Source organism: Ursus arctos, unplaced genomic scaffold, assembly GCF_023065955.2.
Source record: "Ursus arctos isolate Adak ecotype North America unplaced genomic scaffold, UrsArc2.0 scaffold_27, whole genome shotgun sequence".
Classification (NCBI taxonomy): domain Eukaryota; kingdom Metazoa; phylum Chordata; class Mammalia; order Carnivora; family Ursidae; genus Ursus; species Ursus arctos.
Genome location: NW_026622952.1, coordinates 26,000,075 through 27,001,400, shown reverse-complemented (window position 1 = coordinate 27,001,400; position 1,001,326 = coordinate 26,000,075). Strand labels below are relative to the sequence as shown.

The following is a 1,001,326-nucleotide window of genomic DNA, read 5'->3' as shown; positions in this document are numbered from 1 at the left end:
GACATAAAGGTTCCTTATGAACTTGAATGAGATTTTTTTTTTTTTACTTTAGTGGTTATATAGAAGCATTTTCACATTTTTAATGATGGTCAACGTTGGAGTGGGTCAAGAGTTTCAATTTGGGAAGAAGAAAGGGGTTCTGGAGATGGACGGTTGTACAACCTGAGTGTGGTGTCACTGAAATGGTTAAGATGGTAAATTTTACATGATGTGTGTTTTACCACAGTTCAAGAATAGGACAGCTTTGGCATGAGCTGTGGCTATCTTGTTCTTTTTGATCTTTAGTTATTTTTGAGATGCTGTATATACTCCATTAACTTATATTGGCCATAGCTGAGGACCTGGGAGAAGATACATGTACTTTCAGGTGTTTTCACTGTTATGGAGCCAACGTAATTAGCAGAACTGGTGATGAACTATGATGAGTGACATCAGATGGTGCATTGGAAGTGGTCCTTCTCTGGGTTAGACAGGACAAACATCATTTTCTCTTGGTATTTTGATTACTCCTGAGAGTTTCGGTTGATGACACGCAGAGCTAGAGTGATTTCTTGAGACCAGCTCTGCAAGCTGCTTTGTTTTTCATGTTTTTCTCAGGGACACAGAGAGTTGGGTGTTTATGTCGTGAAGGACAAACATTTGCGTGACCACAAATGTGCACGGAGGCTTTTCTGCGTTTTAAAGTCATTCACATCAGGCTGTGCTTCCAACCACTGTTCCCTTTTCTTCGGGGACCGTTTGACCCTTCATCTGCCTTCAGTTTGCCCTCTCTCTGGAGAGCCCTGCTGTTGAGCGTGTGTATGGGACTGGCACCTGCCACGGGGACGCTCTTGGGGAAGAATGGCTGATGCGTGGCGGACCACGCAGGTGGATGGTTATCATGTTAGCGGCTGTCTTGGACTCTAATCCCATACCGACCTTTATCAGAATGGCTGCTGAGGGGTCTGTGGGCCCCTCCCTCTCTCACCCTGTTTTGGGGGAGCTGCCTCTGACCAGCATGTGGAGTGAGGGCAGGTTTTTCACACGGTCTGTGTCCCTTCACGGGAACTGGCTCCCTGTGTCTGAACTCCAGCTGGCTGGTCTTTGGTGGGACCCCAGGACACCATGCAGTTACAGTAGTCCAAAATGGTGCTTGTTCCTCTGTGGTTTAGAACCTTTTTTGAGCAGTGACTTCTTCACAAACATCATTTTATTACGATTGGCTATTTTTGGCAATAGAGATAGCCCGTCTTTGAGCTTTTGTTGGCAGTTTCCACTGTGAAGGTGGTGGAAGTCGGAACGTTGGTTCCTTGCTGTACGTGGCTCACAGTGTGAGCGGCTCAGCTCTCTGCTGCTGTCCTGTGTCTCGTAACATTAGTGTACAGTTTCTGTATAATAGAGATTAGGTAACATATCGTGGCAGCTTTCCATGAAGGAGATGTAAACTGGATGTGTTTCCCGAGCCGTGAGGTGATTGGGAGATACTTCGTTCTTGGCCGGTCAGGCTTCCTTGTCTTGATGGTCACTGCAGTCGCTTTATCACCATGCCATTTGGGAAAGCCATGAGCTTCACAGGTCCTCCTGTATTCGGGCTACTCAGCAGGCTGCAGTTCTGATCCCGAGCTCCACTGTCGCACGGCATTTATCCCGTGTCCGTTGGGAGACAGCCTATTCGACTGCTAAGAATAATGAGAAGTTTCAAGAATGAATTGATTTTGCCGTCAAGCGGTGGTACTTCCTCTGCAAAGTTTGACATTAACGATGGAGCCAGAAAACTTCAAGTGGAGCATGTGGCGGCCTTTGATTTTTGAGAGACGTTATACCCCTACTTGACAGAATGAAAAATGTGAAATAATTTGTATATAAGGATTGGGGTGGAAAGCTGTGAAGTATTTTCCGTACATTTCGTGGAGCGGGCTCCTACGTGTTTGCAGATATGCGCTGTGGTATTCACGGAGGGCATACGTGTTACTGACTCTGGTTATCGCTGGGTCCCTGCCCGTGAGAGGCTGGTCAGTGTTCAGCAGTGAGAGTGGGGGTGGGAAGCCGCGGTTTCTGTGCTGTGAGTGCTCCCACCACTCGTTGCTGAGTGTGGTCCAGGAGGCGTTCTTGGCCCCCTGCCCTCATGAGCAGGGAAGAGCTGGCTCAGCTGCACCTGTACCCCTCAGGCTCCTGCCTTTGCTTCCACGCGTCCTGTCCGAGGTGTTCATCTGGGGGATACAGTCTGTGCGCGCTCTCCCTGTGGGGCCCACTGTTCAGTTGTGTATTGGCTAAATAAAATCTTGGATTGAAGTTGAATGTTTGTGACAGGGTATTTAGTTTAAAAAATCTGTGTAGGTTGAGCAAATATTTTTTATCATTTCTGTCTGAATGTACAGTCTAAATGCACTATTACATAAGGTTTTGGAAACTTAATTACACATTATTGAACTCCTCAGTGAGCATGGCTGTTGAAATATGGACACCCACCGGGGCCATTTGCAGATGGAGTTCAAACTGGCAGAGGGAGCATAATTGTTGAAATAGCGGGGGCGATTGTGTTTGGTCCATCCAAGTCCCCTGTTTCTTCAGAGCTGAGGTTTTAAAAAAGCTTTTAGTTTCATGATGGGCACATACGGGACAATCAGTGAATGAGTTTGCATTTTGTGCCACAGCCCTGTCTCAAGAGGACCGGGTTCCCAGTCCCCGGGGGCAGAGGAGGCTGGTGGAGGGTGGGTCTAGTTTCACACCCAGATGTGTGATTCCCGGAGCTCTGCACACGGCCGTGTCACCCAGAGTTGTATTTGAGCTCTACAGGCACAGTGGACATCACACTGTATTTCTACGGTGTCTCTGGTGTAAAAGGCTGTTTCGTGTTGATTTGGGTGAGTCCTTTGACTTCCTTGCACGACAGGGAATGTCTTCCCATTTTGCAGATGGGCAAGTAGATCCAAATGTAGGTGTGACTTTTCTGTGTTTTCGCACAACTGCTCAGTACTTAGCTGGGACACAAATACATGCATTCACTCTGTGTCAGTACATGACACCGCATGACCCTTAACAAGCCCTTACTGACCCAGGTGTGACAGACAGGTGGTATGGGCCATGGGTGCTGGTGAGGGGCCACCAGCTCGGCCTCTGGAGCTTAGGGCCAGAGGGGCAAGTGCTCCAGATGGCTTTGGTGCCAGAAAGATGTCCAGTTAAGTGGGACATTTACCCCCATGGCATGCTGAATAGTTTTCAACATATCAGATGAATGACATTTGAGCGGACTCGGTTAAGGGTGAAATGTCACTTCTGTCAAAGACCAATATTTCAGGTAAGTTTCATTTATCCAGATACTGAAATTACTTATAAAAGCTTTCTGAGGTGTGCAGGTGGGATGCCTTGTGCTGTGGCTCAGAGTGGGGATGGCAGGGGCGGCCATCCGGAAGGCGAAGGGGGCAGAGGAGAAGCCGGGAAGACGCCGTCCGTGCTCAGCCTGTGTCTCCGTGGCCCAGGGACGAATGGTTCCGTCCCTGTCTGCCAGCTGGGGACAGAAACAAATCCTCATCTGCTGGAAAGGGCTTTATTTCATAAACCAACTTTATGACTTTATTAGAAACTGAGTCGTGCTATTTACTGCCAGAATGAAAGGTTATGGATCAATAGTTTTAAGGCCAAAATGGTTCTTTTTTTTTTTTTTTTTTTGGTCCACGTGGCTTATTCCTAACCCCGAGGGCGTACTTCTCGCCTAGCTGGCATCTCTGTGCTGAGTAGAGAAATGTCAGCCCTTTGGGAAGGTGAGATGAAGTGGAGTTCCAGCCCTGTTCACCCTGGGAGCAGGGCGCTTCTGTGCAGAGCAAGTGAATATATTTACTGCCTGAGGTTTGTGGTTTGGTGGCAGTTTCATGAGGAGACATACAGTTCTGTGGCTTGAGGCTGAACGTGGTTTGGATGTGTCTCCACTGGCTGTTTCATGACTGAACCTGGCATCTGAGCCCACCTGTTTTCATGACCTCCGCCCCTACCGAATTCCCAGAGCTGCCCTGTGTGGTGCCGACCTGGGGGGGTTGTGAGGTCTTTACCCCCTAATGCCAGGGACACCTGAACTTACTCCTCACTGGGAATGCCCAACTTGTGTGCTGGTTTTCGCTCTGGGGAGGTTGGGAGCTTGGATTTCTGTCCACCTGCTCGTCCTCGCGGTGCTGGGCGTGGCTGAGCGCTGATCCCAGGACTGCATTCCAGGGGAGCAGAAGGGACTGCAGGTGACGAGTGAGGCCACCACGTTCACGGCGCTCGGCGTGTTTTGAGAGCCCCGGAAAGACACACAGGGAAGTCTGCCACTCCGTCTCAGCCCTGGGGCTCCAGGGTGTGTCCCCGAGCGCATCCCGGCCCCACGTCCCCTGTGTTCTTGGAGCAGGGTCCTGGAGATGTCGTCCGCCTCCAAGGAAGCTCATTCCCGAAGCATGAACATTGCCGGGGTTCCGGGGTGATCGTGTGACTGAGGGTGAAGTTCCATATCTATCTACCATCTGTCTGTCATCTGTCCACCCCTGTCCACCGCTCTGTCCGCGGCTCTATCCGTGCATCCGTCTGCCCACTGGATGCCCCCACTCCCCAGAGTGTGGCCTGCCTGCTCCCCTGCACTTCTGCTTTGCGGCGTGTTCCCTACCCCCTTCGTTCTCTGCCTCAGTTTCTCACTGATTAGTTTGTTGCTGTCATGCAACAATGAATAATCGTAGGGCTTGTAATTTTGTAAGTGATCTAAAATTCTTTCCAGTGTGAGACGGGATACACCTGCATATGTACAGACATAAAACCGATGGGCTGTTATCAATCTAGGGTTGATCATTAAATCCAGCCTAAACCTTGTTAGCAGCCAGAACTGAAGAGGAAAGGTCTTAAGTGAACCTCGTGTTATTGTTCCTGTGCCGAGTGCCAATTGTTGGCATGGTGATGGTGGTGACGCCGTGGGGATTTGGTTCCAGGAGCCAGGGATTGAAAAGCTGGGTCACGATCGGGGTTAACCCGGGTGATGCGAGGGTAAGCACCCTCCCCTGGGCTTGTGTCACCTGAAGAACAGGGCAGTGCTCTCTGTCTTCTGCTGGCCTGGAAGGGACCCGTCCTTCTCGGTCTGTCTCATTGGGCACAGGAGGGTGTGAGGTGCCCAAAGTTTGTGGGGCTGCTAGCATTTCCTCCTTCTGAGTAAACCGTACTGAGCCCTGTGTGCAGGTGTGTTCACCAGGGAATGGCTGGAAGTTTTGCTGGTTTCCCCATGAGGAAGACTCAGTCAGGTTTGGACATGCACCTTCTTTCCCAGACTCGACTGCAGACATGCAGTTCTGAGCACGCAAGCAGGAGGCAGAGGGAGCGGGGTAGTGCAGGCACCCCTGAGTCCCAGTGTGCTCCTAGGTAGCTTCAGGGACCCTTGTCTTAGTTGTTTCTGGCTTCGATGGGAGTTCTCACACTTCTGGAGGCCGGAAGTCCGTGGTCAGGGCCTTGGAGGATCCGCGTCCTGGGGAGGCCGGAAGTCCGTGGGCAGGGCCTTGGAGGATCCATGTCCTGGGGAGGCCGGAAGTCCGTGGACAGGGCCTTGGAGGATCCGCGTCCTGGGGAGGCCGGAAGTCCGTGGTCAGGACCTTGGAGGATCTGTGTCCTGGGGAGGCCTTGCAGAGGCTGCCTTCTCGCCTGCAGAGAGCAGGGAGGTGATCTCTCTCGTGCCTCTTTCCTGAGGGCCCCTCTCTCACGACTGAGTCACCTCCCAAAGACCCCCATCCTGATCCCGCTGCCTTGAGGGGTGGGCTTCAACATGGGAGCTTTTTGGGGTGGCACAGATGACGAGTGTGTAGCCACCCTGCTCTGAGCTCCTGCAGACTTAACCAGGTATGCTCTTCTCCCTGGAAGATGTTAATTCTGATATTTACAGCCTCGGACAGTGGAGTGGGTCATTGGTTGTAGATGTCTTTCCAAGGAGAAGAAGCCCAGTTCCAGGTGAGAGCAGCTTTCTTGGGGGTGAGCTGGGCTGACCGTGTGCAGAATTCTCTGCCCCTCACCGTGAGGAGGGTCTGTTTCCCGACCGCTTGAGTCTGGGCCAGCCATGGCTCTGGGACGTGCTTTGACCTGTAGAACGAGGTGGAAATGATACTGTCCTAATTCTGAGCGAGGCCTTCCGATGTGGCCGTTTACAGGAGCCTGGCGGGGGGGGGGGGTGCCTCCTAGGGGATGAACGATCACGGGCAGAGAAGCCATCCATGCTGGGCACGTGCACGAAGGCCCTTGGGATCTTCCCGCTGCTCGCACTGGCTGCTGTGCGGGGCCCAGCCAGGACCAGCCAGACTGCTGCCCACAGAAGGACAAGCGGACGATGCTGGTGGTTCTGAGCCACGCGTTTGGGCTGATTGGCGGTGTATTGGTTTATGTGGGGGGGTTCGTAGTGGCCATTGCCAAGAAGGGAAGATTGCTATTCGCTGGGTTTCTCCTGTGTGCCAGACGCCATGCCACTAGTGGTTTTGGCATCCTCGTGAGGACCTGAACTACTACTACTATTGTTTTTTTTTAAGATTTCATTTATTAATTTGAGAGAGAGAGCACAAGCAGGGGGAGCAGCAGGCGGAGGGAGACATTGACTCCCCGCTGAGCAGGGAGCCCAATGCGGGATTTGATCCCAGGACCCTGAGATCATGACCTGAGCCAAAGGCAGACGCTTCACCGACTGAGCCACCCAGGCGCTCCAAGGACCTGAACTTCTGAGCCAATTCCCATGTTAGGAAAATGTGTTTCCCCAGGAAACCTTATTCCTTACCCCGACTCTTTGTCTTCATCACTGTCCTGGGACAGCACCTACAAGGTCCATCTGTTCTCCTATGAAGTAACTGATCAAAACCGAGTGAATCCAGATGGAACGGCCGTGTGACTGTCCCGACTCAGAGACCTCTCCCTGTGGATTCGAATGTGCAGAACCCAGTCCTTAGGTCACTTTTCTCTCTGAAGCTCTGCGTGACGAGTGGAGCTAACAAGACGTGTTTGATGCTGCTGGTTGGGAGCCGTGCACTTGAAATCCAAATGAATTCTCTCCAGTGTCCCGGTCTCTCCAGATTTTAAATCTCAGTCTCTGACTTGTGCAGCTATTGTGTGTGTGTTGTATAAGTTCAAAAATTTTGATTTAAGGTTCCTGTTTAATTTTAAAGATTTTTATTTTTTTTTGGGTGGGGGGGCAGAGGGAGAGGGAGAAGTAGGCACCAGGCTGAGCACGGAGCCCAACGCGGGGCTCGATGTCATGACCCTGAGATCATGACCTGAGCCAAATGTTTTAAAATGTGCCTCTGTCTTTTGGGTATAGTTAGTTAAGGTTTCTTAAAATTTAGAGGGTTGGTGCTTTTTTGTCAGGCTTCAGTGGAAAGGAGGGTTTATGGAGTTGTCTGGTCCTCCTGTGCTGCTCCATGAGCCTGCACAACAGCCTGCATCAGCTCTTGCCCGTCTCATCATTCCTTGGGAAGGACGGTGCATTAGGCTTCATGGTGTCTCCATGTCCACTTTTGCCCGGGAGGCGGGGGTCTTGAACAGGGGTCCCTACAGTCTATTCTCTGGACAAAGAACTACCCTAATACCTTGCGGATAAACTGTCAGTTGCTGTAGATTTGTTTTCAGGAAGACAATTATGTTCACCCACATGGTTGTTTGGTGTATAAGTTCTTAACTAAAGAAGTATTACTCCATCCTTTTTGTTTATAGCTGTTTAGATATACAGGTATTTGGGTTATCACTAAGCATCCTTGAATTGAACAGACAATGATAACGGTGTATTTTATGAGTTAATGAAAATATCAAAGCATATTATTTTACAAAATACCCTCGAATCTATCTATAGACAGCTCTCTAGAAGCCAGATTTTGAGAGTAAAAAATCTTCACATGTAAAAACGCACCATTGATATGAAATTGATACAGTTTGATACTGTAATTAAAGTTGGCTCGCCGCATTAGCGGAAAGTTGTCCAACGATCCTGCGTAAGATGGCAGAGTGCGGCGGGGGGTGGGGCGGTGTTGGATGCAGCCTGCGACATGGCCCCAGGAGCAGCCCTGAGTGTATTTCACAGTTTTCTGCCTTCCGTGAAGAACGGGGGACCTGCCAGGGTGGAGCGGGGCAGAGAGGGGAGCCCGCTGAGCCCAGCCTGCCCATGAGCAGCTGGGGAAACACAGGTCCCTGCTCCAATGTGGCCCTGGGCTCCCTGAGGAGGGAGGCAGTGTGACAGTGGGGAGCATGAGGCCTGGAGAGGGTGTGGGGTAGAGCAGGTGCCTGTGGGGTGAGGGCATGCGGGTCTGCCCCTCCCAGCGACTGCCCAGTGTCTCCTGTGCCACGGTCTGTGGTTTGTCCATAACTCTTCCTTCCCTTTGCTAAGACGTGTCTTACACTCAAAGTGTCTTTGAGCTTGGGTAGCCATTTCAGTAGCCTCCTCCATCCCATGTCTGTAGCTGGCCTGGGGTGGGGGGCCCAAGCCCACCCCCAGCTCAGGGATTCTCAGGAAGACTCCCAGGACCCAGCATGCAGTTGTGCTGAGATATACTGCAGTGAAAGCAGGCAATGGGAGAGGGCAGAGGACATGCACAGGGGAGGCAGGCCAGCTTCCTGGCCCCTCCCGCTCGGTCACGCAGGACACGCTGTGTTCCCCTGCAAGCGATTGTAGGAGAGCTGCTGAGCATCGTCCCCGGGAGGCTGTAGGGACCAGCACCTGGGGTTTTTATGGGGAGCAGGTCTCACACGCACCTTCTGCCTGGCTCATGCAGACATGTGGACTCCCCAGAGGAAAGCAGGCACTTGGCACGAATGGTGTCATTGGTGCTAACAGTTTAAGCATAAAAAGCCCGCTTGTCAGTCAGGGAATGGCCTTGGGCAGGTCTCCTCCTGCCTTGTGCTGTTAGGTGGCTTTGAGTTTGTGCAGCTGTCGCCAGGCCATCCCCAGCGCCTCGAGAGGGAGCCGTGCTGTGGATGCCATGCCCCGGAAGTAAGTGCATCCTCACCTCCCCTGCGGCCAGCCTCCGCTCTCCCTCCGAGGCTCTGCCGGCTCTGAGTGGGCAGTGAGAGGTCCGCGGGGCGACAGCGGCCAGAGGCATGTAGGCCTTCCCTTGGTTCAGGTCAGGCACACCTGCGTCAGGGCTGCCCTTCCAAGTCCGGGTCTGCTGTGGGCGCCAGGGTTCATGGACGCTGTAGCTGATTCGTCCAGCAGGTGATTGCTGATGGCCAGCGTGTGTCCTGTTCTCAGTGTTAACTGGATGTGTCTTGGTGGAAGTGGGAGAGGCTGTATCAGAGCTGCCAGCCAGATGCCACTTTAGACCAGAAGCCAGCTCTGCCCTCTGCCCTGCTCGCAGCACCTGCTGTGTCCTCAGAGAGGCTTTCAGTAAAGTTAGAGGCACGTCCTGAGCTCCTGCTGGGAGCGGATCCTGAAGGCTTCTCAAGTAATGCTGAATTTCTGGTTCTGAGATTGAAGACCGTTTTAATATTCGCCTGGAAAACATTATATTTCATTTTATTAGTTTTTACTGAAGTATTGTTGACACAGTATCATCAGTTTCAGGTATAGAACAGGAAGGTTGACAATTCTGTACATTACGACATGCTCACCACAATAAATGTCATCACCATTTGTCGCATACAATATTATTACAGCATTACTGACTGTTCCCTATGCTGTGCTTTTCAGCCCTGTGACTTTTTTATTCTGTAACTGGTGATTGCCAGAGGGGAGGGGGCGTGGGAATGGACAAACAGGTGAAAGGGATTCAGAGGTATAAACTTCCAGACATTTTACTGTAAAAGTACTCTGCATTAAAGGTAAAAGCTTTTTTAAAATACAAATTTATTCATCTTTGATGGAACTTATTATAGAGTTTTAAACATAAAGTTTTAAGCACTGCCCAAATATAAGGTTCAGGGTGATTTTTTGGTGTGTTTTGTGTCTGAGAACCTTTTATTATCTGCAACCACAAACCATATCTGCTAGAAGTAGTTTTAGTATGTATTTTAATATCATTGCTTTAAAGTTCAATGAAAGCATCAGATAAAGACACTGATTGATTTTTCCAATAAGGGCTTGCTTATTTAGCAGGTGCAATTTCGTTGCTAAACAGGTATTCAGGTGGTACATAAATCATGCTGCACACACTTGATTTATAGCAGCCATTCTCTCAGCCGTGAGCTGGGTAATGTGCAGGAATATTAGGAACTGACACACAGATAGCGAAAGAAAGAAAGTGCTTCTTGAGGGAAGCGAAGCCAGGGTCTTGGGCTGCAGAAAAGCTGGGGACCGTGTGCAGTGCCCGGAGCTGGCTTCTGGAGCAATGCTGTTTCTGCACTGAGCCGAGTTGTCCTTAACATGTCAGAATGCATTGGTCTGTAAGTGAGAAGTTGGACCCTCCATCAGAGTGCTGCACAGGTTTTATTCTTTCTGGAGGGATGTGCGGAGCCTCTGCCGGAGAAGGGCTGTGATGGCTTTGTGAGGTCCCCTGGGGTTAGGACGGCACCTGACTGATGCCGGTGACCCCCTCATACAGGGTACACAGTGCACTGTCTGTAAAAGCATTTTTAAATTGAACTGAACTGAATATGGGCTTTTATCAGATGACTGGTGCCCTGTTACTGGGGACGTAATGGAGGAGGAAAGCATAACTAATTAAGGGAAAATGTCTCAGAGAGTAGTGTTTAAAATAATTAAACAATCAAAGACTGCCAAAGGTCTCAAGTTTATTAGCTGCATGCCTGAGGAGCGTAGCAGCTGATAGCAGGCGAGCACAGCCGGTAAGTGATTTTAGGGTCAGTTCAAGCAAACATTCTCTTCCAAAGAGACCGGCAGTTACGTGCCACTCAAGTCAGGAGAAGATGCTGTTACCACTGCTCTGACTCAGTCCTCGCCCATGTGCATGAGAGTAAAGCCCAGGTCAGCTGTTGGTGACTGCATGCAGGAGTGTGTGAGCTTGGGAACGTGTGTGTGTGCAGAGAGGGGCTGACACAGTATTTCTGTACCTTGCAGTGAGTGGGGACATGTCAGAGTGTTCTCTGGGGCCAGTGTTAGTGATCTGTCCTGCACTGTCTGGTCATCATCTATGTTCTGAAGCAGAAGGACACTGATTCAGTTCCTTCCACGTGCAGCGCTTCACCAGCTATGAGCATAGAAAGACAAGGGCTCCAGTCCTCAAGGGGCACGTGTTTTCATGGGGACCACGTTAGTGCCAGCAAACTGCTGCCTGCTGCAGATGAGCTGGCAGCCTGGCTGGAGCACGGGGGTGGAGGCCTCCTGGGTGGTTTGCAGAGCAGCAGGCTTGCAGTCACTGCTGCAGATGCAACAGCCTGGACGGGGGTGTGGACACCAGCCTGGACAGGGGCGTGGACACCAGCCTGGACAGGGATGTGGATGGGCGAACCTGCAGGTGCATTTCAGAGACCTCCGGACGTGGTCACTGCCTGTCCCTTGCAAATTGTCCTTAGTGATTTGTGAGATTCAGTGCTCTAAAGCCCTCAGCAGGTGGATTTATACGTGTATGGATCAGGACTGTCACAGGGGAGCATGACGCAGATGCCTGCATGAGTGCTGTGGACATACTTGGATTTTATGTATGGGATTGCCCTGACTCCTGTCTCTGGATGGAGGTAGGTCAGCCAGGCACAGGGAAGAATGCCATGCTGCATGTGGTGCCAGGAAGGGGTGGCTTTGCGGTGGGCCCAGGACTCTGTTACAGGCAGTCCTGAGGAGGCACCTACAGAGAGCTTGGTTAGTAGTCCTAGGTTGTCTAGGTGGTGCACAGAGCAATTCTGTGGCCTCTGTCTGAAGATGGATTAGGGTTCTCTGGAGAAACAGAACCAGCAGGATGTGAATGTGTACACATGAACACACAAACATGTATGTGCACACATATGTACACGCACACAGGTACGTGTGTATGCATACATGTCCATACACACCTACACAAGACACGTATACACACCTACATACAAATATATACGGTTAAAGACATACTGTACACACAGTACACACACATGCATCCCACACATGGATACACATACACACATACATATAAACACACACACATACATTAAACACATACATGTTACACACATTCACACAGGAGCAAGGGACCCTGAGCACTGTGTCACCAGGCATCTGGCTCCCATGATCATGGAGGCAGGCAGGTCCCAGGATCTGCAGGGGTAGTCCGCATGCTGGAGCCCCAGGACAGCTGATGGTGTGGTCTGTCTGAAGGCAGGAGGAGAGCCAGTGTCCAGTGTGGAGGCTGTCAGGTGGAGTCCCTCTCTCTCAGTTCAACCTTCAACCGATTGGACAAGGCCCACCCTTACAGGGGAGGGCAATCGGCTTTCTCAATCACCAAGTCAGATGTTAATCTCATCTGTAAATGCCCTCACAGACTCACCCAGAACAATGTGTGACCAGATAGCTGGCCATCTAGTGGTCGAGCCCCATTGACACAGAAAATCCACCATCACAGGTCATACCTGAGTGGGAGGCTGGGGTAAGTTTACCTGACATGCTGGTGAGCCCCAGTATCTGGGCTGTGAGTGCTCCTGAGGCAGGAGTCATGGGTGAGGTCCGCAGAGCGTGGGCTAGTAGGGCCATGGTTGGAGAAGGGAGGAGCTCACCGACCACAGACTCCTTGCTTCTGCCAACAGCGTCCTCAGGGGAAGCCAAGGGCTCTGGGAGGGGGTGTCAGCAACCCTGGGAGTCCTGCTGCCAGCGCCTACCCTGTGGAGAACCTGGAGGTCCGAGAAGCAGGGTGTGCCCAAGGATGTGGTCTCCTTCCCTTGTGGGGTCAGGCTTCACCATGTGGAGCCCCTTGGGCTCGGCTCAGAGGGATGGTGTGTTAGGCACATCTTCTGTTTTCTGTTTCTGGGACTGTGACATCTGGGAGCTTGTGTGCTCTGCAGGGCCGCCCCTTGGGGGGGCCACTTCCTAGGTCAGGAGACCCGGAGCCCACACCCTGACCATCTCCTCCATGGGCTCTCATACCTGGGCCACATCCACCTGCCATCCTGAGCCCAGGGCCACGTGCCAGACAGTGAGGGGCAGACCCCGAGGCCAGAGCCACTTGCAGAATTCACACTGGCCATTCCCGAGGCTGCCCCACTCCCAGCCTTGCCCATTGCTCTCAAGGAAACCACAGAGAAGGCTTTGCCTGTGTTTTCCTCTCCTGACAAGCCCAGTGCTTCCCCGGGTGGCCCTGCCACACCTCCTGTGGCCGGGAACCTGTGAATGGAAACTTCTTCATCAGGATGGTTATTTCTGTGTCACGTGCTGGCCACACCTGGTTAAAACAAATCCCCGGCCAGTTTGAGACAAGCAGACTCTTGCCCCAAAACCCGGGGCCAGATGTCAGGGATCTCAGAACCCACTGATCAGCTGGTTGATGTGATCGAGTGCAAGTCAGGACAGATGTGCTCACGTGCCACGTGCTCCCAGGAATGCTCTCCAAGGGAAAACATGCTCTTTACGGACGGATGTCCGCCCTGGGAACAGGAACAAGTGAGGGTTTGTGGGAGGCTCTGCAGTGAGCACTTTCTTCCATGGATGTATCCGTCAGATGAGTCACGGTTACTGGGGCCCTGGCGTCCAGTGGGGGCATGAGAAATGCTGGTTCCCAGGTTGTGGAGTCTCCTGGATACGCAGGGAACGTGTTTGATGGAATTTGTGAACAGAATGAAGGGGCTGCGTCAGGCGCATCCTTTAATGAGTGGCCAGTTCTGAGGGACTTCACAAGCAGAGCCCTCTTGGGGGGGATCCTGTAACTCCCAGAGCATGTGCTCGCCCCTTGAGCCCCGACCTCCCATCATAGATCGAACAATGTCCATTCATGTTCTTCTCAGATGCATGAAGGAAGGGCAGAGTGTGGCGGTGAGCCCCTTGGGGAGAGCTCCATGGGGGGCACCAGGACATGAGGTCAGGGGTCAAAATTCTGTTCTCGGCAGTTCTTAGAGGTCCCCCTAGAAATAGAAGCAGAATTGAGAAAGGAAAGACGGTCTGCAGACTTGTGCTTCAGGAGCACACACGCCCTGAGTAAGGCACGTGGCGGGCGGGCTGGCAGGTATCTCTGTGACGGATTTGAATGCAGAGGGCCCTGGGACGGCCTGGGGATCAGGGATGCCCTCCAGCCCCGTGCAGTCAAAAATCCACGTTTAGTGTTGGACTCCCCCAGATCTCTGCTACTCATAGCCTACTGCTGACCAGAAGCCTTACTGATCACATAAACCGTGTCAGCGCACATTTTGTACGTTACATGCGTTATGTCCTGTGTTCTTGTGACAGAGTAAGCTAGAGAAAAGAGAATGGGATTAAGAAGATCATAAGGAACAGGGGCGCCTGGGTGGCTCAGTCGTTAAACATCTGCCTTCGGCTCAGGTCATGATCCCAGCGTTCTGGGATCAAGCCCCACATCGGGCTTCCTGATCAACGGGAAGCCTGCTTCTTCCTCTCCCACTCCCCCTGCTTGTGGTCCCTCTCTCACTGGCTGTCTCTATCTCTGTCGAGTAAATAAATAATATCTTAAAAAAAAAAAAGACTCTTTTTTTTTGATTCTTCAGCTATCCCCGGGGGAAGGGTGGAGGGTATTGGGAAAGAATGGCTAGGGTGTTGTTTCCCTCCCCTGTGAGAAGATGGGGAGGAATTGATGTTTTCACTGAGTTCTTTTTTTTTTTTTTTTAAATGTTTAGTACTTCTTTTATTTTTTTTATTTTTTTTAAAGTCAAAAATTTTTTTATTATGTTCAGTTAGCCAGCATATAGTACATCATTAGTTTTTGATGTAGTGTTTAACGATTCATTAGTTGTGTATAACACCCAGTGCTCATCACAACATGTGCCCTCCTTAATACCCATCACCCTGTTCCCCTATCCCCCCAACCCCCTCCCCTCTGAAACCCTCAGTTTGTTTCCCGGGGTCCGCAGACTCTCATGGTTTGTCTCCCCCTCTGATTTCTTCCCATTCAGTTTTCCCTCCCTTCCCCTGTGGTCCTCTGTGCTATTCCTTATGTTCCACATATGAATGAAACCGTATGATAATTATCGTTCTCTGCTTAATTTTTTTCACTTAGCATAATCGCCTCCAGTTCCATCCATGTCAATGCAAATGGTGGGTATTCATCTTTTCTGATGGCTGAGTAATATTCCATTGTGTATAGGGACCACATCTTCTTTATCCATTCCTCTGTTGAAGGGCCTCTTGGCTCCTTCTGTGATGTTAACTTGCCTAGCTGGAGGGAAAAACAACCTTAGCTTGGCAATAGCCAGGCCTCCAGGACCCTGTGAGTCATCTTGAGCATATCAAAGTCCTTTTGGAAACTTCCCTGGTCTTTACCTCCCCCAACTCCAAACTAAATAATCAGTCACCTCTCTCACAATCCTGGGGACAGCGACTCTTTCTGCCCACGGGTCCTGTCCTCGTGCTTTAATAAAACGACCTTTCTGTGCCAAAGACGTCTCAAGAATTCTTTCTTGGCCCTTGGCTCGGGACCCCAACACTCCAAAACCACATCAGGTGCGCTGTCCCTCTGCGGAGGGAGCTATGGCTCCGGGGGCTTTGCATATCGTTGGACAGGAAGAGTGATTGGGTTGTGATCCAGCATCATGTCTGTCTGCTGCCAGACTCTTCCCTGTGCCCTGCTGCACCCCCGGCCTCTGAACTTATACCCCCAAAGAACCCAGGGGGGCCAGCGAGTCCTTGGTCCTGGGTGGTATGGGCATGGCATGGGGACAGGGGGCACATGGTCCAGTTTCTTCTCCTCCTGCCCCCTGCCCGGAGCTGTGGCCTCTGCACATGTACCTTTGTTCCTAAGGTAATGGCTGAAGGAGCCAGTGGGCACACCCTGGAAGGACACCTGCTCTGTTCCTTGATGTCCCCTGCTCAGCAGACATGTGCTTATTTCCCTAGAACCACTGCGTGATGGACAACGTGCCCACCTGCCTGTCTGCTCATAGAGTAAGCCTGGCCGGAGGTGAAGTGTGAGGTCATTAAAGAACACTTGGGGAAGTCACTCAGGCCACCCCGGGAGCCACGTGGTCCACCCCCCCCAGCCAAGAGCCACATAGGCCACCCACTTGGAGCCACATGGGCCACCCCCAGGAGCCACGCTTGCCATCCCTGGGGGCCACATGGGCCACCCTGGGAGTCTGTGGTAGAGGGAGAGCTGGTGCTTCATGAGGAGTTTGCAGATGCCTAGGGATAGGGCGGGAGAGCCTGACCAGTCACTGTTCCCACAGATTCCCCCACAAAATAAACCCCCGGCCAGGAGAGGCCCCCGACAGTGCCTGGGAGGATTCTCCTCAGTCATTCCACTAGCTTGGGCCATTTAGCGTTGCCATGGTGCCAGTGCGTGATCAATACTGCCCTTTCTAAATGTCTGCACTCATTTTTGAGTTTCCTACAGGCCACAGAACTGGTGGTCAGGCGTCCGTGCCCGCAGTGGCATCCTGGAGTGCTGACATTCTCTGAAATATCAGTCTTTCACAAACACTCGGTGCCACTTCCCCAGGGTGTTCTCTTCAGACCTCTCAAGAATGTTCTTCAGGCCTTTAATAGCCAGCCCGAGGGGGACGCTACGGTTGGTGTTTGCAAAACACGTCATTACTTACAGAGGTTCTCTGCTTTAGTGGGCCAGCTGCTCACGTGTGGGCAAGGAGGGCTTGAGCTGCTTTTCCTGCCGCCGCTTTGAGGACTCCTGCCGCTGAGCGTGCTGAATGCATGGCCCGCGTGTCTCCGGCCCACGCACAGCCGCTCCGTCACCTCAAGGGGAGATTACAGGCGTGTGCTGGGTCTTCACCACTGATTCCAAAACATGGCGCATCTGCAGCCAAAGCCATGTCGGGATCAAAACAGAAGCGACGTTTTCATTCTTCCATTATTGAAAAATCTTGCTTCGTTAACTCATTTTCCCCCAAATAACTGTTTCCTCCATGAGTACGTAAGGGAAGCTGCTCTGAAGGGATGCTCGCTAATACAGGTTTTCTTGAATGTCACCAGGGTCACAGGTGAGACCATCGGCTGTCCCCAAGCTATAGGACATCTGTATTTCCCGCAGAGTCCTGTGGCCTTGCTGGGGATGGGAGCCTGGGAGGCAGGAGCCCTGTGGGTACTTACTCTGCATCCCTTCTTGGAGAATATTGTGACACTGAGTAATTAGACCTGGTTTACTCTATTTGATAAGAAAGTTCAAAGTGTGTCATAGTTAGGACCACCTTGCGATGCAGACCAACCAGGTAAGACTTGTATGTTTCTGTGGGGAGCTCAGTTTGTGTTCAGTTACACGGAGTTTTAAGGACGAGTCTTGTGCTTTCCTAGGTTCTGGGGAGCGGAGGCAGGTAGGACAGCTTCAGGGCCTGTCAGGAGCTGGAATGCCAGTCGCTCACACAGGGGACAGGGTTTGTGGCCATGCAGAGAACCCTGCTCTAATTTCTGTCCGCAACAGCTTATGGACACTTTTCCCAGAGCGGTCCAGCAGGTTTTGAGGATGGGCAGACATTCTCCGGAACACAAGGTGGGAAGCAAAGATCCATGTGGGCAGAAGAAATGGCCCAAGTTCTGAAGTCTGACGCAAGGTTTAGTGGGACGGGGGTCGGTTAGTTGGGGTTGTAGTTGGGCAGGGTCTGTAGGCTAGAGCAGGACCCAGGAGGGCCATCCACTTCTCAGCATGCTGCCGGAAAGGAGCTTGTGTGGCTGGTGCACGCAGTCTGGTCAGAAGCTGTAAGCGGCTTTGAGGCCACCCCTGGGCAATGGCTGGGGGTCTGTCCCACCTTTATTCCATTAGGCCTCAGGCCCGTGGGGCTCTTGGATGAGCACAAGGTGCAGCAGAGGGCAGAGGAATCTCCTGTCTGGGGAGGCCATGGAGAGGACTTGGAAGATGTGACAGAATACATGGTGTAAACTCACTAAGGATCAAAGTTCAGAGGCAGATGATGTGTGTCCTGCAAAAATAAAATATTTATGCTCAGAAACCTCCAAAGTGTGTCTGAAGAAGGGACAGGGCTGCAGAGGCCAGTCCCAGACCCTGCTGGTGAGCAGAGTGAGTGACAAATGTGGGGGATGTGGGCTGTGGTCCCAGGACGGAGGCCACGTGGGGACCATCCTGAGCTGCTGACATGGACACCGATGCAGGGACTGCACACACTAGCCAGACCCTACAACTACCAATAAAAGAAACCTAGGGATAGAAGGGATCACAGTTCATCTTGAAAATTAAAAGTGCCTTTGGCTGGTATTAAAGCAACAAGAATGCTTGGAATTTAAATGAAGGCCACAGGAGCCGTGGAAGGACCATGGGGGTTGGAGCCTGAAGACCTGGCTTAATGTTTGAGTTTCGCTACTTACTTTATGACTCTTTTGACATTTACTTAAATTCTATCATTTTCCATTTCACCTTTAAAATTGGTATAATCATAATGGCAACATTGAAGGTGCTTGAGTGATGTGAACAGGAAATGCAGATAAAACACTTGGTGCTGTCAGGTGTGCCTTACACTGGCTGGGGTGAGTGTGGAGAGTAGGGAACAGGATCGGAACGGGATGGAACGCAGCACTTCACACGTGGGACCCAGGCAGGAGTTCTGTGTGTGTGAGGCTCCCTCATTGAACCTGAGGTATGACCCACTGGTCTGAGGTGCCCTGTAGGCTCTGTTGTTCTGTTGTCTGTGCAGTGTCTGTAGCATGTAGCACATCTGTGAACCCTGCACATACATACCGTGCAGGACACACACATGTATGCACTGTGCACGCATGTGTCCCATGCAGCACAGACACATACGCTATGCACATGTGTGCAGAAGTACAAGTGCACACATGCACCGTGCATGTGTGTACACCATACAGCACCAACTCATGTAGCACCATGCAGCACCAGCGCGCGTACGCACCGTGCACACACGTACGCCGTGCAGCACCAGTGCGCGTATGCACCGTGCACACACGTGCACTGTGAACATATGTATATCGTATAGTACCACCACACACATGAACCAGGCACACATGTAAATTGTGCAGCACCACACACATATGCACTGTTCATATATGTACACTATGTACCACCAGCACATGCATGCACTGTGCACACGCGTACGCTACAGTATACAGCACATACACGCAACACACATACAAACTGTGCATGTATGTGCATTATGCAGTATAAGTACAGATGTGGATCATGCCTGTGTGTGCAGTCTGCAGTGTATAGCACACACATGCACCATGCACATACATACCGTGTGCAGTAAACAGTACACACACTAGGCACATGCATGCATCACTTGGCATGTGGCCGCATATCATACTTTGTGTACACTGGGCATACGATGCACACATGTGGTGTATAGTATTTGTCAGTGAGCACCTGATAATGATGGAAACGTGTTTTCACACCATCAGATGATATCCGCATCAATTCTCCACTTAAATAGATGTTCTCAGGTATAGTACTGTTTGGAAGAGCACCATGAGCTTTTGATGAAACAGGGATACATGCTTGTTTTTAAAAAAATGATTTTCAGAGGATGACTGTTGAGCACGGAACTGACTTACAGTCTGCATCGCTCCTGTTTTGTGCAGGAGTTAGTTATGCCCTCATGGAGAAAAAATGCTAATGGAAGAAAGTTATATCTCTGTTTTGTGCTTTTTAAGAAACACAACTTAGGGATCAAACCTGAATTCAGATCCTGCTTGTAGCCGTGAGAAGCAGTTAGTGTTCCAAGTCTTGGTTTTTTTGGAACTGATGACGACACTCCTGTTGTGTGTCAGGTACTGTTCAAACAGCTCCATGTGACAAGCTTATCTCAGCCCCCCAGTGTGCCCAGGAGAGCACTCATTTCCCCCTGCCTCCTAGACAGGAAATGTGTGGGGCACAGAGACAAGGCAGAAGCTTCATGCACCCTCCTGGGGGAAGGTGCGAGGGCTGGACCCCTGCACACAGAGCCGGGCTGCGGATCTCATGTGAGCTACATGTCATTTTCAGTTAGCTTGTGGTCCTACTGAAGGGGGGAAAGGGTGAAAGCTAATAATACAGTTTATTTCTCCTCTTGTACCCAAAAGATCATTTCAAAATGTGTGTTGGGGTCCTCAAGATTACCCCCAGGTTTGACCACACCAGGAGTCCCAGGACTTGGCATACGGTCGTGCTCACGGTGATGATTTATTGCAGCAAAGGACACAAGGCATAATCAGCAAAGAAAGGAGTGTGTGCAGCCACGTTCGAGGAAGCCACGCTTCCCAAGCTGCCCTGGGGTCACATGGGATGCACATAGCTCCAGCCACCTCTTGTCACCACATGGTGGAGTGTCCTTCAGGGAGGCTTACTGAGCCTGGGAGCCAGCATTTCATGCTGTCTGCTCCCAGGGTCCCAGGAGGAAGCCACATGCTCCCCACGCTATTGATGCCTGGGGTCGGGACAGCAGCCCTGCGCAGTCTCCCCCAGACCCCACCCTGTCCACTTCTCCACCTTGTCCAGCCCTCATCTTTGAGCTTGGTGCTTGGATTCAGGGGCTGCCCGAGGTCAGCTCTCATGTTCCTTCTCCATGGTACCCGTGTACTCACTGCCTCAGTATGGGCAACATCAGAGGTGGTGTTCATGGCAGGGCTGGGTGTGTGTGCCGTCCGTGGGCAGCTCTGGGGAGTGGCTTGGAAAGGCAGCACAGTCCTTAATGTCCTCCCTGCTTCCCATGTGTCTCCAGGGGCTGGGTTTGGGGTTGTCCCCATTATTACAAAATCAGTGTGACCTATTCGGTAAGTGTAACTCTGCATATTTGCCTGTCATTTGTTATTCTCATGCAGATCTTCTGTCAGAATGGGTTGGGAGCAAGAGGGGGAAAGTGCATGTTGACACAAGGTCCTTCTACAACGTAACCAGAAAGGACATCTCGTTCAAGAGTTGGTCAGGGCAAAATCCTGAGTTTTTAGGCAAGTTGAAAATAGCTTTGCACACCCTGATCCCTCTTGTTATACTGATTTAATGAGCATCCTAGGAAAGACCACTGCCTTTTTTTAAATTCAAGTTTTTAAATTTAAATTTAATTTAGTTAACATATAGTGTATTATTCATTTCAGAAGTAGAGTTTGGTGATTCATCAGTTGCATGTAACACCCAGTGCTCATCACATCACGTGCCCTCCTTAATGCCCATCACCCAGTTATCCCATCCCTCCACCCCTCCCCTTCTGCAACCCTCAGTTTGTTCTCTGTAGTTAAGAGTCTCTTATGGTTTGTCTCCCTCTCTGATTTCACCTTATTTTATTTTTCCCTCCCTTCCCCCATGCCCCTCTGTTTTGTTTCTTAAATTCCACACATGAATGAAATCGTATATTTGTCTTCTCTGACTTATTTCACTTAGCATAATAACCTCTAGTTCCATCCATGTCATTGCAAATGGCAAGATTTCATCTTTTTTGGTAGCTGAGTAATATTCCATTGTATATATGAACCGTATCTTCTTTACCACTGCCTTTTAATCATCAAGCTGCCTGTGTGGGGTTGGTACCAGTGGGAGGCCAGGGAAGGAGAGTTGGACCAAACACAGGTCCTGGGGACTTGGGCGGCCAGGTGTCAGGAATGGGCAGAAGGCCATAGTCCTCGTGATAGGCCTTCCAGGCCTCCAGCATTCTGGTTTTGCAGGAATCACACTTTGGGGATGCGGTTGTTCTCTGTATGAGAAATGTATGACATGTTCTCTCCCCACAGAGAACAAGCTCTTTCCCGTGGGCACCAGATGGGACACTGGCCATCCAGCCAGCATCTGGGTTTTTGGTGCAGGGGCCCCTCTGGACTAGGTCTTCTGTCTGCCTGTCCCTGAGTCTGAATTGTGTCTATGAGCAGTGATTTTGCTGGATTTCAGCCCAGTACCACGAGTTTTGAGAACAAAACAGCTCACAGCAGACACTCAGGGTTTAGCCTAGTGTAAGGTCTCACAGCCAAAATCTGTGACTCTAGGATTTACCCCCCCACACACACAAAAGTGGCTTTTCTTGGTAAGCCACAAAACTGAGGTGCTGGATGGCTGTGTCCCAGCCCAGGTGACAAGCATAAGCCCTTTGGTTTTGTCCATCCGAGGGTCTGAATTACCACTCAACAGCATGTACATCAGGCTGGAAAATCACCAGGTTCTCAGGGCAGACATCTGATTTAATGAGGGCTTGTTAGCAAACTGAAAACCGCTTGTCAGGACTCCAAAAGTCTGTCCCCAACTGGAGGTTGTCTCTCGTCTCCCCTCCAGTGAAACAGAATAATAGGGACCGTCATCAGTAATGCAGCAGACTTGGTCTGTTGCTGACATTCAGAACATTCTGTGGAAGTTTCCTCAAATCCTTAGCATGGAGTTCAGTGTCTCCTTGGGCCAGCATCTCAGCTGCCCGGGGGGCGTGGCTGGAAAGCAGGGGGAGGCCACAGAAGCTGTAGGGGTATTTTCTCTCCTGTTTTCCTGCTTTCTCTAAACCTCGGTTCCACTTCTGTGACCTGATTCAGCCTTTGTTCTCCGCACATAAAGGAGAGAGTAACACTAACGTAACACTGTTTGTCAATCCAGGCTCACCTTCGGAATGTGTGAGGTCTTTCTCCCCACACCTGGAGGAGAGTACAAAACCCCAGGGCATCACCGGGGCTGTGATTTTTTTCTTTCTGCGTTAGCCAGAGCTGCCGAGAACCGTTCAAGGACCCAGCGGGCCCTCTCTCCTGGGTCTGGACCTGTTATTGGCAGATTGCATGGGTAACGTTTGCCTTTCAGCTGACAGCTGGGGTGTTGTTTTATGCCGCGGATGACTCAGGAGCCTCCCAGACATCAGAGGTTTGATCCCTCCTGCTCCTTCATCCCTTTAAGACAAGCTTGTACTGTATTTCAGTGAGCCAGTGGCGGGCTAGTGAATCCCACTGGTGACAATAGGTATGCCAGGGTCCCCAGGATTCCCTCCCCCGCCCCCTGCAGGTGTGGGGCTTTTCTAGCAGGGCTCCGTATGTAGTCTTACAGAGGAGGTTTGGTGCTGGGAAATGGTACAAGGTAACATCAGCAAAGGGGAAGGTCCATGGGGGCAAAGCCTGGGAGACACCAGGGCTGACTTTCCAAGTCTTCTCCCCACGTGAGTATGGCCTGTCCGAAGTTCTCACCTGAGCCAAGAGTCCGGACGTTGCCTGGGGGCTGGCCACAGGCACGGAAGTCCCCAAGTGCCGGGAGGAAGGTGTGCAGCAGACACAACACTGCTTGTACCAAGAGTTCTGACACAACGAGTGAGTCTTAGCATTTAGGGAAGCTTTCATCAGTGTGGGGTACAGCACTGTTTCTCAGTCATGGTCCAAGATGCCAGCAAGGATCATCTCTGCAAGCAGCCTTTCTAGAGATAGCAGCCTCAGCTGGCTTTTCCGCACGCTAGGTAACCAGTAGAAAAATGGCTAAGGAGCCGTTTTGGGTGTGTGTGCTGTGGGACACCTCCGCGTGGACCAGCCACATGTGCGGTGAGCAGCAGCTGTGTGGTGGTGGCTCCTCTGTGGGGTGGGCAGCCCCAGAGCATGTACTTCCTGGCTGGGCTGCACAACCTCACACACAGGGAGGCCCTCTTCATGTCACATCATGTGGGAGAGCTAACGCTACATCTTAAGATATTATTTAATGAAAAATTATTGGATTAAAGTGGTCAAGAGTAGTGAAAATATTTGAACTCTCTGTGTATAAGTCTCTGCCCTTGAATTCCAGGACTGCAGCCTCTATCTCTGATTCTCTGTCTCGAATGTCCATGGTGAAAACTCCAACCTCTCCCTGCAAAGGACTAATCTTGAGATCGCAAACATAAATGCATCTGTTTTCCTAGGTTTGTTCAGGCATAGACTCCATTTGGCATTGAACTCTATTGCATAATTTGCCCTAATTGGGAGGGTGACACAGGTACGTGCTGACGAGAAGGCACTTGGATGCTGGGGTGAGGGGTGCGGGCTGGGGATTATCCTCCGCAGGTCTGGCTGATGTCCTGTGAACTTGCATGTTGCACACTCAGGGACAGAATACTCCATTTTCTCTGCTTGTCCACTCCCTTGGGGGGCGGGGGTTCACTGACAGACACCTGTATTGGGGAGAATTGGGATTTTGTGCGCAGAATGCCCCCTCAGAAACCTGACTGATGGTGTTTCTTTTTCCTTTATCTGACTAATTTATGGACATATGAACAGTATTTCAGAGCCAGGCCATCCTGCTGACACCCCTTCCCTTATGAGCCACCCCTCCCCCCCGTGTCACTCACACCTGCCCCTTCCATGGAGCGGTGTCCTCTGCCCTCCCTTTTGGGAAACATGCCTCAAAGAAACATCCCTGCCGAGAAGGTTTCTGGGGATGCGTTTGACCTGAGCATCCTGGGTAGCATCTCTGTGTTTAGCGCTGGGCCCTGAGATTTCCTCGTTCTCCAGCAGCATGATGTACCGACGGCAGGAAATGTGAGGGTAAGGCTGCGTGGAGCCGTGGCCGCCTTCCATGTCCCTCCCTCCTCCGCTGCCTTTCTTACTCTGCTCCCCCAAGGAGCAAAGAGCATCCGTGTTTAAAGTGCATTTGTTTCTGTGAATAATGTTTTTTTCCCGGAAGGCCTGTGGCAACAGCACTGTGTGGGTCGCACGCTTACTGAATGGGTGTTGCGGCGTCTTCGACGGGACCCACACGGAGGGCACTTTCATGTTCTCCGGCTTCTCTCCGGTGCCGCTGGGCAGCCGTCCACACCGCTGACATCTCGCCCATCACGTTGGGCTTGGAGTTCCCATGTTTCCGTGGAGAACATGGCAGGTGCACAGGGAGGCACGGGGACACGTTCATCTCATTGGAAATTGGGCGATCAGTGTGCCGCATGTGCTCTCACGCCTGAGTGGTCTCAGCCCTTTCACATGGGGTCCTCATCCACTAGCCGCTTTGGGCCCACCGTGGTCTGCCTCCTGCGCCCCACAGGGGCTGGGAACTCTGGGAAGCTGGCGTGGCCAAGCCGTGTGTGGAAATGCAGGTCACAGCACCACGCAGCTGGGTCCATGGCTGCTGTGGCTTGGGGTTCCATGCCGCAGGATTGCGTGACCTTTGCAGACTTGGGGTCTGTGCCTGAGCTGAGCCCTCGGGGAGGCCCGCAGAATGCCCTCCTCTGGCCCACAGTGTGTCTGCTTTCCCAAACCTGCGCTTTGCCTGAATAATGCTTCTCTGAGAAATAGTATTTTTTTTTTTTCATGCTCACACAGTGTTGAAGACAATGAATGACTAGATAGGATTTCTTCTGCTTTTATTTCTGGTTTAAAAGAAATTTGAAAATGGTACTATTAGAAAGACAGGTGGTTGAAGTGGTTGCAGCTTCATGAGCCATGTGAGTGTCCTGAGCAGATGTAAACCCCGTAATGGTCTCTGAGCCACCGCCTGTTGACGATCTTACAAGCTCACTAGACACAGGGAGGACGACAAACAGCAGCTTAGGTATTATACCACCTTGATAACTGTGATGTTTTCAAAATTTGCTGTGTTGCATGTGATTTCCTAAATGGTCTGTGCATATTATTTAATATAACTCTCAAGGAAATAAGGAAGAATGAGGGATTGGAGAGTCTCAAGCAAGGTCCATCAGCCATGGCCTTGTCGGCATTTTGGAACAATGCTGGTCATGGCCGCCGTGTGCGTGGCGGGGCGTGGAGCGGCAGTCACACAGTCGGGTGCCTCCAGCCGCTGCCGCGTGTCCCTGTGTGGGGAGCAGGCATCAGCCCCGAAAGAGATCCACTAACCAGAGTGCACAGGGTCAGGGGAGGAGGAGAGACGTGGAGACAGTGATGCCGGGAAACACGAGCTGCTTCTGCGGCCGAGGTGAAGCACGTGATGGTTCCCTGCAGCCGGATGTCGGATCTGAAAACCCCGATGGTGTCTGCAGTTTTCCCAAATGGGCCCTTCTCCTCATCTCTGGCTCATTCCTTCAGTTACATTTGGGAGCCTAAGAAACCAAAGTAAATGCAAGCAAGAGCAGAGCACGTGGCAGGCGTTTCTCCTTGCAGAATGAACACGTCCTCTTTCTGGACCAAGACTTGTCTGGTTTGAGAAATCGTAGCCTTGTGGGAAGGAGCAAGGCTCCAGGTGAGCAGCTCTGCATTGACTGTGTCTTCTGAGTGACCTCCCTTTCTGGGCAGCAGGACACCCCTAGTCCTGAGGCTCGGTCCAGCTCCCTGAGAGGCAGAGATGAGGCAGGAGCTCCCCGAGGCTTACGGGTTGGGACTGGAGCACCTGCCAGGCCTGCCCCTCTGGAAGGTCTGCGCAGCAGCGCCACCTAGTGGGCACGGGCAGCACAGGAGGCCTTGGAGCAGGTGCCTGGCCTGGAGGTCTTCGCTCCCAGCGCCCCTCCTGCTCTCTCCCAAGGGAGACCCCCTGCCCTAGAGTGCTCATCGCCCGGGATGAGCTCCTACATCTGCCTGGAAGGCTTCTGTCTTTGCAGTGTGGCAGCATCGAGGGCCTGTGGCTGGCGGGCAGCCCACTTCCTGAAAAGAAGAAAGCCCCAACAGGCTTGGGGGGGTGGCACTCCCGCAGGTGTTTTGCCGGGAGATGCAGGCCCCCGTCCCCCAGAGCGGGGGGGACTGCCTGAGCCTTTTCCACAAGGGCCAGCTGCTGCTACGTTAGCCTTTGTCACACAGGATGCAGGCTGGGGGCTCTGCTGTTGCCGTGTTGAGATTAGATTCTTCATTTTCAGAGAAGGGGCCCTGTGTTCTCCTCTTGCCCTGGGCCCTGCCAGGGCTGCACCAGGCCTGCCTGTCTCATCCACTGGTCCTGCACGTGTAGCAGCGAAGAGGTCAAGGGCAACGTATACTCAAGTGAGCATGAGTGACTTCCAGTAACACTTTATAAAGGCAGGTGACAGCTGCAGTTTGCCTACCGCTGACCTGCAGATTAAAGGTCAGACCCTTCCACATGGCTTCCATGGCTCCCGGAACCCTGACAAAGCTCCTCTCCTGGCACCGACACTGTCCATCATGTGGTCTACACCTGGGCCACACCTAGAGCAGCACACGGTCCTTGCTGTCCTGTGTGTGCTGTGGATCTGGGAGAACAGGATCTACACAGAGGAAGAGAGAAAGTGTTCACACTGGCTCCGAATGTTCAGTACGGAAGGAAGGACCAGCACATCCAGCATAGCGGGGTCTCCGTCTCAGTCCACGGTCACGCTAGAAGGATCTATTATCTGTTCATCACACACTTTACCAGCTACTGTGTGCCAAGCATGGGGCTGGGAACAGAGAGACGGCTGTGTCACGGGGGCCCGTGTTCAGGTGCATTAGGTGGCCGTACACCCCAGGAAGACATCAGCTGTGTGCTAGAGGGAGAGGCTTGTTCTAGGATGACCAGGGCACATGGGACCAGCAGAGGTTGGAGCAGCTATTAAATGTGCAGTGATCCCCACACACCTGTTGTTGGGCGTCCCCGCACACCTGGACCTCTGCAGCCTCCAGCAGCTGATGACCTGCACCTGCTCAGGAGGGCCCTGGAGACGCTAGTGTCCGTGCTGGCGGGGGTCACACTCCCTAAAGGGCCAGCTTCTGGTCAGCAGGGTCCCAGGGAGGTTGGTGTCCATGCTGACGGGGGTCAGCGTCCTGTGGTGGGGACACGCTCTGAGGACGGCTGCTTGCTCTTGCAGAGGACTGGCTGGTTAGTGGAGAAGGGCAGGGAAGTGGGGCATGAGGCCCTGTTCCCCTTCAGCTTTGCCTTGGGTGAGCTGCTGAGCTCAGGTGTGACTGTGCTGCTTTGCGTTTCAGGTCCTCACAGTGTAAAAGGCCAGGGCTTTTATATCCTGTAGCGCGTGGGAGGGTATTCTGTAAACTGTGAAGAGGTGTGCACATAAGTTACAGTGGAGTCAGAAGACACAGACTGCTGTGGGAGCAGAGGATGCCTACCCAGTTCATTGATGCAGGGGGAGTCCTGCCCCAGCCCTGCGGGGTGTGTGCATGTGAACATGCATGCACAGAGACTGAGGGTGCATACCTTGGGAATTTGGGGTTCACAGCAGGGTGGCCAGGTCCTGGCCTGGAGGAGGAAGCCTCATGCAGCCTCCATCAGGGCCAATGGGGAGGTTTCCTTGATTTCCTGAGACCCTCGTAATGAACAGCAGGCAAGGGAGGATCTTGGAGCGTCAGTGTGCAGGGCGGTGTCCTGGGTGGGGTGTCTGAGGCTGCGTGCTCATGTAGGGGGCGTCAGTGTGCAGTGGGTTCTGAGGCTGTATGCTTGGATAGCTTCTATTTCAAAAAATTGGAGTAAGAAATACACACAGCAGTGGGTGAACTTAGTGAATTTTTAGTGGTAAGCATACGAGTCACCACCATAGACACAGGAACCAGTGGGATGGCCGGGAGAGGCAGGTGGGACATTGACCCCCTACCTGGGAAGGCTGTCCTGTTGACAGGAGTGTGTTAGGGCTCCATCTTCTCTGGGCCCTTATTCAGAGGAGAAAGTTAAGACATTCCAGCTCTGGGACTGTAGCAAATCTAGACCCCCCGGCTTCTGCCAAGAGCTGGCACAGGGGCAGTGGGCGGGCTGGCGACCCAGGACATGGTAGCAGTGAGAAGCCAGTGCCCCAGGCCTGGCCCAGAGGCTGCTTACGGCTGGGCACAGCATCAGTGGGGTCACACTGGCAACGGTCATGGATCTGGCAGCTCTTTTTGGACAAAGTGACAAAATCCACAGAGCAGCCCATGAGCTAGAAATGAGATGACACTTTCTGGAGGCAGGAGCCTGGGGCCTCTGAGGGCTATGATGTCTCAGGCAAGAGGGGCCCATTGGGGACTCACTGCAGCTGGCTGCTGGTCAGAACCAAGAGACAGAGAAGCACAGAGCTTGCCCGATGCCACCTAAGGGGGCACGTTCTGCACGAAATCCAAGCCCCTGCTCTCACCCTCATCAGCCATCTCCTAGAACTGTTTATCCAGTGGTCACGGAGTGCCTGTGTGCCAGGCCTTGTCGGAGCTTTGGGGAAAGGGTGCTTGGCCCAGCGAGCCCCCTCTCTCCTGGAGCTCATTCCTGGTCGGGGCAACAAAACGCAAGTCAGCACCAAACACGAACTGTGTCAGCGCCGTCAGTGACAAGAAGGGACTTACATCAGGGTAAGGGGGGGGAGAATGAGTTCAGAGAGGGGATGGCGGTTCTGGAAGAAGGTGGCGTAGGCCCCTCTGAGTTGGTGACATCAGCAGGGATTCGACGAGCTGCGGGTGGCTGTGCAGACCCAAGCGAGGGTTGCAGAGCTCTCTCGAGGAAGATGCGCGGACAGAGGGCCTGGTGCCAGTGCCTAGGAGGGCTCAGAATCACGCTGACACAGCACAAGCTTTGGTTTGTGGTGAATGACATAGGGAAGCCCCTGAGTGTTTCGAGCCGACAGTGTCTTGACCCGAATCACACAAGAAACCACTGAGGAGCAAAGATGCCTGTGGGCAGGGAGGGCAGTCATCTGTGGGAGAGATGGGTGGTTTGGGGTCGTGGTGCTGAAGAGGGTGGGGAGTGCCAGACAGGTGATGTTCTGGACGAGCGCTGGTAGGGTCTGGTGACGGGAGTGCCTTGTGGTCCATGGATGCAGCCTGGGGACAAGTCAGGTTTCAGACCCAGGCTGTCACCAGCATGGACTTGCCGTTAATTGAGAGGAAAAAGAGGAACCATTGTCGGGTGGGACTCCAGAATTCAGCGTTGGACCTCGCTGCCTTTGCATGGCCTGCTTCAGGTTCAGGGATGAGTCCCGCACGGGCCACTGAGTGTGAGTCTGGAGATGGACATGGGGAGTTACTGGCACAGTGGGACCTGCAGCCAGAGCTTGGGTGACCCCAGCAAGCAAGTGTGGGTAGAGGAGAACAGAAAGGCCTGGAAGATGAGCCCTGGGGCCAAAATTCAGGAGGATGGAAAAGATCCAGCTAAGGAGGATGCCAAGGCCAGCACCGGTCCTGGGCAGGAGAACACGTGAGTGTGTGTGTGCCATAGACACACGTGTGCAGGCAGGCACTCGCACACTCACAGACGGAGTCTGATTGTGCATTTCTCGTCCCGGAGCTCACCCTCCTCTAGCTGTGTGCTTTCTGCTAGGTTCTCTGCTCCACTGCCCTCCTGTGACTCCCTCCCCCATGCCCTGGAAGCCACCTCTCACATCCGTGACTGGCTTCAGGTAACCTCGGGGATGTGGGCAGACGGTCTGTTGTGCACCACGGCTGCAGAGTGGACTATAGGGAGGAAGGGGCTCCAGGTCAGGAGGGGCTGGGAGCTGTGCTGTCTCGGGCATCGGGCTCAGCAGCGTGCACAACCCCCACAGTACGGATATGGACTCCCTGGAATCTGGACCTACAGACCACGCATCTGGCCACATAGGTGCAGAGTGGTGACAACTATGGCTTTTCTGCGAATGGAAAACAGCCATGGAAGATATTTCTCCGGGCACAACCATGGCTAATTGAACATTTTGTAAACAAGGCAGATGTCCTCCTTCCTGGCTCGTCCACAGGACCCCAGGCTCCTGTGAGGGTCTGTGTGTCCCGCAGCATCTGTGTGGCAGCACAGAGATCACTGTGGCGGTGGGCTGGCCCCAGGTACGGATCCCATGCTGACGCCCTGTTTCGTGCGCAGCTGAAGTGATTTGTGATCTGAAGATGTGGATCCTTGATACCGTGTTATCGGAAGTGAAGAAATACAACATGACTGATTTTGTTCTGTTCATCTGATGTGATAGAATTTGACAGGGATGCTGATTTACCAGGGGCACGTTCCTGCGGAAAGCATTCAATATTGTTTTCTCTCAACTTGTAAATGACACAAGTAACACATGAAAATAACACTGTTTTTTGAGCACTTAATTTAGATCACCACCTATAATTTTCACAGCACAATTTTACGATAGCGTTTTGTGTGTGTGTGTGTGTGTGTGTGTGTGTGTGTGTGAAAATCGTTGAGAAAACATGCTTGTGGAGACCTGGGGCATGGCGGGTGAGTTCAGAGCAAGAAGTCAAGCCAAACTGGGTCTGCACGTTTGACCAAAACTCTACACGTCCCTTGTGGCAAAGCGAAGAGATTAAGTTAAGCCAGAGGAAAAACTCATCTGTGTCTTCCAGACAGAATCAGTTATTTTTTGGATTCTTATTTTATTCATGTTTTTTTTGTATATGGATTATGTAAATAGAAGAATGTGTATACTGTTTTATAGTTTGTTTCCTTTAACATTGTACTGTAAATATTTTCCATGGTTCTTTTCTCTAATGTATTATTTATAATATTCTGTTGTGTGCCTTAAGAATTACTCAACTGATTTATAGGATTTCTACCTTGTTTCTGATACTTAAGAAAAAATACAGAAGGAATGTTTCTGCCCATTACCTGTGTCCTTGGGATACCCTGGGAGGCTGCTGGTGGGTAGCGCGTTTCTGTCCAGAAGGGAAGCAAGTTCCCAGTGTGTGCGATATTCACCACATCGGTGAAGTTTGTCCTGATTATACATGGGTCTTCCGTGATAACCGCTCTGCTCCCTGAGGGATGGAGCTGTGCTGGGAGCTGTCCGAGGTGCTGCCCGCATCCTGTGCTGGGCATCTTCTCTTCCATGTTTTCACCTTAAACTACCCCGAAATGATGGGAAGTTTGAAAGAAGAAATTTATCTCCAGATTCTGGCATTGTTAACGTTACAAATGCGTGTTTATCCGAATACTTCTGTTTATCCTGGGAGGGAGAAGGGCAGATTCTTATAGCAACTGTGCATGTAGCGAAATTGTCATGAAATGGGTGGGACTTGGTGAAGAAACTTGTTTGATCAGTGTGGAGGGTGGTGTGCAGGCGAGGCCAGTCCCGGTGCGACAGGTGCTCTCCACGCTCACACAGGCCACCAGGGCTGTCGCTAGAGGTTGCGCAGTTTGCAGACGCAGGTAGAATGACGGAGATTTAAATGTGCACATTAATGAGATTCCCCAAGTTAATATTTGTGAGAGCCTTCCTTTCGCTTCTCATTATCCCAGCCCTCACCAGACTTCGCTTCCCCTGATGGCTCGTTATTTTACAATTTGTATTAATATTTCGTAGGATATTTTACTAAGTTCTGAGGGATTCATTGAACAAGACATCAGTGAAAGTGTGTTTCATTCTGGTTAGCAGCGTTACGGCTGGACAGAGGGTGGGGACAGGTGGAGCCGGGCGGAAACCCCTTCCTTTTCTGACCAGCTGGCCATGGGCAGTCATGCTGAGGGGCTAGGCCAGACACGGAGAGACAGACATGGCAGATCCCGCTCGCACAAGGAGTCCCGAATAGTTCAGTCCAAGTGGAGAGCGGACTGGTGTTGCCGGCGGAGGGGGATGCGGAGGCCATGGTCCCACACATGAAGTCCAGGTCATGAAGATGAGCACATGGGGCCTCTGGGGCCCGCCTCAGCCCCAAGCACACCCTGCTTCCTCCCCTTGGAGCTCCCGCACGAGGGCCTTCCCTCCTAGATGCCAGAGAGCCAGGCAGTGGGTGAGCAGACCCACCTTCCCATCTTCCTTTTCTGCTCTGTTGTGTGTTTTTGTCAAGTATGGGACAGAGGAAAGCACAGCCTCATAAGGACTGTGGAGGACCCTCGTGTTACCCAGTGGTGGGATTTCGTGGTGCCGCAGGCGGGGCTGTCCTGGAGCAGAGCCCCGTGTGCAGGTGTGGGCTCCTCCCGCCTGTGAGAGCTAGGGGCCACATCTGCAGGCCTTTGTGTGTCAGTTTAAAAATCAGATAATACAGTGGTTTGGGGGAGGGGGATGAGCAGTGGAGCACAGAGGATTTGGGGCAATGAGACTAGTCTGTGTGACACTGTCAGGGTGGATCCTCATCATTACACGTGTGCCCAAACCCACAGAGCGTGCAACACTGAGGGTGACCCTGAGGTGCACTGTGGACTGTGGGTGATGACAACTGTCCCTGTGCTGGACATGCGGATGGTGGGGGTTTGTGCACGTGGAGGGGGCGGGGGGCACAGGCAGAGTCTTCCGCTCTACCTTGCTGCGAACCTGACACTGCTCTAGAATACAAGCCTATGGAAAGATGTACATGATATAATCTCAGAACTATGATACACAAAGTGATAAATGTCCAGAACACATCGTATCCTCACTGCTGTCGCTGTTTTACTCTCACCTGAGCTCTGGAAGCTCTGCGTCTGCCGCATCTGTGGGGAGCCCCGTACACGGGCATGCTCCTGCTCAGGGCCGTCCTCTTGGCAGTGTGGGATTGACCATGTCGGGGGTCCCTGCCACGGGAACCAGCGTGCTTCCTGTCAGGGCCTGATTGATGGTTTCAGGGACTGGGTGAGCCGATGACGGCGAAGGATCTGTTAGCACAGATTAAACTCGAGAGCCAGTGAGGTCTGTACCATCATGTTGTAATAGCTCAAAGACTGAGGAAATGCTCTTTTAATGTTCAAACACTATTATCTGGTTCAGCAGAGGAACTGCTCCCATCGTTGACAATCAGGCACGGTGCTGACAAGTCTTCATTGTTTCTGCTTTTGTCTTGCTCACCAGCCTGAACAGAAATACCCACCGACGTTCACGTTAGAACTGCTCTCGTTTGTCAGTGACACCAGAGGCTCCTGACTGAATCGGGCTGTAATCAAGCCTTTCTCTGTGGTCTTAATTTGGTGACTGTTGTTGATGATAGATTTATAAACCTTTGCAGGGAACAGCAAGTTGCACGGAGGTTACAGGTTATGGAGTTTACAATGAGAAACATATTTTATTAAAAAATGTGTGCTATTCATTCTCTTTTTAAGAGTTATTTATTTATTTTAGAGCGTGCATGCTCGAGCCCAGGGTGGGGGAGGGGCAGAGGGAGAGAATCTCCAGCGGACCCCCTGCTGAGCGCGGAACCTCATGTGGGGCTCAGCCCACGACCCCAGGATCATGACCTGAGCCGAAACCGAGAGTCGGACACTTAAACAGCTGAGCCACCCAGGCACCCCCAGTGCTATTCATTCTTTACGTAGGAAATTGCACACATTTTCCCCCATTGAAGAGTTATTAAACGTTTACCAAAACCCACTGCTTAAGGACGTAAGACATACTCTTCCTGTGTCACCATCTACTTGACCTTAGCTAGATTTGTTTTGTGGCAGGAAGGGAACAGGACTGTTTTATGGACTGAAGTAAACACGTGTGATTGGATTAGATTTTATAAGGATATTTATCAGAAAAACGTTGCAAGGAAAATTATGTTATTGTTTGTTTTTTCAAACCAAGAAGAGCTTTCTCCTTGTAACTATCTAAGAAATGGGAATATATGATTTTTATATCCTTAAAAAGATGTAATTACTTTAATAAAATGTCCTTTAAATTTAGTATATGAAAATGCTTTGATTATTCAATTAAATCAGTGATGTTATAGACTTGAGCTGTGCTGAGTTCCTAGTATGTTCTGTGGTCTCGATTTCAGGCTTACTAACACACCTGAGATTTTTGGTGCATTTGCTGTGATGCGTTTCAGACCCCAGAGCATCCTGACTGGAACATAGTTAAGACCTTCTAAGCAAATATAAAATTTCAGTGCAATATTATTTCAAGGAAGTTATGTTTTTTCTTTTAGCCTACCTTTAGCATGTTTGACCATAAATTTCAGAGCATACCTGTTTGTAGTGTGTCTTTCCTTTTATGTCAGGGTCTCGCTATGGTCTTCAGTGATGATTTCAGAACCTGGCAGGGTCCATCAAGACTCAGGACTTCCCTAGATAATTGGACTTTATAGAGAATGGAAAATCTGGGCTTCCAAGGACACCGTCACAGAACTGAAAAGATACGTGAAGAGTAGGGGAAAATATTTGCAAATCACATATTTGATAAGGGACAAGGACCAAGGGTTTCTAGTTCAGTGTACAAGGAGCTTGAAGTCATCACTCTGTCCTTTCAACAAGAATGATGCTGAACAAACTGAAAACCAGCAACTTTTCTTAGATCCAGAGAATTGTGTAGAATTGTGGCCAGAGGGCAAATCCCCACTCCTGAAACTGGACAGATGGACGAACAGGTGCATCCAGGGGCCCGTGGCTTGCCAGGAGCAGAGGCCCAGCTAGTGGCATAGCTGGTGGGGACACCTGACCTTGACAGATGTCAAGGACCCTGAGAGAGGCCTGAACTCTTGGGGAGCCTCTCTGCCCTTGTGAGTTTTCCCTCTAGGAGCCCCTTCAGGCTCTCAGGGTGAAGATCAAAGGAAAATTCCAAGCATCTGCCAGGAGAAGAGGGAAAGTTACCGTTCTGAAGCATGTCCCGAGCTTTCTGTTCTTCTTAATAAGACCTGTCCTCAGTGGAAAACTATTTTACCAAGCCTGACAGATGTGGGTTTCCCCAGAGCCTGAGTGTAGTGGTTGAGAGGAATGCCCAACTCTGGAGTGCCTCGCCTTCCTTTGTCACTTGCTGAGAACATGGCTGACAGTCACAGCCCAGGAACACAGGCTCAGTGCAAGGCTGAGAGAGAACCACAGCACCGGAGATCCTTCCCCTGCCCCCCTGCCTTCCCGCCACAGCTCCCATATAACAGGATTACCCCCGCCTCGGGGTGGGGGTTCCTGCCAGGCTCAGGCCCTGCTTAAGAGAAACCCAGAGATAGCAGGAGCACGAGAACATGGGAGGAACTTTCAGCGTCCTGACCTACAGCTACAGCAAACACGAAACAGCCCAAGTCCCAGCCAGGGGAATCTCAGCTCTCCCGTTAAAGGCACTTACCTGGTATGCCATGTTTAGTGTTCTGGAGTTTTTGCTGAAAGGCATAAAGCCTAGTCTGAAGAGACACACACCAGACCTGGCCACAGTGGAGGTTTTGGAACTGTCTCAGTGGGAGGGCTAAGGGCTCCGATGGGAAAAGTGAACGGCCGTGGGCGGTGTCAGAAGAGAGATGGGAACTCGGCGGAAGAATACAAGGAAAGGGTGGGAGTGGAAAGACCGGAACCTGACTGAAGCCTGGACATGACCAGGGCAGGAGTCCATGGCCCAGAGGAGACATCCACGGAAACTCCCCGACTGGAAAGCAAGGGGAGAGGGAGCGAAGAGTAAGGGGACAGGCCACCCAAGACTTGTGGGGTGATGTGAGAGGTCGACATGTGCATGATGGTGGACACATGACATTATGTGTGTATCAGACCTCGTAGAGCCGTACATGGAGCGAGCCCTAGAGTAAGTTATGCCCTTGGGTTAGTAATAGCGTGCCAGCGTTGGGTCCTTTGTTTTCACGAATGCACTACCCTAGTGACAGCATTGATCCTGGGGAAGCTGGGTGGGGGCTGGGGGGTGTCAGTGGGCGTATGCGATCCCTGTATTTTCTACTCAGTTTTTCTGAGCCTAAAAATGCTCTAAAACAGATAAAGATTCTGAATAAACATATTTCCAAAGAAGATATTCAGATGTCAAATAAGCTCATGAAAAGATGCCACATCATGGGCCACTGGAGAAATGCACGTCCCAACCACCATGAGATACCACCCCGTACCCACTAGGATGACTACAGAGATTGAGAGACCATGGAGCATAGCAAGTGTTCCACTGGTGTGCTGCTGGTGGGAATGTGAAATGGTTCAGTCACAGTGGAAAACAGTCGGCCGTCCCTCAGGATGTGAAGCATGGAGCTGCCTGTGACCCAGGAGTCCCGCCCACAGGTGTCTGCACAGAGGAATGAAAGCTCACATCCGTGCAGAACTCGTACGTGGACATTCAGAGAAGCATCATTCTTAACAGCCAAAGAGCGAACGATCCAGATGTCCATGAGAGACAAATGCATGAATAAAGGTGGTATTCCAGGGCAGGGGGGTATGAGGAATAAGAAGGAATACAGTGCACACCCCAACATGGATGGACCTTGAAAGCATGATGCTTGGTGACTGGACACAGGAAGTCACGTGTGATTGTGTGTATGGGGAAGGTCCAAAGCCGGCAGGTGCACTGAGGCAGAAAGTGAAGTGCTGGTTTCTAGGATGGAGAATGGGAGTGCCCCCCTGGGTATGGGGGTCCCTTTCGTAGTGATGTCAGTGTCTAGAATTGATTGTGGTGATGGTTGCTCATGTCTATAGATATGCTAAAAACCAGTGTGCACTTATTTTTAAAAATTTTTTATTTAAATTCGATTTAGTTAACATACAGTGTATTATTAGTTTCAGGGGTTGAATTCAGTGATTCATCAGTTGCATATAATACAAGTGCTCATTACATCACGTGCCCTCCTTAATGCCCGTCACCCAGTTACCCCATCCTCCCACACCCTCCCCTCCAGCAACCCTCAGTTTGTTTCCTGGAGTTAAGAGTCTCTTACAGTTTTCTTTCCCTCTCTTCCCCTATGATCCTTTGTTTTGTTTCTTAAATTCCACATGTGAGTGAGATCATATGGTATTTGTCTTTGTCTAGCTCACTTATTTCACTTAGCATATAATACCCTCTGTGTCCGTCCATGTCGTTGCAAATGGCAAGATTTCATTATTTTGGATGTCTGAGTAATATTCCATTGTGTATATATACCACATTTTCATTATCCATTCCTTTGTCAGTGGACATCTGGGCTCTTTTCAGTTTGGCTATTGTGTACTTTAAATGAGTGTCTTTTTATAGTCACTTTTTAATAGTCATTTTATAATTATTTCTTAATAAACCTGTTAAAATTTATGACTTGGATAGGTAGCCATGATTTATGGCTTGTTTGCTGAAAAGCCAGACCCTCTCCATTATGAGAAGGCATCTTCACCCGTTCCTTTTTCCCTTCCTCTTCTGCCAGTGATTTGTATATATTCTTTGTGGAGCGGAGTGGGCAAAGCCTTCCTAACTTGCCTCCCCTCTCTCTGTCCCACCTCTGGGTGCTGAGAAAATGAAGTCATTCTACCTCTGGAGATTGGTCCTAACGAATACCTCCTACCCTTAGTGTTTCTGATGACAGCTGACGTGCACACCTGCTTCTTGGTTGGCAGGAAACTGAGTCTGTGTGCAGATGGGCAGATGGGTGGTCTCCCCGTGTGGCAGATGGCAGCGTAACATGGTCAAGACTCCAGGTTTCTGGCTCCCACGATGTGACACATTCTGATAGAGCAGAATCTCTTTCCCCAGCGAAGCATGCTTGAAATTGCCGTTTCAGATGACTGCCAGTGGGTTTTATGTGTTTACTTTTGAGCTCATGCCTCCGTTGGGTTATTCTGGGTTGTTGGGGGGGGAGTATGTATTTTCATTCATACCTGGCAAAATCCGTAAAACTGTCTTTATTCTTTATAGAGTCTAGAGAACAATTCCTCCCTTGTGTGGACTGTTTATTGAGAGGGTGTTGGGTTTGGGTGCCGTGGGGAGGGTGGTCTGGGATGAAGGGAGCAGCTGGGTTCTCACCTTGGCTGGGTCATAATTCCACATGAACTCTTTGTCTGGTAGGGCATTTCAAGGGGATATTTATGTTTCCTAAGCTCTAAAAGCCTTTGCAAAGCAGCTTAACTTCTGATGTGTTTTATTGAACCAAGTTTCTTTAAGCATTCAAAGATGAAAATAATGCTGCTCTGAAATGCTAATAACGAAAAGCGTACAAGACGTCTTATTACAAAAATAACTTTGCAGCCTCCTCGCCCCCCCCGCCAGTGGGCTTGCCATTCTCTTAGGCATCCGTGGCACTCCTCACAGCAGCATGAGTAGTGAAAGACCAGTTCCTGCTCACTCCCTGGACTCTGAAGCGGTCAGAGGATGTCCCTATGTCAACTGCAGGAACGCAGAAGAAATTTAAATCTGGGTGTGGTGATGGCCATTCCCGCGTCTGGATGGCTCAGCATTATTACAATCCTTCAAAAGCAGACATGACAACTCCACAAAGGATCCTAATGACAATGAGAATCTCTTCTAATGGGATTATAATGACAATATAATAAAAGCATTAAGCAAATGGAGATGAGAGCATTAAACATACTGATCTCCAAATAGTTGGGAGAACAGCTGCTAAGACCAGTGAGAGCCCCACCGAGTATCTCCCCACGAGGAAAGAAATGGAGTTTTTGAGCCTCACAGGAGTAGGAGCTGTGGTTTGCATGTGCATTCTCTTCCTAAAATGCGCCATCACCAGGTGATGGCGTCACGTGTTTCTTAGTGGCACGCACCTGACTTGTGACAGGGGCAGAGGTGAAGGTGCTGTGAGGAACTGACATTTGAGCAGAAGGTGCCCCTGGTTTTCACTGTGGCAGCTCGTACTTGCACCTGGTGATGGTGGCATTCCCCGTGTCAAGTTACGTGTGTTTTCCTGGGAAATGAGGCTGCCCCTCGGCATCGGGAAGGACCAGGATCCACAGACACTGATCTGACGTGTGGCTGCTGTGAGTCAACCCAGAAGACTGGTCATCTTAAGGCCAGGCAGGTGCTTCTCTCGAGGATGGGCGCCCTGGGCTTCACCCTGCTTGGCAGACACGGCACATTTGCACATTGGGGGTTCCGTTTTTCCAAAAGCCTTTCCTCACTTTGTGTCTTCGTGTCACATTTGGTAATTCACCCAATGTTTCAGACCTTCTCATTACTGTTATATTATATTTCAGACCTTTTCATTACTGTTGCATTTGTTATGGTGATCTGCATTCAAGGGTTATGACTCGCTGGCAGCTGACTGATGATGGGTAGTGTGTTTTAGCAATGAAGTATTTTAAAGTATTTTAGATGTAATGCTGTTACATACTTATGAGAGTGTGGTATAGTATAAACATACTTTTATATGCACTGGGAAGCCAAAAATTCATTTGACTCACTTTACTGTGGCCTGAAGCAGACCCGGCAGTGTCTCCGGAGTGAGCCCGTGTCCCTGAAGGGGGAGGCGATGGTGTCATGAGACACGGGTGCTGTGGCATGGGGTCCCCTGGGCAGATGAAAGCACAGGCAGGGTTGCCATCGCAAACCCTGAGTCCTTTTGTGAGCTGGATTTTCTCATTGAATCTGCAGACCTTTTTTTCTCATGAACCAGATTTCAAGAAGTAATTTCAACAGATTTAGGAATCCAGTGAAAATGACAAACAATCAAAAACTTTCACTTGCAGGAAAAAATCTTACGTGATGGTTTCATGTCTATTTGTTTTATAACAAAAACATTCGGTACATATAAATGGTTATAATTTATATGCTGCATGGTCTATTCAGGATCTTTAAAGAACGTGCCCGGGGTTTTAGGGTCACCCGTCAACACACCGGAGGGTTGAGGAATGTGATGGTTTGCATGAGGACGATGAAGATATTCTAGCATTTACCTCACCGTCATTATTTCGTGTTTGTGTACAACCTCCTTGGTATGTTTCAGACACTGTTAGTGTTGCTATTGATACAGGTGTTCTTTTTCTTTGTATTTGCCTTGAATGAAGAACAACCAAAACCCCAGGCACACAACGACAGGACCCATTGCAAGGAACACAGCACAATTTAAGGACGGAACTCTGAACTCTCCCTTAAGGTGGTAGTTTCTGTGGCCCAACGGATGTTGGGAATTGCTGTGTTTTCCCTGAAATTTTAAATTATCTGGCAGCACCCTTGTACCCCAGGGAGCCCTGGAGCACAGTTTGGGGACTGTGATGCTGAGGCTTATTTTCACTCTCTTCCCATGATTCAGTCAGTAGTGGTTATAAATATATGCCTTGGGCCTGCCCCTGGGTACACTGTCCGCGAGCAGGAGGATCCCACACGGCTCTGGCCCTGCGGCGGCTGGTGGCGGGTGGAGAGTCAGCCTGAAGCTGCCCCGTGGGCTCGGGGAGGAGAGTGCCAGCAAGCGGAGGAGAGGGCGGGTCCGCAGGGATGGAGGGAACAGTGAGGCAGAGGGGCGGGGCCTTGTGCAGGTGCAGGTGCAAGTGTGGGTCACCAGGAGGGAGGGCCTGTCGTGGCAGGAAGGCCCAAGGGAATGGGTAGGTGCACAGGATCAGGGAGGCTGTTGAATTCTACGTAGAAGAGTTTCAGGGATTTTATGGTGGAAAGTATACATAAAACTTACCATTTTCCCCAGTCATAAGTCTACAAATTCAGGGGCATTAAGTATATTCAGTGTTGTGCGAACATCACCATTGTCCTTTCCAGAACTTGTTTTTCATCCCAAACACAGACCCTGCTCCCCGACCTGGGCCTTGGTGACCCCATTCTGTTCTCTGTCTCTGTGCCTTTGCCCGCTCTAGGAAATCATCATCATCTCACGTACGTGGATCTTACGGTGTTGGTCCTTTTGTGTGTGGTGTAGCTCACCTGCGTCTTCTCACCTGGCTGGAGCAGGGGTCAGCCTGTCATCCTCCCTCATCGCAGAATAATGCTTCCTTGTATCTTACGCTGTGTGGTTCACCTGTTGATGGCCGCTTGGGAGTTTCCACCTCGTGGCTCCTGGGAGTAGTGCTGCGGTACCCGTGGCCTGCAGCCTCCTGCCGGGCTGCTCTCGGTTCCCTTGGCTACACACCCAGCGTGGGATTACTGCATCCTACGGTGATCCCGTGTCTAGGTTTTTAAGGAACCACGAGATGGTTCACAGTGGCTGCACTGCTTCCCATCCCCGCCAGTCGAGCGCAAGGCTCCCCCATGTCCGCAGCAGTTCTCACCTGCTCTTCTTTCGTAGCTGTCCTGATGTGTGTGAGGCAGTACGTGGTGACGTTGAGTTCTTTCTCCGATGATGGTGAGGTGAGCATCTCACCTGCTGATGGGCCTTCTGGATGTCGTCTTTGGAGACTTGTCTCTTCGAGTCCTGCGCCGATTTTTGAATTGCTTTGTTTTTGTTGACTTGTAGCTCTTTGTAGATTATGGAAGTTAGGCTCTTCTCAGATGTGTGATTTGAGAATATATTCTTCCATTCTGTGGGAGTTTGAGTGTTAATACTGAATAGAAATACAGTGAGTCTTGATATCCCAAGTTTCTTGCTGTATTCAGTGCAGTTAGACGCCAGTGTGCCTGCTTCAGAATGTCTCCTGTAGGCCAGGCTTGACCTCTGGTGCTGCTCGGGAGTCAGCTGCCCCCCCCTTCTCATCTAGCCTGGTCTTTGTCCAACCGCTCGCAGTCAGCACGGAGAGCGCACATGGAGCTTCACAGTGGACCCAGCCACCTGAGTCGGTGCCCAGACGGGGTCTGGGGGGCGCGTGGCCACCTAGCCCACCGTGCCTCCACTTCTCAGCTGCAGAGTGGGTATGAGGGGCATGGAGGGCTGGCATACGGGGGAGCGGTGGTGCCGAACTCAGGGTGAGCGTGCCAGGGACTGGTGTACTGCACACAAATGCTCAGAGCCCTGTGTGGCATGCAGTAGACACTCAATAGTTGCTGTTTTTACTTGTGTGGTTTATGTCCAGTTGGACTGGAGGAAGCATTCGTTGTATTCTCTCTTAGTTCTTGGAGCTCAGGGAGGAGAGTGTTCAGCACTCAACCAAGGGCTGGAATTCTGGCTGCGTGCCTTGTACTGCACAGGACTTTATTCAGGGGAGAGTTTATAAAGGATTTTTATGCAGTGATACAGATTGTTTCTTTGTAGGGAAAAAAATACAGCCCTATATAAAGGAAGCCCATGGTACTGTTGGCGGAAGTGAAGTGAGGAGGTTTAAGAAAATGAGGATGCTTTGCTATGATGTCAGATTCTTCGGGAAATAAGTGCCATGGAGGTATTTGCAAATTTGAGGATTTCTGAGTCTTGAGAACTGCCCTCACTGCATACTGATGACCTGCTGGCATTTCTAACACAGGGGACCCTGCTGTGCCCCTGGGGTTGCCCTGGGCACCTGACTCAGGGTCGGTACCAGCACCCAGGGCCGGTGGTTGAGTGTTTGCCTCCGATTCTGATCTGCCCTAGTGCCTGGGGGGCCTTTGAAGGCAGGAACTGTTCCCTTCATGGCCTGACTCTCCCACGGGCTTCACACACAGCATTTCCTTAGGACAGGTTTGTCAGGGGAATGCGTTTGCTCCGATTTCTTGTTCTGCCTCCGTAAGGGCTCAGTGCACGACTCACGTCCACCGTCTGTGACAGCACGCGCACCTGGAGCCTGAGAGCTGCACGTCCCTGCCGCGTCCGGGGCTGGTTGTAGCGGGAGCCTCATCTCTGGGGGTATGGGTGCAGGCTCCGCTTCCACGACTCTGGACCACGGCCAAGCCACTGGCTTGCGGCTGCCCACACCCACTGTCTGTGGGAGGACCCAGAACGCCAGCGAGGACAGCGCTGGACAAGTGTGTCACTGCGCCAGTCAGCGCGGGGCACTCGCTGCAGGAGCACGGGGTTTAGACACAGGCCAGTGTGGCTGCGTCTGGGTTTTATAGCTGCAGTTACTTAGCGTTTGGGTTTGCCGTGTGTCCTATAATTGATCGATACAAAAAGTAAACGGAAGCAGTGTAGACAAGTGTCCCTGGGTCTTTGTTGTCGTTCCGCGGGCAGGACCTGAGTTGGGCTGTGTCTGTCTCTGTTGCTCCCGCTTGGGCGCAGCTGCGAGACCACACTTCACAGTGATCGCTGCCCGCGTATATTTATCTAAATGTCGAGCTCAAACAGAACGGACGCTAAATGTCCCAGACGTACTTCCAAACAAACCTTGGGAGGGAGGTAAATGCAAACATTTGTAAAGTGTTTCAGAGCGTGTGTAACGTTTCCACATATCTCTGTTGTAACGGTGGCTGCGCTGAGGCTGGTCTGGACTCGGATCTGGGCGGAGCTCAGCACCATGTGGTGCTTGTTCTGACCTGTGGGAGGGGCGTTCTGGACACGGCTCAGGAGGTAAGCTCAGAAGGCCTGGCCGAACCATCCACCCGCATCCCTAGAGGCTGATCCTTCACGACCTCTTGGTGCTGAGTGCTGCTTATTGGCAGGGCAGATATGTGAGCGTCAGAATCTGACCAGGGTCTCTGCTCAGATGTAATGCTGTGTAGACAAGTTATTTAATTCCTCAGAACTTAAATTTGTGTGCGTGAGAAACAGGAGCCATAGCACGGTGTAATGCAAGTGGGTAGCACACAGATGGTCTCAAAAACTTCAGTTTCCCTGTCCGTTCCCAGGCATGGAGGGAGTCAGGGTGATTCACACACAGAAGATTTTGCAGGGGGAAATCATGTTCCAAGGGAGAATAGACCAAATTTATATAGGACTTTTTATGCGGTTTCATAAAATAAAATCCTGATAAAGCCCAAGGCATATCTGCGAACAAATCATCCAGAGCGGCAGAATTTGGTTCATTTCCCTGAGGATTGGTCCTCTTTCCAGGGAAGGTCGTTGGAGATGGCTCCGTCTGGTGGTTCCACTGCCTCCGTGGATGCGAGGTTGAGGGAAGTGTGTGCATCGTGGGCAGGAACCACGTGGGTCGGGTTACGGAGCCGGTTCTTACTCTGTGGGTGTCCTGACACAAGCCCCAAGTGTTTGAGCTCCTTGACCGAACCCTGTCCTCATGCGTTCCTCTCAGACGCTGCTCCTGGCGGGGTGAAAAACAGCCCCGGGGAATGGCAGTTGGAGGCGTGGGGCTGGCAGGGGACATCTGCTGGGAGCGGCCGTGTCCACAGCAACGCGGGATGGGATGCACGGCCCCTTCCATCACGTGCCTCCCCTGCCGGCTCTCCTTCAGGCTGGCGTGAACACGAGCTGCCCTTCACTCTCTGTGTTTGAACAGCACGCGGGGCTTTCCTGTGGCTCTCCGTCCGCCGTGCCACACCACTGAGGATTTCCTGCTCCAAGGACAAGTCACGGCGGAGACTCTCCCCCAAGTGTCAGAAGATGCCACTCAGCTGACCAGATTTGAAGGAGGGCAGAAGGATCTGCTGCCCTTGGGCACCCGCGGCCTCTCAGCCCTGTGTGGTCGAGCTTCATCCATGCCCCAAAGGGGGAGGTTTAACATCAGGAGCAAATACCTGGTGTCTCTTTCCTGTGTTCCGTGGGACATTTCCAGGTCTTCTCTGCCGTTCTCCCTGCCGAGTGGCTGCCACAAGCCCCCCGCACTTGGCTTCCACTGCGTCACACGGGGGCTCAGGCATAGGAGGGCGTCCATGTGTCCGGTGTTTTTTCTGAGGTGCAGAGAGGTGAGGGGAGTCCTGCCCTGCACACCTGCAGGGGTCTTCCTGGGGGAGCGTCTCCACCTCCCTCCCCCTTTCTCCATGCAGGTCAAGTCTCCAGCAACCACACAAACAAGAAGCAAAGCCCACTGCTTGAAAACCCGCCGGACCCCTGTGCTCCTCCCACCCCCCGCCTTCCAGCATCTCTTATAGAATCATTGGCTCTTGTGGTTGCCCCGGAGACTTGGCCAGCAGACAACCAAGACAAGTCACCCGTTTGTCCAGATGTTTTTCTCCCTGGTCTCTCTGTAGCTCATGGGAATCTTGCTGTCCTCCCCGCGAGGCTGCCCTCACCTCTCCTGCTGGGGTTGAAATGAGTCCAAGTTCACGAGGAGCCTCATTTCTGCTTGCAAACGCTGTTGCCATGTCTGTGGATCTCAGTTGCATTTGAAGGTGATTCCTCGAGGCTGGCTTCCTTCCAGTGTGACAAAGAAACCATAAACAGGTCCTCTTAATTTTCAGCTGCTAATTACCAGCTCACTGGTACCATCAGCCCTGCACAGTATACTTAGCACACGTTCCCGGTCAGGAGTTGAGCTATCTGTGGCTGCGGCAAGGGTCCTCCAAAGGACTTTTAGCCCCTGATATGGCTTCTGGGATCGTGGGGTTTCATAGGTATGCGGGCGCACAGCTGTCATATTAGGAAGAACCCCTTCCCGAGGGTCCTGCGCCCATCTGGCTCTCGCAGACTCTTGACAGGACTCGTGCTTGGAACTTTATGTGGGATATTTTCTTTCCTTGAGTGTTCTCATCTGCTCACTGCCTTTTGTATTCAGACAGGAAGTAGGCACCAGATCACCCGCAGATGCACGATAGGATTTTATAAGAGTGTGTGTTTAATGAGAATATAGATTTTAGCTTCAGGGTCTATGAAACCTGGAAATATCAACGTCCACAGAGGTCTGTTGGCAAAGGGGAGCTTTGGTTAACACTCAGCCTAAAATTATTAACTGCCTGACCTTGTTTCCTCAGCTGTTTTATTCCACATGAAGGATTCGAGCTGCGATTCTTCCTCTTAATTTGAAACCTCTTTGGCAGCAGAATATGTCATCTGCAGACTCCTCGCACGCCTGTTTTTCCAGCCCTGACCCGAACCCTCTGTAGTATTTGACCTCCCAGTCCTCCCAGAAGCTGGTGTCCCCTGGGCCGTGTGTGTCCCCTTCCCTCCTGGACGCCTCCTGCTGGCCTCCTCTTGACCTTTAGATACCGCCATGCCCAGGCTCTGACCCTCCGGCATGATGTGTCCCCCTCTGGTGTCGGGTCGGGGGTCATATGTCAGCCCGGACCTGAGTTCTGCTCTTCTGCCACGTTCCCAGCTGTGCCGAAGGCCCCACCGTCCCTGTGCACCTGCACTCAGTGCCAAGGTGTCTGTGTGGGTCTGTCCTCTGATCCCCCTGCCCCACAAGCACGGCCACATTTACCTCCCAGAAGGTTGTGTATCCTCTGTCCACAGCTGCCCTGCTGCCCGGCCTCAGTGGCTCCTGTTGGGGGCACTTTCTAAGTTGACTGCGGCTGCCACCAGGGATGACACAGAGCCTGTCTGGTCACTCTACACCTTAAAACCTTTTGGTGCCAGTTGGAGCCAGCCTGACCAATACAGTGCCTCTCCCGGGGCCTGAGGGGACCACTGGGCTCTCAGGGATGGTCCACCCCTCCCTCTCTTTCTCCCCTTTCCTTCCCTCCCACCCTGTCCCGTCCCTCTCCATCCCCTTTCCTCCCATCCCCTCCCACTGTATTCACTGCCTTCCCTCCCACTGCACCCCTTCCACCCCATCCCTTCCCACTCTGTTCACTCCCCTCCCTCCCTTCTCACACCCTCCCCTCCCTCCCTATCCCCCCTCTACCCTCCCTTCTGACCCCCTCCTTCCTCATTTTCCTCACCTCTGTTCTAGCTGCTGCCTGGGGTTTGCTGTCAGAGTGGGGGCTGTGTCACTCATCGTTTCATTCCCGGCATCCAGTCCAGTATAGACGTTTACATACTATTTGTGCAGCTGAGCTGGTGGTGCTTGTTTTCTTCCTGCCCCCCATCTTTCGGGGGCTTCCTCTGTCGTCTCATCTGCAGTTCCACCTGCAGCTGATTAAGTATCAGAACTTCACACGTGTGAGCCTGGCTTTCTTCCACCATCCTGAGGCCGGCCCCATGCCAGGAGCTCTCCCTGCTTTAGAGTGAGGCTCAGGGCTGTGTGCAGACCTACACAGTCCTACAGGAAGTGTAACGCGTGTAATTCCCTGCTACCTAGAGTGTCAGAAGGAGGATTCCACAGCTGAACAGTTGCTAGTATTTTAAACTGCTCTTAGTTGAAAATTTCAAAATCAGTGTCATCATGTGAAAAAGATGCCAAGTGCAGGTTCATCATATGACATGCGTGACCCTGTGACTGTGTCTTGGGGTTCAGAGACCCTGCTCGTTGCTGCAGAGCCCCGTCGGGGGAGGTCCTTCACGATGCCAATGTGCTCTTGTCATTTTAAAAAGCAATTTTTACCAATCGCTTTTCTCTAATGCTCTTAAAAATAACCGAGTTATTATTTACCTGTAATAAAATATAGCTGTAAATGCACGGTTGATGAGTTTTGAGGAAAATATTTACCATTTCATTGGAAAGCGCCTCATGCCCCCTGTGCCCCATTTCCAGGAGAGCACTGTTCTCATTCCATTGGTGTAGACATTCTGGTAGGGTCATTGACGTGTGCAGTGTTGTGTTACCCTTCTCTCCATCCTCTGGCTGGTATGAGATTCACCCTCAGGTGCGTGTATTTGTAGGTCACTGCTGTTGACTGTGAGGTGGCCCTGCCACACATGACACCTGCATCACGAGTTGGCTCCTGGGGTCCAGGTCCCCTAGCCCATGGGACTTAGTGTGGTCCTGAACACCCCATCGCACGTGCTGGGAGTCCCTGTTGTCTGCCTGCTCCCACCAGGACTTTCTGCCTGGCTCATGTCTCTCCTGGTCTTCTCTGGCTCAGACTTTCTTGTCTGATTGCTAATTCCTGATATGTCATTTCTTGTTGCATCTTATTTCTTCCAGCTTCATGGGACTATACCTGACATACAGCACGTGTGCGGTTCAGGTGTGTAACAGTGATCTGATACACATTATCGTCTTGTGTCTGTGCAATAAAGTTAGTTAACACATCCTTTATGTCCCACTGTCAGCTTTTCCGTGTGTGGTGAGAACACATATGACCTGCTGTCTTAGCAGCTTTCAGAGTAGCGCACACAGGATCGCTCACCAGAGCCGCCGAGCCACGCACTGGATCCCCGGACTCCTCCTCTTACAGCTGGAAGTCCCTGCTCTCTGACCAGCCTCTCCCCATTTCCCCTCCCAGCTCCTGCCCTCCTTTTCCCTTCACTAACTGAGCACCTTCTTCAGGAGCATTTCTGAAACTTGCCCAAAGGCTGCAAGCATACACTCCTAAGCCTCCCGGGAATATGGGTTTTAACATGGCCGTCGCCAAAGGAATAGTTCTCTACAAATGGGATTTGAGACACCAGATCAGAAAGCTGATTGGACATTTTCTTTGTTGGCTTTTGGTGCCTTAGCTGATGGGACACACCAGTTCATTGTCCAGCTACCTGGAGACCCAGCTCCCAACATCAGACCCCGTCTGGTAGTTTCCCCCTTTTGTATGGAACCTTAGAGTAGACTTAGCATAGAGCCTGACGACGTTGTCGATTAGCACCTTCAGGATTCAGGCTAGATCTGTATGCTGGACCCGAGGAGGGGATGTGTGGGGCATTTTAGGGCAAAACTGATGTGTTTGTACTGGAAGTCACCACCAAGCTACAATGTCAGCAGCAGTTATTACTGGAGACTTTGGGGGAGTCAGTAGAAATTAGTTTTAGTAAACCTCTCTATCATGTTTTTTTTTAAAAGATTTTATTTATTTATTCGACAGAGATAGAGACAGCCAGCGAGAGAGGGAACACAAGCAGGGGGGGCGGGAGAGAAAGAAGCAGGCTCATAGCGGAGGAGCCTGATGTGGGGCTCGATCCCGTAACGCTGGGATCACGCCCTGAGCCGAAGGCAGATGCTTTAACCGCTGTGCCACCCAGGCGCCCCTCTATCATGATTTTTTAATAAAAGCGTGTCTTGGGAAGTTTTCTAAGAGACTGAGTTCCTCAAGGGCATGATCCAGTGGAACTTGTCTTATTCTGATGGCTGTGGCACTTGCTAGTCCCGAGTAAGTGTGCGTGAATTTTGGACAGACGTACCGTTGCCTTGTAAGCTGCATTTACACACTGGGCTGAGACTCTGTCTCCATGGGAGCAAGCACCATCGTTGTTCAGGGATGGTTGGGGCACTGGGGAGCCCAGGATCATCACAACTCAGATGAGACTGCTGTGTGCTGAAGCAAGTCTAAATGCGTATTCAAGTGACAGGGAACAGCAGACCAAAAAGCCATTTTATTTCACTTTATAGACTATCAGGTTTTTACATTCAAGTGCATTTTGCTTTAGTGACTTAGGAAATAGAATGTCTAATGCAAATCAGATGATGGGATAGTTGGTCTCACACGGGTTGTGCCGTATGTTTATACCTGAAGTAGACACCTGTTAACTTACCTGCCACGGTTCCGAGGTCAGTTCTAATGCTGCTTTGTTCAATGCCATCCTCTCAGTGTCCATGAACATGTCTGTAAATGATTGGATAAATGAAGAAGACATGTAATTAAAGTATTTTTGTTTTCTTAGACACCCTCGTATCTGGTAGAAAACCAGATTTAACTCTGGAAGACAACTGTTCGGTGGGAGTTGGGGTGGCATTGGCGAGTGGATTGCACTGAAGTGTTGAAGTGTTGGTATTTCTGTGACACATTAGGATTTTTTTTTTTAATTTTAAGAAGTTAAGATCCATCTCCAATTGTTGGAAACATTTCTTGCTGAGTATTAAATGAATTTTATACCAATTTTGTAACTAAACATTTTTACCTCTTAAAAGATGTTTAATGATGATTTATACATCCCACAATGGGAAACTGAGCGTTCTTATAGTTTAGTGATTCATCTTGTATAGTTTGCATTGGGGGATTTTAGTATTTCTACTACATATACGTGTGGTTCTTTCCAGTAGAATTTGTAGCAGAAATACCAGCCATGGTCCGCTTGAGTTACAGAAGTAATCCCCGCAGGTTCCCCAAAGGACATGGCTGACGCCTAGTTCTGTTGAACATCTAGATGACAGATACAGCAGAAGCCAACACTGTGATTCAGGATTAGCTATTTACCAACAGGAACTGTCTCAGAAAAATACTAAAATGACTTGAAGCACTTTTATGAAAAGTCTGAGTAATTTGTTGTAAACGAGGCTCACGATTTGATGATGTGGAGATGAGAATCTTCAAGTCCTTTATTTTTCGGGGTGGTAACAGTAGAACAGAAATACTTTGAGCAATGGCAAGCCATCATGTGTCTCCCTGGAGAGTTAAAGCTGTTACTTCCCGTGTGGCCCCGGGGATAGCAGAGACAGTGGCAGGGATGGAGTTTGCTTTCTCCTGCTGTCGTTCAGCACCGACAGTCTCTCCCTCCTCCGCTTTGCTCTCAGGAAACCAGCCACGTACACACCCATTGGTGGGAGTTCCCTGGCCTGTGTCCTGAGAGCCACTGCATCCTGCTGCTCTGCCCCTGGCTGGCCAGGGTCTCCCAGAGTGCCCAGCCGCTTTGGGGGTCATTCCTGCTGTTCCGAGAACACAGAGCTCTTCTTGGGTGGCCCATTGTCACCATGGGAACAGAAAAGAAGTGGGCTCTGGCTGAGGTTTGGAGTCCTGTCTCCTCAGTGTGTGTCCTTGAACAGCAGCCTGTGAAGACTGGTCTCCCAGGCATGCTGGCTTCTGCGCTGCAGGGATGCTCCGTAGGGATGGGAGTGTTGGGAAGGACGGTTCACACCATCATTGGCTGCGTCCACATCCATGAAGTCCCTTTTGTGAATGGGGCTGCCTGTTCTCAGAATGATGGAGAGACAAGCTTTATTACGACCATTAAGCGGAGACGGATCTTCTCAGAAGGTGTTGTGCATTCGGTAGTGTTCTGTAAAGACCCCACGAAACTGATCTCCACAAGCTAATCGTACCCATAGCGGAGCACCATTTACTGTGACTTTGGGTTCTCCCACCTGCTGATTGTCAGCATGCTTTACAGTGAGAGGAAGAAGATCATAAGCGCAGGTCAAGTATGCTCATCAGGTGTGTAGATATCACCATGCCTGACTTCCTTTGAAACAGGCGTCCCGGAACGTAGACATAGAAAGTCATACCATTTTACATCATTCCCAGAACTTCTCTGTGGGACTCTTGATAGACCCAGAATCTATCCAGAGACAGTAACATTTGATGTGGGCAGGAGTTTACGTTCAAAGGTGTTACTTGCCGTGTTTTTCAGCAGCGGGAAATGGTTTGGTGACGGGCAATGTACATGTGATGGACCGTTCTCTCCATTGTGTGGAAGTCACCCAAGCAAAAACGAGACTCAGGATTGTCTGGTCCTGATTTTGTAAAAACATCTCATGGCTTTTGCTGCTGCTTCTGCTGTTTCTGAGGGAGGCTTACCTAGAGGCATCTTGCTGTGGGAGCTTTACTCTTCACATTGAAGAATCAGTCATCCGTTCACAGGAAAAGTGAACTCAGATACGGAAATTAGTTCATGAAAATGACAAAACAATCCTGGAATATCCGGACAGTTTTCCTTCCTATTTTTCCTTTTTCTAAATTTTTAGTTTATCTTATTTAAAAAAAATGCAAAGTAATACACCTTATGAGACACTGAACCACTGTGGAAAAGATGTTCATCAGAACTCCTACCACTCTGGAATAACCACCACTAAACACCAAATCCAAACAATGTAAACTGTAGAAATATTTTGAGTAAATGGGATTGTGTTCTATATGGTCTACTTCTGTAAAAATAAAAAATGATAACTATTCAGTCTTAATAGAAGCAATAAATTGATGTGAATCTGAAGTCATTGTTCTTGATATAAATGTCTCTTCATCCCAATGGATTTAATCCCTTAAAAGGCCTTCTAAGTATTAAAAAAAATTAAAACAATATGGGGAAGCTCGGAAAAAATTAAAGTAGTGTTCTCATATTCTCTCCTCTCCCATGGGAAGTGGACTGTGTGCATGCACACGCACCCCTGTGTGAGACGTAGATCATGTGTGTTCATGCACACGTGTTGAGAAATGCATGTACACACACGTGTGAGAAGTGGATGGTGTGGAGTAGACCCTGTGCGTGCACGTGCACCCCTGTGTGTTACAGATGGGACCATGTGCATGCTTGTGCACATGCATGTGTGAGAACTGGACCATGTGTGTGCATGTGCACATGCGTATGTGAGGAGTGGACTGTGTGCACATGCACGTGCATGTGAGGCATAGGTTGTGTGTGAATGCACACATGTGTGAGAGACATGGACCATGCATGTGTGTGCACACGTGCATGAGAAGTGGACATATGTATGCACACATACACCTGTGCATGGGAAGTGGACCGTGTGCATGCATGTGCACACATGTGAGAAGTGGACCACGTGTGTGCGTGTGCACATGCATATGTGAGGAGTGGACTGTGTGTGCACGTGCACACACACGTGAGACGTAGACTGTGTGTGAATGTGCATACGTGTGAGAGACATGGACCATACATGTGTGTGCACACGCACATGAGAAGTGGATCGTGTGTAGGTACACGTACACCTGTGCGTGAGAAGTGGACCGTGTGTGTGCACATGTACACCTGTGCATGAGAAGTGGATCGTGTGTAGGTACACGTACACCTGTGCGTGAGAAGTGGACCGTGTGTGTGCACATGTACACCTGTGCATGAGTAGTGGACTGTGTGCATGCATGTGCACATACATGTGAGAAGTGGACCGTGTGTGTGCACATGCACATGCGTGTGTGTCTGGCGGCTGAGGTCTGCAGTGTCTGCACCATGAAACCAGCCCCTGTGGAGACTTCTTCACCATTTGGTGTGGGTCCCGTGCTGGTCACCACCCCTTTTACCGTGGCCTCCCCATCTCGCCTGACGTGTTTTGATCTCTCTCGGTCGTTTGATTTTATTATGAAGGGGTTATTTTTAACGTGGGCCACAGTCTTCATGATTTTCTTCCCAGCTAAGAATGCCTGTCTTTTGCTCTTATTCTCAAAGGAAAACTTGGCTGATTTTATATTCTTGGGTCGCACACTTTCTCCTCTTTAGAGCTCATCCAACGCTTTCCTTTCCATGGCTAGATCCACCTTCCTGGCCACGGAGGTGCACAGGTGCTGTGTTTCCTTTGTTGCGCATGTGTGAACAGGGCCACCGACAGCCGTGTTTCTGCTTCGAGGGTAACTCGCCTGCTATGTTGTCCCCGGAGCACAGTTACCGACAGCACTGCTGGAATTAAACGTGGCTCTACAGATGACCACATCTGCACGGTGGATGTCGTTTAAACATGTTTACTTAAGTCTCAATGACACAGGGTATTTCTTGGCATCATTTCTTTTGTACAGATCTGTTGAGAAAACTGTAGACCTGTCCCACATGGTTTTTAGTGCCTGCTTCTTGTCCAAGGCACCTTGTGCATTCTCCCCAGGGTTATTCTGTCTCCTGTGTTCGTGCGAGGATGTCTGTCATGTTTCCTCCTCAGCCAGGCTGCTTACCCAGGTCACGGATGCTTTTCCATCCTACTTGTTATCACTCTTCTGGCTCTTCTGATCTCATTTCCTCCCTCTGATGTCAGTGTGTTTATCTTCAGTCTTCTGTGTCGAGATGGGGCTTCAGCATGTTTCTCTTCTGATGCTTGCTTGTCCTGGCCAACACCTGGGTTCTGGGATGCTGCTGTTTTCAGTCCCAACTTCAGTTTTTACATCTCTGATTTTTTTTTCAAGGGAGCAATGGATTTTATGATTCTTTTCTCATTTTATGATGATCAAAAAAGGGATAATGCCGGATGCGGCTTTTCTCTACTGTCTGTATCCAGAAGCCTGATCATTTGATACCGTTCCAGCCAGAAGCCTGCTGAGCGATTTTTGAACAAAAACATAATTTCATGTTATTTCCATGGGTTTCTTTTTAATGTTTATCATTTTTAGCCCAATCTTTGGCAACAAATATTTAAATAATAATTACAGTTTTTCAGATATTTCAGCTATAAAAATGCTTTTTTGACACACCATTATTTATCAAAGTGCTTTTGTGTATGAGGTGCTCTGACATAATGTTAAGTATATTGAAATCTCTAAGTTCTAGAGACAAAAAAGGGGAAAAAGCTGAACTTTCTATAAGGGTAAAACAAGTAATATCTTAGAATTGATGTAAGCATCACTGTGCTGTTTTAGCTTTCAGAACAATGTGGAAGCTCTTCAAGTTACCAGGGTTCATGAGCTTGGCAGGAAGCAAGCAAGGCGTCTTTTTCTGTATTCCTCTAGAGTGAGTGCAAATGTAAATCCCCCCCCAAAATGTCTGTCACTGTGTCAAGACTGAGAAGCAAGGAAGAAATCTGTGATTCAGAACTTCACAGAAGCAGATTTGAAGGCTGGACAGTGACTGCTGATGCTCTTAGGCTCGACAGCAGGCTTGGCAGGGAAAGCGATCAGTGTAAGAACGTGTTTGAGCTTCAAACAGGACAGGAAGAACCCGGGGAATTGACTCCGCTCTGAAAGGTGCTCATTTCCCTGTGTGGTCAACAATATTCGTATCCTTCACTCTGGGGACTATGCTGAGCCCGCACGTAGATTTCCTCGGCTTCTGTGCACCTGTCTCAGCTCCTGCCATCACCCCATTTTACAGATGAAGGGTCTCAGGTGCTGAGCAGAGTCACCGCTAAGGCTGCACAGTTAACGAAGCGTGAGGACAGGTTTGTTCCTCGGTGCTCAGACCCCAGAGCTCTTTGTTGCCACATTTAAAAACAGTGCGACACAAATACAAATTTTCTAGCTGATTTTCAAAGAATATTCTCAGTACTTCCTTATGGTCTTATGACCTCACTCTGTAATTAAGGAGAACGAGGTCTCAGTGAGATAGTCACAGTGAGCATGTTTAACTAAACCCATGCTGAGAAAATTGTCTGCAAGAAATGAATGGTTTGCATTAAAAAGAGCCAACCTTTAAAAGAAGACCAGATTTTAATAGGCACAATATTCAACAGCTCCTTAGGAACAGTACCTGGAAGGTCAGCAAAGTCAGTAACAGGGGGCCTGCTTTCCCTTTCCAGGCAGGGGAGGGGTGTAGTCAGTAGTGTCAGCTCCGCGGAGGGTCAGGTGCCCTGTGGGGGATGGGCTTGTAAACCTGGAGAAGGGGGACCCCTATGTGCCCTGTGGGGGAGGGGCTTGTATGCCTGCGGGGGGGCGGCTGTGTGCCCTATGAGGGGGTCTGGGTGCCCCACAGTAGGGAGCCCATACGTCCCAGGGTGGAGGGGCATGTGCCTCAGAAGGAGGACCTGGGCATACCACAATAGGGGAGACCATGTGTCCCATGGGGTGGGGGCTATGTGTCCCATGGGAAGGGACCGTGTGTCCTGTGGGGGGGCATGTGTCCCATGGGGGAGGTGCTGTATATCCCATGGAGGGGGGCTATGTGTCCCATGGTGGGGGGCCTGTGATGTGGGGTTTAAAGCCTGAGTCCGGTTGCACCTGGTAATGTCTCCTGATTCCTAAGTCCATTACCATTTTTAAAAGGGACCAAAAAAGGGGACAATCCAAACTAAAATGAGGGGTCATGAATGTTATAGGGAGATGCAGAGAGGTTGAGAGGCAGCAGCAGCCTCAAGGAGCTCATGATAGGTGACGGGGCATGTGCTGGCCAGGAACGTGGCCATGGGGTGGGCAGACCCAGGCCCGAGCCAGTTCTCCCGCTCCTGCTTCATCCCACATGGCAGGGAGCCTTGAATACTCTCTGGAGGTCCTGCCTCACTCCCAAGTGGGCTCTCACCTGCCGTGGGTGCACCTGCCAGGCTGGGGTGGGTGGGTCTCGGGGTCTTGCTCACCCTACATGTGACCATGGCTGTGGGAGCACACGGTAGTTGTGTACATGTGGGAGCTGTGTACCCGAGACATGCCCTCATCGTCTGCTCGTCCTAGTTCATCCTCGCCGTGGCCTCCCCTTTGGGGGTGTTTGTGGCTGCTGGTTTTGATAGGTGCCTGGAAAAGAGCGTAAAAGCTTCATCAGTCACACTGTCGCTGAGCCCCAGGATTTGAGTCCTGTTACAGACGTCACAGTCATTGGGCTGCTAGCGGGACCACTCTTACATGTCTGCAGGTGGATGGAGTGTTTCTTTGGCCACATCACTTTCTAACAGATTCATCTCCTGTGCTGATGGATGGCTGTGTAACAAACTACTTCACAACGTAGTGCCTTGAAACAACAGCTACCATTGATCATTTCCAGGGGCTGAGGGAGAAGTGGGCTCAGTGGGGTGGTTCTTTGCCCTGGCGTGTGACAGCATTGTGATCCACTCGAACTTCGTTGGGATGGGATGGCCCGGATACTCACTCATGAGGCCGGCAGCCCATCCTCTCCCAGGGCCGTTGACCACAGCCCCTTGGCTCCTCCAGGGAGCATGGCCTGGCTTTGCCAGCATGACGGCTGGGCTCCAAGTGGCATCCACTGAGTGAATGAGGACACGGCGCTCTGTCAGGGAGGATGCATAGACCACGGAAGCTTTTCTCAGTTGTGTTTTTGTCTTCATGTTTTACTGAAATTATCTTTTTTACTTGGTGCCCCTCCCGATTATAAATTTTTTTAATACCAGGAATATATTTTGAATCTTTTATACCCATGTTTTATCCCCATGGTGGTGCCTGGCAGGAGGTAAGTGCGCAATGCACATGAGAACGGGACTGACATCTAAGTTGTTTTTAATTTCTTGGCTTCTATAATACTAAAACCATCATTTGTAACTTCCCTAGGCCGGTCCCTAGAAATGGAAATACTGGCTGAAAGTATCTGTGTGTGCGCAACTCTTGATGCATATTTCCAAACTGCGCTCCCCTCAGGGAGCCGCAAATTTATGTCGACCCCGGCAAACACGCACGAGTCCTTCACAGCCGCGTCACCGGCGTCTGCCCATTTTAATGTGTCTCCTATCCTCATAAACTGGGTAAAGCAATGTCCCATTATTACTTTGAGTTGTGTTTTGAGATTATGGTTCCTTGTAGCATAAGGTAGGTGGGCTCTGGATGTTCGAGCACCCATGCGATTCTGGTACGGACTTGGTGTGTGACGTGCCATCTAGGGCTAGCTGATGTCTAACTGGAGCGCACTTAAGCGGTATTCTGGAATCTGGATGCGTGCGTTCAGCCTTTTTGCCTTGAGACACCTGTGAGTTTGAGACTCACACGCGAAAGAATCGGACTCTGTCCACAGCCATGCTCCTGACCCTCTGGGTCTGTCATGGAGTAGAACTAATTATACACCTAATTTTACTATCAAACAGATTTATAACCATGTTCTGGCAAATGCAGAAGTTTTCTTTGGTGCCAGGCAGACATCATACCAGCATATTGAACCCTATTCTACACTGTTCTCTACCCTTACTTTGTAAGATCCACTTGGCGTGATAGCGTATACGAATTGTCACACTGTCAAAATGTTGTCATGTTTTATATCCTCCCAACTGCGTGAAAACATAAATATCACATAGTGATCAAAATTCCCCAGCGTAGAGGAGCAACAGCGCAGGGAGCAGTTCTGCCTCTTGACTGCAGTGCTGCTTACGGAAGTATGTGCGTGAAAACATGGCGGTCCCGCTGTCCACACACAGTGTGCCCAAGCCAGTCTCCTGGGTGTCGGCAAAGGTGTCCACACTGGGGAGGCACAGACAGGGCCATTCTGTACTTCCTCTGTAACTTCATGTGCTTCTGTAATTATTTCAAAATAAGTTGAAAACCATCTTATTGGCAGATCTGTGAAGAGTTCATAGCACATTGGTAGAAAATTGCTGACATCGCGTGCAGGGAGGGATCCTTTCTGCTGATTGCCTAACAGGGAGTGTTTGCTTGAGTTCACGAGGGGATGGTTGATGACCTCGGTTTTGTTGGAGCGAAGCTGCTTCCTGTGACTCCCACTGAGAAGGTGATATCTTCAAATAATGCCATGGAAAGTCAGCCTCCTCCTTTGTAAGGCAACCCTTCAACTATCCAGTGCCTCCTTTGTTTCCTGAGCAGGGCACGCATCCTAATGTTTACAGGTGCCTCTGCCACAGGAATTTCAGACCCCACAGCTTCAATGATCTCTCTCGTCATATCTCACCAAGTTCCTCTCGTGGTGTTGAGTCCCAAATGGTATTTCCTGGGACAGGGCTCCAGATGTGCTACGACTGGCAGGATTAGAACTCAGGTTCTAGAGGAGGTCATGGGGCAGCAGGCCAACATTGCTGAGCAGGGATCGGTGTTGCTCAGGAGAGCGGTGCAGCATAACACCTATGTCCCACAGGCTTCATGTGTCTGTGCGGCCCAGGACCAGGTGATCCCGGGCATGCACGGCTCTCACTTCACCATGTCCAGTGCTGGGCAGTTTCTTAGAGGTGCCTTACGGGGAGGATGCCCTAGGTAGCTGTCTTGAGTACCTCACATGCCTGCTCACAGAGCCTTTTGCTGCAGGGTAACAGGCACGGTGGAGAAAAAGAAGTGGCGTTTTCATGCTGCCTTTTATTGGTTTATGAGCAATTCTTTTTATTTTTGAGGGGGTGGTGAGGTAGTTGACACAGTGATATGTGTGTTTCAGATGTGCGACATAGTGATACCGCAAGTTTTTACCATGTTGTCTTTTACTGTTGATAGCTCTGATGAGTTTTACTGGACATCTTAGTGGTGGATGGAGTCAGGAGACTTGTTAACATCTGCCAGCAGGGAAAATGTCTCCATGCCCAGATACTGTCCCCGCAGATGCAGGGCTAGCCCGTCTCCCTTGCATCTGTGTGGTCAGTGTTGTGGGTGTTCCCTTTAAGATCAAGGTGCTAGTGGTGGTCTTTCTCGTGGGTGTTTGGGGTGGGGGCAAAAAATGTGGGTGGGCTGCTCGCTGGCTCTAGCATCCTGTTCGGGTGTCGGCAGTAGAAATACCTGACAAGCTTATAAACCTCCCCCCCAACCCCCACCCTAGATAGGAAGGCAGCTGATTTGGGCATGATGTGAAATGTATTTTGTGTCTTAAATGAAGTTGTTTGTGATTTTTAAGAACAGGATTTTTGGTTTATTTTGAGCTCTGAAATAAGAGAATTTGTGTTTCTCAGATTTTTTTAGTGAAGGCATTTTAAAAGAGAAAATGTGCTATAATGGGGGGGGGATACACATTTTCTGGTGCTTGGTTTTTGAAGAAGCGTTGTCTCTCTTGTAATAAGGTGCCCTGTATATGGGAACTGATGTGTTCCCTGCAATCTTTAGAGAAGCCGTGAGTGCCTGCTTTCATGTAATTAGTTGAAAACGACATATATTCTCCAAGCTAGAATAAGCTTTTAAGTATTTCCTGTTTTTCATCCAAATTGGTTAGTGAAGCCAGATCCTGATCTGTCTCAACATCAGACTTATTTGCTTCTGAAATTAGGAAGTATTTTTAAAACTAAGGGTCAAGATTTTGATCAAGATGTAAATGCCAGTTACCACTTAGAACTATTGCAAAAATTTAAAAAGGCCATTTGCAAATTAGATTGCCATAGTTTCTATGAGGAAGATGAACTGTTTTAGCTTTTTTTTTCACATTTATATTTCAACTAGTATGTATGAATGTAGACAAAGCCCTGAGATAGTGAGGACTGATACTAATTGTGTAATTTTAACATAATTATGATCATACTATAGTAATTTGTAACAACCTTCAATAAGAATTATATTCTTGAAAAGGGAACAATGTGAATATTTGCATGTAAAACCATATTTTCTTATTGATTCATTATAATTTAGTTGGCTGGCTGTTGCCACATGAGACAAAGTGTAACACATAAAATCATGACTTGAAATCACACCAAATGCTTAACGCGGTGTGCCTTTGTTAGTGGGAACCGTTCTCCTTTCCCCTTGGGTCGTGCTCAGTATATCTTGAGTGAGTGAACAGTCAGCTACGCTTTGAGAAGGACCGTGTGTTCATGAAGATCATCATGTCCGGGGCCCCACACGCCCACCCCTCAGTGCGGTGGGTCTGCTCCCTGCCTGCTTCCCGGGGAGACCTGTCCATCCCATTCCTTCCATGCAGGGCAAGAGCATGTGCCACACAACCGCCATTCCCTCCCCCATCAGACCCTGGCAAGGAGCAGGGGAGACAGGGAGTGGAGGCCACCAGTGTCCAAGGGCTGCTCCCATTCTGTCCCTGGACCCCCCAGAGACCCTCAGGGGGACGTGCCTGTAATCTCATCCCTTTGGTTTACATGAGATTTTAGGGGGTGTGGGACTGGCACAGCCGAGCATCAGGGGGTCCTCTTCTTCATTTTGGTCCAACGGCTGTCCTCACTATACGACGTGCTGCCTCCTCAAGGGGCCTTGGCCCCTTGATTCGCTGCCTGCCCAGCCCTGTTGTCCCTCACACTCATTCCTCCCGGCCTTCATGAGTAGATTCACCTTCTGTTAATTAAGGCCCAGGCGACATTTGTATCGAGAATATACCTGGTTTGTATTTTATTAGAAATTTCAGAGACCTCGTGTGAGCTGACTGGGTAATGAGCAGGACTGGCTGCTTCTATAATGGCTTACTTAACCCGAGGAGCACAGAGTAGATTTTTTGAAGGAGGATTTAAGTGTCGGGAATTTGGTTGTCATCCAGAGTTAATACCTGAGACAGACCGCGACGGGTGCGCTAAGGTTTTTCGTAAGGCTGAATGATGCAGTGGGAGGTCTGAATTCAAGGGAGGGTATGCACTGCCTGTGTTGGATGTTCCCCAGCTTGAATCCCCTGCGTGGGAAGTGAGTAGAGTGGGACAATCACAGCCCATGTTAGCAAGAAGCAGGGTTCATGACCCCAATTGAACTCAAAGGTTTGTTTTATTCCGCTAGGAATTTGCATTGTAAAGAACCCAAGATCCCTCCTCCCCGTTCATTTCAACCTGCCTTGCATACAAATGGGCCATTTCTCCTGTGTCCTGAGGCTTGTGGTCCTTGCTTACATAACCCTGGCACTTTGCAAGGGTAAGTGAGACTCATTTTAGAGGTTAGTAGCTAAACTAGAGAATAATCAATAGCAAAGGCCCATCTATCCTCTCAAAATATCTTTACAGGAGACCGTACGGGACGTTGGGTTCGTCACTAACAAGCCCCTAGGGTGCTTGTGTCTTTGCAAGCTTGATTTCATGCAACGGAAGAATAACAGTGTAGTTTGTCTTTCAAAACAAGTTTCCAGGTACTGCTTTGCATTAAAGAAAGGGTGTTGTGGTTTCATTACAGTTGTTCTTGTGGTTAGTATCCATGAGCTGAAGAGGTGTTTATATTCAACAGACAATTATTTTAAGAATATCTTTTATTTGGTTAATCACCAGCTATTAGGGTATAAACACACACACACACACACACACACACACACACACACACCCCGTGCGGAAAGTCAGTAGTGCGGCTGATTTATGGGTAGCCTACAGCTCCTGTTCTGTTAAGATGTTCAGTACAGCTTAATGAGATTTTTAACAAAAAATCTGAGTGAGTGGGAGGGCCTAGCTAGCAGGCGGCCACCTCAGGGTTGTGATTTGAGGGACCTCAGAAAAATACCTTCCCAGTTCCCTGCCGTAACTACTATTCTTTCTCCTTTCAAAATTAATTCCTGGGGTCTTGGAGACTTTTTGTTTTAACAGTCCCCAGTTACACTTGACTAAACCCTCAGAAATCTCAACTGTAAAGCACTTGGCTGTGATTTCCTTCGGGGTCTAAATGCAGGTGGGACTGAAAGCATGGGGCCTGGACAGGTGACTCAGGGGGTTGGAGTCACGAGGAGTTGAGAGCTGGGGTCAGACGGCTTCGCGTAGCGGTTTGTGTGTATTTTGTCAAGGGGGGGTTTCTCTCCTTTAGCTCATCGTGTGTAGACAGACATGGAAACACATTCTAAATTTGAGATTGGTTCCCGGAGTGGCTCAGAGCAGGAAGTACGGCTTTCAGAGGAGACATGGCCTTGGGGCCACGGCACGGCTCTGTGAACGAGGGCCAGGTGCTTGGCGAGACCCTGCAAGCCTGTCCGCCTTGTGCCCGCTGCCCGGTTTCTCAGCTCGGCTCCCAGCTGGGCTCTGTGGCGTCCTCCTGACGTTGATTCTGGAACTGCTGTCCCATGACCTGCTCCCGTGACAACTGTTTACCTTCCGTCCCCGATGAGCCTAAACACCTGCCCACTTTCTTCTGACAGTTCCCTCTGTTTCTGGAATTAAACAAGAAATCACTGATGGAGACCTGTTTTAAAAACGAATACAATCTTTGGGGTAAAAAGTGCCCCAAACACACACTCCTGGCTCCGGAGGCCGGTGCCCCCGGGAGCTCTGTCTCGGTGTCCTTGGGAGCTCCTGTCTGCGGTGGGTGACCGCAGCCTCCCTCTGCCACGTCTTGGTGCAGGTCAGGACAACAACCAGGTGCTTGTTAAATGCCTGATGATTTAAAATGCGTATCTTATTTAACCTCCTGACGCTGTGCGGAAGGCCCTGGCAGTATTATTCCAACTTTACGCAGGAAGAAGCCTGGGAAGGGAGGGTGTTTTCCATCTTGGTGCATCTAGTAAACGCTGAGTCATGATGCCCCCGGGTCCTGCTGGCCCCCAGACGCTGGTTCTCTCTGGTACACCAGGATTTATTGCCGGGTTGTTGAAAGACCCGTGCTACTAATCCTCTTCCTGTGAGTGGTCAGGAGCTATCTGTATTTATTTTGAACCAAATCTTTGGTGTGAAAAATTTAACAAGCGTTTGTTAAATGCCTACTGGGTACTGTCCTGCCTGCAGAATACAGCAGAGCCTTTTAGCATCTGTAAACTGGTGAGAAAAAGCACACGCATGGATAAGAGACCCAGAGAGCATAGCAGAAGCTCGTGTGCTGGGTTGTGTAGCAGAGACCATGATCTGGCCGAGGTCCAGGACGAGAGAACTCCCTGTGTGATCCCTGGGGCTGGTGCTGGACCTGGGTCTTGAAGGAAGTTCGGGATGAGCATGTGAGGGGAGGAACAGGGCTCTCCAAGAGGGCAGAAGCATCAGAAGGGATAGGAGCAGGTGGGAGTGTGAGGTCTCGGCCGTTGAGGGCTTTTGCGGTGCTCCCGCACACTGTCCACGGGTGTCACGAGTGGCCCTGACGTGGGACATGTTGGTGTGTCCTTGCCAAGAAAACGGACAGATGCTGTCCCCTTCTGCCTTGACCAGGCACCAGTGGTGACTTGTCTCACTGTCACGTAGGGTGTCCGTACACCAGGGCTGCTGGAGAGCGTCCCCGCACGCGCCTCTGCTGGGGACATGTTCTCCTCAGTCTCTGCATACCACAGGCTCATCCTATCCCAGCCCTCGGATGGCCTGAGTTCAGGGCCAGCGAACCATGGTCTGTGTCCTACTGCCTGTTTTGCGAAAAAGGTTTTATTGGCACACGGCTACACCCATTGCTCTGTGTTGCCCGTGGCTGTTTTCCTCCTACAGCGATAGTTGGAGCAGAGAATGTTCTCCTCCAGGGCCTTTTACAGGAAATGCCTGACCCCTGTCCTCACTGCCCCTCTATCCTACCACACTTTGCAGGCAGAGGCGTGGTTCAAGTGCTCACACGGTTGGGGCTCTCTTCTCGCAGACACAGGATGATGCGTAGTGTGTAAGTGAACTGGGCTTCGAAGGAAGAAACCTCAGCAGTTAATGTGACTGCAGGGTATCTTCTTGTGGTTCTATTTTGCATTAAGTTGGGAAGTTCTCCTGTAAAGCCATCACAGTTAATGTCTTGCTGGTTATCTCACCAGCTCTTGGATGCCCTGTAAGCGTGGGTGCTGGGGTTGACCAGCAGCCCCAGCAGCCCCAGCGCCAGAGAGCCTGGAGACCATGTTTCTCATCCTGCCTTGCTCTGCATAAATTGGGCTGTAAGCACACATTCTCCTTGGCAGAAATTAAAGTGAATTTATCCTCACAATCAAGTTGAAGACTCCTACATCAAGTAACGTGTGATATTTAACCAGAGTTCGCAATTTTTATGTTAATTGGCTACTTTATTCTAGACCTTATTTTTGGAAGTATTTTGTTACTTCAAAGGAGACACATTCCAGCTGTCACTTCAACCAAACATCACTATTTGAGATTTCACCTTCTTGCCCGTTAAAGAACTGTTTGGTGCCTTGCTGTGTGTGATTTACTTTCCAAACCTTGAAATGCAACACATACCGTGGCAAGCTGGCGCGAACACTTGGAAGTCGGTCCGGCACTCCTGGCGCGGAGATGAACATGGTGCTCGCGGGTGTCGGATATTCTCGCAGCCCGGGAGGAAGTCGCTGAGAAGGTCAGTCCGTTACACATGCTCTTGGCCTGTCCTGTTCAGAAGAGTCATTTGAGCGTGTGCAAGTCCCATCATCCCTGTTATGAGTGCTCACTATCACGCAGGCGTTATTCTTTTATAGTGACTAGGAACCACGTTTCCTACCTGAGAAACACGCCGCATCACGTTGCCTCCTCACACGTGCGTGCGGGTGGCAGCTCGCTGTTGGAGCTCAGAAACCTCTGTCCCTCATGTGCCAAGATATTTGAGGTGATGGTACCCGGGCCAGCGTGTCTCCCCTGCAGAGTATCACCACCCAGGACAACTCCACAAAGTAAGATTTTCGCCCAGAATCTTATGTAAAAGAGAATTCTCTCTGTGTCTTGAGTGTAACGTTTCCCCTCTGTGGACAGGGTTCGAGACCAGCTTGCTGTGCTCATCTACTGCTGGAGGCTGCTTCTGGGCCTGAAGGTGAGTTAGTGATCCCTATGTCTGCAGGGAATATGGCTTGTTTTACTTTGGATTCTGGCTATTTTAGAGTTCGCTTTGGTGTGATTATAGGAATGAATTGAATTTATGTTTCGGCCATTTTCTCTCACCCACTGCTTCTGCTCAGCTAGGGACAGATGTAGGATTGGCGATCCAGGCTTCGGCTTGGGATGAGATACACTGATGACACCCCGGCCTTGGGGCATGAGCGCTGATGCCTTACCGGGGACAGACCACCATGGGTCCCCCTCCCGGGACAGCCTGTGCACGTGCGTGGAGGGGGGAGGGAGACACAGGAGCCTCTTCTCCGGGGCTGCAGTGAAGTCACTTTGTGAACTTTGGTTCAGTATTTCAGTTGTCAACACATAAGACATTCACCAGGACGCGGATACTAATATTAATATGTGACGGCTATGAAACTATTTCTGCAGATTCAGTGCATCACTTTCAAGTAAAAAGTAAATTACACAATTATTCAAGCGTGTGCATAGTGGGGCAGCTTCTGTGCAGGGTCTCGCAAGTAGGGGAATTTGTTTATTTATTTGCTTTTTAAATACGAGGAGGCCATCCTGTTACTAAGAAGAGTGTGGACTCCAGAGCAGCCAGTTTTGAAGTGAGGTGAGGAGGCCTGCTAGAGCGTGGCCCTGAATTGTTAGCAGAGCCCCAAAAGAACATGTGTTCTCGGGTCCTCAGACTGCCTAAGGCCCTTGCTGGCCTGAAGGTGGGCTTCTCTCCATCCACAAGTATTTGTTTGCTGATTTCTTTGTCTGAGCAAAGCACTCCGGTCCGTCCTCTAAGGAGCAAGAACTTCCGCATGGCAAGCCGTGGTTTTCGGAGATCTTCACACACGTGATCTCCCTTCATTGTGCACTCAGAACGAGTGGGGTCTCAGCTCAATCGGCATGTGTTTGAGAGTCAGGGGCACTGACAGCAGTGTTACCAGCACGGTAGGCGTTAACCGGGGTTGTACTGATCATAGCCTGATCTCAGGAGTCCTCGAGTTTAAAGGAACCAAAACCCAATCAAACTGTCTTAGGCAAAAATGAGGTTGGTTATCTAGTCATTGGGAGAGTCCTTCCAGAATGCAAGGCACAGAGGACAGTGCTCACATCCAGCTCTGGGTCCTGAGGGTCCATACCCAAGACACTGAACACAGTCCATCTGCAGACTTGGGATTGCTGGAAGAGTGAGTCCGTGTGGCTCTGTGGGGCCAGCGTCCACCCGCCTCATCCCTCATTCACGTGGTTGCTGGTCAGGGCCCCTGAGAGCAGGTGGAGTGATTACCAGAATCCCGCTGCCGGAGGGCATATGGTTCGTCTACACCTTTCCAGATGGAGAGGCTGCAAGGCACGGGTGGAAAAGGGTTTACCGAAAGTCAGCTGATAAGGAAGTGTCCGACCTAGAGCGGAAATCCGCACTGGCTTATTCCAGAATTCCTCCCCCATCATGGCCTCTCGTTTATAGAATCCTCCCTACTCCCTCTGCTCCGGGAACAGGTAGGACCAGCCGGGATACCGTGTCGTAAGTGCTGAGGAGAGGTGGCTGCGCTTCCTGTTAGAGGCTTCGTAAGAAGGATCCTGACGTGTAGAGTTGATGAGTTTTCTCGGGCGTAGAGATCATCAAGCTACCAGGCATAAAATACGGTGTATTTTTTATCTTGCGTTTGTTCAGGGAAGAACAGTTGAAATGGCCACTTTGATTCCTGGTGACGGAAATGGTCTCAGGGACACGGCACGGTCGGGCCGCTGTTTGACTGGCAGCAGGGACATGATTGTTTGCAGCGTCATTAGGCGTACCGAGTGCAGCTAACATCTCCGTGCTAGTGTTTGGACTGATTTTCCCCTAATTACAGACCCTCAAATTGTGGGCAGGCAGAAACCTGTCTTGGCTGTCTCGATCTCAGGCAGTCAGAGGCCTGGGAAAACGGTCTATTGATAGGATAAAGAAGATACGGAGACAAAATAATTCCCTAAATTGGTAAGAACTCAACAACAGACTCCACAAGACTTAAGTTCAAATGACTTTTCTGGGAGTTTTTTTCCTGGGGGAGAGGCTGGGGACCCTGTGGAGTCTCTTGACCGTGTATCTGTCACATGCCTGGCCACCGTGGGGCCCGGGGCGTGTGCAGCTTCCTCTCCTTGTGACAGGCAGTGTGTGCCCATCAGCATCTGGCTTCCTGTCATGCGCGCCCCCACGCAGCTTCCTGGGACACTGCCCTCCCCGAGCCAAGTTGCATGTGTGCAGGGGCGAATCCAGAGCAAGGCATGAGGTGCCCAAGCCTAGCCCCCCCTCCCCCTAGGGGGGCAGAGAATCTGATGCAAACTTAGACACTCCTTCCCCATTGGCAGTAAAAGTCTTCAAGAAGTGTTGCCCGTTCTCTCTGAAATCAGCAAACCTGAGGAGCAGTCAGGTGTAACCCACCTTGGAGGGGATGTCGGAGGCTGTGCCTGTGAGCAGGCTTGCAGTGACTGTGGAATGTGGAGGGCGTGCAGAGAGAAGGGGCCCCGCACACCAGCATCACGACCGACGGACTGAGGCACCGGGTGCTCCTTCCCAGGCGTCAGTGTGATGCTGGCTTTCAGGCTCTCCAAGGACACAAAGCCACTGACAGACGTACCATTTAGTGTAGACGCCAGGGGACAAGGGACAGACACCCTCCGAGGAGGATCAGAGCGTCTGAGATGGGGTACTTCCTAAGTGCAACGGTCACATCTGGATGTTAGCTTTTAAAGATAAGGAGTTCTTTTAAATTCTGGATGATTCTTTCCAGAAAATGTGTCCCGATTCACTTCCAGAAAGGTCAGGGTATTTTAAGATACAAAGCAGGATCTCGTTTGCAAGGGTTTGGTGGAAGGTGTTACTTTGCACCTGCCTGAGCTCTGTGGTTGTTACTGGCTGGGGGGGTTCTAGGCTGGGCATACTTTCTTCTTTGCAGTCATGGTCAAAGACTCATTCAGACATGACAGGATGATCCATTGGAAATGACTGATCCAGATTCTCAGTGGGTTTTTTTTTCCTGTGTGTGACTAAGTGTGCACGTGGCAGCTTCCCGTTCTTCCACGTAGGGGCCTGGTCAGGACCCCTCAGTGTGCACTGTGGTTTTGTTGTCAGCGGGCTCTGCATCTGCACTGTCTCTCCTGTACCCGGCGACTTGTCCGCTGCCATGCATGTCCCCGAAGTCTGTTCTTACATGCCATGGCGGGATGCTGTGCTCCCACGGCAGCACGTGTCCCTGAGGTCAGTTCTCCTGTGACTACCGGGGGATGTCACGATCCCACGGCAATATGTATCCCCGAGGTCTGTTCTCATGTGACTGTGGCGGGATGCTGTGCTCCCATGACAGTGCGTGTCCCTGAGGTCAGCTCTCCTGTGACCACAGAGGATGCTATGCTTCCATGGCAACATGTGTCCCCAAGGTCTATTTTCGTGTGACCATGGTGGGATGCTGTGCTCCCATGACAGTGAGTGTCCCCAAGGTCTGTTCTTCTGTGACCACAGGGGGACGTCCCACTCCCACGGCAGCGCATGTCCCCGAGGTCTGTTCTCCTGTGACCGCAGGAGGATGTCATACTCCCACCACAGCGTGTGTCCCTGAGGTCTGTTCTCCTGTGACCGTGGGGGGATGTCCCACTCCCACGGCAGCACATGCATCCCTGTTTTCAGATGCTGCTTAGTCCTTCCATCTGCAAGTGCTCAAACTTTACTGTTCTTGTGAAGAGTTTGCTGTCCGAATGCTCTGCAAATTCCTGGCTGCCTGTTTCTTAGTATGAATGGGATTGGCCACAGGCTATTGTCCCTCTTTCTCTTGACCTCCAGCCACTGGTCTCCATTTGCCTCCATCCAGCTGCCACATGGTGAGGTGCGACAGCATGTGTCCAGCCTGGGTGGGATGAGGTCCCTATGGCTTGAGTTCTCAGTTGACAATGACTCCCCTCCATGGGAGATGCTTGAGCTTCTCTCCCATGTTACCAGGTCCCCCTTGGTGACAGCAGCTGTGGGTGTGGGGCTTCTCCCTTCACATTATGGAGACGTGAGTGCCCCAGGGGTCCCTGATGCCTTTGAATGGAATCACTTTCTCCTCCTGGGGTGGTGGGGTTTGAGGCAGAACCGAGTGACAAAAAGGTGACCCATCCTCTTGCACCCTGATGGGGAGGGGAGCGGTGCTGTGGGTTTGTTCTCTGTACCCATGCAGGAGGGGTAGAGGTCACTGTGCAGTTTTCCAGAACTCACCTATGCAAGAAGATGAGCCTTGTATAGTATCCTCCATCTCAGGGGATTAGACCAGATGATCCCTAAAGTCCCCGTTGTTGAGATTAGAGACTGACCCTGCTTCCTGACCTGAGGTGTGGGTCCTTCTGCTAAGAGAAAAGCCAGGAATGCCGTTCTGGGACACGGTCTGGGACGCGGGTCTGGGATGAGGTCTGGGACGCAGTCTGGGACGTGGTCTGGAACGCAGTCTGGGACATGGTCTGGGATGCGGGTCTGGGATGAGGTCTGGGATGCAGTTTGAGACGTAGGTCTGGGATGAGGTCTGGGACGCGGGTCTGGGATGCCGTCTGGGATGCAGTCTGGGGCGCGGTCTGGGACGTGGTCTGGGATGTGGGTCTGGGACGCGGGTATGGGATGAGGTCTGGGATGCAGTCTGGGACGCGGTCTGGAACGCAGTCTGGGACGTGGTCTGGGATGCGTGGTCTGGGATGCAGTCTGAGACGTAGGTCTGGGATGAGGTCTGGGACGTGGGTCTGGGATGCAGTCTGGGACGCGGTCTGGGGCGTGGGTCTGGGATGCGGTCTGGGACGCGGTCTGGGATGCGGTCTGGGACGCAGGTCTGGGATGAAGTCTGGGATGCAGTCTGGGATGCAGTCTGGTATGACTGGGTGATTATTTGAATTCAGGATGCATGTGATGTAGGTGTCCATGTTTTATAAGGTTCTGCTTCTTTCCAGATATGCAGTAATTCCCTCTCTTCCTCTCTCTCTCCGTGCACGCACATGTGCACACGCACACAGACATGCACATGCACACAGAGAAATGTAGTCACTGTACGTGTCTGTGCATTTATGCGTACATATGTGCGTATACTCGTGTCTGCAGGTGGGTACAGATGTACAGCTGTAATTACAATCCCCTGAACCTGGAAATAGGCCTGAGGCAGCTTCTTGATTTTGTGGGCTCTGTCTCCAGGGGAGAACCAATCTTCTTCAGCTTGTCTGCCCTAATCAGGTTCTCCTAGAACATTCTCACGTCCTGGTATAAGTGGCTTTCTAAGGAGCAGTCCCCCTGCTCCCTGTCCTCCACTCTGCTCCCGGCCCTGCCTCACCGCCCATCTCTGCCGAGTCCTGTGCAGCTCTACGGCAGCGGACCCGGTCTGCAGGCTGTTTGTGGTGCTTTTCTCTCGGGTTCCTGTCTGTTTAGCAAACCTTCGCTCTAAACTTGCTGTGTGCCAGGCACTGGGATGGCAGAGATTCCTAACATATGGTCCTTTCCAAAGGAGCTCATTTTCTAGTTGGAAGAGGGACACCTAGACAGTAAGGCTCCTGTGACGTACACGAATATGGGAACAGAGACAGCTGTCATGATGGCTCAGTAAGGGACCCTGAGGCTGAGGTGGCCAGTGCATCAGGCCGGTGCACACAGGCAGCGCGTGGGGTCCTAGCCTAGGGACACATGCATCGGCAAGCGTGGAGAATCCTTCCCGACATTTGGGTCCTGCCTGGTGCGCTTCTGCCTCTCCCGCCATTAAAGCTTGAGCCATGTCTCACGGGTTCTGGCTGCTGTTTTAACTTATGTTGTTAGGGAGAAGAAAGAGGGATACGGGGATGCAGGGGTGCAGCTGTCCCGAGTGTGGGTGCCTTTTATGTTAACAGAGGGGGCAGCCATGACTGGTGCAGGAGCGTCTCTAGGTCTGAGCTTGTGGCCCAGGCTGGGGTCCTGGGAAGGAGGGGTACAGCACAGAAGCTGCTTGGAGGCAGTGGGGAGGCTGCATGGGGGCAGTGGTGTGTGTGGGGTCACGGTAAGTGTGCCCAGACCAGCTCTGAGTGAGCGTGAGCCCGCCATCTGCTGTCCCGGCAATTCGGCTGTTCACATCCCTCCCCGGCCCCACGAGTGATGTCAGACACTGGAACGCCAAAGCGCGGGTACCCCACTAATGTTTCACTGTTTGGGTTTGCAGATGACCGCGCCGTTTCCCCGATGTGCCCTCGGGGTGAGGTCACCCGGGACCCTGGTGGTAAGTGCACTCTTGTCCCCTCTGCGTGGAGTCTGAGCCACCGGCTCTGCCACAGACCTTTCTAATGATTTTCTTGTCTTTGCAGTTCACTTACCTGGAGACCGTTTTCTTCGTTCGTTACCATGCTCACCTCCACATCTGCAAACTGAGAAAGGTTCACGACAGGAGCAGAAGAGCACAGGAAGTTCTGTGACTGTTGAGATGTTTTGTCATTTTGTATCAAAAATACTGAAAACTGAAATTAAACATGTATAAAATATTTGCTGTGACTCAGGTTTCTTTTTTTTTAACTTTAGCTTTGTTCAGGTATAATTGACATGGAATTGTAAGACACACCTGTGTGCATCGCGGTGACCTAACTCGCATATGCATTGTCCCCACTGTCTCGTTGGTCAGCTTCCGACACGTTTCCCTTGTTGGTGGTGAGGACGGTTAAGATCGCGTCTCTCAGCAAATTTTATCACGCCTTAGTGTTTCTAACCGCGGTCGCTATGTTTCAGCGAGACCGAGATCCACGGCCCGGCTCATCCTACCACTGAAGGTTCATGGCCTTCCGCCAACCTGCGCTCACTCCCCCACCCACCCCTGCAACCACTTTCGCACTCTCTGCGTTGAGGACTTTGGCCTGTGTTGTTCCGTTCTGTTATTAGGTTCTTCATACAGGTGATAAGTGCAATATTTGTCTTTCTCTGTCTGGGTTATCTCACTGAGGAGGAGGCCCTCAGGGTCCATCTGTGTTGTTGGTAATGGCAGGATTTCCTTCCTTCTCACTGCCGAGAAACATTCCGGTGTGTGTGGTGTAAATATATATATATTTACACCTGTGCCCCCTCTTCTTTATTGATCTGTTGGTGGACACTTAGGATGTTTTCATAATGGCTCAGATTTCTTATTCCAGCAAAACATCACAGTTCTATATAAATCTTTATAAATTAATATTCAGTGTTTATCTAATCATGTGTGTTTATTCTTTCAGTATTTTATTTATGAAAATGCCCACAAGGTTAGCCACAACTTTTAAAATGACATCGTGACTACCCTCCCCTCAACAAATATATTCTCATTTCTCCCTATGTTTGAAATTCTAGAGGTTATCACTGAACATTGGGACTATCTTCTCTCTTTTGTATCTCCGTTGTATAAATTATTAAAAATCATCCACATTTTGTGCTGAGATGTTGCTCAAGTGAGGATCGTATTGGAGAAGCTGGAAACGATTACCCTGCTTTATGGCAGGTGCGCCTGTGATGGTCAGGTCTCCTTATGTCCAGAACTTAGCTATGGTTTGTGAAGCGTGGGCTACTTCTCAGGGAAGGTAGGAAGGCAGTAGGACATGAGACTTTGTCCATATGTTACCATCATATGACACACTGGACAACAGGATGACCACAAAACAACGTGCTGTGAGTTACACAGTAATTCTGGTGGAGTGCCGGTTCAGGGCCGGGCACAGTGTCCAGTGTGGTGGTCTCAGGCCGTGGATGTGGCACACAACAGCACAAGGTGCTCCCACACCTGCAGACAGCTGGCGAGGCAGAGAGCCCTCTCAGAAGCAGGCGAGAAGAGGAGCAGTGCCCGAGGTCGGGGTGGGCCATGTCACCTTGTCAGCCGCCGTAATGAGTTTGGGCTGTGAAAGGCACAGAAGGGCCCTGTGGGTCATTTCACCTGAAGTCCTCTGCTGAGATTCACACTTTTGGAAGCTCCCAAGGCCAAGTGCAGAGGCTGGGCAAGAGGTGTGATTGGAGGACCAGGGATGGGGACCCTGGATGATCCCCCTTCTGAGGACCCCCATGATCCTGGTGGTGGCCAGCCGGGGGGAGCAGAGAGCGGGAGGCAGGAGGTTGTGGGAAGGTGGGCTGCCAGCGGTGGATGTGGGTGGGTAGAAGGAGGGATCCAGGTTGGCTCCCGGGTCCTGCTTGGGCCTTTGGGAGGGTTGTGTCGCCTTCAAGTGCCAATGGGACGCTAGCCATGGGGCCGGGGGGCAGGTGCACGTGTAACCAGGTTCTGGTGCTGACGTCATGCTCATGGCCCGTCTCCATCCAGAAGGCAGTCGGATGCCTTGGTGGAGCATCGGCAGAGTCTGGGCTGGAGGTGCTGTGGGCGGGTGCATCGGGGTGTTAACTGGGGTGGAAGGGTGGCTGGGATTTTCCTGGAAAGCCCTCTGGTGGAAAGGGGAGCCAGGCCAAACTCCATGAAGACCAACGTTTAAGGGCAGGGATAGGTGGAGGGAGGGAAGCTAAGAAGGAGTCGGGGTCTAGAGAACATGGGGCCAGTGGGGTGTCAAGGAAGCCGCTGGCAGGAAGAAGGATGCTGTGATCAGCATGTCTCACTGCTGAGGGGTCTGTTCCTCCACTGTATCTGGAGGCTCTTGCCGGGCTAGGGGAGAGGCAGCAGGAGACCCCAACAACAGTGGCTTCACTGATGCCACTGAGAATGGACTGGAGGGGAGGGAGCTTGGTGGTCACCTCTGCACACACTGCATTGTCTGTAAGGTGAGGAGGCTCTTAGGGCAGGTGCGGGGCAAGTGGGGCCCGGGTGTGTGTTTCCGAGCTGGACGGTCAGGAGCTTGTTTGAATTCTGACAGAAGCTGGCAGGAAGACAGTGACCGTATGCCAAAGGGGCGGTTGGCGTGGGCCCTGAGAAGGTGCCATGGGAAGCCTGAGGGTGCACTGTCGCTGGGGGCCTAGCCCTTCATTTTCAGTCTACTTCAGAAATTTTTAAAAATCTGCTATTTTTTTTCTTAAAAGGGATACTTTAACCATGTGGAGTAGTTGTTTGCACTATGGTTCATCGTCCTTGTTCATACAGTCTGTTTACGCACGCAAGCTGCGCAGGTGCCAAGGACCAGGGGCACCAACTCTCCCATCCACGGCCCCCTTTGTGTCCTGTTGCCTGAAATTCCTTGGCTCATTTCAGCCCCTTCCAGAAGCAATAGGTGACCATTATGTTTTCCATAGCTCAGTCTCTAAAACACTATAGTTCTGTTGTAGCTTCTTCCTGAGGTGTTATGAAAGTATATGTATTTTTCAAATGTGAGTCTATCAAAATTAAAGAGATTGATCAAAGTACACCAAGGGTTTTGAAACTTTGGTGTTGGCTGCAGGAAAGGGAATTGTAACACGTGGGCGGCTGACATTCCCATGCTGGAGCCACAGTTTCTGTGCTCTCGGCTGTAACTCACTATGTATTCTATCATTCCTTAAACTGTTGACTAGAAGCACTATTTTTAAAGACATTGAACCTAAAATATTTTTAATTGTTAATCTGTAGACCGTGTACTTTCAGTGAATTAATTTACATGCTATCAAGTATGTCCCTAGAATAATTCAGAACACACATTCTGTATTTTGTTTGTTTTGGTTCCTTTGCTGTTTCAGTTCATAGAAGCAATGGTCATGCTGATGTCATCCAAATGGCTGAAGGCAAGACGCTATGTAGACAGGTTATGGGTTTTTTTTGTTGTTGTTTGTTTGTTTTGAGAAAGGGGAACCCTCTTACACTGTTGGTGGGAATGCAAGTTGGTACAGCACCTCTGGAAAACAGTATGGAAGTTCCTCAAGATATTAAAAATAGTTACCCTATGTCCCAGCAATTGCACTACTAAGTATTTACCGCAAAGATATGGATATAGTGAAAAGAAGGGGCACATACACCCCCATGTTCTTAACAGCGATGTCCACAATAGCCAAACTGTGGAAGGAGCCGAGATGCCCTTCGACACATGAATGGATAAAGAAGATGTGATCTATATATACAATGGAATATTACTTAGCTGTCAGAAAGGATGAATACCCACCATTTGCATCAACATGGATGGAACTGGAGGGGATTATGCTAAGTGAAATAAGTCAGTCAGAGAAAGACAATTATCATATGGTTTCCCTTATTGTGGAACAGAAGGGATAACAGGGAGGACATTAGGAGAAGGAAGGGAAAAACGAAGTGGGGGAAATCAGAAGGGGGAGATGAACCATGAGAGACTATGGACTCAGGGAGACAGGTTATGTTTTTAAGGTTTTGTTCATTGACCTTAGACCAAAGTCATTAACAGCAACAATGCGACGAGATGAGGCATCTCCAGTCTCTTCTGGAGGAAAAAAGTCAAAACAGAACGAAGTTCAGCCCTTGGGCAGGGGAAGCTCTGAAGACACGTCCAAGAAAGGGCATGCGGTCCGAGCACGACCTGCCATCAGATGCCCATGGCGTCCCAGAAAGTGTAAGTTGTCTCTGTTGTATAATTTAGAAAAACGTTCTCACCCCCATGGCCTCTGTCTTCTGCCTCCTGATCTCTCAGGGTCCTCACGGCACACGCTGGAGAAGCCAGTGTTGTTTTCTGAGGAGATGCCTCCACGGCATCAACTCAAGGAGTCTGCCTTCCAAGTTATACTATGTATCCCTATCCGTCTATACTGTCTTCTCTGACAGTGTAACAAATTCGGTTTCCTTTGGAGAAGAGTCTGAGGAGTTTAAGACAGTGAGGACTTTTGTTTCCTCCACATCTGGTCAGGTGGTCTGGTGCCGTGCCCGGGAACTCTGGGCTGTCTTCTCCTGCTCATGCTGGTCACTCGTGGTCGGGCTGACTGATGCTGACCCCCGGAGCGCCCTGAGTCAGGCGTGGCAGACTCTCTGCACTTCATGAGGTGGTGGGATTACATTAGAAATGTTTCACTTAGTATGTTATTATGAAGAATAATTGTACCAAAAATAGAAATCCTCATGATTCCAAGATTTCTCCACTACATTTAAAACCAATCCTTTTATATAATAGTCCATTACAATCAGGCGTGAATTCCCTGATGACCATGATTTGTCAGACTGTGTGGCTGTTCCCCAAATCTGAATCTTTACCCTGAAATGAGCATGTTTGTCTGTCAGCTTTGGGTCTGTGCAGTCTGTGATGAATCCCCCACATCTGAGGGCTTCTTGCGTGTGACCCGTCTGTGCTGATGGTGATGGCATTGGTCTCTCGGGTCCCCTTGGCCTCCCGGGTGCTTGGCCAGCTGCCGGGCTGTGCCCCGGAGTCAGCACAGACCGTGCATTTACTGAAAAACAGGAACGGGCATGTCCGTGTGCAGGGCAGTCGCCTGCAGGACTCCCTCCATCCAGGGTTCCTGGCAGGTAGACTTACCTCTGTGCTGAGCGGAGGCCCAAAGCACACACATCTGTGCACCTGTGAGTGACTCCAAGCCAGACAAGGCCACAGTGGCCCTAATGTGCTGACACACGTCGCTCATACTAGAAGGCTGACTGAGGGCGAACACGCAGCATGATTTTATTTTGTTGATTTAAACATGTTCTGATCTGTTCCTCTTTTAGGCATGCTTGTGGTGAAGGTTTTCATGGTGCTCTCAAAGGGAGGTCCTGGAGGGGGACAGCCGGCGCGTGTCCGAGCCGCTTCCTGTCCCTGGCGAACACGCTGGCTTCGGTGGCGCTCTCAGGGCTGCAGTGGAGGGGGACAGCACCTTGTCTTGGAGAGTGGCGCTTCTGTGCACTTGTCTTGGAAGCACCACGGTCCTCGGAGTCACACCGATGGACCGCACGGGCGTCAGAGAGTAGACCAGCATTGTTCACCGTGTGGTGTTTAAAGCTGGCGATGTTTCACATGATTAAAATGCTGTGATGCCTCTGTCGGCCGTCCGTGTTGTGTTGTGACAGCTGCGGGCAGGTGCGCCTGGAGGATGGCACTGGTAGTGGGTGCGGGATGGTGCTGCAAATGGCCTGGCCCTGTTGCTTTTGTGCTGCAGGAGCCAGAAGTGAAACACAAAGGTCGCCCGCTTGGGGAGGGTTGGGACCGCGTGTGTCCTTGTGTGCACACGGGGGCGGATAATGCCGGTGAGACCCCAGCAGGGACAGCACGTGTGCACTCCTGCAGCCTAGAAGTTCTCACGGCCACCTGCTCCCACAGTAGATGCGGGGTCGGCGGTGTGCCTCGAACCTGGGGAGGAAGGCCTGGCTGCGGCCACACAACCACAGAGCCCTGTGGTTGGAGCCAGGCCATACCCGTGGCTCAGACGCTGAGCTCCTGGTGCCAACCGACACAGCCCTGCCTTTGTTACGGGGGTTACTGGACGCTCTTAGAGCAGTAGGGAAAGTGAAGATGCCACCCTCTGCTGTGGGTCAGCCATGGCGGGGGTGTGTGGAGGCCGTGTGCCCCGTGCCCCAGGACCTCACACCTTTGGGGGTCTCCAGGGAGGACAGGCTCCACCCGAAGCATGGTTTTGAGGGGCAGTGATGTGTGGGAACTTTCCCCCTTTGTGGAGGGCAGCAGGTGAGGGCCTTACGTTTGGTGACCCACAAATCTGTCTGGAGCGGCTCTTCCTGGAAGGGTGTGAAGCTGGGCCGGGCAGGCTCGTGGAGGCCATGGTGCTTGTTGCCATAAGGAGCCATTGACTGCTCCTTTTCCACGGGAGGGGCGGGCAGGCTCCTGCTTCGGAAAGATCATCCCGGCCGGGAGGAGATTGGAGGGGCCCGTGAGGGGGAACAGGGCATTAGGAGGTCGCTAAGGACGTGTAAATGGAGCAATGCCATAAAATAGCATAATGCTGTGTGTGACTTGTTCAGCATTTCAGTGCTCTCCAAAATCCCAGAAGACCATTTGATTTTAATTATCTGTTAAAAAATACTTTCCCTTTGTGGGGACCGGAATGTGTGCTGACCTCCTGCGGGTGCCCCTGGTGGGCAGCGTCCACGTCCTCGTGTTGCTGGTGCACGGAGGGATGGTCTGCTCTCCGGCCTGCAGGGCAGGAGATGCCATGCTCGAAGTGTTCATCCCTCGGTGCCCTGTGCACACGACAACAATTCCGTGTTTGCAATGCCTGCAGGTCTGGAAGATGCTTCAGTTCTCAGTGAGGAGCAGCTCTTCTTTGAAGAGTCATTATCCTAGAGTTTAGCCAAAGAGGGACCCGCAGACCAGGCACCTTTGTAGCTGCCGGAGGCCATTAAAGCAACCAAGCTGCAGGCTTTCCGCTGGTCTGACCAACACTGATGTGCTTCCAGCTCACACCGCTGCTCCCCTGCCCTCCACCCTGCGTTTCTGACTCCATGGGTCTGGGGGAGCGTGGGGGCAGGCGACGGATTCTATTTCTGATGAGCTCCCCGGTGGCGCTGACATCGCTGGTGGCCATGGTTGAGAACCATGGGTCTGAGTGGAGTTTGCAGACAGATGGTGGCCTGTTTCCAGTGTGTGCGATCTTCAAGCAAGTAGATTCAGAAACAAGGAAGGCCCAGGGTGGGCCTGGAATAGGCCACTTGGCTGCATTATCATCGTGAGTCATAAGTGTGTTGTGTCCACTGCATGGATATATTTACGTGCACGACCCAGGACTCTGGAGCAGCCATGCCTGTCTCTTTGAGGACGCAGCGCCAGCCCCTCTGTGCGTGAGGACGCCGTGCAGCTGGGGGCTTGCATCAGATGCTTGAGGCCCCTTTCTTGCTGTGGGTGTTGTAACTGTTTGGATGATTTTGCCAGATAATGTTCTCCTCTAGGAACTACTGGGCTTAGTTTTGGGGCCTTGTCTTCACAAATGGCCTTGGATCTCCAGGTGAGATTTGCTGGACCAGGAAGCAGCCAGCTGAGGACCACTCCCTAATATTGAGGGAGACAGAGAGGAAAACAGCTTGCTGCCTCCAGTGACATCCCCGTTAGACCCCAACTGGGAAATCAAGTGGCAGAACGAGATAATTCTTCAACAGCATTTTATGGGCAATAAATACATTAATTCTCAAAAATAACTGTCTTCTGAGTTCACTAATTTGGAGAAATTAAAAGTCCCCTGTGCTTCATGGTTTAATTTCACCGTTTTGTCTCTGGTTTCTGCTCTGAAGAGCATGTGAAATTCGGGCCTCGGAAGGAAGCCTGCAAGCCGGTGAAGGTCAGCATCCACGTGGGTGGAGGGGGACCATGTGTGTTCATTCACACGTCAGCAGCTTCTTGGCCACAAAATCACGCGGTTCTGTAAGAACATGACAAGTCCACGTTGTGTAGCCCCCATGTTTGCAGTGGCTCACGCGCCCCTGCGTTGGAACAGGACGTGCCGTGTCCCCGCGCGTTGTATCCAGCTCTGCGCCCCTGGGTGACCTGGCCTGGCAGAGCAGGCTTAGGATGGAGGGACTGTGATCTTCCAGGAGCCTGTTTCAGCCTGCGTGGTGCCCTTGAATGAAACCCATGGGACTCATTCATGTGGAGACAGCGGCCAGTGTGGCTCAGAGGTGCTGTGTGCTGGGGATGTAAGCCTTGGACGGGAGACCAGGACGCAGGGAACTGCTGACTCCAGGACCTGCTGACTCCAGGACCTGCCTTTCCTTCCTGGGGTGAATAGCCTTCCACCAACTGCTCCCTCATGATAGAGGCCGCCATTCAGGATTTATGTGCGTCTCATCTGTAATGGGCAGGAGGTTTCCCTCAGTAAAACTGCCTCTACTTCTGTTACCTTGTGCTCAGGACATAGCGAAAGGTCAGAATTTCCCCTGAATCCGGGGGATGGTGCAGAATTAATGTCTTTAGGGAGAAGTCTATCCTTCAGCCTCGAATACAGTTCCTTTAAAATAAAATTTAAATGCAAAAAGTTATTGTGACATCATGTCAATTTTTGGAAATGTAACAGGATCAATATTTCCATCTTATTTACTTGATTTTTTTCATTTTTAAGATTTTATTTGGAAGAGAGAGCATGAGCAGGGGGAGGGGCAGACGGGGAGAGAGAATCTCAAGCGGACTCCTCACTGAGCGCGGAGCCTGATGTGGGGCTTGATCCCGGGACCCTGAGATCATGACCTGAGCCGAAACAAGGAGCCGCTTAACCAACTGAGCCACCCAGGCACCTCTTGTTTACTTGATTTTTTAGGGAATGAAAGGCCTCTTTCATCAGTTGATCACTCTCCTCCTGGTGAGAGCCACCTTGTTGCTAATCTCCGGATCCTCAGCGTGTGGCTCGGAGTATGGGGGGTGGGCAGCCAGGTGCCCCAAACCTGCTTGTGGGGAGCTCAGTTGGAGCTGCCCCCACGTGGTGCCCTCCCCTCATGCCCCCCAGGCTGGCCAGCTCAGGACCAGCTCCTGTCCCAACACACAGACTTTTTTTCCCATTTCACTAAGGACACAAAGTCCGGGAGGTTTAAACAGTTCATGTTGGCTGCGAAGGTGTGTCCGAATGTCACATGTGGGGACCTTGCGTGCCCCAGGTTTCTGGCTTCCCGCTCACACTTCACATCCTTTCTTGTTGCTATCAGTGTGCTGAGGGGTCCCACATTTCATGTGCTGTGGACCAGACTGCCAGGCAGTGATGCTGATTATAACATTGCCGTTGAGCTCAGGAAGACCGTGGATAGAGAGATGAGCCTGCCCACGGCAGCTGGCTTGTCCTTGGAGCTGGGAGCTGTGGCCTGAGTGCCAGGTGCACCTGCTTGTCTGAGGTTCCCTCAAGTCGCTGCTGGCTGATGTTGTTGGGAAAAGCTGGCCAGCGAGAGGGACCTCCTGGAGAGGGTTCTTCCTCCCTTGCTGGAGGGCTAAGTGCATTTTCAGCTATCATGCGGGTCCTCCCAAGGGGCAGGGTCCTCCAAGACCTTGCTGTAGGTACAGCTGGACCCTCAGAAATAAGGGGGAATCTCAGTGATGTCAACGCCCATCCTCAGGATGAGCATAGTCTGTGGGAATTTAGGGATGGAAAACAGATCCTCCGAGAGTTAGCTGTTGGAAGTGTCTGTGTGTCCCCTAGATGGAGCCGTCCCCCTGCCTTGCAAAGCATGGGGACCCACACATGTCAGGCAGGGTCTTTGTGGCCTGTGAGTCCGCAGAGGGCAGACTCTGGGCAGACTGAGCGGGTAGACCGACTGTCATGAGTCTGCACACATCTGCTGTGGGGAATCCAAGGGTTCCCAGATGTGCATCACCCACACAGGCGGTTTGTCCCCATCCGTCCCCTGGGCTGACCGCTCATCTGATGGGGGCTACGGATGTCAGCTGCCATTTCCCTAGAGCAGGGCCAGTGGGGAAATGCAGTGTCCACCGTGTGCATCACGATGCCACCAAGGTCAGGATGCGAATGGTAGCAAACCAGCAACGTGACTCCTGCAAAAACCAGATCTCGGATGGGTTCCTTGGAGGTTTTAGGAAAGGCTCTTTTTGGCTGCAGGATTTAATTTCTGACCTTGAATCCTTGTCAGATCACTTATTATCTTGTAAAAGCGAGCCCTCAAAGGACAGCAGTGCACCTGGCCTGGTGTTTTGTGTGCGGTGCTCATGGAAATGGCAGAGGAAACCACAGAGTGCCATTCAGCAATGAACAGCTGGCATTTAGGGAGCACTTGGGAGTGAGCCCCAGGTGCGCCCCTGGGAGATGAGGTGGGCGAGCCCTGCCCCCACCCCAGCAGGTGTGCGGCAGGTGGAGAGGGTGCACCTGCAGACGGTGACTGCGTCCCTCTATCGCGGTAGCAGACAGGGTGTTAGAACCTGCTGTTCAGTACAGGAAAGCCACCAGAAGCTCTGCCAGCAAGGTCAGAGAAAAGCACAAAGACGTGCCATTTTTCTGAGATCTTGAAAATGAGGGGAAAGCATTGCAGACAGATGTGCGACGGGGCACCTGGGGTTGCTGAGATCCCAGTGGAAGGTGTCTCCAGCTGTCGTGTAGGGGGGATCCTCAGGACAGTGACTGCTAGCAGAGCCCCAGCAGCTGGTGGCGGGGGATGATGCTTGACCAGCCAGAAAGTGACGCAGCAGATGCAGGGTTCCTTCTCAGGGAGGGGCTGGCAGGTCCAGGTGTGCATCAGCAGGTGTGCGGGGGACAGAGTGGAAGCCCGTCCCGTGACCAGTCATGAGACACGCACACGCCTGTGCACTGGATGAATCAGTCCAGGTTTCAGGTGCTGAGTGGGGCTGCGCCCCTCCTGTATCTGGCGTGCTTCTGCCCCTAGAGAGTGACAGGCGGTGAGGCAATAGCCCGCGAGCGAGGCCACGCACAGCAAGGCACATGTCTGTGATGGGGCTGAGAGCTGTGGGGAGGATGGGCTCCATTACCTCAGCCCGAGGGGCTCTGCCGGGGGTGACATAGTTTGTTGCCGTTCTCGGGAAGCTTAGAGGACTGAGGGCTAACCTGTGGGCAGCCGCTGTCTGGTTATGCTGTCCCATCTCACACCTCATGGGCTCTCTCCACGTAGGGTCTTAGCTTAGGAGGGTTGGACTCAGTCCTGTGCGTCTGTCTGTCCCTTTCCCACCAGCACTTGGTGCAGAGTAGAGGCTCAGTGTGATTTTGTTGGGATGAACTGGTAATTGCTAGAACTTGAAACACAGCAAACCGTGAAGTCCGGTCACTTAGCGTGATCCCGGGAGGAGTAGCTAAGATTGTGAAAGGTCAGAAGTGTCCACGATTGCAAACGCGCCCTGGCAAGGCTGCCCGTCTCTGGCTTTGTCATAGTCACACAGCCTCAGCCCTGCCAAAGCAGCCCCTCGTCTGCCCCTGCCCCCAAGCAGCTGTATAGGGCTAGGGAGGGCACGGAGCTCGGCCTGACACTGTGCTTCTCTGGACCATCAGATGGCATGCCCCCCTCTGCCCCAGAGTCCCAAATGTCCGAGCCCCAGCAGGTCTCTGCTTACGAAGTGTCAGATCTGTGTTCAATGCTGTACCACCCCACCCGCTGCTGTGCAGTGGTCTGTCAGGACCTCTCTGCACCATGCAGCCCTCAGTCCTGTGCCTCCTCTCTCTGTTTCTCAGGCTCCTGTCCCTCCCGCTCCTGCACTACCTGCCCCATGGGAACACCGTGGTCTCCCTGTTGTTAAAGCCAGCGTGATCCCCACTGGTTCCCACTGCGTGTTCCCATCAGCGCCATCTAACCCTAACCTCAACCCCGCTGCCCCGACCTCCCAGGCTCTAGCACCTCCTGCCCTTCCCCTCCTTTCCTGGCGTGGCCTTGCTGGTGGCTCCCTTCTCGGGGCTCTGCCTCAGCCTCAGCACCTGGCTCTCCCTTCTCCCCTTTCTACCCCCCTTCCCCCTATTGGGGTGAGCCCAGCTGTGTGGCTTTCACACTCATCGGAGACAACTCTCCCATCATGTCTGTGTGAGCCCAGCCTCTGCCCAGCATGTCCCCTCCCCTCTACATACGAGGCGGAGGCCCTGGATGGAGACTGGCTTGGGGCAAATCTGCCACTTCTCTGTCTTGACCATCTAGCTGTGGTTAACTAATGTTAACTAATCAAGGCTAACTAAAGTCAATGAACCATGGCTAACTAGCCACGTCTAACTAAGGTTAACTATGATCAACCATGGTTAACTAGCCAAGGTCAAGTGGTTAAGGCTAACCAACCAAGGTTAAGGTGAACCAACCAAGGTTAACTAAGGTTGACTAGCTAAGATTAACTAAGGTTAACTAACCAAGGTTAACTAAGGTTAGCTAAGCAAGGACAGCCTGGAACTCTGATGCCTTCCACCCTGTTTGATCTAATTCCAAACTCCATCCGTGTGCCACTGGCCTCCTCCCGTAGATCCAGGTCCCTGCTGCCATCATCTGTCCCCTGGCTTCTCAGCTTCCATCAGTTAGTTAACCCAGCAGTCCTGGGATCCTTTAATGATGTAACAAGTTAAACATGCCTTTGAATAGAACCCCAGTGGCCTCGCGTCTCACTCACTGGAGGAACCGAAGTCCCCAAGGACCCGACCTTGTCGGGTTGCACTGACTGGTGCCCTGGCCTGGGTGCCTCCTTCTCTTCTTGCTGGGCTCCAGGCACCCTGGTTTCCATGTTGCTTCCTCAATGTGGGGTGCTTGGCTGGTCCCTCGCCCGGGTGTTCCTGCAGTTGTCAGCCCAGCTCAGCCCAGCCCTGTAGGTCTTCCTGGTCTACAGCAAGCCCAGCCCAGCCCTGTGTGCCACTCACTGCCTCCTCCTGCTTTCCCCTATTCTGATGCTGCCGCCACCATTTGACACATCATAGCATGTGTCACGGACCCTGCACCGCCATCTCTTTTCTTATCTGCCCACAAGGATGTGAACATACTGGTTTCGTTCCTTATTTCCTTCAACTGAATGTCAGCTCCACAGGACAGGGTTCCTTCTATTCAGCACCTGGAACAGTGGTACTCAACGGGTACCTGTCAGAAGACAGGGTGTGGGACACTCTGAGGCCCTTGGAGAGAGCTCGCCCACCCAGGATTCTGCAAAGAGCCACGTGGCCACTGTCAGGCCTGCATCTGTGACCCAGGCATCATGGTGCTGGGTTCCACGTATGTCAGGGTGGGAGATGCAGGAGTTCAAACCTTTTTGGTTTTAATTGGTAAAGGAGGGAGCAGGTGAGAGTATGCAAGAGTGTGCTATTCAATTTTATTGAGGATTTTTTATAAAAATAATGAAAAGCAGCCCAACAGTATGAAAGCTGTCCAGTTTCTAGTAAATTAGTGGCAAATAGAATAAAGCCAGGCATTTATTAACAGAAACATTATTTTTGAAGCATAATGTGAGTTTAATTACCTTTATTTCCCTACTGCTTTCATTTCCGTTCTGCCTTTAATGCAATCTCTAATTCGGGTGCAATGGAATCTGTGCATTATAAAAACATTTGCTTTGCCGTTTTCCTTAAAAATGTCAAAATTTGTATCTTAGCATGGTGCACTCTCTATTTTGCATCTAGGCTGGAAGTAGTTTCTCTTTTTGGTTTGGTTTGTGACCTAATGCCGCACCCAGTTTCCCAGCTGCTGTGCACATAGGGCTCCGGGTGCACGTGGACACAGCGCTGGCTCACCACATCATCTTCTGCTAAAGAAAATAGTACGTGCTGCAGGGGCCCAGGTCACAACACCATTAAATGTGGGCATTGGATGCTTCTGTGCCCGCTGCATGCACACTCCCCATCATGCAGAGTCCCGCGAGGCATGTGTTAGTGTGCATTGCGTGGACAGACGGGTAAGCAGGTCACTACCTCTCCACCTCCCGTTACGATCTTGCCTGGAACACGTTTACAGATGTAAATGTGGTGTTACCTCCATCCAGCTCTTGATGAGCAGAGATGCTTGTGGGATGTGGGACGTGTGGTTTACTAAGTTTCCTGCTGGCTTTGGGGTCCCCCTGAAGCCCCCACTGGTTTCCTCCCAACCATTTCTGTCAGTGCCTCATCCATACAGTGAGGGTGCAGTGCTGTGCACGAGATGGGAGAGACCTGCTCTGCATCTGCTTCTCTGCTTTATTAAAGCAATATATAATTTTTTGGAAACAGCCGTACTGAGGTATAATTCACATACTGTAAAATTCACACATTACAGATCCACGGTTCACTGGATTTTAGTGTATCCACAGAGTTGGAAACCATCACCACTCTAATTCCAGAACATTCATCACCTGCAAAAGAAGTTCTGGACCAGTTGTGGTTGCCCACTCTCCCCTCCCCTGGCCCCCAGCAACTGCTAACCTACATACTGTCCCCATAATTTAGCCTATTTTTGTCATTCGATACAGAAGGAATCATACAACATGGTCTTTGGTATGTCTTCTTTCACTTAGTAGGGCTTCAAGGTTCATATGTATTTTAGGACATATTAGTACTTCTTTATTGCCAAATAAAATTACGTTGGATAGATATACCATGTTTTATTTATCCATTTATCAACTGATGGACATTGTGTTTCCAGCTTTTTTGCTGTTTTAGATAACGCTGTTCTGAACAGCATATATGCAGACATATGATTGGGTGAAGAGTGGGGCGTGTGATGGCTGGCTCGTAGAATAACTCTCATATTGTGGAATCCCCCAAAATGCTTTCACCATTTTACATTCCCAGCAGCAACGTAAAAGCATTCTGATTTCTCCACATCTCTGCCAATACTTATTATTATCTGTGTCTTTTTATCCTTTGAGTGCAAAGAGGCATCTTTTTGTAGTTTTGATTTGCATTTCTCTGATGGCTGTCATGTGGATAGCTTTTCATGTGCCTACTGGACATTTGTAGGTCTTCTTTGGAGAAATGTCTGTTCAGATTCTTTGCCCATTTAAAATATTGGGTTATTTTGTCTTTTATTGAGTTGTAAGAATGACTGATATATTCTGGATACAAGTTTCATACTGGTTTCTTACTGGTGAATATTTGCTCCCATTTTGTGGATTGACTTTGATGTTCTTGATGGTGTGTTTGCAGCACAGGAGTTGTGAATTTTGACAAAGCCCAGTTGACCTAATTCTCTCTTGAGCTTTTTGTTTCTTATCTAAGAAAACATTGCCAAATCTGTGGTCACAAAGACTACTCCCATGCTCTGAGAGTTTTATGCTAGGCCTGTGATCCTTCTTGACTTAATTTTGCATATGGTGTGAGGTAGGGATCTGGCTTCATTTTTCTGCATTTTCTGCATGTGTGAACACCGTGTGTTGAAAAGAATTCTTTCCCCAGAGGACTGCCTTAGCATCCTTGTTGAAAATCACTTACAATGGTTTATTTTTGAACTCTCAGTTTTATTCCATTGATTGACATGTCTATCCTGAGTAAGGAGATGTCATTTAACCTTCCCTTTGTGCTTGAGAATTGTAGACCCTTAAGGTGCTTGGGGGTGGGCTCCACATAGTTACAGGTACTGTGTATAGTTCAGGGTCAGGGGCCCACCTGCCTAGGTTGCATTTCTGCTAGAAACCGTTGGGGCCTGGGGAAGTTGTCCTGCTACCTGAGGCTCAAGTTCTTAACCTACAAAATAAAATGCACTTAACAGCGCTGGCTTGACGTTTGAGTGAGAAATTGTATGTAGCTTGTGCAGATTGCTCAGAATGTGCCTAATACGTGTTCTCATTTAATCCTTGGTCATGTGAGGTCATCATCTCTATTTTACAAAGCAGGACACAAAGGCTCACAGAAATTAAATCATCATCCTGGATCCTGCAGGAAGTAAGTAAAGCAGGTAGAATTTGAACCTACCTCTAGGTTATTTTTCTGTTCCGGCCTGGGCCTCTTCTTATTAGAAGAACAAGGCCTCCAGTTCATAAGCCGTGTCCACTTAGTTACTCTTTGAGCATGAGGGGGAAGCCACAATTCGCCCTGTGAGGCACCTGCTCCTGCACAACAGGGTCCCACCTTCTCTGCTGGAAGCGACTTGAACCAGTGGAGGACAGTGATGGACGCGTCGTGTGCTTCCCTGGGCATGTAAGCTAGTACCCAGGTGCTGTCACAGCAGCAGGGATGTGGGGCCCAGGTTGGGGCCACACAGCTGTAGTCGGGTCCCGCCCCTGAAGCTGGCAGTCCTGGCGCATGCCCCTTCCCCTCTTGATCTCTCCCTTTTTCTCTATAAAGTGAGTATCTCAAATTATATATTCTCCTAGGGACTCTCTGACTTTAAAATTCAATGTGCCCATGAATATGAGTAAGTGATTTTCACAACTGTATTAAAATGACATGAACAGACTGAAGGGTAGAAAAATAGCAATGGTGTTACTGTTTGGGTCACAGTTGGAACTCAGTTTTTCAGGAAATACAACAAGTTATAGAATATTCCAAATGATTAATAAGAGATTGACAAAGCTCTCCATCGGTCATTGTGAAGTCACTTCCCATTTTAGGGTGAGTTCCCACAAATGTATCCTAGAGGAACGATTTTGAGGAGGATGTCATCAATAATTTCTTAAAAGACTATTGAGTGTCTCTCTGAGTTTCTCTACTGTAAGGATTTTATATTCATTATCGCTTAAATTACTGGGAAAAATTTTGTAGTGACATCGTGGGTAATATTAAAAATTTAAATGTTGCTTGTGAAAGCCTTTTCTGCCTCTGTGACTCCAGTGTCCTCACAGAGGCAGACACGTCCCCCTTGCCCCGCCCCCTGGCTTGCTCCACAGGGGCCCCTAGCCAGATTCTGGTCAGCAAGGATGTCTGGACGTCTCTTTCTCATCACCTTATCTAATCCCACAAGAGGATGGAACTTACCTTTTTTCTTTTATTAGTCAAAGTTAAGTTAATTGTGTTTGTCTCTCTGGTTATGTAAATAGTGTTTCCTTTGGGAGACACGGGATATTTAGAAAGAGAAATGAGTCTGGCATCCCGTCTGGCCACTTTGAAACTAGCGCTGTCCGTTCTTTGCCATGTTTGCATCCACTGTACACACAGCGACAGACCTGTGTGGACACAGACCTGCATGGACACAGACACATGTGGACACAGCCACAGCCACTTGTGGATATAGACAAGTGTGGACACAGACTCATGTGGACACAGATATGCATGAACACAGCCACAGACCTGTGTGGACACAGTTACATGTGGACACAGTTCACGTGGACAGACGTGCATCAGTTATAGACCTATATGTGGACAAAGACACAGACATGCATGGATATAGACTCACATGGACACAGACACACATGGACACAGATCCATGTGAACATAGATGTGTGTGGACACAGACACGTGTGTACACAGCCACAAACACGTGTGGACACAGACCCACATGGATACAGGTGTGCGTAGACACAGACATGTGTGGACACAGACACAGACATGGATACAAACCCATGTGGACACAGACACACATGACACAGACCTGCGTGGACATAGACGTGTGTGGATATAGGTGTGTGTGGACATAGACCCGTGTGGATACAGGCGTGCATGGACACAGACATGTGCATGCTAACCTTGTCTACACACTTTCAGAAAGCAGACTTGAGTTTCTGGAATGTGCGGTTTTAACCAACTTTTAAACGTGAATCAAATTGTAAATGTGTGCATGCAAATATTTTAAGTGTTTTTAGTAAATGTGTAGTATTTCATGTACAGGCAGTATTTTTTTCAATCAAGTCCCTGTTCTTGATATTTATATTGCTTTCAGTTTTTTGCTGTTCTGTGTAACAACATCTAAGAACATGTTTGTGCTGAAATCCTCACTCTTTTCTCAGAAACTCCTTTTGAGTGCAGATTCTTAGGGACTTCTCAGTAAGTCTGTGGAGGGGATGGAAAGAAGATGCGTTTTTCATGTGCTTCCCACAGTTTCTGCGACAGCCTAAGAGGACCACAGCACCTGCTGCTTTACAGGAAGAGGGGCTGATGATGGAAAGTGTCCTGTGATGGGTGTGGGCATCGCGGGGGCCGTGGTCATCAGGGTGTCCTGGGACGGGTGTGGGCAGCGTGGGGTCTCTGCGGTCATCAGGGTATCCTGGGATGGGCAAGGGCAGCGTGGGGGCCACAGTGTTGGGTGTCCCAGGACGGGTGAAGGCAGCATGGGGGCCGCGATCATCAGGGTGTCCTGGAATGGATGAGGGCAGTGTGGGGGCCACGGTCATCAAGGTGTCCAGGCCGCACGCACAGCACACAGCGTGCCTGCCTTTCCCACCACTCTCTTCCTCCTGGGAGAGTGCAGGCTTCTCCGGGTCCCGCTGAGACAGCTCTTCCGAGCGGTACTTAGAGCTGAAAGAAGCACTTGCCTGGGTTGTTTTGGATGCGGCCTCATCCTCTCTCGATACAAGATTCTCTTACACTTGAGTAGAAGGTGCTCAAGTACCACAGGCGTACACGAGGAATCCGTGTGATTTTCAAAGTGTAGGTGTGGATTTTATTAGTTTTAATGCCCTCTGGTTTAAGATGGCACACTAAGAGTCGTTCATTACCGAGGCACAACAGAGGATTTCGAGTGCCGCTGCGGGCAGGGAAGGGTCTGGGCCCACCTCTGCTCAGGCACTTGCTGTGTCCTCTCTGGGCCTGAACCTCTGAACTGGGAAGAGCCAGCCAGAACGGCTTGAAAGTTTTCTTGTTTTTTAATTCTGACGTGCTGTACCTTCATGAAAGCCAGTGAGCTTCAATGAGCTGCTCACAAATGTATTTATTATGTTATTTGTACACCGTGGGGTGTCAGGTATTCATGTCCTGCCCACCGTGGGTGCCCCTCGAGGAGGCAAAGGGAGAAACCACCCCCCACCGCCAACACATACATCATGCAAATAATGGCAGGGCCCTGTCCCTCATGCCTGGTGACTCAGCTCTGGGGTACTCGTGGAGGGCACTGAGCCCCCAGGAGTGCTGGCGAGGGGAGAGGGAGCAGTGGTCCCCCTGACCCACTGCACCTGCTGTGACAGGCTCTTTGCCCCCTGCCCCCGTGATTGTAGGAGAGTCAGTGCGGTGTGTCTGATGGGCCCCTTCCCAGCCGAGGGTTCGCTCTCCTTTGCTTCTCTTCCCTCCTTCCTTTCCTCTCTATCTCCTTCTTTCCGCAAACACGAGGACTTACGTGACAGAAAGGGCATGTCCAGCGCAGTGGGATCGTCAAAGTGCAATAACTTGCAAGCCCTGACGTCAAAGATAATAGGAGGGGGAAATCATGTGTCAGGCGACCACAGTGTGAGGCCGCGTGGGGTGAACTGTGAGTGGAGTTTGCATGAGGATCTAGAGGACGGAGCGGAGACAGGAGAGCAGTATTTGCCATGGTTACTCCACCCCAGGCACTGTGCGGAAGGAGTGGCTCAGGCTGGGTCATCTCCTGGGGAAGGCGGTGTTCTCATTTACCCTGGAAGTAGGGCTGGGGGCCATGAGGCAGAGCCGCGAGGGCGGCAGAGATCATGCTCACCTGGGAACCAGCCCTTGGGAATTAATTGGCTTAACTGGGGAGGTTTGCCTGTTGACTGGCCTGGTAATGTGGGTAGTTTACCTAGTTAGTTCTGGGGCGGGGGGATTCTCTGGGGGCTGGCTTACATATAATGGGCTTAGTCATAATGTTGTAATGCTAGTTTCCAGGAGGCATCCTGTAAAACCATGAGTGGTGACAGGTCCACCAGGAGATAGGAAATGCTGCAATTCATCCAATTTCACTGTTCAGACTCCTCGCCTTTCCCCAAATGCCCATCTGTACAGCAAGCCGAGGAATGCCCGGGTTAGGCAAATATGCGGACCTATTACGAGAAATGTAAATTGAATAATCAGTAAATTTGCTCACATTCATTGTAGAGTGATTATTTGATCAGGCCTCAGCTTCCTGTGTGTGTGTGTTTACAGACACAAGGAAACGTACATAATGTATGTCGCTGTTTGCATTTTTGCAAGGGCAAAGTGATGTGGTATGTTTACTTTTGTAATTTCATGTTATTCAAAAAATAAGAACAGAAACGTAGATGATGTGGAATCACATCACATCTGATGTGGGATCTTTTCTCTCCCTGATGACCAGCTAATTACTTTGGGCAAATTTCTTCATATTTTCTGGCCTCAGGTTCCTCATCGACAAAATGCCTTCCTCCGATGTCTCTTGTGAGGGTCGAGGTGACGTGTGTGGCTCCTGTGTCCTCCATACGAGCGAGTGCATTAGCTTGGGGAGGAGGGAACTTGTGCAAGTCTGAGCTGCTCGGAGAGAGTATGGGCGGGCGGGTGTGAGCCCTAAACTCTGTCTTGCAAGCCCTTCCCAGGATGGATGGAGATTGTCTCAGAAACCAGTCAGCAGAGCCCCGATGACCTGGGGAGAGGCACCTGGTTGATGCAGGTGCATGAGGACACAGGACAGTTCCTGGGCCGAATTATAAAGGGTGCACACAGTCTCACTGCGAACATATTGGGACTGAGCAGGATGTCGCCATGGCAACCAAGCGAATCACCGTAGCAGGCTGGCAAGCAGCAAAAAATCATTATAATATTTAAGAAACAAAACTTTAATAATTTATATTTTCATTATTGTTGCTGTTGTTTCCCCTTCTTGGCAGAATGGGTTCTTGGTCTATTTATAGAGATTTGCTCTGCGGGCTTTTAGAGCGGGTGCTGTTGGGGTGGTATTTTCCGAAAGATGAAAAGAGTCCTTTTGCGGAATTTAACTTTTATTTGGAGTTTTCTGTGGAAAGAAATCTGTGGTTAGTGCTACAACAAATTTCGTGTGAGACTTGCTTGTGTTCCTGGTTTCGGGTTTAACACTTGACTACAGGGAGCTGTTCATCATCAAAATTGGAAGCTAATCGTTGGCCGCAGTGTTTCTTGGAAGGTTCCTTTATTTATTAATTTTTTTTCTTTTCGCGGTCTGAGAACATACACAAGCCGGCAGAGAGACGTACAGAAATCCGTGCTCAGATCCGCAGTCTCCACGCACGTGTTCCCAGGCAGGGCGCATGGGTCCTGCTGCTGTTTTCGTGTCTGTATTAAATGACAGGTTCGTTCTCAGACAAGAAGCTTCGGTGTGTAGTTCGCTGTCACTGTTGGGCCTTTGGAGACTGTTTTACCGTCAGACACGCATACATTTTTGGATCAATGATATCATCAGGTAGTCTAACTCACTACATATTATAAGATGTATTTCTGCAAATATTTATGTTTTTCCATGGGATTCCTTAATGGAATAAATTTGTCCTTCCCCTCTTGGACTGTGTGCCCAGGAATTATCAGATGGTGACTGCTTCATTTAAATAACCTGGCAGAAATTAACTAATTTCTCCTCAGGCACTAAGAGTATGTAGAACGCGTGGATTTATGGTTTTGCACGGTGTTAGCTTTGTGCTACCCTATCTATGGTCAAGATTTTAAAACTCTTTTGGAAACGGAGACCAAACTTCCCCCACATAATCCAATTGTGAAGAAAACCCGTAACTTACCTAGAAGGATTTTTCATTATCAGGTGTTTTCTGTACTGTTTTTGTTTCGTAAGAGGCACTAGTGCAGCGCAATCACCGGCTTCTCAGCGCAGGACGCGCACACAGCCCTGCCTCGCTGAGCGTCAACCAGCACGCGCAGGATCGCTAGGGGGCGCCCGCGGCCACAGACGGCCGGCAACACGTGCCAGAAACACGCCCGCGCGAGTACGAGATGCGCGTGTACGAAATGCGCCTGCGCTTCAGGTGTTTTGTGAGGCTTCACTTCCCAAAACACTTCGCCAGGAATCTGGTCTGCGAACGTGTGAAGGGGGCCGTTGACGGAGTTCGCTGCGGGGCTCGTGCACGTGGCCCGCGGTGGTTGTCCCAGCGGTCTGGGACTGACGAGGCCTGTATGGGGCGGGCAGAGGAGGGTGAGCTCCCGAGGGCTTTAGCTTCAGCTCACTCAGCGGGCAAACCAGCGCCTGTCTTCCGTTTTCCTCCGGAAGGGCAGTGATTTCGTGTCCTCCAGACTCCGCCTCCTCTTCCTGCCCCACGCGTTCATGGGACAGCGGATCCAGGTTCTCCACCCGGGATACGCGATACGTGACGGCTTCATCTGGTTTCATGCTTGGGTGAGAGCATACGTTTTCCCACTTACGCTCTGTGCTTACTGCTAAGATTCCGGAACATGAAACATTTCCCGTCAAAACTCTAAAGGTGAGTGCTTTTCCCCGTCCACGCCGAATATTCTCCTACAGCCCTTAGAGGTTTCTAAGCCGGACGGTTCCTGTTGCCCCATGAGCCCGACTCCAGCCAGTCCCACCAAGGGCTCACCAGGGATGGAAGGACAGCAGAGTCTGGCAGAACTGGGTTTGAACCCAGATTCTGACTTCATGGATTTGGGTGAAATATTTTCTCTCCATGGACCTCAGCTCCTTGTATTTCCACGGCAGGGGCAAGAGTGCCTGTTGGTGTGCGGAAAGGACAGCTCATGGTACCGTCCTGGGGAACCGTGAGCTGGCGTCAGGGCGCTGAGGGCAGGGGAGCCCCGCGCGGGCCCCGCGAGCCCACTGCTCTGTTGCTTCCTAAGGCAGCTCATTAGAACCTTAGAGGTTTTAAAAAATTCTACCTGGTGTTTTAAGGAACCTGCCCATACTGTTCCATGTTAGAACTTTGGATGAAGTGGCCTCAATCCAGTGTGTCATGTGGGCTCATTTTACGGGTATCCCCACGGTCAGCCCTGTAGGTCTGTACCTTCAGGGCTACTTTACCCAGCCGCCCGGTGCCCAAGGAGGGGGATTGGGCCCCGGGGCCTCCGTCGGTCCTTCTCTGTTCTGTTTACTCCGGCTTTCTCCTTATCCTCGCCGCTTTTTTTTTTAACTGATTTTTAAAAATTTATTTGTATTTCTCTTTTTGGTTTTAATTTTAGAATTTTCTTGTGTTTTGGTATGTATTTCAAGGAGTTCTTTGGTCTTTGTTTGCTGCAGAGCTAGTACAGAGAAGTTGGTGGTGGTGATTTTAACTACAGAAGAAATAACCATGTTGTGAGGACGATTGTGTGTTCCCCCCCCCCCAGATAAACAAAATATGTTTTGTCTATGCTATGAAGATGATCACTTCTCAGTTATGTGAACATTAGAAAGTAAACTTTGTTTCCAAGGCAGGAGAAAAGCATTGCATTTCCCATGGCCAGCAGGACCCTAGGTGCCGCCCCAGGAGCTCTGACCACCCTGCACACACTCGGGGTTCAGCCGTGGGAGTCCCGTTAGTCTTGTGCTGGAGTCAACACCGAATTTGGAGTCAGGCAGAGCAGGACTTGGATTCTGACCTTGGCAGGCAGGAGCTCCAGAAACCAGTTGGTTTAGACAAAGCTCAGTCCACGTGGCTCGGAAAGAGTTGCACCTGTGGAGTGGCTGCTGGGAGCAGGTGCGGGTGCCTCCCTAAAGCCCGGTAGCACGTGGGAGGTGGAGTGTAACCCCCAGCTAACCCTCGCTGCCTTCATGTTCCACTGGGGAGAGCCAGAGTGTGGAGGTGAAATCCCTCTGCAGAAACAAGATACGTTTGTTAAACTTGAGAACCTGTGACCCGGGGAGGCTAGTCCAGATGCGGGAGGCCAGTCCAGAGGCTGCACCCGCACCACGAGGATGGCTTCGCGCCCTGACCTTAGTACTGCAGAGTTCCGTCTCCCCAGCCTGCACAAGTCTTACCTGAGAGCAGTTTCAACCCTGCGGCCCGCGGCAGCCCCCATGGACATTGAGGACGGTGGTCTGCATTAACCTAGGTTGCGGGGCCCTGTGAGGAAATCTCAGTCCTCATCCTCACAGGTCCATGTGGGTGGCAGTTCGTGTTCATCCAGACGTTCAGATGCTGCATGCGTTTTCGGTTTTGCTGAACTGTTATCCGTTATGACAGCTGTGTAAACGAGAACATAAATCATTGATCAGTGGTTCTTCCTTTCTGTAGGTAGAAGTGACATTGCCCTAAAAACTTCGCGGTTTACTTATGTCCCTAACTTGCTGGTTGGACTGTCTTTGGGTTTCTGATGTCTCCCTCTGAGAGATGATGAGGAGTGTTTATTCTGAACCCAGTAGAATCCTTCTGGGGGCTGCAATGGGGACAAGACACGGGACGGCCTCTACGTCATCGTCTCAGGTTTGTTTGCAGACGGCTAGTGGCCTTTCATCTGTAACAATCATGACCATGCCTTTGGCACCAACACCAGAGGTTGAAACGTGCTACACAGAAAACAAGGGAAGAAGTCTCATTTATAGGAGTGAAACACAGTCCTTGTGACGCTTTGCTGCTGGTGGCTGGAGACATAGAAAAGGTAGAGAGACCCAGGCTCACAGATTTCCCTGTTCTGACCTCATCTGCTCAGTGTGGGGACCAGACAAAAAGCTACAGCGGACACACGTTTTCTTGTCCTTGTGGTTCTGCAGGTGTCTGTGATGGTGGAAGGGAACCCCAGCTTCATGTCACGCGGCCATTTGGGGGGATAGATGCTGTGCATGCAGCTTTGCCATGTCCCCGGTGAGGGTCTTGATGAGCCACAGGGGCGAGTCCAGGTAGCGCTGCCCTGGGGCGTTTGGCCTCATTTACTAACACGGAGTCTCATGTTTGCTGTTTTGTTACATCCCTCCTTTTGGAACTGAGGTGGTGCTTCCCAGGGAGGCTGTTGCTGACTCCGTGCTGTGTGGGACCCATGAAGGTGAATTTATGTGTCACTTGGAAGCCTGGGGAGCTGGTGAGACACTGTTTCTGGGTGTGCCGTGAGGTGTCTGCAGGGGAGGCTTGTGCTGTGGGGTGCACAGAGGAACGGGGTGTCTCTGTCCCGGCTGGGCTGAGACACCCACCTTCTCCTACTCTCCCACAGCATGACTCCGGGTTCCCGGGCCTTTGGACTCAGGCTGAATGCCACCACCAGCAGATGGTGGGACTTCCTGGCCTCCAGCAACACATGAGCCCTTCCTGGGAAAGTCTGCTCTTGTCCACCTCTGTCTCTCCCTGCTGGCTCTGTGTCTGCCGAACGCTGGCTGATAGAGGACCCAACACGTAACCACACACTGCCGACCACAGCTTTGCTTCCATGGCCTAGACTGAGTCACAAAGCAGCACAAGACACCATGCTCTGAGACTCACACCAGCCAGTGGGACCCATGGACATAGGTGTCTTTATGTCTGTCTGTGCAGCCATCCTCAAATGCCAGGGAGCACTGGGATAACCCAGATGGCCGTGTGGTTGCACAAGATGAATGCATGCTGACAGAGATGAATTCGAATCAAGAGGTAGACGTCCAGGTTCATAGTCCTCATGTGGGTGGACTTGACTTGTCCTTGACGTGGTTCTTAATTAGAGTTCCTGGTCGCTTCTAACAGAGGCTGGTGTTCGGATAAGAGGTGGAAGATCGAGCGGTTGAGAAGTGGCAGTTAGGGACCAGTCCTCGGAGCACAGGCTTGGGAAGGAAGAGGCACCGTGTGCGTGACTCAGACTGGTGACCTGACACCTTCGAAGGTCGGTTTCCAATGATAAGAGCACCTACCTGTGTCTACCTCGAGGGACCTAATAGAGTCAGAAAGTATAAATCCAATTCAGTGAACCTTTATTGAGTGTTTGAGGGCTGCACGCAGAGCAGCTGTCGGTCTGAGGACACACACGTGGAACTCCTACTCCGGGGAGGGGCCGTGGCTCCCTGTGCCAGTCAGAGCCCTTACTTGCCCTGAGATCCCAGGACTCTCCCCTCCCATCCTCAGCCCCACCTGCATCTGTTTCTGGGGGCGCTCTGTCATGCTGTGCCACTCCCTCCACACACCCACCTCCTTTGGTCCCAGCGTTGTCCCCTGTGTCTGCCCTGCGCCCGCCTGCTCCTCATGTAGGAGGCATGATGGCCCTTCTGCGACCCCTGCACGTATGCTGGAGCTGCGTCTCCAACAGACCGGGTGGGCTCACTGCTCAGTTCTCGCCCTGCTTCCTGTGTCTCTGTTTCCTCTGTGACATGGGGACACAGGGAGTGCCAGCCCCATGGTGGTGGGGGTCACATGAGTGATCTGCATGATGGGTGCACTGTTACTAATCCACTTCTGTCCTTCTGTCCATCTGCAGGCTTCATGACATGGGGGTATCTGTGCCACTGACCCTTGAACAGTGCGCGGGTTGGGGTACCAACCCCTGTGCACTCAAAAATCTACATATAACTTTGACTCTCCCAGTATTAACTACCCACAGTCCACTGTTGACCAGAGGCCTGGATGATAACAGTCAATTAACACGTATTTGTATACTGTCTGTATGTTCTGTTTTCTTACAATAAAGTGAGCTAGAGAAAATGTCATTAAGACAGTTGTATGGAAGAGAAGACACATTCACAGAGTCCTGTAGAAAGTCTGTGCGTAAGCCCACGCAGCCCACAGATCCATAGTATTTGTCCTCTGGCTCCTGTCTGCTCCCTCCTTGTCCACACCTGTCCTGGCATGTGAGGTGCTCTCCAGAAATACATGTTGTGGGGGGTGGCGGCAGACCCAAGTGCCATGTGCTTCTCTGTGCTGGCGTGGGAGCCATGGACCCACCTTTGTAAGGTGAAACGCCTGGTGGGGGCCATGGGCTTGGTGGACTTAAGTGAGGTGACCACAGGTCATGATGATTCTGTTCCTGTTAACAGGATAAGTCCCTTGTATGAAAAGTGGGAGGTTTCGAGGTGCTTACAGACTCCGGGGTGCCAGAAAAATGCTGGGAAGATACCTGCAGAGCCGGCAGCCAACAGAGCTGCTGGGATGATGCGGGACCCAGGAAGCAGGACCTCAGGGACCTGGGTCTGGGCCTGGAGAGTCTCCCAGGACGTCCGTAACCCACGCTCCGGGTCAGGGACCCAACCCCTGGGTAGGTGCTGAGACACTTCAGGACATACGCGATTGCATTGGTTTCTGGGGCTACGCTAACAGAGCCCTGAGACTTGGGCATAAAACACAGACATTTATTGTTGGCACCTCTGGAGGCAGGAATCACAGCGTGGGCCCCAGGGGAGGCTCTGGGCCAGGCTTTCCCAGCTCCTGCACTGATGGCGCTCCATGGCCTTCCATGGCTGCCCCATCTTTGCTGCCACCTGGCCTTCTTCTCTGGGGGTCTCTGGCCTCTTCCCTAATAAGGATGCCTGACGTTGGACATAGTGCACTGTGGATTTAAATACACGGTGACTGCATCTCAAGGTGCACATTCTGGGACACTCTCCACCCCACCTGCTGGTGAAGGTGACAGCCCCCACAGTGAGGCCCCTGACGCATCAGTAAGCGGTGGCAGGCAGCCCCTGTCTGCGAGGGCTCTGCCAACTCCAGACCTCAGTCTCCATAAGCCCCCTGAGGTCAGGCCCAGTGCTTCTCCTTGGGGTATCCCTACATGTTGCTGACGCAGACTCCAATGGGGTTTACTCACTGTGGGTTCGCTTGTATGGGGAAGGAGAGTCAGAGTCCTGATCTTCTTGGATAATCCTGCTTGAGCTCATGGACTGGGTGTGGATTCCAGCCTACGGAACCCCCGTGTTCTGGGATCCTCAGCATGGCTCCCAGGGACACCGGCGAACTCACTGCAGGCTCGCCCCATCTCCGTCACTGCAGACCTTTCTTGGGAACTGGACAGAAACCCCTGATACCCCAGTGTGTACACGGCCGACCCACAGGACACATTTTGCAGTACCATGCTGGTATAATGTAGTAAACATGAGGTCTTCATTCACTCCTCAGTCTTATTTGCGGTGAACAGTGCGATGGAAACCCTGCCTTCTCCACGTAACCTGTTTGGGTCTCTGGAGTAGCGCAGGGGGCCTTTCTGAAGGTTTTATTATGAAATCTGCCTGGATGCCTCTTTTACTATCTCCACGTGGAGACTCCACTTCGGGCATCTTCCTTTGCACTGGATTCTTGCCATCCTCTTTCTTCGTGGGCACACATGATGACGAAGCCAAAGGTGTTTATAAATAGTCTCTGCTCAGGGGCAATTCCAGACGTTCCTTTAAAGACAGCTGCTCGGCTGGATGGCAACCGGCTTTAGGGACATCGTTGCCATTGGTGGGTCCTGAAGGGATCTCAGCCTCCCTGGACACCCCCTCTCGGGGCTGTGATCCCGCCTCCAACTGGAGTTTCAGAGGGTGAGACGTGTCCGGGCAGGACGCCGTCCCAGTGCCTTAAAGAGCACCAGCCACGAGGCCCAGACTTTGCTGCAGCAGAAAATGCCCCGTTCCTCTCTGTCAGGGGCTGTCACAGAGGCAAGTGGAGGGGTTGCATGACAGGTGCCAGTGTGCCCCCTCCCATGCCGACCCCTCCCTGCTGGACTTGGTACGGTCCCCTGGGAGGAGGTGTTTGGAGGCCATACGAGCCATTTGGGGGGAGGGCTTGCCTCTCCTGCTGTAACTTTTGAGATGCCGGTTGCGCTCTGCATCAGGAGTAGAAGCTGCCTGGCGGACGGGCCTCTGAACGCCACGCACACTCACGTTTATAAAGACCCGTGTCGCCAGAGCAGTGACGCTCCCTAGGAAGTTGTCCATTTATGGCTACTAGAGCAAATGATATCATCACAATAGGTGGCTCCTGTCTAAATAGGGATCATTTGTGAAATGAGATTATAGACATTTATCTGAAAAAGCAGGAGGTGGAGGCACCTGCTTTCTGTAATTGATGTCCCGGGGGACGGCAGTGCACGGAATTAAGGCGTCCATCTCCATGACTAATTCCATTACGAGGAGAGAGCCTCCCTCTCCTGCTCCATGCCAGGCGGCCCCCACGTCCACACGGAGTGCACTCCAGATCCATGTTTTCCGTTATGCTTGAATATATGGGACATGCATCGCAATCCTATGCTACCGTGCTGCAGTGCACTTGTCTGGCAGAGCTCTGTGGCCAGCCAGCCCAGGCTGTGACTGGCTGGCTCCTTGGGCACACACTCTGCCGCCTCTGGCCTTCTGTGGCAGCGAATTCGGACCTTTCTCCAAGCGCACGTCTCTCCGTTTGCTGAGAAGCCGCCTGCTCTTTGCATTTGGATGCTGCCAACAGAGCAGTGGGAGTCCTGCCTTGGTAAGTCCAGGATGACTCATTTCTGACTTTTCCTGCCTCGGTGTGTGCTTGCACGGATGTGGTGGCATCAGGTAGACAGCCAGCGGTGATTAGCCCCCGACCGGTTCACCTCCGGGAGCAGCTTGCCTCTCCGTACTTTGCACCGTGGGTTTCGCTGCCCTCCCTCCAAGCCATGGGTTGCACTGCCTTTATAAGTCCAGTACTCATCTCTTGGTAGATGTTGTGGCAGCAGCTGGGGACAGAGTCGCTCCCATCCAGGGAGCATCTTAATTGCCATGGAGGATTTGGGGAACAGGTCTCCCCTATCGGTCCACAACTCCACCGCTGTAATTCTGCAAGCACGAGTTCAGTTAACCATTATTCCAATCCGGACTGAATACCAGAGCAGTTTGTAATGCAGGAACTATTCTGGTCGCTCCCATTGATTACAGCAAAGACGCAGCCGGGAGGCTGCTGGTTCCAGCATCCCTGTGGGAATGAGTAAATTCAGGGACCTGCAGTTATTAAAACCCGTGTTTTCATATGCAAGCCAGGGAGAGAGAGAAGCCTGTGGAGACGGCTTCCTTTGTAATGCCGAGTGCAGGGAGATTCAGTGCTGCTTCTCAGCTGCATTAAATGGGCTGGAAGAAAAAGAGAAGCTTTTGGCGGAGGTGCTAGGCAGCTGCCCTGTGTGCCATGAAAACCGAAACCTCTTCAAAGGCAGGAGACTCCAGCGTTTGGTGCCGGGCAAGTCGCTGTCCTCTGCTCCATTGGGGGTGACAGCGGTGCAGGGTAACGGGCATTGCCGAGGTTTTCGATGAGGCTGTGGGGCACATGTTCTGGTGGGGGTCCCCGAGGACCCTGGGGCCTCCAGCTCAGAAACCCCCCCCCCCCAGGGGCTTTACAGGAGGGAACTTTGTAGCCAGAGACGAGGTGCATTGAACGGGGAGCACGAGCCGTTCCTCAGGGTGATGCTTTTCATGCTTCTTGTCTTGCTTTGCTGGCTTTTTTTTTTTTTTTACCTTGTGCAAAAATGTGCACGCCTCCAAATAGTAATGGCTAGCCCCTTTCTAATGAACAAGAATGTCAATAAAGAGATTTTATTATTAACACAACCATTTAGGTAGTAGCTGCTTTTAAAAGTTCCTGTTATAAATGACCACGATGCCTTAGGTGTGGGTGTTCTATATATCCACCAAGATGTTATTGGTTTGCCCATATGTAGGCGAATATTGACTGTTTCATTCATAATTCTGTCTCCAAAGCTCGGCTGCGTCTCCACAGACAGGCTTAGCGTTACAGTGGAATATTTTGTAGCCTTTAATTTGTTCAGAAAAAGAACAAGTCAGTGGGACTTCCTGGCTTTTGTGACTCACGCTGTTCTTAGCAACAGGTGCTCGCCCAGGGACCACTCATCACTAACACCGTTCCCTCTGTGGGGTCTTCATACGCAGGGTGGCCTGCTCCCCCAGACACGGCCAGAAGTGGGGCCTGCCCCAGGGTCTCTCTGAGAGAGCCCACATGTGTGGGGAGGTCTCAGTCGGGGGAGAGCAGACGCCTGCCCAGATGGCAGGTGACTGTCCATCCAGCCTCATTCTCTCCCGTCTGTAGCACCAAATCCAAGAACTGTTTGCAAGCAATGAGGACTACATTCTTAAACGACTTCCTTCAATTTATTTATGGCTAAAGCCAAAGTGAATAACCTGAAAATAAGTGGTATAGCAGCGTTCAGATTGGAAACATGTCACTGCAAGATGAACACACAGTTCTCTAGGGTGACAGCGTCGACTCTTTCCCAGTCAAGCCGGGAGCCATGTGAGGGTCTTCTGCATTTGGCAGATGAGATTTAGTGGTCCACGCTCCTCTTATTAAACCAGCATTGAGAGCGTCAAAGCACTTTTTTGTTTTCTCATGCAATATCATTTTTATTAAAGGACGAATTTGGTAGCTTTCTTTTTCTTAAATGAGTGAGTCTTTACATTAGTGGATTTTACTGACGTTCTCCAAAAAAATAGTGTTGATGCTTCCTGAATGGGAACTCTCGGTATGTTCCACACGCGGAAACTGAGCTCTGCCAGTTATGGAGACAATTCTAAGAGCCTTTCCTCTCTCCTGTTGGCCTCTGTGTGCTGCAGTGGCACAGCGCTTATTAGGAGGAATAAAATGACCACGCACGTGCGTGCGCGTGCACACACACACACACACACACACACACGGCTGGTGCAGAGACTCCACCTGCGGGGCAGTGTAGGGTGAGTGCCCGGGGGAGCCTTGCACAAATCACGGGAGGCACGGAAGGGAAGTTCTGAAGGGTGCTGCGCATTTGCAGTTTTCTCGATGTGTGGGTCTTGAGATAAAACCAGACACCTCCACACAGCGTGCGTTTCTGACCCAGTGTACAACATGTACGGGGTATTTCTGAATAAATACACCTCCACACACTAATTGGGGCTTCCTTTATTCACCCTCTGCATTTAAAATACAAAGTTACTCATCTCCCAGCATCTGTGCACATACCCAGCATTCACCAAGGCTTGTGTCTGAAACTCTGAGTCAGTAAGTTATTTTCAAAGATACAGCGGTTGCCAGAAATTTGATCATGGGGTCATTATCTTATTCATGATTATTTCAAGATAATAACGGGTAGTAAAATTAGCATTCTTCATCTGATTAGCATCAGGAAGAGAGTCAACATTTCTATTTAGAGACAAGTTATTGTGAAATGGCCTTCTTGTCCACGTAGACTTGTCAGGAAGGCTCTGCATTCAACAGGGATCAGAAGTGACATATTTTGGCAGCAATCTTCTGTTACTGTTGTTTATCGGACTGCACAACGCATTTTGCTTCTAAATTTGGCGGGAGGGGAGCAGAGCTCTTCTCTCTGATGACCTGGAGCAGGTGCGTGTGCGCCTGCATGCTCGTCGGGTCGTGGGAAGAGTTTGTGTCTGCCTTCTCTTCATCCGATGGCCTCACAGACACTCATGAGCACTTTGCAGAGTCGTCCTATCCGTTGCTCTCCATTCTGGCTCTCCACGCAAGGCTGCGATTGTTCGAGAGTGAGAGTCTTAGCGTCCGAGTTCCTGAGCACTTCTGCGGAGCTGTGCATCTAGAGTGCGGGCTCTGAGCATCCCTGGGGAACCCTTCAGAATTCTGTGCTTTTGCCAATCGTTGGCCATCCTCCGGCCAGTCAGAGTGGAGGGTGGTGCCTTGCAGAGTTCGTTCCTGAGACCCCAGAGGGGTGGGCAGGCCGGCTCCGCAGGGGTCTCCCAGCCGCCTCGAGGGCTCCCCCGGGGTGTCGTGTGCAGGTGGTGATTGTGACACCGTGGTTGCTCAGGGCCCGGATCTGTTGGTTAGCTCCCATTGAGGACCGAGTGGAGAAGGACACGGACCCCACCTGTGCGCCTCCTTATCTCCAGGCTGCACGTGTGGCGTGCTGGGTGCCCACGGCTGGGAAGGCTGTGGCCCGGCTGACTTGGGGTAGCCGCTCTCTGCAGCAGCAGGGGGCGGAGGAAGCGGACTGTCCCTGACAGGTCCTCATGGGGCCATGGTGAGCTCTGACCCCACCTGCCACATCTGCTTTGCTCTTCTCAGGTAACCTGTAAAACGTGCAACTATCCCTTGCCTCGTCCGCACTAGCGTCTGGGCCGCGAGCTCCGTGGCACTGCCACGTCCGTGTCATGCCCCATGCTGGCACCTGTGAGGTCACGAAGGTGGGCTTGTCACATCTTGCCCTATACCATCAGTCCCATCCACAGCGGGTGGATGGCTCTGATGGGGCCTCTCCGTCGAGCTTCTGGGTGTCCTACCTGCAGGTCTTGATCCAGGCCGCCCAGACACCTCCCCTCAGTATTTTCACGATGGACATGGGGGCTGGGGACAGAATGCTGGCTGAGCACGAGGTTGCAGAGTCCAGCTCCGTCCCCTCAGTTTGGGGTTTGTTCCTCAGTTGTCACAAGGGAGAACCTTTGGCAGGGGAGGTACCTGCTGCACGGGGTCCCTCCTTGGTGTCGCTGCCTCTTGTGGTCAGGGCAGTGGAGCCATGAGTGCTGTGTTCCCCCCAGTGGCTAATACATGAGCCCTGCACACACCTGTGTGCATTGTGCAGATGAGAAAGCGGTAGTCTGTCTCTGGACCGTGTGCTGGTTTACCCCTGCTCCTCGAGGAAGTGCTGGCCACATGGGAAGGGCGGGAGGCGAGCGTGGGCAGACAGGTGAGCGGAGGGCACAGGCAGCAAAGCAGGGCATGTGGGGACCCTGCTTGGGCCACGGCTGCCCACAGCCCCCTCCCCAGGGTGCTGGCCTCCCACACATAGTCCGCACCCTCTTCCCACCCAGAGCTTGTCTTTCAAGATGATGGCTCCGAGAAGGAGGGTTCTGGAGAAGAACACGGTCCATTCTCTCAGCCACTACAGCTACCTGTAAGAGCTGGGACCTGGGCGTTTTGTGATTTTGACTCCCTGGTTTCTGGAGAGAATGATGGGCTTGACATGTTGGCGAGACACGGAGCTCTAGTCTCCTCTCCCCATAGATTTTTTGTTCCTCTACTGTGGGCCTGTCTTTTGTTAGAAACAGCACTGTCGTGCGTAGTGACAGGTCGTATTTGGAGCATTACATTTAGGAGGTTACTACGTACTGTAAATATAATAAATCTGAGAATGACCAGCTCCCTTCGGGCCAGGATTGGTGGCCCATGTGCCGTCGCTGCCGAGAGCCAGGACCCACCCAGCGGTGTTGGAACTGCATTGGCCTAGCACCAAGAGGTACTGTGGGCGCCGCTTTCTGATTCGTCCGATATTCCAAGGGATGCCTTTAAAATCAGAACACTTTAGCAGACAGTGCCTTGCAGCTGGGACTCAAGGTTGGGATGTCGTTCAGGTCATGACCTTCCTGTGGGCCTGAGAGCAAGGCAGAGTGCCTTCCCTTGAGCGCCTTGGGCTGGCCATGCGTGGCCTGGGTTTCCCACTTTCTGAGGCCCAGCTGCAGAGCAGAGGTGGGGAGGGTGATGATGGTGGTCTGCAGTTTAGCTTTTGTGTGATTACACAGCTGTCTTCTTGTGTAGCAGCCCAGCATTAAGCTGGGTCCACCCATCACCTTTTCCTAGCGGGTGAGAGAAGTAACCACTACTTTGCTCGAAGCCTGAAGAAATCTAACACAAATAACCACTTCTGCTCGCTCCGCTGCTCTTGACCTTCACGGGAGGCTTATCTGGTGACGCCCCTTCCTCTGGAAGTGGGGGGGGGGGGGCGCTGCCATGGCTGCTCTGACCCACTTGCAGCTGCTCTTGGAGGCTGCAGGGCATCGCTCAGGCTGAGCGCAGGTTGCCCAGGGTCCGATTCAGCAAAACACTTGCTCCCGGACGTCCCACCGGCAAAAGCTCTCCAGACACTCTTCCCCGTTATGCTCTTCCCGCACATAGAGCCACAGGCTTCCCGTTCTCTCCTCACCATGCCTCACTTCCCATTTCCCTTATCCCACTTCCTTCCCACCTTTTCCAGTTGTAAATTTCATCTCTCTTCAACGCATCTGTGAATACCATCCAGCTTGCTAGGACAGCATGGGGCATACAGGCTCCAGGTGTGTGCGTGCGTGTGTATGTGGCGTGGCTGTGTTTTCCTTATTCATTTCCCATATACATGCATATAGCAGCACAACAGAAGGAATTCTTCAGAGAATTCTTCTTCACAGAAGGAAGGAATTCTTCAAAGAAGCGGGGTGCTTTTCTTTTCTTTTTTTAAAGATTTTATTTATTTATTTGAGAAAGAGAGTACACACAAGTAGGGAGGGGATAGAGAGAAAAGCAGGCTCTTTGCTGAGCAGGGAGCCCAATGCAGGACTCAATCCCAGGACGCTGGGATCATGACCTGAGCCGAAGGCAGATACTTAGGCAACTGAGCCACCCAGGTGCCCCACAGGGTGCTCTTCTGATGTGGTTCCAGAAAGCCAATGAGGCGACAGGCATATGGGCACAGGGACCTCGGTGCAGACCTGGCGGGGAGGTACGTCATTGCTGATATGTGGGACACCCATCCATCCATGCTATGTGGGTGTTGGTGACAGGAGCAGCTGCTGGGAGCCCCACAGGCCAGGGGCTGGATCCTCAAGTCACCCGTCTCTGCCATTCAGGTCCCATTCAGGTCCTGCAGCCCAGGAGGTGGCATAGGTGTCCTGACTGAAGAACAGTCCATGATGGGAGGGGGGTTGCGACACACATGCTTCCTGCTGCTCTCTCCTCCTCTCCCTTCCCTGGATGACCCCTGCAGGTGTGGTGTCCCTAGAGGAAACAGCTTGCTGTTCCTCCAGTCTCCATCCATGTAATTGCTAAGTCTGTTGCTGTGAGCATCCCTCGCGAATTCGCCGTGTCCTCCTGGTGTACTGAAATCGCTGTGCGTGTCCTCGAATGTAGGACTGTTCTTCAGAGCTGAGCTCTGGAGTGCTCATGAACACTGCTCATGGGACTGGGACGTTTGCTTTGCTCCCTGCGGAGCTTCCCCAAGGACCACACCAGGAGCAGCCCCAGCCTCTCTTGCTCCTGCCTCCACGAGCCGGGCACCCGCTGTGTGCTGAGCAGTTGTGTGATGTCACTTGACCTTGCCCTCCTTCTAGTAATGTCTCACATCCAACAAATATCCAAACCCTTGTACCATCTTGGAGAAGCGGGATTCTCATTAAAAGTGCATCAGAACACACATGCCGTCCATGCCAGCAGGTTCCATGGAGGGCAGAGAATCATGGCTTCTGATGTGACACACATAGGGTGACTCTGTGTGCGAGGCGTGTGCTAGAAATGAGAACCTGCATGCTTCTCCTTGGCCTTGGGAAGTGCAGAAGCCGAGTGCATGCCCGCAAATGGTGTGCTGTCGGGGAGGTATTCTCTGCCGAGTTGTGATGATTTCTAAGAGAATGTGCTGTTGCAGGGTTAATTTAATCAGGGAGTGTCGGTGTGACACCTTAGGTTTTTTTATCCTGTTCCACTACTTACTGCTCTTCTCTTCTCCCTCTGAGCTCCTATCGTCGGGGTCATTGTCACAGAAGGCACTTCACCTGAGGATGAAAACATCCACGGTTGAAGCCAATCACAAAGCCATTATTTTGAATTAAGTAAGACAATATCCAGTTTCCAGGTGGGTTTTCAACCTTCCAAAACAGTTCTTGAACAGAAACCTTAGAAAAATATCTGAGATTATTTTTCTCTCCTGCTTTTGGGGTCTATCAACTTACATTCCCCTTTTAAAGTTACCATAAATTTTGAAATGTTTAAAAGCCATAGTGGATGTTTTAAAAAATAGCCAGATCATTTGCTTTATTGAATTGTGTGGAATTGTATAGTTTTGTAGCTAGTGCAATAAAGAAAGCTTCATTTTAAAAGGTATTTCTCTGTAAGGACCAGAGAGGTTATGAGACCTTTGTTTATAGAAATTACTAGGATAAAGATATTCTCGTGCCAGTGTTAAAATACATGAATATGAATGTGTGACTGAGGGAAGAGTGAAGTCCAGCTCCTACGCTCAGAATTTAAGAGAGTGACACCCTGACCCCACGTTAGTACCACGAGTTCTTTCTCTCATTGTCCAGAAGATCTTTTTGTTTGCTGTCTCCCCCACAAACAGCTTTTGTGTCTTATTTCCGTGAAGCAAATGGTAGGACCTGGGCTGGGTGTGTGGAGGATGTGGCTGGCACACTGGGCGAGACCACAGACCTCCAGTTCTCTCGATGAGTGTGGCTCCCACAGTTCTCAGATGTGGGCTCTGTGCACAGCGTTACGAATCCTGAGAAAGACCGCTTTTTCCCGTGACCCTTTCCCTTCTCTGCACGTGGAATGTCTTTTCCTTCTGCCACACCCAGTTCTGGTTGTTTTCCACACACTTACTCTTCAGGGGGAAACGTAACACACCCAGATGCACATTTAGGATTTATTGTCACAAACGGTGTGCAGTGTGGCATCGTTGGGGTCACAGCATGGTCACTGTTTGCCTGTGATCCGCCTACTGAGCTTCAGAAACGTGGGGTGGTAGTGAGGTGGGTGAGACCCCCTCGCCCCCCACTGGTCAGGACCGGCCTGTGGTTCCTGGCCCCGTGTCCGACTGTCTTGGCCCTCTTACCACCAGGAAGCCCGGATGGGTATCCGCTCCCGACTCCCTTTGCTGGAAAGAGCAGCTGTTGCAGAGCTGCATATTTGGTGTGCTGGTGACTCCAGTGGGAAATGGGCAGCAGGCGTCCTGCTTTTGGGAAAGGAGGGAGGTTCCCAGCATATGTCTTTCTGGTAATCAGATGATTAAGGCGTGGGGTGAGTTTTGAGATGTCATCTGCTTTATTCTTTGGGATTACATTAATTAAGTACAGCGCTACCCGAGAAAAATCAACACCCTTTAACAAAGGGACCACAGCCTCCAGTGGACTGTTGAGTTGTCGCTGGGATCCTGCATGGACCAGAATGGCAAACATATGCTCCCGTATGTTGCACTTGACAGCATGTGATACCCCAGTAGCCCTTGCCCTGCAGCTGGGCGTCAGGGAGCATAGAGGCCAAGCACATCCTTGTTGTCTGTGTCAGTGAGCACCTGTCACTCCTCTGCCTCTCCCTGACAATGCCCTCAGACCTAAACCACATCACTCTTTTAGGATAAGACCCAGGGTGTAGCACAGGCTGGTTTCTGCGAAGGCCATCCTGGCGGGCATGGCAAAGACAGGAGACTCCTTTTCAAATGAGTGGGCTCTGCAAAGCGTTGGGAGGATTTCCAGCCTTGTTTATCAGTCAGGTTGCTTTTAAAGTATGGGCCATCTTGGCTGGGTGTGTGTGGGAGGGAAGACGCAAGCCGGATGCTGGTGGAGCTGGTGTGTGTGGGGCCGCAGCTGGCCCGGGAGCAGCTGCCTGAGATGTGCTGGAGGCCGTGGGAGCAGTTTCCACGCACTCCTCTTGCCGGGCAGAGTGCACGTTCCCGTGGGTTTTGTGGCGCCTGCCACCCAGCCACAGGGTCTCCTGCCCATCCCTCTCCCATTACTGGCTCATCTCTAGTGGGGGGAGGGGCAGAAGGTGGTTTAAACACTGGAAGCTCTGCACACAAACGGAGTCAGAGGGCAGCGTTAGACATAGCAGAGTTCGCGGGCTCCCGTCCATGTTCTCTACGCACAATGTTAGCTACCGAACACTTCAGTTTACCTGCACTTGTATTTTGCAAGAGCTTTTTGGAGGCAGAGCCTGAGCACCTGTGGAAGGCTGGTCCCTGACCCCACAGCACTCTGTGTCTGACGATTATGGCACAGCTGTCCTTTGTAAAGTACCCATGATGAGGGTCTGGGGCCGCGTTCTGAATCACATTTGTGTGCGGGTTGTCCAGAGAGAGTGCGGTTTGAGGGCTGACCTGAAGCATGCCTCTCCAAGAGGCAGAGTGCTTCCTACAAACAGCAAAACAGAGAAGGAGTGCTTAACAAAAGTGCTCTCTCGAGAATGTGCAAGTGGACTGGAGAGCCCACGCTCTCTGGCCCCTGTGGGGAGAGCGGCGGTCTGGCCGTCCTGGGAGGGGGAGCTCGATGCCCATGCTGGCCGCGTGCCAGCAAGCCCTCCCCGTCTGGGAGGGAGTGAAGGACCATATGTACTCCTTGTGTTGCCGGGCCTGCAGTTTTCACTCCTGATGCATGTTAGAAACTTTGTTTGTTGCCTCCTTCCTAGCAGTTTGTAGATTTGGGGAACTATAGCTCCTCTTCACCGTGAGAGGCCTTAACCCTTCGTGTGCTCATCTCCCAGGGCGGCCATACCAAAACCTCACAGACCCGGGCTTGAACAACAACAGCAGAATTCTCTTGTCTGGGATCCCGGAGGCTTGAAGGCCAAGATCAAGGTGTTGGCGGTGGGGTGAGCACCCCGTGAAGGCTGGTTCCCAGCCTCTGGGGGTTTGCTGGCATCCCTGGCGTGTAGGCACATCGCCCCACCTCTGCCTCATCTTTACTCCCTGCTCCCCCTGTGTGCATGGACCTCTGAATTTCCCCCTTCTATAAGGATGCCAGTGATTGGATGCGGGCTCACGTGACTGCAGTGTGAGCTCATCTTAACCATTATATCTCGAAGACCTGTTTCCAGATAAGGTCACATTCTAAGGTGCTGGGGGTTAAGACTCCATGTGAATTTGGGGGGCACAGTTCTGCCCATTGCACTCAGTAAGGTCTTAGGGTGCAGTCATGCGGTTGCCTCCATGGCTTTTGGGTGCTGGGTGATGATGGTGGTGGTGTTGGGCCTCTGCTGTTAGAGCGAATCACACTGTAGGTTCAGAGTGTCACTGTGATATGACACGTTCAGCAGAAGGTCACTGGATCCAAGCTCAGCCCTTGGCTCCACCGTTTTCCAGGCTTGCAGTATCTGATACACACTTCCTCCCTCTCAGGCACCCTTCCATTCATCCGATCTGTAACCATGATGATGACATGGACTCGCGTGCTCATGTGAGGCTCAGGAGGACACACATTCAGGGTCTTCAAACTGACAGTTGCTGTGCAACATTTATTGGGAAATCGGCCAGAATTCCACATCTAAGTTTTGTTCTAAAAATGGTCTCATGGAACCTTTAAGATATTTGCCCAACTGTTGCTGTGGAGAGGTTGGCTTCACACAGTGGCTACTTAGCTGTCTCCATGTGATTTACGAGATCAAAACTGCCTCTTCCACAAAAGGGGAGCCCGGAGTGCACCCTCTTGGGTAGTTCTTCCCAGATAATAAAAGGGGGCCCGTGGATGTTTCCCCAGCTCCCCCACACAACATACTCATTCACGAGTCCAGTAGTCGTCTTCTTGACTGCTCCCCAGTCCGGGGGCTGAATTTGAATGCCACTGGGTCCTTGGGCAGGTGATCCTCCATGCACCTTCTCTTGAACTTTGAAATGGAGACAATTCTAGGTTCCCACCTTGCCAGCCCCCTCCACACACTGGCTCACCAGGGATTTTCTCCTACTGCAGAACATCTGTTTCTCTAGAGTAGTATTAATAATGATAATAAGAACAGCAGCTAGCATTGTTTTTTAAAATTGACTATTTTCCAGAGTAGTTTTAGGTTTATAGAAAGACTGAGCAGAAAGAGCAGGGTTTCCACCTATCCGCCCCCCCTCCCCCCGTTTTCCCCATTTTATCATCTTGCATTGGTGTGGTACATTTTGTTACAATTGATGAACCGACACTGATACATTATTATTGACTAAAGTCCATAGTTTACATCAGGGTCTCTTTTGGTGTTGCTCATTCCATAGGTTTGGACAAATATATGAAGACATATATCCACATTGTGCCCACATATCCACAGTGTGGTTCATTACAGTGCCACACAGAGTAGTCTCACTTTCTTAAGAACCCTGTGTGCTCCACCTGGTCATCCCTCCCTGCCCCAACCCGGACAACCACCAATAGATCTTTTTACTGCCTCCATAGCTTGCCTTTTCTAGAACACCATAGAGTTGGAATCACACAGTGTAGAGCCTTTTCAGACTGGCTTCTTTCACTTAGTGCATTTACATTTCCTCCATGTCTTTTCATAGCTTGATAGCTCATTTCTCTTTAGTGCTGAATAATATCCATTGTCTGGATGGACCACAGTTTATTTATCCATTCACCTACCGAAGGATGTCTTGGTTGTTTCCAGGTTTTGGCAATTATACATAAAGCTGCTATAAACATTTGTGTGCAGGTTTTTGTGTGGACATAAGTTTTTAGCTCATTTGGGTAAATACCAAGGAGTGTAATTGCTGGATCCTGTGGTAAGAGTATGCTTAGCTTTGCAAGTAGTTTCTTGCAGGCTGTCTTCCAAAGTAGCTGTATGTATGATGTTGGCATCTTTTCATATGCTTATTTGCCATCTGTATGCATTCTTTGGTGAGGTGTCTGTTCAGGTCTTTTGTACATTTCTGAATTGGGTTGTTTGTTTCTTGTTGAGTTTTAAGAATTCTTTGGATACCAGTCCTTCATGAGATACATGTTTTACAAATATTTTTTCTGAGCTTGTGACTTATTTTTTTCATTCTCTCAAGTGCTATCTTAATATAGATACATATACATATAAATCTAAGAAGTAGTAATGTTTTAATTTCTTCTACATTATTGAAACTGTTTCAAAAGATCTAAAATCAGGTTAGCAGAAGTTATCAATCACCTACTGAGTAACAGATGGTGTGTTAGACATTCATTTGGCCTTCATAAGCTACAGTATTCTGTTATTTGTGATTTTATTCATATAGTTAATCCCCAACAAGGGTGTAAGTTCTAATAGTTATGCATTTATTTTTTGAACATTTACTGACTATGAGCCATGAATTTGGAATTCTCCTAGGTGATGGAGATACAAAGACAATTAAAATATGATTCATATGTTCAATGAGGTTATAATTCAGTTGGGAAGATAGTCATAGACATAAATAGCAATACACAGCAATCAAGAAAGTGTTCCTAACAAAGGTATGAACACAGTGCAACATGGGACATGAAGTCACTTTAATTTGGGTCTGAAGGATCAGTGACAATTTCACACAAAGAGTAGCTTTTGACTGGACTCTGAAGTTCCGCTGGACTTTTTATACCAGAATTGACAGAAGTCATTTGAAGCTGAAAGACAATGGGGAAGGCATTCACTGCTGTGTGGTGCTGTGAAGTTCCGGGAGGTGGTTAAGTGACAGTCGTGTTAGTGTGGGTTGGCATTATTGTTATTATTGTTCATACTGTAATATTGTTATTCTGATTTTATAAATGGATAAATGGGGGCCTATGGGAGAGAGAGCCTGGTTAAGAAAATGGGTTTTGGACTTGAGTGCATGACAGTGGCTAGAGCATGATTCAGCTTCTGCACCTTATTACCATGTGGCCTTGAGCAGTTCCGTATGGCAGGCCAGCACCTGGATGTCAAAGGTGTGGATGTCCATGTTAGAGTTTTGTATGTTTAAGAAGGTGGACTAGTCGTGCTTGGGAAATCACCATCAGCTGTGGAGCAGCGTGCTCACAGTGAGGTAAATACTAAGGAGGTAATAACTCCTTGTTTCCTATGAAATGTTAAGGCTGAAGAGATAGGTCACACCCTCTGAGCTCTGTCCTTGGTGCTGAACACATACTTGTGGCTTGATAAAGGCCCCTGGAAGTGGGTGCTTGTTCAGCTCACCGTGCATCTGGGATCCACAGTTCCCTCAGTTCCAGAGACAAATCACAGATGCTAATATTATCAAGTTTAAAAAATATAACTTCTAAGTGGCAAATTTATATTAGGTCACATCCATTTATACAGCACTCTGAGGGATTGTCCAGTTTATAGTACTAGATGTATATTGTGTTACATATTGCTTTAAGGGAGTAATATATTAACTGAAATTCTAAATACCTAGGCCTAGAATGTTTTTGAAAATGGAAAATCAGTGGATATCTTGATAATTTAGCAATATAAAATTATATCTATATGACTTCAATTTGTATACTTAGGTATTATGTTTGCTATATTAGAATTTAAAATAAAACTTTGTTCAGGAGATGATAACAAAATCTAAATTTTCATTAATGCATTGTTGCACTTTTTTCCCACAATTGGAATAATAAGGTTTGAACCTGCTGCATTTTTTCATTTTTGCTAGTTCTTAAAATAATTATAATGACCATGTTAATAATAGCAATAACATACACCTCATAGGGATATAGATAATATTAATGTTAATCCATCGGTACTCCTCACAGGTTCTCTCACATAGTAAAAGCTTAGTAATCATGTTAGCCATTGCTATTTGTTATGAAATTTCTGATTCATGATAGGATGAATAAGGAGAATTTCAAGAGAAAATTACTAATAGTGTGTTTCTTTCATTACTGGTTCCATTCTATTCATTCATGCTTTGTTGAATATCTCCTGTGTGCAGGCTGCCCACTGCACTAGGAACTTTGTAAAATTGGAAACACAGCCACATGTTCTGAAGTGGATGTCATCCACGGTGTCAGAGAGAAAAAGAATAGTGAGCAAAGATGTTCTGGTCTCTGCAAGAGTGAAAGGATTCCAAAGCCGTTGCTGAGCTTTCCAGCCCTAATCAGGATGACAGGAAAATGCCCACTAACCTCTAGATTGTGTCAGAAGACAAACTTCAAAAGGGTGGAAGATGGTGGGACTTCCTCTCTCGTGTGAGGGGCAGGATGCCTGGCAGGTAGAGACGCGTCCTGCCTCAAGAGTCTTCTACATTGGATGCTGTGTGCTATTTGCATGAACATGTTCCTGTTTGCTTTTTATTTTAATCCTTTGGAGGTAGAACTCAAGTAATAGGTTGCAAACCACACTTGAAGTGTATTATGTTCATAATTCAAAAACAATTTCATGGATGTTTTGCCAAAATAGAAAAAAAATGTTTTTAAGCTTATTTTTTTCTTTCCATTCTTTGACTCTTTTTGGTCTTCACACTTCTACATTCTCTTTATTTTAAAAAAGTATTATTTGCAGGAGGTGGTAATAGTATTTCTGGATCTGATTAAGGGTGGGAGCAGCATTGGTATTTTGATTGGGACGGCATCAAAAGTGTAGATTGCTCTGGGTAGCATAGACATTTTAACTATGTTAATTCTTCCGATCCATGAGCATGGAATATTTTTCCATCTTTTTGTATCTTCTTCAATGTCTTTCAAGAGTGATTTGTAGTTTCTAGAATATAGATCCTTTACCTCTCTCTGGTTAAGTTAATTCCGAGATAACGTATGATTTTTGGTGCTATTGTAAATGGAATGGATTCCCTAATTTCTCTTTCTTCAGTCTCATTGCTCATGTATAGAAATGGAACTGATTTCTGAGCATTGATTTTGTATCCCGCCACATTACTGAATTGCTCTATAACTTCTAGTAGTTTGGGGGTGGATTCTTTTGGGTTTTCCATATAGAGTATTATGTCATCTGTGAAGAGAGACAGGTTGACGACTTCTTTGCTGATTTGGATAAACCTTTTTGTCGTCTGATTGCTGTTGCAAGGACTTCTAGTACTGTGTTGAATAATAATGGCAAGAGTGGACATCCTTGTTGTGTTCCTGTTCTTAAGGGAAAGGCTTCCAGCTTTTCCCCATTGAGAATATTTGCTGTAGGCTTTTCATAGATGGTTTTTATGAAATTGAGGAATGTGCCCTCTATCCCTACACTCTGAAGTATTTTAATCAGGAAAGGATGCTGCAGTCTGGGATACTAGTGGAGAAAATATTATATCTATATTGAGGGACACTGTGGCTCTAGGGGGCAAGCTAATAACCTACTCATGGGCAATTACACTCAGAAGGAGAAGCACATGCCTCTGGAACGCACTTGCCAAAGAAACAACATTTGGCACATGTGAGGCTCGGCACAATGGTGGCTCCAAGCTGTGTCAATCTGTCTCCATCCATGGGTTGTCTCCTAGAAAAAGATTCAAATGGCTTATTTAAGGACTGCTGGGTAACCAGAGGCATTCATCATGCAAGAGGACTGTACATACGTGCTCTTTTTCCTTTTTGTAAGATTTTACCTAGATTAAAAAAACTGGCAGAAACAAAATGCCACTTTGGGGAGAGAATCAGTGGTGACTAATTTGATTTGGGAAAAGCAGAATTGAAACTAGCAACTCCTGGAGCCATTTAAAATGAGGGTAGGGTAAAATTAGGTGCTCTTCCCTAGTAGTCTTCATTTAGACTTTTTTTTTAATAAAACTTATTTTTCAAGGGCTCTGTTATGGGCTTATGGTACATTATTTTGAAATGTTAAACTGTATATCAAAATTCATTTAAAAAGAAGAAGATCTGTCTCAACCACAATTGATTAGTTATGAGATTTGACTGCAGGTTTACTAGTAGAAATGTAGTCAATTTTAGCATTCTCTCTTCCTCAAAGGAAGTCACTTTCGGAGGGGAGTATGCTAAATTTTAAAGAAATGTTCCACAAGGGTGTTGTATTGGGGACTTTGGGTGACACAGACAAGGGCAGAGGCTGTGTTCTCTCGCCCATGCTTTCTACGACCCTTGGTGAAGGCCAGCGGTGGCCACGTGGCTCCTCCTTCAGTGAAGATCATCTGTGAGATGCACAAGCCCAGCCCCTTTGGAGAGCCCGTGGCTGGGAGAGCAAGTTCCTCTATTTCTGATTCTGCCGAGCTCCATTTCAGGAACCACCAGATATGATAGGGGGTTTTGAAGTCATTTTAGCTCTTGTATAATGTTTCAGTTTGTCTTGACTTTATTACCCAAATTTATACTCTGAATATTTTGAATTGAGCTCATTTGTTCTAAAAAGTATGAATCTATTAATGTCTTATGAATATCTTAAGTATGAGTTTAGAAATGGCCATTTCCCTCATAATTATACTGACATCACGAATCATTGAGAATCAGATTTTCATGGTTGACTGAGCTAGGACAATTTATGTGATGTTTATTAGTTCTTTGTTGGGGCACACATTTCTAAAGTAGATCATTAAAGAGAATTTAGGAGCATTAATCTCATACAAGCGTCAGTGCACGACTCAGCAATTACCCCGAGTTCTGAAGTTAGAAATCAGAACTATGAATGTACCTTAACAAAAAAAAGAAAGTCTTATTTTGTACCACAATGAGTTTTTTCCTAAAATAGAAAGTGACTCATGTGTCTCGGGGGCTAATAAAGGAGCATGCTCCAGGCAAAATGCAAAATCCTAATGCTGCAAGGCCTCTCTTCTCAATCTTACTGGTCTGATTTTAGTATATGGTGAAAGTATCGTATTTGGTTGTAAAATAAAGCAGCAGTTCTACTCCACGGAGGACTCCCTGGAATCAGGAAGAGCTTGACTCTCTAGTTAACCAGCTGCGATTGCCTGTGGGTTAACCAGCTTGAGTATGAAAGTAGTGGAAAGACTGCACGCCCCCCCCCCCCCCAGTCGAGCACCAAGTGCCCTGTTGTCTGCTGGGTAGCCATTCTCCTGTGCGTCCTCGGGATCATGAGCTTCAGGGACTCCATGTTTGCATTTCAGTCCTTGTTTCTCCACCGCTGAAGAGCGCACTGCTCTCACATACACGAGCTCCTTGATTCTTTCCTCTAATCTGCTGACTTCTGCTACGAACTTGGCCTTCCCTCCCTTCCTCCACTCGTGGAGCGTGGAACCCACACACTTCTCTTCCTCAAGTGAGCCTACCTCTCCAGCTGCGGCTGCCCGCTCCAAGGTCAGCACAGCTGGCCTGCTATGGACTCTTCAGTGTGCTGTGTTTGTAGCCCCTCTTCCTCCGTGCATTCAGAACGGAGGTGCTTCTCAGTGTCCTTTCTGGCTCCTCTTCTTCTGTCTTCTCTGCTTGGCCTCGTCCATCTGATCTCATTTCTCCTACTGTCACCTCAACAAGCTGGACCCTAAGGCTGAATGCTAGCCTTGCGTGTGTCTAGATGCCCAGAGCTTTGCTCCCAGACCTGGACGTTGTCACTTTGGCAACCTGGGAGTGTCCGGGCACAGTGTGTTTGCAGCATGACTGTCACATCCTATCTTCTGACTCTCCTCCCCCCCCCCAAGTCTTCTCTTCACGGCCCCATCATCTTCAGACCCTGAAGCTCGAAACCCTGCCTCTCCTCTGTCACTGTGCCCCCAACCTCTCCTGTCCCCCTGCCTTCTGCCACCATGCCCACCACCTCACCCATCCCTCTCCCCTGGGCCCTCCGCATTGCCTGTTCCCCTACTCTCTGCCTGCAATCTGTCTCTTGTCTCTGCTCCTTGGTGACCTCGTTACCTGGCCTGGACAGGGCCACTGGTCTGCAGACACCTCCCAGCCCCTGCCAGCCCAGTTCTCCCCACGCTGCTCCAGAACTGGGGATGTTACCCCATTAGGACCTGTCGCGAGTCTTCCCTGGTTCCATGTCAGCAGCGGGAGGCATGGGGATGTCAGGGAGGTGGCCGTGGTCCCAGCCTTCCAACACTCCTTCCCACCGCTGGGGACTGGCCCTGATATTGTGCATCCACCTGTCTGTCTGCTGGGGGAGGTTTGGGATGGCACGCAGGCCAGGAGGGGCCACACCAGGGAAACCATCCAGCCCAGATGTAAGAGCTCGTTTTCTCCTCCTCAGTGTGACATTGGCTTATTTCCACTTCACGGTCACTGGCCAGCGATACTGCTGGGCAGTTGGACAGTAGCTGGGTGTGAAGCGATTACATGTCTGTGTTCTGTGCCTGAGAAACAGGATGAAGGACTGAGTGCTCGGGCGCGAGTGCGTCGTTGCAGATTGGGAGGATTTAGTCCAGCCTCCTCTGGCGTCTCTGGGGACAAACAGGCAGGGACACCTGCTCGCTTCACACATCCCTCCTCCACGGACGCTGTCCACGCAGGGGCCGTGGACACCCAAGCCAATAAGAACATAAAACCCGCAGGTCCCTCGGCCACCCCAGACCCCTCTGGATGTGGCTGTGCCAGGTTTGCCAGGCAGTGGGGCATCTTGTTATGGAAACAAATGTCTCATTTTTCCTTGTGAGCCAAGCGAGGATGCCGTCGCCCAGAGGGATGTTGCTCTCTGTGAAAACCGTGGGCCCTGGGAGAACTGTGGCACATTTCCTCTGGCCTCACCTGCCTTCGCAGGTGTCTCCTGCTCTCCTGCTCACCCAGACCTCTGCGGTGCCCGCCCCTGGCCATCCTGCCAGGGAGCATTCAGGACCTTTGTGCACTTGTGGGGTTAGAAATTTGCTGAAAGATTAGGGATTTGTACCAATTCCAGGCCCACAAATACTGTTCCTATTAAATGCTGAATTAGCAGAATGAGGAAGAGGAGAGAGGGCCCAGAGGAAAGGAACTGTGTTGTGTTTAGGACTTGTCACTTATCATGGGGGATTAAAAATAAGTAAATATGTGCATACATGTAAACATACGTACTCGGCCTCTCTGTGTATATGTATATAAGGGCAGGGCATTTCTGTGTGGAGCCATGTGGAGAACATCCCCACTGATTCCTGTCCGGCGATTTCTCGCCTTACATTGAGCCCTGACCTTCTACCAGGCACCGGGGCTGGAGGCAGATATGACAAAGGCCCTCCCTTCAGGAGTGGAGGCCCCACCAAGCCTCTGCCCAGTCCCAGCGGCTTTGGGCACTTTCCTGGGGTGATTTGAGTGGTAGAGGGAGGGACGCAGGAGGGCGCAGGAGAGGGGTTGTCTGGGCCTGGGGCGCACGCGGGCTGCCTCTTTGCCCTCAGACGTCTTCCCCAGGCAGAGTCTGCAGCAGCAGGTGCAGGGCGGCCCCCAGACGGACAGACTGGAGGGTCTGGGAGTCTGCAGGCCGAGCGCGGTGGGGCCCTTTGCTGGAGCATCTGCAGGCTCGGAGGCACTGTGGGGACTGAAGCTGGGGGCTTTGGCAAAATGTGTGTTGACTTCAGGGCATCCTGGAAGCTGGCTGTTTAATTTTTGTTCTTTTGATTTGTGTTTCTAGTTTTGTACAAAAGCTGAGTGTAGGGAAAATAATTCTCTCTTTATTGAGGGCTTCTGTTAATGGAATTCTGTGTGAAAGTCCGTTCATCCTCCTGTTGAATTGACCAGGGTGCTAATTGAAACCATCTGCCTTGGAAGGATCTGTTTCCTCCTTTGGAATCCCAAACTCCCTTTGCCAACACGTTGGTTGCAGCTTCAAGGGCTGGATATGGACCAGGCTTTCCTCAGGGTCTCTGACTCAGCCTGTGACTTGTGGAGCTGGGGCTCTGGGCGAGCGTGGGAGCCAGACCGTCCTGACGGATGGCGAGCAGAGAGGCCAGAGCCCGCGTGGGCAGTCTTTGTGAGCCAGCGCGTCTGTGCCCGGTCTTGTAAACATCTCACTGGGAAGTACCAGGGCTGCTGGATCGTTGGAATCCCAGAGAGGGCCCAGATGGTGGAATCGTGAGGCTCAAGCCTGTGGACACACCGTTTGTGACAAGCACACACAGATTCTCCAAAGTAGCACTGAATCTGGAGCTGGGAGAGGGCACAGAAAAGGGTTCCTGATGGCAGAGCTTTATTTCCTTTCTTGACTGTGATCACAGCTAATTGTTACAAACTATAACCAATAAAGACATCAGGAAAAACAAGGAAACTCCATCATTCTGCTGCCCAGATCACTAACTCTTGGATGTCTAGTCCTCCTGTGTGTGTACATACGTGCCCACACTTGTTTTTAAACAAGAATTTTGAAAATTTGCCGAACCGTGTTATAGGGTTCCCCTCCCTCCCTCTTTCCCTCTCTCCCTCCTTTCCTTCCTTCCTTCCCTCCTTCCTTTCTTTTTAAGATTTTTATTTATTTATTTGAGAGAGTGAGAGAGATAGAGGAAGGGAGAGAGCACAAGCAGGGGAGTGGCAGGCATAGGGAGAAGCAGGCTCCCTGCTGAGCAAGAGGCCTGATGTGGGACTCGATCCCAGGACCCTGGGAACATGACTTGGGTTGAATGGCAGATGCTTCACCGCCTGAGACACCCAGGTGCCCCTGTAGGGTTCCTTTTTCTTGCCCACTTCATCACTTGCCATGTTACGTGGGCTCTGTATAGACACTGAGACCACAGGGAAATCATGGTTGTTGAGCCCGCTGTCCTTGTGGGCCTTGTGGGGTGTGAGGCCACGGCTCCGTGTGGATCTTTCCTGGAGGAGTTGCTGTCTTGTGCCAGGGCCCCATCCCCTTCACCCTCCCACTTTCCCATATCCTCCCTTTGTCTTCCCCTCCTCCTCCTCTGACGCCCGAGACCCCAGGCCTCACAGGAGATGCTCCTGGGAAGTTCTTTCCACCCTCTGCTCCCCTACTGAGGTTTATTTTCCAGTGGTTCAGCTGCGAGGACAGAACACACGTGGCCTCGGGGAGCAGTGGTGTGGATTCCCACACCTGCCGTCTAGCCCCCCGTGTGTCCTCTTTCCTTGGAGACATGCACAGCCAGCTTCATCAGGCCAGCCACGTGCAGTGGCCTGGTCTGCCCGTGGGCACCTGGCCCGTTGTGCTGACTCTGCCTGGCCCGCGTCCCCTGGGCTGGGCTTGGGGCTCTGCTATCACTGCCTTGGACTTCCTAGCAATTTCCCACAAGGAGCTCTTGCATTTTCATTTTTCCCGGGTCTCCCATGTCCTGTTCCCGTCTGGCAGACAAGCTGTTTGGGGTCCCTGTGTGGGCTGTGGGCTGGCTTGGCCCTCTGAGGCCTGGCAGTGACTTTGAAATCGGTCTGCCCAGCAGATGACCGGGCTTCACAAACCCTGTCTGTTCAGCTGTGGTCTTGTAGAGGTGTAGGGGAAGTACGGGGAGCCCAGGGCTTTGGCTCTGGCTAGGGGCTTCCCTGCAGAAGGAGGGGTCTGTGGCTGGCTGCCTGTGCCAGCTCTGTCCCATGCACAGGAGGTCAGGGCTCGTCCACGGACCCCACCATAGAGGCCAGTCCTGTCTGAGCCTCTGCTTGAATCTTACCGCTGGTGTCACCCCAGCTCACACGGGTGAGCTGTCACTCTGGTGACAGAGCTGGAGAAGAGGGATTGAAGGCCCAGAGTGCGAGAGCCTCCGGTTGCTCCTGTGGCTGTGGACCCAGGGCCGGCTGAAGTCACAGGGGACAGATGTTGTAGAGAAAGGCAGCTGGGCTCTAGGCATGTCTTCATGTGGGTCTCGGCCCCGTTCAGCCCGTCACTGTGCAGCTCGGGGCATGGACAGAACGAACAGGGTGCATGCATGCTGGAGAGGTTTATTTTAAGGAATCGTGGGGCTGGCCGGTGTGCAGTCTGCAGTGCAGGCTCCCAGCAGGAGCTCGTCCAGGGAAGAGCTGGTGTAGCCGCTGGAGCCCCGAGGCCGTCTAGAGGCAGGATTCTCTCTTCCTGGGGGACCCCAACCTTTCCCCTGAGTCTTCAATCGACTGGATGAGGTCCCCCTACATTAGGGAGGGGATCTGCCTTAGCCAGGTCTACGGATTTAAATGTGAATCCCCTCTAACCACTATGTTCACAGCAAGCATAGACTGGTGGTCGAGGGGGTATCTGGCCCCGGGGCCCAGCCACATAGAGACACACAGGGGCCTGAGGCCCCATGGACGTGAGGGTGGGGGACTGTGGTTTGAGCCCCTGAGTGGGTAGACCTGAGCTTTGCGGAGGTCGGCTGAGTGGAGGACAGCTTGGTCTCTCCTCCCCATGTGGGGAGGTGGTCCTGGCTGGCAGGTCTCCGGGCCAGCAGGGAGGGCGAGCATTTTCAACATGAATGAGACTGTGCAACTGAAGGCTGAATCATTTCAGGCATTTTCCTTTGAACTATGCCGAGAAATGATTTCTTCCCAGCCCACGAACAATGCTTGGAAGTTGCAGGGTGGATCCATGATGAATCGGTGATGGTGAAACCAAACACTTCCGGTACAGAGAATGAATAATTAATCTTGTTTTTCTGGGTTTAAAAAAAAAAAATCTTTCAAGTGCTTTTCTCTGTTTTCTGCTGAGGCTTAAATTTTTCAGTCCTTTGACGATATCCCGTCTTCCAATAAGGCTTGTTTCTATGGAGACACCAGTGAACTGCGGCCTGGTTCTGTGGCTCATCACAGAAGGCCCCTTGAAGGGTCTCTCCAAAGCATTCAGAATATGCTCTGCTGCATGTGTTTATGGAGAGCTGGGTGAGCGCTGGGGTGCCGGATACCACATCTGCACACGCCCTCACTGAGCAGAGCTGCCACGGCAGGACAGTGGGCCCGGTCCCCTCAGCATGGACGGACACTGGACACAGCATGCTTATTTGAGGACGGCAGAACGTGATAAATAGTGCACAGAGTGTCATTTAAGCACCGTCTGTGACCCTCCAGTGAGGGTTTCTTCTGTGCTTGTCTCGGGTGTTGCTGTGTGAGTGTGGTTTTTGTTCTGAGTGGGGAGAGCTGACCCAGGAGGGGACGGGAGGACAGAGTCACCATTCCTGTGTGACAGCCTAGGGATTCCAGGGCTGATTGGCCTTGATTGGGAACCACCTCGTAAGGATATATATGTAGACTGCTGGCCTAGTCCGTTGGGTGACTGTGGATACCCCAGGCCAAGGGCTTTGCAATGCCAGGTTCTTCTTGCTGGAGGTTAAAAGTCAGGTGCCAGCACGGGCAGGTTCTGGTGACAGCCTCTCCAGGTGACACATTCGTGCTGTGTCTTCGTGGGGGAGGAGCTGGGAGCTCCATGGGGTCTCATTGGCAGGGACACTAACCCCAGTCACAGGGGCTCCACCCTCATGACCTCATCATCTCCCAAAGGACCCCTCCTGATACCATCACCCTAGAGGTTAGAGTCCAACAGATGGATTTCGGGGGCACAGACATCCTGTCCAGAGCAATAACCTTGGCATTCATTCAGAGGAGAGAACATGGGTTTCTCTGTTTTCCTTTTCTTCTCCTTTTCTGTTTTATAGATGATGTGCCCAAAAGCACATAAATGGAGGCCATGATGATTTTGAACCAACTTTAGGAAGGAACAGTCTTGCCTGAGTCCCTGTATGGATGGAGTCCCTATGTGTGGACTCAATGACACATGGCCTGTGTCGAAGCTATGGACCCTCACACACCCCCACCCTCCCTCGCCCACCCAACACCCCGCCCTCGCCAACCCGAAAACCTCCCCCCGCCAAGTGTGTTCACTGCTCATAGACGCACCCTGCACCGTGCCCACTGCTCACACGTGCCCCCCTGCACTCACTGCTAACATGCGCCCCCCCACTGCACTCACTGCTCACATGTGCCCCCTCCACTGCACTCACTGCTAACATGCGCCCCCCCAATGCACTCACTGCTCACACGTGCCCCCCACTGCGCTCACTGCTTACATGTGCCCCCTCCACTGCGCTCACTGCTCACGTGCCCCCCAATGCACTCACTGCTCACACGCACCCCTCCACTGTGCCCACTGCTCACACGCGCCCCCCAACTATGCTCATTGCTCACGTGCCCCCCCCGCACTCACTGCTCACCCCCCTCCCCCGTGCTCACTGCTCACACACGCCCCACGTGGTTGTGGGTCTGCCAGCTCCTCTGCCAGGGCGGTGGTGCTTGGTGGGGACAGTTCCTGAGTAGAAAACAATTTGGAGCTCATTTCTTGGTTGCTTACTTCTACGAGTCTCACTTTTGTAATGGGTCTGAATACCCACCTTTGAAGGTAGTTGTGCAGGTCAGATGTTCAAAGTAGCATCATGTCGGGGGCAGTTGGAGCAGGTGCATGGAACCTGGGATTACTACTGTCATCGTCAGCTTCAGCAGGCGTCCGGACAAAATCGTCCCATGCTAAGGAAGAAAACTCTCAAGGCTACATTCTTAAATATCCTTTCCTCTTTCAATATTAAAAAAAAAAATCTTATAATTCTAGAAACCAGAGTGAAAGAGTAATAAAATAGTTGCATACGTTAATAAGCATTAATTCATTTTTCCTTATGGACCTTAAGCCTGAGATGTCTAAGCACTGTCTGTGGAAAGGGCATTTGCTTGCCTTTCTCCAGAGGGTGTGTCCCAGCTGAGTGTGACAGCAAGAATGCCTAAGGACTTTAGAAAACTTGCATATTTCGAAAAAGAAGAGTTTATTTTTCAGCAGTCAAGATCTGCAAATTAAATGAAGAAAATGCTTAATGAAACATTTTTGAGAAACAGGTTTGTTTGGAAATGATGTCACCCTGAATCTTTTCCCTGCTATGTGGAAAGTATGGTGGGCACTTGGGTTTGGGGTGTCTTTGGGCGTGTGTGTGCTCTCTTCCTTCTGGCTGGCTTTTTGTGGCTGCTTCCGAACTGCTAGATTGGTTATTTCCCCAGCTCACATCATAAGAAACACCCGGCACACCTATTACCAGATTCAGAGATTGTCGAGTCAGACTCCTTGCCTGGACACTTGGGTTGTGGCTTAGCGGCCCGGTGTTTATGGCGCATTCTGGGGCATATGCGTCGTCAGGAGCTTGGGGGATCACCGTGTTACAGAACACAAAAGGTGAAGCAGCTTGCTGTGCCTTGGAAAACATCCTTTTGGTTCAGCAAAGTCTGTGGTATGCACAGCGTGGAGCCAGGGACCTGAGCAAGCATTTGCTGCCATGTGTTTCTACACTCGGCTAATGGCTCAGCCACTTGCCCGCCCCCCCACATCCCTGCCTCTTCTCTTGCCGCTCTCCCTGGGTTTTATTGGAAGACCCCCTCAGTGAGTCACATTCATTTGGGAACATAGGTCTGGCTGTCTTTTAAACCAACATGCATCCATGGAACATTGTAGGTGCACCTCTCTCCCCAGGAGCACACAGGCCCTGGAGTCCAGCCCAACACCCGGGCTCTGCTCTGCTTGAGTCAGGGAAACATACCTGCAGCAATTTGTTTCCAGCAGCATTTGGAAGATTTAGAAGACTAAGGTGGAAGTAAGTCACTTCAGGTGTGAAAAGTAAATAGTGTGTTAGCATGGTGTTCATTGGCCTCCGGCCCTGGAATGGACTTGTGGAACATTGGGTGTGTCTGGGTGTACTTGTGGCTTCCCCGTCCTTAAAGGGCATTTCATGTGGGGATGCACTTTCTCAACCTTGTGGATGGATTTGAGAGTATTTGCCGAGGCCCAGAAACAGTGTGGGTGCCGCTAAGGTGAGTGCTGGCTGCGATGGAGCACGGTCTCAGCATGCGGAGATGGTCACCTGCGGCTGCTGGGACCTGCCACCAGGCTCTGCCTATGGGTGTTTTCTTCTTCTCTTGCTCTGGACATTTTAGGTATCATAAATGTGATTTTAGTGCGTTACTGTTTACTAAATGTGCTAAGTGGCGGCTCGTATGTGGCCGAGGGGTGCATTTAACAGCTCGTTCACTGGGGATAGGGGAACACTTCATGACTGTTTCCTCTGGGGTTAATGTGCACTGTAGAAAGTACTATTATTATGACATTTTTAAGAGATTCTTTGAAGGAAGAAAATTTAAAAAAAAAAGTAAGTTCTCAGCACTGTTAACATTCCTTGATCTAGCTTTCTAAAGCTCTTATGTGCCTTGAAATTTTCATTAGATTTGTTCTTTCTGTTCAGACCCTTGTAGTAGCTGCTGTGAATTCTCCCATACCGCTCCTGGGAGTTAATATTTTCTGTTAGCGGCTTGAAGAACTTCACAACAATAGGAAGGAAACAGGGAGTGTTGTGTGTCGTGCAGAGACCCCAGTGTGCAGAGATGGGTGTCTGGTCATCTCTGAAACTGTGTCTACTTCTGAGAGCCTGCTGTGTGCTGAGGGGTGCGTTGGAGATGACAGCCGAAGCAGCTTCCAGCTAGCATGTCCCCCTTACAGGAGGGACCCTGTCCCTGCACCAGAGGACACCAGAGGATATGAAAGACTAGATCGTGGAAATGTTTCCACGTGGGATTTTGAAGCAAGCTCCCAAGGAGCATAGCATTTCTGCCTGTCTGCCACTAGGCTTCCCCTTGGGATTAAGTAGAGAGTTTACCTGAAGCCCGTTGGTTCGTTTGCTGAAGGTGTCCTGATGTTTAGACATTGAGGATTAATGAGCACAGTATTTAGAAATAGTGCAGGTCTTGTGTCATTACCCAGTCTCTGGCATTCTGAAGAGAATTCACTTAAACTTAGAGAATTTCTTTTTAGTATGCATAGATTTGCATTCAAGGTCCTTATTTCAATAGAAATATATTGCTTATACTATGTCATAGGGCAGATGGGAGGGAATTAAGGTGCAGCAGTGAGTCTGAGGGTGTGATCTGGAGGCTGGCACTCAGACATCGCAGTTGGCATGCATGGTAAAGCCTGTGGACGTCCACTCAGTAGTTCCTTCCTCATGACTTCGCCCTCTGCCCGTCCATGACCAGGGAAGCAGGAGAGAGTGAGGCCACAAAGACGTGCATTTGAGGAATTACATGCTCTTCAGAGAAAGTCTAAATTTTGAAATGGATTTAAATTTCTTACAGGCAATAGCATTTAAAAATCAGTTTCTTAAAGCAGCACATTTTAACCAAAACGTTTCAATTGCTTCGTAGCTGTCCACGTGGACTTTGCTTTAAAACTGAACAGTACGCCTTATATTTTATCTTACCCACGCCAGCTCTGCTGACAACTGGTAAGGGTGTGGTTTTGCACGTGGGCTCTGCATGTGGGCGTCTTCAGCGCTCCTGAGTGTCAGCCAGCACACGCTCCTTGAGGGCTGGAAGCACCAGACGGGGACCTCACTGTGACCCTGGTGGCTGGGGTCAGCCCTGGCTGCCGTGGCACGATGCACACGCTGAGTGAGTGGACGTGTGTGTGAGGGGCTGGCCGTGGGGATGCTGGGGAAGGAGAGGGCAGAGACCAAGGGCGCTCTGTTGTCTGGGGCAGACCGTGTACCCGTGCTTGCAGAGTGAGTAAGGGGGCAAGTCTTCAATTGTCAAGAAGTCCCTGGGGGTGAACACCTCTTAAAGCTTCTGTGAAGTGTTTTTACTAAACATTTAATGTTAGTAATTTTTAAAAAAATGGTTTCTGGTTTATTGGGAAAGAAAGTGACACATCGATATCTATGGAATGGGTATTAAAAGCCAGTCTTGACAGATGGAGCATTACTCAGCCTTGACAAGGAAGGGGATTCTGACACCTGCTCTAACAGGGATGACCCGTAGTACATCATGCACAGTGGGATACGCCAGACAGGGACAGACGAGCCAGAGAAAGACAAGTGCTATCTGGTCCCACTCACAGCGGGTCCCTGGAGCAGGCATGTCCGTCTACAGAGACGGGAGTAGACGGCGGGCACAGGGCACAGGGGCTGGGGTGAGAGTCTAATGGGGACAGAGCTTCAGTGTGGGAAGACGGAAAGTTCTGGAAATGGATGGTGGCGGTGGTTGCACAACTGTGTGAATGTACTTAGTGCCCCTGAACTGTACGCTTAAAAATGACTTAAAATAGTAAATTTTGTTATGCATATTTTACCACACACAAAAAAAATGTTCAGGAGCAAAACCAAACAAAAACAGCTGTCAAGTATCACATGACAGAGAAACATTTAATTCTCGTATAAATTAAGAGAAAAAATAATAAGACAATATATGTAAAATCATATTGTAACATTATATATTCTAAAGTCATTTCTATTATAAAATGATATATATGATAAATCTTTATATACATTATTTAGAGAGAGACCCATCAAGAGGGTCTTAAAATCAGTGTGACTGCCGTGTCCTCTCTAAATTGGGGAAGGGAAACCAAGTCTCTCGAATGACAGATGCGAGCCACCAGTATAATTTCAGAGAGGGTGAATCATTTCTCTTTCTCCTGTGATATTGTTCGAGAGTTTTGTAGATAGTGAAAGCATGTAGACATATGTTCTCCTGAAGGGTAAGCACACAGAAGTTTTCCTTCTATGAGATCCTGATAAAATTGTCACCTAATTCAGGACCAGGTGCTCTGAGTGATGCTGTTTCGTATTACCATTTGCGTGTAGAATCTGAGAACTTCGAATCCCAGAGCCTCCTTTCTAAGGCTGTTCAGAGGCCCTCAAGCTGGGTAAGGAGGGCAGTCCCCTGGCCCCTGGAGCCTCCCCTCCCCTCATCTACAGAGAGGATTGTAAGGGGTGTAGACGGGTGGACAGAGCCCACACATGGAGAGGAACACAAAATGAGTCACAAAACCGCAACAGCAAGAACACAAGAACTCGCGGCCATGGGGCCTGCGATGCTGGATGGAAGGGGAGGAGCAGCAAGAACACAAGAACTCGCGGCCATGGGGCCTGCGATGCTGGATGGAAGGGGAGGAACAGCAAGAACACAGGAACTCGCGGCCACGGGGCCTGCGATGCTGGATGGAAGGGGAGGAACAGCAAGAACACAGGAACTCGCGGCCACGGGGCCTGCGATGCTGGATGGAAGGGGAGGAGCAGCAAGAACACAGGAACTCGCGGCCATGGGGCCTGCGATGCTGGATGGAAGGGGAGGAGCAGCAAGAACACAGGAACTCGCGGCCATGGGGCCTGCGATGCTGGATGGAAGGGGAGGAGCAGCAAGAACACAGGAACTCGCGGCCACGGGGCCTGCGATGCTGGATGGAAGGGGAGGAGCAGCAAGAACACAGGAACTCGCGGCCACGGGGCCTGCAATGCTGGATGGAAGGGGAGGAGCAGCAAGAACACAGGAACTCGCGGCCACGGGGCCTGCGATGCTGGATGGAAGGGGAGGAACAGCAAGAACACAAGAACTCGCGGCCACGGGGCAATGCTGGATGAAAGGGAAGTTTGTGCTCTGACCGTGGAGCAAAGGGTGGCTGGTGCCGGGTTCTGTGCAGACCCGGGGTGGGCTAAGTCACAGTCCCTGCAGCTGTGGAGGCTCGTGGGCATGTGGGAGCAGGTGCTTTAGGGGCTGAGTGCATCCGCAGTGGGACCTGAACCACCATTCAGCCAACCCTGAGCAGATGGGCATCTGGACCACGTGCTCTAGACGGGCCAAGCCTCTGCACACTCAGTCAGGTAATGACCCAGACTCCCAGGAGGATGTCACCCGTGGCCCACTCGACAAGGGAAGCAGCTTGGCTCAGAATCGGCTGGCAGCTCTCAAAGGCCCAGGGCTGCTGGGCCTCACTGAGGGCTTGGGGTCCAAGGGACACAGATCCTGAAGGCCAAGGTGGCTGTCTCCTTCCACGTCTTGCTACCATGCAGCCCAGGCTTGTTGGTGAGGTGGCCTCAGGAACAAGAAGTGCCTGCTGCTGGGCTAATTACTCTTAATTAGGATGCATCCCTTGCCGGAGGGAGAGTGAGAGAGATGTCTAGTGCCTCCTGCTTCTGCAGGATCTCCAAAGAGCAGGAGGGCTCCCTCCTCGGCTGAGGGAGAATCCCTGCTGTCAGCTCACATGAGAGAATAGGAGAGGAGGGCACAAGGGTGGCGTGAACCTGGCAGCGTCCAGTGCGAGGACCGCGTTGATCAGGCCGCGGGCGTGCAGGAGGGCCGCAATGATCGGCCTGTGTCAGTATCAGGTCCTGAGATTTACAAATGCCCATGTGCGTGCCTGCGTACGCCCCCCCTTGCACAAAGGAGCCCTTCCATGTGGGGATCATGCCCTGCCCGTCACAGCGCGGAGCTGAGAGTGACGTGTGTCCTGAGCATGAAGTAGGCGCCGCTGTCATTGTCTTGTGCTGAAAAGCTGGGGGGAAGCTAATTCCGGGCACTTTGTGGCACAAGGACAACAGCGCAGAGACAATACCGCCTGTCCTCTTGAAGACACATACATCAGTGTTGGCGGGAAGGTGTTTAGCTCCATTGCGGGGTCAGCATGGGGGCTGCTGGTGGGCACACAAGGACACGAGGAAGGAAATTGTTGATTTCGTAGGTGCCAGGAGCGATATCTTCACACTGAGCTGACTGTCCGTACCGGCTGGGGTAGTTGTCGTCATGTGGCTGTTGAAGACCATCACGTGCCCCAGCAGAAATGCTTCCCTTCTGCTCTGTCCTCTCCACCGCTGTCCAGGCACTGGGGGCTCCCTCAGAAGCTCTGACCGTGTCTGCACTAGACCCCAGAGACCCGGCCTGAGTCGTCCTTGCCCTGCCTGCGGGCCATGCTGGGGCCACCATGACTTCCCCGGCCCTCCATGTACAGACTCAGAGCGGAGACTCACGGACCAGGGCACCTTCTGCGGTCCTGGGGCTCAGTGCCAAGGTTGCTGACTTCAGGCGGGTCCCCAGCTCCTGTGCAGGAAAGGGGTCATCCCTGCACCAGTGGCAGCGGCACACGAGCCACACCATCCTGCCCAGTTCCAGAAGATGACTCCCTTAACTCTTGATGGGATTAAGAGAATTTTTTTCCTCCAGATAGAGAATAAGATGGAATTAGAAATAACTTAGAAAGTCAAATCATTCTTTGAGGTCAAAGTAGCTAATATAAAAATGCTCAGGGCGTCTCTAATTTATCAACGAATCGGCAGTTACAGATAGAAGCGCCCTGCAGGCTCCCCCCTGGGTGACAACAGAGGCCATGGGACAGACTCATCTGTGGTGCATTCGCTCTTGGCTCTGGAGTCTTCCAAGCACTGGGTGTGCAGAAAATCCTCGTGTCCGCAGACGGGGTGTTTAGCAGACACAGAAGGGCTGCGGAGGCAGATGCTGGGTCCAGTGGGCGGTAACAGCGTGTTCTGCAGTGGGCATGTCTGAAGGGCATCTGTAGTTGGCTGTTGTCGGCTGTCCATCGTCGCTTGTCATGGGCGTCCTGTGAGCAGCACGTTCAAGGGGAGACTTTGAAATGAGAAGACAGCCATATGGACTCATAGTGAATAAGATGCTGAGGCTCCTAGGAGCAGGTTTTCTTCCTCGTCTCAGACATACTTCCTTCTGGGAAGAGTCTTAGCCCGTGAGCAGAACCAGGGCAGAGCGTCTGGTAAACTGGATCTGTTTGCTGCATTTAGAAGGCAGCCTTACGTGCACCAAAAATCCATCTTCCTTCCTAATAAAATGTAACTTTCTGTGCGTCGTTCAGTGTGGGGAATTATCACACATCAAAAATGCAGAGTGTCTTTTTCAGGTGCGATGACAGAGAGGGAGTTGCTGATTGTTCATTCTGTGGCTTGGGTCCACTCTCTCATCTGTGAAACGGAGACCATCACTGACCACAGGCTCGTTGGCGGGAGTGCCTGGCATGGGGGTGGCACTGGGCCGATGGCCCCTTTTACCGCAGACGGTCAAGAGGAGGGGCAGAGCCTGGGGACGTGTGCCCCATGGGCGTCCCGGCGCTGCACATGAGGCTCGTGTCCTTGGCGTTGCTGAGACCCCGTTGGGTGGGGCAGCCGGCACACACACACCCGCTCTCTTGGAGGTCAGCAAGGCTGGTGGGGGCCATGAGCCTTTGACCTGTCATCCCCTGTGGGTTCTATCTGAGCTGTGGTTCAGCAACGCCTCAGCCCTGCACAGGGACCATCAGCACTTCCGCAGCCTCGTAACTCTCAGGACTCCTTAGTTGAGGGGAATTCTGAGGTGGGAATGCCAAAGCCTCTGAGCGTGGTGTCTGCTCACGAGAGAGCTTCCTGCAGGATGTGTGGTCTCTGAGGCGCAAGTTTTCCCTTTTCTTCCTTGTTCTCTCCCCAGTGGGGCTGTTTTCATCATCACATGTATTATTGGCAATATTTTGCTCAAGTGCCCATTTGCTTCCCCAGAACCACTGTGCAAGGACGATGCTTTCCCTCCACGCCTCTGATCAGCTTTTGTCCCCTTGCTGGGCTTGGGGAGAAGCTCTCTTGCCCAGACTCCACCTTCCCGAGCGTGGAGCAGAGCTGTGCGTCCACCTGTGGGATAACCCGCTGCTGCTTCTGTAAAGCTTAGTGCCTGGGCCGTCTCCCACGAGATCAGGGTGCTCGACTCCGCTCTTCTTCCTTAAACGAGACACGCAGTGGGGTGAACTCTGAGCGCGGCAGGGCTAATCTGAGTTTTCTGAAGAGGGCCATAAGACCCAACTTGGTTTTTGTTGCCTTTTTATTGCCGTGTTTCAAAGAAACAGCCCTCATATCAGGACTTCCTTTGCACTTGTATGAAAGGGCAGAGGTCACACCTGTGCTCACAGCCACAAGATTCACAAAAGCTGAGCGTGGGAGCAGCCAGTGTTGACCAGTGGATGCATGGATGGACTTGAGGCATATCCACACTCAGTGGAGAAGTATTCAGCCCTGAAAAGGAAGAAAATCCTGACACCTGCCACATCGTGCTTGAGCCTCGAGGACACGGTGCCAAGGGAAATGAGCCAGACGCAGGACAGACGCTGTGTGGTCCCTGGAGCAGGTGCACCCACAGAGACAGAGTGTGGATGGCGGGCTCCAGGGCAGGGCTGGGTGTTCAATGGGGACAGAGTGTCGGTTTTGCAAGATGGGAAGAGTGGTGGGAATGGAGGTGCTGGCGCTGTCTCAACAGTGTGAACGTGAGGGCTACCACTGAGCTGAGCACTGACACGTGGTTCTGATGCTAGGTTTTCTGTTCTGTGTATGTTACTACAATAAGAGAGTAGAAAATGGATATACGTGGCTGCCATGGGCACTGTACAGGGTCAGGATCTCGGGGAGGAAGAAGGGATTGAGGAGTTTTCGGGAAGTTCTTTGCTGAAATATTCCATCTAATCATCAAGTCTCACCATGAGACTTTCCCTGGGGTAGTCCCCAAACTCTAGGACATGAGGAAGATTTCTGACTTTTTGCTAGTCTATGGGGAAACAGGAAGAAGAAAATAGTGAGTTTTCCCAAAAGTTAAGTGTTTTTAATATTTTAAAAAAAGTCCTTTGCGTCATCTCCCACTTGTTTGGTATGACAGGGATTTTTGTGATTGGTGATGACAGCGTAAGGTGATTGTGTGTGTGTGTGTGTGTGTGTGTGTGTGTGTCCGTCCGTCACTGGTGCTCATTTGATGCGGGAGGGCGCTGACAGCTGTGTTGTCCTGCAAATTAGGGGAACACAGTGACAAGTCAGACATTGGTAGGCAGCTGCTTTCAATGTTCAGGGAAGACTTTCAGCTGAATTTCCCTTTCAGTGAGGTTCCACATTCACGGGAGCCTACTCGTGGACCTGGCTCTGTGGCCATGAGGGGAGCTGGGAGCTGGCGCACAGCTGGTAGAGTTGGTCCTACTGAGTCCGAGGGCTGAGAAGGACATCCATTTGAGCAGAGTCATTCCACTGCCAGTTTGAGGCAAGTTCTGGAACACGGTCCTGGCGCATGCATCTGAGCGCCTCAGGGCCGGCCCCTTCTGGAAGGGGATCCCCTTGGATGAGGCTCCGTGCCTGCCCACACCTGTCTGTCCTTTGTGCCTCACAGATCCCAGCATCTACGTGCGGCAGGTGCTCAGGATGCAGAGGTGACCGAAGTGTGGAAAATAAGCATAAAGAAAACATGGAAGGATTTGGCTCAGTGTCTACCCAGGTGCCCATGCGTTCCCCCAGAGCAGTCACGGCGAGCATTTCCCTCCATTCTCTGGAGGAGGAAGGGCACAGATCCTGGGGCCAGGCTGCCTCGGTTCAAATCCTGCTATCAGTTCCTCACCATGCGACCTTGAGCAAGTTTCTTCACCTTGGGGTGGCTCTGATTTTCTGTCTGATAATTGGGGTGATAATAGTAACAACCTATGTTTGACAGAGTGTGTAACCCCGAGTAATGGTGTCAGGAGGTGGGGGCTGGGCAGGAAATGACATCACAGGAGTGCTGCAGCCCCCATGATGGGATCAGTGTCCTTGGAGGAGAGACCCCCACAGAACCCCCAGCCCCTCCTCCACATGAGGACACCCGAGTCTGCCACCTGGACAACGGTGTGACCGCAGCCACGCGGGCACCTGATGTCGCACCTCCAGCCCTGAAAACCATGAGAAACACAGTTATCTAGGTTCTGGTCCATGGTGTTCTGTAACAGAGTCCCGATGGACGAAGATACTACCTTACAGGGCTGTTCCGGGGACAAAACGGGCACGTGTCTGTAGACAGCACCTCACACTGTACGTGCTCTGGAAAATGTGGTTAAATGGTACAAATACAAGGGAATTAGTAGGAGTCCTTCTTCAGTGCAGTGGTGAAATCCAAATAATTGAGAAAATGGAGTTGCCCCGATGAGGTGTATGTGTGGCCTGAGAGCACAGACCTCTGGCCATGTGTAGTCGGAACTGGAGCTCTTTGTACAGGAATTCAAACCGGTGGTCAGCCTGGTGCTTAAGGTCTAAAACGACAAATTAAAAACATAGGCCTTTACAGTTCCGTGTAGAAAGACCTGATGTGGGTTCTTTTCTGGTCGTAGCCCTATCATGTGCATGGGCTGTGCTGAGTGTGCTCAGTGTGAGGTGCGGGGTCTCACGTCCCCAGACCTCCCCAGGGAGGGTCACTTATGGGCACCGTGCCAGGGAGCCATCGCGTGGCTCAGTCTCCGGCATCCCCAGACAGGCAGGTGGCAGGTCTCTGGAGCTCTAGGGAGTGCTGGAGGCACCAGTGCTGGTGAGGTTTTGTGGTGTCAAAGAGCACAGCCTCCAGCGGGTGTCTGTTGCTCAGTGGAAACAACACACACCCATTAACGGACTCCAGCCTCGGCGTTAAGAGAGATGAGGAAGACATTTGGGCCATCTCAGTCCGTCAGTGCAGGGCCCTGTTTGCTGCGGTCCCTGGGCCAGCACAGCGGGTGGCAGCACCCCGGGCGTGCACACAGAGCATGCGACATGTGGCTCGCCGGGTTCGGTGGAAGCACCATGGGCTTGCACACTGAGCGTGCCACCGTTTTGTGGGATGATTACTCCTCACCATCACGCAGCCTCACGCATGTGACTCACCAACTCTCTTGGTTCTATGAGTCGATGGTCATCCTAATGAGGTGAACTTGGAGTCAGAAAGCCTGGGTTTGAATTACATGCTAACCATCTGGGGGCTGTGCCGTCATAGAGGAGACTCTGGACATTTCCATATTCCTTTCATCTGCGGTGAGAATGGGGCAGATAATATATTTGAAAATATCCAGTAAATATCTGGGATGTGGTAGGAACTGAATAAAAATTAGTTGAATCTAAACACAACTGATGGGAAGACACAGAAACCAAAGCAAACCCCATCAGCAGCCAATAGCTTTTGGCTTAATACGCAGAAGGGAGATGCCAGGATTTCTTTTGCCGAAGGGAAGCCGAAAGATAAACCTGCTGTGTGGTCCTCGAATAGACCCAGAACTTCTCCGCAGGATCGAAAAGGTTTCATGGGGTTTTGAAAATCCAGCACACCCATTTTACCTTCTTGATGCCCATCATCAGGAAGAGATTTGAGAAGACCCGACATCATCTCTCTGACCTGTCCTCTTGAAGGAGGCCCGTGAGCAAAGCGTGGCACCACCGTGGTGCTGCGGGAACATTCCTGAGTCTCGAGCAGATTCGTGAAACGGCCTGCGGTATAGACTACCTCTGCTGAAGAAGTCCTCTTACACGGTCTGCTCTCCACTGAAAGCTCCGAAGTTCAAGGTTGGAAACATGTAGTAAAACACGGATTATCAGGTGTCAGACCCAGAGAGCATAAAGGTGGGCACAGAGGCGGAAGGCGGCAGGAACTCACAGTAAAGTCAAGAGCTGAGCTGGTTGGAGTGAAATCAGAAACTGAAGTTCTGGACGGAGGCCACGTAGGATGGGCTTGGGCTCAGGTGGCTTGTGATCGCTCCTGGTGAGGTTGCCAGAGTGAAGGCGGGGCAGTCCAAGCAGGAGCGGGTGTGGGCCGTGCCTGCCACGCTTGCAGGCAGAGCACCTGCAGGACAGCAGATGCCCCCAGTGGTGACCTGAGCCTCTCAGCACCCATTCAGCTCCCACCCTCCCAGGTCCCCCCGTGGGCAGCATCTGCTCTGTTTGATTTTCAAGTTCTTTAGAAGAGCAGACATAAATATCAGTCATGCACACACGGGGACAAACATTTTAAAATCAAGGTTAATGAGCGCATACCCTTTTCCAGATGGAATAGAGCCAATGAAATTATAAAGCAAATTCCCTAATCTTGATATATGTTGAAAAGGCTTATAGTTAATTTGATCTTCTGTGGTTTTGACCTCCATGCTGTCTCTCAGCCCTCAGCACTAAGGCTCAGCTGAGTGAGGAGGGGGCTTGGTGTGCGGTCCCCAACCACAGTTTGGTGGGCTTTGCACTTGCCCCGAGATGCATTCCTGACACGCATGTGAGGAGGGTGGATTCTGAGGAGAGGCTCCACATGTGTGGACTGGCTCCTGGACTGGGAGCCGTGTGGGCCTGCGTCCCTGGGCGGTCTGGGGCGGGGTACGTGCAGGCCTCGGGAGCTGCTTTATTCACCTCTGTTCAGGCTCTTCCACGACTGTCTGGGGGCAGTGAGGGGAACCCTGCTGGCCCACAGTGCTCGTTCAGCTGCCAAAAAAAGCAAAATTCATTTCAGGGCAAAACTCCTGCCTGGGACAAATGGCTTCATTAGAATCCAAAAGCAGTGTCAGGAAAACACTACATTGTGCCGATGGAAGTGAACACTGCCAGTGTTTCCTGCTCCTTACTCAGTAGGATGGGACTCTGAGCCCAAAACAGGTCCCCCGGGACCACAAAGGAGCAACTCCGTAGGCCCGTGGTCATGCATCCTGGGCATCCTTCAAAGCAGCTACACTGTGCTTGGGGACTGTCGGAATTTGGGGGGTATGTGCCCGGCCTGGGGGTCGAGACCCTTTCTGAACCTGAACTAGATGAAGTGTTGGGAACCAGTCCTTGGGGGAGTGTAGCATGTCGTTGCTTCTGCAATAACCAGATCTTCCAGAATCGTTCATTTCCTTCAAATGACACTGACGTCTCCAGTGAGTTTTATCTCATGACTTGCATTTATAGACTTACATTACATAGGTTGTTTGAGTGTTAAATAATCATTAATGTGAGCATAAATACGGAGAGCCGTGAGTGACCCTGTAAGAACCAATGGGCAACTGTAACTAAGAGACAGTGTCAGCAGTGTACGGTCAGCTGTTTCCGGATACTGTGTGATTGATCCCATTAAAAAATGTGTGTGATTCTTTCCATGTCAGTACTGGTTGGCAAATTAAAAATAGGTTTGGTCTATGGTATTTTGTGCCTAGATAGCATGAGTGGCACGTCCTTCCTGCAGAGAGACCTTTCCATTTGCAGAATAGGACTGAGCCTCTGGGTTTCCAATCTGTTGTAGACACAGTTTTACTTGAAGCCACAGTTGCTGAAATCACGGAAGGTTCTTCATTCATCTGCGAACTATTTTAATAGTACGAGTGTTTCCCTGGCAAAGATCTTCACTCATCCCCCGTGCGTGTCTGGGGTGGTGCTTGCTGCCCGGCGTGCTGAGTATGTACTCGTTTAATTCTGCGATGTTGAGGACGTTTCTGAGCTTCTGTACTCATTAGTTCTTAAATCAACAGTAAACCTTCAAGGTCCCACTCTGATCTTCGTCTTCCAGCACATCAGGTGGGAAGGGCCAGGGGCTGGGGACATGCAGGGGCCTGATGTCCCCAGACCGTGGTGTTGGGCTTGGTTGGCACACGGCTCCACCGTCACAGCGATCTACAGTTTCCTGTGAGTGCCTGAGGTGTGAGCGACACCACTCCAAACTCCGTGTCCCCAGGCTCGGCCGGCCTCTCCCCCTCCTCACAGAGGCTCTGCCTTGAGGTTGAAAGGCAGCCTCCCCGTGTCAGCACAGTCCGCAGGAGTCCGGGTGGACCTGTTTCTACTTCAGAGGGCGCTTGGCTCCGAGATTTCAACAAATACGCTGAAAGCTAGGACTCCATGCTGGGACAGGTTAGTACTACTCCTGGTCCAACACGCCCAGCTTCGCCAGGAAAGCTTCGCTCTCCTCTCCCTGGGGTTCGGAATATCCATTTTGGAAGGGCTCCGTGTGAAATCGTGAAGATGAGAAGGCGAGGCTCGATATTCTTAGAGCCGTGGTGTGCAGTGAGGCTGCTCTAAAGGCCTGTGTCAAGTTAGATCTGACAACCACAGGAGCATGCCGGCCGAATCTCAGCAGGGTAGGAAATTCAAAACATCCTCTCAAGTCAGAGGCTCTGTTGCCGGCTTGGACACGGTCGGCACCATACACGTGCTGGTCCCCAGGGAGGGCTGGGGACGGGGCCCCCACTCCCTCTGCCAGGGGGCGAGCTTGGCCACCCTCCATGGGGCGTGGAGCTGTCTGCGGTGGCACTTGTCAGGTCAATCCGCCCAAACCTGGGGCAGTCTGGCAGGGACACGGGAAGTACAGAGCACACACGTTGGCCAGTTTCCCTTCTTGGCAGCCGCCGTGCCTCTGGCCAAGGAGAATATGATAGGCCTCCCTTCAGAATCTGTTAATGCCCATCCTGTGTTGGTGGATTGCCCAGATTTGTGTTACAAACAGGCATGACCTCCTGGGGGCGGAGTGCTGCTTTTGCAACATGACACCAGCCACAGGGCCAGAGGCTGACCCCATGGTCAGCTCTGGGTCAGACACACAGTGGCCCGAGTCCCACCGTCTGCCGCACTGCTGCTGGTCCCTCGTGCACAGAGCTGCCGGGGTCACGGCCCTCTGTCCTGGACTTCCAGGTCACGGAGGGAAGGAGGCAGTGAGACGGCTGACAAGCCCACTTCATCCCTTCCATCCCGTAAGAGCCCTGAGTGTTAGTGAAACGTGCAGCTTTTCCTATTAACCAGGCCCATGTGACTGTGTTTGGGTGGAGGAGAATTACTCACATCACAGCTGGATTAGCCCCCCTGGGTATTCTGAAACCCACCTCTGTGCTCTTTTCATGTGCATGTCTGCAGACTTGCACTTCTCCAGAGAGGGAAGGATTTCTGATGACAAGTACAGACTCTGGTCTCTCCTCCCAGGTTGGAAATCTGTGGTCAGGGCAATAAAAACCTGTGGTGACGGGCGACGTGTTGGATTCCAGATGGCTTCCCCGAGTGGATTGGTGCTCACCAGCGGGTTGTTTGAATGATAACCAAGATGGCACGTGGGGAATGTGTTGCTACAGCCATGCCTGACAGGGATGGATCATATAGAAAGATCATGCCCAGGCTGTGCCCGCCAAAAAAGAAAAGTAGATGAATGTCCCTGAACCACATCAAATGCCCCAGGGTACCATGTCCTTGACACATGGTGTCACGCGTGTCCCCGGGCTCCTCCAATTTGATTCAGAGCCTGACAGATTTTTGCAATCAAATGTGAGGAAATGACTGGTCAGGGGAAATAGAGAAATTCTGTTTTCAAGATTGAATTAAACTTAAAAAGAAAGTTTCTCAAGAACAGGGCCCTGGGGCATCTGATGTGGTTCAGGGACAAAGTGTTACCAGGAGAGACACAGATGGGGTGGGGCCCCGATTCCAGGTGGATTTGAATCTTTTCTCTGCAAACTGGCCAACAGGAAAAAGGTATTGACTTGGAATCTCTGAATGAGTGCTTTTGATGGTTTTATGAACTGTAGACCAAAAGGCATCCCCATTCATCTACTTTTATAGCAATTCAATTAAAAGTGTCTTTTGTATTACAGAGTATAAAGAAAAAATGAGCAGTCAGTGCTTCCCGTTACTGTAAATCTTCTGGGTGCTTCCCGTATGTTTGATTTCAGTCCCTGTGGGGTGGGGGACAGCATTTGAATTTACTGAAGAGACACCTGGGACTTAATAGTAAAGTGTCTTCCGGCCAGAGCAGGAATGGGGCTTGGCGGGCAGAGCCTGGGCACGCGCTCCAGCTGTCTTCCCAGAGGCGGACTAGGCGGTGCCCGTGATCTTTGGCGACTCAGAGGCAAAATCTTACGGAGACATGTTTGGACTGAGACCTGGAAGAATGATCATCACAAACTTGAGTGAGAGCCTTTCAAATAATTTGTAAATGACCTTTCATTTGTTCCCTAAAGAAAAAAAATAGTAGAAACAGTTCTGTATTTGTTTTCTTTATTTCCTGTGCCCCCCTCTGTCTCTCTGTCTCTCTCTCTGTCTCTGTGTCTCTGTCTCCCCTTTTGGAATACAAACTAAAATGTGTTTTCCTCCGATCCTTTGTCAATGTGTTAACATTCACTAATAACAATGTTAAGCATTAACATCACCTTTTCCTCTCTCACTTGTGTAGAATAATTTTTTTCCTTTATTTATTTATTTATTTATTTATTTATTTATTTATTTATTTATTTATTTGAGAGGGAGATGGAGCATAAGCAGGGGCCAGGGAGAGGGAGAAGCATACCCCCTGCTGAGCAGAGGGCCCGGTCCGGGCCTCGATCCCAGGACCCTGGGATCATGAACTGAGCTGAAGGCAGACGCTTAACTGACTGAGTCACCCAGGTGCCCCTAAAATTATTTTTTATAGGAAACTTCCTTCCTCCAAAACAAAGAACATACAAGGAGAAACTATATATTCCCGAGTTGCTCCTTAGAGCGAGGAAAGGTGCTGTTTCTCTTGTCTTGGTTAGTTTGTGTGTTTTTGGAGTGAGGGACCATGACCGCTAATAGAATTGGTGCTAATTTCTCTGGCTGGTTAATAACCGGGAACGGGTCTCCAGGCCTCACCGTTGGGGGTCTACGTGTCAGTACTTAGAAGTGCACATGTCAGCGACCGTTCTCAGGACTCACGCTGTAGCTCATCTGTCCCCACGATACACGAGGATGCAGGGCTCAAGGCGGCCATGCAGGGAGACCCCTGGGTGTCTGTCCCCCCTCCCCATACAGGTCTTTCAAAGATCGGCCTATAATGTAAGCCACACTTCTTCAGCAGTTATGAATACATTTTCCCATTTTTCATTGATCATCGTTATGTAGTTGCGCCTTGGATCCTCTGACCCTTTCATCTTTCTGTGTCGCCACAGGTAGTAAAAGCCTCACTCACCTGACATTTCAGCTCCTCTGTGCTGGGACCACAAGTGAGTCAATGAGCTTCACCCTAGTTTGAAACGTGCTGTCCATCTCGTGGGTTCCGCCCCTCATGACGTCCTCTTCCAGGCACGTTGTGTCACTTGCGACGTGGGGGTGGCCCCCAGGAAGGGTGAGCGGGAGCCCCGGTTTGCAGACCGGCTGCCGGCAACGGCTGCTCTGTGCTCGTGCTCCGGCTCTCCTGCGAAGGGGCCATTTCTTATCCCTGTTCCTGTCAGCGATCCCAGCTTCCAGCCTAGGTTCCTGTTTCTCAAACCCCGAGGTGCCTGAGTTCCTTACCGGCTGCCCTCTGGCACGCGGGCTCCACTCTGCCATCGTGGGCGGGGTGTCTCTGTAGTACTACCTGGCGCCTGGGCCGCGACCCAAGCGTCTGCTTTATCGCCTCCCCCGAGCATAGATCCCCCGAAAGATCTGTGAATGTGCTTGTCCACTTGGGGCTGCAAGGCTCCAGGTCCTATGGTAAGATCTTTGGAATTGAAATTCCACTGCATCCCCAGTGAATACTCAGCTCTTGATCAGACGTTTTCTCATGGAAAAAATGCGTTTCTTCCATTACCTGAAGTGGATTTCCTATAATAGAATTACACTGTTTTCCAACCAATCATAGGCACTCCACACACCGCAGCCAACTCAGTAATAAATGGCCCAGGATTGTTTTTGAATTCAGTGAAACCACTTGTTCCCAATCATATGCAAACGAAGCCAGCTGAGCTCTGGAAAATAGGGGCCATCTCTTGCTCTCTGGTCTCATTCAAGTCTAGTATGAAAACAAGGTGCATTATGTTTTTGTTTTATCAGATAAAGATCATGAAGAGTGGCTATTTTATTAGGGGTGAACTTTGACTTATTTGCATATTTTAGACTTGCAAGGTATCACCTTTTTGCCTCATCTGTCACTTCCCAAAGCAGCCGGTTTTGGTAACTCTGCAGAGCAGTGGCGGTGGGAGCACAGCCTGGATGGATGGACAGGCAGGGGTGGCGTGGGTGAGACAGGGTGCAGGCACAGTGTGGGTACTGGGCTTCCCGCCTCCTACCGCACCCTTCTCCAGATACTGCACTCACTCCACAGACCCTTCCAGCTCTACAAGTCTGGGGTTTATTTTCTGCGTCTTAGGGTAAACAAGAAAACAAGAAAATTGTTGTGCTGATATTTGATACGAGTTGGTGAATTCTTGGCCCAAGTGGTGCCGTGGATTCCACGTTTCGGGCGGATGAATGGCCCACTTGGACGTGTGCAGCTATGGTAGCGCTCTGAATTTTCACCACATGATTCTCTCAGTCTCAGAAACATACTGATTTTTAAAATATGGGGTCTTTGGAAGTTTCTCCATGTAGAGCGTCTATTTATGCTTGGCCTCGTGAGTAGCACACACGCGCAGGAGAGGATGGTGGCTTTCACGCACACGGGCAGGGGGAGTCGGGAGGCCCACCGTGTTGCTGTCCTGTTACTGATTCTACCTCCCGCTCAGGTCTGGACCTTGTCTGTGCAGTCATCACCTGTATCAGTAGCGCTCTGCTCTCACACCTGGCACTAGATTACGAACCCAAAACCGAAAGCAAAAGCAGCCCGTCCCGTCCCTCCATGTACGTGTTCATGGGTGTCCTGAAGGTTCAGGACCGAGCGTTTTCAACCCAGCTCCCCTGTCGACATCCTCATTCATCCATTCATTCTCTTGACGGATGTGTGCAGAGGCTCTATTCCATGTTGCTGAAATGCGTGGTCCCTGGGCAGGTGGAACTACCCGGTGTCCATCAGCCCTGAGCCTGTGGTGGGGCTCATGTCCAATTTGGCCATAAACTCTCTCAAGCACCTGTGTGTTGTGAGCACCTGGTGGGACCACAGCTGTGTGCAGAGCCAGCTCCCACTTTCTGTCATGGCGCTCCGGAGACAGTGGAGGAGCTAGTCATCATCAGTAATCCCACTGATGGACGTCTGCATCCTGTTACAAGCAGGATGGGTGTCCTTAGGGGAGGTGTAGGATTCCGCGTGTCACAGGAAGCAAAGCCTAGCCTGCACAGGGAGGACAGGAGCTTGGTTGAGAGCTTCTGGAAGCCCCAGGAAGGCAGGGGAGGGGGGGATGGGCACATGTTCCTGCACAGCTGGTCTGCGGAGGTCCTGGCACTGGGAGGACAGTGAGTGTGAGGGAACGGAGAGGCTGGTGATGTGGGGCAGACATGATGAGAAGTGAGGGGCTGGCTGGGCAGACGATGCTGTCTATGACAGCGGGGGACACCCAGGCGGGAAGCAGGGAGTGGAGTGCATGAGGGGTAAACAGAGGGACAGACACAGGGAGGGGCAGGGCGCTCTCCTTGTCTTGGGGTGCTGAGGGGAAGGGTGGGTCAGAGGAGGAGCAGAGTGGAAGGGCAGGCTGCAGTCAGAGGGGGTCCCTATGGCTGGGGGACAGACCTTACCTCACTCTGCAGACAGTGAGGTGCTCAGAGGGCTTTAAGCCAGAGCACCTTTGGAAAGAGGGTACCGTGTCTCTGGGACTGGGGCCATGAGGGGCATGAGAGGTCAGGAGGTGAGAGCGTCTGGGGCTGGGTCCTGGCTACTCTGCCCCCAGTGGCCACCCCCACTGTGCTGTCCAGCCGCCTGTGACAGATACAGGACAAAGGTGAGGGCGCCCTGTGGCCCTTTTGTTTCCCTTCCCTGTGTAGGAACTCCAGCAGTCAGGTGGGGGGGTTATGAGGACACGAGGATGAAATCGTGCCGGTTTATTGTGAAACCCTGGAAACACAGCTTCTAGAAAAACGTGGAAGCCCATGCAGACCTGCTGCAAAGAGCGCAGCTCAGGAGCTGTGTGTGCATGAGACACTGGGCGCATGCAGCCATTTCAGCCGAGGTGGTGGGCTGATTGTTCGAGGCTCCCTACAGAGTCAAAGCTGAGAGTCAAAAGATGTGATTTCTTTCTTTGACTCTTTCAATGATGAATAAACCATACAACATATTTTAACATATCCTTTTTTTTTATGTTCAGTTAGCCATTAGTTTTTGATGTAGTGTTGAGTGATTCATTAGTTGAGTGTAACAACCAGTGCTCATCACAACATGTGCTCTCCTTAATACCTATCACCTGGTCACCCCATCTCGCCATTCTCCTTCCCTCTTTAACCCTCAGTTTGTTTCCCGGAATCCAGAGTCTCTCATGGTTTGTCTCCCTCTCTGATTTCTTCCCATTCAGTTTTCCCTCCCTTCCCCTGTGGTCCTTCATGCTATTCCTTATGTACCACATATGAGTGAGACCATATGATAATCGTCTTTTTCTGCCTGACTTAATTCACTTACCATAATCCCCTCTAGTTCCATCCACGTCGATGCAAATGGTGGGTATTCATCCTTTCTGATGGCTGAGTAGTATTCCATTGTATATATGGACCACATCTTCTTTATCCATTTATCTGTTGAAGGACATCTTGGCTTCTTCCACAGTTTGGCTATTGTGGACATTGCTGCTATGAACATTGGGATGCATGTGCCCCTTCTTTTTACTACATCTGTATCTCTGGGGTAAATACCTATTAGTGCATTTGTCCTAGGGTAGCTCTATTTTTAACGTGTTGAGGAACCTCCGTACTGTTTTCCAGAGTGGCTGTACCAGCTTATGTTCCCACCAACAATGTAAGAGGATATTCCTTTCTCCACATCCTTGCCAACATCTGTCGTTTCCTGACTTGTTAATTTTTGCCATTCTAATTGGTGTAAGGTGGTATCTCCTTGTGGTTTTGATTTGTATTTCCCTGATGGCTAGTGATGTTGAGCATTTTTTCATGTGTCTGTTAGCCATTTGTATGTCTTCTTTGGAGAAGTGTCTGTTCATGTCTTCTGCCCATTTTTTTGACTGGGTTTTTTGTTTTTTTTTTTAGTGTTGAGTTTGAGAAGTTCTTTATAGATCTTGGATATCAGCCCTTTATCTGTAATGTTATTTGCAAATATCTTCTCCCATTCTGTGGGTTGCCTCTTAGTTTTTTTGATTGTTTCCTTGGCTGTGCAGAAGCTTTTTATCTTGATGAAGTCCTTAAAGTTCGTTTTCACTTTTGTTTCCTTTGCCTTTGGAGACATGTCATGAAAGAAGTTGCTGTGGCCGATGTCGAAGAGGTTACTGCCAATGTTCTCCTCTAGGATTTTGATGGATTCCTGTCTCACATCAAGGTCTTTCATCCATTTTGAGGTTATCTTTGTGTATGGTGTAAGTGAATTGTCCAGTTTCATTCTTTTGTATGTAGTTGTCTAATTTTCCCAGCACCAGTTATTGAAGAGACTGTCTTTTTTCCATTGGATATTTTTTCCCGATTTGTCAAAGATTAGTTGACCATAGAGTTGAGGGTCCATTTCTGGAGTCTCTGTTCTGTTCCATTGGTCTATGTGTCTGTTTTTTGTGCCAGTACCATGAGGTCTTGGTGATCATAGCTTTGTAATGTAGCTTGAAGTCAGGCAACATGATGCTCCCAGTTTTTTCTTTTTCAACATTTCCTTGGTGATTTGGGGTCTTTTCTGGTTCCATACAAATTTTAGGATTGTTTGTTCCAGCTCCTTGAAAAATGTCAATGGTATTTTAATAGGGATGGCGTTGAAAGTGTAGATTGCTCTGGGCACCATAGACATTTTCACAATGTTTATTCTTCCAATCCATGAGCATGGAATGTTTTTCCATCTTTTTGTGTCTTCCTCCATTTCTTTCATAAGTGTAGTTTCTAGAGTATAGATCCTTGACCTCTTTGGTTAGGCTTATTCCTAGGTATCTTATGGTTTTTGGTGCTATTGTAAATGGAATTGATTCCTTAATTTCTCTTTCATCAGCCTCATTGTTAGTGTTTAGAAATGCAACTCATTTCTGTGCATTGATTTTGTATCCTGCCACATTGCTGAATTGCTATATGAATTCTAGTAATTTGGAGGTGGAGTCTTTGGGGTTTTCTACATAAAGTATCATGTCATATTTTAACATACCCTTAGCTTTCTGTTTAAACAACCAGTTTCTTTATTTTGATATCTTTCCCTTTTTTAAAAAGGAGTGGCCAAAGTCTTAATGTTGAGCTGCTTGTGTTTTATACACTTAGGAGCCTGTGTCCTAGATCTTGGTACGCTAGATTTCGTGATTTTTGCCAGAGCCACAAATACTCAACATGCCCACATCATCGTCTGATAAGGGCAGTGTTAAGAGCTCATTGTTTGAAAGAGTTGGGGGTCCAGCCCTTAGTAGTTTCTGGTCAATCAGTGTTGGAAATAAGCCCTGAATTCAGGCTGCACTTGGGCAGAAATACCGCAAATACCACACGTTGGGCTGGGCTGTGTGCAGGGGAGCAAGGCTGACGCCCCCGTGTGCAGCCGAAATGCTTTGACAAGGGACACAGACATGTTTATAGAATCAGCAGATCTGAACAAATTCAGAAGTCCATCTACTGACCCGTCTTGTCTTGGTGTGTGGCTGTGAAAATTGGAGTCAAGTGTCTAGTATAGTCTTAGAAAGTAAAAGTGATTAAAAATTAAAGGCAATTTTATGCTTTTTTAGAACTCAGGAACCATCACTAACATTTGCGCCTATAATTCTGTGAAATTTCATGAAATACCGTAAGGAAACATTTGGTTAACATTATCACTGCCGAGGGTCACTTCCTTATTGGCCCTGTCCTGCTGAGGCATGCGGGCATTGTCCGTGCTCCTGGAGGGATGCACACATGTGACGTTGATTTCATCTTCATTTTCCCAAATCCACTAAACATTTGTGTCTGTAACTGGGAGCACTGTCAGATGTGGGTTTGGGCGTGTTTTGGTGCGTTTTGTGTTTCCTGTGTGCACGTGTATACTTTTTTATGTGAGGACAGCAGTCCTGCCCATTTTCTAGGCGAGAAGCACCCTTTCTGATGGGCAGACACCTTCATCAGAGCAGTCTAGATTTATGGTCAGAAGTGCTGACTCTGAAGTCAATAGGTCATAAACTCCCAGACCCTCAGAAACCGTCCCCCCACTTGTAAAATGAGGTAAGAATATCCATCTTGGCAGCGTTGCTAATTATAACTGTAGCTAACCTGTCTTCCGTGCTTCCCACGTGTGGAGCACGTCACTCGGATTCAGGGAGACTTACAGGGAGCAGTCCTGCACCTGGTGAAACCAATGAATTACCTACAATGAGTACAGTCAACAAGGGTACCCATCTCTCCCTTGATTTTTTTAAAAAGAGTTATTTGTAGAAGTAGGTTCTCAAATGATGGGAATTTAAACGTTCTACTTTGTTTCTATATGTATATGGCCATATTGTATTTACTTATTTTTAAATCATTCCTTATTCAAAAAATACTAAAGGACAGCCCAGAGATATGAGTTCACATTCAAAGGGAAACAGTTTAAGACATGAAAAGAAGTGACCTCATAAGACGAAACGCTGTGCTGCGTTGAGATGAGCCGGGCGTCCAGATCTCTGTGTGAGCTGCCTGGAGGACGTGGGGAGTGGGGTCAGTTCCATGATTCCTTGTGCCCTCAAAATAAAAGCAGTGCCAGTATTCCCTGAAGAGCAGCCACCCCGGCCCTGAGACCAGGAGGGACCATCTCCACCGGGTTTTCACTGGGAGCTGCACAGTCCTGCAGGGCCACACCCCATCAACATCGCCATAACCATGGCAACCAGGAGCCTGGAATCTTCTCTGAGTTGGTGCCCCAGGATAGGGTGGGGGACATCACTGTGGCTGCCCTGGGGAGAGGACAGGGAGGGACAGCAGCACCGGACCCCGCGGAGCCTGGAGATGCACCTCCCCTGACCATGGGGGAGTCCATGCAGACCCTTCGGAGGTGCGCCATGTAGAGTGGTGCCATCAGGCGCTCTTGGTGGGTTCTAAGTCCTGCTGCGCCCCGGGCCGCACTGGGACACGGCTTACTCGGAGATCCGGAAGACCTTTGCTCCACACTTTTACATGGACATTCGATTTTCCTGAAAAGGATGTACACTGATTTCCTTCATTCGGAAACGTCTTATGTATGTTTAATTAGGTAAGAAATACAAAATACATTCGTGTTGTAAAAAAATAAAAGCAATAATCCAATATTTGAAGGGAAAATTAGAATCTTTCAACTGCTTCCCTTGAATCTCAGTGGTCTCCTCAGCAGCCACTACTACTATGAGTAAGATGTAGAGTGTGCAATACATATGTGCGCACATCTGTGTGTATGTGCACACACGTGTGTGCTTCTAGGAAAGTGAGTAGCTTTCACAGAATGACTGATGTAATACTTGCTGGGGGGGTTCCAGTAAGATATCCTATGTTAAAGACATTTCTTCTGATTTCTAGTTTGTGAAGCGTTTTCAAGAATATGTTTGAGGGACGGCTGGGCGGCTCAAGTTGGTTAAGCATCTGCCTTCGGCTCAGGTCATGATCTCAGGGTCCTGGGATGGAGCCTGGTGTTGGGCTCCCTGCTCAGCAGGGAGCCTGCTTCCCCCTCTGCCTCTGCCCCTCCTCCCTGCTCTGTACTCGCTTTCTCTCTCTCTCAAATAAATAAATAAAATCTTAAAAAAAAAAAAGAATGTGTTTGAATTTTATGCTTCTTGGGGGAGCATCTATTATAAGCATGTTTTATCCCCTTGATTTATCAATTATGCTGTTTGCTTTTTAATGCCATACCATTCATCTACTTCTGGGATATACCCTACTTGATTATGATGTTCTTTTAATAGCCTACTGGTTTTGATTGATGAATATTTTATGTAGAATGTTTGCATGTTTGTTCAGAAGCCAGATTGTTGTGGATTTGAGAATATCAGTTGTATCTAAGCTTGGCCAACAATTAAAGAATATTGGTTGCATGTAACTGTCAACATAGACTAAAACAAGAATAGAATGGCTCTTCTCAGAGGATGTGGGGAGGGTAGTGCAGCATCTCTTACAGTGAATGACAGCTTTTGATTATATGTGTTTATTGCAATAAGCAATTTGCTTTAGAGTAGAAAGCTACTGTAGTATCTAAAAGAGATACATTGTAGAAATAGAAAGCAATGCTTTTGACAATTGAATTTTAAATTTCATAGATGTTCATATTCTTCTTGGTAGTTTTTATTGCAAAATCTCTCAGATAATCAGCAACTTTGTAGCCGGTGCCCGATACTAGACCTCCCCACCGATATTGGAGCCGCTGGTGGATAGATGAAACCAACCGTACCATCAGGCTCCTATAATATTATAGTAAGTTACTTGGCATTCCTGATGGTTAAAAAAAGAGTAAAAGAGGGTTAATTGTCATCCAAACAATTCAGCACCTCCAGGTTTCAGCAATCAGTACTGAGTTTTTTGGGTTTTTTTGAGAACGCATTCGTTTATGGTAACTTCTGTGTGTATAGCTCTCTATAATACTGTGCTTAGAGGATTATTAAAAAATCCATCTTTCTGTAAAACCAGGAAGCTGAGCTAGGATGATCATAACATTCTGTGTGTTATTGATGGGAGAAATCATCCCGAGAAATGTTTGTTCATATATAAACAAAAAAAGTTTTATTTTTTCTTATAAAAGGGATTTAGGATGACACCTAATAGACATTCATTTTCTGGAAAAATTAAAAAAATGATTGTGACTGCCCTTCCCAAATTCTGAAGCTGATTTGGGATTAAGAAGGGCCTGGACCCAGTCATTTTGTTGACCCAGTCATGTGGTTTGTATGTCGTCTTATTCCAGCATCACAGATGTCAGAAATGCATATTAATATTAACCACATCATAGTGAACAAAGTACTTTAGAGTAATCCAAGATAGGATTTTAAATCAAATGAAAGGGAAGAGCTCTGTTTGATTAAACTTTCATTATGATTTTTAGGACCAAAGAACCTTCTGATAAAATTATCCTATAACTCTTCATTTTAATTTGGTGGAGACCATCCATTGCTCCTCGTGCAGCCATGGAAAGAGCTCCTTCCCCAGTGATCTTAGTGCCTTCACAAATGTAGCTCTCTTGAATTTGCTTTACCATTTTATTCCTGCTGTTGGTCTCAAAGGCATGTATGTGGTCTTGACACACAATGGAATATTACTCAGCCATAAGAAAGAGGAATATCCTGCCATTTGAGACGGCGTGGATGGACTTTGAGGGTCACGCTATGTGAGATAGATCAGAGAAAGACGAGATTGTATGATCTCACATGTGGAATGTAAAGGCTGGATTCATAGAAGCAGAGCATGGGCGGGGAATGGGGAGAGAGCGGGGAGGTGTTGGCCACAGGGTGTGGACTTCAGTAGAATGGGAATGAGATCTGGGGATGGAATGCACAGCTTGGACTAGTTAACCATGTTGTTTAGCTGCACATTGCCAGGGGAGGAGACGTCCTGTGTAGCCCCCATGACAAAAAGATAACCCTGGAGGGTGATGGATGGGCTCGTTAACCTGGCCTTGGTGATCACCTCACAGCATATATGCATAGTAAGTCATCTTGTACACTTTAAATATATACAATTTTATTTTTCAAATATACCTCAATGAAGCTGGAAAGAAACCCGAGGGTAGGCACTTCTCGGAAAGGAGTGGGTTATTGTTTTGTTTTGTGTTTGAATGAATAGATGTAAGTCATTATCTTCTGGGGGCACCTAAGCAAAACCGTTAGCTCTGAAGCCGATTGCAAGACTGAAAAGCAGCTACGGAACTCAGTTCCATGAGGAGAAAGGGAGCCTTGAACAATCTTATAAGCTGTGAATGTCTTGTTGTCCCAGGTGACCAGCCTTTCTGTGAGTCGATAGACTTTAAAGTGGTTTCTGTGAGCTACGTAGAGATAATCACTTGCAAGTTCCTAACCTTGGATTATGGAGGGGGATTTTGTTTCCTAGGCCCATTTCCTAAGAAGTGGGAAGTGCTAACGAAGAGCATGAGGACGCTTCAAAACTGCGCCTTTCCGGAAGTAACAGCAAGGGCCATGCTGACGGTGTTTCTCTCACAACACCGGACACAGGAAGCACAGGGAGGCCCGGGGGCCATCGTGCTCATGAACGGCTTGTTAGATACTAAGCTTCTGTGAGAGAAAGCCAAACCTCCTTGTAGATAAGGAGGCTTCCAGACACAGGATGCCACTTCTGTTTGCAGTCTTAGTTGGTCGTCTTTCTGGTGGAAACACACAGGAAGAGGTGTTCATGACCGTGATACAGGCAGGCCAGCTGTGGTGAGAGAGGGACGGGTCAGTCCTTTATCACACAGGCCAGTTTTTAAGTTAAGGGATTGAATTAACATTGGCCGCCCAGTTGTTGGACCGATGACCTCTTCCCTCTAAGTCTCAAACCCAATTAAGAGTCTCATTCCGTTTCTGGACTTGAAACCAACTTTTTTCTACCTGTTCATAAACCTCGCTGGAGGATGTCAGGACCCCGCACTTCCCTCGTTCAGGGTTGGTTTATGAGCAGTAAGATACCGTGCTGAAGCAGAGGGGCCCGCCCCCCTCTGGTGTGGTGTTGGACCCTGCAGGCCTGGCCCCCATTTCTGGTGGTCCCACTCACTAGCGGTCAGACTTTAAGCTCCTACAAGCCTGTCTTCAGCTGCGATGGGAGACTTCAGGTGTCACAGGGTCACCGCCGAGTAGGGGGCACCAGCTCTGCAGAAGGACAGCATGGATGTCCCTCCCGGTCAGACTGGCTTGCAGAATCAAAGTGCCCTGTGGTTATGGAGAGGATGTGCATGGCTCCTGGCTTTGTCTCTGGCACAGAGAAGGTCCACCACGCTGAACAAAACCCAGCTTACCATCAATAAGAGCTACTTTCTCCATGTTCTGGGGATTTCCACAGCTCTATGCAGAGGGACTCCAGAAATCTCTGAGACCAGACCGGGGAAGATGACAGTCCTGCCCAGAATGGCACAAATGTGCAGAGGACAGTGGAGTGCCCTGAATGCACAGTCCTGGCCTGCTCTACGTTACCGATATTAGTGATCAGAAGAAAGAAGTGAAAATCTATGGATACCCGTGATTCTGTATTTGAAGTGGAAGTTGCCCACTGGGTCATTCTGCTGGGGCGGACACACGGGCACACAAACGCACGCACGCACACACGCACATGCAAGGACACACACGAGTGCACCTCTCTCACACCCTGGAGGCTGCAGGTCCGAGATCGAGGTATCACAGGCTCAGTTGCTCCTGAAGCCTCCCTCCTTGTCCAGAAGACAGCTGCCTTCCTGCCGTGGCCTCCTACGTCCATCCTCATGTGCGTGTCTCCTCTTGTGGGGACACCAGTCCTGTCACCATCGGGGCCTCACCCTAAATACCTCATTTAATCCTGATCAGCTCCCTAATGGTCTATCTCCAAACACATTCACGCTGGGCTTAGGGCCTCGGCATAGGGATTTGGGAGATACATTTCAGTCTGTCGCACCCACCAAACCACAGACCTGATCGAGACCGTGAAGATCGTGTTACTGGGGAGGCCACAGGCCTTCATCAATGTCCCATCATGGTGTGGATCCCGTGACCTCCTGGCATCTTCCAAAACTAGCCAGCCCATCGTATTTTTACATTGCTTACATGTTGAAATGATACTATTTTGGACATACTGGGTTAAATAAAAGCTGTTATTAAAATTTGATAATAACGTAGAGGTTTTTGCTCCAGTACAAGGTACTTACGCTAGAGCAAAAACCTCTAAATTATCACAGCGGGTAATTTTTAAAGTTCTATTTGGTTTAATAAAAACACTTTCCTAATATCCCGTTGTTTGAATGCCCCCGGTACTCACAGTGCTTGGTAACATCTCTCCGTAGTGCAGGCTATCTGAAATGAAAGCCCCAGCTTCGGCTCTCCACAAAGGGCTCTTCCTGCCACAGGAAACTCCCCAGTGAAAGGATTTTCCGTTAGAAAATGAAAAATATCAATGATGCATTTTTGCAGTGAAGTTTATAACCCGACCCTTAGGAGGGCATCACCGTCTTATGTCAGATGTTAAAAAGGACTGTTTCCAGTCCCATAGATGCCATGAGTGTTCATGAAAGCGGGTTTAGGATTCATGTCCTGTGTGTAATTCCCAGTGGTATCTCCCAGCTGGGTCAAACGTAACTTCAGCAAGTGTAGCTCCCGGGGGACTCTCTGGGGACCCCTGCAGGTCACCTATCACCCGGAGTGATACCCCGTGTCTGCTCTGGGGTTCTGGGTGTCCTCTGGACCGGGGTGCAGAGCCAACCAGTGCCGGGAGCTATGCAGGTGCCACACTCCTCCTGCCACGCGTCATGCCGGTCTCCCTGCAGGTCCCCACTTCTCACCGTGGCTTAGGGTGGGAGATGCTGGGGTCTGCTTGCCCCAGGGCTCCCAGGAGAGTCCTGGCCCCAGGGGGTGGTTGTGAAGGCTGGGCGGGAAGGGAAGAGGGTCTGCAGGGCTGGGGGTGGCCACACTGAGGCTCCCTTGCTGTGTGAGCAGCACCGGAAGGCTTGCCCACTGTGGCTGGCGGATGGGTCTCACGGGTGCTGAGTACCCTGCCAGCCGGCAGCTTCATCCCCCTACCCAGCCTGGGTCTCCCCCAAGCTCAGGAGGCTACTCTTGAGAAACTTTCTCAAGTTTGTCTTCCTGCGGGGTGTCGCCGCCCCTTGCCCACGGTTCATGGTCTGGGGGGCAACCTGCTAAAGCCATTTTAGGTCCTCAGTGATGCTTTGTCTCTTTATTTTATTTATTTATTAGTTCTTTTCCAACTTACTGATGACCTTAGCCCATTGTTAATTACACTGTTTTCTTCTAATGAACTTTTACCATTTTCAGCTGCCGCCTTTGCTCTCATATGAGCAGATGGCAATTTCCTTATGAGGCTTCATCCGTCAGCCCCAGACCCACAGCCCACGCTGGCCTCGAGGCTTTCCCTGTGTCCCCCGCTCCTGCTGTGGACGACAGATCCTGGAGGCCCCAGCAGGGCCACCCCACAGATCCCACCCTGCTCCCCCGCCTGGGAGCTTCCAGCTCTGCCTTCCCATCTCCCTCTGTCGCCGTCATCCAGGGATGGGCGCTGGCCTCCAGAGTCCTTCTCAGGGTTCCCTCGGTGTCTAGTTCCTTACCCCAGACTCGCTTGGTCTCTGACACGGTGTTTCATCAGGAATCAGAAGCCTTCCTTCTTCTTTATAAAGTATTGTTTCATGGGTAGGCATGGCAGAAATATTCCTCAATGGTGTCTGACCCTCTTTGCTGACTGGCAGAGGATCTTGCCGGGGCTCGGGATGCAGGTGGTGGGGTTGCAAGGCTGCCCTGAGAGAGGTGGTCACCATGGGGCACTCTGGGGAGCTTGACTCTGGACGTGGTGGGATGGCTGCTGGACAAGACGTAGGAGGGACAAGGAGGGGGCGGTTAGCTGTGATTAGGGATGAGCATGCCTGTTTTATCTGGTACCTGATAATGGGATGTTTCTTAATTAAATCATTTAAAATCCCACAGCTGAATTTTGGTGGAAGGAATCCAATCATATCTGATTTCTCTTATAATTTATAAAGCTTGCCACCGGGGCATGAGGATCAGCACTAACAGGTACAGGGCGTGCTGGATTTTAAAGGAAACAGAAATGTTAATAGAAAAAGCTGAAGGCCATATGAATTATTCGTGGTAAAGTCTGATGGCATCTCACAGGATTAGTGGGGATCCAGTTAGCTGTCACCTTTGTAAGAGATATACCAACTCCAGAATATTTTTTCTGTGTATATAATCAAAGACATGGGCAGATACTTATCAATATTAGCAAAAATTTGGAAACAACCTTGAAATTTTAAAATAGAGCAGTGGTAAGATGAATTATGTGCTGAGCTTGGCAACTGAGATTGTATTTTTGAATAATTTTTAATAGAATAAGTAAAACACTTCGGGTATAAAACTAACTGAAAAATACAAGATTCAAGGCTGAATATGCATGACAATAGAAAAGACTGGTACTTGTGTTTGCATTTTAAATTGTTCCTTTGTACTTTAGAAACTATTCCCCAAAGTTTTCAAAATGAACTGATACTAACCTTATAATTAGTAGGCATCCTACAAAAATTTTATGTAGAAGAATTTATAAATGATTAGTTTATTTTCATTTATTTTTAAGAAAAGATTCGAAAAATATATCTCCAAGTAATTTGCCGTTGCCTGGGGGCTGAGCGCGTTTCCATTTTCTGCCTACACATGTAATTTGTTTGCCGTGGTCTCACAAATTTAGACAATAATCCTCCACAAGGAAGCTTTTCAAAAACTTGGAGTAATAGCTTTACTTTTTTTTTTTTTTTATTTAAGGATCCAAAGATCTCTGAAGTTCAGGGGGTTGCTATGGAGATTTTTATATTAACTGGATAATAAAATTAAGAATTATAAGGTGGTTCACCTGTAAGTTGAAAGGTTATACAAATTTTTCTTTCTTTTATGAAAAGAGTACAGTAAATAAGTCATGGGTTCTAAACTGTGTATGCCTTATAATTTAAAATCTGATAAGAACCGTGTCAGCGGCCTTATTCAGCAGTCCTCGCCCTCGAGAGTGCTGAGAAGCCAGCTAGACCAGGTATGCGCGTCTGGAGAGCAATCAGAAGGGAAGCTGGGCTCTCTGCTGCCTTTGGTGGAAGGGTCTCTGCATTATTTTGGGTGAGCGTGGTTCTGTAAGAAGTTCTGTAAGAAGATCTGTGTGGCATTTGTGCCGCTAAACACTGATGGGCACAGATGGGAACGCGGCTTTTCCTTCGAGCTGCCGTGCCACCGTGTTCCTGGCAAGTGAAAATTGGCCCTTCCGCCGGTAACTGAAATTGCTTTCACCAGACAGCTGGGGGCTCAGGAACGTGTGTGTCTGACTCGCGGGGGTCGGGCAGCTTCTCAGCATGGGGCCGGTGCACAGGGGATTCGGACACAGGGAGCTGTGACATGTGGATGGCCAGCCACACTTTCCTCCAGGAAACAAGCCCACCAATGAGGCCGCTGGGGCGTCCGCAGGCCAGGCTCCTCTCCAGATGGTTTCTCCCTTCCCTCACCCAAGGTTTTCTCAGGAAAGTGGAGATTCGCAAGAATCTCCTGAGCCCATGGGGATGACGGACCGAGTGCAGGGCCCAGGGTGAGGCTACCGATCACCTCGTCCCCTCTGAGACGAGCTCTCACCACTTCCTGGGCTGGTGAAAATAATCTCTCCTGTTCTCTGCCACTGTTCTCTGCACAACGTTGCTCTAAGAATAAAATGAAAACCTAAGCAAAGGTATCGGAAAAATGGGAAGGCCCTATAAACAGCTGTGACCTCCGTGTGAGAGCAGGGTCTCCACAGCGGGGCATCTCCACAGCCGGCAGTAAGGACAGTGTTCTCCAAAACCCCGAGTTCCCGTTTTTAACTTATTGCTTCACCGCTGGAATTCTTCCCACGTAATATCACTACAGAACTACCCTGTTCTTGCTTCGTGATTTCTCTCCCAGAAGCTGCAGAGGGGACACTCGCCCGGTTGTAGGGCACCATCCATCTGCCATGACCTGATAGAGCACGGACCTGATTGAGCACAGACTCGTCCTCACGGCTCCGGAGGCTCGAGTCTGTGTCGGGGCGCTGGCAGATCCAGGGTCTGCTGAGAACCTCTTCCTGGGTCACAGATGGCGTCTTCTGGCTGTGTCCTCATGTGGAGGAGGGACTGGGGGCTCCCCTGGCATCTCTTCCAAAAGGACACTAATCCCATTGTGGGGACTCTACCCTCACGACCTCATCACCCGAAAGCCTCTCCTCCTGACACCATACCTGGGATAGGGTTTAACATATGACTTTACGGAGGACACAGACATGCAGTCTGTAGCATCCATGATTGAGGAATTTTGGAAAAAGAAGTAAGTGTGCAGGTGATTTCAGGAAAATCCCCCAGGTTAGTTGTCAGTGGTATTGTGAGCTCTCGATAGCACCTGCAACAGGACAATAATTCGTGGTGTGGTGTCCACGTGCTGCAGGCGGGCTGCTCTCCCTCCCCAGCCCCTTCGCCCCACTCTGCCATGGGTGCCAGCCTCACGGGCACACGGGATGCCTGTGTCTCCTCTTGCCCGCTGTCTGAGCAGCCGCTCTCCTCTCCCTGGGAGCGTCATGGCAGAGCTGTGCACACATCTAGCTTTGTGTTTCCAGTTCTCAGCCCAGGGATGAGGGCTCATGAAGGGCGGGGAAACATTCTTCTGTCTTCTACCTTCTGTCTGGGAGGGACAAATGAGATGGAAAAAGACAGATTTTTGAGTAAGACACACAGGAGTTTATCAGCAGGTGCACTGCACACACACAGGGGCATGCGGACATGAGGCTGCATGGCGGGGAGGGAGCCGGCTCCTAACGCATCTGAACAAACCACAGTGAGTTTGCATAGAAGTGACAGGACAAAGACAGGACCTTGGGCCTCGGGTCCCAACTGTGGGAAGGCAAACGCACACGGAAGTGGTGGTCGATCAGGACCAGGCTGAGCAAAGCAGGTTATGTGGATTGGTGTGTTGCCACGTCGTCTGGCTGGTAAGGGTCTAGGGTGTCCCCCATGATTAACCTCCATCCTTCCTGGTGGAGGGGAGGGAGCAACTTGGACAACATTTACTGCTTCTCATTTCCCTCGGCCCAAAATAGTCCTTATGCCGAAGTGGTCCATTTTGGAGGGCACGTTCCCATCCCATCCACACGCATGTCATGTGAATATCCCAACAGATGTGGGAAGGCAAGGTTACCAGGCAGAATCTCAGGGTACCGTGCGTCGGGGCAATATTCCACTGCCAGCATTTCTTGGAGCTCTAATTACCATCACCAGCATTCATGCTTTCTCCCAGACATCCAGAACAGGAGCAATTATATCAAGCTCATGAACGAGGGAGGTCATGGAAGAGCAGAGACGGGGCACGCAGAGAAGAGGGGAGATTATTTCCAGCGGGGCGCATTTCTGCGGCCATGTGCTGGAAAGGCGTTTATGAAGCTAATGAATATAAACTTATACTCTCCGAAAACAGATAGAAAATGCAGCAGAGCATTCGAGTGGATGATTAAAGAGAAAAACAAATCAGGAGGTAAAATTACTGTTTATGGGGCCAGAGAGGCTCTGCAGTGAGGTTTGGTGGAATTGTGTTTCAGAGAGCACTGTTCGGAAACGCAGACGCTATTATGGCTGGAAAGATCAATAAAGATTACAGTGAGCCTTCACGAGCTGCTTTTTTCCCAGCTTCTAAGCATTTCTCCCCAGTCTGTGTATTACTTTGACTCGGTGTTATATTTTTAATCCACCCCAGTAAAGGGTTCTTGCCTTCTCTGTCTCTACCCCTGTGGCCAGCTCCAGATGTTAACAGAAGACAGACCCTTTCCTGTGGTGTGTCCTCCTTCTCACAACAGATACAGAAGTATTTGGTCCAAATTGTTTTAGTTTCCACCATTTCCACATTTCTTTCCTTTCTGTTGTAAATACAGACATCATCTGAAGGGCTTTTGTTGTCAAGGCATGATTTGAAATTGCACACAGTGTCTCTCCTGGACACGCCACTCATGTGATATCCCGGCATTTCCGTCGCTGCCCGAGAGAGATGGGGAGTTCCAAATCTGCGGTCTGCACAGCGTGTTAGGAAAGCATTCCCCGTGACACCTCACAGGTAGTCTGTTTTGAAGAGATGCAGCTTTTTCTTACATTTTTATTTTTCTCTGGTCTCAAGTAGATGTTCCAGTAAAAGGCACCTGCGGAAGAATTCACACATCCAGATTGTGAACAAAAGAGTTTTGACAAAGTGAACAGAACCATGTGAGCACCACGTGAACCATAAGCTAGAACTTTAAAAAATATAGACAGATAGATAGATATAGATATATTTTAAAGATTTTATTTATTTGTCTGACAGAAAATGCACAGGCAGGAGGTGCGGCAGAGGGAGAAGGAGAAGCAGACTCCTCACTTAGCAGGGAGCCTGATGTGGGACTTGATCCCAGGACCCTGGGGTCATGACCTGAGCTGAAGGCAGATAGTTCAGTGACTGAGCCACCCAGGCGTTCCCACAAGCTAGAACTTTATCAGCACCCCCCAGTCACTGCCCCCAAGAGTAGCCACTGTTGTGGTTTCTCTCCTGTCAGTTCAGTGTTTCCAGCATTGCAGGACCTCGAGCACATATTTGTGGGGGGTTGTTCCTTCCGCTCACTGCCGTGCAAACTTCCTTGTGTCGAGATGCTACGTAGCTCGTTCACGCCCTCGTCATGTGGCTACAGCACCACTCGTCACCCATTTCAAGGTCACTGGACGCCTTTTCTTCTCCTCCTCTGCCTTTTCCCTAGTTTGGAACTCTTGCAAGTAGCACTGCTAGGCCCACTTTCTGTGTACGTCCGGTTAGTCTGGGGGTGCGTTCTGGGGTGAGTTCTGCACATCCAGCTCTAAAGTGTCCTGCTAGCAGGCCTCCAGAGTTTGGGGGTCAGTCCTGCTCCTGCACACAGAGGGTGGAGCTCCTGCCTCGTTCCGTCACTGGCGTCTAATGCTACCCTTAACCCTTCCAGCCGCTACAGACAACATTTAGTAGCCCTGCACTGTGCCTTCAAGGTAAAGTCCCCGACCATCAGTTACATCGAGTTCCTTTTCCTGCCGTTATTGGCCATTGGGACAGCCTCTTTTAAGAAATTGCCTGCAGATCTCCTGCCGTTTTTATAACATGTTCTCTGACTTTTTCTTAACATAGTCTAGATATGAGACCTTTTAAAGCACAGGTTTTGCAAATATCTTCTCCCTCTCTGTGGGTATTTTTGTTCTAACAGCAGCATCTTGGACGGCCAGAGGTTCCTAAAGGTAATGCAGCCCCGGTGTACTCACGTTGTCTTTTAGGTTAGCGCATAGGCTGTGTTCTAGAAACTTCTAATTTGCCTTTATACTTAGATCTATGACATACCCGAAGCTCTGTGTGTGCACATGTGCACACGGAGTGAGGTCTGGCTCTAGATTTATTCCCTTTCCAAGTGGATATCCAAATGCTCCATGTCGGGGAGGGAAAAAGTATTTTTCCTCAAGCCATTGTAGGTTCTCCCCTGAAGGCCTACAAAATTAGGTGGACAAAAGACGGCTTAGGAAGAGAAGGACGTACGGGAGTTTGTGGTGTGTGCACCACGCACACACAGACACGGAGGGCACTCATGCATGGTGGGATCCCAGCTCATACCGCATCTGAACACGGAGCAGCGAGTTTGTACAGAAGTCACCAGATGCAGGAGAGGACTCCAAGTGTGTAGGGAGGCAAAGGGTGGGAAAGACGATCACACACATGGAGAACTGGCCAGATGGAGTCATGTGGGAAGGAGATTCCCTGTCCATCTCATCTCCTGCTGCTGGAGGGTCCTGGTGATTGACCCCCGTCCTTCCTGGTCAAGGGGCGGGGACACCTTTGCAGATTCGTGTCCAGCTTTTAGGCAGATGGGCAGCCAGGGCCCTTTGCTGGCGTCCGTTGTGTCTCACTCGCCTTCAGCCGCAGGTAGTCCTCGTGCCAACATGGCCTATTTTGGGGATGTGCCCACTCCCCTCACGCAGCAGCGTTCACAGAAGGGACAGTGAGCTCTCCAGTGCCCTGCAACGTTGGCTGCCGTCCTGGTGGCATCGCGCCGGGCTGTTTGGGAATGCCCGTTATTGGTCACACCTATGCCGGGCCTCATAGCCTCCAAGTCCGTGGCTTGCGACCGTTTCACGGTTTAGGGGTTCTCCCGTGAGTCCTTCCTGCGGCTGCATTTCCACGGGAGGTTTAGAATCACTCTTTTTTCTTTCTTTTCTTTTCTTTTTTTTTTTTTTTTAACAAAGAATAATTCACTGAGATGTGACTGGCAGTTTATTAAAGGTATAGATTAAGCATAATTTTCTAATCATTTATCACTGTTAATAGAACAATAAAATTTTCATTAACTTGTTTCCAGTAACATTGCTGTATTCACTTATTTATTTTGGGTTGTTGTTTTTTTCTGTAGATGTTTTAGACTTTGTACATCCAAAGTAAGTTGGCTACAGATGCCAGGTTTTTTTTTCCAGTTGCTTTATAATTTTTTTTTTAAGCTCTATTGTACTGGTGGGACTTCCAGGAGCCAGTTAAACAGAAGTGGTGACATTGGGCATCCACGTTGTATTCCTGAATTCAATTAGGGCTGGGGAACTTCTAGTATTTCTTTATTAAACACGATGTTTGCTGTGGAATGTGTATGTACCCTTTAACAGGAGAAGAAAACTTTCTAGTTCTAGTCCTTAAAGTTTGTATCTTAAATCAAATTTTGTCAAGTACTTTTTCTTATGAAGAGGATTATATAACTTTTCTTCATTCTTGAATACAGTGTTATATTGATTGATTTTTGAATGATAAGCCAAATTTGCATTCCTGAAACCAATACAATATTTTTGTGATTTTTTAAAAATATCCTTTGAAATACTGCATAATAATTGGTAATATATTATTTAGTACTTTTTGCATGCTAGAGTTTATAACACATTTGTCTGTTTAGAACAGATTGCCTAATTTCATTTTTTTTTTCATTTTTTTAAGCCCCATTCTTTGGAATGAATGTTAATCTGACCTCCAAACAAACTCTCAGGAGTATTTATTCTCTAAAACACTGGAAATATTTCTGTAGAAACCATCTGCTTCTGCAGATCCTTGTATGTGAAGGATTACAATTGCAGATTTAATTATCGTACTGGACACAGGGTTGTTGAGATTTCTTATTTCTTCTTATAGCATTTACTACAAGTTGTGTTTTTCAAGGAATTTTTCCAATTCAGTTAATTTACAAATTTGTGACATGACGTTGTTCACACCGTTCTCTTAGAATCCCGTGATGCCTGCGGAATCTGCCTGATGCCGTCCTCACTGAAAGCCGCCTTGTGTCACCTCCCTGATTAAACCTAGTAGGGGTTTATGAACTTAATTAGTCTTGAAAGAATAACAATTTTTTGGCTTTGTTAAATTTTCTTGACATTATTTTTTCTGTGTAATTAATTTCTGCCTTTACCTTACTACTTTTCGTTTGGCTTCCATCTGCTCTTCTACTTCTGTGGCATTGAGAAAAACGGTTGGCGGCTAGCCTTCTGGCTCTTGTAAGCTTGCAGTGAACGTGAGGACGTTTCTTACGCTGAGGCTCGCGGCATCCCATGAGTTTGGATGCTTATACTTTTCATGACCGTCAGCTCAAAATATTGTCTGATTTCCATTGGACTTCTTCTCGGACGAGGAATTTTTAGAAGTGTCCTACCTGGTCCTGCGTAACTGTTCATTCAGTAATCATCTCTTTTACAACTGAGTTCCAATCCCATTGCACCCTGGGAGGAGAGTGTCCTCTGAAGGCCTCAGTCCTAGAACTTGCGGGGGCTTGACTCAGTGTTCGGCATGTTCGGACAGTTCTGGCAAATGTTCTGCGCGCACTTAGAATGTGGAGGTATTTTATTCTTGGATTCAGGGTTCTGCACATACCAATAGCTCAAGATTATGAATCCCGTTGTTCACATCTTTCAAATCTTTCTGCTATTTTTTGTTTAATCTAGCAAGTTAATCTGTCAAATTTATCTACATTTATTTTTCTCTTTTAGATTTGTCAGTTAGCCTACACTCCTTGCATTTTGAAGTCATACAGTGAGACATACACATTCCGATTGTTTATCTTCTGGCAGATTCACCCTTTCATCATCATGAAATTCCCTTCTTCTCCCTGCCAGTGATTCGGCTTTACAGTCTACTTTGATGTTAGTGGAGATCCACTTTCTCGGGGTTAGTATTTGCATAATGTGTCTCCTTCCATCTTTTTCCTTCCAAGCTTTCTCCACTCTTACCTTTACGCTGTTCTCCCTACACACACACTGGTTTTTGCCTTCATCCTATCTGACCCTTCATATGAAATGCAGTTCCTGGTGCGCTGGGACTTGAATCTGCGGTCTTAGATTCATGCTCTGTTTGCACTCCCTAGTTGTATCGTTTCTCCTCCTTTTTCCTGTTAATCAAGATGGGTTTTTCTTGTCACATCTTTTGCTCTCTCGACGTGACGCCCCACCGCTGCTGCGTTGGCAGCTTGCCCGAGAGTTGCCATTGTCGTCTTTCCATTATTGGAAAACCATGGCTGTGCTGAGAACTTACACATTTTAGCTCCTTTTTTCCCCTCCTGCTTTGTGTTAGTTTGGTCATAAATTTAAATTCTGCATAATGTTTAAGCTCAAGAAGACATTAATCTTCCTCTTTCATGTAGTTGATATTACTTTATGTTTATTTGCCTTCACATTTACCTTTCTTAGTTATTCATTCATTCATTCCTTTCCTCACATTTGTCCAGGATCATTTTCCTTCTTGCTGAAGCTGGCTTTCCCGTGCATCTGTTGGCAACAAATTCTCTCACTTTTGGTTTGCCTAGAAATAGCTTCGCTTTGCTTTTTCTTTTAAAGGATGTTTCCCCACACCACAGACTTGCAGATGGGCAGTCATTTTCCTTCAGCTTTTTAAAGATGTCTTTTGCTGTCTGCATTTGTATGGGGCCAGCGGTTTTGCGCTGGGTGTAGTTACGTGTCTCTGGCTTCTTAGCATTGTCCCTCTGGGTGCTGCAAGCTCGCTGTGCTCCCAGACCCGTCTGTAGGCACGTGTGCGCTCTCTGCAGGGGCCCGGGTCTGCCCTGGGACAGCGCAGGGTTGTGTGGCATGTGTCCCCTCAGTGACAGTCCTCTTGCGGCCAGAAATGCAGGCTGGTGGCGGGTCACTATTCCAGTTGACCTCCCCTGGCTCCTGGAAACATGAGGGCAGCAGAGCAGCCCCAGCCCGTCCCCACCGCGTCCTCAGACTGTCCCCGAAGCATCCCTTGCCTGTCCCCGCGGCATTCCTGGCCCGTTCCCTCGGCGTCCCAGGCCTGTCCCTGCAGCGTCTCTAGCACCGGGTGCTGCTCTGAGGTCCAGGAAGAACAACAAGATGAACGAACACAGCGCTTTTTGAGGAGCGGACATGAGGTCATGAACGTCAGGTGTGAAATGCAGGGTGTTTGCAGACCATGATACAGAGCGCTGTGAGCACCTGGCACGCCAGAGACCACAGTCCGTGTGTCATCTCGCCACCGCTTCTCTGTCAGGTGGTATTTCTGACTTTAAAAATAATATCAATACAAAAAAACATGTAATATTGCGTTCTCAGATAATCTTGATTGAGCTGGTGTCATTTCTTCTGTGGTAGTTGGCGTGTTTGCACAGGTGTGTGAACACACTCACACAGCCTTCACTGTCATCCGTTGGGCGTGGTTGGTCCTCTGTCCTCATCAACACCACGTGATTCACGTTTCCTTGTTGCACGGAGTCACTTCCAGATCCTTATCCGTGGGCACTGGCTCGGGTGCCCTGATGAAGGCAGGTTTACTTACTTAATTATGTTATTATTTAATATGCAGGTTATTCTAGTTTTTAGAAACTACTGTTGGTATTGTTTCTAGAAGTCTCTTTTTACACAAATCTTTGACTTCCCATCTGGCAGTTTCATCAAGATTCATTATTAGCAGTAAAATTACAGCATCAAATGTTGCAAATGTTTTTAAGGCTCATGATCTATAAAGACAAATTATTCTTCTGATGAACACATTTGTGCTCTCCTGAGCAGTTTATGGTTACCGCTTTTGCTGCAACCTCACTAGCCTTAAGTTCTAGATCGTTTTTAAACTTTCCCGAATTAAAAGGCAACAGTCGTGTCTTATTTTAACTTGCATCCCTTTGTTTCCTAGAGAGGCACATGCATGTGCAAATATTTACTGGCTACTTATATGTCTTCTGTAAATTTTATCTGCAAACTTTTAACTTCTTTGCTGTGAGAGTGTTAGTGCTTTTCTTACTATTTTCTGAGAATTCTTTGTAAAATGTTGATATTAACATTTTCTGTTACTGTTTAAAATATGTGTCCAGTTGCCCTTGTGTCCTTTTGTTATGTAAATACTAGTTTCAGCATCTATGAATAGTGATCTATTGCTAACCTTTCCCCTGGAACACACCATTTATTTGCTAACACTTCGAACGCGAAGGTAAACGAATCATCTCACCTCAGAGAAATGCTAAATGTTCATATAGGTTAAATAGAGGCTCAGAAGCTGAATAACAATGATTTCTATTGTATTCTATTATCTGGCTCTGGTGAGACAGGGAAATATGTCTTCAGTTCTTTCCCTTGAGGGGGAGGAAAAATAATTTTCTCCCTCCCCTTCTGAGTTCTTGGCGGAGACCTTTGCAATAAAAGACAGACCAAGGAGAGAAAAACAGACAGTTACTAACACACACATTGCGTGCACAGGCAGGAGAGACATGGGGAGAATGAGTAGCTCTCCAAGGTTGCATAGAACTCAGGGTTAAATGCCATCTCCGTAGGAAAGTGGGGAGTCACGATTTAGGAGACTCGGGCCCCTGGGAAGAACACTGGGGAGCTGTGGCCATTGGTGACAACGTCTGGGGTGGCTCGACGTCCAGTCCCCTGGCCTGTGACAAGCGTCCATCGTCCTGGCCGGTCCGACTCCAGGGAGGGGATGGGTGACCACTGGTTCCTTTGGAGGGTCTGTCTTCAGGCAGATGAGGGGCGTTCAGAGAAAGCCTCTCCAGGCACTGGCTGTTTTTCTAGTGCCTTCCGCTCAGAATAATCAGTGCACCCAAGCAGCACGTTTTGGGGTGGTGTGTCTCGAACTCCCACAGTCCTATTTTGGGGTGTCATCTTCTGTTCCTCTTCACCCTTGACACTGTTCTTGGAATGGTTTTGTGAAAGACAAAGCAGTGAGGAAGGTTGTGGTTGATGAGAAGTCTTTTTTGGATGTGGAAACTTCCATCCAGGGAGGGTTGGCATGGGGACGCGGCTTGATGAGGCGGTGGGGGGGACAGGCAGATCTGAAGTAGGGAGGCATGGGGACCTGTCCCCCATCTTTCTGTATCTTTCCAGCACCAGCGTCCTCCCCAGATGTGGAAGCGAGTGGCCCCATCCCAAGCCAGGCAGCCAGGCTCCATCACTGCCTTTCTGTCAGGGGCAGTGTTCTTCCGCCGAGCAGCTGCCCATCGTGCTCTGCGTTTGCTTCTGAAATGACAATGAATGTGAGTTGACAGGTCTTTGAAGTATGGACGCGTGCCCACTCAAACATTTTTCCTTGATACTGTACTTGGCACTCACTGGAAACTCAAGTCATTCTAAAGAAAGTTAAAAATGAGATTTTCCTCCTTTACTCATTCCCAAGCTTCTTTCAGAAGGAAAGATTTGATTTCAGAGTACTGTGTTTGAAAGAATGCTTCCGTTTTCTGCTCCAAAGCTGTCCGCATGCAGTCCCCTCTGTGCCTGACGGGCAGGGTCTGTCCTGCTTGGACTCCAGTGGCATGTGGTGTCAGCCAAACAAGCTGGTTGCTCCCCGTCTATGCAGACAGGCATGGGTCCTGATTCAGAGTGTGTCTGGATGACTGTCCCATTCTTCAGAAGGAAAAATCAAGCTGTGGCATTGACTGCGTCTGATTCAGAACTCATCTACCCCAGGGGCGATAAACACAGTCGAGCAGGCTCCTCAATAACGCGCTGTCTGCCCCTTTATATAAAGTCATGGGTTTATTGCCTTAGCAGAGAGCCCATTCCAGTTACTCTCACTTTGTATGCAGAGCAGAAAGCCTGTCAGATGTGTGGTTATTACCCAAACTTCTTCTGCTACTAACTGAATCCACGGAGTCCTTCTCTAACACTCGATGGCTATGGTGCTTGCTGAATTATTTACCCTGTGTTATATTTTCTTTCTTTTTTTGCTCATGGGTGAAAGCTACAAACTGATACCTCTGATTTTCCCTTTTCACAGGCGTTTTAGAAAGTGACTCTAATGAGAACCAATCCATCAAAATTAGGCTTTCCTAGTTTGCCAGACTGTTACCATTACATTAATGTCATTAGCTCTGCTGAGTCGCACACATTTACCGTCGTGATTATTAAGAAACAGTGGAATGTTCTTCAGAAACTCCACAGACTACAATCTCAATAAACACATTTAGGACTTTCCCTGGGTGAAGTGTTGATGGCATGAATGTATGTTCATCTGGGGAGAGGCTGTCTCTTCCCTGTACATAGCCAGGTTTACCCTGTCTTCTGGTGCTTTTCTTCTTTCGTGTTTTCTTAAAAAAATACCCTTTGAAAAAGAAAGAAAGCAGGAAAAAAGGGAAAGAAATAAGAAGCAGGAAAGAGAAACAAGAAAATTTAAATGTGCTTAATTCAGTATTTGAGTTAGTTTTCTTGTGATATGTTTTCTTTGCCTTGTCTTGGGATAAGAGCAGTTCTTTATTTACAGATCATTCACCTAAAATGGGAGTCACACCTACTGTTTTCATCAGAAGAGAGGAGCATGCAAAAAAATGTTTTGATAGATTTGTTTTGGCACAAAGATCCCCATATCTCTTAGGCAGGTGTTGGTCACTCTGTGACCAAGAAAAGATAGAGGAGTTGATAGACCAGGTCCCCAGGGGAGAATCATGTCTTTGAACCTAGGATTGCTATCATTTGCTTTGCTGTGCATTTTATATTTTGCTTGAATGACTTTATAATTACCCTGTACGTTACTGGGATGCAGTCAATCTTTAAAATGTCCAAATGCAGCCATATGGTTTGATATTGGTGGAGCTTTGCAGTGTGCTCCTCATTTGAAGTTACCCTGAACTTTATAAAAGCATGTAGTTGCTGGATTTTCATAGAGGGCAAATCTCTGTCTTCTGTGATTGTGATTTTCTTCCCTTTTTTAATGCACAGTAACACATCATCCTTCAGAGTCGGGGCATCCAGAGTAATTCAGTCTTACCGTTGTTGCTATGGTTTGGAAATACCCAGTTTAAAGGAAAGCCTTATCTTAAATCCTGATGCTGCTTCTTTGATGTTTTAGTTTTGAGCACATGCTGCTCTGTGTGAGATCAGCCTGTGCCAGACCGACTTGGACCAGGGCACAGGGGTGTGCATCCCGGCAGGTGTGACAGAAGGCACCACACACATTCCTAGTTTCTCCATCCCTTGAGCAACCTCAATCCAGGGACCTCTGCACACTGGGGTTTGGGGGCAGGACCACTGCCTGGCATTGCAAGTGGGAGACACTGGTGGGTCTTCAGTTCTGGCTCTCGAGAGATGTTCTAGTATTAGCCTTTGCATTACAGTTCCGGAGTTTGAATGCCACTGCCATTCTGCTTTAGGGTCCTCAGGTCCTCGGTAAACAAGAGCTCTGGTGGTTTGTCTCGTTTGCCGAGTCTGGCGGACTGCAGCCTTCCTTTACGATGTGAACATGTGATGCGTCTTCCCATTGTAGCCTTTCTCTGCTTCATGTTCGCTTCCTTGCACTTTGCCTTATTTCATGATGCTGCTTTTTAAAGATTTTATTTATTTATTTGCTTGTTTGTTTATTTATTTTAGAACAAGAGAGAGTGCACGTGCATGAGTGGGGAGAGGGGCAGAAGACTCCCAGACAAACTTCCCAATACGGGGCTTGATCCCACGATCCTGAGACAGGACCTGAACCAAAATTAGGAGTCAGACGCTTAACAAACTGAGCCACCCAGGTGCCCCTCATGATGCTTCTTAAGGGTGGGTGCCCCCAAAGCAGTGTGTTTTTCCTTCAGAAGGGTCAGGAACGTCAGCAAACGAAATTCTGCTCAACCAGCTTTCGCCTTGTTTCCTTGGCTGTGATGCAGTGGTGATGCGCCAGGGACGGGAGAAGGATGTCACGGGGTTTGGATGGAAGCTAGGAGTTCAGGGTCAATGACACGTGGTTGGGAGGCAAGTAAGAACAGGTGAATATCTTAAAAAAGATCGCTAGGCAAATAAAGCAAGTGTAAAATCAGAGTTTCCCCCTACTGGTATGTAAAAGTAAACACACTCAGGTATTAAGGCCAATAAGTGAAATTAAAATCGGTCTTGTCGCATATGAGGAAATATTTAGGGCCTTGAGAATATTTGGTTCTTGCTGAAGATCCACTAAGTAGATAGACTTCCTTCCAAACAGAAGCTGGTTCTTCTCTCCCTCCGCCTCTAATACATGAAGAGAGATAATCAAAGCTATACTGTGACACGCCCTACCTTTAAATAGGCTTAATTACTCTGTGTTTATGACAATTAGGAGTGTAGCCACTTTTTTCTATTGCCAATGGATTCGTTCACAGGGCGCTGATACTCCAGCTGGCTTTGGAGAACCCCTCGTGTTTCTGCTTCCACGTTGGGGCACGATTAGTGCACCTTTTCCAGGGAGTGGAACCACTTCCAAAGGTGGGGCGCGTGTGAGCTAACCTTCAGGTGCACGCATGCATTTCCGGCCACGGGGATAACATGCCCCATGCCATTCTCTATCTCTGTAAGAGGACAGTTTTGTGACTGTTTCTAGTACGTCCAGCAAGCTTGCCAGGACTCAGAAGTGTATGGCCCTGGGAGGCGGTCTGGAGGTCTGTTGCCACAGAGTCATGGTCTTTGGTCTTTTCCATGAAGGATTCCATGGGCGCCTGTGGCCCCATGCCTGTGAAGAGTGTTGTGCGTGGGGTGGTGGTGCCCTTCTGAGAGGCTGACTGTTGTCAAGACACTGCAGCTGATTTCCGAGTGTCTTCTGAGTGCCGCTGGGGTCTTCCCGTCTCTCCTGACATTCTTTCGTGAATGGAGCATTTTTCAACTGAATTGAGTTTGTTTTGAAGGAATGAATCTTGCCTCTCCAAGATACCAAGGAAGTGTTTCCTGAGGTTCAGAGCCCCAGAGTCCCCAGGTGGATGCCTTTGACCCTGATTATACCTAGACTCGTTTACTCCCCGACTGGAAGATAGTTTCAGAGTGTATGTGGTGGTAGTTAGCGAGTTTGATGTCAATTCTGTATTTCTCGGGGATAGAAATAGTTATCGTTTCTGTAACTCCTTCGTGTTTGTCCAGAGGGTACCATGACGTCAGAACTACTAAGCCAACATGCTTTCATGTGTACACTTAGAATCTAGGTATGCACACTGACCCGGTTGCAATTATTAGCTGGTCATGATGGATAAACGTATTGGTAGCTGAAGACGTCAGGTTTGACACACGCACACCCTGAGTGTGGGTGCCCCGGCTGGTGTGTTAGCGGTTTGTCGACACGGAGCAGACTATGAATTCTGTGCTGCCACCCGAGGGAATGGCCCTCGTCCACGTGGCCCTAGAGGGCTGGGCTGTGGCCCAGTTATGGTCACCACATGCATGTTCCTGAAGGCACACCCCTTCCTCTGATCACTTCCGGAACATTCCACACACTCCTGCTCTTACACCCTGGTGCCTAGAACTTGGTCGCACACCCACATCCTGTGGCCGGGGCACCTGGAAGTGTCATTTACTCTCTGGCAAGAGAAGAGCTTATCTCCATGTTGGGGCTGTGTGACTGAGCAGGAGGGCACAGGACACAGGGGCGGTGGGGCCAGTTGGGTGCTTGCGGCTTTGTCTCAGCCCCCACGAGTGGAGTCAGCTGCACGGGGTCTGCTCTGGGATTCCCACCGTTCTGTCCCAGCAAGATGGATTGAGGACAGCACTGTGATTGTGCCCTGTCTGCCCGTAACTCTCACGTTCGTACATGCTGCATCTCTCCGCTGGGTGCTAGACATGCGAGTCCAGTATTGGTTTAGCACTCTTCCATGCCCTCTGAGGCCAGATTTAGTACGTCCAGTGGCAGACTCGAGATTTTCCTTGCGTGTCATCCCCACTCCTTGTTCCATCTCGGGATGGCAGCCCCCCTCCCACACAATTTGGTAAGACAAGCCGAGGAGCCGCCCTAGCCCGCCTCCTAATCAGTGGTTGCCAGGTCCGGCCACCATTGGCTGTGCTGATCTGGGTCCACGGCTAGCACCACAGCCTCGCTGTCCCCCGTCAGCGGAGCACACCTGGCCCTCACCCAAGGTGCCGACCCCCACACAGGAGCTCCCTGTGGTGCCTCTGGTCCCGGAGGGAGGCTGGGTCCACATGGGTGGAGCCACACTATCACAAGTACCGAGGACAGAGCATGTGCCATGGCGCCCGTGCTGCCCCTCCAAGGGGTGGCTGTGGGGGGGCGAGGGCTCTGCGCCTGGGGCCACTGCCCAGCCCTGACTGCTCCTCAGAACTTCTCAGCCCTGGGGCGCCCAGCTCTGGGCAGCAGTGCCCGTAGCACCCACCCCCGGTGCTGCTCCAAACCTCAGAATGCTAACAACAAGGCTGCCATTGCATGCGTAAACAGAGCCCACGCCCTGAGCCTCGGAGAACTGCTTTCCCTTTCCATGAGTTCACAATACTTATTCTGATTAGGTCTCTATGTGGACAGGAGTACAGGGGAGAGGCATTTTTGTCACGTGTAGGGGAGACTTGCTAACCTAGCCGATGACCCGAGTGGCTTGTCTGGAACCAGAAGAGAAAGGCAAGCTCCTGAGTGTTGTCATGAAGGGTCTGTGGAAGGGGCAGCCTTAGCAGCCTGTCACTCTGTCTGCGGCACAGCCATCCTGCCCTCGCGCCTCTGCCCCCAGGTGCCCTGGTGCCCTCCCTGACGCCCCGTGACTCTGCCGCTACCCTGCCCCTGGGGATCCCCCTGGGCTACACACTCAGGATGCGCTGGCCACGTGTGTGCCCCCAAGCGTCTCCACTGCCAGCCCTGCATCGGCGCACACTGGGCTTCCGCCACACCCCCGTGAACAAGCGTGTGAGTGCGTGTGCCAGTGGGCCATCCTCCGGCCATCCCGCCCCTATTCCCACCTCCCAGAGGGCATTGTCTCCCCAGAAATTCACTGGGCTCTCACTGGGTGAGGCCGCTGAGGACAGGTGAGTGGGGGGAGGAGGGGGGGTAGTCCCCTGACTTTCTCGGAGCAGGAAATGGAGTGGGCCCCACGACCTGCACTTCTTGCAGCTCCTAGCACCCATGATGTTGTTCAGAAACCTTAGGAAATTCATTCTAAAAATGTCCAGCGGAACTTTCCAAAAAAGCATGTATTGCAGGAGTTTATTTCAGGCAGCAGATTTGCAATGCGGTGTAGTCAGGTTGCTAGGCAACCCCCCCCCCCCCCAGCGCGGCTGAAATAAGCAGGGAAGGAAGGGAAGCCGCACTGTCTCCCGTGCTTGGCCAGCCGCGGGCTCCTTCTGGCACCGGATCCTGTGGGGCCTCTGTGGGGCAGACACGGCAGAAACACCACCAGGCCTCGGCATTCCAGGTTGTGAAACTCCCGTGTTTCAAGCTATCTTTAACAGCAAGTGCCTCTGCTAGCATCCTCCGAGCTCCCCGCTTTCAGAGAGCGGCACAGACTTCTGGTGCAGGTGGAAGCCGGTGGCGTGCCCATGAATCACAGGTGCCACGGAGATAAAAGCCCCGACTTTGCCCATGTCTGTGGTATGCACGTGCCCACTGTTGCTGATTTGGAGCCAGCAGCATGGCATCTCTGAGCACAGCCTTGGCCAGTGCCGTGCAGAGCACAGCATCCCTGTTCCGCAGAGGGACCACGGCAAACACCGCGCGGCTGTAGCTGGCCGGACAGGGTAGGGCAGTAACAAGTGGCTGGCGAGTTTTGGGTTTTATTACTTTGGCTTTAATGTAACTTATTTGCGTGTAAATTCATAACATTCCGTTGTTAAGAATGGCCGTGTTTAAAACCCGGCTCATGTCATTCTGGAGAATGTAGCTGTCAGCTCTCCTGAGCCCCAGTGAACCAGCTGTGGCACTCAGCAGACGGTCTCTGTGGCTAACACCTGCCCCCACCCCCCACTGAGGCCTCATCATGTGGGGGGACTGCTCCCCGGCCCCTGGGAGTTGACAGGTGCACCTGGGGTCGTCTGCCCACAGCCAGGGGCTCCGTGAGCTCCGTGGCAGGGCTGCGGGTGCTCAGCCTCCACAGCATGAAGGTGGGACGGTAGAAGCCGGGGGGGGGGTGGCCTGGGCAGAGAGAGGGCTGAGCTGTCTGCACCTGGATGAGATGCAGGTGGGTCCCCAGGTGAGCTCTCTGCTGACCTTCCCTGCCATCATTCACCTCCCATTTGACCCTGACCTGGCTCTTCCGGCCGGCTAATTCCAGCTGCCTCCCTTTTGTGGTCTGGGACGTTCTGGCCAATCCAGAGGCTCCACCCCCTCGGATCTCACTGGACCATCCCTTCTTGTTAGGAACAAGTGTTTGTGGCCCAGCACGCCACCGCACTTCTGTCTCCGGCCCATCCTGGAGAGGTCCCCAGGGATTGGTTTTTCATCCCCCTCCTTTGTCATGGCATTTACTCCGTGGCGAGCTCAACTACTTTTGAGGCTCTGTGATGAGCTCCCTGCAGGCCCTGTTGAGGTGTGCGTCCCTCCTTAGTGCCTGGCCTTGCTTCCCCAGGCCCGCCGTGGCCCTGCATGGCAGCCCAAGGTCAGAGCCAGCGTGTCCACGGGGGACAGGGTATGCACCAGTTTCAGACCCCAGGCCTCCCCCATGCTATCCTCAGGTGTCTCCTCATGCTGCGGTCCAGAATAGGCTCCACCTCCCTGTGCACCTGCCTCCTCGGACAGGTGCTCTCACTTCCACCTGTGAATGTTGTCTGTCCCTCAGCGTCCCGTGACTCGGTCCTCAAGCACCACAGACGCAGTGGGTTCTCTCCATTTGGAGGCTGGATATCTGGGATCCAGGCGCCGGCAGATCCGGGGTCCAGTGCAGCCCCTTCCTGGTTCATAGACAGCGTCTTCTCTCTGTTTCATCATGTGGAGGAGGGGCTGGGGGCTTTGGGGGTCTCTCCGATGAGGCCACTGATCCCATCACGGTGCCCCCACCCCGATGACTTCCTCTCCCTCTAGAAGGCCCCCCCATCCCGTCACATTTGGGAGTCAAGTGTTGACGTGTGAGTTTTGTGGGAACGCAGACATTCGGTCTGCGTTGCTGAAAATGCTGTCTCGTGAGGCTGGGCCCGCAGCCCGCTCCCTCTCTATGCGGGCTTGTGTGCACACAGCCTGCACAACCATGCATGGCCACACTGCCGGCCTCGCTTGAAGACTCCATGCTCACAGGATTGGCCGTGCAGCCACCGAGTCTTCAGTGAGCAGGTGAAGCCCCCCGCTCTGCGGGATGCCGTGGTGTCAGTCTGGCTCTGTGAGGAAACTCTTGACGTCTTGGTGCTCTGCCTTTCTCACTCCCGTTTACCAGCTAGAATATCTGCCCTGTCCTGGGCTACCCGCGCCGGCTCAACTCCAACAGCTCCCCTCCTCTCCCTTCCCGGCGTCTCCTTCACCCTCTCTCCTGAATTCGCTCCTCTTCTAATTACACCCACATCAGGATGCCCACATCGGGACCAGTGTGAGGGTGGCAGCAGGGAGTGGGGGAGACTGACACGGTGGCCAGTGGGGTAGCACATGCCAGCACCGCTGGACTTGTGACCCCGTCACTTGGCGGGGGGGGGGCAGGGTAGAGGTCTCCTTCCCCGGGAACTGGGGTCTGGACCCTGCTTGCTATGGGCTTTCTGAAAGGGCAGTCATGGTACCTGTGTTGAGCACTCTGTCAGCTAAACATGCGGATCTGCACGTGGCATCGGGGCCACTGGTGGCCAAAACCTAGAGTGTGGCCAGCAGTGTCTTCTCCCGGGTGATCGTGCGTCTGTCTGGGGCAGCGATGAGAGGACAGCACAGATGGGGGCTTGTAAACAGCAGACATTTCTCACTTGTGCTCCTGGAGCCTGGACGCCCAGAATCCGGGGACTGGAGAGGACGTCTTCCTGGTTCATAGACGCTGTCTTCTGCCAAGTCTTGATGTGGGTGTGGAGCTCGTGTCTCCTGTTATATGGGCATTAACCCCATCAGGAAGACCTCGCCCCCATGACCTCACTGCCTCCCAGAGGCCCCCCTGCTGATACCATTGTGTGGGGGTCAGGACCCAGCATGGATCGTGGGGACACAGACCTTCCCCTCCTATCGGGCAGGCAGGCCGGGGGGCTGTGATTGTGGGGGAGCGAAGATGGCGTGGACCCCTGGGTGTGAGGAAGGGTGTGCCGAGGCTCCTGTTGCCCGCACACCCCTGCTGGAGCCCCACCACCCAGGCCTGAAGCCAAGGCCTCCCCTCCGTGCCTCCCGTGTGCATCCTGACTGGCTCCACTCCCACAGAGCACAGATGGAAACATGCTGGGCCTTCCTGGCCCACCTCTGTCATCCGCACACCGTCCCCGTCTGGCCTTTCCCACGGCTGCCTCCACAGCAGGAACGCACCCTGTCTGCCACTGTCGGCCACAGCAGCTGCGCACACACTGTGCTTCCCTTTGAAAGGCTCTGCTCCTGCCCAGAAGCTTCTCATTCCTGGACAGTGGTCAAAGCACCACCTCCCCAGGGGCTGCTATCTGACCCACAGGTGCCCGTATGCACGAAGCTGCCTCCCACGATTTCTCCCCCTGCACGGACACCGGTGTGTTGGCCCCCGAGTCCTGCTCAGGGCCACAAGCTCCTTGAGGACATAGTTCCTGCACACTCGCCTCTGCGCCTTGGCACCTAGAATGTGCGGGGTTCAGAGCGTAGGCTCGGTAAATGCCTGCCAGGTGAGCAAGTGGATGGACGGACGGATGGATGCATGAGGCTCAGTAAATGCCCACCAAGTAAGCAAGCGGATGGACGGAAGGACGCGTGAGGGACGGTGACCCTGGGAGGTGGGTGCACGTGCAGAGAGACTCCAGAGCCCTGGGTGCTATAATGGACTGTGTCATGGCGGTCAACGTAGGCACCTGATTCCTTCGCCTGTACTGTCCCCTTGCCACATCCTGATGGGGAGTAACTTAGGGAAGCCGCCCTGCGTGGACCTCCGACGTCCTGGTTTCCACAGCTCGCCTGGTCCAGGACTGTTTCTACAGCTGCGGTTTCCTCCCCCGTCTGTGTCTCTGACGACTCCGTCTTCCATTCAGTGAGTCATGCTCTTAAAATAGCCGAGCACTCTTTGAAGGGGGGCGGCTGTGCAAGTGTGAAGGGCTGTCCCCCGGAGCCTCCGCGGGCAGAGCAGCATCCGGGAGAACGCCAGGGCACAGCTCCGCCAGTCCATCCCACGAGCCTCCCGTGCACCGGGTCATCCATCCCGTGGCACAGAGCCCTCGGACCTGCCTCTCCAGATTCCCACAGGGTCAGTCTTAGTTCTGGGAGCCTGGTGTGTGTCATCGTCCCCACTTGGTCCTGCCTCACTGAGAGAGCCCGAGCCGCTGTGCAGATGCCCCCGCATCGGGGTCTCCTGCGTGCTGGGGGGCAGCACCTACTTTGGACCCTGCCTTGGGGCGGGCAGTTTACACGCGTCTGCGTCTGTCCTCACCCTGAGCCAAAGCCTGGGCTACACATTTGCGTCTTCACCTCCTTCAATCCTGAGATTGGCTCCATGGCTTGCGTGGCCTTGGGGAAAAGCAGTAAGTTGTCCAGAGCTGCTGAGCCAGTGAAGGGCAGAGCCGGGGCAAACGGGAGGTCTACCAGCTTGCAGAGCATGCTTCTCCTTCCAGTGAGCCACAGTAGAGGTCATCTGTCCGGTGCTCTTCCATGGACAGTGTTGCCCCTGGTCCCTGAGATCTGGTCCTTGTGCTCCAGCCTAGCGCTTGTGATGGACCCTGGGAGCTCCCATCTGCTGGCCTCCTTAAGCGCCGCGTGGTGTAGACATGATGCTACGGGCGCTAGCAGAGGAGGCCTCCTCCTCTCCGTCGTCAGCACGAAGAGGCTGAGTCTCAGGAAGATTGCACTCTTCACCCGAAGTCCTGAGTGCCTTCATTGTTCCATTTGTCGTTGTCACCCATCTGGACAGTTAACCTTTCCACGATTCTTGCCTCCCTGGCCCCATCCAGGTCTGGCTGTGGCCGCACCCTAGGGCCGCTGGGGTGTGGGGATTCTCAGTGGAGCTTGGTGGAATTCAGTTAATCAAGTATATGCTGACTCGCTCTGCTGAATCCTTTGTTCTCTCCTGGGCTTTTGGATTTACTGAGAGTAGCAAGAATGCAGTCTTCCTGGGTCTGTGGATGGCTGAGGCCACACACGTGGGGGCGGGAGAGCCAGATGGCGCTGGATGCCCAGTGGACATTCACACGTGGCACGTGCACATAATTAACCATGCGACTCAGGCGACATAGTTCTCATTTTAAGGTCAGTCAGTGACTAGGTCAACACTCTGGCTACTAGACTGAGCTCCATAGGACGGCTGCGGGCCCCACCTTCCAGGAGGCTGTGTATCCGAGAAATTCAGTGTCACTTTTGGGGACACAAGCTCAGAGGGTTGAATCATTATCAAAACCAAACATCCCAACTTTTTGTTCTGTGGATCCTTTAGGTGTGAAGTTTGTTTCCACCTGCTCACAAACTGCATTGACCAATGTTAGCTTTAGATTAAATTTTGTGGGCGTGGTGGGTTGCTGGCAGGTTCTGCCATGAACCACAGCCATTGGAGCAGGGCGGTGTCTGCTCACCGTATCTGTCCTGGTGTCTCCCAGAGACTGGTCCTCTTTGGCAAAGGTGCTAACCAACAGGTTCTTCATAACACTGAAAGTGACACACGGCAGCATCACACAGAATAAGCTCCTGACACGTGCATGGCCTTTCCTAACTTAAACAAGTCCTGTAAACCGCTTCACACTTGGGTCTGAGAGGAGATGAGGGGCCTCACGTGTCTGAGCGTGTGGTGGGCCCCGGGCCTCGTGCGAGGGGCCTCTAAGCTCATTCCAGGGCACCTGGGAAGGTAGACATTGTCCTCCGCATTGTCCTGTCTTCAGCAACATCTGCACACACAGGGCACAGGTGCTAGTCTGCAGGTGAGGACACGGGGACCCGAGAAACGGACTTCCCACCAGAGCTCACACATGCAGGGACTGGGCGGCAGAGCTGTGACGCACACACTCCGATCCAGCCCAGGTCATTTTGCTCCTCCTGATGGCCATGCTGCTGTGTGCTCACAGGCCGTTGGCAGCGTCACTGATGCCATTTTTGGTCAGCCTAAACTTGCCAGTTAAAATAAATTAATTGCTCTTTTACTAATAAAATAAAGAAATGCTGTGGCTACCACATACGTTCTTGAAATTTAAGAGCTGAGACCGTGTACAGTATTGGCGCTCCTGTGTTGCATGACCCTGAGCCGAAGGCAGTACTGTGACCACGTGTACGTGTGCACGTACACGCATCTGCGTGTGCATGACGAGCATGTCTGTGCTCTGTCGTTTCCCTTGTGACATGTGTGCTGAAATGTTCCGTTTGTCTGTGCTTGAGAATGCCAACTTCTATGTATTCTCGATTGACAACTGATACCGCTACGCCCTGAATAACTTTCGGTTACTACTAATCGATTTAGTATACAATTGTACATTTCAGGGATGTGTACAAGTTACCTTATAAACCTATTTTCATATGTGGAAATTGCTCTTTTCATGGCTTTGGACAACAGTTGAATGATTGGCTTTCTGTAGACGTCACCCCGTTTTTGCCAAGTTGCTCAAAGCCACCGACCACCACTGGTCCCTGATGCTCACGGACGCTGCGTGGCGGGCAGTGGCATTGCCCTTGGCAACTAGCGGCCCGTGTGAGGGGCCACATGGATGCCAGTGGCTCATCTCACACCGGCCCCTGAAAGTTTGTCATGACTTGGTCCACAGCGACAACTGTACACTTTACTTTCTTGTGTATTGATCACTTTAGGGGATCACTTTAGTGGAACCTTTCCTTCCCATTTAACAAAGGACATGAGTAGAAGGTCGGGCCTGCCCCATGGAACTGAAGCTGACTAAAATCAAAGGCAATCTGCGAGGACTGACACTGTTTAAAGGTATGCGACTCTCCATGGGGGTCATTTCCCTTCTGGGTTTCTCTGTAGACAGGGTCTCCTGGGTGTTGGCGCCGATGGGAGTGGTTTGTTCTGGAAGAGACAGTAGGTATCATTCTGTCACACTTGATGGGGAGAAAGCAGACCTGTCATTTTATATCTTTTAGGGATTTTTATGATATTAAAAAGCTGTCCAATATAAAAAATACAGAAAATGTTGTGGTTCTCCTAAATTTACTTGTGAAACTCTTATAATTTTGATTTTTTTTTTTTTGGTTCTTATTCCATCTGTGAAATCAAATGATCTCTTATTCTTTTGCCCTTTAAAGAAAATGTCGTCGTTTAACTCTGTGAAGACAAGGTATCAGGATGAACAAAGGTGTTTTTTTAAGGAAACTCTGTATTTCCAGAATTCGTGTGTTCTGTAAGATGGAGAACATGTTTTGGTTTCTGGGATGTATCACACATGGCAAATCAGTCAACCCACAGTTATCAAGATCTCATTACATCAGAGCATTGTGCTGGCTTCTGGGAGCCCTGGTTCTGGTTACCGGGTCTCCAGTGAGTTACATGGTGAGATTGAACTGCTCGTAACCAGCACGCTCCTGCATGCTCAGCCTTCTGCCCACATGGGTCCGAAGTCCCCAAGATGAGCCCAGGAAGGCGCTTTGTCTTTTCTAAGTCAGTTCTCATCCTGCACGTGGTCAGCACAGTCGTGCTGGACTGTGGGCCTCCGATCTCCGTCACGGATGGGGAATCGTAGGGCAGTGTTCAGGGAGCAGGTGAGGGCTTTCCCTGGCTTTCCTGGTTCCCGTGGACAGGGGTGAACAGCATCCCAGCCTTGGGCATTACCTGCAGGCCATTCTGCAGGTCAGCCGACCCAGCTGCCCCATGTCATTTCTCAGCGGGACTGAGGGTGCCCCTTGTGAAAGCATCAGGTGTGCTGTGTGTATAGAAGCATGTAAACATGAGGGGGCAGCCTCACGTTTTATGTTTTGGCGATGATGGTAAAGGCGGGCCTCCCATGGGCGCAACCACGAGAGAGCTTCCACCTCTTGTGGCCTGGAGCCCACGCAACTGGTCCCCAGGAGTCCTGGACCCTTGTCCTGCCGTCAAGCGCCACGCGGCTACATAAAACGCAGGCCGTCAGTTAGAGGTTGGCACTTCGTTGCAGCAGACACTCGTAGAAAAGTGTGTCACCTTGATGGAAACCCTTGTGAACACCTCAGGATGTCCAGCGCCACACAGTCCCCTGTCCCCAGATTCTCCAAGCCCCCGTCTGCTGTGGGAGTCAGGGGACAGCACCCTCGGGGGCCAGGCCAGGGAGCAGTGGGCCTTGCCTTCCCGTTTTCCGGGGCATGTGCACGGGGGACCTTCTCTGGCCTTGGAGATCTCTTTTCAGTTAGGGGAATCTGGTGATTACGTTGTGGTAGATGGGATGGAGGTAGTATGGATATTTTTCTGCTCTGGGTCTCACGCGCAGCTTACAAGTTTCAAGGCAGTGACTGACTTCTTACGCAGAGAGATTCTAGAGGCCACGGCAGCTCTCCATCTGGTTTTTACCTCGCTTTGTGTGCTGAAGAAGGCTCACTGCAGGGCTGGGGGGCCCGAGGCTGGTGAGGCACCAATTCCCGAGCACAAAGCCACGCACAGCCCTGGGTCTTCTCATGATAGAACCTCCCCGGCAAGCACGGGGGCACGACGGTTTCCACTGTCTTGAAGACCAGCCTTGATTTTGTGTCCATTTTGGTCGTCTTTGTTTTTGAGACCTCGTTCTAGCAACCAGGTACGTGAGCATGGAAAAGACTCCAGGTTTTTTCACTTAACAAATGATTTTTCCCCCCAAGTTACAGCAAAAATAGACAATGGTTTTAAGAATCTTATTGGAAGTGTTGCATTAATTATGGAGTATCTGGGGGTCTGTCTCTGTCCGGGGTGTTCCTGATGGCAGCCAAGGAAGATAGGGTGTTCTCCTTGGCCTGTGAGGACAGGGCTGGTTTTATGGTGGTTGTTATAAATGACGGGTAATGATAACTAAGGTCTTAACGGCGACACACGGGCTGCATGGTGGCCGTTTGTCAGCACAGCCGTGTCTCCTGCTATGCGGAGCTGTGCTCCTGGGTGGCCAGCAACTGGCTCATATGCGTATAAAGTAACCATCCCTTGCCCAGGGCATTCACTCTGTACCTCTGGGGCATAGGTGGTGGGTGGAGATGTGGCTTTCAATTTTGCTGGCAGTGGGAGAGTTTACAGAGCCTCTCAGCTTCAAGATCGAAGATTCTCCACAACAGGAATCGGAAGCTGAAACTCGCACAAAGCTGATAGAGCAGGTGCGGTGGCCTCGGCCTGAGGTTGGGAGGCGCAGGGTCCGCACACATGCAGTGGCCAACCCCCTTGGGGAAATGCTTTCAAATCCACATTAAAAGCCCGCCAGCCAACCGTGTGCCGATGTGGCGCTGCCTGTTGGCGAACTCCTCTCTACACGGAGCTAAACATCGATGCTTCCCCTGGTGCGGCCAGCAAGCAGGGCCAGATCTGCAGCCCGGTCTGTGTGGTACCCCGCTGGGGCTGGCCCTTCCCAGAGGTCCCGAATCAGTGTCCCGGGGCAAGGCGGAAGTTGATTCTTACTTAGGCTAGTGTCAGCGGTGGCACCTGTCAGACATGCAGGTCGGAGACCACCCGAGGCTGCAGTGCGTCCCTTGTGAGTGAAGAGCATTTATGCAATGCTTGCTGTGTGCTGGCGTCTGAGACGCGTTTCCTGCTGTGTGACGTGAGCCGCGGCCCAGCTACGTCCACAGCCACGGCAGAGACAGCATCACTCAGGGACGAGAGCTCTGTTTTCGGTGAGGGAAAACAAATCCATTCCAGGGATCTCTTTCCTCTTACTCAAGGAAAACATGCAGCTCACTCACTGTGTTGTTAGGAATAGAAACCGTAAATACAGGAAAAATCAAATGGGTTTCAAATTTTTGGAATATAAACTAGACAGTAATCTCACAATCATATGTGCTCTTTAGTATAAATAATCCAAAATGTGATTGTACACACATTTCAATCCCGTATTAGGGCTCGCAATTCACAGTGATTTTTTGGTGTATTTCTCTTTTATATTTCCTGACCTTTGAGCCACGATGCAGCTTTGGAATCGACCGTCTGTGGAGAACCCCCTGATTCAGGGGTGACGGTGTGAGTGTGGTTGTTTGTACGGCACTGGGTTGATGAATTATGCATGGCGTTGACCAAAGTGGGGCTGCCAGCCCCGCGTTTCCACCATGGGTGCTGCCATGGCCATGTGCCAGCCTCTGGAAAGTCACAAGGACAGATTTTGTGGTGTCTGTGGTCTCATCTCCTGGGACCGAAGTGTCGGAATTGAACTTTTGAAACAGGATCATCGCAAGTTATGTTGTTGCCATAAGAGCTGGCGGGGCTGGCCCCGTGATGCTTTCTGGAGCCGGCCGTGGTACCGCGGGCCCTGGGGACTCCGGCAGATGATGCCCCGCATCTGGTGCTGGGATCCTTCCCAGTGGGACGCGAACTGCAGTCGTGGGTCACTCCTGCACGTGAGGTGTCAGGTGCAGAGAGCTCTGCACATGTGGAGTGTTGTTGCACAGCTGGGCGCAGGCGGGAGGGTGTGGTGGGAGGGCCTGGTGGGGAGCAAGGCACAGAGAATGAGCAGGTCTCACCCCCTCCTGGAAGGTAGTGTGGCTTCCTTAGGTGCAGGGCTCTTCTACCTTCTGTCCCTTGGCGGTGGGGTGAGTGAGGAGGCAGCCCTCCTGAGAGCAAGACAGGGATGGAGGACAGATGGGAAGACTGCGGGCCTGCTCAGCCCCAGGGCTGCCTTGGGCTGTGTCCCCCCGAATGGACCTCAGTGCCCCCCCACCCTGGCCTTCATCAGCTGGTGTTCTGTACTGTCCGTGTAGAAGATGTTTCCCCAAGAGCTCCATCACCACGATGGACGCCTAGGGCCACGTCCTCTGTGGGAGCCACAGATATCCCCTGACCACTCACGGCTTCTCCTTTTGGGGTGCACGGACCTGGACTCAGCCCTGTGAGAGGTTCAGGCTCTGCTGTCTCCACGGACAGAGCCAACCCAGGCAATGGGGGGGCAACGGAACTCCCGAAGTGCTCATGGGGCATCTTCTAGGGCCCGAAGGTCAGAGAGACCAGAAGTTAGGATGAAGGGAATGAAAGTTACCAGTGGCATTGGTATCCTCATGATGACCCCTGAGATCTGAGACCGATCCTTTTCATCCCCACCGTGTAGTTTGTAAAGGTTTCCATTCTGTCTCCTTGAGGCCAGAATACAGCGAACATGGGGTGCTAGTGAGGACACACGGGGAGGCCCTCCCCACGCATGCACAGTCAGTCTGCTCTCAGCTTGACCCCGGTGTGGGCTTCCTGGAGGACCAAGCCCCAAGTCCTCAGCCTGGCAAAGCCTCGCGGTCGCAGGTTTTGCAGTAAAGGGGGCGAAGGTACCCAGACAGGCAGGGTGGCCGGCCAGTTCTGCTGGGGGTGGCTCCTCCCCACCCCTCCCTAAGCCACGGCCACGGGGACCCAGAACCCCCCGGCCTGGGTGTGCCACGGGCTCTGAAGCGAGAACACAGGCACCACGGACTTTCACAGTGAGTCCGTTCCTCGTTATTGGCGTGAACTGCATAGTGCTAATGAAATTAACTTACTAATTCCTTCATCAGGTGCTTATTCAAGTGTGTCCCTGTCGCCAGGCACCGTCTTGGCTGTTGAAATGTCTCAGTGAAGGAAGCAAGACATGATGGCATCACTCGGTTGCTGTACGTTGGTGTGAATAGCACTTTCATTTTCAAAATTTTCACTTTTATTTGTCAAAATTAGGTTTCCAGCTCAATGATTTCCTATGCAAATTTTACAAACAATATGAAGAATTGCTTTTTATTTTAAAAAAGACACAAAGTTTTACAACTTGTACCTCCTATTACTTTGATTTTTCTCATGTGGTTTTCATTTCTAAAATGCCTAATTTCTGCATGTGAAATTTTAGAAAGTGATTTTTTTTGAGGGAGATTTAATACTCCTCCTGTGTTTTAGACAGCAACATACTTTATCAGGTCGGGTTGTACGCACCGTTGAGGGTTTTGTAGCTGTGGATTTTTTCTCTCTAGCACGACCGGGAGGAAATGTGGCTAGTTTATGAGAACTTCATGAAGAATATTCTGTAGTCTGGGCTTCATCCATGGAGAGAGCTCCCCAGTTTTGTCAGTCAGGCACCCGCCACCCTTCCCTATGAGCGATGGCTCACGTCTATTTTCCTCCGCTTGCTCTGGTCACTGTGGTGTTCACCGTGGATGGAAATGCGTACACCCTGTGGTTGCACCATCACAGGGGGCAGCCAGGCACGAGACCATGGGCCCGGCCCCAGCAGATGCTGCCGGTTGGGCTCACAGCCAGCCGCGCATCTCGAGCATCGAACCCACAGTGTTTCTCCGTGAATGACTGGAGTTAGGAACTATAGAACTGTAGTTCCCTATACCTCTGTGGGCTAAACCATAGCCTGCATCACACCCTTCTTCCCCATAAGCGGCCGGGTCTGGAGGTGAGGTCACCTGCGTGTGCGCCCAGCTTGGAGCCCTGCCTGCACACCTGCTCCTCGGCCTGACCCAAGGCCTGGGCCTGGCCGGTGTGTCTTTGGAGTTCAGCACTTGGCTTGACCTCTGGCTGCTGGGTTTTGCCCTCTGTGAAGGTACAGTGAAGGGAAAAGAGCGTCCCGTCCGACGGGGAAGGATAGCCTTACTCTGTGCTCACCCTGGCATTTTCACCGGCGGGAAGACCACTTGTGACAAATGTTTCCAGTTTGCTGGTGTCTGGATTTTCAGTTATTTTATCCTTTCTGGGGACGTGAGGTTCCATGTCAACATCATATGACAATGTAATCTCTCAGGTCAGAAACAGGGCCCCAGTGATGACCAGGATGGCTCCCAGCTTCCCATGAATGGAAGGTGGTATTTAAGCAGCTTCTGAGTTTCGAAGAAAAAACCCAGCAAAAATGAAAACCTCTTGATATATGTGTCCAAAAGCAAAACAAAAGAAAAATTAAAAAAAAAAAAAAAAAAAACCAAGCAGGTGCATTGATTTCACAGGAAGAAATCACTCCCAAGATTTTGGTTACGAGATTGATCACGCTCCCCTCAGATGGGAGAGCCGCATGCGGCTGGCTGGCATCAGACTCGCCGCTGCCCGGGTGTCCTGATGCGATGGCTCACGTCTGTTTTCCTCCGCTTGCTCTGGTCACTGTGGTGTTCACCGTGGATGGAAATGCGTATGCCCTGTGGTTGCACCATCACAGGGGGCAGCCAGGCACAAGACCATGGGCCCGGCCCCAGCAGATGCTGCCGGTTGGGCTCACAGCCAGCCGCGCATCTCGAGCGTCGAACCCACGGTGTTTCTCCGTGAATGACTGGAGTTAGAGCCACAGCAGCCCCACAGTGCCCTCAACAGAAAGCACGACCTTCTTTCCTAAGGGACGATTCTAAATGACTCACACTGGATTCATACCTAACACTAAACCGCACATAATTTAAGCCTCTTTTGTAAGTAGGGCAGTGACATTCTTTAGCGTAGTTGCTGTGAAGAAGTTGCAGAATCCAGGGGACCCTGCACCTGCTGGCTCCTGGGCTTCCGTTGTGCAGAGCCTCCGTCCACCTGACAGATGCCCGCCCTCCGCCAGGTGGGCCGGGGACACAGGTCGGGTATGAAGGACGTGGTCTGGCCCCCAGTGAGCATCTGGGCTGGGCCAGTTACCAGGTGCCACCTCGAGGGACGTGCTGGTTTCGGAGACATTCCTCGGCTGCTGCAGGGCCAGAGTCGGGGTCTAAGCACCAAGGAGGCCCTAGGGCAGGGAGGGCCAGTGGGCCGTGAGTGAGTGCCAAAGACTGGCTAGGAATTGGATTTTCCAGAAACCTAGGGAGAAGGAAAAACGGGAGGAAGAAGTACATTGTCGGGGGTGGGGGTGAGGGGTCTGCACACACATCTTTGGGGCCTGGTGCCTGTCCCCTTTCCCTCCGTGGGGTGCACAGTCTATGGGGAGCCCCACGTGCATGAAGGGCAGGGCACGAGGCCACAGACGCTGACGGGAGGCAGCTTTCTGAGGCCTGTGGCTAATTTACCCCTCTTGTTATGGTGACAGGTAAGTTAGTTCCTCTCTTTTCCCTGGGAATGAAAATCCCATTGTTTTCTCCACAGAGTTGTCAGAGAATAATAGACAGTTCCGATTAATGCACAAAAATAAACTCAGTTTCCCATCAAATCAGTTTAGGCTTCCCCCCTTGATTTGCCACCTCCTGTCTCCTGGTCTGGGAGAATCTGTTTTGTTAAGTATGGAAATTTTTGTAACGATACTTATGCCATGGGCCATAAATTACCCACTAGCAACCTAGGGTGAACACAGAGATGTCTTCGTGTCCTTGGTTTCTTTTAAACTGCAGAAGCAGGTGATGCTGAGCCCACAGCTTGTCGTGAGGAGATCCAGGCATGCTGTGTATGCGTGGGGCTCGGTTTCCGTGGGCCTCTGTGGCGCATCTCCCTGGGGACCCTGGGTGAACAACAGCTCTAAAAATTGCTTTAGCAGTGTATTTGTGGGCTGACATAGCCTTCATTTATTAAAAAAAAAGAAAAAGAAAATACCCTCTTATAAAACTTAATTTGATCACCTGATGTACTTCCTTCTGGCAATAAAAGTGGCATGTCAACGTGTCACTTAGGCTCTCATTAACAGCAGGGACTTGACGTTCTAGTTCTGTGTGCGAGCCCCTCAGTGTGGGGTGTAGTGTGGGGTCTGAAAGTCCCAGATGGTTTGTAGGAAATGCATCCTCTGTGTTTGGTCAAGCCCTCGGAGCTTGTGTTGGCTAAAGATGAGCACCTCTGAGAAGCCAGCTCTGGGCCCAACTTGAGATAGCGTTGAGCACTGGGTGCCAGAAGCTAGCATTGAAGGGAGCTGGGATTTAGTTATTCTGCGCGTGGTGCCCTGCGGGACAAGTGGAGTTTGAATGTAGACAAGCTGAGCCTCAGACCGTGTTTCTAGCTGTTATCCCCGTGTCCACGGCATGCACGTGTGTTATCGTATGGCCGTGGGTGTATCGTGGGCTCCCACCAGCACAGATGGGAGTGAAGGCTGCGGGGGTGAGCCCACCAGGATGCCTCACCCCAGAGGAGCTGATCTCAGTGCATTTTCCCCAGCCTCCTGTGAGCTCCGCACATCTGTTCAGAGTATTAAGCAAGGTGCAGAAGGATGGATGAAGCAATAAACTGTCCTTGCTGGAAGGGATGGTTCTCAGAGATCCTGCCCTCCCCGTACCCTCATGCACGTAACTGGTTTGTTTGTTTATTTATTTTAATAGATTTTTGTTTATTTGTGTTAGTATGTCTTATGACTTCTTTTTTTTTATAATAATTTTTTATTATGTTAGTCACCATACAGTACATCCTTAGTTTTTGATGTAGTGTTCCATGATTCATTGTTTGCATATAACACCCAGTGCTCCATGCAATACATGCCCTCCTTAATACCCATCACCGGCCTATCCCAGTCCCACACCCCCCTCCCCTCTGAAGCCCTCAGTTTGTTTCCCAGAGTCCATAGTCTCTCATGGTTCATTCCCCCGTCTGTTTACTCCGCCCTTCATTCTTCCCTTCCTTCTCCTACCGATCTCCCTGCTATTTCTTATGTTCCATAAATGAGTGAAACCATATGATAATTGTCTTTCTCTGCTTGACTTACTTCACTTAGCATAATCTCCTCCAGTCCCATCCATGTTGCTGCAAATGTTGGGTAATCATTCTTTCTGATGGCTGAGTAATATTCCATTGTATATATGGACCACATCTTCTTAATCCAGTCATCTGTTGAAGGGCATCTCGGCTCCTTCCACAATTTAGCTATTGGAGAAGATATTTGCAAATGACACTACAGATAAAAGACTGGTATCCAAGATCTACAAAGAACTTCTCAAACTCAATACATGAGAAACAAATAATCAAATCATAAAATGGGCAGAAGATATGAACAGACACTTTTCCAGTGATGACATACAAATGGCTAACAGACATATGAAAAAATGTTCAAAATCATTAGCCATCAGGGAAATTCAAATCAAAACCACACTAAGATACCACCTTACGCCAGTTAGAATGGCAAAAATTGACAAGGCAGGAAACAACAAATGTTGGAGAGGATGTAGAGCAAGGGGATCCCTCTTACCTTGTTGGTGGGAATGCAAGTTGGTACAGCCACTTTGGAAAAACAGTGTGGAGGTCCCTTAAAAAGTTAAAAATATGATCCAGCAACTGCACTACTGGGTATTTACCCCAGAGATACAGACGTAGGGAAAGAGAAGGGCCATATGCGCTGCAGTGTTCATGTAACTGGCTTAGTGACAGGATTGGAGCTCGGCTCCCATCAGTGCATTGCCTTTCTTTGTTCCTCTGCTGCTTCTTTGTGGGGCCAGACGCTAAAGGCAATAAGGACACATGGCCCAGAGGTGTCTGTGATGCCTCCTTGCAGAGCAGGACAGAAAGTGGGGTGCGTGCAACGGTCACCCCAGTCCTGTGGGGACCCCTGAGCCAGGGTGGGCATGGTGGCCACGCTGCTTCCACATCCTCCTGAGACACCAGGAAGAGCTAGACTGGAGGTAGCTGGGAACCAGATGTGACCAAGCATCTCCAAAGCTGGACAGTAAAGCAGTGGCCAGAGGGATCTTGGGCCCACTAACAGATTACGTTCACACACGCGGTGGGCAGGCTATAGAAACTGGAAAGAGCCTCTCAGCCCTGGAAACTACACTGATCTGTATTCACGGTTTTATAATTCTACTCTCCTTGGTGTATGACAATGTAGTTAACATAGTCTGATTCCCTATTTGTATATAAATAGATAAATAATTATATGTGGAATTACATAAACATTCTATTTAATAGTCCTCTAATATATATATATATATATATATATCACATATGATTGCATGTATGTAATTATACATGTATTGATGTGAAATGAACAAACCACTTTAGAATTTCTAAAATGCAGGAGGAGAGTTTTTTCCGAGCCCAAGTCAGGAAGGCTGCCTGGGATGCACAGTCTTCACAAAGGAGAGTGTGCTCCAGGAAGGGGTTATTTGCTGGAGGGTTATATGCATTTTTCTCCCTAGAAGGTTAAAAATCATCAGACAAAGGATGTTTCAGAAAGTTGCCGACCTTACCTTTCTAGTATATGCAGGGCTCTATGACTTTACTGTAATGGGAACCTGGGACATTTCTTCCTTTTTTCCTATCTTTTGTGTTCAGAATGCTCCTTTTTGGTTATTTTCTTTAATGAAGCATATGTACAGTGTGTGCTCGGGGCAAAAATAAGGCCCTTGCTTTGAGGTTTTGCCGAGAGTCATTTTGACCTTGGTAAATGTGAAAGTGTAGCTTGCCTGGGAGCCCAGGAGCAGGGCCCATGTGTGTGAAACGTTGAAAATTTCGTTTATCGTAAGGTAATCAATACGTCACTACGTGTATATCTGTTTCTTCTAAGTGTCCTGGTCCTGCGATGGTTAATGCTGGGGGAGTTAAGATTTTGAATGCGTGCATTTAGATCCTTTCCCCTGGCTCAGCTGTTTGGATGCTTTGTGTCCCATGACTGCACTTTATTTTGGATTCTTTGCCAAAACCACGTATTTATTTATCTTTTCTCCGTATGTTACTGGAGTATTTTTTGCTCAAGGGAGGAATTACATCAGCAAACATCAGTGTTTTATCAGCTCCTCCAAAATAGAAAAATAGGCTGACTAAGCTACACTCTCTGTTGCCAGGAGGCACCCTCCCCGTTCCCCAAAATCCATGCACACCGGAGTTCGGGCTTGTGTTTATGCAGTGTTGACATCCGGTATTGGCTGTGCTAGTTTGGTGTCTTACTGTGCGGCTTTGTTTATTGGTGACTTTCCTCTTGGCCAACGTTTAATTCCATTACGTTTCAGTCTCCAACAGAGAAAATAGGTAAAACCATTGAGGGCGGGCACTGATGCTTTGTGGTCCCATCTTGAAGGGAAATGTCTCCAAGCGAAGGGCGGTGGTGATGGCCCCAGGGGGCAAGTGCCTGCTGATCATGTGACACGTGGGCTGACCATGAGCTAAGGGACCAGCAAAGAACAGCGTCAGGGTCTCTGTGTGGCCACTGAAGTGGGGATCTGGGGCTCCCTCGGAGAGGACCGTGAGCCCCAGAGAACTATCTGAAGGTGACCAGAGGTGAATTTTAGGGAGACAGTAGTTTGCCTAAGTGTGCACACGCAGGTGGCTTCTCAGAGATGGTGTAGAGAGTTGCCATTACCAGCATTTGTCCCGGTTTGGGGGCCAGTGATCCCCTCTTCTTATTAGGATGCACCTGCCTGTCCACAGAGCAGCAGCAGCCAGTGAAGGGCGGGCTTCGGTCGTGAGGAGCGGGCTCACAGGGCAGTGGCCTGTTTACTCTCTCTGTTGTGCTGTTGCTCTGATGGTAAAACCCTCACGAACAGCCAAACATGCAGGCCAGCTAATAATGACGAGAATGGCATTGGGTTTCACGTGGGATTAAAGAAGGGCAACGCTTACGTAAGTTTCGGCATTCCCCTTGCTTTTCTCCAGGTAGACTGTTAGGGACTGCATGATTTTCCCTGATTCTAAATACGAATGCCTTCCAACTCTCAGGCCCACCTTGAGTCGTTTTTGGAAAGGTACAGAATGGGACGTGTTAGCAACTTCAGGTTTGCGGATTTTTTCCAGTGTGGCAAGAATCCTGCAACTCTGCTCTGTTAATTCTGGGAAAGACCCAGGTCACCGTGCATCCTCATCAGCATCCTGTGCCCTCAGTTCTTGGCCGCAAAAGAAGCCAGAAGTGCTCTCCTGAGCCCCCTCGGATTGCTGCTTCTGTTTGGAGGGGTGGTCTGCTCTGCCTGACACTGGTCCTAGCTCTCCGTTTCTCCTGCTTGAGGGCCCCCCAGATTTACTTTGTGCCTCTGCATAAAACCGCCAGTTTATATCAGGACTTAAGCTTGAATACTCTCACCCTGAAACTGGTTCCAGAAAGAAACATGAGGTGACTTTCCTACACCTTGGCTTCATGCCGAAGAGCCTAGAGTGTTTTATACACTTACTTTCTTAATCCCTTAAATGCCCAAGGAAAGTAAAATCCAATGCGTCGTGTTACCGTTATTTCCGCGACGACTTACTATTTCAGAGAAGTTAGATGCATCGTCGGGATGGGGGGCATAGCGTTCCAGAGTGCCTGTCTCCTGCCAGGCATGTGGCAGCGGAAACACGTCCGTGGCCCTTGGGAGAGAGAAGACGCGGCCTGTTGTCGAAATCAGCAGGACAGCTGCGCTCCCAGGCTCCCAAGGAGACTCCGCATCTTGCTTCTCACACCTTCAGGTGAATCCCGATATGGGCTCTGCAAGTCTCGGTATGAATAGGACCGTGTCCTGATGGAATGAGCTCTGAACTTTTATTATCTTATTGATGTTCATTTGGTATTATTAATACTAAAAACACATCTCTTTCTAATTCAAGAAGGTGGAATAAATATGGTATTACGTAATTAAATTACATCTCCACGTTGCCTCTGCAGCATAGTCTTAAATAAATCTGTTTTTTACGTCTACTGCAATCATAATTTGTTTTACCGAAATATATTCTGTGATAGCGGAATACCAATGACCACATTAGTATACACTTATGTAGTTGTAAGTTTCATGCAATATAAATGTGTGTATGATATTTTTTTCAACTAAATAATACAAATATTTTGGGGTTTGTAGCATACCCTTAACCATGCACCCAGTGAATGCCAAGAATAGGCTGAAAATCACTTAGCCTGCAAACAAAATGACTAGTAGGTGAGAAATTAAAGGCTTCCCTTAGAAATAAAGATTGGATTCTTGTTTGAGGAAATGCAATTAAAATATTTGGTGTTTGATACTACCCAATTATAGTGAAAACGTTCTTATTTGTTTTCATTTGAATGGAGAAGTACTTGCCAAGGGTTACAGAGTATTCATCTTATGTTCCTATCAGTTCCATCAAGTTGAATAAATAAATCAAAGCAGATATGCCCTCCCAGTAACATAAATGTCCTTCTTTGTTTCCAAACTAATAGAGATAGAAATGATAATTTATTTCTCCCAGAAAGCCAAATTTACTGTTTTTTAGTGGTATGTGTGCCGACAAAACACAGACGCTAGTCAGGATGCAGAGCCTGTCCACACTCCAGAAAGCCCCTCCTGGCACTTCCTGGTCCCCACAGCTCCGGCGGCTGTGATTCACGGGGAGCCCGCATTTACTGCAGGTGCACGTGCACGTGTGAGGCATTCGACTGCCGTCTCTTATGGTCTGTAGGGAGAGGGATGTAGGCCGCGATCTCATAACTCGGTCCTAAAGAGTGGACGGTGTGTAAACACACAGGTTGGAGGGAGAAAGCCCGTTGCCCCTGCGAGGATGGGCCGCAGCTGTGCTAGGCACGTCGTCAGGAGGAGCTGCTGGTGGCTTCCGGCTGGGGCACCAAGGGCCGCCAAGGAGGCGCTGTGAGCCTCTCGGTTCTGCGTCCCGTGACGCGCCGTGGCCTGTGACTGTTGTACCTCCCGTGCAAACCCGGGGCCTGTTTCTCCTGTTCCTTGTACAGGATGAGTTGATAGACGTCTCATTTTAGGTGACTAAGGACTGCAGGCTAATCAGGGCAGAAGGAGAGGAGGGAGCTTTGCGGCTCTACTTTCATGAAACCCATCCTGGGAGGTGAGAGCTGTGCCCCTGTGGGTTGTTCTGGGAGAGGAGCTGATCTTCGGTTCAAGAGCATTTGTGTTCAATCCTCTGAATGTGGGATGCTAAGTTCCATGTCATTACTGCTCTGATCATGTAGGCAACCTCTCTGGTGTGTTCTCAGCATCAGGTCCCCGCAGGATGATTGCCACCTCCCTGTTCAGGATACAAATGTGCAGGAAGGGTGCTGACGGTAGCCACCGAGGTCCCCTGATTGTGGCAAATAGAACCGAGTGTCCTTCTCGTGTGAGCGACATCTGTGTTAGACCGCCATGTTCCGGGTACAGAACGCCCACTCGGTAACACGAGTTCTGGGGGCCCATATTCCCCTCATCATGTGGCCACTGCATGGCGGGGTGGGCACTGGTCTGCCCTTCCGCTGGGGTCTCGCTGCCGCCCAGGTAGAGCTCGGGGGTGGGGGGGCGCGAGCTGTGAATGCACGCACAGCACCACAGCGGCCGCCGCCTCCTCTCCATGCGGGGAGGGCATGAAGAGTCCTGACTTTCCGTTAGGGGAGGGGTCCAGGCTGGGAGGCTGGCCTTTAGGACTTCTGACATTGGCTCCCCACTCCCTTGCTGGCCCTCCTGAATCATCCCACAGTCGGCCTGGGGGAGAGGAGGGAGTGTGGCAGCGTGCTCTACCGAGAGCTGCAGGCATTTAGTAAGTGCCAGTAGGAACAAAGCAAGAGGATCAGTGTAGGTCACAGTCCTCAGTTTCAAAGGCTTCTGGTTCCTTAGGCAGCTACTCGTTGCTCCACTTGGTGTGTCAGATGCTGGCTCTGCGTGGGTGGCAAGAGAGGAAAATGTGGTTTTGACCCCAGGTCTCCATGCTGCTGTGCAGGAGGGCAGCAGCAAACCTGTCCAGTGGAAAACGTTTATGAGAACAGACATGTCTCCTGAGTTTTCTGGGTCTCACAGAGGTGTGTTAGAGCTCTCCAGAGAAACAGAACCATAGGATGTGTGAGTGGATGTGTTTAGGAAGATGTTTATTATAAGGGCTTGGCTCACCCGATTACGGAGGCAGGCAGGTCCCAAGATCTGCAAGGTGAATCACCGAGCTGGCCCCCCCAGGACAGTGGATGGCATGGTTTCAGTCTGAAGGCTGGCGGGCAGGAAGCGTTCTCTGCTACTGGAGAGAGGCTGAGCCTTTCTGTTCTCTTCAGTGCTTTAACTTGTTGGACGAGGCCCACCCACAATTGGGAGGATAGTCTGCTTTGCTCAGTCTGCCTACCCAATGCTAGTCTGAAAACCCGGTGACAGACACACTCACTGTGATGTGTGACCACATGTGTGGGTTCCCCATGTGCCTCAGCCAAGTTGACATGTTCAGTGAACCATCACAGAAGGGCAGACTAAAGACCTTGTCCTGTAGACAAAGTGGACCCCAAAGACAAACAGGTCTTACACGCCCAGTCGCCAGATGCTCTGCCCAGGCGGTGATTGCTGATGAGGTTTCGTAGGAGAAGAGCTCCAGCGTGGATGAGATGAAGTTCAGGTGTCTGGGTTTTGTTCTAGAAATGTCTAGCAGTATAACGAACACAAGGGCACCCACACGTTGGCATGCCCCGGAACTAGAGTGTGCTGAACAGGAAGCTGAGAACACCATGTTGCTTCAAGCATGCAGCCACGTGACATCCCACGGGTATAGACATGGCCATGTCACATGACATGACCACAGTACCATTAGCTTTGGTGGTGATCACTACACAGTCCGTCACGTCCTTCAGTATAGCTGATCGTTGCCCTGTACCCGTGCTGGTGCCCTGGCTGAGCTCACAAGCCAGCTTGCCCCCAGGTAATCCACGTTACCTCCTGTGCATGGTCTCCGCTACCTTGTCCTAATACGTTGTTTTGGAGAGACAGACATTTTTGGGATACTTTATATATATGAGACACTATTTTGTTCTTGGAATTTAAAGGACTTTTAATTGTCAATTTCCTACCTTCATGGATCTTATAATCTAGTTGGGAAAAGTCACAAGTAAAATCCTAGTGAGGTGGAAGGCTGTGATAGGAACCACGGAGCCAGGGGCATGTGATGTGTTTTCAGCGTGTGTCCCACACAGAGACTGCTACCGTCGGAAGCGAGGTGACGCCAGGCGGGGGCGGAAGTGGAGGGTGGGCTTCACAGACTTGTAGGAACAGCGTCAGCCATCGGAGAGGCCAGAGCCCAGAATGTTCGGGACATGGCAAGTGCACAGGCGGAGGTCAGAGTGGAAGGGGTCTGCCGGTTAGGTGCCCATGTGCAGGTGTTGGTGCGAGAGGGAGCGTGGGCTTCCCAGACCACTGGGGCTGCAACGCCACAGATGGCGTTCGGGTCTGCCGTGGGGGAGGGCGGACACTCCGCGGTGTCTGTGGCAGACCGGGGAGAGCTCCCACGGAATGGCCAGAGTCTTGGGGATGCGGTGAGGAGCGTGGCTCAGGGCAGTGGCCGTGGGGCTGAGACAGGGGCTCCCCGTGCAAAGGCCATGCAAGACGGGGGGCTCGAGATGCCTCCAAAGCCATCTCCACTCACAGATTGAGTAAAATAATTACAGTGGGAAGGTGTCATTTGTAACTCAGCCAGTAATGATTTATTTTTAGATGACGGATTGGTCAGTGCTTGGTGTGTGTGTGTGTGCAAGTGTTTCCTGATAGGAACCCGGCACCTAATTAGTGGGCATTACTGATCTATACAGTATGCTACTCAAAATAGTTGTAAATGTTTATTCACCAGGACGTGTTTCAGGCACTAAAAATACATTTATGATGTAGTGATGGTAGCAGCCTGCAAGGTGGAGACCGCGTGTCTGCATGCTGCAGACGAGACACGGAGAAACAGTGCGGCCAGCAGCGAGCGGGCCAGGGGCACGGGGACAGGAGGTTGGCCACGTGGCCCTCGGACCCCCGGAGAAAGGAGGACCAGCACATTCCATTCAGTCCTTGTTCACAGTGTCACCAGCCACCGTTCCGTGGCATCTGTATTAATGGAAACTGACTCCTTGGGTCATACCCTGCATCAAGCAGGAGAGCAGAGAGGTTGAGCGAGGCTCCAGGAAGAGACGCGCGTCCTGCCCTGCGGTTTACTAGGTGTGTAGCCTTGGGCGAATTATTTGCGTCTCCGAGCCTTCATTTATTTGTTCATAGCATAGGAATAAGAGCCTCTAATTCATGTCATTTTGTGAAAATGGAAGGAAACACTGTAAGTAAAGACTGTCGACGGATGGGCGGAGATTGTCTGGAGTTCTGCTAGTTTTCACATTGGTGTCATATGGTGGGCATGGAACTGAAACGGGGGAAAACCTGGGGAAGTGGGTTGCTTGTATATTTTGTGTGAGTCGGTGTGATCTCTCCACGCTGTGCAGGAATCTGTGAGGTCTATTGCCCTTCATCCTAAAACTATACTCCAATATAGTATTTGAAATTTTACGTATGAAGATAAAGTGATGATAACATCACGTAGTAAGATACGAAGTGTTTGAGGTTTATTATTTCAAGATGTGAAACATGAGGAGAATAAGCATCCCTCCAAACAGTGGGACAGCGTGCGGTGAATGGGAGTCAGAGTAGGAGAGCTCACGGGACGCGGAGTCACGCCACAGTGAGCTTGTCCCCTCCCTCACTCCCCAACTGAGCGGGGGCTGCTGTGTGGGACGCAGGTGGACATGCACAGGACAAGGCAGACAGATAGGTGCAGCTGAGGCCACGCCCCACAGACGTCTGCAGGACACACAGGAAGAAGTGTCCCTCCTCCTTTTGGGCACTTGGCGGGGGGGGGGGATGTTGTACATGAGCGTTTTGTAGGACCAGGCCCTGCAGTGGAGACACCGGCACGGATCATAATAGCAGTGGTGACGGTTTGTCAGACACCGCCTGTGAGCTGCGCTGTCTACTGTCCCTCCACGTACCGGTAAGCGAGGTGGTTTCCCAGGATGGGGTCGAGGACACCGGGGCCTCTGATGTCCCAAGCTCCAGGGTGTGGACAGTGAGCAGGCACTCAGCTTTGTGCCGTGCCCAGGCTCTTGCAGTGCCGTTATCCTTAGTGGTTGTGGTGCCGGGGCATTCCCAGCAATGCTGGGTCTTCTGCAGACATGAGATGAGTCCCAGCGGTGCTCCTAAGATCAAACTGTTCTTTTAAATGGGAGCAGGCGAGAGAGTCTTGTGATGTGGAGGTTGTTTGATGAGGGTTCTGAGGACTCTCATCCCAGGGAACATCCCATCCCGATGTCTGGTCGCTCACTTACTGGATCCCTATTTCAGCAGCGCACAGTGCTGGAAGAAAAACCCCAAACGAAACAAAGCAAAAGAATCCAAGATTGGTGGGGGAAAAAAATTACAAACTAGCTTTTAAGGAGATATCGTGAAACCCAATGCATAGTTGTAAATACTCATAAATGGGCTTCGAAGCAGCCCATGGATAGCGCTCCAGAATGGACAGCACCGTGTCCCGGCTGATGGAGCCATGCTCCACCTTCTTCCTCTAGACCTGCCCTCAGCCGCCTCCCCTGACACGTGGGTACTGACCCCGGCGCCTCTTCCTATCTGTCCGTGATGCACACGGTCTCACGTTCTGCTAGAGTCTGGCAGTTCAGCCCTGGGACCCTGGAGGCCACCTTCCAGAATATTCTCAGTCGGGTGACCTCGCCAGATCACTGCCCTCTGTGACTTGGTGTCCTCATCTGTCAAATGGAAGTGTTTGCGAGGGAATTTCACTGGGTTGGAGTCAGGATGAAAATGGATCGATACGTCCACGGCGTGGAGGGCAGTGCCTGGTTGTGGAGTTGGTGCCTTGGCGATTAGTCACACGTGTTTCGTAATGTCTGGAAAATTTGGGAGCTTTTGGGGTAACAAATGTGTCTCCTTCTTATAACGAGGGTTGGTGCAGAGTCCCCGGTGGTGAAGCTATGACCACGTCAAGGAGGAGCTGAGATGTGCATCTGTGTCAGCTCTCCGCACAGGTCATCGCGCACTCAGCCACGTGCAACTGTGACCAGTACATCTGTGCCTCAGAGCAACGTCCAGGGACCTACCTGCTGGAGCTTCATGATAACCCCAAGGGGAGGAGGAAGGTCTGATCCTACGGGGATCATAAGGAGGGAACTGTTTTGTGCATGTGTGTGGGGCAGTTCTCAGAGCCTGCACCTGCACCAGTCCTAATGGACGGCATCGTCTCGGGGGCTCTCTGAAGTGAGCTGTGGGGTACCCACACGGCTTTTCTCCGGGTCTTCCTATTACCACCAACGTGACTTGTCCTCCTACACCTTAGGCAGCAGCCCCACGGCACGCACCCCCTAGCCTGTAGACAGGCATTTTACATGTTTGCCCCAAATACCACATGGTGTTCAGGAGACAGCCTAGGTCCCTCCTTCATTCACACCCTGTCCCGAATCAAACAAGATGAGCTCAGGCCCCCGGTGATGGGGCAGGAGCGGGTTTTCCGGGAGCTATTCTCAGCAGTGACGTCAGGCTGCAGCTGCAGGCCAGCTCCTGAGCACTTCTGAAGACGACATCGTGTCACCAGAATAGCACAGGCCACATATTAACTGCGTGTAAAAGCAGGGACAGTAATAACAGCGCCCGGGACTTCATGAGATCTCAGAGCACCTCCCACAGGCGCAGTGACTCATCCTGCAAACAATCCCGAGGGAGCTAAGTATATGTTGCCTCCCCTTTTGGCAGAAGGTGGACTGTAATTGGTTGGTACGCTGCCTGAGCTGTCAGTGTCGGGAAAGGCGTTTCCCCGTCGTACCCTGAGGAGAGGCTTGGGGGTGTCCTGGCCACGTTGACATGCTGAACGGTTACCAGAATGACACCCCCTCTAATAGAGATGGCAGCACACACTCCTAGTCATACAGAGAGTCCTGTTTGGTCGCATGTCAGGACATTGTCAACTGTTCGAATTAATTTTACACAGAATTCAGTCCCCGGCAGAAGTTGGCACCAGTGTTAAAAGCACAGATAATGTGTAGTAAGTGTCAGGAAACCCAGGAGCCTCCGGTGGCAGCTCAGACTCCCAAGGGGAAGACGAGGAAAACCAGCCATTCGCGAAGCTTTAAGCCACGGGACTGTCGAGGAGGACGGTCCACGTGTCAGGAATTTTTGGAAGAGGACCGTTCATCATAAAACCAATGTGGGCATCTAACGGTTTCTGACCTCAGACCAGCACACGATGACACATGGTAATGGTCTATCGATAGTGAATCTGCGGCAGTTAGGGAAAGACTGGCTGAAGCTTTACTTCAGTAGTGAAGAGACAATAGTTTAGTTGCTCAGACACGTTTGGCGACTGATGTGTGCCCCTGTTGTGCCTGGCGGTCTGGGTGTGCAAATCGTGAGACCAGGCCTTCCCTCCAGAGGTTTGTGGCTGCAGTCAACTCTGGCACGGAATAAGTACACCCTGCTGTGAGGTATTCAGTAGGCGTTTGCTAATGCAGCTGCTTGGAGGCTTCAGGGAGGCAGAGTGGCTGGCAGCGGGGAGAAGCAGGAGCTGGAGGGGCAGGGGGTAGGGTGGGGTAGAACTGGGAGAAATAGGAGCTGGCAGGGCAGGGGGGGAGTCGGGCAGAGCCGGGAGAGGCAGGAGCTGGCGGGACAGGGCCTCGGCTCCCAGCAAGTGTAAGCCCCCTCAGTGGGCAGACGGGAGTAGCACACAGGGTGTGTAAAGCAGTACAGGGCCGTAGGGGGTTTAGGAAGGACAGGAGCGGGGCGCCTGGGTGGCACAGTCCTTAAGCGTCTGCCTTCGGCTCAGGGCGTGATCCTGGTGCTCTGGGATCGAGCCCCATGTCAGGCTCCTCCGCTGGGAGCCTGCTTCTTCCTCTCCCACTCCCCCTGCTTGTGTTCCCTCTCTCGCTGGCTGTATCTCTCTCTGTCAAATAAATAAATAAATAAAATCTTAAAAAAAAAAAAAAAAAGAAGGACAGGAGCATCCACCGAGGGTAAAGGAGGTGATGCGGAGATTTAAAGGCCTCATTTATTCACGGAGAGACAGGCTGATGTCGGGGTACATTTCCTGTCCCCCAGGGCAGGGGCTCTCTGTGAAATGGAATTCCGTGTTTCTTGCGTCAGTCGTGCATACGGTCCCTGCCACCACAGAGAACCGCTCAGGCGCGCGCCGTCTTCCTGGCAGCTCAGTGCACAGCCGCGGATGCGCTGTCCATCTGCTCACCTCTGTTCCATGGTCCAGGGAAGGGCAAGGCGTGAGGTAGGTGGGCTTCGTGATGGGAACAGCAGTCATTGGCCAGGTGTGGGGCAGCAGGCTCTCCTCCGTCTCAGGCACAGGAGGAGCCCATGTCACCGACCCTGCCCACCCACTATCCTGGCAGGCCTCCATGCCATGGCACTTGTTGTGGACACTGTTTTACTAGTGTGTCCCACAGCCTCCTGTGTGTGCTGAGCTGGGATTTCCTTGTCCTTCGCCAGTTCTGTGTCTCAGTCACAGGGCCGGAGGTCACCTGTCCCGATGATGGTCATGCCAAGAGCAGACCCACAAGCAGGGCCCAGACTGGAGGTTCATGTTCTCATCACACCTCACATCCTGTGTAGGCTGGGGGCTCTGTGCTGATGGGGGTCTCACCCCTCCAGTCACAGGGGAAATAAGGGCAGAGCCCTCTCATGGAGGTCTCATTACCTACCGTGTCCCATATAGGCCACAATTCCTCAAGGTTGCAGATATATTCCTTTTAATTAATGGAATGTCTTATAAACACTTGCATTTTATAAATAAATTTTATTTGCAGCTAAGTGTTTAAGTGGATTTTTTAGTGTATAAGAAAATTTTATGTTTTTTTCAAAAGTACTAAGTTAAGAAGTAGAAAGAATTATCTGTTGACATTTTATCCTTAACTCTGCATATATATCCCATGCACATTCTTATACAAAACAAAACAGGTAGTCACAATGGCCTTGATTTCCTTCTGTTTTGAAATCTACTCTTTATTTATAAAGACTTTCTTTGGAGCAGTTTTAGGTTCATAACAAAATTGAGGGGAAGGCAGAGAGCATCCCCGTGCACGCCCTGCCCCTACGTGCTCAGCCCTCGCTGAAGTCCCCACCCTGTGGGCATGTGTTAAAGTCAGTGAGCCTCCATGGACGCGTCATCGTCACCCAGAGCCCATGACTGGGTGGGGTGAGGTTGTGACCCAGGGTGCTCGCGGGCAGTTTCCCACCGAGCTAGGCAGCTGTCTCGAGGGAGACAGGTGTGCAGTGTGGCCAGAAGCGCTGGGTCCACCATCCCCTGAGAGCAGACCTGTGAGGCCCTCGGTCCTGCTCAGCCTCCGTGTTTCATCTGGAAAACGGAGCCAGACGATGTGGTCATGGCCGTCGTGGGCCAGCAGAGTTCAGAGCCCCTGGGCTGCCCAGCTGACTGCCTGCAAGTCCTTAGCTTTTGTTTCTCATTGCTTGAAAATCTCGCCCTTCAGTTTGGCAGGAGTCGGTGGGGAGCCCGCCTGAGGATGCCCAGCCCCAGGTCCCTCCTGGGGCAGGGTGGAGTGGTGGCACCTTCCTGGGTCTGCTGCCCCCCAACACGGAGCCCCAGTCTGCTCAGCCCTGCCCCTTTGGGAGCTACTTGGTTCTCTGAGCCCAAGCGTCATTGTCTGTAAGATGAGGTGATGGGTTGATAGCAATATTTCTCCATCACAAAGTCTAAGGAGTCGAAATAGGAACTGGATTAGATGCGTGGTGAGCCTATAACAGTGCCCACACCTAGTCCTTGATTGATAAACGTCTGTCCTTACGATCAGGATGGAGAATCAAGGCCCTTGCCAAATGCTTCCTCTCATGTTGATAGGAGCAGCCACAGAGAAGTGACAGTGGCAGACAGAAGCCACAGGCGTGAGGGGCCTGCAAATAAACAAGGGGAAGTTGTCCTCATCTGCCTGGTCCTGTCAGCTGCTTTTGTCAAGGCCTGAGATCCTGACATGGAGTCTAGAATCTGACCATGTGCTTGAAGATGACTTAGAAAATGTTGTGTGTCCTTGTCACAGAACTGACGAATTAGGGTTCAGAATTTACATCTTTAAAAACTGAGAGTACACCTAAAAATCCCACAAGCTCTTTCCCGGCTGAGTTGATAAGGTGAGGGGACTGCTGTGACCGAGAGACAAACACCTTAGTGGAAACCGTGTCCTGCAGGAAGACAGCCATGCAAGGAAAGCCGCCAGAGCCGGGGGACCGATGGGGCTGTGCGTCCAAGTCCCAGGCAGACACGGCAGGGATGGCAAAGGTCAGCACTGTCCACCGGGGCTTCAAATGGTGAGCTAAGGTTAGCCGGGATGGTGAAGGGGAGAGTGTGCTGGGCAGAGGCACAGCCTGTGAAGAGGCCCAGAGATGGGCGCCACGGGATCGGGACGAGTGTTTCCCAGGAGTCCTCCATGTGCTGATGCGGGGCTGACATGGCCATGAGCAGGGGTCCGGTATGTCCAGTTACGAGCTCCTCGAAGTCCCCCGGTGCCGGCTGGTGGCATGGCCGTGGGCAGGGGGATGGTGCTGGCATGGCTGTGGGCAGGGAGTTGGGTTTGTCCAGTTACGAGCTCCTTGTGGTCCCCCGGTTCTGGCTGCTGGTGTGGCCGTGGGCTGGGAGATGCAGCCCGGAGCTCACGGGGCACAAGCCCCTGGAGGCAGGTGTGCGGTCTTGCCCACTGTCGGTGCTACTTTATCCCAATGGAAACAAAACAAAACAACTTTGACCTATAATTTAGGATGTCCTGCTGCTCGGAGCCCTCTGGGGCTCTAAGCTGTGAGACTCCCCAGAAGTTCGTTCCTCACGCACGGGCACTTAGAGCCACGGCTGCTCTGGGTGTTTTTCTACTTGTCTTGTTGCTGGGAGGCAGTCAGTGGCTGGGATGGGGAGGGGTGACCACGGCTGCTGGCCCTCTGCTGCCCCACCTGCTGCTCAATGCTGCCCCCTCTCCGCGGGCAGGGCCTTCCAGTGTCCTTGTGTGGGGAAAGTTCAGGAGGTCTTTATCTGTGGGCTTCTGGATCCCTTTCCCTCCTCTCGGCACTGTTGCGGGGAGCGCCACCGCATTTGTGGGCCAGCAAGCCGTCGCGGGGCACCTGGACGTGGCCACGGATGCGTCGGCGGGAGCACATGCGTCAGAATGGTGTGGGCCCGCAGGGAAGGGTTCCCTCGCTCAGCCTGGGCTTCGAGGCGGGTCTGCAGCCCCCGGCCCTGCTTACCGCCGCCTGTGGTCACCGGTGCAGGGAGCTTTCACAGACCGTGCAGAGCGCGCCTGCAATGACGCGTTTCTCCTCAGTCTGAGGCGCGGCTGGGACGTGTGTCGTCGCCCACACGAGGTGCAGCATCTGAGCAGACGGACTTACGCACAGTTGAGAAAGAGCTCTGCGAGGGTTTTTTTGGGGCCTTAATGAATGCCAAGGCTGCACAGTGTGTAAGGACAGAAAGCTTTCTCTTAAGTATCCTACTAAGAAAGTGGTTTTTTTCTACTTGAAAAAACACCTTCTGCAGATCTCTTGTCATAGCGTAGCTTCTCAGCGAAGAGGTCTTTTCCTTACTGAAGTGAGTTCGCATACCACGTTCTATGGATTTCAGGCGCACAGCGGGAGGAGAGGACCTCTGTGTGCAGCCGGCCCCACACATCTAGTTAACAGCCGTTGCCTCACAGAGTCATGCGTCGTTTGCTTGTGATGAGAGCTTCTAGGATTTCCTCTCTGGCCGCTTGCGGCCCTGCGATGTGGCATGATGAACTAGAGTCACCGTGCTGTTCCTCAGACCCCCAGGACTTGCTTATTTTATAACTGAAAGTGATTTCAAAAGAAATAATTCTTCTTGAGGCATTTCTAGAAAATGATTTTTTAAAAATTTTTTATTGTTATGTTAATCACCATACAGTACATCATTAGTTTTTGATGTCGTGTTCCATGATTCATTGTTTGCGTATAACACCCAGTGCTCCATGCAATATGTGCCCTTCCTTACTACCCATCACCAGCCTGTCCCAATCCCCCACCCCCCTCCCCTCTGAAGCCCTCAGTTTGTTTTCCAGAGTCCATAGTATCTCATGGTTCATTCCCCCTTCTGTTTACCCCCCCTTCATTCTTCCCTTCCTTCTCCTACCGATCTCCCTCCTATTCCTTATGTTCCGCAAATGAGTGAAACCGTATGATAATTGTCTTTCTCTGCTTGACTGTCTTCCAAAGCCTTGTGTTCTCCTTTTCAGCAGACGTCTTACCAGACGTTGGAGACTGTGCTTCAGAACGCTTACGTGCTAGTTACGGGACACGCCTGCGTCTGCACCTTTGTGCTCACGCAAGGACGAGGCGTGCGCGGCATTCCCGGAATTGGGTCACACGCACCAGTGGCCACATCAGGTGGGAAGGGATACATTTCCTTCAGCGAAAATGCTTCCAGACGAGGCCCTTTGCCTCAAGGAAGCTTTCAGCGGTTCTGAGTCTCCCGTAAAGTACAGGACTATTTCATTCCAGTGCAATGAGTATCCGCTTCCGTTTCCGGGTTTTTCCAGCCGGCATCTGTAGAAGTGTCAACAAACCGGGGGGCGAGAAGCTCTTGCCAGGGGAGAAGATTGGAAGCGGAGGCCATGCCCTCCACATAGGATCCTGAATGAGACGCCACTGCTGACTGGGGTCACACGTTTTCTTCCCCCTGTAACTTTTCCGTGCTGTTGGTGGTCACCTTTGAGACAGCAGGCTTCAAGGTTACATTGTGGTTTTGTAAATTATCTCCGATTCGGTTATAAATGGGCTGTTTCATTGTGTGTGTGTGCACATGTGTATAATGCACCAGCACGGAGGGAAGTGCACGCATGTGCATAGGTATGCACACGTGTGATAACGGTCTTCTGGAGGGAAGTGCACGCATGTGCACACATATGCACACATGTGGTAACAGTCTTCTGGACACCATACCGTTCCCCCCTTGGCAGCCCTGAAGTGCAGGTTTCTCTCCCAGGGAAGCAAAATCACTTGTTTGCTCTGGAGTGCATTTTGGGGGCTTGTCTGGTTGACCTTTTGAGCACACCATCAGGGCAGACATTCATTTCCTGGCGGAGGCAGGCTTTTCAAGGGAATGCATGCTCCTGTTCTAGAGATCACAGAAGTCTGCTGTGGGTCAGTCCCGCTGGAGACACCCCATGTCCCTGACCATGTGCCCATCGTGGCAGTCTGCTTCCCAGGAGTGGCTCTCTCCTCTGCCCGGCTCTGCGGTACCGAGCCTCTCCCGGACACGGCTATCAGCTATATGATCCTCCGAGTGTATGGCGGTGAATGTGATTTTCTAGACAGAAGCACGTCCTGTCCTCATTCACTGACGTTTTGCATGTTGGGCTGCAAGCTGCTCCTGGCTGAGTGCTGGGGCCCCATTCACCAAAAGCCACGGTTTTCGTAGAGTCCCATATCGACAAGGGAAATAAATCTGAACAGAATATAAAACATGAAGCCTAAAGGTGTCAGTGGTGTGAGCAGAGAAAAAGAGTAGACCAGGAGAGAAAGGAGGGCTCTTCCTTCCCCATGATGCCCATCTCTGTGGAACCCACATGATCCCACATGCTTGGCCTAAACCCCAGACCTGCCCCTCTCATATCCTGGAGGCGGGAAGCCCGAGCTCCAGGCCTGGGCTGGTGCCTCCTGAGGCTGCTCCCTGCCCTGCAGACACGTCCTCACCTCCTCTTGTGACAAGGACACCAGCACTGCTGGATTACGGCCACCCTGGTGGCCTCCGTTTACCCTAACCACCCCTTTAAAGGCCCTCCTTCCAACTGGTCACTTTGGGAGGTGCTGGGGCTTAGGGCTCCAGGACAGGATTTGGGGGACACAGCTTGGCCCCCTAACTCCTTCAGAGTTGGCCCTTGCCCTCCAGGATCCCTCGGCACACAGAAGCTGGATCCAGCACGCATCGCGCTGAGTTGACTGACCCTCTCCGGCCTGGGCTGTGTCATCTTTATCAAGGAGTTGGGAGCATGGAGTGCAGTGGTAGACACGTACATCTCTCTGTGCCGGGTGAGCGTTTACTGGGGGGTGGTGTCTGTGGGCAGCGGCCCTCGGAGGACAAAAGAGGTGAAGACACGGAGAGGCCGCGACTCTGTAAACCAGGGGTGGGGGGGATACCGGCCCGGGTGAGTGGACTGCAGGCGTCGTGCTGGAGAACCCGTGAGGGGCGCTGGTGAAGATGTGTGTGCCATTCTGTCAGATGCGGTGTCTGTGTGAGCTGGCAGGAGACGGGGGGCACTGCCCTTGGGCTGGTGTGACAGCTGGATGGGCTCCTGGGGCAGGACAGGCCCCTGTGCCTCTCGCCCATCCCTCCGGGGTGGCCCCGGCTGTGCTTGCATCCCTGGGCCTCCCCTCGCCTCTGCTTGGAGCTCTCTGCCTCCTGGTCTCCCTGGGCTCCTCTGCTCCATCCAGGAGGTTCTGTGGGGGAATGAGCCCCGTGAGTCTGGTGGAGGCTGTGTGTCCCCCATGCCGTCCGTCTGCCGTCCCACCTTCCCACCTCTTTGGGGAGATTTCTAGCTGGTGGTGGGTCTGCAGGTGGGGTCCCAGCAGTGCGCCAGCTCCGGGGAGTGGACCCTGAGAGCAGAACCTTGTCTCCCTCTGGAGCAGCTGACCGGGAGCCTGAGTGGGGGCTGCCACTCACCTTCTGTCTGCCGCGTAGGTATCTTCTCTGCTCAAAGTTTGCACTATGTGCGGAGAAGTGGAAAGAAAGACCCTTTGGTTTCTTTTGTGATCTTGTCCGTTTTAGAATCACAGCCAGGCCTTTGAGCTAATTGTGCTTGGATGTCTGTGGTGCTCGATTTCACTCCAGGGCTGGTTGTTAAATCGTTAGAAGTCTCTCCGAAAGGCGAGTTTGGGGAGTTGATTTGCTCTTAATTGTAGGCAGCTCCTATATGAGCTCAGAAGGCCCTCAGAAGGCCCAGTGGGGAGACATCTGCACAGGGACAACAGAACCTTCTAGAACCCACTGTGGGGTGGGGCCCTGCTCATTCCCTCACAGACGACAGTAGAGAAACAAGGCCAGCCTCGGAGCGAGCTCCAGAGCCCCCCGTGCATCTTGTTTCTGAGATTCTCTGGAACTGGAGGAGGCATTCGAGCTGGGCATTCCTCCCCATCTGCGTCCTGTGCTCCCTGGAGCGGGTTCATGCAAGCCAGCGGGGGTAGGCTGCGTTCCCAGAGTGTCTAAACGGGTCTGCTGCTCTGCTGGCTTTCATGTTCTTCCTCTGAGATCGGACAGAGAGGACCGTTTCGTGTGTATCTTGGCTCACGTTAGGGGCTAGCAAGGATTTATTCTGAGCTACCCTCTTATGTACTGTGGGGCTCACCTTCACTTCCAGTAGAGCCAGACCTCTGACTGCGAGGGACAGTGTCCAGGTGACGCCACTAGACAGTTTGAGCTGTGCTCATCAAGGGAACGGTAATTTGGAACTTCCAGAATCCTAGAGCAGCTGAAGGGCAGCAATGCAGTAAACAAAACAATACAAACCAAACCAAACAACAACTCATCTTTCAAAGCCTCCCAACCGTTAAAGCAGGAGCTCCTGCACCCCACGCCCCAAGTAGGGGTTCAGTGTGAAACTGGAGTCCGGACCGTCTGGGCAGCGGCAAGCAGAGGGCTGTGAACATCTGGCACTGGAGCAGCCCCAGGGGGACCCCCAAGAGGACTGGCCGAGCGCTGGGCACCCCCCCCCCCAGTCTTCCTGCCAGGCTGGGCCCGGGGCCTGTGCGGTCCCCAGAGTGTCCCTGGAGGCTGGTCTGAAGGCTGCTCAGTGGCTGGCCTGGGGACGGGATGTCCTGCCTGCAACGTGTTCCCAGAACCACCACGAAAAAGAAATGGACACCGGCTTTGGGAACACTGCATGTGTGGCTGTGTGTGCACGCTCACATGCACACTCACCCTCACACGCACACACACACGCATGCACGCTTACATGCTCACGTGCACACACACACACATGCACTGTCAGATGCACACATATGCTCACTCACATGCATGCTCACACACTCGCATGCACACTGCACACAGACACGTGTACTCTCACGTGGCACAGCTGGAAGGGGTGACATGGAGCAAGTGCATCCCCCCATTCCACCTAATTACCTGCCCGTCACTCTGAAAGAGAAAAGGCTTTTTCATGTGTCCTGTGTATGGCCTGTTTGGAAATGACAACTACTTTGTCCCAGCACCACCTGGAGAGAGCTGCCGACCTATCCCCGGGATGTCGAGAGGAGCACAGAAGCCCCCCGCCCACCCCAGCGCTGGGGTGGGGACAGAGGTTGGTGGGGTCAAGCTCTGCATACACCCCCCCAACCCCTGCCTCAGCTGCAGCGCAGGATCTGCAAGGACACCCCTCACCGAGGCTGAGGTCATGGCCAGCGGGCACTGTGCCCAGGGTGCCGGGTGACCCGGAGCAGATGGGAAGGTGTGTTCTGCGGACAGAGAGCCAGAGGGAAGTGGGAGAAGCCGCGGAGCCTCGCAGGTCCAATCCTGCCCCACCCCCATGCACCTGCAGGCCTCATCCAGGAGGAGAGTGCAGGCAGGTGTCCTGGTAGGAGGCAGAGCTGGTGGAAGGAAGCTCAGGACTCAGACCACACAGCAGGGGTCGGCACCTTGTTCTCTGCTCGAGGTCCTTTGGGCCACAGCTGTTGGGAGAAGAGAAAGGTGGGAAGGGGAGCAGGGCAAGAAGGCAGCCACGAGGGTGGGGGGAGCCTGCGTCCCTACACAGAGGCAGTGATGCTCCCTCTCCCGCCCCCTGGGTTCCGGTCAGAGGAGGGGATTCCCGCCAGTATTCAGTCAGGGTGGTACAGTCACACAGGGAGAGCACAGCCTCAGCCAGCAGACCTGAGGGGTACTCCGGGAGCTCCCCAGGAGGAGAGGGAAAGAGCAGCTCCCTATGTCACTGTCCACACTGCACGCCGGAGTGCCCCAGGGAAGGGAGGATGCATGGGTGCCCCTCCTCTGCCCATCCCGCGGGAGAGATGGAGCCTGAGTGAGCTCGGACTGTGCAGACAACACGCGGCCGGCACAGCAGCTCACCAGCAGCAGGAGTTGAATCCTGCGGTGCTGGAAGCCAGGCTCCCAGGATGGAGGTGCCGGCAGGTTGTTGTCTGGTGGGACCTCTTCCTGGCTCATGAGTGTGTCTTCTTGCTGTGTCCTCATGTGGAAGAGGGGCTGGGACTCTGTCGAGACAAGGACGCTAACCACATCATGGGGGCTCCCCTCTCACAATCGCATCACCCCCAGAGGTCCACCCCTTCCAGCACTATCGTGCTAGGGTTAGGATTCAACTGACAGGTTCTGGGGACACAGACACAGGGTCTGTAGCAAGATGCGCAGAAGGAAGGGACAAGCCGTAGTGCGAAGGCAGGCTCTGTCCCTCTACCCAAAACCACGAGGCCATGACCTGGCCAGTGCTGGTAAGAAGGACGTGAGATTGAGGTGCAAAGTGCATCATATGAAACTGGGCTCGTGTATACCTGGAGTGTCCGGGATGTCTTCTTCTGAGGGGCAGAGCACAGGTGACAGCTCCCCTGGCCTGCGTCCCACGTCCCTATGCACGCTCTCAGACCCGCCACCATGTTTCTACACCGTGCCTTTCAAGGCCAAGCCTCTGGCAAGTGTGCTCACGTGGGAAAAGCACAGGCTGTTCACTGGGGAGTGTTACAAAGTCATCTCAGCTAGAGGGCTGCCTTTTCTATCTGATAATCCATTATGGACACCTGATGGGCTTCTGTGTACATGCAGACTGCCCTCCTGGCCACAGGGCTCACCAGGGACTCCGGTTCCGTTATTATTTGCAGGCACCGTTAGCCCACCTACGGGAATGATGAGAACGCAGGGCAGGGGGATGTGGGGCGTGGAAGAAGTGTCTGTTGAGGCCCCAAGGTTGTTACCCTGCGCTCAGTGTTTACCAAAAACGCCATGAGAAAGGCTGGGGGCAGTTCTGTTTTCAAGGATATCGACCATATTCAGACAGTTTTTGCTGTTGTTTTATTTTTATTTTGTTGTTTCAAATTTAAAAACCTTGCTAATGGTCATTTTCCCCGTGGAGGGTGTGTTACCCTGGGCCCGGACACCACATGGGGCCCTTTGTGTGGTTTCTCCTTAGTCCTCGCTCCGCTGCCGCCTGGTGGACACCGTGATCTCTCTGTCCTGCTGGGAAAGGTGAGGCTCAGGGGAGGCCGGCGGTGTGCCGAAGGCGCGGAGCAGCCGATGCACATGTGGGGTTGGAGCAAAACAGGCCTGTGTCCCACGATGTGGCCCCGGGGGGTGTACCCAACCTCACTGGGCAATCACTCCAACGTCATGGATGGCTGTTACCGCGCCAGGTGCTCACTGTGACATCACGGATGGTGGTGACTGCACTGGGCACTCACTCTGACGCCACAGACAGTGGTGGCCTTGCCAGGGGCTCTCTGTGACGTCACAGGTGGTGGTGAGCACATCTGCGTCCCCAGCCCCCAGTCCACACCAGACTCTGGTCTCCTCTCTGTGGGACGTGAGGTACAGAAGAGCAGGAAGCACACGGGCAGTGTGCAGTAGCTCAGCTCCGTTGGGCATAGAAACAGGTATTTGAACCCAGAGCTTTCTGTGTACGTAGCGTCCTGGTAAAGAGTCCATGCCTGACGGGGGCTAATTGTTGGAGCTGTTTCAGATTTGCTCCTGAAACTTTTCCCAACAGATTGGGGGGACAGAATAAAGATGATATTTTAGCTTTTTGGATCGTTCTAGTTAGAAAAGTTACAAGCCATCTGAAATAGTAAGACTCTCGTCTGAAGTAATGATAGAAAATTTAAATACTTATACAATAGTCTGAATTGCTGAAAAAACATTCGGGACTACTGAATAATTTTATAGAAATGAACTTTTAATGTCTTCACTCTGAGTGGGCATAATGAAAAGCATGCCTGAATAGATACCATTTAGGAACCTGCTTTAATGAATAAATAAGCATATTGCACTATTTGAGTAGTTATGCTTTTCCTTTGTAATCTGTTTTGGTTATTCATTTGTGTAGCAATTTCTTTTTCTCCTACTCAGTAGAAAAAAGAAAGTGAGCACACGTTACAAATGAGTAGACTTTATATTAAAATTTTGGATGAAAGCCGGGGTACAGGAATGCAGTCAATACACACATCAGAGTCAGGGTACAGAAAGACCGGGAGGGTCTTCTGATGGATGGCAGTTTGTCAGCCTCTATGTCAGAAGCCTCATGGTTGGCTTGGAAAAGTCATGCGATCTGGAGTAAACCATCTCAGTGATTCAGGCTTGCCATGGTCAGATTAGAGCCAGAAGGTGGATCTCATCCCATCCTTCGTAGTGAGAGATGGTTCCTTCTGGTGGAGAATCTTCTGTGCGCTCGGCAATGTGTGCCCATGCCAGTGTCTGTATCGAAGACTCAGAAGGACCAGCGCTCCATGTGATGGAAGCAGGTGTAAATGGAAAATTGGTAAGGAGACAACGGCAAGTCCTGGAAGGTTCGAGGGGTCATGGCTGCAGAGCCCAGTCTCCTCTTTGTGGCACTTGGTCAGTAAGGAACGGAGGACCCTCCTGCAGCCTTGATCTCAGAAGGCTGGTTCACAGAAACAGTAGGGAACGTTGGGACCATCCAGGAGAGGAGCCCAGTGAACACCATGTGGTGAGACCGGAGGCACCAGGAAGGCCGAGGACGTGGGTCTCCTGGCCCTGGGCAGGTGGTCCGGGGAGCCGTCCACACCGGCCATGGCTCTACTGTCCATGCCACCTTGGGCTCTGCCTTCCTCTTGTTGTTCTTGGTGTCTTTCCTCCCATTTCCAGCAAGGGTTTTTCACACGTTTCTGGTCTCCTGCTCCTGCTTGTCCTTTTATCATTGAGCGTGGCCCCTTGCTTCCCTCCTAATTTATCTTTGGTGCTTGTTAAAATGATGCTTTTCATTTTATGTCCTCAAGGACAGTGGCCAGTGGTCGTTGAGATGATTCATTGTGTTTCCATTCATACCAGGATGCTTATTCATCATAAAGCTCTCCATCTGGATGCTGCTCCTGGGGGACAGTGTTGTTGGGGCAATGTGACCATTCTCAGTCTGGCTCGCTGAGATGTTCTGGCCACTTGCCCTCGCTGACCCTGGAGGCACCTCCCATGTGCTCCCCCTCCCACAGCTCCCACTTCACAGAGGCCATAAATGGCGGGCGTGGGGCTGGCGCCTTGGGGAAGTGTGCAGACTTGACCTTCAAAATCTGGATCTATCCAGAGACGCATGAAACCCAGGAGCCTGGACTCCGATTTTATAACGTGTCCTGATTCTGCTGGACCAGAGCCCCGGGAGGACTTGGAGCGAGCAGTGGCTTCAGCTTTGCTTCCCGTCTGTGCACGTCGTTGCTGTGGAAGGACAGATGTGCCCGCTCTGGGCCCTGAGTGGAGGGTCGGTGCTTCTCCTCTTGCTGGAGTTCAGATCCATCCAGCAAGTGCATGTGGAGCTTTGTGGAGGACGAAGGTGCATGTGGAGCTCTGTGGAGGGCGAAGGAGGCTGATGTTACCTGCTGGGATCCCGTCAGGATAAGGGAGCCAACCTTGGGGAAGTTAGCACCCAGAGGCCAGAGGGGAGGCACTGGGAGACCGCGACAAGAGACCCCTGGATTGCTTCTCCAGAGAAGCAGCCCCTGGGATTTTATATATAAGATAAGGAGCAGTCTCATACAGTTCTGGAGGGTGGCAGTCTCTGTCCTGAGGAGCCGATGTCCCGGTTCCTGTCTGAAAGCTGGCGGGCTGCCCTGGACCCAGGAGGAGCGAGCGCCAATTTGAAGGTTCTCTGGAGGGAAATTCTCTCTGACTTGGGGAGGGTCAGCCTCAGCTTCTCTTTAGGCCTTCGACTGACTGGACAGGGCCTATCCATACAGGGGCGGGAGGGCAGTCTGCTGAACGCACAGCCTGCTGGTTTCAGTGGTAACCCAGACACACCTTCACGGACACACCCGGAAATATGTTTGATCAAAGGTCGGGGCACCCCCTGGCCCAGTTATGTGAACATGTACAGTTAACTGTCGCCCCCTGACCCCCAGCAAAGTTCTTATCATCGGGAGACTCGGGCAGGGACCAGCACCTGCAGCCTCCTGCGGCCAGGCTGGTGGCATGTCCACAGACAAGGGTGCGAGCTACCCCCGCCGGATCACAGAGGGTGGGGGAGTGCGCAGGACAATGCAGGAGAGGATGCTGATGGGGTCAGGGTGGACGTGCACCCCTGCCTCGCCCTCCCTGCTGCCCTGCGCGCCTGCACACGCTCCCGCCAGCCTCCCTGGCTGGCTCTCCAGGTGCTACTTGGGTGGCGTGCTGGAGTCCCACATCAGGGTGCCTTGGAAGAGCCGACTGCAGCCTCATGGTCACAAACCTACCACCCCTGCATCTGCGAGAGTCGTTCCTGTCCTGTTCTCCCACGTCGCAGAGCTAGATGCTCCTTCTCAAGGGCAGGACAACTTGCACACGTGGCGTTTGGCATCTCTGCGCCCTGACAGCAGAAATGACAAAGGAAAGACGAACTCCCACCGTTTCGTTACAATCTGAGATGCTGCGCTCGGTGCTATGCTCATCCCAAGGGGCATCTCAGGGTTCATCCTGAGAAGATACAGTCCACCCTCACTGCTGGACCTCTGGATTCCGAGGGGCTTCAGAGAACATGGCTTTACTGGGGGGTCTGGGTGGCTCAGACGGTTAAAGGGCGACACGTGATTTCAGCTCAGGTCATGATCTCGGGGTCCTGGGATCCAGCTCCGCATTGGGCTCCACGCAGAGGGGCGTCCGCTGGAGACTCTCTCTCCCTCGCCCCTTTCCCCCATGCTCGTTCTAAGATAAATAAATCTTTAAAAAAATTGTTTGTTGGGTCTGCTTTCCCAGGAACCAATCATTATAGGATCACATGAGCATCTCGCTTCACGCTGGCCTCTAAGAACATGAATGGTATTCTCTTTGACCTCAGTGAAGCCTCTTTCCTCTCGGGCCATGCCACATGTCAAGACTCTCTATGGTATTTGCTCGTACAAACACTTGAAGAGGTGTGGCAGCATTACTGAACCCCCTCTCCCCACGCCGTGTCAGGACGGTCTACTGAATGCTGTTGTCAGGAGTGACCAAGGGCAGTGCTGTGAACCTCTGTCCCCCGGGACTCACTGGCAGTGACACTCGTGGCCACATTCCTGCAAGTGTCCCCTTGAAGATGGTGGATTTACCACAGCCCGATCTGAGCAGTGGTTTTCCTGTTTAGCTGTGCACCTTCCTAGTTCTGGGCCATGATGATTCTGTGGCCTTGACTCTTAACTGAGCCAAGGCGGGGGGGGAAAGCAATATATCAACATCACCACCCCGTGATGTCTGCCTGCAGATAGATGGCTGGCATTAGAGACGGAGACAGATGAGGTCTTGGGAGGCAGGCCACCAAGATGTCATCGCGGGAGGGAGACGTCAGATCAGTCTGACTGTCCCAACCCGCACGCTGAGACCTGCCCGTCATTGCTTCCCACTCTGTCATCGAGCTCCCCTGCACCATCGCCCTTCCCGTGTGCCGTGTGCTGTAGGGTCGAGCTGGTTCATCACCTAGCTGCTTCAGCTCCCTGACTCCACACTGGCCTGGTTGGTGCGGCTTCTCCTGCCGGGGAGGGCTTTGCATGTCTGGGATCTGTCTGACCGCCCCGGGCAGTCTGCTTGCTTCATCCTGCTGGGCCTTGCCACAGCCCTCTTGTGACCCTGAGGACGCTGTTTGCTCTCTAGTAGATACGTGTGTGCACAAGACACGGGAGCAAAGAGAGGGAAGGTCTTAATGGTGCAAGTGAGGACACACAGCCTGGAGTCTAACAACCTTTAGGCACCTTTCAGATGTAATAAAACATTTTTCTTTTTAAGTAATTGAAATTAAGGCTGACTTCCTGCTGTGGGGAGGAAATGGGAGAGAGAAGCCAGAGGCTTCAGCTGAGCCAGCCATAGCATGAGCGCCGTTAGGTGGCCTTCAAATGTCCTACGGGCAGAAAGGTGGGTGGGTTTGGGTGCCCCTGCACCAAACATCTCACAAATTCATTCCACGGGAGCCCTGGATTCAGGTGCCACGGGGGAGCTGTGTGAGCAGGGTGCCTCTGAGTGTAGAGCCCGGCTCCGCCTCGCCCCAGGGGCCTTGGGCACAGAGGTCCCTGTCTGTGCTGCCTCACTGTCCCGTCCACACCAGGGGACGGCTGAGGAGGGGACTTCTCCTGTTTCTTCTAGTCATATAAAGTGGGTGAACTTTCTATTTAAGATTTTGTCCAGGCAGTTTGAGGTTCACAGCAGAACTGAGAAGAATGGGCAGAGATTTCTCATATGCCCCCCCCACCCGCCGCCACATGCACAGCCTCCCCCACCACCAGCATCCCCGCAACGAGCATCCCCTCTGGACGGGGCAGTTGTCACCACTGAGAACCTGAATAGACACGTCGTCATCACCCGGAGTCCTCAGTCAACATCAGGGTCACTCTTGGTGTGGCACACTCTGTGGGTTTGCACAAATGTGTGATGACATGTACCCATCGTGACAGGGTAACACAGAGTCTCACTGCCCTAAACCCTCTGTGCGCTGCCTACTCGTCCCTCCCTTTCCATCCCCACCCCTTCCTCTCCATCCTTACCCCTCCCTCTCCTTCCTCACCCCTCCCTCTCCATCCTCACCCCTCCCTCTCCATCCTCACCCCTCCCTCTCCATCCTCACCCCTCCCTCTCCATCCTCACCTCTCCCTTTCCATCCTCAACCCTCCCTCTCCATCCCCACCCCTCCTTCTCCTTCCTCACCCCTCCCTCTCCTTCCTCACCCCCTCCCTCTCCTTCCTCACTCCTCCCTCTCTGTCCTTACCCCTCCCTCTCCATCCCCAACCCTCCCTCTCCGTCCTCAAGCCTGGGCAACCACAGATACATGTACTGTCTCTATAGTTTCATTTATTCCCAGAATGTCATAGAGCTAGAATGACACAGCGTGGAGCCTTTTCAGACTGACTTCTTTCACTTAGTGGTAGACATTTAAGGCTCCTCCATGTCTTTTCGTGGCTTTGAAGACTTGTTTCTTTTTAGTGCAGAATACTATCGTATTGTCTGAATGGACCACAGTTTATTTATTCATCTACCTACTGAAGGATACCTTGATTGCTTCCAAGTTTTTGCAGTTCTGAATAAAGCTGCTGTAAACATTTGCGCGCAAGATTTTGTGTGGTCATACGTTTTCAAGTCCTTTGAGTAAATGCCAGGGAGTGCAATTGCTGGATTATATGTTTAGTTTTGTTACAAACCACCAAACTGTCCTCCCAAGCGTCTGACCCTTCTGCGCTCCCACCAGCAGGGAGTAAGGGCCCCCGCCGCTCCGCATCCTCGCCAGCGCTAGGTATCCTATGCATTGTTGATTCTAGGAGTCCCATCCCTGAGAGCCAGGAAGGAACTCAGAATTTCCTGGTTGGTCGATTTATGGGACTCTGGCTGCTCTGTAAGTGTGTGCTCTGTGCTTGCTGGCCCATACGAGGGGGCACATTTCTACCCACAGTGGACTCACTCATAGGTGCCTCCTGGTCCTCCTGCTGTCAGGGACCTCCTTCTTCTCCATTGATGTCACCAGGAGCATTCTCCCTTTATCCTCTAGTCTTCTGCACACCCTCTTCTGGGTGTTCTCAGAGGCCGTGGCTCTGACAGCTCCAGAGGTGACTATTATTCCAAATTGACTGATTTCATGCGTAGGAATTCCTGGGAGCTGGAAAATGCACAGACGCTGAGAAGCGGCCAGACTGGAGGCAGTTACGAGCTGTGGCTCTGGGCGGGGAGAGACCCAGGCCGGTGCCCGCAGGTCTCAGGGCGGAGGGATGGGCAGTGATGTCCTGCCCAGTACGAGTCTCTCACGCCTCCTGCGAGTGCACGTGAGCCCAGGCTCCATCAGCAGCGGTTCTAAGATGAAAGCACCCGTGCCTCCTTGTGGAGAAGTTGGAATCAGCCCACATGCACGGCTCAGTGTTGCTTCAGAACGCACTTGCGATCCACGGACACTGCTGGCCACGCACTGCTGACAGCCTCACGCGCGGCACGGTGCCCGTGGCCCCACCTCTCCAGCTGCTGCCCTTCCGGCGTCCTGCTCACCGCTGCCCCCTCCGTCCGCCCACTGTCTGCCCCACTGTCTGCCCCTCTGTCTGCCCCTCCGTCCACCCGTCCATCTGCCTCTCCATCTGCCCGTGCCTTACCTGCACCACTCCCCTGGCCCTGCTCTCAGACACTCCTGGGGTCTCTCTGCCATCTCGTGTAGGGCTTCTGAGCTCTGTGACCCTTTCAGGAGGCGGTCATCATCCGCTAATGGCCAGACACTGCATTTCCTCATCTCCAGGGCCTCTTCGTGGACATGGCAGGGCTGTGTGTGGCCCCTTTCCAGTGGACGCAGGGGGGCTGGGAACTCCAGGGTCCTGTCAACAAGGGACCCCTCTGTGAGGATGGCTTTCCCGTTCTTCCAGGGAGTGCATCCTGGATGTATTCGTTCTTTGGGGAGATTGCAGGCAGAAGCGGAAATCCCTTCCCAAAGCCTTCCTGAGCCGGCAGTAGAGGATACTCCCAGTGTCCAAGGGACACTGTTGATGTGTGGCGAGGGGCGTGAGGTGTGGGCTCGTCATGACTCTCCTAGAGACTCTGTTGTCCCCACTGGGTGACTGGCTCGGTGTCGGTAACGTGGTTGGGAGCCACGCTGGGTCAGGGGGGCGATCACGGACCCCTTAGAGTACATGTGAGTTAGATGTCCACATGTGTGTGATGCAGTGATCCTACTGTGCATGCCTTTGTCCCATCATCCATGGGACTTAGTTTCCGGAGAGTGTAAGATTTCAAGGAAGGAAGGCCTTTCTGAAGTCCCTTCTCTGTCTGTGCCTCTCACGTCCTGAGGCAGGAACGCCATTCCCAGGGATCCCTGTGGAGAAGCATCTATGGGGCGTCTTCTATTGGGTGTCCCCCCCATGCTTTCCCACATCTTTTCACGTCCTTGGAGCGTGCCTCCTAACTTTACAAAGAGTCATATTTATATCAAGGAAGGAGCAGATAACAGAGCCAGCAGCCAAGATTACATAAATCCCTTTATTCTCTGCCCCTTCCTGACTGTATCTACAAACCACTCCTGTTGTTCTCACTTCACAGTGGTATTACCGCACGTAGCCAGCATCGCCCGGAAGCTATCTCCTTCGTTCCGACGTCTCCCCTGTGCCCCGCTCAGGCAGTTAACTGAACGGGGACAACTTACGTGCCATCCATTTGTGTAAGGAGGGGATATATTTGTATCAGGGATGTCCTTGCTCACCTGTAGGCCTGCCAGTAAGTGTGTGCCTTTCAAGGGTCGGAAAATTGGTCAGCTTTAAGAAGGCTTCTGTTCCAACTAAAAATGTAGGCTAGATCACTGCCTCCCAAACTTCCACTTGCTTATGTAGGGATTTCGTTAAAATGCAGATTCTGGCTCAGTCTGAGGCAGGACCTATGGCATTTCCAATGCAATAAAAATTCTGCGTTTCTATAAAGTTCCCTAGTTGATGGTGATGCTGCTGGTCCCGGGACCAGGATTTGAATAGCAAGGGGGCCAGATAACTTCTATTAGGGAGGACATATCAACATATTTTGATTAGCTTCTGCTGTGTACTCTGCACTGTTAGGTACAGTGAGAGATTAAAAATAAGTGATATAATACAGAGTCTAGCACAGAACTACACAGGAGGGACGATTACAGGACCCTTGTGTGGGAGGGATGAGGTGTTTGGGTATGAAGAAGGAACAGCAGTGCTGTGGACTTCGGAGTCAGGTGAAATTTCATGGGTTATTGCAACACTGGGCAGCTTACTCCATATAGGTGATTTTAGCTTTTATCTCTGGGAAAACAGGACAAAGAATATATAGATACGTACGTGTATGTATCCGTGCATATACACACTGTGTATGTTATGTGTATATACACACGGTAGAGTTTGTGTATGTGCCATGTCTATGCACAGCTACAGCGCATGTGGCATATTGTAATGTATTACGTGTGTGTGTGTGTGTATATTCTGTGTATATGTGTGTTTATACACACTATATGCAATTTATACACATCCACATTACATTGCATCACGATCTGTCTGTAGTTCTGAGTCCTGAAGGATGTGCGGGCTGCTGGCATGCAGCGCGTGGCTAGTCCCGTGAGCTCCATAGAAGGCATTCCATTCCCTTGCCCTTGGGCAAGACCCTGACTGTCCCCCCCCCCCCCCGCCCGCCGCAGGATGGGGGATATGGATGCATGAGGTGAGGGAGGAGCGGCCACGTGGCAGAAGAGGGAGGAGGAGAGCTGCTAAGGGCAGCGGACTGGAAAGAGAAGTTTAGATTTGCAAGGCTGAGCTAAATTATACATGGCCTTGAGCACTAGCCTTCCCAGAGTTTGGACCTCATCCCAGAGCCGAGGAGGGCTGTGTCTGCCCGGAACAAGGAGCGACAGATGAAGATGGTCCTCCAGTAAGACTCATTCAGCAAGTCGACGGTTCCAGGCATTTGTGTAGGAGACAAAGCCGTAATCGCAGCCCTTAGGGTCTTCCGTGTGCTGTCCGTGTTCAGATGTTGCTGGAGTTTACAGGGTTCCTGTCCACCAAGCGAGGGGCCAACCAGCATGTCACGTGCTGACCCCCTAGTCCCAGGAAAGACCTTCCTAACCCATCACGGCGTTAGTCCCTAAGCAGCATGCTGCTTATTCTTTTCGTAACTTGTGGGTGAGAAGCCATGTCAGGGGACTTCCCACAGCAGGCATCCCCCTGTCAGCTGGCATCAAGGTGCATCCTGACCGGGGCAGAACTGGGTCCCCTGCACGGCTGACAGGTGTGACTACCTGGCTGCTTGAGGGAAGGATGGATCCCGAAGTGCAGAATCTGCCGTAAGAGGCAGTAACCCCACATGAAGCGCGCACTCCGAGGGCGCCAGGAGGGACTGGGGGACAGGAAGACCGAGCTGCGTGCCGGGCGGGGTCCGTGCCTGGGAGAAGCTGCCGTGCCTCTGGCCGTGAGTCCCTGCCAGATCCTCAGGAGCCCAGCCCAAGGGTGAGGCCACAGCAGCTGACAGAAGCTGGGGAGGAGAACAGATTTCCAAAGTCCCTATTTTCAAATGGAGTCCTTTCCACTGGGGAGAGGGGAGCCCGGCTGTGCCGTGACTCGGAGTTCTGGGGTCCAAGGAGAGCTTAACCCAACTTCAGAAGGATGGATATAATCTTAGGTAGACTTCCTTTTTCCTTCAAACATGAAGGGGGTGGACTTGGGGACCATCCCCATTAGGGTTCATGGGAGAGCCTGAAATCCAGTAAAGGGCTGTGGGTGCAAAGTAGTGTTCACTGAGTGTCTGGTGCTTCCAGAGGGAGTGGGAGGGAAGGTGCCGCGGGGAGGTTACCGGTGAGTGCTGTGTGGATGCTGTTCGAGGACCACAGTTTACAGTTAAATATCCCTGACCAGCACTTAGGATCCATGGCTGGGGGAGCTGTGTCCCCAGTGGGGGTGATCACCTGAACACCGTCTCCTGGTTACCTCTCTGGTGGCATCTGCAGAGCTGGCCCCCAGGCCCACCAGCCTGCCCACCTGTCTGCTCCCATTCTCTGCATCTCCTTGAGGCTCTGGCTCCGGCGGCCTCCCTCTGGCCCTTAAGGACAGCAAGCCCTTTCCTGCCTCGGGCTTCCTGCACGTGCCGTAAGCCTTCCCCAAGATGGGGGCCTCCCTCTGGGATAGAGCAGCTCCTCCGTCTGTGTCAGGGCCACTGAACCCTTGCTGAGGTCTTGTCTGCCCCCTCTACAGGGGCTCCTGTCCCCGTCCCCATCAGGCAGTGATCACGGCCGCTTCCCAGCTCTTTCCTTTACGGTGTCACCAAAACTTGTAACTCTCACTCATGGGCTTGTTCACTGTTTATTGGCTGCTTCCCCCCTAAATGGTAACTTCAGGAAGATGGGGAGCGGGTCTGTTATTCATCACGGTGTATGTAGTATCTTGCTCTGTGCTGGGCACAGAGTGTATGCCAGCTGTTCAATTAGTATTTCTTGGCTCCATTTTTTAAGTTATTATTAAATTCAATTAACTACTCCATTTCTGTACTACTAAATATCACGGTTTTTAAGTCTTGAAGCATCCCTACTGCTGTTCTGTATACCGTATTGGTTATAAATCGTACAATGCCGCGCAAATGGCCAGTCCAGTACCGTGACGGCACGGTATCATTCATCCTGTATTCTAGTCTCATGAAAATGGGTTTGATGGCTCTGGAGGCCGCTCCAGTGCTCTGAGGGTACATGATTTCAGTTCCACGGGGCTGCTTCTGGTCCCAGGGGGCCAGCTGTCCCCCCGAGCTCTGAACGGAGCTTTGTGCCCAACACGCAGCTCTCGTCCGGAGTCAGGAACCTCAGGTCACTGGGTGGGGTTTCATCAGTGACGTCTTCTCTCTCATCCCTCGTCCTCTGCCCTTTGGCCCTGCTCTTGTGGAAGGAAGAGAAGACGTCCCCCTCCCAGCAGCTGCATAAGTGGAAGAGAAGCCACCAGCAGTGGTCAGTCCAAACGTTCACTTTGTAATTCACTGGAGTCACTCTGACTGTAAGTCCACAAACATGACGGAGCACATTTCCTTCTTTGGAAATTGCTCCCAGCTCCTTGTGGACCAAATCCAGGGCTGTTTTCCTGTGACACTCATAGGCCACTGTGCTCCCAGGACTTTATCTCCTGGTCTGTGGGCGAGGACGGGATGGTGTCCATGGAGGAGCGAGCATCATCCTGTGGACGTGACCTCATAGCCATCCAGGGAGGTGTGCTGGTTCTACAGATGGGCTCCCTCATCTCGGACCACACAGCAGGCTATTCAGTGTAGCAGAGTTGGGACACACACAGGGGCCTGCATCAGACCCCGAGTCTTTCCCACTTAGCTCAGACTACAGCCCAGCTAAGGGATACTGATCCAGAGAATGGGGCTATATTTGCCATACTGAATAACACACACACACACACACACACACACACACACACACACGCAGTGACCCTTTAACGGTATGAATGGATGAATGACCCAAATCCTGGGGATTGTGTGTTACCGGGGGCTCACTGGCTGTGTTATTGGGGCTAGAAGGTTAGCACTGACCCTCATGTCCCATTTTTGTCTACCGTGTGTTTCCCACTCACAAAGGGTGGGGTTTAATTTCCTCATCCGTGAGTGGGTCCTGCAAGTTTGCCAGCCCATGTTTTCCTTCCCATGGGGACATCTCGGGGTGGTAGGTTGCAGCTCCCAGCTCGCCACCAACCATCCCCTGCAGGTGGACGTCTGGTGCTTGCTTCCTTGGCAGAGCAGACCCCAGCAGATGCTTCTGTCTCTCCACGTCCTCACCCGAGTAACAGCAGCATCATAGCAATGATCCACAAGTTTAAATCAAAGAGAGGAAAGTAATTAGCATCTGACCTCTCACCCCGACAGGTGGGACGCTTCGTTTGTGGGTTCATCTGTATTTATCCACAGTGGGTGCTGTTCGCAACCTGGTTGTAGCTCTGTCGTACACGTTTGTCATTGCAGTCTCACGCCTCCGTCACCTCGGGGCCCACAGTTACTCCTGTCAATGGCTTTCTCCTGACGAATTCCTCATTACTGGACACTTCAATTATCATCAGACACATCATGGTTCCTAATCCTCAACATTTTCAGCCCTACTTCAGGGAACATTTTTATTTACAGATAACTTTGGCAAATGGACAGGGGCTGCTCCCGAGCGTCCCCAGAAGCACCATCACAAGGCGGGTGTGGACGTGGTGTGGACGGCAGTCTTTATAATACCTCCCTCTATGGCCTGCTAAAGGGACAGGGCACCGCAGTGTGCCCTCTCATCCTATCCTCTCCCCCCTGGGGATGCAGGTTATTCCCGTTTTCATGGAAGGGAGACACGAGCTCTTTCCAGGGTTGTGTTGGGCACGTTGGGAAGATGAGCCGGCATCCCCTTGCAGACCCGGCACTGACTTCTGATGCGGACGTGCATGGGCTCAGGTTCCTGTGGACGTGGTGCAGAAGCTTCTTGAGCGTGGTCCTCCTCTCCTGTAGACGCGAGCTACTAGAACCCATGCCGTGTGGTGGCTGTGCTGATGGGTGCCTGCGAAAGCCTTTCCTGCAGCCTGTGACACGTGGCAGTCCCTTGTAAAGGCTGATTTTCTTATTTTGTCCTAAACAGAAGCATTTTAAAAATACAAAGTGCAGGAAAGAGGCAGCTGAGAACTTAGGACATGTCACCGTGAGGACGCTCCAGGCACAGGCCAGGCTCAGGCAGGCCATCTGCGGTGCTGGCACCGTGCTTCCCTTTACCCTTCTGGGTCATGGAGCACTTGAGGGGCAGCCGGGGGCTAGACAGGCCTGGGGGGTGAAGGGAGGCTCAGGGAAGCAGCTTTTTACAGGAGACAAGAATTAAAATGCATCATTATTTTACAACCAGTGTGGCTGTTCCACTGTGACATTGGGCCTGTGAGTGATCATAAAAACCCAAGGACCCGCCGGAGATTGTGGTTCGGATATTCCGTGAGGGGTCAGCAGCCCCTCCAAGGCGGGGGCCACACTCCTATGCACTCACTTTGGGAACAGAGTGGTGGGGAGCGGACGCTTCTGGGCGAGCACAAGGTTGGTTATAGACGGTCATCACATTAAACACAGGATGCTGGGTAAATGTGCAGTTCAGGTAAACAAGAGGAATATGTTGGTAGTAAGTCCCAAATTTGCATGGGAAAGATTTATACTAAAAAGTTATTTGTTGTTTATGCGAAATTCAAATTTAACTGGGCGCCCTGTGTCATTTTGCTGAATCTGCCTACTTTAGAACGAAGGGGTGCTCCCTGCATTTCCAGCCAACAGCCCTTTGGGCTGTGCTGTCCATCCTGACGCTCCTTTCACTCTTCCGTTGCCGTTTGAGCCTGGACGGTTGCCCATGTGCTGCTTGGGTTTCCCCGTGAAGCTCTTGCAGTGTCATCGCTGCGCCCCCTGCACGGACCACAGTGTGGTGTCCGCGCCGATCTCGCAGACTTATAGCAGACCCCACAGGTGAGTGGGCACATCCAGGGTTCCCAGGCACCCGCCCTTATGAGCAGCTGGCCACAAAGTTGGAGGTTTCCAGGACACCCTGAGATTTGGTCATTCACTGGGACAACTCCTGGAACTCAAGGTTAAGTTCGTTGTAAAGGGTGCGTGCAGTGTGGGGTTGGGGAGGGTCCTGAATGTAGGGGTTCTAGTCGGCTCATCTCCATCCGGGGACGTCAGTGTGTTCACCCACCATGAAGCTCCACTGAGCTTTGGTGACCAGAGCTTTTACTGGGGTCTCAGTAAGTAGGCATGATTGGTGATTAAGTCATCGGGCAAGTGGTTGTATCCCCAGCCCTCGCACCTCCATGGGGGTCTGGCTGGCTCAAAGTCCCCCCCGCTCCCGCCTACTCACATTGTTGGTCTTTGGGTGCCCAGCTCCTGCTGGAAGCTGGGGGCCACCTTGGGCCTCCTCGTTAGCATAAAACAGACATCGTACCAGTAGGGGGATCCCAGACACCCAAGTCAGCTTGGGAGGCCATAAAAACACGGATGGGAGCTTTATTTTATTTTATTTTTTTTTAAAGATTTTATTTATTTATTTATTCGACAGAGATAGAGACAGCCAGCGAGAGAGGGAACACAAGCAGGGGGAGTGGGAGAGGAAGAAGCAGGCTCATAGCGGAGGAGCCTGATGTGGAACTCGATCCCATAATGCTGGGATCACACCCTGAGCCGAAGGCAGACGCCCAACCGCTGTGCCACCCAGGCGCCCCCGGATGGGAGCTTTAAACAACATTCCCCTCTCCTGGTCCTGGAGGTGGGAGTCCAGGGATGCAGGTGTGGACAGGGCTGGTTCCTCCCGGGGCCTCTCCCCTTGCTGTGTAGATGCCGTTTCTCCCCCATCCTCCTGTGGTCATCCCTTTGTGGGTGTCTGTGCCCTGATCCCCCTTCTCCTTATGCGGACACCTGTCCCATCAGATTAGGGCCCCACACGATGACCTCATTTTACCTTAATTGCCTTCTAAAAGACCCCCACCTCCACATATAGTCACACAGGGGTTAGGGCATCAACATAAGAACTTGGGGGGTCACATATCAGTCTGTAGCACACATACTTTTAGAACCTCTGTGCCAGGAACCCAGGAAGAAACAGACAAGTTCCTTATTGTACAAAAAGCAATATCTTCTTCCACATTAGCTGCATGGCCCCCTCATCCTTCTGCTTCTTCATCATCCTGCCCCTTTACCATGCTAGCTCCTGTCTCTGCCCCTGAATTTGCGACTCCTCAGTGAAACTTAGGGCCTTCAGGCCCCTTTTCTCTACACCTCCATGCCTTGGGGGGGGGTATCTCCCCAACCTCCACGAGAGCTAGCCATGACCACATCCAGTAGGAGCCTAATGGGCGCCAGCAGAGGTAGGATTGGATGCAGGCTGAGCTCACAGCCAGTAGGAAGGGGACAGGTGGGTGGGAATGCAGAGCAGGTGCCAGGAGGGAGGAGGGCACACTGACAGGACACAAGGTAGCCTGCCTGTCTGGCCCATGGCCCAATGTGGGCTGGCACACACACATTTCTGCACATCCCCAGCTGCCAGGCCATGGCCAGTCATCTCGTGTGGCTCACTTTCTGTAGGTTGCCAAGTCCAGAGAGAACCTTCAGTCTCCATTATTCAAATTAACGTCTAGCAGATACTTTTGATACTGATTTTCTATTCTGGGCCACAGTTAATGTACTTTGATGTCTTTGTTTCTTGAAGTACAGTTGTATGCTGGGGGAAGGGGTGTCTGTTGGGTTTCCTAGGGCCCAGAATTACATCCAGTATGATATGGGGTCTGCACTAAGGGTTTGGAAGACATATGTTATGAGTTTCTAGATGACGCAGGCCCAGAGGGCGAGGCCAACACTGGTGTGCACTGATGAAAAACGGGAAGGTCAGCTCCGCAGGGAAAGCTCCAAGAGCTGCACACCACACACATGCTACGGGGAAAGAACAAAAACAGGACATTGCGATAATATTACATTGAATTGTCAGAGAAAGAAGAACAAGGTATTCAACATTAAGGGAGATTTTCTAATTAACCTTCAGTCGGGAGAGGGGGTGGCTCTAATCCCATACGGAGTTTATTTAAGGGAAAGATAAAAATCTCTGAAAGCAACTTTGCAGGGAGAACTTTCAGGTTCACATGGAGACCAAGTTAAAATCGGGTGTGTGTGTTAAAAGGAACCAGAATTCTGTGCCAACACCGCCGTTTCCGCAGATCCTGGGCTGGTGATTTCAGGCAGTTTCCTGAGGCGCCCCCCTGAGTGCTGCGCTCACCAGCTCCCTGGGGACATCTGCACCACGGATCGAGGAGGGCTGTCTGCATTACTCTGCAGCTGGGAAACGCGCCCCTGAGATGCAGAATGGTTGGCTGTCCTGAGCATCACCTCGGCCCCCCGCATCTCCGTGCATCCGTGTTCCCAACCTCCACCAAGCCTTGAGGAGACATGGGTGGCACAGTAGGTCACTTCCTAAAAGAGGGTAGACATCCTGCCTCCCTCAAGTTTACCAGAGAAAGCAATCCTAAATATCTAGGATGAAGACGCGGCTTTGAGCACAATATAAAATGCCTCCTGTCATATTTCTCTAGATTTATCTTTCCCTGTTCCCCATTTTGCAACTGCCTGTCATTCCCAACACGCACCAAATTATTTTCACACATCTGTACTTTGGCCAGATTTGTTTCTCATGCCTGGAAAACTTCTTGTATTCTTTGGGTAGCTAATTGCCCCTCATCCTTCAATGTCTCGCTAAGACATCTCGAGAGAGAGTAAATGGAGACCCACAATGTCCCGTGTGCAACGTGTGCACAGCACGGACTGGATTGTGTTGGGATGCTCTCTCCGTGTGGCTGGCTGCTTTACCCCCAGGCGAGACCCTCTGAGGGCAGGGGGCAGGTCCTTGTCCAGGGTCTAGGTATGTGCCTGAATTCCCGTGAGGCGCCCATACCTGCTCAGTGATGTGAATGAACTGCTTCCTTCTTGGTCCTGCTCTCCCTTCCCTGGAGGCTCAGTCTGCAGGCAGACTCCCAGTGAGCTGAACTAGGCAGTCCGTCATTATGGGAAAGAACAGGAAGAAGAAGGAGTCCCCTTCTCCCCAGACTGAGGGTCACATCTGTGAGATTGAAACCTAGAATAGATGGGTTTGGAGGGAGGGAGTCAGGTCGTGTGCAATCCGTGGGGTGCTGTTAGGAACCCGCTCTTCCCACCGCTTCTGGACGCCACAGTCCCGGTGGGCGGGGAGGCTGTTCTTGTCCCCATCTGGACATGTGCACCAGGCCGTGCTGGGTGGCAGAGCAGGCACACACCCCTGATTGCCTGGATTTGGTACAATTAATGCAAAGTGCTTTTAGAATTACAGAACAAGTTGAAAAATACTGTTCCAGGAATTAGCTATTCATTGTGCTTATTTTGCATAACTTTGCGGTCTGTCTTCCTCATGTCCATTGTGAGTTTTCACATTTCTGTGAGATAGTAGGACTCTTTGTAGAGGAGGTACATTTATTCCTCATGCAGGTGCTCGGAAACACTACTGCGTGAGACCCAACCTTTCATAACTCCATGTGTCTTTGGTGGTCCTGCGTAACCTATCTGCCCGTGTCCTCCTATTCCTGCCGTAGGAACCTGCTGGGGGTCTTGGTCCTAAGACCTGCCTGTGCTGGGTCCTGCTGTGGTCTTCAGCTCTGACAGCCTGTGGGTGGCCGGGGTGCACCTAACGGTCTTTCAGATCCCCGCTGGCTCTGTGGGTCCAGCAGCAGTGTGCAGTCCTGCCGTGAGATGTGACAGGGGTGTAGTCCCGCGCCAGGACTCAGGGGCAGCATTTCTGAAGAAGCAGGATTATTGCATCTGGAGTCTGCAGTGCGTCTGTGAGTTCACTGGCGAGGTTGGGAGGGGGAGTGTTCAGTGGGGAGGCAGACGTGTGCATCCGGGCTAGGTACTAATTGGCTTGGTATTGAAGACACCCAAAGCCGCCTGCAGCCTAGAGGAAGCAATGAAAATAGAATGTCCACACTGTGCAGGGGACACTGGGAATGTGTAGTGGGGCAGGGGTGTTCAGGCGGCAAGCTGAGGGCAGGCAGTGTTGTCGAAGTGCAGGCATCCTTCCCCTGTGAGCTTGGAACACTGGCGTCCGTGGAGCGTGCCTACGAGGGGCCTTCTGGGGGCCGAGGTGTGGCATTGAGTCCCATTTCCTCTGTGGCCGGTTTCCTTTATAAGCAACCCATCTGCAGAATATTACACAGAGGAGTGGGGTCACCTGTGCACAGTGGAGGGATGTTAGCCAAGCCACTGACCAGTGGCTCCTCAGTGTAGCCGGAGGTCCTGGCCCTGGGTTCTCACTGCGCCAGCCTGGTCCCACCCCTGCATGCCTGTGCCCCCCTGCTCTGGTGGCTTTGCCATGTGGGAGACTGTTCCACCCAAATCCTCTGCTGTTTGGATGGCACTGTCGCTCTCAACATTGCCCTTCCACACAGCAGTCAGCACCCTTCCCAGTGGTTGGAGGGCAGATGTCTCCTTGGAACACGCCAGCGCTCATGGGCCTGCCCGGGGGCATTCCCGAGTGAGGACCTCCAAGGCTCGATCCCTCGCTTGCCCGGAGCCTTGCAAGGAGCAAGGGAGGACGCACTGCAGGTCGAGTCCTGTTTGAGTGTTTCCAGACTTACCAAGAAGAGTGTCTGCGGGCTCGTGAGCTGGGTTTGCACGAGCAGGCTGCTGTTGGTGCTGTTCGTGCATCTGGATGCACCTGCAGCTGAGCGAGGCTGTTTGCACTGCCAGTGGCCCCGCCTTCGGGGCGCCAACCATGGCCGGCGAGGACAACAATCCAAAATGTGAACTGTCTAGTCAGTGGGACATGAGAAGGGGGTTTCCTGTGGCGATACACACCACACAGTGAACTGTTTTGCTTTTCCATAAAATATATGAACGCAAAAATGGTGCCCTCAATTATACCCGAAAGAGAAGACATGACAACGTAAAGGATCTTTGTATCACCAAAAAAGGGTTTTACTTTATCACCTAGAGTTGTTAGGGTTTGCATCAAATCCAAAATTCATGAAAATCTTGTAGCCACAATATAAATCACTCTTCTGTCCAGATTGCTGTTTCCTGGTCTGCTCCTGGAGAAGGCGGGGCTCTGGGTTCTAGATTGCGCACCTGCTCACAGCCCTACAGCAGGTGCCGGGCTGGCACAGCATTATTTTCTGCATGAATAGAAGTGTGTAGACATGTGTGTATGATGGTGGAGAGACTATGCAGAAATAAGAAAGCACGAGATGAGCAGCAAAATGACGTTCACTCGAAATGTGGAGGCGCTGGGCCTTAATGACAGTTTTTTAGAAACTAGGAGTCGTTGTTTCACGTCTGGGTCCACCACCTCAGAGAAAGAAGGGATTGAGCCTGCAGTGGCTCTCAGCTCTAGCAGAACGTTAGGGAATGTTGCTCCGTCTCCACAGGCAGAATAAGAACTACCCTTTTCTCTATGGTCTCTGTGCTCGTGTGCCTCCCCATGTAGTTTAGAGATGGACGGCAGTCTGGGGTGACAGGAAGAGGTGGGCATCATGGAAGGCTGCCTGGAGGAGTCACCCAGAGCTGGGCTGTATAGAACAAGTGCCAGCAAGGAACGTCACACCTGATTGCTTTTCTTTTAAGATATTTCTTGACATCTCTATTTTTCCAGTGTCATTTTGTCAAGACCTACCTTTCTCCTGTAGCTGGCATTTTGATTAAAGTTCTTAATTCATAATACTTGAGAAGAACGATCGTGTGGGTAGCATGCACCCTTCCCTCCCACAACACCTCAAGTCTCTTAATTTGCTCAACTTTTCATATGAAACCATTGGAGGTTGACTCCTATTTATTATATATTGTTGCTCTTATGCTAGAAATATTTTCCCTTAAATTCTCTCATTTGTTTATGATGAGAATTTGGGAAACCACCAAATAGTGTGTATTCAGCACCTTAATAAACTATTCATTTTCCTGAGATCTCTTGGTTTTTCTAGAAAGAAAATGATTTCATCTGAGTAATGATACTGTGCTCTTTTTGTTCATTGAATGATACTATGTAGCTGGTGTAGGGTTTGCTGGTTTATTACTTGAATGGATTCATATCTGTATGTCAGCATCAGGCTTAAACCTTCATTGCTTTATAATAGATTTTTAAACTAATTTAAGGAAGTCCACGTCTGTTTGTTTTTCATAAAAGTTTCGATCAATTTTGCAAGTTAAACTTTGCCAAATGTCCTTTGACTCTATCTTGCAATGCTAATCGGCCATATCCTGCTATTAGCTTATGAAAATAATTACATTAGTCATTTTCCTAATGTTGCTTCCTGAATTCCCCTGAGTAAATCTTCATTGTGTTAGCGGCATTATTAATTTTCTTTATTGCTAAATTTCTGTTGTCTTTATTCTACTTAGGATTTTCTGTTTGTATCTGTAAGTAAGATTGTTCCCTAGGTTTTTTGTGATGCATTTCTCAGGTTTTGCTAGCAGAGCTAAGCCAACTTCATCCGTTTGTTTCTCTGTGCCAAGCACTTTAAATGGCACAGGACTGCTTGCTGTCTTCCCTCTTGCGTGAGAACAGAACTATAAACGTGGCTGTGACCATCAGCATTTACAAGGCGATTTGGGACTGCAGAGCCAGTCATTTCCACGGCCCAGGGTTTTCTAAGGCCCCTGCCTCCTCCTGCGTCTGCCTTGGTGATTCTTGCTCACCGGGACAGGAAGTACCGAGCGAACACTCCGTCTCTGGGCTGTGTCTGCGCTTCTGCCGACCTGGCCAGGCTCCACAGGGAGATCCCGGCCTCCCCTCTCCTGAGCATCTGTCCAAGTCTTGTGTCTACTCCTTGGATGAAACCAGAGACCCTGCCGTGGCCTCTTCCCACTGCTGTCCTCACGAGCCGCCTGCTGCCGTGGCCATGCTGTGGCTGCAGGGCTTCCTTTGGCTCCAGGGCACACGGGTTCCACAAGGGTTCTGGCTCGGGGACCCTTTCCTCCTGCTGTGCTTTCTCCCAGACCCCCTTCCTCCCTGCCCCTGCTGGCCCTCCACCTCCAACCCCGCATCGCCCAGCAGTCTCCTTTTTATTTGAAATTTCCTAAGGCCTTTCTTGACCAACCAGAATGAAAGCAGTGGCGGTCCCAAGGGCCTGACCTAAGGCAGCCTCAGGGTGGGGTGGCGGCATCCTCTGTCACCCAAACCAGGATGCTCCTGAGGGAACAACGCTATTAATAGTCACCCCAAGGCATCATGTAAACCAGGACTGGGGATGGCGTGCGGCTGACCTGGTCGTCTCCAGTATCAGATGGATCCTCTCAGTATCCATGCTAGGATCTGTCATCTCTGCTTCCCAGAGACACCGAGGCAGAGAGCACAGGAAGGAGGGGGAGGGCGTAACCTGGGAGTCTGACCCTCTTCACTCACCTGTGGCCTTTCTCTTAGCTCTCAGTACCAGCAGGTGTGTGGTGTCCTCCTTACTGTGCACACCTGAGCCCCACGTGAGCAAGGACCTCGAGTCTCCACTCAGCACCGTGGACCTGGTCTCCACACCACGTGTGCTGGGGGCACTCTAGACATCTCTGCAGAGTGAACGAGCCCATAAATATTTGCTATTCTTGCTACTATCGAGACTTTCTAATTAGCCTTGAATCATACATAATATTCTCTCATGAATTAAGAACCATCTGCTGCTGTTGGTATTTCCGTGGACGTGGCCATGTCTGAACTTCACTGGGAAACGCGCATTCCTCCTCTGACTCAAACGCGCTAGAACTCGTGCTTAAAAATGCAGTAGGGTTCCCAGAGCTCAGCCTCTGCTCTTACATTCTGCTGCCCACTGCTCTCTCAAAATGGAAACGGGCAAAACGCGAAAAGGGAAAATAACCTACAACCCATGTGGGAAACAGCTGATACCATCAAAGGGAAGAGCTTTGGGACGTTAATAAAAAAACGTGCTGCAAAAGGACAGAATGGAAGGAAGTCATGAATGGACTATCTCGGCTCGAGAAAGAAGAACAGAGTCACAGCACCCAGTTTAGGAATTGAGATAATTTGTGGTAGGAGAGCAGAAGTTCGAATTCATGTGGTTTGTTCATTAGCAGTTCTCTTGACGGCGTGCGATCCCTGAGCGGGACTATGGAGGATGGCTGCGTGCACGTTCGTAGGTTGGTTTGTGTGGGAACGCGCTCCGAGGACCGTGCCGGGGAGGGGCCTGTCGTCTGTGGTGCTGCCCAGTTCCTTCTCGTTTGGGAAGGGAGCTTCTTGCCTGTTCTCTCTGGTTTTACGGAGCATGAGTGCACGTGAGTGTGCATCACAGAGGTCACATACCTCCGTAGGGGATCGAGAAATCGTGACTAGTGTTGTCAGATTCGGGTTTTCAGGTGGAGCATGAAAAAAGTCTCAGGTACCTCAAAGGATGAGTAATGATTATAAGTAGCCATGTTTTCACTTCAAATTGGAAGCCCTGGCATTCTGGAAAGTTCCATTACTCTTTGAGTGAATTAGGCTTCCGTCCTAATTTTTGTGGAACCACTGATACATTTTTTTTTGAGTTAATTCTGTCCTTAAACTGCACTGTATAATTCCACATTACCAGCTATCACATTCTCCCTCGTCATCGTACACATTTCATGCTCTCTTCCCCACCAAAAAACTCCAGAAAACTCCTCCATATTTTCCCCCGAATTGGATATAAAGTAAACAGTATGACGTAAACGGTAGTAACATAATTAGGGGATAAATTCTGTTCTGTCTTGGTTGATGGAGAATAATGAAAAATCAAGGTAAAGAGGAGACATTTTTTTCAACCAAAGGCGCTGTTTGTCACTTTATAGTGAGACATAACAAGATGATAGCTCTGCATTTTTAAAGCAGCGACTACAGGGTGGGAAGAAAAGGGATGAGTTTGAACCAATTAGTGGGTGGATGACATTTCTCTTTCCTCTACCAGACGACTAATAAAAGTTGAAAATATTAAAGAAAAAAATCATTGCATAATAAGGGCTGCTTCAAAAAAAATAGTATGACTAGAATTGCTGATCCTTGCTTCCTCTTCCTTTTTGTGAGCAGGAGAGAAATCCGAGCTAAAATAATGTGTTTATTAACTGTCTTCTTGACAGGCTGATATCATTTAGAATGTGGTTTATTAAAAATCGTGGGTGGCTCAAACACCAGAGGTGTTTACATGGAGTTAGCAGCACTGACTTACCGAGTTCCCACAAGATTTCTCAGAAGGATGGACATTGTTTTGCATGGGGAACCCCGATGGTTAAATTATCCCCTGCAGTCATTAAGGAGGGTTTTTGGATGACGGTTTAGTTTTCCCTGAGTGAGAAAGGACACTTCCCTGCAGGAACTCTAAGAATGACATCAGTTGAACAATAGGCAGATATTTAGCGAGCACCAGCTCTGCCTCATCTCTAGCAAGCAACACATGATGTGGGAAAGAAGCCGCAGAGTCCTTGTTGTTAAAAACATTCAGGATATTTTCTGAACCTTAATTGGATGACTTTGTCAGCTTCGATTTCTTTTTTTATGTGTCTCTTTAATATTAATTAATATGAAGGCAGATTCAAGTTAATCAGTTCATCAAAATGGTAGTTTTCAGGCACACGGCATGTTTGAGGCATCATGGTAGGCAGAATTTAAATTACAAGGATGATTAAAATTAGGGTCTCTACTCTCCAACAGGTTATCTTACTTTTTCTTTGGCATTTAGCTGGCATTCGTGGAGCATTTCTTAGGGCTCAGGAGGAAAGCATGTAAAGAGGAGCAAGGCAGAGTTCTTCCAAGTAAGAAATACAGTTGGGGGGGTGCCTGGGTGGGACAGCGGTTAAGCGTCTGCCTTCGGCTCAGGGCGTGATCCCGGCGTTATGGGATCGAGCCCCACATCAGGCTCCTCCACTATGAGGCTGCTTCTTCCTCTCCCACTCCCCCTGCTTGTGTTCCCTCTCTCGCTGGCTGTCTCTATCTCTGTCGAATAAATAAATAAAATCTTTAAAAAAAAAAAAAAATACAGTTGAGTAGGCGCATTTGTAAGGACCACAGTCTAGAGTGAATTTTCACTGCCAAATCCTGAGCACCTAGGACAGAGCCTGCTTGGAAGATATAAAGTATCCAGTAAAATGTTACTGAATTAATGAATATTTATACACAAATTCGTTTTTAAAGGCCCCTTTTCACCCAAGGTTTCACTTCACCCTCCTGACTAATGAATGCAGAATAGAAAAACAAAAGAGAAATTCAGTGAAACCTAACTTTATTCTTTTTTTTTAAAGATTTTATTTATTTATTTATTTATTTGACAATGAGAGAGAGAGAAAGAGAGCACAAGCCAGGGGAGGGGCAGAGGGAGAAGCAGACTCCCCACTGAGCAGGGAGCTCGAATGGGGACTTGATCCCAGGATGCTGGAATCATGACCTGAGCTGAAGGCAGACGCTTAACTAACTGAGCCATCCAGGTGCCCCAAAGCTTTATTCTTTGCAAAAAACAGAACAAACAAAACAAAAACAACAACAACAAAATTGTTAAGCTTTTAGTTAACTGGTGAAGAAAATAAGAGAGACAACTCAAATTGCTAAAATCCAGAGTGAATAAAGAGACATTACAACCAACCTCCAGAAAGAAAAAGAATTAGAAGGTAACACCCAGAATGTGTGAAGATGTTCTGATGAATGTGATAAAAATGTTTGGAACCAGACAAAGGTGGTGGTTCCATAGCATTGTGAATGGCTAAATGCCACTGGCTGGTTTTGGTTAACTTTATGTTATGTGAATTTCACCTCAATTAAAAAAATACATATATTATAAACAATTGTAAAACAAATGTATCACTTAGAAGAGAGAGATGAATTCCTAGACACACGCCACCAAAAGTGACTCAACAAGAAATAGAAAATCTGAATAGACCCATATAAAGGAGAGAGAGTGCATTAATAATCCACTAACAAAAAATTAGAAATGATGACTGAGTGCAGCAGGGTTACAGGAAACAAAATCAATATACAAAAATTAATTGCATTTATGTAGACTTCCCATGAACAATCCAACAGTGAGCAAAATGTGACAAACGTACAGAATTTATACTGACAACTATAAAATATTGTGGAAGGAAATATAAAAAGATGAAATTAAAGGCATCCTATGTTCGTGGACCAGATCAATAGACTTCATATAGTCATCTGGCAGCGCTTCCCAAAAAGGTCTACAGGTTTAACAAATCCCTATGAAGATCCCAGCTGATGTTTTCTCCAGAAATTGACATGCTGATCCTAAAATTCCTTTGGAAATTCAAGGGACTCAGAACAGCTAAAATGGCCAAAAATAATTGGTAAGGTCTCACACTTTCTGATTTCAAAACTTTCTGCAAAGCTACAGTAATCAAGATAGTATAGTTCCAGCATGAGGACTGACATATAAATCTTTGGAATAGAATTGGCAGCCCAGAAATAAGCCCTCACAATTATGATCAGTTGCTTTTCAACAAGGGTGCCAAGACAATTCAATGGAGAAAGGTTGGTGTTTCCAACAGATGGTGCTGGGACAATGGCATATCCACATGCAAAATACTGAAGGTTGGATCTCTACTTCACACCATAGACAAAAATGAGTGACTCAAAGTGAATTGAAGTTTTAAATATAATAACTAAAAACATTTGAATAAAACAGAGGTAGATCTTCATAACCTTGGAGTAGGCAATGCTTTCTTTGATGTTAATGCCAAAAGCACAATTGACCACAGGAAAGGTAGATAAATTGGAATTCATCAAAGAATTTTAAAAACTTGTTCTTCAAAGGGCACCATCAGCAAAGTGAAAAGACAACCCACAGAGTAGGAGGAAATATTTGCACATTATATATCTGATAAGCGTTTTGTATCTAGAATATATAAAGACCTCCTCCAACTCAATTTTTAGGAGTACAGACCAATTAAAAAAAAAAAAACGGGCAAAGTTTCTAAGTAGAAGTTTCTCCTAAAGAGATATACAGTAGCTGAGAAGCACGTGAAAAGGTGCCCACTCGTCATCAGGAAAATGCGGGCTAATACAGCCTGAGACGCCCCTTCACACCCACTACATTGTCTATAATAAAGGACACAGACAATACCAAGTGTTGGCAAGGGTGTAGAGAAGTCAGACCCTCGTGCACTGCTGAGGGGAATGTGTGAGGGTGCAGCCACCGTGGAAAATGGCCTGGCAGCTCCTCAGAGGAGTAAACACAGAGCTGGTCTATGTCCCGTAAGCCCGCTCATAGGTCTGTACCCAAGATAAATGAAAACATATGCTCAAATGTTCAAAGCAGTGTTATGAACACTAGCCGTGTGGAAACAACCCAGATGGCCATCAGCTGATGAGTGGACTAATAAATCATGGTGTATCCTACTACGGAATGTTTTCCAACAATAACAAGGAGTGGGATTCTGACACACACTACAACATGGGAGAACCTTGAAAACATTCTGTTCAGTGAAAGAAGCCAGACACAGAAACCATGTATTACAGGATTCCATTCCTAGAAAATATCCAGAAGAGGCAAAGCTTCACAGAAAGTAGATTAGTGGTTGCCTAAGGTTGAGGGATGCGGATGTGTGTGGGATTTCCTTGGGATGTGATGAAAATGTTCTAAAATTGATGGTGGTCATGGTTGCACAGATCTGTGAATATACTCAGAACCGTTGAATTGTACACTTTAATGCGTAAACTGTATGGTATGTGACTCTAACTCAGTACAGCTATCCCTCCACCCCCCCGCAAAGCTGACTGTATGACATGTAATTACCACTACTGTTGTTTTAAAGACAAGGGCTCTGAGAGCCACTGTGTAGTACCAGTGTGGCAGAGTCCTGTAGCTGTCGTGGTGGCTACAGGGGGACAAGAAGCCCAGTCTTCGATCCCAACCCTCACTCTGTTCCTGTTCTGCATATTGTTATATACAAAAGAGCTTCTGTAGGAACTTGAAAGTATCTACACAAGCAGTGAATCCGAATTTTGAATTCCCTTTTCTTCAGTTTGAAGAAGAGTCTGAGATGCGAATTTAGGGCATTTATAATTTAGCATTGTCACTTTTATGACTGGGGGTGGCCAACTAGTTCCATCAACTAGATAAGGCATCACATTTCACCATCTGCCAGGAGCTGTCAAGCTTGGGATCTAATCTGCTGGAGCGAGGAGTGAGCATCGGGGAATAACTATTCTGGGCTGGAGCTTGGTGGTTTGCACTTTAAGCTGGGATCTCCTTCTTCTTATGGACTCTGAGGAGCCAAGCCTCTGGAGCCTGATGTTCTCGGCCAGTTGGGAACACTTGTTTGCCCCTTTCCCTTGGGGTCTCCATTTCTGGGCTTTTCTCCAGCCCCCTCATCATGGTGACCGCCACACTGACCTGCAGGTGGTGAAGAGGAACGCAGGGTCTCCCGGTCACCTGACCCTACACCAACTGGTCTTTCCCGTGAATAGCATCTAATGGGCTGGGTTGTTAGCAGGCCAGCGGGAGGCGGAACGAGGCGGGGGCTGTGAAGTAAGGGCATAATTTAATCCTTTAAAAGTGATTATCGGTGTTTGTGTCTGTCAAGTGTTCCATCTACAAGGTGCTGTCATATACAACATTTCATTTCTACTCACAGTGTTCCTATAAAGTAGAGATGATCACTCTTGAAGGAAGGATTTAGGCAGCATGGTCAGTAACTTGCCTGAGGCCACACATTCACTCACTCATCCTTTTTTTCCCCTAACTTTTTTGGATGGCTTTATTGAGATATAGTTAGCAAACCATATAGTTTACCCTTCTAAAGCATACAATTTAAAGAGTTTTAGTGTATTTATAGGGTTGTAAAACCACCACCAGCACAATTTAATTTTAGAACTTTTGTCCCCCACAAAAGGAATCGCGTGCCCATGAACCTCACTCCCCATTCCAGGTCCACCTCCCCCCTCCCAAGCCCCAGCGCTGGAAACCCCCAGTGTGCTTCCTGTCCTAACAGATTGGTTGGCTCTGGACAGTTCCTATAAAGTGAATCACACCATCGTGGTGGTCTGCTGTGCTCCCTTCCCCCAGCACAATGCTTTCCAGGTCCATCCATCTTGTAGCAGGTGTCAGAACGTCATTCCTCTTATGGTTGAATCCTGTTCCACCATATGGATATACTCGATTTGTCCATCGCTCAAGTGATGGACACTTGAGCTGTTTCTCCCTTTGGGCTCTGATGAGCCAAGCTGCTGTGTATTGATGTGCATGCTTTGTGTGTATTCTGCTAACTTTCGTTGCATGTTTTCCTGACCCTGTGCCATGGGGTTGTCATTACAAAGGTAGATCTGGTCTTGCCTCTTCTCCAAGGAGCCCTTAATTTAGTAGCAGAGTAAGCTGCAGTCCCATGAGAACAGTTGCTGTGACTGTCTTATTAATTACGGGAAAGTCACACCCAATATGCCGGATATTCGGTGGATCCTGGATGGTGGCCCATGTGGCCAAGCGCAGAGTGTATGACAGGGCAGGGTGGTGGCGACTGGGTCACGAGGCGTTCTGGGGTGCATTTAAGAGAAACCGATGTTGGGAAGCGGTCGAGGTGGGACTCAGCCTCAGAACTTCTGAACCCCACATCGAAAGGCCCTACTCTCTACTTTTTGCTCTGTTTATGGGTATTGACGGATGATCTTGGTCAACAAGAGTTTACTGAGTACTTGTCAGTTGTCTTTCTAAGCAACCAAAGGAAATACAAACATGCAGAATACAAGGTTCCCTCCAGGATCTCACTTGCTACCTGACAAAACATGCCAAATATTGGAGGCGTGGAACCTCTGGGACTCCAGCATAAGCTGCATGCTGTGTGTTCTGGATGTGACGGCGTCCTGCCGATGTATATGAATGAGGGAAACCATGACTGTCACAGAAGGGGTCTGAGTGCATGAGCTTGGCCTCTACTGGGAGGACACCATGGTTATCGATTGGTTGGTGGGTGGTGATGGCACTGTTGAAACTCCTAAATGAACATCTCTTTTCAAAGACTAAATGTCACCAAGAAATTCTTCATTACTATCTAGCCTAAAACTGTAGAGAAATCTTGAGTTTAGAGAAGGCTGTCACCCTCCTTCCAAGGGGGAAGGTACTGCATGGTCATTGCTGTAAGCTGGTGTGTTGGTTTCCCGGGGCTGCTGTGTACGAACCACCACGGCCCTGGGGGTCAGACAGCAGACACCTGTGGTCCCACATTCTGAGTTGGGGAGTCTAATCCAGGGGCAGCAGTGCAGGCTCCTGCCCAGGCCAGGAGGAGGGTCCTTTGCAGGCACTGCTCGGTCTGGCAGACCGCTGGCTAGGGCAGAGCCCTATCTTCACCTGGTGTTCCCCTGTGTGCACTGCTGTGTCCACATGCCCCCTCTGTATAAGGACACCAGTCCTATTGGAGTAGGGACACTCGAGTGACCTCTTACAGTTGCTGATGCCATCTGCAGTGACCCCGTTTCCAAATAAGGTCACAGTCTGAGGTACGGGAGGGGGGTAGTTAGGACTTCCACATATGAATTTCGGGGGCCCAAGTTCAACCTAGAAGAGGTAATTTCAGTTCTCAAGTCCCATGTCAGGGAATGGTTTGAAAATAAGGCTTGAAATTATATTCAGCGATCTGAACTTGACTTTGGGCTTGCTAATGAATTTGGTTTTGTTACATATCTTTGACGTAAAGTGTGAGATGGTGAGAATTAATCTAGAATTAAGAGATCACTTGGCTGGGGCTTTGTGTCTGTTCTGGAGTGAGTGAGTGAGTGAGCGCACAATGTTTATAGCAAGCGTGGTATGTACAGTTTTTCATGCTTTAATAGTATTATACTGGGTGGAGGAGATCCCTCATGTCTCAAAGCATTATTTATTTCTTCCTTGAAGTCACTGTGATTTGTCTTGCCGATGCCTTCTCTATGACTACTGCAGGAAGCCCAGAGTGGTGCATCTGGGGGTCTTCGATGCAGATCGGTCCTGGGGGGCAAACACTCAGCTCCTGATGCTCCCTTTGCATTGCGCTTAGTTATCTGTCATTAGCTTCATCACAACCAACGGAAATGCCTTGTACTAACTGCATAATTTTAATTTCTCAGAGCACGAGTGTGATTTAGATTTAAGTTGGTAAAAATATGTGTTTTTTAAAAAAGTAATCAATTCTGGAAACATTCAGATTGTCCTTATTTTGTTTTATAGCTCAGTAACACCTCCACTCTTATATCTGGTGATTTAATTTTCACGACATAGAAATATGGAGAAAAATACAGCTGTCACACTGTTCAAGTGACTTTTCTTTTTTTTAAAGATTTTATTTATTTATGTGACAGAGAGACAGCCAGCGAGAGAGGGAACACAGCAGGGAGAGTGGGAGAGGAAGGAGCAGGCTCACAGCGGAGGAGCCTGATGTGGGACTCGATCCCGGAATGCCGGGATCACGCCCTGAGCCGAAGGCAGACGCTTTAACGACTGCGCTACCCAGGCGCCCCTCAAGTGACTTTTCTAATAAATCTTTTTGAAGTTTTCATATGACGATGTACATCAATTATGAGCATTACCTCTGTTTTAAATGTTTCTTTATGATATGAGATTATCGCTGAGGGTTCTATGGGGAAGACATGCATTTAAGACTTGCTTTGATGATTGGCATTCCAATGTAATTTGGTGTAATGGGATTTAATTTGTTTGTAGATAAACTTACCTAAAGGGACCAACACAAGAACAGAAATCTCATAGCTTATATAAACAACAGAAAATTAATTAACATGGAAGCACTAATTAGTTTATACAATTTACTGGCAGAGCTCTGGGCACCGAGGGACTGAAGAGAGGGGGAGGGCTCAGTCGTGTGAGGTGTGAGGTGGGTGGAGGAGAAGGGGCACTGGGGAGCAGGAGATAGAGCAGGAGATAGGGCAGGAGACAGGCCATAAGGTCTGCACTGCCCTCTCAGACTGGAGGAGGCACTGGAGCAGGAGACGAGGTGCCCAGGAGGTCACCAGCTGGGGACGTGGCCCTGACGTTGCAGCCAGCACCTCGGCTGCCTGGGTCATCTGTCTGTCTACCGTCCACACAGTGGGGACAGGCCTGTGTGGCCACGTCACTTGTGGTCTATGGAATATTCCTCTCTCTGGAATGCCTCCCCCATCCTTTTTTTCTTAAATGTTGCTCAAGGTCATTTCCTCAAAGAAACTGCCCCCATCTAGAGAGGTACATCCTGTCCTATTGTCTTGTGCCCCTTTTCTTGGGAGCTCTGACCACAGGTGGCACATTGTATTTATTCTTGTGACTCCCTCCCTCACCTGAAGGTAAGCCCTGGGAGGGAGAAGCCTGCAATGAGAACCTCCCTGGCTGGTTCAATAACATCTCAAACATCTACTCTCTGCAAACATGTTCTTGACTCTGCCCCCCCCCCCCCCGCCAATGGCAAACTCCAGTGTTCCTCCCATTTTCCTTTGCTTCATTATACTTTATTTTGCGTGCATGTTCCTCTGTCCGTTCCTAGCGCTCAGCGACTTAGCGTGGGGCTGGCCTCCTAGGCTCACAGCCTTCGTGCTAGATGAATACGGGAGAGGACCAATGAGTGGGGAGCAGGTGGGAGCCTCCAAAGCCTCACACAAACACCCGTGCTTTGCTGGGTTTCTCAAGGCAGGGACCTGTTCCCCAGCAGAGCTTTTGTGCGGAGGAAATGGGATTCTGTCAGATCTTGGCATCTGTGTATTTTACTGAAGCTGCCATGCGTCTCTTGTGCACACATCCCTGTGAGCCCCTGTACTTGCGAACCGTGGCCATTTCTAATGCGGGGCTGCCCAGGACTCTGCACTGAGTCATGTGGTGTGAGGGACTGGATTGTGGGGACAGGGAGCCCCAGCTGGAAGAAAAGCAGACTGGGCTACAAATCCCAATCCAGATGTTAGCTGGCCATGTGATTTTGAGAAAGTTCAACTCTCCAACCTTGAGAAGAGGAGCACAAGGTGTCAGAGAGGTGGGGGGCTGGCGGCTGAGCAGTGGCCAGCTCATGAGACCTAAACAGTCACCCTCTCACCTGTCTGGTCTTTCTCCCAGATATTCTTCCACCTGTTACAGAGAAATCTCTCTGAAATCCAAATTTATTTATATTACCGCCTTGCTTAAAACCCCTAAAATAGCTTCGTTGTCCTACAGGTTGCAGCCCCACACCCGGGCACCTTTTCTCTTATTGAGCAAATTACGCAAGTGGATTAAAACCCTAGAATGTGACCCTGTGTGCCCTTCCTCTTTCAAGCCCTGCCTCAGGTGTGGCCAGACATCGAGGTTTTCTATCTGCTTGGTGGTTCTGTCTTGTTTTGAAGGATGTGATGCAGGTACAGGGCTTATTTGTTTCTGTATTTATTTTTAAAGATTTACTTATTTTAGAGAGAGACAGATGGAGAGCATGAGCGGGAGGGTCAGAGGGAGAGGGAGAGAAGCAGACTCCCCGCTGTCCCTGCCAGGACACCGAGATCATGACCTGAGCCGAAATCAGGAGTTGGACACTTAACCGACTGCACCACCCAGGTGTCCCCAGTACAGGGTATATTCACACAAGCACATGTGTGTCTCTCTTTTGGACAAGTTAAGTTTGTACTCCAGTTCCCAGCCAGTGTTGGACATGCTACACAGGTACTCAAATAATCATTGTATAAGGGCATTATAGACCGTTTTCACTCAACATTGCTTAATGTGGGCTGAAGATGTGCACTAACAGCTGTATAATCTCCTGAGGAAGAAAGACAAATAATCCTAATGAGACTCAAGTATTTTTGTAAAAGGGTGCTGTGGAAACACGGAGAAGAGGTCATTTAATTCATTATGGAACAAATATAAGTGACTTCCTGTAAGGATTGACATTTAAAGTATATCCTAAAGAATGAATAGGATTTCAACAAACGGTGCTGAATATTCTCACACAAAAAAATGAAGTTGAGCCCCTATCTCACACCATATGCAAAAATTAAAGGAAAATGCATCAAAGACTTAAATGTAAGAGCCAAAATAATAAAACACAATGAATAAAGTCTTTGAGCTTTTACATTAAGTAACGGTTTCTTAGGCCATCAAAAGCACAAGCAACAAAGGGGGAAAATACTAATTGAATTTTATTAAAATTAAAAATGTTTGTGTTTCAGAGGTCACCGTCAAGAAAGTGAGAAAGAAAACCCACAGAATAGGGAAAACCTTTGCAAATCATATATATAATAAAGGCTTGTATCTAGACATTACAGAGAACTCTTACAACTCAATAATAAAAAGACAAATGAGCCAATAGAAGAATGAGCAAAGGACTTTAAATAGGCATTTATCCAAAGAAGGCATACAAATAGCCAATAAGTACATGGAAAGGTGTACAACATCATTCTTTATCAGAGAAATGCAAACAAAGCCACAGTGGGATACCACTTCACACCCATTAGGATGGCTGTAATCAAAGAGACAGGCAGTAATAAGTGTTCAAGACTATGGAGAAATTGGAACCCTCACACCCTACTGTTTGTTGGGAAGGTAAAATGGTATAGCCACTTGGGAAAACAGTTTGATTTTTCCTCAAAATGCTAAATGTAGAGTTACCATACAACCAGAAATTTATTCCCTGGTGTATATTCAAGAGAAAGGAAACCTATGTCCACTCAAAAACTTGTACATGAATATTTATAGGGACGTTATTCACAATAGTCAAAAAGTGCAAACAACCCAGCTATCCAACAACCAAGAAATGGATAAATAAATGATGATATATCCATTCAACGGAATATTGTTTAACAATCAAAAGGAAGGAAATACTGAGATGTGCTATAGCAGAATGGACCTTGAAAACATTTTGTTAATGAAGCCAGTATTACAACCACATAGGATTCCATAGACAGCAATTAGTTGGGTGGTTTTCAGGGGCTGGGAAGACAAGAGACTGGAGGTTGACTGGTAAAGGGTACAGGATGGAAATGTTCTAAAATTGATTGTGGCAATGATTGCACAATGCCATTAATCTGCTGAAAACCATTGAATTGTTCTCTTTAAATGGGTGAATTTTACAGTACTTAAATGATACCTGAATAGAACTGTTGTTGTTGTTGTTCTCCTCCTCCGCTGCCGCCACTGCTGTTCTTTTAACAAATCCCTAAGCAAAAAGGAGTCATTTGCCAGGCAAAGAAGGTCAGAAAGACACACTCAAGAACAATACAAAGAATGTGCAACAACCAGGGCTACAAAACAGCTTGGCTTGATCTGAGAGCGGGGAGTCATCTGCTGTGGGTCTAATGTAGCCTAGTGGTGGGAGAGAGGTGTTTTCTCTTCCTTGCTGGGAAGTGAAGGCTGTATTATTTAGGAAATGGACCTACCGACAGGATCAGAGCAAGGGAGTAGTGACACTTTTAACTTCCATATTAAAATTTTGTGTTGAATTTTGTTCCTGTTATTTGTGTATGATCTATGGCTACCTTTCAACTCAGATGGACACATTTGGCTCCATAAATACATTCAGTGTGCTATGAATAGGGTCCCCATATGTGTCTTCTAAACACTTTGTAATCACCCTGTTAAATTTGGTCACTTTCATGTTCAGGTTGTGCATAATTGACCCAAACAAAATAAATTAATGAGAGAAATTATCCTAAAGCTAAAAGAGTTCTTGAAACTTTTAGTCAAATCCGGAAATCTATAAATGAGTTTCCCACCCATCCCAGTCCTACTCAGGACCATAAGAAGTTGAGTTGATGATGCTTTCAGCTACATTATTGCTTTTCAGGTTTTCATCCCTCATCCTTCTCTCTGTGCCTTTCTACTGATACAGCTTGTCCCGGGCTGCCAAAATCTCAATGAACCTGTCAGCGGCATTTCAACTCAGCCTCTTTCAACTCTGAATTTGGGGGTCACTCGTGCCCTCCTACACAGGGTTGCAACATTAAATATGATTTTAGAAGTCCATATTTTAAAGCCCTTTCAGACTTGGAGACAAGACTTCCATTATAGCTATGTTTGGCCCCAACTCAAGGTAATATTTCATATGGTCTGAACTATCACAAGGACTTATTCCCTTTGAAAAATAAATTCAAGATAAGTTTAAAAACATTTGTAAAGACCCTACAGTTTGTCAGGTAGGCTTAACTGCCTTTCAACTTCATCCACTGTCTACAAGTGACAGAAATGGAAAAGAAATAGGTTATAAGGGGCCAAAAAATAGAAAATACAAATTCAAGTAAAATTAAAGTATGACAGCCACCACCTAGCGAATATTGTTTTAAATTTTACAGTGGAGTTCTTTCGTACAGCACTATGAGTAATGGCCCCAGACTTGACAAATAAATAACAGCCTCTGTCCATGGTACTAAATAATGCCTTGCTTATCAACTCTTGTGAATCCTGCTATGATAAATGAATACCTTGCCAGGAACAAAGAAAGAGGCTTAAAAATAAGTGATATTTTGCTGACACTTTTTGAACAAACCAAGGACACACTGATGCCAGGGAAAGGATATTTGATACAAAAGGTCCCAGTGGAAATATTTATGGCTTGTAGAAGTAAAAGTAGCTTGGACCTGCCTTTACCTGTGGGGCTGGTGGGAAGATGCCTGTCCACAGTCTGCCTGTATCATCCTAGTATTACATACTGTTTATAGTGTTTTTGTTATTTCATACAGATTTACATTAGTTTGATGATAATAAATTAGGTCAAGTCCTCTGAGGCTGATATTTGTTGTGATGATCAGAAATCTATGTGGAATATGACTGAACACTTATTTTTCAAAACATGAGCCCCTGTGAATGTGCCATTCCACATTGGCTGGATACACGCTGTATACACTTACGTGCTTCTGTGTTTGAGTCTCTCTCTATATTTGTGCTGATTTGTAGATGTAAGGCATATAAATATAGAAGTGTGCATATGATTATATATGTTTTTATGTGTTTATGTTTGAATATGTTATGTATTTATATATAATATATGTATCCATACATAGATTTGTGTATTTATAACTAGATCCCTATGGAAGTAATAGTCAGGCAAATGACTACATAGTCATACAAGTGTAGTCGGTATGACACAGAGTACATAAGGAATGTCAACATTGTAATGTTAGATTGACAGATAGGAATTAATTACAGTACAATATAAACCTTGGGAGGGGGAATGGAGTCTTTATTTTCAAAGATTATTCTGATGCTGAAATCCAACTGAGCACAAGTTCTGGGGAGACCCAGCCTTGGCCTCTGGACACCACCAGTCAAGAGGGGAGAACAACACCTCAGTCACTGGCTCACATGTAAAGCACCCCATGACCAAAAAGGAAGAAGCAGTAACTGGTTCTGCCTGGGGTGCAGGTGGGACTACCAGCCAGTGCTGTGTTACGTGAGGCTGGTCCTTGGGGAGGGGCGAGTACTAGACGTTAGGCAGAGCAGAGTTCCTAGCGCAGTGGGTCAGAGTGGTCAGCATGGCATAGTTGTGTTCCTTGGCTCTCAGGTGTTGGCAGACTGGTCTCTGAATGGAGGTTGCCCCACCCTGGTTCTGTTTCTCATCACACTTGGCAGCTGGTCCATCGCCATGTTGGTTCCATTGTCTCCCACCCTCCTGTTTCACCTCATGCCCATGTCTGGTGCATCTTCTAACCTGGAGCATAGCAGGTGCTGTGTCCTGTTTGGGACACTGCACGGGGCCCTGCTTTACTGCTGGCTAGTGGAGTACTTATCATTACATTACATATATTTTGTGCATCTTGGTGATGATACTCCTTATGGTGATAAGAATCATAAGCATTCTGATTTATTTAGCCCACATTCATTGAATGTCTCTTGTGTGCCAGGAACTATTTTAAATCTGGTGATAGAGAAAGGAACACAATAAACAGGAAGCAGGCTTGTGTTCACATTCTGTTGGGTGGGGAAGAGATGAATGTCAAATCTTTAGCCAAGTGCACAAATACATCAGTAATGAGTCTGAGGCTGAACATGAAATAGGGCAAGGGATAGAGAATGACAGCAGAGGGGTCTGTTCAGGATGTATTTCTCACAGCAGAAGAGGCAGCCCCGTGTGAAGGTCTGGAGGAAGAACATTCTGGAGAGAGAACAGCAGAACAGTCTTCTCCCTCAGTGTGTCAAGGACAGAGCCTTGTAACCAGTGTCAATGTCAGAAGGAGCAGGGGTCAGAGCCTTGCAGGCATTGGGAGAAGTTCAACTCCTTTCTTAAGTGTGAGGGGAACCCACCAGAGGGCTCCCAGAGGGTGCAGCGTAGTCTGACTTATGCTGTAGAGTCACCACCTTGGACACCGTGCTGGACCTGGGAGCAGCCAGGAGGCTCGCCACCCTGGAGTCGACGTTGGGTAGCTCTGGGACATGGTGTTGGCAGTAGGGATGGAGGCAGGGAGTGGGTTGATGATAAATCTGGGAGTTTCAGTTTAAGAGGACTAATGATTAATTGGATGTAGGAGGGAAAGGAAATCATCAAAAACTACACCTATACTTTAGCCTCAATTAACTCTGTGAATCATGGTGAGATACTGTCCACCAGGAACCCAAACATGTCATCCATACTGAGTGAAAACCAGTGTATCCAGAAGATTCATAGGGCAATGCAACTACTCGGTGTGACCCTGGATGGTAGATACAAGTCATTGTGATGGTGGAGACAAGACATTAAACATTCTTCCAGACCCACAGAAGGTACAGCACCAAGAGTGACCCTGATGGTGATGATGAGTTCATGCAGTCCATCATTTGTAACAAATGCACCATGTGGTGGGGGTGCTGGGGTAGGGGATGCCCTGTAGGCAGGGGAGGCGGGGGTTTAAGGAAAGTCCCTGCACCTTCCACTCAGTTTGGTTGTGACACTAAAACGTCCTCTAAAAACTAAAATCAATACAAAATAAAACAAAGGAAAACCCAACTACCAGTCCATCTGTCTTCACATGTTGCAGATTTACTTGGTAGGACTGAGGTGGCTCTTCAGTTTGGGCTTGAGCAACGGATAGGATCAGCTTCGCATTATCAGGCAGAAGTCACTGGTGTTAGAATCATATATGCATTTTCAGTGGCTCACTTTAGCGGCCGTATGAAGGACTGTCTTAGTTTGTCTTCGTTTGAATGCTGTAACAAAATACCACAGACTAGGGGAGGGCTTATAAACAAGAGACACATGTTCTCTCACAGTTCTGGAGCCTGGGAGTGTGAGACCAGCTGCTGGTGTGGCCAGTTCCTGGGGAGGGACATCTCCTTGGTTGTCCTCACGTGGTAGAAAGAGGGAGGGCAGCTCTGGGGTCTCTTTGATAAGGGCGCTGATCCCATCTTGGAGGCTCCACCCTTATGACCTCTTCACCTTCCAAAGGTCCCACCTGCTAACACCATCACACTGGGGGTACGATTTCAGCCTATGAATTTTGGGGGGTGGACACAAACATTCAGTCCATACCACAAATGACCCAGCAACCATACTGGTCATACCACAGTTTTGAGGTTATGCCCCCCAGAAATGAAAGCAAGGATTCTGGTATTTTTACGCTATGTTCATAGCAGCATTACTCGTAGTGGCCAAAAAGTGGAAGCGATTCAAGCGTCCACAGGTGGGCGAACAGACAGACACATAGTGACGTATCCATGCAGGAGAACGTTATTCAGCCTTCCACAGGAAGGAAATTCACACACAGGCTGCACACGGACGAATCTTGAAGGCATTATGCTCAGTGAGCTAAGCTCGGGGGTTAGGACCTCAGCCTGTGAATTCAGGGAGCACAGACATGCGTGCCCCACGAGGACCCCTGGCGACCCTCAGGAATGGCCCGTCAGGAGGCCGTGCTGTGCTGGGTAAGAGTGACCACTCAGACAGGGGGGACATGGCGCTGTGTGTGGGGAAGAGCGGCCGGGTGTGGATGGGTGGCTGACTATGGGAGAAAGGCCGACAGCAGGCTTCTCAGGCCCACACTGGGAGGGGTGTCTCTGCGGGATTGATGGGGCTCTGCTGTGGCTGCTCTTTACAGTGTCAGCCGGCCTGGGTCCCAGATCTGGGCTCAGGGAAGGTGAGATACGTGTGTGCCCTGAGCAGGACCCTGGGGGCATTAGTGTCCAGGAGATAGGTCCATGGTGTTGGCACTGAGCTGGGACAGGTCCTTGGAACCCGGACGTCAGGCTTAACACAAGCTGCAATCCTGCCCTTGCTGGGACAGTGGCTGAATTAACGGGGAGACTGGCCTGTGTGTGTTTTGTTGACAGCAAGGACAGAGAGGCCAAGAGCACCTCACATTCAGAATTCGTGGGTGCCATGGGTGTATTTCAAGAACAGCTTCATGCAAACAAATGGAAATCACTTGCTGGTCCTGGCCATGAACTCGCCTGTGTGACCGGCCAGTGACTTCATTTCTGCAGGCTTCTCTTCTCCTGACTGAATGAAAGAACTAATAACGCTGGGTATTTACATAGAGTCGTCATGGGAGTTAATACGATTGGAGCCATGAGGAGCTTTGAATTTCATAGACAAAAGTGGCATAGAATGGAGTGAACCATCGATTACTCGCAGACAAGCCATTTACTTTATGGCCAACTCCGAGTCCTGGCAGTGAACACACATTTGAGTGAATAGTATCAGGACCCGGTTTTTCCTCAGAGATTCCCATCAATTATTTAACTTTCTTAAGTCAAGCTTACTCTAAAGGTGAATCAGCTCCCCAAAAACATTCAAGTCCAATATGACATTTAGGGATTTGACGGCTGGGAAGGAGAGGGGCAGAGAGGTGAGCTCACAGGGGACAAGGCTCTGGGGCAGCCGGAGGATTTCCTGTCTGTGCCGTGTACCAGCTGTTGCCACAGATGTAGATGGTCGGATGTTCCCCAGGGTTGTTTTCCTGCTCTGGTCACAACTATGTCCCCCACATACCAATGATGCTAGGAGCATGGGAGATTCTTAGTACTCAAGGGAGAGGGGAAGGAGGGAGGGAGGTGTCCTCTGAGATATCTGAGCACCACACGTTAGCATTGATTGTGAAATCATAATTGTATGTGTTATGATGGATCCTGACTAGATGTGTATGACCAGGAAACCGTGGTTTCCAGACATCCATCCGTGGCCTTTGTATCTGGTTCCCTATGACCCACCACTTTATGAAAGCTACTGATTTCTGGGTTTGCCTTCACATTTTCAGATTTTATAGTAAACAAACTCATCGGAGTTCTGCGTATGTGTGATTGATTGAGGGAACGATGCTATGTGCCATCCATCGCTGACAGCAGAGCCCGCGTGCACACAGCTTGGTGCCTGACCATTTTGTGTCTCCTGTGATTTCTTCTCTCTCATGTTTCTCAAGTATTGAAGAAGCCCAAATACATTTTTCTACCATTTTGCTGCTCTTCTGTATTTTTGGTGTGCACATTAAAATATGAGAAAGGATAGCACCCAGCGGTCTTCTGCTTAATGAAACATTTTAGAATATGGTTAGATGGGGCACCTGGGTGGCTCAGTCATTGGGCGTCTGCCTTCGGCTCAGGGCGTGATCCTGGCATTATGGGATCGAGCCCCACGTCAGGCTCCTACGCTGGGAGCCTGCTTCTTCCTCTCCCACTCCCCCTGCTTGTGTTCCCTCTCTCGCTGGCTGTCTCTCTCTCTGTCAGATAAATAAATAAAATCTTAAAAAAAAAAAAAAAAGAAAATGGTTAGAAACAGAACTTGCATAATTTCTTCCCCAGACGTTTATGCGGACACCTTTCCTGAGAAGGCCATTCCAAACCCACATGACTCCTGATGGCCCTTCTGAGCGTGGTCACTCTCGCTGCCCCTGCAGGTGCCCTTGTCTCCACTGGGGCCATCAGGAGCCATGGGGCAGCACGTGCTTCCGGAACACATTTCTCTTCCCTCGGGCAGAGCTCGTCCTATATTGTAACTGGCTCCTCTCATCAGTGTTTGCATATGTGAGAGGATTCTTTTATTTATAGATTAATAATCAGTGAAAATACTTAGGAAATTGCTAATGCTTGGCGATTGATTAGCATGTGCTAGGTTTGGGGATAAGGCATTTACATGATTATCTCATTTACTTTTGGAACAACCCTAGGGATAGAATCTGTTTCTCTCTCCTAGATAGTAATATTGTGTCCTGTTTATTTTAAAATTGAAATGAGGGCAAACTCAGAGGATGGTGATATTAACAGCTAATGTTTAGGGACTTACTTTGTGTCAGAAATATTTTTTTTCCTTTATACTTAAACGGTTTGCATTTTTAAATGCTTTTCAAATTTGAAGTTGGCATATGTCCACCGACAGCTTCATTTGATACCCCTTGCCCCTGACCCATATGTTCACTCCTGTTGCCACACCTCCCTAGAAATAACCTCCGATAAAAACCCGGCATTGGTCATTCTAGGCTTTGCTCAGCGTTTATGAATGCACGGTGCCACCATATTATAACCTCGTATGACCAACGCACATCACCAAGCACGACACTGGCACTTGGTGGGCTCTCTATAGAAGCATGTCTTGAATAAATATTAAAGAATGCACTTTCAAAAATGGAAATGAGAAGCCCATGGAGGGTTTTCCTCTTTATCTTTGAATGTCTGAGAATTTTCCATTTTAGCACATCAGAGTCCGTGGTATCAACAAACGATGACTTAGTTAAGTCATTCCTCAGTCGGCGCGTAGTCAGGTTCCTTGAGCTAGTGAGCCAAGCACTGGTCTCCCACCATCACATTATCATGTGTCTGTGAAATTGTAGTGTTAACGTTTCCCTATCCCATTAAGTGCGTGGGGTGGTGTCTGTTGCTGTGGTCTTTGGGGAGGGTCACAATTGTCATGCTCCTCGCTGGTTTGGGAAGTGTTCACAGTGACAGTGGCGCCTGGTTCCGTGGTGTCCACAGGTCTGACCCTGCCCCCTGCCCCCATTCAAAGGTTGGCTTCGCATTCCGCCTCCGATGGCTTACAATAGAGCGTTTCTCTGTGAGGAGTGCCAGGAAGCCTCCTGCAGCTTGGAGACTTGGAGGACGGACATCAGCGGTGTGATCTCAGCCCCCGTTAGTCACGGCCCTAGCAGGAGGGAGGCCAAGGAGGTGGAAGGAGCGGTGAACGAGTCTGGTTGGCACAGCAGCCCAACACCGGGCCGTCCGAGTCTGCTGCCCCTGCCAGCCTCTGTGCTGCAGATCCGTCCCCTTGTCTGTCTGCTCGGCGCAGCCCCCAGCGCTGCTGTCCCAGCCCTGCCGCCTGCTGGCACAGGAGCCAGCCTGACTGCACAGTCAGTGCTGATATTCTTCACCTCCACAGCTTCGGCAAAGTGGGTCCTGCTCCCAAGGATCTTGCCAGACGTCTGGCAGCCATAGCGGTTCTGCAGCCGAGTGTAGCACGGCCGCCTGCCGGAGCTGCTGTGTGCATGCCAGCCGCTTCCTCCGTGGGCGCCGGGGAGGGCAGCATCCGCCCGCATCTTCTCCTGCACTGCGAGCGGCACCCCGCCCCGGCCGTCACGGAGGTGGGAGCGAGGGCGGGAGTGTCACGGGGCCAGCGCCTCCTTGGGTGGGATAGCGTCTGCTGCACGTGCGCGTGCTTCCCACCCAGGCTGAGAGCCACCTCCAAAAATACCTGCAGCGATTTGGAGAAACCTCCACAGATAAAATGCCTCTGGATTCACACCAGAGATGCTGCCGTTCCCTCTTATCTGGAAGATTAAAATAGGGTAATGCCTTATGCCAAGGGAAGAGCGGGGTCGGCTTTCACAATTCCTATTTGGAGCTTGGGGAGTAAGCTGATTCTTGCAAGCCTGTGTCTGGCTCAGGTGTAGACTATGTGCACATAAAATCATCAGGCAGAATTCTCCGTCTTATGTCAATTAGCATAAATTAGTGGAGTCGTCTCCTAATTTAAATGAGACTCCGTGCTAATGATGATGAATTCACAGTGTATGGAGTTTTATTCCCTTCTGCATTGTGACTGTTTTTTTAATGGGTGTTCCTCAGGGAAGACGGTCTAGTGTCGATCAGATGCTGTCAGCCCGAGGCCACAGACCCCCCTCTCCTTGGAGCGGGGTCCACAGGTGGGAGTGAGGCGGACATCAAGTGTGAGAAGCTGCTGGAGGGTGTGAAGGCGGCAGCGGACGGCTGCCGTCCTGGAACACGGACGGGCATGGACCAGAACTGCCCTTGACGGAGCCCCAGCCCAGCCCCGGGCACCGTGCTGTGTCCACTACGCTCTACTTCACTTATTCGCAGCCCGGCCCAGCCCACCCTTGTAGACGAGGTGGGATGGGAAACAAGGCCCAGAAGGGAAAGCGCCTCCGTGATCCGGGCTCCCAGACTCACAGCCACAGGGGAGGAAGCTGGCAGAATGGCCAGCCCTCCCTCGTCAGGGCTCAGCCTCCCGCACCTGGGGGAGCTGCTCACCTGCTGGCTCGCAAGGACAGATGCCCAGCACCATCCACACCCAGCTTGTCCCGTGGGTCTTGGTGTCACACTCGTGCATCGGGACCAGGGGAGAGCCTGGGATGGGGCTGGATGCCAGGTGTTTGCGATGCTGGGTGTTCGCTCAGCCAGCTGATCCCGATGCTGTTGTAATGGCGTCTTTGTCGTCACCGTGGCCACCTTGTCACCTGACAGGCCGCGTCTCCCCTGGCCTCTCCTCGGGCCTCCCGTCCACGGCCACAAAGCGGTGCAGACGCTCTGGAGTTTGGGCCCAGGGACGAGAGCCTCTCCCTTTGCCGCAGCTCCTCCCCGCACCCCAGAAAACTTGGATGTTGTCACTCGTGCCTTCAGACCGGACACTGTGAGCCTCCCACTGCTCCCCTTCTCCTCGTCGGTGCGTCTTCTTCAATGAGTGCGGCTCTCTGGCCCCCATCCTGCGTCTCCTTCAGCCTGTGAGCACCGCTGCCAGAGCTGGCCTCTCCACGAGGAGTGGCATGTCACAGATTTCTGCTCCCGTGAGCTAGCACCGCACCAAGCACGTCAGCAGGGTCCAAACTACGTGTGCGGAGCAAAGGGGATTTGAAGCGGGACGTTAGCACACTGGTATTTTGAGGGATGACAGTTATTATGTGTGGGGCCTCGTGCTTGGTGTTTGGCTGGAGGTCTGCTGTCCGCCCTGATATAGGAGGGGCTGCAGCGCTCCCATCTGTGTAGCCGGCGTGGGCCCCGCGGGGCTGTATGCCCTCCTCCTGCCACTGTTGTGTAAATCCTTAAGCAGGTCTAGCAGCTCACCTTCTGTGAAACTTCTTCAGTACATTTTAGGCAGAATAAATGGTTGTAATGTGTGCGTTCACGGTGCTTTGCCTGATGTCTGGTAGGGTCCCCGACCTTGGGCAGGCTGCTGTCCTTGGGCTTCAGGACAGAGTGAACCCCGGGAGCCTGGGTGTCAGCTCCTAGTGCACTCAGGGAGGGAAGACTCTGGAGAGGACGGTCAGGAACTTCAGAGGAAAACTCCTCATCATGAGATCAACAGGTCGCCATTAACATCGGTCACTGGCCTGGGCTTAAATTGTCATCTTGGAATATCTTCCTGATGGTGAGGATGACTGTGATCTATGTAAATTGGGGAATAGCGCTTTGACCCAGCCGTCCTTCATGCGCTGGGAGGTTGGTTCCCTCACCCCGAAACATTTCACTTCTGCACTCGAGACTCCAAGCACATAGAGTTTCGGGTGCTCCTGGGGTCATTCACCTCATGGCAGAGTTGGGCTCCCCAAGGATGCATGTGCTGTGGATGATGAGAAAACCTCACCACTTCCCCCATCATCCCTGCAGCTCGTGGCAGAAGCCTTGAATGGGCCTTTATGGGAAATACAGAGTGAGTCACTTTGTGTCCTGGGCTTAGAACACAGAGAATGAGGGTTTCTTACCTATGATCTTGTTGGAAATAATTTAAGGATAGGGCCTGGAGGCATTAATGGTGGACTCTGGAATGGCATTTGCGTAAGACTTGAACTCTGGAGAAGTTTATATGCCAGTGGCCAAACTGATGCCTTTCCCCAGGCTTCTGGTGACGTTTGACCCACAGAATTTGAGTTCACCGAAGGTATCAGTTTCTGTGCTCTCGGCATTATTGTGCGATCACTGTGCTTTGAACTTGGTGGTTGATTCTGAACATATCCAACTTGTGATTGAGATTAGATGTATGGAGAAAGTCCTATGTTTGTGGGTCAATTTTGGTGCAAATTCAGGTTAGCACTTCACAATGAGTGGTAAAAAACAGTTTCTGATTTACCTGTTACTCGAACAGCCTGGAGTTGGGTTCTGGTCCCTTGTAGGGGCAGGAGGGGTGGACCGTGGTCTTGGCCAAAGGTGGGCTGACAGGTGAATTCAGTTCTCCTTAAGTGCGTGGCTCTGAACTCACAGCCATCCTGGGTCCCAGGCTGCCCCCTCCCCTCGTCCCCATCTCCAGCTCTGTGGTCTGCTGGGGAGACCTGAGCTGTCATGTCTTTCTTCCCCATAGACACACATGCCTCCTGGAGTCCCCAGGAGGAGTTCCGTTGCTGCTCTAGCCTGTTACCATGAGGAGCTGGGGCCAGGGGACATCAGGTTCCTCTGCCATCATGTGGCCTCAGACAGGTCCCTTAATGCTGGCAGCGGCAGTGACGGCATCCACAGGGCAGGCAGCGAGAGGTTTCCATCATTACCTGGAGTGGGCTCAGTTAGCACCGTATCCATGGTGTGCCTCGCACAAGGTGGCTAGCGCTGTGTCTTCTGAAACCCAGACCAGCACCGGGGGCCGTGGAAATCGGAGTGGAGCTCTTGGGATGTCGCTCCGTACCCGAGCCAGAGAGCCTCATCCCCCTCAGTCGGGGGTGGTGTACGTGTTTAAGGCTCACTTGTGCGTCGATCGTGGACACCAGCTACGGACGTTGCAGGGATGCAGCCTTGGTTGGTGCTGTGCCAACCACCCCCTGTCGCCCAACCCCAGGCCTCCGTCCTGGACCATGTCTGTGTGCTTCCTAGAGTGCGGTCTGGCGTGGCATCACAGGAAGAGCCCGTGTGCGCCCGATCACGGTCTCTCCTTCGAAGACTCTGGCTCCCCCATTTTAGGACTCGCCCACTTGCAGCGGTGCAGAGTGGTTCAGCTCTCGGCTCAGCTTTGTACGTCCAGAGGTGGTTGTCCTGTCAGTCCTGCCCTGCAGCCAGAGCGGACACTGCACCTCGTGGCCAGTCTGTGTGGGAAGGGGAGGGGCAGTGCGGTCATTTACCACCCCTGATACTGTCAGCCCGATCTCCAAGAAGTCAGAAGAGTTCCAAGTCCAGTTTGTTTTAAAGGAAAATTCTACCTTCTCTGACACGTCCGTCAAACCCCTCTCTCCCTTATCTACCTCCACCCGCAAACACACATCCACCGGCTGGGTCGGATGCAAGCATGGACGCACGGGCTCCCTCACCTGTCCCCAGCCAGCCCCTCCTAGCTACCGAGGCGGTCCCACCAAAGAACGACTAACACGCTGCCCCTCTCCCCCTCAGAAACCATGATTGGCTCCTAATTTTATATTAAAAGAAAATCTCAACTCCTTCTATGATTTTCAGTTCCCTTCCCAAACTGTGACGTAGCCCCCACCGCATCGGACATTGACCCCCGCCAGCCCTGTCCTCCAGGCAGACTCCTCACTTACCGCTGGCCGTCTGCCTGCTTCCGTGCCTGTCCTCTGACTGCACTGTTTCTGTCCCGTCTTTCTCTTTATTGAAAGTCCTACTTGTCCTTCGAGACAGTCCAGATACTGTCTCTTCTGTGAGCCCTTTGCTGCTCCTTGGGGTTGGAGGAGAAGGAGGCTGGTGTTCCCCTGAGTGCCTGGTGCCTGACAGGCTGCTTGAACCATTTGTCACTCAGCCTCCCATCTCCACATGGAGGATGCCAGCGTCCCCATTCTAGAGCCCAGGGAGCAAGTCTCCTGCCCAGAGTGACCTGGCCCCAAAGTCTGACTTTTCCACAAAGAACACATATCTTGGAAACAACTGTGCTTGTGTTTATTGTTATAATTTCCCAGCGTGATTGTAAATGCCATGAGCCCCAAACATCTCGGTCTGTCTCGCAGAGTCTGACACAGAGGGATGGGTCTGCATCCTGAGGACGGTCAAGGATTACAGGCTTAGTGTTTGTACTGAAGGATAATATCATCCTTTTGCTCATGATTATTTGTGCCTGAAAGCAGATATAACAGAGTTGTAATCAAAGTAAAGGTTTAGATATTAAATTAGGTGATAAAATACCCCATTTATTTCAGCTAAGTAATTTGTGTTGACTCATACAGTCATGAAAACATATTTAATGTGTGCACATGCCTACGACAGAGAGCGTTTGCTAAAATGGAACATGTGAAATATTTGCTAAGGGAGTTTCTCTGCAATGACGTTTGCTCAGATGCGGGGTGGGCTGGCCGAGTACTGAGAGCGCCGCCTGTGTCTGTGGGGCAGGCGGACGCCGCCCGGATGGCGTCCCAGTCCCTCCAGCGGCTGGTGTAAAGTCTGCGGCCGTGCAGCCCGAGACCCCTTAGTAATGGCCTCTCTCTCTTCTGTTTGCAGAGTCCCAGTGCACCCTCTGCGGGGAGCCGGAAGGTGAGTGTGCTCCACCTTATCACCCCTGCCTGCCTCCGGTGGGCATGGCGGGGGCACCGCGGTGACCAGCGGCGGTAGGCGTGTCCAAGCGCACGTTCTTCACGGTGTTTGATGGAAAGTGGGTAAAACTATCCGCGTTGCAGGATGAGCGTAAGGCAAGAGGAGGTAATCTCTAAAGGAAAATTGAATCAACCAAATTACAATACTTTCCTTTTTGTTTTGGATTTAGAAATTTCAATCCGGTTTCTCCAGGTAATAAATGCCGACAGGAGAAATATGTATTTCTTGGCTTTAAGTTTATTAGTCAAAGTGCTGATGAGCTTCTTATGAGGTAAGATCTCGGAAAACGATTCTGTATTATTGAGTAAATCCGAGAGGCACAGCAGGAGCCGTACTGGTAATCAGTGACTTTAAACAAGGCATGATAATTCACATTTCATGCATCTAAGATACTTTTAAAAGTAGAGTTCCTGCCTATATGGTTTAACTATGTTCCAAAATAGTTAAAGACAAAATCTGTCCTATTTCTCAGAGTCACAACAGAAAAGAATAAAGAGAACGTGGTTAGCATGTAACTTCTGTTAACAGGGGCTCTGAGTTCATCGGAGTTTTGATTTTCAGGGTCAGAGCAGCCGACTTCTGGCCTCTCCACAGTGTGGAGTGATGCTCTGGAGTCCAAAATCCCAAAATGCCTGAATATGAATGACTTTAGTGTGTGCATAATGCCATGCAAACCTCATCAAATTCACCGCAAAGATTTGTACCCCCAAGACGAAAGAAAAAGGTGACTATCGGGTTAACTTAGAAATTCCATCAAACACTGTTCTGTTTTGTGGTTGAGATAGGACTAAGTCTTCAAAGTTCTTGCTGTGTTGTGTAAGGAATACATCACGCATAGGGACGGCCGTGGCAAAGCGCATTAACTCAGATCGTCATGGTTGCATGAAACCCGAGACCCCTGGTGTTCCCAGGGTTTTGGAGTGGAGGCCACGGGGAGGCCACTGGAAACAGGGTTCTGCTGCGAGCAGTGGCCTCCTGACCGGCAGGGTGCAGTGGGCACCCATAGAGTTCTCCAGCTTGTGTGTGTCCTCTGGGCTTTTGGGAATTTTATTCTTTCTTGTCATGGTAACTTCCGTGTCTGTCCCACGCCGGAACTGTGCACATCATGCGTTGGTGGCCTGTGCAGTTGTCTTTGCCGCCCCCGCGACACACGCGCTTTTTGCTGAGAATCTTCGGTGCACTCTGGGTACTGGAGAAATCCCGATGTCTCAGACATTCCTGCCTTGTGGAGGACCCAAACTGCATCCTGCTTTCCCACCTCTCTGCTCCTATTCACAAGCGTCTGTTGTCTGCAAAGTCTGTGTGCGTTGTGTGGCGTCTGGGTCTTTGCTCTCTGCTGCTTCACGCTGTCCTTACAGAGCAGACCAGGTTCCAACAAATCAATACAGTGCGTGTGGTTGGGTAAGGGTGTGGGTTGAGTCAAGATGGTGTTACCTGGGGAATCCTCGCTTAGGGACAGGTGTTTGTGTGTTCCTCTGGACACCCCCGGTCGTAGGGCCCCCACGGCTGACCTCCCCACAGGGGCAGGGCTGCATCCTCCCCCCTCCCCGGGAGCACCCCCATCCCCGGTCTGGAGCCCCCAGCCCCACCCTGTCCGATGTCATACCTGCGTCTGCCCATCCCGGACAACGCCCAGCACGTCCCCCAGCAGCCTGCTCTTGGTCAGCGTCCACGTCCCAGATAGTATCAACCCCACACCAAAGGTGTAAAAATGTTGGAGGAGGGAAGAGATGTGCCCCTCCTTGTTCTGGGGGCAGATCAAGATGTAGACATTTAAAACAAGACCTGCTTTACTCAGAGAACTGCCCCAGCTGTCCACCCCAAGGAGACCGTGAGGGTCGGGGAGACTGAGGCTGAGGCTGTGTTTGGGGGGCCCATCCCTTTTCCACCTTGATCTGGGTCTCTGCAGCCAGTTCAGCATTTCAGATATGCAAGTACCGTTGCTCCAAATCAGAGAAAGGGAGGAGAGATTTGATGGCGTGGTCTCAGCTGGGCTTTATTTTTTGAAAAGCACCACCATGCATATTCATACATTTTTAAATCATTTAAGTAATTAGTCTAAGTGAGAGCTGCCCGGGTGCAGTGAGTGGAATCCAAAATCAGCTTTTTTGTTCAGTAATTTCTCCAGCAGCTTCTATCCGTTAACTCATAAAGGCCGTGGCACAGAAAGGATCAGAGCTGGAGGCTGGTGCACATCGCAGACTCAGATCCCGTGCCTTGTGCTCATTCCATCCACAAGGTTAAGGCATCAACTCATTAAGCTTCTCTCTTTCTTGTCAGAAAGCTGTTAACAGTCTTTCTGGGCTAAACCAGTGAAGTGGGAAACACCTATTTGCATTTTAATGATCAGTTCTCTTGGAGGGAGCTAGGTCTTTGGATACAGATGGAAAAATTAGCATTGTCTCAGATGATAATGTCTGTCAAGCAGCGAGACTAGGAGCAAAGTTGATGGGGTGCTGGAGACCTCAGGAGGCCACAATTAAGGATCCCTGCAAAGGTGTGGCCTGTTTTACGGAGAACATGAATTTGTGGTTGTACATAACGTGTAGATTGCAGTTTCAGTATGTTGATTTGCTTATGCTTTCTACCTTGCACGGTTTCTGAAATTTGGACGACTGTGATTTTGAGAGGAAAATGTTTAATGGAATTCCGTTGTTATTTATTGGTGTCTTTCTTCCTACACAAATGTACAGACAGGTAACCCTGAATGGGGGGGGGCTGCAAGGTGAGGGAGCGTGTTACTCAACCAGACTCACCTGCCATTTGCAAGGATACCCTTACCAGAGTGTCCTGCCAAACTACAGGCCAAAAACAAACAAACCAAGACCCCAAACACTTTAAAATCTAAGAGCAATCTCGTTGTAATGGTTTGCTACAGGACTTCATGGTAAGACTGTCTCAATGTGTATCATGTTCTTCGTGGTTCCTGATGTCTTTTAGATGTTGGAGTGCTATTATCTAGCAAAATGATCACTTTGTTAGTTTATCTTGACACTGCAAGCATCTCTGAAGGTTTCACATGATATAACCCATCAATTTAATACAGGAAAATAATTTAAGAGTATATGATCCTTTTCAAACTTTATTGACAGATACATGATAGCACTTGCTTTTTAACTAGACCCCAGGGAACATTATGGTAGAACCACAGATGTCAATTCACGGATATGCCTGCTTGTGTATGTTTTTATGGTTCGATTTGCCCTCCCAGCAAACAGATTTTCTAATGTGGGAAGACAGATAACGGTGGCTGGAAGGGTTTAGGAAAACTTATTTGAGATCCCCTACAATATAATAGCAATGTCTTACATCTATGTTATTTAACCCAATTAAAACTAAGAAATAAAATAAACTATTATGATATAAATTTGGTACAAAGGAAAAATGCTACAAAAACATTAGGATGGATTTTAGCATGAAAGATTTTTCATGATAGATGCTTTAAGATTATAACTTCAAAAGAAGTAGACTGTTTATGGAGGCATCAGCATATATTTGAGTATTTGGAAGATGTTATTTGTAGAAATTCTGGTTGCAAAGCAAAATTCAGGTTCCAAAAAATCACAAAATGGTTAAGATAAGAGACTTTTATTTTAAATCTGTTTTGGTTTTTGGTTTTTACTTTGATTATTTCAGGACACACGTTATATACTGCTCTGTGGAGACTAACGTAACATAATAAAAAAATTTTAAATTTAAAAAAAGGAATTTGGAGCAGACTCTTACAAATCACTATAAATAGAAGGAACCCCAGCTACCTCTTCTCTTCCTCACTTATGAGTAAGAAAAAAGTGGCAAATGTTTCCTGTATTTACTAGCATTGTGTTCTTGATTTTTTTAATGCAAGTATTCAAAATTTTCCTCACAAATGACTCTAAAGAATATAAAACTTCATACTGTTTTTGCTCCTTAACTGAGTTGGTGTCATCCTGAGATTTTAAGATCTCTCAGCAATAGGGGAAGAAGAGGAAGGCTGCTTTTTAAAGCCTGGACATTGTGGGTTTGGGAAGAAGCGTTTTGGCCCCACCTCTGCCCTGCACAGAAGCAAGGGCGTCCGCACCTCACCTACAGCTGCTGCCCTCTCTTGTTTGGAGATCAGACCTCATTAATTGTATGCTTTGGATAAAAATGGTCTTTTCTGTTTGCTATTCCTGGAGGTTTGTGGTAGATAACCAGCATTTATTAAGTTCTCAACATGTGCCAGACACTCTAGAAAAAATTAGCGTTGCTTAGGAACTGAAGAATTCAACTGGCTTTTGAGAGAAAACAGAATCCCATTCCAGCCGATCTGTCTTCTGGGACCTTAGAATGGTTAGTGTTTTATTACAGATCAGAAAATATTGTGGAGGATACGAGAAGGAAAACCATTGGTCTTAAAAGGCCAGGATGGAGAGCATCAGAAGGTTCTACTCCTTCCACTGTGAGCTCACGAAACTGCTGTGTGTTACAGTTGCTTTTGGTGTAAACATGAGCTTGAGTGAAGGAAAGGCATGTCTCCAGCTTCTCAGAATTAAGAAAGACTTTTAAACCAGAGGATAGGCAAGACTCAAGGCTGCGATAGCCCTTGAGTCATAAAACCCAGAAGGGGGTGCAGCGATGGGGTGGAGGGAGACACTCAGGCAGGTGTGGGATACCCTGAGACTCTGCCCCTGGAATGAAACCCAGCATCTCAATGTGTTTCCCTGTTTGTGAGAAAAAGTCTAGAAAACACTGACCAAGAAAGTATAAAGGAAGCTGGTCACGTTTCCAGGGTCGTGGGTAGAATATAAGGTTGCCAGCAAGAAATGCACACTGGAGGCGTGGGTGTGAGATTGGAATTCCCAGCACCTGTGTGTTGCAGAAGGGCCACGTGGTAAAATGAATGTGAAAATTGTTCCCAAATCAGTTAGGATGCTATCAGAACCCGAGGGCTGTGGCAGAATCAAAATCACACATTATCTATAGAGTCTTTGACAACATAGGACTCCCCCTTTCCTAAAAAAGACAATAGATTATAACCCATATAAAGACATTTCAAGGGGATGAGAACACATGGCAGAAGAATAAGCAAGCGAGTGCTAGAAATAGTGGGCTTGCACAGATACTGGGTGTGTTTAAAATTGCTAACTTGGTGTTTAAAAGGAAAAGAAACCATAATGAAATAACTATCTAGTATGACAAAAAGACAGATTAAAAAACAAACAGCATATCCAAAAACAAGATGTGTCATTTAAATTCATGACTGTGTCCCTCTATCAAAGCAGATTAGACAGAGCTGAACAGAGAATGAGCAAACCAGAAAACAGATATGAGGATATTACCCAGAGTTTTGCATCAAAATCCCAAGGGTGATATGAGACACGAATGAAGAAGTGTGGGGGTTGGCCTGAGAAACACAAGCCCGTGTCTGCAGATAAAAGAGACACTGAGGAGAACAGAGGATAGGCATTGCTCAGAAGGAAAGGCTTAGATTTTTTTTAGAACTGAAGAAATTTGTTGTGCCTTTTTGATCTAAAGACTCCTGATGCTGAAGCCAAGTAAATAAAAACACATGCACATCCAATGAAGTGAAACTGTGGAATATAAGAAACCGTGGAATATAATACAAATAATCTTAAATATCCCCAAAGAGAATGTACAGATTATTTACAGTGTAGTGACTCCCAGAGGCTTCTCATCGTCAAAACAGATGCTGGACAGCTTTGCAATAATAACTCAAAATTGCTGAGAAGATATGGGAGAGGAGGGCAAGAAAACAGCACGTGTTCAGTGTAAAGTGGAATAAAAGAGAAGGGGAGGGAAAGACAGAGACAAGGAAAAAAAGGCTCAGTTAACACAAAATACAGGATGGAAATGCCTCCAGGAATTTTATAGATAAATAAAGTCACTATTTAATGAAAAAAGGATACTTTAAGAAGCTAAAGCAACCATCTACTTTAGAGTAGACTTGAAATATGGAAAGCAAAAAAATAAAACAAGGATTGTAAGGAGAAACTGGTGGATCCCAAATCCTGCTAGGAGACCCCTTATCTCCATGCACAGGGTCCCACGGGGCGGGCCAGTCACACTAGGCGGGTGCAGAGGGCTCTCAGAGCGGCTCCTTGGGCCCAGTCATCCTGGATGGGAGCACTGCCTGCTGTCTGCTGGGGGACTCTGGCCAAGTTCTGGAAGTCTACCTCTTCGCTTGGCCGCAGTTCTCTCATAGGTGCGGCTTATGTGACCTTCCAGCAGGTGCTTACCCAAACAACCTGACCTTTTATTGAGAATATTTGTAGAAATCGAGGACCCTTTTGGTTTCAAGATGGGCACAGATTGACATGTTCTCTTGGTGGGGAGGGTATGAAGCAAGAAGCAGCTTCTCTGTTGTCCCCCGACTGGGGTCCCCAGAAGCTTAGAGAACCCAGCCTCCTCACTCAGCATTTATAGCCAGCTGTGGACATCTGCTCCCAGAGCCCCCATCAGATTGTATTGTTTCCTGCTTCAAAAGCTGTCAGAGCCCCTCACTGTCCACCATGCGCATCCCACATTTGGAGTCTTTCTTAAGTGCCACAGCTTCCCTTTCTGCCCACATTTAGCCACAGGTCACACATGCCCCCTTGTATTTAGGTCCCCATCTGAGAACTTAGGGCTCTGTGAGCACACTCTGGACTTGGAAGGATTTGCTGCAGTGTGATGGGCAGAGGAAGCGGGGTAGTGCTTGGGGACCATGCACGTGTGTGTGCCTGTGCGTGTATGTGTATGTATGTGCATATGTCTCTGTATGTGTGTGTATGTACATGCTTGTGTATCATGTGCATGTCTCTGTGTGTCTGTATATCTGTGTGTGCATGTCTGTGCCTGTATGTATATGTATGTGTATATCTCTGTATATGTGTGTATATACACGTGTCTTGTGTGCATGCCTGTGTCTGTGTTTGCATGTGTGTCTGTATCTGTGTGTTTATCTGTGTTTCTGTGTATCTGTATATGTGTGTGTGTCTATATATCTGTGTGTATGTGTGTGTGTCTGTATATGTGTGTGTCTGTGCATGTTTGTGCGTGTCCATGTGCGTGTGTGTGTGAGGTGAACACAGAGAAGGGACACAGGAGTGGCTTACATTTGTTATCTCAGCAGATGTGAGGGTTTACATGGATGTGGGGCAGAAGGGACATGTACCATTTTTTAATAAAAATAGAGAAATCTAGGAACAGACTTACAGGGTCAGCTCAATCCCCACCTGCTAATGAACCCTGTGGCCTCTCATCAGAGACCCTCTGTCATGCCTTGTCTTACACTCCTCCCAAGTTTCCTCCTCCATGGACGCTGTTGGAGCCCGAGGTGCCTTGTGCCCGTGGCGGGGCACCGTGAGCCGAGGGGCGCTGTCGTTCTTGTCTTCACACCTGGGGCCCAGTCAGCTCTGTACACATCACAGCTGTGTGTTTTTGAGCCCAGTGCATGAAACTGACCATCCAGATATCTGGTCTCATCACCAACAAAGGCAGTTTTGTCAACCATACTTAGAATCGGAGGTGAAACCACAGCCATTAAATATGATAAGATAGAGCGAGAATGGGGGTGAGTTGCATGGACCATCTGGTGTCTGAGACGCGGTCACAATTATGCATTTATGCAGAATGATATAAAATGCACAAATGAACCCTAATTTGCACATTCCGTTTTTTTGGATTATCCAATATCTGAGATTCAGGCATTCAGCTGGCATTGAAGCAATTTTACCTCATTAATGTGCTCAAGGAATAAATAAATGCTCTATTTTTCTGGTTGCTGAGCAGTTTAAATATCAGGTTTCAGATTTAGTATGTTAGGTAAAGTACCGTCTATTCTCTTGTTGCTGAACCCGTGCCTGTTTGCCGCACTTTGAAGCCTATTCAGGAGATGAAAGGACATACGGGATATATGCAGTTGAATACGGAGAGGAAACTAGAGTTCCTCCTGGAATTCATAATAAGCTCCTTTTCAGTATTGAAAAAGGGCTGAAGAGAGAAGTTTCACGTGAGGACAGGATCTGACATTCATCTTCCAGGCTCGGATGTTGCCCGCTTTGAAAGCAAGAGTTTTGTTGTAACGTTGGATATATCAGCCGTGCCATCTCATGATACGGGCGGGAAACGCGGCCCGTACGGTGTCTTTGGTCTGGTGTGCCGAGAGTTACGGATCCTAAAGAGAATCCTTGCCACCTCCCGAGGCTCCGGGAAGGTAGAAACGCCGAGTGCTTCTATTTCTTGATAATGAAGCGTCTACGCAGAAATTAAATTATCTCAGCTCGTTACTTATTTTCCTCAAATTCTAATCCTGTGCTTTAGGCTCGCCTCATCCTGGCGATGCTTTGGAGAGGTTCCTTCTAGAAGCGCTGGTGGGTACCAGGACATCCCAGGGACATGGAAACGTACGTGTGCCCGAGGCCTCCGTGCTGAGTGAGTGCCTGGTGCCCGTGTAGACCCGCTCCTTCTGGGGTGACCCACAGAGCCGCAGAGGGGCCCTGCGTGGGCCCCAGGGCAGTTCAGCACAATCAGGGCCCCTGAGCCCCATGTTCCCCGTTCCTCCTGCCCTGCTGCTGACTTCCTTCCTGCTGGGGCGGGCGTCTGTCCACAGCGTTTCCTAGACGAGGGGATGTGAGCGCAAGGTCAAACCAGTGACCTCCCTTGCGCACCCTGCAGTGCTCTAGTCCATGCGTTCCACTGGGTTTTAGGTATTATATGTCCTTTGAACTGGCTGACAGAAAGGGGAAACTGTTTTCGCTGAAGGCCCTTGTTATGATTAGCGATACGTATTCATAATTTTGCGTTTCTCCCTGATTGTTGCATCTCATCAGCAACATAATGAGTCGCAGACGCCCGGGATTTTCACAGCATCGACCTTCATGGGACTGCCTCCGAGGGAACTATCCAACACAGAATTCGTGGGCCTGCCCCCCGGTCTCGCGATCAGATGCCCCGTGCAGGCTGTGGGTCTGGAAGTCAGCGCAGGTGTTTGAGGGCCTACAGAGGTGGGCAAGGCGCTCTCGCAGGAGGAGGCGCCCCGCAGTGCCGCGGTCAGGGGTCTTGGGCCCACAAAAGCAAACTGCTTCTAGGGCCCCTTTCTCTAAAAAAAAAAAAAAAAAAAAAAAGTGTCCATAGTTCTCTCTTCGTGGAGCTGTTGAGAGGCTTGCATGGAAGAAACAGTGACTCTTACAGTCTGTGTGTCCCCTGGGCCGGGGAGAGTTTGCAGGAAAGGCCTCAGCTGTAAACGTGCGACAGACGACAGGCTTTTCCCGGCTCCCGTTGGTTCCCATGGAGTTCCCAGTACACAGGCCCCTTTCCCTACCCCACCTGACACACCGTTTTCCCCTCTGAGCCCAGCTCACAGCTGACCCTTGGACAAAGATTTCCCGTGTAGAGCGGGGGTTGTTTTATTGTTTAAAATCCTGTGGTCTTGTCTCAGCAAGATGGGAGAGCGTGCGCGGGCTGGGGCTGCTCCGTGGCACAGGAGGGGGCCAGGCCACTCGGAGGGACGTGCAGAGTGACTTCAGTCCACACAGGTCGGACTTGCTGGAACATTCTCTCTGAGGCTGGAAGGGACAGAAAGGTGGGGGACACATGCGGCCACCTCAATGCGTGTGATTACTGATCGTCACCTTTATGGACTAATATGATACAAAATCACTGGTTTTACTTTAGAAAATAGTTTTGAAATACATGTCTTCTGTCTTGGCTCCTGCCTTAAATCCAAGATTACCGAGTTTCTGGAGAGGAGTAGAGGCTCTGAGTCTTGCCGGAAGGGACTTGGGCCAGGAATCAGGAGCCAGTATCCCAGCGGGCCCGGTGTTCTCATCCTCAGACTGTCTGCACGTAGGCGCACGCCAACAGTGAAGGCTTCGCTTTAAGAGCCTGGGCTTCATTTTCTGGATATTCTGTATACGCAGGAGTTTGGTTTCCATGACGTTGCGCATCGTTGACCTGCTATTTAGTGAGACTCTGTTATATTATTAGACACGTGGCGAAGAAGGCAGATGGGAACTCATTTTTCAATAATGTAATGAGGGATGACCCACTTCCCGTGACTCGGATTCACAGCCCTCCCCCACATCTTCATGAAGTCCATGGCAGTTAATTTTGGCAGATTAACTATTACTAGAGTAAACAGTAGTTAAGTTATCAATTAAATGAACTAGCGATAAATGTACGTGTGAAAATGTTAAAAAAGACCGTAAAGAATACAAAATTAGAACTCAACGGCTCTCTCCCTGTAGGACCCATAGACCTTGAACAAATCACGTAACTTCGAATCAAAGTCCTCATCTATGAAGTGGGTACAATAGTGCCCTCATTTCAAGGCAATTTTGAAAATTATGGCATTTGGCACAGTGCCTGGTGTATAGTAGGAACTCAGGTGTGTGTTTTATTTTGCTGCTTATGTGTCTGCTCAGGTGTTGACGGCTCCATTTCTATGGTTTCCCTCAGTGTCTGTCCATCAGGCGTTACTCTAGGGGTCGGGGAGATGCAGGGCTGTGCATCTAAAGAAAACCCGAGTATTAAAACAACAGTTGTGATAAATAGCTAAGGAAACTAGTGGTTGTATTGTAGCAGTGACAATGATCAGTGATGTTCTGTACAAAGTGGTTCTCACATGTAGTCAGACTTGGCGTATGCATGATTTCTAGATGGAGCTGCTTTGACTCATATGGTGAGGAGGCACTTTGGGGCAAGAAGAGAATGGAAGATTCTTCTACATTTTGGGAGTCTTGGGAGAAGTAGCTGTAGGCAGCTTTCTCCTCTGTCTCCCATGACAGTCTCCCGTCCCCAGTGGAAAATCAGAGCCCTCCCCCGATGGGTGTGTCACTGCACCTGCAGTGTCTGTGTGAGTGCCTGGCACGTAGTAGGAGTGCAGGCACATTTGTTAACTCGCTGTCTGGGCTCACGCACTGCTGACTGGCTGACAGATTCATAGGCAATGGCGCAGAGTAGAAACTTCCCAGATTTGTTATCCTGATTCCATTAAAGATTAGAGAGAAAGCCGAGACTCTCTACACACACGTGGACCTTGTATCTGCCCTTGCAATGTGGCCGTCATGAGCACTTGAGCTGGGGAAGGGATAAGGCGGGAGGTGATGGAAAAAAGAGCTGTAGGGTCACGGTTTGCCTTTAAAAAAGTGCAGTGACTCCCGAGTAAGATGTAAATTTCATTTGGGTCTTTGTGGGAATGATTCAATGAGAATTCTCGTTGAATATAATTAAGAGCGGTCCTTAGAGGAACAAACTCAGCCAACGTGGACGAATGTTCCCGAGCTTTGACAGAGATTCCATGATGCCTCTGAGAAATTCAACCTAGTGTGGCTCTTCTCATGGACACGCTTCTGAGCACTCTTCAGTAATAAAGTCCGAATCATGTTAGTATTCTCCATTTTGTCAAATTCTGAAATACTTAATGTAATGACAGAAGCTATTGGAATATCCTCATTTAAGAGATGGAATTTGAATTGATAGCTCTGCCATCACCATGTGTTTTCAGGTTTTGGCCTGTGAAGCACTGGTTCTCGTAGGTTAATAGATGGAAAGTGTCTGGCGTGGGTGAGCCAGGAGATGAGGGTTTTCAGACCAATGACATCTCGTGGAGAAAGAAAGGCATACACATCATATGAATCCCGTAACATTTTTAACTTTATATTATGGTAATGCCAGAGAAGAAGCAAATAATTTCACCCGTGGGAAGGAATAATCAAATGTCAATCATTGGCTGTGGGAAAAGCATCTGGAATAAATGACCATGACTGGCTGGACCCTAAGAGACGACAAGGGTCAGGAACCATGGAGTTGAGGTTTGAGGGGTCTTTGGGACTCAGGGCGGGGGCGACTTTTCATGTCATCCTGCAGATTTTTTCCTACATCTCTTTAAGACAGACTAGGAGCTGTTGGTCAATGACTAGCCCACAACTCTATGCAGAACTTTTGGAAGTGTCTATATATGCTTTATGGGCAAAAGGATACATCATTTTCAACAATTTCTCATGGAGGTTTAGGACAAAAAGGTAAAAAGAATAGCTCTCATGCTGTTCCCAGGAGAACTGGAGCAAATAGTCATAGTTTATTAATATTTCAGTGCTATGGGTCCATCTCTGCTTTAGATCTCTGACAAAATCCACCTGGCCACTGGAACATGACCTTGGTTCTTCTGAATTCCTACTTAGGGCCAACACTTATGATAGGAATCAGTAGATAATAGCTGCCCAGCGCCACATGTGGAAGGGACTTTTTGTCACTCTGTATGGTACGGTTGGGTGAGTTAAAGACAGGCCTTCACCCCAGCCACAAATACTGATTAGCCCTGGGCATGGAGTAACAGGGTGGTACCGGGAGGCTCCTTGGAGTGTGCAGTCAGGAGGCCTCACGGTCACCATCCTGCCAAGTGCTTTCCTGGGGGAGCATGAGGTGCGGATCAGGGCTCCCGTGTCACACACGGGCCGGGGCTCCCACGTCACACACAGTGTCAATGTGCAGGATCTGGGATGCACACCCGTGTTGCCCTCGCTTATCTGGTCTTCCAGCTCTAAGTGTAACTTGGCTAGGTTCACTCCAAGAGGGACGATCAGCAGCGTCCCACAACCACTGGTCGTGGATGGCGGCAGGCACCCTGGGGCAGAAGCAGGTGATGATCTTGTCTAGCGGATGTGCCACAGCTCCATTGTCCTTTCTGGAAGGCGTGCTAGCTCTACAAAGATGCTGAGTTTGCTGCATAAAACCATTGGTCTGAATTTGCATTTAATCCAAATTCTGCAGCCAGTGTGAAGACTTCCGCTGAGAAGCGCTTTTTAAGGAACTGGGATGGATACCGCGTGTTAAATTAAGGTAAACTCGTCATAGCATCCCCCACGACAGGGATGGCGTTCTCTTCAAAGGCTGTGGCTGGAGTGACATTGATATCATCCCTAGCGGGAAACCTTTGGTGAACTGTCCTGAGTTAATACCTTTGTGTGAGGCCACAGGCTGCTCTGATTCTGGACTCCTGGGTCCATACTTATCAATACACCTTCTGATGTTGAAATCAGCTCAGAACTCAAGTAACTGGTTTTCACGTATGAAAGTCCCATCAGTTCGAAGGACAGCTTTGGGATCAGATCATTCATGATGCTATGGGGTCCCAGCACGGCGGCTCTCTTTACTGCTTCTCAGTCTGCGTTAGATTTTTTTACATTAATGGAGAGTGCATTTTTAAGTTATATTTTACTTTCTGCAAGAGAAAGATTAAAAGTGAACCGTTCTTCCCCAAATGTAACTGTCCTGGAATGAATACACACAAACACACACGCATGAACACAACAGTCGACCAACATCTGTAAGAACATGAAACATACAATGAGTGTCTTTGGATTTATTTTCTGAGATAGTTGTTTCTATTTTGTTTTTTTAAATAATAACCAAGCTCAGCTAAAACTAACAATTTATACCAAATATTCAGGATGGTGCCAAGAGCAGAGAAGTAACCCCCTTGCTCTTAATTTACTGACTTAAAAATGCTCTATATTTCTTTAATATCTTCATTAGGAAACTTTTATAAATATCCTTCATGAGTCCTTTCTCCTACAGTAGTGATAATCGTAGCAGCCATGACTAGGCCCTCTGTGGCATTGCAGTCAGGATGCATATCCTTCTGATTGCGGCTACTGTCTATTTCCTACTTACCATCGTAAAAAATGAGTAAAGTGGCCAGCTCAGTCTTACGTGATCTGGAGAGACTGGATCTGAATTTGGAGCATCTGACTACAACACCAGGCTCTTGTATCTTCCCAAATCACACAGAAGCAGCATCGGTGTTATATGTATCTATATAGTTTGGTCATGATATTAAGGATGGGGGAACCCTTAAAGATCATGTGGTCCAATTTGCCTCAGTCTTCAGTAAATAAATGGGCTCAGAAAGGCAAAGTGCCAACAACAGGTCACAGTGCTAGGTTGTGAAGCAGAGAGAACCAAGCACACTTTGTAGCTTGTGGCACAAAATTTGGAAATAAGAAAAGCAAGCCACGGTGATGGATTGGTGCCCAGATGCTGAAGGGGCAGGTGCATACGTCACACTCACGGAGATGCCTGGACGGCGGCGCTGAAGCCAATGGCAAGGACTCGCTTCTCCGTCGGATGTTAGGTTCCAGATGCAGTGAGAATGGAATTATGTTTTCTTGTCAGATATTTGTGGAGACATAAAGCCAAAAAGATAATGCAAAAACTCTGCTGATAAGTTCATGCGGAAAGGGTCACAGTACATGCCTGCCATTCTGGGGCTTTTGGGGTTTGTCCCCAATCCAAAAAGAGGAGAACATGGGAAATTCCATGTAAAATAAGGATTTCTGAAGACCTCTGTAAGGCCTAAAATAAGATATGCTTTTTGTAAAAAATCAACATTACTCATTAGATACATTCATCAATTTAGATTTGTCATATATGGATGCTTTTTTTTAAAATTTTTCTGATCACTTTATTTTGACTTTCTTACAGAAGAGAGCAATACAGGGTAACTGGGGGAATGAAAACAGGAACTCTCCATCACCCGCCCGTCCCCGGGACCCGGTGTGGCGTCTCCTGCTCTGTGTGTGTTCACACACTTCTTACTTTGACACTCGGACCAACAACCAGCCACCACAGTGGCTCGTGAAATGTTCCATCTCTTTCTAACAGCTTCTAAAAAAAATCACACACTCCTGTTTTACCCCCAAAACACTAAGAGAAGTGATACTTCAGCATCGGAATCTGGGGTTGATGCTTGGGTTCACTTGAAGCTGCAGCGGGTCAGACGGTGGCTCACGGGCCCCGTCTCTGCGAGCCCGCAGAGCTCTGCTTGGGGGTGTCCCGAGAAGGAGGGGTACCGAGGTCACATTGCTGTGATTCTTTACTTTGCTGTGTGAGCTGTTGACACAGGTTGGCCCTGTATTCTGCCCTGAACGGGTTTCTCTTGCTGATGGAAGTGTGGTCCAGGTGCCCGAGAACCAGGAGCGCAAACCAAGCAAGGCCACGTTGCCAATACAACAAACCCCATCACTTACATTTTACTGCACAATTTTGTTGCTTTACTTTATTTTTTTTAATAATAATTTTTTATTATGTTATGTTAGTCACCATACAGTATACCCTTAGTTTTTGATGTAATGTTCCATGAGTCATTATTTAACTGTAGTATTTGTGACAAACATAAACTTGTTTGGATTCTTTAATTGATATATTTTTCTATCAGCAGAAAGTATCTGTGTGCCTTGGATTGGAAGAAGACATTATAATGTATCTCATTAAAATGAATAAAATTAAGCTTTCACTTTATGGCTTTCCACGTTACAGCAGGGTTTTCAGGAATGTCCTCGGCAACAAATAGATGTGTTTGTTTATTCAGTCATGCCACACATCTTTCCTTATTATCTGCATTTTTGCTTAGCTCTGGATTGTGTACTCTATTCCATAACATTATATATGCTCCTAAATACCATTTTTAGTGGTTACGTATTATTCCTTGTGTTGGTCCACTGTGATTTATTGGATTAATCCCCTTTTAACGGAAGTTTAAGCTGTTTCTAATCTTTTTACTAATATAAATTATACTTTCATGAATATAGTCGTAGCTTTATCTGAATGCTCATTCATGATTATTTCCTTAGGGCAAATTCTAGAAATCATAGAAATACAAGTGTTAATTCAAAGTGTGGTTGCTTTCTTAATGAATTTTTGGGACACAGGAGTGATTTATATCATATGCTTCCTTTCCATCCTGAACAGGAAGACACATCTGGGTAAATATGGCTGCTTGGCCAAATGTTTAGGAGCGCTATTTATTATTATTTATTATTTCCCAGATATCTAGACAACCTGTTTTCACTAGACTTTATACTAAGCACTAGGGATACAGAAAGTAATAGAGCAGGGAGATTTTGTAGGGAGAAATCCATATATCAAGAAACATATAAAATAAGTATATACTGTTACAGATTTTTAGTGTCCAAAGGGAATGGCCAGTTTTATCAGGAAGCAGGTGGATTATAAAAAGTGGTTATAAGAGAGATGAATCTTGAACTTAGTAGTGAAGGGTATCCGAGTGTTGTCCGGGTAGATGAATAGTGTGGGGACCTTCCAGGCAGGTACAGCTCTGGCAACGCTCTGGGGCAGGAACGGCAGGAGCTGACTCACTGGGGTCACATCAGATCGGTGGCCAGGGTCCATTTTCTCCCAACCCTTGTGCCCTGCCTCAAATTCATTTAAGGTGAGCATCTCCCCAACCTGTCAGGGCCAATAATATAGAAGCAAAGTCAAAGAGAGATGTGTTGTGAATTGTAAAACCTTGTGCTGGAAAAATTCTCTTGAATCTCAGTTAATTTAACATGGTTCTGGACTGGGTGTTGGGAGAGTGGCAGGGTTGGGAACTCATCAAACTGTCTGCAGAACAAACCAATGATGATTCATAATTGGTCTTAGTCGATAGTCATTTTCAATGGCCTCTTCCAATTCCAGAATGCAGGAGACGTGATCTTTCTGCACGACACCCGCACCAGATCACACACAGTGGCCAGACACGGGCAGACCAGGTGCACAGAAGAGAGAAGGGCTGTATTCTAGTTCTTTCTCTGCCACCAAGGAGTGGGATAACCTTGGACAAGACACTTAATCCTTGGGGCTCTCAATTTATTTACATACAGAAGTAAAAAAGAAATGTGCTCTCTTTGAGCCCCCCAGTTCTGTGACTGAGAGAGCAGAGGCGTGAGGCATGATCCTTGACTGCAATGGGCTAAACTCTCGAGACTCTGCTCTCCAGGTCATCTGCATAATCCTGAACGTGGTCAATACTCAATTACTTCTCTTGTTGTTGGCTGAGGGAATAATTTGCCAGGAAGAATAAATGAATTCCAATATAACTAAATCCTTATGCTAACTTGAAGAAAGCAAAAAAAAGATTCTCATAGCATTTTATTTGCTTACCAGTGCTGTCAGTAACTTGATGAATCTTTAAAATTCAGGCTTTAACAAAATTCAGATTTTAATAAAAATGATAAATTTCTTTAGTCAAACCATGGGTTTATTGAAAAACGGGATCCCTGTGTAGCTGATTGTGTTTAGGGAGGAAAAGCTCCATCTTGCTCTCTCCCTAGTCACTGGTATAGCCCTCCTGTGTTTATATCTTATGCACATGCAGTTTTAACATTGGATAAATGAATCATATGTCGAAGATCCCTTTGACAACAAGAGGCTTAAAGCCATAAAAATGCCTCAGTCTTTCACTTGATTAAAACATGAGCACTTTTCAGTCTTCTCAGAGGAGATATATTAATGCAGAAATGTCCTTCACGTCGATAAACCCATGACCACTATGCGGAAGTGATTTCTTCCTGTTCACACTGGGAAAAAGAGCATACAGAAAATTAACAGTCGTGAAGGAGTAAACTTTATGTACCACAGGGATTCAATTTTAACTGCAAAAATTTGCAAAACAAGCAACAAAAGCAAAAGTAAGCAAGTGGGACTGCATGAAACTAAAAAGCTTCTGTACAGCAGAGGAAAACTTCCACCTAATGATGAGGCAACCCAAAGAATGGGAGAAAATATGTACAAACCATCTATCTGATAAAGGGTTAATACCCAAGATATATGAAAAATTTATCAACTCAACAGCAAAAGAACCACACAATCCAATTTGAAAAATGAGCAAGGACCTAAATAGACCTATTTCCAAAGAAGATTTACAGATGGCCAACAGACAGATGAAAAGATGCTCAACATCACTCATCATCAGCGAAATGCAAGTCAGAACCACTATAAGATAGTACCTCACACCGGTCGGAATGGCTAAAATGACCAACACAGGAAACAGCAGGTGTTGGTGAGGATGCAGAGAAAGGGGAACCCTCTTACACTGTTGGTGGGAATGCAAGCTGGTGCAGCCACTCTGGAAAATAGTATGGAGGCTCCTCAAAAAATTAAAAATAGAGCTACCCTATGATCTAGCAAATTTATTTCTGGGTATTTATACGAGGAAATGAAAACACTAACTTTTGAAAAGATGTCTGCACCCCCATGTTCACTGCAGCATTATTTACAATAGGCAGGTTACGAAAACAACCTAAGTGTCCATTGCCAGATGAATGGATAAAGATATTGTTTTATATGCATGTATCATATATGTAAGTATACATAAAATATATATGGAATATTACTCAGCCATAGTAAAGAAGGAAATCCTGCCATTGTGACAACACGGATGGGCCTTGAGGGTATCCTGCTGAGTGGCATAAGTCAAGAATGACCAGTACTGTATGATCTCACTTATACATGGACTCTAAGAAAGTCAGACTCACAAATAGAGAGTAGGTGGTGGTTGCCGGGGCCGGGGGAGAAAAATGGGGAGATGTTGGTCAGAGGGGACAAACTTTCAGTTCTAAGACGAACAGGTCCTGGGGATCTAGTGTATGGCACGGCGGTTGTGGCTTATAATCCGGCATTACATACTTGAAAGTTGCTAAGAAAGCAGATCTTTCTTTTTAATATTACTCTCTTTTTTTTCATTTTTAAAATTTAAATTCAATTAATTAACATATAGTGTATTATTGGTTTCAGAGATACAGGTCTGTGATTCATCAGTCTTATATAACACCCAGTGTTCATTCCATCACGTGTCCTCCTTAATGCCCATCACCCACTTACCCCATCCCCCCACCCACCTGCCCTCCAGCAACCCTCAGTTTGTTTCCTGTGATTAAGAGTCTCTTATGGTTTGTCTCCCTCTCTGATTTCATCTTGTTTCATTTTTCCTTCCCTTCCCCTATGTTCATTTGTTTTGTTTCTTAAATTCCACATATGAATGAAATCATCTGGTAATTGTCTTTTTCTGATTGACTTATTTCGCTTAGCATAACACACTCTAGTTCCATCCGCATTGTTGCAAACGGCAAGATTTCATTTTTGATGGCTGAGTAGTATTCCATTGTGTGTGTGTGTGTGTGTGTGTGTGTGTGTGTGTGTGTGTGTATATATATGTATATATATATATATATACACCACATCTTTATCCATTCATCTGTCAATGGACATCTGGGCTCTTTCCATAGTTTGGCTATTGTGGACATTGCTGCTCTGAACATTGGGGTGCAGGTGCCCCTTCTTTTCACTACGCCCATATCTTTGGGGTAAATATCCAGTAGTGCAATTGCTCATTTTTAACTTTTTGAGGAGCCTCCATACTGTTTTCCAGAGTGGCTGCACCAGCTTGCATTCCCACCAACAGTGTGAGAGGAGTCCCCTAAGAAAGTGGATCTCAAATGTTCTCATCACAAAAAGAAGGCAGCTATGAGGTGATGAGTGTTGTGGTAATTTTGCAGTATACACATATATCAAATCACCATGCTGCACAGCTGAAACTTAAACAGTGTTATATGTCAGTTATATCCCAGTAAGGCTGGAAAATAGGTACTTTTCTTTTCTTTTTTTTTTAAAGATTTTATTTATTTATTCGACAGAGATAGAGACAGCCAGCGAGAGAGGGAACACAAGCAGGGGGAGTGGGAGAGGAAGAAGCAGGCTCATAGCGGAGGAGCCCGATGTGGGGCTCGATCCCATAATGCCGGGATCACGCCCTGAGCCGAAGGCAGACGCTTAACTGCTGTGCCACCCAGGTGCCCCAATAGGTACTTTTCTAAGTGGGACTTGTGTGCAATTGCAGATAAGATATTGTGACATCGCTGTGGTTTGACAGACTACAGGAATCTTAAATAAGAAGTTCTCCATCTCAAAAGCCCTTTGTGAAAATAACTTCAAAGTCCTTTGATTATTTTGATACGAGGATTTGTTTGTCAACTCATTGATTCTATGCCCTAGAATGTTCCTCAACTCAATTTCAATTCATAAAATTTTATATGTGCCGTGGATGAAGATCTATGCTTTTGTCTGTGTGAATACCTGGATATGCAAACGTGAGGCCTGTCCTAATTGAATTCAGCAAGAAGTAAGAAAAGTGAGCATGTCGAAAACCCTGAATCAGAGAGAAGCAGGGTCCTAATCGGTATGTGAAGAGCAGGCTTTGGAGGGAAGCTGGAATTCTGGGGATATTAGCTTTACATTGCTGCTTAAAAAATTACCTCCAACAAATGCTTTGAGAGGATACACATTTCGCATGTCACAGTTCCTGAGTCAGGAGTCTAGGCACGGCGCAGCTGGGTCTCCACAAGACTAGGTGTTGGCCCGGGCTGTGCTCGCCGGGCGGCCTGTCCGACAGCACCTGCTCCCAAGTTCACTCAGTGTGGTGGTAGGATTCCCCAGGCTGTCGTGTTCCTCGAAGCCTGGATTGGAGCCAGAGAACCAGGAACATCTGCCCGTGGGGTGGAGTCTTTCCTCCTAATGTGCCCAGTCCCAGGAGTGACAGCATGGCCTTGCTTATAGCCGAGTCACAGCTCCTGCCCACATGCCAGAGGAGGGGTCCCACAGAGGCACGAACACCAGAAGGTGGGGACCCTGGGGCCACCTAGAGTCTGTCCACCGCATCAGGGTCAAGAGACAGCATGAACAAAAGCTTCTCTACTTGGAGCAGCGTAGGGTTTGGTGACACTGGTGGGCACTCGGGGCTCGGCAGTTCCTGACTCTATACGTGAATCTTCTTTCTGAATCCACAGTCTGCGTGATTCCTCTACTTCAGCTGTGATAGTCGCTCACTCGCTGCTTTAGACGCCTCTGGGGTTTCCTCTCCGTCGGCCAGCTTCGTGGGTCAGATCTCAGTGAGGTCTGCTGCTAATGATGTGAGCCAGCAATGCACTCAGGCTGCAATCTGTCTACGCTTCTCTCCCCTCCCGTCTCTTTTCTTGTGATGAAGAGTGACCCATGAATATTTAACTGGGCAAAATCAAAGCACCTGCCTGTGTCACAATATTTATTTACTTATATCCCTTTAGTTAATAGATATTGATTGATTTTCCCTGCATTAAAAAAAATGGACCCCACTCTCCATGTGTAGAAAAGAAGGGATTTAATAGGAGGAATTAAGAGCAGGTGATAGTATAGAAAGGAAGGAGGGTTGATTGTAGCTCAAAGATGAAAGAAAACAAGCTCTAAGGGAGAAATGACACTTGATGTGTGTGTTGAGGGATGAGGATTTTGTCCTGTAGAGAAGGGGTAGGGACCACGGAGCTCATTCCTGAGTAATGGACACTGAAGAGGGAGGAGGACCAGGGTGCAGTCCTTCCTTCACTGGACATACCAGTTATGGGCGACAGGGAAGGAGGGGGAGCGTGGCATCAGGTGGCAGACACCCTCATGTCTGCAGATGTCACCTGCAGTGTGAAGATCCTTCAGTGGAACCCTTGAGGGCATTCTCAGGGCTCAGGGTGTCTTAAAGTTGACCCCTACAATTACATTCAGAACTCAGTGCGGTTGTCTGGAGATGAGTCCGTTGACTTTATGTCAGAAGAAGTTGTCAGGGGAGCTTGGGGACCCTAGAGATGCTCCACGAACCAGGGCAAGATATGGCCTAGCTGAGCTTTCTCTGCAAATTTGGGATAATAGCAGTACCCAGTTCAGAGTGTCGTCAGGGTTAAGTATGACTATGTGTGTAAAGGTCTTATTATAATGCCCAACACATAGTAACAGTTCAAATATATAGAAATATAAAATGCTTTTCCAATTAGTGCACAAACTGTAATGGCTAAGCAGTGCTGACTTAGCAGCCTCAGAAAGCACACGTGCCAGTTTCAGATTTGGGTTTTGAGCCAAGTGCCTGTCCCCTAGTTTATGGCAAAAGCAGTTTATAGATTGGCTTTTCCTGTCACCGTGACCTTGATGTGATTCCTCGACCTTTAGACTCTTCCCAGACAGCTTCAGGCAGATGCTCAGAAACTGCGGCCACACCGTCCCAGCCCTCCTGCCCCAGGTGCGGGCGGCCACTCGCCAGCCCCCAGCAGCCCACGGGGCCCAGGGCAGACCACACCACAGTGCTAAGCCGGCATCAGAGAACAGAGGCAAATTCCAGGGCTGACTGGCCCCGAGCCCTCCTTGTTGTCACACTCAGAAGAGACCACAGAGCCACGTGCTTATCATAAAACCCAAGTCCTGACCTGGCAGAGGCAGGAGCCCCTCCCCAAGCTGTCCCAGGACTCTGGCTGAGTTAAGGGTCACAGAGGTATAGGAACATTCTGTTTCTGTCACTCTTTTCTGTGATCTGCTCTGGGAGAAACCTGAGAATGACAGCAAGAGGGTCCTGGGAGGCTTCGGACAGGCGCAGGGTCTGCACCTGTTACCCTGGGCCTATCATCCTTCCATTTCCCTTTTTTAAATTTAAATTCAATTAACTAACATCAAGTGTATTATTAGTTTCAGAGGTAGAGTTCAGTGATTCATAAGTTGCATATAACACGCGGTGCTCATTACATCACGTGCCTTCCTTAATGCCCATCACCCTGTTACCCCATCCCTCCCATCCTTCCATTTCTTTTTCCAGAGTCCCAGATCTTGCATTTTACAAAAGGAAGCACATGATTCTTTGGGTATAACATAATTGTTTTAATTTATAGGATACAAGTTATTTTAAAATAAAATATAAATGTAACTTCCTTTGCTTTACTGAAAACATGAATTACTTCCGTGGATGCAAAAAAGCAGTTTATTTCAGCCCTGATGCTGTTTTGCTTTGTTCTAATTTCTAGTTTTCTGCTCCACATTTTTTTTTAACTCCATAAAGTGACAGTGATGATGCTGGTAAAATTCTTATTGACTATTCAGCTTTTTTTTTTTTTTTAGTAACAAATTCTCTTTTTACCTAATAATCATCTTGAAAATGCCCATACACTGTGGTCTTGTCATTCTAATTCTGGGACTCTATCCATGAAAATAAGTAAAAATTTAGCAAAAGCTTCCATACCAGCTTTTTTTGCAACTTTATTTATACAAGCAAACAACTGGAAACACTCTTAAGTCTGGCAGTAAGGGATGTTATTAAGCATGTATCTCCCACGTGATGAAATCATACACAGGCTTTCAGTGTCATGCATTATAACCTTTCCAACAATGTGGGGAATGATACAGTGTACGCCTGTTTGCAGGACCGCAAAGTCATCCATAGATAAAGTACAGAGACGTAAAGAGTGATTATCTATAAAATAGAACTCCAGAAGATTTCTTCCTCATTTTTCATATATTCTAAACTTTCTGTAACTGGTATGTGGCTTTTTTGGTAATAGGCAATATTATTTGAAGTCTGCTGTTGCCTAGTCCTAAGACTAGCGGGTGAGACTACGCACATTGTGAATTCCACAGCTTTTTCAGTTAAGTAGTTAAGTGCGCTGTCCCTAGGACAAATGGTTTCATGGTTGCTAGGGGTCATTTTCTAAATTGCTTCAAAGAAGCCCATTAAATGAGCCTATCGTTTCAATGAGGCTCAGCATCAGAAGACCGTCTGCATCAGTACAAAGAAGGAATTTGCTCCAAAAAGAAATGAAAGTCCAGATACAAGTGAAAGATTCTCAACTCACCCCTTTTTTGTATCTGTTCATTTCTCTCCTTTTTTCCAAAAAAGTCTTCTCTGTCCCTCTTTGTTTTTGACCTTCCACATTTCCATTAATCTCTGTTTGCCTGCGTATCTCTCTGCACCAAAGTCCCAGGACTTAATAACCTGCAAATTGCCTTATTTACCTTGCTTTTGGTGTTTTGCCAAAATGTTGCTACAGTTCTGTATGGCACAGAATCTACCAGATAAGGCAGTTTCCACCTGAAATTGAATCATGAGAACTTGTATTTTTGAAGTAGATGTTTGTGTTCTGTTTTCATCGATCACATTCTCAGTGGTTTCCAGAGTGGAATAAGAATAGACGAAAAAAGTATCGTTAGTTGAAATTTCTTGATATCTGCTGAGTGGTGTGTCTCAGTATGCATAGTTGGAAAACAGGTTATACATTTATTTTTAAACAATGTTTCATGATTCATTTTTCTCAGTGAGTTCAATCACATTTTGAAAAGACATTAACGAATGTAACATCGTGCCTTTAGAGTGCTTTAAGAAGATACTTGGAAAGAACATGCTTCTAAGTAGAAATTGTCCTAAACATGATACAAGACACCTTTGGCTTTGCTGCCTTAATATCTGATGCCTTTGTATTGCAGGCGAATAATAGCTGACTGTCCACTTACACAGTCAGTGAGACATCTCTTTCTGAGGACATAATTCTGCTGATTCATACAGAAAGTGTTACTTTTTTAAACAGAGAAATAGCTTGTACACAGGGACTTTTGTAAAGACATGAGACACTACAAATGTGCCTTAATTATTCCCATTTTTGACTTGCCTACTCACGTTTTTCTTTTATAATGTGTCAAGAAACACTGTATGTAGAAGTCAAAATCAGAAAGGCTTAGTGAGAGGCTCAGGGCTCTAAAGGGGCTACACCAGTATCAGCTGGGAGAGCTGGGCTCTCACATGTTCGTCTTCTATAACACAGAGGAAAGCACCCTCATGGGAGGGGGGGCCTGTGATTGTAGGAGCACAGCAACCAAGGCCAGCCTTCCATCTCCATCTCCACACTTCTCTGTCCACGGTACCTGGGCCACATTCATGCATGTGAGTTGCTGCACACAGTCCTTCTCAGTCCTTTGGTGAATGTGATCGTGTCTCAGAGGCACGGAGAGACTAGAGCCCCAATCCGTCCACCATAGGGTGTGTCCTCTACCCGCTGCCACCTCCCTGTGTCTCCAGGCTTCCTATGGTGGACTTAGGGTGCCGTAGACAATGTGGGGAAAGTGCCCTGATTGACACAAATGCATTCTGGAGTAAAACCATTCATTTTCCAGTATGGCGAGAATGTCGAATGCTCATAGGATGGGGACTTATGTTTAAATTAACCCATAGCAAGTTATTTAGACAGTTATAAGCCGCCCAGCAAATTACTTTTGGGAAGAAAAGAGCAAGCTCTATAATGTGGACTACGAGCCTGCCACATTGTCTGGCCGTGTTTGGCTTCAGCGTGTACGTGTGTGTGTGTGCGCGAGCACACGTATGGCTCTTTTAGTTTAGGAAGGGGTAAATGCCGCAGAATGTTCACTGTTCCTTAACATTCAAATGAATTTGGTTGTCTGTTGGCTTCCTTTGCAGAAAATCACGTAAAGACTTCCAACACAAAGATCAGGACTTAGAAAATTCTGGCCATTTATGCATTTAGAGTTGCTGAATTAAAAAAAACAAAAACAGAAAACCTCGAAGGAAAACAAATTCTCTGAAACTGTTCCCTCTTGGCCTTCGATCTAGAGCTGCTCCTGCTTTGCTCTGTTGCAAGTAATGCAAACGCAGTCCGGCAGCATCCTGGAAGCGAGGTCTTGTACCGTTCCTGGCCTGACGGAAACTCGCTTCTGGATTTAAATGTGTTTCCGTCTTAGTAACAGGTAGTAGGAGCAAAAGGTTTGTTGGAAAGCACTTAAAGATTGGATGAGGTAAACAGAACAGTACGTTTGTCATAGAATTGCTAAAAATGGAAGCATCTACTTTTTTTTAATGAATTGGAGGAAATAAAAATCATAAGTATATTATGACATGTAGAAGTCATATTTTTAACAAATGATGGTTTTGGTTTGAGATTTGGTGTTGCCATTTTAATCCTGCTGTTTCTCTCTGGCTGACCCTGTCTGTTTTGCAAGTTTACCTTCTCTATACCCTTGGAGCTCCTGTGCACACTGGGCAGTATTAAATATATATTCTTTTCTTGTAGAGCTGTAAGTTCATGCCTCACTGCTTTTATTCCTATGGACGTAAAGTCAGAGCCTGTGTCTAATACCCACCTTTGTTATGTTACCCAGTTCCCAGTGCACCCCTGGGAATACGTGCTCTTGTGGGGGTTTGTCTAGACACGTATTCCTATAGCTTCCCTCTGCTACCTTGGAGACAGACTGCCAGGTCTCCCTCATGCAGTTTTCTTTCTAATTAATTAATTAATTGATCAGAGAAATGGAGCACAAGCAGGGGAAGTGGCAGGCAGAGGGAGAAGCAGGCTCCATGCTGAGTGGGGATCCTGATGTGGGGCTCGATCCCAGGGCTCTGAAATCATGACCTGAGCCGAAGGGAGACGCTCAACTGACTGAGCCACCCGAGTGCCCCTCATGCAGGGTTCTTACAAAAGTATCCACCTGAGCTGAAATTTCACGAGATCATGAAACCCCAGCAGAGCTCACCCCCCCACCCCGGAGAATTCAGGACATGATAGCAGTTTTGCAGGAATGCCTCTGCTGTGTGCTAACAAAGGATAATGAGGGGAGATCTCTGAATCAATATTGCAATTTCAGTAGCAAATGTAATTTGGGAGAGTTTCTCCTAAGATACGTAAGGTGGTTTTAAAGTGGTTGTATTTGATTAAATATTTCTTGACCATCTGTGATACTCAAGAAAGATAAAATGGTAGATGGGGAAAGGAAGATGTGACATCATATGGGGACTGAGCCAGAGGGGGCAGGAGGCAGTTGGAAAGGGTTGTATGAGCCAAGCATTAAACTAACAAGTTTTAGGATCCAATTCATAATATTTTGATGACATGGTTCAAGTTAGGAATTCATTCCTACCTGAGATACAAGTATTGGGGATAAACAGGAGAGTCGGACCCCATGATTTAACCTGAGCAGCCACCCATCTCCCTAGAGCAGATTTAGTTAGCCAAAGTCAAGTGAAAAGATGCCATGAAGACAACAAAGCTGCAGAAAGTAGTAGAAGGAAGATCAGGCATGCGGCTCATGTACGTGCCTAGCACCCTCTGCTTCTCATTCGAACCAGCTGGGATGTGTCTTATGGCCCCGACTGTGGTTTATTGTGGTCAGTGTTCTGTATGATCTTGAGAAGAAGGTATATTCTGCTGTTGTTGGATGAAGTAGCCTAGACATGTCAGTTATCGCGCACTGAGTGAGGATGTTGTTGGGTTCAGCTGTGCCCTTACTGATTTTCTACTTGGGGATCTGTTTCTGAGGGTGGTGTATTGAAGTCTCCAACTATAATGGTGGATCCATCTTTTTTTTTTTTTTTTGCAATTCTATTAGTTTTTGCCTCATATAGTTTGACAAAGCTCTGTTGTTAGATGCATGCATGTTGGGATTGTTACGTCTTCTAGAATTATGGAATGCCCTTCTTTATCCCTTGTGACTTGCCTTGCTTTGAAGTCACTCTGCGTGGCATGAATGTAGCCAGCCTTGCTTTCTTTAGGTGGTATTAATATGGTGCATTTTTCTCCATCCATTTGCTTTGAGCCTGTATGTGTCTTTATTTTTAAAGTGGGTTTCTTCTTTTTTTTTAACATTTATTTATTTTTTAGAGAGAAAGAGCATGTGTGAGTGGGGGAGGGGGCGGCAGAGGGAGAGTGAGAATCTCAAGTAGACTCCCTGATGAGCACAGAGCCCGACATGGGGCTCGATCCCATTACCCTGAGATCATGATCTGAGCCAAAACCAAGAGTCAGGCATGTAACCAATAGACCATCCAGGTGCCCCTGAAGTGGTTCCTTGTGGGCAGCATATAGTTGGGTCTTGTTTTTGATCCTCTCGGACAATCTCTTTTACTTGGGACATTTAGACCATTGGCACTCAGGGTTATTATTGATACAGTAAGGTTAATGTCTACCACGTTTTGTACTATTTTCAATGTGTTGCTCTTATTCTTTGCTCCTATTTTTGTCTTCCTTAATTGCCATTTGAAAACACACAACTAGTTAACTATTATTATCCCCATTTTATAGAGGAGGAAAGCGAGACTCAGAAGCACTTAGTATTTTGCCAAGCACGTGCATTTAGTCGCTAGTGATAACAGGGATTGAATTAGGACTGTCTGACCAGCAAATCTCTGCTCCTTCTATCCCATGAAACTACTTATCAGATTTTCCTTTTATTTAAAATTTTTCAGTCCCTATCAGAGCCTAATAACCATATGAGGCTCTAAACCACTTATAATGGTCACAGTCTAGTTATTACGGGGGGAGTCATATGCAGCCTGCGTTTGCAAGCAGGTGCTGACGTGGGAGAGAAGAGGGAGACGCAGGTGGGACACAGGAAGGCTGGAGACCTCTGGGATTGGAGGGGATTCCCCTGTTATTCTCTCCTGTCTGCCTTCCTGTCATGCACACCTACACCCCACACCTTGCTTCTCCTCCTCCTGGTACAGTGCAGGGACTCAGCATGGTGCAGACCACTCTCTCCCCCAGGACAGATAGACCTCTCTCTCCCTGTCCCCCAGGACAGACCTCTGGCTGATTTTCCTTGCTTGCCTTCTGCTTTCTCCTGCATAATGGGCAGTTCGTCTCAGCAGGATTAATGGAACAGGAACTTTTCCCATTATCTTCCACTGGCTTCAGAGTTTTTCCTGAAATCATCTGCGTATTTCTCCATTTTATTCTGTGCTGAGTTTGTTGTTGTTGTTGTTTCATCCTGGGCTGCTAATCCCTGACTTGAACGGAAGACATTTCTCCTGCCTGCTACCTGCGGAACCTCTCGGAGTCGGGGGCTGGGGGCCGACCCCTGTTCATACAAACAAGCCGTTGTTCAACACCTTGGAGCAGAGAGGAGCACATGCAGGGCGTCCTTCTCCGAGTCCTGACCGTTTTCTTTGTATTGGACATTGTGCTTGTTCTTGCCGGGGTTGGTTTGGATCCACCTATTTTACAAGAAACGGGCAGTTGAGGAACTACACTGAGCTGTCCTGGATGCAAAGCTCGTGTGAGGCTGGTGGGACGCGATCCCGTGTTGGAGGGAAGGCGGTGGTGTTTCTGAGACCCCAGGCCCAGGCGGGAAGGCCGCGGCACTGGTTCCAGGGCCACCTGGCCTGGGAGAGGAGGAGAGTTTGCTTCCTCATCCTGCTTCCTGCCGTCCACATGGACTAACACGGAGAAGCCGGGCATATCATGGGTGGGCACGGCCCCCACCTCACCCGCGCACACGGTGGGGGACCCTTCATCACGTCACACGTCGTTAGTGAGCCTTGTCTTATGGCAGGAAATCCCATCTTTGCATCTGGACGTCGTAGAAGCCAGGCTGTGATCCACGTTCTCCATCACCTACAGGCGGCTGGCGATGCTGTTACGGTGTCGCCTCTTTAGGAACTATTGTCCCCATTTTTCTGATGAGTAAGTGGGACTGTGTGTTAAAGGAATTCGCACTTGTCACCTCCTGATTTTCAGTGTAGCTGGGGATGCGTGTGTGTCGCCCTCCATCGAGGGCCGTGTCGCATCAGCCCACCGTCCCCAGAGCCGGCACGGTCCTAAACACAGAAGACCCTGGGTCAGCGCTGACTTGAATTTTTTAAATTAAGAGACTGAATAAGCTGTTTACTTCCATTACCAGATTTTTAAAATACAAAGCCACCCCACTGAAGTAATTCTCTGTGTGTGTGCGCACACTCAAGATAATTAATGTTTAATTTTTTTAATCACTAAGTTTTGGAGTAATTTGTTATGCAGCAATATATAATGTATACATCGAATATGATATAAATTGGGATTTTACCATAAGATAGTTAATCCATGTGAGAGTAAAGAAGTAATTATGGCTCCTTGAAGGAAAATATTAGTAAGTGGAAGTGAAGAAAGTAATTGGAAAAGACAAACATCAAACAGGAGACTATAACCGGGTCCGACGTTATGGCAGAGACTGGCTAGCTGGCCCCTGAACTCATTTCTTGTCTTCCCTGGACGTGCCAGCCTCCCCTGCAGCCAGCTGCGGCAGAGACAGGGTGCCAGCCCAGCCGCCGTGCGACCTCCCGCAACGCCCGCATCTGTCTGGTTTCTGTCTGCTGGTGGGTGGGATAGAGACGCAGGACCACCCTGGAAGCCACATGTGGAAGATGATGGAGCCTGCATCAGCCTGGGTCCCGATGAGCCGTGGCGCAGATAGCCCCCAAGCCGGGCACATGGAGGACCTGCCATCCACAGGGTGACCTCAAAGTCTTCTCGGGCAGCTTCCTCCAGCCACTGGACTGCATGCTGTGCCCCGTGCGCTGGTGCACATTAGTGGGAGTGAGGAGAGTGGGGAGATGCTGGTCCAGCAGCACCCTGCAGGGGAGATGGGGTGCGCATCACTGTGCCTGCCCCCATCTACCTCTCCTTACAAATGGAGCACACTCCGCCCCCCCGGGGACAACCGCTCAGACCCAGCCCCGTGCTGCCTCCAGTTCCATGTCCACAACCTCCGGGCTGCGTGCGCTTCTTCCTACGGTCTGTGAGCCTCCGAGGCACTCTCCTCAGACCAGCTGATTTTGCAGAAGATATTTTAGTGTGCGAAATCATTTGCAGTCCTTTATATTGGTGAGCTGTGGAATACCTCCTTTCCTTCCTGTTCCTATAAGCTGCGGAGGAAATTGTCATTGCATTTAATTAAACACCCAAGACAGGGAGTTTGTCACTCTGGGTGTATTCTGGGACACACCCAGAATAATGCTCCGGTGTTTTCTTGAGGATCATAGTGCAGACCATACGTACTTCACTTTGCCTGTTTTACTGTCTTTAAAGTGACTTTTGTATAGGTCTGCGTGTGTGTAACATAGATATGCATACACATGTATACAGACAGACAGACACATCTCCTGAGGAGTGAAATGTTAAGGCAGTTAAGTCCTTTGACAATACCAGGGAAACCCCCCTCGTGGCACTGTGCCTTTATTCTGGGGCACACATCGATTCGAAGGCGGGTGACTGCGCAGAAGAGCCGTCCTGACACATCTGCATGGCGATCCCTTTATTCCAAGGACAAGAAGAGAGATGTGCCGTTTTGCTCAAAGCAAAATCCGTCATTTGCACACCTTCTCCACAGCCCCACCTAGGAATTTAAAATCATTTTAGGAGCCTTAATTAAGGAAGCGTCACAACACGCCTGTGGGCTAGATGAGAAATATTATCCCAATTTGGCTGGTAGGCAGAACAGTGCAGAGGAGTGTGAGCGAGCTTTTGAAGGTTACCCAGTGAGTTAATGAAATCCTTGGAAATATGTCTGTCAAGAGCCTTTTTTTTTCTTTTGGTCTGCTATTAGCACAAGGTTTTTAAACCTTTCCTGCGAGTATTGGTTTTTCAAAGGCTACTTCTGGGGCGTGGGGGCGTGGTAGACACAAGCTGGCCACGGGGCTGTGGCTTCATCCTGTGCTGCAGGGCAGCTGTGATCTGCAGTGACCGAGAGCCTGATGGTAAATGTCCATAAAATCTACCCACTTCCTGAATGCAGATCGTCCTTGAAATCTTGGGCTATTTTAGGTTCTTCCCCAGAACCTCGACTGTAGCTGCACAGATAAATTCCAGTGTGTGCTTGAAGGAGATTTTCAGGGCGCTTCAGTCTCCCATGGAATTCTGGTTGCACGCGCTCTGTAACTTCCAAGAGCATTTTCCTAGTGATGGTCAAGGTCACCGCCTGACATTTCCCAGCCTCCATCTACCTGCGCGTCTTCAGGAAAGAAAGCATTTGAGCGCGTGTTAATCTTTGCCATGGCCCGTTTTGCCGAGCACGTGTTCTATTAAATTCTTTTTGAGATGCTACATGAATAAATGTATGCTTGGAGCAGCATGCAGGTTGGTTTTGTAATCTCTGTAAGGTCTTACTGCATCCTTAATTCTGACAAATCCTATGAACAAAGAACAGCCTTCTCAGTCCTGCTTTCAAAAGTCAGTTCTTGAAGAATCAAGATGCCTTGGAGTGTCCAGTGAGTCCCTCGAGCGGTGTGGTACAGATGGTGCGGTGGGTGCAGAAGGCAGCAAGAGAGGGCTCTGTGCCGTGGTGGGCAGCACAGGGTGTGAGGGATTCAGCACCACGGGGCTCAGAGAGGCTCATCCTGAGTCCAGACTCTGCTGGCGGCTCCGTGACACTGGGCCAGCCATTCAGTCCTGAGTGCAGTTCTCTGTATGGAGAGTACCTGATGTCTGTGGGCGTGGGACCAAGCACAGAGTAAGTTCTTGGCAAATGTTGTTCCTTTTCTCTGTGTCTGCTGTATGGTTTCCATGAAATCAAGAGGAGGAGGAATGGTTTCCTAGGAATCCAGTAAGAAAGAGTCCATGACAATGATAATGACATAGAAAGTCAAGTAATGAGGAGCTCATTGTAGGTATCCAGTGACAGACGTGTATTTGTGCCCATAAATAAATTATATAGTATGTTAACAGAAGGGGACATGTTATGTGTATATAAACATATGTTAGAAAAACACACATGTCCCCGTCTGTTTAGGGTGAGGATGTTCTAAGGCTATCAGCTATCTCCTCTAGGAATGAGAACTTCAGTTCGGAACTTTAAATTGCACATCTCCCTGAAGAGAGATTTGGTATGGATAACTGGATACTAGGCACAAGGAGACAGTAATGAGCAGGGGGATCCTTGGGAGTAATTTTATTTCAACATCTTTATAAATACTCAAGTAGAAGGAATAGAAACTAAATTTTCTAAATCTGTGTACAAGGATCTTTTGTTTCCTCATCCATCCATTAACGCATCCATCCATCCATCCATCCATCCATCCATCCATCCATCCACATGTCCATGCATCCACCTGTCCATCCATCCATCCACAGGTTCACGTATCCATCCATCCCTCCGTCCATCCTGCAGTGTTGAGTATTGCCATGTGCTAAACCCTGTTTAGACACTAGCACAGTCTAGCAATGAAGGCACATAGGAAGCCAAATCCGTATTGTGGTGAACTCTGCAAGTGAGGTATACAAAGCTTTATGGGGATACAGAGGAGGGCACTAAGTGAAGTGTGATCGCATGGCTCCAAAGACAAGAGGCAGCACATCTCCCCAGCCTGTAGTTGGAGGGAGCCTAAGGAAGGAATCTTAGAGAACGTCCTTGGGAACAGCCCTGCTGCCTCTCACCTGCATAATTATGGGGGATGTGCAACATCAGGACAGGTATCCCTCAGGTCACAGAGGAGTAATTACAATTATTAAAAGGGAAAAGCACTTTTTATAAGAATTTTTAAAATAAAACCTTTCATTTGCCGAGAAATTTTAGAAGCAATGTAATCCTAACCGTGGCTAGCTCATGAGAAAGAGATGATAGCATAAATGTGCAAACTTGGTCTTGTGGAATAAGCAGACTGGCAGCCTGAATAGGGGTGAGGAGGCCCACATTCTTGGGGCCAGGGGTCGAGCTACAGAGCTCAGCACCCCCCCTCCTGCTGGGGCATGGGTGGAAAACCCCAAAGGGGTCCAAGGAGAGAGGAGACCATTAAGGGTGTTAGTGATGTCTGGCCAGACCTGTACTGTCAGTAAAGACAGAAGGGGAACCCCCTGAGTCACTTACATTTTTCTCACCTTTAAAAGAAGGAGTAAGCAAAAAACAAAAATAAAGGGAATAAGCAAGTTTATTTCAGTCTGGACAGCCCCATTCCAAGCCACTTCGGGCGCCCAGGGGCTGCCAGCCTCGCCTTTGCAAAGGCTATGTGGGAGCAGACTGTCCTTCCCAGACCAAGTTCAGGGGCCGCTGCTCCAGGTGGCTCCTGGGGCCTCGGGGTCATCCATCTGGCCTCCGCTTTTCACTGGAACACCTAATAAATGAGTCAACAGGCATGAAATCTGGAAACAGATTCTCATTGCACTTTTTCATACATGCTCTCATTTTAATTTTGCGTGAAATTATAATGATGTTTAATAATTTCCCTGTCAATCTTAGGAACACAAAATTGTACAAGTTAAACAAAAAAAGTATATGAAGAAAGCATTCCATAATAACAAAAGCACTATTCTAAGAATTAGATGGCACCTTTCCCTTCAATAGCTAACAACTTACTTCCTACTAAGATATTCACTTAAAAGCCTGTCTTCTGGTGCTGGTTGCAAATTAGGAGCAATAAGACTATTTCCTACCTCATATTTTTTAAATTTTTTTTTAAAACTGATGTGAGTTCCTTGGAAGAAAAATGCTTATAAAGCCGAAATGATATCATAATTACTATCATCTGCAATTCCCACCGGACTGCGCTGTAAAAGTAGGTCAGAAGTTGGTCTGAAGAGGCTTTCTTGTGTAAGTAAAAACGCCTCGGCCACTCAGCTCAGCGGCCCTGCCCGAGCGCTCCGGACAGGGCCTTCAGCAACTCCCTTACTGCTCACAGCTACGGAGGCTGGACGTTCGAGATCACACCCCCACCTTTCTGGTCTCACTGAACCCCAGTTACTTCCCAAAGGCCCCATCTCCAGATACAGTCACAGTGGGCTTTGTCGTCTGTATATGGAGGGTCCCTTGCAACCATCAAAACCGGTGCCACCCTGGGAGTATCTGGGCCTTGGAGTCGTCGGGACGGAAGGTGTGGTTCATTCCCCCTTCTGTTTATCCCCCCTTCATTCTTCCCTTCCTTCTCCTACTGATATCCCTGCTATTCCTTATGTTCCACAAATGAGTGAAACCGTATGATAATTGTCTTTCTCTGCTTGACTTATTACACTTAGCATAATCTCCTCCTGTCCCGTCCACGTCGATGCAAATGTTGGGTAATCATCCTTTCTGATGGCTGAGTAATATTCCATTGTATATATGGACCGCAGCTGCTTTATCCATTCGTCTGTTGAACCTGCTGTCTTCTCCGGGCTGTGCTCTTGATGCAGATGAGCTGGCTTTGGAATCGTTCTTACTTAGCAAAGCCTTCATTGAAGGTGATAGTTGGGATGCCTGGAGAGCCCCTGAGGGAGTGAGATGCTTGATACCAGCACTTGCTTTCTGTTCTCACTGCTGTCCCGATCCGCATTCCACCCTTCCTCCAGGCACCTCGCCTGGCGCCAGGGAACGTGTGGGGTATAAGCGAGGTCCCCATATCACAGACAAAGAGTGCGGAGGACTACAGAGGAGGGGAAAAGGGTCGTCTGATTGGAATATCACACTGTTCGTTCTCGTGTTGCGCGTTCCCTTCCCACGTCAGGCAGAAGCCAGAGCTCTGTCTCTCCCGGATGCGGGGACTGGCTCCACGGAGGCAGGGGCAGGAAGCCTCTCTAGCTCAGATACCTGCCTGTTGAAACGGTTATGTTCCTGCCCTGGGGAGGGCTGGGCAGGAGCAGGAAGGGTGTTTCAGAAAAGCCTCACCCGTGTTGATCGGAACAATGTGCGGTCACTATTAAAGCATAGTTCTGGATGAATTAATACTGCAAGGCTGGCTGCTCGGGGCTGGCGGAGGGGAAGGGACAGCCGCTCATGATGCAAAGTCCTGTTGGCACGATGCATGAGTCTCGGAGAACCCGCTGCACGCCGCAGCTCCTGCCGCCCCCGAGACCGTCCCGTGCGCATGAAAATGCGCTAACGGCATAGATCTCATGTTAAGTGTGCTCACCAAAACAAGCGACAGCCTACAAACACACAAGAATGTTTTTGGAGGTGATGGTGTCGTGGGCATAGACACAGACCCACTCTCACTGGGATGCACACAGCTCACACGTACAGTGTGACATGTGTCAGTCATATCTCAGTGAAGCGAAAAATTCCTTTTTTCAGTAACAGCCAGACATTCTTTTCTTAGAAACTGTCTCCCAGGATTTCCACGAATGTGTGTATGTGCATAAGAGAAAGTGTGTGGCAGGCAGGGGAGGTAGGAGATGGTGCAGCTATATTTGGTGGGGGGGCACCTGCCTGAGACTGGATTCAGCATTTTCCATGAGTAAGCACCCCATGGGCTCATCACAGTCCTATAGAAACACGCAATCATGCCGGCCCGTTTCATAGGGATGGGACCAAAGTCACCACCCTGACCAGCAGCTTTGAGTCTGGCCCCCCGCCCCCATGTAGGTCTCACCGCACGGTGTGCGCTCTTCCCATCTGTCCCTGGGGCCACATACCCCCAGGAAGACCCACTGGCAGTGACCCACCTTCATGGACAATACTCCTTACACTTGTCCCCAGACCTTCTGACTACAGTTAGTTCATTTCTGCCATGCTCTTAGTAAACTCTAGGAAGGCATGCATTTGCTTTGAATTCCGTTATTTCAGGGACATTTCCTAGCTGTCTTTATGCTAGGCTAGAGAAGGTTCTTTTGTAACTGATGGAGGGTTGGTTGACCCTACCTGTAGCAGGGAGGGCACATCCCCGGAAGAGGGGAAAGCCAGTGGAATGAAAAGCAGGAAGGTCAGTGGGCGGCATTTTTACTTCAAGATTTCATATGGAAGGAGGACCTGTGACCTTGAACAACAAAATGCATAAGGCTAATTGTCTAGATCTTGATAAGGATGTTAATGCCTAGTATTATTCATTAGCTTTAGTGACTTATTTCTCCCTGTATTGTTTTTTCAACTAATATCTTCTTTTTTAATTTTCAAAATTTTTTTATTTAAATTTAATTTAGTTAACATATAGTATATTAGTAGTTTCAGAGGTAGGGTTTAGTGATTCATCAGTTGCATATCACACCCAGTGCTCATCACATCACGTGCCCTCAAGTGCCCATCACCCAGTTACCCCATCCGCCCACACTCTCCCCTCCAGCAATACTCAGTTTGCTTCCTATGGTTAAGAGTCTCTTATGGTTTGCTTCTCTCCCTGTTTTCATCTTTTCTTTTTTCTTCCCTTTCTCTATGTTCATCTGTTTGGTTTCTTAAATTCCACATATGAGTGAAATCATATGGTATTTTTCTTTCTCTGACTTATTTCGCTTAGCATAATACCCTCTAGTTCCATCCATGTTATTGCAAATGGCAAGATATCATTCTTTCTGATGGCTGAGTAATATTCCATTGTATATATGTGTGTGTATATATATATATATATCCCATCTTCTTTATCCATTCATCTGTCGATGGACATCTGGGCTTTTTCCATAGTTTCACTATTGTGCGCATTTGTACTAAAAGCAGTTGGGTGCAGGTGCCCCTTCTGATCACTACGTTTGTATCCTTTGGGTAGATACCTATTGCTGCCCGTGGGTAGCTCAATTTTTCAATCTTTGAGGAACCTCCATACTGTTTTCCAGAGTGGCTGTACAAGCTTGCATTCCCACCAACAGTGTAGGAGGGATCCCCTTTCTCTGCATCCTCGCCAACATCTGTTGTTTTCTGAGTTGTTAATTTTAACCATTCTAACTTGGTGTGATGTGGCATCTCATTGTGGTTTTGATTTGTATTTCCCTGATGCCCAGTGTTTTTGAGCATTTTTCATCAGTTGCATTTCTGTACACTAACAATGAGACAGGAAAAAAGAAATCAGGGAATCAATCCCATTTACAATTGCACCAAAAGCCATAAGATACTTAGGAATAAACCTAACTAAAGACATAAAGGATCTGTACTCTGAGAACTATAGAACACTCATGAGTGAAATTGAGGAAGACTCAAAGAAATGGAAAAACATTCCATGCTCATGGATTGGAAGAGTAAATATTGTTAAAATGTCTCTGCTGCCCAGAGCAATCTACACATTCAGTGCAATCCCTCTCAAAATACCATTGACATTTTTCATAGAGCTGGAACAAGCAATCCTAAAATTTGTATGGAACCAGAAAAGAACCCAAATAGCCAAAGGAATGTTGAAAAAGAAAACCAAAGCTAGAGGCATCAAAATTCTGGACTTCAAGCTATATTACAAAGCTGTGATCATCAAGATGGTATGGTACTGGCACAAGAACAGACACATAGATCAGTAGAACAGATTAGAGAACCCGGAAAAGGACCCTCAACTCTGTGGTCAACTAATCTTCAACAAAGCTGGAAAAAATATCCAATGGAAAAAGACAGTCTCTTCAACAAATGGTGTTGGGAAAATTGGACAGCCACATATAGAAGAATGGAACTGGATCATTTTCTTACACCATACTCAAGATAAACTCAAAATGGATGAAAGACCTCAATGTGAGACAGGAATCCCTCAAAATCCTAAAGGAGAACACAGGCAGCAACCTCTTCAACCTCGGTTGCAGCAACTTCCTGCTAGACACATCTCCAAAGGCAAGGGAAACAAAAGCAAAAATGAACTATTGAGACTTCATCAGGATAAAAAGCTTCTGCACAGCAAAGGAAACATTTGACAAAATGAAAAGGCAACCTACAGAATGGGAGAAGACATTTACAAATGTCTTATCAGAGAGAGGGCTAGTATCCAAAATCTATAAAGAACTCAAACTCAGCACCCAAGGAGCAAATAATGCAGTCGAGAAATGGGCAGAAGACTTGAACAGACATTTCTCTAAAGAAGCTACTTTTCCCTTTATAAGGTCTAACTTTTTCTTAACGGGGAATCAGTAAAGTTCTTCTATGCTTTTAAGCTCAAACAACCCCAGACAAACGTAGTGGTGACTCCCAGCACAGACAGGTGCTCACGATCCGAAGGAACTGAGGAGAAGAGAGACTCTCAGGGACAATCTACTCTGCTCCCTTCCCCAGTCTCTGGGGTTTGGGATTGTTTCTTAATTAGGCTCCTTAAGCCTTATATCTGGCACTTATGCACACCTCCCTCATGGTCTGCTCTGAGTGTCCTATAAGGCACTTCTGCTGACACAACCCAGTGGCCTCTTCCCCTTACTAGAACCATGTATGAGGTTGCGAGAGATGAGGTTTCAAAGCATGTCTGTCTCCTCAGCAAATGGAGACAGTAGCTAATGCACTCTTAAGAAAAGTGGCCATTTATCCCTTGGGAGGAGAGAGAGGACTCCCAGAAAATGCCTTAACCACTGAGACTTTGCAACGTCTTATCAAAGGTCAGCTGGTGGAATCAAGAAGAGAGAATTTTGTGTGTGTATTTTTTGGTGCAGAATCCATTTTAATGTTCATGAAATTGTGGCTGAAGCCCAAAGAAAGTCTGCCCCTATGGGTGATCAGTGTGTCTGAGACAGGGAGAAAGACGTTCTGCCTGAGGAAACAGTGGGGCTCTGGAGTGACAGATCACACCATGCTGGTTCCCCAGGGGCCCAGGCCACTGTGGCAGGTGGCTGTCTGGACTGAGCATAGCACGTGAGGTGGCTGTTGGCAACGGCAGGAATGAGGATCACTTAAGTACACAGACCTTTGTGCGTGATTCAAAGAGGGAGAAATTTGAGGTTCTCAGGCTTTTATGTGTGAAGAAAGTAGTGAATGAGATTTTTACAATAATGACAATACACCTGCACCAAAACCAAGCAATGAAAAGCTTTTGGCCAAATTAGAGCATCTAAGAAAGATGACTACAATGATAGTTAATTAACAACTGAGAATATTAATAACTCATTTTTGTTTTTTAAAGTAGAAGAAAATAGAGCAAGGGAAGGGACCCGTGGTACATGTTCTTTTCTTAATCCAATAAAGTAATTTAAATTCATACGACTATACTTAAAAATTTTTTTAAATAGTTTTTCAATACTTCTAATAGAGCAATAGAGCTTCTGGAGAGGTAATGAAGCCAAGTGTTATGTAAATTCAAGGGGAATAATGTACTGAAAGCTAAGTAACACTGGCTGCATGGACGTCTGGGGCCCTGTCCCTCCATGTCAGTATTTTGTGGATCTCCATTATTGTTAATTAACGTAAAGTAAACAGCCCCTGGTACTATAAGAATAAATTGAAAGGGCACATATCAGAGATCACACTCGATGTAGTCAGATGTCAGTCATGCATAGATAGGGCATAAGGAAATAATCATATGCATACCCCCCCGAAATAAGACAGATGTGAGCTGGACAGTTATGACTGAGAATACTTATGTGGGTGGGGTCCTCAGTGGTTTCTTACATTTCAGTGGTGAAACAGAGGGTAAAACCTGGCAGGAGCCCTCCTGTAGAGGTCAACCCAAGGGTAGACAGTGTCATTCCACGTCCCATCCAGGGTGATGCCATAGGGCACACACCAGGCCAAATTGCCTGGACTTTGGTGCCAGATGGCACTGGGTTTAAAGCTTGCTCTGCCACTTCCCAGTCTGTGACCATGGCAGGGGATGTAATAACCCTGAGTTTAGTTTCCTTCTTTAAAAATGAAAACAGAATCTGTCAGCCTTAGGAAGTAGTGGAAATCAGAAACAGTGCATGCATAGTGCCCGGGGCTTGGTGGGTCTCAGAACCCAGTAGCTGTTGGTTCTGCGATGTCGTGAAGCTAAGCCTTTCAGTGTTGCCCTGTGGGTTCATACAGATCATGTTTATTTTATGCTTTACTTAAAATTATGAGTCCTCAAGATTTTCTTGGTGTATAAACCTATCATTTAATCATATAGCTTTGTTTGAAACAGTGTCGTGGGCTTCAACAAGAACTGATACGGTTCTGGCTGTGCCCTTGACAAGTTCTGTTGGTACTCATCCTCCCAAGGCCTTAGTTCCCTCTTCAGAAAATGGCTACCAAACAAGATGTGTGTGCAAGAACATCACGTAGTGTCTGGTCCATGACATAACCCGAATAATTGGCAGTGTGCACCATTAACACATGTGGTTTTCTGTATGTGTCTAATACTGTTTTTATTCCTGTAAAGAAAGTGTATTATTTTCTTTAGTATACTTCACAGGTCGTAGCAAAGCAAGGCGCAATTAACTGGTGTTCCAAACAGCTTTATGTAATAGAGTTTTTAAATTCTAAATTCAGTTTTCTGGATTATAACCAGGAAGTTAGCAAATTATCCCAGAATTTGGTCTTTTTTCCTGGCTCAAAAATTGTTTTCTGTGGTTTTTTGTTGTTGTTCCTACCGCCAATAGCTGCTATTTCACTGGGGGACAGTCATTAGATCAAAATGTTTGTTTGGGACCTTACAAAGTGAATCATTTCACCAGGGCTTACAATTCACTTCCAAGGATAATTGCAATTTTAAAGCACTCATTTAGTAATTGGCTTAGATCCCTTCATGAGGGCAGCAACATGCAAACACAACCAACACACTTGGCAGTAGCATACGGGTCTAAAGAAGTCCATTGAAGTCGATGGTCAAAGACTGAAAGTTCCGTTTGCCAGAGAACAGAAAGGACTGTGTCCTATGAGTTCCCCTGCTGTCTCAAAAGACACAGGTCTTCCTTCCTCATCTCTGAGAAGATGGTCTCTGAAATAAGGACACTTTCCTCACCTTGGTTTATGAATAATGTCTGCTCTTCTCCACCCTGATTCTTAGCTGGAGTGTGAGATGCTTGCAAAATTGGCCATAGAGAGTTGTATCTGCCTTTATGTATCTTGTAAAATCTCTAGTGAAAGAAGTAAGTAAAAGTCAGATGAAATAGAGCAAAAAGAACTTTCAGGAAAGCTGCGGGTCTAAATTATATTCACTTTTTAATGTGCCTGAGCCACGCCCATTTAGCCACTATCTCCATGTGACTTCCCCTGTTCTGTGTGGTTGTGTTCTCTGCTCTCAAGAGCCCCTTCCTCCTCCTGGGTCTCCCTCCTGCATGGATACCCCCCTGTCTGGGTTGGAGTCACAGGTTCTATCAGGCAGGTCTGACATCATTCCCTGCACTAGGCACTGTGATTTTTCTTTGTATATCCACTGCATTTAGCTAGATTATGAAGAGGTGCATATTTCACTGTATGAATATGTAATGATGAGTTCTAAACATATGAAAAGATACTCAGCCTTTTTAATGGTGAAAGAAAAATTTGTATGAAGTGTTTTATTTTCAAAACATTTCTTAATGCACTAGGCTGAAAGCCTTAGATACTCCCTCCCATGACTGATAGAGTTTCTTTGAAGGGAAGTTTAAGATGCGCAGGAGTGATATTAGCAAAATGGTGGAGTGGGCAGCTCCAAGTGCCAGCCCACCCATGGGAAAATGAAAGCATGTGGAAACTGTCAGAACAACTTCGTTCGAATACTGGAAAATAGTCAAAAGTTTACAGCAAGCTTAATGCTTATCAAGCAAGCTTAATCAAGCAAAGGGCAACTTAAAATGGTTAAAAAAAAAATCTTTGTAAAAGTTTTATTTGCCCTCACCCCACCCACTCACCAAATTTTATGCTATGTATATTTTACCACCACACACACATAGACACACACACACAGAGCACCCATTTTTAATGGGGAATTTAGAAAGCCACATGTATACCCAGATCAATATATATGTTCAGAAAAAACCTGAGAAGACTATAAGCTTTCACTTTAGGCTCATTGCAAGCCTGGTCCAAGTGATGAAGGATGCCCCAGCACAGAGAAAATCTGCAAAGACTGGGAAAAGTGTTTTTGTTTGTTTGGTTTTTGGTTTTTTGTTTATTAGTTCCTGTCATTTAGGGAAATCTCTGTCAAAACACTAGCCAGATACAATGCTAAGGAAGAGACTTTAGTAACCACATACCACAAAGATAGTCTTTATAATAAAGTTGGTAAAGTTACCAAGTAGACTACTGTAGCCTTCAGAAGAAGAAGAAGAAGAAGAAGAGGAGGAAGAAACAAACACAAAAACACCAGACAACACCAGAGAAAGGTTTCCAGAGTTACCACATTATATTCTTCAAATGTCTAGTTTTCAACAAAAAGTCAAAAAGCATAGAAAGAAGTGGGAACATGTGACCCATTCAAAGCACCAAAGTAAATTGAAAGGAAAAAATCCTTAGAAAGTCCAGATTTTGGACTTGCTAACAAAGATTTTTAAAAACAATTCTCTTAAATATGCTCAAAAGACTAAAGGAAATTGGGGGAAAATGCATGAATACAATGAGCATATAAATAGAAATTATAAAAACCAAAATCTGGAGGAAAAAATATTTAAAAATCTAAGAAAATGAATGAACTCTAAGTAGGCTAACCACAAAGAGACCCACACAAATACACACTATAATTAAACCATTCAAGGACAAAAAAATAATTACACTAAAATCTTGAAAGCAGTAAGAGGAGCAACTCATCACATGCAAAGAACTCTTAAAAACTTATGGCCTGATTTCTCATCAGAAACCATACTGGCCAGAAGAGCAGGGAATGATACGTATAGTGTTGAAAGTGTCACATAAGAAGTCTGTATCTACTAAATCTGCCCTTCAAAATGAAGGCAAAATGAAGACAGTTCCATATAAACAAAAAATGAGAGAGTTTGATACCACGGGACCTGTTCTACAAGAAATGCTAGAGGGAGTCATTGGAAATGAAGGTGGTAGATGGTAACTTAAAGCCTTATGAAGAAAAAGATCTCCAGTGAATATAAATACATGAGCAAATATGAAAGCTGACATTATTGTACTGATGGTTTGTAACTCTATTTTTAAATTTCCTACAGTAATTAATAGACAATTATATGAAAGATAATTATAAATCTTTATTGGGCACACAATGTATAAAGGTATAATTTGTGAAAACCAACAAGAGGAATGGAGTTATACAGGAGGAGAGCTTTCATATGCCATTTAAGTCAAGTTAGTATCAATTTGAACTGCACTGTTATAAATTTGAGATGATAAATGTAAACCTAACATCCTAAACTTAGCCACAAAGAAAATATCTAAAGATATATATACAAAAGGAAATTAAAGGGAAATCAAAATGGTTCACTACAAAAAAAAATCAAACACAAAAGGCAGTAATGGAGGAAATGAGGGACAAATGACATTTATATATTGATAAAAGTGTCAGTTGACCAAGAAATTATAATAATTTTATGCAACAGAGTCCTAACATATATAAAACAAAACATTGAAAGAATTGAAGAAAGGAATAGATAACAATAATAGTTAGAAACTTGAATACACTTTGAATAATAGATAAGATGTCTCAATAGAAAATCGATAAAATATAGAGAACTTAACAACATTATTAAACAACTAGATATAATCGACATACACAGAACACTCCGCCCAACAAGAACAAAATACACATTCTTCTCAAGTGGGCAGAGAACATTCTCTGTGTTAGGCAATATGTCCAGCCACAAAACAAGTCTCAATACATTTTAGAAGATTGATATCATACTAAGTATCTGACCACAATGGAATAAAGCTAGAAACAGGAGGAATCTAGAAAATTTACAAGTATGGGGAAATTAAATAAGACACTCTTAAACAACCAGTGGTCCAAAGAAGAAATCATAAGAGAAGTTGGAAAATACTTAGGGATGAGCAAAAATGAAAACATGCAAGTTTATGAAAAGTTACAAAGGCTGTGCTCAGAGGGAAATTAATAACTATAAATGCCTACATTAAGAAGATCTCAAATCAGGGGCGCCTGGGTAGCGCAGTCGTTAAAGCATCTGCCTTCGGCTCAGGGCGTGATCCCGGCGTACCGGGATCGAGTCCCACATCGGGCTCCTCCGCTATGAGCCTGCTTCTTCCTCTCCCACTCCCCTGCTGTGTTCCCTCTCTCGCTGGCTGTCTCTCTGTCACATAAATAAATAAAATCTTTAAAAAAAAAAAAAAAGAAGATCTCAAATCAATACCTAGCTTTACACCTTGAGAAACTGGAGAAAGCCAAAGCTAATAGAAGGAAAGAAATAATGAGTAGTATAGTAGAGATAATTAAAATCAGGAGTAGAAATACAAGTGTCAACCAAACCAAGAGTTGATTCTTTGAAAAAAAATTTTTAAAAATTGACAAACCTTTATTTTTTTATTTTAATGTTTTTTTATTATATTATGTTAGTCGCCATACAGTACATCCCTGGTTTCTGATGCAAAGTTCGATGATTCATTACTTGCATATAACACCCAGTGCACCATGCAATACATGCCCTCCTTACTACCCATCACCAGTCTAGACAAACCTTTAAATTAAACAAAGAAAAAGAAAGAAGAAATAAACAAGTAAAATTAGAAATGCAAGTGGAGACATTACTACAGACCATACAGAAGTAAGGATTATAAGAGAATACTATGAATAAGTGTATAGCAACAAGTTAGGTAACCCATATGAAGTGAACGGATTCCTACAAAAATGAAAATTTACCTAACCTGATTAAAGAAAAACTGGAAAATCTCAATAGGTGTATGACAAGTTAAGAGATCAAATCATTAATTCCCTGATTCTGTAGACTACTTCATCCAGCACCAGCAGAATACACCTCCTTCTCAAGGTCACACAGGACATTCACCAAGGGAGACTATATTCTGGGCCAAAAATCTAGACTTGGATCTTACAACTTTCATAAAATTTAAGTCGAAATAGATTATAGAAATAAATATAAAGTGCAAAACTTATAAATCTTGTAGAAGTTACCATAGAAGAAAATGTAGGTGTCCTTGGGTCTGGTGATGACCTTTTAGATGCAGCGCTGGACAACAGTCCATGGGAGGAAAAAAGGATTAATTGGGCCTCACTAAAATTAAATGCTGCTCTGCAAAAGATACTATTAAGAGAAAGAAACAAGAAACCACATTCTTGACAAAAATCTTTGCAACACATATATCCAGAAAATGACTGGTATCCAAAACATAGAATAAAACTCAACAATGGGAATACACACCTAGAGACAGAAAGTGGATTGGAAGTCATTAGCGGCTTGTGGAGAGTGTGAGGGCAATTACTGAATGGTCACAGAGTTTCTGCTTGGGGTGATGAGAAAGTTCTCAAGTAGACAGTGGTGATGTTGTGTAACATTGTGAATGGAATTAATGACACTAAATAGGACGTTTACAAGTGGCTTGAAAACAGCACATTTTCTGTTATCTGTATTTTACCACAAGAAAAAATATTTACCTCAGATAAAATGCACACTCCTTTTGTCTACACTAATTAAATTGGAATTTATTCTGCAAAAATGCTTGTGTGATCACATAGAGACAAGAGTTCTTCACTGCAGCAGGGCTTATAGGAATAACAGGCTGAAAATGACTGCAGTTGTCCATCAGAAGCAAACGCTTCCTTTATTGTACACCTAGATGATGAATGCTGAGAAGCCAGCCAAGTGAGTGAGGTCCCTGTGTAGGGTTGGGACTAATTTCAAAGACCTGTATCCCATAAATAATAACAAGATTCAGGGGGCCCCTGTGTGGCTTGGTCAGATAAGCATCCCATTCTTGGTTCCAGCTCAGGTCATGATCTCAGGGTCCTGGATTGAGCCCCACGTTGGGCTCTGTGCTGAGCGGGTTGCAGGGGGGCAGGGATCTGCTTGGGATTCTCTCTCTCCCTCTGCCCCTCCCCCAGCTCGTGCTCGCTCTCGCTCTTAAATAAATAAATAAATAAATCTTTTAAAAAATAACATTTTTTGCACATCCAGGGAGACCTTGGCTGAGTTACTGTCTTATAATTTTGTTTCTGACTTGAATGCCCCATGGCCACCTCCTGAGTTTATTCTGTGTGAAAGGAGCAAACAACATTATTTAAGGCTCCCGGCATGGCTCCTGGCTTGCAGCAGACACTCAGTGGTAAGGGTCTGGCTTGCCTCTGCCCCTAACCCAGGGCCACTACTCCCTGTGGTCCCTTCCCTGAATTTCTGGGGAAGTTTTCATTTGTTCCTGTGATGGGTCCAGGGGACTGAACTTGCCATCAGCTTCCAAGTCCCCCCTGTACTCTCCAGGTGAATTGTTAACCTGTTGAAGAAAAAAACTCTGTGCTTTTGTGTATGTTTCCCGTGGACCTTACAGAAGATGTGCCTCACTTTCCTGAATTAGTAGTATGACTCCTAGAATATCACTTCCTTGTGCCATTTTCCGCGTACTCTCACTAGAGAGCTCTTTTCAGGAAACCACCACCTTGGTGCATAATGTTTTGAAAAGAGTGTAACATCCTGAAGTAAGTCCAGAAATAATCGGGGTAATTACCGACACCAGAGAAGGCCACCCCCTTTAGAAATAGACCTGCATGGCTGTGGAAGCTTATACAGTGGTCTGGACGTGGGCTTTCTTTCTACTTTTTGTTTTTCGATAACACTCTCACAGTCTCATTTCAATCTTTGATTTCTGAAAACCAAAGCAGGGGCGCCTGCGTGACTCAGCCACTGGTTAAGCCTCTGACTTGATTTCAGCTCAGGTCATGATCTCAGGGTCCTGGGATTGAGCCCCGCTTGGGGCTCCCCACTCAGTGCAGAGTCTGCTTGTCCCTCTCCCTCCTCCCCTCCTCCCCCTACTTTGGCATGCCCTCTCTGTCTCATTCTCAAATAATTAAATAAATCTTTAAAAAAGAAACTGTTATGGACCAGAGCCAGCACGTGCCATTGAGCAACATGGTGGCCTTCAGTGTCTCTGAGTTTGGAAAGGGCCGTTTCTTTTTTTTTTTTTTTTTTTTTTTAATTATTATTATGTTATGTGAGTCACCATACAGTACATCATCAGTTTTTGATGTCGTGTTCCATGATTCATTGCTTGTGTATAACACCCAGTGCTCCGTGCGATACGTGCCCTCCTTACTACCCATCACCATTTCTGACTGAAGGTGAAGCCTCCCTGCACAGCTGCCTCATCCCGAGTGGGTGGCAGGTTAGCACCGGCTGCAGCAAGGGGCTCTCCTCTATCACCAGACTGCAACCTGAGGCTATAAAGTAGGTACTGTCAAGCAATTGATGAATATCAAGATGTATTTCTTCTTAGAGGAAAGTCAAGTGGCTCGTATTACAATTTATATAGTGTTACTCCATCTTAATGGTCTGTACCAACATGGGGACTGGGTGCCGGGTGACTGGGAAGCTAATAGCATATGCTCCTTTACTTCTGTGGTGCTTAGATGTATCCCAGGCTGAATTTTCTAATTATACTTCTCAGCACCTAAATCCAGTTTGAATCTCCACTGACATGTCCTGGTGGAGGAAGCTGGCATGGGATTAACAACCTGTTGTTTCTAAACCAAAAATACCATCTGCCCAGCTGGGAGTTGTGACCCTCGCCGATGGGATGTTGGGATGCGTTATGTGGTGCCCCGGAGCTTGCAGCCCCGTCCTGCCCGATGGGCTGGTGCATTCCTTCATTGTCTCTCACGCAGCCAACGTCGTTAGATGCTTTCCCTGCGTCCAAACCCTGGGTCAGATTTTGGGAACATAGCAGGCATAAAAAGATTTGTTTTAAAGTGTCTCATTTGAAGAAGCTTATAGTTTAGTAGCAGAAGGAAAGGAAGTTTGGGAGATGAAGAGTTAGGGAGGAATGTGGTATATGTATGGGATGGAACATGAATCATTAGAAGGAAGTTCTGGCACAGGCTGCAGTGTAGACGGGTCTGAAGACTGTACTGAGTGAAGCAAGTCACAAACATTGCATATCCTGTGCTTCTGTTTGGACAAAGTCTGCGGAGTGGGCCGATCTGCAGATGTGGAAAGCAAAGGGCTGGGGGGAGGGGCGTGGGGAGCGACCACTAACAGGCGTGGGTTTCCTTTCATGGTGACGGAGTGTCTGGAGTGGGATATGGGGGATTTTGCACAACATGGTGACTATACTAAAAACTACTGGATGGTACACTTCAGAATGCTGAGTGCTGTAGTAGGTGAATTATATCTGTTTTCTAAATGATTTAGGAAGAGAATTTGCTAGGTTTCCACAATCCCCAACTGATAACTGTGAAAGTCCAAGTTTCCTTATTTAAAAAAACAGAGGCAAACAAGACGTGTTATCCTCTCCTTTGGCTGGGTGCTTTGGGTTCCATGGGGGCCCTGGAGCTCTGGTCAATGACGCCAGCCTGGGGGTGCTGGGGAAAGAAGGGAAGAGGGGCCAGATGTTGGCCTTGAGTTTGGGTGGAGTAGCCCTGCCTCTGGGCATCTTGGAATGTGAGACAGTAAAGTGTCCTATTGTTTAAGCAAAAAAGGGAAGGAAGGAAGGAGGGAGGAAGGCGGGCAAGATGGTGGGAGGGAGGCAGGGAGGGAGGAATTAAGCTGACTCATCTTCAGCCTCAACAGAGCTACAAGGCTGATCATGAACCCAAGTGTTTTAAGATGTTTAGATTTCTTCTGGTCGCAAGGGCATCTGAGAGGACATTTATATGTTGGAGTCCCAGCTCCCAGGACCCAGAATGTGACCCGATTTGGAGATGGGGTCTTTGCAGATGTCGTTGGTTTGGACGGGGTCTCACTGGCATCAGGGGGGTCCCTAATCATGTGTGACTGGTGTCCTTACAAAAGGGGGAAATGTGGACGCACACACGGGGAGGACGCCGTGCACAGGTGAGGGTGAAGCTGCGGCGAAGCCCATGGACGCGGTGGACCCCGCAGCTGCCTAAGCGGGGAGAGGCCTCAGAGGCACCGACCCCCCTCTGACCTCTGGATCTGGGACTTGTAGCTTCCAGAGCTTCGAGAGAGGAAATTCTTCTCATTCAAGCCCCAGGCTGATCTTGTGTTTTGTTTTCCCAACATCCAGCAAACTCATACCAGCACTTTGACACAAGCGCTCTCTAAAATGCGTGTTTCACAGTTACTTTAAGCTTCTTAAATTTGTAATCAGTGCTTTGTTTTAACTGATAGATTTTTCCGGTCTGTGAACAAGGATAAGATTTTCCTAATCATTCAGTTCAGTCCAGGGCAATTAGCTTTATTTATCTATTCATGTATTATGTATTTATTTATTGCATGAGTCAATGAGTAAATGAATTGATCACATAGGCAAACAACTGACCCACCAGCCAGAAAACCAGCTAAGGTGAGCCTTGCTGGGAGAGCGGTCTGGAGACTATGAACTCCTTCAGTGTAGGGTTCTTAAAAAACAAAAAACAAATTGTCCCCTCCATGCTGAATAGAATGGGTACCTATTAAATGTCGGTTGTGTTAAACTAAAAAGCTTTTAGACTCTTTTGAACATAGTTTCGTTCCCCCCTCCCCCGGGGTGAGACCATTACATGTGTGCTCGCTGATGGGTGTCCCAGGACACCTGCGTGCAGCAGGTGAGGCTCTGCACTTCAGCAGATGTGCCAGGCTGGTGACTCCTGGGGACCCAGATGCAGTGTGGGATGGAGGTGAGGATGTTCTCAGGCCATTGTCGTGTCCTTAGTTGGAATTGTCTTTAGAGTGCCACTCTCTAGAGCAAGCACAAAGCTGCCCCTGAGACCCAGCACACAGCCGCCTCTGCTGCAAAGACAGGCTGCGGTCTGACGCCTGGGACCCACGTCTCTGTGAGCGCCTCGGGAGGGGGCAGGGGCAGGAAGCTTCACGTGCTGGTTCATTGCCTAATCATATGGAGCAGACGGCTTTTCATCATGATTATCATTATGTTCATAATTATTTTATTGTTTACGCCCTGCCTCTTTCCAAGTAGCACAGTGGTGACTTGATAGGATTAAGGTGGGTGGGTGGTTTCAGTAGAGTAAGGACTTTCTGTATCTTGACGTTGGATGGACTCAGTTTTATTTGTCAAGTAAAGTGTGTATTTGCCATAATACCCAAGAGCAGAGATTGGAAATGATGTCTCATCTTTGGGCTCAGTCTGGGGAGAAGCATTCATTGCGGGAGGCAAGATGCTACTGTGGTCTCTGTATTTTGAATATGCATCATTTGCTGGGAAGCTGCTTTTGAACATTGTTTATCCCGGTCTAAATCAGAACAGACCGCTGTCTGGGCTCAATAATTCCAGATCGATGTCCGTAATTCAGTAGCTAGGGAGCCAGTGCAGCCACAGACCTCTTGTCCCTGAGAGTACTCTTGAGTCCTGTCCTGTCTCCCGGGCACTGACGGTGAACCCAGCCCGACTCTGACTTGACAACATCAGAAGTGAATTGGATTGCTACTCCAGGAGCCCTTTCCAAGCTGAGTGTGATTACATGTCTACACCACTGTCTGTAATCATTCCGTGACGCTCCTTCTGCGTGTCTCGGTAGAAACGGTGAGCATGCTTTTCTGAGCTAACCTTGCTCCAAACCTAAAGTTGTCTAAGGCACAATGTAAATTACATTTCCCATGAGAGCTTTTCTTCCCCAAACTGTATGATGAGGGAAACAAAAAATGTTGTCCTGTCCAGAATCCCTCTGACAGGTTAATTCCTGCTTCCTTGGGCTGTGTCCATTTTAGCCCAGTTGTGGGTCCTTTGCTCCTTGAGAACTAGCAAGACCAGACACCAGGACGGGTACGTTTCTCTTTTCCTGGCCTTTTCCCTAAAATACCCATAAAGAGAGAAGGAGAACTTTACTACCTGCAACAAAACCTTTCCCTATTGCCCAGTGAAGGAAGGAGTGGACTGACATCCGTAACGGGGGCGGAGCCCAGACACCTTGCAGACAGAGCTGCTCTGCGCAGCCTCCCGCCTGATGCTGGAGGTTCACCAGCCTCCCGCGGCACCGTTCCTGGCCGGCCCGCCGACCACAGCCAGGCCGCCGCGGGAAGCGCTGGAGAGGTGGTTTACGGGAGCTCTCAGGATCTGTGGCTTCAAGATTTCAGATGCTTGATGAATGTATTTGTCTTTACAGACTTCATATGTATACATTGCTAGCTCAGCCCAAATTAAATCTTACTCACATTTCTTTTAAATCTGGGATACAACAGGGCCCTCTCCCTACATGGGTTAGGAAAATGTAGAGAGAACCCCTACAGAGGAGCCCCGCTCAGAGTTTGCTCTTGCCGCGTTACGCTCGTGGGCAGGTGGCGCCTACAAAGTGTACAGCGGTCTTGGTCGGTCCACCTTGCTAGCAAAACATAGCCAGACTCAGATGTCTTTTCTTGAGAAAGGTAAAGTGTGAAATTACTGTGTCAGGGCTATCCCGGGCTCCTTCCGCAGGTTCACCCAAGGATTCCCAGACACATTCCACCACAACAGGTCAATCGTGCCATTTTGTAATACTTCCCAGGACAAACCACAGGCCGCTCTCCGTCTTCCCTGGAAGCTGTAAGGCCCGTGAGCGTGTCGGCCGCTCCTCGAGCCCGCCACCTACTCTGCACGGCCCAGTGCAAGACGAGAAAATATGGGGCCCCCTGTTCAGTAAGCATGAAAAAAGTGCTGTTAAAAGTACTAAAATATCAAGCCTTTCCTTTCCTCACCAACTCCTGAGTCAAGGTTTTGTTTATTTGCTCTTTAATGTCATCCTAAGTAAAGAAAAAATTTAATTTTAATTATCGGCATTTTACCAATCCTCGTCACACTGTACAATCCCCATTTTAAGTAGAAATAAGAGAGTGTTTCCTTTCAGTGCAGAATCACTGAAATCTTACAGTTTGTATTTGGTCACCCACATACACATGTGTGCTTTCTTCTTGCCAGAACAGTGGAAATATTGCCCCAAACTGCTTGGGTTTCTTTAGCTCCACATGGTGTAATGCTGCACCCAGTGTGAAATCCTCATTTGTGCAAAAGTCATTGTTAACACCAGCTCACTTGGTTATCACCCGCTTCTGGTTTATAAAACACTGAGCAGAGCAGCTGAACTCGACCTTCTTGAAAAAGTTAAATATTTGGGGGAGTAAATCAGTGTAGTGGAGGAAATGCAAGGAGAACAGCACGTCACAGGCCCCTAGGAACGCCATTTAGGTCCACATGACATTCAGTGACTTCCGCCCATCTAAGGCTGCTGGCGCCCGGGCGTGCTGGGCGTGCTGGTCTCTGGTGACCGCAGAGCGTCCCAGTGAGCATCTCAGTGCCCACCGAGGCCTCCATGCCCCATCAGACACATCCCAGTTTGGGAAGGGATAGTTTCCATCATACGTGTTGGAAGTGGTTCTCGAGACGTGTTGTGTAAGGTAGTTGGAAGTTCCGTAGGACCACCTAGACTTCAGGCAATAATGATCTATTAACACAGAAGAAAAAAAAAAAAATCCCCAGACACTGGTTTCAATCTATTTGAGCTGCCATAACAGACACTACGGATCAGGTGGCTTGTCAATAACAGACACTTACTTCTCGCGGTTCTGCAGGCTGGATATCTGGCATCAAGGCTCTGGCAGATCCCAGGGCTGGTGAGGCCCTCTTCCTGGGTCACAGATGGTGTCTCCCTGCTGTGTCCTTCAGGACAGCCTGGGAGCACTCTGGGGTCTCTGAGGAGACCATCATGAGGGCTCCATCCTTGTGACCTTGTCTCCTCCCAAAGTGCCCCATCACCTTGGGGGTTGGGTTCCCACATATGAATTTGCAGGAGGACACATAGCAGCTGGGAAATATTTGACCACAAATACAAGAAATATCATGGAAAATGATGCCCTATAGCATAATAGCAATACTAAGAAAGCAAAATCTAAAAGTGTTTTTCAGTAAATTCTGGTGACTAAAAAGCAAACCAAATATATCATGAAATTGAATGATTCTTATATGATAGCTTCAGGCAAAGCAAATTCATCAGTAAAAAAAATCCCAGAAAATAAAAAGAAAAATACAATGAATTTAAATAAATGTGTTTACAAGGTAGCTATAATACATGATTATAGAAAATGAGATATTTCAGCGTAAACTGCTCATATGCATACAGAAAAATAGTAATTTGCATATTGAGGGACAGCTCTGCTCTTGTTTGAAGTAAAAGCAAATATTCTCTTCACTAGGGGAGCATGATTAGCAACAGAAAAATCGTTGAATTCCAGTAGAAATTAGCTTGTACCTTATTTGAAAGTCATATATCCATTGTTTTTGAGCACTAGTAATACATTTATATGATTTTAGTTAGTAGAGAAATAAAAAATTTACCTCTGAGCAGCCTAAAGGCTTCTAGCTTGGTCATTTTGATTTAGACTGCCCACAGGAGGCGAAGTTAACATCTTTGCTGGGGTGTCTTGTGCTGCTGTGCTCCTGGGGGGGGGGGCATCTTTCCATAGGGCGATCTCCAGGACACTGTCCCTGATCCCCCAGGACACTGGCCCGATCCAATCCCCAGGATGCTGTGCCGAAGTGATTTGCATTTCATCGGTGCAAAGGGCCCGCACTCAGAAGGGCTCTGCACTTGATTTAATACTCCGCCGTTGCTGTTTGAACAAGGGGCCTGTGTTCATTTTCCTTCCGCACTTAGCCCTGCAAATTATAGGTTCTGGTAATAGTGGTGCTTTCTATACAAGGTAATTTTTTATGTATTTTTTTCTCTTTTGAGGGGGACAGGTCTTATATTCATGCCTATTTGCATGAGTGCAAGGTTTTTAAGAATGCTATTTGGTTGTTAAAATTGCAAACAAATTTTCCTAGATTATGCAGAAATACAGAGATTGCAGGCTAGGGACGTGTGGCTGAAGTCTGCATAGACTGAGTGGCCGGTTCAGACTTCGTGGGTGAATGGGAGTCTCTTTGTTATGATGATCTTTTACAGTTACACTACTTCCCTCGTAAATTCAGTGATCATTATTACTCAGCCTTCTTAAGGACTATTAGAGAAGACAGAACAACAAAATAAATGTCCCATGATGATGGAAGGCATATAGAGACGTCAGAATGCTACTGAAATGTTCGGAGTTTCATGTTCTAGAGCTGTTTCTGGGAAATGTGGAAAACAGATATTTGCCATGAGCACTTCAGTGACTTGGCGGAGAAACCTGCTGGAGGCTTTTGGGAAATTAGATGCAATATGGAGGAGGCGTCTGCTTATCTACAACATCAACACTCGGAGTAGGCGTGTTGCAGATTTTGCGTGAAAGATGGCCTCTCAGCCCTAGAGAGAGAGGGAGAGGCAGCACAGCGGGTTCCCTAAGGGACAGTCACGAGAACCACGTCTGTGGTGACGTGGCTCTCTCTGTCATCAAGAAAGCCAGAGGAAAAATCCCCAGAAGGGTGAGGACGTGGGAACCCCATGGGGTGATGAAGCTGGATTACCAGTCTACCACCCAGAGTGAGCCTGGATCAGCTGTAAGAGTTTAGGAGACAGAAACCTTTGCAGATCATGGAGAAGGAAAAATAAATAAATAAATAAATAAATTAATTAATTAATTAAAATAAAATAAAATAAAATAAAATAAAATAAAATAAAATAAAATAAAATAAAGAGAAGGAGGTTCTTCTAGTCAGTCTTTCGAGAGATTTTAATTTCTGGAATTCCCTTGTGAAAGAACCTTAGGTCTCAACTAATCACAGAAGCAGGCCAGAATGTCCTCGTCCCCGAAAATTCTTGCCAATTGAGATTAAATGATATTTCCTTTTAGGATCAATACCTTCTTTTTAATGTCTTATTAATTGATTGGATTAAGCCAGATCTAGTTTTAAAAGTTCATTTCAGACCAACATATAATGGTTCTGAAATTTTACATGTCTGTACTTTCTTCCTAAAAGCGTGTGTTGAAGAGTTCGTAGAGCCCACTTCGGGGTTTCGGGGACAGTCAGTGGAGCAGGTGTTCGTTGAATGTGTCGTCCTCTATGCCCAGTTCCGTGCCCGATCCCAGGGACGCCAGGGAAGTAGGGAGATGGGGTCATGTTGGAGCAATGCAGAGAGTCTTTGGGGGTCGTGGGCAGACTGTAGGCCCCGCACCAGCCATGTGGCTACTGGCACCTCCTGGAACCCGAGCTAGCACCCCTGTGAGCCCTGTTAACTTGAGGCTTTTTTTCCTGTGTCTCTCATACCACGTAGGCCTGGAAGATTGCAGAGTCTCTCAGAATATGGTGCCCCTTCTTAAGGCAAACAAACAACACCAACCCAAACCCCCAGCCCCTGTGAGATAGGACCCTGCCTCGGTGGCCACTGTGTGCTGCTGACCTCGCAGGCATGCCCCCACCCTGCAGAGGTTAGCACCCAGAACGCTGCCCCTCTCTCTGCGGCACCACCTCTTTCCCTGTGACAGCCATGGCCCTCGGGTCCCCCCTCTGTGCTGCTCACCTGTCCCTCACCTCCGTCCAGTAGGTTGCTCCGGGGTCGTGGCTGGACCACAGCCTCACCACCGCCTGCACGTGGGACTCTCCATCCCCCTCTTCCTTCACTGGCTGCTTCCTCGCAGCTGCCTTCCCCAGGTCCTCTGTGTCCTGCCAGCTTCTAAACTATTGCCCAGAACCCCATCCTCGGACCTTTACTCTCCACAGTTTGTGTTTATTGTCCAGGCCATGGCATCCTTCTTGTAGTCTTGAATGCACTGTTTATTGATGAGTCTTTTTTCTTTATTTTTTAATTTAAATTCAATTAGCCAACAATATAGTGCATTGTTAGTTTCCAAGGTAGAGGTCAGTAATTCATCAGTTGCATATAACACCCAGTGCTTATTACGTCATGTGCTCTCCTTAATGTCCATCGGCCACTTACCCCATCCCCCCATCCACCTCCCCTCTAGCAACCCTCAGTTTGTTTCCTGTGGTTAAGAGTCTCTTATGGTTTGTCTCCCTCTCTGATGACTTCCCATTCAGTTTTCTCTCCCTTCCCCTATGGTCCTCTGCACTGTTTCTTATATTCCACATATAATTAAAACCATATGATAATTGTTTCTCTGATTGACTTATTTTGCTCAGCAATAATCCCCTCCAGTTCCATCCATGTCAATGTAAATGGTAAGATTTCATTCTTTCTGATGGCTGAGTAACATTCCATTGTGTATATATACCACATTTCCTCTATCCATTCATCTGTCGATGGACATCTCGGCTCTTTCCAGTTTGGCTATTGCGGACATTGCTGCTATTGATGATTCTTTAATTGACAGTTCCGACTTACATGTCCCCTCAGAGCTCCAAGCACATCTATCCTGCAGTCTGCCCCAAATCTTTACGATGTCAACGTGCATCTCAGAGCTAGCATGCTTGAAAGCAAACCATATCCATAACCCATGACATGCTGACATGGACGTGGAGCCACAGGGACTCTTGCTCACTGCTGGAGGGAGTGCAAAATGCAGCTGCCCCTTGGAAAGACATTTGGGTCATTTCTTACAAAACTAAAATAGTCTTACCCTATGATTCAACAATCACGTGCCTTGGTGTTTACCCAAGGGAGTTGAAAGCCTGTGTCGACACAAAACCTGCAGCTTTATCCATAATTGCCAAAACTTGGAAGCAACCAAGATGCCCTTCATCATCGGATGGATGAACTGGTTGATCTGGATAATAGAATATTGTTCAGAGCTAAAAAGAAGTGAGCCATCAAGCCATGAGAAGACCTGGAGGAACCTTAAACACCTATTACTAAGTGAAAGAAGTCAGTCAGAAAAGGCCACATACTGTATGATTCTAACTCTATGCCTTCTGGAAAAAACAGAGCTATGGAGACAGTAAGACCGTCAGTGACTGCCAGGGGCATGGGGGGAAGGGAGGAGCAGGCAGAGCACTGGGGATTTTAGGGCAATGAAACTTCTCTGCTCCACTTGCCTTTGTAGCAACGATCCCATCTTGCAAATTCAGTTGAGCCTTGAACAACATGGGTTTGAACTGTGCGGGTCCAATTATGCCCAGATCTTTTTGATAAATGCAGTTCAGTACTATAAATGTGTTTTCTCTTCCTTATGATTTTCTTAATGATGTTTTCTTTTCTCTGGCTTACTGTATTGTAAGAACACAGTGTATAATACACGTAACCTACGACATCTGTGTTCATTGACTTTATGTCATCAATAAAGCTTCTAGTCCACACAAGGCTGTTAGCAGTTAGGTTTTGGGGGGTCAGAAGTTGTACATGGATTTTTGGCTATGTGGGGGCATTAGTGCCCCTCCACCCCAAGTTCCAGGGTCACCTGTGCACACGTGCACACACACACACACAGAATAAAAGCAGAGACACGGTGTATTTTGTATTTTTCTTACTGGGATGTTACTGTTTTTGCTGCTATGTTCTCAGTCTCCAAAATGGTATCTAGAGCTGAGCAGGCACCCAACAAACAAGCCTAAAGAATATGTATTTGTTTTCTTGTTCATCATTTTTTTCTCCCAGATCATAAGCTTCTGTTGAGTAACATAGATCCTCTCCAAGGACCACTTTCTTGTGTGGCCTGAAGAAGGGGGTGGTCTTGCTCTAGAATGAGGCCACCTCCTTGCTTGGTCTCATCCATTTGGTGTCTGAATGCAGCTGAGCACAGGGGAGTGATGATTCTCCTGAGACAGAATAGGTTCCACCAAATTGACTCAGTTCCATGCCATGTCTGGTGGTCGTCGTGGCCAGTCATTTGTGGCCAAGGTTGGTGAAGCGATTTGTCTGCTGGGGGAGATGTGTCGCTAACTAATTAGGGATGTGGTCGTTCCTGGGCAGCCCTCGGGCACCAGTGCTCCACCCTGGCCCCTGGGGACTTGGGAATCAGGACACGCACCTGTTTTTAAGGAGCGCATGCTAGAGTGGCTGGTCTCCACTGTGGCTGCCTCACCACTGGGAGGAGAATCACAGACACTCTCGTCTGCTTGTTGATAACCAATGATGGACCGAGGCAGGGAAAGGACAGTTGATGCACCAGGGTTCTGTTCATGGGCCATCAGTACCAACCATGAGGTCCCACCATGGGCCATCAGTACCACTATGAGGTGTCTCAAAGGTCATAGAATTCACAATTTCCTGAAGAAAGCACTGGCTCCAGGCGGGTTGAACCACGTTCTGTTCTCACACCGCTCCATCCACCTGGCTGTGCTTTCTGTAAGCTTGCAACCCCCACTTCCCATGTGTGAGTCTGCCCTCATACCCAGAAACTATGTTTGGACATTATCAGAAATCTCTAAATTCCTCTCTCCCCGTGGAGCCTTTACTAGTGACTGGGAATGTCCGTGGTCCTGCCGTGTTCACTAACCCTCCCTGCGTTTCTGGTTTTGCAGTCACACCCCATAGTGCCTGATATGACGATCTGTTCTGCTGTCCCACCCTGAGAGATGCAGAGTGTCACAGTTCCAGGGCTGTCCACAGCCATGGACTGTCCGTGGCCACACGTGAATTGTGCCTGCAGAGTGAAGCCAGCTCCATGCCTGGTACAGCCCGCAGCTGGGGTTGGGAGAACCACGAGACATGGGAGGGATTACTCAGCCTAGCTGCTCTCTTCCCAGAAGGACCCCCAGCAGTGCCCTTCTTTCCTGAAACACCCAGTCACCCAGGAGCAGTGCCCACTCTGCTCTAAGTGGCATTAAGGGCATTTGCAGGGGTGTGAGGGGGCTGTCGGGTCACAGCCTACAAGGCACTTGATACACAGCCCCTGAGGTCCTTCCACAGCACGCCCCCTCTGCAGAGACCCCTTCACAGAGTGGGCATCTGCCCCTCTTAACCAGACCAGATGGTCCCCATCCCTAGAATGAACATAGAAGAAATCAGGGAATATTCAGGAACTTCCCAATTGCCTCCTGGTGCTTTGCAGATGCTGGGGATCCGTGGCTATGCTCAGGGCTGCGCTCCGGGGCCGCTCAGACGGGGTCTACCCACCGTGGGCCTGAGAGCCACCATTCTTTCCCTGCTACCCTTTTCTTTTATCATGTATTTTCTTTCTCTTTTTCTTTTTTTTAAAGATTTTATTTATTTGACAGAGACAGTGAGAGAGGGAACACAAGCAGGGGGAGTGGCAGAGGGAGAAGCAGTCTTCCTGCCCAGCAGGGAGCCCGATGCGGGGCTCAATCCCAGGACCCTGGGGTCATGACCTGAGCCAAAGGCGGATGCTTAATGACTGAGCCACCCAGGCGCCCCTATCCTGTATTATCAAGGCAGCATCTCAGGAGCTGCCCTGGCCTCATCCTGACCCCTCCTTGCTCATGTCCCAGACTCTCCCTTGCCTCCTTGAGTGGGAGAGGACACGTGCGCGTCTGTGCTCCAGACTCCTGCCTCCGCGGACCCGGCCTGCCCTGTGCTCACGGTCAGCAGCCCCGGCCCCAAGCCAGCTGTGGTCTGGCCTGAATACCAGAAACCCAGACTGGATGTCGTCAGGGACACAAGAGAACTAGGAAGCTGGGTGTCGCAGTCATGCAGGACGATTCCACTTTGGGCCCTGCCGCATGGCTCAGAGCCTGTGGGCAACAGCACCGTGGGGGGCACACAGCCCTTGTTAAGATGGTGGGTGTCACATTACATGCTCTTACCACACACCTGTGCACACACACTCTCGAAGCAGAGGGACACAAGGAAGCTTGTGGAGGGGATGGACCTGTCACCATGATTGTGGGGATGGCTTCGCACACGTGCACCTTTGTCCAAACTCATCAAACCGGGTGCATTAAATATACAAAAAATACAGTGTTTCGTGTATCAGTTATACCTCGATAAGCTACTTTTAAGAAAATGAACAATGTAATAAGCTGGGTTGGAATATAAAGAAAGAGGAAATATTAAAATCAACCTTGTGAATACGTTGAGATTTAATTTGGGGTTAAATTGGTTGACCTTCATGGAATTGCTTGGCAATAAGCAGCAAAGAGTCAAAATCGATTCCAAGAACCCACTCTTCCTGTGTGAGAAGACGGAGCTGTGCTCTCAGGACCATGAGAAGGAGGAGCGGCTTATGCCCAGCTGGTCCAAGGTGCAGGGAACTGCTAGGGATGTGGCCTGACCCTACAGAACAAGCCGGGCTCACACCGGTTTTGTACAAAGACTGGGAAGTAGCCATACTTCCTCGGAATAATCCTCAACTTTTGCAAACAAGAAGAGTGGGCTGACTCAGGGCTGAATCTTGGGAAAAACACCCATTTTGGCTGCGCAGAGAAGTGAGGTTTCTGGGGGAGGAGGTAACAGGTGGTTAAGGAAGGTCAACGCCCAAGGTCAGCGCCCCCATCCTCAAGTGACACCACGCTGTGCATGCTGCACGGTAGATGGGTTGCTCCTAGTGTGTCTGTGACAAGGCCCCGGGTTGGGGCACGAGGACGTCGTCCGCCCTCCTGGACAGGCAGTGCCTGGGGACCGTGCCGGGGCCCTTCCTGGCAGCAGTGACGGATATTCTGTTTTTCCACAGACCCTCCAGTGGGCTAGACATTCTGCTCGGACAGATGTATTAGTTATCCACACAGCCCTGGGTCTCTCTCAGCTAGAGAAGCTCAGAGAAGCAAGAAACCCACCTGGCTCGAGCTCAGACACTTGGCAAACACCCGGCAGGACCAGGACCCTGTCCCCTGCCTGTGTCTCCGCGGGTCCCCTCCCGTCCCCTCAGCCTTCCCCATTTTGCTGTGGGACATCAGTTTGCCCTCCCCCCACATCAGGTGGAGTCCCAGGACCCGGATATCACAGGTGCTTCACTAAATCTTGGAAAATGCAGAAGTCCCATGAGCATCTGGGTAAATTCTGGCTGGTGCTGAGGTGTCTGCCATCTGGGGCAAATCTGAAGGAACAGTTAGTCCTCGGGACCGTGGGATGACTTGTCTGTGCATGGGAGCCTCTCAGCCAGAGAACTCGTGGATCTCCCAGGTATGGGGAAATAGCAGGACAGGATGTGGCCCTTCTGAGCCATCTTACCAGGACACCTGGAGAGCTGGAGCGCAGTGGGACCCATGCTCTGCCTGCAGAGACAGGGGTTCAGTTAATCACCCTGATACCCCATTAAACATGCAGTCAGAGAGAGGGGTGCCCAGTGCTGTAAAAATCCAGAGACGGAGCTGACCTCTGAGGGATGGAAGGTGTGGCAGAGCAAGAAAGGCCTGGTGTGTCTTGGTGGATAAGCAGGAACCGGATAGATGGAGAAGTTGCCGAGCAACCAAGAGGAAGCCGTGGAACCCACAGGGACAGCGCAAGTCTCAGGAGCCTGGGGTGTTAGCTGTGCGCTCTGTTGCTATGTTTATTTGCATCCTGTCTTGGTCCAAAAAGGATTGATTAGGGTAAACTAAACAAGTTTCAAATCAGAAAAATTAAGCAAAGGAAAGTAAAGGGAGGAAAGAAGAGAGAACCAGGGGTGTGAGTCCTGCTCCCATAAGACGGAGGCTTAGTAGGTTCCCTCCAGCTTTACCCTGGGCACTGAGGGAGAGCCCGGAGCAGAATGAGCGTAGGTAAGTACATAGACACTTCCTCTGGACGGCGCTCAGTGTCCTGGGGAAGAGAGTGCAGTGTGTTACAGGGCTTAGAATGGTTACGTGGTAAAAACAAAGACTTGCTCAGAAGGAAGAACTACAGAAAGAAAGAAAACCTAGTATTCATGATAATCTAAGGTGACCCACATACAGAACATCATTTTCCTACACGGGCTCCCAGGCAGGAAGGGAGCTTGGAGGGATGTGGCGAGTGGCACCCGGAGCAGGAATGTGGCCGCCCAGAGAAGCCCACACACATGCAGCCACAGTGTCTGGTGTGCTGCACTGGGCACACGAGTGTAGGTGCCCGTGTCCTGTGCGTTATCACGAGCTCTGGATAACAAGCCCCGGAGAGAAAATGTCACTGACAAAGTTACCACTGCATGTGGCTGAGCGACACAGTCTCCTGTCATGGTCCGGCTCCTCTGCTCCTGAGCCCCGGGACAATTCCAGATTCTGGATCCAGATTGCGAGGGCACCCAGTGCTCCTGCCTCCATGCCCATGGGATAAAGCACTCCTCTTGGGGATGTGTTCCCACCATCAAAGGATGGACCCTGTGCGTGTTTTCCTCACTGTTATTCTTACTACCGAGAGTTCTTTGGAAGACACCAGCCCAGCACTGGCGTGGGAATAGTGAAACAGCTGAGCTCTGCAGTGCGCCATGGAGCCGTGGCATCGGAAGAAAGAGTGGAAGCAAAGGAGAGGGGGCCGGGGACAGGAAGACGGGGGCGGGAGGCTGCACAAGTCAGACCCTCCTCTCTACACACATCCACTGTGTGGGCAGCTTCCTGTTGGTATTCACATACCAAACACCATTGTTCTGGAAGGTTTCCCAGACCAAGAATGCCCAGGGAGGGGAGGTTGCACTGGATTCAACCTATGCTGTCAACAGCTAATGGTCCCCATAGGCCCCTGCGCCCCCAACAGCCCCCGTGGCTTCTGCCACCCACCCACACTTTTGGTGCCGCCCAGGGCCCTGCAGGTGCAGGACAGGGACACCCAGGCCAGCCCCTTGCTGAGGCCATGGGCGGGGTGGCCTCTCAGCTGACCATGGAGAGCAGTGGGCTCTCACTCTTCTTTGCACATCACTCAGGAGCTGGTGTTCACATAACATCATAGAGATACTATCTTACCTTTCCTGCGAGGTAAAAATTTGTAGCATTGTTAAAAAGTATAGATTCCATAGTCAGAAAAACATGGTTTTCCCTAAAAGAAAAATGACCTTGACCAACTCACTCAAGCTGTCCAAAGCCTCACTCGGTCATCCTGAAATAAAAGAAAAATGACCTTGACCAACTCACTCAAGCTGTCCAAAGCCTCACTCGGTCATCCCGAAATGCAGGGGTTATTGACCTCACGGCACTGATGGGGGGCAGTGAGAGGGAGCCCTTTGTGAGAGTCCCCAGCCAGGCCTGCAGTCAGGCTGTGGCAGCCAGTCCCTGGTGGGGGTCAGGTGATGAAGAAGGAGGAGAGAGATGGTGGCGGTGCTGGTGGCGGCCACCCTGAGCCCCCAGGTAGGGTTTACAGGCTGGGCCATGGTGCTCCCAGATGCCGAGCACAGAGCGCTCTTTCTTGCCCTGACCCCCTGGGAAGAAGTACAGGGTGCAGGGGATGGGGAGCACCAAGACTCAAAGCTTACCTCTCAAATCTGTAATAGACAAGTATTGCCGTGCACCTCCCGGACAGAAATGAAAGCGCATGTCTGAACACCCACACCAATGCTGGAAAACAGAGGAGGATGCCCGAGGTGACCGTGCTGGCCGGGGCCTGGGCAGGACGCCCTGGCCCTGTGACTCCACCCTCCGGGAATTTCCAATGCACATCTGTCTGCAGCTGAGCCAGGAAGGCACTGTGCCCTCCGGTCATTGAATAACAAAAATCCGGCCAGCTACATTTGACACATCTAATTGGCTTTAGGAAGCGATACACAAATTGGACAGAATCCCAGCGAACAAGTAGAGGGGGCTCCAGGAGATGGACAAAGTGGAAAGTTTTCAGAGACAGAGGGTAGGGGCAGGAGGGTTATTAGCAAGAAGAACCGAGTGCTCCAGGTGGGGATGCCTCCCTTGCGGGAAGAGCTAGGGGTCTCATCCAGCGGGTGACCTCATCCTTCCTCAGAGGGCTGATGGGACCCATGGGGCAGGCTCAGTGGGCTGATGGAGATTCCTGGCCGATCATGAAGGCTGCATTTCTGGGGGGCTGAACCAGCACTTAGATCAGGTGTGGAGCCCCAGTTTGGGAACTCGGTGTAAGGAGCACAGTTTTGGGCCTGTGGTTCCCTTGATCACTGGGCCTGGGAGTGAGCAAACAGAGTCAGGTGACCAGTGCTGTTCATCGCTTCCTTACTCTTTGGTTTGTTTTGTTTTGTTTGCTATTTCTACCCTCCTCACCTTTGCATTGCCCTAGTTAGAGAAATTGGGGGGAAATAGGGAAAATAGCACAACCTCTCCTGAACTGGAATGTGAATTTGCTCTCCCTTTCTTTTAAAATATTATTTGCATTTAAATGTAAACAGCGCTCCTAGAGAACAGTGTTTTTCAGAAATTAGCATACTTCCATTGTGTGCCTAACCTAACGTGGGGGGGTCTTTATGAAAAAAGCTTTGATCTCATAGAAAACCAGAGACTTCTCCTGACAGTCATTGTGGCAGGAAGTAGGGGGTCTTTGGCTATTGCTAACATGACACCCAACTCTGGAAGAATCATAAGTTAATTTGAACAAAGAGGCCTGTTTGGTTCTACGTGTGTTCACCCGTTCATTCATTAAAACAAACAAGTTAGTTGCAGACCATTTTGGTGTTGGCCCTGGGAATACAGCTGGGCCCAGATCCACGGAACAGGGCTGAAGACCCACAAAGGTCTGGGGACGCGGGAGCCTCAGTGGCCGTCAGCAGAGCCATGGCACGCGGTGTGAGTTTGGGGAGAGGTGTCATTTCCAGGGTGATACCCAAGAGTCTTTCTGGGTGACCTCTGGGCATGCAGGGGTGGCAGCTGCTGTGACCGAACTCAAATGAGCTTGCTCCTCGGTGAGTCTCACAGAAACCGCCCCAGGTGAGCTGTTGCACAAAGGAAACTATTTGCAGCAAAGAAGGAGATCCCGGGGAGTAACTTCCGAGCCAGGCAAGGGTGGAGGGTTCCTTTTATTCAGGGTTAGGACGAGTATTCCAAAAGGGGAGCCTCATCATCTTATGCAGAGGCCGGCATCATTGTAGAGGCCACCAGCCCATGGTCCCTGTGCACAGGTGTGAGTCAGGAGTTGCGCTGGGATGGTCCAGGTGGTCTGGGTGGGCTGCAGGCCTCATCAGGGCAGTCACTCGCTTGAGGGGTGGTTTTGGTGTCCCTTGCCTGAGTTAAGAGACAAGCTGGAGAGCTTAAGGAAAAATGTGGGACCAAGTCAGTGAGGACAAGTAGGTGGGCATGTGAGGACAGGTCCTGGGGTCAGGCGGGTGGTATGGCTTCCCCATCACACTCCCTTCTGCCCTCTTGCCCTGGCTGCTCTCGGAAGCTCACTGGGGCTGCTCGCTCTCCCCTGATCGGAGGAAAAGCTCACAAGGATGAAATCTTGGGTCATTTTCTATCTCACAACAAACTGGAAGATGGCTTTGGCGTGTTGTATGGATGAGAATAACCACTAAACTAGAACGATGTGGGCAGAAAGCAGCAGAGATGCCATCCAGAAGGATAAACACGTGAACAAGATCTGTTCAGGATTCTCAGTATGAATCCCTTCCAGGATAAAGATGCCTTTCCATCAGTTCTTTCCAGCACTTCTAACTTCTGACCACACCGCGTGCCCAGACCTTCCCTTGTGGTGCCCCTTGCTAATACCAGCATGTGGGGGGTATTCCATGTGTTTCCAACACTGGGGCCACCTCAGGTGAGAGCGTGGGCTGCCCGGTGCACACCTCCAGGGGGAGCTGTGCACGCAGGCGGCGGTGTGACTGGTGCCCACGGGAAGGATACCACTGCCTGCCCGCCGCATGGCACCATCCTGAGCGTCACTGGCTATGAACTAATGGCATTTCAGCTTCCTTTTCCCGCTAAATCTGCATGTTAGAGGCGGTTCAGGGCCTTCGCATCGTGAGCGTGATGAACGCGTCCTGGCATGGGGGTCGCCTGCGGTCGGCCTCAGCTTTAAGACTGAGGGGTTTGAAAAGGAGATGGTGGGGCCGAGGAACACATGAGTCTTTTGTTCCTGCCATCGTTTCTGCAGATGCCTAGGTAGATATGCCAACTTTGAAGGTTCAGGGGAAATAGTTCAGCTTGCCATCACTTCCACGTGGAAAAGGGGAATGGCATCACCCCCCTCGAGGGTGTCCATGAGGCTGAGTTACACGAGAGAGCATCTTCTGCCCAGGGCGGTGTAAACGTGCAGGTCTGCTGGCTCACGTGTGGACGGGCTTGCCGGGAGGGGACGCACATATGCATCAACAGTAAATTTGGATACGTGTGTTTTCTGTTCTCAACTCTCAAGAACCTAAATTAGTGAAGCTATTTAAAACATACCACAAATCTCATCAAAGTGGACTCTGTGCTTCTTTGTGTTTTCATGCATGCACATGTATGCAACAAACGTGAATCAGAGATTCCAGTCTGCTCGCCCGGTATGAGATATTGTTGAGCGTATAGAAGCAAATGGGCCCTGTCTCACACTGTATTAAAAAATTAACTCAAAATGGACCGAAGACCTAAATCTAAGAAAACTATAACACCCCTGTAAGGAAATGTAGGTATAAGCCTTTGTGACCTTGGATCAGGCAATGCTTTCTTAAATATGACACCAAAAGCACTGTGACAAATGACACCAAAAAAATAAAGATTCATAAGTAAAATCTTCTGTGCTTCAAAGGACACCATCAATCAAGGAAGTGAAACGGTAACTCGCAGAATGTAGGAAATAATTGCAGATGTTTTTGCAGATATATATACAGTATATATATAATATAGAGAGTATCTATAGAGAGTATCTATAGAGTATATCTAGTGTATATATATAGTGTGTGTGTATATATGTATATATTGCAACATATCCTGTAAGACTCTCGTATCCAGAATATATAAAGAACTCTTACAACTCAACAACAAGAAAGACCACCAAATTTAAAAGTGGACAGAGAATTGAAATAAACATTTCTCCAAAAGAAGATATACAAATGGCCAGTAAGCACATGAAAACAAGTTCAGCATGATTAGTCATCAGAAAAATCCAAATCAAAACCACAAGGAGGTACACTTGACACGCATTAGCGTGACCGTGATCACAAACACAGACAGTAACACAGTGATGGGGATGTGGAGAAACCAAACCCCTCACCCACATTCTGACCAGACTATAAAATGGTGCAGGCACTTTGAAAAACAGTCTGGCAGCTCCTCAAAAAGTTAGACATAGAGTTATTATGACCGGGCAACTCTGATTCTAGACACATACACAAGAGAACTAAAAATGTGTCCATGCCCAAATGTGAACACAGGTGTTCATAGCAGTGTTATTTAATACAGCCCCAAAGTGGGAACAACTCAAATATCTATCAGTGGATGAACAAGATGAGGTACATCTGGACGACAAAATATTATGTAGCCAAAGAAGGAATGAAGTCATCCCCTACACTGTGGATGAACCTTGAAAATTTTATGCTAAGAAAAACAAGCTAGACTCAAAAGGCCACTAACTGTGGGATTCCATTTAGATGAAAGAGACAAATGCATTGATAGGGGAAGTCTACTCACGGTTGCCAGGGTCTGGGGGAGGTTGGGATGAGGGGTAACGGCTAATAGGTACAGAGTTTATTGATGGGTGATGCAGACATGCTGGATTTACCCGCTGGTGGTGGTTCGCATAGCTTAAAAATATACCCAAACCGCCGGATCATGTACCCTGGAAGAGTGAACCTCAGTTCAAGAAATCTAAACAAACTAACCAAAGGCCAGGCAGTCGGGGTAAAATCTGAAATCCACACAGAATCAAGAGCCTCCAGTCCAGTGGGGAACCCAGGGACACCTCTATAGACCGCAAAACAGGATCCATCCCACGAGAACATTACGAGGGAAGAACCAAGATATCAAGATGCGGGAAACTTTGTACCCACTTTGGAAACGTAAGGAGAAAGTGCTGGAGAGGGGCTTCCAGGAACCTGGAGACTTCGATGAGAGTAGATGTCAGGACTGTCTGTGGGTGATCATTCTAGAATGTCAGCACTGTCTTTGGAAGCTCGTCTATGAGCCAAGCCTCACAAGGACGTACGTCATTTCCAGAAGAACGCAACACGCACAGTTTGTTTTACTGATGTAGAATCCCTAACAAGAGCTTCACCCGATCTCCCTCCCTCAGTGTATGGAGATCCTGAGTCTCAGGGGTTAAGCAACGAGCCCACAGCTGATGGGGAAGCTCTGACTACAGTGGGTGGGAGCTCAAAGTCCTCTTCCCCGCTACCATGCTCCTCTTTGGCTCAAATACTTTGGAAAATAGGGAACTTAATCTCTCAGCCCTGTTGGAAGGAATTCTGTAGAAGTTCTGATAATAGATACAACGTAGAACCTATTTTGTACATTTCTGGGCTCCCCTGGTGCAGTGACAGAATAGGTAGTTACAGGAGGCTATGTAAACTAATGTCACGGTAGCTTGTTTAAACTAAAGATGGACAAGCACCCAGCCCCCTTAGGTGTAGGCACCATACCATCCAGAGGCAGACACAGAATAAGTTTTTAATACTCGACTTTTTGTTTAAAAAATTAAATGCCTTTCACATCCACCAGCATTTTCCAGGAGAGCTATGTTTAATTCTTCTGACACATTTTCATTTTACAGCACATTTAATTTTGTTGGAGTGTTCTTACACAGAAATACTTTGTAGCCAAATTGTTATTGCACATTGTCTTCATAAATCACTCTTTTCCGCAATACGTATAGGTGTATTTCAGAGAATACTTCTGTCAGCAGCTCTGCATACAGTATCGGCTTGATGTGTGAGTTAAAGTGGTGTCTCAGAAAAGTCAGACGGGGAGGGAATGAGTATTGCTGACCTGGTACAAGAATTCGTGCTGTGTGCTCTTTCTCGGAAGTCTTGCAGGCAAATACGGCCTTGCAGGCCATCTGTTAGCGCAGGCTTGACCAGGCTGTTCCTGGGGAAGCAAAGGTGAGGCATAGTGGCCCTCGGTGGTTCATCTTGCTGCCCATTCTGGGAGCACATTTATAAGGTGGGCTAACCAGGGGCCATTTACTAGCCACGCTATGAATATCATCCCTGGGGTTGTTCATCAAGAAGGTCCTGGAATGTTGCACATGTTGTGGACATCTGATAGATTTCATCCCATTCCATTTCAGGGGAGCCAAAATCACTGGGTGTAGCACAGGATTCTAGCCAGTAGGTGAGGTAGCCAAGGTCATCAGCTAATGAGTAACTTGCTCCAGGTCAGTCCAATACTGGGGTGTCATCTAGGATATGCTATCCTCCAACTCAGTGAATTGGTGGGTTTAATGTGTGATACTGTGGAGGGTGTCCTGATTTTGTTTTGTTTGAATTAAATGATTAATGTTTATAATAGTTGAACCACTGTGGTGCTATGAAGTGAGGTGGAGGTGGGTCAGCAAACTTTTTCTAAAAATGGCTCGGTGGTTAATATGTTAGTTTTGCGGGCCATGTGGTCCCTGTCACAAACTTTGCTGATACAGTGTGAAAACAGCCATAGACAATGCATGCATGAATGCTTGTTCTAATAAAACTTTATTAGAATAAGACAGGGGGCCAGATTTGGCCCACAGGATGTCGTGGTTTGCAAACTTCTGATGTACTTAATGGTATAGAGTTTATATATATTCTTTATGTATTCTTCACATTTCTTTGTTATACTATAAATATATTTTTGTGACCTGTGTTATATAGCAAAGGCTAAATGTGTAACAGTTCTTGAAATATTTCCTATCCAACAAAATCATCTTTGGAGGGAAAATATCCTTTGATAGGCAATTTCATGTTTTAGTTTTGATATAGTTAGTAGGAGAAGCCACGAGGAAAATTTTAATTAAAGTTCAAATGTATATTTTATGGATGAACTAGTAATAATCTAGTTATTAGCAATAATCACATTAATGAAGCCTTCACACTTTCTTCCACCTCAACTGGTTATAAAATACATTTTAACTCTCTGTTATTATGACTAACCACCCACTTGCCCATCAGATACCTTCTGAAACACATTACTGGCCACTTTGTGAATTTAGCACACAACGGTTGAGCTAATGCAGTCTTCAGCAGGAGAAAGAGAGAGTTACACGTGTCCTTGGTCCTCACGAGGGACAAAAATGGAGGCACCTGCAGCTGCAAGAGGAGGGGGCGGGGGCGCCGGCCCCATCACCGGGCACGAATGGTGAGCTGTATGTGCAGGCAGTGCTCCAGCCCAGGGTCCAGTGGTGGCCAGCTGAGAGACAGGTGACAGAAGCAAATGCAAGGAGCTGTCCAGAGCAGCTGTAGGCTGGACATTATCCCAGAGGAAGCAGGTGGCAGGATGGGTGTGGGATCCTTGTCAGGGCAGCACTGTAGGCACGATCTCAGGAAAGTCCTCCTCAGGACGCAGACTGGGCTGAGAGCTGACAGGAGAGGAGGTTGGCCCTGCAGAAGAGCACGCCGTGCCAGGAGGTGAGAGGCGCATTGCGAGAAAGGGGTGCAGTGGCCTCCGGTCGGGGGTGCGCAGGGACGGTCCCTGGCTTGTCGGAGCCGTGGGGACTGCAGGCTGGGGGCCCGCCCGGAAAGAGCTTCTTTGTGGTCCAGCTTCCTCCTGGTGCAGCGGCAAGGGAGGGCCCCTCCACAGAGCAGGTCTGTTCGGACTGCCACCTGTGGGACCGCATGAACAGGAGGCACCGCGGGGCTGGGCTGAGTTGGTGTCAAGGCCAGGGTGACTCTGGAAGGCCTGAGACATGCTAAGAGCTGGACTGTTGGAAACGCGCAGCCGTTTGCAAGGCGGGGCTCAGGGCAGCAATGTTGAAATAATGATAAGTCATGCAGTTTTGTGCGCATTTTCCCCAAACCAAATTGATCCTTCAAAGTTCCATTTGGTCCCACTCAGTCTCTTCACTGACTGTGAAAGGGAGGTGAGGCCAGAAAGAGGTGTCAGCAGAAAATGCAGCCTTCCTAAGTGATAAGTAACTTGCCTGCATTGTAGCGCAGTGGGAAAGTACTTCTCGTTCCCTTCCTGGTTTGAGTATGTCAGATCATGCCAGTGAGACAAGAACGCAGGGGAGGAATGCGCACATGTGTGTGTGCACACGCACACGCACGCACGGGCACATACTGGATAACTGCACTTCTACCCGAGGAGTGAGGAGAAACTGTGTGAGACTCGCTGTTTGATCACTGCATGCTGAGACCCTGCGCGGGAAGGGAGCCCCTCACCTCGCAGGTGGACTTCTGCAGGGGGAGACACACCCGCTGCACACCTGGCTTCCCCCAGCTACTTAGCCATCAGAGCAGAAGAGAGCGAATTGTTAACAGGATGTTTTTCAGCAATTACTATATAGACAAGGCATCTGCAAAACAGTGTTGTTAATATTAATGATCTTTTCCCCGAAGGTCCAAAGTCAGAAACAACGACTTTAGCCCATTTAGCCAAAAAGCAAACTGCAGCCCTCCAGAGAGAAAGGTTGGAAGGGATCCTGTTGCACGGAGGGGATTGAAATGCAGGTGGAATGTGGGGTCAGGAGTAAGGAACAAATAGAGTCACTAAGCGCAGGAAGGAGGAGGGTCACATCCATCAGGGCAGGCTCGGAGCAGAGGCCAGGGCGCGGGAGCAGGCCTGGTGCCCATTCACTTGAGGCAGGCAGGCAGAGCAGGGGCTGGAGGCCCACCCTCACCCTCGTGGGTTGATTTCAGGCAAGGGACGCACAGGATCAAGGGCAGGGATGACTCAGCTCCACCCACCTAGCTCTCTGGCTCTCCATCAGCCTCCCAATTTCTTCCATACGTGGACAGAATGCACGTTGCGGGTGGGAGTGGGAAGAACCATCCCGAAAGCCAGGACAGCAGCCGGCACATTGTCGGTGCTCAGTGTGTGGTGGATGGTCGTGGGGATCAGTCGTGCAGCCGTTGCGCTCCTCTGCGGGTGCAGGATGTCAGCGCGGGGCTGGGGGCAGGGATCCCGCTGCTGCAAGTGTTCGCTGAGGCAGAGCCTGCCCCTCACAGACGGGGCCCTGACCGAAGGGAACAGATCCCTGCCCTCGCTTATCTCTTCCACACTAATTCCTTATGCACACCAAGGGCACGTCCTCCTTAGGGTGAACGGTCCTTAGACTCCTAGTCTTTCAAGGAAGCGTCCAATCCCAAACGCGGTGTTAGTGATGCATTTTATCTGCATTCTGCGGTTATCATGCTCTACCCCCCAAAGCCCCAGCATTTCTTGAGCTGCCCAAATCCAGAATATAGTCTTCCTCTTCAGTATTCCTTCAAGCTCCTTTTCAGCTAAGTACCTCATCTTCATAAAATGCAAACATGCCCTTCTGTAGGCTCTCGCCAAGTATGGGGAAGGACCCTGCTGCTGAACAGGAACCTCATCATTGGGCCTTCCCATTCCCAGCTCACTTCCTGTCACCCAGGTGGGCACTTCCAGAACCCATAGGGTGGATCACATCTCTGTGCCTGGGCTCCGCTCATCCCCCTCATGCCTCCACAGGCTTTCACTAAGCACCTGCTGTGTGTTCAGCCTGGTGCTTGATGGAAAGGAGACGATGTGCTTCCTTGGCTCAGACAGCTGAGGGCCATGCAGACTGTGGGTGCCATGAGGTCCTGCAGATGTGTTGGGCCAAGTTCTCCCCAGAGCATTCTCACTAGGCAGGGAGCACTTGACAAGCCAGGTGACAGGTGGACCCAGGTGCCTAAGGCAAAGGCAGAGCCCACGAGCTCTGGCTGCTAAGACCGGTGCAGGCTGCAGGAAGGGGACTGTGGGAAGTGGGCCCTCTCTCCACACCTGCCCATCACAGCAGGCTGCCCCTCTGGTCCTCTCCCTCTGGGGACTGAGATGGGGTCGCCGTCTGTGTGCCCATCCTGCCTGATGTGGATACAGTTCAATAACAACACACTCAGTAGTTACTCAATAAGTATTCGTTGGATGAGGGAGTAGAGAAAAGGATATGTGTCCTTATGATTTAAGAATAGTCTTACTTGAGCATTAATCACAATCGCCAAGATAGGGAAACAACCTAAGGGTCTATTAATGGATTAAGGGATAAAGACACTGGTGAAGCGAACAGAAAAAGAAATTGTGTATATAAAATGGAATTCTATTCAGCCATAAGAAGGAAATCCTATTTGCAACAACATGGATGAACCAGGAGGACATTATGCTAAGTGAGATAAGTCAGACAGAGAAAGACAAAGCTGCATGATCTCACTTACATGTGAAATCGGAACATGTCGAATACACAGAGAGTAGGACAGGTGAGCAGGGGCGGGAGTCGGGGACTGCGAGGTGCTGGTCCAAGGTGACAAAGCCGCAGCTGGGTGGGATGAGTCAGTCCCCAGACCTGCTTTGGGCCTGGTGACTATGGTTAATAGCACGTATCGAATATTGGAACTTGGTAAGAGACCCAGTCTCAGGGGCTCGGGGCTTACAGGCAGGTAACTGCGAGGACACGAGACGTTCGTTAGCCTGGCTGCGGTCATCCTTCCACTGTGTACGTACATCCAAACAGCATGTTGTACACCATAAATATACACAGTTCTTTATTTTTTTTTAATGGGTTTTTTTTATTATATTGTGTTAGTCACCATACGGTACATCCCTGATTTCTGATGTAAAGTTCGATGATTCATTAGTTGCGTATAACACCCAGTGCATCATGCAATACGTGCCCTCCTTACTACCCATCACGAGCCTATCCCATTCCCCTACCCCCCTCCCCTCTGAAGCCCTCAGTTTGTTCTTACTTTAAAAAATTGAAAAAGGATTGTCCCTTTGGAAGTTGGGACCATAACTGATGATCACACTACCCGTGTGTGATTTTCCAGGCATTGATGAGTGAAACTCGTGGGTTCCTGAGAAAGGGCATTTAGAGGTTTATTTTTGTTTGTTTTTCTCCTCGTTTCATTGTTTGCAGCTAGACCGGCAGGTTTGGGGCTTCAGCATGAAGTTCGACTCCTGATATGTACACGGGCGGTGAGACGGATTCCAGGCTGTGCTAGAATTTCATCTTAGGAATGCTGAACTTTCTGATGAGCCTCTCATCTCCAACTCGATTTCCCTCCCCTTGCCGTAGCTGAAGTGACTAAATAGAGCTTCAAAGTGCAGATTAACGAGCCCGTAAAATATGGAGTCTTAGCCGAAATGCCAGATAGCGTCATCCGCTCTGTATGTGGCATTTCTTCTCCGTGATGAGGTTACAGCGATAGTTGAAGCACCCTTCCTGACTCGTTCCTTCCCCTCTGCATTTACCCTACTTCCTAAGTGCTGCCTTAGCTCTGAAATCGAGATGGTGAAACAGCTGCTGGGGGCCCAGCTGTTTCTTCTTTTTCTTGAAATGTTAGGTTTGGGCGTGTGTTCATACCAAGGAGCTCACAGATTATTGAGAAATCTGTTCTTGCCACATTAATTTTTCTATTTTTTCTTCATGTTCCTTGAACTGAGACATACTCGACCAGTTCTTAGCAGATGATAATTTTGTTTATTATTCAACCAGATGCATCCCCAGGACCACCCTCAGGCTCCAGGGTTCTTTAGAAGGACCCTGGAAATCTGTTATGTGCATGGTTATGTTTATCAGGAAAAGGGTAACCATTAAGATCAGCAAAAGGCACAGGTGCAGGGGGCGGGGTCCAGACCAGCTCGGGGCACCAGCAGTCTCAGTGCCTGCTTGTCCAGCAACAATGCCCAGGGGCCACGCACAGCATATTGCCCACGGGACGGCTCACCAGGCTTGTGTGCGGGGCTTTACCGGGGGGCCAGTCACGAAGGCATGATGCACCCAGGTGACTGACCCAGATACCCGATCTCCGGCGCCCCACCCCAGAGGTCAAACTGACTCTGTGTGGCCCAGGGCCCCAGGCAAACAAAAATAGTCATTCCCCATAAATCACACTGTCAGCATCAAGGATCTGGCGCAGCCCAGTCCCAGATAAACAAAGAAGGACACTTATACCAGGCAGGACATTTCAAGGGCTCAGAGGTTGACTCCTGGTCCTTTCTCTGGAGCGTGCCCACTTTGAGTGCCCAGACCTGCTGAGTTAACCCCCTCCTGCACACCAACCACATCCCTGGCTTATTTGTCCTTGATAGAAACAAGGTGAGGATTTCTGCACAATCTATTTCTATGAGCAATTTGTGCATGAAGAGGGGTGTTAGACGCCACGGTGTTGAGAAAGCTGATGTTGAGATCTCTCTGTGCACTAGACGCAAAATGCTGTGCTTTGCCCACAAAAGAAGGTCATGGCACAGGGGTGTCTGTTCCAGCTCCTTGGAGAGGGGTTGTGTGCCCACACGCGTCACCCTCCCTGCCACAGGCGCCGTTTCCCAGCAGGTGAGCAGCTGGAGCTCCCTGCGAGCGGTGGCAGGAATGAGGGCAAATGTGGTAGCCACAGAACAGCCTCGTATTTAGAGATGTTTCCTGGATGTTTTGGCTCATGCCCTAATGAAACAGGATCCCATGTGTGTCCTAATAGATGATTCCTGCAGAAGTCATAGGAACGGGGAAACTCTAGTCATGGCACGTTAGAAGGGCCCACATCCTGTGTCTGGTGGTGTTAGTAACAGGAGGAAAGAACAAGGGAGTTAACTGAGATTATGTTTGCTCTCCTCTGGTCAAGGCTGCACATTTATTTATTTTACATGAGATAACCACATTCATTTGCTGGGGCCGCCATAACAAAGACCCACAGTGCCATGAACTGAGTGTGCCCCTCCCCCCAAATTCATATGTTGAAATCCTAACCCCAATGTGGTAGTTTAAGGGAGTGGGGCCTTTGGGATGTGATGAAGATGGATGGGATGCTTTCCTGATGGGATTAGTGCTTTCATTAGAGACCCACAGAGCTCCCTTGTCCCACTCCCCATCAGGACACAGGAGAAGACTCCATCCGTGAACCGGGAAGCAGCTCTCACCAGACAGGGAACCTTGATCTTGGGTTCCCAGCCTCCAGAGCTCTGAGAAGTAAATGCCCATGTGGGTATGCCCCCTGTCCACAATGTTGGTCATGGCCACCCAGATGGACCAAGACACATGCAGTGAGAGGCTCAAATAACAGAAACTTATCCTCATAGCAGGAAGTCTGAGATCAGGTGTGGGCAGCGTGGGATCCTCCTGAGGCCTCTCCACTGGGCATGTGGGCGTGTCTCTCCCCATGTCCTCACGTGGTCTTTCCTTTGTCCTCATGCATCCTTGGTGTCTCTTGGTGTGTCCCCCAGTCCCATTGGATTGGGCCGCACTGACAGCTTCATCTGCCTTCATCCCTTCTCTAAAGGCCCCTCTCTGAGTACAGTCCCGTTCTCAAGTCCTGGGGTGAGAGCGTGCATACGTGAATTTGGGGGGTCAGAGTTCAGCCCGTGACAGTGCTCTGCTTCTGATAAGCATATCAGTCCCTGGAAAGCACATTGCTCCCAGCAGCTCACAGTGAGCTCAGGGACCAGGGCCAGCCTGTGACAAAGCTCTCACTGGCCTCTAGCAAACGGAAGGACAAGGACATCATGAGATTGATTGGTTTTTACCGAGGCATCATTGACATACACTGCCGTATTAGTTTGAGGTGTATATCATAGTGATTCAGTACTTGATACATTATGAAATGATCCCCACAATGAGGCCAGTTACCATCTGTCCCCATACGGGGTTTTTACAGTGTTACCGACTATTTTCCCAATGCTGTACTTTTCATCCCCATGACTTACTGGTTTTATAACTGGAAGCTTGTACCTCTTCAACCCCTCCACCCATTTCTCTGCACCCACACCCGCGTCCCCTCTGGAAACCATCAGTATGTTCTCTGTATTTACATTTATTTTTATTTCTGTTTTGTTTGTTCCTTTCTGTTTCTGATTCCACATATAAATGAAATCATATGGTCATCTGTTGATTTATTTTCGATTTTGTTGCCTTTGCTTGAGGAGACTGGTCCAGAAAAATATTGCTAAAACTAAGGGAGCTTACTACCTATGTTTTCTTCTAGGGCTTTTAGGGTTTCCCGTCTCACGTTTAGGTCTTTCATCCATTTTGAGTTTATTTTTGTGTATGGTATAAGAAAGTGGTCCAGTTTCATTCTTCTGCATGTGGCTGGCTAGTTTTCCCGACACCATTTGTTGAAGAGACTGTCTTTTTCCCATTGCGTATTCCTGCTTCCTTTGTCAGATTAATTGAGCATATAGATGGGGGTTTATTTCTGGGTTTTCTATTCTGTGCCATTGATCTATGTCTGTTTTTGTGCCAGTCCGTGCTGTCTTGATGATTACAGCTTTGTAATAGAGCTTGAGGTCTGGGATTTCGATGCCTCCAGCTCTGTTGTTTTTTCCCAAGATTGATTTGGCTACTCAGGGTCTTTTTGGCTCCATTATTCAAGTTTTAAGATTCTTTGTTCTAATTCAGTGAAAAATAGTTGGTATTTTCAAAGAGATTATATTGAATCTGTAGATTGCCTTGGGTAGTATGGTCATCTTAATAGTATTAATTTTCCTAAACCATGAGCATGGAATATCTTTCCATTTGTTTGTTTCTTCTTCAATTTCTTTCAATGTCTTAGAGTTTTCAGAGTACAAGTCTTCCACATCCCTGGTTAAATTTATTCCTAGGTATTTCAGTCTTCTTGATGCAGTGGTGTGGTGAGATCTAAAAAACAAAAAGCTATTGCAATGCTGCCCTCCTTAAAACCCATCACTGGGCTTAACCCATCCCCCCAGTGAGCACTGAGCCCTGGGTGTTACATGAAAACAAAGAATCATGGAACACTACATCAAAAACTAATGAAGTACTGTATGGTGACTAACATAACATAATAAAAAATAAAATAAATTAACTATTGATAGGCAAAAAAAAAAAAAAAACCAACCCAAAATAAAAACAAACAAAATGCTAAATGCATTCAAGTTAAAGGACTGTTTTTTATTTGAGATTATTTATTTTCTATTTATTTTCTCTTTTGGTGTTCTTTTCTCTTTTATACTATTCTTACAAAAATGGTAGGTTTGTTTTTATTTTCTTCTTTGACAAAATAAGAGCTTGGCAACCCTATATTGGCTCCATTATCCAGGAAACTTTGATGGGTTCCTGAAACTCACAAGTCTGGCCTCATCCGCTGCCCAGCTGCACTCCCTCCTCCATGGGGGCTCATGCCATCATTAGTCCTTTGTCCCTCATGCTCTGTTCACAGTATCTGTGCTCCCCATCAGCCAACCCACATTCCCCTCGGGCTGCATGAATATCTGGTGCACAGTTATCCATTGTTCAGAGAGAGCTGGCATCGCTTCCCAGGGAAGCTCTTCCTGGCACCACTAAGATGGAGCTCAGGCCGCCCTCTGTAATGGGCACCAGTGTGGCTGAAAGTCTGCATTCTGGACTCAGACTTTCAGGATCCACCACTGGCTGGATCTTGAACAAGTTACTGACCCATTTTGTAGGATGGGAACATTTATGCTTTCTTCATAAGGTTGTCATTAGGCTGCGGTGGGATGATGCATGTCAAAGATGGAGTATCCACGTCCGTGCTCAGTACCAGCTAGAGACCCTTCTTCCCTCTACACCGTGCCCTTAGCTGGACTGTGACAAGCATCCATCCTTGAGTGCTCCTGGGATCTTGTGCGTCTCTGCATGGGCTATCTGCCTGGTTCAACGCAGGTGTCTTGCAAACATTTGTTGAATGAATAAAAAAGAGACTAAAGTATGAAGGCTGGGCTCTCTGTTGGGATACATGCTGCCACTTACAGTCGAGGATATGTTCTTGGACAAGATGACTCAGCAGATCAGACATCCTAAGAGGGCTCACCTCCAATTAATCACGTGGAGCTGCTTCCAGATTTGACATGGGGGCAGTTATATTTTAGAGAACAGTTTAGAGGCACCTGGCTCCTTGCAGGCACCCTCACTGTGGAAAGTAGCTTAGCTGTCCATGCGGATGAGCGATTGAGTTTTGATGCCTTGTTAAGACCGAGGGAGCTCACTGGGGTTCAGTGTGTTTTATATGAAATAGAGCTGGGTTTTTAAAAAGATTATTTATTTATTTATTTATTTGAGAGGGAGAGCAGAGCGGAGGGGCAGAGGGAGAAGCAGACTCTGCACTGAGCTCAGAGCCCAACGTGGGGCTCAATCCCAGGACCCTGAGATCATGACCTGAGCCGAAACCAAGAGTCGGAAGCTTAACGTTCTGAGCCACCTGGCACCGCTGAAGTAGAGTTTTTGAAGAATGCTTGGCACCCCTTCCTTGTGGACGCAGGAGCATTTCTCCCCAGAGCAGACTGTCACTTTGTTCTGTTTTTCTTCTCCAAATAAACTTGTTAGACTCCTCTCCTCAGCTGTGGAGAACTACATTATACAGTTCCCCCTATTTTGTCCTGGTTGCCCGAATCTAAAGAGGTTACATTAAGTGCAAAATTATAAAAAGAATTTCACCCCAGATAAAAGTATCTCTCACTTCCTTGAAAATAGTTTGTTATTACTTCCATTTTTTTACATGAAGTCTCCTGTTTTATGCATTTTAATGTGATGAAGTATCTCAATTCTTTTAAGAAAATATATTTTATACTGAACAATAATCAGGCTAAAAATGCATATTTTCCTTTAGCAGGAGCATTGTAGATAAACATAACACTCTATATTTATATAATCTGTGGTTTTCATAGCTCTTCATGTGCGTTACCTCATCTGATCTGTGCACAATAATCCTGGGAAGTAGAATAGACAGATAATAATTTCCATTTCATACAGTGACAAATAGCACGGTGGTTAGGGGCATAGGCTTTGGAACCAGATAGATCCTTGGAACCAGACAGATCCTTCCAATGAACGTTATGGAACTTTTCTGACCCTTTTTGGTGGTTGTTGGTATAATGATGCTGCAGTCCTGCCCTAGAGCTGCTGTGAAATTAAGTGAGCGTGTTCACGGTGCACTGGTTGGCGTCAGGGCAGTAACAGCGCTCCAGGAAGGAAGTAGAGAGGGAAGGTGGCTCCAGGCATCCCCTCTCCCCGGCCCCACTCATGCCTCAGGGACCCGTGCAGCCGTGCCTGGGTGGGCTTCTGGATGTATCATGAGTCACACTGGAAAATGATACCTAGGTCTGTCAGCTTGCCTAGAAATAGGTGGACATGGGAAATATCATTGGTGTTCACTCACTTTCCTGGAACTTACAGCGAGATGTAATGGAGAGTAATGATTCGGTGCTTTGCTCCCAGGAGGCCAGCTCTGGGAGGTGCCACGCGGAGAGAGTTGCCGTTGTTAGGGCTGATGGGTCCTCCTCCTCCCAGCCAGTGCACAGACATGGCATGCAAAATGGGATGGCTTGTACACTGAGCCATTAAATATTAAACTTAATCCTAAAATAGTTGGGATTTATGAACTAGATGTTAAAGAAATAGGACTGCTTGAGGGAGCCGTGCCATCAGCCTCTGGCCCACACCCACGGTCACGTGACCCTGACCCCCAGCTCTCCAGACCCCACAGACAGGAGCCTAAACTCGGGACACACCTTGACTCACTTAAAAACTGAATTGCTATATTACAAATTCTGTAGTTAAATTGTATATTTTTTATATATTTGTTTAATATTCAAGACAAACACACTTGCCTATATCTCCAGGCACATTCTTAGGAATGTGTTCTATGTATAGATGTTCTATTTTTTTTCCCCAGCAACTGAAACAAATATAATCTTAAAATGAATATAAATGGGAAAAAATATGGCTTTCATATTGAAAACGTCTCCTTTGTAAGGTGGTAATAATTTCTTTGTATGTGTAAAATCAGCCTATTATTAACACACAGGAAGAAATCGTGGCATCCCCAGCTGCTCAATACTGTCGTGATGCCAGATGCCGGGAAGGATGCGGCTCGGTCCCGGGGGGCTGGGCTTTGTGCTGCAAGTGCTCATCTCTGCAGAGCATTCGGTGTCCGCCCCTCCTGTTCCGTCCTGCAGCTCCCCGGCCCGCCTGACGCAGCCCCTCCTGGGCCACACAGCGTGATTCAGGTTCTCACTGAAACTGTAAGCTCTTTGGGGGGCCATTTGTCGGTTGGAAAAGGAGTCTTTGTGATTGTTGAAGGGAGGGGTGGTTATTCTTGCCCCATCTTGCTGTCCCTTGTCTTCCATGTCACACCATCATTCGTGGTCCCACCATCATCCGTGGGACCAGGGTTCGCTGGACATGCCTCTGCCATCAGAACTGCAGCCCGACATCCCAGGACGTGGCTTTCCTCCTGCCGCACGCTGTCACCACAGAGTGGTGAGTGAGGGAACGCACTGCAAACCCCAAGCACCCATGACCCCCTGTGCTTGGCGCAAGCAGCTAACCAGCCCGAGACGGTTTTGCCCTCAGGAGACCCTGCACAGGATGACTGTTCTCCACACCTCGATGGATCTCTGTCACTCCACCATATTAACCTTCTTAAAATGTCTGTTGGAGGATCATTCAGACTCCTGCACCGTGGGACAACTAACTAGCAACCATGTGGCTCCCTGGAGCATAGAAGCTTCAGCTGCTCACTGCTCTGCTGCTGGGGTGAGGCCCTGAACCCCAACCCTGGCCCAGCGGCCTGCTCTGCATTCCTTCTTTCTGCACGGCTTCTGACTTCTCTGCCGAGTCCGTGGTCCCCTCACCGGGCCCTGGTCACATGATTCCCCTGCAAGCCCACGCCTGCTGCACATCCAGCATGACTGGCCACCACCTGTCCACCTCTCCCCCAATCCTACCAACCAATGTCAGGGAGCGTGGACAGGGTCTCAGAGAAAGGAGGATACAGACAGCTACATTTCCAGGACTGGGATCTCAGCCATGCAGTGGGAGCGCTGTCCCATCTCCCAGCCAACTCCCATCAGGGCTGAAAGACCCCGGGTGTGCAGAGCTCTGACCTGGATCAGCTTGCGGACGTTGCCAGGAGGCCCATCACCGCTCTGCGGATGGCACACTTCCTGGCCTCCGTTGTCCTCCTGTTCTGGTGTGAGCTGTCCAGAGCCCTCCCGTTGGAGACTGTGGAGGATACGCGCTTCCCTGGTGTGTCTCTTAGCTTTGGGCATCCACCCGGCTTTGTCATTCTGCCTTATCTTTGGCACATAGAGGATTTCATTAGGCACATGCACACAGAAGCACCATGATGAATTTGAGGCAACGCTTGGGGTAGGCTTTATAATCGTGAAATCGAATACTGGAGTTTTAATAAAAACAAATCATTGACTTAACATAAGAATCAAATTTCTATAGGTTAAAAAAGAACATCATAAGCAAGATTCAAAGCAGAAACACAACAGGAAAAATATTTGCAACATATTGACATAAAATGTTAATATAGGAAACAATATCTCAATTCAGTGTGGCAAATACAAGTTAATATTCCTAGAGGGAAAAAGATCCACAAAGGAATGAACACTTATTTCACAAAGTACGAATTTAATAAGCGCATTAAAAAATTCAATATTATTAGCAATGAAATAAGTAGAAATTGAAAAAAAAAACTAAAAAAAGTCCTTGTCACTACTTACTGTATTTTTTATTTTTAAAATGACAATGGCCATCAGTATTTATGAGAGGGAAAAATGAATGCTGCCTTCCGGAGGAAAAATATATATCAGAAGCCTTAAAAATGTTCATTTGACTTGACCCGAAAATTCTAGTTCTAGGAATCTCCCAGAAAGGATGTCGTCTCAGCACGACGAGTTCAACAGTGGGAGATAATTCAAGTCAAAGAAAATATTCCCATAATGAAATACCATGCAGCCACTCAGGTGATGTTGTCGATGAGTATGGTATGGAGTGGACACATGCACATTGATGATTTAAGTGGATAAAGCAAAGGAGAAAGAATTATGACCATGTGATCACTTTCATAGAAGAATGCGTGTGGTTCATGCAGAGAGAACTCATGTTTTAATGTGCCAATGGCCCTGACGGGGGGGGGGGGGGGTCTCTGGGGAGTGATTGTAGGGTGTTATCTGTCTTAAGCACATATTTATATTTAAGATAAAAAAAAATACTATTTTAAGTGAATGCTTGGTTGACGGGTAGCTACCCGCAGCTCTGGACCACCGGGGCCCAACCCTCTCCCGGGTGGGGGGTGTGGTGTGGACAAGTGTCCTGCAGCTTCCTGCTCCCCCCGCCCTCCCTCTGCAGCACGCGGCGCCCCTGGCAGCTTGCAGGTGGACTTGTGCCCCTGCACACGGGCACTGACATGCCTCGCTGCCGTCTCACTGCGGCCTTCTCCCGGGAGGCTCCTGTCAGAGAGCCCTGCGCAGGGACAAGGCCTGGGGAATCTCGGCCCAGAAACCCCCCTTTGTCATTTGTTCTGACTTTGTAGGTGACACAGGCATATTTATCTGCTTGCCTCAAGAGACTGGATGCTCACAGGCAGTAAAACAGAATCTCTTTTTCTAGATTTTGAAACCTTATTAAGTTCAGAACATCAAGAGAAAAAACCCATCTGCAAGTGTGAGAGAAGGTTTCAGGGGGACTGCAGCTCAGCCACGAGCAGGGACGAGTCTCCCCAGGGCTCTGGATGCCAGCTGCATCTGTGCGGCAGGCTCTGGTGTGGCCATTCCTGCCTCCTCAATCCTCGCAGCCCCGCACAGCGCACGCGACATCGTGCATGGCTGACAGAGCATGGGGGAAGAGCACAGAGGGCCCCCGAGGGCCCCCGACATCAGCAACCATGAACGCAAGCAAGTGATTGTCGTAGAATGTACAACAGAATATTCTAGAACAGCGAATAACACCCAACAGTAAACAACATCCAAATAACACTGATGTTTCTAACCCACTCAACCCGGTCCCCGCACCTTCATTCAGCAAACACACCTGAGCAGACACTCATGGGGATGTGCCGATGACGGAGGACACACGGCACCGTCAGAGTCTGAGCCCAGATACGATGCAAGACCTAATTATTCGTATTGATACCTCACCATGAAATGCTTGTTCTGCAACCTGAGTTTGATTCATGACATTCACGGAAGTGGGTAATCCAAATAAATATACTGCGCTCTCCTCTACGGGGGATTTGATGTGCACCAGCTGGTGGCCTGCGGGACAAGCAGCCCCATGTGCCCATCGGAGCCTCTGGGCTGGGTGGTCCCGGCATGGCCCTGCACATTCCCGAGAGTGTGGGGTGTGAGCCGACCTCTGAAGGAATGAGCTCCAGGAGGTGTTCTCCCAGACAAATAGCGGTCAGGCTTCTGGACTGGTGGATTGTGCCTGGGCCGCCCACTGCCCTCTGCCCCCCTGCAGAATCCCGCTCGGCCCCTTCCCGAAGGATCTGCTGGTGTCCGATCTTTTTCTTCCGCTTGTTATTACAGTAGTCACGGTGATCATTAGAGGTTTCTGCGTGATTACCTTCACCATTCTAATTATTGGCTATTGATAACCTCGGTGTCAGGAATGGCAGAGGTTCCTGCCTCTCAGGGGCCTTGCCACTGTGTTCAGAAAACATCGCCACATTCCCCTTGAGAGCACACTTGATAAACCCTTACACATCCCTAAGTAGCTACACGAAAAGACAGACTCTTGCATTTGACGATTTTCAACTCTCATAGCAGAAGATGTGGAGCTTTCTGATGATTCTCAAAACCTCCAGTCCCTGAGGTGGTAGAACGCCCCATGTCCAGTGCTCCCTGGTTCACACCTCCATGTGTTCAAGGAGAGCTTCCTGAGCGCTGGCCGGGCACCCGCACGCCGCACACGCTGCAGCCCCCAATGCCTGTTCGCCCAGCACAGCGCTCGGGACCCTTGCAGATTCAGGCTCTCTGAGCAGAAACAAGGAGACACTCAGGGTCCTCTCCGAAGGGAGCACATGACTCCTACACATGGGGACCTGGTGCCCACTGGATTCCTGCTCCCCGGGTGGCTTGCATGCCCGTATGTGCTTCTCCTCCGTAGCTTAAAAGCTTAGGGCACAACCAGTCAGGAGGGGAAGGATTCAAATAAACTGGGGAGAGAGAAAATCAACCAATGGTGGGGCAGATACCCCGGGAAGTGGACAGCGTGTGCAGCCCCAGAATGCTGACCCTCCCAGGAGAGTTCACACAAGAATGGTGGAGACCACAGCCTCAGTAAGACAGGAAAGACACGTGCACACACACATGCACACTACCACACATATGCACGCATGTAGACACAGCACACAGAACTGTACACATACAAGTACACGTGTACACACGTGTAGACACAACAGCACACACATGCACACAACTACACACATTGCACACATATGTACACACACATGCACACACACTGACATGTTCTTTTTGAAGTAGCTTTTTAGATAAAAGTTAGTCAAAAGGATGTGGCTGAGCAAGTAAAATGGAGCTTGAAGGAATAATTTCGGAGGGTTTGGTAAGAATTAGATGAGGATCTCAACGCTTTCTTTAATTCCTTTGGCTTCCTCCTTTCCCGGCAGCGGCTTTGGTTGAGAATATGTCTGATGTGGTAACAGAGTCAGAAAGGCGCTCGCCGTGGGAGCTCTAGCACAGACCTCTGGTTCTGGCGCAAAGGGCGTGGCCGCGACGGGCAGCGCGTCCATAGGAAAGGCTCACGTTCTGCCCAGGACTGCGCGGGGCCCGGGGTCCTCGTGCAGAGCCTGCCAGGCCTTGTTTGTTTGTGGCCACACAGCAGCGAGTGGTGTGTCGAGCGCCACAGGGACTGTCCCTGTGCGGGGGCCAGATTCACGTGGATGTGGGGTTTCTTCCTCGTGCACACTCGAGAGAAGCGGTGCGTGCACCGGGCCAGCGGGACCCCAGCATCCCCTGCCCCACCCAAGCTTCCCCTCGGCAGGTCTGCAGTGGGCCGACGCTCTGCATTTCTAGAAGATGTCCGGGGGTGCTGCCGCCGCCTGCTGTCCCCATGGAGGAAACCCCCTCTCTAGGCCTGTGTCCCCTCACTCTGGGACACATGGGGACACATGCCACGGGGATGGGTTCTCCTCTCTGGACGAAGCTGCTTCCTTCTCTGGGTGGCTCCTCTGTCTTCGAGTCCTGCACAGCGGCCCACACAGTTAGAAATCCAGAGCACAGGTGCATCTCGGTGAAGTTTGGGTGAGCCTCGCCCGCCCTGCCTGATGCTTTCCAAAGGAGGGTATTGTCCTTCTTTATCTGAACACTAAGGAAAACCCCAGGAAAGTGATCTCAGAGCATCCTGGGGCCCAGAACGCGGGGAAAGGGGCAGGCTGGCTGGTCACCTGTAAGGATGGGAGCCAAGCCCAGGCCATTCAGTTGTCCCTTATGCAGATGTAGTGACCACCCTGGGACCTGGCATCTGGCGTGGAGTCTGGCCTGGGGGTTCCCTCCATGGGGGCATGGCCTGCATCTTCAGATTCCTCCCACAAGGCAGTATCATGATGCCAACAGCAGCACTCCCGAACCCCCTCTCATGATGACTGCAAGAGCGAATGATTCTCTTTTTCTCCCCGGGGTCCTACGTCAGTCTGTAAGCTTTGCTGCATGAAGATAAAATCCCCCCCCCCATTTGTTAATGAAATGCCTTTGACCTTTGCCACTGTGATCATGATTTCAATATGACTTCATCCTGTTTTTATCAGTGACTCCAGTGGGTTCCTAATCCTATGCACTGTTGAGCGTGTGGGAGCCTGCTGGTCCTCCCTCCTCCCTCTTCCCATCCTCCCTCTTCCTGCCCACCGTCCTCTTGTCCTCCTTCTTCCTGGTCTCCCTCCACCATCCTGTCATCTACCCTAGTCCCCCTCTGTCCTCCTGTCCACCCTGCTCCCCACTCCCTCCTCCTACCCACGTTCCTTCTGTCCTCCCTCTTCCCCCATCTCATCCACTCCCCTCCCTCCTCCCGTCTACCCTTTCTACATCCTCCCGTCCTTTCTCCTGCTATCTTCCCTTTTCCCATCCCTTCCTCCCATCCTCCCCCCTCCCTTCTTATCCACCATCCTCCCTTCTCTCATCCTAGTCCAGGCTTTGTCCACTGTCCCCGCCCACCTGTGTCCTCGATGCCATAGTCAAGAACCAGTGAAGGACCAGGACAGTCCCTGGCCCCTCTTCACATCTGCAGGTGCAATGAATAAACATACTTAAATCCTACTTGTGGCTTTCAAATGATGGTATAATTTCAGATTTTTTTTGTTCCTCTTTTTGCAGAGTGTGCACATTACATTCCATACCAAATTCAGCTTCCTTTGCCCTGAATGCACTTTAAAAAGTACTGTCCATGGATCCATGTAGGGCAGTAAAGGCTTCTGTCTACTGGTTTGTCCTCATTAGAGGAGAGGGAGCAGGTGCCGTGGAGATGCCCTGAGAGGACGATTTATATGTCCCAGGAAGGGAATGAATATGGACTGTACTTTCCTGCTTCGCTCAGATGTGCTCAGAGCTGGCTGTTCACCCAGGGGGGTGCCCGGAGCTGGCGGCCATTCCACGCGCACTGACTGGCTTGCAGGCTCGCCCCACCCCGACACACAGATGCTCACATCGCAGCTCAGATCGCCGAGCTCAGCGTGCGTGCACCCACCACCTTCTCTGAGTGCAGGTGCTGCATCGTGAAGGCTGCATTCAGGGAGTGGGGGTGAGGTGGGGATGCAGAATGGTACGCGAGATGCCACGGTGTAAGGAAGGAGTGGGTGGGTTTCATCGAAGCTGCCATTGGACAACAGCGTGGAGGAGATGGGGGCTTCCACAGTGGATGTCAGGGCTGGGGGCGTGGTGTGCTCAGGCCAGGGTGGCGGGCACGGGGTGAGGCCAGTGGGAGAACTTAGGGGAGGAGCCAAGTGGGACTGTGGTTTTGATGGCTAATGGGATCGAGGACAGAGGCTATTGCCATCCCTCCTCGGTTATGAGAGGGTGGCTCCGCTGACTGCTTGCTGAAGGCCAACACTGGACAGCAGGCTGGGGAGTGGTGAGACCACAGGGGCACGGGAGCCTCTCCAAGCTCAGGCATGAGGGGTGCTCCTTTTCCAGGGCTCCTGTGCTCGGCCATCCCTGGAGGGAAGCGCTGATCACGTTTGATCTGTCAGCTAGGGAGTTTGCGGCCATCCACACGGACGCCTCCTGCAGGCAGCTGCATGTGAGAGGCTGAGCCCCACCGAAGGCCGTGCCTGGAGCTCTCTGGCATCTAGCTCATACAAGCAAAGTGATGGAAGAAGATCGTGGTGGCCGAGTGGATCAAGATCAGGGCCTGGGGCCACCCCACGGTGAGAGTTCAGGAAGAAGACAGGCAGCAAAGGCAGCCAAGAAGTTGCACTTGAAGCAGGAAACACAGGGATCAGGAGGGGGTGGGAGGGGCGGTGTTGGGGGTTCCTGAATGAGGGGGACACGTGACATTCAAAAGGCACGGCAGGGGGACACTGCTGGGCAGCTTCCCAGGAGCCTGGGTGTGGCAGAGACTTCGGAGGGAAGCCGGGGGCCAGCATGACTCCAGGCTGTCTGTATGCACAGCTCCTACTGCTCCTGACGGTCGGGAGCGCCAGGTCTGCAGGTGTCTCTGTCAGGACGGTGACCCAGATGACCTCCTGTTAGACAGTCTCTGCAGACTCGTTAGCTAAATGCTCAAGTCTGAGTTTCCTTCCTTTGGAGGGGTGGGCAGAGAGATGCTGTCGGTCTGGAAGGCGCTGGACCATAGAGTGATTCCACTGTCCTCCCTGTAGGGCCCTGCGCATGTTCTGTGACGCATGCCCGCCGCGGTCCGCAATGAAGGGTCTGCTCCTGCTCTTAGCTCTGGACTTGGTTTCTGCTGGAGTCTCTCTGGTGCTCGGCGAGCCCCACACCATTGCCAGCCGGCCCCAGCTGACAGAAGGGTTTCCTCATGCTCCCCACTGGTCACCTGGGTCAGAAATGCACGAGCTGTGTTTTCAAGGGAAATGGGCAATCACAAAAAAAGGGCAGATTTGAAGTCTTACCCCGAGAATAGGAAGGAGTATTCTGCCCCCCTCTGTTAGCAGGTGTGGTCACCTGCGTCGGGGGCCAGAGCCCAGGTTAATAGTAATAACGGAACAGAAAAGTTAAAGTGACTGTGGCTGGCACTGCCCTTGGAGACTTGCTAAGCAAGACTGATGACGGTTCCTGCCGGCACCAGGCACTAACCACGGTGTGCAGTCCCACTGCCTTCCCTCAAGTTGACTTCTGAAATGGGGTGGCGTCTGAGGGCTCTGGTGGCCAAGTGTCTCGGTTCACATCAGGGGTCAAATCATCCCCAGCAAGACTTCCAAGGGCTGAGACGTGACCTTTCATTGCTTTTACTTCAGATTAAAGGACACAGATCTTCACAATTTATAAAATGAAAACGAAAGGAGATCATTGTGTTGCCTTTAAAGATCATTTTTATTTCTGCAGATGTGGGTTTGGGGCTGATCTTCAGGACTCACTTACTGCACAGCTCAGTGACACCTGTCTGGTGCTGTGGGATGCAGTTTCCCCAGCTTCTATGTGGTCCTCATTGTTTTAGATAAGTGGCATTACGTGAGTTATGTTGCTTGGCTGGTGTTCTTGACTCAATGCATAGAACCAGCAGTCATTCCCGAGGTCCCCGTGTCCGGTTCTTAGACTTCTCAGGTTAATCAGCATGCGCGAAGCATCTTCTCTGTAGAAGACATTGAGTGGGAGCCAAGTTAGTGGGTGACTAAATGTGTACCAAAAAATCTAAAGCAAGACAGAGTATTCTGCCAGAATTTGCCTCCTGAAACAAAATTCTTAAATGAAAAGTGCACTGTTATTTCAAGGAGTGATTTCCTTCATAGCACCTGAGTGTGGAGGCGGGTAACTCCCACTTCACCTTTTCGGAGATATCATATCCTTCCTCCTTAGGGCTCAGTAGGGAGGTGTGCGTGGGAAGAGGGTGGGTGGCTTGTTCTCTGCTTCTGTGGCCAAGTTCAGTGTCCCAGCTGAAGTTTGGAAGAATTAGGGAGAAGATCCACAACCAGACTGTGCACTCTGAGCGGTCGGTGTAAGGATGGCCCGAGGCTGCAGACTGCGTCTGCGTGCGTGTCTCCCATGGTGGTGGGACCTGATCTTGCCCCGGGCCAGGCTGCACAACCGGGTGGCATCCTGCACTTGAAACAGGTGACCTGGGTTTCAACCCTACCTTTATGTCCCATGTCCTGAGGCAAAGCTCCCAACATTCTCTGAGCTCAGGTTTCCCAGAGTGCGAGTACAGGTGGTGATTGTGGCCTCGAGCTGTGTTTGTCTAGAGTTCGTGGGAGGGGGTGCACACCTGGCTCTGCTGCTCACAGGGGGCTGCTTGGGCAGGGCTCTGATCTCCTAGCTTCCCCCCAGGTGCGGGTGCCACACCGATAACAGCCAGTCTCCTCTCTGCACCGTTACCATGAGGGGGCGTCTCCTTGACAGGAGAGCAAAACATGGTCTCACACGAGTACTGTCTATGGCTTTCTGGGAAAATGCTTCACTGTGGTGCTGCCCAGCACTGAAATATTCAACTCCGTGCTCTGCCGGTTTGTTTCTTCTTTCCAGAAGCTAAAACCTTAGTCCTGAGCAACAACAGTGAGCTCCTTCAATAATATTCATTTCAGGCTCAGAAACCTGACTCACGATTTTCTGAACTTCTGCTCATTTAGTATGAAATTTTAAAGTATATAACTAGTCTCTTGTTTCTTCTCATTTCTGAAATCTTTCTTTATGGTGCCACCTTTCCACATCTTGGGAAGGCAACTTGAATGCTGCAGAGCAGGGCAGGCAGCCTGTGGGGACAGCAGACAGGACCTCAGAAGCCTGGCAGACAGACCCCCACCCAGGAGGCACAGCCCTGAGCCCACCGCTAGCTGCCCCACCCAGATGCATGCCCCATGCTGCCAGACCCTCTGAACTTTAGAGAAGCCAAAAATATGGCTTCTATCTGAAATCTTCTCAATTTTAGATGTTGGCAAGTATTTCATTAAAAAAAAAACAAAAAACAAAAAACGAAACACTGTGTGAGCCACACGCAACCCATCTGCAGGTGGGGTTGGCTGCCAGCCTGCATGTTTCCAACCTTCCTCTCCAGGAAGGAAAAGAGGCTGAGCTGAAAGAGCGGGGGGCCTGGGCTCCCTGGAAAGACCACCCACCTTCCTCAGAAAGACAGACGTCTCCCGTTCCTCAAAGCTGCATTCTCTGCACCCGTAGGAAAGGTTGGGGTGGGGCAGGGCACCACTCAGGATCCCTTTGTTCACAGGAAAAATCGTAGCAGGAGACCTAGGTGGGTTTGATCCCGTGGGACTGTGGCACTAACTACATTTCCTGCAGGACCCGACACGTCACCCCGAGAAGCTCCACGGGCGTACAGGGGATGTGGCAGGAGGGCCATGGCTGCAGAGCTCGAGCCTGCCACCAAACTTCCTCATCTGCGTACCCACCACTGTCCTGCCCCCTGGAGTTGCTCAGCTGGTTACCCGAGTGCAGGGCGCCATCAAAGTCAGGTCCCAAGGAAGCCCCTCAGCAAGGCTGTGGTCAAGGCCCGAGAGGGAGTGAGAGACACGGACACGTCTGCCTCTGCCACTGGCTGTAGCCAGAGGAAGTGGGCTTCGTCTTCCCTTCCGGACAGCAGGTGCCTGCTGAGGTTGGACTGCTCTCCCTCCATCTCTGCCTTTCAGAGAGATGGCTCTGCAGTCCTGCATCACAGGGGGCAGGGAAAGGATTGCCAGGGACAAGTTTCTCAAGGGAAGGCTCTGAGAACAGGAGGTCAGGAGGAGGCCTGTGTGGAGGTCAGTCACGCTGAGGGGCGACCACTGCTGGCTCAGTCAACTGCTCTGGTCCACGGCGTGGGGTCTGATGGGCAAGACCCTTCCCTGCCCCCGTGCACGTAGCTCCCTGGACGGAAGGGAAGTCCCGCTGCTCCATTCAGGCACAGGCAGGTGGCCCTGGGGATGCACACATAGCATCCAGGGAACCCGCGGACAAACGTGTGGAGCCCCTGCACAGCTGCGAGGCAGTCGCACTGCCGTGGACTGGGGAGGGGAGGTTCACACTCGCTCCGAGTCCTTGTGAGGGGAACGTGCGCAGTGTGAATGGAGTGGTCCTGCGGGAGCCCACTCACCTGCCCGAGTCGGTGTTGCCGCACTGATGCTGCTTCCTGACCGCCCTCGCGATTAGCAGTGCTGACCCATCCTGAAAGTCAGTGTCGCCTCCTGCAGACACCGCCACCAGCCTTACTGAACAGGACCCGGACACCCTTGGGGGAAGACCCGCGAAAGGGCCCCCGGGGACAGGGGCACGCTCTGCATCAGCGCTGGAGGCCACACGCGGGGTACAGGGGCTCAGATGCACGTGCAGACCCTTCCCTTTCACAGCCCAGAATAAAGGTTTGCCCGGGAGGAGAAACAGGTGGCAGGAGGAGCCACATGCGGCAGACGCTGACGGAGGAGAGCTTCGTGCCAACCGCGGTCCAGAAATTGTTTGGCGGTAGTTGGTCCTGGCACGGCCATGCGCTCGCGGGCCGTGAGAGTGGACTTCTGCCTCAGCCGCACTGGCCCATATGTTAAAGCCCACCCGGGGGCTGGTCTGACTTCCAGGCCTGTGCACTGGACGGCGGATCCTGCTCCTGGAATTCAGGAAGTTCGCACAATGTTTATAAGTTTTCCGCATTTTCTTTTTTTTTTTTAAGTCATTTCCTGAATTGTCAATATTCTCATGTTTATTTCTTCATAAAATATTTACCACCTAATGTGTATCAGATTCAGGGCCAACAGCTAGAGATACAGTTAATGAGACATATGTCTTGTCCTGAAGGAATTCACAGTCCAGTGGCTGGTCATCAGGCTTCAGCGAGCACCTGTCATGGTGGAAGGAGCCCGGGGCCATTCTGGAGGTAGGGAGAACTGAGCCTCAAGGAGGGGAAATCAGGGACAGCTGTCTGGAGGAGGTGGTGCCTGAGCTGAGGCTTCAGGGGTGAAGAGGGTGCGCCAGTGAGGTGGGGGACAGAGACACTCCAGGCAGAGGACAGGGCAAGAGCGGTGACCAGTGGTGCGTGCAGGGAGCTGGAGTCTGCTTGACACAGCCGAAACAGGACTGGAAACCAGGGTGGTAAGTAGGGAGCAGGGACGGGCCCTGAGTGCCCGGCACCCTGAAGAACAGACAGGTGTTCAGCCGAGGCTCACGCTTCCTAAAGCTCCTGCAGCATGCCCTCTCCGAAGATGCACAAAATCACGAGGTTGGCTTGAGTCCCTGAGCCGGTGAGATTCCGTGGTAAATAGCTGTGTGCACGTGAGCGTCATCCCATCCCCCCACACTTGCACTTGGCCACGGAACCCAGCTGCCAGTGGGATGCTGGGATGTCCTCACCCTGCCACATGGGGAGAAACCATGTCCTAGGGAGCCAGGGGTCGTCGTGGGCGCGTGGAAGGTCTGACCGCTGCAGGGTCGTCGTCAGCATGAGACGCAGTGGCTCACGTGACGCAGAATACATGGACTCCCGAGTGTTCCCTCTAGGACCCAAAGCCTAAGGACTGTTCTTTTGGAGTCTCTTCTGGATCCCAAACTTCTTTAAGAATCAGTTGAAAACATGTTGCTGTCTGGGAAAATTCACAGATCGACCGATAACACAGAAATCAGCGTGTTGTGGGGCTTTGTGACCCCTGACCCGCACAGGAACCTCGGAGAACCACATCCAGCCCCTGGGAGGCCCCTGGCGGGCAGGGGCGACCTAGGAAGGGCACTGCTGCCACGTCCCCATCCAGAGCCACTCCTGCTGTCCGAGAAAGTCAAGAAAACTGTTGCTCACAAATTATGCTAATAAAAAGCATCTTAAGAAGGTACTTTTGTTGCTGTGCTTGGAAACTGTGCTAAACCTCGGTCTTGTGACAAAGAGGAGTTAATGAATATCTCATCGAACGCCACTTTTAAAACAAAAACATGGACCATTACTTACAAATTCTTCCCTGTGATTGCAGTGATCACTCCGTCGTGCAAGTGTTACAGCGTATCGAGATTAAATGTGGAGTTTGACCAGAAATACAAGATCCTTGGCCGATGTCCAGATGTAAGTTCTATATCAAGCATTAGGAGGAGGCAGGGGAGGCAGAGAAGCCAGGTGCACGACTGTGCTGATGCTCTGTGCTTTCTTCCAGCAGGATCGTGAGCAGCCTGGGGCCCCCAGGTCGGGGCAGTGGGTGGAAGTGGGGGTTCTGTTTTATTGTTTTACTCCCCACACACTGCAGTGTGCACACATACCACCTCAGGCTCTGGCTGAACTGCAGGGTCTGCTCGGGCAGGTTTGGGGTGGACTCCAGGGCCGGCAGCCCCCAGACCACGGGGGAGGCACCAGCGTTCGTGTGCTCCCACCTGAATCCCGCCGTCTCTCCTTTGGCATCATCTGTGACGGGCCAAGGAAGAAGTGAATGACGTCTTGCACTCTGGTCCCTGTGTGTTAAGCATGGGTGTAATTTAGGACTCAATGATTGAAAATCGGTGAATGTAAGTCTAATAGCCTGTTCTGCAAACTCACATGTATCTTTACGTTTAATGTTGCATAAACCACGTGATACGCTGTAGAGTGAATGTGTTATTTAGCGATTTCAAGTGACCATGCGTGGCAGCCTATGCTGTGTGTCCAGCCCTGGGACCACTGTTTCAGCATTTCGATGAACTTCCCTTGGCCACGTGGCTACTCCCGGCGTGGATTCTTCCATACAAAGTCCACATCGCCTCTATGGCTCCAGGTGCCCTCTCCTTTAATACGGCTTCCACAGATGTTTTATCCACTCATTCCTTAAACACCAGTGCTTGTCCCCATTCTAGGGGCATCACGAACATTGGACCGCCGGCACCTAGCATCACAGGGACAGGATAGGGCCTGCACGCACAGGGGACGCTGGCTGATGGGAAGGCTCGTGGATGAGACAGAATCCTGCCTCAAACAGCTACAGAGTAGCTGCTCAAGGCTGTTCCTCTGCTTGAGGGGCTGGGGACAAAATATCACAGCCATTCATCTCTCACGTGCTGGAGGCTGGAAGTCTGGGGTCCAGGTGTGGGCAGGGCTGGTTTCTCCTGAGGCCTCTCCCCTTGCCCGGAGCACCTATTGTCTTGTCTGACCCGTGCCTTCCCTCAAGCCCGCACCTCCATGCTGTTCTGTAATGATGACTTTCCCAGGCTATCCTCAGCCACACGAGTCCCACGTGCTCTGAAGTCTTTTAACACCAGGCATCTGTATGGACCACGGGACAGTGACAGAAGAAAATGCCATCCAGACATTGTCAGGTGTCCACAACGGACAGCGGGACGAGGTCCAAGGCACGAGCCAGGGAGGAGACCCAGGCCCTAGGGCTCAGGCCCAGCACGCAGCCGACATGGGTCTGAGGAGTGCACTCGACATGCTGTGTCCATTTAACCCTGTTTACTGAGTGTCACGCTCTCGCTGGGCACAGGCCCCACGTGCAGGGACCCTGTGCCCACAGGAAGGTATGGGATCCGACGGCCTGTGAAGGCCAGTTGGCTCTTCCAGAAGTGAAGGAGCATGAGAGAAACAAACAGGACAGAAGTGAAATAACAAAGCAGAACGAAAAAGAGAGAATAGCACACACACATCATAGACCAAAGATGGTCGCGGGAGGATGGAGCGAAGGACCGGACGTGGAAAACCTGAGACTCTGGTGCTCAGAATGAAGGGGCCCCAAAGCTCACCTGGTCCAGCTCCCCTTGGATTTGTCCATTTGGCAATATCCTTTCCAAATCCCGGTCCGGCCCCATTGGCCATTTACGTGGTGATGAGCACAGTCCTTGAGCAGCCGCTGGCCTTGGGCTTTTCCAGTGGATGGACAGCTCTGCCTGGAACTGACCCTAAACTTTCGCTAAAATCCCACCCTGTATGGTGACTAACATAATATAATAAAAAAAATATTATTATAAAAAAAAAAATCTCACCCCGTCCTCAGTGCTGTCCCTCAGAACACAGCCTGTGAGTTCAGTCCCTTCCGACGCCCCAACCATCCCCCTGGGTCCCTGATGGTCAATATGCCGCACAGGTCACCTTGACACTAGGGCTGGGCAGGCTCCCCACTATCTGGGCCTTGAAGAGCCCCTCCCCCCAGGGACCTTCCTGCTTACACTTTCACACACTTGGGATGAAAACTGAACACGATGGGGGGCGAGGAATTCTGCGTCTCCCTTCCCCTCGAGTAACACTACAGTGTCTCTACTCAAGTCATAAGCCACCTATTTATTCCTCTTCCTTCGGCTTCAGGTGAAAACGGTAACGAGTAAATTAAAAAGAGGAAAAGTGGCCTCGGGCCATCCTGTGGTTGCCACCAGTGGAAGGAGTGTGAACGGCGGTCACGTGGAGCAGGGCTGGAAGCCGTCCAGAGGCGTCTGTCCTGGGCTGCCCCCACCTAACACCTGCATCTGCTCTTAGCCAGACTCGGGGGAGCTGTGCGCACGGTGCCGGCCCCCGGGCCCAGCCGGTCAGTGGCTGCCTTTCCTCGGGCAAGCTACCGGAGCGCTCTGTGCCTCTGTTTCCCCATCTTTAAAATGGAGATAGGATGAGTAACCCTGGACATAGGATTGTTATGAGATTCTGTAGATCAGTCTGTTTAAGTGCTCAGCACGCTGTTAGACGTGAGCCCTTCGCATTGGCGACTCCTATGCCTTTTATTATTGCCGTAATTGTCATCTGAAGCAAAATTGGTTTACACACTGTCTCATTTTATTTCTCTAATCGTTCTACGTGCATTTCTTATCTCCCTATTACACGTGTCTGCTCCTAGGGGAGAGAAAAGTTGTATTTTTCTTTCGCGGTCTGTCCTGTGCCCGGAAACAACACCAGCACCTAACAGGCAATCTTCAGTGAGGCACCGGACGGAACTCCCATAATGCTCCCGTTTGCAGCGGACCCTCAGTGCTGCTCATGGACTTCCTGCCCCGGACCTGAGATGCGGGCTGGGTGCCTTTGTGTGTTGCCCACGCCAGAGAGGACTGTTGGTGCGATCGTCACCTTGACAGAAGTCAAGTGCATTTCCTGCACTCACAGCAGAAAAATGGAAAATAGGGGCAGCCTGGTTCAGGCTGGTGCTCTGCCCCCCACCTTGCAGCCCGGCCACCACGATTCACACGCAGCAGGAGTCTGTGGCTTCCTACCTGGAAATCTCTTCAGCCGAACTCCGCTCTTCTCTCACTTTCCGAGGCTTGCTGAGAAAAGGAGGGATTTAACGATCTTTTGTGTTTTCTGAAATTCGACGGTAATAAGACTGGATGTTGGAGTTTAAGGTGAATAAATCATTGCTAACGGGCGATCTCAGGGCTCCATGTGGAAAGAATAGAATCGCAGTTGGAGTGTTTAACTTATCGCCAGTTTAAGACGGGGAATCAAATATTTATTTTCTCTGCTGTATTTCCTATACTCGACGCTTTATTGTGGATCATGGAATTGTCACACTAACTCATAAGATGTTCTGCATTTCTCGATGAGGAAACCGAGCCCCATAGAATCACCCAGCTTAGTGAGAGAGCGGAGTGTTCTTCTGGCGGTACACTTAGCTCTGCAAAGGAAACAGGTGACAACAGGGAAGAATTCCTTGCAAACATAGACTGGGCGTTTCGTGGTATGAGTAGGCTTGGTGGAGCAGCTTGACTCTGCAGATGGGAGCGGGGGACCGCTGGTGAGGAAAGGACCTGCCCAGGTGACACAGCCACAGGAGCTGGAGAGCTCTAGCCCCTGCCCGCCCCCCACCTGCAGTCTTGACTTTCCCTTCTTCCCGCATTGCCTCCAGCAAATTATAGTCCACAAGCCATCATTTCTGCAATTAAAAAATATTATAGTCACCATCTGCTAGGGCTCCTTTGCTGTGGGTTTCCTAAATACTTCAGGTGAGTGGTTCTTTTAATATTTTTGTGCAAAACAGATCATGAATAAATATAGCTGCTAAATAGGAAAAGCTGCTTGATTAAATTTGGGATTTCTTAAAATCTTCATCCCTACTTCCCTCCATCCTTTCCTGCGCCCGTCCTTCCCAGAGGTGCAGACTCATGAAGCATCACGTCCGTATTTATATCTGTCATGTCTAGGTATCCACATCTAAATATCGGGCTATATATGCGTGTCTATCATCTATCTATCTGCCTAAATTATATCGGGATACAGTGTGCCAAGTTCCACAATAGAGGACTTAGCCAAGAAGTAATTTTGACTCTATGAGATTTTTCTTTATGCCTTCACTTTAGCATGTAAGACCAAAGCAAAATAATCTATTACAAGGAATAGATTTGGGGGGTGACTCTTTAAAATAAGGTGGGGTTCCCTGAGGAGAAAAAGCAGAATTATTTCAGACAGAGAGGACAGCATGTGCAGGGGCTCCAAGGGGAGAAGCGGTTCAGGGCCCTCAGAGGTCAGAACACGGGGCAGGAACAAAGAGGTGTCAGGGCGCGGGGGTGGAGACAGACATCAAGGTCACTCAGGACGCCTAGCACGTGCCCCAGGTGTGTGGTTCTCAGAATTCTGTGAGCGCTAGGATCAGCAGGTGGGCTCGGGCAGCGCACACGGCTGGCCCCGCCCGGGGCTCCGGACCCTGTGCTTCCGGGGTGGGGCCTCGGTGCCCAGCAGCGTCCCTACTGATGCCAGTGCTCCTGGTCCAGGGACCATGCTTTGCATACAGCCCTCCAGGCTACAGCAGCCAGCGAGGAGCCCAGTGTTCAGTAGCAGAGTGAGAGGAATAGTTTTGCACTTGAATAAGATCCATTTGCCCTGTTGAAGAGAAGTTTTCCAGAGAGAAACTCTGGATGGGAGGGCCCGTTGGGAAGCCCTGGCCACTCTGTGTTTGTTGGGTGGCAGCTCTGCAGATGAGCAGAGCAGACGTGCGCCTGCCCCATGTGCCTCCCTCTCACGCGGTGGAGAAGACGGACGGCGAGCGGCTTGGGAGCAGGCTTCTCAGCTCAGTACACAGACATAGGGCGGCGAACTGTCTGTGGTGGAGGCTGTCCCATGCCCTGTAGCACGTCCAGGAGCCTCCTGGCCTCTACCCTTGACATCCCAGCAGCACTTTGTAAAAACATCAGAGAAGTCACACAGCTTTCACTTCCCAGCGGTGTTAGTGGGGAGCTAGTGTTGCAGACAGATGTCCTTGCCTTCCAAGTATCTGAACACTTTTGAGGAAGACGGATGGGGTAGGTGGGGGGAGACTGGGGAGCAGAGATGGAGAATTATGTGTTTCCCATATTTTTATGATGGTTTTCTTATTTATTGCATTGCAATAGAGAAAGTACATTGTCCCAAGTGAACATAGAGGCAGAGGCAACCAAATCACAGTTTGTTGCAAAGCAGGAATTCCTGGAAGTGTGCTTTCTTCTTTGTCATGGAACCAAAGAATTCAATGTGCACATTTCATCCAGGATACTCTAGTAGGCTATTAATGTTCTGGTGGAAACGTAGAGTTTTTCTTGGAGATTTCTAGGGAAGGGGTTCCCATGACATGTCGGGGGAGGTGGTCTGCACACAGGGCATGGGACACACCTTTAAGGATAAAATTTGTTTTGTTCATCTGAACGCTTGCATTTACTTCCACTTGACTGAGCAATTGAGCAGTCTGAGTGTATCCCACAGAGCAAGTGTGGGGTCATGAAGGCAGTGCAGTGGGGAGCTGGGAGGCTGACAGGCTTCTGCAGTGGTCCGTGTACCTGCGGCTGTCCTATCCCAGCCTGCAGCTTGATGGAAGAGCATCCGCCATCCCAGGGCCAGGCAGGGTCTTGTCTGCAGGCCCCATCAGGGATCCGGTGCAGCCTGGGCATCTGGGCAGGTATGTTTCCTTTGGAGACACCTCTGCCTGCAGAAGGCAGCAATGGGAGATGATTCACCTTACCAAGATCTGATTTTGTCCATATTTAGTGATATTATTTTTTATTTACCAATGTTTGTGCACCCTCAGAATGCACGTAACCCCCAGTGGGCCTGCAGGGGGCTCTTGCGAGGTGACCATGTTTAGATGGGGAAGGAGGGTGGAGCCCTCGTGATGAGAGGGGACCATGCACATGTCTCCAGAGGCTTGCTTCCTGCCTCTGCCCACCATCCAGTGAGGACACAGTGGGAAGCTGGCCATCGGTGGCCCAGAGGAGACCCCTACCAGAATCGGACCATAGTGGTGCCTGAGCTCAGACTCCCAGCCTCCAGAGCCATGGCAGTGAGTGTCTGGGCTCCGAAGCCACCTGGTCTACGGGATCTTGTTACAGCAGCTTGGGCGGACTAAGATGTAATTTCAGGAGTGAGAGGACCACACCGACTATGTCTCTCTTCAGACCTGACTCACTCTGGTGGATGGTCCTAAATAGAGTCTTTCTAATTAAGAACTTACTCAGATACAATCAGGACATCCCGACTCACCGCCGTGTCTTCCACCTGCCTTCTCTGCACAGATTATAGGTCTTCGGAGGAGGGTGGGCTTCGGTGCGGGGCATCTCCTTTTTGCTGGAGAGGATGGCCATCTGTACCAGACATACCAAGACTGTGATGAACACGGACAAATCACTGTGCAAAAGGGGTTGGTGTAAAGAGCCTTCTCTGGAAAAAATCATTCCAGTGGGAAGGTTAGTTATTTCCCCCCATCACACCCAAGAGATCACGAAACGCAGCCTGAGATTTAAGGTGAGGCTAGGGGCATTAGCCTTCAGTGCTACACAGCTCTCCTTGTCAGACGGTTGACCCTTGTGCTCGGGCCAACACCTGCTCTTCCCCCTTTTAGGACAACTGGGCAGAAGCTTTGGGAGTCATATTGAAAATGAGGGAATTGTGAATATTTCTTTTTTTTTATTTTAATTTTTTATTATGATATGTTAGTCACCATACAGTACATCCTTAGTTTTTGATGTAGTGTTCCATGATTCATCATTTGTGTATAACACCCAGGGCTCCATGCAATATGTGACCTCCTTAATACCCATCACCAGGCTAGCTCATCCCCCACCCCCCTCCCCTCTGACGCCCTCAGTTTGTTTCCCAGAGTCCATAGTCTCTTATGGTTCATTCCGCCTTCTGTTTACCCCCTCTTCATTCTTCCCTTCCTTCTCCTACCGATCTCCCTGTTATTTCTTATGTTCCATAAATGAGTGAAACCATGTGATAAATGTCTTTCTCTGCTTGACTTATTTCACTTAACATAATCTCCACCAGTCCCGTCCATGTTGATACAAATGTTGGGTATTCATCCTTTCTGATGGCTGAGTAATATTCCATTGTATATATGGACCACATCTTCTTTATCCAGTCATCTGTTGAAGGGCATCTTGGCTCCTTCTACAGTTTGGCTATTGTGGACACTGCTGCTATGAACATTGGGGTGCGTGTGCCCCTTCTTTTCACTACCTCTGTATCTTTGGGGTAAATACCCAGTAGTGCAATGGCTGGATCATAGGGTAGCTCAATTTTTAACTTTTTGGGGAACCTCCACACTGTTTTCCAAAGTGGCTGTACCAACTTGCATTCCCACCAACAGTGTAAGAGGAATCCCCTTTCTCCACATCCTCTCCAACATTTGTTGTTTCTTGCCTTGTCAATTTTTGCCATTCTAACTGGCGTAAGGTGGTATCTCAATGTGGTTTTGATTTGAATTTCCCTGATGGCTAGTGATGTTGAACATTTTTTCATATGTCTGTTAGCCATTTGTTTGTCTTCATTGGAAAAGTGTCTGTTCATATCTTCTGCCCATTTTTTGATTTGATTATTTGTTTCTCACGTATTGAGTTTGAGAAGTTCTTTGTAGATCTTGGATACTAATCTTTTATCTGTAGTGCCATATGCAAATATCTTCTCCCATTCCCTGGGCTGCCTCTTAGTTTTTTTGACCGTTTCCTTGGCTGTGCAGAAGCTTTTGATCTTGATGAAGTCCCACAAGTTCATTTTATCTTTTGTTTCTCTTGCCTTTGGAGATGTGTCATGAAAAATGTTGCTGTGGCCGGTGTCAAAGAGGTTGCAGCCTATGTTCTCCTCTAGGATTTTGATGGATTCCTGTCTCACATCTAGGTCTTTCATCCATTTGGAGTTTATCTTTGTGTATAGTGTGAGAGAGTGGTCAAGTTTCATTCTTTTGCATGTAGCTGTCCAATTTTCCCAGCACCATTTATTGAAGAGACTATCTTTTTTCCATTGGATGTTTTTTTCTGCTTTGTCAAAGATTAGTTGCCCATAGAGCCGAGAGTCCATTTCTGGAGTCTGTATTCTGTTCCATTGGTCTGTGTGTCTGTTTTTGTGCCAGTACCATGCTGTCTTTGTGATCACAGCTTTGTAGTATAGCTTGAAATCAGGCAATATGATGCCCCCAGCTTTGTTTTTCCTTTTCAACATTTCCTTGGTGATTCGGGGCCTTTTCTGGTTCTACACAAATTTAAGGGCTGTTTGTTCCAGCTCTTTGAAAAATGTCATTGGTATTTTGATCAGGATGGCATTGAAAGTGTAGATCGCTCTGGGTCGCATAGACATTTTAACTATGTTAATTCTTCCGATCCATGAGCATAGAATTTTTTTCCATCTTTTTGTATCTTCTTCAATGTCTTCGAAGAGTGATCTGTAGTTTCTAGAATATAGATCCTTTACCTCTCTTGTTGAGTTAATTCCAGGATATCATATGATTTTTTAATGTTTTTTTATTATATTATGTTAGTCACCATACAGTACATCCCTGGTTTCTGATGCAAAGTTCGATGATTCATTAGTTGCGTATAACACCCAGTGCACCATGCAATACATGCCCTCCCTACTACCCATCACCAGTCTATCCCATTCCCCCACCCCCTCCCCCTGAAGCCCTCAGTTTGTTTCTCAGAGTCCATAGTCTCTCATGCGTCATTCCCCCTTCTGATTACCCCCCTTTCTTTATCCCTTTCTTCCCCTACTGATCTTCCTAGTTCTTATGTTCCATAGATGAGAGAAATCATATGATAATTGTCTTTCTCTGCTTGACTTATTTCACTTAGCATTATCTCGTCCAGTGCCATCCATGTTGCAGCAAATGTTGAGAACTCGTTCTTTCTGATAGCTGAGTAATATTCCATTGTATATATGGACCACAACTTCTTAATCCAGTCATCTGTTGAAGGGCATCTCGGTTCCTTCCACGATTTAGCTATTGTGGACAATGCAAGATATCATATGATTTTTGGTGCTATTGTAAATGGAATCGATTCCCTAATTTCTCTTTCTTAAGTCTCATTGTTCGTGTATAGAAATGCAACTGATTTCTGAGCATTGATTTTGTATCCTGCCACATTACTGAATTGCTCTATAAGTTCTAGTAATTTGGGGGTGGAGTCTTTTGGGTTTCGCATATAGAGTATCATGTCATCTGCGAAGAGAGACAGTTTGACTTCTTTGCCAATTTGGATACGTTTTATCCCTTTTTGTTGACTGATTGCTGTTGCAAGGACTTCTAGTACTATGTTGAATAATAATGGCGAGTGTGAGCATCCTTGTCATGTTCCTTATCTTAAGGGAAAGGCTTTCAGCTTTTCCCCATTGAGAGTAATATTCATTGTTGGCTTTTCATTGTGAATATTTCTATTTGCTCCGATCTACTCGCCGACGAACATCTGGGAAGGAGCCATTGCCGCTGCATGTCTGAAAATTACACATTCCTTCCATCCTGTAACCAGCAGAGAATATGTGCACTGATTTGGGCACCAGAGATCTACTAAGTTCATCTCTGAGTTTTGATGATTCCATAATTATCCGTCATGTTTAACTTCATTGGTTTTACTTTATGTCATGAAAACATGGTCGAAGGTGATGATCACATGGTCAGAACCACTGCAAAACCCTCAGTGCCAAATTCAAGAGCTGGGTCATCTGAATTGGTTTGAGGACTAAACCACTAAAGAAAGCCACAGCCTGTGAATTTGCCCCCTGTGTGCCAGGCACTGAGCTGGGCGCTTTCTTCTCAGGCCATATTTTATCTTATGGAAGGGGATCTGAGCCCAGCGTGGCCACCGGGGCCCTTTCCTCACTCTATGGACCTCACTAGGACACTCTAGAGAATGTGATTCTTAACATGCCCCCACTGGATCACAGAATCGAGCCCCAATCTCCTAAATTTGGAGTCTTTGTTTTTCAAATAAGACAGACTTCACCACAAAGAGAATTCAAATAGTGTCGCAAGCCTGAGACCACGCGGGAAAGCCGAACTTCATGACAGACCCCTGCAGGACTGTTTCTGCATCAAAGACCCATTAGTGTGCAGGTCCTGTGCGGGCGCCGGCTCTCGGCCCCCAGCCAGCTCTGGGGCTGCAGGTCCTCCAAACAGAGCCTGTTGTGAGGACACTTCAACACTCAGCTCAGGCAACAGGTAGAGCAAGCAGGTGACATGAAGGTGCCTTCACAGGAAGAGGCTGCCCCAGTGCCGGGAGCAGCGTGTGGACAGCAAGGGGAGGGGCCGCGGCCGCCAGGACCTCTGCTCCGAGTGATGTCTGTGGGTGTGCAGGCTGTGGACGGGAATCTCTGTGCTTTTGGACCTGATCTGCAGTTAACACGACTCCATTGGTGAGGACATGTCCTCTGTAAGACCCGCGTCAGGAAGGGGCAATGCACAGCCCCCTTTGGAGACATGGTTTCAGAAGAACAGGACTTAACTGTTTCCTAGTTATAACATAGAACTAAAATTCTGCACCACATGGCTGCCTCCTTCAGCAGACAGCTGGCGTCTGCCACCAGGAGAGCAGCTCTGGCTTCCCAGATGTGGGCGGGACGGCTAGGTTCCAGTGGGCTCTGTGGGCATCATCGGAGAGCACCTCAGCCAGTGGGCTGCCTGCCTCCATGTCGCTGCCTGTGCCGCTCGGGAGAGGGGCTCTGGGACCACTCAGCAGGGGCTCTGGTCTCTGGGTCATGAGTAAGACGTTCCTTCCAGCCTGTCCAGTCCTGGTGACGGGGGGCATTGGGGTCCTAGGGGGACATTACCCAGGAGAAAGCAGCTGGGATCATGTCCTCAGCAGACTGCACAGAAACACCCATCCTAGTGACTCTTCACACAATTCAGCTTCGGATCTTCTTCACTCAAATGCACATGAAGAGCCCAAGGTCATACAGGGAATGTGCCTCAGGGTGACACCTGGATGCTGTGTCTGCTCAGCTGACCCACGTCCCATCTGGGGTGAAGCAGCACCTCCATGCGCACACACCTTCCCCAGCCGTGTCCCACCACCCCTGCTACCCGCGCTATGAGGGGTCACACACTGGGCTCCTCCCACACCTTCAGCCTGAGCCCCATGGTCCACATCTCGGTGCCTTTCTGCCGCTCTTGCTGGTGTGTGTGCAGCCCCAGCCAGGCGCCGGGCGTGAGGCTGAGGGCTCGTCTCCGTGAACGCCTCTCATCAGGATGACACCCATTCAGCCCTTTCCTTTGTTATCCCTGATCGGAACAACACAAAGACAGATGGAAAAGTTGAAGACCTTGCCAGGACTCAACCAAGCCGTCTGTGGCCAGAGTCTTCTACCTCGCACTGTTTCCTCTTACCGTATTCATTCATTCATCCGTTCATTCATCCATCCATCCATCCATCCATCCATTCATCTATCCATTCATTCATTCATTCGACCAACCAGGCACTGGTGGAGCACGTAGGAGTTGTTTTTCTTCCTCTTCCCTTCCTGTGGTAATTGTAGCCACTGTTACTGTTATGAACCAGGTCCTCGCTGGTCCTGAGGACATGGAGATGGAGAAGAGCATTTATTTTCTGGCGAGGAAGGGAAGGGAGGCACAGCCCTTTCAAGAAAGAGCCCCCACCGCAATGACAGAGCTGTGCGTGGAGGGTGCAGTAGGAGCTGGCCAGACTCGGTGCCCAGCTCTGCAGAGGGTACAGCCCACCTTCTCCCTCCCTCCTGGCCCCACTGGTGGGTGAAGCCTCCTTGCGGGGGGAATGAGCTCCCCTCTGGGAGGGTCTCCTGAGCACAGCTCTAGCCCGAGCTGTGGGGGCTCCTCAGGGACAGGAGTCGCGTCTTCTTCTCTCATTCTTACTCATGTCCCCAGCCTTGCTAAGCGCATGGGTCATAGCAGGAGCTCAGTAAGCACCTGTATGTGAAAATGGACTGAAGTCTACAAAATGAGTCCTGAAATCCCTGAGGGGTATCTCCTGGCATTCCCAACAGCAGCGTGTTTGCAAAGACGCGCACAATGATGGCCACGCATGTGCTGAGCCCGTGGCTGCACCGCTACTGTGCTGCAAGTCAGCAACCCACGGGCAAGGCGGCGACCACCTCTTGAGGAATCATGCAATGACATCGCACGTTACCCCAGAAGCATTCCAATTACTGTTTCTGACAGAAAGAAGCAGTCATCTTGGAAAAACACAACTCCGTGCATAAGACCCACCCACAGAATTGTAAAAGATAATCCGGCACGAAAGTCATGTTATAAACAAGGCTCTCCTCGAGAGAGTGGCTACAGCTTTTCCATGTCACGTACCTACAACGTGGCGTGCATTCAAGTGCCACGTAGGAGAGTGTCGCGAGTACACACCCACCCGCTGCTCTGAATCAATTCTGGAACTGGGAAGTCACCGAGGTGGCTGCGTCCCATGAGGATTTGGTGTAGCCCTCCCAGCCCTTGTGACCTGGAGCCACTCCGACAACTTAGGTTTCCATTCCACTGACATGATAACTGTGGCCTCATGGAATGGAGGGACAGCTATGTGGGGAGAAAGCAACTAGATTCCTCCCTAACTGAAATCCCAGGGGGTCTAGAAACTTAAATGTAAGAAAATAAAACCATAAATTTACAGAGGGTCGTTTTGGAGACATCTGTATCATTTGGAACCAGTTAGGACGTTTGGGGGATAATTGCAGAAGAGAAAGACAGCAGGAGGGAGAAAGCCTATTATGTCTGATTTCGTGAAACTATCCGAAGGAAATCCTTTTTTGTCAACATTAGTCTTAAAAGCAAATTAAAATAGGGGGATCACTAGCAGATATTGAGAAAGAGTCAATATTCTTAACCTTATAAAAAGCTTTATAAGATACTGTATAAAAATGAAGAATGGCTAAGTACAGGTGGAAGATGAAGACACTCAAAGTAAGTACATACAGCCAAACAGTGAATTTCCCCACCAGTTACACACTCTTCGTGCACATTCAAATGGAATTCCATTGTTTGCCTGTCAAAGCAGCAAAGATTAGTAGTAGCCTGTGTTAGCAAAGATATAGGGAAATGGGCTTTCATTTATGCTTAATGTATGTATTATACACACACACACACACACACACACATAGTTCAATAGCTCTCTCTACTATGTATTTTAATTTCATATGTAGTATGTATTTATCATATGCATATAATATGTATGAAACATTTCTGTAGATCAATTTAAAATGAGCATAATCCTTGAGATAGGAATTCCACTTTCTCTAATTTATGGTGAGGAAGTGCAAATGTACATTTCTTGTTCACCTCTGAACTCCAACACCTAAGGAATCTTGAAGAAAAAAAAGAAACAAATACACATAGATGCATGTACAGAATATGTCTAGTTTATTTTTATAATAGTAAGCAGTTAGAGGGCATTGTGATTGTCCCTTCAAAGAGGACTCAGTAAGTAAACCTTAGTATATCCAAAGAAGTAGAGCTCTGTGGGCAGTTGAAGTTATGGAGGGGACGTACGTGTGTGGGATGTGTGTGTGTGCATGTGTATGTGTGTGCGGAGAGATGCGGGAGACTCTAAGAAATTACAGATACGATATTATGTTAATTAGTCTGATATAACAGCAAAAATCTCATTTTTGTAAAACATTAATCTAAACATATGTATGTATGTATGTATGTATATAGAACATCCTTAAAAGAGTATTAACGAAAGTGAACTCTCAACTATGGAGAAAGCGTTCAAACAATAGGGCCGCTTTGGAGAATAAATGGGGCCTCAGACCGCCCCCCCCACCCAACCGTCACTGGGTCCCGTGTGTGTCTGGGTCTGCACCGCCTTGGGCCGCGGGTCTTCCCCTCCCCAGCTGGGGTGGGCAGGGGTGGAGGGCCCGGGAGCGCCCTGGGTGAGGCCCTGGGATCCTGGAGGCCCTTGCGTGGTCGCCTCTCTGCACCCTGGTCCCCAAGCTCCCATGGTCTTCCTCAGGTTTGATATCTGGGAGGTTTGATTACCCAGGGGAAATTAAATAATTTTATTTCAAATTCTATTGCAGCAAATATTGCCCAGTCCTTTCCTTTAACAAAAATAGCGCTTCTCCTCCTCCTTTGTGCTAGAAGCTGTAAAACACAAGGAGATACATCGATGAAACGACCGCGGGCGCTGTGGCGAGAGCCCTGCAGAATGGCGTGTGATGGGAAAGCTGGAGGGTGGCTAACCAGCTCGAGGGAAGGGACGGTTAGTGACTCGGAGGCAGTGATGCTCCCAGCCTGGGGGGACCGGTTCTCCTGCCGCGGTCTCACTGTAGGAAGAGTGCAGTGGTTCCATGAACGGCTCAGGGTCCGTTCTCGTGCCCACGTGCGCACCTCCGGCCCCGCGCTGGGCTCCTCGGCTGTTCCTGCCTTCCTGGGAGCCTGGTGGCTCCAGGTTCTGTGTGCAGGAGCCCTGCACGCCTCCCAGTATCTGAAAGGCCACGTCACCACCCACACTGGCTTCATGGTGGCAGGAAGTAGAAATTCTTTTCCCGGTCAGATGACCACTGGCAGTTCCTAGCACGCATTTTCCAGCTGAGTAAACTCATAAATCTATTTATTCTTCACAGATCACAGAGCCTATTAGCAGCCGCTGCCTCTGGGGGCAAATTCTGACGGACAGGAGGACGCGGTTCCGCTTTCACTCCCTTCCCCTCAGATGCGACGTGTTCATAATGCAGGATGCACAGAGTCTGTCTGGAGATCCAACGTCTGTGGGTAGTGATGAGAAGTGTGAACAGAGTATAAAGGGGTTTTCATTATTCACCAGCTCTTCTGGGTGTTGGGAAAGAAAACACTCTGATTCAGGTTCTAATTAATGAAAGTACTAGATCGGATTCATGAAGTTAGTGTTCGAGTCTGTGTTTGTATTGAGAGGGATGCATGACCGTGGCCACCATGACCTGAGATACGTGAACGTCATGAGATGCAGTGACCTTTCCTGAGTCTTGTTTCGGGGAAGAGTAGGATTCCTGGCTGTGAGCTGGGCTGCATGCGGGTGGCAGGGCTGGGTGTGCGGTCCTCGTCTGCCCCACCTTCCCCAGTCTTTGCCACCAGTGAGGACTGTATGCAGGGAGACTGTCCCCTCCCTGGACCCGGAGAGAACCAATGTCCACAGCACTGTCCTTGTGAACAATGAGGTTTGGAAACGTGTTTTTGTTTTGCTGTTTTACCTTCAAGTCCAGAAGCAACAGACCCTAGGAGGAATCTGTGACGGGCATCAGCCCAACGTGAGACCCCACCCTTACAGAGGCTGGGGTCCCCTCAGGCTCAGCTTTGGAGGCCCCAGGTTAGAGGCCTGCCACAGCCCCAGACTGGATGCACGGGCTGGACTCGGCTGCCAGCTGTCTACACTAGCTCTCCTGTTACTCTGCTTTCCCGGGTGCCTTCCATTCAGCACCCAGCTTTTCAGACGCACCTGTCTTCATGTGTACTCACCTGTTACTCTGGCCAGCTCAGGGGCTGTAACAGACCAAGGTAAGCAGAAGACATTGATTTCTCACTGTCTGGAGTCTGGAAGTCCAAAACCAAGGTGTCAGCAGATCCAGCATCTGGTGCGGGCGCTTCCTGTCTCATGTGCGGTGTCACCTCCTATGTCCTCACGTGGAGGGGAGAGAGCTCTGAGGTTTCTCCTTACAAGGGCACTAATCCCATCACAGGGCCCACCCTCACCACATCCTCTGACCCTCCTCACCTCCCAGAGCCCACCCCCACCCCCAGCACCATCATACTGGTGGAGAGAGCTCCAGCTCATGGGTTTTGGGGACACACAGTATTTTTATATACCTCCCATTTGCCTCATTACACAAACCGCTTGAGGTAGCATATAGGAAGAATGGGAATCACATACCTCAATAGAAAAAAAATGAGAATAATACACTGCAAAGGATAGAGTTGAGAGTTAGACAGAGAGGTAGTGGGCATGTGGATAGGGCGTGGAAGTTTTAGCCAGCTGTGACAACTGGCCAGTCAACCTGATTCTGAGCTTCCAGGCCATCAGGGCACAGAAAAGGAGCGACCCTTAGTTCCAAATTGTTTATGGTCTGTTATCATAAAAAGCATGCCAGCTCTTCATTAGAAACAAAGATTTTCTTGACTCTTAGACATAAGAAATTTCTTACATAGAATTCATGTGAAACAGACAGCGCCGTGTTATCAGAAACATCCTTCGCCTGTTTTTAGAATAAATGCAGCAGCTGGTTTTGTGGGAAGGTTCTTGCAGCCCCTCCCCTCAATCTCAGCAAGAGCGGAGCCTAATCCAGCTCCTCAAGGACAGTTTTTGTAGGAGGCCGTGTCAGTGGGATTACATCGGGAACAAGCCAACAATTCATCTGTTCATTCAAAACAGTCTCGTGAAGCTTAGTGTGCATTCAGCACCGTGGTAGAAATTGGAAGTGCCAGACGATAAATGCTCTCCCTGCCTGCTTGTCTAAGAGCTATGGCATCTTGAAGGGCTTAGGGAAATGGGAGAGAAATGTGTATCTTTGGTGTGGGACACAGACAGGGATTTCCATGCTGGATGGGGGGCGGGTCAGGGAAGTTTTCCCAGGAGGAGATGTTTGAGCTGCTTTGAAGGGCAAGCAGGAGACTGCTGCCCACAATGGGGCATGGAGGGGAAGGAATTCCAGGGAGGATGAGGGTGGGTGACTGCCGAGCTCAGGAGGGTAGGGTGCTGTCCATGCTCATTGTGCGTGGAGCAGATGTGGGGCCTGATGAGAGGGACGTTCAGGTGTATTCTGAACATGGCAGGGGGAGTTTTTAGAGGATTTGCATTTTAAGTAGGCTGGTAAGAAAATGAGTCTGGCTGGGAACGATGTAGAGGTATGCAAGGAGGACGTGATGCCCGCCCCTTTCCTGCCAGATGTGTGTCTTTCTTACACACATGAACCCCTGCTCCATCCATGGAGAAGGAACGAGGATCAGTGGGAATTAGCAGACATCAGTGTACGGGAGCATTGCTAAGCCGGCAGAGGGAAATGGACAAGACACAGGGGTGCACCCCAGGGAGGGCTTCTCCCTAGAAAGGCTCCAGAATGGAAAACAGCAGGCATCTATGAGGATGGGGACATCTGCGAAGAGCAGCTGGACTCCACATCCTCCCCCCACCCAGGAACCAAGGGAGGCCCTGCCTGGCCTGCTGCAGCTGGAGAATCTGCCTGAGAGCCAGGTTCTGCACACAAGCACAGAGGTGGAGACCAAGTGTTCCACAGTAACAACGAGAATTAGGAGAAAGGCTGTGCTGTGAGCCAGGACCTCTCCCAAGCCCCTTCTCCTGGTGTACAAGCAGCTGATGCCTTCCCATCCCAGCTGGGGCTTCAGAGACCCCTTTACTGACTGGCTGCAGAGCCACGGGCAAGCAAGCATCCTCAGTGAAAATTCTGAGGGCTCAGTGCCCTGTAGCTTTCAGCACTTACTGGAGTCAACTTGTAGTACCCACATGCATTTGAGAAAAGCCTCTAACAAGCTGAGAGAGACTGAAACAGAAACTGAAATTATCAAGAGTAACAAGAAAATTGCAGAGCAAAACTAACAACACATGTCAGAGAGATGGAAAAAGTCCTCTAGCATGAACAGGATGCTATCAAAAATGAATATTCAACAAATGTGCAAGATTTCCTATAAATTAAATATATGATCACAGAAAATATGGTTTAATCTACATAACATTTGGAAGATTAAATTGAAAAATAAATTCCTGAAAAGTAGGAATAAAAGACAAAATAATCAAAGAATAAGAAGATAACATGCTTAGAGTATCTTTGCAGAAACTCCAACATATGACCATGGAGAAAACAGAGCAGGAAATCATCTCCCCCCCACCAAACAAAATTCTAAAAAAAGTACCAGACCCAAAATATGTTTCCAGATTTAAATGGCATATCAGCTTTCCTGAACAACAATAACAAAAAATAGACATCACACCACCAAGAGATTTCTGTACCCTGGGCATAAACGGGGGAGCCCACAGGGTTTCAGCAAGAAAACACAGGTCAACACCCAAAATGGCAACATGCTTCCCAAGGGTGATTTTGGAAGCTGGAAGAATATGCCCAATTACTTTCCAAGTTCTGAGGGAAATGAGAGTTTTTATACCCAGACCAACTACCTGCCCAGCCTAAGAGACGAATAAAAAGCTCAGCCATGCTAAGCTTCCAGAGTTTCTCTTCCCTTATGCAGGCCCTTAGGAAGAATCCAAGAATATGAATATCCAAAAATGGGACAGGAAAGCAATGAGGTCTGGGGACCCTGAAACCAGAATTCAGCATAGGCCAGAGCGAAGGTGATAGTCAGGATAGTGAAGGAAAGTCCACACAGCGTCTGATGCAGAGGGAGCAGAAGGGTGGGATCTCAAGAAAGAAAGAACAACTGGTAGACTTTTGTATTGGTTTGACCATATTCAGGGAAAGGAATATGATTATGTTAAGAATTTTGGGCTGTGTTAATAATAGGAAACTAGGAATTAGACACATTAAAAAGTAATGAATAACTCCAAGGAAAGCAAAAAGTTGTATAACGAAAGGAAACATAATATTACCTTATTATATCAGTTTTCTGTGAACAGTATTCTCCTAGAAATAATGTTTATACTAAATATTGATTTTAACAAATGTTACAATATTGTAAAGACAGAGAAGAGAGAACTAGGAATAGTAAGTATTACAGATGTACCTCAAAGCTTAAATTTACTATCCCAACATAGTGGGCTAATCATGGTCACTATAAATAAGGAGGATAATATTAAGGAAAATAGCTGGGAGAGTTGAAAGTGGCTACCTTTGGGAGGGGTGTTCAAAATGGAGAGAAGGGCAGGACCTAGGGTTGCAGATTTTCTGATAAGCTTTTTGGTATTTGGTTTCTGTAAAAGTTTACACATGCAAAATATCATAAAGATGAAACCTTTAATTAGAAAAAATGAAATAAATTTGAAGAGAATGGAAACACCTGGACTTTGGCAGTGGCCCTGGGAACAGAGCAAAGGGCGTGGGCTTGAAATATCTAGAATGCATTAGAAAATCAGTACTGGACATCTGATGTAATAGGTGCAGGACTTTGGTTTGGGGAGATTAAAAAATTCTGGAATCAGTGGTCATAGTTGCACAGCACTGTGCACGTACTTAATACCACTGAACTTGCACTTAATGGTAAAATGGTAGCTTTTACCAAATTTTTTTTTTAAAGTTTGGCTATCTGGTTGAATGTTGGAAGTACAGAAAAAAGGGGAGAAAGACAGGTACTGGGTTTTGGCCTGAGTTCCTTGGTGATGGGCTAGAAATGGTGCAGGAGTGGGGGTGGGGTATGGAGCCAGGTTTTCGATGAGCACCTGGGTGGAGGGTCTGACCTTTCACTGTGGTAAGAACCGGGGAGGAAGCAAGCTTGTTGAGGAACCACTGATGTCAGTTTAGGGCATGTTGAATTTCAGGGTACATTCGAGCCAATTCAGACACATCCAAGCAGAGGTGTGCTGCAAACCGCTTTGCACGTGGGGTCTGGGACTCAGCAAAGACAGGAGTCCAGCCAAGCAGAACTGTTGAGTGGAGGCCGCCAGCTTATAGACGACAGTGGAGCTCAGGGGGCCAGGCATCTTCAGTTTCAGGGGTTTGGGGCTGTGGGAAGTTGGGGTGCATGGTGGGTGAGAGCTCTTATTGGAACACAAAGTAAGGGTGTATGGAAGGAGGTGTTTTCCTCATGATGGGATAAGAATGTGAACATTTTTATTGGAAAGGAAAAGAAATGGGGCTGGGACCTGGGGGAAGAATGATGGTGTGGGGAGGTGGCTTCCTCCCAGACAGGATGCAGCAGAAAAGGGGGCATAGGTGGCTGATGAGGGGGAAGGGAGGTACCCCAAGACCCCAGTGAAGTCAGAAGTATCTGCAGAACGAAGACTGTGGAAGGACGAGGGAACCCCTTGGAGTTAACAGCATGCGAGAGGCAGGGTGGCTGGGTGGGACACAGATGGGCGAGGGACAGCGTGAAGGACAGCCAGGACTGATGCATTCACAATAAGGCTGTAAGCACAGAGCAAATCCAGACTGACTGCCTGAAAATGTTTCAAAGCAGGAATGAGCAAGCAGCCACTTCTATCGTGCATGGGCTCAGGGCACTCTTTGTGGAGTAGGTAGCTTAAAGGAAAAGCTAGTCCAAAATCAATAAGTGGGCTATTGAGATGTAAGCCAATTTAATCTGGAATGATCTCTGCTGTAAGCAGTAATGTTGGCCGAAACCAGATGCGAGCATTTCACCCAGGCTCCCACGGTAGATGAAGAAGACACTCCGTCACCTGCATGGGTTGATGGTGTCTCGTTTCCTTTATCACACTCTTGTGCATAACCTCTTTTTATCTATTTATTAGGATAATTGTGTTTTTCTTTGTTCTTATGCTTTTCGCTGGACAAAACAAATCTCTTTTTGTGGAGGCTTACAAAGAAGGAGCTGGGTGTGAACTGGGAGCATCAGGGTTATTGGAGGGCCCACCTCTGACCCTGCCACTCGTTCTGGGATCTCTGCATCCTGCACGGCAATTAACAAAATTATTATTTGTCTGAACTCTGTCGGCGTGGGCGTCGGGGCTGACTCAGCCCCTTGCCGGCTGTGAGAACTGGGTCTCTGCCCTTTAATTGTGTTCTTGCTCACCTTTTCACCTCCTCTAGGTGACCAGCCTCCGCGTCCGAGGGCTCGTCTGGATGTGGTGATCGGGGACACTGGCACTTGGCCAGGGTCACTGCCTCAGAAGATAAGAGGCAGGGTTAAGCCCTAACCCCTTTTATAAACCTGTTATCCAAAGCTATCAGCAACAGATTGAGCCCACAGTAAGTGTGACAGGTTGCTCTATGTGGGAGAGTTAGAAATCCAAGACATCGCTGCCCTCATAAATGACCAATGCACCCAGGACCTAGGGGACAGATTTAAATGCCACTAGGAAGGCAGGTGGCACATGGCAGGATCCAGGGTGGGTGGGCTGGTAGGAAATGTCTGAGAGAGTAGCAAGGGCACCAGTTACTGCAAACCAGGATTATTTGGGGCAGCACCCATAGATCCATATAAACTAGACCTTGAAAAATGAGTGGATTACATATAATCAGGATAAAAGGGAAGACAGTCCAAGAGTAGGAAGAATAGGGCAGGGACGTCTGAGGATAATGCGAATTTCCAATTGACTAGATTGGAGTGTTCGTGTTGGAAAACTGGGAGAGATGAATGCAGAATGTCCATGGGACCTGGTTGTCCAGGACTGAACTCAGAAGTGTCCGTGGGACCCAGTTGTCTGGGACTGTGAACCCAAGGCTATGCTCTCTGATTTTCAAAGCTGGGCAGTGGGACCACATTGACGGCTTTGAGCATAGAGGGAAGGAGTTGCCTGGGAGAGACTTGAGCATGGCGTCCGCTGCAGAATGGCTTGGAGGTCGTAGGAGTCTGGAGGGAGAAGGCAGTTTGTCCATGAGCAGAGACGTGTACCTCATCTAGAATCCCAGGGTGAGGAGTAAGTCCCAATGCCACGGAGAAGGAAGGGCGCCCAGGACAACAGCGATCCTGCCGGTCCTGACCCAGCATCAGCGTAGCCCTGGTGTTTCCATCGGTCAGAACTTGCCCAGCACACAGCGTGCACTGAGTCTCGCAGATCTGGCGCAGTCCCGAGGTCCAGGCGAGAAGCTACGTAGGAGGGGGGGTGAGGAATTCAGAAATGGCATCGGACAGTGTGGATCTGATGGTCCATTGGTGTGTTTCTAGCCTTCCTTTTACTCCATTATTTCAGGAGCTCATGTTAGTTTGAGAATCTCTTTCTCTAGACTTAACCGAAGACCCTTCTCAAGCCAGTTGATCTTGTTTGGAAATAACCTGATTTTACTCATCGGAAGCAGTAGCTGCATTACCAACCCTTCAAGTCTGCCCATCCCTCCTCATGGTCATGCGTCCACCTTGAAGGAGCTGTGAGGGGCCAGCGTAGCCATGGGTACTTGTGAGAAGCTAACAGATTGCTCCAATACTGGGAGATCTTCTGGGGAAAAACAACGGTAGGTCTGAGAGCATCAAGAGCGATGCCTGTAGTCTTATTGGGGCCTCTGCATGTTCAAAGAGAAGCCTGAAACCAGAGCTGTGGAAGGGCCTGGAAAGGAAGGCTCCTGACCCCGGGCCACTGGTGGGACACCTGGCTCACTGACCAGGCGACCTCATGGGGGGCCGAGGAGTCGCATCCTGCTGTCATCGATCAGACCCGAGTCTGCAGGAACTGCTCTTTGCCCGTGTTTTCAGGAGGAGGGTTTCACTGCCTTCCTGCAAGCTCACAGCACTCAGTGCGCCTGCTGGCTTGTAGCGGGAGGCCAGACTCCACCTGCTGACCCCATCCCTGCCCAGCCCTCCTCTTCGGCATCATTAGTCAGCTACATGTAAGGGTGCGACAGGGTGAAAGGGAATACTGCTTGTCCGAAAGTGTCAGAACTGACTGGCTATTTTCATATTAAGTTCGTGTTTTAATTGTGATCTTACGTGGCATGGAAACCAGCTGAGAGTCACACAGGCTGGCTAGTGAGCTATGAGGTTTTCTCTGGAGACACAGCAAGTGACTCAGTCAGCACATCCCATGTTAGCAGATGTGCTGGGCTTGGGCTCCGTGAGGACACTCAGCAGCCGGACCATGTGTGTCCTGCTCTGAGTTGTGCACGAGCGCACTTGGGCTCCACTGGGCATCCCTGATGTGACTCGACCAGAGTGGACACATATATGCATCTGGATGGGCTGCATATTTGTTAAATGAGGCGCTTTTCCCACAACTGTTTCCCCAAATGCAGACAGATGGGTTTTATTACAAATATGGAACGATGGCTTCAGGAAGGCATTTGGGCTGCTCAGAATCTCATTGTACCATTGTCGTTGAACAGTATTGGCCGAGTGCTTGCTGCGTACCGAGTGGTTACTTCAGGGCTTCTCAACAATGGCTCCACTAACATGTTGGACTGGATAGTTGCTGTGTTGGGGGAGGGAAGGCTGTCCTGCCCATTGTCCACCCACTGGATGCCCATCCTGACAATGTGATCTCCAGTATAGCCACATGCCCCCGGGGGAGGAAGTCATCCCCCTAGAATGGCTGGTCTGTGTTATAATCCAGCCAGTTCTCCAATTCATCCTTTTCCTTCCAGAGCCAACAGGTGAAGTTTTCGTCCAGGAATCCTTGTCCTCTTACAGGCTCTGCTTCATCAACCCAACCTTTTCCATTTCCCTTCGTGCCATTTTTGAAGTTGACTCTACCTCCAGGTAGTCAGGGTGTGTTCCTTCCCTCCAAAGAGCTCCTGATGGTTCCCACTTGCCCTTGGGAACATATCCACAGTCTCTTCTGGCGACAGGCCAGTGCCACACTCCTGGTTTCCCTCCGCGTTCCAGGAATATGGTTTCCCCGTCTGTCTTCCCCACCGGTTTGGGACCTGGTATGGTAACGAGGGCATTGGTGGGTTCTCATTGGGTCATAGGTTCCTCGTGGGATGGTGAGTGGTGACGATGCTGCTTTCCAATGTGATATCTGTGTCGTCACGCACAGATATATATAATCTTGCCCACTTAGCAATCTGAAGTCTTAAACCTATTGTCTAGAGGAGCTGGCATTTTTCATTTATAAGTTTCAAAGTGCATCTCAGACACGTGAAGACATGCCAGCATTAGGTTGTAAACTTCCATGTGATTTCACTTTCCAGTGAGATCAGAACCAGGGAGTGCTAGTGAGCTCATCGTGGCAGGCCCTAACACTAAGAGGACATTCATCTGCTCACTGTGGCCATGGTGTTGTGCTAGCTAGAAGACTGCCTTTGCCATCTTAATGCTAAGGTCTTAAAGGCACAGAGCGTGGAATGAACAGCAGCCATACTTCTCGGTGCTGACTCTGACATCCTGGTCTCGTGGGGTCCGTTGGTGTGCTGAAGAAGGTAGACATTTTATCCCTGTCTGTTGGTGAGGCATCAGCCAATGCTCTGAAAACTGAATCCACATATGAAAAAGGGGGCTGTGTGGTCTCACTTCCAGAATTCAGTCTACCGCTAGAACGCTAGCCAGTCCCCTCCCTACTGTATGAAGCATGTGTCCCATCTTAAGGGTCATTATCCCGAGCCCCTGTTTGGGACAGGCTGAGACCCAGAATAAAGACCCATTTCAGAAACTCCCAGGCACCCGTGCAAGAAGGGAGAGGCACAAGTAAGGTGTGCAGGGACCTTCCCTCTCTACAAGGCTGTCACCCAGCGTGCAGACCATGGCCAGCGAAGAAGTCCGTCTTTTCTGTGAGCCGCACATGGTGCTTTCCCCGGGGGCTCAGACTGTGGCTCAGACCGTGAGCCTCCCTCAGTGCCCCTCATTGGGGGTTTGTCAGAACCTCGCATGCATCAGGGCAGACAGAATCCCCAGATGTGCAGAGAAGTGGCAATGAGGGTACCAAGAGCACACAGATACCAAGCCTGAGAGCGCGGTGTTGGGGTCCAGCCAGCCCCCGAGGAGAGACGTCACAGCTAAGCAAATTCAGTGTATTTTAAATGTCAAAAAAAAATAAATTAAAAAAAAATGTCAATCAGCTTCTGTCCCTTTAAAATATTCACTTAGGTGCATCCTCTTTATTTTTGGCCCCCCTTCAACTATTTCTGTAGAAATGACTTACTTTAGTGTCCTGGGGTTTACAGGACAGCTGAAGGACGTCTTCCTGCGGGTGCTTCTCTGCAGAACGCCGTGTTCCCCGACTAGGTCAGCTACAAACGTGCTGTGACTCAGAAGTCAAGTCAGCTCCCTTCTGGGGATGAGTTTAGCCACGTCGTCTTTGTAAACACCCTGCATAGCTCGTGCATACGGAGAGGTCACAGCGCACACCGTGCCTCACACACAGCACCGTGCTGACCGCCGCAAGTGGCCTGCACCAAACCCCACCTCCAGGAACGCAGACCGAGCTGTTGATTTGCAGCCCACCTTAGGTTTATTCACGGGGTCCCCAGGATGCCATCGCTCCCCGTGACCCTCCCTGCACACCTGCTACAGTTTCTTTACTTCTTTTCTTGTCCTAAGTAGAGTTTTCCTAGAAGGCACAGTTGGTGCTAGCGGAGATGTAGAGATAATTATTTTAGGGTATTTTAATAGTTACCTTGTTATAATTCGATGGTATTATAAATTAATTTGAGTAAGCTTTTATTTTCTGAGTCTCGATGCGGCAGAGGTTTGCCAGGTGTGTGACCCAAGCCATGAGAAACACCACCTACGTCTACTAAAGGTCTGCCACCCACTGCCTCTCGATGGAAAGCATCTTGGCTAATTGCTCTGCCTTATTCGTTCATTTCCACTGTTTGATTGGAAAATCAGTGCTCATCATGCACTTGAACCATGTACAATAACCATGCACAATAGCTCAAGTAGATACGATTATAGGTTTTAGAAAACAGATAGGCAAGTATAATCAAAACACCAGCATGTTTAAATGGTTTTGAGGGCAGGGAATTTTAATGTCGATAAACACAGGCTTTCCACTGACAACACAGAAAAAGGAAACAGTGACCCTTCAGGTGACAGGAGGCCAAGTAACACGGGGCTGAGCCTTGCAGCCTGCACTTCCTTGCTGACTCTGTAACTTTAGCCACGTTATTTCCCTCCGCAAGCCTCAGAGAATCAGACAAGGTGACCAGTATGCCAAACACCTAGCCTGGGGAGGGCTGGCAAGGTCCTCACCATCCCTGGCCGACGCAGCCACACCTCTGCCTGCCCCTCCTGCTTCCAACCATCTACTCACCTTAAACGATGCCCATGGCACACATCTCACAGGCTCACGAAGCTGCTTCTACTTTCATTTAAGTTGTTTCCAGAATTATTTTCACCAACTTTCCGGAACTTGAATTTGTAAAAAGCTAAGTATGAAGTCCTGGGCTTCAAGATAATTCGTCCTGATGGGCTCTGCCTCTTACCGTATTAGATGTGTTCATGTCCCTGCTGGTCCGTATCATCTGCTCGCACCTAGTCACATCTGCGCCCCTGCTCTGGAAGACCCGCAGACCATGTGTGGGGGCTGGGCTTGCCTGCGGCACATCGAGGGCCCATGTCCTAGCAAGACGTTGTCCCCTCTGTGAATCTGCTTTTTCTGTTCTTGCACACACCCCTCCACGGGGTGGCTGGACTCCCTGCCTCCTCTCCCTCACCTGTGCCCACTTCTACACCCCTGCCCCGCCCCACCCCCAGAGCCTCTCCTTCCCGCTCTGCTGTCCAAACCTTGTTCTGAATTGCCCTTCCGGCCATATCCATCACTGTCTTTTTAATCCTCCTTCCTTGGTTGGCTCTTCCTCTTCCATCTTTGGTAGATGCGGAGGTCCCAGAGGGTTCTGGGAACCTCACCCATGTCCCTGGCTCTCAGTCTGTTGCATTCCTGCTGTGTTCATCGGATCGTGTGAATTCAGTGCTTAAAGCCCCTGGGGCTGCTCCCTGTCCTGTAGAGTGAATGGTCTAGGTTGGCATCCTGCATCCTGGAAATCTCTGGGCAGCTGTGAGTTTCTGGGTCAGTTCCTCTACCTCTCTCTGCCTCGGTGTCCTTGTCTGGGAAATGTTGGTTGTAAGTGCTCTTTGTGAAGACCGAGTGCATTCACACTTGTGACTACTGAGTCCTTGGTACTGTTCTTGGGCACGCGGGAGAAAACCCTAAGTTTAAGGCTCTAATCCACGCTTCCTATGTCACAAGCCCCGCTACACAGTACAAGTGGCTCAAGCACATGGGACTTCATGCTCTTTCCATCTCCTGAATTCTCTCTCCCCAGCTGGGAAAACTCCAACACCCAACTGAAACCCGCCATTCTGGGAATGTCCTTGCCCTCCCTGTGCAGTTGGTTGCTTCCTTCCTCAGCCCCTGATGTTCTCGAAAATCTTGACTTGAGCATCCATGATGCTGTGTTCCATTCACCTGTCTGTCTTCTGCACCGGACTGTGGCTTCTTCAGAATAAGGGTGCATCTTCTTTATCTTTGCTGCCCTTTGCCCCACTCAGTACCTCTGCTATTACCTACTCATTAATAGCATTTTTCAATAAGAAAGCAAATAAGAGGAGAACCATAAGGATAGAAGAGTGGGTAAATGGCTGGGTATAGAGGAGAAAGATGTAAGAAGGAATGCCTATTCATTGTGCTATAAATGCTGAAATAGCATGGAAACAAGATTTTTCCAAGAAGACTCAAATAAATTTAAGGACCAGCAAAAATCACTATGAATATTTTATTTAGATTCTCAAAAGAGCTGTTGACTATTTCCCACTAACTCTGTCAAGTACAGTTATAGTAGAAAAAAAATGTTTATCACAGAAAAAATATTGTCTTAAAGTCAGGAAATATGGAATGTTTCAAGGCCCTTCTCTGCATGGAGAAACGATATAACAGGGAATCAAATCCTTGGTAATCAGTGACTGGGTTTACTATCTTTTATAAATCCTCTGGCATTAGGAAGGCAGCACAGAGTCTCCAGCACTGGAGATCTTGTCTAGTGCTATGGCAAGGCCAGGTAGACTGTGTGCGATTCTCACGAGGCTGCCCGAGTGCGTCCAGAGGGCTCCGTGGGGGCTGAACCGCAGGTGTGCAGCAGCAACAGTGTACTTAATGATGAGTCCTTGCTCTCCACTTTCTGTCCAAAGGGAACCTTGAGTCACGATAAGCTGTTCCCTGAAGACACTAACCACGAGGGTGCTATGATTTAACGCAGATAATCAAACGGCTCAGCTAAGTATGGGCACGATGAAAAGAAAACTTGGTGTCATATTCTCTTGTTGGGCAAAGATGTTCTTGCAAGGTTCTATAAAGTCAGTTCGCACCAGTCAGAGAAAGAAACTGAAATGTTCAGGGTTAGAGACAGCTGTCTGTTGAGAAGCCGCCAAGAGGAACAGGCTTATGTTGAGAAGATGAGCTGAGAATAAGAGGAAATAGTGGGGATGGGGTGCCACGTGATCTTTCAGTGGGATTGAAATGGTTGCCCTGCAAGGGTGGTGGAAGGTTCAAAGTAAAAATAATTTCAAAAGTGCTTGAGATGTTTCTTTAGATGGTAGAAATAGAATGGACTTTGCATAATGGAAGCCAGAAGGCTTCTATTCTTCTATTAGCTCTTCTCACATTATTTCAAATGCTCCCTGTGAACATCAGCCATATTGCACCCGGATCGTTCTCCTTGCCAGTGTTAATGCACAGTGGTTACTCACTTGGCCAGGCACGGCATTTCCTAGGTTCTTTTCATGACCACCATGGAAACTGATCTCCAGCCATGAAAGGAGCATTGGCAGTTTGTGCTCGGTGCATGCTTCTGTGTCCATGTGGTTTCAGGAAGCTGCAGGCCAGGGATAGCATACCACAGTCAACATCGGCACGGCACAGCACGCTCTCTCATAACCGTGGGCCTCCGTGAGGTCGCAGAGTCAGATTCTGTTACTGGTGTTTTGTGAATGAGGACGTGGAACTCCAACAACACTGAATAATCTCCCACGGTCAAAAAGGTGGTCTCCACCCGCCGTCCCGCCTGTGAAAATGTGGACAGAGACACAAACAGCACTGCAGTTAAGTCACACATCTGTCAGGCAGGTTAATAAGTAAAAGAGGATGAAACACTTGGCAGCCTCCTGGTCACATGTCTGCTTACGATGCGCGTTTCTGGTGGTTGGGTTTTGTTCTGCAAACTGGCGGCACTGGGCTTTTGCATATCCTGTCTCTCCTCAGGTGTTTGTTGCAAAGTGTGAGCAGAAATCCACCTTTGCATAAAACCTGTTAGTGTTAATGCTTACTGAGTTTAAAGCCTGTGCTTTTTAAAAAAAAATTTTTTATTATGTTATGTGAGTCACCATACAGTACATCCTTAGTTTTTGATATAATGTTCCATGATTCATTGTTTGCGTATAACACCCAGTGCTCCATGCAATATGTGCCCTCCTTACTACCCATCACTGGGCTAGCCTAATCCCCCACCCCCCTTCCCTCTGAAGCCCTCAGTTTGTTTCCCAGAGTCCATGGTCTCTCGTGGTTCATTCCCCCTTCTGTTTACCCCCTTCATTCTTCCCTTCCGTCTCCTACCAATCTCCCTGCTATTCCTTCTGTTCCATAAATCAGTGAAACCAAATGATAATTATTTTTCTCTGCTTGACTTATTTCACTTAGCATAATCTCCTCCAGTCCCGTCCGTGTGCTGCAAATGTTGGGTAATCGTTCTTTCTGATGGCTGAGTAATATTCCATTGTATATATGGACCACATCTTCTTAATCCAGTCATCTGTTGAAGGGCATCTAGGCTTCTTCCACGGTTTGGCTATTATGGACATTGCTGCTATGAACATTGGGGTGCATATGGCCCTTCTCTTCACTACGTCTGTATCTTTGGGGTAAACACCCAGTAGTGCAATTGCTGGGTCATAGGGTAGCTCTATGTTTAACTTTTTTGAGGAACCTCCACACTGTTTTCCAGAATGGCTGCACCAGCTTGCATTCCCACCAACAGTGTAAGAGGATTTTCCATTCTCCACATCCTCGCCAACATTTGTTGTTTCCTGCCTTGTTGATTTTTGCCATTCTAATTGGTGTAAGGTAGTATCTCCTTGTGGTTTTGATTTGAATTTCCCTGATGGCTAGTGATGTTGAACATTTTTTCATGTGTCTGTTGGCCATTTGTATGTCTTCATTGGAAAAGTGCCTGTTCATGTCTTATGCCCATCTTTTGATTTGATTATTTGTTTCTCGTGTATTGAGTTTGAGAAGTTCTTCCAAGCAGTAGGTTTACTTAGTTAGAGTGCCCCCATCCCTGATGCTGCAGGATCCCAGGTGCTGCAGCTGTTGGGGCTTCTGTTGAAGAGATCCCTGTGGTTTATGCCGCAGGAGACCTTGTCACACCCCACTCTCGTGCCCCTGTGCTCAGCTGAGGAAACCCATGGGGAGCAGGGGAGAGATGCATTCATTTCACACCTGCCATCTGCTTAGTGCACACCCTCTGAAGACCTTATTCTTCATTCCTACAACACCCTGAAGCAAGAATTTTCATTGCCTTTGTGCTGGTACAGAAATCTGGGGCCCAGATAGTAGAAGCAAAACTTGTCTCTGACTTCACGTCCTTCTGTCCTTCTGCTCTGAAGACTTAGTACTTGGTCCCTTTGCCAGGATCAGGGCCGTAGAGCAACTACAGGTGTAAATGCATGGAGACAGCCAGAGGGAGCCGGGAGGAGAAGAGGAAGGAAATGCAGAGCAGGAATGATGTTGGCTGGCTGGCTTGCCTCCCCTCCCTCAGCGGGGCAGCCTCCTTCCACATCCACTTGGCAAGCGTCCGTGCAGAGGAGCCCAAGGAGGCCTTTGAACAGACCCCTGAGGGTCCTGGAATGTTCCAGAGAAAGTAGCCATGCCCACCCCGACATAGCTAATGTATCTGAGAAGCTCAGTGACTGCCTCATCCTTCCTGGCAAGAGCTCAGAGGTTCACAGCCCATCGGCAGGAGCACCAGCAGCCTTCGCTCTCACGAAATAGTCCGTGTTCAAAATCATAGCTACCACTCACGCTCCTCTGTCCCGAAGCACAGATGAAATGTCTGAGAGCACTGTGTGTGGGGGAGGGGGTCTGCATCTTCAGGTGACTTACAGGCGCGGGAAGGGCAGAATCAGACGCCCTCAAGAATACGATGGCCTCATTCTCCGCAACATGCTAACTTTCACTCCACTGATCATGGAAGCCTCTCCAGTCGCACATCCACGTGCACCATAATCTGCTTCAAACTCATTTGCAGGAATCTGGATCTTGCTTGCCCAGAAAGAATTATTTTGTAATGGTCTCCACCACTGAACACTGAAGGAACGGACATCCAGGATGTAGGACTAAGTCATTTGTTAAGTTCTATGATCTAAAAAAGTTGTATCATCTCCCTTTAAATGGTCTGAAACCTGAGAACTATTAAGTTCTAGAACCTTCTCAGGTCATTGAAAAAACTCCAATGAATGGATTTAATTCTGGCTGTGTTTTAGAGAAGTAATTATTTCCAGTCACATTGCCTGACGGATAGGTATGTTGACTTCCTTCTCCCAGTCAGACCCCAAATCCAATGAGTGAAGTCTACTTTTGCAGTATTTTAGGTAAATGAACTTGAAAAAAAAATCTATTTCTGGTAGCCTTTTTAAGATCATCTTTTCCTCTCCATCCCGGGGCTAGCATCCCAAATCATCACCCCATTTTGAATTTCTTCCTGTCCCCATTCATTCTATGTAACATTTCCTGAACTACAGCTTCATGCAAATTACTTCCCTACTCAAAACCATTGAAGACATCTGTAGTATATCCTGAGTATATAAAAGTGATTTTGTTCTATATTTAGCTAGGTACCTTCGCCTCGAACCCAAAACCCCACACTTTCTGGGCTCAGTCTGTCATTCCAGCTGCATTACTTCCTCCCCAAATACCCTTTCTAACCAAATATCACTCAGTGTTCCCCAAGTACCACGCACTCGCCTGTGGTGGTTCCTTGTTAATCTGGTCAACGGTGGCCTCCCTGCATCTGCCCCGACTGAAGCCCCATACTCTGGGGGGCCGAGTTATCTCATAACCTCTCCAGCTCAAAAGAGGGCACTAGAGAGAATTGAACTCCTCCCAGCACGGACAGAGAGTGGTGACATCACCAAGTACACACCTCAGACGTTCGAATGTTGTGGTTCATAAGCAGGGGACCTGGTTCATTCTCCCCGGACGATAGCTCTGACACGGAGCTCAGCTCGTCGATGCTGCGTGACAAGGTCGGTGATCGTCTGAGGACGCATCCTGCCGTTCGCTGATCTTTGAGTTTTTTTATCCAGTGCTTTTTAAACAAAAATATGCGTATATGTTGTGCATGCATTAGCATCTGCCAGCTGTGTGTTAGACAAAGTTTTGACTGCAGTTCATCAATCAACATCAAATTCTAAGGCTCCCAGAATAAGGACACCCGAACAATCCACAGAGCACGAATAGACGGGCCGACAAAGCTTGCAAAGGGAGAGTCAGTTTTATGCTAGATTCGGTCTTACTATGATGCCACGATATTCCGCTGGAGGAGACTAACACTTATTAGAGCTGGGATATTATGAAAATTCTATTTCCATAGACTGAGGAGACTAAAGGTTGCAAAAAGCCAAAATAGAGATTCATGGTGACCAAGAAGCAGACATTATATATATATATATATATATATATATATATATAAATAAATTAAAGAGGCATGTAAAAACATGAGCAATCATCATAGCCAACACTCCCTGAACCCCTAACGTGCGCCGGGATTAGAGGGTGAGGCTGTATCCCTTATTCCATCTGATCCTCAGAGCACCTGGCAGGGTGAGGAGGAGCCTACCCCCATTTTACAGATGGCAGAGCTGAGGTTTGATGGGGTTTCCTCATGACTCAAGGTCACCTGGAAGGAGAGACATGCCATCTGTAGGAAGCGGGCTTCCTGCAATTCCAACAGCCACCTCACGGGTCTCTCCACAGCCCCCAGCGGGAGCATCTGCTAAGAATGCAGGGGAGCCTGCTGCTCTGCCCTTGGGCAGGTGTGGGTGGCACCGGCTGCCCATGGAGGCCCTGTGCACCAGAGCCATGCTGTGCTCCTGACTGAGGTCATTCCCCAGTCCCCTTCCTGCCAAGGTGTGATGGAACATAGCTCTTTTTGCTTTTCTTGTGTCTCTTCTTTCCCAGGGTTCAAGGTCAGAATCATGGGCAGAGACAGCTGGGGGTATTTGCTCTGACACACACAGTCCTGTGGCCACAGCCCTCATTCAGCCCACTGCCCACCCCACACGTGTCTCCACCAGAGACCACCTGCCCAGTGCTCGACATCAGCACCTGTGACCTGTGTCCCAGACCCTTCTGGGTCTTTCCTGGAAGGGAACTTTGGGCAGACCCACCCGCATCCCTGATCCCGAGACCAGAAAGCCTGGACCCACGGTGGTGCCCAAGACGAGGCTCCGTCTGGGACCCTCAGGGGACTTCGTGAAATCTGATACAAGAGGACAGAGAGGTTTGGTGTGCCGCTCTCGCAGAGGCAGAGAGAAAGCACATCTATTCAAATCTCTTGAAATCCACTCTGTCAAGAAGAGTGATCTTCCAACAAAGAGGGTAGAACACATGTTTGTGCAGAGAAATGAAGTCAGAGGTGGGTGAGAGCATAATTGCACTAAATTAGTTTGAATTTGCAGTCCCAGATGAGCTCTGTCTCAGGGAGGTGAAGGCACTTGCGTATGTGATCACTAAGGCACTGGCGGTAATTCTTGAGAAGTTCTAGAAAGTAGAAGAGAAACCAGAAGACCTGGGGTGGTAAATGCCATTCCGTTTTTGAAAATGGGCAAGTCACGGGTCCCAACAAGAGTTACATTCTGCTGCGTGTGCAGCTACTGTGTACAAACTTCCACAGCCTGGCTTCACAGACACAGTTTATGAGGATTTAGGAAGAAGAGCAGTGGCGTCTGCGAGTGAGCATGGATCGAATAATTCCAGAGAAACCCCATTTCTTTCTTCATAGACTTAAATCTGTCTTGATTCCACGAAGGCCGAGAAGTGTTTGAAAAACACTGTCTTTGGGAAGGAGGGGGTGGGTGGCGGAGTGGGGCACACAGGTGTGAGGGAGGCCTGGTGGGCCTGACTCACCTGTGGCTGGAAAGGTGGCAGGTGTGGGCTGTGGCACCCACACATTGCGGGGTATACACTAAGTGTTCGTGAGGTTTCCAAGAACTCAGGAAAGCTGCAAATGGCCGGCCCGGGGCGGTAAGGGGCGAGGGGTATGTTCTGTTGTCAGTTGGGGAAAGGCCAAATAAACTGTCGAAATATTGCCAGTGCTGAGGGATTAAATGCACACTGGGTTGTCTAGAAGTCAGCGGAGGGACTGTGTGGGATGAGCTGCTGGGAAGTGCAGTGAGCGGGTCCTGGTTTGTGAGACGCAGTGCTTGGGCTGTTCCCTCCGAGGACAGCACACCCAGTGCCCTGCCACCAGAGTGAAACGGAGTGGCACGCTCCAGAGGTGGGTGGCCGGCGGGCTTGCCTTGCCCCCTGCGCCCACTGATTGGAGACCCTCCAGTGCCAGGCAGGGGCTCGTCCTGGACTGGGTCTCCGCCGCGCACGGGTCTCGGTCTGGCGCAGCCCCAAGGGACACCAGCAGCTGCCTGCGCTAGTGCTGCCCTCACAGGACGCGCACAGAGCTCGGGCCCCTCGAGAGGGCGTCCGCCCAGAGCTCGTGAAGCCGGGGGCCTCCTGGAGGAGGTCACTTGGAAGTGCATGGGGCAACTTAGGGGCCGGGCCCGGGGCTGCAGAGCGCGAAGAAGGATTATGGCGTCTGCCACAGGAAAGGACACGTGGGGCTGGTAGGGAGGCGGAAGGGGCCCTGCAGCAGAGGACTCGTCCCAGGGTCACCAGGCCCACGAGAAGGGCGGGGAGGACTGGGCAGCAGGGTGGACCCTGGGCAGCGCTCAGCGCCACCTGGCAAGGGCAAGGGCAAGGGCAGGGGGACAAAGCCACAGCATTTGAGGAATTTGTATGAAAACGGTGAAGATTGTCGTCCTGGGAAGTGAAGTCCAATGGGAAGGACAGGGAGCCAGGAGAGGCCCCTGAATGGAGAGACTATGTCTGGAGAAGATTCAGGTTAAACCACTTGGCAAGAGCACTTCTGGGCGGGGGGGCTGCTGCGTCCTTCATAACACATGGCTCTGTGAGGCACGTACCAGCAGGGGGTTTGACCGTGACGGAGAGTGCCTGGGCCCTCCACTGGGAAGGTGGATTTCCCCATTTTCATCCAGTAAATTCTGTACAGGGCGTGTTGAAGCCTACGTGGCTATCCTGCTGCCCGCGTCCACACAGCTCATGCCTGCGTCAGTATTACACCAGGTTGGGAAAATGGCGATTTTACTAATTGAACCATTTCTTCTAGATTTATTAGCCAGCTTTTTTTTTTTAATTTTTATTTATTTATTTATTGGGCAGTGAGAGACAGCCAGCGAGAGAGGGAACACAAGCAGGGGGAGTGGGAGAGGAAGAAGCAGGCTCCCAGCGGAGGAGCCTAATGTGGGGCTCGATCCCAGATCACGCCCTGAGCCGAAGGCAGATGCTTAACAACTGAGCCACCCAGGCGCCCCTATTAGCTAGCTTCTGACTGTGGAGAAGAATATGCCTGTATTTTTTCTTTGTCTTTATTTGAGTACTTGTAGACCCAAAGATACTGAATTCTGAATTTTCTGATTCCTTGATTTAAAGTACTTGCCTTATTCATATAGTAAGGTCCCTTTTGAGGAATATCTCATTTCCTGGTAATGCCAGTTAAATGCACTGTTATATATTTTCTTAAGACTAGAAATTTGGAGAGCTCGTTCTGCTGTGGAGTAGTACGGTTATGGAGAAGCTGAGAGGTTATGCGCGACTTCAGTGAAAGCTTATGCATGTGTAGTGTTGAAGGATGTGAATGGCTTGGCCGCGCCCCCATCAGTGCAGGAGGAACAAATCCCTGCCTCTAGGGACAGCCTGGAATTGCCTCGTTCCATGTGTCAGAGGGTCCGTGGGCCAAGTGTGGGTAACTATGGCGACATCACAGCACGTCGAAATGACGCTCCTCGCAATAGTTCAAGACTCAGGAAAAGGTGAAATGTTTGGATGACCCCGACAACATAGATTCATTCTATCTTTTGGGGAGGGGGGGTCTGTTTTCAGAACAGTGCATGAGTCGGTAAATGTCAACAGCTAGTGCAGCAGTGGCAGGTTGGTGGTTTAGCATATATTTAAGTTTAATCAGCAGAGATTTAACGTTTCAATGTGAACAGGCGTGTGGTGCTAATAAGCTCCCGTGGTCTCATTCTGTCACTTCTTTCTCCGGTGTGTCCATATGTGAGACAGAGCTTCTGCATGGGAATGGTGCGGGGGCTTACGGGGGTGCCCATCCCTGGGGACTGTCCCCAGCAGGGGCGGAGGAGGGTGACTCTTGTTTTCCAGCACACCTGTGCCCACGCACCTGCATTAACCACGGCAGTGCCCCACAGCTGACCACTCATAGCTCCTCCGCCCTGGGACACGGCAGTGTCCAAGCTCCAAAACAGTCTCGAAGGGTTAGCTCTGAGCCGACTGACCGTGATTGCGGGTAGGCAAGCCTGGCACCCGCTTCTCCATGTTGATCTCTCGTGGAAATCGCTGCGCGGGCTAACAGCCTGGCACGGTGCATTATCGACAGCACGTGCGGGGAAACTCTGGCCGACGGAGCGCGGGGGCAGGGAGGACTGGTGGAGCTGGCAGCCCGAGCAAGTAGCCACGTCGTTGGAGCTACTCTGGTTGTTAAAGAAATGATCATTAATCCTAAATTAGTCTCTGTAAAAATTAGACCTGCCTATGTGCCATCATCCCCTAGAGAGGAACGTTAGGAAGGCAAGAATATCATGTATTCAACCAGCCTGAAATGATCAAGAGGTGTTGGCAAATAGACATGCTCTTACTGGAAACACCGTGATTTGAATGCATTTGACAAACATAATAGGCAAACAATTCAAGTAGCCGAGTGGACTGAGTGTTTCCTGTTTAACTGTTTACTTAAGGTGGCGACCAGACAGGGTCTGCGTCCGGGAGGCTGATGGGGGCCCTAAAGCCCCTCAAAAGGAAACACACAGCAGCCTGTAAATATTTCCCTCTTTTGACCAAATTTAGAGACTTCTAGGCATGTAGCTCTTCTTAGGCTGACTGTCTGACGTAGGTAAGAAGTATGTTAAAGCCGAGGGAGGCCAATTCTTCCGTCTGCGTTCTAATTCCTAATTTAAAGGACACGATTAATTTCACTCAAATATATGTATTGAGTACATCTTCGTGTTTGGGGCCTTAATAGCCACTTACCTCGTTTCCTTCAGCCAGAGCATGCGGACAGTTTTGGATAAAGGATGCTTGTGATTTCCAAGGGAAGTAGTGAAAATTAAAATATTCTGTTTTTCATATCCGCGCGAAGGAATATTAACCCGCCTCAACAAGAAAGGACCTTCTGACACATGTCACAGCACGGATAGACCTCAAGGACATTGTGCCAAGGGAAGGAAGCCAGGCATGAGAAGACAAGCCCCGTGTGGTCCCACTCACAGGAGGTCCCTGGAGGAGGGATGTCCACAGAGAGGGGAGTAGATGGTGGGCATCACAGGCTGGGGCGGGGGTGGGGTGAGGGGCTGAGGGGGCAGAGCTTCAGTGTGGGAAGATGGAAAGTTCTGGAAACGATGGTTGTGATGGTCTCACAATAGCACAAATGTACTTAATGCTGCTGAACCTGGACCCTTAGAAATGGATGAGATAGTAACTTTTATGTGTCATATAGTTTACCACAATTTGAGAAAGATTTAAATGTTCAGTTCTTATAAACTTGTACAGCACTTTGCAAACCAAAACATTGGTTTATTTTTAATGAGATACAGTGACAGATAACGTTGTGTTAGTTTAAAGTGTACACTTGTTGATTTGACACATTTATATGTTACAGTATGATTACCACCGTCCAGTTAGCTAACACCTCCGTCATGTCATATAATTGTCATTTATTTTTTGTGCTGGGAACAACGAAGACCAGTCCCTTAGCAATGCTGAAGTTCATGAGGCGGTGTTGTTGAGCCGTGCATTCGTGCTCAGGACTTCCCTCTAGTTGCAAGTTCGTACCTTTAAACAACATCCCCCGATTCCCCCCTGGTAGCTGTGTTACTCTGCATGAGTTTGACCTTTGTAGATGCCACATATAAGTGAGACTGTGCACTATTGTCTTTCTCTGTCTGACTTATTTCGCTCAGCGTGAGGCCCTCAAGGGCCCCTCATGCTGTCACAGACGGCAGTATTCCTTCTTTTTATAGCTGAGTGATATCCTGTATATATATATATAAAATCTTTATCCATTCCTCCCTTGATGGGCACTTAGGTATTTCCATGTCTTGACTACTGTGAATAATGGTGCAGTGAACAGGGGGGTGCAGATCTCTCTTTAGAGATCATGTTTTCATTTCCTTTGAGTAGATACCCGGAAGTGGGATTTCTAGGTCACATGGTAGTCCTACTTCTAATTTTTTGAGGAATATCCAGACTGTTTTCCATAGTAAACTTATACAGCGTTTTGTTTTTTTTTTCATTGTACTTTATCACTGAATAATGTCACATAAATTATACTAACTGCCTAGCTTCGGACATGGTAACATTGTGAGTCAGTCTTTGAACTGGCTTCAGTGCAAGCTTATCCATGGGTATGTGATAGAGAGTGTGGATGGCGTAGGCGTGCCCCCGCCCCTAGAGGATGTCCCCTGATGGCTTAGAACATGGCCTTGTGTAAACTATCCACCTGTCGCCCCCTGGAAACCTGATAAGGGTAAATATGCTAACTGGATTCTAGGCAATACTGGAATACCTGGCTGGTAAATGGAGTTAGAACTGAGGGGAGAAGAAGTATCTTCTGGGGACCCCACGCGGGGGTCTTTCCTGAGTGTGGTGACTCTGGGAAGTGGGCATGTCCCTGCAGGGACCCAGGAAGCTGTCGACATGCACTTGTACCGTGCGATGCTGGCAGCCCCTGCAGGTGCCTGACGTGAATATCTCTTTACACCTGAAGCATCACCTGGACGCCTGGGGCTGCCCAGATGGCAAGCTGGGGTTCCTGCCCTGTATCAGGATGTGTGGACTAGTGAATTGGGAGAAGCATCTCGTGGGACCATTGCAAGATAAACCCCCAGCACTCTAACTGTGAGGGACGGGGCTATGGGACTCCGGGAGTGTGGACCCAGAGCACCTGGACTTAGCGAGAAGTTCAGGGCCTGGGAGGGAGCGTGGATGGGAGGCAAGGGACCAGCCCAGACCCAGTGCCCAAAACTGGGAGAGAACAGACTGAGAAGTAAGACACAGCACCTGTCCTGAGCAACAGAGCAGCGGACGCCCGGCCTCTGAGCTGAACACTGGGCATCGATGGCCTCATGACAATGGCTGCCAGCCACCACAGTGTAGAAGGACCTGCCTGGACAAGGGTCCCAGGAGGGAGCACCTGGAACCACAGGACAGGGAAGTAGGGAGGAGGACTCACCAACTGGAAGAGGAATTCACTGCACATGCCTTGCAATTCCCTGCAAGATGGTTTTAAAACACATCTGGGGAAAGCCACACCGAAATCAAAGAAGGAAGAGTAATACCTATCCATCCAAATGATGAGGGAAAAGAAGATAGGAATCAAGAACAGGTGTCGATAAAAAACGAGGAAACCAAATACCTTTAAAACATAGTCCTTGGAACTTAAAACTACTGCACTGGGCAGGATAAACTCCAGACTGGACATGCTCAGTCTATCTGGGAAGGGAATTCTGGGTTAGTGACCGGATGTACCTGAGAAACACAAGGAAATGAAGAGCGTGGAACAGGGATTAAGAAAAAGGAGGAGACATTTCGAGACTCCCATGTATGTGGAGCAGGAATTCCAGAAGAAAAGATGCCCAGAAATGACAAGGAAGCTGTAGCCAGAGAATGGTGGCCGGGAACTAACCAGAAGACGCTGTCCGTCACCAGACAAACCTGCAGCCGCAGCCTGAACAGACTGTAGTTACGCTCAAGCCATCCGCGGCCACGAGAAGCTCCTACCATCAGCTGGAGATTCAGTCTCCCCTGCACGAGACTCAGACCTGCGACTGGTTCCTGCAAGAAGATGGTCAGTTAGAGCTCCCAAGGATGGAAGAGAAGTAACTTCCTGTCTAAACTTTCATGTCTAGGTAGAAAATTACTTACTGTAAAGTAATAATAGTGCCAGACATCTAAAAACTCAACCTTTCATTAAACTTGAAATATTGCAAAAATTTATATGTAAGCAAGAAAAAAAGAAATTGACAAGTGTACATCCATAGTAGATTTTAATATATTTTCTAGAAACAGGGCGCCTGGGTAGCTCAGTTGGTTAAGCATCTGCCTTTGGCTCAGGTCATGATCCTGGAGTCCTGGGATCGAGCCCCACATCAGGCTCCCTGCTCAGTGGGGAGTCTGCTTCTCCCTCTGACCCTCCCCCTGCATGTGCTCTCTCTCACTCTCTCTCTCTCAAATAAGTAAATGAGATCTTTAAAATTTTTTTTTCTAGAAACAGGTAACTCTAGCTGACCAAACAAAAACAAAGACAAAAACAAAAAACACCATAATGAAGATATAAAGTATTTGAAACACAGTGACAAATGTAATATAACTGTGTATCAACAAATACTGAATAAACAGCTTCAAGTACACATGAAATATTTACAAAAACTCAACCACAAAAATGTTAAAGAATAAATATGACGAAGGTACTTGCTCTAAACATTATGCGATTAAATTGGAAACCATAACATGAACAAACATATCTGTATATATATAGAAACAATCAGACGCCAAAAAGAAATAGTCTCTGTAATTCATGACTTAATGATACCACAATGAACATCATAAAATATTTGGAGTAAATAACATCAAATGAAGTAATATCAGTATTTGCGGGAATAGAACTTAACATGATATTTAAATTATAATTTCAAAATCCATAGATGTTTTTAATGAAAAATGACAAGGATAATGGAAAATAAATGAGTTAAATAAAGGAGCAAAATGAGCTAGTAAAAGGAACATAGTGCACTAATGGAGAGAAAAAATTATCAAGATAGAAGAAAAAATCAAAATGGGAAGCAGAAATGGCTGGTTCCTTGAAAGTAGAAAAACCTCTATCAAGATTGATCAAGAAAAATAAGAAAAACAGTGAGCAATTTCATGATAATAAATTTTAAAATCTAAATAAAAAGGACAAATAAATAAAATGAGCTGAGGAATAAATGGAGAAACCAAATAAACCAATTACCATTAAATAAATCCATAATAAAAAGCAATTGAACCTCCAGTTTTCTTAGACTAAGAGAGGCAGAGAAAGAGGGGGCTGAAGGCGAAGAGCGTTATAAATAGAAAAGGAAGGAAAACGTAAAGCCAACATTTCAGAGAGTACAAAAAAAGGAAAAGCTGGCCAATATTATGAATCGTTTTTTGGGGGGGTACGAAAACAGGCCAAAGACACTACAAGGAAAGAAAATTACAAGTTAGTCTTATTCGTGATCACAGATGGAAAACAGCCCGATATGGGGAAACTATAGCTATATAATAAAAATAAGTATATATATACCACAGATATGAATAGTCTTAATTTTAATATGGTGATTTCTTTTGACCAAGTAAGGTTTATCTCAGGAACGAAAAGATGGTTGGCATCACTGAATTCTACCTCTGAAACTAATAATACAGTATATGTTAATTAAACTGAATTTAAATTTTTTTTTTTTTAAAAAAAGAGCAGATGGTTGGATATAGGAATGCATCAGAGCAAGTTGATAAACCACGGGAGGCATATAGGTGCTTGGGCTGCAAGCAGACTCACCCCCAACGCCAGGCACAGACGCCCTCCCGGGGGCAGCTCCTCTCCCCAGCCTGACGCTCCCCTTTTTTACTGAGATCCAGGCGTGTCCCTGATACTCAGCCACTGTGCGCTCAGGGGTCCCTGACGGAGTTTGATGCATTTCTGTGATTCCAGGGCTTGGTGAAGAACTGGGGAGGTGCTGTACTAGGTGTACTGAGAGAATGTCGATAGGGTGAGGGGCTGCGTTGGTTTATGGATAACGTGCAAGCTGAAAATCACTCCGTGATGGCGAATACTGTCCTTTTGTGAGATGCTCTCACAATAACAATGTCCTAAAACGCAATTCCTAAAGGAGGCCGCCTGCAGCCACAGAGAGGGTGGGAGAAACGTGCAGCAGAACACGGTAGATCAGTGTCGATTAAAACCCGCCTCTTGGCGCGGATGCATATACAGCTGGCATACAGCAGAGGCCAAATTAGAGCAGAGCCACCCCCTCTCCCCCCGGAGCCTCTCCCAACCTGGTACATCTGTAAGGCGTCATCCTCCGTAGAGAGAAAACCGGCAGTGCCTGTCCCCTGGGGCCCTTCCTCTATAGCAGCAAAGCAGTGATTTTATGTTCATTAAAAAGAAAAAAGACTCAAGTGATACTCCTGTCACTCAGCCTAGATGGCTGGGCCATTACTTGCGGGGTCAAAAGTATATGCTCAGAGTACACTTTATTTATCTGTTTATTTCTTTTTACTGAGATATGCTGAACATAGAACATGGTGCAAACTTAAGGTACGTGATGTTAATTTGCCATATTTGTGAATTGCAGTGATTGCCGCTGTGGCGATAATTAGCACCTCTATCACATTATGTAATTATCCTTTCATTTTAGTGCAGGGAATCATGAAGTTCTGGTCCGTTAGTGAGCGTGATGGTTTTAAGGGAATATTGTTGCCTAGATCGCCGCACCCTGCGCCAGATCTCTGGGGCTTACTTCCTGCTCACTGCATCAGACCACATTTTAGGGGGCGCCTGGGTGGCTCAGTTGGTTAAGGGTCTGCCTTCAGCTCAGGTCATGATCCCAGAGTCCCCCGATCAAGCCCTGCATTGAGCTCCCTGCTCAGCAGGGAGTCTGTTTCTCCCTCTGCCCCCACTCATGCTCTCTCTCTCTCTTTCACTCTCTCTCACTCTCAAATAAATAAATTTTTAAAAATTTTTAAAAAGAACACATTTTAGGTGTATTCTCTGTGCCCTTCTAAATGATTCTCAGCTGTGCACCAGACTGCTATGGAGTGAGAAGGAAAAGAAGGTGTAGGAACAATGTCTATGTGAAAATACAGTCCCTATTTAATGAGCACGGTTATGTGGCAGTGTGGTAGAGTGAACGGCCACGTAGCATGCACCTTGTAGGATTGTTCTGTGACTCATGAATGGTTTCAGTGCACACTGAAGAGGACATTCTCTGAAAAAAGGTTTTAATCCCTCTGTGTCATCATTGATCTGCGTGATTCCTTTGGTTGGATTTTAATTTGGATTTTAAATAAGCATTAGAAATTGTTCTTGCTAGAAAGAATAAAATCATAATACAGTTTAAATATTTAGAGGCTTCCTTACATTTCATGGAGGAACGTGGCGTGTTTATGCCGCATGTGTAAACATGTGTGTGCTTTCTTGGATACAAGGAGGTCATGCAGATACTTCTTGCCAAGCCAGTTTGGGTCGAACTGTAGAAGACCGAGGACTCTGACCTTGGTGGGAACTCTTCTGGCGGAAGGAGCCTGGGGTTGCTGGTGTCTAGAACTGCTGGGCCTGTGTGCTTGGTGGCTGGTGCCTCCCACAAACCCGGAATGCCTCCTGGCCTCAGGACCTTGGTGCTTACCATGAGCATCGGACTGTGGGTCTCAGTACATGATCATTCTGTAAGATCAAGTAAGTCAAGCAGAGAAAGACAATTATCATAGGGTCTCACTCATATGTGGAACATGAACGATAGCATGGAGGACATTAGGAGAAGGAAGAGAAACATGAAAGGGGGTATCAGAGGGGGAGATGAACCATTAGAGACTCTGGACCCCGGGAAACACACGGGGTTACAGAGGGGAAGGGGGTGGGGGAGGGGGTAGCCGGGTGATGGGTATTAAGGAGGGCACGTGTGGTGATGAGCACTGGGTGTGATATGCAACTGATTAATCATGGAACGCTACATCAAAAACTAATGTACTATATGCTGGCTAACTGAAGATAATTAAAAACAAACACAATTTGCATTTTAAAAAATAAAATTTTAATTATTAAAAAAATAAGAAATGTGGAGGGCCTGCCTCCCATACTTGGTGGAAGAAAAACTGAAGTTAATCATTTGAAGGATTTTTCTTATCACAGTTTGTTTCTATTCCAAAACACCTTTAAACTGTGACATCAAAAAAAATAGTAATGGTTCTTAAAAAGCTATTCATGAGTCTTTAAAATAAAAACAACAGCCAGCCAAGAATGAACAGCAGCTTCTTAGACAGGAGGCATGAAGAATGACTGTGAGTGACAAGTGCTCATTTCTCGTCCCGTCTCCAGGGACAGCCCCCTTGGGGGCTCGGCAAGCCTGCTTCCCCCGAGGCATGAAGCCAGGGCAGCCGCCCCACCACCCCCACGGGGAGCAAAGGAAATACTTGTACATAAATCTAGAAGGGACCCTATAAACCACAGAACTGAGCAAAGGAAGCTATTACTATAGCTGCCGGCAAACCCTCGCTACTGGCATGTAAATCACTGGAGGGAGGCGTCTCTTGGAGGCGTTACAGGCCATTAATGAAGAGTACATCTGGTATCAGTCTGACACAGGATGAGAGTCATTGTGCTTAAGCCCCAGTTCAGAATTTGGGGGGATTTTTTTAAAGGCTGAAAAATCAGTAAATTTAACTTCAGCAATTAGTAGAGGGAGAGTTTTATTATTTATTTATTCATTGATTGGGTGCCAGCCCCATCTCCAGGTGGGTGGGTTCTGCCTCTGAGCACAGAAGAACAGTAGGACGGGAAGGGCAGGAACAGAAGCAGAAGACGAGGGAGAGCAGCCCCACTGTGGGATGTACAGCCCCTGACATGCAGGTTCTCGCGCTGAGGCCAGAGCTCGTCACGCCCCCACCTGAAAGGAAAGAGGAGAAGTGGCCTCTGGGGGACCGTGCTGCTCACATGATGGTGCTGGGAGCGGACCGTGGCCTCCAGACTGGTGGCAGCGTAGATTTCCACTCCCTGCTCCCCCTCTCGAAGAAATCAGACACTCACTTCATCTTTCTTCCTTGGAGTTGGTGAAAATCAAGATCATCATCTCTTCTGCAAAGTGGGTTGATGCATCATCAAGCCCCAAGTCCGCAGCTGGCACCAGGACCCCGCGCTCGCCGGTCACCATGACAGTCACCATGGGGGCTGGACCACGACATCGGGATCATCTGGGGCTGTCTCCACCACACACTCATTATGGAAACAGGTGTTTCTCTTTCTGCTTTTTCCCCCCTCCATATTCCCCTGGAGTAGACAATTTGTGAAGGCCAGTTGCCAGGATCAAGATTATAGCATTTAAAAATTCCTCATTGATTTGCTTCCCTTTCTCCACAGAAGCAGCTGCCAAATTTAATCTGAGAAACTGCTTTTGCATTCAAGCAATGCTATGTGCCTTAAAAAAGAGGTAGAGAGGATGAAACAGCAACTTAATTTAAAGGACTTAGATTCAGGAGATTAGTCCAATCAAGGAAACTGCTGTTTTGTCTAAGTGTTATTTATAATTGTCCCATAAAGATTCACAGTGCTTATTCTCTTCAAACTGCCACCAAAATTGTTGACCGGGGTGGGGGGTGGGGGATAAGATGGGACACAGTGTAAAGTGTGCTGGGTACTGAATTTATGAAATTATTTCTTTATTTTTGTTTCTGGGAAGTCAGGGTGGTTTTTTTATTATTAATAGTAAAAACACATTTGAAATTTTCACGTTGAAAGCACTTATACAAAGCTGTTCATTTCTACATCTATTGTATTTGGCATGCTATGAATTTTTGGAAATAAATGCCTGGCCTGTGAGCCCAGAGAGCACATTTAATTCCCCTCAAAGTGTATTTGGTTAAGCTGGGTTAACCAGGAGTTGACTGGTCTCATTCTGTGCTGGACCTGAGTCACCAGGCCTGCAGGCTGAGGCTGGGCGTGTAGGAGAAGACAGGTGAAGGCAGAGGCGTTTCAGTGGGAATGGTGACACCCATGCAGAAGCTCGTGGAAGATTCCCGAGGGCCATGGGTCAGTCCTAGCCTTTCCACCCACCTCTCATGGACCCACAGGAGGCGGCACCAGGCTGGACCTCCATGACCCGGACAGCCCCTTCTCTCCTCCGGATTCAGGCAAGGGTTAGTGGGAGGACGTCTGATTGCACATGTCGGAACTTCCTGAGCTGACCATGTGATCCACTTGTGACGCGCTGGAGCCCAGCGGGTACAGGAGCACTGCAACGGCGAGTTCATGTTTCTTCTGGAAGATTCGCTGGGCTGTGTTCCAGGAGCTCTCATGGGAGTTTGCCTTGAAAATGGATCACTTAAGACACCTCCTGTGTGTTTGGTGACAGAGCCCATCTGGGAGTCCTCTCTAAATGGCTACTCTTGTGCTAGCCCAGCCACGGCGTCGGGGGAAACGTTGTTGGTCACAGAATGCACGTAATGCATGATGCGGCACAAACGATTGATGACCTCCTCGTGCATGGACGGCTGCGCCCTGGCGCGTGTTCTGGGAATACACTTCTGCACCGGGACTTGTTGCTGCGCTTGCATGAGCGCGTCGGCCGTCGCCGGCCCGTTTGTTGGAATGGATGCATTGCACCCCTGCTTTGGGGAGCCAACCCAGGAGTCTCTGATACATGGCACGTTTGAAACTCCATCATAATCAATATGGCAAAGTCACTGAACACTGGGCAACAGAACCAGCAGACCACCAGATCTGGGGATTCTTTCTGTGGCCACAAACATGCAGTCAGCAACCCACTAATTCCTCATTAGGGGCTCGATGCTAAAGGTGAAAGAATAGGCATGAAGCCTGGCTTCTGAGATTGGGGAATTCAGATACGGGAAGGCAGTGCTCCTCCGCAGTGGAAGGTCGGGTTTGTGGGAATCAGATTTTATCGAACTTCACAAACATCAGTTTCTTTGTTTGTTCTCCACTACACATATGTAATCTGGTTTAACAAATGTTCTTTCCACTCCCTAGGGGACGTTAGCACTCAAGAACTGACAGAATAATACCTCTCTGAAAACCACAAGCCAAGATCCTTGATGTAAATGTTATTTGAGAGAAGAAAGGAAAGGGGGCCCATCCATTCCCCCCAAATAAACATGTCCTGCAGACAGCTCGAGAGCCAGCACTTGGGGGAGTCCTCTCTGCGGGGGGGGGAGGGGGGCAGTCCGCAGGCCGAGCACGGGGCATGCATGTCTCCGCTACACCATCTGCGTGGGGGGATTAGTCATAACTCAGCAGCTCACTCGCACTCGCTCTTTGGGCAGGTTTTCTCTTGGTAAACCTGGAACCTTCTGGAGTGACCCTGACAGCAGCGCATTTAGCCTCCCTAGCAAATTATCAGGGACTCCAGAGAGCTACCAGGATGGGGGAGGAGCTTCCCAGCCAGCAGCCCACCTGGGGTCCGTGTCTGTGCGTCTGTCCACGACAGTCCCAGGGCTGTGCAAAGCACCACTTAACAAATTACAGGGAAGGCAGGTGAAACACAGAGAATGCCATACAAACGTGATTGGTGGGATTATTGTTGCTGTCCTCCTCGTTGTCCAACGGCTCCAGCCGGTGGATGAGTCTGCCTGTGACGCACACACGTGAATAGTCTCTCTTTTCTTTGTAAAACCTTAGTTTTGCCAACATTTTAGGACCAACCCCAGTCTTTCTGCCTGTTACGAGATGTTCTGGCAACTTCTGATGTAGAGACCCAATGCCCTTTAAACCTATTTTCTTATTTAGTAAACAGGCATAATTTGGGACCTTGATAGTCGACTTCAAGCCCCAGGTTTTCCACATTCACTGTGTGACCACATCGAGTTACTTAAATTTGGGGATTGTGCGTCTACTTCGGTCCGTGGTAATGTGGGGTGGTGCTGCCCACCTCCTCGGAACATCTGTGTGTGGAAGACACAATGAGCAAGCCGGCCTTAGTCTGTGAGGAGGGATTATCCTACCACTGGCAACTTTCCTGGTAAATACACACCCTGCTCGTACATTAAAAAAGAACATTTTTGCCGGAAGTAGAGAAAGAGGCTTAAGTTAAAATACTTATTTTGTGCAAAGGATTTGCCAAACTATGAGCTAAGTGTTTCCACTCCGAAAATACTTGTTTTGTCCTCAGAGGCCACGGCTGGTCTCCCCGCCAGCACCGTGCCCACCATGCAGGGACCGAGCCACCGCCCCGGGCAGGGCAGGGGAGGACGGGCCTCCAGGCACCGTGTGGAGGGGGTGGCTCTGGCTGATGGGGTTTCCACGCTTGCTGTGATGTGTGCTTCTCTCCATGTCTCCCCCTAGCTTGGGCTCTGCTGCCCAGCCCTTCCCTGAGTACGAGGAGGAATACTGGTCTTTCCATTGCTGAGAATTAAAACCCTCAGAACAATGACAACTGGGGTTTTGGTGTCATCTTACCAGATCCCTTGCTTGTGTCAGGAGGCCATTTTCATGGACTGCTGAGGGAGCTTTTCGGAAAAAATAAAATTATCATTCTCCCCGAACCGTGTCCAGAGCAGGAGAGCCCTGGTTTGTTAAGCAAACCCACCATGTGTATAGAAGTGGTGACTCTCCACTCACTTTCAACTGAATAATTTTTTTTTAAAGAACTAATTATGTAGAAAATATTTTAGTGAAACTAGTAGCGAAGGAGGAAATGAGAAGTGTTTTGTATAGATGAGCAGAAACAGGGCGATACTATCCAGAGATTCTTTCCGAGGGTGATATTGGGTCTCTCACAACACGAGCGTCTTCAGAAAATCACTTTTGCGTGTGTAGACTGTGAAGACAATGAAGTTGGGAGAATAGGAAGGAGCCGCATTCGCTAAAAATATGTGGCTCGTTGCTATGGGAACCGTGGTTCACGAATGTTTCATGAGCTGAATCTAGTTGGGATTTGAATGGGTTCTGATACGGATACCCTAATATTAATTTTCTTTTTCAGAGACAACATCATTTTCACAATGTTTTAAATATAAACATGAAAATAGGGACATTTTGTTCAAATACAGCTAGCCATTTAAAAATAGTCGTGGTTCTAAAGGAATAGCAGACTCAATTCAGGTTTAGACGGCCAAAGGGGGAACGTGGGAAAGGATTATCCGTGCTAGTCAGAAAACTTTGCTGCTTCATCTTCGGTAATAATTTACTGAGATGTATCAGGTTTAGGTACTAAAACAATTTCTGTTAAATAAATACAGCATAAGCTGCAGAGACTCCCGAAGCTGTTCTCGTTTCCAGGGCGTCAGGGGGGATCCCGAGGGTGGCGGCGTCACCGCGGGTGATGCATCGGTGGTCTGCAGAGCGGGGATGGAAACGTGTGCTTGGCTCAGAACCGTCTCCGCCGCCGAGCTTGAGAGCCACCCACATGTCATGGTTCCAGAAGTGGTGATGTTGGATTTTACCTCCCTTCATTTGAGGAAGAAAAGAAGTCTGTTGAAGTTCAGGTGAAAGAAACCCTAGGACTGCCTCCACCAAACATACAGATCATACACATGGTCCCTAATTGTGATGTAAAGTGGGTACCTCTTTTGAGTTCAGTTTCCCTTGTAGCATACTTTTAAATCCTGTGCTGCAAGGCCTGTCTAATCTACCTTTGAGGGGCAGTCGCACAAGGAAGTATACTCTACCCCAAATTTGCATTACGCTTTTCAAAAACATGCATAGAAACCAGCTAGATGGCACAGAGGCACACTTGACTGTGTGTGGGCCTTGCCCACCTGCAGAAAGTACTAGAAGTCAAGCAGAGAAAGACAATTATCATATGGTTTCTCTCATCTATGGAACATAAGAACTAAGAAGATCAGTAGGAGAAGAAAGGGATAAAGAAAGGGGGGGTAATCAGAAGGGGGAATGAAGCATGAGAGACGATGGACTCTGGGAAACAAACTGAGGGCTTCAGAGGGGAGGGGGGTGGGAGAATGGGATAGACTGGTGATGGGTAGTAAGGAGGGCACGTATTGCATGGTGCACTGGGTGTTATACGCAACTAATGAATCATCGAACTTTACATCAAAAACCGGGGATGTACTGTATGGTGACTAACATAATATAATAAAAAAATATTATTATAATAAAAAAAAAGAAAGTACTAGAAACTCCTCAGCAGGAAGGAAAGGAGAACAGGTTGAAAGAAACTTGTTAGCTATATAAACGGGACACGGCGTGCATTTCCAGAACAATAATTTTAGGCCAAAGAGGGAAAAACAGCAGAAATTGAGAGGCTCACGGGCCATTCTGAATAGATACATGGCTGAACCCGTTGACCTGGGCTGGACGAGGGGCTGCTTCCTCTGTGGTCCTGGGCGGAGGGAGCTGCACACTAACCACACTTGTGGGTGTCTCTGCACGTCTGCTCGCGTGGCAAGTGATGCCCCCCATTCTCAGGATAAAGGCAGTGTCACGATGAGCTGGTGTCTGTCGGTTGGTGTTACGTAGTTATCGATTTGTAGTGATGGGTAGTTCTGTCTGTATGTTTATAACTGGAGAATTCATTGAAGAGCTTAGTACTCTTAGAACACAGATTCTGAAACCATTCATGTCATTACAACTTTGAAATGGCCCAGGTTGGAGGAGTGCCTTCTGAAATGTCTCTGATAGAAGGAACAGTGTAAACGCTCTAAGTCTACATTATAACCTTCCCAGCACTGTGACTTTGTAGCCAAGTGGTTGGCACTTATACAGAAAATGAAATATTCCGTAGGTGTGGTTTAAGCAGATAGAAAGCCGCCGACAGGAAAATTCTATATTAGAATGCAATCTGAGAATAAAAGTCCAGCTCCAAGGAACAGAGTTTTGAAGAAGTAATGCTCAGATGAAGAGATGTATTAATATAATTGATATGTAGTATTTACTTAGTGCTAATCTCTTCATTAAAATGCATTCTGAGTGTTCATAAATTCTAGAGATTTAATTATGGATATGCTCTTTACCATTGTATTATAAAATTGCATAAAATTACCACCTCTCTTAACATCTGTGCTGATTAAATAATACAAATGTCTTCATGCCTCTAGTGTTGTCAGGTGTCTGCTCTTTCAGACATTGATTGGCTTAAGACCTCGTGGAAAGTGAAACTCCCTTTTGGGGTCACTGTTCTAACTGCAGTTTGTTTTCCAAGTTTATAGCATGGGCGAAAGTGGGCTTTCACTAACTGCCTGGTTTCCATGGGGAGGAGCTGTCCACAAATGGGAACTTTCCTTAAGCTCCGGGGCTGTGGTTGGACATGTGGCCTTTTCTCACCTTTGCCGAAGAGATGATTTATCAATACATGTACTTGTACTCTATTGATGGGTTCAGTGATCATGATTCTACCGGTAACCCAGACTATCCTGCATTTGGTTGTTTCTATCACGTAGATATACTTAAGGCTTTTTCCGTTAACACAGAAAAGAGTTTTGAAAAGAAACACTTGTGTTGCTGGAAGTTACTTTTCTGACTGTGCTTTCAGTTAACCTCCTTGTTGGCTGAATGCTTGGTTCATTTCTCTCTGTTACACAGCCATTAATGATATTATCATTTTTATGCTGCCAATAGATGGGTGGCTCTAATGTGTACTTTAAAAACTAACCTAAAGTTTTTTTCACGTTGCAACAGTAATTCAGAGTCATTGTAGGAAACATACTGAAACAATCCCTCCACCCAGAGACTAAGGAGGTGAACACTGGGCGTCCTTTCCGGCCCCCTGCTCCCTCCACCACGTATGTACTTAGAGCATCACACGGCATTCTTGATTTCTTCTGTAGCCACTCACTGGTTCACGAATATCATTTCATATCGCTGCATCTCTTTCTGTGACACAGAGGGAACATGACTAATTAGAAATAAAAGCCCATCTTGATCTTTTTAAATCCAGTGGAGGTATAGACTTGCTTCATAACTGACCTATTCCGACAGTTCTGTGACTTTTCCGTGCCTGTGATCATTCTGTGCACACAGAGTATGGGGGGAGGGGGAGCACGCAGCCCTCGCCCCCCCACCCCCATGTCATCTGCAGGACCCACATCCTCCCTGGCAGTGGGGCAGGGATGCGGCCGCGCAGCCAAGCCCGTGCCAGTGGACGCTCACGCCGGATTTGAGGCTTCAGCCACAAACCACAAGACCATCAAATCCTCACCTTGTTATTTAATGGGAGATTGTGGGGTTTCCTGTGTCTGGAGATCAGGGACTCAACCTTTCCCATATTTAATGCCTTCCCTCCTCTCCTTTTTCTTGACATCTTTTATCTGGCGTCATTTCTATGATGGAACTTCACCTTCCTTCTCGAGTGTGCTGGGAAACTCTCTGTCCCTGTCTCCACCATCACCCTTTCTGAGTTTTTCCTTCTCAGTTTTCAAGCTTACATCCCCGCAATTTTAATGACAGTCTCTTCTTTCCCGCATGCTCACCCCCCCACCCTGCGGACTCACCTCACAGTCACACTGCAGGCCACTAGTACTCACAAGTACTCAAATGCCGTAGCTCCAAGAAAAGAAATTTAAATAATAAGCTTCTGAGCAGCTGGCTTGAAAACCTGGATATTTCTTTGCTGTTCTTTTTAAATCTGTTTTTACAGATGTAACTTTCTCCATTCGTTGTTACTGCCCCGATCACTAGCTTTCAAGTTCAGTGCATTGCATCAAGAACCCTGATGTAGTAACGGAAAAATAGTGGGGAGACGTGGCAAGCCGGGGTCCCATCCCATTTGCACCCTCACTCTTGCTGCTGTGTAGCCCTGTGTGCACTGTTCAAATGTCTCTGGAGTGTCCACTAACGTCAACCATCATGGTAGGTGCTGGGCATTCAAAGCTGAGATTCGAACAGGGTGTGTGCCCTCAGCAAGCCCTACTCTGGTTTAGATGCGTACACTGAAAATGGAGCTGGGATCTTGTGGGTCTCAGCACAGACGGGGCCCCCACTCCCCAGGGTGGTGCGGCTCTGCCTTTGTCCTGCTGTGGTCATCATTCCTGCTCCCTCTCCTCTCCAGACTGCCCCAGAGGGAAGTAAATGACACGCCACCCTAACCCTGCAGCAATGCTCTCAGCCCAGGCTGAGCCTGAAAATCACCTGAGGGGTTTTCACACCGCTGGAGGTTCTGCCCTCATCCCAGATTCCGGCAGACAAGTCTGAGACGGGGTCGGGCCCAGGCAGTGTTCGGAGCTCTCAGGTGGTTCTGATGTGCCGCAAGGGCTGCGAGCCAGCGTAATGAGCAAGGTACCCAGGAATGCAACGAGCAAGGTGTGACGGGGTGCTTATGTGAGCACTCCGCTTCAGCGACCAAAGAGGGCTTCCCAATCAGATGTAGAAGGTAGCCTTCCAGGGTGACTGCAAACAGACAAAGCCCATGTGGAGTCCAGCATTTCAGGAAGACTAGCCAGGAAAGGCAGCGAGGGAAAGCACATCTGCGCGTGGACCTGGGGCGAGTCCTCTGTTTAGAATAGAGCTGCTCAGGTTTTGCTCTTGGCAACGCAGAGTCTGGTCCTGGAGCTCCTGAGGCCAACTGAGAGTCTGCATTTCTAACAAGCCCCCACGCGATGCTGGGGCTGTGGTCCTGGAAACACACTTTGAAAGGCAAAGGTTTTCCACCTAAGGTGGAAACAGGGAACACCAAGATATGCCATCGAAACCAGGCTCCAGCCTCACTGTGAAGGATCTGTGAGAAGCCTGAGCCCAGCTCTCACAGGAAAACTGCTCAGATAGAACAGCTAGCCTGAGAAGTTGTCATGAAGATGCAGTGGGACCATGCAGGTGTGCAGAGCTGCAAAGACCCACCAAAGTAGGGGAGGTTAGGGCTATTGTTCTTGCTGGGAGCACATCCTCATGGGGCCTTCCAGGAGCTCTTCATCAGATTCATCTTCATGCGGCTATTGGGAATACTTCCTCACGCCCATCCTCATAGAGTCATCTGGGAGCACGTCCTCATAGAGTCATCCGGGAGCACGTCCTCACGTCCGTCCTCACAGTCATCCGGGAGCATGTCCTCACGTCTGTCCCCATAGAGTCATCTGGGAGCACTTCCTCACATCCGTCCTCATAGAGTCATCTGGGAGCACTTCCTCACGCCCATCCTCAAAGAGTCATCCAGGAGCATGTCCTCATATCCATCCTCACAGAATCATCCAGGAGCACGTCGTCACATCCCTCCTCACAGAGTCATCTGGGAGCACGTCTTCATAGAGTCATCCTGGAGCACCTCCTCACATCCGTCCTCACAGAGTCATCTGGGACACTTCCTCATGCCCATCCTCAGAGTCATCCAGGAGCATGTCCTCACGTCCGTCCTCACAGAGTCATCCGGGAGCACATCCTCATAGAGTCATCTGGGAGCACATCCTCACATTCGTCGTCATAGAGTCGTCTGGGAGCACTTCCTCATGCCCGTCCTCATAGAGTCATCCGGGAGCACATCCTCACGTCCGTCCTCACAGAGTCATCCGGGAGCACGTCCTCACGCCCATCCTCATAGAGTCATCCGAGAGCACGTCCTCACATCTGTCCTCACAGAGTCATCTGGGAGCACGTCCTCACATCCGTCCTCACAGAGTCATCAGGGAGCACGTCCTCATAGAGTCATCCGGGAGCACTTCTCAGGTCCTTCTTCATCAGGGAGCATTTCCTCACGCCCATCCTTGTCTTGGTGCCGATTTTCCCTTCCAAACTTCCTCCTTCCTACCAATAGTTCTCTCTGACTATAATTATTTGACATTGCAGTTCTAAATAATAGATGTGCCAAGTGTCTGGGATGAGGAAAATGCTACAGAATGAAGTTGTATGAGGATGCCAGCTGTCACTGCAGCTGAACAGCAAAGAGAAAGTTCTCCTCTGATGTTTGTGTCTTTTTGGTCACATGTTCAAGCCTGAGAGACAGAAAAATCCTATTTAAGAAAATAGAAGAGAGAGTGTTAGAACTAGTAAAGTACGAAAAATTTTTTATTTTAGAAGAAACACTGTAATAATCAGTCCTTTAAAAAGTGCTTAGTAAAACATGTTCCCGTGATTTCTGAGTTAAAGCAATGCTTTATATTTGTGTGATTTCCTTCTCTATTTGAGAGCTCATCATACCTTCACATTATAAACTTGAAGCGAGAGATCCAGTCTCCATGAATCCCAGACTATTTATTTCTCGTTGTTGCCATGGAATTTTTTTAAATTCGGTATAAAAAAAAGGGGGGGGGAAGGAAAAACTTGCACAGACTCCCATGTCCCAGAGATAACCACCATTAATATTTTGCCAAATCTCCACCTCAACCTCTGTATATTCATACGTGCGCATACTTTGTACTAGGCACCATCTACATCAGTAAATGGACGTCGGTTACAAGGTAGCCTAACTCACTGATGATCTTCCTGCCCAGCGCTCATTGAACATTTTGTACAGAGTACTTTATGTGTGTGATTTCATCTTTCTTGATCACCCAGCAAAGTAAGTCTAGTGATGGTCAGTATTTTACATGCAAAGTCAATAGAGCTCAGAGAGGACCTGGGCAAAGTTATGTGGCTGATGAATGGACGAGCTGTCCTTTCAAGGCCTCTCTGACTCAAAGCCAAGGCCTTCATCACTGCGCCTCCCGGGCCTTCGCTACTGTACCCGCTGTGCCGTCCCGGACACTGTGCTCGGCTGTGTGCACTGGCAGTTGGCTGACAAAAAGTAGGTCTGGCGTTGACACACCTGGGAGCTGGTGTTCCTGGGTTCTGTTCGAGACGCTGAGTCCACTGGCCATTCTTCCTGTTGTACATAGAGCGAGCCTCATGTTGCTTCTTTCCTTCTCCCACTTGTAAGGTCGTCCAGGTGCGAACGGCCCAAAGACACGGGTTCTCCTTGTGTTGTACGTTTTCCCTGTGGCTGGTGGGCGTGACGATTAAGGGTGTGCTGTGTGCACCGGCACAAACGCCAAATGGCCACCACGTTCCAGCCCCGGGGCAGGATTCGTGAGTATGCCATCAGGCATATTGTTAAAAAGATTTCTCCGGAAAATGAAATGCCCTTTTGCTTTTCTCCCTTTGATGTCCAGCTGACTGGAGAGGATGGAATTAGCATGAGGAATCCAGTGAACTCAGCATTATTTCTGAAATCCAGAGTTTGTGCTAAGTTGGAATTTGTCACTGTGAGTCTGGCTTCTGGTCTTGCTTTCAGTTGCACGGTGTCTTAGTTTGGACTGCTGTGACAGTGTACCACACACTAGGTGGCTTGTAAGCATCAGAAATTTGTTTCTAACATCTCTGGATGTGGGAAGTCTGGGATCAAGGTGCCAACAGAGTCAGGTTCTGGAGAGAACTCTCTTCTGGGCTGTAGATGGACATCTTGCTGTGTCCCCACAGGGTAGAAGGGGCCGGGTGCTCTCTGGGATCTCTTTTATAAGGCACTAATGTTATCATGAGGGCTCCCCCCTCACGACCTAACCACTTCCCTAAGGTCCCCCAGTGCCATCACCTTGGGAGTTAGGATGTAACATGGATTTTGGGGAGACACAGACATTTAGTGCACAGCAGGTTGCCTCTCTCTGGGGGTTCTGAAACACCGTCTAGCTGTCAGCCAGACCGGGTAGGACAGCACAGGGTCCACACAGCTGAGTTCCGTGGGTCAGCTCAAGAACACACCAGCATCCTGGAGGGTCAAGAAGCACCCTGCCAAGTGAGCAATCCGGTGTCCTGGGTGTCAGCTGTCATTCTATTTTAGGAAGTACCTGTATCACTGAACTGTTGCTAAGCATCAAGTTTTAAAACAGGAAAGAAAGAAAGAAGATTGAAACTATGCATTGAGAGAGCATAGTAGGGTCATGGTAGCAAAGCTCGAGAGAAGAAATGCAAGAGGAAGGCAAGGATAAATGCAGAGAAGGAAATATGCAGAAGACGTGCGTGCATAGCAAAGGGTTCTTTTCTTATGCCCTTCCCCCACCCCTCACCTGCCACCCAGCACCATTCACCAAGCTGAGGCTGGGAGGGGGGAGAGTGCCCGGATGGGCAGACAGGGAGTGTCTGGCATCTGATATCAGCAGCCACTGTATTTGTCATGTAGCCCCGGACAAATCTGGGGAGGGCTGTATTTGCACTAAGTTGGATTGATCTTGGTCACGCAGCCAGGCGTCCTTGTCCCTCACCTGCCTCCCTGGCCTTCAGTGTGGGTGCCCGTCCTGCAGGCCATTCACCAGGGGCGGGCTCTTCTTTCCCATGGAGCTGAGGGACAGTTAAAAGCCGAGGGAGTGTACCAACTCAGCGTCACCAGGTTGCTCTGAGCGTTGCCACCCCCCTCAGCCTCCCTGTGCCCCACATATCACACGTCCATCGGAAGGGAGGACCTGAGGTTTTTTCTCATATCTTCTGAATGTGGAGTCACTCCGGAGATTGGAAGACACTTCCTTTACACGGAGGAATTAGGACCTCGGGACTGACTGCCACGCTTAGTATTCTAAGAGTGTTGTTTACTCAAATTTAGATAAACAAAGTCGGGAGATGTCCTGTTATTCTTAGAGTAAGTGTTGTTAAACTCTTTCTTTAGTCCTTCCTGTAAATAAGAAGGACTCAACTTCGGATTCAAAATCATTCACTTGAAGGGCTCAAGACAAGTAGATCAACATTTTTTTTTTTTTAAAACCTGACATCAGAAATAACGGAGCAGAGTTGGACTTAAGCATGACTTAGCAGGCGGGCTTGCCGGTCTGCGTCCCCTGACCCCATACCCCACCCACGAGCACTGCTGTCCTGCGTTTGGGGCAGACCTGAGCTTGTCTCCTCCTGACCACCTGGGGGAACTGATGAACGTTGCCTAATCTGTTCCATCCTAAATTCAGCGACACCAGAGTAAGAACAGGAGCTAACGCATATGATTACTTTGAGGATGAAATGGGATAAAGTATGTGTGTACTTAGCATAGTGTCTAACAAATAATAAATGTTCCGTATTAACAGTAGTTCATTATCATCTGAGGTGAAGATATTCAAACATGATTTTATATAAAAGTCGGAGCCCTCTCAAGATTAGATTTTTCTGGGTTAGGAATACTGAGACTTCCATAATCCCAGTCTTGGAGAATATCCAGATTTTGGCATTAGCTCTAAAACTGCCCCTTCTCACTTCCAAGTCAATACGACTGACTTCCAGGGACACCTGGGGAGAGGGACTCATCCTCTACGTCTGGGCTCCTCTGGGACAGCAGCCTGGGCCTCCCTGAGTTGATCAGCGCCCCCCAGCTTGTGCCCCCCGTCCTGGAGCTGGTGTTGGCAGGCGCCCTGCACATCCGCGGGACACAGAGGTGCTCCAGCCCACTCCGTCTGCTGTCCACTCTTCTTTATCTCTTGGTGGTATGAACCAAGACGGCCAAAACCCACTGCAATCCGACCTAGACGGTGAGGAAAGATCCGAGTCACACCCTCACTGGGTTCTGGTTTATGCAAAGGCCTGGTCTCCCCATGTTGGAAGGAAGGAGCCACAGGCTTGCCCACGTGCCCGTGTTGGCAAGACCCCCTTGGGTCTCAGAGTCTTACCACACAATTAAACCCACGTCAGCCTCCGCCAGGGCCAGGGAGCATTTGGGCTTCCTCCAGCACGTCTGGCGGGCACACACCTGCACCTCAGTTTCCTTATCTGTCACCCAGCACTGCCATGAAGGCTGAGCCAGAAGAGGGAGACTGCTTCCAACATGGCGTGTGACTCAGACGAGCCGTCTGCAGGGGGAGGCTTGATTTATACCATCTCCATTATGACTCACCCCAGCAGCATGTAGAATCTGGAACTAATTTTGCCTCTGTGGACGCAGGGTCAGGTGTGTCTAGACAAACTGGAAGGCGGGAAATGAGAGACGTTCCCAGCAAAGGCGCTGTCTGCCGATTCTGAGCCGGGAAGCAGAGCTGCTACCATGATGGCTGGTCCACAGCCTGGTTAAGTCAGTGGTTCTCAAAGCGTGGCCCTTGGGCCAGCAACTCTGGGTTCACCTGTGGACATCTTGGAAGTACAAATTCATGGGCCTTACCCCAACCTTCTGAATCAGACTCCCTGAGGAGGAGGTCTGTTCAGGTTCGAGAACCACTGTTCTGGTACAAGGGGTGTGGCTGGGTCTATTTTCAATGGATGCACAGGTCCAGGCTTGCACAGACTGTTGAAATGTAAAGCCTACCAGGCAGCTTTTCAAAGTGGATGAGCCACAAGAATCCATCGTTCAGAGAGGAGAAACAACTGCGCAACATAGAGGGTGTTGGAAGCATGCAGAGTGCAGAGACGTACAGCATGAGACATCCCATCAGAGAGAAGCCTGGAGCTGAGTCATGGAGGGTGGATGGGTGTGCTCAGGTGTTTGAAGTGAGGACATTCCCGGGCATGGATGGGCAATGCCCTGCTGACTCGGGGAACAGAGGGCAGTCAGAAGTCCTAGGGGGTGGGGTGGCTGCAGGTCAGCAAGACTGCAGAGACGGACCTGAACGCATGGGGGGTTGGTGTGAATATCAGCTGTGTGTGAGAAATACTCTTTCCTACATGAGTTACCTTCCACCATGAAAGCCAGTCTTTCATGTGCTCCCTACAGACAGCTCTGAGAGAGCACAGGCCATAATGAAATTCACTTTTCTAACTGGGTTATCGTCAGGGTCAATCTAATTCCCTATAACATGAGTGACAAAATTGAGTGTATGCCAGCCCGTGTGGGTGATTGCTTTGGAAATGGTTATGTATTCTCAGTGAAAGACCCAGAAATTAAGTGGATTATTCCAGAGTGCCATCATTTGCAACCTGAACTTGGTGACACCTTACAAAACATCTCTCGGGGTCCTTGGGAAGGAGCAAGCGTATTTCGATCTGCATCTGTGGCGTCCCGCTAACCTAGCTTGGCACCGTGTCTGGGCCTGAGAAGGAAAAGAGGAGGCTTTCTCAGAGCCCGAAGTTTGAAGCCACCGCCTTACTGTGTAATCAGAGCGTTTGTAAGGGTCAGCGAGAGCTCAGCAGTGGAGATTAGCTGTCACCAACAATTCTCATTAGAATATGCAATTCCACATTAGCAGTATGTGTTTGGAATCGTAACTGCTCGCAGACATTTCGGCATGCTCCAAAACGGTAAAGCACCAGGCTCAGATCATTAAAACAAAAAACAAACAAAAAACCCCTCTCATTAGACAGTTTGCTTTGAATTCAGTCTCCATAGAAACTGGATATTCAGATGCGTTAAGATATTTTTGTCTTTAGAGTATTTGTATGTCTTGGAATTTGGACATGTGTGGAGACAAAAAGCCAGATGCCTCACCCAGTACATGAGAGATGGGCTGGAGACATGTCACACGGGGCAGGGAGGTGCGTGGAAAACAGAGCAGAAGTTGCCACCGTCCAATGGCAGATTCAGAAGTTGAATCTCAAGAGTGACAAAACCATGGAGACTTCATAAAAATAGGCAGCTCTAACATTTACTGGCTGGGGATAGGATAGGGTCTCCTTTATAAACGAAGTGTCAGCATGTGTGTGCATGCGTGTGCATGTGTGTTCATGCATGTGTGTGAGAGGCGTCATAGGATGGCACGGGCAGGGTTACCAGCAGCATCTTTGCCACAAGGACGCCGGCACCTGCGGCCTGGCTTCCCGCCTCTTGTCAGCATAATCGACAGCAAGGTGGGCTGCAGAGAGGTTTTGCTGCCTGTGATTTCTTTTTAGACTATAATGAAACCTCCTTTTCTTAAGTGCATCTGAAGACAGGGATTTTCTTTGCTTTAAAAAATCAATTCCTTCGCCTCACTGAGGCGGGAGGCTGGCTCGTGCACAGCCGGGAGGGACGGGCTTGCTGGTTTGCCGGTTTCGCAGCACTGGTGTGAAGTGAGCCACGGACAGCACCAGGAGCATCAGACACAGCGCGGAAGCGTGGCCTGCTCGGTAGCGGGCAGGTGGAGATCTGCTGAGGCCAGTGTTTATTTCAGGGGAAGCAGATTTTTCTCAAATAAAATGCCTACACATTCTTGAGCTCCCAGGGGGTGAACAGGAAGCCACAAAGCCTGTCCAAACACGTGCCGGGCGACTTTCCCTTCACCCGCTCTCTGGGCATGTTCTCACTGGGGTTGGTAGGTTGTCTGTCTTCTGGGAGGCACAGTGAGGAACAGCCCCCAGGGCCACCCAGAAAGCAGGGGGGAAAACCCTGAGAAGAGCCAGCCGGGCACAAACGGAAGCTAGCCTCCCCGGCAGAGTACAGCCCCCCCAGGGGCTGCAGACCCCTCCCAGCCCTGGCTCCAGGGTCCGGGGACCGCCATGTGCTTGCCTTGTCACACCGGAGCAGCACCAGGACAGCTGGGACTGCCGCTCTGCAGAGCCCCTGAGTTTTCACATATTTGCCAGTTCAGAAAGCACAGCCATCGATGAAAACTTGAGCTAAGTCGGAGTCTGGGTTGGGAGAGTTCTGAACTGGACAAAGAGCCTGAACACGTGTGAATGTACACACATCACCCACGGAACCTCCGGTTTTCGGGTGGTGGAGAGATGCTGCCTGGTGAGCGTCTGCCGGTGGCTGGGCAGCGGGGGTCCCAGCAGGACTGGGTGAGTGCCCCATGTGCTGGAGCTCCATGCAGTTCCTGGCAGCCAGCCAGGATTATTTTCAGTGATGGGAGGTGGAGTGGGTGGGGGTGGGGAGCACTCCCAGGGCTGCCTGGCAGGGGCTCAGCACGCAGATAGCTGGTTTCAACAGCCTGGGCGGGGCCAACCCAGCAGGTGACAGAGGGGCTGCAGGCCAAGAGCCAAAGGGAACCTGATACCCAGACCCCTCTCTTGTCTGTTGAGATCCCAGATTTGGGGAAAAGAGCTGAAAACAAGATGCGAATATATGGCCAGTCCTATTTATGCCTGATAGAAGTGAACAAAGGAGTTAGGTGCTGGAATAAGACCACTCCGGTCCTCCTCCCAAGACAGAGATACTCCTTACAATCTTTCTTCCTTACCCTGGCCTCTCTTGGGGCGGAATGTATCCCTGTGTCCTGCTCCCCCTGTCCTGGGAACTTCGGGGGCCATCCCACTCCCCACAGGCACGGAAACCCATTTCTCCTCTCATTAAATGTCTTATCCTCAGGGGAGCATTTCCGGACCCCCGGCCTGAGCTAAATCACCTAAAGAGTTGCCAAGTAAGTGTGCAAAATGTCCTCCTAGTAAAACTCACCTTGCTCGCCATTTCTTGTTGGGTGTCAGTGACCCAGCTGGACCATACTCGCCAGAAAGGCAGGAGGTGGGTCTGTCTCACACGCCGTCCCCGCCGTGATGCAGCCTGACACCAGTGCCTGAGCTGAGAGGCTCTGTTGGAGACTCCAGATTGTGTTCAGATCTATTACAGGTCACCCCACTTTAAAAAAGAAACAACGTGCTGTGTTGAATATTAACTCCTTGGCTTTATTCTAAGGAACCTGTTGAGTGACTGGTGGTTTTTTGTGGTTGTTTTTTTTCCTAGCAATTTTTCATGGATGATACTCCTGCTACCATTTTGCATTTCATTTGGAAACAACCTAATGGCTTTTGGAACAAGCCCTTCCCAAGAAAGCTGTAGATTCTGCAGTATTTTGCAAATAGGAAGCTTTCTCATGTCTGTGGAAACACCCTGTGCCAGGCGCTTTACTCACCCCGAAGGGTGTGTCTTTTAATCAGAGACAGTGTCGCAGGTTATAGAGAAACATTTCCATATGCAAGCTTCCTCCACACTGCCAACGCTGCTAATGTTCATTTTGCCCTTTTAAATATGACTGAAATTCCGTCAGTCTTACTAAATGAATAGCATCATGTGGGTGTTACAGCAAAGTGTTTTCCAGGCAATCTCATAGCTGTTTAAATTGACTTCAGTGTCTGTTTTGTTGCTTGCAAATAAGGGACTGTTAGGATTGTTACAATATAGTTTTGGAAATGGCCAATCTAATGGTAAAAACTGCTTTAAAAATTAATGTCAGAAGCATCCCTTTTTGCAACAAATTAAGCTTCTTAATTAAAAAAAAATAGTGCCACCAAAGAAACATATAGCATATTCTTTAAAAGAATAAAAATGAGACAGATCATTGAATGGTCTGGAATGCTTCTGTGCCTAACAGTTGCCAAATATGGGATGTCTGTGTGCTTAAGCTTCAGGAGTTCATGGGTCAGTGCTCCGAGGAGTCCGGGTGATGCCAAGCAGGGTGTGATGACAGGTGTCTGGGCCCAGCTCCCACTCCCTTCTGCTGGGAGGCTGCAGATCTCCAGTTTTATGTAAAACACTGGTCTTTGTTTCTTCTGACCCTCTGGAGACAAGGAGAAAGACTCCCATGTTAGTGGAGTTGCAAGATTCTTCAGGGTCTCCTGTGTGTTAGCAGATTAAATATGTTAGATCGGGCACGTTCGTGTATCCTTTCCCATCCCATTTTATTCATTTTGCTTATTTACATGTTTTAAAAAGATCTAAATCCACAAGGTTGTTCTCTTTATAACCCACAAAAATGATCATGGGTTGGCAACCACAAGAATTGTCACAGAGAGAGAACCAGGGCTTAGATCTCACTGTTCTTATTCCAAAGGGGTGCTCCGAGGCTCGTGCAGGCTGTGTATACCACGAGAAAAGAAAAAAATGTAATGAGAAATGTATTCCAGCCTATGATTCTGTGTACCCTGTCTCCTAGAAACATAGGTTTGGATCCTTAATTAGTAGCTTAAAGAACCATTTTGAATACTAATAAGGAAAGCTGACGGCACCAAATCAAAGCTTCAGCTCTGACAAGACAGATGGTTCCTTGCAAACACAGCTTCAACCAGCCTCACTTTGAAATAAACTGATATCTGATATTTACTAAAAATGGCATCTTTCTTACAGGTGCTTTTTGGGTTACTTGCCATTTTTGTCTTCTCTGCTAACGCGAAGTTTAGCTGCCTTAGTCAACAGCCACACACTCCAGCCCCCTCTCCTCCACATGCCATCCCTTCATTCTGGGGATGGCTCTTCTTCCAAGTCTGTCTCTGCGACAGCAATCCATGGCTGATGCCTGCAGTGTCGGCGGGCTTCACTCTCTGTTACTTGCTTCGTCAATCCTGATTTCGAGGGCACACACATTTCTACAGCTCATGCAATCGCTTTAAACGACGATGCAGAGAATGACAAAACTGGCCGCTCGGGTAAATTTTATCTGCTCTCCAGTCTTCATAAGACCTGAGTTTTCTTCCTACAGTCAGTTTAGAAATATACAGAATTTTTGAATGTTTAGTGACTTAGTCATTAGGTTAGGTTGCTGTTCTAAATAACTGAGCATTTTCCCGCAGTAAGGATACTATGTTTTATGATTTCAGGGGAAAGTTACTCCAGCGTGTATTATCCCTTTCCTTTCATTGTGTCGAACCAGACGAGATGATTGATCTTTCGCTGTTTCTAACCTCCCACAACAGCAGGGTGCCAAGGCTTGACTTCATCTGTTCTGGCGAGGGCTCTTCCTTGGCCTTGTGGATAGTGGTTGGGCTTCTGGGAGCTAAGGAAGCCCTACAGTTTTCTGCAAAATGGTCTGTAAATGTGTCTGTGACTTTTTATCAGTCCGTAAGCAAGCTCTGACTCTCCAACAGAACGTACCAGGACGAGCCTATAGGTCATGTGCCAGGGCTCAAGGTCAAAGGTGCATTTCATGGGAAGGCAGGGTTTTCACTGAGGTCCTTGGACATGGTGGTGGTGTGCGGTGCAGGCTTAGCAAGACGATGTGCGTGGTATATTCAGCCTCCAGGCACAAAGAGGGGTGGAGAGAGGAGCTGGGAAGGGAGCTCCTGGACAAAGCGGGGAACGAGAGCCTTCTTCACACGTGGGCTCTGTGTCACTCACTGGCCCCCTTCCCACCCGAGTACGCGCTGGAGAGAACCCCCCACTGGATCGGGCACATACACACAGGGGTCACTGTGCTCTTCTAAGATTTGATGTTATCAGTGTTGAGAGATGGTCGTTTGTCACATACATCTTGTTCCTCTTTTGAAGGCATGATATTCATTACCCATAATTAATATTGCAACTGAGGTATCCTTGAAAGATGTTCTGTCCTGAGGGTGCTTGTTTATCGCTGTCAGGAAAACTTTACGTGGACGTGGACTCATTTCTTCCTCCAATTAGCTGCAATACCAAGCATGTATTATTTGTAAAATTGATTAATTGCATGTACACATGAAATATGAGCAGGGCTGTCAGCCCGGCGGAATCTGCCGGTTGTGCCTCAGTGTCGGCATTTTAAATTCTATCGTTTTCTTAATGGGGAATGAAAAGTTCCAAGGAAGGTTGCGGACCATGAGACCTGTTCGCATTTCACGGGGTACAGCTGATAAGCACTCTCGTTCCCCGGTGCTGAGGGAGCAGCTCTGGCGGGAACGGGGCAGCGGCAGGACCGCGTACAGGACTGCCAAGAGCACTTCCAACCCCTCCCTTGGGTCGTTCCCAAATTCCCCGTCTCCCTCCCAGTCCCTGCTCCCTGAAACATGGCGTTCCTTGCGTTTAAGAACAGAGTCCTTCCATTTATTTTTTTTTAATTTTTTTTAAAGATTTTATTTATTCATTTGACAGAGATAGAGACAGCCAGCAAGAGAGGGAACACAAGCAGGGGGAGTGGGAGAGGAAGAAGTAGGCTCTCAGCAGAGGAGCCTGATGTGGGGCTCGATCCCACAACGCCAGGATCACGCCCTGAGCTGAAGGCAGACGCTTAACCGCTGTGCCACCCAGGCGCCCCACACTCCCTCCATTTAAAATGATTTTGTATTTACGACCACTCACCCAGATACACTACAGCTATTACCCTGTGCCCAGGTGGCTTATTACTGAACTTCTGTCTTAGAACTGATTGTTTGGGTTAGCTGGGAAGAACCCAAACCTTTAGTTCTGATTTTGTAAACAAATATTAATGGACTTTTTCATTTTTCAGTTGAAAAAATATGTAGACAAGTATTGATCCAGATACTGGCTAAGACTTTGTCCGTCTTACTTTACAGTCTGCCCACAACAGCCCCTGAGGGTCAAGATGACATAGTCTCACTGAGGAAGCAAAATGAGGTCCCTGAACAGGAAGCAGCTCCACCCCAGGCTGTCACCATACAGGTGGCTTCGATGATAGGTTTTGACCTTACGGGGATGGCAAATCTTATTCCTTTCTATACATAGATTTTGTAGATAATTTCTGTTCATTCTTTAATACATTGGATTAGGGCAACATTTTCTCAACTTTTAAGAGGTGGAATCTCTGTTTTGTGCTATAGTCTCTGGAGAGTTTGAGGCAGAGTCAAGAAGTAAAGCATGACTTTTTTTTTTTTTTAATTGGAGGATACACTTCATGGGTGAAGGCTGCATAATCCTGCCTAGAAACTGGTCCTAGGCATCTGGATAACCAGTGTGTTTTCTCATTTGATATATTTTTCACACGAAAGTCTTTGAGTTCATAGGGGCACAAAAAACACGCTCTCTGTAGAACATAAAAGGCAAGGTAAAATTGGGGAAGAATTGAAATTGGGAAACACAGTCTAGCTTCGCGTCTCCATGAACTCAAACAGTAACCCGGTCGGCGAACTTGGTCAAGGAGGAGGAGGAAGGAAGCCCAGCTGAGTCCATGATGGAAAGAAAACTCTGTTTTTACCCACTATTGTTGTACCAGGCAGATATAAATTAATTTAATTCCTCCTCTGCCGTGGCTCAGCCTTCAGGACTGGGTTGAACAGCGTGGGTTGCCTGGCAACAGGTGCAGAGGGAGCGGGCGGCAGGCGGGTCTGAGCGATGGCCAGCAGGCGAGGGAGCGGCGCTTTCCGGAGAAGCCTTATCTCCGTGACACACGCCAGACCCCCTGCCCCACGGGCACGGGTGCGTGATTTATAGGATCCATTTTATTGTCAAAGGGATGATCCAAGAAGAAAATGGCAATTTCCAGCCAATGACTCAAACAAATGTTGCTCCTCATCCTCTCACATGGGAAATTTTGAGCAACAATAAAAATCAAGCAGGGCACGGAGTCCTTGAGAGGCCCGGGGTGTGTTCATTAATAATAACACATAGTAGGACTGCTATGCTGTGTGTTTTGTAGGACACACATGTGCAGGCAAATGAGCAAGCACACATAAAGAGAAGAGCCAACATCGCTGGGCATCCGGGTGGACGGCCGTGGTCCCAGGGATCCTTCGGGAGCCCATCATGCTGGTTCTCCATCCACTGGTGTGTCAGAAAGCTCCCGGCCAGCTCTGATGACGCTTCCGTCCCCAGCGACCCTCTGAGTGGTCTAGGTATCACCTCAGTGGGGGCAGTACTTGTAGCCCCAGTGCAGGAACTGGGCCGAGGTGCCGTGTCCCGTCACGGTGCCCAAGTCCACTTGCGTTTCCCAGCAAGCACGGCTAACATTCCAGACTCACCGGCCAGGCTCTGGCAAGGTCCAGCCTGGCAGGAGCACCCACCCCACTGAGCGCTAGATCGAGAGAGGCCTCCCTTGGGGGCAGGTCTGGGGTACTGAGGACAAGGCTGGGAAAACAGGCAGGAACAAGAGCGGCGTCCTCAGGGACATGTCTGAAGCTACAAAGGGAGCTGTTTCACTAAGTTCTAATGAAATTTTTTTTTCTTTCTATTTTGTGACCTGGCAATTCCAGGGGAGCGATTATCACTCCTGGGGGCACATGGGCACTTCTCGTATTTGTCAGGAAATAGTAAAAAAAAAAAAAAAAGAAAAGAAAAATCAGGCTGCATAATAATTGGAAAGAGTCAAAACAAGAAGAACCCCAAGTGTAATACGGGAAAAGTGTCTCAGTATAGATGCCCCTGAGTGTCTGTGCGAGCCACCTTGTCAGAGCAATAACCGAACAATTACTGAGCCATTGAATAATTCTGTGCCCACCCTGTCTGCAGAGACAAGGAGGGGATGGAGCAGGGGCCAGGAAGGGCTGGTGGGCTTCCCGAAGGAACACTTGCAACAACCCCCTTCCTTCACTCCAAATATGTTCACACCACGACTTAAGCTTTGGAGCCTAAAAACAGAGCTCAATACCATGAGCCATACTCTCTGGGCCTTCAGGGGAGGCATCAAAGCCTAGTGGCAGAAATAGCAAATAGCAGGAAGATGACAATTATAGTGTAAAACGTTGATCTCTTTTAAACAAGAATTTCCGGGGAGGGTATTGGAGCATTCTTTTCTCAAAAGAAAAAAGAGGTATAGTGTCCTTACACTGTCTGGCTTATTGCTTTTCTGGTAATCAACCAGCTGTGTTTTATCATGTTTGGGTTTAAGCTAGAGCACACTTTTTGAGTTCTATGGAAAACCAGTTGGTGGACTCAAATAGATAGTTATATATACGTGTGTGTGTGTGTGTGTGTGTGTGTGTGTGTGTGTGTGTGTGTGTATGTCTTTATTAATTCGTACAGTGGCCTCTGCTCCCCAGGAAAAGCTTGATCACTTTGGCTGGAGCAGTTTAAAATAATAATCTTGGGGCGCCTGGGTAGCGCAGTCGTTAAAGCGTCTGCCTTCGGCTCAGGGCGTGATCCCCGCGTGCCGGGATCGAGTCCCACATCAGGCTCCTCCGCTGGGAGCCTGCTTCTTCCTCTCTCACTCACCTGCTGTGTTCCCTCTCTCGCTGCCTGTCTCTCTGTCACATAAATAAATAAAATCTTTAAAAAAAAAAAATAATAATAATAATCTGGTGCCACAAAATGCAAGCAAAACAAAAGTGGTGAAAACATGTGCTTGACCTTCATCTAGCCCATCCTGATGCTGTGACTCTTGGGGACATAGTTTTTTCTCCCTTTTTCCCTCCTTCGGAATGGAACTCTGCCCATTGGAAATACGTGTGCATTTTAGAGACACAGTGGTTTAAGGATTTTTTTTTTTTTTCCGGCACAATTTATCATAAACCAGGGAGTAACTTTGTCAGAATCTCAAAATTGAGGTTTTTCAGTGCACCTCGTATGTGATGAAAATGTAATTCTAACACTTTGGGTGTATGGTACTTTAGAGTGATAACGTTGCAAAGTAATGAGCTGCTATTTCTACTCACTTGTGTTTCTCTATTAACTGTAGAAGTTATACAGCATAGACTCCCCAGTGAAAGGGAAGCGATCTTCCACCCCTCACATATTTTGTGTGTCGTTTAATTAAGTTGGACATTTGTGGTAATTACTATTTTCTATGAAGTGTCCGGAATCTGCAACACAGAGCTCATGCATGCTGATGTGGGGGATGGAGAGATCCTTAAGAAAAACATACCATCTGACCATACTTCTTAGAAGTTGGTTTAAGATAGAGCGAATTGTGGAACTGATTTTTAGATTTTTTTCCCTTGCTTTACTAAGATACGGTTGACAAAAACTGTATGTACTTAAAGTCTGCGATGTGATGCTTTGATACATGCACACATGGGGAAGTGTTTCCCACCTCAGGCTGTAACACACCGGTCACCTCACAGGGTCACCATCTGCGTGTGCTGAGAACACCCCGTATCCACTCTCTCTCACAGATCCCAAGTATTCAGTGCATTATTAAGCACAGTCACCATGGTGAGCGTCAGACACCAGAACTGCTCGCCCCTCTGAAGGTTCTGGGGAAGAATCCAGCTCTCGTGGCTGCCCGCAGCCCTTGGTGCTGCTGAGCTTGTAGACACGCCTCTCCAGTCCCAGCCTCCTGGTCACACGGCCTTCTCCCCATGTCTCTGTCCAACTCTCTCTCCTTCTAAGAACACTGGTCACTGCCTCTGGGGCCCATCCATCATCTGAACTTCACCACATCTGCAGAGAGACCGAGGTCAGGCGCAAGGATGCGGGGGGCACAACGCAGCGGCTCTTGCCATCATCCCTTCACGGGAGAACTCCTTTGTGGGTTCTGCACGTCAGGCTCTGGGACGCGAGGACGACGCGCACAGCCCTGCCCTCGTGAGCAGCCCCTGCACAGAACAGGAGAGTAGGGCTGGCCAGCAGGTGCCCGAGGACAGCCTGCAGCCTGGTGCCTGAAGAGAACCGTGTCCAAGAACAAAGGGTGCTTTATCACCGTTCCTACAGCAAGGCCGCGGCACCTGCTGCCTGCCCCTCGGGAGACTCATGAGCGGGGGCCACCCCCATGCAGCAAACTGGGGCAGATTCTGCTTTACCACTTCTGCTCAGGATACGTTTCTCCAGAAGCTAGAGGAAATGCCCGCTCTTGAAGTGTGTGCCTGATCTTTGTGTAGTCAGGATTTACCTTCCTCAGAAGACCTCTGACTTCCTCTCACTGGTAGCTCTCCAGCAAGGTGGAGCCGCTCCGGGATCGCACGCTTCCAGGCTCTGCTATCCCCAGGCTGTGCTCCACGTCAGGAACGACCCAGGAATTCCTGACTGCCCTAAACTTAGGATCTGTTGCTCTAAATAAAATCAGCCCACAACAGGCTTCGATGAAGTGTGTCGTTGTGTAGAGGGACCAACTAGAGAGCTGCATCTGTGACCGTCCTCAGCGAGGGACGGCCCGCAGTGCAGAGCCCTATAGAACCCAGTTGGGGCTTTCACAGCGAGGCAGCGCTCCTGGCTGTGCGCTGGCGGCTCAGCTCCCACCGCAGGACGGTCTCCGTGCTGCGATGCTGTCTGCCAGCATCCTGCCACCCCCGGGCTGTTTACCCAGCCGGGCTGCCTGGAAACGGCCTCCCCGACAGCCTCCCTGACTCCTACGACCAGCATCCAGCCCGGCGGCAGCTGGAAGTCATTCTAAGTGGCCGATGCTGTGACATAACACTTGATAAATATTTTCAGTATCATCTGTGCTGAGTGTAATATTTCGTCCCACATCCCCTGCTTGCCGCCTCTGAAGAAGAGCTCAACTGTGAGCAGCGCAGCGGTAACAAACAGAAGCACATATACGTGGTTACCTTGTTCTACTTTCTCTCAAATAGTTGATGCTTGACTAAGTCCTCCAGCGATTGAGGACCAAGTTCTGCAGAACCACAGCGGAGGTGACTAACCTTCCAGCACCGTCTGCCATTTCACGCACTTGAGCTCCAACCTAGTGTTCCGTGATAACCATCTCCTCCCTCGCCCAAATGCCTTGGCCTCTTCTGAGCCACGTCCCTGGCGCCCACGTCCCTGGCACCCACGTCCCTGGCACCTGTCCCCGGAGGGCTTGCGGTCCTCTGCTCAGGTGCAGCCTCGGGGCTGGAGGCTGTGTCCCCTCCGCCAGCAACATCGATGCTGTGGTGACTCCCACCCCTGGCCTCTGTGTGAGTGAGGGGAGCCTGAGTCCCCTGCCCACCTCCCTGCCCAGCCCAAACTCATCCCCCGTCCGTTCCAAGAGGACCCACTGCCCACCAGGATGAGTGTCTCTTCTTCCAGACAGGAAGGGATTCACATGGAGACACGACAAGGGACGCGCTCTAGGGAAAGTTCAGCTGCCTCAGGGAGCTTCCGTGGGCCTCTTCTCTCTGGGCCAAATTCCACCGTTACGGTTGAGAGCTCAATGAACGTGGGCAGATCTGATGCTCTGGCCCAGCTCCTTCCTCTGCCTCCCCAGTTGTGGCAGTGGAATGAGATTCTGTTGGCAATCTGCCGTCTGAACCACGTTTGTGTCCAGCCTAGCATCATCCATACAGTCACTGAAACTTCACTTAACAAATGTGTAGTTAGCACCCAACTCTACGCCAGAAACTATTTCAGCGGTGAAACAGTGAACAAAAGACTTTAAAACTCCCTGCTTACACAGCAGGTTACAATGTAGGAGGGGAGTCATGTGAGGGACAGGATGAGTAAATCCACATCCAGTCTGTGGTGGGATGGGGGACCACAAGGCTCAGAGCGAGGGCGGTTGTAGGTGGGTGACCAGGCCCACGGGCAGGTGGCTGAGGAAGACCTGACAAGCAGGTGCGCGGGGACCTGGGGGGAGCAGTGCGGGAGAGGAAGCCAGTCTGGGGGCGGGGGTAGGGATGAGCTGGGTGCAGGCACAGATGGCGGAGGTCAGCTATGCGGGCCCTGGACGTCGTTGGGGATTTCTGGTGTCAGTTTTCAGCAGGGAACATAATCGTCTGGCTTACACTATAGGAGAGCCTCTGCAATGTTTTTTAGAGCAAACGCAGCAAGGATCAGGTGAGACACAGCCATGGAGGCAGGAAGGATGGTATCTTGGGCCGGGCATTCTGGAGGGAGGGATGAGAACTGATCCCATAGAGCAAAATGGCAGAATGCACCATTTAAACAATTACTCCATTTTATATGGTTTCAGAATTGTGAGGTTGCACAAGTATTTTCTCTGAAGGAGGCAGAAAGATGTAGACTCTGCAGAGCGTCCCACACAGCTCAGGGCTTCTCTGGGACGCAGTCTGGGCTGCTGCTGGCTCAACAGCAACCAGAACAGGAGGCAGAGTGGGGCATTCTGCACGTGCCCAGAGGCCCCGGTGAGGGAGCCAGCCACATGCTCAGGCTGTGGCCTCCAGCCTCAACAGCGGTCATCAGCAGCCTGGAGACTGTTTGCTCTCCATCTTTGAGCCCAGAGCAGCACCTGCCACACACACCTGACATACGCGACTGACACACACTCCTGACACACACCTGACATGCTCACCTGACACAAGTACCTGACACACAGCTGACATGCAGCTGACAGCACACCGGACACACACCTGACACGTGCATCTGGCTGGCATGTATGCCTGACTCACATACCTGACATGCACACCTGAAACACACCTGACACATGTGCCTGACACACACATCTGATACATGCACCTGACATGCACACGACACACACCTGACATGTGCTCCTGACATCACACCTGACACACACACATGACACACTCCTGACACACACACCTGACATCACACATGTGCATCTGACACACCCATGACACACACCCAACACGAGTACCTGACACACACGCACCTGACACACACATGCCACGCACACCTGACACAGTGCAGATCTGACCAGAGAAGGAGTACAAGTGCTTTGCTGCTGCTGGGGCAGCTTCCCACAGAGCGCTGTCAGAGCCGGGCTAGCCCATGATTTGAGTCAGGCCAGCACATGTGTTGTCACATTTCTGCGTGAATGTCCAGTTCCGTGCCCATAAGGAAGTTCCAGAAACAAGCCACGAGCTCTCATGGCATCAGGCAAAGATGGGACAAGAGTGACCGCATCTTGAAAGCCATCTGAACGGTGTCCAACATGTTTTTAAAGCGGAACAATTGCCCCAACCTGTTAGGACGGCTGCATTATGGACACGATGCCCTCAAGTGCTGATGCGGACGGGGGGCAGGTTGACGAGGGTGGGGGCAGGCTGACGAGGGTGGGGGCAGGCTGACGAGGCTGGGGGCAGGCCGATGAGGATTGGGGGCAGGTTGAAATTGTGTGGAACACAGTGTGCAACAGCCATGTCTGAAGTCGGTTTGGTAAAAGCTAAGTACACGCTTTTCCCATGGCTCAGCATTTCTGTTCCTAGGTGCCTACCTAACAGAAATGAAAAGTAGGTCCACATGAAATCCTTTATACAAAGCTTATAACAACTTTACTTATTATTGCCCAAAATTAGAAACACCCACATCCCTCCCTGGGTAAGTGGCTAAACGAGATGGGGTCTGTCCAGCCAGCAGCATCCCGTGCAGAGAGGAGAGAGCGCAGGACGCACACGGCAGCAGGGGTGAACCTCGCATGCGCGGGCATGACATCAGCACATGCGGTGAAGAAGCCAGACGCAGAGGTCGCATGCTCTGCGGTCCTGTTTAGGTGGCAATCTTTAAAAGGCAAAACGAAGGGAACAAACACCAGGCTGTGCTTGCCGGGGGCTGCAGGTCAGCGGGGGGCTCACTGGGGGATGGAGAGCATGCTGTCCTGATCACGGTGCTGGGCGTGCCACCATGCACATTTCGTCACATCACCGCACACACCTAAAATATGCAGTGCTCTGTATGCTGATTACACCTTGACAGTCTGAGGCACAGGAAATACTGTTATGCCTCCTGGTAATTTCCTGGAAGATCAGGGAATGAGCACACTTTATTCTTGGCCAGGAAAGCAGGGGAGTGATTCGTGTCAGGGTCAGGGCACAGAGAAGCCATCAGAGGAGCTGGGAGCAGACCAGGGTTTGGCCTGCAGTACAGGAAAAGGACACACTTTGGGGTCAGGTTGCCCCTGGGCTCCCCACTTGTAATTGTCTGAGTCACTGCTCTCTCCAGACTGTAAGTATCTTCCTGTGTTAAGTGGGGTCATAGGCACGGCAGAGACTTTATTCAAGGTCTTGAGTAGAATGGACTTGCTTCATAGATGTCTTAGAAACATAGATGTTTCTATTCCAGGAATTGGGGTAGCATCCCCCCATGCACTGTAGGGACCACCAAGCCGGGCAGGGGGCCGCCCTGTGGGATGGCCCCAGTCCTGCCATGCGGAGACCTGACCTGCGCTCTCTGAGCTGCCCCAACAGTCTGAGCCATGTTACTAGACCTACAGCAGCCCCCTTGTAAGCAATGCATTTTACCCAGGGATCCAGGGAGCAGGCAGGTACACACGAATGCACGCCTGCATACCTAAATCAGGAAGAAGTTCCACAAAAGCTGGTTCCCTTCACTATGTGAGGTGCCTTCTGTCCTTTTCTAGCCTGTCCTCCTCTATGCTATTCTTTTAAAAATCATTCTGGCCACAAGCCACAGAACTGAACCGTGCCCTAATAAGTCACCAGCTGCAGGTTTAAAATCATCCCATTCGAGAGTGTTCAGGACTGAGCCTGCCTGTGAGCCCCTGGGTGTTCCCCGACTTTACGCACAGGAGCTCGAGCCCGCATCCACACAGGGTCCAAGGAATCTTTTTTCTGAGTCACTCAAAAATTCCATCAGTGGCACAAAACCCATCAAACCTATTTCCTTATTTACTTGGAGCCGCGCCCCACTGTCCCGCTGTGACTGTTCCCTTTGTAATAATACCCTGTCATTCTGTGGTGGGGTATCGTTTCCACCTTACCTGGCGGCCGCCACTATTGTAGGTCTCTGCACTAAGGCGCAAACTCACACAGTGCACGATTGCTCCATTCAATACTAAACCCACCTTCCTTACGGTCCTTTAGTTTCCAATAGACGGTCGCTTCCCGTGGGTGAACACATTTAACTAAGGAGGTAGGTGTCAGCTGTGATTCAGTGGCATCTATTGAGAAATCACACGGGCAACCGGATGCCTCGTTATGCTGCGTGAGTGTGCTGTCTATGCAAAGTGCAGCGTCTTGTGGGTGGGTCACAAGGAGATGGACACTTGCCGCCCAGGCGTTGCGTTCTAAAGTAGCCCCACTGAGTCACTGCTGGATATTTAGGTGGGTCTACCAAGGGCAGGCATTCATTACCGTCCACCGGGCTAGAGGGGCCCACCCCCGAGCCCTGAGCAGTCTCTGACTGTCACGAGTCTACAGAGGGCTCGGGGCCCTCTCCAGACCACTACTGGAAGCCGGGGCAGGGGTGCATCCCCAGCACCCCCTTGTCTGACGAAAGAGCAGGGGCAGCATTCCGTGGGCATCGGGAAGTCAAGGAAACATTTGCCAAAATGAATTACTTTCACCCACTCTTTGATGGTATTTCTAGAGTGTGATTTATAGAACTTTTACTCTTGCTAACCAAGTGGAAAGATTCAATTTTCAGGTTCCTTTTATTTTTCTCTAGAAAATCTCAGCAGTACTTTTTCTTCATTAAAAAGAAAAATATTTTCTGTAGTTACTCTTCCAAAGTTTGATCTTGCAGCCGACAGAGCTGGTCGATCTTCCTTCAGAATAATAGAAGGACAAGGGGCCCACAGCATTCTTCACAAGCGGGTGTCACTGCTCAGCTGGAGTTGTGACGGGCGGGGGTAGCGAGAACAGAAGCGGGAGAACACAGAGCTGCATGATACCATCCACTTAGTGGCTGAAGATTCTCACATCGTTCGTGATGACAGACGCGCCCAGGAACGCACGGGGCCTTGGTGGCTCCATGTAATGCGCTTGTGTTCCGTTTTAGTGAGTTTCTGAAGAGGGCTTAGGTGCGTTTTAAAAACCTTCAGTCTTCCTTACGTACACATCTGTGTGAGAAAAACAGCGAAATCCTGGTAACATCCCACTGCATACTTACCCCATCGTGAGAAACAAATCTCCTCTTAGGATGTGAATAACTGTCCATCTTTCCTCTGTGTTCCTAGGGAGGTCACTTGATCGACTCTCCTACAGCCTTCTTAATTTTTTATAGTTTGGCTGAGCCAGCGTGTGTGTACTTTTGGCAGAGTCAGGCTAATTTCCGCTGGGACCAGCACTAATATTTGGATCACACACTTCCTCTCAGCTCCCCCCATCCCGGTGCAGACTTGAGTATTGTTACCCTCAGAGTAATGCTCCTGAGACGTCACCCTACCTCCCACTGACTTGTCTTTGAGGAGACCTCGTTCAAAACGCCCGTTTTTACGAAGTAGCACGTGCTTGCTTCAGGTGATGCTCGGGAATCCAAGGACACATAAGGACTGGCCGATTCGCAGGCAGTTCGTGCAGAATAGGGCACCTCCTGTATGCAGAACTTACCTTTTTACTCCTGCAGGTGCTAGACAGATAGCCTTTGGCTGTCATTTGATTTGGTTCATTGCACTGGGCATATTCCATGGTGAAGGTGTGGGTGAGACAGAAAAGGGGGTTCCTGGATCTTCATGCCCGAGGAACAGGATGCATGCCTATCTGCCCTCAGGAGCCATGACCAGAGACTTACCCTATGAGCTTAGGTCAGATCTCTGGCTAAGGGCCAACAGGTACAAACCACGACATAAATACCGAGACACATAGTAGAAACGGCGTTCTCCTGACCTGTTTGTGGTAGATGCACATTCAGCAGACACCATGATGGAAGCTGGCTGCCCCCCATGTTTCTGCACCCACACACTGTGCTTCCTTCCCCATGTCCATAAATCTTCACTTATCTACCGTCCCCTGCAGCCCAACTCAAGTGAGCTCCCCCATTCACCCTTAAACTGTAAGGAATCATGCTCTTGTATTGAATCAGGCTGGGACACATGGCATGAAAGCTTAAGCGCCATGGGCCACATCAGTCTGTCTGACCTGGTGTCAGATCTCTCACTCTTTACCTGTCCATGGTGTTGGTTGGAAGCATCCTTCTACCAGTCTGCTCAGGGGAGTGTGGACCCCAGACAGCTAGCTTATTTATGACCCTGACGTTTACTTTCTCATGTTTAAACATGTGGATTTGACAATTCAGGGCCCACAAGAGCCTACTTCTTGTCAGAGGCACCCAGTGACGTCCTGTGAGCAGTTTCCAGGCCTCCTACGTTGGGGATTTGCACCCAGGAGGATACAAGTGGGTGTTAGCAAGCTATGAGAACCTCAGCTCACATTAAACATGTCATGTATGGACATAGCGCGTTTTCTCGGGGAGTCCATCTGTGGTTTCCGTAACGTTTTCAAGTTCTTCAAAGCACTGAGACCATGGCTTTGGACCCTAGCTTCCTTGGGTGGGGCCCTCAGGTGTCCAGCATTCCTGGCCATTCTTCTGCCTCAAGACCTCACTGATTTTGTTTCTCTCTCCATGTAGGTGTGTCTTTGCTAAGTTACGTGGCTCTCCGGTGTCAGAGCAGGGGGTCCCTGAGCTTGGTGATCCAAGAAGGACTTACTCTCTGATCTTAACAAAGATGAGGCACTAGCTGGGTGCAGAGGAAGGAGGGCAGCTTTCAAGGTGTTGTGAAATGGAGGGGAGATCGAGGGTCAGATGTACCATAGCCAAATATGACTCATGGAGCAGAACGTCCAGAAAACACTTACCAGTCTTCCAGAAGTGATGTTGGAACAAACGAATGTAGTGACCTCCTCAGGACCCATAATACCAAGTAGTAGTCCTGAGAACCCGAGGCACAGCCAGACTAGTGATGCTCCCGGTGAGGAGGGCACGGGTAAGACAGACAGTTATTCCTGCTGACCTGGGAGGCTGCAGGTCTCACAGTCGATGAGTCTAAAATGTGTTTCCAGGGGCACCTGGGTGGCTCAGTCGTTAAGCGTCTGCCTTCGGCTCAGGGCGTGATCCCAGAGTTGTGGGATCGAGCCCCGCATCAGGCTCCTTGGCTGGGAGCCTGCTTCTTACTCTTCCACTCCCCCTGCTTGTGTTCCCTCTCTTGCTGGCTGTCTCTCTCTCTGTGTCAAATAAATAAATAAAATTTTTTAAAAAATTATTTTAAAAAAATGTGTTTCCATTCCATACACCGAAGGGACTCCCTGAGCGGTGTTCGGTCACCAGAAAATGCGAACAGGAATTGTAAAGGGCACATATAAGAAGAAGCAGAACCGAGTAATAATTAGCCCCAGCTCAGAACTCTGGTGCCTGGGCTGTTTTCAGGTTGAAAATGTATTTTTGCAGGAGGAAGCTTTGCCCTGAGCAGTTGCTAGGATTTGCTGCCCACATTTGAAAACTCTGCAGCATGTAGCCATTAATGTGCTGTAAATGGGCATCTGAAAATCAGACCCATTGTGGAAGGAGTGGGGACAGAGTTGACTCCATGGAGGACATCATGAAGCAAAAGTAAAGGCCGTACATTCCACTTTTCCTTGCATATTGATTCTTGAAAGCAACGAACAGTATCATTCTCTGTTTCATTTTGGTAAGTCATTGATTTCTGTCCCCCTTATCGTTCCTATTATGCAATGTTTGGCCAACCCTGAGATGGAGAAAATCATTGATTCTGCGGGAGTCTCTTCCTTGCACCTCATCTGCAGCTCCTAAGGTGCACGCTGGCTGGTGTCCGTGCCCCATGGTGCTTGGCAACCAAGTGGTACAAACAGCAAACAACCTTTGGTTGGATGGGAAGACTTGAAAGCTAGAATTATTTATCTGGTGGGATTTATTGTGCAAGTATCTTGGTTGCATATCTAAACGGGGTGGTGCTGGTGCGGGAACATAATTTCCCAAGGACGCCCTGCAGTGAGCACACATTTAACCCATATACTTAGTAAAACCACACTGAGCCCATGTCACTTCCTGCCTGCTGTTCCAATATGGAGGAATCATGTATGGCTGCGGGAGGGCTTCAGCGTCCCCAACAGCAGGGCTGTGCTCTCTGGCTCTCAGAGCCGGCTCATGACTTCAGTGAGTTTGCCTCTGTGCTTTCTTGAAAGAGAACAGGAGAGGGGATGTCTCAGGGCGGATTCAAAGTCTTTCTTCTGTTGTGTTCAGCACTGTATAATTACAAAGCAATACATATGTACAAAGAAGGACGGGCATAGGCATTCAGACCTCTGGCTTTAAACAACTTAAACCAAGAAAGAACTTGTTTGTTTAAGCAAAGACACAGGATAGCTGGTTCTTTGGCTGGCCCACTGCATCACTTAATAAACGGTTTGCCAAATAAGACAGTTCATGTTAACAAAATAAAATTAAAGCGGAACAGTGTGTTTAAAAACCTGTCCCGATCTAGCATGCATGCATTTCCCACACAGCCTGTGCACAAGACACAAGCACACAAGCCGTTGGGCAATGAAGCCATGAGGCCCTTCCCGTGCCAGGCTTGATGGGAAATACACTTTCCCTTATGCTGGCAAAGACTTCTTCCGGAAGAATATTGAGAAGAAAAGTCAAAGCTAGATGACATTTTATGGGTGTTTTTTTTTTTTTTGGTTTTTGTTTTTTTTGTTTTTTGGATAAGGCATTAAACTCTTGGAAAATGAATTTTAAAAGCTCCGACTCTTAGCTGGCCCAGAAAATTGAACTCTTTGGGCACCTCTGTGTGCGGAGCATCAGCAGGACTGCGCTGTCCCGGTCACCGGGCTGCATGACATCACCCCCAGCAAGCAGAATGTCCGGGAGGAGATTACAGGGGTGGGGCCTGAAGCCCTGCCCCCCATACAGCCTTGGAGTATCTGCTGGGATCGGGTCTGTGTTCTTGGGAGGGCACTGCTGACGTCTTCCTGATGGGGCTCAAAGGAACCACGCTTTCCAAACACAGACATGTCCCAGTGGTTGTGCGGTGTCTGCCACCCTCTGTCATGCTAACCCGACAGTTTGGGGCAAACTAGTTCATTCACATGGTATATACATGAGAATACATGGGTTTTGCAGACACTTGTAAATTCAGAGCACTTAGTTTTCCAGGTCATAGTTTTCCTCTTAAAAGAAATGTGAAAAGCCGTCTGATCTACCTGTTGATACCTAGACAGGCCAAAACTGAGATTTCTTATGATCAATCATTAATATCTGTAATGAGTCTGCAGCCGCTCGCTCTGCGTGACGTTTGTGGTTCTCTACCCTGTGTTTTGTTCCTAGCTTTAGGAGCTTTATATCTGAAACAGAGTTTGGCATGTGTTCAAACTCATTGCATGACTTTTTAAAGAATTTACAGATATAATAATAGAATTTATTGAATGTCTGCTCTGTTAAGTAATTATATCCTTTTTTATGATTCTCACAATAGCTCACAGTAGCTCTATAAAATATCTTGTAGTTAATAAGGAAGGCCCCATCTTCAGAGGGGAGGGGGATGGGGGAATGGGATAGGCTGGTGATGGGTAGTAAGGAGGGCACGTATTGCATGGTGCACTGGGTGTTATACGCAACTAATGAATCATCGAACTTTACATCAGAAACCAGGGATGTACTGTATGGTGACTAACATAATATAATAAAAAAAAAACATTAGGGGCGCCTGGGTGGCACAGCGGTTAAGCGTCTGCCTTCAGCTCAGGGCGTGATCCTGGCGTTATGGGATCGAGCCCCACGTCAGGCTCTTCCGCTATGAGCCTGCTTCTTCCTCTCCCACTCCCCCTGCTTGTGTTCCCTCTCTGGCTGGCTGTCTCTATCTCTGTCGAATAAATAAATAAAATCTTTAAAAAATAAAATAAAATAAAATAAAATAAATAAATAAATAAATAAATAAATAAATAAAAAACATTAAAAATAAGGAAGGCCCCATGAGATTCACACTTAGGTACTTGCCCTGACAGAGAAGGCACCTGGGGTCTGCCTGCCTTGCCCAGACATCCTCCCAGCCCCACTGCTCCTGGGAGACGCAGCACAGCCATATGCCCCCCCTGCCTGAGTGACGCAGCTGGGGACAGTCACCTAGCAGAGGGGCACGGGGCGGGGAGCTCTGTCCCCCAGCAGCGTGAGGCCACCGCCACACCCCCTCCCTCCCAATGCCGGCTCCAGTGGGTCCCCCAGCATCTCAGGCCAGTGCTTGGTGGGAACTGCAACCCATCGAGGCCTCCGAGCCTGGGGCCCAGGGACCAGCGGGGAGGGCCTGGCACATTTCTGAGGCCATCGTAGAAGGCATTCTTCCTGTCTGATGTGAGGGTCCCTGAACCACCTGAGTCTTTGCACTTTTGGGGGAGTTTCAAGGGTTTCCAGGAGGAAATGAACCAACTGGAGCTTTACAGAATATCACGACTGCACCTGCCTGCCTGTGAGGGAGGGACCGCTGTGGGCAGAACCCTACCTACACGTGCGTGATGCCGCTTGCCCAGTTGCAAGGTTTCGCACTGCCGTGGGGAGACAGTGTGCACCTGGCATCCATCGTTGTCCCTGGAGGCTCAGGGGCTGTGCAGAGAGGCTGGGAGGGCAGACATGCAGGGGCTTCTTCCGAGGAGCGAGAGGCAGGCTGTCAGGACACGCCGTGGTCTCCCCTCCACAGAGAGGCTGGACGAAGTCCCCGGGAGCTGTCACGAAATAGGACGTGTCTGTGAGTCTTGAAAACATCATTTGCTCAAGATTGGTGATTAGGGCCCATTAGATTCTAAACTAGCAATTGTTACAGTGATCAGAATTAAAATCCTTCTTTTAAAGAAAAGGCAGCAGTCTACGTGCTCGCATGTAGGTTTGCACACCACGGGGAGCAGCGGCTGCGCCCAGAAGGAGGAGAGGAGGTCCCTGGAGCAGCTAGGGGGAAGGACCACGGCGGCCACACAGAGACCAGACACGGGAGGACCCTGATGAGCCCCGTGGGCCTCTGAACAAACTCTAACTGGTTTGTACTGTGGATTGTTCCACTTCTCGGCATGCTGCTATGTTCGAGCCTGCAGACCTGGACACTCGCCCGGGGCCAGCCAAAGCCATGCTTATGAGTTCCAGAATTCAGTACCGCAGATTTGCAGAGGAAAGTTCAGTGGTGATTCTTAAGACTCATTTTAGAGTTCTGTAGCTCCTCACTGCCCAGAGATGCATGAAAAGAAAGAAAAATTAGAAGCCTGGTGGCTTAGCCCTACACATGGCAGGTCCTGTCCCTAAGAAAAGCCAGATGACCTCAAGCATACTTCATGGTGCAGTAATATTTTATCGTGAGGGCTGAATCATTTGGTGATAGCGCAGAGCCCCGATTTAGAAACTCAGAGGAGTTTCTCATTGATTTGGGGTCACCGGGCTCTTCCCACAGATTCAAAGTGTTTTGGGGTCATCAGGCTCCTCCTCTTCACTCCAGCTGGTGAGATGGACGTGGACCTGAGCTGTGAACTTATGGGGACTTCTGTGTGACCGTAGCATTTGATATGAAAACACTCCTGCCATTAGTTCATGATCTCCTACAGGCGATGCAGCCCAGCCCCCCATGGCCATCATCGTATTAGAGGAGTGGGGGCAGGCACAGATGATTGTGTGGTTTCTGGGATGCTGGCACTCGCCCTCAAGCTGAATCATCAGACGGGACCCAGATACTCTATGCACCAGAAAGCAGGATTGTCCCCTTAGCGACTGGTCATATGTCCGCTGACCTATCTGCCATTTTCCTCCCTTACAGCGGCCCTGTTGGAACTTTATTTTGCCACCATGGCTGCCACGTCAATAAGGAAATGCAATCTTAAATGTTGGTGAGAATGAGTAGGTTGAGGGTGGAAATTATGCGTTAACATCAGGCACCCCCACGATCTCTCTTCCAGAGCTACGTGAGTTCTGGGGACACTGAGTGCGCCTTGACAGGAGGCTTCAGAAGGGACCTTGGGAATTGGGGTGATTTTAATGCAGCCGCCCCATTATTTTTCTGTAAAAATTTATTTTTGCCCTCCTTTTCTCTCATCTTGGCAGTTAATTATAAGCTCTTTTAGTACGATTTAGACTAGGTTGATTAGCCAGATCTGCTCCACACGATAAACACAGTTAATGAATTGCAGGTTTTCCCTGAGGTTTTTCCACCTTAAAGCACAGGCAGGACTTACCTATTCCCCAAAAGCAGAAAATGTTTTTTTTTTTAATTTTGTTTTAAAGATGTATTTATTTGAGAGAGACAGGGAGAGAGAGAGAGAGGAGGGGCAGAGGGTGAGGGAGAATCTTAAGCAGACTCCTCAATGAACACAGAGCCCCACCACAGGGCTCGATTTCATGACCCTGAGATCATAACCTGAGCTGAAATCAAGAGTCAGTTGCTCAACTGAGCCACCCAGGTGCCCCAAATGCAGAAAATGTTTTTAAGAGCAGTCATGCATCTTCTAAGTTCATGGAAAACCAGCAGAGAAATACAAGGGCCATGACATGTCCTATGAGACGGAGAAGTAGGAAAAACACGTACTTGGTAGATTCCATGAGTAGATGCTTTTTCTGGTAGAGACAGCTCCTGAACCATGGCCGAGGCTCTGTGTTCCAAGGTCAGCATGAGCTAAGACAGTTCAGTGGGGCTGGTACTTCCCTGGTCCTTCTCCAGAGCACCCAAGTTCAACTGCTGACGGATGGTTACAGTCTGAAGTATGGACCCATTTTTCAGATGAAGGACAAAGTCAGAAAATCAACAGTCTTTAACTTCAGGATCCCTGCTCTGTGTTTTGTTCTTCAGGTTTCCGTCCATCTCCTGGTCCTCGTTACCTGGGCTCTGTGCTCCACCCGGAGACCTTCCTAGGTGGCTCAGCTGTCACTTACTTTGGGAGGGAAGGGACACCAGCGTTGCCTCCCCTGAGAGCTGTTTGGGTTTTCATGGAGAAGCTTTCACGGACAGGGAGGAAGGCAACTAACGCTGAGGGCGGGTTATTGCCGCGTACTCTGCTCAGGAACGTCCCGTAGGTTCTTCTCACGTCATGTGGTCCCGATTTTACAGATGGGGGACAACGCTCACGTTCCCTGTCCCAGTCACAGAAGAGAGCACATGCTTCTACCCGGGAGTGGGCCAGTTGGCCCTCACCGTCGAGCGGCCGGGAAGCTGTGCAGTCCACACAGTTGTTCGTAAGGACAGCGGGACTCAGGCAGATGGAGCACAGAGTCCCTGAGGATGAATCCAGAAATCTCAGCTCTGGCAGCTGCTCTGGCAGCTGCTCAGAGACATGAGCTTGTGGGGTCTCTGTGACTTAGGAGGGAGCCTGTCGGGTTCTGGAGAGTTCTGAGAGAGCTCCGCCCCAGGGAGGGGAAGGTCCCTGTGAGAGGCTGTCTGCCTGGCCCCAGAGGCCAGTGCAGTACGTCCTTCGGGACGAGGCTCCTGAGCCAGGGAGGGGGCTGCACTGTGGACCCCATCACCCTGCTCTTCTGGCTCCTCAGTGACCCCCAAGAACCCCACGTCAGATGGGATTTTCACTACAGGACCTAAATTGCTGGAGGCAAACATGCTGCCCGCGAACCTGGCGATGGGAGCATCATGCATTTGTGCCACAGTGTGAAAACCCGCATTTGTGGCTGCTGATCATGGGATGACTACCAGGGGGTAGCTGGACCTGGTGCTGTCCGTCCCGGTCCCACTTCCCTCATGTCACTGGGACCCCACAGGACCGGCCATTTGGGTGGATTGAGGCAATACTAAGTAACCGAGCTGCCGCAGCGTGTGCCGTCCGTCTGCAGTGCGTCTCGGTGGGGACTCCATGATTTGTTAAACCAAAATTGATCTGGAAACTGAGGGCTTTAAGAATGAATTGCTGTCTAGGTGGCTGCCGTGAAACCTTGTACCTATTAGGGTTCCCGCTAGTCTATGTGACGGGTGATGTATTTAAACAAGACGAATGACGCCTTTGGCGTGATCTGTCAATGAGTAATAGGTACCCAGTTTCATCTGTCATTTTTTAACAAATGTTATTCACTTTTATTAATATCCAAAGAAATAGTGAACAATGGCTAGGCCTGGGGCTGTAGATCAAAATTCAGTTTTATGGCTAAATAGCCCTGAAAGTGGGTATTTACAAAGATTCGGGGTCTGAAACAACCACCCACAAATCAAATTTTTGAACTTGCTTTCTTTCAGAAAGTAAGAATAAGCATAACATTTTGGCTATGAAATATTTTAATATACAGATTTATATAATACATTTTATATATAATTATGAGTTTATTTACATTTGTACAACAATTGAACATGATAAATCATAAGCAGAGTTACTGGGGTTAAAAACGCATTTTTAAAAATAACTTACCCCGTGGAGTCCTGACCTAATCTGCGTGACCACATGAAGAACTCCCATGGTGCTTTTGCACGGTGTGAACTCACATCACTGGACAGAAATACTGTGTTTCTGTATGAGTTTCCTCCAGACTGTGGGCCCCGAGCATAGGTTACCGTGCTCCAAATTCAGGCTCAGTCAACAGGTGTCTGCCGAGTGGGGATTTCTGGTATGAAGGTCCACAGGCGTTCAGTTTTCGAACGTGACAAGGAGGCAGTGGTGCTGACAGCCAGGAGACCATCCCTGTCAATTTCTGTTTCCAGGAAATGCTTGGTTCAGTGCAATAGTATGTGTGAAAATATCATCTTTTCAATGATGCTTTGAGGAGGAATTTTAATAAGGTAGGACTACGCCAGGATGCACTCAGTATTTGGTCCTCCGGCAGAGTCAGAAATTTCCAATAGGCCTGGGCCTCTCATGGCTGCTGTGTGGTGTGGCCCAGGGAAGAAGACTCAAGGATCCTTTCGAAACTGTCCCCAGAAAAGCAGGCTACACTTCACACTTCGTGGCTCTGAGTGGGGACACAGTTCCTGGCACTGGCCACCATCAGGCAGAACAGGATGCAGTGTGGGCGCTTGGGGAAGGCTTACTGGCATCCATTTACATTTTAGTATGATCAAGTTAGTCATAGCTCTTTTCTGAGCCCAGATTTTGATTCCAGAAAAAGAGTGCTTAGGGAGGAGATGGAGGACAGTGGGCACGTGGACACCTTAGAAGGGCACAGAAAGCCAAGAAGAAGTGGTGCCAGGCACACAGTCGTCTCCCCATCATCTTTCCAAGAGTGTCTGCGGGGGTTCTGGCTGACAGGTGAGCAGCAGATGCTGGTATGCAGCCTGGGAAGATGTGGACTCCAGAGCCAGAGAGTAGGGTGGGGCCCCAGGTCTAGCCTCAGCACCTCCATGGCGTGGCCGTGGGAGTGTTGTCACTGAGGTGTTCTGTAACCATGTGTGGCGACGGCTGGCAACTGGCCGTACAGTGATCATCATTTGCAGAGCGTGCAAATACTGAATCATTCTACTGTACGCCCAAAACGAATATAGTGTTAAATGTCAGGCACGCCTCCTAGGATTTTAGGTTAATTACCTGAAATCCCTGAGCTCCCTCTCCTCATTTACAAAATGGGTATAATAGCATTTTATCTTCAGCGTTCAGATACCGAGCGGCCTCCTCCAAGGCAAGGGTCTGTGCTCAGTGGTTGAGTGGAGGCAACAGGCTGTGTGTCTGAAGAAAGGGGCGTTGAGGGGCCGGGGGCCTGGATTGGGGCCAGTGGGTCACTGTGGGCATGGCCTCTGTGTAGCTATAAACACTTCACACTGTCCTTCTGAAGGAGTTCCCGGGACGGAAAGGCCTGATGGGGCCTCGCGACACGCAGCGCGATGATCTCTACCTTTACCCTGCACCGTGTTCAGGGTCTGCAAGGAGCTCAGGTGCAACCATTCTCAGGATTATGCTCCAAAGCTGCCTTCTTCGATGCCCAAGAAGCCTGAGTGTGTCACAGACGGACAGCTAAGGAAACACTCAGCACTATTCCTTCTGTGTGTTCAACACACTGTGAATGTCTGGAGAGCAGGTTTCCGTGCTGGACTGGGAGCTGCCCGCGCGCCTCTCGTGGGCTTCTGGTTTACCTGGGTGGGGGTCACCAAGAGCCTCAGGGCAGGAACCGCACCAGCTCCCAGCTCAGCGTCAGCCACCCTCCTCCTTCCAGACCATCTCACCCGATAAAGGGCAGTCACGGGGAGGCTGTACCATTGTTTCGGTTGTATTTCTAAAACACTACCCACTGGTCGAAAAAGATCTGCAAAGCACAGGAAGTTTAGAGGAGAACAAAAGGTCACTGTCATCCTGTAATCAGAGATGTGCCCGTGGGCATCGTGATAAATGCCTCCCATCCTTCCTCCAAGCACAGCAAGGATCCTGAAGTGCACGGAGTTTGCACACCGCTTTTCTCGTGAGCATTGCATCCGGAACTTCTACAGAGTAGTGGAAAGGTCTCCCACGCTCTACGCTTTGTACCAAGGTGTATGGAACCGTTCTGCCTCAATCCATTTTGCCGCATATCTGTAGTGACTAGTGTGAAATCCCTGGCAAGGCACGGTCGTAACCGAACGCTTGCTTGTCCTGCGCTCGGAGCACGTGACACGCGGCGTGGAGGTCGTCCCGTGGGGGGATGAACAGGCAAATCCAGACACCAGATACCCATCCTGTGTAGCAAATTAAGACAACATGTCAAATACAGAACTTAGGAGTATTGAAAATTATCATCGTGGCTTATTTGAATGTTAAAATGCCGAAAGAACTCCACTGCAGCGGCAAGTGGTGTAACAGAGATTGCGAGGGAGAGGTAGCAGGTGGAGGGGCCCATTCCCTGTCTTCACACGAAGCCAGTAATTCCTGCACACCGTGGGGCCATGCTGGGCGCCCCTGCAGCCCACGAACGCTGGCCACGCTGGCCCGTCGGGGTTGGATGTCAGGTCTGCTGTTTTTAGTCGGAGGAGGAGAACGTAGAATCAGGGCCTTTCATCCATTACTTTGGTTCATTCCACCAAGTGAGTGGTTCTTCACCCTGGCTGCACACTAGACTGGGCTCTGGTGCTGTGAAATGGACCAGCTGAGCCAGGGTCTCCGGGAGTGAGGCCTGAGCCTCTTCTTGGGGGTATCAAGCCAACACTGAGCCAATAAAAGCACAGAGTGCCTTCGTAAAATTGAATTTCAGACAAACGACAGGTATTGCATAGGGATAATAAAATTATTCTTTGAGTATCTGAACTTGAATCTAACTGGGCGTTCTGCATGTCATGGGACCTCCGTACCCAGGGACTTCCCATGAGCGAGTGTTAGAACGACCCGTCCGTCAAAGACACAGAACGGGTTGTGCTGATCTCGGAGACATCACATCACGCAGTACGCTCAGTGGTAACCCCAGGTGCAAAGGCCAGGTTTTCCTAAGCTTCATAAAATGCCCTTCTCTCTGTCTTTAAAGTAGTATTTCCAGTTTAAACATGATAGGAAAATCTTCAAGCAAACTTTGGCATAAAACCTTATTAAATACAGAAAGTAGTGCCAAGGATTTAACACTGCATTCGTTTGGAATTTAGATTTAAAACATATTATTTAAAATACAATTGATGTCACTTTTGAAGTGAGTGGTGTTCAACTTTAGCAGCAGACAGGTTCCGTTTCATCTGAAAGCTTTCAGATATTTAAATAACAGTCTGCTTTTTACTTCAGCATTTTTTAATCTTTTTCCCAGGTCCAGAGAAAGGCAACAGTGGTTGCTGCTATTAGTCAACTGAACTCCTTGGAAGACGCATTCGTAACTCACATGAGGGCAGGCGGGTGGTGCGCAGAGCTCCTGAGCCTCCAGGCCTGGGGGCAGGGCTGTGCCGGCTACCGCACACCCCTCTGGAGCATCGCGAGCGCTCACACCGCCACCTGTTTGCGGAGCCCTTTGTTGTCATCCTGAGTTGGGCTGGGGTTGACTCAGCGACTTTGCGTTGTTCTCTTAGCCGGACGCCGGACTTAAGTGACATTTAACTATGAGTGAGAATTCTGTAGACTTTAAGGGCAGCTTCTGCTGAGACTTGATCCTGGGTCCAAAATTAAAATCGTGAGCATATCTGTGGCTTTCAGAGAAAAGCCGTTAGTAATCATCGTGGCAGCGGCTGAATGGCACAGCTGTGAATGAAATAGAAGGGAAGTGAACATTAAGGCTAATCAGTGTCTTTGTCCTAACGGAGCAGAAATGAATTCTTAATTTAAGCAGACTTCAAATCCCGTCATTAGGGAAACGGCTAAAATGCAGGCTTGAGTATGCTTTTTTTAAAAGTAAACTTTTAAAGAATGGGAAGAATCTAGAAACTGGGCAGACTGTTGGAGTGCCAAACTTCGTGGGCTACTACTTCCTCAGCGGAGTTCACGGAGTCCTGGGAGCAGCTGCCATGTGTCGTGCCTGAAGCCTGGGACCGCCTTGCGCTCGGGGGGTGTCACTGTGCCCGTGCAGGTAACACCAGTGACCCCTCAGGGCCCCTTTCTGTCAGGAGGAGTTTCCTGATCTCGGCCACATGGTCAGGAAACATCTACACAGGTAGACCCGGTAACTTGACCTCCAGCCTCCACCCAGTCCCCATCCTGTAAAGAGCTCATGGGTGGTGTTCCTGGGGGAGACTGATGTTGGGGGGTCTGAGCAGACCCCACATGAGCAAGGGGGAGAAAGCTCTGAGTGGAGAGGGACGTGCAAGAGGGCACAAATGTGCAGACGCCAGATGGACAGAGACAGTGAGACCCGGGAGAAAGGAGGCCCATGACCTGGTCAAGGCCTCTGTGAGCCATGATGGGCTCCAGGGTTGGAAAAGGAACAGAACAGACCCAAAGTGGGACTGACCCCGAGGGAAGACCTGGAATCTGCTGGGTGCTGTGTGGGGGCCAGGAATGGTCTTGGGGACATCAGCTGGATGTTGAAACCTACATTTAATAGTAAATCTTCCAATTCTACTCCCATTGGAGCAGAGCCTGCTGTCCCCACGATAAAAGGAAGTGACTGTCTTCTTCAGATGGAGATGAGGCTGGCTTCCATTGTCCTGCTGCTCCTGGCCGCCGCGTGTGCCCTTCAGCCCTGGGGTTGTGCCGAGGAGCCCCACGGGCGCTGCCAGAGCGGGCGTGGAGGCCCACAGACCTCCTCACATACATCCCATCTCTGCACGCTTCATAGTTTGGGGCTCTGGGTAGGTCGCATTTGGGAATGAGAGTGTCCCAGTAGTGGCTTGTGCTCCAAAGTGCAGCGTGGACATCAGGGTTCTGCAGGGGACGGGGGCAGCCACTTCATCGCTCAGTTGGGAAGGTCACGTATCCGCCCTCTCGCTGCCATGGGAAGCCATGGGGTACATCGATCAATAACATAATACATTCGTGGAAACGCTGTCAGGGGCAGGAAATGGGGGTGGAGTCCAAGCATGGTGGATTAAAGCTGCGGTTTTGTTTTCTTGGTGTTTATGAGGTAAAAACAGTATTGTAGTCCTTTCCACCAAGAAATCCAACGCTTTCTTATGAGCAATTTCCCTTTTCATATACAAAGATTGTTTTTCCTTCGACCTATTTTGAAGCCTTTTCTGTTTCTCATTATCAATTCCAGGGTAGTGTAATTGGAGGCAACTATTCTGCACCCGAAAAGAGTGATTTGTACCCGTACAAGAGGGTTTAAACACCCGGAGGTGGAAAGCAGTAGGGCTTCATAGGTCAGGTCCTTATGAAATGCAGGGTCACTCGTTGCTGCTGCCTCCAAACAGAGGTGCTCAGCTCAGACATGCCGCACACACGTGAAATCAGGCGTTGGCTCTGAAGAAGCACGATGACACAGAACCCAAAAACGCCTGCTTGTGCTCGCCCCGAGATCGTGCAGCAGCCGCGCTGGGTCACATGTCAGAAGGCACTGATGTCATCAGGTTTTGGTATCAAAGACAAATAGCTCATAAGGTGGGTTCAGTCGGAGGGGTTGTGAGCGCCCAGCCCGAAGCAGGGGGTCCCTTCAGGGGTCATGACAGCGAAGACCAAACTCATGAGATGCATTTCAGTGCGTTGTGGAGGGTTTCCAAGATGTTTACGTCCATGGCACACTTCTATTTTTGCTAAGAAAATGTGATGGAAGTTTGAACATGAGATCAGACAAAGGTCTGCCTCATTTTCCAGCACCGACTAGTCTGGCACCTCACGCTGCCCTGTTTCGGCCCCTCCTGGCCGCGGCAGGGTTAACGTGGATGGTGGGAAACCAAGACGCTGGGTCTAGGCGGCTCATCGCCCGGCGGTTCAGAAGGTCTGGGTGCAGAGCCCGCAGAGCTGCTGCCCCCCACACCCACTCACGCTTGCTGCTTGGCTGACACTTGTCTGTGTGACATCGGAGGGGCAGAGTTTCGTCCTCAGCACGGACTGGGCGGAAGAGGGACGCCTGAGGGCATGAGCCTGCATCTGGACAGGTTTGCAGGTGCCGCATCAGTGGCGCCCGCGGCCCTGGTGCTGCGTGAACGTAGCTTGTCCCGCCTCGCACGTTCAATGGCACCCGGGGAAGACTCTGGGAAGGGCGGGGGGGCCCGCACATCCCAGCGGCATGGTGGTCTGGGTGAGGTTCTGGACTGTGAGAAGGGGTACACACAGTGGCCACACTGACGCTGAAAGGGCCTGGCAGGGTGAGGCAGGACTGTGACACTGATTACACCAGCACGCACTCTGAACGTGCAGCTGTGTCTGCAAGAAGCAAAGCCAAGTGTTGTTTGGCTGCATTTGCCCTTAGCCCATATCCTTTTTTTTTTTTTTTTTGTAACCGTGAAGGTTTTCCTTAGTTGAGTTGCTTCTAGTCCTCGTTTTATCTCGGTCTGTCTGATAAACAACAGGAGCAGAGGCAAAGCATGCAGTTAATCATTCCTACCCTTAAAACTCAGGACTGACCTTCACACCGACTCACTGTCATCCGGGGAGGATGGTTCTCGAAATAATGAGATGGTCCCCGGGTCCAGATGCAGGGTGATTACACGGCAGAGCTCGCGCTCTATGTGAATGCTCGGCTTTGTGGGCTCGTGTGAGCGTTCTGTCGACGGCCTGCGTGTGCTTGGTGTGTGTGTGTTAGCTGACCTGTCGTACTTGTGAGTTCAACAACCAGCACCATGTGAACGCGTCCTTCTAAGTCATTGTGTTGGCACTTGCCCTGTCTTTGCTGTGTATATGTGTGTTTAAGGCACGGAAGACACAATCTGAAATGGAAGGTGGGTTTTTTGGGTTTATTCTGCTAATTCCATGCTTCCCCTACTAATGCAGGCTGCTTTCAAGCTGGCCACACAGACCACGTGACCATGGTCCCCATGGCAACTGTATTTAATTAGAACTGTGTATCATATTGCATTATATTTCTAAACAAATGAAAACGTAGGCATCTCTGCTTTCACATCCTACCTCATGTGGTCATCTGACTGGCCGGCACTGGACTAGACCATTCATTAGCAGGGAGACACAGCCTCAAAGTGTGCAAAGCTGCATTAGCCGTGCGGAGACGGGCCATGGTCATATCACACTAAATAATTTTAATAGGCTGTCTTGTAAAATACTTAGCCCAGTTCAGACCTTTATTATTCATATATAAAAGTTTATATCACTTTTAAGAGCAATGGCTGGAGGTCCCCTAAAATGAAATTCTACTGCAGATTTGCGTGAGAGGTCGGCGAGCATCTCCCATTGCCGACCTTTCTTAGCGTCCTGTAAAGATACAGAAAATGCCAATTTGCTGGATTGAAGATGGAGATAGCCTACGTGGGTTTGATCGCAATGCCCTAGAATGACTCCTTTTGCAGACTATAGCGTGGCTAACCATATTTACTATTACTGGTAGGAAGTAAATGTGGAATATTTGCCTCAAAACTCATTCATGAATATTGAAAGCCTGCGTAAATGCACATGGAAAGTTACGTTTATGGAATATGTGCCAAAATGATGACGTATGTATTATATACATGATGTATTTCCAGAAGAGTCCTTACCTAAAGCTGCCTACCCCCATGGGGACACCAGCTGTCTACACCTCTCACTTCTGATTCCGTGTGGGGTTGAGGACCCCGGGGCCACACAGGTGGAACCCAGGGCAGCCGACAGAGGCGGGCAGGGACCGCCAGGCTTGTCTAACCCAGCTCCGTGGGGGGCAGCTGGGTAAAGAATGCAGCTCTCTGCATCTCTCTGGCCTCTGCCTCCCCCTCTGGGAAGGGCAGGCCCATGCTAGATGATCCCCCAAGACCTCTCACCCTTACATGATGACGTCCCTTTAAGAGCATCGTGTCTGCATTTGCGATACATGCAAGTGAGCAATTGAAAATCAGTGCTAGTGACGTGAACCCAAAGTGTTCTCCCAACGGAAGGAAACAAAATTCTTGTTTGGGAAGAACCTCACCTAAGATTAACTAATATTAAGCATTAACGTGGCAACTGCAAGCTTTCAATATTGGTGAAGGAGGCCTCAGTCTAGAACGTTCTGGACAAGAGGGGAAGCATCATCCTGGGCAGCGCAGCACTCATGGGGGATTCCGGTAGTGGGACATGGCCATGGGATGCAGAGCATGGCCAACTCTGCAGACAAAGTCTCATAAATCTGTGTAGAGCTCAGCTTGATTATTATTGATTATTGATTAACCCTGAGGTAGAGCTGAGAATTGCGGACATGCTGCCCGAGTTGGCGCCTGCACGCAGCTCTGAGCCGTGGCCTTTGAGCAACTATGAAGAGTCTCTGGTGTTTGGGCATCTGGGTGAAGAGTGTTGGAGATGCACTGAGCTAACGGCTGTCTACCCCTGAACGTACTAAAGAATGACTCTGTTTCTCTCTTGCAGAGGAAGAGGGCGGGGACCTGGTCCAGCCGGGCATCAGCTTTCCGGGGCCAGCAGAGGAGGAACTAGGTAGAGTACGCACCTCAGCCCTGGTCACGCCAGAGGTTAGACACAGCCGGGCACGCCCTGGGCCGGGCGACTCTGCGCTCAGAGACGGGATCCCTCCCCCCAAAGTGGTTGAAGCATGTGTGTGACTTCGGCATGCCCTAATTTAAAGAACTGAATGAGATGTGGTGAACGTTTTAAATAATTTGTAAAGCATATAGAAGCTATAGGTGAGAACACGTTTGCTCCAGATCGTTGCAGACTAATTACTAAGACAGGTAATGATTACGAATAATGATGAAAGCAGTTAGTAGCATAAACGATGCACGTGTGAAATGGCACCTCTCTCCCTTGCTCCTTCATGACTCAAACTTCCTCTGAGTATATCCAAGGAAGGGAAGAAGTCTTCATTCACGGTGTTTTACATGGCTTTTCACCTGCCATAGAGCGCTGATTGCTGCAGGCCAGCCCGGCGTGCACTGGCGTCTGGGTGCCGAGTACAAGCCTGTGCTTTCCCGCAAGGGCGCTCCAAATTACTGTCATGGCACATTTTCCCCGGTGCTGGTTAGAGTCATGTGGAAATTTCAGTTTTATACCATCACAGATGCAATAAACCTAGTGCCACCTTTGGCCGTGGTCACTTGACGTGGATCACAGCTACGTGAAAAGGAGCCAGTGTTTCTGTAAGACATGTGAGCCAACAGTAAGTGAGAAAATATCCCCCACCTGTGGCTCCGAGGTCTTGGCCTCCCATCTACCATGGCTGTCGCCAGCCTGAAAGATCGCCAGCTCCTCTCCCAGGTCACTGATGACCCTGTGCTGTCATAGCACTCAGGGCTGAATTATGGATCAAAAGGATGATTCCTATTTGAATTTGAATTTTTCTTAATTGATTTCAGACAATCAGCCAATGAATCTGTTGCCCATTTGATTGGCTTAAAGAATAATATTGTAAATGGAGGGAGTCCATTTTTATAAAACTGATTTCTTGTAAAGAAAAAGAAGGGCAAAAAAATTTGTTTTCTGTTAACTTATGAACATAGGTATATTTCTAAAAGAATAACAGCTCAGTTTGCACTGTGATGGAGCCCAAAATGCACTTCTAACTTGCCCTCCTAAACGAGCCTTTCTTTACTCAGAAATATGCAAACTGAACCCTCCTCACTTCTTACTAGAAAGCTGTCCCGGCTTTCTCATTTGAATTCTCTTCCACTCTGGTGACAGTCACTAGCAAGCAGGTCTAGAGAGGCTCCCAGGGAGTACACGATTCATTCGACTTTTTATCCACAGTCCCCCGGGACTTTGGAGGTAGGTCACCTGCATCATGCACTGTGAACAGTTTTGATGTCATCATTGTGTCTATGGTGCCCATTCTTTCCTGCAAGAGTCTCTTAGAAGGGGGGGAGGCGTGCCCAAACAGACGAAATGAAGAGTGTGTGTCTTCAAGCCATGTTTTTGTGGCCAGCGGGGGATTCAAGGCTGACACGTCCACTGTCTGGGGGGATCACAGGGAGAGCCAGGGCCGGGCGGTGTCCACCTCGGGCAAGATAGGTGCCCCTTCTCAGCTGGCATGCAGCACCCTGGGTGTTAACAGGGGTCAGCACCATGGGAAGGGCACAGATAACCGAGCAGTGGCACAAAACTAAACACGAGGTTGTGGGAATCACACTGGAAACACAGGTCCTACCCAAGTTCTTACTGCCGAGTCCTGGACTCAGAGTTTAAATTTGTGCCACAGTCACATGAGCTGAGTGTGGGCAGATAGGTACAGGGGGTTGAAGGGGTCCACGCATCTCGCTGGCAACATCGCGGACCCGCAGCCTGAGTTGGTGCCTGCACAGGGCCACTTCCCGGGGCTGTGTTCACAGAGAGGGTGCCCGTGTGGAGGGGACAGGCTGGAGTGCACAGACAGAAAGTATTCTTTGTATTTGGTAAAATACGCACAACGTAAAGTTGACCATTTTGGCCATTTTTAAGTGTACATTCAGGGGATGGAATGCGTTCACGTTGTTAAGTAACTGTCACCACCCCCACCCCCAGGACTCTCCAGCTTCCCCAACAGACCCTGTGCACCCATGAGCCAGTAGCTCCCCTCCCCCACCGCGGTGACCAGCATCCTGCTCTCTGCTGCTCTGGGTGTGACCGTCTTAGGCTCCCGCTCTGAGTGGGCTCCCACAGTAGTGGTTCTTCTGTGACCGGCTTTTCTTGTCACCCATGTCGTAGCAAATGACAGTCTTGCTCCTTCTCAAGGCTGCGTGACATTCCACCGTACGGACAGACCACATCCAGCTTATCTGTTCATCCATAACGGATACTCGGGTTGCCTCCACCTCCAGTCTCAGAGAAATAATGACGCTGGATGTACAAAACCTCTTCAGGACCTTGCACTTACCTTTGGGGGATGCACCCAGGAGTAGAATTGCCGAATCATATGGTAATTCTACTCTCAACTTTGTTTTGAGGAACCTGCGTACTGTTTAGGGACAGAAAGTGTTTGGTGAGATGTTTCTACAATCTGGCCGTGAGGGGATGGTGATTCCTAGAATGTCAAGGGACAGTCAGATTGTGGAGGTCAGAAAGAAAGAAGAGGACTGGGGACGTTGGCCATAAGGAGCTCTCAGACACATGTCTGGTTTCCCAGCAGGAGGAGGGGAGTGGGCAGGTGTCGTGTGGACGGTGGCGGGAAGGTGTGTTAGGACCCAGGTTGCCTGGGGTCACGGACGTGCGTATGGTTCCAGTGATCATGTTCAGCACATTGCCCGGGACAGTGGGTCTCAACCGTGGTTGTCACCAGCCAGTGCCACCAGGGGAAGTATCACAAATACTGAGACCTGGTTCCCATGCCTACACGTGCTGATGCGAGGCTGCCTCTCGTGTTTGCTGTGTGTGTGCCCCGCATGTGCCCCTAGGGTGGAGAAAACTGACGTGAAGGGCACGGGCAGATACTTGACAAGAGGTCGAATGGGAGACGGGACCAGGAGGGGGGATGGGAGCGCCGGCGGGAGGGGACAAGTTCTGCGTGGTGTTCCCAGGGCTGTAATAACTAGTCAGGAGCAAACACCACACTTCTGGACTTGGCTCTGTTTTGTGAATGGAATCTGCCCGTGTCCTGCTCTGTAAATTGAGGGGCTGTGCTGGATGGGGTTCCACCGGCCCTCCTGTCTTAAATGCTCAGCTCTCCGAGTCCACTTGGCAGGGCCCTCAGGGCTGTGCTCGTGGGAGGAGTGTCCTGTCTGTGGCCAGTACGGGCTGTGTCCATCCGCATAGCAGCCAGGCGACCTTTGCTCTTCTCCCTTCAAAACTCCCGTCCTTTTCTCCCCCCATGGCCTCAGTCTCTCAGAGCTCTGAGGAAAGGAGGGCGGCACTGGCTGAAAGACCAAAAACTGTCTTTAGTGACAGAGAATTTAGGAAAGGAATAGGAGTATCACCCCCCGTGCTCACGCCGCGACCCATTACAGGTGTAGTTCAGGGTGCGTGCTCTGAAGCTCACATATTATCAGGTATGGAAATAATTGTATGAGGAGGAACGTGCCATGGAAAATAGGAAGATAAGGAAGGCTTCTTTAAAATTAATCTGAAGTCAATGATAAAAGTGAATTAATTTAGCACATTCACAATGGCTACAATAGAAGAGAAAAGCCCACTTTTTCCAAGGGAAACGTCTGAGGGAAGACCTTTGGACCCAGAAATTAAATTGCTACGCCAGCAAGTTTGTGACACTGGCCCGTGATAGGAGCTGTCTGTCTACGAATGCCTTTTCTTCATTCTCTCCAGCGTGATATTTAAATCAGCTGCAAAGAGTTGGCAGTTTATAAGTATTTATGAGGACTGTAATGTGGACCCTAATTTTGCACTGGTCAATCAACTGCAAAGCAGAACTTTTTCACAGGGCAGATTCAAATACCAAAGAATAGGAGGTACATACTGTAGGAGACGCAGCACGGAGAAAGTGGGTGAACTATGCATACTGTAAAAGGCGCTTGAACACTAGAGTGATGATGCCCAGCACACAGAGCCTTCCGTGGGGCGGGCGCGTGTGCTGTGGATGTGTTCTCATTCAGTGGACACCCCCGGGCCCCGATCATGTCTGCACGGCGTAGGAACTAGCATACAAAACTTACTTTAAAAGAGCCCCCTCTCTACAGGTTGGTATTTTGCATCCTTTTATAAACACCCTGGCCATCTTGTAGACGGGTACCTTTGTAACTTGATGGGCGTCCCCATTTATTTCCTCAAGAAACTTCTAGAAATGGTGCTACGTTTCTGTTAAGACAGCAACAGTGTGTTCACAGCTGCACCCTGAGCATCTGGAGCCCTCTCTCCAACACTCCCCACCCTCCCTGTGTCCTCCCCAGGCGCAGGGACATCCAGGCTTCCTCCCAGCTGCCCGTGGGAACCCGGAGGCTACGGGGCCACACTGCCTCCCCGTGTGTGACCTCAGCAGTCACTGTCACATGTGCAGAAGAAGCAGAAAAGGTTACATGTCAGTGAAGGGAGCAGCCCCAAAGAGAAATTTTATGTGACCGTTTCATGTTAAAACTTTATTGCTATACAAACAAATCAAAATTAGTTTTAACGTTACTGATATTTATTATTTGTGGAAATTAGGATATTAGGAATTTGATTCTAAATTTCTGGAATGCATTTCCTAGCTTTCCCCCTAAATATCCATTTTTAACTTGCACAATTTCTGAGCTTTTAGGATTTTTCCCTGGGTTGGTTTCCTTCCTCAGACAGGGCATCTGTACTGATTTGCGCATGTCTCCCTGCATGCACGCCTCTGTCCTGGTCTGTTCGGCTGCTGTGACAGATGACCACACACTGGGTGGCTTGTGAACAATAGTATTCATTTCTCACAGCTCTGGAGGCTGAGGTCTGAGATCAGGGTGTCGGCGATTTGGTGTCTGGTGAGGCTCCTTCCAGGGTTCAGGGACTCCGTCTTCCCATGTCTCTGCACGGCGGGATGCAGGGGCTCTCTGGAGTTCCCCACGACCTAATCACCTCCCCGAGGCCCCCCTCCTACTGCCATCACCTTGGGCATAGGGTTCCACCTGTAACTTGTGGGGAACACAGACATTCAGACCATAGCAGCCTTCATTCAAGGGACACTCGTTCAGCATTTGCTGCTGCGTGGGACACACTCACCCAAGGGACCCACAGGCTCCCCGACTTAACGAGCTCCACGGGGTGGAGAAGTGAGAGACGGACACACAAACAAAGATGCTGTGTAGACAAGAGAGACAGGGACAGTGTTCTCTAGAAATCCAGACAAAAATCAGATCAGTGCAGACCAAGGAGCCAGAGGCCATGGTGATGTACGTGGAAAGGCTCAGGCTAGAGAGAGGAGCCCGCTCTGCAGAGAGAGGTAGTAGCGCGAGTCCCGAGCGCGGCGCCCTGCGTGGGGCAGGGCTGGGACAGCCGCGAGCCTGCGAGACAGCCCACCTGGCGTGGAATGCGGCGTCCGCCTCCTGCGCTCCTGACCCTGACTTGAATCCTGACAGCAGCCCTCAGCACATAAATAGTGTCAGTGTTCATGCAGGGACATTAAAGAGCTCATGTTCAGAAGAAACGCGCCCTGGTTACGGAACCACACGCTGTCCTGTGTGGGCAGGCTCCTTCTGGAAGGTGAGAGGCAGTGAGACGCAGCTGTACAGTTGTGCGGTCATCTCGCCCCACAGAGGCACGCGGGACTCGGCAGGTGCGCCGTCCCAGCTCTTAACGACTCAGAGGGCCTGCAGGGCACAACGCGCACAGAGCCTCTGAGGAGATGCGTGAGGCGGGCACTCCCGCAGGGGCAGCCGCGGAGCGCCCATGAGTTCAAAGAAGCCAGCACTAACACGCGTGATGGGCAGGATCCACAGGGTGTGGCTGCACAGGACACTCATGAAGTAGAGTCTGAAGGGGTAGAAGGACCAAGGAGGATGCGGGAGAAGGATATTTCAAGGTGATGCTCATTTGCTGGTTTCTGTTCCACTGGCCCCGTCTCGGACTGTTCGCACTGGGGCACGTGACTCTGCGGGGGGGCCCACTGGGTCAGGGCATCTCGGCCTCTGCACAGGAGATGCCACGCACGTCCCCCAGGCCCCAGTGCATGGCCATCGAAGATGCTTTCTACACCTGTCGCCAGGTGTCCCCTCGGGGCAAAGCCGTCCTCAATAGGAACCACTGTTGCAGACCCCACCCCTGCCCTGCACGGAAATTGGGGGTTTCTGTAGAAAAGTACACAGAAAGCAAGAAGACACGGAATTCACAAGATTCTATTTTAGCTTTGAAATCATGAAGAAAAAAAAAGAGTACTCATCACAAAGTAGCTAGATGAGCTCCTGAGTAAGATAAGCATCAAACATGAGACCAGCGGCAGAAGTTAAATCGCTGGGCTTTGGCCTTGTGGTGGCAGCAGGACGCATAGTGGCGGCCAGGGATGCAAGGGAGGAAACGCGGCTTCTGATGTGGGGGGACGCCAGGGGAGGGTGCCAGCCGCAGGTATGGACGCAGACCAGTAAGGAGAGCAGCACCTCTTGGGGGGCGAGCAGATCCCCCTCGCTCCCCACAGGAGCCTCATTGCCGGAGACACAGCCAGACACATGGGGTCTCCTCTTGAGAGGTCCAGGCCCCCACCTGCCACCCAGAGGCTCTCGGGTCTCTTCAGCGGGCCTGCCCACAGAAAATCCGTAAGGGAAGCAAGCCAGTTCCGTACATGTATTTGCACGTACACACACGTGCACACACACACGTACACATGCACACACACACGTACACATGCACGGACTTGCAAATTCAAGCCTTCAGTTCACCTTTCAGAGCTGTGCCTTTTGAAATAACACTTTTCTAGGCTGGCAACTTCTAAAATAAACGCGTGATGCTTTTGCAGTAAGTGAGGGGGTCTTGGGTGGAAATGGATCAGGAGGGAAGTAGACAAGGTGGCAGACGTGTTGTTTAATATGGAAGACTCGTATTTAATATGGCGGCTTGTCGCGTCGACCTGTCCCTAATTCAGTAAGAGATTTTATTTCATTTCCTGTTTCTGCTCATTTATACGGACATGACACTGATTTTTAAACTGTGGGTTGCACCGATGGGCCATGAGTTCAAGTCTACCAGAAATTTTTAAGTGAAAAAGACTAAAAGGAACAGAAAGGTATCAAATGTGTAGAATGGGAAATACAAAGTACATCTCATGTAACGAGGACAAATAGCATTTGAGGAAACTGTGTGTGTGTGTGTGTGTGTGTGTGTGTGTGTATTAGGTTCCAGCTCCAAATGAATTTTGTTTTGTGGAACAAAGTTCGGAAGCCACTGAGAGACTATCTTGCAGAAACCGGGGTGGTAGAAAGGGAGGAAGTTACTCTTGTGCTTCGTGCAGCATTTGGGAATGGGAGGGAGTGTGGGTAGGGGTCCCAGAGTAGGGATCACCATTGCTCATCACGACAGGTGCGCTCCTGATGACCCCAGTGCCTGCTTGGGAACCAGGGCAGTCCGCCTGATTTCCCTGTGACTCTGATTCCTTTAATATTTGTTTGTTCATTTTAAAGAAAAGAGTTGGTTAATAAACTACTTCCTACCTCATACATAGGATTATGAAGAAGATTAAATCTGATCATATAAGACCTTAGCAAGATTTATCACAGTGAGTGTTGGACAAATGTTCGCTTTTACCACAGTTACGGTTACTAGAAGTTCCTTGCTATTAAACTAACCCAGGTATCAGAGATTGAGTTTCGGAAATCTGTGGGAATGAGAGTGTAGAGAACGCGTACGGGGAAGATGGGCATGGCGCACCCGGACAGGCGCCTGGCTTTCCTTCCCGTCATTCTGGAACATGATTTCCGTGATGATTAAATTCATTTGCAAATTTCAGTCCCTGGAAACATGGACTGCCGGGATTGTTTTTAAGATTCTGAAGGTGTTGTGTGTGTGAGAGTTTCCCTTCTTCAAGTGCACGTGACTTGTAAGCATGCTCGTGTGCAAATGTGCCTGGCGACCGAGTAGAAGGAGCCCATAGGAGGTGTCCATCATTGGGTTGGAGAATTAGGTAGAACCGGGGTGGGCTGGCCTGGAGGACGGTGGAATCCTGCTGATTTGTGGGGACGCTGGCCTGTGCTGGGGCAGCATGGCTTGTGGGATGGAGGAAGGGAAAGGTCGGCTGTCAGGGGAGGAAGCCAGGATTATCTGACCAAATGTGAGGCAGCTGGGGAACTTCGCAGTTTGTGAAAAATGAAAAGTAGCAGCTGCACTGAGGTTAGGGGACATTTTACTGATCCTCGATGGTGGTTCCACTCCAGCTTTATGGATGGCTTTGGGAACAAGGAGGTACCAGCTGCTTGGCAGGACACGCGACAGAGAGAATGCAGGAGGAGGAGGAGTGGAAGGGACCACCTCCCTGCTTTCTTCCTGACACCTCGGTGGACAGGGTCAGTCCCATGGCCAACCTGTCTGGTTGGCTGTCTCTGTGCAGGTGAGGGAGCAGAAGCTCAGACATTTCTCAGAGCTAGTAGCCACTCTGTCTGAACCAAGCCACACCTGGCGGGATCATTCTATAGCTCAGACCCCCTCCCCAAGCAGGACACCATGTGTCACAGACCATGTGTCTGGTCCAAGTATACCTGACTCATGCACAAAAGGCTTACCGTGCACTTGACACCCGAGATGGAATCAAGGGTCATGTAAATAATAAGGAATTGCATGTAGAATAAACATATAGCTAACGTCATGTGAGAACTACGTATGTTTATTTGCTTCATTGGCCTGCCCACCTTTCTTTCATTAAGGTTTTTATTTTAATTCCACTATAGTTAACACACAGTGATGTTAGTTTCAGGTGTACAATACAGTGATCCAGCACTTCCATACATCACCTGGTGCTCATCGCAACAGGTGCCCTCCTTCATCCTCATCACCTGTTTCCCCTCTCCCCCCTCCCACCACCTCCCCTTTGGTGACCATCAGTGCATTCTCTAGGGTTAAGAGTCTGTTTCTTGGTTTGCCTCCCTGGTTTTTTCCCCTTTGATTGTTTGTTTTGTTTCATAAATTCCACATATCAGGGAGGGGATATGATATTTGTTTTTCTCTGACTGACTTATTTCACTTAGCATAATACACTCTAGGTCCATCCATGTCCATGTTGTTGCAAATGGCAAGATTTCGTTTTTTGATGGCTGCATAATATTCCATTGTGTATATGAACCACCTCTTCTTTATCCATTCATCAGTTGATAAACACTTGGGCTGTCTCCATAGTTTGGCTATTGCTGATAATGCTGCCATAAACATCAGGGTACATGTACCCCTTCAAATCTGTATTTTTTTATCATTTGTGTAAATACCTAGTAGTGCAATTGCTCGGTCATAGGGTAGCTCCATTTTTAACGTCTTGAGGAACCTCCATACTGTTTTTCAGAGTGGCTGCACCAGCTTGCATTCCCACCAACCATGTAAGAGTGCTCCCCTTTCTCCACATACTCGCCAACATCTGTCGTTTCCTGACTTGTTAATTTTAGCCATTCTGACTGTTGTGAGGTGGTTGGTATCTCATTGTGGTTTTGATTTGTATTTCTCTGATGCTAAGTGATGTCGAGCATGTTTTCATGTGTCTCTTGACCATCTGGATGTCTTCTTTGGAGACCTGCACACCTTTCTGATCGTAGCAATGGGACTTCTCCTCTTTATGTGTAGAATGCTCCTGGATTTGTTCCCTCCCATCAGTCAGCAGCTGTCCCCCCAGGTCACTGGTTAATTCAGCACACATCGTCCTCAGGTATAAACATCCCCATCATCACCACAGTGTGGAGCTGAAACATACGTTTCCGTAGTGGGTGCAGGCCTTCCATGGGAATGATGGTCCATGGGCACAACAGTCAGTGTGTTCTATGAGCAAAGTGGAACCTCAAAATCTGTTTAGTAGTTCAGAAGCAATATGCTCCCAATCTTATTGGAGTAGAATAAAAAGCATGCATATTTCAAATCATAAACTTGGTATAAAATGAATGCTAGCTTTAATTAGCATTAAACATTAACTAACAATATTGTAGGAGGCTCCCTTGCATCAGGGCCCCTCACACCTATTTGGCGTCAGCCCACGCAGGCAGGGCAGCGGTCTCAGACCTACTCAGCCCATGGTCCCCAGGCTCCCGCAGGAAAAGCACTGGGTCCAGAGACTCCAGGAGAACTCATTACACCCATAGCACATAGCCTGTTGCTCTCAAACAGACTCCAAACACGTAGTTACATTAGAGGAGAAGAGTATGAGCTTGTGCGCGCGCACACACACACACACACACACACACACACACGTTTTTAGAGTTGAGAGAGAGAGAGAGAGCATGTGAGCGGGTGAGGGGCAGAGGGAGAGGGAGAGAGTATCTCCAGCAGCCTCCCCACTGATCGTGGAGCCTGACATCAGGCTCAATCCTGTGACCCTGAGATCATAACCTGAGCCGAAACCAAGGGTCAGGCACTCAACCAACTGAGCCACCCTGGTGCCCCTATACACAAAAATTTTAAATCAAGTAACACCCTACAAACTTAAAACTAACCCTGGAATTGTATTATACTCACCCTTAAAATAAAATCAAAGTTATTTATTTTACATAATTTTCTAAGCAGAAAGAACATCACCAGTTATATTAAATGTCACCGTTCCCACAAGTTGTGATGAATCAGAAGAGGTATTAGGTCTTGAGGTGAAAGTGTGAGTGGACAGTGATTCCCTCTTAAACCTTAGTGCCTTGATACTTCAAAGTCTGGTATGTGAAAACGGGAGCTCTGAAGCCCATGGGTTCCACATGTGGCCTGGTACATACTCGTCAGAAAAGCCAACCACTCACGACAGGCAAATGTGATGACAGAACACCACCACTGTGGGTCAGTGATGATGAACAGCTCACGTGGCTGGCGGTCTAGTCCAGCAATTCTCCTAGCTGACGGTTCTGGAAACCCAGCTGATGACAGACGCACGTGGACACCAGCCACCATGTCCCCAGCTCTCACCCCGTTTACTCTCTGATCTGAAGACTAGTTAGAAGATTGTGTCGATGTCACGAGCGTTTTAAGACAAGTGGTAATCCAAGTTTCTCAATGGCTCCCGGTGATGGGGATGCTGGCCTGGGACGTGGCATGTGGCCATGCTGTCCTTGCAAAGAATGTGGGGCATCTCGGGGGTCCCTGTGGGCCAGGCCCAGCCTGTGGGGAGTCATGATGGACATGCAGGCCTCTGCATTTCCAGCCACCAGCCGTGGCAGGATGGAGAGCCACATAAACACACTCTGTTGTCACGGGGGCTATTTGCCGCCATCTGTCTGCACACCAGCTCCTCGTAATTAGGCACATGCCAGCCTCCAAGAAGCTGTGGGAGCCCCCATGGGTGCTAGCCTTCCTCACTTGGAGATCCCGAACCGCACCAGGAGGGGCGCTTTATAACAAATAGTCATAGATCCAGAAGAAGTCGCACTCCCGAGATCCCATGGAAATAAATCTGGCACAAGGTCTCATGCTGCAGACATGACCGTAGGGCTCAAGGATCTATTATTCCTTTGTTCGTCCGTCCATCCAACCATCCATCCTTCCATCTTTCCATCCATCCATCCATCCATCCATCCATCCATCCATCCATGCGTTTGCTCATTCACGTATTTATTGAAGTCACGCTATGCACAAAACACTATTTAGATATTGAACCAAAGAATGCAAATAACTGTACATATCCTCTCAAAATCCTTTCAAAATGGTTCTCTTAGGCCACGCAAAGCATTTAGATTTGCTTTAACTAACACTCATCAGAGCATCTCCTCGCAGAGCAGAGCCAGACAGGCATTGCTACGCACACGCACGGCCGTGCAAACAGCCCCGGAGAAGCGAGACCCAGCGCCTAATTAGACAGCGAGGACGGGGGAGGGAGGCATTGGGAGTGACAGAGTGTCCGCAGAGAGTCTGAAACGAGATGCTCTCTCCAGCACAAATGTCCTCTCCTTGCCTGATTGTACATTCAACCCTCCTGTTTTTTGTTTCTTACGCCAGTCTTCCCGGAAGGCCACCTACAGCCTACAAAGTGAGGTTAATTCTGAGCAGCCCAGGTGTTTTTAAATATCACGTATGAGCCTTTTGCGTTCCGTTACTCCTAGCACAGAATCTCAAGTGCAGCTTAAACTCCATTTTTAAAACTCAGTGGAATCTTACGAAATGCGGTCTGGTTGCAGCCGTATCAAGACAGCAGTGTGAAATAACTTGTGGTCTTTGGGAGAACGTAACAGGACATCATATGAAAGCATTAATATTTAAGTAAATGCTAGGAATGGGGGGCGGGTGGGGACGTGCCTGGAATGTGCACCCGCCGCCTCACGGGCATGTCTGCTGTTCCAGGCCCTGTTTGGAGCCCTTCCCCATCCTGACTGGTTGAATTCGTCCTCTCTATAGCACTGTGGTAACTGGTGTTTCAAAGGTGGGGAATGGAGGCATGGCGTGAATCGAGCAGAGAGGTCAAGCGAGGGTAGATGCCGAAGGCCTCGGAGAGGGCAGGTGTCGTGCGTGTGTGTGGGGACCGTGACTCGCCGGAGACACTGACGTCTGTGGCGCATGGTGCCTTCCCTCCATTTACCGTGATGGACACCCTCTGATAAGAGCGTCCAGTGCAGGTGATTTCCGAGTGGAGCAGGGAGAGCCCACGTCTCCCTCCAGGTAGACAGGGCACGGCGGGCAGCACACAGCAGTGCACACACCGACCTCCTGGGGCCTTGGAGGGACAGCCACGGATGCGTGCAAGCAGCAGAGCCCCAGCGGGGAGCAGCACAGGGAGGGGGTGGGCAGAGCAGCCGAGCACCACCCGACGGCAGCCAGGAACATGGCCCGCAAGGAGCCCCTTCATGGGCCTCAGGAGCCAAGATGGGTCCGGAGCAGGTCTAAAGATTGCTGCCAGAGGAGGGGACCCTGATGGAGCATGTTCCCGACCCAGAGCGCCAAGGACGAGTGTCTCAGAAGTGACGGAGGCACCTGTGAGTCCCCCTAGGGGTCTCTGTCTTGTTGCAAGGGGAAGGGAGGGCCCCCAGGTGTCCCCACGCAGTCACCCCAAGAATGGGAGCAGGGATGTGGTATACTTTCCAGCAACAGAATCCAGCAGCACGTTGGGGCCCGGCCACCCAGGACAGGCCATTGGGCTTGTCCGTGTAGTCCACCAAAATTCCTCCGATGAGCGCAGAGCCCCTCCAGCCAAGAGTTGATGGTGGATCTGTTTTGTGCTCTTTGCTAGAAGAGGAGGTCTCACGCGCTCGCACACAAAGAAGACCCTGACGTACCTCCCCATCCCCGTGGCTGAGTACTGGGCTTCATGGCACAGCAGAGCCATTGCACGGGGTTGCCACATTTTAAGAAGAGGAACTTCGAGGCTTATCAGGTCTGGTCCTCGTTTGCAGACTGAAGAAGGTGAGCCCCGGCCTGGCAAGCTACAGTGGCTGGAGCAGGCACCCCAGGTGACCAGGTGACCGCAGCCCCATCTGCAGTCAGGAGCAGGAGTGCTTCTTCCTGTTTGGAGCGAGGGGAACACTGGCTGCTGGTTGGTGCTCCCCTCCCAGGGTCTCAGCTGCCCGGAACAACCAGTTCTCCCACCTCCAGACCGAATGGTGGCATCCAGGACAGTGCTACTGACCACATGCAGCCCTGGTATGACTGACCAAGAAACTGTCTATTGATGAAAAGTTGAGCTTGAACCACCCCATGTGGCCCAAGGACAGAGAGGGCACCACAAGGGGAATGGGAGCCATGGCGAGGACACAGAAGGAGCTCACGGGGCAGCTGCCACACCATGGAGGGCGAAAGGGGGTTCCTAAGGGAACAAGGCCACCAGAGCATACACATGCCTGGATAAATGCAGCTGAGCTGAGAGCGCAGCCCCGCAGTGGACGTCTTGATGCTGACCTGCAGGACGAGGGCTGGGGCGGGGGGTGGGGAGGGCAGAAGGGCTGCTGGGACCCCCACCTCAGAGGGCTACCTGCTGGAGCTAGGCCACTGTCAGTGGCTGGGGAGGGCAAGGACTTGGGAAGAGAGGTACAGACAGTGTGGAGAAGCACAGGGGGTGCCCACAGGATTGCTCCCCTGGACCTCTCACACTGTCCCCCCAGGGGAACGGGCTGCCTCAGTCAGGGTGTCATGACCACCCAGGAGGGCGACCCTGGAGCACCCGAGTCTGTCCCGTGGACGGGGCAGGGCCTCTGTGTGTGTCCCCAAGAGCATGTCTCGACGTCAGGGCAGCAGGCCTGCCCAGAGAAGGACTCCCAGCCAACAGCGCGTGCACCCATGGTTCACACAGAACACAAGCCCGGCAGCTTGATGCCCCGCCACGCCTCCAGTGTCTCGTGTCCCACATGCTGTTCTTTAAACCAGGGAGCAAACAGAAGAAGGGAAGGTAGGTTTTACTTTGTGGCCCAGGATTCCGGCTTCACTAGAAGGAAGATCAGGCTGTCAATGCCGAGAGATGTTTCTACAGGAGAAGCGATCCCCTGCTCTCGGGGTCACACCCCACCTTGCACAGACTACCATCGCCGGCTGCCCGTGGGGACGGGCTGCCACGGAAGCCCACGAGCTTGTGCGTGTCTTCCACACACACAGGGTGCCGGAGCTGTTGTTTCCTGGTGCCTTCTGGAAGATGCAAGGTGTTCAGGTATTCTGGAAGAGGCACATGTTTGGGAATTCTGGGAGACACAATGTTCGGGAATTCTGGAAGAGACACTGTGTTGAGGAATTTGGGAAGACACACAATGTTCGGGAATTCTGGAAGAGACACCGTGTTGAGGAATTTGGGAAGACACACAGTTTGGGAATTCTGGAAGAGGCATGGTGTTAGGGAATTCTGGAAGACACGTGGTGTTCAGGTATTCTGGAAGAGGCATATGTTTGGGAATTCTGGAAGAGGCACATGTTCGGAAATTCTGGAAGGCACAATGTTCAGGAATTCTGGAAGAGGCTGAGGGGGTGAGGACTGCATGTGTCCATCAGACGGCTATGACAGAGACAGAGTGCCACAGACAGGGGCTTCTAGGCAGCAGACACTTACTTCTCCTGGTTCTGGAGGCTGGACATCTGATGAGGCCTCTGCCTGGTTCCTGGACAGTGTCTTCTCACTGTATCTTGGCCCAAAGGAGGGACTGAGGCTCCCTGGGTCTCTTGACAAGGGCACTGATCCCATCCTGGGGACTCTACCCTCATGAGTTCATCTCTTCCTCAAGGCCCAGCTCCTGACGCCATCACACCAGGGGTGAGATTTCACATGTGACTCTGGGAACACACACAGGGTCCGTAGCGGGAGGCAAGGGAGAAGCCTCTGTGGGGTTTGGAGGTTAGGAGAGAGAACAGGAAGGGGATGTTGGGACGTCCCAACCTTGGCCATGAGGGCAGAAAGCCAGTGAGGACACCCACAGTGGACCCAAGGCCACGGCGATGGGGCAGGGGAGCAGAGGAGGCTGCAGCCCCCTCCCCAGCCACATAAGCCTACCCACCTGATGTTCGGGAGCCTCACCACACCCCGCTGTCCAGCCACTGGTCCCCACCACATGCAGCATGCACACCGCTCCTCTCCCGCCTGGCCTGTGCCGTCTTGCAGGGGAGGTGAAAGCCCCAGCTGCCCTTTGCAAAGGTGCTGAGGAGATCTGATCGGCCCCTCCTCGTCCTCATGCAAACGCACACCTGCTGAAGCAACCCGGCCCAGGGCAGGTGCTGCTGCACCTCGGGGCAGGGCCATCCTGACGCGCAGCCCGCCCAGCCGTCACGCTGGGATCGTCAGGATGTTGAAAAGCTGCGAGCAGTCAGGCCCATCTACTTGTTGCGCTAGGAGCCACACATGCAAATGACACGTGTTTGTGTTTCAAGAAGCGGCCCTGGGCTTTCTAACGTGTCCCTGGCAGTGGTGGAATACGGATGTAGATTTAGGGAGTGCTGCAGGAAATGACCGTTCTGTTTGCGTGGCATTTGCACCTGGGAAATTGCTGGAACGAGGGCCCATCATTGGTAATAACACGCTAACTGAATTCCACTCTAGGAGGACTTGTAGACTGTTTTGTCGAAATGACATCTGTAGAAAAATTCAGAAGTGATTAAAACTGATAGCCTCTGCTGGATTCCAGAGTCTGGTGTATCTCAGACGGAGCTGACTTGCAGCGGCCCCATGGATACGTCCAGAATATTGAGTGTTACGTTCCTGGGTGACGTGACTTGTCTGTACCACTTACTCTTCCAATTGGGCGCAAAATCAAGTTTGCTGATGCTCGGCCTGAACTGGAGTGGTTGCTGTTCCCAGATTGCATTCTGGTTGTAATGAGATCTGTCTGCCTCGTTCTTATTTACTGGGATAGAGAATATTAGCTCTTGTGGGTTTTTTGTTTGCTTTTGTCTTCAGATTGTCTATTCTTTGGCTGTGGCAGACAAGTGTATGTTAAAAACGAACTTTTAAATGCATGTTATAAAAGGAAAACGTGAATTACGTAATACACGGTTTGGTAAGGTGCGTGGAACAGAGCTGACAGACATTGATACAGCCCTGGGGACTCACGACAGAATAGCGCTGGGCACGCTCCTGTTCTCCAGTACAGAAATGGAGTCTCGAAGGGTCAAGTGGCTCGTCCACCCCTGATCAGCAGTAAGTGACCGAGCGGTGGCTTGGACTCAGGTCTCTTGGAAGCTTTAGGGTTTCCAGTGATCTGGGGGCAGATAATAGACATTTGATTTCTCCCTGCTGTTCACTGTGGATTTAAGTAAGTTGTTCAATCTCAGAGACTTCCTTTTCTTAATTTCCAAATATTGCCATAATCATGTGTAAATTCAGAAGCTGTTCTGAGGATCAGGTTAGGTCAAAGTGAGCTATATTTATTCTAAGTCACCTTTCTTAACTACCGAAAAATAATTGTTATCTATTATATGTGTCTCCCATATATGTGTACATGCATGAATGTGTACATATGTGTGCACACGTGTATATGTGTGTGTGTACACGTGTGTACTTACCAGTGCTGGTCGGTCACCGCATGCTCAGCATCACTCAGACCAGCCGTGCACACACGTGTGTATGTGTCTACATATGTGCACACATGTGTATGTATACATGCGCATGTGCATATGTGTGCTTACCAGTGCTGGATTGTCCCCACATGCTCAGCATCACTCGCACGAGACCAGCCATGCTCGTGTGTGTGTAAGTGTACATGTGTGCACACACGTGTATGTGTGTATACATGTGCATGTGCATGTGTGTGCTTACCAGTGCTGGATGGTCCCCACATGCTCAGCATCACTCGCACAAGACCAGCCGTGGCTGGGAGGTCACCTGCTTCTGGAAGCCACCAGTGCTGTACTGAGTGCCAGGCACTCGAACCACACGCAGCACGTGCCCCAGCTGTGAGGAGTCTCACCGTCTGGGGAAGGGATGTGAACACGGAAGTGGTTCGATCTGCCCCTCAGCTGCCAGAGGTCAAGAACATATCAACTGTGATATGTGGAGAACAGGATTTCTGATCAAGAACAGAAATTAACTTCTACACCTGAAAGCCAACATTTCATAAATAGAATCCCTGTCTATACAGAAGTCTTCGTTTAAAATCTCAAGGCATACGCTTCTCGAGGCAAACAGTGGCTCCGGGTGGATCTGCTGTCTCAGGTCTGATATTTTGCATGACAACGTTGATTAACCCAATTTCCCCGAGCAGGCGAGGCAGGCTGGGGGTTTAGGGAGGCTGAGTTTTGAAGTTTGAAAAATCATTGAAGTCTCTCTTTCTAGCTCAGTATTTTATTTCATCTTTAATAGGAGTCTTGGCACAAAGGAGCCCCCCCCCAAATCCTCCAGGAAGCCCCTGAGGCCCCTCACTCTGCCTTTGTTGTGTCCTGCCTTGCTTCCCTGCCTTTCACAGTCCCTTTCGCCTCGAGAAGAATCATGTTTCAGACCCCAAAGTCAGGACGTTCTGTGTGGCTTGGGTTGCTGGATGCCTTTGCCTGCCTCTCAAGCTGGAGGAACAAGGCCTGGGGACCCTCAGGATTACTAGTGACTCCCTTGCCAAGAGTTAGAGGTCATTCTTACACAAAGCTGGGGAGGGGCTGAGCAGGACTAGCCCCCAGATCCCAGACTCGAGTCCTGAGCTCCGGTCTGGACCATCTGCCCCACACCCTGCCTCTGATATCCTATTTCTAAGCCTTTGCTTCCAGTCTGCAGAAGAGGAGGATAAAATCAGCTGCCTCGTAGAGCAGCCAGCCCTGAGGGCCACTGCCTGCTACAGGCTCTGTCTGAAGGAACGGGCTTCTGCACGGTGAGCACTGTCCTGTCGCTACGCACTGTGCAGACCTTCACTGTCTGCTCTCTACCTGTTATTGCGACTATTCACCTGAGCATCAGGCAGATACATAGGGAAACGATCTGGTGTCTTCTGCCCCAGATTTTCTCAGACATGCAGCAAGACTGGCTGTACTATCTTATGAACATATATAATATATATGCGAGGAAACCCTTCAGCCAAGTCTGAATGCATCAATAATTCATCATGTGCTGATTAGTCATACACTGCGGCCAAGCAAAATGAACAAGAGCCAGACCCTGACCTTGAGGCTTGGGGTGGAGGGAGGGACACAAACGCATAAAGAAGGAGGACATGCAGGGACTGAGGGACACAGAAAGTGCTTGCAGATAAGCAGCGGAGATGATAGTGTGCCGTGATGTGGCATGCAGCGTGACAGCTGTGGCGATGTCCTGATCCCTAGAACCTGCACACATGTCAGGTTACGTGGAAAGGGGGTTTAAGGTTGCCAATCAGCAGACCTTAATGGTAGGTGATTGTCCTGGACCGTGAAGTGGGCCCAGTGTGGTCACGGGTCCCTCAGGGGACAGAAGAGCCCAAGGAGAGACGTGTGATATGGGGAACTAGCCAGCCGCTTCCGGCCTTGAAGGTGGACTGATGGCGCGAGCCGGCAATGCAGGTGGCCTTCAGCCCTAGAAAGGGCAGGAAGACCATTCCCCACAGGTCTCTGGAAAGGGACCCAACCCTGCTGATGTCTTGTTTCACCTACTGAAATGGATTTCTGAAATGGATTTCAGACTTCTGACAATGCTAAGATAAACGTGTGTGTTGGGTTGTGGGGGGTTTGGTTTTGCTTTCAATTAATAGGCTTTATCATTTTGAGCCATTTAGGTATACTTAAAAGTTGAACAGGAAATCTAGAGCCCCCACCCCGGTTTCCCTCTTATTCAACCTCGTATTAGCGCTGTACGGGTGCGGCCCACTATCCCTGCCTGGAGTCCGTCATTCGCGCTCGCCCTCGCTCTTGGTGCCGTGCCTCCTGTGTGTCTCTGCAAACAGTCCGGGGTCATCCGTCACCATCACAGGGTCACACGGAGCCGGCTCAGTGCCCTGGAAATCCTCCATGCTCCACCCTTCATCCCCCCCTCCCCCACAAACCCTGGCAACCCCGGTCCTGTTGCAGGCTCGATAGTTTTGCCTTTTCGCTGAATGTCGTACAATTGGAATCGTGTAGTACGGAGCCTTGTTAACACTAGCTTCTTCAGCTCAGCGATACGCATCGGATGTTCGCCCCGTCGTTTTGTGGCTCCGCAGCTCATGTCTTTTTGTCACTCAACGATCGTATTCCGCTGTCTGGATAGACCACAGCTTCTTTATCCATTCACCTACTGAAAGACACCTTGGTTGCCTTCAAGGTTGGGGAATAATGAGTAAATTTTTAATTGTAATTAAATCTACGCAATCAATTTTTTCCTTCACGGATCATGGTTTTTGGCGTCGTGTCTAAACACTCATTGTCAAGCGCAGGCTCCTCTACGTTATGCCCTGTTCCCTTCTAATAGCTCTATTGTTTGGTTTAGGTCTGTGATCCAGGTTTAGTTAATTTTGGTGAAAGATGTAAGGTCTGCATCTGGACTCACCTTTTTCTTTTTTCTTTTTTACATGTGGACATCTAGTTATTCTGACACTATTTAAAAAACAGAAAACAAACTATCCTTTCTCTGTTGAATTGGCTATTCTCCTTTGTCGAGATTCAATGACTGTATTTATCTGGGTCTGTTTCTGGGCTCTGTATTCTGTTCCATTGATCTGTTTGTCTCTTCTTTCCCCAGTACTATCATGGAACCCAAGTTCCGCTGCCCCTCACTCAAAAAGACATTACTCAAGAGACAAGTTTTTGATTGGAAGGGAATTTGAGCTTTATTCAGGACGCCGGCCACATGGGGAGAGGAAGGACTCTTGTCCCAAATCAAAGCTGAGGTTGCTTCTGGCCCAGGGGTTTTTAAAGGGGTTTAGGGCAGCTGACCAGCAAAGGGAGCACAGAGGCCCGCAGCGTGTCTCAAGTACGTGCAGACTCCATGTGCCAGCTAGACATTATCTCGGAGCAAGAGGCTTGTGTGAGGGGGTCCGATTCCTGTTTTGTGACATGCTGGAGGACACGGTTCTTTCTGCAAATGAGGGCAAGTTCTCTAGATGCACAAAGGGAGGTGACTAAGATCATTCGTGTGACCTAAAAAAAGAAAAACATTTTGCTAAAAAACTGCTGGGCTAATCGGAAAGCCGAGGCAGCTTCAGGCAGGCTTGCTGGCCTGGGAACATTCTGGTCCACCTCTCCCCAGGGCCAGTGTCCTGCAGATCTCAAAGAGAGTGAGTCAGTTGTGTTACTGATCAAGGGCCTTGGGTCAGCAAGGAAGGAGTGTGTCAACTTGAAGCAAGTTAGCCCTTCAGACCAGCTGGAGTACTGATGTGATACCTCACTGTCCTGATGACTGTGGCTTTGAGGTAGGATGTGATGTCAGGGAATTTCTCTGCAGTACTCTTCTTCAATATTGCATTGACTATCCTCGTCTTCTGTCTCTGCCCACAAACTTTAGAATCAGTTTGTCGATATCCATGAATTAAGATTGCATTGGATCTATAGATCAAGTTGGGAGTGACGGATATCTTGACAATATGGGGTGTTCCCATCCGTATACATGGACTGTCTCTTCATTTTTCAGAACTTCTTTGATTTCTTCCATCAGAATTCCATAGTTCCCCTCATATAGAACTTGCACGTGTTTTATTAGCTGTAAACCTATTTCAAGGTTTGGCACCAATGTAAATAGTTTTGTGTTCTTAATTTCAAAATCCAGTTGTTCATTGCCAGTTAATAAGAAAACAAGTACATTTTGTATGTTGACCTTGCACCCTGCAATATTGCTACAATCAATTATTAGTTCTAGGAATCTTTTATTGATTCTTCTGGATTGTCTACGTAAAAAATCATGTCAGCTGTGAATAACAAGAGTTTTGTTTCGGGGCGCCTGGGTGGCGCAGTCATTAAGCGTCTGCCTTCGGCTCAGGGCATGATCCCAGCGTTCTGGGATCGAGTCCCACATCAGGCTCCTCTGCTAGGAGCCTGCTTCTTCCTCTCCCACTCCCCCTGCTTGTGTTCCCTCTCTTGCTGGCTGTCTCTGTCAAATAAATAAATAAAATCTTTAAAAAAAAAAGAGTTTTGTTTCTTTCTTCCCAGACTCCATACCTTTTACTTCCTTTTCTTGTCTTATTGCATTAGCCGGGATGTCCAGTGCAGTGCTGACTAGGAGTGCTGAGAGGGGACACCCTTGTCTTGTTTCTGATCTTAGCTGGAAAACATCTAGTTCCTTATCACTAAGTACGATGCCATCTGTAGGTTTTCTGTCAGTGTTTTCTACCAAGATGTGGAAGTTCCTTTTTCCATAAATCGGTGCTGGATTCTATCATGTGCTTTTTCTGCATGTCCTTAATATGATCATATGACTTTTCTTCTTTAGCCTTTGATGTGATGGAGTACATTAATTGATTTTCAAAGTTTGAATCAGTTTTATATACTTGGAATCAATGCCACTTGGTCATGGTGTATGAATCTTCTTATAATTGGGTTCAAGTTGCTAGTATTTTGTTGATCTAGGTTCATGAGAGATATTGGTCTGTAGTTTTCCTGTTCTGTAGGGTTTTTTTGTTTGGTATTTGGTAGTCCCAACCTCATAGGAAGTGTGAGGGTGTATACTCACTGATTCTATTTTTTTGGATGAGACTGTAGAAAACTGGTATAATTTTTTCCTTAAATGTTTGGTAGAATTCTCCAGTGAGACCCTCTGAGCTTGGTGCTTTCTGTGTTAAAAGGTTATTAATTGTTGATTCAATTTCTTTAATAGATACAGATCTGTTCAGATCATCTGTTTTTCTTTGTGTGAGTTTTGGTAGATTATGTCTTTCAAGGAATTTGTCCATTTTATTCAGATTATCAAATTTTGGGTTTAAAGTGGTTCAGAATATTCTTTTTCTATCATTTTAAGGTCCATAGGAGCAGTAGTGATGGCCCCATTTTCATTTCTGATGGTATCAAGTTGTGTATTCTTTTTTTCTTAGTGAACCAGACTAGAAGTTTATTTATCTTTCAAAGATAAAAGAGTTACCTTTCAGTTTCATTGATTTTACCTTTTCATTTCCCGTTTTCACTTTCATTTATCACTGCTCTAATTTTTATTATTTCTTTTCTTTATTTTACATTATATTTAACTCACCCTTCTTTTCCAGTTCCAAAGGTGGAAGCTTAGATTATTAACTTTAGATCTCATTTCTTTTCTAATATATGCAATGCTAGGAACAGTCCTCTAAACACTGCTTTTGCTGCAGTCCAAAAATTTGTTGCTCTATTTTCATTTTTTCAAAATATTTGTAAAATTCTTTTAAGACTCTTTTTTGATCTGTGTTATTTAGAAGTGTGTTGTATAATCTCCAAGTATTTTCCATCTATCTTTCTGTTATTGATTTCTAGTTTAATTCCATTGTTGTCTGAGATCATATTTTGTATGATTTCTATTCTTTCAAATTTACTTTATAGCTCAGAATATGGTCTATCTTGGTGAATGTTCTCTTTGAGCTAGAGAAGAATATGTATTCTGCTGTTGCTAAATGAATTAAGTCTACAGATGTCCATTAAATCTAGCAAATTGAGAGCGTCTTTCAATTCAACCATGTCCTTATGATTTTTTGCCTTTTGGATCTTTCCATTTCTGACAGAGAGGTGATGAAATCTCCAACTATAATAGTACATTTATCTATTTCTCCTTCAATTCTCAGTTTTTGCCCTGTGTATTTTAAATATTCTCTTGCTAGTCACATACATGTTAAGGATTGTTAGGTCTTCTTGGAGGATTGACCCTTTATCATTATGTAATGGCTTTCATTATCTCTGACTGTTTACTTTGTCTGAGATTAATACAGCTAACACAGCTTTCTTTCCATTAGTGTTAGCATAGTGTTTCTTCCCCCATCCCTTTACTTCTAATCTGTTTGTCTTTATGTTTAATATAAAGTAGGTTTCTTGTAGACAATATACCAGTTGGGTTTTGTTTTTTATACATTCTGACAATCTCTTTTATTTTTTTATTTTTAACTTAAATTCTAGTTCGTTAACATATGGTGTAATATTGGTTTCAGGAGTAGAATTTAGTGATTCATCACTTACATACAATACCCAGTGCTCATCACAAGTACCCTCCTTAATACCCATCGCCCATTTAGCCCATCCCCACCTCCCCTCCATCAACCCTCAGTTGGTTCTCTGTCATTAGGAGTCTTTTATGGTTTGCTTCCATCTTTCTTTTTAATCTTCAAATATGTTCATCTGTTTTGTTTCTTAAATTCCACATATGAGTGAGATCATATGGTATTTACCTTTCTCTGACTGACTCATTTCGCTTAGCATAATACCCTCTAGTTTCATCCGTGTCATTGCAGATGGCAAGATTTCATTTTTTTCATGGCTGAGTAATATGCCATTGTGTGTGTGTGTGTCTGTGTGTCTGTGTGTGTATGTGTGTGTACCACATCTTCTTTATCCATTCATCAGTACATGGGCATTTGGGCTCTTTCCATAGTTTGGCTATTGTGAACATTGCTGCTATAAACATTGGGGTGCATGTGCCCCTTCGAATCACTATGTTTATATCCTCTGGATAAATACCTAGTAGTGCAATTGCTGGGTCATAAGGTAGCTCTATTTTTAACTTTTTGAGGAAACTGTGCTGTTTTCCAGAGTGGCTGTACCAGCTTGCATTCCCACCAAGAGTGTAAGAGTGTTTCTCCGAATCCTTGCCAACATCTGTCGTTTCCTGACTTGTTAATTTTAGCCATCCTGACAGGTGTAAGGTGGTATCTCATTGTGGTTTTGATTTGCATTTGCCTGATAATGAGTGATGTTGAGCATCTTAACATGGCTGTTAATTAGTGTATTTATACCATTGGTATTTACAGGGGGCACCTGGGTGGCTCAGTCAGTTAAGTGTCTGTCTTCGGCTCAGGTCATGATCTCAAGGTCCTGGTATCAAGTCCCACATTGGGCTCCTTGCTCAGCGGGGAGCCTGTTTCTCCCTCTCCCTCTGCCTGCTGCTCCCCCTGCTTGTGCTTTCTCTCGCTATCTCTCTCTCTCTGTCAAATAAATAAAATCTTTAAAAATAAAAAAAAAAAATAAAGTGATTACTGGTGTAGTTAGATCAATATCTACCATATTTGTTACTATTATCTATTATTTGCCCTTGTTCTTTGTTTCTTTTTATGTCTTCCAGTGTTTTTGTCACTTCTCTGGTTTTAATTCAACATTTTATGATTCCATTTTCTCTCCCTCCTTCGCATATCAATTATGCTTCCTTTCTTATTTTTTCAAGAGTTTTCAGTATTCATTTACAACGAACCCAAGTCTTCTCACAGGTAACACCCTGCTGCTTCACACACAGGACATGTACCTCATAACAGAGTATTCCCAGTTCCTCTGTCGTACTCCTTATGTCCCCCATTCCACTTACCCATAAGCTGTGATCGCTGAGTACTTTGTTGCTGTTATCATTTTGAGCCAACTGTTGTCTGTTAGATCAGTTAAGAATTCAAAAATTATTTTATTTTACTTTTATTTGCTCATTTTCTAATGATTTTTCCTTGTTAGCTAGAATGAGTTTCTGACTTACGTCCTTTTCCTTCTTTCTGAAATAGTTCTTCTAAAATATCATGCAAGCCAGATTCACTGGCAACAAATCCCCTCAGTTTTTTGTCTAAGAAAGCCCTTACTTTATTTCTCCTTTTACTGATTATAGAATTGTACCTTAGTGGGGTTCTTTGTTTTTCTTTTAACACTTGAGACCTCTCACTCCTCCTCTAAATGCTGTGAGTCCTGAAGGGAGTCCAGGACAGTTCCCACCCTTCCTTGTCTATGGCTAAAGAGTTTGTTCCTGTGCCTTCTTTAAAACATTGTCTTGGTCTTTGAGTTTCAGTGTTTGGGATACGATGTGCGTCCATGTAGATTTTTGGTATTTATTTCCTCGTCTCTCTCTGAGCTTCCTGGATTTGAGGTTGGTGTACATCATTAATTCAGGGAAATTCTCAGCTATTATTGCTTCAAAAAGTTCTTCAGCCCTTCTCCTCTTTCTCCGTCTCTGGTATTCCCATGATGAGTATTTTACGCTTTTTGGAATTGTCGTACAGTTCTTGGGTATTCTGTTCTGCCTTGTAAATTATATATTTTCTTTTTGCATTTCAATTTTGGAAGTTTCTCTTGACATTTCTTTAAGAAATGAAGACAGAGTCTGTCTTCAGCTGTGTCTAGTTAATGGATGAGCCAATCAGAGACATTCCTAATTTCTGTGACAGCATTTTTTTATTTCTGGCATTTCTTTTAGATTCTGAGAATTTCCATCCCCCTGCTGACATTGCCCATCTGTTCTCGCATGTTGTCCACTTCATCCATTAGTGCTCTTAGCATATTAATCTAGTTGTTTCAACTCCCGGTGTGAGCATTCCAATGTTGCTGCTGCGTCTGACCCTGGTTCTGAGACTCTGAGGCTCTTCAAACCGTGCTGCTTGTCTCTCAGGATGCCTTGTACCTTCTCGGTGGATGCTGGACATGACGTCCTCGGTAAATGTCTTCGGCGTGAGTTTTCATCGGTTTTTCTTGGCCAGCAGCTGGGCTGTGTTTACTGTTTGCTGTCACTGTCGGTGTCAGGCTAAAATGTCCTCCAGTGACTGGTTTTGCCCCCGAACACGCAGGAGCCCGTTGATGTGGGGAGGGAGGCCTTTTGCGGTCCTGTGATTCAATCTCAGGCTTCCAGGGGCCCCAGGCTGTGGCCTCACACTGCTTCTGTTGCACAGTTTTGAATCGTTTTGAATTTTCCCGCACTTAGGTGGGGCAGGAGCTCCAGAGGAGCTGGAGTTAGTGTTTCCCTTCCCATCAGTCAGTCGGGCTCTGAGAGAACCCCAGTAAGTTAGCTCTGGTTGACCAGTTTCCCCTGGGCGAGGCCTTGTTAAGAGGAGCGGAGTGCTCTGGGGTCTTTCCGAGTTGCCGTCCGCACAGGGGTTCTTTCTCCACGGTGAGAGCCTGGCAGGGCTCCCCAGAGGTATGACTCACCAAAGTGTGGGGGCCCCTGAGAGCAGCTCCCCCAAGTTCTTAATTCTCAGACTTGTTCCCAGTGAGCCTCCCACGTAGGGCTTTCCACTGGGCATTGGTGTCTGCTCGGACAGGCTGTGCTTCTCTGTGTCCGCCTATCTGCATCTCCAGTTTGGGAGCAGTGGGCTGCCCTGCGACCTTGGTTCCCTGATGTCCCCAGAGTTGTCCGCTTTGCGTTTGCTCAGCTTGCTAGGTGGTGTGAGGGTGGAGTGGGGACTTGCAAGCTTCTCCCCAGCAGGGCCCGAAACCAGGTCTCACGAGTGTTACTGGAAGCGCCTGTGTCCACGGTAATTTGCCACAGCATCCATAGGAAACCGACAGACGGAAGGACTTGGACATTCAGAAATGGGGGAGAGGTGGGGACAGGGAGCAGAGAAGACCCTGCCACAGAAGGGAGAGTATAAACGCCTCACCAGGACACCAGGGCCCAGCGGGGGGAGAGCGGGAATGTGGGCTGAGCTAAAGGGAGCCTGAGAAATACGGAGGAAAGTCCTCGAGGACAGATTCCGAGGGGCCTCGCCTGCCTGGAGAGTTTGAGGTTTATGCTGAAGAAATTCAGAGACCTTGGGGTTGGTTTGTTTTTCCTTTAAAGGAGTGGAGACCTTGGAGCTGTGCTCTGGGGAGAGGAAGCTGGTCGTGATGCCCTCGTGGCCAGAGCGCGGTAGCTGCCGGCAGCGGGGACCCCAGGGGGGCTGCTGGAGGTCCATGCAGAGGAGCAGGGCCTGACACTGGGGCAGAGGCAGGACGGGGTGGGGGTGATGCAGACGCCCTGCGGGGACATCACAAGACTTTGGGAGCCATCCGCAGGCTTTACGTTTCACAGCAATAACTCAGGGAGAGTTTACCAAGTGCACTGAACATAGAGCGTTTACTGGATCCCATGTGTCCCTGTGGAGCACTAACTCTGGCTTTCGGGGACCGCAGGCCACCGGCAGTGCACTCGCCCTGTTTCCCCATCACCATGGCTCCTGCCGTCACAGAGACTTTCACTGGTGCGGGATCTCCAGGGATGGGTAGGTCTCCTTATCCATGAGACTATTCTAGAATCACAGTCCTTCCATGTGTCCAGGCCCCCAGAGTGGTGTGGATCCGCTGAGCACATGAGAGGGCTGACCATGTTCTGTCAGTGGGCTCAGAAGCAGGTGGGGGGCCGGCAGGGTAGCTCGGCAGTTACGGCTTGGGGACCTACCATTTGTTCAGTATAAACATTTGTGGATCTCATGCCGGCTGCCAAGAACTCATACCAAGCCATGCCTCAGATCTTCAGTTAAGATCTGTGCCTGTGATTTTCCAGCTATGTGGCCGTCAGCAAATCTCTTATCTGTCCCCTTTGTGCCTTAGTTTTGTCATCAGTGCAGTGGGGACACAAATGCCTTCCTAGTCTGGCTAGCATAAGGGTTATGGGTCATGTCTGTAGTGTGGCCAGTGAAACCCAGGGGCTTAATGCAGAAGCTTCTATCTTAACAGAAAGAAAAAAGTTGAGCAAGCAGAATTAGGAGTTGGAAATTACTTTTTTGGACAGTAATTCAAAACACATTCAAATCATGTGGCACCAAGTGTTTCCTGAGCAGATAAATCAGGCTGGCTAGCAAATAATGCCCATTTATTCTTCTTAGTTGTCTTGTGTGAGAAAATATGATGTCACAAATCTTAGGACAAAAATTAGGGGATAGCTGTGCATACTAAAAAGGGTACAGCTTTACATTTTTTCGTCTGGTCTTCACTACAACCGCCAGTCTAGAGACAGGTGGGGCGCAAAGACCACTGACCGAGCAGTGGCCAGCATTGGTGTCCAGTCTGGCCAGGCCAGAATGCAGCAGGATGACCTTGAAGATGACCTTCCCAGACCTTAAGGCTTCCTCACAGCAAATAAGTTGGGGAAGGGCAGTACGTCAAAGGTCACCTGTCCCTCCCCCTTGGTGCTCAGAGTCTGTGGTCCTGCCAGGGCACCATGACATTGATAATCCTACAGCAAAACACTTGAAGTAGCTTTGGCTTCTCCTGTCACCCACGCGCTGGGGGGAGCTGGGGGCCGGTGCAGGGACGGACTGTAGGTGTTGTGGCCATCGCTGGCCAGCAGCCAGTTTGCACCCTCCACCTGCGTCAGAGTCCTTCCCTTGCCTCACCACACAGATGGGGACGTACACCCCACACACACACCGGGCCACCCCACACAGTCCCCAGTGTTCTTGGGGTCATGCTGGAAATTGCACAGCATACCTGGGAGCGAGCTCTGGAGCCATGGCTCCGAAGATGGCAAGGGTGTGTCCGTTCGAGCCCCGCTGTGCGCACCCACAGCAGAACCCTGCGTTTCGCTCAGTCTGTGACTGCTCCAAAGTCTGCGGGCATGCAAGTCTGCAGGGCAGGACTTAGGTGGTCTGTGTGTTCTGGTGGAGCTCTCGGTCTTTTCCTTTTATTGATTTCCTCAGCGATAACAACCTTGTATCGGAGCGCCCCTGCGGGCCCCGTCTCCCCGCCCCCATCCCCACCAGCATCTCCTAAAGTATAAGCCCCCTGGGCCCACCCATCTCCCCATCACTCAGCAGTTCTTGCACATAATAGGGACTAAAGAGAAGTCTGTTGAGTGAACTGACTGAATAAAACCGTTCAGTTTAGTGACTTCAGTAACTGAATTGAGTTTCCCCTGTGAGGCAGGAAGAACCCCATCGTAGATCAGGGCTGGGCCACTGCATTGTTGAGAAACAAAACCATGCAGGAGCCTAACAACCAGCCTCCCCTCCTGCCACACACTCGGGATCGAAACAACAGAAGCCCGACCCTGTGCTTCAGAAAGGATTTCTCTCTGCAGGAATGTTCTGTGGATTTAATGGTTTGGTGGTGTCTGTGACCCCCTCCGTGCTTTGTCCCTTTTCCAGCCCCTCCCAGGGGACGAGAAACCTGGCCCTGCCTGAGCCACACCCCATGACCTGGTGGCACTCACCCCCTCTTCCCTCTTCTCTGTAATATCTTCCTTCTGTGCCCCACTTCCACGACACTTCACTTCTCAACTCAAAACCCGTCTTTAAGTGAAAACTCTCTTATCACCAAAGCGCCTATGGGGGGATGATGGAACACCATCGTCTTCCTGCAGTCAGTCAGGAGGTGGCAGGTGGGGATGCAGACACGGCGGGGGAAGGACAGGTACAAGAAGAGCAGGTGCTAGAAGGGCAGGTGCAGGGAGGGCAGGTGCAGGGAGGGCAGGTGCAGGGAGAGAAGGTGTAGGAAGGCAGGTGCTGAAAGGGTGGGTACAGGAGGGCAGGTGCTGCAAGGGCAGGAATAGGGAGGGCAGGTGCAGGGAGTGTGGGTGCAGGGAGGGAGGTGAAGGGAGGGCAGGTGAAGGGAAGGACAGGTACAGAAGGGCAAGTGCAGGAAGGATGGGGCCAGAGGGAAGGGGCTAGAAGGGCAGATGTAGGAGGGCAGGTGCTGGAAGGGCAGGTGCAGAGAGGGCAGGTGCAGGAAGGGCAGGTGCAGGGCGCGTAGAGTGGGCAGCAGTGGAGCGGTGGCCCCTGGTGCAAGAAACATCTGTGCAGCTGAGTATATGGCCTGGCATGGGGCTTAGCCCACAGTGTGCAGATTAGGGGATGTGGAGGCAGGCGGCCTCGTGGTGTGTGGGATCCCAGCCAAAGCCTGATGCTCCCGTAGTCCAGCTCAGGGAAGCCGCACTGTCTGTCTCCTTCTAAGAGGGCTTGAGGGAGCAGACAGCCCAAAGCATTAGGTAACCGTGTGTCAGGAAGCAAAGCAGAACCTGGCGGCTCATTGATTCCACAAATAGTCCGAGCCCGTGAGGGTCACCGGCCCAGGACCAGAGATCAGCGGGCGGGCGCTGGGCACCGGGGCAGCACAGGCTCCGATCAGCGACATAGCTCCTGGGACAGGAGAGGTGCCGGTGTGAACTGGGCCCCCCAGGATTTGTGCAGAGGTGATGGTTTAAAGGGAGCCAGAGGGCGAGGGGAGGTGGGGGCCAGCCGGGTTCAGTGGAGCCCAAGGGAAAGCTGCAAACCTGGGAAGGGGGTGGTCCCTGTGCACCTGGGTTTGCTGCCTGGCTCCTGGCACTTAGCCTCCGGCCCCCAAGATGTCCCCAGGTGTTGCTGGACAGACGGCAATTCTTGGCAGCTGGGCTTCCTCGGGCAGGCCCTGTGGGTGCTGGGGTCCCTTAGTGATGAACCTTGAGCTGTTAGAACCCCTGCTCCTGCTTGTTCACATCTTGACAGGCTGGGGGTTGAGGCCTCGTGGGCAGAGGCGTGGATGGGCCTGGCTGGGTCTGGAAAGGGGAGAACAACGTGTCATGGGTCCCCTCGTACTGATGGTACTTACAGTCTAGCAGGAGTGGCCAATATTAATCGAATAATACCTAAATCAAAGCCAAATGGTAATGGCCACGTGATACTTGTTTTGGTAGATCCTTGTTTTGCTTCTTTCAAAAGTCTGCGTTGAAGGAAATATGGCGAACTGCTGGTCTAAGTTACCAGAGCAGGTGGTGCTGGGAGGAGACACATGGCGACCCACGAGCTTTCTGAGGAGGGTGAGCTGTGCAGGTCAGCAAAGGTCAGCCGGGAAGCAGCCACTAGAGATGAGAAAGACAGTGGAGCTAACTGAACTGGATGGGCAGGAAAGAATCTTCTGGAAGATGGGAACTGGAAGGGCAGGAAAGAATCTTCTGGAAGATGGGAACTGGGAGGGCAGGAAAGAATCTTCCAGAAGATGGGAGAGCATGTGCTGATTCCCTTGTGGAAGGCAGGCGCTCCTTTGTCCTTTGAGCAGCAGGGAGCCCCACGGGTCTGAGCAGGTGAGCAAGAGAGGGTGCCCAGGGGCATCTCTGGCTTCCCATCAGATGGAGGACAAGGCAGAGAAAAGGGGCAGAAAACCAGGAGGGGAGTGGCCTGTGCTCTCCAGGAACAGGGCAGGAGTTAGTCTCCCTTTAAGAGAGCAGACAGATAACAGACAGGAGCTTGAATTTCTTAGGTGACTTCCAGGCAAATGAACACTGGTGTTAAGGGAAATGTAAGAGCCTTCACCCGCTCTCAGTCCCACAATGCCCTCCAGCATTCGTGTGACTTAACTTTTCTGGTTTTTGTAAAATTTTGATGGCAGAAAATCATTTTTACTCTGTTCTCCACTCCGGTCGGTTTTCTCCGTGGTGGGCAATGAAATGGACCCCAGGCTTTGGAAGAATCCTGACGTTTAGAGCCCAGAGTGTTCATCTAATGCTGAGATAAATTTGCATTTGCTAAAAGTACTAAAGCCAACATTTCCTACCCGAAGTGTGCTGTGCTTGTACCCAAGTGTCTCCCAGGTAAGGTGGAGACCCAGGCAGCTGCATACTCCAGACCAGCACGGGCAGGCCGAGCATTTGAGTGCAACGATATTGAGCTGGTTCTGCGTGAAAAAGTCGGCCACTACTCACACCTTGAGCAGACAGTAAGCATGTCCAGTAATGGCCTGTCCCGTGTAAAGACTGTCATGACCGTTGTTAACGATGGTCTCCTGCAAGTGCCCCTCCCAGGACAGCAGCTGCGAGCATTCAGGACAGGAGGGCCCTCCCTCACATGCACACCAGTGGAGCCTAAAAGCTGGCCGGTAACAAACCCCCCTCTGAAGGACATCTTTGGATTCCAAATATAGTTGATTAGGGACAAAAAAATTCCATTTGTTTTCCAACACACTTCATCTTGAAAGTTTATTCCAATTTTTTGTGCTTAATAAGTGTTGAGAAACTATAAATTCGCCATATGTACTCTACAATCTCACTTTATCCTCAGTCTGCTGAAACTCTTTTTTAGGTTTTTTTAAAGTTTATTTTTACAAGCAACTTAATTCCTTCCTCCAAAAATGTGAGCATTTGGTTAAAATTGGTTAACTATGGTGCACCTGTTAAATACTGAGATTATTAGAGAATGCATGTGTATGATGTGTGTATGGTGTGGGGTGTATGGTGTGGGAATGTGTGTGGAGGGTGGGGTTGTGCATGCCCTTGTGTGTGTGCATGCGTGTGTGTGTATGGTGTGAGGCTGTGTACTGTATGTGTGTGTGTGTGATTTGTACATGGGGTGTGTGTGTGCATGCATGTGTGTATCTGTAGTATATGGTGTGCTGTGTGTGTGTATGGTATGGGGGTGTGTAGTGTGTGTGATTTGTATATGTGGGGTGTGTATGTGCGTGGTGTGAGAGTGTGCGTGGAGGGTGGCAGTGTGCGTGCACATGTGTGCAGGTGTGTGCTTATGTGTGTGTGTATTCTCGTGCTGTTGACCGGGGATGAATCTCAGAAGAGGTGATGATGAGATGGGACCATCCTTTCTTGGTTCTATATTTTTCTTGGATAAATTTCTGGGTGAAACAGCCTTATAAACGGATCTGTACTTCTTTTCTTTTTGTTAAGTTTTTATTTAAATTCCAGTCAGTTAACATACAATGTTATGTTAGTTTCAGGTGTACATAACATAGTGATTCGACACCTCCATCCGTCACCCGGTGCTCATCACAACAGGTGCAATCCTTCATCCCCATCCCCTGCCCCCCCCACCTCCCTCTGGTGACCATCGGTGTGTTCTCTAGAGTTAACCGTCTGTTTCTTGGTTTGCCTCTCTCCTCTCTTTTTTGCATTTGCTCATTTGTTTTGTTTCCGGGTCTAAACTTCTGAAAGATTTTATTCGTATAATTTGGTGGTTAACATTGTTTGTGAGGTTAACATTTTTTGTTAGGTTAAAGTTTTTTGTTAAGAATTTGTGTTTTTGTGTCTATGAAATTATTTTCATTTTACCGGCTAGCTTTTCCAAGGAAATGTTTTTCTTACCTTCATGAATCATTTAAATGTTAAGGATATAAAGTGAAATGTTTCTTTCCTTTTTTGTTTTTCAATACTGTCTCAGAGGTGGGGCACCGGGGAAGTGTCGATCAGCAGATACCCACAGGCAGTTACAGGATCTAAGGTACAGCATGGGGACTGCAGGTGACAGGCGTATGTTATGGCCAAAGGTTGCTAAGAATGGAGGGATGGAACATTCTCAGTGTAATGATGACATACGGTAACTGTGTGCAGGACGAAGGGGAAGGATGTGCTAACTAACTGCATAGTGGTAAGCGTTTCATGGTATACACACGCACCAGGTCATCCCGTGGGACACCCTAAACTTACTCAGCGTGATGTGTCAACTGTATTTCAATAAAGCAGGAAAAATACATTTCTAAGGAGACACAGAAGGGAACATTCTCTTTTGATTTGAATTGCATTTTTCTGGCCAACACTCGTGTGTCGAGCGTGTGGCTACGTCAGGTTTGCTCCTCTCCTTGCACGCACGTGAGAATCACACTGCAGCTAACACACGGGACGCTTGGGAGCCTCACTTGCGGTGGCATCACTATTCCCACCCATCTTTCTCTTGCTCTTATCAGGGAGGAGAAGTTCCTGTCCCTGCCTCGGTCCTTCTGGCCGGAGTAAGAATCCCATTGACATGAGACAGATTAACAGGAGAAAATCAAGTCTAAGAGCCTGCGTACAGGGAATCCCCACAGACGTGCATGTTCCAGAGACAGCAGGAGTCCCATATTCCTCAGGCAACGTGATGCTCGCGTGACGTGCTGAGCCACGGAGCGGGGGCTGCTGGGCGGCTAGAGGGGAGGAAAGCAGGAAGGTGAGAGGACGCGTTTGGAGCACAGACGTTGCCCTGTTGCGCAGATAGGGTTCTTAGGTAAAGGGGAGTCTGTTCATGGCGCTCTCCCTTCCAGTGTAACTCCAGGCGGTCAGTGGGGAACTGAAGAGCTTTTCCTGAATGTGCTGGGGTTTTACTGCTTTTAACTCAAAATGACGTTCACACCACAGTGGCCCATCTTTGGGGCAGCCTGTCCTTGGCCCCTACACTTTATATTTATTTTTTTAAGTTACCTTGCTTTCTCCTTTGTATTTATAAAATCAGATTAAGCCCGCATATAAAGAAACAAGCAAGTAAGAGATTGGCTTTCTAATACTACCAGAAATGTGCTTGTACAAAAGCAGTTTCATTTCACATTGTCCTTTCTATCCAGCACAGTCGGTCTGAGTGCCTGGCTATCTGCAGAAAGACTTTCGTGGCTTCTAAGGTTTCACCTAATTTATTTCTCAGGTCACTAATTTATAAACCCCCTCAAGTAAGAAGGGATTCACGCTTTACCACTTCTTAACTGTAACAGCTGATGTTGATTCTTAATATACCTGTTTGATTCAAAGAAATGTACAGAAATATTTTGACTTCAGTTTTTTACAGTTTTTAAAAAATGAGTGGAAAGGAGAGACTGGTTTGTGGAAACACCGTCTCTCTCTGATCTGTAATGAAGAATTTCAAGAAGGTTCAGTGTGCAGTTCTGTTCAAATATTTTGAACATGTTCAAGGACTCTAACTCACGAACAGGATCTCTCCAGTAGGGAGACGCGGTATGTTAGAGCGTGGCGTCTTCTCTCCCCACCTACATGACTGAGGCCCCAGGGCGCATCCTGCTGCCCCGTCTCCCGCTTCTGCTCCTCTTCTTGCGTACAAATGACCTCCAGGGGACTCATGCAGTTCGCAGGCCTGACCCACACATTCCCGAATGAGACGTTCTCCCCAAAGAAATTTTCCCTGCTAGAAAATCCCCAGTTGTTCATCACTGACGGCGGGAAAGGACGAGACAATGCTTAAATCCCCGCTGGTGTTGCCTGCCGTCATGTGATTCAGTGAGAAAGAATATGTTGTCCCCAAATGTCCACGCACCACTGGCAACAGCGAGTGCTGCCTGACTACTGCTTGCTGGATAGCACAGATGTTCAGTCATGTTTTTAAATTTGATATAGTTAACATATACTGTATTAGTGTTTCAGAGGTAGAGGTCAGTGATTCATCAGTTGCATGTAATGCCCAGTGCTCATTACATCACGTGCCCTCCTTAGTGCCCATCATCTAGTTACCCCATCCCCCACCCCCCTCCCCTCCAGCAATCCTCAGTTTGTTTCCTGTGGTGGAGAGTCTCTTACTGTTTTTCTCCCTCTCTGATTTCGTCTTGTTTTATTTTTCCCTTTCTTCCCCTATGATCCTCTGTTTTGTTTCTTTTTTCTTTTTAATAATATTTTTTAATTATGTTAGTCACCATACAGTACATCCCCGGTTTCCGATGTAAAGTTCGATGATTCATTACTTGCGTATAACACCCAGTGCACCATGCAATACGTGCCCTCCTTACTACCCATCACCGGCCTATCCCATTCCCCGCCCCGAAGCCCTCCGTTTTGTTTCTTCAATTCCACATATTAAGGAGATCATATGATCATTGTCTTTCTCTGACTTATTTCACTTAGCATAATACCCTCTAGTTCCATCCACATCCTTGCAAATGTTGAGATTTCATTTTTTGAGGTTTGAGTAATATTCCACTGTGTGTGTGTGTGTGTATGTGTGTGTGTGTATGTGTGTGTGTATACCACATTTTCTTTATTCATCTGTCAATGGACATCTAGGCTCCTCCCACAGTTTGGCTATTGTGGACATTGCTGCTATGAACATTGGGGTGCATGTGCCCCTTCAGATCACTACATCTGTATCTTTGGGGTAAATACCCAGTAGTAGTGCAATTGCTGGGTCGTAGGGTAGCTCTATTTTCAATGTCTTGAGGAACCTCCATACTGTTTTCCAGAGTGGCTGTACCAGCTTGCATTCCCACCAACAGTGTAAGAGGGTTCCCCTTTCTCCACATCCTTGCCAACATGTTTCCTGCCTTGTTAATTTTCACCATTCTAACTGGTGTGAAGTGGTATCTCTTCGTGGTTTTGGTTTGTATTTCCCTGATGTCAAGTGATGTGGAGCATTTCCTCATGTGTCTGTTGGCCATTTGTGTGTCTTCTTTGGAGACCTGTCTGTTCATGTCTTCTGCACATTTCTTGACTGGATGCTTTGTTTCGTGGGTGTTGAGTTTGATAAGTTCTTTATAGACCTTGGATACTAGCCCTTTATCTGGTATGTCATTTGCAAATATCTTCTCCCATTCTGTGGGTTGCCTTTTAGTTTTGTTGACTGTTTCCTTTGCTGTGCAGAAGCTTTTTATCTTGATAAAGTCCCAAAAGTTCATTTTGCTTTTGTTTCCCTGGCCTTTGGAGATGTGTCCATCAGGAAGTTGGATAGCACAGATTTTAAATTACAATGTTTACACAAGGATGGAAAGATGAGCTTCTGTTAACTAAAACCTGAAAATTAACTTAACTTTCATTAAACATCAAGTTTATAAAATAAGAAAGTCACCGATACTACCTTAAAAATTGCTGTGAGTTCCTATTTGAAAACTGCTTATGAAATAATTCTCAAAAATCAAATATTTTAGAAAAATCATTATTTTTCTGGATTCTGATATATGCATTTGAGAATTGGCAATAGACGTTTCTGACAGGTTGTAAATTTTTGTCAAAGGAAAATATGAGATAATCATCAAAATCTATGGAAAAGTCAGAGAGAAAGATTGATTTATTTAAATCAAGGAGCCTCTCTGATTTGCATCAAAGAAAATTTAGGAAGAAGATACTGGGGAAAAATGATAACTGCTTTTGTGAAGCTAAACACGTATTTCACAGGCAAATATCGTAGGACCAAACAGTGCCAGAAATGGGTTCAGTCTCGTGAGTAGTGGGATTAGGTTTACAACGAATAGTGATTTTCTTCTGTGCTTTGGAAGCTGTTGTTTGTGAGAGGTAGACTCAAGATCTGTAAACAGCTATTTATTTGGCCCATAAATAAGAAGTCATTTGGTGATTAAGTGCAATTAAGTTACAGATGTGCTCACCATAAATGCTTCATCAAAAATATAATGAAATTCTGGTGGGGCGCCTGGGTGGCACAGCGGTTAAGCGCCTGCCTTCGGCTCAGGGCGTGATCCCGGCGTTGTGGGATTGAGCCCCACGTCAGGCTCCTCTGCTATGAGCCTGCTTCTCCCTCTCCCACTCCCCCTGCTTGTGTTCCCTCTCTCGCTGGCTGTCTCTATCTCTGTCAAATAAATAAATAAAATCTTTAAAAAAATATATAATGAAATTCTGGAAACGAACTGCAGAATGGAACAGCTGAGTCTAGATTACATTCACCATCGAAGGCATCTTTGTGCAGCTCTCCTTTTAAATTAGAACTTTGATATTCTGTGTGGAATCAGTGGGAGTTAAAAAAAAAAGCTACTTACATATCTTACAAATTATTGATCATGCTATTGGAACTGCTGGTCCAAGAACCAAGTCTCTAGGCTTCTGTTTTGTTTTGTGTTGGGTGTAATCAACGGTGTGTGTGCTACAGTGTGGAACAAATCATAAGAGTTAACAAAATCCTGAATATTAGTTGCAATTGTGATTTGAATGGATTCAGTCTTCCTTTCAGGCAATTGAATTTCCAGATTGGCCATTTGGTCCTCTTCGCCCAAGCCTGGGCTTCCGTCCCCACGCAGTCTTGTTACCACTCCCTCTCCGGTTGGGAGGAGCAGATGCTGTGAGCTGTCTCAGTGGCCGTTTAGTGGGCAGGTGCATGAGGACTTCAGGGGGACAGGAGCACCAGCGTCAGTGTGGCTGCTGCTTGCAAAGGACCAGAACGTCCTCCCAGGGAGAGTGGTAGCCTCCATAATGAGCTGCAGGGATGGTCCCTGAGACTCAAGTCATGCCCTGGGACCTGGTCATCCATGTGGCAGCTCCTGCACTGTCTCTGAATGTCTGGATTTCAAATTCCCCAAGAAAGAGGACGTAATTTACTCCCTCCATCAGCAATGCACATGGAGTGTGTTCACTTGGCCTCCCCACTGAGGGACAAGAAACCATCATTAAGGCCCCACCCCGAAGGATGGACGGGATACAGGGTTCGTGGTGCAGAATAATGGCAGGTGCCTGGGTCATCAGGGCTCAGGTAGGTGTGCCTGGCGGACACTCACATCGCCTTGAGCTCTTGCCCAAATACGTATGGTTGGAAGAGTACGTCATGGCTTTGGTTTTACTTTAGTGAATTTGGGGTTTTTTTTAAGGTATGCTTCATACACTCTTCCTTGATGTGACTGTACAGGAGTTGTTTTTATCACCCGAACAAGGTAGGTGCAGTGTTGGAGAGGAGCTGAGTCCTGAGGCTGCTCGTCACCCCCACTCCAAACACTGAGGCGGCACGTGGCCATGGGGGTCAGAGCTGACCGCTGTTGGCACGTGTCTGGGAGGTGACGGATTCACCCGGATGGTGGTGGGCAGGCATGACGAGGACCATGAGGACAGCAGGTGAGGACAGCCACGTCCTGCTTCCCTGCATTCTAGACGCGTGCCCGCCAACTGTCTAAGCCTGGAGAGACGGTTGTCCTGCCAGGACGCGGCCACATTGTGACACATGGCTGGCCTCAGCCCGACCTCCATCTACAGAATTCATCCTTTTGTGAGCATCAGCTCTGGGGCGTGGAGAGAGCAAGCGGGGTCCCCAGCCCCCAGCACAGACGAAGGAGCCGTGTGCCGTCAGTGGAATGGCTCAGTGTCTGAAGGAACTCGGCTAAAGTCAGGGACTGGGGTTCCAGCCGAAGATTGAACTCTTAGGACCTGTTTTTACTTGGGAGAGTCAGCTTTTTAGAGCAATGACGCTCTTGTCCATAACTCGTGGGTCGTGAGTCAGAATCGCCACCTGGCCTGCCCCTGTCCCTCTCACCCCAGACTCTCGTCTGCAGTGCACGCACCTCTCCAGGCACAGAAAGCCCTCGGCTACAGTGATTGGCTTATGTGCTTGTTTCTCCTAGGAGACCATGCGTTTCAGACCTTGCTTCTTCGGAACAGGGACTGTCTCCTTTGCTTTCTGTCCCCGACACCTGCCACCAAGCCTGGTGCCCTGTAGATGCTGGAGACATGGCTTTCGGGTGTAAGGATGGAGGGGCGGGTGAGTGAGATAAATGTCACCTGAGAGACACAGCTAACACCTTCTTTCCTGTTCAGAGAAGGCAAGACTGAGTTTTTGTGGGAGAGTTCAGGAACGTTCGGCAGGGTGGAGGGGGAGAGGTCATTGCAGGGGTTCTTCAGGAATGGAGGCCAGGCAGCTAGCTAGCACAGAGAAACCAGGGCAGTTGAGGGAAGAGAGGGGCTCGCCTTGGCTGGGACTCAGGCACTGTGACTTCAACAGTGGCCGCTCCTCGGGGTGTGCGCCCTGTCCCATTGAGGTCCAGCAGTAGGACCCCTGGCAGGGGACAGGTGCCCAGCACGGCTCCTGGAGAGTAGCCGCTCATAGGGGCGTGCGCCCTGTCCCATTGAGGTCTAGCAGTAGGACCCCTGGCAGGGGACAGGTGCCCAGCATGGCTCCTGGAGAGAGGCTGCTCATAGGGGCGTGCGCCCTGCCCCCGTTGAGGTCCAGCAGTGGGACCCCTGGCAGGGGATGAGTGCCCAGCACAGCTCCTGGGGAGCGGTGGTACATCTTTATTGTAGGCAGATTCACTTCCCTGCCCCTGTCTCTCCCTCATCCCTTCCTCCTTTCCTGCCTGTCTGCCCGCTATTAAGCTCAATTCTCTCTTCCTTTTATCCCCTTCAAAATCCACCCCAAATATGCGTCTTAACTAGCTGAAGCCTCTGCAGCGCGCCGCACACTGCCGCCTGCGATCGGCGCTCCACGGCCTGCAGCCCAGCCCCCTCCTCGCGCCTCAGCAAGACTTGGCCTCATTTCCCTCTGCACAAAGACAGAAATCCCGGAAACCCGACCAGAATTGAGTGGAGAGGAATGAAAAGCATATTAAATTCCTTTTAGATCCCTGGCCGATTTCCGTAAGGCTCGGCGCCCCAGCTCTGTGATCAGATAAAACCCACCGTGGGCAGGTGCACGCTGGTGGCTCTCGCGTGGCGCAGGTGCCCTTCCTGAGCCGGGGGGCGGTGTGGTTGCCCCTCCTCCTCCTGGAGACAAGGGGGGCTCACAGTTCCATCTCTCCTCAGGTTGTTCCGAGCGCTGGGAGCTGCTCTTCTAGGGATGGGGTTTTACTGTTATAACTTGGGTCTCTGTGCTCTGAGAGGAGGCCCAGGAGGTATTCCTCTCGGACCCAGGAACGAGGACCACCCCGAACTTGGGAAAGGACCAAGCTTTCGGGGGGAGGGGTGGCTGCCTCTGTGTTCAGGGGACAGCCGTCCGCAGTGTGCGGTCTCTGTCACGTCCCTCCTGTTGAGGAGCGCTCGGCTCTTAACAGACCCCGGGATATCATCAGACCTCGTTTTCTGTTTGTTTTAGCCACAAGCAGCCTATGTGTCCAAAGGGACCCTCAGGACATTACAACAACGGACGTCCCTTAGGGCCCTGGGCCAGTTAGACAGAAAGGGGGTGGGCTGCTGGGGGCTGGGGCGGGCTTCTGACTCTGTCGCGCCCCCGTGGACACGTGTCCAGGACTCACAAGAGAAGAAGACGCTATGATGTGGGGATGTGAGGGACCACAGTATGGTTTTGTGGGCTTGGACACGATCCCATCAACAGGAGCGGGAATGGAGTCATGCCGGGAACCCAGCAAACCTTACGGAGGGCACACGGCGGCCGTGTGAGTCATGCTACGGTACAGCTTTGGGGCTGCTTGACCTTGGGCATGCCACTTACGCTCTCTGGGTCCCATTTTCCTTGTCTGGAAGCCGCTGATAATGAGAGCTAGCCGAAGAGCATCGCTGGGAGGGTCACACTGCGATGACGTGTGAAGCGTCCTCGACACAGGATATGCTCACGGGGTACTGACGGCTTGTCTCCGTCCACCAGGGGCACTACAAGCAAGCCCCGCGCAGAATCTTCCTCATGCCCTGGAGGCTGGACGTCCAAGGTCAAAGTGCAGGCGGGACACGTGGTGGAGAGAGAGGGTGCTGGGTCCTCCTCTTCCTGTAATCACAGCCTCCCTGGGCCCTCATGGAACCTCTGTCACCCCCTCCCAGGCCCTGTGTGCACACGGTCCCATGCGGCGTTAGGGCTCCCACCTGTGAAGCTGAGGGCACACTCAGTGCGCAGCACTGCTTGTCTCCATGCCCTCGGCGAGATGTGGAAGCCACCAGCACCACGGGTCCCTGCGAAGGCTGCTCCTGATTTTCTGACCCATCTGCCCTCACAGTAGACAGATCGCTTCACCCTGCGGCTCTCTCTGCCTCAGAGGCCTCCCGATCTCAGAGGTGGAGGCCAGTGCCCTACCGTGCCTGTGCTGCTGCCCATGCCCAGACCCTGCCTGTCTCCCTACACGTCCTGCATGGACTGGGGGAACCCCTCACTGGCCGGCTTCCCGGTGGCCACATGCCCCTAACCTGTGCCCAGGACTGCCTCTGCCGAGCCCTCTCCTCTGGACCCACGCTGTCAGTCCTGCCGCTCAGGCTCTGCCCCAGGACGCCTCCCCGACAAGCCCTCTTGAGGGCAAAGCCCCACACGTGTCTATGAGTCCCAGCACCTGTCAGCACTGACCTACTTGGGGCCTGTCCGTCTGTCCTCGCGGTTTCCATTGTGACGTTCCGGTGCTGCCATTGAGCCCGACTCCTAGCAGGTGCTTCGTACCAGCTGTTGACTGGCGGAACCTTGCGATCAGTGCAAGAGCGAGGCAGGCGGTAGGAAGGCCCTCCAACACTGGACACACTGACTGGGCACGTCCCCTGAGCCTCTCCTCTGAGAGTCCGGGACCTTAAAGGAGAAAGCTGAAGGGGGCTGGCGGTGGCATTGTGGCAGGATGCCCTCCGCAGGCCACTCGGGTGACCAAACGCTAACACAGTAGCATCCAGAGTGGCAGAGCCGGGTCAGGCGGGCGGCCACATGGGGCAACCACATGCCTCCTGCCAGGGCCGCCCTCTCTGCTCCAGTTGTGAGAGTGTGGAACAGTGAGTAACAAAACCACGTGACATATACTGATGAAATACAAGTCTGATTACAAAATCACGGTCCGGGGACTTTACACAAGAATGAAGGGAAGGACGAGGGACAAAGGGGGACATGTATGAATGGCCTCAGGACCTTTGCTGTGAGCCCCAACTTTGCCTCTGAGGCTGACGACAGTTTCGACCACATACATAGAGCCTTAGAGAGCGGACGTGAGGAAGCAAACCTACAAGCATACTGCTTCCCTAAGTTTTTCTACACAGGTCTTTTGCTTTCTAAAACACAGGAGGAACATTTTTTAAAGTGAAGTATGAATATATTCAACTCTGTGTGTTTGTTTATGTCTCCTCGCATCATAGGTATCCGTTCATCTGTACGAGTTTTATGGGGTGTAATGCCCACACTGTACAATTCATCCGTCTGCACGTACACTTCAGTGGTTTTCCACGTGTTTACAGACACGTGCAGCCATTGCCGCATTACTCATACCCAGTGACTGCTGGTCTCCCCGCCCCAGCCCCTGGCCATCAACAACCTGCTGTCTGTCCCCAAGGCTGGGGTCCTGTGGGACTGGCTTCTCCCGCTCCGCGGTGTTTTGAAGCCCGCCTGCGTGTGCCACGTCTGGTACTTGGTTTTTATTGTCTCGTGATATTCCCCCAAATGCATGTGACCCCCTGTTATGTATCCACTCACTAGACTCATGAGTTGTAGACATCTGGGTGCTTGCGCTTTGGGTTACTGTGAAGAACGCTGCTAAAAACACGCACATATGAGTCTTCGGGGGGATATAGGCTCCCACGCCTCTCAGGTGTGTACCTAGGAGCTGAATCCCTAGGTCATGTGGTAACTCCATTTACTCTTGTGAGGAGCTGCCAGGCTGTTTTCCAAAGCAGCTGTGCCATTTCATGTCCCGCCCAACGGTGTATGAGGTTGACTTCGCTGTGCGTTCATCAGCACTTGTCACCGTCCACCTCTGGCACAGATATCCGAGTGCGCGGGAAGGGGCAGCTCACTCTGGTTTGGACGGCATTTCCCTGAAGGCTGATGGTGTTGAGTGTCTTTTCACAAACTTATCGGCCATTTGTGTATCTTCTTTGGGGAAATACCTATTCAGCTCCTTGGCCCGTTTTTATTTTGATTATTTGCCTTTTTAAAATAATTTTTAATTTGATTATTTGCTTTTTATAATTATAATTTTATAATTTTTATAATCAGTGTTCTTTATATATTCTAGATATAATTTCCTCATCAGATACATATTTGCAAGAAATTTCCCCCATTCTGTGGGTTGCTTTTTCACTTTCTTGGTAGTATGCTTAAAAACACAAAAGTTTTTAATTTTAGGAAGTCCATTTTGACTTTTAATCTTTTTCCGGTACTTTTGATGGCATATCTAAAATCCATTTCTAAGTCACATTACCAAAGAAATATGTGCATGTTCTCTTCAAAGAGTTTTATACTTGTATCTCTTACTTTGAGCTTTTTGCATTCTTTGAGTTCATTTTGCATATAGTACAAGGTAGGGAGTACAACTTTGTTCTTTTGCACGTGGATATCTGGTTATCCCAGCAGCATTTACGAAAGAGGCTTTTCTGTTAACGGTGTTGGCACTCGCATCAGAAATGAACCAGCCATAGATGTATGGGTTTATGTCTGGACCTTCAATTCCGTGAGCCCGTATGTGTATCCCAGTGACAGTGCTGCACTGCTTTCATTACCGTAACTTTACAGTAAGTTTTGGAACAGGAGTCCTCCAACTTTGTTCTTCTTTTGCAAATTGTTTTCTCTTTGGGGACTCATTGCATTTCCATATGAATTTGAGGACTTGTTTTTTCCACTACTGCAAAAAAGCCAGCTGGAATTTTGACAGGCATCACGTTGCATCTGTAGATGACTGGGTAATTTTGAAACCGTAAAATAACAAGTCAGCCATCCATGAGCACAGGATGTCTTTTCATTTATTTAAGTGTTTAATTTCTTTCAGTGTTTTCTAGGTTTTCAGGATACAAATCTTTCACCTCCTTGGTTAAATCTAGTCCTACCTATTTTTTTCTTTTAGATATTATTGTAAATGCGATTGCTTTCCTCATTCATTTTTGGATTGTGTATTGCTGGGATATAGAAACACGACTGATTTTTGCTTTGATCTTGTAGCCTACAACTTTGTTGAATTCGTTTATTAGCTCGAATAGCTTCCTTGTGGATTCTCTGGGATTTTCTCTATATAGGAATGTGTCATCTGCAAACAGAGATAGATACTTCTCCTTTTCTTATATGGATGTCATTGATTTCTTTTTCTTATCTAATTGCTCTGGTTAGAACTTCCAGTTCAGTGTTGAATAGCAGCAGCAAAAGCAGGCAACCTTGTCCTGCGGTGTTTTTAGGAAGAAAGCTTTCAGTCTTTCACCACCGAGTATGAGAGCTGGGTTGTTTTCCTTTTTTTTTTTTTTTATACATACTTTATCATGTTGAAGAAATTCCCTTGCGTTCCTAGTTTTCTGAGTGTTCATATCATGAAAGGCTGTTTGATTTTGTCAAATGCCTTTTCTGCATCAGCTGAGTTGGTCACATGTTTTTGCCCTTTGTCCTATTAGGCTATTGTAATGTATTCATTGTTATATGTTGTTGAACCACTTTTGCATTCCCAGGACAAATCCCACTCGGTCATGGTGTATAATTGTTTTCACATGCTGCTGGATTAGGTTTGTTAGTATTTTGTTGAGGATTTTACATCTATATTTATAAAGGATATTGGTCTGTAATTTTCTTTTCTCGTGATGTCTTTATCTGGTTTCCATATCAGCTTATGCTGGCCTCATAGTAATGAGCTAGGAAGTATTCCCACCTCTTCAACTTTTTGGAAGAGTTTGAGAAAGATTGGCATTCATTTTTCTTTAAATGTTTGGCAGAACCCACCAGTGAAGCCATCTGGTCCTGGGCTTTTCTTTGTTGGGAGGTTTTTGATTCCTGATTCAGTCTCCTTATTGTTGTTGGTCTTATCAGATTTTGTTTCTTCTGGAAATAATTTGTGGGTTTCCATGAATTCGTCCATTTCCTCTGGTCATCTACAGTTGTCATAGTATCATAATCCTTTTTATTTATGTTGTCAGTGGTGGTCAATTTTATTGATCTTTTCAAAGAACCAACTTTTGGTTGCATTGATTCCCTTCCTCATGTCATTTATCTCCGCTCTCAGCTTTACCATCTCCTTCCATCTCTAACTACACACGCAGTTGGGGTTTTTTTTTAATCTTTCAAATTTTAGGATTAGCTTTTATTTTCTACAAAGAAGCCAGCTGTGATTTAATAGGGGTGGTGTGTAGTCTACAGATCAATTGGGAGAGTGTTTCCACCTTAACTATGTCAAGTCTTCAGTCCATGAATAAGGGACACCCATCCATTTGTCCAGAGCGTCACGGATTCCTCCCACCATGTTTTGTGGCGTACGCATCTTGTAGTCTTTTGTTAAATTTTTGAGGAAAATTTTTGTTGATGGGGCTTCTTGACACATGGTAGGACACATCTTTCACGCCTTCACAGAGTGAATAGAGGAATAGGGTCACATGGATATTTCTTATCACATTCCCCAGCCTATGCATGTGTTTTGAGGTCCCAACAGGACAGAGACAGGACGATGGGCATGAGGGCTTCTAAGAGAAGGAGGCTGAGGCAGGTGCCACTCAGAGGTAGCAGGAAGGACGGGTTGGTGGGTACATGTGTGAAGGATGAAGGCAACGGAGAAAGGGAACCAAGGCAACTCCAGGGACAAAGCAGGGACACAGTTCTGCACAGGGGCAGAGGAATTGCTGGTAAGTTTAACCAGTGTGGGAAAAATACATTGTAGCAGAATGTATCTTTGTCTGGCAAGCAGCTCCATATTCCACTTATATGGTTTGTGTGGTTTGGTGTTGTCATGTGTGATTTGCTTTTTACTTTTAGTTTCCGCCTTTAGAGAGGGTTTTCCTTTGAGGGTGGACCACAAGAGCAATGAGGACATTTGAAGGTTCTGCCCCAGTGGGCAGATAAACTCAGATGAAAGGCAAAGTAAAATAAGATGAAAACTGAGAGGGAGAGAAACCATAAGAGATGCTTAACTCTAGGGGCGCCTGGGTGGCACAGCGGTTAAGCGTCTGCCTTCGGCTCAGGGCGTGATCCCGGCGTTGTGGGATCGAGCCCCACATCAGGCTCCTCCGCTATGAGCCTGCTTCTTCCTCTCCCACTCCCCTGCTGTGTTCCCTCTCTCGCTGGCTGTCTCTATCTCTGTTGAATAAATAAAGAAAATCTTTAAAAAAAAAGAGAGAGAGAGAGATGCTTAACTCTAGGAAACAAACTGAGTGTTGCTGGAGGGGAGGTGGGTGGGGGATGGGGTAACTGGGTGATGGGCATTAAGGAGAGCATGTGATGTAATGAGCACTGGGTGTTATATGCAACTGATGGATCAGTGACCTCTGTGTCTGAAACTAATAATACACTATATGTTGATTAATTGATTTTAAATAAATTTAAAAAAACAAGGATATTCAAAAAATGAAATAAACAAAAAATTTTCTAAAAAAGGAAGTGCAGACGGGAGGCTCATCGGGTTAAGTGAGCGTCAGGCTGAGGGAGACACAGCTGGTGTCCTCAGTGGGGTGGGACCTCGGGGTGCCCACCGTGGGGGAGAGGGCACGCCACCTGTGCCTGTAATACCTCGGCTTCCGGGGCTGTTGTGCACGTGCGCGTCCACGCTTTCTCAAAAACGGGGGCCTGGGTCCATTGCCACAGTGTGCGCCCAGCCTGGTCGGCTCAGGCTCGGGCTTAGTGTGGAACCGCCAGCCTAGTTTAATGGGACAGAGCCCATAGGGCCCCACACACCACTGTCCCCTGCAGCGGCTGGTGTTAGCAGCAGGCCATCTGGCACGCGTGGGTCTCTGCAGCTCTGAGGCTGTGTGCATGCGTGTGTGCAGGCAGGTGTGAGTGTACGACCTCGGTGACCTTCCCCTGCCTGCCCTTCAGCCTGGGCTTCCTCCATGGCGTGCGGACAAGCCCTGCCTCCCGGCACACAGCCCCACACAAAGACCGCTCCAGACACATTAGTGTATTTTTTAAGTTCTTATCCCTACACTCAAAATATACTTTTTAGAATGAGAATGCCAGCGGTCTATGAAATCCAACTGTAAAACGTACCTTTGCCTTCTAGCTTGAGTTTGGGGAGACAGTTAATGGATAATGAGGATCGTGGCTGTTTTCTCTTGCTTCAAAACAAAATATGGTGTCGTGAGTAGCTGGAAATTAGGGAGCTAAGGTGCCTTCCACATTTCGTGTCTGCCACCTCACTTCCACAGAGAGCAACTGCCAGCCCCGAAGTATTTATTCTATGTTACGTAGACTTAGAAAAACCACCTACCGTCCAAGTCCCTCTGACAGGTTTTAGAATTGCCGTTATTTACAGCGCCTTGTTTCCTTGTTTGTTGTTATTAGTGGTAACATTTTTCAGAGGCAGAGCATCAGTTCCCATGCATACATCGGGGTGCTCGGTCCTGGAGGGTAGAAACGAGAGTGGGCTCCCGACGCGTTGCATAATCAAATTTAGCTCATTTCAGCGGCACTTTTATCTTTTGTACAGTTCTCTTATGTAGCCACATTCATAATGTAGCTTCCAGGCCAGACGTTAGGCGGAAATAGGAGACATGAGTGGAGCAATAATGGTCTCGCTTTTTAATATGAAGGAAGATTAGAATTGTATTAAATTACATGTTAATGGAAAAATAAAGCGAAAGATAATAGGATGACAACTTTATGCTGCTGTAAAGTCTAGATTACAGCTCATAGTTTTGCTATTTATCAGCTGGATATTGAATTTCCTTTCAAAACTTGCTTTTAATTATATTAAAATACAATATAATCTAAAATATCCCCTCCTAATATATTAAAGTGCTCTAGTTATAATTTGGCTGTGGAGAAAGGAAGGCACCGGGGAGCTCTCAGGGGGAGCCACGTCCGTGAGACACAGAGCCCAGCACACGAGTGATGTTAGGCTGTCTTCGGAGATAAGGGTCCCTTCAGTGGAGGCTGTTCACTGTGAGGACGTACAGGCGAGGTCTCCGTGCTGCCCTTCGGAGACAGCCCCACCTGTGCTTAAGAGTCCGCAGTCTCTGCCTCTGTCCCTTGCTCCCGGGGAGACAAGTCTTGCCCCTAACTGCTTAGGGATCAGTGAGCTGGCACCCGTGCCTTGTAAGATATGTCGGTGTGTGAGCTGGCCTGGACAGGTGGCAGCCTGGAGCCTGCAAGGGGGACCTTTTGAACCCATGTCTTGGACCAGTCATTTGACAGGTGTTTGGCAGGAGATGTTTCCCTATGTCGATCACTGAGAGAGTTGGTTAGAAATAATCCGGGAGAAGCCTGGTGTCTCCTAGGTTTCTTTCCTGTTTCCCACAATCGCCCTAGGTGTGTGCTTAGAGTCCACTATGGGGGGCCAGGGTGGGCGGCCCTCTGAGCTCCCAGTGTCCCTAACCCCACACGGCAGGTGGCACCTCTCAGGCGAGGAGGATGGAGGACAGGTGGGTGGGGCTAGTTAACTGGCCTGAATCGAAGGAGGGAGCGGCGAGGGGAGGGGGGGCCGGGCCAGCGCGCGAGCAAGGGGCAGCAGACAGCTTCCTTCCTGAGGAAGTGGTACACAGGGGCCTTGTCCAAGTCTGACTCACAGACTGCCTGGACCTCCAGCTTCCAGGACGGTGCACAGGGGACATTCTCTCTTTTGGTATTGTCTGAACTGAGGCTGAATTGCCTTGGAGCGGGGTCTTGCAGAGTAAATGCTGCCTGGGAAGGAGCCCACAGCGCAGTTATGAGAAATAGGGGTTGTTCCATTTGGTTAAAGCAGCACGCTTCACCAGAAACCAGGATGTGGGCAGTAGGGGCTGGGGCCGGGGCCTCACCGGCCCACCCAGTCAGCACGTGGTTTCCAGCACGTGCTCTGAGCTGGCACACAGTCATCATGGAGCTAGCCATCCCAGGGGCAGCCTTGGGTGCAGGTTGAGGAATGAGGACTCCGTGGTAAGCTGGTGAGCCTTTGAGCAGGGAGGAACTGACTGGGGTGTGTGTGGGGAGGCGGGGGAGGGAATGTGGCTGCTGCTGGTGACAAGGATTCAGGGTCTGAGCCAGGGCAGAGGCCTGAGGGGAAGGAGGGGGACAGAGGAGAAGGTGGGAGCACGTGCAGGGCCTGGGAGGGCATAGCCAAGGGTGAGTGCCCACAGATCTGCCTCCACACTTCCCAGCACCTGCCAACCCTCCCAGGACACTCCAGGTCCAGCGTCCTGACTCAGCAGCCTCAGCAGTCCCTGTGGGGAAGGTGGTATAGGCTGTGGAGAGGGACATAGCCCCAGCCCATCCAGGGAGCTAGCTGGTCTCCATTTTCCAAGAACAGAGCGCTGTCTGTGCAGTCCAGCCTGAGGCGTTGGCTGGGGCCCTCAGACCCTACCTGGGCTCACCCTGTAGGCTCTTTCCTCGGTGCTCATTCTCGTGGTTCTCCCACCTGTTTCCTGTAGGAGTCAGCTTCCAAGCCTGTGTTTCCTACGTGTATTCGATACATATTATATAGTATATGTGCTCATCATATGGATATATGCATTATATATACATAATATATATGCATATTATATACTGTAATAGAGTCTATATTTCTTGCATATGTCATGTAATATATACATTATATACACATATTACATATGGATAGATATTGTTATAATACATATATTATCTGTGCATATTATACATTGTAATAGAGTTTGAATTTCCTGCATAGGTTATATGCATATTATGTACCATATATACATATTATATATACGTGCATAATGTATGCATATTACTATAATAGAGTCTTTATTTCCCCTGTGTATAATATGCATATTATATACCAGATATGCATGTATGTATGTCGTATAGTGTAACAGAGTCTCTATTCCCTGCATCTGCTTGGCAACCTTTGGAAGCAAGCTCTGAATTGGGTCTGAAACAGAAACAGTGGGTGAGCAGGACACAGGCATGAAGCCAGAGGCTTCCCTAAGGAATCCTGGAGTCCAATCACTTGGGCTTAATATACCCAGAACTTTGCAGATGCTGACCCAAGACAGTTTGAAAGGATGACAGTTACTGTAATAATGGCACAAAGAAGAATGCTTGAGATTGTGGTCCTCCGGGAGCGCTGCCCGGTGCTTAGCCCGTGTCCTGTCTCCCCGTCACATACAGAGCACAGGGAAGCGCAGGGAGCTGGCCCGCCCCTTGGAGTCACGCACCATGTGGTGGCAGAACAGGGGCCTGGACCCCAAGAAGCCCGTGTCTGCATGTCAGCGTCTCACGCTGTGCTCAGCTGCCTCCCTAACAAGAGCCCAGCAGCTGCTGTGAGGGTGACCCCTCACGATTTCTCTGCGCAATAGTGCGTCTCACAGAACCAAACCATTTCTTCTGTACTGGATAAAATCCTGCAGTTCAAAACCAAGTATCTGTAATGAGAGGTCAGGACATCCTGGTTTAGTCCTCGTCTCGCAGACAGATGGCCTCAAGAAAGCCACCTCCTCTCCCGCTGGGAGGCCCCTTTAGACTGCTTCAGGAGGAATACCTTAGCGGGGAGCACGTTAGCATCCCGAGGAATGTTACTGAGTAAATAGTAGGTGTTACTTTGTAAACTTCTTCACCCAACCGCAATACTCAAATCTGATAGAAATGTAACTCATTTTCCCCGCAAACTGTGTGTTCGTTGAATACCACAAAATCGTGCTGTCCGGAGACCTGGTGAATGGACTCCAGAATGCGTATTTTTACCTGTAGAACCACATGTGGGACCATCAGAGTCTATGCTTCTTAACAGGCTCATACATTGGAGCAGTCAATGTGGTATATATATAAAAAAAATCATTACCTACTCGAATGCCCAAAAATGACCCCTGATTTCCAGATAAAGTAGTTCCCGCGTGAGGTGTCCCGCACAGAAGTAAGGGCTCGGTTGGGATGCCCACCTCGTCTTAAATGGCTTTCTGTGCTCTCTTGACAGACCAGCAGTACTCATGGTCCCCAACGCAGCACTTCAACGAAGGAAGATACTCCCCCGCTCCTAGGAACATGAAGGGATTACCCGGGGGCCGGACACAAGCGCAGCTGTGTTCGGGCCACACGTGTGGCTTGGCGGCCCCCGAAGACTGCGAGCACGAGCACCTGCACCATGCGCAGGAGGCGAGGCAGCCCTACCTGCTCAGCCCCGTGGAGAGCTGCCCCATGGACCACCACCGCTGCTCCCCCGGGAGCTCCGTCCACTCCGAGTGCATGATGATGCCTGTGGTGCTGGGCGACCACATGTCCAGCAGCACCTTCCCCAGGATGCACTACAGTTCCCACTACGACACGAGAGACGACTGTGCCGTGTCCCACGCCAGCACCAGGGTCAACCGCATCCCGGCTAACCTCCTGGACCAGTTTGAGAAGCAGCTGCCCCTGCACCGGGACGGGTTCCACACGCTGCAATACCAGAGGACGTCCACGGCCGCAGAGCAGCGCAGCGAGAGCCCGGGGAGGATACGGCACCTCGTCCACTCGGTCCAAAAACTCTTCACCAAGTCCCACTCCCTAGAGGGCTCTTCCAAGAGCAACGTCAATGGCACCAAGGGCGATGGTCGGGTGGAGGACCACCACCACGGCCACCACCCCAAGCACGGCAAACGGAGTAAAAGCAAGGAGCGGAAGCCTGAGGGCAAGCACAGGTCGGGCACGAGCAGCTGGTGGAGCTCCGACGACAATCTGGACAGTGACAGCACCTGCCGCACGTCCAGCGTGGCCAACAGGCACCATGTGGACCACGTCTCCCACTGCTACCCCGAGGTGCTCCCGGGCCCCTTCGGGGATCTGTCCCTGAAGACGTCCAAGAGTAACAGTGACGTCAAGTGCTCGGCCTGTGAGGGCTTGACCATGACGCCCGACACCAAGTACATGAAACGGAGCTCCTGGTCCACGCTGACCGTGAGCCAGGCAAAAGAGGCCTACCGCAAGAGCTCCCTGAACTTAGATAAGCCCCTGGTCCACCAGGAGGTCAAGCCGTCTTTGAGGCCATGCCACTACCTGCAGGTAAGGGGTCTCGGCAGCCGCGTGTCGCGGGTGGTGGGCTGCCCTGCGCCGGGAGGGCGTCTGAGTACCCCTCGTCCCCCTTTAGTCCACAGCCCTAAACACGACGGGCCGTTCCCGGGTGCCTCTAGGGCCGGAGCGTATGGCTGCAGCCACAGAGCAGAGGAGCCCTCGCAGGCTGCAGGAGCTCTCTGGCCGGACCCGAGACCAGTGGCTTTAAGAGACTGGAGAGCGTGGCTAGAGAGCAGCACGCACCTGTCCCTCCGGGGCAGGGTCCCTCCGGGGCAGGAACAAGCAGAGGTGGGCGGATGGCGGGCGCGGCATCCTGCGGGACGCCTTCCTGTGACCCCGGTCCTCTGCCTGCCCGTCACACCACGGCTGAGCACGCCGGGGAAGCTCCCGCCTCGTTCACGGACGCCTCTGCTGTGACATCTAGGAGCTCACAGAGTGTTAGCAAAGCTTACAAGTGTGAAGGTTTTCTTCGATATCTGTAGGATTTGTGTTCCACTTCAGAGTCCCTCGTACGTGCTGGAGTGTGAGTGATGCTTCCAGGGCTAGCCGACGCGTCAGACGGTCGATCCACAGCACAGGATGACAACTGCGACCCTTTCCAGGAGGCGGGCAGTCCCAGAGCTCCGGGGTCCATCCTGGTACATTGTCCAGAAGCCAGCGGTTCTCTCTGGAAGGGAAACGCTACCAAAATTACTTTCACAGGCAAAGTTACTCTAAGGGACAAAGTGGTAGCTGGGTAAAATATTATTTTTATGGCAATGGAAGAGATGTAAACATTGCTTGTAGTTAGCAAGCCCTAATCCTACACAAATGTAAAATGTTTACCTGTTCCCATCTAAAGGAACATGACAAATAGATTCAGGGTGCGCTCAGGTCCTGCTTGGAGAAGCAAGAACTCTCTTGCTGTTCTCTGCTTGTGCCTGGACACTTCTCGGGGAGGCTCTCCCCGCGGTGTTTTGGCCCCTGGGTGGCTGCCTGCAGAACCTCCCCGTTCCCAGGACACAGCTCCTGTCACACGTCCCCCACACTGCCATGCGTCCCTGAGCTTCTCCTGTCCATTCTCCTCTGTGACCACACATGCTTGTGTCTGTCCTCCAACTGCTGTTCTTAATTCATTTTAGTTATGGAGGATATGAACCCCCTGTAAAGGTTAGCGTGTACTAGACTGACCGCACACGCTCACCACCCCCTTCAGGAAAGCTCAGTTCCTGGCCGGTCTGGTCGCCTTCAGACCTCACCCAGCTCCCACTCGGCTTATGTGGGAGGAAATCCAGCAGCCCAGTAAGCACTTCCATGTTTACCTCTAAACAACCCGCACCAGACGCCAAGGACTCGTTGCTTTGAAACATCACTGCGATACCTTCCTCAGACATGAGTAATTATAATCCTGTAGTGGTTTCCCAGATTCGGTCAACGTCCAGCTTTCCCGATTGCTCGTGATTTCTTTTTAACAATTCGTGTGGGCTTGGATCCAGATAAGGGGCCTGCATGGAAATGAGTTCATCTGTCTCTGAAAAGCCCACCGAGTCCTTCTCTCTTTTCTCTCTTTCCTTGAATTTTGTGCACATGTGTTGCTTCTTTGTTGAGGAATCAGTTTTGGGGGAACGGTGTCCCACAGTCTGGTTCCGTCTGCGCTGGCTTCATGGTACAGGTGCCTTGTGCTTTGCCAGTGGCCGTGAGGCCGCCAGCTGCGGGTCTGCCCTGGGCCGTGTGTGTGTCCGTCCTACTCCTCAGCTCCCCCTGTAAGACGTGCCACTCCGCCCCCTTCCCTCCTAGAGCCTCCCCAGCGAGGCCAGTGCCATACACAGTGAGGGCAGCTCTGGCAGGGGGCGGGGGGCTGCCCCCGGCAAAGTGTGAGCTCCAGAGCCCGGGACGTGCGGTCCTGACGTACATGCGTGGCGGGAGGCAAGGCAGACGGGGCCCATGATTAAGTCGTGTCTCAGCAGACAGACCCACACACACACGAAGGCAGAGGTGAGCTGGGAGGCAGCTCGGTGCCTTCCTTCCCTATCCCACCGTCCTCTGCTGTCACCCCGGGGCACTGGGTGAATAGTTACGGCCATGACCTCTCAGGCGATGCTCCTGTCTCCCCAGGCCAGTTGTCCTGGGACATCACGGACCCACGTCCAGCCCGCACGCACATCTTCCCATGCCAACTGCATTAAATTTCCTGCAGAAACGTGAAGATTTCATAAGCCCAGATTTTAGTTCATGGCCACAAGATGGGGAAGAGGAGGAACTTGTCTCTGGATCCTAAAGAATAAGGTTGAAAAGACAAGAAGGGAGGAAGAAATGCTTCTGAGTTCTACTCGCTTTCTTTCTCACTGAAAACTAGACAGATGTGGAGCTGAGCGAAAGAGCAGCTTGCTACCCCACCCTTCATTTGCACAGAGCGCGGAGTGCACATCAGAGGAAGGCTTTTCATGTGTTTAAGTAGGTCAGAGCAGACCAGAGACAGGATTGAAAGAAAATTAGGATGCATTTTATTCTCTGAAATGGCTCTTGTTTTCCTATTTTCTCCCTCTGTGGACAAAGCATCTAAGGTCAAACTTTTAATGAATGTCATGCTGGTTGAGGGCTGATGGCAGCTCTGAGCTCAGGCAGTTCTCACTACACCAAGGCAGGAGGTGCCTCCAGCCCCGGGGCGGGGGGGGGGGAAGGGAAGAGACGTGGCAGGTGGGAATGTGGCTCCGTGGCCCCTGACCCGTGGCCGCACCATCCCCAGTACCCCCCAAGTCCCAGGCCTCCCCACCCCCTTTCTCCTCTCTTGGTTGTCTTCACCTGGCTTGTGGTCTAGACCCACAGGTCCATCCTGGCGACCCTGCGGTTTTACCCCAGCTTTATTTATGCTGCTGCCTCAAAGTCAGCACCTCGTTCGGCGCCCGAACTAGGAAGCACTCCGTACTGACACGGTGGGAAGCAATCCGAACTAGCAGGAGAAGGCAGTGGGGCCATCCGAGCGCGGCTGGGGGCCGCCAGTCACCGGGAAGCACCTTCACCAGAAGTGGAGTGAGCCAAACAGTGACTTGCTCTCCCGCACGCGGCAGAGGTCCGGCCTCCGAGGACAAGCTCAGTGTGGACTGCATGAAGCTTCCAGTGCGCACAACAGAGCTTCTGAAAAATGCCATGTTTCCCAATTCCCTGTGCTCATGGGTCATGTCTGTGGTCTGGGAAGACCACCATCTTTTACCAAAGAGAGCTCAATTATTATTTCTGCACTAAGCGTTTGAAAGGGGTCCGGGCAGACACACAGCAGCGGCCATGTGCTTCCCTGCGATTCAGCAGGGAGAGCGTCATTGTAACTATGGGCTGAGGGTGTGCATGTCCATGGGGACGAGGCTGCCCCCCCGCCCCTCCCCCCGCCCACGGTGCCATACCCTGTCCTCCCACTCATTTTGCACACCGCTCGCCAGTCTGTGCCTCGGTCCGCAGTCATCTGCTCGGCTGACTGTCTCTGACCTGCACACCCCACAGGCTTCAGGCTGGGCGACTGCTGACCCGTCCCTGCCACACTCCCTCACCTGCAGCTGGGCTGACTCTCCATGGAGACCCTGAGCGGGGACCACCAGCACCCCTGTCCTGGGACCAGGTGGAGGACGCTTGGAAGCCACGAACCGAAGCTGCTCCAGTGTCCCCGTGGACAAGGGAAGAGTGTTTCCTGACATCGGAGGGGTGGGCCAGCCCCCGGCCTCTGTTTGCATGGGACCCCCGTGTCGTCAGGATGGCTGGGGTTCCAGAACACAGCAATCAGACAAACATCCCAGAGAGCCTATCCATATGAGAAGAATGAGAGGCGTGAGTGATGTGACCGGCGGCAGGAGGCCTGCGCCCGGTCACTCTGCCCAGAGTGCGTGCTCACTGCAGTGTAGAGGGAAGGCGTTTGTTTCCAAGCGGCCCTGGTTTGGAACCTGGGCCAGGGACTGCCCATGAGCTTGGGTTATGGTCATTCTGAGGCAGCGGTCTCACTTCCAAGCCTGTAGCGAAATATCGGGCCTGGGAAGCATTTCTGGAATCCCTCTAAAGCCACTTTGGACGTGAACTCACAGCCTCGAGAGGCCACAGACATTGAGCCTGGGTCCCATCTGTCCCGTCCCACATGGAGCTCATTATCTACCTGGGGCCAGTCTGCAGAAGCATCAGGGGCTCTGGGGTCGGTGGGGTCATGCAACTGCTCCTGTAACCAGACACAGGCCTCCTGTACCCCCACAGCCGTTCCCAGCGACGCGTCACCTGGGGGAGCGGCTTGGCATGGCAGCCACACAGAAATTTCAGTTGGCTCCTGGCCTGTTTCCTCAAAATGTAGCAGTCTCTAGGGCAGAGTCTCACGTCGCTGTTCTCCCACGCGGTGTCTCCATGACAAAGCTGGCGAGTCCCCTACGGGGGGTTGACCTGGAGGGCTTGTAAAGTCCACGATGCCCACCATACAGGTACCAGTGTCAGGGGAACCTGGGTGGATCTGGGGAGAGGCACCGTGGAGACAGGGGCCCCCAGGGGCCAGAGTCCTGGCTGGGCGCAACCCCTGCAGACCCCAGACCCAAAGCAGGAAAGAGCCACGCAGCATGTCCCACAGCCACCCTCCGCCAACTCGGGTCAGGAATCATGAACATCAGGCCCACAGAACTGCCGCCCGCACTGTGTCCCACTTCAGCGCTTCGTCCTTGGAACCTGCAATCGTCCCATCCCAGTGACAAGCACTCAGGAAATGTTTGTTGAAATAAATTCTTCGTGGGAGGATGTTGGGGTTCAAGTATCTGCTGGCCCGAGCTGAGCTTGTGGACGTCAGAGTTTGCAGGTCGATTCAAGACCGTATGATAAAGGCACCTGGAAAATCGGAAGTCATTATATAAACCCACGCTTGTGCAGGAGTGAACATCCAGTGTCATCCAAGTTTACAGGTACCGACGTTGCCATCGTGTTTACAGTAGGAAATCCAAGGTCACTTGTGACAGGGTGAGAGGGCCCTGGGGTGTCAGGTTCCTGGATCCAGAGGAGAGACTGTTTCTTGAGGAGCGGTGGTTTGCAGGCAGCGCCAGGGTGTTGGCCGAGTGCTGGGGCGGGGCTGCCCCCCCCCCCCCGACGACTCCCGGCCGTCATGTGCTCCTGCTCCATCGTATCCTGGCCTTAGTGCGGAGGGAAACAGAAGCAGCTGTGGCTGAAGGAAGCGAACTGGACAACTGAACAGTGCTGCAGACGAAAAACCAAAACACAGAAGGAAATAAACAAAAAGGCACTTTCCAGCCACGCTGAGGAGACTCGGGTCCCGGGGCTGATTTGGGGCAGCATCGCCACGATCCTGCCTGCCAGGATGTGCACACCCCAGCAGGAGGCCTGCTGGTGTCCGGCGTCTCTCCACAGCTGGTGTTGGGCTAGACGGTTCCCTCCCAGTGAGGGGCTAGCTTGCGTATGGGGACACTGAGCAGCGTCCCTGGCCTCTGCCCGCTCATCGCCAGCAGCACCCCTATTTTGGAGACACAGACGTGTCTCCAGATGTTGCCAAATGTCCCAGGAGCAGAAACCCAAGCTCCCACCTGGGAACCACTGGTGTAACCAAAGAGCATGAAGCTTACAAGCAGGTGGACTCGGGATCCTCAGAAGCCCGCCTTCTCCCCTGGGCAAGCACGGCGTCCCCTTGCAGCACCTCCCTGCACCCTGTGTCCTGCCTTCTTCACCCTCCCCATCTCCAAGCTCAGCGGAGACCTTCCTACGAGAGTCTGCACACGTCCTAGGAGATAGGCATGGTAACCTTACCATGTGCTCTCCAGACTTGGAATCGTGAAATTGGTGAAACAACTTCCCTGTCCATAATCATGGCTCCTAAACTCATCGAAATGAGTGTCTCATTTATAATAATAAGTATTTTATCATGTCCCCTTGACTATTCTAAAGTGAACTTAGTATTACGACCTACACACACTATTTGAAATATGTATGTATCCAAACGTTAATATAACAGAAATAAAAAGAAGATAGCTTTTAACAGAAAACATGAACTCTAATACAAAAATAAGCACAATGGCAAGTGTGTAGAGATTGAAGTATTGAAGTACTCAGAAGCTTGTTTCTGGCTGGTGATTCACCATAATTCAGGGCTACCGATTAGACGGATGGGGGCAGTTATAGAGGCTACTGGGTTAACCCACCTGCTGGGATTTTTGGAAATGGTAAAAAATTCTTGGTAAAACATCAAACCAAAATTCTCCCTTCCCTTTATTTACATGGTTAGCTGCATTTCGGAAAAATTCGTTGTTCGTTAAAACTTTGCAAACACACACACACACACACACACACACACACACACAAATCCTTTGCTTTACATATGAAGTGGAGTTAGAGTTAAGGCTCAAGTAACTGTAGACCGGAAAACAGACTTTCAAAAATATGGACATGAGCCAGTTCTTCATTGGGTGGGATTGCTTCACGCTTTCCCTAAAACTAGCCTCGCTGGCCCCTGGGTTGCCGGTAATGCTTCCCAGGTGTGTGCCAGTCACAACTGTCCCATATTTCTGCGATGGCCCCCGGAGCCTCCCCCCACTTAGAGCTGTTGTCCTTTACTGTAAAAATCTGGGTGCAGAAACCCAGCTGTCTTGCTCTTTATTCTAGCCCCAGTGACGAATGCACTTGGTATGTATTTAAAACAAAACACTTGTTGAACGAACGAAGAAGACATTTCCCTGCAGGAGACACGATGCTGGATGCTATTTTTCTTCCTTGATTTCAACACCTGAAAGAGAATATTATGACAGAAGCCCGGCCCCTTCCACCTGTGCCTTGCTGCTTGACAGAGAGGGAGCGTGCTTTAACACGCAGCGTCAGAGTAGCCTTACAGCAAGGAACAGGAGGTTCCAGAATGGGCACTAAAGTCAACCTCAGGAAAACGCCTATTTAGAAATTACAAATATCACTCCCCACGATATGCAGGTAGGTAATTAGGGTAATTGATGATCACTGTACGTAGCAAACACTCCGAATTGGATTTGCAGAGGTTGGTAGCTGTCGTTAAGAGAACGTCATCTGTATACTCGCTCCCTGCAAACTACGAAGCCATGCAGTGTTTGCAGTGGACGTTGGGCCTCGTGTGTGCCTCCGCTGCGGGGTTTTGACGCTGTGATGCACCAGAAGGCTCTCTTGACTAGGCCCTCGTGCCATTTTAGTGAGGCTATTCTGTCTTTTGCTAGTCTGGAGGCATATGCTTTGGAATCGGTGTTCATACCCTGCACTTGACTCTGGTTTACACTCTCTCTCTCATTGAAATTTCTTCTGTCAGAGCCTGCGAATTGGCTTCTTAAATCAGAAACAGAAAAATACAAGCTGGACTCATTTGTTAGTTAATTCACCGACTGCTGGGGGGGAAAAAAACTTAACTTTTTTTTTATGGAAACGTTTTTAATTCAGAGAAATTTTGTAACGCTGCCAACAGGAATGTGTCTTTGTGGCATATGGCCCTTCTCCATCTGTCCCCGGCCGGCCTCCCGCTCCTCCCCGGAGCTGCCGCCCAGAAGGATCCTCTGTCCTCGGCGGCACAGGGATGGGAGCTTGTGCCCGTGTGCACCTGCCTGCGGGCCAATCCAAGTGAGTTAGAACCCCAGGCCCTGCCTCCAGGAAGCCTCCCCAGACCCCCTCTTTGTCCACAGCTTCTGCTGACCCCTCGCTTCCTCCTCTGGGCTTGTGTCTTTGCCCCAATTAAATCACAATCCATTTCATGTCTCCTCTGCTGAAAAGTATGAGGAGAACTGTCCAAGGAGCCCGTAATCTCTCTCCCAGCGATGACCCCGCTCCATCTTCCCAGCTGCGTTTCCATGCATAATGCAGGCGTGTCTATTTTTAAGGTATAAAAAATGGAGTGCAGACGGTACTTTAAAAATTGCTTTCTCCCCCGTGAACCTCTTTCCATGGCTAAATGCATATTCTTCTGCGCGATTATTTTTGGGGGCTGAGCAGCACCCATTGTGTGATTGTGATAATTACTGATACTTCCTCGTATAGGAAGGACCCTGCCCAAGTTTCCTCCTCGACTGTAAAGCGTAATTCCCCAGCCCCTGGCACCGCCTCTCACGGTCTTAGGAGACCTTCCCAGAAGCCACATCACGGGGCCAGAGGCCGTGAACAGGTCGGGGTCTTCGGATATCTTGCTCTATGGACATGGCCTCATTCCTATCTCCGCGTGGAGACCTGCGCAGGGTGCCAGGCCTCGAGGAGCTCAGCGAGGCCCCGCTGGGAAGGCCGCGAGGTTAGAACTGAGTGACAGCCTGGGAGTTTCTGTCTGCGACACCCGCCCCACATCACGGCATCTGGGTCAGCCACACCTCGCGTTCCTGCTACTGTTCCGGGAGCTTGCATGGACCCGCTCAGGAGCGTGCAGACAAGATCCATCAACGCCATCACCACCAGGGCTGCGGGGGTTCTGACATTGTAGACGCCCGCTCCTGCCACCCCCATGTCTTGGCTGGAACGGCAGAGTTCACAAGGCCCGGGAGGAGCTGTGCTGCCCTCGGTCTCGCGTGCTGGGCTGGAAGACCTCCGTCTGCCAGAGCGATGCTATGGTCACGTGTTCTAAGGAGATGAGTAAAAGCAGGGCTTTTGCACGTGGGTGTGCAGAACCTGGCGGGGTGCTTGACCAAGTGGAAGGACGGAGGATTCCTGCAGGTGCTCTGCAGACTCTGCGTAAGCATCCAAACACTTTGCAACAGGGAAGTCCACTCGGAAGACGTTTTCAATGTGGGATTCTGTCCTTTTCTTTCTCTGTCACCTGCAGCGTGAAGAACGGGTCGTGTGGGCCCTTCGCCTCGGCGCTGCGTATGACCTGTGCCACGTACACCAGTGGGGTTCTCCACACCCAGATGCTGCCTGCCACGTGGGTTTGCTTTTGTAAATGTGACTTTGACCGAAGGGGTCAAGGTCATCCAGAGCCTCCCCATGGCCATGCAAAGCTGAGGAACACTCGACCGTGGACGGCTCGGAACGGGAACGCTGGGGGCAGCAGGCGCTGTGCTAGTCCTGTGACTTGTGCTGGTTGTAGAATGAGGAGCTCAGGTTCCGGGTGTGGTGGGTGAATATCAAAGTGCTGACCTGCTTCCTGGTCTGAAGGCCCAGCCACCCTCAGGCTGGGAGCCTGGTCCAGAGCCTGGAGTCTGCGGTGCATGTGGGGCCTGCTGGGTGCAGGCACGTGGCCTGTCAGGTCTGCGACTGAGCACAGGGGTTCTGCACACCAACACCCCTCGACCTCCAGCCTCCCCCACTCCTGTACCCGCTGCCCCTGGGGGTGAAGCCCCAGGACACAGCCCCGTCCTCCCCTCTGCTCTCCCAATCTTCCTTCTGCGGCTGTCCTATTCCCCATCCTGGAGGACTCCTCCCCCACCCCCAGTCTTCTCAAGGACAATTTTAATTTCCTTTTATACCAGAAGGAAATAAATCTAAAATGTAAGCAGTGTTGTTTTGTAGGTGCTGAGATTACAAGTGGTTTTCTTTTCCTCCAGCGTTCCTCGCATTTTGTCACTCTTCCCATGTTTAGCTCTCACTTTTATAATGGGGAAAAACAGTAATAGTACATGAATGTCCTTTTGGGCTTTGAATGACAGCGTCAGCAACCATCCATCTTACGCTCCTCACTTCAAACGGTAAACGGCCGTAAGGAGCGTGTCTTCCAGGAATGGCAGAGCGTCTGTTCCCCGGAAGAGCCCCGGGCTTCTTGGGACCCCTGATGCATGCGTGTGTCTGTTCTCCCCTAGGTGCCTCAAGACGAGTGGGCAGGGTACCCCACGGGCGCCAAGGACGAGGAGATCCCCTGCAGGAGAATGCGAAGTGGGAGCTACATCAAAGCCATGGGCGACGAGGAGAGCGCGGAGTCTGACTCCAGCCCCAAGACGTCCCCCACGGCGGCCATGCGGCCGGAGCCCCTGCTCAAGCCCATCGGACCCCGGCCACTGGCAGACCTCCAGACGTAAGACCGCCTTCCTGTCTTCCCTGTCCAGACGCAGGCCCGTCGTAGCTGCCGTCAGTGTCTGAGTTGCGAATGTTAGATTTGTGGCCGTCAGTTTTCAAGACCCTTAGAAAAAACAGTCAGACGTTTGGTTATTTACTTGGGCGGTTTCCACATCAGCTCATCTTAAAGCCACTATCGTAGCTGGTGTGGTCCATCAGGATGTTCTCAGATCGTGGCAGTGAGTTCCGCCAGGGGCGTGTTTGTGGGAATGTGTGTGCATGTGTGGAGATCTTATAGGGAATGTCTTGTTTACTAAAACTTTATAAGCGCGTTTGTAGGCAATAGGATTTTTGTAGGGCAGGGGACAGCATGGATTATTAGTTTTACAAGTACAACAGCATGTGCTTTAAATGTTGTCCAAAGATAGGTTGCTGATACATTTAACTACCTCCCAAAGTATAAACAGGGAAAACTATTTGGGAAAGAGATTATTAACATGAACTTGGAAACAAGGCTCTTAACACCCGCATTGCTGTGTGTCTCTGGTCCCACAGCTAAGTTTGGGTGTACAGTTGACCCTTGGACCACACGGGGCTTTAGGGCAGAGCAAATACATTTACAGTACCGCACTGTGTGTATGGGAAACAACCCACATAGAAGTGGTCCCACACTATGCACCCCTGTGCTGTTCAGGGGTCCGCTGCATGCGAGAGCTCTCCGGCCTCACCCCCCACAAGCTGTCGCCATCCCACATGAAGGTCCTGTCCCCGGGATCCGCGTCTTTGTGCCTTGCCTGTGTTGCACAGAGTTGTCACCATAACCCGTGAGCAGGAGGATGGAGCCCCACACCGAGGTGGGATCTCTGTGTCACCCCTCCTGTGCCTGGTGCGCACGGCAACAAGCAAAACCGTGTGACTTCCCAACACCTCCAGTTAGTAAGGGTAGCGTGCAGCATGCACGATACAGATTTTAAATGGCAGCCAGATCTTACTCTTCACCGATGCAAACCATGCCTTTGTTGCCCCGTTCTGTTAAATTGCACAGCGATCGGGTCGGGGAATGCCGCATAGGATGTGGGGTGTGGCAGACGCCTCGGTCCGTGTCCCTGCACGTGCGTCTCTGCTCTGCCTTACATGGATAGTCGGGTTCGTCAGGGACAGACTGGGAACAGAGCCCCTCTGGGGACGGCATTGATGTGCTGGCGGGGCATCAGGGATGGCATCGGGGGCGGGAGGCATGCTTGAGCGAAGAAACAGTCGAAGGTGTTGCCAGAGCGTTGTCCTGCAGGACGTCAGAGGCAGAACAGCCCAGATGCGAACCTGACCGCCACACCAGCAGGCAGGCAGCGGGCCAGCCGCCGGCCTCCCCACCTTTCCCCTGGGGTGCGTAGTCACACGTGCACATTAGGAATGACCGTAACTCTCCCCGAGGACCACCTCAGCCAGGCAGCCGCCGTGCTCAGCGGCTCTGAGGGCTCAGGCTGGGGTCCGGGGCTCGGGGCCCCTGGGCGTGTGGCCACTGACGTGAGCTGACATTTTGAAAGTCTGTGATTCCCATGATTGTGTATTTTTAAAGCAAACCACGTGAAAGTAAAAAAAAAACAAACAAGCTGTGTTTTAATGGTGAGCAGGAATCCGGTAGTTTCAGGATCAGGAACTTGATTTTTGTGTTAACGAGTCCCCCCCCACCCCAATGCCCTCTCTGCCGGCCCCCCATGACGAGCACTCCTTCAGCATCCCGTGTGCCCGTCCTCGAGCTGTCCTCGGGGCATTGATCTCACATCACCCCGCGGCAGGTGGAGACCCTGCCATCCCTCGCACCTTCTCACCCAGACTGGCCGGGCCTCGTACCAGGAGCCCCAGGGGCAGTGCTGACAAGGCTGCATTAGGAGTTACGTTAGAACCCACGCCTTCACCCAGGACAGTCAGAATTCCCTCCGGAACCCCAGAGTGATGAAGAGGCCAAGGCCGCCTGACATCATAATGCAGATACTGAGTGTCTACGCATGCGAGCCAAGCTGGGGTTCACACGCTGATGGCTCCTGCGTGCCAGTGAAAGTTGGGGGAATGAATAATCCAGTGGTGCCCCTCCTGGTCCTAGTCCGGGTTCAGCCCCTCCCCCACTCGTGGCCTCCACGCGCCGTCCGATCCGTCCAGAGAGATAACCTTGCAGTTGGGCCGTTCTTCCCTTTCTCCCGTAACTGTCACTCTGTTCATGCTTCCAGCAAGTGTCAGGGCACTGAGTTCCGTCTATTAAGTGTGCAAATTACGCTTTCCCCCACGCCTGACCTTGCCCTGGAGGAAACGAAATGGGGAGAGCAGTGCCCCGTGAGAATGTCCACACGGCACCGTGCCCAGCAGGGGCATTCTGCTGATTTGCCAGGTGCGTGGAACTCCCGGAAGTCACTCTCTGGGGTTAACATATTGAAAATGCAAGTTAAACGACTGGGAGGTGCATTCATTAAGTTGTTACTATTATCGCCTATCAGCATCTGAGCACATTTTACATTGGTTTAGAATTTTGTGCATTTCAATGTGATTTCATTAATTTTCATTTTAAGTAACATCACAGAAGCTCAACTATTTACTCGGGGAAGTTATAACTTTGCCCATTTTATGCAACAGAACCCCAACTCGGAGAAAGGTGCAGAATGTCACAGAAGTGACCACGGGTTTGAAATGAAAGGAGTGATTCTAACCCCGTGCCCGGAGGGAGAGTGTTTGCCTGAGGATGGCAGGAGCGTGCCTGTGGGGAGCAGCAGGCATTACAGGAAAAGGAAGGAGTACTTCAGTATTACCATGGGGTCAGAGGAGCCCAGGGGAACCTTGGAGGGGGTTGGCTGGGAGTCCCAGATTAGCAGACCAGGTTCTGCAGAACAGACAGCTGTACAGTGCCCCTGTCGGTCACCTCACCCCCGTCCCCACTGCCTGTGACCCTCCCCCCTGTGGTCCCTTAGCACCAGGGACGCTCACCGCTGCTGCAAGAAGTTGTGCGGATCATTGGAATCAACTGAATCTGACATTCGTGATAGACTACGTCAATAGACCATCTTTATTCTAGAGTTTATTCTATACCCAAAGATAGTGAAGCAAACCTGATGGTTCTTAAGTTGTATTTAAAATATAATTGAAGTCATCCGACCTCACGGTGCCCTGAGCATTTCCCCCTTCTACACCACAGAGCCTCATCAGGAGGGGCTGACTGACAGACGTTTCCAGGTGGCAGGCCGATTCAGGTGCTAAAAATAAGAATTCACGTTTGCTGACCCCCACGGGGTTTGGTGCGCCTCTGGTGTGCACGGACAACCTCTAGCAGCAGTATTCAAGGATGCAAATCAAACAGCAGCATGAACCTGGTAATTATACTTTAGTCCCAATGTGACAGGTGTGGATTTATGTTCTTATCTCTGAATCATCACACTGGCACACCAAAGCCTCAGGAATTGTACGCGCCTCCCCTGTCACAATAATGCTCGTAGAAAATGAACTGCACCCGCAGCTCTTTTTCCATCTGCATGGCTAAAGACCTAGAAGAAAATTGGATCTCTAATTGGTTGTTATCAGTCCTTTTAAGCCATCAAATACAAAATCCCTTCTGTAAGGCCTGCAGATTTTCTCCTTCAAGATGCTTGACCTCTTGCAATGGTGATTCTGTCGAACACAGTCTTGCCTTTCTGCTGTTAACCAAGAAAAAAACCGTCCTCTCATTTATAATTGAGCATACGTCCTCTTTGTATACATAAGGACTCCTTATCTTCACCTCACTGCGTTCTCGAGAATAGCAAGTAAGGGAAAGGCTTCATTCTCAAAAGAAGAATGCAACACAAACAAACAGCTGAAATCCTGCACACGTGTCACGGTGCCTTCACACACGAAGTGCTCAGCGGTTGGGCAGACTCATCAGGAGAGTCAGACCCTGTGCCTGGGACAGACCCTGTCCACATGGGACACCAGCCACAATAATTACAAGTGAAAGGTAAGTTTCAAGTTCCTACTGAGTCCGATTTGCTGGGTTTTTAAGGCAGCTTGTGTATTTGTATTAGATACTGGATTTGCAGAATTTGTTTTTGATTATTAGGAAAGATACACCGACTGGTTTCATTTGGTGGCCTTTGGGGTTTCGTTTCTTTTTTTTTTTTTTTTTTTTTCTGGTTAGTTGAATTGGAAGTCAAAGCTCTAATAATTCTGAACATCTCTGAATCATCTCTCAGGAAGGCGGCATTTTAAATCTATAGAGGAACGAGGACTTATTTCAAGAACTATGTAAAGATAAATTCAGTTGGATATGAGATCTAAGAATCATATTGGTGGACTGAGCTTGGGTGGCTCAGTTGGGTAAGCGGGTGACTCTTGATCTCACCTCTGGTCTTGATCTCAGAGTCGTGAGTTCAAGTCCTGCTTTGGGCTCCATGCTCGGTGTGGAGCCTGTTTAAAAAAAAAAAGTATCATATCAGTATGTGTGTATTAGATGGTATGTATGTATCACTTACACATGTATGTGTGTATGTATATATGGTGTGCGTATATGTTTATACACATATGTGTGTATATGAATGTTTTGTAATTTTCAGATGGAGAAGACATATACAAACATTATTCCACAGAGAGAAGCTACAACATAATGACAGATGTGAATTCAAAAAATTAAAAACTTCCTTGTAATAAAAGCAAACCAACCAACCAAGAAACAAAGTACTGTCACCAGGATAAAACAGTAATTCAAACCTGAAGAAATGTTTTGTCATTTAAGTGACACAGGTTTATATTCTTAATATATAGAGAGATGCCTTACAAACCAAAGAGAAAAATAAACACCATTATATAAATATGGATAAAGGCCAGAAAAAGTTTATTCACATACCTTAGAAATCACTAAAACTTCCCAGAGAGTATTTTAGCGTACCATTTAAAACTAGAAATGTAAAAACTTATTCCAAAGAAATTCCTGAAAAGCACACAAAGTTGTACAAAAGTACGGTGGTGTTCACTATTTTGTTGTAGATCATCATGAGAAATTTTCGATCACCGAAACGCCCAGCAGCAGAGATTAGGTCCCACTTCGGGGAACCTACCCCCTGGACACGCCTGCACCTGTCAGGAGTGATGTGTGCAAAATTCTATTCATTACAACGCTGTTAGGAACAGCCAAAGTTTGCCCCCCGGTCCGCTGCTACGAGGCTGACTGAGTCGTAGATATGCAGACACTAGACTACTGTTGATAGAATATACTAGAACACTGTGCACCTGTGAACACGAGTCAGACTTGTATGTACTGATGGGGTGAGATCCAGATTATATTACTTTTAAGAAGCAAAGCGCAGAACCTTATAAAGCATGTCACTTTTTGTATAACACAGATGGGGAAATAAGAAAATTCCTATCAGTTTGTGTTGCGCGAAGGAACAATGGAGGACTACGTAAGGAGCTAATAAAAGTGGTTTATGTCTGAGCCGTGAGGGAAGTATTTGCAGCGGGGGTTGGGGGCGGACAGCCTGCTGTGTACCTTTTCCACATCACGTTAACACCTTCACTCACACGGGTATGCTGTCTACTCAACAGTATAACAAGATGATTCTTAAAAGTAGAAAATGTACTAAACGAACTGTGATTCATCCGTATGGCTGAGTACTAGGTGGCCGGTAAATATAACAAGGTGTCTTCACAAATCCACATAGAATGGTGTCCGGCAAAGTAGTGGGTAAACAAGTCCAGTTCTGCCTGGGGTGCAGACAGCTGGAAAGCCCAGCCACACCACCCTGACATGGGGAGAAAAGGCTGGACAACATGAGACCACAGAGCAGCAGGGCCAAGGCTGCAGGGCAGCCCAGAGGCTCCAGGAAGGACAGGATTCGAGGGCTGTGCCGTGTGGAGCGGGGTGTGCTGAGGAGGGCTGTAGAGCGGGTGAAGATGTCAGCCCGGGTGTTAACAAGCTGTGTAGATCCTTGGGAGCCCCAGCCCCACGGGGCAAGCACAGGCCCCCACTGTGCTCCCCAACAGCCCTGTGCTGGGTGGGAAGGGGGCTGGAGCTGGAGAGAACCCCTCGCCCCAGGCCGCCGGGACAGCTGTACAGCCAGCGACCCCCCACCGCTGCAGGGAAGGCCCCCTGCCCTGTGACTCCTGCCTGCGCCACACTTTCCTATGGAATGAGGCTGTCAGCCACTAGAAGGGGCTTGGGTAAACCCTCGGGGAAGGACAGAGGAAAACCCTCCATCCCCATTCCTGGGTCCCTGATCGTAAACCAGTACTGGAATGGCTGTCCTTCCCCTGAGAAAGGCAGGAAAAACTCGCACAGAAGGGCTGGTGCACGGACACAGCAGGACACGGCTGCTGTGTGGGAGGCAGGGGCCCTGGAGAAGCTCCCCTCTCTGCATCAGGCTCACAGGGCTGCCAGCAGCCAACACTTTCAGCAAACATCCCCCTGCCACCACGACAGGGGAGCAAACACCAAGGCACAACCGACTGGGAGAGAGGACAGTGTGAACAGAAACGCCCTCACTAGCCCAGGCACCTGGCAGTGGGAACACGCAGCCATCTCCCCGAGGCTTTGGCAGCTGCGGCGAGCTCTCAGGCCGGCAGAACACGAGCTGTGTCTGCCCCCGAACATGAACGCTGCTTGCCTCTGCCGTTCTGCATGTGATGACCAGCGTTCTTCCACCAGAATTCAGACGCAGTAAAAGGAAATAAACCCACTCTCAAGAGATATCAACCCAGAGAACTGAAGGGACAGGGACAGTGAAGCAATCAGAGAGACCCTCAAAATACCTGATTAACAGCAAAAGGCCTAGTGGAAGAGGTGGGCTACATGCATCCATAAATGGGCAATCAGCAGAGAGATGAAACTCGTGAGAAAGGCAGACAGAAATAGTGCAAATAGAAATCATGTCAGAAGTAAGGCTTCCTGCTGATGAGCTCATCAGTAGACTCAACGTAATTGAGGAACACATCCACGAACTTGAAGGTAGGTCCACAGAGGTTACCAAAAGGAAACTCAAAGAAAAGAAGAGTGGGAACAAAAATGGAAAAGCACGTGCAGGAGCTGCGGGGAAAATGCCCGACATGCCAGCACACACATAACCAGACCCCAAGAGCAACCGAGAAGGGGGAGCAGGACCAAAGGAACATTCCAGATACGATGCCTGAGGATGCCCCAAAGACAGTGAGAAACACTAAATCACAGACTGAAGAATCTCAGAAAGTCTCAAGGAGGATAAATACGAGAAATAAAACCCCGCACATATATACACACATTGTATTCAAACTACCAGAAACCAAGGATAAAGAGACAAGCTCAAAGACAGTTGGAGAAAAATAAAAGACATGTTGCATACAGAGGAACAAATGCTTGGGACAGACGTGTCGTCATAGAGTGTTGGAGCCAGGAAACAAGGAAGTGACGTCCCCCAGTCCCTGAGAGAAAACCCTCGTCAGCCTGAAGGCGAGATGGAGGGAGAGGCTTCTCGTGGACAGAAGCGAAGTCAGGGCTGTGTTGTAAGATCCAAGGTTGGAAACCCGTGGCCAGCACACTGTACCCCAAGAAATATTAAAGGAAGGTCTCCAGGCGCGCGAACGGAACCGTACAGTGACAGCAGACATTGGCTCCCCTGCAGGGAACGGAAGAGCTCCGCGTCTTGATCGTGACTCCACGATCTGCCAAAATTCACAGAGCGGCACCGAGAGTGGGGGCGCCGTCGGATCCAGCAGCTGAGCCAGAGCGGGAACACCATGTCTTCCAAAAACCAGAGGATGGGAGCTGATAGCAGGGATCTGTGCAAGCAGCTCGTCCGTGCTGAGAGACAAACTTCATTCCGGGACAGGAAGACGAGGCACATAGGTCTGCCTCACTTCCCTTGTTTGGTGTGTTCGTATCCAGGCAACGTGAGACACAAGCTGTTTCCAAAACCTGCTCCCTCCCGCTTGGCTGCTGGTCGGGTAAAGCGATCCAGAGAACAGAAGAGAACCCTGCCTACCGGGTGACTGGCCTTGGAAGATGGGCTCACATGTCCTTTCAGGCTCATCAGCCTGCCCCAGGAGAAGGCAGCTACCCTTTTCTCCAAACGCAGACCAGCCTAGTCATTTGGGTAAACTGGTTAATTGCTCTACGAATGTCCCGGGATCCACCGGTCCATGAGAAATGGTCAAACTACTCGGCTTCTAGGGAGGAATCAGGTCTACTTTTGAGACTCAGTGGAGTCAACCTGAGAAAACTGTAGAAGAAATCATGGGGTGTTCAGAATATTCAGAACCCATCAGGAAAGGTGACTGGGGATCCCTCAGAGCTACTTTCCTCCTTTCTAGCGCCATCAATCTTGGCTTTTTGCTGTTTCCTGGTACTGGCGCTCCATTTCAGATCTGGGCTCAAAATCTCCGTTAGACCACTCAGCCACAGGCATCTCCCCAATAGTAACCCAAACCCTGCTTCTCAAACCCCAGGCCGATCTCCCCCTCAGCATTCTAGCTCTGACCGTCCGTGCACCCAGTTATCTTAGCCGAGTCCCATGGCAGATTCCTCATGGTCCAGCCCCAACAACCCATAAAGCCGTATTTCTCACCATTCCCGAACACTGAGGTCTACCTTCCAGCCCTACTGAACGACTCCCAGTTTGAAATGCACCACCGTCCCCAATGCTCCTGTGCTCTTGCTCACCCTTCCACGCTCAGCTCAGGACCACCTCCTCCTAGGAGTCTCCCTGGGTCAGGTGCCCCTGCCCAGTGCTCCCTTAGCGCCCCATGCTTACCGCTACCACACACTTGTTTGCTTCCCCCAATCACCTGTATACTCTTTGAGGGCAAGAGATGTGTTGTCGTTGTCATTTATCTTCGCTGTGTAGCACATTATACGTGCTCCATACCCACAGGATGAATGAGCAAAACCAACTTCTTGTGAATGAACGGCTTCTCAGGAATCCTTGCCAATCAGTTCGATTAAGGAACTGCTATTAAGGGCACCAGCAAAAGAATCATTTGTAAAGATTCTGAAAATGAAGATCATCAATTTAAAAAAATGTGTGTAAAGCTGACTCACATCCACCCAATTTCTTACACTCTTTTATATTAGTCCAGAGAAGGACCAGATGCTAGCCTCCTTGAAAATATCACACACCTTAAATGTGCAGCTCTTCAATTAATAGGACACCATATGCGCCCCTGGCGAAGGCTCGCTCTGCCACGGTTTCCACTGCCACCTATGGGCTGGCGATTTGCGAATCTTTCATTCAGCAGAGGAAACCAGGGGGAGCTCTCTGCCTCAGTGGGAGTCCCACCTCCGGACTCCAGGTAGCTGACAGGGTCTCTCGCCAGAGGGCGCTGTCAGAGCCCGAGGTAGGGGCCATCCGTAGAGTTGCACCTGGCTCTGGGCCCCCAGGCTGTCACCCAAGAGGGGCGCGAGCCCACTGTTTGCAGAGGAGGGTGGGTGCACGCGCTCAGCTTTGCTGCCTGTTTCTATTTCCTCCTCTCATGGATGAGTTATGACGACCCGCCCTCACACATCCTCATCTATCATGTTTGTCTGGTAAATTCCCAGCATTCTACCTAATTTCCTCTCTTGTGTTTTCAGTGTGCACACTGACTCCAGTCTCATTCTGATTCTTTTCCTCTTGTTTTGATGTTTTTTCAGTCACATCAAAAACTAAGAAAAAAGAAAGGCAAATGAAAAATTCCTCTTTTAAAATTTCATGCTTTGGTGATTCTATCCACTTTTTCTAGATTTCTAGTGTTTTACTTCGAGAGCTAGGTTTTAGCCCTCAGTGACTAGTACTGTTGCTAAGACCCTGTCTGCTTTTGCTCATTAATACTCATTCAGGCCATCAGCCCCCTGGGCTGCAGCACAGTGCTTGTCCAGCCTTTTTATGGGGAACCACACGTTTAAGTCCAGAGTCTACAGAACATATTATTTTGTTAAACCAACACTGCCACTGCACATGCAGACAAGGAATGCGGGTCTGGGTGGTCCTGTGCAGCAAGAATTCTCACAGTGACCTGCGTCTCGGGAAGCTGTAGCACTGAGCCCTCACAACCTGGCCAAGAGTGGCGTCTGTGCAGTACTGGGGCCAGCCTCAGGATACACCACCAATCTGCTAATTCAATTAATTATTAAATTGATTTTTTAACTTGCATAATTATTTATACTCATGGTAAAAAGCTAATGCAACACAGAATTATATAAAGTAGAACATCATTCTACCTCTCACATTCCCATGTCTCCAGGAGTAGCCATTGCTGACAATTTTGTGCTGTCTAGCCATTTTTGTATGCACATAAATGTATATATGTACCTATTTTTAAAACAAAAATGATAACGCACTGTGCATATTATTATAACGTCCTTTCCTTTTTTTCTGTCCGCTATTCTATAGTTTTTTATTGCTATCATAAGAAACTGCAAAAAATTTAGTGGCTTAAAAAAAGACAGATTTATCATCTGAAAGCGCTATGGGTCAAAAGTCCGACGTGGGTCTTACTGGGCTAACCTTAAGGGGTCAGCAGAGCTGCGTTCCTTTCTGAGAGCACTGGGTGGGTCTGTCTCCTTGTCACAGTCTTAGAACTAAGGCCTCCATCTTTGCTGGCTGTCAGCTGAGTCCCTGGACACCACCACACGCATGTGTCGGCTCATGGCCCCCGCCTGTGTCTTCAAAACCAAGTGTGGTGGGGGGGCCCTTCTACTTCTCCAACCTCTCCTGCCTCATCTCAGTCATTGTATCTCTGATTCGCTCTGCCTTCCTCTGCTTTGAAGAGTTCATATGATGACACTGGGCCTGCCTGGATAATCCAGAGTGCTCTCCCCATGTCAGCATCAGGTGTCTACCAGCCTCAATCCCATCTGCACCCTAATTTCCCTTTTCCGTGTAGCATAGCACATTCCAATGTGTAACACCCCGGGTTGAAGATCATAGGGGTCAAAATCCTGTCTATACAGCAATCCCATGCCTCCTTCCATGGCACACCTATTGACTAAGCACATTGTTTTTGTGTTTGCCTGGATGTCAGTGAATCGATGGGCTGTAATTTATTATTCATTACTTTATTGCCTTTAAGTTTTCATTACTGCATATAATGTTGCAAAGAAGATATTTCTCTGTGATTGTGCAGCCACCAGCCCTGCTTATTGCCAGGATAGCATCATAGGGGAATTCTCTTGGGATATGTCTGCTTCTGAATCTTTATCCTTGTCAGTAGGCTAACAAGAATCTGACTAGCATGGCGGTAACTCCAAATTAGTTTTATTAATGGATTCATTTGTACCCTTAATCCATGAATAGTTTAACTCGCTACTTCTGTATAGGCCTGAGGGGTAAGCATTCTGTTGAGATTGTCCTATTGCCCAATTCCCTAAAAACATAACAGGGCACTATCTTAGAAAGAGCATACTTCTGAAGAATAGTTTGAGAATCTCCTAATTTAGACAGAGTAGCCTTATCCTAAATATTGGTTCCTTTGCAGAAATCCATTGCCAATCCATGCATCTCTAGAAACCATTCAACTTCAGGACATAAGGGTCTTAGAATGTTCTTACAGATTGGCTTGTTGGGGACATAACTTAGGCTACAGCAGTCCATCAGCTTTGGGGCCATCTTGAGAAAGGAAGATGGGCATCAGGGATGCGGCTTGAGAATGTTGTAAGAGCCAGATTGTGCAATCAGCTCTTGCATTGATTGGTTTATCAATTTTCTGTTCTTTTCCTATTTTCTAATTCATTAATTGATGTTTTTGTTAATTTTTTCCTTTTTATTTCCTTAGATCCGTTTTGCTATTTCCCTTATTTGTCAGCTGACTGCCTATTTAGTGAGAGAGTTTAGACTATGAATATTCCTAAGAGTGTATCTTTTGCTGCATCTCATGTGATGAGAGTGATGCTTTCATCCTTACTACTTTGTAGAGGTTCTGCAATTTTGTTCTCATCTCCACTTTGATCAGGATTGAATGAGTTAAGTGAAGGAAAGATACACTTACTAGGATAAGTAGAGCCACTATTAATTATTTTTCTTCCTTTTAATTACTTTTTTAGACTTTTGTAGTGTATGATGTTCTTTAATATTAGTCATATTTCCCTTCTAGCCTTTTTGGCAGGGAACTAGAGATACATAAAATATTACCATTTTTCCTTTCTTCCCCATTTTTCCCATTTCCGATTAAATGTCCTCTCAATTTCCCCAGAAGTAAACTCATTCCCACTAACTCTCAAAGCTGCAAAAGGCACTTAATCACTCTTCGGTCTACCCATGAGCTATTTTTGTGCACTCTTCTGCTGTTCGTCTACCCCTGACATGTGCCTTCCTGTTCAGAAACTGAAGCATCCTCTCAGTTCTTCTCACAGCTTGTGACAGAGCTCTGACAGCATAATGGACAGAGAATTGTTCACCTTCGAACAGTGAAGGGTGTTGAAAGCATCATTCTCTGAACACAAGTCACTCTCTTCACTTTTGTAGACTTCAAAATGTCTAGCAGCACATAAGCATCCCCAGTACTCCTGTAACAAGTCAGAGAGCGTTTCTGTTAATGAGTCAGAATCCATCAACAGTTGAAAGGCTGTTTCCAGAGAACATGCTGAATGAAGAGAATTGAGCAGAGGCAAATCTATAAGGTTTGGGGGCAAAATTAAGTAACGTGAAACCCAACACTGAGCTTGAAGCAGCATTGAGTCTTTCTATATGTGCCTCTCCCAAATGTAGTAAAGAGAATTTGTTCTGCATTCATTGTCTTCTTTGGTGTGTCATACATGACATATGAATTCATTCATTTATTCATCCAATAAATAGGTGTGCGTTAAGGACTGAGTATATAAATAAGATAATTATCAAATAAATAAATGAATAAATACATGTAAAATGTAGCCTGGACATGAACTAGGCACCTAAATCTAAATAATTAATAATTACAGAAAAATTTTCACAGAGTTAAAAAAGTGAGTTTTTGATTAACTAAATTGCTTTTGAAGTAAGTATTCTCATTAGTATAAAAATGTTTTTAAAATCTTTTTCACTGAGAAATTTGGCAGTGCATATCAAAAACCTTTATGTTAATTCCAGTTATGGGATCCTAAGGAAATACTCAACTTTCAATAAAAGATTTAATTTTAAAAAAGAAGTCCCAGGGGCGCCTGGGTGGCACAGCGGTTAAGCGTCTGCCTTCGGCTCAGGGCGTGATCCCGGCGTTATGGGATCGAGCCCCATATCAGGCTCCTCCGCTGGGAGCCTGCTTCTTCCTCTCCCACTCCCCCTGCTTGTGTTCCCTCTCTCGCTGGCTGTCTCTATCTCTGTTGAATGAATAAATAAAATAAAATCTTTAAAAAAAAAAAAAAAAGAAGTCCTAGAAGAAATTCTAATTCTTCACTATTATTTGTAGTGAAGAATTAATTAGAAATAGTAAACATCCATCAACATACAAAATGATATATTCACTTATTTGTCACCAATAAAAAATGTTTACAAAGAATTTTTCAGTGTATAACAAAATGGTTAGAGTATTTACAAGATTTCTGTACCCCATGAGGTCCCAACATTGGAATATTCCTAGCAAAAACTGCAAAGATTGTGTGGTGGGCAGAAGCCTAAGATGACCTTCTTCTGTGGTGAGTGTAGGTGGAACCAGTGCTTACCATGACATATCCCTCTCTCAGGCATGTGACTTAATGTGGCAAATGGACATTATCTCTGGGGGCTGGACCTCATCACATGAGCTTGTGAAGAGCAGTTTTGTCTGGTGGTGGCAGAAAGGGAAGCCAGAGATTTGATGCAGGAGAAGGATTGGACAAGCCATTCATGGCTAAAAGATGGGGGGGGGGTCCACATGGAAAGGGCTCCAGGAGGCCTCTTGGAGCTGAGAGACTCTGGCCAACAGCCAGCAAGGAAAGGGGACCTCCTTCCTAGAAGCACAAGGAACTGAGTTGTGCCAACAACCTGCATAAGCCTGCAGATGAGATCTCAGGCTGTCTGGCACTGTGATGTCAGTCTGTGATCCTGTGAGCAGAGGACCCAGTCACACGTGCCAGACATAACTCCAGTTCTAGTGGGAGCTAAGACGTGAGTGTCACCTTAACCCTCTACATTTGTAATAATCTGTTATGCAGTATATTGGCCAGATTCTCCAGAGAAACAGAACCAACAGGTGTGTGTGTGTGTGTGTGTGTGTGTGTGTGTGTGTGTGTGTGTGTGTAATGAGAGAGAGATTGATTTTAAGGAATTGGCTCATGTGATTTTGGGGGTGAGCAAGTCTGAATTCTGCAGAGCAAACTGGCAGGGTGGAGACTGAGAGAAGAACTGATACTGCAACCTGAGTGAGAAGACAGTGTGGAGACAGAGTTTCTCCTCTTTGAGGAGATCAGTCTTTTCTCTTAAGACCTTCAACTGATTGGATGAGGCCCACCCAATCTGGAGAGCAATCTGCTTTACTCAAACTCTGGTGATTTAAATGTTGATCACATCTCACTTCTGTTTCACCAAACGTCTGGGCACCATAGCCTCGCCAAGTTCACACATAAAATTAGCCATCACACACAGCCATAAAAATCTGATACAGGAAGGCACCAAAATATGAATAATAATCATCCCTGGGTGGTGGATTTGTGGCTGAATTTTATTTTCATTTAAATATTTTCTAAATTTTTTTGCAAAAGCATATATTAGCAATGACATAAGAAAAGATACTAAAAACCATTTCATTGTGTTCTAAGGCCCCCATAATCCTTCAGTGCTGTTTTTCCAATAATAATACTGAGTTTAAAAACGAAATATACTTATGTTGTAAAGTTACCATAGTAATAAATTTATGCTCAACAGCTTTATTAGACATTCAGCTATGAGTGGAAATATAATTGTGTGCATGTTTTAAAGCCAGAGAAGTGAAATTATCCCCGGTGGTATTCCCCCACACTTTTTTATTCCCCCCCCCAAACTCCGAAGTGTGTTTTAGACGAGGCATGCGGAGCAAGAATACCTGGAGGCATGCACGTCGTTGGGAGTGCTTGGGGTCGGTTGGCATCACCAGGTCCCCTTTGTCTCTGACGGAGCAACATGAATGAGCTTCAAGAATTTCTAAATTGGAGTCTTTCACAAATCACTCCGATTTCAACATCATCGTGTATATTTTGGGGGACAGCATCTGTATTACTTCCCTCAGGGCTGCCTGCTATGGACTGAGTGTTTGTGTCCCCAAAATTCATATGTTGAATAACCCCCAAGGTGGTGGTGTCAGGAGGCGGGGCCTTTGGGCAAGGATGAGGTCATGAGGGTGGAGCCCCCAGGAATGGATTAGTGTCCTTACAGAAGAACTCCTGAGAGCCTCCCACCCCTTCCACCATGTGAGGACACCACTAGATGGCCATCTAGGAACAAGCTCTTGTACCACGAGATGGCCAGCTGGTTCCTGAGACAGCAGATCTGCACTTTCCGTGACCTCGGACCTCCATTCTCCAAACAGTGAGAAGTCAGAGTCTGTTGTTTATAACCCCCCAGCCTGTGAGAGCCACCCGAACTAAGACCTTACCGTGCTGTTAACACCACCACACACGGAAGGGCTTAACACAGCAGAACGTAAGCCTCCTGTAGGTCTGGAGGCTGGAAGGCCAAAATCCAGGTGTTGGCAGGGCCGTGCCCCTTCCAGAGCCTCCTGGGCGTGCTCCTTCCTTGTCGGCTCCAGCTCTGTGGCCCCACCTGCTCCTTGGCTTGTGAGCACCTCACTCCAGACTCTAACTCCTTCTTGCGTGGCATCTCCTCTGCTGGAAGGATCATTCCTATTGGAGCGGCGCCCACCCCGCTGAGCTCATCCTCACTAACCAGTCCACAATGATCCCATTTCTGCAGAAGGTCACGCTCCGCACAACTCTTGGTGGGGAACACAGTTGACCTCCTAACAGAGACAGCCCCCACTCAGCCACGGTAAGGAAGCATGTATAAAATGGTGCTGATCCAGGTTGGTGACTGTCGAACACTGTTTCTGAAGGTGATTTCAATCCGCGTGTTACTTTTTCACGCTGGGTCTTTGGCCAAACCTGTAACAGCTGTTCTCCCATCCCACAACCAGTGCAGTTCTGCCGTCAAGTACCAAGTGCTCCGTGTCCCTCAACCGCAGCCTCGTCTCTGGCCCTCCCTTATTCGTGTGTCAGTCACCTCATGCAGGTGCTCACTGTGACTCATTATGGACACAGATAACTTTGCCTGAAACAAAGACAAATTCATACTCCACACAATAGTTAATTTTATTATTAACTGACTGTAATTATTCTGCAAGAAATGTGGCTGCCCAAACTCGTATCCTACCACTTTTGCTTAAGAATTGACATCCCCCCCTGCTGTGCTCAGGGCCTGGGGGTGGACACTCCTCCTTGTCGGTCCCACGTCACCTTCTGAGCCACACCCCCACATGCACCGCTTGGGACTGGTGGGATCCATCCCTTGACACCGGTCCTCCACCTGTCCAGGCAGCCATCTCACCTGACATTGAAGGATGGAGCAAAAGATACATGATCTAGTCTTGGGATAGCTAAAGGATCCTCAAAACACTGGGATCCTCAAAACACTGGGATCTACGTTCTTGCCCTGCCATGCTTGGGAACCACCCCGGACCATCCTGGCAGCAGTGGGCAGGCTAAGGCTACTAAGATAGCCTTGGTCCCTACAGATGCAGGCATTTAACACCACCCAGCTCTTTCCTTCCCTTCCCTCTGTGAGGACTAGGATGTTATAGGGGAAGGGAGATGACAGAACGGGGGTCTGCCCTTGCACACAGCCCCCCCCCTTCGCTCTTCCCAATGCCTGCCCTTTGGCACTGGGGTGGGAAGGAAGGAGGAGGAGAGCGAGGTTCACCACTTCCCTTACCACTGGCCTGTTGGCCGGTGCATCTTTCGGTTCCCTGGAGGATCCTAAAGCTGTCTTCTCCTTCCTTCCCTGCCTGGCAGGAGAGACACGATTCAGTTTCCCCTCTTCCTGCCCACACTCTGTCTCTTCCCACCACCACCTCTGGTAGCTCACTCCCACAGCATCTTCAGATCCTGTACTATTCTTTGGGGAACAGGAAGGATAAAATGGCTCAAACCAGACACCCTGAGTGTCTACTTGACCTATGGGGTATTGGCATATGATCACTTTACCAAACGTGGAGGTGCAGACCAGTGCTCCTGCCGCCACGTCTCTCTGGCCCCATGTCATGGCGCCAGGAGCATCCCACCTCCTCAGGAAGAGGAGAGACGCTCCGCAGCCCCCAACAGAGGGGAGACGGCTTATTCGATTGTGACTGTTGTAGATTCCGGCTCTCATGCTTCTTGCCTGTACACACGTAAGTCTAATGCAAACTAGAAGGTTGCCTTACGAGGTGAACATGTCCAAAAAGGACACAGAGCGACGGACTCTTGTGGAAAGCCGCCCACCACCCCCCACCCTGGCCAGGCTGGGAGATGATGGTAGGTGGTGTGGAAATGGGCCCAAAGTCCAGCATCTCTCCTCCTGAACAGTCCTCCAGCTTTCTCCCACCGGAGGCCTGGTTTTACTGTGAACACTGCAAGTATTTACCAAGCAAACTGCATACTTGCTCGCAATCATTCTTCTCAGCCCCAGCTCTTGCCTACGTCCAGACAGCCCCTGGCATCCAGCTGTCTCCTGGTCGGACAGAACTCTCCCTCATCCGCTGTTCTCCTCTCCCAAAGACTGACTGCATTTCGTAAAAATCCCTACACGGATCCTGAAGACTGTGAATATCCTCATGTGTGACGTTTCTGCTACCTTCTCAAATCCTTCCCATACACGTTCGTCCCCAGATCATGTGGTGTCCTCTGACGTCCCCTCATCGGTCTGCTCAAGGAAGGCCTTGCTGGCATAGTGAGGTTTAATCACGTGGCATTGCTCATAGAGACCTGTCCGGGGTCTCAGGACCCCATGAGGTGTCAACAGGGGACCTTCCCCTTCCTTCTGGTGTGGAAGGTGGGCTTCTCCACCTCAGATGCCGGGGGCCCCAAGTCATCATGGGGTGACTTCTGACGATTGAAGCTCCCACAGTGGGGGTTTCCAGTGCCATCTTCCCGCACATTTAATGCCATGATTCTTACTCGCATCTTCTGCGCTCTCCTCTGCTTCTTGATTCGGTCACGACCTCCTCAAGTGGATGCTTGGTGCTTTGTGTTGTGTCCCCCGTAATCGATCGGCAGAACACTTGTGACCTCGTGCACGGCACACTTGACACTATTACTGTAATTTCAGTTGGAGTCCAACTCCTATTTAGTGATTAAGTAGTATTTGCCTCTTACTTTATAGATAAGTAATCAAATATTTAATCTCTAAAACCAGCAGTCAAAAAATATGACTGGAGGTTGAAAATATGGAAACACAGGTTCTGTGCTGAAGGGATGGTTAACTCGGTGCACGCGGGTAGATACCCATGAGGCAGGTGGCTGTTACCGGATAGGACGCGGCGTGTTCTCGGGACAGGCGGCATCACAGGGAACCACTGGTCCCCCCTTTGCCTCACTCACCAGACGTCGCCCTCGCGGGCAGAGAACACGTCTCCGTGACCCTGACACGCAGCAGGTGCTTCATATAATATCTGATGAGCTGAACTGCTTCTACAGACATTTTGGCTGGCGTCGGTTGTGGGGGGTTACTGCTGGTAATTCTGGGGAGAGCTTGGTGACAGGCCATCTTTACTTTAACTTTGGGTTCCAGAAATCTTGTTTGTTAGACAAAAAATTTTCTTAAATTTTTTTTCCCTGAAGGTCCTACAGAGCCACTGAAAAATTTCAAGCAGACTAGCAGATTTCTATTTTGGAAAGATCGCTTTGACTGCGTGGGTACGATTTAGTGTCTGTCAAGAGAGGGGAGCCATGACAGCAGTGGTGGGAGGGAGGAGAGCAAGGGTCGGATGCTGGAGACGTTCGTTGGTGCGCGTGCACGGTCTCCCGAAGGAGCCGGCAAAGAGGGCCCCCAGGGTTGGAGGTGCTTTCAGTGGGGTAGAGCAGAGGTAGGAGGCATGCGGAGTCCCGCTTTGGGCATGTCGAGTTTGAAACAGCTGAGTCGAGCAGCATCCACAGTCCTGCTGAGCAGGTAGGAGAGAGGCTGCCGGACAGCCGTCTCGGCCCAGACCTTCCAGGTCCAGTGCTGCCCACTGAGCACCTGCCATGCTCTGCCTTCTGGGCTGGGGAGGACGGCACTTGATCTGCCCTGGGGTTGAGGGGCCGTGTGATCGATGTGTGGCCGATGAGTGTGAGTGGAAGTGACGTGCGTCACGTCTTGATGGACCTGCAACCCTCCAGAACTTTCTTTCCCTCTGCCATGGCGACCAGCAATTTCTGGGTAGCGGCACTGCCTTCAGCCGGAGTTCCAGAGAAAGGACAGCATAGATCAGAGTCCCCAGATGGCTCACGGTGGGCATGTGGCAGTGAGTGAAAATAAACCTGTTTTATTTGGAGCCAGTATTTTGGAGGCTCTGTTGCTGCAACATTACGTAGCCTGTCCTGATGGACGCGGCAGGGATGTGTATTGGGGAATTATCACAAAAAGAGCTATGTGATGAATTCCTGTGGGTGGGAGCACAGGCCCAGCAAGAACATGCGGAGCAGAGGCGGGACGTAGAGCGAGAGCCGCCTGCCAGGCAGTGTCCAGAAAGATGGAAGAGGAGACGGCGGGGCGGGGAGCGGCGCTGAGCTGTGCAGACAGTGTCCAGGAGATGGGAGCAGTGGTGTCACGGCAGCCCGAGGACGAGCCGGTCCCGTGGAGGAGCCTGGCGGAAGGGGCTGAGGCGGCGAGGAGATGAAGTAAGTGAGACTGAAGGAGTGGAGTTAGCGGGAAGGAACAAGCGAGGCTGGGAGGAGCGCGGCGTCAGCAGGAGGCGGAGGGGAGAGGCCAGAGTGCGGTCAGCCTGTCTGGACGCCCCGCAGGAAGGATGCGTGTTGAGGGTGGCAGGTGCAGGGACGCAGGGGTGGGACACGTGGTGACGTGCTTGCATTGTGTCTCACGTGAGGAGTATCTCCACTCGCTCCTGTCTTTCGCGTGGCGCGAGACGCTGTGTGTGCCAAACCGTGTCAGGCTGCTGCTGGCTTCAGCGGGGGCCCCTCCTCTGGGGGTTCTGCTCCCTGGTCCCGGGTCCCCAGCAGCCACGCCCCAGGGCTCCCCGCTCTGACGGCCGCCCACAGCCTCTGCGGGTCTCCTCTCCCAACTCGATCTGGAGGATTGCTGCCATGTCTCCTGGTTGCATAACCACCCCTTCTCTTGCGCAATTGAAGCCTCTGCCTTGAACGATGCTGACCTAGGTTCTGATTACTGGTCTGTGTCTCCACCCCTTGCTCTTGCTCGACCTGTAAGTACCAAGTGCCCCAGGGCTCTGACAGTACCTCTTGCCCTGATTTCTCTCTGTAATCTTCCTGCATGACCCTACCCACATGCATGGCCACAAATACCATGTTCGGACTGATTCTCCCAGATTTTCCTATTGACCTGTCGCTTCTGTCTGGATTCCAGACTTGATCGGAAATTGCCTAGGGATGGTTCCATAGAGATGTCTGATAAGCATCTCAACTCCACTTCGCCCCAAAATAACTCTTGGTTGCCTACAGTTATGCCCGATCTGCTGTGTTCGCGGTCTCCTCTCACAGCACAGGACACGGGTGTCCACCCCACTCCTCAAACCAACAGTCCAGGACTGCCGGTTACCCGCAGAAGGTAGTGGGAAGAAGGAGGAACAGGAACGAGAAGTGAGCGGGGGGGGGGGGCCACATCCCTCTGGGGACACATTTTTAGGTGGTTCCAATCTATAGAACCACGCTAATGATTCACATGCCCCAAGCCGTAAACAATTAGTTAAACTCAAGAAGGACCACAAACAGAAGAGGGATAAAAGCCAATGAGATTCTTACACACGAAAGACGTCATAATGCTGAAGGTGGGGGGTGGGGAAAGAAGGGAACCAGCCAGAGACTTTATAAAACACATTGACCACATGTGTGAGGCTAAAGACAAAGAAATCCTACAGATTTGGGGCCCCACCGAGAGACATGTGTTTCTCAAGGGCACGTGGCTTAGAGTTCTAACCACAGCTGATGAGTTAAATTAAGATTCAACAGATAATGGAATATATAGTGGCTGATGAGACCCACATGTCTCATTGTCAGAGGAAGACTTACGAATGAGGGAAGGTGAGACCTTGAAATGAGCCCCGTGGTGTTTGATTGGAACAGAGAGAGTAGTATGAACTTTGTAATGCGTACATGGACAGGTAGATACAGATGTCAGGACTGGCGTGGGTAGACCTGCAGTTCAGCGTGCACACACAGCTCTCCCCACGCCATCTGCTGAGGGCCCGGAGACAATGACCCGCCTGTAGAGAAGAGCACCCAGTACCCAGCGCCCAAGACCCAGGTCTTGATTCCTAAATACCAATCTCCATTGAAAGGAACCCATGCTCTTTGGAGAAATGTCTGACCCCAGTGGGGGACAGAGAAAATACCAGATCAGATGGAATAGCAGGTGGATTCGGAAAGTAAAGCAGTGCTCAACACAGGATGGGAGCAGGTCAAAAAGACGTAGACACTAGCTTTCAGGAGCTCCCTGCGGCCAAGACTGGGGCTATTCAAGCAACAAAATCGCGATTAATAATGCTGAGTTATAATCCACAGCTCCTGAGTCCGTGCTGATGTTAATATATTATTGACAAAATAGTCAACGGGGGAAGCAGGACAGTTCTACCTTGTAGTACAATACTTGGGCTGGAAGGCCCAGGGGACAGAAGATTGCCACGAGGCCAGCCCTGCAGGGTTCATGAATGCAGCGAGAGTTGCCGGCAGGTGAGCAAATCACGCTGAGAAGCAGCACGTTCCCAAGAGGGACAATTGACACTCCCCTAGGGAGACACCCTGCACCCCTAAAACCCACGCTCTAAGACACGGTGACACCAGGCACCCCTAGGTATAGGAGAAAGCTCAACGTTGCTTCTGTGGAATTCTTGCCCATAATGCATGACCTCCAGCTAGTCCTGGGAGACGTTCCACAGCCCAATGAAGGGACTTTTTTTAAAAAGATTTTATTTATTTATTTGAGAGAGAGAGAGCATGAACGGGAGCAGAGGGAAAGGGACAAGCAGACTCTCCACTGAGCAGGGAGCCCGATGTGGGCTCGATCCCAGGGCCCTGAGATCGTGACCTGAGCCAAAACCAAGAGTCAGCCGCTTATCGACTGAGCCACCCAGGCATCCCCAACGAAGGGACATTTTACAAAGCAAGTGACAAGTGATGTTCCAAAGCTTCCAGGTCATGAAAGGCAAGGGAAGGTGGGGGAATTGTCGCAGGTTGGAGGCAATCAGGAGCCAGGACAACCAAATGTAACATGGAATCCTGGACCCTAAAAAGATCATCAGTGGGAAAAGGTAAACTTCTGACGAGGTCAGGAGTTTAGCTAAGGGTATTGCACTACCTGTAATGTCCTGTATTTCTAATCGCACTGCGATGATGTAAGATGCTAACGTTAAGGAACGCTGGCGAAGGGTGTATTGTGACACTTGGCCGTATTTTTGGAGCTTTTTTGTAGATCTAAAACTATTGCCAAAGAAAAGGTTAGAAAAGTTAAATATTGGGGCGTCTGGGTGGCTCAGTCGTTAAGCCTCTGCCTTCGGCTCAGGGCGTGATCCTGGCGTTCTGGGATCGAGCCCCGCATTGGGCTCCTCCACTGGGAGCCTGCTTCTTCCTCTCCCACTCCCCTTGCTTGTGTTCCCTCTCTCGCTGGCTCTCTCTCTCTGTCTCTCTCAAATAAACAAATAAAATCTTAAAAAAAAAAAAAAGAAGAAAACTTAAATATTTATTTTTGAGCTCAAGAATTTCCAAGAAATAGAAATATACAGGTCCCATTCTCTGACTGCTGTGTAATAAAACCAAGGAATAAATACCCAAAACAAAGCCACAAAGACGATTGTGTGAACAATAAGAAAAAGTCTCCTGATGGCCCTGCACTGAGCTCTCTCCTGCCCCCTGCATCCTTCCAGGGCGAGTCCCTGAGCACCCCTGCGTCTGCCCGCTTCCCCAGTCCTACCTCTGAGCTGGAGTGCTGCAGCGTCTCTCGGCCAGCCGGCCTCCCTGTTTCTGACCTTGATCATCCACGGCCTGTCTCCACACAGACCAGCCCATGTCTCTGCGCTGCTCTGCTGTAAAGCCTGAAACGGGGCTCACCACATCCTAAGCGAGATGGAGACTTCACCTTGATGCCGATGTGTGTGTTACCCAGCCCTGCCTATCTGCCACGCTGGCCTTTAATTCCTGCAAACATTCAGGACTCTGGCCCAGCTTCGAGGCTGTGCACCTGCTGTTTCCCTTGCTCAGGTGGCTTCTCTCCTCTTTGCCGAACTGATTTGTCCTGAGCTTTCCACTTGCATACACCTATTCGGGGGGACTCTTCCTAACCCCCAATCTGCAGCAGCTGTCTCATCACTTAGTGTCATAAAACCTTGTTTTGTTCGTCTTTTTGCTCATTATCCCTGTTTGCTACCTTCTGGTCTGATGATGGTCTGTCTCTCCCTTACGAGCCCTTTCTGGTCACACTCACCAGCACCGTCCTCGCTCCTGGCACGGTGCGTGCTACGCAGAAGCATTCGGTAAATACTTGTTGAACGAGCAAATCAGGGAGTCGGTGAATGAAGATCATTTTCATGTCCGGCGTAGTTCCTGACATGTATTAGATGCTCAATAGATGTTTGTTGAGTGACATCATGCAACCTAAGGAACAAAATACTGTTTTACTAGAAAGCATCAGATAATGTTGATATTCATAATTAATGATCTACCGAGGCTAATATAGGTCCCTGAAATTGGGCCTTTCTTTAAAACTTCAGTCGTCCATGGGCAGACCACTCCTTATAGGCTGCATGTTGTCAAGAATCTTTGGTTTTGAAGGTGAGAGGTTCGAGCAAAGTGGGGAGCATAGTGGCTGATAAAGCAGACGACCAGGGCTGGACGCGGCGTGAGGCGCAAGTCCACGGAGGTCCAGACGATGTCACTGTGAACCCAGCACCTCCGTTCTGCTTTGCTCTGTGTTTGCTGCGTTCGGACTGTCCCCAGGCAGTGGCAGGACGGCACCGTTCGGCTCGCTGAGCACGGCAGAAAGATTGTTTTTCCCGTGATGGCAGCTCTTCGTTCATTCGTGTATTCAGTTAACAGCCATCGCGCCCCCGTCCTGTGCCAGGCACCGTCCTATGTGCTTTAGATACGTGATGGACAAGAGAGGCGGGAGTCCCAGCCCCGCTGGCCTCGCGCTCTAACCGAGGAGGCGGGCAATACACGTAACCGCTAATCTGTAATGAGTGAGTGACGTGTGCGGAAGGCGATCTGTGCCGTGAGCGGAGTTAGGGTCTGGCGGGCCTGTGTAGGGAGTGGGGGGGAGGGGTGCTCTGGGGATTGAACTAGCATGGTTGGGGGGACACAGGGCGCTGGCTGTGTGGATCTCTTGGACGAGGGAGCTATGGGCAGGGGAACGGGAAGCAAATGGCCTGAGGCAAGAACATGCCTCAGAATCGGGGAAGAAGCAAGATCTAAAACCGCCAGAGCCAGCCAGGAGGAGGAGGTGAGGTGGGAGGCAAGGAGACTGGGGAAGGGGCACAATGTGGAGGCCCTGAAGTCACGTTATTGTCCATCTGTTGCCATATTACTTTGAGGGACAGAGGGAGCCCAGTGGTTTGAGCAGATGAGCAAAATAATCTATGTCGGGGACAAGTATTCATGATGTACGTTACGCGGTAAGGCAGACTTCACTCAGGACCATCATAGAAGGTGTGTGGACAGCGGATGGGGCCCTGCAGTGAGGGGAGGTCGGGCTCAACTCTGAAGACAAGAGGGAAAAGGGGGCATTTACAGTCACGAGGCCAGTGGGGTCACAATGGGAAATTACAAAGAGGAGACATAGGGGGTGGGGGGTCGCGGGGTGGGGGCTGGCTAAACCAACCTAGCAGGATGCTTGCTAGAGGCAGGCCAGGCGCGCAGAACTCACCTGGGGGGCCTCAGAGGAGAGAGGAGCCTGATGAGATGTCCAGGGTGGGGGTCTGGCCACTTGGACTCAGCAGGGGTCTCGCGAACATTGCGCTCGAGAAGGCCACAGTCCCCCCTCGGTAGCACCAGACTCAGTGGCGTGCCGCTGATGGAGGTGGGTCGGGAACAGAGTCGTGGTTGGCAGGATGCTGGCTCCTGGAATGGAATTCGGCTGAAGGGCCACAAGGCAGAGCAGGGAGAACAGTTACAGCTATGCAGCACCCGCCTTCCTCACACAGAGCATGCAGCTTCCCCAGCGGGGCAGACTGAGGTCGGATGGGAAGTGGCCAGATTCTAGGGATATTTTGGAAGTAGGCACAGCAGAATATCGTCAGGGCTTGGATGGGGGTATGATAAGGAGAGAGGGGTCCCTGAGGAAGCATGCTTTGGGCCTGGGAGACAGAGAAGAGGGATCCTCACAATCTTAGATGAAGAGAGTTGGAGGGATGTGGGTCCTGGGATGGAGAGATGGGGCAGGAGGGTGGGTCCTGGGATGGAGAGGTGGGGCTGGGAGGTGGGTCCTGGGATGAAGAGATGGGGCAGGGGAGGTGGGTCCTGGGATGGAGAGATAGGCCCTGTAATGGAGAGATGAGGGTGGGTGGTGGGTCCTGGGATGGAGAGATGGGGGCAGGGAACATGGGTCCTGGGACGGACAGATGGGGCAAGGGAGGTGGGTCCTGGGATGGAGAAATGGGGCAGGGGAGGCAGGGTTCTGGGATGGAAAGATGGGGGGGTCTGGGAGGTGGGTCCTGGGACGCAGAGATGGGGGCAGAGGAGGTGGGTCCTGGGATGGAGAGAGTGAGTCTGGGAGGTGGGTCCTGGGATGGAGAGATGGGGGTGGAAGGTAGGTCCTGGGATGGAGAGAGTGGGTCTGGGAGAATCGGTCCCACAACCCAACAGGTGGGTACAGGTGGTGAGGGGCACTCCTGAGAGCTCCCCCAGTGCTAGTCCTTGTCAGGAAGGGAGAAAGCAGAGGGGGCAGGTGGGGCGTATAGAGAAGGGGACCATGAAATGGCGATTCTGGATAGGAGGCCAGGAGAGAAGGAACTGTAGACTCATAGAGGGATGGCAGAGACCTTTTGGGGCGCTCTGGGGTTCGTGCTTTTGAACTTGAGTTGAGTCCACGTGGGGACTGGCATGTCCCTCTCCGGCCATGCTCACCGGGCTGGTTGGCCTCTGTGGCCCTGGTGACTATCCTCTCAGGAACCACTCTGGAGAATCCAGGAGGGGCGGAGAGGGATACTGGACAGGAAGGACTCACTCCCCAGGCCACGGGCCATTCCCAGGCTGGGCTGAGTCCCATCACAGGGGATGTGTCCAGTTTTTCATTATCTTCAGAGTTCCCTTACTTTACTTCTTTTTGCTGACTGCCTCATAAAGGAGCGATTGAATGTGGCTCTAACTTCTTTGGTCATCACAATCAGAAACTAGGTAGTTTCTGTTATCTGTCACCTGTCTTTCCCCCTGGGAAGGTAAGCTCCGTACACACGTGGCTGTGCTCGGTTTCTCTCTGTGCCTGGCACCGTGACACGCATGTAGTCGTTGCTTAGTAAGTAGTAAGTAAATGGGTAACTAGTTAATGAATGGTGATACATTCATTAAATGAATTCACTGATGTGTAATGTAATTAACTCGCTAACGTATCCGCTATTAGTTCTACGCCACAGAAGTTGGTTGGCCTGGCCAGCAATATTCTTTTTGTCCTACTTGTCAGACTTCTTCTGAACATTGGAGTTGTTTTCCGGGGACTCGGAAATCCGGTTGCTGGAATGCACAGCCCATTCAGAGTCTCTAGGAGCCACGTGCCTGAGTGTGGGGACCCCTCTGAATCACTCATCCCGATGTCCTGGCTAATGACGTCGGTGTGAGGAGCTATACGATGTCTGTTGTCCTGCTCCCCCTGCTCGAATGGGGCACTGTGCCCAACTCAGAGCTCAGCAGTGTTTCCTGTCTTCATGATTGTCTGGGGGATCCAGGCGGCAGGTGCATTAGGGCACTTCTGAGCCAGCCTGCCTATTGCCCCAGCGTTCTCCAGGCAGGAAACTTCTGTGCAGTATCTGACCATTTAATATTTGATGAGATCCAGTGCAAATTACCAAAGTCAGTTCCCCTCAGCAGAAAGTGTTCCTGGTCCTGCCTCTCCATCCTGACGCGGGATACCAGGGGCCGCCCCCATCCCGCATTTCCGTCTGGACCAATGTCAGCCAGTCCAGAGCTACGTGGCTCCATTCTCGGTGCCTGAAATGAAGGGGCACAGAGCAGGTGCCTAACGAAGTTGGAACAGGTGACCACACAGATGAATAACTGAAGTTTGCTTTGTGGTTTGGCAGACACTGTAGACTCAGCTCACACGTGGCTGGAGGCTTATTTTCCAGGACACATGGCTGTGTAACCTGCTATAAATGCTTTCCGGCTTGCTGATAATGCAGACGCAAACCCTATCTCCTACCACCACAGGAAAGATGCTTCATTCGTGTGTTTATTATTTGTGGATGTAATGGATAAAAATGCAGATTCTTTAAAAGGTCTTTCAGTGGGGTCCCCTATCCCTGTATCCAAGTAGATCTGTGTTTCTCAAGTGTGGCCTGGTCCATCGACCGCGCCAGTGGAATCACCTAGAATGTTTATTAAACATTCTAAACCCATCTCTGCGAATGGGATCTAGGAATCTACATTATTCACAAGCACCCAGGGGATTTGGGTTTAGGTTAGCATTTGCAAAACCACTGAGTGGATATTTTCTTGTTGCCTTGACACTAGCCTTTAAATATAAACCAGTAACTGTCAGAAATCTGTATAAAGATAAAACCTGTTTACTTGGTTTTAAAAGAAAATCTCAAACATAGAAGAAAGCCTAGCTGTGAATCATAATGAAAGGGTCTAGGCACAAGAACAGCTCTCTGTGGTAGGCAGGGAGCTCAGCATTTGCCCAGTGCCGCCGCGGGGTCCCTGTGATGTAGTCAGAAGCACCAGCAGCAGGAGTGGGCGGAGCCATTACACTGCAGTGAGCTTCCCCCTTCTCCACTGCCTGGATTCCGGGGACCCTGCAAACAAGCCCTGATTTACCAGGAAGGGATCGTCATCACCTTCCCAGTCCAAGGAAGAAAGTGTGGGTCAAGAGTATTAGTGGCTTGCTCAGCTCCTGCAAGGACAGACACGGATGAAATCCATACTTCAGATCCAGGTCTTCTGGCTTCAGATCTCCTCTTCTCAACATGTATCCCTTCTCTCTTCCGGGGAGCTGAATAATTAAAGGGGAAGCTGGTGGAAACGCTTAATTTGCATTTCTGTCACCACTCATGTGGATGGTGAACTGTAGTTCCTTTCAGAGGGTAAGATTTATAACATCCTTGAGAAGCCATGCAATTTCCGCCTTCCCCCCAGTTTTCTTTGTTCATAACTTAAAGCAGATGACAGCGAGAATTTCTCCTGAATGCCCAAATCTGACCACCTACTGAGACTAGCCCATACTTTCTACATTAGCTTTAGAAAATTCCTCCATCCTTGTTTGCCTAAAATGCGCCTTCAGTACAGGACTTCTTTATCTAGCAATTTAGGCTTTTGTGTGGCCATTCCATCCCCCCTGCAAACCCCACACTCCGGCTGACTCTATGTTCTGTTTTCTAAGGGGGCCATGGAGCCCGAGGTCCTTTGGTAACTCAGTCGGGCGCATGAGCCAGTGATGGCCCTGGAAGGGCAGCTCTCTGTTCTGGAAACAAACCAAGGCACTGCTTTGTGCTCATCTTAACCTACCAAACAGTTGTGATGATCCATTGCAAATGTTTAAAATGCTTCTATAGGATACAGAGTAACATATGCACATTTGGGGGTGTGAGATCTTTGTGCTTGAATCTCAACTGCATCATAGCCCTGTACCTGGGGGCGTTCTGTCTCCCCTCAGTCAAGATTTTCTTGCTTTATGAAACAAGCTTGATTATCAGATTATCAGATTATCTTCCTTGGAGAATCATAACCAACACCAAGGACAACGGAAGCATTCGTGGAAGAGTCCCGTGACTGTTACCCGTACGACATCCTCTCTGGGAGCTGCCGAGAGCCTATGACCCAAATGATGGAAAACTATATACAGCACTGTTCATATCTGATTTCGAACAGCTTTATGAAGGGATAATTTATACACCACGCAATTCGTCCATCTGAGGCTCACAATTCAACAGTTTTAGCATATTCAGAGCTGTGCAGTGTTCCCTGTGATCACTTTTAGAACATATCTTCACACCAGAAAGAAAGCCGGTGCCCACTGACAGGCAGCCCCCCGGCCCCTAGCAACCACGAATCTGCTTGCTGCCTCCCTGGGTTCGCCTGTCCTGGGAGCTGCCTGTCAATGTGGGCCTATCATATGTGCCTTTTGTGTCTGGCTTCTTGCGCCAAGCATTATGTTTTTAAGGTTCAGGCCTATTGTAGTGTGTGTCTTGTTTTTATGGCTGAGTGACACCCATTGCATGGCTACACCACCCATCAGGGATGGACATCTGGGCTGCTTCCACATTCGGGCTATTATGAGTCATTCTGCTGTGAATCCTTGCACAAATGTGTGTGTGGACAAATTTCTCTTAGACACATACCTGGGAGTAGCATTGCTGGATCGTGTGGAATTACATTTAACCCTTCAGGGAACGTCCAGACCCATTTTTTTTTAATGTTTTTTTTTATTATATTATGTTAGTCACCATACAGTACATCCCCGGTTTCCGATGTAAAGTTCGATGATTCATTAGTTGCGTATAACACCCAGTGCACCATGTAATACGTGCCCTCCTTACTACCCATCACCAGTCTATCCCATTCCCCCACCCCCCTCCCCTCTGAGGCCCTCAGTTTGTTTCTCAGAGTCCATAGTCTCTCATGTTTCATTCCCCCTTCTGATTATCCCCCCTTCTTTATCCCTTTCTTCCCCTACTGATCATCCTAGTTCTTATGTTCCATAGATGAGAGAAATCATATGATAATTGTCTTTCTCTGCTTGACTTATTTCACTTAGCATTATCTCCTCCAGTGCCGTCCATGTTGCAGCAAATGTTGAGAATTCGTTCTTTCTGATAGCTGAGTAATATTCCATTGTATACATGGACCACAACTTCTTAATCCAGTCATCTGTTGAAGGGCATCTAGGCTCCTTCCACGATTTAGCTATTGTGGACAATGCTGCTATGAACTTTGGGGTGCATATGGCCCTTCTCTTCACTACGTCTGTATCTTTGGGGTAAATACCCAGTAGTGCAATGGCTGGATCATAGAGTAGCTCAATTTTTAACTTTTTAAGGGACCTCCACACTGTTTTCCAGAGTGGCTGCACCAACCTGCATTCCCACCAACAATGTAGGAGGGATCCCCTTTCTCCACATCCTCTCCAGCAATTGTTCTTTCCTGCTTTGTCAATTTTTGCCATTCTAACTGGCTTAAGGTGGTATCTCAGTGTGGTTTTGATTTGAATTTCCCTGATGGCTAATGATTTTGAACATTTTTTCATGTGTCTGTTAGCCATTTGTATGTCTTCATGGGAAAAGTGTCTGTTCATATCTTCTGCCCATTTTATGATCTGCTTATTTGTTTCTCGTGTATCGAGTTTGAGAAGTTCTTTGTAGATCTTGGATACCAGTCTTTTATCTGTAGTGTCATTTATAAATATATTCTCCCATTCCGTGGGCTACCTCATAGTTTTTTTGACTGTTTCCTTGGCTGTGCAGAAGCTTTTTATCTTGATGAAGTCCCACAAGTTCATTTTATCTTTTGTTTCTCTTGCCTTTGGAGATGTCAGACCCATTTTTAAAGTGGCTGTGCCTCATTTAGTATTTAATAATATAAGTGTGCAATGGATTCCACACTATATTGTACTATATGTATAAACATTCAATATCTATATAAAATTCTATCCCTTATTTTAAAATTTTTCTTTTCTTACTTCTATTCATTACTTTAATGTCTGAAGGCTTACATGCAGACACATGATTTTGTAATGAGAGCAGATTTTTTTCATCTGTCTCAACATATTTACATCTGTTAATATTGATATATCGACACCCGTACATGGAAGATAAGTAGTTGGAGCTTTTCCTTAATACCAACCCTTCTCTCTGATTTTTTTGAACACTCTGCTTTCCTTAAAGTGCAGTCTAATTCATATTCCCCTGCATAATATTGCCACCTTTCCTTTAAAGCACATTTCAGAAGCTGAACTATAAAGCAGTTGTAGTAGGACAAAGATGAGATTTTCAGGAAGACTTTGGATCTCTTTAAACACATCCTTCAGAAAATCCAATTCCATTAAGATTTATGGGCGGCATAGCCAGCTCCTTGAGGACAAGGGGCAATGATTCAATCATCTTGTTTCTGTGATAGGCACCCAATAAATGTTTGTTAGATGAATGACTCATTTTGCTGGATAAACCTATTTGGGGAGAGCATTTTAATGCTGAAGAAGAAAACCTTTTTAGAGGGTCTCTTCTGCTTCACTCCCGCCTGGTGTTGGTCTTCACACCGCTGGGTTCCTCTCTGTTGATGTCAGCTCTTTATAGAAGTTCACTAATACTGGCCTCTCTTTTGTGTCTCTTTGGAAAAAAAAAATTATAGGGAAAGATGTTAGCACATTGAATTTAAAAAAACCTCAGAACTGTTAAATGTCAAAGAATTAAATTGATACTCTCTATTCTGGTTGTACTCAACAATTCCTCATAGAGATATTGGTAGTGAGGCCAATTTAAAGACTTTCAGTAAAAATGAACCCAAGGGAGCCTTTCAGCAGAGCCGGATTGACCTTAGAGATACCGTTCCCTATAAATTCAGGTGTGGCCTCCACGGTCACTCTGAGCACTTACAGCCCAGCGTTCACAGCTCCAACATCGCACAGAACACTGGCAGGATCGTATGCAAACTCTCCCAGGACTCATAAAGGAGCTCAAAAGCAGACTCTTTAAATAAGTAGAAAGGAAGTTTATGAAAAGAATATGGGAAATCTCTGAGAATCTCCAGAAGGGAAAGGGAAGTGAGTTTGAAGGCTCTGCAACCAGGGACATAAACCTCACCTCTGAAGTAGTTTCGTGAAGACCATTATTTCCAACCCCCTTGTGCAAAGACCTCACAGTTTTGACACCCCTGGGCAGGACAAGGGCAGTGACGTCTGAACTACTGTTCAGTAGTTTTATAAACAAGACCTTGTAAACGAGACCCAGCAGCTTCCATGGTTGCTGTCAACAACATGGGTCCTACTTAGCTGTCACCTCAAGCCTTGGGAAAGGCATCTCATTGAAGGAACGTCGATCATGTCCCCATACTGTAGCTTTAAGGGAGTCCGCAAGAAGAAATGCCCGACCTGTGATCCTGTAATAGGAGTCAGACTCTCCCAGGGGTGAATTCCCTAAACAACAATGAAATGATTGAGATGTCAGTGAGCCAAACAAGTGACAAGTGCCACCGTAACAACATAACTTTAAAAAATAAAACTGAATGGGTAGGAGTTCTGGAGAACTAACTCTCCTCCGGAAAGCAGTTACAAGCTCTGGAAGCATATTATATAAATCTGCTACAAATATGCACAGTCGACCCTTGAACAACATGGGTTTGAGCCATGCAGATTCACTTATACACAGATTTTTTAATATAAATACAGTACTATAAATGTGTTTTCTCTTCCTTATGATTTTCTTTTTTTTTTTTTTAAGATTTTATTTATTTATATGACAGAGAGACAGCCAGCGAGAGAGGGAACACAGCAGGGGAGTGGGAGAGGAAGAAGCAGGCTCCCAGCGGAGGAGCCCGATGTGGGACTCGATCCCGGAACGCCGGGATCACGCCCTGAGCTGAAGGCAGACGCTTAACGACTGCACTACCCAGGCGCCCCTCTTCCTTATGATTTTAATAACACTTTCTTTTCTCTAGCTTATGCTATTGTCAGAATATAGCATATTATACATAAACATACAAAACATATGTTAATCAACTGTTTATGTGATTGGTAAGGCTTCTGGTCAACCTTAAGCTATTAGTAGGGTTGGGGTGAGTCACACGTGGATTCTCAATTAGGTTCCCCTAACCCCTGTGTTGTTAAAGGATCAACTATATATATCTGTTATATTAATATATATTAGTTTATATTAATATAAACAATACAGGACAGCAATAGCAGGCAGGAAGTAGATGATCTTCAAACACTGAAAAAGGGACCACACTCAGTGAAATCCACATTTATAATAATCTTTTCTGAGCACTTCCTCTATTCCTCATGGTATGGGACAGTAAGAATTGAAGCAAAGGGCTGCAGTCATGAATTTGGATATTAAGGAATAGGATTTGGGGTTTCCAGAGTGGCAGGAGGAATTAGGGGGCAGGGACAAGACAGAAACCAAGGAGCCATAATGGGGAACCCCAACATCTGTGTAAACTGCTGACCCCTGAACCAAGTCTAGCTTTCAGCTGCTACCCACTGAAGATGATTAAAAGTTTAGGATTGAAGCCCAGCGAATCATGGTGTCCAAAATAGCAAGTTATCTAAAACATGGGGAACATTAAACTCTAAACACTTGGCGCTTTCCACGGATCCATCCCGTGAATGTGTATAACCGTGCGTCCACAGTTCAAGGTGATCCACCAGCACAGAAATCAATCCTCTTCAGAGGAAGATGACAGGATCCAGAGTCTCTATCAACGCTCTCCGCTGTACCCAAGAAAGAAGAAGAAAGCCATGCAAGGTTGTAGCAAAGTGAAACTCGCTAGCAAGAAACAGTGACGATGAACCCCGACATGACCCAGATGTGTGGATGATCCAAAAAGAACTTGAAATCAGCCATTAGAAGGTCTATGTCTTCAAGGAAAAGATGGTCTTGATGAGTGAGCAGACGGTGGAAAGGACCAGCTCACATTTCAGGAACAAAGGAGTACACGGTCTAAAGTGAGAAATTCACTGCTTAAGAGCAGACTGAGGAAGCAGAAGGAAACATTTTTGGTATTTGAAAATGAATCAAGCTGAAGAAAAGAGAGGTAAAATATTGGGGAAGACACAGCCTCAGTAATACATGGAATAATGAAAAGTAAACTAATATATGTGAAATTAGAGTACTAGAGGACACCATATGATACCTAGAAAAGCTCATATCACACTTGTGGATAAATCATGGGCCAAAGACAAAAAGCACTGAGGCACCTGGGTGGCACAGTCATTAAGCGTCTGCCTTCGGCTCAGGGCGTGATCCTGGCGTTATGGGATCAAGCCCCACATCAGCCTCCTCCGCTGGGAGCCTGCTTCTTCCTCTCCCACTCCCCCTGCTTGTGTTCCCTCTCTCGCTGGCTGTCTCTATCTCTGTCAAATAAATAAAATCTTTAAAAAAAAAAACAAAGACAAAAATCACAAGGGAAACTAAATTATTTAGAACCAAATGACGGTGAATATCCAGCTGTGAAGGTTCGTGTGTGTGCCGCCAAAGCAGGGTTCCTAGCATTAAATGTTTATGTTAAAAAAGTAGAAAGGCTTAGAATCAGCAATCTAAGCTTAGCACCTTAAACAGCAAAGAAAGAAAGAGCAAATTAAATCCAAATTAAAAGAAGGAAAGGAATAATAAAGAGGAGAATCAGTAAAATATAAAATGGACAATAGAGAAAATTTGCAATGCCAGATATTGGTTCTCTGAAAGGATTAGTAAAGTTGATAAACCCTTAGCAAGACTGATCACCTAAAAAAACGGGAGAGGGAGAAAACACATATTATAAATATTAGGAACAGAAAAGGAAGTGTTTGTAGATCCAACAGAGATTAAAAGGAAAATAAGGGGAAACTATAAACAAATTTGTGTTAATAAATTCTATAGCTTATATGAATTGGACGAATTCCTTGAAAAACATACCCACACAGAAGAACTAGAAAATCTGCACAGCTCTGTTGTGTATTAGGAAGACTTAATTCACTGTTAAAAGCATTCTCACAAAGAAAACTTCTGGCCACAATTGTTTGACTGGTAAATCCCATTAAACCCTAAAGGAATAAAAGCACAAATCATATACAAACTCATTAGCTTCAGGGCGAAAGAATAGGATACCTCTCAGCTTATTTTATGAAGCTGTGTAAGTCTGACACCAAAAATGTTACCCAAAAAAAGGCAATTACTGACCGATACGTTGTTTTAAATTAACAAAATGTTAACAGTCCAAATCCAATAATATGTAAAAAGAACCAAGTATAGTTTCTTCATGACCAAATAGGACTTATTCCATGAATGCAAGGTTGATTTAATGTCTGTAAATCAATGGAGGAGGGTCGCCGAGGTGGCTCGATCGGTTGAGCATCTGACTCTTGGTTGAGGCTCTGGTAGTGGTCTTGGGGTCCTGGGTCGGCTCCGCGTTGTGCTCAAGGTGGGGTCTGCTTGGGATTCTCTCCCTCTCCATCTACCCCTCCCCCTGCTCGCTCTCTCTCTGTCTCTCTCAAATAAAAAAGTAAATAAAATCTTTTTAAAATAAATAAATTTCAAAAAAATCAATGAAGGGACCCACCACATTAACAAATAAAGAAGAAACGTGTTAGGATTATTATCAAGACATGAGGAAGAAAGAAAACTCTCAGCAAACCCAGAATAAAAGGGAGCTTCTTCAGTTGGAGGAAGGATAGTTGCATAAAAGATAGAATCAATATAAATATTAAGATTAGGGGCGCCTGGGTGGCACAGCGGTTAAGCGTCTGCCTTCGGCTCAGGGCGTGATCCCGGCGTTATGGGATCGAGCCCCACATCAGGCTCCTCCGCTGGGAGCCTGCTTCTTCCTCTCCCACTCCCCCTGCTGTGTTCCCTCTCTCGCTGGCTGCCTCTATCTCTGTTAAATAAATAAATAAAATCTTTAAAATATATATATATAAATATTAAGATTAGGTAAAAGGTGGGACACCAACCCTCACCATTCCTACTTAACATTAGAGTGGGGGTTAGCCAATACTAAGGCAAGCAAGACAAAGAACATCGAGATGAAAAACGAAGAACTCTATTCTGTTTATTCTCAGACCAAAAGATTATTCACACAGAAACCTAAGAAAAGTACAAAACAAATGCTAGAACAAATAATGGCATTTACCAAGGCCAGGGCCCTAGCAAAATATATAAAAGCCAACTGTATTTCTTTAGGCCATTGATGAACAATTGGGAAATGTTAGTCCCCGTCACCTACTTCGCCCATTCCCCCGACGCCCTCCCCTCTGGCAACAACCAGTTTGTTCTCTGTACTTAGGAGCCTATTTCTGGGTTTTGTGTGTTTGTTCATTTGTTTGTTTCAGATTCCACATATGCGTGAAATCCTATGCTGTTGTTCTTTCTCTCGCTGACGTATTCCATTCCGCGTAACATCCTCCAGGTCCGTTCATGTTGTCGCAAATGGCAAGATTTCCTTCTTTTTTGTGGCTAAGATTCCAGTGTGTGTGTGTATCTATGAATGTGTGTGTATGCGTGTACCCATCCGCGTATATACATACGGGTACCTATACATATATACGTCACACCTTTACCCGCTCATCTGTGGATGGACACGGGCTGCTTCCTTGTCTTGGCTACTGTTCGGAATGGTGCCGATGTCTCTTCAACAACAGGTTTTCGTCTCCTTTGGGTAAATACCCAGGAGCGGAATTACTAGATCATACGGTAGCTCTATTTTTAACTTTCTGAGGAACCTCCCTACTGTTTTCCACAGTGGCTGTGCCAGCTTGCATTCCCACCAACAGTGCATGGGGATTTCCTTTTTTCTACGTCTTCGCCCACACCTGTTATTTGTAAGTGGGTTTTAAACATCTCAACAGCACTGTCGAATCTCTACCCTGAGAACCCCAAGTATTGCTCCCAGGAATTAAAGAGTGACATAACTAGGTACTAGTGACATGAGCAGGTGATGGAAACTTCAATATTGAGATGTTAATCCTCCCCAGACTGAGGTGTGATCTCAGGGCAACCTCAGTCAAAGCCAATGCTATTGAAAGCAACCTCGGTTTTTAGACAAACTGACAGGAAGATTCTAAAGTATATGTGAAAATGCAAAGAACCTTGGAAGAACCAGAACAATCCTGAGAAAGAGCAAAGTTGGACAGCTCACACTCTCTGATGTTTTCCCCAGTCCCAGCCCCAGAATCCACCATGTCTTCAAGGATCCCTATCTCCGCTTAGGGGGATGGTATTTGGAAGCCCAGATGCAGGCACCGGGCACACACGTGGCCGGCTCCTCTGAGCAGGCAGAGCGAGTACACGCGCGTCTGAGATGATCTTTGCATCTCCATTAGGCTAAGGATGAGCTCATGCTGCTGTCTCTGACGATGAGTGGTCCCAGCCTCCCCCCCTTTACCTGCATACGGTATTTCTAGTCTCCATTCAAACGCTTCCTCTTGGAATCACAGGTTATTTGGAAGACTGTTGTTTAATCTCCAAGTACTTGGGGATTTTCCAGAAACCGTTCTGTTATTGATTTCTAGTTTAATGTCATTATGGTCCAACAACACACTTGGTGTGATTTCTGTTCTTACGTTTGTTAAAGTCTGTTTTATGGCCCAAAGTCTAGTCTAATGTAGTGAACGTTCAGTGTGCACTTGAAGAGACTGCATTATGCTGCTGTTGACTGGAGACAATCTGACCTTAAGACAGTGTGATTTTGGTATAAAAGTAGACCGGGGTTTCTCAGTCTCAGCACTACCGATATTTGGGGCCAGGCGGCTCTTTCCTGTTGGGAGCCCCCTCGTGAACTACGGGATGTTTTCCCACACCATCTCTGACTTCTACCAGTAGCTGCCCCTCCCCCAAGTGTGGCAACCCACACTGTCCCCGGACATGGGGTGTCCCTTGGGAGGCAAGAGCTCCCGGGTTAAGAAGCACTCAGAACACGTCAACGCAGCAGGGAAGTGACCCTGAGCACCACACGTGAGACTCCGCTCGTGCAAAGACGCCAGGAAGAACAGGAGGAGGCAAGTCACAGGCCGAAGGAAAATGCTGCTGACAAAGGATCCGAACACAGAATACACGGAGAACAGAACAAAAATACGAAGCCAAATAATCCAGTTTTTACAGTGGGGCAGTTGAAAAGTCATGGCACAAAGAAGATACAGAGATGGAATGAAAAGCAAAGGCCAGCGGGACACACCGCCGCGCCTGCGGCCGGAAGGACAGCACGCAGTCCCGCCAACGGCGTGGGGCTGCAGCAAGCACGGAGCGGGCTGCCTTGTGTGCCGGAGGTCTGCACATCCCACCTCCACCAACTTGGTTTCCGTGAATAACAACGGAGTGGGTATTTATTGCTCCGTTCTGGGATTTCTATTTTAGGGGGACAATCTCTTTTTTATTCTTTTCAAAAAATTTTAAACAGTTGAAATGTTTTGTTGAGACAGAATCTCACAGGGGAAAATGGGGCCCCATCTGGCAGCCCCCTCCCCTATCGGCTTCTCACCAGATGAGACACCTCAACCAAACTCCAGAGGAGAAAATCCAGAACCACTACTCTGGGTCTCCCTCCCCACATCCAGGCCTTCTGACGACAAATGAAATGTAACGTTTGTTACCATCAACCAAGTGCTCGCCCTGTGCTGGGCACCACTCTACGCCTGTCGCGTAGAATATTCGGTGATATTCAGTAAACTCTCCACGTTAAGTCCCGTTACCACGAGCTGCACTTTGCAGATGCTCACTGAGAGTAGAAACTGTCTGCAAGGACACGTGGGCTCGCGCGGGTGTGAACATAGGCTGGCCCCCACACATGCACTCCGGAGAACGAACTGCTGTGTGCACTGAGGGACTCCATCACCTGACGCGGGGCCCAGCGTGCGTGTAGCGCTATGTTCACTCTGGAGGGCTGTTCCCGCCACCCCCTGGGGGCCCAGCACACATGCAGTGCTGCGTTCACGTGGAGGGGGGCTCTTTCCGCCACCTCCTGGGGTCTCTTTCCCACAGCATCCTCACTTTCTAAAAATACATTGACCCATCCCCCAAAACTCACAACTTTTCTCAAATTACCCCTGCGCTCTCCTCATCATGGACAGATTCAACAAATTGTTCAGAATGGCCCCTTACGCTGTCACTTCTTCACCTTTGCTGCCATCTGGTTTCTGCCCCAAATCCACAAAAACCATCTCCCTGGTGGTGTCTGTGACCCCGGATGGCTCTGTCTGGGGCCATTCCCACCTCGCTGACTCCAGGACGTCTGCAGGTGGACCTTCCTTTCCCTCTCTCTGGCTCCCCTGTGGTGACCTGCGACAGTGCTCCGTGTCCCCCCTCCAGCCTCGGGGCTCAGGCCTGTTCCAGCCTCCCGTCCCTCAGACCAGCCGTCATGAAGATAGGAAATAGTCACGATTGAGCTATATGTGAAAATCTATTTCTCCCCCTAGCAACTAGGATCCTAAAGTAGGAACTATCAGTTTGAGGGAATAACTAAGGGGCTTTGAGGGGATTTCAGAATGAGCTGGGATTCCTAGGACGGTTTCTATGGAGGAACAGGGCTGTCCTGGAGTGAGAGTCCCGGGGGCTTGGGGGGCGCGTGTTCTGTGCAGAAGAAGGCACCTGCTGCCGGCTTCTAACCCCACCTGTGCTCCTCAGACTTGGGTCCTGATTTTCAGCCTCCAGGTGTGTGATTTATATGGACAGCTGGCTTCCTGGGACACGGCAGTATTGTAAAAAGCTAAACCGTTACAATATAAAAAATTCTATTAAGCCTAGTGAGGCTGAAGGGGTTTTTTTGAACTATTTAAAATATATGGTAATGAAGGACCATACTTTTGGGAGTCTTTGCTTCTATGACTCAGCAGCTACGGTCTTGGGGCTGAAAGCCCGGATTCTGAACAGACTGCCGGCACAGTCTAGCTCTGCCACGCATCTGTGTGAGCCCGCACCGATGACTCAGTGTCCCGTTTGTGCGACGGCAAATGCTTGCAGGGCATCCAGCACAAGAGTTGTAGCAAACGTTAACCATCGTGAGTCAACATTTAAGAGAAGAAAATGTGTTTAGCTTTCTACAGTGGCAACTGTCCTGTCAATGGCATGCCCAGCTTTGGAGAAAGAGATCACAGGGAGTTAGAACACGTGTTTGAAACATGGAATCACAAACACAGAGTCACTCAGGCGTGAGTGCCATCCAAAAGCCCCCAAAGGGTCATTTGCTCTCATTTTGAGGACATCTCTTCACTCACTGGCCCAGAGCTGAAACCATGGAGACAGAGACAGACACAAGTCTTTCTTTTAGAGGCTCTCAGACCCTTCATCTGAGAGTGCTGAGACGATGAGTTAGTGGTATTAGAAAGGGAGCTATTATATTGCAAGAAAATAAGAAATGAGTACCAACTGGCAGAAATGCAAGGTATGAAATGAGCCATTTCAAGGAAACAGAAGGAGAGGGGAAATGCAGAAAGTTTGCATTTTTTGCAAAGTCAGGAGTGAGGCCAAGAGCCTAAGTCAGAGGTTTTGCCAGAGGCTGCCGGGCTCCTGCTCCCGCATGCAGTGCTGGACTAAACACACGCAGACACTGGCCGGCTGAGGCCGGCTGTGCACACGTGCCCCCCCCCCACTTGTGCAAGCCGTCCTGAGCCCCACACACAGCATAGTCCTGGGCGCGGTCCGTCAGCATCTGGCTGCTCTCATCGACTCTGGCCGCTTCCTGCCGCACCTACAACAGGTGGCCAAGCCTGGGGGTTTGCTCACCTGTCTTCCTGGCAGTCAGGCCTGGCAGCTGCCAGCGGGGAGCAGTGGGATCAAACCAGGAGTCCAGGCAAAGAGTCACTACTCCCCGTTAGCTGCCAAAATGACAAAATTAGAACCGACTGTATGACAGCTAATTTCTTCCTTTTTTCGTTTTGTTTTGTTTTGTTTTGAGTGAAGGGAGCTGGAATGTGTTACACACCTGGTTTTAAGACAAAAATTGCCATGATAATAATTTACAATATAAATTATATTCTAATATGTAAAAAAGTATTATTAATATTAGCTGAAATACTGACTTTAAATCTGTAATAAATGGGCTCTGCCTAATCAGAACTTAGAATTGAGCCCCAGTTTTTCTCTGCTGGTGCATTTTTACAGAAAGAAGTAAATCACAGAGAAAACAAATTATATCAGGAATTTACTTTGTAAAGCAAGGAACAAACTTTTAACTGGCTGTGGAGCCAGACTTAGCAGCCAAGTATTTCTACACGTTTCTACACACGGGCCCGTGCACTGATACTATTTCATGTTCCCACTGTGATCCAAACGAGGAAAGAAGCTTCAGTACCTCTGGTCTTACAATTCCAGTTTTTGATCAAATAGAATGAATTTTTACTCTATTATCAAAAGATTTTCCACAGAACTTGAAACAGAGAACTCAGTGGGCCAGAAGTTTAAGCTAAGTTGATCTTTCTGCCTGCCAGACGCTCTCATAGTTTTCCCATCTTTAAACACAGTAGAGCAGAGCCTGAAGGGGGTCAGAGAACGTTGGTTTTTGAGGTCATTTGGAGGCACACGTCCACCGTGATGGTGAGGTGGGGTGGACCTCCCAGCCTGCTCTTTCTCCCTGTGCAGTGCGTGACCTGCACTACTGTGCATGAGTTACAATGGAAGGCAAGCCTTTTGTTTTTCCTTTTATTTTTCTGAGTGTGTCAAATTGCCAAAAGCTAACATGATTTTTATGAGATTCTCAGATTTTTTTTTATTTTAATGATTTTTTTATTATATTGTGTTAGTCACCATACAGTACATCCCCGGTTTCCGATGTAAAGTTCGATGATTCATTAGTTGCATGTAACACCCAGTGCACCATGCAATACGTGCCCTCCTTACTACCCATCACCAGTCTATCCCCTTCCCCCATCCCCCTTCCCCTCTGAAGCCCTCAGTTTGTTTCTCAGAGTCCATAGAGATTCTCAGATTTTTGGCTTAAATTCAGAAGCCACGTCCGCTGCTGGGCTATATGAGTTACAGTGCTTTTCGGCACCTTTTAGTTAACGTGGAACGATACTAACTTCATTACCTGGCCACAGTCAAGTCTCAAAGCAGCTTTGTAAAGAGCATCCCCGTTACTTGTGATGACTGTGCATTTGAAACTGAGCCTGCAGAGTGTGGACCTAAGACCAGGATGGCCACCAAAAGACACACATTCAGCTGGAAACTTTCCAACGGCCTTTCGGCGCGGGTTGGAATGACCCTCACCGGCTCTGCCCCTTCCGTGCATGTTCACAGAACGCCTCTTCTCTTCGTTTCTTTTCTCTTCTAGCCAGAGCTACCTGCAAGCTGCAAGCGACGTGCCTGCCGGCCACAGCCTGGACCCCTCGGCCAGCTACAACTCCCCGAAATTCCGCTCCCGGAACCAGAGCTACATGAGAGCCGTCAGCACCCTGAGTCAGGCCAGCTGTGTGAGCCAGGTCGGGAATTCCTTCCCCCCCCGCCCCCTCGGGTCCGCTCTCTAAAGCCGTGTCCTTGCAGCCTGCTGGGGCAAGGCCGTGAGCAGATGTGAGGTTCCTGCCTGGAGCCCTCTCCGACCGCACACCCGGGAACCCTGTAACACTGAGTTCTCGACACCTGTGATGGCATCCCCCTGATGCTGGCCTCCTCTGAATCAGGGATGACGTCTCAGCCTGCTTTGCTGACTTAGCTCAGGCTGTCTTCCTTTCCCCAGGTTTCCTCAGGGAAACGGGGCAGGTCCATGACAGCCAGGGTCTGACGGCAGTGGCTTTCCATCCCAGCCCTGTCCGGAAACTCTGATGGTCCAGTAAGAAGAGCTGAAAATAATCCGGGGTGCAGAGTTGCATTTGCGAGGCGCACAGGCCCTATTTCTCCGTTCTTACGCAGCCCCAGTGGGATCCGTGGCCCCAGGGTGAATGGCGGTGTTTGGTGTTTTAATCGGGCGCAGAGGCGTGGCTGCTGGAGAGGCAGGGAGCCCAGCAGGCTTTCCCATCCTGGTTTGAACTTTTCAAAGAGTACGCCAGAGCAAAATGAGCAGTAGCTGGCGCTTCTAATCACCATATGCTGTAGGATTGATAAGAATTGAATTCTTGAATTTTTAATTAAACAGGTTGCTTACTAATTTTAGCTGCCTTTAAAAACAGTGCTCAGGCTCACCGGGAGTGTCTCAGGCTTACACCTAATGCTTTCTTGCACTTCCTGCAGAGTAGTGGCAGAGCCCGGCTCCCTTCCGCCCGCCTCTGCCTCCTGAGCCTAGGGTCCCTTAACCATCGTGAACTTCTCTTTCCTCATCCGCGGGGAGAGGAAGGCTGCTGCATGGTATTGTAGGGACAGGTGATGTAACACATTCACACACGGGGCAGGTGCCTAATGAACGTTGGATCTCATTATGTAAAGAGTGACATAGAGGCACTAAATGCCAGCCGTGATTGTTACTATAGTAATAATAATAGTACTAGTAGTGCATAATGCTAAAAAGCACTCCTGATTACAGACTCATGCTATGAGCTTTTGGTGGCTTGCCAGGGGTTCAAATACACTGAAGACTTATTTTGCCACAGGCTCTAAATATAAAGCAAGAGTCTGTTCATTTTACAGTTTTTTCTCATCAGAAAGTTGCACTCTGGACTTTTTCTACTGAACAATCTGGGTTTTTCCCTGTTCCACAACTGAAGAAAGACATGACCTCTTTCATCAACTCAAAGGCTATTTTTCTTTAAAAACAGGATTAGTTTTCCATCTACGGCAAAGAGAATGCCAGTGACCCTTTTCCCCCCCCCCTAAAACAAGGAAAGGACCATTCCTGACTCTGGACACAAGGGACATCCTGGACTCAGCACTGAACTCAGCCCCGGACAAACTAGGGTGGTGGGTCGCGCTGCAGCCCGACCGCAAATGCCCCTGCAAATAACAATAAAAACAGCAATAGCAACTGTAGACGGTCTGCGATTAGATTATTGTAATTATCTAATTAATCGGGGAAACATCCCATTTCAGCATAGACAAAGTCCAAGCTGATGTTAGGAGTTACTAAGTGAACAGAGTGCGCACAGAGGCGCCCTCAACCTCTCTCCCCGCCTCCAGGAGCAGGACCTTCCCGCACGCTTTTCCTGAGATGCTAGGTTCCCTTCCAGTTACAACAGCTGCTTTGCCAAAATGCAACTTTAGAGTCAGATGTGACCCCACCAGCGTCTGCAGCAGGGGACAAGGTGATTTCACTGCAGACGGGTGACTCCTGCAGGCTTTGCTTTCTTTCTTTCTTTTTTATCTGAGTAGAGTTTACCCCTGATGTTGCATTAGATTCGGGTGCACAGCAGAGATTGGACCCCGTTATGCATGGTGCGTGCTCACCCCAGAGTAGCTACTCTGTGCTGTTTCCATCACTGTTACAATGTAGCAGACCTTCCTGCGCCTTCCATTGCCCTCATTCGTTCCATTACCAGAAGCCTGCAACTCCCACTCCCTTCACCCATTTCAACCGCCCCCCCACCACTCTCCCCGGCAACCGTCAGTTTGTTCCCTGTGTTTGTGGGTCTGATTTTGCTTTTCATTTGTTCTCATTTGCTCTCAACAAACGGGTTTCCCCTGAATGCCCAGCACAGCTCTTCAGGGGGTCCCGTGAAAGCCACCAGCTTCCCTGGTTGCCCTACATAAGCCACGCACTGCCCTCAACACCATGTTCTTAGTGAATCCAAGCTGGGATTTCCAAAACTACATCGGTAAAAATCACATGTCCCCGTACCTTTTTCTGTCTGAAAAGATTCGTCATTGTAAATAAGAGCCATTGCAGACAAGCTGGGTGTTGGGGGTTATTTATTTTGATGACTTCGACATTTGGAATTGCAGGTTGTTCTGATTGATGAGTTCTATGATAGGACTTTACATTGAACTCAGTTTTTAATTCTGAAAAAAAAAATGTTATTTACAATAACCCTGGCACCCTGGCAGTGAATCGGGCCGTTTCACCCCTGGAAACAAATCTGTAGTAATTCCATATGCAACCCTGGCCAGTGTGACCCACCAGTCCCAGAGGAGCAGGTAGTTTCCAGTAACGGAGCACAATGCATTTGGGGTGATGCCTCTGGGAACCCCTCAGTGTCCCTGAGATATTTCAGTTGGTGGCTAAAGCTGGTAGAAGTTCACTCTTCAATATTCAACATTCGCTCAGGTGCAGAAATGAAATGAAAAGTCTATCCGAGTTCTTATGAGACTTGCTTGTCTGTAAGCCATGCTGTGATTGAACTTGAGTCACTGGACTCGGGTCTGGCTTCTCTGAGTTCACGAACCTGAGAAGAGTCCCTGTAGGTATGTGGAGTGTCTGGACTGATGCCGTGGGATTGCCAGTGGGGAGCGTCTGGGATTGCAGTGGTGCATGGGGACGTACACCTTCCCAGTGACCAGCTTGAGCGGGGGGATTTATCTTGAGCCATACAGTTTCTTCCCTGGAGGAATCTTCTGGAAAATGCTAGAAATACACATCCATGTTGCTTGTGCAGAACCATGGACGTGGCGTGGAGCCAGTCTCGGTGCAGACGGCACATGTGTCTGAGCTCTCTGGGCATCTCCTTTGTTGCTGGCCTTTCCTGAGTTCTCTGGGATGCACCAGCTTGTCAGTTCATCGGACAGGATCCCAGATGGCGCTTTTACTCTCAGAATGATGTTCCCTTCCGTTTCAGAGAGCACGGTGGACTTTGTTCTTGGTTGCACTGCCCCCCACGCATGCTTCAGTGCTCTGCCTTAATGTCTGTCTAGCTAAGTCTATGTGGTAGATGGAAGAATGTCCATGTTGTTCATATCCGGGAGACACACTTAGAGCAAGACTGTAAGACCATCTAATCTAACATCATTGATAAATAGTAGTGTGACAGTGGCGTGGCCTGCAGAGCCCGCAGGTCCCCATCCCTGTGATGGGCTCTGCCAGTTACTGTCTGCCGGGGCCACCCGGCGGGGCATGACCTCTGTGGTTTCCTGCCTGACACAGTCCTCAGCTGTGTGCACTGGAGCTCCTTCCCAGCTGTGCAGGGACTTAGGAACGCAGGGGAGCAAGACGCCCAGCAGCAAGGGAGGAACCGAGTCTCAAGACGGTCACCTGACAGCCAGAGCAGAGCAGAGATTCCTGTCTGTGCCTGTCACATCCGACAGTCGCCCACAGAGATGAGCAGATAGCACCCCAGCCACCCTCCTGTCCCCTCCATCTCCACCACACCGAGCAGCGTCCTTCCGTGTGTCACCTTGTCACATTCCCACACCCCACGTGTGGAGGGCCTGTGTCCCACTCTAGAGGGGTCACAGAACCACGCAGACGCCAGCTGCTCACACGTACTGGCATTGCTGGGGTCAGACACTCCTTATGAGCTCTAGCCCTCCCCGGGCAAGCTGCAATGAGAGCCTTACTTATTCCCAGGGTATGAAGGGGCAGGCAGGGCTAGGTCCCCGGACCTCCCCTTGGCTCCTCTCTGTGGGAAGGAGGTGGGGGCTCTGGACAGAAGGCACACACACGGGGTCCCTGGGGAGGCGTGGCCGAGCTGCTGTGGAGCAAAGGCGCCCGGAGCATTAGTGGAATCGCCGTATCGTTCCAGCAGCGTCTGCAGACGCCCAGGACGCGGCCTCCAGCCAGTGCGGAACGCCGTGCTCTGTCTCCTTGCTGGTCTCGCCCTTGGGACAGCTCCCAGCTCAGCCAGCCCAGCCTCCTGAGGTCACCGGGGCTGAGTCTCTGCATTTACGTCGTTTCCATTCATCCACGGTTGGGCTAATTCTGACAACCCGCCCTGTTTCCTGGAGCCGGGGGTATGGTGCTGGGGTCTGGAGGTGCGTGGAGGGTGGGACCCTCTGCGTCCTGGCTGAGGGAAGACATTTGCCTTCCCGTAGCTTCTGACCATGCCCGCTGTCTCATGGTCCCCTTCTTTCTCTTTCTCTTTGAAAAGCTCTTCTGGCATGACCACAGCCTCCTTCTGTCATGCATCCTTTTTAAAAAACATTGTGGTAATATATCCATAATAAAATTTTCCCCTTAACCATTTTTAAGTTAGCAGGTCAGTGGTGTTCAAGACACTGACAGTGCTGTGCAGGCGTTTCCCCCCGCCCAGTCTGTCGCCAGAACTCTGGCAGAACTCCAACTCTGTCCCCACGGAACATGAGCCTCCTGCCCCCAGCCCCTGGCACCACCGTCTTGGTGTCTGCGGAATGGTTCCTCCAGGGACCGCACACGAGTGGAATCGCACAGTGTCTTTCCTTGTCTGACTGGCTTCTTTCCCTCGGCATCCTGCCCTCCAGGCCCCGCCCCACCAGAGCAGGTGTCGGACGCTCCTCCGTGGGCAGGGCTGAGTAATAGTCCACCAAGTGAACGTGGGTCTGCAAACAGCTGTTCTCGTCCCGCTTAGTTCTTATGGGTCGATACCCAGACGTGGCTGGGTCCTGCAGTAGTTCTTTTAATTTCTTGAGGACCTGCCATACTCTTTCCACAGCGGCCACGCCAGCCTGCATCCCACCAGCCATACACCAGGTCCGGGTCTCCACGGCCATGCCCCACCATGCCTGCTGTGGAGCGCCACCTGTTGCGACCTCCGCTACGCACAGGACAGCCACCCTGTCACCCCCCCCAATTTTCCCAACGTTACCTGTGTCGGTTCCGTGGTGCCCACATTGTCCCGAAGCAGGTCAAACTGCGTTTCTGAGTTTACAGTTCACAAAAGAAGACCGAGGAAGCTTCAGAGGACACGGATGGTTGCCATAACTTTGATGCCATTGGCTTAACATCCTCTTGCAATTTCCGGGGACTGAGCCATGGTTTGAGTCCCCATGTAAAATTATATCCACGTTTCCAAATCTTCCTTGGGCTCGGTGAACACATCAGCTCTCAGAGAGCAGGTCATTTCGGTTCCTCGCTGGACCCAAATTTGAGATTCTTCTTGACTACTTGTTATTTGCTTTGGGAGAAACAAGACACCTTCGTTTCTAGAAACTCACCGATGTGTTTCTGTCGCTGTAAGTACCAGCTACAAGTGGTCCTTAGCGAAATTTCAGTCTTTTGTTTGTAAAATGCAAGGGTATGTTTAATGGTTCTCCCCTTCAAGGAGAGAGTGGGTTTGAGCAGGGTTTCCACTAAATCCTGCACCCAGTCGCAAGCCGCATCATGCAGATTTTGGCCTTTTCAGGCTGTGTAATATGGATCTTTGACATAAATGACATGAAATGATCTGAGGCTTTTTGTTGGAATTCCCCATATGGGAAAACTTGGAGTGAAAGAAATTTGTCATCAAAAATGCTGTGTTTCAAACCAGCATGTGTGCTTGTGATGTGTCCCGCTCTCCAGGGAGCTGAGGCTCCTGATGGGAGTGCCGTGGTTTTGTGGTTTATCTGTCCCTCTCCAACTTCAGGAACCCGTGACCCGTTTAGACTGACGCTCTCACCTGTAATTTCCCTCTGATCCTTTCTGCTGGCACAGCCCAGAGATTCTCCCCCTTATGCTGTGGGTCCTTGTGGCGCTGGGCACCATCCTCCAACGTTTCTACCACCAGAGACCAGGGTTGGCACCCTCAGATTTGCCGAGTGAAAGGAGCCATTATTCTAGCGTGTCAGAAACCCGGGTGACCCCAGAGAAGGCCACATTCAGGTCTGCAAGTAGAGATTTTAGAAAAAATCATGTTTGTTTTCCTATTAGAGGGGAGATCAGATTCTTTCACTTGCTTTTACTCTGTGAACAATCAGAGGAAAATGACAAATCTGGTGTGTCAAAACATACTTGTCTGTATCTGTCGGTCAGCGTCACCGGGGTGTGGAGGAGGCTGTGGGTGACACATTCGGATGTGGATGCAGCCAGAGCAGGAATGTGGCGGGGACCTGTCACTACCGGGCTCCATCGCAGCAGGGTGGGCTTGGCAGGGAGAAGCCACCTGGGAATTGGGACGAGGTCTCAGGGTCCGGCCTGGGCTCCTCCGAAAGCCCAGGGCAGGAGGGCTGGGACGGAGGACGATCTGGAGCACCACAGGAGGTGCTCCCTCTGCCCTGCGCCTCCTCCCTTCGTGCAGAACCTGCACTCACCCTCACAGCCTCACCCCGCGGACCTCTGCCCATCACCCCGTGAGCCTCCGGTCCTCAGCTGATCACTTTCAGCTTCTCGTTCCTGAAATTTTCATCTCTCCTCCCACCCCATTCTGTCCAAGCTGGCTTTGACACTACATTTCACTTCCCCGGATTCCCTTTTAAAAACACTGGGTTTGGCTCATGGGAAATGCATGAGTATCACCCCTTGGGAACCTCAGGTAACATGTCCCCGGCCAGAGTCATCGACCCCACACGAAGGCCCTCCAGCCAGCCCGGCGGTCACGCGCATGTGTGCTCACAATCCCATCCCTGTCCAAAGCCTTGAGATTTATTTTAATACATTTGGAACTTTTAGGTTCCCAGGGTGACTCTATACCTGGAAATTAAATTGCAGGCTTACAAGTAATTCCTTTCCGTGCTAAACGATCAAAGGAGGCAAGTCTGCTTCTGTCCCGGGCCAAACAGCAACAGAGCTGGGACGCACGGGGTGACGCCTGTTGACATGGACAGAAACCCCGCCAGCCAGATGTGTGGTGGGTTTCCGTGACGACGCACAGAAGCAGACTGAACGTGTGTTTGTGTATGTGGCCTCCACACCTAGAGCCGGCCGCTGTGAGCAGCCTGGAAAGGTGACAGAGGCTCTGGGAACAGCACAGACAGGGTCTGGCGTCTGAATGCTGACCTTGTACACACACAGCATCTCCCAAACCTAGCGGTCCTGGCCGCCACCCTGTCAGGCTTTCTGCGGGCTGCACAGAATTTCAGGAGCATCTTGGGATTGATGATTTTTCCTAGTGTTTGGTAAGAAATAACCCAGGAAGACATGCCTTAGGCCTAACAGATCCCCAAGCCAAACTCAAATGAACACCTCTAGAAAGACAGCGTATGAGGGTGAGGGTGAATTTTGTTCTCTCTTGTTCTTTGGTGACATGGCCACGGTCACATGACCAGGTTTCGCCACCGACTGCGTGTTGTTTTTCCAGATGAGCGAGGCAGAGATGAACGGGCAGTTCGAGTCGGTGTGTGAGTCCGTCTTTAGCGAAGTCGAATCCCAGGCCATGGACGCCCTGGACCTCCCCGGATGTTTCCGAACGAGGAGCCACAGTTACCTTCGAGCCATCCAAGCCGGCTACTCCCAGGATGATGAATGTATTCCGGCCGTGACGCCCTCCAACACCGCCTCCACCATCAGATCCACAGCAGGTAAAGGCGCCCTTTCTGACCTTCCTAGCGAGATACGTGCAGGCGAGCGTGGAGTCTCCTCCCAGAGGAGCACACGCTTCTTCACTGCAGGTGAAATACACTCTCCAAACGTTTGGTACATTTGCCAAATGGCACTTATCACATCGTCATATTTGCAATGGGGTTTTGACACATTTCTTTCATAGCTGACCTTTCTTTTTCTTAGGATGCGATCTCTTGGTATCAAGATTCTTTAGAATAATCCAGCGTAACTTCTGTAGTTTTCTATAGGAAACAAGTTTAAGCGCTGACATTTGGACAGTGATTGTGCTTTAAATACCAAAGTTCGCTAGCTTGCAGTCAAACCTGAGGGGACGTGCCCCAACTCCCGGGCCCCTCCTCTCCACGTCCAGTCTGAGCGTCCACTGCGTGCCGGGCAGATCCATAAACACGACTCATTGCTCAGAGCAAATCCATTGTTCATGCAGATTCACTAATGCTCCTTTTGGGCTCTGCGGGTTCAGTGCCACAGTTTGCTTGCATTCTTATGGAAAACCACATCCACCCCTTTGAAAATTTACCACCTAAACTGAGTATTAGTGCATGAGAGCTCACTGCTCTGTGCTGTTTATGTAACACAATGAATATACATGGCCTGGAGAAACCATAAAACATCACAGCAATAAACGCTCCCCGGGCTTGGTACAAAGGCCAAGCAGAGACACTCAGAAACCAGCCGCGCTGAGGAGCGAGGTCCCTGCTCCTGGCAGATGGGGAAGTGGCCGGCACGTCGGAGCAGGGAAGGGACCAGTCTGAGGAAATAGCGAGGATATTGCCGGGCGAACAAGCACGGGACCGGAGTGGGGGGTGGGATGGGAAGCTCAGGAAGGGGGTCTCACCGCCCCATCAGCAACAGGAAGCCTGGAGGAAAATGTGTGGTGGGAGAGCCTGGAGATGGGAGAGGGTGACCTGCATTCAGGCTCATCCCGGGATTCCAGCCCTCCAAGACGGCAGGCTTGTTAACGTTCTCTCAGTGTTCAAAAGAAGCAATCGCTATGAATAACTTATCCAGGAAGCCTAGAGATTCGTTTTCAAGGGCCTGTGGGTCCTCGGCAATCTTTTTGTGTGGCTCTGTGGCACCCATGTGGGGGATTGGTGACATGTCTTGACAGTGAAGCCTTGGGGTGTTCAGAAGAAGCCCACTGGACCATGGGTGCTGTGTTCCCACCACACGGCTCCCTGGCAGTGGAGAGGGTGGAGCCACGGATGTGCTCAGTGGACATGGGCAGGGCTGTGACTGTTACCGAGGCATCACCACGGCGGGCTTTGTGGGCGGCGGGGCTGAGCCTCTGGCCCTCCTCCCACGTGGCCCAGCTCTCAGGAAGTCCCTGACTCCCCTCAGCAGAGTCATGGATCACCTCTCCCACTCTGCCCTTTGTGGAAAATGACCAGATTAAAAATTTAGGGAAGTAGCGAGCTTTACAACCGTTGCATTTTAAAAAACACACTTTCAGAGATCTTTGCTGATACCTTCGCCAATATTTGTTGAATGTCTCTTATGAGCAAGTGACAATTAAGCACTTTCATGATCTTCGGAAAGGCTTTGAAACAATAATTACCTAGTAGAAAATGACTTTATTGTGTTTAGAGCTTTCATTATGGAGAGAATAAAAAGAAAACTGTTTTCATAGAGATAATGCGAGAACCAGTGCAGAACTTAGACTAAAATTCTAATTTATGTACGTATCATTTTCCCAAGTACATTGTTGTGCTCCCAAGATGTATGCACCAGATAAATCACAAAGCATGCTTCTATTCAGCATTTCTCCTGGATCTTGGCCAGGTTATGGAGTCACGATTCCCTCCAGGCTGAGGGCATGGGGGTCGTGCCCCGGTCAGGGAAGGGTCTGAGAACTGGATTAACAGAAGAAACAAAAACCGCTAGGGGAGATTTCTAGCACAAAATGCCTTTTGAAGAAAGGGGAGTGCAGAGGACGTGCTCATTCTTCCGTTTCCTGCTTTACCCCAAGCGTTCCGCGGATTTATCATCCTTCTCTCCATAGAATTGGGAGGGCCTGCAACAATTGTCAATTTAATAAGATTGAGAAAAATACCTAAGAAATGAAAAGCCCCTATCTGAAAAAACACACAAGAATGAAGGTAGAGGGGAGAAACTGTCCAACTACACAGGATGTAAATACCCACTGACCTTCCAGTTGGACTCAGGGCTTCCTGTCAGGGAGGCAAAATGGGACATCAATCATTTTGTACCAATCTGTTCAGAAGACCGTACCCCAACGTTCACTTCTAATAGCTATCCTCCGTGGGTAGGTGTGTACGTGTGTGTGAAGAGAGGGGGATTATTTCGACAAATTGATTTTCTTTTATGGTTCTACAACTATCTCTTGAAAATAATTCCAAAAAAAACACTATTTTCAAATTAATTCACAGCAATTACTTGGAAGCCTAAGATTTATTTAAATGTTTCTTTTTGCATACTTGAAAAGTAGAAGTTGGTGTAATTAGGTTGTCTCCCCTTGAACAAATGCAAACATGTAATTTTAATATGCACCTAGTAATAATGACGTATCCAGTAGACACATGGAAGGCTTTCTGTTTTAAACACCGACAGGTCGAGCTGCCGGCGTGTGTTGCTTGTTTGGAGGGGACGGGGGGCGGGGGGTCAGCTGAGCTTAACCCTGAAGGGCACGTGGAGACTGGACCAGAACAGTCTCCTGCACAGCTGGGCAGGGAGCTGCCGTGGGGCCCGCACGCACGCTCGCGGGGCGACCCCCACCACGGACATCCGTCCTGCACTGTGTCTTCCATTAGGAGAACCACTGCGTACTGATTAGTGTCCTCTCCTTCAGTGGAGTGGTTTTGAAAACCTCTAACTTCCATTTCACACACGGGTTCTTTCTCGTCTGTGAAATGATTTATCAGAGAGATTTACTTGTCTAAATATGCATTTCAGCCGATCTTTCTAGGGAGAGAATGTTATTGATACTGTGGAGAAAATGCTATAAAATTAGATTATAATGATTTTTCTCTGGGTCAAAAGTTTTTTCAACAAATGTCACAACTGATTCTAGAAGTCATTAAAACAAAGGGAAAATCCATACAAAACATGACAGAGGAAACAGCCATAAATTTGTTTTTATTTCATTGTTTATAGTTCAATAGTAACTTGTCCCTCAGGGGTACATCATAATTCCAGTTTCCAGGAGCGCCTCGGGCCTCTAGGTTTCGACTGCCCTCCAGAGCCTCTAGGTTTCGACTGCCCTCCAGAGCCCTCCAGAGACCGGGCACGACTCGGTCCATTTCCGTCCCCGCACCCCCTTCGCTGACTCTGGGATGACATCGGGCCCCCGCTCACCCCAGGGATGGCTCCCATCTCCAAATCCTGAACCTAATCTCACTTGCAAAGTGCCTTCTGCCATGAAAGGTGACACAGTGTCCAGAGATGAGAATGTGAGCAGCTGGGGTGTGGGCATTCTTCTGTCTACCGTCATAGGATCGTTACGTAGTTACAATAGTGAAGACTGTAGTAAAGACTGGCTGAGTGCCTGGAGGAAGGGATGCAGGGATGAGGTCTTCTCGGACACCGAGCCTGGAGTAGATGTCCATGTCCTCTGGGTCCAACAGAAGCATGGGGAACCCATCGCCCTGCTGGGCATGTGAAGCTGTCCTTGTCATGAACCCAAACCCCTCCAGCTGACAGGAAACCAAACCCCGTGGAGACTGCCGGACAGGGGTCTGGTGAGAAGCCCTCAGCTGTGGCAAGGTGACGTGGAGGCTCTCCTCTCCGCTCCCCCAGGATCAGACAGACTTCCTGCCAAAGGCAGGTCTCTGACCGCGTGGCCACAGGAATCTGTGGCATCTGAAGTTCAGGGGCAAGCACTGAGCACGAGGACGTTCGCCTCCTTTATGAGGCCGACTGCGGCACTAAGCCCTTTGGAGGTCAGACAGTGTCTCTGCAGAGTCTTACTGGGCCTTCTGCTTTGCGTGTGGACTTGCGTTTCGGAAGAAGTCAAGATACGCAGGCTGGACATTGAAAAGGTGGACGTCATCTGTGTGATGGGAATTGCCTGATTTCCGTGGGCAACGGAGAATCATCTATCACTGTATCCACGTTGTGCTCTTGACCTTCCGGATAAACAAGTGAAAGACAGCCTCCGCCCTCAGGCCCGGGGAGGGAAACTGTGCAGACATTTAGCTGAACACAGAGGAGGGGCCCTACCTTTACCAGCAGGTAGTGCTGGAGCCTGAGATTGCAACGTGCCCTCTCCTCCTAGAGCACCTGTGTTCAAGCAATCCTCGCCCCCCCCCAGAAACACGCCCCCGTGCACTTAACTGGGTGGGACCCCAGAGTAAGCGACCCCCAGTCGTGGGCTCTATGTCTGTTCCATCACCGAACTTGTCAAAGTGCTGAGTCTCAGTAGGACGGAGACGAGACCCCCAACCCCCAGCCTCACAGTCCAGGATCCCTACACTTTACGACTGTGTGCGGCTGACCCTACCCCCCATCTCCTACTTGAGATATGGGCGTGACTGGAGGACGTGGGTTCTCGGCGGCTCAGTCGGAGACACACACAGGAAATTCTGGCCCATCATTGTGGGAGAAGCTAGTGACTGTCGCTGGTCACTTAGGCGCCTGTAATCTAAATAACCAGTGAGTAAACAAATAAACCCACGCCTGCATGCCTAAATGAGTCGATGAATCAGTGAATCATTCCAGCAGACCGCGAGGTACCGCAGAGGCCCCCCAAACGTGGACGTCGCCTCCCACGCCCCGGCGACCAGCCCATGCCTTCCACTGCTCACCCAACGCACGCCCGTGGCATGCCCCCTGGACCTCTGCTCAGCCTTCCGACTGGCCCCCCGGCTGGACTTCTCATCCTGTCTTCACCCCACCCTCCACACTCCTCTGATTTTCTTTCCAAAAATATAGCCCCCCCCCAAATAAATAGAATGGAGTTAAATATAATTAAAAATATAGCCCGGCCCCAATATGTTCTCCTGGCACCCTCTCTCAGTTTCCTGTTACCAGTGAGCAAAGGCTCCGTCCCCTGCAAGGATGATAACCCTGGGTGACCTGACCCAAGCTCGCCCCCCAGATGCCCTGAGAGCCCATACTCGTGCCCACTCTCTGGAGACCCTCTCATTGCTTTTGCATACGCCCTGAGCAGCCCAGAATTCGCTTTCCTGCGTTTCTGTATGTAATTTTTAGCTATGCCTTAAGCTGCAACTCAGAAATCATTTCTTCTAGGAAGGCTTCTGTGATTCCTTCTTCTAATCAGTTTAGGTGCCAACGTAAATTCATTAGTCCTGGGGCTCCTGGGTGGCTCAGTCAGTGAAGCCTCTGCCTTCCACTCAGGTCATGATCTCAGGGTCCTGGGATCGAGCCCCACATCTACTCAGTGGGAGTCTGCTTCTCCTTCTCCCTCCACTCCCCCTACTTGTGCTTTCTCTCTCTGTGCCAAATAAATAAAATCTTTGAAAAAAATAATTCATTAGTCCCTACTCCCTGATCAGACAAGTTTCAATAGAAAAAATTATTTATTAAAACAAATCCTAATTTTCATTTCTTTTAAAGATGTACAGATATTAGATGCCCAGAAAATGAGGCTACAGTTAGATTTACTATTTCATGTATTTACATTATCTTTATATATGTTTTGAAAGCATTGATATTATGGCTTTTAGTCCTTATGTGTTAGTTTAAAAAGTATTACATTAAAACAAGTTATTTAAATTCATATTATTGTAAAATATCCTGAGAACATTGAAAAGAAAATACTTTTGCTCTCTCAGGAAAAAAAAAAAATCCTGTAACAATGCTTTTAAATCAGATCACCCAAAGTGAGTTTTTAGTTTTCTTTCTTTACAGTGATATAAACTCACATTGGTGGGGCGCCTGGGTGGCTCAGTCATTAAGCATCTGCCTTTGGCTCCGGTCATGATCCCAGGGTCCTGGGATCCAGCCCTGCATTAGGCATCTTGCTCAGCAGAGTCTGCTTCTCCCTCTGCCCCTCCTGCCACTCATTCTCTCTGTTTTTCTTTCTCTCAAATAAATAAATAAAAATCTTTAAAAAAAAAAAAAAAAACCTCACATTGGAAATGAGAGGAATGTGACCATAAAGTCCTGTATATATGTTTCAGTTTATTGATTATCCAGACTTAATCATTTCACATACGTCATCTTTAAAATGCACTTAAAAATTATAATTCATTTGTTACTTTTGTAACTTCAAATTTTCATTCTTTGCTTCTGGGTTCCAAGATACACTTAAGACAATTTAATATGACAATTTTGGACTTACACAAAAATGGTTTCTAGTTAGCAATTTCTAGATTCTGGAGAATTAGCCTTTTATAAGAATTATCCTTTGAAGCATGGCACATAAGTGGAAGAGAATTAGACTTCTTGCTACCCACACGTCCTTCCCGTTGTGTTGGAAGTGGCTGGTGGGCTTCTGCTCTCGCTGGCCGTGGAGGACGAAAGCATTGTCATCCTGAGGAATGTTGGAAAATCTCATCTGGGATGGTTGACTTTGTGTGTCAGCCTGACTGGGCCAGATATTTAGTCAAATACTATTCTGGGTGTTTCTGCGAGCATTTGGTTTCTTTCTGCTGAGTGAACGTTTGAATCCGTAGGACTGAGAAAGCAGACTGCCCTCCCTCATCTGGGTGGTCCATGTCCAATCAGTTGAGGGCCTGACTAGAACACAAAGCCGACCCTCCCATGGGTAGGAGGGAATTCATCCTACCTGACTCTTCAAATTGGGAAATCAGCATTTTGCTGCCCGGGAACTTCCCTGTGGGGAAGCATGGCTGCGGCTCAGACCCAGGCAGCAGACTTCTTACCTCCCATAGCCCGCACCCTCCCCTAGGCCGTGGACATCAGAAAGGAAAATCCAGACTGACTGCCCCCACCGGGGCCTGAGATCGAGTCCCAGCCACCAGGACACGTGCCATGGGAGAGGGACGGGTCCACCGGGCCTGTCAGAAGTGAATGGAGCCAGAAGGCAGACGACACTCTGGAAACTCAGTTTTGGAAAGGAGAACCACGGTGAGCCTGAAAAAGCCCCACAGAGAAGGGAAGGAGAAGTCAGACTTCAGAGGTGACCCAGAAGTGATCAGCAGCAGGGGACCCGCGACTCAGCAGTCACACAGCCCGAGGGCTTGGCGCTCATCCCAGCGTGGGCTGTCAGGGCCGCCGCGGAGATCTGCGGGGTTAGAGCTCGTGGCTCCAGGTATAAGGCTCTCGCAGATGCGTCCACAGCTCACGCCCTACAGGAAACTGTAATGAGGAAAGCAGACAATCTCTCGGCAGAGGTCACCTGCTCTGGAATTGAGGTCCCAACCTGAAGTCCAGGGGTCCCTAATATATTCAAGAGTCAGGACTGCATGAATGCTGATGGGTTAAAAAGTGGATCTTTATTTTTACTAACTTCTAACTGTAAGAATTCCTTCGGTTACGGATGCAGGCCACGGAGCGCATTAACAGTGGCAGCGTCTGTGACGCCATCAAGTACGGAACTCAAGACAGCGACGGCCACTCGGTTCTTGACACTGTTTCAGAACATCCCCGAAGTGCATCAGGCTTGGAAACGACAGTGGTTATTAGTCCTGCTGTCGGACCTTATCGTTTGCAGCATTAATACACGCATCTGTGTCACAAAAATGTTTAACATTTTGATAACCATAGTTCAATGTAAGTTTTTTAATCGTCTGTATTTTATTTTTTATGGTTAAAACATTATTTTGAGGAGGAAGTTGTAGGCTCCACCAAACTGCTGAGGGGTCCATAGTGCACGGGAAGGGTTAGGAACACACGCTTCCCGCCGGCAGGCATCATAATGAGATTTCTCTGCCTATAACAACGAGGTCAGGTACATGCAGTGTTCGGTATCTCACAGATAATCAATATCAGAAGCTATTTTAGTTTTTACTTGTGTATTGTCTTCCTCTACTGGAATGTGAGGGCCTTGAGAACAGGCACCTGCTAGGAGCAGTCAAACATGCGATCAGAAACATCCAGAACAACGTCCACACTTAGAAGGGGCTTGAATTCATCACATGTGAATCACCTTACGTGTCTTGTGGCTGGAAGGACTTGTAGGAAGGACAGGATTGTGCTCCTGGACTAGCTTTATTCATGGCTGGGGACACACAACAGCAGGGTAACGTTGTGTCTCCAAACTGGTCTCCAACGGTATGTCTCCAAAGGGTTGGGCACTGCCGGTCCCACAGAACATACCTCATTCCCGGGTCTCAGGTTACCAGCAGTGTGGCAACAAGGATGTGGTATGGGGAAGCCCACGGCTTGTTCATGGTGGCGGTCCTTCGTGGCGAACTGGTCACAGAGATGTCTCCAGCTACATGACCAGTCTGAACCCACCAGCTCCAATGAAACCAGCTGGAAACCACAAACACCATGATTATTACCAAACAGCACTGGTGCTGACAAGCTGGGACGTCCCGCATGAAGCAGTCACAAACCTGAAGTGACAGGACATCATTTATCTTGAGATAATATACTTCATAGGATCGACCGAAGGTCATGACCATGCTCAGGGCGCTCGGGGGTACACTCCAGATGAATTTAGGTTCCCCGATTGCTTCATCTACCCTGACGTGGCACAGGACTCCATAAATATTTGCTGAACGCGTGAATAATTGACTTGAGAATCTATGGTTTATAAAATATTTAAATCCATTTACATGAACAGTTTGCACTGACTTAATATTTTAAATTCAATATTTAAACTCCACCTGCGCTTGGCTACTACCCAGTTGGGCTTTTCTTCTTTTCGATTTCTCTGTGGGCAGTCCCAGTTCACGAGCACCCACTGCTTTCTTTAGACGTCCCACAGGACACCTGATCCAACCATCTACAACATGGACCTGCGAGACAGAATACAGTAGTTTAGTTTCTTAAATCAATTCCATCCCAGTTCTGAGCGCCTCACCCTCCTGCCACCAGAAGACTCAGCCTCAGTCATTTTGAGGTGAGCCCAGAGCTTGGCAATGCCAGCACCCCACATGGCAGCAAGGCCCCCGGAAACCTGACGCCAGCTGCCCAAGATCTCCACATCCCTTTTGCAGGCCCCCCCGGGTCTCCTGGCCTCATGGGGGCCTCATCAGGGCTGCAGCTCCCCGAGGCCCACAGACCCCTGTCCCTGGCTCCCACCGCTGTCCTCTTCAAGCTCTGCTCTCATCCCGCCGCACCTGGACCCCCGGGCACTCTCTCTGTCGAGTTCAGGCTGTCACAAAGGTCCAGCCAACGTTACCCTGAAGTTGACTTCCCCCAACGAAACCTTCAAGAAGGGGAACCCCAGAGCTGGCTTGCGATTGGAAGGACTGTAGGAAAAAAACGTGCAAGTAACACCCTAATGACTTAACCTGCAGTGTGGACCTGGTGCGGAGGTCTACCCGGGTTGTCGTTGTCATTCCTCGGACGACGTCTGTGTACGCTTCTGAGAAGAGGCTCTCCGTGGTCCACTAAGTACAGAATCATTGCCTGTGGCCCTTCACAGTTGAATTCTCATTCTCTGCATAGGTAAGAAAACTGCATTTCTCTAAAATTCAAGACAGCCAAAGTGAAACACACGTATCTCAAAACTATTTCTGTAAGTGAAGAATAAATTCCACTACTACCTTCCTTCTGCCTTCACGAAGATACCAGAGCTACTCAAAACTCAGACTTTCAGTGAGTTGCTATTGATTGTTTATTTTCAGGAGCAGGATTAAGCTACTGGGAGTGAGTTTGGCCATTAAATGGTCCCGCGTTTGGAGAAAAAGGTTGAGTGAGGTTGATTACTCGGAGCTTAATCTTTCAACTACTGTTCAGACACCAAAAATGCTACACATACACACACACTCACACACATACACACACACACACACACACACACACACACTCAATCACGGTGAGCTGGTTTGTGGTTTAGGGACGTGGACTATGAGATTCGTATGTCTGCTGATACTTTCACATGACAGACAGGTGGCAGTAACACGTGGTAAGGAAATCGTTATGCAGAATGTAGAAAACATGTATTATATGTGTAAAGCATTCCTCTTTAAAATATATCGTTGGATGGGCTTTATTTCACCCTAACACAGCCATTAAGATGCTGCATTTTTTGAACATAAGAAATGAAAGGAAAGGCTGGAAAATCTCAGTGGATTGATCACGGGTCGTATTTATCCCTCTGTTGATCTGTTTGTTATTTTTCGGATGCCAGGGAGGAAAGAGATAAGGAGGCGTGAAACGACAGATCGCATCAGATGTTATCGTGAGTATAAGTAGGATACGTAAGGAGAAGATTGATTAGCTGAAGCAACAGAGAGCTCATCGTTGGTGGAGGCAACCACTGGTCCGCTGAGCTCCCGGGAGGTGACCCTGCAAGCTCACACTTCTGGTTCTTTAAACTGTCTCCTTCCGTAATAGAAGCCGGGCGTTTTCTTATCAGTGTACTGGTTTGTGGTCGGTCATTCATTTGCGTCCATTTGGATCAATCATACGCCATCAACCGAATCCAATCCACAAATACCTCTTTCGTGCCTAACACCTGTAAAATAGCGGAGAGCTGCTTCATACAAGGAGAGGGAGGAGAACGCGAAATAGGTTTAGGAGCTCCAGACGCATGTGCAGATCGATAAATAATAATCATGTTCAAAACTTCTCTACCAAGACTTGCTAGTCAATGTTTAATCCCTTCTCGAAATTAGTATTAACGTTCTTACAAAATGTCCTATGGTTTGTAAAGTGGTCAGCGTTCTCTTCTGAATACTTGCAGCATGAGCTTAGGTCCTTGATCTTAACTGGGAGGACACAGGAGCTCGTTCCCACATGTTCCTTCGTGCAGACCGGGATTTAATTGTCTCTGTGAGGGGATTTCTGAAAGACAGACCTGGCAAATGGTACTTAAAAAAGATGAATTTCTTTGGCATGTGGGGCTACTCAAGGAGCAGGTACTGTGTGCTTTTCAAGAGATACTCGGTGGGTCCCCATCTGCATTTCTTGGGTTTGGAGGACAGAGCGTGGAGCCGAGTCCCTGAGATGCTGGGGCAAGTGCGGAGAGCTGAACTCACCCGGGAGTCTCCAGCATCCAGAGCCAGACAGTCTGCACGCAGCATAATCTCGGGATCACATGTTGAGTATTTTGGAGACCAGTGCTAACAAGGAAAGCCGTTCGGTGTCTCAGGCGTTCAGCACGAGGTCTGTGTTCTGGGATACGGAGGTCAGCAGACCCTGCAAACACTCTGACCCCATCTCTTCCCTCCCCGACATCTCTCTCCGGAAGAGCCAGGGTGCACCAGAGGAGCCCAGGACACGAGCGTGCGGCCGAGACTCCTGGAGCCCATTACACTCCCGTGACGTGTCTTCACAGGCAGCTCTCAAGCCAGAACAAACAAGTGTGGCCACGTCCGTGGTCCCAGAAAAGTCACGAGGGAACAGAATCATTGGTGCTGTAAGAACAGCAGCTTTCAGCCCGGCTCAAGGGCTGGAATGGGGCACCCAGCTCCCTGGGCCACCCGTCAGGCCTCCAGCGCCTCCCCAGAGCAGTGAAGCCCTGGGTGTAGACTTGGGAGACCCCAGCTGGGACACTTCCCCAGAAGGTGGAGGCAGCAGGAGCCACTGCGTGTGGCAGGGGCCACATGGTTCCTCCTGAAAATGGTCTGCCAAGGTCACAGCTCTCCCGCCTGCGGTCCTGGCCTCCCGCGACCTAGCAGGTAGCTCTGTTGTCCCTATTCACTGGGAACACGGGCACAGCCCGGGGCGGTGGGGGGGCGCGGCGGATAGCCTTCCCCTACGAGGTGCACAATACGGAGAGATCCCTGACTAGCTACGGGAGAGCTTGTGTTTCCTGCGTGGTTAGCTCCTAAGCTAGTGTGGCGTGGCGTTTCCGGGGGGCTGATGCGGAACTCGGCTCCTCCCCAAAGATGCCCTCCCTACGGGGCCGGAGCGCCGGTGGGGCTCATTTCGTCCAGCCCCAAATGCCTACTAATGCTCCCCCTCTTCCTATGAGAACTAAGTTGGTCTTGTTTCTAGCTTTACATTCATTAACGGGCAGGTGTGGCATTTAGAGATGTTGCTGCTGCTGTTTGGTGTTTTTAATAATTGGACTCACCTAGTGCTAATGGAATATTAGACCACACGCTGCATTTACGCAGAAATGTGGGCTGGGTTTTAGACACACAGTGGTGCTTTTCAAACACTTTAATGATGTTGTGCTTGGAGTCTGTCTTGAGTCCATCATGTCTATGCCCTTAGAACACAATGTATATATATTTTTTAATGTTTATTTATTTGAGAGGCAGAGCGCACAAGCAGGAGGAGCGGCAGAGGCAGAGGGAGAAGCAGACTCCCCACTGAGCAGGGAGCCCAATGTAGGACTCGGTCCCGGGATCATGACCTGAGCTGAAGGCAGATGCTTCACTGACTGAGCTGCCCAGGTGCCCCCATAACGTATATTTTAATAACTGGTTTGGTTTGGTGTGCCGCCCGCACCCTGGCTAGGCACAGGCACCGGGGAGGCAGGGGCAGGAGAACAGGTTTTTCTGTGACGTTCAGGATACCTAGCATGGCACAGGTGAGGCGCACACATCAGGACACACCTGTCACTGCACCAACCCTGCCCGGGGTCCCTTGCAGAACATCTCTGGGTTCACCACGCAACTGGCATCACTGCTTCTCTAGCTCCAGAACTCAGGGTCAGAGTATTTTCTTTAATGAAGGATATCGTCAGAACACAGCAGTGGGAGCTGGCCAGCAGACCAGAGTGTTGTGAGCAGTTTCCGAAGAGCACGGTGACTTCCCGCCTCGGCACGATTGCATTCTCCTGGCTTGTTCTTGTCTCCAGGCCATGTCCCAGATGACTCAGCAGGCACTTGTCCTCCATGTGCCCTTCGCCAGGGGCCCATGGAGGACGCGCTGCCCTGCACAGGACGGAGGGCTGCCCTAAGCCCTTCTCTGGGGTGTCCTCCAGAGCATGGGTACCGCGGGGGATTTGGAGCAGACGTGTCATTGACTAGGACAGAGCAGGAGCTCACAGACAACCTCACGCTTGCATTGTCCGTGTTTCTTGTCTGTGAGGTTGTCAGGAGCAGGGATCCTCCTGCAGAGGCCTCCCCCCCTCCCCGGCTCCTGCTGGTGCTGCCGGGACAGACACCACCACCAACCCTCAGCTCCCGGAGCGCCGCCAGCTCTCCGGCCACACGCATCGCTCCTGCTCGTCTCATGACACCGCTACTGCTCATCGATTCCAGCAGGCTCGGGAGGTTCGCAGAGAAGCCTCCGGCCAGGGACCTCCGATTCATGGCACAACTGACATCAGCCATCGGACCACTCACAGCAGGCACAACGCTTGGCCCTGGTGTCAGGATCGATGACCATTAACCGTCAGTCAGCTTGAGGTCATGGCGGTGCCATCCCTACCATGGGGGTGGGGCCTTGCAACTTCCTTATCGAACTATGCGGAGAAGTAGGCGGGTCTAGGAGGCGATCGTTGGACGCTGAGCATTGGGAAGGGTAAATAAGTCAGCAGGTAGGTACCGTTTTTACCCTTGCAATTAGCATTTGCCATATTGACTTACTAACTTTTTTGTGGAAGATCATTTTCTTTTCCGTGAACAAAAAGTCGCGTCTGCGGATACATTAACTCACATAGACCATTGGCCACACATTCCCTGTGTGCCACGTGTGAAAATCTATGTGAAAATCCATGATTTCACCGCCAAACAAAACACCGTCTGAGAATTTCGCCCCCTCCCCAAATTTTGATAATAAACATGTAATTCTGGTATGATTTTAATATAGACTTCATTCACCATTAAATGTCCCAAGTGAAACTGAATACACACACATTTTCTTTGGAAAATTCAAGCTCTTATTATGTAATGCGAGTTTTAAATATTTAAAGCGAAGACAGAAAGCGTCTTGAGCAGTGAAACAGCTGTCATCACTTTATTTTACCGTCTCCAAGATGCTAAATACCGGTTAGACTATAATTTCTTGCTAATTAACACATTCGAAATAGATGTCTTTGCTGCCGACCCATCCACTCTGCCCCAGCACTTGGATAGCCCACTTCGGTTTCTGTAACTTGAGGGAAACCGTTGTGTGCGTGGCTGTGGGATGTGGCTTCTGTGTCCTGCTTGATTTACACTTATGTTTTGAGACTAACATTAATTTCAGTGTCAAAATGGCTTTCATCTTTTATATGGACTCTTTCGCCTTTGAAGTTTGGTTTCTCCAACATCCAGGCTCTCATTTCGACACTCACGGACTTGTTCACTGTAATTCCTTTTATGCTATTATCTTTGAAGCTCTAATTAACAGAGGGCAGCGAGTTTAAGTGTGGCTCTTACTTTCAAATAGTGATGTTTGCCGTTTGAAATACACTTCACCTTGATTACGTATTTGTGCTCTGTACGATGGAATGCTAATTTTTAAATTTCCTTTTGGGCTTGTGAATCCCTTGTAAGGATTGCATTCAGAAACGGGGTCCAGACCGCCAGGTGTGGATGGACCACTAGGCATGTATTTAAAGTATCCCTGTGTTGGCATTTGAGATGACTCCACACCGTGGAACAACGTAGATGGGCCAGCGCTTAGTTTCATCTCATTCAAGCTAGTGGATCTCAAATCAAGTGTGTTCCTCCAGATTCTCCCTCCTAGATTTGTTAACCCAACACTCTGAAGACCTAATGCCAAGTCCCAATGACCAGCTTGGTTTGCTTTATGTCGTCTATGGAACAGATGGGTGCATACGTACTCCATGACGGTGCAGGGCGGGAATGTTCTAGCCCAGGGCCGTCCAGTGAGGCAGACGCTCTCTAGTCGCGCTGTCCGCACGGGGACCAGTAGCCGCGCAGGACCGTCAGACCCTGGAAACTCAGCTGGTGTTATGCAGGAGCTGATTTTTAGTTAATGTTTAGATATTGAGATATTTGAGAAGTTAGGTCATTTAAATGGGGTTGGTGGCTGTGCGGTTGACCACGGCAGCCTTTCTCATGCGGTCGAGGGAGGCCAGGAAGTGCCTGGTGTCAGCACCCAGCCACTGCCTGTTTCCAGCTGACAGCCCTTTAGACCCAGGGCTCTGGGCAGTCCCTTCTGAAAGGGTTTCCAAATGAGCTCAACCCCACGTGTATCTGGGAAAGTACTCTTTTTATACGCCTCTAGGTAGGAAAAACTAATCCACCTGAGACAGTTTCCTTTAGGCCTCACTACTTTTATTCAATGCAAATTTTACAGAAATCTTCCAAAAATGGATTCTATGCATGGCTCCTTCCATCTTAAATCATGTAATTAACCTTTTCTCAATGGCACAAAGGCGTATGTTGGCACCAAATACACTCAAGAAAGCCCTTGACTGAGCGGCTTCCTTCCCTGAACCCCAGGGATTTGGGGGTGACTTTCACCAACTGCTCTGATCTCTGGGACACAAGCAAAACCCAAACTAAGGTGGTAATTGGATTAGAAGGCACAGGTGTCTCTCTCCCTGTAATTAGGAAGCCACCAGCGATTTCCATCGTGTTTTACACACAGTAAAATAAATGCATGATGGGCTTTTAAAACCAAAAGTTCATCCCTGAACTCAATTTAAAAAAAATAAAATGGTCTTCAGACACCTTAAGATATTAAGTTAAATAATCATTTCATTTTTATTTCAAAATTTTTATTTGATCGCTTATATTTAAATAAACCTTATGTGATTGTTTAGAAACCTTTCTCTGTTGGCAGGGAATTCAGTAGCATTATATTGCTAAATTAAATTTTCAATTTCCAGTTGTATTTACGGTTTGCTTGATATGCATATAGAAAATGACATAACAATGCCTGTAATTAATAAGTATTAGCTCTGGTGAGTATATTCTAATTGTGTATTCCATACACAGAATTAAGACAATTATTATCTCCAAACTATCCAGCTGATTAATTGAATATTTTTCATGAATATGTTAAATGATTTCTTTAATTGTTTATTTTAGTTCTTGACAGCAAATTAACATGATCAAATGATCATTTTAAATTCTCTCTTAGCTATAGTTCCAAGCTTCTAACTGTAACGAGCCATTTAGGAATACACAATTCTACCCCACAAGATCATAGCTACCAACAAATATTTGTCACAAGACCAGACTGATGAATGAGTGAAAACACTGATTTGCATCAGTTTTTCAAAAATTCTGTCTCAATATTATTTTATTTACCTTAAATAGTTTATGTACTGCAGTTTTGATTTACTGAAGGCTGACAGCTGATACTTAATTTTTAAATTATAAAATTCAAAAGCATTCAATTAACCAGGAATGTGAATGTGATTTATTGTTCTGCTATAAATGTCCCATTCAAAAGCCCACGGAGGACCATATCATATGGACATAGGACCCCTCTAAGAGACAGTCGGTATGTTCAACATGTATATTAAGTGCCTTTCCCATGCCTTAAAATACAAATCCCGTCTTGACTCTTACACTAACATGTGAGAATAAGTCTGGTATCTGGGTGCCTAGAAGTTTTTATGTGTATTTCTAAATCTGTTTCTATAACTTACATAGTATTTCTTATTCTTAAAACAGTAAGTATCATTTATTTCTATTAAATCTGTATGTTGGATTTATGGTGGGGCCATTGCAAAGGGAAACACATGGACAAGTGATAAGTATTTTCAGGGGCTTAAAAATGTGTCGTTCCCCCCCCCCCCCGCCTCCCCGTGCATGTGTCTCCCTCAGTGGAAATGTGGGTTGCTCAGATCCCGAGGGTGGGAAATCCTCCAACATTCCACCAGAACTTTCCCTGGGGCCTTAGCTAGCCATCCCGGCTGTCTCGAGGAACCTAATGCCCTGGACGGCCACCCCAGGGGGCACTCCCCTTGAGCAGGTCCCACAGCACGGTAGACGCCATGACACTGGCTGATCACGCAAACGCCAGCCGCGAGGCTGCAGGGATCCCAAGTGTTCTGTGCACTGTGAGACTGAGGACACTGCCAACCGGCTTCTACGTCCTAGGATTTCCGGAAGATCAGATGCAGTGATCCATGTCCAAAATAATACAGTGTTCGCACTTAGTAAGTGGTCATCAACTGTTAGCTATTTCCAAGAAAACTTTGTATAAATAGACATCTTTATCATATTTGTTCAAGGGCTTTTTTCCATTCGCGTTCAAGCACCAAGAGAACACTTCTGACGTGAGCTGGCCGTGTCTGGGTCTCTCAGCCGGCAGCGGCACCTGCTGTCCCTGCCGCAGGACCACAAATCATGTGCTAACAGAGCGACAGCGTCCTCTCCCTCTCTCCAGTTGGCTGGCCAGTGCTGAGAGGGGGCGGGTCTTAAACATCACTGTTATTCAGCTAAAACAGAGAAGAGAAAAATTTCCTGTGCGAAGTTTTACTATTTAGGATGTAAAACTTGGGTGGTCTGCCAGAGGGCTGATTGGCTAGAGGGAAGAAGTCACTTGCTGTCCTTCCTGTCCCTCTGATTCCATAGTGCTGTAAAGCAGAAATGTGGGTGCTCAGATATTCTCCGGGTCCCTTCTGAACTTCCTGTGAACCAAGGAAATATCTCATTAGATGAGTAAGCAAATATTAGAAGGCCTTTTCCCCAAAAATGGTTTCACTGTTTTCTATCATGTAAGGAATTGAGAGAGAATTGCAATTAATTTCCTCTTACTCGGTCTCAACCCCATCAGCTAACAGCCCTTCAAACAGTTCACATCATGGAGTGGGAGTACATTCTATAGTTTCTCCTGCCAGATGTATTTCATTTTTTATTTTTATTTTTTAGAAAACTTGAAGCTGATCACATTAAGAGGAAATCTTGCTGAAATGATAAATGGTTCTCTCACTTACCTTTGCAATGGGCAAGGAGGAATAAAATCAGATCCAGCCATGAGAAATCAGACTGAGCTCAGTACAGGGTCAGGGAAAGACGGAGAGAATCATTATAACCAACAACTGGAGAGGGGCTGATGTCCCAGTCATGCCACCTCGTCCTGGCTGACCTTAGGAAGATGTTTAAACCCATTTAAACCTGTCTTCTCATCTGGGAAATGGAAATACACATGCCATGTACCCGGCAAGATTGTCTGCAGCTTAGGTAGGGAATAAAGTGTGAAGTGTTCCGCGTGGGGCTGCCGCAGACCCTGTGCCACCCAGTGGTGGCTATGTGTGCGCACGCAGTCGGAGAGAACCGTAGACAGACCTCATAAACATGCATGTCGTGACTGGGTCCCGGTGAGGGGCGCCGCCCAGTCCGCGGTTGCCGGGAGCATGTGTTACTTCTGCTGAGGACAGACGCCAGGGGTGGTTTTACGTGGCCAACACCGTAGTGGCCGCCCTTACTGAGTGCTTGCCTCTGCCCGTCCCTTTCTGGGCTTTATCTCCCATCCCCGTGACAACAGACAAAGAGATATCTCGAGTATGTCCCTTTTATAGGTGAGCAGACTGAGGCTGAGAGAATTTGTCCAATATCCCAGTTACCTCATTTTAGGTCAGAAGCAAGGAAGAGTCCATTCAACTCTAGCAGAACCAGAATGGAAATGCAGAGAATTTCCCTTTTCTAGAAATTTTCAGCCACAGTGCGTTTAGGCTATCCAACCAGGAGCATCCGTGTCCTGGAAGGTGCACTGTATTCATACGTCAAGATATTGAGCTGCTAAAGTGTATCAGAGCATGGGTATGAACATTAAAGCACATTTTTTTCCCCATTTGGGGGAAGAAAGAGCAGTAGAATGTCCATTTGGTATTTTCCCCAGAAAGTAAATAATGTGAAGAAAACTCTGACACTTAAAAGGAAACAAGACGGTATCCCTAGAAAACTATTATAATCGGTCAATTTATCCCCTGAATGAGAGCCTCCAGACCACTAGGGGAGAATTAGTCAACCTTAGAGTATCTTCTAAAGGAGCCCAATTTTCTCGGTAATTCCTGACCCACTGATTCCGAACCCCCTTCCACGGGGCGCTGTGTCCCGTATCGACCACAGTGAGTCCACGCGGAGTAACGGACCAGCTGCGTCCTCCCCCACATCGCCTGCTCTGTCTGGTCTCCAAGACTCAGCCCGAGCCTGTCTCCTCGGACAGCCTCCCGTTCACCCCTGGGTCCTTCTCTCCCGGGCTTTTGTGAGGCTCGGATGCAGACTTTGGTCCTCCCACCCTTCACTTCAATTTGATTATGAGCAATTGGATGGAGCCAGTGTCTTAGGCTCAAGATGAATGTTTACTGGAACCAGCGAATCTTACAGTATGATGGCAACAAAGATGAGGCACGCGGAAGAAATGCAAGGTCTCTGCAGCCCCTTCAGGGGCAGCTTTTGGGGTGTCCCTCATTACGGCAGTTACAACAATGCCTCCAGTTGACTGTTGTTACGAAATTTCCTCCATGGTTTGGCAGGGAAAATTAATGATTACGTTACAGGCAGTTAATTTCTTTAAGCAATAGGAAAGGCATCTATTTGGACATACTTCCTACAGTGTTTAGTAGGAGACCGGAGCAGCCCAGATAAACACTTCGGTATTGGGGCTTCACTGACCTGCAGAAGAACATCGCTCTTCCAGACAAGCTCTGACTGTATCTTCTACCGAGGCTGATCAGCGGCTTCTCTGAGCCACCCAGAAACTGGCTCCCCATTTTCTGCTCTGGACAAACCACGCTGATGGCATCAAACCACGCTTCCACTTCAGTGATTATTAAACAGTCTGCCTGGCACGCGGATGCAGCATGAAGACGGTATCAACTCTCCCTCGCCTCCCTGGACAAAGTCCCTCCCCTGCACCCTCTCGGCTTGAGGGAAGTCAGTTGTCCTTGATGCATGCTGAGAATTGCCCAGTTTTAATCAATTTCTCAGGAAAGTATGTTGTCCTGCTGCATTTTTACAAAGAAGTCAATTTAAGAATTCATATCATCACCCTGTAGCAAATGCACTGGAAGATGGGATACTAGATTTCCTGTGATCATGGAGATAAATTTTAACACTCTGCAATTTTGTTTGTATGTGCAAGATACCCGTTCGGGAAGTTTGGTTGTACTGAATACACTCAGGAGATTTACCGTTGTGCACGGGGGTGAGGGGAAATGTCTGCGGACGGTGAAGGAGTGACCCAGCTGGAATGGGAGTCCAGGAAGATCTGTCTGCTCGGCCTGCCCTTGAGGTGTCCCGGTCCTTGAGGACGTACACGCCGTCCTTCCCTGCTGACTGGACACAGCGAGAGGACGCGGCCAGTTTGGTATTTTCGTGAGCACCTTTCGACTCATCTCCACAGGGCGAAGAGCAATACGACCGTGTTAAGGCAGATGTGACTTCTTAATCTCTGTTCCCGTATTTCTCGGCTGCCCTTCATTGTCCCCCTGCCACTGCTAAGACGTGGCGTCTCTTCACAAGCAGTGTTTCTCTGACACGGAGCTACGCGTGCGGTGTGCGTGCCACGCGGAGGGCGCCGGGCCGCCGTGCTTCCCTGCTGCAGGCTCGCCAGCGTCCGAAGATGCTCATCAGAGATGAGACTGTCCTTGCAGGAAAGGAACGATGCCCAGCGGGTTAGCCTCCGCGCGGCTGTGTGAAGTCCTCCCTCAGCGAGGTTTCGTTGTGTCCTTATCCGGTCAATCCCCTTATTCGTGTGTCTGTGTCACACTTAGTACCCTGATACATCAGCCTGTATCAAGGAACTGATCGCAAAGTAGAATTAAGAAGAGCTGAGTAAGAAGCAAGTTTTTCAGTGGGCCACCCCTGTCAAGGAGAGACAAATACAGTCTGGACAGTAAGCCTCGTGCTCATTAGGAAGAAGAGGGAATTGTCAAAGCCGACAACCAAACAGGAGGAAATGACAAGTTGTTACGGAATGATCTACCCACATACGTATCCCTTCGTCTCACAGAGGAGCCAAGGAGTCCCACCCAGAGGGATGAAGTGATTCGCCGGACCTGAGTTTCCAGCCTCAGCGCTATGACCTTCTGAGCTGGGTAGCTCCTCATGGGGGGGGGGGGCTGTGTACTGGACGGGGTTTGGCAGCTCCTCTGGTCTTTTCCTACCAGATGCCAGGGGCACCCTCCCCCTCCGGTTGTGACAGCAGCAAGAATGTCCTCCAGACCCTGCCAAGGGCCCCCTGGGAGAGTCAGAAGACAAGATCATCCCAGCTGAGCACCACTGGCTAACCCACGGACGTATCTAATGTGAGGGTCTGAGAGTCCCCGAATCAGAATCCCCGGGGCGGGGGCTCCTTGCTCACGGCGCAGCTGGGGTCCATGTGGAGCGCTGCCAGGCGGCTGTCACCGAACACACAAATGACAGATGGGAATGAGAACAGGGCTTGACTCCTGCCTCCTGCATGTTTCTGCTGCCCCTCAGTTCCACTCAGACCCACAGACAAGCCGGGCCCCCTCTGCAGCCCTGCCTGGATCCGTTAATGCCCCTGGTCCAGGTCCAGCTGGGTGTCGGGGTGGAGTGCTCTCGCTAATGCAGGACGGCATACTTTCTCGGGGAGTCTTGCTGGCCTCCAGAGCAAGCTGTGAGGTGTCAGAGCTCAGAGCAAGCATCAGCTGCTCGGACCTCATGGCTGGGCTCCCCCACAGGCTTTCTCCATGAGCCTGGGCTCTCAGCAGCCCTGATGGAGTCCGATCTGAGCTGCAGGCCAACAGTGGCCTCAGTTAGAAGATGACTTAGCCCAGTGGAGGCAGCTGATGAAACTGCCGGTCCAGCTGCTCCTGACTCCGCTTCCTCTGGGAGCAGGCTCCTGCCCTGAGTGCTGGTGCATCGACTTCTGCTTTATTGTGCTGCCCACTCAGACCTCTGTCCCTTTCCACTTGTGCTGAAAACCTGGCCCCGGGGCTCCTTTTTGGAGCCCTTCTCCCAGATGCTGCCCACTGATTGACTTCAGACTCCGTGCTTCTTGGGCAGGTGGAGGCTTGCCTGCTCTCCTTCTTCCTCACGTCTGCCCGCGATGCTTGAACTTCCTGCTTCTCCCTCTGGTCTCTGCGGTCGTGCGATGCGCCGTCCTCGTCCCCAACGCACCGGGTTTCAGGCCAGGCTTCTCTCCTGAGGCTCCTGACCCTCATTTCTCCTCCTGAGTCAGCGGAGTCAAACACGGTTGGGGAATAGGAAAAGCCAAAGCACCATGCCAACTCTGGATACTTCCAATCTCCGAAAAAGTTCTAGAGATTCTGCATCTCACGGCTTAACTCTTTCCAGATGTTCAAAATGATTTCCAACCAAAACTCGCTGTACCCTGGAGTCTTACTCCTATCAGAGCCCAGCAATGTTTCCCCTTTGTGCACCTGTACAGTGTGTTTAAATTAAGCTTACAGATGGCATCAGTTATTTTACTTTATGTTACTCTTTGAGAAGCACAAACCTATTGGTATATTTCTTCCGTGGCCAAAAATAAGCTTTTTGAAGAACGTGGGTTTTCTGTGGTTTGCATTTTACTTTTTTCCAGCAGTTCCCCTGTTGTGAAATTGCGTGGCCCCTGGTGATTGGGGTAGAGTCCCCATGGAACCTTGGCCATGTCATAAAGCTGCGGGATTTTTCCATAAGCTCATCCAGCCCTAGAGGCGTGCCAAGCCCTGCACTGGGCATTGAGGGAACACACATCTCCCCAGCATGAAAGAGAACAGAGTCTGGTAAATACCACTTCCCCCAAAGAAATGTTGCCATGGATGATGGCACGGGGCCGGATGGAGGAAGGGGACATTTCCTGGGCCTGAGAGTCAGGGCAGACATAAGGAAGACCTCTCCGATCAGACACTTGAGGAGATGAAGGGAAGGAGGCAAGGGCTTGAGGGGGCACCATGTGGGGGCTCCACAGTGTGTCTGTGGGAGCGTCCGTGTGGCAGCTGGGTGTGGGTGGGCCAGAGGAGTGATAGGCTGGAGAGGATGGTGACAAATGAGGCCAGCCACAGCCAAGAAGAGGAACGACAGGGCACTCGGAACTTGGCACGGCAGGAGCAAAGCAGGGGAAGAGACCAGACACCATTCATCGACGTCATCGATTGAGCTCGGACAGGATTGGCTTGGGACCCAGGAAGATCCTATCCCATCTGCAAGATGGCCCCAATGGGCGGCCTTGCACGAGAAGGGCCGTAGAGAGAGCTGAGTTCGGAGCCTGAGAGCTGGGCTGCAGAGGGGAAGCGACATGTCCACACATCAGGAGCTGCCACTCCAGAGAGAGTGCGGGTGGTCAGGACAAGTGGGAATAATTCACTGGCAGATTTGAAGGTATAGGTTGGGGCTGTGTCACAGATTTTGGAGAAATAAAATGAAGTCATCCAATAGTAGAGGTAGGAGAAACAATTTTCAAGAAAGAAATGGGGTTCAATATAGTCACAAGCTTGGGGACTTGAAAATGGGCCTTTGAATTCAGTCCTTGGAGGCCCTTAGAGCAGTGAGGGACAGCAGGCAAAGTGTGCAGGGGGGTGGGGGCATGAATGTGGTACAGGTGAGCAAGGTGGGGATGGTACAAGTGGGGGAGGTGGGGACGGTACCTGTACCCAGGGATCTGCCCCTGACCAACTGTTGCAGGAGCCTCTGAAGAGAGGACCAGCTAGTGGGGGGATGACCCGCCAAGGCAGGCAAGCACCTGCACACAAGATTCGGCCGAGGCCACTGTCCCTCCCTGAAGGCAGAGCTGGATATCAGTTATAAGGCACGATGACTGTGGGGTGGCAGGGCTCTAAACACCAAGTCAAAGTGGGAGCCCTGCTGTGGGCCAGGCCAGAGCCGGGGGGCGGGAGGAAGGGGCCTCCTCGCAGCTCTGATGTTGGACAGAGCACACTGTGGGCCTGTGGGCACACTTCCGCAGATTTTTCCAGCAGCAGTGCCACAGTGTTCCATTCCATACTGAACGGACACCCACCTGATGTGCGGTGAGTCCCATTAAGACCTTCCTGTGGATCCCTACAGATCCGGGACCAAGCTTAGCAGGGTCCCTGAGGCTGGGCTTAAGAGGCGGGTGGTGAGTAGGGAAGGAGGTAGAGTCCAGCAGAGCAAGGGGTCGGGTGGCTTCCGAAATTCAGTGCAAGGAAAGGTGTGGGAGCCAGAGAGAAGAACAGGTGAGTGCAGGTGAGTGCAGGTGGCAGGAGTGAGTGTCTCAGAGGCAAAGAGATCCAAGCTCTGCAAGGTGCACAGGTGAGCACATTTGTGATTCCCCAAAATCAGATGGAGACAAAGGCCTTCTTACTCCAACCCAACTAGTTCAGCCGCTGTGACAGCAAGGGCAGGACCGCTCAAGGACGAGGATGTCCAGCCACTCTGGCAAAGACAGGGATCCAGGCAGAGGCGATGTGGTTGGAGTATGGTGCCCAGGACACAAGATGAGGGGGAGAACCTGGGGAGGAGAGCAGTGCCCCGCAGAGGAGAGAAGGCCAGCGAGCCTTTGCTGCGGGCGCCCAGCAGCCTCTGCCCGGGAAGCCTAACACAGACACTTAAAAGGTTGGTAGGTGTCTGAGCTTGGGAACCGTACTATACACATCTCTGAATCTCTGAATCTCCTAGAAGAATGCCTCGAATATAGTCCATGTTCAGTAATTTTCCTCTAGTGGTTGATCAACATTAGGGGGACAAATCCTTAAAGTATAAAAGGTGATTTCCGATGTTCCTCTCGTGCAGTTTGAAGCCTGCACTTCCAGTAACTGTCCTCCATCTGTTTTCCACACTCGTGAGTCTTTCCAATGCATTCTTTTAAAAATGTGTCCATGGCGTAAATTTTCATGTGCAACTTTTATGCCTTCAAACTCAGATCATCCTGACAGGACAAACTCATTTTGTTTTGTCGCTTGCCAATTTTTATTCAGAATGACATTTGGGGTTTTATTTATAAAGAGAACCCATTCACACAGACTACACAGTCATTGGGGGTGATTGCAGGAAATAGTTAAGCGCACTGAAATCCCCAGGGAACAGAAGAGCGGAAAGGACGTGCTCCCATGGGCCGCAGCAGGACCTGATTCTGGACAGCTTCTGAAATTCATAGGGGAAACCCGCTCAGTCTGTCCTCCCAGACGAGGACGAGCCCTCCCCAGGAGAGGTGCTGTATACGTGTGGTCGTGCACACAGCAGCCCTCGCACGCCTGTGGACCGTGTGGGTGCGTTGGCGCTGGGTCATGGGGATGGCGTCTGTTTCAGAAGCACTTGGGTGAGTTCTTCTGTTCCAGATAAAGAAAAATCATTAGCTAACGGAAAACACATTCCTGTCGAAATGGAGTCATTCACCTCGGTGGAAAAATAAGTAACACCCTGAGCCTGGCAAATGTGTCTAATGAATTTGGGGTGGCCTTTAAAGAGACACTTAATAGGACTTTGTGTCCAGAGGCATGTTTTGTCCCTCAGTGTGTTGACTGCAGCCGGGGAGTGGGTGCAGGGTGGGAGGCTGGCTACGAGCAAGTGGAAGGTGAAGGAGGGCTGGACGGTGTGCGTGTGGAGACCCAGGGTCCCTTCTCAACCACCGTCTACGCTTTAGACCCAGAAAGCATGTCCGTATAGGGAGCAAACGGTCTTCTCACATTCTATATGTTTCCATTAGAAAAATAATACCTACTCAACATAAGCATTTTTGGAACATGCAGAGAAGCAGAAGAGAGAACAGCCACCCTGTTGTCCCTCGATGATGAGCTGATGAACAGAGTTCTGTGCATCTAACCTTTTATTCATACGTGGTTTTTCCTTATGAATATATTCCACCTTCACCTGCATATGGTTGAGTAGGTCCTGCTTTTCACCGCAGTGTGACGAAATGAGCATGTCCTGTGAGGCTCCCCTGCGTGCAATGATGTCGCGCCTGCTGTTGGTCCTGCTGTGTCAGAAGTTACTTGGTGTGGCCACTGTTGCTGCATTGGAGGAGGGGGGGTTATAATTTCCCAGTACTGTAAGTGTATCTGTGTGGGCCATCTCTGAGCACAGAGATCCCCCAGAGTTTGCATTATCTTCTCAGGCCACACATTCGGAAAAGGCTCGTGGGTCATGGGGAGTGAAGGGTGGAGCAGGGTCCCAGGGAGGGGAGGATGTTTCTGCTGATCCCACGCTGATTTTCCTTACAGCTGTCTCCTATGCGAATTACAAGAAAACGCCACCGCCCGTCCCCCCGCGCACCACCTCCAAGCCCCTGATCTCGGTGACGGCGCAGAGCAGCACCGAGTCCACGCAGGACGCCTACCAGGACAGCCGCGCCCAGCGGGTGTCCCCGTGGCCCCAGGACGGCCGCAGCCTCTACAACTCCACGGACAGTCTGGACAGCAACAAGGCCATGAGCCTTGCCCTGGAGACGGCCGCAGCCCAGCGCCTCGCCTCCGAAGGCCAGAGCAGCTCCACGCGGACCAGCGACAAGGCCGTCCTGGTGTCCAAGGCCGAGGACTTCCTCAAGAGCCGGCGCTCCTCCATCGGGATCCAGGTAGCCTCTCTGTGCTGCGTGGCACTGCCGCCTGCTCCGTGGCTCCGCAGATAGCATAGACTGAGGCGCCGAGACCTCGCGGCCCTGGGTCCTTAGCAGGGAGCCTAGCCTCCAAGGGCCGGGAGACGCAAGAGCGAGGTCTCAGCTGCACGGCCAGCCGGCAAGTCAACAGCCGGGGGACTGTCCTGGGACATCTGGGTCCCCGCCTCACGCCTGCCCCTACCACGCAGACACCCCCACCCAGGGCACTTTCTAGGCGCTGCCTGCTGCTTATGGAGTGTGGATACAGCTTATTTTGATGCTATAGAAGGATGGTTTATTGTTATTGATGTTGTTGTTGAAACCCCATTTTTCGAAAGCCTTTTAGTCTTGTGCCCGAACAGCAGAGTGGGGCAGAAGGGCCTTGGGAATACAGCGGTAAAGGTTAAAAAGGCCTCTTTGGGGCAAAACTGAGCGTGCTCACAGCCACTCAGGTACTCCTTCAGCGGCCGCAGGGCACTCTGGGTGTGTAGTTGTGGTGGCAGAGCCGGGCCCGTGGTTTCAGACCACCGAGGGCTGACCCACACATGGAGGCCCCAGACTTCTCCCCGAGAACAGACCTGGCGCCTGAGCAGGGTGCAGCTTGGGGCGGTTCCTCTCTGCGTCCAGAGCGCCCCTCCCAGGGCATGGGAGGCACTGTGGTAAGACACAGGGGCCACCGTCCAGCCCACTTCCCAGCCCCGGGACAGCACGAGATGCGCCTCACACGGACGATATCTTGCCGCGGTCACTCTCCCTCTGAGATCGTGGTGGCATGGCGAGGCACGGTCCTTGCTGAGTCCTGTGCAAGCATGGTCCACTCTTGTGTCCAGCCGGAAGTTCTAAAATCAGAAGGCTTCATGGCCAGGGAGGAGGGTGAGCAGAGCTTTGCCTGAGAGCCATGTGTGCTTAGTGATGGCGTAAGGGGGCTCCATGTCTTGGGCATCCTGGGGACATGGGAGAGCAGGCTGGGGCGACTGCCCGCTTGACTAGGTCCTCTGAACCAGGTCTCCACACTGTGGCTTCATTGTTTTGTTTAGGATTCTGAATTCCCAGAGCATCAGCCATACCCAAGGTCAGATGTAAGTACCAAAATATACTGCAAAGACAAGTACGCATGAATTTTTATTTTATCTCCCTTTTTTGGATTATTCATACAACTGCTCTGTCACCTCTCTGTGTCCTAATTCTATATGCCAGGCACTATGCTGGGTGCCCCCATATGATTGCAGGGAACCCTTGTGTCCCCCCATGATGTGTAATCAGCCCCACCTCGGTGAGGACCAAGATGGGGCTCAAATAGGCAAGTAACGTGCTGCGGCCGACGGGCTTGCTGGGGCCGTAGCGCTAGTCTGTGGGAGGCCAGGGTTCCGACGCCACTCCCTCTGGCTCCAAAGTCACGTCTCCAGAGAAGATGTGCGAGGTCCGCAAGTTAAAGAGGCTGACTCCACATTCCAGGTGCTCGTGCACCCTCTGGCCTTCTCACCTGCCAGCTGCCACAGGCTTCCTTCTGGCTGCCCACGCCAGCCTGGGACGAGGGCGGGAGTGTCCTCTTCTGGCTTTATCTGAGCAGAGCAGACCTGCAGTATCAGGTCCTCTACTGGTCCAGGCACCACCCCTCCTGCCTCCGCCTCACCCCCAGAAGCCCCGACCCCTTTACTCGCCCCGCCCCGTGGCCCTTTCTGTTCCTAGCAACCACGCCTTTCCTCTGCAAGAATGTCCTTCCTGCCCTGTCCACCGCTCCCCGCAGTTCACACGTTGACCCCACCCCGGAAGCCATTCTGGCGCTGCCCCCCGCACCGCGTGTCTGTGCAGGCCCGGCTGCCCCTCCGCCTCTTCATCACCCAGCGCCTAGCACAGTGCCTGGCACATAGCAAGTGCTCGATAAATGTCGGATAAGTGGGTGCACGGGTGATGGGGGGGGGGGGAGTGCTCTGTGAACAGCCGTGTGAGTGCACGTGTGCGAAGGGTTCCGCTGTCTTCTGTGGCAGTGAAGGAATGCACAGCATCATGTCAGCTCATACCCTTGCCATTATCAGACTGAAGTGAACTGAAGAGCCAACGGAAAACATTGTCAGAGAAGCTTAAGTATTAGAATCAATACGAGTGCGTGGAGTGTAGGCAGCCAACTCACAGAGCGAAGCACGAAGAAACAGAGCGAGGCGGCCACTGAAGCAGAGGGAAACCCCCCCCCCCCCGACACATAGAGGGCACAGAGGAGTGGCTGGCCGTGTCTGTGCTGTGGCGGCGTGACGCAGAAGTAACGATGAGAAGCAGGCTTGTGGACATTGCCGTGTCCCTGGCTCTCCTGCATGTGCTCGTTATAACCCGATTGTAAGCCTAGGGGCAGTTGTCATCCAAGTTGCCAATGGGGAAACTGAGGCTTGGGGGTAAGTGACTTGCCTACAGGGGTCACAGCCATAGGTGTCGCAGCCAGGACGGAGGGCGGCGTTGCAAAGCCTGCAGGACGCCCACTTCCCAGAGAGGAGACGGGCGGGGAGGGTCAGTGTGCGGCCCACCCCTGAGCTGAGGGGCAAGAAGCAACCTGTCCTGCGCCTGTTGGTCCTGTCGCTGGTAGGGAAAGACGGCTAGCACCCTGCACACTCAGCCTCCACTCTCGGGCATGTGATAGCTGCCCGACCACTGCCCGTGCTCAGGAGCTTTCATCAAGGGCAGACGGCAGAAGATCGACATGGCATTTCCCACGCATTTCTGCAAGTCTGGGGGTGCAGCCCCGGGCCCTTCCTCAAGGGCTGGCCCGGTGATGCGGGGCCCTGGGGCGAACCCGCGGGGTCCCTCCTCACGTTTCCTCATTCGATGCTGACGTCTCCTCTTTCCTCTGTGTTCCTGTCCTGTGTATCTGTGGTGCGTGTGTCCCTGCACAATTTCTCCTTTTCTTGTGCGTGTGTCTGTGTTTGTGAAAGTCCATTGAAAATGTCTCCTGTTCCCAGACACCGCAGTTTGGTTTAACATGCAGGGATTCCTCAGGCCCACCTGCCTCAGTTGCCCTGTCTTTAAAGTCGGAGCAGTTACTGCTCTTACGTCGCCAGGTTGTGGGGATGAACAGAGCAACTGCCGCAGGCCTCTTCCTGTTCAGCTCAAGCGTCCAGCTGAGAGAGCGTCATTCCGCCCACAACCGCGGCTTTGTCCCTCGCCGGTCTGAGCCGTTGCGCACCGGCAAGCCTCCCACCACTGCTCCTGGAAGTGCCGCTGCTGCTGCAGGCTCATCCCAGCAGCGAGGCTGGCCGACCACATTTCACTCTTGGACTTACGCTAGGTCGTGCCTCTGACGCAGGGCCCCTGCCCAGCCACGCTCACGGTTCTGAACGCAGATCTGGATTTAGACAGCAGAGATGGACGGTCAGAGCTGCCGCCGGTGTTGGGGGTAATGGCTTCCTGCCTGGAAGCTTCCCTCGGGTCTGGGAGAAGTGGGGGCTGACTGTGGCTGATCAGCTTTGACTTCCCACAGACTCCTCCCATGCAGGAAATGGGGACCAGGGTACACGGGCCGCCTCCTGTCCAGATCACACGCCCCAGCAAGCACACACTCACACACATGTGCATGCACACTCACACTCATGCACACACTCCTATGCACTCATGCTTACATGTCTGCACAAACACGCATGCACGCTCAACACACATACATGTGCACCTGTGTGCTCACACCTATACACATGCATTCACACTTGTGTGCACACATGCAGATACATGCATGCAGGTCACTCACACATACATGTATACACACACAGGCACACACGTGCTCATACACAGGTGCAAGCATGTTCATGTGTGTATGCATGTGTGCACAACTGACATGAATGTGGTTGTTCACACAAGTACACGCACATGTGCACACACTCACAGACTCGGGCATGTGTGCATGCATGTACTCACGTATGTGCCTGCTCATGCACACCTCGTCATACACACACATGTACACCTGTGCACACTCACATTTGCACAGTTAATACATGTGAACACACATGCACACAGGGGCACACTCACACATTTACTTATACATGCACACTCGTTTGCAGTCACGTGCACGCACGTGCACACGTGCATGTATGCATACACACACATGTACATACACACATGCATGCCCACAGCAGCCACACCAAGGTCCTTATTTCATAAACAGACCATATTTAGAAACGTCCCCCTTCCCACCTGTCATGACGGCGTGCAGCTCAGCTTACGACCTCCACCATCGCACGGGGAGAGCCGGTGCGTGGCTCCGGGCTCCACAGACCCCAGACGCCCTTCTGTGACCGTGCCCACCACTCACGGCGGTGACTGGGGAGATGTCTGTCCCCATTCATCAGGAAGCCCTGCAAACACGACATCGGCTTCAAAAAGAGCTCCCTTACCATAAGTGATTCTGTTAATCTTTCTTCTCAATGCCTAGAACATGGTCGGTCTTGTAAAAATGAGTATATGCCTTCATTTCTCAAAACTCTTAAGATCCCTTGACTTTTCACGCAGAATTTCCTGTTGGGAGAGATTCCTTTGATTTTCTTTCCACTGTACAAAGCAGTAATTCCTTTTCTTTGCCTTGAATTTGCTTTTTTTTCTGTTTCTGTAAGGGTCTCTGCTCCCAGGATTTCTGAAATTGTGAAGTATTCAGCTCATGCAAGCCGTATATGATTTTATCATCCCCCTTAGCCTTCCCCTTCTGAAAACAGAGATAACATCATTTTTTCTTAGAGAAGTTTCGTACGACAAGCACTGTAACTCTGCGGGATCCCTCGTACTCAGTATCCGTATCATCACACACCTGCCCGTCTTCACGGTTGAGGTGAGAGGACAGAGCGTCAGTTCTTGCTGCGGACAAGCTTATCTGAGTCTGGCTTCCTGCGGAGTTCTACTTCAATCAAGGGAAGTGTCTGATGTCCCCTCATTTTTGAGATTAGGAAGAAAAGACTCAACAAAATTTAAGAGACTCACTGAGAGTCGCATGGCCAGCTCGCAGCAGACTCTGGCTCCAAAGCTCTCCCCTCCTCCTCCACTGGGAACGGAAGAGAGTTCTAGCACAGGGAACTGGAGACTGGATAAGGGAGACAACATGCTGTTATCCGGTTGTATGTTTTAGTCCCTTACGTAGTGTGTGTCCATGGCTGTGAATACACGTGTGTTTCATGTGTGCACATGCATCTTGTGATGTTGCTGTTCATGCCACCTGCTAGTGTGCATGGGACCACAAGCGTCTTGCGTGGTGTAGCCCTTACAGCCATCATCTTCGTCCTGTGTAGTCTTCTGTGTCATGAGCGAATCATAATTTACCCTCTGCTACCGCTCGCCCTTCACCCCTGCCGTGTTTCACCTGAGAAATAACGCAAGGATGAATGCCTCACGCATTTGTCAGAATTTAAAGTGATTTCCTTAGACTAGAATCCTGGAATTGGAATAAGTAAGATAAATATTCTGAACATTTCAATGATAAAAACTAGTGCTCTTTTCACTACAAAATTCTTTCTACAAGTATATGTATGCTTTGATCTCCCCCAAATCATGTATCCATCAAATTTGACACTATCTACTAAAATTGTGAAGTGTAGTAATTTGATCCAGAAATCACATACACTATGAATGTGTTCCCAGAAGCTCACGCGCACGCACAGGCATGTATCTGGAGCACCAGCATTAATCGTGGCAGAAAACTAGAAGTAACCGGATTATCCCTCCATTGCAGACTGGTTACATAAATCAGGTGATGGTCGTAAAATGGAATAGCGAGCAGTTAAAACACAAGGCAGCTCTGTTTGCACTGACATGGGACCACATTTTAAATATGTGAATTGTTACTATAACCTTTTCATATAAAATAAAATAGTAACAATCTCCATGTCCAGGAAGGTGAAGTTTATCAAAGCCATGACCCCCCTCCCCCGTACAGACAGCAACAGGGTTAGACCTGGATTCAAGAATGTCCCTCCTCCTGTGGTCACCCTGTGTCCTCGTCCAGCCATCCAACCACGCACCACAGAGGAGGGGTGACCTCTCTGCATGTGTGCAGGATCCTGCCAGTAAGAAATAGGGTATGCCCAGCCGTGCTCCACGGCTCGGGAACTCACCAGGAGCCCCAGGGGCTTCTTGAGGCTGTCCTTATGCTGGTCACAGAGGGTCAATACGGAGCATGGTGCTGCTGTCAGACAGACGCAGGTGTGAATTCTCATTCTGCCCCCAGTGAGCTGTGCACCCCTGGGCAAGTTACTCACCTTCTCTGATTCCTCAGCTGTTCAGTGTGGCAGGAAATCACAGCGGGGGTACCGTGGACACTACATGCAATAATGCTTATTAGGCTCTTGGCACAGTGCCTGGTGCATGGTCAGCATAAAAGAAACATCAGGTTTCGACTCACTGTTTCTCTTTGCCACGAATTGAGTCAGCCCTCGGTGGCATGAGCTCGGCCACAGGGCAACCACAAATTATAGTCACAGTGTCTCCTAAGGCACAAAAGAGAGTGTCATAATTATTTCTTTAGTGGTTTTTGTCTTACCCTCGTGGCAATCATTAATATTTTCAAGAGAAGATGTGGTTTACAACTTAGTTATGACATTTCAGATTGGGGTCAAAGTCCCACTGATACAGTAGGTAGTATTTTCTGGGGAAAAGGATAGGGACGTTGGAATAGCCAGGATAATATTTACGATGACACTAACCTTTGGTTTCACAGACTTTTTGTGCTGAGAGCTTGGGGGTTTGTTTTGTTTTGTTTTGTTTTTAGAAAACAGACCGTACCAGCATCCCCTCGCTTGTGAGCTCTGCCCTGCTGACGGTCCTAACACGCTTGGTGGGTTTGGGAGACATTTTGGCAAATAGAACCACAAGAAGGATTCATGTAAAATACGCAGTTTCTGTTCTGTTCTGACACGGCCTTGCTGGGCAGTCTCATTGGCAGATGCAAGAAACCTTTGTGTAGGAGCAGATGGAGAGATTGCCTCAATGGTCCCGATACACGCTGAAATTCCTTTCCGTGTGTTTTTGTATGTGGATGCGGCCATCAGTATAATTCTATTAAGTGGCTTGTTTGTCGTTAGCTCTATCTGGTTCATGCTATACTTACTTTCTTCACTGTAGGGTGTGATAAGAGCTTTTAAGTCCTATAATCGTGCAATCCAACAAAGCCTATTTTTTGCCTTAGCTGAACTAAGCAATTTTATTTGCATATGTTTGAGAGATCAGAGTGCAACACTGAGTTCAAGTAGTTATGTGAAATGTGATGAAACACAGTAACAATGTAATTACACCAATATGACCGCATTTCCCTCTTTTTTGTGATTTTACTGGGTCAAGTGCCTCTCTGTATTAATTAAATGTGTAATTAGTTACAGCAAATGAACAGACACACACACAAAATTGTCCCCTGCCCAGGTCCCTTATCTCAGTTCTAAAATAAGGTGTTCTGTGTTGCATTAGGTGGAAACAGCCACAGACTCTGACACAGAGAGCCGAGGCCTGCGGGAATACCACTCCGTTGGCATCCAGGTGGAAGATGAGAAGCGGTAACTCAGCCCCTTCCCAACATACGATGTTCCCAAGCCAGAGCGATCTGTTAGAACCCTGACTGCAAACATCTAGATCACGCTGACCATCTATAATTCATGCCACTTGCGGAAGCAGGGTCATATATTTATACTTTGCAATTTATATTGTTCAAGTATGAAATAACACCCGCCCGTGTCTTGTTTTTGCGAGAGGCAGGGGAATAATTCTTTCTAAAGTAATTTACCACCTGTGAAAGCAGAGGAGCTGACAGGCCTGAGAGCCAAAGTTCTTCATCAAAAGGAAGAACAGATAGGCTTAAGGGTGAATCAGGTGCATGTCTCCTTACCTAATAATGTTAAAAGTAAAAGAAAGAGAGAAGAAGGAATTAAGACCTTAGCTATACCATGATTTAAACTATACAATACAGAGATGTCTATGACAGTGATGTTATTTTTGTAGCAAGAACAGGATGATGATTTTATTTTATAATTAAAAAATATATCTCGTACATTTCATAAAAACTAATTAAATGAGAGGATTGTTACATCTGCAACTTCAGTTAGCATCTAGGCCTGGGTGATGTTGCTCATTGTGGAGGGTTTTAGGACCCAGCCAATAAAGGTTTTGATTGCAAAGAAATTCAGACCACAAGCTACTGGCTTCCCCGGTTCCCAGTAGAGCACTTAGCAGGCGGACCGCTTCTGCACGGGGATTGGACTTGCTGCCTTCCATCCCCATCATGGGTTCGGTTCTTTTCTCCTTTGCCTCCAGCAAAGATAGTAAGTGGCAAACTCATTAACCAGCTGCACACACAGCTGCTACCATACGAAGGGAGGGTTCAGTTGGTGAGAAACCAAAATGTAGAGTTAGGGTTCAGTTTGGAATAATCCCCCCCCCCACGCACACAGAGTTCTCACCCAGCAATATCTGGACTCCAATTATACGCCCTTTCCTGCCCATCATTTCAGTAATTGGCTGTGCGGGACTGGGTGGCATTCCAACGCATATGATGAAAATGTTTTTAAAACACCAGCTCGAGTCAGAATTTGGATTCCTTATTTTGCATAAAAGACTTAATGGGGATGATATGAAGTTATTCAGATAGAAGAGACGCATGCCCTGAAATGTGTCACAAAACTCCGTGGGGTACAGAAGTTATTTACATAAAAGAAGCTACACAGCCGTCCTGTTGCATAGATGCAACATACGGCAGTTTTGTAAACTGTAGCATATTTGTAAAGGGAAGTCCCTGAGCCAAGGCAGGGGACTCGTGGAATGCATTACCCTCACTGCGCCCTGCGATACACGCCCTTATCGAGTGGGCATCATTTAGGCATTGGGACTTAGGTAGATGTTAGAGGTTAATTATTTGCAAAACCCAGCGTTCTTTCAAAGCTGAAACACCAAAATGGTAGTAAGGAAAGGGAAAGACTCGTCATTCCCTGGAGTTATTTGCTCGCTGCGCTGCAGGCATGTTGCTGATGAGCTGGGCGTAGGCTTGCTGCACGGAGTCCGCTCAGAAAGTCTCCCCTTTCTCTTCCCTCCCCCCTCCGCAGACACGGGCGTTTCAAGCGTTCCAACAGCGTGACCGCCGCCGTCCAAGCGGACTTGGAGCTGGAGGGCTTCCCGGGACACGTCACCATGGAGGACAAAGGCCTGCAGTTTGGGCCCTCCTTCCAGCGGCATTCAGAGCCCAGCACACCGACCCAGTACGGGGCCGTGAGAACTGTTCGGACCCAGGGGCTCTTCAGTTACAGAGAAGACTACAGGACCCCCGTGGACACTGCCAACCTGCCGCCGCCTGACCCCTGGCTGGAGCCGTCCATCGAGACAGCGGACACCGGGAGGATGTCTCCGTGCCGGAGGGACGGCTCGTGGTTTGTGAAGCTCCTGCACACGGAGACAAAGAGGATGGAAGGCTGGTGTAAGGACATGGAGAGAGACGCAGAGGAGAACGACCTCTCGGAGGAAAGTAAGAGGACAGCCTCTCCTTGGCTTACTAGCATTGATCGTTGGTCAGTAGGGCAAACAGGCAAACGGCATTATTAATCCTTTGATAACTGGGTAAATGGAAACAAACGTGCTCCCCACCACGTCCCGCTCAGCGCCCAGAAAACAGATAAGTACACGAACAGAAAAGCCGCCACTAAGGTGTTTGAGGGGATCCTTTTGGGTTTTGTTAGATCATGAGCCCAATGGCGCTGACCATGGTGTCGGAAGTGTAGTTGATCGCATTCCACGTGCCTGTTCTCCCGAATTCTCACAGTAACTTGATGTGGAGTGTGTCCACTGTTTTCTAGAATCATTAGTGTCCCATGTTTATAAGAAATTGTTGACTTTATTTTTTTAAGATTTATTTATTTATTTGAGAGAGAGAGAGAGTGAGCTCAAGCAGGAGCGGGGGCAGAGGATCTCAAGCAGACTCACTTGAGTGTGGAGCCTGACACGGGGCTCCATCCCAGGGCCCTGAGATCACGACCTGAGCCGAAACCTCGAGTCAGACACTTAACCGGCTGAGCCACTCAGGGGCCACTTGAGTTGGCTTTATGCCAAAGAGAAGTTTGAGATGAGTAGAGATTGAACCGGCCAGCCCTGTGATGGTTCGCGCCCAGCTCTCCCGTCACCGCGCTGAGCGGGAATCTGTGTGACCTCCTGACCCAGTGCCCACAGAGCAGACCTGCTCCAGCCCCTTTCTGGCTCTGATGGGTCTCTGCCTCTCTGCAGAAAGGGACAGCTCCCTCATTCTCCACCCACCTCCCACTGACCTGAAGAATCCTATCTTGAGGATTGTCAGAAGCAGCATCCTGTGAATCGCTGTACGTGATTTCTAAACAAACACTATCTGTCTTTGTTGATAGACCAAGAATCCAAGAACACTTGCAACATACTTAGAACTAACATGTCTTGACCAAAATATGATTTCACAGAGGCATCTCTGAATGTCTTGACTTGACAAGTTATGCTCTCTTGAAAGTATTTTTTCTTCTTCCATGAATTCCTTTGTACACTTGCTAGCTCACTCTAAATTCTCAAGTTCAAAAGGATAGCTGACGTCCTTGGGAACTGTGCCCTGCCCTTACATGTCTAGATGTTTGTTGTGAGAGAATCTGTCAGTCATCCTACAAATGGAAACATGATGGTGAAATTAGACAGACTTCCATAACTGACAGAATGCAGTGGCCTGAGATCCATAAAGCCAACAAACTAATTGGTGTGTTGATCTCTAGCTGTCAGAGCTTACGGTGTTAACCTACGAAGAAACAAATAGATTGCCTTTACATAACTAATTCTCTTCCCCCACATTTCTCTCTTAATCATCAAATTCCACATGTTGTTTACCTGGGTGGATAGTAGACCCTGAGTGTTTTGGGGGAAGCGTTGACATGGCGAAGCATTTGAACTTGCTCCCCAGTGGGCTGTGGCCGATGGGTGTCTCAAACTGTTCTCATGCGTTTGTCCAAATGTATTATCTGCTTAGGGTACACTGAGTGGAGCGATTACGCACAATTCTGATATTTAAAAACCACTCGTTTCCTGCAGCATTTTCTCACTTGTCGGTATGTGTTTCAGCTCGGCAAAATTGTTTTAATTGTCATGGGATTTATAATCTTTATCGCAAAGACGAAACTCGGAAAAACTGAATTGCCTAAGTTGATGTGAAATCAGGGTCAGGTGGTCGGTTCCTGCCGTGTGCACGGGGTCGACACAGGTTCTTCCGGGGCCCGGAGTGTGCAGACCCGCGGGGTGGTCCATCAGGACGCGCCTCCGCCCTCTGGGGCTCCACAGCAGAACCCCGCTGAAGACACACTTGTCAGGTCTAGCTCCGTAATGTGTCTGTCAATTCCATCCTGTCATCATATGAATTTACACCATTTAGGACAAGAAGTCTGGTCTCCCTTTGTGTGCAGAACAACAGGAGACACTAGCCGCTGCGTGTTTGTAAGGCGGCCCAGGGCATTCGTTACCGTATCACAATTTTCCATATTTAGCGTGTCCTTTTAACGTAGTAGTTATTTTCCAAGAATTCCAGTTTAAAAGGAGTATTGTTTTCAAAGAAGAGATCTCTACGCCGGCAGGTACTGAGCGTGAATCCCGCACCAAATCTCATGGGAAGTTCTCTGCACACGTCGTTCAGTGCTCACCGCGGTGCGGCGCGGATAGCATCGTCGCCGTCCTACAAATAAAGAGAGCCAGGCTTGAGGTTAACGTCTCCCCCCAGATCCCATAGAGCATGGTGATGGAGTCGAGAGGCAAAGTCAGGGCCCTCTCCCGTCGAAAGCGATGCTTTACCACTGTGCTGCCCGAAGTTATCAAGTCACCGCGCTCCTTACTGGAAAGGCTCTCCCTGCATCGCTTTCCTGTCTGTATTCTTGTGGACTACCTTCTTCCGCTGTTTCAGAAAACGCTGAGTCCCAGTCCTTGGCCATTTGCTGCATTCTGATCCTCTGTAGCTGGGACACCCCTTGAGGTTCCAGAGAGACTCCCTGAGCTGATTAAGTGTTTCATGACTAGCTCATCATGACTTGGCCACTGGAAATTAAGAGGGAAAAGGGGGCAAATTCCTTCTCCAACTAAACACAGAAGATCTGACAGTTAAAAGGCTTTGGCACCGAAGCATCATCATGATAAGTCATGACTGTCTTGTCACTGGGGGCATGCAAGAGAGTTCTGGTACTAGTTCTGTGAAGGTACTCTCTACGGAATTCAGTTCGAGGGCCTGCAATGACCCAGATCAGTGGTTAAGATTCCATCCTCGCGGGAAACACAGTGTTTGGATTTCAGTTGCCTTAAGCTGAGCATCTGGAAAGTGTATTCTTCTCCAGCAAGCTAGAGCAGAAGGGAATTTCTGCTGCCCGTCAATGGCATTTCCCTAAACACCTTTTTTGAATCTTTGGGATCTTCTTCTTGGACTCTCATTAATGTAAATGTTCAGCAGATATTTACTGAATACACGCCATGATCCAGTCACCACCCCACAGACTGTAGGCTGGCGGAGAGTGACCAGCAGTGTAGAAACAGATTGCAGTGACCGGGAGCAGTGAGACCGGGACAGGACTATTTATACCGAGCGGGAAACATCATGTGTGGTGGGAGAAATGCAGATAGGAGCTTTAGAAACTCAGGCTTGAGACACTTTCAACGGGGAAAATCCCAAGGCAGCTTCGTAGAGACGGCGCGTGGTGCCAGGATCGATGGGGAGTTGGATTCAGCTGTGTGGCAGGGGGAGCAGAGAGGGGAGGGTGGGGGGGAAGCTGCTCCACAGATGGCGGCCTGTCTCCAGGCTCCTTAAGGAGAACTTCACTTCGACGTGGACTGTGCCCCTGCCTGCCTCCACTCCATCACCTCCAAGCCCTTGGCGACGTGCGTCTCTCGCAGGACAGGACAGGTGCTCTGTCTTCCCGAAGCTCTGTCCTCTGCTGTCCTCAGAGCCCTTCGGCTCCTTGAAGGTGGTGATGGTATTTGGTGCACCTGTTATCCCACACCAGGGTCTGGCAGGGTGCTCTGCAGTGCAGACACAGAAGGGAACAGAAGGACAATTGGACGGTCATCATACGCAAGGACGCTCACTCTCCTGTTCACACCCTTGTGAGAGCGCAGCATCTAAAATCCCCCCAGTCCTCCCGTCGCCCTCACCCAGGGGCTGCAGTGTCCCGTGCCCTCCCCATCTGAGGATACCAGCTGATGATTTTGTCTTATGTGCGCTTTTCCCAGGACTGTTTAATAACTAAAGATGATGGCGCCGCTGGAAGCCTTGGGTGCAGAGACCAGAGAAGTGATGCACCTGATACTTTTTGTGGTTCTGAATTTCTTTCCTGAAGTTGCCCAGATGTCTGATGTTTTTGTGGACAAAGATGACACAACGTTTCTTAGGTGTCTCTTCTGCGTGCTTTGCACCTGAAACTAGCACCATACTAATCAACGTTAGACATTTCCCTAGTAAGTTTAAAAAGTAAGGTAACCTCTGGTTCTCGCACTCGTTTTAAGAACAGATAGAGGGTTATTGGTGATGGCACCTTTAAAAAGCAAAGATTAAGTTAAACGGCTTGTTAAACCAGAACTCTGAGCTCCGAATATTGAAATTTCCACCACATGAACTAATTTCTTCCCAAGCTACAATTTTATAATCACAGCTCACTGAACTGATTGAAAGAAGTGAGATCCGTTCAGCCCTCTGTGGTTCAGAAAAACTATCCTGAGCCCAAATAATACTGGTCTAAGTTAAGTCACGTTCATGACCCCTTCCTATTGTTAAGTCACTAAAGATCCGTTCTGGAGCGATTGTCAACCATTACTACAGTCGTATTTGGGGATTTTTGTATTTGTGATATTAAACCCAAAGGGTAAATGGCATAAAGTGAAACAAAACTAGTAGGGTGTTTTTCTGAAATAAAAGCAGTTGTCCTGAAGCTACGAGGTTTTCCTTCCGTAGTTCCACAAAGATCGAAACCACATGAGGGACTCTGAAGTGGGGTCTTTGGACAGGTGTTGGCAGGTTCTCATGCCCAAAACAGCTAATAACCTGACACCGGCTGACCAGACGTGTAGAACCACAGACGCCCAGGGCTGGGGGGCGGGGCCTTCAGCGATTCCCTCGTCTGAGGGTCTCCCTTTACCGGCAGAGGGAGGAGGACACCCGGGACGCCCAGCCGTGACCTCTGGAGGGGGCGATGCCCGGCTCATAGATGACGTAGCAGGCACAGGGAAGAGGGACATCTTGCTCAGAGCGACCCTGAATGCAGGGGGATGAGGAGGACACAGGCCGGAGAGAAGCCGCCCCTGTGTCTTCAGTTTGCCTGGACGCTTCACGTCAACAGAGAAAATGACAAACTGAAGAATCAGATATAGCGACGATCGCCCTGAACAGAGCGGATGCCAGGCGCACCTCAGCCGCCACCAGCCTTGGGGACCTGCCGACTGCACAGCTCGGTGGACGGCCGCCCCTGCCAGCCTTCCGATGGGCTTGCTTCCAGGTCCTCGTGAAGCCCGGGCAGGTGCCTTCGGGGACGTCCCTCACGTGCCAGGCACCAGATGGCCACGTGACACCAGAGTGGACAAACACACGTGTGCTCAATAAACATGGAATGTAATGCATGAGACCTGAAGGCGGGGGGACGTCTCAGCAAGCAGCGATTTTCCCACGCCTGTTGCACGAAACCAGTCACGGAGGAACCCAAGAGATTGGAGAGGAGATAAATATTCCCATGATCCTTTCAAACTATCTGCAAATTCTGCAAAAATCCACTTCAGATTCTGAAAGAATAATGTAAATGTTGTCCTGGCCTTTCATAGCAAATTTAGAAAGAATTGGAAATTGTAGAAGATGCGTGAAAAATAAAAAGGAGCGAGGGAATTAATCAAATTTCCTTGCACGTCAAAGACAAGCGTTGTATCACGTTCTTTGTCAGCTTGCAATCTGGGGAGCATTAGCACGCATCTGAAGCTCTTGAAAAAGGTGTCGAAACTATGACAACATTAGGGAAGTATCTTGGAAAAGAATACATTGAATTTTTCACTTCAAATTCTTGGCGATTATGGGAAGCTATTTGCATTAAACGTACCAGATAGAATCGTCCCCACTCGCTAAACTTGCAGACCCTCCCGCCGTCAGCAATCACGTCTCGAGCTTCTCTTCCAACATTCACTGTCTCTCCCGAGCAATAATCAATTTACAGCCTTTATAATAACTTCACCACATTAAATCAACACCAAGGTATTGCCCATCTATCCATGATGTGTTAAAGATTATAAATTGAAGTGCTTTATATTAATACTTCTGTTGAATTACATTTTAAGAAGAATATGAAAATTAGGGATGAAAATTCCGAATTGTAGAATACCGATTGACTTCTAATTACGATTTGAGGAAACATAGTCAGTACAAAGAAGCACATTTAGTGTCACTTCTGTACATTCCTGCAGCGACAGCCCCATTGAAACAAGTCTCTCTCAAGCTTTTCATCAGTCTTGCAAGTTACAGGGGTTTACAGTGGAAACTCAACATTTCAGAATAAAGATCATTCCTCCACTTGGCAGCAGTAAGGTCAGAGCTAGAGAGATGTGTTCAGTTTGGGGGATCAAAATGTGAATGAAGGGTAAAGGGCTTTCACTCCTCCTAGGAAATACTCTGGCTGTGTCCCACCACCCGCACCTGCCCACCCCCCGTCCTAGCACTGCCCATGCCCTGTCCCAGCACTGCCCACCCCCTCCCTACACCTGCCCACCCCCTTTCCTGCATCTCCCCACCCCCCTGTCCCTGCACCTGCCCACCCCATCCATGCACCTGCCCACCCCCACCCCCCCATGCCTGCCCACCCTTTGTCCTCTGGGCACACTCAGTGCTGAACCCCAGCGCCCTCCCCCTGCACCAGCTTCCTCCAGGGGTCCTGGTCACCATTCCCTCTCCACTGCTGCCTGGCAAATCAGATCAAGGAGGTGGGTCTGCGGGGAGGAAAGCACCTCTCGAAACAGATTTGCAGAACATACCTGGGCCCAGGGATCAAGATGCATGAAGCTATTTTTTAAGTCTGAAAGGATGCCACGGTGTTATCCAGTTATTCACTTTTATTAAAGCCACGTGAGTTAAACTCCTTGTTAATATTCTAGAAGCAGCACAGAATAGATACGCAAGGGAATTCTTCACCCCTTCGGAATGATAAGGACATGAAGGTTGCACAGGCCGACGGCTGGCTACAGCTTATCTTCAAATGGTTCAGAAAAATAAACACGCACACGTGGCAAACTGTTAATTACTGATTCGAAGTGATGTGGACACTTTTCTTTCAGATCTTCTGTATGTGTGAAATTGTTAATAATGAAACTCCGGGGAACAGCAAGCTGAGTTCCTTATAGACAGATGAGAAAATAAGACAAATTAAATTAAGAAGTGTTTAAGTCCATTGTCTTACTCTGAAGAAAATCATTTTTTTAATATTTTTTATTATGTTAGTCACCATACAGTACATCCCTGGTTTCTGATGTAAAGTTCCATGATTCATTAGTTGCGTATAACACCCAGTGCACCATGTAATACGTGCCCTCCTTACTACCCATCACCAGTCTATCCCATTCCCCACCTCCCTCCCCTCTGAGGCCCTCAGTTTGTTTCTCAGAGTCCATAGTCTCTCATGTTTCATTCCCCCTTCTGATTACCCCCCTTTCTTTATCCCTTTCTTCCCCTACTGATCTTCCTAGTTCTTATGTTCCATAGATGAGAGACACCATATGATAGTTGTCTTTCTCTGCTTGACTTATTTCACTTAGCATTATCTCCTCCAGTGCCGTCCATGTTGCAGCAAATGTTGAGAACTCGTTCTTTCTGATAGCTGAGTAATATTCCATTGTATATATGGACCACAACTTCTTAATCCAGTCATCTGTTGAAGGGCATCTCGGTTCCTTCCACGATTTAGCTATTGTGGACAATGCTGCTATGAACATTGGGGTGCATATGGCCCTTCTCTTCACTACGTCTGTATCTTTAGGGTAAACACCCAGTAGTGCAATGGCTGGGTCATAGGGTAGCTCAATTTTTAACTTTTTAAGGGACCTCCACACTGTTTTCCAGAGTGGCTGTACCAACTTGCATTCCCACCAGCAATGTAGGAGGGATCCCCTTTCTCCACATTCTCTCCAGCAATTGTTGTTTTGAAGAAAATCATTTTAAGAACAGCCAGCTCCTCACTTTTTAGGAAATGGACTTTGTGCTTTACCTACTGCTGCCTTGGGGGGACCGCTGGTACCTTACGACATGTCTCAGGCACATCCACGGGTGCGTTTCTGGGACATCCGTTCCCACAGCCTCATAGCATTTGGTCACGTGGATATTGAGGCCCCTCCCAGCCGTGGTCTCTGACTCTCCTCCAGAGCAAGGCCGAGGGGAAGGAGCAACCGTGAGGCTCGGCTGTTAGGGCACTAGAATGTTCTACGCCAGTTTCAAGCGCACTCTGAATGAGTCTCACAAATACTTAGTTTAGAGGCCGCTGGTAAAATCACTCACATTCGGGAAATTGTGGGGGACGTGGCGGGGGCTGCATTTACTCCTCTGGACCTCAGTTTCCCCTTCTGTGGACACCTGCAAGCTTTCGACGATTGAGTGTGCCCAAGGACCTGCATGGGCGCCCCCTGGTGTCCCGAGGAACCACGTCAGGATGCGCCTCCAGACAAGACACTGGGTGACGCGAGCATGTCCTTCATGCCGCCTTGAGCTCTGGTTCGCTCTCTTCTTTAGACAAGCCTGGAGTCCAGAAATGTCCTGACGTAGATGAATCCACATAAATACATATGGGAGGGTGATGGTTCTTTCCTCCCTTCCAGGACGGACACATCTCCAGGCGAAACACCCCCTTCCTTAACCGTCTTCCAGCTGCCGCTAGCAATGCTAGGCTTCCATGGCTTTCCTGGCAGGGAAGCCCGAGGACACGCGCTCAGCTGCTCTCAGCTGGAGAGACTGGCTCCGCTCCTCGCTACCTGTGCTCTGCAGACGGTCTGCAAGAGAGCCAGACGGAAGCCAAAAGTGAGCAGGTGGGAGTAACCCGCTCCAGCTCCAAGAGGGAGATCTGCCGGAACCCTGTGAATAACTTGCTGTTTGTGTCTCTGGCAAACAAAACGCAGGGCTGAGTGGGCTCAGGGTGTAGAGGCAGGAAACGTGTTCCCGCAGAGGCCCAAGTGCTTTTGAGAGTCATGTGAGATGGGGTCTACCAAAGCTGTTATTTCCAAAATAATTACGGTACTAACACCCAACAAGGACCGGGCGTGAGGACGGGGACAGAGGTGGCAGGTGCAGAGACCCCCGGAGGTCGCGGAATTGGGACAGAGTCCCTGCATTTCACACACAAAGGCTTCTGTTTGCCGATTCTCCATCCCGAAGTGGTCATCCCCACACTTCTATACAAAACTGCATTACTTACTTTTTTAGAAAGTGCTATTTGATTGCTTAAAGTCATATGACTTAGAAATCATTTGGAGACTTCCTGCCACATCACTGCGGGCTCACGGGAGTGGGGAGGACATCGTCACTATGAACGTCCGTGGTGAATCAGTTGGAGAGTCAAATGTGATGGGAGCCCACGGTGGTGACAGTGACTCGGTCGTCCGCAGAGGGCCCACAGCAGGTGGCGGGAGCTGTGGACAGAGCCCAAGGCTGGGAAGTGATGGGTCACAAGCACACCGCAGCCTTTCCCTGCACAGCTCCTCGCTACGGGGCAAGATGCTCTCAGAGCCCCCAAAGACTACTCCCTTGAGTCAAATGAGGTAACCGGTACCAATGTGATTTCCTAGAAATTACGAATTAACATGTTCATCTCCGTGGAATCCATAAGAAGCAAGAAGGACTTAATGTCTTTTTTTATTCCTACTTGGCTGCCTCAACTTCTAGCTCACCTGAGCAGCGTTGCTTAAAGAATCTTGGTGCCACATGGGGCGCCTGGGTGGCACAGCGGTTAAGCATCTGCCTTCGGCTCAGGGCATGATCCGGCGTTATGGGATCGAGCCCCACATCAGGCTCTTCCACTATGAGCCTGCTTCTTCCTCTCCCACTCCCCCTGCTGTGTTCCCTCTCTCGCTGGCTGTCTCTGTCAAATAAATAAATAAAATCTTTAAAAAAAAGAAAAGAAAAAGAATCTTGGTGCCACAAACAGGAAAAGCCTCCTGTGGTATAGACCACACTTCCAGACTACACTCATCCCAACACTGACCAGTAATATCCTAACAGCTGGTATTACTTACATATCTTTGCATTTCCCTCAAAACTCAGACATGGGGCAGCCTGGAAAAAAACCAGTCTGTGGCCATGCCCTGCACAGTAAATTCAAAGTTTTAATCTTCAGGAAAGGAGAAGAGTAACTCGTGCTTTTTGGACTTGACTCCCTTCGTGTAATGCTCTTGTGTTTGGTTTTTCACTGACCCAGCTTTAAACCTGTTTTGTTCTGTTTTGTTCACAGTTCTCGGTAAAATCAGGAGTGCAGTGGGGAGCGCGCAGCTTCTGATGTCCCAGAAATTCCAGCAGTTTTACTGGCTGTGCCAGCAGAACATGGTGAGCAAATCCCCGGGTGTCCTTGGCTCCTTAGAGCAAGTCGTGGGTCCTCTCTCCCCGCTCTGGTCTGAGAAAGGTACCTGGGACTTTGCAGAACAGGGAGCCAATGCAACGCACGTCCCGGGTTGGGGTTTGGGATGGTGACGAGGCCACCGTGAGGCGGTGCTGGGGGAGAGGGAGCGGGTGGCACGGGGACAGCCCCCCAGAGCCCTGGGGCACCTTCAGGCTGCAGGGTCCACCTGCCCGAGAGCCTTAGGAGGGAAGAGGGACAGGAACAGCTGTAATGTCACAGACCAAGACCGCAACGAGAGGGGGTCGACTCAACACATTAGCAGCAACTTTCAGAGAGATTCCGTAGAGATTGTAGAATAATCGGGGCTTTCTAGTTCGTAGTCAGGAGGGCAATGAGTATGCCAGGAATAGGCAACCGAGTCGGCAGTAAACGTGACTCTGATGGTCCTGAACATCAAAGAGAAAGAAGAACGATATGTGTGTTGATATTTACTCATGTGGCGTATTAGTGCATCTAGGTACAAATACACACACACACACACACACACACACACACTGTTCTTTGTCTAACAAAAAAGTATCCATCTCATGTTATTTGTAGAAATACCTAAGGAGTATTCACATTACTGTATAGACTATTTTATAAATCCAGACATTGATTTCTTTCAGAGCAAAATTGTCATTAAAATGCAGATAGGTCTGTGCGTCGTGGGGGCGACGGTGCTCCGTGATTTGACTTTTTTTTGTTGTTTTAATTTGCAAGGCGACATGTGAATTTACAGAATGTTCCTACACATCAAAGGAAACAAAGCACATGAGAGCCGCCAATTCCCCCCTCTTAATTAGGGTTGTTAAAAAGTATGTTTTCTCCAGTATTTTCCAGTTAACCCCATTGACTTTCATCACAAAATGTATAGAGTGACCCCCATGTCTCCCATGACATGAAGTAATCACCCACACTTAGAAAGGGGGTGCAGGGGGGCTTAGCGGCCGTGACGTGCTGGGCTGGAGTGATCAGGGAGCATAGTCCTGCCTCCTCCACGTCTGCGTGATTACTGCCTTGAAAGGAGCGGATTTAGGCCATTGCACAGCGCTGTACCATGTTATCCGGAGTCAGGTAAGCATCGGTACTCATCTTTAGGGATTCTTACCTAAAGCACCAGGCACGCAGTAAAAACATGTAAAAGCGTTATTCAAGCTTATAAAACGGCCATGTCCTCTGTACCAGAAGCAGCTAATATTGGATTTTTAAATTACCTGTCCTAATATTTTTGATGCCTCTTACATATGTCAAATCGCACTTTAACCTAACCTTAAAAACATCCTTTTTTAGAGTTTTGAAATGCATAGTGTGGCTGTTTCCTTTTCTTTTGGCTTCTATCTAGGATTCAGAAAAAAAAGCAAAAACAAAACAACCCTGCGGCGTTGTTAGAAGGAGGGGGTGGGTGTCCAAGGCGGGCCTGGCCGGAGAGAGACACTGTCCGACGCCGCATTGCCAGCTGCTGGAAGATTTAGGTGGCTAACCGGTTTTAAATCAAAGGAAGGACCCCAGAAGATAAGCCAGAACCACCACCGCCCCGGGGTGTTTAGGATGGACTGAACAAAGCAGACATCATTCAAGGCAAGGCCGTACGAGCGATTCATCACATAACGAGAATGCAGACCGGAGTGGGGGGACCTGCCCTTGAACCTGCAGGGAGACACGGGCTTCCCTGACCAGCCGCACAGCTCGTCCCCAGCCAGCCTGGTAGAAACTCACTGTCCCCTTCAGACCTACGTTCCCACAAGCTCCACAACCCCGTGTGTGGTCCGGCAGGGCTTCCCAGCCCTTCTGAAGACGTTACCCCAGAACACGGGAGCCCCAGAGGCCGCATCATGGGGGCCTCTGGCGGCCGGGCCAGCGAGCCACGGGAACCCTCCTGGACGTGAAGTTAACTGGGAAAGACGGCACTGTGTCGCTTTGCTGGGGGAAGGGGACATTTAAAAACAGTTTCACAAACATACCACGGTATCTGAATGTCCAGTGGACACAGAGGCAGCCAGCTCCCCCAGAAAAGAGCCAAGGACAGGGAGGCAGGTCCTGGCTGTGCCCCGCTGCCCCCACAGAGCCGCACCCCTGCCTCAAAAGCAGTCGAGCGGAGTGACAGGCGAAGACTGACGTCCGCTCGCGGGTCAGTGGGAGCCTGCACGTCTCCAAGAATACATTAGCTTTTTTCATTGAAGACGTAACCCAAGCCCAACAACCTGACCTTGGAGATGAGAAGGGTCACCGTACGGCTTCCTACAGACGTGCTCAGGCGTCCTCCCCTAAACCCACAAAAAAGAAGGTTCGTTGTGTTTGTGAAGTCTTCCAGAAGAAGGGGACACAACCCCCCCTTAGAAACTCCATTTCGGACAGAAGATGGGTCCCTGGTGGGAGAAACCTCCTCCAGCCCCACTTCCTTCCCGATGGCTGCGAGTACGTTCAGAGTCCTGCTCCGTCACCTCCAGAATGAGGCCCCGGCTGCAACACAGGCATTCTGTTTCTCCTCACGAGCAGCAGCTGAGCTCAGGCCCCCCCACGCGAGGGGAAGAGCCCCACGGCTGGTGGACGGGACCGCCTCCCGCAAGGACAGGTGCCTGGAAGCCGGCTGCCTCTCACCCTGTGGACGCCAGCGTCCCCCTGGGCTTCCGCAGATGGGCTGGCTGGACACGCAGCTCGCTTCCCCTTGACCCTCACCCACACAGGCTGTCGGCTGGTCGCACGCAGCACGGTGGGCTGGGGCCAAAAGCAATCATATGATGCAGATGCCAAACCAGGGCGCTGGGGACTGAATGCGTGTGTCCCCCTAAAATTCATGTGTTGGACTCCGCCCCCCAGTGTCATGGCCTTAGGAGGTGATGCCTTCAGGGAGGTGTGAGGTCATCAGGGTGGAGCCCCCGTGAGGGGGTTAGTCTCTTTATAAAAGAGACCCCACGAAGCTCGCACCTCCTCCTCATGTGAGGACGCAGCCAGAAATTGGCCACCTGGACATGGGTCTCCCCAGGACACGTCCACGCCGGCACCCAATCTGGACACGCAGCCTCCAGTTTCGTGAGCAACACGTGTCTGTTTGTCAGCCGCCTGGCGGTGGGGTTCTGTCCAGCCATCCTGAAGGAGTAAGACACAAAAAAAGGACGTTGTGCTTACCGTGAATGACTTACAAGTAAGCCGAAAATTGCACATTTTAAGCAAATTCACCACAATTTCTCTGTTTAATCTGAGATGGCCTCCCACTGAATCACAGGCACCACACATGGAAACACCCATACGCTTAACCCGGGGTCACAGCCCTGTGTGCCTCCAGGCAGGTACGGTGTGAAGCTGGCCTGCCCCCAGCACGGAGGCGCCCGGCGGGCTTCGGATCCTCACCAGCCTCATGCCGTGTGGGAACCGGCGGACAGGTGCACTCTAATCTTAGAAAGTCGCCCCACTTCAATGTAGAGAACGCACCGAAATGGTGTGCATAGCGGACTGCCGGTTTGTGGCTCGGCGGCGTCCCCTGTGCGTGCAGGGACCTGTCCGGAAATTGGTCGTGCACCTTCCTAGATCAGACCTGCCTGTCCTCCCGCCACGTGGGAGCAAAGTAAACCCGCGGTGCGTTTGTGCAGCCTCACTGGCCGTCGGAATGGGCGCTGAGATCTGTCAGAGAGCACACTTGGAACCGCTCCAAGCCCAACTTCACCACCACCAAACCCGGGCCCTGGCCCGGGCACGAGTCGGCAGAATAATCCCCCAAGGAGACCAAAAACGCAGTTGCCCTGTTGCTTTTATGAACTGCCCGGCGTCGGAAAACTTTGATAGTTGCCACCGTTCTCGAGGCCTAAGAAGCATTTTCTAAAGGAAACAATGAATGAATGTAGTACATGCATCTTCTTTAATAGGTTTTATAGTTTAAGAGCAGTTTGGGGTTCACGGCAAAATTGAGAAGGCGGCGGGGAGATTTCCCGTTCCCCTCTGCCCCCCCGTTCACAGCACAACCAGCATCCCCAACAGAAGGTGTTTCGGTTAGAATCAGTGAACCTGCGTGGACACGCTGTCTTCACCCAGAGTCCACGGTGCACATGAGGGTCCCTCTTGCTGTCGTACGTTCCGTGGGTTTGCGCACACGTACAGTGACGAGTGGCGACTATCATAGTACTGTGCAGAGTAGTCTCCCTGCCCTAAACGTCCATGTCCCACCCATGCCTCCCTCCCCCTGGCCCCAGGCAACCTCTGATCCTTTTACAGTCCCTGCTGTGTTATCTTTTCCAGAATGTCATGGAGTTGGGATTACATAATACGGAGCCTTTTCGTATTTGTGAATGTGAAGTGTGTCGGCAAACACTTGTGTAAACTTACTGGACCTCTGTGGGCCCACTTGAATATTTGCATCAGAGCTGTGAATTAGCCGGGCTTCTCCCTATCCCGGGTCCTTGAAAGGCACGTGCGGGAAAGAATGGGCTGTAAACTGTGCTCGTGTGTTGGCAGGACCCCAGCGCCATGCCGAGACCCACGTCCCAGGACCTGGCGGGCTACTGGGACATGCTGCAGCTCTCCATCGAGGACGTCAGCATGAAGTTCGACGAGCTACACCAGCTGAAGCTCAATGACTGGAAGATAATAGAGTCGCCCGAAAGAAAGGTAATTCTGCCCCGGGCGTGTGATGTCCTCACACCCCGCTTCCCGTCAGTGCCTTGTACCTGGTCCAGCTGTAGGAGTGACGCTCCACCGTGAGGGGCTTCCCGGTCTTAGGTTAGCGACACCACATCAAAGTGTCACCCGTGCACGTGTGTGCAGAGGTGGGACGCAAGTCACCGGCCAGGTGTCGTAAGTAAGTTTCTTTCTCGCTGTATCTCTTGGACACTCACCCAAATCACATGTAGACCTAGAGTTGCATTTCTTGTAGGGATCTACCCTCTGAATTGTCTCCATCATACCTTTGTTTGGATTATACGAAGATGATTTTCCACAGGGAAAGTTTCAGGTCTGGTCACAATGACCGCTTCCTATTCAGATAAACGTTTTAGTTGGTTATCTCCAGTTGAGGCCAAGAAAACATTCTGAGCTTGCCTGAATGGTTTGATGATGTAAACTTCCTCTAGGCCTCTCAGCCTGGGCCCTTAAATAGGCTGAAAGTTTCCATTAAATCTGAAGACATGGTGTCACGTCTTCCCTTCAGATATCATCGTTAGTAGGGCGGATACATAGGTCTGAATCAGCAATAAATACACTGATTTCCTAACACATTTTAAAGACGATCTAAGTAATCATCATCTGATTTTCTGGGTAGACATTATCAAAATAAAATGGTGAAATTAACCCAACATGCTTTGAAGAGAAAGTACATAGTGGAGGATGGCTATGTAGATAATTAGAACAAAAGCCATCATTGCCATCATCACTGTTCCCACAAGAGTGCCACCGACCATACTGGGGGGGTTCTGGGCTCGATGCCATAGATGCCACTGCAGACGATTGACAGATCCCCTCTCCCACAGACAGTGGGTCAGAGAGGAATAGGAAGTCACGGGCTGTCTATAAGCCATACACGGTACATAAGCAAGTCCTATCTATGGTTTGGTTTTGAAGTGAAGGAGATCACAAGTAAAGATCGCCAATGAAAATGTCATTTTCTAATGACTAAAAAATAGAACTCAGTAAACTAATCTAAAGATTTGCAATAATCCTTCCTATTTTTTTCATTCTTCAGTAATTAACAACTAATAAAATCCCTTCTACCTAAGCTATGCACAGGGAATTGTCCTCTAACTGAAGACAGCCTCTTGCTGAGGATATACACCGCAGTGCGGACGATAAGGAGCTCTTTCACACCACTGAGGCCCCATGCCTTGTGTTTCTTGGGCCACTCTACTCTGTAGAACTGCAGGGCCATCTGGTCAACCCTCTCCTACTATGGGACGCCTGGAGGTCAAGAGCCCCTTTAAACGGGAGACTCCCACAAGAATTGCTCATGTGTATTTCCTACAGCCCCATACTTCAGAGGCTACCAAGCAAAGAGAAAAGAAATAGGTAGATCCGGTCATGTGCTTAATGCAGGAACTAACTTTTGAAAGAGCTGAAAGTTTTGATGAAACAATTACCCCATTGTCACAGATGCCTGCCCAAGAGTCAGAAAAAAGTCATTGCTTCTGGTCCAAGTCATTTTAATTTTTTTTAATCTGTTTTTTAAAGGAAGAGAGACAGGGCAGGGCAGGGGCAGGGGAGGGGCAGAGGGAGAAGGGGAGAGAGAATCCCAAGCAGACTCTGCACTCAGCACTCAATGAGGAGCCCGACATGGGGCTAGATCCCACAAACCTGAGATTATGACCTGAGCTGAAATCAGAAGTCAGCCGCTCAACTAAGCCATGAGTGCCCCCCAACTTTTTTTTTTTTTAATTTTTTGGTCCAGGTCATTTTAAAATAAGCCATGGGAATAAAGTGTCAGACACCAAAACCATCTTCCTACCAAATCCAGCATTACACAATGGACAGGTTCAGCCACAGGCGACCACCCTGCATGGCAAGCTATGCCTTCCCCACAACATCCCAGCATGTCTGGCCCGTTTGAATTTCTGCAGAGGCTGAAGAGAGAAAGACACAGGGATGGGGTTTTCCCCCATCTTTTCCCCCAGCAGATATCTAGATATCTGCTTAGAAAAGAAAGGTATTCTGGCACCTTATGCCAGGCCCTCTTTCCTGCGAAGGGGGTAATCGGCTATGTAGGGCTCTGTCACCCCTCCACTAGGAAGGACAGCCCACATTGGGTCCAGCTTTGTTAGTTAGGACCCATGGTCAATAACGCAGCAAGGTTTGGGACACAGACCTTTTTCTAGAACAGTAACAAGCATTACATATTACATCTGCTACAGAACTGCGGGATGGAGCTTTCTAGAAAAGGCATACACGTGTTTTCGTGACTTATTTAAGAACATGAGTTAAAGGTCGGAAATAATGATTTGCATCTGTTTCCCAAGCAAGTGACAAATCTATCTGTCTATCTAGTTAATGTCAAGGGATCTTAGGGCCACAATAGGGAATTTGGCCATTGGTTCCCCTACATAAGATGATTTTCATGAAGGTCCTTAGAATCGAAAGTCTGTTGAAAAGACTGTAGCATGTGACAGGGATGTCAAGTGTCATCTTCCAAAATGCCCAGGATACTCGAGAACTTGAAATGGTGGGTACTTGCCACTGCTCAGAGGTGACAGAGTCTGTTAATCTGGCAACGACATCAGAATAAATCAGAGACTGAGGAGACAGTCAATACTCTGGTGCAGGATTGAGCTGCTTAAGCGTAAAGCCGTCACCAGACCACTCTCCCCGCCGTGGAAGGATGTGAGCAAGTCACAGGCAGGGCCCACCGGGCAGGCGGCCAGGCCGCGGGGAGGGACGCGGGGCCAGACAGACTCGGGCCCCCGGGGGGTGTCCCGTGCCACCTGCAGTTGCCCCCACGTGGGCCAGGCTCACGGGCTGGCGCTGCCCTCCTCTGATCGCCCCAATTTTGACTTGTGCTGCTTTTCAGGAAGAAAGAAAGGTCCCCCCTCCGATACCAAAGAAGCCCCCCAAAGGGAAATTTCCCATCACGAGAGAAAAGTCCCTGGACCTGCCGGACAGACAGCGCCAGGAAGCCCGGAGGCGGCTCATGGCAGCCAAGAGGGCAGCCTCCTTCCGCCAGAATTCGGCCTCGGAGCGTGCAGACAGCATCGAGATCTACATCCCCGAGGCCCAGACGCGCCTCTAGGGACGGGGGCGGCCCTCACCGTGGTCCTCTCTTTTCTTTGTAACAAAACGCTTGTACAGTTTCTCACCTACCTGGTAACTTTGGTCTCGTTTCTCCACCGAATACGCCCTGTTGTGTTCTTTGTGCCGTGCACACACTGGAATGCTTTGATTCCCGCAGCTGGCCGAGCTCACGGCTGGAACAGCTGCTTCTTCCTCTTCCTCCTCTTCTTCCTCCCCCTGGATGGTCTGACTCTCAGTCAGCTCTGATGGCTAGACGTGGGGACACCAAACCCATCCACTCTGTTCTCAGACGATAACGAGAAGCACCTCGAGAGATGGAACCCGGCTGACATTTTGTTATTTATATTTTTATAAATTGTGTGACAATTAGAGGCAAGAATAACAAAGAGCAATCAGTGGGTGCATCTCACCACTCACTAGACGTCCCAGTGGAAGGTGCTCCAGCTCGAAGGGCAGGAAAGACAGACACCCGCCCCCTTTCACCTGGGGGTGCTTCTCCCCGAATCCAGCTGACCCATCGCCAGGGTCCTTGTGCCAACTCTATGGTGATGAGAAGCCATCTTTCCAGCCCCCCCCCATGCCCTGCCGTGCAGTTCTCCAGAAACCCGGGGGAGTCCACGTCTGAACCCATTAGAGATACCCAGCACAGCATCTGCTCGATCAAAAAATACGCTCACTGACTTCATTCACACAAGAGAGTGACACATGAAAAGAGATCGAAGTCTTACAAGAGGCTGGCTGTCCCGTAGCAGGTGTCTGAAAAGAAACAGCGTGGCCCTCGTTCTGATACAGGAGTCATTGTACGTCCTATTCCTTTGTCACTTCCATCACGCAGTCTCGTCTTTAAGTGTCCCCATTCAGTACATGTGATTTTTTTTAGATGTATATATATCCTCAAGCTGCTGTATCAGTTCTCTCTCCAAGGTTCCCTTTAAAAAAAAAAAGTTTGCTTGTTTAAAATGACAGCGTGATGTTGTAAAAAGTTTAAGAAATATGAATGTGAGTGGTAAGTATATCTCAGTTTAAATGGTAAAGAAGAAATGTAGTTTACATTTGTATTTTTCCAGAATTCTTTTGTCCTATGCAGTATTGCTAAAGTCAAGAAAATACTTCTTGCCTGTTTTAGACATGATGAAAAAAAAAAAAAAAAGGTCACATATGGTGATTTCTAGCTGTGGACTTTAAGTAATTCGTTTTCAGGATTCTGATTGGCACCAGAAAAAAAGCAGGAAGAATTCGAATGAAAAGGCTTTTCCATTTGTACAATTAGATTTAGATGCAGTCAGTGACTATCGTTCCAACGCTTCGCGTGTCCCGTTCGGACATGTCTTCGGAGGAAGAGCCTGTCGCGTGTCTCCATCCGATCCCAAACTCGGAGTCCTCACTGTCATACAAGGTGAAAGCAGGATTGCACCTGAAGGCGGGTGTGTCCCCCCACAGGCCTCCCTGCTGCTCTGAGGGTACCGTGCCCACGGCCCGGCAGAGCAGCCCCGGCTTACCCACTGTAGCACTTTCTTTCCTCAGCTTGACCGGCACTTTAAATGTACCCAGCTCCCGCTGCAGCCTGGTGACGTCTTCGAGAGCATTCAGTGAGGTCCTTGCCCGTAGGGGTGTTGGCTCAGCCTGCAGTTTTCCTTTTCCTCATACTCTGCATTCCACGAAGCATGGGGTTCATTGGAGCACAGTTGATATTAAAGCATGTTTAGCTTCAAAGTTTTACTTTTTTAAAGCTGAGTAGTTAAGAATTCCCTATAAGAACAAAACCCTGTAAATTGAGCCTCGTATCTGGTATATTTTACCAAACAGCCTTAAAATATATTTGGAAGCAAAAATCAGTACGAATGTATATCCTTGGAAAACGCAAAAAAAAAAAAAAATCCCTGAAATATTCTTCTATAAATGAATCCTATTTCCCCAGAGTATTCAAAGCATTTTTTCTACCTAAAGAAATACCTAAACCCTGAGTAGTGTACAATAATGATGCTTCTTCCTATATTCACTAGACTCTGTTAAAAACAAGTGTACTTGCAAGTATTGGCATTTAAGACTTTAAAAATGATGTATTATTTAGGATGAAATGCTCTTTAGAAATAACCACAGAGAAGTCAAGTCGGTGTAGACCGCTTAGTAAGAGGAAATGCAAAATACACACGCGTTCGCCCGCCGGCTGACACGTCAGTGTCTCTGGCAGCAGGTGCATTTTAGCTCATTTCCTTGAGCTTGCACAAAACATGTACCAACAAATTATAAAATTAGACAATAATTATTCTAGGTCCCAGATTCTCTGATCCTGACGTGAATGAAAGTATTCGCTGAATTTGGCTTTTCTTCCTTTTTTTTTTTTATGTTTTGTATCCTCATTTTTATCTTAAAATCCCCCAAAGTCGGCCTAAACCATCCCGAGATGAGCAAATTAACCTACCACTAAATGTGACAGCAGCCATTGATTTGCACTGGGGGACGTGTACGAACCCCTGTTTGGTCCACCAAGTCCCAAAGAAGGTCGCGTGACGGACGCGCAGCCAGTGCCTGCTGCTGGCTCTGTCACGCTGCATGACTAAGTGCAATATATTCAAATCTCACACAGGTGACATTCCGCCCTGAAATGCAGACGATAAGCCATGTTTACATATTGTACTTGTAAAGAAAAATAAAACTGTTTCTAATACTTGTGTTAGTGAATCCAGCTAACTTATTCCAGGCCCTTCTAGCAGAGGCACCCTACAGAGCTACAGTGTGACCATCCCACCACCGTGTGGTTCTAGTTTTAATAAAGGATTGTGCGTCCGCCTGAGCGCACGGTGGGAAATGGACGGCCTCGCGGAAGATCGCGCACGTTCTCTCTGACCATGTAGCGACGTTCCCAGAAGACACAGCGTAACCGTTGAGACTCTACGTTAGAAAGGATTCGGCTCACAGCAGCCAGCTGACATTGCCCCACTGAAGGCTCCAATGAACTCTCAACATCGAAACACAAGTATGATAAACAGCATCGTAACGTTTCACAAAACCCAGAAAAGTTGAATGTTATGTGTTAACAAGAGCACTTTTGATGTACCCCATCTCACGCATCCTCATCTGTCACCGCCGTGTGTCACGTAAGCGTTGCGACCGGTAACGACTGTTACCGTGTTCTTCTCAGCAAATGTGTAGAACCGTCCTCGAATGGTGTGTCAAGAACAGAACTGTTGTATGATACCAAAAATTCACATTTTTGTTCGAAAGGAGATGTTGCTGTGTTCACCGCAAAATCAGTACTAAAGACTTGTAGCATTAAATAGCGAAGACTGTCATTAGAGGAAAAAGTCACGTGTAAGGGTCCCTCTTGAAAAAATACAAAATGCACACACAGCCACAAAATCAGTGACCCGCCAAGTTGGGGGACTCACCGTGCTGGCTCCCCTGGAAGCATCCAAACTCAGGAGACACAATTGCAGGGCTCACAAAGGGGGGGGCTGTCATCACGGCTTTGCAGTCGGTGCCCTGCTCACCCCACCTTGCCATTGGCCTTTCTGAGCAGTTTCCTTCACTCGAGTCAAAAGACCCCGGGCTGCGTGTTTGTCCTTCCGTGTGGCCACCCCACCACCAGGCCCCGACAGACACCCCGCCCCACCCCCGCCTGGGAAGGACTTTCCGGAAAGTCTCACACTGCAGCCGATTGGTCACGGTGCCCGTGTTGACTGCGGGGTGTGTGCCCATCAGCTCTCTGGTTTGGGCCAAATCTCCTGGGGCCGAGTAGAGAGGGGTGACGGGATTGTGTCTTCGCCAGAAGGTCAGTCAAGCCAGAGCTCGTGTGGCCCGGGGATTCGGAGGCCAGTGGAGCATCGTAGGGGAGATACAGCCCGTGCTGAGCTGCTTCTGCTGAGAAGAGCAAGCAGCCTTGTGCCCAGAGCCCTCAGTGGACAGAAGGTCCAGGTGCCGTATCTGGAATCCGCTTAGCAGCACGTGCGTCCCCAGGCTGGTGTTCGTGAGTGCAGGGACCCCGACTTCTCGGTAGGGTCAGCAGCAGGAAATGTATACACGAGACATGTCCCGCCTGCACGCACCTGTGAGGGAGGGCACCCAGGTACAGCCTTTGACCCCCCCTTCTGAGAAGTGGAATATTCCTGCCAACAAGCGTAGATTCCAGCCCCCCCCCCCGAATCAGGCCTAAATGGTTAAATTCTACCTGTTTCCATGTGCTGCTTTCTTCTCAAGCCTTGACCACTGACCTATGTTTTCTTTCTGTTGCAAATTTAACTTACTAATCAGGTAGTTGCAGACCGTGGTTCCCAATCCGTACCCGCTTTGGAACTCCCCGAGGGTTCTCTGGTTTTTACCTGCACATTTGTTTGAAAGTTTGGGTCGAATACAGGAGTTCAAAACTTGCAAACAGATTAGAAAACCACAAGCAGAAGAGATGGAGAATGAGGTCGGCTGCTGAGTGCTAACACGCTGCGCCCCTCAGGGGGAGCACGGGGCGTCACCACACTCGGTGGCCTGCTTGGCCTGTGACGTCAGGTCCCGTGCCTTCGCCACAGGGCCCGCCTGCTGGCCCGGGCCATGCTGACGGTCAGTGAGGCGGGGCAGCGAACGGAGTGCTGGAGGAGAGGTGTCTTGCACGCCCCCTGCTATGTGCTCAGGTGCAGAGTGGCTGCACAATGTTTTGGAAATGAATGGCCAGCTCAGAACGTCCAGCCGGCCGGTCCAACAACCTGGCTCCTGGTCATATGTCAGCCAGATGAAACTTCACGTCTGTTTTCTCCTGTCCCTTGTCTCCCTCACGGAATGGTTATGAAGACTGATGTCACGTGGGCTCTAAAGTCCTCCGAGCTCCTTGGGAGCAGGGGTGAGAGTGGGAGTGACCAGAGGTGCCGCGGGCCCTCATCCCAACAATCCTCCCCCCCCCCAGGTGTGGGATGCTTGCAAACGTCAGGTCCCTTCATAAATATCTCAGAGAACCAGCGCCAACCCGAATTAGGCCATGTTTTCACTGTTACTTAACGCTCAGCTGCATCTCAGAAGCGTGGAGAGAGAGCCATCGAAACACTGCAGGGATGAAGGAAAGTGTAATTCGGGAGCACACCAAGAACGCAATCAGACGGACTGACCAAAATTGCTAAACGTTCGTGAAGCTACCCCTCGAAGTCCAGCTTTTTGTAATTATTCTCTTTCACTCTTCAGAGAGCGCAGAAGTGGTCCGTGGAAACGCTCCAAGAAATAACCATCTTTTTCATCCCGCAGCATTGAAAAGTACCCATAGGTTTATGAATTGCTACCCTAACCCTGGCCTTTTTATCCAGCAGTAAAAACAAATTATTTCAAGCGTCAATTTAAACACATGACAGATGACTTCTTTGCAGAGGAAATGTTAGTTATCTATTCTAACACTACTTTTTAAAAGATTTTGTATATACACTAAGGTAACAGAGGTTTACCGTCCTACTTTCTTAGATTTTATGTGACTTTTCATCATGGGTGCTTATTCCGAATCTGAGAGCTTGGCGGTCCAAGCTCTCACGTACTCAGTGGGGGAGAGGTGATGGTGACAGACGTGTGCCAGGTTCTTGTGCCAACTTAAGTACAAATTTATCTCGTTCCAGTAGACGGTAGTCTCCATAGACAGTGCTCTACCCTTCTGCTAACATACACGACCGAAGCACTAAGGCCGTGGGTGTGGAACCTTCTAGATGCCACTCAGCCACTCTTCGATTTTCCCTGAGCTCACGACCACCGCCCAGCCCCCGCCATTCCAACGTTAGGATCATTATCACGTTCAAAGGGCTCAGCATGTGTGTCTCTCCCTCCACCTTATCACCGGTTTGCTGAATTCAAAGGTTTTCCCCACCAGTAGTAAACCCTAGGCTACTTTTGAACTCTGATTTCCAAACGCTAAGCCACTTTCCTCTCGGACAGGCCCTTCCTGTCTAGAGACCAATTCATACAAACGCCTCCATGTTACATGCCAAAATACCCAGGTGTGGCCTAAGGACTAAATTCAATGCCTCCTATAGAAATTCAAGGAATGTTAGACCCAGGAAACTAGATGTTTAGTTAAAGTTTAAAAAAAAAAGTATATAAATATATATATAAATATATATACATATGAAATCATATCAAAAATGAGGATGAACAGAGTGCCAAATATTCGACATCTGTACAAAGTTTCCCTTCACTGGAATTAACCTATTTTATGTAACTCTCTTTCTCATGCTTTTATGGTTCTTTTGATAAATTCTATTCAGTAGCATGCAGGATCCCTAATCTGAATGTACAGTATATGCTCTCCGTCACCTCCTCTCCTTGCTTCTTGTTAATAACTTCCTACCAGAATGTTGGTCGTCTCTTTAAGGCTCTACCACGTTCTGTTCCTTGAGTTCTCTGTGTTCATGACTTTTTTTCACTCTCGGCCAATTATAGGAAAATCACGCCCACCGTCCTCTCCATGCTCTTCTATGATGACGCCCCTCTCATTGGATTTCTGTATCGCTGATGTTCACCTCTTGTAAATAGTTCTGCAATTAAATTTTTTGAGAAAAGTAATGTTTACTTTTTATTGGAGTGAATTCTCGTGTTATTTTAAACTCGGAAAAATTATATAGACCAAAGAGTTTTATCACAGAACCATGGCACCCTTCCCCCATGATTTATTTCATTGTTGAAATATCCTCAATTTCTCTATCTACTAAGAAGAAATGGACATTTATTAAGGCTACGGATTTCATATGTATGCAAAAATGGCACAGATTAAATGAGTTTAAAATTAATAAATACTACGGTATTTAGTTAATGGTTGTTTTAGACTCTCTTGAGTTGCAATGAGAAGAGACACGTCGTTAGGTCATGACGCTGAGTCTCGGACCCAGGCTCAAGGGAGACAGGTGGGGTGCTGGCTGCAGCACCTCTGTCCCGCCTGGAATAGGGAGCTCCGCCTGGAACGGGGAGGCCCTGGCTGCCACCAGCCGGCCAGCACCAGCCATGTCATGTGCTTCATCTCGTGGGGAGTGGAGCGGGCTGCCCCCCATGCTGCTTCGGCACCAGTTCCCCTGCTAACTGCGTGACCGGCCCTGCTTGGGCTTCCTTCTCGTGCCTCTTGCCAGTGTCAGTGCAGGGCTCCCTTCCCGAGTCTGTCCCGTCCACCCTCAAGGACACAAGAACAGAGGTCCTGAGGAAGGGGAGCTTGTGCTCAAGAGCTCCTGACCCCCTGTGTTCATCGGGAACCATGCTTTGTACTGTTTCCTTCCCTCCGCCTGCTCTGATGGACAAGGCAAGACAGACAGGAAGAGTCTGTGCTGAATGTCGGGACCGCTGAGTCTAATTTCTAATCTTCCGCAGTGAGTGCCACCCAGTGGGCGGAGCATCCCTGCATAATCACCTGACTTCAGGTGAAATAGGGTCATGCAGGAAGCTGAATCCATACCGGAGTCCTTCTCACATCACACACTTGGCAACAATCATGATGTGGAGAACTTTTCAGCCAAGAGAAACCATTTCCTAAAGACATCGAGAACACACACCTAATACGTGAGCTCTCCACTTACCCTGTTTGTTTCCATAACACACTTGTAAATAGCAAAAAGAAGGTTTTACATATATGCATTTTAATCCCATAATCCTTCAATGAAAGGATTTTCATTTATTTGGCATGATACTGAAAACTTTACACTTTTATCCACATTCAACACTGTTTTCCAGAAGTCAGCAAAAGTGGAAAGAAAGTTATGTGATATTCCTTTTATTTACTTATTTTTGGTTTTTTATTTAAATTCAATTAGCCAACATATAGTACATCGTTAGTTTCAGACATAGAGGTCAATGATTCATCAGTTGCATTTAACACCCAATGCTCATTCCACCACATGACCTCCTTAATGCCCATCACCCTGTTACCCCATCCCCCACCCACCTCCCCTCCAGCAACCCTCAGTTTGTTTGCTAAAGTTAAGAGCCTCTCATAATTTTTCTCCCTCTCTAATAACTTCCAATTCAGTTTTCCCTCCCTTCCCCTGTGGTCCTCCGTGCTATTCCTTATGCTCCACATATGAGTGAAACCATATGATAATCGTCCTTCTCAGCTTGACTTACTTTGCTTAGCATAATCCCTTCTAGTTCCATCCACGTCGATGCAAATGGTGGGTATTCCTCCTTTCTGATGGCTGCGTAATATTCCATTGTGTATAGGGACCACATCTTCTTTATCCATTCCTCTGTTGAAGGACAACTCAGCTCCTTCCACAGGTTGGCTATTGTGGACATTGCTGCTATGAACATTGGGGTACATGTGCCCCTTCTTTTCACTACATCTGTACCTTTGGGGTAAATACCCAGTAGTGCAATTGCTGGCTCATAGGATAGCTCTATTTTTAACATCTTGAGGAACCTCCATAATGTTTTCCAGAGTGGCTGCACCAGCTTTCATTCCAACAAATGGTCCTGGGAAAATTGGACAGCCACATGCAGAAGAATGAAACTGGACCACTCTCTCACACCATACACAAAGATAAACTCCAAATGGATGAAAGACCTCAATGTGAGACAGGAATCCATCAACATCCTGGAGGAGAACACAGGCAGTAACCTCTTCGACATCGGCCACAGCAACTTCTTGCTGGACACGTCTCCAAAGGCAAGGGAAACAAAGGCAAAAATGAACTATTGGGACTTCATCAAGATAAAAAGCTTCTGCACAGTGAAGGAAACATTCAACAAAACTAAGAGGCAGCCACGGAATAGGAGAAGATATTTGCAAAAGTCTTATCAGATAAAGGGCTGGTATCCAAGATCTATAAAGAATTGATCAAACTCAACACCCAAAAAACAAATAATCCGGTCTAGAAATGTGATATTCATTTGAAATGTGTTAATTCTGGTTTGTCAGTTGCAACAAACTTACCAGGCCGGTGTAAGGTGTTGGTGCCAGGGAGCAGGGTGGGGGCGGATAGGTATATGGACCCCTGTGTTTCCCACTCGGCTTTCCTGTAAGCCACAGGCTTCCCCAAAACGACCTACTGATTAAACATGACCGCAGCAGCGAAACAAGCAGCGATGATTAGAACAAGTCAGATGCATCAGTCTGGATGTTTTCAGCTTGCTTTCCGTTATTTGATATCTTAAATGAGTCGCCTTTTGGAAATGAGGACATTGGAAAGATCTCTGCTCTTTATTTTTATGTTTATTTGGTGAGCTCTGAAGTTAGCAACACTTAATATGTTCAGAGCATCATTACTTGACTCTTCGTGATGGTGAAGAGCAACGCGCAGATGTTGTATCGGGAACGAAGCAACGATTTCAGCAGGCACGACTGCAAGCCTTGGCGTCCTGCCACCTAACGCCGCCTTGAATTCTTGAGCGCGCTTCATGCAACCGTTGCTGTGGTTTAAAATGGACGAGGTGGATTTTCTCCAAACAATTAGAGTCTGGTGCCGATGAAAATCCATTTCCAGATGATCTCATTACATCACTGTGGTCTTTTGCAACTTAGAGTGTAAAAAATTCAATTTTCTATCAACAGCAAACTTTGCGAAGACGAGCTGCAGTGACCATGAGGGCCACATTCGAAATATATGCACCTTTGTGAGTGTCCCCACGGGCAGGTCCTCCTTTCCGAGCCCCTGGGACAGGTACCCCACTGGGCTGCAAAGCCCCGGGTAGCCTCTCCAAAGCGCCTGTGGTGCCCCAGCCTCTTCCTCCAGCCTCCCCCATGGGCCTTCCTTCGTCTCTCCCAATGCAGGCCCCTGGCCTGAAGCACCATTTCCTCGGGAGCTGGGAACCTGCCCAGTGTGGCCGCAGGGCACCACTCTGCACGGCTGGGGCCAGTGTCCCTCCCTCTGTCTCCCGGCAGTCTTCCCCGTCAGAACCAGTCACACGGTGCTCCACGACCCTCTCTCCGTGCCTCTCCCCCCGGTCTCATTTTCCACTGAGCTGATCCCCACCATGGCCAAAATGCTGTTTCTACAGGTCAGATCCCCACAGAGCTGCTCTGGATTCAAACATCCAAAGACCCCTCTTCACGGTCACAAGATTGTACGTCATCTGAACCCATCTCCCGCCACCACCAGGCACCGGAGTCCCCGCTGTGACAGTCCCCAGGAGTTGCAAATTCGGGCATCATTCAGTGTCCCACCTCTGCCATGGTACCTGCCGCACTCCGGTGGGAACGTCACCTCCATGGACTCAGCCCACTCCTGCTGAGCTTTCACATTACCTTGGCCGTGACCTTGGAGGGATCATGTCCTTATCCTTCCCAAGTGACATGATCACTTTCTTCTCTCTTCCCCCAAAATGGTGCTGCCCCTTGTAGCTATCATCGTATGTCTCAGTAAGCAGAACACACTTGTGAAGTGGCCTGGGATCAGACTGTGAGCTTTCTGAGCACGGGGAAAATGCTGAATTCCTCTCTGTATCTCTGGTTCCCAGTGAATATACACTCGGAATATTCTTACATACACTTAAGGGCGACCATCCGGATGAACGAATGGATCTGACTCTTCTGTGTCTCCATCGGACATTCTTGGATTCATTCAATATTTACGAACAACATTTAGGCGCTGCGCCCTGTGCTGGAGACACCGTAGTTGAGAGAATCCTGATTTTGCACTTACGTTCAACTACCGGTAGTGTCCTTGGTCTGTGAAGGTCACAGATTTTCCTGTTTTACTTACAAGCTAACAAGCCAGCCTGTTACGGTTGGATTGATGTTAGCCAAAGAGAGGAACTTGGGGAATCAGAAAATCTTCTTCCCCCGCCCCCCGACTTCCCAGGGCCCGGGAGCCGGAGCAGGGATGGTCGCTGGGTGCGTGGGTTAGCACAGCTGGAGATCTCTGCCGGGGGTGGGGGGGTGGGCACCGGTACAGGTAACAGTAAGGAGGCCTGCTTTCGGTCCCAGAGGGAGACATGACCTCGCTCCTCGGGGTTGTCAACAGTGAGCACCAGCCTGAGAAATGGCTCGGGAACCAGCAGGCATGGCATTGCCCTCTCGGCACACCTGACGAGAGCCCGGCCTAGGAAGGATCCCAGAGGACATGTTTCCCCAACAGCTGTTAAGTTTCTGTTCTGAACGGCAGAGATCGAGGTGCCGGGAGATCCCCTGGGGGACAGGATTTTCTTAACCTCTCTGTCAACATTGCTCTTCTCTGCCACAAAGTCCTGTGCTCCGCGTGATTTCCACAATTTCCTTATTGCAACCCGCGAACACAGGATCTGTTCATGCCACTGTGAGCTGAGCCACGTGGAGGCAGGGACTCGGGACTTTGCACCCCGGGTCAGCTGACCCAGGGCCGGCAAGCCCCCACCAGGACAGAGGCGCCTGGCACAGTCTCCAGTTACTCAAAGGTGACGTTCCTTCATTGACGTTGGATCCAAATTCTAATGAATCTTCCATCTTCTCTAGCGCCCACAAAATTCTCCCCATCCACCCTTTGGCCATCTTGTACCCACTAAGGACATTTGCTCTGTAATTCCGTAGAAACACATGAAACATTTCAAATGGTTAATTGTCGATAAGAGCTTGTTTTAATTGTATTCGAAGAAAAAGGTGGTTTCCTAAGATGGTCCAAACAAACTGAATGCTGGAGGCTTTTGCATCCTTAATCTGAGTGAGCAATTTCCCCGGGAAATATCCTCCTTCTCCATTGGAATCATGATGGATGGAAGCTTCCAGGGGTGAGATATAGAATTGGCTTTTGAGGTCAGCGATTCCCTGGACACAGCTGGTTCTACAGCGGCCGCTTGCTCTCACCCCGAAACCATGAAGACGGGGCTGAGCCTTCATTTCAATTAGGAAACTGACACCCAGTAAATCTGTCTGCAGATCGAGGCATCAACAAGGAGCCGCCAGGGGCCGCCAGACTTCAGAAACAACTTCCTTCCTAAAGTAAACATCTTTTAGTAGAGCTTGGTAGGGACACTTTGGCTTCCGGCAAATGAAATGAGAGTCTCCGGATTGGAGACAACATGGGTCGAGGGCGCAGACGCCCTCAAGGCAGGTTTCCTCCCGGCCTGGGCTCCGACTGCCAGTGACAAGTGTGAACACCACTGCGAAGCACTGATTTTTGAGTTAACAAACACATTGAGGGGCGCCTGGGTGGCACAGCGGTTAAGCGTCTGCCTTTGGCTCAGGGCGTGATCCTGGCGTTCTGGGATCGAGCCCCACATCAGGCTCCTCCACTATGAGCCTGCTTCTTCCTCTCCCACTCACCCTGCTTGTGTTCCCTCTCTCGCTGGCTGTCTCTATCTCTGTCAAATAAATAAATAAAATCTTAAAAAAAAACACACACACATCGAGTCCACATTGTTTCTGCGTATCGATTTTCGATCAAGGAATTTAAATACACAGCGACTGGTAAAACAACACTGTACTTAAAACTATGCACAATTCGATACAAGCTGTCACAAAATTACAGTTGCCCCGGGGAACAGGGAACAACATTCCATTCTGTAACTAGCAATTCTCCGCCGAACTAGCCAACAGGGTATGGCTCAGAAAGTAAACTCAGCTAAGAAAATTAACATCGTACATGGAGTAGGAAGGGACAAATCTTTTATTTTAATCCCTAGTTAAAATCAACCAAAAATTGTTGTCTCTAGCCAGAAAGTTTTTGTGTGAAAAATACTTACCAACTGACACGGGAGGGTGGACAGACACGTGTCACCCCACACGGGTCTGTCCACAGACACCTCTCCACTCCCACTGCACCCCAACACCCCAACAAGAAACGACGAGCTTCTCTGCCAGGAATCTGTGTGTCCGCTAGTGTAGACCGTGAGGATTCATCAATCAGGCACAGGTGGGGGTCCAAGGTAGTCGGGTAGTTTTCCCCACTAGCTCTTGGCTTAAATAATTATAGACCAAATTCTTGTTTTAATGCATAAACAATTTCATTATTATGAAATAATATGTCTCACACATTGTAAACACTCTGTACACGAGAGGAAGAAGGAAGGAGGGAGAGGGGCACGAGGGAGGGAGGGGAAGCCCTATTAGCTGGGCGCTGGATGCAAAATGGAAACAGTAAATATCGTCCAGTTCCAATTGTCCCAGCCTCTGCTTGGTCTCAAGGCAGGGGATTAACAAAGAACATCTCAGGTTTAATTCCGTTGCTTTGTTCTTATAAAAGGGAAAAGTAAAACTCACAGGGAATCTTGCTGGGCCTTGGAATAAAGTACTTGCCAAAGCTGAGTGAACCTCTACCTCGACCTTGGGCCTGCTCTCTCCAACCCCCCTCCCCCACAGGGTCTCAGCTCTCCCCCCCCAAAGGGCTCAGCTCTCCCCCCATAGGATTCAGCTCTGCCCCCCATAGAACTAAGCTCTCCCAGCCATAAGGACTCAGCTCTGCTCCCATAGGGCTCAGCTCACCCCCATATGGGCTCAACTTCCCACTGCAGCCCAGGGACTCAGGTCTCCCCATATAGGGCTCACCTCTGTCCTCTTGCAGCCCAGCCTGCCACTGCCCCATCTCACCCAAACCTGTCCATCTAAAGCCCCAGCAGCTCTCCTGCAGGGCCAGGCATCTGAATGGGGGAGTTATCTTTCACTGACTTCTTTGCTGCCACAATTTGAGAACAGTATGCTTTGAACTCACGTGTCTCTAGTCAGGTTGAGCCAAGTGGTGCAAAGTAACTTCTGAGTCATGATTTCCAACACAAAACAAATTCACTATGTGATTTCACAGCAGTTTCCCAAGACGTAACAAAGCAAAACAAAACAAAAAAAACCCAAAATCCAGCTCCCAATCTGGATTAGAATAACTGGCTCCACCCACATACCTACCAAGAAGGAAAGGAAATGCTTCCTCCAGATAATGTATCTACATCCTCAAATTATGTCTGTATTTTTTCATACACAGTAATCAACATTCAATCAAGGATCGATCATCTGGCAGAGATAACACGTACACACACACACACACACACACACACACACATATCACCAAAACGAACAGGTAAGAACACACTAGGAAGAGATCCATGGGAATTCCTGAGGTTGGAGTCATGAGATGTGCCCTCTAAAAATGTGCACGACTGCTAGGGTCAGGTATTTAAGTAAGCAGGTGGCAGTTTCACTAGAGAAGAGAGAACTACGAACGCATAAAGTCAAGTGGACGTTCTAGAAAGGAGAAGTGAGGAACTGAAAATGAGAAGTGCAAAGCAGACACGCACGGAGAGTGAGGGGCTAGGATGGGGGCCGCAGATCTGGCCTGAGACACACAGAGAAAGCAGCGCGTGAAACAGAGTGAAGAGTGCCAGGGACTTGCGGGCACAGGAACAGGAGGACAGGTCTCGCATGCGCGCTCAGTCGGTGCAGTGTGCGAATCTGGATCTCAGGGTCGTTCGTTCGAGCCCCACGTGGGGTGTGGAGATTACTAAAAACATAAATAAACAAAAACTTTAAAGATGCGTGCGATTTGAGTCCCAGAGGAAGAGAAAGAGAAAATGGGACAGAAGAAATGTTGGGAGAGAGAATGACGGGGGACCGTTATCGAGGCCGGTGGAGGATGTGAAGCGTGGCGAGAGGAGGCGCAGAGCCCTGGCTGGTGAGCACAGCTGGGCACTCGGTGACGCTGCTGACAGCCAAAGCAGAGGGGAAGCTACATGCAGCCGGAGAAGGGCGTTCCGTGCAGGGGAGCAGCGACGGGGCAGCAGAGGTGAGCTGCTAGCAGGAGCGGTGGAAACCGCAGGTATGTGGCCCTCCCCTCTCCCCGTCCCCACGCCCTGCTGGGGAGCCTGCCTGTCCTGTGGCAGGGGGATGGCACGTTAAGGAAGAGCTGACCCTGAGCAGTCTTCCCAACTCCTCCCCACCCCCTTCCTCTCTCTCCTGGGCTTGAGCTGCACACACTTTCCGAGTAACTGGTCTTTCCCCTCCCCCCCCCCCACCGTCTCCTCTCCCTCCAGGGGCAGGGGTCCGGAACACCTCGTCCTAGTGCTCCTGCTGAGGGCATGACGGAGGGTGGCACGTCTGGCAGTCTGGTTTCTTTTAGGGGACTGAGCAAAAATACACTAAGTTCACTGGGCTACCAGGGACTGGGGAGAGGACAGGACAGGGAGTTCGTGTTTAACGGGGACAGAGTTCCAGTCTGATAAGGTGACAGAACTCAGGAGATGCATGGTGGGGAGTATTGCACAACGCTGTGAATGCACTTAATGCCACGGAGCTTAACGCTTAAACATGGCTAAAATGGTAAATCGTATGTCACGTGTGTTCTACCACAATAAAAAACACACTGACGTTCATGTAAGTGAGTATTGTCACTGTTAAGGAGGGAATTACAAGTGTGGGGAAGGCTAGACTAACACCTGTGGTGTCGGATTGAACAGAAGAAATCAATGTGAGCTCATGTGGACTGGATACGTGGTGCCAAAGATGGAGAGACAGATAATGGTACTATCGGTGGATGGCGGTGATGATAGATGGATGGATAAGATGGATGGATGGATGGATGGATAGATAGATAGGTAGGTAGATGGGTGGATGGATGGATAGACAGAGATGATAGATAGAGATATATAGATAAAAATAGATAGATGATAGATAATAGATGATAGATGATTGATTGATAGGATGGATGGACGGATGGATGGACAGATGGATGATTGATAGACAGACAGACAGACATGAATGGATAGATAGATTGAGTGATTTAGACGTGCCCCTGCCACCAAGAAGGGCCCACGGATCCACAGATCCACAGATCTACAAATAATGTACACCAGCCATCCCTGGTCCCAATGTCCACTCCCACCTATGCAACAAAGAAGACAACTGCTTTGGACCAGGCAAATGACCCCACTGAGGGAGGAAGAGCTCACTGAGCATGAGGTGGCTTCGTGCAGTCCTGGCTTTGGGCTGGCATCTGCCAAAGACCCATCTCCTCGCTCTATTTCTTACTATGTTTAAAGCTTCTTTCTCTGAACAACTAGGCACCCTAAACCTAGAACCTTCAAAGCTCTCCCACAAAGGCTCCCAAGGCCGTGATGGGCACCAGGAGGGCTGCATGGTAGAAGGGTATGCACAGGCCTTAGTGTTTTTCAGGAAGTATTACAATAACAGTCTGTCCAAAGGGGCTGCTCTGGCTTCTGCCTTCCAGATGGTGTGGGAATGCCCCCCACCTCCAGCAGGAGTTTGGAACCATTGTGAAGGGAAGTCTGAGAAATGCAGGTCTGGCTTAGCTAAGTCGACACAGCACAGTCACCCAGGAGAAAAGAAAATGAGTAATCATAATAAAGAGTCACAAGAGATGAGGTCCAGGCACGGAGACTGATCTCAGAGGCGCTGAGGACCCTCGTGAGGGGTCTGTGCCTGGCTGGATGGGGACGGTGTGGCTCCTCGAGACTATGACAGAACAACGCAGCTAGGGGAAGGCAGCCCCTGGGCTGGGTCTTGGTGGCAGCAGAGCCCCGGGAAAGGCAGCAACATGAGCAAACCCACGGGGTGAAGGTCACCGGTGGGGCAGGGAAGCCATGGCCTAGTTGGCGTGGCAGGAGCAGGACACGGGCCATCCTCTGGGTCCTCCGGGCAATGGGGAGGTGGCGCTAAATTGAATGCCAGGTGATGCTTCATCGTTATCCTCCGCACCCAACACGGGGCCCGGCACAAAGTGAGTACCATGCAGAAGGGACCCGAGCATAAAAACATCCCCCTAACACGTCAGGAAGGAAAAACCTCAACGAGAGCCCAGCAGCTTCACCAGACGCCAGCCTGGCACCGAGGAGAGCTCAGGAAGCATTACACGAGGGCTCGATGGGTTAGAAAATGAAACTCACCCATTCTCTCCGGGATGGAAAAATGTTTTCCCCATAAAGACACATGTCCTGAGATGGGCAGCAGGTGAGGGAAACGAGTTCAAGCAGTGATGGCAATACCTAAATCCGATGCCACGCAGCGAGAGGCTCAAGCACGAAGAAGCACCACTGTTAAGAAATTAATATGATGGGTGACTTTTCCTTCCCCTGAATTCCTTTTTTTAAAAATTGAGATGAAATTGACATATGACATCATAGGTTCAGGTACTGGGCATAATGATCAGGTGCATGTATGTATTGGGACACGATCTCCACAGTAAAGCTTAGTCACTCTGTGTCACCACGCATGGTTACAAATGCTGCGTACAGGATGAGAAACTCTAAGGTCTTCTCTCTCCCTGACTTTCAAGACTACAATGGAGATTCGCTAATGGTAGTCAATAACCCACCTGAAAAAAGAGGTTAACCGAGTTGAGGTCAAAACTGTCAAAAAGAGAGTTCATTCAGGGGTCACAATTCGGGACAAGCCAGCCGGCACGCTGCAGACGAGGCCGCTGGGGGTTTGGGGCTGTGCCCACAGACAGGTGCAGGGTCAAGAGAGGAGAGTTCAGTGAGACTGTTAAAATCAAAACAAAGACCAGAGCAGAAAGCTGCCCGAGCAGATGAAACCGGTCCAGTCACACAAACAAAGCTCAGTTCAGCTTATTTGGTGAGACCAACCCGACCGGGGTCATATAAGAAAATTCCAGTATTATCGGTTCTCTGCAAAGCAGACATTGATCGGAAAACAGTGAGTCCGTCGTTCAGTCGTGTGTTTCTGAGGGCACACGCATGAGGCTTTCTGTCTTACATCCAGGGCTCCACGTCAGATGGAAATTCCTTCCCATCAGCATGCGTACGTAACATCCCCGGGACTGATTCGTTTCAGAGCTGGAAGTCTGTACCCTGAGTTCTCCCACGGGCGTTTGTTCCCCTCTGGGCCGTGTGCTCTGCAACAGACCTTGGAGGGGTCGGTCCGAGGGTCGGCTGCGACGGCTGGTTCTAGTGTTGCTGGGGACTCTTTGACACACGATCATGTTTAAATCTCAAGGCTCTAAAAAAAGGGGGGGGGCGCCTGGGTGGCTCAGTCGTTAAGCCTCTGCCTTCGGCTCAGGGCGTGATCCCAGGGTCCTGGGATGGAGCCCCACATTGTTCTCCTCTGCTGAGAGCCTGCTTCTTCCTCTCCCACTCCCCCTGCTTGTGTTCCCTCTCTCGATAGCTATGTCTCTGTCAAATAAATTTTAAAAAATCTTTAAATAAATAAATAAATAAATTCAAGGCTCTGATGGTTTGCAAAGAAATAATACCTATTCTCCTAAAGCTATTTCAAAAGATAGAAACAGAAGGAAAGCTACCAAACTCATTCTATGAGGCCAATATTACCTTGATCCCCAAACCAGGCAAAGACCCCATCAAAAAGGAGAATTACAGACCGATTTCCCTAATGAATATGGACGCCAAAATCCTCAAGAAGATCCTGGCTAATAGAATCCAACAGTACATTAAAAGGATTATCCATCAAGACCAAGTGGGATTCATCCCTGGGATGCAAGCGTGGTTCAACATTCGCAAATCGATCAGCGTGATACATCATATCAACAAGAAAAGACTCAGGAACCATATGATCCTCTCAATCGATGCCGAAAAAGCATTTGACAAAATACAGCATCCTTTCCTGATTAAAACCCTTCAGAGTGTAGGAATAGAGGGTACATTCCTCAATCTCATAAAAGCCATCTATGAAAAGCCTACAGCAAATATTATTCTCAATGGGGAAAAGCTGGAAGCCTTTCCCTTAAGATCAGGAACACGACAAGGATGCCCACTCTCGCCACTATTATTCAACATAGTACTAGAAGTCCTGGCAACAGCAATCAGATGACAAAAAGGGATCAAAGGTATCCAAATCGGCAAGGAAGAAGTCAAACTGTCTCTCTTCGCAGATGACATGATACTCTATATGGAAAACCCAAAAGAATCCACTCCCAAACTATTAGAAGTTATAGAGCAATTCAGTAATGTGGCGGGATACAAAATCAATGTTCAGAAATCAGTTGCATTTCTATACACGAATAATGAGACTGAAGAAAGAGAAATTAGGGAATCCATCCCATTTACAATAGCACCAAAAACCATACGTTACCTTGGAATTAACTTAACCAGAGATGTAAAGGATCTATATTCTAGAAACTATAAATCACTCTTGAAAGACATTGAGGAAGACACAAAAAGATGGAAAAATATTCCATGCTCATGGATCGGAAGAACTAACATAGTTAAAATGTCCATGCTACCCAGAGCAATCTACACATTAAATGCTATCCTGATCAAAATACCGATGACATTTTTCAAAGAACTGGAACAAATAGTCCTTAAATTTGTATGGAAACAGAAAAGGCCCCGAATCTCCAAGGAACTGTTGAAAAGGAAAAACAAAGCTGGGGGCATCACAATGCCAGATTTCGAGCTGTACTACAAAGCTGTGATCACAAAGACAGCATGGTACTGGCACAAAAACAGACACATAGACCAATGGAACAGAATAGAGAGCCCAGAAATGGACCCTCAGCTCTTTGGGCAACTAATCTGTGATAAAGCAGGGAAAAACATCCAGTGGAAAAAAGACAATCTCTTCAATAAATGGTGCTTGGAAAATTGGACAGCTAAATGTAAAAAATGAAACTTGACCACTCTCTCACACCATACACAAAAATAAACTCCAAATGGATGAAAGACCTCGATGTGAGACAGGAATCCATCAAAATTCTAGAGGAGAACATAGGCAGCAACCTCTATGACATCGGCCAAAGCAACCTTTTTAATGACACATCCCCAAAGGCAAGAGAAACAAAAGATAAAATGAACTTGTGGGACTTCATCAAGATAAAAAGCTTCTGCACAGCCAAGGAAACAGTCAAGAAAACTAAGAGGCAGCCCACGGAATGGGAGAATATATTTGCAAATGATGCTACAGATTAAAGACTGGTATCCAATATCTACAAAGAACTTCTCAAACTCAATACACAAGAAACAAATAAACAAATCATAAAATGGGAAGAAGACATGAACAGACACTTTTCCAATGAAGACATACAAATGGCTAACAGACACATGAAAAAATGTTCAAAATCATTAGCCATCAGGGAAATTCAAATCAAAACCACACTAAGATACCACCTTACGCCAGTTAGAATGGCAAAAATGGACAAGGCAGGAAACAACAATTGCTGGAGAGGATGTGGAGAAAGGGGATCCCTCTTACACTGTTGGTGGGAATGCAAGTTGGTACAGCCACTTTGGAAAACAGTGTGGAAGTCCCTTAAAAAGTTAAAAATTGAGCTACCCTATGACCCAGCCATTGCACTACTGGGTATTTACCCCAAAGATACAGACATAGTGAAGAGAAGGGCCATATGCACCCCAATGTTCATAGCAGCATTGTCCACAATAGCTAAATCGTGGAAGGAGCTGAGATGCCCTTCAACAGATGACTGGATTAAGAAGTTGTGGTCCATATATACAATGGAACATTACTCAGCTATCAGAAAGAACGAGTTCTCAACATTTGCTGCAACATGGACGGCACTGGAGGAGATAATGCTAAGTGAAATAACTCAAGCAGAGAAAGACAATTATCATATGATTTCTCTCATCTATGGAACATAAGAACTAGGAAGATCGGTAGGGGAAGAAAGGGATAAAGAAAGGGGGGTAAACAGAGGGGGGAATGAAGCATGAGAGGCTATGGACTCTGAGAAACAAACTGAGGGCTTCAGAGGGGTGGAGGATGGGGGAATGGGATAGGCTGGTGATGGGTAGTAAGGAGGGCACGTATTGCATGGTGCACTGGGTGTTATACGCAACTAATGAATCATCGAACTTTACATCAGAAACCAGGGATGTACTGTATGGTGACTAACATAATATAATAAAAAGCATTAAAAAAAAAGAAATCAAAACATAACATAATAAAAAATTATTATAAAAAAAAAAAAGAACATCACACAGAGCTCCCTGCAACCAAATGGTTTTGCAGAACAGAGACAAAGCCAGCCGCGCCTGACCGCCCAGATCCCCAACACTTTGCAAGGCTGCCGATGAGCACGGTTACGTGTCATCACCCAAACTCTGGGGCGTCCTCCTAGCCTGAGCACGACTCGGCCCCAGCCCTCCACGTGAGGTGCCTCGCCGTGCTAAGCAGAGTTTCCACGAGAATGTTCTGTCTTCGTGGAATCTGTCACAGCAACCAGAGCTCAACGGCTGCGTGAAGCATGCCTACGCAGGACGGAGACGCCTGCCCGCAGAATGCAAACCTGACCAGCGCAGATTCCTAACGTGTTTCGGGTGGAAGGACCTCCCGAAACAATGCCTCCTGAGCCATGAGTTCTCATTAGAGTTCTATTCACGCACATTCTCCTTGTTTTTGCTTCCACCCCAGATGAAGAGAAATACGAAAAAATAAGGCTGCCAAGGCGTATACAGAGGGCAGGAGGACAGTACAAGACCCTCCTTGTGTTCCCTGTTATGTGCCTTGTTTCCTGTGCCTGGATCTGTAGGAACTCCCCAGCAGCCCCCCCCCGCCCCCCACAATCAATACTGGCGCTGTGAATCACTGTGAGGGCCAGCTGCCCAGAGGCAGGCCCCGGGTCCCCCTCTGCTCCACTGCCAGGCTTGTGACCTGTGAGTCATTTGCCCTGCTGCCTCTGTCTTGTCGCGTGGAGAGGAGCACGTGCTTCCGGCCTGGCTTCCTCCCGCAGCTGGGGCTGGATCCCCGCGTAAGCACACGGTCTGTGGGTACCACACACTGCTTCCAACCGGGCCCTGATACGAATCCACAACCAGTGTGTGGGGGTTTTTTTTAAAGATTTTATTTATTTATTTGACAGAGATAGAGATAGCCAGAGAGAGAGGGAACACAAGCAGGGGGAGTGGGAGAGGAAGAAGCAGGCTCATAGCGGAGGAGCCTGATGTGGGGCTCGATCCCATAACACCAGGATCACGCGCTGAGCTCAAGGCAGACGTTTAACCCCTGTGCCACCCAGGCGCCCCTAAAGTGTGTTTTGTGTAAAATATATATTCCAAGGATATTTGAAACGTATCTAATTTCTATAAATCCTGTATATCCCGAGGGCATGGTGTATTAGTTAAATATCTTGACGGTGAAATCATAAAATTGAGACGCAGGAACGATGCTTCTAAAACTTGCCTATGTCTACAACTAGAAAAATTCAGTGCATTAAGAAAGCCGGATAAGAAACCTTGGAGCTAGCGTCATCTAGTGGTGAGTTAGTGGAATTAGCTATTAAGAGATAGGACGTGGATTCAGGGGGAGCACTAGGTGTTCTGAAGCAGGCTTATGGGTTGAATGGCACCCCCCACCCCCGAAAACACAATCTACCTCTGACACTCAGGAGCGGCGTGCACATGTAAATTCTCTGGTCTCATTTCCTTAGTTAAATATACATGTTATACACACGCATCATGGATGTAATTACGGACGCAGGTCCGGACACGTGATTGGTGCACCCATGTCTTCGTCTCGTCGGGCGTCGATCCCAAACCCCAACAGCCGGGGTGGCCTAAACAGCAGACAGTTCCGGAGTCGAAGTCTGAAATCCAGGTGCCACCAGAGCCCGTGTGTGGCTGGTTTGTGCCCTCACGGGCAGACGGCAGGGAGAGAGGAAGTGAGGTTTGTGCTGTCCTTTAGGAAGACGCTGTCCCATCGTGAGGCTCCCCCTCCGCCACCACCCCCCCCCCCACCCCGCCTAGGACCTGATCACCTCCCAGTGCCCACCTCCGGGCAGCATCCCCTTGGGGGATACTTCAGTGATCCAACGTGGGGAGGATGCAGACAGGCAGCCCACGGAAACCTACCTGCGGACCACGGGTAAGGTGACCCTTCCTCTTGCTGCACGACTGGGAGCTCTGGCTGGGCAGCTAAGAAGCTGCTGCATCATCCCATTCTCCCACCCCCTGATGGCTTAACCCAGGCACACAGTGGACGTTCGGTGAATGCTTGCGAAGTGGATGCACGTGGCCCCAGGCACCAGGGTGACACAGTGCCTTAGGGACCCCCCCATCCACAGTGCTGGTTCTCAGGTCCTCAAGAAGTTTTATATAAAGAATTTACAATTTAATGTTTAAATTCCTCAATGCTTACCTTACATGGTTGAGTTCAAATTGATTAGCCTGAAATAGGATTCCTTACCCTGGGTCCCTGTGGCCCCCCACCTGTCCCGCCCTTAGTCCCCAGGCCCCTGAGCTGCACAGATCAGTCATGTGGGCTCGGCTGCTGTACCCCAACTAAAGGGCAGCCTCTTGCGCTCCATGCATCTTCTGCTGGGTCCCCGCAAATGCCCTGGAGAATTTAATGTCTCTTACCAAGTCGTTGTGAAGACGCTGAGTGCCCAGATCTGAGATTGACGGTGACAGCCCTGGGTAGCGCGACCGCAGCCCCCCGTGGTTGACCTCAGCTCATGCCTGCGTCCAGGCTTTGGTTTACAAGAACTGTCTCCACCTGAATTTGCAAGTAACAAGTCAGCATGGGGCACAAAGGCCTGAACGTCTGGCAGACCTTATCTATTCTTCTTTTCAATTAATATTTAATTACGCACTTCAGTTAAGAACTTAATTGCTCCACCATTAACCTTCAGCCTACTCTTTCAGCATAAAACAAACAGAGATTGGGCATCCAATCTTCTGTAAAAAGAGGAGACTTACCTCTAACAGCGAACGGTTACGGGGTGTTTTTTAGGGGGCAGGCATGTCCGGAGGGCCTCGCTCACTGAATGTATGAGCTTGACGTCGTTCCCCCCCCAAAGACCTAGGAGATAAACAGCCCCCGCCCCCCAGCTCAAGACACTAAGCCACCGGTGGGCGTATATGGAACTGCTAGGTGGTGGGGACATCTAGTGGATCCTGGGAATCAGCTCCCCACAGCTGGTTGGGAAGTATTTAGATCCTCAGTAACCCCACGTTGGCCACACTCTGCGCAGCCTGATGCCGGCGTGAGCGGCAGGGACCGTTCTTAGCGTCGTGTTAAAGAAAAGGCGCCCTCCTGGGCTTTCCCAGATGGAGAAGTACAGCCTGGATTCCACAACGGAACCGTCCCTTCTGCACTTCATTGTCTTTCTTCGAGACGTGGAAATGGACCGTGTCGAGGGGTCCAGGTATTGCTTTAGGGGTCAAGTACACTTTCCTACTGACTGTGAAAGTTGTTTAATGCACAGAAAGGTTTCTTATTTTTATTTTTATTTTGCTTTCTTAATTAGGTCCCACGCCCAGCGAGGAGCTCAACACAGGGCTCGAACTCACAACCCTGAGATCAAGACCCAAGCTGAGATCAAGATTCCGACGTTCAACTGACTGAGCCATCCAGGCACCTCCACAGAAAAAAGTTGTTCAATATAAGATGACTAGTCACGTAGCAGACACCAGATTCAATGGTTATTGGTGTTTAGCCCCCTTTACTCCATCACACACTCACCCACGCTCCCGCAAACACTCCCACCGACACCCTCGTGCACCTCACACTCACATACTCACACTCACACCCTCGTGCACCTCACACTCGCATACTCACACTCACACCCTCGTCCACCTCACACTCGCATACTCACACTCACACCCTCGTGCACCTCACACTCGCATACTCACACTCACACCCTCGTGCACCTCACACTCGCATACTCACACTCACACCCTCGTCCACCTCACACTCGCATACTCACACTCACACCCTCGTGCACCTCACACTCGCATACTCACACTCACACCCTCGTGCACCTCACACTCGCATACTCACACTCACACCCTCATGCACCGCACATTCGCATACTCACACTCACACCCTCATGCACGTTGCTGAGCCTTTTCAAAGCGAAGCCCAGATGCCAATGACTCCTGACTTCAGCCCACAGCTCATTTCTCTTACAAACGAGCACATTGCCTGTGTGACCACGACACCTTTAACCCACTGCGGCAGAGCCACAGGGATTCCCTCAAGACAGCTAAGGCTCAGGTCCTGCGCAAGTTCCCCCTCTGTCCTCACAGAGGCATTTCCCGCTATGGCTCTGAATCAGCCTCCAGGCAGGGCTCCGGCAGCACGTCTGGCTGTTGTAAGCTCGGGGGACACCGGCCGCACGCCTTCCCTTAATTCCCAGCCCGTGACTTCGGAGACACAGGGCCAGCGGTCCCGCACGGCATCCCACCTCCCGGATTTGCCCAGCTGCTCCTCCGTGGCTCCGCACACCGTTCCTCTGGGGCCTGCCTGTCCTGCAACACGGAATGTTGATCGAAGGCCTCGCCCGGCCGGAGCACTTCATAGGGAACAGCGTGACCGACAACATCGCCCGGGGAGACCCCACCAGCCTGCAGCACACGCACCTCAGTGACAGTCGAAAATGTGAAAGATCATTAAAGTGGAAAGTCCAGCATTGGGACGCCTGGGTGGCTCAGTCAGTTAAGCTTCCAGCTCTTGGTTTCAGTTCAGGTCTTGATCTCAAGGTCGTGAGTACTGGACCCACGCTGGGTGTGGAGCCTACTTGATAACTAAAAAGAAAGAAGGGAAGGAAGGGAGGAAGGGAGGGAGGGAGGAAAGAAGAGAGGGAGGGAGGGAGGAAGAGAGGAATGGAGGGAGGGAGGAAAGGAAGGAAGGGAGGGAAGGGAGGGAGGGAGGGAAGGGAGGGAGGGAGGGAGGAAAGGGAGGGAGGGAGGGAGGGAAGGGAGGGAGGGAGGGAGGGATGGAAGGGAGGGAGGGAGGGATGGAAAGGAGGGAGGGAGGGAGGGAGGGATGGAAAGGAGGGAGGGAGGGAGGGAGGGAGTCAGTCCCATGTCAGGAGCCCTGCTGAGAGTGCCCCCTGCGTTGATTAGGTCCCTAGGGATGGTGCTGATGGTGTCTGCAGGAAAACGAACTTAAACCTCCTGGAAAGTGCTTGTTCTGGACAAATGCTTTGCCCACTTCCTCACGGAAGAGCCTGTCCTAGATTTGGGCCTTGAATGGGGGCTCCTCCTTCTTGCTGGGAAGTACTGAACAGAGAGTCCTCCGGGTCAGATAAAGCGTCTGTCACAGCCTCTGAACACCGTGGCGAACGTAACTGGGGAGACTTGCCCCCACCTTCATGGGTGAACTGCCCGGGTCCATCCTGGCTCTGCTGGCACTCTCCTTCTGAGGGCCATCCACTCTAAGACTCTCTGGAATGCAGGCATGCCCCCCAAAACTTCAGAGATGCCTCTGATGTGGTGTGGTCCCCTCTGATGGACACACGGTGGGCCTGTGACTGGCTTCAGGTCAGGAACACCCAGGAGGGTGCTCCTTCCTGTCGGGATGGCCGCTGTCTTGCCCTTTCTCGGGGAGATGTCTGACTTTGCATGTTATTATCCCCTTAGAGTAACACGCGTCCCGTAAAACACTCTGCCCTTGGCTTTTCGTCCAGGCTACCACCTGGACAAAGCAGCCACTGCCTTTCTCAACACCTTCTAACGCACATCTGGTTTTAACATAGACACCTTGTAAATTCAGATGCTTTGTTCTTGCTGGTGTGAGGTTAGTTTTGTTCTTATGTAATTTTTGGCCTTTGTTTTTCTATCTGTTAGTTTTTTTTTTTAATGTTTTTTTATTATATTATGTTAGTCACCATACAGTACATCCCTGGTTTCTGATGTAAAGTTCGATGATTCATTAGTTGTGTATAACACCCAGTGCACCATGCAATACGTGCCCTCCTTACTACCCATCACCAGTCTATCCCAATCCCCCACCCCCCTCCCCTCTGAAGCCCTGTTTGTTTCTCATAGTCCATAGTCTGTCATGCTTCATTCCCCCTTCTGATTACCCCCCCTTCTTTATCCCTTTCTTCCCCTACCGATCTTCCTAGTTCTTATGTTCCATAGATGAGAGAAATCATATAATTGTCTTTCTCTGCTTGACTTATTTCACTTAGCATTATCTCCTCCAGTGCCGTCCATGTTGCAGCAAATGTTGAGAACTCGTTCTTTCTGATAGCTGAGTAATCTATCTGTTAGTTTTTAACAGGGATGGAAGAACGATTCATTCTTCTGAAAATGTCGGTATAAAGTTGACCAGACTGTTCTAAAGTATACCCAGGCCTGGCTCTAAGCAGGTACGGTGAGACACATGGGCCCAGAAATGATGGTCATGAAGGAAGGAGCTTATGTTCACAGATTTCTAGGCACAGGAGGCAGGGCAGGCCCCATCACGGGGCCTCCAGGAAGCACCAGGGTCAGTGGGGGCGGGGGGGGGGGGGTAGTGAGGGCAGAGTGTAGGGAGAAGCCCCGAATGTGGTTTTCACGGGGAAGAATGAGCAGGCAAGGGGAACAAGCCCAGCCCACTAGGGACTGGCAAGCCACCTGGTAGCTCTGGGTGTCGGGGCTGCCCCTGTTTGTCTGAGGCCTGGCCCCGGAGCAATGAGCATGGGGGGTTAGAGCCCCGCAGATGAGAGCCACATAAAACATGTGTGGGTGGGGCTGTGGTTTGTCCCTAGGAGTCAGTGAGGCCCTAACATAGCAACACATCATAAAACAAAGAATGTAAAACACGGGACCAAGACACAAGCATAACACAGACATAATGATTTAAACGGAGATTTATTTTCTATTTTAGAGCCATATCTCTGTCCCTTTTGGAACGTGTCAAGGTTAACAGAAAACAGTCATGTTACTTATTTACTTTAAGTAATAGTCTTTGAGCACATAGTTGAATAAAATAATGTTGATGAAACCTACTTTAGAACAAAAGCATTGAATGCATAGGAGCGTTGTTTCCTACAACAGAGCAGCTACCCCACGGTTAATCTCTGTTGTCTTGGTGTTTGTAAACACGAGCACAAACTGCTTTATTTTAAGTAACTTGGGTACTAACAAGAATTTGCTCCTAGATGCCTGGAAGTCAGAGCTAACTGACTTTCATGGGTAACACCGGTAGAAATGAGCAAAAGGCCTTCTTGCGCATGCGCCAAAATAAAGCAACCCCGTTTGCTCCTGTGATCCAGCGATGCCGCCCCCCACCTGCAGACCAGCGTGGGGGGGAGCGGCACAACATCGTGGGGGGGGTTGCACTGGTAAGACAGCTCCCCCAGTCAGACCCTCACCTGGGCTGTCTGACTGGCAGTCTCTCTGCAGTAACCTGTTTGCACACCCGCCAGGCCTCAGGCCTTTGCCCGGAGCACTTCACCAGCCTCCCGAGGGCGTGAGGATAAGGATGGGCGTCCCAAGGCAGTGGGAGTCCTCCAGACTCCTGTTCCCCTCTCCAGGGTCAGTGACTCAGGCCTGCTTTGTCACGCGCCGTGCCTGCCAGGTCATTAGGACAGTCGGAGGAGGCTGTGCCTCGGTCCAGTGAGCAGTCAGCATCCTGACAAGCCAGCAGGAAGGCATCTGGTACCTGGGGCCCCTGCTGGAGCCCGAGAGCAGGAGAGCGCTGGGGCCCGGCTCCCTCACCGTGGCCTTGATTTAGTTCCTTCCAAGGAGGGGAGAAAGCAGGAGCCGGGAACGTGTGTTCTCTGATCGATGCTGGCTGCTGGTGGTTTCTGGTCCAGTGCTCCTCCTGCCTGTCCATCTGAACTGGGTGCAGCGGCTCAGGGGCGAGATCGGAAAGATAGCTCTCAGGTAAGGTCTCCTGTCGGGAAGTTCGCAGTCCAGCCCCCTTGGTGGGGCACTTTTTGGCTTTACTGACCTCGTAACATTCTACCCGCCCTTTCAAACACATTGAATGTCTATTTTCTTTTATACGCCTCTATATTTGAGTTCTTTTCTTTTTTAAGATTTATTTATTTATTTGAGAGAGAGAGAGAGAGCAGGAGCAGGGGTGGGGCAGAGGCACAGAGAGAATCCCCAGCAGACACAGGGGAGCGTAGAGCTGACGCAAGACTCGATCTCATGACCCTGAGACCAGGACCTGAGCTGAAATCAGGAGTCGGAGGATGCTCAAGGGACTGCACCGCCCAGGCGCCCCGTATTTGATTTCTGGGGGGAGAGAGGGCAAGTTCTGAGCCTGTAAGTTTGTCCCTAAACTAGTATCTAAGGTTAAAAAAAAAATCCAAGGGCTTCTATCTCTCCGCAGATAGGAGTTAAACATTTCTCAAAGCTCACTACGTCCTCCAGGTCACTGCGGACCTTCTGAGGCCATTCCAGGGGACAGAACTGGCCAGACCGGCTTGGGGGGAAAGGCAGCCTCTGCCCCGTGATTGAGTTTGTGATTGGAGGCGGTTCCTGTGGCCGGACCAGGATTTCTGAGCCTCTGCACTATCGCACTATTGTGTTCCTTTGTGGCGGGCGCTGATCCGTGTGCTGGGACGGCGGCAGCATCGCCAGCCCCCACACCACGTGCCCGAAGCACCGCACCCCCACCCCACCCGCTGTGAAAACCCAAGGTGTCCACCTGGCCACATGGCCCCCCAGGAGGGGTGGGCTGGTCCATGCGTGTTCTGCTTGGGCAGGCCCCTGAGAACAGCCTGGCTTCCTGGCCCTTGAACAAACATAATCTTTATCAAGGCATTTTTTTTTTTAATGCTGGTCGGTATGGTCGTATGTTTGGCCAACCGAGACTTAAGGATTCTTTGGGTGCGGAGATCATTCCAGCCATTAACTTGAAGGTCATTTTCCACGGAGGGGGCCTGGCCCTGGTTTAGCCGACACGCAGGGGTGGCAGAACGCTTATGCTGCGGGAGACGTGAGACCAATCTCAGCTTTCTATGTCTGTGGTTCAGAGACATTACACAAACCTTCCACGGTCACACCACCCGTGAAAGTAGAGGGACCCATGTTCAGAGCCCTCTGAAAATCTGGGATGTGAGCCACAGGCTGCTTCTCAGAGAAAAAGAGCTGGACACAATGAATACTCATTTAAGCAGGAGTGATTCCAAGAAAACGCATTTTTCTTGGACAAACTTCTTTTCTTTCTAAAATGCTTTCCTTTTGCCATACTTATTGGAAGAAAATATTACCCATGACACTTGTTAAAGAATGCTGACTTGGACTTTCTTCAGGAAAGTACCACTGTAGTTACGCTGCCCCTCCAGTGGGCTTTGCAAGGGGGAGAGGGCCAGGAGCGGGTGTGTGTCTGGGTGCTGGTGGACGGGCAACATCAAGGCTGGGCAACATCAAGGGGCTGGGCAACATCAAGGCCGGGCCATTCTTGCTGGGCCGGCCCAGCAGCATTCTTGCTGAAGCAGGCCAGGGTGACAGCATCTGGGCTGGGACGCTCAGCTGGACTGATGACGCAAGGCAGAGCCCAAGATCGGAGCCTGGGGCGGGGGCGGGGTGAGAGGAGCCCCAGGAAAGCCAGCTCTGAGAGTCTCCATGGCAGCTGGGCTGAGCCCCTAATCACTTGAAGGGGAGACGGTGGGAGATTCGTGTGTGTTTGTGACCCGTTGTTTGAGATCATGAACTGGGGTCCGATGCTTTAAAATATTGTTTGGAATATGTCTGCTGCACAGCTAACTGTGCTCTCTGGTGAGAAGCACTTGCATCTAAAGCAAGAAACTTCTCCCAACTCTCCCTGTGAGAACTCGGTCATCCCACCTGCTTCTTACAAACAGGCAGGAGGGGAGAGATCTCACCAGCCCTCTGCTAATCTCTTTTAAAGATCTGTCTTTTCCTTAATCAAGCAAACAAGGAGCGTGTATTGTTTATATGATCAGAAAGGAAAGGAACATGAAACCTGTCCCTCCCACCTCCTCTAAAAAACCCTTTTCGATTGCCTCCAAATACCTCATGGCCTCGTATTTCCAAACTCAGCTTTGTCGTGTCTCTGCTGAGAGTAGTTAGACAAGTTACTTGCTTTACCCACGCTGGGCCTTGGTTTTCTTACTGAGGAAATATGCAGGTCTTCCTACAAGCATCTGAGAATGTGCCAGACCCACAGGAAGGCGGAATGAACCATTTCCGGAAAGCACCTACCGGGGCGCCTCCCGCACAGAACATCTGTTGTCGTGTCAGTAGGAGGGAGGAGGCCAGGGACCCGGCTGGACACACAGGGGCCTCCCGTGGGAAGACAGGCCCGTGGGTCCTGCATGCACAGAAATCAGGCTGCATTTCCAGTTTCATTCAGTCTCTCAGTTCCACCTGGTTATTTATTAGCAGTTATATTTATTTATTACTAGTTATACCTGCATCTGTTTTTTAAAGGACTGACCTCATCACTAGCTTTAAAGACATAAAGGCGTGAAGACATAAAGGCATAGTGGAAAGGCTCCATCCTTGAATATTTAAACCGTAGCTGAGGAATTTTCACCTGTGTGAGTGAGGACGCTGTCACTTCCTATTTCTGAGCCTTGGTTCCTAATTTTAGGGTGGCACAGAAATATACAACACGAAGGACTCTGGATTTCACCTGAAGCCAGGTAGCACACATCCGAAAAAGAGCTGAACTCAAAACCCCAGGTGTGAATGTGAACTTTCTTCCTCACGTGCTCGACAGATACTTTTTTTCGTGATACTTTTTTTTCAAAGGGCGTTCACAATTTAAATGTCTGATTTTATCCCCAGATTGGAGTGAGAGGTAGATGGGGCAATGGCTCCCTCCAACGCACCACAGGAAAGGGAAAATGAGCAAGACAAAAGCATGTGTCTCAGGGTCTGTCATAGTTTTAATCAGCTCAATAAAGTTTCTGAGGGCGTGTCACGCAGGAGGCCAGGGGTGATGCAGGCACGTGGATGAGCACTACGTTAGTCCAGATGCTTCCCATGTGTTTGCAGACATTCACTGGTCATGGAGGAGCACTTCCCTAAGTGCTGGGGATAAGAGGGGGACAGGGCCAAGTCTCCCTTCATGCAGGTCACATTTAGGTCAGAAGACACAGAAAATAACAAAGAACTAAAATGAGCATATAAAAATACAAATGTCCAGCGGGGTTAAATGTAGTAAGAAAGAAAGGCTTCAGTGGGGGGGTTTCAGGGGCAAGGGCTCTGCACCCCCATGGGTCAGGGCCCCGAGGAGACCCCAGAGCACCCACCAGCTGCTGCCACACTTCTCAAAAACCGTGGGAGAAATTGGGGCCATCGGCAAGGCCAGCAAACTTTGCCTTTCCCATAGAAGTCTTCTATTCTAGAGGCTTCCTTACCAGGAAGGTGGACCCAAGGACACCTAAGATCTTGCACCCAGTTCACAGTTCATAAAGGTGTTTCCACACATCATCTCACAATTAGTTACTTTGTATTATTAAGCAGCACACACTGAAAGCTGATATAATGCCGGCTGTTCCCCGTCCTAACATCTCATTCTCTGGGCCACATTCTGGGTGGACATCCGACTATTTTCCGTTTCACAGATGCAGATTCTGAAGGCGACCTGAGGTGACCTATGAGACCTATGACACTGAGGGACTTTGGAAACCAGGAGCCAGTATAAACAACTTAACCTCTTTTTTCCAGGGTCCTGGGGAGATTACAACACCTCTTTGAGAGGGAAAGGAATGCCCCAGGACACGAAGTTAACGCTGTCTCTCCAAGTTTTGCGTTTCCAGGGAATTTGTTCCCAAAATCACACACGGTGGAGGACTGACAGCTGGGGAACGGACGCCTGAGTGGGGCAGGTTTTACTGACTTTGCAGACGGGGAAACTAGGGTTGAGAAGTCCCATCATTTGCAAACACCACAGGGTGGTTTGGGAAGTGAAACTGTATTTGAGTGCTCCAAGTTCCCAAGCCTCTGTGGCCTTGGGGTGGCCTCAACTTATTTTTACAGGTTCAGCTTGCTGAGTCACCACTGTCACGGGGTGGGGTTGGGGCAGTCGCCTCCAGCTGCAGCCCAGCCCCTGGCCTAGGCTGCATCCTGGGCTTCCAGAGTCTCAGTGGAAGTTCCCGTGGGGGCTCCGTGGGGTCCCAGTGGGGATTCCGTGGGGGCTCCATCTGCTCAGACGCCCCCTTGCGCGTACAGCCGCAGTTCTCCAGCGCTCAGCCTGGAGCATGACGAAGGCAACCGTGGTCAACGCACTTCGGAGAGGGCGGGGGAGGCGGGGCAGGCGGGGCAGGGGCCTCAAGTCCGCTGGGTGAGCTCCCCCGGGCCGCCCCACGCACGTGGTTCCGTCCGGTCCGCGCCCCCTGCCCCGCGCCCTTGGTTCCGCCCTGCCCCGCTCTAGGCCCCGCCCAGCGGAGATGCGCATGCGCGGCCTCGTTTGCGGCGGGGTCGTGACGGCGGCAGTGCGGTGAGAGCCGGAGGGCGGTGCGAGGCGGGTGGGCGCGGGGCCGAGCTGGCCGGGGGTGCGGGGCCGAGCGGGCGGGGTGGGCGTTTCCTCGACCGAAGCCGGGTCCGCGCTCCCTTCTGGCGCAGCGCTGTGTGGGCGCGCGCGTGGCTTGGACTGGGAGGCGGGGACGCGCAGGGCAGGGCTGCGGCCGCCCCGCGTGCGGGTCAGCCCTGTGCTGGGGAGCACCCCCGCGTCTAGGGGAGCCCGGTGCAGGACTGTACCCCCGCGTGCAGGGGAACCCTGTGCAGGTCAGCCGTGTGCTGGGGAGCGCCCCCGCGTCTAGGGGAGCCCGGTGCAGGACTGTACCCCCGCGTGCAGGGGAACCCTGTGCAGGTCAGCCGTGTGCTGGGGAGCGCCCCCGCGTCTAGGGGAGACCTGTGCAGGGGAGTACCCCCGCGTGCAGATGAGCCCTGTGCAGGGGAGCCCCCCCTGCGTTTAGGAGAGCCCTGTGCCGGGGAGCCTCCCCGCGTCTAGGGGAGCCCAGTGCAGGGGAGCCCCCCCCCCCGCGTCTAGGGGAGCCCTGTGCAGGTCAGCCCTGGGGGTCGGGAAGGAGCGAGGTGCGCAGCTGTGAGCTTTCCTCCAGCACCTTCCAGGCCCTACTTGCTGTGCAGGTTCTCGCTGAGCACCTCCTGTCCCTAAAACCTGGAGCTGAGAATGAGGTGGGTTCTCGAGGAACGCGAACGCTCGAGGAAGTTCTCTGCAGAGCAATTGAGACTGTGAGGAAGGGGGAAACCTAATGGGGTGTTGGATGTAGCAGAGCAACCTGGAGAGGCGGAGGGTCTCGGTGCCAGGAGGAAACACTCTGTACAGTAGGATTGATTCACAGGGGAAACGGAGTCCTATGTCGTGGAGAGGAAAGAAGCAGGCGCAAGGCAGCGTGTGTATACCTGATGCCTTTTCATGGGGAAAAAATAAGAGTTTATAGTGAGTGAAATGATTGAACCCAAAGCAGCAATGCTCCCTGGAGCTGCTGTGGGGGATTACACAGTTTTATTTTTGTATTTTTAGGCTTGTTCATATTTTCCTAAATTTTATTCCTTGAGTCTCTATTTCTTTTGATTTTGGAAGAAATATTTTTACACACTGCCAAAGCATAATTCTCAAAATGTTACAAACATAGTTCTCACACAAATGGGGAAGCCGGGTCAGTTTACTTTGATCTCATGGATGGCTGACCCAGCAGGAAGACAAAGCCGGTCAGAACCAGTGAATGAGAGGAATGCACAGACAAGCTCCTGGGGTTCAGCGGGGCACTGGTGAATACCTATAGTGCAATGAAACCACGGCCTTCACATTATCTCTTCTCCCTGGGCTGAGAGGAGGATTACGGCCCCTTACCAGTGTCATAGTCTAACCTCTCACTTCACTGACTGACATGGCCAGTCCCCGGGAAACAGTAAGGGACAGTTACCTCTCCCACAGTCAGGTGATCCTCAGGGGGTTTGTTAAGCAGTAACCCAGCATGACCTGAGAAGCACGCAAACTTCTTTCATCTTTTTTACTTCATTTCCAAGTTTTGGATCAATTTTGGCAGTTAAATACAGAAATAGTGGTATCTGTAGCAATTTAGCACCCCATGAATTCATCAGTGGGAGTCAGGTGGAGCTCCAAGGGTCCTGGTGGCTGCAGAGTCCCATCCCTGGAGACACGGCCGCCGGGTCATTGCAGCCCTGATACTCACACTCAGGAGTTCTTTAAAAAAAAAACGCCTGATCCAGTGCAATGCTTCAGCTTAAACCACCAAATCTTATACAAGAAGGAAAGATGAGGTTTGTAGATAGATTTTTCCCAAAGACAGTGAAGGCCCACAGAGAGTCGGGGATGCGGCTCTGGGCCGCTCCAGGAGCCAGTGTCTCTCCCGGCTGCGGAGATGCAGGGCTGGAGTGCCTGGGCTGCGGAGCCTTCCACATGGAACGGGGGGTGGGCTGGGTGTGAGCTGCTGCCCCCCTCGTTACCCGGAGGGAGCAGTGACTTCCAGCTGTGACTGCCTGTGGACTTCAGGCCATATGAAGAAGCCCTCCAGTCTGGGGATTGGGCATGCAGCAGCGGAACAGCGGTGACCTGGTGTCCCCTGTGCCATCTAAGTTGGGGGGATGTGGTTGGGCTGACGGGCCAATGGGAGACAAGAGGAGAAATGGAAGTCTGCCCCACCCTGTCTGCGCCGCCTTTCCAGAATGGGGCCTGGCCGATTTTGTGGGCACATGGATTCAGGTAGCATTGTGACGCTGTGGGAAGAGACAGCGGTGCCTCCTCAGGGCTCCAGGGGAGGCTGACTTGCTGCCCCGACTGGGTCCCTGCAGGTCCCTGCGACCCGAGGCCTGGCCTTCTTCACTTGGTGGTTCACCTTGCTGGAGCATCCCCAGCTGGGCGGTGCTGTTGGTGTCAGCAGACCCGAGACACCCACGGTGCCCGGTGCGGCCAGACCAGCACGGGCTTGCTCACAAACACCGTGCAGGCAGTTGTATAGGAGCACGTGAGATCAGGTTTGGAGCAGGGATCAGGATCAGGACGGGGAGCAGAAAGGGGGCTGTAGGTGAGTTGTCTCTGTTTCTGTGTCTGACCCTCACCTGTCTGCGGTTCTGTGTTTAGATCCAAAACTATCTTCAAAAAGGTGGTCTTGAAGGCTACCAGACCTGGCAGCCGGCCTCAGGCTGTGTTGTGGTGTACTTCAAAGGCACGGGGCTTTTCCTGGATTTCTGAGCCCTTGCAACCAGTTGCCTATCACCCATGAGAAGTGCTTGTGCCGCCCATGACCTCCTTACATGGGCCTCTCTCCCTCCTGAGCCCCGTTCCTCCCATCCTTGCCTCAGTGTCTCATTGTTAAGGAATCAAGCATGTAGTTCAGGAACATGCGGACCTAGGAAAGGACCTGTGCTCCAGCCTCTTCCTACGTGCTCAGGAGCCTGCGAGGCTGGTGTGCGGTTCCCTGTCCTGTAACCATCCGGGAGCATGCACGTGCCATCCCCTCCCGGAGTGGCAGGACCCTGCCTGTCCCCGTGCTGCTTGGTGGGGAACAGGGACGGCAGGAGGGGCAGGAAGAAAGAGGGACTCACGGTAGCCTGCTTTCAGGGTTTCTCTCCAGCAGGATAATCCGATTTTTTAAATTTTATCTGCTCACTTGTCAAACCACTAAGGCACACAGGAAGACCCTTACCTGCTGTCTTTCAGTTACGCTAGCTGGGTTTGGAAGAGGGAAGACACTAAACCATTCCACCTCCGATTCTGTGGTTTTTACAACCAGGTGGGGACCGGAGATCATGTCAGTCCAGTGGCTCTGCACCTGCCTTAGGGCACCTGGCCATGTACAAAGTGCCCAAGCGTGGCCATCACTGCAGGGCAGGAAAGGCAGAGTCTGGAGGTGGGCCTTGTCCCGGGCGTGTTCTGTAGGTAGGGAAGAAACTGACCAACGGCAAAGCATCTGCTGGTGATCTGCGTGCACCAGGGACCAGAGCTCCGAAGTCTCTGACAGGTGCCAATCCAGTACAAAACAAGGGGGCTGAGCCTGGGCTCGCTACGGAAATTGGAAACGTTATAAAGACCAGATGACGGAGTTGAATGTGCCTGGCACTTAATAGGTGCTTCGTATTGGTAAGCACTGTCCTACTACCCTGCGTTTCTGTGTATTTTTTATTCTCATCAGAAACAAGCCCACGGTGGTTATGAAACGTATTTTCTTAGCTCCTAAGTAGTGGAACCAAGATTAGAACCCACTGTTCTTGCTCCTTTGGCCCTGGAGTCCCTCAGTCCTGACCCGGACCTCCTCAGGTAGCACCTGTACTGGCCAGTGGGTCCAGAGTCACGGGGACTCTCCCATTTTAAGGCCAAGGTGCCACAGAAGTTAGATGACTTGGCTAAGTGCATATTGATGCAATCGTGACAGAATGGGAAATGTGACCCAGATCTCTGACCGACTTGTGGGAAAGTACAAGAAGAAATCTTAGGAGGAGTCTGTATTTTCACAGAGTTTGCAGTTTAGTGCAGGCTAACGCTTTTCATGGTGACTGGGAAGTGCTTGGTGGTGAGGCTTCCTTCTCCCGAACCCAGGAATCTTTGCCGGAAGTTGCTCCGCACCCGTAAACTTCATAGTCCCCCACCCTCATGGGTTAGAAGGTGACTTGCTGCAGAACCAGATTGTTCTGGGTCCTTTTATGAGGTAGGTGCAGCCAAGAGAACACAGAGCAGAGGCTCAGGAAAACCAAGGTCAGTATAGTCATGGGTCCTAGAGACAGAAGGCACGCCATGCCACCCCATGCTGGGCCACTGGGGAAGCACCAGGTCAGGAGGCAGGGGGAGATTTAGACCATGGCATTTGTGGGGGTTTCCATGGGATAGGTAGGCAGGACAGGGTGAATGATTCAGGACTGGCTACTTTGAACAATTTTGGTGGGCTTTGGGCAATAGGGGTGGCACCAGGCCCTGGAATGATCAAGACAGGAATGTGGCTCCTGGGTGTGGGGACGGTGGGGGAGGCGGGCCTCTGATTGGTTAGTTCCCTGTTTTGCTATCTTGTAAGAGTGGGCTTGGCCCTGAGCGAGCAGTCTCCCCAGCCAGGAAGGTTTGAAGATGTCAAAACATACAGCAGTAGAAACATACACACACCTGTGCACGGATTCCCAGAGCCGAGCGCTCTTGCCAGCCTCTCCTCTGGTGTTAGGTCTGTGTGCACGTGTACGTGTTTTGGGATGCGTGGGGAAGAGAGACCGTGCCCATGTACCCATCGGAGCAGCCAGCTGGACACCTTCAGTCCATCCAATACAAAGCACTCCTGGGCATGTGCCCTGGGGCAGACCCAGAGCTCTGGGTAGAAAGTGCAAATGAGTGTGGTCTCGTCTTTTCTCCCTGAGTCAGATTCCTACTCACAGAGAGCCAGCCTACTTTAGAGGTCGTGTTCACTGAGAAATAGGAAAACACTTCTGTGAGTTTGGCCCTCGATTATAGGACCATCATCAAATCCAAGGGTGCAGTGGTTAGAAATGTTTCCTTTGTAGTTTGGGTCAAGTGAGCTAGTACTTTCTGCATCCCGACCGGTCATAGCGACCGTCTGGGCAGAAGAGCTGTTCTGCTTTTCGCTGAATATTCACAGACTGACAGCTGGTTTAGTGCTTGTGGCTCTAGGCTTTGGTCTCGTAGGCCACAGCTTCGCTCGATGTAGTGCTCTCCCCAAGGACGGAGAGTCTTAGCTGTGCTGGGGGTCCCCTCCCTGAAAGTGACATAGGGAGCTTCAGACATCCCTGCCTGTTTGGAAGACTTGAGACTCTGCTGTTTGTGTAAATTTGACCGCGTGAGCATAATTTGAAATCTGGGCCTATGTTCAACGAGTGTTTCCTGAACGTGTCCTCTGTGCCGGGCACTGTATCAGGCAGTGGGGGTGCAGTGATGGACAGGCGGGCATGGCCCCTGGCCTCAGAGAGCTGCTGGTCTGGGGGAGATTAGGGGTTCCAGCAGCAGCAGCAGTCAGAGCGCGTGTCTAAATACGACAGTGCTAGGAACAGAGGGTGTGTTGTCCGTGGCACTTCCTCTGGTCTGAGCGGGCTTCTGGAGGAAACGGCACGGATGCCAAGATCTGAAAGCTAAGAGTGGCTAACAGGTGGGACAGGTGCATGGACTCTTAGGTAGAGGACCCAGGAGGAGCAGCAGCCCAGAGGTAATAATGGAGATGGGTTTCCAAGGAATTGGAAGGCTCAGTAGGGCTGGAGCGTGGAGCAGGGTGCAGGGTGGGTGGGGTCTGGTCCTGAGAGCATGAGGCTCAGACTTAAATGGGGCAGGAGCACAGACCCGTATGACGTTCTTCTGGGGGTAACGACAGTCCGTTCTGTCCTGCTAACTAGTATAACCCGCATGGCAACCATCTTCTAACGCAGAGGCAGGAAATCAGATTTGACATTCATTTCCTCGTGATCTCCACGTTTTGTCGAACCTACGTGGGAATAGGAAGTGGGGTGGTTGTGAAAAGAAGAAATAGTTTATATTTCTGGGCAATGAAAGAATGACCTTCTGTTTTTACATCGTTACAGAGAAAAGTCATTGGCTTATTTCAATTGAACTTATTTTTCGAATAGGTAATTGTGTTCATAATGTTTTCTCGGCCCACAGGCCATTGGTGGTAGGAGAACAGGAGTTTTGGAAACAGGGTGGTGATAAACTCTACCCACGGCCCTCGGGTTACGTGCTCTGTTTATGTTTTTATGTACGTGGTGTACGAGATCGTTTTCATGGGTGGAAGTAGACTTACTTGAAGTTGAGAGCTCGAGAAGGCCCCGACGGTGATCTAGTCCAGGGGTGGGAACTTAGCACAGAGCTGTGGGGGGCAGTAATTCCTGCTGTCCTTCCCGCTGTCCGTGGATGGGCACGGACGGCTGGCCTTGCCCCACTCCGATCCAAGCCCTGTGCTTGCTTCTGATGGGGGACTGAGGACGGACGTCACGCTGCATGGCAGGGTAGCAGACGCAAACTGGGGACTCAGGTGATTATAAGGCCCTGACGGCGACAGGTGAGGCCCATCCTCAGGCTGCACCCTGCGAACACCGGTGCTGCACGTGGCTGTGTCTGGCACGTGGCTGCCGCCTCTGCCACGCACCGCAGCTGTTTCTGTGTGTGAAGACTGAGCCGCGGATGGTCTGAAGCCAGCATGCGGGACGCAGGGCTGTGGCGGGCCTGTGGCACGTGGCTGTGGCCCTCCAGACTGTGGACGACCAGGCCAGTATTCCTGTCTCGGGTTCCGGGCCAAGAAGCTGCCAGTGCAGATGGCCGTGTGAGTATCCGAAGGCGGGTCACCCTGTGGAGCGTGTGCACAGCGTGACTCCCCGGTGGCCCCGCGGCAGAGTCTGGGACGGCGTGTCCTGTCAGCTCCGTCCAGCTCCTGGGTCCTCTCCTGGCCTTGTCCTGGGCCACCGACGGGTGTTTTCTTGCTGTGTCTGTGTACCTTCAAATACGGCGAAGAAGTTTTAGAAATCCTTTTTACGGTACCACGTCTGTCCTGCTGGAGCAGGGCTGTGGGCTCGCGCCTGCTTCGGCCCCGTGAGGTGACCTGTCTGTCCTTTCTTGCAGGTTGCACACGGGTACATGTAGACTGCAGAGGCGCCTGCACCGACTTTGCATTCTTGGACGAGGTGCGGCGTGGCCTGGGACGCTGTCGTAGGCTCAGTTGAGGACGATGACGCCTGTGAGCGATGGAGGAACATCAGAGAGCATCTTCGACATGGATTACACGTCCTGGAAGATCCGCTCCACGCTGGCGGTTGCTGGCTTCGTCTTCTACCTGGGCGTCTTTGTGGTCTGCCACCAGCTGTCGTCCTCCCTCAACGCCACGTACCGCTCTCTGGTGGCCAGGGAGAAGGTCTTCTGGAACCTGGCGGCCACGCGCGCCGTGTTTGGTGTTCAGAGCAGTGCTGCGGGTCTGTGGGCCCTGCTGGCGGACCCCGTGCTGCAAGCTGACAAGGCGCGTGGGCAGCGGAACTGGTGCTGGTTCCACATCGCCACGGCGACTGGATTCTTTTTCTTTGAAAACGTAGCGGTGCACCTGTCCAACGCGCTCTTCCGCACGTTCGACTTGTTCTTGGTTGTCCACCATCTCTTTGCCTTTCTTGGCTTTCTTGGCTCGGTGGTCAACCTGGACGCTGGCCACTATCTGGCCATGACCACACTGCTCCTGGAGGCCAGCACCCCCTTCACCTGCATTTCCTGGATGCTCTTGAAGGTGAGTGTTTCTGGCGGGACGCGGGGGGCCTTTGCCGTCTCTGCCTTCGTCAGCAGCGGCTGGGGAGCCGGGTCGAGCACCTGTCCCGTCTCGTGCCTAGACGACTGCTCCTTAGGCACCGTGCTCTGCGGTCACCCCAGACTAAATCGCAGCATGCGGAGTCCATGAGGAACTCCTCCTAGTTGAATTCCATGTCCCTAATCATGAATCTCTTAGGCTTCGAGCTCCACAGTGAAATAAGACTCCCTGCATCTTAGGACTTAGTCGATAGGATTTTCTAAGCTCGAGAAAACATAATTTTTTCTCTCTTTCTTTCAAATGCTTGGGGAAAAAAATCCAATAGTATATATGTATACACATATCTTTTTAAAATTTTTATTTCATCTTATTTTAACACTTACCATGAGATCTACCCTCTTCATGAGTTTTTATGTGGACAAGACGTTCCTGCGGACAACAGGCATGGCGGCATAGGGCATCGCCCTCGAATTTGCTCCCCGTGCTTGCTGAAGCTTTGCCTGCTGATGAGTATCTCCCGCCGGCTCCGGCAGCCACACTCCACGCTGCGCTGTGAGTTCGACTGTTTTAGATACATAGGTGGAGGCAGGCCATGCCTGTCTTTCTGCCACCGGCTTGTTCCTCTGAGCGTCGTGTCCACAGGGTTCACGCACGTGGCCCACCGCAGAATCCCCTTTCAGACAGGTTTTGTGTGGTGTGTGGGCACCACGCTGTGTCCGTGCGTCTGCTGTGGGCGCCCAGGTCGTGGGCACATCGTAGCCACTGCGAATAGCGCTGCAGTGAGCATGGGAGGCGCTCACAGCTCTCCGAGGTCCTGATTTCCGTTATTTTGGACGAGTGTTCAGAAGTGGGCTGACCAGATGGTTTGGCAGTTCTGTTCTACAAGAGAAAGGCTCCATGCTGGTCTGCACCGCGGCTGCCGCAGCTCCTGTTCCTGCGATACCGTGCCGGAGTCCCGGGGTCTCCTCGTGCTCGCCCACCCTGGTCTCCTGTGTTGCTGACTCTGGCCGTCATGACCATGTGCGGCGGCCTCACGGTGGATTTGGTTTGCTTCTCCCTGGCGATCAGTGAGCTTAGACGCTTTTCATTCAGCTGTGGACCGTGTATGTGTCTTCCCTGGAAAACTGTTCACAGCCCTGCACCGTGTTCGAATCAGAATTTTGTTTCCACTTGGCGTGTAGTTCCTTATCTGTTGGAGGGTAGCCTGTCCCTGGTCACGTGCTCTGCAGGCGCCTTCCCCCCACTGTGGGGCTTGTGTCTGCGTCACGCCGTCCCAGTTGTTTATCTCTGTTGCCTGCGCTCTTGGCGTCGTAGCTGGGCCATTGTGGCCAAGACCAGCGTCGTGAAGCTTTTCCCCGTGTTTTCTTCCGGGAGTACTAGTTTTTGGTCTTCCGTGTGAGACTTCAACCCATTCCAACTGTTGTGTCTGGTGTAGGAGCGTGGTCTGGTCAGCACCCCTGTCGGAGGGACGGTCCTTACCTCGTAGTAGGTTCTTCGCCCCTTAGCGGTCAACAAGTTGAGCGTCCATGGTGGGTTTCCTTCTGGGCTGTGGGCCCTGTGCCCCCGGACTCCATGTCCGCTTTCCGCCAGTGCCCTACAGTTCTGAGTAGTTCCATAATATAGTTTGAAGTCAGGAAGTGTGGTGCCTCCACGCACTCTTCTTTTCCAAGGTTCAGATGACTGTCTGTGGTCTTCTGTGGTTTCCTGTGAATTTTAGAATGGTTTCTCCTATTTCTGTCAAGAGTGCCATTGCCATTTTGGTAGGGACGGCATTGAACTGGAGATCATGTCAGCAAGCCTTTCTAGTGAAATTTTCGGTTCCTTTACTGTGTTCTCAGCTCCTTGATTTCCTTTTGGGACTTTTTTTTTTTTTAACATTTTCTGTCTGTTGAAATTCTCATTTTGTTTATGCCTTGTTCTCGAGACTTTAGTGACTTGCGTCTTCAGGACAGTTGCATGTCCTCTGTCACGTAAGTCTTTTAACCCCAGTTCCTTAGGGTCTGCTTTTGAAGACTGACCTTGAGAACACCGTTGCCCAAGTCTGTTGCTGTCTATGCATCAGACAAAGCAGGCACCGCGCCCAGGCTCCACACGGTGTCCTCGGGCAGGAGCTGACCCCTCTGGTCAGCCTGGCCAGAGATTCTGGGGGGTTCTGCTGGCTCTGTCCCTCCCCAGGGGAAAGTGGGCCGCTGTGTGGTCTGCTCCCTCCATGCGGAGCTGGAGTGGGGGACAGAAGCTGTGGGGTCTGCCAGCCCAGCCACCGCCTCTCTTCTCGTGGGGCAGGGCAACCAGACTCTGCCGGACCCACTGGAACTCCAGGACCGACCACACCGAGGCCAGTCCTCCGTGAGCTCCTCGGAAAAGTTGGGGTGCTGGACATGTGCACCAGCTCCTCCCTCCTCTCGGGTCTCCCCTGACCCTGTGGTGCTGGACGGTCCTTCCCTGCCGTGGCGAGGGTGGCTCACATTCCCCCACATGCAAGATTGCATTAGTTTCTGATTTCTCACAAAGGGGCTTTGTGTGTGCCTTGTGCTGAATCCGGGTGTTTGCGGGGAGGGTGGGTCCGGCTTCCTACCCCTGTCCTCTGTTTTCTTATGCCTGTGTTTCTGAGTAAGGTCGTTTTACTACCAATCAGAGGTGTCGGGACCTAGCATCATTATTTGCATAGCAGTTGTCTCCTTTTTGTTTTCAAAAGTGTATTTTTAGAAGCTGTTTGCTGCATACAATCTTGATTCTCATTTTGATATCAAAACGTTCAGGTGAGATTCTTGAGAATTCTGTCTGGAGCACAGATGTCTTGCCGTCTTTCATGGCTCACTGTTCGCAGGATGTTTTATGTGAAACGTGAAGTCTGCGGCTGATGCAGTCACCACCGGCGGGTTATGTTCCCGAGCGCTTCTGTGGCGCTGTGCTAAGATTCGGGAGAAAATCAAGAAGCAGGAAGAGTCATCAGTGCCTTCAGGTCCCCTGGGGTAGGCGGTGTGGGGACATTGGAGTGAGTTTCCGGTGTCCGCAGGGCAGACCGTTCCCACGTAGCGGCAGTGATTTGGGGAAGGTTGGAAATCGTTAATGGAGTGGAGGAGTCAAGCCAGCCAACCTCTGACCATCAAGGCTGCTGGTCCAGCGGTGGGTCATTTTGGTAAGAGGCCGCGACTTGGGAGCCATCAGCGTTTGTGCGCCTGCCCGTACTGCTCACGCCCTGCAGCTGTCAGTCCTCTCATTGTGGGTGTCCTCTCCACAGACAGGGGCTTCCCAAGGGCGGAGAGCAGGGGCTGAGACTTCCCTGTGTTCTCTGGCTTCGAGCCCAGCACCAGCGTTGTGGTCAGCTGTGGACGGAGGGTGTGCCGGACGGTCCGGCTGTGGTCCAGCCGTCCTGTCCCATCTGCCCCCCAGACAGAGGAGCCCGCTCATCTGGGTGGGCTGGACTGCCGTGGTCAGCAGGGGCCTACCCCAGACCTACAAGACAGATGTGCCTGGGATGTAATTCACACATTTGAGAAAATAGATGATTCGTTATCTGGATTTTTTATTTTTTTTGTAGGCACTTCTTAAAAAAAAGAAAGAAAATCTTCCTGTCTCTTTCCAGCCCATAAGGTGATCAGTGTTCAGTGGTCTCACATGTATTTCTCCAGACCTGTCTGTACACCACCTGGGGCCAGACGTGGCCACCAGCCTCCCGCGGACTCGCCTGCTCCGAGTGGGGGGAGCAGGGCCGTCAGGGAGGCCCAGCCTCTGGTCCCCACATCCTCGGGACGCGGGCAGACTCTAGCGGTGGGTGGGCGCAGGAGAGAGACTTGGTTTTGGATTTTGCTGCTATCGCTACAGTTTGCTGGGTGCTGTCTGTGCAGGACGGAAGAAGGGATCTCTGTGTCTTCACTTCTTAACACCCTCATGAAACTGACTCTGCCAAACCAGTGGACCCCTACGGCAGAACTGTACCCCAAGTTAAGGTGCCTTAGGTCAGTTATTCTAGATGTTTCACTTCTTGTTGTAGTTCACATATACTAAATGTAAGTAAGTGCTGCCTACAGTATTGAAATCCTTTTCAGCTTTTACGTAAGCTGCCGAAGTCGTGCACGGTTGGGCATCCGTATTCAAGGATCTGCCAGACCATTCAGGTCTGATGTGTTGAGAGAGCAAAGGATGCACATCAAGACGGCAGACGTCACCGTAATTTAAGACGGGCTCTGCCTCCACCAGTGGCTTGTTCTTAGCATTTCTTTCTCGCCTGATTCCGAAATGTTAGTGTTAATAAACGAATTGCACGGAACTCGAACCTCTGGATAAAATTCACCCACAAACGACTAGCCCGTAGTGTGAATGAGGGCATGTCGGTTTCCGCACACGTGTGCCGTGCAGTGCTAGCCCCGGGAGCCAGAGCTGCACAAAGCGTTCTCTGTACGTGCTGTCACCGACTTTGTCCCTGTCCCTGCTCAGAGCACTTGGTGACACTGGACACGAGGTGACGGTGCCCGACTTATGCCAAAGAATGCTCAGTTCTCAAGCTTCGAGCGTTCTGAACTTAACATAATTACTATAAAAGTTCATATTCGTGATATGAAAATTAATAATTTAAGAAGGCCACTTTTAGCAATGAGGAGAATAATGGAGAAGAGCCCTTTGTTCTGTGAATTTTGGGGGGAGTGGCAAAGTGGGACGGAGTCCATGCCACTAAGTGTGATGGAGCAGTGATGGGGAGGCGGCCTTGAGGTGTGCCCTGCTCTTGTGTCCTCCACAGTTTGTATGCGAAGCCTAACGCTCTTCCACAGGAGTGATCTGACATTGGAAACATCAAACTTTCCGTGTTTCTGTGCTTGAGAAATGTGCGCTTGTGGCCTCCTTGTACGGTCCCACAGAAGATACATGCTCTCGTGAGTAGTAATCGAGAACTCTGCCAGCTGTAGGCAGGGGCTGGGGAGGAAACATGGATGATGCACCGAGCTCTGGAGGTGGAGTCCGTGCGGGGCAGACGTGTGCTTTGTTCCCTTGGGAAACAGTGTGGCCAAGTCTAGAGGAGCTCGCACGAGGGAGCAGAGCCCATGCAGCTGGGACCGGGTGTCCCCACCTGTGTGCATCCAGGCTGCACCCAGTGCTGCCAGTGGGTGTTGGAGGAGGGCACTGAACAGCGCACCTGTGCCAACGCTGAGTGCTGTCCATCGCCACCTCTGGACCTGGTGATGGGGCCATTTGGCAGGGGCCACACGGTTTCTCAGCAGACTGGGGCACGCCAGAGTGCTAGGGCACCTGGTTCCTGCTGATGGAGGGCTGACTGTGGTCCTGGCTTCTCCTTCAGACAGGAGCCTCCGAGAACTGTAGCCTCGCCTTCTGATTTTACAAAAACGTTATCAGGCACACTTGGTTTTATCCTCCTGTCACGTGGCCGTCAGGACTGAAGACACAGATCTCGTGGCCTCAGCTTCTCCACCGCCCTTCTGTGTGCCGGTGCTGTGCTTGTTTCAGATTTGTGCCCTGGCTCTCCCTCCTGCGTGTTTACCGCTCCAGCAGAGCGGGGTCCACGGGAAGCATGTGGCTACGGGCCACCTTGAGTGGCACCAAACACAGGGTTGGAGCAAATGAAGTGCTTGGTGAGTCTGAAAAGCTGCGCGCGAGGTCTGGAGGTGGTGTGTTCTGCGAGCACAGCAGCGTCCATCCCTGTAGACTCCGCTAGGGAGGCTGCCTGCGGGGGGCTGGGGGTACAGCAGCCCCGAGAAGCCGCGCGCCCAGAAAGGCAGCACGCTGCTAGAGCCCCCGCGGGGCTGTCCGTGGGCCCTTCCATCACCGCGCTTCGCGTCCACGCTCGTTAGTCGAGCTGGAGTGTGTCGTGTCAGACTCGGCCAGAGTAAATAGGATGTTTCTCTGGGGTGTTATCTACACTAACTGAATTATCAGAAGACTAGAAGAAAGCATGCATGGGTATTTCTGCTCTCAAAGTACTAGATAATGCTGAGTTTTGTGCAGTTATTTTGGGGTAAGTTCACAGTATTGCAGACAACAAGGAAGTTCCTTGTTTTTCTTAGTTTGTTTTTCCTGAGTCATCAGTTCCATGGATTCTTGTTTTCCTGCGTCAGAGCTGTGTGGATGTGTTTTTATGCCATGAGAGATTAGGATTCCTTCCTTATTGTTTACAAACATGCTCTCAGGAGTTGGTTTGCTGTGTCCCCTTCAGGGCTCAGCAGACGTACTGCAAGTAGAGCAGTGCCCTTTCCTGAGGTCACGTTCTCCCACCGCTCAGAGTTCTCTTCTGTAAAAGCAGGACCCCACCCCCACCCTGGGGCGGGCACCTGCCACGTGGATTCCTGAGGAAGATTTTCTAGCTTGGGTTCAGCAGAGACAAGGTTGGAGAGGCTGGTGTGTGGAAGGTCGAGGGTGCTGGAATGTGGTGCTGGACTGTCCCAGTGCCGACTGTCCCGGTGCCAGCGAGGTCCCACCTTGGTGTCCACGATCTGATGGACCACCTTCAAGTTCTCTGTTCGGTTTGGGCTACAACTCTCAGAAACTAGTTTAATGTAAATTTAGAGTTGTGTTAAGGAAAGTCCGTGTCTGCCTGTGTCCATGGGCTCCTGGGGTAAAAGAATCGAAACCCAAAGCAGGAAATGTGTGTCATCCTCAGTGTCTCTCCTCTCGGAGATTCTTGTCCCAGGGCTGCGGTATGTGTGAGCTCAAGGTTAAACGTGAACATTGGAGTGAGATTGAAGAGAAGATTGCATTTTGCTCATGGGACAAACAGTCGGAAGGAGCAGAAGGGACGGGCGAGGAGGGGGCCGCGCTGCCCGTGCGGGCGCTCAGTCGGCAGGCGGCTCCTTCCACGGAGAAGTCGCAGGGCAAGGAGAACGCACATGCCTTTGCGGGGCTGTGTTGGGCTGGTGGCCCCCTTGAGAGCACGAGTGCGTGTGGCTGGCCGTGCACTGACCCGGCTTCTGTTCTGCCCGCAGGCCGGCTGGTCCGACTCCCTGTTCTGGAAGCTGAACCAGTGGCTGATGATTCACATGTTCCACTGCCGCATGGTGCTGACCTACCACATGTGGTGGGTGTGCTTCTGGCACTGGGACGGGCTGCTCCGCAGCCTCTACCCGCCGCACCTGGCGCTCTTCCTCGTCGGACTGAGCCTCCTCACGCTCGTCATCAATCCCTACTGGACCCACAAGAAGACGCAGCAGCTGCTCCATCCGGTGGATTGGAACTTTGCGCAGCCGGCGCCCAGAAGCAGCCGGCCCGCCGGGGCCAACGGCCAGGTGCCGCCGAAGAAGGGGCAGTAGCCGCTGGGGCCCGGACTGCAGCGCGCAGCGGCTCCTGCCTGGGCTCCGCCGGCGTCCCCTGCACAGGCTCACGTAGACACGGGCTCCGTGTCCAGCGCTCTTTCCAACTCGGACCAGCTGTGGCGGTCGTGTTAATTTCCATGTAGCCACAAAGTGTTTCTAAAGCCTTGGTTTGCCTCTGGGGGTGGATTTTTGCCGTCGTAACTCTGTTGTCTGTTAGGGTTTGTTCCTGCACGCCTACCTGTGCGGGGCCCTGATCAGCACCAAGGAGGGGATCAGTGGTGGAGGCCGGGCCACCTGTCCGGGAGGAGGGGAGTGTCCTGTCCGGGAGTGCCTGACATGGCGCTGTGGCCGCCAGCGTGGTCTTTCTGGTCACACGGTCAGCGTGTCGTGTGTCCTCTCCGGTCGTGGTGTCCTGCTGAGTTGGAGAGAACTGCCCGAGCTGGAAGGGTGTCCCGTTCGTGCCCCTCATTAGAGTGTCCCGTATGAAGCCTGGAGCCTGCTGCACAGCGGTGTGTCCATTGGGTGGTGAGGGCGTGTGGAGACCGTGGGCAGGAGCCGCTGCCTGGGACCAGACCCAGCCTGACCGGAGCGTGCGCGACAGCGAGGCCTGCGAGGCTGGTAGGTCAGGGGATATGTAGGAAAATAAGAACATATTCATACTCTATGGCTCACTGAGCAAAATAAGGGAGATGTTTGGTCATCGGATCTGTCTGTACTGCAGAACCATTTTGAATAGACTGAGTTGCCAGTGGGCTTCCCATCCAGACCCTTGTTCCGTGGCTGGTGTTTCTGTGGGTGTCAGGGCCGGGCAGCAGTCGCTTTGCCCTGCGCACCGAGGGGCCAGACGGCAGGTTCCGTGGTCCTGGCTCGCTCTGCAGCAGCCCTTGCTGGGCGCTTGGTGGTGCATCCAAAGTGGTCGCCTTCGCCGCGCCGTGCCTGGTGGAAGTCACAGCAGCCTGGCACGTGTGCCGGAAGACCCAGGCACCCCCACTTCCAAAATCTCGCTGTGGCCTCTCCACCTTTACCAGAGACCTGCGTCCCCACAGCACTGCCTCCTTCTGGGAAGGGAGGGCCCCCAGTGGGTTTCTGTCAGGCAGCAAAAACAGGCACAGAGTAGGTCTGCAAAGTGTTGCAGTGCAAACTTTAGGAAAGCGGGGGTCATTTCAGCTCACGACATGTGGGCTGCGGGGGAGACCTGCACACATGTTTTATTCTGGCCATGACCGTGCAATAAAATTTAGGTTTATTTTTTACCAAAAGCCCCTTTGACGTGTTTGCAAAAAACACGTGTTTAGTGGTCGTGGAAACGCCCGACCTGCGCTCATCCTGGGACACAGAGCTCACAGTGCGTGTCCTCAGTGCTGCTGCTTCGACTTACAGATTATGCTTAGGTCCAGATGTGCAATACCTATTTATCTCTTTGTAAGAAGTGACTTAGATCTCAATTCCCAGCACACTGCGTCCCTGCAAGGACTGCGAACGGAAGACTTCGTGGCTCCCTGCTGCCCACGGTCACACCCAGTCTTGTGGAACAGACATGGCTGGTGTTTTCTGATGGGACAGAAGTATAATAAAGTAACTTATGTTTACGGACCCAAACGGATGTCAGTTCTTGTCTTTCGATACTGTTTGTATCAGTGCAAGTCTTCTGTGTCTTGGAGCTACAGACTCAAAATTCGAGTTAAGGTATGAAGTAGTTAGCTTCATTTGTTTTTAGGATTTTATTTATTTATTTGACAGAGAGAGCACAAGCAGGGGGAGCGGCAGAGAGAGAGGGAGAAGCAGGCTCCCCACTGAGCAGAGAGCCTGACGTGGGGTTCGATCCCAGGACCCTGAGATCATGACCTGAGCTGAAGGCAGACACTTCACCGACTGAGCCACCCAGGCGCCCCAGCTTAATTTTTGTCTGACCTACAGGAGGACTTGGACCTTGCCCGAGTTCAGCCTCGACACCCTGCGTCTTCACAGAGATGCGGTTCTCCAGCGGGGAGAGGGAGATGCCGGAGAACACATGAGCTTGCCCCCTCCCCCACGCACACGTTAGCACTCCCTCTGACCGGGGACTTCCCGTGAGGAACACAAAAGCAAGCCTGTCTGTGTAGAAAAAGGCTTTTTGAACCCTTTTGATCCAGGACCCACGTGCCTTTATTGCCCTGGGACTGGTAGCACCTTCCAGATTGTACGGCGCTTCCCGGGTTCTGCGCCAGGCCCAGGTCACCCCGCGCCAGCCGTGTGCGTGGGTGAGGCTGCCGAGGGGAGAGGCCCCTGCAGCCGGCTGCGCAGAGCCGGGGCGGCCGGTGTGACTCACGTGTTGTCCACGGAGGGGGAGGGCAGGCGCTGAGCTGGAAAGCACACACAGCCGCCAGGAGTTCTGGAATCTCAAGAAATGGGAGGATCTGGCAACCTCAGCCTGGACTGTGCTGTTACAGGTGTCTGAGGTGGGAGCCTGCTGTGCCCTTGGCAAGGACACTGCTCTCCAGCGTGGCCTCGACGTGGAGGTTACAAATCATTGATGATCGCGTGGCCCTGCACCTTCTCTTTTTAGCCATGCTGTGTTTTTCAAAAGGAGGAAACAAACCAGGCGAAGGTGCCCTTGCTGGTTTGCGTTCCTGAGCGCCCTGAGGCAGGGAGGCTGTGCCCCTGCCCCCTGTCTCTCTCCCCGCAGACCCCAGGGTTCCCTCAGAGCGCCCTGCATGCCCCACAGACAGCTAACAGCTGCAGGTCTGTGCCGCCGGGCTCTGCTGTGTGATGTACTAGGTAACCCACAGTTCCTCACTGTTCGCATGAACGACTCTGAAGGAAGCACGGTTCATTCCACTTAGTTGGGAACCTGACCTGCTGGTGTTAGACGTGGCTGGGACACAGCCATGCATACACGTGGGCTCACTCCTCTGGTGTCAGAGCTGAGGCTCGTAAACATGCGGTCAGCTCAGGGTGGAGGAGGACCCCTGGCTGGTCCTTGCCAGCTGACTTAGCAATAGCCCGGGTTCACAGACGATCACGTTGGTGAGAGCGGGGTCTGTGTCTGTCCGTCCACGTACCCGCAGTGCCTAGCGTGGGACAGCTGCCCCGCAACAGTGAGTGAGGGAGTGAGCAGACATGGGGCCCTGAGGCAGCCATTGAGAAGGGTCCCATCGGCGAGCAGGTACACACGTGCTGACGGATCGTTCCAGACAAGGTGGGGTGGAGACGTGGTGAGCAGCTTCAGCCTTGCTCAAGGGCGCCTGGGAAGGCCGGTGGCCGTGGGGGACATTCTTGGTGGGGAACTGGAGTCACTGAAGGGGGCTGAGCTGTGGGAGGGTCTCGTGCCTCCGGAGCCCCTGGAGCCGGGGTCTGCGAGCCATCTCTGCCTTGTGGGTGTTGGCATCAAGGTGTGTGCAGATGGCGTGATGGTACACCCAAGTAGCGTTAAGTGTGTCTAAGTGTTCTGCCCGGCAACCAGCCTTCCCTTTAGCCCATCCTGTGAACTCTCGTACGGATGCAAGCAAAGCGGAGAAGCCTGCCTCATTCTGCCCTCATGCAGTCGGACTGTGGAGATGTCACCTGACTTGCTGGTCCCTTGTCAGGTGTCCCCTGTGCCTGTGGGTCCTGTCCTGCTCAGGCTGGCACGGACTCGGCACCAGTTAGAAGTCCTGACAGATGCATGGGCCCCCCAACTCTGTGCTTCAGCAAGAAGGACCCGGAGCCCCTCGTCCAGGACGAGGTGTAGGGGCGAGTGGGGCAACCTTGAGCCGGAGGGCTGCCCCTTGTGTCACGATCAGAACACCTCTGTGCTCAGGGCCCCCAAACCAGGTACTTGCTTTATGCCTGCACCGTGCTGTCCCTTCCCAGCTGAGTTCCCATGAGCTCGCGGGACGAGTGGAGGGCAGGCGCGGGCTCTGGAAGGTCCCCATGCAGCGGACGCGGCTGCAGGAGCGTGGAGCCCATGTGCACAAGCCAGTGCCGCCGCCACCACCAGACTGATGTCCAGGAGCGAGGGTTTCAACCCTCCTAGAGGTAAGCAAACACAAACGACGCACAAACTCTCACTTCACCTCCACGTTTACTAAGTGTGCTTTGCTCTAACAGGAGAGCTTACCAATCACTAATGCTTTTTAAATAGCTCTTCCCGTTTGTCAGTAACTAGAATATACTCTAGTATGTGTCGTATTGCCTGATCTTGTCTAGAATACAGTCATGGGAGGAATCCGGGAATCTGTTTTCTTTCTTCTAATGACACGGAACACAGAATGTTCTGGAATTGACTCCAGAGTATCCAGAGCCTGGTAGTCCCCTTTCAGGATGGCCCGAGCGCCAGCGTGGAGAGGGGGACAGAAACCACACCCTTCCTTCTGCGGATGGCCAGGAGCCCAGAGCCCGGCACTTGGCTTCACAGCGACACCGTCCCATGTGACAGAACTCTTCTCGCCTCCACATTGGGAGCCCTGCGAGGGGAGTTGAAGCCTTTTGTCACTGTGCATCTTCCCTTCAGCTTCTTGCTACTCCGTACTTGGCAGTGTTGCACTCCTCCCCCTCCCCTGGTGAGGGTAGGAGGGCTCTACCAGACTTGGGCTCAGCCAGCACCACGACCTTGGCCTCCCCACCTCCTGGCCCATGGTAAACTGTTAGGGCAGCCAGAGCTGACGGGGGCCCTTGGGTTTCCTGTTCTTTCAGTGTTTTCTGCCTGCAGCCCCAAAGCAGCCAAAGGATTCCAAAAGTTAACCCAGAGTTAGAATCCTTCATTTTTTAAATGTCAGCACCTTCAATCTCCAAATTCCCTGTTGACATTTCAAACAGAAAACATTTACTGGTACCTTGTAACTTTCTCAGTTGCAAAGATCTATAAAAGGCAAAACCACCAGAGTGAGATGGCACATTTCAGCCACAGTGTCTTTGGTTTATATTAAGTTAACCCTCGAGTCTTTCCCAAGAAATTCCCGAGCCCGTTTGGCCCACCCCAGAGATTTTATTTCCACCCAGAGCAAACCCAGCGCCCAGACAACTGGGGCCACAGAAGCTTTCCGTGTGGGTAGCCAAGTTTAGGCAGTGGGAGGCACACCATGCTGGAACTCCCATTTTATATCTGTGTGCATGAGTATCTCAGATATAAAACATGCAGATACTTAAAAATAAGGCTCAGAAACATAGCTCCCTCATCAGAAGTGATTTTCTGCATTTTAATTTGGAGCCAGTTACAGGGATGATGGTTGGCCACGGACCTCAGTCAGTGCATTTCCTTCCCAGATGAAGACAGGCCCCGAGAGCAGATGCCCTTCACCCCTTTCCTGCCTCCTGTTGGCCTGAGGTGCAGTTGTGGTCCTCGTCACAGAGGGGACAGGCATGCACGAGGACCAGGGACAGCGGGGCACACAGCCCTCCCACACAGCCCCGGGCCACCTGTGTCCGGATGGCTTGTCAGGTGAGACAGGCTGCGTGAGCCCCAGAGCTGCCATCCCCACAGAGAGGGTCAGCTAGAGAGACACTGCGTTCAGCCCACATGTGTTTATGGTCTTCCGTCTAGGGCTCAAGGGAACAGGTGTTCTTAGCCCCTGCGGAAGACATTTCCAATGTGAGACAAGAACGGCATCAAGCAATGTCATCCCGTCCCCTCCTTCCTCCACCCCGAGCCCTCCACTCCTCATCAGTAACCGATTTCACTTGTGCTCACAGCGGTTTTGAGCCGTCATTCACATTCCGTTCAATGTACTCATTTCAAGTCTGTAGTTCAGTGGGTTGTATTCATAGGACCATGAGGCCATCACCGCAGTCCGCGTTAGAGCGTTGTCCTCACCCAGAGCAACCGCATACCATCAGGAGCTGCTCCCCGTGGCCCCAGTGGCCTCCCGGCCACAGGCAACCGTCCACAGGTTGGCCGGTTCCGGACATCTCATGTAAGCGTATGACACGGCGGGTGGTGTTCTGCAGTGGCGTCCTTCACGGAGCGCCAGCTTCTGGGCTCTTCCGTGTTGCAGCACGCGCCGGTACTGTGCTCCTTTTTATTGCCAGGAAGCTTGCATTCTGTGGAAAGTCCGCGTGTTCTCCCTTCAGGGATGGTCCTCCTTTCAGCCATCATGGATGACACTGCCGCTAACATTCTTGCACACGTTCTTGTGTGGACATGTGTTTTCCTTTCTCTTGGGCAGGAGTGGGGGGATGGATTTGCTGGGACGCAGTCACTCTACATGTGGCAGATCAGGACTGTTTCCGGGAGTGGCCGCACCTGCTGCTGTCCCCCCAGCAGCTGTGAGGTTCCAGGTTCCAGGTTCTCCACCAGCACTGTCTTCATCTGCTCGTCTCACTGGAGCCATTTTGGGGGGCGCACAATCATCTTGTGACACCTTTGAGTTTCCTTCCCCTGGTGGTTAATCATCCTTTCATTAGCTCATTGACATTGGCACATCTTCCCTGGAGAGATGCCTACTTGGGGTCTTTGTTTTTCGTTTTAAGTGGGCTCTACACCCAGCACAGAGCCCAACGCGGGGCTTGAACTCACAATCCTGAGATCATGACGAGAGCTGAGATCAAGAGTTGGATGAGCCACCCAGGCGCCCCACTTTGTTCTTTTCTGGTTACATTCTTGCATTCTTAGTCCTTTTATTGTTGGGTTGTAAGCATTCTTTATATACTCTGGATAGGTGCCCCTCCCAGACATAAGAGTCACAAATACTTTCTCCACTCCTTGGGTTGTCTTCAACCTTGATGGTGTCCTTTGAAGCATAGAAGTCTTTATTTTTCTTTTATTGTTTGTACTCTTGGTGTTTAAGAAGGCTTTGCCAAACCCACAATCACAATTTACATCCATATTTCCTTCCAGGAGGTTTCTAGTTTTAGCTCTTATGTTGAGGTGTTTGGTCCATTTTGGGTTAACTCTTGTGTGTGGTGTGAGGAAGGCATCCACCTTGTTCCTTTGCATATGCTTGTTTCCCACCGATTTGTTGAAAAGATTATTCTTTCCCCATTGAATGAACTTGGCACCCTTGTCAAAAATGAACGGACTTCAGTATGAAGGTTCATTCTGGATTCTCAGTTCTGTTCTACTTGTCTACGCATCTATCCTCCCGCTGCTATTACACTGTCTCCATTACTGTCGCTTTCTCGTACGTTTTACTACTGGGCAGTGTTTCCACGTGAGCGTAGAATGTCTCTGTCTCGGTGTTCCTCAGAAGTCCGCACATGCTTTCTTATTGCCCCTTCTTCCCTGCCCCACAGACACTCGCTCTTGTCCTGGATATTTCTCTCTGTTCTGGTTCCGCTGCCTGATACCCCAGCTGTCCCCTCGATCATCCTTTACTCTCTCAGCTGCCCGCGCCAGGCCTTCGACAGTTGCCATCTGTCGCGATGATAGATAACGTGTCCGTGACTCAGCTCGTCCACGTACCTGGTTGTAGTCAGAGGCGGATCTTCAGAAGCGCTGCCGGGCGGGAGACTGCTGGGAATGCCTGTGTGGAGTGGTCGGGCCCAAATCCCCCCCCCCAGGAGCTGTGCCGTCGGGCAGCCGTCCCAGCTCCGCGTGCGCCCGTCACCACAGAGCGTACGGGCAAGCTTTCTGACGGGTGAACGTGGGCGCCTCAGACAAGTCGTAACTTGCACCTCTTACTATGAATGAAGCTTACCATCTTTCTATATGTTTAAGGCCCGTTTATATACACATATATTTTTAAGTCATCTATTCATGTCTTTGGCCCGTTTGTTTCCCACAGGATTGTTAACTCACGTATGGCTTAAGAAAGTCTTCACATATCAGGGATACTAACCTTTATCTCTGATACATGGTCATCTTCTTTCAGTTTATCACTTGTCTTTGGACTTTGCTTGTGGAGATTTTTTGTTTGTTCTGTTTGGCTGTGCATATTTTTTTAAGTTAAATGGATCAGTCTCCCATTACATCTGGATCTTGATCCGTGGTTAGGAAAGCCGCCTCTCCACGCACACCATGGAAGAACTGTCCAGCCTCATCGTTTTACACTTCAGTCTCTGGGCCATTTAGATTTTGTTCTTGCACATAGTGTGAAGAACGGATCTACTTTTATCTTTTTCCAAACAGCTATCCAGTTATCCCAGCACCGTTTGTTACAACGTCCGTCTTGGCTGTGCAGATTGGAGATAATGTCTGTCTGTCTGCACTGGGCTCTATTTCTGGATTTTGTACTCTGTCCTTTTGGTCAGCTGAGCAATGTGTTTCGGTTACAGAAACTTTGTAGTTTGTTCTCAGTGTGTTCAACTTGTCATTTCCCTGTTTTCCAGCTATTACTGTGTATTTTTCCCATACGTACTTTAATATCCGATAGCTTGCCTAACTGCAAAGACAGAAGTTTACTGATCCTCTGTGGGATCCCATTAATTCCGCACAGTACGTTAGGGAGCCCTGACATCTGAGTGACTCCGAGAGGCCATGCCCAAGGACAGGGGAAGCCTGTCCGTGTACTCACGTCTACTGTTCCAGTTACTCTCTGCCACGTAGCCGACTGCCCAAGACTCCACAGGTGAAAACCACGTTTGTGAGTCCGGATTCACCGGATTCACCCTCACACCCGAAGCACACAAGCATCCCTCCTGCTGTATTCGGTCGTCACAAAGCCTACCCGGATCCCGGGGGCCGGTCCAGAGAGCCCTTGCTCCATGAGAGCCCGGTCGGAGGATGATGGCCTCCTCCTCTGACACGTCTGTGTGCTCAGGAGTGTTTTCTGTGTCTCCTAACACACGTGTTGCACATGTCTGGTACGTCTATTTGTAAGCTGCTGATTGTTTTCTTGCTGATGTAAATGCACTCTTCCTCCCCACTCTGCCTAACAGCACATTCGTTGTCTTCCCGCAGTCACATTCGGTACAGTGAGTGTAGACCGTCCTGGAACTAATAACACCTTTGTCGCTTTACATGCCAGGCCACACAGTTACGTAACTGGGCCTCGTACCTCTGCTTCAAGCAGGAAATCGAAACGGAAGTGTCCGTGTTGTCACCAACGAAACTCCGAGGTGAGCTCCGGCCCCGTCGGCTGGTGGTTCGTGTGCAGGGTGTGGGGGTTCCAGGTTAGAGGGGCTGCCCGGGGGTGGTGGTAGTGCACATGCTTTATAAAGTCATTATTCGCCATTCAACAGTTCACACTGAAGCCAGCGTCCTCCTCCTGGGCCCCTTCCTGGGGGAGGAGAACAGCTGAAAGTTTGTCTCTGTTCTTAGGCATCAGGTGAGGGACGGAGCCCGTCACACTCTCGGGCCGTGGGCGCCACCGTCCATGGCCGGGCACCGTCAGAGTCTCTATGTCACTGCCGTTCTGCAGTCTCCCGTGGGGTTGCTGCATGTGCTTCTGTCCCCAGTAAGATTCCCTCTCTGGCAGCCCCTGAGATAGGATGTGAGGGCAGGAGCACGTGCGGATGGCGCAGGAGGCGCCCGAGGGAGGCGGGCCATGAGGCAGAGAAGGAGAGCAGCCGCGAGGGTGTTCTCAGTCCACCACCAACACGGCAGGCAGAGGCCCTTCCGCCGGAAACACAGACCGCGTGGAACACGTGCTTCCCGCTGTCTCGCTCCTATGGAGGCCGGCTCTGCACCTGCTCTCGGCAGCTGTCAGTTCCCAGCACGCCCCTGTCCTGCTCTGGGCGCAGATGGTTTCCCTAGACTTAGGGACGCAGACAGTGCTCCTGGGGATTGGCCTGAGCGCTGGATGACAAAGCCCGAGAGCTGTGCTCGGGACACTACCCGGTGGCTGTGAGCTCTAATTGAACATGTTCTTGCAAAAACATATGTTTGTCAACTTATGTAAACGGTATTGGGTGCACATACTGGTTATTTTTTTCCACTTAGTACTTTTTTCAAGATTTATCCAAACAGCTGTGAGTACATTCTGCTGTTTCTAAGTCCTGCCTGGTATCCCAGCCTGGGATCCCCATGGGAGCCACCCGTCCCACACTGGAGATGGCTCCCAGCTCTGCGGGTCACACACCGGGCTGGGTGAACACCCATGCTCTGCACCTGTTACCCACACCCTCTGCCTGTTACGGACCCCGGGGGGAATTGCGTCTGGATATCTCCAGGAGTGGAAAGCCTGGGTCAGTAAGTAGCCAACACTGAATTTTCCTAGGTTCTGCCAGATGGCTCACAAGAATGGCTATACCTGTTAGCCCACTCCTTGCCCAACAGTTGGCACGATTTAGATTTCTAATTCTTGCCAGCCTCATTGGAGGCTGAAAATCGGTATCTCGTGCTGCAAATGGTTTTTCTCTGACCACTAATGATGGAGCTAGTCTTCATGGGCACGGTAGCTTCCGGATCAATGCCTGCGTGAGTGTTGTGTTGCTGCTGTTACAGACTGTCCTAAACTCTGTGGCCTTAAACAGCACAGACCCACCCTCCACGATTCCATAGCTCGGCCGTCCAGGACAGGTCTCGCAGGGCTAAAACCAGGGTGTTGGCAGAGCCGGGTTCCTTTCTGGAGGTAATGGGGGAGGTAGTTTTGCCAGTTGTTGGCAAAATCCAGCTGCTTGCAGTGGTGGGACAGAGACCCTCTCGCTGCTGGCCAACCATCAGCCAGGGTCATTCCCAGCCCGCAGGGTGTGCTGTGAGCCCCGAACGCCCTTTCCCAGCTCAGCCCCTCTCCAGTCCCTGGCTCCTTTCCCTAATCCACCTGGGGCAGGCCTTCCACTTTTAAGGATCCATGTGTTCACCAAGGATCCACCTGGTACTCTGGGATTATGTCCCCTTCTCAGGGCCAGATCGTAAGACACAGCTGCAGAGTCCCTTTCCCCACGTCAGGGACATATGTGCAGGCTCCAGGGACAAGGACGTGGACATCTTTGGGGGCCATTTTTTCTGCCCGCCGTAATGTCATTGGCCTGGTTTTCAACCGAAGTTCCTCTCCCTTTTTTTAATGTCAGTTTGCTGAAGTTCCTTGCATATCCTAGATACTAATTTTTTTTAATTGTAAATATCCTCTTTCAGTCTTTCACCTTCTTAACGTCGTGGTTCCCCTCATTTAACGTAAATCCTTAGCGCTAATGTAATAAAGTTAGTTTTTATTTCGTGGGTTGTGCTCCTGGTGACTAGGGAGTTTTTCCCCATCCTGTATCACAGGGGTGCCAGCCCGTATCATCTTCTGTTAATTCTGTAGTTTTATCTTCCACGTGCAGGTGGGACTCACCCTTGTCTGTGGTACTAGTGGGTCTCCTGTTGGTGTTTCATGGTCACAAACCACCCCGAAGCTTAGTGGTGGAAAACCGCCTTTTTACCATGTGAATGGGCTCCTTGGATTGGGGATGCAGATGGGGCACAGTAGACCGGGTCTGTTTCCGCTCTGCAGTGTCTGGGGTCAAGCAGTGGCTGGGGCTAGAATCCTCTGGAAGCTTCTTCACACATATGCCTGGTGTCTGATGCTGGCCAGCTTTGTGTCTTTCCACGCAGAGAGGAAAGTGTCCCCTACCATCCCTGAGCAGCTGGTTATTTCCTTCCCCACGAGTATTCACAGTATTCAGTTGTGTCCGTACGCATGTTCATATCCACACATCACCCGTCGGTCTGTCTGATCTGCGTACCCGGTGCCACTGGACCGTTTCTTTCTCAGCAGAGTTCTGGCTTGTTTCCTCATCCCTCCAGACTTGTGAGTTTGCCTTGCTTCGCTCCTTTGCCAGCCTGTACCACGGCGCAGAGCCCATCGGACCCAGGGTCACTATCGAGTCCCAGTTCCTTTTTGATGCAAAATCTGCGTAGAGTAAGGCCACAGCCCTCACGCGGGCCGTCACTGAGTCTGAACACCGCTTACACTCGAGTGCCCCGTACACTCCTCCCCGAGGGTCTCTCAGACCCTTCCCTGTCGGCCCTGCTCCCCACACCCCCAGAGGCAAACGCTGCAACCATGGGACGTTCCGCCTCGGACTTGCTTTGTCTATTCTAGAACATCCTGCAGCTGCGCCATGTAGACTCTGCCCTGGGGGTCTGGCTCCTTCAGCTCCTGTGTGTGAGCTCCGTGCACAGACTGGGGGTCTCGGCAGCTCATCCCCTTCATCTCTGAACAGCACTGGCTTGTGTGCCTGGCGCGCCCCGTGTGCTCTCGCAGCTCACAGATGCTGGGTCATCTGCGGTTTCCTGCTTGGAGGAACACAGCCACCACGAATAATTTGCACAAGCCCCTCCCTGTGCACCTGCTTTTGCTTTCCCAGGTACACACCTCAGGGGGAATCGCAGGTCATAGGATAGATGGGAGTTTAATTTATGGTAAAATGCCACACTTTCCCAAACTGGTTGCCACTGAAGCAAGGTGGCCAGTGGTGTGGTTCAGTCTTCCGTGTTCTCGTGGTCCCCTGGCTGCTGGGTGGCCGCTGAGGCTTGGCCACGTCACTGCCCTGTCTCCCTTAGATCGGACAGTGCTGCTCCTTGGGTTTGGAAGCTCAGTCCCTGATCCACATGCACGTAAGACTGTTATCTCTTCCCGACCCCATGACCTGCTGAGTGAGCACCATGCGAAGCGTCCCTCCCGTTCTTGTGCTGATGCTGCGTCTTCTGCTCCTGTCCCATGTGACACCCACACAGCCACGCAGACACCCTTGGGCTAGGCTTCGGCGCCCGCTGCCCCCCAGCATGGGTGCCTTGCAGCCGAGTGTGTCCCTGGTGCAGCGAGCGCAGGGTCTCACTCCGTGTTCCAGCCTAACGAGGGCGTGGCCTGGTGGCGGTGCTGGGTGTGTCTGCGTTTACTGAGGCTGTGATGTAGGGGGCGTGGCTGTGTCCATCATCTCCACCTGTCTGCCCTGTCTGTCCTCCTTCGCTGCCCCTGCCTCCCTCGGAGTCCGTTCCTGTTCTTCTTACTCCGTTTTCATTCCCCCTCTTTGAATGGGACGCCTTCCACTGCATTCCTGGGTGCCCTCCCCCTGCATGCGACACTGCGAGTTACCCCTCAGGAAAGTGCCACCTCGCTCCTGTTCCACTGCCCTGTGCAGTGGCTCCTGTGTCTTGTTCCTTCTTGTTGCAGTTTTAGCATTTGTGTTTTCAAAAAACCTGCCTTTCATCTGCGTTTCCTCATGAATATATAACTTTTTAAAACACATTGTTCTTATTTTAGCAAATCTTTTAATGTCTGTGGTTCTCGGGATCGTTGTATATTTTGTTTATTTGCATCTCCTTGCTTGCTTTTTTTTCTTAAAGATTTATTAATTTGAGAGAGAGTGAGCAAGAGAGAGCACAAGCAGGGGGAGCAGCAGAGGGAGAAGCAGACTCCCTGCTGATCAGGAAGCCCGGTGTGGGGGCTCCATCCCAGGACCCTGAGATCATGACCTGAGCCGAAGGCAGACCCTTAACCGACTGAGGCACCCAGGCACCCCATTTTTTTTGGTTTTGATTAGTCTTGCTCAAGGTCTGTTTATATTATTAATGTTTCCAAGAAGTAAGGGTTTTCTGTTATTAATCCTTTCTCTTTTCCAATAACTTATTTCATTTATTTCTGTTCTTTTATTATTTCTTCTTACTTTGATTTCATTCACTTCCTTTTTTCTAAGTGTTTGTATTGAATATTTTGTTTTCTTTTGCAGTTTTCTTGCTTCCTGTACTTTGAAATCATGAAATTTCCTTTAAGAGCGCCTTTATCTTTGTCCCACAAATGTTGACATTTCTGTTTTCATTTTCATTCAGTTTTAAATATTTCTTAACCATTTTAGGTTTTATCTTTGAGACCAAGTGTTATTTAATAATATTATTTTCTTCCCCAAAATGTGGTATTTTTGCAAATCTGTTCTCTTTGTATTTACTTTGAAGATTATCGTCCTGTGTTGGAGAGAATGTGATTGCTTTGCTGCTTTGATTTACTGGATTTTCCTTCATTGCTAAATACACTCTTCGTGATACATGACAAACTTTATAAACATTCCATGTATTTTTTTAGAAATTGTAGTGTCTGTTGGGTACTGAGTTCTATACAGATGTAATAGCTCAGGCTTACAAATGTGTGTTTAAATCTTCCGTATCTCTGCAATGTTTTCTTTCTGCAGTAAGAAAATAAGAACCTCCAACAGGGGGCGCCTGGGTTGCACAGCGGTTAAGCGTCTGCCTTCAGCTCAGGGCGTGATCCCGGCATTGTGGGATCAAGCCCCACATCAGGCTCCTCCGCTATGAGCCTGCATCTTCCTCCCACTCCCCCTGCTTGTGTTCCCTCTCTCGCTGGCTGTCTCTGTCTCTGTCGAATAAATAAATAAATAAAATTAAAAAAAAAAAAAAAAAAGAACCTCCAACAGCAACTGCCAGCTTATGTTTTTCTCTGTTCAGTTCTGTCGGGTTTTGCTTTATGCACTTTTCAAAGTGCTGTTTGGCACATGCGTGTTCACGATGGTCCCTCCTGACCCAGCTGTTTGCTGCCTGATGTTCGTCCGTTAGAAGCTTCTTCCTCTTCACCCACAGACTTGGCAGAACCTCAGGCCGTTCTCCTGCTGTCTGGATTCACTTCACCTTCTTCCTTCTTCACCCCCTCAGTGGAAGACCATGGCTCCAGTCTGCACTGGGGGCCCAGGGGTGGATGCTGCTAAATCGTATGTTGTGTCTGGATGCAGCGAGTCTCTTCTGTCCTCCAGGGACCAGCGCAGGGGCATCTCCCAGCTCCCAAATCCCCAGGGAGCTGGGGAGACAGGTTCCGTGCCCTCGCGCCTTCCCAGGCCTCTGCGTGGGCACACACTCTGCCTGGACAGGCAGGATGAGCTGGGCAGTGCCCGCAGTGACCTGCACTAGGTTTCGGGAATACCCGCCCCTGTCTTCCTCCCACTCTTGTCCCCATGCCCTGGAGTTGTCTTCTTCCTCCCTCTGCTCCAGACCCCAATCTGGGGGCAGTTCTGGTGCCCCTCAGCAGGCCTGTTTCCGTAACCAGTCCAGGAGATACCAACCCGCCTGGAGTGCCTCCAGCTCCCCGGCCACACCGTGGCTCAGTGTTGGGTACACAGGCTCTGTCTGGCTCTGCTCCTGGGAGGGATGGTGTCTCCGGACAGGTGCATGTGGCCTCTCTCTCCCCGTGCCTCAGTGTTGTGTCCTGTGGAGGTGGACTGACTTCCTCTCCTCGTGGAACTTGCCATGTCACCTGACCCCCTCACAGCCCCATCAAGCTGTGGAAAGCCCAAGGGAGCCATTTGTAAGGCCGTGTGGAGGAGTACCGAGTGTTAGGCCCAGGGAATGCCACCAAGCCCAGCCCAGTGGAGCCCAGACCAGTACAACCCAGTGGAGCCCAGTTCAGTGCAGTGTTGGTGGGAATGCAAGCTGGTGCAGCCACGCTGGAGAAGGATGTGGAGGTTAAAGCTGGAGCTACCCAACCACCCCGCCATCTCACTACTGGGTATTTACCCAAAGGAACTGAAATCAGGATCTCGCAGAGACACCTGCCTCCCTGCTCAGGAGCATTGGTCACACAGCACAGACCTGGAAGCAGCCTGGGTGTCCCTCCGTGGATGAATGGGTGAAGAAAATGTGGGGTATTGACATGCTATCGAATAGGGTTTGCCTAGAACAAAGAGGAAATTGTGACGCCCGTGACAACAGGGCTGGACCTGGAGGACAATTTGCTGAGTGACATGAGCCAATCACTGAGAGACACATGACGCTGTCAGGGGTGGGGGAGATGGAGAGGGAGTCTGAGACTCAGGGCACAGACGTTCAGTGTTGCAATACGAGCGCGTTCTGGAGGTGGGCAGTGGTCATGGCAAAGCGTGCACGGGCTTCACACTGTCGACCTTTACACCTGACGGTGGTTACGATCGTACGTTTTGTGTTACGTATGTTTTACCATAATTAATACTGATAATAAATAGATGATAGGATTTGTTGATCATTTGCCTTGATTTTGTCATTGCTGAAAAAAATTTGAAGACTAGGCAATAGAACTCAATTGTCTGCAATTTATAAACCCGTGAACGTAATCCGTGGCTGTGTGAAACCCGCGATGTGTACCAGACAAGCCCTGACCTCCCTGAGAGGGAGCCGCGGCCCACCGTGGCCTCGGGCCCCTCCAGCCCGTGTCAGGATGTCCATCTGTGTGGTCCACAGCGGGACCCCCAACCACAGCACAGAGAGCCGTGCAGTTGGGGGGCTCGCAGTGCAATCCCTGCACAAATCGTCCCTGAGCTCCGTGAGGCCAGCTGGGACCCAGACGCAACCCCACCAGCCTCACATTCACACACTTGTGGATGGCCTTGCCATGCGCCTCGGTCCCCCACCCCAGGCATGTGGACACCCGAGACTTAGAGCACTGCTGGCAGAACATGACCCCTGGGAGGAAGTTACGCCGTGGCCATTCTCATCCCCGTGAGGACATACAGTGTGTGATGTGTGGTCTCTCCAGAGCACAGGATGGGAGATGCACAATTTGAAGCATGTCCATGTGTGCACGTGTGTGCCCGTGTGTGCACGTGTGTGTGCATGCATACTGGGAAGTACACTTACCTTGTATCTCATGAGTCCGATCAGACTTCATGGTAACATTACAGATTATGTAGCCCAACAAGTATTATTGGGTGCTGGGAACACAGCATTTTTAGGGAGGACGGAGTTGGCAGATCTGGGTGGCCCTGTAAGGGGAGCGCGTGCAGAGAGCGAGGGGCTGCGTCCACGGAGGGGGTTCCAGCCGAGCGCAGTCCGCACGCTGTTGCTGGCAGGTCTCACCCAATGCCCAGTCACACCCTCGCCGGCCCGCTGCCTGGCGATCCAGGCCCTTTCCTGGGGCCATGCTGCCTCTAGTTGTGGGAAAACAAATCCCTGAGGGCATCCACAGGGAATGTCCATCTCTTACCATCGGAGGGGCCTCTCCCGCCGGCCTTGAGTGCGGGCATCTCCAGCGCCTGTTCCCCCCGAGCACTGGGTCCAGCCGGGCAATCTTCCCTCCCCACCTGAGGACAACGACCAGCAGCCCACGTGCAGTGATGGCTCCTGTCATCTAAACGTCCTTTCATGGCCTGTCCCCTCTGCGGCTGCCACTTCCTCTTTGCAGGAAAACTTCTTGAAGGAGTTTCCTCTGTTTCCTCCTGTCCTGTTCTCCTCAGACCCGCGCCAGCCATCTTTACACCCCCCCCTCGGAGGGTCGAGGGTCCAGTCAGTGCTTCCTGGGCTGCCTCCTACAGGGGGCCCTCCTGCCTTCCTCTGGTCTTCTCTGCTGCCTTCTCTTTATTCTCAGAACCTCTTCTCTGTCGCATTCTGTCCACTGGCAAACTCACCCTGTCCCTTGGCTTTCAACCACATCTGTGCTCTAGACCTCCCCAGATTTCACCTGCGGCCCAGGCCCAAACTGCTACCGGCCTTTGACGTCTCCTCCGGGATCCTGAACACATCCCAGCTTCACGTGACCGCAGCTCAGTTCCTCAGAGACTCAGGCGTTGTGTGCCATCTGCCTGCAGTTCCTCACGAGTCCAGTTTTCTGGGAACTGTCGATGCTGGGACCGGCCGGCGTGGGGACAGCACAAGCCTCTCCCAAGTACCCTCTGCCGACAGGGACAAGGTGGCAGAGATGACAGTAATTTGCTCACTACGCTATTGTGTTTTAGAAAAGTTATTTTTCATAAATTGTTTTTTTGGGGGGTATTTTTTTTTATTTTTTTTTTAATTTCTTTTTTTTCACTTTCTTTTTTTATTTAATAATATTTTTTTATTATATTATGTTAGTCACCATACAGTACATCCCTAGTTTTTGATGTAAAGTTCCATGATTCATTACTTGTGTATAACACCCAGTGAACCATGCAATACGTGCCCTCCTTACTACCCATCACCAGCCTATCCCATTCCCCCATCCCCCTCCCCTCTGAAGCCCTCAGTTTGTTTCCCAGAGTCCATAGTCTCTCATGCTTCATTCCCCCTTCTGATTACCCCCCCTTTCTTTATCCCTTTCTTCCCCTACCGATCTTCCTAGTTCTTATGTTCCATAGATGAGAGAAATCATATGATAATTGTCTTTCTCTGCTTGACTTATTTCACTTAGCATTATCTCCTCCAGTCCCGTCCATGTTGCAGCAAATGTTGGCTAATAGTTCTTTCTGATAGCTGAGTAATATTCCATTGTATATATGGACCACAACTTCTTAATCCAGTCATCTGTTGAAGGGCATCTCAGCTCCTTCCACGACTTAGCTATTGTGGACAATGCTGCTATGAACATTGGGGTGCATATGGCCCTTCTCTTCACTATGTCTGTATCTTTGGGGTAAATACCCAGTAGTGCAATTGCTGGGTCATAGGGTAGCTCAATCTTTAACTTTTTAAGGGACCTCCACACTGTTTTCCAAAGTGGCTGTACCAACTTGCATTCCCACCAACAGTGTAAGAGGGATCCCCTTTTCCACATCCTCTCCAGCAATTGTTGTTTCTTGCCTTGTCCATTTTTGCCATTCTAACTGGCGTAAGGTGGTATCTCAGTGTGGTTTTGATTTGAATTTCCCTGATGGCTAATGATTTTGAACATTTTTTCATGTGTCTGTTAGCCGTTTGTATGTCTTCATTGGAAAAGTGTCTGTTCATGTCTTCTTCCCATTTTATGATTTGTTTATTTGTTTCTTGTGTATTGAGTTTGAGAAGTTCTTTGTAGATCTTGGATACCAGTCTTTTATTTGTAGTGTCATTTGCAAATATCTTCTCCCATTCCGTGGGCTGCCTCTTAGTTTTCTTGACTGTTTCCTTGGCTGTGCAGAAGCTTTTTATCTTGATGAAGTCCCACAAGTTCATTTTATCTTTTGTTTCTCTTGCCTTTGGAGATGTGTCATGAAAAAAGTTGCTGTGGCCGATGTCATAGAGGTTGCTACCTATGTTCCCCTCTAGGATTTTGATGGATTCCTGTCTCACATCGAGGTCTTTCATCCATTTGGAGTTTATCTTTGTGTATGGTGTGAGAGAGTGGTCAAGTTTCATTCTTTTGCATGTAGCTGTCCAATTTTCCCAGCACCATTTATTGAAGAGACTGTCTTTTTTCCACTGGATGTTTTTTCCTGCTTTATCAAAGATTAGTTGCCCAAAGAGCCGAGGGTCCATTTCTGGGCTCTCTATTCTGTTCCATTGGTGTATGTGTCTGTTTTTGTGCCAGTACCATGCTGTCTTTGTGATCACAGCTTTGTAGTACAACTTGAAATCTGGCAACGTGATGCCCCCAGCTTTGTTTTTCCTTTTCAACAGTTCCTTGGCGATTCGGCGCCTTTTCTGTTTCCATACAAATTTAAGGACTATTTGTTCCAGTTCTTTGAAAAATGTCATTGGTATTTTGATCAGGATGGCATTGAAAGTGTAGATTGCTCTGGGTAGCATGGACATTTTAACTATGTTAATTCTTCCGATCCATGAGCATGGAATATTTTTCCATCTTTTTGTGTCTTCTTCAATGTCTCTCAAGAGTGATTTGTAGGTTCTAGAATATAGATCCTTTAAGTCTCTGGTTAAGTTAATTCCGAGATAACGTATGATTTTTGGTGCTATTGTAAATGGGATGGATTCCCTAATTTCTCTTTCTTCAGTCTCGTTGTTCGTGTATAGAAATGCAACTGATTTCTGAGCATTGATTTTGTATCCCTCCACGTTACTGAATTGTTCTATAAGTTCTAGTAGTTTGGGGGTGGAGTCTTTTGGGTTTTCCATATAGAGTATCATGTCATCTGCGAAGAGAGACAGTTTGACTTCTTCTTTGCCGATTTGGAATTGTTAACATGTAATGGGTGTGTTATTTTTAACGAATTAATGCTTTCAAATAGTCTCACTTTTAATTCATCATACCATCAGCATTGGCAGAGAGAGTTCTCCAACATAAGGTCAGGAATATAGAAGGTCCTGGGACCAAAGCACCTGAGCATGGCCTTCTCCACCCTCAGTTCCTGGCACTGAAGAAAAAGGGCCTCGTGACACCGGGGAAGGATGGTATAAGGCCTTATTCACCAGGAGCACCAGCGGGGCTGCAGGGAGATGGGGCGGAGGTCTGGGGTGACTTTGACACAGCAGGGATGACTGGGGGCCACAGTGCATGGGCAGGTGGGTCACACAGGTGGAGAGTTACCGAGAAGGACCATCAGGGCTCAGGGGCCGTCCTCGTGTGTTTGGGCCGCAGTGACAATACCGCAGACTAGGGCTTCTCAGGAATCGATCTGATGTCAGGTGAGGGCCTCTTCCCCGTGTCTTCTAATGGAGGAGGGGTTGGAAGCTCTCTGGGGTCCCTTGACCTCGTCACCGCCAGAGGCCACCCATCATGACACGAGCACACTGGGGGTTGGGATTCAACATCTGGATTCTGGGGGACCCACACGACAGACCATAGCAGCAGGAGCCCAGCTAAAGCAGGCCAGGGTGTCAGTCCTAACCTGGGGAGGAGGGCTGAGACATCTGCACAAGTATGGGGCGTGGGGGGTTCTGACTCAGCCTACTCAGCAGGCATCTGGCCCAAACCCAACAATGGAAAGATGAAGAGGGGAGGGTCCAGGCCTAACTGGGACGAGAGTTCAGGGGAGCCCCGAGCAGAGCCAGGTGCAGGAGAGCCTGCCATTCCGTCCCCCACTCCTTCCCTGCTCTGCCACTGACACGCGGGGGCCCCCAGTCCTGCGTCCTGGACCCCCACTCCAGGCATTCACTCCTGGAATCTGTGATCCGTGGCAGGGCCCAGGTGTGTGCCACGGGCCATTATCACCCGTGCACTGTTCCCTCCACAGGCCTCTGCCCTGCAGAGAGGCCTCCCGCACTGCAGGTCAGCGTGCCCTCTGCCCCCAGGCCGCTCCATCCACAGAGAACCCTGGCCCTTTGCATTCCCAGCCGCCAGGCCTTGCAGGGGGACCCAGCGCTTCCCGCTGTCCGGGGTTACAGAGTCTGACATCGGCCTGAAAGGTGGTTCTCCCAGCATGGCCGACTTCTGCATGTGCTCAGCCGCCCGACTTCTCAGTACCGCGTGGTGGCCAGGGGGTCGGTGCGTGCATGCTGTCTGCACAGAAGAATCAGCTGCCGGCTGCTGGGGGCCACGGTCAGGGAGCCTGACCCCATGCGCCTGAGGGGCACCCTCTTCCTCAAACTTCCCGTGAGAAATCCAGATACCCCGGCGCTCTCACAGGTGCTGTCGCTGTTTCTCTTCCTTTAAAAATGTTAGTGGCTCCGTCGGTGAAGCATCTGCCTTCAGCGCAGGTCATGATCCCAGGATCATGAGCTCGAGCCCCACATAGGGCTTCCTGCTCAGCGGCGAGTCTGCTGCTCCCTCTCCTGCTCCCCTGCTTGCATGTGCTCTCTCACTCTCTCATAAAAAAAAGAAATCTTTAAAAATGTTTGTGGCTTGCACAGTGGTGGCCTGGACAGGGGTATTAGACCTACTTTCCGTTCTTACTGTTCACTGAGGCAATCAATGCCCTGTGATTAGCCAGGAGTTGAGAGAAATCAGGTGCCCCTGGGTAGGGTCCCATGAGCTTTAGTGTCATTATACTCAACCAATGGGGAGCAGAGTGGGGGGAGGGTCCTCAGTCAGTAACAAGCCACGTGTCTGTGATGCCTTTGCATCCTTTACAATCACCAGGCATCACGGATGACTCAAATTATGTCAATGTTAGGGTTGCCCCATTTTCTCGGAGATCAGAAAACAAATAGAAAGCACAGGCATACAGATTTCAATATTAACAACTTCCTTTAAAATTGCACTATTGAACCAGTCAGAATGGCAAAAATTAATAAGTCAGGAAACGACAGGTGTTTGCAAGGATGTGGAGAAAGGGGAACCTTCTTGCACTGTTGGTGGGAATGCAAGCTTGTGCAACCGCTCTGGAAAACAGTATGGAGGTTCCTCAAAAAGTTACGACCCAGCAGTTGCACTACTAGGTATTTACCTAGTAAATATAAGCTACAAATGTAGCAATCCGAAGGGGCACCTGCACCCCAATGTTCATAGCAGGGATGTCCACAATAGCCAAACTGTGGAAAGAGCCCAGATGTCCATTGATGAATGAATGGATAAAGAAGATGTGGTATATATATATACAATGGAATATTAGCCACCAGAAGGAATGCAGTCTTCCCATTTGCAAGGACATGGATGGAACTAGAGGTATTATGCTAAGCAAAATAAGACAGAGAAAGACAATTATCATATGGTTTCACTCATATGGAATTTAAGAAATAAAACAGATAAACATAAGGGAAGGGAAAGAAAAATAAAACAAGACTAAGCCAGAGAGGGAGACAAACCATAAGAGACTCTTAATCTCAGAAACAAACTGAGGGTTGCTGGAGGGGAAGGAGGTGGGGGGATGGGGTAACCGGGTGATGGGCATTAAGGAGGCCACGTGATGTATTGAGCACTGGGTGTTACATAAGACTGAAGAATCACTGACCTCTACCTCTGAAACCAGTAATACATTATACGTTACATAATTGATTTTAAATAAAATTTTTAAAAATTGTACTATCAGGGAAAGGAAATCTTGTGTCGCAGTCGCTAATAATAAAGCTAATCCCAGGAACATTTTTTTTTTAAGATTTTATTTATTTATTCGACAGAGATAGAGACAGCCAGCGAGAGAGGGAACACAAGCAGGGGGAGTGGGAGAGGAAGAAGCAGGCTCCCAGCGGAGGAGCCCGATGTGGGGCTCGATCCCATAATGCCAGGATCACGCCCTGAGCCGAAGGCAGATGCTTAACCGCTGTGCCCCCCAGGCGCCCCCCAGGAACATTTTCTTTCACATGGAAATCCCGGGACAGAAGTGATAGTCTGGCCCCTTCACTACGAAAGGCTGGCACGTGGAGGGCGAGCGCGGGCGCGGGCAGACTGCTGGCGCAGACCCAGACCCCACACCGGCCGTGCGGCACTGGGCCGTGGACGTACTCACTCTGGGCTTGTGTTCTTCCTCTGTAAACTGCGGGTGATTCTAATAGTCATTTTTGTTTCCAAGCAGGCTTCACGCTCAGCCTGTGAGCCGATGCGGGGCTCGATCTCATGACCCTGAGACCATGACCGGAGCTGAAACCAAGAGTTGGACGCTTAACCAACCGAGTCCCCCACGCACCCCCAGATTAGTCCTTTTAGCAGCATGTAGCAGGCTCCACAGGACTAAGACATGTTTCCAGCAACTTGCAATTCCTTCGGAAATTCCTGTCATGAAGCATTAGGCCCTGAGGCAGATGGCTGCAGGTGTGGGAGAGCCCGGCAGGCTGCAGTCCCCTCCCGGGGCCACCTGCCGGACGGAGCAGAGTGTGCAGCCCCAGCCTTCCCTGCGCATCACCAGCCCGGGGACTAGTAGAACGCTCCTGCCTGGGCCACTCTGTGTCCAAGCTGCCCACGTTGTATCAATAGCTTTTCTATTTTCTGAAAACAATAGGTATGGCTCACTGCACCCGCTCTTGCCGGACATCACACGGGCTCTTTGTAGTGTTCTCCCTTTTAAACTTCTAAGCTGTGCTGTAGATATTATTAGTCACATTTTCCAGATGGTTAGACCAGAGCTCACACTATATAAGTCACACAGGATTTTTTTTTTTTTTTTTTTTTTTTTTTTGAGAGGAGGTTGGCAGGGGCGGGGGGAGAGAAAGAGCCCAACACTAGGCTTGATCTCACGACCCTGGGATCACCTGAGCCGAAACCAAGAGTTAGATGCTTCACTGACTGAGCCATCCAGACACCCCAGTCACACAGGATTTTAAAGTATCAGAACCCAAAGGAGGATCCCCAAATGGACTCCAGATCCCTTGTTTATTCTATACACGGTACTGTCATCCCTCGAGAATCGTTGGCGGCTGCCATTTAGACACACGTTCAAATAAATCACGATTGTAAATTTCCATGAAAAAGTTAAGAATGAGAAAAATAGTTTTGTCACTCTAGCTTGATTTCTTTGGGGTACCATTTTAATTCCAGCTGTTTCAGAGGGCTTTTGGATATCGCTTTTTACTGCAATCCTATTTTAAATACATCTTATGTAAAACCTGAAAAAACTCTAAATCTATCAGGTAATCATTTTATGCTAAGATAAGCTTATCATTGAAAAAATTATAAAACCATTTTAAGGCTAAAAAGCCACTCCGTATGTATTTTACCCTAAGCCTAGAACCGTGTGAATTTTTTTCTTTCCTCACAGAAACACAGGAAGTAGAAGACAGCCAGGTTAATTCCTTAAGTTCTGAGGATCCAACGAACAGGTACGTTTATTAATTTTCCACACGTGCTCTGAGTTCACGACCCTTCCCTGAGATGTGGAGTGCAGTGGTGCGAGGTGCTGCCCCGCCCGCCCTCGGTGCTGTGAGGTGGTCAACAGACCAGGCCTGGCCCCAGCCCGAGACCCGCCCCTCCCAGGTCCTGGGCAGCTCTGTCTTCTGTACCGTCGTGGGTTCTCCGGAATACGAGGACTCTGCAAGGTGTTCGTGTTCTGTGGAAAGACAGGCCATCTGAATGCACAGGCAGGTAGACCAGGAGGGCGCGGCGCTCCTCAGTCTCTGTTTTGGAGATGCTGAGTGTGTCTTACCGTTGCAAAGGTTTTCAGAACCCTGTGGTGGGGAGAATAGTTTTAATTGGTTTTAATTTTTTAAATTAAGTTTTTTATTTTAATTCCAGTTAACATACGGTGTACTATTTCAGGTGTGCAATAGAGTGATTCATCACTTACATACAGTACCCCTGCTCATCAGGACAAGCGCCCTCCTTCATCCCCTTCACCTATCCCCCATCCCCCATCCCCCGGTCCCCCACCCACCTCCCCCCTGATGACCATCAGTTTGTTCTCTATGGTTAAGAGTCTGTTTCTTGGTTTGCCTATTTCTTCTATTCTCCCCCCCCCCCGGTCTTCTATTTTGTTTCTGAAATTCCACATATGATGAAATCATATGGTATCTGTCTTTCTCTGATTTCGCTTAGCGTCATACTCTCCATCCGCGTCATTGCAAATGTCGCATTGCATATTCTTTCCTGCTTTGTGAAAGATTCATTGACCATATAAACGTGGGTTTATTTCCGGTCTTTCCACTATATTCCATTCATCTGTGTGACTATTTCTGTGCCAAATACTGTTTTGATCACTACGGCTGCGTAGTGTATTTTGAAATCTGGGTTTGGGGATACCACCAGCTTTATTTTTCATTTTCAAGGTGGCTTTGGCGATTCGGGGTCTTTCGTGGTTCCATACAAATTTTAGGATTGTTTGTTCCAGCTCTGTGAAAAATGCCCTTGGTATTTTGATAGGGATCGCATTTAATATGTAGATTGCCTTGGGTAGTGTAGACATTTTCACAATATTTGTTCTTCCAACCCATGAGCATGGAATGTCTTCCCACCCTCAAGATCACAAATCAGGGTTTTATAGTTTTTAGAGTACAGGTCTTTTATCTCCTTGCTTAAGTTATTCCTAGGTAGTATTTTTGGTGCAGTTATAAGTGGGTTTGCTTTCTTAATTTTTCTTTCTGTTGCTTCATTATTACTCTATAAAAATGGCACCGATTTCTGTACATTGATTTTCGTATCCCTCAACCTTACTGAATTCATCTGACAGTTTAATAGTTTTTTGGTGGAGTCTTTAAGGTTTTCTATGTAGAGTATCATGTCCTCTGCAAATAGTGAAAATTGTACTTACTCCTTGCTGATTTGGGTGCTTTGTATTTCCTCTAAGTTTGTGTCAGGTCAGGTTCCTCTCCCCAAGGTTCTCCTGCTACTGTTCTTTCCGCTTCTTTCCATTGCTTTTAGAGCTGGCTCCTCAATGCTCACCATAATGAATATAGTTGCCACCTGTCCTGTTACAAGGTTGTGTTGGCTAATGTCGTACTTTACATCCCTGTGACTTAGTACAACGCCCGTGCCCCTCCCCTCTGGTGACCACCAGTTTCTTCTCTGTGTCTATGAGTCTTTGTTTTGCTTTATTTTTGTGGAGATTCTTTGTATAAATTACATTGCTTTTAGAGCTGGCTCCTCAATGCTCACCATAATGAATATAGTTGCCACCTGTCCTGTTACAAGGTTGTGTTGGCTAATGTCGTACTTTACATCCCTGTGACTTAGTACAACGCCCGTGCCCCTCCCCTCTGGTGACCACCAGTTTCTTCTCTGTGTCTATGAGTCTTTGTTTTGCTTTATTTTTGTGGAGATTCTTTGTATAAATTACACAGTATTTCTTTTGTGTCTTATTTCATGTAGCATAATACCCTTTAAGTCCACCCACAAAAAGCGAGGGCTTTCCTTCTTATGGCTTAGTAATAGTCCATGGTATATATGGACCACATCTTCTTTCATTTTGTTAACTGATTGATTTGTAAATATTGAACAATCTTTGTATTCCTGGAATAAATCCTGCTTGAACCTGGTGTACATTCCTTTTGATGTATTGTTGAATTCAGCTACCTCAGACCTTGTTGAGGATTTTTGCATCTCTGTTCATGAGGGGTATTAGCCTCAAGTTTTCTAATAGAGCCTTTTTATGGTTTTGGGATTGGGATAATGCTGATATTGTAGAGGGATTTGGAATCATTCCTTCCTCTACAATTTTTGGAACAGTTTGAAAAGGATAAGTATTAGCTCCTCCTTAAGTATTTGGTAGTATTCATGTGTGAAGCTGTCTGGTTCTGGACTTGAAATTTGGGGAGGGTTTTGTGGTTTTTTTTGAAGTTTTTGGGTTTTTTGTGTGTTTGTTTTTATTTTTTATTTTTTTAAATTTTTTATTATGTTATGTTAGTCACCATACAGTACATCCTTAGTTTTTGATGTAGTGTTTCATGATTCATTAGTTGCGTATAACACCCAGTGCTCCATGCAATACGTGCCCTCCTTAATACCCATCACCGGGCTAGCCCACCCCCCACCCCCTCCCCTCTAAAACCCTCAGTTTGTTTCCCAGAGTCCATAGTCTCTCATGGTTCATTCCCCCTTCTGTTTACCCCACTTCATTCTTCCCTTCCTTCTCCTACTGATCTCCCTGCTATTCTTAATGTTCCATAAATGAGTGAAACCATATGATAATTGCCTTTCTCTGCTTAACTTATTTCACTTAGCATAATCTCCTCCAGTCCCATCCATGTTACTGCAAATGTTGGGTAATCGTTCTTTCTGATGGCTGAGTAATATTCCATTGTATATATGGACCGCAGCTTCTTTATCCATTCGTCTGTTGAAGGGCATCTCGGCTCCTTCCACAGTTTGGCTATTGTGGACAATGCTGCTATGAACGTTGGGGTGCATATGGCCCTTCTCTTCACTATGTCTGTATCTTTGGGGTAAATACCCAGTAGTGCAATGGCTGGGTCATAGGGTAGCTCTATGTTTAACTTTTTGAGGGACCTCCACACTGTTTTCCAAAGCGGCTGTACCAACTTGCATTCCCACCAACAGTGTAAAAGGGATCCCCTTTCTCCACATCCTCACCAACATTTGTTGTTTCTTGCCTTGTCCATTTTTGCCATTCTAACTGGCGTAAGGTGGTATCTCAGTGTGGTTTTGATTTGAATTTCCCTGATGGCTAATGATTTTGAATTTTTTCATGTGTCTGTTAGCCATTTGTATGTCTTCATTGGAAAAGTGTCTGTTCATATCTTCTGCCCATCTTTTGATTTGATTATTTGTTTCTCATGTATTGAGTTTGAGAAGTTCTTTATAGATCTTGAATACTAGTCTTTTATCTATAGTGTCATTTGCAAATATCTTCTCCCATTTTGCGGGTTGCCTCTTTGTTTTGATGACTGTTTCCTTGGCTGTGCAGAAGCTTTTTATCTTGATGAAGTCCCACAAGTTCATTTTTTCTTTTGTTTCTCTTGCCTTTGGAGATGTGTCATGAAAGAAGTTGCTGTGGCCGATGTCAAAGAGGTTACAGCCTATGTCCTCCCCAAGATTTTGATGGATTCCTGTCTCACATCAAGGTCTTTCATCCATTTGGAGTTTATCTTTGTGTATGGTGTGAGAGAGTGGTCAAGTTTCATTCTTTTGCGTATACCTGTCCAACTTTCCCAGCACCATTTATTGAAGAGACTGTCTTTTTTCCACTGGATGTTTTTTCCTGCTTTGTCAAAGATTAGTTGCCCAAAGAGCCGAGGGTCCATTTCTGGGTTCTCTATTCTGTTCCATTGGTCTGTGTGTCTGTTTTTGTGCCAGTACCATGCTGTCTTGGTGATCACAGCTTTGTAGTATAACTTGAAATCAGGCAACGTGATGCCCCCAGCTTTGTTTTTCTTTTTCAACAGTTCCTTAGTGATTCAGGGTCTTTTCTAATTCCACACAAATTTTAGAATTGTTTATTCCAGCTCTTTGAAAAATGTCATTGGTATTTTGATCGGGATGGCATTGAAAGTGTAGATTGCTCTGGGTAGCATAGACATTTTAACTATGTTTATTCTTCCAATCCTTGAGCATGGAATGTTTTTCCATTTCTTTGTGTCTTCGTTGATTTCTTTCATAAGTGTTCTATAGTTTTCAGAGTACAGATCTTTTACCTCTTTGGCTAGGTTTATTCCTAGATACCTTACTGTTTTTGGTACAATTGTAGATGGGATCAATTCCTTGATTTCTCTCTCTGCTACTTCGTTATAGGCGTATAGAAATGCAACAGATTTCTGTAGATTTTGTATCCTGTGAATTTACTGAATTCAGCTATCAGTTCTAGCAATTTTTTTTTCTTCAAGAAGTCCCTTTAACATTTCTTGTAAGTCTGTTTTAATGATGAACTCTAACTTTCGTTTGTTGGGCAAACTCTCTCTTCTGCAATTCTGGATGACACCCCTGCTGGTATACTTGCTTACAGGTCTTTTTCTTTCAGCACTGTGAACAGATTGTGCCATTTCTCTTCTGGCCTGAAAAGTTTCGTTAAAAATGTTTTTAAATTTATTTGAGAGAGAGAGCACACACAAGTGGGGGAAGGGGCAGAAAGAGAGGGAGAAGCAGGCTCCCTGTGGAGCAGGGAGCCCAATGTGGGGCTTGATCCCAGAACCCTGGGATCATGACTCGAGCCAAAGGCAGACACGCAACCGACTGAGCCACCCAGGTGCCCCTGTGACCTATAAAGTTTCTGCTGAAGAGTCACTGATAGCCTTCTGGGGTTTTCCGTGTATTTCACTGTATCCCTTTCTCTTGGTCCTCACCTTTCAGTTTTACATTTTAATGATTACATGTCATTGTGTGGACTTCTGGGTTCATTTTTGTTTGCAGCTCTCTGTGCTTCCTAAACCTGGATGTCTGTTTCCTTTCCTGCAAAAGGGATGTTTCCTGTCCCGTATTTCTCTGTCTTCTTCTGGGATCCCCATAATGTGAACGTTGTGCGTGATGTTGTCCCTTTAAGTCTGTTAACATTTCCTCATTTTCATTTTTTATTTTGCTGTGTATCTTGTTTGATTTCCATCACCCTGTCGTCCATACTGCTGATCTGTTCTCTGCATCCTCTAATCTAGTATTGATTCCCTCTTGTGCATTTTCCAGTGAGTTAGTATGTTCCTTAGCTCTTTTAAAGTTTCTGTCTCTTCGTTGAAAATCTGAGTTCATCTACTCTTCTCTCTCTTCCAGTAAGTGTCTTATCATTGCTACTTTGCACTCTGTCAGGTAGTTTGCTCGTCTGTATTTTGTTTCGTTCGTTTGGAATATATTCCTCTCTCTCTTCATTGTGTCTTACTCTGTCTGCTTCCATGTCTTACGTAGGAGAGCTGTACCTCCTGGTCTTGAAAGTAGTGGCCTCAGGTAGAAGGTGTCCTGTGGGGCCAACTAGTATACCCCCCCCCCCGATCACCAGAACCAGGTTTTTAGGGTGTCATCTGTTGTGACAGGTCTGGCTGGGACTGCTGCAGGTGCAGGGCTGGCTGTGGCTGGCTGAGATGAGCCACTGGCTGCTCTAGTGGGTGTTGCTGCCTTCCCCTCTCCTCAGCAAGAGTCTTTTTCTGGTGGTGCTGACCACAAGGTGGTGCAAGTCCACAAGGAAATGCTGGGGTAGGAGCGCCGTGTTAGCACAGTGATGGACAGTGTTGGAACTGGCTCACACCAGCATCCAGCCAGACTGAAGGCAAGGAAATGGTGACCCCTCCAGTACTTCCACTGACAGAGACAGCTCATGCAGATCCCTGTCCCTCGTCTACACACAGTATAATAAGTCTATGAATTTCCCTGCTTCTGTGCTGGGTCTCACTGATATGGCATGCTGACCCTTTAAGGGTGGAAACTCAGGTTCGTACAGCCCTTGGCCTCTCCCAGAGTTATGTCCCTTTGATTCTCAAAGGCAGACTTTATGGGGGTCTCATCTCCACAGTGTGGGTCCCCAGGGCCAGGGGTGCTAGTGTGGGGCTTGATGCCCTCACTCCTCAGGGAAGACCTCCCACATCTCTTGCCCTCTGGCCCTTCTCACTGTGTCTTCACTTCATCTTCAGCTGTGAAGATCTGTCCTGCTCATCCTCTGGTCACTTTCTGGATGGGTTGCTCAGTGTGCAGTTACTGCCTCGAGGTGCCCACGGGAAGAGGGGAGCTCAGGATCCTCCCGTTCTCCACGTCCCCAGTTCTCTTAGTGAGTCTGCTCTCGGTAAGTCATTAACAAAGGCTTTTCTCTACCGTTAATGCCTTTATCTGTCTTTTGGTTGCTCAAAGAACTTAGGCTTTTACATTTATTCGTCTGCAAAGTCTTTGTCAGGTTGGTTAAATGGTTAATTCAAGATCATAGGTCACTGTGAAACAGTACTATTTGACCAAGTGTTTTAAAATTGGGGGTATTTTGGACTAACATGCCCCACATCAAATCATAGATGAAGGCTTTTTGATCTTGAACCAATTAAAAAATATTCATAAAGATTCCTGAAATATCTCAAAGGATTTGACCTCTTTCCTTATAAAAGGGAAATGTTAAACTAAGGAGGCTGATTTGAACTCTTCTTAGATGTTTATGTGGATATATGTTAATACAAGTGACCCGGAAATTGTATGAATTCCCTCTCTAGGAACATGTCTAGATACGTCCGAAAACAGTGGTAACACATGTAATTCCAGTTACTCTCTCAAAGTGTGTCACAAAAATAAGCAAATTTCCTTATCAATTGCATTATAATGAACTCTACTCAGACCTTTAACATGCCATTAAAGATTTCTATCATATACAGACATTTATTCTTTTACTCAGATGCTTTTACAAAAGTGTTCCTACAGAAATGCTTCCTCTTCAAGGGGATTCATGGGATAAGCTCCAAAACACAGGCTTCTAATAACTTTAAGATCATAAAACTAAACTGGGTGAAAATTTCCAGAGCTAATGGAAAAACTGAAGAGGATAATTTTGATGAGTCTTTGAAATAGAGCTGAGTGTTTTATATTTTGTTTTCCAAATATAAGGAAACCTTTCCTCTTAAGGTAACTATGACTTAGAGCAATTCATAAAATTATACCTTTGAAAGCAGAATTAAAACATTTTTTCCTCCATAACTGACCCTCCAGAATTCAGAAACTCATTGAACTTTTTCTTTTTTTTTTAGATTTTATTTATTTATTTGACGGGAGACAGCCAGCAAAAGAGGGAGCACAAGCAGGGGGAGGGGGAGAGGAAGAGGCAGGCTCCCAGCGGAGGAGCCTGATGTGGGGCTCGATCCCAGAATGCCAGGATCACACCCTGAGCCGAAGGCTGACACTTAACAACTGAGCCACCCAGGCGCCCCTCATTAAACTTAGGTAAATAAATATATTTAGCCATAAAAATAAGAACACTAGCAATCTGTTCTCCTAACAGGACACATTTGGCAATGTTGGTCATATTAACATTGGTCGTACTGGAACGTCCTATTTGAGAGACCTGCATACACTCAGATGTGACCAGACTGCTTTAAAGTACTAAGGTTGGGGCGCCTGGGTGGCTCAGTTGTTAAGCGTCTGCCTTTGGCTCAGGGCGTGATCCCGGCATTCTGGGATCGAGCCCCACATCAGGCTCCTCCGCTGGGAGCCTGCTTCTTCCTCTCCCACTCCCCCTGCGTGTGTTCCCTCTCTCGCTGGCTGTCTCTCTCTCTGTCAAATAAATAAATAAAATCTTTAAAAAATAAATAAATAAATAAAGTACTAAGGTTGACTTTGTGAAGCCAATAAAGCCCCTTGGAAATATCAGCCTGGTACCTTACTTACAGGGATGCCAACAACCTTACCAGGTGAGTAAGGAAGGTCATGTCCTGGCAGGTGCAGGAACCTCAGGATATTTGGGGCACCTCAAGAAGATAGGAATTCACACAAATCTATGGATATTGCAGGTGAAGCCTGATAGCAAACGTGTCCCTTGGCTTCTGGCCTCAAATGTGGCTAGAAATTCAATCTGAGATTCCTTGTGAAAAGTTACAGCAAACTAGACTAGAGATTAGCCATATGGAATATTTTTATTCTTGCTGCACTTACATCTAGTTTCATCAAAATGGACTTACAAAACTGGGAAAACAAATTGTTATTATGATAACTTTCATAGAAATGGGCCAGTTGTAGAGAGACGTTGTTTCCTTTTTTATCTATAAACTGGACTGCTTGTTGAGTTGCCCTAGTCTCTCTTCCAGTACCTGGCTCCAGTCCTCTAAACTAGCATTTCCAATTTTTCTCCGACGTTCTGACTCAAAGCCACTGAGACCTACAAATGTTCTTTCCCTAAAGCCATGCGAGCCAGAGAAGGAGAATCCGAAGTGGAGTCTTAAGACAGGACAGAATTGCTGTGATCTTATAATGAAACCTTGATGGATAAGGAGTTGCTTCTTGTGGATGAACAAAAGAAAATGTTTTCTTGAGGTGGAATCTATTCCTGGTGAGGATGCTGTGAAGATTGTTGGAATGATGACAAAGGATTTAGAGCATTAGATAAGCTTAAGCTGCTAAAGCAGCAGCTGGGTTTGGAAGGATTGACTCCACTTTGAAAGAAGTTCTACTGTGGGTAATAAGTATAATCAAACAGCACTGGGTTTTCTATGCAACTGACGAATCGTCGAACACTACATAGAAAACTAATGATGTACTATATATGCTGGCAAACTGAACATAATAATACAAAAAGAAAAAATATACTATAAAAAAACATGAATAGCATCATGCGCTACAAACGTCAATGTCCGCTTGATGTAAGTGCCAGAGTCGCCCTAACCTCCAGCAGCCACCACGCTGATCGTCAGCAGCCACCAACGCTGAAACAAGACCCCCACCAGCAAAGCTCCAATGATGGTAAACACTTCAGCAATACCGTGTTTTTAAATGAAGGCCTCTAGCTTGCTCTTTTGGACATAACGCTATTGTACATTTCAGGCTACAGTACAGTGTAAATATTTATATGCACAAAACCGAAAAAAATCATTTTGCTTGCTTTGTTGCAATGCTCTAGAACCAAGCCCCCCACATCCCCGGGGTCTGACTATATTACTACACCCTAGAAATATTTTGGATGGAGTGCTGCGTAGGTTGGCACAGTGACAAAACAAGCCGATGACAAGGTTAAGAAACCAATTCACAAACTGGGTTCTTACAACTATTTTTCATCTTCCATCTTCAGTTTAAAAATTTAACATATTGAGGGGTGCCTGGGTGGCACAGTCATTAAGCGTCTGCCTTCAGCTAAGGTCGTGATCCTGGTGTTCTGGGATCGAGCCCCACATCAGGCTCCTCTGCTAGGAGCCTGCTTCTTCCTCTCCCACTCCCCCTGCTTGTGTTCCCTCTCTCTGGCCGTCTCTACCTCTGTCAAGTGAATAAATAAAATCTTTAAAAAAAAAATTTAACATATTGGATAAGAAAATTCAAACCTTTTCAGAGTTGATTCCCATTGAAAATGGTACTCAAAGTTTAGTAAACAAAGGTTATAGGAAATTGTGATGTGGCGTATGTCATAAACAAGAATTGTAGAAAAATGTTTCTCAGTGTAATGAGGTTCATTTCTAGAATGTGCTTCAGAAACCATAGGTGGCCAAGGGCTGCGTGTGGAATCCAGTTATCAGAGCATTAGACATTTCCATCTTCATATCTGCAATTGTTTTATAATCGTTGTATTGCCATTAGCATAAGATGTGTAATGGTGTGTGCCAGAGAAGTGACTCTATGTTTTGCTTAATATTTTAACTAATGACTAAAAAGATAATGAGCAGAATTTCATTATAAAATGCATTTTGAACAATCTGAATTATCTCATGTTGCAAGAACCCGTAGCACTGGAGGAACGAACAGGCAGAGGTCAGACGTGGAGACGGTAAGCAGCGTTAGGTTCATGTGAAGCCCACACGCTCCATGGAGAGACGGCAGACACTCCAGATCACGAATAGTTAAAGGGTTTGAGGGGACGTCATGGTAAACCTCAATTTTACTGAAGGACCCATCCCCACTGATAAAAAAGGTTTTAGCACAGATCACCACCTGCAGATCAGGGCTCCCAATGGAGGCTCCTGCCTGCGGTCCAGGGCTCCTCGAGGGCATCACACACCAAGGACAAATTGACACAAGGGTGCTCGGTTCTTTTTGGCGAGTCAGAAGGACCACAAACCAGTACTTCCCGTGACAAAGTCTATTTTGGAGAATAAAATATAATAGTCGAAGAAATCCTGACAACCACTCCTCGTGCTTGAAGAATGACGGCATTTCCATTCTCCCAGTGGGCCCTCAGTGAGACCAGGGATAGACAGTCAGACAAGCCACTTATTTCTTATTAACTGATCTACTCACATGAAAAATAACCTAATTTTTTTTTTTTTTACTGAATTCAGTCAAGGTAACTCATATTGGTAGACACATTCTAACACAATACCAGGAAAAACTTGTCTATAATCCTGGTTTTTAACCCAAAAAAAAATGTTTTAAATTAGGCATTCATTGACCTAGGGTAGGGTAACATCCACTGTGAATTTACGGTGGGCTGAGCCGGTAGGTTGCTCTGGGGGTAGCCTGTGCACCTCTGCTTTGGAGAAACACCACCTCTTACCCAGTCGTGCACCTGTGTGGACGGAAGTTGGCTCTGCGTGGCACTGACAGGCCTGAGGACTCCACCTTGGGGGCAGCTCAGGAGTTACCTCTCCCGGGGTCACCCCTGAAGGCACAAGTCCCAGTCAGCAGCTCCCTACTGTTCAGGGAAGGGGGGATGCTGTTCCCAGGCCTCCCTGGGGCTAGAACTCCCTTCTCCCAGGGGACCGCTCCCTCCCACAAGAGAAATGGGGCTTCCCCAGGCCTCAGCAGACCCAGGAACAAATTCGGAAAATCAAGAGATGAACAAGGTTCCATTCCAAGATAGCAATGTAGGAAGACCCTGAGCTCACCTCCTCCACGGACACACCAAGTCTACACGGATGTTTCCAGAAATGCCTCCTGAAGAACCGAGAGCTTCTGTACACAGAGATCACAGAGAATGGAGAGACGGAGAGATGGTAATAAAGGGAACCCTGCCCCCACCCCTGTGCTGTGCACTGCAGGGGGAGGGGTGGAACTGGAGACTGTGAACAGATTCATCTGCCGTGGGGCATGCACGCACACACACACACACCATACCACACCACACACACACACACACACACACACACACACGCCATGGTTTAAAAGAGCAACTAGTATATAAAGGATCCAGAGTTAGAACTCCACAAAAGGGGGTAATTGCTGGAATTCTCTCTGGGGCAGAGGGCCTGGCGAGGGCCACAGTTTACATTAAGCCTCCACTTTGGTAGAATAGGCAGGAGCAGAGCCTAGGACCCTAGTCAGCCTCCTGCCCCACTGAGCCCAGTTCCCCTTGCCCACACCAGCCCACGCCATCCCACCGAGGTGGCCCCAGCATGGTTCACACTGGTCAGCCCTCACTACAGCTGCAGTCACTGGGCCAAGGTCACACAGGCAGAAAGCACCTCAGAACACTCCAGGCCCCTGCCACTTAGACTACAGATGACTTGCTAGGATGTGCCCAATTCAGAGCATTCCTGGGCCGCCTGGCTCACACCTGCATTGGCTCTAGCGGGCCTACCTGGATGCCCCATGGCCCACCTTGGCTCCACCTGCCCTGGCCAGGGTGACCTCTGTGTGCAGAGCTCAAGGACCACCGTGGTGCAAACCCACCTCAGCTTTCACCGTCCTTCCAGAACACCCTCTCTGTGGAGATCCCCAGGATTCCCCAGTTCTTTCCCACTTGAACTGTGGCTGTCCTGCAAAGGTGCCACTTTGTGGTGAACTCCAGGACTGCCCCGGCCATGCCCACTTCAGTTCAAGCCATGCCACCAGGATAGCCCCAGCACAGAGTTCCCAGAACCACCAGCTCATACCAGCCACGTCTCCAGCCAGCCAGCCAAAGTCACCAGACACACACAGTCTACCCAGTGATCATGCACAAGACCGTTCCTTTAAGTTTAGAAGTAGCTGTTCCTCCGAATTCGTAGAAACAATCACAGAAAGTCATGTAAAATGAGGAGACAGAGGAATATGCTCCAAACTTAAGCACAAACTTCAGAAAAAACCACATCAAATGGAGATCAGCAATGTGCCTGAGAAAGAGTTTAATGCAGTTATCATAAAGATGTTCACAGGAGAAAGAGGGGAAGAACTCGGGGAAAATTTCAACCAAGAGAAAATACAATAAATAACCAATCAGAATTGAAAAATATAATAACTGAAATGAAAAATACACTAGAGGGACTGCACAGATGACAGGAGGCAGAAGAATGGATTAGCCATCAGGAAGACACGGGTATGGAAAGCATACACGCTGAACATCAAAAAGAAAACTAATTAAAAAGGAGAATAGGTTAAGAGAGCTCTTGGAGGACATCAGACAAATATTTAGATTATAGGGGTTCCAGAAGGAGGAGACTGAGAGAAAAAGGGGCACAAAATCTATCTGAAGAAATAAAAACAGAAAAATTCCCTAAGCTGGGGAAAGAAACGGACATCCAGGTTCAGGAAGGGCAGGGTTCCAAAAAATGTGGATCCGGAGCGTGGGAAGACGCAGAGTAGGAGGGTGCTAAGCTCACCCCATCCCATGTCCACGGCTAGAAATCACTCACATCGGAGTAAAGACACTGCAGAGCATCTGAAGACGGGCAGAACCAACGCCACGAGGAAATGTAGAGAAGTCACAGCGGAGAGGTTAGGAAGGGCGACAGCGCGGCGGGGAGCTGCCCACGAGAGGTAGGGGCTGCAGGTGTGGAGACCGGAAAGCACCAGGGAGCCCACGCAGGTAAGTTCCCAAAGTGCCTGGCCTTTAAAACCAGAGGGGCTGACTTCTGATTTAGGATAACCGGCAGGAATTGGAGCCCGGAGCTTTAAAAAAAAGTCCGCTGACTCAGCGCTGCATGAGCCCCGAGGGTGTGATAGCTCGGTCCCCACCCTTAAAGAGACCTCAGAGAGGCAACAGAGACAATTTGCACAACGCCTGGGCAAACAGCAGGGAGACCTGTTTATCCTGGATGTCAGAGCCTGTTAGGGGACTTCTCTGGGAACAAGAGAATGCAGGTGCCATTCCCCCCCTCCAAGCCAAGCATAAACATAGCCACCAGAGGGAGGTGGCTCTGCATAGACACTTGTTACCTAACCTGCTAGCGGTGCCCCTGCCCCCGTGTTCTCCTGAGGACTCACCCACTCCAAGCCTGCAAGCCTTGGCTCTGGGCTCGGGCAAATTTCCTTAAGGCTGCGCGAGCCGCACCCCGCTGCTGCGTGTGCAGCCAAGCTCCTGGCGGCCTCTGCGTCTCAGGGGATCAGGCCTCGACTAGCGGCTCAGCACAAGTTTTGCTAACACCTCGCACGTCCCTGCGCAGCTGACTCTGGCCCCGGCCACCAGCACAGCCGCATGCCGTGCCCCACCTGCTGCCAGGAGTGACAAAGGCCACCCCCCAGCAGCAACCGCTCGGCAGGAGATCCAGCAGAGCACGAGTGGCCTCTGCAAATGTTGCTGACACCCCTGCCCTGCCCGAGCCCTGCTCTTGTCACGCCCCCTCAGAGCTGGCCAGCTGGGTCCCGCTGACATCATCCAGCAAGCAGAGCCGCAGCCTGCAGGGAGTCCGCCCAGACGTCTGGACTGAAAGCAAAAGCAGCTCAGACACACAGAGGAGACCCCCCTGAGTGCCAGGGTCTGGTGAACAGGGGACAGGGGACATGGCACTGCGGGGCCCCCAGGACCTCTTCTTCATAAGGCCACACTTTGAAGAGCAGAAGACAGCTGACTTTCCTAACACACAGAAGCAGACACACAGAGGTGGATAGAATGAAGAGACAGAGAGCTAGGTCCCAAGTGAGAGGTCGGCACAAAATCACAGCAGGAGATCTAAGTGAACCAGGAGTGATCTGTCTCCCTGAGAATTTCCAGCAATGCGCATAAAGGTGCTCACCGGTTTCCGGAAAGGGTGGAGGCCATCGATGAGACCCCTGACAAGGAGACAAGAACGTCGGAAACGAAGAACTCGATAAAGAAATTAAAAATACACTACCTGGCCTAAGTAGGAGGCTACCGGAAGCCGAGGAAGGTGCAGTGGACGGAGGGTAGGGTAACGAACAGCGGTCAGGCAGCGCGGGAGAGACAAATGCTGCATAATGAGAACAGACTCAGATGACCCAGCCACTCCATCAAGCGTTCTGGCATCAGCATCACAGGGATCCCGGAGAGGAGAGAGAGGAAGGGGTGCAGAAGACGTATCTGAACAAATCCCACCTGATCGTGCTGAACGATTTTTTTAATGTAGGTTTTTGCTAATATTTTGTTGAGGAGTTTTGCATCTATGTTTATCAGAGATATTGGTCTGTTTTCTTTTTTGCGGTGTTGCGATCTGGTTTGGGTATGAGGCAACACTGGCCTCACAGAATGAATATGGAAGGTTGCCTTCCTCTTCTATATTTTGGAATAGTTTGGAAAGTGTAGGTATCAACTCTTCTTAAATGTGTGGTGGAATTTACCCATGAAGCCATCTGGTCCTGAACTTTTGTTTTGGGGCAGTTTTTGGTTTTTGTTTTTGTTCCATTTTTTGATTACTGATTCAATGTCATAGCTAGTAATTGATCTATTCAAATTATTTCTTCCTAATTCCGTCCTGGAGGTTATATGTTTTTCGGAATTTATCCATTTTTTCTAGGTCGTCCAATTTGTTGGCGTATAATTTTTTATAATATTCTTTTATAATCCTTTGCATTTATGGGGTGTTGGTTATTATCCCCCCCCTTCATTTCTGTTTTTATTTACTTGTGTCTTTTTTTTTTTTAATGATTCTGGCAAAAGGTTTATAATTTTTGTTGCTCTTTTCAAAGAACCAGCTCTTGGTTTCATTGTTCTATTTTTCTTTTCATCTCTATTTCATTTCTTTCTGTTCTAATTCTTATTATTTCCTTCCTTCTACTGGCTTTGGGCTTTTCCTCTCTAGCTCCTTTATGTGTGAGGTTAGGTTGTTTGAGATTTTTCTTATTTCCTAAGCTTTCTTGCTTCTTTCTGGCACTTACCGCTACAATCTTCCCAGGTAGAACACCTTTTTGCTGCATCCCAAAGATTTTGGACTATCACGTTTTCATTTTCATTTGTCTCCATGTATTTTATATTATCCAATTTGATTTCCTGGTTTACCTTATCATTGTTTAGTAGCACGTTATTGAACCTGCATGTATTTCTGTTCCAGATTTTTTTTCTCATGGTTGATTTCTAGTTCCATACTAATGTGGTCAGAAAAGATGCATTATAGGATTCCTATTTTTTAAATTTGTTTAGACATGTTTTGTGGCCTCATATGTCATCTGTCCTGGACAATGTTCCATATGCTGTTGAAAATAATGAATGTGGATTCTGCCGTTTGGGGATGGAATGTTCCAAATATCTGTTAGGTCCATCTGGTGCAATGTGTCATTCAAAGCCAGTTCCCTTGTTGGTCTTCTCTCTGATCTATATCCATTGATGTAAGTGAGGTATTAATTTTCCCTACTATTATTTTATTACTGCCAATTTCTTCCTTCCTGTCTGTTAATCGATGCTTTATGTATTTGGGTGTTCCCATGGTGGGTGCATAAATATTTATAATTTTCTTATCTTCTTGGACTGCTCTTTATGATTACATAGTGCCCTTGTCTCTTGTTACAGTCTTTGTTTTAAAGTCTATTTTGTCTAAGTATTGCTACCCCAGCTTTCTTTTTGCATCCATTTGCATCACAAATGTTTTCCTATCCCTTCACTTTCAATCTGTGTGTTGTTTTTTTTAAGATTTTATTTATTTATTTGACAGAGAGAGACAGGGAGAGAGGGAACACAAGCAAGGGGAGTGGGAGAGAGAGAAGCAGGCTCCCCACCAAGCAGGGAGCCCAATGCAGGGCTCGATCCCAGGACCCTGGGATCATGACCTGAGCGGAAGGCAGACACTAAACGGCTGAGCCACCCAGGCGCCCCTGTATGTGTTTTTAAGTCTGAAATGAGTCTCCTGTAGCCAGCATATAGACGTGTCTTGATTTTTTTATCCAGTCACCATACATCTTTTGATTGGAATGTTTAGTCCACTTACATTCAAAGTAATTGTCACTAGACATGTATTTATACCCACTTTGTTACTCATTTTACAGTGTTTCTTAAGATTTATTTGAGACAGAAAGAGAGGGAGGGGGAGGGAAGAGACAGGGGGAGAGGGAATCTTAAGCAGATTCCCAGATGCCATTAAGATCATTGTGGACTCCCAGCGGAGTTGCCAAAACAAACAAAAAAATCATTGAGGAGAAAGGGTATATTAACAGGATTTTAATGCAGACAAAAGTATCCCATTCTGGAAAAGAAGTGCTACAAATGACATTTACTTGTAAGGCAGAGAAGCGAGCAGCAGTGTTTAAGGCAGGAAGGGATAGGCCAACTCTACTGTTTTGTGCCAGTGCACTAGGGTTTATGCTGAGGATTGCCGTTATCCACAAAGCTGCTAGCCCCCGAGCCTTGAAGGGAAAAGATAAACACGAGCTGCTAGTCCTTCTGTTTGCACAACAAGAAGGCCCAGACACAAGGACTCTTTCTCCAGATTGGTTCCACCAGTGATTTGTCCTTGAGGTCAGAAGTCCCCTGCAAGTAAAGAACTGTCTTTGAACGTTCTTCTGATATTAATCAATACCCCTGGCCATCAAGATCCCCATGAGTTCAACACCAAAACCATCGAAGTGGTCTACTTGCCCCTCAACACAGCATCTCTAATTCAGCTTCTAGATTGAGGGGTTATAAGGAACTTTAAAGGGTCGTTACACACGGTACTGTATGGAAAGGATGGACAATGCTATGGGAGAGAACCCTGATAGAACATCATGAAGGTCTGGAAGGATGACACCATTGAAGATGCAATCCTTGTTTTAGAAAAAGCCATGAAAACCATCAAGCCCAAACCAAATTCCTATGGGGGGGAAAACTGTTTCCAGATGTTGTGCATGACTTCATAGGATTTATGACAGAGCCAATCAAGGAAATCATGAAAGAGATTATGGATTTGGAAAAAAAAAAAAAGAGGAGGAGGAGGAAGAAGAAAATTGAGGGTGAAGGGTTTTAACATCTGGATCTTGGAGAAATTCAGAGCAAACGGACTCTCTGTATTCACAAGTACCTGCAAAACAACAAGACACATTTGAAACACTGATGATCGGCTAGGACCCTGGTCACAGGATAAACCGTGGTGGACGAAGAATGATTTTTAACTTCCTAACATGTTTTGCCTACTAACTTCCTGCACGGTAGCCTATAATTCTTTCAGAACCAACACGCTGGCGAGGCTCTAAAGAGAACTCCCATCTGTCCAACAGGATGAATCACAGTTATTTTTATTGTATCCAATGAATGACCGTGGCATATCCTTCCCAAGGGTCAATAAATGATACATTTACTTATTTTTCCCTCTAAGATCTATACTCAAGGTGTACATCCTTCAACTCCTTGGGTAACCATGAAGTTGTCCTCAAATATAGTCATAAAACAATGACAGCATTTCTTCAATTTCATCGTGTAGGCACAGGATGGAAGATACTCTGTTAAAAACAGACATAAGAGGGGCGCCTGGGTGGCACAGCGGTTAGGCGTCTGCCTTCGGCTCAGGGCGTGATCCCGGCATTATGGGATCGAGCCCCACATCAGGCTCCTCCGCTATGAGCCTGCTTCTTCCTCTCCCATTCCCCCTGCTTGTGTTCCCTCTCTCGCTGGCTGTCTCTATCTCTGTCGAATAAATAAATAAAATCTTTAAAAAAAAAACAGACATAAGAAATCCCCTAACAATATTAATCGTATTAGAACCCTTTAGTTTCAGAAGTGGTTTGACTCTGGGCATCTGGATTCCAATGTGACCCAAATGTTGCAAAGCATATTTTTGCTTTTAATATTTAATTTGGAATTCCCAATTTCAAAAATGAAGTAAACAGAAATAAGAGCAGCAATAGATTACATTAGGGGCCATATTTATGTCTCCAGGAAGCAATAATGCAAAGTAACCTGAGTTCTATAAAAATAAACCCTTATTAATTCATCTAAATCACCAGCAACCTAAGCCATACAAAAATAGTGGTAAAAGAATACATGTTTATTTCTGTCTCAAGCAGGAGCACTTTGGACAACTGTACTGTAAATGCGAAGTTTCTTGGAAGGAAAGGGAATAAAGGGTTAACAGAATGAAAAGTTGGCTTAGAACACTTATCTGAGAAAACATCTCCGTGGTGAGAAAACTCTCATTTTAAGCACTTCATCACTCTGGATTATTTGAGATGGTATTCCTTTCGCTCACAAAGCTTACCCTATAACCTACAATGATCCTGCAGATGGGCTAGGACAGGTCACTAGAGTAAGTCACCCAAGGTTTACTGACTTCTTCACCAAGAACAGAAGATTTCAGGGGCAGAGGGGCTTACAGACACAAAGTTATCAGTGAGTGTAATCCCACCTTTATGGACCTCCTCACCTGGGACAGGACATTGCCGTGATCTAGAAAAAGGCAGTGTGCTTTAGGACAGGACTTTCTCCCCTGTTTTCGTTCATTAGGTCCCTGCTTCTCCCAGATGTGCTTGAGCAGACCGTATTCCCCACAACCTGCTCATCATGCTGCCAGATGTGGTGCATAAAATATCCCAATTTGTTCTCTTGCAAGCAACGAAAAAGTCCTATCATCTGAAAGGAAATGGTACACACGCTCCACAATCAGTGTCGGAGCCAAGGCTGTGAGTCACCCAGTGCCTGCACAAGACAATTTGGCTACTGGAAAATCCTGATTAATGACTTTTTTTGAACACCGGAGTAACAACCTGACCTGCCAAAAATCACAATTTTTTCATCAATTCACCATGTTTTGCCTTGATTACCTATTACCTTACCCAGAGAATATGAAGGAAGAAAAATGAGAATGGTGTTTAAGGCACATGAACCTCAGACGTCGATGTTGCTTTTCCCAAGTTGTGGGGGAAAGGGCGGGGGTGACGTCCCCGGGAGGTGCTACATGGCCTCCCCAAGCCTGTGCTGAGAGCCTGGGGGTTTTCTAGTCACCAACAGAACTAATTCACCATCTGAAATAAGTACCAGGTCGGCCAGTTCCTATCGCATGCAATGCTCCCCAAGGACACACAGACAGCAAGAGCCCAGGACCCCAGGGAGAGTCCTTGCCTGAAGTCCTCCCCTCAGCTCTCCTGCCTCCGAGGTGACAGACAAAGCCGTGCGCTTTACATTCTGAGCTCCAAAGCCACGCCAGCCCTGCCGGCAGCATTACCACCACTGAGGAAGAACTCGCTACCCATCGCTTCATTTGTAATCAATACAAGACAGCCAACGCTGAGAAGTCACGAATCCCAATTCCAAGCCCCGGCCGGAATCGCCATTCATTTGGCAGAAGAGAACACAGGCGGCTGGAATCACAGCAGCTGAGAAGTGTGCAAGAGTCAAAGGAAGAGAGGCTGCCTCCAGTTTCCCATGCAAATCTCCAGCCACTGGGCATGCTCTCTCCTCTCTCCACCTGTGCCCCCCCTCACACCTCCACGTGCGCCCTCTCCACCTGTGCCCTCTCCCCTCACAGACCTCTCTGCTCTCTCCACCTGCAGACCTCTCCTGCCTCCACTTGGGCCCTATCCCTTCTCCACCTGCACCCTCTCCCCTCTCCAACTGCAGACCCCCTAGACCTCTGAGACACTCCATCTTGTCGTCCCCTCCCCACCTCTCCTAACCCTTTCTCCTAACCGCCCCTCACCCACAGGTCTCCTGTCCAGCTGGCTCCAAGCCTCTGGGCGCAGCATGGGCAAAGAGGGCGGCCAGGTGGGCTGGGGCACCCTCCCCAGCCCGGCCTCACCTGCTAGCGCATGCAGAGCCCGTGCCTGCCGCCCCCACCCCTGGCAGCGCAGGCTGCAGTAATTACATCTTTATTTCTCTGCCATTCTTAGGCGAGCCAAGAACAGCAACAGCCGCTGCCAGGGGAGGCTTGGTTACAAAACCCTGCTCCGGAAACGCAGCGCTTAACCACCATCCCAAAAAAGCCTTGTGATCGCGCTAGGAGGCGGCCACACCCTCCTTGTGCGGCAGCCGCTAGGACCAGGCAGAAGTAGCCCCTCCGCCCTCCCGGACCCATTGCGCGCGCAGCCTGGGCTCCGGGACCCTGGGATCCTCCCCAGTCTGGGTCCACTGCACAGCTGAGGCCACTCCACCCGCGGCTCCTTGCAGCGGCCCGCCGGGGAGAAGCCCAGCGTGGCCCCCTCCACGGCCACTGCGTCCTCCTTGGTCTCTGCCAGCTACCCCAGCTCGCAGGCCAAGCACCAGCCTGTCCCGCCTCCGGGGCGCCAGCTCTATGCCTGCGCCTCCACCAGGGTTAACCTAGGTCGGAGACCCCAGCCATGGTCAGCGACAGGTGCAGCCACAGCAAGGCGCTGGGCCACTTGCGCAGCCTGGGACCCCTGCTCAGGCTGCCCTGGGGTCCTCGTCCGCGCCCCACGCCTCCGCCGCCCCAGCGGTTGGCACCATCCTCAGCGCAGAAATCCTCAGGCGCTCTGAGTTTAGCAGATGCTGCGAGACACGGCGCTGACCAGGTCAGCGGGTCTGCGCGCAAGTTACATTTCCTCCGGGGCCTGCGCACTGGGCGCTGGACCGGGGGTGGGGGGCCTGGAGCACAGGGGGCTGCCGCTGGGGAGGGGCTGGCCTCCGCCAGCGGGATACATCGGTTCTACTGCAGGCGCCACCTGTTGGGACTTTGCCCTCACTTCTTTCAAGTTTGGGTCTGAAAGAGATTAGGGACTTAGGGCACGAGGAAAATCTGGTTTCTGGGAAGATTTTGTTGTAAAGCCACCAAGTCTGGAGGGGGCTTGAACTCTGGTGGGGTGTTGCAGAAGAGAAGGACAGGTTCAAGATGCAGGCTCATCAAGGACATTAGTCCGGCAAGTATCCCCTCCTCCTGCACCAACATGTTTTACTTAACTTTATTTCTTAGAACAGTTTCAGGTTCACAGCAAAATTGAGGGGAAGGCGCAGAGACTTCATATATACTGCCTGCCTCCCCCACACTCTCAGCCCCCCATCATCCACATCCCCACCAGATGGTACCTCTGAGCCCATACTGACACATAATCAACCACCAGAGTCCATCATGATTCTCATCAGGGCTCACTCTCGGTGCTGGACATTCTGTGGGTTTGGACAAGTGAATGGTTACCCCTGAACCCTAAAGTCCTAGTCAACTGTTTGATGGACGCCTACATTTTAGGGGTCGAGAGAGCCTTTCAAACTTCTCAGGGCGGATGCTACATGCCACCCCCAAGGATCATCCTCTCAGAGGCTCCCCATCTCCTCCGTGTGACTCCATCCTTCCAGTTTCTGGGACAACGCCATGGACACATGCCACACTTCTCTTCTTCAGAGCCCACACGGGTCAACATGAAAACCTCTTTTGCTCTGTCGTCAAATACATCCGAAATCCGAGGACTGCTTCCTACAACCTCGGATGCTACTGCCGGGATGCTGGCCCCCCAGGTCTAAGTGCCATGGCCTCACCCTGGTCTCCCTGCTTCCTCAAGGGACTTTTTTTTTTTTTTTTAAGATTTTATGTATTTATTTGCCAGAGAGAGACAGCCAGCGAGAGAGGGAACACAAGCAGGGGGAGTGGGAGAGGAAGAAGCAGGCTCCTAGCAGAGAAGCCTGATGTGGGGCTGGATCCCAGAACGCTGGGATCACTCCCTGAGCCGAAGGCAGACGCTTAAGGACTGCGCCACCCAGGCGCCCCTCAAGGGACTTCTTTAAGATGAGGTCAGAGCAGTTCACTCCTCTGCCCCAGCAGGCTGATGATTTTCCGTGGCTTGCTGGGAAGCAGGGTTGTGATAATCCACTTTAGGCCTGTGCCCCAACACCAAGGCCTTTTTCCTGCCTGATGGCATCAGTCCCTCTGCCCTCCCTGGTCCCGCTGCAGACACTGTCTCCCCAGGAACCTCAAAGGACATGTGCCTCCCCTCTGCTGAGTGCTCTTTGCCTGGTTATCACCAAGCCTTGCTCCCTCTGCAGCCAGCCTGGCCCACATGATCTTCCTGTGGAACCTTCCTGACCACCACACTCGTGTCCACATGACAAGCTGTGTGTCTCTCTTCATTCCCTTCCCGTCTCCCATCATCCGATTTTTCACAACATGTCCGCAGCATCTTGAACAGTGCCTGACATGCAGATTCTGAGCTCTGGGAAAATATATTTTCCAAGAAGTAAATTCAAGAAAGGGAGCAAACAACAAGTCAGGGTCCCAGAGAAAGTGCAGTGGGGTTGGGTGGGGGCGCACAGGGAAGAAACCTACCTGGGGTGGACTGGACCCGCGGGGGAGAGGGACGGGGGAGGGTGATGGTCTTTTCCATGGCTCTCGGTCTTCCCCTTGGCCACACATCCCTTGGCCTTCACAACCCTAGTTCTGGGGCACCTTAGGACACCTGGTGCACGGTGGGCTCTAAGCAGGGCGCTGCACTGCTCCCATCCCGGCAGCACCAGCACCCCGGATATGGGGCTACGGAACCCTAGGTGACACCATGGGTGGTCACCAAGCCATGCTACCAGATGTCCCCTCCTGCTGGGCCTCCTTTCCCAGTGACCCCTCCCCGAGACCCGTCCCTTTGACCCCCTCCCGCTGACCTCCTTCCCCTTGACCCCTCCTGCTGACCCCTTTCCCCTTGACACCCCCTCCCCGCATCCATATCCGTATGATTCCCTCCCCAAGACTCCCTCCGCGGGCTGGGATTTGGGTCACCTAGGATTTAATCACTTTCCCTGAGCAGGCTTGAAGCGCTAGTGCCCACAGCCCACGCCCGCAGCCCCCGCAACAACCAATCCACACCCCGTGCGCGGCTGATTGGCATCCAGCCAGAGAGACCTTGCATCTGGATTGGGCACGTAGCGGACGTGTCGCCGCCCAGCTCGGGCCCTGAAGCCGGTCCCACAGAGGTGGCGTAGGGTCGCGGGACCCTTCCGGGGGCTGAGGGCACCGTAAGGCGGGGCAGGAGGCGTGAACCGGCCACACCCCAGACGCCCGCCCAACTCCAGCCCAGACCTTAGACCCCGGCCCACCTCCAGCCCGGGCCCCGGCGTCCCGCCCTCTCCCACATGGATCCCGGTCCACCCCCTGCCCAGACCCCAGAGCCCTGTCCACCTCCCACCAGGAGCCCGGGACCCTGGCCTACCAACCCACCGGACCCCGGAGCCCAGTCCCCCTCTTTCCCGGACCCCGGCCCACCTCCTGCCCAGACCGCAGAACCCAGCCCACCTCCCTCCCGGACCCCGGACCCCAGCCCACCTCCCGCCCAGACCCCAGAGCTCTGCCCCCCTCCCGCATGGACCCGGAACCCCAGCCCACCCCCACTTGGATTCCAGAGCCCCGCCCACCTTTACCCAACTCTGGACGCCGGCCCACCTCCTGCCCAAACCCCAGACCCAGGTAGGTGTTGGCTCTGGGGGACCAGGGGACTACCGGAGCGGGCCGAGAGGCACCCAGGACCCCAGGTTTCTCTGTGACCCATACCCCAGCCCTGGGTGTCCAGGGGCACTGGGCGGAGGAGACAAGGCCTGTGGGACCCCGAAGGAGGGAGGGGGAAACACATTTCCATGAGTGAATATGGGATTTTCAGGGCCCGGAACAGTCCCCAAAGACCTTGCAGGGACCTGCACCTTGTACTGGAGCATACACTGTGGGACTGGTTTTCCTCCCTTGCAACCGGTCAGAAGCCTCTCTGAGCCTCATTTTCTTCATCTGTAAAATGGACGTAATACTCTACCTTGTAACAGTGTTCATTAACTGATATTTTCAACCAGCGCCGAAGGAGTGGAGTACATGTAATTGGCTAACATTTTGGTGCCTTAGAGTTGAATGTTGGAAGATGCAGGGAACTCCCATCTCACATAAGGTGCAACTAAATCTTCTCATTCGCACTCAGTCATCAGCATTCAGATGAAGAAAGGGAAGGTTTTATGTTTTCCCAGTTTTATTGAGATATGATTGACATTCAACCCTGTATGAGTTTAATGTGTGCGGCATGGAGACCTGACGTGCATGGACGCTGCAAAATCATTGCCGCAATAAGTTAACATCCATGTTTTTCCTTGTGGTGCGAACTTCTAAGACTTTCTCTCTTAGCAGCTTTCAAATACAGCACACAGCACAGTAGACTACGGGTCACCGTGCTGTGCATCACGTCCCAGGAGTTATGAATTCTACAGCTGGAAGTTTGTACCTTTGGCCACTTTCCTCCAGTTCTTTCCCTCCACCCCTCACTTCTGTTAACCACTAATCCGATCCCTGTATCTGCACATTCAGGGGTTTTTAGATGCTACCTGTAAGTAAGACCATACGGTATTTGTCTTTGACTTAGCATAGGCCTTCAAGGTCCACCTCTGTGGTTGCAAATGGCAAATAACATAGCATTATGGGTCTAGACCATGTTTTCTTTCTCCATCTGTTCATCAATGGTCACTTAGGTTGTTTCTCTATCCTGACTAACGTAAATAAGGCTGCAGTGAACATGGGGAAGCCGATAGATAATTTTACAAGTGTTCTCGTTTCATTCAGATATATTCCCTGGAGCAGAATTGCTGGATCACATGATAGTTCAATTTTTAATTTTTTAAAGAACCGTATTCCACAGTGGCTGCAGCAATTTACATTGCCACCAGCAGCACACGCGGGTCCCGTCTTCTCCACATCCTCACCAACACTTGTTATCTCTTGTCTTCTTGGTAATAGGCACGCATGCTCAGAGACATGCGGTGAAATCTCGCAGTGGTTGGAATTTGCATTTCCCTGCTGATGAGGGATGCTGAGCACCTTTTCACGCACCTGTTCGTCACATGTATGTTTTCTTTGGAAAAATGTCTGTTTAGATCCTGTGCCCATTTTTCAATCAGATTGGGGTTTTTTGTTGTTCTCGTTGTGGTTTTTGCTATTGCGTTGTATGATTCTGTATATGTTTTGCAGATTAGCCCACTGTCAGGTCTATGCTTTTGACATGTTTGCTCCCATTTGGAAAGCTTCCTTTTTGTTCCATGAAGTTTGTGCAGCACTTCGTTCATTGGATGTAGTACACTTGTTTATTTTTGCTTTTCTCTTGGTGTCCAATCCAAAAAAATCATTGACAAGACAGTGTCCAGGAGATTTCCCAATATGTTTTCTTCTAAGAGTTTTTTGTTTTCAGGTCATTAATCCACTTTGAGTTGATTTCGTGTATGGTGTAAGAGAGGGGTCCGGATTCATTCTTCCGCATGTGGCTGTCCTGTTTTCCCAGCACCATTGACCAAGACTCTAACTGCCTCCATTACGTGTTCTGGCCTTCTTTTCCTCCAGTTAATTGACCATATACATATGGGTTTATTTCTAGGTCCCCTATTCTGTTCCATTGGTCTATGTCTGTTTTTATGCCAATACTATTCTGTTTTGATTACTATAGCTTTGCAATAGGTTTTTTAATATGTTTTTTATTATATTATGTTAGTCACCATACAGTAAATCCCTAGTTTTTGATGTAAAGTTTGATGATTCATTAGTTGCGTATAACACCCAGTGCACCATGCAATACATGCCCTCCTTACTACCCATCACCAGCCTATCCCATTCCCCCACCCCCTCCCCTCTGAGGCCCTCAGTTTGTTTCTCAGAGTCCATAGTCTCTCATGTTTCATTCCCCCTTCTGATTATCCCCCCTTCTTTATCCCTTTCTTCCCCTACTGATCATCCTAGTTCTTCTGTTCCATAGATGAGAGAAATCGTATGATAGTTGTCTTTCTCTGCTTGACTTATTTCACTTAGCATTATCTCCTCCAGTGCCGTCCATGTTGCAGCAAATGTTGAGAACTCGTTCTTTCTGATAGCTGAGTAATATTCCATTGTATACATGGACCACAACTTCTTAATCCAGTCATCTGTTGAAGGGCATCTCGGCTCCTTCCACGGTTTAGCTATTGTGGACAATGCTGCTATGAACGTTGGGGTGCATATGGCCCTTCTCTTCACTCCGTCTGTATCTTTGGGGTAAATAGGTTTTGAATCAGGGCGCATGCACACTTCCAGCTTTGTTCTTCTTTCTCAATTTTGCTTTGGCTATTTGGAGTCTTTTGTGGTTCCATACAAATTTTATAATTGTTCTATTTCTGTAAAGAATGACATTAGAATTTTTATAGGGCTTGCATAGCATCTGTGCATTGCTGTGGGTAGTATGGAATTCTAACAATATTAATTCTTACAATCCTTGAGCCCAGAATATCTTTCCATTTAGTTATGTCTTCAATTTCTTTCAACAATGCCATGTCATAATCGTCAATGTCAGAGCTTTTATCTTCTTAGTTAAATGTATTCCTGGTTATTTCATTGTTATTGATGCAATTGTAAATGGGGTTGTTTTCCTTTTTTTTTTTTTTTTTGAGAATGCAATGCTTTAAAAGCATTTTAAACAAGCTTGCTATAATGTACCACAAAGCAAATATCAAAGAAAATGTTTTTATCAATATGTTCTCTGAGTGTGGATAAATTAACTCAGAAATCACAAAGGTAATTTAAAAAAACATAATAATGGAAATATAAAAAATATACTTATTAAAACTTACAGTCAAGAATAAATCATTCTTTGAAATTGGATTATACTTACACGTGAAGGCTAATTTTAAAAAAGTGTGTAATGCAGCTAAAGCAGTAATTCCAGAGATGTTTATAGCTTTATATGTTATAATTAGAAAAAAAGAGGGGGTCAAGATTATTGGCTCTATAACATAAGCAAATTAGAAATAGAATAACAGAACAACCCAAAAGTCAATAGAAGGGAGAAAATAAAAATGATAGGGTGGAAATTAATAAAGTGAGAAACATTAATACCATAGAGACAGAATACAAAAAGGATTTGGCAAAGATTAAAAACATGAAAATCCCTGGCAAAATTGATTGATGGAAAATAGAGGGGAGTGGGAGGCAGGAGGGGAAATGAGGGAGGGAGGGAGAGAGAAGGGATAGTATATAAGTAATCTTAGACATTGTGGTAGCAGAATAATGGTCTCCCAAAGTGTCCACGTCCTAGTCCCCAGAACCAGTGACTGTGACCTCACATGGCAAAAAGGACCTTGCAGATACGATTAAGGCAAGGACCTTGAGATGGAGATGTCCTTGATTATTCAAATGGCCCAGTATATTCCCAAGCGTCCTTGATATGGGCTGAGGGAGGAGTGTTCCGCGTTAGGTGGTATGAGGAGGAGCCTGCTCACTGTTGTTGGCTTTAAAGATGGGATAGACTGGTGATGGGTAGTAAGGAGGGCATGTATTGCATGGTGCACTGGGTGTTATACACAACTAATGAATCATCGAACTTTACATCGGAAACCGAGGATGTACTGTATGGTGACTAACATAATATAATAAAAAATCATTAAAAAAAAATAAAGATGGAAGACGGGGCATCAAGTCAAGCAATGGGGATGATTTCTAAACCTGCACAATGCAGGGACCAGATTTCCCCTTGAAGCCTCTGGAAAGGAGCACAGCCCTGCGCACATCTTGACTTTGTCTTTGTGAGAGTTGTGTCACCCTCTGACCTTCAGAAGTCTAGATAATAAATCTGTTGTTTCCAGACTAAGTTTGTGGTGCTTTGATACGGGAGCAACAGAAGAGCAATCCAGGCATGGAGAGCGGGACCATAGCATCCTATCCTAAGTAGCTCTACGCTGATAAATTCGAAATCTTAGAATCCCTGGATAAATTCCTAGAAAAATCTAACGTACCAATACTGACCGGAGAAAGCTTACGAGACCCGAAAAGTTCAAAAACCACTATAAAAATTAAGTAAAAATTACCCAGCAAGAAAATAGAAGCTCCAGTTGGTTTTGTGGACTTGCTCTACCAGATATTCAAGGAAGAGAGAATTCAAATTTTATTTTATTTTAAATATCTATTTATTTTGGAGAGAGCGTGTGCACACAGAGAGGCGGAGGGAGAGAGAGAAGGGAAGCAGACTCCCTGCCGAGCACGGAGCCTGATATCAGGACCTGAGCCAAAACCAAGAGGTTGATAGTTAATCGACTGAGCCACCCAGGCACACTTCGAATTTTAAACAAACTCTCCCAAGGAGCAGAGAACGTCCCCATTTTGGTGAGATTCATTTAGACTTGATAAGGACAGTACGAGAAAGGAAATGGCAATCTCACTCATGAACTTAGGGAAAAAAAATCCTTCAAAAAATTAGGCAATTGAATCAGCAGTCCTTTAAAAGGATCATACATCCCAGCAAGCCAAAATTGTTTAAAGTTAGAAAAATCTATTACTATTGAATCCCCACTGGAGAAACTATATGTTCATTCATTAACGCAGGAAAGAGAGTTCATTAAATTCAAACCCCATTAATAATAAAACCCCCCAGCATGTGGGAATGAAAGTGAACTTCCTTAATCTGATAAAGGGCATTTCCACGTGTATCAGGTGGGCGATTAATCACAGCCGGTAGAAGTTTAAGTTGATCCAACTATTTGCAAAGAATTGGTGTCAGCCAGGGACATGGAAGATGCATATACGCTGTGACCTAACATCTCCAGTCCTGGATGTCCATCCTAGGGGGCAAGAAAGGGGTTCCCAGGGAGACATGCTCGTGAAGATTCGTGGAAGTGTGGCTCATAACAGCACCAGCTTGAGTGTCCAGAGCGCCCATCACCTGGAGAATGTACTAGTCATCTCTGGTGTATTCAATAGTTCATTCTTTGAGAGCACTGAGAACGAGTGAACTTCATGTTGAATGTAAAAACATCTCAGAAAAATAGAGTATGACACTATTTATATCCAGGACCAAGAACATGGAAGTGGAAAAAGACATATGAGAGAGAAACAGATTGAGAGAGGGCAGGAAGTGTTGGTGATGAAAGAAATAAACTAGAGCAATGGAATGACAACCACAAAATCGAGGCTCTTCCAGTTACCCCCAGGGATGGAAGGAGACACAAATGGGGACGTTGATATATTCTAATTACACCCTGTTTCTTTTTTTTTTTTATTTTTTATTTTTTTAATAATGATTTTTTATTATATTATGTTAGTCACCATACAGTACATCCCCGGTTTCTGATGTAAAGTTCGATGATTCATTAGTTGTGTATAACACCCAGTGCACCATGCAATACGTGCCCTCCTTACTACCCATCACCGGTCTATCCCATTCCCCCACCCCCCTCCCCTCTGTAGCCCTCAGTTTGTTTCTCATAGTCCATAGTCTCTCATGTTTCATTCCCCCTTCTGATTACCCCCCCTTTCTTTATCCCTTTCTTCCCCTACTGATCATTCTAGTTCTTATGTTCCATAGATGAGAGAAATCATATGATAGTTGTCTTTCTCTGCTTGACTTATTTCACTAAGCATTATCTCCTCCAGTGCCGTCCATGTTGTAGCAAATGTTGAGAACTCGTTCTTTCTGATAGCTGAGTAATATTCCATTGTATATATGGACCACAACTTCTTAATCCAGTCATCTGTTGCAGAGCATCTCGGCTCCTTCCACGATTTAGCTATTGTGGACATTGCTGCTATGAACATTGGTACACCCTGTTTCTTAAACCGAGTGGTAGGTAAGTGGGTATTGGTTATATTGTTCTTCCTATCCGTACGTGTGCTATGCGTGTTGCTGGGTGTGTGGAATATATCATTAATTCTCATGATATGCTGCCGCAAGATGGGACGGGACACTGGGTTGTGGGTTCGGCGGAGTCACCTACGGGGTGCCTCATATGGAATGAATGACAACCCGAATAGAAAGAACTCTCTGTAATAAACTCTTAGAGTGGTCCATACCTGTGGACTGCGTGGGAACTTTGAGGTATCGCAGCCAGCTCGCAGACCCGAGGAGCTAGATACTGTTTGCAGTCGTCCGACTAGTTGAAGCATGACTAAAGTGGACACACACATCTCTGTACTTTCAGCCCAAAGCACATTTTATTATCACAGGACGTTACTTCCTATGAATACTATCTAATTGGCCTATTACTTCAATTCATAATGTCTGTTTTCAGAAGAGGGAATGTTTAGGGGATTTTAGAAAATGGTAGCAGTTTACCCCTCAGATTACTTGGTTAACATTACTGATCTCCCACAGCACAGTCCTCCTGTCTAAGTCTTATTTGGGAAGGAAATGAGAAGAGATTAAAACACCATTATTGTGAACATACACTGAGTAATAGCCTTTCTACAGATGCTTCAAATCTTGGCTGGATGTAACCCAGCAGGGCCAACTTCTTAGAGCTAGAAAGGGCGGGGCTCTTTGTTTTCCTGGTAGTCTGCTTGTTAAACAACACAGAAATAATTTGAGGCGGGGGCCACCTGGGTGGCTCATGCCTTCAGCTCAGGTCATGATCCCAGAGTCCTGGGATGGAGCCCCGCATCCAGCTCCCTGCTCAGTGGGGAGCCTGCTTCTCCCTCTCCCTCTGTGTCAGGAATTGGGAGCAGATAAAGGGACATTTTGTATTCTCTCACAAAGGTGTGACAAAACCCTGTTGAAGAGGGTGGAGAGGCAGACAGGGCAGTGGGGAATTAGAACACGTGAGCATCCTGGGGTGGGTTGAACTCTCCCTGGAAGGGTCCCGGGGAATGGACGTGGAGCCCCACGCGCCCTCTCTGAGTGTCTGCCAGTTTGCGTGGGGGTCTGCGGGGGTCAGGAGGCTTGGCCTGTTTGGGCACTGAGAGAAAGCTGCACTGGGAGGCTGAAGTCTGGGGGAGAAAGTTGCCAGAGACAGGGCTGAGCAGGAGCAGGGACACCCTGTTCCCGATAAGAGCTGAGGACGGCATGTCCTTCTGTGTGCGGATAGGAAGGGGCCAGAGGGAGGTCACCGCCCAGCCTCAGGATTTAGATAAGATGGAAGGAGAGGGAAGGTGTGGATGGTCAGCCCCACGGGGTTGCTTGAGGCTGGAATCCTCGTGGAGGGAGCGTCAGTGAAGCTGACAACCCCAGACGTGCTCCGTGTCGGTGGCTGGTGCGGCTCCCAGCTACCCGAGCGAGCTAGAAGCTGCAGCTGGCTAATGGATCCGATTGCTGCAGCCCTCCTGGTCTCGGCCTCTGCTGCTCAGCAGCCTTGGGCTCCCAAATTCCCAGAGCCCGCGGGGTGCCTCCTGTCCACTCCACCACCTGGGCTTCTCCTAATGGTCCTCAGACGACAGCGGGAGTGAGAGCAAGTGCCGTTGTTCTCCGACACGTGGCTGGGGCTCGACATGCCCTACTTCTCACTAACGGAGAGCTTCAGGCCAGGGGGACAGTTTTGGGGTGCAGGTGCTCTTCGAGTTATGGCCTGCTCCAGCTATGTGTCTTGCTAGGCATGGATGACGCCTATGCTTGTCAGCACTGAGAACTGCAGCTTGTCGTGGGCAGAACCAGGGCTCTCGGAACAGAAAAGAAACTTCTAGATCATCCATAGGAGTCTTCTTTCTTTGTCCCTTCTTTAACATTCTTTGCCAGCTCCAGTTCTTCAAGCTTGGGACTATTCAACCAGAGGCTTGGTCTGGAGGAGAAGAGGGTGGGGGAGGAGATGGAGGAGGGAGTTGGGGGAGAGTGGGGGAGGGGTGAGGAAGGGGTAGAGGGGAGGGGATGGGGAGAAGGTGGGGGAGGGAGGAGAGTTTGTGGTCTGTGCCCATGTGAGGAGGGGTGTAGCCCTTCCGATGGCCCTCAGAACCCCAAGTCCCAGCCTGCTGGCCCCAAGGAGCCAGGAGCACCCGTGCCCCTCCCCCAACTTGTGCTGCAGGAGTTTGGTTGTGGAGCTGCTTGCTCTCCTCAGAGCTCTCCCCCTCAGCCTCTCTTCCACTGGTCATGGAGAAAAGCAAGAAAACAGCTTAGTCCTTGTTGCAAGTGCTCTGGGAACAAACAAGTCCCTGTTTCCCGCCTGGAACAATGCTTCCTTCTCCCGACCAGATTCCAGCACCCCTCTGAAACAGAGGGGCAGTGTTAACCCCCTGATCTTCACCAGGCCCCTCCACCCTCCACTCCGGTTCTTCTGTCTTCTTTTCCTCCCCTCCCCACAGCGGTCATCCACGCGGCCTGCCATCCCTCCAAGGGGACATGGGTGGGCGGGTGGGAGGTGCACATGTTTGAAGGGAGCAGTGACAGGGGCACACGGAGAGAACGCAGCCCCCGCGCTTACGGCGCCCACATGATTCCCCTCTTCCTGCCTTCCTGCCCATCATCTTCCGCTGACCAACACGCATTCCAGCTCAGCGGATGGGATCCTGGGCTGCGTTAACACATCCATAGATCTGCAGACACTCTGCCCTGGTCCTTTGTGTCCTGCTGTCCCCCTGGGGCATTTAGCAGCTGGAGGCCAGGGAGGCTTGACATCCTGGAAATCACCAATCATGGCCTGGTCCTGCAGGCCAACTTTGTCCACACCCCATACCACCGACCAGGGTTCCACTGGGCCGCCATAGGTGGGAAGCTCTTTATAACCCTCTGACCCTGAAACCCAATTCCAACATGTGTGCACGTAAACAGTAGTTCCCAGGAGTACAGCCCTGAGGACCAGGAGAGGATGGCCAGCCTGGGGGGAAGCCCGACCAGAGGCGGCTCACCTGTGGTTTCAGGAATAGTCGTGGCATCACCGCGCAGGGCACTCATGCTTTCCATGATTCATTCCTAGCAGCTTTGTTGAGATAAAACTGACGCACAAGAAACTGTGTGTAATTGAAGTCACAATTCAGTGAGTTCGGACGACTGCGTACACGTGTGAACCCATCACCATGGTTCAGAAAGTGAGCACACCCACCGTCCTCCATTTAGGACCGCCTACCCCATCAGAAGCCCGTCCTGACGGACTCTTGAATGGCATCTGTGTTAACCTAGTTGCTTTTGTTTTTTTTGAGAACTTCATAAAGGCACAAAATGATCAGCTGATTGGCAATGAGGCTACACCAGGAAGTGAACTGTGTGCTGTTTGCTATGTGCTCTGCCCCAGTGTGTGTCTTTGACTCTGTCCTCAGGGATAGGGGATGGGGAAGAGGTAGAGGGGAGGGGAGGGAGAGAGGGTGGACATGCCTCATCAGGAGGGGCTGCCCAGGGCCATCGGCAGCCCCTCCTGATGAGCCTGGTCCCTCCCCTGGTGGCCCACGTGGGCTGGACATTCCCCTAGGAGGTCCTGTGTAGGCAGGGTGAGCAAGCTGTGTGGGGGATGGGCACCCAAACACAATGGGGACCATCTCTGAGACAAGGATGGCACAGGAGGAGAGGGGCTTATGGAAAACCTGCTGGAGGGGATGGAATGAGATGGGGCTGTGGGCAGGACAGATCGTGAGACAGATAGGCCATCAGTGTAGTATTCCATGCTAACTGAACACGGGATGTGTGTCTGGCCCGGTATTTGGTGTTGGGAGCCCAGAGGGAGCTGGAGGACCCCATGGCTCAGAGCCCACAGTGAAAGATCCAGACACAGGAGAACACGTGGGGCTGAGACTTCAAAGTGGTCTCAACACTTTGAGGCCCGGGGCATCAGAGGGAGCTTTCTTTAACCCAGCACTGTGTCCTCTGAGCTGCTGTCCATCTGGGACCTCCCTGGAGCCATGTCTGCCACCCCAGGCTTCACTGTGGCCCTTGACTAGGTGGCACTGGCTGGGATCCCCCTTGTTGACTACTCTCCCATCACACCGTGTAGACTGTCATTTGACCACTGACAGAACCTTTAGCAAACACTCACTTGTGGCTCTGGGTAGAGTGCTGGGCAGGTGCACGCCCACGGCCACATTCAGTCTTCACCCCCGAGGGTCTCTTGAGCTGGGGGTTGTGGCTAAGTCCGTCTATGTAGGAGAACACGGAGGCTCAGTGAAGTGTCATAACATGTCCGAGGTTGCCCAGCTAGGAGGTAGTAGAGACCCGGCCCTGGGGATCTGGTTCCAAAAGCCTGTTCTGCCCTTCCACCCAGAACAGTACCCGCCAACCTCAGTTGAGTTCCCACGCCTAGGAGCCAGTGCTCTAGATCTTCAGCAGCTCATCTCTATTCTAGTGACACAATTCTGTGAGTAGGTCTATAGGTAGGGTCAGCCAGGGAAGTGGAGCCACTAGGAGGCAGATTTTAAGAGGTTCATTGCAGGGGCTTGGCTGGCGGGATGTCGGTGATGGCTGGGAGTCAGAAATCCCTAGGGAGGGCTGTGGCGCTCTCAGGCAGGAGCTGAACCTCTAAGTCTGCACAGGTGTCTCTTGGGTTCTCTGTCTCTGGAGGACCCTGGCCGATACACCTGTTTCTGCTGTTCAACATCCTCATTAACGCTTGCTATGGTCAGTCTGATTGCAGCCATTCTTGTGTGCATGTGACGGGATCTTGTTGCGGTTTTCATTTGGGTTTTCCTGAACATTACACTGTTGAGCACCCTTTCCTGATCTAATTGGCCATCAGTAAATCTTTTGTTGATTTGTAGGAATTCTTTCTTGCCAAGTCCTTTAGTTTGTGTATTGCAAATCTTTACTCCCCAGTCTGTCCCTTGCTTTTCATTTTCTTAATGGTCATGAGATAAGCAGAAATGGCACATTTTTATGGAGTCCAAGTCAATCCTTTTAAATCCTTAGTGCATTTTGTGTCCTACCCCAAGATTGATATTTTCTACGTTTCTCCCCCAGAAATGTTATTGTTTAAGGCTGTGATCCATCTCAAATTTCTCAATTCCATTTTTAATTCTAATAATTTATTTGTAGATTATTTTGGATTTTCTATGCATACAATCCTATTATCTGTGAATAGTCATATGCCCCTCCTCCCAATCCTCATACTTTTTGTTTTTCTTGCCTTATAACACAGGGTAGATTCTTCAATACAATTTGAATAGAATAGTGATGTTTGAAGATTCTAACACACCTTCCTCAATATCTGGTAGCAACGGTAGACAAAACTTTGGTAACAAATATGACCAAACTGACATATATGGAACATTACATAATACGTGCAGAATACATTCTTTTCAAGTGCTCATAGAACATTTCCCAAAATACATGATATGTTGGGCCATGAAGCAAGTCTATTTTAAAATTTTAAAAACCTAAAATTATATAGATTATATTCTTAGACCACAGGGGAATTGAGCCATAGTCATAATGAAAAGAAAACCAGAAAGTCTTTCAATGTTTAAAAATTAAACCTGACTTTTCTACATCTCCTAAGGGTCAGAGAAGGAATCACAATGGAAATTCTCAACTTTTCCCGCATCAGGGCTCACAGACAATGGTACTCTATCTGTGAACCTCACTGACTACCATAAGCTAGACAGGAGTTGAGCCTCAAATCAGAGTTCTGCCTGCCCCAGCCACACCCGGCAGCCTTGGCCTGTGGTCCCCCCACCCCACCCCCACTGCCCTTCCTGGTGGCCCTGAGCTAGGGGTGTCAACATTGCCATATGGGAATGGGAAGCTCCAGTCTGTACTTCTAGTTATGATGGTGCTACTGTATTGTCCTCATAGGCCCCCAAACACAATTTGAGTGAAATATGATGCAAAAAATGAGTCATTTCACTTTGTGATTTTCCTTAAGTTTTGAAAATAAGCTTGTGAGCCATCTATTAGAAATGTTATTTCAATCTGTTTTCATTCTTTCATTCCTCTGGGAGAACAAATACACCCAAATGATTATTATGACTTGCTGAGCACCCGCTCTTGCCGGACATCACACGGGCTCTTCGTAGAGTTCTCCCTTTTAAACTTCTAAGCTGTGATGTAGATATTATTAGTCACATTTTTATATGGTTAGAGACTGCGTAAGTCAGAGAATTTAATCAGGGTCAGAAACCAAAGTAGGATCCCCAAATGGACTCCAAATCCCTTGTGTATTCTACACACGGTACCATTTTTCTCTTATCTCAGGTCTTCGCGATCCGGAAACGTAACAAGTGTGTGGCAAACTAGAACTAACTCAGCTGGCCTTTTTACCTCTGTCCACCATGGCCATTGAAATAATTATCTGGGTGGAAGACCTTTGAGTAAGGTACTCAAATAACCCTAGGAATAGAGATGTTGTAATATTTTTCTGATATTAATGTCACTGGAAGGAAGTATGCTTTGTCATTGATTCAGCCCCCAGTATCTTCACAGCAGGCAGGACAGGTCTGAAATCATATTTCAACATAGCTCATTTTCAACATAGCTCTGATCCACAGAATGAGCAAATGCTAATGATAAGTATTGCTAAAATATTCCCTTATCTATTGTTATTTACTTCCCAACCCCTGTAGTCTTTACATGTTATAACTATGATTTACATCAGTCAGAATTTGCAGGGAAAGAACTTATACAGAGCATCTGAGCTTTAGGGGTACTTAATGTTTAAATTAACCGTGACAATTGTTTTATTCTAGAAGCCCAGTGAATGGGACCAGAGATTTCTAAGATGTCTGGCAGTTTTAAAATTCTGACTTTAAATAACTTCTATGATTCAGAGATTTGGACAGGAGAAGGGGAGGAGTCCAGCGTCTGTGAACACCTCTGTTACCTGTAACCAGTAACATCCTGTAGGTGTCATTGTGGTTTCTTCATATTCTTGTTAAAGATACTTTTGTCCCAAGTTCCCCCCTTCGGTAGTAATTATAACAATAATCCATTCTTTTTTTTTTTTTTTTTTAGATTTTATTTATTTATTTGACAGAGAGGGAGACAGGCAGCAAGAGGGGGAACACAGCAGGGGGAGTGGGAGAGGAAGAAGCAGGTTCCCAGCGGAGCAGGGAGCCCCATGCAGGGCTCCATCCCAGGACTCTGGGATCACGCCCTGAGCCCAAGGCAGACGCTTAACGACTGAGTCACCCAGGCGCCCCTAATCCATTTTCTTTTTAAATTATAAAATAAATGCTGCTGGTTGACAACAGCACAGAGGGCGACTTTCTTGTCCATGCTCGACCCTCAGGTGCAGACCCAAGCATATGCCTGTATCTTCAACCACAATAGACTTTAGTGTAAGGATGCTTTGAGAGCCTAAGAAGCACTGAGCCATTCCAAGGGTGAAACCAGAAGGTGAAGGTCTTCCCTCTTAGAGCACTACTTTTAGGTTCTTAAAAGTGCCTGGGAAATGTGTGAAATCCTTGCATATCCTAACGCCCAAGTCTTGGCGGGTCTGAGAGCTGCTGACCTTCTGCAAAGCCAGGACCGCCCCTGCTGGCAGGACTAGCTCCCGAAGGGAAGGGGCCGAAGGGAAGGGGCCATGCTCTGGGGGTGGTCTGCAGCCCCAGGGGTCCGCGGGGAAGGGCGGGTATCGGGGCGGGGGTCCTGCCCACAGACCCCACCCACGCGTGCACAGCCCGAGAATTACAGGAAGAGCCAGGAGTCTTGGGGGGGGGGGGTCCTGCCCACGCGTGCAAGCCCGAGTGTCCGCGGGTAAGGGCGCGTGTCTGGGCGGGTCTTGCCTATCGACACCACCCACCTGTACACAGCCCCAAGGTCCGCGGGAAGGGCCCGATGTCGCGGGGGGAAGAAGGGGGTCCATCCTATGACTCCCCCACCCCCGCGTGGACAGCCCGAGGGTTAGCAGGAATGGCCAGGAGTCTGGGGGGGTCCTGCCCACGACCCCGCCCACGCGTGCAAACCAGAGGGTCCGCGGAGGAGGGCCGGGTGTCTGGAGCGCTCTGCCCCCAACCCCCCGCCCACGCGTGCGCAGCCAGGCGGGGCGTTGGGCTTAGGAGGGGCCGCGGTCGGCCACGTGGCCCCGCAGGAATGCGCGGGCGTGAGGGTGGAGCGCGGCCGAGGACGGGCAGGTACGGAATCCAATGGGCTCCTGGAACTGTCGGATGTGGCCAGTCAGGGCGTGGGGGTGGAGCTGCCTCCCTGTGGGCGGGGCCGGGGCACATCCCCGGGCGGCTGAAGCGGGGCAGGGTGAGGGGCGCTCTGAGGGACGGCGGGTGGGATTCCCGGCTGGGTGAGTGCGGGCTGGCGGGCCGGGGTTCTTGAGGGGTGAGTTCGGGTCGGGAGGTGGGGATCTCGGAGGGACGGTGCGGGCCCAGGGGGAGGAGCGGGGGGTACGGGTGGGGGCATGAGCGTCGGCTGGAGGGAGTCAGGGGTCTTGGGGGGGGGGAGGCGGGGGTTGCAGTGGGGAGGGTGCGGGCCCGGGGGGGGGGGGAGGCGGGGGTCCTTGAAGGGCGCGTCCAGCGGGTTAATCGCGGGGCCTCGAACGAGTTTTTTTTTCTTTTTCCTTTGAAAGTCTCTCTTTTGCCAAATGCTCCCAAACTCGCTAAAGCCCGCCGATCTGTGAATTCTGGGCTGCCCGCTGCACGAGGTTTGCGGGTCGGGCGCAGACAGCTCGGGTGTCCCTTGTTTCCCAGGAACAGTGAAGGTAACGGACCCAGCGCAGCCCCCAGCTTTACTGTGGTGACCCTGTGCTTTCAGCCCAGCAGACAGTGCAGGTAATGGGTGTCCTCCTAGCTCCTCTGAGCACAGACAGCGCAGGTGACGGCCCGCGTGCAGTCCCCAGGCTTCAGAAGTGTGTCCCCTGCGCCCTTGGGCACAGATACTTCGGATAAAGGACCACAGGTAGCCTCCCAACTTCAGTGGGGTGCCCCCTGTCCCCTGGCACAGACAATGCAGGTAATGGGCCCTCGAGCAGCACCCCAACTTCAGGGTGGCCCCTATCCTGCGTACAGACAGTGCAGTTAACAGATCATGAGCAGCACCCCCAAGTTCAGCAGGTGTACCCCTTCCAGCTACGCACAGGTGTGGCAGTAACAAGCCCACGAGCAGCACCCCCCAACTTCAGCATTGTGCCCCGTGTCCCCTGGGATGGTGGTAATGGGCTGTCAGGATCCTGCAGGAAAGTCCTCCAGGTGGGGGCTTGGAGGCTGGAGTAAACCAGACCCCACTCAAGTTCCATGAGAAATGAGGAGTTGAGGTGTTTATTTGGAAGAGTAATTTCCCTTTTTCTATAAAGACAAAGTCATTGGTCTACTTTAGGATGAAGGGAATTGCTACTTAAGGGATAAGTGTGTTTCCTCTTCTCCCAGAAACTGAAGCAGGTGTGCAGGCCGCAGGTGCCTACTTATTCCCACCTGACGACACTTCTCTGTGAGACCCTGAGTTTTGAACATAAACACTTGAGTAAATGATTCAGCTTGTCACAGGGCATCAACGTTCAGAAGAAACAGCAGATATATTTGATGTAATGTACTATTCATGTCGGTGACTCACTTTTGCTAGAGGTAAAACTTCTCATTAACTCAAACCTCATGGGCTTCTGTCGTTTCTCTAGTTGAGCCACAAAGTGAGACTTAAGTAGCTCTCAGTATTCCGGATTTGGTGCAAGAGTTACTTAGTTTCCCTGCAGGTAGAGCATTGCAAGGGATAACATTTTCTCTGTTCACTTATTGCTTACAAATGTATTCTGAACATCTGTTTCCTAGGAAATCTCTTTTGTTAGAAAGGGAAGATGAGACTTACTGTTTGTGTGTTCTTAAAATATAATTTGCTACTTAATCTAACGGCATTTATTTGATTGGCCCGAGGATAGGATTTAGTGGCCAACATCTAGGATTAGGTGTATTGTGTCTTTTTGTCATCAGATACAGACTTTGATGATGTCTTGTCATTTGTCTAAGATGCTGTTTCCTAATTGATCATTCTTTCCACCGAAAGAGTTACAATGAGGGTAGATAAAAATTCAAAATTATTCAGGATAGCCTTTTACCTTTTAAAAGTTGAGCTTGACTTTCTAATTTTACTGTATGTATCATCTAGATATTCTGAAGTGCCATATTTTCTCTGTAGTTTCTTTTGTGATGGAGTCAGAAGGAGAGTCTTTAGGAATTCCTTTGGATAGAGGCATGCTGGTGGCTTCAAGGGGCTTGGCCTCAGGAGCCCTGGCCTGACTTCTGGAACTGCTTGCCTGATGCGGGGTGAATCAGGTTATCCCACAGAGTTTCTGTTTCCTACTTATGAAATTGCTGGAAGGTAATATCTATGTCTTTTTATACAGAAACTGTTCTGCCTGATGAAGAGCAACTAAAAATGAGGTGATTTGGGCTGTCTTATTCTATAAATAATAGTTTTAAAATCCCCTGTCGTATATTTTATTGCACAAAGAGTCCTCGGAGGGCTGCAATGAAAGATTGAGATCTCAGAGCACGTTCATGTTGATGGATACGTTGCTTACAGTTTGCCAGGTAGGAAGGTAAGTGGAGAGAAATACGACAGAAGGGGAAAGAAGCTGTGAAACATTCATTAGGTAGGTAGCCTTCTACCTTTCTCAGGAAAGCCTTGGGCCAGTGTACTTTTGGAAGAAGAGGGGGAATCCTGTGGCTTTGCAGCAGATAGGGGAGTTCCAGGTCTGGGTAAAGCTGACAGGGGTCCCAGAGGAGAGCGGAGTGCATTCTGCAGCAGGGTATGGGCAGGGCGGGCTCCAGGGGTGGCTGGGAGTCTCCCGTGTGACAGTTGTGACAGGTGAGGGCTGCGAGCAGGTTCCCGGCTGAGGACAGGAGAGGCACAGGTGGAGAGCTGGCCGAGCACCTCCTTCTGGGCCACCAGCCTCACCCAACACACACAACCTTATAGTCTGTCCCTGTCACTCCAATTCAGACTGTCAGAGTTGCCAGGGCGAGGCGTTTGTTGGTGCTTCTTTCTTTGCATGTGTGTGAAGTTTCAAAACTTTGATTATGGGAATGACAGGTCATCGGAATGTCTGTTACTCTTTTATTTTCTGCCCTTCTTTAAGTCACTGCAGTGAATCGTACCTGCTAGTGGAAGGGGCTCTCTGTGGGTTATTTCCTATTTTAATTAAACAATGGGAAAACGACCTTTTGAAATATTAAAAAAAAATCCTTTGTGAGTGTTCATGTTTTTCTCTTCCAGGAACCAACTTCCAGTATCAGAAATTATTTTTTAAAGTGAAACACAGCCTCAGAGCTGTTACAGGGCATGTGCCCTCTGTGAGGGGGACACATGGAGAAGGAGTGTAGGTTGTTTAGGAGCTCGGGGAGTGGCTCAGTGTGCTCCCACAGGAGATCGAGCCCCCCTGTTAGCCTTCCCTGGTGGGGGGCTGCTTACCTGGTGGCTTATCCTGGGTTCTGGAAGCTTGAGTCACTTACGACTTGAACTGGGGAGTTTATGAAGAAAACAGAAAGAAGGGTGAAGGGTGCCTCTATCCTTTGTCCTCGGACAACTCCATATAGCAAAGGGGCTCTTCACCTGTGAGGCGTGTCGGGATCCCTGAGGGTGTGGGTTTTGCTTCATGGGCTGAGGTGGTGTCTTTGTCCTTATCTGGGCCAGAGCCATGTTGTCTGGCTGTGGAGATCCAGACCCTTACATGTGGACATTATTATTTTTAAGAAAGAAATATGGACATTTGCTTTGAGATAGAAATACCAAATGGAAAACTGCAAAGTCACACGTAGACATGATGATCAAACCTGGGGGATCTCTCATTAGTAGGGCCAGTGATGTAGAGGTGCCCGTATGAGAAAGGCCAAGGAATCACATTTGATAGAAGTGTGCTGGGCACACGCAGTGTTTTGTTCTCTTATTTGCCCTGTTCCTCCGAATGGAAAAATGGAATGGTGACTGGAGCTTGATTTCTGATTTTATAGAATGAGAGACAAGTGAATTGAAAGAGCAGTGTTCATGCTGACGTGGTGCTCAGTGCCCAGTGAGCGAAGGTTGGAAGCTTGGACTCGGGAGCGTTGGTGTTCAGGGAGGAAGTTGTCGGAGTTTCCAGCACATCGAGTCACTTGGCTGGTCTGCCTAATCCAGCCAGGTCCTGCCTTTTTAACAGCAGCTTGAGAGTGGCTTGAAACCCTAGGGCATTGGCTAAGCAGTCTAGATGAGACACCTGTGTGGGCCAGTGTAGACACAACCCAGGGAATTCCAGAGCTAATGATGAGCACGTTTCTGAGGCCGGAGTTTGCTTCTCTGTGAGAAGCGTTGAGCTGGAGTGGAAAGAATTCACTCTGTCTTTTCACTCACCGTGTGAGCAGGTCTGAGCCTGGCAGGGCTGGTCGGATCAGACAGCTGAGAGGTTGTGGGCTGTTGCTTGCTCCCTCCCAAGGACAGGGACTGGGCTCCCTGCCCGGCCAGCCCTCTTGCTGCATAAGCGATAAGAAGGTTGCTTCGTGTTTGGTTCTGGAGCCCGCGGCTCAGCAGGGTGGTGGCAAGCAGCCCACCGGCAGCGCTGGTCATGCCCGGTGTGTCGCCTGCTCCCTGGGGAGGAGCTGCTGCCAGATGTCATCTGCGTGGGTTCCGTGCATTCAGCCAGCAGAAGCCCTTCTTCCAGAGCCGCACCCCTGAGAAACCCTCTCTCCACGTTCCTGTGCTGTGTGCAGCAGGTCCTTTTCCTTGGACCTGAACTCTCCGCTCCTGTCGTTAGGTGCCGAGGCCACACAGGACCCAAGTCTCCGTGAAGGCCCAGTTCCGCGTGGGGCAGACGTGCGGGACTGAGGCTGAGCCTGGGCGGCCTGCTGACATGGCTGCAGGCTCCTTCCTGAACACCGGTTTGTGAGGACATCACAGGAACGAGGGACAGGTGCACCGGTCTGCCTGAGCACAGGAGGGTTCCGGACAGCAATCCCAGGTGGTTGGTGCAGGGAGGAGAGATGTCTGTTTCCCAGGACCTCGGCCAGAGGGAGATTTGGACCCTGGGAAGCATCTCTGCTCAGCTTTCTCGGATGAGCACCTCAGCAAGGGGAGGAGGTGTGTGTGCTCACCTGTCATTGAGGAAGGTGTCTGGTTTCAGGTTTCGTGTGCAGGTGGATTCCTCATGTGGCTCATTTTCCTGATGGTGTTCAGGGTGCAGTAGGTAGACCCCCTTGTCCCGGGCATCCTGGCTGTTCAAGGGTCCTGGGGCACCTCTCCCCCCGGGGCTTTGGACCAGGAAATCGGAGGGAATCAGTGGTGAAACCATCAGTGTAGACCTCCATTTCACCCCTGCTGAGATGGACTGGTGACTGTGATAACTGCTGTGGAAATATGAAGCAGGTGACTGGGCTGGGGTGCTGAAGGGGAGGTGGGGTGGTGCTTGCTATTCACATAGGGACCAGGTAGGACTTCACTAGGAGGGTGATACTTGAGTCAATATCTAAAGAAGGTGAGTGATATCACATCAAGAGCATTCAAAACGGAAGAGAAAGCATGTGCAAAGGCCCTGGAGTAGGGCAGGAGCATACCAGGTATGTCCAGCAGCAGCAAGAAGGGCCCTGTGGCCACAGGAGACAGCTTAGGACATGATCTCAGAGAGGTGACAGAGGGTGACAGAAAGCCATTGCAGGGCTGTGACCCCATGGGACCCTGTTTCACTGGGCCATCCTGGCTACAGTGTGGAGAACAGATGATACAGGTTTGAGGATGGGCAAGGGAGGTCAGTGATGAAGCTTTTCCAGCAACTCAGGCAAGAGATGAGCTCCACTGTGGACCAGACAGGTGGCCTTGGAAGGTGTGGTTAGTCCTATTCTGGGTACATCTTGAAGATGGAGCTCATGGGATTTGCCCACAGCTTAGATACCGGGGATGGGAGAAAGGAGGAACTGGGGTTACTCCCAGCTGTTGTGGGTTGTCCTGAGCGAGGAGAAGGAGGAGGTTTCTGGGGGGTAGGAGCAGTCCCCGGTGGATCTGCTGAGGTTTGTGTCCGGGGGAACATTTCACATCTCCTCCCTCAGCAACGTTCAAGTACAAGTATCCCCCACTTTTGAAAAGTTCATGGTAAGACACGTAGCTTTTTGGAAAGATCTATGTTATTACCCGGCTTCAGTGACAGGAAGAAACCTAAGGAGGGTTTGCCTCTTATGAAAAAAGTCGAAAAGTGAGCATTGCTGTCAGCATCTGTTTTGGGGAGAAGCACGACAGAGTCAGCGTGCACCCCAACCAGCTCCTTCCTGGGAACCGCTCTCCGTGTCCAGCCACCAGCGCTTTGAATTGTGTCCGTGAGCGTCTGCTGTGCTTTATCTCCATTTATGCTGGGCATCCGTTAGGAGTTGTGTCCTGAGGCCTAAGAAAAGCCAAAGAGAAGTAATTTTGGGGTCTGAGCGTGCTCACTGATTTTTCCACATGAACGAATGGTAGTTCCTTCTTTGGTTTGCACCATTTCTGCTGTAAAGGGTTTCATGGGAACACGGTACTTTCAAATAGCAGGGGATCCTGTACCCCATGCTGCAGGGGTAGCTTGAGTCTTGTGCTGCAGAGAACATTCCATGACTTACGGACTGTATCCGTGGAATTTTGGATCTCTCACACCGTTCACTCATGTTGCCCAGCCCCACCCCGGCCTCTGGCAACCGCCAGTGTGTTCTTTGCACTTATGAGCTCATTTTTAATCCACTTAAAATGAGATCACATGGAATTTGTCTTCCTCCATTTGTCTTTCTTACCTCAGTTAGCTGTGGATCCATCCACGGTGTTGCAAATAGCAGAACTTCTCTTTCTACGGCAGAATACTGTTCCCCTGCGTATGCATTTTACTGTATTTTCTGTTTCCATTCATCCATCGGTGGACACTTAGGTGGTTTACACACTAGCTATTGTGACTAATGCTGCAGTGAACCTGGGGGTGCAGGTGTCCTTTCAAGGTAGTGTTTCTGGTTTTTAGGGTAAATACCCAGAAGTGGGATTGCTGGATCATAGGGTAGTTCTAGTTTTTGTTTTTTGAGGACCCTCCACGCTGTTTTCCAGAGTGGCTGCACCAGCTCACATTCCCACCAGCAGTGTAAGAGGGCTCCCCTTTCTCCACATCCTGGTCAACACCTGTTATCTCTTATCTTTTTGAGAGTAGCCTTCTGAACAGGTGTGAGGTGGTACCTCATTGTGGATTTGATCTGCATTCCCTGGATGGTCAGTGATGTTGAGCATCCTTTCATGTACCTTTCGGCCACCGGTATGTTTTCTTTGGAAAGCTGTCTATCCAGGTCCTCTGTCCATTTTTTATTAGATTTTTTGGCTATTGTTGTACAAATTCTTTATATCTTTTGCATATTAACCGTTTATGAGTTACACGATTTGTAAATGTTTTCTCCTCCCATTTGGTAGGTTGCCTTTTTATTTTGTTGATGGTTCTTTTGCTGTGTGGAAGCTTTTTAGTTTGAAGTAGTCCTCCTTCGTTTTTGTTTTGTTTTGTTTTGTTGCTGTAGTTGCCTTTGCTTTTGGTGTCAGACTCAGAACGGCATCACTGACGCTCATGTCCAGGAGCTTACTGTGTTTTCTTCTAGGTGTTTGTGGTTTCAGAGCTGTGTTAACATCTTTAACCCGTTTCAAGTTAATTTTTGTGTATGTTGTGATGTAACGGTTCGGTTTCATTCTTTTGTACGGCGTGTATCCGTTCAGTTTTCCCCACACCATGCACTGCAGAGACTGTCCTGTCCGCACTCCTGGTTCCTTGGTTGTGAATTGGGTGGACACGTGTGGGTTTATTTCTGAGCTCTCCCTTCTGTTCTGTTCATCTGCTTCTATGCTACCACCAGACCGTTCTACTGATGACCGCGGCTTTGCAACGTAGTGTGATGTCAGGAAGTGTGATGCCTCCAGTTTTGTTATTTCTCAAAATTGCGTTGGCTATTTGGGGTCTTTGCGGTTCTCTACAAATTTTAGGATTGTTTTATTGTTGTGAGAAACACCATTGGAATTTTAATAGGGATTGGATTGAATCTGTAGATAGCTCTGGGTCAGATGGACATTTTAACAATATTCTTCTAATCCATGAACATGGAATATCTTTTTATTTATTTGTATCTCTTTCAATTTCTTTCATCAGGGTCTTAGAGATTTTTATTGTACAGGTTTTTAACTCCCTTGGTTAAATTATTCCTAGATTTTTTTTTTTTTGGAATGTGGTTGTAAATGGGATTATTTTCTTAATTTGTCTGATAATTTGTTATTATGTATAGAAATGCAACGGGTTTTTGCATATTGATTTTGTATCCTGCAACTTCACTGATTAATTTTAGCCATTTTTTGGTGGCGTCTTTAGGGTTTTCTATAGGTAGTGTCATGTTGTCTACAAATAGTGACGGTTTTGCTTCTTCCTTACCAATTTAGATGCCTTTTATTTCTTTTCTTGCGTAATTGCTGAGGCTGGGGCTTCCAGTACAATGTTGAATAAAAGTGGTGAGAGGATATTCTTGTCTTGTTCTTAGAGGAGAAGCTTTCAGCTTTTCATTGAGGATGATGTGAGCTGTGGGCTTGTCATGTAGGGCCTTTATTATGTTGAAGGACGTTCTCTCTAGACCCACTTGTTGAGAGTTTTTTTTTGTTTTTTTTTTTAAGATTTTATTTATTTATTTGACAGAGATAGAGACGGCCAGCGAGAGAGGGAACACAAGCAGGGGGAGTGGGAGAGGAAGAAGCAGGCTCATAGTGGAGGAGCCTGATGTGGGGCTCGATCCCATAACACTGGGATCACGCCCTGAGCTGAAGGCAGACGCTTAACCGCTGTGCCACCCAGGCGCCCCGAGAGTTTTTTTTTTTTTAATCATAGATGGATGTTGAATTTTGTCAGTTGGCTTTTCTGCATTGATTGTAATAATCATTTGATTTTTATTCTTTTTGTTAGTATGGTATCTCATTGACTGACTTGCAGATGTTGAGCCATCCTTGCATCCCTGGAATAAAGCCCACTTGATCACGGTGTTTGATCCTTTTAACATCTTGCTTATTTTGGCTTGCCACTCCTTGGTTGAGGATTTTTACATCCTTTGTCAGGGCTGTTGGACTGTAGTTTTCCTTCGTTGTATTGTCTTTGTCTTGTTTTAGTTTTGGGGTAATTTTGGCCTCCAAAAATTCATTTGGAAGTATTTCCCATTCTTTCTTAAAGAGTTTGAGAAGGGCTGGTATTCTGATTTTAACATTTGATACATCTCATCAGTGAGGCCGTCTGGCCTTGGATATTTGTTTCTTGGGAGGTTTTTGATTATTGATTCAATCTCCTTACTAGTAATTGGTCTGTTCACATGTTCTGTTTCTTCATGATTCAGTCTTTGTACGTAGGAATTTTCCATTTCTTCTAGTTTGGACAGTTTGTTGGCTTGTAATTGTTTACGTTAGTTTCTCCTGATCCTTTGTATTTCTGTGGCATCCACTGTAATGGCTCCTCTTCTACTTCTGGTTTTATTTGAGTCCTCTCTCTCTCTCTTTCTTAGTAGGTCTGGTGAAAGGTTTGTCAGTGTTATCTTTTCAAAAAAAACCAGCTCTTCATTTCATTGATGTTTTCTGTCATCTTTTTGTCTTTATTTCCCCCACCCTCACCTTTGTTATTTCCTTCCTTCTACTAACTTTGGGCTTATTTGTTCTTCATTTTCTAGTTCCTTGAGATACAAAGTTTTGTTGTTCATTGGAGATTTTTCTTGTTTTTTTATGTAGGTATTTATTGCTACAAACTTCCCTCTTAGAGCTGCTTTTCCTGCATCCCATAGGTTTTGGGAGTGTTATGTTTCCATTTTCATTTGTCTCAAGGTATTTTTTCTGATTTTCTTTTTTTTTTTTAATTTTTTTTAAGATTTTATTTATTTATTTGACAGAGATAGAGACAGCCAGCGAGAGAGGGAACACAAGCAGGGGGAGTGAGAGAGGAAGAAGCAGGCTCATAGCGGAGGAGCCTGATGTGGGGCTCGATCCCACAACGCCGGGATCACGCCCTGAGCCGAAGGCAGACGCTTAACCGCTGTGCCACCCAGGCGCCCCTCTGATTTTCTTTTGATTTCTTCTTTGACTCATTGGTAGTTCAGTAGGATATTGTTTCATCTCGCATGTTTGTGTTTTTTTCTCATTTTCTTGTGATTGATTTCTATTGTATACCATTGTGTTTGGAAGAGGCGCTTGGTATGATTTCAGTCTTCTTAGATTATCAAGACTTGTTTTGTCACCTAACCTGTGCTTTCTCCTGGAGAATGTGCATGTGTACTTGAGAAGAACGTGTCTTCTGCTTTTGAAGTGAATGTTCTGTCCGTGTTAATCCATCTTGTCTGATGTGCCACTTAAGGCCGGTGTTTCCTTACTTTCTGTCTGGACCATCTGTCACACGTACTCTACCTTAAGACTTGGTGAGGTTCAAGGAGAAAATGCTCACCACTTTGGAGGGCTGCAGGCTAAGGAGTCTTTAGTCTCCTAATTATCATCATCTTCATGGTCATGAGCCTCCACTCTTGCCCTGTGGCCTCCTGAGTGCTGCCCTCCATGCGTCTGGCCCTCCTCCCCAGTACTCTGACCACCTCAGCCCCCTGACCAAACACCTCTGTGAATCTCCTCTGAGCCCACGCTGAGGCTCTGCCCTGGACGGGGGCTGCAGGTCCCCATGGCATGTGAGCTGCCTTTCCTTCTGTCCTGGGGCCTTACACCTCTCCATCTTCCTCCGGGAAGCACTCTCTTCTCCCCAGCTCTGGGCTCCTTCTGTCCTCGCAGAGTCTTAGCTGGCTCTATTTCTGCATCCCTGCCACAGGACTGCTGTGTGGGCAGAGTGACTGTGCCATCTGGACACCCTCCTCTTCCTCTTGCCGGGGTCTACAGTGTGGCTGCAGCCAGTGTTGGCTGTGTGGGCAGCCCCAGCACCCCGGGGGTCAAGTCTTGTGGGGGAGGGAGCAGTTGGGGCTAGGCCACCCCACCCCAGGCTGAACTGCTGCCCCCTGGTGTTTGAGGAGAGTGGCTCGCTGTGCCCCGGGGCGATAACTACTTATTCTGGATCTGACTGATGTAATAACACATCTGCCTGGTGCCCCTTCTTCTCTGTGGGAGCACCTTATTGTGCTTCCTGTAAGTAGCACCCTCGCTGTGGGACTGGCAGCACTGGGCCAGCCCCTCCCCATATGGAGGCCTTGCACCCTGGCACAGTGGTTGCCCTGCGGGGGCACAGACTCAGGCCCCGGGGGCCTCCCCAGAGACTTCCGTTCTGAGGCCTGGTGTCCTTGTCTGTGAGGACCTTTTTTAAAGTTGGAATTCACGTTCTACACGAGATCTCTGGGCACGTGTGTCTTAGGGGAGGGACTTGGGATTTTACTGTGGGTCACGTCCTGTGCTGACCCTTTCCTGGTGGTGCCCGTCCCTGTCCTTGGATCGGGCACAGCGTGGTATGGGGAATTACAGGGAGGCCTGAGCAGGCTGAGGAGGGGAACAAGCCCTAGAATTAATCAGGGAATGAGAGGCCTTACTGGCAGACTGCCCCGGGGGTCGCGGGGGGGGGGGGGGGGACTCGGAAGGTCTTCACTGGGAGCCGGGGCAAGTATAGTCTTTCTTCCCTTCTAGGAGTAACTTCTGCTAACTTGTTTTATGAGCATAATATTTAATGAAAACATTTCTGGAAAACATTGTCTGTTAAAGACAGAATTAACTTACTCTTCGGTAAGTTGTGGTCACATGAAGCAATTGTAATTTTGTCCAGGTGATTTTGAGGTTTAGAGAAAACTCTGACTTGTTCCGACTTGGATGACCCATGTTTGTGCATTCAGTGTGGGCAGGCGTCTCAGGAGCTTTCCCGGGGATGTGCTGTTTGGTGGTGACGCATTTGCCCTCTGCGAGTCTCCTCTTGGTAAACTGATCCTCAAAGGGTGAGGATAGCCGTCTCATGGATACTGGCAGAGCTGGTGTGGACCCCAGCCCTGGGGGCTGGCCCCTACCCACCCCGCATCCCAGACTCTATGAGACAGCCAGCAGTCCATCCAGTTCTGTAGTTTGGCCAGTAGGAGTGAGTGGCAGGGGGAGGAGACAGTGTGGCCCAAGGAGAGGAGAGGGCAGGAGGGGCAGCAGGGGAGGGTACAGGTCTACATGGTCCTGGGGCCTCCCCGCCTGGCTCTCTAGCTGCCCACATTAGGACCAACCAGGAGCACCTGCTGCACCCAGCAGCTGCCCCCTGCTCCCTTCTCCTCCCTCCCCCTTGCCCCTTCCTTCCTCCCCCTCCTTCTCCCTCTTCTTCTCTCCCCTCCCCCTCCCTTCCCCGCCTTCCTCCCCCACCCTCCTCTTCCTTGCTTCTTCCTTCCTCCCTCCTCCTCCCTCCTCACAGTTTTGCTGAAAGTGAACCACTTTCTGTGTTTTGTTCCTTATTAGTAGGCCCCTAAATAAATAATTAGGTGTATATTTTTTCCAACTCTGCAAATGTGCAGAGTATGGCTCGGGCATTAGGCAAAGGTTACGTGCATTCCTTCTTTTAAACCAGCATGTAGCAGCCTGTAGCTTTTCCAGTGAGCCCTGTTTGGAAAGGCCTCCTGGTTGTGTCCCCATCCTGAACCACGCTACTCCCTATGAGGTGGGCACAGTGGGAGGGGTGGAGAGGGACACTGCTCCTTCTCTCTCCTTTCTTTCTGTCTCTAGAAGAAAGTGATGGTGCTCCTGTCCTGACTCTAGGTTGGCGAGGGGTAGAGAACAGAGCAATTAACAAGAAGGTGAACATACAGACGAATTCAGAATTCATCTCAGCCAGTGTAGAGGCCCCGAGGGGGAGGAGGGAGGCAGGGGTGCAGAGGCTAGTGGGTCTGGGGTAGGGGAGGCAGGGGTGTAGGGGTCCTAGGGGAAAGGAGGCAGGGGTACAGAGGCCCTGGAAGGTGGAAGGAGGGAGAGGTGCAGAGACTAGAGGCTCTGGGCAGGAGGGGAGGCAAGGGCGTAGCACTCCTAGGGTGAAGGAGGCAGGGATACACAGGCCCTGGTGGGCGGAGGGAGGGAAGGGTGCAGAGGCCCGGGGGGTGGGGGGGAGGCAGGGGTGTAGAGGCTAGAGGCTCTGCGGGGGGAGGCAGAGTGTAGCAGCCCTAGGGGGAAGGAGGCAGGTGTGCAGAGGCCCTGGGGTGGGAAAGAAGCAGGGGTGCAGAGGCCCAGGTGGGGGGGGAAGGAGGCAGGGGTGCAGCAGCTAGAGGCTCTGGGGAGGCAGGGGTGTAGTGGTCCTAGGGGGCAGGAGGCAGGGGTGCAGAGGCCCTGGAGGGTAAGGAGGCAGGGGTGCAGCGGCCCTGGGGGGGTGCATAGATGGTGAGCTGCAGGGGCCAGGCGGCGGGGAGGGAGGGCCAGGAGAGAGTGTGGGTATGGGAAGCACCTCAGCCCCTACGTCTCCACGGCTTCCCTCTCTTGTGAGCTGAGGCTCCATTTCTGAGACTTTCAGTTAGATGCTGGACCGTCTCTGCTCGGCTCCTCCAGCCTGTGGTCCCCACCTGGTCACTCTCTTCCATCCTGGGACACCCCAGGATTCTGTCTCGTCAGGCCATGAATTGAAGCCATTCCTAGTCAGGATTTACTCGTGGAGTTATTTTGTTTCACTGAGGCTGGGCATTGTCCTTTTCCACAGGGACAGGCTCCCTGGGAAAAGAAGCGTCCTTTCCTTGTGGCTGGGAGCAGAAGCCATCTCCTGCAGGTGTGCGGAAAGATTATCTGTCCTTCCTTTCTTGCTTTTGTGAGCATTACCTTAACTGTAAAAACGTTCCGTGCAGGAGGTTGGTGCGTTCGGTCTGCAGTGAATTTTAATGAAACTTAGACGGTGCCGTTCCAGCAACACGTGCGCCGTGAGATCTTGCGTGCTATTCCTTGTCCCTCCATGGTCTCTGTGGATGGAGAGCCTTGCTGATGTGACGTCCATCCAGAGGCGGTCCCAAACGGAGCGCACCTGCGGTGGGCCTTCGGGCTTTCCTGGCTCACGCTGATTGCTCAGCGTCCAGCTCCCTGTCCCTGGGCTCTGTCCTTGGGGTCCTTTTAGGCATGAGGGCCCTGAGGCTCCTTGCTCCAGCTGGTTTCCGCGCTGATGCTCTGACCCAGCCCCTTTGGCTGGGACGCTGGGCGCCGTGTGCATTTGACACACCGTGGCAGGACCTCTGGTCCTGGCCCCATCAGTGGTGGTGGGCTCGCATGAATCTGGGCCGGGCACAGGCCCAGCCGCCTGCCACCCATCTTGGCGTGACCCAGATTGTGGGGAGCCTGCTGGAGTGGATGTCAGGGAGCCACCCCGGGCCCCCAGTGCATGAGACTCTCTGCACTCAGCGGAACTGAGCCTGCTGTGTGGTGAGTGAGTGTGTCCCCTCCGGGCTGCTGCCCCCAATTTAGGGACGTGGGGTCATCTCACCCCCAGCAGCCCTGTAGCTGGACCCCGCAGGTGGGTTGCACAGCTGAGGACACTAAGGCATGAACTGCAGAGCCTTGTGCAGCTGGGAGAGGTCAGGAGAGCAGGGTGTCCCCCAGAGTCCTGGCCCTCAGCCCTCTGCTGCTTATTCTCTCTGCTGCTTCTCAGCAGAAGGGACCTTGCTTGTGAGTGTCCTGCCGTCTTCAGATTCAGAAAACTGAGCGTTACTGTGGTCACAGGGTAGGAGCTGCAGGAAGCACCTGTCCCCGCTGCCTCAGCATCGTGCTGCACACGTGCCCTGGGTGCTCACCTTGCCCGTGTCCACGGATGGTTCAAGGTGCGAAGAAATGCCACAGGAATAGGTTCACGTCTGTTTCTGTGACGTGGGGAAAAGCACGAAAAGTGATCTGGGTGTTGAGTGGCTGCCCCGGCCTCGGAAACCATCTCGTGACATGGAGCCACACAGCCTCCAGACATGTCCCACGGAATCGTCCTGTAGGGCTCAGCCTCACCTCAGGCTGCTGCTCTGACGGAATGCGTCATCTCTTTGTTTGAAACCGCGATCTGGGTGCACAATGCAATCTTTCATTAGGATGCTTAAATTGGAAAGTGACCACAGTAAGACAGCCCAGACTGGAATTATGTCATGCTGCCGTCCGTCGGAGGACAGTGTTGTGTAAGCGAGTCTCGTCCTCTGCCCCGAGGTCAGTCTTGGGCAGAGCCGGCTGCAGCCCAGCTCGTCCCCAGAACGCTGTCCACAAATGCAGAGGGTCCCCAGGGAGGGCGTCAAGAGTCAGGCACCACGGGAAGGTGGCACAGACATGCGGGTTCAGCACCTGCTAGGTTGCGGGGGAAGCAGGGTTTTCGGTGTGGCCTGAAGCATCCAGGAGTGCAAGACACGTCCGCGGTGCTGAGCAGGCTGTTGGGGATGAGTGCACGCAGGCCTCCGAAATCCAGAAGCAGAATCGTGTGTTTGCGTGTCGGCTGCCTGGAAAGGTTCCTTCTCAGGAGCATGGCTTCCCAGGGATGCTGGTTTGGGGAGAAAACCGTCGCAGAGCATGCTGTGATCTGGTGGACACTCACCAGTGATCCAGAACACAGATCCTGGTACCAGAGGCTGCCTTCCAGTCCCCGCTAGGCCACGTGGTGAAGTGAGCCCCAAGCTGGCTCGGAACCGGTCCGGCACGTGCAGGGGCGCTGTGAGCGTGAGCTGTGTGCGTCCAGCGGGGCCAGCCATCGGACTAGCAAAACCTGCAGCGGCATCTTTCGCGCTGTGCCCGAGTCATAGGTGAAAAGGAGTGCTCAGTTGGACTTTGTTCTTATGTATTTAAGTACAATTAGCATTCATGAAATTTGTACTCTGTGGTTTGGAAAACAGTTGAAGACAAGTGAACAGTGTGAGGAGAGAGGAGAATCGTGTTCAGGCAGGAAGAGCCACGTGGCCGGCCGCTGCGGCTGGTGCGTCGCAGCTCCTCCCGGAGGAGCCCCAGGCAGAAACACCACCACATTGTCCCCCCGCCAGGAAGGATAGCTTTTTATGGCCGTGCCCCCAGCTGGTCTCATGCACGAGCAGAACCCGTGCTGAGATCAGACCCAGTAGAAAGCTTTGCTTTGCCCGAAAGCCCAAGGACCCCTCTGGCTACCCGGGGCTCTGTAACTCGGGGATGTTGTCCATGCAGCTCAGAAAATGCAGGATGTCTGTACCCCTGGTCTGTGGCAAGAACGTTGAGTAGCTGCACACGCTGGAGCTCACCTCTCGGATGGCTAAAAATACCAGTTTCCCTTTTTTCCTCACTTCCTCTCACGACTGTGGAATCTATTGTCCCCTCTTCCTGCGGATACGTCGCGTCTTTCCTGTTCCCCGCAGTGCCTGTGGGGTCTAGGCGCACTGACCGGGAGGGGCCGGATCCAGCGTGGGGACCAGCCCGGTGTTTCCTTGTGTGACCAGCATTGGCGAGAATCACCAGCATCCTGGATACGCTCGTGCGTTACATTTGCAAGCTCACCTGTAGGACGCGTAAGCGTTTGAGCCTTTTTGACTCACTTCCTTGGGAGAAGGCACTCCCCTCCTTGCACCTCTGAGACCTGTGTGATCTCTGCAAACCTGGCGTGTGCCCTGTCCCTCCTGTCGCCCATGGCCCCAGAAGAGGCGGACCGTCCTGCGTCAGTGCTGGGTGGTTGGGCAGAGCGTGTGTGCGTGCGCGCAGGCTGTGAGCCCTGCAGACCACACGCTCGGTGCCTTGAACGCGGTGGACGCTGGTCGGACGTTTGCTGGCTGACTTGGAGTGGTGGGCATGGTGTTCTGTGTCAGGGTCTCCGTGCCTGTGTCGCTCTCCCTGTGGACCAGGTCACTGCAGCCTGAGGCCACCGCAGCGTCTCAGGGAAACGTGTTGCCACCTGCATTATTTCCTCCTGTAACTGCTGTGGTCTGCACACGTCTGTCTGGTTTGGGAATCGAATGACAGTTTCTGGCCAGGAGGGTTAACTATGCCGTGGGCTCTGTGTCCACCACAGAGTATCTGTCGCATTGAATCTCTGGAGAGGGCTGGGGATGGGCCTAGTGGCACAAATGACAGACAGCAGCATAGCTGGACCAGCGCCCACTGCCACGTACAGAGAGCCCGCTGTGTGCCAGGCCCCTCCTGACCCCCTCTGTTTGGATGTTTTACCCCTGCAGCAGCTGAGGCTGGCCCTGCTGCTGTCCCTGCACTCCCGGTAAGGGACTTGGCCTAGAAACGTGGGACGCTCTGGGGCTCCCGGTGGCCTGCAGGAAAGCAGGGAGAAGGGATGCAGCCCCAGCATGGACGTCCGTCTGTCCTGAGTCTCCCCCCGGGGTGGGTTCCTAGAAGCCCTCCATGACTTGGTTCCTTCATTTTGAACCTAGCACGGGAGTCTGTGTCACAGAGGTGTGATGCGATGAAGCCAGTGACAGGCCTGGAGCACAGCACGGAGATGCTCGGGGAGAGGGGCTGGTGCACGGCTGTGCGGGCAGTGTGGGTGACGCCCCCGTCGGTGCCCTCACCAGCATCCCTTCTGCTGCACTGGCTGAGAGAGCTGGCAGGGTGGGGAGGCATCGCAGGTGTGTTGGCAAAGGACCCAGAGCTTGCCCTGCCGGCTCCTCCAGCCTGTTCTCCTGTGCACCACAGGCAGGCGTGGGCCAGACCGTTGTCCCTGCCATACCCACCCTTGGTGCTGTCCTTGCCGCCTCAGAGTCTGGGCATTTGCTTTTCACGGGGCTGTTGTGGTAGAAGATGGGCAGGTGTCCGATGCCGTAAACCCTTGTGAACAGGGGAGCTGGCCACAGGATGGCCTCCTCGGGAGCTGGGGACGAACGTCCTCGCCAAGTGGCTGGTTTCACACTTATTCTCAGACTCGTTTTCTTCCGAAAGCACAAGGGAAACAAAAAGTGCAAAAAAGAGGAGAAAAAGAATAAAGCCCAGTGTGCAGACCTGGCCTAGACCCCAGAGCTTAGGGACTGAAGGCTTAAGGGACCATCAGCCCGGTCAGCGATCCTGGGCGGTGAGTTGTTCATCTGAAGCTGAAGCTGCAGGAAGAGGAGGGGCAGCCGTCTGACCTCGGGCTCCTTCCTCTCCTGGACCATCGTGCTGGACTGGGAGGGGTCTGCCTTTTAACCCCGGGTGCGGAGGGAATCCTGGCTGCGACCCCGGTGAAGTCAGGCCCGGGGGACTCTGTGTTCTCAGAGGCCTGATTTCAGGGGGGAGTGGATGTTCTTGTGGGGGAGGGGGTGTGCTGGTCCTTCAGTGAGCGCTGTGCCTGGAGCTGAGTGCCCCACGGAGCTGACGGCAGCCCCTCTGCCTGCGGTGACCGTGGTGTCTTTCCTTCCTCAGGGGCCCAAGGAGCAAGGTGTCCGCAGCTGCGCTATGGATGAGTCAGAGCCACCCGCCCCCGCTCCCGAAGGTAACGGGCGTCCTGCAGGGGCCCTTTCCAACTTGGGGGTCCTTGGGGAGAAGGGGAGGGTCTGACCACACGTCTCGAGGAGGTGGAGCTCTGAGCCCCCTGCCTGCCCAGGCCCCGCCCTCACTTTGGGGTGCCCTGGCTGAGCCGCCTGCTGGGCCCTGGGCACCCCCACGGGGCACGCGCCGGCCTGGAATCCTGTGAGGTCCGCCTCCTCCCTACCCGTCACAGACCCACCTGGTGATGAAAAGGGCGGGCCTCCTATTGGAGAGACTACGTGCCTGTGGGTGGAGCAGAGGGCGGTTTCCAGGTCTGCCTGCCGCCCTTGGCTCACTCAGGGAAAGCGCAGACCTCCTTTGTCCAGCTGCTCTGTACTCGAGGACCGTGGGGGAGGGGCCCAGTCCTGTCCCCTTGCCAGAGCTAAGGTGCTGCTGGGGAGATGCGGGGCATCGGAGGGCCTGGTGGTATCACTCCCAGCTCGCAGGGCACGGCCTTCTCAGGGCTTCCGTCACCTGCGGCTTTGCTGGACATGCCACCCCGGACAGACCTTTGTGTCCCCTGCATACCTGGAGGCTGCGGGACCTGAGTGTCTAGAAGGAACCCCTGCGGGGTCAGAGCCTTTCCATCCCTTCTCCTGCGCTGGTGGTGCGCTTGGGCCCTGGGCTTGTAGTTGGAGCAGAAGGAAGGTAGCCTGCGGGTAGGGCTGATCTTTAAGGGAACCAGGGCTCAGGCCAAGGGCTGCATCTCCTGGCTCGGGGACAGCACGCGAGGATCACCTCTGATGGAGTGCCTGGTGGTGAGGGGCTGCCCTGGGAAGAGCCGGTGAGCTGGCCACGTGGTTCAGAGGGGCCCCTGTGTGCCTTCACCCAGAGTTTCGTGGAGCCGTGAGCCCCAGGTGGGGTGGCATGCTGGAGGGCGCCCCAGGAATCACGCAGCAAGGCCACCACGCACCTGCTTCTGCAGGCACCTTTGGCGGGCCGTCTCCCCTCCTCGGGCCACGGCCAGCAGGGTCTGGTCGTGAGGGCTCTGGGTGTCTTCCCGCTGCAGGTTTCATGCATGTGTGAAGTGCTGGCACTAGGGTCTTACAGGCTAGATCCTCTCTTGATGGTTTTTATTGCAAAGGACACCAAAACTGCTCCCTGCTCTCCTTCCCTGTGAAACCACACATGGTGGGGTGTGTGCTCCTGGGGTCCTCCCATGCACGCTGAGCTGCCCAGAGAAGGTGTGGGTACAGGCTGGAGGTGCTGTGGCACTGCTGTCCGGGGGGCTGATACCTGGGTCCTGCATTAGCAGCTCCTGTGCTCCATAAGGCCCGTGCTGGCTGCCATGGGGTGCCTGTGATGGGAGCACCGCGTGGCCTGACCACGCCAGCATCCGGAGTGCAGCGAGGACAGGGCGGGGCTTTGGGTGTGCGCTTGTCACAGGTTATTGGAGAAAAGTTAGGAAACTAAAGGGCCCAGAAAAGTTAGGAAACTAAAGGCCCTTTTCTGCAGCTCTGTTGTTAGCAATACGGGTGATACACGGTGTTTTCAGATTCTGATGGCGGATGCATGCTCTTTTCCGCCACACTTTGCTGTTTTCAAGAGAATTAGAACTGGCACTTCTCTTATTCATGTGTCCCAGTGTTTGCTGCCAGCAGCATCTAGAGCTGGCCGGGGCTGGTCCTGTGCATGGTGCAGCGTTGACAGTGACACCCTGGGACCTGCAGGAATGCCTGTCCGCCCACAGGCTTCACCTGCCAGATGCACTTCTGCACTTGGTCTGGGACAGAGAAGGGGCCTGGCCAAGCAGCTGGGGTTTTGGTGGGTGTGCATGAGCCTGGGGGTGGCCTTGGGACTGGGAGTCATGGCCCCAAGGGGCTGTGAGCAGGCTCTGCAGGCATTTGGTCAGCGGGAGCAGGTCTGAGACACGCTGAGCAGGACGTGATGGGAAGGGGGGGTGGCTGTCCACTTGGAGCACCCCAAGGGGGGACACACGTGTTCTCACCATAGGAATAGAACGGGAGGAAGACGGTGCTTGTGTGTGGGGTGTCCGGTGGCCAGCCCGATTGGAGCAGCTGGTTCTGTGTCCACGAGTCTCGGATCCTCCTCTGCGCTCCTTAAACCTACATGTCTTTATCTGTCACCTGTGTGTCCGAGGTGGGGAAGAAGGACTAGGCTTGTAGCACGAAGGCCCACAGAGCTGGGATGGAAGGGTAGTGGAGGGGCTAGGCAGAGGGCATCCCGCCTTCCCCACACACCCACACCATTCCCTTTGGCACCACACGCTCACCTGTCCTGTTCTGTGCGTTCAGAGTCATGAGTAGGCCGACCCGCAAGGGCTGCAGCTGTGGGGGCCCAGCTGGTCCCGTCAGGCCATCGTGGGCTGGGCCCTGGGCCCTCTCAGCTGGAAGCTGACCCGGGGTGGCAGGAGGTGGAGTGAGTCCCCTCCATGGACCCCTGTTCTTGGCTCTTGGTCCCCTGGGAGGTGTCCTCTAGGGATGTGGCTAGCGGTCCTTACAGCGTGGACAAGGTCCCCATATCCGTGGCCTGGTCTGCAGTGTGGCCTGTGACTTTGGTGTGGATTTAAGGCCACTGTTTACAAAGAGAGGGCAGCATAGTTCAGAGCTGCGGTGCTACCGTCCGCGATGGGCATAACGGCCAGGTGTCGCTTTTGGGTCAATCAGTGATATTTTAATTATAAGTTCCCCATTGTCAAAGCATCTGTTCCCAGCTGCCCTTGCATGCATGGAAGGGAGCAGGAAGGACCAGGTCCGTTCATGCCAGCACCACGACACAACACTTGTTCCCTGAGATTGGTTCTCTGCTCTGCTCTTTGTATTTCTCGGCTGCGTGATCACAGACATCAAATGACATTTTCTGCCAGTGCAGGGACTGGGCTGTGTGGCAGGGGTGGGGGGCTGGCCCCTTCTGTCCCCCTGTCCTCAGGAGCGGCGGCCCCAGGGGGCTTGAGCTGCAGGTTTGTGCGAGGTCTGGACCAGGCAGAGTGGCAGCTGCTCCGCGGGTCCCTGAGAAGGTGCTGCGGGGCTTAGGAATCCTATCCAGAGATGCTCTAGGATAGGTCTGAACCCCGCAGTCTCCTGGTGTTAAGGTTCCTGCACCAGGCTTTCCGGAATTTGTAGGTAAATTCCAGCCCCTCCATGATAGGGAAGGAGAAGCGCTCCATTGCTGTAGGAACGTGGATTCACCCACAGCTGGGAGCCAAGCACCTGTCCACGACAGGTCGGGGCGCTGACAAAGCCCAGAGAACAGAAGCCCGGTGCAGGGGTGGAGGAGCGGCGGCCTGGGAGGGGTGACGTTCAGGGGACACCGCTGTTCATAGGCAGCCACCACCCCGGGGATGTTCAGAGCCAGGAGGAGGCCGACAAGGACAGTGGCCGTGAATAGCCCCTTGTTGGGGGAGCTGTTTGTGCCTGCTGCTTTGCAAAGCACTTTTCTTCTTTTCTAATAATAAGAAATAAAGCACAAATACCCTTCTATAGCCATGAGAGAAACATCTTATCTTGGGTTAGGCTTTCATGTTATGATAGATGTGGTCTTAATGGCCCTAGGGACAAAATGTGTCTCCTTTATCTCTGAGCTTAAAAATGAATATTCTCTTATTTATTTTCTCCGTGTCTTGGCTCCTCTGTGGCATGGCTTTCAAACCTGTTGGTGGGTTTCCAGCAGTCCTGGAGGGCCGTCTGCTCAAAAAGGGGATGACCAGGGAGGGGCAGCCTTCTCCCCCATCTTCCCTCAGCATGTCCCTGAGCCCTGGAACCCCCTGACCCCCTGAGGGGTGAGCGACCCGAGCCAGCCCATCCTGAGCCCAGGCTCTGTGTCAGCTGTGTAGATTGATGTGTGCCAGGAGCAGTGGGCGGCTGGCATGGGCAGGGGGCAGGCGGTGTCTTCCTCCCTACCTTTCTCTGCTCCTTAGGGCTCTGATGAACGTTTGCATCCCTCCCAGTGGGAAACGTAACATTGTAGCCTGTAGTGACTTAGGTTTTGTTGCAGTTCAGGGAGAAACTAAGACCTTTTTGACCCCTAAGAGATCCATTGTGAACTCTCTTTTCCTTGAAGTGTGCTGGCCACAGCCGTGCAATTTGTTGCTAGACCAAGGCGGGTGGGATTCAGTTGCAGAAGGAGGGAGGTCGCAGGTCAGACCGCATCCCTGGTGCTGTGCTTGCTGACGAGACTGTTGTCAGGGCGTTGACTAGAGGGCCACTCTGGCAGAGGGTCTGAGTTGGGGGGCCGGGCTCCTCTACCTGGGGGGCTGCTGGCTGGGAGCCTGTGTGGTGCCCTGGGACACACTGATGCACAAGAGAGGTGGGAGACAGACCATGAGCAGGGTGCTCGGGGCTCCAGGGTCACCCAGGGCAGGCTCGGGGTCCTTCGAGGGATCCAGGGAATCAGAGGCGCCTGGAAGGACATGGAGCAGGTGGTGCCTGGGGCCGGGTGTGGTACATCCGCGAACGCTGCAGGAGGTTGTGAAGGGGAGTCCCGGGTGCTTGAAGCAAAGGGACTTCTCCGTGGGTGGGTTCATGGCACTGAAGCAGGCCAGGGCCCCAGGGGGGATCCTGAGGTTCCTGCCATGGAGACCTCTCACCTCAGAGGGAGTGTGCAGGGATGGAGAGCCACAGAGGCATGGCTGACTTGGAGGGGCCTCGTGGAAGTCCAAGCAGAGCTCCTCGGATGTGACTCCGGAGCTCTGGCAGGAGGTCTGACGTAGATGGGGGGTTTTGTGCTGATGAAGGCCATGGCCACGGGCCAGGCTGGCCTCCCATGGGGACAGTGTCAGTTACACTGAAACGCTTCTGTGGGGGCAGAAGGGTGTCCGTCAAGGAGGAGTCAGCTTGGGCAGCCATGCCAAATGCCATGGACAGGGCCACAGACCTGCATCTCTTAGAGCCCAGAGGCAGGAAGCCCAGGGTCCAGGCGTGGGCAGGGCGGGTTCCTCAGAGGCCTCCCTCCTTGATGAATAGACGCCGTCTCTCCCCGTGTCCTCCTGTGGTCATCCCTCTGTGTGTGTCTGTGTCCTGATCCCTTCTTCTTGTAAGGATACCAGTGCTGCGGCATCAGGGCCCACCTATGTAGGACTTCCAAATGTACCTGCGTTCTGAGGTACTGGGGGCTCAGCCTTCAGCGTAGGATTTGGGGGGACACAATTCAGTCCTTGAGAGGGAAGGGCTGAAAGTAGCAGCCAGGTAGGTGGGAGGAAGGCAGGAGAGTGTAATGTCGTTGATGCCAAAGCAAGGTCATGCCAAACGGGGCGGTGAAGAACAGCCCGGTGACTGGAAGGGAAGCCACGGATGACCCGTGGGCATTGGCTTTGGGGACACGTCACCCAGCATCCTGTGAAGCCGTCTCACCAGCTGGTGGGGAGGCACCAAGAGTGGTGGGGGAGAGAGGGACAGGCAGAGCACAGAGGGTTTAGGGCAGTGAGACTACTGTGTGTGACTCTGTCATGGTGGACACGTGTCATCGTCCAAACTCACACAGTGCACGGCCCCTGATGGGAGCTGTGGACTCTGGGTGACCATGACCTGCCAGTGTGGGTCAGTCGTAAGAAATGCTCTTTGCTGCCCACTTTCCTTCCTGAACACATTAAACGGGAATCCCTTTCTCCCTGCATGGGGGAGCCCAGGGTTAGGTCCCATGGTGCCAGATGTCGTGAGGCTTTTTTAAAAGTAGTGTTTAAAAGGTCACTTTTAGGTGTATTTTATCAAATTCTTAACGTTCCCCAGTAATAGAATATAACTTCCAGGAAGAGGGTTGATGGGGGAAGAGCTGGCATGTGATTCCGGGTCTGTCCGTGCGGAGTGGGATGCGTGTGCGGCATGGTTTCTTATGTGGCTAAGTCAGACCATCAGCTCCCCCCACCTGTTGTTTTTGGTCACATGTTTAGTTGGTGTTATTTCTCTGCTGTGTTAATCTGGCAAACAGGAATCTACAGACGTGGTCACAGTTGTATTTAGAAAATGTTCCGTCAGTTTGGGTTTTTCCATTGAAGAGATTTCTTGCCCCAAGACGTGATGACCTGTTTGTTTCGGTGAATAGCTAACTACTTACTGATAAAGCCAAAACCCTAAACCAGGATTATTTTCCCGTCGCTTGGCACTCGACCAGAGTTGGTTGGACAGTACGTAAGCCACGACCGATGCGTGGGGATGGAGATTTTGTCCACCCCCAACTCCAGTCCGTGTCTGATGGTTTTACTTGTAAACTGTCCTCACTTGCAGGAAACGGGTGAGTCGTATCCACGTCTTTATTGAATATGAACCTCAGAGGATTAACGCGCTCGGCTAATTCAGACTGCCGAGTAGAGTTGCTGAAGCCAGAAACGGCCGAGAAACAGACAAGAGATGTAGAAAGTTTGCAAAACACAGGAGCGGGCGGAGAAAAAATGCCAGTCCTTTGCTTCGGCCCCAAGAGTGCCATGGGTCATATTTTGGTCCGTGTGTGAAAGGGATTAAATGACTAAAGCCAAGAGTTTCCAATTTTTTTATTGTGGTGGAATACAATACCATTTACCACTCCAGCCATCTTTCAGTGCCCAGCTCAGCATCATGAAGTTCATTCACGTTGCTGGGCAACCACCACCACCCTCCGTCTCCAGAACTTTCAATTTTCCCACGCCGAAGTGCTGTCCTCTGTGGACTCTCCCCCTCCCCTCCCCAGCCCGCGTGTCCGCCATCCTACCTTCTGTAAGTGGAGTCACACCACATCCGCCCCTTGGTGACTCGCACACTTCACTTGGTGCAGTGGCCTCAGGGTCCATCCGGGATGGACCTGCCTGTAGCAGGTGGTAGGATTTGTCCTTGTTGAGACTGAATACGTCCCGTTGTCAGTATCAACCATGTTTTATTTATCCTTTCATCTGGCCGTGGCTCTGGGGTTGTGTCCACCTCCCAGCTGTTGTGAATAATGCTGCTTGTAGTGGGTGCACACTCGTACAGTTCCACATGTGTATGGCTGTACATGGATATGGTCGCACACCTGTACAGTCACATGTGTACAGTTCCACACTTGTGTGGTCACACACGTGTATGGCTGCACGCTGGTACTGTTGCACGTGTGTGGTTGCACTTGTGTGGCTGCATACTCGTAGTTACACATGTGCATGGCTGTACACTCATGGTCGCACACTTGTATGGTTGCACACTTGTATGGCTGCACACTTGTACAGTTGCACGTGTCTGGGTGTACACGCATATGGTTGCACACTTATACAGTTGTACTCATGTAAGGCTGCACACTGGTATGGTTGCACATGTACGGTTGCACACCTGTGTGTGGTTGCACACTTGCATGGGTCTACAAGCATCTGCTTGAGCGCCTGCTTTTAGTTCTTCCACGTGAATACGTAGAAGCAGGCACTTGGATCGTTGGGGAGTTCTGTGTGTAGCCCTTTGAGGGGCCTCCGTGCAGTGTCCACACCGGCTGCTCCAGCTTACGTTCCCTCCAGCGGTGCACCGGGGTGCCAGTGTCTCCAGCCGTCGTCAATATTTGTTATTTTCTATTAAATGAGTGTGAAAGGGCCAACCAGAAACACTATTAGTATGTCAAGAATCTCTTTCCAAGTTATTGAATAAACTTCAACAAAATAATTTTAATGGTTTCATTAGCATTTCATTGTATAAATGTGTCATGATTTGGAAAATCTATTTTCTATTATAAGACGTTCAATTAAGTGTTCTAATGATCACTGATTATTTCCTGAACGTAGACATTTCATAATAGAATTTCTGAGATGAAGGATATACAAGATTTGAAGGCTTTGATAAATACTGGCAGCCTACCATCCGGAAGGTCACCAGTGCACACTCTTATCAGAATTACATGTTTTCAGAACATATTTTTTGAAGCCTGTTCTTGATTCCATGTCAATATTTGCCACTATCATGCTTTTAGCACGCATCAATGAGGGTGAAATTGTCCCTGAATGCTGCCTGGGGGTCCTGTGAGTGCCGTGGACACGGGTGTCCCGGCTGAGAGGCCCCTCCCGCCTGCCCTATCGCAGGGACGAGCCTGAGCTTTCTGTTACTCATCGCTGGTAAGAAAGTGCTTCCTTCGAAGGACCCCTTAGAACATATCGCTAATTCCAAAGATTCAAGGAAAAAGTAAACACCTGGTATTTAAAACCACTTTTTCTTTTGGACCATCAAAGTTTCGTCTGGACAGTGAGGCCCTAGCTGGAAAGACTGTTTCTAGACCGACTCCAGCGTCAGACACACGTCTGTCACCTTCCCTCCTTAGAAATTTCTCCACTTCTAAAACCCCAATTATGACTGTTCCGCCTCCCAGTCACCCCCCCCCGGCTCAAGAATTGCCAGGCGCCTGCATCCTTCAGCTGCCAGGTGTCTGTGGAAGGTTGTTTCTGTAGCTGCTCGGCACCTGTGCTGCTTGGCTCTTGCTGACCCAGGTCTTGGCCCGGGATTGAGGGGCACTTGGAGGGCTCTGAGCCGAGCTGGAACAGCCCCGGCCTGGCCTCACCCCACGCTGCCCCGACCCAGGGGAGGTGACCCCCTTACCACTGTCTCTAAGACCCCAAGCCATCCCAGAAATCCACCTGGACCCCAGCCCCCGGGCAGAGCAGGGAAGGAGGGCCTGTGGCCTTAGCACTGGGGTGTGGAGGGCGGGGTCCCCAATGTCTCCATTACCTCACCCCTGAGAAGCACCACCCCGAGGCTGGCCTCTGATCCTGTTTACGTGTCTTCAGTTCTAAGATAACTTCATTTCACATCCCTGCGTTCCCCAAGGGCACTTTTGAAACACTCAGGCACGTGTACCAGCTGTTTGGCTAGTGAGTAGGGGTGGAACCATCCGGAAGCGAACCGGCCTGGGACAGTGGGTGCCTTTCCCAGCAGATCCCTCCCCAGCCTCTGTAGAACTCTGGAGCTCTGTATGTACCTCGGGCCCCTGCACACAGGTGCCCCCAAACGCGGGAAGAGCGGCCTTCCGCGGCAGGTGGGGCACGCTGGTCTGCTTGCAAAGTGAGCGACTTGGGCTCATGCCCACCTTCCGGTCATCTCCCTCAGGAGATCATGTTTTCTCTCCGTAGTGCCCATTATTTCATAAGGAAACCACCCTAGATAGCTCTAGGGTCCGGGATCCCTCTGTCCCAGGAGAGGGGTCCCTTGTGTGAGTGTGCGGGAACATAACCTTAACTGACCAGAGCTTCTCCCTGGGAAGTGACTGATTTTTTGCGATATTTTGTGATTTGTCTGAGCACCGGTCACCTGCAGACCCTCTTGGTGTCATGGAGTGAGTTGTGCTGGTGGATAAGAATGTCCAGGTCGGGGGGGTTCCATGTTCTGACTTTCTGCCCCGGCGTTGGGCGCAATGAGGCAGAAGAGGCTCCTCCCTCCCGTGCTGTCCCCTGCATGTCCTCCTCTGTCCCCTGCCCCACCTCCCTAGCCTGGGCACTGTGACCCCTCATGGGTGCTGGGCATCTGTCCATCTGTCCCCCACTTTGTGAGGCAAGCATGGGGGGTCCAGCCTCATCCCTGTGGACAAGTCCCCAGACGGCCCATCTCAGATGCCCCTCCAGATGTTGACCCGAGGCCCCCTTGGTGGTGTCCGTGAGTCCGACCACCCCCTGCCCTGCCCTGCCCACATCCTTACCCAGGGACGCATGGCAGGAGGGACCCGGAGGAGACCTTGCGTGGGCAGGGATCGCGAGGTCCCCTACCTCTGGGTGGCGACGTACCTTTCAGGTGACGGCATGGACGGAACCCCGTGGCGCTGGGGATCTGTGGGGTGTGAGACACACCTGTTCTGTATTGAAGTTGAACTTCCTATCGTGGGCTCCCCCGTTTCCGGATTTTTCCTTTCCTTCATTTTCGCCCTGTTCCTCTGGCCTCCTGGACGTCCTTTGTCACTGAAAGTGAATGCGTCTGTCTGTTCGTCCGCTGGCTTAAGTCGTGTTCTTTTAACCCATAGGCAACGCGGTGAAGTACGATGCTGCCAACAACGAGGAGGACGAGGGGGAACAATTTGATTTTGACAGCGGAGATGAGATTCCAGAAGCAGACCGACAGGCTGCGGGCGCCCCCGCGGCCAGTAATGCGGGCGCGGATGCCACCTCAGGCTCAGGTGGGTCCTGGCGGCTCCCTCGCTCCGACGGCCGTGGGCATGGTGCAGAAACAGGCGGGGTCCCGGAGCGGGAAGTTCATGACCTTTCTGTGTTGTGAACCGAAATGATGGATTTGCATTTGGCTACTTTCCTTTATTCCTGCTTCCGCTCTGTGTGTATGTTGGAGGGGGTGTTGTTGATACCTAATCAGCACGGCCCCAGCACTGTGTCAGCGGATGCCGTCAGACAGCTCTAGAAGGACCGCTGTTGGGATGAGTTAAACCCATGTTACATCTTGGAGGGGGCGTTGTCTGCTATGATTCCCCGACCAGGAGGACGGGTTGGGGCGAACCTTACGTGTCTTCATTCCTAACAACAGCCTCTCTGTGTCATTAGCGACTCCCCGAGCTCAGGCAGCTTCTCACTGGCTCATCTCATTGCAGAGGCCGCCCTGGGAGCCACCAGGGGCTGCGCTGACCCCTCCGATGCCTCAGAGTCGGGGGCTCCCCTCCAAACCCCCAGATGTGGGCACCTCCTGGACCCCCTGGTGTTGCATGGGCCCTGGGGGGCCCTCCACCCCCTTCTCGCCTCCGGCCCAGGAGGGCAGGTCGGCGGCGCTCCCCGTTGATGCGTGTGTGTTTGCCTCCAGGAGGTGAAGTTGGGATGGGAACAGACACGGCCGCCCCGGTGGAACCCACCACCCTTGAGGTCCCAACGAGAGTCAACCCCTACTCCGTCATTGACATCACGCCCTTCCAGGAGGAGCAGCCCCCGCCCCCAGACCCAGATGCTGAGGACGATGGCGCGAGCCAGCCTGTGGCCAGCGGGTACTCGGTGCCCGTGCCCTGTGGCTACGCCGTGCCCTGCAACTTGCCGCTGCTCCTGCCAGCCTACTCCAGCCCTGTCGTCGTCCGTGCCGCGTCCCTGGACGAGGAAGGTAGCGCTCCTCCTCCTCTCGCGTACCGCAGGCAATGGATGTCTGTTATTCCTAAGACCTGCCGTCCTCGGTGTTAGGTTAGAGCCGCCGGAGCAGACCGAGATGGAGTCGCCGGTGCACCTGCTCCTGGCTGAGGCCGCTGGCACCTGCCGCCTCTGCTGCGGGCCCAGGTGTCCGGGGCTGCTGAGAGTACAACACTGTCCCCCTTCAGCAAAGTGCAGTGTGTTCTATTCAGAGCAGACCCCGTGAACGCAGTCCAGCTGAGTTTGTCTTCTCTCCCTGAAATCCGTGCTCTCTGTCCCAGACATGCCACGGGGACTGCCCCAGGCATAGGGGTTTTGAGGGACTAGAGGCCCCGCAGACACAGAATCATAACTCGGATTATGTGAGATTTCAGTAAACGGGTTCTTTCCTCCCCTGTTAATCACAATGGAGACAAAGAAATCTTAAAAGAAAATCTTGAATTTATATTGGGAAACCACACGAGGTTTTCAGGGTCGATGTTTCCCCATATGTTTTCCTGTTGTATTTGGCAGGAATCTTGGAAATTCACCAGGATCAACCATGCTGTTCATATTTTGTAGTCTAAAGAGTAAGAACGATTTAAAAATAAGGAAGTAGATTATGCAATTAAAAAAAGATTAAGGAACACGTTCTTACATTAAAGTAATTTGCTTATTTTCAGATCATTTGGTTACTGTAAATAATTGAACACTAATTTATTTTTAAGTAAATTAGCATATTTAAAAACCATTGGCTTCTTTTTGTGCTGTTATCCTAGAGCCATTAATAAAACCCTATCATAATAAACACTATTGTAAGTCCCCAGATCCTGGGTCTGTGTTTGTTTCTTGAGCCTTTAAAGATAAACAGGTGCACCAGGCTCTTTCCTGAGGTCTTGAGGAAAGCCTGGAGTGCAGTGTGAGGCTGGGGTCCGGGCATCGGACCTGTGCTGGTGGCCTGCTGTGCACCTTGTGGTTCTCCCATGGACATGGGGGGCCTCCTGGCTCTGCAGGGGCACAAGCTCCCTAGTACGGAGGCCACCTCACCTGGAACACGGCCCTCAGACACAGGAACAGCCAAAACCCCTTCTCTTCCTCCCTGCCCAAAACCTAGTTTGAAAAAAGATTCCGAGGTTCCCCTTCTGTTCTTTAGTGGTCCTCCAATGGCCAGAAACTCATGGTGCCGTGCTTCTTGGCACGAGCTTCCAGATCTTTCCAGAAAATAAAGGATGAGCAGTTGGTGTGGCCAGAGAGAGAACAACTGAGTATGCTCACCTTCTCCTGACCTCCCCTTATCCAAGTTCTTGTGTCTGAGCAGACAGTAACATTGGGGTGCATCTCCTTTCTTGAAAGGGGAGCCCAGGGAAAGAAAGCATTGTTTTGGGTGGGCAGTCAAGATGAGGCCTGGGTGGTGTGCATTCAGGGATGAGGAGTGGTGCCCTCGTCCCAGCCACAGGGAAAATAATTATGGTGTGAAGTGTGTTTGCTGCCAATTAATGTCCTTTCTTCAATGACTTTGTCGAATAGCTTTTGTCTTTTGGGAGGTCCTGTGGGTCATTCTTTGGGGCAGAGTGGTGTGGCGGGAAGAGCAGTCTTTGGAAAGGGGTGCAGGTTTGAGTTAAAATCCTGACCCTGCCTCTGACCTGACGTGTGATCCTCGGGAGATGCCTACCGTAGTTCAGTGGCCTTGAGAACGCAATGAGTTCATGTCTGTGTGGTCCCTGCTGCACTGCCAGGGAGTTCCCCGCTACTGAGGAAGGGTATTTGCTAGTATTTATCAGGATCAGGGGACCATTTTTATGGGTGAGGTCTGCGAGCTAATTATACTGAGCACAGCTCTTGTGCACCTGGAGTCAACTGTTGAGCAGTTTGAAAGTGTTCGAGAATGCTTGTGTGGAACCCCGTCAATCCTTTCTTAAAGTCTTTTTATGGACAGTTTCCCAGCGTAGCCATTACCCACTGGGCCTTGGTTGAGCACATGTCCTTTTGTCCTGAGCTCATCACCCTCTTGGTAAACCAAACCCAGAGGTGGGAGAGCAGCCATCAGCCAGGACACGTGTGACAGACTGTGTGTGTAGGCATATATGTGTGTGTGTGCGCGCATAAGTGTGTGCATGTGTGTGAGTTTGTGTGTAAGTGTGTGCACATGTACATGAGTATATGAAAGGTTGGTTGTCACGTATCATGAACATAACTCTTTCTCCCTTGAGAATCTTTGGAGGCTGCCATTTAGACACACGTTCAAATAAATGACAATTGTAAATTTCCGTGAAAAGTTAAGAATGAGAAAAAATAGTTTTGTCACTCTAGCTTGATTTCTTTGGGGTACCATTTTAATTCCAGCTGTTTCAGAGGGCTTTTGGATATCGCTTTTTACTGCAATCCTATTTTAAATACATCTTATTTAAGACCTGAAAAAACTCTAAATCTACCAGGTAATCATTTTTATGCTAAGATAAGCTTATCATTGAAAAAATTATAAAACCATTTTAAGGCTAAAAAGCCACTCCGTATGTATTTTACCCTAAGCCTAAAACCGTGTGAATTTTTTTCTTTCCTCACAGAAACACAGGAAGTAGAAGACAGCCAGGTTAATTCCTTAAGTTCTGAGGATCCAACGAACAGGTACGTTTATTAATTTTCCACACGTGCTCTGAGTTCACGACCCTTCCCTGAGATGTGGAGTGCAGTGGTGCGAGGTGCTGCCCCGCCCGCCCTCGGTGCTGTGAGGTGGTCAACAGACCAGGCCTGGCCCCAGCCCGAGACCCGCCCCTCCCAGGTCCTGGGCAGCTCTGTCTTCTGTACCGTCGTGGGTTCTCCGGAATACGAGGACTCTGCAAGGTGTTCGTGTTCTGTGGAAAGATAGGCCATCTGAATGCACAGGCAGGTAGACCAGGAGGGCGCGGCGCTCCTCGGGCTCCGTGTAGCTTTCACTCTGTGTGCTTTAGCATTGTAGAGGGTCTTAGAATCCTGTGGTGGGTTGGGTGGGGGTGTGTTTACAGTGTGTCTAACCCACCTTTCATCCAGAATCCTCCAAACTGATTTGAGGATTCTAGATCTTTCTTTCATGCCACTTGCCTTCAGAAATGCTATGTCATCTGCCTGGGATGCCTGGGAAAAATCCCATCTTCCAGGTGAACTCCTATTTCCATTTCACAACCCTGCCTAAATGTCCCATTTTATAAAATTCCCTCTTTCATTCTTCCAGAGCTGTGTAGGCACATCTGCTTTAAAGCTGATTGCTGTGTGCCCTCACTGTTTTTTTGAGTGTCCTCTTCTGCTGTCGAGCTAAGAATTCTGCAAAGTTAAAGACCAGGTTTACCAAGCGTTAGCCTGGCAGTGTGCTGGGCGCATGGTGGGTGGGCCTGTGTGGTGTTATTGGGCGGCTCTATGGAGGTATAATTGCACACCATGCCTGTTTCAAGTGTACTGTCCTGTGGGTTTTGGTACATTGCATCGTCTGTTTTAAAATTGTGTTAAAATCTATATAACATAAAATTTTGCCATTTTAACCATATAAAATGTAGTGGCATCTCGTGCATTTACTGTGTTGTACCAACATCACTACTATCTACTTTCAGCATTTTTCATCTTCTTAAACGGAAACTCTACCCATTCTGTGGTAATTTACCATTCCCCTACCTCCAGCCCCAGAGAATCTCCATTCTGTGTTGTGTCTCTACGAGTTTGCCTAATCTAGCTAACTCATGTAATTGGAATCACGGTAGTTGTCCTTTTGTGTCTGACTTATTTCACTTTGCATCATGTTTGCAAGACTCCCCCGTCTTGTAAGATGTGTCCAGATGGCCTTCCTCTTCAAGCCTGAACATTCTTCCTTTGTGAGTACACATTGACCTCTCAGTGGACTCTTGGGTAGTTTCCACGTTTGGGCTCTTGTGAATAATGCTGTTGTGAACACTGGTGTACAAGCATCCGAGTCCTTGCTCCTTATTCCTTTGGCTCTATACCTGGGAGCAGAACTGCTGGGTCTTGCGATGAGTCTCTATTTAACTTTTTGAGGAACAGCAAACTGTCTTCCACAGGGGCTGTGCCATTTTACATTCCCACCAGCAGTACAAGTTCCGATTTCTCCATAAGATCACCTAAGTTATTTTCCATTTTTAAAGATTATAGTCATGCCACTGAGTGTGGCATGGTCCTCGTGGTGGCTTTGGTGTGCATCTCCTTGGTGACTGATGATGTGAGCGCCACTTCATGTCCTGTTGCCCATTTGTATGTCTTCTTTGGAGGAACGTCTTTTGAGTCCTTTACTTTTTCCTGAATTCAGTTTTTTGTTCTTGTTGAGTTGTAGGTCTTCTTTATTAGTATTAATATTAATCCATTATTGGTTACGTGATTTGTGAATGTTTTCTCCCATTCTGTGGGCTGCCTTTCACTCTCTTGGTAGTTTCCTTTGTATAAAAGTTTTTAATTTTGATAAAGTCCAACTTATGTATTTTTTTCTTTTATATTGCCTGTACTTTTGGTGTCCTATCCAGTAAGTGGTTGGCAAATCCAGTGTCCTGAAGCCCTCTCGCCATGTTTTCTTCTAAGAGTTCTCTGTTTAGCCTGTGAGGTTGAGTGGCACGTTCTGAACGGTGTGTTAGGTCTGGTTGATTTGTGGTGTTCTTACGGGTCTGCTGCCTGATGGTTCCATCACTGGAAGTGCTAGATTGATGTCTCTAGCTATCATTGTGAGACCGTCTATTTCTGTCTTCAGTTCTGTGCATTTTTGCTTCATTTATTTTGGGGCTCCTTTGTTAGCTGTGCGTGTGTTTATAATTGTTACATCTTCTTGTTGTACTGAACCTTTTATCAATTTATAATCTCCTTTGTTTTTTGTAACCTTTGATCAGTTCAAGGCCATTCTGTCTGACCAGCCTTTACCACGTGTTAGAATGTCTACCACCTGGCCTGGTACTGTGTTTGGTGCATGGTGGGTGTGTTTGTTTGTTACCTTTTAGCTCAGTTAGTTGTATCTTAATTTACCAAGTATTTACCGCGTGCCCGGCACGTGCTAGGCATCAGAGATAGAGTAACAGCAAAGCAGACAGCGAGAGTGCGGGGTCCTGTCTCGGGCATGTGGACTCATGCACGCAGCTGGGAGTCCTTGGTCTCGGTCTGCTGTTCTCACACTCACTTGGCTTTTCCTTTCTGACAGTAGGCCGGCCTCTGAAAGTACAAAGGTGCTCTCCTCCCAAAATGAGTGTGATCTCTGGAGGAAGGTACACACTTGCAGGGTTTTCTACCTAGATTACATTACGTGTGTCGCCAAGTAGATCCACTCAAGACCCTTCATTAGAATCATGGTCTGTATATAACGAAAGAGGAGTGGGGGGCACATTATCACTGGTAATCTAAACTTCATGATGAGAAATATATCTGCTGAAGGGATGATTTGTTAGAACCTAAAGGAGGTGAAACGACGTGAGAGGGTAACCTCAAACTGTTTTCCAAAGTGCGACCTTGTTTAAACTTATGGAAACACTCAGGAATAGTTTAAAATATCATCCATACTTGCTTCAGATTTTCTCCTTTTTTACTTAATGTTATTTTGATGTAATCTTAGACTTAAAAAGTGTAAGAATATTTTTTTTTTAATGTGACAAATTCTTCGACTAAGTGCAGGACTGACTCCACTTATTTCCTCACGCACACCCACAACACATCCTCCAGGAGCTAGTGTCTGTGATCTGGACAATTTGAAGACCTTTATCATCTTCCCTGGCCTCTCAGTCTTGCAAATATTTAACTATTAAAACTAATAGCAAACAAACAAAAATGATGGTAATGGAAGAGACCACCCGGCAGTAACCCCCACCACCTCTGTCACTTACTGTGAAGTGTGGCATCAACTCCGTATTAAGGATTCTTTTATCCATATGGACGGTCTGCAGAGCGCCCTGTGTTCATCTCGGGGTGCTGACCGGCGTTCCCGGCTCTCTCCCTTTCCGGGAAGTGCTTTACGCAGCACCGAGTTTTTCCTTGCAGCGTGCTCCTGTGCGTGCCGCTGAGACCCTCCCCAGTGCTGTGTCCCTCTCCCCAAGGTGGCGCTTCATCTGTTGAGTGAATCTGATCTCATTGCGGCGGCCTGCCATTGCCTGCAAGACAGCGTCCCCGTCCCTCTGTGAGACCCGTGGCTTGGCCCCCGGGGCCCGCTCTGTGAGCACACCACCAGTCACGTCGTGAGCATTGTTAATTTCTGGTGGTGTGATGTCGCTTTCTCCCACTAACCTGTTCCTGGAGGCCCCGAAGGCCCGTTGGTTACTCCGGTGAGTCTTTCCGACTCACCCCATGTGTGACACCTAACTGACCCTTGAGAAGTTCTGGTGGAAAACCGGAAGACAGTTCAGGTCTTCTGGGACAGGGACTTCATGTCTTCTCGTGTCTGTGATGCTGTGCATATGGTGGGCCTTCGAGGGCACTCCTGGATAGCCAGGCATGAAAGTTTGAACTTGGGCTCTGTGTTGAGATGCCGCAGCTGGGCTGTTAAATTGGGAATGTGCAGATTAGGACCGGCTGAGTGAGGGGGCAGAAGCCTCCGCAAGTGTCCACATGTAGCTCCCTCAGCCTCCCAGTGACCGGTGTGGGGAGTGAAAACCCCGGGGTGACTGATGGAAGGCATAACTTTGGCACAAAGGCAGCCTGGTCACCAGATCTATGCCGTGCACATCCCAGGACCAGGGTGGTGCAGTGAGCTGGGGGCAGGGCATCCTCTGCTCCCGTAGATACGGAGCCAGGCCACCAGCACCTGTCACTTACTGGGTAAGAGTGGAGCAGAGGTCACTAGCTTGTCAAGGGCTTACTCTGTTGATTTTACAGGGTGCCCTGAGAAAGCAGAGCGGGAAGGTATGGTGGGAATCTCACGCTTGGGTCCTTGTACACGGGTCCAGACTGTGGGTGTGAGCAGGCTTGTCGTACTGTGAAGTGCACGGGCAGCAGCTCAGAAGACAGGATGCTCAGCACAGAGCATCTGTGATAATCTCTGGGGAAACATAGAATGTACATACGGTGACGCGTCTGTACCCTTTGGGGACATCCAGCGGTCTCATGATGGGCAGCATTCCGCTGTTGTGATTCTGTGCTTTGTTTTCTCTTAGCGACGACCGGGTGCATAAGGAGGACAGTGCGCTCGCCCGCTGGGTTGCGGACCCAGCCAACACCGCGTGGATGGAGAGTAGGTACCGCTGTCACCAGGAACCTGGCAGGGCCGCCCCGGGATCCTCGCCGCGCTCTGTGGGGATGCCGCCCCGGGGGACCGTGTGTTTTTGTCAGGTTCTGCTGATGAGTCTCAGGTCCTATTCTGATGGAACACTTAGCAGTGTGTTCATTTAGCTTACGTACTGACCAGGGCTGACCCGGCACTCTCTGCAGCCCTTCTTTAGATCCTGTCGGACCGTCTCCGCTCGCCCCGTCCCTGCACGTATGTGTTCCTCATTGCTTCTTCCTCGTACAGTGTTTGGCTTTTGTCATGATAGTCCTACATTTGGGGAACTGATGCTTTGACCCGGGCCCTTAGACAGCAAGTCACCACTGAGACATCAACCAGGTATTTTTCTTGGGATTCTAAGATGCTTTCTCATGCTACCATTTTGAAAACGGGGTGGGTGGCTGGTTAAGCCAGCCCACCGTCCAGATGGCATACCAGATCTTCTGTTCCACATGTGGTTGAGAAAGCTGAGCTATTTTTAACCACATATGATTTTTAATTTTTAAAGAAAAGTAAAGGTGGCTTTTCTAATTATCTCTTTATTATCCACTGGCTCACTAATTTTTGTATAATTATTTTATATGATTGACTTCCAAGGGAGAACTGTCTTAACTGTCTCCTAATTATTAAATTATCTCCTGGAATGTGTCATTCTGGTTTTAATTATGGCATTGTGAAACAAGGAACTTAGCATAAATAGATGATTCTGCTGGGGGCTGCCAAATTGGGATCATTACAGGATGAGGTTAATATCTTCCAGTTCTCTAGCAATGTTATTTCCAGGGTAAAATTTGTCTGACTTTCTCCCATTTACTTGTTTTGTTACATAAGTGGCAGTTAATTAGAATAACACATTAAAAATCTGGGTATAACTTTCGACTCCCCCAAAACTTAACCACTAATAATAGCCCTCCTGTTGACCGGAGGCCTTCCAGATCACATACACAGTCAACTAACCCATATTTTATGTATGTGTTATATACTGCAGTCTTATAATAATCTAGAGAAAAAAATGTTATTAGAAAAATCATAAAAAGGTGAAAATACATTTGCGGAATGTACTGCAGACATCAAAAACAAATCCGCACGTAAGCGGGCTTTGTGCGTTCACAGCTGTGTTTTCCAAGGGTCCACAGACAAGCATCCCTCACGTTATCTAACAGGAGTAGAAATGCTTACCGTGGTTGCAGTTAATATTACAAGGAAGCAAGCGTCTATCATACGGGGGCTTGACAGCAGCAAGAGAATGAAGAGCGTTCCCGAATTTGCTCCCGTAGTGCAACAGTGGCTCAATGTCAGAGGAAGTGTTCAGTGTATTTAGCTCATTTTCTTGCTGTTGCTTAGTCACCAGTGACTTTGTAGTGTGGTTGATTTCCACGTGAGGCCCGAACTCTTACAAATATTTAAATGCATTTCTGGTTTCACACATGCTCTTGTACGTGACCTTCTCATTCAGTGTACACTGAGTAGTTTGCCCGTGGAGGGTCCTCGCTTTATCTTAAGAAAGCTTGTTATAATTTCATAGGACACGAATGTTCCACATAATATAGTTGGAGAGATTTTACCCTAACAGGTGAACCTTCGCACCCTTGCTTAAGCCTGCTTTTCCTAGCCAGAGGTTCAGAATATCATGGAACGATGGGTTTATTTTAACAGTTTCCTTTTAATATAGCCCCACTTGAGCTGTCCCGTTATTTCTGAAACTGTGTACAGCACCTTTGCATTTTTTTGCATATCGGAACACATTAACTTTGTAAACTTAAAAATATTTTTAAAGAGCCACACAGAGATACATAGATGAACACAAAATAATGGACTAAATTGGTCTAGAAACCACAAAACTCCCTGTTGGAGAGATTTTGCAGCTGTCCCAAAAGTAATACTTATGTTTGGTAGGTTATCACCAATTAGCCCTTACAGACTAACTTTCTGAATAATTACAGCATCATAGGAGGCTGCGGTCCTAAACAGTGTAAATTGTACTTGGGTGGTCTTGGTTGGTTTTTAACGTTTCCCTCTTTTTTTTTTTTTTTAAGATTTTATTTATATATTTGAGAGAGACAGCCAGCGAGAGATGGAACACAAGCAGGGGGAGTGGGAGAGGAAGAAGCAGGCTCCCAGTGGAGGAGCCTGATGTGGGGCTCGATCCCAGAACGCCAGGATCACACCCTGAGCCGAAGGCAGACGCTTAGTGACTGCGCTACCCAGGCGCCCCTAATGTTTCCCTCTTTTTATTCCAGATCCAGAAGAAGCCATTTATGATGACGTGCCAAGAGAAAATTCAGACTCTGAACCAGGTTTGAATTGTCTGTAATTGAATTTTAGAGGATTCAGTCTACCAGTGTTTCCTTCTGGGTGTAAAAAATGATCAGTTCGTGTGCACACAATCCCTAGATACACAGCTTTTATGTGTTTTATTTCGTGTTTTGTATGTTGTGTAGTGTCTCACTGATATCATGGGGGGGAGCGTTGGTCTGTGCACGTAGGTGTGTGTGGTTCTGTTAGGGCACTTTAGGGTAATTGATTCATGGAAAGAAGCAGGAAGAGTTAATGATGCGAAAAATACGAACAGAAAGGTAAAAAACATGGAAGCTATAAGAACTAGCATATGTATAATAAATGACTTAAGTGAGAAAATAGAAGGAAGTACTAATACATTTCCAGGATTAAAGAATGATGTACGTTCTCAGATTGTAGAAATACAAAATCAAAAGCAGGGTCAAGCCTGAATCCATACCCAGGCACATACACTTGAACCGCTGAGCACAACTCAGTCCACTCATATCAGAACACAAGTGTTTAAAAAGAGGGGGACAAAGGCAATATCAGATAAAGATTGGGGAGATTTACCACTCAGACTCTAAAAACTATTCCATGTTGCGTTTCAAGGAAAAAGGTACTGAACGTAATGAGCTGCAGAAAGAACAGAGAGCCAACAATGACCTTGTGAATGAATCTGAGCAAGCATTGATTAAGACAGCACTAACAGTACAGTTCCGTTTCCCGGGTGTGACCACAGGGCGGGGCTAAAGCCCTAGGCAGTGTACCTGTCATATGGAGGGGTGGCTGACGTTCTGCACCAGGAACTGCAGGAAGAGGGTATAAATAATGATTGTGTGTTTTTTTGCTGTGATAGGCTGGGTCTGCATTTACGGGCAACCCACTAAAGAATAGAAACAGATTATTTCACTTCTAACCCCGTAGGAAAAAACCCAATCTGGTAGAAAGCAAGAAAATGTAAAATAGGAGAGTATGGCAAATAGTATGAAAAAAGATGGCAAAAATTAGTCTAAATATATTGCTTTTTGTAGTAAATATAAATTGAGTCCAATTGCCCAGAAAAGACATTCTCAGGTTGGGTAAAATAGCAGAGCTCGGCGTGTATTTTTATGAAAGATGTATAAGGATAAAAAACATTTGTAAGTAAATGGATGGAAGAAGAAATATAAGGCCAATTCCAGCCAAAATATAGCTAGTATTACTCCAATATAGTGAGTGTTGGGGTATAAAATATTAGGTATGGAGTCCTTCACGAGAGAGAGCTGTACCGGTTCTAAACTTGTGTACACCCAACAAGACAGTCTCCAAAGGTATAAAGTAAATAGGACTGAGCTATAATCAGCGCTAGCTAAGTTCATAATTGGAGTGGGGTGTTTTAAGAAAGCTCCTTCCACTGTCATGGAGACCGGATGTGAAATGAGTAAACTGCAGAAGAGCACAGTATACGATAAACCTAAAGGTAATATATAGAACCCTGAAGCTAGTAGCTTCAGAATGCATTTTTTTCAAACACATGGGATATTTATAAAAATTATATACCATTCCTCAAAGCAAATATTAACAAATGCCAAAGAATTGGTATTCAGGCCTCATTCCCTTATTTTTAAAAAAATCAATAAAAAGAAACATTTGAATGTTAAAAAATAACACTAGTACCTAGCTCATAGACAAGGCTGAAAGCAGAATGGAAATTAGGAATATTTTGATTTGAATACTAATGAAAATATTACATAAATTCCTACGGGATAGATTTAAAATAATGAATTATAGACACAACGGCATTTGTTAATCAAAGAACATGGAAAAATAATGAGCCAGCATCCAACTCCGTTATATAAAAGAAAAGCAGAGTAAACTCAGAGAAAATAGAAGGAAATAAAAATGGTAACAGCAAAAGTGATTAACAGAAAACAATAGTATCAACAGAACCAGAGAACAGTTTTCTAAAAATAATATGAAAATAGACCAGCCTCTGGTAGTGTCGGGAAGAAAGGATAGTATTGTGAGGAGAGAGAAGGAAGGAGGGAAGGAAAAACTGATCAGGAGCAAGAAACTGCAGTAGAAACTGATAAACACCATGAAGGGATTCTAGAAACAACTTGGTATCAATCAGTTTAAACACTTGGACTGCATCCGAGGTAAAAAACATTAATGCATAATGATTCCTGATATAGAATTAATTGCTTAACTAATGTGCCAGACAGCCCACTAAGACCAGTGTTCTCATCTCAGAGTGGCCAAACCATCAGGGGACAGACAGCCCCTGTGCTCTACACACAGTTCCAATGGATAGTTGAAGACAGGAGCAGGTAACTCACTTCCGGGTCTTAGTATCAGCTTATAACCCCCTTCACCCAAAGGGGTGATGCTGAACATCCGAATGAAAATGGAAAGAAATAAAATCCAGCAGTATCCCAACAAACAAGCTAAAGCCAACCTCAACCCTTTAGGAGGTCTCAGGTGTTCATGGATCCCTTAACATTAGCAGGTTCTTTTACCATCTTTTCCACAGGAACAGACTAATGGACATAAACCTTATGTTCATCTCAATAGATGCTTAAAATGCACTTGATAAGATTCTATGGCCATTCAGTGTTAAAAACTCATGACAGAAGGAAAGATCCTCAGCCTAACAAAGGACGTGTTCTTGTAATCTGCATCCAATGCACTAAATGATGGAGAGTTAGAAGCACGTGGTAATGTGTTCATTCCACAGTGCGTTTGGACGCTGTCACATACTGAGCACTGATCTACGTTCAGCCAACAGAGCCGTCTCTGCCCTCAAGATTCCGACATTGAGGGAGACGGACACTTAACATTTGGGTCCCTTTGTAAATTTAACTCAAGTGCTTACGAAGGGATGTGCTTCCAGGTATCTATTTAAATGCATGCTGCAAAGAAAGTGGGTATTAAAGACTGGTTTCTGTAAAAAACAGGTTTGAAATTTATTTTTGGGTTATTTATGCTACCAGGTCGGCCTTTCCCAGCACAGAAGGGGTGATAGGAGGCCTCCAACACCAAAACACCAACAAGAGGTCTACCAGTAGTCTCCCTAGGTGGCAGCCATTCTGGGGAGAGCCAGCTGTGTCCCTGTGAGGACTGCCTGCAGGGCCCTGATGTGTGCCCTGGCTCTAAATCTGTGAGGTTCCTTGTGAGTATAATTGTAGAATTCAAGCTGTCTAGGACATCGGCTGTGTGGTGAACTGTGGAGACACGGATGTGTCCAAGGGAGAGCAGAGGCCTATGAGCTTTGCGCAAGATATAGCCATTTAGGGTGAAGTTCTGTCACAATACTGGGAAGATACTGAAGACTTTCTCATGACATATGATGATAACCATCTATATATTTTTTAATTGTGGTAAAGTGCACACTACATAAAATTGTCCATTTTATCCAGTTCAGTGTGTACTGTTTAGTGGTACGAAGCACACTCACGGGCTGGTGTGGCCACCCCCACCACAGTCCTGGCCTAGGGCAGGTAACAAGGTTGCTGCCCAGAATAACTCAGCCAAGGAAACCAGCTCTCCCTTCACGCCTGGGGGAGAAACATGTGCCAGGTGACTGCGTTTACTTTCCAGGGTCAGAAAGCATCACCCTGTGCATCCAGGAACTCCACAGGGCCTCACAGTTCACAAACCATCAGTCCTCTGTAGTTAACAAGACGCTGTAGAGCCCTTGAAATTTCAGTATGTGGAGGGGGGAGGCCCAGCTAGCACTGCCTTTTCCAGAACGTGGAGCAGCATTATTTTCACACGTCCTGACCACTGAGTGGTAACGTCCCTAAGTTAAAGGGGGTCCATTGCGCCTGGGGTTGTGATGGCACTTACTTTCCTGAGATGGACAAGCCATCCAGCTGACCCGAGAGCAGGGCTCACAGACGAGCAGGGGCCCTCAGCTGCCCCCCCAGAGCTGGGACCACTCTGGGAATCTTACTGTAGGTACGGGCACCACGTGCCATGCTATGTGTGCAGACTGTTTCCTGCAGACAGAGTAGCCCGAGGTCCAGAGGGGTTGGTGATGGGACGACGGTGTGCTAATCTGGCAGCTTCGGGACTCGTGAACCGCGCTGGGGGAACGGTGCCCAGGCACACACCGGCACGTGTGGGTGCCTCCCCTGCTGAAGGGTCCGTGGCGGGTCACCAGGTCCTTCCACTCATGGCCAGCTGCTGTTGTCAGGATGGCTCTTGGCCCTGACTTGCATGGCAGCTAAGCCAGAGTCTGGCTGCATCCCCAGAACCCACCTGCCCTGTTGACCCATTGCCCAGTTGGTGGTCATGGTAGGCGTCCTTCAGGCACGCTGAACCATGCGCTGCGGCTCCTGGAAAGTGAGCTCATTTTCAAATATTGCTGGGTTTTACCCAGATGACATTTAACTCCTTAGCTCTTTTAACCAGAGATTTGGATTCGTCTTATGTTCTAGAAGTAATCTGAATCCAGTGGATGTCATGCAAGGCCAGGGTAATCTGAAATATTACAGGAATTTTCAAAGTGACAAATTCCTATGTATTTTTCATTTCCAGTGAAAGCAAATTTGCTTTTAAGTATCATTATATATACAAAGCTTGCTCTTGGCCCTAAAGAATCTATTGATCAAGGTTTAATTACTGAAGAGTTTTAAGGCCAAGTTTTATTACAGAGGTCAGTGGAGGATGCATATGGAATAAATTTAATCAAGAAATGTGAATGTATTTTCAGGTATGGAAATGCCATCTTTTATCTAACTTTGTACTGTCCTTCGGTGATAATTTAAGCAGAAATTACTTTTAACAAGTCACTTGTACCTGAGAAAGTTCATCTGAAATAGCCATTTATGCTCATGTGTTTAATAAGTAATAGAAATCAGAGAGACACTGATAACCCTGGAAGTTTGTAGAATGACGTTTTCATTCTCAGAAAGTCCCGTCACCAGCAGCACGGCACTGAAAATAGGAAACCCATCTGTATTTTTCTGTTCCATTGCATTTTTTTGTATTAGTCAAGGCGTATCACAGAGTTACTTTTCGTGGATCTGTGGCCTTTGCACCTATTAGAAAGGAAGCAGATTAATTGGTGATGAATGTCAAGACTTTCTCCTTGCTATGGGAGTACCGATAAGGCAGCTGGGCTCAGTGAACTCACTTTTGCAGAATACAGATTATGGAGTAAAAGATGGGAATTAAAGCCTTTGGAATTTTTAAACTATAAAGATCCCTTTGTATTTGGTGGCATAGACCTGTGTTCATTACTAATTATGAAATGACTGATGTGATTAAAACATTTTAAAAGCAGTAATAGGTTATAAGATTTATTAGACCATTGTTAGCACAAAGGCAAAATTGTTTTTTAATGATTTTTTATTATATTATGTTAGTCACCATACAGTACATCCCCGGTTTCCGATGTAAGGCTCGATGATTCATTAGTTGCGTATAACACCCAGTGCACCATGCAATACGTGCCCTCCTTACTACCCATCACCGGCCTATCCCATTCCCCCACCCCCTCCCCTCTGAGGCCCTCAGTTTGTTTCTCAGAGTCCATAGTCTCTCATGTTTCATTCCCCCTTCTGATTACCCCCCCTTTCTTTATCCCTTTCTTCCCCTACCGATCATCCTAGTTCTTATGTTCCATAGATGAGAGAAATCATATGATAGTTGTCTTTCTCTGCTTGACTTATTTCACTAAGCATTATCTCCTCCAGTGCCGTCCATGTTGTAGCAAATGTTGAGAACTCGTTCTTTCTGATAGCTGAGTAATAGTCCATTGTATATATGGACCACAACTTAATCCAGTCATCTGTTGAAGGGCATCTCAGCTCCTTCCACGATTTAGCTATTGTGGACAATGCTGCTATGAACATCGGGGTGCATATGGCCCTTCTCTTCACTACGTCTGTATGTTTGGGGTAAACACCCAGTAGTGCAATGGCTGGGTCATAGGGTAGCTCAATTTTTAACTTTTTAAGGGACCTACACACTGTTTTCCAGAGTGGCTGCACCAACTTGCATTCCCACCAACAATGTAGGAGGGATCCCCTTTCTCCACATCCTCTCCAACAATTGTTGTTTCTTGACAAAGGCAAAATTTTAGTTGTTTCCTGTGAGCTTCCCTTGTGTCGTATTTGAATGTCTCCATCATCTATACATCTACCTTCTATTCATCTGATCTGTTTATATTCTGTACATTTGTCTTCATGGCCAATAAGTTATTTGGTATAATTCTGGCAGATTGTTAGAGACCAGTGGCCCTTAGGATGCACCTGGGGCTGGGGGTTCACTGGTGCTCTGTCCAACCCTGCACATCGCCGCCCCCGTCCTGGAGGGGAGCCTGCCCGGGGCTCTGCACTGCCCCCAGGGGTCTGATATGCTTCCAGCCCCCAGCGCTCGAGGATACGGTGAAACAACAGACACGCACAAACCCGTAACTAGCAAATTCTGCATTTTTTATTTCATTTTGGCATTTTTGCCCACAGATGAAATGATTTATGACGACGTTGAGAATGGAGAGGAAGGTGGAAATAGCTCTTTGGAATATGGATGGAGCTCCAGTGAATTCGAAAGCTACGAGGAGCAGAGTGACTCGGAGTGCAAGAACGGGGTCCCCAGGTCCTTCCTGCGCAGCAACCACAAGAAGCAAGTACGTGTTAAGTCTGTGTGAGAGACAGCGTATCTCCTGTTAGCACGTGAACAGGACTTAAATTTTGCATTCCATACTATTTAAATGTTTAAGATGTTGGTACGTAGTGTGAGGAAGGTGTAAGCAGTAGGGAAGGGGTCTCTGGTTTTACCTCGTGTGTATAGTCATAGCAGGAAGTTTTTATAAACACGCTCAGAAGGCCCTAAGTGACCACTCTCTGCATTATTTGTGTTTGTGCAGTCACGGCTTTCTGTGCCCCCTGAGTGGATGGCGTCGGGTCTCTGTGAGACGCAGATGGGGTTGAAGGACAGAGCCCCTGAGCTGCCGGGGTATCTGTCCTGAGTGGAGTGTGTGCACACATGTGCGTGACTCATGAGGTCAGGGTCTAAGGAGGAACTTAAGAGATCAGGAGCGTGAATTCTAGAACTGGGTGGTGGTCAGATGTGGGACCCAGAAGCACTTTTGTAGAGCGGGTCCTCTTACTGAGATGTGTGGTTTTCAGCGGTGCGTGTCTGTGCCGTTTGCTCTTGGTTGTTGGGCTCTGGTCGTTTGTGAAAGGGGTGATCTGCACTCAGGTTCACAGACGTGTCTGCAGGCTTCACAGACGTGTCTGCAGGCTTCACGTGCTTTCTGTGTGAGGCTGAGCATCAGGCCACAGGCACATGGAGGCTGGCCCGTGTGACTCTGTTGATGCAGACTGTGACAGTGTGGGTAGATCACTGGCCCCGCCCGCACCCAGTAAGCAGAGCCGGGGTGGGGGGGGGTTCTTGACTGTGGCCACGTATGTCCGGCTTGCATGTGGTTACGGGTCACCTAGTGTTCTCATACTCTGTGAACTGGCTTCGTGAAGCTCAGAAGAACCTACCGCTTTGTGAAGGTTGCCCGAGCACCTCACGTCGTTACAGCCTTTCGTTGGACCCCTCTACTGGCAGTGAGCACAGCTGGGACTAACTAGCGTGGGAAGCCGTAGTCGGATTGACGCCATGCGCCTGCCACTCTGGGCTTACGTTGAGACCGGGGAGCTGTGCACGGGCGCTCGGAAGAGTGGGTAAAACACTCTTCAGTTTCCTTCTGTTGGCAGGCCGGGTGTCACACACTTACTGAAAGACCGCCTTCCTTGCCCTCTGAGTAGAACCCCGCTCCTGGGCAGACCCCCCGGAATGCCGAGTGAAAGGCTGCTCCTCAGCAGGTGAACGGCCCACAAGGTGGCTTACGAGTGCGGGATAGTCAGTGTGGGCATCCTCCTCCCTCCCTTGCCCCAGCGCGGCCGCACCCGAGGGCAGCTGGGAGCCCGGCCAGCAAGATGGAAGGGCCGTGGGAAGGACTAGGCATTCTCGTTTTAAGTCATGATTTTAAAACGGCCTACTGAACACTCTGAAGTTATTGACAAATCAACTCAAAAAAGTCCACATTTTTAATGAAAATTGCTTAAAGTGTCTTTTCCTGGGTTGATATGGGAAACATTCGCTGAAGAAGCCTTCAGGCCTTGGTTTCCGTATCCAAGACGTGTGATCACGTGGACAGTGTTTGACAGGATTTCTCCCCTCCCCCATCAGCTGAGATGACGTCAGGTCAGTTTGGAGTCTTAACAATCTGGGCTCCCCATTCCCAAATGATGCAGCCCTGCATGGAGGGCAGTCTTCAATTCGGGTATCTTCCGCTTTGGTGCTGACCCAAAAGAATAATTTTATGCATTTTTTACTTACATTTTTGATCGTTTTAAAGTCATCAAAATGCACGTGAATGACGTCCCAGATCCTTTGGTTCCCATATTCGCTCTTGTCTGGCACAGAAAAGTTTCCAGTCTGGCTCATCCAAAGTCGCCTCCTTGCCCCACATGTTTGGCTTCCTCGTTTTTATCTCTCAGGAGTTGGTGGGCCAGAACTAGGGGCTCCCCGTGGGGCGTGGGGTCCCCCAGACGCCGCCGCCACGTCCTCTCAACGTAAGACTGTCTCAAAGTACCGAAAGGAGCGTCTTTGTGAAAAGATTGTATCTCTTTATGCTGTAGCTTTCCCATGACCTAACCCGTTTCAAGGACCACTATGAGAAAAAGATGAGAGCTTTGATGGCAAACACGGTGGGAGCCACAGAGATTCAGCAGCTAAAGCAGAGACAGGAACTGAAGGTAGTGTGGTTCATTTTTTGACCAGCTGCGTTGAAAATGCTTATTCAGAAATGGGCCGTGCTTTTTAAAAGAAGCACCACGGCTACTCAGTTGGCCCTTTCTATCTGAACAGTGGTTCTCAGAGTGTGGTCTTGGGCTTCCAGGTGTCACCAAGGCCCACGTGGCGGGCTCATATTCATGCTGAGACAGTGTCTACCCTTCTGTCTCTCGTTCTCTTACATGGGGACGGCAGTGTTCCCGAGGCTCACCTATGTCTGTGACCCCACAGTCCCTGGCACGTGGGATCCGCCATCTCTCTGATGAGCGAGAGATTTCCAGACGTGCGCAACAGCACCACCTATCCGGTCGTGTGGGAAATACAACGATTTTTCATGAACGTGCTGCTTTGATAAGAGTAGGTTTATTATTATTTCTAAATGAATGTTCATTAAAGTTCCATATTTTTCTCAATTTTAACTTTTTATCCAGTAAACGTAGACCAGTGAAAGCCAGATGGACAGAGCTTGTGGGGCCCTCGGTACTTTTACGAGTATAAAGGGTTCCTGAGACCGGCAAGTTCGAGAACCGCTAGGTTTGAATGTGGTGGCGGTCAGTCCTTGCAGATGTGTTTTAAAAGGGCACTGTCAAGTAACGTTCACGCCCAGTAGGTCTTCTGTCCTCCCAATGTTTTGTGATTTGTTTGTATGTGTTAAATGGCGTCTAACTGAAAATAGATGTTCACTTAGAAATGTCTTCCGTTATAGTTACCTGCTTAATTCCAGAGTGTTCTTGTGTCCTGGGCTTCCCACGGCAGGAGCAAAACTCTGGGAGTCTCATCACTTCCTTCAGGTCATCCTCTGGCCGGAATCCAAGAATCCAAGGCAGCACGTCACATGGGAGTGTCGGTTGTTGCGATTTTCCAGAGAACCATGAGCTCAGTCATTGGTCATGGGGGAGTCATGAAGGAGGCCAGCTCGGTGGAGGAGTTTGGAAGCAGGTGCAGGAAGTAGGCAGTGAGAGGGGCGAGCAGCATGTGTTAGGAAGCAGGGAAAAATGAGATGGGGTGTAAGTAATTAGGGCCAGGCCAACCCAACCCCCTTCATCCAATAAGAAACAGACATTAGCATGGGTCGGGAGGCCTGGCTCTGTTTCCCGGCTGCTGTGTGATCTGGGACAGGCATCACAGCTCCCCAGAACCTGGGTCTTCATTGCTGCTGGTACTTTGCAGGTTGGCTCCCCTCGGTCGTGTGTTAGCAATTCTCTGATTCTTATCTGAGGGTTCCTGACCAGGGTCTAGCTGAAGATCGAGGCTTAGTGGTCCAGGGTGGGGTAAGAAAGAGTGAGGTCTAGGAAGGCTGTGTGGGTCAGGAGACAAAGCAGAGGCGCCTTGCAGGCAGATGAGCACTGGGGGAGTGCAGGGTGGAGGCCCAGCAGCGGCTGGCCAGGAGAGATGGTGCGTGCAGCGAAGGGCGTGTCCCTAGGAGGGGGAAGAAGGGACGTCGGTGTCAGAGGAGCCCGCAGTGGCCGTGCTGGAGGCTGGAGCAGGGTCCCGGCTAGCGAGTGTGGACGTGGTTTTGGTGCAGCTGGTTGAGGCTCAGGGGACTAGAGGACGCGCAGGAACAGCCAGGGCCATGGTGCGTGTCTGACACCAGCACACGCCACCCCTAAGGTGGGACCCAGAGGGGACCCTGATGATCCGGCCCTGAGACACACAGGCAGGGCAAGTGGGCCTGGGTGCAGGGAGGTGGAGACAGGGTTGAAATCTCTCCGGCGTTAGGAGGGAATCGGCAGGAGGACCAGGGCGGCAGGCAGTGTGGAGGTCCTTTGGACTGGATGCTGGTTTGTCTGGAGGAGGCCATCTGGGGTTTCTCTAAAAAAATCACTTGGACCCCGATGGTTAATACCTCAGACCTTAGAGTTTTCAAGAATAAGGAAGGTGATATGCCAAAGCAGGTCATTGTGGCTCTGAGCCCCGACAGCCGGTGTGCGTGTGTGCTTGGACTCTGGGTTCAGGGCGCCAGAACCCCGACACGGCACTCTGGGGGGAAGTGGGGCTGTCCTCCGTCTGTGTCCACTCACGCAGCCCACAGCCCGAGCAGCCCATGTGCGCCCCTGTAAGCCGCTGGACTTGCCTCCGCGTGGAGCTCAGGAGGGCAGCTGGGGGGCTGTCGTGCCGTGTCCTGCGTGCGCCCTTGACCTGGGCCCGCCGCGTAACTGTGTGTGCTCTTCATTCTCTGCCTCTGCCTCTGCAGAGTCTCTTGTGTCTGTGAGTCATCCCGGGAACGATGGAGACTGACCTTGCACGCAGCGGGAGACCCACCCCCGCCAGGTCGAGGAAGGGCTGGTTGTTCAAGTTCGCTTTTCTTTCTTTCCTTCTTTCTTTTTTTTTTGTTAACCACACAAAATGTGGCCCAAGCGACGCACACGCACACACACGCAACAAGCAAGTGAGCTCTCCCCGGTCACAAAGCCAACTTCAGGGGATGTTTTAAGACCAAGCTACTTGACAGTATTCTTTTAAAATAGAATAAAAGCAGTAAGTGGATTTTTATCGACGGTGCCACTTCTCACATTTCCCCCTCTTCTTGCAGATGCAGAAGTTCATGAAGGCCGCCAAGGAGGGCACAAAGGATGGGCTCGAGAAGACGAAGGCCGCTGTGAAGAGAGGCCGCTCCCTCATTCGGACCAGGTCCTTCCTGGCTTCAGGTGTGTGGTCCTGCTTGCAGACTGCTCCGTCACACAGCATGTTGGTGGCGTGGAGTGCAGCTACCGGCTTGTCACGCACAACCCCCTCAGCACCGCGCTTGTCGCTGGGGTTTTGACTTAGCCGGGCCACCTGGGTCTCCTCTCCCAGATGGGGGGAGGGCGTGCTCTCTCAGCTGAAGACGTGCTCGGATCTGTGCAGTAGCTCAGGGACGGATGGACACACACACACACACACACACACCAGGCAGCAGAAAGTTACATGAATTCTCGTGGGTGGTAGACTTCACTTCTCTTTCTGTTGTCTCCTCTCAGCACACCAGCCATTCATGAACCCCTGCCCCGGGGCCTTCACTCTCTGCTTTCCCTCCCGAAATCCCCTCGGGTATCCTGGGACCCTAGTCAGTCTGGATTCTCAGCAACTTTATTCTTTTTCTTTTTCTTTTTTTTTAAAGATTTTATTTATTTATTTCAGAGAGAAAGAGCGAGCATGAGCAGGGTGGGGAGGGAGCGGCAGGCAGAGGTATAAGCAGGCTTCCCGCGGAGCCAGGAGCCCAACGCAGGACTCAGTCCCAGGACCCTGGGATCGTGACCTGAGCTGAAGGCAGATGCTTAACTGACTGAGCCACCCAGGCGCCCCAGCAGGTTTATTTCTACTAAGGCATAATAACGATGATCTATTTACAGAGCACAGATTCTCGTATGTACGTCTATTTCTCACAAAGACGCAAGCTAAGAGGGCTTGTTCTAGCAGGGATTTTAGGAACCCTTTTGCTGGTGAGGAAAGATCTGGGGTGACTCCAGAAGTTTCAGGTTTTCTGAGGCTCTTAGCACGGGGGCAGGAGCCTATCTGTGCGTCAGAGAGCAAGGTTGTGTCTAGAATGTGCCATGTGGACGACAAGCTGTGGACCAAGGATTATCTGAGAAGCTGTCTTCGCACTGGTGCGTTATTGCAAGACAGCTGGTTACCTGCAGGGTGGCTGGGAACGTACTTTCCCAGAGTGGGCACCGGGACCCTGACGGATTCCTTTAAAAACACGACTTTGTTCTTTGCACAAGTGTTCTAAGAGGCAAGCTGGTGTGTGTATAGTATTTGCTGAAACCACACTTCCTAAGGAGCAGCCTCGGAGGACTGTGTGTAATGGGCGTTAAAACAAACTGGACTCTTGTATAAATTCTAGTCCTAGTGAAGTCTTCAGCATCTCGAAACAAGATGCAGAAAGGGTTGTCAGGAGCCCCAGCGGCTCACTTGGGAAGGAGATGGCTTGGGGAGGGGTCTGATACAGGGTGTGCCCTGATGAGCTGCTAGCGGCATGCCGGGCGCCCCCAGGATGAAACCCCTTCGTGGGGGGACACGGGCAGGTCTGAGAGGTGCCCGGGTTGGGATTGGGGTCCCACCCCACACCCTGACCGGGCATCTGCAGGCCAGCAGCCAGCACGCAGGATGGGGCAGGAAGCCCCGAGCTGGGCAGGGGGGAGGTCTATGGGGACCCCCCGGGGGGTGCAACAGTCAGTCAAGGACATCCCTGAGCCCAGCGATCTTAGTTTCCCAAGCCGTAAAATGGGAAGATGGGACAGACTTAGTGGTTCTTAAACCTGGGTGTACTCATGAACGAAGTGGAGCTTTTAACAAATCCCACATACCCAGGCTCAGCAGCCCTGGGACTGATCTGTGAAACCCGAGGGGGTCTCTGGATACAAGAAGGTTCTGTTTCTATTTCTTTTAAGACTTTAGTATTTAAGATCAATTTTAGATTCACAGCAAAACTGAGCAGAAGGTGTGGAGATTTTCCATATATACCCCCCGTCGTGCACAGCCTCCCCGACCCCAGCACTCCCACCACCTTGGTGCATTTGTCACCACTGATGAGCCCGCACGGACACGTCGTCATCCAGAGTCCGCCGCGTACATTCACGCGGTTTCCTTCTCGACATGGTACATTCTGTGGGTTTGGACACGAGTCCAGTGACAGGTGCCCACCGTTACAGTACCACACACAGCAGCTTCACGGCCCTTAAAGTCCCCTGGGCTCCCCCTGCTCGTCCCTCCCTCCGCCAACCCCCGGCAGCCTCCGATCTTGTCACCGTCTGCGTAGGTTCGCTTCCCCAGATGGTCAGAGTCGGAATCCGACCATGCGTAGACTGCTCAGACTGGCTTCTTTGGCTGAGTCACTGGTCTTCAAGGCTCCCCCACGTCTGCTCATGGCTTGAAGGCTTGTTTCTGTGTAGTGCTGAACACTCCCCCACGTCTGGATGGACCACAGTTATGTGTCCCTCACCTGCTGAAGGCCATCGTGGTGGCTTCAGGTTGTCGCCATCGTGAATCAGGTGCCGGGAACTCCACTGCGGGTCACGTGTGGACATAAGCTTTCAACTCCTTTGGGTAAATACCAAGGAGTGTTATTGCTGGATTGTAGGGTAAGAGGATGTTGACTTTTGTGAGCAAGCCCCATACTGCCCTCCAAAGTGGCCGCACCCCTCTGCTCTCCCGCGGGCAGCGAGTGGGGCCTCCCGTGGTGCCACGCTCTCGCCAGCATGTGGTGTGCTCGGTGCTCTGGATCTGGGCCGTTCTCATGGGTGTGCAGACGCTGGTAGGTGTTTAAAAGATCCTCACAAATTTTTCTGTGCAGCCAGGGTTTTGGAGATTTGAATTTGATCATCTCTGGGCTCCTGTTAACCTAAGAATCCCTTTGCTTTTCTGTTTTCCAGCCATTTTGTGGATGATTTAGCCACGGCCAAGTTTTTAAAGATAAATTTAGTTTTGGTCTCAGTGTTTTGATTTGATGGTAGCTGTGCTTCCCCGTGAGCAAGGCAGACGGGACGTCAAGAAACTCACTGAGTCTCCGCTTAGCTTTCGTCGATTACCGAGCTTGGGTTCTTGGCTGCCCTTCTTTGTCTCTGAACGCCATACTTTATACGTTAAGAAATTGAAGTATTTATTTCTGATCTACCAACCAGGTATTCAGAGGACATCTCTATCTTTTGAAATTAAACTTCCAAGTATTGAAAATTTCAGATATTGATGGACACTGTGTTCCTTTGCTGGAAAGGATATTTTCTTGTGTTTATTAAAATGTCAACTTAATCATTGCCAGGTGGAAAAGTAAGCACGGAAAATCAAAGTGTCTGCCCGAAGCATTGACTTGATGGCTTTTTTTTTTTAACCACACTGTACTATTATGAATATATCGTTTCAAGGTCAAACTCTAGTGCCTTCTGACTTTTTTTCAAGATCACAGATCCTGTCTTGAGGAGGAGCAGAATTTATTTATTGACGTTGACTGCAAACATCCAGAAGCCATCCTTACCCCAATGCCGGAAGGTCTATCTCAGCAGCAGGTAGGATGGGGCTGTTTCCTGGCGCAGCTGTGCCGGCTCCTAACGGAGCGCAGTGTCTCCACGGTTGAACTCCCACGATCCCCTACTCCGGCCCCTCTGTGGCCTCGGCAGCCCTGGCCAGGGCCTGTGGTGTGGACGGGGGCTCTGTGGTCCACAAGTGTTTGCGGTGTCACCCCCAGAGGGAGACGTGTGTGGGCGCGATTTATACCGGTTCTCACCGACGGGGCGACTTTACCTGGAGACACTAGGTGGGCGTGGGCAAACGGCGTGTATACAGTGCCCCACACGCAGAGCAAAAACAGATTTCCAGCACCTGATGAAATCAGCGGGGCAGAAATGAATTTCCTAACCTTTGGAAATAGGAGAGGGAAAAAAACACGGTGGTGTCCATTTGATGATCTTGGGTAAAAGGAAAAGAAGCCTTAGGACAAGAGCATGGAGCAGTTTGGGGCTTTTGGGGGGCCCTTGAGTTGTTCTCCGCGGGGTCAGCATGACACACGTCATGGAGACACGCGGCATTAGGTAGACATGTGTGGACAGCGGCGTGGGAGGGAACAAGGCAGTGACAGCGCTAAGGTTGGAGTCTGAACAAAGAGCCGAGCTGGGAGGATGCCCAGGGGCCGTTAATCCTTGTCGGCAAATTAGGAAGCTCACATTTCACTGAGTTGAAGGGGGAGCCCAAGCAGTAGGGCTGACAGGACAAGGAATCGTGTCTGCGGGCCGCACGGCTGATGTGTGAGCGTGTCGGGAGCGAAGGAAGACGTGGCGACGGGCGTGCGGTGGCCGCCACAGACACCCATGCTGTGAGCCGCCTGCAGGAGCGCACCAGATATCATTAAATCCTTGCGCATCCCTCCGTGTCAACACACACTCCATGGCTCCAAGGAGGCTGATGGTCGGGATGGCGCCGTGCCCTGGGCGCAGTAGGGCCCGATGCCTGAGCCGAGTCTCCAATCCCCAAACCTAGAATCCTAAATCCTAAGTGAATTGTTGGATGAACTGTAAATCCCCTGCTCTCTCTGGTGCTCCCTGGGGACGTGTGGCTGCCATCCCCGCATGGGGAGGGGGGCTGCTGGCTGTCCCCATCTGGGTCTCACTCCCCACTCTCCAACCTCACCAGTTGGAGAAAGGGACTTGAGTTCTTGAAAACACCCTTGATGTTCCATTGAAGTCTCTACCTGGGTCTTTCCTGCCCCACTCCTGTGCTCTCTGGGGCTTTGATCATTAATGGGGTCTCCGAGCTCTTTCCTGGGGGGACACACTATGACTGGGATGTGGGTGCCCTTGTCTGAGGATGTGGTGTTGGGGTGGTAGGGGATGAAGCGGGGCACTCCCAGGCAAGATAGCAGGCACAGGTGGGACAGCTGTGTAGAAGACGTGGGATCTGATCTCTCAGAATCCTCTCAGGACTGTTAAAAATGTCTGTAATTTCCTGGGTTTGACCCCAGATATTCTGCCTGAGGAGACTTGCAGCATATGGGAACCTGAATTGGGGAAAAAGGATGGTGGATATGGGCCATCTGCCAGTTTGGGGAGTGACTGGGATGCGGGGTCTAGCCTTCCTCATAGAGGGGAGGGGTCGGCGCTCAGACCATGATGGGGCCAGGTGGCTGGCGGCCTCGAGGGGGCCTCTTTTAACCCCAGACGCTTCTGTACTCTTTCAGTACATCCCTGACCTCTTACGTGCTCTAGAAGCACTGGTTTTTGTCTTCATTTTGTGAATTTGAATGGTCCTTTTTGTGGAGAGAGTCGCTTGCTTGTCAATTCTGTTTTGTAAGACTCCGTGGCCCTAGAGCATTCTTAACCCGAGGGATCTCCACTGTGGAAGATGCCATCTCTGCCCGCTGGGTGGCGCTGTGGGTCCCGTGGCGAGCGGCCCCTCCTTCCTCGGGCAGGCGTGGAGGGGGCGCTCTGGGGTGTGTGTGGTCTAGAGGCAGCCTTGCTGTAATTTTGTGCCCATTTTCCATTTATTGGCAAAATTAACTTGCCAGAATATGTCTAGCCTTGACGGAAATGCCAAGCATCATCCCTGGCCTTTAACAGGAACCGAGCGCCCAGGACGCTGTCCTCCTGTGTGCTTGAGTGACCTGCACGTCTGAGGCGGGGCGGCCTTCATCCCCTCCCTGTACCCTCCGCCTCCTGGGCATGTCTGCCCTTGGTCAAAAGCCCTGGAGCCAAAAAAAAATGCACTCTTTCACCTTGCACAAGCTGTTTCTTCTTCTACAACTTTGCAATAATAATTTCGCTAGATCTGTGTTGCTGCTAGCATTCTTTGAGTCAAGACCGGAATGGTTTTTTTCATGCTTCATGCCTACGTGAAATATCCTGTACATCCACGTGGGGCCCAGAAAATACCGTTACTTCAGCTCATAATTGCTGACGTTACTGCTGTAATGTCACTTGTCCCGCTGTCCTTACGGTTTATGATTTGAGGTTTAACATACTTTCGTAACTGGCAACAGGGCCAGTAGGTTCTGTGCCTGTAACGTTCGTTAACGCGCCGTTCAAAGTACCTTAGAGGCATGTGGAGGTTTCCTTTGCCTACTGCTTTGAAGACCAAGAAACAAAACAAAGTTCTTTATCTGCAAGAAGTAGAATTTGTTTTCTGCAGCAGTTTGCTACCATTGTGTTTTCCAATTGCCAACAGGTCGTAAGAAGATACATCCTGGGTTCAGTGGTCGACAGTGAAAAGAACTACGTGGATGCTCTGAAGAGGATTCTGGAGGTACCGAGACCTCGTGTCGCGGGGAGACACGGGTGTCCCTGGCCCTTCCCACACACACGGGTTTACGCGTGCATACGAACCGTGACGAAATCGGAATGGGAGAATTCCCGGGAGACATGGGGTGTCGGGTCTGTGTGTGGACGTGAGAAGTCGCGTGATTTGCGTGAACTGTAACGTACGTGAGTGGATTTCTCCCTGTGTTTCCAGTGCACCCTCAAAGAGTCTGTGCCGTCTTCCCGCGTGTCTTTGTAGCAGTACGAGAAGCCGCTGTCGGAGATGGAGCCGAGGATCCTGAGCGAGAGGAAGCTGAAGATGGTGTTCTACCGCATCAAAGAGCTGCTGCAGTGCCACGGCATGTTCCAGATCGCGCTGGCCAGCCGCGTGGCCGAGTGGGACTCCGTGGAAACCATCGGGGACGTCTTCGTGGCCTCGGTAATTGCTGGTGTGCCCAGCTGCCTCACGGAGCTCGCTGGTGCAAACGGTTTCCGTGCTCAGGGGGACATCTCCTGCTGGGTGTTAGCAGCGGGCCTGGGTGCTCTCCGGGGCCACCGGCTGCCGACCCCTCAGAGGCCACCGTGAGCTCCCCGTGCTCTGCTCAGTGCACGAGGGAAGGGGTTAGGTGCACAGGGTCAGGACACCATCTGGAGGCTTGCTGGGGGGTGTACCTGGATCCGCCAGCTCTATCCCGTGCATCGCTGGGCCTTTGGAGCATGGTTTTGTGGCCGAGCCAGGGCTCTGGAAACAGTGTGTCACTCTGTCCCACTTATCCCCGGGGCAGGTGGGTCTCACCCTGATCCCTGTCCCTGTCTGGGGGCAGTGGAAAACACCCAACCAGCGCTCTGTGGCCTGGGGCCTTGTTGTGCGGACACAGGGTTGAGGCGTCTGCTGACACAGGACGCGGCGGAATGCGTTCGCGTTTCCTGGCAGGGGAAGCGGTTGGCTGCCTGGAAACCAGCAGCCTCCTGTGTGCATCCAGCAGTTCTGAGCCCTTTCATCTTTGGTCCATTTATGAACTATGTGTATTGTGTTTAGTAAGTATTCTCTCTAGATGTGGGAGCTTATGGGTACAGTGCTGTCCACGGGATGTCAGCTTGAAGGTGCAAGTGGCCGTTTATCTAAACAAATGCTGTAATAATGATACCAAAGACCTTTTCTTTTTCCCTATAGAATTGTGTGGGCTTGATGACATGTATAAATTACAGGAAGCGTATAAATTACAGGATGCCTCGGCACAACACAGGAACAGGAGTTCTTACTAAAATATTTGCATGACGCCTTTCGTGGATCTTTATGAAAAAGAGGAAGCAGTGGATAGTTACTTTGCAGTTGCATTTTTTGGCCGTTTTATGTGTTCAGCGTGTACATTTACTCTCTTTCTCTTCTTGAAATATTTACCTTGGCAACATTTTTTTTTAACAGGAAAACTTTACAAAATACAGTTTAGGTGAAAGCATTGTTTTCTATAAGCGACAGTCCCATCAGATACCCACTTATGGATATTACTGTTTATCTTGAGAATTAGTAGGATCTTAGGAGAATACCAGAGGGAGGTCTCTTGGTGTTTCTAGGAAAACAGGACAGGGACCAACGTGGCCCTTCAGCTAGAGAGGCTGGAGGGGATCAGTCCCCCCCCCCCAACATTTCCAGGGGACACTCAGTGGCTGCTAGTCTAGCTTTTGGGGACTGCGTGGCATCCTCTCCTGGAGGCGAAATCCACAAAGTGAGGATTGCCCGGAAGTTAAAGATGGGGTCTGCTTAGCTGAAGGCCCCACCGCCAGGGATCTGAGCAAGGATGCCGACAAGCGCATCGGGGCGAGCAGAGTAAGATCGACCAGCTGTTTAAACAATTCCTAACAAGTTTGCTTAAAGAAGAAAAAAAATCACACGGGGTCATAATGAAGTGTGTCCTGTGGAAACATCCCAGTGACTGAGAGGTTACTTTTAGGGCAGGTTTCGAATCTTTTATCATATCCTGGAAGAGGGAGCCCCTGGGCTCTATGCACTGTTGATAGTTCTCAATTTTCTCTGGCCTTTCAGTTTTCCAAATCCATGGTGCTGGACGCCTACAGCGAGTATGTGAATAATTTCAGCACAGCGGTGGCAATCCTCAAGAAAACGTGTGCTACAAAGCCTGCTTTTCTCGAGTTTTTAAAGGTAAGCACTCTTTTTTTTTTTTTTTTTCCCATTTTGGGTTATCACACCCTCTGATAACAGCTTTCATGTCAGAATACTCCATAGTGAAATTTTACTGCACTTTGTCTCTCAACACGTAATGTTAATTGTCATAAAGATTTTGGTAGGAAGATGTTGGGTCCGTGCTAGAAACAGAGATGAATCTTCAGTGGTGGCAGGACTTTTTGAAAATAACCTTTATTTGCACCTCCTTGGAAGGGTGTAGGTGGATGGGCAGACAGAAAGTTAAGGTCCGATCCCAGAGGAAGCTGCCTTTGGCTTCCTGTCCTTCAGCAAGAGACAGAACGTTTGGGATTGGGGTGGAGCTCTCCGGCCCCCTTCCATTCAGAGCAATAAGCTGATCGCCGAAGGATGAGCCCTGTGTGGGCCGAGGGCTCCATCCCTGCTCTGGTGAGAGGGGAGGTGCGTCTGATGCTGATGACGCGGAGTTGTTGTTGACCTGGGAGATTTAGCCCATGGTCCCTCACCGTGGCCAGTCACCAACCCCAGACCTCCTTTGCGCGAGGCCCCAATTCCCATCATAAAACCTTGGGCCAAAGTTTGTTCTTGTTACTTGAACTGAATTCCCGAAGCCCCTGCTACCTGCAGCGAGTGGCCTCAGGCGACATTCTCCCCGGCCAGTTACACTGAAGCTGAATTCTTGCCCCTCCTTCTCTGGTCAGGGTTAGCGGAGGGATTATGTCAGCCCCCAGCTTCGGGGGTCTTGGTGCTCGGTGGTCTTTCCCTATCTCAGCACGGCTCCTGGGGGAAGGAAACACAGGTGATTCCCACATTCATTTCCTGGAGGAGGTTGTAAGTGTCTTGCAGATGCTGATGGAACCTGAGATGTCAGCTAGGGGTCAGCCGTGGCTCCTGCTGTCAGGTGACCTCCTGCCAGGTGGCCTGGGGATGAGGACGTGTGTCATCCTGGTCCAGCCCGGGAACCAGTGTTAGTGGTGGTGATGGGGCTGAGCCCTCGCTCTGCCATCCGACCACACCGCTCCTTTAGCTGGAGACCCCACCCTGGTGTGCAAATGGTCCAGCCTGCTGGAGCGTCCCTCCCCGGCTCAGAGAGGCGGGTTGAGGGACTAGGCAGCCCCTGCCACATGGGAGAGGAGCCCTCAGACCAGACATCCTCTGCCATAGCCGCTCCTGGGGCAGCTCACACAGGACACAGACCCAGGGACACCCCCACCCCTCACCCTGAGAGCCTCACCCCCAGAGCCAAGCCTGGCTGGCCGTGGCTGCCACGGAGAACTCGCCTCATGCGTGGGGCAGGCTGCCTTTAAGGGCCCTTGCAACTCTTGGTTGGGGTTCTGTGATATTTTTTTTTCTTTTTCTTTTTTTCTTTTTTTTTAAAGGATTTTATTTATTTGAGATAGAGTAAACAAGAAAGAGCACAAGCAGGGGAAGGGGCAGAGGGAGAGAGAGAAGCAGGCTCCCCACTGAGCAAGGAGCAGGATGACAGGGAAGGAACTTGATCCCAAGACCCCGGGATCATGACCTGAGCCAAAGGCAGACACTTCACTGGCCAGGCCACCCAGGTGCCTCGTTTTCTTTTTTTTTGTAAATGCGCTTTTCAGGTGGTTGTAGAATTTCAGAAACTAACTCAATTCGTAGAGGGTTGAATTGCGTTTGTAAATGGATGAGCCCTGCCCGGCTGTCAGAGGTGGCTTGTAAAGCATGGAACGCAAACAGCGACAGAGTTCAGTTCCCAACCCGCCACAGCGTGCTCTCGACCTCAGGCGCGAGCACGCGTGTGGTGTGATGCCAGGTGTGGGAGTATTTTGCAGCAAATCTGCATGCACTCTCTCTGCTGAGTGAAGACGGGGCATGGGCTTCGGGCCAGCGGGTCGGCCTCCTGCCGATGCGTCTATGCTGTGGCGGGAGGGCAGCCGCGGACCCGGGTGGGGGTCCCCGCCGCCCCGAAGTGCGAGTAAGCTGGGCTTCTCCCCACAGCAGTGCCAGGAGTCCAGCCCCGACCGCGTCACGCTCTACAGCCTGATGATGAAGCCCATACAGAGGTTCCCACAGTTCATTCTGCTGCTCCAGGTAAGGACGTGTGCCTTTCCCAGCGTCTGTCTGCAAGCCGCGTCTGTGCTCCTGCTTCTGTCTCCGACCTCCTCTCTCCTCCTTCCCCGAGCAGTTACGGGAGGGCAGAGTCGGGGGGCGGGGGGCCTGGAGCATGAACACGGCCCTGGACCCTCACCGGCCCGCTCAGGCATGAGCGGAGGGGGCCGGATGCATGTTCCCCGGGGACAGAAAGGAATCCGCCCCCTCCTGCCGCTGTCAGGGTCTGGGTCTAGGGTCAGAAGGAAAAATGACCTACCCTCTGGCCAGAGGGTACAGCTGGGCTCAGGAGCCCGAGTCACAATTCAGACAGACCGTGCCTGTCGCGAGCGTGGTCCACAAATGGTGTGGGGACCGGAGATGCCATGGCGGAGGGGCTTAGCCCTGGACCCGACGTGGCTGAAAACAGAATATTCAAATGGGTGCATGTGTTGTTTCCGACAAACCTGGTTTTGAGGACAGATGGGACTCAGCGGCGTCCGTGTAACCCACCGTCTGTGCGCACGCCTCGTCCTCCCCAACGCTGGGGGGCCCCGTGGCACGGAGGCGAACGGCAGGCCGTCTGAAGTGGATTTCTGGTGACAGTCCACGCTGGCCCCCAAGGTGTTGGTTCCTTAGATTTCTCAGGTGGCTTGGCGTGGCTTGCGTATGGGAACGCAGTGAAGGTGAATAGGGACATCATCCCGGGAAGTGGACGGGCACTCAGGCAACGTTGCCAAGGCCCCTTCCCTCAAGATCGTGGCTCCTTTTGTGACCAACCAAATCTGTGTCCTTCTAAATAAAGTCATCACAAAACTGTGAGAAAGAGGGATACACACGTTAGACTGTCAATACCAGCTATCTCCATGGCTAGCTTCATAGGCTGTTTCTGTCCTCCTCTCTTCCGCGTACGTTTTCCAGTGCGTGTCCGGTTAGCATATGGTGTGTATTGGATCCGGTTTCTGGTTTCCAACGTATGTGTTAGAGTGTTAATAACGGAAGCTCTTTGTTTACCCCTAAAATCAGAATATCCGGAAAATGTGTTTTCTTCCTCCGGTTGTCGAGTATTTCCTGAGCTCTTCAAATGTGGGAGGCTCCAGGCGGACAGTTCGGTGAGGAAGAAAGATGGAACCAATTAGCTCCTTCTTTAGCTAGATGGGGACACAGGGACCAAGGGCAAAGGCATAACCACCCTATAATCCGTGTGCTGCACATTCAAACTCACGTGCAGACTGTGCTTGGTAACGTGCTAGTAAATGCCTGGTTATCACCGGTCACCCACGACCCTGTTGGGTTTTCACGCCTCACTCATGAATACTTTTTTGTTCTTAATTAAAGTTGGATGTAGTTTTCAATCTAACTCATCAGCTTTTGGTTAACTGTTCATAAATCATGGCAAACCTTTGGCGCAGATGTTTACCGAAATATGTTTTTTTAGAAAGGGTGGGAAGGCCGTGGGAAATGGAACAAAAACATCAGAGGAAAGGCTCTGAGCCTCGTGGTGGTTGGGAGCAGGGACGTGGTCCTGGATGATATTTCTCTGATTTTGGTCTAAGAACACTGCACTTAAAAATTGCAGCATGCTGTCCCACCTGGTTTCCCTTGGGCTTAGTGAGGTCAGTCCCTGTGCGCTGGGAGACTCACCTGAGAACTCCCCGGATTTGTGTGAGTGGCTCCCCTGGCAGGCGAGGGGGTGGCTCAGGGCCGGGCCAGGGTACTTAGAAAAATGCACAGTTGAACTCAGAGTGTACACTCTGTGTGTCTGAGAGAATTGCATGGCTCGCCAGGGAGCCGGCTCCCAGTAATGATGCTCCTGGGAGCTGTTGACTGCAGGGGACACAGGGCTGGTGGCCCGGCTGGAACACTGTGGGCAGACGTGTTCCTTCACTCCTGAGTTGTGCTCTGCACACGCGGGAAGGGATGGCATGGGGACCGGCGTGCTTCCTTCCCCTTCCTTTGGCCCATCAGGCACCCTGCTCTCCTTGTTTCTGCACTGGTCCCAGCTCTCCTAGGCCCTGTTACTGGTGGCGCTGGGACCCCACAGCCTTCCCTGATCCAGGGTAAAGCTGAATTGCCCTGGCTTTTCCAGGCCTGCTGGTTTTGGACACGTGGTCCCATAGGAATCTTTGTCTCACTGTATCCCACTACCATTTTCGGTCCTGTGTTGGACCAACATGACTTGCAGTCTGGACAGGACGACAGACGTCCCTTTTTCCTTACTCGGTTCTCTCCTGGCGTCTGGCGGACCCCCCGCCCCCACCGCGGCTCTGCTGGTGCGGTACTTGTCCTGGTCGTGGTCAGGTACCAGGCCGGCCCCGCCAGCTTGTGACGTTGGAGCCAGAGTCATTGTAAGGTGATTTAGTTGCCTTGATCCGATTTGAAGTGACTCACAGGGAAGCAGGTGTATAACAGGGTCTATATAGTCCATTCAGACCGGAAACATTTCATCACATCTGCCAGGTTTTGTTTGTTCAGATAAAAAGCAGGTTAGAAGGTGAGGGCGCTGTTGGATTCCAGCGCCAGCTGAGTTGACATCAGCATAGGGGGCCAGGCAGAGGGTCAGACCGGCTCTGAGAAGGGTGCTTCCGGACACATCTGCTTCCAGCCGCAGAAGCCAGTATGTGGTCTGCGTGGGCGGGCTGAGGCACACCAGGGGTCCTGTGTCAAAGCAAGGTGACCACCTCGTGGCTGCCACTTAGATGTTGGTCTTGAAAGTCGACGCCTGTGTTGGACGCACAGAGCACCATCTCATCAGTGACCAGATCGTCGCTCCCTCCATGCAACCATCTCTTCCCTTTGTGACACTGCGGACGTGGATGGGAGAGTGTCTGGCCCCCTTCCAGTAGGGGTGGGGCGCCCCCGGGAGAGTGGATCCTGCTGTGTGTGGCGAAGGCACGGGAGTCATGCCGCCCACTTCATGTCTGGAAGCCGACCTTTGGGGCCTGGGTCCGTCGGTCCGCCTCGGGTTGAGAGAAGCAGGCTAGGAGTTACCTTGAACGTGGTTATGGAGGGCAGGACTTTCTAGGATGTGGCACATTCGTGTTTATAGTGCCCTTTATTGGGAAATGCTGTTTTTTTCCATCAGCAAAGCCATTTAGTAAGTTCATTTTGTTTTTGCAAAAGGAGCTGTTCCAGCGTGTAGCCAAATCGTGAGTCACTGGCTTATTATTCTCTCCCCGGTGCTTATTTTATCCTCCCCCAGAAGTAGCTGATGAGGCCGCCAGCTCGTGAGCAACGCGGCTGCTGGCTGGGAGCGTGCATAGGCCGCCTTCTGCGCCCCCGCACCAACAGTCACATGTGCCCTTTTTACCGTGTGTCTCCCACAGGACATGCTGAAGAATACATCCAAAGGCCACCCTGACCGGCTGCCCCTTCAGATGGCGCTGACGGAGCTGGAAACGTTAGCGGAGAAGCTGAACGAGAGAAAGAGAGATGCGGACCAGCGCTGTGAAATCAAGCACGTCGCCAAAGCCATAAACGAGAGATACCTGAACAAGGTTGACCGAGGCTTCTCAGTCTGTGCTGGGATTCAGTTTGCTTTGTACTAACAAGCCGCAGTTCTTTCTGCCACTTGCTACTAACCTTCTGGAAGCTTTGCAGTGATGCCGCGGCCCAGGGCTCTGCCTCGGATGTCAGTGGAGAGCATCAGGCATGTCTGGGCATATTTGCTCAGGGGAAGGGGCTCCCACGTTCATGAGACCCTCGCGTGGTCTGAATCTTACTGCCAACATGTGGTGTTTCCTCTTAGGTGGTCATAATCAAAGCAGAGGACGTTACATACGTTCTTACCTGCCCGTCTGTGCACAGACTAGGCTGTGTTTATCACGGAAATGTGAGGGAAATACGGCACGAAAGCAGTTCCTAGGCAGAGCTGTATTTCTGCTTTACGTTGACAAGTCCTTTTCCTGCGACAGCAAGCTGATTTTGTGTAGACGTCACCTTATTTACTTAGGGCCCTGGTCCACAGGAACAGGTTCATTGATCGGAGTGGTGTTATATAATTCTATATCGGATTCATCGTTGCTAAAATCACTTCCATTTCTGTCTGTAGGGCTAATTTCCTACCCGATAGTGACCCTCAGTGGCTTAATTACAAGAACTTTAATACATTTTGAGGAACAGGTTTTTCCTGATTTTTATGTAGGAATTTCTATGAGCCGAAAATCGCCGGAGGTGATGGTGATGTCGTTTAGATCCTGCTTGCCTGTGGTAGCAGTGTTTGCAAAGCTGTGTGGGGCACAGGGTAAGGCCGACGGGGAACTGGTGCGTGTCCCTCGCCCGCGATCCCGGACCCGTGCACACGGCCTCATCATCCCCGCGAGCACGCCAAGTGTAGGTTGACCGTGATCTCGGCCACTGCAGATACGGGATCAGAACACCATCTGGGTGTCCAGAGCATCTGGGCTGCAGATTCCCCATGTTCCTTTGGGCTGAATTGTTACAATAAGCCTGACCTCTGTAAGCTGTATCTCATCATACTGATGAGTACGAAGCGTCTCTGCAGAGGACCCAGGGTGTTGTGTTGAGCTCAGTGAAATGAAATATGGCGTATCTCAAGAAGCTAAGATGTTTTCTTTTTTATGCCATCCTTTGGGAAAACGAAAATCACCCGGGGAACTATTGCACTTACATAAAACATCCTCGGTTGGCATAGTGTTATAAGGAACAATGGTTGGCCGGCCATGGATAACTGTCTGTAAAGATTGGAGCTTCTACTCAGGCAGCTCATTTAAAGGGAAGGAAGACAACTGACAGGTGAAAACAAATGAGTCCTCCTTTGCTGAATCAGTATCTCTCAGCTGGGGGAGTTTTTTTTTTTCCCCAAAGATTTTGTTTATTTATTTGACAGAGAGAGAGACACAGAGAGAGAGGGAACACAAGCAGGGGGAGTGGGAGAGGAAGAAGCAGGCTCCCAGCAGAGCAGGGAGCCTGATGCGGGGCTCGATCCCAGGACCCTGGGATCACGCCCTGAGCCAAACGCAGACGCTTAACGACTGAGCCACCCAGGCGCCCCTCAGCTGGGGGAATTCTGTTTACAAGGGCTGGGTTAGACTCCTTTCACTGTTTAGGATAACTCCAAACACTGTGAAACTATGCAGTTAAAAAAAAAAAAAGCCACTCTCAGAATTCTATGTCGTATGCACATAAAGTGCGATTGGAAGTATGCGAATTCTCTGGAAAGGGGAAGATCTGCAAAGCTTTCACGCTTTATGCTCCTGTATTTGGCAAGACTTCCGCTCACCCTTTTTCTTCTTTTGATGAGCTTGATGGCGGGAAGCATGTCAAGTGTGACTTTGAATGTTCAGCTTCTCAGCAGTGGGAATCGGTACCTTGTGCGATCCGACGATATGATAGAAACCGTTTACAACGACAGAGGAGAGATCGTTAAAACCAAGGAGCGCCGCGTCTTCATGCTGAGCGATGTGCTAATGTGTGCCACGGTCAGTGCACGGTGAGCATGCGCCTCCTTCACGGGCTCGGCCTTGCGCCCGCGTGGGTGCGCGTCCCAGATGGGCAGATGGCTCTGCTAGAAGTCCCATTCAGGCTGCCCTGGTATGTGCGCAGAACTCCGTCTCCTTGTCCTGTGATGCCGGGGAACCAGGACCTAAACAGGCGTATTATTATTTTATTTTATTTTATTTTATTTTATTTTTTTTTATTTTATTTTATTATTATTTTTTTTAAAGATTTTATTTATTTATTCGACAGAGATAGAGACAGCCAGCGAGAGAGGGAACACAAGCAGGGGGAGTGGGAAAGGAAGAAGCAGGCTCATAGCGGAGGAGCCTGATGTGGGGCTCGAACCCATAACGCTGGGATCACGCCCTGAGCCAAAGGCAGACGCTTAACCGCTGTGCCACCCAGGCGCGCCATATTTTATTTTATTTTTTAATTTTTTGAAAAAGATTTTCTTTATTTGAGAGAGAGCAAGCACAAGGAGGGGGCGCGGCAGACAGAGGGAGAAGCAGACGCCCCTCTGAGCAGGGAGCCCGATGCGGGACTCAATCTCAGGACCCTGAGATCATGACCTGATCTGAAAGCAGACAGTTAACTGACTGAGCCACCCAGGTGCCCTAGACAAGCGTGTTTTTAAACGGGTCCAGTGCAAAGTCGCAAGGTCACTACTGGAGAAAATTCGGGACGTTTGGTATATTTTTCTTTAAACATAAGGCCAATGTTGGACAGAAACTACATTGGGTTTCTTTTATTTCCCTCCTAAATCATTCTACAGTCTTGTTGTAATCATCATTCTGATCCTTTCTCTTTAGCTGCCCCTCTGTGGGGACATTTCTGATAAGCATTTTTCTTGTATGATTATATCGGTGCCATTTATGTTCACTGTGAACCAAGAAAATGAGTACGTACCACTTCATCATTGCTTATCCTTAAATCATTTACTATCAGAACCGCTCCCTAACACCTAGAATGTTGTCACTGGTCGACGATATTTGAAGTTAGTGTCTTCAGCTAGAGGGGATTGTAAGGGAACTGAGGTAGAATGGAATGTTCTGAGCTGAACACTCTGGGTGCTTTATGGAATAGCGCACGCTGACGCGGTGTCCTTAGCAGCTTATTGTGGCTTGAGAGGCTCCTGGTTAAACTCTCAGGAGTTTGGGATGCAGTTGCCAAACCACTGGCAGCTTGAACTTGTCCATCTGAGTGTTGACAGCACAGAAGCTGGCCAGTGAGACTGTGAGGGCTTCCTCTCCCAGCAGGAGCCCCATGTGAGGCCTTCATGAGCATGCCACCAGATGGGAGCCAGCATGGGTGCCTGTGGTCCTCTTGTGGTGGCCGCTCCCCAGTGCCGTGGAGCCCCAGTAGGAAGGCTGGGTGGGTGGGCGTGCGGGGGCTCACATGGTGCAGCCCGGCCCCCAACCCCGCCTCTCAGAGCTTCGGGAAAGCACCCCATCTCGCTGAGCCTCACAGCACGCTCTATAGAATAATGGCGGGGAAGCCAGCGATCCCTGGGACTCCTGGGAGGGTCCAGCCGAGGACCCCCGTCAGACCCTCTAGCCCCGCGCCTGGCACGGTGCTGCCCAGTAACCATCAGTTTTTACGATGGTCCTTCCTCATCCTCACTTACTTTGAGGCAGCTACAGAATAAGTCTGGAAAATATGCCAATTTTTAAAAATTATTAGAGAGGAGAGAGCGTATGTGGGGAGGGGTGGAGGGAGAGAGAGAATCTCAAGGAGACTCAGTGCTCAGCATGGAGCCTGATGCGGGGCTTGATCTCACAACCCTGAGACCGTGACTTGAGCCAAAATCAAGAGTCAGACGCTTAACCGACTGAGCCACCCAGGCACCTCCAAAATATGCCAATTTTAATGACTGCCCCGTGTCAGGAGTCCTGTTTGCTTGATTCATATCTGTGGCTCAGCCTTTATCGTTGAACTTGCCGTGGCCACACGTGGACCTCTGGAAGCAGCCACAGTTGGCGTGGTTTGGCCACTGCCTTCACCCACGTGTGGAAAGGAGCAGCTTTGTGAGACGTGTGCCGAGCGTGTATGCCCCATCAGTGAGTGCTTTCTGCTCCTGATGCTCCCGTCCCGTGAGCCACTTCCTGCCACACAGAACCCAGTGGTGCACATTTTGTGGAATGGTTTCCAGGCTTAACTGTCCAGGAAGCACCCCCTTTCCAGGTGAAGCCGGTCAGCTTTCTGCACACCAGAAAGATGAGGTCATGCAGTGAAGGGACTTTGTGGACAGCAAAGCACGGTGCAGACGTGGGTGTTTCTTGTCCCACATGTTTGCTGTTGTAAGCAACCTTCGTCTGAACGTAGCAGGAGGGGCCACCCGCCGCCCCAGGTCCTGCAGCGTCCAGGGGGCGGCCCAGGTGCACCCTTTACCAAAGGCTCTTAAGTCAGGTTGGGTCTTTTGAAATTTTATGTCATTTTAAAAACCTCAAGATGAAAAATACACTTTCAAGATGAACAAGAAGTGGATGAATCCTTAAAAAATGTATTTAGCTGTATTCACTACCAGGGCTGTTCCTTCAAATAACACCCCGGGCTGCGGCAGGGATCCCAGGTTCTGACAACCTTCTACAAAGTGAGGAAAGGGGGATGGTCCAGTGGCCACTGACGTGTTCTCAGTGACACTCCTGGGAGGTGGTGAAGGGAAAACCCACTTTGGTCAGGCTGAAATGTTCAGATGGCCCCAAGGGACCCCTTGACAGCCTCAGAACAGCAAGGTCCCCCAAACCTCTGTAGGAGTGAGGATCTTAGATTCAAACAGGATGAGTAGAAATTCGAGTCAAGGTCATGGGCTTCTCCATTTTTACATTTAGAGCACACCTAACTCATAGAACACGCAGTCTTTCTTACTCCGTGTCTGAGTAGTGCCTTCTTCCTCTCCTTCCCACGCGGACTAGACGTTGAAAAGTAAAGCCCTCTAACACCAGAGGGAAGTCGGGTAGCTTGGGTACCAGTTGGCTCCCAACACATCAAGTATTTCAGTTTAAAGTATAGTGTCCAGCATTTTGGTTATTCCTGTCTACATTTTGATTGGAAAAAATATATATGTCTTGAAGAAAGCAATCTGTGATCATCACCATAAGTAAGGAACAGTGATTGCCCTGGAGGGGAGGGTGGGTTTCCTGCCCCTTGGAGGGCCTCAGGCTGCTGGTAGCCCTGTAGCCTTGACTGGGCGGTGGTCTCAGAAGGTGTCCATTCTAGCATTTTCCACCTGTCTGAACAGGTGTGCTTTGTATCTTTCTGTGCATGTATGCTTCATTTTATGGCAAAAGAAGAAAATAATCTGTATAGGTCGTGGGATTTTTTCCTTAATTTTTACATAATAAGTATTTTAATCATGGAGCATAATGATAGGATTTAATTTTATTAAAATAGTTACAGTAAAACCAAGAGTAAAGAGGGAAACTTTGATAAGAAGTGACCAGAGAATATCTGTGCACATAGATTTTCCCTGTTAATGGTACTAGCCAGAACACACATGCATCTCTGCTCAAACAGCCATCAGGAAACCTCCAGCTTGTTCCCTTTAAGCTTTGATGGGACCGTGAGGGCTCTCTGGGAGATAAGCATTCCGTGTTCTCCCGTCTTCCTGGATTAGGCAGTGGAGAGTTCTAACCCTCTCATCCACTGGGAGACCTCTTTAAAGAACCAAATAGTAACTGTTTGTAAGAAAGTCAGAAGCAGGATGTGTTTCTCACTTGAGTACCTAAGGGATGAAAAGTGTCTTGACTTACACGTGTAATGAATCCTAACACCCCGATTCCTCCTCCTTTCAGCACCTCAGACAGCAACACGATAATGTCCACCAGCCAAAGGTATTTGTTAAAGTGGAGTGTTCCTCTTGGACACGTGGAAGTAATAGAGTATGGCAATAATGACGGTGCTGGAGAAAACAGGTGTCCCCCCATGCACCCACCCGAGAGCCTGGCGGTGGTCGCCAACGCCAAGCCAAGTAAGTGTCACTTTTACTATTGTGCGTGCGCGTCTTGGGGCCGGCGTCAGTACCAACCTAACAGGCCCTGTTTCCTCGGCCTCCGCATCCAAGGACCAGGGAAATGGTCAGGCTGTTGGGCGATACCATCTTTGGAGCCTGTGTTTTATGTTGGCTGATAAACGTAGACCGATAAGCCCACTAGACTCTCATCTTTGAGCTTGTCCCCACTGGTGAGAATCCTTTGGGTTTACAGGGAAGCCCCATCATGTGGGTTGTGTTCAGTCACCCCAGGTTTGTTCTGTTCTGTGTTTCCCAGCTTGGCAGTGAGGGCTCTGGCTCCTGTCTCCTGAGCAGGCCTGGAAGCCCTCCAGCGTGTGGACCTCCGTTGTAGGCTCTGCTCTGCACCAGCTCATGCAGCCCCTCCCCTCTCCCCCAGGCTCCCCAGGGAGGGGGTGCTGGGTCCTAACGAGCCGAGATGAGCCAAGGGTGTCCTGACACTTCGGCAATGCTTTGACAGCTGTGTAATATGTATGGTCTTTATTACTAAAGGGTCTTTGGGCTGTAGATTTTGAACGTAGTGTAGTATTCATGACTTTCTCCTTCCCTCTCTCTTTTTTAATCCAAATAAAGCCTGGCTGAGTTTCACTCACTCGCCGGCCACTGCCTCCGTTGTGGAACACACAAAATGGGGACCTGCAGTAAACCTTTTCATACGTGGAATGAGCCTTTTATATTAAATATTCGTGGTATAAATATATTGGGCAACCTTTCAGATTATTTTGCTTCCAACGTGTTCGGAAGAAGGTGCCTTTGAAGCCTGTAACTTTTCTGGCTGCGTCTGCATGTGCGCTAGGACTCACAGGAACAGGGCCTGGTGAGCATTAGATCTAATTTGCTGTGAGGTCTCCCGTTGCTCTTGTTTGTGTAATGTTAACAGTCAGTCGCTCGGTTGGGTAATCAGCCTGGTAGGCTACGTCCTCAAGCACAGTATTACAGGTCCCACGGTCCCGAGTCACCGACTGCTAAGTCCTTCTTAAAGGACTTGCAGACAGTCTCAGCGAGTAATCAAAATACCAGACCATGCCACAGATTTTCCGCAGCGGGGATATACTGAAGAGTGACATGGGGAGGGGAGGGAAGCGTTCTTCCAGACGGATGCGTGGCAGTAAGATTTGGCTCCAGGTCAACTTGTGTTATCTCATTTGTTATAAGTTCGTAAAAGTCCATTTAAATTGCTTGCAGTATTGGTTGCAAATCCAACGTGTGTCTTGGTTTTGTGAACAAAATAATGCCTTCATGTGTTTATCATGGTAGCAGTGTTAAGATGCATTTGCAATTAAGATTGCGTCCTCGTGCCCAAATCAGCAGGGGCGGCTTTGATCCGTAGAATGGGTACTGCGTGTTGGGGCAGCACTGTGTTTTCCTATTCCTGTTTTTATTTATGATTTCTATTGAGCTAAATTAGAATAAGATTCGAATCAATTAGCAATGTTAAAAAACATACAGCAGAAAGACTCAGTTTTTGAAATATAGTCGACCCTTAACACAGGGGTTAGGGACACCGATCCCCGTGTGTTGAAAATCCTCGTATATAATTTGACTCTCCAAAAACTTAACTATTAAAAACCTACTGCTGAACAGAAGCCCTACCAATAACATAAACAGGGGGCTAGCACACACTTTGTATGCTTTAGGAATCCTATACCGTGTTCTTACAATAAAGTGAGTGAGAGGACGTGAAACGTCGTTAAGAAAGTGATAAGAGAAAACACATTTACGGTACTGCTCTGTATTTATCAAAGAAACTCGTGTAGAAACGGACCTGCACAGTTCAAAGCCATGTTGTGCAAGGGTTGACTGTCCGTGGAAAAAAGGACATTGGCGCCACAAACGTTCCTCCGAGCTTCCGTCCGCGACGGCAGGTCCATAGTTCCTACTGTCAACGAGAAGAAGATGTGTCACTTTGGGGAGTATCCAGTTTTTTCTTTCTCCAATTTAAGGAGAATCTCGTTGATGTATCTTAAGTTCTAGAGACTTTGGAAAATACTTGGAAACATAGACAGTTGTGTTTTGCGGACTTGCCGTGACCTTTCCGTGTCCCTCTGACAAAGCACGCACGTAACCTTGGTGAAGGCAATTGGTTTGGGGAGCATCTTTTTTGCATATTGTCCTAAAGAGAGAATGTAAGTGACAGCCCTGTTCTGCCATCCACAGAGATTCGTTCCGCTCCGTTTTGTGGGTGGAACCCATGCAGTGGGCGTAACCTATGTCATTTCATGTGCTACGGCCCTGCGTAGTGGTGTGCACCCCCTTTCAGAATGTTCTGTTACTACAGTGCCTTTATTTTAAGGAATCAGGGAACTGGTAACCGATGAGTATGTGAGGGACTTCGTCTACGGTTAGTCCCTCATCGTTTCCCTTTCAGCCCTGTGACCGGGCGTGCAGTGGGGGCCCAAGGAGTAATTTGCTGAGCGAATGAAAAGAAAAATGGAATCACCAACCACTGTTAAATTTTTAATGAAACTGTGTCTTTCTACTGACCTGTTTGTCAAAGGCCTGTTCTAAACCGAGCGCCATGTCCTGGTAGCCCCCAGATGAGTGAGGGGTAGACTATGCCTTCAGAAGCCCCAGGAGACGGATGCCAGAGCACGGGTGTGATGCACTATGATACATTCCTTGACAGAAAACAGGGCAAAATACTTTGGGAGATCAAAAGGGGATAATTTTCTCAGAGAGACGCCTCTTGAGCTAGGTTTTAAAGGAGGCGTAGGATTTCACAGAGAGAGAGTGGGAGGACATGCGTCAGTTGATCGATTCATTCTGCTGATCTTCATCTGACACCCGCCTCGCACACAGTAAGGAGTTTATGGCGGCTGTTTGTGTGACTGGAACCTTCCCAGCCTGTGGGGGTCCCTCCAGATTCTGGAGGACCGACAGTTGTCTGTTCAGGGGGGCCCAGTTCCATCCACAGGAATATGAATGGGAAGAGGCTTCCAGGTTGTCCTGTGATTGCGTAAGACATCGTGAAGTACTCACTGTGGCTCTCCAGCTGGTGGGATTGCTTCGTCTGGAAGGAAGGGCCCTCGGACCGGGCAGGGAGGTGCCATGTGGACCCCAGAGCCTGAGACACTGCTTGGTGGATCCTCTTCCTCTTCTGACGTCAGTTACTTGCATGGTGGGACACCAGGACAGCAAAGCGTAGGGTTGGGGAAGGAACACAGAATAATTGCCGATTACTCCGTAAACTGCTTGTTTCTTGGAATAACGAAGAGCAGGATGAAGGTGACTGGTCATGCATAGGTGATGCTGGCTTCTCCAGGAGAGACAGCTAACGTGCCGTTCACCCATGGAGCCATCCTCCCTCCTTAGCAGATTGTGGCCATAAGAGGGTTGGATTGGGAATTGTCTGGACACAGCTTTCCAGGTGGGAAGGCCTCCAGGAAGCCGTGTTCTCGGCCCTGGAGTCCTGGGAGGGACGCTTTGTAGAGCATCAGTCTGTTGTTAGGCCCGTCCTTGTGTTCCTGTTTCCTGACCCCGTCACTCACTAACCTCAGCTCTGTGTCAGACGTGTTACTTGTGTAAGCATTAGTGTATTTTAGCAGGGTGTTCTCGTACAACACAGTTCACTCTGAGTGTACAGGGGTCATTGCCTTGGCAGTGCCGAATGGACAGGCACTGCTGAGAGCGGAGAGAGGCCAGTGGGCATCGAGTCTGAGGGTCGGGAGGGGGGTCCCAGCACCTGGGCCTCTGTGGGAGCAGGTGTTCGCTTCGTTCCTGGCTTAGTGGTGCACCTTAGCTGTGTGGACCCCGGTCTCTTGGTCTCCCTGTCCACAGAGGGGACCCAAGTTTTAGCTCTAAGCTCTGAAATGATGGGTTGGAGTATATGGCCTCTTAAATGCCTTCTAGATTAATAAAAAAATGTTTTTTAACACATTGTGCTAATTCTGTGTGTGCTGGAAGACTGAACTCAAGCCAGACTTCCGTGGGGCGTTTTCAGGTTTCCGGTCAGGGAAACCGGGAACAGCACGTTTACTGTTCAGCCCTGGGAAAGGACTGTCCCGCCCCGTCCACACGCGTCCAGCAATGAGGGTGAGTCTGGGGTTGGGGCCAGACAATGAACTGCTCTGTGGGCATCGAATCCATAATATTGATCTCACTCCCACCAGCCTGCAGCCAGCGAGTCGCGCGCTGCTCCTGCAGATAAAACCGTGTCCCCTCCACGAGTCACAGTTAGCTGGGCTGTCTCCGCTGTCTCACAGGTTTTTGTAGAAAGCTTCAGATTCACCCGCAGTGCTTTTGTTCCTTCTGATTCTCTCGCATTTGTCATCCCTCAATTATTTTGAGATGCGAAGTCGGAATTCTTTGTTCCGTCCGTAGCCATGTGATTTTCTGCTGTGTGGATGACTGAGCTCTGAAATCAGGATTGGAAAATTCGGTCTGTTATTCAGCGTTGGAGACGGTGTGGGCGTCACTGCCTAGCAACGGGGCTGCAGGAGCCGTGCAGCCACCTTCCTGGGCCCCGCAGGAGCCACCCCCAGGAGGCGCTGTCCCCAGAAGAGCCCCTGGCAGAGTGTGCATCTGCTTTGCTGCCTCCGTCAGTCTCCTTGCGTTGTGACGTTTGACTGACACTGAATGCTCTCCGTGCAGGGGCCTGCAGGCTGGTGTCCACGGATTTGTCCACGAATCCTCTGGGATTCCGTGGGTTGGTTTCAGCTTTCAGACCTTCTGAAGTTCCTTTGCCAAATTCTGTGCTTTTTTCTGGGGTGATCGAACAGTTTTCGCCGACTTTGTGGGTTGGGGCTGGGGCTTGGGAAGAGAAAGCCCTGCAGTGCGGTGGGTTTACCTGGTGCATCAGGTGGAGTTGCCTACGTTCCTACCATCACTGTGCTGCACACCGTCTGGGGAGCCGGTTTACCAGAAAATGCATTTCCCTGGTGCCAGAGAAAAGCTGACTCATGCAGGATCCCTACAGATCAATTCCATTCGATGGTTGACTCTGGAGCACTCCCAGTTTTCAGGGGACCGGCTGCCGGAGCTGGAGCTGGGGAGGGAGGGGGTCTCCGCCCCGCAGGAGCCTCCATTGGAAGAGACCTGTCATCGCCTCTTTTTAGCACGTCGGAGGAGAAGGTGTCCGGCAGCCTGGAGAACAGTGTGGTGTGCAGGCTGCGTGTGTTTCCAAGGGGAGCGCCGTGGTGTGCACGTGTGGCTACTGCGGTCCTGTAGGGATCAGGCCTGTCGCTTTCCCGTTAGTTAGCCCTTGAGGATGATAGTCAGAGTCAGCCTGCTGTGCTTCTCTGTGCTGGGGAGCCACCCACTGTTGTGAGTGCAGGGCAGGCCCTGGCTTGTACAGCTGTGGGACCAGCGTCTGCTTCTTGTGCACCAACAGCAGACGTGCCGCTGAAAACCACCATGGGAAGAGGGCAAGACCACCTCGGTGGTGTCCTGCCCTGTCCCGGCCAGCATGCAGAGCTGCCCCCTGCTTGCCACCAGCAACTCTGTACAGAGAATAGAAAGCCACCTCGACCATCCGTGCAGGACCAGTGTCCCCTCCCATCCCCAGAGCACCTGCTCTCTGCTCACGTCTTCTCAAAGTGCCCAGACCTCCTTCTGCAGTCCTGCTGCAAAGTGGGGGCTCTGGCAGTGGGTTCCAGGGGTCAGGGACAAGGAAGGGATCACATCATTGTTACAGCTGAGCTGGCAGAGACCTAGGTATCCTTGAATTCTGAGAAGGAGGGTCCAAGGGGGAGAAGCTGGGACAGGGGGAGGGGCAGGTCCTGGACAGAAAGTAGACTGGAAACAGGGCTCAGATGCAGCGCTGGGGGGTGTGTGGGTGTGGCTTAGGGTTCTTAGCCAGAAGTGAGCACACACAGGTGCGTGGCAGCAGTTGAGCAGAAACCCCAACTCTGACCCTTCTACCTCGGAAGGCAGAGACACGGTGCCTGCACTTTAAAAATACTGGACAGGGCCTTGGAAGTCTGTGTCACACAGGAGCCCTGGATCTGGGCTGTGGGGCCAGGTTCTCGCTCTCCAGAGCGAAGGGCCAGCACTGGGGTTTGTTCAGTGCCCGATGTGGGGTCTCGAGGGGTGAGGGGTTAATCCAGGCACCCCCTCAGCCTCTCAGCGCTTGCCGTGGCCTGTGGGCGGGGACAGCAGTTCCTGATCCAGATGTGTCTGCAAGGTCAGAGGACAGGAGGGACACAACCGCCTCCAGTGAGACCATAATGATTCGAAAAGCACAGCACGTTTTAGGGCCAGGGCCTCCATGGGAGGGACTGGAGAGGAGGAAGTCGCGTCTCCCTGATTGCTTTGGTGACGGCGGCCACGTGGCATTCACCTGACACCATGGCGTGGCACGGTTGTGGGGTTTCAGGACCAGTGCTGGCTCTCCTGCACAGCGTGAGTCTCCTGTGTCCTGTGCCCCCGATGGAGGGGAGTCCCCCCCACTCCACCTTGCAGAGACAGGCCCAGCTGCCTACCCCCATCCACTCTCCTCCTGGAAAGCATCTGAAAACCGTCAGGTAGACTCACGTGGTCTGCATCCGGATCCGGAGCTGGTAATAGATCGTCGTAGCCGGGACTGATACGGTGTCCGGGACTGATGTGGCTTCGAGCTGCAGGCCGGCCCCCGGGAACGGAATAAAGCCAGTTTCATCACAGTGCCGCAGCCGCTGAGAGCGTTACTTTAAATTTGTGCTGTTCCCTTTCATGGTGTGTTAAATATTGAGCTTTGTAGAAGTTTTGAATCAATAAGCGAGATTTCGTTGTACCTGTGATGAGACACAGGTGTCTTCTCTGAGGAGTGAGGCTCCCGGAAGCCAGCGCTGGAGGGTAGTGAGGCGTCCGGTGATGAAGATGCGTCATGAGACCGCTGTCTGCATGTCAGGGGCGCTGAGCATCACTCCTGCTTCCCTTCCGTTCGTGCAGACAGCCAAAACACTTTAAACACGGGTGTTCGCTGACCGTGCAGGAACACTCGTGCGTATGCTTCAGTTTCCCTCTTGGGTTTGGTTTTGAACTCGAGGTCAGTCCTAACAGTCAAGTATGAAAACTGTGGTCACCCTCTGTCTGCCCGAGCCCTGCACTCCCTCCTGCCCCGTCTCCCGTCTTGCTGCACCTGCTTGGACACCCTGGCCTAGGTGACCTGGCAGCGGTGACCACGGGGTGACCTCGGGGTCCTGCAGTCCTGGCCGCCCAGGCAGGATGGCCCGTCTCTGGGGAGCGTGGGGCGAGGAGGCCCCGCTGAGCGAGGAGCTGTGACAGCCGCTTGCCCGGCAGTGCTGGGCTGCCTGTGCAGATGCCAAGGACTTGCCGGTTGGGAAGGCCAGTGAGAAGGGCCTGTCCTTCTGGGTTTTTCCGGTTCTGCCACCTGCTCTGAACTGTATTCTGCCAGATAAAGAGGAGGACAGTGTAGGAGACTTGCCCTGTTCAGGTAGCAGCATCTTTGTTCCAGAAGCCGAGGGCAGAGCTCCTGCTGTCAGGGCAGCGGGTCCGGGGTGGCCACGGAGGACCTCCAGATCAGCGTGTCTGTCTCGGACGTGGTATGGCCGGTGTGTGTGCACACCCCTGTGTGCTCGGTTCATGGAAACGCTCCACCAGCTTCAGCTTGTCCACGTGCTGACCATTTGCCTGCGTCTCCCCAAAGCTGAGATCATTTGATGATGACTAACACGGCTCATGCCCTTAACGGGGAGCTCCTGTGGGTGAGGGCTGCCTGGCTGGCTTCTGGGGGTGCGTGGGGCTCCTTCCGCGGGGCTGCTTCCCGGAGGCTTCGAGGCGGCTGCCACCTGTGGTGTAGGCACTTGTGTGGGGAGACTTGGGGAGCTCTGGAAGCTGTCCTGATGTACAATCCTGCTCCCTTCGGCCTCCTGTGAAGCAGCGGGGAGCGCATGACCTCCTGAACTCTGCAGGAGAGGAACAGGGAGGGTTTGCTTTGTTGGGAGACCGCGGTCATGGTCCGCATACAGGAAGCACGGAAGCGGGTGTCGGGCTCTGGGAGTGACAGCTGATGAAGCCGGCAGCCCCCAGGTTATGTTGTGTGCATCGTGGGGAATGGCGCACAGCTCAGTGACATGCACACTGCAGATGCCACGTGCACTGTCCCCCGTCCCCCTCCAGCCTCAGGGTGGGACCGAGGTGGGTGGGAAGGCACACTCGTCCCGGGGTGCACACGAGGAACACAAGACGGGAGAGCCTTCTGGGTTCTCCTGGAGGGACTCCTGAGTCCCGGGTGGTGAGATCTGACTAGGAAAACACCGCCTGGCCCCTGAGAACTTCTGACCTAGCGTTTAGTGGTCTCTCTCTCCTGAGACACGTGATTTCTGCTTTATCGCGTGGCACGCAGGAGCTCCGTGGGAGGAGCATCTGTTTGCAGGGCAGGCACCGAGGTCAGAATCTCGGCGCGCTCAGGCCAGAACCCACCTCCCTGCTCGTGGCGCGTTGCAGAGCTGGGCCGCAAGCACTCAGAGCAGCGTCTCTGTGCAGAGTACGGCACAGCCCTGCGCTCGTGCTCACGTGACGGTGCGGTGCTCTGCTTACCGGGCTCAGGACTGAACGTACGAAGTCCTGAGTCAGGTTAGACGCCGGCCTCCCCAGCTCAAGGCAACTCAGTCACACCTCTGTGTGCACAGAAATATACGATTTATGTGTTTAAAAAACAGAAGTGGGATATTGTGTGCTCTCACGTGACATTCTTGAGAAGACAAAATGGAAATGTTGGAGAAGAGACCAGTGGTTGCTGGACGGGGCTGGGGGCAACAGGGTGGACAGGTCGGGGTCTTTGGGGGTGAAGGCGCCATTCTGTGGGCCACACCTGCCCCTGTTAAAATTCAAGGGCCGTGTGCCCATGGTAAAAGAGTCAGCTTTACTATATGATAATTTAAAAACTAAACTAAAAGCTAGATGCGGGCAACTTGATCGAGTTCGTGTAGCAGGAGTAATTTTATCCCAAGGGTGAGTTCGTGCAGTCTGTCATCAGAAGTTTATAAATGAAAGCAAATGTGTGTGGCGTTCACTACAGACATTTTAGTATGGGGACATACTGTTAAGGAAAAACAAATTTGATAAATGGATAATCATTGGACAGCTTGCTTTTTGGTGAAACTTCACGAAAATACTTAATATGCAATTAATCATAGAATTTGTCTAGTCCTAAAAAATTAGGCCTGGTGGATACATAAAAACCCAAGTGAAAATGTCTTTAATGGCATTTCTGCAAAATTACTTACTCCATGGTGAAGCAGTGAGTGTGGTCAGATGGATACCTGTCGTTTTTAACACAGACGTACCGTCGACACACACTGTGCACAGGGGAGGATGAACAAGCCGCGTACTTGGCTGGGCCCCATGCGCGGTGGAAACGCAGGGGGCCTTGCTCACCATTGTTAGAGTTCTGAGACAGGACAGAGAGTGTGATGCCAGCAGGAGGCTTGGGTTCCTCAGGGCCAGCCCTGAAAACTGTCCCAGTGGTCACATGGACCAACTTTACCTTTTATTTTCCCTTAACAGTGTGTTTGTCCCTTAAAATAGTTTTAGCTAATAACACGCATATTTGTTTTTCACTTGCAAACTGTTGACAAGGGACCCAGCCAGCATGGCCTCATGCTAAATTCTAAGGGCGGAGTCCACTTTCCTCACACCCGGGTTGACCCCGTAAAGCTGGCCCTGCGGAAACAGACTCCAGGAGACTCACCCTGCTTGATTCCGTGTGGATGGAACTGCTCTGCCCCCTGGGTTTGCTGGTCACTGAGCTGGGCGGGGGGACACCTGAGGCCGTCTGTTTCCATGGATACAGAATAGGAGTCAGCTGTGACCATGTGTCCTTTAAAGGGTGGGCTCCAAGTGGGATTCTGTGGTGGGATCCTGCCTGCATGTCAGTGGAGAGCCTTAGTGTCCTCATCAGGAGAATGGGGGACGGGGCATCATCCCGGGGGAGGGGGGAGACTATTCTCCTCTCCACACACAGAGGTGGTCCCAAGTCGGGGACAGGGGCTCTTCCCCCGGCCGATCACTGTCCTCCTTTGTGTCCTGTTGTCCTTTAGAGAAAGGGCACTGGGGAGCTCGTTTCGTTGGATGACCCTGGTTATTGGAAATTTGGTTTAGGTTAAATGCCATTTCTAGGTTCGTCTTACTAACCGCAATGACAGCAACAATACATTAAAAATACAAGTGACAAGATGCGAGTCAAACCTGAAGTGTGAGAGGTTCTGTGAGATAAAACGCCGGCCATGGTCCAGAAGTTCAGGTCCTGGAAGGCAGGTGCTCAAGGAGCTGGCCTAGACTGGAGTGCAGTTAAGGAGACTCAGTGGCCAAGCACGTGTGGGGCCATGGGTTGGGTCCAGGAGCCCTGGATGACCTCAGTGGGGATGCTGGTGACACTTGAATAGGGCGTGCAGGTTAGTGAACAGCCTCATGTCCACGTGACTTTGCGGGTTAGAAGACGGTGCCATGGTTTTATGAGATGTTAACGTCACGGGACGTGGTGAAGGGCACACACTGGGGCGCTCTGAATCTTTCCAAAGATTCCAACGTCTGAAATCATTCCAAAATTAGACGTTAGAAAAGGAAAAACCACTAAATGCTTGAAGAGATACACTTTTTAAAAATTGTCCGTCACCTGGCATCTTCACGCTGGTGCTTTGGCCCCTGTGGCATTCGTGTGTCTCAGTTCGAGCTGTTTGCTGCTTCTTCCGCAGACCAGGTGTACGTGGGGCCAGGACAGCTGTATCAGGACCTGCAGAACCTGCTACATGACCTGAATGTCATCGGTCAGATCTCCCAGCTCATCGGGAACCTCAAAGGAAACTATCAGGTAACCGTCGGGGCCACGGGACGGAGAATTCTGTTTCCAGGTCTAGATCGCTGTCAGTGTGAGGCCATGCCTCCAGCTTCTACTGAAACTGAGAATTAGGTTGATTTTGAGAACCAGTCTGATGGTGTGTTTTCTCCCATTTCGGGCAGGGTGCTGGCGTGAAACTATTTTGGGGTCACTTCATTTGCAAGGGACTCGAGTAGCAGTTTGGCCCGAGCCCAGGGGGTGTCTTGTTTGGAATGCGCTGTGAGAGTTATGGCCTCCTGGACGGTTCCTGCTCCAGCCTCGCTGTCCTCCTCCCTTGGTGAGGGGGGCCCCTGCCTTATCAACGCCTTCACCACGCTCATGTGTGTTCCCTTCACAGAACTTGAACCAGTCCGTGGCCCACGATTGGACGTCAGGCTTACAGAGGCTCATTTTGAAGAAAGAAGAGGAAATCCGCGCGGCGGATTGCTGCCGAATCCAGCTGCAGCTCCCGGGGAAGCAGGACAAGTCAGTGGTGACTTTGCAAGGCAGCCTTCCTGGGCAGGGCTGAGGCAACGGCTCTTGGTGGCGGCGTGCCACGACGGCTCCGTCTGGCGATCGTGTGCACCGGGCAGAGCTTGTCATGTGATCCCACGTCGTGTAAACTGAACGCCTTTCCGTTCCTCCTGGCAGGTCGGGGCGGCCCACGTTCTTCACAGCTGTGTTCAATACATTCACCCCTGCCATCAAAGAGTCTTGGATCAACAGCCTGCAGATGGCCAAGCTCGCCCTGGGTAAGAACGAGGCGACGTATCTCCGTGAGGCGTGTGCGTGCGTGTCCCGGTCCCCTGCTTTTCTCCGTGACGGTGAAGTCTGTGCCTGAGATGAGAGCATCGGGAGAAAGACCTTGACAGTAGATTCATTCCTTCACCTGAAAGAATGTTTTTGGTTTTGGTTTTTATTTTTTAAGATTATTTATTTGAGAGAGAGACAGAGAGTGAGGAGAGGGAGAGGGAGACAGACTCCCCATGGATCAGGGATCCCGATGTGGGGCTCCATCCCAGGACCCCGAGATTATGACCTGAGCTGAAATCAAGAGGCAGGTGCTCAACCGACTGAGCCACCCAGGCGCCCTGAAAGAATGTTTTTAAACAGGAAAAATGAACCCCAGCACGAGTGATTTTTTTTTTTAAAGGTTTTATTTATTTATTTAGTTAGTTAGTTAGTTATAGAGCTGGGTAAGGGCTGAGAGAGAGAGAGAGGGAGAAGCAGACTCTCCACTGAGCAGGGAGCCCATCTTGGGGCTTGAAAAATCAGGAGTGGGATGCCTAACTCACTGAGCCAGCCAAGTGCCGCCTGCCCCCCAGCGGGAGTGATTTTTAAGATATCTAAATTACAATTCAGGGATTGTAGACAAAATAAGCCCTCATTTTTATTATAAGCACACATTGACATTAGCTGAGACTGTCCACACGGGCAGAACAGCCCTGTGGGTCTGTGGCCCGTGAGCCGGGAGGCCCAGCCCCACAGGGCGGGGTTGTCCTGGTTCCCTCCCGCACCTGGGGAAACGTACAGGGTGGCCCTGAGTTGTCACTGAAGGTCCTGCCAGCATGCAAGGAAGCCCTGTGGTTCCATCAGAGATGAGGTGACTTGATTCTTTTCATGCTCTTTTGTCTGCAGCCTTGCAGTCTGTGAGCGTGAATCAGACCTCTCTCTGTGTGTAGATATGTGTGCACGCATGTTGTTTACACGCGGATCCGTTACTCAGAACACACCGCGATACCTCTTGCACGTGTGCTGTTCTCTTTGAGATGCAGACAGTCTGCTAAGTGAAAATAAAATACAGAAGAGAAACAGGCCCTGCTGATGCTCACCCCCCAGGGGGCTGTGGTTTGTGACGGAAGGGCCCTCGTCTTGCCGAGCAGAGAGCCTTCCCGCCGCTGCCTGGGCTCCCAGAGGGGGAGGCGGTGACACTGCTCCTTTCTCTCTTCCTGAAGCATTTCATGGTTTGTCAAGTCAGACTCTACGTGAGTCAGCAAGCCAGAAACGGCCCACTCTCTGAAGAGAGCAAGCTGAACCTGAAAATAAGCTCCCTTTCTTCTGCTCGGAGCCGAGATTGACAGCTTGCTCTATAGCAAAATATCCCTTCACTTCCTCGTGCTTTTTTTTGAAAATTAATTATTAGAGAAAGGGCGCACAAGCAGGAGGGAGGGGCAGAGGCAGAGGGAGAAGCAGACTCCCCGCTGAGCAGAGCCTGACCAGGACTCGATCCCAGGACCCCGAGATCACGAGCTGAGCTGAAGGCAGACGCTTCACCAACTGAGCCACCCCGGCGTCCCTTCCTCGCACTTTTTACCCCGCAGTATCCTACCGTGTTAAAACACCTTTCACTGTGCCTGTGGTATTTGAATCTAAACATCTCAGTTGCTTTGAATAAAGATAAAGAAAAATATCCTAAGGTGCTTTACGAGGACTTTCTCAGCCCCTCGCATCCGTGCACTCGGGGGGAGGAAACAGGAAAACAGGACACGCTTTTCAGAATAAAGCGGTGAACGGACAGGCCTTCCTTTCAGAAAAGATCGCACTGTGTTCCAGAAACAGTATTTAGCTCTGCGGTCTGGTGTATGTCCGAGTCTGGGGTCCGCAGGGCCGTGTCGAAGCTGCAGGCGGCTCAGCGCTGCCCTTCCCCGTCTCTCGTTGCTCACATGCCTGCAGAGGAGGAGAACCACATGGGCTGGTTCTGCGTGGAAGATGATGGGAATCAGATCAAGAAGGAAAGACACCCTCTCCTCGTGGGACACATGCCGGTCACGGTGGCCAAGCAGCAGGAGTTCAAGGTGATGGGCGGGTGGGTCTGGAGGCGGGGTCCACTGTGCACCGAGATTGCCCTGCTTATCTGGTTTAGGGCAGGGTCCCACGTTGTCTCCCCAAGTCAACCACTGTTACCATTTCTCTTGGGGGTATTTGTTTAGGAATTAAGACTGTTAGAGTATGAAGCTGAAAGCCTGCTTTTCTGCCCAGCGGCCGTCCGGGTACTGGGGGGTCCTCACTGCAGCTGGTGCGTTCTGCCCAGCGGCCGTCCAGGTGCCAGGGGGTCCTCACTGCACCTGGTGCGTTCTGTCCAGTGGCCATCCGGGTGCCGGGGTTCCTCACTGCACCTGGTGCATTCTGCCCAGCGGCCGTCTGGGTGCCGAGGGCGGGGGTCCTCACCGCACCTGGTGCGTTCTGCCCAGTGGCCGTCCGGGTGCCGGGGGGGGGGGGGCGGTCCTCACCGCACTGGTGCGTTCCAGGCATTGCTAGTTACATGAGGGCACATGTCTCAGATCTGTCAGCTCTGCTGCCCTTTGCCTGGCAGTACTCAGTGTCCACACTGGGTCACGGTTGGAAGCCTCGTGTTTCCTGGAGCACGGTGCCCTCACTTTGCTGAAGCAAGCCTGTGAGACCTGGTGACTTCTCAGTGTCCCGTGTTGTCTGTTCAAGCACCACACCCACAGGTGCCTTCAGAGGCACGTGGATGTGTTTCTGTACAAAACAAGTAAAGACGTTACTACTTCTCCTTTCTGGGCTCCGGCCGACGCTCAGCCCTGGAGCTCCCGGGAGGGCAGGCGGGCGGGCAGAGGGGAGGAAGTGTGGTGTGTGCGTCCTCCCGCCACATCCGGGGAGGTGCGGCTGCCTGTACGGTGTGCTCCGCGACAGATGTTTGCAGCACCTGCTGGGGTCTGAAGATACAAGGGGGAAGACTGATGTTTGCCTCTAAAAAGCTGATTTCTGAGCCTTGTACCTTCATCCGTTCTTTTTCCCGTTTTAATCTTTAACAAGTAATATCCTGCAGTTTCTGTGGCTCAATGTCAGGAGTCTGTCATCCGCTCAAGATACTGTATTGTCTGGATGCCTCCCGGTCCCGTTTTAAATGTGGGTGTTTGATTTAATTCCTCATTAGATCGAATGTGCTGCGTACAATCCTGAACCTTGCGTGAATAATGAGGCTCAGCCGGATTCGCTGTCCGCGGCGCACGGCTTCCTGTGGGTAAGACGTGCTGTGTGTGTGATGCGGGTTCCTGAGGAATCCGTGTCCGTGGTTAGTGTGGGCTTGAGAGGTTCTCAGTGTGTCCCGGGCTGTGTTTACAAACATGAAAGTCCCGAACCACGAAAGGAGACTGAAGGCTTTTGGAAAAGATACCCACAATGTTTCTGTCTTTTCTTTTTCATCTAAAGCTTTACCAGATTAGATTCAGCCCAGAGACAACCAATTTAGTTAATATGAGAGTAATTTAAATATTTCTTCAATTTGGATGGTTAAATTGTGTGGGATTCTTCCCCCCCTTCCAAGACATTGCTGGCTTTTTACACTGGAAACTTTGCAATTAAAATTAACTTTTTCCAAATGAAATAGTGCATTTGAATTATGCTGCCATCGCAATTGGCCTTTCTGATTCTTGCAAACAGGAGACAGTTCTCTTGCACTGTGTTTTGAGGTCTCCCATGTCCCCTCCCGGCGACATGTGTCTGCTCCCCAATAGGTGCCCTGCTCTCCCCCAGCACCGCACCCTGACCGCCTCTCCTGGGTGCCCTGCACTCAGGTGACCTCTCCACCTTCCCACAGCCTGAGCCTCTGTGTGGTCGGTGTTCCTCCCTGAGCGTTGAGAAGAAACAGCCTGAGTAACCAGGCCATTCTGTGCACCCAGCTGCGAAGGATGGGATGGGCTCATTTCCCTAAGGTTTTTAAATTTTTGCAGAGAAGTTTCCCATCACTTGGACCGCAGTTGGTGCCTCATTCCCTCTCCTGCTCACATCCCCACCCCCCTGCACCCTGCCAGCCAGAGCAGGGCTTGGAGGTTTGGCACCGTTCCCCTGAAAGGCTGTCAAAGCAGGACATTTCTTTTTTGCAGTGTGGAAACACTACAGTACGAGTACAGGGGGTGGGACGAAGTTTCCAAAACTGTCCCAGAGGAGGCAGGATCCGGGAGCCTCAACACCCCTCACCCCTGGGCTGGCTTTCCCTCCAGGACCTCAAGAGCTCTGTCCCATTAATTTTTCTGTTAACAAGATCTTACTCTTTCCCACTGAAAAAGCAATTAGACTTCAAGTCGGGAACAAAGCTTCTGGGGTGTCCGGTGACCCGGCAGATAGATTCATGGGGGTGCCCGCAGCCCGCCAGCATCCCAGGGTGAGGGCACACTGCCTCGTGCTTACACGCTGGTGACTACGTGGGGAGGCACTCTGATGAACTCTCTTTTTAAGTCCTTGTTTTCCTAGGTGAGCCCTAACTGACGTTGGTGTAAACGGGTTTAAAACCGAATCTCATCTGCTTTGAAGCCTTTGCATTGTGCCTGAGCAGGTCAGCACCACTGCATGGTGCTGGGATGTGGTTTCTCGGGAATAGATATAGGAATTTAAAATAAATGAAACAAAACTGGGCTCTCATTAAAGTAACCTCATATGCTGAAAAGGAAAAGCGGGCTCTGGTAGCAGATGGTGTAAACAGCTCTCGATTCTGCGAAGCGTGTTGGTTCCAGTGGCAACATGGATTCTCCTGGTGGCCACTGGAGGTCAGGGGTCGGTGTGGTGTGGAATCTCCAGGCACTCCTCTCTCCTCCCCCCAACCCCCGATTCAGATCGGAAGCTGCACCAGCCAAATGGGCCAGATTGCCATCGTCTCGTTTCAAAACTCCAACCCCAAAGTCATCGAGTGCTTCAACGTGGAGTCCCGAATCCTGTGCATGGTGTTCATCCCCGCGGAGGAGCGACACGTGGAGCCCGAGACCCCGGCCGGGAGAGCGCCGGGGGGCGTACCCACCATCTGCCTGGGGACAGAGGAGGGGAGGTGAGCCCACTGCCGGCGCCTGGAACGGTCACCTGCCCGCTGCTCCATGAGGAGGAGCTCGAGGAGCAGGACGGACGGTCACCCGCCCTGCTAGGGGTTGTGCCACGCGGTGGGAACGGCTGGGTCATCAACCGTGGGAATGACCGCAGGAAACCCCCAAGGAGGGATGGCGACTCTGCAGGGAACATTCCCGTTGGGCCTGGCGGTTTCCCCTGACCTGTTTCTTCTTAGTCCTGCCTTTAAAAGTAGCTGATTGCTCACAGTTTGGAGTGTAACGGGGCCGTGGTCTGCGCCATAGGCGTCCCGAACACTGGCACCGTTCTAAGGCACGTTACAGTGTTTTTCCTGATGCGCACTCACTAGGAAGAAGTAATTTCTTCCTCGGTTTCTCCTTCGCAATGCGGGGATGAGATCGGGGTGGCAGCGGCGTTCCCGTGTGGGGCAGGGGCGTGGCAGGGAGCTGCTGCACTCACCACGGGGGAGGGGGGGGCTCCCTGTCACCCGAGCATGTGCACTCACTGGCCGCTGTTTCTCTTGAAGCATTTCCATTTATAAAAGCAGTCAAGGCTCCAAGAAGGTGCGTCTGCAGCACTTCTTCACCCCGGACAAGTCCACGGTCATGAGCCTCGCCTGCATGCCCCAGAGCCTGTACGCCGGCCTGGTCAATGGCGCCGTGGCCGTCTACGCGAAAGCAGAAGGTAATTGTCTCTACACTGCGTGTGTGTGACTACACGTCAGGGCTCATAGCGGTTTCCGGGGATTTGCTCTGGACGGAGCTTTGTGTTCCAGGGTTACGTCCCCGCGAGCATTTATCATCGCACGTCCCAAGGCACGTGCAACTTCCTCAACCCCGAGAGGAGGGTGCGAAGTGCGAGCAGCCCCAGCCACACAGGTGGCAAGTGGTTTCAGACATGGGTCTCCGGGCCGACGCCTCCCCTTTCCACAAAGTACCGACCTCCATGCGTGTCCTCCTCCCAATGGCCGAGCTCCCGGCCCCCTCGCTGCCCCTGCCCTCACTCAGAGCCGCGAGGGTTTCTCTTCTTGGGTGGAGGGGACCACAGGCCGCCCGCATGAGTGGCTGGACCAAGTTGCACCAGCCCAATGGCCAGGACATCCTGGACGCACGTGCCAGCCCTTGTCCCTCCCCCTCAGGCTCCTCCTCTTGTCACAGGCTTGGCCCAGAGTTCCAGTGGGTTCTGGGGACACCAGAGGGGCACAGCGCAGGTCTGCAACCTCCTGGGGCACGTGGGCGTTACTGGCGCGGGCACCCGGGCCGCAGCTGGGTGGGGGGGGGCAGGGGGCCATCCGGCGGTTCTGCCTCCTGCCCATGCCCGCTCCTGCTGTGGGGGAGCTGTGGTTCTGCAGCACCTGCTTCTCGCTTCACCTGTAGCAGCCGCCCTCCCCGCTCCTCTCCCCGCTGACACTGTGCAACTCAGCGTTCAGGACCCTGCCTTTCCCCAGTCCCACAGCTTCCACATCTTGGCCGGAGGGTTTCGGCAGCACCTGGGCGGCCCCCCCACTGACACTGTGCAACTCAGCGTTCAGGACCCTGCCTTTCCCCAGTCCCACAGCTTCCACATCTTGGCCGGAGGGTTTCGGCAGCACCTGGGCGGCCCCCCCAGCGTCAGGTGCATGGAAGCGAAGGGCTCAAGCCCTTAGGGAATGAGGGTCCCTCAGCTGCTCCAGGGCCCTCTCCATTCCTGACGCCTGCCCGCCTGTGGCCCACCCTGGGACCTCCCGGGTTCCGTGCCTCTGTCCGTCACCATCTCAGGGACAGCCTGAGTGTGGGCTCGGTTCAGGTGACCCTGGGCTGATCACCAGTGGCTGCAAGTCCCACTTCTCCCCCCCGGGGACGAACAGTTCACAGAGGGTAAACACCGCACTCACGATGCCCAGAGAGCCCCGGGAGGCGCTGGGTCAGAGTGTTCTGCAGGGAGGCAGTGGATTGAGCCTGAGGGGGGTCTGTCGTCGTCCAGGGGACAGGGAGCCCTGCCAGCACGCCCCCAGGGCGGCTGCGGGTCCCCAGGGAGGGAGAGCTAGAAAGGGCGGGAAGCAGGAGCAGGGGTGGCTGTGCCCCTCCTGCCGGCAGCTGAGACCAGTGATCGGGTTTAGGGCCAGGACAGCAGGTGTGCCTCGTGGAGTGAGGCTCAGACGCATGGTTTGTGTGCGGGCTCAGTTGCATTTAGAACTAAGTACATGTTGATTTAGGTGCGTGCGAATATTTATCCCGGGATTGCTCTGTTTGCTTTTCCCCGTCGTCTTTGGCTGAGGTGGCTCACTCAGGTGTGTTTTCTCTTGCTCTGGCAGACACTAAATTTCATGGGAATTAGAAACAACCTGGACGTCTGAAAGTACCATAATTTCAGTCTGTCTACTGAGCTTCCTAAATTGGTTTGGGATATTGATGTCCATTTCTCCCAGTGCGATGAATTCATTCAGGGTTTATTTCTATTTATTTAATTTGGGGCTGGTGAAACCTTCTGTTTTTCCCCAGCTTTCTTGAGACATAATTCACACGTAACATGGTGCACATTTAAGGTCTGGATCCACGTGTGCGCTGCAGAACGATCGTGGCCGCGCCTTTAGCTAGCCCTGCATCCCATCACGGACATACCGTTTCTCTTGCCGTGCTCAGAGCATTTCGAATCTTCTCTCTTACGACTCGGACGCTCATAACGCAGTGTTGTGGACTGTCATGTGCGTGGTGCGTCAGGTCCCCAGGACTTACGCCCCTTGTGGCTGCACGAGTGTGCCTGTAAGCACCATCTCCCCACCCCCACCTGCACCCCATCCTCTGTGACCTCCTATCTAGTCTCTGTTAGCGTCCACATGTGAGTGAGGTCGTATAGTGTTCGTTTTTCTCTGACGTACCTCGCGTGGCATAGTGCCCTCAAGGTTCACCCGTGTCCTTACAAACGGTAGGGTTTCCTTGTTTTTTATGGCGAATAATATTCTGTTGTGTGTATGTCTTTGTGTATATATATACACACGCACACACACAAACACACCACATCTCTAGGCACTCAGCCATCAGTGGACACTCAGAGCTTCTCCACGTGCTCGTGATTGTGAATAATGCTGCCACAAACATGGGGGTGCACATGCCTTTTCCACTGGCGTTTTCATTTCCTTCGGATCAGTACCCAGGAGTGGGATCGCTGGGACAGAGGGTAGCTCTGTTTTTAATCTCTTGAGGAACCTCCACGCTGTTTTCCAGAGTGGCTGCTGTTTACGTTCCCACCGACAGTGTAAAAGAGCTCCTTTCCTCCACGTCCTCGCCAACCCTTGTTACCTCTTGTCTCTTTGAGGACAGCCCTTCCCACAAGTGTTGCGTGTCTCTGCTGCTGAGTGCTGTTGAGCACGCGTGCATGTCGCCGTGGGCTGTCTGAATGTCGGCTCCGGAGAACGGTCTCCTCGCGGCTGTTGTGTTGTCCGGGGTGGGAGACTTGGTGGCTGGAGGCCACCGCCCTTGCAGCACTTCTCTGCCAGGCACTGTTGCAAATCTTTTACTTTTTAGGGAGCTTGAAATCTGGAATTCTGTAGAAATTTCTGCAGTCTTTAAGTGTCGGCTCAAAATGTAATCAGCATGTACTGGGGCCCCGCTGTGGTTGGGCAGCCTGGTTGAGCACTCAGGTCTGGAGTGAAGACTCCGGAAAGAGGCTGTCCCCAGACAGGTGGTCTGTCGGCTGGAGCCGACGCCCACAGCCCAGTGCCCAGTGGTATGCCCTCCCCCGCCACCCCCAGAGGATTTTGTGGGGGGGCACAGAGCACAGGGTCTGCAGAAAGAGTATCGTAGGTGTTCAGAGAACAAAGTTCAGTTGTTAGAAGTTAATTCTTAAGCAAAATAACATGTTCACAGCAGATGTCTTGCTTCAGAGGAATCGCAGTGTCCATGTGACGGCCGTCCAAGGACACAGACACCACGGGGCAGTCAGGTGGAGCGGGCGTCCTCAGCCCTGCACTCGGTCCCTTGCACGTGTTGGGGAGAATTGTATCTCCACTCTGAACCTCTGTAATCCCCGTGGAGACTGCCCAGCTGGTAAGGTTGAGTCCTGGATGAAAAGGCCTGTGTGCTTGTGTGTGTGCATGTGTGACTGTGTGTGTACGTGTGTGCACGTATGACTGTGCGTGCACACGCATGCCTGTGTGAACTGTGTGTACATGTGTGCACCTGTGACCGAGTGTGTGTGCACGTGGGACTGCGTGTGCACAGGCGTGTGTGTTTAACCGCACGACGATAACCCAGTTCCAGCACAGATCCTACAAGCAAACGGCAGGTCGGTGTTTGTCAGAACCAGTAATTGTCCCACAACATCTTTTGGCCTCACTGCAGCAGTAAAGTGTTTCCTCTACAGTTAAATCATAACTTCAAAGTATGCCACAAAATTCAAAACTTGCCTGGGTGCCTCTTGGCATCTGCACACCTCCGCTTAAGACAGTTACTCATAAACAGGGTTTGGATGAAAAGGTTCCGTTCCTCAAACGTAGAACCCAGGAGCAAGCCCTCAGTTTGGAACCGGGACCTTGCCCCCTTCCTTGAGCAGAGGGCTTTATGAGACCAGGACCAGAGGTGTTGGCGGACTGACAGTTGTAGTTATGTTTTCAGGCACGATGGCTTAATTAACGGTGACTTTGAAAACTGAAGAATTTATTTTAACGCCTCACGGGGTCATTACACAGTCACTTTGAAAACGTATGTTAAGTCTGGCTTTAAATATTGTTTCTTGCCATCCCTGTTGCCTGTTGACTCACACTTCCTATAAAGTGAGACAAACTTCATCAGTAGGTCTTTGAAAATATTTTCAAACCATAATATTTCATCCCTGCCTGTGCCTCAGGGATGGAGCGAGTTTATGAGAAGAGAGGAAAGCCTCTTACCTCAGTTCTGTTTTGTTTTTTTTTTTAATTCGGTGACGATGTGGTCAGTCCCGATAATACAGTACATGGCAGGGGGCATTTCAGAGGTAAGAGCAGGTAACGGGGAAAGGAAGCACGGTCCCACACTTTCGGGTGCAGATCCCTTTACTGACAACTGAGTCGTTTCGTGCGTTACCGTTGGAGATGATAGGACACTGTGTGGGCACCGTGCTGGGCTCTTTGATCGCCTTGTCGCACCTCACACTCTCACGTGGCCCTGGGGACGCGTGGCAGCATTGTCCCGTGTTACAGAGAAGAAAGCCATGACTGAGGTTGAATGATGCGTACCGGGCAGCCGGGCTGGGATCAGAACGTTGCTCCGTGACTGAGTTAGGTTGCCTCGTGGAAATGGTACCACCTCTTAGAGCTCTGGACACCCCAGAACCAGGCGTCGGCCTCGGAAGTACCAGTGGTATCTTGGTGGTTATTTAAAATGGTCTATGGGGCATCTGGCTGGTTTGGCTGGTAGAGCCTGTGACTCTTGATCCTGGGGTCGTTGGTTCCAGCCCCATGTTGGGTGTAAACCTTACTTAAAAAACAAACAAAAAAAAAGACAAGCATAAAATGATCTCTGATCCTTTCCCCCAGGCCCTGTGCACGGATAACTGAATCCGAATGAAAGTAAAGTTTTCTTTTTTTAAGATGGATCCTGGAATTCTGAACCTCAGAAAGTGATCAAATTAGGCGTCCTGCCGGTTAGAAGTCTCGTCATGGCGGAGGACACGTTATGGGCAGCTTCTGGAGGTCAGGTGTTCACAATCAGCACCGAGACCCACACGATAGAGGTAAGTCATTTTAAGTGAGTCTGCGGCACAAAAGAGGTGTCTCAGAAGTGGCCTCAGTTAAGGTCTGATGCTGGTGGTCAGGGAGCCCCCGGCCCGTGGCGGATGCAGGCAGCCTCTCACCCATGGCCCTGCCCTGAGAGAAAGTTCCACCTAGATTTGTGCGCGAAAGGCAAGATTAACTAGATAATTTAGCTAACTGCCATGTAGCCATGTGTCCGTGGAAGAATTGTTCGTTTCCCTGCTAATTAACACAAATTCACTACTTTAAAAAATGCATTGACTATGTGCATAATAGAGAGTCTTCGAGGACACGGGGAAAATTGGCCCCGAGTCAGGTGGCCCTTCCAGTCAGTGCAACGCTTGGATTATGCCGTGAAGGATCAGGAGACAGCCCGCCATGTGGAAACGGGGAGCCATGCCTCAGGCCCTAGGTCTTCACCCTCCTAAACGTTGCAGATGGAGGTAATTTCGAAGCATAAACAAAAACACAAACTTAGAAAGCAGTGGAATGTTCTCATTACTCTGCAGTGGGGGAGATTTTCTAAGCATGACACATGCTTGGAAGTTGCCATAATACAGAAAACAATGAGTGTGGTAAACTTTTAGAACCTTTTTTTGTTCTCATTTAATAAGTGTGTGAAAGAAAGTTTCGTAAATGACAAATGGAGAAAATATTGTCCATCTCTGTGATCAACAGCTCATGTCCTTCATAGAAAGAGAGTTCTTACTAAATTTGAAGAAAAAGAAGCCAAGCTGTCCATGGCCATTTCTTACGTCCCCTCTAAGTAACTTAGATAATAAAGGCATTGCTTCCAGCCAGTGCAATGAATCACGTCACGACTAAAAATTCCTCCGACCATCACGTGAAAGGTAGTAGAGAAAAGAGCCCGTTGAGGGGAGGAATCACCTTGATCTCTGCGAGCGCTCTGCGGGCACGTTGCAGTGACTGGTGCGAACCCCCACAAGCCCCTGATAAACTGTAGTCATTACGGACTTCTAAAAATGTTTGTCCGACTCTCCTTAGGAAGGATTACTGATTATTCAGCAGGGTAGGGACCTTCAGCCATTTTGCCAGCACACACTTGGCAGCATATTCTGTGACCTTAGAAGGTGGGGTGTCAGCCTCCAGCGCGGAGCTCCTTCATGTGGTAGAGTGTGGGTGGATAGCGGTCAGGGGAGTGGTGAGCCCATGTGGACGTGGGCGGATGGTCTTAGACTGCGGGAGCCCGCTGAGGGTGGCGGAGGAGGACGGGCCCTAGGAAGGTCACCAGATCCCACACCCAGACCCATGAGGTCCAGGCACCTCCCGTGGGACCACAGATAGCTCTTCTGGGTTTTGTCCTGGATGTGCCTCTCCAGCATCCTGCAAGACCCTGCCTCCCAAAGCCGACATAAAGCCAGCCAGTCGTGGCTCTGGCCACACCAGGCAGTTGGCAGGAAGACAACACAGAGGGAAGACAGAAGCAGTCTAAATTATTTCCGCCCGAGGAGCCCCATGAGGCTGGGCTGTCCAGGCGGACCAGGGATTCCTGGAAGGAAATGACACGGAGCATCTCGGGTGGGAGAAAGGTGTGGATGAGTCCAGTGGCATGCTGGGAGGTGAGGTTGGCACAGGTGCGGTCAGAAGGGACCTCACATTCAGTACCAGGTTGCTGGGAGTTCTCTCCCTGGCCCTTCTAAGTCCTCCGAGGAGTCACCTCAGGGTCACCATGCTGGAGGCACCCCACGAAAGGCAGCGCATCTGGCTGGCTTTCTTGGGGTGCGTGTGGCCTTTCCTGCTGGGACGTCCCTATGCCGTGGGCGATGGTGAGCTGCTGAGGGATTTAATATGTAGCAGATGTTCCGACATTCATGTTCTCTGAAGGTCAATTTGCTGGCAGTTTTGGGGGGGAGGAGTGCTGCTGGAGACCACCCACGTGGAGAAGCCAGTAGGGCGGACCCCACGGGACCTGCAGAGGAAGGGGCTCCGGGAAGACGAGCCACTGGCCGCAAAATGCAGATGGCATAGCAGCAGCCATCACGGACAGTGTGCGACCCCAGCCCCAGAGCACACAGCACGCGTCATGGACAGCACGCGACCCCAGCACCAGTGCGTGCGCCATGCATCACGGACAGCGCGTGACCCTAGCGCTCCTGTGGCGTTTAGGGAGCACAGCACAGAGGCACCTGACATTGACCGATAAGGCAGAGGATGGAAGACAAACAGCAGAAAATAACTTGCCAGAAAGCAGTGAAAGGTGAAGGTGGCCCAGCAGCAGCACTCATGGGAACATTCTAGAAATGCTGGTTCTGGGCCCCAGCCCGGGCCTGCTGGATTCTCTTGAGGGCCACCAAGCTGTGCTGTGATGGCATCTGGTGCTCGCTTCAGGCAGTGCCGGCCTGTCCTCACAGGGGTGAGGGGGCCTGTGCAGGGGTGCGTGCCGTCCTCCCATCTCCCATCCCCCCCCCGCCGCCCCCGCCACACCAATGATTAGCCCAGCAGGCAGAGACGCAGCCATGGGGTGTAGTTACCTCTCCGCTTCCTGCAGCCCTCGTCTGGGGAATTCCATACTAGTTCCTGAGAGACAAAAACGGAACTTTCCTCCCAGAGAAGCCCACAGAGGGGTGAAGCCTCATCTGTCCCCGTGATGGCTGTGGAGTGGGGCGGTCCAGGCCAGCTCGGAGAGTGGGGGCTCCACTCCCTATCTGGGTCTCTCGGGTCGCAGGTCGACAAGGGCTCTGCCATCGACTGCAGTGGAAATGCACGTGTTCACCTTCTGCTGGGCTCACTGCGTGCCACGCAGGCTGCGGGGTGGGTGAGGGGTGTAGCCTGGTGACCCCTTCCTGTGTGGGGTAGGCACACAAGATGTGTAAACACGACATCCTCGACAGAGTGATGGGCTCTGAACAGTCCCCCCCCCCCCATTCCATGATGTTCGGGAACAGCCCTGAGATCAGAAAGCAAGCCATTTAGAGGACCGTGGGGGATTTGATCTGCCGCAGAGCTCAGGGGCTGCTCTGAAGATGAGTGTCTTCCCACCGACGCTGCAAGCTTCAGCCCTGCACACCCCTTCTCCAGACCTGTCAGGGAGTGCTGCCAGCTGCCCACCCAGAGCTTGCCTGTCCGTGCTGCAGCCAAGTTAGAGAATTCCCCTCTCACGGGTCCGTGTGGAGCAGGGTCGTCAGGATAGAGACAAGGGCCAGCGCGCAGCCAGATGCTTGGGAAGGAAGGACCTGGTCCCACGGAGAAAGTAGCAGGTGGCTTTTGGGGACCAGGCCAGGGCTGGGTGCAGACCCAGAGACCCACAGGCAGTCCATGAGCGCTCGGAGCAGTGCGGGCAGGCAGGCCTTTGAAGGGCTCGCCCAAGGCCGGGGCGTGGGCTTGCCTTCCTGGCTCGGACTTGGGGAAGGGGGCTGCCGGCTCCACACTGGAGTCCCAGGGAGCCGACCGGCCTCCGTCCGCCAGCGCCGCTTCACATTCCCAGACCTTCCTGCTCCCTGCTCCTTTGTCCCTCTTGCTTTCCTGCGCTTGCCAACCTGCCAGCGACCATTGGACTCCACCTCCGTGGTGGGTAGGCTTTCCGGCAGGCTGTTGGGGTTCATGGTCCCAGGGAAATACCGTGATGTTCTGGAAAGCACTCTGATCTGCTTGGGAGCAGTAACGAGCAGTTTGATTGCTACTGTGTGTCTCGCCGACAGAGGTGTCTGTGGTTTTGGAGTAGTGGTCCCCTCGCTGTAGGCCCTTGGGGGTCATGCTGAGCCTCTCTGGAGTGCCATTTGGACACTCATGGTCAGGACAGCCGTACGACCTGGGTGTTAAGTTGTGGCAGAGGGCCGGCGGCAGCTCGCAGTGACGCAGTGGCAAGGCTCCGGCTGCACCCAGAGCCCCATTCATCACTTCTCTTTGACTTTCTCAGAACCAGCTCGAGGCCCACCAGGAAGAAGGCATGGTGGTCTCTCACATGGTCATCGCTGGCGTCGGGATCTGGATCGCCTTCACCTCTGGGTCCACGCTTCGCCTCTTCCACACGGAGACACTCAAGCATCTGCAGGACATCAACATAGCCACCCCCGTTCACCATATGCTGCCAGGTAATTGGATCTGGACGGGGAGGGTCCTGAGGGAGAAGGTAGGGGGCGTGGAGTGCAGGTGCGGCCCCTCAGGGCAAGAACCAAATTAAAGCATGGTTTTTATAGGTCGGAAGCCCGTGACCGTAGACATTGCTTGTAGTTGAGCCTAATAAGACCAGACTGTGGGAGCAAGGACCTCAAGTTGAAGAATGGAGAGAAGGAAAAGATTCACTGGGGGAGAGAGGGCTGTTGGGGGAAGCCAGAGACGCAGCATCTCAGCTGGGAGCCTACTAGGCACAGAGCAGGAAGGATGCCCCCGGCAGAGGGGGTCACAGGCAAAGGTGCAGAACGGGGACGGCGGGGACAGCTGGTAGCTAGTGTGTGTGGTGTGTGTGTGCGTGTGGCTAGAGTGTGCATGTGTGTATGTGTAGCGTGTGTGCTGTGTGTACAGCGGCACGTGGGCAGCGTGTGTGTAAGCATGTAGTGTGTATGCACAAGCAGGCACCTAGTATGTACGAGCGCGTTGCCAGCACACATACACGTGTAGGCAGCGTGTGGTCACGTGGTCAGTGTGTACGAGCCTCTAGCCAGGATGTATACGTTTGTATCTCACGTAGCTGGTGTGTTTAAGCATGTAGCTAGAATATACTCATGTGTCTGGTGTGTAGAGGCTGGTAGTATGTGTCTGTTATGTATAAACGTGTAGCTGGTACGTGTGTGTAGCTGCTGAATGTGAGCATGTGGCTGGTGTGAGCAAACACGTGGCTGGTGTGTGTGCAGACACGTGGCTGTGTGTACGCATGTCGGTGGTACGTGTAAGCACATCACTGGTACTTGTAGGCACGTGGCTAGTGCATGCAGGCTTGTAGCTAGTGTGTGGAAGGACGTGGCTGGGACCTGCGGGCACGTGGCGAGTATGTGTATGAGCAGGTGGCCGCTGTGCAGGAGCTGAGGGGCGGAGGGAGGAAGAGGCCGGAAAGGTTGTGTGGCCGTGAGTTTGGAAGGAGCATCCTGGCAGCAGCCTGCGGAGAAGGGGAGGGAGGGGCAGTGGGGACCCGCCTGTGGTCTGGAGGGACCCACCCTAGCGAGCAGCAGCGAGAACCCAGGGAGAAGCAGAGTCCCCTGGCGCAAGACTGATTAGGGAGGGAAAGGGCCAGAAGGTCTGAGATTTGGGGCCTGGGTTTTTGGGAAGAACATAAAATCATCAACGGACATGGGGTCACAAAAAGCCAGTTTGGGGAGAACTAGTACATTGGGTTTGGTGCTGCTGAGCTGAGCAGCCCCGTAGGAAACTGGAAGGAGGGTCTGGCGCGTGGGCAGGGGGTCAGGAAGGGGCTGCCGTTGGGGAGTTTGTCCGCCTGGGTGAGTGATGAAGGGACAGGGGGACGGGGCAAAGAGTGTCAGGTCAGAGCACCAGCTACCACCCTCGGGAGGTGAGAGGACTGTGCAGAGTTAGAAAAAAGGGGTGCAGTGTGCATCCAAGGGGCCAGGAGGGGAGCACCAGGCGGGGACGGCGGAGCACGTGGCCGGAGTGCTGGTGTGGGAATGTGCGCACGTGTGTCTGCACATACACGAGTGTGGGTGTGTGCGTGTGCACATGTATTGTGTGCATGTGCGAGGTGCGATTGTGTGCAGATGAGAGTGTGGGTTTATACATGTGTGTGCACACGTGTGTGCATATGTGTTGGGGAGGAGCTTTGCTGCAAACGTTTTAAAAGCAGTGGGAACCAGGGAGGTAAAGAGACCGAATTTAGACTTCAGCTGGGAAAAGTTAATAACAGAAGGCTGAGCCAGATTAGAGGGCCCCAGTCAAGTTGCCTCTTAATTGACTTTACATGTTTGATAGAATTTTGAATTCTGTAAGCCCATAAGTGTGGAGAAAACCTCTTAGAAGTTATTTGGGTCCCCTGCCCATGTAGGCAGTAAAGCAAGTTATCAAAATCTCACAAATTCAGTGCAAATTACATTCTGGCCAGGTGCCCTGTGTATATATATTTATTTTTTTAACCATTGTTTAAAGGTAGTGAGACTGTGGTGGTACCAGTGGGAGGTTTTTGTTCTGGTGGTTGACGGTTGGTTGGTTGTCCATTGGTGATTGGTCGATTGGTGGTTGTTGGCTGGTTGGTGGCTGGTTGGTGGTTGGTCGTTGGCTGGTTGATGGATGGTTGTTGGCTGGTTGGTGGTGGTTGTTGGTTGGTTGGTTGTTGGCTGGTTGGCGGTTGGTTGTTGGCTGGTTGATGGATGGTTGTTGGCTGGTTGGTGGTGGTTGTTGGTTGGTTGTTGGTTGTTAGGTGGTTGTTGGCTGGTTAGTGGTGGTTGGTGGTTGGTAACAATGTTGAAAATGTTTTTAGCTTAAGCAGAAAGTACTAGAGGAGTAGTTACTGTTGATGCATGAGAAACAGGATAAGGGATCAAGTTCTAGAAAGGCTGGCCTCTGACAAAGGGAATATTGGTATTGGACTTGGGGAGGGAATTGGGGGGAGAGGGCAGCAGGGAACAGGGTGGGTGACACATTTGGGGCTTGGTGAGTGCTGGTCATGGATGGCATGAAACAAAGTCAAATTCACCTGTTGGCAGAACAGTCATCTTGCCAGTGAGTGGCCAAGTCCATCCAGGGGAACGGTGGTGTGGTGGTGTGGCTGCTGCAATGGGGCTGCCTTTTGAGCCCCCCTAGTCCTGACCCTGTTGTCCAGCCAGCCTCACTGGGCAAGCAGCCCCAGTGGTGGGAGCCCCGGACCCGCTGTCATCCCATCCTTGCTTCCCAAGGTCACAGTGGGTCCGGACTCGCCACAGGCTAGCGCAGACGTGCTCCAGGCAGCACCCTTCTTCCAGTACTGTGCTCCGCCCAGTGCCTGCCCATCTCATGTCCATGGCGCCTTTACAGACCCACATGTGGGTGGTGTTTCCTCCGTTTCTTATGACCGTGTTCATGGCTGGTTTTACCCTTTAATGACTCCCTGTTTTTTCCATCTGCGTGGCTCTGCGTGTGCTGATCACGGCCCCACACGGGCTCTGTCAGCACCAAGAGGATGTGCAGTAGATGCTTGGGCATCTGGCGACACCGTTTCCCCGAGCGCACCCTCCACAGGGCCGGACGCCAGTGTCCACTGCGGGCTCGGCTCTCCCCCTGTGGTCCCAACACACGCTCCCTCCACCACTGTCTGCTGGGCCCTCTGTCGTGGGTCTTTATTCCGGTCTCTCTCTGACGCTGTGAAGCACAGGCGAGCATCCAGTCCAGACGGGAGCATGTGTTCTCCCGGATTCACTTACCGCACACTGACCAGTGTCCGGCGGCGCTGGACGCTCGACCTGCATCTCCTAGTCTCCTCGAAGGTCGTCTTGCCGCCGTGGCCCAGCGGCCTGGGAGGAGGGCGGGTGTGGAGAGCAGAATTCGCTTCCACTCAGAATGCTGTTGCATTTGTCACGCCTCCCACCACAGCTCTTGAGTACAACACTCGGAAAGGCGTGACCCAAAATTGGTCTGATTTTCGCTGCATTTTGTGATTTAGAGAACAAGACACCGTGTCTCCCCTTTCTACTAACCGTCTCACCCGCAGGCCAGTGTCTCCTCGTGACGAGCGTTGGTACACTCTGCTTTGCCGTCAGATAACTCTGTGTGTTTATACTGTGCATTCGTAGGCGCATTGACTTGGAGGCCACTGGGCTGGGTCACTCCCAGGACACTCGCGGCCCCCGCACACCCGCGCGTTCTGTGCGTGCACGAACATCTAAACCTCGTCGAGACTTGTGTCGGTGAGGCGGCTCAAGTGGGTTTTGTTGTGTACAGCTATACATAACATTACGCTTTTGTGCTCTTACTGGACCATCAAATTCCAGTAGGTTCTAAAGATGAAGACTTCCCAAGCAAGAAAGAGCAAAATTTGAATATAAAATTGGTATTCTGTAACTCAGGCCCTTTGTTGGAAGTGATCTGGGTCATTCTTGGGGCTCTGAGCGCGCTCCCACTTGCGGACTCGAGGGTTGTGCAGAGGGGCTGGGGTCGTCATCTTCCGTTCAGAACTCAGCTCTGAAAACAGTCACACTCATGCTCTTTGGCGTAAACCACGTCACACTTCACATCGTCTAACGAATGACAGTGAACTTGTCCGTGACGAGCACGCACATCTTGTAGAGCAAATTTCTGGGTTACAAAGGCGTAGAATTTACAGCAAATGCGTTAGAAGGAGCGTTAATTGTAAGTTGCAAGCAGTCACGGTTAGTTATCCCATGATGGAGGTTTTGCCGCTTTGTCCAGAATATTCAAAGGAAATTATTTTGATGGACAAGTCCTGAGAGGTCATGTTAAATCAGGCTTTCTGTGTCCCCACTGAGTGAGTGCATTGGCTGCCAGGAGGGACTTAGCCACATAAAATGGCCAAATTAGGATTTTTTAAAAATCAGTGTAACTTAAAAAAAAAAACGCATTGATCACATCAAAAGGTTCAGCAAATTAAACCAGACTCAAGATTATTTGTGAATTACGGGGCGCCTGGGTGGCACAGCGGTTAAGCGTCTGCCTTCAGCTCAGGGCGTGATCCTGGCGTTACGGGATCGAGTCCCACATCAGGCTCTTCCGCTATGAGCCTGCTTCTTCCTCTCCCACTGCCCCTGCTTGTGTTCCCTCTCTCGCTGGCTGTCTCTCTCTGTCAAATAAATAAATAAATAAATATTTTTAAAAAAAAAAAAAGATTATTTGTGAATTAGGAAGGAAGACTAAGGATTGGATTTGGTGTCCTCCTGGCTCCTGGTGCCATCCTGGGTTAGCCAGCAGCGAATCAGTCAGCAGCTGATCCTGGGTTAGCCAGCAGCGAATCAGTCAGCTGCTGATCCTGGGTTAGCCAGCAGCGAATCAGTCAGCTACTGATCCTGGGTTAGCCAGCAGCGAATCAGTCAGCTGCTGATCCTGGGTTAGCCAGCAGCGAATCAGTCAGCTGCTGATCCTGGGTTAGCCAGCAGCGAATCAGTCAGCTGCTGATCCTGGGTTAGCCAGCAGCGAATCAGTCAGCTGCTGATCCTGGGTTAGCCAGCAGCGAATCAGTCAGCTGCTGATCCTGGGTTAGCCAGCAGCGAATCAGTCAGCTGCTGATCCTGGGTTAGCCAGCAGCGAATCAGTCAGCTGCTGATCCTGGGTTAGCCAGCAGCGAATCAGTCAGCTGCTGATCCTGGGTTAGCCAGCAGCGAATCAGTCAGCTGCTGATCCTGGGTTAGCCAGCAGCTGGGCCCTGCCTGCATGCCTGTGGTTGTGTTCTGGGCTGGAGGTGAAGAGGGTGTCCCAGCTGGTGCATTTCCTCCCACACGCTGAGGCTCGTTGCTGCTTCTGTTCCCTCTGTGGGTGTGTTCATTACCAGCCCGTGGAGAAGCCTTCCAACATGTGATGTGTCACTCAGTAACAACGGTTGTGAATTGGTCTCTGCTTCTGAAAGTGCCCGCACACCTGTACCTGTGTGTTCTATAGGTATTTTATAGCTGTATGCAAAAATTAGCACAGAGTGCCCACCCAGCTCCAAAACCAAGTCATTCAAATAGGCAGATGTCCAGAATTCCTGGGAACATAAACACTATTAGCTTTTAAAATAACATGTAAGTCTATATTGAGAAATGAAACAAAAATTTTTTTTTTTTTTGTAGATTTTGTTTTGGTTTTGTTTTGGGTTTTTTGGGGGGGGATCTTGGGTTTTTTTGTTGTTGTTTTTTTTTTTTTTGTCATTACAAGAAAATTCATAAAAACAGTCATGTTAATCTATCTTTGGCCTTTGTGTTAGACCATTTGTGTCCATGTCTTTTCTGCAAGATGGTCCTCAGGTGGAATGCAGACGTACTGGAAGTAACCTTCATTTCTACAGAAGAGAAGAAGCACGTGTTTTTAAACGCCACCTTCACTTCTCACAAGCAAACAACCGTTCTTGTCTGCGTGTCGGCGTTAGAGCCAGCAGAGGAACGCTGGGAGTCCCCGGGACTCTCGGAAGCGCGGCCGTAGCGTGGTAGTGGCGAGTCCCGGGTGCCCAGAAGCACCCTCCCGGCCAGCACGGTGCAGAGCGAATGGTTTGATGTCTCTGGGCCTTGGGGCCGTGGCTATAAACCAAACCAGACAAACTGCCAAAGCCACAAAGGCCAGTCTGACTCTGCTGTTTCCTATGAACCTTCCCCAAACCGTTTCCTATGCCGGCCCCGGGCGCGTCCTCCTTTCCAGCAGAAGCTTCAGGAGGTCACCTGCTGTGGCTGAGTTCTGCTGTCGGGCGCTGGCGGGGACATCCGTCCTGGGCGCGGTAGAGCCCCTCTCTCCTGGAAGACTTGGCGGCTCCTTTTGCAGGGTCCCCAGGACGGAAGCCCGGCCCCTGGTCTTTCCCTGCGGTGGAAGTGAGCACAGCATGTGGTTGGAGAGCCCTGGGAGGGTGTGCTTGGCACAGCGAGCGCTCTGGCTGGAGGCCGGTGGTGTTTCCTGGCGGGGCACCGAGTGCCTGCCCCCAGCGCGGCTCAGCTGCCGAGACCGCCTCCGCTTCCCTCTCTCCGTCCAGGGCCCCAGCGCCTGTCTGTGACCAGCCTGCTCGTCTGCCACGGCTTGCTGATGGTCGGCACCAGCCTGGGCTTCGTGGTGGCCTTGCCCGTCCCGCGTCTGCAGGGCATCCCCAAGGTGACTGGTGAGTAGACGCCTCTGCACACCTGTGCCTCCCGGGCCCCTGTCCCGTCCTGTGCACTGACTAAGCCCTCTGTTTCTGTCACACTTTCGCATCCTGGGAGCTGCTTAAAAGACGTAAATTATTATTATTCTTTCTTTTTGCAGACTGTTAATTTGAATAATCAGTTCCTTTTGCAGACTGTAGACTGTTAATTTGAATAATCAGTTCCTACTTCTGCGTTTCTGCTGTTTATATTAGTGGCCCAGGGAGAATCTTACCCCAAAACATGTTTTCATGTTCCCTTTATTGCCACTTACTACTTTCTGTCATTTAGATACGATTTTGCCCAGTGGCAGTGGATGCTTTTTACATTTCCTATCGCAAAGAAGGAAGCTCAGCGTCTGAATAAGCTTTTTTGCAATGTTGGTAGGAGTTCAGATGGGTACAGCCTTCTCAGGAGGCAACTTGGCATTTTGGATCATGCGCCTGAGAATGCGCGTGTGTCTGGAGTCAGGATTTTTCAGTTCAGAAATCTGCTCGGGAAGCAGCCGTTCCTGTGAACGGAGCAAGATGCAAAAAAAAATATTTGACACAGCATTCAGTTTTTCATAGCACAAAATAGGACACAACTTAAAAATTAGGGGTGAAGAGATTTTTAAGAAAATGGTTGTGCTGCCATTTTAGGATATAACAAAGCAGTAAAAGTGATGTTTGTGGAGAGCTTTGAATGATACAGAAAAACACTAATTCTAGAAGTAAAACCAAGATCTTAAATTTTATATTGATTAGGTAACATCAGCCATGTGGGAAAAAATCTCGGAGAAAAAGATTTGTAGGAAATTCACCAGAATGTTAGTAAAGATTCTGTTCCTACGGTTTCCTCCTAATGACAACACCAGAATATTTCACGTGACTCCAGACGCCCTTCCCTCCTCAGCGAGCTGTACAGACCTATCGTAAATAGGTCTGTGGTTTACGTAAATTCAAGAGCCACCTCTTAGGGTTAAGGATTCCAGTTTTGTTCATTCTTGTCTTCATTTGTGTTTTTATCATGATCCGTATGTGGCACACACACGACATCGCATGCAGTGAATACGTCCGTTTTCCACGGTGCCGGTGAAGGGTCAGCCTCCAGCTGCCGCTGGCCCGCGTGTGGGCGCCACTCCTCCCTCCGGCGCCCCTTCCCCCCACAACCGTGCAGAGCCGTTCTTCTGAGCGGCATACCCTCATTCCATTGATTTTTCTCTGTAGTCTTGCCAGTTTGTAACTTAAAAAACCAAATCTGCAATTTTGCTGTTTTTCCCATTTCCTAGAATTGCCTCCTAGCCTACACACTCCCCCGTCACTCTTCTTGCTTCCCTGGTACTGCCGAGACGCAGCCTTGTTAGCACGCGAGACTGGCTCGCTCACGCTCGCTGGTGCACGGACGCCTTGGGCATCCGTGCGTCTCACGTGGGTGTTTAGCTTCCGGTTTTCTGCGGTGCCTGCGAGGCCTCTGTGCGTGTCCGTCTGGCCACCTCCGCTGATACTGGCCCACGTTGTTCTGGGGTGCACGTTGGGCGCAAATCCCTGGCGTGGAGGAAACGCATGTGCTCACCTTCCCTAGGTGACTGGAGACGTTTTCCCGTCATTGTCGTGTCAGAGGACCCCTCCCTTGCTCGTGTCTGCGCCTTCCTGCCCCTCTGCGTTCCCACGCGTACCCGCGAGCTTGCCGCTCTGTTCGAGGAATGGCCGCTCACCCTGGCTGAGGAGTCCTCTAATTTAATCGGCTCTGGCCAAGGTCGGATGAACGTGAGGGCTCGGGTCTTGTGTGACAAAGGGCACACGCTTGCCACGTCCCTGTCACCTCACCTGTGAAGCGTTTGAAAAGCGCGGACACCCTGTTCCCACCTGACAGCACAGGGTCAGGGCGTTCGGGGACGGGGAATGATTGTGCTTTCAAAGCAGACCTCTGCATAGTTTCTGACACGTGCTCTTGGGTTAAGTGAGGATTTTAAAATTAAATTCACATCACTCTTAAATTGAAAAGTCCCTTCTAAGTAAATAATTAGATAGATAGAAAAGTCTCCAGTTTAATTAAAACCATAGAAGAAACTCATTCTAAACTACAGAACCTTCTTATAATGAGAAATGGCAGGAAGCTACTGGCATTTTAAGCATCTTGTGCCTTAAACGGACTCATTTCTGGCGTTTAATTTTTCAATCAAGACTTAGGAAAATCGAATCTCTTTCTGTAGAGCGGGTGAGGAGACCCTCATACAGGGAGCAGGAAAACAGCTATTTTACTGCTGTAAGAGTCCCATGTGGGCATTAGGAGTTTAGACCATCCCTTTGACAGCTTTCTTGAAATTAACTAAAAGTCCACGAGAATGCGACCTGGTCGCTATCCTGGTTTTAAGCTGTCCGTTGGTGTCAGAGTTCGGCGTGGGCTTCTGTGGTTTGGACGAGAGAGAGATGCTTGTTGATGCCTCTGTGATCCTGTCTCTTGCACACGGCGGCCGCGGAATGTTCCCCACTCAGGAAGAGGCATGGTCTCCTACCACGCGCACAACGGGCCCGTCAAGTTCCTGGTCATGGCCACCGCCGCCGTCAGGACAGACAAGGACAAGCCCACGGACAGCCCGCCACCCAGCGCGGAGCCCCAGGATGAAGAGCAGAAAGAGGCGCTCCCCGGCGAGGGGCCTGGCCTGAGTCAGAGCAGTGCGGACGCCGTCTGGCTGGGGGGCTCGATGGGCTCCGTGACTCACAGAAGCGATTTCTCCTCGTCGTCTGGGTCCCTGACCCCCTCGCAGGGCTCGGGCTCCCTGGAGCCCAGATTGGAGGAGAGTATCGTCTATGACCTCCTGCGGCTCCCCAACATCTTGCCGAGCAGAGGGCGGCGGGCCAGGAGGGCGAAAGCCAGCTCGGTGCTGGTGGCGTGCGGGGGCCAGGGCCACCGGCGGGTGAGCAGGAAGGCCCGGCAGCAGCGCCCGGAGGAGCTGGCCTCCTCTGTCATGGTCTGGCAGATCCCCTTGCTGAACGCATGAGCCTGGGGCCCGCCAAGGCGGCGGTGTTTGTGGCCGAGGACGGCTTTCAGCTGGGTCGGGTGACCTGGGGGCTGTAGACGGTGTCTACACTGGGTGAGGATGAATTAGGTCTTTGGGGAAGAAACGTGCAATATCATCGTGGTGGTGGTTTCGTGCCGGCCCGTCCCCTCTCCACGAGCAGAGCCAGGTGCAGACACTGTGAGGGGCAGCACAGCACGCGGGGCCATCAGAAGCTGCGGGAGACCAACCCGCTCCTGACCGCCACGGTGCACGTACACCCGGGACACTCCGGACCTTCTCTTGTGTCCCGTTACCCAGAGGATTTGCAAAGTAAGACCGTCTGGGAAAATGCAGCCTCTCCAGTAGTGTGAACTTATTAACAACTCTTAGAATAATAATTTGACTCGGAGTCACTGCTTTTATTTATATTGTCTCTCTTTAAATTCCGGAAAAGAGTGTGTAACAATGAAGAAAGCCAGTGAACACACGCCAGTCCAGCGGGTCTGCCGGACTGGTTTGCTTTCTGAAGTGAGCTGGGTTCTCCAAAGTGGTGTCATGTGTGTATTGTATATTTTAACAAAGTAGTATTTTTATATTGCATTTCTATTAAAAATTAACAGTTAATGTTTTAGTCACTATATGATCTGTAACATTTCACAAATAATGTTTGCTTTGAACCAAAATGCTCAATACCTTATCAACATTCAGACTCGAGTGTCCGCGCCACACTATTCCTCCCTTCTCGTGTCAAATAGCATTGATGCCCGTGTTTGAAAGGTGTGCGTTTCCCTGTTGTAGGAAACACATAGAGAGGGCGCCGGCAGGCTCTTTCGCGTTGCTAGTCAGTGTGGCCATGGGACGCGGGCCGAGGTGGGCAGCCCTGCCGTCTACTCGCCCTGTCACTCTGCCGCATCCTCCGTGAGCGCGCGGCCTCGTGTTCCACGCTCCCGAAGCCGGGGCACGCGTGTGGGTGTGCGGCTGAGTAGTGAGTCCCGTGACACACCGCGTGGATTCGTGTATCTGTGTCGTACTTGCTGAGGGCTTTAAAACCACGAATGCAGGCATCACCAGAGGTAAATTTCTCAGCACTTTACAGAGGACTAAAAATGCTAATTTTATGACTTAGCCAAATATTTTCTAAGGTGCATATATACCCCCCTTTGAAAGTAATATCTCCCTGAGCTTTCTTAAATTGTTAGCTGCTATCTTAAGTCATAAATAAAGTCTTTTTATTTAAAAATACCGTATTCGAATTGCCTTTTCTTCCCTCCTGAAACACGGAGGGACACTTACGTTCTGGCACGTCGAGGGACCGTCTGGTGGGCCCTTTCGAATTCCGGATTGCCACCTGCTGGTTTGGGAGTTTGGTACAAATTCCAGAGACAGTCACAACGTGTGTAGGAAAGCATGCTGTGATTTGAGGTAGGTGTTGAGAAACGTTCGAGAGACTCACATACTTGCCAGTTTGTATTTTGAGTGACGTCATGAGTTGAATGAACTGAACATGAAATACAGAGGTATCTGTTGTAGACCAGGTTCCGTAATATTTGTGCCAAGTGGAGCTGGCGTTCTCAGTCTTTTCACGGGCAAATTAAACAGATGTACTCTCGTGCATTTTATTGAAACCTTGATACTCGAAGGTTTTTGGTCTTCATCAATATCTCAAAAAACTCAAAACCACCAAGTTTTCTTACAGCATAAAGAAGTAAAAGAAAAAAAAAAAAACCCAAACAGCACCAGTTGCGGTTTACATTTATGTTAGAATATTGATGTATTTAGATGAACCTCGGGTGACACCATATGTCATATTCACGTGTCAGAAGTCTGGGCCAGCCTCTTTGTTGGGTTCTGGGCAGTAGAGGGCCTCCCGTGGGGCTGCCATCGTCTCTTTATTCACGCACCTGCCCTACAGAGCCCTGAGCTCCTCCTGGGCTGCAAAGAGCTAGTGACAGCAATGTGTGTGGGACCCAGGGCCATGCTGCTGTGTCTGCCCCCCCTGTTTGCAAGGTGACTGGGATTTGCCACCCTCCCTTGGGGTGAGGCCAGGTTCCCTTGGCGCCTCACAGCCCCTGGGACAGCAGCTGCAGCGGCTCGGAGGCCGAGGCCTGAGCTGGAAGTTCCACATGCCTCCGCATGGGGTTGGTGCCCCGGCGGCATCCTGGGACCATCAGTGGCAGACCACAGGTGTGGGCAGGTTTGAGCCAGTCTGTGCACTCGGTGCATTCCCCAAAATTCAGGTGTTGAAATCCTAACCTCCAAGGTGGTGGTGTTAGGTCGGGGGTCATGAGGTCATGAGGGCGGAGCCCCATGATGGGATTAGTGCACATATGAAAGGGACCCCAGGAAACTCCCAGCCCCTCCACCAGGGGAGGACACGGTGAGAAGACATCTGTGAACCAGGGAGTCCTCACTTGGCACTGGCTCTGCTGGGCCTTGATCTTGGACCAAGGGGTAAAGTTCAGAGGCCCCCATCACTCCCATGTCCTCCCCAGGGAGGGTGCTTCTCATCTCTGCAGCCTTAAGTGCCGCTGAAGTTCAGGTCCTGTTTCCAAAAGGGAAACTTCCAGCAACCCAGCAGACAGGACTGGCGCCACGTTGGGCCCCTCTGGGCAGCGATCCAGGAAACAGAGAATGGCTCCCTCCTGGGCTGGCGGCAGGCACTGGTTACTGCGAGAAGCCAGGGTCCCACCGCAGCAGGAGCACAGGGCTCCCCCAGGAGGCTCGTCCGGCTCCCCGGCTGTGACAAACCCTCCACTGCAGCCCCCACGGCCCCACAGGTGCGGGCAGCTCCCCCACCGAGCCACCAGCCGAAGCCCCGGCCCAGGAGGAGGGACATCCAGAGTGGTTGGGGTGCAGGGTGCAGGCGGAGACCCTCAGTTGCAGCCGGAGCAAGTTCGTGCACCTTCTCCGTGTGCTGTAAGGTGGGTGCTGTGAACCCCTGAAGGAACCGAGGAGCCAACCCAGAAGTGTGGACTCGTCCTATGGGGTAAACTGTAAGCAGTGAGAGGCGAGAGACGGCAAGCCTGCAGGATGGGTCTGTCTGTGCCCTTGCAGGGGAGAAGGGAGGGCATCTGGGTCCTATGAACACCTGCGGGGTGGGAGCTGTATATCCTAGAGGAGCGCAGACACATCTGCAAATCTACGCGATGCCAGTGGGACCGTCCCCGGACTCCTGGGGTGTTCAGCCACCTGCTCGGTAGGGAGTCCTCGGGGTCTTAGCCCCCCATACTTCGGACCCAACCCGATGAGGGACTCAGCTCCAGCAGCTGTCCAGGGGGTGAGTAACACAGCTCCGAAGCTCAGCAGATCATGGGCTGCTGGGGAAATTTAAGGTAAGAGAGACAGGAGTGCAGACAAACTGCCTTCCCTTGCTCCTGTGCAGTAGCCCCCCGGCCTCTCCTCCCCGCCCCAGGCCTCTGACCCTTCTGCCTCCCTCCCCACCCCAGCCCTCTGACCCACCTGCTTCAGCTCCCTGCCCCAGCCCTCTGGCTGCCCTGTGCACCTGCTTGAGAATAAAGCATTGGCAAGCTTGGCCCAGACAGAAGCCATCCCTAACCTAGCTACAGGGAGTGGCGTCCCATCTGGACTGACTTGGCACATGGAGAGGTGACCAGACAGGGAACAGGCCCGGCTGAATCGGGGAGCAGCTGGATGCACCCCCAGAAGCAGTAAGACAGCAAGTCAGGAGAACTGTGATGTTCTGGAGGTTTTTGGAGATGGGAAATGTGCACACCTTGTCCTGAGGCCAGAGAACTGTTCGGGTGTAGCGGGACTCATTCAGGAGAGCGCCCTGGGGGCTGACATCAGGCCTCCCGTTCTGGGGGGTATCCTGGTGCTCTTGAGGATGGGAGACACGTTGGGGGGGTGAGAAGGCCTTCCTACAGCTGTCCTCTGCTTCTGCTCTCTACCTCCTCCTACCCCCCATCCCCGTGGGGGATGCCCCCACCTCTTGTCTCCCCATCCTGGTCAGGGATGCCCCCACCCCCTCCTGTCTCTGCCCCCTACCCCCTTGTCAGGGGGCAGCTGGTCGGCGTTGGCTGGATCCGATCCCCCTCCCCTCTCTGCACTGACCTGCAGATGTTCCCGAGCCCCTGCAGGGACCCAGTTTTGACTTGATCCCCTTGGACTCTTCCCGCATGGCTTCCCGGGTCTGCCCCTTTGGCTGAGAACACAGTCTTTTCTGCAGGCTGAGCCTTTGGGAACACATTTTTCTGAGATCACCATTTCCTCTGCGGCCCTGCTTCAGACCGGGGCCCTGCAAGAGGTCCCTGTTCGGGCAGAGAGAGGATATGTCCTAAGAGCCGGGCCGGGCCTGCTCTGCCCTGTATGCCCCCAGGACATGAAACTAGCAGCCTCGCAGTGGAAGAGCCATGCCTGCCACAAAAGCCGGGATGAGGCTTCCTTTCCAAACTCCGGGGCCCCCTTCCTGGTTCCGTGAACCCCAGGCCTGCAGGCTTGCTTCCGGGGGGCTCATTGGTGCTTTGCCACTGCACAGCCCACATCAAGACAGAAGGCGTTCCCCTGGTCAGGAATGGCTGATTTGCTTCAATTTCGGGGGTGTTTCTGACCAGCTGTAGAGAAGTGGGATTTTTGCGAATGGAGTCATCCTATTTGATTTTCTAAATCGTGTCCTGAAGCATCGTCTATCAATCGGTATTTTGTACATTCAGTTTGGTAAGCGTATCCTAGATCCGGAGGAAAGTAGGATCATTTCTAGCCAGTTTTCTCACCCGTAAAATGGACATTATTTAAGCCCTAGAGAACTTGCAGTGTTTGGGTGACTTTTGGATCTTACGGGCAGGAAAGTGCTTCACCAAACTGGATTTTTCTATGGGTAAGGGGTGTGGGAGTGGCTAGCATCACGGCTGATGCAGAACTTTCTGGTACACATTTTGCACTGCAGGTGTCCTGAGGGACGCGGTCTGTGTGCACATCGTCCCCGTTGCGCTTACCGTCTCCGAAGAAGACTGACTGTCGGAAGATTCGAGCCAATGACGACACCGTGTTTGGACTGTTTGTAAGCACTTCGCTGACAACTGGACAGTAACTGCCCTTTCGCACCCTGTGTGCGGGTTCTGATTTAGGGCACGGAGCACTTCTTAAGCTTTTCCAAACCCCTTCTCTTTCACGCCCCCCCCTGCAGTGCCCGTGCACGCTCATGCACGCACACACACACTTGCACACCCCCCTCCGTGCTAGCTGCGCTCGCCTGCAAGGGGCCGTTGGGGCAATGTTTATTCGGGTGGAAGAAGAGAGAGACAGCCGCCAGGGCTGCCCCTCTGCTGGGGTCTGGCTTCACTGTGTTCCCTGTTGCTTCTTCGGAAAGAATTAACCCCTGAAAAGCAGGTTGGTGAGTTCTTTGGTATCTGACAGCTTTCGTTGGCTTGAAGGCACATTTCTGCAGCCTCTTCATGGCCCGAGAATACCACGTTGGTCCTTCAGGTGGATTCAGGCCCGTCCCTCGCCCTGCGGACCTGCAGTAGGTGACATGATCTCTTGTTCCTCCTACGAAGAGGTGCTGAGCCCTGGTCCCCAGTGAGAAAGTGCGGAGCCAGGGCCCGAGGCGGGTGGCTGTCATCTTTCGTGCCGGTGACATGAGGACCCCTGCCAACCTTGCATGGTGACTGGACGTCCACATGTGCGTCTTGGAGCTGTCCCGCTGCTCCAGTGTGGTTTCTGGGCACGCCGTGCTGATTCTGAGTCTGACTCTTTCAGAATGATGTCTCTCCGCGCCCCTGTGGCCAGACACCATGTGGACGCAGCTCCGGGGTTTTATTAAAGACAACCACAGTATAAAGAAGATGGTCTAGATCCCACTGTGCCCGGAGAGCTCGGAGTCTTGCCAAGGGGACTGGGCGAGGAGCCACAGAAGCTGGCGGCTGGTGACTGACAGCCGGACGGGAGTGGGCCCACGTCCATGGCCAGCACTGCCCGGCACTGGGATGGCCGGGTGGGAACTGCGGGGAGAGAGGGGGAGGCTCAGACCCTTGGCTGGGGCTCCACGCGGCCGCGATTGTGTAACCGGGCTGCCTGGAGCCGGGCCAGGCTGCCAAGCAAACAAACAGAAGGGCTGGAAGCGAAACCACACAAAACTGCCCGCAGAAATCAGAGGTGTTAGTGATTTAGGAACTTTCCCCTCAGTGTTGGTTGTAAACTGCCGGTGATTACTAATCACCGGGAAGACTGGCTTGCGGTTTGGAGATTTCTACCAGGTCCCCTCCAGCTAAGGTCTAGCGGGTCTCCCGCAGTTTGGGTTCCCACAGACCACCCTGTGCAGAGCGTCACTGCTGAGCCCTGGAGAACTGGCTGCCTTCTAGGAGGAACCAAACACACGGACAGTGTGGTGTTCCAGAAGGCCGCGTGATGGTGAAGGGAGAGCCCAGGGAGGCGGTGGTGAGTGTCGGGGAGGGGCGCGTCGGGGAGGGCAGATCCAAGATGCTGGCGGAGGAGGAGGGGATGTGCCCTGGTCCCCACGGGTCCTGCTTCGGTACAGGGGCTGCACGCAGAGCTGGGGGGACCCCGGGAAGGGAGGATGCGAGAGTCTGAGAGGCGACCAGTGAAGTGCTCCCCCCACCCCACGCTGACAGGTGAATTCTCCGAGGTTCTGGGGTGCAGGGGTGTGGATGTGTGGCTCACACGCACGCATGCATGCACGCACGCAGAGAGAAAGCACTGTGTGCCTTGTTCCAGGTAGGTAAGTAATGGAGAAGTTATTTATCTTTTTCTGCTTATCAAAAAATCATTGCTTGCTTTTTTTTTCCTGTGGTGCCCAATGTGTGGGATTCCTGTCCCGTCCTCTCCAGTTCAATGGTTCTAAACTGGGAGCGATTTGTGCCCCACCCCTGACATTGGCAATGTCTGGAGATATGTTCGTTGTCGTTGCTTTCGGGGGGCAGTGACAGAGGAATGGACCGGGAAGCAGGCAGGCTGAGGTCGGAGAAGCTGCTGGGCGACCCCGGTGCACAGGATAGCCCCTCGTCAGCCGTGCCGTGGCCGAAGCACCGTGTCTCCATGTTCTTCCGCTCCACGGGAGAGCAGTTGCTTGATTTCTTTTTTTGGTGTGAACATATGGGATTCCTGCTCTGTTCTCAGATGTCCCGGTCTCCTTACTGCGTCTGTCTGGCTTCAGCACTGTTCTAATTTGAACATAAAAATACCTTGTTTAGGGGGCTGCCTGGGTGGCTCAGTTGGTTAAGCACCAGATTCTTGATTTCGGCTTAGGTCACGATCTCAGGGTTGTGAGATCGAGCCCTGTGCCGGGCTCCACGCTGGGTGTGGAGCCTGCTTGGGGTTCTCTCTCTCTCTCTCTCTCGCTCGCTCGCTCTCGCTCTCCCTCTGCCCCTCCCCCACCCCAGCTCACGCTCACGCTCATGCACTCTCACTCTCTAAAAAAATAAAAATTAAAAAATTAAAAACTCTTCAAAAAAATACCTTGTTTGGGTCCTGACGCGCAACTCTTGATGGGGACTAACAGATGTGAACAGTGGCAATGAGCCCATTTGAGCAAGACATAATATAGTCGTGGATTTATAGCTAAAAGTAGATTTGGATTCGTACTTAGCCGAGAGAGAAAGAAAAACTGCTGGCCACACCCCGTTTTAGGCACGTCCCACGTGTGCACCTCCAGATTTATACCAGTGGTGAGCTTGGGCTTGGTCTCCCACAGAGTCAGAGATTAGAGACTGACTCCACTACTGAATGCCTCAAAGGGCAGAATTTCTTTAGACAAGGCTCCACAGGCTGGGTTTTGTGGATCCCTAGGGGCCGTGGTTGACCACCAGGGGCTATGAATTTCCAGGAAGAATACGCAACTGGTGTGCTGGCTGGTGTGTGTGTCTGCATTTCCTGCCCCAGGAAAAAGCTCATACGCTCCTCCTGTCCAAGTTAGTCACCAGAACATTATTTGAAGCCACCTTCCTGGTTTGTGTCTGCATTGTGAAACTTCTTTTTGCTTTTAAGAAATAACAGACGAGGGGTTAAGACCAGAGGCTTTGAAATTCGAGATTTTATTTATTTTTATTTATTTGTCAGAGAGAGATCTGAGACAGCGAGCACACAAGCAGGGGGAGCAGCAGGCAGAGGGACAAGCAGGCTCCCCGCTAAGCAGGGAGCCCGTTGCAGGACTCGATCCCAGGACCCTGGGATCATGACCAAGTGGAAGGCAGATGCTTAACCCACTGAGCCACCCAGGCAGCCCAGAGGCTTTGGAATTCAAATGCGAGCTTTACCACTTAGGTTTGCTAAACATCCAGCTCTGGGTGAATTACGTCTGTGAGCCTCATTTCTGTCATCTGTGAAATGGACTTAGTTCCTGCTTCCCAAGGGCGACAGGATTTAAACAAAGTGATGGGTGAAGGTCTCACTCAGTGCCTGGCATGTGGTCGGTGTGCAGCAGACAGCAGCTCTCTCTGAGGGATGCTCTTTCCCTCTGGATCTCCGTGTCTGGCATGCAGTCCTGCCATCCGCGATCATTCTGGTTATCCCGCGATTCTCTCACTTCTTGGTGGATATGTTCATTCTTTCGGCAAGTACGGCAAGTACGTATTGCTTGCTTGCGGGGGCGGTGGGCGCTGGCTGGGAGCTGCCCACGCAGCCAGGACCGAGGCCACACACTCCCTCTGGCCGCTCTCTGCATTGTGCCAGGCAGCTCCGTGGCTCTCACCCACCTCAGCGTGCCAGGTGGCGGGCTGAGTAGTGGCCCCCACAGATGACCACGTCCTTGTCCTCGGCTCCCGTGAATGTGTTTCCTTACGTGGCCAAAGGGATTTAGCAGACACTAAATTAAGGATCTTGGGTTGGGGGGACAAGCCTGGATCATCGGGGCCCAGCACCGTTGCCAGGGTCCTTGCAGGGGAGAGGTGGGCGGGTCAGAGAAGCAGACAGGCCGGGGAGGGGGCCGCAGGTGGCCCGCCGCTGGCTGTGAAGGCAGAGGAAGGGGCTTCTGCATGCTGGAAACGCCAGCAAACAGGTTTTTCCCTCAAGTCTCCAAAAGGACCCAGCCCCTGCCAATGTCTTGACTTCAGCCCAGCGAGGCCCGGGTCGGGACTCTCACCTGCAGAACCGTAAGAAATAAATTAGTATTGTTTGATGCCACCAGTTTTCTGGCGATTTGTCACAGCAACCATGGGGAGCCTGTACAATCCTTTAGATTAAGAACGCAAGATTTTATTCGCGTGGGACTAGGCCTGATAGGGACGCGATCAGACAGGCCGCCACACGGGGGTCTCTGAGAAGGCTTTAATCATCCGTTTACACTGTCGCGGGCCATGAAAGCCTTCCAGGGTGAAGGGAGGATAGGACAGCAAAACAAAGAGTCCAAAGGGTCTTTTTACCACTGGGAGGAGGGGAGAGAAGGCGCGTCCTTCAGGCAAGACCCAGGAGGGTTCTCTGATGGCCTGGCCTCCACTTTCTGCAGGGTGGGGCTGCAGTCTGGGGTGGACTTCTCCAGGTCTGGGACCCCCTCCCTGACTTCCTGCTCTCTGTCGTGTCTGCTTTGCCTGCCGAGCACAGGCAGTGGGGGGGTGAGGGTGACCTGGCCTCAGCAGGGGGCTCTGAGCGCTCCAACCCACCTCCCAGGTGTTCCCAAAGCATACCTGCAGCCTGGGGGGTTTTCCGTGTCCAAGGACAGACCCCAAACGCAGGCCCCTTGACCTCAGGCCAGAGGCTTCGTGGACATGACACGTTCCTGTTCCTGTTCTCCGACGCAGCTGAGGTGTGGTTTGAGGGGCAGACCCGGCTCTGGAATCCCCTGGTCTGCTCAGCACCCCGAGCTCCACCTGCAGCATCTTCCTGTGCGCTCCCACGGTCCCGTGAGGTGAGGGCTGTCCATCCCGGGGAGCCGGCACAACCCCTTCAGAACTCACCCTCCTAGGACGCGGCCCCGCCCTGCGGAGGCCTGAGGCCCAGGGCCCGACCCCGACCCCGGGGCCAGGCAGGGAGGAGCGGGTGGTAGGGGGCCGCCAAGAGGCTTTGCTTGGCAGCAGAGAGGAGACAGCTGGAAACAAGGGGCTGGTAGAGCCACGGGATGTCCAGCAGAGACTGTGAAACTCATTCCCCGAACAGACTCGTCCAAAGTAATCACATGCAGGTTTTTTGTTTTTTTTGTTTTTTTTGTTTTTTCAGTTTTGAGAGCAAAACAATACACTTTCAAGGGGGAAGCAAAAGGCACAGAGAAGGAGACAATCAGGCAGAGCTGACTCGGGGGATGGGCGGTGTATGTCTTCCTCTCTGTTTCTCTAAGGGGCCTACTATGCACTGAAGGCCTGGGCCCCCAGATTCACCGGTTGAAGCCCTAACCCCAGCAGGGTGGCACCTGGAGAGGGGTCTTTGGGGGTCAAGTAGGGGCAGATGAGATCATGAGGGTGGGGCTTGGGCTGGGATGAGTGTCCTCATCACAGGAGGAAACCCCAGAACTTGCTCTCTGCCACGTGAGTACGCAGCCAAGGCCCCTCCCTCCCCAGCACCGACCTGCCGCCCCCCGGGAATCCTGGACTTCCCAGCCCCCAGACCGGGCAGAAATAAAGGAAGGAAGGTATATTTGTTACGGCAGCCGGGCTGACTAGGGCAGGGCAGGAGAGCAAGTGCAGCTGGAGTCTGTTCACGCCCCAGAAGCACCAGACCCCATGCTTGGAGCTGGTCCCTGCGCTGGAAGGGCAGGGCGGGCAGGGCGGGGACAGACCCCCAACCAGTGGCTTTGGGAGCTCGCCACCCACCCAGCAGCAGGGTCTGGGCAGAGACGTTGGGAAGAGGAGGTAGCACGCGCTTCAGAAAGGCGGCCTCTGCGCAGGCCTTGACCTCAGGTGGGAGCGCTAACAGGACCTTCCAGGTGGAAGGGCTGGAGAGTGCGCAGGGGTGGGGAGGACCAGTCATGCAGCCTCTCGTGCACTGACATTCCAGCACGAGACCCTTGTGTGTTGGTTTCAGGAGGCTCCCAGCGCCGTCTCAGCAGAAGGGTCCAGAGGCACAAAGGTTCTGACACTTAGGGGTGATTTCCAGGAACAGCTCGCCCAAGTTGGGTGGCGTCCCCGGCGGGGCTGCAGGCAAAGGCGCACAGCCTCTGATGAAGCTCCGTGCTGCCCTCTGTTTACCCAGGGGGCCCCTCCCATGGACGCCCCAGAGTGGGACCCCAAGAGATGCCCGGGGCGCGGAGACCCTGCAGGAAGCAGAGACCCCTCAGGGGGAAGCAGGTGGAGCTGGAAGGGTGGTGGCCAGCCCCAGCTCGGCCCGCCCCTCCCCTGCCCTCTGGCCGCCTGGACCTCCCACTGCAGAACAAAACAGCCCTGAGAGGTGGGTGGGGCGGCCAAGAGGAAGGGGGGGGGCACCCTCCCCACATGGCAGCGCCCAGGATGGTCCTTCCTCCCGCAGAAGCTGCCGCCTGCTTCCCAGGAGGCTGAGAGCAGAGGCCGGGGCGAGGAAAACAGCAGTGCCCTCCTCAGTGCCCTGCACCTTCGTAAACATAAAATCAGGAGCATCCCCACGTCCCGAGAGGCTGAGGTTTCAAAGAGGCCGTCCAGGTTTGATGTCTGTGTTTTTCAAGAGTGGTTTCCTGGCACCCGCTGGAATCCCAGGGAGCAGCAGGAAAGAGCCGTCAGGTGACAGGCTGTTCACTCTGCGTGGATTTACTGGGGATCGTTTAGAGCCCACGTTCAGACATTCCTCCCCTCGCCCCAGACTAATATTTCACAAGTGCGTTGCCTGATCCCACAATAAGACCCTGTCTGGAGAGGCGGTGGACAGGAGAATTCCGCCCGTGCCCACCCTGGTGCGGTGGTCTGGGGCTTCGCAAGGACGAGCCGACAGCCGGCCCATCCGCAGCGGGGACCTGGAGCCGCGGGCGGCGGGAGGTACAGCCTGGGCCGCGCCGCCTCCCGGACCCCCGCCGGACCCGCAGTGCCCAGCAGTGTGTACAAATTTGGGTGGCGTTTTGAGAGTGGTCGTAGGCCTGTTCAGCTTCATACTAAGGAAACGGCTTCGTATTTTGTATGTCGTTTCTAAATTCTCCTTTTCTACCAATTCATTTCTATTGTATTTTGGAAAGGCCAGTCCACAATCAATTGTAAGGAAGAACAAAAAACCCTGATTGCTCACAGCAGACAGTTTGAAAGACGCTGCTTTCACAGAGAAGACACAGAACCTTTGTGTGTTTCCCAGGGCTGCCGTGAGGAAGCACCACGTTGGGGGGTGGGGAAGCTTGAGACAACGCAGATTGACACTCCCGAGGTCCCGAGGCCAGTCTGACTCCCTGTGTCACGGGGTCGCGCCCTCTGAGGACTGGCAGAGGACCCGGGCCCCCGGTGTTTCCAGCATCCGTGGCATCCATTATTCCGATCTGTGTCTGTCTCCACTCGCTCCCTCTGTGCCCGTCCACACCTGTGATCGCACCTCCTCCTGGAAGGACACTCGTCATGCACTAGGGCCCACCCTGTGTCCTCGTGTTAAGTTGGCTGCCTTCAGAAACACCCCTCTCCAAACGGGGTCCATTCTGAGGTACTGAGGGGTTTAGAGTCCAACATATCTCTATGGAGGGGTGGGGGCACAATTTAGCCCATAAGAACTTTTAAGTTAGGCTTGTTTAAAGTGTCCTTTTTTTTTTTTAAGATTTTATTTATTTATTTGACAGAGAGAAAGAGTGCACAGAAGCACGGGGAAGAGGGGAAAGGGTAGGGAGAGGGAGAAGCAGACTCCCCACTGAGCAGGGAGCCCGATGCAGGACTCGATCCCAGGACCCTGGGATCATGACCTGAGCCGAAGGCAGACGCTTCACCCACTGAGCCACCCAGGCATCCTGGATAAAGTGTCCTTGTGCAGTTTACACTTTTGAGGATTTACTAATTAGACTTTTACTAGGTAAAAAGAACTTGAAAAATAAAACGTTTTTTGCAGTCCCTGCGTTATCAGTGGTGAGGGCAGTAACAGGGACACGCTTGGGCTTGGGTTTGGGTTTTGTTTAATCTTGCACATCATCTAAGCCATTGCTCACATTCTTTATGTCGTGACATCAGCGTGATTTAGAAGAGAGTTGAGAACGACTTGCCTCCTGGCCCCGGGGACCCGCCTTCCCAGCATGGCGGTCAAGGCCTGCGTGCACCACGTTCCTCCCGCTGCACCCACACCCGCACCGGCTTCCCCACTATTCCGCTTGTCCAGCTGGAGCAGATCTGCCCCGGCCCTTCACCTCCTAGAGCTATGGGCAGGCAGCACGAGATTCCTGTCCGGAAGGTTCCCCCAGGCCCGTGGTCTGAAGTAGGAGCGTTGAGCAGAATGGTTCTGGGGGCAGGACTTGTCCCCACGTTGCGTGGCCAACACCCACCCCACCCCTGACCTCGGGCGACTCATGCCGATGCAAGAGAGCAGTTTGAGCTCCAAAAGTGAATCTTTAACCCGCAGCACAACGTATTTCTGGGGTTGGGGTGGAAATCAATGTGGTAGGATGAAGCCATTAAGATGGGCTAGGGAACCAATTTTATTTTTAACACACTGATTCCTATTACGTGAAGTACAGTTTTTGTGCTCCATCAACCTTCTTGATTTTTTTTTTAAGATTTTTTAAATTTATTTATTCGACAGAGATAGAGACAGCCAGCCAGAGAGGGAACACAAGCAGGGGGAGTGGGAGAGGAAGAAGCAGGCTCATAGCGGAAGAGCCCGATGTGGGGCTCGATGCCATAACGCCGGGATCACGCCCTGAGCCGAAGGCAGACGCTCAACCGCTGTGCCACCCAGGCAACCCAACCTTCTTGATTTTTACTCCAAAGATTGGATTTATTCATTCGAGAAGACAGTGCTTTGTTGTGAATATGAGGAAGGTCTTTGGGGCTGGGCAGGGTTAGAATCCCTGCTGCACCTCGCATAAAATGAGAGTTACATTAAACTCTTTGTGGGTCCAGGTTCCTCCACCATAGAGCGGAACCGGTCCCACCTCGGGCGGTGCGTGAGCCAATCTACACGGGGTTTTCTGCCGTATACACACTTACTCGTCGATATAATACAGAGATGTAGGTGAAATCATATTTAACGGCAACGAACTTGCTCTAACATTATGAACACGTTCCTTGAAAACATTTAAAAATAACTATTCAATTTTTACATCTTTTCCAAAAGAAGGTTTACCAGTATCAGCGCTAAAGCACTTAATGGCCTTTTAGTGGTTGCCGTATTTACTCAGGTGACAAGAATTTATTGCCCCCGGCTGGCCTGTAGCCTGGTGAAGGCCAGGCCAGGCCCCAGCATCCCCGGCAGAGCGTGGTGGAGGCGGCAGGAGGCGGACATTCAGTACAGTAACGCACCGGCCTCCCGTGGATTCCACAATCACTGATCGGAACTTGCTCTGTAAGGCTGGAAAGACGGGTCTCTGTGGTCCTATTCAAATCAGGAGCATCACGTATCCTCCCACACCAGGGACTGTCCGTAACATAAAATGTTTGCAGTGACATCACAAACACACGGTCAACATGTGTTCACGATCGTAGTCCGTCGTCAACAGTATTTCCCGGTACGGAGGAACACACCCTTCGGAGTGTGAAACTCTCAGGCACTGGCTAATTAGAAAGTTGGGAAAACTCAAGGCATGAGGTCGAAAGAGCTTTACAATATTCAAGAAGTAGCTTTCCAAACATTGCAAACGGACCGAGTCCATTAGGGCCGAAGGGGGCAGCCGAGGTGGGGAAAGGCGGATTTCAGGGAGCGCGGTGGAAAAGATGGCCTCACATTCGTACAGTGTGGGCAGAATTTTTAAATGAAGCAGGGATATTGTTTCCACACCAGCACACAGATATTCTGATTAATTTTTCATGCCAAGAGACTCAAAGTACTTTGTAGCAATTGGATCAATTCCTGACAGCTACTGGAGTTTAATTGCTTTTTTTTTTTTTTTTTGAAAGGCGGATCGCATAAACTCTTATGGACATTAAATCTTTGGGGAAATTTTCTGCTTTCTGGTATCAGCCCCGGTAGGAAAATGGTATCTCGCATCCTAACAGGGCTCAGAACTCGTGACTCGTTGACAGCCAGGTACCTCTTCTGCGTCCGAGTCCTGCCCGTGTAGGATGAACACAGTCCGGGGGAGCACAGAACTGGAATGTGGAATGTGTTTGCTGACAGTCACCCAGGCGAGCCGGGGCAGACTCAGCAGTGAGGAGTGGAGCTGGCCTCCGCCTGGAGTTAAGACCCACGGCGCTGAGTGCATTGCATGCATCGCCCTGGTCATTCCCCTGGGAGGGGACAGTCCTATCCCTGATTTACAGAAGAGGAGAGCGGAGAACAGAGAGGTCAAGTGTCTTGTTCAAAATTCTCAAGACTTGCACGTGGTGAAATGGGTGTTTCAGATCCCGCCTGCGGAATTCCAAAGCTGTGCTCTCTCTGTTTCTCCACGCAGCTTCCAAATGGGGTTCGGAGTCCCCCAGGCCTGGAGCCCCGGCTACTAGACCCCAGCATTCAGGGGGTTGTAGACCAGCTTACCCAGGACAGTTGTGAGTTGCATTTCCATTTTCCACAGCTCTGCACGGTGATATATTTGTGCACTTCCTCAAAGCGGCCATGCACGATTTGGCTCTTTCTGAGCAGTGGAAAATTTAATATAGTAAAATAATATTATTCTTGAAGTACTCTTAAAATAGATGTTATTTAATGTTTAAGTTAAGTCCTTCTTCTTTTTGATATTATTATATCCCATGTTCGATTTCAGGAATGTGGGAGGTCCCTGTAGTTTGATGAACTCCTAATTAAACACATGGATTGTTCCTCTGCAATTTCCATTGACCAAATTGGGGCCGTAGTACATTTTTCAAAATAAAACATGTAAAGTCTGAAAATGGATGGGGTTCCCCACACACCTTATCTACCAGATGGTGTAGGGGATGGATGAATATTTTAAGTTAATTCATTTATTTTTTCTTTCATTCAATAACATTGACTGAGAACCTAATATATGGCAAGCATTGTAAAGTGGAAAGAAGAGCTAAATATGACATATTACCTGCCCTCGGGAAGTTTGCAGAATGTTAGACAAGACAGGACAATACTTCACTGGCAACAGCACCAGTGGTCAGGGAAAGCTTAGTGGCCACTGGACACTAACGCACAAGAGTGGGTGCGGAAGCCACATGGGGCTGTGACTCTGGGTCAGCCCGAAGTTTCTCTGGGAAAGAGTGGGAGCGAGGCCTGCATGCACTGCTGGAGAAATAAATTTAAACTACTCCAGGGGTCTTTAAGTCAATGGTGTAGGGTGAGCTAGTCTCCCCTCCCCCATGGTCTCCATGTGGAGGTAAACAGACAGCCACTAAAAAGATCCCAGTAGATTTTGGAATATTTTTGGAGTGAACAGAACAAAATACAAATGGAGCATGATGGGAATGATTGCAGCCCCCAGAAGATCTGTTTCTGCTAGAGTTAACTGATAATGTAAAAATATCCCAATAGTTTGTTTGGTTTCTGCTGCCTTTGATCCAAATACAGACTTTAAATATTCTACTTGGCCACTGAATGAAAATGTTTTTTAAGGATGTTCTCAGAGTCTTAGCTCTGGTACTGAGATCCAAAAGCCTCCTGGCATAGTAAAACTGGCAAAGGCTGTCAGAAGCAAAATTCGAAACACAGTAGAGTCTGGGGCTCTCTGAGCCTATGGAAAGCTAATCAACCTTATTTTGCACAAAACCTTTAAAAATAGCATTTACCATCGGGGTCCAGTCTTAATTAGAACTGACCTCGGCAGGAAGCAGCTGTCTGTAGGAATAAAAGGCAGCTGAAGTCAGAGGAAATGTCTTCCTCGTCCACTGGCAGGTCTTTGGGGAGCTTGCTCTCCCCCTTCTCCGTGAGGTCCGGAGGGTCCCTCGTGGCTCCATGCCGGCAGGAGCTGCAGGGAGTTGGGGATGCTTGAGGCCACACTTTCACGTTTTCTCCAGATTCCTTCTGGAATCTATAAGGAGGCAGGCAATAGGTTTTTAACTACTAAATATGTCATCAATGCATGGTCTCTAATTCCACAAAAATATTTAAACACTACATTCTATTATCTCAAGGTCTTGCAAAGGATGGGCGGGGGAGGGGAAGTTGGACACAAAAGAGTGTGTCCTTTGGCAGAGACCAGAGCGCGCCGGCGGGAACCTGGTCTTGGCTTCTTGTGGTAGGTGGGGGGATTCAAACGGTATTCACGAGGTGCAGCCGGGGTCGGCTCGTAGTCGGCGCCCCTCCGCGTGGGGCCGTCCTGGCGCCGCTCTCCACGCCTTGAGCGCCCGCATCTGCAGGAACTCGCGGGGTTCTGGAAAGGGTTAAGCGAGGGCCGGGCAGCGGGCGGGCCCGGCGCGCCGAGGAGGGCTCCGCGCGGAGCCGCAGCCCTCTCCCGGGAGCCGGGACTGGCGGCGGCGCGGGCTCGCGCTCCAGCCCGGAGGCTGCGCGCCCGTGTGCACGCGCGCCCGGCGGAGGCCGTGGCTGCTCCCGCCCCCGCGGCTCAAAGCCTCGGCGCGCTCCTCGGAGCGGCTGGGCCTCCACGGACGAGGGTGAGTGCCAAGGCCCCGCCGCCCTCTCCGCGGCGGGCTGGGGGAGCGCGCTTCCCCGGGGACGACGGCGCAGGGGGTACTCGCCGGCCCGGGCTTGGCCATGCCGGAGGACCCCGGGCACTCGGGAAGCAGCCAGAGGGACACTGGGCGCTCGCAGGCGCGCGGGAAGGAGAGGAGGGCTCCTGGGCGCTGACGGGCGCGCGGGAAGGAGCGGAGGACCCTCCCGGGCACACTCACGGGCGCGCCGGAAGAGCCGGAAGACCCCGAGGCGCTCGACGGCGCGCGGGAAGATGCTTGGGAACCCGCGGGGTGCTCGCACAGGTGCGCTGGAGGCGGCCGCCCCGCCCCCGAGCGCTCTCACAGGTGCGCGGGAAGAGGCCCGCGCGCATGCGCGCCGGAGACCACCGACTTGGGCTCCACGTCCGGGCTCGGGTGGGCGCGGGGGTGGAGGGCGAGTCGCAGAGAGGCGAGGTAGGGGTGGGCCCCGAGGACGGAAGGCAGTGGCCAAACGCCCCCGGAGGCGTAGGATTGGGGAAGCACGGGTGGGAAGGGGTGGCTGCCGACGTGGGGGAGGTGGCCGGGGGTGGCCCTGCTCTCGGTGGAGGTGTGGGCAGAGGGGTGGGCAGACCTCCGTGTCATCCTCGGGGGCGCCCGCGTGGAGGTGGGAGGCCGATCCGCGGGGACTCCGCGGGAAGAGGGTGGCTGCCTCCCGCAGGGCGTGCCGGTGGCGGGGGAGGCGGTTGGGACTCGGCAGCCGCGCTGGATCCCGAGGACCAAGAGCCCCCGCGCTGCCCCCATGGTGACCGCCGCCGGGGAAACAGTAGCTCGGCACGAGTGGTGGGCGGAGGCGCCCGGTCGCCGTGGCCACGTTTGCGGCTGGCGCAGCCGGGGGTCCGCGCTTTCTTAGGGGCTGGCCCGGGCCTGCGCGCTGCGCCTCTGAAGCGCGTTGTTCGTGGGGCCTCAGGAAGCGGGAGAGAGGTCCCTCGCGGACCCGGGGACGCGGAGGGACGTGTTCCACGTCCGCCGGCGCCTCGCTGTTTCTCCTCCTTAGGCCGCTCTGTGCCCTCTGGCCGTCCTTCGGGACCCCAAGCCCCACGGGGTCTCAGGCCGCCGCCGCAGTCGCCCGCGGCTCGTTGGGGGAGGGGGGCCTCTGGGCCAGTGCGCCGCGCGCGCGCGCTCCCTTCTCGCGCAGCCTTTGCCCCAGGACCGAGCCGGGCCGCGCGGTGCCGGCGCTGGTGGCCTGTGCGAACGTGCCCGACATCACGATGGGGCGGGGGATGACGGCTGCGCGTAACCGGCTCGCCCTGCGCCATCGACTCCAACACGTCTGGAGGGGAGTTTAAATGCCAGCCACGCTTCCCGCCCCGTCGGCACCCCCACGTGCTGGGGACCCCTGCCTCCTGCGCGGGACTGCGCAGTTCTTGGGGGAGGGTCCCTAGCTCAGGCGTGACGGCTCCCATAGCATTAAATCAGGAAGGTTTAAATAATTCCAGCACCTCTTAATTTCCTACAAAACCATATTTTCAATCTCCACCCCCCCATATTTATTCTAAGAAGAGAAAGAACAAGCCAATTTGATAGGACGCTGCATTTCTGCTCAAACCACTAAAGGCATGTGACCAGTAGGTCTTAAATGCGTGTGCATCCCGCCAGAGCACTGAGGGAATGAAGAGTTCGCCCTGTTCCCGGCCTGTTCCCTGGCCACTTCCCTCCATCTCATTAAGTAGCAGACTCTAATTAGGAACTCCTAATGGATGCCAACGTTGCCCTTGAGCCTTTTATCCTGAGCTAATGGCGTCCTATTATTAGAATACCTCTCTCCACACCCCAAAACCCACAGAAGACAGCTTTCCCCTGCCATTAGATTTCTGCCGGGGACAGGGCATTGTCTGCAAATTTATGGTAATTGGCATTCCAGCTCTGTCTTCTGGGGATAACTAAGCAAAAATTTTAATGAGATAGAAAGTCTTTTGAGCTTTTAGTGTCAACTGCGCAGACATTGCTGATAATATAATTAGAACGATTTTGCCTGTATTTAAGGCAGTCTTGGTTTGGGAGGGGAGAAAAAAGTTAAATGCTGTGGATCTTAGCCTGAGACTAAATGCAGGCCGGGTAATTGTGTATATATGTGGTCATCGTGCCTTTCTGGTGATGGGGCATTCGTTCAGGGAAGGCCTTACCTTGACTCTCAGCACTTTGCCTGTTAGTGGGAGGACGGAAGGATCTGGAATTTTGGTGATATATCTGAACATCTTTCCAGACAGCCCCCCTTACTTCTGACTTCACTTTCATAGGTCCCAGTACTAGCAGCAGCTTTGGCAGTGGGAAGACAAAGGTCTCTTTTCAGCTTAAAATGTACCTTTAGAGTCTTTGTTCCTGTACCGAAAAACAGAGGCTCTCCAAGCTCTGAACGCCTCCATCTGGAATCATATTTCTGTTGTTTTCTAAATGCCAACAGCATAAATTGCTCAGTAATAATAGCTTTGCAGGGAATCTGGAATCACTTAGGCAGCTGTAATGCCCCAAAGCCTCCCTACCTCTGAGCCGTGTGACCCAAGAGCACGGCTGCTTCAATGGGCTTCAGAGGTGCCTTGTGGGGCAGTCTGCTTGCAGATCAGAAACCCATCGTGCCACTTTGCACATCTTCCCCTGGTGACTCAGGGTACTATCTGCCCTTCTCTGGGGTTCCAGGGATTACCGTCTCCACTGTGGCCCTGATTGGGTTTTTTTTCTTGCAATTATTGTAATTATGCTAAAATTACAGTGTTGGTACCCAGTGCATATTTGCAAAATAGTTCAGAGCAGCAATAACTTTTGGAATAAAATAAAAACTTCTAGGAGTTTATCTTTTGCCAAGAACCTGGCTCCTGCTCGAAAGGATATTAAAACAAACAGTGCCTTGGCAATTGAAGCCATTCCGTGTCTTGTGCAATGTTTGACCAATTAAAAATTAATTTCCTTCTTTTGCAAATATTTATTGAGTGCCTCCGTGGGCCAGGCACAATTCTAGGTGCAGGGAATACAATGGTGAGTGAAGTAGACCCAGTCCCCCACCTCTTGCAGCCTAGACTCTATAAGGTCTATAAACATACGACCATGTAAATTCACGTAGAGGAGCAAACCCAGCCAAGTGCTCCGAAGGAAAGGAATAAACTATGAAAGCATAGAATGGAAGGATGAGAAGTGGCTAAGGAGGATGGTCAGGGAAATTGTGTGCAAAGGCCCTATGGTGAGGAATAGGAAACAGAAAAACTGAGGGAAAGCCAGGGAAGAGCACCTGGAACAGAGAGTCGTAGTTTATAACTTAATATAATGTTATTACGAAGTTAATTGTGGTATTCCCTTTAGGTAAATTGATGGGGCTTTATGCTTTAGGGCTTGATGAAGTAGGATGTGGATTAATTTTATAAAACTGAGAGCTACTGAATCATTAAGGGAAATCATTATATGATACAAAGTGTTTCCTAAGCTGACCACAGTGCCAATGTCAATGCTATTATTACTGTTGTATGATCAAGTCTGAGACTGTGGAGTCCTTTGCACGTATGCATGCTGACCCTGTTACCTTTGAGCCACCATCACCTGTTGCTTTCATGGTGGCAGTCATCCCCGGTTGGGGTGCTGGACATCACTCTTGTCCCCCCCTCGTCAGTTTCTCCTACAGTGGTCAGAGTGGTCATTTGCAAACACAAGGCTGACGACGTTGGGTGGTGAATCGCTTCCCGTTGTCAAAGCTGCAACTCACAGTTCTTTGAATGGGTTGCAAGATCCTTGCTGTAGTTAGGTGTGGTTGTTCCACAACCCCTCCCACAAACGTAGGGGCTGCCATATGTGACTCCCTAACCCCCAGTGCGATAGCATTTGGAGCTGGGGCCTGGCGGGGGCGGGGAATGGAGGTCACGAGGATGGAGTGCTCCTGGCTGGGGTTAGTGCGCTTATGAGAAGAGATAGGAGTGAGCTTGCCCTCTTTCCACCCTCAGCCATGTGAGGACCTAGTGAGAAGTCAGCCACTTGGGAGGACCCTCACCCAACCATGCTGGCCTCCTGATCGTGGCCTTCCCAGCCTCCAGAGCTGTGAGAAATAAGTGTTGTTTATAAGCCACTTAGTCCACGGTATTTTTGTGATATCAACTCGAGTGGACTAAGATAGTGGCTTAAAACACAAACATTTATTCTGCGTACAGTTCTGCAGTCTGAGTAGGGCTCAGTGGGGACAGCTCACCTCTGTGCCACCCAGCATGAGATGGGCTCGCCTGAAGGCCAATAGCTGGAACTGCCCCAAGGCTCTTGACCTCTGGTGTCTGGGGTCCAGGCTGGCCTGATGCCAACGGGTGGGGGCCGAAGCAGGTGGGGCCCCTGGAGCAGCTCTGTCTCTCTGCGGCCGCTCAGGGGGCTCTCCCCCTCACGGCAGCTTCAGCGCCGCAGGAATGGGACGTGGTTCCTAAGGACCATGTCCTGAGCGGGTAGAGCTGCGTGCCAGCTGCACCACATTTCCTAAACGAGGCTCAGAAGTCACACTGCATCACTTGATGCAGTTCCCGGCCCGCCCGGATTGGCAGGGAGGGAACGTGGACCTCACCTCCGTGGAGGAGTATCCTGTCACACTGTAAGAAGATTGGCTGGATGGCATGCATGCAGGGCCATCTTCGGAAAATAGCATCTGCCACAGCCCGCCCTCTGGCCTCTGAATTCCTATGCCTCCCACGTGCAATGACACGACTCCTACATCCAGTTCCCAAATCTCATCCTGTTGTGGCGTCGGGCTCAGGCTCCGGGACCTCATCGTTGAAATCAGGTCCTCTTGGGCACTAGTCCTGGGTACAACTCCTGCGGCACGTTCTCCTTATGAAGATCCACACACCGAAGAGGAGCGCTGTCTGCCCTGGACACCCACCAGCAGTGATGGGCAGGCATAGGAAAAAAGCTGTAGACGCTTGTGTTGGCATCAGCAGGATGTCCGTATTTGGACAGAGAGACGTTCATTTATGGCAAGGTGTGGCTCCTGCGATCGTGGGGCTGGCCGGTGTGCAGTTCGCAGGGCAGGCTCCTGGCAGGAGCCCGTCCAGGGAAGAGCTGGTGCGTCCGCCGGAGCCCCGAAGGCCATCCGGAGGCAGGATTCTCTCTTCCTGGGGGACCCCAGCCTTTCCTTCAGAACCTTCCACTGACTGCATGAGGCCCCCCTGCATTAGGGAGGGGATCTGCCTTAGCCAAGTCTGCGGATTTAAATGTGAATCCCTTCTAACCAGTATGTTCACAGCAAGTGTAGACTGGTGCTGGAGGGAGTATCCGGCCCTGGGGCCCAGCCACGTAGATGCACCAAATGAACCCCCGCAGCCTCCTGTTCCAAAGCCGGACAGGGAAGGCACACAGTGGCCTGGCCCGTGGCGACCCGCGCTGCTGCCGGGCTGAGCTGGCGGTTCCTGGAAAGGGCTGCAGTCTCATTCCTGGGCATGAGTTTCCATCACGCTTGGCTCTGCCTTCTAGATTCCTGGCTCTCCCCTCCGAGCCGTCCTTCTTTTCCGTAAGAAGCGGCTGGTGTCTGCCGCTGATGGATTTCTCAGCCCGTTTCCTGTTTTCCTCTCGTGCCGTCTCGGGCGCACGTCGTCTGCACTGGCTGTAGCTCCTCCCGTGTGACGACGGGCTCACAGGCGCGGGGGGTTCTCTGTGCATCTGTGGGGCTCACAAAGGTCATGGACACGAACCTTTCCTTTCTCCACCTCGGACTCCTGCAGGGCTGCTGTGAAAAGTCTGAGAATTCCTAAGAGCTGCGGTTGACCGTGTCTGCGAGGCCTGCCCTCGAGCGCCTTCGCGGCCTCGTGACTGGCTGAGGCACACCCCTGATATTTAGGAGGCCCTCACGAGGGGTCTGTGCGCCCCGGGTGTGATCCTTACCCCGAAGCTCCTTAATTTGGCAGTCCTGGAGAGGCCCGGGAGAAGAGCTGGTTTTATGTTTGGTCCCAGCCCCCAGCAAGGCCTGGTTCCTTTGTATTTTTTCCAGATTTCCCTTGAGAACAGAACACTTCCTTCCTCATCCTCGTGCCCTCTCATGGCATCAAAGCCACCAAGAAAACTCTGCCTGGAAACCGCCCCGAGGCTGTCCTGCTCAGTGAGGCCAGCCGGGCTGCTAGCCTCTCTGCTGCCTGGAACGGGGCTCCCAGAGCATGGGCCAGGCCTCCCCCAAGCATCACTGACAGTGGCTGGAGAGCTGCTGGCTGTCTGCTCACCCGTGTGGGGTGCATACCTAGTCATTCCAGAACATCCTCGATCATAACAACTGCGGTTATGTTGCTCACAGGTCGGCAGTCTGGGCAGTGTTTTGTAGGGACGGCTCTTCCCCCCTTCCAAATCCTGGGCTGGGGTACCCTGACAGCGGGGCATGGCCCGTTGTCTTTGTGGCCTCTCCTGCGGGGCACTCCAGCGTCACCCTGCGTTTTCCACGGTGGGGCGGGAATCCAAGGTGGGAGTCCCCCGAGGAGGAGAACCAGGAGCAGCTGCCCTGCCATTTGCACACGGCCTCCCTTCCCCATAGCTGCTTCGGGTCAGGAGGACCGGTGCTCGGGGGAGTCAGCCTCCCCTGGTGGGGATGGCGTGGGATGGGCTGCAGCGATGGGGCCACATGCCGCAGGGGGTGCAGGGAGTGACCATGTGCCACAGCCATCCACCTGTGCATCGGTCCAGCTGCTCTTCCTCGCTGTCCACCGGCAGCTCCCTCCGTGCGGGGACCGCAGCATGATCCGTCCTGTCTCCCTCTCAAGTCCCGCTCCGCCTCTTTGCCCCCATGTACACCGGGCTTCCTCCATGGTGGGTTCTTGGAGGCACCAGAGCAGGCCTATCCCTCCACAGCCCGTCCCTCATCTGTGATCATTCACTCGGTCCCTGGTGATGGGGGTCGGGGGGTGTCTGTCACTGCCCTCACAGGACCAGGAGCCCCACGACACCGGTTCTGCACCTGCGTCCTGCGGGTCACATTCAGTGGGCTTGGGGGAGCTGATGTAGGTTACGTGTCCCTGCTGAAACGGGGGTCCATGGCCAGGATTCTTCGTGTCCTGTTTCCCGTGGTCGGCTTGGCCTACAAGTGGGCCTGGCATTTGGTGGGCTTGTATTATTATATGTTTGTGAATGAATGCATGACTTAGTGAACGAGAAGCCGACCCTGATAAAGAGCCCTGGGCAGCTCAGGTGTGGGGGCTGCGTCTGCCGGGAGGATGCTGTGTCCGTGCACTCGGCAGGGGTTCATGGTGCAGAGGGGAGCTCCTCCCCACCAATCCCGGGGCAGGGTAGCCAGCGCCGAGTGTGACTGGGGCTTCAGCTCATGTCACAGTGTCTTATGTATTCATGTGGCACGTGGCACGGGCCACTCACCTGTGCACACTCCTGCTCTTCCGGGGGGGAGGGGAATCACTCTGCCTAAATACGGAAATAAGAGGAAATAATTCTAGCCCTGTGCATTATCACTCTAAAGAAGTCAGGGCGGGAAGAACAATTATCTTCATTTCGTTCGTGCAGACAGACATCACCGGGATTCATTTTAACGCAAACGCTCGTATTATTACTCTATTGACAAGATCTCCTGGAGGGGTCACATATTTCAAGGAGAAATATTGAGCTAGGACAAAGAGGCCCAGTCTATATACCGAAGGCTGTGACCCACCAGCGGGGAGCTTTGAAGGAATCCAGGCGCCTATGGCCTCTGGCTCAGCAGGGTGTCCCTACGCGGGGCCCCAGGGCCTTGTTAGGGACACTGGAGTCTAGAGTCTCTTGCTGCTCAGACGTGGCCATGACTGTGGGTTCACGGTGGCCTTGGGGTCTGCTGACACGGGAGTGTGAGCTGAGAGGCACTTGTCCCCGCCAGTGGAGCCCCGACACGTGCAGGAGGCGTTCGTCGGCGAGCGGACGAGGCGCAAAGGTGCGGCAGCATCTTTCCTCGCTGTTCTGTTGCCTGTTCTCAGAGGCGCCGGCCCCAGCAGATGAGTATCTGGGAGCTTTTGGGGTGACGCCACCAGTCTGCTGCCCACATCCGCTGGTCGCCTGGGCGGTCTTGTGCACCGACCATTGTGGGGTTTGTAGGAATCTTTACAAGTAGCTGCATCTTAGCCTTCATTTGTCTCACGTTCCTGGACTCGAGATAGTGCCGCGTAGTGAAAGGGCACGGCAGGACCCCGGTTCCGGTCCACCCCCGAGCTCCGTAGCCGTGCAGCCCCGGGCAGTCGCTTGGCCCCTCTGGGCTCAGTTTCTCCTGGTTTTGTGAAAGGCAGGGAGCTGGTGCTCTCGGGGTCTTTGACGTCCTGAGTGTGGGGACAGCTTCTGAGACTGGACACTCGGAGGGTTAGCAGGCTGCATGCCAACATGTTTTCCCTGCAAACCTACAGCCCAAATCAGGCCTGAGATGTATCAGAATTTGACTTTTAAAAGTGATACATCACCTTCAGGACAATGTGCCTGAGAGCCTGGCCATGAGGAGTGTGGGCTTGGTTTCACTGAATTCTTCCCCGAACACCCTTCCTCTCGGGGGCCCGACTGGACCTGGCGTTGTAGGTTTGTACACAGACACACACGCACGCACACGTATGTGGTCACATAAGCACATACACACGGGCGTGAATGCACACACACATGGACAGAGAGGGGGGTGCGTGTGTGATTTTTCTGATTCTGAAAGCAGTACATGTTGAGGAGAGCCAGTTGGAAGACACCAAAACTTAGGAAAAAAGAAGTCACACATCTTCTCACCATCAACAAGCCTTTTAGACTTTTTGGCACTTTTTTCAGCATCTTTCTTCCTGCATTTCCCCCCGTGTTCTCTCTCTCTCTCCCCCTCTCTCTTTAAATGGCATGAGCTCTCTTGTGATCTTGGTCTTTAAATTCAGCATTGTGATGGAGGCCTTTTCCCAAATGCTTGGAAACTTTGAGAACACAGTTTTTAATGATGGCATAGCAATATAATGTAATTTATTGACAAAATTCCTTGTTTATTATTCAGTGCTTTGCAAATGAGAATGCTCTGGAAAGTCCTTGTCCTGAAATTTTCCAGAGATTTGAGTTTCCATCCGGGGCACTGGAAACCGGCCGTGCTGGATGAGGGCTTGACGAGGTGGTCGGGCTGTCTAAGCAGCTGGCCATCCGGGGGTCGTGGGAACAGAGTGGAGCACGCAGGTGCCCACGGCCCAACCCCGCATCTACGAGGGAGGTCAGATACATGACCTTGAGCTAAGGTGGACCGGTAGCTGCAGTTTGGTGAAGCATTGCGTTCCCCCGCTCTGGGAGGTATCCACAGTATGTCCTGGTGTCGATGGAAACTTCTATAAAAATCCAAAGCCCTTTTCAGGAGCTCCTGTTGCTGTGGGCTGGGCTGTGAGGGGCAGGGCTGCGTGCCGAGACCCCCGACGAGAAGGGGTGGCTGCCAAAAGCAGGCTCCATTACAAGAGAGGAGGCTGAGGGTTTGTGGAAGGGACGCCCCGCGTGGGGCCCCAGCTCTTACTGAGGGTCGGTCACCTCGGTGAGGATATGTTGTCAGCTTACACAGCAAAAGGTCACAGTGGGCCCAGCTGGGCAGATGCCCATCACCACCTGGTTTTTGTTTTTATTTTTTAAAGATTTTATTTATTTATTTGCCAGAGAGAGAGTGAAAGAGAGAAAGAAGCAGGCTCCCCGCTGACTATCTGAGCCACCCAGGGTCCCCACCACCTGGTTTTATTGCCTCAAAACCATCTTTTCCACTCAGCAACTTTCCACGTCTTCAGGGAATTCCAAACACTGGGCAGACTGCGGGGGCCGCCGCCCGGTGCCTCACGGCTCGCTCAGAAGCCTCAGTCCCCCAGAGTAACTTAGGTGGCTCCCTGTATTTGGCATTTGCAAAGTGGGACTGGGTTTGTTTTCCAAAATCATCATCGTTCTGAGACTGAAGTTTCCTCTCTCGCCCTGAACTCACCCTCACATTGGCTTCAAACTCATATTACAGGAAAAAACGCGGTACAAATCAAGACATTGCTGACTTTCATCGATAAACCATATTCATTCTGATGTTCAGAGTTTGCAAAGACAGCAAATAATCACACAAGGGATCCTCAGAGTCAGTCTCAAGAGAGAACTACACACATTTAGCTCCTGCGTCCACACTCGCGCCTGGTGATTTCTGGACCACCTGGACAGGAGATGGTCTTCCTGTTCACACTCGTGAACTCAGACGTGTCAGACCACAGTTCTTCGCTTCTCCTTCAAAAATACTGGCTAAGATACCACTGCAAGGTCCGTTAGCATTTCAGCTGCCCTCCCCTCCAGGCCGGCCACTCTTTGATTCGAAAACTCACCCTCGTGAGAGGACTTTGGATCCGTTGCACTGTCTGTCTCTGTGATCTCTCTGCCAGGCGTGGGCCTGGACCCTGAGCAGAAGCACGGCTCTGCGTGGCTGTCCCCAGGCCCCACAGGGTCCACGCTCACTGTCGGCAGCTGCCGTGGTCAGGGAGGGAGCAGGAGTGAGATAACGTCCGTGGATGAGGCCCGTGCAGATGTGCCGACGGCGCAGGTGCCATGGGAGAGGAAAGATGGGACTCTCTGCCTTACGGTTCATCCAAACCAGAGCAGAACAGAAGCTGGAGAGAAGGGTTTCCGCCTCTTTTTCAATTCATACCAACAACAGTAAATAAGCAAGTGACATTAGTAGAAAAGGCACTGGGTTGGGACTTTCAGTTTTGTTTTTAGGATTTTATATATTTGAGAGAGAGTTCGAGAGAGTGGGGGGGAGGGGCAGAGGCAGAGGGAGAAGCAGGCCCCCTTGCTGAGCAGGGAGCCCAAGAATGCAGGGGTGCCAGGGAGGGTACAAGGATGCAGGGCTCGATCCCAGGACCCCAGCGCGAGCTGAAGGCAGACACTGAACCGACGGAGCGGCCTGGGGTGCCCGGGGACTTTCATAGGCTTTAATTAGCCTCTGTAGGTAACTGGTGTGTGATCTTGGACAAGGCTCTCTTTTATAAAACCAAGAGCTTAAAACTTTACAGATGACAAAATGTGAGTTTTTATTTAATTTTGCCAAATTTCAGTTCCTTTGGAACTTTCAGCATCCCGAATCAGTGATTCAACTAACGATCCCAGCACTAGGAATCAAGTAACTCAAGGGGATTCCTACCCTTAAGATGAACTCCACTTACTTAATGTTTAAGGTTGTGTGGCTTCCATCCATTTTCAGGACTAAGCTAGATTCATTGACTGGTAAATACTGGTAGCCATTTAACTTCTCAGATTATCAATTGTGAAATATTTCAAACGTCATGAGCAATGTAATAGAAAGAAGTACACGTGTACCCTAAAAAGATTTAACACATTGTCATTTTGCCCTTTATGCTTTACATTTAACAAACAACAACCACAGATGATACCGAGTCAGTGGGAGCTTCCATTCCTTCCTTCCTCCTTGGGAAGTAACCTCAATACCCGATCCCGGCCTATCCTCTTCACATTCCCAAAACATACAGTATATTCTTCGTGTGTAAAATATATGTAAATGGTATTACAGTCTCTTTCTACAAACCGCCAACCCTCAACAATTCAAAATTGTGTTTTTGAAATGTATTCTTAGCGATACATGTAAATCTAGTTCATTTTTAACACGTACAGTAATCTTGGCAGATCCAAACTCAGTCTAAGAGCAACTTAGTGAATTCTTTTTGTGCAAGGGGCACAAAGCAATCTTTCTCAAGCACAGGACTGATCACGTTACCATCAGGTCACCTTCCCTTCCCTTCTTCACCAGCCATCAAGGGATTTCCATTGTCACGGAGACATTGTGGCTCTGTGGGCGTGGCGGGCCCCGCTGACCCACTGACCCGAAGGGCTCCCCAGTGCCTCCAACCTCCTCCTGTTTCTAGAACTGGTCAGGCTTGTTTCCACCGCGAGGATTTCCCTCTAGCTAGGCTCTTCCACGCTACCTGCTTCACCATGACTCCTCTCGGGGTTACACAAGCACTCCCTATTCTCAGAGGAGTCTTTCCTGATGCCAGAGTAGAAATCTGGTCCAGCCATCGTTCTCTCAGAATCGTGTGTGTTTCCTTCACGGCACTCACCAGTTTGTCATTCCCTTGGAATTCATAGACTGGCTTGGGATTTGCCTTCTCACTAGACCGCGAACTCGGTGGGGGCTGGGACCACATTGGCTGGGTTCCTAGATGCTTTCTGGTACCTCGTACGCTTCCTGCTACGTTGTAGGCAAACGACTGAAGATGGTCAGTTATTTATCGGCGTTGAGGTATCCATGGGGATTTAACAGATGGAACAACTGGGAAGAGCTGGGATTAATCTGGCTCAGGTAGTCTCTCATTTCTGACTGCAGCTTCCCATCACTGGTGGGACACTCAGCTTGATTTCAGGGGATACACAAAACAGGTTTACTTTGGAAAAGTCAGTTTACCCACATGCTGCTCAGAATTGCATCTCCTAGCTAATATTGCAACATAGTTTTGCAATTCATGCACCTCTTTCCAGGTGCTCGGTGATTCTGTCTATAACCTTACTGTTCACGCTGTATGTTTGGCTAAATCTGTAATCTTGAATCTGGACCCACAAGGACAGACGAATGCTTCTATTTCAACATATTCTGAGTTTGCCCTCCGAAGGCACTTGCGGAAACCTGGAGCAGACGTTGCGCTCCTCTGGCTTGGAGACTGTCTTTGGAAAGAATGCACAGAGGTGTTCTTCCAGTTCTGTGAGCCAGGGACTCGGGTGCGCACAGGACCGTGGGGCAGCTGGCAGCCGGTGGCCCTCTGATCACGCTGCATGTGGCATGTGAAGGCGCAGCGCTCCCTTGAGCCGCAGAAGGTGGCTCTTACCTTCCGCCTCTCCTTCCCAGTGTGGTCATTACATCACCAACAAAGGAACGTCTTGTGCACCCTGGAGCTCTAACATGGTGTGTATCTCAGAACTCTTGAACTAAAAAAAAAAAATCCATGATCTGAGGAAGAAAGCAGAACATTTAGTAAATCCATTCAACAAATTTTGACCCGGTTGTCCAGCTGGCTTAATGTAAATTTCATCTCTCTACGCTGCTTCACTCCCTCCCACCAGGCGGTAACTGGTGAAGGCCTAGGGTGCGGACACAGAGACCCCCCTCACTGCATGGCCTTCCTCACAGTGCACCGCGAGCTGCCCACAGAGTGGGGGGCACAGGTCAGCAAAGCACGGCACCTCAGGCTGAGATCCCAGGCTCCCACCAACCGTCTTGAATTCCTGACCAGCAGGAAGCTATCCCTGCGGACTTGGGTAGCCAGCTCGCATGGGGAACAGCTAGAACAATCTCAGGCATTTTTTTCTGAGGCCACGTGTTCAATGCTCCAGAGATGGGAAAAGGGAAAACTGTGCTGTGGTTTGGGTCTGTTGCTACGTTTTTTGCTTTTATGAGACTAGTAACTGGCAATTTCTGAGCATCGAGCATTTTCTCCTTTACTCCATCAGGACCCTGATGATTGCCCTACTTGTCCTTGTGTGTGGGTCATGAGCATGGACCTGGAAGTTGCCGTGATGGCACTGGGGGCTTGTCTGGACACACGGCTGGGATTGTCAGTGTTCGTTTGGTCCTGGTGGGCTCTCTGTGATGTTGGCCAGGGTGGGAACCCTCACCTGTGCACACTTCCCAGGGGCAGGAACTGTGCTGTGCTGAGTTCTTTACAAACGTCCCAGGTCATCCCCAGGGCAGCGCCATGACGTGGGTCCTGGTATTTAGTTAGAATGACTGCAGTTTCCAGGGATGGGAATCCCACACAAGTTAGCTTACGTTACAAATGGAATTTATTAGCTCACATACCTCAGAAGCCCCAGGGTGAAGCTGGCTGTAAGCATGGCTTGATCCAGCTCCTAGGTTTTGCTCTGTGTGTTGGCTTCCTTTTCTTCTGCTGAAGACAAGCTTTCCTTTGACTTCTGCTCCCTGATCCACTGAGGCAGGGCCCTTTCTCCTTCTGTTCAGCTCGAAGGCTGCTGTGTCACTGCAGGCAGAGAGCCGACCTGAGGCCGTGCACTGCTGAACGAGGCACGGGGAAGGCCAGCTATGTGCTGGACTCTGCCTGGAGCAAACCTGTAATTTAAAACCCACAACTGTTTATGATTATAAAAGCAGTATATTTGCATTTTTAGAAAATACAGAAACTCAGCATAGTTATATAGAAGATTAGAAAGCCTATCTTTAAACCAACACCCAGAGATCACCTCCAATCCCTTTCGAGAGCTGTTCTGAGTGGTACCCTATCTCATTGATAACACTGTAACATACGTCATCCTTGGTACAGTTTCAGAACTTGGTTTTATGTGGTTTACATGTGGACGTTTTCAGAGTTGTTTTTCTAGTTTCCCTGGTTAACATCGTCCATTCATTCACCAATCAAATGTTTGCTGGTTGCCCTTGGAGAGCCCGTGGTAAGGATAGAATGAGTAATGAAGTCTTCTGTCCCGAATTTCATGTTCTAGAAAAGGGGGGTGCACGGCAGACAAGGGGTGAACCTATGTAGCACTAATACGAGACCTTCTCTGGGAACACAGACCACACCACCTCACGGGAAAGCGAGGTGGGCAGTCCCCACAGACACGGAGCCTGGAGCCGGAGCTCGGCAACGAGGCGCACTGTAGCTCGAATGCCGACAGAGCTGGCTTGGGGCACGGGAGCCCCGTCAGCAAGGGATCTGAGGTACAAACATGCACGAGGATGCAGTGTCTTGGAACAGCTGGCCCACCGCCTCCTTCCCCAGCCTTGGAGTCTGGACTTGAAGAATAGCTATTACAGAAAGCTTTTATTCAGGAAATTCCCAGTAAGATTACTTGTTCCCATTATTCCCCGCCGAAGATTCAGCCCCTTCAAGTTACAAAGATTGTGACTGCCCTAATAACTCCCGCAAAAGCACTCCGAGCAGGTGCCCGCACGCGTCTGTCTGCTTTACTCTCGGAGCTGGGTGGGGCAGCCAGTTTCTAGGACCCTGTGGGCAGGTCACCCTGGGCAACGGACGGGGCTCGGGAAGACAGCGCAGGCTTCAGTCCACTGAGTTTGTGGAAGCAGCTGAAGTCCCCTCCCTCGCGGTCAGCGCTAGTGAGGGACCGAGCGCTTCCCAAAGCATGGGACCTGGTGTTTCTCGGCGTGTGCCCTCGAGCCAGGGTGCGGGTTCCAGTTCTGGCTCTGGCACTTAGGGGCTGCATGCGTGAGTCATTGCACGACGCTGGTGAGGCTGCCTCACGTCTCATTTCCTCTTCTGCAGAACGGAGCTAGTGAAAGCAAGGGCCTCGCATGCTTGTATGATTGCTCGCACAGGAGAGCCGTGCCTGCGACAGGCGACGTTAGCTATCACATTTCGTTACTCCCGGTACATAGTGAGGCTATGTCACAGTTCATCTGGTCTTTTAGGAATGTCCTTCGTAAAAAATAAAGTGATAGATTGTAGTCTGGTGGAATAAGCTCTAATCAATGTCACTTGACCTACGGAAGGGCAGCCACATAGTCATCTAATTATCTAATTACCCCGCAAACTATGTCACGAGCCACCCTGTCATTTCTAAACTGCACAGAATATATTGGTTTTAGGTTCCCTTTACTCACGGAGTATCTGCATGCTTGAAGCCTGTTAGAGATCTCTTGCTGGCAGACTCTGGGGGCTACCACTTTTCATGTCTTCCGAGACGCCACACACCACTTGCTTTTAGCAGCCAAACAGCAGAGTTGATGGGCTGCGTTTCCAGATGAAGACCTGTTTTGTGAGTGATGCTTCCCCGTGGCTAGCTTTGGACTTTGTAATTCTGCACACGTCATTTTGACGGTCCTCCTAAAACTCTGCTCTGTCCTATGAAGAGTACTCGGGAAATGTGAACCAGGCACGGGGGTGAAGAGCAGCGGTCAGCCTGCAGCCTGGGCGCCCTCCCCACCCACCTGCTCAAGGCCCTTCTGAAACTGCCCACTCATTTTAATTGGGGCCCGAAGAAGAAATCATCTTGAAAAGCAATATTTGTATGAACAGCTGAAGCAAATCAACATGTTTTATAATCCAACAGAATTCCTGAGGTTCCCTACAAGTCCCTGGGACATGATGCTGGTTCTTGTATTTATGGCTTTCTTGTTAATGAACCTCACGTTGACTATTGGCTGTTCATTGGGAGAACGGTGTCTTTCTGGTGTTGGGGAAGGCACACAGTGGGCATGGGGCAGGTGCTGTCCCCAGGGACTCTGGGACCTAATGGGGTGTGGATGGAGATGTTTATGGAACAGGTTGGGCAGGACGGGGACAACACCCAGAAGGAATTCCTTACGAGCAGCAAAATCTGCTCCGTGTCGCAGAAGCTCAGATGAGTCTCCTTAGTCTATTAACAAATACTTTATTTTTTTTTAAAAAGCTGACCATAATAATTTAGAAGGAAGATTCTTTCAAGCAACCTATATTATAAGGAAGCATATTTAATTTTAGATAAACTAATACCCACATTAGATACATAATGTCCGCATTAGGAAATCACAATCATTTTTTAAAAAATTCCTATTAATAGTGAAGAAATTCATGGAAAGAAACTAAAAAGTCTCTTTAGGTATTTATGAGGTCCAGAAGAGATTCCTATCCTTCAGGGGGAAATGCTACATAAATTATATTTAAATAAAACTTGCTCTTATTGAAACATTTTCTAACTAGAGTCAAGAAGAAAGCCTGCCACTGTCACCCCATCTCCCCCCTGACACGTCCCCATATGCTAGGACTCCGTCTACCCTCTGACGTAGCAGCCCCCAAAGTGGCGTTCGGGGCAGCGCCTGCTGGTGACCACTCGGGAAAGAAAGCCTTCCCCAGGCCACGATCACAGAGGGGGTGTCAGTTACTGCCAATGACCAGGACCTGCAACCTCCAGAGTCCTCCAGGGGCCTCTTCGTGGAATTCTGATTCTAGAACCAACCACAAAATGGGGGAGAAACCCTGACTTCCAATCCAGAGAAATGTGACACGAAGCGTCTTAGCAGAGTTGCTGATGTCTCAGGACTGTTCACGCCCGATGGGCTGACTCCTCCCCATCTATTTTAAGGTGAAATCACAGTAGTGGTCATTCTGGGGGGAGGGAAGATAGGGCCGTTCCTGTTGAGTTCCTTTGACACTATTTGAAAAAGGAAACAGCTCCTCTGCCTAATGTCCTTGTTTCTCCTGTGGAATCGGATCCATTTGTTCTGCAAGGTGGTGGGTAAGCCTCGCACGAGGCCAGACGCTTGCAAGCTGGGGACCGTAGCTTCCCCGGTGGAGGGGCTGCTGGGGTCGGCCTCCCAGCTCCCAACTCAGCGTCACCGTGCCTGACTGGAGAGCGGCAGGCTCTTACATCCCTGACAATGTGTGCGTGGCATCACCTTGGCCGGCTGGACAGGCACAGGGACTCCTGACCTGGTTGCTGGGCGTAGGGCTGGTCGTGTGGCTGAGCTGGGAGGGGCTGTCTCGGCTCCATCGCAGGGAGGCTGGCGTGACTGGCTCTAATCCCAGCCGGGGCGCACGGGGCGCCTGGTGAAGAGGCGTCAGTGGGACGGAGTCAAACCACCTCTGCTGGAAATCTCCTGCAAAAGGACACAATTTCATAAGGTTCATGTGTGTTGGCAAGTAAAAGTGGGATCGTCATAAGAACCCCAGAGGCATGATTTTCGAGATGATTGAGTGTTATTCTTTCTCTGGTTGGCTGCGATGAGAACCCCATCTGTCTCTTGGAGGCCCCTGGACCGCTCCAGTGGTCAGACCACCCGCTTCTTTGGATTATGTTGGTTTCTTTGTGGAGCTGCGGCTCCTGCTTCATCGTACCTACAACAAAACACACCTGACCAGCCTGGCTCTGTAGGGCTTTTAAAACACCGAGTTCCAAACTGAAGCTTTAAGAATGTGTCCTATCCTACGCCTTTTCTTTCAGTCTGTGATGATTGACATGAAGACAACTCTTGGGTTTTTATTCATTCTAATGAGCCAAGCCAGCGAAAGAGCCAGGAAGTTCTGGGACCCTTTCTCAGGCCACAGAAAGAAATAAAACACTAGGTTAGTCCTCTGGGGTCTACGGTCTTGTGTGGCATACAGAAGTGTTAAAGAACGAGCCTAGTAACAGCCAGTTCTCTGATTTTCTGACATTAAGGTTCACACGCGTGTATGCACGCACACACACATACGCACCACATATATACTTACCCTTTGACCCTCTTCACCCATTTCTCCCACCCCTGACTCTGACAACCTTTTCTCTGTATCTATGAATTTTTGAGTAAGTTACGTTGGTATGTCTTAGCTTTATCAGACTTTCCCTCGAATGACCTCGCCGACTGAGAAAGCACCGCTGCGTCCTTGGGACGATGCCATGAGCTTTGCTGTATAGGCTACTCCCAGCGTTCCAGCGCGTCGCCGCCCTCCCTCGCTGTGCGCTAGCGTTCACGGCCACCTTGCTGGGCATGGCGGCTCGGGACAGTTCGGATGGCATCGCAGCGGGGCTGGGCCACAGCTGAGTAAACACAGAGCGTGTTGGTCCTGCTGGCCTCCTCCACGACCCACACACCCCGCAGGCCAGGCTTCAGCTCACTCAGCATTTCCTAACCCGGCATTTCCATGCGTCTGGACACTGCCTTGCATACAGGGAATGTGCCATGGAGGTTACCGTTACATTTCTGGAAAAGAGAGGACAGAGGACGGGGAAGGGAGAATTGAATGTTTTGAATGTCCAACTCAAAGACACTGCTAAAATAAGGGGAAAGCGTTTTTGGTAACACGGCAGCAGGAAGCAAGGGCAAGCAGGTGTATACGCTCAACCCTGAGCATTTATAAGGGTCAGGGAACCGTCGTCAGTAGAATAGGCAGAAATCAGGAGATGTTGGGGGAAGCTGATTAAGAATCATCCGTCTCATTTGAGAGGCTAAAACATCCCACCTAATAATGATAAAACTAAGCTGTACTTGGTGTGTTTCTTGCCTGTATTCTCTTCTTTAGAAAGCTGGAACACAATCTGACTCTCCCCTTATGTTCATGGTTAGGCTGCTAAGACCCCTTTCAGGCTGGGGAGTTTCAGAAGGTTTTGCCTAATTAGGTTTGGCAAAACCTAATTTAGGAAAGATTATATTTTATCATGCTCACATCTGCCTTCCACTTTTTTTTTTTTTTTTTTTTTTTTTTTTTGCTTTGGCCCTTCTTTTGCTGCACATGGGCTATTTGGAGAATTGCTTCTCTGAGGTTTTTCAGAGACACAATTCCAAGAATGAGCAAACAAATTTTGGAGTTGAGCCTCTGAGACCAACTCCAGAGAAGTGTTCTCAGCTCCTTCCTCCAAATATTTGCTTTCGAAACCGACTGGAAAAGACTGTAGGGAAAGTGTCACATATTAATAAAATTAATAAGGTTAATTATGCTTTCTCACCGAACGTTCTTTACATATACACCCCATTAAGTTGAAACTAGGAATTTGTTGATATGTGACTGCTTTTTTACCCACAAAACAAGCAATTTTGTTTGGATCAACCCAATGTTTTTAAAGCCCATTGCCTGAGTTGGGTTCTCCTTCATGGGCCTCATAAACAGGGCAGGAACAAGGAGAGGGCACTTCTAAAAAAATCCCTAAGGTGTTCTGTATATCTTATTCAGCAAACTGTCCCGCAGTGAAGGGTCACACTCCCCTTTCCCACCCGCTGTGAGTCCCCTAACCTGGCAGTGGTGGGGGAGTGTGGTAGACCCCATGACACACAATAACGCCACTGAAAAATGCACACTCAAACACCCTCTCTCTCTCCCACAAACAGGAACGAGAAGAGTGTGCTGACACCATATGAAAACATCTGATGTTCCAACAAAGGAAGAGGCTCCTGACGGATCAGTGAGGAAGGCCAGTTCTCCTGCAGTAATCCTGTTTTACTAACACCCACCTGGCAAGTGAATTATGGACAAACCCCCCTCCCCGGGGAGTGAACAGCGTGGATGCAGACACATCAGGAGCTGTTGACGCAAGGACAGAAGACTAATAGAAACCCGAATCACAAATGGGAGTCTTAAAAATAAAACCAAGTTCCATGGCGTGGGCTCCACAGGAAACGGAGTTAAAACCCGGTTCTGAAGTTTAGAGGCAGCCTGCCTTGGACTTGTTTGTCCTGGGACGCAGCGATGGGCCAGATGGGATGAAAAGTAAAGTGATGAACACTAGCCCAGAAAGAAAGGGCCTGCCGGGGATTGTCAGCCGCTCTGGGTAGCTCAGAGCTGCAAAGGAACTGCGGAGAACCGGGGAGGCCGTGGGAGGCCGTACCTGCAGGGAAGCATCCGTGCACCGGCCTGGAGAAGCAGCCACTGAGACCCTGGCACTGGGCTAGCCAACGCTGACGTGCCTGCCCTCCAGAAGTTCAGCTGAGAGTGCACACAGGACCGACACACTCCTCCTTGCGGGAGAGGGGAGCCGTGTGTGAGCCAGAGGAACTGTGCACACAAAAGTGAAATTTGATCTCGGGCCAGGAAAAGTCCGTGCAGCTAGGGCCCCAGAGGAACAGTCGACCTTGAGCAGGCTGAGTCAGGGCGCGGTCATGGTGGGCTGCTGAGCGGGGGTCCGGCTGCGGCGGCGGCCAGAGCAAGCGTTCCCATGGAGAACCCCGTGCCTCCCTGCGCCCTCTACCCCAGGGACGACCACGGCCGCGGGGCCGAGGCCGGGGGCGCCTTTGCGCAGGGAGCGTGCGGCCAGGCCGGGGGCCGGGGCGGCACTCCCGCGGCTCCGGGAGAGGGCAGCCTGCAGCCGCCGGACGCGCAGACACCCTGCAGTCTCAGCGCGTCGCTGTGCTTCAGCTCCGGGGACGACTCCCCGCCGCAGTCTCGCGCCTCCGCCGCGGAGGGCGCAGCGTCCTCCCCGCCCTCGCGTCGCAGCGGCCCGCTGGTGGTGGAGCGGCAGTGGGAGGTCGGCAGCGCGGGCACCGCGTCCCCCGAGGAGCCCGGGGATCCCGAGCAGCTCGCGTCCCCCAAGGATTCTGTGTCCCCGGAAGAGCCCGCGTCCGCCGAGAAGCCCGGCGACCCAGCGCAGCGCGCGTCCCCGGAAGAGCTCGTGTCGCCCGGGGAGCCCGCGTCCACCGAGGAGCCCACGTCCCTGGAAGAGCTCGTGTCCCCCGAGGAGCCCGTGTCCATCGAGGAGCCCACGTCCCTGGAAGAGCTCGTGTCTCCCGAGGAGCCCCTGTCCCCCGAGGAGCCCGGGGACCCCGCGCCAGTTCCCCCCGGCGTCGGGCCCGCGCACGGGGAGCCCGACCTGGTCATCGAGGTGTCGGGCCGCCGGCTGCGGGCGCACAAGGCGGTGCTGGCGGCTCGCAGCGACTACTTCCGCGCGCGCGCGTCCCGGGACGTGCTGCGGGTGCAGGGCGTGGGCTGGGCGGCGCTGCGGCTGCTGCTGGCCTACGCGTACAGCGGGCGCATGGCGGGCGTGCGACCCGACAACGTGGCCGAGGTGGTGGCCGGCGCGCGTCGCCTGCAGCTGCCGTGCGCCGTGCAGCGCGCCACCGATGCCGTGGCGCCGCAGCTGAGCCTGGCCAACTGCTACGAGGTGCTGAGCGCGGCCAAGCGGCAGCGACTGGCTGAGCTTCGCGACGCCGCCTACCGCTTCATGAGCGACCACTACCTGGACGTGCTGCGCGAGCCCGCGGTGTTCGGGCGCCTGTCGGGCGCTGAGCGCGACCTGCTGCTGCGCCGCCGCCTGCGCGCCGGCCGAGCCCGCCTGCTGGCGGCCGCGCTGGGACCGGCCGGGGAGCGCGCGGGCAGCCGCCCGCAGAGCCCGTCGGGGGACTCGGAGGGCCGGGGCGACGCCGCCGTCTACTGCCTGCACGAGGCGGCCGGCGAGTGGCGCGAGCTGACGCGGCTGCCGGAGGGCGCGCCGGCGCGGGGCTGCGGTCTGTGCGTGCTCTACAACTACCTCTTCGTGGCCGGTGGCGTGGGGCCTGCGGGTCCCGACGGCCGCGCGCGCCCCTCGGACCAGGTCTTCTGCTACAACCCGGCCACCGACCGCTGGAGCACCGTGCGGCCGCTGCGCCAGGCGCGCTCACAGCTGCAGCTGCTGGCCCTGGACGGCCACCTGTACGCTGTCGGCGGCGAGTGCCTGCTCAGCGTGGAGCGCTACGACCCGCGTGCCGACCGCTGGGCCGCCGTGGCGCCGCTGCCCCGGGGTGCCTTCGCTGTAGCGCACGAAGCCACCACCTGCAACGGCGAGATCTACGTGTCCGGGGGCTCTCTCTTCTATCGCCTGCTCAAGTACGACCCGCGGCGCGACGAGTGGCAGGAGTGCCCGTGCAGCAGCAGTAGGGAGCGTTCCGCGGCCATGGTGGCCCTAGATGGCTTCATCTACCGCTTCGACCTGGGCGGGGGCCGTGGCGATTCGCAGGCGGCGGCCACGGCGGCCGGAGGCGTCAGCGTACTCCGCTACCACTGTCTGGCCAAGCAGTGGAGCCGCTGCGCCGCGCACCTGCGGCCCCCAGGCGCGCCATCCAGCCTGCAGCCCTTCCGCTGCGTGGCGCTGGACGGCACCATCTACTGCGTGAGCCGCGCAGGCACCTGGCGCTTCGTGCCCCCGCAGGACAGCGAGCCCGGCGCGGACGTGGGCGCGGGCGAAGGCGGCAGCTTCGAACCCGCGCCGCTCCGCGTCCCCTTGGACGTTCGAGGCGCGCTCTTTCCGTTTGTGCTCAACTTGCCCGAGAAGCCGGACCGAGTTGAGGAGGGCGCCGCGTAGGGCGGGCAGGGGCCACCTGGGCCTCTCCCTCAGGGACGCCCCCGTGGGCAGAGATCCAACTGGGTAGAGGGGCGGGAGGGCGAGGAGAGAATCCTGGGGTGGGCGCTGTCCACGGGGACCATTTAAACGCTTTGAAGTTGGAATCTTGTCGTGGGGCCTTGAAGACTTTCCGCAATGCTATTTTAAGGTCTGCTGCCCTATTCTGCATTCCTTTTTGCGCTGCTTTGCTTTACGGGGTCAATGGCATAGTACGTAAGGTGTGTGCAAATAGTAACCTTACAAATATGACACGGGATATCTGAGGGAGAAGGAGAAGGAATTGGAAGATGAAGCCTCAGGATCAGTGGGTGGGTCCCAGAGTGTGCCCGGGCGAGCCGGGGTGCTCGGGGGGCACTTGCGCTCCCGAGTGGGGTGGAGAGCCGGCCAGACGTGAGTCTGCGCAGTAGCTTCCTCACTGCGCTAGGAGAAGGCCCTGCGAGCACAGCTCAGGGCCACGGCGCCCCAGGGGAGACCCTGAAATAGGACACCATGAACTATATCGGTGAGCCACTGAGAGAAGGCCACACTTCTGTTGGCTTGAGGTTTAAATTCATAACCTATACGTAGAGCTTTTAAAACTTTTCTAATTTAGTTAAAAGGCTCATGTCATCCTATGTTCAAGTGTGGGTTGGGTTAGGTCCAGATTTCACAAGTATGAAAGGTGGGATGTTTGGTACAGTATGTCTGTTGTCCAGCAAGCAGTGGAAGGATTTCCCCTGCCGACTGCAGATCCCACAGAGTGGGCCGCACTCCCCTCTCACGAGGAGATCAGCTCACCTTTCAACTTAGATGGGTTACAGATTTCTAAGTTAAAGGGTGTTAATACTTATGTCCGATGTTCTAGTAATGATTTACTCTTCCTTCAGAGAGCAGACCATGAATAGGAAAAGCTGACCCACAAGGGTGCTTGTCTATTTTAAAAGGAACTTTGTCAGGTACCCTGTGCATGCTCAGCCCCCTTCATATTTTATAATGGGCTCAAAGAAATGGTTACCCCTTCCCCTCCCCCCCCAGAAGAAGGTTAAAAGCACTCTTTTTGACACTTCTAAAGACAAACATGTAGGCACATTTGGAACCCACTACTTACGATGTTCCAAGTATGTATTAGGTAATGCTGATGCGGGAAATGAATCTCTACAAGCATGTTGTGGTAGAGTTGACATAGGGGGAAATAACACACATTTATAATGTCGTTAGCAAGTAGACTACATTTTTCTAACTGAGTTCCAAAATACCTGAAAGAATTAGCGTGAAACTCAGTACTTTGAAAGGTCACAAGCATTAAAAACAAATAAAATGTTTCTCATTTGTTATAACACTTTGCCTGCCAAATAGGCGTAGACAGAGGTTACTATTTACTCTGAATTGAAGGATGAAGTACATACTCACAAATAGAGGCAAACCGGTCCGGATTCTGAATCCAGTCCGTCTCCTGATTGTGGTAGGAAAAGTACACGTTGGAAGTCACTGGCACTTAATTAGAGGAAATCATGCACCCCCACCACTCTTCACTTCTTAATCCAGCGATGGGGGTTGACATCTCTGTAGCAAGAGTGGGTCATTGGGAAATAAACTATGCTTTTTAAAGAGTCTGTGATTATGGAAGTTATCGGCGAAGTATGTTCAGACGTGACCAGCTTGCATCTTTAGCCGTGTGCGGGAGGAATGGAATTTACGATTTCAGTTAGCGTATGTTTGGTGACCTGTGTGGTTGCTCATGATTGCTCACGAGCCAAGAGGCTACCTTGGCAGCCTGGTTCATCCTCTTAGGAAAGAAGGACAGACTTCAGATTGCCTGGCCTTCTAGGAGTAGAATGCAGAAATGGTAGTAGAAAGAGAAGTTAGAGCAAAAGGAAACAAATAATGTTCTTTTAAAGAAACGTACGCCTTGTATCATAGCACATTTTCCTCTAGAATGTTACTATATTTATGCTAAAGCTTTTATATGAAATGGAACCAGGCTAATATTTTCATTCCTTAAATCTCAAGTTCATAAAATACTATCACTGTGATTTTGCTCGAGAAATCATTCCTGCGATGTTTACCGTTTCAAAACAAATTCTGTGGAGGTGGATTTCCAAAGCAGACTCGTCCCCACAGGGACGTGCTGGGTGGCAGGTGCAGAGAGCCTCCCCATCACATGCCCAGCTGGAGTTCTGTGTATTGTTTTATGATTTAATTTAACAAAGGCCAGTCCTGGACATGGCATCAGTCCTGCAGGAACTGGCCTTGGAGCTCCAGGGGTTTGTCCCAATGGAATACACGAGGAAGCCTAGGGAAACGGAAGGATAGGTAAAAGGACATAGAATAGTGTGTATCTTATTTCTAAATAGGAATACCTCATAGTAACAGATGCCATCGGGACCAATTTATTTTGCTTTTGGGGCCACTATTTGGAGTTGTAGCCACAAGGTTTGCACCAGGTACGCAAGCAGAAACGCCACCTCTCTGGGGCCGCGATGTGGAGGATTGCTTGGTGGGGGTGGGGGTGGGCAGTCCCTGCTGCGACTTGCCCCGACCGCTGATGTTCCAAGGAGGGGCCTTGGCATGTGCAGGCTGATGCTCCGAGTCTGCACCCAGCGCGGTGTAGGAATACTGTACCATTATTACTCACCGGGTGCTTGTTCTGCTGCAGACGGACTCGTGGTGACCATGTGTCAGAGGCAGGCGGACCTCATGTGTGTAGCAGGACCATCCCTGATTCTCATAAAGGTAACCCTGCACTCGGACGTTTCCACGTATGTGAAAGAGCGGAGGTCTTGTCAGGGAGGATTGCAGTGCACAGAAAAGCTCCATCCTGTTTGGCTGACAACCTGTTGTCCCTCAAGGTTCATTTGAAACCCAAAGACACGGGCTCGAGATGTCCTCTTTCCGGCGTTTATTCTTGGTCCCGGGAACAACCTGACTCTTGGCAGCTCTCTGGAGCTGGATTTGGGACTTGCTGATGGGATTTCTGCGTCTCTGGTGGCACCTCTTTCTTTTCCTCTAGGAGAACACACAGACGCTGTGGCCGCGCGTTTGCGGCAGTTCCTACTCTTTGCCTTGGGTGTTGCTGCAGACGCCGGAGAGATGAAGCCATCCGCCTCCGCGGTCGCTTCGGGTGCGGCTTCAGTACTGCTGGCTCATCCGCGGGTCTCTTGGGTAACTTCCTGTGAACGGTTTTGAAACGGGACGTGTTTGAGGTCCTTTGCTGTGGTTCCTAAAGCCAAGGTCGTTTCGGCCACCGCCCGCTGTAACACCTGCACGGGGCGAAATGTAGGCAGAAGTGCTGCTTGTGTTCTGTCTTACTTTAGATGGTTCTCTAGCTTACAAAATGTTGTATTTGGGCATTAAAAAAACTCAGCGTTCTTCCTTTTCCTGGTCCTGTGCGATGGTGTTCGTGAGAAGCAATGGCGCTGGGAAGGGAGACAAGCACACGCTCCGGTTTCATCCGCCTTTCTGCCCGCACGTGCCCTGCACCTGCCGGGCTGCATGGGGAGGCCGTGCCCTCGCGCCCCGGTGCAGGGCTCGCGGCTCTCACGCGCGGTGAACCGGCTGGCAGTGAGCTGAAATGCGGGCTGCGGGTGTTCTTCTGGGGGACGCAAGCTCCTCCAGAGCTCTTCCCAACTGTAAGCAGACTGCCCGGTGGTGTCGGTGAGAGACACGCCATCCCCGCCCCCAGCCCGGGTTAGCCCGCTGGCACTGTACGCAGGGAATGTGTTTGTTAACGCTTCGGTTTTTCACACCCAGGCGCAATTGCTGTGAAACCTTGTACCTGTCCGCTTATGCCGAGATGAAATAAATCATCGGAAATGCTAGTGCTCCTGAATCTGTGTAGTGGTTGCTTGTCTGCCCCCGTCCCCCCCTTTGACACCCCCACCCTGCAGAGCGGAGCGCCAGGTGAGGCGCCCTCCCGCCCCCGGAAACCGGAAACACGCTCACCTGGGCTGCGGAGATTCCAGCCCTGCGAGGCCTGCGCTGGCGGCTCCCCATCTATGAATGAGGAGTATGATGATTCCCGAGGGTCCTTCCAGCACCCACATCTAAGCTCGGGGGTCTCTTCACACTTACTAGGTGCCTGTTCACGTCTCCGCCCTCTCACCTGTCCCCTCCGCCTGCAAGTGGTGGCACGTGGTGGTTTCCATGCCAACCACACCTTCTGGGTCTCCATGCTCATTTAGCCTCCTAGGAATGGGAAGTCTGTAGACCCAAGCATTTCCTCTTACAGTTTGCCCTCCTCATGAGCATGGATCTGTGTCATTGTTAATTTGTAGGGGTTCTTTAAGAAATTATTTCTTTTCCTCTTGAAAATATTGTTTCATGGGGCGGGGAGATGGGGGATGTCGCTAAAAGAATATCCTTAGGCTAAGGGTGGACGGAGGAGCTCCCAGACTGAGCTTGCCATCTCTAGTTCCCTTATGGCCTTTTTTCCTGCAACAATAGAATTTAATCTGAACTTTTCCACAGCTGCAACTTTCCCCCCTGAGTTTTGGGATTTCGATACTAGATTGGAATGATTTTCTTGGATTTTCACATCTTTTAAATTAGATGTAATGCCACAAAACACATGGGCTTTGCAGACTGAGGTGATGAACTTTAAAACAAAAGTTGGGGCACATGGAGGATGTGGGAAAGTTCATATGGTTGGTCTAGGATTCTCGCCCCGTGAGAAAGGAGGATTTCTTAAAACCACTTATGAGAGATGAAATGAAATCTGGTTTTGCAGAGGAAAGTTCATGGCGCTCAATTCTTGAGAGACCATAACGGCCCACTGAGGACCTTCCTTGGGGACCCATTTTGCTGGTGGCTGGAGGCTCTGCCCTTTGGTGCTAACAGGACAGTGACCTGGGCCCTGTGTTGCCTTAGACTGAACTGCTGGCTCTGAGCAGATGTCCCTAAACATTCCAGCAACAGAAAGTTAGCGGTTGGATGCACACAGCCGTCTCCCAGGGAAGTCACGCTAGAAGCCCATTACTGGAGTGTTTCAGAGCGTGGGAATCCATCATCGACAGCTGATCCCCAACAGTTGGTCATTAAACTCCGTAAAGCTGACCTCTGGTGCTGGTTGGAGCCCAGCGGAAAAGCACAGTGGCAGGAGGTCGTCTTCAGTTCATTTTGAACTGTGGTTCTGTCCCCTGCTAACAGAATGTGTGGGACACGCGACTCCACGGAATGGTCACATTTCCTTATTTGCAAACCTGCGATTGAAACACCCGTCAGAATGCTTACGGGGTCAGGTGTATGCAAATCCCTGCCACATGCTCCCACTGGGTCACAGCACCTCAAACCTCAGAGTCCGGGCAAGTCACTTTGGGACCTCCTAAAAAATGTGAATTCCTAGGTCCCAACATGAGAGATTCCCATTTAAGATGTCTGTGGCAGAGCCCGGAGTTTGCGTTTTAACAAACACCACCGGTAATGCAGGTGCTCGTGGCGGTGTTGGGCGCTTGGGGCCTGAACGATGAGATGGTCCCCGTGGAGCCCAGGTCCCTCAGCGCTGTCCTCCCTGCTGACACATCTCCCCGGGCTGGCCCCTCGTCCTGCACCTGTCACGGCAGATGCCACCTGTGCTATCATATTTGGATGGCCCTGGAGAGGTTGTTTCATCACAAACCACGCGTGGGGGAGGAAGGCTCTAAGAAAGAGCTTTTTATTATAACCCGCTTATATTCTAGTAAGGGAATCGCGAACGGTTAGCAAGGCTTGCAGTGTCCAAATCCTGTGACCTTGGGCTGGGAAATCAGAGGCAATCTCCGCACCTGAGGACAGCAGGGGCCCTTCCTGGCAGGAGCAGTCTCTGTCGCTTCTGGCTGTGGATGTAGCACAGAACTGAGCAGTCCCCTCCTGCACAGCCTCCCCCACCACCAGCATCCCCACCGCCAGCATCCCCTCTGGACGGGGCAGTCGTCACCACTGAGAACCTGCATAGACACGTCGTCATCACCCGGAGTCCTCAGTCGACATCAGGGTCACTCTTGGTGTGGCACACTCTGTGGGTTTGCACAAATGTGTGATGACATGTACCCATCGTGACAGGGTCACGCAGAGTAGTGTCACTACCTGAAACCCTCTGTGCGCTGCCTGCTTGTCCCTCCCTCTCCATCCCCACCCCTCCTCTCCATCCCCACCCCTCCCTCTCCATCCCCACCCCTCCCTCTCCATCCCCACCCCTCCCTCTCCATCCCCAACCCTCCCTCTCCATCCTTACCCCTCCATCTCCATCCCCACCCCTCCCTCTCCATCTCCACCCCTCCCTCTCCAACCTCACCCCTCCCTCTCCATCCTCATCCCCTGGCAGCCACTCCTCTCTTTACTGTGTCTGTAGTTCTGCCTTTTCCAGAAGGTCCCAGAGCTGGGATCACAGAGTAAGTAGCCTCAGACTGGCTTTTTCCACTGGTTGTGTGCATCTAAGTTTCCTCCATGGTCTCATGGTTGGATAGCTCCTTTCTTTTTAGCGTTAAACACTGTTTCATGGTCTGAATGTGCCACAGATATGCATCCACCTGCTGAAAGACACCTTGGTTGGGAAGCTTTGGCGATTACAGATAAAGCGTGCAGGTTTTTGTGTGGACAGGAGTTTTCAATTTATGTATTATTTTAAGATCAACTTTATTAAGATATAATTGACACACAAACAAATACTCTCATTTTCAGTATACAGTTCAAAGACTTCTGACAAAATATATATGTATGCGGATATCGGTGTCCGTGGAGTTACAGCACAGAATATGGAGCAACTCCTTGCCTGCAGACTTCCGTCCAACTCCCTTGCTGCCCAACCCACCTTGGCTGCGGGCACTCACCATCCTGCCTCTGTCACTATAGATCCATTTCGTAAACATGGAAGCATGCAGCATTTGCTTTTTTCTGTCTTCCTGTGTTTTTCACTCAGCACAATGTTTATGAGATCCCTCTATGTTGTGTGTAGCACTCATTTGTTTTGTGCTTTGGTCAGTTGTTTTTGAAAAGTTGTTCCTCAAAGGCGATGCAGTATTTAGAGCTCCGTAGCCAGCAGGGATCACTGCGTAATTATAGGGAATGCTGGGTTAATTAGAATAGCCTTCTCAGAGGGGCAGGGCAGCCCACTTCCCCAGCCAGATTTCTTGCGAATTGTTTGAAAAATGACAACATTGATATTCGTGTCCTCCTACTAAGAATTCCCCAATTCCTCCCGTCAGTTTGTCAGATTTTAGCTCCCGGCAGGTGTCAGTGGTGTGACTTCATTCTCACCGTGCTAGAAAGTTCACAGTCAGGTTTGGGCTGTTTGCTGCTTGGTGGGCACTAACCTGCTTGCTCCTCATTCCTTCCCTTCTGTTGCCTTGGGTGAAACTCATGAGATTCTGTCATATCGTAGGTGACCCTAAACGCACACGAAATCATTCTGGGACAAAAGGGGGCATGAGCCAACTCGTAAATCGACTTGGGAACTGAAGCTGAGGTGGCCTCTCTCCCCAAAACAGGTTGCAACCACTTACATTTTCTACCAAACCATCTGTGTGAAGCCAGCTACCGAGATGGAAGAAGCGTTGAGAAGCACCAAGCTAGGGATCACTTTACTGTTGAAACGAACAGCTTTCATGGCGGGAACGTCACAGAGTAAGTAGCACCGGGCATCTCACACACATTACCTTGTTCACTCTTCCCAGACATCTCGTAGGGTCAGCGTATTATGGTCTCCAAGGTGACACTCACACGGCAAGGCCGTTTCAGAGCCACCTGACTTCTGCAAATTAGGAAAGCTGCCCTTTTCTGGGGGGAGCCCGCACAGGCCCCCTGCCCAGGACAGCCTGCCCATCGGCATACCACAGCCCCCTCCACGGCCATCCAGGTGTGAGTGAACCCACACTCGGCCCTGAGCAGAGTGGGCTTAGTTCCAATGTGACCCCGGGACGGCCTCTCCATCCAAGTGCCTCGAGACATTGTCCGTGTGTCGACCAGCTGGTGCACTCAACAAGATCGAGCACCTCGTAAGACCAGGTCTGTTCTAGGTGTGGGGGGACCGCAGTGAACCCCGCCAGCAGCCCACAGCCCTCCTTGACCAGCATCTCATAGACAGAGAGGGAACCCCCGCGTCACCAAGAAGGCAACGTGCTCTCCTTCCCAGGATGTGACCCAGCAGCCGTTGACCAGCGGCTCCTAAGGTCAAGGGTGTGTATGAACATCGGTAATGACAAGCTCTCTACACTCAGCAACGCGCAGGGACGGCACGTGAACTAGAAGTTCCCCTTTCATGTGGTTATCACTCCCGGGCTAAGTCAGCGTGTCTGAGGCCAGACAGCATGAGGGCCGGCCCACAGTCCCAGCCGACCTGGACACGTTCGCCAGTCCTCCTCCGTGCTTCGGCTTCCTCCCTGCAAAATGGGGATCCAGGAGAACCAGGGGAATTGTCCTGCTGTGCCTTCCAGTCTGAGCTCCGAGGATTGGCTGAGGATTTTCGCTGGAGCTTCACTGATCATTCAGTCATTCAGCAACCACTACTGTATGTTCTGAAGGTCAGCCCTGAGCTCTGGGCTGCCCCGGCTGCGCCTCCGTTAACACAGAACCGAGTGCCCACCACCCGTGGGTCCCCGAGGCGGACAGGGCCCAGGGACCGGTCTGGCTCCACCAGGACCCCCTTGTTCTCCTGTCAGTGGGGGTTCCCTCCTTGTCCTTCCCCTGGCCCATCGGAGGCCCTTCTGTGCCCTGCACGGCCTCTCTGCAGCAGCCTGGAGGCCCTGCCCACCCCCCACCCCCGGGTGGATAGCGTGTGAACCCCAAGGGGCACCACCCAACCCCTCACTGCACGGGGCACCTGGCCGGGCTCCACAGACGCGGCTGGGCTGAGTGTCTAGGCCTCTGGCGGCCTTCCTGCGGACTTGCAGCTCCCTGCCCAACATCCGGGACCCACTTCCCTGCCACCTTTAGAGCTGCAATGGTGCTGAGTGGAAAGGCTGGGCTAGCAAGGACTTTAAACATCAGCAGAGGGGGTGAACCTGACCCTCGGCTGTTGTCACACTGAGTGCCTGTCCGAGGGACGCCCCTCCTGGGATGGCCACTCACTGTCCCCTCAGGCTCTCTGGTAGCATGCTCACAGCCCTCCCTGGGGCGCAGGCTCCAGCTCTGGCCCAGGGGCACCACAGTCGAGCCCCCACCAATCCCTCTGACCCTCTTCTCTGCCTTTCCCTTGTTTCCAGGCATTCTGCTGTCTTGCTGCTCCCCACGCAGCACTGACACTGGGGTCCCCTCTGCCTGGGCCTCTGTCCCCTGGTCTCCCCAGGGCTTCCCACCTTCATCATCTCCCTTTCCCCAGAAGGCCTCCGACAGCAGCCCAGCCCCCTCCCCCTGCATCCTGGCCGTGGTCTCCTCACTGGGAAGGCCTTGCTTTCTCTGATGGCTTTACTAGCAGCTAGTCAGAGCTCTGTTATTGTGCCTGTATCACTACCCCGTGAATTGGGCCTTTCCTGTCATTATTCAGCCCGGCATGTCCCAGTCTGCTGTCCTCACCGGAGCGAGCCTGTCTTACCTTCCCCAGACCCCGGGTTCTCCGTCAGCACCTGAGGCCGGTGGGCACTCAGCACACGCGTTTATGTGGCTGGTGGCTGCTAAGACCCCGAGGAGAGAGTGGGGAGCCCTGCAGGAGAGCGCGGGTGTGAGCGCCCCACTGCCAGGCATGGAGAAGCAGAGACCTGGTCACGTGAGGACCCGTGCCGGACAGACGACACTCTGTCATCAGACACACCCCTGGACCAGCCGTTTGATATTTCCCACTCAATATTCCTTTCAGGGCAGTTTTTATTTCTGTTTAGTTACTTTATTTTTCATCACGACGAGTGCCCTCCTTCATCCCCACCCCTATTTCCACTGTCCCCCCCCCCCCCTCTGGTGACCAGCAGTGCGTTCTCTGCAGTTAAGGGTCTATTTCTCTGTTTGCCTCTCTCTTTTCTCCTTTGCTCGTTTGCTTCTTAAATTCTACGCGTGAGTGAGATCAGCAGGGCAAGTGGTAAGAAGCATAGAAGCAGTTAGAGGATGCCTCCTTCAGCAAGCAGGCTCCCGGTCATTTTGTAGGAAAATCTGCCCCAAACCCAGTGACATCAGATTACTGTGCTCTTGTCTTCGTCTGGTGGGTAGCTCTTCCCTTACCCCGCTTCTCCGCGTCTGTGCTCAGGCGCCCGTGCTCCCCGAGGGGCATGGGGGTGAGTGCACCCCAGAGCTCGGATTTCCTGCTCTGTCCTGCTGGCGCCGCTTTGCCCGGGCTGAGGCTCGGCACTCCGCTGACCTGTAGATTGCCTGTCCCTGGGTGTGTCCCGTTGAGAGCAGATACGCAGAGGTGTTCAGTGTGCGTGTTTAATCGATCTTGATCTTTTCTCGCTGTCTTCACACGTTTAAAAAGAGCCGCCTCTGTTACTTTGTGTTGGTCCCGGGGCTGCTGACTGCTGGCCAGTCCTCTGCTGCACGCAGTGATCTTCGTCATGCCTGTCGCTGCGACACCTCCCTCTTGGAGCAGCTGTCCTGTCGAGTGACTCGCCTCCCCAAGCTGGAAGTGAGGAAGGAGTTGCCCCCAACCCCGCAGCTGGGATGGTGCGTTGCCTGGCTCTGTGCACTGCCGCATTCTGCGGAGTGAGTGAGGACGGTCCCCTGTGGGGCCCCTGGTGACTAGGTAGCAGTGGAGTCTGATCCCAGGGTCTGTGATGTGGGTGGCCCACATCTGTACCGGCTGTGGTGTGGACAGCAGTACGGGGCAGGATGCTCATGGCTGCTGTTGGCTACACCGGCGTCCAGGCCTGGTCTCCGTCCTCCTGGGCGTGCTCTCGTGCACGTCATCTCTGCCCAAGCCTCACCGACCGCTGACAATGCTTACCCAGCTGTCCTCCTGGGAGGAGCCCCCCAGGGGCTCCCATGCTGCAGAATGGCTCCTACACACAGTCCATGTCCTGGGCAGGATCTTGATCACATGTCCCTCAAGCCCAGGGGCATTTCTGTGGGGTGGCGGCATGGTGTCCTGCCCGTCAGCGCTGGGCACCCCACGTCCACCCACCTCCTCACCAGTAGACAGGAGAGTAGGACCTCCTGCTTTAATGTGCTTTTCTCTGACAATTATGGGATTGAGATCCCCTTGTGTACCTGTTAACTGCCCACTTCTGTGACTGGTTTACCTTCTTTGTGTATTTTTCTTTGTTGATTTATAATCTCTCGTAGATTTGAGGTATTGCCTCTAGGGGTATTTTAGAGATTTGAAGTGTGTTCTCTCATCTGTGAGCATTTTGGGGGGTGGGTGGGAATTTTGTATTGAATAGTAATCTAATCCTTAACTTGAATGTCAAATCCATTAATTTTTTTTTCTTGATGGTTTGTTTTTTGGGGATTAGTCTTTAGCAGTTTAACCAATGGCATGTTTCGTATTTGTTCATTTAATGTATAAATTCTCTAATCTCTCAGTGTATTGTCAAGTCCTTTTTATAAAAGGAACTATGAACATATATATGAAATTCTACATTGAAACTTGTTCTTGTACTGCGTACAGTTGTAGGAGCCCACATTCAAGCCCGTCACACAAGTCCACAAGCAGGAGGCAGCCATGTGCTACAATGAACAGTTAGAGGTTGTTAGCTTGTAACCAGGGGGCCAGCACTAAGCCCAGGTGCACCGGAGGAAGTGGGGGAAAGGTTACAGAAGAAGAGGAATCCTCTTCGCATACTCAGGGATAGAAGAGTGTAAGCCTTAAATTCGTCAGAATATAGCATACGCTTTTTTTTTTTTTTTTTAAGATTTTACTTATTTATGTGACAGAGAGACAGCCAGCGAGAGAGGGAACACAGCAGGGGGAGTGGGAGAGGAAGAAGCAGGCTCACGGCGGAAGAGCCTGATGTGGGACTCGATCCCGGATCGCCAGGATCACGCCCTGAGCCGAAGGCAGACGCTTTAACGACTGCGCCACCCAGGCGCCCCTAGCATACGCTTTCTTACACTTACCTGTGGCCCGAAAAAACAAAAGCAGATGTAAGGAAAGAGAATAAAAATTGGAAGTTAAGCAGGACCATTTCCCCAGTGATGATGAATGGTGGTGCTGACTTCGGATGTAATACTGGAGAAGTGGCAACGGTGGGGTTAGGTGTCCCCATGAGACTTCAGATACAATAAATACCGCAAAGCACACAAAAGGTCTTCGTGAATCACACAGAACACAGGTCATATCCTGTGCAATGCATAGGAGAGATAGCACTGCGTTCCCCCAAACCTGTGAAATGAACCCCGTTTTTTTTTTAAGATTTTATTTTTATTTATTTAACAGAGACAGCTAGCGAGAGAGGGAACACAAGCAGGGGGAGTGGGAGAAGCAGGCTCATAGTGGAGGAGCCTGATGCGGGGCTCGATCCCAGAACGCTGGGATCACGTCCTGAGCTGAAGGCAAACGTTTAACCGCTGTGCCACCCAGGCACCCCATAAACCCCGTTGTTCTGGGTTTCGAGCCCCACGTCAGGCTCCTCCACTGGGAGCCTGCTTCTCCCTCTCCCACTCCCCCTGCTTGTGTTCCCTCTCTCGCTGGCTGTCTCTCTCCTTCTGTCAAATAAATAAATAAAATCTAAAAAAAAAAAAAAAAAAGAATTCAGTTCAGTTCACAGGAAAGCAGGCTTCCAGTCCTTACCAGCTACGTCACTGGTCACATACCCATATTCTTATCAGCGCAGCCCAGGAGACACCTCGGGGCCACTGCACACCCCCACCCCCCTGCCCGGCCCATCAAAGGCTCGGGTGTGCGTGCCTGAGTTTCCAACCTCTGAGGCATGTCAGACAGTCACAGCCGGACATCACAGTGGTGACAACAGATAGTATTGTCACTACTGATGGTCCAGAGGGAGTGTTTGTGCAGAAGTGATGGCATTTTCATCCATTTTCATGGGCACTGAGGGAGGAGGGGTGGGGGAGGAGTAGGCACAAGGGACTGACCACAGACGGCGGGCCAGTGTAAACGTGGGGAGTGACTGAGTTAGGACCCCACCCTCTGCAGAGACTGGGACTCAGAGGTCCTTCTGGATGGTTCCCCTTCAGAGGAATGGCTCTGGGGTCCTTGGAGATGATGTTCCTGGGTGGGAGGTGCGCAGACGTCCCAGGGGGGCAGGAAGCATTCCCAGTTCTGAGTCCTTTCCAGTAAACGCTCTAGGCAGGTGTTGGCTGAACGGTGAGTTCTCCTGGCAGCTCCACACTTCTCACAGGGTTTTCATCAGGCTGGGAGTCTCCCCGGACCCGGCCCTGTGGGCTTGCGGCGGTGTGGAGTTCCATCCAGGGTCCCAGTGCCCCGAGTTCGGGTGGCCTTGTTACCTGCCCAGAGCTCTGCAGTTCTCAGGCTGATTGAGTCAGGAGATCGAAATCTAAATCCTTTTGTTTCTCTGGAAATTAGATGTTAACCTTTGTAATGCATTCTGAAAACATTTCCTCCTGCTTCTGTTCCATGACCTGGAAATGCTCTACAATGTGAGCAGAAATGATACAATTGAGCTTACATGTGCAAGCAGTCTAAGAAGATAATGTATCAAAATACACATCCCATCCTTCGGCACCATCCGGCGTGGTCTGACCGGCTCAGGACTATTGCACGGGACAGAGCGGGCTGCCCTGTCTCCCCCTGGGTTTTAGGCAACAGTGCCTCTGGAATAACGTGGGAGGAACTTGACATAAAGTCTGGCGCATGAGCAACGCGTCCTCCCCTCAGACGGCTTTCCCAGGCCCATGAGGTCAAGACCTCGGTTCTCCTTCAGCCCAAGAGCTGCCCCACGGCTCTTGCTGTTTAGAAAATGTTTTCACTCTTCAAAACGTCAGGTGATTTTTCTGATTCAAGGGGTAATTCCGTCTGACTTACAGCCCAAGGGGGTCACGTGTGCCGTTCTAGAATCAGAGTTTCTGTCCGTCTGTCTGTCCATCGGTCTGACCGGGAGAGGAAGCGTGGAGCATGGAGCAGACTGCGGGGTGCACAGCACCCCCCCACCCCCGCCACGGGACTGGTGCCCCCACGGGGCCAGAATGGCACAGAGGCCTGGTTTCCATAGTTGCAGTCTGGGCTGCAGAGCCCTGCCAGCTCCTGGGACGCGGGGTTGGGAACAATGAGAGAAGAGCCAGCATTCAGAGGCAGTGGGCACCGGACCGCGCTGAGTCTCCATGGCGGGGGGGTGGGGGGGGTGGGGTGGGGGTTGGGGGGGTTGGGGGGGGTGGACTCTGCCTTGGCAGTGACAGCTTCCTCTGCTGTGTGCGCTTTCTCGGCTCTTCTGCCCTCGCTTCCTTTTCCTGGAAGGATTTCATTTGTGCTATCGCTGACTTCCCAGGCGGTGTTCTGTGCACAAGATGCTTCCTCCAACCCCCCCCCACCCCGTCTTTCTTGTCACAGATGTCCCTCTGTAAATCCTGGGAACAGGGACACAGAAGGCTAGTGTCCATTGTCTGTGTGTGTGTGTCTCTGTGTGTGTGTGTGTGTGAAAGTCCCACGGACAAAGGCCCTTTCTGTCCACGGGCCCTGCTCTGAATCTCCCCGCTGTTCCCTCCTCCTGGAGGCTGCTCTCCAGGGACAAATGGGAAGGCCCGTGGTGGCCTGTGCTGTGCGAGGAGGTCGGGGCTTTGCGGGACATAACCTTTATTGTTAATTCCTTACCCTTTTTATTGACAATCAAGGAGTTTTCTTTGATGTTGCTTGTCGTATTCTTTTCAAAAGAGGTCAAGGTATGTATGAGTGATTTGTAACTAGAGACGCGGAAGCCTTTGATTTCCGGCCCTGAGGATGGATGCCCCCACCCCTGTCTGTCTGTCTCTATCTCTCTGTCTCTCTCTGTCTGTCTCTCCGTCTCTATCTCTCTGTCTCTATCTCTGTCTCCGTGTCTGTCTCTGCTTCTGTCTCCCTCTCTGTCTCTGTCTCTTTTTTTTCCCCACAGTTTATTTATTTTTTTATTATGTTAGTCACCATTAGTTTTTGATGTAGTGTTCCATGATTCACTGTTTGCATATAACACCCAGTGCTCCATGCAATACGTGCCTCCTTAATACCCATCACCAGCCTATCCCAGTCCCCCACTCCCCTCCCCACTGAAGCCCTCAGTTTGTTTCCCAAAGTCCAGAGTCTCTTATGGTTCATTCCCCCTTCTGTTTAACCCCTTCATTCTTCCCTTCCTTCCCCTACCAATCTTCCTATTTCTTATGTTCCATAAATGGGTGAAACCATATGATAATCGTCCTTCTCTGCTTGACTTATTTCACTTAGCACAATCTCCTCCAGTCCCGTCCATGTTGCTGCAAATGTTGGGTAATCGTTCTTTCTGATAGCTGAGTAATATTCCATCATATATATGGACCACATCTTCTTTATCCATTCATCTGTTGAAGGGCATATTGGCTCCTTCCACAGTTTGGCTATTGTGGACATTGCTGCTATGAACATTGGGGTGCATGTGCCCCTTCTTTCACTACATCTGAATCTTTGGGGTAAATACCTAATAGTGCAATTGCTGTCTCTCTGTCTCTATCTCTGTCTCTGCCTCTGTCTCTGTTTGTCTCTCTCTGTCTCATTCTGTCTGTCTCCTTCTGTCTGTGTCTGTGTCTCTGTCTTAATCTCTGGCTCGCCCTCTCTCTGTCTAGTTACTGATCATTTGTCTGGCACAGTGCAAACGCCCCTATGCAGGGTGTCAATGCATCGGAGATTCAGGTTCCAGGAAGGGAGAGATGATACAACAGCATTAGTAGAAGTGACTTCTGCAGACATCGAGTCTGACTGTGTCCTGGGGGAGCTGAGGAGGAGAAGCTGCAGAGCAACAGCAGGGTGGGGGGTAGCACAGATGTGAGGACCCGCCCAGGGGCAGCGATCAGGGCCAGCAGGGACAGGACTGGGCCTGAGGGTCAGGGGAGGCAGCCCAGAAACCCCTTAGATTTTTAACCAAATTGGAAGGAATTAGCAATTACAAGTCAAAATGGAAGAATAAAAAAATATCAGAGGTTAGCCCAGGACTTGAGGGTGGACAATTGTCATGTTTTCGCACATGCACACGCATGCACACACCACACTGTGAATGATTGTCATGCACATACACACACGGTGGATGATTGTCACATGTGCACATGTATGCATGCACACACGCATACATGGTGGACAGTTGTCACACATGCACACACTCGTGCACAGTGGATGATTGTCACACGTGCACACACACACACACACTCATAGTGTGTATTCTGGCCTGCAGCACACTGTGTGTTCCTTACTACGGGTGTGCAAACCGACGAGGAGATGCTGCTATCAGTGCAAAGATCCCGCCTGGGCCAGGTGACAGGGGTCTGATTCCTGCCCTGTCTGCCGTCAGAGTCCATCTGTCTTTCTTCCTTTCTGGGTCCCAAGATGCCCTCCAGCATGCCTCCCAGTCTTCGTTACTTCTGCTCAGCAAGGATGGAGGCTGTCGTAGGTTCCCCGGAGCAACAGAACCAATAGGACATACCTCTTTCTAGAAAGAGATTTCTGCTGAGGTGTTGGCTCCCATGTCGTGGGGGCTGGGAAGCCCTGGGATCCGTGTCCCACAGGCTGGAGGCCCCAAAACCAGGTGTGCTGTTTGCAGAGGATGCGTGATTGAGCTCAAGCAGAAGGGCCTCTGTGGACGGCATGATGCTGCCCACACCGGTGGCCGTCCTCACTCATCTTCCAATTCAGTGCTGGTCTCTTAGGGAAATACCCTCCCACATACCCCGAAATCATGTTTTATCTGCACATCCTGTGGCCCCATTACCTTGACACGCAAACCAACCATCACGGAGGCAAACAGATTTATGGGATCAGGGCAGCCACGGAGCGGCCGAGAGATCCAGGCAAGCAAAGCTTGGCTGCATGGCTGGCCCGGTCCCACGCCTCCGTGGGCTTCATCAGCTGCTGCTGTCCTGCTTTTCGAAACAATTTACATCTTTTTCCTTCTGAACCCACATGACGTGCCTGTGAACATCTGCACATCTAGGCACCTCGACTCACTTGAAGGGGGTGTAAGAAGAGTTTTGCCTTCCCATTTCTGTCGTGGTCCAGGTGACCCTGAGGCCACTGGCACTGGCTTTGGGGTCTGGATTCTTACCGCAGGACACATGGGCAGGATGGCATGCTCAGCACTGGTCCTGCTGGCCCTCTGAGGATGATTCCGGGATCTGTCTAGAACCGGAAGGACCATGCGGCCTGCGGCCAGCACTCCGCCTGCAATACCACCATCTGCTGGGGAACACAGAACATTACACTCTGGGGACAAATGAACATACTCAGGACATGGAATTAGGGAAACATCAAAATATTTGGCATGACTTTACAGCCCCTGTAAAATAAACCAGGGCATGTCATGTATTTTCAAAACCCTTTTCCATACATTTAATATTATTTTAACTAGCATCATATGACAAATGCTTGTCAACTAAGGCACTGAAATGCATTTTTATTTTCAAAGGTAATGCGTGTCATGGGATGGGTGACCTAAGTCCTAGAGTGACACGTGTGTGTGATAATGATCTAACACACAAGGGACCCATCTGTGTGTGCCTGCCAAGAGGGACTGGGAGTCTCTAAAGCGAGGGAACATAAGTGGATTCGTCTGATCATCAGCCTCTTGGAAAACCCCAACTATCAGTCTAGAGTTATTAAAGAAAGGCCAGAAAAATTTTACCCAGTGTTGGCAATGTAAAAAATCAGCAGTCTGGGGGAAGACTACACGAAATGTTATTTTTAGCAGCACAGGGTTGCTGAATGTTGAGGAAGAGAGGCCTGCATCTCGTTTACACCCGGGCACTGAGGTTCCTGGCTCCAGAGTCACCTTCTCGCGAGCTCCTCCCGGATCACCTTTCCTAAATCACAACCCCGGCAGGGCTCCTGGGTGCCTTCCCTGCTCTGTCCCCAGCACAGTGCAGGTCACCAGCCGGGGGCTGTTTGTGTCTGTGAACGATCTCAGGTCATGTTTTGCTGTGGCCTCTACGAGGGCGTTGTGAACAGGGCGTGCTTTTAGACCTTGAACAGCACCTGCACAGAGCAGGTGCACACAGGAGCCCGCGGACGGACCAGCTGTAGGTTTGGAAAGGGATGGCATCTCGAGGCCAGCCTAAATCCAGGTCCTCCTTCGTGCAGTCCCCACGTCACGGGCTCTTTCCTTCACAGCCATCCCTGGCTCCTACGGCTGATTTTTCTGCAATGTGGATGACACTTAACCTACAAGGGCCAGTACCCAGGAGGGCATGCGCCCGGCTCCTCCTGTGAAAGGCACTGCCCAGACCCTGAGTGGGGGGCGGTTGTCAGAGTGGGAGACTCTCGGGGCAGCTGGCCCAGGTCCCCAGCTCTCCTGGAAGCTGTGCCAGGGTGCCCTGGGGGCCGCCAGCTGTGTGAGCCGGGCTTTGCCATGGGGGACGCTGGCTCCTGGATCTGTGCGTAGACATGCCCTCTGACCAAATCTTCAGTCAGTTTTCTCTTGCTGGCATTCTGGGCAGCCTTTAGTGGAAAGACCTGTGGGTTTTGAAAACGCCACTGCCTTCAGGTGAGCATGGAGACAAAATTGACGTACTCTTTTGGGTAACAGCAACTGCTATGACTTAACTGTTTCAACAGAATTTTGCTGCTGGGAAAAATCGAGTGAACAAGCCAGCTTTTCCTTTTTGTTGCAGGAATAACCATGCTCTGGGACACAGCCGCAGGACCTTGTAGTGTGCAGGGCAGGTGTTAGGACCGTCTGAAATAGGCAAACTAATAGCATGAATATTATGGGCTACTCTAAGCCAGTTGTGTGGCAACAGCAAGCGAAGGTTTTTCCTGTGTGTATATATCCATATATTTGTATATATTTGTCTGTCTATCTATCTATCTATCTATCTATCTCATGGAGTTGGAAATGAGGTTCCTTGACACACTAATCTCACGAACAGCGAGTTGAATCGAAGTTCTGGAGAGAAGAAAGAAGAATTAATATTCTAGATGTGTTTTCTCCCCTACTAGTGCCTGCTGCGTACTGTTTCCTCAGGCAAACCACTTATGTGATGGTGGCTGTCGATTTACAAATCAAAGCCCCGAGTGGCCCCAGTAGCCAATGCTGATGGATCACGTGACCAGGGCTGTTCCTAATTGGTTTCCAGAGTGCGTGCGCATGCGCGTGCGTGTACGCGTACACGCACGGAGCGCTCTTAAGCCCCATTTCCGAATGTTTTAGAAGCATTGCTCTGTGAGTAATTCCGTTTGAAATTTTCAGCTATAAATTCATACATACCAGCAATTCTGCCCAGTCATTAACACTTGATGGCTTTTTAAAAAAAATATTTTATTCCTCTATTTGTCAGAGAGAGAGAGAGCGAGCATGCTCGGGGAAGAGAGAGAAGCAGGCTCTCCCCTGAGCAGGGAGCCCCACACGGGACTCGATCCCGGGACCCTGGGAGTATGACCTGAGCTGAAGGCAGACGCTTCACCCACGGAGCCACCCAGGCATGCCAGAACTTGATAGCTTCTAAAATTTTGTTTTGAGGAGAAACTCACTTTTGTTAGGTAGAGTGAGGCGGTTCGCGTGGAGAACAGCGGCCGGGAGGCTCCAGGGAGCGCCCGGTGACTTTGTCCGCAAACTGAAGGACATCACTTTTCATCCTTGGCTCGTGCGGTGGAATTTGTAAGTCAGCTCCTACCATGTACTCCCATGATGAGCACTATTCTGTGCCTGAGGAAGACAGGCGCTTTTAACTGAAAAACAAACTGCTTTTTAAATTAAACATGTTTTTGTATCTACAACAGAAAAGAAAGAACCCCCCCCCCCCCCAAAATACCACCCTGTAATTTGGATAATCTAAACCAGCAGTCAGCAAACTCTTTCTATAAAGGGCCAGATAGTTAATATTTTAGGTTTGGGGAGCCGCGGAGTTTTCTTTGTTTATGTTTGGTTTTGTTTTTACGACCCTTTAAGAATGTAAACGGCATTTTGACTGAGGGCTGTGTACAAAAAAACAAAAACAAAAACATGCCAGGATTTGGCCCAAAGAAAATACAACACTCTGTGCACATCCCTTCTTTTCCCAAAATAAGTATGTCCTGCAAATGAGGCGAATTCCAGCTCTGTGAGCCATGATCCATGATAAATAGCTCATTAGGACATCATGGAAGTCTTAAAAAGTTCACCTCAATTAAAACCAATTTTCCATGAATTTCATGAGTTTATATTTCTATAGAATTGGGGTCATTCGTGACTTTCTTTGCTCTTTATTTTTTTTCTCTTGTAGATTTCCCACCTGGAATCACTTTCCTCGTCTGAATTACACCTGTTAGTGCTTTCTGCTGGTGGCAGAGTCTCTGTTTGAAAAACCATCCGCGTTGCCTTCGATCTGGGGAGAGATGCTGTCTGGGTATTGGAGATGGTCCCAGTGGGGAGGATGCCCTCCTGTTCACTGCTGTGGGGCAGCCGTGGGGACTGTGCTGACCCCACCAGACTCTGGGGACAACCCCGTACTCCTCTCTGCCTTCTTGGTAAGCTTTTATTTGTTTTTCAGGTTTCTTTTTCTTTATGCAATCCATTTAGGTGTGCATTTCTATGTATTTCTTCTGCTTGGAATTTGTTAGTTTTCTGGAATCTGTGGATTTGGCATTTTTCATCAGTTCTGGAAAAATGTCATCGTCTCTTCACGTTTTGGCTCTGTGTCACTCTCTAATAAAGCATATTTTAGAATGTTTCTTATGCATAGGGCGGTTTTCACGTATCGTTCCTTCTCTTTGATGACGTCCTAGTTAATGTATTTGAAAGATTCTCTGTAGGAATAACTTTTTCCTGCCAGTGAGGTACCATTTCCAGGGTTTATGGACATGTATTTCTGCCAGGGGTCTGGTGGGTGGGTGGGGACTTTACTCTGGGGCTCCCTTACACCAAGCTCAAGCCTTAAGGTTCTCTGGATGGTGCCCATGGTTTGCACCTAGCTCTGTTCTCAGCCTGAGCTGCACCCCTCTGGATTCCTGCGGGGAGGTCGTCCACCCGACTCCTCACCTTCTCGCAGCCGTGGGAGTTTTATTTCTGCCCTCCAAAGTGAGGCCATCAAATCAAAGTTGTTTTATGTGCGTGATTAACAAAAGCCATCAAGGAAAAATGTCCATATTCACCTTGTAGGACTTTATTATTCTTTCCTGTTTCAGGCTGGTTTTCCTTATGGGATTGTCAGTTTTTCAGTGTGTGTGTGTGTGTGTGTGTGTGTATAGGAGAGACTCAGAGTTCTCCAGAGAAACAGAACCAACAAGAGGGGAACTCTAAGATCAAACATAAAGACCAGGCCTGGAGAGAGATTCATTGTAAGGAATTGGCTCCCACAGTTGTGGGCGCTTGGCAAGTCCAAAATCTGTAGGGTGGGCGGCAGGCTGGAGACCCAGAGAGAAGTTGCAGTTTGAGTCTGAAGGTGAGCCAGTGGCAGAATTCCTTCTTCTAGGAAGTCAGTCTTTTTTCTATCAATGCCTTCAACCGATAAGATGAGGCCTACCCACAACATGAAGGGTCATCTGCTTTACTCCAAGTCTGCTGATTCAAATGTTAATCCCATCTAGAAAATACCTTCACAGCAGTGTCTAGGCTGGTGTTTGATCAAGCATCCAAGTACCACGGGATGGCCAAGTTGACACATTAAAATTAACCATCACAGTGTGTACACATGCATACACTTACCTTCAGCAATCCCAAAATTTATTTTCAGTGTAGGAGTTGTTACAAATAACTAACCTGCCATTACTCAACTTGAAGATTTTTTTTACGCTAATGTATTTTTGCTTAGATACTATTATTATGACCAAATGGAGCCAAGTTAGGATTAACATAATCTTTTTCCAAAATTGCGAAAGATTGTTGGCAATAAAATTATTTAAATTTGTTTATAATATTTTCCCTCTCTCTTATAAAGTGGTTTTGGATTTCTTCTCAAAGTTATTGATATTAATGGATTTTTTCCCCTTACAGGGACAAAGGTTGTTCTGATGGCGTGCAGCTCCATCTAGTGGCTACAAGTTGAATTCGCCTATTGGCAAGATTCACAAAGCCTGGAACTTTCCAGGAGGCTGGCAATGTGTTTGTCACGGTGTGATCCCAGGTCCCCCAGGAGACCTCTGATTATCTCTTCAGGAGGGGCAGGGTCAAAATCATCTTCATAATACTGATAAGCTCAGTGATCATTTCAATGATGTAAGTGTTTGAGGCTGGATGGTGGAATTTGGACGGTTTATGTAATTCAGTGAACTGTCATTTTCCCAATGGCCAATGTGTGTTGTTCCAGGTTCCGTGAGGGCCAGCCACAGTGTGAGAGAGATCAGAGGTGCAGCGTGGCAGGTGTGAGAACATCGCCAGCGTGGTTTCGGATTCCACGTCGTGGCTCACCCTCCAGATGTTGCCGTGTGGCCGGGCATGAGGAGGACAGTCCACCCCGAATGCGGAACCACACGCCCAGTCCTTGAGCTGGACATCGAAGAGGTTTGCAAAAATGTGAAAGCTTGCCACTCTAGCTGTTTTCTTGTTTCCAGAAATATAGTTATTTTTCACAAATATGTTGTTTGTGATGACATCTAACAGGTGTTTCATTTTTGTGACTTTAAAGTGAATTCGTAAATACATATTATAAAAATTTCTCAGTTTAAATTTCTAGTGTGGTAAGCACAGGCAGATACAACCTACATAAATACGAACTGTTTGGGTTATCGATAATGTTTAAGGGTGCATAGGGTTCCCGAAATGTCTGACCGACAAGTTCGAGAAAGTTTAGAGAGGAGGAATAATAGTTGGTAATCTCCGATAATTAAAAATAAAATGTAATGTTGAATTCAAGAACGGGAATGATTTGAGTCAGAGGATAATACGTATTGATATATTGTGAATTTTTGTTACTTTACATAATTTCATTTGTATATCAAAGCAGTTAATGGCTGATCCTTCTATTTTTACTTTTCATAGTTTTAATGCAGGGTCCGTTCCTGACTTGATCATGTCTTAACTCCATCTCTTTTCTGTTCAACAACCATATGAGGGCATACTCACTGGGTGTGTGTTCTATGCCAGGCCCAGGAATGATGGTGACCTATAAAAAGAGAAGGAGACTAGTTTCTGCCTCTCCCGGGCTGGAATAGTAACAGATCACGATCTGCAGTTTTATGCCTAACTGGATGCAGTGAGAATTTTATCTAAATAACCTCTCCGTTGACTGAGGGTATTTTGCTGCTGGGGTATTCTGTGTATTTTTTTTTCCCCACAAAGTCTTCTGAAAGTGAGAAAGTTCTGCTCTAATAGAAGAAATGCTTTTAAAGAAGAATGACAATCGAAGGCCCAAGTTCCCTGACGTGATTCTGTGGAGGCTCCGTGTAAGAATAAAAGAAAATAATGAAGTGCAGAGCTCATGGGGAAAGCAGGCAGAATGATGTGAACGCGGGAAAAATCACAGTGTTTTGGAGTCAGAACAGCGGCATCACAGAGAGAATCTGGCCCTCCTGTGTCCCACGTCTGCGCCTCGTGGCTCCTGGGTCATTGTTCTTCAAACGGCATGGGGACAGGTGCCTTCCCGTTCTTGGGTTCGAACTGCACAGGGACAGCTGCCTTCCCGTTCTTGGATTTGAACTGCACGGGGACAGGTACCTTCCCATTCTTGGATGCTTATTGTATGGCGATGACAGCTCGGGTGTGTGCTCGCATCTTGCGGAGGAAGAGAACTGGTTGGATGCAGACCGCCAGGTCAATTGACCGCTGGATGGACGTGAGATATTTATCACAGGACCTGGCTCCCGTGACTGTGGGGCCAGGAAGCCCCCCTGATCTGCCAGGCGTGAGCTGGATGATGGGGCCAGCTGGTGCTGGAACTCCATCCAAGCCTGAAAGTCTGACAGCAGGGAAGCCATGGTGGAGGTCCCAAGTGCAAGGGCCCAGGAGCCAGAAGTGAGACTGTCAGAGGCGGAAGGAGACACTGACCCAGCTCCCGGCCCCGCAGAGGGAGGGGACTTTCCTCCTCCTCCTCTGGTTCTGTTCAGGCCTCAGTGATTGCATGACGCCCACATGCCTTTCAAAGGGGGGACTTTACTCAGTGTGGTGACTCACAGACATCCCAGAGGTTGGTTTCAGCAGCTCCCCCGGCTGAGCCCAGTCGGGCACGTGGAAATTACCCATCCCAGGGTGACAGTAGGGACCAGCCTGTTGCCCCAGAGTATTGATTAACCGGTCCCAGTTTGGATCCTAAGCTGTATGGGCCCCACATTCTAGCAGGGCCACGGACATTTGGAGGTAAGGTAGATCTTAATGATTCATTTGTTTAACTACTTCGTTGTTACTGACTTTAATTTATTAGGAAACTTCATTCATGTGTTATCCAGTGTCACAGAGCTCATCAACACTGGTCTCTGGGATGCAAACTTTGAACGTCAGTCCTCTACCAAATGTATGGCCATTTATTTGGTATTACTATCCGATTCTCCCAATTTGCCTGTGGATTAATAGGTACCTTGGAATGATGGCAGTAGACCCAGAAGGACTTGCTAGGAGCAGGTACATGGTGCTGGGGACCCCTCGGGGCAAGAGAGCCCTGTGACGGCAAGTTCCGTTACACCAAACAGAGTTGAAGAGTCCGGGACCAGGTGAGGACCCAGTTCCTGAGAAAGCTGGAGAGCCAGGCCTCAGCAGCTGGGCTGGCCTCATTGGCAACCAGGGCACGTTCAAAAGCTTAGCTGTCTAAGGATGACGGGCAAGTGTTGTCTTGACCTTCGTTTAACCCTGAGAAGAACATTCCTTCATCCCACATCTTTATGTGGGCTGACAAGGCTGTGATCTTGTTGCACTGGGAGAATTGGGGACAGCTGTTAACGGCAGGGTCTTAAAGGTTTCGTGGGCCAGCAGCAGAAGACCGAGGAAAACAAACACCAGCAGACTCTTGATCTCAAATAAACACAGAGTTAACGCCCTGGGAGAGATATTTCCACGTCTTGTGCAAAGGCCTGGATCTTACCACCCAAGCCCCCTGCCCCACTACGGCATGCTCTGAGGAATGAGTAGCAGACCACACAGCTGGGAATGGAAATGCCAGAAACGTGACACTGGATTTTAGTGACCATTTCTGACTTCCGTGGATTTAAGAAGAATTTGCCCTTAGAGCCTATGTTTGTGTGCATTGAGCCTAGCGTCTCGGCTGACTTGACCCGTCTGCAAATGACCCCATCACTCACCCTGGGGGTTTGGCCACAGTCCTGTGCTGAACTGGACCACGGCCTTCACCTTGACCTTGACCTGGGAACCACCCCTCTTTCAAGGCTAAATAGTGATGGACTAGAAATCAAGATATTTAAATTCTAGCTCAAACTCACTGCATAGCCATGTAACGCTGGACAATTTTTTTCTTTTTTAAATCTGTTTGGTCTTTGATTTCTGCATCTGTGGGGTAAAGGGAGGGGACCGGGTGGGGTGATAGCCAATGTTCCGTCCAGTGCTGAGAGTCCTCCGTGGGCTGGCCGACTTCCTATCAGCAGCCCCACCCTCTGCTGGAGCCCAGGGGCACATGGCTTGTCCCCTGCTCCGCAAGGACAGGGCCGGCCCTGCCAGCCGATTGTACTCGCGTGCCCTCCATCCATTTTTGTTTTATTACAACCACTATTCTTACAGGCACATGGCTGAGCCGCATTGTTGGTAATCTTGAAGCCATTAAGTGCTTTCAGGATGGAATCCTCTTGGCGTGGCCAGCTGCTTCTCCGGTGCCTGTTTCCTGGATCCTGTCCTGAGCCAGGCAGCTGGTGACTCTGTCCCTGTGCGGGAACGCTCCCTTCCCTGGGCCTGATCGTTCGGGATTGAAATCGTAGCGTATGGGGGCTTAAACCAGGATCATGTCATCCAGACTCTCACTTTACAAATGGGGAAGCCAAGGCCCAGGGCGGTTGGAGGGATTCTGCCCGGGTCACGCAGCTTTGACAGCAGATTAGCAAACTTAGCAGCCAGGCCTGGAGCCAGCGCCCTTGACGCTCGGCCCCGGCGCTGTGGCCAGATCTTAGCCACACTAGCCTCGTCGAGATTATTTAATGACATCGTCGAGATAAACTTCCCATTAATGGAGGGCCATGTCTGTAAATAGAAACCTGTAAATAGAATCTACAGGGTATAAAAAGGTGCTTGTTGTGTTTCTCCGATGTGCAAGGCACTATTTCAGTCAGACTTGGGGATGGATCTGAACCCACTTCTGTCTCTACACATGTCTTTGGTCCCTGGGTACAGGTAGTTTAGAAAAAGTGGTATGGTTTTGACCCGGTCAGATGGGCACTTCTCACAGTTTTAAACATAAGTACGAATGTTGCATTAAGGGTCACATTTTAATCTTTTTTTCAAATTGAAGTATAATTAACATGATGTTATGTTAGTTTCAGGTGTGCAACAGAATGATCCAACAATTCTGTGCATTGCTTAGTGCTCATCTTGAATTTTATCGAGTCACAGAACTCTGTGGTTGCCCATACAAACTATAAATGACCGCAGTCTTCGCTTTCCCTCCTCATACCTGGGTCCTCGTACCCTCTGTGGGTTTCCTCTGCTGAGAAAATGTCTGTCCTGTAACTGGCCCAGATGAAACTTGTGAGTCACAAAGGAGCTGGTCCCTGCGCAGTTAGCTGGGCTCCATGTTTCCATGGCCCTAGGCCTGCGGCTCCCAGCACCCCCATCTTGTTGGGGGTGACAACGAAGGTCACGCCAGGCAGAACACACATATGATACCTGCTAGGTACATAGCTCAGGTCTCCTGCCAGGTTTCCTAGGCTGTGTTTTGATTTACAAAATATGGAAAAACTTTGGGCTCCATTACAGAGACATTGAGTAATGCCCAAATACCAACCAATCTAGTTGCTTTGATGTTTGGGAGGACTTTCGGTTTTATCATACTCGGTTTCTTGTTAGTACAAAAGTAGGCACATTAGCTAATTTGTCTGGTTTATTCATTCAGGAAGTGAATATTTGTTGAAATGTGTCTCTGTAGTTCTATGGTGTGTCCAGTCTGTTTGGTGAGACCGACGAGCCAAGCAGTTGCCATAAGGAATGTGTGGTCACTGATCGACACAGGGCTCCGGAAGAAAGAAACATGGCTTTAGGGAACGTTAAAGGACCCTAACTTAACTTGGGGTCAGAAAAGACATCTGAGGAATTGGTGTTTGAGGTGGAGTCTGAAGGGGGTTAACTCGGAGAGGGGAGGCTGGTGTGGAAAGTGCTCCAACAGGAAGGACCCGGCCCTGAAGACTCCAGGGCTAGGCGGGGCTGTGTGGGAGACGGGGGTGGCTGCTCAGGTGTGTGCTCTGAGACACTTACGTGGGACCGGGATTGGAGAAGGCCTTGCAGCCGGTGGGAGCCTGTGGGGAGAGGCGGTGGCAGGCAGGGGCCGGGTGAGGTGGCCCCGCCGGTGTGGGCACCATGGGGGTGCACAAAGAAAGAGGTAGCAGGTGCAGGGGGATCCAGGAGGGACGATGCTTGGGATCTGTGGGTCTGAGGAAGGTGTGCAGGACTTACAGCTCTGCCACTCAGGGGTAGGGGACATTGATGGGGGGCAACAAGGAGAGGCCGAGTTAGGCTTTGACTTGTTGAGTTTGAGGTTCCCCGCGATCTTCAGAAGGAGGTGGAGAAGCTGTGGCCTGACTGAGGACGAGGTTGCCTGGGGGAGGACAAAATGAGAAAGGAGAGGCACGATGGATGCCCTGGAGGGGCTAGAGGTGGGGACAGACACCCGGAGCACAGGGACTCCAGGCAGGCGGACCGTTGGCGGGATCGGAGGGTGGCCCAGAGTGGAACAAGTGACACGGAGGTCATGGGTGACTTGGAGCTATTTTGGGGCCTCATGTGGCAGGAGTGGAAGGCAGGCTGGAGGAGACAAAGGGCTTGGGATGGTGAATACATGGAAAACTGACTGTACGCAGAGCTTTCCACAGTCTGTCTGGAAGGACAGGTCGGTGGCTGCAGGGGAAGGTGTGGCTGAGAAAGAGGACTGGGAGGTTGGCGGATGTTTGAGGATGATGGGAACATGTCCCATGGGGTGCTGAGAAGCAATGTGGGAGAGCCCAGGGGCGAGGGAGGGCCCTGAGAAGATGTGGGGGGCGGGGCTAGGGGCCCCAGGGAGGAGGAGAGGTTATTTGCATAAAATGAGGGGGAGTGAGTTTGCCTTGAAAGCAGCCGCGGATATGATATTAGGGGGCCCTGGAGTCTAACTCCTGTGTGGTGGCAGCAGGCCTTGGTGGACCCCATGCTGCTGGCTCCTGAGTGCCGTGCGGTGGGGGGGCAGGTGCCCTGCTTGGCCTCGCTGGGCCCGGGTTTGGGGGTGTGGGTGGGAGGGGCCCCTCCCTGCCACAGGGTCTCCGCAAGCGCCACCCAACTGGGGCCGCTTGCCTTCCTTTCTGGGGAGGTTGAGGGACACGGTGCTCTGGTTTGCATTGCTCCTGACGGAGAGCCTGCTGTCCTTCTCATCTATGCAGGATTTGTCTGCCTCGTTTCTTGCGTTTGACCTTTCCTTGGAATCGCTGGTTCGAAGCAATTGGATTATGACGTGACCTGGTTTTATTCATGTTTCTTGAGCTTGGTGTTGCTGATGTCTGTGGTTACGGTTTTCAACACATTTAGAAAGGTTTTGGCAAGCATTTCTTCAGACCCTTCCTTCCGTGCAGCGCCTCCTGCTGTGGGGACTGGTTGCACGTAGATTAATCCGCTCCGGCCTCTCCTCGGGCTCTGTGATGATGCTCCTTACATTTTCCCCGTCTTTTTTCTCTTTGTATTTTATTTTGCATATTTTCTGTTGTTATATCTCCAGTATTTTCACTGATATTTTCATCTGAAATAACATGCTGGTAATCCCATCAACACATTAAGAAAATCTCAGACACGGCAGTTTTCACGTATAAAAGTTTGACTTGGCTCTTCATTAACCTTTTCTGTTATTTCGCGTGTTCGATCTGTGCCTCGCCTTCCTGAGCTCACGGGCACGTGAGAGCAGCCTTCCTCACGGGGCTGATTTTGGTCCACTGCTGAGGCAGTGCGCATGTCTCAGGAACGAGGAGAGGGCCCTCCTGGCTGGGGGCACCCAGGGTCTGGGGTCTCCAGACCCTCTGTGAGCTCGGGGATTTCTGCACACGAGGGAGCAAAGTCCATGCACGTGAGGGCACGTGCGGTAGGGAGAGTGAGGGAGTGTTGTTGAGTTGCTGAAGCTCTTTATTAAGTTCTTAACATTGGTTGTATTTGTCAGTTCTAGAATTTTCATTGTATCCTTTAGAAAAATCAATTCTAGGAGAAAATCGAGATGACGGTGAGTATGGTGATGACATAGCGCCAAAGGTATGATCCATGACAGAAATAATCGATTGGCTGGATTTCTCTAAAACAAAAAACTTCTTCTCTGTGAAGAACAACGTAAAGAGATTGGGCAGAAAGTCACAGCTTGGGACAGCCCAAATCCGGAACACCGACTGTGCTGGCGAGGATGCGGAGCAAAGGGGGGGCCCCCACTCACTGCCCGCGGGAGTGCAGAGGGGTGCGGCCACTTTGGAGGACAGTTTGGTGGTTTCTCACAAAAGTAAACACACTCTTACCATGTGAACCAATAGTGGTGCTGATGGGTTGAAAACCCATGAAAATAAGTTTCATGAGTCGAAAATTTATGATCACATAAAAGCCTGCACGTGGACGTCTATCATAACTTTATTCATAATTGCCAAAACTTGGAAGCAACCAAGATGTCCTCCAGTGGGTGCTGGATAAACTGTGGTCCATCCGGACAGTGGAATATCATTCAGCACTAAAAATAAATGAGCCATGAAGCCTTGAGAAGACATGGAGGAACCTTAAATGCATTCATAAAGTCAAAGAAGCAAAGACAACCTCCTGTCTGATTCTAACGCTGACATTCTGGAAAAGGCAAAACTATGGAGACAGGAAAAGATCAGTTGGGAGTGGGGGAGGGAGGGACGAGCAGGTAGAGCACAGAGGGTTTTAGGGCAGTGAGATTGCTGTGCGTGATACTACAATGATGGGTAACTGTCATCACGCATTTGTTCAAACCCACAAGAGTGTATGACACCAAGAGTGACCCTGATGTACACTGTGGACTCTGGGTGATGATAACGTGTCCATGGGGGCTCATCAGTGGTAACAAATGCACCATCTGGTGGGGGTGCTGGTAGTGGGGGAGGCTTACGTGTTGGGGGGGGCAGGAGGCACGTGGGAACTCTCTGTACTTTGAATTTGGCTGTGAACCTAAAACCGATCTAAAAAGTAAAGTATGTCAAAAAGAATAAGGAATAAATTACAAAAAGTATCTGTGCTATTCTTAAAAGAAATCCTGTTCTCTGGTGAAATTCTCCATCTTATAATCATTTTTTTCTTGAACATAGTAATCACAGATATTTTAAATTGTATATGGTAACTCCAGTGACTTGGGAATCTTCAATCTTTTTGTATTATCAGCTTATCGTCTTGGTCTCTGTACTGGATTGAGTGTGTCTCTCCCCCCCCCCATTTATGTCCTTCAGTTACAAATAATGTGACCTTATTTGGAAATAAAGTCTCTGCAGATATTATTGGTTAAGGACTGTGCTGAAGTCATAGTGGATCATGGTGGGCCCTAAATCCATTGCGAGTGTCCTGATGAGGGACAGAAGAGGACACAGACATAGAAAAGGTGCTGTGATGACAGACCGAGCTTGGAGTACAGGGTCCACAGCACTGGATAACAGGAGCCATCAGAAGCTGGAGGAGGCGAGAAAGGATCCCTCTAGAGCCTTCAGAGGAGCACAGTACCCTGGCACCTGGATTTTTGACATCTGGCCTCCAGAGCTGAGAGGGATTAAGTTTCCGTTGTTCTAAGCCACCAAGATTTCAATAATTCATGACAACAGCTGTAGGAAACAAATGGTCTTCTTGTCTAATGAATTTTGCTTGAATGACTGAAGTTGCCTAAGAAATACTGTGAGGTTCTGAGTGATGCTGGTCTCATGGGATGGAGTTACTGTCTGGTTTCTGCTCTTTCAGTGCTTTGTGGTGCTCTGGGCTCATATCTGTGTGCCTCACCCCTTTCTTTCATCTTGGCCTTTCAGATCCTGGATGCGTCGTCTAACTCAGGCTCTAATACCTATGTCCTTAGCCCTATGACATTGATAAAAAGCTCCACTGTTCTCTCTGCTGCTTAGAACAGGTCTTTGTTTCCGGCCAAGAGTTGGACAATGCCCAAAGGTGAAAAGCAGTATGCAGGAAGATACAGTTCTCTCTAGGGCCTTTGTCCCTCACATCCTGGCTGCCCGATCGATCCATCCATCCATCCACCCACCCAACCACCCACCCACCTCCCTATATGTCTATCTATCTAATCTATCTATCTATCTATCTATCCATCCATCCATCCATCCATCTACCTATATGTCTATCTACCTACCTCCCAATTTATCCATCCATCCATCCACCTACCTATATGTCTGTCTGTCTATCTACCTATGTACTGTCTATCCATCCATCCACCTACCTATATGTCTATCATCTATCTTCTCTCTCTCTTCTTATTTACATTTTATCTGAATTTTTAATTGTTCTGGGTAAGAATCTTGTCCTATCAGAAGCAGCTGTGTTATGGATAGAAGTATAATAGAGCTATTTCCATGTATTCAAGTCTAAGTCTACTTCACACATATTATGTATTACCTACTACATAGAGTCAATGAGAGTATTAAAATAAGCAGATATCATGAGACATGGTAGATGATCAATAAATACTAATGTATGTATACATAAAGTATATATATATATATATTTAAAATCTATATATAAAAAGTTGAGGCAAAGAATTGCCATATATAGCCTCGCTTTGTAAACTCTGGATATCTCCCTTTGGCTCTGAGCACTATTAACTATTGTGTTAACTAAAGTAAATTTCTCACATCTCTAGTGTATTTATTTGTTGGGTAATTCAGGAGCCCTTTCTTGAGTGCAGATCTGGGAAGAAGGGCATCGGGGAGAAGCAGGCAGGTGTAGTTGCCCTGGAAACCTTCACTCAGCAATGGAAGTTCAGTGAGTCGTACTAATATCAGCCCCGACAGGGGCGCCGGGTCACCTGACTTGGGAGTCTAAAATAAGGGCAAACGTCAAAAACAGGAAAGCAATTTAAGGAAATCTAGCATTTCTTTTCCTAACTTTTCCTGAAAATGTGCCAGAAGTAGGTGGAAGCATAAGTTGCAATAATGCGAGTAGATAAATGAATCCTCATCTCCAAGCCACGACTTTTTTGTGGACCCATGTTTGACTCAGAGCGAAATATAAGGAAGGAATTTCTTCTTCTTTTTTTTTTTAATGATTTTTTTATTATATTATGTTAGTCACCATACAGTACATCCCCGGTTTCCGATGTAAAGTTCGATGATTCATTAGTTGCTTGTAACACCCACTGCACCATGCAATATGTGCCCTCCTTACTACCCATCACCGGTCTATCCCATTCCCCCACCCCCTCCCCTCTGAGGCCCTCAGTTTGTTTCTCAGAGTCCATAGTCTCTCATGCTTCATTCCCCCTTCTGATTACCCCCCCTTTCTTTATCCCTTTCTTCCCCTACCGATCATCCTAGTTCTTATGTTCCATAGATGAGAGAAATCATGATAGTTGTCTTTCTCTGCTTGACTTATTTCACTTAGCATTATCTCCTCCAGTGCCGTCCATGTTGCAGCAAATGTTGAGAATTCGTTCTTTCTGATAGCTGAGTAATATTCCATTGTATATATGGACCACAACTTCTTAATCCAGTCATCTGTTGAAGGGCATCTCGGCTCCTTCCACGATTTAGCTGTTGTGGACAATGCTGCTATGAACATTGGGGTGCATATGGCCCTTCTCTTCACTACGTCTGTATCTTTGGGGTAAACACCCAGTAGTGCAATGGCTGGGTCATAGGGTAGCTCAATTTTTAACTTTTTAAGGGACCTCCACACTGTTTTCCAGAGTGGCTGTACCAACTTGCATTCCCACCAACAATGTAGGAGGGATCCCCTTTCTCCACATCCTCTCCAACAATTGTTGTTTCTTGTCTTGTCTATTTTTGCCATTCTAACTGGTGTGAGGTGGTATCTCAGTGTGGTTTTGATTTGAATTTCCCTGATGGCTAATGATTTTGAACATTTTTTCATGTGTCTGTTAGCCGTTTTTATGTCTTCATTGGAAAAGTGTCTGTTCATATCTTCTGCCCATTTTTTGATTTGTTTATTTGTTTCTCATGTATTGAGTTTGAGAAGTTCTTTGTAGATCTTGGATACCAGTCTTTTATCTGTAGCATCATTTGCAAATATCTTCTCTCATTCCGTGGGCTGCCTCTTAGTTCTTTTGACTGTTTCCTTGGCTGTGCAGAAGCTTTTTATCTTGATGAAGTCCCATAAGTTCATTTTATCTTTTGTTTCTCTTGCCTTTGGGGATGTGTCATGAAAAAGGTTGCTTTGGCCGATGTCGTAGAGGTTGCTGCCTATGTTCTCCTCTAGAATTTTGATGGATTCCTGTCTCACATCGAGGTCTCTCATCCATTTGGAGTTTATTTTTGTGTATGGTGTGAGAGATTGGTCAAGTTTCATTCTTTTGCATGTAGCTGTCCAATTTTCCCAGCACCATTTATTGAAGAGACTGTCTTTTTTCCACCAGATGTTTTTTCCTGCTTTATCAAAGATTAGTTGCCCAAAGAGCTGAGGGTCCACTTCTGGGTTCTCTATTCTGTTCCATTGGTCTATGTGTCTGTTTTTGTGCCAGTACCATGCTGTCTTTGTGATCACAGCTTTGTAGTACAGCTCGAAATCCGACATTGTGATGCCCCCAGCTTTGTTTTTCCTTTTCAACAGTTTCTTGGAGATTCGGGGCCTTTTCTGTTTCCATACAAATTTAAGGACTATTTGTTCCAGTTCTTTGAAAAATGTCCTCGGTATTTTGATCGGGATAGCATTGAAAGTGTAGATTGCTCTGGGTAGCATGGACATTTTAACTATGTTAATTCTTCTGATCCATGAGCATGGAATATTTTTCCATCTTTTTATGTCTTCCTCAATGTCTTTCAAGAGTGATTTATAGTTTCTAGAATATAGATCCTTTACATCTCTGGTTAATTCCAAGGTAACGTATGGTTTTTGGTGCTATTGTAAATGGGATGGATTCCCTAATTTCTCTTTCTTCAGTCTCATTTTTCGTGTATAGAAATGCAGCTGATTTCTGAGCACTGATTTTGTATCCCGCCATATTACTGAATTGCTCTATAACTTCTAATAGTTTGGGCGTGGATTCTTTTGGGTTTTCCATATAGAGTATCATGTCATCTGCAAAGAGAGACATTTTGACTTCTTCTTTGCCGATTTGGATACCTTTTATCCCTTTTTGTTGTCTGATTGCTGTTGCAAGGACTTCTAGTACTATGTTGAATAATAGTGGTGAGAGTGGGCATCCTTGTCGTGTTCCTGATCTTAAGGGAAAGGCTTCCAGCTTTTCCCCATTGAGAATAATATTTGCTGTAGGCTTTTCATAGATGGCTTTTATGAGATTGAGAAAAGTACCCTCTATTGCTACACTCTGAAGGGTTTTAATCAGGAAAGGATGCTGTATTTTGTCAAATGCTTTTTTGGCATCGATTGAGAGGATCATATGGTTCCTGAGTCTTTTCTTGTTGATATGATGTATCACGCTGATCGATTTGTGAATGTTGAACCACGCTTGCATCCCAGGTATGAATCCCACTTGGTCATGATGGATAATCCTTTTAATGTACTGTTGGATTCTACTAGCCAGGATCTTGTTGAGGATTTTGGCGTCCATATTCATTAGGGAAATCGGTCTGTAATTCTCCTTTTTGATGAGGTCTTTGCCTGGTTTGGGGATCAAGGTAATATTGGCCTCATAGAATGAGTTTGGTAGCTTTAGAAAGGAATTTCTTCTGAATGATAAGTTATCTATTTGGTCAGTCAGTGGATGAGCATGGCCTCAGGGAAACATCTGCGGAGTGTCTTGGGGATGAGAAAGGAGGTGTTTCCTTTCTCTGAACAAGGTCAGACTCTCACGATGGATGTTTCAGAAGGTTCCCATGGAAGGATGGCGGCTCATTCACCTTGCCCATGTGGCTTTCTTGAGGTTTAAACCACCCCATCACAGTTCTGAGTACGGAACACGCACGTGTACATCTTTGGGAAGAAAGGCAGTCGTGAGTGCTGGGCGTGGTGTCCGTGAGCCCTAGGCGAGTGTTGCTAGTAGTGCTGTGTCTTATGACACCCACAGACCCATCACTGGACTCGTGGCTGGAGACACTAAAGCCACAGTTGCTTACACTATCTGTAGTTAGCAGGACTTTTTTTGCGCTGTTAAAAAAACACATAACATTCATCTAAGCAACATAAGTCAATCAGAGAAAGACAATTATATGACTTCACTCATATGTGGAATTTAAGAAACAGAACAGGGGGATAGGGGAGGGGAGGGAAAAATAAAATAAGATGAAATTAGAGAGGGAGACAAACCACGAGAGACTCTAAATCTTAGGAAACAAACTGCGGGTTGCTGGAGAGGAGGTGGGTGGGGGATGGGGTAACCGGGTGATGGATATTAAGGAGGGTGCATGATGTGATGAGCACTGGGTGTGATATGCAACTGATGAATCACTAAATCTACCTCTGAAACGAATGATACACTCTGTTAAGTAATTGAATGTAAATTAAAAAAAAAAACAAAGACCCCACATAATGTTCGGTCTACTCTCTTAGAACATTTTCAGTGTACGGTACCACATTATTAACTCTATGCACGTTGCTGTGCAGGAAATCTCTAGAACACGTTCATCCTGCGTGACTGACTCCCAGTTCCCACTGAGCAGCACCCCCCCCCCCCCCCATTTCCCCACCTCAGCCCCCGGCCACCGCCATTCCATCTGCTTCTGTAAGTTTGACCCCTTTAGACGCCTCCCATGAGGACTCCTGCGTTGTGTTGCGCTGTGCTGGCCAATTCCACCGCCATGGCGGCACGGTTCGCTCACAGTAGCATGTGATAGGCAGACTTCTTTAGGCTGAATAATGTGTCTGTAACCTCATTTTCCTTACCGATTCATCCACTGATGGACACGTAGATCATTTCCGTGCCTTGGGTGTTGTGAATAATGCCGCGGTGAACACGGGGGAGCAGGCATTGCCCTACAATCCTGCTCTCAGTTTTTTTGGATAAATAGCCAGAACTGGGATTGCTTGGTCATACAGGAATGTTATTTTTAATTTTTTGAGGAGCCTCCACACTGTTTCCTGGTGCGGCCGGACCAGTTTGCCTTCCCATCAATACCGCACGAGGGTCCTAACTTATCACTTCCCCACCAACGCTTGTTATTCTCTGGGTTTTTGTTGTCGTGGTTGCTTGATCCGAGCCGTTCTGGCAGGTGTGCGGCGACAGCCTGTGGTTTGGACTTGCATTTCCCTGGTGATGAGCGGCACCGAGCATCTTTTCATGTGACTGTTGGCCATCTGTGTGTCTTCCTTGGAGAAATGTCTATTTAAGTCCTTTGCCCATTTTTAAAACCGGATTGTTTTTGGTAGTATAACTTTTTTTTAAAGAAATGTTAGGCAGAAGTTGGATATTTTAATCAGATTAAAATGGGACTGAGGCTGAGGCGGCCATACGGCACTTTAGAGAATCTCTGTTAGAGTTTTACTACCACCGGTGGGAGGCGTGAAGCTGGCTGTGGGCGGGCTGGCTTCGGGTGGGCAGCCTCAAGCCCCTCATGCTCCCAGGTGGGAAGGGAAGGTACTGAGACCCTCATGGACGTGATGAAGTGGACGTGGCCCTGGGAGGCCTGTGTGGGCGGCAGCTCCTGGGGATTGAGCTCAGCAAAGCTGGGGCAGGGCGCATGTCCAGCCTACAGGCTGGCTGGGCGCGAGCCCCATCATACTGCAGCTGAACGCCAGGACTGAATTCTTTGGGAAGAACTGAACACCGTCTGCACCACACACACTAGCTGTCTAGGGAGAGTTGGGAACCTTGGGGCTGGGCTAAGGGGGGTCCAGCGCCCAAGATTGTCTGTCACCACGGTGTTTGTCAGGGTCATGATGAGCGCCGGCCACACACTGTCCCCAGTAGGCGACATGGCGGGACCCGCTTTAGAGAGGAGGCATCAAAGCTAACGAATGTTCTACGGGCTCTGCCCGTGTAGCTGCTCAGGGACGGAGCTGCGTGAAAGTCTTGGGCTGCAAACCCTCGTCGCCCGTGTGTTCCCACCGCGACGCGCGGCTTCACTTCGGGGCCCCGGCTCGAGCTTGAGCCTCCTTCCTCGTGAGGCCTCGTCCTCTGTAAAGTAAAACAGGAATATCCCGCCCATTGGACAGAAATTTTCTAAAACACATTAGACCATTTTCTTGTTGCTTTCGAAGATGGAATATGTGGAAGTTAGCAAAATATCTGAAGAATAATTTTGCTCTTTTTCAAATATTCAAATAGATTTTTCTGAGCTGAACATCAGTTTTGGCCCAAGGCTATAATGTAATGAAGTCCTTCGGTCTTCACTTTGCCCCGTGAGGTAGACACTGAGCCAAGGTTCCCACATCATCTGACACTTCTTATCCATGCTGACTTTGTTTCTCCTGAGCATGTTGCAAACTCCCGCAATGGATTGGGAAGTAAACTTACTGATGGTTTTTTTCTTTGCGTCCATCAGGATTCTTCGAGTTGTGCTGGATGGAACCCCACCGCAAGGAGCTTCAGCAAAGAGGGACTTTGTTGTCCCATGATTGGAATGTCTTGTGGAGAATGCTGTACTGCGTGTCTCTGGGCATGTCGGCGGGTTCCTGGCAGCTGGCAGGTTCCCTTCACACACTCGCGTGTGCGCACACACACACACACACACACACACACACACGCAGTGCCCATGGCATCATTCCCACAGACAGTCCTGGCCTCAGTGAGACAGCTGAGACCTCACAGGCGGTGGGGGAGGGTCTTACCCCCAATGGTCACACCCTCTTCATGCTGAGCTGTGGTTTGAATGGAGTCCTTTCTCCTGTCAGGGGCCTGCTCTGTCCCAGCTCCGTGTTCTGCTGCTCTGAGCAGCGCAGCTGGGCCCGGCAGCATCTCTGAGAGGCCGCATCCTAGGAGGTGAGCCGCCTGCATTAGACGAGGGGCTGGAGCGGTTCCGAAATTTACCGTGAGGAGTGTGAGGAGCTCATAGGCCTCTGGTCTCTCCCCAAAAGTGAGACTGTTTTATCAGGAGAGGCTAGTTTCCGGAGACTCAGGTGACTGAGATGCCATTTGATAGGAGATGGGGCACTATAATCGTCCCTCTTTGCCTGGAGGGGCGACCTGTGTGGGCAGGGAGCAGAGGACCATGATGGGCGGTCCTACGGGACCTCACGAGGGAGGGCAGCACTGGATTCCTTCTGGAAAGGATGCTGATAAGCAGAAATAACATGTCAGCTGCCTGTGTTTATTCGATACCCCCTTACCACACATGTATTAAATTAAATGCTAGGCTGTTGGAGTACTAAAGGGGAGAAGACACAAGGTAAAAAGTATGTAGACCCCGATTCAGTATGTGAGGGACTCTCAGATGAGTCACGTAAATGACTTCCGCTCTCGCTTTGTAGTGTTTCATGGACACATTCGTTGACTCTTTTTGCTGGTCTGGCCCTTGGCTGTGTTCCTGATACACCACATATGTGAACGTGGAGATTTTTTGAGTGCCTGGGCACCACTGCATAGAATTTCCTCTAATCGTAACAAACTGAAAGCTAGTCTTACAGGTGGGGAGAACAGCGAGGTAGACCAGCCAGCCGGCTGATGGTCACACCCTCTTCATGCTGAGCTGTGGTTTGAATGGAGTCCTCTGGATTCTGAGGTCTGGGGCCACCCCTGCATGGCCCCTTCTCTTGGCGGCACATGCCCGGGTCCAGCCCATGGCCATGCCAGGCTTGTGTGATTTATACTTGGACACAAGCTGTGCAAAACGATGGATACCCTGCAATTATCCATAGCGCACATCTGTGCTAATAACTATAAATAAGACTTAACTTGGCGACTGGGCACGGCTCCTCTTTTAGGAAAGGCTGTCCTGCTAAATTAACCTCAGGATGAGACCCGTGAAAATTTGAGTAGTTTCTGGAATAAAAACAAAACCAAAAAACCTCCCAAACACCCCTCCCCCAAGAGGCCCCCTTCCTTTCCTCTGGAACTAGCAGCACTCGAGTCAGATGCCCTGGTCAGCAAGTGCACCCCGAAATTTGAGTAGCTCTTAGACTCATCTGGAAGCACCAGCGAATGGGCCGGGGAACCTGCAGCTCAACAGGGTTGAAAAGAAGTCGGAGAATTTGTGCATCAACGTTATAATGAGTCGGAGGAGAGCCGGGCACGGGGGGGGGGGGGGGGGGGGGGGGGGAGATGTCGGCCCCACCCTCTTGTCCTGGGAGGAGAGCGGCGCATTCTGTGGCTCAGGACCACACTTGGCACTTTCTGATTTTCATTTTTTCCAACGCATCGACGTTTGCCTCCTAAGATCAGGCTGATGAGTGATGATGCTGGCCACGAATTTGGGGCGAGGCAGTCTCTGTGGCTATATATAGCATCTTCCCAGGCCATAAATGGGAGGGAGGGCTGGGCATTTGGAGGGAGAAATAGCTTCGCCTTCTTCAGCCAGAGCCGCGTCGTGGGTGAGCCGGGCGAGGCAGGGCTTCTCTCCTCTTGGCCTTTTCCCTTTCTCTCTGGGTAAGTTTTCTTTTCTCCTTTCGTTTTCTAATTTGGGGCTTTGCAAGAAGGACTAGCAGTGTGTGCCGAGGTGGGTAGCAGTCCGATTTCCTAAGTGGACCCGTTTCAGGGGAGGGCCGTGTTAGCATGCTCCGGGAAACAGTGGAGACAGCAAATGATTCAGCCTGAGGTCTGCGTTTCTTGGACTAGATTTTAGGACTTGCTTTGTTTCCCGCAGTCACGATCTCAACTGTCATGACATGCCGTCCCCTCAGAGCCCTGGCCCGTCAGCCCCGAGCTCTGCAGCGTCTCCCGGGGGGGCTCCTGAGCCCATTCATTGAGGTCTGCAATTTCATGAGAATCTGAGCCATGAAGGAGTCTCTGGGGACAGTGCAGATTTGTAAAGGTGTGAAATAAAACTGGCGATTTTCTGAAGAGAAAGAGAGAATCAGGCCCTTAGCATCGCCCTGGATGCTGGTGTCTGGGGGACGGGAAAGAAGGCTGCTCTCAGCCTCCACAGGCTTTCGGCTTCGAATGACAGCTTCTCATGGCTGTCTTCTCGTCTGCGCTTTGTGATGAGCTGTAATCCTGCAGAATCCCTCGGCCGATGGAGCCTAGCGCCTTCCCCCACGGCCTTGGAGCTGTGCCTGCAGGGAGGGTGGTGGTGGTAGTGGGGCCTGTGCCCAGAAGGCAGGCCCGGGAGGGCAGTGGGGCTCAGGGATGTGGGGTCGCTGGAGCTGGGAGGGCTTCACTTTTCCACTTCCCGGGCTCAGCCCTTGCTTCCCAAGCACAAGTGACATAGGTATCAAAGAGTAACTAGAGCAAAGATCATTTACATGGATTTTTAAATAAACCAGGCAACAAATGTACCTGGAGCCAATGCTGAATGAGGGGTGCTGGTTCTTTACCAAAATGAGAATTTGGGGGTAAACTGTAACGGAATGGAACATTTCTCTAGCTGGTGATGATGGCAACTGTGTGGGTTGCTGGAAAGTTCTCCCGTCCAGGAAGCTGCATATGATCTTGTCGCTCGATTGAATTTGATCCTGCTGGAGTGTCAGGACAGAAGGACTCAGGGTCCTTGGAAGCCAGAGAGCTCTGTGGCTGCAAGGACAGCCCTCTGCCACTCCTGCCGCGGCCCCAAAAGGTTATTTGGAGAAACACTGCAGAAATCTAGCTGCCGGGAATCAGATGTCACACCATGGTGGATTTCTCTTTGAGGATGATTTTAAGAGGGATTTTGTGCTCAGTGACCGTTTCTTTTGGTGCTGGACAGTTTGGAAAAAGCTTCGGAGAAAGTAGACCCCAGTGCCAATGAGCTTGGGCAAAGCCCGTCTTGGGGTCTTAGGGTTTAGTTACTTGGGGGCCTAGGCCCGTCGTGTGTGCCAACTAATCCTTTTTCTTCCTCTCGAAAGCTTTCATCAACTTTGACATTTTTAGGTGCATAAACAACAGTGTCTTTTATTAGGTGGAAGTCAGTGCATTGTAGTTAAAATGTTTCCATGAATTACAATCCTTCTTTGTGGCATGAAAGATGGTTCCAGACACCCTTCACAGGAAGGCGTTAGGTCTAGGCATGTCATAGACGCACGGTCCCCAGTACTTGAGGACAGGCTCACGTTTCACTCTGGTGTCATCATTCTGAGATGTGTGGGAAGCCTTCTGTGAGTGGTGTGGGTGGGTGGGTGCTGGGGGCTGGGGGCACAGTCAGAGGGCGAGGTGGGACGTTGGCTCTGTGTCCGATGGACCAGGGACCTGAGTGGATGATTTTCACCCTCCAGAGCTCCATTTCCGCACAGAGAAGGCCGACATTTAAGCAGGACAGAACGAGATCATCCACGTCAGACTGTGGAATCTCCCGTGGTTTCGGATGAATGCCTTGTGCCCTGGGCCGCAGCTGCAGGGCGTGTGCTGAGTTTGCAGGGAGCAGATTTCCAAGCGAGCTCATTGCTCCTGCTCCGGGGTGCTCAGGGGCAACGGGGGAGGCTCTGAGACATGAGGTTCCCAGAGTGGCCTGGGCGTGGGCTTGGCTGTGTGGTGGGCCTGCTGCTCTGTCTGGGCTGCCCATGGCATTGGGAAAAGCCAGCCCAGGCCGGGGAGTGGGGGCGGGAGCCAAGGACACATTGGCACAAGGGTCGACCATAGAGAGGACGTGAGCTTGCTGCCATCCTTGGAGCGGGGGACCTCTGAGATGGTCCCGTCCTTGAAATGCAGTGCTCTGTGATTCGGGCTTGCCTGCCGCCTCGCAGGTGCTCCCGGTGTCTGTGGAGTGAGAGATGGGTAGAACCAAGGATAATCCCATTTGCAGAGTCCCCGAAAGCTCCTGACGGTGACGGCCCTTAGCACCGTGTCGCATTAGGTGGGAGTAAATGCAGTCAAGTGTTCTATGGCTCTTGTGGGCCGCAGCTGCCTCGGGTGGGGAGAAAAGCTATAGCAGGTGTGCTGGTCAGAGTGAGGAACACAGGAGCCCCGTGCACTTGATTCCAGTCCATGGCGCTAATTGTTACAAAGTGTACGCTCCTCACACGGGAAGTGTTGAGGACTTGCAGGCCCACACAAGCGTGCGTCAAGTGAGGTCAGCGATACACCGAGTGCTGATCGCCCACGGAGCACAGACGGGATGCTGCGGAGGAGTTAACGGGGTCACCGGGCTGTGAGGGAAGCTGACCTTTCATGCTCAGAGCAAAAGCACAGGTCCCGTTGAGTGCGCCTTACCCTCTTTTGGGGCGGCAGCTCCCCCAGTTTAAACATGTCAAGATAGCCTATCCTCTCTTATCATCTGGGCCATTTTTAGACTCTTCCCTTGGCCAAGAGATGCAAACAGGTCTGAAGGTTAACTCAGCATAAATGTAAGTGACTGTTGAGACAGGACATGACGCCGGGCATGACAGCACCTGCGGCCGCGGTGCTCATTTGTGCTGTAGCAGCCTTTTCCTCCATCGGGGCAGGTGTGGTCGGGAGAGGAGACTGCTTCACTCTGGTGAGATGTGTCCCCTGACCTTGCTCTGACTTCCGCTCAGGGAGCTGACCCCAGCACAGCCATGGACTCCAGAGATAATCAGTGCAAGGCTGCCTTTATGGGCGGGAAGCTTTTCTTGCCAGTTCACCTTGATTGACTCACTGGAAAACCCACCGAGCTGCAGTTGAGAATATTCCAGATGGTAAAGTGACCGGATGTATTTGTTTCAATACCTTTTCCGACCTACACCATTCACTTCATCACAGCAACAGCAAAGCACTGTGTGGTAGGGACACCTACCAATTTTGGTCGTTTGATATCCCAGGCCAAGCACAGTGCCAAGCATTCCGTAGAAGCAGTTTGGAATATCAGAGTTCGGGGGGTGAGAAGGGTGCCCAAGGCCATGTCCCCGTGCAGGCTCAGAATTCAATCCCGGGTCTATCAGATATAAGCCTGTGCTCTTGACCACGTTATGATGCCCTGTCAAAGCTGGGGTGGAACGGAGAAGCTCTGTTTTCACTGAGTTCCATTAGATGCTGCATTCTGTCACATACTCATCATCAGATTGATGCTAGCCTGCTGTGAAACGTGTGCTGGACCCTCAGTGCGTATGTAGTGGTTGCCTGGCTAGTTGATTTTTAGGAGGAAAAATTGGTATTAGTGTGGCAAAGTATAAAAGACCCAGAAATAGAGATTTGATGGCCTCTGGGTGGGCCAGCCCTTTCTCCTTTCTGGCATCATGTCCCCACCCCAAGTACACTAAGGGTTTGGATAATCCCTAAGGATCTTTCCAAGACCTATAATTCTGTGCTTCTAGGAAATCACAGTCTGTAGGAAATTGGCCATGAGGAGTCCGCTTGGAGGATGTTCTGTATGTGGTTGGCTTTCTAATGCATACTCAAAGCTCTGAGCGGTGGGGTGGTGGAGGGAGCAGGTGCAGCTGTCCCATCTCAGGGCGGCACCTGCCCCTGGTCCACTGCTGGTCTGTGTCCCTGTTGTCCCTGGTGCTGGGCCATGGGGCCCTGCTTTAGAATTCCTTCTTTAAATTGGGGCAGATTATTCTAATTTAAACACAAAGGACAAAAGTGGAGCTCAGACTTGGAATTCCTTCGGTCCTTTATTTCAGAAGTTAGTTATCACTGAGATTTAGGAATACCGTCTGGGTTACATTTTAGAGAGGGTTGAGTAAGCCCAGTAAGTTGGGGCTGTATTTATTTTGGGTGAGCATAGGCTACAAATGGCCCAGTGTCCAATGCCTGCCCTACTTCAATTCCCAGACTCCACACTGCAGTATGGATTTCAGTCATTTCTTGTTTCCAGAGAATTTAACCAAAATGTGCTTGCTTGCCCACATTCCTCTGACTTTCTTGCTGGTTCCAGCCCTGCTCCTGCCCACTCCTGCCATGCGAGTCTACACATAACCAGTGAGATGCAGTTTTAGAAGAATGGATCTGGACAGTGTCCTGGAGATGAATTCCCTTTCCAGGTCCCGTTTTGAGCAGTGAAGATCCCCAGTGCCCAGGCAGATGCTGAAAGCCCCCGTGTGTGGTTGCAGTCTTTCCAGAGCGATCTCGTAAAGTGTCTTCAAGCATCCTGAGATCCTGTGTTTTCCTGCCTCCTACCTTTGCTCATGGGATGCCCCGCCCCCTGCCCCATCTCCACCTGTCAGCCTGTCCATGGTCAAGGCTCTTCTCAAGCGTCACCTCTTTCATGGGACCTCGCTTGGCTGCCCTCTGTCCTGTTATGTGTGCCCCCTCCTTGCTTCCCAGAGCAGTTTGGAACTCCCTCTGCTCTTATCTTGTATTCTAAGTATTTGTTTACTTCTCTTATCTGTGTTTTATTTTTGTTCTTATCACTCACATTGCTTTTCACATTGCCTTGAACAGCTAGGTATTCTATAAATATTTGTTGAACTCACAATTAAAAGAAACATAGTCAGTCTTCTGATTTTCACAGAAGCAAACAAAACAGGATATCCAGTCCCAGGGAACCTACTAGGCATCCAGACTTGTAGCCCGAGATTATTTTCACTTATACAATATTTCTTCCATCCTCCCTTCCCTGAATGAATGTTACTAATTGAAGGTGATTTTCTTCTTCGGAACAACTGGAAGTTCTGGTGTAGAAATCGCGGGAGCAGGACTGCATTTGAGAAGGAGCTCAGTGCTGTTTGACACATTCTTTGCTCGTAGGTGCACACGAAGATGTCGCTTGTTGCAGTGCCCTTCTACCAAAAGCGACACAAACACTATGACCAGTCATACCGCAATGTTGAGACAAGGTACCTTCTGGATGAGTATGCTGCAAAAAAGTAAGTTGAAATTCTGGGGTTGGACTGGTAGAGCTTTGATTGTGGGTGTCTGGCATTAAAGAAGCTTTATCCAGTCCCCCGCACCCTGGACATGAACTGGTTTGGGGAGGGTCAGGGATGGCATGCTCCTCGCACTGGAGGGGGAATTCGGCTCTCCTGGCTGCACAGCAAACTCCGTGTGGAGCACTGCTGGGATCCTCGTGGATCCTGGTGGATCCTGGTGGATCCCTGTGAATCCTGGTAGACTGGCTCTGAGCCCCTCGTTTAGATTATGAAGGCAGAGACTTTTTAGTAAGTGGTCCTTGACTTTGCTCCTCTTCACACATCTTGCAGAACTAGGATCTGAAAAGTCACCAACACAGAAGGGAAGCGAGAAGGGGCAATGGGAAGAATGTCAGTGGGAGAGAAGCTCAGAGGGGCAAAGTAAAGATCACATGGAGGCTGATATCAGTAGTTTTGCTGTAATAATAATAAATGAAGCAAAAAGGGAAATGTATTCCCTGCCTCAGGGGCTGGTGCGAAGGCACAGATCTTGAGCCAGTTCTGGAGCATAGTGTCCTCGGGGACGTGCCACACGTGCCTGGGCGCAGACGTCCGAGGTCTCCGGGGCCCAGGAGATGGCCATGCTGACCAATGGAAGACAGTGTGGTTGTGCCGTGCCCTGGCCTCTGGAGTGTGTGCGTGTCACCAGCACCCTATATTTAGACCTGCCTATGGCCCTTGTGTTCTGTTGCCATCCCCGTAACAGCCGCAGAGCCACAGCCCTCCCAGTAGCCTCTGGGAGCTCCAAATCCCTTCAGATATATATAATCGTGGCGTTAGGCCAAAACTGCGTCAGGAGGCACACGTGGGCACGGATGGAAAATGGGCAAGGGTAGTGTGAAGGCGCCCCTCTGAGGACGCGCCTGTGCAGATGGGGGCTGTGCCTGCGCAGGGACGTAGGTTTCTCTGTGTGTGCACACGTATGTGAGCATGCATGTGTATATGTGCATACACGTGCTGGCGTGCTCAGAAAGGCAGGTACATGTGTGCCTGCACATGTGTGCACATGCTCATTCGTGCTCGTGTGCCTGCACGGTTCAAGGCTGACTTGCATGCAGGAGAAAGGGCGTGCAGCTTGTTAGGATGAATTCGCACACCCCTCCAACGCATCTGATTGTTTCCGTGTCCATCCAGGCGCGCCTCCACCCGCTCATCTTCTCAGAAGTCTTTCTCCCAGAAGTCTTTCTCCCAGAAGTCGTCTTCCCAGAGAGCGTCCGGCCAGGCGGCATTTGGAGGGACGACCTGCAGTATCTGCGCAAAGAGACTGAGCACCGACGCGGTGGAAGAGGAGGAGCACGAGAGGAAAAAGAGGTAATGCACCGTCCCCCCTCCTGCGCCTAGCACTGTGGCGTCGCAGCCCCGCAGCGGGGGCTCCGGGGAGGGTCTGCGGCCACAGAAAGGACGGGGACAGGCTGTTAGCAGAGAATACACCCGAGAACCAGGAGGGTCACGCTTGCTTCTCGAGAAGGCGATCAGCTGCCGCTGTGTGATGCCCAGCTCGTTCTCGCCCGTCTCTATCTCCGTGAGTCCTACAGGACAACCGTGCCGGGTGTTTTCCAGCTCATTCTGCACAACAGAAGCTGCCCACGGGGCCAGGCACGTGGTGGCATCCCGTGTCCGCGCTCTGTCCTGTTCCACACCGCGCCCACCACTTTCCGCACAGAACAGGCTTCTCCCATGAAAGTGCCCCCACCTGACAGGTTGAAGTTCATGTCGAGTTTCCACTGACAGCCTCTTTGACTGAGGCTGTTGACTCCCGACAAGGTGATCTCCCAGAGAGGTGCCAGCATTTCCAGCGGGTGTCTGAGTGGAAACATTGTGACGGTTCTGCACACGGCTGTGCCCCGCATTGCAGGGGACTCAGCTCATGGAGGAAAATGTCCCAGGAATGACATGGATTAACGAGGACGTCAGTCTTCAAATTATTTCCAGATCACAGAGAAACAGGTGGTGATTTTACAAGAACAAAATAGTGAAGCATCTCATCAAGCTGTTATACCTGCTCTATTTTGTCCCTCACCTCCCCCGACTATTTCTAGAAAACTTTCTCCTTATTCTGATCATTTACAACCTGAAGAAGACAATGAGAATCTGGCAAACATGTTTCATTTTGAACCCTGCACTACAATGAAGGGATCTGTGTAGCAAAAATGGGCAGCGGAAAAGATCAGGCTTTCTTTGCTCACTTTGAATGATCTTTTAAATGCCTCATGAGCATTTTGCCATGTAAATTTTATGGTAAAGTGAGGATTTCTTTTGTGAGAGAATCACTTCAAAATGTACACATTACCCAAATCTGGATTTTCTGCTATTGGACTACTTAAAAAATGGTTTTATCTTTATCTAGGGTGTGGGTGTGGGGAGTGAGAAGTCTAGACCTTTACAATTTTATTAATTATCCTTGTGGACCTTGAACACGTCACAGAAATTTCTATCCCTCGATTTCCATGGGAGTGAATGGGGGAAAGTAATTTTGCATTAACTGGAGGGGTCAGGGAGTAGGTTACCATGGTTCACGTGGTTTTGGCAGTAATGACTTTTGGGACAATCCCCGTTGTTGGAAGTCTTTCTGAGACACGAGGCTCCTCTCCTGAAGTAGTCAGTTGACCCCCAGCATGTATGTGGGTGATTGCCTGTGTCGCTCTGCCCCGTTTTGTTTCTCCCCTACTGAGGCAGATGCTAGTTCCACGTATGGGACAAACCCGTCCTTCTTGAAAGATGAATCGTGGGTGCATCGGTTTGAATCACTGCTATGTCTTCGTATAAAATAAAAACCAAGGAGGCATTGGCATGCTCTGAGGATCTCAGCATGGCCTTCTGGAGGATACAGCAGATTAGAAATACCCCTTTGATGCCTTTCCTTCTGTCCTAGGGAAAGACAGGCCTCCATGCGTCATGCCTGGGCTGAACGTGGGGCGCGTCACTAAGCATCAGTGTGTGATGGGTGACCTTCTGCAGGAGAGGGCCCGGGGTGGGCGTGGCCATGGGCCGGATGGTTCTGGGCTCACAAAGACGGCACTCGGGCCAGACCGACGGCACCTCATTCTCGACTCTTACAAATCAGAAAGCTGAATTTTTTATTGAATCCTTTTTATTCTTCTGAAACACAGACTTACTTTGTATCTACATTTGTTGATTCAGGAGGCTTTAATGCAGCCCTATGTTCATTCAGAAACATAGCCTCCCCAGGAAAAGAGGCGGGTTTTATGAGCGCGGTGCAGAAGAAAGCGCACACAGGGGGCTCAGCTCTCCTGACATTGTCTGTGTTGGCCTGGCTTTATTCAGCCGCCAGCCCAGCAGCGCCTAAGCACTGGGTGTCAGAACCCCGGGCGGCCAAGCTCCTTGCCTTATCGATGGGGAGACGGCGTCCTGAGAAAGCGGAGTGAGTTGCTCTGGTTACAGTCTTTACTGAGCACCAGCCACGTGTGAGTTGTCATGGGGTCCAGAGGTGTAAATGAGTCCATTTTTAGGGGCCTCAGACTCCCTTTGTGACTCTGCGTCCGTTTCTGTAATTGTTCATTGTGCTCCACGCATGCGGCGGCCCTGCCAGCCCTTCCAGTGTGATGGGGCCAGAAGTGGCCCCATCACGGGCATGTGGCTGCTCGCAGCAACCCGCCAAAGAACATGGGCTTCTGAATGTTGCTGACTGTGTGCTTCTCTTGGTAAAAGGAGGGCTGGTGCATCTTCTCCCGTAACTGCTTTATTTACGAGTCGTACACCTGCCCTTCTTACAGCCGCTTTATGTATGGTATTAGCTCACTAGCCAGACCGTGGTCTTGAAAGAAAGAGATAAATATAAGCAGAGGGGCCCCTGGGAGACTCAGTGGGTGAAGCGTCTGCCTTCGGCTCAGGTCACGATCCCTGGGTTCTGGGATTGAGCCCCATGCTGGGCTCCCTGCTCAGCCGGGAGCCTGCTTCTCCCTCTGCCTCTGCCTGCCACTCCCCTGATTGTGCTCATGTTCTCTCTTCCACTCTGACAAATAAATAAATAAATTAAAAAGAAAAAAAAAAAGCAGAAACAGTGTTTCTCCATTCCTCTTCTTGCACCCCACTTGAGAAAATCCTGGGGGAGAGCACATGTGGTCTCCAGACCTTCCATGACCACTCAACCTTTCTGCATGTTGTGAGAGTAACGTCACTTTTTCTCCCCGGCAGGTACCAGTCTCTGGTGGCGGCTTATGGGGAAGCCAAGCGGGAGCGTTTCCTCCGGGAGCTGGCTGAGATGGAGGAAAACGTGCACGTGGCGCGCTCACAGGCTCAGGATAAGCTGGACAAATACGCCATTCAGGAGATGGTAGGAGGACCCCTGGGGTTCCTTGTGAGGCATGGGTCTGGTCGTGGGTCATCTGCGTGACGTGTGTATGGCCTGTCGGCAGAGAGCCTTGCCTGCCCGTGCTGAGCCCCCTTCCTGCAGTGCACTGACCTGTCCTTGCTTCCTGGGGCAGGTGGAGGACAAGCTGGCTGGGGACAGGCACTCGTACTTGGAGCGGATGCGCCGGGCCCCCGAGATCCTGGTGCGCCTGAGGTCTCACACCGTCTGGGAGAGGATGTCTGTGAAACTGTGCTTCACCGTGCAAGGGTTCCCCACCCCTGTAGTGCAGTGGTGAGTGCAGGGTTTCCTGCCCCCAGGTCCGAGGCGGGTCGTGCCGCACTCTCTTAAGGGTCTGGTAACAGTTGGCGCCAACGTGGAGAGGAAGAAGAGCCACGTGAAGGGAACGCGTGGTACACACCCATTCCATTGCCCACCTTGTGTGAAACTCCACGGGACATACATTTATAAATACTCACAATGGTCCACTGTAAATACCATGCCTGCGCTTTTGTTTTAGTGAAATTGACTCAACTGAGTTTTTGGAGGATTTTTAATTAAGAGTAAGTTCCTTCAGATAATCTGTGTTTACGTGAGTGGCTCTGCTTTCAATTCTTGGAAGACTCACGGGTGGAGACCCAAACAGCACGGCGGTGGGGCCGTGTGCAGTGCTGTGGTCGATCGCACCTGGTGATGTCAAGAATCAAGTCTCCAGGCCCCACAGACCCTTGTGTTTCTCCATCTGTTGCAGACCTATGTTTGTTTCCCACTTGCTGGAAGTGATAATGACATTCCCCAAGTTTGTAGCCTGCTGCAAAAACCATACACATTTTACTTGTAACCTGACTGGGGCGCTCAGCCCAGCTCAGAAAACTAGCACCTGGTCCTGTGCTGTTTGCCAGGCAGGTGGTGGAGGCAGAGACCCACTGACTCCCGGTCTCAGGGAGATGAGGTCCTGCTGTCCTGGGTGGGGTGTGGAGGCCAGCTTCAATGCAGTCAGGATCCCGTGGAACTCTCCAGAGAGGCTGGCCTGGGACCCAGCTAACAATGGCAACATTCTTTCCTTAGGGAATGATTATCCCAAATTCCTCATGAAGTCCAAGGGCACCTGTGGCACTCTCTGTCGCACGTTGAGGATGGCCCAGATAGGCCGAATTCTGCAGGAGCTGCTCTCTCCTAAGCGGACAGACAGACATGGGCCCTGGGTCACTCCCCTAGCTGCTCCGCTGTGCCCACCGACCAAGGTCCTGGGAAGTGGAGTCTGCAGACGCAGGGCGATAGCATCCCGAGGGGCTGTGAAGAAGGCTGGGACAAAGTGCAGATGCCACTCTGCCTTTGCACTGACGTAAGTGTTTCCCTCCTGCAGGTATAAAAATGGTAGTTTGATCTGCCAAGCAGGAGAGCCGGGCAAGTACCGAATCGAGAGCAAGTACGGCGTGCACACGCTGGAGATCAACAGGTAAGGTGTCGGGGGCATGGCGGGCGCCCTGGGACGCCTGCTTCAAATAGCGATCCAAACACAGGAGAGACATCGTAGTTAGAAATGGGAGGTCAGGGCTCACCACATTCGTGTCTATGCCATGGGACCTCAGTGGTATTTCTGACTTAATCTGTGGGAGAAGCTTCCGGAAGCTTGCTGTCCTTGGTGTCGGGCCCCCAGGAGACAAACCTGCAGCTCTGTCGAGGCTCCCGCTCTGGGAGCAAAGAGAATAGCTGGTTTAAGGACAGACAGTGGCGTTCAGGTGTGCAGGTGACCATGGATGCAGAAGACTCCCCCACACCTGCCCAGCAAGGGGCCATGTTGCGTGCCAGGTTTGGGGACCGGTCCCTAACTAAACCCCGGCTCTTTAAAGAGATATAACTTCAATCTTTTTTCTCATAAATTGAACAAATGTAGAATACGGAGGAGGAAAATAAAATAAAACTCATTCGTATTTCCCACAGCATGAGTATTTTGATGTACAGATAGCATTTCATTTTTCTTACATGGCACACGCACACACGCACACACCTAGATTTTTTTTTTCAAAAGTGAGATGCTGCCTTTCTTTTTCTGCTTCTGGGTACACATAGATTTTATTTTATAAGAAGATCTTAACATGGTGCAATCCACCTTTCCTCACAGTGTATCATGCCATTTTCCCATGGCCCAACTGTTAAACTCACAGGTAAATGGGGCTCCTTACTGCACTGTAATTAGCGACCACAACCAGAGACCTGGGTTTGGAGCCCCGATCTCCCGTGTACCGTGTGACTTTGGAGGGGTCATTAACTTTTCCTGAACTGTAATGCTTTTATCTGAAAATCATTATCAAGAGAAAGATGATAAACATTTTATCTTTTCTGTTGGTTAGTGGGAACGATCATGAAGACAAAATAAGACCATATATATTTTTGTATGTTACATAAACATGCAGTGAGTATGTATGTAGTAAGTTATATCAAGTCCTTTCCAGGAAAACATGAGGGATACTAATATAAATGCAAAAAATCAGTAAGACATTGGAATATATAACTTTATTATTACTAACTTGTAGAGCGACCACATCATTAGGCTCAGTTTACTTAGAAGTAAAATAATATAATTGTCAGTAAAATAGTCCCACTGAAATAATCCCCAAGGTGACTTGGAGAAGTCACAGGTTAGTACGACAGAGCGTTCATCACGGAACCTTCTCCCTGATGCATTCTTCGACGGAGAGGATTCTTTCCTTCTTTATTAAGAGATTTTATACATTGGTTCTCTTGAAGAAAAGATTACTCCGACGTGCTCCATCTGCGTGACCACTGCATGGGGCTCAGGCCGGCACACTAGAAGGGAAGTGTGGTGTGCACCCCAGGAGCAGGTGGGGCACGCAGGGAAATCATGGGGAGGAAGTGTCAGGGGGTGGGGGCTCTGCCAGACCAACCTTGCAGGCTTCTTGCTGAAGGCGGGCCAGGTGATGGGATTCATTTGGGGAGGGGGTGGTGAGGTGCCTGCTCAGACACGGGGTGGTGGTCCCCCCTGAGCTGACTCAGCAGTGTTCCTGCACATGAGGACAAGGCCCAGGGCTGAGGTTCAGAGGAGCCTAACCCTTCCAGGAGGAAGTCCGCCAGCTCCCCCTCTCCACCCTGCGGGAGGATGGTTTTACCACATTTCTTCGCTTTTCTGCCTTGTGCTTGCTGGTTCTTCCTCTGCCTCCTGCCTGTTTTCTCCCTCCTTCTGTTTCCCAACTTTGGACTTGGGGTGGGAGCCCAGGCTTGAGCCCCTCCCAGGAGCACACCTGCAGGGGGCGCCCGCCAGCTGCCAGCTCCAGGCTCTGCAGCCTCCCTGCTCCTCACGCGGCCGGCCTCCTCATCAGTCAGACAAGACCTCGGATGAGCCTCTGGAGGAGGCCTGGCAGGTTCCCCATCACGAGAACCAGCACTCCACCTACAGATTACTCAGAACAGGTGTTAGAAAGTTGTAATTAAGATGAAAATTTGTGACAAGTCATTACCCTGGTTTCCCAGGTAAATTTGAGGCTCTTTCAAGAAGCTGGAGGGCCTGGCCTTCTGGGCTTTCTGGTGCTGTTTATTGAGAACCTACTGTATGCCAGGCACTGGTCCAGATGCTTGGGATACAGCACCAAAACCAAGGTCCTCTTCTTTGAGGTCTTACAATCTGGCATAAGGAGGTGAATAGTAAGCATAATAAAAAAGTGAATTATATAGTAAATCAGGAGGCCGCAGTACTGGGCGTGGGGAGTGGGGACCTGTTGGTGGCGGGCTGGGCTGGTGAGGTGGGCACGGGTTCTACGCGGGTGCTGGAGGGAGACCAGTGGGAGGTGGGATGATTGGACGTGGGGTATTGGTGGGAAGGGGTGCCACTGGGATGAGGCAGGCTGTGGGCTGCGGGTCTGCGGGCACGCTTGTGCAGAGGGTTGGGGTCTTCTCACTGTGGGATTGGGATGTGCTGGCCCCTTGCCGCAATTCTCAGAGAATAATGTTCTCTCCTTCGATTTCCAAACTTTGTGACCATTTCAGTAGCCAGAAAGCCACACTGTGTAGAAGGAGAACATTTGCCCTCATTGTGGCGAATGTGCATGTGTTCAGGGCTGTCTCTTCTCTAACCGGGGTGCACCGTGGCCGCTTAGGGGTCCCTGGGTCAGCCTGAGGCTTCAGCCAGCTTGCTTCTGAGTTAATAACTGCATTTACAAGGGAAAACCGTTTCCTGTTCTCAAGTATGAAACTTCTCTTATCCTGGGGATAATACTGGCTTTGAACCCAGCAGACTGATAAACCTGTGAGTCTGTCAGTTGTAAGTTTGCAGACTGAAGCCCGGGACGCTGTCGTTCCCTGCTCAGCAGCCCAAGACCCCCCTCAGATACACTTGGACTTTTGTGGAGAGGGACTTGTCCAGCACTGCTGTCTGCCTGGGGACCCTGTCCCAGCTGAAGAGCAAAGGGGGAGCCCGCCATCTCCACAGGCTCAGCTGTTCATACCAAACTGCTGAGTTGCCGTCATTTGATCCATGGCCGTTTTGAGTGCAATGGAATGTGCCGGCTCCTAGGGAGGGAGGGAGCTGTCCCTTCGGGTGCTTGGGTGACGCTTACTCCTATGAATACTCTCTGGCCACTGCCTGAATTCTTCAAGTGCTTCTGACCCTTTGGTGCTGTTTGAATTTAGACTGTAATCGACACGATTTTATACGCTCGTAAGATTTTCCCTGGAGACTCATAATGTGAATTCTGTTTCTTCGCAGAATTTTAATGCTGCTCTCATGTTTTCATGAAAGCACAAAGAACGCCCTCACATGTGTTGTTTCCAGCACCACCCCTGCCCCCTCCCTGCGGCTCCCCCCCGCACTGCTTCTGGGCTGACCTCCTGGGCACTTTAGTTTAGACTTCCATATACAAATTCTAATTTGAGTTAAATTGTAAATCCAGTGTGGACACCGCTTCCAGCGGAAGGACACTGGGCCCGAGTCCCCAGGACAGGTTATGGGTGATATAAGCATTTGTCCGATTACCCTCCTGAAAGGAGGTCAGATGGCATGACTATCTCCATGCAGTTGCTCTGGGGACACTTGGAGATGCACAAGTGCCCCACGGAAGTTTGTAAAGATTGAGACCTCTTGTCTATTCTGGGAACCCGTCCAAACAGAACATAAAATCCTCTGCCTCTTACCACGTGCTCACAATTTCTCACAGCAGGATGGGCGGGCCAGAAGCAGGCTCTAGGGGCTGGCCGGGTGCTGCCTCTTGCTGTGGCCTTGGGGAGGACAGAGGAACAGAGTCCTGCTGGGGTGTGGGAAGGCATATGGGTCTCCAGATTACCCGTGGACAAAATTTGGAGTAGGGCACGGTCTCCTCAAAATCTGCATGCCTGGCCTGTCCACCTCTTCGCTTTTATGCTGCGCCCGCCCCGGGTCCCGTCCTCCCTGCAGCCTGCATGTGGCACTGGCTCAGGGCAGCACAGGGGAGCCCGGCCCCGAGTCCAGACAGGCATGCTTGCTCATCACCTGTGTGTGTCCCGGTGTAGTTTGTGCAATAGGAAACATTTGCAAAGGAGAAATGCAGAAACAATGAGATAAGAGTAAACATCCCAGAAGCAAGGACTCACACCATCACATCCAGCAGGTTGTCTTTACTCCCTCCATGGGGCACGGGGACACATGGGGACCATTGCAGTAAAGCAGTGGGTCTGAATACACTTCCTTAACACCCCAGAGGACACTGTGGATCCTTTTCTGGATAAACACACATGCACGCATCCACACACGGAAGGACGGTCCAGCTCCTAAGTGCAGGCTTCCTTCTCCCCAGCCTCATCCCTCCTGCTAAGTACTACGTGCTAATCGGTCCCTTGACGAGCTTGTCAGTGCTAATGTGTTAGGTGGTTCTCCTCCGTATCTTATTCTCAACTGGAAAACCAGCTCAAGATCTCGTGGGAGATGCTGCTGTGTAGGTGGGCCGCTTCGCCCTCTCCATGGGACTCCTGTCCCTTCCTTCTCCTCTCTGGGCCCTACTTGGTTTACTCCCTTCCTCTGTGCCTTCCCGCTGTTCCACCCGCAGGACGACGAGAGAGCAATCAGCGGCCATTCTCAGCACACTGGAGGTCTGTGCTGTTTTGTTGGACTATGGAGGCAGAGGAGAGGGCCTTAGTCAAGGGGAGAAAAGGATGCTTCTTTGAAGTTTGGTCCAGGAGTTCGGCTAATATATTCTAATTAATAATATACAAGATAAAGATGGTTCTATACATTACAAAACGTTTTCAAATACACCGTTTTATTTAATTAACAGAGGCACCCAAGCAAAGAGTAGGTGCTCGATAGAGGTTTAAGACAGACACGTTTATTTATTATGAAGTCCGCGGGTGAGGCTCATCAGCCAGGTGTAGCCGAGTCACAGAGCTGACGTGGGAGCGGGGCCCACGCTGCCATCTCCCAGGGCTCCCAGCAGCCGTTCATGGAGCTTGTGCTTTTGTTGCACTTCTGAAAACTGCTAAAATACAAACTGAAGAAGAAATTGGGAGATTCAGTTTGGAAACTGGGGCACAGTTTGAGAACCGCTGGTACTGACCCGACCCTGAAGGGTTTGTGGCAGAGGGGTCAGGAAGACAATGAGAAAAATATGGTGCTCGATCTGGCAGCGCCAGTGAGATCTCTACACACTCTGAGGACTCGCAGAGCGTGCAGCAGTAGGAGCCTCCTCCCTCGGGAATGGGTAGCGACGTGGGTCGGCTGGGAACAGCGGACAGTGCCATAGCCCAGCGGGGTCGCCTCCTGGGCTGGACCAGCCCCGCTTGCTGTGGTCCGTGAACAAGTTGGGCGCATTGCTCCTCCTAAGACTGGAGGCCCTGTGTGTTTGCAGTCAGGCTCCAGGTCAGGAGATGTGGATCAAGTGGTTTTACAGAGCGCTGTGTTTCTCTGCATGTGGCCCCGGCCGGGTGATGCTCCCAGCTGTGCCCAGCTCTCCCTCTTCTCACCTGTTGTGATACAGCCAGGGGGTTGCTGGCTGTAGAGAAAGGTGTGGGGCTAATCCCAGAAGAAGGGTACCTTCCTGTTTGCAGAATGAATTAATGAAAATGTGATGGTTTCATTGTTTAGAAGAAATCACACAAACGCAAAAAAAAAAAAAATAATTCGAGCAATGCCTAAGGGTAGGGAAGAGAAGTAATCGTACCTTCCGTGTAAACCCCCAGCCCCAGCCACCCCAACGGTCTGTGTGCAGCGGAGGGCATGCGTGTGCTGGCGCAGAATGGTAGTGCTTATGGGGGGAGAAAGCCCCTGTGACATGGGAGGGTTATGTGTTTTACTCCATGTCCCTGTTGCCCAGGGATCTGGCTGCACCTGCAGTGAGTCTGTAAAGTGTGGGGCAAGCAGCTCCTAATGAGTCCAGCCTAGATCTGCAGATTCGTTGATAGGCTTTGTAGTTGGCCTCGAGCGGCTACACGGTGAACCTAGAGACGGTGCGCGGTTTGAACAGCCCCACGGGCGGCGCTCTGTCTGTGCAGTGCTCCGTCTGTGCGGTGCTCCGTCTGTGCGGCGGTCTGTCTGTGCAGCTCCCTGGAGTGGTGGCAGTGAGAGGAGGCAGGCGGCATGGTCTCTGATGAGTTTTGCGGAGGAAGGGATGGGGTTCTTAGCAGAGAGCGCGGCACTCTGAAGCTCCCTCTCCCTGTTATTGGAGACACTGCATGCTTTTTGGTCAAAGGAAGTAGTTTCAGCTCCAAGTGGAATAAGGAAGAAAATCAGGTTACTGATGAGCTCCCAAGAACGGGTTTATCTCTGGGGCATTGGCTCCTTGACGCATTTTAAAAGTAAGACTGGAGTCAACGTTTTCTTTTTTTCTTGCGAGTGGGATTTTGTGTGTAATTTCTCTCCCCAGATTAATATCACGGTCCTGATGCCCACTTCTCAGACAGGTGGCGGAAGCTGCCGGAAAGAGCGCAGATCCTGGAGTCACATGGACCTTGTTTACCCACGTCTTCAAGTGTCGACTTTCTCACATTAATACATAGTGGTGTGTGTGTTCTGGGGCGCCGGAGGCTCTTACGCAAGACGCCAAAGTAGAAGCAACCAGCAGAGCGCCCGGCATTTAGTAAATGCTTAGCAGACACCAGCTCCTCCTCCTTACAGCCCTGGGCCCAGGGGCATTTTCTGGGTTCTGGGGGTAACATAGTTCACAGCCAAGAAAATAAGCTTCAACTTTTGTAAGATTGATTTAGGGCGGTGCAGAGGAGCTCCACCCTGGAGACTCTGGGGTCTGGTGGTTGCTGGTCATTGTTCTTTCTGGGGTGGACACGCACCCTCCCTGCGGCTCCTTAACGGTTCAGTTCAGACACCTTCAGAACACCCTGGGGTGGCTGCTTCATATCTGGGTGAGCATGTAGTTTTGGGGTTTGGGGCATAATCTCCCATACACATGGATATTCCTAGTAGGGAGGGAGGTTGAGTGGATTTTCCTGGAGGTTGAGGTCAGTGGAGGCTTCCCACTGGCAAGATAAAGCCACGAATTCTACCCAGATAGAAAAATGTAACTAGCGGGGAGGAGAGACTTCCCCTTGAGGATGAAGTGCCCATATGTACGGTTTCCCTCAAAGACAAAGGCAAGCCACGCTCTGGAGCCAGACCTCGTCGTGTCTATAATTAATACCTTGTTCCGAGGATAGAGCTGGCATTGTTCTTAAATCACTCATGAACAAAGGATCTAGGTCACACGAGTGGCTTTCGAGGAACGCTCGTGTTCGAGTCTGGGCCACTGGCTTCCAGAGCAGTCCCACAGTGCATTTAGGATGCCGCCTTGCTTTCTCTCTCCAAGGGCAAACTTTGACGATACAGCGACGTACTCGGCGGTGGCCACGAACGGGTACGGGCAGGTGTCGACCAACGCTGCCGTGGTGGTGAGAAGTGAGTCGTCCTCCTGGGGTGGGCGGCACGCCTCACGCCTTCTGCTTCTGTCCGTGCCCTTCACCTGGTTCTCTTGCAGGGTTCCACGGAGACGAGCCATGGCATTCGGTGGGACTCCCAATTGGATGTAAGTCAATAGTTTTCCTTTGTGTGCAGAAAAATGTGTAGTGACATAGCATGTGATTACAAAAAAAGTATTTTCTAAGGGCCAAATCTTTTTTTAAAATCATATTTCAAGGGCTCTTCCAAGTCTTTCCTGGCAGTGTTAGTTTGTGGACAGTCTGTTCCTGTGTCGTTCTGTGGGGCCAGGTGGAATTTTAAGACACTGGAGAAACTGGGAGACATTACATTTTTGAATTGGGGGGAAAACGTGACTGGAATGCCGGCTCCTGTCACAGCGTCCTGCCGCCACCCGAACCTCCATGCCCGTTTAGAGCAAGCAGCCACGTAGATCAGGACGAGGATGTGAAGCGGATGTTTGCTCTGAAGCTGGCTCCAGCCGGCCTCTAGAGGGTTGACCGCTCTCTTCCTGATGTGTGTGATATGCCCGCAGCATATGTGACTCCTCTGTACCCCACTGTCTTACGTACACCCCCCGCAAAGTGTTCCTTCTCTGCACTGTGAGTGTGTGTGCAGGGCTGCCGGCTGCTCCGTGGTGCTGGGGAGCCATATGCCACCCGCCCGGGCCCTGTTTCCAGGGTGACCTGCGGTGGCCTGTCATGGGGTGGTCGGGTGTCTCTGCAGCCAGCAGGCAGGGAAGCCGGGCTGACCCGAGTCTGGTGAGCGTGGCAAAGGCAGCCGTGCCTGTAGTCTTTCTAGGACCAGGACATGGTAAACCCACTCACTGCGGCTCTTCCATGGTTTGGGAATGAGGTTCAGGATTGACCTGTCCTCCCAGAAGAACAGCTGTGTACTCCAACAGCAGCATTGACTGTGTCATAATCTGGGGTCCGGATGCTACAGGTCAGGTCAGGTGTGGCTGAGGGAAGACCTGACGGAAGCAGTGCCTGAGGGGAAAGCCTTTCTGGCAGCCGCTGCACACCTGGGTGTCATTGGCTTTTGGTCATTTCTGTGTCAGTTGTGTTGGATTGTCGTGTGCCCGACACCTGGGGTTGTGCAAGACCATGGGTGGGCGAACAGGACAAGTTCAGGGCCACACAGGGTGGGGAGGAGGGGTGACCTGAGAATGTGTGTGTTGGGGAGTGTCTGATGGCGCCCCCGGAATCCATGGACGGCGCAGAGTCTGCTGGGTGGACGGCCCTGAAGTGCAGGAGAAGCTGGCGGGGAGCTCAGAAGCCATCCCCGGGTCCCTCCCCTGTTGCAATTCTGTCTAAATAGAAACTTGGCAGTATTTACAACGTACCGAAGTGTATGGATCACAGCATAATAGATGCCCACATATTCACCACCCGTATTCAACACACGTGAATATTTTGCTATTTTATTCAGTTATTTTTTTAAAAATCGAAGTCCAATTGTCATCACACAAAACTAACCATTTCAGATGTACATTTTGGTGACCCTTGGTTATTTTTAGGAGCTAAGGGCATCAGGAGGTGATGGAACTCCACCCCCTCTTCCCTCCTGCCCCTCCCCTGCGACCTCCTATGAAGAAACCACCTCCGAAAATTCCTAGCTATTTAGAAAAATCTCCCCTGCGTGCAGGTGTTTCTAAATCATTGATTTTTTTTTTTGAAAATTTACTGGGCATTTTCCCCTGAAATATACCCCCCCCCCACTAATCATTATATTTTTGAGACTTAATTTTTCTCCTTCTGGATGTAGTGACTTCGTTTTGTGCACAGCATAAAGGGTGTTGTGGGTGATGCATACACCACCGTGCGTTCTGAAGACCAGAACGCTGCGGGCGCAGAGTCCAGGTGACCTTCCCAGAGCCCCACAGGCTGGATTTCAGCCCTCTGGTCTCAGCGCGTCACTCGCGCTCCATGTGGCCTCCCTGTGCCTCTGCACCCTCTGGCCTGGAGGACGAGCCGCGTCTCCACAACGGGTCTTCTGATCCCTCAGGAGGGGCTCAGTCGGCTCCGCTGCTACGACACGCTCCACAGACGGGGGGCTCAGACCACAGGCGTCTACTTCTCACAGCTCGGATAAGTCAGAGGTCACAGTGTCGGCCAAGTGGGGGAGGCCCTCTTCCTGGTGTGCAGGTGGCACCTTCTTGCCGCGTCTGCACACAGAAAGCCCGGGTCTCCTCATGGAGCCCATTGTCATGACCTCATGCTAACCCTCAGCACCTTCCAAGGACCCCACCTCCTAGTACCTTCTCGCTGGGGCCGAGGGCTTTGACGTGTGATTTGGGGACACACATTTATTCCCTGACGCAGCTCTCTCGAGGGCGCGAATGCATGTGGTCGTGGGGAAGTGTGCGTCTGCCGAGCGTGACCCCGCTGCCCCTCCCGCTCTAACCATGTCCCCCTCATCTGCACAGTGCCCCCTTCGTCCGTGATTCCGTACATGCACTTCGACGTCCAGTTTTTGGAGAAGTTTGGGGTCACTTTCAGGAGAGAAGGCGAGACTGTCACTCTCAAGTGCACTCTGCTGGTGACCCCGGAGCTGAAGAGGGTGCAGCCGCGTGCCGAGTGGTACAGAGACGGTGAGTGCCATGCAGGGACAGCCCCCCAGCCGGGGACGCTCCTCAGAGCGCCATGCACTGCTGATCTCGGCGTCCTGGGGGTGAGAACGCATGGTAAGCTTGAGTGCTGGTGTGGCATTCACACCCAGCACGGTGGTTGCCGCAGCCTGCACGGCGAGCAGAGAGAGTGGGAACTTGGGGCCTGCCGTGCACCTTGACCTTCACCCCGGGGACATGGGGAGGGAAACAGGGATGCCCGAATTTAGATGAGGCATAGACGATTTTTTATAGCTTCACAGTGATTAAACAGAGCAAGGGAGGTGTCTGTATCTGCCTGTTTTTCCTCGGCTGAAACAACCCCTCACATTTATTAGAGCCTGTTGAGTGTTGGACTCTGTTCTGAGTGTGATGCTTTTCTTCCAGCAGGTGTCTGAGAGAGGGATGGTGTTGTAGCTCCCTGTGACAGGTGGGGGCCTCCTTCCAGGGGCAGGGCTGGTGCAGACTCCCCCTTCCTCTCCCGCCTGCGTCCTTCTGCGGGGCCATCCTCACTGCCCTGTGCTTGTGGACGGTGCAAGGGAGTTTTCCTTCATCTTCTCTGGGGGGGGGGGGGGCTCCTGAAGGAAACTGGCTTTCTGTGGAATCAGTGAGACTGTCCTGCTTATATTTACTTGGGACCTAACACAATGCAAACTATTATAAAGAAACATACTCCAGCCTGCCCAGAAGATATTTATAATCCAGCTGGGGGAAAATAGAACTATAAAGCAATGTCTTTTTAAAGTGTGAGAAATGTCCCAGAACAGGGTGTGACAATTTGCCAAAGACACAACACTGACCACGTGTGCTGACAATGTGGAGCCTAGCGAGGAGGAGAGACTCTTTGTGATGACAGGGGAGACTTAATTTACCCTCTGCAGTTCTAATTTAAGACATAAGATCTGACTGAAGTTCCAAGATTCTAATTTACCCTTTCTGGAGAGAATGGAATAGATTCAAGGAGAGTTTTCATCGGATCCCCAGAGGATAGTGATGTCAGTATTGGAGCATTTCCTAGTGACTAGAAAGCCTGGATTCCCAGAGACGTGGCCTCGACGGGTGTGCGAGGAGCACACATGCTCAGAGCTGCCGACAGGCCTCTTCCCCGTGTCTAGCTGGATCCTTGCGGAAGTTAGGAGGCTTAGCTGAGCAAAGTGCCCCACGTCCACAGTCATGTTCAGATCTTCACGGGCTCTGGGATTCAAGTGGAGACCAGCAGAGACCATTCTCTCTGGCTTATTTTTAGACATTAAATTGCAAGGAGATTTTTTTTTTTTTGTCTTTAGAATTAATGTGCTTTGAGCCACCGGGTGACTGGTACACCCCCAGGTGATGTCAATCCAAGGAATACCACCCCCTGTCAGGCACGGCAGGTGCGCCGTGCAAACAGGGCATGTGGACTTGGGGGCCCAATATAAGATGGATTAGGACTCGAATCTCATCAGAGAGGAAAACCGAGGTTACTTATGATAAAACCTTAGGTGTGATTTGTACGTGAGGCCAATTTGGCAAGTCACGAGACAGTTATGGAGCCAGTGGTGGGGTGGGCCTCTGCTCAGGGAACGGGCCAGACCTTCCCTCCGACTGAAGCTGCATTCAGCTGAGCGCCTGGGTCTCACATTATGCACGTGCTGTGCATTTCCTGTGAAGAGCCCTTTCTCCTTCAGCATGTGACGAGCTTTGCCAGAGAGGAGCAGGTCCCCCAGAGCAGGTGCCTGGACGGTAGCCTGCCATGAGTAACCTGGAGTCTTAGTCCATCCAGCTACTCTAACAAAAATACCACAGCCCCGGGCAGCTTGAACATCAGACTGACTTCCCACGCTCGTGGGGGCTGGGGGTCCAAGATCCAGGCTCTGGGACTCCGCTCCCAGTGAGGACTCCCCTCCTGGCCTGCAGCCTGGGGAGCCTTCCCTTTCTGCTCCAAATTAATGACTTCATCGTCCTGTCTCACTCGTTCCTGCCTGGAGTATTACATTTTAAAATTGTATGTTGCATTACATCGTGTTATAAGATATTTGTATTGTACCTACCTGTGTATCAGGTCCTGTGCTAATTCCTCTGGGAAAGAGAGAAAAACTGATAAAATACCTTAAAATATCTGTTTTTCTGACACTTTCGACACTTTCTATTCACAGTGCTGATTAGTGGGCTTGGTCTCTTGGGCACCGTGAAGGAAAAGTTAATACTCTGTGCACAGAGTCCTTCATGGGGCAGAGTACTCCCGAGCCTGCCAGTCAAGTTTGAGACATTAAAAATATAAACATAGCTCCTTTTTCTTATACACATGTGGTTTTCATTGCAGAAAACCCCAAATTATAATTTCGTTCACCAAAAATCACTCTTACCACTCGGCTATAGAATATATCTCTGTGTCTGTGCATGTATGTTTAAAACAGGGAAGATACCTTCACTTTGAAATGTCCTTCACGTAACAAAACGCCATACCTGTGTCTCCATGACAGTAATTATCCTGTGGCTGTTAGCTGGAGGACACTGTGCCCCATTATACAGTAGTCCGTATTTGCCCCAGGTCTCGGTGTTGGAGTTGATTTTTTTTTTTCCCGTTAGGAACAATTCTCGAATGCAGTTACCATCGCGCACCTGTTCACTACGTCGGGGCCCCTTCTCACAATGTGTGTAGGCGCCCAGACAGCACGCCTGCCTGAAGGCTTTTGGCTCATGTTCCCACTTGTGTGCCATGTGGCCGCTCCACGGGCAGGAGGTGGTGGCTTCTCCTGTCCTTTCCAAGCATGGACATAGCCGTGTGGTTGTGTTTGCCCGACGAGGAGGAGGACAGTGGTTGCTCCTTCTTTCGTTGGATGTTTCTTCCTGGGTTTCTGTGTTACCTCCAGAAAACCATGGCGATGGACATGGTGAGACCCTGCAGGGTGCACAGGGGCAGGCAGCTGGGCCCTGGTCCACCACCATCCCCACAGGCAGAGACACGCTCTCTCCCTCCCTCCCGACACTGATCTTCGTCCTGCCCTGCGGACGCTTCTTCCCTTGCCATCGGCTGTTGTGTGTGTGCTCCTTTGTAAAACACAGCTCTCTGATCATTCTGAGGATGAAGCTTCCTTCCTCTGTGTCAGGCTCGAAAACCTCCCCCCACCCCCAGGGCACCTTTGTCCACTTTTATGGCCCGATTTCCTTGATGGTTTCTGAAGCAGTCCTGCACTGAACGCTCTTTCAGATGTGCTGCTGAAGGAGTCCAAGTGGACCAAGATGTTCTTCGGAGAAGGCCAGGCCTCCCTGTCCTTCAGCCACCTGAACAAGGACGACGAGGGCCTGTACACCCTGAGGATTGTGTCCAGAGGGGGCATCAGCGAGCACAGCGCCTTCATGTTTGTCCGAGGTACGTGGCTGCAGGTGTGCAAGCGGCATGGGGAGGGCGCGAGCGTGAGAGGATGGCGGGACCTCAGAGGAGGACGGAGCAGGCACGTGTACAGGGCGGCTCACTGCCTCCTTGCACACCTCCTGACGGTGATGGCGGTGTTCCTGTCCTGCGTGCATGCCAGCACGTGTCTGACAATCAGTCCATGACGTAAGGAAGATATAATCAGATCAGAATCCTAACCTTCATCTCTCTGTTGATAAATTGGTAGAATTCATAAAATGACTTCTAAGCATGAACATGCCTGTGTTGCTAATTTTGAAGAGAATTCAAGAGCAGAGAGGGGTCTGAGTAGGGAATGCCAGTGAGGGGTGCCCCCTCATGCCTCAGGCTTGCTTATGAGGCGAGACCACGATGCTAGAACTGCTGTTACCCCCACCACCGACCTCAGCGAGTGTGTGTTTATGATGCCAGCTGGGGGGCTGGTATCTGCTAAGAGCTTCACATGCAGGAGTCCGTGTGCGGCTCCGTTTACTCCTCATGCATTCCCATGGGGCTTCACGACTCCCACTTTATGGAAAGGAGAACTGGAGTCATGATATAGCAGGCAGGGTTAGACGTTGTACACGTACGTGCTGGGCATGCATGCGTTTCATACCTGTGCTGTAGAAAACGGACACTGGATCCGTGAACTGGATAAAATTATGTATATCCTGTGTGTACAACGCACCTAGATGTACACACACACACACACACACACACGCACATATTTGTGCATATACAGAGACACATACATGCATGTGTATATATAATCTAAAACTCTTATACCAATCTTGTAAGCCAGTGCTATAATTCTGTCTCAAGAGCAGATGTGGAGGCTCAGAGGGGTTTCTCCAGGGTGGAGCAGCTGGGGGTCAGCTGTCTGGGCCCACACTTGTATACTCACAGCCCCCAGGCTTTTCTGGGCACCTGCTGGAACCCTGCCCTGCATCTTCTCCCAGACCCCTTGCGGTCTCTGGCTTAGGGATGCCTCCTCCCCAGGGCCCAGCTGAGCCACCCTGAAGACCCCAGAACACTTGGTTCTAGCTGGCAGGCACTGCTGTCCTGAGCCTGTGGCCCACAAGGGTGGCTGCCCTCCAGTCTGACGGCCCGCCCAGCCTTACCCACCCCTTGCTCACAGTTTCCTGTGCCTTTACGCCTCCCGCCGGCTCCAGGTTACCTGTGCCTGGAATAACCCTATCAGCATATTATTGTTTCCAAACTGTTACTGTTGGATCAAAGCATAAAAGAAAGGTGGTATCATCAGGAAATATTACAACTTAAAAAAAAAGGGAACACATGTAAAACAAATCCAGTCATCCTCCCCACCCCCACGAAACAACATAAACCTGCAGGGCTGGGGTTTTAGACCCTTCCACAAAGTTTTAACCATTTTTATTAGGTTGGCATTAAAGTGTACCTTTCCATTCTCTGTGTATGCCTCCTGGCGAGAGGTTTCGCCCCATAAAAAGGCAATAAATACAACATAGCTGAGATTGCTTGCTTATTCAGCACCGGTAGCAGGAGGAAAATAATGCACGTATGGGGGAGTTTAACTGTCCTGATTACTTCCTGAGGATTCTGAATGCGAAAGAAAATATTTGGCTCAGTGTCAAGGAATCCTTAGCTTTTAATATGCTGAGGAAAATCGAACAAGACAGTACAACAGTCACGGTTACCCAGTAAGTACAGACTGCCGATAAGAAAATGAAAGGTTTGGTGTGTCCACTTTCTGACTAGTGCTGCTGGCCTTCTGTGCCCCAGTAATGAACATCTGAGAACCAAACGTACCTGCAGCACATTCACCAGGAGGTTATGAAAGATTTAGTATAGTACAGACCCAAATATCTGTTCACAGCTCGCAGAAAAGAGGCATTTTAAGTCCTCAATCTTGTAAGGATTTATTTATTTATTTATTTATTTAGCCAGCATATAGTACATCATTAGTTTTTGATGTAGTGTTCAATGATTCATTAGTTGCATATAACACCCTGTGCTCATTACAACACGTGCTCTCCTTAATACCCATCACCCTGTTACCCCATTCTCCAAACCCCCTCCCCTTTGAAACCCTCAGTTTGTTTCCTGGGGTCCATAGACTGTCTTGGTTTGTCCCCCTCTCTGGTTTCTCTCCCTTCAACTTTCCTTCCCTTCCCCTATGGTCCTCTGTGCTATTCCTTATGTTCCACATATGAGCGAAACCATATGATAATTGTCTTTCTCTGATTGACTTACTTCAGTTAGCATAATCCCCTCCAGTTCCATCTATGTCGATGTAAATGGTGGGTAGTCATCCTTTCTGATGGCTGAGTAATATTCCATCGTGTGTATGAATCACATCTTCTTTATCCATTCGTCTGTTGGTACAGCCACTCTGGAAAACAGTATGGAGGTTCCTCAGAAAGTTAAAAATAGAGCTACCCTACGACCCAGCAATTGCACTACTGGGTATTTACCCCAAAGATACAGATGTAGTGAAAAGAAGGGGCACATGCACCCCAGTGTTCATAGCAGCAATGTCCATGATACCAAACTGTGGTAGGAGCTGAGATGCCCTTCAACAGATGAATGGATAAAGATGTGGTTCATATATACAAAGGATTTTGAAAGGTAGAAGTGTCTAAAGTAATATTTCTCAGTTGTTAAAAAGGACACATTATTATCATCATTTCTTCGGTCAGTTTTGGACATGACATTATGTGACAACCTACCATCAAGAGATGGTGACCTTTGATTTTGAAATCAATTATGAAAAATCATAGACTTGAGTATTTTATAGAGGATAGAATGTTTTTGACTTTAAATACTCATAAATATGTTTATATTTCTTGTCACCAAGCCATCATAGTCAAAAAAGTCAAGTCATTTAGACGTGAGGATTAAACAGGGGGTGGGCTTGAATTGGGGAATAGAAGCTGAGTTTGAAGAAGTGGGCAACAGGCTTTCCAGTGCCCCCACCCATGTGCCCCCCCCCCCCCCCGCAGATGCTGACCCGCTGGTCACCGGGGCTCCCGGCGCGCCCATGGACCTGCAGTGCCATGATGCGAACCGTGATTACGTCATTGTGACTTGGAAGCCCCCCAACACCACGACCGAGAGCCCCGTCATCGGCTATTTCATTGATCGGTGAGTGCCCGCTGCCTTCTTGCAGGGCTGGGGATGTTCCTGAAACTCATGTTATGTTGGCCTGGACAACGTCTTTGGATATTTGTCTAAAGTCAAGTTCATGACACTGTTCTTGATGGGATTAGGGAATTCACTCCCTGGTTATTTAGTGCTCCTGAGTAATTGGAACATGGTGGGCCTAGGGTAAGTAGATTTCTGTGTGTTGTAATTTCTTGCCTGTTCAACACCCAGGATTGAATCCCCTCCAGCTTTTCCAGGCACATGGAACCCCGGTTCTGGGTTCCAGGGAGAGCTCAGTCCTGCTTCTCCTTCTAGAGCAGGAGAAAACAGGCAATATGGAAACATAGCTGGGAAGAATGCGGGCCCATTCGTACCCAGGTTCCATTCTTCCTCTCCATTGAATTAGGGTTTCTTCTTGCTTCCAAACAAAAAAATACTGACATTTCAAAGTACGAAATATTGGAATTCACCTTGGGTTCATCACTTACATGCGGATCATCATGAAGCTCAGTGGGGTCTGATTCGTTCCCGTTCCTTTACCTGGTGTGGGGCTCGGGCCTGGGGAGGAGACTGAGCAGAGCCAGGGAATTCACTGAACGTGCAGTTTATGCCCTAATTACACACGTCAGTCACTGCGAGAAATTGCAGTCAAAGAAAAGGAATTCAGAAGTAACACAACAGGGTCTAAGGAGGGCAGGTCTGGGGAGGAATTTAAGGTATTACGTGTATAAAGCACAGTAAAATAAGATGTTGACTTCAGAAAAATCAAGTCTGGTTGTGTTTTGGCACCAGGTTGGCTGAGTTCCCATTTCCACACCAACAAAGCTGCTTGTTTAGGTAAAATATTCACCATCGGGATAATGTTTGGAAATGCAAAGGTCAGATTTGTGGAGTGAATTGGTCAGGGTTTACCTTGAATTAAAACACAGAAAAACAAAATAAAACGATTTTGTTTCCCTGTGACATCTGCACATTTTGTCAGCCATTTGGCAAAAACAGTTTCATGGCTTTTCTCAGTGATCCACTCCCCTCCCTCCTTCATTAAAAGGGATGAACACAACAGAACCTTGGGGTCAGGGGAGGCATTTGCCACCCTGCACGCCCTCCCACCCTGCAGCAGCCAGCTGGGGGGTAAGCTGAGTTGCTCCGCTGCCAGACTCTCAGTTTTGACTGTGTTCTGGCTATAACAGGTTAGCACACATGGGTCACAGAACTTGCATTAAAATTCCGGATGGTTAGGAGAAAGAGAGTTGATTCTTTCTAAAGTGAATATACAATGCTGGCTCAGAACAGCTCTAAAAGATGATTTTTCTGAACTTTTATGTTCTCTGGGGGATTTGACATGATGTTTTGGTGCTGAAATTTCTCAACCTGTGAAAAATGGAAGCTAATCTCTGCATTTCCAGGGGTCTGGTCAGGACTTACTGTTTTCAAAAGACTTCCAAATCCCGTATGTGATGCTGGAAAGACACATCTCACTGGCATTGGAACAGATCGAGCCAGCATTCTGGAGAGATTCCAGTCCCCAGGCTCAGTACAGCAGGGAGCGTGTGGGGGACCGGCGGCGAGGGCCGTTTCGCTCCCTATGCCCTGGCATTGGGCATGCGGGTGAGCTTAGGGCACCCGCTGATTCTGCCATCTAGGTTGGAAAAAGGACTATTAAGAATATGTCTCATGTGGCCGGTGATGGGTATAAGAAGGGCACATATTGCATGGAGCACTGGGTGTTATACGCAAATAATGAATCATGGAGCACTACATCAAAAACTAATGAAGTACTGTGTGGTGACTAACATAACATAATAAAAATTGTTTAAAAAAAAAGAATACGTCTCACATGACTTTTGGAGGAGATTTTGCCTAAGTGTGGTTGAAGGTAGGAATTGATCTTCAAGCTGTAAGTTATAAAGCTTTTAAATATATAAATAGATATACTTTATATTTCCTAAATAGCTCTGTTTTTTTAAGTTTGTTTATACTACTGCTTATATAAGTCTAGTACTTCAATGGTATCGATTTCTACAACGCAAGGTAATTTCCTGTTATAGGTGTTTTATATATACGTAATATGTATAAAATATATACATAGACCTGTGTGTATTTATTCGACTGATATATTTGTTATTCTCTACTCATTTTTATTTGAAGATGCGAAGTGGGAACTAACAACTGGGTCCAGTGCAATGATGCACCTGTGAAAATCTGCAAATACCCCGTGACTGGACTCTTTGAAGGAAGGTCTTATATTTTCCGCGTAAGGGCGGTCAACAGCGCGGGCATCAGCAGGCCTTCCAGAGTGTCTGAGGCTGTGGCTGCCCTTGATCCCGTTGACCTCAAGAGGTTACAAGGTAGGTTGTGCAGTTGTCAAGCCCCAGCAGTGCCTGGGAAACTTGGGGCCGTTTTCTGTGATTTGTTCTTTCTCGTCCTTGCTCAGCTGCATATGAATCTTAAGGATGCCTTCGAGGGCTGAGCATGGCGTGGTGACATTTTATGGTGTCCATATGTCCACCAGCCTGCTTTAAGAGTGGGTGCAGTCAGGCTGACATATATACTTCAGCACTAACCACACCACCTTCCTAATGCTCTTCACTGTGATCCAGTTAGATTGGTTCAGAATTAGAATTTTCTTGGTCCATTGATGATATAATTTCAACACATGATAAGACTCAGAAGGCTTTGAAACCAAGCCACTTTATTTCTGAATGGTAATTTCACATGACACAGATTCCCGAAAGGGATTGGACCCTTAATTATGGTGTGAAGTGAGCCCCTACATTTTCCTTACCTGTGTGGTCTTCTGAAGCCAGTACAAAGATCTGAGAAGCGCTAAATATGAAGACTGCTTAAAACATCAACTCTGATTACTTTAGAGTTGTGAGCGTGCTGTAATCATACCACAGAGGGGATTTGGATCTCGTACTGAGTTAGGGAAAGTGGGACTTTCTTGGGGAAACCTATGGATGCCAAATTCAGCATCTGCCTTTCTCTCTGCAGCAGTCCATTTGGAAGGGGATAAAGAAATCGTAATGTACCAGGATGACCTCGAAGGTGAGTGGCCCTTCAGCACTGCGGCCCAGCTGTGTGTGCCCTAGGGATTCAGGATGGTGGTCAGAGACCACAGTGACTGACAGCAAACACCAGCTGGGGGGTACGGTCTACACCACTGCAGCGGTAGGTCTAGCCTGCGAGCGTGTGGCCTGTAGGAGTTAGAAAACAAGAGACGAGGCAGATCGAGGGAGAGGATTAGGATCCAGGGACTTCCTGGGTGGTTTCATCGCTTCCATGTGGGTTCTGGGTTCTCCTGGGGCCGTGCAGAGAAGATCAAACTGAACCCGAGCCTTTGTCACTGGCCGAGGCTGAGCCCTTTCTCTCAGACTCTGTGAGTGGAGGACCATTTCAGTTTTTCTTTTTAAGCAAAAATTTTATCTTTAGCCTTTTAGCTGAAATGGACTGAGTTCCTCCTGTCAGTATCCCTGGGCTGAAAGTTTGCATTTCCCTCATTTATACTGGATTTTATGAATACTTCTCTTTGATATTCCTTTCAGAGGTAGCTAGGAGGATTGATTTATTAAGGAGGGGAACCTGGCATTATTAATCAGAAATCCAAAGATTTTAAGCAGACTTATAATGAGAGTTCATAGACGACAATGGGCAAGTTACAAATGAAGAAACATGAATTTGGAGCTAGTGCCTCAGGAGATGTACTTTGAAGCTCTCCTTTGAAATTGCTGCAGTCCTAAAAATACATATATATTTACATATATGTAAATATAGTTGCTGTGGTCCCAAGCGCTCTTTCCCTAGAGAGCTGCAGACTCAGGAGTTCATTGGTCGATTTTCATATTTGTCCCCAGATGGTCTCCACACATTGGATCTTCTGCACCTATAATGGTTTTTCTCTAGTATCTCGAGAAGAACACGTAATTCCCAGAGGGACACCTCACGGCAACATTTAAAGTCTTAGTTAAGACCTCCACTTCCAGGACATACTCAGAAATTGGGGGAGATGCCCAGTAAATAAGTAACAAAAGAAAAATAATTCAGGAAAGGTTGACTTACTATGCCTTTTAAATAACAGATTGAAATGTGGCTATTTGAACGTGTAAAATCTGGCTCCTACTTACAGAGGAAGCCATGTTCTTGTTGGCCTGCACGAAACGTGCGTTTTTGACATGAGAGAGGGAAGGGAAGTTCTCTTCATCACCTCCAGCGGGCAGATGGGATCAGTGAGGAGGGAACCATCTGAGCTCTCCTACACGGGTGCGTAGGCATTCAAATAAAACTATCCCCAACGAGGAGGCAAAATCCGCATGATGTAAGGGTCACTGCGCCAGGCAGTGAGGGCATGAAATAGTATAACGGAGCTGCCCGCGATGGGAATAGTGCCCTTCCGGGGAGAAGAGCTATCTCTCCCATAGATAGACGTGAGTTGGGTATAAATAGCCGGCTACGAAGTATCAAATACAGAACTAACACTCGTAACAGACTTCGCTTCCTAACCAATACATGGAAGTTGGTTTACAGACACAGTGGATCTTCTTTCCAACTGGAATAGAGTCACCATTTGTCATCTTTCTTCTTCCGTTTCCTTTCTTATGAGAAGGCAGGTTTTCTGGCTCCTTGGGGCCTGTGCCCTCATTTCATTTGATGCATTCTCAAACGCGGCTGCATCACATGCCTACTGCGGATGACATTCCTGAGGCTCGGTCATGTGAGGCAGGGGCTAGGACCCTGAGCTGGAAGGCTGTCTGGGTGGGGACACTAAGCCTCACAGGGCGCCCACTCTCTGGGGCGAGCTTTGCGCGGGCTGTTCCCGCGATACGGTACAGACCTGGGAAGAACCTAAACTCTTGTGACTTGCTTTAGGGTTTGTAAGTTCACGAGTTTATTTACTCACTTTAACCAACAGATGCCTTTTCTAATAAAAAAAAAATCCTTCGAGAAAAAGATTTCCTGATGTTTTCAAGCAACCTGTTTCTGGGTTCAAACGGGCGCTGTTAGGAAGTCCTTACTGTCTCTACCCTTACTCTTTTCTTCGTGGAGGCCCGTCTGTTTCCTTTCATGCTGTGTTAGCTAGAAAAGAACTGGTAAGTGCCATTAGTTTTAACGAAAAAAGAACACTCCTTTGTTGGTTAAAAAAATTGCTCCTCTGCTATTTTAAGTTTTTTTTTTTTTTTTTTGCTTAGTTTTTCTAATCAATTTAATCTTTATGTCTTCCTCAAAGGTTTGAATTACTGTCAGTGCTCCTCTTTTAATATCATCCAACTTTTCCAGCCGTTCTTGCGTTGGTCCCTTGAGAAATGCGCACTGGGCTCTGGGGGATAGCCGGAGCAGGCTTCTGCGGACCACAGCCAGACCGGTTTCCTTCTGCTAATTCCATGTCCTGGCGCTCAGGGCACGGTGGCTTGCAGCCGCCGCGTTGAAGGAATCGTGCGCTCTGACCGGTGTGGTGCTCATTTACACGTGTGTGTTCTCTCGAGCTCTGTCATCTTGGGGAGTCTGAAAATTCCTAATACTGCTTGCCTGGCAGCCTCTAGAGGTTGTGGTCTCCATAGGTGCGTAGAACTAAAGGCAGGATTTGCAATTGGGGGACAGAGGCCTGGGCCCCTGTCCTGCCACCCCACAGCCCAGGGATCCCAGGAGAGCATGCGGCTTTCTGAGCTCCATCTTCACCCCATGTGGATGTGACTTGTGAGATGCATTATGTGACCGAAGCAGAGGCTCTGGCAGCACCCATTACTCAGGGCACCTGGTCCGTGGGGAATAATACCCTGGGTGATGCATTTGGAGTTTCCTTTCATCTTGGTTTCCTTGTTCGTTCCCTCCCTCCCTCCCTCCCTCCCTCCCTCCCTTCCTTCCTTCCTTCCTTCCTTCCTTCCTCCCTCCCTCCCTCCCTCCCTCCCTTCCTTCCTTTTAAAGATTTATTTATTTGAGGGGGAGGGACAGAGGGAGAGAGAATCTCAAGCAGACTCCACGCTGAGTGCGGAGCCCAACACGGGGCTTGATCTCATGACCCTGAGATCATGACTTGAGCCGAAACCAACAGTCGGACGCTCAAACAACTCTGACACCCAGGCACCGCTTGGTTTGCTTTCATTTGCTTCTCTGTCCGTGCTCTCCTCTCAGCAGTTAGGAGGGTCCACAACAGAGATCAGCTCATTTCCCTGGCCTCTCCTTGCCCCCTGGGGCCCTTTGAACCCTCTCCTCTTCTGCCCATGGTTGGGGTCATCTGTGCATCTCTGGTGTTCCTGCTACTGTGTGGCCCAGAGTGGTCCCGAAAGACTCCAGGATTGAACCTTCTGACCCCAATCAGAGGTTCCTTGCTGATAAAAACCGGACTCTTCCTCCTTCCCCAGCAGCAGATGAAATGCTTCTTATTCCCTTGTCTCTGGGCCTGGAAGCTGTGTGCTGAGTCTGGAAGCAGCGAGTTGCTCAGGTCTGGAAGGTAGCTCTGTGTGCAGGTGCTTTGCCTCTCCTCGCCACCTTTACTGCCTGCCTAGCCTCCCTCTGGTCCCTGGGTTGGCTCCCTGCATCCTCCAGCACCTCTGAAGGAAATCGGACTCAGCCATGGGGGCTCGGCATGCGTCACCCGAGGACAAATTCCTGCATCTTCTCTCTTCAGGGCCCGTGTCCGCATCTCTGTAGGTGTGGACACAGCACTTCGGTCCAGAGCAGGCCTGTTGGGTGTCCTGAGGCCCCGTTCCACCCAGCCCTCACTGGCATTTCCCTGGAGACACCCTGACTCCTTGTTTGAAACCTGACCCACTTGCCAGAATGCTCCTAGATAAGGCCACGCCGTGTGTCCGTGCCCGCGGGGCCTGTAAAACGGGATACGCTCCGTAACAGGACTCCTGTGAAATGAAACCAGGCCTGTTTGTGCTGTCTCCGCGGGCTTGTCCAATGCGTGCCCACGGCACAGTCCTGAGGGAGCACTTGGATATCAAGGAGGGCTCAGAGATGTCCTGGGGACGTTCAAACCATTTTAATTATGTGCTAATCTAATTGGAAGCTCATAATATTTTGTATCGCAACAACAGGGACTGTGGGTCTGGAAAACCTCCACCTTGTAGCAAAAGCTCTCCTATCCAAACATAACACCCCTGACACCTTAAGTCCTATTTAAACAAGGTGTGCGTCACAAGGCAGATACAGCAGACATCTCTGATTGCAAATATTCCATCCTAGTTATCTGCAAAAAGCTGACGGATGTCACTCCAGAATTGCAAACATATAGGTATAGATTACGGTGCTTGGGAACGTGGCACAGATCCACCTAGGGAGGGAGAACCCATGCACTCTGGAAGTTGATACACGGTTTCAGTGCTGTGAGGGCATGGCGCATGAGGAGCGTAACCGGAGAGGGCCATTAGAGGAAGGATAATCACATGCCACAAGGCTCTGTTTGGCAGAACATGGACCGCTCCTACCTTCTCTGCACAGATTCCCAGCACAGCCAGAACTCCAAGCCTGGTTAAATGCCCTATTTTTCTGGGTAAATCTTCCCGCCTTCCCTTCCAGCTGAAACTCTGCAAGATATTTGGATTAGACTCTTCTTCTTTTTAAATGAACTGGCTTATATTAGAAACAAAAATAATTAGGTGATCTTAACCAGTGCATTATACTTGGCTGGGAAAAATGGTTGGCTTGCTGTCCCAAAATAGAAATGAAGCAAAGGACAACCCTACTATGGCAGTTCTTTAGTGCCTGGTAATGTACCCAAGGGACGGTGCTCTGAAGATGGGCTCCAGCGAATGGGGTGACCTGGGGTTCGTCCAGCGCTAACCGACTTTATCACTCCTGCAGGCGACGTTCAGATTCCAGGGCCTCCCACCAACGTGCATGCTTCGGAAATCAGCAGAACATATGTTGTCCTCAGCTGGGACCCACCTGCTCCCCGTGGCAAGGAGCCGCTGATGTATTTCATCGAGAAGGTACCCTGCGGTCGTGTTTCCTGAAACAGCAGCTCTCTGTAGGATTTCACATTGTGCTACTCTGTGTGTTTTAGAGTTGAGCAACCATTGGGTCAGTCATCACAGGCTTGACCACTGTTACTGTGGAGCTGAGGGCACTGGCTGAGCTGTGCTTGCATGGTGAGCCCCTGCCATGTACGTGGGCATCGGGGGACATTGTCCTGGTCTGGGCTTTGCTGCCTTCATATGAGCAAATCGGTTACTTCATGTCTCCAGGCTCCAGTGCCCCCACCAGAATGGGGGGTCTCTAAGTTTTCTTCCTGCTGACACATTCTAGCGCGCAGGTTTTGAGGACTGCAAGAGAGCTGGGCAGGAGGGCAGTTTGCGGCTGCTCGGAGTTTGTAATAAGCCATGTGGCCACTTGGTGGCGGTCTTGTACAGGAATTCACTCTTCAGATAAAGCGGTGATAGACTCCTTGGTTTGAAGACTAGCTCTGGACACATGGGAAGAAGAAGCTTGTGTAGTGCAGCCCTACACACACACGCGAACACACACACGCACACACACGCACATGCATATAAGTAGCAAGGTCTCAGGCAGTGACGTCCTTACTCCACGCTAGGACTCTCTTCTGCTTTAGTCTGTTCTGTTGCACTAGATGCAGCTCGGGACCCCTTCCTCGGCTTGCTGACCAGCTGCTGGGCTGTGGGATAGGGTGGGAGAAACCTTTAGAGTCCTTCCAATCCCGTGACTGGCTCTGTGACACCACATTGGTACTGTAGTGTGGTAGGCAGCGCGCTGGGCACGGCGTACGCGTAGGGAAGATGGCAGGTGACAGTAGCAGACGGTACAGTAACGCTGTGCAGTTCAGCCAGGTGACTCAGAGCAGACATGGGAACGGAACGAGCTCTGTCAGGCTCTGGGACACGGCTCCAGGACGCACACCCACCCTCTGACCTTCCGCTTGTGTTACATGGTGGCTGTCCCTGGAACAACGCAGGGTAGACGCTCGCTCTTGAATTCTGAGTGACAGTGTACGGTCTTTGCATCACGAGAGAGCCAGTGGTCAACACAGACGTGGGCTGTCCCAGGCGGAAGAGTGTCCCCTGGGGTCCTCTCCGGAGGCAATTGCCACCGAGTCCTAGCAGACACATTTCTGAACAGAAGGCCACATCACCGGGGCTTCCTTTGGCTTGGCCAGCTGTTGCCAGCAGCGGAGAGTGGTGGTGGGGGCTATGATACGTCACAGGTACAATTTGCATCCTGTGTCACGTTTAGCAAGATGGTGTAATTGCTCTCATCTGATGGAAGATCTTTAGAAGATAGCCCATGACTACGTTTCAAACGTGTGAATGTATCGTGATGTGTCTCATGCTATTGCTGGTTATTTAGACTGCTGTTATCTTATTACTACGATACTAGCGGCAAAATAGTGAAAGTTTTATTCTATTTATTTATTATTATTTTAAAACATTTATTTATTTATTTTAGAGGGAGGAGTGCAGGGGGAAGAGCAGAGGGAGAGGGAGAGGAGAGTCTCAAGCAGACTCTACACTGAGCACAGAGCCTGACGTGGGGCTCAATCTCATGACCCTGAGATCATGACCTCAGCCAAAATCAAAAATCAGTTGCTTAACTGACTCAGCCACCCAGGCGCCCCTAAAATAGTGAAAATTTTAAATTGAAATGTGACCAGCTGAGTTATGATGGAACTTTATGAATATCCTAAATTATCTTTAATCCTTTGTAGTTCATTCTACTTTGCTGAAACTATAACCTATGTATTAATTCCCCTAAGTTTTTTTTACAGTTTATTTGCCTTCACATAGAATTTTTTTACTGGTAAGCATTTCCAACTTTGGATAATTTCTTACCTACTTTTCCAAACTGGCTTCCTTTTTCATAAAATTCAGAACCGATTTATCGATGGCCCAGGATATGCTTCACTGCCTGGACATCCCTGAAGATTAGTTTGGCTAGCTAGAGCAGAGTGTTTCCTTCACCACGCTGTTGGGGAATTCTTGGCTTCCTCATGTAAATCCTGGGTCTCTTTGCAGTCCGTGGTTGGGAGCGGGACCTGGCAGCGGGTCAACGCTCAGACGGCCGTGCGGTCCCCTCGGTATGCCGTCTTTGACCTTGCTGATGGGAAGCAATATGTTTTCCGGGTTTTGTCAGCCAATAAGCATGGCCTGAGTGACCCGTCGGAGATCACCGCCCCCATCCAGGCTCAGGACATGATCGGTGAGTACAGCCGTGTTGGTGAGTGACCATGGTTTGGGATGGGCCCCAAGTGAGGGACGTCAGATGCTCTTCCATTGTGCTGAGAAAGACAACTAATATTGTATATGAGTCAAAATTCAAGCTGCCTTAAAATCTCAGTTGACAAGACATGGAGATCTCTCTGCTGTGTTTTGGTTGGTACTCAGCATTTCTCCAAAAAGTTCCATCTTATTTTTATGAGACTAATAAATGGATTAGAAATATTTTTAGGCATTAGTTGCTTTTTGAAAAATCTTGAACACACTGGAGTTTCTGGCCCATGTGGCCCGAAGTTCCCTGCTCTGAAGATTTAGGCGTACAGGAATTACAGAAATTCTGAATCGCCCTGTAGAGAAAATCCAGGGTCAAATCATGATTGGATTTTGAATCCCTTTACAGGTTCCAGCCAATCTTTATAGAATTGTGTCTTCTTTTTTTTTTTTAATTTTTTATTATGATATGTTAGGCACCATACAGTACATCATTAGTATTTGATGTAGTGTTCCATGTTCCATGATTCGTTGTTTGCGTATAACACCCAGCGCTCCATGTTATATGTGCCCTCCTTAATTTGTTACTACCCTGTGAGCTGAAGCGTGTGTGTCACGAGAAGATGCTTATTAGTGGTTCTGGGGGACAGGTACAGGAGACTGCATGATTATAATTTGTGAATCAGGTAGAACTTGAGAAGACACAGAGGAGGGTCCAGCACCTCCTGGCCTCCCCAGGAGTCAGCGTTCCCCCCCCCACCCACTTCCCCTGCTCCTCCCTCCTTGTCCAGATTTAGGGAGCCATTCCCTGTGGACAACGGACTTGAGGGTCTCTGGTGCAGCTTCCAGAACTCAGACACCGTTAATGTTTCCTTGCTCTATCTCCTCTGCACAGCTGTCCCCTCTGCCCCCGGCCGGGTACTGGCTTCGCGGAACACGAAGACATCAGTCGTGGTGCAGTGGGACAGGCCGAAACACGAGGAGGACTTGCTCGGCTACTACGTGGACTGCTGTGTGGCGGGGTCCAATGTGTGGGAGCCATGCAATCACAAGCCCATTGGCTACAACAGGTGCGGGGGCCCCAGACTCACTGCATGGGAAGAACGCACAGCCAACTAGGAGCCACACACCTACGAGGCTCCTACACGAGTGTCTGTTTTTTTCCCTGCTCTCAGGGGCCAGGACTCGAAAGCTGACAAGCTGGTTCTGGGCACGGGGCTGAAACGACTAGCGTGTTGATGAGAGAACTCTAGAACCTTGGCCCTTCTGGCGTCATTAGCAGCTAAGGCTTACCTTCCAACAGGAAAGTTAAAACAGCAGCTGCAACTCGAGAGGCGTTTTACTTTTCTGTATTGATTTTTCAAACTTTTAAAATGGCTTTGTTCACATAACTGACAGTCCTCTGCTCTAGCCACCAATTGAAACAAAGTGGGGGGCCATCTCCTCTCTTGTGGCGGGGGGGGGCATCGGCTCATCCTGGATGGGGAAGAGCATCTTTGCCCCCGGCATTGGTTCCCGCCCCCCTTCCTGCCGAGTGTGCAGAGTGTCTGACTTTATTAGGTGCTCTCCAGGGTATGTTCCTCGGGTAAACAGAGGCAGCAGTCAGACTCTCCACTGCGGATGGGTTATCGTGGATGGCTCAGCCACCTTTCCCTTTTCAATCTACTTTTTAAGAAAAAGAACTTGGGAAAAGCCGTGGCCAGGAAGGAAAGATATCACTGAGAAGAGTATTGGTTAGATGTTGTTTCAAGTCCACGGGCAACAAATGCAGAAAGAGATCTCAAGACAAAAAACTTAAAATGGCATCCTTGAGCCAGAGTTGTGTAAATGATCACTAAATGGTTGCGGGCTCTTAGAGGTGAGCGGGACGTGCTCACGCAGACAGGGCGCTGGCCTGTGCGGAGGTCCTCCCACACGGGTTCCCACTTGATGCTTGCAGTGATGCTGGGAGGTAGGGACTATGGTCCCATTTTACAGCTGGGACAGCCATCTCACAGAGCCAGTGACCTGTACTGAGGATCCGCGGGCATTTGCTTTCTGCGTCCCCGACCTGTGCTGCTCCCGCCCCCGTTGTAACCAGGCATCACGGCCTTCCTTCCTGACCCTGCTGTTGATTTGTGTCCGTTAACTCACGTTGAAACGGAAAGTGGGTACATAGTATGCATATATAAAGAACTCAAAAAAGTGAAGTTCCTTCTAGTCCCAGTGACAAAAAATTTTGGAGCGTTCTCATGATTATTACTTCTACTGGAGGAGGGCGGGGAAAGGCTGAGGCACGTGGTCACACCCCTGACTGGTGTTTTGCTCAGGTTTGTGGTGCACGGCCTGACGACTGGCGAGCAGTACGTGTTCCGGGTGAAGGCCGTCAACGCTGTGGGCACAAGCGAGAACTCGCAGGAGTCCGACGTCATCAAAGTCCAGGCCGCCCTCAGTGAGTAAGCCGTGGGCCACGCTGCTCCCGGTCCGGCTCTGCGGCACGTCGGACGCTCTGTGGTAATAAACATTCAGGGTGCCGAGAACACGTTGTCCTGGGAGGCGTCTCGTCCGCCGGCCACGTGTCTCAGAAACACGGGGGTGAGGGAGGAGTGGTGACACACCGGCAGAGTGCACACTGGGGACGCGTGGTTTCACTGCAGGTCACACGTCCCTGTGTGTGTGCGCACCCACATCGACGTGCGTGCTGTGGGGATGAACGTCTCTGTCAGATTTGATGCTGACCTAGAAAAACGGCCTTTCCAGCTAGTCTCAGCTCAAGGGGCTTCAGTCACCTCAGAGAATCCGAAACGTTGATGTGAACTTCGTGGTCATTGTTAAAAATGATTTTGATCAAACCAAACAGTTTGGGACCCAACTTCAGAGGTGGGCCCTGGGAATGTGGGTGTTGTGATTGTCACCCCGGTGATTTTCATACAATATGGGCCACACGCAAACACATGCCCTGGGACATTTGGGGGCATGAATGTCACATGCTACTCATTTTGAATTGTACCGATATCCTTTCATTTCTGATAGAAATGTGTTGTTCTTTAATTACTTTTGTCTCCAGTTAAATTTTAAATGCATTTTCAGAAGTTCAACCTTCTCTCCTAACAACACATAAAAGTCATGTTATGGAAAATCCAAGAAGTGTCCAATCCGATACTACTTAGGTGGGCAATATAACAAAAAATCGTTCTTCTTTTGTTTGAAGGTCATTATTCTAACCTGTCCGTTTTTCCCAGGAGGGACTTCCAAACATTACCATTCCTACTTAATACAAAGCAATCATCTACAGTTGTATTCTGTGATGAGAATAGGTCATCCCCCAGTCACCTATTTCTCACGTAACAGGAGGACGGGACACAGGTCACCCGGAGCTGGGCCTGGGGGAGAAGAGGCACACCCTCCCTCAACGAGCCCTTGGAGAAGACCATCCATTTCCAAATGAATTCATGTGAATTTGTACTCACTTGAATTGATTTGATGTGGGAAACTAAGACTGGCTGGGTCAGTAATGTGCAGCATCTCTGGTCATGGGGGCATGGTTGTTATTTTTCATGAAAGTAATGAGAAAGCTCCTCCTTGAGGTTTTCCTTATAGGAAGGGTACAAATCTCTTATTTCAACCACCCAGGCCAGATTTAAATAATTTATCGCCCCCGTGTTAGTGAAATATTGGAAGATGTATGTGTGTATGTGTTATTTATTGGAGGATGTGTTTAGGAATAGCAGTAAATAGATATGACAGAGTTACTGTCTTTAAAGGAAAAGATGAAAACATGGAAGGGTGGTTCAGGTGTGGGGCCCCTTTGGGCAGGAGTGGCCCTGGGGAGGACAGGCATCCTCGGTGGAGACCGGGGTGACCTTCCTGCTGTGTGTCCTTGCAGCTGTCCCTTCGCATCCTTATGGGGTCACACTTCTGAACTGCAATGGCCACTCCATGACCCTTGGCTGGAAGGTGCCCAAATTCAGCGGGGGAGCACCCATCCTTGGCTATTACATAGACAAGCGCGAGGCTCACCATAAGAACTGGCACGAGGTCAACTCTTCGCCCATCAAAGAGAGGATCTTAACGGTTGGTTCTTATGGGTCCATTTGTTTTTGCTGGGTGGTTTCCCATTCTGGGCAGTGTCCTTCATTCAGTGACTCAGAGTTCAAGGGCATTGGATAATGTGACACAGAAACAAAAGTGGATTCAGAAAACTTCACAACCTCGTGGGAGAAGCTCTCGAATTGGATCTGAGGAAGCATTTTCTTCTGAGACGCGAGAGGAGGCGGAGAGGCAAGGAAGCAGGTGGTGTGGGGGTTAGTGTCCCTGCTGGGAGCAGCCCCAGGCCCCCAGCCAGTCACCACGTGGTTCTGCGGGGCTGGTGTGTCGGCACTCAGCAGGTGTTCGGTCTGAGCGCCCTTGCCTGCGGCTTGTTTATCGCAGTTCTGCTCAGCAAGGCTTGTGTGTCCAGCCTCTGAGCAAGTCACTTGCCCAAACACGCGTTCTGCCCAGGCAGAGAGAGGAGAAGGAATATTGATTTGAAGTAAGGAGGATCTGGAATCAAATCCAGACGCAAACCCTCCACAGCCACGGGCTTTCTCTCCTGCCTCCCTGAGCCTTCTGCTGCTTGTTTGTGCAGTGTAGGTCACAGGCATGCATGTGCACGCACATACGTGTGCGGGAGTGTGCTCACATGTATGTGTGCATGTATGTGCACGCACATGTGCGGGACTATGCACACTTGTGTGCACATGGGAGCGTGTAAGTATGTGTGTGTGCATGCGGGAGTGTGTGCCTGCATGTGAGGGTGCACATGCGTGTGTGTGTGTGCGTGCACACACGTAGTGCCTGGGCTGGTGTCAGCAGTGGGTCCCAGCAGCTCATGTCACCACAATAGCATGACACACCTGTTTCCTGTGGGACACTCAGTTGTATGATGGGGGTTGGGTTTTTGTTTGTGGGGAGACTCTTAGGGGCATAGTCCGTGTCTCGTAGACGGTTCTGCTGTATAACGTAGATTTGTATAACACATACATTGATCACCCGCTTTATCTGTCCATATTCTGGTACATGTTGCCAGAATTCAAGCGTGCACATGGGCGTGTGTATGTGTGTGCGTGCATGTGTGTGACATTACTGCTGTCTGTACGTGGTCAGCCCCCAACACTGTGCGGAGCTGCTCTGGACGAGGGCCCTGACTCCTGTTTTAGAGTTCCGGCTACTGCTGGGAGGTGAACTCCGTCTTGCAGGGAATCACACTGTTGACTTTAAACACACTTGCTCTGGAGGCTCTGTGTTTGTCCAGGAGCAGATATTTTCTAGACATGGTAGGGCAGGGCTCAGGGCTCTGGTCAAGGTCTTCCCTTTATCTTTGGGGCATAGAGCCTCATGTGGCTGAGGTCACGACCCGAGGGCCTGCAGCCCGTGTACTGGGGATGGTGACAGGTTGTCGGGCGTCACGTAGCTAGGTGCTGTCGGGCAGGGAGACTTTGGGTCTCCAGCCAGAGGCAACCAAGCTGCTGGCGTCCGCAGAAGGGATATGGGCTTGAGGGCAGGCCCCACTCCGTGATTCCACTCGCCCTCTGCGGCCTTCATCTCCACGAGCCTCCGAGGCACTATCTGCTGAGGGGGGTTGTCACGCCTCCCCCTAGGAAGAGTGACAGAGGAATGAGAATTTCCCTGGAGCGACCACAGCACGGCAGCTGCATTCACAGCCCCTCCTGACCGCACCGCCCAGTTTACTGGCACAGCCCCCACCCTCATGGTTCATTCTGGGAGTCAGTTGTGAATCCCCTCTTTCCTCCAATGGACAGACTGTGATGCGGCTTTTATTTCCTGTGTTAATTTAAATGTGACCTGCGCAGGTGGAGGGCTTGACAGAAGGCTCACTCTATGAGTTCAAAATCGCCGCCGTCAACCTGGCCGGGATCGGGCAGCCGTCGGACCCCAGCGAGCTCTTCAAGTGTGAGGCCTGGACCATGCCTGAGCCTGGTAAGAGGCCCCTCCTGGACTGCAGAGTGGCCCTCTGTGGCGTGAGCTTGGTGTCAGCAGGGCCTCAGTCACTAACCCCCAGAACTAGCAGGCGTTTCATCTGCATGTGCTAAGGTGTCACCACCCTGTGCCAGGTGTGGGGCGTAGCTGGGAATGAGGCGGCCCCAGTTCCCAGCGGTGGGGTCGTGGATGGGGGCTGAGCAGGTGACGAGCGAGCGGTGATTGGCGGGGTCGCATGAGGGAGAGGGAAGGCAGCCCCGGGCAGGAGCGGCCAGTGCTGGCCGCATGATGACACAGGGTGTGTGACACTGGGGTTCCTAGTGTGTGAGGTCCGGTTCTCCTCCCAGACCCTGTGGGGACCTGGGCGCCTCTAGCTTGAAAATGTGAGATTGTTGCCAATCCACATATATTAGGACTTTATGTTTTAAAGCTGTTTTCATACATTCTCAAATCCTGGGCCTTCATTTATTTGCATTCAGTCGGTCAGGAACCTAAATGGAGTGGGTAAAATGCTCCTGTTTTGAGCAAAACAAATCAACGCCCAAACAACAGACCTAAAGTTGAAGCCATTTTGTGCCCAGATTATTAGTGTAGTTTTCCTCCTTTTCTTTTCTTGAGTGGTCCTTGTTTTAATGAAACTAATATTTGCCCCTTAGAAAAGCCTGTGGAAGGAAAGTTATCCCAATTTCCAGAGCCTTTTTGGGGCTTCACCCAAAAGGGCTTGGCAACCCTCTAAGGATGTGGCATGATTGAGTTCAGATGCAGCCCCTGTACCTTTTCCCTTTGCCGCCCGAGGCCCCTGGACCCAAAGAGTCAGTGCCGCTCCCGTGGAAGTGCTCTGGGGGTCTGAGCAGGTGATGTGCTCGAGGCTCGAGGAGCAGGTGTGTCAGGCAGCTGGGAGGTGGGCATCTGCAGCAGACAGGCTTCCCGCATGGGGGCAGGTGACACGCGTATCCCTGCTCTGTGCACCTGTTCTCTCTGGGAGATGCATCTGCCAGTCGTGAGTGCGGATGTGGACTCACGAATGACCTCAGGGTGCCCGCAGTCTGCAGACGCCGCATGGTCGAGCTGCAGGAACAGGTGGCCACACTGTCCCCTCTCCCCGCTCCACGTTCAGTACACTCCTCTGGGACAAGTGTGGAGAAAGGCTGATTTAATACGCAGAGTCATGACGTCTGTGGTGCCGATGAAGTCGTGTGTTCCCGCGGCCGCAGGCACCCCGTTCTGGTGCATGCACACACGGCACAGACTATGTTTGACTTTTCAGGTCCTGCCTATGATCTGACGTTCTGTGAGGTCAGAGACACGTCCCTGGTCATGCTGTGGAAAGCCCCCATGTACTCTGGCAGCAGCCCCATTACGGGGTATTTTGTGGACTATAAGGAAGAGGATTCCGGAGAATGGAGTACTGTGAACGAGGCAGCAACTGCCAACCGTTATTTAAAGGTGACAATGATCCTTCCCGTGTTCCCTGCCTTCCCGGGATGGGGTCTCTGATCCCTACTGCAGACAGGCTTGAAGCCACCAGGCCAACCGCCCAAGCAGCTCAAACAGTCCTATGCCGCTGTGAACGGTCTCCATGGGGGTGATGGCCACTGTGCGTCTGCGGTTGGGCCTGCGTTTAACTTGTTTCATTCATAATTGCTCGTAGAAGTCACGTGTATAGACACACATATACACGCAGCTGTAATATGTCTGATGGGATGGCAATGTGCACATTTCTCTCTTCTGTCCTCCAGATATTTTTGTTTGTAGCACTTACAGTTTACCCATCATTGGGGTTGGTTGTGACTCACGTCCTTGGATGGGTAGACCACCTGCCCTGGCCCCTTGCCCCAGCTGCCCTCACCCAGTGGCTTTCCCTGCTTGGTCATGGGCTCTGTGGTGTGGTGTGGACAGCAGAGGCTGACTGAAGGTCACACCTGCGTTGTGCACACGGCTTCAGCCTCTGGGCAACAATCCCAACAATACAAAAACAGATCGGCTTCTGATATGAACTTCTGAATGAACTAATCAGCTTCTAAAGATCTAGCCAAATATCAGTGATGAGAAATCAGCTGATGGGTATTTTACATATCAGCGCAAATTACAGTACATGTAAGCTATACGTGTAAGGAGAGACGGTTTAATTTCAAAGCGTCCAAATGATGGGAAATCTTGCACAGTTACAAATCACATTTAAAATAATATTTCATCCCATAGAATTATGTTGACTATGAACAACTATGAACACCAGGTTGCAAATTGGATATATGATTTTAATTCTGCTTTGAAATATGCAAAGAGAAAAGGCAGATCTCAAAATTGAAGAGAGTCTGTTTCTTCTTGCAAAGTCAGATTGTGAATGATTGTGAGTCTGTCTTGCCTCCTGCTTTTCCAGCTCACTGTGCATAGATCTTACAGCTGGGGGAAAAAAAACATGCTCATAGTAAAATGTGGAAAAATAAAAAGTCCTTTTCATTTATCGATTCCCATGTGACATTTTCTCTGTCTTTCTAAGGTCTGTGACCTGCACCAGGGCAAGACCTACGTGTTCAGGGTCCGGGCCGTGAATGCCAGCGGGGTGGGAAGGCCATCGGACACGTCTGAGCCGGTGCTCGTGGAGGCCCGACCAGGTGAGAGGTGACTGCTTGGCTGCCCAGGACGGCGGGAGGCTGCAAGGAGCCAGGGTGCAGAGGGAGGGCGTGTGTGTTCTGTGTGTGTGTGTGTGTGTGAATGCAGGGAAGGCAAGTCCTGCCGTGTTGTTGATGGTGTTGAGCAGCAGACAGAACAGGCCATCCCTCCAGCCCTGCATGGCCCCAGCACCCCTGCATTGGATTGGAGTCCCCGAGGCCATGGTGCACAGTCGGTGGGGATCTGTATTTGGAGCAGTAAAGCTGCATGTGGGCATGATGATGGTCTTTCATGTTACTGCTGAATTTTGACGGGGAGTCAGAAAGCCATTGGTAACACTCTTGGTGGCAAGTGGCAAAGGCCCACGGAGGGGGTGTCAGCGGGAAGTGCTTCTGAGGGCGAGGTCAGCTCACAGGGAACGTGGGAAAGGAGTGTTGCATCTGCGAACCGGGAGACCGTGTCGTCTCCCTGCGTCGCTCCTCTTTCTGGGGACTGGCTTCATGTCTTCTGCCACCTGGCGCTCTGTGCTTCTCTGTCTTTGCAGTAACTGACAGTGTCTGTACCTGCCCAGGCCCATGCGTCCCCCCCATGTCCCCCCTCCCTACTTCCTCAGGGGCAGATACTGACAGGCCTGTGTGGGGCCGGGTGTCCACCTGGTCAGAAGGAGCAAGCAGGTCCCCTTCCCGCCCCCCATGGAAGAAGGACGGAGGGAGGAGCCCGCGTATGGTGATATCAGGGGGTGCCCGGGGCCCTCGCAGTGGCCAGGGGTCAGATCTCAGGGAGAAGGAGGGTCTTTATGGCCGACACATTCTCCACGGCAGGACTGGATGCAGAGAAGGGAACGGACAGAGAGGTGACAACCTAAAACCCTGTCCATTCTGCCCTCCACCTGCTCCTGGAGCCATTTGCCCTCCCGTGGGTCCGACTCGGTGTCCTAGGTGACCATGCAGGGGAAGCAGATGATTTGGTGTAAACCAGGCCGCCACCTCCAAACACAGAATCCGCATATGGAGGACACGGCTTTCCTGAGACGCCGCGCTGTCCCCTTGCTCTGCAGGCACGAAGGAGATCAGCGCTGGCGTGGACGAGGAAGGCAATATCTACCTGAGCTTTGACTGCCAGGAAATGACAGACGCCTCCCAGTTCACGTGGTGCAAAGCCTACGAGGAGGTTGCGGATGACCAGAAGTTCAGGATCGAGACGGTGGGAGACCAGTAAGTCCCCTCGGGGGCCGGCCCCTGGGAACACTGGGGATGCAGACAGACACAAACAGTAACGTGTCCCATGGTTCTCTTTCAGCTCGAAGCTGTACTTTAAAAACCCGGATAAAGGGGATTTGGGAACTTACTCGGTGTCTGTGAGTGACACAGACGGAGTGTCCTCCAGTTTCACCTTGGACGAAGAAGGTAATGTCTACACGACGGAGGCTCGCCTGCTTTGGTATATGGCACTGAAAGATTGACACTAACGTAGAAAAGCCTTGCTTGCTTAGAAAACGGGTATGTGTTCGTGGGAGGCTGGGGTGAGGAGTGTTCACAGAAGCAACATTCCCTTAGACGTTAAACAAACTCTCCAGAGTTCGTACTCTGTCCAGCACCTAAATTGCTGGTCCAGGACCTGTGGCTTCTCGAGCTCCCCCTTGTACTTTTAAAGTTGGGTTCTAGCTACATTTCAGTAGCTTGGCAAGCAGGGAGTAGCCTATTAGCAAAGAAGACCATGAGGTTAATGCGAGACACACCGATGGGAGACCCTCCCTTTCCTTCCAACACTACATAGTCAGGATGGTAAAAGAAAAAAAAAATATATTTTCTGTGTGTGAAATAAGATTCAACCGGCATAGTCAAAATCTCTTGCTCTCTTACAAATCGGAGATGGCAGAAAGAAAAGTCTGTTCATAGCTGGGGAGCCCTGTGCTTCCGGGGATTATAATTATTTGTGTCCAGTGCTTGTGGACCCGACCTACAGTCCGGGTTAGCCTCACAGTGACACGGAGTGAGCCCCGTCGTGCTGGACAGCATGGTCAGCTGTCCAGGGTTCTCTGGGTCTCTAGAGCTGTTGAGTGTCCGAGGGTCCTCTGTTAAGATGTGGGGTCGTCTGGGAGGCCTGGTGCCTGGGGAGCAGAACCCAAAGTTCCCCATGGGCAAGCTGGCTGGTGGCAGGCTGAGGCTGTGATCCCGAGGACACCTGACTCTGGATGGCCGTCCAGCGTGGGCAGGGAGGAGAGGCATGGACTCAGGCTGGGAGGCCCCGTGCCGATGGCCCAGGCCCGAGCAGGGCTGATGCAGATGCTGGGTAAACCTGGGGAAGCTCGTGCACATATAACAAGATATAGCAGGAGGACGGCCGAGGGGCCCGTGTGGATTCTGCTGGCCGGGGTCCTCTGGCTGCTCACGGCCAGAGACGGGCCGGAGCAGATCCTGAGTCTGCGACGGGTGCCTTTTAAGCTGCCTTTTCCTGACCTGAATTCTGTGCTCTTCCAACAGTGTTTAACTCACATCCTTAAATAATCCTGAACAGCGTTCTGCTTCTCTGCACCAGTTTTAAGTTTGTAGATGACATTTTCACTTTAATTTTAAATAGTTACAAAGGGTGAAAACTTCTAGTATGTTTTATAATGTATGGGGTCTTTAAAAAATCTTTTAGATAAAACCTTGGCACTACAGATTTAGCTCATTTGATTTATGGAAATTCCTACCATTAGACGTAATGGTAGGAAGTCAAGCCAATCACCCAGTCAGGAAAGTCTGACTTCATTTTTCAGTTCAAGTAAGCATATTCATACATACTTTCGTGACCACGATCTCTTTTCTAAATTCTAATTACAAAGGAAGGAAGGGGGAAAGAAATGGCTTAGAACCTTCAGTTTTTCTTAGCTTGGTCTTGGGATGCTTTCAGGATGCATTTGTATTTATATTTATATTCTTATTTTTAACTTGTGACAGTAACACGTCACAGTGAAATCCTGGGTGGGCGAAGCATTTTGAAGGACATCTTGCAGGGGGAAGGAAAATCACAGACTACCCGCATACTCTCAGCGCCAGATCGGTATTAGGAAGGAGTTTGTATGGAATTCGAGGGTCTGGAAGTGGGTGTCTTTAAAGCTCCTCCATGCAAATCCTGCCCCCGCCCCCAGCCCCACTGTTCCCAGGGCTTTGCCCTCATGCGCCCCACCACCCCTCCCCTTCAAGGCAGGGTTATTATACCGGGAGGATCTCGGCTGAAGAGAGTATTCAAAGGTGGTTTAACTCCTATGTGCCTCTTCTCTTCTAGTTCATGTTTCTTATTCAAGTACAGATTAAATCTTGGTGGTGTCAGATCTCTGCTTGGGGTTAGCCTTGCAATTCTTTGCAAACTTCTGAATGTACAGGTGAAAATCAATGCCCGTATTTTTCTTAATTTTAGAGCTTGAACGTTTGGTGGCACTGAGCAACGAAATCAAGAATCCCAGTAAGTAAGCGTGGGACCCTGTCTGTTTGCAGGCAGACAGCAAGCCGGGGAGGGCCCTGCTTATTAAGGCATGGAGCTCACCAAGGAGCGCTTTGGGGAACGGACCGTTTCATTTTATGCAACCAGTTTCCAGGCTTGTCACCTGTTTATTGGAAACAGATACGAGTTGATAATGCAACTTGTAGCAATTTTTATTGCATGGAGAGAGTTTTGAATTTGGGGTTTAGTGTAGCTGACCCTAATCCAAGCAAGTCGATCAGGTGGAGTTTTTGGTTACTGAGTTACATTGAATACAGAAAGGTCACGTGGGGGCGTGCCACGGGATCCACGGGATCCACGGGATCCACGGGGAGAGACAGGAGTGTGCACACACGGCTCACGTGGCATGGGGCTTTACCTGCAACAACAGGCTAACCTGGGGTTTTATTTTTATTTTTTGGTGTTCATAATCCAATTCAACACTCCAGGGTTTCACATCCTCAAAAAATTTAATAACCAGGATTGATATTTTCCTCCAATATGCAGCTATTCTCTCTCACAACGATTCATGCATTATTGACTTTCGATTTCTTTTCTTCCTGTAGCAATTCCTCTGAAATCAGAATTAGCTTATGAGATTTTTGATAAGGGCCAGGTTCGCTTCTGGCTCCAGGCTGAGCACTTATCACCAGACGCCAGCTACCGATTCATTATTAATGACAGAGAAGTCTCTGACAGTGAGGTGAGTTCATGTGCAAGCGATCTCTGGCTTTGAGGAGGCCGGGTAGGTCAGTGACTTCGGGTCAATATTTTGCGCATGTTTTCATCCCCTTTTGAGCTGCAGAAATTGGGGTGTAGTGGGTTGGTGAGATGAACACGTGATGGTTGATTCTTGGGATGTTCAGAGACTGGTCTGGGTTAGATGAGAGATCAGGAGTCCTTGAAATCCAAGCCTGCTAGAACTGAACAGAGGCCAGCTTTGTTTTAGAGACATTGAGCCTGGTGCTAGGAAAAGGTTCAGGTGACACGGGGGGCATGGGAATATCCTTGATGGACACACCTATTTATTCTTGACCCTGGATTTGAAGGCATGTATTTTTACCCCACTATCCATGGGCCCCCCTCCCACTGAGAGCTTCTCATGGAAGGCTTCCATGGTGAAATCTGTTTCTACACCTTCCCTAACCTTTTAAGCTGCTTTCTTTAATGGCGAATCTGGGCAAAGCACAGCAAACTGCCAACAATGTATAGAATGCTATGATACAAATGCTTTTGCTGTTGTTCTGCTTTTAACTGTATGCAGAGAATCCTACAATTATTATAAATATTCCTTTTTTTGGCTGCGGAACATTGAGTATGCTTCAACGTATTTCTTCTTGTCTGATAATTCTAGCACACCTGCTGTAATTTCCAGCTGAAGGAAAACGTGCTTGATGGGTCCTTTCTTTGCTGTTGAATGGAGAGCAAGGGGTCTTCACCTCCTGTGCTCTTTTCCCCTGGGACTCAGTATGTGGTGTCATCAGTATCTTTAGCATCCTGTTGACTTCAGACCCCTCATCCGTGTGTGCTGGACACACGTTCGTGGAATGGTTGACATGTAGGAATCACCCAGGCCACGCAGTGCCCGCTTACCGTGTCGCTGAACTGGGCCCCTCATCCCTAGTCCAGGCTTTGTGTTCCATAGGTGTTTGGTAATGTTTACCTGGATAGTTGAACAGGTGTCAGGCAGAAATCTGGAGTGGAAAAAGATCATGCGATTTTTCTTACCCTTGAGAGACAGTGACGTACTTTAAGAGGCGTGCAGGTGGGAGGAGTGGCTGATGAGTAGACAGCAGGCATTTTCCTCCTGGCTGCAGAAAAGCCAGCAGTATACATTCTGTCCCTGGGAGAAGAGTATACCGCATGATCAAAGACTTGGAGAAATTCTCTTTGAGCAGAGACCGTGCTAGGAGATGAAAAAGAATTTAGTGTAATTGCACTTTATTTGTAGAACACCTTTTGATTAACATTTCCTACCTGCTGCATAGAGCTTGCTTTAAAAGCTGATGTCTTTGCTACGTGGCTAATCTTTTGGGATAGGGCTGCACTATTTCACTTGTTAATTAGCAATCCACAGGTGACTTTTCCGGGGGGCAGATTGATGTTATTTTGTGTGAGTCACATAAAAGCCTGTATTTACGGCACCCATAAAACCATTGAACTTCATCTTGCTGCATAATGGTGATCGCCAGAAGCCTAATTAATTTCTAAAACCTGCCCACACACCGCAGTGCAGTAGCTGAGAGAACGGGAAAAGCTACTGTATCGCGAAGAATCCGGTTGGTGAGAGTCCTGCGTTCTTACTTCTTAGACCTAGTGGGGCCGGCTATTGGAGGCTTCTCCTTGCAGGGGCTGGAAGTGAGCGTGGTGTTGGACAAACAAGAACAGGGCTTTGTCTCACTGATTTGAAATTTGCTCCCCGTATTCAAAAGTAAATACTCAGAACAATGGAGCAGGCCAGCGAGCTCCACCCGTGCAGGTGTCCTTCTTCCGTCCCTGCCTGTCTCCCTCCTCCGCCGCCGCCAGTCTGCCCGGAGGAGACGTGGTCTCCACGTTCTGTGATCGGGACTGTTTCTCAGTGACCTCCCTCTCAGAAAATGAGCTGAGGCCACGTTCATTTGTCTCTCTCCATCGTGTCCCTCAGACCAAGTTCCTGGCTCAGGTTCCCATCCAGACACAGTCTGAGTGACCTTATACAAGCATGCTCTGTGTGAAACCACATTGGAATTTCTAACCGTGAAGGTGATTTTGTTTCTGTTTGCTGAAAGTCAAGGCCAGGGAGTGGGTTTTATTCACTTAAAACCTCAGCGTCATATTTGATTGGGCAGGACTGGAAGTATCATGGTTGACTGTTGAGAAGTTGGTAGTCATCCTCCTCTCCCCATGGATATATTTTACAAATAATTTTCTTTCTTTCTTTCTTTCTTTCTTTCTTTCTTTCTTTCTCTCTTTCTCTCTTTCTCTCTTTCCTTCTTTCCTTCTTTCCTTCTCTCTCTCCCTCCCTCCCTCCTTCCCTCCCTCTTTCTCTCTCTTTCTTTCTTTCTTTCTTTCTTTCTTTCTTTCTTTCTTTCTTTCTTTCTTTCCTTCCTTCCTTCCTTCCTTCCTTCCTTCCTTCCTTCCTTCCTTCCTTCCTTCTTTTCTTTTCTTTTCTTTCTTTTCTTTCTTTTCTTTCTTTCCATTATGTTATGTTAGTCACCATACAGTACATCATTAGTTTTTGGTGTAGTGTTCTATGATTCGTTGTTTGCATATAACACCCAGTGCTCATTGCAATACGTGCCCTCCTTAATACTGTCTCCCAGAACCAGCCAAACGGCAGGGACCCTCATGTGGGAAGTGAGCCTGCCTCCTAGAGCTGCCGAATCGGCTCACGGAGACAGTGATATCCCGGACTTCAAACAGTCCCACAAGGGTGTCTGAGCCCAGAGACAGCAGCTGGGAGGGCTGAAGCGGTGAGGAGGGTTTCGGGAGCAGGGGTGCCCAAGGTGAGTCTGGGGGGACAGACAGAAGGCCAGGCCAGCCCTGCTGCCGTGCTGAGTGCTGGCGAAGGGACAGACATGTGCCAGCAGCCGGAGGAGGGGGACGTGCAGTCAGAAGAGACGTCAGGAGCCTTCCAGGTCAGGCAAAAGAGTTTAGAAATGGTGCCAGATGCTCGGGGAGGTGAACTCACAGACGAACTGGACAGAGTGGCTCTTTTGCTCATACCCATGTTCTGAACTCTGTTGCAACAGCTGCATTTGAAACGCTGAACTCTGAATGTGAGCTCTGAGATAGGAGAGCGCCATGGGAAGAGCGTTCATCAGAGAATGAGCACTGTTCTCTCGCACTGTGGACAGACTTTCCGTAAGGTCACCTGCAGATAGACATTCTTTCTAAATTCTTAGTAAGGGGAGTGTTCTAGACAAAGTGTGCTTTCCGAGGACTAATGGAGTTTCCCTGGGGTGACCCTGCTTTCCTTGCTGCCAACCACAGATGGCTGGTGTTTGTTCTGCTCAACCTGCTCCCTGGGTCTCCCCCCTGCAGGGCTGAGATCAGGGTTCAGGTTGGGAAGACCCTGCCGGACCCCCTGAGGGGCTCACAGGGAGAAGGGGAGCTTGCAGGGCGCATCCTGTGGGTCACCACAGGCATCATGAGCAGTCACTGGAGAGAAGAATCCTGAGCCCCGGGGCCTCTGCATGCACCATTCCCTGACTTTGAGATGACTCATTCTTTGGATGTGGTCCTTCTGCCCCCATGGCCCCTGCTTCATTTCAGATATCGTCTTGTCCAAGGCTGGAAGAAGGCATAGTCCATTAGCTGCCATAAAACATTTTGGTGTCTGTGAGCTCTTCACAAACGAGGAGAGTGGAGTGTGAGAGAGAGCTGAGCTTTGGATGGGCTGGGTGGTGCGGGGAAGTGTCCCCAACCAGATGTTGTTGGTAGGAAACTACAGTGCGGTGGTCGGGGACCACAGCCAGTGGAGCGCCATGGACGGTGAAATGAGCTGTTCAGCGAGAATCCCACACACGTTTATTTGGTGTTTACCGCCTACAGGGCGCACAGGTGCTGCGTGGAAAGGGTGAGGACAGTCTGAGTTCTGAAGGCCTCACCATCCAGCACGATGGAGAGAATGGGTGGACAGTTGGACTGGGGTGAGGTCTGCCCCCGAACGGGGGGGCATGAGCAGCAGGGATGCTACAGAAAAGGCACCCAGCCAAGTCCAAGGGCAGTTCCCATTAGGTCCTCCCTGTGCTAGTCTGGAGGGAACGATGTGGGGGGGGGGCTGTGAGAGGCTGCGCCAAACTGTGACCTCAGGAGTGAGGGGAGCACGAAGTGCCAGACTTGCTTATGCACGCAGAGCTCCTGCATCCTCTTCCAAAATATCTTTGCACACCTGACAACCAGCTTCTGTGGCCCTGGTCCATGCAGCGGCCTTGAAGCCATGGTTCTGAGTCCTCAGAGCTGCAGACAACATGGTGCTTGATGGTTGATTGTTGCCGGCCACCTGTGTTTTGTGATCTGTGTGGGGTATGCGGACACACACACCGTTTCGTTTTTCCCCCACATCCTTAATGGTCTTGTGCTAGATGCTTGTTCTTGGGTGTGTGTAGTCCCTGCTGGAGCCTTCCTGGAGGAGGCAGCTCCTGCACAGAACGGGGCTGCATCACCAAGTGGGTGCGTGTGTCCCTTGGTTCATGCGTGATTCACTGAGAGGTTTCATGGGTACAATCTCATTTTGCGTTTTTGTATATGTCAGAGTCCCTTGGGGTGTAGTGGTTGATGCAATTGTCAAAGTCATAGATAAAACTGGGAGAAGGAGTTTCACCGTAGCATTAATTCTCTGCTTCCGCCATTGCTTCCAGAAACACAGAATGAAATGTGACAAAGCAACTGGCATTATTGAGATGGTCATGGATCGATTTACTACTGAGAATGAAGGCACCTACACCGTGCAGATTCACGACGGAAAAGCCAAGAATCAGTCTTCACTGGTTCTCATTGGAGACGGTATGCTCTCCTGCGAATTGTTTGAAAATTGTTTTGACTACACAGAGACAATCATCTTTGATTTCTTTTCCTTTGAATATTGACTTTAGCGTTCAAGGCTGTCCTAGACGAGGCTGAATTTCAAAGAAAGGAATTCCTCAGGAAGCAAGGTAGGTACTGGACTCACCCCCCAGGAGCCAAGCGGACTCAGCATTCGAATGTTTGTTTATGGCAAATTTGGCTCAATGCCGAATGGCTGTAGATGCTGTTTTAAATGATCATGAAGTTAGACTGTTTCTCATCTGTAGAAACTTGAGTATTTTTCTGTTCTTTGCACTTTACATTTATTTTCACCTGTGTTTTTGTCTTGCTTCTACCTTTAAAAGCCCCAGGATCTACTGTTTCGTGTTCGTATTTCCTGTTATTTTGAGTCAAGGACACGGTCAGGGTGGCCAGGCCGTGTGGCCGACCTGCTAATTAACTCATTTCCCCTATTCACTGCTGAGATGGAGATGAACTCAGACCCTCATTTCTCCTTTATGAAAGACAGTTGGATGACCGGGCCACGTGACAGATGACAGATGACCGTAGGTGCTCTGTAATCCGCACCCACCCCAGGGATGCGCATTTTATTCCTGCCACGCCCCACACAACCCTCAGGGTCAGCCAACTGCTCTCCTCACCATTTTCCTTGTCCACACGCACATTGCCAGCTCTCTGTGGTCTGGTCATCCCACAGCGACATGGCTTTCCACGGTCACCTCTGCAAACTGGGGCACTGTCCAAAGTCTGAGCTGGGTCTTCAGGCCTCCGCATAGCTGTCATGAGCTCATGTAACCCGTGGCACTGGCAGCATATGTGTGTGTGTGTATGTGTGTGTGTGTTTTCCTTTTCTTTACGTTTTTTAAAAATGTGTCTCTCCTATTTTCCCCCTCAGGCCCTCATTTTGCTGAGTATTTGCACTGGGATGTTACAGACGAGTGCGAAGTTCGACTTGTTTGTAAGGTGAGGACTCGGCTCCAACGAGAGAGTGGTAAGCTCTCGTTCGTGGGGCGGCAAGAGACCTTTCAGGGAGTCGTCCGCCATCAGTCATAGGATGCGAACAAACACAGCGTGCTGGCCACGGTGTGTGACTTTGAGTCTCGTGGACGTTTTCCTAGTTAGACTACAGAGCTTGTCTCTGCTCCTCATGAGGAGATGACAGTGTGGAGGCATGCAAAAGAAGATTCAAGTAGGCAATTTAAAATATTTAAGATTTTTAGTAAGTGAGCATATGGAAAGTATGCCACAATGAAATTCATCTGGTAATTTCCATGCTGCTCACACGATTTCTTTAGGGAAAGAAGGTAGTTTTGGGAATAAGATGCTCCTTAAGTTTTGTCCTAACAATTGAGTAATGCAGTAAGCCTCATTAGTTCCTACTGAATATAAAAATCTGTATTTGGGGGAACGGATTTTAAGGAGCATCTGCTACCTGAGCAGTGCTGTAGGAGAGGCTGGGGGAAGATCAATAATGCATTGTTTTGTTCCTCAAGCTACTCAACAGACTGGTAGGTAAAAGAGAAAATAAACAGATTATTTGAACTGAGTGATGGTTTCTGAGCTGAGCACTGGAGGAAGACCAAGAATGTCATAGGTCCGTGAGGTGGGGGGAGACTGCTCCAGGGAGACCCAGAATGTGGACGAAGAGCCTGAATGTGGAAATAGCTGTGTGGGATGCTAGTACCAAACTGTGACATTGTGAAGGTGGTCGTTGTGGGACACCATACAGCAGGTCCTCAAACATTCAGCAGAGCCCCATGGCAGGATTCAGCATAGAGAGGAATTGAAACCACGGACGCAGATGGCTATCTGTGCGTCCAGGTCCCTGGCAGCACTGTTACAACAGCCATAGTGTGAGGGCTGTCTAAAGAGATGAGAGTGGACGGTGGGGTCAGGATCACAGTGTGAGGGGCTGGTCTGAGGAGATGAGAGTGGACGGTGGGGTCAGGACCATAGTGCGAGGGCTCTTCTGAGGAAATGAGAGTAGACGATGGGGTCAGGACCATAGTGTGAGGGGCTCTTCTGAGGAGATCAGAGTAGACGATGGGGTCAGGACCATAGTGTGAGGGCTGTCTGAGGAGATGAGAGTGGACGATGGGGTCAGGACCATAGTGTGAGGGGCTCTTCTGAGGAGATCAGAGTAGACGATGGGGTCAGGACCATAGTGTGAGGGCTGTCTGAGGAGATGAGAGTGGATGATGGGGTCAGGACCATAGTGTGAGGGGCTCTTCTGAGGAGATCACAGTAGACAATGGGGTCAGGACCATAGTGTGAGGGCTGTCTGAGGAGATGAGAGTGGATGATGGGGTCAGGACCATAGTGCGAGGGGCTCTTCTGAGGAGATGAGAGTGGACGATGGGGTCAGGACCATAGTGCGAGGGGCTCTTCTGAGGAGATGAGAGTGGACGATGGGGTCAGGACCATAGTACGAGGGGCTCTTCTGAGGAGATGAAGCAGATGATGGGGTCAGGACCATAGTGTGAGGGGCTGGTCTGAGGAGATGAGAGTGGAGTGGTTAAGAATATAGTGTGAGGATGATTGGTAGGGGAAAAAAGGGATAAAGAAAGGGAGGGTAATGAGAAGGGGGAATGAACCATGAGAGACTATGGACTCTGAGAAACAAACTGAGGGCCTCAGAGGGTAGGGGGGTAGGGGAATGGGATAGACCGGTGATGGGTAGTAAGGAGGGCACGTATTGCATGGTGCACTGGGTGTTATACGCAACTAATGAAGCATCGAACTTTACATCGGAATCCGGGGATGTACTGTATGGTGACTAACACAATATAATAAAAAAATCATTTAAAAAAAAAAAGAATATAGTGTGAGGGGCTGGTGCACAGGGGCCGGAAGGAGAATAAGGGTGACAGTGGGGTCATTGTAGGGTGGGACACTGGGCCGCCAGCTCTTCAGTGTCACTGAGTGTCAGATGAGGGACCCAGGATAACGTGTAGAGATGGGCTGGGCGCTGACATGAAGCCTAGGGAGCATATAGCTGTGGGACAGGGGATTTGAGGAAAGGTCGTGTGCAGGCGGGTGGTGGGTGGTGGTCTGGGGCCACGGGAGGGCCGTGCACACCCTGGGTTAGTGCCAGTTAGACCTTGAGACGCCATGATTACATCGACCTTTCCTGCTCATCTGTACTCATTGTTCGTGTTGGTGATGAAGTCCTAATTAGATGTCCTGTATCCATCTCTTTTTTCTGTGTGTATTAACCGAAGCTAAAGTTTTGATTTTTAACACACTTGAGGTTGTTATAAATTCATTGTAGGAAAATACCTAGAATTATTTTTCTTTTCGTAATGAGTTTCTTTTTTTCTTTTCTTTTTTTTGCCATGATCAATTCGCATTTATTCCAGGTATGCAAGGCTGATTCAACATTCAAAAATCAATTAACATAATCTTTTTTTTAATAATAATTTTTTATCATGTTAGTCATCATACAGTAAGTACATCCCTAGTTTTTGATGTAAATTTCCATGATTCATTACTTGCATATAACACCCAGTGCACCATGCAATACGTGCCCTCCTTAATAGCCATCACCAGCCTATCCCAATCCCCCATCCCTCTCCTCTCTGAAGCCCTCAGTTTGTTTCCCAGAGTCCATAGTCTCTCATGGTTCATTCCCCTTTCTGTTTACTGCCCCCTTTTCTTCTTCCCCTTTTTCTCCTACCGATCGATCTTCCTACTTCTTATGTTCCATAAATGAGTGAAACCATATGACAATTGTCTTTCTCTGCTTGACTTATTTTGCTTAGCATTATCTCCTCCAGTCCCGTCCATGTTGCAGCAAATGTTGAGAAATCGTTCTTTTTTTTTTTTTTTAAGATTTTATTTATTTATTTGACAGAGATAGAGACAGCCAGCGAGAGAGGGAACACAAGCAGGGGGAGCGGGAGAGGAAGAAGCAGGCTCATAGCAGAGGAGCCTGATGTGGGGCTCGATCCCATAACGCCAGGATCACGCCCTGAGCCGAAGGCAGACGCTTAACCACTGTGCCACCCAGGCGCCCTGAGAAATCGTTCTTTTTGATGGCTGAATAATATTCCATTGTATATATTGACCACATCTTCTCAATCCAGTCATCTGTTGAAGGGCATCTTGGCTCCTTCCACGATTTAGCTATTGTGGACAATGCTGCTATGAACATTGGGGTGCATATGGCCCTTCTCTTCACTACGTCTGTATCTTTGGGGTAAATGCCCAGTAGTGCAATTGCTGGATCATTCTTACCCTACTGTGTTTAAAAGGAAGACTCAGAGACAAAATCATTTTTAAGATAAAAGAAGTTTACCGACACAGAAGTTACAAGGGTCTGTTCAACAAATGAAAACGCCATAGGTATTTGCAGGGAAAACCCCGCAAGATCACTGAGGATAAGCTGTTTACTCGGGAAACAGGATGGGAAAGACAGCAGTGTTTTCAAATAATTGTCATATGCAGAAAAGATGTGTGTCTTCAAGTTTTTAGACCTCAGCGCTGCCAAAATCAGTTCTTTAGATCTCCAGCAGCTACGGGCAGCCAGCCTGGGCAGAGGGGCTCTCTTACAGTGGTTCATTCTCTGTTTCTGATCGTAGGGCATCAAGTGCATGCTTACATAGCTGTGCGGCCCACGGGAATTCTCCTTCCTGGAGCGCCCTGAGATCATCCTAGTGCCACAGGCCCTTCTGTAAATACGTGATGGTATTTCAGGGTCCCTGACCGAAGCAAGTCAAAAGTTTTTAAACAAAGATATTGGAGAAACTGAACACATAGTAACTGAGATTTGAGCATTTTGCAGTTTAACACACTTAATTCATATAATTGTGTCCTTAGCTCCTGTGATTCTTTAAGTTATTCTACATAGTTTTCCCCTTAGTAATATGTTAGATGATTTTTAAAATATACATGCATAACAAGACACATGGAGAAAATTTATACATTTTTAAAATGTACTTGCATAACAAAACACATGGAGAAAATTTATGCAAGAAAATTTATACATTCATAATATAACTTCACAGAAAACTATATATTTGTTTACTTATTTATAAAACCATCTTTTAAAAGAAAGGTTTACCATAAAATAAATTTCATTCAGACACAGAAGAAAATCTCCTAGAAAGTTCTCATATAGCAGACATGGGGACTGGGCACTCTCTCTTGGAGATGGAGTCAGGCGTGTGCCACATCATGTCTCGGGGGTCTTGTTACTCTCTTTTTTAGGTATTTATGTACATTTTTGGTGCCTGTATTTAAGGAGTGGGAGGGAGAAATTGCAGAGTATAGAGGAAAGACAGTGGATCCTTCTGGGGCGTAAGAACCCCCCAGCTATGGGACAAGGAAGCCAATGGAGGATGTCAGTTTCAGAGAATAGAGATTGGATGTTGTTGGAAAGGGTTGTATTTAGCACTCATACACCAGCAATTTAAAACATCTGGGAAAACCAGAGTAAGGGGAAGCAGCACTCAAGTGAGGTAAAGGACGTAAGGGTTGGGTTGGCACTAACAATGGACACCAAGATCTTGAAGTGTAGGGGAAGGAGGTCGTCTGCTGGACTGTCTGGCTACAGCCATTTTACCATTGGTTGTCAGCTCGTGGTCCTGACTTGAGAACGGAGCTCCCGCCTCCCGGTCCAGGGGACACTCTGTCCACGCACTTGGCAAACATTTGTAGACTCGTGGGGCATGCTGCCCTGTCCTGAGATGCTAGGGTGAGCAGGAGTGTGTTCCGGACCCCTGCTGTCCTGCGGATTGTGCTCTGGTGCTGTCACTGGTGACACTGACTTAGGGCCAACGCGGGAGTTCTGAGCTCTGCTGACTACAACACGATCAGAACTGGCCACACTGTCTGAATGCTTGAAATTCGTTTTTTTGTCATTGACATCACTTTTGCTGAGTCCATATGGGGTATAAATGCAGAATCATCCGTCTCAAATCATCCGTTGTGGCTGTTTCGTTCTGTCTGTAAGAACCAGGCTTGTTTCTCATCCATGGGATGTACACATCAGAGCGTGTGAATCAAAATGCTTCCTCATCTCTGGAATTCTGCAAAGCTTAGTGTCAAATGTGAGCTCATGTTGCAGATTGAATTGTAAGGAATTTTAGTAGAAGGAAAGTTCCCATTCTCATTGGGCTTATTTGGTGTTATGGTTTTATCCCCTCTATACAGATACATTTGAAATGTCATACTGGCAAAAAAGCAGCCACGAAACAGTTTTATAGCCCTCTAAGAATATTTCCCATTATTTATAAATTTAAAATACACTGCTTACAACTTGTTTTTATGACTGACATTTCATATAACTCAAAAACTCCTTACACTATCTAATTTCACGGGCTAGGACGATTTGTCCTTCTCTATGCAATGGTGAGAGCTTAATTATTTTAGAAGCTGGAATTTAGAAATGCATTTGCCATTATTAGGATGGACAGCTTTTCCGTGAGCCTCTGTCTGAGGCTATAATAAAAATTGATGGTATTTTTTTTTAAGTCTGTGATTTAAAATCCAGAGACTTTTTTCTTTTTTAAAGATTTTATTTATTTATTTGAGAAAGAGAGAAAAAGAGAGCACAAGCAGGGGGAGAGGAAGACACAGACTCCTCACTGAGCAGGGAGCCTGAAGCGGGACTCGATCCTGGGACCGTGGGATTACGACCTAAGCTGAACGCAGATGCTTTACTGACTGAGGCACCCGTGTGTCCCCCCAGAGATTTTTTCTTAAAAGCAAGAGTGATTCTCATCCTCACCGTAAGATTTCTGCCTTGCAGGTGGCAAACACCAAGAAAGAGACAGTATTCAAGTGGCTGAAGGATGATGTTCTGTACAAAACAGAAGCGTTGCCCGATCTGGAGAAGGGAGTCTGCCAGCTCCTCATACCCAAGGTACATGGCGTTGCATGGAGCAGGCTGGAGGCCAACAAAGGCGGGTCTTTCGAATAATGTGTAAATCCTGCATTCGTTCCCATTTTTAATCCTGAATTTTCATGGTTTGCAAAGGGAGCATATTATCATTTATTACATTTTCCATCTTGGCATTGATCTTACATGCGTATGGGATATGTTTTATTTGCAGTTGTCAAAGAAGGACCTTGGTGAATATAAGGCAACCTTGAAAGACGAGAGAGGTCAAGATGTCTCTGTCCTTGAGATAGCTGGCAAAGGTAAAAGAAAACCTTTGTCCTCCCCAAAGAGATCCAGTTAGCCAACAGGATGCGGTGTGCTAGGAAGGCACATCGATCTGTATCCTGACTGGACACGCTGTTCCCTTAGCAGTGACGCAGTAGGAGCAGATCGGTCTGTGCTTTACTTCCATTCAGACCTGCTTCAGTGTTTTAGAAAAATGCGAGGTGTTACTTTGCATTTATAGGAAATGTCATTTTAGTCCATCATCATAAGCCGTTTTCTCCCATTACTAATGTAGTTAAAATGATTGAAACGGGGAAGTGATTCAATTAAATGTATAGTTGGATTAATGTGGAGTAAGATTTTCTTGTTCCTTGCATAAAAAGTGAACAGGTGAGAGGGATTTATGACCCACAGGAGACTTTTATGGATAAATGTTGCCATGTTAATGTTTCATTTTTCAAATGAACATCAGGACTTCCTGTATCAATTTAATTAAACATGAAAATGCTGCCTTCTGATAAAATTATACATCGTGATGATACATTTCCCTTCTTCCTTTCAGTGTATGAGGACATGGTTTTGGCAATGAGCAGAGTCTGTGGTAAGTAAATGCCTACTGATTCCCAGGGTATGCGTGGTGCCGAAATCCCCGTTTCCTGAGACGAGAACTGAGCCCTGCAAAGGGGCGGCTGGGGCAGCCCTCCCGCTGCTCCCTGATCCAAAGGGGTTTGCAGCACTATATTTAGAATCTAAATTTTATTAAAAAGAAACCCAGTGTGGACCTCCTGATTAGCCAATTCTTCCGACTTGCCTTCGCTTCATTTAGGCGACCGCTCTGTACGTGATTGCTCTCAGCATCTTTATCACCAGCATTGAGCAGCAATAATGAATTTTAAACCTCTGGCTCTGCGTCATGTGTATGAAACCCTTTTTCAGTTTTGCAAATAAATTCTTCCTCTCCATTTCCCCTTCACAGAAACCGTGAGAACGAAGAGATGGATTAGTAATTCAGTAACAATAGCTCCTACGTGGGCCGAGTTTTATGCTAAGAATGACAGCATTTTATTACTGTGGGCTTCCTGGAGATGCCCTAATTTAGCTCTTCAGAGCCGGTGACTGGGGTGGGAACGGGGCCCAGTGGCGGGCGTTCTGCCCCGGGTCAGGGCTCTACCAGCAGTGACACACGTCAATACCACGCTTCCCTGCGGCTCTCACGGGCTTTCTGATGTTCTTCTGAAAACCTTCTTGTGTTTATTTTTCATTGCTTCCTCAAAACAAGGTGCTGCAAGGTAGATTTTACTCATTTCTACTTTGGCTTGGTCAGATAAACACAACCGCATTTTAAACGAGTTTTAGCCTTGATGGTAGTTAAGGGACCAAGCGCTCCTTCACGGCTGCCGAGCCCCTTGGTGAAGGCCCTTGGAGCCGTGTAGCACGCACCGTGGAGGCGCTGATGGCGGTCCTGGCAAAGTCAGCGTGTGTGTGCGAAATGGATCTTCTCCTGCTCTTCCCCTGCTCTTCCCCTGATCTGGCGCAGGGAGGACCGTGTGCTGAGCGCAGACGCGGGGCTGCCCGCCACACATACGTGAAGCCTCTATCCTCTGAAGAGGCTAGGCCCCTGCTCGCGACAGGTGCCCGCATGCGAGGGGCAGCAGCGAGCGCCATCTGGTGCCCGATGCGCGTGTGTTGGTAGCACACCAGGCTTCCTGCAGGCCCACGCCCTGCGCCAGAGTCCGCGAGCCCTAGCCTGCCCTGCCAGGGCCTTGCGGGCTGTGCCAGCCGTCCTCACAGTGACCGCCCCCCTCCCCAGGCTGCAGGGACATTTCTGGGCCACCCGGGGTGTGTTGGTGTCGTGGGTGTTGGTCTTGCTTTTGTCTTGGAGCGACGTGTGGGTTCCTACAGCACCTGCGTGTTCATCACAGACCACCATCCCAAGTGCTGAGGGTCCCTCTGTGCTCTCTCAGGAAGAGGGGGCCTTTGTTCTTGGGCCTGGCAGGGGGCCTCCTGCACCCCTCGTCCTCCAGCTTCTTCTGAGCGTGTCTGTAGTGCTGACGCACACACACACACTCACACACACGCAGACTCACACAGACTCACACACAGGTTCACACAGACTCAGACACTCATTGATTCACATATAGACACACTCACAGAGACTCACGTGGATATACTCTCACACACTCACATACACACACAGACTCACACTCACATACACAGACTCACACAGATTCACTCAGACTCATACACTCACTGACTCCCACACACTCACACGCTCATCCACTAGGTGCTGCCTTGTGTCTCCTTTCCGTGGGGGAGGCACCCACCTCCCAGAAGACTTGCTAATTGATGCCCACACCGCCCTGGGTGTGTTGGGGTGTGGACCTCACCTCAGAGGCCCACTCGTAGACAATGGTCTTGAGGAACTCAAAGTGCACCTACAATGTTCCTTCGGGGGCTCCCCAGGTCGCCGGCCAGCCTCCATCATTTAGGGCTATGCACTGTCAATGTGGGAGGCAAGCCACGAGCACGCGTCTCACATGGACAGGATCCACGTGGAACCGCACTGTGTGTGAGATTGCACCTGCCTGCCTCCCTTCTCCTTCTTTCTGCCTTTACTAAAACAGCCCTCTCCCTAATGGGATGGAGCCACAAGCACTCCATCCCCTGAAGAGCTTTCTGTAAAATCTGTGTAAATGATGTGTGGATTGAAATCCCCTCTGGGCTCCACTGCCGGAGACCATCCAGCTGAATGGCCCTTGCCCCGTGGCCTCTGGAGTCTTCCTTCTGTCTGCCCCTGACCCCGTTCCACCTGCACAGGGCCCCTCCCGGGGGCACCTGCTCTTCTCCCCTGATTCCCGCTTCTTCCTAGGCCCCAGGTCCTTCTCGCTCTGTGGGCCTTTCTCCTCCTCCAGGTTTTCCTTCCTCTTCCATCGCATCCGCGTCAGTGACCCTTCACAGAGTTCCACTCACTCCGGGTTTTTAAGGTTCACGCAATGGGAGAGGCTGGCTGAGCTGCGTGAGCCGTGTTAGGGGAACGGTGCGGGGGGCGCCCATCAGCTTGGCAGTGTGGCTGCTTCTATCCGCCAGTGTGCTTCCTGGCAGGGCTGGTTGGGCCAGCTGTGTGGGAGGTGAGCAGAGCAGGTGTGGCAGGGTGGGCAGGGGAGCCCGCCGTGCCGCAGACACATGCCCACCCCGCTGCATCGGCTATCCCTAACCAAGCTCCTGCCCCCCACCACTGAGCTGCTGTAGTTCACACTCTCTGAAGGGCGAGGTCTCAGGTATGAGGCGCAGGGGTGCACTGATGCGGCAGAGGTGGAGGTGATGGGGCACCTCTGCACCCTGCATGGGGGTTCCAGTGACCTCCCTGTTGGTCACCTCCCATTCCCCCTGGTCCTCCAAGTTGGGGACTCGCGCTCCGCTTGGTCATCAGTTCAGCTGTCTTTGCTCTCACAGCCCCCTATCCCTCACCCCTGCGCTCTCTGCCTTCAAAAGGTCTGTCATGGCTCTCGTCTTTGCATGTGGGTTTGTGCGTGCTTCACGTCTTTGTGGGGAGGGGTGAATTTCAGCAGGAGCCGAGGTCACAGAGGCGATGTGGGGACACTGCTGTGAGCCGGCTCACAGACACCGTCTCGAGGAGTTCTTCCAATCACTCCGTCGGGGAGAGCGGTTTTCACCGTGTTTGTTGGATAGTCTTCTGATACACGTGCTTGTGTGAGAGTAAATGGAAATCAAAGAACACCACAGTCACAACCATTTTTATTTTGGTTTCTATTTCTTTACATAAAGTAATAAGTATAATTTGTTTCTTATTTTTTTGGCCACATATTTTATGATAATTATCCATCTTATGTATCGATATTATGTCCACAATTTCTCATAATGACGTCGTGTTTCATGGAGCTGCTGTATCCCCGTAAGGAATAGCAACTGTTGTTCATCATTATAAATAATTATGCAGTGTACATCATCGGACAAAGAGGCCGTTTTCAGTATTCAGGTATAGTTCCTTCGAGTGAGTTCCCAGAAGTATGAGGACTGTGTGGAATATGTGGGTATCTTGAGGATGCGTATAGAAGTCTTCGGTTGGCTTACCACAGTTAGCAAATGGTGTGATCAAAAGTTCCTTCTCCACTGCACCCTTGTCAGTGGTTTCAATCCTATCATTTCTTTTATTTTGCTGATTCTATGAATAGTATCTTCTAGGTGTTGGAGTACCATGAGTTCGCATAAGTGCTCTGTAGTTACGTATCTAATAACAGTCTCTGCTTCAAGCTCAGAGCTTTCGCCGAGATAAGAGGCTGCTCTGTAACTTCCCCTCTCGACCCCTCACCTCCCCCACCACCTGCCCCAGTCCAGTCAGGCTAAGCTCCTGCTCTAGACACACGAAATACTTTCTCATTTCCTAGGTTTTTCTTACTGCCTGTGGCTTCTCCTGCTTTCTTCCCTCTTATTCAGTCTTTACTCATCTCAGAGGATAGACGATAGCCTTTCATCGCTTTGACTCCTTCCTGGGTCATTTCTGCTGACTCAACCTCTCCCTTTTGCTGTCTCCCACAATATTTAAGTTCAGACCAATTAATGCAGAATTTATTCTTACTGTGCTGTTTGCAAGAATTTTCCTCCTCTTCTTAAGCTAAGCTGCCAAGGGGCAGATGTTGAGTCTTTTCCTAAAGTTATATGTGCCTTACAGTATTCAGCAAAGAGGTTTTCAGATACGTCTGGCACTGGCAGATGCTTGTGGAGTGAACGAACATGGCACGGGGAAGGTTAGAAGAACGTGTGGCCAGAACATACAGATGTGAGGCTGTGTTTACCACGGGACAGAGCAGAGACACCCGCGGTTGCTCCTCTGCATTCTGACGGCTCCCGTGCTGCTTTTCTTGGTCTGAGTCTGTTTTGTTTCCTGCAGGGGCATCCGCTTCTCCACTAAAAGTACTCTGCACCGAAGAAGGAATAAGACTTCAGTGTTTCCTGAAGTATTTTACCGAAGAAATGAAAGCGAACTGGTATCACAAGTAAGTGTAAGTGCGATTGATGGTGGCCACAAATGGGGCAGTGCCCAGCACGTACAGCTGGACGCCGCACTCCTGGCTGGGTGTCATGGAGCTGCCCATCCTCTCGACAACCTTGGCCCGGGGCAGGGGCCATCACGGCAATAGGGAGGACCTCCAGGAGGGGAAAGACAAATGCCTGAAGGTGCCAGAGACACATTTCTGCAAAGTCTGCGTTTTACTGAATGGGTGACACACATTTTACCTGCAGTCTGGCAGGCAGCTAATGGAAAAATAATGTGTAGAGACCACACTCCCAATTTCCCATCTGTCAGCTCCTCACTGGCTTGATTAAGAAGAAAAAGGCCAAAATAAGCCCAGAATTAAAAGAAGAAAGAAAAAAAGGAGGCCCTGTAAAATAGCAGGTTTTCTGTGTCTTGCGTTGGCTGCTCTGCTGTTTCTCCAGGTGGGTGGGGTTCACTCCATAGTCATAGTGGTGACACAGGCGAGCTCCTGTGTCCTGGCCCCTGGGATCCAGCTCTTTCAAACTCACACCCCAAGGGTATCCCTAAAGCAGCTGCTCAGAACTGTGGGTCTCTGAGCGAACAGGACCGAGGTCAGTGATCCCCCCCGCCCCCCAGAGCCGCAGAGGACAGAGCTTCGGCTGGGACGGGGGAGTAGGGCACACATCTTCTGGTCATCTCTACTCCAACCTGAGGTCGCAAGCAACATTCTTAGCCCATATTTTCAGTGATGTCAGGATACCAACATCTTAAGCTCCTCAGTGGACCGTACCCCTCAGTGTCCACATCATGCTTTTAGATATTATGTTTCTCTAACACTTCAGAAGGCAAATTCTGTGGTTGTGGCTATTTTAGTTTTAAAAGCATTATTTGTCTAGGTGCATCTATTTGTGAGTAAAGTGTGAAGTGCTAAAAGGGTAAATATTATTGTTTTTTTTCCTCCTACTTAAATCTTGATGGGCTATGCTTTTGTTTCTGATGTTTTATTTAGAAATGCAAAATAAGATATTTTGGAGTCTCAGCGTGTCTGTGCGTGGCATCTCCTGGCTCTGTGTTTTTAACAGCGTGGCATCCCGGGTCAGGGGGGTCATTACAGATCCTGCAGGAAGATTCTACGCGTTAGAGACAGTGTCTTGTTGTCAAGGGCCCCGTAACAGGAGCCTTAAGGAAGGAAACTCTGGTGTATTTTTGTGATGTAATGTTTTATAAGGATGTATTTTCTTAGACAGATGGGTAAAATCTATGTCTCTAGCTGAATTAAGCCTTCCCTGGAAAAGGAAAATTCATGACTTCCCTTTCTGGGTTGTTTTGTTCCGGACGGCATGCTGTCCTGCAGCGGTCCTGTGAGCTTGTGAGATGTGTCCTGTATTCCCTCATAAGCCTGTGCTATCCCTGGGAGAGGCTGCGCCTTCCTCCACTCCTCCCAGCGGGCGGCATGCTCTGCGCCAGGTGCTGGGGTGCAGGGATTGGACGTGTACGGCACACACCTGCGTGAACATGTACGCACACACTTGCATGAACACACACACCTGTCTGGATGCACACACTCACACCCGCGTGCACACACACCTACATGAACGTGCACACGTGTGCGTACACACACCTGCCTGGATGCCCCCCCACACCTGTGTGAATGCACGCACACACCTGTGTGAATGTGCATTGCACACACTTGAGTAAACCTACCCGACATACACCTGCACGAATGCACACACCTGAGTGAACACACACACACCTGCGTGTGAACACGCATGCACACACACACACACGAGGTAGACATATCAGCACAGGCATTAACATGAGATCTATGTCATGGTCACAGCCACTCTGCATTAAACGCACCACACACGTGATTTCACAAAAGCCCTGAGTTAGGTGCTAATATCACCTTGTACAGATGCAGAAACCGAGGTTTAGGCAGAGGAACGTGATCGGTTTGTTAAAAGTCCTACAAGCAGTGAGTGAAAGATCAGGATTTAACTACCAGTTAGTCTGACTCTAACCAGTACCCTGCTCAGAGGTGTCAGGCTTGGGGGAGTTGATGACAGACAGACAGACCGACAGATGGAGACGTCAGGGCTTGGATCAGGCGTGAGGCTTATGGATAACGTGGCGTCAGATGGAAAGGTCAGGAGAGTGAGGCAGAGCAGCTGGCAGTGTCAGAGATCTCCATGGACCCGAGAGGGGCCTTGTTTGTACATGTTCTCTTCTCCCAACAGAAAATGCTCCACAACCAGCCGAGTCTTTCTTGAGCACTTTGAGGACTAAAATATGACTTGGACTCTATTCCACTAGACTGTTAAGTAAGCCGTATTAAACTGTAATCTGAGGTTATGCTGTCACTAAGATATGATGTTTGGCTGTATTTCACCATTCGACTATCAAATAAGTTCTTATAGAAACAGAAAAACAGAGGAGAATAGGAAATAAAATCCGCCTCGGAGACTCACTGGCCCCTTGACAGACGCGGGGATGTCATGGGTGCAGACTTGACTGTGGACACCGAGTACGTTGTGTCAGTAGGTGGCATGGGATCGAAAGAGGATGAAGAGGATTTGGAAAAGTGTGAGCATAAGCAAGGACATTATTCTTTGGGTAAAAATGCTGAGGAATCCATCCAGGTGTGTGAAAGTGGCCCTCCAAGGAAAGGGCTGCAAACCTCTTCAGAGTGAGAGCGACACTTAGCAAAAGCGTCCTTCTGAAAAAGGACTGTGTCCTCCTGCTCAGAGGTGAAATTCATATGTCATCCAGAGCGCAAGTGGTGACCCCTGAAGGCTTAGTGGTGTCCCTGCCACCGAGGAAATCTCAGGCAAAAAACCCCAGCTGCCTTGAGTCTCACAATGTGTATTCTAATTCAGCCGGGGCAAAGTTCTCCCATGGAGGTGCCCTTGGAATCTAGTGAAGCAGCTGAGGGAAGGGACACGTGGCTCTGTGTGAGGCCCCAGACAGCCTCCCACGCACCCCCCAGCACGTCTGTGGTCACTTGGCACGTCACGAGGTGAATGGGACAGGCCCCCGTGGGAAGAGCTGAGCGGGGCGGTCCCCGGGGAGGGGCTCTCTAGCTATGGTGTAGTGTCCTCGACGGGGCTCCCTGCCTGATACAGATGCCCAAGTGGATGCTTCCCTCCTGTCCGCTCACGCACCTGTGCGGAAGCTTGGGCGACACATGTTCGTGACTTTGGCTATCACGGGGCAGTGGTAAAACCTGCTGGATTGTTTAAGCCCTTCGCAGGCTGTGTTGTTTTGTGGGACTCTTGTAAGCGTCTGGCATTCCTCAGGACGGCCTCCTCCAGCCAGACGCAAATGCCTCCTGACGTTGGGGGATTATTGCTGATATCTGTGTTTGTCCTTTAAATGGGGGGGGTGTACAGAATCCAGATGGAGGTCATGTGAACATCTGACCAGAGTGAGAGGAGTAAACTGTTACTTTCCAACTGGGACAGCAGGTCCGTGTTTATCCTTGGGGTCTCTTGGAAAAGCAGCCTTGGCTGGCCCGGGGCCCCCACCTGCTGTGAGGACTCCTCTGTCAGCCTTCCTCTCTCCAGCCATTGTTCATCTTCGACTGAGTTTTTAGACTTTTGCACTTGTGTCCCTTCCAACTACTTGTTTTAACCTATCATAATTTAAAATCTTTCATTGTAAGATACGAAATACTTTCAGGCTTCTAGAAAAGTTGCAGACGCAGTTGAGAGAGTTCCTATGTGGCTTTCGCCCAACTTCTCAGGTGAAAACCGGGAGGTGAACGGTCCTCCACACTGAGCTGCAGACCTAATTCGCGTTGTGTCCATTTTCTAGGATGCCACCGTGGATTAACAGTCCTGGCTCCTCAGTGTCCTTGAATCTGGGGCAGCTCCTCAGTCTGTCCTTCCTTGTCTTTTGTGACCTGGGTGCCCCCTGAGTGTTCTGGTGGGTGCTTTACAGAGCAGCTGTCCACTTGGATTTATCTTGTGCTTTCCTGTGATGAGATCGACAATGTTCCTTTGTGGTCAGTGCGCAGCAGAAGCGATGCTGACATAGGCTCTCACCTGGTTGACAGGTGGCTTCCCAGGTCTCTCCCCTGCAACGTCATTAGTTTTCTCTTTGTGATTAGTAAGTATCTGGGGGCAATACCTTGGCGCTTTGCCCATCTCTTGGTCGTCTTGAGATGCTGGCCCACAGATGTGAGCATTCCGTGGTGGGTCTTGCTGCAGCCAGCATTGCTGAGGTCTGTGTCTGATGACAATGACCCATTTCTTGCAGGTGCTAGAACGTCCTCTGCTATGCAGCTCGTCTGTGCAGAAGGTGCTGCCCCTGCTCCCCTGTCTGTTTGTTATTCCAGGTACTTACTTGTATCAGTGTGGGCTCGTGGATATTTGTTTTATTTTATGGGCTATAATCTAAAATGATCACACTGGTTCTTGTTATTATTTTGTGCAAATTGATCCAACTTTGGCTCTTGGGAGCTCCTTCAGGTTCTCCCCGATCTCTGTCAACATCTTTTTTGAGCAACCTCTTACTTCCTGATTCATCTTGCACTGCCTGCACCTGCCTGCAGTCCACAACCTCTTCCGATGCCCTGTCCCTTGTGCAGGAGGGTGGCATGAGACCCCAGGCCCCGTGCCTCGGATGTGCCTCCGCGGGGGCTGTCCGCGTCCGTATGGTGTCTGAGCAGTCAGACAGGACCGCGGTGGCTCGCCAGCTCGTGTCTGCACAGCTGTCTGCAGCCCTTGCGTGTGCATGAAGACCCGAGTTCAGGTTGACCTCTTCGATTCCAATCAAGAGATCAATACCATGAATCTTCCTTATTAGTGACTTCCCTCCCCACCGAGAGGACTGGCTCTCGCCTGTCATTTACATTGCTGTTTCTTTCAGTTCTGGCAGTCACATGAACTTGAGTCTCCAGGAGAAACAATTCCATACAGGAGAGCGTGTATGATGTATGTATGGTTCTTTGCGTCTGCAGGCTGACAGTTGCCACAGGAAGAGCTGCTTCCAGAAGTCGCTTTACTTCCTTGTGTTCTTCTCCAGCATCTCCCCGCTGGTGTGCAATTCCTCGACAACATGGTTAAGGTCATTTGCTACCGTTTCTGTTCTAACCTGGGCTCCCCTCACATTCTGTTGCAGTTTAGTTCTTGGTTTTTGGGGTGGGCAGGACAGCATGGCTGTGAGAGCTGGAGCCTAGCCGAGGAGTCCCGCCAGCCTGGGCCATCCTCCCTCCCTCCTTGCGCTCCCCATTGGAGTGCTGCCATCCCGGGCCCCCCTCCCTCCTTGCGCTCCCCACTGGCCGCAGGGAACCTGCAGGGAACCTGTCTCCTGCGCTTCTGCTGCACACATGAGCGGATGCATGTATGCTTTCCCGTGTCCCCCTCTTTCCAACATTCGTGTAAGACATTTTAAGTGTAGTTTGGAATGAAGTCATTCGCTCATGTCTTGTGATCAAATAATAAAACCAGGGCAGAGGTTTTGTCAGATCTGGCCCTTTGAAGTCTCCAAACAATAATAAACAAGCCCATAAGCCAAAGCCACAGTCTGGGTCAGGTAATCGTAATGACAGATGTAGTGAAAGGACACTCAAGCAGGTAGCAGTTGTGTCTGACTACTAGGCCTTGCTTGGCCTCCTTTTTTATTTTTATTTTTTTTCTTATGGTTTTCTTTTTTTAATTCTGTATTTAACTCATAATATTGGTTTCAGGGGTAGAGGTCAGTGATTCATCAGTCTTATATCACATCCAGTGCTCACCACATCACATGCCCTCCTTAATGCCTGTCACCCAGTTACGCCATCCCTCCACCCCCTCCCTTCCAGCAACCCTCAGTTTGTTTCCTATGGTTAAGAGTCTTTTGTAGTTTGTCTCCCTCTCTGATTACATCTTGTTTTATTTTCCTTTCCTTCTCCTATGTTCATTTGTTTTGTTTCTTAAATTCCACATATGAGTGAGGTCATCTGATAATTGTCTTTCTCTGATTGACTTATTTCACTTAGCGTAACACCCTCTAGTCCCTCCACATCATTGCCAATGGCAACATTTCTTTCTTTCTGATGGCCGAGTGGTAATATTCCATTGTACATCTTCTTTATCCACTCGTCTGTTGAAGGACACCTTGGCTCCTTCCACAGTTTGGCTATTGTGGACATTGCCGCTATGAACATTGGGGTGCAGGTGCCCCTTTGGATCATTACATTTGTATCTTTGGGGTCAATACCTAGTAGTGCAATCGTTGGGTCATAGGACAGATTTATTTTCAACTTTTTGAGGAACGTCCATACTGTTTTTCAGAGTGGCTGCACCAGCTCGCATTCCCACCAGCAGTGCAAGAGGGTTCCCCTTTCTCTGCATCCTTGCAACATCTGTGGTTTCCTGTCTTGTTCATTTTAGCCCTTCTGACCTGTGTGAGGTGGTACCTCATTGTGGTTTTGATTTGAATTTCCCTGACGCTGAGTGATGTGGAGCATTTGTTCATGTGTCTGTTGGCCATTTGGATGTCTTCTTTGGAGAAGTGTCTTCTTAAACATTGTCGAATTCAATGGGAAGTGAGCATAGAGGGTGTGGGCCTAGTGGAGCTGTGTTGACTCGGGGGAGGCTGGAGGCTGGAAGCTAAGCTGGGGCAGTAGCAGGTGGAGCGTTGTGTGGCCATCTCCTGCCAGTGGCTCCACTGGTGTCCGGGGAACAGAATTCGCATGTGGCCCAAGAAAATGTGGGGCTCTGGGAGAAGCTGGCTCAGAGCTCAATCCTGGCAGCTTAGCCTGGGTTAGGGGTGAAGGCACATCCCCGTCCTAAGGCAATGGCTTCTTTCTGGAGCCGGAGCTCTGGGAGGGAGCTGTGGCGTCCCTGGCTCAGGGAGCGTGCATTCCTCAGCCAGAGCCAGAGCCGAGAACACGTAGCTCTGGCCAGGAACGCGTGGGGCCCGAGGAGGCAGCACACAGGGTGCTGTGTGACTGCGAGCTTTGCGAAATCCCCCACCCCGTCCCCCACCCCCACCCTGTGCAGTGGCTTTTACCCTTCCTCACCACTGAGTGACGTCACGTGGACGCGGATGGTCTTCACCAAAAGACAGTCTTAAGGTGGTGGAGTGTTGCTTTCTGTAAGTCACACTTGAATGACGAACAGCCCAGTCGCTGTGGAGCGGGAGGAGTGGTGGCTGGCAGTGTGTCTGTCCGTCTCTGTGGCTGACCGGTGGTGTTCAGCTGCATCAAAGCCAGGAGGACGTCTGTACCTGCTTAGAGCTGCTCTGAGAAGCTTGCTAGAGTGTGAGGTGGCTTCTTCCCTGAGCATAGAAGGCTGAGCTAGAAGAAAACCGTGTTGTCCTCTCCTCCAAGCGACCTGCTGATTTTGTGAATAGATCACCATCAGAACGGGACGTATTTCAACAGAACATAAAGTCCTCAGAGGCTGAAATGGTCACTGTTTCCCAGAGCATTTGTACAGTGACTCTGGGGCTGCACGAGTTTCACACGTTGAAGAAAACTGGGTCCGATGTGGCTGATAACAGGTAAACCCTGTTTGCTTTTCTTCATGGCCCTGACAGCTCAGGGGCCTCCAGCCATGCCCCACTGAAGCAGTTCTAGGCTCTCCGTCCCTGTCTGTCCCTGTCCTCTGTCTCGCACACATACAGCAGATGCCTGACCAGCTTTACCTGTGTGTCCAGAGCACAACAGTTTCCTCTTTGAGGACGATGTATCTGAATTCGTGGAGATAAAGGAAAGCACCTCTCCAGCCCTAAGGCCCTGGAGCACGCGGCACAGGGGAACCCCCCAGGGCCTGCCATACCCAGCGCTGCCTCTCTGTGGAACTCTGCGCAGCCTGCACGGGCACAGAGTGGACTCAGGCAATCCTCCCCCCCCGCCCGCCCCGAGTTGTCACGGGCACAGACTTCAGGGCAGAATGCAAATCCCCAGCACGGTTGAGGTCACCCCTTCTCAGCAGAGCAGGCAGCACGCTGCAAATCCAAAGCAGTATCCCGTCATTGCAGGGACCTAGTATGTTAGGATGGGTGGAGTGAGGGCTTTATTCATGGTGGGGCTCATGCTAAAATCCCCGCCTCATCTGGGATACTTGCATGCTTAGTGAGCACAGGTAGCCGTGTTGGTGCCACGTGGCTGTGCGTGCATCCAGCAGAGCTCGGGGGCATTAAAGTTGACTGATTCTCACAGCAACAGCTGCAGCAGAGGGAGCGGGGCGTGACAGGATGGCCCGGGCCATTTGGTTGGAAGGAAGGCGTCTCCTTACTCTGTCTGGAAGAGGCTTTCCATACACGTTAGCTGCTATTTACTTGGACATGGCGGCTTAGTCCATAAGCTGTTATGGCAGGCTTAGTTCCCCACCGGTCTATGATGGGTGATTTGCCAATTGGTCTATCAGAATGCCGATTGTCAGTACATACAAGGCATAAAGAAGCCCCTTCTTCGTCCCCCTGCGATGTTTGTGTTGTGAGTTGCTCTCCGTTTATGTTGGGGCGTTTGCACATGTGGGCTCCACACTGGCCCTAGTGTTTCAGGCTTGGGACTGATCGGCCAACCCATGGCACGGTATATTTTCTGTGAAAGAGTGTTTCTCTCTGCAGACCTGAGAATCACTATGTACAGTTGAACTTTTTATTTGCTCATGGGAATGAGTAGGTCTGAGCGCTGGCCGTCCCTGGGATACACTAACTCTCCAGTCCCCTCTCCCAGCCCCTGGCCAGCACCATCCCACTCTCCGTCTCCATGAACTTGACTACTGCAGGGGCCTCCCTGTAGAATCATTACAGTCTTTGTGTTTTTGTGAGTGACTTATCTCACTCAGCAGAATGTAATGTCCTTCAAGTCCATCCATATTGTAGCAGCTGTCAAAATTCCCTCCGTTTTTTTGGGCCGGACACTGTTGCATTGCATGTGCACCTGACATAGTCTTCGTTCATCCAGTGATGGACATTGGGGAGCTATCATCTTTAGGTTCTTGTGACTGATGCTACTGAGAACATGAGTGTGCATACTCGTGTGCCAGCTTTCATTTCTTTGGGGGTTTACATCCAGAAGTGCAGTTGCTGGAGCATATGGTCATGAGAAAAAAATTTTTGAGAAAACAAATGCTATGCTATATAGAGCATTTTTGAGTCTTTTGCGTTGTAGCCAACGAGCATATATTAAATAACAATGTATCTTTAAAAACTAGGTATCAGGTTCAATTTTAGAAGGTTTTCAGATCTGAGCTACTAATGTAGTAAATAAATGTATAATATCCAGAAAAATCTCTTGTGACGCGAGCACTAGCGAGCCCAATGGGGCACCCCATCCAAACATGTGTCCATTGCCCCATGGCCATCATGCATATAGTATGAGGTTCTAAATTGAGATGAGTTTCTGTTAACTTTTTTTTTTTTTTCCAGAGATGCCAAGATTGCATCTAGTGATCATATGAGGATTGGGGGCGGTGAAGAGATGGCCTGGCTGCAGATCTATGAGCCTACGGAGAAGGACAAAGGGAAATACACCTTTGAGATTTATGACGGCAAAAACAACCATCAGCGCTCGCTCGACCTGTCTGGTCAGGGTAAGATAATCATTCTTTAGCGTCTCCTAATTTTGTGTTCACTGATCCGTTCCTAGAAGAGGAAACACTCTGATTTTCTGATTTTCATTCAGAGAAAATTATTTCTGAATAATCAGTTTATTCCTTTGGCTGTTTGTCCATTTTCATTAAGTCAATTCACTGGTAAAGCTCCTGAGTGAGGGAAAAGCCAAACACACTGAAACCATTAAACTGTACGAAACATTTCCTTACAGCGTTCGAGGAGGCCTTTGCAGAATTCCAGCAGCTCAAGTAAGATTTGCATGTCTGCTCGGCTTTGCATGTCTGCATGATGATCTCTCCCCCGGGGCTGCTCAGGGGAGCTGGGAACGTGGGGGGCCCCCCGGTGCCCACATAAAAATGTCTGTTTACGCAGCTCAGTGTGCAGAGGGCAGGCGTTCTTCTAAACTGTACATGTTTTTATCAATTAACTTTCTAGAGTCGTCATAGCCCTGGGTTGCTTTAAATGATGAAAATGACGGACTTCTGAAATAGTTATAATTATGGCAACACATCATACAGAGTGATTTTTTTCATGTTATATATTTAGGTTCTTTTTAAAGACTTTATTTTTTTTTGAGCGATTTTATCACAGCAAAATTGAGACGAAGGTGCAGAGATTTCCCAAGTACTCCCTGCCCGTCCCATGCCCGGCCCCCCCTGCCCCCGCACCAGACGGTGCATTTGTCACCAACGATGAACCCGCAGGTCACGTCCTCACCCACAGTCCGTGGGGACCTCAGGGTTCCCTCCAGCCGTTGTCCATTCTGTGGGTTTGGACAAGTGTAAGATGATGCGTGTCCACTGCTGTAGGATCACACAAGGCGTATTCACTACCCGAAAAGCCCTCTGTGCTCCATCTATTGTCGCCTCCCTCCCCTGTCCTCTGTCAGCCACTGATCACCAATCCCTTTCCCATCTCCGTGGTTTGGCTTTTCCCAGCACCTCCTGGAGTTGGAATCGTGCAGCGTGTAGACTTTCGGATTGCCATCCTTTGTGTTGGGATCTGCATTTAGAGTTCCTCTATGCCTTTGTGTGGCTTGAAGCCTTGTTTATTTTTAGTGGTGAATATCCCATTGTTCTGAGCAACTTCTTAAAGAATCCCTTGAGATCTCTAAACATGTGTCTGAATTTTGGAGTATCCAAAAAGGAGAGCAGTCACTGGCCATACTAGCTTATTCAATAAATGTGTGTTGAACAGATGAACAGACGGCTAAGATAAATCAGAAACCAGTGTTTTCAAAAATACTAAAAATCTGCAGTGCAATCTGGTGAATTTGGTGAAAAAAGAAATCTCTCCAACCTACACGCTCGAACCCTGAGCTTTTCCATGGGTTTCACCAGCCAACAGATGGGGCGTCCTGCCATCGCCGTTAGCGGCCGCGGGAGAGGTCGGGAAAAATGCACGGACATAGTGTGGAGTTCTCAGGTGCTTGCTGCAAATGTGTTCTTCTAAGCAGACACAAACACACGTCCTCCTTCCTTCCGCTTTCCCTTCCGCTTTCGTGTCTGCAGAGCTCTGAAATGTACGATGCTTGTTGTGGTCGCCTTTTCTCACGACTATCTTTTTATTCTCTCTGCTCCCTTTGATTTTTAGGGCAGCTGCTTTTGCAGAGAAGAGTAAGTATATGTTACATTATAACAAACACCTCCGATTATTTTGGGTGGGGCAAAAGGGACCACACTTTAGAGTTTTAATGTTGTGCGTTAAATGTTAAATAGCAAACCTGCTCGCCCACACTGGAGAAACTTTCATGACTCCCCAAAACCTACACTCCTGATTCTGCCAACACATCCCGCACCACCCAGCCCAGCCTGGCTTTCCACTTGGCTCCTTGTTACGCCTGGGGCCTCCTTTCTCCCTTCCACCCTCCGCCTTTTTGCTCTGCGTTCTTTTATGAGATGCTCAGGCAGGTGTGGCCATAGGTAGAGGCTCAAGAAATCGTTTATCACACTTGCAGGTCCTAGCGACGGGAGGCATGCCCCCCTGAGCACTGGGTCAGGAGGCAGAGGCAGGGGTGAAGGGCATGGTTAGGCCATGGCCTTTGTTGGGGTTTCCATGGGACAGGCAGGCGGGGCATGGTAAACCACCTAGGACTGGCCCGTTTGAATCATTTCATTGGGTTTTGGTCAGTAGGTGTGGTCCCTAGTGGCCGAGCCCCAGGCCCTGGCATGATCAAGGTAGAGGAATATTGCTCCTAGGTGCAGGGGCAGTTGGGGGAGGCAGCTCGGAGGGACATTGCCTCCCGGGTGCAGGGGCAGGAAGGGAGGCAGGGTGGAGGGGGAGGCAGGGCTGAAGGGCATTGCCTCCTGGGTGCAGGGGCAGGAAGGGAGGCAGGGCGGAGGGGCGTTGCTTCCCGGGTGAGGGATCGGTAGAGGTGTTCTGGCTCCAGGTGGGTTGGTTGGTGTATCACAGGCTGGGCCCTTTGTTCTCTCTGAGAATTGGCTCCCCCGGGAGGGGCCCTGTCCTTAGCCACAAAGGTTTCTAGGATGTCAAAGCATCATAATATACAGAAAATAGACTCCTGTAGGGTCCATTGCCCTTGGAAGGCCCTGCTCTCTAGATGCACAGGACCCCTCTCCCTTCCAGGATGCGTTTAGCTGTATATGGTTCCCTGCGTGGAGCCCTTGGTGAGCTCATGCATGTCCCTCGTTCCCTTGAGGACATTCACAGCTATCCCCTGCACAGGACCCGACACTCCTCCTGAGTCCCCCACTTTATATACACAGTAGCGGGAGCCCCTCCCTGTATTGGTTTGTATCCACATGTTGCTCCGCATTTGGCCTACTCTGTAGAAACGTCCCCACTGATAGATTTCTGAATGAGTCACCTTTGTATTACAGATCGTGGCAAGGTGATTGGTGGCTTACCTGACGTGGTGACCATAATGGAAGGCAAGGTAAGAACAGACAGCAGGGCACAGAGGCACAGAGTTAGGACAATATGGAGTTTTGGCAGTGCAATGCAGTCCCCCCTCCTGGGTCCCAGCATGGGGAGCCTGGGGAGGGGATTGCATGTTGCTCAGCCCCAAGAGGACGGGGAGCTCCCCACCCACCGTGATGCTTGTCTTAGGCAGCTTCTGGTAACCCTTATGTTATCAAAGGATGAAAGAGTTTACTCTTCTGAACCCACAAACAGCAGCGTTAGGAGCACGGGGACACGGTGCCTGACTCAGGCATCACAGAGCAGGTGTGTGGCAGCTGTGGGTTCCAGGCCCCCATGTCCACCCCCGTCCTGGGCCCTTCACGGCAGTAACTGCACAGAGAGTGGGCAGGCCACACCCGTACCCACACAACGCACGGGCCTGTAGGAAGGCGGGAACTACCTGCGGCAAGGAGAAATGAAACACATCTCTGCTCAGTTGTCAAGGTCATTTTGGAATTTACAGCAGAAACCACTAATTGGAGGTTTAGTTTTGTGGCTGGTCAGGGGAGTGACTGACCTCTCATGGGTACATCGGTCAGTCTTCAGCCATTCTAACTCAATGTCCAGGGGACATAGACACTTGAGAGAATTTTATTAGGCCTTTTCTTTAGCAACTAAAAGCTTAGAGAGTTCCTGAGCCAGAGTCGTGGTGGGTCTCACAACAAGGGTGTGAGCGAGGTGTGAGCGGCAGCCCCGCTGTCTCGTGGGCTGAGCACGCGTGCTCACTAGGTGTCCACAGTGTGGTCGCTGCATCTGATTCACTGCTTACAAGACAGCATCTTCTCTGGATTTCCCAGAGGAGCTGGCAAAATGGATCCACGAGTTGGAACAGAAAGGAAATTTGGAAAAAGGCTAAATATATCTCCTGTAAAATGTAGAGTTTAATTACCTCTACATTCTTTAATCGACGTAGGCCATGGATGAAGATTGAGAATAAATAGAAAAAAATCATCATGGCTTTTTCTCACGAGCTGCCCCACGAGGCTGCGAGCTTGTTTGCATCCTGCCGTCTTTGGATCCCTCATGTCTAGCTTGGTGCTTGTGTAGAGAAAGGCCTGGTGACTCACTGAGCTATATGGAGGATCCGTAAACACTTGGCTGACCCATCCCCTTGGGAGAGCCAGTATGCCTTCCCTGTTTCTAACCCTCCCTTCTCTGCCCAACCTCCCCTCCCAAAGACCTTGAACCTGACCTGCACGGTGTTTGGAAACCCTGACCCTGAAGTGGTGTGGCTCAAGAATGACAAGGACATCGAGCTCAGTGACCACTTCTCAGTCAAGGTGGAGCAGGCCAAGTACGTCAGCATGACCATCAAGGGCGTGACCTCTGAGGATTCGGGCAAGTACAGCATGAACGTCAAGAACAAGTACGGAGGCGAGAAGATAGACATCACCATCAGCGTGTACAAGCACGGGGAAAAGATCCCAGACATCTCACCACCCCAGCAGGCGAAACCAAAGCTCATTCCCGCATCGGGCTCCGTGCTGGCCCAGTAAAGGAGGAGCCGCCTGGGGGTGGATGGCTCCCTGAGTGCTGTGTGCTCATTCAAACGGTGACCGTGAGTGAGGTCACGTGTGCCGATGGACAAGCATGCGTTAACGCTTTTAGTTTTGGCATTTGGTCGTTATTATTTTATGTTCCTCTAAGGGCAAAAGCTCAGGTTGTTTGCACCAGGCTAAACCAGCTAATGTCTGTGGATACTGACCGAGAGTGGGTTGCAAGGTGTCTGCTCAGGTTTCTGTGGATGCTGGCCCGGGACGCAAAGCCCCCGGCGTGCTGCACATGCGGTCTGTGGTGCGGACAGCCTAGCAGCTCCGAAATCCTGCTTGTAAAGCCTTGCACGCATGTGCCCCTGGCTGCACTCTGTTTTTTCTCGCTGTAGACAAATAAAACTTTAAGAGGCGACTTGTGTGGTTCTCCTGTATCAAGCCGGACCCATCTCCATCGCTCCCTCTCTGGGCTCAATGATGGATTATCATTTGGTGGCACAGCCAGGGGCACGTGAACGTGCAATCTGGAGACGGGGTGGGGGCACAGATCACACTCGCAGTATTTACCCAGCCGGGCTTGGTGGCAGCTCCGAGACTGGCTGGGACAGCGGCCCGCAGGACCATCGTTCCTGAAAAGGCACGTACCTCGTGGGGGCTTAGAGATGTTCTGTGCTTATGAAAGCACAGATCTAAAAATCTCTGCAGTTTGAAAACAGGATGCGTGGACAGACATGGTCCTCTTTAGTGCGCTAATTAACTAGTTAGAGGTTTCAGAAAGAAAAGAGGCATCATTTGAAATGGTCAGAGCAGGAGCCGTGGAGGAACACTGGAAATTTGGCTGACTCTGGGTCTCTCAGTGAAGTTAAACAAAATGGATGGCCGAACATAGCCTTTCTTTGAACTCTTTCTCCCTTTTTTGGGAAGAGGCTGAAATTCCTTGGGCAAATTCCTACTTCAATATTTTAGTTTTATATTAAACATTGATTTTATCAGAAAAAGCTTTTGGTAGTTCAGAACATTTTTATGTCTCTGTCATTAAGGCCAATCCAAACTCGATGAGATTGTGTTATATTTTCTTAAGGTCGTAAACGAAACCCTGAAATTTAAATATGTCCCTCAGCCAGCTGAGCAGGTTTTTATAGTAGGGAAAGTGAGCAGCAGCAAGAATCTTTAAAAGTAGTTTTACTTTCTCCATCGTGCAGGTGAGCTTTCGCTGACTTTGTCGTTACTGCAGAGCGGGGCAGTGTTTGGTAAACATCTTGGCAAGGGGAGATACACACGGATTTTCCTAAATTTGGCCTTTATTTAATGAAACAGGACTTGCTTATTTTCTAGTTTAAATAGTCATTTTTGTTTAGAAATTATAGTTCATGGGAAAGAATGAATTTCTTAAAGCCATATAATTTTTTTGGGGGGGTAGACTTTATATTTTTAGAGCTGTTTCTGGTTCACAGCAAAATTGAGAAGAAGGTGCAGAGGTTTCCCGAGTGCCTCCCTCCCCCACCATCAACATCCCCTCTGGACGGGGCAGTTGTCACCACTGATGACCCCCATGGATATGTCATCACCCGGAGTCCTCAGTCGACATCAGGGTCACTGTGGTGTGGCACGCTCTGTGGGTTTGCACAGATGTGTGATGACACGAACCCACCATGACAGGGTCACACAGAACAGTCTCACTGCCCGAAACCCTCTGTGCTCGTCCCTCCCCCCTCCCACAGCCCTGGCAGCCACCATCTTTATCTCTTTACAGTCTCCACGGTTTTGACTTACATCAAGCTTAGGTCTATACAACAGTTACAAGGACCGTAGAGTTCCATGTGCCCTTCCCGTAGTTCTCCCCATGGTTAACATTTTATGCTTTCATGGTACATTTGCCAAAACGAAGGAGCCAACATTGGTCTGCCCATATTAACTGCGGATAGGCTTTTGGACCCGCGCCTTCTCTGGGACACCACCTTGGCGGTTCGCTGTCTCTTCTCCCCAGTCTGGTCTGTGACAGTTCCTGTCTTCCCTTGTTTTGCAAGACTGTGATGGTTTGGGGGATGTGCTCCAGTCTGGGTCTACCGGACATATTCTCATGATAGTCTCGGTGACAGGCTTTGGGAAGACCCCAGCGGGGAGGTGCCTGACACCCACACAGCAGGGTGACACCAGCCTTCGTCATGCATTGAGATGGTGCCAGCCGGCTTCTCCCAGTGGCGTTACTGATTCCCCCTTTCCTGCTCTATTCTTGGCTCCGAGTCATTTGGGCCAGGTCACACTCAAGGGAGGGGGTCTGTGGAACGGAGCTCCTCTTGGAGGGGAGAACATCTACATAAGTTACTTAGGGTTCTTCTGTGAGGAAGATGTGTCTCTTCCCTCCCCTTTCCTTCTCCGTTCAGTCATGTATGTGTATCGGTGTGGACTCATGAACGCGTGTCCTGCTCTGAGTTAGAATCCGAAGCTGTGCTATTATCTTGCTGCTCAGGCTGTTCCAGCTCTGGCCCCAGGTGCTCTGTCACCGGCTGTTTTGAGCACTTCCTGACTTCCTGGCTCTAGCGGACCCTCCAGGCTCACCTCGTGCCTTCCCTGCCCTGGACTCCAGCATTTCTCCAAGGCCCCCGGTTCCTCGTACTGGAGAAGGGGTTGCAGAATCCAAGGTCTAGGTGTTGGGGGTCTTTAATATTTTTTATCCCACATGCCTTCACCTACTATATTTATGCAAATGTCCCACAATATAGGTAATCCCAATATGATTACTAGTTACTCCCTGGAAGTCAGAATGTGAAGAACTAAGTACCCGGGGAAGAGATCTGTGTTATCCGTTAACTATCTGGAAGTCCATTAACTGTCTGAGGAACCGTTGTCTGCCTTTCTAGAATCCACACCCAAGTTGGAAGCAAACGCGCTGGCCTAGGATCAGGAGACGGGGTTGAGGAGAGCTCATTGCTCAGTTAGAGAAAGCCATTCAGGCTCTGTAAACCTTACTGGCTCCCTCTGAATCCTGTGCCCCCGTAATAGCTGTGAGAAGTACGGAGGTGGCTGGCTGAGGCACTGATTCTCTGAACAAAGAAATACAATTTATTTCAGAACTGCATGACGGCACACTTCATATGTCCGACACATCATGCTTCTCCATCCCTTAACACTTTGGTTTATGTTTCCTAAGAACAAGGAACAAGGTATCCTCTTATGTTACCATAGTCTAGTCATCAAATAAAGGGAACTCACCTTTGATACGACACTGTAATGTATAATCCATATTCTGACCTTGCTAGTTATCCCAGTAAGAGGCTCTAGAGGTTTCCCTGAGTCCAAGATCCAGGTTGGGATTGTGTATCACATTTAGTTGTTATGTCTCTTGACTTTTCTCAAGTCTGGGACAGTTCCCCACCCTTCTATGTCTTCAGTTATGTTGTTAGTTTCAAAGGACAAAGGTCAGTTATTTTATGGAACATTTCTTAATTTGGGTTTGCTGATGTTACCTCGTGATTAAGTTCAAGCTATGCATCCCTGGTTGTGTGACTATTTGTATTAGTTAGCGTTCTTCAGAGACAGAGAACCAATAGAAGATAGAGGAGAGATAGATGGTATGTAGATGGATGGATAGATAGATCTGTAGATAGGTATATAGATAAAGTAGATATGTAGATGGATGGATGGATGGATGGATGGATAGATAGATAGATAGATAGATAGATAGATAGATAGAATAGATACATAGGTAGATGGATGATGGATGGATGGATGGATGGATGGATGCGTAGATAGATAGCTCAGTATGAGCAGATTTATTACAGGAATAGCTGACGTGGTTATGGAGGCTGGGAAGTCCCACCATCTGTGTCTGCAGGTGGAGATTCAAGAGAACCAGTGGTGAAATTTGGCCCAAATCCGAAAGCCTAAGAAGCAGAAGCACCGATGTCCAAGGGCAGAAGGAGGCTGTCTCAGCTCAGGCAGAGTGAGTTCACCTTCCTGCACCTTTTTTGCTCCAATAGGGCCCCAGTGGATTAGAGGATGCCCACCCCCACAGGGGAGGATGGGGTTTCTGTGCTCAACTCCCCAATTCACATGCTGTTCTCTGTCTCTGACTCACTGCTGTGCCCCACTGTCCCCCTTCAGCCAGACTGCAATGTCTGGTCTTCAGCACTCAGTGTGGGCATTCTCCTTCTTGGGGGATACGTCTGTGCATTGTGTCTCTGAGCTCTCCTCGCACGCCTCTCCGCAGCCTCTCTCTGCTGGCATCCAAGGGAAGGGATTCCCCTGGTGATCGGAAGCTCCCCTAATAAGGCTAAAGTCAGGGTTCACACGTGGTTTCCTCTGACGGTTGTTGCGGTAGGAAAGGCCTATGACCCAGACATAACTTCCCCCTGCTCACACCTATGGGTGCCGGCCAATGACATTGCCCTGGCCAAGGACAAGCAAGGATATGCGTTGTCCATGCATCCTGCCCCAGGTCCCGGCTCAGCGACTGAGCAGCTTTGTCATTATGGGCAAGTCACTTGGACTCTTTAAGCCTTGTTTCCTTTTATCTATAAAAATTGAGGAAATGATGCTTTTTATGAGAGAGCGTGATATGTATTCTGATAGCTCAGTTATAGAAAGAATGAATTTTGGATTCATGTGATTATGAAATATGGTGGTTTGGGGTGCAGGTGGGGCTTTTAAATAAGGCAACCATCTGTTGAAAATGTCTGTCAGTTCTCCTGTTTCTGGGGCCATCTCGTGAGAATAGTTAGATACAGATTGATTTAAATCAAACCCAGGAGTAGGCTTCATCTGAGACCCGGAGCCTGACAGGAAGACGGGGGTGTGTGTGAGAATGTAAGTGACCTGAAATGTGACTCAGCGTTTATAAAACTTGTGCTTATCAAACCAATCGTGTCACAAGTCATGAGCTTCCAACACTGAGACAAGGGCTCATGAGGGCACAATAGACCCAAACTTTTTTTTTTTTTTTGCAGCTTTACGCATTCCTACTAGCTGCTTATCACTCAAACAATGTGTTAACACCTCGGTACATATCCGAAGAAAATGAAAGTACTGTCTCGGGGAGACACCTGTAGCCCATGCTCGCTGCTGCAGTATTCACAGTCGCCGAGACACGGAAACAGCCTCAGGGTCCATTGATGGATGGATGGATGGATGATGGATAAAGAAGATGTGTGTACACACACACACACACACACACACACGCACACACATGCACACACACGCACACACACACACACACACACACACACGCACGCACTGGAATAGTACTCAGCCATAAAAAGGAAGGAAATCATGCCATTTGAGACAAAATGGATGGACCTTCGGGATATTACGCTAAATGAGGTAAGTCAGAGGAAGAGAAATACTGGATCTTCTCACTTATATGTTGACCTAAAAAGGTGGAGTCTGCAGAAGGAGAGTAAAATGGTCATTACCAGGGCCTGGGGAGGGGAAGTGGGGAGATGTCGGCCAAAGGCTACAAATATCTCCTTACAAGATGAGTCAGCTCTGGGGGTCTAGTGCACAGCATGGAGACTATGGTTAACAGTACTGTTCAATGTACTCCATTTCTTTTTATAATGATTTTTTATTATGTGAGTCACCATACAGTACATCATTAGTTTTTGATGTCGAGTTCCATGAGTCATTGTTTGCGTATAACACCCAGTGCTCCATGCAATACGTGCCCCCCTTACTACCCATCACCAGCAATGCGCTTCAAAGTCACCTAGAGAGTAGACCTTACAAGTTCTCACCACAAAACAGAAACAGTAGTTACGTGATGGGACACCACGGTGGTAATCATTTTGCAACACATAAGCGTATTAGAGCTGCGTCTTGTGCACCTTACACGTCGTTACATGTCAGTTGTATCTCAGTAAGGCTGGGGGGGAGTATTTGTAAATCCGATCAGCTCGTAGTGAGAAATACAAAGATTTTGCATCTTCTAAAAACAGGATTTTAAGATTGCCCATATCCTGTTTTTAAAGAAATAATTCATGGATTCCCTCCTGTCTGCTCTCGGGCCTGGCCAGAATGAAACGTGTGTGCTCAGAAAGTGAGCTGGAGGCCCCTTTCCGGCAATGCTGTTTTCTGTCTGTCTGTTTTGTTTAAAGCATCAGAGGTGCATGTTGACAAAGCTAAAACTTCTGTGGGGCCAAGACCCGGGAACAGGGAGGTGCCACTTATTTTGTAGTTTTTTTTTTTTTTTAAGATTTTATTTATTTATTTGACAGAGAGGGAGACAGCCAGCGAGAGAGGGAACACAAGCAGGGGGAGTGGGAGAGGAAGAAGCAGGCTCCCAGCAGATCCTGACGTGGGCTCGATCCTGGGACTCAGATCATGCCATGAGCCGAAGGTAGATGCTTAGTGGCTGAGCCACCCAGGCGCCCCGTGTTTTGTAGTATTTAGTACAGCTCGCCTTACGTCAAATGAATCCCGATCGCCAAGACACATGGCAGGTAAACAAAGGGGAACGTGGGCCCTGTGCCAGGAACTCACAGCTCCCAAAGGGACACACACTGGTTTCTTAGTCAGCAGACATGATGGCGAGGCGTGTCGCTCACGTGGCCTCAGAGCTGCGTCGCTGTTTGCAGAGAAAGAGACCCATTCTGGGGATTTACGTCGATGGCCGAGTGTGTGACAGATGTCACGGGAGGAGCTTGGATAATACATGTGCCTCATTCGGTGGGTGACAAATGTGCTGCTCTCCACAAAACATGTAATTTTTTCCTTATGAAACGTTTTAACCCAGGAGCGCAGTGGGAATCCACATGTGAACGTTAGTGGCTTAGAAAATTAAAAACCCTAAATAGATTTAGAAATTACATTTCCTTAGGAGTACATGCACGGTAACAATGGCAGTAAGCAAATGAACAGATGCGCATTCGCGGCAAAAGGTACGGAGAGTGTTTCATTAGCTGGTAGATATTTGTCATAAAGGTTTTCTTTTTTTTAATTGATTCAAACTATTTGTTAACTAAATGAGGCAGGTTTGCGAGCGTGTCGATGGGGGAAATGTCTGTCACCCGAGGGCTGCGCAGAAAGCCTCTTCTCCCACTCTGGGGTTCTGGGTTGGGCTGGAGAGATGCTCAGTCTTGAGGAGGGACCTCTAAACAAGGTCGGGGGCGCACGTACAGTCTCACCTCCAGAGGAGCGTCAGGTGGACGCCTCCGTGATCCGTTCTTAATGAAATGGTGCGTCTGTGACTGGTCAGACCAACGTGGCTCTCCCGTCTTTTTCTCAAGAGGACATGGAATGAAGGGAAGGCTTTTGCAGGAACTGGCATCCGTTCCCCTTCCCATTCAAGAGGTGAGGAGAGGAACGTAAGCTGCCCTGGGCTCTAGGTTTCAAATCTGCCCCGCCCCGGCGACCCGCCTGCCCGCATATCCTCCGAGGTGTGCCCAGGCTGACGGGGTCCGGTTGGTTCTGTAAGAAATAGGAGCCCTTTTCTTCTCCCTGTCTCCCTGCCCCCAACCCTGTGATACGCCTTGTCCCTGTTTAGTCTCCCAGCCCATCGGCAGGCCTTCAAGGGCCCAGACTCCCGAGCCATGAGGTTCAAATTCCGGCCCAGCGTGGATGCCCTGCGAGCTGGGAAAAAGGCTTTGCCTCTTGGTGCCTCCTTCTTCAGCTGTCACTTGGGGACGACAATGGCGCCCATCCCCAGAGCACCCACATGCTGTGAGGACGTATGGCCATATGATGAGCGCAGGTGAAGTGCCTGGTATACAGCAGGTGCCACATAAGTGTGTGCCACATAAGTATGTGCTAGTATCAGTGACTAATATTTAATATTTAACCTAGATTATTTTGATCTTGATTTTTTCCTCTTTTTCCTCATCCACACTTTGTTGCTTTTTTCCACCCACTATATTTTCTGTTATTTCATTTAAAATTTTAGGCCATTCTTTACTGTTTTCCTTCAAGGGAGAATTCATCTGGAGCCAGGGCCCTTTTCCCATCCTTCACAGACCACCTGTATGCAGACTTAGGGATACTTTCTTTTTGTCCTTACATTTACTCTGTAAACATTCACTTAAAAAAAAAAAAGCCCTCTTGGAAAGATGGGATTGTACCCCATTTCTTTCAAAATAATGGTTTTGTTACTGTAGCGCGGAACGCTGAATTTTGGATAGATGAGTGGCCATCACTGAAATAACAGACCAGTCAAGCTTGTCTCTCCGTCACGTATGTTCCAGGTAGCAGGTGTGATTCCAGTGTGAAGTATGGTACCCTCAGCCCATGTTAAGTACCTGACACTTGGCGTGCACACCACTCACAGGGTCACATGGCACCATGCAACTGTGAATCCTAGCCTGGCCATCTGAGATCTCTTCGGCAGTGTGGACGGTGCCCGTGTTGGCCTCCGGGGCCCAGCTCCAGCGTGAGCTGGCCTGTGGCCGGTGGTCGGGGGCGGCCCCAGCATTTTGGAGCCCGTGGGGCTGGGCAAACGGGCTGCGCGCTGCACTCCCCTGGAAGCACTGGCTTCCCTCAATCACCTTTGGTGCACTTGCTTGTTAGAGAAAGAACCCTCTGTTAAAGCCTTTCCAAGGCCAGCTTCTCAGTGGCTTCGAAGCTTAATCTCAAGGGACGCTGGTGGTGTCCTGGTGAGCCCTCCTGGTTCTTTTCCCACTGCACCACCGGCCCCAGACTCAGGCAACCCTCAGCAGAGCGCCTGTCGGTTCCCCCTCGGAGGGAAGTTGCATGATAATCATGCCCTTGGAGGCTTCCCTTCCCAGACTGACAGGGCTGCAGAGTTATAGGATACAGGATCTCGGAGTGCGGTCCTCCCAGCCCACTTCCCCAGGTCTTGGACCCTGTGCAACCTCTAGATGGCGCTCGGAGAACAGGCACCGACTTCTGCCCGCGCAGAGGCCCAGATCCATCTGTTGGATGCAAACACATCACTCAGTGAATGGAAGATTATTAAAGGCATTACACTTACCCAGTGACAAGGACAGGTCCGGCAAATTACTGTTTCCAGGAAATAGCAGGTCATTTTGAAGGCAATAATATAGCCTCTTAATCTTCACATGATACACATGAGAAGGAATAAAACACACCTGGTGAGATATTACAAGGCTCTTGTTACATCAGTGAAGTCATCAAAATATGTGATCTATCTATACATTAAGTTTGGGGTATGAATTTTAAATATTCCATGTTTCAAAGAGACATGTCAAATGCAGCCCGCTCACTCATTTGTCAAAGCAGCAAATTACACAGCATTGAAATTTTTCACGTTAAGCGTCTGATCCTGCAGAATGATCAGTGGGGGGTGGAGGTGGTGAATAGGAAGAGTTTCTGGATCTTTAGGGAGCTCTGCTCCCCCAGGTGACCTTGGGTGTCCTTGGGTATTTTCTCAGTGGTCGTTCTGCTTCTTGATTTTTAAAGAAAATCATAATGGGTATTTGCGAGAAGAAGCTTTTGGGAGGATGAGGGAGTTCTGTCACCCCGTCTTTTACAGTGAACAAACACGGTTAACTGTGTGGTCTCTATTTTTTTTTCCCGCATTTTAATTGCCCCTTTGAAGTATAGTGAAGTAATGGGAGGAAAGAGGATGTGGAACTGTCTCATTTTTCACTGGCTTAAAAATGGATTGAATCCATTTGAACATTTTACCTGTGGAACTGTGATGATACTTTTGAAACAATCAGGGCGCATGGAGGAGGTGCGTGAAAGGAGCACATGACAAATTACAGCGGAGACAAAGGCTCCCCCGCGGATTCAGCTCTGTGGCACCAGGAGGCACCCTGCCCCCCACTCGCCCTCGGCCTCCTCCTGTGACCTCTGCTTTCTGTGTCCCCTGCATCATTACCCGAACTGATCTGCGTCTGTCTCATCACGATGTTAGCCCACTTCCCCAGGAACACAGACATTTCTTCATTTCTTTTCATGCATCCCTGTCAAGAAAAGGTTAATGCGGAGTGCAGCGGCTGGGGGAGAGAACGGGCTCTCGCCGTGGCTCCGGGACAGACTAGCACTTGCACAGTCCTGTCTGTCTGTCTGTTTCTGTGCCTTTGCCTCCTCTTCGGGGAGTGGGGCCAGCGGTTCTCAGGCGGAGCCCCATTCAGGTGCCAGAGGCCTAGCAGCCCCGCTCCCAGCTGGCAGGGACTTCCCACCGTGTCTTGCACAGGGGATGTTCCAAAAAGATTGCTTTCCAACAGGTTGTTGAGATCTCTCGGTTTGTAGGTAGGGTAGCAGTCCGAAGGCTCCCGAAAATCCCCATCACAGCTCACGTGTGAGGCCCTCAGCTTTTGCATCCGTGTTGATGGGGCGTCTGTTGCAGGTGTCAGCGGCTGAGCCTCAGGTGCCGCAGGCCTAGGTGGGCGGCCGGCTGCGTGCTCCCGGGCCCGGCGAAGCGTGAGTGGGACGCGAGCTCCCGCAGGGCTGTCTCCCGGTTCAGTGAGGCCACGCGGGCCACCTCAGTTCTGGCACCTGGTAGTGACAGCAGCCAGCCTGCTTGTCCATTTGGCTTTCTTCCCATAGCCTCATTGAACTATTGAGAACGTCTGAAGAGCAAGGTCATCACGCAGTGAAGAACAGCTGACCTCCGGCCCGTCAGCTGGGAGGCTAAGAAACAGGCCACATTTAAGTGCTATTCCAGGACTCACTGCCATCTGCAAAAGCCACTTAGAAAGGCTGGAGTGTACCTGAAAGTCTGCAGACGGCCCATTGTATGCACCTGCTGGTTGAGCGCCGGTATGCCAGGACGGTGGGGACAACCCAGGACAGACGGAGGACGGTCCTCCTAGGATTCCCGCACACACAACTCAAAGCAGTGGAGAAACACAGGTGCGCTGAGGCCTGGGGCTTCTAGCAGGAAGGGCGCTGTGTCCAGCTCTGCAGGCCAGGACTCTCGACAGGTGGGCGGGGTCTGCTGCAGCGGTGGCCGGGGTCAGCGCCACTAGGTGGGCAGGGCCATGGTGCTTGGGTAACAGGTGGTCAGGGCTTTGGGGGTGGTCTTCTCCTCCAGTGGGTGGGCGGGGCCTTGGCACCTTCAAGGTACTCCTCAAGACTGCCTTTGGCATCGGGTGATTTTTGTTTTATTTATGTATTGTATTTCATTTTATTTTCAGTGTAGTTAGCATACAGTGTTATATTAGTTTCGGGTGTACAAGATAGTGTGATTCAACAATTCTATCATCATCACGACAGGTGCACTCCTTCACCCTCATCATCTATTTCTCCTTCCCCCCCACCTCCCCTCTGGTGACCATCAGTGTGTTCTCTGTAGTTAAGGGTCTGTTTCTTGGTTTGTTTCTCTCTCTTTATTTTACTTTGCTCATTTGTTTTGTTTCTTAAATTCCACATATGAGTGAAATCAGACGTATTTGTCTTTGTTTGATTTATTTTGTTCAGCATAATACTCTCTAGCTCCATTCATGTTATTGAAAATGGCAAGATTTCATTCTTTTTTGTGGCTGAATAATTTGCCCCAATACGAAAACACTAATTCAAAGGGGTAACATGTACCCCAACGTTTATAGCAACATTATCAACAGTAGCCGAATTATGGAGACAGCCCAAGTGTCCATCACCTGAGGAATGGATAAAGAAGATGTGGTATACATATACAATGGAATATTACTCAGTCCTCAGAAAGAATGATTTTGTTTTTTGCCCAATGGAAGAAAACTCATGGGCATTTATTTCTGTGCTTCTGCTACTAAAGATTAAGAGAAGAAAAAGAGAACAAAACCAGTGCTCCTATTTATCAACTAGGTTACCTAAGTAAAAGGATGCTTTTAGAATATTTTCCAACCCTATGCCATTGCTGCCTGCCTTGCAGTCTCGTGAAAAAGTATGCCCTGCCTCTACTCAAGGAGTCATTAAACCATTCATTCGGCCATTCATTCCAGCACTCCCTCAACACGCACCTGAGCCCACGAGGCACCACGCTCCTCTAGCCCCGAGCACGATCGGAACATACCGTAGCTGCTCACTAGACATTTGTAAAGAGCAATAGAAGGGGGACAAACATTGCATTTTTTCCATCAGGAACTCACTTCATGGACTGATACAATAAAAACTGGTAAAATCGGACTTTTTTGGAGCCCTTTAGTGAAGTAACTTAGTTTGGCTCCAAAATAGCTTTTATTCAGAATTATCTATGAGCAGAGGATTTACTAAGCAAAGTAAGGAACGTGAACAAGATCATGGCAGAAATATTTGCACTCACGAAGTCTGCGTCGCAGTAAACTGAAAGCCTGCTTTATAAATATGCAAGCAGTTAACACAGGAAGCCCTAGCTATCCATTCTCTGCCGCTCCATGAGGGCAGAACACGCGTGTTCCTCACTGCTGCGCCTCTGGCCCTGAGGGTCATGCCTGGCACACGGCAGGTGCTCCGTGGGTGTTATGCAATGTGTAGATAAGTTGTAGCCAACGACATAGGGCCTCTGCATTACTGAAGCGAGTCAAGAAAACATCTACTGAACCATTTTTATAATTCAGCCCTTGAACACATTAAAAGAACCCTCGTTGTAGATTGTCATTTATCAAGCGAGGGGAGCTTGTGTCTGTGGCTGCGTAAACAAGTCAAGAACAATCATGCTCTTTGTAAACGTGAAGGGATAATCATGGCTATTTCTGGATGGGTTAGTCTCCTCTCTTTTTCTTCTTTCCCTCTTCTTTCCTTTCATGTGTACCCTGCATGGATCTATTTTAGTTTTATAGTTTTATAATTAAAAATGTCAGACACCTAGAACACTATCAGGGTTAGGTGTGCTCCCCGCTCTCTCCCTTCTCCCCCTCCAGAGGGAACCATTCTGTCCTAAAGTTGGTGTCCGTTCTCTTGCCTATTTTTATTCTTTGTCTGTAAGCTGTACATTCTCCTACTGAGAAAAAAACCAGGATGTTTCTAATTTTTGATATCATAAACTGTATTGAATGAGGAACTTTAATAATATATTTTTGTGTGTATTTGTGAGTTTTCTAAATTATGTATGTGGAATTGGAATTGCTGGGTCATAGGAAATGCCACCGTCACCTTTATTAGTCATTGCCAAACTGCTCTCCAAAATGGTTATTACACTCTGGCCGTGAGCCGCGGCACATGGCGTCCCTGTTGGTCCATATTCCTGTGAACATTTGACACAATGTGATGTGGTGACAAAATGCTGTTTTGATTGCCTCGCTCTGTGTTCTAATTGGTCTGTAGATTTTCAATGTTGAAAACGGTGTTGCCTGCAGATAACATCAATTTCCTTTCTTCCTTCATGATTCTCACAAGGTTCATTTGCAGGCTACACCCCCCCCCCCCCAGTACAACAGTGCAGGGGAGAAGGGACAACAGCAGGTGTATTTGATCCACGTTTGCAGTGTTGGGCAACTCGCACACTTGTGCTGAGTCTTCCGTAGATACCGCATGTCGGGCTATCCAAGTTCTTTTTCACTCTTAGTTGCTACAAGTTGTGTGCGTTTCCAGATCCCAAGGGATTGTTGAGTTTTGTCAATATTTTATCTGCATGTGCTTCAATACTTAAAGTCATATTTCCTTTTTTGGTCTGTGAATGTGTTGAATTATATTCATGGATGTTCCAACATTAAGCCATTCTTGTAATTTTGGAATAAGCATTTCTTGATGTGTTTATTAATGCACATTGCTAGATTATTTGCAAATATTTTATTGAGAATGTTTGCATTTCTATTTGCTATAATTAAGCTTCTGCTACTGTCTCTGGTTTGGTTTCAACCATGGATGATGTCTTCCTTGATAGAAATCACCTGTAATGTCATCTGGAGCTTACATTCTCTTGTGATTTGCTTTCATAAAAGGTTGTAGGAATTCTCAGTCTTTTTATGTATTTTGAGACAATTTTGTTTTATTTTGAAAATGTTCCTTTTGTACAGGTTTGACAACCGCATTACAATTGAATTTACGTAGTGTTGGCTCATGCTTCAGAAAGTTCATATTCTCCCTATAGTTAAATTCCCATGGAGCCATGATTTTTCAATTGCATTGCTAAATATCTGTTTATTTTCTTAGTTATTCACTTTTTTTCAAGAACCAGCATTTGTTTTGTTCCCCTGCTCTATGGTTTCTCCATTTCCTGGTTCCCGGTTCTGCTCCTGATTTCACAAATCCCATTCCCCCTGCTCTTATTGCCTTTGCTCTGCAGGCCCTTCTTTCCTCTCTGCCAAGGCTGTGGTCCCGTTCAGTCTGTCTTCCTTGTTAGTACGAGCATTTCAAGCTGCACGTCTCCGCCCACCTTGCTGTAACTTACAGAACATTCTCTTCCCACCTGGCATCTGGCCAGTCCTCCTGGCTTCTTGCAGTCCCTGCCATCAAGTTCATCAGTTTTCTGGGCTACAGCTTTGACAGGGGGCTCCATTAAGATGCCTTCCTTCCATAGACCTAGAACTTTTTCCTTTTAAAAAAGACTATTTTTTAAGGGCAGTTTTAGGTATATAGCAAAATTTAGAGGAAGGCACGGGTACTTTTCATGTAGCCCCTGCCCCCACCAGACGCACAGCCTCCTGCACCATCAGCATTCCCACCAGATGGTGCGTTTGTTACGGCTCATGAACCTACGTGGACGCATCGTCATCACCCAGAGCCTGTAGTCTACATCCGGGTCACTCTTGGTGTTTGCCTTTCATCCTGTGGGTTTGCACAGATGTGTGATGATATGTATGCATCATTATAGGGTCACGCAGAGTAGTTTCGCTGCCCCCCCCCATCCTCTGTGCTCCTCCCTCCCTTCATCCTCCACCCCTGGCAATCGCTGATTTTTTTACTGTCTCCATAATTTTGACTTTTCCAGAATGTC

The 1,001,326-nt window shown here is 50.1% G+C and overlaps 6 protein-coding genes and 2 long non-coding RNA genes across 21 annotated transcripts; 6 read left to right on the top strand and 2 right to left on the bottom strand.

The window, feature by feature from the left end:
- Positions 1-64,694: 64,694 nt before the first annotated feature.
- LOC130541908 (uncharacterized) lies at positions 64,695-71,256 on the top strand. The gene is made up of 2 exons (XR_008956001.1): positions 64,695-70,999; positions 71,085-71,256. It is a non-coding gene; the product is annotated as an uncharacterized LOC130541908 (long non-coding RNA).
- Positions 71,257-99,895: 28,639 nt separating this feature from the next.
- Positions 99,896-609,777, top strand: DLGAP2 (DLG associated protein 2). Its single transcript, XM_026508509.4, has 14 exons — positions 99,896-100,031; positions 256,989-257,021; positions 443,728-443,793; positions 495,022-496,085; positions 505,820-506,031; positions 548,188-548,335; positions 555,902-556,121; positions 582,134-582,483; positions 583,542-583,583; positions 589,924-590,009; positions 591,549-591,964; positions 601,932-602,023; positions 606,525-606,677; positions 609,559-609,777. Exons 1-14 carry the CDS (start codon positions 99,998-100,000, stop codon positions 609,775-609,777), a joined length of 3,135 nt encoding a protein of 1,044 aa, XP_026364294.3. The 5' UTR covers positions 99,896-99,997.
- A 28,123-nt stretch (positions 609,778-637,900) lies between these two features.
- CLN8 (CLN8 transmembrane ER and ERGIC protein) lies at positions 637,901-659,304 on the top strand. Of its 3 annotated transcripts, none has more exons than XM_026508508.4 (3): positions 637,901-638,156; positions 649,780-650,428; positions 657,379-659,304. In XM_026508508.4, exons 2-3 carry the CDS (start codon positions 649,886-649,888, stop codon positions 657,700-657,702), a joined length of 867 nt encoding a protein of 288 aa, XP_026364293.2. In that variant the 5' UTR covers positions 637,901-638,156; positions 649,780-649,885; the 3' UTR covers positions 657,703-659,304. The 3 variants fall into 3 exon arrangements, with proteins under 3 accessions (XP_026364293.2, XP_026364291.2, XP_026364290.2); XM_026508506.4 differs by lacking the exon at positions 637,901-638,156 and adding an exon at positions 642,562-642,693; XM_026508505.4 differs by lacking the exon at positions 637,901-638,156 and adding an exon at positions 642,882-649,483.
- Positions 659,305-681,688: 22,384 nt separating this feature from the next.
- Positions 681,689-826,595, top strand: ARHGEF10 (Rho guanine nucleotide exchange factor 10). 12 transcript variants are annotated; one of them, XM_057303400.1, is made up of 29 exons: positions 681,689-681,757; positions 737,700-737,769; positions 747,687-747,839; positions 748,469-748,756; positions 751,323-751,383; positions 755,859-755,935; positions 758,209-758,265; positions 764,701-764,864; positions 766,873-766,989; positions 769,560-769,674; positions 772,904-773,010; positions 775,658-775,735; positions 775,988-776,167; positions 777,773-777,889; positions 779,867-779,959; positions 783,283-783,453; positions 785,263-785,408; positions 789,208-789,383; positions 800,057-800,172; positions 800,537-800,664; positions 800,830-800,930; positions 802,852-802,973; positions 804,077-804,163; positions 805,752-805,960; positions 806,501-806,658; positions 811,520-811,662; positions 815,559-815,733; positions 822,228-822,350; positions 824,850-826,595. In XM_057303400.1, exons 2-29 carry the CDS (start codon positions 737,733-737,735, stop codon positions 825,353-825,355), a joined length of 4,005 nt encoding a protein of 1,334 aa, XP_057159383.1. In that variant the 5' UTR covers positions 681,689-681,757; positions 737,700-737,732; the 3' UTR covers positions 825,356-826,595. The 12 variants fall into 12 exon arrangements, with proteins under 12 accessions (XP_057159383.1, XP_048082206.1, XP_048082205.1 ...); XM_048226249.2 differs by lacking the exon at positions 681,689-681,757 and adding an exon at positions 719,706-719,790 and having other exon boundaries at positions 779,870-779,959; XM_048226248.2 differs by lacking the exon at positions 681,689-681,757 and adding an exon at positions 719,706-719,790.
- Positions 826,596-842,488: 15,893 nt separating this feature from the next.
- Positions 842,489-846,454, bottom strand: LOC125283691 (serine/arginine repetitive matrix protein 1-like). The gene is made up of 2 exons (XM_048226226.1): positions 846,413-846,454; positions 842,489-843,922 (listed from the first exon to the last, which is right to left on the bottom strand). The coding sequence occupies exons 1-2, from the start codon at positions 846,452-846,454 to the stop codon at positions 842,489-842,491; spliced, it is 1,476 nt and encodes a 491-aa protein (XP_048082183.1).
- Positions 846,455-853,693: 7,239 nt separating this feature from the next.
- On the bottom strand, positions 853,694-863,168 carry LOC130541895 (uncharacterized). The gene is made up of 4 exons (XR_008955989.1): positions 863,086-863,168; positions 860,997-861,466; positions 856,637-860,383; positions 853,694-855,787 (listed from the first exon to the last, which is right to left on the bottom strand). It is a non-coding gene; the product is annotated as an uncharacterized LOC130541895 (long non-coding RNA).
- Positions 863,169-863,412: 244 nt separating this feature from the next.
- Positions 863,413-869,377, top strand: KBTBD11 (kelch repeat and BTB domain containing 11). Its single transcript, XM_026508266.4, has one exon. The coding sequence runs from the start codon at positions 863,413-863,415 to the stop codon at positions 865,528-865,530; it is 2,118 nt and encodes a 705-aa protein (XP_026364051.1). The 3' UTR covers positions 865,531-869,377.
- A 35,628-nt stretch (positions 869,378-905,005) lies between these two features.
- Positions 905,006-986,992, top strand: MYOM2 (myomesin 2). Its single transcript, XM_026508500.3, has 37 exons — positions 905,006-905,217; positions 910,348-910,466; positions 911,643-911,819; positions 914,664-914,802; positions 914,954-915,111; positions 916,184-916,276; positions 923,598-923,686; positions 923,766-923,813; positions 926,133-926,297; positions 929,503-929,664; positions 932,667-932,808; positions 934,957-935,156; positions 935,803-935,856; positions 940,612-940,739; positions 942,777-942,960; positions 943,864-944,038; positions 945,278-945,399; positions 946,834-947,021; positions 948,800-948,926; positions 950,194-950,372; positions 951,427-951,541; positions 952,597-952,753; positions 952,839-952,945; positions 954,942-954,986; positions 955,571-955,707; positions 960,347-960,491; positions 960,581-960,640; positions 961,408-961,475; positions 967,264-967,377; positions 967,568-967,655; positions 968,183-968,221; positions 972,530-972,635; positions 981,980-982,143; positions 982,377-982,413; positions 983,759-983,781; positions 985,006-985,061; positions 986,266-986,992. The coding sequence occupies exons 2-37, from the start codon at positions 910,360-910,362 to the stop codon at positions 986,581-986,583; spliced, it is 4,416 nt and encodes a 1,471-aa protein (XP_026364285.2). The 5' UTR covers positions 905,006-905,217; positions 910,348-910,359; the 3' UTR covers positions 986,584-986,992.
- The last annotated feature ends 14,334 nt before the right edge of the window (positions 986,993-1,001,326 follow it).

Excerpts from the sequence above, each read along its gene's own strand:
- CLN8 (XM_026508508.4), top strand. The coding sequence starts at position 649,886 with ATGACGCCTGTGAGCGATGGAGGAACATCAGAGAGCATCTTCGACATG. Across the intron at positions 650,429-657,378 it reads TTTCCTGGATGCTCTTGAAG|GCCGGCTGGTCCGACTCCCT; the intron begins GTGAGTGTTTCT and ends TTCTGCCCGCAG.
- KBTBD11 (XM_026508266.4), top strand. The coding sequence starts at position 863,413 with ATGGAGAACCCCGTGCCTCCCTGCGCCCTCTACCCCAGGGACGACCAC.
- MYOM2 (XM_026508500.3), top strand. The coding sequence starts at position 910,360 with ATGTCGCTTGTTGCAGTGCCCTTCTACCAAAAGCGACACAAACACTAT. Across the intron at positions 960,492-960,580 it reads ACTGGTTCTCATTGGAGACG|CGTTCAAGGCTGTCCTAGAC; the intron begins GTATGCTCTCCT and ends TATTGACTTTAG. Across the intron at positions 985,062-986,265 it reads TGACCATAATGGAAGGCAAG|ACCTTGAACCTGACCTGCAC; the intron begins GTAAGAACAGAC and ends CCCCTCCCAAAG.
- LOC125283691 (XM_048226226.1), bottom strand. The coding sequence starts at position 846,454 with ATGACTGCCACCATGAAAGCAACAGGTGATGGTGGCTCAAAG. Across the intron at positions 843,923-846,412 it reads CAGGTGATGGTGGCTCAAAG|GACGGCCAGAGGGCACAGAG; the intron begins GTAACAGGGTCA and ends GGGGTCCCGAAG.
- DLGAP2 (XM_026508509.4), top strand. The coding sequence starts at position 99,998 with ATGCTGCCAACAGAGCAGTGGGAGTCCTGCCTTG. Across the intron at positions 548,336-555,901 it reads AGGCCAGCTGTGTGAGCCAG|ATGAGCGAGGCAGAGATGAA; the intron begins GTCGGGAATTCC and ends TTGTTTTTCCAG. Across the intron at positions 602,024-606,524 it reads GGCTGTGCCAGCAGAACATG|GACCCCAGCGCCATGCCGAG; the intron begins GTGAGCAAATCC and ends GTGTGTTGGCAG.
- ARHGEF10 (XM_057303400.1), top strand. The coding sequence starts at position 737,733 with ATGGATGAGTCAGAGCCACCCGCCCCCGCTCCCGAAG. Across the intron at positions 777,890-779,866 it reads CTTTTCTCGAGTTTTTAAAG|CAGTGCCAGGAGTCCAGCCC; the intron begins GTAAGCACTCTT and ends TTCTCCCCACAG. Across the intron at positions 806,659-811,519 it reads CGTCTACGCGAAAGCAGAAG|ATGGATCCTGGAATTCTGAA; the intron begins GTAATTGTCTCT and ends TCTTTTTTTAAG.